This window comes from Alligator mississippiensis, chromosome 1, assembly GCF_030867095.1.
Source record: "Alligator mississippiensis isolate rAllMis1 chromosome 1, rAllMis1, whole genome shotgun sequence".
In the NCBI taxonomy this organism is placed as follows: domain Eukaryota; kingdom Metazoa; phylum Chordata; order Crocodylia; family Alligatoridae; genus Alligator; species Alligator mississippiensis.
In genome coordinates, this window is record NC_081824.1 from 130,474,816 (window position 1) to 131,539,161 (window position 1,064,346).

Genomic DNA, 1,064,346 nt, shown 5'->3' on the forward strand with positions numbered 1-1,064,346 from the left:
GCCGAGTGTCTCTGTTATTGACAGCCTTTGGTTTCAGTTGTGCTCACTGCCACAAGGGTGTTCAGGGCCTACTTTGGTTCATTCAAAATGCAGCATGCAAACAAGTTGCAGAATCAGATCCTTTGATTTTTTTTTTTTTTAAATACTGTGACATCACAAAAACTAGAGACGTCCTTGTTTTTGTTAATGCATATTATGCTTCTTAGTAAAGTTAAATTCAGATGCTATCTCTTGCTTTGAACATTGTGACGTAAGTGATGAAAATTGCTCTGAAAGAAGTTCATAACTTTCTTTTTGAACATAGACTGCTGATTAGTTGTGTTATGCATGAGGATTATGCAGATTGGAACGTGTCCTTTTCTTGGTACTAGAACTACCATTGCTTATGTTTGGAACAGGCATACCAAAGAAAAATAACTGAAAGAAGTTAGTTGCATTTCAAGCAAAGGGTAAGACAGCTCTCTGAGCATCATTAGTAAACTTTAAGTTATCTAAGCAATCTTTGATTTGTCAACTAATTGCAACTTGCTAAAGCAAGTACTAAATGACTGTGCAGTAACTGCCATTACTGCAGAGTCCTGGTGGTGCAAGGCTAATTTCTGACCCTACTCCTCAATAGCTTGTCGTCATTACCTGCTGATACTACGTTGCCATATGGAGATGTAGAGTCTTGTGTAGATGTGCCCAGTGTTTCCTATCCATATGTTCAATGGTTCTCTAGTATTTCCCTAACACGCATTCATCACTACTTAAAAAAAGTATAAATTGTGCCCAGAAAAAAAAAAAAAAGTGTCATCATAAAACTGTTTCCCCATGACAACTGGCAATAAACTTGGACAGATCCCCTAGCTAACATGTCAGATACAAAATTACCTGCAAGTTTATATTTGCAAAGCCCTTTCAGATGATCTTGTGGGAAGGAGGTATATACATAAATATATATCTGTTGCTACTAAGGCAAAATAATAATATTTGTGCCATTTGATATAAGTTGCAATCAGTTGACAAAGTTAAGAGATAGTACTTGCTAAACATGCTTGTTTGCTATCAAAATATAGTACTTGCTAAAGTGAGTGCACAGTAACAACTGTGCAGTCAGATGCACATATAGATGCACCTACTTTGTCCACATCTGGGTAAAATGTAGAAGTCCTTACTAGCACATGACAGCCTTGGATACAAATTCTTCACTTCTTCCTATGAACTACCTACAATTGAAACTGCAGATAAAATGCAAGTTGACAGAATGTAGTTACTTACATTAACATCTGGTAAGTAAGAGCAGATTTACTATCAAACTATTGTCAGAGCCAGGACCTCTGTGTTACTTCTCATGAGAAAGAGAGAGAACATCCAGAAGCAAAGTGCTCCTAAACACTACTCTGATCATCAGGACCATTTCCTGCAGGAATTGTTTTTCCAAAGGGTTCATAATTAAATAGTGATCCAGCAAAGTTTCAGAGATGCTGGGGAATTGGAAAGCAGCTGCTGATTTTTATAGCAGTGCCTGTACATGGTATACTGTGTTGAATAGTCAACAGTGCCTAGTTTTATTTTGTTAATAATCGTATGAAATTATATTTCATACATAATTGGGCTGATACATGTGGTGTACCCAACAGTCCTGCGGTGACAATGTAATTAAGTCTAAGGATGACTCTCTCGTGTTTATACAATCATATAGTAAATGACAAATACCAGTTAAAACACATGCACCTGTAGACACAAAATGAGCAAAATATGATTTAAAATGTTTCCACAACACTTTCCAATTTTCATAAAATGGAAGAAACAGTAAACTGTGATATGCTTTTCAGTTGCAGTGCTTGGGTTTTCATGAAATATTTACCAGTTTCAAGATACTCATTTGTTTAGCCTGACCAATGAAACTGAGAAAAGGAAGCCACATATATGGCAAATGTTAGCAAGAGGAAATGTATCTTTTTTGTTACCAATAGACAAGATTACATTGTTTTCTCATGTACCACATGCCCCCAAATAAGATATGTACCTTGTTTTGGGAAGACAAAACAAAGAAAATATTTTTTTTCTAGCCATAGCTAAATTCTGACTGCTGGGGATTGTGTTGGTGGCTGTAAGAAGGTTAAAACTGTCATTCTGAGCTTAAAAAGGGGGAACTCTCTACTATCCCTCCCCGAGGCTGGCAGGCAGAGTGTCACAGCGGGGTCCTACAGGAGGGCTGATCTCCTTAAGGCCCCTTCCTTCGTGCCAAGTTGGCCCAAGGGCACCCTCCGATTCTCACCCGCCACGTCTTTGATGTTTAGATAAGTTTGGGAGGCTGCCTTATGTCTTCCTGGACACGATTCGTTGTAACCTCTGGCCCCGTGGATGCCCAGGCCCCTCGTGGGTCTTGTCCTGCAAATGGGTACTTTGGGGCACCCTAGCCTTATGGGCCATGCATGGCTCCAACCACCCCTTATGCCACGCCCCAAGCCTCGCAAGTGGAATAGACGTTGGTCTGTCAGGTTTACACTCGCCCCCTTCTCAACAAACACCCCCTCTCCGGGGCTCGCCACGCCCACACTGGGACTTCTCAACAACTCCCCCTCTCCGGGGCTGGGGTCTATGCACCCTGTACACCATGCCCTTACTGGCGCTGGGGTCCCCATGCTACTGTGGGCCCCCTACAAGGCCTCCTCCATCCCCTTATAGCCTCACCCAAACCACCGGTGTAACAACAAAGCAAAACACAAGCCCTAGGCTATAACATAACTTAAAGCTGCCCAGCTAAACCCATGTTGCTCAGACATCTCAGAGCTGTCATCCTTTACTCTGCTTGAGCGGTACCTGTTTACATCTTTGCTCTAGGGGCTCCTCTGTTTCTGGCTGCTGGCAGGGAACTGCTTGGCCTCAGCTCCTGGGCTTTATAAGAGCCAGGCCCTGCCCCTTACAGCCAGCTGACCACTGTCAGGTGTGGGTCATTTGCTGACTCCAGTTGCCCTGGCAACCACCAGCTGGGCTCCTTATTCACTGCTAGGGCTCTTTTTCTCGCAGTTTTTCCTCTTTAAGAGCAGGGCACCTTGGTGCTCTGTGATATGGAGAAGCTTGGCATTCATCTTGCAGCAGTGTCTCCCTGCTTGCTTCTATTCCAGTGAAGAAAAATAATCTTCCCTGCTTAAGACATGCCAGTTTTGAGGCCTTAACGTTGGAAAACAGGTGTGTGTGGTATATAAGTAAATACAGTACCTTTTTCCTGTTATAAGATACATAACCATGATGATGGTGATGATGACAGCTGGATCTGAAGAGCATGTGAGTCTGTCTGTCTGTCTTTTGTTCTCTATAAGAAGAGGCATCTTGCAACTACAAATGGATTTAGGAATAAGGGCCAGTAGGAAGAGGCATTTGTTATTAGGGGTGCACCAATAGAGATTTTTTAGGCTGATACTGATGTCTGGTTTTTAATGAGCCATATCAGCCAATACCTAACTGATTGCCAATATCAGCAACATGGAGAGCAGTGCCCAGCTGGTAAGTCTGTTGTGGGGGAAGGAGCATGGGAGGGGGCAGATTGAGGCTCCCATGGTGAGGGAGGGAGTGGGGTTAGCACTGGGGCTGGGGCAGGGACAGGCATTGCACAGGCAGGGCAGGGTACAGGATGGAGTTGTGGCTTGTCCTGAGTGGGTGGGGAATAGCAGGGGGCAGCTCCCAGTGCTGCACACACCCAGGAGGGCATGGGGGGTGTGCCCCTGGATCAACGTGCGGGGTGAGTGCAGACTACTGCTGTGGGCTGGGGCTGTAGGAAGTGCCGGGCTCTTCCTGAGGAGTTGGGGGGGGGGGGGAGTTGGGCCAGGCTGTGTGGGCAGTGGCAGCACTGGGAGGGGGGTTGCAGTGAATTTTGGGGTGACTGTAGCCCCCCATAACCCCCTCCCAGTGCTGCTGCTGCCCACTCCAAGTGCAGCCCTGACCCAGCCCCTGCACTGGGAAAAGCTCAGTGCTACCCCCTGCCCCAGCCCCAGCCCCACCCTTGCCTCATGCACAGATCCAGGAGGCACATGTTCTCCCAAGACACCTCCCAGGGTGCCTGCAGCAGTGGGAGCTGCCCCCTGCCCGCATGTCCCCCAGGCAAGCCACTCATGGCTATGCCCCATGCCCTGCCCTGTCCCAGCTGTTCGGTGCCTGCCCCACTCCCTCCCTCACTATGGGGGCCCCAGTCTGCCTCCCTATGCCTCTTCCTTCCCCCATGCCCCTTCCCCCACAACAGACTTACCAGCCAGATGCTGCTCTCCATGCTGCCATGTTGTGCTCTTGGCTGCCTGCGTGTTATGCTGCAGCGGTGCGCATGCATGCAGCATTTGTCAGCAACATTATCGGTCATATCAGCCAAAAAAACCTGATCACTAATAATGTCAATTTTCCTTTTATCGGTGCTGATATGATATGGGATTGATGTATTGGTGCACTTCTACTTGTTATGTTTGTTCCAGGGCCTTAATAAATAAATGACTCCAGCCACAATTGTAGAACGAATGCTGCCAGACTGACAGGCACAGAATAGATTGTAAGCATAAACAGAACTAGACATGCATTGGCATGAGCAGATTCAACAGAAAGTAACTTCAGATTCACATGTGCAGATTCAACACATTCACATATCTTGCAGCACTCACAGCATCCATCATGGATTCAGGGTGGACGTAGGGACCTAGAACAGTTGGAAATGTAAGAAGAAATTGGGCAGGCATGAAAGGAGTAGCTGGGAAGTTTCAAACCCCTTATTCCAGGCTGGACAATGATGAGACTCATCATAGATGAGTAAAAGGAACTCATCAATGATGAGACTCATCATAGATGAGTAAAAGGAACTCAACACCACAGATCCTAGTTTTCCATGACAAAAACCCCCCAAATTCTGTGTTAAAAAATTGTAAAAATCCATGTTTTTCTGTGGCAAGTCTCCCCACAAAGCTAACTAGCTGAGGGGCCCCAGTGGTGGCCCCACCCCTTGCTACTGATTGGTGGTAAGGGGTGGGGCTGCTTCACTGGCAGCCCTCAGCCAATCAGTGGCAGAGGGAGGAAGGGGCAACTGCCATCTTGGCTGCTTCCCTGTGTGCTAGCAACTTCTTCCCCACCTCCCCCTTTGCAAGCTGTCACAGTGGATGTGAGAACTGCTGGCTCCCATTGGGAAACTTATTTTCAGCAATTCCCCCCCCCCCTCCCCCCCAGTGATTCTAAATATTCTCTGTAAAAATGCAAATTCCACATTTTCCATGGCAAACAGATTTCTAGGATCCCTGCTCACCATTCAGAGGCCTTCTCAGATTATTTTCAGAATTATTTTCTGTGCTTCACTGATGGCTACAAATAGGTGTTACTAACTTTTGAGCACTAGAAAAATATAACCACCAACCCTCTTATATTACCACTTCAGTGTCTGTATGTGTTCTAGACCTACACAGGTAAATGAGAAGCCATTGTTGTCTGATTATATTGATTACTTTACCATTTTGTCTATAAGAATAAAGTATTTTAACTTGTATCGTTTAGACCTTTCACTTCCTCCAGTGATCATGCCAGCCTCAACCATTTGATTAGACACTTATGCAAATAGCTTCCCACATTTTTCTATTCCATCCATCACACACAGACCAATATCCTTGAATCAGTCTGCAAGGGCATTATCTCCTCCTAACTAGGAACAGAATCCAGCTTATCCCTAGAGTCAACTCAGCCACCTTGTATCTTGGCTTGGTGAGAGTCCTGGTTACCTTGGTCCCTTCTGGTTGGAAAATTGTTTCTTCAGCTCCCAGTCCACCCCTTCCCAACCTGCCTTGTTCACTAGAAAGGAGAAAGAGGATTTGAGGGCTCAGGCAGACAGAAGAGGCAGCTCTTTTAGACACCTAGGACTTCTGGCTTCAATATATAAGGAAGAATGTCGGGGGTAGCCAACAGGAGATGGATAGAGGCTAGATAGGTAGGAAGAAGAAGAACTGCTTGAGGATTCATTTTTTTTTCAGGCTTTTCTTAACCTTTATGAGTGCCTCAGCAGATGGGGAAGTGCATCTGTGTTGCCTCTTAGATCTGTCTCTGATAACCACAAAAAAAGCCCGAACCACCAAATATATAACAGGGAACAGATATTCCCACAGTCTGGGCGGCATTTATTTTTGGCGGTTGTTCTATTTTTAAGTAATCTGGTGTCAGATACTACCGATACTTATCTTTATAGTGGTTTCCTGCCATGGAAATCAAAGAGGAGTTTGTATGTGCCCAAACATTTTCCCAGCATGAAGTTGCTAGAGAAATTTTTTATTTGTTTTCAGTTCTGATACATTTATCATCATGCATTGTTGGTAACACTGGTAGTTTTCCCTATTACTAAGGTCTCGCAACATTTTTTTGTTTAACTCTGTTTTTAATGACCTATACCTTTACCAAAGTTTACAAACCAGGTATCTGACTCAACATGGGTGACTGGTGCTGCCTTAGTAAGGCATGTGCACCCCCAGTGACCAGTCAGTGACTGGGGGAAGGTCCCTCGTGGCCAATCTCGCTGACTGGGGGGGGGTAACCCTATGGCTGATTGCAAGGCAGCCGATCACTGCAGCCAGTTGGGGTGCATTGGCACTCTCAGGGGGTGCACGTGCACCCTCTACATGTTGCCACAAAGTTTATTGTTTTTTTTTCTTGCCTATTTATTTTTAATTGCTGCCAAAATGGTTTTCCCATTTATGAGAACAGGAGTAGGGAAAGCTATATTGAGCACAAGAATATATAAGAACAAAACTGCCATTTAATGAGCTGCACCATAGGTTTATTTTGCCCAGTATCCTGCATCAAGCAGTGGCAAAGTAGATGCTGAAAGGGACAGGGAACAGGGTATGATGGGTTTTTTCTTTTGTTCTTCTCCCACATGCAGCCTCCATCATTTAAGGTCCAGAAAGTTCTGATTCAGAAGCTGTACTCTTAGCTCCCATGTTCCATAGCTACTGATACACATTTCCTCCACTACTTTGTCCAATCCCTCTTTGGAGCTGACTAAACTGTCACTTCCATAATGTCTTGTGACAATGAGTTCCACTCTTTAATTATATGGTGTATTAAACAGAATTTCCTTTTGTTATTTTTAAATTTACTACCTACTAGTTTCATTTAATGACCCCCAGTTTTGATATTGTGACAGACTGAGTAAATAATACATCCCCGTTTACTTTTTCATCACCATCTAGAATTTTTGTAAACTCTTATTATGTCCCCCCTCAAGCATCTCTTTTCTATACTGAATAGGCCTGGCCTTATTGTTTTGTCCATTATTAAGAAATACTGGTTATCTTTTCTTGAAAATCTTAAGGTTTACCTACAGCTGTCACTTACTGAGCACATTGTGCTCAGACCATTGCATCAAAGGACCTACATGTGACAGGACTGTGTGCATGTCATCCTGTAAGTGCCTTTCTACAAAATGTTAGCATAACTAATATCTATCACATCCTGTTCATCCTCTTATCTGAGTCTTTTTGTTGCATCTACATGGGGATCAAATTAATGAATTGAAGTACTGTCCTTAGCTCTGGCAAGTTCTAACATTTCAGGGTTTAAATCTGCAAGATAATAATGTCCTTTGGTTTGTGTGTACATGAAGGGTTTTTTGTACACTGTACTATTAGATAGCTCTACTTGTTATAAGAATGATTGTAATGTCTAATTTTAGATGTGACTACAATCCAAAAAAACTATTAAAATCAAAAGGAGATGCAAGTGCCCATCACCTCTGAAAAACAACAAACTAAAATTTCATGCGTGCAAGAGAAAAGGTTTAATCACTCACAGGCGAGCTGAGTTAAACAGAGGTGATTATAACACTCAGACGCTGCATGGCTCTACTAATTTTCCAAGCCACAGTGCCTCATGGAGGGTGTAGACTAGTAATATTTGAAACATTTCAGAAACATTTCTGAAACACTTCTGGCTGTAGTCATGCTGCTGGCATGATCAGGCAGCTGTGGTAGCAGTGGTTTTTTTTTCCTGCCCTTTCCTCTCACCTCCAGTTGGCACCTGGGTGGCTGACTTTGTCACCCCACTCTAGTTATGCCACTGCTGCTGCCACAGACTGTGGCACCTGCCCCTACCTACTGTTCCCTGCCACCTCTTTGTCCTCCATCTGCTAACCTATCTACCCCCTTGCTCAATACATCCTCTTCTGGTGGGAGCAGGGAAGGGGGAGCAGAGCTTCAGGCCACTGCAGCCTCCTGTAGTAGTACCCTCAGCTACCTTCTGTATAAATCCACAGCAATTTTAATCTCTCTGGCATGGGCAGGACACAACAGGGGCTTGTATGCATGTCCCATGGATGCATGTCCCATGGATGAACTTATGCCCTTTTTATAAAGTTTCCAAGTCCATTATGTGTGAAAACATTTCAAAAGTTACTTCTGTCCATACCCTGAGGCAGCTATTCTACCTCTGGTTCCAATGAGACCTTTGATTCTGAAGTGCCCTTTAGAGTGTTTTAGATTTAGGTTCCCAAAAGTTGTTTTTTTTACCCTGGGTTGGCCCCCATATATTGTCTGAGGCACCAAGATAGGTTTGAAATTCCTGTCCCAATAAAATCAAGTAGTCTGAATAAATGGTTATAAGACTTTACAGAACCTCACAATACTAGTGACATAACTCAGGCTGATTTGGCCTGGTTGACTCTTACGTACTATAAGGATTATTTGGGGTTCTGGATTCCGAGCCTAGCCAGTTGCAACACACTATGCCAGAGTACAGCCAATTGTGGCTGACTCAGCACCCTGAGCTGAATGTGGATGACTTAAATGAGAGATTTAGGTGCATCTCTTTCCTTTTCATAAAAACTGAGGTCATCTACAAATAGAGCCAAGAACTGTTAAAATCAGTGTTCAATGGAAAAGGCAAAAATAAAGTTTTCTATGGCAATTGGAAATTGCTAACTGGATGTTCCTGAGGCACACCATCAGAAAGAGCGCTGTTAGCATCAGAGATTGCATTTTATTAGAGAACGCTAATTTGCTTGCCTGTCTTTTCAGCAGTCTATCAGGAAAATCTAGGATGGTCTACTTGTCTGTCTTTGTTATAAAACAGCAAGAATTGAAGAGGAGCATGCTGTGTATTAGGGCTGTGCGAAACACCATTGTTTCGTTTTGACGTCCATTTCGCCGTTTCAAGGGGACAGTGTTTCATTCTGTTGTTTCATTTCATTTTGAAGCACTGTCCCATTTTGTTTAGTCAAACTGTTTCGTTGTTTCGACTCGTTTCAATGTTTTGCCCGTAGGCTATAATGGGGAATGTCGAAAATGCCTAAAACGTTGTCATTTCGTTTCCATTGTTTCGTTTCGATGTCCATTTTGCCGTTTTGAAGGGACGGTGTTTCGTTTTGTCATTTTGTTTCATTTTGAAGCACTGTCCCACTTCAGTTAGTTGAAACTATTTCACTGTTTTGACTCATTTCTATGTTTCGCCCATAGTCTATAATGGTGAATTATGAAAATGCCTAAACATTGTAATTTCTTACTTGATTCAGATTCAAGTTCCAGGGATGGTGGCTCCTTCTGAGGGTATGAAGCCTGCCAAGTTTCAAGGAGATAGGTACAGAGGTTTCTCAGAAACTGCACCTTGAAGTCTTGAAAGCAAAACTTGCTGGCAGTGGCAACCTCCTGTCATCAAGCATGCAGATCCGAGGGCTTGCACCCTTGGGAGGGCTGCGGTGCTGTGCTGGACTCCTCCTGGGGGTGCAGGCCTCTGGATCTGTGCTGGATGACAGGAGGCTGCCGCCGCTGCCTGGAACTGGCACTGGGAGCAGCCTGCACCCAGCGCTGGGGAAGACAGATGCTGCCACTGGCCCCAGGTAGCAGTGGCAGCCTCCTGTCAGCTGGGTGCAGATCTCGGGGCTCACACCCCCGGGGAGGAGTCTGGCATAGCTCCACAGCCCTCCTGGAGGTGTGGGCCCCCAAATCTGCACCGGATGACAGGAGGCTGCTTCTGCCACCTGGAACTGGTGCTGGGCACAGCCCATGCCCAGCATGGCTCCATGGAGCTCAGCCCGGTGGCAGGAGCTGGAGCGCAGCACTAGGACTGTGCTCCACCTCCCACCACTGGGTTGAACTCCAAGCAGTTCACAGCCCCATAGAACTCAGCTTGGTGGTGGGGGGCAGAGTGCAGTGCCAGCTCTGCCCTCTTCCTGCCACTGGGCTGAGCTCCATGGGGCTGGCAGAGTCGATCGGAGTGCAGCCTGGCAGTGGGAGGCAGACAGAGGCAGCGCTGTGCTCTGATCATCTCTGCCAGCTCCACAGAGGGCAGCCCAGTGGTGGGAGGCATGGAGAGCCAGGGCTGTGCTACCCGCCGGGCTGAGCTATGTGGGGCTGCAGAGCTGCACGAAGTGCAGCCCTGGCTCTTCCCTGCCTCCCACCACCAGGCTTCTTCAAAACTTGAAACGTTTAGAAACTGTTGAAATGTTTCAAGTACTCTCATTTTGTTTCTAAGCTGTTTCGATGCTTTTTGTTTTGTTTTGATTTCACTGTTTTGAGCTCAAAACACATTGAAACAGCTTTGAAACAAGAAACTTGGTGAAATTTTGCACAGCCCTACTGTGTGTATAACATGATAGAATTTACACCAACTGAATAACCCCAGTGTAATAACTGAAGAGAGAACAAAAGGGATCTTATTTTCTCTCTGCTAAAGTCAGCTTTTGGGAAGTATAAGCTACTGGTCTAGGTTTCTTATAAGTTCTTAGGACAGAACTGGCCCACATCATTAGCCCTGACTTCAAGCAAAAGTAGTTTATTAAGATCTGGATTAATCAGAACTGGGGAAGCCTGCTTGAGTTTGATTACTGTCTCATTGCATTCCTCTGTCCAGTCCCACTCAACTCCTTTTTTTTTTAAGGAGCTGGTGCAGAGGCTCACAAAGGTATCATTATTAAGAATAAAATCTTAGTGAAACTCTATTAAGCCTACAACAGATTTGAGACTGTGAACATAAGTTGGAAGAGGTAAATTCTGAACACTAGTTACCTTCTCTTGATCTGGAGATCCTCCATCTTTGGAAATCAGTAATCTCAGGAAGTTAACTTTTTTGGACTGCCATTGCTTTATTTATTTATTTTTGGCTCAATCTTTAACCCGACTTTATGCAACAGCTGCAAAGTCTCATCCAATAACTTTAGATGATCCTCCGGGGTCCCCCGTCCCATTTCCACCTCCCCCCCTTCAGCACTAGTCAACAGCTGTGAAACAGAATCAGGGATGAAAGGGGATGATGAAGAATAACAGACCAAGGCGGAGGGAAGATTGGATGTAGTGTTTGGCAACTTGACCTACCTCAGCAAGTGCTTTACTATGTTGCCAGGACTTGAAAAAATTTAGTTATCTGAGAAATTCTAGGAGAAGATGGAACTGGGGCTTTGAGGACAGGCATGAGCACTAGGTAGGTTGCAGAAAATGCAATAGAAGCTGTGTCCACGCTTTCCTAGCTTGCTTCCTAGCCTCCCCTCCCTTGAAAGAAATTGTTGGTTAGGAGCTTGGCAGGGAACCCAATGCTGATCTGACTGGAGGTCCATGAGAACTCGTAGCCTGTGGTGACTTGAGGACATGGCCCTATATTATTTAACTCAGGTATGCATTTCACTGACAGCAAAATAGCAGAGACATTTATTTCTTGGGTAGAGTATAATTTTAGTTTTGTTTCAGGACTCCAAGATGACAGTCTTTTAATCTTGAAACATAATCACATTTTGAGCTGTGCTGAAAAGTCTGTTACACTTACCCACAGCAAATTGGTCATTTTGATGAAATAAAATGATCCATTTCTGACTCTAGTGCATCTTAAAGTACAGTTATATTCAGAAAGCTATCAAATCCTTTGGTCCCCTTAGTGCTTTGTTTCTCAACTTGTTCATAATAGTGACCCTGTATTTGAGGAAACTTCTTCTGATGCCCCTTGCCTGTGCCAGCCCCTTCCACCCCCCTGCCACCTGCCCCACCAGGGCATGCTCCCTACTCCCTGGTCCCCCTGCTGTCTGCCTCCTCCCCTTGCCCCCCTGCATTGAAGTGTTTGACCCCTGCCACCTATCTCCTCCCTGTGCCTACCTCCCCTGCCACTTACCTTTCTACTGCTCTGCTCTGCTCTGCTCCACTCCATCTTTGAGGCAGTCAGTGGTGATTGCCTTGACCCCATCCAGGCAGCAGCAGGCGCAGAAACAGCAGTTTAGTTATGGCTAGGGCAGAAGGAAAGCAGCAGTGGGGAGAATAGACTGCAGGTGGCAGGGTGGGGAGCAGGTGGAGAGCTCTGTCTCTTATGCTCCCTCATGCTGCACAGGCTGGTTTCCACTGTGCCCACCTTATGGTTTCCCTTTGGCTCCCCCGTCATACAAGCTACTCTGGCCTAGACAGGCAGTGGCTCAGCCAGAGCTAAGCTACCAACTGCCCTGGGCTGGTGCTCAAATCAAAGATAAGGATTTTTTTCCCCATGTTACTAGGGGAAAAAAACCTCATCGTGGATTTGAGTGTGGTAATACTTCCACTACTGTCAATTGGCATTGGATGTGTCCGCTCTGATATGGAATTCACTAAAAAGGACCTTTAAAAGGGAGTTTGGCCTGGGTAATGACAGTAGGATTAAACCTCTGGGTTGTTTTGTAAAACAAATCTATTATTCTGTATAGGTAAGTGTTTATTCACTCTTTAAAATGTAATAGTTATTTTTTAATATGAAATGATTCTCAGTATGTGATTTGTGCTCTTTTTGTCAAAGTGAATAACGTAGGATTTTTCATTTATCAAAACAATACTGATTATACAGTCCTATTCCTTTTAAGAAAATCTGACATTTGAATGAAATGCTCACTTTCCTACTCTTGAAATGCGTGGAAATCAAACTAGATGCATGCAAACTTGTTTTTCAACCAGCTACGCTGCTTTTGAATCCTTTTCATTCATGCCATTTCATTTAGCATTAGCCAATTCTTGTTTTTATATAAAAGATTAGGAGCTACTGTATGGAAATTGTTTGCAGGGGGAATATTGCTAGAGCAGTAATAAACAAACAGAAAAGGAGGAGCTTCTTTACTGAAAGGATCATTAGTTCGTGGAAAAATCTGTCACAAAGACTAGTGGTGCTGGTGGTTAAGATTAAACAGACACTAGGGCATCTGTACATGCCTGTTGAGAAGTTGATTGTCCTCTCAGAACTCTGGTGAACCTAAGGGTCTTTCTATCCAGAAATGCCTATTTCCATCATCTTGTAGAGACTCTTCCAAGGTTGGTACTATTTTTAAATGTATAAATAGCTATCAAATAACTATTTATTGCCAATTTTGCCATTCTGCTTCTAGCTTTAATTTTACAGTAGAAATTAAAAGGTTCTTAGGTGCTGAAGGTAGGTGATATTTAAGCAATGGTTGCAACTTGATAGAATTTTACTACAGAGCATTCTTTGAGAGAAGTTGATTTCTCTTTTGTTGTTGTTGGAAAGGTTGTATGAGAGATGTAAAACTGTACAATGAACAAGGTTAACTGGCAAATTCAAAATCAGTGCTTATTGGTTGATAGTCCAGAAAGGAGATAAAGTTTTGGCTATTCTGGGGTTTGTTTTTCAAACCATTTTTCATGATCTTTCTTTCTAAGAAATCCAGCCTTTACAAAAAACTGAGGTGCAATACAACTGAACATTACGCCATTTCTTTAGTATATTGCATTATATTTGTATTTACATTTTAAGCTTATTACCAAATACTAATCTGAAATTGAAATGTGAGTGTATTGTAGTGTATTGTACTGACTCTGTAATAGTATCCCATAGAATGAAATGTTATTGTGATTCAGCGAAATATACTATTTAATGGTATTGCTACAGAAAAATAAAATAGGTAAATCAATGCAAATTAAAATTAGAAAAGCAAAATAAGCAAAATGCTTACATTGCAGTTGTCAGCTGTATATTAGCATATTTCTCATGTCTAGTAATGTATCCAAGCAAATGTGCAATCTGTATAGGATTAGTACATACTATATAAGGGAATTGTCAAGACCCCAGTGCAATCGGTTTAGCGGTACAGTAATATCTGTGAGAGGTCTAGTAATACCTCTGCAATTCAGTGAGAATAAACCTACTTAGGAAGTAGGAAATGGTTGTCACATGGGTTTTAAAATAAGGACAGGAAAATAGTGAATATACTGAACTAGCAAAGATCAATGGCAGCAACTGGAGGGCAAAGTGCTTCAGTTATTTTTGCTTTCACAAGATAAATCTTGTAAGGATATTACGTTTTATCTTTTGCAAATGTTAATCTATATTAATTGTTTTAAAAGGCTACCATTCCAATGGAATCAGATGGGTAGAGTGTGATGTAACTTCCAGATTAGATATTATTTATAATATATGTATTTAAATTATGAGTCTTTTAACGCATTGCCTTTTGTTTGATATTTTCTGCCACATGATCCCCTTTTTTCTGAGAGAAGAGATGAATACAACTGGCTAAACATGTCCTCAATCAGGCATAATTCCAGAGGAGTTAATTGCATTTGGTTCCCAGTGTGTTCAGTGGAAGTTCTCGCTGTGTTGTGGAGAATAAGAACTGCAGGATCTAGCCCACTAAAAACAGCCAGTAAAAATTAAAGAACACACTGGCTTAGATTATGTATCAGTGTAGAGTCTGGTGTAAAACTATCCCTATATCTGGAAATTCTGGAAGAGGTAGCAAAGTATTCTACTTACTATTTGGAATTAATATCTTCTTGGAGAAGGTTAGATTTTCATCCATCATTGTAAATAGTACATAAAACTGAGTTCCATTTCCAGTTCTAATTTAAATGTTTCAATACACTTATCAATGAAAATTGAATAAATAGAGATAGACTTTAACATCATATTGTTTAGCTCAACACCCAAATTGAAAGTCATTCCACCATGTAAACACCCAAATGGAAAGGAATTCCACCATAAAATACATGGTTATTGTATAGTGATATGAACTGAACTAATAGTAACTAATAAACACTATTTTTGTCTGGGTAGCAAAGTACACACTTTTATCTTTAACAGAGTGACCGACCAGCTTTCTGTCAGAGAGCCAATCTGATAAAGGTCAACTAATAAGCATCCAATGAATCAGTACACAGGGCATCTGCATGACCTGGACAGTCATAACTTTTTTAAATAGAGGTATTAATACTTAAATAGTGCATTTTAATACACAAATAAAAAATATGTGCCATTTCATTACAATAAGATCAATCACTATTTTTCTGGTTAACATAGCTCTAAGGCAATCGTCTGTATATAATCACAGCAATACATTTGATTTTAAATAAGTGCTACATTTAAGCTGTGGAGAGCTTTTTCATATTCTTGCACTTTTCATTTCACCAGCCTAGCCAATAGCCATTACCACCCTTCTATTAAAACTGGAGGGAAAGAACAACTAAAGCATTAAGAAAGGATTAAGGAGGATGTATTTGTTTTTTCAAACTGTCTTTGTTCATCAATACAGAGGTTTAAGCTTTATACAGCAATTTAATCTTTATTCCTGTGTTTAATTATTGCCATCAAGCTGGTTTCAATGTATACAGAAAAGTGATACAGTCAGAAAATGTATTTAAGGGATTTTTTTTTATGATAGAGGGGTTGGTCCAATATCTAACTTGCACTTCCATGCAAAGGACTTTGTTTTGCTTTACAGTGTAATGCACTTTCCAGAGCAGCAATGAAGGTAGTTTTAACAGAGTCCTACATATTATTACTGTGAAATATTATTTAGGACTAATACTGTGATACCTATATAAGTCAGAAAACTTTGAACACACTCCTAGTGTCTCAGGAGAAGCTGATAGCATCTCACTTCAAAACATTTCAATGTGCTAGGTGACAGCTACATTTTAAAATCATGCTGTTAGGACCATCATGTTTTTCTTGCCTTCCTCGTTTAATCCCAACCCAGGTTTAGTACCTAAAAAGCAGATGTTGGATTTCTCCCAAATAAAGCCTTTTATTCTGTGATACTACAGATGTACAAGCCCATTGCCCCACTTTAAGTATCTGTGAAGTATCTAGGATACTACCTCTGCCTCCCCCTGACAATCTAGGCTAATTTGAGCTAATTGTCATTCAATATGGTTGTGTAAATGACTGTCCTGTGCCCACGATAATCAGATCTAGGATAAACCTGGTGTCTGTTTCAAATATTCTCACAAATCGTTCCTGCTAAAGGTTAATTGTGTGTATCAGATAGAAGATGGATCTGAAGCCAACAAGGACTTGCAGGATTTATTTTTACTCCTTATTTCAAGACAGTGGTCACTGCACTCTCTGTCATTGGCAATCCCTTGACTCAAGGATGATTTCTACCACGGCTAATTGATCTTGAGATAACTTGAGTTCAATCCCTGAGCCACAAATCCATCTGCAGAAATTTCAGCTCTTTCTGCATGGAAGAGTGGGCTGCAGGCTGGGATTCCTCTCCTTTTCTGTCTTCCACTCTCTCTTCTCTGCTTCAAGGGCAAAACGCTTTACATCAAAATGGGCTTCTGCTTCTTTGAGGTTGTGGTGCCACTGGAGTCAGTTGGCAGCCAGCTCCTCCCAACTCGATGTCAGCATATGTTTTCTTGAGGTTTGCCTTCAGTGTGTCCTTGTAGTGTTCCTTCTGGCCACTGTGAGATCTCAGGCTGTTTGGGAGTCGAGAGTCAGGTATTTGTATATGATGTCTAGTCCAGCAAAGTTGGTACTTGGGGATCACTGACTTGGTGCTGGCAACATTGGCTTCAGCAAAAGATGTTGGCATTTGTGAGGTGATCTTCCTATTTCATGTGGAGGATTTTCCAGCGGCATCAATGGTGATACTTCTGTAGGCTCTTGAGATGATGACAGTAGGTCACTTGTGTTTCACATCTTTAGAGGAGGGTGGGGTTGATGACTGCATTCTAGACCTGGATCTTGGTGTTTTCCTGGAGATCTGGAATAAAGACATGCTGATGCAATTTCCCAAAGGAGGCATTTATGCAGCGGATCCTGTGCTGATCTCTTCACCAATGTTCACTCTCTGAGACAGATGGCTACTGAGATAGGGGGGTCTTTACTTCAATGGTATTTGCAGGTGGGAGGTCACATTCATGGCCTGATGTAGGCCGTTACAGCACTTCAGTCTTCTCAATTTTGAGAGAGGCCCAAAGTTCAGTAGACTTTTCTGAAAAGATCCAGCATGTTCTGAAGGTTTTCCTCAGTGTGTGCAAGGATGGTGCAGTCCTTGGCATATTGAAGTTCAAGGATGGGTATTTTGAGCACTTTAGTCTTTGAGTGAAAATGACTCAGATTGAAGAGTCCTTCATCTGTTTGGTATTCAGTGTCAGTTCCTGAAGGAAGGCAGTCCTTAATAAGAACCAGGATGATTGTCAAAAAATGGAGAGCAGAGCTGAAGCAATGATTCATCCCTACTTGACCCCAGTTTGGGTGACAAATGGATCTGTCTCCAATCACATGGTCACAGTCATCTGGTTATGGAGAAGCTCCAAAACCTTGATGTACTGTTCAGGACATCCAAGTATGGCAAGTACTTTCCATAAGGCTTTGCAGCTGATGGAGTCAAAGGCCTCAGTGAGGTCAATGAAGGCCATATAAAGATCCTGATGTTGTTCCTAACACTTTTATTGAACCTGGAAGGAAACAAAGATCATGTCAATTGCAGAAAAATAGGACCATGGGCTATAGAGAGTTTCATTGCCTGGAAAAAAGTTGTGCATGTCATGTTTGTCAGCATAGAGCTATATCTCCTTGGCTTTATCTTGCCACCACAGATTTTTGATTTCCTTGATCCTCCTTTGAGCTTTGGCTTTAAGGAGCTGATATGTCTTCTTCTGCTGAGATAAGGTGTCATCTTGCTAAACAAAATGAGACCTCTTCTTCCAATCATAGTTTCATAGTTTCATCGTGTAGCTAGTAGCTAATGTCAGGAGGGACCTGAACAGATCATCTAGCCTGACCCCCTGCCACAGGCAGGAATGAATGCTGGGTTCACAAGACCCCAGACAGGTGATTGTCCAACCTCCTCTTGAATTTGCCCAACATAGGGGCAAGGACCACTTCCCTGGGAAGTTGGTTCCAGATTTTGGCCATCCTAACTGTAAAATATTGCCTTCTGATCTCTAACCTAAACCTATTCTCCATCAGCTTATTACCATTGTTCCTCATCACCCCAGGTGGTGCTGGGGAGAAAAGGGCTCTGCCTATTTGCTGTTGATCTCCCCTGATGAGTTTGTAGGCAGCCACTAGGTCTCCCCTCAGCCTCCTTTTGCTGAGGCTGAACAGGTTCAGGTACTTCAATCTCTCCTCATAGGGCCTGTCCTGCTGCCCTCTCAGCAAGTGGGTGGCCCTCCTCTGAACCCTCTCCAGGCTGGCCACATCCCTTTTGAAGTGCAGCACCCAGTACTGGATGCAGTACTCCAACTGCGGCCTGACCAAAGTTACATAGAGGGGGAGTATCGCATCTCTGGACCGGCTTGAGATGCACCTTTGGATGCATGACAAGGTATGGCTGGCCTTTCTGGCTGCGGTCTGGCATTGGCAGCTCATGTTCATCTTGGAGTCAATGACTCCAAGATCCCTTTCTGCCTCTGTGCTTTCAAGAGGGGAACTCCCCAGCCAGTATGTATGCTGTGGATTTCTTCTCCCAAGGTGCAGCACCCTGCATTTGTCTACGTTGAACCCCATCCTATTCTCATCTGCCCACTTTTGTAATCTGTCTAAATCTAGTTGCAGCCTCTCTCTCCCTTCAAGTGTGTCCACCTTGCCCCACATCTTAGTGTCATCAGCAGACTTGGACAGCGTGCTTCCCACCCCCTCGTCCAAGTCACTGAAGAAGATGTTAAACAGTGAGGGCCTGAGGACCGAGCCCCGCGGGACCCCACTGCTCACATCTCACCAGGTTGAGTACGACCCATCCACCACTACTCTCTGGGTGTGCCCCATCCGCCAATTTTTTACCCATCCAACTGTGTAGGCATCAATGCCACAATCACTTAATTTATTGATGAGGATGGGGTGAGAGACAGTGTCAAAGGCCTTCTTAAAGTCTAGAAAGACTACATCTACGGCGACGCCATAATCCAAGGATTTAGTTACTTGGCCATAAAAGGCAATCAGGTTGGTCAGGCAGGACCTGCCTTTGATGAACCCATGCTGATTGCCCCTGAGCATGATCTCCCCAAGAAGGGCTTGGATATCAGTGTCATTTTCATTGAACCAGTCTTGGTGTCAACAGGTGGTATAGACAATGGATTCAGCACAAGTTATATGGATAACAGTTTTAAACACCTTCCAGAGTTCCTCTATGTTGCCTTCATTTGTAGACAGGGCAGAGAGTTTTTCATGGAAATACTGTTGGAGATCCTTACAAACCTTCAGGTCTTGAAGACATTTGGTGTTGAGAGTCCTTTGCATTGCTTTTAATTGTTTTCAGTGTTTTGGAGCAAGCTGGATGTTCATAATGGATCTGACAAAATGGTGATCTGTCCAGCACTCATCAGTTTCTCACATGATGTGGCTCTTATGATATGGACATCCATTTGATCATGGGCTCTAACAATATCGTAGGTAAGGAGATGCCAGTGCTTAGAGCAAGGGTGCCTCCAGGTGGTCTTGTATTTGCCACTCCATCTAAACATGGTTTTGCGATGACAAGACATGTATTTGCTTAGGAGAAGAATGCCGTTGGAATTCTCTTTCCCTACTCCTTCCTTTCCAATAGTGCCACTCTGGAGTTCCGGGTCATGTCTGACTGGTGATGAAATCACAAAGAGAATGATCTTTTTCTCTTTGAAAGTATTATTCAGTCCATTGTCAAGCCTGGAGTAGAACTGTTCTTTGGTATCATTGTCAACATCAAGTTATGTGGCATACACACTGATGATGGTGGCATATTGGTTGTTGCTGAGCTTAAGACAGAGAGTTTATGAGTCATTTGTTAATGTCCACAAGGAGTTCCATAAATTGACTGATGAGCTGATTCTTGATAGCAAAGCCGATGCTGTGAATGTGTCTGTCCTGGGCCAGTTTCCCTTCAGCGTTACCCTCAGCCAGTTGTCTTGTCTCACTCAGAGCTGCAATGTTGATGTTCTATCTCACTAGTTCCCTGGAGATGATGGCAGTTCTTCTTTCTAGTCATTCATTATCCTGGTTAACCACCAGAGTGGGAACGTTCCATGTTGTGAAAATCATTCTCGTGTTATGATGTTTTTGATCAGAGAGTGATCCCACTGGACACGGTTATCCAGCTAGGAGCAGATAAAACAACCTAGGTGTGTGGAAACAGCAACCAGACAAGCTTGACAAGGTGGAAATCTGGGCCCAGTGGCTAGGGAGAACCATAGATAATGGGAGCCCACTGTTTTGTTTCAGCCTTCTTTCATGTTTTCAGCCACTGAGCTCCTGACATAATCTGCCTGCTCCATTGTTGAGGACTAGGGATTGGACTGTGGTTTGTCTGGAACTTCCCCTCAGTAATATTGCAGGCAACAGCTCTAAACATCTTTGGGGCATACAAGCCTCTCCACCACTACAGGGTCTTGAGAGGACTGCCTCTTTAACTTTCCATATCAGGGCATCCCTCTCCCCCTTATCAATCATCCATTAGTAGATACTTAAAGCCTTAGATCCCTAGAAGGCACCAGCATCTAGGATTCAGCCATCTGTAGTGGCAGCAGTAATAGTGAGAACAGTGCTGCCAGCTTCTCTCCCCTGATTCAGCCCCCTGCCCGGAGGCTGGTGGAGGCATGGTGACTATCCACAGGCGGTGGGGGCATGGTGGTGGTGAGCGGTGTCAGTGGTGAGGCGGGTGGGGGTGGCAAGCAGCAACTGCCTCCAGGTGCCACCAGCAGCCTCAGTGGTACTTCTTTCAGGGGGTGCACTGCCAATCTCAGGGGGTGCATGTACACCCGCGTGCACCCGCTATACATTGCCAGTGCCTTGGACACTACAGGAACTGGTGAGACACTGCATAAACCTCCTGATATCACAATAATTTATGCAGATCATAAAGCCAATAGCATTGATTTCCTTTTGTTGGGAATGTCTACTCTTTTCTGGATAGCATCGTCATTCAGTACTCAGGCTAGAACCAAGAAGGAATAATGGAACATTCAAGAAAGAAAATGGCTGAAGCACCAAAGAAGAGCTCTTAGCAGTGCTTTGTCTGTACTTATTTTTGTGAGGGCTAAAAGTGGGGATGGAGAGGTAAGGACAGATTTTTGGAGATATGTAGAAACACATGATATGATTGTATGTCAGTTCAGATTTAGAGAATAAAATCAAAAGTGGGCCACAATGTGTAGGGTGTACAGAGTACTGTACAGGGAAGCAGGTCAGAATTGTTCACCTTGCTATGATCTTATTTTTCTGAGAATCATATGTGGGCCATCTAATTTGTCATCTTTTCACACAGGAATGTGAAAACAGAAGACAGGTCACATAAGTAATCTCTGAAGTCTGATTTTTTTGTTTCAAGAGGTAGCCAAGATCAGGTGCTTTGGGGGAAGAAATGTATCAGATCAGCAACCGAAGAAATGACAGCTTCCTATATCTCCTGGGACTTTTATGCCTGCTCCCCTAGTTTTAAGGAGTATTTTAAAATGGGTCTGGAGCGCTAATAAATGTACAATGGTGATAATTTGAACAGGAAATGAGCAGGAGCACAGACTGAAATGGAAAAAACAACCAAAAGATGAGAAATGGTAAAGAATAGGAAAGGGCTCTCCAGATCAAAGTGCCTGTCTTTACAAAGCTAGACTCTGCTTTTTTTGCTTTCTTTTATCTCTACTAGGTATAATCTGGTTATACATTTTGAATGTGTCCTTCACCCATGGCACTATGGGAAGATGCTCAGCATGAGTAAATCAAAGTCATTCTATTGACTTCCTTTGGGCTATGCTGATCTATATAATCCCACTTTAAATGGGATTATTCTCATTGTGTGTCTCATTCCTGCCCATCCCCAGCAATAAATAAGGATGACTTTGCATTAAATGGGTTACCTAACTCTCAGAACAGGAGTTTTTCTTTGATTTTGCTTCCTCATCTTCCTCTGAAGAGACTTCATTGTATGGACATCAGCCAATTTTAAATGAGAGCAGAGAAATGTTATTTTTCTGATATGAAGCCTTCTCTTTCCAAAATCAAAATCCATTGACAATAATGAATGTGTGGAGGGGGAAAATTGCAAGGACTTGATAAGCACATTTGTAATAATCGTGGAAAAGGGCTTCAAACTAAAAATTGTTAGCAAAAAGGTTTAACAGGACATAAGACCAAGAGGAATGTCTCCATGGGTTTTTAAAAACCTAATGTTAAAGAGCTTTAGTTCTAGTTTTAAACCTGACCCTAAAATATTTAGCTTGAAATTACATTCTATACTATGTCATGTAAATCAGAAAATGAACACTGATTTAAAAGCGGCCATTAACAAATGTTGCTGATAGGGTTATGATTTTTTTTGCCTCCCGGGAAAGTACAATGCAACATGCTAGTAGCAAACAAAGTAGGTACCCCAAAAATAGATTTTTTACATTTATAACCTAGCCTATATCTGATAATCTAAATTGTGGCTTGCAACATGGGTGTCTAAATTTGGTGTCAGCAAATACAAATTTTAATTGAAGAGTGTCCCTTTAAATTGTTTAGTTATATTTTTAGCTCATTTTTTACCTCATAGTCCTCCTTTGTCTCAGCGTCAGAAGGAAACTTAAATTGCTGTATGAAACACGAGGAAGAAATGGAAAGGTCATGTGACAGAGGGGAAGGGCTTAAGAGTCAGTGGGGAACTAATCCTTTCCAGGGCCACTTCTTACAAATACACAACTTCTTAGCGGTAGGGGGGCAGAGAGCGACAATAAAATACCTGTTTCTCCTGGGGTGCAATAACCCTTTTGGCCCTGCTTTGCCAGCATTCGGCGTACGTTTCGTTTCCAACGTACGCACAGCACTGTGTAATATGTTGTCCTACTAAATATATATTTTTAAGAAATACAGTTTAAACATCAAAATTTATAGCAAAGAGAATAAAAAATCATCTGGACTGCATTAGGACTTTCTTGGCAAATCATTAATGCTGACAACGTGTCTTCATCAAACATCTCCAATTGCAGCAATGGTAAGTAAGTTAAAATTGCAGTGTGGAGACAGGTCCACAGGGGCCTTGAGTGTGTTCGAGAGATTTTTCCAGCCATAGGCGAATGGTGGTGCTAGTACTTTATTTTTCAGTCACTGTTTCCCTGTTTCATGGTCATGTCAGCCTCCTGGTTACTGCCAATAAACGGATCTCATCATAGCTGAAAACACATGCAAAGAAGCCACTCAATGGACAAGAAATTTGAATATCCCATCCTCTTGCTTTTGCCTTAAAATGAGAAGACTTCAGGTAATATGATCCTGTCATAGTAGGTAATCTTATTTGTTTCTTGGTTGTTTGTCTCAATGCATATGTATTGTAACTTTAGTGCACACCTGCATTTATATAAACAATAGTCAAGTGTACGTTGTTGAATGCTGGTAAATACACCCACTGTGCATTTTGTAAAGCAGTTTCTGAGAGTGAAGAAGGGATTCTGTCTAAACCTGCTGCGGTGGGAATTGACATCTGGAGCAGTAATCAGCTCACTCGTAGGGTGCCCTTTTCAGAGAGCAGTGATGATAGCCTGTCTGCTACATTCCCAGGAAAATAGATTGTACACAGTTCCCTGTGAAGTGCCATATTATAGAAATACTTGTTGCCATCACAGTGATCTTTTAGCTGAGTTGCTTATGCATAGGCTCGTAGGACAATGTTTGAGCTAAAATGTCCCAGATTAATTTTGCAGTAATCATTCTGGAGAGTTAAAGTTTGTGCATTGAACACATTGATGTGGGTTCAGATAAAACATCTGTCAGCCACAAGTCTGGGGCTTAGAATGAAGTTGATGCCTTCAGGAAATGTTTGTTGATAGACTTTGAGCATTTATTGCAGAAGCAAAGCATGCCGTACCCTTGCCCATTCACACTTAAAAGCTTCAGCTTGAAAGGCTGCTTATTAGTCGCTCTCTAAGGCTTGTGCTTTATCATCACTCTGAAATGGCAGCTCTGCCTCTTAGTCCCTGGGCTACCAAATGGTCAAATGTGGAAGCCATTGGGCCTGGGGGTACTGATGGGAAGGACTTTGCTTCATGGATGACCTTATTGCAAATGTGGTATTTTTCTATTAGAGGTGGAGCTGGTAGCACTGCCTAGAATGGAGGTTGCCCCGTACCTCCTATAATATATCTGTTTTCAATTGCTTGTAACCTTGGTGGACTGTAACTGTTTGGGCTGAAAGTCTCCATGGTTGGATATCTGCCTTTAGATGAAAATATCAGTGGAAATGGGTTAGCCATTTTTTAGAACAATGCTGGGGGGGGAAAAATGATTTTACTTATCTGAAACCCGCCCTGGGGACCTTTTCTTTAAGAAGTTCTTGCCTCCATGCCTTGGAACAGGGTGGAGACATTTGGTGAAGGAATGCACAGTATACCAGGATGCAGCTTTCACTATTGCGAAAATCTGCCCAAATTTGGCAAGATTAAAAACCTCTCAAAATAGCAGTTTGTGCATGCTCAGACTCTTGCCTCTCTTTCCCCAGGGTTCACTGAGTGTACACCTGAGCAAGGTCTCTATCCTTCACCCCTTCATCTGGAGTTGCAGTTCCAAGCTGCTCTGTGCCATGTAGTAGCAGGGCACTGGAACTGGGGGCAGGGACTTTGACTCACTGACAGCACAGGAGGTTTCTCTGCTGATGCCTAAGCAGTGCAAAAGAGGAAGCTACCTTAACTGAATGCAAAGGGAGGAAGAGCCAGACCTGGGTGAAAGGTGGGGGGAATAGTTTGTTCAGGAACCCAAGAGTTATAGATACTGAGACTGGAGACTAGTGGGGGGTAGGGAATGGAAATAGACAGACTGATGGGAATAAGATAGGAACTTCTTGGCTGAATAAGGAAAATGACATTCAGAATCAGGATATGCTGGGTAAATGAATACTGGGCAAGGAGAGCCTGGACATGGTTGTGGTGTATGCTGGGGAAAAGGAAGTAGACTGGAAGCAGCAGAATGGGAACTGGGCTGCAATGATCTAGAGGGGAGACTAGGATGGGTTAGGCAAGGTAACTAGGACTCAGACAAGAAGCCTGCTTAATACAGACTGGGTGCATCTACAGAAGCAATTAATGCAATGAAATAAACTCCAGTGCAGTTTGTGCCACAGCCAGCTGCTGTTCCTGGCCACAGTATTGACATGTGTGTCTAGGACTGCAGCAGTTAGAGCCAGGGAAGAGCAGTCTTGGGCTGGCCAAGAGCTCTGGGGGTCAGTCCCGGGCTCCAGGTGCCGGTGTCAGTGGGCTAGCTGGCAGGCAGTCCCCTCACTTTAGCACCCTCATTCTCCAGCCAGCCCCTGTCACAGTTCACATATGAGTACTCTGTTGTAATATAGTACTGTCCCAGACTGTACTATCTTACAGCAGAGTTAATTAATCTATTGTACCCTAATACCAGTGCACGTGTAGACTCTGATGCTTTACTGTGGAGCTAATTAGTCTACTCCTCAGTAAAGCATATTTGTAGATGCAGTAACTAGAACTAGCTAGCTAAGCAGAATTGGATATGGACAAGGAGTTATGAATGGGGAAGATGCAGGATCAGAATGGACTTGGGAGAAGGGTTCAAGTTTGAAATGGGGAGAAGGGAAGAAGAGTCTACAGGCCCTGATGAACACTTCCCTCCTGAGCTGGAATGGAACCCCAGAGTCCTGCATCTCCTTATTCTTTTACTGTTAGAAAAAATATCTGTGATGATGTCCTCTGGCAAAACGTCTCATCCTCCTCTCTATAGATTCATGTGTAAAATAATGACCTACTCCTCCTATTAATTCCTTTGGTAGCTCAAGTCTCAGGCATTTGTGTAGTGGATCTATAGGTCTCAGTCATACTGATGAACCATATGGCTGTCAGGACGATGACAAATGATGGAATTCCTATTTTTTCAGATTGCTTTCTTAACCCCAAGGAAATTACACATGTGCTTACACACACAGATTCCTTAAAGAAATGCATTATGAAGGTTGCAAAGTCAAGCATTCAGAAGTTAAGAGATGCCAATTAAGTTATCTATGCAACCTTATTTTGGATCCTTTGTTTATGCATTCCAGTTCTTCATTACTTGATCATAAACTTTTTTTTTTTCAAAGGACCCCTGTCTCTTGTGCATAGGATGGGCCTCATCCAAGAATGAGTCTGGATTGTCTAATGAAGAGGTTATTATCTACAGAACCCCTGCCTCAGTTGTTGCAGAAGTCAGAAAGTGTGAAGTGAATAAAGTTGGGGACTGCAGGAAAGGAAAGGATAGTTATGTGGCTAAGGTAGTTGAACACTGCCTCAGGGAGCCAGATTTTCCCCCTGCCTCTATTGTTGGGCATATCTACACTATGAGACGAGGTGTCCTAGCTGGGATGGCTCTAAGAATGCCTCTGCCTCCTGTTCCTGCAGATATGCTTCCAATCCAGAAGTAAGATAGTGATGCTGCTCCAGAGTCACTCCTAGGGGTTGCTTATAAGCATGTTAGAGACCACAGAAGAGTACACATGAATGTCCTCAGCAGTGTATTATTGTGTGGAGCACATGTATGCAGGTGGGTGAAAAAGGTGTACCTACAGAATTCCTTTTTGATGCTGGGCAGATAACTTAACTTAAAGAAAACTTTTAGTTGTGTACTTCATTTCCTTGGTGCCTATCCTTAGACCCTGGGATTCATTTTCCAGAAATGCTAAGTACACTCACAACTGTAAGTGATATCAATAAATGCTGTGCTTTGCACATATGTGTTGTATAACAGGACATGTGTTGTATAACAGTAAGTACTCTGAAAAATTAGGAAGTGGGCATCCCATTTTGGGCACCCCAAATTAGTGGAGGTTTTTGCTTTTAATCACTTTCTTCCTCAGTTTATGATCTGCAAAATGAAGCTAATACTTCCAAGACTGTTGTGAAGCCCACATATCTCTCAAGTATGCTGTGAAAAAAATGACATGAATTGACATGAATTGAATTACACATTTTAGTCTAACTAAACCCCAGTGTAATTGCCTTTGGGATAAATAGAAGAAATAATCTGGACCACAAACATATCATTGCCCAAACTAATGGTGTATGGGAAGCCACTCTAAAATTTGAACTATATGGGTGTAAGGTTGTTGCTGCATGTTGTTTAGTTGAGTTGTATGTAAGAAAAAGGCAGAAGGAACACCAGAGAAACACAGAGAGAGAGAAAATAAGGACTAGACGCAGCCTGAGCAAGCACTAGGTTTGGTGTCCTAAGAACATCTCCAAAAATTAAAAAAGCAATCCATCTCACCCCATCCAGTCCTGCTCTCCTGTTTCTGACCAAGGAAAACATCCCACCCAATTGAACCCATCTTCACTTACTAACTCAGATTCAATAGAGTGGAGGTTAGGAAGCAAAAGAATTGGAAAGAAAGCCAGTAATAATCCCTGTCCCTCCCATACTCCATCCCATCCCTACCCAAGTCTTTGCTGCCTCACATCCCTTTGCCAAGGGGAGTCTGCCCTCCCTTATGGTTCCTCACAACCTGTACTGGCCCATCTCAAAGGGTACCTGTGGGTACCCAAACCCACTCATTCTCCCTTTCCCTCCCCCGCAGAGAAACAGGCTGTTCAATTTAAATAAATGCTCCTTTTCCTTATCTCTCTCCCCACCAAATGGCACCTGCCCCAAGACACCCTGCAATACATTTTAAAACCCGCAGAATGGGTAGGCCTGTCTTATTCCAGCTGGGCTGGCCATGTGATCTGCTGCTTACCCTCTGAGCCCTCCCCTGCTTCAGGTTCAGCTACCAGAGTGTTGAGCCTTCCTCCTCTCGCTATACCCCTGCAAACTCCATTTTTATTTTTTCTATAAAAGAAACAACTTCTCAGGGCCCAAACTTGGGCAACAAACAGCTGTTTGTTAGGTGCCCACCCGCCCTATCACACCAGAGCCTTTCCAGTTCAAGGCCCTGATGTTGTAAGGAGGCTGGAAGCCTAACAAATAGCTATTTGTCTCCTGTCCACACTGGAGTCCCCTGATCATATTACCTCCTTGGAGCAGTCTGATGTTAGTTCAACCCTGATTAGATTATATGATCTGGAGATACTAACTTTACTACACTATGATAGCACTTAGCATGCTATCGTATACTTCCTTGCTTCACTGCTTGGACACTATAGTGTTGTAAGTGGAGTCAGCATGTCCAAAATGTAACATGTAGCAAAGCCTGAAGAGGCAACATTCAGGGAGGAAAGAAAATAATGGAGAATACTGGATGTAGAAGCTGTGGAATTAAATTATTACAGTGAATGTGTATGAAATGTCATCTCATGAAAGAGAACATCCAAGAATCAGGGACACAGCTAGAGATGGCGTACTGCAGTTGGAAGGCGTGATGGAAGGGAAGATCCTGCACGGACAGCTCATGATTTGCAGAACCTGTTGAACAAGACAGTCGGACTTAGATGGCAGAATATTGGATAAGGAGCTTGACCTATGGAGGACTATGTCCAAGAGGAGCAGTAGTATGGAAAGCATGGAAAAAGAGAACGATTGGAACAATTGTTAACTAAGCAATACAGTTAGTGAAAGGATTATACTTAATCCTGGCAGAAAGTTAAGTGAGGGTGGAGAGAAACCATGGGATATAGTCTCCCACAACATTCTTGCAGTCAAGGAAGTATGGGTCAGATGAATGGCTTATAAAATGGATAGGAAATTGGCTGGATCATCTGGCTTCAAGGGTAGTTGTCAATGGCTCAATGTCTAGTTGGCAGCTGGTATCAAGTGGAGTGCCCCAGGGGTTGGTTTTGTTCAATATCTTCATCAGTGAGCTGGAAGATGGGATTCAGTGCACCCTCAGCAAGTTTGCAGATGACACCAAGCTGGGGGAAGTAGTAGATACATTGCAAATTAGGGTTAGGATTAGGATTTGGAGAGACCTGGACAGATTGGAAGACTGAATCGAAAGAAATCTCATGAGGTTCAATAAAGAGAACGGCAACGTCTGGATGGAACAATCCTGTGCAGTGGTACAGGCCGGGGACCAACTGGGCAAACAGCAGCTCTGCAGAAAAGGACCTGGGGGTTACAGTGGCTGAATATGAGCCAGCAGTGTGCCCTTGTTCCCAAGAAATGCTATTGGCATACTGGAATGCATTGGTAGAAGTGCTGCCAGCAGATCAAGGGAAGTGATTATTTCACTCTATTCAGTACTGGTGAGGCTACATGTGAAGTACTATGTTCAGTTCAGAAAGGATGTGGACAAATTGGAGAGAGTCCAGCGGAAGGCAATGAAAATGGTTCGGGGGCTGGGGCATATGACTTCTGAGGAGAGGTTGAGGGAAGTGGGTTTATTTAGTTTGGAGAAGAGAAGACTGAGAGGGGATTTGATAGCAGCCTTTAACTACCTGAAGGGTGGTTCAAAAGATGATGGAGCCAGACTGTTCTCAGTGATGGCAGATGACGGAACAAGGAGCAACGGTCTCAAGTTGCAGCAAGGCGAGTTTAGGTTAGACATTAGGAAGAACTTTCTCACTAGAAGGGTAGTAAAACACTGGAACAGTTTACCCAGAGAGGTGGTGGAATCTCCATTCTACGAGATTTTTAAGACCCAGCTAGACAAAGTCTTGGTTGGGATGATCTTGTTGGGTATCGTCCTGCTTTGAGCAGGGGGTTGGACTAGATGTCTTCTCCAGCATGCCAGGAATCCAGCGTGTTGGAGCAGACTCAATTAATCAAGTCTGTGGAGCACATGAGCTGATATGCCCAGTGCTGTTGCATACATTTGTATAAAAGGCAAAATGTGCATCAGCACACAGAAAATGGCAGCAGTGCGCTTTTGAACTAAAACACCTATGATATGTTTTAGTTCAAAAGCGCACTGCTGTCATTTTCTCAGAGCTGATGCGCATTTCTCCATTGATGTAAATGGATGTGCTGTAGTGCTGGGCGCTTTTAAAAGTTACCATCAGGAAGTCAGCGGGGTCATAGGATCCCAGCAAGATACACATCCAAATGTCTCTTGAAGGCATTCAAAGTAGGTGCTTGAACCACCTCTGGCGGCAGTCTAGTCCAGAACTTGGAGGCTTGGACAGTAAAGAAGTTCTTCCTTATGTCCAGCCTGAAATGGTCACGGAGGAGTTTGTGACCGTTCATCATTGTCATCCCTTGGGGTGCTCTGGTGAACAGATGTTCCCCCAGATCCTGGTGAGCACCCCTGATAAACTTAAAGGCAGCCACCAGGTCCTCCCTGAGCCTGCACTTCTCCAGGCTGAAGAGTCCCATGGCTCTCAGCCTCTCATCATAAGGCCTGTTTTCCTGCCCTCTGATCATGCATGTGGCTCTCCTCTGGACTCTCTCAAGCTTCTCCACATCCTTTTTGAATTGTGGATCCCAAAACTGGATGCAGTACTCCAGCTGTGGTCTCACCAAGGCCGAGTACAATGGGAGAATTACATCTGGGGATTTGCTTGAGAAGCATCTATGGATGCAAGCCAGCGTTTTGCTTGCTTTACTAGCCGCAGCATCACATTGAAGGCTCACATTCATCTTGTGGTCAATCATGACTCTCAAGTCCCTTTCGTCTGTAGTGGTAGCCAGTGTAGCACTGCTGAACCTATAAGCATGCTGCGGGTTTTTCCTCCCAAGGTGGAGAACCTTGCATTTTTTGGTGTTAAACACCATCAGGTTCTCGTCCTCCATTTCCTGAGCCTGTCAAGGTCAGCCTGGATCACCCTCCTGTCCTCAGGTGTGGACGTTTTATTCCAAAATTTGGTGTCATCAGCAAACGTGGCCAGTCTGCTTCTGATACCAATGTCCACATCATTAATGAAGATGTTGAATAGTATAGGCCCAAGGACAGAGCCTTGAGGGACCCCACTGGTCACAGCGCATCATGACTATTGGCTTCCAGCAACCACCACTTTCTGGGTCCAACCGCGGAGCCAATTCCCTAGCCAGCGGATCCTGGTGGACCCGAGGCCGCAGTTGGCCAGTTTTGCTAAGAGGTGATCATGCTCCTAGCCATGCCCCTGCTCACCAACGCTGTAGTGGCCAGTCAGAGTTGTGCAGGCAAGAAATGACATTATCCTTTAACATGCAACTGCTCACAGAACATTCTAACTTTAACACTGCTTAACTTTACACTGATTTAGTATGGTCCAAGTGTAATGTGTAACTTTACCTCTTAAGTGGACTGGATTGAAAAGCTCAGGAACTTCATTGTGGAGGTTTGTTTAGAGTTTCTTCAAGTCAAAGGTGGAAAAGCTGTCTCTATTGTGTCCCCCAAACAGAGAAAATCTTGAAGGCAAGGGTTGCAGACCTAGTTGGATGAATTAAAAAAAAGGGGAGGGGGGAATTGATCAGCCTGCAAAACTGTGTTGTGGAGATTATAGTCAATGGACAAAGTGAGAAATGCCAGTAGTCAAGCTAAACTAAACCTTGCAGAGAAAATTAAGACAGAATAATAAAAAGTTCTTTAGCCATATAAATAAAAGGTAAACAAGGAGCTGGGGATGCTGTACAGTAAGGATGGGGTTGAGATTAAACGTATGATACACATGACTGGGATTTCTTTTCCAAGATTGGAGTGCTGATAGCCTTGTGCACCCTCATTAATACAAACTGTTTGTGGTCAGCAGGCTGGTTAGAATGAAGTGGGAGGGCTTGCTCACTCTGTGGATTCTGGTAAGAAATAATTCACTGTAATATCCTAGGGCTCTGCTTCATTCTTGCGCACTGGTGAGATACCACTAACACTGCAGTAACCACGATAAAAGGGTGAATATGCTGTTGAAATGCAATAGTTTGGGGCAGTTCTAATTCAACAAAACTGCTCTCAGGGTAAGTAACATTGCTGCATTACTGACTCTGAATGCTACCTTGCAGCTAAATGTTTTTCTACAGATTTCTTTTGCTGATGGTCTGTGTTTAAGTTGCATCTCACCTAGTCACCAGTCTGGAAAGTCAGGGCTCCTTAGCTGTGCCAAATAACAAAGCAGGCAAATGTAAACTTAACTATAATATTCCTATTCAGGGTTCACAGAATTTTCCTTTCTCCCTGGCATCTCTCTCGCACTTCATCTCCAAATGCAAATGTACTTATGTTAGTTGCTCCTGGCTCGTTTTTCAACCTGAACCTTCTGGATGGATGTAAGTAGATCTATGTAGTTTTTCAGTGAGCCTGGAAACCAAACTGCAGGGTTTTTTTTCCCTTTTGAGTAAGCAGCCAAGCCTCCTACTGACACAGATGCACATTTGCTTCATATCCCCGTACTGAATGAGAGGTATCCCCAATGTGAAAATGTAAATTTCCTGTCCACAAACAGGAATATTTCTTTAGTATACTTCATACGAAGTTTGATGTTTTTACCGTGGCAGGATTATGAATCAATGCAGCTGGAAAATAATTACAGATGTAAATTCCAGGCAGACATTTAAGCAGTTTGCATTAGCAAGTGACTTCTAGAAATGTTTCGTTTAGGTTTGATTTGGAACTGGTGCTTGATCAGCATAATGAGCCCCTCACTAGAGGGAGGTGCTAACATGCAGCATATATCTACCTAGTGGCTTACAGATTAGGCACAAAGAGGAAGAAAACACTCAAACATACCAATCTATATTCAGCTGTCTGGTATACTTGAGTATGTACATGCCAGTCTCTATGCAGACAGCATAGGGAGGTGGTCCACACCTTTCAATTCACGGCTGTCATGGACCAGGCCCTTCCATAAAGAGGCTGACGTCGCCATATTCTTCTGCTGGGAAATTTAATGCAAATCCTGAGGTGAGAACACAGAAAGAATAAATACATAATTTTATATCTTGGAAGGAGGAAGTGGAAATATTTATTATTTTGGAAGCATTCTCTGAAGTTGATGCAGCCGTCAGACCGTGTTTATTATAATGGTATGGGGGGGAGGAGCCAAAAGCAATTCAAACGTGTTTTAATTGGAACAAATGTGGGATTATGCAGCCATTTTCCTGAGAGAAAATTCTGTCTGTCATGTAGTAAGAGCCATTTAATACAGTTAGCCAGAACAGGGATTCAAAGCAGGAGCTTCGGAGAGAAGTTAGTATTCCCCTTTGTACTTAGTGACAGACTGACTCAGCATATAAATGAAGGCAAGGTAAGGGTCTTGGTTCCAAAATGATACCTTTTATTAGACCAAGTGGGAAATCACAAGAAATTGTCCTTTTCTGCAAGCTTTCGGGATCCAAGTCCCTTTGTCAGTACCCCTGAAATCTAGTGGTAGGAGCACATGACTATGCTTTGTGACGTCTTTGTTCTCTTCCTAATTCTGCCACCTCTTTCCTGGATTCGTTGAACTAGTTACTGAAGGCCAGATTTTTAAGGCTGTATTTAAAACACCTTTCACTGAAGTCATGTGTTCAGCTTCATGGAAAGCCAGTGGGAGTATCTTAGTACCTTTTAAAAATGTAGATTTTAATGCCTCGATGCCTCAGTTTCTCTGTATAGTAAAAAGAGTCTAAAACCTACCTCACAAATACGTTATGAATGAATGCACTATAGAACTGTGAAGGATGACCAGAAATAACTAAATGATCCTTTCACAGAGTAGACCATGGTGAGCAGTACCCTGGAAGCCTTACAAACATGTATCAAGTGCCAAAATGATCTTATAGTATACAAACCCAAGACAGTTCCCTACTCATGCTACAGTTTCACCAGAGGTTTTGGACAAGATTGATAATTTTTTTTTTTTTTTTGCTTGAGAAGGAAACTATAACTTACCTCCAATGTAATCTCTGTTAACTCTTTTATCAGACTGTATCTCAACTACACTTTATTTTTAGTTGCAGAATTGTCAGGTAATGGGTGACTGTCATTAAATGAGATATAATGGAAACTACAGCCAGAGTGATTTAATTAAAGCCATATCTATGATCTTGAAAAGAATTAATAAGAAATATAAAAAGGACATGAGTTTCAAAGAAAGCAAAATCAAAAATCTCCTTGTCTAGTTCACTCTGGGCACATCTGCATGAGTGCAGCTGGAGTGCAGTAGGGACTCAGCTGGGTCCTGCACTTACCAGGGTGATGACCGCTGGAATGCCTCGTAGTCTATGGACCCGCCCTGGGCTGTCCCGACAAAAAACGGTGAAGCTGTGGGCCAACAGTGCACCCCCTGTGAACCTGCTCCCTGGTGGGGCAACATGCTCCCCATGGGCCCACCCCCCAGGCAGAGCTGACAGCCAGGAGCCAGACTCCACGCGGGCCCAGAGCCCAGCCCGGGAAGAGACCAAGCAGCCAGCTGTAACCAACGATGAGCTCCACCAGGGCTCTCAGCACCTGGCAGTAATTGCAGCACACGGGATATGCAGGGGTCTGGGTTGGCCCAGGCCAATCTGGAACTTCTTTTATAGGGTAGCATCAGCCCCAGAGATGGGGAGGCACTAGCCCATGCTGTTTCCCTCCACCCTCCAGACATCTGACCTGAGACAAGCTCAACCTTGGCTTCCTCAGCAGGATCCTGACTGCCCTGCAGACACTGAAGGTTAGGTACCTACAGGGGTCTCACGGGATTTCATAATACCGGTGGCCTCAAACTACCTGAAGGGTTTGGCTGGTCAAAATCTAGGTGCACAACAGGGGGTGAATCCTGAAGAGCCTCAATCACCTGAAGAGAAGGTGGCTGCCAGCTGCAAGGCTAAGGCAAAACCTGAAGCAGCCACAGATGCAGCTATTTATATTATATCAGTTTATTTGTTTCTACATGGCCTGGACATGGCCCGGAAACTAAAGCTGTGCTAATGCACAGTAGAATTAGTATACTGCTCATTAGTGTCACTAAAAGACCATATGCTGGTGCTACTGCACAGTAGTGCCAGTTATTACAGGTACTAAACATAATGTGCAGTAACAACAGCACATGAATGTATATGAAGACATGCCCTCTGTGTACTTTTCTCTCAGTGAACGGGTAGCATTTGAAAATCAGATGCAGCTGGCTCAGTGCATCATACAGATATATTCTAGTCCATTCTCCAGCTTAGTTGGCTAAGATGAACAAAAGGATAGCAAAGGAAGTAGGACCCTTATTAAATGAAAACTTTAAAAAAAGAAAATTGAAAAAGTGTTTAATTTGCAGAATCTCCCCAAAATGACCAAATTGAATCTTTTATAATTTGAGAAGCAATTACACATACATTGTTGTAGTCTTCCATTAATCTTTATTGTGTCTGCAACCCAACCTTTCTATATGGTCTGTTCCCAATATTAAATGAAAATATGGTTATTTTTCTACACTGGAAGAATGCAATAACATTAAAATACATTTTTTCATTTTATGAATATGGACAAGAAATTCAAACCAATCATTAACAAATCTTCTTGGCAAGGTATGCATGGATGGTGTTCCAAATCCTCAAATTCTTAGTAAGAACAATGGCATCCAAAGTGACCAAGGAGACAGCTGTGATTTAGAGTCTAGACTATGGAAAGCAGACATCAGTTTGAAGCCTATTTTTCCCTAGTTGAGTTTGCTGATAGGTAGGGAAGAATTACATAGAGACACTTTCACAAAAAGAAAATAAAATGTAAAAGGACAAGATCATCTGCATCAGTGAAAATACATAGGGAAGAGTTCAAAACATTTTGAAGAACAAATTCCTGTGCTGCATTGGTCATTAAGAAATACCAGACCAGGCCATTTATATGGCATAACATGGATTAGCTGGATAGAATTTGGGGAAGAAAGGAACTTCCTTGAATTCAAGGCAGGATTCAAGGACTACAGTTTCTTAGGAATCAGTCATATAAGAGTAAGAGTCATTTCTTCTCTGGTGGAGGCAGGAACTTTCAAGCTTAGAATCTCAGATTTATGCAGATAATAAAAATCCAAAGGACTAATATAGATTGTTTTAATAATCTACAGATGGAATATGATTAAAACTGTTAAATCTATATTAAAACTGTTTTTTTTTTTAAATCCAGCATCTGGCTGAGTAGTAAAATAGCACTGTCGTTTAAAATAAAAGGTTAGGGTCGGAAAGTCCTGGAAGATGATTCAGTCTATCTACAGGCACATACAAGACTGTTCCTTCAAACAGGATATTTGATGTGTTCTCACTCCAATTTTAAAAGTAGCCTTTTACTGCTTTGGGTCTCATTGCACATTAATTTTGGATGGTTCCTGGAGCTCTTAAGCCCTGGATTGTTCACACATTAACAACTGAAACTAATTTTAAGCACACTTTAGGCAGTTTAAGGTTGAACCACTCCAGGAAAAGTTAATCTCTGATATGTGTTACCCAGCTTGTCTTCCATCAATGTGTGGCCACTCCCCACAGATGAACCACCCAAGTTGCAGAATCTCAGGATGCAGTGTCCTCTTCCTCACCCTCCTGTCCTCTGTTGACAAACTTTTCACCCTATGAACTCTACTGCTCAGGGGGTGGTTCTAGCACCAAGCCAACTCTCCCTTCTGCCCCTGGGGGTGTGACTTTTCCTGTCTCAAGTGCAGGAAGTATCGTACCCTGTGTCTAGTGGGTTATGGAATAGAGAAAATCCCACACAATTTACTGATTTGTTTTGATGCACTGGCTGGGGGAGTAGTTAGCTGATTGCATGATTTCACAATGATTACACACTTAATTCATACAACACAATTTTACTTTAAAACTCTTTGCTACACATATAACACTGCTTAGCTTTAAGAAACACCACAAACATTAAGAACAGCATAATTACATATATCAGAAACAATGCTCCGAATGCACTTCCTTCCCAAACAATGCTATAAGAATTAGTATTACAAAAACAACTACAATTACAACTAAAAGTTAAATTTGAATCAATACTATTATTTTCATAATATACTTACAATCCTAGAATTCCGAGAAGCCAAGTACCAAAATATGGTTTTATTCCTCAGTAGTACAATTTAATGGGTTGGCCTCAGTAGTACGGTTCAATGGGTTCACCTCAGCAATACAATTCAATAGGCTGGCCTCAGCAGTGATAGGACTAAGTTCCCTTCCTTCAGTCCCTTTTGGGCGCTCTGCAGCTTCAGCGTGAACTAAGAGATTCGTGTTCACGGAAAGGGTGGATCAGGTGATCAGTTTGATCCGGGCTACACTTGCGATTCTTCCTTCGTTGTTCTGCAAGTGAAGTTACCTCCAAATTGGGACAGTAAGTTACAGTTTTTATTGAGCGAGCTGCCGTTAATGGGCTCCTCCTACTCAAACCTGTTACTACTCCCAAATTTGGGCTCGGATCTTACTCAACAGATTCTTTTGCCTTTGTTGAGCATTTTAAATTACCTTTGGGAAACTTTCATATCACTGCAAATGCCCTTTTCTTACCAATCTGGTCAAAAGGCCTTAGGGTTTGATCTCTCGGAACTCAGGATATTTGCTCTCTTTGTAAAAGACTTCTAAAGATAAAATTTAAATTAAGACTTTAAACAAAGTTAGGACCTTTTGCACGTAGTCCAAAAACAATGACTTAGATAAGGAGATAAATCTTATCTTCTTCCTGAAACTGGCTAATGGGCAACCTTTACAAACATTCAAACTATTTAATTCAATATGACATACCCATTTATAGAAGGCTTGCCACTTTCCTGCTTTGTGATCTGGTACCTTTCTTAGTTATGAATCACCATACAAAGTAATAAAAAGTCTTTGGTCTTGCTCCTAAAAGCATTCGGTTTAGAGGACAAGCAATGCACAAGTGGCGAGGAAAAGGGAGAAAATATGCAATGAATGCTTTCTTACATCAGCTCTCTCCCAGTTTGGCTGTTATTAATTTGCCTGTTTTTTGTAGCTGTAGCAATAGATAGAGGTCTACAGGAGATACTGGAATGATCAAAGAGTGGCTTTATGGATCAAGTCAAGAAGTAGGTTTCAAAAGTAAGGGGAAAAAAGTACTAAATGGATGTGGGAGGAATGGACAAATGGTAGAATAAATGATGAAGAAAGGGGGTCGAAAGCAGAAGGAATGTGACAAGTAACAGAGCAGATGGGTAAAGACAGGCTTGTGAACAGCCCAGAAGGTAAGTATGAGGTGCTTGTGCTATATCTTTCATGAGACCAGTATCCATAGCTTCTCATACTTAAAGGTACCAGCCAAATTAATGACCATGGCTATAATCAGCTAGTGACAAGATTAGCTCCAAGCATAGTTTCATAGTTGGTAGGGTCAGAAGGGACCTGGGCAGATCATCAAGTCCAACCCTTTGCCATGGGCAGGACAGAATGCTGGAGTCAAATGACCCCAGCTAGGTATTATCTAGCCTCCTTTTAAAGACTCCCAGGGCAGGAGCCAGCACCACTTCCCTTGGAAGTTGGTTCCAGCTCATAGCTGCCCTGACTGTGAAGCAGCGCCTCCTGGTATCTAGCTTGAATCTACTCTCAATCAACTTATGGCTGTTATTCCTTGTTACTCCCAGTAGTGCTTGGGGGAACAGGGATTCTCCCATTGCCTGCTGGTCCCCCTTGGTCAGTTTATAGATGGCCACTAGATCCCCTCTCAGCCTTCTCTTGTGGAGGCTGAACAGGTTCAGGTCCCGTAGCCTCCGCTTGTAGGGCCTGCCTTGCTGTCCCCTGATCATGCGAGTGGCCCTCCTCTGGACCCTCTCATCACTGAAGTGCGATGCCCAGAACTGGAGGCAGTACTCCAACTGTGGCCTGACCAGTGTCGCATAGAGGGGGAGGATCACCTCCTTGGACCTGCTTGTGATGCATCTGTGGATACATGACAAGGTGCGGTTAGCCTTCTTGACTGCATCCTCACATTGGCGGCCCATGTTCAGTTTGGAATCAATAATGACTCCAAGATCCTTTTCTGCCTCTGTGCTGATGAGAAGGGAGTTCCCCAGCCTGTAGGTACGCTGCTGGTTCTTCCCCCCCAGGTGCAGCACCATGCACTTGTCAGTATTGAAATCCATCCTGTTCTCATCCCCCCACCCCGTAACCTGTCCAGATCTAGTTTCAGCCTGTCCCTTTCCTCCAGCGTGCCCACTTGTCCCCACATCTTAGCGTCATCTGCAAATTTGAACAGAGTGCTTTTCACTCCCTTGTCCAAGTCGCTGATGAAGAAGTTGAACAGTGCAGGCCTGAGGACTGAGCCCTGGGGAACCCCACTGCCCACATCCCTCCAGGTCGAGAAAGATCCGTCCACCACCACTCTCTGGGTGTGGCCCTCCAGCTAATTTGTGACCCATCTGACTGTAGGCATCAACGCCACAGTCACCTAATTTTTTAATGAGAATGGGGTGAAAGATGGTGTCGAAGTTGTAGCCACACAAGTGCTGACTCTAATTGTACCTGTCTAGCAAGTTGACCAGTCCTGCTTTCCTCCCAGCTGTTTCTGTGATGGACATCCCAATAGGTATTGGCCCATCTGGTGCTTTAAGTTCACATTCCTCTGCAGATGCACAATGGGAGACTGTCCAGATTCTTTCTGGAGGCAGAGAAACAAACCCTGTTTGAATGTTTGGTAAGTGTGGGTACGCAACATGGTCATAAAGGGTCTCTCATCCAAAGGGCAGTGTGGTGCCTTTGCACAATTTGAGGCAGCTTTCTATGAGAACACAAGTCCTATTTGAGGCATGCCTGCTAGCAGGACTGATGAGCAGTTAGGTTGCAAACAGAAGTGCAGCTCCCCAGTACTCTGGCAAGGAAATTTGGCACCTGGGGCAAAGCCTGCAGTGGCAGCCCACCCTTGTCCCGTGCATAGATCTGGGAGGCACATGACCCCTCATGCTTGCCCAAGAGTGCACGCAATGATGGGAGCTGCCCTCCCCCCATCTTTGTGCCCCCCCAAATGAGCTGCTTATGGCTCTGTCCTGCACGCCACCCTGGCTGGGCAGCGCCTGCTGGCACCACTTGACTTTATCGCCCAGGGTGGTTGCTCTACTTGCCCCTCCCTTACTATGGCATTGCAGCTCCCTGCTGTAATTGAGAACATTTTGCAGGAAGCATTCTGAGTTACAACGATCTCCTGGAACAAAAAGTTCAATTTTGGTTCCAGTGGGGAGGGGAATCTAGCTGCTGGCTTCAAGCCTGCAGCTGGTTTCCCCTAGCAATCACTCCTCCTTTCTCCCAGTCTGTTCCTGTTTCAGAACAGAAGGGGGAAAGGGAGCAGAAAGAGCTTGTTTTAAAAGCGCTTTCTCCAGCTGGCTCTGGAGGCTGGGGCAGATGAACTGAGACCCCTCCACCTCGGTGGGGAGGGGGGAGGGGGTGAAGCAGGGTTCTAATTCATCCACCCCACCCTCCAGCAAGGGCTGAAAAATGCCCAGATGAACTCCCTCTATTCCCTTTCCCCCTTTCCATTCTGAAAATAGCATGAAGCTGGGAGGCAGTGCAGACAGAAGTTACAAAGAATATTCTGTTTTGAAACATCTTCATTTGATCCCTCATGCAATGAGGGGTCAGATTTTCACCGGATCAGTCATTTTTGAAGCTGACTGAAACCGTGCACTTGTTTGCTTATGGCTGTAAACTGCTTTCTGTGTTCATATTGGGTGAAAATTGTTACTTCTGTCTGCATTCTTAATGTGCTAATTTTCCATAATTGTATTGCGAGAAAAATGAAGCTTATGATTGAGTCCTGTCCACTATGTGTAATAAGCAAGTTGTACAAGAACAGCCTTAAACTGATTTAAAAAATTGTATGTGTGGTGTAGGCAGGGTTTTAATATAATCTGTGATTCATAATTATAATGCTTTATATTCCCTTTTCCAGATCATTTAATGGACAGTTTAGGTCTTAATACTTCTACATGCAATAGATCACTTATACATCTCATACTCCATGACATGTTGAAGATTACTACTACTTTGTTTATGATCTTTTAGCTACTTTTTATTGTGCTTGGCACTGTTGCTCTTCAAGATTGTTTTAATTAATTTTCAGTTGCGAGTTTTTGTGAGACATATCAAATGTTTTACTGAATTCCATATATATCACTTGTAATGCATTCACCTCTTCCATAATTTTGTAATTGCATTTTTGGAAAGAATCAAGTATGTCTGGCAAGTTTTTGTATTTATATAATCCAGAACTGTCTGTTTCTTATGAATATCCTCTGTCTAGATGTTTAGTGAGTATATTTTTAAAATTTTTTTTCCATTACTTTTTAACAATAGAGATAAATTTATGGGATGAGAATTACCAAAATCATTTTATCTTGTCTTTCTCCTCCTTTTTATCTTTCTTTTCAGAGATTAATACTACATTTGTTTTTGCCCTTCTTTGGTACTTCCCTAGATACTCATAACTTTTACAAGTAATTGGCAGTGGTTCAGTGAGCTTAACAGGTAATCCCCATAACATACTATGATATACTTTCTCTGGACCAGCAGATGTGTAGATCTCCAGATTTTCCATTTATCTCCTAACCTTGATTTTTATCCAAACATACTTTACACTCAGGTCTCCTTTGTAATTATTCAAACTTTACTATATTTGAAAACATATTTCTATATACATTTGAAAATAGATTTTAAAGGGGAATTAAGTAGCTTAGTATATGTTCTCGTTCTCTTGTATTAAACAAGTTACTTTATCCTAATGGTAGTACTATTTTTTTTCTCTCTCAATATTTTTCTAAGAACCCTTTCTTGTTACAACTGTTTTTCATTTCCCATACTAATCCTTTGATTAGTGTTAATTTGCTTGTTTTTCCTCTCTTGCTTTTCTGACAAACTTTAGACACTTCTATAATGGCACTATAGAAGTGTCTGGATTCCAGTCACTTGGATTGGTGTGTAGTCTATAGTCATAGTTTAGGATTGGTATGTGGCTAAAGAGAACACTTCAGTCATAACTAGCTTTGTAGAGCATGCAGCTGAAACATGGAGAATGACACAGAGAGAAATTGACATGTTTAATTTAGAGACATTACTAAAATGTAAGTTCATAAACAGGAACAGAGAATGAATCCTCTGTGGTCAAAATGTTCTGGATGGAATCATAAAGCAACAGCACTTTTTTACTTTAAATCTATTAACTGTCTGTGTTGCAATTATCCTGCCAGAAGGTAGAGTGTCTCTTTTCCTTTCACCTCCTGTGAACAGCAAGGATCATTCCTCTGCTCATCTCCTCCCTTTTTCTTTCATCTTGGGAATGGAGTGAAAATCTAAAGATTTTCCCCAGGATGTCCTGGAAGGAGGGGAAAAGGGGAGGGGCAAAGGTAAACCTAGGAAGCAGAGCTGCGGAGGCAAAATTGATCGCGGGGCCTTGAAGGTGGACAGTGGAGATGTAAGAGCTTTAGGGACCGATCTGATGGGTAGAATTGATGGGAAGCTGGCGGGCAGATTTTGGGGGACACAGGATTGATTTGTAGGTCAGTGGAGTAGAAGTACCATATTTTCTTGCACACCATACACCTCCAGATAAGACATGCACCTTTTTTTTGGGAAGGCAAAATGAAGAGAAAAGATTTTTCCAGGGTTATGGCTGCATAGAGCAGGGACAGAGTATAATCTTTATCTTATGTACTTCCCTTTCCTCCTTAACCAAAAGCAGAAACCCTAGCTGCTGCTGAAGACTTGCCTTAATGAGTGGATCTATGATTTTGAAAAGAGCTAAAAACAGTTTGCAAAGCTGTGAAATAGGAGGAGAGAAATGAGGAGTAGCTAGCAGATGGCATAATTGCCAGAAGAAATGTTAGCTTGATTAGTGGCACATTAAGACCATTAAAATGGAGAGGTGATTATTAATACCTATGAAGAAAAATGAGCCATTAAGTCAACTGACTCCCTCAGCTGCCTGAATAGAAATGCCACTGCTGCTGCTGTGTGGAGCAAGAATCAAAGTGGTGTGCTTTTATTTCAGGGAGAAAATCAGGTTCTCTGCTTAAGACATTCACCCCAATTTTAGGGGGCTGATTTAGGGGGAAAAGGTGTATGTGGTATGTGAATAAATACAGCAATTGCTGGGTGATAGATAGTCCAATAATGAATAAGAGCTCCTGCAGCAGGGGACAAAATCATGTTTCTTAATCAGTCTGGAAGAATGGGCAGCACTAATTGTGACCTAGGCAGAGAGAGGTAAAAAAAATCACAAATATAATCTTTATTAAAATTTCTCATCACTTGGGCCAATTCCATGAGTTTTGTGCATCTGACTAATGATTTTTTAATTTGGTCATTGCAAACACTATTTCCTTTGCTAGACTAAAGATCACTTGAATAGCCATTATTCTATCCTCGTGAAGATGCACCATAATCAAAGCAGCTCTTATTCTCTTCTTATTGGTTAAGAAAAATAGATTTGACCTTTTAAATCTCACACTGTACATTATTTTTCAAGCTCTTAAATATTCTTTTCAATCTTTTCTTCTTTCTGTCCAATTTTTTAACATCTTTTTTAAGACATAGTGACCAGAACTCTTTGTAGTACACCAGTATTAGCCTTACCAACGTTAGGCAGAAGGCAGGGTACAGTGGCACGTTAGAGGCTAACACATTCAGAGAGAGGCATAAACTTTCATAGGCTACCCTACTTTATCACATGCTAAGAATGGACTTGCAGAGAACATGGGAACTAAATAGAAAGGAAAAAATAATTTTTAATACAAGTGATAGGGAAGGAGGGGGGAGCAGTGTTGAGAGAGATGAAGGTGGGTGGAGGAAATCAAAAGGGATCTTACCAGTGATGTTTACAGAGGTCAAACCACCTCCTTATTTATACTCACTACCCTGCAAAAAGAATGATAACCCTTTTTGCTGTAGTCAAGAAGAAAGAACTGATTCAGGAGATGCATGCTGTTTCATATAGCTAACTTAAAGGAGCACTACACATGTGAATCCTACAGATGGAGGAAGAAGACATGCAGGAATAGAAACTAAAATTCCAGTTTATGCATATACATGTGAGTGACTTATGCAGCTAAATCAGCAAGTAGGATGTCACCCTAATTGGGCCTATACCACTGCTATGATTTTTGTCATCCTTTGTCCTAGATAACACACAAAACGTTTTCCCCCACTTAATCTCCTTATTCCTCTTGTCCATTGATTTTTTTCTCTGATGCCTTTAGCTTCTCTTAATGATTTTCTAGGCTTTCCCCTTCATATACTTAAAACTCCTCTCTAGCAGACATGCACAAAGTAATTGTTGGCTGGAGGGAAGAGAAAAGCACAAACCATCTGTGTGTCTCTACCCCATAAACAGTTCTTTTCTGATTTCTCCTTATAGACGTCTAGTTGTCAGCTCAAGTTTTATATGGATAAACACTCCTGAAAAAAGAGAAGGACCCTGTCCTATATTGGTTCAGATTACAGGCTGGGGATATCACGCTTATGACTTAAGAAACAAAATCATGTGATACCACTTTTGGTTTTTAACAAACATTTTATTTCCCTCCTCAAACAGTCAGAAAAGAGATGCAAGTTCTTCTTCCAGTTTAAGAGGAGGGGGAACCAATTAAAGACTTCATCATGATCCTATATACCTTAGCCCAGCACTGCAATTTTTCTGAAGGATTTCATGATGAAATGACATGCAATCAGTGTGTTTTCTGTGTCAGAGAAATTACAGCTCAAACATAGCTTGCTGCTTGAGAAAACCATTGCAGTGGCTAGACAGGTCAGGAATGGTACAGAGCAACAAGAGATGTTAAGTGCTCCTGCTAACACATTAGACAACATCAACCTATATGTACCTGATGAGATCCATGGAAGAAACAGCAACCATCAGTGTAAGTCTACAGCCAACTTCCCAAACAGCCCAATAGCAACTCCATCATTGAGGGCAGCTTGAATCGGCCACAATTACATGCAGACATGCTTTTAGGCATCTTCATGATGAATGCCCTGCTAAGGATACCATGTTTAATATATAGTAGAGTTAGAGTAGCATAACTTCAGGTTGGCAAGTGGCATCAGCTCAGGCACCAGCTTAGTAGGGATGCCAGAATTGTGCCCCTACCCCTGTGGAGTCCAGGCAGGAGCAGCAGCAGCAGCCGCCAGGTGCATGGATACCATGCTGTTGCTATAGGAGCAACTGTCATGCTGGGTCCTGGGTTGTCAGGTCTGGGGCCACTCAGGGATTGAGGTGCTGAGTGGGGTCAGGAAGAACAATTAATTCCAGGGACAAGCCGGGTTAGGAAGCCAGAAGGTTTGAGCCAAGAACAGAGTCTAGGACAGTGGTTCTCAACCTTTTTGGGCTTGAGATGTCCCTCGTTGGACCTAAGGCACCTCTCCATAACTTCTGTGAATTGAGTGGCACCCAATTCCAAAATCTAATTCATATATTACAGTGCTTACCCCCTTGCAGAGGGTCTGGGCAGTGGTGGTGGGGGATCATTCAGGCAGGGACATGTCTGAACCTAGGTTTATCTACTTAGCTTATCTGCTTATTCCTTTACACTTCACTTATCTCCTTACACCTTGCAGCACCCTTCAAAGCATCTGGAGGCACCCCAGGATGCCCCAGTACCCTGACTGAAAAAAATCACTGGTCTAGGAACAAGCTGAGTTAGGAAGCCAGGGGATCAAGCAAAGAGCAGAGTCAGAGGACAAGCCAGGTTGAGAAGCTAGGAGATCAAGCAGGGAGTGGAGTCAAGAGTACAAGCCAGAGGGAAGAACAAGACAGCCTGAAATAAGTCTAAGCCCTGTTACCCAGTCCCTTCCTGTTCTGGGTCAGGGGTTTATATGGGGGAACTGGAGGGTCAGCTGACCCTAGCTGGCCACTCCATTGCCAGTGTGTGGGTGGACAGCTAGGCCTTGTTGGAGGCTTCAGAACAGCCTTGACCAGTCTGGGTGGCATAGAGGTGGAAAGGGATCTTGGAGTCCTAGTGGACTCCAAGTTGAACATGAGCCGGCAGTGTGACGAAGCCATCAGAAAAGCCAATGGCACTTTATCGTGCATCAGCAGATGCATGACAAATAGGTCCAGGGAGGTGATACTTCCCCTCTATCGGGCATTGGTCAGACCGCAGTTGGAGTAGTGCGTGCAATTCTGGGCGCCACACTTCAAGAAGGATGCGGATAACCTGGAGAGGGTACAGTGAAGGGCAACTTGTATGGTCAAGGGCCTGCCGACCAAGCCCTACGAGGAGAGACTAGAGAAACTGGACCTTTTCAGCCTCCGCAAGAGAAGGTTGAGAGGCGACCTTGTAGCTGCCTATAAGTTCATCACGGGGGCACAGAAGGGAATTGGTGAGGATTAATTCACCAAGGCGCCCCGGGGGTTACAAGAAACAATGGCCACAAGCTAGTAGAGAGCAGATTTAGACTGGACATTAGGAAGAACTTCTTCACAGTTCGAGTGGCCAAGGTCTGGAACGGGCTCCCAAGGGAGGTGGTGCTCTCCCCTACCCTGGGGGTCTTCAAGAGGAGGTTAGACGAGTATCTAGCTGGGGTCATCTAGACCCAGCACTCTTTCCTGCTTATGCAGGGGGTCGGACTTGATGATCTATTGAGGTCCCTTCCGACCCTAACATCTATGAATCTATGAATCTATGAGTGGTTAGCTGTAGGGTGGTATGTCAGGATAAGTGATCAGGTTGAGGCCCCAGGTTCAAGGCTGTGGCTTAGCAGCAACAGGTGGGACAGGCTGACCATACTACAGCTGGAAACTGTTTCTGAAGCCCTGGCATAGGTAAGACTCCCATGCCCCATTCCCTCTCTATTCTCAGAAGTCCTGACCTTCTGGCACTCAGTGGTGCATTCTCCTGATATTAGTCCTCTGTTGGAATATTGTTGTAGCCATGATGGTCTAGGACATATGTGAGAAGCAAGGGGTTTTTTTATGTAATTTTCTGCTAGACCAGCCGTATAGTTGGAAGAAATATTAAACAAACTTTGGGGCACAACACTATCTTCCTTGCATGTCCAACTGATGCCATTAAAAGGGCTGTTCAGCATGTCTTCTTGCATGTTCTGACTCGAATCAAGCTTTGTCCCATTGGACAGATATTATTCATACCTGAGAGGAAGTCCATGTTGACCACCAGAAAGCTGCATGAGCAGCTGAAGCACAAGGTAACATCTGCATAGAAGACATATATACAAAAACCTTGACTGACCTCTGCTAAACCTTAAGGCAAGCAAAAACCTAATACATAGATTGAATAAGGTCAGATATCAAACTGTGAAAGTAAAACCCACTCCAATCATTGCTGAGGCTGTTCAACAGACTGAGAAAACAAGCTCTGCACTCTAATTTAAGAAAGGTGCTTCGTTCTTAGCTCTCAAATTAACCCCCTGAGTTTCACTTTCCCTGCTGAAGGCTTTCAAGAAACCACTCCAAGATGTGGTTCACAAATGTTCTTTATGAACCTTTGCTTTTCATATAGCAGTGGGTTCAGCAGGGCTACAGTGAAGATAGTGAAGGTCAATTTTAATTTTTTAAGGCACATATAAGGCTGGTTGTCATATTACACTATGCCACTTGCAAACAGTTTTAGTTCAGCTAAAACACACGAGTAGGGGCCTCCGCAATCCATTTCCAGAACATCCACTGCAACTCCTATGGCACATCCTGTTATGAACAGCACAAGAAAAGTTTTGACAGACATCACAGAGTGTAAGACCTTCCTTAACTCTAAGCAAGCCAGTCAGTCTGGATAACTGATATGTCCACTCCTGGACGCATCAAGGAGACAACTCCCCTACCCTGCCCCAAATCAATATGTGTAGGGCCACATATTAAATGTGGAGTCTATATTAAAGCTAAGTTTTAAAAAGCCAGAGTGCTAACATGTTACTGTGTGCATATCCATGCTAAACAGAGGAACCATGTTAGATATTGAGGGAATTACGATACCTGATTTATAAGCATGATTCCTAGAAATCGCTTGTAGATGGATTACAACAATTAAAAGCAAGAGTTGTGAGTTCCTTGAAATAAAATACAGTATCTTACTCATAAATGCTTTAGTTGATTAAAAGCATAAAAGCTGGAAATTACTTATTAATTCATTATCCTATCAATGGGCAGTCAAATTGGAAAAGTTTCTCATGATTTGTCCAGTCTAACTTTCAAAATTTCACGTAGTAAAGAATTCCAAATTAAAATAAGAAGGCCCAACACAATCTAGTATACTTTTTTTAGTGTGATGATTTTTTGTGTGATATCTGTGTACTTGATTTTTTGATAGGCTGTAATTGGATTCTATTGCCTCTGTAGTTGGTTTTGTTGTTTATTTTATTTTCACTGTGTTATTTTAATTTTCTTTTTTTTCCTATTCACTCTTGATTTGGAATTTATCAGATTTCAGGGTTAGCTGATTAAGACAGATGGAAGTTCTTCTATTATAACTTCAGAGAAAGGCAGAAGTTTTGTGATGTCTGTCTATGACACCCCACAAAAATGCATTGGTTAATATCTAAGATGAATATATCTGGCTGTGCTTCATTGATTTAGTTTGTCACCCATTATTCTGTTGGTCCTGATATTTGGATTAGGCTGTGTCCAACCCTGCTCACATTTTGAATTAACCTGTTAACAATACAATGTGAACAGCTTTTTTTTCTTATTCATGTTAGGATTATTAATTATTTTATTTCAGACAACATAAATTCAAATTAAGAACTGAGTTTTTTCTTTGCTCCCAAAGAAAACATTACCAAAGCCCAAAGAGTTGAAGGGTTCTTTCCTGGCCTATGTTATGAAAATGTGTTAATTGCCTCTTTGAAGCAGCTGTCTCCCTGTACTCAAAGAGCACCTAATCCCACAAATATAGATATCAGTTTATCTGTCCTCATAAATCTGTCATCATGTCCCTGCTGATTTTTGGAAGAGTCCTAAATACAGTTTGAAACTTTCTACTCTCTCTTTTTTTTTTTAAAATTTGAAAGAAGCTCATAAATTTAGATCTCTATTGCCCAAAGCTTGGACACAAACAAGCTATGCTAATGTTTTGGAAAAAGAGCAATAGTGAAAAAAAATCAGTGCCTTTTAATATTGCTCTTTGCATTATGCATTCTGAGACCTCAGGCCAAATGCACACATTTTTAAAAATTCAATTGAAAAAGTATTTAAAAAATAAGGATGGGTGCTGTTAAAGAGAAATTTTTGATAAATAATTTATGCGAATTTGGGGGGGCACAGCAAGAGACAGAATGCTACAAACAGTTGGTTTTTTTAAGGTATTTCATTACTGTTGTCCTTGTTTTTACCTTTACTTGTGTTTTCAAGATTTTGTTTACTGAAACAATGGCATGTTAGGCTGAGGCATAAAGGGGGTTCTCTTGGAAAGCTAAATCCTTTGGGCTCACAGTTGTCTTGGAGATGGCTGTTTCCTGTTCTGTTCTACATCAGTTATTATTCAGCCTTCAGCACTATCTATAACTTCTAAATTCTTCTAATGGTCTGTAAGCAAGAAGACCTGGTATCTGTTGTATTTGTAGTTCATTCTTTTTCTGAACTTTTTCCTTTGGGGGACCGTTAGATGGGCAGCACTGAGTTTTGTTTTGGTAGGCTTTGTCTTTAGGTTTAATTTTGTTTAAGTGTAGACTCTGGTCAGAGTGAAACTCTGCATCTTAGGTTATAGTGAGGTTTACATTGGTTCTTAATTCCTTTTGGAATTTGTTCCACAGTTTTGGGCTGGCTCCTTGAAAGGTTTGACCTGCTGCATGAATGAGCTTAGCCATATGGTATGTACCAGAGTTGTCAGTTATGGATCTCATCATGGAATTTCAGATGTGCTCAGCTCAGGCCACTGGGAATCTTGAAGAAAAGGACCAAGGCCCAGATTTGACTCAGTATTTCATAAGAAGTAGGGTAGAGAACCGAGGACAAGTTTATTGTGCTTAGGGTAGCCTGTGCTGCGGAGTAGACACACGCTGGTGGTCTAGGCTAACTAAGAAGGGCTGGTGGTTTCATGTTCCTCCCAGTCCTACAGCTGCTTATCCCAGCTTCTTGACCCCCTCATCCCCTCTCGGGAATAAAGAGTCTCTAATGTTGTCTGGATAAAGCACCTCTCCTCCACAGGAGAGCAGCAGGGCCCCTGCTCCCTTCCTGGGAAGGGGAGCAAGGAATAGAGCCCAGCAGAGAGGAATTGACAAAGTAAAAAAGAAAAAGGTGTAGGGCTTCACATCATAGGTGTGTGAGTGAATGAGCAGCAGAATTAAACAGTATAGAGTGAGGGTGCCTGCATGCACCAAAATTAACCTGCCCTTTTTGAATAAGACAGGGGGCTGGACCTGGTGATCTTCCAAGGTTCCTTCCAGCCTTACAATCTACTCATCTATGAATGAATTGGTGTTGGGTGGCAGAACTCATGAATCAATTGGTCTGTGTTTGGAGGGGAACAATAATCTGAGGGATTGAATGGAGGGGAAGGTTTAGGGTCGAGGAGGAGGGAGACAGGAAACCCTTTTTTTCCCCGATTCCTCCTGCCCCTCAGTCCTCTCCTCCCTTCCATAAAATCTCCCCTTCCACCCCTTAAATCATTTTACTGTGCCCTATGCAGGCTTCCCCTCCCCTTTCTTTTCCTCACTGCCACTGTTTCATCTAGGAGGACAGGAAGATGGAAGAAGAGAACACCCATCATCATCACCTTGGAGAGAGGAAACAGGCTGTCTTTAGCTAGGAACCAATTTCTCTAGGCTACTTCTAGCTACGTGCCTAGAATCAAGTGTTAGAGGACCTGGCAGGTACCCTCCATACTTTGGGCTTTTTGCTTATACCAAGAGAAAGCAGCTGGAATCCACTCCATAATTAGTACGGGTGTTAATGATAAGTATTATGCAAATACATATAATTTTATACAAATTCATGTTACAAGAAAGCCTTTTTGTAAAATACTGGCAGATAACCTATTTACTGGTATTCTGATTTTGAAAAAATCTTTTCAGACATTTTCGATTATCATTTTGTTTTAAATAACTCCTATTCCCAAACCCTAAATTTGCAATGAAGGGTTTTGTTTGTTCATTTGAATTAAGAGCTTAGTGTCTGAATTGTCTTCTAACTACATCATGCTGCTTCACAAATACTATGTGAAAAAATGCTTTTCTATTTGTCTCAGAATGCCAAATTTCTTTCTTTCATGATGTCTATGGAGAGAACAGTAATTAAAAAAATCTACTTTTGTTACTTGCTGATCTCCTGTGATTTGGCAAAACAAGTTAAATTATAGAACTGAATCAATATAATGCTTTTCTTCCTACTAATTCTTTCTTTTTTCAAAAGAAATTTAATGAAAGACCATCTAGTGAATGGTTACAAATTAACAAAAATATTGATCCTGATGAGACAAAAGTAAGATACTGCTGATATTAATTTTGATTCTCATGTAATTAATTCTGATATAACTTTGTCAGCATCCAGAAGATTTTCTTCCCTATATACATTTTCTGGAGTTTCTGCTTCGCTACCAAATTGCTTCTAGATATCTGTAATCATTTATATTTTGTCTGTAACTCTATAAAATAATAACATCCCATGATCGTCATCTGCTTAAAATAAATCATGTTGGTTTATGTAACATTAGATTGGAATAGTGTACATGCTATCATATGAAATGCCAAACTCTTGGGACCAACCTTGTCACCACTCCATACATAGAATTCTCAGCTGTATAAAACCTTTCTGGAAAAAATTCAGATTGGGCAATCCTGAAAAATATGGTTTAGGTAATCTTGCAGATTAGGCAATTTCAGCAAATTATTCTTGCTAAAGAAAAAATACGTAAAAACCTTTTTGGCTTGACATTTTCAAAATGAAATCTTGTTTATATTTTGGTACAAAATAACTTTTCTTTATATTTCTTTCAACTTTATTTAAAATTGAAAAACAAGCCCTGGAACAAGTCAAATCTGACATTAACCTTTTCAGTTTTGAGCTAAACCATACATTTTGTTCAACCAAAAATGAATTTTGTTTCAAGCCCTCCTCCCCTGCCTTTTCCTAGAATTGCCAGAAAATTGAAAAATCATCTATTCGCAGTTTCTCTGCAGATTCAGAAAAAATGTAAATTTGTTTTATTTTATTTAAGTGTATGCTTTTGTCAGATGACAGCGTTGTGTTCTGCATGTGGAGTTGGGGTATTGGGAGGTTGTTGTTGTTGTTAGTTTCTTTGGGAATTTCTTCCACCATTGATCTGGTCCTATGAAAGGGTTTGGCCTTCTGTAGAAATGAGCTTACTGGGTAGGATTGCTGAGTTAGTGGCCTCAAGACTGGGTCTGATGAACTTTTAAAAAAGTTGTAGCAATTGAAGAGGGCAATTGAAAATGGAAAGTGAATGGTGGCACTACTCATGATTCAGGTAATAGTTGGAAAATTACTGGGATTTGCATTAATAATGGAGCACAAGCTTTAATTTTGAGTTCCCTGGCTTGGGTGCATGGGTTAATGCCACTGTTATTTCACAGGGAACTGCAGTGGCTGCTCAAGTTAAGGTTTGTGACAATATCCACAATAATCTCTTCTTGTGCAGTCACTCACCACTTTTCCAAATTTTCATTTTCTATGCTCATGTTTCATGCTTGATCTTTATCTGTAGATGAATTTCTCTCCCTTTTTTATGGAAGGTTTGATGGGAAAGGGGTTCAGTTATTTTTTTGATCACAAGAGTAGAAAAACACATTATTTATTCTATGATAACAAAATATGCCCGTAACTTTGAACAGTTCCATAAAGGAAATGACTGAGTGTAGATACAGAGAATTTGGTGTTTGCATTTTCTTATGAAAACTGGCTTTGATTGGGCTGTGTTATCAGCCTTATTGGGCATGTCTACATGTGTCAATTTTAAGGTGCATTAGCCATTTTAAGGCACATTAAGGGTGTGGGTCTATATATGCGAGTCCTTAATGTGCCTTAAAAATGGCAATTTTAGGTTATTTGTCCCTAAATTTGATACATGCAAACAGAAACAACCCAAGCAGGGTGCAGGACCTGGGGCAAATCAGCCTGTGCAGGGCTTCACCCCCAGATGCAAGGAAGCTGGCAGTGGATTCAGGTGTGTATGTGTGGTGCCGAGCAGCCAGATGTGCCGGATTCAGCAGAAGATCTGGTGGTGGTGGCGGCGGGGGGGGATGCCGAGAGGCCAGCTGGCTATGAAGCCAGCACCAGTGTGGAGTCACTGGTCGCTCCACCCAGCTCTGTGGGGCCTGGGGCAGTCACCCCAATTCACCCCCCACAAGGGTGGCCCTACCTGCAAGACCAGGTATCAAATGTTGACTGATTTGGGACTAACTTAATCCCAAATTGGTCTGCACACCATGTGCACAAGTTGGTCTGCATACCACATGCCTTAGCATGTGCTCATGTAGACACACGCCTACATTGCCTTAATGCACATTAGGCAAATGCGCATTAAGTTTAGGCACATGTAAAAACATGTGTAGACATGCTCAATGGGTATGACCATAAACTGTATCTGCCTGGTGTGGCTACTTGTGGTGGGGTAGCTCCTATAAAATAACACCATTTTGCCAAGTCCAGAGTAAGGTGAGCATAGGGTGCCTCAAATCCATTGCCCCCACTGTCTTGTGGGTACTCCTTGGTTGGAGAAAGGCTACGGGACATGACCCTGACAGAAATGTGCCCTTGCTGAAGCATTAGGCAGTCAGCAGCACTTCTTATCCGTTGCTCTCTGGCAGAAGCTACAGCTGTCGAGGAACTGAATGTCTGGACTCAGTGGCTGTGTCCAGACATGTGTGGATGTTTGGTTCCCCGGGGACAACTAGCGGTGGTGCACCTGTGCATGTGTGTGCTGTTGTGCAGCAAGTTACTTCAGGTGGGGTATTGACTGGCCCCAGCAGCCTTATTTGAGGCTTTGGGGGGCCTCCTGCAGCTGCAGCAGCAGTGATCTGGCTGCATAGAGCCTGGCTGGCAGCGAGGCGTGACTCCGGCTGGCCAGCTGCATGCTGCCATTTTGTGCTCAGCTTTGCTTTTTTTCTCCATGGGTTTTTTTGACCCCTATGTATCCCCTTGCAGCATGGAGAACAACAAAACATGCGGTATGTGGTGCCGCAGATGTGTAGAACTACATGGCTATGCTCATCTGGACGTGGCCAGTCTGGCTTTTGTATTTTGTCTTAATGGTCCAGAGAGGGGATGGTAGGTCTTGGGCAGTCTCTACTCTTCCATACTCCTGCCTATGGTTCAAGGTCTTGATGTGATGGTTGCAGGACTCTGTACAAGCGAATTCAACAGGCACCTAACTAGACCTCTTACATGTATACCGTGATCTAGAGGATCAACAATTGCCTATGCATACATTGCATTTTACAAGTATATACATCATTCTCATTTTTACAGAATGCTTTCCTGATTCTCTAACTTAAATTTTCAGAAAACCTAGTAATTTAGCATTTCTTACTTTTTGGGTGCTCAAGTTGATAGCTTTTGAAAGCTTGATTTTTCCAAAAAAGGACACGCTTATACCACTTTCTGAAACTTTTAGTATGACTCAAGGTGCGCACTCAAAGATAGAAGCACTAAAAAAATCACTAAGTAATTTTTGAAAAGTTAGACCTATAAGATTTTACCAGGATTGGTTAAGTCATTGGACTATATCAAATGGAAATGTGTTTTTTGGAATGTCCATTTTTGGTTATAACAAATTCCTATAGCTGTATGGTTAATTGTGCTCATATAGAAAACAATTAAAAATTCACTTCAGTGGGAGAAAGGCCAGGGCATGTATTAGTTGCTGTTAAGTCCCAGCCATTACAAATAGATAATTTTAGGGCTAGACACTTTGGGAACACAAGCTGTACCTACACAATTTTCTGTTTTTACAATGTATGTGAGTTTCACCAAGCTAAGATGCATCTGTTTTTTTGTTTGTTGTTGGTTTTTTTTGGCTGCTACTAGAAAACCATAGCAAAATATTTATTTCTTAGTAGAGAGAAAAACCTGTGTTACATTTTTCAGATACCACTAAATCAATATATGGTAAGTTGGATCCAAAGGTTGGGCATCTGGGAATTTCACATACAGGTACCTTGAAAATCCTAGGTTTTCTGCTATTTCTTGTACGGTTTTATAAGGACTAGTTTGGTTGTCTATTAAGAGTTTGGCTGAGATGTTGTGGTGGAGTTATTGTTTGAGTTGTCTTGAGTTCTCTCAGCTGTGTGCCAAGTTGGTTCTGAGAGTGTGAACATGGATTAAAATATTTCTATTCCCAAACTGTTCTTAATGATACTGTGAAATTCTCTACATTCCAGCTTGATACAGTAACATCTCCTTTATCATTTGGTGGTTGCATTGTAAGTAAACCTTTCCCTTGCTTTAAAGTTTATTTTTTTCTCTCTTAACATTTTTAAAACTAAATATTTCCCCCCTAAAAAATATGACATATGAGAATGATTTAATAAATAGATGGTAGTAACATGGGTAGGATATAAATTTTAAGTATATGTTGGCATACCTAGGTGGGAGGAGTAGATCTTATTACTCCGCTGGAGCAGACTGGATTTTTTGTGGGAGGGATGGGATATGTTTTCTTTTTAACTATGCATAAATACTTGGCATTTCCAATCACTGAGATTTAAATCCATTAGGTGACCTTTTCAGTTGAGAAAACTGAACTTTTCATCTGAGGGTAGCATTTTCCAAGAGACTAGTTCAGGAGGATATCATATGTATGTTAATGTTAAGATTTTAGTGAATCTGGAGACAGATGTGTGGGTCAACTTAAATAAATTAGGTGGCCATCTGCACACAGGCTAATCTTGAGTTTCACAGGCCGTGTTCCCATGAGCAAGGGCATGTGTTTGCTGTGGGGGAAAAAAGCAGCGGTACAAATTCATGCTGTTGCTTTTTACCTTGGCACATGCCCTTGCACATGGGGTTAGTGTGGGGAAAAATGCTTTGGGTGGGAGAGGGCAGGCTGGGGCCAAAGGGTCTGTGGCACCGCAAACTGCATGTGTGTGCTTGTTTGGACATGGCCACAGAGGCCAATTTTAACAACAGGAGTATTAGTGAATGTTTAAATGGCTATGGATTACAGCTACATTTAGGAGAAGTGAAAGAGGGCAATCTGTTCTTAGTTTTAAGTTGTATATTGTTTAGAATTACTTTTTCCTTTAGTGTTTGGGGAAAAAAATATCCAGAACCGAAGTTGCAAACCAAAATTGTAAACGTCTTATACATACAACATAAAACCCAGAACACTTTGAACATATTTTCTAAATGAGACTTAAGATAAAGTGCTTCAGTTTTATTCCATTTTAAGCAGTCTGTAGTGGTCTTCTCTTAGTGCAACCAGGCACAGTGCTATAAGTATATCTGGATTTATTTAAATAGATAATAAAGGATCAAAAGAGTATTGATCTATTTGCATATATTTTTGCAAGAAATTGATTATCCTTGTTAAGGTGCTTTATTGGTTTTGAGAACTCAATGATATTGAAGTGATTTAGTTTTTATGTATCAGTGGTGGGAAAAAATATTTATAATGTACAATAATAATGTACAATAATATACAATGCTCACAGGTACGAGAGGGATCAGCATATTGCATTTAAAAAACAACCTGAGAGACATTCTATTAAACAGTCAGAGTTTCTGACCCTGGGATGTGAGGAAGTCCTGGAAGGGTTTGACAAAATTACCCAGCATTTACTGATCCAAGAACTACATTGGTTAGTCAAAATGCAAAAGACTGCATATCTCTTTTCCATAAAGCATGTTCCTGCAATTAAAAGGATTAAAACATTTGCACTGATTGCAGAGTACTGTTAATCACTTTTTATGAAACAACTTAAAAAGAAAATGTTTCTTGCAATTAGGGTAAATCAAATAGCAGAAAAGCATATTTGGCAAATATATTCTTTGACACCCACTGGTATTTTTTAATAATATATACACAAATTAATACTTGAAACATTAAAGAACTGTTTAAATATAACAAACAAACATTTGTAAAATAAATAATTTGCTGAATGTTTACCCACCATAATATGTGTAGAGCAACAAGGAATGAAGAATGCTAATAAACATAAAGGATATTGGTATGCAGAATACCATACACTTGCTTCTGATTTTCTGAAACATAGGAAATACCATAGTTTACCATTCTACCTGTTTCCAGGCTTCACTCCCCATATCAAGACCCTCTCCTGTCTTCCTTATATTCTTTCAGCTGGCATTAAGTTCTATTGTTTATTGCTTTTCTTTGTGCTCCTTTTCACGGGTCTCTTTCTCAAGGCCCTTTGTGTGTCTCTTAGCTTTATTCTTGTTTCTGCGACGCCTTTTCACTTACTTCGTATTTATTTCTGTCTCTACCTTGCTGTTCCTCTACCTGTGCTTTATACACTCAATGGGATATATTTCTTCCAACCCTGATTCTTGCTGCTGTAATTACATTTCTGTGTCACTAACTTTGGGGAGGCATGCTCTGGCATTCCTGGGCATGCTACTATGAGCTTTCTTGCCTACATAATTTTTGATGGATGGCACTCCTGAAAACTTGAAGGTGTGGAAATACAGCCTATATCTCCCTCAAGATGTGTCCATGAAATGAAAAAGAGTGCAATTTGGAAGAGGCAGTGCCAGTCTTCTGAAGGAGATTCCACTTCTGTCTTTTTAAATCATTCCTAGAAACCGGTGATGAGTGACTGCTTCATTCCAAGGACTCTCAGCTGTGGATTTAGTCCTGGCAAGGTTTACTCCTATCATGTTCTGTTCTGAAGTGGAGGAGAGTGTGAGATGATACCTGTAGTAATGTCAATATATTAATGATATGCAGCTCCTTGTCATCTGACCCAGACATTACTATCCTCATTGTCACCTAGCAGGGTAGAAAGTGAGACAGAAACCAGCAGGTAGCAATGGATTATTAAAACATTCTTTTGGCCTAGAACAGTGCTTCCCAAACTTTTCCTCAGCATGACCCCATTTCCTTAGCATGGCCCCACAGTTTGGGAACAGCTGGCCTAGAGACCTACCTATTTGACATACAAAGCTATAAATAATAAGAGGCCATTACTAGACTGTGATTCATTTAAATGAGATGAGCTGGTGGTGTTGAATAGCATATACAGACAGTGTATGTTTTTGCAGGAAGAATGAGGTAGATGACTGACATCAGTCTTTGTGGTTTTGCGCATTCTTTGAAAACTAACAGAAAAATGAGACTGGTTCTCTCCATTAACTGGAAAATAGAAATGATGGATTCATGAGGAAAAAATAATTTGACTCTTTTTTTAATAAAATAGAGCCTGTCTTATACTGTCCTGGGTGAATTTGCATTACTTGTGCAAAGAATAAGGGCCACGCTAAAATAAAATTCCCGTTTGTGTTCTTTCATTTTGCTATTGCAATATTGTTTTATTTGATCTATTTCTTGCATCGTCATATATTATGTTTCTTTTTATTTTGGTTAAATTGGTAGCATGTATATCCCTAGTGTATATTTTTACTGATCACTATACATTATATAGTATTGTTATACATAATTTCATTGTCAGTCTCACTGTATCATTTTAGTGAAAGCTGTAAATATGCTATTACTTCTTTGCAGTGCATACTGAAAAAGAAGGAAATGATGCTGATCAACAGGTTGAAGGCCTGGTAAAATAAAATCGTTCTTTCAGTTGAGCATGTTTTGCCTACTATCATCAAATACTCTTTTAAGTATTCATCCTTACTCTTATTATCCTATGTTATCTGAGGCAACACTTACCTGAGGATTACAAATACCTGAGGATACCTGAGTAGTATCATTTCATATCAGGCTAACAAGAGAGGGTGCTGCTTTTCCCCCCCTGTGAAGTAAGGTATTGAATTTGCCTCAATAATCCATCTTTTAATAACTTTTTATTTGTACCATCATGGTAAACACTACCATGTTGGCACTATTTTCTGAAAGCACTTCAGGGAATTTGGCTAATGCAGACTGTAGTTGCCCACTTTATAAATTAGGTGAGCAATAAAGAACACACCACCCCTGAACTCTACTCTCTGCATTGATTCCCTGTTGACTGCCTTGTGAAGTTAAACATACCGGTGCCTGTAGACAGAGCCCTAGTCATGTAGGCTGTACAACATTCTTTCCACAAGGTGGAAACTGTGTTCCATGGATGGAGGTTATGGGTGCTGGTGGCAGGACCTTTTCAAGAGAGGAGACTGCAGTTTTGTAATTCATTCGCTTCACAAGTATGGGTAACCATAATCTCATCACATCTGAAAGACTTCAGGACATACTTTTTGTCTAGGCATTGCTAACAGATTAGTAGTACATACAGTGGGCTTCAGTCTTTGTTGTTATATCTGTGGATCTTAATCGAATATGCTATCTTCTCGTTTGGAAAGCAAAGGTCTAATTCTGCTCCTATTGAAGTCAATGGAAAGCTTTTGTTAATTTTAGTGGCATGTGAAGGCATTTTGTTTGGCACGCGTGCTGTGGGGAGGACAGCAGGGGAGCCATGAGGGGCCCAATCCTAGTTGTGGCTGTGCAGCCCCAACCCTTTTCCCACAGTCCCCCTCAAGGCGTGCATGCACCCACCACTGGCAATGAGCTGGGCTGGGGCTTCATGGACACTGGTGCAGCTGCTTACAGCTTCCCTATTGCCTGCTGCAAGCAGCCCAGGCTCCTGGTGGCCATGCACACCTTGGGGCAGGCAGTGGGGAAGGGACAGGGGCTTTGCTTCCACAACAAGGATTGGGCCCCTCTGGCTCTCCTGTTGTCTGCCCCTGGCACACCAACATGTTCCAAGTCAAGGTTGCGGGCGTTTTTGGCACCCTGCTCAAAAACATTGATGACCCCCGTTTTAAGTGCTCAAATTTAAGATATGGAAGCATGTCTAGATACTATAGTGATGCTGGACAGAATAATATAGACAACAAATCCTTCCATATATGAATCACAAATGAAAAATATGAAATGGACTTTCCAAGAAAAAAATAAACCAAAGATATTTTGGGTTTAGCAACTACAAAAAGGTTCTCTTTAAACTTGAAAGGCAGTTGACATTGCCTCAGACTCATTCTCCTATCCTGGTATTTATGGTGAATATCTAGTCTTTTTCTTTCAATTGCTAATGAACAGAGGGCTGGAAGGAGTGGGCCAATGTCTGCCTTTAGGCGTGGGCCAGTTTCTGGAATGCGTAGTTATATTGTGTAGTCTTGCTGTAATTAAGGGGATTTCCACTGGAGCAAAATATTACTTAATCTATACTTATCAGAATCTGTAATTTCATAAATAATTTACACAATTTTAATGGGGAAAAATGTGCTCTCTTGCTTAGGACAGACATATAATTTAGGATGGACATAAACTTTGGGATGTGTATACAGATTATCTGAATTTCTTGTATGATTGTACAGTTAGAACACATTTTCTTAGTATTACTTGTAGTGAGGGATGTTAATTTAGTTTATAAATATGTTTTTCTTTCCCCCTTCTTAATTCCAGTCTTCTTCAGCAATGGGAAACTCTGATTACAAATAGGATTCCTGCAGATGTTTTCTTCAAAAGTCTTTTTAAATACTTGCTTTGAAAAGGTGCAAGTTTCAGTATTTTTCTTTGTTGCTGTGAGGATTGTACTAATAAAGAATTTCCCAGTGGAACAATAAATTTGCTGCTGCCCTTGTCCTACCACCATATCACAGAAGACCTCTCTTTCTGCCTGATCACTCCCCACTATGGTTTTTTTGTTTGCAGTATAACTCATTACATCTTCCTTTCCATAACTATAAAGACAGATGTATAAAACCAAGGAAACACTTGGCACTTTCTAAAGCTGAAGATAGAACAAAATAACTTGACAAGAAAGTTGAGTATATGGTGAAAAAAAAATTAATTGATGTAAAAGTTACTTAGGGCATTCACAGTAATCCATACTGCAGCAGCATTGTTTTGCTAGAATTTTTTTAAGTTACTGGGGGAGCTGCTTTCCTGTCTAGTGTTATTAAACAATGACCTGTGTTTAGTCAGAATATCTCATTTGCATTTCGTTACTAGAACATCAGCACCATTTGAATCCTTTGAACTTGATCTCTATTTAGAACCTGAAGAGTTATGGCACATGTTTTAATAATTTGTAGTTCTGCGAATATATTTTCTTCATTTGAAAGAATGTGGAAGCAGGATTGCTCCAGAACACATTATATAGCTCCAACAGTTATCTCAAAAAGATATGTATGTTTGTGTATTCACTCCCTTTCACAGACAGTTATATAAACCTTAGCTTCTTGAAGATGAGAACAGCTATGGTAGAGGATGCTTTTGATTTTGAAATGAACCAGAAAATGTATTTTTCTAAGGCTTCTGGTAATTTATTGAGATTTATTAGCTCAACCATTAGTTTAAATTAGAAGTGATGGAAGCTGAGATTTATAATAGAAAACTTACTGCCGTGGTTTGAAATAGTGCCTAATACTGGATTATAACGCTCTCAGTTATTGCCTACTGGAAGCCACTTTTTCAATCCAATAGATGATACTTATTTCTAATAAACTGAACATTCACTCTAAGATATCCATTCATTACATAACCTTTAAAAATGTAGTTAATCTGAACTGTGTTGCTGCTTCACTTTCTCTTTACTGAGGCTTTTCTATTTTAGTTCAGTGGGTCATGTGACCCGCTCAGCCAATAAGGGAACTTCAGAAGTAATGGCAACAGTCTTCTTGGATAAATGTAAGTGAAAATAGTTCTTAGGGTTTTCTTTTTTCCACTTTCTGTTCCTCGCGCTCACTTTTAAATGTTGTTTTTACTCAAAACATTGCTGGGAATGCCTCATGGTGCCCATGGGGATACTTTAAACATTTTTTTTTTAACTTTTTTTCTAACGTTACTTTTTTTTACTATGTTCCTGTTTTCCTGTGTCCTGCAATGTGGTTGAAAAGCCTAAAAAAGCAACAGAAAACAGAGAAAATGTGTTCCAAATGTTGCTTTGTATATGTTACAAGTTTCCAATGATTGTTTCCAATACAATATTATTTTCTTTTAAATGTTCTGTAGCATGAGTTGCAGCCATGCTAACATTTCAGTCCAAGTCATGTGAAGCTCAGCCAGAATTGAACAGTTAGGAGAACAATAGTAAATAAAATTATTTTAAATCACATGACCTTATTTCAACCAATTGGATTATATTTAACAATTAAGGGTTTAATAAACTCAGTTCAAGGAAGTGGCATATATGAAGAAATGAAGAAGCTTTGGAGTGGAATTCAGATAATTTTTATCAGTGGCAAACAGTAGATGGCCCTCCTTTCTGAGTGGAAACACTGTATTTTGATCTCTGCAAATCCTAAAAAATTATTTACAGAATAAGACATTTAAATAATATGTTAAGTCAGATTTTTTTCCTCTTTTTTTTTTTTTTACAGCTATGGGTCCATTCTCAATTCAAGGTGAGAGTCTTATTCTAAGCATCTCCTTTTCCATTACTAGGATATTTGTGACCAGAGTCCTAAGTCAATAAGCAAAGATTATCTTGTAATTGTTCTTGAAACTTCTGTATAGGAGACCTTTTTATTTGCAATATTATGTTTGTTTTTTCCTGGGATGCTGTTTGCTTTCCAGGAGAATATATATGGAAATTCTCCTTGAATACTTCATTTTTCTTCAGCGCACAAATACCACTTTTGGTGTTTGCAGGTCACCTTTATATACCTATTTTTGGGCCATAGATTCTGGGTTTGTATGATGCAAGAGTTTTGGTGTTTTGTATGGAAAATGAGCTTTGTAGTAAAAGCCTGATCCAAAGGCCTATGAAGTCCATTGAATTGTTTCTTTTGATGTTAGTGGCCTTCAGACTAGGCTCCATGTTTCAGCCCTTTTATGCGTCAGAATCATCATCATAGTTTGTGACTTTGCTTTTATGTGTATATCTAACCTCATCATGAGGTGCAGTTCATGTCCTTACAGCTAAACAATATCATAGAAGAAAGGGCTATGGGCAGAAGTATCTCTACGGAGTCTCTCTGCATCGATAAATCAATAGGCCTCTGTAGATACACATTCTGTTTAGTTATACATTCAAAACAATTTTTAAGTGCTTAATTTTGGAATTTATTCCCTTTTTTTTACTGGTTGGTGATATAAATTCACATCATGTAAAAGAAATGGGAGACCAGAATTTTCATAAGGAAAATAATTCATGAGGAATGTTGCATTTTTATTCCGACTCTTTCCTTCATTGTAAGTATGAAACAGAGGCTTGTGCTTAGATATGTGTTGTATGAAATGTTCAGATTTAGATATTCCCCCCTGTGGTGTAGGAAACCCAACCATGTGCTGGCATATGTGATTCAGAAACCGAAACCGATTGGAAACAGAAGGCCATTTTCATTTCTCAAGCTGGGTGAAATTCAGGAAGCAAGTGGACATACTAATAATTTTGTTATGATATCAGGAGCAGTGGTATTTGCTGATAAATACTTTGCATCAAAACTGCATGGGCAGGGGAAGGGAATGCATTCATTTTTTCCAGTTGAATAAATGTGATTGTTCATAAAATTGTAAAGAGTATCAATTTTATTTGACAAAACAAAACATTTTCTTCAAGGTTATGAACCATTTCTGCATGATATCAAGTACTCTTAACTCCCACTGGCTTCAATACAAATTAAGAATTATAAGTTCTGTTCACCTCCACACAAGACTGAGCCCTAAGCTGGTAATATAGCCAGAATTTTGACACATCCTATCAACAGCTGCAAAATGCCTGTTATTATTTTTCACAGTGACACACGAACATCTTTCCCAACTTTAAGAAAGATATAGATTTCCTATAAAACATTAATATGCAGCATGTAAAAAACAAAGTGTAATTAAACTAATGGACCTCCATTGTCACCCTTATCAAGCTTTTGGCTTACTCTTCTTTCTTCTAACTCCCTTACTGCTTAACTTTTCTTCCTTTACTTACACTTTTATTTTAAAAAGTCCCGAAAGATTAGACCACGCTATTAAATGAGTTGGAGTCAGATGACATGTGCATGAATCTTAAACTATATTCCTTTCTCTCTCTGTGCATGAATCTTAAACTATATTCCTTTCTCTCTCTCCCTCGCTCTCTCTCTTTTTTTGCTCTCATCTGGCTTTATGCTGATCAAGTGTCACTCATCTGGAGCAACAGTCAAGTATGAGTCACTAGTTAAATTCTCTTGTTCAAGACAGGTGAAGTGTCACTTATAAGCAGTGTAACAAGCAGCGAGTGAGATTTCCCTTTCACCTCTTCCTGTTGGCTTCTAGAGGTAGCTTTTGCCTAGGCTGCAGAATGTTTTATCCATCCTCTTCCTGGTGCTGTCTAATTCCCTTGCCTCTCTCTGGATGCATCTACATGTGCACTTTACTGTGGAGTAGACTGATTAGCTGCGCAATAAAGAGTCACTGTCTACATGTGCGGTGGTATTAGGTCACAATAAACTAATTATCTCGACCATTAGATAGTACTGTCATTGACAGTACTATCTTATGGCAGAATAATTAACTGTGATTAAATACAGCCATAACCTCCCAGCCAGCTTCTCCATTGCCTGACGTCACCACCCGGAGCCTGGGGCTGACCCCTGTGCCCCCTTCCAGCCCAGGCCTGCTCTGCCTCTGCTCAAATTGCTGCTGTCCCAGACACACATGTAAACACTGTGCCCAAGAGCAGTTTACTCTAGCTGAAACTGCTCCAGACTTTATTGCTTCACATTAATTGCATGTGTAGATACACCCTCTGTCACTCAGTTTAGTCTATAGAAGCAGACAGCAGGGAGGAATGGATGACCGGTATTGCAGCTTCCTGGTACTGTAGTAATACATTTCACCTTTTGGAGACAAGTACAGAGTGATGGAGACAGGACCAGAGAGAATATGAAGAAATTTAGGGAAAGAAAGGTTTGAAGTTGAGGTGGGACCATTTCAAGGAGAGTGTGAGTAGAAAGAATTGGGGCAAGAGGGCCAACATTCGCTCCTTATGTGCTGCCTTCTTATTATACTTTACTGTAATTGCTTCCTGGTGTAAAGAACACATACAAGCTGAATAAAAGGAACAGGACCTAGCAAGGGAAGCCAGGGAAACAGGTGGGGAAAGTGAGGAAACACTTGTTCCTATGGCTGTAGAAAAGAGAAACCTGACACAACTCCCCTACAATCTGGCTGTATACAAGAAACTTGAAAGGGCCTCAGAAATAGTAGGGGGAAATGTAAGACAATTTAGCAATTCTGCAAATTGCAAAAAAAAAAAAAAAAAAGAGTAAATAGTTGAAACGAAGCTCAAAAAATCTTTACTTATAAAAATGAAGCACTAAAATATTAAACTATAGAAAGCTTATTTAACTCACTTCACAAACACATTTAGCAGATATTTAAAAAGAAACATCAACTGCAAACAAAACGAGGATACTGCATTGCAGTAACACAAAGTCTATTTAGAAAAGTAAGCTAGGTTTTTAATTGTTTCCCTTTCTTAATAATGAAGGACCTGATTTAGCACAGCTCTTAAGCATGTATCTAACTCACAGGGATTTCAATGGGACTTAAGTATTTAAGCAAAAAGACAATGTCAACACAAGAACAAATGAGTATTAACTTGCTATGAATAAATTTAGGCTAGAAATTAAAAAATAAAGGTTTCTAAGCATTAAAGAAGTAAATTTTGGCTAGAAAACATTTACTAAACTGAGAAGATAAATTTACACTTAGTTTGCTACTGGAGTGGTTATGCCATCTGCATGTTCTCTTATATGCAGTATGGCCTATTATAGTGGGTTCTGTGGAATAAACAATTTGATCCCTGTAATTTGGGTGACCTCTCCTGGTTTTTTTTTTTCCTGCTTTCTTTATTTCATAATTGTTAGAGTAAATCAGTGTTTAAAAGACTAGGCATTTAATTTTGGGGCTCAATTTCAATCATTTCTTGCTTTCTCAAGTAAAAAGGATATTAACTTGCTGGAATGTGATTTGATTTTATCATTACAAAGCAGGAACGTTGTTTGTTTGTTATTAATGTACAAGTCACACTAGAGTTACCGTATGGAAACATCGCATAGAAAACAGTATCCATTTCTGTAAGGAATATTATAAAGCATTCTATAAAATGCAATACAATGGGGGGTCCCAAACTGATACGTGTACCCCTGGGGTTACACAAGACATCCTGGGGGGTACCTGGGAAATGTTGTGTAATGGTGGATTAAATTTTCATTATAATAATAATTAGCAGTTAAGGGGTTAAAATATAAAACGTATGCTGGTAGGGGTACGTGGGCAGCTGGTGAATCTGGAAGGCAGTACGCAATAAGAAAAAGTTTGGGAACCTCTGTAATACAGAATTACAGAATGGTCCAATTCCTCCCCCTCACCCGACTTTTGCCACCTCTGGCCAACAACCCATACAGAGAATATATACATCTCTGCAATTGTGCAGCTTTTTAGAATAATTTATCTAGTATCCTATTATATTATTATGGAAATTATTGTAGACATTCATTTTTGTTCTTTCTGTTAAATTCCATGGAACTTTACATAAGTGATAAGGCTTTGGTGGTCGAGCAGTGTGTTCTACATTGAACTTCCTCTAGTTCTAGTTGATTTATATATTTCTTTCTTTCTGATTTATGTTCTTAACTGACCAAAACTGGTCTTGACTGATCAAACTGACCACATGTTATTGTTGGTTTGTCAAGACAGTTTACGCACCATCTATTGTCTGTTTCTGTCTTTACTCTTACGTGCAATAAATCCATTCGGAGGGTAACAAAGGGCAGAGTCAGGACAGGGGTTAGTCTTGCAAAGCCTACATTGGTTGAATTTTAATTTTGCAAATCCAAAACAATAGGATATCTGTTTTGCATCTGATCTGACCTTGAAAGGGGATGCACGAGAGACTTACAATTTTACCTCATTTATATTTCAAACAGAGGTGAGAAAACTGGACTTTGTTTGGCAAATGAGGCAATTAGCATTTTAGTTTGCAAGCTAAAATGAGAAACATCTTGTAGCTAGGTCACATTTTATCTGAACTCCAAGTTTTAGATAGTGAAATATAGATAAGTGGTTTGGGACTCATCTTTAGGCACAGTGCTCTTTCTGAGATAATGATTTGTTATAATGTTATAAATCAGCAGTTCTCTAATACCCTCCAAGAATACTGCAAATCTCAGACAGCTCTGCTGCCTGCCGTCTGTTTATCCATGACCATTGCCAAGCCATGTTCTGTCCTCCCAAGAAAACAGTCTATTTCTATTTGTGTTAACTACTTCTGGCTTTGTCGAGAGGGCCCTTTCTGTATAAGAGCTGATGCCCTAGCTTTTCACCCCACTTCTGAATGAGAAATAAAACAGAGGTTTTGACTTCTCGTAGTCATTAACACCCTTATTCTTATGATAAGTGCCATAGGGTCTTTGATGTCAATCTTTTGGCCAAATAGCAATCTGAATTGTTATATTGTGCTGGCCCAAATTTTTCATTTGGATATATTTCAACTGGATTAACTACTTGTCCTAAAGTGTTGTGTGGAGTTACTATGCCCTAGTGAACAGCTGCTGTGATTTGTGCCAGACGTGGTTGCATTTCAGTGGTGTTTGTGCACACTGTGATTCTGCTATATATAATTTTTCAATCATTGAGGAATTAATGTCACTGTAAATATACTTTCATGATTTTGTTAGCACCTAATTTTCTTGGGCAGTCTTCCTGTCAACAATGCATCCTCTATTACATCATGTCCATTTTCATACAGAGTATCTTCAACAGCAACAGATGCATTGTCTGCTCAAAATGCAGGAAGGATCGGCACATATGCATCTGAAAATGATTATTTTCATGCACTCTGATGTGATGCTTCAAGACTATTTTGGTTTCTTGTTTAAATGCATGTTTTCTCTTGTGTTTTCCTCTTCTCAAACACAGTAGCATGAAGGATGTGGAGATGCTTTTAAAATGCAACAGAGAAAGAGTGGTAAGGGAGAAGTCAGCAAGGATGCAGGTAAAGCAATAATAGTTTAAATACCATGAATCAAACACTGAAATAAATGGTTTTCTGATGAAAAGGTAGACAAAGCACAGGTATTAGGGGCTGTTTCAGGCTGCCTAAGGGATAAATCCTGTGTAACCTTTAGGAAGATATCAAGCAGATTTAACCTTCGAAATGACTGACAACCAGACAAAACAATGATCAATCAATTAGGTTCAAAGCAGCATTTTTAAGCCTAGGAAATGTATATACTATGTCATTGACAAATGCCTGTTTTCTGCTGTTCAGCAACTCTTAAATACAAGCTGTTGCTGTTGTACAGTAGCCAGTGATTCAGAAACTAAATCAAAGGAAAAAACCAAGCATCTTTGGTAAAAGCTGAACCCTTGATCTCACTTAGAAAAATACCTTAAATCCAGCCTCAGCTACAGAGATTGAAAGTCTTACAGGCCTCCTGGGTCATCAAGCCCTGTCCCATTGGGTCACTGAGTCCAATCCTGGCTGTCACAGGCAACCTTGTCATGTAATCCATTCATAAATGTTTCAAACTCCATTTTAAACTTGATTAGGTTGTTTTGCCACTCATTTTATTGGAAGGCTGTGGCTGTTGTAGAACTTCAGTCCTCTGAGAATTAGACACTTTTCATTCCCAGCCTAAATTGATTTAGTTAATTTATATCCATTTGTTCTTGTACTAACATTGTCCTTTAGCTTAAATGGCTCATCTTCTCTGGTCTTTATCCTTGTGAGGTATTTAGAGACAGCAATCAAATCCCCTCTTAGCTTTCATTTGGCTAGACTAAACAAGCCAGGGTCTCTTAGTGTCGGCTTATATGAAAGTCTCTCCATTTCGTCAGTCAACCTAGTAGCCACTTTCTGCTGCTGTTCCAGCACAAATTAATATTTCTTGTACATGAGTGACCTGAATCATATACTTTTTCCAGATCACATCTCATCAATGCCCTGCACAATGATACTTTGTAGGATCACATTAGGTTTTTTTACAGCTATATAATGTTTGTGGCTTACCATGGTATGGTAGATTACCATGACTACTACATAATGGACATTGGTGATGCGTGTGAAGTCTCTTGGTGGATACTAGTCTTGTTTCATATTCACATCACAAAATATCATCATCCTTTTTTTTTACTTTGGGGCAACATCAGAAAGAAGCGAAAAACAATGAATAGCCCTTGGAACTGAATGACAACCTCATCCTCATTCAGATCAGCACAGTTCAGGTCTGAGGGATTGGGGAAATGGGAAGCTGGAAATTTTACTATCCATATACCATAGTTTCTCACATGCAACATGTACCTTTCCTCAAAAATACATCCCCTCAGAATTGGGATGTATGTTTTAAGTGGGAAGCTATTTGCTTCATTGGAAAAGAAGCTCTCCTGGAGACAGTGTGCATGCCATGCAGCTGCCATCATGGCTGCCACTTGTCTCTGGCTCATAAAACTGAAGGGGTGGAGGCTTGTATTAGCTATTGGCTGAGGACTGTAGCTCATACCTGGAACAGCAAGTTCGCTATTAGTAGTATCTTAGTGAGGCTTGTGATGTGGACCAACACCTTATTTACAGGAAAGTATATAAAGAACTACTTAAAATAAAGACCTGACAATTTTGCTACTGCCCTTTGCCAAGGTCTGAGGACTAACTGTGTGACAAAAAGTAAGTTGTCCTGGGACATAAAGTGCCCAGAAAGTGTAACATTGCAGGAAATAGTCAGCCAGACCAAGAAGTTCCTGGGGCCACATATTTGAAACACTGTGTTTCCAAGAGAACAGAGTCTATGTTACAGTTGGCTGTGACTGGAAAAAGAAAATTTTTCTACATTCTGCCTTCCAAAAGCAAGGGGTGTGTTGTATGTAAGAAAATATAGCAATAGCTGCTCATTAGATAAATAGAGGACTATCATGTCCTGGTTTATCATTCAGAAACTTTCATGAGCACATACACAGACTTTTTTTGGAGAAAAAAAAGAGATAAAGAGAAAAAGGATGTAATTATTGAGTGGTCCACATGGAGATAGCATTACCAATCTGAAGGGGAGGGGAGCTCAGGATGAGTGGTTGCTCCTCAAGGGAGTGATCCTGGAAGCACAAGCAATGTCTATCCCGTCTTGGAGGAAAGGCAGCAAAAGGGCACAGCAGCCCCCTTGGCTTTGCAGGGAACTAGTGGACTTCCTGCCTCTAAAAAAGAAAGACCTACAAAGGATGGAAGACTGGATCCACCTCAAAGGAGGAGTATTTTGCAGTGGTCTGGACCTGCAGGTAGCGAACCAGTAAAGCCAAGGCTGTGAACGAACTCCAACTGGCTACATGCATCAAGGATAATAAAAAGCCCTTTTTTAGGTATGTGGGGAACTAGAGGGAAAGCAAGGGTAACATTGGATCCCTGCAAAACCAGGTGGGACAACTGACAACCAACGCCCAGGAAAAAGCCAACCTGCTTAATGGGTATTTTGCGTCCGTTTTTCACCAGCCCCAGGGGACGGCCCTGCTCAATACAGTACAGGACGGTCAGGGTGAGGGAGAATTGTTACCCTACATCAATGTAGACCATGTGAAGTAACACCCTGAGAGGCTGGACACCTTCAAGTCAGCTGGCCCAGACAGTTTACACCCCAGGGTACTTAAGGAGCTGGCAAGCATCATAGCTCAGCCACTGGCACAGATCTTCGAGAACTCATGGCGCTTAGGTGAAGTGCCTGAAGATTGGAAGAAGGCCTCCTATGACCAGATGACTTATCACCTTGATAAGGGAGAGGAGATTGATGTCATATATCTTGATTTTAAAAAAGCTTTCAAGCTGGTATCCCATGATCATCTCATAGAAGAACTGGCCAACTGCGGCCTTGGCTACATCGCAGTCTGCTGGCTGGGGAATTGGCTCCGTGGTCAGATCCAGAGAGTGGTAGTTGATAGAAGTCAATCATTGTGGTGTGCCGTGACCAGTGGGGTCCTCTAAGGCTCCGTTCTTGGGCCTATGCTCTTTAACGTCTTTATTAATGATGTGGACATTGGTATCAGAAGCAGATTGGCCAAGTAATAGAAGTGGAATGACCAGAAGCAGACTGGCCAAGAGCCCTTTGTAGATTGTTCCCATGGTTAAATATACTCATTATTAAATCTTTCAGCTACTGGATCTGGCTTTACTTTTGTCAAAAAGATTGCAAAACTATTATCATTTTTTGTTATTTTCCAAATCAGTAGAGTCATCTTGAATCTTCTGTTTGATAAGATTGAATCTGTCAGTATTAAAAATGTTTTCTAATCTTTGAAACATTCTTTGTCTCTCCTCTGAACCTTCTCCAATTTTTCAGAATCCTTCTTGAATTGTGGACACCAGAAGTGGTTTAGTATCCTAGTAGCAGTTGCAGAAATACCCAATGATTACATTCACTTAACAAATGTAATCAGGGGTTATTGTTACTTGCAGTTAAGCAACCATTAATTTTAAGTTCTGTAGTCAATTCTTTAATTACAAAAGTCACTTGTAATGTGGAGTTTTATGTGCTTGAGGCAGCACTTTTTAAATTAAAGAACCATGGTGTTTAATTTATAGAAATTCCAAGGATGCTTTAATATTGGAAAAATGAGATGTTCAGCATATGACACTCAGACTGTAGTGTCCCATGATAAAACTAGATTTTCTTTCCTATGCATTACAGACAACTAGTGAAGAAACTGGTCATCTTGTTCTCTAATGTGATTTGGTTTCTGTAGCAGGCACAGACTAGCATCACATTATGTGCTTTATCTGTTAAACATCTTTGGCTCTTAAATTTGGAGGAAAGGAGTCAACATGCAAGTGAAGTGCTCAGCCCAGAGCCATGTAGAGAAAGCCTGCTACCTCTCTGCTCTGACATATTTTATTAACTTATAACTTCTAAATTCACACTGTTCTTGATTGCAGTAGTATTGCGTTGAACTTATTTTTGTTATTTACTTTCACCAATAATGGTCATTTAATGTTTCTGCTTCCAAAGTTTCCTTCTTACTCCACCTATGAAACATATATGTTCATAATGGTTTTGCTTAACTATATTTGTTTTTGTAGGGCAGGGAGGGAATGAGACCATATGTTGATGCTGGTGTTTGCTTATGTAAAATGTAGTCATGTCCCTTACTGCAAAACATATTTTAAGCAATACTGAGCTTTATGTTAAAAAAGAAAGGACATCTGTGATAGATGGTCCTAAACCAGGCTTCTCAGAGTGGTGGATTGTAGCAAGCTAATGGAAAAAATTAATATAGAATTAATAAATAAAAAATAATAATAATATACTTGAAGGTAAGTGCATATTTAAGAGCTTTGTTAGTTTAGGGCCCAAGTTCCCTGTTATTCCATGTTTTTTTCCTTTTTGTTTTTTCATTTTGACTCTTCCTTTTATACTTCTTTCCTCACCCTATTTACTCAGTTCACATCTGTCTCATTCTTTCTCTTCCTGGCTTCTGTTTTGCAAACCTCCCCGTCTAGTCTCTCCATCTCCCTTTTTCTCCCCACAATTTCTGGCTCTGAAGTGCAAATTATACAAGCAGACTTTATGCTATTCTTGGCATTGTGTTTATCTACAGTGTCTGATAGTGTTATAAAGTAGTCTGTTGTATTGAAAAAGTGACTATGCTTTGTAGTGATAACTACATCAAAAAGTATAAAAAATACAAAGTCACTAACAGATATAACATGTATCCTTTACCTAAAGAATAACTCCTGGGCTCATGATAACAGCAGCAAGAAAGCTATACAGGTGCAATGATTACAGTAGTCTAACCTCCAATTTTTCCCCAGCTAGTAACAAGAGACATCTGTTCTATTCCATATTGTAAAACTGTTGGTGCTGTTATTCTGAAAAAGCAGATTGCGGGACACTGGAAATATATTAGCTCTATTGTAAAATATAAGCGAATAGCTGTTCTGCATTGTCAGGGATATGGACTGTTGCAAAATCATTGAAACTCATGAACTTGAAGCCATGAACCTTACTCCCTTCTTTGTACATCAGAGCATTGACGTTACCTCCTACTTTGTGACATCTGCTTGCTCTGTGCCTGTTTCTTTTTTTTTTTTGAGAGAGATAATATCTAAAAACTTAAATAACTAACTTGCAGTCCAAGGCTTTTTTTTTTTTTTTTTGAGGGACTTGAAGAAATAATGTTCTCTTCATCCTGGAATGGCTGTTATATTTCAATGGCAAAATGAAACTCACCACTATAAATTGCTGGCTAACTTCACAGGACATTAATCTGTTCTGGGAAGCATCAGTAAAATAAAATTGTTATATAAGAGATTGTACAATTGGTTTCAGCCACTCTATTCACTTGTGCTTGGCAAACAGAAGATGGTTGATTTTTTTATAATCCATTTACAATAGGAATTTGAATCAAAATCTTCATAATCTCAGTTGAAAGGAAAATACACCTTTTTCTGACTATTTCATTTTTTTAATCTGCATGAATTTATCATGTTGTGTGGTGCATGACGCATGGCATATATAAGGCCATATCCATCCCAGTGAAATATTTCATGTCTCTGGATGGTAGCCTGCTGTTTCTGTAGAATGTAATGTAGTCTTTACGCTTGGGAAGAAAGCCTTCTGCATGTGACCTGAAGAATCATTGGCTGCCTAGATTTGTCTATACTGGCTCTGAGTCTGCTGAAATGGTGTTTACACCAGTGCAAATTGTAGTGCAAAGAAAGATGTCACAGCAGAAACCATTCTTTGCACTGTGGTATGTATATACCGCTCACCATGGTGCAGTGTAGAGATAGGGAGCACCATGCTACTGCAGCTAGACTCTTGCCAGTAACTGAGATTGCTTGTTTAGCTAGGCCTTGCCTACATTGGAACATACAGTGTGTTATTCAATGATAAATACTACAGACTGAAGTACTGCCACTAAGACTACCTTTCAGTGATTAAGACAAAGAGGCTCTTATTATTTTTCTCCCTCAGCTTGAGGCCTTCCCAGTGGCTGAATGGTTTCCACTTTGTTTCTTTTCCTCATCCCATTACACTCCTTTGTCATAGTCCTAATTTCTTGCTCTCTTTCTCCTCCTCTCCACAAACCAGTCTCTCAAATGCCTTCTTACATTTGCTCTGTAGTAGCCCAGCTAGTGACACTGCTTATGCATTGCTAACCAGAAATCCAGAGCAGCCTAAGGGCTAAAAGGGGAGCATATAAAAAGTGGAAACAGGGAGAGATTACCAAAGAGGAGTATACCTCCTCTGCTCGTGATTGTAGGGAGGCAGTTAGACAGGCCAAAGCTACCATGGAGCTGAGGATGGCATCCCAAGTAAAGGATAACAAGAAATTGTTTTTCAGCTATATAGGGAGTAAAAGGAAGGCCCAGGGAGGAATAGGACCCGTACTAAATGGGTAGAAGCAATTGGTGACGGACGGGGGGGACAAGGCTGAACTCCTCAATGAGTTCTTTGCCTCAGTGTTCCTAAGCGAGAGGCACGACAAGTCTCTCACTGGGATTGTAGAGAGGCAGCAGCAGGGCACCAGACTACCAAGTGTAGACCCTGAAATGGTGCAGAGTTACTTGGAGGAACTGGATGCGTTTAAGTCAGCAGGCCCAGATGAGCTCCATCCGAGGGTACTGAAGGCACTGGCTGACGTCATTGCAGAGCCACTGGCGGGAATATTTGAACACTCATGGCGCACGGGCCAGGTCCCAGAGGACTGGAAAAGGGCCAATGTGGTCCCCATTTTCAAGAAGGGGAGGAAGGAGGACCCGGGCAACTATAGGCCAGTCAGTCTCACCTCCATCCTAGGCAAAGTCTTTGAAAAAATTATCAAGGCTCACATTTGCGAGAGCCCAGCAGGAAAAATTATGCTGAGGGGAAACCAGCACAGGTTCATGGCAGGTAGATCATGCCTGACTAATCTAGTCTCTTTTTATGACCAGGTCACAAAACGCCTGGACGCAGGAGTAGGGGTTGACATCATATACTTAGACTTCAGGAAGGCCTTCGATACGGTATCCCACACCATACTGGTGAACAAGTTAAGAGGCCGTGACTTGGATGACTGCACGGTCCGGTGGGTGGCGAATTGGCTAGAGGGTCGCACCCAGAGAGTCTTAGTGGATGGGTCGGTATTGACCTGGAAGGGTGTGGGCAGTGGGGTCCCGCAGGGCTCGGTCCTAGGACCGATACTCTTCAATGTCTTCATCAGTGACTTGGACGAGGGAGTGAAGTGTACTCTGTCCAAGTTTGCGGCTGACACAAAAATGTGGGCAGAAGTAGACATGCCGGAGGGCAGGGAACAACTACAAGCAGACCTGGACAGGTTGGACATATGGGCAGAAAGCAACAGAATGCAATTCAACAAGGAGAAATGCAAAGTGCTGCACCTAGGGAGGAAAAATGTCCAGCATACCTACTGCCTAGGGAATGACCTGCTTGGTGGAACGGAAGCGGAAAGGGATCTTGGAGTCCTAGTGGACTCCAAGATGAACATGAGTCGTCAGTGTGACGAAGCCATCAGAAAAACCAATGGCACTTTATCGTGCATCAGCAGATGCATGACGAACAGAACCAAGGAGGTGATACTTCCCCTCTATTGGGTGCTGGTCAGACCGCAGTTGGAGTACTGCGTGCAGTTTTGGGCGCCACACGTCAAGAGAGATGTGAATAACCTGGAGAGGGTCCAGAGAAGGGCCACTCGTATGGTTAAGGGCTTGCAGGCCAAGCCCTATGAGGAGAGACTGGGGCACCTGGACCTCTTCAGCCTCTGCAAGAGAAGGTTGAGAGGCGACCTTGTGGCTGCTTATAAGTTCATCACGGGGGCATAGAAAGGAATTGGTGAGGTTTTATTCACCAAGGCGCCCCCGGGGGTTACAAGAAATAATGGCCACAAGCTAGCAGAGAGCAGATTTAGACTAGACATTAGGAAGAACTTCTTCACAGTTCGAGTGGCCAAGGTCTGGAATGGGCTCCCAAGGGACGTGGTGCTCTCCCCTACCCTGGGGGTCTTCAAGAGGAGGTTAGATAGGCATCTAGCTGGGGTCATCTAGACCCAGCACTCTTTCCTGCCTATGCAGGGGGTCAGACTCGATGATCTATTGAGGTCCCTTCCGACCCTAGCATCTATGAATCTATGAACCAAAAATGCAATTTTTTCCCTCCAAATCCTTCCAGTTTCTCTTTTTCCATGTTCTTCCCCCATTCCTCTGTGGAATATGCTAGCTCTGTATATTCATAATGTCCCATTTATATCAGGGCTTGAGCATGGTTGCTATACTCTTCCTAAGGTGCACAGGTATCAGCTTTGCTATCTCTGCAGCAGAAGCAGCGCATTATTGGAGATGGCAGATATACAAGTATGGAAAAGGGGAGTATGACTGAGGTACTGGGTAAACTTCACAACTCTCCAGCAAATATTAAAGATACATTTTTCCAGTGCTAAGTGGATCAAGAAACTTCAAGAGCCATAGATTTGATGGTTCAGCCTCTTAAAGGTGAAAAAAATGCTCACTTTGTTTTCATGTTTTCAGATTCATTTTCAGATTATCCAAGGAAGCTGAAGCCAACATTTGGCTAGAATGAATGGACTTAAATTTCTGTGCCTTATTTCCATTATAAGGGATTGAATAGCGGGTTTCAACCTTTTAAGACTCAAGACACCCCTTGGTGAATGCTAGGTCTTAAGTTTCACTCATTTTTTGACCACAGAAAAATAATAGAGCAATTCTTCTGTTGCTAAAAACTCAGAAAGACCACAAACAGGTCAGAATGCTTTGAACCCTCTGAATTTCTATTTGAAATCTCTGGGTGCCTATACATGTGCATCGAAGCTGTAATTACAGTGCATGATTAATTGAGTCCACTGGAGTATGGCAATTACCGTGCTCCAGCGGACTCCAGTGTCACATGTATCAGCGTCCCCACATTGAAAAATGGTGGCAGGGGTGCTTTAACTGCAGCTCATTATGAGTTGTAGTTAAAGCACCCCTGCTACCATTTTTCAGCGAGGGGGCGCTGATGCACACGATGCTCCAGGCGCTTTTATTTATTACTCTTGGAGCTGCTTTAATTAAAGGCCCCTCCTCCCCTGCCTCCTTGAGCATGTGTATAAACCCAGAGGGCCTTTATCTTGTGAATCATGTCTGTACACCTAACAGTGCTAAAATTGTGTAGCACCCTCAAAAGGATCTCAAGGCACCCCAGGGCTCTGTGGCTCTTTGGTTGAGAATCACTGTGATAGAACTATGAGGTCTGGAGCTGCGTCCATAGGGTGTAGTGTGCATGCTCATTTTGGGAGGTAGTTATAGTTGTGAACAACCCTTTTCTACTATGAATTGGAACAAAATACCAGGAAGTATGGTAAGGCTGCAAAACTGGGCTTTGAAATGAATTGACTGGGGTCTAATTCAGTTGTCACAGATACGAGTATCTGTTACTTTGATCCTCTAGTGAAGTCTTCTCTGCTCTTAGAATTCTAGAAAATAGGCCTGGAGGGAAACTCAGGTGGTCATCTGCTCCAACCCCCCTGCTTAAGGCAGGAGCATCCTTGGGTAAACCATCTCATCCAAGCTCTTAAAAACTTCAAGGATGATGATTCCATAATTTCTTTAGGTAATCTGTCCAATATTTAACCACCCTTATAGTTAGAAAGGGGTTCCTAATGCTCAAAATAAATACCTCGTATAATTTAGGACTATTATTGCTTGTCTGATCCCCTACATCTACAGCGAATAGTCTACCTATAACCACCCTCTTGTTGGTTATCACATCTCAGAGGATCATAGAAAAGTAGGGATGGAAGGGACCTCATGATTTAATGCAGCCCTTCAGTTTTCTCTTCTCCAGGCTGTATAGTTTAAGGTCTTCCAGCCTTTTCTATTAAGTCATGTTTCCTAGACCTCTAATTATTATTGTTGCCCTTTTCTGGACTTTTCCCAATTTCTTCATGTCTTGAAGTGCAGTGCCCAACCTGGACACAGTACTCCAGGTGAGGCCTCACCAGTGTTGAACAAAGTGGAAGAAACAAGAGCGGAAGTGTTGACTTGCAGGTGATAGTCCTGTTAGTACAAGCTACTATGCTATTGGCTTTTTTTTGAGCAAGAGCACACCGTTGACTTGCATTCAGCTTGTCATCCACTATAAGCCCCCAGGTCTTTTCCTGCAATACTACAACTAAGCCATTTATTCTCCAGTCTGTATTTGTGCATGATTGCCACTTCCCAATGCTGTGATAATGGTGGTGTGATGAGGCTCAATCCCTGAATATTGTTAATGCTTTTAGAAATCTTCATATGGAAGTTGCTACAGGAATGTTATTATCCAAGTGTTCTTGGGCATTGGTTTGTGTGTTACTCAAGGATTTGTTACTCTTATTTTTACATGACCATAGCTTGGTTTTATCTTTAACAAGCTTCTTGCTTTTTAAAAGCTTTCGGATAGACTCAATTTGAAGAACAGGTTGTTTGTGTTACATTGCTCTTTCTCAGACTCCTGCACTCAGTACATACTTTATGAAGAATTCTCTTTTTAGCCTCTCTTCATTTCTCATTTCTTTCTTTCCTCCTGCTGTCTAGCTAGCTCTCTGGATCCACTTAACAGCATCCTCTACTAGTGGTAAGATGGCAGTGTTTTCTGCAGTCTTGTGTAACCTCACTTGAAAAAGCCCTTAGTCTTTAATTTTCCATCTATTTCCCTTTTCCTAAGCATCATTGTGGTGCATCATGGAGGTCTATACATCCATCCTCTGCCCTTTTGTATAATTATTATTGCAACCATACTAATGTCAGAAAAGAGAACAGAAATGCAATCTTCTCTAAGTGATCAGATCTATGAAGTAGTCTCTGGATTTGATTAATCAAGCCCTTACCTACAGACTGTGTACCATTCAATATAATTGATTGAGAACTACAAAGAAGGCACTCTATATCTACAGGTACTAAGTCTATGATAAGAGTCACTCTGGAGACTCATCATGCTCTCATTTTCCCTGTTTGCTCATTCTTTTCTTCTCCTGCAATTTCTTAATTTGTGAGGCCAGGGAGTGCTTTTACTATTGACATTGTCACCTTTGTGGAGTTACTAGTCATTGAATAAGATTCACAAATACTTGTTCTGTTGTTCTTTATCTTCAAGGTCTTCCAGGATTGTTGAGGCAGTCTCAAAAGGTAACTATTCTGAGTGTGTGGGTGCATGTGCATGCTGTTCCTCTCTAGCAGACAAATGCAAAAAGAGAGATAAAAATGGTAGAATTCACCTATCATTCAGGTAATACAAAGCCTGATTGATTACAGAGAATACCCTTCATATAGTTGAACCGCATTTTATTCTCAGATTCAGTTAGGTGCATCTTACAGTTCTCACTGAGAGAACTGGTAAATGGATATAGAGCTGGAGCCTGTGATGTGCTAAGGTCTTAGAAGATGAGTTTACTGCTTGTTGAGCTGGGCAGACATTTAATACAAAAGGAAGTGGGGTCAGATTTGATATATTTGTTCATTGTTGTATGAATTCATAAATATTTTCATTGTTTTTCATTGCCAGGAATGTTGAAGAATTAATTCTGTCCTCCCACTTTTATCATTTTTAAAGGAGGCTTTATCTCACTTAAGTACAGTTCAAAGTTATATTATTTTACTAACCTAGTGATAAAGTCATTTGAACTGGCAAAAAGCTTGTTACACCCTCCCTTGGCACTAGAGGAGCATGTGTGGGCCTAATCAGCTTCTTGTAAACAAAACATGTTGTATACAGGACTGCTCATATACCCCGAATGCAAAGAACACACCAGCAAATTCACAGAAGGCACCACAAATATGTTGTTGTTTGCATGTAACATTGCCTCTAAGGAATCAATCGTTAATTTAGACAAATGGGTTGTGGGAGGTAAGCCCTTGGTGTTTCTATACCACTGAAATGCTTCCCAGATGAGTTGTTATTTCAGATTCTTCAGCAAAAATTAAATCATTGACTCCAGATTTTAAGCTCGTGTTATGAATTGTTCACAGTGCCTGTTTTAACTCCCTGCATAATGATTTTAATAGTCTTTTTGCAATTTAATAATAATTTTCTAGCTGTAGAAAAAAGTCAGTAAACATAATTTCTTAATCTACCATAGTTGTAATGTAGAATAAAATACAGATGGGCCACCTAAAGACAACATTACACATATGCACATGATAACATACCCGCTCTGTCTAAATGTACACACATTCATGTGAGCAGGTACACACATGCATTTTTCCAGTATATACATTTTCAGAAGGATTTGACAAACTCTAGACATCTCCCACATTCATTTGAAGCACGTTCTCAGAAGCAAAGATTTGAAGGGCAGAATCCATGGATATATATAGAGAGTTAAAATATATACATACATACATATAAGCACATGCAAACTAATTTTAGATGCTGTTAAAAAGATACTTAATTTCCTAAGCCTAAGAGTTATTCATATTTGTCTAACAGCGAACAAGCTGCAACATAGAAACCCAAATGTTTGTAAAAAGTATCAGAACGAGGCTTTTGCAGGAAATTAACTACAGCCTAATCTTGTGATCAGATCTACGTAGGCTTCCCAGAGTCATACTGAAGACCTAGGGGTGCCACATGTATGCAAGTCTTTCCCTAATTCAGCCTGATTGCAAGACTAAAACAGGTACTGGCATAGCATGAGAATCATAACTTTGACTCTCCCATCTGTTTCTGTCAATCATATATTATTTAAAAAAACCTGGATTCACTTAATTGTTTAAAAAATATAAGGAAAAAGTTAACAACACAAAATAGAAACATCTCCTTGCAGTTATCTGATAGTGTGTATCTGCATGTGAACATGGACCCTGGCGAACATATAACCAGCTACTTCATGGGGCCGTTAGAAATGGCTGTGGAGCCCACTACTGCAGCCTTGGGTCTGAAGAAGTATGCTTGGCTGCTGATCCATCTGCTACAATGATGGAGGATTCCTCATTTCATTCATATAAAAATGAGCAGAAACCAGTTCTTTGTAGAATTAGGTGCCAGGGTCTGAACAGGGTGTGTGCCAAATTCTGGTCTCTGACTGAAGTCAGGCGCATTCAGTGCATTATCAGGTGCATTCATTAGCAGAATTTTAATTTCTATGCTTAGCCTGCAAATTCTTTTATAAAGATGTTTTTCTAAGACAATCAATTCTATGTAACATAACATCTTTTTTTATATTCACACAATTTTCTATTAAGAGCCAGCTTTTAGCATCGACTAGATTTGCTAAAAGCAAATAGCATCAATTATCAGTAATTGTATGTGCCTGCACATAGTCTACCTGTAGTGCTTTTCTGAGGAATTAAGCCCCATCATCTTTGTAAGTTTTGTTTAGAAGATAATGTTTCCTCTTGTTTTACAAGTAGAAGGTGGTTGAATAGCGTCTGCTGAAGGGAAAAGTTCTTGGTGTTTTACCCTGACTAGTGAAGAGGACGTTTTGTAGAGGTTTTTAAAACAGGTAGAAAGGTCTTGTGTTGTGGCTATAATCTTTAAACTCTGTTCTTTGACCTCTTTTCTCTCAATATTTATTTCTGGTAGTATTGTTTGTTTGAGACTAAGAAATGCTTTCTTGTAGCACTTTATACGCATACTTATAGGGAAACATCACAGTAATTCCTATTGCCATAAAAATAGATCTATTGATACTTCTTCCAGCATGTTTACTGGGAAGCAATATTTTTTTAAATCTATATTAAAATAAACTTATGACCATGATACATATATGAACTCAGATGCATATGAAATCAAATTGTAATAAAAGTATGCCTATACATTTTCAAGATATTTATGCAGTACACACACTGCCTGCAAAAACATAGAGGTTTGAATATATTGTATTTTTTTCTCAAAGAATTCTTTTATTTTAAAATTATAATAATACAGCTAGCTGGGCTACAGTGTATTTTATATCCCATGTTTTGCCCTTTGTCTTCTGATGGCAATTGCAGAGGCTAAATGCTGAATACCAGAAAGTATTTTTTTTAACTTACTTGGCAGCTTAAAGGTGATGAAAATGTTATTTTTTTTTTGTTCATCTTATCATCTGTTTATCTTTGCCCACCAGATGAACACCAAATGCATGTAAAATTATGTTAAAGAACCACTGTTAAGGTTGTAAAATAAGGAAATGCAGCCTTAATACAGTCCTCTCTTGAGTACGTGCAGTTTTCAGTGACATACTCATTCAAATCTCTGCTTTATTTTATATACAGGATATGAGGTGCTCAGATAATGAGCAGCTCTTCAATAGTCTGTCCTTGTTGTTTAGTGTGTGGTCATAGGGTTTGTTTACTGTTCACTATTCAAACTCTAAAATGAAGATGAGGACCAGGATCCTATCTGCTCTAAGTCACCTAAGTGGCTCTTATACATCCTTAAGCATCTAAGCCATCCTGTCCCACAGCCAAAATTCCAGTGAGGTGCCTGGGCTCCTCATACAGCTGCCTGTTAGCCTGAAGAGATCCCTGAACAGCAATACTTTGCCTACTGTGCATACTTGGAAGAAATCCAATACAGCCATCTAGTCATTTAACTCCACTTATGCTTTGTTGTGATCCAGTTCTGTTTTGGAAGACTCATTAATTCCAGATCCTTATTTGAGAACTAAGGTGTATGGTGATGGTAATGTCATCACACTCTTTTGCCCCACAGCCTAGTGGTTAAACTACATGTCTAGGAAGTGAAGGACCAGAGTTTTAGGCCCCCCTAACCCTGTGGCTGTCTGGACCTCTGTCTCCCACTTCCCAGGAGAGCGTCCTAATCACAAATTCTATGTGACTTGCTCAATACAGGGACTGTGTGGTAGAGGCCTAGGAGAGCATCCAGTTTCCCATGCACCCGTCCTTTCTCTTCCTGCAAACCCTTGCCTCATTCATTCATTGCATACCTTCTGTTTCCTATAGACAATGAAGTAGAGGTCCTACAGACAACAGTCTCCTTTAATTACACTACTATGTCATCCCAACTCATCCCAAAAGTAGGTCTTTCCCATGCTGAATGAGGCAGGGTCTTGTGGAAAACATAGTATGTGAATAAGTAAGTAAAAACTATATAATGTATAACAGAGACACATTAAGCCTGGCTGGGAGCCTTATATCTCTCCTTTTTCTACACTGCTTTGTGCATGCCCTCTTACAGCATCTGATGGAAGGGGCGTTACTCCAGAAAAGCTTGTGCACTCTCTCTCTCTCTCTCTCTCTCTCTATGTATAGAATCTGCTTTGTTCAGTATTTTAGATGCAAATCTACTCAGCCTTATGTCTTAAATTTCCTAACTTTTGCGTGCTTGACCTTGCAGCAGCACACCATTCCAAACTTACCATGCCAAACAGCGCTTCCTCAGAAACACCATGGTACTTTGTATGAACTGCCTCACTGGCTGGAAGCAGTGTAGCTGTGCCACCAGGGTTAGGCTCATTGGAGCTGTCACTCAGAGGGCCAGCGGCCAGCTGGCTTGCCCTGGTGTAGCCCAGTGTGTTTGTGGACACTGCTTTTGGGTTTTGGGGCCTAAAGTTTCTCACTGTATAGTTTTTCTTGTGTCATTTTCTAGGTTTTAAATAAAAAAGTAAGTAAAAATCATACTGCATTATGCTGACAACCATGTGGTTCAGTAGCAGGGTGCATATTTACAGATCTTCTGCCCAGATCTCTGTCATTTAATCTTACAGAATAAGTCATAGCAGTAGAAGACTAGAAGACATGAGGAACACTTGCCAGTGGTTTTCGTAGATATTTGCTGACAGAAGAAGAATGGTGAGATTGGGTTCTGTTACAGACTCTGGGACTCAGAGCATGCTCCTCTCTAATTTCCTTGCCCAACCACTCCCACCAGTCTTAGCATCTAGTCCCAGTTTCCACATAGGCACGTGTCCTCCTGAGATTGGCTGCCACCAGCTTCTGTGGGCTGTTGCCGCTTGCCACCCCCCTTCTGTCAATGCAGATGCCACCAGCTGTGAGTGGTCCCTGCTCACCACACCCCCATGCCACCGACACTACTGCTGGCTTGAGCAGGCAGTCCCCGCTGCCACCCACAAATGGTACCCCCCCAGTCTTGGGAGGTACCAGTCGTTCATGAGTTTCCATATCCCAGTTTCTCTCCCTCCTGCTTCAGTTCCAGGTTTGCCAGACTCGTGGTCGCCAGCCACTCCTTTTTTATCCTTTGATCTGATACTTGTCAATTCTATGTGTGAATAGACAGCTTCCTTTTCACACTGCCTGGATTCAGCAGGGACTGTACTGAGATCACAGGACAGACAGGCTACTTCTCTTCCTAGCTGTGACACTCTGAGTGACAGCATCAGTGAGCCTAATTCCACACTTACAGAGAACAATGTCTGTCTAGTGTCCCAGAGCAGCCATTATAGGGAAAGTCAAGCTTTGCTCCTGTAATCCTGGGATGGGCACTCTGCAGAGATAGCACATATGGGAAGATCTAAGGTTTTGAAAAGGGAGGTGTAGATGCTGTGGTGCCTCATCACACAATACATATTTTTCTAGAAGCTAGAAGCTTTACTAATAAGTTAGGGGGCCCAGGGATATATTATTCAGTTTAAACTTTTAAATATTTTTGCTTCAGTCTTATTGGAAGGTGCATTCATTTGCTCTATACTATGTATAAAAACACAACAAACTAGGCAAAAAATAAATGATAAGATATTGTTTCTGTAATCCTGTAGTCATTAGAATTAAATTCACACGTCTTTTCAGATTCATAAAAGAAAGTCTAGCCTTCTTGAGGATCTTGAAAGTGCATCCAATAGAATCATAGAGAAGTAGGGTGGAAGGGACTCCCATAGTGCAACCCCTTGCTTAGGCAGGATCATCCTTATCCAAACCATCCTATACCAATCCATTGTCTAATACAGTAGTATTCAACCTTTTGGCCCTGTAGACCAGTTGAGTAGCATGGGACTGGTCCATGGGCCATATCTTGTGAAGGGTCAGTGCATGAGTCAGCCTTGTACTGCCTCAGCCAGGCCCTGCACCACTGATTTAGTGCCCCTAAACATCCTGTCCATCAGCAAGACTCCCTACAGATCCAGAAATTTGGCAATTTGGGAGCAGCAATTAATGCTTAATGCTGTCAACATTCCTCATTCACCAATTTTCTGGACCCATGGGGAGCACTGTAGGGCCAGATGATTTACCTCTGTGGGCTGGGTGTGGCCCACAGAGGCCAAGGCCTGAGCATCCCTGGTCTAACCTATTACTAAAACTTCACAGTCAACCCTGATACAACAACAAGACGTAACACTCTAACCTGCCACAGTAAAGCTGGGGTGTGTGGGGATGGGAACAACAGCTTAGTTTGGTTTGGTCCGTGAACTTAAAATGGGTGCTGCATTATCAAAGAACCCAGTGTCTGTGGACTGGATTTCTAATAATCAAAAGACAAAGAATATTTTCATAGAATCATAGAAAATTTGGGTTGGAAGGGACCTCAGGAGGTCATCTAGTCCAACCCCCTGCTCAAAGTAGGACCATCCCCAACTATAGCTTCCCAGCCAAGGCTTTGTCTAGCTGGGTCTGAAAAACCTCCTGGTCTGGTGATCTATAGCAGACACCAATCATGACGTCACCCTTGTTGCTCTTAACCCAGAGACTTTCGACAGGCCTGTCTTTAGATTCATATTGGAGCACTGAGCAATCATACAGCTCTTTTACATAAAGCACAACTCCTCCTCCTCTTCTCCCCTGCCTGTCCTATCTGAACAGTTTATACCCATGCATGACGGTGCTCCAGTCGTGCTAGCTGTCCCACCAAGTCTCTGTTATTCCAGTCATGTCGTAGTTCTCTGCCTGTGGAAGGAGTTCCAATTCTTCCTGCTTGTTTCTCAGGCTCCATGCATTTGTGTATAGACAAGTGATTTTATCATCTGAGTTAATGTTTACCTGAGTTAATGTTTCCATACCTGAATTAATGTTTCTGCTAGAGTTAAAAACAGTTTGCAGGGCTGTGAAATAGGAGCTGCATTACTAGGGACAGCTAACAGAGAGCAGAACTGCAGAAGAAAGAGTAGCTTGATTAGTGGAAAATCTCCCTTAAAAAGGAGAGAGGGTTGTTAACACCCACGCAATGTAGAGTTTAGAAGAAATGGGATAGATTATAATGAGCCATTAAGTCAGCTGAGTCCCTCCCTGCCTGAATAGAAAGGCTGCTGTCACTGTAAGGTAGTTAGTTTGAAACTTTAGGTGGACCAGGAAACAAAAAGGGTGAGAGTGCTACTGTCCCCATGCACCTCCTACCCCCATATCTGCCCATGACGTCACATGCATTGTTTAGTCCAGTGTGGGAGCTAGGAGAGGCTGGATCATGTTATAATGTGACCAAATAGGATTGGATTATCCCAAGATGGCAAATGGCTTATTTCTGACTCATAGGCCAGTTCTTGCTGGAAAGAAAGGTAGAGCCATTCGTAAAAAAGGTCACTGGGATTTTTTAACATGTGCAAAATAATGTAATCCTGTTCTTAGGAAAACTTTGGCAGAGTCCTGGCTTATACATTTTTACCCAGATGGTTATGGTTTTGCAAATTCCTAAAGCATCCAAAAACAGGATCTTAAAATGGAAAGTGTTGGGCACAGAGCCAACCTTTGGAAAAATGGTGCCCTGGGCAAACCTGTATTTTGGCACCCTACTCCCAAATCACTGGCGCTGCTGCCCTGCCTCAGAGGGGATTCATCTGATGGGCTGGGAAACTGGGTAGGGTGTCTGCAGGGACCACTGGCTGCGGCCCTGTAGAGCTGAAGCAGAGGGAGCAGAAGCCTGTGAGGAGCAGCCGGCGAGTGCTGGCATGGGGGGCTCCAGTGCCCCGCAGCCACTAAGGTGCTCCTCCAGGGCCTAACACACGAGCAGCTGTGTGCAGGCAAGGCTCTACTGGAGCCCTCCCCTGCTCTCCTCCATGGGTTGCTGGCCCCAGCCCCGGGGATCCCTGCATGCACTGCCCCACCTGCTTGGGAGCAGGTACAGCTGCTGGTGCCCCCCTACAAACAGAATCCCAATCAGTCTGCTCCACCCTGCTGAGACCCCCTCCCCCTGGCATCACGTGTGTGTGTGTGTGTGTGTGTGTGTGTGTGTGGTGCCCCCCCTGACCATGGCACCCTGGACAGTTGCCCACATCACCTACTCTAAGACTGTCTCTGGTTAGGCATCCTAAATAATCGGCAGAGGTGCCATATCTCCTATAATGGAGTTTAATGTAATACACCTCCAAGCAAATTATAATGCTTTTGGAAGAGCAGGGCACATAAAATGAATTAACTGGTGCAAGTTATAATGCATGGAAGGGTGGAAATATTCCATTTGTGCAATTATGGTGGAATGAAGAGTATCCATTAAATTAATTATCAGGTTTATTAATGGGACCCAGGAGTACTGCAGCCACACATAGTTGTGAACATAGAACTTTACTGTGCTCAGAATAGCACTTAAGCATTTTTATCATAAGATGTTGTGCCACAGTCTACAGAATAAATTCTGGCTAGTCCTGCATTGGAAAGCATGCTGGAGGGAAAAGAGCATGTGGAACTGCTTTCCCACTATTTTGAGGCTGCTTGGGACCCTGGTAGAAAGCACTCCAAGTGCCCTGAGCAGTGCTCTGTCTCTCAGGAGTGAGGCCTACTGGGCCAGATATGTGGTGAATGTCTTGCCTGTCCTGATGGCCTCTAGCTGCAGGAATTGCAGGAAGGTCACTCTTTTATTTCTAAAGTAAGGATTGATATTTAGTGTTCTTCCCCTTTCTACTTTCACCTGCCCTACAGTGAAGAATGCCATAAAAATCCCCTGCCTGGTTTCTGGAGCTCTGATCCTTTCTCCAGGGCTCCTCCTGGGAGGAAAGTCAGAACTTAGTCCTATAGCATTACAATTACTGTTTACCTATGTGAGACCCAGCACATTAAATTCTGTGCTTTCAGAACTGTTGTACTTCAGTTATACTTTCAGAATTGTAGTTAAAATAGGTTAAAATTTGAGGAGTTCAGGAATTCTTGTAGTGGTATGTTGTCCCTGGAGTTGACATTCTGTGATAAAGTGGCATTGTATCACTGCGTGATGGGGCATAGCAAAAGAATTGGGAAAGGAAGTAAAGGAATTGGAAAGGAAGCTATTCTCCAGGTAAATCCATAATCATCAAAATAAGTGTGTGTGTGTGTGTGTGTGTGTGTGTGTGTGTGTGCGCGCGCGCAGGGGTTTAGGTTGTAGCCGTGTTGGTCTAAGGACATAGGCAGACAAGGTTCCTTGGGTGAATTTGATATCTTTTATTAGACCAACCCAAATGGTTGGAGAATAGTTATTAAGCAAGCTTTCGGGTTCAAAACCCCCCCTTGGGCTTTCAACCACACACTGTACCAAATAGGGAAAGGAATCAAACAGTACCATTCTATTTCCCTGCACCCTGCTTGGTGACTGGGAGCTAAAGATAAGCTTTGCCTATGCCCGATTGATGAGAAGAGGGGCAGACTATTCTTTTTTTCCATCTCTGTCCCCCACTCTTATTTTTTCATAAATGAAAGCCAAGTACTGAGAACATGACACATGAGCAGTGTCTGTCTTCCTACACTTAGGATCTCAGTGTCATGTTTGGGAGCCATTTGTCCAAATATTCTAAATACATAATATGACTGACATTCCAGAGGGGTAGTTTTTCCTAGATGTCTTTGGTTTGAACTGAGTTAAATTTTTTTCCTATTTCCATGAGTAAATCCACAGTTCTGAACTTCACTCCAAGGTGAAAATCATGCCCTAAGGGTACTTGGGGACTCACAATGCTGGGGAATCTGCAGAAGTTTTAGGAATAAGGTGAACTCCCAGGAGTAAGTTCAGACTTGCAAGGCACATCTACATGAGATGCTTTACTTGAGATTAGAGCAAATTACTATGCAGCGAGTGTCACCATCTACAAGTGCAGAGGCTTATTGCGCAGTATTTTGCTTTAATCACGAGTAAATTTGCTACCTGTAAATACAAGTAGCAAATTTACTTGGGAGTAATTACTGCAGTACGGCATGTGTAGACAGTCAACTGGAGCAAATGTGCTCCCAGTCAACTGGGCAGCTGGGCGCGAGAGATTGCTCTCTGCCTCTGGGAGCTACCTGTTGCTGGGGTGGTCTCTGCCACTGGAGCCTGGGCGAGGATAACATCTCCCTGCCCCAGCAGCAGGGAGCTTCCAGCCCTCACTCCACAATCAGCAGCTCCCAACCCCCACCAGGAGACAGCTGCCTCCTGGCCCTCTGCTCCTTGCCAACCCCTGGCTGCTGCAGGAGGCTGGTGCAGGGCAAGCGCGGGCAGGAACAGACTTCCGCCATGAGTAGCAAATCTGTTCCTGCCTCCCTGCATGTGTAAACATCTCCCCAGGGTAGGTTTACTCTAGAGTAAATTGCTCTAGAATAAACTCACCCCAGAGCATTTGAACATGGCCCACAGAGCCATAGAGACTGGGGGAAGCTGCCTTATTTACTGCTAGAAGCTCCTCTTGCTGCCAGGTAAGAGTAATCTTGGCCCCTGGCTTGTTTAAAGCAACTTGCCAACCCATTTTATTTATTTTCATTTTTAAAAATGAAGTTAATTCTGACTTCTCAGGGAGCAGGCACCCCTGCCTTTTCCACCCCAACTCCCTCAGATTATTAGATTCATAGTTTTCAGGAGTGGCACATATGGGAAGGAGCTTACCTAGGTATGGAAATAGAGGTCAGTCAGAGATACTTTGGTAGTAGGGAGGACCCAACTCACCAAGGACTCAAGGGGCACATCTACATGTGCAGTTAGGTGCCACTAGATTTACTGCGCATTAAGCTAATGCGTAATAAGTGAATTTGGGAGGTGTCTACATGAGCAGTGACCTGGCGCTAAATTTAGTTATATGCCCCTGTGGCCACTGAGGGGAGCTCCAGCCTCCAGCCCCAGCTGCCAGCACTTGACAGCCATCTTTAAAACACAGCTCCACACTTTGTTTCTGGGCAGCCAGTACCTGTGCTCTGATGAGCAGTGTGGCACATGCAGAGGCAGCACATGGCTCTCTGCATTCCTGAGCTATGGCTGCCCAGCTCCTGGCCCTGCCAGTGAGGAACAGGGTCTCCTGATCCTGCTGGCCATTTCATCATCCGGCTGGCCTGCTGCAGTCACCACTGTCTGGTCCATAGCCATCTTGCTCCACCCAGCTCCCTCACATGCAGCAACCACCTGGCCAACCACTGTGTGCCCTCCCAGGGCCCCCACCACCGCACACCTGTTGCTGCCAGCAGTGTTAATGGGCTCCAGTAGGTGACCACTGGGGTTGCCGTCACCCTCCTGGGCCTCCAGCCCCATCACCTTTGTGCCCGTTGCACCAGCCAAGACTGGTGGCAGTGCCAGGTACAACACGACTGGGGTGATAAGTAGTGGGTCGATGCCTTTAGGATGACCCAGGCCACCTTTGCCAAACTTCTCCACTAGCTCTGGTCCCACCTGGAGCACCAGGACACTGGCATGTGCCTGGCTTTCCCTGCTGACAGCCATTTGGGCCTGGTGCTGCTTAAGCTGGCCTGTGGTATGTGGGACACTAGTTTGGCATAGGCAAGGCCACCGCTGCGGAAGCCATCATGGAGATGTGCAGCACCCTCCAGGATGTACTGATAGACACCATCCTCCATGTCTGTGACCCCCGGGTGGTGATTGTAGGGTTCCATGCACTGAGGCTCCCGCAGTGTATCAGGGCCCTGGATGGCACCCAGATACCAGTGACCTGCCCACCCTGTGCAGATTGCCCCTATTGCAGCTGCAGGGGCTTCTACTTCATGATCTTGCAGGTGGTTGTAGATTACTAGGGGACCTTTACCCATGTGAGTGCTGGCTGGGTGGGCAACATGCATGATGCCCATGTGTTCAGAAGCTCTGGACTGGGCTTGCTGGTGGAAAATGGGTGCTTCATGTCAGGAGTGGAGGACCTGCAGCTGGGCACTGTCTAGAGATGTAAAATGTCTGGAAATTTTGAAGCCATGGAAAAAAATGTTTTTTTTCCCAGGGTTTTTTTTGAAAAAAATGGAAATTTTTGGAAAAATAGAAATATACTTATTTTCTTAGCACTCTTTACAGATCTAAATTCACTTTGCTACTTTAAGAACATAAAATGTATTATGTATAATTTGGTTTGCTCATAAAATTATCATGTTTGGTATGTTTATTAAAAGCATAGTTTATTCAGACAATAAGTACAAATTTACTAATTGAATTTACTTTAAAATGTTTTTAATTTTTGTTACAAATGGAGCTACAAGCTGATGAACTCTAAGGAACCTAGTATCTCTTATTTTTTGCCATTTTATGAAAAGTAGGCAAAAATTAAAATGAAAATAGAAGAAACCATCAACATTGTAGTAAAACAAAGAAAGGTATTATGTATTCTGGACTTAGTCTCCTCCACAGTGTCAAGCAGATACAGAAAGCACTCATTTTTAGAAAAAGAGCTGAGAAAAAAAGAACCCCCCCCCAAACTCCAAGACTCATTGAATACAAATTTTGCTACATGAAACTTTGTCTAATCAGTCTCATTTTTTGAGCTATCACTATCAGCAGTTTCTGCTTCTTCTGCTTCTTCTGATCCTTCATTTTATCATCTTCACAGACTTCTGAAAACTGAAGTTTTGCCCGGATTGAGACAAGCTTCTTTACTTTTTCATACGTTAGTCTATTTCTTGATTTGGTGTATTTCCAAACATAGACCAGTTTCTTTCACATGCTGCAGAAGATGGAGGAATTTGAAACAGGTGAGAAGCAAGAGAAGCCAGAGGCTGTGTCGTGCAAAGGCCTTGCTACCATGCTGCAGGGGGGATATGCTTGGCAGAGTCCCAGACTGCATTCCTGGACCAAATACCTGAAGATGTTCTGTATTCTGCAACATTTGAAAGTACCTTTCCAACATCAAATCCTAAGTGTGTTGCTTGTTTTGCAATCTTCAGGGAGTTCTGCAGCTGAACCCAGAAGACATCCTCGTCAAGTAAAGTGTTCCTTACACTTCTGGGTATTTTAAAATGCTCAATTATTACTGTCTCTTGAAGAGCTTCTTTGTTTTTTAGTAAACTTTCAAATGAGATCATCACTCCACCCCATCTAGTTTTACTACGGAGTTTGAGTGCCACTATTTTATTCTTTGCATCATTTTCTTCATGTTTCTTCTTAAAGACTGCAGCTACAATATGAGTAGCTTTTACATGTTTTATAACTTCTTTTGCTCTTCTATAGATCTTTTGCAGAGTGTCCAACTTCATGATGTCATTAAGATGCAAATTTAGCCCATGGGATGCACATCCTATTACAGTAATATGTGGATATTTATCCATTATGATTTCCCATGCTGCTTGCATTTTACTTGCATTATCAGTTAGCAAAGCAAATATTTCACCACTCCCAATCTTCTGTAGGACTTCACATATTTTACTACTGTTATACTCTGCAGTATGCCTGTTCTCTCCTGTTTCAATGTTTCTGTAAAAATACTGGTTGAGGTGGTATCATCACAAAGTTTATGATTCCTTCTCCCTGCACATTTGTTCATCCATCTGTAAGTACTGCAAGACACAGTGCTTCATTGCTTTTTCCTTACACAGATTGCATTATATGTTCATATTCTGACTCTAAAAGAGGATTGCTCAAAGAATGTCAGCTGGGCAAATGGTATGATGGTCTTAGTAATTTAAAAGCTTCCTGCCAGTAAGCACTTTCAGTTATTGACAATGGCATCCCATAAGAATATATTGTTCTTGCAAGAGCTTGGTCAATTTTTTCCTGATCTTCAGGTGTCATCTTGTCTACAAATGAAGCTATTGAGAGTCTTTTGTATACAGTTGGTTGCAATATTTGGTTACTTGAGGATGTTGATTGGGCAACCCTTTGTGATGCTGATGTTATAGAAGCAGCAGCAGCAGCAGTAGGATGACTTGTGGATCGAGAACATTGGAAAGAGCTACTTGCACTTTCATCATCATGATCTACCTCCTCCTCACTTACCCATGAAAGATTTTTTTAATGTCTGAAGGACACTTCTTACATACAAGGATGTTTGGTCACCCCAGTAGCATTTGGAAATGAGTATTTCATTTGACATTATTTGCAAATCACATTTTTTTTCTCATAATAACTTGCAGTGTGGAAATGCTTCCATATGCTAGAAGTTGGTCGCACCATTTTGCTGTAGGAGAAAAAAGAAAAATGTAATTTAGTGACTAGCTTGCATATATAAACACTAAGCTATAGTATGTACAAATTTAGTAATGGATGGAGGAGAGGCCTACTTAGAGTTAAACTGTGAACAACTTCCCTGCCCTGCAGGCCTCACCTCACTGCTAAGGTTGGGTGATATGTCATAAAACATCAGATTAGTAGGAATTCAATTATGAATTACATAGGTTATGAAAATATATTAATGCAGCTAAAATGTAGTTTAATATACTGAATTCAGAGAAATTTAAACTCTTTCCTTTTAATAAAGAAATATAATTTTTTTCAGCTCTTTTGTGCTGCTTGGGCCAGGAGAAGGCATGCTCCTTCCAACTCCAAAACCTTTAGACTTGCTCTGTCTCCTCTCCTGTGGCTTTTGAGCAAGCAGGGCAATAAGCTCCTTGTTTCTAATCTCTGCAGGAATGAATGGATGCTGCTGCCAGCGTCCGCTCCCAGTCCTTTGAGGTCTAGTCAGTAGGACAGGAGCAGATCCTGTTCTATTGACCAGCAGGGGGACCAGCAGGCAATGGGAGAGCCCCTGTTCCTGGGAGCACTACTGGGAGTAACAAGGAATAACGGCCACAAGTTGACTGAGAGTAGATTCAGGCTATATATCAGGAGGCACTACTTCACAGTCAGGGCGGCTAGGATCTGGAACCAACTTACAAGGGAAGTGGTGCTCACTTCTACCCTGGGGATCTTCAAAAGGAGGCTAGATAATCACCTAGCCGGGGTCGTTTGACCCCCAGCATTCTTTTCTGCCCATGGCAGGGGGTCGGACTTGATGATTTGCTCAGGTCCCTTCTGACCCTACCAACTATGAAACTATGAAGATCCACCAACCTCTAGATCAAGGATGGGGAACATCCAGGCTGCCGGTTGGCCAGGACTACATTTTCCAGCCACCCCTACCCGCATGATTTGTGCCATCTCCATGGAGACCTCAGTTGTGCTGGCAGCGTGTGTGGCACAGCTGCACAGGGGGCTGCTCTGGAGCTGCCAAGAACGTGGGATGGGCAGCTTGCTTTGGAGCTGCGATCTATAGCCTGCATGCTCTGGGCAGGGGCGCACATGCAGGGGATTGTGGCTCTGTCCTGTCTGCAGACAGGCTGTCACTGCTGCAAGGAGCTGGGGCAGAGCCGCAATCTCTTGCCTGCGTGCCCCTGCCCGGAGCATACGGGTTACAGAGCACAGCTCTGCCCTGGCTCCAGAGCAAGCTGCCTTTATCCCACGTTCCCAGCAGCTCCGGATCAGCTCCCTGTGTTGCTCTGCTGTGCAGGCTGCCAGCAGGGCTGAGGCTAGGGTCTCCATAGAGACCAGCACAAGCCATGCAGGCAAGGGCAGCTGGGAAATGGAGTCCCTGGCCGACTGGATCTGGCCCGCAGGCTGGACATTCTCCATCCCTGTTATAGATTGAATGCCAACAATAGAGGAAGTCTGCAAGCAAAGAAGGCACTGAATTCTTCTTCCTTCTCTTGTGACAATGGCAGTGCCCCCTGGGGGCAGAAATGCAGCTTGCCTTTACATTTGAGAGTTGTACTGTATTGCTTGTCCTTGGTGTACAGGAATTGTAATGATCTGATACTGTAGATAGTCTTACATAAAAGTCTTCCTCTCCCATAGTTATTAGAAAACATTTTTGGGGAGTAAAGTGTAGCAATATATGAATACCTTGTCTTAAACCTTTTATTCATCAGGATGCTTTTTTAATTTTTCCAAAAAATTTCAATTTTTTTAGGGAAAAAATAAAGTCCTTGAAAAAAAAATGGGGAAAAAAAGGTTTTTTCCCTCAAATGTTTCTAGTTTTTTTTCCAGGCCTTCATATCTCTAGCACTGTCATCATCCCATCTCTGCTCATCAGGACCCAGCCTATCTGCTCCTGCCATGGCTGATGAGGCCCTACACTGGCTACCTGCACCCCCAATAGGACCATTTAAATCCGTGTATGGGCCAGACCCATGCACTGGTTGAATGCACCTTTGGCTGCCTCAAAGGCTGCTGGTGCTCCCTCATTGCCTGCCTTGAAGTGGCTGACAGTAACCTTCCCTGGGTCATTTTCACAGCTTGTGTGCTGCACAATATTTGTGAGGCCTGGGGAGAGGAGGCCTGGGGAGAGGAGCATGAGCTGTGGTGGCAGTGGCTGGTCTCCCCCCATGAGGCCCCCAGCTGAGGCACACATCCGCCAGTGGAGACCAGGGTACCACATGTGGGAGGCTCTGGTGGACCACCTCCATGGAGCACTCCCCCCTCTAGCCCACCTACCTTGCTACCCACAGACCCATTACCCCCTACCCACCCCCAGCACCATTCTCATGCCAGGCACATGTTGCAACAAGAAAGCTTTATTCCCCTCACAATACCCACCCCCGTACCTCCCCGATCCCCTCTCAACACACAGAGCCCCCTTGCCCCTCCCTCCCCAACACACTGAGCCCCCATCCTCCTAAATCAACAGAGCCCCCTCCCTCCCCAACAAACAAAACCCCTCCACCACTCTCCCCATCTGCCAACAATAAAAAACCCTCTTCCTGTTTCAAAACTATGTACAAGAGTCTGAGTGTCTTCGTGTCCCAGAGTGGGAGGCTGTGGGGTAGGGACACCTAGGGGGCAGCACCATGGCCTCAGGCCATTCCCCCATGGGTCCAGAGGCTGTGGTGACTGTTGTGGGTGTCAGGCATGTGTGACAGCGGCCGGTGCTCCTCTAGGGTGGATGGCTCCCCCTCTGGCTGCCTGAGTCCAGGGCCAGCAGGGCCAGTGTCCCCCTGTGGCGCTGCTCCTGGCACTTCTGGTTCCACACCTGTGTGGAGCTGGGGTGAGTGGCAGGCCTGGGCTTAGGTGGGTGGCAGTGGATCTGTGGCAGCGGATCCGAGGTGGGGGCCCAGGTGGCTGGCAGTGGATCTGCAGCATGCCCCAGCTGGGCCAGCAGCGTCTGTGGGTGGGAGACTCTGGAGGCCCTCTTCCGAGGCCCAGGCAGGGACTTGCTGTAGGGTGGCGCATGGGTACTAGGGGCCTGCAGGGCTAGGGTCAGGTGACAGCCAGTGGGCAGCATGCATGGGACTGTCAGGCCCAGGATGATGTCCAGGGTCCAGTGGTCATTGTCAGTGGCTTTCACTACCTGGGCCTGGAGGTTATGTTGCTGCCTGAGGAGCTCAAGGCACTCCTGAGCCTGCTCCTTGGCCATTGTCACCAGCCACTGGAGAAGGAGGGTCCTGTCTTGTGTCACCACTGGCACAGCTGGTGCATGCAGAGGGCTCCAGCACTGAGCGGTGGCACCCCTGAGCCAGCATCCCTCCTGGGGCTGGTGGTCTCTCTCCTGCATTCAGATGCTGGCCTTGGAGAGGCAAGAGACAGAAGCCATTTGTGAACATTTCAAAGATAAGATGCCCCGCACCAGGGGCTGTGCTCTGCCCAGTTTCAGATCAAGGGTCGGCTGTGCATGGGTGCCCAGGGACCATGGTAAGTCCAGGCGGCCAGTGGCTGAGGCCACCATCCCTGCGTACTGTCCTGGGGCTGGTGGCCTGCTAGGTGCAAGCAGTCTGCCTCCCCTGCCTGCTTCCTAGGGTGGGACAGGCCAGGCTGCTGTTGTTTCAGACCCCGCTTTCCCCCTCTGCAGGCCAACTGCTCTGCTGCACTTCTGCCTAGGCCACGGCACCTGGGCTCGGGGACCGTGTCTCCCAGACAACTGGGATGAGCAGCTGGCCATGGCCCCACACTCCCTACTGGGGGCCTCTCTGGGGAGGCACCCCAGATCCAGCCCCCTGGTGTGCCACCTCTGCATCCTGAGCATGCCTTTGCTGTTTGTGCCCTGGGCAGTGCGTGATGAGCTGTTTGTGCAGATAGAGGGATGCCCAAGCCACTATGCCCCCCTGTTGCTGATTCTCCTGGTACCCTGGGCACACCTGCACTTCTGGTTTGGGATCCTGAGCTATGATGGTATGGGGGGAAAACCTGGGCTGCCATGCAACCTCTGCCACTGCCTGGAGGGCTACCTGTGGCAGTGCTACGCATCCCTGGCCCCTGGTATTGAGAATATCGTCACTGGTACCGATGCCTTCCTCGGGATATGAGAGGCCTGTGCCTGCCTAGGTGGTGAGGTGGGTCAGGGGCCATGGCCAGCGGCCGAGAATAGGACTGGGAGGGGCTTCCCCCTAGTGTGGGACTTACCATGTGTCTGGGGCTGGTGAGGCTGGTGGCTCAGTGCAGGCCTCCCCATTGGCAATGGCATCCAGCTACACCTGGTGTTCACAGCCCACGGTGCTGGCACCTGGCCAGGCCCTCCCCCCAAGGGAAGAGCTGGCCTTGTGGTGGGGTCTGGGGCTACGCAGCAGCTGAGGCAGCTGCTGGCCAGGGCTCCCCAAATTTCTAGGTCCTGGGAGCTGGATGGGGCCTGGTGCTGAGAGCCCCAGGGTCCCTCCTCTGGGGACATATCACTGGAAGTGTTAGGGCGAGCTGGGGGCTTGGGCAGGAAGCCCCTGCTGATAAAAACCACAGGGTTGTAGCCTGGGTCCTGGGGCACTAAAATCCTGGTCAGCTGCCACATAAAGGGCATGGTCTTATGGGCACAACTGTACTGATGACTGTGATCAGTCACAGACACCCACTATGCCCACAAGGCCTTGACCTTTATGCAGCACTGCCATGTTGACTGGGAGTGCATGTGCTTCCACATCCCACTGGACAGGGCCTCATAAATATGGACATCCAAGTGCCTGCACTGCTTTAACTGCCTCTGGACCTCTGTGTTGCCCCAGAGTGCCATGAGGTCACCAATATCTTCCACGCTTCAGCTGGGGTCCCAGGTAGATGGCATGGGCATTCACATCTGGGTGGGTCTGGGCCTTGACGAGAAGGAGGATGACAAGCTGTATCCTGTGCCAGCTTTCTGGGCCTCTGTGCAGCTGTCCCTGTGTTGCTGGCCCTAAGCATCTGCCCACAGTGCCCAGTGCAGGAGTATGGCAATGGACTGGGAGCCACATGGTAGAGGCTATGCCCCACAGCAACTGCAGGCACAGGGCAGGCTGCTGGGGGTGAGCAGCAGGGAGCTGGTGCTGGCCCTGCTGCCAGAAGCAGCATGCAAGCAGCCTTAGGGAGCTGACTGGGCTGGACAGGGGGTGTGTCAGCTTGCAGCCCTTACTAAGACCCACTTGACTCAATGGGGGTGCCCTGGCAGCTGTGTGACCCAGCAGTGGCCAAGCAGCAGCTCAGTGTTGCAGGTAGACAGGCATAGGCAGCCTGTGCCTGCCAGGGGGGCCCACAAGGCCTGTAGTTCCCTCAGGCTCCTGTGAAGTGTGCCCCAGGGCACAAAATGGTTGCAGGCTTTTATAGCCTGTACCTAGGGGCTGCCACAGACGCAGTCCAGCCCTGGGCCAAGAGAGGCTCCCAGGCAGGAGCCATGGGGCTGGGCTCAGGCTGGTTGCCTAGTGACTTAACTTAGTGCTGGGTCATGTCTATATGTGTGTTACTGCACATTAACTAACCATGCCTGAATTTGATATGTGCAAATGCAGGCATCAAATTTAGTCGTGATCAGCCATTTTTACTGTGCAGTACAGGTGCACATGTGTAGATGCTTGCCTGTACTGTATAGTGCACTAGGCTAATATGTCTCATGTAGACATGTCTTGTGTAGACGTACCCAAGGAGTGGCAGTAAGAAGGGAAAATTCCCTAGGGGCTTCATGCTGACAAAGAGTCAGAGACCCAGTCCTTCTTTTCCTTTTTTGTGTCCTTGTGACAAGGTATTTAGCAGAATTCACAGATTCATTAGAATTTGACAGGAACTTACCATTGCGCTTTTGCTACAGCTTAGAACTTATGACCTCTGGGCTGTCAACTGTGTGCTCATGGCACCCCAGCCCCCAGGCACACAGTAGGAAATGAAGAAAGTATGGCAGGGTCCATAATGGACATTTTAGAAGATGGTCAGATATTATTGTGATGAATGTGGCATGAATAACTAGCTAGGTAAACCAAATAAATGGGATGTGTGAAAGCTGCTTTTTAAAACTGAATTTGTGCTCGAGAGCTCATATAACTATTGTGTTATCGTGCCATTTTTCTTAACTTCATACTTGCCCTTCTTTAGTTTTAATTACAGTGTTCAGTAGTGCTTGCAAAATGTTCTGTCTTTTTGGATGTAAGAAAGTCATTGTGACCATGGGTCACTTGAGGCTGCCTATGACCTGTAGTTGTGGAAATTAGTTGGTATACTAGGTGGAAGGTTAGTTAGGCCTAATTTGAATATTTGATGTGGAATTTTTTTCCCCCTTCTTTATGACTCGGCTGCTTCCTGTTTATTTGAATTAACTGTATAGTTCTTTTGCTAAATTCCTTGCTCCCAGCAGTAATCACCTAGGAGTAGCCAGCACCTTTTTAGATTACACTTCTTGAAAAATACTTCTCACTAGAAAAGAGTGTAGAATCTCTCTAATGGTAGGTAGGCACTGAAGGTCTTGATGTTGTAGCTGGACCGCTAGGGCATGCATGTCATCAGATTTTGAACATAAGAATCCTAAAAGAAGATGAAACTAGAAGCAAGGTTCTTCCTGTGCTCTGACTACAGTCCATTCTTATGATAGGTGATGCGATAGATGGCTTCAAAAGTGTATCTGAGTAAGGTCAGTTTATAGGAGAGAGGATTTTGTGAGTGATGCCCATGGAGCCAGGGAGCTCTGAATTTTCTGTCAAATAAGTTAGTTGGCAAGCTTCCTGAATTCTTAATTGTTGTCTGCATGTTGGTTTTCTTTGTGCCACCCTGTACTTATAAATAGATCTCTGTGGAGAATGTGGGAAATTTATGTAATATTTTCTATGAAAAGTATGTATGACTGAGTTTACCCACAAGACATCACTGTATTATGACCAACTAAGACTAAAGGAGTTAATTTAACCTCTCAAACAGGGGCATTTGAGAGGGGTGTTTGTTGTGTAAATCTGTCTAGTTGCTACAAATGAACTATCAGGATCTATCAACAAATTAATGTGATTACCTATCAGAGAAAATGACTGGACATTATCTTTTAATGTGAAAAATGTGTAATTAGAACCAAGGTGTCAGGATACTGGGAAAAGGACTCTGCTGCCCAGCATAGGGGTAAGTACAAGAGAGATGTTTTTGCCTAGAGAGGCTGAGGGGTTGCTAGCATGAACTAAAGTACAAGGTTTACTTTTCTATTTTAGCATAAGGACTTAAATTACCGTATTATTTTATAATACCAATGTTGCCTTGTGCGGTCAGGCCAACTCTCAGGATCTCAATATTGCACTGTTAGACAGGAGGGTGTGACACAATTGCACATATACAAACACACAAATCAATTAGGTGCATACACACACACACATTACCAGCTCTGGCACATACACATCCAAACCAGCCTAGGCACATGCATACCTATCACCAATTCAAGCACATGCACTATACACCCCAAAAGTTAGACACAGATCACTAATTTGTATATCATGCACACAATGACATATATATACACACACACTCACCAGTTCACACATATACAACCCACCTACACATACACACAGGTAAGTTCCTAACTTGGATGGTACAGTGTGTATGTGTATGCTTGGGGTACCTGGGATACTTGGGGGAAGGTTCAGGTGAGAGAGAGAGAGTTAAAGTGTAGGGAGTGAAAGTTGCTAGAACCGGTGGACTACAGAGAAGCTGGCTGAGGAACTGAGGCTTGGGGTTACTTAAGGTAGACTGGGGCTGGAAACTGAGGCAGACAGCTGAGATATTGGGCGGGGGGCAGATAAGTGGTGGCAAAGAGGAGACAGCCAGGAAAGAAACCGAGGCAGAAACCTGGTTGCTCATGGGAAAAGGAAAAGGCAGTGGGGATAAGACAGTGGCAAAGAAACAGGGGGTTTGGAGGCAGAGAGGAGCTCAGGACAGGTGTTGGAGGTGGCAGTGAGCCAGAAGCAGGAGAAGGAGAAATGAGACAGAAGTTAGAGGGGCGAGGAGCAGAGATTGGAGCAGGGCCAAACCATAGTAAAGCAAAACCCAACTTAGGGGTCCAAATAACAGTTTTATTATACAGACAACACACTCCACAGCCCCACAAAGTTATTGGTTCACACACACACACACACACACACACACACACACACACACACACACACACACACACACACACACACACACACACACACAGAGTGGCAGCAGGAGAAAGAGACTTAGTGGAAGGGTTGGAGTCCAGGTGGGGAAGAGAAGCAGAGTCCAAGTCCTTGGTTGAAGAGGGGGTGGGGGATGATAGCTACCTATCCAGGCTGGAAAGGGGTCCTTGTCCAGTAGGTGTTGTCCAGAGGGGGGTCTCCGGCAGGGCTTCTGGGTGGATAGGTGGTGTGGCATGGTGCTGGTCCAGATGGAGAGGTCGTCCCACTTGTTCTGTCTTCACTGCCCCTTTTTATAGGGGCAGACCTTGTGTGACCCTAGTGACAGGAGGCATGCCCAGGCAAGGGTCAGCCCCTGGTGTACTGAGCATGTGTGCTCCATGCAGGGATGTGCAGTTTCGGGTGTCTGTAATGGTGGGGTACAATGGTAGAGTTGCTGGTTCTGCAGGGTCTTTTGTCTTTCAAATGCTGGGTTCTTGTCTCTGTTCCTGGGTGATGTCTATGGTTCCTGGAAGAATCAATGCGAGGTGATGGCTCAGTTGTTGCAGGCCATTCAGTAGAGGCCTGCTACCATTGTATTTCAATCATTCCCAATCACTCTCATTCATCCGGGAACCAATTTACATGGGAGGGGTACATGAATCATACAGTTGCAACACAGGAGATGCCCAGGCAGAGGACACAAGATGGAGGCTTGATATACAAAATGGAAACTTGACATGACTTACACTAACTTACATATATAGGCCTAAAACAAAAATCATACAATATAAAAGCAGTACAAACAAAATAATTATCACTTATAAAACAGTGGGTATCAATATCAAAATAGCAGGGAACTTATTTGCAAAGAGGAGAGAGAAAAATAAAACTTACTACCTAAAATAAAATGTTAAAGCTTATCCTACATCTTAGCTTACTTATACTTATCTATAGGAAATAGAGAGGGAGAGAAAAAGTCAGAAATGGTTGGAAAGGGGAGAGAATGCATTTTAAAATAAATAAAAAAGAGAAAAACTGAGGGTTTTGCTACATTAAATTGGTTTTGAAAAGGCTGTCCTGCGTTGCTAGAAGCAGCTTCTAGTTAAGTGCATCCCTAAGGTGTAAAATCACTAGGAAGGTTTCAGGTTCTTTTAGACTTGATGAAAAGAGCTACAGTGAGAAATAGAGACGCTGAAGTGAAGACCCAATCTTAGAGCAGTGGTGCTATGAGGTCTCCCCCGTATATTTGAGAGGCTATAAAAGTGAGAGGCATGTCACCCTAAGGATCTGTGACATCCACCCTTCACTTAAGAGCTGTGGATGACCATCCTATAGTTATGCAAACCACAAGGTCAACATTGCCAGAGACAGCTATTATTACTACTGCACTTTGGCGGTCAGACATTTATTTCCATTAAAGAGGTAATTCCAAATGGTGTTTGCTGGAAACAGAATCTTCCAAATGGGGTTATAAATGTAGTAAGTTGAGCATTGTCGTTGGGCAGAAATATTTTTGGAAGTGTTGAGAGTGGAGAAAACACAGGCTTCAGTTAATTTAAGGGCAATATTAATCTAATGTAGAATGTATAAATCTTTCTTGTTTCACTGCCTCATTCAACAGCTTAAGGTCTGCACAAATTCTTAATCTCCAGTTCATTTTTGCCTCTTTGGCTGTTGGCATAAACCCAAACTCATTGGCTCACTACCTTCCTCTATGAAACCCATATTTTTCATTTTTGTTAATGTTTGCTTTTACTTTTGAAAGCATTGGTATTGGTACAGGACACCTTGTGTAGTGTTGCAAGTAGATCTTTCACTTCAGATTCCATTAGCTAAAATTTAAGACTAACGTTTGCAGAGATTTAGGTTTATTTTTTCCACTATGTACAGGAAGCTCCATTTCTACAGACCACAAGTTGAGTTAGAAATTGTAGCAAATTAATAAAAAGCTACAAATTAATAGCCAAAATATTACTACCCTTCAGCAGTATATTAATGGACTTTAACAGGCTCTAGTTATATTTGTAGTGCCAGGTGTTGAAATGATTTCTGGGATGTTATAACAGTGTCTGTACTTATACTGAACCTTAACTTTTATTGATCTAACAGTTATACTGCTATCTGCCATAATGCTAGTGAACACTTTACATGTAATAAGCCCTAAATACAACATTCCTGATTGCTATCTGGTGCCTTTACCTCCTTCACCATTTTAGTGCAATGGACAATTTGAAGCTTTCCATTTGCATTTTCTGTCAGCTTGCTTACACTTGAAACATTTCCAAAATTTTCTAAATTAATTACTCTAAGCTAGTTGTTTAGATGTAAGACCCCCCCACATGGACACTCTTTTTTAGGAATAAGAAGGTTTTTCTCTGAGTTAGGTTAATACATTGGGAAATTATACAGAAATAACTATTAGACAAGCCCTCAGTCCTTTCTTTCAACCTATGCAATAGTCCCATTGATTGTGTTTGACTTTGCAGTGCATAGTACATCGGTTCCACTGGAGTTCCTTGCTTTGTGTTGGTTTTCTAGAGTATATTTTATCTCTTGTGTAGTCTGAATTGGTTTATAATCAAGTTCAGCTGGCCCCCTTTTTGTTTTGAGTCTGAATTTTGCTTTCTACAGTGTGAAAAAGTATCTTATTTTAACTAAAAAGCAAAACCACCATTGATTTTAGTCAGATTACAATTAGTTTCTTAATGAATTTAGGGCGATTACTGTTTCATTACATTTTTCTATGTTGGCTTAGTTTCTTTGGTGTAATGTTGGTTATAGTGTTTGTCATAAATCTGATACAAATTTTGGATAGCAGAAGGACTTTTCTTATGTCTGTCCAAAGCCATCAAACTTTGACAGGTTTTGCAACCTTTTGATTAGTATAATGTTCCTTGCTTTCTTGGTGCCTACCATCTGAAGAGCTGTAAGCACTTTGTAAAGATTAATGACTTTAGCCATAACAGGTGAATGAGGCGTTTTTTTATCTGTTTCCCAAAGGGGAAAATCGATCAAAGAATATATTTAGTCTAGAATTTATGGTCAGGTTGCAGTTCAAGTTACTCAACTACCAAATAAATTACATAACACCATTGTAGATCCTAATCTAAGCGCTCCACAAAGGTTTCTTCCATGGTTCTATACCCACTGTCGTAACTGAGGGGGGTGACCGGGGCAGCAGCCCAGGCACTGCCTTTGTGGGAGAGTATGCAAAAAACCCCATGATCGCAATTGTGACCAATCATGCCACTGTGATCAGTACCATGGCATCCTGTATTGCCCTGGGCATTGCACGGCTGCCCCAGGTGTGGAGCTGCCTGGCTACACCTCTGTTTGTACCCAAAGAATTTAAAGGACTTGCCCAAGGCGACAAAGCAATTGTGTATGCATAGTCAGGAATAAAGTCCATTACTTCAGTCTTCCTGCTGTGTATATTAACAATCAGGCCAAACTTCCTTCCTTGCAAATGCCTCCTAAATTTTCTCCTGCTTTGTTTCTCAGGAGCTGTTAATCACTTTTATTTTGTCCTGGTATCCACATTATTTTACTCTTTCTTCATTTGTAGAGGTGCTCTGGGATGCTCATAGAATTTCCCAAAGGACAGAATTAAGTCAAGTTCCCTTTTTCAGTTTGGCAGAAATGTGAAACTAAAAAACATTACTTCAGTTGAGCTCTGAGGAGTAAAGGTAGTCAAAAAGTGGGGGAAATAGGTTTGGGAACATGATTACTAAATCAAACTAAGAGTCTAGCCTGAATACTTTTTTTCAATTTGCTTTTTTGTGAACACTCAAAAAGCTTTTTATTCAGATAGATGTATGCATGGGGGTGGGTAGGGGATAGGAGGGAGAGGAGGAGCTTTTGTTCATGTAATTTTTATTATTTTTGCTGGAAATTCACACTGAAACATCCATTTAGGAGTAAAGAATGCAGGATATTCCACATCTTGGGAAACAGTGGCTGCATCTACACATGCCATTAAGGCGATGTCAACTGAAGGCAATGTCCTGAATGCAGCATCTGCATGTACACCTGGGACCGCAGAAGTTTGATCCAGGGTGGAGCAGCCCTGAGCTAGCAACAAGCTTGGAGGGGTCAGCGTTGGGAGGCAGAGGGGCTGGCTGGGGCACGAGAGTGCTGAAACTGTGGACTATGTGGCTGACTGAGCCTGCTGCCAGCCTGGGGCTGCTCCACCCTGGCTCAAACTGCTATGGTCCCAGTCACCGTCCACACGTGCATTTCTGAGGAGTAAATGACTCTGCCATGAGACAGTACTGTCCCTGTACTATCTTATTATGTACTATCTTATGGCAGAGCTAATTAATATACTGCACCCTAATACGGGCACGTGTAGATGGTGACACTTCACTGTGGAGCTAACTGGTCAGCTCCTCAGTAAAGCACATATGTAGTTGCACCTAGTTATCCTGTAAGATACTTAGGTCATATCAGTGCAGCTTCCCTCCCGACCTGAGTTCACCCTCAAGGAAATAACTTGCTTGCTCATTCCCAGGAGGATGCACCAGTATAAATGGCTTTGAGAGCTGCCCCGAATGACTAGGAGTGAACCTAAGTGCCTCCTCCTCCCCTAGGACAGAGAGCCCGAGCATGGCTAGCTCAGGCTGATCCAGACCTATTCATTATGCCTCATTGCTAGTCTCTGGTACCAATGTCCCAAGTGGGTACAAGAAGGTAGTCCTTATGCTCTGTGTTCTTTGTGGCAGAGCGGGGGTCAGGAAGGATTCAGTAGAAGTATGGGCATAGAGGGTGCCTACAGCCATTTGCTGCAGCTGGTCTACATTCATGTGGCTTAAGCTACAGAACCGTGGGCTGGGAGCAGTGCTTGCAGTCATTTGCTGCTCCTGGGAGCCATGCAGAGAACCAGTGTAACTTGGGATGAGAGGGGTTGAGGGGCTAAAAATAGCTCAGTAGGGGGAGGGGGGAGGAGGAGGGAGAGTAGTTCACCCCCTGGGCTGGGGTGAGCATTTGGGCTTTCCCAGCCCTAGGGCTACACAGCAAACACATACAAGAATTTGTGAAGTCAGGGTAACCCTTTCATAGATTGGGTTAACCTGATCTCAATCTAAGTTAGTGCACCTACTTAGGTGCACTAACTTAGATCAGGTGCACTATTTTTGGGCAATTTAAGTCATCTGCATGCCTATATAATTGGACATTTTGGTTGACCTAATCTTGGTTAAATTAATCTAAATTTAGTACCTGTATGTACCCAGAGTCATTATAAAAAAACGAGGTGGCCAGGTATTCCTGGTGCAAAAATGCCATAATAAACAAGGCTAACATAATCTATAGATGTATACAAGTGGAAATAGCAAGTATGGGTGGAGAAGTGATTTCCTAACTATATGACACTAATGTGATCTCCAGCAAAAAAACAGTGTATAGGGTGTTTTTTTGTCCACGCTTTTAAAAGGATGTTGTAAAACTGAAGAGAATCAGAAGAAAGGGAACAGGGATTTGTTGAAATCTTAAACTGAGAAATGTAAGGAGCTTAATCTTTTTAGCTCATCAACATGACTTGATCAGTTTATATGATCCTATGCAGAGATGTAAGTGCCCCCCCTAGGAGTTCTGCTGAATTATTTTCTTCTCTGTGTAACCATTCTCATTCTAATCTGGTACTTCACATTTCAAGATTCATTTTTGTGGTTAATGAGCAAACTCTCATTAAGATAGAAGAGGCAGGAGAGAAAAAACAAAGCTGGGCACCACAGCCAGATTTAAATCAGCACCTTGGCTAATTTCAGGTCTAGTAAATTATAATAAACTAGACAAGGATATACACTGTCAATTCACTATATTCTAGTGTTAAGATATCTATGCTAAGGGAATTTTTTAACACCAAGTCAGCAGCACTAATGCTAGGAACTGTGGAAACACTAAGGGAGATGAGCCAATTATGCCTGCTCTAACCACCATTACATACCAGTGTGTGGTGTTAAAAATTGTGACAGTGACTAGCTACCTAGCCACACTTTGGTTTCCAACACTGTTAAAAAGAACAGAGCTGAAGTGGTGTGTGCGCTGTAGCTATGGAAGATTTTTAGAATATTTCCTTAGTGAAGACAAAGATGAAGTCTCCTTAATGCAATAGGAAATGGTGGCTGGAATACAAGGAAAAAATATTCTGTAAGAACTTTACTAGATGCTAGCAGCTATGAAGCCAGTATTTCTTTTTATTTATCTGCCCAGAGTGATGAGTTGGCTTTATTTTTATGTATATTCTTAAGAGAACTTGCAGTGCTGTGAGAGCATCACTTTTTTGTTTTATGATTTCTGTTGCCAAGAAGCCATGGGGGAAATTCCACTGTTATAAATATATATCTTGTTTTTTTTATGGAGAAAAGTTCTTTTTATTTATTAAGCTATTTATAAAGCACTTTAAAATTTGTTTTACTTGCCCTTCATTACAATATATGTGCAGTTGTTATATTACCTGATTATTTAGCAATAGAAGAAAAAAAAATCCAGTGTTATTAACCACTGTATTTCTTGTGTTTGTCAGTTACAAGTGGAAATGGAAAATTAATTTAAAAAAGATTTTTAAATATGGGGAAAAAACCAAACCAAAACAACACAAGATGAAAACAACAGCAGCAGTAATGCACTTCTAATAAGGAATCTCTGCTCTTGTGGTTGGGTGGTCATAAATAAAACAAAGCAATTTTTAGAGTTGTTCTTTTTCACACCTGGTTTTGCTCTGTTAATATACTAAAAGCAATTATTTATGACTAAAATACTTAATCAAACAGTCCTTATGCCCAGAAAACCATTAATTTTGGTTGAATACCAAAATTACTCAGAATATCATTAATTATGAATAAGAATTAATTGCATTTGAAAGCTTGCCTAAGTCTATCCCAACCATGAAGTTGCTTGTGTCTCATTAATTTTGATAGAAATGTGGTTCTACAAGGACAATAATGGGTTAAAATTACTTCTAATCTATAGAAGATTCCTCAAGGTGTACGCACATCTCTCCTTGGGCATTGCAATCATGAAGGTCTAACCAGGTCTCACTAATTCCTTCACTGCTCAGTGCAACACCTACATAGCACAGTGAATACAGCCAGAGTGCTGACATTTGGAGCTGGAAGCTGGTGTCTTCTCACAGTCTGTCATGTCTAGTTATTACAGCGAGGGAGTTAGCCATCTTAGTCTGAAGTCAGGCAGAAGGCAGCGTAGATTTGCACTTTACAGACTAACCAAGTCAATGATATTTAATTAAGTCAGTTTTGACTCACAGAAGCTTATGCCAAAAGCTCTGATTTAGTTAATCTATAAAGGGCAAATCCACTCTGCCTTCTATTTATTACAGCATTAACTTTACTTAATCATTTTCAATCACTATTGACAATTCTGTGGGGGCAGAGTTAAGGTTGCATTTAGGTGGTGATGTGACCTATAACTTTGTATTTCCTGTTTTTTAGAGGCTTAAATTTGCTTCCTTTCCTCTCTTTTTCTTGTGTAATTGATATTGTTAGTGACTGAAATCCAAAAAAGCCCAGCACAGTGATTCAAAAGAAGCCCCAGAACTCTTTGTGGTGTTAAAAGTGGTGTGGCTGTCATTTACTAGTGAATGGGTGTGGCTAGCCTAATTTAATGCACATTATGGATATATGTCTACATGTGTATGGCCTTAATGCACATTAAAATGGTGAAATTAGGCTAATCATACCTAAATTTGATAGCTGCAGGTGCAGGTATCAAATTTAGTTGCTATTATTTAAAGAGCATTACCACACATGTAGACGCAACCCGGCACAAACTTTAGTGCCAGGTCTGCCCAGCCACTAGGCAGGGCTGCACGGACTTGGCACTAACTTTAAGGCCAAGTCCCTGTATGTGTAAACATCTGCCAAAAAATCACTTAATGTGCATTAGCTTAATGCTCATTACATTTAGTTGCGCTTAAATGCACATGTAGACATGCCCAACAATATGTAATGATGAAGCTTTGTGTAGTAGTTGGATCAAGGAGCAAGTAGCCATGATTCCCTGCAGCAATTGTTACTACTCTGTTATTGCTACAGCAGATCAGTAAGACCTTGGCAAGCCAAGCTATAGCTTTTCTTTACCTGTATAATAGAACAGAAATACTTGGTTAAATCACAGTCTCATGAGGCTTTGTAAAAAATTTGTGAAAATGTTTAAGAACAAGAATGAAAGCTGTTTCAGAGATTATTGTTATTTATTAAATGGAAATTGATTGAGGTATTTCAGACCTGCCAGATGTCTGTGGGACTGAAAATGGGAAGGTTAGATACAAAGGAGGTGCCTGATTCTAGGTGATAGCGCAAGACAGCATCTACTGATAGCACCTTGTGGATGACTATTTTTATCTGCATTTATGCACTGTACTTCAGTAAGGGTATTCTGACCACCAGTAGCCTAATTACTTACTGTTAGTTCACACAGATATTATAGCACTCATTTGCTATCTTTGTGTAACATAAGCAAATCCTGCAAATGTTAAAGGCTGCTTTGCTATGGATAATATATCAGCTTCATTTAGAATTTCCTTGCTTCTAAGGGTTTATGACCCATATTCATATTAAAAGTAGCACAGTAGTTTGTATATATTTGCTCTGTTAAAAATCTATGAGAGCTGAAAATTTGGCAGGGAAATAGTCCTGAGGGAGGAGACGTCCATTTGAATGTACTGATGAAAAATAGCTTTTGGTTTGGATGAGTTAGGAGGGTTTGAAAAATTAGTTTGCAGAAGTTCAGTTTTTTCTTTAATTACATTTTTAATGTCTTGAGCAAAAGAGTTGCATTGCATTTGTATACACAGCATGTTAAGGATTCTGGTAAAGAATTAAGGAAACCCTATATCCTTTTGTTTGTATTTTAAACTAGCACTTACTGAAATAGGTAGGAACAAAAAAGATCCTGTGAAGCCTTTGCCTGCTTCCTATAAAATTTTACACAGTAAATGGAATAAAATCTTGACAACTTTAAGGCTAGGGACAGACATTCAAAAAGCCTGAATTGATTCAGTCTTTGCAGGTTAGTCTAACCTGGCTAGGCTAAACTGGCTTGTAACCGTACAGACATCCGCTCTGGATGGAAAAAATGCAAGCACATGCATGCAGTGGCTCAGGCAAGAAGCCAGGGGGGTGCTAGAGCAGCCCCTCCTTCCCTTCCATGATGCTGAGCTCGGGGTGTGTGGCCAGACCCCAGCAGGATGCTCTGATTAGGCGACTGCCCCTCCTCCCAACCAGGCCAACAGGGAATTGATAACACAGTGTTTATCACCCCTAACTCAGTGTTTATCACCCCATTAAGAAAACAACAGAGGGACATTGCCAGCTACCTGTTGATTCTGCCTTTGTCCCATCTACCATAGCATGGACCATGGTCTTCTAGCTAATGCTGTGTGTCTGTGTAAGGCAGAGGGAACAGGGGAGGGTGGGAACTGAAGTTGGAGCCCTGCATGCTGGGACAGGACCTGCCTGGCTGAAGCTACTTGCCCACCCGCCCAGAGAGGCGCGCTGTGGTGCAGCATGGCCCCATGCAGCATGGCCCAGCAAGGGCAAGATCAGGAGTGGCTTCTAGCAGGGCTGCTCACGGTGTGGCTGCATCTGGGTGCTCTTTTGCTCCCCCTGCTTTCAGCAGTGGCTCCTGCCCCTGTCATGCCACATTGCTCCTGATGGGCAAGTGGGCAGCTTTAGCTGGGTGGCTTCTGCACCAGTGCACCAGGCTCCAACTTTAGGTCCTGGCTGCCAGCTCTATGTGTTGGGGCAGGAGCTGCCCAGCTGAAGCTGTTTGCCCAGAGTGGCATAGCATGGCAGGGGCAAGATCAAGGGCAGGAGCCACTGCTGGAGGCAGGGGAAGCAGAGCAGCACCTGACTGAAGCTGCACTGGGAACAGTCCCCTGAAGCTTCATGAACTGGCAGGAGCCTGGTGCAGGCTGCTCTGACGTGACTGGGTGGGGCTTGGCCCCATGCAAAGCACCGTGGGTGCACCCACAGGTCAGGTCCAATCTGGAGCTGGCCTGAGGGCCATATTTTGCCCACCCCGATCTAATCCTTTTGGCAAGCACCACTTCATTCTGCTTTTATGCTCTCCTGTTGCTTTTACAAGATTTGCTTTATCATGTGCTTAGTCTGTGCCTCTTCCCTTTTCTATTTAAAGTACAGGGATTTTTCTTTAGTGTCACATCTTAGAGAGTTATCTTGAGCCATTTTTTGTTGCTTACTTCTTTTTCAGAAAGTTTGTAGCTGGCTTTAACATAATTATGGGGTCCCCTATCGCTGTTGTCCATTGGTGGATTTAAATAGTTTTTTATATCAGACATTATTCTCGAGGAGCCTGATTCTGAAACCCCAAGTAAGGTTGTCAGTCCTTACTTGCACAGCTAGTTCTAGTGAACTATTGTGAGTAACGGTTTCAGGACTGAGATTTATATTTCTTCATTTTCCCAAATTTGAACTTCTGCTCTACTTTTGCACACATGTTGTGGTCACATTCTTTGCTAGCCTGGATTCAAATAGCCTGTGGTCAATGGTTCCAAGCTTCCCCGTTATTCTCACACCATAAATCATTTTCTCTCTGAAGGTAAGAAGTAGATAAGATAGGTTTTCCTTTGGTTTGATTCGGGTGATAAATCTTTCACATAGTGGCAGTTAGCTGATAAGTCTCCAAAGGCTATACAGTTGAATCACAGTTATAATTTAGTGCAAAATGTTGACAGAAATCTGGAAATGAAAAGTTAACACTTAGTCTGTCTTTCTTGTTCTGAAAAGAAAAGGACATGGCATATGTTAAGAAGAGAAGTGTGAACTGACCTTTAGTTTGAATTGTACTCTGTTTTGCTATTTTGAAGTAAAAAAATGTTAAAATAACATAGTTATGTTTTATTTAACATACGTGTATGTTTATGTGTAAATAACATATTACAGGGTATTTTAGTTAAAGGGTACATGGTTTTTATTGAAGCTGTAATTGGTTTCTTAGATTAATAATAAAACTGAGTATTCCAGAAAATACTTAGTGCTAAATTACTTTCTGGTGGCAAGATAATCAGATCCATTAATACTTTTAAAAACTGATTTTTACTAGTGATGAAAGAGTGAGATGCATATAAGCATCTATTTGTCATTTATACCATACTTTTTCTTTTTATCAGAAGTCCTTATACAGCTTGCAGGGGAAGAAAGATATGTTAGTTTTCCAAATAGACATACAATCTTGTATAACAGTGTTAGTTTCTAAATCAGTATACTGCACCATCCTCTGAGGGTATAAATGTTGGAGGTTATTCTTGGAACATACACATAGGCCTTAAGCAGGTAAGCACAAAGATACAATATTTCATATCGTGGGCACTGTATTCTGTTGAACTGTCCATGCTTATTGCTGATTATGACTTAATAGGACTTCTGTTAACTGCGCAAGTTTGAGATATGGTAGATTGCTTCCGCAGTGGAAAATGTATTCTTTGTTAATAGGTATGGAGGAATTTTTTTTTACAGAGAACAAGGACCAATTCCTTGATCTTATTACATGGCTAGGACAGATAAAATTTAGGAGTCTTACCTAAGAGTTTTTAGAAGACAATGGGCGAGCTGGTTCCAACTAACGTGCTGCCTCTTTTGGGCACGTGCTGGGCTCAGCGCAGGAGCATGCAGAATTTAAAGTAAAATGTGTTTTGTTTTTTTAACCTCTGCAAGCAGCCGTAAAGACCATGATGCTGTATGTCTCTTAATTTATGTTAGAAGCAGCTGATTTGCTGTCACTCATTTCCATCAAGAACTCCAGTTGACTTTCTAGATGTGTGGGAACCAGTTACCAAAGGGGTTCAAATTTCACCAGTTGCTATGATGAACCGCAGTGGGGGCCAATCTTTTTGGCAGGCATAACACAAATTACCCCTGTACCCTCACAAAATGCCAGTCCAATCCCCTTCCCATGCCCCGTCTGCTGCTCTGTTTTATGCTCTCTGCCCCACCTGCTGCTGTGCTGCCTGTCCTGTTCTCTGCTCCTCCACCACTCCCCCTAATCTGCCCCGTGCAACACACAGGAGCTGTCTGTGCCACTTGTGACATGTGTGTCCCATTTGTGACGTGTGCCCCAAGACAGAGGTAGGTTGGCCCTCCTGATGTACAGGATATATTCATAATAAGTTGAACTATTGAACTGAGGAAACTATTAATAAACAATTAGGTGGCTATCTGATTCAATATACATCTACTAATTAGAAAACCAAACAGCACCTTTAGTCCACCTTTAGTCCACTTTTTAGTAAAAATCATGCCGTCTTCAGTATTTAGACACCCACTACTACCTTTCTTCTCACCTAAAATCACTAGAATCTAGATGAGAAAGGAATGCCCTGTGAGATTTCTGCATCCATAGGCAGACCAGAACAGCTCCAGGCAGGAGCCATCTCTGCAGCCCAGTGGGTGGGACCCAGTGTGGGAGGGAGTGCCACACTGCCATGGCTGCCAAGGTGAGGCACCCCCTGCCCACCTGGCAGCAGCAGAGGCACAACTTCGCATTGCCATTGCTACCATGCCTCACCTTGGCAGCCATAAAGGTGAGGTGCTTCCTCCAGCCCTGGGTCCTGCCTGCTGGAGAATGGAGGTGACTTTTGCCCAGAGCTGGCAGCCCTGGCTGTAACCCTGTGTCCTGCTGTAGGCACAGATAACTTGTGGGGTGGGGGCATGTGCCCCCGCCTCCGCATCATCTTGGTCCCCCTATCTCTCTCTGCCACATTGCCTGTGCTTCCCTATCCTCTTAGTGCATTGCCTGTGCCCCCCCACTGCCCCAATGTGTTGCCTGTGCCCCTTCTCCCAAGCCTCATAGATGTATCTGCAGGGAGCTGATGGAGCTGCTCACTGCCATTGCTTGGCTGCCGTGTGCATGCATGCATGCACATACCTGCCTCCAATCACCCTCCCTGTTCCCTGCAGCCCCAAGCAGCTCCTTGCAGGCTGGAACTCTGCCAGCCTGAAAGGGGAAACCCATGAGTTTCTGCATTTTTCTCCTTTAAAGGAGAAAATCCATGTCTTTCTCTGTTAAATGAGAAAATCTGTGTTTTTCTGTATTTTTCTGCAATGAATGGAAACTCCAGATCGCTGGTAATAGTTCAGAGTCCCAGTCATCATTCCTTAGCATAGCACCTTACATCCAACACTCTCAACATAACTGAATCAAACTTTTACAACATAAAATAATATAGAAATACTAGCCAATTGCCCATCAAGAATGATGGGAGGGATGGGGACAGGTAGGGATGGAGTGCCACCATCTAACACTGCTGCTGCGGTTCAGGAAAGGGGTGGGGAGTGGGGATGCTTGCAAGTGGTGGCCACCACCACCACCCACCGCGCTTGTGCGGCCACCACTGCACATCTGGCCATGTGCAATCTCTGCCCCTGCTCTGCATCTGGCCCCGTGCACCCTCCCACCCTCTGCTGTTTGGCATGCAGCCAGCACCCCTTGTGTGTGGCCCTGCAGCACTCACACACCCCCCCTCCTCTGCCCCACTCTGTGACCATTTCTCTTGTTCTGCTTGAGCCATGCCCTGATCATTCTTGACGGGCATTTCTTCTCCAGCCTCCACATGGCAGCTCCCTTCCCTTCTTCACTCGCCTCCACTTTTGCCTCCTTACCTGCCTGAAGCAGCAGGGCTTCCCCTGCACCTGTGACTAGCAGAATGCAGCTATCTGAGATGTATTACATGTTGATGGTCAGTGGTGCTCAGTCTTTTCACCCTACAGCCTGGGTGAGTGGCACAGGGCCTGTCCACAAGCTGGATTGGGCCTCACGTGCTAGAGTCGGGCCCTGTGCTGCCTCCGCCTAGCCCTTTATGCCTGCATCGGCCTGCACCACTCCTTCTGTGCCCTCTGTACTATGATTGGGCCTGGATTGGGCCTGTGCTGTTCTCACTTGGCCCTACATGCCCTGGTTGGGTCCTGTGCCATGTCAACCTGGCCTTACACACCTAGATCATCCCTGTGTTGCCTGGTACACCTGATCTAGCATGTAAGGATTTGCTGTCTGGGTCATGGGGATCCCTACAGGCCCAGAAATTTGGCAGGAGAGGAGCAGCAATTAATGCTGCTACCACTTCCCAGCTGCCAAATTTTTAGGCTGAGGGAGAGCCCTGTGGCCCAGATTACATGGCTCCCCAGGTTGGATTTGGCTCATGGGCTGGGGATTGAGCACCCCTGTTGTGTGCTACTACCTCATTGTAATGAAGGCTAAGTGCATATTTTAGCCATTTAGCTTAGAGCAATGAGGCCACATATGCCACGCAGGGTAGAGTGGATTCAGCTGACCAAGGGCACAAATTGACATAACTGTGTTAAGAATTAATTATGTTATGAAAATTTCTACTGTGAAAGTAGAAATTCTGCATGTCAAAGATGATTAGAGCAAGAGGCTTGGATCTTATAATGCAGGTATATATTTAACTTGTCACTGACCTTAGGATTTGAAATATACTGAAGATCAAGAATTAACCAATATTATAAATCACCCAGAATAAAACACAAAGCCATTTTTGTTGTATTGGTTTAGTCCCAGGTGCTTCTGCCTTGAGTAGTGGGCTGGATTAGGTGATCTCTGAGGTCCCTTCCAGCCCTACATTTCTGTGATCCTATTTCAAGCTTTAGACATTTTGGGATTTCTGCATTTTGCTTGAATTTGCCATAAATAAACCATTATATTAAAAATAAAAACATATTCATTAGCCAAGTATCAGTGTGAGCAAAAGCTAACCACAGCATCTCATTAGCCTTCCAAAACTAATAAAACTTATTTACGGGACAAGCTCAAGGAATCCACCTGTTGAAGTAACTCCTAAGATACATGCTCTAAAATAGCTCATCACAAAAATATATATTCTGAAATGATAAACACAAATCTCTTGGTAAAGTCAACAGTCTCAAACATGAAGAGGAAAAAAAAATGACACACTGAAATATTAAGTAAAACGACGTGACCAAATTTTAATCTAAAATATGAATATCTTTTAGTGGCCCTTACTAAAAGGAATGTTTTAACTAACAGCAAATAATTACTGTAGAATCCAGTCCTGCATAAGTATGGTATTTTTGCACTAGTTGCAAATACTTTGTAACTATATACTCTGCATTAGGACCATATGAAATACAAAGAGATCTTTTAATTGCTTGTTTTCCAAGACATGAGCTACAGTGTATGGAGATTATACAATGTGGTTGTGCATCTGTTGCATAACAAGATTGAAACTGGAGAGAGGTATGGCACAATATTTATTTTGCTGTTTGTAATTCCAGAATATTTTGCAATGATGGCTAGTGAAAATATAGAAGTAGTCAATAATTTTTAAAACAGCTTTTAAAACTATTCTGAATTTACAGCTAGCCACAGAAACAAAGGACAATCACACTTGTCTTCGCTTCGCTAACTGTTGGGCACAGACTTATATTGGTGATACTTATATGAGTAGAGAGTACAATAACGTTCCAAAACATGACTGATAAAGAATCAGTTTGTATCTTGTGCGTTGTTTCAATCACATTATTAGTTTTTGCACAAATGCATTGCAAGAACTTATATATACATGTATTTCCTTACTGAAGCACGGTAATAGTCCATCTACTCAAATATTTTGTCTTCAAAAGTGACTTAAATCAGATGCTCCAAGGGAATGCAGCCACGGAGGGGGAAAAAAAAAGCTTGTGTGTGTATAATAATCTGATCATGGGTAGAACAGTTTTTCCTGACTTCCATGGCAGGTGCATTACATTTTCAATCATGGTGATTAATAGCACATATGTTTTCTCTTCTAGCTATTGCAAATGCATTCCTTATTTTAAAGCAGGAGTCAGTTTCACTGAAGAAGTTGTCACAGCATCTCACCAGAAGTTACAAATATAAATCTACTGCTCTGTGTTGTTGGTAGCTACAAACATGGGTTTCAAATATCTAGATGTTCTTCTTAAAACTACCTTACACCAGCAGCTCAACCCCCCACTCAAAAGCCTGGGAAAAACAAAGTTATCTTTTCTGAGTGCCCAATACAGGTGATACTTCCCCTCTTACAATCAGTGAGTCTGTGTATAAAATAAAACAAAAAAACCCCCTTTATTATTAACAGGAGAAGGGACATAATATTCATTTGAGTAAATACAGCCACAATTAATGAATCTATTCTTATACAAATAATAAGTAAAGCACCCACCCCCACCGTGATTACAATATCCCTACCTGCAGTATGAAGATCTGATATACAGATGGCCCTTTGATAGCTCCCTTTCCTGCCCTTTCCCTTTCCATCTCAGACCTTCTTAGCTTTAACAAAGTTTCAGAATGCATTTTGGCAGGTCCATCCCTAGACTAGGGAAGTGCTTCCACAAAGAGACATCTTGCCATTGCTATTAGTCGGATGCTGCCTTTCCACTAATCCAGACATAATTATTGCAACTCTACTAGTTCAGGGTAGAGCCACAGTGGCAGCTCCAGTGGTCCACAACCTGTCCCATTTATAGTGATTGAAAGTCTATTATTAAATTGCAGAGGAGTTGCAATAACATTTTAGGACACTAGAGAGGAATATGCCACGAAGCAAAGCAGACTTTTGTTCCCCCATGTTCTAGTTCCAGTACCCAGTGGTACACAATTAAGGTTATAGTTATGGTGAATATTCAGGTACAGCTCTGTCACTTTTTGGTTGAACAGTATGAATAACAACACTTTATTTCATTTGTAGGAAAAAAACCTAAATGAATGTTAACCAAACCAAAATGGCCTTACTCTCATTGTTGGTGTCATCTGTGTCAACAACCTCTGCACATTCCCTCTCTTTCTTCAATTCATTGGTCTTAGTGCTACAAGTTTCCCATGGTTAAGAGGGTATGAATGCACAGTGTATAAACTGTGCATTCATACCCTCATTAACACAGAAAATTTGTTCAAACAGTTCTGATGAATTCATTGGAGGGCCTGGATTACAAAACAGCCACTGCATTATTGACCTATCTACTTCAGGAAGAGCTCCATCTTGCTGCAGAAAACAATGCAGAAAAACAAATAAAGAAAAGGGAATGCTGAAATAATAAATAACTCTGACCTTTCTTTTTTGGCATCAAATTATGTCCTTTGATCTTCTCTGCCTCAAACAAGTTAACATCTGCCAAGAAAGAGCAACTGTTACCAACTCACTGAGGTCCTATTTGTTCCACTTGAGAGGTGACAATGCATTTTTGTCTTTCTAGAAAAGTATAGAAGCAACTTGGAAAACTTTAAGTGAACTGCCAACAGTGCTAGGGGTATTCCATGCTTGTGACTTTAATCAGCTTGTGACCATCGAACCTTACTGATAGTGATGACTGATGTTGCTTGGACAATACTTGATGCTTGGGAATTTTTGTGTGTATCTTCCATATTGTGATGGCCAAGAACTGAAGTTTTGCCATACCTGTAATATAAGTAGTGATGTGGTAGTTACGCTCTTCTAAGTTTGTAACCACAGCTTCCTTGGACAATTGCAACTTACCAGTGCTAAACATAAGCTTCATATATTTCCTGTTTCTAAGTGGTTTGACACCTTCATTCATGGATTTTTTTTTCCTCTGGAAAAGGGTAGTCTTTACATTTATGAAATAGGAATATAAAACTTTGAAAGGGAATTCTGGCCATTCCCCAAAAATGATTTACCCAAGAAATCCCCCAAACCACCACTTCAAACTCATATACAACTATAAGATTCAAATATCTGAAACACTAGAAACACCCTAGAACAGTGGGGTCCCAGCTTTTTGGCAGATGTGCAACAAATTAAGCCTTGTGTCCTCCTTGAGTGCCACTCTGATCCCCTTCTCTAGCCTAGTCTGCTGTGCTGCTTTCTGCTCCCTGCCCTGTGATCTCTGCCCTATCTGCTGCTCTTCTTTCTGCTCCCTGCCCTACCTGCTCTGTGCTGCCTGCTCCTCCCTTATCTGCTGCATGCCACACACACAGACTGCCTGTGCCACTTGTAGAACATGTGCTGCAGATTGGCCGTCCCTACCTTATAACATGCCATAATTAAAAGTAGGGGGGACAAAGGCACTACCAGTGGTCTGCCACTGCAGTAACAGGGAAATAATTGGTTGATTTATACTCAGGAGATCCTAGGAAGTAGGTCATGCTCTGTGCTACAGAGAAAGGCCAAAACGCCCATGGTCCTTGGCAGTCTGACCTAGGAGAGAAATTCCTTCCTGATCCCAAATAAATATGACCCCATGAAGAAAGTGGTAGATTCTGCAGTGTTATCAGGCTCGTCAGTAGTTTGTTGAAGTAGTGGTCAACTGTTTTCTTTCAAGGCATTGCTTTGATTCATTGGCATTATAACCCTAGATATTTAAATCTGTACTTTTGAAACAAGTACCTATTGTTTTATGTGTGTACACTACTTAGCACAATGGGGTCTAATTCATGATTGGGGCCTCTAGGTGCTACTGCAGTACAAATAATAATTATAACTGAAAGATTTTTGGCATCATCATTTTGGTCCAGGCTCCAGTGGACATGACTATAGATTTATTAAGTCAATTTTAAGACTGGAAAGTTTCCCTGAAGTAAGATGGAGCCCTCATACCTGAGGCATAGAGTGCTGGAAAGCAGTAAAATATTTTTGCAAGTTAGCAGAGTGAAATATTATTTCCACAGTTACTAATTTTGACTTTTGCAATGGTAGAGGATGTGTGTGTGAGGTCAGAGGTTCAGGCCTTGATCCAGTAAAGTACTTAAGCACATACTTCACTTTAAGCTCATGATTAGCACTTATAGAAGTGCCCTATGCACAATAGTAAGGGGGATGATGCACAGCTTGGTCTGGTTTTCTTTGCAGGTTATGATTGAACATTTTTAGTCAACACCATCACTGATAAGATAATTTCTTAGGTGTGCTTGTTGCAGTATCCACTAGGAAAGCCCATAATCCTTTACTGTTTTGGAGCTGTTTAATAGCTTCTTGGATAGCATTTAAAGTAACACCACCCTAAATTTTCTGGTACATTTACTGTGAATTTGAGGAATTGTTGTATTCTCTGGGAACTTGTTGATGCCCAAAACTGTTGATGTCTTATGGGGGTTTCACTTGTATATAGAACTTGAGGACAATTTTAATAATTGGTTATTGGTATTTTTTTAAACAATGCACTGGGATGGGTTATACAGATCTGAAGCTGGCCACCAAATCCTTAATGTGCGGTGGTGCACTCAGTCAGCCCTGCTCTGTGACACTTTGTTATTTTGACCAGGGATACTGGTTTGCTGCTTACCTAGGCTTTGCTTAGGTTCTGGTTTACTGGTTTACCCAGGCTTTGCTTAGGGTCTGAACAGGACTCCTGCAGCCAGCAGCCTCCTGGCTGGGAATGAATGCTTTTAATAAGCTATAGTTGGATGTTGCTTTCTTGGCAATATGAATCTGGATCACGTGCTAATATGAATGACAAAGAGCCAGCAGCATGAGCATCAGATGGCCACCCAGGAATGACAGCTGCTCCATATGTAAGGCACACAGCAAAAGGAGCAGTGACAAAAACTCATTCATCAAGTAGAAGCCTTGCTGCAGCTATTGGAGCCTGTTAGTATTTCCCTTCCAGGACCCATGATACAGCAGCTCTACCAGTGAGGTTCTTGAAGATGGGCTTGCAGGATGACCTGGAGGGTTTTTCTGTGATGTTTGAGTGGGTGGTGGCCACTGCTTCAGCAGGGTTCTGGGCTGTGTGTGGCATCCTGTAAGTCCCCTACCTTATGGGAGCATGACAGGTTATATATGAGGACTTGATGTGGTCGCTATACAAGGCTATGTTTGTGTGAAAGTGGTTGTACTGGACTGCACTGGACCCTGAAGAAGGAATACCAACTAGGATTCTGGGACAAGAGGTACCCTTTGAAATTCTACCCATGTGTGATGGCCCAAAAACTAGAGGTGGAGGTGGTTATAGGCAGAAACTTAAACCAAGATTTAGGTCATTGAGCTCATATGTCCAAGTGTTTCTGGGTAAGGACTAGGCACTGAGGCATTGGGCACAGGCCTAAGTCAAAGCAGTAAGGTTTATGGAGAATTAGGTGGTTGGAAGGTGACCATGGAGACAGAGCAAGAAAATGCAGTTCAGATGAAAGCATTAGCCTGGGGCAAAGGATGACTTCGCTGAGAGAACCAAGGGCTTGATAGTCTGACCTTGGGCTCTAAAATGCTAATCAGAAGACTCCTTACAATTTCTGGAGACTTTGGAAAGTTGTGACAGGGCAACCAAGATGTGTGAGGCCCAAAAAAGAATGAGAATCTGTAGGTTTCTGGCAGTCCCCCAAGAGGGAGAGCCGAGTTGGGGAAGCAAAGTAACCTCATGATGAAGAACCATCCATGTGTTTTGGGCCAAGGTTGGATCTTGCCTGCCAAATACTGTATTAGGAGCTTACTTTTGATAAGGGGGTCTGGGTCACTTGTATGACAAATACCCATTCATGGACAACCATGGACAGCAGTCAATAGGGACACAAGCCAGCTCCAGTCAAAATGACCCTCCTCATTCACATAACTGGAATTGAGGTAAAAGTCCTACTCAGTGGAGGGGCAGATGCAGCCTATTTTAGGAACACCTGGTGCAGACTACAAGGGCCCCTGAAATGTATTTATGGTCATGCTCTAGCCCTATTGTAGTACTTGTATGTGATTAACTTCAGAGCACTTCATTGTGGGACTGGCCTATCCAGTTATTTGGGGCCAGTATTAAAAGTATTTTAGGGCCTTGTTACATGGTAATTTTAGGCAGCTCCTGGAACTCTTAACCTCTGTATTATCCACACATTAACACCTTAAAGTGGTTTCAAGCACTTGCTTTGCAGCTGAATTATACCACTCAAGAGTGGGATTATCTTTGATCCACACTACCCAGCTCCTGTTCCATTAAACTGTGGACACACCCCACAGATGTGCCTCCCAGTAGCCCAGGATGTCTCATACCCCCATCCATAGAGCAGGGATAGAATCCTGCCCTGGCTTACCAGCTCTCTAGTGACAACTCACAGCTATAGCTCCTAGTTCTGTCCCTGCTCCCCGGGCCTCTAGTGACAGCCACAGCTGTGCAGGTGGGGGACAATCAGAGAAAGAGTCTAGCCTTTAGGCCTGTGTGAATAGGGAAGTATTCAATTTGGATTCAACCAATTCAGAGGACAGTGATTCAATTCTGGGATTTGGATCACTGTCCTGAATTGATTTGGCCAAACCGGTACCAGAAGATTAGGCACCAGTTCGGAGAGATTCAGGGATTCAGACATAGACTATAATGGGGAATCACTGAAATACCTTTCCTGCTCTGCAGACAGAGCTTATGTGCTGTTTCTACATCCCTCCCCCAGAGCACTGTGATTGGAAAGGGACTCAGGGAAAGATCACAGTCACTGGCCAGCTACAGATGTAAGTCTTTCCCCCCCTGCTTCCCCTCCCTCTTCTCAGTTTCTGTTCCCCTGCAAGACTGCCATCTGAATCTCCGAATCACTGAATCTTTCTCCAAATCTTTTCCAAATCCATTCAGAGGGTTTTTTTGGCCTCCTGATTTGATTTGGAGATTTGGCCTCTGAGTTGGGCCGAATCTTTGAATTGAATCAGCAACCAAAGCTTCATGCACCCCTACTAGCCTTAGGTTGTGACTGTTCCAGACTCCAAGCTAGCACTAACATTGCAGCTCATAGCGTAAGGTGTGACAAGGCCCTTACAAAGATGCTGGAAAGATTTGAGGGCATCTGGGAGTCCAGTGGGGCAGGTCATATAAACCCATGGATCTGGTAGGGGTAAACAAGGATCCAGGAAAAAGCTCCCTAAAACTCATCTAATGGCACACTTCCCTGCAAGAAATCCTAACAGTGTTCCAACCTTGTTAGAGACAAAGAGGGGGAAATGGGCCTTGGCCCTGCTGTTGGTAGTACATAGGGAAGTAAGAAGCCATTATTAATCCATTCATAGCATCAGTTTGGGCCCCAGGCACAAGGACTTTACCAGTGGGAGAAAGCTGGAGGAGATCTGATCACAGGTCTCAGTTCCAAGACCCAGTTGGTAGGAAGTTCAGCATTTAGCTTGTGCCCTTCCTTCTGTGGGCCATCTTGGCCATGAGAAAACCCTGGCCACTCTTTTTGGCTGCTTCAAGTCTGAGATTTATAAAAAGGTTGAGGGCTTTTGTGCCTCCCTGCTTTGTCAACATATTGTTCCTAAAAAGGTGGGCAAAGCCCCTTGAGTTTCTCTTCCTGTGGTGGACATCCTTTTGAAAGGCTAGCTAATGACCTGGTTGGGCCCCTATAGAAAAGTACAGTGAGATATCAGGAACTACTAATGGTATTTCATTGTTTCACAAGATACTCAGAGATAATATCATTAGGTACTCCACCAATGTATAGGCTATCAGCAGGGAACTGGTAAGGTTCTTTGCCAGGGCCAGAGTGCCTTGGGAAGCCTAAACTACTCTGTGACCAACTTTATGCTACGATTTAATGAAAGAGATACAGGTTTCCCTCACTTTATGCTGTACATGGGTTCCTGTTAAATGGTGCATAACTTGAATTTGTGTAAAGGGAACCCACTTTACAATGTAACTAATAGCGATACATTCCAAGACCTCAATTGTACTGACCCCCAGACCCATTTCTACCACTTTTACAAGAGAATATTGGTACTTACCAACAGCAGACAGTACACACAAGCACATAATAGGGAGAAACACGTGTCACAGACAATGAGTGAGGAGCACAGATCCACACAGGAAACCATATTTTGGTGCATGCCACTCTCACAATGCACTGCACAAAGCAGCTGCCTGTGGGCTTCCACCACACTGATCGCATAAGAGTGATTTTACCTTGCATATAATGAATTTTTGGTATAAAAAGGGTCATTGCATAAGAGTGAATTTGCACATACAGAACTTGCATAAAGCAAGGGAAACCTGTACATAGCAGGCTGAAAATGATGACCTGTCAGACTTCATTGGCAAACAGATGGTCTGGTGGAGTGCATCAACCAGACCTTGAAAAAGATGCTGAAAAATTTATTGCTTTGGACCCCAGCCACTATGACCAATTCCTCACTCCCCTCTTATTTGTTGTGTAGGAGGTATCCAGCCATATACTGCATATTCCCTCTTTGAACTCCTGCATTGGATACAGCTGTGGGTTATCTTGAACCTATTGTGAGAACAGTCATAAGACAAAGACGTGTAATGTAACTTCAAGCTCCTTGAAAGTCTGGAGTCAGGAAGGAATTTTCCCTCTACATGAGACTGGCAAGGACTGTGGTATATTTTATTTCCTCTGTAGTATGTGGCATGATCCCCCTAAGATCAGTTGAGCACCTATTGGCCAATTGCTTCTCTGTCATTGCAGTGGCAGGATTTTGGCAGTGTCCTTGTCTCTTTCTTTACAGAGAGTATGTTGTATGGTGTTCTTGTTTTTTCTGGTTGTGTGTCTTGTGTGTGTTGGAGGGTAGTGTTGAAGTGGTGATTTGGGGGGGTTCCACAGGTAAGTTCGATTGCCTATGAATTCAAGGGACTAGACTTGATGGCTCAGGAGCCCCTTCCAATTCTTTGTTCCTGGGACTGGAGGAATTTCCTTAATGCTCAACAGTATCAGGGATGGTCCACCAACAAGGGTTCTGACACATGCATAATTAAATCTGGAGACAGAGAAGTCTTGCTACTTCCTGGTACAAAGTCCAACCACTTGATGATGTGTCAGAAGCTAACAAAATACTGTAAAAACATGGGTGAGGCCAATTAATTTGAAATAACCAAATAAAAGGAAAATGCTGCATGTCTACTGTATAATCCTCCTGAAATTCAGGAAGGCTTTGGAGAGTTTGTTCATGGCACCTTATCTGAAGGACTAGAATTAGGACTTAAATGCTCCAAGGATCCAAAAAAAAAAAAAAGATGGAAATTCCTGTGACTTGCAAAATATTGTTGTAGGTTTGTGCTAAGATTCATCATGGTAGCAACCCCCCTGATGGATATGATTAAAGACTGCAGCCCTAGGGTCTGTAACTTTGGAACGTGTGAAAAGGCCTTCTAGAAAGACTGTTTGAGCAAAGAACTGCCTTGTGTAGCTCAGATGTCTTTGAAATTTATCTTGAAGCAAGATGCTTCAGAAATAGCAGGCAGGCAGTATTGTCATGGAAAACACACAAGTAGAAACACCTGCATCTAGATATTAGCCAGAACATTTTTACCTAGGGGATGGCATACTCTGTCATTATAAAAGAAGGCTTGGATGTGAAATTGGCTGTGAATGCCAGGACCTAACCAGAGACTACTAGATGTCAGGGCCTCCATAAAGGTACATAAATATGCAATGAGACTATTGTGTTTTCATTGTTACCCAAGGCTATTTTGTTCTATTTTAGACCTAGGATATTGGGTTTGCTATTCTACTCTGGCCTTGCTCATGGTCTGAATGGGACTACTGCATTCCCTTTTTTGGTTTGTCCACTACTGGAGCCCAGAAAGTGATTTGTCATGTACACTGAAGCAGTGGAGTTATACCACATTTGAGAAATGCTGGATGCAAGGATTAGGGTTTCCACATGAAGCTCAGGCCACTGTGGAAGACTTATTGCTATAGGGAGCAAAGTAATTCAGCACAAAGGCAAGTAATGCGTTTCATACTTTGAAGGACTCTTGGGCAACATCCTGTTCTTTAGGCAGTTACATGCTGGTGCCCAAAAGGAAGCATTATAAGGCAACAGCCAGATGTACCTCAAAGACTGATTCTGCAAACTTCTTTTCTCTACTACAGATACTCTAACTTACCAAGACAGAACGTCTTAGAGGTGAAAGAAGCGAAAGAAACCCACCATGACATCCCAGTCATCTCATCCTACTTTGGGGCATAAATAGTTGTTTTAATATTTCTGGCAAGAGATTTGAACCAGTTCTTGTGATTCCAGCCCCCTTTGGGAGGAACTGCTTGGCTGGCTTAATACACACATTAGCTTGTATTATTACAGACCTTATGGTCTTGGACAAATTTTCAACTGGTTACACCATCTAGTTCGCCTCCGTGCTTATTTCTGACAACTTTCCCCATTCCTTTTTATGAGGTCCTATTTAAACAAAAGTCTTTTTCTTCTCTCTTTGGATGTGATAGAAGAGGTTCTACATCAGCACTGGGGAAGAGGTCTCTTTTCCTACTCCCAAATAGAAAAGGCTGGTGATGATGCAACTCAGACTCCAGGAAACTCAGCTCATTCCTCGTGAACTGCTAAGAGCGTGTCACGGCGGGGTCCTCGCGGAGGGCCGTGATCTCCTTGAGGCCCTCTCACCACGCTACTTTGGCCCGAGGGCACCCTCCATTCTCGCCCTCCATGTCTTGATGGAATATGTAATAGGGAGGCTGCCTTGTGTTTCCTCGGGCACGTAAGCTCCTGGGCCCCTCATGGGTCTCCCCGTACGATGGGCGCTACCCAAGCACCCCAGCCTTATGGGCTATGCGTGGCTCCTACCTCCCCTGATACCACGCCCCAAGCCTCGCAGATGTAATAGATGTTGTCCGGTCTGTACGCCCGCTTCCCGGGCCCCCTCTTTACTGTGGCCCACTCTGGGCTCCCTCTCTCGTGCCCATACTCTTGCTGGGACTCTCGTCTAGCCCACTCTGGGCCTCCCCTGCTGGTGTGGTTCCACTCAGGGACTCTCTAGCAGGGCTCCAGTCCTATGGGCCAACCGCACGGGCACCCTCTCTGACCCTGGCTCACCGCGCTGCTACTCCCTGTCTTCTCGGGGCAACCGCAGCGCCCTGCCTCGGTCTGAGGGGTGTTACCGCACTAGCCTGCGGCCGGGCTCGCTATGCCCATCTCGGGCTTCTCAATCCTATACTATGGCGCTCCCCCTCTTTGGGGCTCGCCATGCCCACACGGGGCTTCTCCATCATGTACTATGGCGCTCCCCCTCTTTGGGGCTCTCCGTGCCCCCACGGGGCTTCTCCATCATGTACTATGGCGCTCCCCCTCTTTGGGGCTCACCATGCCCACACGGGGCTTCTCCATCATGTATTATGGCGCTCCCCCTCTTTGGGGCTCGCCGTGCCCCCCCACGGGGCTTCTCAATCAGATCGCCCCTCTTCCTGGGGCCGGGGTCTATGTTCCCCCACACGCAATCTGGGGTCTAGGTCCCCGTCTGCAACCTACCGGTTGCGCCTGCGACCCACTGGCCGCGCTCCTCGCTGCCAGTTGCTCACGCACTGGCGTGCGAGCTGCGCCTTCCCTGGCGCTATGAAAATAACGCGCCCTCTTGGCGCTAGGGCACCCCACACTCTCTGGGGTCCCTGTGATTGAGGCCTCCTCCAACCCCTACAGCCTCACCCAAGCCTCCGGGTGTAATGAACAGAGCCAAACATAAACTAGAGCCTCCTGGCTATAACACAAACATAAAGCCCCCTGGCTAAACCCTAGTGCCCATCCTCTCAGGGCTATCATGAGCTGTACTTGCAAGTCATGCTCCTTTCCATATCCTCACTCCCAGAGCTCCTGCCTCCCAGGCTGCTGGCAGAGAACTGCTAGCCTGGCTTCGGCCCTGGGCTTTATAAGGGCCAGGCCCTGCCTCCTACAGGCAGCTGGTTCCCCTTGGTTGCTCTGGCAACCCGCAGCTGTGCTCATTACCTGAGCAAGCCTCAGCTGGGCTTGTTATGTCAGGTCAGGGGGCACTCACTCGCTCCCTGGCAGTTTCTCCTTTCTAGGAGCAGGGGCACCGAGGTGCCCCGCGACAGAGCGTTTCAAAGAGGAGTTTATCAGAATTTTTAGCATGGCCTAAACAAGGGGTATCAAATTCATCCAGCCCTGTGGACCAGAGGAGGGGTGCAGGGCCAGTCGGTGGGCTGGATAAGTTCTACAAACTGTTCCTGTGTGCCCTGGTCCAAACTTTTAGCCATGCAGGCTCAAATATTACATATCAGCCTACCTTTCTTTGAAATGTTTTGGAACATTTGAGCCAAAAGGAACCATTTTGAGAACCAAAGATAGGAAGAAAGGCATTGTTTAGCTTAGGGAGAGCCCTGTCATCCAGCTCACAGTGTGGGTCTTGGAATAGCCCACCTATTGCATGCAGCATGTGCTGATCCAGTCCCTGCATGCTGCATGTGGTGGTGCACAGGGCCAGTCTGAGGCATGCACTGGCTCCAAGGCTCAGGATGGGTTTGTGAGCCCAATCTGCACCAGCCCCAGAGTCAGTATGTTGGGCTGGTCTGGTACGGGCACCACATGAAACACACGTCCTGGACTGGCACCCCATGCAGCACACCCAAGACTGGGCCTGTGGACCACACACAGCATGCACCAGACCAGTTCCATCTGGACCTTCAGGCAGCACCGTGGGCCAGATGCTAGGTCTCCACAGGCCAGATGTGGTGTGTGTATCTTTGACATCCCCAGGCTAAACAGGGCGTTTCTCCCTAACCTCATGCCCAGAAATGGCTTCTTTTGGCTCAAATTTTCCAAAACATTTCAGAGTGAGTAGATGCTAACGTTTAAAATTCGAGCTTGTGTGGCTAAAAGTTTGGTAATGCTACAAGTAACTGAAAAATAGTTTTTAAAATAGAAAGCATAAGCAACTTTAATGAGAGCTAATACTAACTGTATTGCCCGCAGTTTTCTTTTGATCAGGTTTTGAATGAAATAGTCATTTCAGGAACAGAATATATGATCAATTCCACCTTCCCTTAACATTTTGATCATATTAAAAGCAGCATGTTCTGCTAATCAGTGAAAAAAGTATGTAGTACGTCCTCATTTAGTATAAAGAGCAAGCAGGAAGAATCACCAAAAACTGTAATGTTTAAAAATTATAAAATTAACCAACTTAACTTTGTCATACACATTTGTTTAATTTAAAAATTATTTTAAGCAGCTGCTTCCAACATCTATATTTTTCATTTGGGAATTTAGATAAACTTTTTGCATCATAAATTAGCCATTCCCCCATTATTGTATAAGCTAACTTAACATTTAAATGTAAAACTGGGCATCCTAAGTCTCAGCCTCTTGGTCCTAATCATGTTCACAGCAGGTTACCAGGAAACAGCAGAACAGATGTTTCCCAGGTCAACATGTGGACATTCAAACATTATAAGCCTTAAGTAATATGTTGAAGAGCTAATCTTTTGCCAATGGTGTAAGAAGTTCCTAAGGGACTGGTCTGGTGGTCTGAAGGTTTTATGTTCTTTTGCAGTGAAGATTTATAAAGTAGTTGGATAGATAGATGGTGCTGTTCCCTAAGTGTCTATCTCTAGGCGTTTCCTCCCTGGGCAAATAAAGCAGCATTATTTTTCTGCAGTACTACGGAGGATTCTTGGAAAAACAGAGTGTTCTTTCTTCTATTATGTGCACTCAATTCTTTTTTTTAAATGCAGCAGCTAAAAACATTTCTGTTTTTATAGTGTGGGGTCAAACCAATGAAGTGTATGGTCTCATGCTCAGCAAATTTTGGGGCAAACTTACAGTCTACTCTTCATTCTAAGCTTGCTATTTTTGTTGTGATTCCTAATAAAATGGAAAGCCAGGAAAAAAAAAAGGAGAGAAATAGATTGGGACACTTCAGTATCTTTAGGGTTCTTTGCAGTTCTAATAATTTGTATGTAACAGCTGCTTTACCTTAATCACTCCCTCCCCTAAATTGCTGTAGCTTCTTTTCCAGCATCAAGAATCTGTTTCAGGGTCATGCTAGATTTTTTTGCTTGTTTTTGTTTGGTTTTTAAGTGTGACTTTCTTATCTAGCACTCCCTAATTTTCAACTGGGACTTTTAGTTTAGTCAGAAACTTCTAGAGGTGAGAATACAGAGAAGATTGGAAACCCTCAAATTTCCTTTTCATTCTTATGGTAAGGATCTGTGTCATTTCTTTCATAATTCTGTCCACCAATTTGTCTTTTTCTGTTTCAGTAGCCCATGTACCATCCTGCTGGTGTCATTTCATTTTTGATCAGTGCAAAAAGGCTACTTCTTCCTTTGTGTTTTTTCCCCTCATCTATGTCTCAAGGTTGGTGTTTTAATAGAAGTATACCCATGTTTTTGTCACTGTAACATCCTAAATTTGGTTTAGTATTATGTTTTAGCTGATCAGTTTATTGTCAGTGGAAAAATAGAACCAAAACTCAGCTTGAATGCAGCTGCTAATTTGATGTTTATCATATTACGATAATTAGAGGATAAGTTTTCATCAAACAAGTTAGAAGAACTGTGATAACCTCAAACAAACTAGCATATGTTATTAGTGACCTAAAATGGCTTGGACTGCTATCAGTATGGGAAAAAAATGCCAATACAATTCTCAAGTTAAGAGAGATCCATGAACCTCAAATAATATTTATTTAACCATAAAGTTGTGTTTAGTTAGTCCATTCTGTATTTTATTCTATCCAGCATAGTTCAGAGTGAATCCTTCATTATGGAAACACTGACCTGGACCACGTAGCTCTGAAGTGTCTTGAACAGCAAACTTCTAGGTTGAAATATTAAAGCAGTACAGAGGAGTTAGTCACGCATTTTCAATTAGAATTAATAAGATACGTATCTAAATGCAGACTGCTTTCAGGATCTTCGTATTAGGCTTTGGGCTCACCATGAAAGTCAGCACATGTATAGCTAGTTTCTGCTTTGATTTTCTTGTTGAAATGAAGTGTATACATTGCAGTTACAGGGTGTGTCTACATGAGATTTTTACTGTGCAGTACACTAATTAGCTGCACAGGAAACGTCTCACGTCTACACATGCACCCCTGTTAGGCTGCAGTAAAGTCACTTACTCTGCAGCAGGATCGCATTTGTAAATACAAGTCCCTTGTAAATACAAGTACTATCCTGATGCAGAGTAAATTAGTTTACTGCAGCCTAAGAGAGGCATATGTGTAAACGCGAGGCATAAATACAAGTACTTCCCTGCTGCGGAGTAAAAAACTCTACAGCAGCACATATGTAAACACTGCCCCAGCTGCGTGGGGCATGAAGGTGCTTCAGTGCAGGGGCTGCCTGCTACCTAGCCCTACAGTGAAGCATCCTCATTCCACAGCCAGCCCCTCCGCAGCATATTGAGCCAGGTTGGAGTAGCCCCGGACTGGCAAGCTGACTCCCTAGGCCCCGAGCCAGCTGGGGCTGCTCTGACTTAGCTCAACGTGCTGTGATTCCAGGCGTATGTGAAGACATGCACCCAGGAACAATAATCTCTGGAGCGATAAGCTCCGGAGTTTATTCATATGCATTAATATGCAAGTGTAGACATGCTCACAGAAGCTTGACTCTCCTTTTGCAGTACCCCTATGTTTCTCTTTCCCCTACTTGTTCTTGTATTAGCTTCTTTATCCACTTTTGCATGATAACTACTTTTATTTGCATATTCCTACACTTTGCAAATTAGAAAAAACTGATCTAAATGCTTAATTTAGAAATGAATGTCTAATGTCACTATGTCACTAATGAAGCTTTTCAAAATAAATTCTCTTTACATTTTATGAGAGAGAGAGAGATGGCCTTGTCCTGTATGTGAGTTCTAGGTAAATATATTGCAAGATAGCCTTTTTCAAATGTGAGAAAAAGGAGACCAAGATATTTGGTAGCTTGGCTACAATTGAATGTGCATTAGTAGTGTAAGCACTGGGTCTGAAATCACTAGAGTTTATATTACTTGATATTTTAAGCACTTTTGATTTATATGAGTTAAGTAAAGGCATTGTAGCAAGCAGATGTGGGCTAAATTAACCATTTAGTTAATTATATATATCTTTAATGTGCAGACTGTAAGTGGCAATTTGTGTTTTAAAAACTACCCACATAAATGTTAGCAAATCACATAATTATTTTCAGGATGTTTGTAAGATGGGCTACTGTGCCCATTTTTTATTAAAAACTGTGGGATCTGAAGCAAAAGTGCCAAGTACGAGTATTAGGTATATTTCCCAGATGGGAAATCTAAGAATCAATAAATCAGAGTGACCAGGCTGGATTTGTACATAGCAGAATAAGCTCTGGCCTCTAAGCACAAAGACCTTGTTTCAAATACTGGGTCTTTAATTTTTGTGTGTGCAAGATTGTGCACAAAACCTTTTAAACGTGTTACACCTATCTGTAAAATATGACCTACAACTTTACAAATTGCTTTGAGATTTACAGAAAATAGTAAACGTATAAAATATTACAAGTTATTAGAAACTTTTCACCAGTCTTATGTTCTGGAGCCTATACTACCAGCTGCAAAGTAAACGACTTTTTTTCAAAAAATAATCTCCTGAAACAAACTGCAACAAAGAAAATCTGGGGGCAACTTCTTTTCAGGTTTGGCGGTGTCCTGAAACAGAAGTTGCTTAGTCCAACCCCCTAGATCCTCACTGAAGAGAGCCACTCCCACTTCCCTTACATTCAGGTGCGGTAACAAGCTCACTTCTAGAGTAGCTGTCAGGGCTTGCTAAGCCCCTTTGCAACAGAACAGGTACCTTCTAGGTAGGCTGGGTGTTGTAGGAAACACTGACAACTGGTTACAGCTTAAATTTCTTTGCAGATACTCTGCATCAGTTGCATAACTGTTACTGGGTAGGTAAAGTTAAATTTAACTTCCATGTTTTCATCCTTCTTTTGTACCCTGCCCTGCATGCCATCACTGCAGCTCCATACACTCGCCTATACAGAGCTGATACGGAGACTTTGAACCAAAGTGTAATAAAGGGGAAAAGACGGGGTTCTGTACTATTGTTTTCACTTGTTGTACCACACAAAACTTCCAATGCCGTTTAGCAAATAGTTGTAAATGATGGAATTTATCTTTAGTTTTCTAACCCCCTGCCCCCCATGGCCAATTGAATGAAAATGCCATTTGTTTTTGTTTTTAAACATTCAAATTTCACAGCATTGTGTTCAAAAGTCAAGTTACTTTTGTTTTTGCAACTATAGGGCAATGTAACATTTATTATATGTTGATATCATATCTTTCAAATAAAACAATATAAAATCATACAGTGTTTTAAATCAAACCTTACATGTACAAGTGTAGCATATTTTAGAAATGGGTACTACCCTCCTCATAGTAAAATTAGACATAATTCTCAAATTATGCAGTATAAGAGCAGATCATGTTAGATAATGTTGTGGTTTAAATATATCTGATATATGCCAAATGACTTTGCATGCAGTAACTAACCTTAAACTTGTAAACTGCCATGCATTATGGTCTGTGTAGCACAGCTACTGGCTCTTGTATTCAGGAAGCTGCTGAGAGCTATGCTTGCTTCATGAGCCCTCGCAAAAACTGACATGCACACTGCACATGCACATGCATGCACGCACACACACACACACACATACACACACACACACTCTTTCTTACACACATTTGCACATTTTGACATATTTTCAGAATATTTCTTAGAAGACTTTCTGTACTGCTGGGTATGATTGTCTGATCTTTTTTTAAAAAACTAGGTATGTGTTTAGTTCAGCCTTATTTAAACATTGTTATCTATTTGATCAAAGTCTACAGTCTGAAATTTGAGTTGGGAGTAGAAAGTGGGGGGAATCTATCAAGTACATATACATTGAAGTGTATGCTGCTGTGTGTATAGTATGTATGCAGAGTTCGAGCATGTTTCAGTGAAATCTTACAAGTACAGGTTATTTTTTTCTTGTTTAGCAAAAGCTCTGATATGTTATATTAATAGTTATTTTCTTTAGGTTAAACCATTTATAGTAAAGTTGATTTGAAACTAAATCATGTTAAAACTTGCAAAGATATTTCTATACTTCTTTAAACCCTATTTAATTTGATTAACATGATTTTCAAATGGTTGTCTGATGCATGTAGTTATTTTGGTATGATTTATATTTATATTAATACTCAAGCCATGTTAACTAGAGCCCTGTATTTGTGTGTTAGGTATTTAAACCAATCCATTGTACCAACTGAACCACAGACCATAATAGCATTGCTAGAGAACTTGCAACAATTTTCAGAGGTTTTCATTAGATTGGTGCGGGACCAACAGTTTCTGTTAAGTTAAAATACAATGAAAATAGATTGCCAGAAGACACGTGCCTGCCACACTTTTTCACTATAATTCTGTTTTTCTTGCTTAGTCTTAAACGTAGCTTTAAGTGGGACATTTTTATTTTATTGAAAAATTGGACCTTTTGTATTTTTTTGGATTTTCTAAATTGGTGTCTCAGTTGAAGTGTCCTAAGTGTTTATCACTAGGAAATCAGGAAGAAAATACTCCTATTCAATTTGTTAATATTCAATTCATGTTTCACATAATTAACTCTATTTTTGACCAGCTATCTGGGATTCAATATGGCAAGGTTTAATTGATGCTTTATTTCATATTTAAGCTTATGTTGCTCTGATTTTACATACTGAACAAGAAGCAGGCAGAGATGTACAGGGGAATCTTAAAGGATTTTCTTTTCTTTTTCCTCTTGCATTCAGCTGCCAGTTAAATAACAAGAATAATCATAATTCTTTTCTCCTACATAGATATAGTAGATCCATTAATTTATTTTAAATGGAGTTTTACTGACTGACTAGCTGCATACACACACACATGTACACACACATTGCACTCAGCCATATCTCAGTTACAGCATAGTCCTAGCCAGGGTCATTACAATGTACACATTACATATTTCTAGCAAACATGAAAATGAATCAAACGGGAGAAGAGATAAGCAGAGATAGATTGGAGCCTGGTGGGAAAATAAAAAGCAGTAATCTGACTGACCACGGGACTAGTCTTCCTAATTTGATATAAATACTGTTTTGCCTTAAGCACTGTAGAGCATCAGGGCCCTGTGAAGTGAAAAATTAAACAACTAATAAGAGTGAAGTAAAGTGTAGTAGAACAATTATTTGGTATCACTCCAAAACTAATTGCTTCTGAAGTGATGTTTAAACCAATGTCAGCACAAGGCAAGAGTTCCTGGCCTATGGCCAGCACCTTTGTAATGCATATTAGCTCAGATGAGAAGTACTTAAAAGTTGCAGAGAAAGGAGAGAGAGAGAGAGGGGGAGAGGGAGAGAGCTTTCTCAGTGCTAACGCTGTATTTGAATGTATGCTCCTCCTTGCTGAGATTACATGAATACCTGTGCAGTGCTGCCTTAACATGATATTTGCGGAGCCTCAGACTAGAATCTGTTCTTTTTTCAGGTGGGCTACCAGCTGCTGATCTGTCTGCTGACAATAAAAACAGATATGCCACTTGCTCGCTGCCATTAACAATGACCATGACCCTTCACACCAAAACCTCTGGAGTTACTCTGCTGCACCAGATTCAAGGCACTGAACTGGAGACTTTGAGCAGACCTCAGCTGAAGATTCCCCTAGATCGATCGCTCAGTGAGATGTATGTGGAGAGCAACAAGACAGGCATTTTTAACTACCCAGAAGGCACCACTTATGATTTTGCCACTGCTGCTCCAGTGTACAGCTCTACTAGCCTCAGTTATGCCCCTACTTCTGAATCATATGGATCCAGCAGTTTGGGAGGGTTTCATTCACTGAACAATGTCCCTCCAAGCCCAGTGGTATTCTTACAAACTGCGCCCCAGCTCTCTCCGTTCATTCATCACCATAGCCAACAAGTACCGTACTACCTTGAAAATGATCAAAGCGGCTTTGGAATGAGGGAAGCTGCCCCTTCAACTTTTTACAGGTAAATCTTGCTCTTGCCTTATTTTAATGTGCTACGGAGTGCAAATTAGAATTGAGACACACATATATTGAATTGGCTCTTTTTATAAAAGACTGCATAATTTGATTAGTGGAGAGATAGGCAAATTATTAGACTATAAGCGATAGCATGATATAAAACAAAATGGCTGGTGTTTGGCAATAGCGTGATCGGTGGTGTAAATGTTAAAAACTGTATGCATGGGAAAAAAATGAACAGATGTATGCCTGGGGAAAGCAAGCCTAAACTCAGAATCTGTAAATGAACGAAAACGTAACAAACAAACCGTGAATGAAAGTAAGAGTCTGAAATATATTAGAAAGGAATTTATCACTTTTGGTCAAGTTTGAATCCCACGTAAGTTTAGTTGTTTGTGTTTAGCACTGTTTGGAAAGTGAGAGCGTATTTTTGCGGTTCTCTCCTCAGCGTCTTGTTTCAGTCTCCCCCCTCCCCCCCAATAGTAGAATACATTTAGAGCAGTTAGGCTAAAAATATCCCATTTCAGAGCAAGGGGGAATATATTGCATTCCCATTAATATTTTTGCACTTACTAAGACATATAACTATTTTTTTGGATGAGGTGGTGGAATGTGGCTCACACTGTAGCTGCAGAGAATTCATAAATGTAATATCTCATATAGAATGTCATTAAGAGATGCCAGGTCTCCTGTGTCCCTTTTAACGTGGAAACAACAACAAAATATCCCGTGAAACATAATGGAAATGTTTTGCCTTATTGTAAAAATTCCAGGAATGCAACTCACTCATCTCAATTTTAATGTTTGTATGGTACTATGGGTAACATAGTTTTGTGGCAGAATATTGTGTTAGATTATGGTGAGTTGATGTTAAAAGCTGTTTTTTTCCTTTTCTGATATATGTCTGAGTCAGTTTATCTGGGAAGTGAAGGTCAGATCGCTAGCAACAGAGTGCAGACTTAAGGAAAACCGCTGCTCCAGTTTAGAAACTCAGAGTTTACCACTGTTTATCATGTTGAATAGTACTTTATGTCAGTGGGACTGTTCATAGCTTAAAGTCATATTCAGCCCAAGTAAGGATGGCAGGATCTGGCCCCCAAACAGGCGAAAAATAGCAGTTAGTGAAAAGGATGTGTTTATCAGGTGGAACAGAAAACAGCACAAAGTTTGGCAGAATGAGAAGTACCAATAATGACAGGACAATCATACAGAGTAAGCTGGCTCACTTGATAAGCTGGATTCATTCAAATAAAATATATTTTAATATACCCAACAGCAAAGTTATATTTATAGAAGTAAGGAATGCAAGCCATACTTGCATAATGTGGGGATGTATCTTGTAAACCTGTAACTCTGGAATAGGATTGAATGGTCATTTTGGACAAGCAGTTTAACATGAGCTTGCATTATTATACTGCTGGGCCAAAAAAGGGCTAATGAGATCTGTGGGCACCTAAAGAGTAATACTGCTACTGGAATGCTGTGTCCAGTTCCAGTGTCTATAATTTGATAAGGCTTTTCGCAGTTTGGAAAGGGTGCAGAAAACAGCCACAAAACTGATTGGAGAGCTGAAGAAGATGCCACATTGTGAGAAATTGGAGCTAATTAGAGCAATTAGGTTATTGAGAAGAAGGTTGAGGAGCTGTTCACAAAGAATCAGTCCCCCCAGAGGGAGAGAATATTGGGTAACAAAGGGTTCTCTAATATAGAGCAGACATGTGTGATAAGAACCTGTGGTGGAAGCAGAAACTAGATATAAATAGGAAATAATGCACTCTTGTCATATTGAGCCTGATTAACCATTGGGTTAACCATGGACAACCACTGGATTATTCATAAACTGCCAAAGAATTGGTGAGTTTTCTGTTTCTGGATGCTTCAGAGCAGCATTGGATGCCTTTCTGGAGGATCTACTTTAGTCAAACACAAGTTACTGTGCTGAGTAGATTAATTAGGTGATGTTTAATCACCTGTGATATACAGGTTGTCAGACCAAATGATCTAATGGTTCTTTCCAGCCTTAAATTCTATAAATGCACCTTTTCACATGGTCAGAGCAGAGTGTAATGATGAAGTTTCTACTATAGTAAAAGTTTGATTGACTGAAGTGTGATTGTCTATACTGATGACCTTACACTGACAGCCGTCTGAATGACTTGAATTAAATTGGAAAAAGCACTGCTGTTTCTGTATCTGTAGGGTTGGTCTTAACAAGGCATAGCTCTGAAAATGTTATAGCTCTTTACATCTTCCTTGTTTTAGCATAAGTCTCAATCATAAATAGCCCATTAAACAAAATAATTGTAATAGGTATGCAATTTAAGGAGGCATATAAAGATAAAATCAGGGGTTGAAGAACTAGCACTTCCAAAAAGAAAGAAGTGGACAAATTTCACCCATTTTTGCCTTGATTTACTTATTGGACTAGCAGTCCCATTGACTTTAGTGGGAATAGTTGTGTAAAGTGAGCAGCAGAACAGTATGACCTGGCATGTATAAACTTAACCTGGGAATTAGAAGAAAATGTGAAACTACCAGAGTAGTGAGGATTTACAAAAGCTTTCCAATAGTCATAGTAAAGGCAAAAAACTTAATTACTTTTAAGATGGAGCTTAATCAATTAATAAGAAGTGTCATATGGTGTAGCTGCCTGTTCTAGAAAAAGACTGTACTCAACGATCCAGGAGGTCCCTTCCAGTTTGGCGTTCTTATGCAGCTGTTTTAATGTTGCACTTTTTGTATAGCATGTATAGCATCATAATATTTGTATTGGAGCATCACAATAACATTTGAGATACAAACACTATGCTTTCTGATCCGAAAGAACTGGAACAATAACTAGTTATGTGCAAAAACTGAATATGTATGGTCTTTTGCACTGTCCCATTTTATTGAAAAACCTAAATTGAAAGTATGTGATATTTTGCATGTGGGTGCATGTGCACTTGTGTGTATGAAGAGACCCAAGTATGAACTCAGAAGCTCTTGAACTTGATTTTTAAATGAATTTTCATTGCAGTTTTCAGCATGTTATCATTGTAAAGTATTTCCTTCGAATCTCAGTACATGTTAATTATAAACTTATATACATTGCAGCACAAAAGTGTGAAAAAAAGAAAAACAATTCCAAGTACAATTGGATTCCCTCTCCTTCTGGTATTCAGAAATCTGCACAAAGAATATAAGCAAATGGAAATACGGAGAGAGCCCAGCTAACCCCAAACTGTGTTTTCTTTAGTTTGACTCTATCAATTCCTAAGTCCTCATTGCTTTGTGTGTACAATTAAAATATCTTTTCTTTATCTTACAAAGTTAGTATATTCAAATCGTAGGGAAGGAGCAACACTGATATTCTTCTAATTTGCTTGGCATTTTTAGTGTGTTTTACTATCTCTGACTATTTTTCAGTGCTTTATCTCCATTGTCATTACTCAACACTTAATGAAATTATTGTAATTACATTTTGTGTAAATGGGGTTTTTGCTATGAACTAAGTCAGTGACTTCACTTGATCTCAGGTATTATATTTAATTTTTCTGTTGAATTTCCCTGTACTTTTCAACAGGTTTCTCTCATTCAAGAAACACCAAAGGAGCCATCTAGTGGCTAATTTATCATGTCTAAATCTCTATAAACAACAACAGATTAACCCTTTCTGTTCTAAAGTAAAACTGAAAAGTTATTTCATATAGTTTGCACTTCTGAAGGATAAAAAGTAAAAACTTGTCTATGCTCATGTAGTCTGCATTTGAAGCTATATCCAAATTCAGCTGAAATTCATACAAAAATGTACTGGACCAAGCATCAAGCTGATAATGGAGTCTATACCACAGCGCACAATCAAAATTAAATGTATAACATTATATGAAATATTATGTAATTCTTCCACTCTGTCAGTGGTGATAGTTAAATGCAAATCCTGAATGTTTCTATTGTTTCAAACATTGAGCATAGGTTAATATAAATAACGTACATTTAAAATTTTGCAGCTACTTAATAAAGTCACAGCCTGTTAAAGCTGAATTATTATAAGAATCTCTCTTAGCTGTTTCTATGATCACAGATTAATTCTTAGTGCTCTCCTAAAACAGAACTTGAAAAGAAATAACATATACTGTTGAATTTTTCTTCCTCACTTCCCCTCATTTTTGCTGAGGATAATAAAAATCTCCAGGAATAAGGAGGGAGCCCACTTAGTCCAAACTGCATTTTCTTTAGCTTGATTTCTTCAGCAGCTTATGATTGTGGCTTTTGATATATGGAGCAAACAGTTGTAAGCAAAAATTCAAGGCTGATTCTTTCCTTTTGAGACAGTGTGAAGTGTGCTGTAGAATCCAGAAACACTTTTCTGTAGAAAGCAGAAAGTAGTCTTTTGTTACCAGGGTTGGATTTAGGCACTGGTGATATAGAAACCCTGGCATACATCTTTGAATACTGTATTTTTTTTCTGTTCTGATCTCCCTCTCAGTTTTACAGAACTGGCTGTTTTTGTTATACAGAGTAAAATGGTCTAATACAGTGGTTCTCAACCTTTTTTGTACGAGGACCCATTTGTATATATCATTGGCTAGTCTCAACCCAGTGCTCATTCCTGATCCCTGGAGCTCTGCCAGCCTGCAAGGGAAGAGCCACAGTTTCCTATGTTTTTCTCTTTTAAAGAAGAATCCATTTTTCAAGTTTGTTCACAACCCTTTCATATATTCATGTGACCCACTTTTGGGTCACGATCCACAGGTTGAGAAATGCTGGTATAGTAGCTCCCTGCCTCTCTGGAGGGCTGTGAAACCAAATTCATTACAGACTATAAAGTGCTCAGATTAGCTGAAGGTGATGGGGCCTTAGAAGCATCTAATATGTACTAGGTCAAGTATATAGCAGTGTGGATCCCACGGAGGGTATGTACACACCCTTAGGGCATGGGACCAGATTCTTTTGAATAGCAATATACCATCTCCCTCACTGCAAGGCAATAGAGGGCAGAGCTGTTGTGACCCTCTCTCCCTTCCACTGTACTGCACATAGCAGCAAGCTGGAACCCAGCAAGCCTCTGACCTGATATTCTCTGTAAACTCAATTTCTAAACTCATGAAGACATTCTTCACCTCTTTTATCTTGTTATTCTTCTTGGGGGTTATTAAAAAAATCTTTATGGGATTCCTCTCTGTATGTCACCTCTCCATACAACAGGAAGATGTTCTGGAGTTCATAGTGGACTTCAAACTCTTAAGGGTTTTTGTCTTACCTAACCAGTGATAGACACCTCCCCCCACCCCCATCTCAGGCTCTTTATTAGGAGGAAAGGCTACAACTCTGGTAAGTCTTTGATATGTAAAATCTTTTTAGATGAAGCACATTTGGGTAAGACTTATCTAGCTTGATTAAATGACATATGTCTTCTATATCCAGAGAAAAGAGCCACCCACAAAATATCCAAATGTTCCTCAACTGTGAGTGTTTCACATGGACACCACGCTTAATCCACTGAGAGGAAGGCAGGGAAAAGAAAATCCTGTTGAAATCTGCACCAGTCTTTGATGCTGATCACTAAGGCATCAGGGCCATTGACACAGCAAACTCCAGTGACCATATTTGCCTGGCCCTGATAGATGTAGCATCAGCTTATTGCACCAGTGCCCTTTGCATCCACAACATGAACATCAGAGCTAATGCTGGCACCTTAGTAGGTATTGTCAAGGCTAAGAGGAAGGGTCTGTCAGAAATTCAACAAGTACAATGGCAAGGTGGTACACCTGGGAAATCAAAAAGAGCAAATGTACAAATACAGAATGGGGGATAATTGGCTGGGCAGTGGCACTGCCAAGAAGCATCTGGTGGTTATAGTGGAACACATGCTCAAGCAGGAGTCAGCACTGTGATGTAATTACAGTAAAAAAGCAAATGCAATTTTGGATTGCATTATCTGTGCAGAAGTATTATATGCAAGATATGGGAGGCGATCATATCACTCTTAAATATTGTTTCACGTCTGAGCTTTGCATTTTAAGACAGAGGGAGAGAAACTGGAGAGGATTCTGAAAAGCAAGAAAGATAGTAATGGGTGGCAATAAAAGCTGTATGAGCAAAGGTTGAGAGAACTAGGTATGTTTAGTTTGGAGAAAAGCAGATGAAGGGGGACATGAGAGTGGTTTTCCAATATTTGAAAGGATGTTGTACAGAAAAGAGAACAACTGTTGTCCTTTGCCACAGGCAGCAGAACATGAGTCAATGACTTAACACTACAGCAAAGCAGATTTAGATTCTCAGGAAAAAAACCCAAATCTTCCTAACAGTTGGAACTGCAGGATATTGGAGCAAGTGGCCTAGGGAAGTTATGGAATCTCTTTTGTGTTGGGTTTTCAGGAGAAGACGGGATAAATATTTGTCAGAGATGGTTCAGGAATAGTGAATGTTGCATCTGTGCAGAGGGCTGGACCACAGGTTTTCTTCTTGTAAAAATGCAGTTTGCAGAAAAAGATAAGGCAATTAAGAAAGAGCTAGAAGGTGTCAGCAGAGTCAGAGAGCAGCCATTTGTAAGCTACGATTGGTAGTGATTCAGTAGACAGTTTTAGTGAAACCTACTTTTTCTCTGGTTTCCCTAGGACTAATCAAGTTCTTCCTGCCTGCTCTTTGCTTCTGTGTTGCACCAGCTGTGACTATGTTGGTTCTGAAGACACAGAACTGTTTACTACGGGAATTATCAAAACTGATTTATTTGTACCAGCTATCACAGGATATGGAATATGATATAGGATTACAGACATCCTGTAATTGTACTGTACAAGTGTGGCAAATGACATGAGAAGGTGGTTGAGAGAGAAGACTTGGTCTCAGCATAGGAACAAGTCCCAACACATGAAAGAAGCACTGATGGGGTGGGAAACAATGGCAAAAGCAGCAGGGGTGAATGAATGCCCATGATCTCATAGTAGGGAATCTGGGAAAGAAGTAGATGACATTTTGCTCCATTAAATTTGGAATACCTGGGATCTAGAGTGCCCTCTGTTTATGTATATGGATTCAAGACTGAAAAAGTACAAGGTATACACTTTTTGAAATTTGCTGTAAACAATACTTTTAATTAGAGGAACAGCTAGCACTAAGCTCTTCACACCCCATTAAGGCTCCTCACCTTGTTTCTCAGAATGCCTTATGTCCCTAAGAGCTGCCATGAAAGTGACATAGTTCAGGACTGCTTTAGCAGCCCTTAACTTACTAGGAGCTGTCAAATTTCACCAGTTATGTAGGTAAAAGGAATGCAGTTACATTACACAGTATAGTAGACATTTGGGGTGAAGAGTTCCTATGCATTATGCCATTAACCAACATACAGATAACTGACATTTGTTATAAGGTAAGCTATAGGTACAAAATCAGGACAGGCATTGTGTTGTGTAGTTAAGTGAAATCTGGTATGCATAAATACACTGAATTATTTGCTTTTCATCTACTATGGACTTAAAATCAAATTTCTCTGTCAAGATTCATTCTTTTATAAATCCATGCCAAGTGTTAGCGATACATTTTTTTTTGTTTTAAAGTTTTATGGAGTCTTAATATTTGTAGACAGAGCTGTAGCAAAAATCTCTCTTTTAGTCCACTTTGGAAGATCAATAAATTATCTCAACTCCAATTTTCTGGGAAAAAAGGTGTAGCATTATACTTTGCCATATATACCTGATACTTACAGAGTTATTAAGGCATGTACTTTCCTTGAAAAAATGTCAGGTAGTAGCTTTGGCTGTTGTCTGGTAACTGTGGTTGTCTGGTGTCCAAAAGAAATAAATTCAAATGAGCAATCTGGATTTATGTCATTAGCTGCACTTTGATCCTAACAGTGAGATTCCAAAGGTCCAAGCTATATGCCACAATCTTTTGTACAGCAATGTTCCTGGGAATCACTGTAACAATTGCAAAGAGTATCTGGCTGTATCTGAAGTAGGTCCAAAGTCAGGCCTCACTGGGAGAGCTAAGTTTCCTTTAAAGAGTAAATAGTACTTAAGCCAAATTGATAACTATAAGCAAGGAAAAATGTGTATTCCAGCAATATATAAGTTCCTATAGCTTTATTTTCATAGTGTATAGGATTTTTACATTTCAGAATGTAAGAAGTTTCATACTAGGTCAGACTTACGGTCCATCTAGCCCTGTATCCTGTCTCCAACAGTGGCAGTAGCAGATGCTTTATTAGGAGAGCATATGAACAGAAAGTGAGATACATAGGTATACCTTTCTTTCATCATGATATGAGACATTTTATCCTAATTTTTCCTACCTCTCTTTTGTGATTTTGAGTATATCAGTAATAGGGTTACACAGGTAAATCCCACAGCTGCTAATTCAGTCAAATCTTCAAAATCTAACAGGATTCAGATTTCCTGCATTGAAAGAAGGGAGCGAGAGAAAATCTCAAATAAAAAAAAAATACAGTATAAGATGATGCAATTAAATTCTTCATGATAGGAGTGTGAAAACCAGTTCATTTGGTTCTCAGTAATGCAAGAGCATAGATGAGGCATAGCACCTGAGGGAAAGCAAATGTTGGTAGTGCTTGGTGCCTGCTAATGAGTCAATTTTATTACTGCTGTTTCTTGCTGATCGGGATCATGCATGCAGCATACAAATGAAAGAAACACACTAAAGGACTCTACAGAGACATTTTTTCAAAAGTATCTTACAGGAAAATTCTGTTTTTTAAGGGACAGAGGTGGTAGAACTGTCTACATTTAAACTGCCCAGGACTTCCATTTTAAGACCCTGCTTTCATTTGCTTATTGCTTTGCCAAACTTGCTCAGACTGAAATTTTCCATGCCAGATATCTGCTTCAGGTTGACTTAAAAAAACAACAACTTTCAGAACAAAGGATTCAGGTTTTTCTTCTGACAATGAGATGAGAGAAGAATATCTAATTCAGTCCATGTCAGCTCTCTCCTCCCCTCTCCTTCTCACCTAGCCTCCCTGCAAAGAATCACCAACAAAACAAAACAACCCTTATATCTGTTTCATTGAGAAGCTCTAGCACCTCCATACTACTGAGGAAGGACTTAAAATTTAGTAGTGGTTGTATTGGTATCTTTTTTGCTATTCTCATAAAACCTGCCCAAATTTGGCCCAGTTAAAAACTTTTGAAGAATCCAAAATTGCTTATTCTCATGAGACATTTATAAGAGTTTGGCATCTAAATGATCTAAGTAGGTTGTTGCCCACAAAAAAGCTGGTTAGTTTCTGAGGTGCCACCTTGTTTTACCTTCTGCCTTAATTTCTATGTTTTTTTTCTCAGGATATAATACCTCATTTACCTGTTAAAAATAAACACCTCATTCCCAGTGTACATCTTATTTCTTTCTTCTGACCTTCATTCTTTGTGTTAGTCATCTCAATTTCCTCCATGCTTCAGCTCAGTTTTGCATTCAAATGAGGCACTGAGTCATCAAGAGTCAGAGATGTCTGATGATAACAGTAGTAAATAAGCAAAACCAAATTGGCATTAAGGGAATCCAAACTATTTCCCTTGTATACTAAAAATAAAGCATAACACACAGAGGCAACTGCAAAATCACTGCTCTATGTGTACATGCTGCTTTTACAAAAACTTAAACTAATCTGGCTGAGACTGCCTGTTTAAAAAGAACTATAGAAACAAGCTACCTTGGCAAGCTACCTGCTGTGAACTTAGCCTTCTGTTTTAACGGCTGACGAATCATCAGCACTAGATATTAATACCTTCAGGTTGTTTTGGTGTGTGATCCTGCCAACCATTCCTTGCCACACTATATGTTTTCCTTCAGCTACTGTCTGATTCATGTTGTCAGCAAATCACTCTGGAGATGGAAAACTCCCAGAGCTACTTTGGCAAACAGATGGGGCCAGGTTATGAGCTACATCTCAGAAAGTGCTATTGCTCCAGCAGGAAAGCCAGGGACAGGAGTGGATTGAAAGTGGCTCCTGAATTTTGGACTTGGCCAAGGGCCTTATTGCCCCCTAAAATAAGTGAAAGCCACTATTGGACTATTCTGTTTTATGGCTGCTGCCCAGAACCAAGTGTAGGATGCTCTACAGCCCCAAACAGTGAGAATGCACCTCACTCCTAGGTGCTGCTAAGTAGGAACTGGTGACTATAGAGCCGTTCCTGCACTGGGTATATACAAAGGATCTCCTGCACAAAAGGTGTTGCTTGTGGGCAACTGTGTCTGTCAGCTATTTGCCTCGTTTATGATGATGAAATGGCATATGAATGGCATTTTGAAAAGCGAAATCCAGGTGACACTGAGCTGTTCCATAAATCCCAGATGAAAATTCAAGGGCTTAGGTTAAGTTCTAAATGTCTGAATGTTTGGGACATTCAAGCTTCAGGTTTGTGGAGCCTGGGTTGTGGAGCCCCTAATTAAGATTAATGCTAGTACATATATTGCCTCAAATAATGTGAGATCGAGAGGGAGAAAAAAAAAGTACAAGGATGCATTGAAGAACAGGCCAACCATCCATGTACTTGAAACACTTATTAAGCATGGACCAAAAATTATTGTTTAAATGATTACTATTTTTAAATGATTATAATAATTTATAAAAAATTATTATTTAAATGGGTACTATAGCTACCCCAGTGCATTTTAAGAATAAGAAATACTCAAGGATATTCATACAGAATACTATGAATCATGACAGGAGGATCAGTGGAAAATTGTTTATAGCAGATGTTTTTGTGACTGAGAAGCAGAGTACATGGTGTACTGTTCAGTGGCAATCCAACACTTCAACATGTGTAGTGAGGATCTGTGAGCAAGCTGTAAGATAAACCCAGCAGGAACAGCAAGTGGATCAAGGGTTACCTATTTGTTCGTTTTTCATGCTGGGTCAGATTCACAGTAGAAACTGAGGCCGTGATTAGACAATACACTTACTTAGCTTGGCAGTGATGCTTGCAAACACACCATGTTTCTCTGTGTGGGCTGCCTTCTGAAGCAGAAGCCATGTAGTACCATTACAGGCTGGCTAACTAGCACTAATGAAAGACAGTGCTAATTAGCTTGCCTCTGGACAAATGGCCTGTCTGCTGTGCTGTGCACTAATGGCTACACTGCTTCTGGTTTAGGAGGCAGCCCACATGGAGCAGCATGGCATGCCTGACAGGGCTGTCACCTTGCATGGTATGCTTGAGGTCTAAATATGGCCTAAGGCAATGGTGGCCAACCTTTTTGCCTGGGCTGGATTGTCAGTGCTTGGTCCGTTTGTGGGCTGGATCCAGCTGGTGCTTCTGATCTGGTGCCCAGGTGGGCATAATGGGCACTATCTGGCTATGCAGAGGCAGGGGTGGGAGGAAGGAGGCAGGCTGGATCCAATGTAGCCCTGTAGGGGAAAGGAGTTTGATTCAACCCCATGGAGAGGAAAGGGGTTGAGTCAAACTCCTTAGCTTGGCAGTGATGGGGTGGGAAGGGGGGTGGAAGTGTCATGGCAAGGCCCCCCCCCCCCCGTGGGGGAAGGGGGCATGGCCCAGGCTCAATAGAAGGGAAGGGGGGTGGGCAGCCCTGTCGGGGAAGGGGGGGGGAGACCAACCTAGCCCTGCAGATAGGGAAGGGAGTGTGGCCCAATCCTGATCCAGAATTGGGGGGCATGGCCTAGCTGGGGGAGGAGTGCTTAGTTTGGCTCTGACCAGCTGCACAGGGATTGAGGTTTGGGGATTTGGCAGGAGGCAAGGTGGCCATATGAATGGCCACTGCTCTCCCAGTGCCAAATTTCTGGACCTATGGTGAGCCCTGCAGGCCAAATGCAATGGCTCTGTTGGCCACATTTGTCCTGTGGGCCGGAGGTTGAGCACCCTGTCCTAAAGTGTCTAACTGCCTTTTTAAGCACTGATATTTGAGATTTAGGCATCATGGCCCTTCTGACAGCTCCCCCACCTAAACCTGGTAGGCATTTAAAGCCTCTAAGTGCCCAAGCTTCTACTGCTGGACCTGGTCACAACTAAGTCCTGACAGCACTGAGCAGTAAAGCTACTAGCTTATACCAGCTGGGATTCATAAGAGAGACCATCTCTTGCCTATCTCACTGGTGGGACCCAATTTGATAGGTGTCTCTGAGCACCTATAAGCCTATCAAAGGTTGGCAACAACATCAGGAAGAGGTGGCACATGTGCCCTACCTGTCACCTAAGGGCCTAGTTGAATAAAGTGCTTAGGTGTGCAACTCTAGGGGAGGGTGCGAGGCTGCGAAGACCAAGTAGAGACAGGTACTTTCAGGCAGCTTGGAGTTAGATGCCTAAGTCCCTGAGAGGGTTGAAGATTATACCTTTCTCCTCTGACCATTTCCTACTATTTTCGGCTAATTTAGGAAGCCCCAGGCTCAGCAAGCTGGCTTCTGTGAATCTCTTTCCTAAGCTTCCAACTCTCCCTGAGCATTGATATGAAGTCTAAACCCCCAATTTAGGATGTGAATTTAGCTAGGTGGCAGGATGCCTAGCAGTCAGCCATATTGCAGTATTCAGTGTTGTGATGATCAAATGCTTTGGCAGTCAAGCCCATTGGCTGTTCTCTATTGTTTCTGCTGTTGTATCTGTTCCCACATTTCCTTGTTTTTAATTTTAAAAGTCATAATAAGACAAGAAAAACAAACAATTAAGCATGTTGGCTTTATGAAATATATGCACATTATCAGTTGCATAACTGTGGATAGGTGACTTTGGCATATGTCCTGGACACTGACTTAGACGGGGAAAGAACCCCACTAGCAGACTGGCTGTCACTGCTGCTCTTGCCACTGCTCCCTCCCATAGAAACTTCTTGTTACAAAAAGTTCCTAAAGGTTTTTCAGTAGTGAATTTGCAGAGTCCACAGCGTTACAGGAACGGCCCATGTGCTTGGAGAAAAACACTATCTGCTGAGCGTTAGGAATTTACCTTGCTTTTTCCTCACTGCTTGACTTGTCATCCCAGCATGAATAGCTGGCACAGAAGGAGCAAGCTAACAGTATAACCATACAGCAATAATCAATTTAGACATTACAGCAGCTACAGAGGGACTGCGATTGCTTATTGCAGGCAGACAGATCAAGAATCAGACTTAACATACACCAGACTATACTTATTTGATCAGCAGAAGGTATGCATATTAAACTGAATTAGTATCCCATTATAAAGAAGTAATTTCTGTTAAGTAAGATTAGTTTTAAATCTCTTCTGCAGTGTTATTCCTTTTAAAGTGGATTGTCTTGTTAAATGTATCCAGATGAGTTAGAGTATGCTCTATTGATAACAGAAGACCAAATTATTGTAATTCATAAATGCAACAAGGGTTGCTTTATCAGTTTCTTATGCATGCAGAAAGTCATTTTAAGTCTTAGGATAATATTTTAGGCTGTGAGTAGACGAAAGGAGGAGGGATGAGTGTGTGTGACACTTTAAGGTGGGCTAAATGCTTTTGCACTGCTTTAATGGTGTTGGTGTTTGCACGCCTTGGAAGTGTATTGCACATTAATTGCAGCTGCTGTAGGAAATTCAGCAGCGTAACACACCTTAAATGACTTGGGGCGCAGCAAACTCAAACTCCTCCAAGGAATTTTAGTTTGCTGCCCTTACCACCATGGAGCAAAGCATGGGACTCTGTGCAGCTCTGCAGCTCTCCAGGAAGCCCTGCAGGCAGCCTGGCAGCAGCCTGGGAAAGCAGTTCTGCCTGAGAAAAGCAGCGAGCCTGATTTTTTTTCCTCCCCCTGGAGCCTGCCTGTCTGCCTGAGCTACGTGGGACCCTGGTGCTTCCCTTTGCGGCTGTGGTGCCCCCTGGGACCCCCTGATTCAGGTGCCTGCAGGTGGGTGCCGCAGGGGGGGCCCTCCACTGTTGTGGAAGGAAGCACCAGTTCCCCCCCCCTGCAGCCCAGGGACTGCTCCGCCCATCGGCAGCTCACCCTCCCCTCCCCACTGGAGAGGTAGGTAAGTCAGTGGGGTGTGTTCATGGCACAGGGGTTTAATTGGCCCTTAATTGAAACAATGTTTTTTAAAACCCATCGCTTCAGTTTAGGGCCCCCATTTCGTCTACACATGCCCTTAACTCCTACTTGACTGAATTTATTGCTGAAAATCTTCCTACAAGTTTTATATGTGTGTGTGTGTGTGTTTATCATAGAATCATAGAAAATTAGGGTTGGAAGAGACTTCAGGAGGTCATCTAGTTCAAACTCCCTGCTCAAAGCAGGACCATCCCCAACTATATCATTCCAGACAAGGCTTTGTTTAGCTAGGTCTTAGAAACCTCCAAGGCTGGAGATTCCACAACCTCTCTGGGTAACTTGCTTTACTACCTTCCTAGTGAAAAAGTTTTTTTCTGATATCCAACTTAAACTCCCTTTGTTGCAACTTAAGACCATTGCTCCTTGTTCTGCCATCTGCCACCACCGAGAACAGTCTAGCTCCATCCTCTTTGCAACCCCTTTCAGGTAGTTGAGGGCTGCTATTAAATCTTCCTCAAGTCTTCTTTTTTCCAGAATAAATAGTGGCCTATACATGAGTGCGGAGGCTGCTTCACTGCACTGGAATTCCAGGGCGTTGGAGCAGACTCAGTTAATGGAGCATGACAATTAGTGTGCTCCAGCAGCCTCCTGCATCTCGTGTATCAGTATCAGCATCCCTATGCTAAAAAATGGTGTTGGGGGTGCTTGAACTAAAGCTTGTTGACCGTGCCCCACATCCCTGGAGCACATGTAAAAGTACCCAATAAGCCCAGTTCCCTCAGGCTTTCCTAAGAAGTCATGTGCCCCAGCCCTCTAACCATTTTCATTGTCCTCCACTGGACTCTCTCCAATTTGCCCACATCTTTTCTGTAGTGGGGGCCCCAAATGCTCCAATGTGGCCTCACCAGTGTCAAATAGAGGAAAATACTCACTTCCCACAGTCTGCTGGCAACGCTCCTACCAATGCAACCCAGTATGCTGTTGGCATTCTTGGCAACAAGGGCACCCTGCTGGCTCATATTCAGCTTACTGTCCACTGTAACTGCGAGGTCCTTTTCTGCAGAGCTGCTGCCCAGCCAGTCATTCGCCATCCTGTACCAGTACATGGGATTTTTCCATCCTAAGTGCAGGACTTTGGCTTGTCTTTCCAGGTTGTTGATGAAGACATTGAACAGGACAGGTCCCAGCACTGACCCCTGAGGCACTCACTTGATACCAGCTGCCAACTAGACACCAAGCCATTGATTACTACCCTTTGAACCTGACAATCCAGCTAGTTTTCTGTCCACCTTATAGTCCCTTCATTCAACCTGTACTTCTTTAATTCACTTGAAAGAATGTTGTGCGAGACTGTATCAAAAGTCCTGTTAAAGTCAAGGTATATCTCGTCCACTGCTCTCCCCGCATCCCCAGAGTCAGTCATCTCATCATAGAAGGCAATCAGGTTGGTCAGTCATAACTTGCCCTTGGTGAATCCATGCTGACTGTTCTGATTTACCTTCTTTTCCTCCAAGTACTTAGAAATAGATTGCTTGAGAACCTGCTCCATGATCTTTCCAGGGACTGAGGTGAGGGTAACCAGTCTGTAGCTCCCTGGATCCTCCTTCTTCCCTTTCTTAAAGATGGACACTATATTTGCCCTTTTCTAATTGTCTGGAACCACTCCTGATCACCATGAGTTTTCAAAGACGATGGCCAGTGGCTCTGATATGTGCGTGTGTATTAGTTTACATACATAATATTTAAGTACACACAAAAATATATGTATTTTAGATTAAAGTGTTCACTATTTCAAACTTGGCTGCTGAAGGTCAGGTGTTGGACTTCAGAGCAAAGGCTCTATCTGTCTTTCTCTTTGGAAGTGACTACTTATTTCACAATGGACCTCAGAAACCTTCTGATCAAGAACTTTGTTGAAAATGATACTTCTCAGTGATTTTTTTTGGCTTCAAAACAGCATATTTTGATGAAAAAAATGATTAATAAAAACATTCTGATTAGATCTAGTGCTGGGCATCAGTGAAATCAGCTTTGTGAGTGGTCAGCAGCTGTCGAAAATCAGGCCAGATATATAGGGGCGCTTGTATGCATGTGGTTTAGTCCCCTAAATTGAAACAGTGGGTTTTTATATGTGACAATTAAAAACCTACCATTTCAATTTAGGGGCTTCCATCTGTTATGGTAAGGAGCTCGATCCTTTTTTTTTTTTAAATAAAGCAGTCTGCCTATGCAAGCTGCCAGTGGGTCATGCAGCCCCTGAGCTGCAGGGGGCCCTGGTCCTTCCCTGTGTGGTGGCGGCAACCCCAGGGTTGTCTGGACGAAGTGTTAGGAAGCTGGGGGCTGCCCCAGCTCAGAGGCAGCACCTCACCAGATCCAAATCTTCCTTGAGCCTGCCCAGGGAGCAGTGCCCAGTGGGTTTCCAGTGGGCAGGCTTGGGGAAGAGTTGGATTAGGTGGGGTGCTGCCTTTGAGCTGAGAAGCCCCCAGCTCACTAGCACCCCACCTGGGCAGCCCCAGGAGGGCACCACTGCCATGGTGGGAAGGACTGGGGCCCCCCACAGCTCAGGGGCTGTGCAGCCCACCAGCAGATCACATGGGCAGACTCTGCTGGGGGAAAAAAAAAGTGATGAGAGTACTGGCTCCCTTTTTTTTTTTTCTTCAGAGCCTGCCTACCTCTCCCATGGCTGGGAGGCAAGCTGACAGTGGGACCTGGGCTGTGGGGGCTGCGGTCCTTCCCTCTATAGCAGCAGTGCCCCTCCGGGCTGCCCCAGTGGACAGCTAGTGGATGGGTGCTGTCCCAGCTCGAAGGCAACACCCAACTCGATCCAACTTTTCCCTGAGCCTGAGCTGGGGCAGCATCTGGCCTGCTAGCAGCCTGCTGGGGTGGCCCCAGGGGACGCTACTGCTGCAGAGGGCAGGACTGGGGATGCCCACAGCTCAGGGGCCTCTCGGCCCACTGGTAGCTTGTCCCTCAGTTGAGGGAGGTGTGAGTAGGCTCCGCAAAAAAAAAAAGGATCGGGCCCCTCACCGCTTCTGCCTTCAGCCTGCCTCTCCCATGGCATGAGGGGCAGGGGCGAACTGTCAAAATACTGTCACATTACAAATAGCTACGTCACAAACTAAACTACCTGCAGATGTGGTTTAGTTTGCAATGTAACAAACTCCTTTAAAAAAACTCAAGACGTAATTAAACCGCAAAAATGGGCAATTTTCGTCATGTGTACAAGTGCCTTGGGTGATTTGATATGAATGTAGGAACCTTATTTTAGATGCCTACATCAGAACACTTTGACCAATGTTTATAATACTTTTTTATCTATACAAATAGATGGATTTTAAAGTATAAATAGTCATCTAGCAAATTATCAGGTAACTAGTGTAAGATGAAAACTATTTCTGCATGATGAAAAGCATGCATATTTAGAAAAAAGTGAAAAATAGGACTGAGAAGGAAGTCTTTGAGTCTAGTGCCTTGGCAGCATGTGCATCACATAAGCAGGAGATAATGTGATTGTAAAATGGTTAGGTGAATTAATGATTAGGAGAATTAAATGGCTACCCCTTTAATTCTAGTGAAATTTGCCTGCCTATCAGATTTATTTTTCCTTTAGTACTTCATAAAGCAACTAAGGAAGGACTATTTAAATGCTGTGAACAGTGGGAAATTAGTAAAGTGCTATGACATGACACAGAAAGGGTTTAAGTGCCATTCTATATTAGCATAAAGGGACTGTCATAAATGGAGTATTTATAAAAAATAAAATAAAATGTGCAAACACTTTTTATAAACAACAAAATCAACACTAGCTTAAAGGGCCAGAGTAAGGAGATTTCATGCAGAATATACACAAACTTAGTGTTATAGACCTTGCTGCTTGAAGTACCCCAAATTATGTTAGTAGGCAATTTTATATGAGAGTGGGTGCTATGTACATTTTTTGTGTTCTTTAAGTAGTACTAAAGATTTATATGGATATTTATATAAAATGTGTGCAAAATTTGAAGGAGTACCTTAGGTGCTGATTGACTTTTGAGTGAAAGCATAACTATTATTTGTAAAAGTGTTGGAGTGTTGCTATAGCCATGATGGTCCAGAAAATATGAGAGATGCAAAGTTTTTTTGGTAATAACTTTTATTGGACCAACTGTATAGTTGGGAGAGATGTTAAACAAGCTCCCAAGCCAAAGAGACCTTCCTTAGGACTAAGAAAGAGGCCTATCAGGCACCTCTTATTAGCATCATGACTTCATAGCTGGGATGGAGCACACCTAACTCACACAAGCCAGAACTTTGCCCAGGAGGCTGCTCAGGACTTGATGGCTGGAATGTGTCAGACAATTCAGGTGGGCAGGGCATGGGCAGTCCTGTTCACAACATTGAGGCATAATATCCAATAGGTGGAATAGGATCTGGTTTGCAGTTGTCTTAATTTGAGCCACAACATTTTTTTTCAAAGAACTGGCCCATTAGTTAGTGTGAGGGTGATGCTATAACCATGATGGTCCAGAAATTAAGCAAGAAGCAAGGATTTCTAAAGGTGGTATCTTTTATTGGACCAGCTGCATAGTTGGAATAGTTACCCATGCTTTTCAATGCAAGACATACTTCAGCAGGTCTGACCATTAGTATAATTCTTTCCTATTATATCGATTTACACACACACACATGCATGCACTTAAATCCTTAACATCTTTATATTTTACATTGCTCCTTTTTTATCTCTTTCCAATTTTTATTTTTGAAAAATATATTAAGACTTGTGTGTTCAGCACCTTGAAAGAGCAGATCCTGCATTTGAATGTTTAGCCTATAAAGTACAGCCAGACCTTTGCAATCCATGTAATAATGCCAAAGCTTACTGCTGAATAAAGGTCCTTTATGCCTGAAAACTTGTGCAACATCTCTCCCAACTATATAGTTGGTCCAGTAAAAGATATTACAAATGAAAAAAAAAAGTCTTGCTCCATTTTCAACTGTCAGGTGTTCATCAAGCTGTTAGTGGAATTCAAATAAAAGGTTGGACATTTGAAGCAGAATTTACCTTTTTGTTGTAGCCGTGTTGGTCTGAGATAAAAAGAGATGCACAAAGCTCTTGGTTCAGAGGCAATATCTTATTATTATTATTATTAACTGCAGAGAAGCTGTCTTCTTTGCTGCTTGAAACTTTGGGATGCACTTCTTCCTATTAAGAGGCAACCCCTCTTTTAGGAGCTGAATGGGAAGCTTCCTAAGTCAGAGGTGCAGAATAGAATACCAGGGAGGGTCAGGGACCAAAAGCCAGGGCCTCAGAGTTGAAAAAAGCAAAGGGTTCCCCCCAACTCAACTTGAAAGGTCACACCTGGGTTGGCTTAAAGAGGTACTCAGATACAAGACAAGGCTTCATAAGTTTTAGGCAGTCAGTCTCAGGGGGATCTGTGACAAGCACTGTTGTTCCAGTCTTAAGTCTCTGTTGAGCAGATAGTGAACAGAACATTATGAGTGGGGAATGAAGGGTTACTGAATTGTGCAGTATTTTTGAGACCTGGAACAGCACAAAAACAAGCTTATTTTCATTAGTGACCTAAACTGCTATTTTAAACCAAGATTCTAGAAGTGAAATACCAACAACTGATAACAAATTCACAGAGGTTGGGTGCATCTACACATTGCCTTATGGTGAGGTAGCAGCACATTGTGTCACCATACGGTGTGATACAGTGATGTAGTGATCATGTGGGTCTACACATGATCAGCAGCTATGTTGCCATAGAAATGCCACCCCCACCCCCATTATAGTGTAATGCTACTGCAACATAGCAGTGAAATCTGTGTGCCGTGTGCACACTGTAGTACAGGCCATTACTGTGCTGTACTTTGGTACTTCCAAAAGGGACTCCAACCCATGTTGCCAGCCTCTGAACAGAATGCCTTAGTCCACAGGCCATGGGTTAAACTGTGTGGGAATGGCCCTGTGCCCAGACCCTTTCTACTGAGGCTGGTTCTTTGGGTAGACATGTGTGCAAAATTCATGGCACAAGAGCTCAAAAAGAAGCAAAAGGGGGCCTGAGTATGTAGGCCAATGAGGAGAACACTTTTCTGTAAATGGATAGTCATGTTTTCTGGGTCCTCTTGCCAGGGTTATTTCTATTTTTCAACCAAAGATTATCTAATGTAGAGTTCATGAAAAGTCAGAGAACCAGGGACTGAACCCAGGTTTTCCCCCATCCAGGGGGTGTTATAAACACTAGGTTACAGAGCCGTTTTTCTTCTCGCTGGCTCCCTGGACCTAATTTTTTTTGCAGCCACTGAGTGGGGTAGGTTAATATCACTTTAGGACTTAGATTGGGTTTGGGAAACTTTCAGTAACAGTATACCAGATTAACACAACTCAATCCTGAGGCGAGTCAGGTTAGAGCCCCCAGCCTGAAGTGCTTTGCCAAGGTTCTGGTTTCCCCTGAAATGGGAACTGAAGGGGTTGGGCTATGCATATCTCACTCGCAATCCTGTGTGTCTTGCAAATGCCATATGGATCCTGGGGTGGGGAGGTGTGACAGCTCTGCTGGGCTAACAAGGCCTGAGTGGCTCTGACCCATTTGGTCTAGGCCTGTAAGACTGCTCCCAGGCAGCCCCATCTCTGAGCTGGGCAGGGACGGAGAAACATGCTAGGCCTGACTGAGGGCTATAGGTGAGGGAACTAGTTCTAGATGAGCAGGAGCGGGAACAGGGTGGCACCTAATTTCCAGGATTTTTGGCATAATGGGTGGGCCAGATTGGACTCCCTGGATATAGGTTAGCAGCTCCTGATTTAGGTGCCTACATTCCTCCTAGTTCTTATTGAGGCACTTAGAAGCTTAATTAGGATGCAAACCTTAGTGTTTACAGTGGGCAGCCATGGAACCTCCTTAAAAGTGTTTACTGGGAGGAGTGAAAGACCCATATGTAGGTGTCATCATTGCCTTACTTTCTGTAAAGGAATGTACCTTCCTTAACTGTCTCCATTCCTTAGTTGGCACTGCAGAGTGAACAGACTAGTCTTGTTGACTCCTCAGGACTAGACCTTAGTCTAGTCTGTTTCTATATATTTCTTGTTGGCCTGTTCAATGTACTATTGTAGTTAACTTAGATGGGAACTTGGATTGTCCATCTGTATTTGTACAGTATCTGGCAAAATGAGGCACTGATGCACATGATTAGGGCTCCTGGCACTAAGTTAATATAACTAATTACTTGTTATAGATAAGTAAGTCATCTTTCTCCTGTCTTGAAATCCTCCAAGTTCTTTACAGGACCTCAGTAGGCTTGGGTATATCTACATGTGCCCCTGACAGTGCAGGTGGCACACTCTAGCAAGTACTAAATGACTGCTCGGTACCTGCCAGTACTGTGCAGTTCTCGTGGTGCATAGGTTGTTTTTGTGAAGTAGCTCATTGCTCCTGTGCAGTAGTGGCAATGTCATGATTAGTGCCTGCTGATGTTACGTTGCTGTAGTGATGAGCTACATCACCGTAGCTCATTGCAATGGTGACATAGAGTCTCATGTAGACACACTCAGTGTGTAGTTGGCTATACCTCTCCTCCCTGGAGTGGAAAAGAGAGGTACACATTTAAGATGACCTTCCACTGATTAGATTTGATACATGGGAAATTATAACAGTAAAACTCACCCAGGTGGTGTGGTGCAGGTGTGGTCTTCCCCACCCCCCTATCCAGCCCACAGCTGTCCCTGTGGTGCTACGCATGGGGCTAAGCCCTGCCCAGTCCTGCCAGGTGACCCACACCGGGGTGGTGCCCAACCTGCTCCTCATCCATTGACAGTCCTCGCCCTGGCCAGAATGCATAGCTTCCCAGTGGGGTTGCCTTCCACCCAATGGCTGGATACAATTAGTTGTCAGGCTAGATCTGGCAGGGTAAGCCATATTTTGGCCACCTCTGTTCTAAAGCGTCTGCTTCATTACTTGCATATGCTGGATTTTGGACACTGTTTGTGATAGAATCTCCATCCATCATTTTATTCCTCCTTCTTTCCTTGTGGATACATCTCACAAAACAGGCCCGCTGAATAAAGTGAGAATGAAACCTAATTCAGAGGGCTTTTCTAACATTAATTTTGGCAACTTTTAAATTTTTTTCAAGTGACATTTAGCAATAAAGTATTTTTGTTTCAAAATATCAATTTTGATTCAAATATTGCTCTTGAAATTACATTTTTGATTCCAGGGTTTTGTAAAAATGCAAATTTGAAACAAAACTTGTAGTTCTGAATAGACTTTTCAAAGCAAAACATTTTGCTTCAAATCAATATTTCATTTAGGTTGAAAATGTTACATCTTTCATCCTGATATTCTCCAAGTTGAAATATTTCTGAATATTTTCTGCATGTGCAAATTTTTGATATTTTGATTTTTCATCTGAAATTGGGATGAAAATTAATTGTTGAAAAATCAGGTTTTCCTGTGGGATGGACACTCCATTTTCTAACCAGTCCCACTTAACTGTTACCTGAGTACATCTGTCATGAAACTATAATTGGTATATCCATTAAAATTATTTAAAAAGGGATCCTGTCATATGCAAGTATACTAACTTGGTTTGCCACAATTGCTGTAAATGTGATAGCTACTCTGTTATTTAATTTTTTAATGGGATAAATGTAAAACACGCATCCCTTTGGTAGTAATCAAGCTCCTTAATTGCTGAGGCTCTAACATGATATATATTTTTGCAAAGGCGTTCTCAGTTTAGTGAAGACAGTTCACATTAAACAGATGTTAAGGATAGCTGTATAGGTGTTATTTTGTACACGTTGTATACGTGTCTTAACATTTGCCCTACAGTTTCTATGCTCAAAGTAAATGGGAATATTCATTTACTTACTTACTCCAACTTTCCAAAGGCCATTTTGCTACCATATCCCAATTTATACACATTGAACACCACAGTTTAATTGAAATAATTTGAAAGCTATGTAAAACTTAAACTAGTTTGGCTGGTTAGTTAACTTGTGTTGTTTCATTTGTGTGCTTAAATGAGGTAGAAAGAGGGATTGTCTATTAATGAAAGGAACATGCGAGCCCATAAAAAATCCATAAAGAGCTGGTGAAGACAGATTTATGACTGACTGATGTCAACTGTGATCTTTCTGGAATTTCTATTTTAAATGTTATGTAGGAATGCTAAACAACATTTTCCTGAAACACCCTGTTGTATCTTACTCAATTAGTAGAACCCACTTAGCTCTTGTTTTGCATATTTAACAGGGGAATTGTGTTAGGTGGAGTCAACTGACTCTTAAAATCTTGTTTTCCACCTGAACATTAGAAAGGTAGGAGTGAATTTCTAGAAAAGATAGGAACTGAAGGGTACAGTTATGTTGAAGAAAGAACTCCAAGAACAGCTAAATCTCAAAAGAAAATTTGATCTGTTCTTTGCTATCACATTATTTTGTTTTGTTTGTAAAGTCAACCCCAGAAAAGGATGAGTTTGGATTTTTACATAATTACCACATTCTTATATGAACTATGAAGTTGTCCAAGTCTGGGCTGAAGGCCTAACATAATTTTGGTGATGAAAAGGTGACCAGATTTTTATGAAATATGATCAGGCTGGAAAAACTTATATAGCAAGGTCAGGCAGCTGGAATTGCCGAGTATATAATTTTATTTTTTTTTATCCTTCCAGCTTTTCTTTCTCTTGCACTGTTTATATAGAGGCAACTGTTGGTAGGTTCCCCAACATTAACTTACTTATGGGCAAGTTGTTTCTCTTATGCTTCTCTCGCAACAGCCATACACCTGCTGAGTATTGCTACCAGGAAAAAAGTAATGTCTGCATTGGACCCAGGCATTCTTTGACTCTCTCTGTGAGCCACTTCCTCCTCAAATTTGGCATATTTCTGTGTGAAGAAGTATTGAGTGATCCAGATTATATTTTGAATGCCTGATTTTGGGAGTTGGCATAGTTTAATGAAAAGAGGCTGGCAGAAAAAGAGATGGTGTTCAGGCACATCTATGCCTGGCAGCAGCAACAAATAGGCAGAAAAGCCCAGGACAGGTTGGCTTGTCATTAGCTTAGATCCTGTGAAGCTGGAACAAAATGTGAATTTCACTTAAATAGTCTGGAACACGGAAGCTCTCTCTCAAAAACAGGGCATCTGGTGATACTAGTTTAAACATAGATTAATAAAAATCAATTTAATACAGAAATTAATAATATTTTAATCCTGGGGAAAAAGAATTCCATTCTTTTCATTAAACAGATTACTTTTGGCTATACAAAAATATCATTTGAAATTTATTACAAGCACAGAACAGTCTCATTTTGGTTGTAATGCCTGCCAAATAGAATCTTTAACATTGCATAATGATAAAATTCAATAAAGTCAAGTGCAAAGTACCATTCTGAGAAAAGAGAAAATAATCAAATGTACAAATACAAAATGGTGAATAACTGGATAGGGGAGTAAATAGGATACAGGTGCAGAAATACTGCAGAAGAGGATCTGAGGGTTGTCATAGACCACAAACTAAATAGGAATAAACAATGTGATTCTTTTGCAGGAAAAATCAGTTCTCATTCTAGTAGATAGTAACAGGATTACCATTATGCAGGACAAAGGAACTATTTTTTCTGTTCTGCTTGACCCTGCTAAAGTCTCAATGGGTGGAGTTGACTAATTAGTTCTGCTGTAAAATGTTACCATCATCCGTACACGCACCAGGGACAGTACTATCTTAAGGTGGAGTAATTAATTGTGATCAAATGTTCATGAGGCCAGACCCCTGGCTCCTGCCAGCCCCTCTGCCACTACCCAGAGCCTGGGGCTGATCCCCTGTGCAACCTGCCAGCATGGGGCTGCTTTGCCTTGGCTGTAATTGCTGTGGTCCTAGGTGCATGTATAAATGATATGCTCAGGAGCAGTTAAATCTGGTGCAAACTGCTTCAGAGTTTATTGTGCCACCTTAATAGCACATGTAGATGAAACCACTGGCCATGTCCAGAGGAGTATGGTTATGCAGTATATTGTGTTGCAGACCCATCTGCAGTGCCACATACCACACATTCAGTTGTGCTCCATGCTGCAAGGGATATCCAGGGGTCAAAAAAACCTGTGGAGAATAAAAGTGGAGTGGCTGGCATATGGGCAGCATGCACTGCTCAAAAGTGGGGCCAGGCTACCTAGAGCCATGCTGTGGTTGCTGGCCAGGCTCTGCATGGGAGAATTGCCACTGTTGCATCCCTGGGAGGCCCACAGGACCCCAGGTTGGCCCCAGCCTCCCCTACTGCCCCTTGGGTAACTTGCCATGTGCCAGAGGGTATGTGGCATGGGCATTCCCCAGGGACAACTAGCAGTGGAGCAAGGTGCGCTGCTTCTAGTTGTCCCCGGGGAACCAAATGTCCACACCACATGTGGATGTGGCCACTGTGTCCAATTTTGGACACTACATTTAGAAAAAACAAAAAATGAGGAGAGGTTTTGAAAACATGATCAACATGGAAAGGTTTAAGGAACTGGGTTTATTAATGTTGAAAAGAGAAGACTGGGGGAGACTTGAGGGCAGTTTTTCAGTACATAAAAGTTTGGTATAATAAGGATGATCAGTTGTTTTCCAGGTCTACTGAAAACAGGGAAAAAGGGAATCAGCAAGAAGAAAGATGATTTTGGTTGGATATTAGGAAAAACAGTCTTAACAATAAAAATGGGGTAATAGTGGAACAGGATATGATAGAGGTTTTAGAATCTTCTATGGTGGTTTTTAAGAATAAGCTAGATAAAAATCTGTCAGGAATTATCTTGGTGTGTTTGATCTTGTCTTGTTGTGAGGGTTGGTCTAGATGATCTTTTGAGTTCCCTTCCAGCCTTACATTTCTGCAAGTCTGTGGTAATATTGTAAATGGGTTTGGCAGACCTCCATTTCTAAAGGGCACATTTTGTCATTTTCTCTCAGACTGACATTGTTACATCTGTTTGCAGAGCATGGAACTGTTTAAAGGGAACATAAGTAAGCTGTTTGGCTAAGTATAGACAGTCAAAAAGCTTGAGGCTGAATTGATTCAATCTTTGCAGGTTAGTCTAAGCTGTATAGATTGAACTGATAAACAAGTGAACAAACATTCACTTCTGATTCTGGAAATGCAGCCACATGCCTGCATGTTTACACCAGATGCTGGGGGGCACTAGAGCATGCCTCCCTTGGCTGGAACAGCTTGGGACAAGGCTAGCCTGCCTACCCTGTGAGGTGTAAAGCATCCTGGGAAGCTGAAAGACTATGAGTTAACTTGAATCTGGAGGGGGTCTGGGACAGAAGTTCAGTAAACTGATTTAACCTAAATCAGTTGAGTCTGATACTACAGCCAATTCAAGCTTATCTTAAACCAGTTTGTCATTTTGAAAGTGGTTTATGTGCACTGAATTTCTGTATTGTTACAGAATTGAACTAGTTTCTGATTACTTTTACTGGTTTATGTGTACTTTCTGTCCCTAGCCTTCATGTCTAATGTGTTCTTTGTGTTCTGCTTTGGAGGTGTATATGCATATACAAGTACAGTAGCTGCAAACAGTCTATGCAATACCTTATGTCGCCCAGGTAACTTGGGTATATACTCCCCTTCTCCAATTGAAGGGGATTGTTAGCTGGCAGGTGTGCTGTGGGGGAACTGCAGACCTCTCAGTTTCCCTCCGCCCCTATAGAACCAGGCCAGGACAGTCAGGGGACTTAACATATATATATATATATATATATATATATATATATATATATGCATAAAATATATGCATTTATTTTCATTAACTTATCACAAGGAAATGAAACATGAATATAAACGTACGTACTATATGTATATAAGATATCTAAACAAGTAACATAAACAATACCCTTTGGGTAAATGCCATAAAACCTTGTACCAGTGCTCCAGATACAGGTAAGTCCCAATGCCCTTGGGCTTTTCCCAAGCCCTACAAGGAAGCTGGTAACTTTAGGGGGGCCCTCCCAGTGGGACCTCTACTTTCAGGAGCCCTAAACTAACCAGGCGGGACTCCCCCTACCACTCTTTTCCCTGCAACTCAGAGCTCCCAGGCCTGGAGGGTGGCCCTTGTCCTCTGCACCAAGCTGCTCTCTCACCTGCAGTGGGCTTTGTGGGCCTCACTGTCCCCTGGAACAGGGCTCCTCTATGCAGGGCTTCTGGAGCCTCTGGCTCGGCCCTGTCTGTGGCCTCAGTAGCCCAAGCACCGTCTGGCTCCCTGGCTCCCTGGACTCAACCTTTTGCAATGGGTCAGAGGCCTGGGCTGCCTTGTGCAGCACCAGGCTCGGTCCTCTCCCGGACCCTCCATGCAGCACCTCCTGCACCAAGCTCCCAGCCTCATTCCAGGGGTTGAGGACCTGAGCCACCCAAGTGCTCCAAAGGTCCTACTCCATGCACTGGCCTGTGCACCATGTCTCTGGCCACACGCCAGAGACTGCAGACCCGAGCTGCCTCACACAGCTCCCAGGGTCTGGATGCCTTGCGCCATGCTGCTGGAGCCATCCACCATTCCCTGCTGATGGAAGTCTTCAGGGGTGCTTCTGGGCTACTGCTTCACCCTGCTGAGCAGCTCTCCTCAGCTCTTTTAAGCCCCTCTCTTCTCTCTTCTCTGTCCCGGATGTGTCCCTCATGCTGGGCATGCAGCTCTTTTTATACTCTCCAGGGCTCTGCCCCTGAAGTCTTCCAGACCTGAGTGTTGCCATCTTCAATCAGGTCCGGGGGGGAGGGAACTCCTCTTCCCCTCCCCTCAGGAAAGGGGCATGACTTAACTCCTCTTGCTGCCTCCTGATTGGTGGATGGGCTCCACCAATCAAAACAGCAAGATTTCAAGCCTGGGATTCAACCCAAGCTCCAAAAGGCAAGCCTGCTACACTTATTTTCTTGCATAAATATGCCCCTCAAATAAGAAATATGCCTTGTTTCTGCAAGGCAGAATTTAGGGAAAAAAAAAAACTTTTTTCCAGAGTTATGGCTAACTATGTGACATAGAGTAAATTCTCTAGGAAATGTGACACCTCTGAAGGCAGTCTGGGCAAGGTGGCAGAAATTCTCTGTCTGTTGTGGTAGGACAGCAACAAGGCTAGGCCCTGGAGAGTTTACACAGGACTTCTGCTTGCTGGGGCTGGAGAAGAGAGAGCCCTATTGGGAGCCAGAAGAGCACAGTGTCTGCAGTTTTTAATTCTTCCCTGCTTCTATTCAAATGAAGAAAATACAGCATCCTCACTTAAGACACGCACACAATTTGAGGGGCGGGGGAAGAGGGAGGGGGCTAGTTTTGAGGAAAAAAATGTATGTGGTATATGAGTAAATATGGTACTGGGGAAAAGCGGGGCTCCCTTTTTTAAATTAAATATTTGTGAAAATGAAGGTTCACAGAAAATTCTGTTTTTTTCTGGAAAAATTCAAATTTTCTTAGAAAATAAATTTCTTGGGTAGATATTTTTAGTAAAAAATTGGACTTTAATTTAAAAAAGTGTGGTTTCTGATGGCTAAGAGTTGGGTTTTAACAAAAGGTTAGAGTTGTCCACTGAAATGTTGGCAAAACATAGGAATTTTATTATTTTATCATTTCATTTTCAGCACAATTTTCATATACAATGGAAATATATTCATATTGCCAGGGCAAATTTAACTCAAAGATTTGAGTTAAGGGCTTGACTTTGCATCCTAAATCTTTTCTGAAGTGCATTATTGGGCATAATACATTATAGATTGTGTGCATGGCACACCAGCGAAAAATTATGTTTCAGTACTTTTTTCAGTGAAATCTTTTAACTTTTCCTTTTGAAACTATGTTTTAGTTTTGAAATGAACCTATATTATGGGAAAAACCAAACCCTTCATTTTTCATACTGAAAGGAGGGAAAGATCTGTGTCTGTGGGCATTGGTTGACAAGTATTTGCTTGAGCTACATGGTGAATTAGTCTCAACCTAATGAATGCTGGGTCCATCCATAGCTGCCACATCATTTGCAGACTGTTTGGAGTATAATTGAAGTTGATGATGTTGGTACAGCACTTAGAATATTTGCAGCTTTTCTGTAAGATAAATACCAAGCCACGAGGTGCCTTATAATCACCTAAGCCAAATATTTATTATCATCATTTTTATAGCAGGACAGACTGCAGCCAGAGAGATTACTTTTCTTGCCCAAGGTCAGACAGCAATCTGCTGACAGAAAGATGAATAGAACCAGAGAGTTCTGGCTGCAAGGTCCTGCTATAATTATGAGATGGCACTTTCACTGCTCTTAAATATCAATTTACTGTCTGATACATAGGTTGTTACAATTAGTTTAATTATAATTCTAAAAAATGTAGGGTATCTCTTCAAAGTTTACTTGTTTCATTTAGATAGAATGTAACCTTTTCAGACTAGCTAGATCTATCATCTCAAATTACTGTTTTGTGTCTTTTAATTTACTTGCCAGTTTCTATTTTGTACATTCTCTTTTCGCCCTTGCAATAGCTTTCTATAAATGTGTCTTGTGTAGTTTATAAGAAGTTTTAAAATTTAACTTAATTTATAATAAAAAGTTTAATTTTTGCCCAAATCACCTGTTATAAACATTTTTTGCATCAGATGGAAATTCACATTCTAGAATTGTACCAATTTCATTTTGGATAGTAGGATGGCACTTCTGTAAACCATAAATATAGCTATACAATGTATTTCTACTAGGCCTCAATCATGCTTCAAATAAGATTGGCGTTGTGGATTGATATACTTGAGAATTTCAGCCCCAAATTACAAAAGCTTAACAGTTGCAGGTTAACATTGTTGCAGAGATGGAAATGTAGCAGTCTTCTGCCACACAAATTGATGTTCTCTGCTCCCTCTAACACATGTGCCCTTGCCCTCAGCAAACCATGACACTTCTTATCATAGATGCCTATGAGTTTATGAACAGAAGAAGTCCTTACTTCAGTTAAGTACAGTTTAAATACTCTGGGCTTATGCCTGAATTCACTCTTCTTGCTGGACTGCAGTATAGTAGGCATATAATAACAGTTGAAATAATACCACAAAGTAGGTCTCAACTTTCCCCCTCAAACTTGGCTTATCTTACTTTTTATAATAAGAAACCTATTTCTCTGAATCCAGCAAAACACTCCCCTTTTCCTTAAGCACATTCTTTAGGACTTTGTACCTGCTACTGTGAATCAGTCAACATTTCTAAAGAGTTTTAACTTTCACTAAAAAATTAACAGAAAGCTCTTTTAAGCTGCTAGACCTGGAAAGTATGCAGTTGGGTCAGGTAGAAGGCACTAGTGAGTTTTCTGTATGTACTATGATACGATTTGAGGGAAAATTTCTCTTTTAAATCTTGAGTATCCAATTTACTGTTTCATATCCATGGAAGTAATAAATATCCATCAAATATCCTGCATTCTGTGATTTGGTTTTGCTTTCTTGTGGTCCATTTAGGTTGTCTGTCTGTTTAACATATTTTTACTTACCAGATGTATAAAGAAGATAAGGGGAAAAAGTTGTGCTACAATCTTTTGGGCTAGGGAAAAATATTAAAAAAGCGTGAGCCTAAATAGATTCAATCTTTGCAACTTAGTCTAACCTGGCTAGGCTAAATCAGTTTGTAACTGTCCAGACATCCCAGAAATTCAGGTACATGCCTGCAATGGCTCAGGCTAGAAGCCGGGGGTGGAGGGGGGCGCTAGAGCAGCCCTCCCTTCCCATCTACATTGCTGAGATGAGGGGTGGGGGGGTATTGCCAGGCCCCGGCAGGAAGCTCTTATTAGGCAGGGATCATTCCCCCCACTTCTGATCAGCCCAGCAGGGAATTGATAACACAGTGTTTATCACCCCTAACTCAGTGTTTATCCCTGCATTAAGAAAACAACAGAGGGACATTACCAGCTACCTGTTGATTCTGCCTTTGTCCTGTCTGCCACAGGACAGATCGTAGTCAGCATGTGGTCTGCTTGCTAATGCTGAGAGGTGTCTGTGTAAGGCAGAGGGGATGGGGGAATCCCTGCTTAGCAGGGAGTGAGGAGGGGTGGGGGGAAACAGGGGGAAGTCAGGCATACGCTGGCAGTCTGCTGAACTCCAGCTAGGGACCAGCAGGGAGGGGCCAGCTCTGCTATGGAGCAGAGAGCCCCACCCATCCCAGAGAGCATGCTGGGATCCTGGGGGAGTCTGGTTTAACTTAAACCAGCAAGGGGTCTGGGACAGAAATTGCATAAACCAGTTTGAGCCAAATCTGTTAAGTCTGATACTACATTCAACCAGGTTTATCTCAAACTGGGTTCAGCCATTTTCAAACTGATTTATGTGCACTGAACATCTGTTCTGTTACAGGGTTAAACCAGTTTTTGATCACTTAAACTGGTTTATGTGTAATGTCTGTCCCTAACCCTGGAGGTTAGATCTATTGGGCAAGATTACTGCAGTGTCCTCTTCTTAAGAGTATGCCTTGAAACCTCTCAGGGAACTGGATCTTGTCCATAATGTGGTTTCTTGCTGGGAACTCATGATATCAGTGTTTCATGCTGTGCACTAGTTGGGAATTGATTTTTGGTTGATATTCAAAACCTTTGTTTTGACTTAAAAAACCCTAAATGGTTTGTATACTCTTTACACAAAGACTGCCTCTCACCTCCTGTGATGCTGTGGCAGATAATGATAATCAGGGCCCATTCTACCCACACCCTGGTGGAAGTGCAAAGAGCTGTTGGCAGGGTGTTTCTAGTGAGTGATATGTGATACCGCAACTTGCTTCACATTGGCTTAGCCTGGAGATGATGACCCCATGAGACAAATTATTTTTTCTAAACTTTTCCTAAAGGGGATGTTTAAGTGGTGTCAGTTGTGGGCAGAGAAACCAGGGAGGCTGTCCTCGAGTTATATTTGTTTTCTGGGGTTTATTTTTAAGATTGATTATACTCTATTTTAAAAATGTATCCAGTAAAATGCAGACTACATTTAAAGTAAAAATAACCACAGTGGAAGTCTAAGTCAATAAATAAATAGCAATGTCTATTGGGTAACATCCATTGTCAGTAGCAGCTTCCTTCTTTTTCTGGATTTCTTTTTCCCCAAAGTGTTCTGTAGTAGACTATGTCTTGAACCTTGTCCTGTTTAAATCCGACATTTGTCTTCCTGTCTTAGCCTCATGTTAGTGCCTCAGCTGTGCTTTGGTAAATCTTGTGGAGACAGTTATGTTGAATAGTTCCAGGATACACATCTGGATATACATCTATGGAATGTTTCTGTATATTTTCAATGGGGTTTTTGTTCCAATCTATTTGAGAGAGATTATTCTAAGTTTTCCAACTTGGTCTGAAAATGGAGGACCAAATTATATTTCTTTTCAAAAGTCTTACAAATCCTAGTATAATACATGAGGTATCCATCTTCCTGGAATAAAAAAGGGCCGTTTTTCCACCATTAATGATAGAGAACTTATCGCTGTACCCACAGTTCTCTAGCAGTCCCTTCGGTTGCAGCTTTTTCCATATCTCTGTAAACTGATGGCTTCATGAATCAGTGCCAGACAGTGTCTGAATTCCATAAGCACTGACTCAAATGCAGTAGGAATAATATCAGGGCTTGATGATATTATGGGTCAGAGTTGGGAGGGAGTTTTGGAGAAACTGGAGGGGAGTTTGCTGAGGGGAAGTGGTGCTTACCGCCACATTCCTTCTGGTGCAGGTGCAACGTATTAATAATTCATCACTATTGTGGCACAAGTACAATTTTAGATCCCACCTCAACTTTTTGAAAGGGTGTAAAATGTCCTTTTGGATCTTTTTTTTTTTTCCTGGGATAGCCAACCTGGGCTGAAGCAGAACATTTTGTGTCTATCTATTGTGGAAGGAGTCAAGGTCCTCTTACTCTTGGGACAAAAGTTGTTACAATTACAGATTTTGCAGCTGTTGTAGTGTCTGGATGAGGATGTTCTTTGGAGACACCTTTTGCTTTTTCAGTGGGTAGGGTATTTTTTTACTGGGATTTTTTCCTTGGATCTTGGCTGCTTGAATTTTGAGCTGTTACATGTTTATTTTTTCCTGCAAGGAGTTTTATGGTTGAAGCTGTTGTGTGGGTGACTATTTGTAGGGCTGTTTCTTCAACCCTTTTTTTTATAATCCTGCCACAAGGGGTCTTCTGTTTCTAGGAGTCTAGTAGCCATTCCCATAATCGTAGCAAGTGTAACAAAATCGGTCCATATTATTGTTACTCTCTACACGTTACAGGTATTGCACAATTAGATGGTTAATTGCTCAATTAACTGAAGCCAGCTACATGTGCAAAGTACATATCACTTCATAAAAAGGTGATGATAAAACCAGCTATGAACTTAGACTTTGAATATGTGTACTAACTTTATAGCTGGTTGGTTTCCAGCTTTAATTTGCAGGTGTAGCAGGGTCTCCCCTGTGGCTGGAAGTCCTGTCAGCTGATTAGGCTTGCCTAACCCTGGGGCTGGGACAGTGCAGCAGCTGCATCTTCCATCTGCAGGGGGTGCATGGGGCAACTCCGCAGCTGGGTGCCCCTCAGTTGAGGGGACTCCCAGCTGTGGGAGCTTGTTTCTTGCTGGTGCAGGGGGAGTCCTGCACTGGCAGTAAGGCATGATAGAATCTAATGTATGATCCCACAGTCACTTCTGCCATGCATGGGTGGCATGGCAGGAGGTATGATTGTGTGCATCATGCATTATATCCTTTTGTGCCTTTACCTGCACATGTAGAGGGGCCTGGGTTGCTAACATGATGTGGTTTTCAGGAGATATTATTGTTGCTAAAGTTGTTTTCACTCTGCATTGGATTTCTAAGTTTTTTTTACCAAAGGTGAATTTGGTCTTTCTAGGGCAGCCTGAAGAATTTCCTTCTTCAAGTGTGCTATAACTAGTGTTGCCAACTCTCATGTTTTCTGGCATTGTTCTTAAAGTCTACGCTTTGGGACTGTGAAAAACTTGGCTCTTTCTTTTTTTTATATATATATATAAAAAAAAGTAAGTATATATAAAAGAAAGAGCTAAGTTTTTCACAGTCCCAAAGCGTAAACTTTAAAAACAGTGCCAAAAATCATGAGAGTTGGCAATTCTATATAACAGACCACAGGAATGATTTTTTCCTTGCTTACTGCTCTGATTCTGGATTGTGGTGCTAATGGGCCAGGTAGTTGGCATGAGTTGCATGTGGGTTTTTTCCCAGGTTTTGTTTGTTTGTTTTTTTTACTGAATTTACTTTTGGTGGCTTAAGCCATAATTTATTCTCTAGGCATGTCCTTAAAGTAGGCCACTCCCCTATGTTTGCTGCTTCTCTTAACTTGGTATGGAGAATACAAGCTTTTGGTAGAGGATCTATGCAGCATGCTAGATTTATATAATATGTCTCCAATGATGAAGAAAATGGTGGTATCCATTGAAAAGTACTTCATGGAGCTATTGCTATATGTGTGTGTGCATCTTTTTACTCTAGAAGTGACTGCGTTGTGGCTCTTTTGGGATTCAGAGGAGCTGGTTTTTTATAGTGCTTTTAGTGGCTCTTCTAGCGCCATCTGTTTTCCTTCAGGCGTGTTTCAGCCATTATCTCTTGGTTCTCCCCCAAAACACTCTCTTCCCCCATCTTGTGTCTGTTGGTTTTTAAAAATACAACCATCAAAACAATGTAAATTAGCTGCTCTGGGATTATTAAAGTTCCCTGTTTTTAGTTTTAAGTGGTTTTCATCTTAGTTGGGAGTACAGATAGTTTACTTTTCTATGAGACTTGGATAGATTTATTAGGTGATAGGCCATTGGATATGTGCTTTGTATTATGGCAGATGGGTAATGGTTTTTGAATTTGTAACTTTTTCATGCGTCTAATAAGTTTTTATAATGATTTTATTAAAATTGTATATGGTCAGTCTCTCTCTCAGCCTAAATTTCAAAAAGCTTTCATTTCATCTAGTAAGGAATAAAAACAATTTCTAGCATCTTAAATTTTATTTGCAAGTAGAATATTGTTTTCTGGACAATTCTAATCACAGTTTGAGATAAACGTATGGTCCTGTTAACCTAATATAATGTATCATAGAATCATAGGTAAGTAGGGCTGGAAGGGACCTCCAGAGGTCAATCTAGTCCATCCCCCTGCCTGAAGTGGGATCATCCCTTTCCAAACCATCCTATATAAACCCTTGGCTTAATCTACTAGCAAAACTACACAGTCAATCCTGAAACAACCACAAGACATAACACTGATCTGCTGCAGGTGAAGCAGAGGACCACGGCTGCCAGCATCCTGGTTCTTTAATGATGGTTAAAAAACACTTGAAGGCAAAACCCCCCAATGTCCACATTGGTCTGACTCTAGGGTAAAATTCCTTCCTGACCCCAAATATGCTGATCAGTCTGACCATGAGTGGAGGGGCAACCCCCAGGAACCTCTGAGTTTAAGTCCCAGCAGGAGCACTGACATCCCCCAGTCAAAATCCCCAGCCTTGGCTTCGCCAACACAGTGTTCCTGAGGAAAATTTCTATAGGTTGCGTTGTTAGATTATGATTAATGTTTGTGGTTTTTTGTTTGTTGGTTAGTTGTTGTGGGGTTTACATTTCAATTCATATTTCTCAAATGTCTCGTTATGCTTGTTGGGGTAGGTGAAAAGGGCACCAGCATGGAGTTTGTTCTTCAGCAACAGCAGTCTGAACCCATGCCACAGCAGCAGGAGTGTGGTGAGCCTGTGCAATACCTTTTCCCCTCCAGCAGTGCTCTGACCAGCTAAATAATTAGCTGCACCTCTGCTACACCCACTTTAACCTATGGAGCAATTCATTTTTTGAGTTCTATTTAGACTACTGGGCAGGGGAGACAAGAAAGGAAAATCTGGTTGCAACAGAGCAAGATAGGTCATTAATGTTCTTTATGGTGTGTCCCTATTAATGAACCTCTTTATTGCTAGGAGCCATTCCCTAACTGGTCTTGTCAATATAAGTCCTATCCTCTCCTGCAGAGCAATAACCAGTAAGGGGTTAGGAGTCTCAGCCTGAAGTTAGGAGGGTGGCTCTTTCTCTCCTCCACCTGGTGATGGCATTGATGGACTTGGCAGTTCCACATGTTAGAAAGAAAGGGATGATCTGGCTTTTAGACTTCAGTGGAAAGGAGGAAAGGGTGGGTTTGATCATTGCCTAGCTTCTTTTGCTTATTGCAACTGTAGACAACATCGAAGTGGAAGAGTTGAAATGGTACAGTAAAAGAGGGATGATTAAAATGCAAAATTTAAGATAAAACCACTTCAAAGAGAAGATTCATAGAAATGAAGATGGATAATACAGTTATATAGGTTTGGCATGGTGTGAAAACTGTAGGATGACAAGGAGCAAGAAGGTGCAACACTACGTAAGCAACATATGTTCTTTGTGGATAGATGCATGCTGGATTTATTCACATACATGTACACTTTCCTCAAGAACCAGCCATCTAAACTTGGAGTGTAAGTCTTAAGTGCGGAAATTGATTTTTACACTGGAATGGAGGCAGAGAGCTGTGTTTGTCACTGGTCATTCAGGCCTGAGCTGCATGGGGTAGAGGCAAAGTCCCATCATCAGCATCACACCCCCTCCCCCAGCTGCAGGTCCAACAGCTATAGGTTTAACCCTCTCACCGCTGCTGCAGGAGCTGTTGGCCAAGCAGCAGGGAGAGGGAGAATGATGCTGATGACAGGATTCTGCCTCTGCTCCACCTGGCTGGATGGTTTAGCTCTGGGTGAGGTGGTGCTATGGTAGGTAAGAATTTTGGAAAAATCTTTTTTTCTTCATTCAGTCTTTCCAGAATAAGGTTCATATCGTATTCGGAGGTAGGTGGTATGCTAATAAATATGGCATTTTCTAAATGTTAAGAACAGCATTCAACAGTATGCAAGCAGCCTGTTGTTTTTCCTACTTTGGATATTATTCTTATGCTTATGATGTCAGGAGGTTTGTCTTTTCCCTACTTTCTAAAGAGGCAGAGATCTACCGAGTCAGAATGTCAACAGGCTTACCTACTTCCGCGAGCCATTAGCAAACGGTACACAAATATTCAAAGAAGAGTCACAAATTTACTGAAATACAGGTCTGGATACAAAGTTTTCACTGGACCTCAGAAATGTGGTTTTCCTAAATGATGATACTAATGCAGTTTTAAGGTGCTTGGAATGGAATAGTAGGGCAATGCCTTATATTTCTGTGTTAACTGGTACCCATGCTAAGCAGCTAAATGTCAATGAGTTTAATTTGGGAAGAGAAGCCAGAAAGAAGTTCTGGCAGGTAAGTATGGCAGCTTTGGAAATGGTGTATGAAATCTCCAAGCAGTTTTGGCAGGTATGCAAATTTAGAAGCAGAGAGGGGCTGCAGCAGGAGATGCGAGGGAATCTTGGCTAGATAAAAAAAATGATGACAGCAGTTGAGAATGGGGGTCAACAGAAAACTATTGGGCCATATTGGCCAGACACTTCCGTTCATCAAAATGCAAAGAATTCTGCATCACTAGAGACATGGAGATGATGATGTCACACTAAAGAAGAAAACTGGAAGAAAAAGGTCCAGTTTCTTAGATGCAAATGAAATGCAGTTGACTTGGACAAGACAATATGACTCTAGTGAGATAACTGCTATCTGCTGAAAAATTAAAACAAATGTACCACAGTTAGGGATCTACCTAACTTGCAGTGAGAGAAAACAACTGGTAATCATATACTAACCCTGTGGTAACTGCTTATGTGTAAGAATAAATATTTAACATAACTCAGAAAGCTTGGAATAAGGGAAAGAACAAGCATCACCAGCCATTCTCATCAATAGGAACATCTTGCCATAAGGAAATACTTCAGATACCTCATATAGTTTCCATGGGGTTTTGCTCATTTGAATTTGAGAATGCCACCTATACCATATTCTATAAGATGTTTTCTTTCTTAAAACTTCAACTTCGCTGTTTAACAACACTCAGTGATTTTTTTTCTTCTGAGTAGCTGTTTATAACTCCTGAAAATGGCAAGGTAGTGAGAATGGGGTGTAATTCAAAAGAAGGCAGTACTGCTGGCCTCAGAAGGAGCACTGGCCTTACTTTGTAATTTAATGATTCTTAGAAGAGATAAGTCTTTTTTTGTTTAACTGGCATTATTGTTTTAAATGGCTCAAAGATACACATATTGAATATCCCAGCCATTATAGCTCTTTGCCTAGGATTTTCAGACTGCTAATGCTTGCAGGAATTATGCTGTACAAATGCATAACCTTAGATTATGGACAACGCTAGGCAATGTTGGGGGAGGAGGTGCAGAGTGAGTGCCTACCTGCTTGTGCAGGGGCTGCAGCAGTGGCAGTATGGGCTACTGCCACTTTAGCTCAAGCTTCCCCAAAATGAGCTGCACTGGTGTACAGGCTGCCTGGGACCTGCCATTTTAACACCTCTTCTGAACCAGTGCCTGGGCTTGGTGTCCTGGTTGCCACCTGTCCTGCTTTCTTCTGCCCCACTTCCCCTGCACCAAAAATGCTGCATCATTGATTACTGCTGCTGTGGTGCTACTGAGCAGTACAATGAACTACCTATTGATGTTTTGAATTCATTGTAATTTCTTGAGAACATTCAGGTTATGTTATAAAATGACTAGCTGATTTTTCAAGGTACAATTTACTGATAAAATGATCTTTGGTAGTGAGATCCCAGAAACACTCTTTCCTGTGTTTGTTTTTTACACACACACACACACACACACACACACACACACACACACACACACACACACACACACACACACACACTTCATACTTATATATGCTTATACATATTTAGTAGAAAATGCAAGAAGGTGATAAAATATTATCTTAGAAATAGGATTTACTGTGTTAAGTAGAGCTGCTTGTGGTCTCTTTGATTGGTTTTCAGGAGGGGATAAGACTTTTAATGTCAATTAATTTGCCAAATATTAATTTTACAGGCCAGGTGCAGATAGCAGGCGTCAGAGTGGCAGGGAGAGGATGTCCAGCACCAGTGAAAAAACAAGCCTGTCCATGGAATCCACAAAGGAGACCCGGTACTGTGCTGTGTGCAATGACTATGCTTCAGGCTACCATTATGGAGTTTGGTCTTGCGAGGGCTGTAAGGCTTTCTTCAAAAGAAGCATTCAAGGTAATAACTTGTTGCAGTAAATCAATGAATTCCTTTTTCTCAGGGAAGCCGAGTGAATATGAAGGTCCCAGGAAAATAGAACCCAGTGTTTTTTTCAAAATGACATGCCATGTGTTCACTTGTTCATGTTTAGGTGTCAGTTGTGTGAATAGCATATATATGCTAATAGCAATTCAATTAGTATATGATGTTCCTGGGTTCAATATCTGTCACTCACTCTGAGCTTGGACAAGTTTCTTGACTTCCTGGTATTTTGTTCCACTCAGCTCCAAAGATTGGTAAGAAACTGTATGTCCTATTTGAAAATCATACCCAATATTGGTTTTACGTCTGGACAGGACAATAAGACAACTTGTTTCTTTTCCAAATACGTGTAAATTAAGCATGAAACTTTAGTGATGCCTATGTGCGTTTAGAGATCTCTCTTATATGCAGGTACAAAGGCTGTTATGGCTTGTTTCGGGCAAGTTTTGAGCTAAACATCGAAAGAAACTATTCCTACCCCCTGTCATAAGATAAGAACGTGTCTTTTGTTGCTTAGTTACCATCAAGGTTAAACGACTGAGTATATAACAGCATTTTGCTAAGGTTTCTCCATTTTTTTTAAAGGAAAAGTACAGGTATGAGAGAGAAGTTTTTTACCTTTCAGTGAAAGGCTGGCTGCAGAAGAGATTTAGGTGGAAGGATTTGAATATTAGTGGTTAATTAATAATTACTTGTAGTCCTAGCTTCCTTTTTAAGTGATCTTTAGGAAAGATAGCTGTTAAAATCGTGTCTTAGTTATAAGGGGAATTGGATAGAGGTAGAGTGGAATACAGTCCTCTTGGTAAATCTAGATTGATTCATTTAATCTATGAGGGGTAGAAGAGAGAGATCCTAGCTAAGTATTTACCATTTGAGCCCTTAGTTACAAATGACATGGAAAATAACTTTTTTCTATATACGTGGAGGCTATAGAAAGAGAGGATCTTAAAAGAAGTGCCATGGGGCTCTATTCCTGCAATCAGTATACTTTCCATTACAGAGCATGGAGAGGGATCCTTGAAACAATTCTTTTGTCCTTTATCATTGCCACTACTCCTCCAACAAATTGGCTTCCACTGCATCCCTTCAAGGATCTAAGATCTGTGTGAAGAGCTTTTATAGGTGGCAATGAAAACTGAGATGGAATAGTATCCTTTATGAGAGGTGGGTAAAATAGAAAAGAGCCTCCTTGATTGCCTTATATTAGTGGAGCGAGTCCTTGAACTCAAGTGGCAGAGAATTCATTTGGGAAGCTTGCAGACTTGAATTTTCAGACACTACTTCATTGTTGAAAAATTACAGGAGAACAGTTCAGAAAAGAGCTACAAGAATGATTTGTGGTCTTGAAAATTTGCCTTATAGTCAGATACTTAAGAATCAGTCTATTTGGTTTATCCAAGAGAAGGTTAAGAGCTGCCTTGAATATACTTATGTAAAGCCAGAGGTGACAGGTTGGATGCATATAAATTTTGCTTATCATTATTGCTAGCGGTACTATTTGAGCCAGGCTGTCTACATACAGAAGATTTGGCAGAAGCAAAGCATATTCATGTATAAATTGCGGCTCTGAGATTTCTCCCATTTTGTTCCAGTGCAAGAACCCACATAAATTAGCACAGCTAAAAAAAAAAAAACAGAAAACCCCACATTATTTATTAATGAACTCAACTTATCCAATAACTAATTTAGCATTTAAGATGCATCCAATTCCCTAAGGCAGGAGGCAGAAACTAATGGCCTTCAGGCCAGATCCAGCCTGCGAAGTCATTTGATCTGACCTGTGAAGGGCTGATTTGGTGATCTGGCACGGGGGGATTGTTGACACAGGGCTGCAGCTGCTGCGTTGTGCCATACGTGCCCTCCTTAGTGCTCTTTTTCACTGCAGAGCTTGTTGCTCCATGGGGTCTGTGCCTCTCTGTGTGCAGAGGAGTCGAGTATCTGCAGCAAGGGTGAATAGGTAGCAGAGGCTTCCAGCTTGCAGTCACAGATGCATGGCAAGCTTCAGCCTGCACCAGCAAAAGGCTGCTGACTGCTGTCCTAAGGTATATGTAAAGGTACAGGTCTTCCATCTTCCATCATTGGTGCTCCTTTAACTCAAGTCAGTATCCAGCAAAGAGAGTCTTGTGTTCTTTTCCTCACTTCTTTTCAGTCTGAAAATAGCTCTTTATGTTTCATAGTTGATATAAATCTTCTGGGTTTTTTCTTCTCTGCGTGACATTTGCTTAATGATTCCCCCTTCTTTTCCCTCAAAACTCAGTATAAAACAATTCTCACTATTTTCCATCCATCTCTGGTTTTATATTTTGAATGCATTCTAAATCTGTTTGCCATCTGACAAAGTACGTTGTTGCTTATGAAACCTCATGCCTTTCTGAACCATTTAGTCTCTAACGGTGCCTATACATGAACATGGAGGCTGCTCCAATGTGCTGGACTTAATTAGTCGAGTCTGCTGAAGTGTGGCAATTGCCACACTCTAGCAGCCTCCTGGGTCTCATGTATCAGCGTTCTCATCCTTAAAAATGGTGGTTGGGGTGCTTAATGAAAGTTCATTGAATGATTTCGTAGATTTCATAGACATTATGGCTGGAAGGGACCTCGGAAGATCTTTGAGTCCAGCCCCCTGCCCCAGGGGCAGGAAGTCAGCTGGGGTCACAGGATACAAGCAAGATAAATGTCCAATTGACTCTTAAAGGAGTCCAGAGCAGGTTCTTGCACCACCTCTGGCAGCAGTCTGTTCCAGGCCTTGGGGGCTTGGACAGTAAAGAAGTTCTTCCTTATGTCCAGCCTGAAACTGAGTTGGAGGTGTTTGTGACCATTTTACCCTGTCATCCCATGAGGTGCTCTGGTGAACAGGCGGTCCCCCAGATCTGATGTACACCCCTTATATACTTATAGGCAGTCACCAGGTCCCCCCTGAGCCTGTGCTCCTCCAGGCTGAAGAGTCCCATAGCTCTCAGCCTCTCATCATAAGGCCGTTTTCCTGCCCTCTGATCATGCGTGTGGCTCTCCTCTGGACTCTCTCAAGCTTCTCCACATCCTTTTTAAATTGTGGAGCCCAGAATTGGTTGCAGTACACCAGCTGTGGCCTCACCAAGGCTGAGTACAGTGGGAGGATGACATCCTGGGATTTGCTAGAGAAGCATCTATGGATGCAAGCCAGAATTTTGCTTACTTTGCTGGCTGCAACATCACATTCGTGGCTCATATTCATATTGTGGTCAATCATAACCGCTAAGTCCCTTTTGGCCGTGGTGCTAGCAAGTGTAGCACCACCGAGCCTATAAGTATGCTGCAGGTTTTTCTTCCCAAGGTGGAGTACCATGCATTTTTCAGTGCTGAAGGCCATCAGGTTTTTGTCTCCCCATTTTCTGAGCCTGTCAAGGTTGGCCTGGATCACCAATCATCCTGTCCTCAGGTGTGGACACTTTACCCCAAAGTTTGGTGTCATCAGCAAACTTGGCAAGTCTGCTTCTGATATCGATGTCCACATAATTAATGAAGATGTTGAAAAGAAAAGGCCAAGGACGGAGCCTTGAGGGACCCTACAGGTCATGGCACACCACAATGTTTGACTTCCGTCAATTACCACTCTCTGGGTCCGACCTTGGAGCCAATTCCCCAGCCAGTGGACTGTGACGTAGTCGAGGCTGCAGTTGGCCAGTTTTTCTATGAGATGATCATGGGATACCATATTGAAAGCTTTATTAAAGTCAATGACGTCTTCCTTATCCAGGTGATATGTCACCTGGTCGTAGAAGGAGATAAGATTAGTTAGGCAAGACCTATCTGCAACAAACCCATGCTGGCTATCCCTCAGGAAGTTGCCTTCAGTCAGTTTGTCAAGAATGGTCTCTTTGATGATTTTTTCCAAGATTTTCCCCAGGATAGAGGTCAGGCTGATGGGCCTGTAGTTCCCTGGATCTACTTTCCTCCCTTTCTTGAAGATAGGCACCACATTGGCCTTCTTCCAATCTTTGGGCACTTTGCCTGAGCGCCACAAGTTCTTGAAGATCTATGCCATGGGCAGAGCTATGATGGTTGCCAGCTCTTTAAGTATCCTGGGGTACAAGTTGTCTGGGCCAGCTGACTTGAAGGTGTCCAGCCTCTTGAAGTGTTCCTTCTCATGGTTAACATTGATGAAGGGTAATAGTTCTCCCTCGCCCTGGCTGCCCTGTACCATATTGAGCAGGGTCGTCCCTTGGGACTGGTGAAAAACCAATACAAAATACCCGTTAAGCAGGTAGGTTTTTTCCTGGGCATTGGTTGTCAGTTGATCCATATGGTTTAGCAGGGGTCCAGTGTTACCCTTGCTTTTCCTCTGGCTCCCCACATATCTAAAAAAGGACTTTTTTATTGTCCTTGATACGTGTAGCCAGTTGGAGTTCAGTTGCAGCCTTGGCTTTCCTGATTTGCTTCCTACAGGTCCAGACCAGAGCAGAGTACTCCTCCTTTGGGGTGGATCCAGTCTTCCATCTTTTATAGGTCTTTCTTTTTAGATACAGGAGGTCCACTAGTTCCCAGCTGCTGTGCCCTTTTTCTGCCTTTCCTCCAAGATGGGATAGACATTGCTTGAGCTTCCAGGATCACTCCCTCGATGAGCAACCACTCTTCCTGAACTCCCCTCCCCTTCGGGTCATGGTCCCTTAGGGCCTCTCCAACAAGCCTCCAGAGCTTGTCAAAGTCAGCTTTCCTGAAGTCGAGGACTTCTGCTTTGCTGACTGACTTGCCAGCTTTATGGAGGATGGTGAAGATGATCAACTCATGGTCTCTGTCTCCCAGCTTCCCTTTGATCATTAGGTCACTGATTAAATCTTCCCCCCTTGCCAGTACCAGGTTGAGCAGTGCTTTGCCTCTTGTTGATCCATAGACTTCTTGAGTCAGATAGAACTCATCCATGCACATGCGGAAGCTTTGTGACCGTTCAGATTTAGCCGAGTGATCTTCCCACGAGATGTCAGGGTAATTGAAATCTCCCATGACAACCATGCACCAGGAGTATGCAGCCTCAGCTAGTTCCCTGGCAAATTCCTGGTCAAGCTCTTGATCCTGGCTAGGAGGTTTGTAGTAGACTCCCACCATTGTGTCCCCGGTGCCTTGTTCACCATAGATTTTGACCCAGAGAGTCTCCAATCATTCCCCCTGGGTGCCAATGTCAGCTTGCAGGGATGCATAGCTTTTCTTGACACAGAGAGCTATCCCCCCGTTCTTTTTTCCACATGATCTCTCCTGTACAAAGTATACTTATGTATACCTATTGCCCAGTCATAGGTAGAGTCCCATCAGGTCTCCATTATCCCTATGAGATCATAATTGTTTTTGTTTAGCAAGATTGCTCTGAGCTGTGTCTTTTGTGCCCACATGGATAAGAAGCATAGGGTAGTGATCGGAGGGCCGGATAATCTTTGGGATCCTCTCTGCTATGTCCTGGATGCGGGCCCCTGGGAAGTAGCAGACCTCCCAGGCTAAGGGGTCAGGGTGGCAGATTGCCCCCTCAGTTCCCCTCAGGAGGGAGTCTCCCACGATGACCGCTCTGCGTTTTATTTTAGGGAGAGTAGGGATGGGTGATCCTCCCTTGCCTGCAGAAGCTGGCATTGCTGCAGGCTCTACTGGGGCTACAAGAGGTTTGTACCTGTACTAGGGTTGCAAGAGGGGACCTTGGTGCAGTGGGCCTTGGGGCCCTTGACCACCTTGGTCCAACCCCCTGGTGGGACAGTGTGGGAGATCCTTGAGTCCTCCCTTGTCCTGGAAGGTGACCTTGGTCTAGCCTTGGCCTCCAGGGGGTGATGAGACTGGCAGTAGGAGTCTGTCTCCTGCTTGCCATCCCTGATAGCACACAGTCTCTAGACTGCAGCCTGGAGCTCCTCTATCTGGTGCCCCAGAGACTCCAAATTGAAGCAAACCTCGCAAGGGGAGGTGGCCGTGCTCCTAGTCCCATGAGCCTGGAAACATGCCAGGCAGCCCCTGCAGCCAAGAGCCAGAGGCTTTGTCTATGTGGAGCCCAGAACCATGGGTTCTGTCTGGGTGGATGCTTCTGAGGTGCCAGAGGGGGAGGCCACAGACTCTGAGGGGAGCTTTGGGGTGCAGCATGTGCCCATTCACATCGTAACCCAGCTACTGATGGGACTGCCTACCCTAGGGCTCACAGGCAGGGCTTTGGACCCTCCTGCTGACCCTCCTGTGCAAACTCCCATGCTAACTTGTGCACCAGGCAGACAAGTATGCCTGTTTGCACATCCTGTTCACGAGGCTCCGGTCGCATGGCTCCCTGGGGGGCTGGGTGAAGTAGAAGCCGGGGTGGTGCAAGAACCCTTCTCCTTGGCTCCTCTCAGCTGCCTCCCTGCAGCTGAACTACACTAGTCTCCTCACACCATGGGCCCTGCTTACTTCCGGCTGTGCTGGGGGTCAGAGGGGGTACTCTGTGGCTGTTGGGAGTCACTGGGGGGGCTTTGGGGTGCAGGGGTGTGACGGGCTTGCATCCATGTGTCTTGAGCCTCTCCCTGAGCCTGACTGAATGAGCTTTAGTTTAAATGCCCCTTCTGCCATTTTTAAGCACGCGGGCACTGATAAAGGAGATGCGGCAGTGTTTTAATTATAGTGCACTCAGAGCCACTCTAAGTAAAGCTCCGCCCCCCACCCTTGGAGCATGTGTAAAAGTGCCTTAAGGTGCCACCCTGACCTCCCTTCTGCCTGATGCTGGATATACTAATCCTGCTCTAAAAAAAGTGTAACTCTGGACAAAACCCATCTGGATCTGGAGATTTACCATTTTTAAGAGATACTATTATATTTAGTATCAATTCTAGTTTAATATTCTCCTCTAAAACCCCTTTGTCTACAAGTTATAACCTAGCCAAATTTGCTTCAATTAGATATTCCTGTATTTGCTTAGGATTCATAGATTATATAGATTTAATAGATTTCTAGGGCTGGAAGGGATCTTGCAGATCATCAAATCTGACCCCCTGATGTAGGCAGGAAAGAGTGCTGGGGTTAAGTAACCCCAGCTAGGTGCTTGTCTTATCTCTTCTTGAACACCTCCAAGGTAGGGGAAAGTACCACCTCCCTTGGAAGCCCATTCCATATTTTGGCAACCCTCACCGTAAAGAATTTCTTCCTAATGTCCAATCTAAATCTACTCTCCTTCAGTTTGTGGACGTTATTTCTAGTAACCCTGAGGGGCGTCCTGGTAAACAGAGTATCCCCTATTCCCTGCTGACCCTCCCTCCCAGCCCCCTCCGATGAGTCTGTAGATAGCCACAAAATCACCTCTCAGCCTTCTCTTGTGGAGGCTGAAGAGATTCAGGTCCCTCAGTCTGTCTTCATAGGATCTTACCTGTAGGCCCTCAACCATATGAGTAGCCCTCCTCTGAACCCTCTCAAGGTTATTCACATCCCTCTTGAAGTGCAGTGCCCAAAACTAGATGCAGTACTCCAGCTGCGGTCTTACCAATGCTGCATAGAGGGGAAGTATGACCTCCCTAGACCTCCTTGTGATGCATCTGCTAATTCAAGAAAGAGTGCAGTTAGCTTTACTTATTACCTTGTCACATTGGCGACTCATATTCATTTTGTACTAGATGTACTAGATCTAAAGAATAAAGAGGCTTATAATAACTCTTGATCCGACTGCTAAATAATGTGGAGCTCTCCAGACAGATGGTATAATTTTATTGTCATTTAATGTTTTTACATTATTTGCTAATAGTCTATCACTTTTCTTTCTATCCTTTCAGTTAGTCTGTAATGTATCTCAATTGTTTTGTGTTTCTGTTAAATTTTATATACTCTCTATGTCTGATTAATCTGATATAATTTTAAAAAATCTCTCTTCCTCACTCTTTACCTATTAGATTGCTTTTAATTATAGCCTTGAAAGCATCCCATAAACAAGGCAGTCTACCTTCTAAGCAGCAGAGGTGTCACACCCCACAGGCTGCACCAGCGGGGACCTCACCACTGCAACCTACGAGTGCTTCCCCTGGCTGCATCACATTATGTAGGCGAGTGTCTCCTGCTGCACCATGTTGCACAGGTACTCCAGGTCTCTGGCTTCCCTTGCACTGCACACCACACTGCCCCACACCATGGGGTAGGGAGAGGAAATGGAAGCTGGAAGAGGGGATCCTGGAGAGATGAAGAAACTGGTGACTGGGTGGGAAGGGCTGCAGATCTGCAGGGCTACAGATTAACCCTTGCAAGGCCACATACCACCAGCAGGCCACAAGCTGGACAACACTCGCATAAAATACTCTTTTCAGCTTGGTTTATATTGTTCTTAGTGGAGTGTAGATGATTTCCTTTCTAATAGTTCAAATGCTCTCCTGATCAGACAGAAATGAGATATGGAAACACCAAGTTTTCATTTTTGGTATATTCTCCCAATCTCTAATAAGTAACAGCACTAGTAATAACTGCACTGGTCTAATAAGAAACTCCATGGCCTGACCAGACAGATCCACCTTGTTTTATTGTTCTAGCATTACTAAGCAATGATTTGGAGATCAAGTTCATATCTATTAATGTATGTATTTTGTGTGGTGTTTCATAAAAAGAGAAGTCTCTTTCTTTTGGATTTAAGCATTGCCAGGAATCCCAAAGTTCATGAGTATCTACTAATAATCTTAGTATTGTGCCTGATTTTCTATTCTTTCTTATACTTCCATCAGATTTTTGGGTCTATGCCACGGTTGTGGCCTCCTCCCAATGTAACATCTCCATCTTTACATTTTTCTAAAGTTTGACCAACTTTTCTGAAGATAGACATCTAGTCCTGATTAGCTGCATATATGCTTCCTAAAGTTAACATTCTATTTTTTATAGTACCTTTAATATGTATATATCTGTCTTCATTATCCATATATTTTTCCTTTAGCTGAAAAGGTATATGTTTTGCTATGATAATTGCAGCTCCTCTTCTCTTCAATTTAATTGGTAATAGATACAGCAGGTGGAACTACCTGGCTTATATGCAGCTCCACTGTTCTGCCATAAGGTAGTCTTCTTGGATGAAGCACACGTCTGGTGTTCCATCTTCGGTGGCTTGTAGCAGTTTCCTCCTTTTAACATTGTTTTTAAGGGCCCTTGCATGTTATCGTGTAGTGAGTATATACGTGAGTTTATTAGACATCACAAGAGTAGGAGGCTGCTACCTATTGATTTAGCTTCTGTGAATTTATAGTTTTTACCTGATTAATTATTAATATCTCTTTGGATCTGTTTTAAAATTCTATCTGTAAAACTAATTTCTTTCTTTTATGATGGATTATTTTGGTTCTGAAGAATTTTGTTTTTACCCCATCCTCCCCATCTTACCTATCCTAAAGTCTTCCCCCTATGCACAAGAACAACAAACACCTTTAACACTGCTCACAAAAATATTTAAAATGTTTTGTTTTCCCCCAGCCTCTTCCTCTCTCCCTACTTTATTCCAAAATAGTCCCTGCTAACTCACCCTTTTCACTTTCGCCCATCCCTAAAATGTGAAGATTCACTATTGTCCCCAGCAGAGTCAGTGGCATAACTGACTCTCTGCTGTGGTGAACTTCTCCTTAGATGTCCCTAGATTGACATTTCTGGTGCAGTCATGGCATCATTTACGGACTTAAGGGACCAGCTTTGGGAGAGGGAGGAAGCCACATATCAGGTCATCTTCTCTAGTGGGGCATGTACCAAATGAAATTGCATTTGTCTCCTTGTAGCAGGGACCTGGCTGAGCCCCATACTTACCAGGGTGAAAATTGCTGGCATGCCCTGCAGGCAGTGGGCTCACAGCTGGTCTGGCAGGAGAGCAGTGAGCCCGCAGGACAAGGTACCCTGCTGCTTCCCTGTTCCCAGGGTGAGACAAATAGCTGGTGGGGGGCAAGCTCTCAGCTAGCCTCTTTCCCAGGCCACAGCAAGAGCCAGAGCTTGGGCTCCATGCAGGCATAGAGGCCAGCCATCAAAGCAGGTAGACGGCTGGAGCAGCCAATTCCACCTAGGGCCCAGGAGCCACAGGTGCAAGAGCAGATTAGCCCCTCTGGGGCTCTCAACACCTGGTGGTGAGCAGAGGGCATGTGGGAGCAGGCAGAGATCCAGATTGGCCCAGGTCAACCTGTAGCTTCTGATATAAAAAAACACCTGCCCCAGATGAAGGGGGAACACCGGCACGGGCAGTGGCTTATGCCACGTTTCCCCACTAGAAGCAAGGATCTGGATTGAGGGCCAGCAAGTCATTGGCCCTCCACTTGGAATCCTGATCACTACCCAGACACTGGAAGTCAGGTATATTTAGGAGCCCCCAGGGGTTTGTGGTACCTGTGACCCTGAATTATCCAAGGGGCTTGGCCTGGGACAAGCCAGTCTACTCCGACTCAGCTTATAGAAAGGGGTACACCTCAAAGGGTCCTGATCACTCAGGCAGAACAACCAAGGTATGCAGCTGGGCCAGCAAGAGGCCTAAAGCAGGCACAAACAGTATTATTTGAATTGTAGTGGTATATGCATTGCTCTGCAACGCGGACCTGTCTGCCTAAGAAGTGGAACTGGATGCCTAATGAGACCAGGTGCCCACGCCAATCACCAATAACACCTGAGTGGAAATAGGTGGGGTGTAGGGGAGGTGGAGCCCCACAGAACACTGGCAGACACTGTGGTCCACATTGTTTCAATGAACCCCAGGTTATCAAGTACCACCTCCTAATATTTTTTCCAGTAACACCGAGTCATGCAGAGTGAGATACAGAAAGAGGAGAATTAGCCACCTGTTGAGAGGGTGGAACCTGGGCCTTGCCCCAGTGTGACCACTCGACTTGGGTCCCTCTACACTCCTCTTCCCCTTCTTAGACACAGACATAGACATTTGGGCTGGAAGGGACCCTGGAGGATCAGCGAGTCCAGCCCCCTGCCCCAGGGGCAGGAAGTCAGCAGGGATCATAGGATCCCAGCAAGATAAGCATCCAAATGTGTCTTGAAGGCGTTCAAAGTGGGTGCTTGAACTGCCTCCAGTGACAGTCTATTCCAAACCTTGGGGGCTCAGACAGTGAAGAAGTTCTTTCTTATGTCCAGCCTGAATTGGTCGTGGCAGAGTTTGTGACCATTCGATCTTGTCATCCCTTGGGTCGCTCTGGTGAACAAATGTTCCCCCAGATCCTGATGAGCACCCCTGATAAACGTATAAGTGGCCACCAGATCATCCCTGCTTCCTCTTTTTTTTAGGTTTTTAGGCTTTTCCTTTTACAATTCAAATCTTGCATGTTTCTCTTCCCAGATTATTTCAGGTAATGTTCTAAGTGCAACCAAACTACGCAGGATTTACTTATATTTAGAGAGTTCATTCATACTATTCACTTTCACTCAGGTCTTCTTTCAAATCCAAGTTTTAAAACTATCTGTTTGATTTCCTTTCTCGATTCTTTAGAGACTTCTTTCCTTTTTAGTTAACAATTTATTACTCTATATTTCTGTTTTGTGTCTCAACATCTGTCTGAAACTGCTTGTGCTTCAGAGTTATCTTTTAGAAGGTTTAATTTGATGAGGACTCTGTCTTCTCCATTCTTCTTTACAGTGTATTGTTGTTCTTTTGTGTACAGATAAACTGAAAAGGGTCAAATAAACCTTTAATTTATTTTTACTCATCTGAAACAAGCTGTAATCTCTTTCAGCTCATGTCTTTTCTTTAGAGTGGAGTATGATAGACCTTGGAAAGTCAGTACTTTGTATCTACCAAACTTAACTGGAGAGAGCTCTGCAGATCTTCTCATAATCTGTTATTTTTGTTTGAAGTACTGGTAATATGTTCTTAGAATTATTCTTCTAGGCCTATTTGTGTTGGGGAAGCATAGAGAGATCTGTGAGCTCTGTCTGTGGATATTAAAGTGCTTGTTTCCAGTCTAAAAAGGTATGGAGTGCTCCTTTTAAGAAGTTTAAAATCACTTTTTCTACTGCTTCATAAAATCCCTTTCATAGTTTTGTGTGTCTCCTATTTTCTCTGAAAGTTTTTTTTCTTTTTTTTCTATCAGATTAACTTTGTTTTGGAGTTCTATGTTGTTTTGGAGGATTTTATCCATGTTTTTCTCAATGTCTGTGTATCTGCTCCCAGTTTCTGCTTTCTTGGCTTTCATTTTACCAAGCTTTACTTCTGTGAAGAATTTGAGAGACCTGAATTCTGATATAGACTCACCAAAGTTGTCTGTGGTAACAAGGGCTGCTTTGGCCCTCTGTGTTTCTGCTTTTTCCGTCGTGCCTGCTTTATTTCCAGCTTCAGCAGCTATCTGATTTCCAAGGCTCTGCTTGATGTTTTGCAGGATGTTTTTGTGAGTTCTTTGGGAGAAATAGGTTCTCATATCAGTCTCCTTATGTGTGGAAGCCATCTAATATTAAGGGAAAATGTGTCTAGATCCATAAATGGGGTTAGGGAGAGGCAACACCATTGGATTATGCCAGGTTCTCCCTGTTACTTTGGCTTTAGTCACTGACTTCCCCAGTGACATCCATCTTCCCTCAAATTAGAACAATAAATAAATAAATAAATAAAACTATTTATGAAAAGTAGTTTGTTTGTCAAATGCACAATATGGGAAATATTATCACACATTCTTCCAGCAGGATTTCTCAAGGGTCCTATAACCGCTCTATTGTCCTGCCTGTAACATATACATACTTTGGATGCATCTTAAACTACCTGAAGGACCTTGTGGATTGCCACCACTGTAGTTATCCTGCACTGACTCCTTTTGCCTCGAATATTTTCTTTTTAAAGATGTTTCATGACTCCACTGTTTTTGTCTTCTTTACATCAATAACAGAGTGAACAAAATAAACATTTAATCTGGACTTGCTGCTGTTTGGTATAAAGAATTTTTTAGTTCAAAAATAGAGGCCAAATGGTTTAGTAATGGTCTAGCCAAAATGTTAATGGTTTTGGAAGAGAAAAATAATTATTTGACCATTTCTTTTGAAAAATCATGTATCTTAACACCAGTAAGTAGCAATCATTGTGATACCATATGTAGTACATTAGTGTGTAGATGGGGTAGATGACTGCACATGCTTTAACCTGATTAAATGGCCAAAAACATTTTACTGATGCTTAGGGCTAGTATGAACTTTGTTCAATTTGGATTTTGGGATAGTTTCAAATGAATGTGTAGACAGGCCCTCAAAGCTGCAGTCAGTGCCTAAAAATCTTAATCTCTTTCAGAATGCCAGGATTTAGCAATTTTAGGAGCTGATAACTGTCAAATGAAACAGAAATTAATGCACTAGATTATATGTACTATGAATGTCTGTGTTAAGCAATGGCAATATAATAATTAATCTTTGTCTTCTTCTAAAGCAGTTTTATGGTGGTGTGTGCTGGAACAGGGGCAGGCTTATGTTGACATAATCAATGTAAATTATATCCAACATGAAAATGTAGGACTTTTAACATTTTTTGATAGTTCTCCTAGGCATAAATGAAGCATTCAGAATGTCTTGAAAGAGATGTCAGTGGTGTTTGAAGGTTTAGATCATTTCTAGTTCTCTCTTCTTATCTCTTCATTTCAAATATACCTTTCCAAATTATTTTCATCATAATAAATACTTCTTTCTTACACAAGTAGTATTCTTACTGTTAGTATACATATTCATATAGGCTAAGGTTATTTGCATGATGGATATGAGGCAGACTCTGTATTTTAGTGCTCTCCATAGATTAATTTTCCTAAGTGGGGCATTTGGCTGTTTCAAGGTAAGTTCATTTAAATCAGTAATTTAAATCACCTCATTTTAAATGATCAATTTTAATCAACTTTTCCACTTATGCTTCAATTAATTTCTAAATAAAGGTATATCCTTGTTCATTGGTTTTCGTACATTGAAAACATGTAGGTTTACAACTAAATAGAGCCAACTGCGGTCTGACCAATGCCGCATAGAGGGGGAGTATCACCTCCTTGGAGCTATTTGTCATGCATCTGCTGATGCATAATAAAGTGTAGTTATCTTTGCTGATGATTTCATCACATTGACAACTCGTGTTCGTCTTGGAGTCCACTACGACTCCGAGATCCCTTTCTGCTTCTGTGCTGCTGAGAGAGTCACTTCCCAGCTAGTAGATGTGCTGGGTATTTTTGTGCCCAAGGTGTTGTTTTGGTGGGCTGACTTATTTGATATTTTTTTGTGTTTCTATATTGGTTTTTTTTTGTCTTTTATTGTAAGCTGCCTGGAGTCTTTCTGGAAAGGGTGGCATATAAATGTAATGCATAAGAATAAATGAAAGTACTGGTTTTCCTGCCTTTTTGATTTCTCACCTAAATTAAATTTTTTTTCCTATGCCTATAGAACAAGCAGTTGCCATCAAAAGGTGGTTGAGCACTTCTGCAAGCTGCTTCTAGGTGCTTAGCTTGTGACTTCTACCAGTTTAGTAGCATAACTTCCTTTAAAATGTTAAAACCTCAACAGGAAACATGCAGTTTGGTTGGTTAACCTTGAGCCCTGAAATGCATTATTGTTGGCATGATTGATGGGTGGCAGTTAGATGCCAGTGTCCTAACAGCAGCATAATCTTAGCAGTTAGGCATCCTTGCTGGTAGTAAGTGCTTGTTTTTTCAAGTCTCAGCAACATAGCAGCAGTCTTTCTGCATTTTGTCCAAAACCATGGAAATCTGTTTCTATATATTTAGCATCTTTTCTAGATTTCTCTTTAGTCCTACACTAACTTCTTCGGCTGTGAGTTGTCATAAGTTTCTTCACAAATTGTCATCAGAATGGAAATTTCTTTAATAGATGGGTCAGAACAGTCTATCATGATATTCTATCATGCATCTTAGGGGAGAAATAGTTTGGCTCTTCCTGCTCTCCCCAATAAAGCTGAAGCAAGGTGCTTATTATGGAAGTATTTTCTCGTTTCATCAGCATGTTCCCTTGTTTCCAAAGTATTTATGTCTTTGACTAAAAGATGCATCAAATGTCATAAATTTCAAGATCCTTTTATTATGTTTCTTCTTTCTATCTAACTTCTTTCTCTTCTATGTCACCTTTGCAGGGTTGTCTGTGAAAAAGTTACAATTCAGTTCTTGTTCAGTTCATTACAGGTTTTATTTCAGCTTTTCTGAAGATTCCGCTGTATGGACATGTCCTGAAGTTAATTCTTTTTGTAAGATGGACAACTCTATTTTCTGTTGTAACACAAGCTTATATTACTGGATCACTGTGTACTTTGTTCCACCCCTGAAAGCTCATTTAATGAATCTCTTGTCAATGTTTTTGAACATTGTTCAATTTCCATCTCATATACCATGTCTACCAAGTTTCCAGCAATGTCTGGTCAGCCATGTGACATGTAGACTGCTTGTAATGAACCACACCAATAAAACATTTGATTTAAATGAGACAAAGGGGAGAATTTGTTGCATAAGTGGGCCAAGCAAATTTTTCTTTTGCAAGCATCTGCTGGTCCTGAACTCATCCCTGGTTTTATTAAATGATCAAAGTAATTGAATTGTATTGAATGAAACAAGTAATGTACTTCTGACATGTTTAGTTCCAGCACTGGAGTGATAGACATTACAGATGATAGAAAACCATAACTGTAACCTCTGATGTCTAAGCCTGACATCATTTTAAAAAGAAGTCAGTCTCTTTCACCATGTATTACTTCCTGTACTATTTTAAAAAATAACATTAAATGAAAGATTCCTCTTCCTGCAGTTGTTTGTAGTTGTTCCACTGTTTAATAGTAGGTTTTATTCTAAACCTTGTTTTACATGAAAATTAATTAATAAATGAGAAGGATTATCTAAATCTATTTAATCTCTTATCTCAAGTAATATACCAAACCACTTAAAATGTTTAAATATTGAAATTCATAAATGCCTAATAAAACCTTATTTTTAAACTGGCAGTCTTTGCCTAGGATGTGATTATATCTAAAAATGAAAAATTACTTACAGAAGTCCAGCTGTAGCTGTAAAAAAGTAATTGATAAATATTCCCACAACAAACTAACATATCAGTTATATTTGTAGCATGCACATTTTAAAATTAATCAATTAGTAATCCATCCAAAAAACAGTTTAGATTATCATGGTAAATTTATCAAAATGCACTAACATAAAGCATTCCATAAGGGGGGAAAATAGGGCTGGTAGCCAGCTGATCCAGATTAAGTTGTTGTCAACATGGCCACCTCCAAAGTCACTGCCTTCTGAGAAGCTTTTTGCAGTGTTGTTTAATTTTGGCAATGAAGCCTTATGTCTTTTTGTTGCACTGTTCACCTTTGGCACCTGTTTCTTTTTCACCTACCAAAACAAAAAATACCTTGACCTAATTTAGTGTCTCTTTATAACCTGAAGATATGGTAGGTATTTTGCTCCAGTTCCCAGGTGTTGAAATCCACTCTGTAAGAATGCTGTCCTTTCTTGTCAATGTCCTACTTCGACAGTGGTTGCACAATGGGCTGTCTTCTTTTCTCATTACTTAACTTTTCCATCGCAGTCTAGAAAAATGAAGGAATTAACAATAATCCTAGACATCTTGAGTAACCCATCTACCTGCTGCCAGGGAGGAGCAGGGGTTCAGATAAATTTCTGCACCTAGCATTATTTTTGGCTCACTCTAGGCACCTCTTTTCTTAGCATCTAGGTCAGGGGTTGTCAACTGGGGGCACACGGAAAGGTGCTAGGGCGGTATGCTAACAAAGTAAAGTTAGTGACAAGAGTGCCACCACCCACCACCCTGTGCCACTGCCTCCCAGGAGCAGGGCTGTGGGAAGGGGTGAGGGCAGCATTTCCTCTCTGTGGGCCACACAGGCACTGCCTGGCCGGGCAGACACAGGGGTGGGGGGGAGCTTGCATGCGGCAGCCGCTGCTGCCACCCACCACCTCGTGCCACCATGTGCAAGCCCATCCACTCTGCATCTGGCGACCACTACCTGCCCCGCCACTACTCTAAGTCTGGCCACTGCCTTCCCTCCCCCCCCAGCTCCATGTCTGGCCGCCACCACCAGAAGGGGTACTGTGGCAGGGCACTGTTTGTGCCTGCCAATTTAAGGGCCTGAAGCCAGCAGCCAGCAGGTGCCTTATTAGGTCAGCCATTTTGGATTCAGGGCTGCCCATATAAAGAGGGCATTTTGCTGCTGAAAGACCAGGCAACAATGCCTGGCTGCAGGGCTGCTGGTATCATCTGGAGGTAAGGGAGGAGCTGTAGGGGATGGTCAGCAGGTTCTTGGTCCTGGGCATGACCTAAAACTGCATCCTGCTGGGAGTGGGTAGCCTGGTGGGACTCTCAGTGGTGCGGGAGCCCCCAGGAAATGCCAGGCCAGTTACCATCCTGGTGAAAGGTGGGTTGGGGTGCCTTAACCCCCAGCTCCCACAACTGGGTGGGTTACCCCATAGAAGGGTCAGGAAGGCAGACCCAAGAGAGAGTGGGCTATGGACTCATAAGTCTGACTTGACATCCCCTGACTGGTCCAAGCTAGGGCCAGGACCAGAAGGGTCAAAGGGCCAGGGGCCCACCGCGAGGAATGCCCAAGAGCTGAGGGCCTGGTGTTCTGACTGACCTGGAGGTGGGCCAGGGCCCGTAGAGCCGAAGGTCCCGGGGGGACCACACCTGTTAGAGGGAAGCAGATCAGGGAGCTATGCAGCTGGGAATGAAGGCGGAATAGGCTGCCTGAACAGAGGGATCTAAGTGGGGTCCAACTAGTAGGATTTTGGGGCCCAGTGTGGGGCTGGTGATAGGGATAACATCTGGATGCCATCTGAGAGGCTTCAGCTGCGGTGTAGGGGAGGAATGGAGTCGCAGATAGCTCCCACTGGCATCGGGGCAAGAAATGGGCAGCCTCCCATTTAATCAACATTAATTAATTAATTAACAACAAGGCGTGGTGGGCGAGAAGGTGGGTGGTTAGCCCAGAAACAGGTGGACGAGCCCCAGGGAAATCAGCCCTGAGAAATCCCCGTTACAGGTACATGCCTTAAAAAAGGTTGAAAACCCCTGATCTAGGTGATCTACTTCTATCTTTGCAGGCAGCTTATTATCTCCCTTGTGCATAAGGATCCTAGGCCCCTCATCCTCTGGGTTTGGACTGTCCTTCTGGGGCAAGTTACTTTTTCTTTTATGCTGTCCTAGCGTTCTCCTTGGAAATGTTTTAGTGAATGAGGAAGACAACACTATTCTTCAAAATGAGAGTGCATGTGTAATCATTTAGCCAATGGACAGGTCTGAAAAATCTAATACAGTCTTGTAATTTCATAGTTTCATAGTAGCTAGGGTCAGGAGGGACCTGAACAGATCATCTAGCCTGACCCCCTGCCACAGGCAGGAATGAATGCTGGGTTCACAAGACCCCAGAGAGGTGATCATCCAACTCTTGAATTTGCCCAAGGTAGGGGCGAGGACCACTTCCCTGGGAAGTTGGTTCCAGATTTTGGCCACCCTCAGTGTAAAATATTTTCTTCTGATCTCCAACCTAAATCTATTCTCCATCAGCTTATGACCATTGTTCCTCGTCACCCCAGGTGGTGCTGGGGAGAAAAGAGCTCTGTCTATTTGCTGTTGATCCCCCTTGATGAGCTTGTAGGCAGCCACCAGGTCCCCCCTCAGCCTCCTCTTGCTGAGGCTGAACAGGTTCAGGTCCCTCAGTCTCTCCTCGTAGGGCCTGTCCTGCTGCCCTCTCACCAAGCGGGTGGCCCTCCTCTGAACCCTCTCCAGGCTGGCCACATCCCTTTTGAAGTGCGGCACCCAGTACTGGATGCAGTACTCCAACTGCGGCCTGACCAAAGTCGCATAGAGGGGGAGTATCACTTCTCTGAACCGGCTTGAGATGCACCTTTGGATGCATGACAAGGTATGGCTGGCCTTTCTGGCTGCGGTCTGGCATTGGCAGCTCCTGTTCATCTTGGAGTCAATAATGACTCTGAGATCCCTTCCCGCCTCTGTGCTTTCAAGAGGGGAACTCCCTACCTGTATGTATGCTGTGGATTCCTTCTCCCAAGGTGCATCACCCTGCATTTGTCTATGTTGAACCCCATCCTATTCTCATCTGCCCACTTTTGTAGTCTGTCTAAATCTAGTTGCAGCCTCTCTCTCCCTTCAAGTGTGTCCACCTCGCCCCACATCTTAGTGTCATCAGCAAACTTGGACAGCATGCTTTCCACCCCCTCATCTAAGTCGCTGATGAAGATGTTAAACAGTGCAGGCCCGAGGACTGAGCCCTGGGGTATCCCACTGCTCACATCTCACCAGGTTGAGTACAACCCATCCACCACTACTCTCTGGGTGCGCCCCATCAGACAATTTTTTACCCATCCAACTGCGCAGGCATCAATTTAAATAATACTTATTCCTATGGCCTTTACTGTCTATATAAAATGTGTGTTTGTGAATGTGTTTATATATGATACTTGGGAATATTAGTGCACATGCATCAAATAAGTATCTTTTTATATTTATGGAGCCATAACTTCCCTTGGAACTGTGTGTAAAACAGTCATATTGATATGAATAGCTGCTATGTTCATGTGTATCAAAAGGAAGGTATAGGCCTCTTAAATCAATATTTCTATTATAAGCCAATTTCTTTAAAAAGAGTAGAACTGGGCTATTTTTACTTTGTTAGCTCATACATATCCGTACCTGGATTCAGAGAATATTAATCTTCTTCCTAGCAGATTGTTGTGGCAAAATATGAGTGTTCAGACATTCTACATTTCACATTAGTGTTATATATAAAAGTAAACTATAGATGCCTTAAGTGGACAAAAGCATACTTTGGACAAGTGGCAGGTTGTTATCCTTGGTAGTTTAAGGTGTGTTCACTTATTTGCTGATTTACTGCATTCAGGTGTTTTGTAGGGGGTCTCCTCAGCAGGGAAGTCAAACAACACTGTGAGCTGCTTGTATTCCTCTAGGCTAGGGGCAGACATTACACATAAAGCAGTTTAAGTGATCAGAAACCGATTTAAACCTGTAACAGAACAGATGTTCAAGGCACATAAACCAGTTTGAAAATGGCTGAAACCGGTTTGAGATAAACCTGGTTGAATGTAGTAGCAGACTTAACTGATTTGGCTCAAACCAGTTTATGTCTGCCCCAGACCTCTTGCTTGTTTAAGGTAAACCAGACTCCCCCAGCATCCCAGCATGCTGTCTGGGCTGGACAGGGCTCTCTGCTCCACAGAAGAGCTGGCCCCTTCCCTCTGTTTCCAGGCTGGAGCTCTGACAGAGACTGCAAGTGCAGCAAGGCTTTCCCCTGCCCTACCCCCCTCACTGCTTGCTGGACAAGCAGGGATCCCTCCCTCCTGTCTCCCACAGCACAGATCCCAGCCCCAAAGACCATAGGCATGTGGTATGCTAGCTAATGCTGAGAGGTGTCTCTGTGTGTGAGTGTCTCCAATAGCACTGGGACAGGCAGACAGAACAGTGACCGCTTAGGGATTTTTGGAGCTAATCTCTGGTAAACTGTTTAATATGAGTTTGAACTAATGAGAGAGACCATGTTTTTTTCTGATGAGGTGTTAAACACTGTTATCATCCTCCTGCTGGCTTGCTCACCTGTCAGTTTGCTGCAGAAAATATAAAGAAACAGGGAGGGAGATTGAAAAGCTCTGTATCATCAACAGATGCATGCACACCTCCCCTTGCCTCAGAGTGGTAGCCCAGGACTGGGGTGTGATAACACTCCTGCCCCTTGAGCAGCCAGCAGGGAAAAGCCAGGTAGACCTCCCTAATCAGAACATTCTGCTGGGGCCTGGCCACGCTCTGTTCAGCTCAGCTCCCTGCAGAAGGGAAGGGAGGGCTGCTCTAGCACCCCCAGGCTTCTAGCCTGAGCCACTGTAGGCATGTGCCTGCATTTTCTCAGTCCAGAGAGAATGTCTGTCCACTTACAAACCAGATTGGCCTAGCCAGGTTAGGCTAACCTGCAAAGATTGAATCAATTCAGGCTCAGGCTCAGGCTTTTTGAATATCTGTCTCTAGCCCTTGTGTGGATTTAGAATATTTGGCAAATTTAGATGGATAACTTAATTTTTTTCCCCTGTCAATTAGCTGAAAGCTCAAAATGTATCTGAACAGGATGGTTTTTTATTTTTCTGCATTATACTATATTTGTATTAGTGGAAATAGCGTATGTGTCAAGCTTCTCCTGAGCTTTCAGCCTTTTTAGGCTTTTCTTTTTGCCAGTTTGTGCCTCAGTGACAAGCTCTATTTCAATACTTTTTGGTTGGAGCAATTTTGTTTGCAGTGAACCTAATTAATATTCCCTAGTGTTTCACTAGAAAGCAAGATAATAAAATGACAGGCTAGTCCATGGCTAGCATGGTGAGGCAAGTGTGTTTTACCTTTCCAGAAAACATGGATGCTGTAGACCAGCGGTTTTCCACCAGGGTGCTGCAGCACTATAGTGTGCCTAGTGCCTTGATATCCTTTCAAGGGTGCTGTGAGGTGCCACAAAATGTTTGCACTGTTAAGAGTGCAAACATGTTTCACAAGATAATCCCTTTCAATAGGGATCCATAGTGCTAAATATACTCTGAGCTGTTGTGATCTTTTTGAGTTCTTGCCACAGAAACACCATTCTAGTTTTTTCATGCAGAAAAACAAGAGTGAAAACTAATAGCTGGCATATTCCTAGGGGTTCCTTGAGTCAAAAGAAGCTGAAAACCACTGCTTTATACATTTTGGACAGGGATGCGCTAATTCAACTGACCTTGAATGTAGAGGTATGGGAGGAATGGTTTCTGTACCAGGCACAGTCTGCCAGAATAATTACAAATGTTTGCGATGAGGAGATAATAAAACTAAGATAAGCTAGTAAAATCATTTTGAGTTCCTCAAAAATGAAAAAGAAAATCCCACCCTGTTGTCTTGCTTGCCATGCCTTGATGTTATAATTGGACTGGGAGGCTGCCCCTAGAAGTCAGGGGAGTTGGCTTCAGGCCCTAAATTCTTGTCCAGGCTGAAGCAAGGGCCTTGGCCCAATACTCTGGCTGGGGCCTGGAACAGTGGTGGCAGTGGACCTCAGGCAAAGGGTTTGCCTGAGCTCCACTGTCCCAGGACCTTGAGCTCTTGGGCCCCACCTCCAGCCTTTCCCTTCCTGGACACTAGGTCCTCTGGCCCTTGTCTTGCCCTTTGTAGGCTTTGGGTTTGTTCACTCAGTTTTTTCTGTCACATGCTAGAGTCCTTCAGCTAGTAGCAGTGCTCCTGCCAGGCACTGCTTGCAACTTCCAAGCTTCTCAGGTCTCATGACTGGGCCATGGCCCCCTCAGCCTTAGCCCACACATGCTACTTGGCCCCCTTTGAAGGGTTTAGGAATTGAGGTGCCTATGACACCATTCTCACTGGACTCCTTTTCTCCTACAGCCATGGTCTGGTCCTCCGGTTCAACATCAAGACAACAAAAACTATGAGCATCCACTACCAAATAAAAGGTTCCCCCAACCCAACATCACATCATGGCAGTAAGCTACAACACAAGGCCAAAAGACTTAGCTCTGCTGCCTGGTGGTGCAGGGGCTTCCTTACAATTCCCTGTTTCCTCCTTGGCCAGCCAGGCCCCTCTCTCCCAGGAAGTCCTTCCCCCACAGAATGAAGAGCTAGACTGCCCCTTTTGCCTCAGGCCCTGGGCTTATATGCCTCTAAGCCCCACCCCTTCTGGTCATGTGGTTCCCCAGTCACACACAAGGGGCAGTCTTTGCCTAGTGGCCAGACTGTGCTCCTCTGCTACAGCCCCACACAGCAGGCTTGGCCTGCTGCATTCTCTGCTTAAAGTGACAGAAGTCTCTGGCACCTGTCACGCACTGTAATTAGTTGGTTAGGTCTCTCAGCATTTTGCATGGTTTAAATTATTTTATTTTGTTTATGTAATTCTTTAAGTCCCTGAGGAAGGAATGTTGGTAGGAACAGAGCCAGCCTTAGGGAAGATGGTGCCTTGAGTGAACTTGCATTTTGGAACCCCCTCCCCTGGTAACCTGCCCCCAAATTAGCGATGCTGCTGCAGGCAGGCAGGCAGGCAGGCAGGCAGGCAGGGGTGTGTGGCACAGTCCAGTAGGGAGGCGGAGCAGCGTGGTCTATGAGGCAGGCAGATGGGCAGGCACCACTGCTGTCATCTGCACTGCCTGGCTTGGTTCCTCCTGTGAAGTGGCTAAAGCCAGGGGCTGGGCTGGGGGTGAGCACTGCTGTAAGCATGGGCTGATCACACACACACACACGTGTGTGTGTGTGTGTGTGTGTGTGTGTGTGTGTGTGCGCATCGTGCTTCCGTGACCATGCCACTCTGGGTGGTTACCCATGTCTCCCACTCCTAAGTCTGGCTCTAGATAGGAATTTCTGCCTTAAAGAATTCAACTCCTCCAATTTCTAAATTTGGGAAAGCAGCACCAAAGTGTATGCTCATTATTATGGGCACAGACAGAAGTGACAATTTTCACCCAATCTGGCCACAGAAAGCAGTCTATAGCTGTGACCAAACACAAGTACACGGCTGCAGACAGCTTAAAAAATGGCCAATTATGTGAAAACCTGAACCCACATTGCATGAGGGGTCAGATGAAAATGTTTCACAACAGAGGTCTTCTGTAACTTCTGTCTGCCTTCTATAACTCACCTCCATTTCTGTTGTCTTCCTTTTACATTGGAGTGTATATGCATAGATGGGAAGAGAGGGAAAATAGTTTGATTTCCACACATTCATAGGGTTGGTGTCAGCTGTTTTTATTTCCTTTCCTTTTTTTAATTCATCCTGTACCTTGCTAACATGCTACAGAGTTTCAGAATTTGTCAACACATTGCAGGCTTTTCAGAAGTTGCAGACCTGATTTTTTTTCTACCTTACTTTTGGAACAAATTCCTTTGTTGTAGCAAAACAAGCACTCACAGTATGCTTTTTGTATCTTGCTATTTATAGCTTTGTAGATATTAAGAGTTAAAGGGGCCTTTAGATGTGTTTTATAATACAAACCCTATAATTCCATTAGTTACATTAGACCTGAATTGAGCCCAGTGCCATATATTTCAGAAGGCATCCAGTCATTTTCTAGACTTAAGGTCTACCAAATCTCTCAGTTCTCTTGACCATTTGTTCCTGTGCTCAATTAGAAGCTCTGAGACCAGAAGGTGCATTTTTCTCCTGTCCTCTAATTATTTTTGGGGTTCTTCTTTGCACCTTTTTCCAGGTTTTCAAATCCTTTCTAAACTGTAATGCCAGAACAAGGCTTAGTCTTCTAGCAGTAATCTCACTGGTGTCGTACACAGAAGCAAAAATAATGTTTCCACTCCTAAACACTATTTTTTTTTTTTATAATCCCCCTGCCTATTGCTCATTCAGGAAGGATATAGGAGGTGGTATAAAAGGAAATTGAATTTACCTTTTCTAAGCTTATTGAACACGCTAAGGGCTTCAATTCCTCAGTGTGGGTTGAAGGAACTCATACTTTAACAGAGATTAGTGATCTTAATTTCAGAATTACCAAAGTGACAGTAATTCTCTTATCTCTTTTTGTCCATCTCTCCTCCTTCTCTCCCTACCACTTTCCATTTCTTCATCTTTTTTTCTATACCTACAGACCCTCACAGATTCTGTGAAATTTTACAAATATCCAGTTGTTATAAATGAGGCTGTGAAGTAAGGTGATGTTAGGTAGGAAAGAAACAGTTTTAGAGTAGATACATATTTCTCAAGAACCAACAAAGTTGAGGAAGCTTTCGAAGTAATGTAAAAAGCAATTATTTAATCTTTTCCACCATGCAGATATACGGTAAAAAATTATTTTATCTGTGCAGCTGAGCACGGATTGTATTTGCCGGCCATGCATTTGGAGTAGAAGGGAGGAGAAGTTTTGGCAGTGGACTGGGGCTTTATCAGGTGTTTTAGCTTTACTGATAATGCTGCACCCTGTTGAAATAAGAGTTTGAACTGCAAACTTTCAGGGTTGGCAGTAATGTTATTTTTATTTTATTTTCTGTGTTGTGGGGGACCAAACACTTAAGAATTCTCTTATCTCTTTTTCCATAAACAAAAGGTGCTTATAACTCAGTGTTTCAGGTATTATTGCAGTGTAGTAATATCATGATTTTAAGCTGCCACAAGTTGTTATTACTTTCCATTAACATAGTATATCTTTTTTTCATCTATGTGATAATTTTTGAACAGTGTTGATCCTCCAGCCCAGAGGGTGGAAACTCCATAGAAACTCTTATTTTCTTTTTGCAATAAGTCTGTTATATCTTTTCTACAGATGTCATCCGACCCCTATTACTCTGATATGCAGGGAGTAATGTTCCTACATAGTTCACATGTATAATAGAGCACAAATCAAGATCAAGCCCTCACTTTTCTTGCTCTGGGACCTATGAAAAATATCATTTGTATCCTCTGTTGGGACAGCTGTTGAAAAGTTTCCCTGACTAGAAAGAAGAAGGGTATTGGGGATGAGAAGGCCTGAGAGTATCCTTGCAAGTTGTACAAAATGAAATCACTTGTTACAGTTCCTCAAACATAAAGAATATGTGTTCCACAAGAGGATAGGTTCCTCAGATATATCCAAAATGGAAAACTTGGAGTGTTGAACACTAGCCTCTAATCTAGTTAGAACCTGATAAGAAATTTTTAACAAAAAAGAAAATAAAAGGTGACAGAATGTTTGAAAACTTTTTTCGAGTTGCTAACCTACTCTCATGTTGGATGGAAATGAAACAAAATTGGAAGCCAATGTTTTAGAATTTTAAGCACATTTGCTTCCTTTCTCTGACCTGCTATCAAGTATTCTAATCAATTATTCTGCTCTTATAAGGGTGAAGTTATACATTACACTTAGGCCATACTAAATCTTTGGAATATTAAGTGGTGTTAAAGTTAGAGCATGCAATGAGCAGTTGCATATTAAGGGTTAATACTGTTTCTTGCCTGCACATCTCTGATTTGCCACTAGAGGGCTGGTGAGCAGGGGCATAGCTAGGAACCAGGATACCTGAGCTCTATCCCTGCTCTGTGGTGGGGAGGGGGGGAAAAGGGGAGGACCTGGGAGTGGTGTATCCTTGGATGCTGGAGGATTGCTTGTTTTATCTCTGTGGTTCAGAGTGAAGTTACCCTAACCCAAGCATGGCCCAGAGTTAACCCTCACCTGAAGTGGCATAAGTTTAAGAGGTCAGAGGACACTTAGCACAAATTAATGAGCTTAAACATGCAGATGCTCATGTTTTAGGTGCCCTTAATATGGTCAACGTGTAATATGTAACTTCACTCTTATGTATGTGCACTTTAATATACAACACTTTTACCAACTTGGTTTCTTTTCAGTGTCTGAGACATTTTTGCAACTTGGCCAGTCTGAATGTGCTAAAAGCAAACTCTGAAGGAGGTCAAACAGGTCAGAGAAAGTGAAGACAGACATTTAACTTCTCCTAGTTCCTTTTTGTTCCAAGCTTAACCTAGGACCATTGTATTTAGGATTGGTCATGATGGGCATTTATACATGCTCTGGGAGGGGTGGGGGGAAGGGACACTTTAATTAGAATGGCTCCAAGAGCCATTCTAATTATAATGCCTGAAGGGTCGCATGTATCAGCATCCCCGTGCTGCAAAATGGCAATGGGGTTGCAGGGATGCTGATACTTGATACACGTGATGCTGGCATCTGCTGGAGTGTGGTAATTACTATGTTCCAGGAGACTCAATCAAATCTGCTCTGACGTGCTATAATTATAGTGCATCAGAGCAGCCTCGCTGCATGTGTGTAGGCACCTGATGACTAGATTATAGAAATCTTGCCTTGCATTCAAAAGCTTGTCTGACTTTATCCCAACCATGCAGTTGGTCCAATAAAAGACATCACTCTCAAAAATCCCTCCTGGAAAGCTTCTAATAACTTCTCTTAATATCTTTATGATTTCTGTCTATGTAGGATTCCAGTTCTCTGTTAGATAAAACCAGATATTCTCTGCTATTGAAACATTTGTGGTTGTGATAGGTACAGTAGTGTCTCTCCTTTACTATCTGTGTTAATTCTATCACTACTGAGATGTAACTATTTTATAAACACTATGCATTTTCTTCAGTGTAAGAAAGTTATTTTGTAGTGAGATTAAGAAATTTTCCCTGTCTGAGGGCACTGATTTAGCTTGATAGAGCTTTGTGAGAGATCCCTGGCATGCATTTTAAAGATATTGGTGGGACCTTAACAGATCAAAGGCCTATAAGTAGTTAAAAAAAATCTTGATTCCTTTAAAGAAGGGTAAGTTGTCAGGTGCTGCCCAAGGAGTGCCAGTTACCACTGACAGGGAGACAAACCGACACAGAAACATAAAGGAACTGAGGAAATCTAGAGGAACTGGCATTTCCTAGACCGGGGAAATTCTAAAGAAAAACTAAATATGCATGTAGTCTAGTATTATTTCAAGATATGTTTTCAATTAAACAGAATTTTATTCTAAATATAGGAACAAATACTTAGCTTTGAGAAAGAGTTGTCACTTAATTAGCTCTTTCATTGCTTTACTGGGAGCAAATCTGTATGGTCTGAGCCAAAGTCAGACTTGCATAGGTAACTGTAGTTATTGCAAAGAGAACTTAGGTCTGGGAGCTTGAATCCACCCTCAGAGAAAGGTGATAGGAGATTGTGACCTAAATAGGATTCACTTGAAAAGACCAGGAGTGTCAGAGGTGCAGTTTGCCTCATAACTGTGACAGTGTCATTGGTATAAAATCTGCCAAGTCTGTGTTTGAAACTATCAGCTGTTTTTGTAAATTTTGGGTGTCTATAAAGTTCCTTGTGTAACATACCTGCTTTGATCTTGATTCCTCTAACATATCTGTTTTGATCTTGATTCTCTATGTTCAGGGCAAAGTTTAGTATTGTTATGATAACTGATGTCATTACAGTGATATAGATGTCATTGCAAAGCAAGGCCATTAGTCCTCCAGGCCACTCAACCTTCAGCCTGTTGGTGGCTAGCACAGAATTTTTGAACCTCTGCAGTATGTTTTAGGACTGTCAGTTACCACTTAAGCATAACTGAGAAAGTATTAAGTTCAACATGTATGTGGCAACAATATAGGCTACTTGCACCTATGGCATTTTTTCATATTTTTCAATTTTTATCCACTCTCTGAGTAGGGTGACAACCTTTTCCAAATTGGAAGGCAGGACACATCTGGGTACCTTATTCATACGTTATACCTCTGAAAAATTGTTAAAAGGTTACTATTTATCAGTTTCAAATTATTGCCTTTCATTTGGTGTTGATCTCTATTTTGTGAACAAAGATTTCTGAAGGAAGCAGTGCTAATGAACTACTAGAAGGCCTGAAATTATTATTTTTCTTCTGTTTCAGTGTCAACAGTAGTCTTGAAAGACCTCACTTGAGATCATTATCCTCATTAGTTCACTGTCCTGCACTTTATTTAATGATGCAGTGCATCTTGAAAAACCAAGCAAACTGTTTTTCTGCACTTTTTAAAATAAGCACAAATAATTTTTGTCCTGCCACTTACCTGATTACATTGTGTCCCATCTATTTTAATAGAATTCTCACTTTGGTTCATTTAGTCAATTGATTTTTATTACTTCTCTTCATAGTAGATTTGGTAGATAGAAAAATCCATAAATGTGTTTCCTAAACAATCAGCATGTTCATAGCTGCTTTAGTTAGCGTAAGAATCCAGCAGCTAGTGAATCCAGCAATGGTCATGTACAAACATTCAGTTTTTCCTGGAAGAGTGAATGTCTGTACACATTCCCTTCTGAGGGAAGCCGCAGCACAATTCTTCAACATCCTAGGGTGCTTTATTCCTGGGCCCCCTCCCCACCCACAGGGGCAGTGTGTCACTTGGGCTGGAATCTACTGCTCTAGCCAAGCAGGAAACAGAACATACCCTCTTCGTGATTTGCACATTGTGCTTCAGACGCAGGGCGCTTACACTGTTGGCTACAAATGTCCAACTTGGGATCCTTAAAATTCTGGTTTATTAGGCGGATTGAAACTGTAATGAAGTCAGATCATAAACCTTGGGGCTGGTCCCCACACACACACACACACACATGTGCACACACACAGTAGCGAGTTACAAGAGTTGGGTATACCTATCCCACAGGTACTGGAGTCTGCCATCGATGGCCAGTCGAGGCTTCTTCCAGCGTGGTGTTATCCTCCAGAAGGGGGTCACTGGCTGGTCCTTCTGGCTGGACAGGTTGGGTGCTGGTCAAGTTGGAGATCAAGAGGGCACCACCGAGGGTCACTTTTCACTGCTTTTTATCTGTCCTTGGCAGACTTTGGTGACTCCCCAGTTTTCAGGTTTGCCCAATCCAGGGGTCGTTGCCCCTCGTGGGATTTCCTCCTCGGTGGCTACTGGATGGCATCCGTCAGCCCCAGGGGTCGTCCGCATGTACGTGCGGGTTTGGGAGTCCATTGATGAATTTTGAATAGGGCTCTGGGAGCGGTTGATCTGGAGATATTCAGCCCCAAAAGTTGTCCCTGGCGTTGATTAACTCAGACCAGGGCTTCTAGCCCTTGAACAGTGTAGTTTAGAGAATTCCCGGTTGCTACATTGGTTCCTATTAATTTCTTCCGTTGGTTGATCTGCGGTTTCCCTAGGTGTTAATTGCTGCCTGCTACTGTGTTACGCATTCAATCACTGATTCACTCGCTCTTTCAGGGGCCCGCTTGATACAGGGAAGCAGTGGTTTGATTCCTGCCCTTGTTAACATTGTTACAGTGTATAACTTACTTCTAAAACTAAAAGGGTGTAGGTTCTAAAACTAAAACACATTTAGTTAAAAGGTGAAGAGTATAAAAGATAAGCTACAAGAGTAATGCCATGGCACACAAATAGATAAAAAATACCAAAATACAAGGGGAGATACAAAATACACACATACAAACTTTAAAACACAATCCCTTATCTTATAGTGAAAGAAAGAGGAAGGAAGAAAAGGTAGAAGAGGAGAAACATATCCAAAGAGGGGAAAGTAAATGCAAGCAAGAGGAAAAGGGGGCTTTCTGCTACAACACAAGTTACATTTTTTTGAGTGATAAGGCAGTCCTGAAAGCTTTCTACAGCTGTGAGATAACAAACATTCATGGCTGCAAAGCACTTTTAAAACGGCTGATCATGTTAGATCAGCAGTTAGCTGACAGTGGTCTAGAGCACAGCACCTTGGGGAACTTTTGTTCAGGTTCCCTGTGAAGGTTAAGTGCAGGCAATTCTTCCTGCATCCCATGCATCTTTGTAGGGCTGGGCTGGTACTAGCTCAGCCCAGCCCCACACCCAGGGCTGTCACAGAGAGAAGAGAGTCTCTTTCTTGTTCAGTGCAGTGGGGGTGGGGGAGGGTACCTCTGCTGGGATCTTAGGGGGAGCCAGCCTGTGCCCATGAGGCAAGGGGGCTCCATTCTTTCCTGCCCCCCACCTCCCACCTCCAGCCACAGGAAAGCCCAGCTGGCATCTGTGTGCTGCTGCTGTCAAGAGGCTTGGGCAGGGGGTTGGGAGAGCTGAGTACCCCCACCTTGGGTTCCTGGGGGAGGCCCATGAGGCAGGGGTGCAGGGGAGGCTCCCTTGCTACATTGCCTGCCCAGGCCTCTTGACAGCAGCAGAACACAGCTGCCACCTTGGCTTTGCTGTAACTGTAGCTGGGGCTGGGGAGTGGGGTGGTTTGGAAGCCTCCTGGGAGGCTGCTGTAGCACACCCTGCTTGCAGGCCAGGGCCAGTGCAGGCAGGTTCGAGCTCCCCTGACCCAACGGGTGAATGTCTGGTGGGTTCAGTGATACTCTAGAAACTTACTGCACTTTGTATAAAGTGTCATGAGTTAGACAGCCTCCCAGACAGGCTGTCTAAATATCTCTAGGCACCTGCAATCTGACTCTGAGCAATCTAGATCTGCCATTCAGGGCTTCCCTGTGCCAGCTGTCTCTAGGCAGACTGAAGGGAGTCTTCAGAGCATACCGAAATGTGTACACAGGGGATCCCTAGCTGCGTAATGTCAGCACTGCAAACTCTGTGCTATTCATGTGTTTAACATTTGAACGCATGTTCAGAGGTCTCTGGGTAAGTTTATCTACCAGGAAAATAAACCTGGGAGAATTCTTCTACATCATTTAAATATATGGACGCAGCCATTATCAAGTTGGTAAAAGACAGTGAAATAACCAGAATAACCAGAAGCCCTTGCCTCCCCTCCAGAACCTTCTGAATTATAGTAAGCCAAGACTTCTCATTATCTCACATCATCATGCCTCATTACTTTCATTATCCAATTCCATTCACTAACTATATACTGCTTCCATCTATTAGTGTGTCTTTCTTTCTTTGCCCCACCTACACTTTTACCATTGTTTTCTAGTAGATGTAATAAGATGCCTGATATCTTCATTTATTCTTTCTTTCATTTTCATTTCATTTTAAAGCATTTTAGAATATGTTTGTTAACTTTATTAATTGCAGGTGCTATGTCCAATGTACGCAGTTATAAGAATGAAACTATTGAGCTCAATCTGCTTTGGTGTTAATAGGTGCTTGGAAGTCAATGAAAACTGTAAAATGGGTAAAGGTTAATGATTCACTCTGAAAAGCATTGCTCAGATATAATAAGCTCAGATGTAATGATATGAATCCAAACAAAGAAGTCAGTTGTTAAAAAAAAACACTTATCATCACATACTGATTTTTTTATCTGATAGGCAGAGTAGTCTATTTGCACCATTCACATAAGAAGAGTTTTGATTGTATTTCTTTTTAAATAAGATGAACAGCAAGTAAAGGATATATGTAGGGGTCTACCCAACTTAAGGAGGTGGCCAGCTGATTACAGAGGCAGATTGTAGGGCCAGCCACCATCTTTGAGAGTTTAACATGGCCAGGCCCCCCCCCCCCACCTCTGATTGACTGAGGGGCCCACTGGCTCTGCCCCACATGACTGATTGGTAAAGAGGACTGTCTATTGTATAGCCCTGCTCCTTGCTGCTGATTGGTGGAAATGGGTGGGCCTGCATGACAGGCAGCCCTCTCAGCCAATTAGTGGCAAGGGGTGGGAGCAGCAGCCATCTTGCCTTCGCACCTTTGTGCCAGAAGCCCCCTCCCCTCTTCTCCTGGGCAGGCTACATGGCCGGGAGGACTGCTGGCTCAGTTTATCAGGTGCTGTGGAAGGATATGCATAAAGCAGTATATAAGAGAGAGAGAAATTTGAATACATAAACAGAAGGGAGAGGCAGAGAAGAAGAGATGGGGGCTGAGGGCAGTACTGAGAGAGGCAGATATGCAGGCAATAAACCCATAGGAACAAAGGAAATATTTAAACCAACTGAGGCCTGTAAAATCAAACAGGCTGAGCTGCCATGGTAATTAACCAAAGCAGTTTTATCCGTGAAAGTAGTAAATCATTCCTCACTTTTTTTTTTAACAAAGACCACCTGGGCATAGCTACACTAGTGATTTACTGTGACACCATGCTGCTACACTTGTCCTACTTCTTGACCTGGAAGTAGTGTTGCTGCTATAGTAGGTATTACATGGTGTCATTCTAAGATCTCTGTTATAATTTCGTAGTTGTTAGGGCTGGAAGGAACCTTACAGATCATTGGGTCCGGCCCCTCTGCACGTGGGCAGGAAAGACTGCTGGTCTTGGCACTTGGCTTGTAAAGAAGTTTTTCCCTGTTTGGCCTGAACCTATCTTCAATCAGTTTATGCCCATTATTTCTTGTCCTCCCCTGGGGGAGCCTTGGTGAATAGATGCTCCCCCGAGCCCTGATGTATGCCCCTGATATATTTGTCGGCTGCAACCAAGTGTCCCCCTGAGTCTTCTCTTCTCAAGGCTTGTGCGGTATCTGACCAGAAAATCTTAGTGCTCTCCTCTGAATTTAAAATCTACACATCTGCTATATTTTTGATTAACTAGATAAAGCTGAGATCTGGTGCATAGGTTTAAATTAAAAGATTTAAGTGTAATTTGGGTAAGTTTTATTTTACATAGAAGGTAGATGGACTTTTTTGTTAGAGCAATGATGTTAAACAGTATTAAAATATTTAAACAAAAATATCTAGTGGCTGCATTATTATGCAAACATTCACTGCTGGAAGCTCCCTCTGATTAGAAAGAAGGTAATATCTACTCTGTCTGATGTTTACATTGAAGCTTTTGTGCTTTGGTCCCCATCAATGAAATAGGTGTATTTGTACTCCGTCCTTCTCACACACTTCCCCAACTGGAAACTGTGAGGATCAATACCTTAAAAACTCTGTGCTTAGATATTACAGCAACAGAGACAATATATGTGCATAAGATATAGATATGTCATTTGATTAGGCAGTTGTAATTGCTGTACCAGATGTTATTACAATGATAAATACTCCTGAAGTTAAGTTAGATAGACAACCATTTTTACTGGGGAGTAGCTGATTGGAATTTTTGGGATCATTGCTCCCCCCTGTTTTTTCACCTTCAGGTTGGATATGACAGGAGGGAAGGAGGAAGTTACATCTTGGTCTTCTTCCCTTAAACTGGCAGAGAGAGTTTAAGAGGTTGGTGAAGTCATAGATGTCATTCAAAAATTATAGAAATACTAGACCATGGCTTGCTTTGGGTCCTACTTGACGGTGTAACTGTAATTTACTTTCTGAGACATAAAGAGCATAATTGAAAATGCTTATTGTCTCTGGGGTGATCACAGATAGTGGGAGTAATACATTTTGTTTTTTCTTTAATGCAGCTGTTGGTTTGATCATGTGCCAAGCATTTAAAACAATTGTGATTTATCAGATGGGGAGACTGAGAGAAAATGTCATTGCTTCCTTCCAGACTTTTCAGAGATTGGGATCTGCCAAATGGATTGGCGTCTCTCTTTTTAATTTGTCATTTGGAAAAAAGTATGCTCCTTATTTTATGATCTTGCCTATAATTAAAAGATGCACATTGGGTGGGTGGGAGAACTATTTTAATGCACAAACAACATGTTAGCTTCCCTCCCCACTTTCCTCACCCATTCGCTTTCAAAATCTTTTTGCAATAAGTGAAACGCCAATTAACTTTTTGCTTTAAGGCTGGTTGCAAAACTCTGAACTCATTTGCTAGAACAGAATAGAAAATGGAATCAGACATATCTTTCTACGTTTTGCATGTCATTCTTTATGGACTTTAATGATTAATGATTGTGAAATTGCGCCGATAACAGCAAATGTCCTCACCAGTTCTTGTGCAATGTGTATTCCCCAACTCGCTTGCTTCCATCTAATTGGGGTGGCAGAAGGAAAAATGAAAAATACAGGGAATATCATCAGTTAGTTCAAATCAAATCATACTTGGAGACATTGTTTATACATAGAGATAAAGAGGGTTCTGCTGGAACTGAAATTTATATACAAAATCTAAAATGTGGGGGTGTGCTTGATGTGTAATTTTCCTCATTTATGCTGTATGTTACCAAGTATTCAAGAAATTAGATTCTGGTCTGATTAATTTAACTGACTATTATGTGTCCTTACAAATATTGGAGCTAATAGAAATGATTCAGCAAACCCATAAAAGTACTCAAAATTAGCTATAAGTAAACTCTGACCTGCATTTGTATGCTACCTTGGTTGAGGTTCACCCAAATCAGTGTTTCCCAAGCTTTTGATATCCAGGCCTCCCTTTTTGTCTGGATTAAAACTGGCAGCATGCTTCACTCTTACACTTGAAAAGGGAAGTGGGGAAAAATTGCAGTAGTGGTACAAATGCATTCTGCAGCTATCCAGTCCTGGCACAGCTCTAGCACACTAAGATGGAAAAGTGGGTTAAAACCTCCTCCCTGGCCCAGGACCCCAGCTGGGGGTTTACCAGGGGGGGAAACAGGCTGTTGCCTCCCAGCTCGTGCCTCACCCCCCACTTTAGTGGAGATCAGGGGGCATGGCCACACCCTGGCCTAGGGACAGAGCACTGAGCTGGGGGACAGGGTTTAAACTCCCTCTCTGGCCCCAGACCCCAGCTTGCACCCTGCCCCATGACTCCGTCCCCTCTGCTCCAGTGGTGAGTGGAAAATAGCCTGGCAGGAGCTGCTGCACCTCTGCCAAGCAGACCCCATCTGGGGTCTCATGCTGGTGGGAAAGGGGGTTTTTAAACCCTCCTCCCACCCCTCCACCTGGGCCTGCCAGCTCATACCCTTGCCCCCTCTGCTCTAGTGAGCAAGAGTCTGACAGGGGTGCTCTCCCCCACCGCCCCCAAGGCAGATCCGGTTGTGGTAGGGTTACCATATTTCCAGGTCCAAAAAAAAAGACACTTGTCACCAGGAGGTGGGGCTGGGAGGGCGGGGGAGGAATATGATGGTGGGGGGGCAGTGATATGCTGGCGCCCTGCCTCTGCCCATTCCAGTTGCCCCGATTGACAAGCCACATCCCACCCCCAGCCCTGCCAGTGCCCCTCAATCCCAAAGAGCAGTACCCTGCCCCCCACCCCTTGCTGGTGCCCCTCACTCCAGACCTGCAGTCCCCTGCCCTGCTCCCCAGCCCTGCCAGTGCCCCTGCCTCCCTACCTTCAGCCCCTGCCAGTGTCCCTCACTCCAGACCCACATCCCCCTGCCCCGCACAGCCCTGCTGCCCAGGCCAAGCAGCTCCCGCATTGTGCCTGCTCTCTCTTACACTCTCTCTCTCTTGCCATAGCCTGCATGGGGAGCATGTGACCCCTGACAACCAATCAGCTTGCCTGCTGCTCCCAGCCCAGAAAAGCCAGACCCAGAAAGCAGAAAACCTGGACATTTCCTCTTATTTTAAAAACCTGCCCAGATGCAGCACAGGGGTCCAAAAAAGAGGACATATCTGGGAAAACCCAGATGTATGGTAACCCTAGACTGCGGTCCCTAGCTGGGTTTCCTAACCCCACCCCCTTGTCAGCCAGCTCTCACTGCTGTGGCTGGGGAGCAGAGGGGCAGGGCCAGCCCTGCTTGTCTGGAGCAGACAGCCCAGCCCATCTCAGCCCAGGGCTGGAAAGCATCCTGGGATGCTGGGGGACTGTGATTTAATTTAATCCAGGAAGGGGTCTGGGACAGAAGTTTCATAAACTGGTTTGACCTCAATCAGTTAAGTTTGATACTACATTCAACCAGGTTTATCTTAAATCAGTTTCAGCCATTTTGAAACTGGTTTATGAGATTCTCTATACAAAGGAAAAAAAAAGAAAATGCCCCTTGCCTTAAATGTCTAACTTGAACTTCCAAATAAATTTGAAAAGGCATCCAGCCTGGAGATTTGAATGATATGGTTTATATCATAAATCTAATGCTGTATAATTTAAATTGCTTTATTCAAAAGATTGGTGGGCACATCCTCAGCTGATATAAATTGTCATCAATGACTTCCGTTTAAGGTCCTATAAAATGCAGTGAATGTCAAACTTATTTCATAACTTGCTTCTCTGAAATTATTGAAGATGATGAATTTATTTTTTGAAATTTTAAAAATATTTTTCATCATTTTAAGTGAAAGCCAAGTTTTGTTTTTGGAGTGAAAATTACACAGCAAAGACATCTAAAAAGTTTATTTTATAGATTTTGATTCATTCATCAATAACTCTATGTTCCTCTGAAAGAAAGACTGCAGCTGGACTTAGTTGCTCAATAGATAAAAAGAAATCAATGCACTTATGCTGCATTCATAGCTTTTCACTCTATATTAAAAGCCTGCTCCTACACACAATAAGCAGCTTTTCATTTAAATTTTGAGAGAGAGTGATTCAGTATTTCATTCTGATCTCTGCAGGGAGTGGATTTCACAAAAAAGTATAGTAGTTACTATGAAGATACGATTCCAAAGTCCAGTAGCTTTCAGTTGAGACTGTGGACATGTCTGATGATAACCCAGGTTACATGTTTGAAAGCCTGGGGACATAAGGTGACTAGCAGGCAGGGAGACAGACATAGCCACTGTTGTTATTTAAGAAAATAGTGAGATATTGAGATCAATATGTTGTTTTATTGGGAGACTCTAATGGGATTTTGGAGACAAGTAGGAACTACTATTTTCCAACCTGCACCCAAGATATTTGCGCACTCTGGATTAGTGTTCAAACCCTACCATCTTCCTCTATTTCCAACTTAAGGAAACAAGTATGAACTTTACTTTCAATCTTCTGCAATGGTCCTTTCTTAGCTGTTGCTTTGCAAAACCTTAGTCCTCCACCAACCCTCCTTTTGCCTTAGAGAAAATCCACAATTTATCCTCCTGAGCTGGGCTAATAAGACATGGCTTATTTGGCTGCCAAGGTAAGACTATAACATAACCCTTCTTACATGTAATATCCTAGAACTTACTATCCTGACACACCTGGATTAAGACGTTTAAGTTTTTGTGTGATATAAAAAATAAATGCACATTTCAACTGAATTCATAGCATTAGTAGTTAATTGTCATTGGTTTCACTTTAAATGAATAATCAAAGAATCAGTTCAATTAGATCTGTGCAATAGTTTCATGTAATCCTCCTGGCTATATATGATGTATATAACAGTTACAACATGATTCTTTGGTTCTGTATATTGGCTGTGATCTAATTAGGCACAGTGTCTGATATCTCAAATCCTTCAGTTGATTACATTTTTGTGTATGCGTTTTCATGTTAATTAAACAACATATTTTGGGGTTAATGTTAACAAGTTTTGGTATGTTGATTCTTACTTAGCTTGACTAAAATAAAATGGAATTTCACCATCCATTTCCAGTGGGATCAGGGCCTTTGTCTATCACGTAGGCCTTTTGCAGGAAATGTCCGATGCAAATCTTTTAGGAGTACAATGGGCCTGGATCTAAGCCTTTGCCACAGGCCTCATGATGAATAGTGAATGGTTCACAACTCAAGTGTTTTAATACCTTTAAATGTCATGCTGCAATAAGAAATGTTCTAGAGCACAGGAGAATATTTTTGAGCTTTAAGAATAAACTTGATCTTAACCATAATCTTGTTTTTGTTGTTATGTTTCTTCAAGCCCCTTTCCTCTTCCACATGTTTCTTACTGTCATAGGTGGCAGAAGGACAGGTCTAATGGGGCTTAGCCCCCCCAAACTGGGCCGGCTTGGCGGCTCCAGCTCCAGCGCCACTGCCAGGCCCCTCTGCCACAGCACCATACCCAGTGCCCCCTGCTATGCGCTCCTCTACCACTGCATGTACAGCACCAGCATGCACTGGCCCCACAATGGCCCTGCAGGAGGGAGGGTCAGGGTCAGGTGGGCATGCCCTGTACTGTCCAGCCTCCCCAAATAATATTTTTTCCTGCTGCTTATGCTTACTGTTACATGTGATATCTCCTCTAAAACTAGATTATGAGTGCTTTGGGGAAGGACTAGATCTTTCATATTGTTCTTTAGGTCCTGATATAATATTAATGCTGCTAAGAATAAATAAGCCAGATTAAAAAAAAAAAATGTATGTAAAGATACAATATCCATTGCCAGTATATTCCTTACATTAGGGTCTATGGTTCAACCAAGAGCAGAGTCATATTTATTTATTTAGATTTATATCCTACCCTACCCAGAAAGGCTCTGAATGGCTTATAAGAAACAGCCTGGAAAATAAGAAACAACAACAATAGACTCGCCAGAACTTTAAAACTTCACTTTACCCTACCCGATTTTGCTTCCCTTTCTGTCATCCAGGAGGGCAAACCTTTCTGCCCACTCCAATCATACTTCCAGATCCCAATCCGCAATGTAAAGAAACAATACAGACAACTAGAGTGAACAGCATGATGGAAGCAACCGTAGTGGTGGGTCTTTAGCATTTTTATGCATAATATTTCTTAAAAATCAGCCACAATAGGCCCCAGTTCAACAAAACACTTTAATGTATACAGGTTTCCCTTGATTTATGCTGTACATGCGTTCTCGGAGAACGGCGCATATATCAAATTTGCATAAAGTGAACCCACTTTACAATGTAACAAATAGGGATAGGTTCCTACGGCAGGGAGGGAGGGAGGGAGTGAGGCTGGGATTAGGGAAGGGGCAGAGGGAGGGGTGCTGCTCCTGGGGCTGCACAAGGCAGCAAAGCAGAGGGAACAGAACGGCATTCACCCCAGCCCCAGCTGCAGCAGCCCCGGGAGTGACTGATGCCAGCTGTCTATAGTCACTGGGCTGCACCATGCTCCACCTGTTTCCACTCACCTCTGCTCCTGGGCTGGGCCATGCCCTGGTGCAGGCAGCTGGTGTCAGCTCTTCCAGGGCCGCTGCAGCTGGGGCTAGGGCGAGAGCTACACCCTGCACCGCCCGGGCCTCTGCTTGTCTGCACTCACCATAACCCGTGCTGGAGTGGCCACAGAAGCAGCGAACACCAGCTGCCTGCACCATGGCATGGTGTAGCCCAGGAGCTGGGCTAAGCCCAGGCATGGAGCGACAGGCAGAGCACGGCGTAGCTCAGTGGCTTCAGGCAGCTTGCGACGGGCACTCCTGGGGCCGCTGCAGCTCGGACTGGGGTGAGTGGGGCCATGGCCCTTTTCCCTCTTCCCAAAAACTTACCTTTTTGGGTGGGGGGGCATCTATGCTGATCACATAAGAGTGAATTTACCTCGCATATAATGAATTATGGGTCTAAATATGCTCATTGCATAAAAGTGAGTTCTCATATAAAGAACCCTCATAAATTGAGGGAAACCTGTGTTTAACTTTGATCTCAGTGGGCATTCTTTAAGGACCTGGAGCCTGTTGGTTCTTCCAATGTGGGATCACATATTGATTTCCAGAGAAATGAGAACCTGGTCTTTAAAAGTCAAGCTAGAAGGAAAAAGACACTAAGTGTATTTGGTTCTTCCTACTTCCCCATTTCAGAACCATCAAATTTAGTTTATGAATCAAGGCTGAGGAATGAGGCTATGTTTTACAAGGATTTATCCTTGTGTAAGGTGCATGTAAGGTATGTAACAGAAGGAGGAACCAGCGGGCAGTCTGCAGAGCTGTGATGACTGTTAATTTGGACTACTCCCAGAAGACCCCAGGGGCTCAGGTCAAGAATAAAAATGAAGAGGAAGCTTGAGGCTGGAATAAGGGAAGGAGAGAGCAGTGTGTACATGGAACCTGGTCAACCCTACACAGAGGAGTAAACAGTGGAGCTGGAGATCTCACTGGCTCTGTCAGCCAGGACTGTGAACTGAAGGGTTGGCTTTAGATTTGGGGACCAAACCAAATTTGCTGTTTGAGTGCTCTAGGGACTGAAGGCTTGTTTGGGGACACCTCTGGAGGAGTATGTGTGTGTGTGTGTGGGGGGGGGCGGGAATTAAGATGCTGAATATATCTTACCACAGTGTTGATATTTATTTACCTTTTAACTGTTCCCTTCCTTTGGTCTGTTGGCTTGTGACCCTGACCCCTATGATTTTCTGTATAAAAGTGGGAACTCCCCCTTGCTTCTTGTGCCAGTTAGTGGGCTGCAGGGTGGGCACACTTGTTTTACTTGATCATATACTTGGCAAAATAATTAAACGTGGCATTTTCCTCCTTAAATAGATATATCCTTATGCAGCTGAAACTGTTCTTTTCCTAACTTACCTTATATATCTATACCTATATCGATATTGATATAGATCTAAATCTATCTATAGATATAGATCTATATAGATCTAAAAATATAGATATATGTAGATATATATCTCTCTATATAAAAGATAAGTTAGGTAAAGAACAGTTTCAGCTGTATAAGGCTCTATCTATCTATAACATATTGTGTAAGACGAAAAAGAAGTGAATATTAAAATGGGTGGTCTTAGATTAAGGTAATCTCTCTGAACTATTTCTTTAATTTGGTCCTGCATGGAAGTCTGTGGATTCAGGTTGTTCTAATCATACCACTCAATTAACGAGAGCGTACAAGTAAGAATAATATTAATAATAATTAATACGTCTGTCTTTTCAGACAGTGTGTGGTCTACTGTCATCATGTTAGCAAGTTTACACTGTTTTGCTTATTTTGATTGGATCTCAATAACATAGTATAGGACAGCAGATGTTCTTGCTGTAATTTGATAGTCATTTCTACTCTGTATTTTCTAATTTGTATGGTAATCAAGGATAGAGGATTTGACAAGACCAAGGCCTCTGTCAGGCTCCCACCCCACTCTACCTCAGGGATCCCTGACCTGAAAAAAGAACAAACAGTTCTACAGTAAAGCTGCTTCATTTTGTGCTGTACCTTGTCCTCTTTAGTAGTGAGACTGAAGAGCACTGGGCAAAATCATTTGGACTGTTTTCCATCTTTGCCAAACTTTCTCTCTGATTGGAAAAATTGTTTTTAAACAGGCAGTAGAAACATATTCCTTGTGCATCAGTCTAATACAATTTATCAGGAATAGAAATCTATTGAAAGTAATAGTTTCTACTGTGACAGGCTGAAATACCCAGTAATTGTCAGCACCAAAAATCAAGAAGTGTCAGCTGTAATGATTGAGAAGAATGCAGCTCACAGTGACAGGGAATGGGTACCATTAGAAGATAGTCTTAAACATACTTACACATTTTTAAATGACAATTTTTAAAGTGAAACTTACCAGGGACCTAACCTGAGTTAGAGCCTGTATAGACATACAACGCAGATAGTCAATTGTTTCTTGTCAATGTTTTAAAATAATTTTAAATGTTCAACATTTTAAAATTATATGGTTTTGGTTTTTTCACAGCCCCAAAGTGTGGCAGATCCTTGAATGATATTGTAATCCTTGAGATAAGAATTTTTTAGGGGTGATATCTTTTATTGCACCAATTGTGTAGTTGGGAGAGGTCTTTATATAAGCTCTTGCACTTTATGCTCAAAAACTTGTCTTAGACCTGTTCCAGTTATATAGTTGATCTAATAAAATATATCACTCCCCTGAAACATCTTTGCCTTTCACATATTTCCTCTATCATCATGGCTACAACATCACTTCAACATTACCACACTTGTAATCCTTTTTATTCTGAGGGTCATTACAGTACTTTGCAATTAGTTAATCCTCACAGCAGCACAATGAATGAGTTAGGTAATATTTTATTTATTTTTCCAGATTGGATAAACTAAGCATGAAGAGGATAAGTTATGCAAGTTTACATACATTAGTGGCTGATAATAGAATGCAGGAGTCTTGCCATCTCTCTTCTGTGGACAATAAAACTGTAGTATCATTCTTTTTTTATTACATAATTGTGATCATTGTGTTTTTAGGCCACTTTAGTATAACTTATTGAAAGCAAAACTTAGCATGGAAGCATAGGTTCAGTCTTATCTACATATCCACTGTCAACGTTTTTGTATGAAAGCATAAGCATATCCCTAGTGTGCCTTTTTTGGGCAGAGATATTCAATTCCTTGTGATTAGAGCTGTCAGTGAGACATTTAAAATAAATCATTATAGAAACTTACATCTCCGTTCATCTTTTTTGATTTATAATTGTTTTTTCTTTTTCCTCTGGATTTACAGGGCACAATGACTACATGTGTCCTGCTACTAATCAGTGTACCATCGACAAGAACAGGAGAAAGAGCTGCCAAGCTTGCCGACTACGAAAGTGCTATGAAGTGGGAATGATGAAAGGTGGTATGTACACAGTGATTTAATACAAGATTTTAGCAAAGATGGCTGGTTAACTTAATGCCCTCTAAGTTCACTGGACAATTGATACAGTTCCTGGTGAAAATAGCAATTAATTCTATTGGACTAAAGTAGTGAATATAAACAACCCCATAGTGAGAGCTTTGGTCTCATTGAAATCAATGGGAATTTAGCCACTGACTTCATTGGGGGTCACACCTCATAACAATTAATTTATTTTCTGGATTTGTCTGGTTCTAGGTTATCATTAATGAAATTTAGCCCAGATTTCAAGTCATTTGTAGTATTCCATTCAGTATTTTGTATGGAATAAATTTATAGTCTTCACTCAGTTTCTACTGGGTAGGTGGCTCCTTTCTAAAGCAAGCTTTCTAGTTGGTTCCTGGAAGACAGTTTTTGAGGCTAATGAATGATGAATTACCTTGTCAGATATGCAGCATATTGTTAGGGCCATGTGGAGAGCCCAGCTGCTTACTGTACTTGCTCTGTGGATTAAAATGAGTCTCCACCTTCAGAGCTGCCATTATAGCTCTGTATCAGTGGGCAGTGCATCTGAATTAATTCCTGTAATACTGTGGGAATGATTTTAACCTCACATATACAGTGCTAAATTGCAAAGAATTGTTTAGAAGTCATTGGTCATATATTAGTGCAACAGTGACATTGGAAGAGAATTAGCCCCCAAAAACTAAGACAGAATCCTGCACATCCCCAACACAGCTGTACTAGCAATGTAAATTATTTAGAAGGAAAATAAGGAGTAGGGGAGGTTGAAGCCACCACTGGGCTGGCCCCAGAAGCCTTACCTGGGATCCTGGGGACCTCCCATGGCTGCAGCAGTGGCAATCCTACCGTGCAAAGCCTGGCCAGCAGCTGCAACATAGTTCTGGCTGGCCAGGCTCTGGTTTTGAGTGGCGCATGCTGCTCCAATGCGTGCTGCTCAGCTTTTTTTTTCTGCAGGTTTTTTTTACCCTTGAATATCCAGGGGTCAAGCTCCCCCCTTCCCTCCCTCCCAAAGCACAGAGAACAACTGAATGTGTGGTATGTGTTGCTGCAAACATGTCTTAATGAAAATATATTTCAAAGTAACTTTTATTAATTGAAAACATCTATTTTAATGCAATCTGGTAGAAATTTTTAAGCCTCCCTTAACATTGGTTTAAAAATCTCAGTATTTATGACCAATTTTATTGGAAAGTTATCCCAATTCTTGACAACAGAGAACCCAAGTTGAGGGTTCACCTTAATATAGGCAAGTCTTAGGAGATGTTTGGGGAAAAAAATGTTTAAGGAGATGGTGAAGAATCTGAAGTCTTCCAGTGAAATTTCCTGCTCTCCACTTACAGTGGTAATCTGAAACCTGTGGGTTCGTGTTGGATTCATCACTACTGGATGTAAGCTAGTTCTTGAAGTGAGAAATGGCTTCTTCTATGCCAGGGTCGGGCAATTATATCAGGCGGAGGGCCGCTTAGCGAGTTTTGGCAAGCTGTTGAGGGCCGTATGGGTAGCCCCGCACCTTGACAGGTGCCCTGTCCCCTGGTCACCATCTTGGGACCAGAAGTCCCACCCCTGACCTCTGACCCTTGCCACCAGAAGTCCCTCCCCTTGCCTGTGGAAATACTCCTTCATGGAAGAGGGTTTACTATCTTAGAACCAGAAAAAAGACAAATTATGTACTAAAAATCAAATACCCATAATATTATATTTAAAGTCAATTAAAAATATATATATATTTGTCCTGATATGTGTGTGTTTCTGCTTTATATGTAGAAGTGATAGCATAATAGCTCAAATGCAGTCTTACTCTTGCATAGTGTGTGGGGTGTGCAGGGGTGTTGGGGGGTATGGGTGCGTGGGTGGATGTGGGGTTTGTGGGGAGCTGTGGATATGTGTGTGTGTGTATGGTATTTCTGGGATGTGTGGAGGAGGGTGTGGCTGTGGGGTTTGTAGGAAGGGTTTGAGGGTATGTGAGGTGTGCATGGGAGTGCCCTGTGCACTCCCCACTGAGCTGGTCAGCACCCGGCCCTGCTCAGCAATAGCCTAGATCCCAAGGGCAAGCTTCTGGGTCCCTGGTGTGCAGGGGGGCCCAGGCCACCCCCTCGATGTGGTGTTGTGCCCTGGGGCTGGCCATGGGGGGAGCCAGCTCGGTCCTTTCTGCCCGAAGCCTCATGGCTGCGTTTACCCTCTGGTGGCCCTGCTGCTGCCAGGAGACCAGGGGCCACTGGGGAAGGGTCTGTCAGGCCTGAAGGGCAGTGCAGGGGGCTCCTGGAACTGCTGGGGGTGAATGAGCCAGCAGGAACATGGCCTAGGGCACAGGGAGTCAGTGTGGAACTTGCATCACATGCCTGAGGATTGGGGCAGCAACAGCCTGTCTGTGCCCCCCACCCGTGGCCAGGGGGGTGCCACTGCCCAAGGGGGTAGGCCCAGCACCCCCACCCCACAGGGGCCCGGTGGTCTGGCGGTAGCTTGCCTCCCAGCCCTGGAATGGGTGGGGAGGCTGCACCAGGAGTTGGAGTGGAGCCACAGTCACTTTTCTGCTTCAGAAGCTCCTGCAGCTTTCAGGAGGCCCGGATCCTGGGGAAGCTCCTGGCTGGCTCCAGAGGCAGTGCAGGGGGCCACCTGAGGCTGCTGGGGGTGGCATGACCCAGAAGAGATATGGCCTGGGATGCAGAAAGCTGGGGGAGGTGGAGCAGAAGTTGCATCCCGTGCCTGAGGCTTGGGATGGCAATGGTCTGGCTGCCCCCCCCCATGGGTGGCCCTGGCAAAATGCCGCCACTCTGGGGGGAAGGGCCACCCCCCCACCCCAAAGGGGCCCTTTGGCAGCTCACCTCCTGGCCTCAGGAGCTGGAGCAGAGCTGCAGACATAGCCACAGCTGTTTTTTTTCTCCAGAAGCTCCTGCAGCCTCCCTGGGCTTCCCACACCCTGGGCTGGGACCCTGCCGGGTCATGCCACCCTCAGCAGCCTCAGGAGCAGGCAACCTGTGCTGTCCCCAGTGTCAGCCAGGATCTTCCCCAGGATCCCTGGGCTCCTCGCAGCTGCAGGAGCTTATGGAGCAATAAAGTGGCCGTGGCTCTGCTCCTGCTCCTGGTGCAGCCACCCCGCCTGTCCTGGGGTTGGGGAGCGAGCTGCCACCAGGCCCCTGCAGAGCAGGGGACCTGGGCCATTACCCCTGGGGTGCCAGCACCCACTAAAGCCTCTCATGGTGGGAGAAGCCAGGTCATTGCTGCCCCAAGCCTCAGGCACATGATTCAAATTCTGCGCCACCTCCCCGCACTTCCCACGCCCCAGGCCAGGTCCCCACTGACTTGTGCCACCCCCAGTGGTTCCAGGCACCCCCTGCACTGCCTCCAGGGCTGGACAGGGGGTTGGGAGCCAGTGACAGCCAGGCAGTGCCCCAGCAGGGCACAGAGCAGGGTGTCAGGAGTCCGGGGTGCAGCTGGCTGGACTCTGTGGAGCTGGGCTGGCATGCTGAAGCAGGGAGAGAGGGGAGCCATCCCACTCTGGGCCCCACTGGTGCTGGCCCCAGAACACTAGCACTGGCTCTCGCACGCTCCCTTGCTCTCAGCCCTGTGCCCTAGCCCTGTGGTCAGGCGGGGACCAGCATACACAGCCCCGATCCCGCTCTTACCTGAGTTTTCCACTCTGGCACAGCCGGGAACAGCCCCATGGTCCTAGGCCAGAAGCCCCTGCTAGGTAGGTCCTAGGCAGGGGCTTCTGGCTGGGGTGGGAGTGGGACCAGGCAGGCCCTGCTCTTCCAGGGGCCTGCCGTGGCTTCCCTTGGGTCCTGCTGCCCCTGTCTCAAGTAATTTTTGATGGGAGCCAGAGGCAAATAAATAGTAATTAAAAAAAAAAAATTTAGGGGCTCTGTGGGCCAGACAGAATGGCCTAGTGGTCTGGATCCAGCCCGTGGGCCATATTTTGCCCACCCCTGTTCTATGCTGTACCAGAAGGAGCTAATTTTCTTCTTAAATGAGGATCTGGGTTCAGTGAACCTTGTGTGTGTTACCTACAGAATGGATCATGGTACCCAACTGTAACTGGATCCAAAGTTAAGGGCATTACAGCTTGTTTTGTGTAAAATACAGCTGTCCACCTCTTTAATAGGAAGAATAACTGAGAACTTATTGTATTCTTAGTACTGGGCTCCACTGACTTCCATTTTCTTTTTGGTGTTGGTTCAAGGTTTTAGCCTGTAATGTATTTAGGCCTGATATAACAGGAACAGCTGAAGACTCATGCTACTCTGGTACATTTCAAGTAATTAATCAGTGCACTCCCTTCATCGCACATAACTAATTAGGGAAATCTAGAGGTAAGGCTTTCCTGGTCAAAGGCCTGTCGGGAATGACCAATTGAAAGGGATGAGACTGAGCCAAAATCTTTTTTCAGGACACATGGGAAAAAGTAATGTTTTTTGCAGAAAACTTCTTATGATGTGAGTCCTAACCCTTGACTAGGACTTCTGGGTGCTATCTGAATATAAATTACATGATGATAACAAAAGACAGGAAAAATGAAAGACAGAGGGGGAGAAAGAGAGTGAGTGAGCAAGCAACATGCAGAGAAACCCAGAATACTTAAATGGCAAAGCCCATTATAGACAGCTTTTCAAACCTTAGGTACGTACAGTGCAATCATGAATGATTGCCTCAGCTGAGGTAAATCTCCTCTGTGTAGGGTTGATTGGACAGTGACTCTACTGTCTTTAGTAGAGCCACTGTACTGATTCTTTGGAGAGGAACTGAATTTTTTTAGCTTTGATCCATGAGTATCAAATTAGGATCCCCTACATTTTCATTCACAGCAGAAACTCCAATTATAATGATGGGAAACTTAGTTTCCATAGAAAATAATAATTTAGTGAGTATTCTGTATAAGCATGTTGGTAGTTTCAGTATCACACAATAAAATGTCTCCCTCTTTAGACATGCCGATTATGTTTTATCTGTCTCTTCCTCTTCCTTATGCTTTTTCTCTCCTTATTTTTTCCCTTCTTTTCCTTTTTACTGCCTTTCATAGATTTCATAGATTTCATAGACGTTAGGGCTGGAAGGCACCTCAGAAGATCATCGAGTCCAGCCCCCAACCCGAAGGGCAGGAAGTCAGCTGGGGTCATAGGATCCCAGCAAGATAAGCATCCAATTTACTCTTGAAGGTGTTCAATGTAGGCGCTTGAACCACCTCCGATAGCAGGCTATTCCAGACCTTGGGGGCTCGGACAGTAAAGAAATTCTTCCTTATGTCCAGCCTGAAACAGTCTTGCAGTAGTTTATAACCATTCGACCTTGTCATCCCTTGGGGCGCTCTGGTGAACAAATGTTCCCGCAGATACTGGTGGTCATCCCTGATAAACTTACAGGTGGCCATCAGATCACCCCTGAGCCTGCGCTTTTCCAGGCTAAAGAGCCCCATAGCTCTCAGCCTGTCATCGTAAGGTCTATTTTCCTGACCTCTGATCATGCACGTGGCTCTTCTCTGGACTCTCTCAAGCTTCTCCACATCCTTTTTGAACTGTGAAGCCCAAAACTGGATGTAGTACTCCAGCTGCAGCCTCACCAAGGCCGAGTACAGGGGGAGAATGACGTCCCAGGATTTGCTTGAGAAGCATCTATGGATGCAAGCCAGCGTTTTGGTCACTTTACTAGCCGCAGCATCGCATTGCAGACTCATGTTCATCTTGTGGTCAATGATGACCCCCGTCTCTTTCTTCCGTAGTGCTAGCCAGCATAGTATTGCCAATCCTATAGGGATGCTGCAGGTTTTTCCTCCCAAGGTGGAGAACCTTGCATTTTTCAGTGTTAAACACCATCAGGTTCTCGTCTGCCCATTTCCTGAGCCTGTCCAGGTCAGCCTGGATCGCCCTCCTGTCTTCTGGTGTGGATGCTTTACCCCAGTTTGGAGTCATCAATGAACTTGGCCAGTCTGCTTCTGACTCCAATGTCCACATCATTAATGAAGAAGTTGAACAATATGGGTCCAAGGACAGAGCCTTGGGGGACCCCACTGGTCACAGGGCACCATGACAATTGACTTCCATCAATTACCACCCTCTGAGTCTGACCACGGAGCCAATTTCTCAGCCAGTGGATTGTGGTGGACCCAAGGCCACAATTGGCCAGTTTCGCCAAGAGATGATCGTGGGATACTAGATCAAAGGCTTTTTTGCAGACAAGATATATGACATCAATCTCTTCTCCCTTATCCAGGTGATAGGTCACCTGGTTGTAGAAGGAAATGAGATTGGTCAAGCAAGACCTACCCACAACAAACCCATGCTGTCTATCCCTCAGGATGTTGGCATCGGCCAGTCCATTAAAGATGGCCTCTTTAATAAACATTTCTAAGATCTTCCCCAGGATAGAAGTCGGGCTGATGGGCCTATAGTTTGCCAGATCCACTTTCCTCCCTTTCTTGAAGATAGGCACCACATTGGCCTTCTTCCAGTCTTCAGGCACTACACCAGAGCACCAAGAGTTTTCAAAGATTCGTGCCAGAGTCTGGGCTATGATGCTCGCCAGCTCCTTGAGTACCCTGGGGTATAGATTGTCAGGGCCAGCTGACTTGAAGGTATCCAGCCTCTCAGGGTGTTCCTTCACGAAGTCAGCATTGATGGAGGGCAGGGGACCTCCCTCACCTGGACCTCCCTGTCCCGTAGTGGGCATGGGTGTCCCATGGGACTGATGAAAGACCAACGCAAAGTACCTATTTAATAGGTTGGCTTTTTCCTGGGAGTCAGTTGTCAGTTGTCCCATCTGGTTCAGCAGGGGTCCAATGTTGCCTCTGCTTTTCCTCCGGCTCCCCACATATCTGAAAAAGGACTTTTTATTGTCCTTGATGCTTGAAGCTAGTTGGAGTTCAGTTGCAGCCTTGGCTTTCCTGGTTTGCTCCCTGCAGGACTGGACAAGTGCAGAATATTCCTCCTTGGAGGTGAATCCCATCATCCATCCTTTGTAGGCCTTTCTTTTTAGCTTCAGGAGGTCTGCTAGGTCCCTGGAGAGCCAGGGGGGCTGCTGTGCCCTCTTGCTGCCTTTCCTCTGAGATGGAATAGACTTAGTTTGTGCATTGAGGATAGCTACTTTGAGGAGCAACTACACTTCTTGAACTCCCCTCCCTCTGGGGTCGTGGTCCCTTAGGGCCTCACTGATGAGCCTCCTGAGCTTGTCAAAGTCAGCTTTCCTGAAGTCAAGGACTTCAGTGTTGCTGAATGACTTGCCAGCTTTACGGTGGATGGTGAAGGTGATCAGCTCATGGTCGCTGTCACCCAGCTTCCCATCCATCACTAGGTCGCCAATTAGGTCATCCCCAGTAGCCAGTACCAGGTCGAGCAGCACTTTACCTCTTGTTGGCCTGTAGACTTCTTGAGTCAGGGAGAGGTCATCCACACACAATAGGAAGCTTTGCGACCAGTCAGATTTTGCTGAGTGATCTTCCCACGAGATGTCTGGGTAATTGAAGTCACCTGTGACAACCATGGTCCTGGAGCATGAGGCCTCAGCCAGTTCCCAGGCGAACTTCTGGTCAAGCTCTTGACTTTGGGTGGGAGGTCTGTAGTAGACTCCCACCGTTGTGTCCCCTGTGCCGTGTTCCCCACAGATTTTCCTGCAGCAGTTTCTTAGATTACATTGTTCTGAGCTTCTCTGTTACTCCATCCCTATTCCATATCTTAAAATGATCAGCAGTACAAAGATGTTGACAGGTTTTTTTTGATACTTTATTGAGATTAGTTTAAAGCTGCAGATTTCATAACTCTGAAGCTGGTCTGTTCCTTGGCTGACTGCAGAGTGAGGAAGATAATGCTGCATTTATTTACCTTTGGCTCATCCCCACTGTGGGGGCAGGAACATTTTATTTAATATAAAAACTGAGATTCAGCATAATCTGAATATATTCTGCAGGTACTATAAATACATCAGATGAGGAGGGCCTGGTTTAAATCATGACCCCAGCATGCTAATCTCATGGCCCAATTGTGGCAGGGGCTGCCATTTTTATGCCCAGATTGTGACACCCCCTCCCACACCTGACTGGCTCAGGGGGCAGGTTTAGGGCCAGGTTTAATTGCAGTAGCAGAGACCTTGTTCCCAAGGCCTGTGATCATTGCTGAAAAGCCTATGTCTCCATCCCCATGGGGCAGGAGAGGGGCTGTTTGCTCTTCCAGGTGGGAAACCTGGGGCACTGGGGGTTTGGGGCTCCTAGGGTCTGCCTTGGCAGATGGCCCTGGCACCAGGTAGGGGAAGGGCTGTTTGCTTCTCCATGTGTGTGTTCTCTCCCCTTGCCCCCAACCCCTGGAGCCCCAGTTTTCCTGCCCAGAGGAGCAAACAGCTCCTCCCCTACCCATCCCTAAGCTCTCTTCTCCACCCAACCCTTATGTGACCTCTCCCCCACAACCCCCCTTGGGCTGCTAGGCTTTTGCCTTCCCCAGCCTACAGCAGCCATCTTGTTGCAATAAAATGCCACGATAAGGCTGTTCGGTGGAGGATATTGTTGAAAATCACATTTTTCCTGAAAATTACTTAATTTTGTGATTTTCATGAAAAATGCAAAATCATAATTTAAACCAGGCCCTGCAGATGAAATTGATCTGATCACAGGCCATATATTTGACAGCTTAACCTATCAATTTTGTTTCCACAGTTGTTAAAATCTAAGAGACAGTTAATTATAACAAGATCTGAAAGGAGTTGATTTTTCTTCTACGTACTGTAGTCAACGTACTGTAGTCAACGTACTGTAGTCAACTGGCTGCTTACTAACCCTCCTAGTAATCTCATGCATATCAAACAAAGAGTGGGAAGGGTAGAACTATTTTTCCTTCAGTGGAGAAGGTGTTAGGCACCCAGGCTTCCTGTACAGTGAACACAACACATTTGTTTTGGAAGAACAATGAGCAATTTGATAGAACAAGGAGCAATGGTCTCAAGTTGTAGCAAGAGAGGTTTAGGTTAGATATTAGGAAGAATTATCTCACTAGAAGGGTAGTAAAACACTGGGACAGGTTACCCAGGGAGGTGGTGGAAGCTCCATCCTTGGGGGTTTTCAAAACCCAGATAACAAATCCTTGGCTGGGATGATCTAGTTGGGGATGGTCCTGCTTTGAGCAGGGGGATGGACTAGTTGACCTCCTGAGGTCAATTCCAGCCATAACTTTCCATGATTCTATGAATGTGGAGACCTGACTGATCCAAGGGCAACCTGAATATCTCAGCTGCTCAGCAGGATGCCTACAGGTAGTAGATAGGGATGTGTGGATTAATTCAGGGGTATGCCTGAATTTCTGCAACTCTTCGGAGCATAGGCATCCAACTCAGAACTGCAAGGGAAGCAATTTCATTGGTTTAAGATCCTGGCAGCAGGGACTGGAGGCCAGTGCCTTGTTCCTCACTGGACCACAGAGTTGCACTTCCTCTTCCTTGTTCCCTGGTCTCTTTTTTACATTTACATTAGGCAGTCAAACCCATAATATCAGTGAAGTTCAGTAATGAATAGCAGGTGCTACCAAAGGAGCCTGCAAAACAATAGGGATAAAATCACAGCACATTGGTTCCAGTTACCTGAAGAAAAACAAACCATTTTCTATTTCCATAATTAAGGAGGTTTGAGAAATATGCAGGAGACAGATACTATCATAAATTCACAGAAGAATTAAAACAGGATAATGCTAGTTTCAGAAAAACAATTAAGATTTGATGAACAGAATTAAGACACGTGCAGAACCAACTCTTTAACACAGACTAAAGAATATTATTTCAAGAGATTTTTAAAAGATCAGTAAAAACAGACCCACATATTCCAGACCTATGGAAGAGAATCATGTTTTAGAAAATAAAATGTAGGGATCATCTTGTTAGTCACACCAATAATGCTGCGTGTATTAAAGTTGATGTTCAATACATTGAAATTCTAAATATAAACAGAAATGGCCAGGAATGCCCTTAAAGAAGTAAAGGCCTGTGAAAGTGCTAGAGCGAGAGGGTATCAATATTATTTTAGCTGAAATATTAAATATCTTTGTAGAATACCTATGCCCATAAATCCAGTAAAATCACAGACAGTTACTGAAACAAATAAGGTATGCTGTCAGAGTTTGCACAAAACCAGCATAGGCTGGATTCTGGGAAAGGAGTAGCCAAGCATTCATTTCCCTTCACTGGGACTTGTGCAGCCAGTGCATGGTGCATCACAAGTGGCAGGAGCACAGAGATGATATATTGACAGAAAATGATAAAGTGATGATCCTTTGTGACTCCACTGGTGAGAACCTGAAAAACAGGAAGCCTCAGGATCATGCTGATGGAAGTAATTGATACAGACATTGTTTATTTATGAGATCAACATCTGGCAGAGATGAAAAAAGAAAACACCTTCAAAAACTGACCCCTTAAAACAGAAGTGCAAAGAAAATGGAAAAAAGAGTCAAATATATAACCTTTTCAAGGGTGCTCTGGGTCTCCTGCCCAAAGCTGTGGAGGACCACCTCAGTTTCATGGGCATTTTCAACAGTGTGTCTGGTGTCTCCAAAAGCTGTTGCTTTGAAGAAATCCCCAATATTGTGTGAACTTGATCTGTTGGTATCTGTGTGACTTAGTTACAGATCAAAGACTGCCTTGTGATGGCAAAGAAATAAAGTCAATCAAAGCCATGCCAAAAATTGCCATAGGACTATTCATTAGACTCTCAAAGAGGTGTTATTTTGGGTAGACAGTTACTTTCTTCAGGGCTCCCTTCTCTGATTTCATTCACCTTCAGATCCCAAGTCTTGAACCTTAAACTATAGGTGGTAACATTCAGTCTATGAGAACGGTGTAATTTTATTTTAACTGGCAATACCAGTTTATAGCTTAGATCTATTTGTGGCCAGATACTTGTTTGGAGCCATAAACTACCTTGGGACAGCCTGACATATGTGTTGGTAGCCAGGAGCTTCACAATCAGGCCTAAAGAATTGCCTTGTGTAAAGATGATGAAGTCATTTAATACATTAGCCTAAGCACCTTCTAATGCCAGTATAATGAAGAACCCAAGGCAGTAATCTCTGGCAGCTTCAGAGCAGCCTAGTGATTTGTTAGACTCACACTTACCATATCCTCATCCTACCCTGAGAGCTATATTAGAGAATAACTTTAATCCCGATCCTGTTTTGGAGTGGTATATCTTCCAGCATGTCACACCTTGCTTCTGTTCAGTTATTGCTGAAGCTGGTACCCAATCGGTAGTAGATAGACCAGTACTGGTCTTTCAGTGTCATGTAGCTAGGCTGGAACACTTAGACAAGACACAAAAAATTGAAAACCAGAGGACAGAAAAAACCATCTTTATCTTGTCTTCCTGCTTGTGAGGGACCTCCAAAACTTTTGATTTTTGTATTTTATGGAGGAGCGCATAGGCTTCGTTTATGAATACTGTATGTCCTGCTGTTAAACTACCAAACAAGAACAAGCCAGAGAATTATTAAAAGCATTCTCAGAAGCAGAGATAAGCAAATGTTTAATGCAAGAACTGGAAACATTCCAGACATTATAGTCTGCCATGCAATTATCCTTTCAAGCGACATTTTATTAAGAGAGAAATTGGTGAATGAGGAAAAAGCAGCTTGGCAATATGAAACGATTTGTGTTGTGTTGGACAAGAATTTCTATAGTATTTACTTGACATGCTGTGCTGTCCTCATACAAATTAGTGTAGGCAGTAGGCACTGATATAGACATGAAAAATTGTACATTTAAAATCAGTAATTGATTGAAAGCATGTAGCCAAAATATTTTAAAACAATGTTTTCTCAATGTTTATAATAGTCTCTAGGCAGACAGCTCAAGCTTTTGTTTGACATTTCTAGTCAACAATCTACACACATGCAGAATGGTTTATAGTTGTACGATTATCTCAAAGTTTTTTTTTTCCCTGACCAAACCAAAAGGAGCAGTTCTATTGAAATGTGACTCTCATCTGCATCTGTATATCTATGTTTATAGCTACAAGACTTTTTTCTCCTTATGTTGTATAATTTTTTTCATATTTTACTCATGTATGCTTGAATTATTTGAGCGGAGCTTAGTTGTTTATTTACATACATTTAAATCTTATTTATTTTTAACTATGGCATGCTTTTTTTTGCTAAGAAGTATGATAATGAAAAATCCTGTTCTTAAAGGTAACAGAGAGGTTTTTATCTGTTGTTTTCCTTTAATTAGGATAAGCACAGAATTTAGCCTCACTGCAGGGTTTAGCCTCACCTTCCTCATACAAACAAAGACCTTAAAGAAGATCTTCAGCTTCGCTGGTTGTCATCAACTTGCACTGTCCTAAGAAGTTTGGGGTTTCTTCAGAAAATGAAGCCAGTCTTTCTGTTGAGTTTCAGAACTCCTTAGGTTCCAAGGACTTTTGACCCCTTCTTGCTTTATATACAGCATTCAATTCTGGTACTGCCAGTCATGGGATATTAGATTAATAATACTCTAGTGGATAATTTAGTTTAGGAAGTTTTGAGGTTTCCAAAATGAATTGGCTTCAATCTTTCTCTGTCTCTTAATACTGGTGCAATTGGATTTTCAGGACTGATTTTTTTTCTTTGAGGTGTAGCTTAACCAAATCTCTGACAACTCCTGGTTATATAAAGTGTTTGTCACTCATTGAAGTGTTTGTGGCTTTAATACTGGGATTGCATGGAAATGCTGCTGTTTTTGCTTGATGCCAAGCAGATGCGATATGGGACATCACCTGCAGCTTGGTGGTGCATACATATATATATATATATATATATATATATATATATATATATATATATATATATATAAATATTTTCCTTAAATGACTGATGACTGTGTGTAATACAAATACATCATATGTAAAATAGATAATGAAGAGGTATGATTCTTGTGTGATTCTCTGAGTAAGGGCATTTTAGGCAGTGGAACAATTTCCTATCATGATCCCCTTGGGTTTAGTCTGAGAGAAGGGCCTAAATTAATTCTTGGCATCCCCAGGTCCATTCCAAGTTGATTGAGTTATCTCTTAGTCATCAGTCATCATAGGGACAGCCAGAATAACGTGCATGGATGTACGCTCCTTGGCCACAGGCAAGAGAAAATTTTCCCTCAATTAAACCTCTTCAGGTTCTCTCTTGAGGTATTTCTACACCACAAAAATAATCTGATTGCAGTACACCTAGGCATAACCTTGCTCATTTTAGTTAAGCTAACAAAGGTAACAGCAATGTAGATGGGGCAGCACAGGCTTCAAGTGTTAGTAGCCTGAGTGACTGTAATGAATTTCCCTGACGGGCTTATATACCTTATATGTCTGTAATATTCCATCCTCCTTCCTGTTGTTACCCATGCAAGCTAATACTGACTACCTGGCTATGCTATGCCCTGGTACTTTCAGTTTCAACCTATGGCTTGGAACCCAATTAGGAAATATCTGGGATTCTGGCAGTTCGTAGGGGAAGTTAGAGATTGTTCTTTGCTAATTTCTAGATAATTTTTCTCAAAAATTAAAAAATTGAAGATTGGAGTGTTTATTAGTTTGCAAGACTATTGGCTAGGGACAGATATTACACAGAAGCTGGTTTAAGTGATCAGAAACTGGTTTAAACCTGTAACAAAACAGACATTCAGTGCACATAAACCAGTTTGAAAATGGCTGAAACCGGTTTGAGATAAACCTGGTTGAATGTAGTATCAGACTTAACTGATTTGGGTCAAACCGGTTTAAGCAATGTCTGTTCCACACCCCTTCCTGGTTTAACTTAAACCAGAATCCCCCAGCATCGTAGATGCTTTTCACCCCTGGATGGGGCTGTCTGCTCCAGAGAACAGGCTGGTCCCACCCCTCTGCCTAGCTTCCCTTTCCTTCACTGCCCCCCACCCTGCACTCCCTGCTCAAGCAGGGATTCCCCTTTCCCCTATCCCACAGCACAGACCATAGCCAACATGTGGTATGCTAGCTAATGCTGCGAGATGTCTGTGTAAGGCAAACAGGACAAAAGCAGACAGGACAGTGTCAGCTGAGGTCTTTTTAGAGCTAATCAACAGGTCAGCTGGTAACGTCCCTCTGTTCCTGCCTTGGAAAAAGTTGTTTAAAAAGAACTTGAACTAATGAAACAAGCTTTTGTTTTCTTGATGGGCTGATAAATGCTGTGTTACTCCCTGTGTAATTCCCTGCTCTGTAAGTAAATGCTGTGTAACTCCATGCTGGCTCTGTCACTGGTCAGGAGCGGGGTGGGGGCAGAGGGGGTTTCCTAATCAGAGTGTCCTGCCAGGGCCTGGCCATGCCCCACCTCAGCTCAGCACTGTAGAAAGAAAGGGAGGGCTGCTCTAGTGTCTCCTGGCTTCTACCTGAGCCACTGCAGGCATATGCCTGCATTTCTTCAGTCCAGAGGGGACGTCTGTATGGTTACAAACTGGTTCAGCCTAGCCAGGTTAGACTAACCTGCAAAAATTGAATCAATTCAGGATCAAGCTTTTTGAAAGTCTGTCCCTAGCCTTATTGGCTGTCAATGCTGGTTTCTCGTGCCAATAAAACCTTTATGTTCTGTGAGACACTGCTCTTTGCTTTATGGTGGTACTGTCTGAACTGGAAGTAATTTAATAGATTTAATAGATTTCAAAGACATTATGGGCTGGAAGGGACCTTGCAAGATCATCAAGTCCAGCCCCCCTGCCATAGGCAGGAAATCTGCTGGGGTCAAATGATCCCAGCAAGATAAGCATCCAAACTTTTTTGAATGAGTCCAGAGTAGGTGCTTGCACCACCTCTGGGGGTAGTCTATTCCAGAACCTGGACACTCAGAGTATAAAGAAGTTTTTCCTTATGTCCAGTCTAAATTGGCTCTCCAGAAGTTTGTGGCTGTTAGACCTTGTTATCCCTTGGGGAGCCCTGGTAAACAACTGTTCTCCTTGATCCTGGTTCAAACCCCTTATATACTTATAGAGTGACACCAAGTCCCCTCTGAGCCTTCTCTTCTCCAGGCTGAAGAGTCCCATGTTACTCAGCCTCTCCTTGTAAGGCTTGCTCTCTTGGCCTTTGATCATGTGGGTGACTCTCCTTTGGATTTTCTCAAGCTTATCCACATCCCTCTTGAAGTGGGGGTTCCAAAACTGGACACAGTACTGCAGCTGCAGCCTCACTAAGGCTGAGTAAGTGGAAGGATGACGTCCCTGGTTTTGCTTGAAATGCATCGGTAGATGCATGCCAGAGTTTGGTTTGCTTTGGCAGCTACAGCATCACATTGGTGGCTCATGTTCATCTTGTGGTCAATCAAGACCCCCATGTCTCTTTCAGTTGTGGTGCTAGTGAGCGTAGCAGTGCCGAGCCTGTATGTATGGTGCTGGTTTTTCCTTCTAAGGTGGGGCACCCTGAACTTCTCTACTTTGAATGCCATCAGGTATTGGTTCATCCACCTTGCAAGCCTGTCCAGGTCTGCCTGTATCCCCATCCTGTCCTCCAGTGTGACTGCCTTCCCTCATTGTTTAGTGCCAGCTGCGAATTTCACCAGTCCACATCTAACATCTGGATCCAGATCATTAGTGAAGATGTTGAAGAGTCCTGGCTCGAGTACTGAGACTTGAGGGACACTACTGGTCATCCTGTGCCATGTTAATTTTCTCCCGTCAACTATTATTCTTTGAGTCTAACCCCGAAGCCAGTTCTCCAGCCATTGGACCATGAGATGGTTGAGGCCACAGTTCCTCAGTTTAACCATGAGTACATCATGGGAGATCAAGTCAAAGGCTTTCTTGAGCCTTTATCTAAGAATGTCCTTGCCTAAGTGTGGTGCTGCCTACCTTCTAGTAAGATGGGCCATATGCTTTTGATGCATGTGCAGTGCTTCCCAAAGACGGCTGTACTACTTTTTTCAAGAGGTAGCATGTGTAGAGTGGGAATGGCATGCCTTGGTGCTGTCTGGTTCTGTATTTGGGTGGTATAGGATGCTTAGTGGCAATATATATATATCTTTTTCCCAGGCAAAATCATGTCTTAAGTTACTATGGGACTCTGGGGCAACTTTTCAAGCTGTGACTATCTTTGTCAAACTGGGACATTTGGTAACTCTTTGTCCCCTAACTACTTGACTGCTTCTCAGCTAGGATTGATATGCAAAGTAGGCTGGTCTCAAGCCCGTCTGAGTGAAGCAAGTCATCCTTCTATAGTCAAGTTTTTCTAGGAAGCATACACACATGGAATACTTCTGAAATCTTCAGTTTGCCTAGCAGTTTATTGTGAACTTTCTTTAATTTAAAAATTACAAATTACACACACACACACACATCACAATGTCACAAAATCTAGTGACATCTGTGTCTATAGACGTGTACATATACACACACATATGCATACATACATACAAGTCTATAGACACAGATGTCATTAGATTTTGTTTTTGGTAGCCTAAGACATCTAACTCGACTTCCCTTCATTCCACTGGAATTGGAAGTATAAAGGCGTTTGATGTCTCTAGGAATTCATAGAATTGTGGTTACTTCAGGGCTGTGTTTCTTCTTAAGACATTTATTCCTACTCTCTGGAAAGTGAAGCCCATTGTACCGTAGGGACTTGTGAAAATAAGACACCCTCTAAATGTGCCTAAATTTGAGTCAGGGCTATCCATTCTGGATTTTTTTTCCTAAGAAGAAGGAATCTTTGAAATCTATAATTGGGCTTAGCTCTGGGGCAGTGGGAAAGAAATCAATAGAGAGAAAAGGGTAATTTTTGTGAATTTAATTTACAGCTAATAACATTTTGTGGAAAACAGGTTTTTTACTTTTACTGTTTAGAACCTCTTTGTCTTAGTGCCAAAGGACATTTCTGCAGAGGCTGAAGGTTGAACTCTACTAAAAAGAGAGGATTCAGAGCCAAATGAAAATAAATGCCAGGGAAAAATGGGGAGGAGGGAAAAGAGAGAGAGAGAGAAGAAAGCATTCCATGAATCATGTAGCCAAAGATATTGACTTAGTGGTAGTTTTTTTGAAATTCACATGCATTTCAAAGACTATATTTCCCTTTCATGTTCTTTTGTCCTGGGTCATACTTCTTAGCTGTCTTACATTTACCTTGTTGATAAATAAGGGAAACTTTGGGGCTAGGGACAGACATTCAAAAAGCCTGAGCCTGAATTGATTCAATCTTTGCAGGTTAGTCTAACGTGCCTAGGCTGAACTGGTTTGTTACTGGATAGACATTCTCTCTGGATTGAGGAAATTCAGGCATGTGCCTGCAGTGGCTCAGGCTAGAAGCTGGGAAGCTCTGAAGCAGCCTTCCTTTCCCTTGCACAGCACTGAGCTGAGGTGGGGTATGGCCATGCTCCAGCAGGAGGCTTTGATTAGGGAGGTCTGCCTGTACCATCCCAGGCTTTTCCCCACTGGTTGCTCAAGGGGAAGGAGTGTTGCTAGACACCAGCCCCTTGCTAGCACTCTGAGGCAAGGGGGTGTGTGTAGTGCATGCATCTGTTGATACGGAGCTTTTCAATCTCCCTCCCTGCTTCTTTATACTGTCTGAAGCAAACTGACAGGCAAGCAAGCCAGCAGGGAGCTGATAACAGTGTTTATCACTTCATCAGCAAAACAATATCCTTTCTCCATTAGTTCAAACTCTTCTTAAACAGTTTACAGGCTGACCTGTTGATTAAGTCCAACATGTCCTAAGGGGTCACTGTTCAAGTGAAATTGAAGACACAGACAGATTCCTCTTGTTATTAGATACTATACCACATGCCTAGGGTCTATGGGGCTGGGATCAATGCTGTGGGAGATGGGAGGGAGGAGAGGGGAGGGGAGAGGAGGGGAGGGGAGGGGAGGGGAAGGGACCCCTGCTTAAGCAGTGAGCAGTGAGGTGGGGAGGTAGGACAGGGGAAAGCCAAGCAGACCCTGCTGTGCCTTCAGCCTCTGCGGGAGCTCCAGCCAGGGAGCAGAGGGGAGGGGCCAGCCCTGCTGTGGAGCAGAGAGCCTGGCCCAGAGAGCATGCCAGGATGCTGGGGGAGTCTGATTTATTTTAAACCAGCAAGGGTTCTGGGACAGACATTGCAAAAACTGGTTTGACCCAAATCAGTTAAGTCTGCTACTACATTCAACCAGGTTTATCTCAAACCGGTTTCAGCCACTTTCAAACTGGTTTATGTGCACTGAACATCTGTTCTGTTACAGGTTTAAATCAGTTTCTGATCACTTAAACTGGTTTATGTGTAATGGCTGTCCCTAGCCTAGAAGCCCATTACTAAGGTTTTAGTGACAACTGCGTACTTTGTTCCATTAAATGCTGCATTTTTCCCTTTTGGTAATTGGGTTAAATTGTAATTCCAGTGTGAGAATCTCTTTTTTGGAACTATGCATATGTTCTCTGTGTGTATGTGCGGGTGAATACTGCAGTGGATCATTCCCTCCACAGAGAGTTGATAAGTGATTGCCAGAAATGTACTCTGCTTCAACGCTAGCCAAAATACAGTCTACATCAAGACTAAAAGATGAACTATTTCTCAACAATTAGGAATTGAAAGCATGACATTTCTTGGGATTCTATATGACCACTTAATCCACCAAATGAGACACTGGCATATGATCTAAATGCCAAATCATATCAATCTTCATTTTGCTGGCATACAGTACCTGGATTTAGCTGTATTTTTTTAAGCCATTGTGCAGAGTGTGGTATTCAGCAATGAATCAGATAGGGGAAACCAGAGCAAAAAATTGGCAGCATTCATTCTGTATGTGTGCGTGTGTGTGAAATATGAAAGATGGGAGAAAATCATAACTATAAGTGGATAAGTGAGCAAAAAAATTTCTCTTGAAAAAGCTATGTATTTCATAAATGATTTGGTGTAAAGTAATCAACAGGCAGCAGAAGGATAGGGATACATTTATAACTTCTCATCTTCATCCATTATCCTGCTAATGAATCACATTCTCTAACTGGTGGAAAATGTTAAGTACTAGTAAGAGGTAGTTTTTCCATTACATATGCTACCTGTATATTCTACATTCAGTAACTAGAAATGGAGTCACTCAGCCTCATTTAAAGTTGAAAAATGTATATGAATTGCACCCCTTTCTTCCTCACTCCCAACGTAGCTTACCTAGATTAAAAATAACATCTTAGATTATTTAAAAATGGATTGTAATATCTACATACACTTGGGTTGTGCCTGGTAAAGTGTGTGCTTTTGGTTGTTGTGTATTGTGTTGTTTTGTGTGTGTGTGTACATGAACATCGCATGCCTCCCGAGGCTGGGGGACACAGTGACTGCCCACAGGCAGTGGCAGCAGTGTCATTAGTGGGGGTGTGGCAGCGACGAGCAGGGAGCTTCTGAGGGCAGCTGTGTCAGTGTTGGCAGTGAGGGAGGGTGGCGAGCACCAACTGGCGATTGGCAACCACCCGCAGATGCTGCAGGCGGTGTCAGTGGGGGTGGGGGGGAGGTGGCAAGTGGCAAACACCTGCAGGTGCCTCCAGCAGCGTTGGCTAATCTTAGGGGGTTCACATGCACCTGCGTGCACCCCCACATGTTGCCAGTGTGTGTGTGTATTTTTATGTGGGCAAGCTGGCCCCTGTTGTTCTGGCCATGTGCTCTGTACATGGTAGGCTGGGGCTTGTATCTGGGCAAAATATGTAAAATCCTCTGGTCTCACTGGCCAGAGGAAGCAGAAGATTCTCCAGGCAGATTGAGCAAGAGGGAGGCTGGAGCGTGGCACTCCTTAATTGGACAAAGTTACGTGATGTCATAACAGGTATATAAGAACAACTCTACTAAAGTTTTTCTCTTTCTCCTGGGGCTGCTAAGAGCTGCACAGCTGAGTTGAGAGCCAGAAAAACTGCTCTCCATGTGGGGGGCGGTCTCCCCCAACTTCATTGGAGAGGCAAGCAAAAGCTGTGTGAACAGAAAGCCTCAGGTACAGGGAGAGAAAGTCTGCCTCAGAGTTTGAGACCCTTATTTCCTTGCTCTTTCCTCACTTTTTTTGAGTGGAATATTACCATGTGGGTATTAATCCCTGGAGCAAACTGTTCAGAAATGGGGTCCTGGCAGTTTTGCTGGCAGTTTTGGTCACAGGCCTTGAGTGGGATACCATGGGGGTATTAATCCCTGACTGATCAGGAATGGGTTCCTGGCAGCTACTAGCCACATGGGCCTGGTCCCCTGTTTTTTTAATTGTAGGGCACATCTACAATTGTGATGAGGTGGCTGAGTGATTAAGGTAATGGACTGCTAATCCATTGTGCTCTGCATGCATGGGCTCAAATCCCATCCTTGTTGGTGCCACTTTTGCTACTCATATGGTTGAGGGCCTGCAGGTAAGACCCTATGAAGACAGACTGAGGGACCTGAATCTCTTCAGCCTCTGCAAGAGAAGGCTGAGAGGCAATCTTGTGGCTGCCTACAAACTAACCTGGGGGGGGGGGGGGGCAGCAGGGAATAGGGGACACTCTGTTTTCCAGGGTGCCCCTCGGGGTTACCAGAAATAATGGCCACAAACTGCAGGAGAACAGAGTTAGAATGGACATGAGGAAGAAATTCTTTATGGTAAGGGTTGCCAAAATATGGAATGGGCTTCCAAGGGAGGTGGTGCTTTCCTCTACCGTAGAGATGTTCAAGAGGAGATTAGAGAGGCATCTGGCTGGGGTTACCTAACCCTAGCACTCTTTCCTGCCTGGAGTAGGGGGTCGGACCCTATGATCTACCAAGTCCTTTCCGACTCTAGAAATCTATGAAATCTACATGAGATGCCTTAATGTGCATTAGCCCAATTTAATGCACATTATGGGTGCATGACTACATGTGTGCACCCTTAGCACATTAAAAATGGCAAAAATAGGCTAAGCGTGCCTAAATTTCATACCTGCATTTGCAGGTATGAAATTTAGGCACAATTAGTTAAATTGCATTAATGTACATGTAGATGTGACCCGGCACTAACTTTAGTGTCAGATGTGCCTAGCCACTAGGGGCACATGGCAAGGCTGCAGAGACTTGGTACTAACTTTAGTGCCAAGTGCACTAATGTTAATACCAAGTCTGCATGTGTAGACACCTGCCAAAAATCGCTTAATGCACATTTGCTTAATGTGTAGAAGGGTTACACTATTATTTTAAAAATCAACTGTAAATCATTTAAACATTAGTATTACTACTACCGCTACTTCTACTACTACTACTTCTACTATTACTATTAATAATGCAACAGTTACTACTATAATAGTAATAATCCTAATCATAATAAAATTACTTACTGGGATTCACAAAATTGAATATTAGTCCTAGCTGTCCCATTCACCCATGATGTGATCTTAGGAATGTTTTCCTGCCTCTTTTTTCCTCCTAAATAATAGGGATAATGCTTATCTACTTTGTAGGTGTTTTGTGATGACTTATTGCATGAATGTTTGTAAAGTTCTCTGAACTTGTAAAATGCAATATAGGAACAACAGAGTATTATAACAAATACTTTTATTTTTCTCCCAGTCCTCCATTTCAGTTGTTTTGGCCAAGGTAAATAGATTAGTTTCATTTTTGTTTAAAATCAGGTTTTTATTTCACTTCATGATTTGGCTCCTGGGACCAGCACAATTATGCTTCATTTGGGACACAAATGCAGTAGGGAAATGTTTAATTAACCCCCCCCCCTTAAAACCTAAATTTTGGCCTTAGTCAAGCTTTTTTTTTACTACAGTTAGTTGTATTAGAGCTTGATGGATATTAAGAAAACAGTTGACTCAGTCGGTTTATTTTAAATGAAGTAAAATTATTTGAAAAATTTGTTCAACCAATGTTGTTCAACTAACTTTATTATTTATTCAGCGCTATAAAATGCTCATAGTTCTTTGCAGACTTGCAGACCAATGAAATCACTTGTCCAAGAGACTACTGCTTAGAAAGTGACAGTAAATAAAGCTGTATGGGGCAGTTGCCTTACAAGAGTGAAAATCAAGTGTTATGATTAATATTAACAATAACTTGTTAATTCCTGTTTGGATATGTTCTAAACTAAGTAACTCTCTCTCTCTCTTTCTCTGTACAAACATACACACGCATATCCAAACAGCTATCGACAAGTTATTGCTAATATTATTAAGCATAACTCTTGATTTTCACTCATGTAAGGCAACACACACGCATATACACATAAGAATTTCTGACTGGAGGCCAGATTTTAGACTAGGGTGATCAGGACCTTACATCAGTGTCTTTCTGCCATTATGTCTTTTTATTTCCTAAAGGCAGCTATATTATTCTTTTAAATTGCTAGACTTTGGGTCAACTCTGAAGAGTCTCATAAAGAAAAAGCCCCTCTCCTCACTTTTCTAATGTGCTGTTACAAGAGACGTTGTAATAGCTGTCTTAATAAGGAGGTACTTACAGAAATGCCAGGAAAGCTGAACAACCTTTCAAACCATTTATAGTTCTTACCTAATGATAGGTGCAACAGCACTTCAGAATGAAGAGAGCAAGTTAGTCTAATGAGCGCCTGATATGGAGTTGAAAGCACTTGTCTCAAATTTACGCCTTTAATCTGTGTTCAGAGTGTTAGACAAATAGTTTAAAGAATCAGCATGTACTGAGTACTTCCAAATTTTTATTCTAACTTTTTTTCAAAAGGAGAGTGACATAAGGCTAACAGAGATAAAAAGTAGTCAAACAACTGTGCACCTGTTTTGTAAGCAGTCCCATCCATAAATTGCAGGCACAATAACTGCATTTGTCACCAATAGGATTATTTTTGCCAGAAACCTCCAAGGATTGACATGGCCCCTCATCTGATATGGTATCAAGTAAGCTTTATTAGTAACCCCTAGAAAATATTACAGGTTTCCTCTTCATAATACAACCTGACAAGTGGCTCCTTAGACATTTCAGGGGTGACCTTTGGTGGGACCAGGCCTTGGGTCCCCCACTGGGTATGTGTGATGTTTGTTTCTGGCTTCCTCACTGTTCGAGCAGGGACACAGCAGCTCCGTCCATCCTCCCAGAATTACTGTATGCTAATACAATTTTTTTTTCTTCATTACTTCTGTAACTTTCTCATCTCTAAATGTCTAATCCCCTGCCACTGTGCCAAGCATTTCTTATATGGTACACCAATCCGATCCTACTTCTGCTTATCTTTCCTTATAGGGAAAGTGCTATACATTGCTCACCTATGGTACTCCAATTACAGCACTTACTTCTCCCGTTGCCTTATAAGGCATTCTATTCAATGTTATTGCTTAGTTCCGGGAAGGCCTGGGCCGCAGCTAGAAGCCTTAGCATAACTCAGTTTGCCTGCTACATGCTTAGAGATGTGACGTATTTGAATTAGAAGACTGCCCCTCTGACACATTATAGGTCACTCTTTTGGGCTTGTTGATTAATATTTATAGTTGTGGTAAATACATGCCCAGCAATAGAAGAAGACCTTGCTAGTTCTGCCTGAGTGCCATAGGATCTCCATTTTCCCTTTGTACTTTCCTACACTTTCCGTACTCTCCAAAATGCAAATATTGAGATAGTCCTTTGCTATGTCAAAGCTAGAATGTAATTTCAGCACAGCTATGAGTAAATGAACGTAACCTTTACCAAGCCAAAAATAGCCCCTGAAATAGTATGACTATAGGAAAGGCTCATGAAGGCCATCACTCTGTGCTTCAGTAAGGAGCAGTAGTTGGCTGGGGGCCTTTATTAGCAGAAAATTACAACTCCCTCTTTGCCAACTCAGCTTCATTTGCTAGAATTGGTCTGGAGAGGAACTAAGTAGACAGGCAGCATTCACCCACCACATGTACCTGAAGCAAAGGTTTAGATTAATATATTTATTCTGAGTACAAATGGAAAAAGAAAACATCTGCATCTGCCAAACCTTCTAAATCTCTTTGGGAGGCCCATCCTGCTGAAACATAACAGTACATTTGCTCTTAGAGCAAAGTCATAAATAGTTTCAGCAGCTCTTCACTTTTGTAAACCTAGTAATAAAAATAATAAATCCAACCCAGCCCACTTCTATTATCTAGGCCAGAAAGCAGCTGCAACAGCCATATGTTTTTAGAGACTAATTTTATTTCCAGTGAAGTTCGTTACAAAACTGTTGTCTCTAATGAGAGAAAGATTAGTGGGTCCTGTCTACAAAGCAAACCAAGTATGCTAACCTGGTATAGCCATATGAAACAGCTAGCTGCTGCCATGCCTACTAATTATTAATCAGGCTATGTTTAGAACATACTATGCTTATTTCCAGCAATCTACAATTGGCTTGAAGGCAGTGCTGTTCTTGAGTAATTTTTCACCATTGTGCACTAGGATGCTGCTCCATTATGGCAACAATGGCACAGAAAGTTCAGGGTAAACAGGGCTTGAGGGTTCTTCAATGGCAAGATATGCATGAAATTTTGCAGATGGCAGTTTGGCAAATTCTTCTTCCCAATTCTTCCTGCTGTGGGACATCTTAGAAAGTTTTGATTGATGTATTGCTGACCCTGATCTGGACACACGTCAAACCCAAACCTTTCTGTTTCCTCACACTCAATTTGCTGTAGTAGTTTCATTGTTGGCTTCACTAGATTAACTATAATGGCCTGAAATTTTGTAACAAGTTTAGCACAAACACAGTGTTAACTGGTTGCAGGTGCTTTTAATAGTCATAGTATTCACACATTCTCATGGAACAAAGGAACAAATACCACAATAGTGTCAAGCCATTAAGTTGAAAAGGAGCTGTATCTATTCTCAGTTTTCAGAACATTGTCCACAACTGGTTTTAGGACCAGTGATACTAGGGAGCCTAGTAGAATGACATCTATCAATAAATGTAGATGATGGGATACCTAAGACACATATTTTGTTTATCAACAAGATTATTTGAATATGATAGTTCAAGTGTTCAGTTGTCTTCTGCATAGAAAAAAAAATCAGCAAAGTACATCTGATTTTTAAAAGGTATATCTGATTTTTAATTCAACCTCAAACTTTTTTCCCCCCTCCAGTTTGCAGTCAAGTGGGCTTGGCCATATCTGAAACTTTTCCTTGCCCTTTTCATCTTTCCATGACTCTCATACTACTTGAGTTCTTTCCTAGTAAGTGGGAAACAAGAATCCACTAACTGAGCCCCTCATATCTGTTTTACTGCAGAGAATTAATGGAAATAATCAGAAATTGCTATGCAGTTCTACTAATGATCACACACATGCATGCAGATTACTCTTAATGAAAGTCTTTATTCTTTTGTTTTACACCATTACACAAATCAAAATAATTAAAATGATAATTTAACCAGTACCTCTGACATGTTTGATAGTTGCGTATTTATTCAGTGTGTTTTTTTTCCTAATAATGTCAGAATCACTAGAAGATCTTGAGTTAACCAAGAATATTTAGAAAGCATCTTTTCATTTGACATGGCCTTTTCTTTATCAGGCAAATTCTTCAGAGGAGTCAGAGGTTTCCCAGTGCAATGCTGGCAGATTTCATTCTCTGTGATGCCATCAAAGGGAAGAGGAGAGGTGGATGCCTTTTTATTCCCACCCAGATTCTTAAAATTGCATTTGTTTCAAAATGATGTGGACACATTGATAATGAAATCACTCTTATCTGTTCTTGAGAACAATTGTTGCATAATACCTTGGCTAATCTGTTAATTTCAAAAGTACAGTTCCAGGTCCTATGTCTATCAAGAGTAGCTGATGTTTATTTCATCAAACTTAAGTCTACCTTGCCCTTACTGTGTGCAGTCTGTATGAGGTCTTAGACAGAGCAGCAACTTCTTATTCCTTTAGGCTAAGAACAGAGTCAAAAACACTGAAGCTGAATTGATTTACCAGTTAGTTTAAGCTGTGTACATTGAACTGATAAAGAAGTGAACAGACATTCACTTTTGATTCCAAAAATGCAGCTGCATGCCTTCAATGGCCCAGACCAGAAGCCGGGGGTGGGGGGCACTAGAGCACACCTCCATGGCTGGCTGGTGCATGCAGCTTGGGCCAAGACAAGCCTGCCCACCCTGCAAGGAAGTGAGGGGGGGGGGCAGGTTGCAGGGGAGGTGCAAAGCATCCTGGGGTGCTAGGGGACTGAGAGTTAATTTGAATCTGGAAAGGATCTGGGACAGAAGTTCAATAAACCAATTTAACCTAAATCAGTTAAGTCTGATATTACATCTAACCAGACTTATCTTCAACTGGTTTCAGCCATTTTAAAGGTGGTTTATGTGCACTGAACTTCTGTTGTCTTACAGATTTGAATCAGTTTCCGATCACTTATCCCAGTTTATGTGTATTTGCTACCTTAAAGACTTCTGCAAAATGGCTGTTATTTTTTTAGATTTCTTTTCCATTCTTTTTACCAGTATTTTCAGTAGGACAGTCTTTTTGTAAACTTCTGTCTCTAGAATATAAGTATTTATTGTAGGAGTGCACTAATAGAGATTTTTTGGGCCAATACCAATGGGCAATTTTTAATGAGCCATATTGGTTGATACCAATCTGATTCTGATATGCAGCCCTGCAGCATGGAGAGCAGTGTCCAGCTGGTAAGTCTGTTGTGGAGGAAGGGGTGGGGGGAAGGAAGAGGTTTGGGGAGAGAATGGGTGTGGGGTGGCATATCGAGGCTCCTCGCACTGAGGGAGAGACAGGGGCAGGCGCTGCTCAGCCAGGGCAGCACAGGGCACCAGACAGAACCGCAGCTCATCTGGGGGATGCGGGGGTGGCATAGCTCCCATCTCTGCACACACCCCAGGGGGGCACCGGGGGGGGTGTCCCCCAGATCTCGCACGGAGTGGGGCAGGTTACTGCTGTGGGCTGAGGCCATGGCTGTGTTGGGCTCTTCCTGGTGGGGAGGAATGGGGTGCTCAGCCAGGCTGTACTGGGGCCACGGTGCATGGTGGCAGGACTGGGACCAGGGGCTATGGCAAATTTTGGGATGGCTGCAGCCCTACAACCTCCCCTCCCAATGCCGCCACCACCCATCCTGAGCACCACCTGGCCCAGCCCCTCCTCTGGGAAGAGCCAGGTGCAGCTCCGGCTCAAGCCCACAGTGGCAGCCCTCCCCGACCCTGCACACAGATCCGGGGGCACATGCCCTCCCGGGGTGCATGCAGCGGTGGGAGCTGCCACTTTCATGCCCCCTGGATGAGCCATGGCTCTGTCCTGCACCCTACCCCACCCTGGCTGTGCAGTGCTGGCCCCTGCCCCAGCCTCAGCCCCACTCCCACTTCCTCCCTCACCGCAGGGGCCTCATTCTGCACCCCATACCCCTTCCCTCTCCCCTCCCTCCTTCCCCCACAACAGATTTACCAGCTGGACCTGGCTGCTTGCCAAGATGCCAGGCTGCACTTCTGACCACTGCGTACATACAAATGGCATTTATTGGCCGCATCAGACAAAAAAAAGCTGATTGCCGATACTCTCAGTTTTCCTTATATCAGTACTGATCCGATATGGGACCAATGTATTGGTGCACTGCTAGTTTATTGCACAGTTTTCTGTAGGATTTGATGTTCATGCTTCCTTGTTTCTTATCATAGTCTCATTTCCACTTGTTTCTACTTGGTTTTGTGTAGCTCAGAAGCCTTTTTCCTCTTCCTGACTCTTTTTGGCCCAAATCCTAACCCATGTCTTATCCTTTCCCATGACTGGCATTAAAATTACATGTCCTGCTGTAGAGTATGATCCAAATCCACCCAGAAAGACACATAGCTCTCCTATCCTCTCAACAGACAGCCCACTGTTCTGCAAGAGGCCAATCCTTCAGAGCCCAGTGTGCCTCTAGAGGTTTCCAGAGGCCAATCAAGTTCTCTACCACTCCTGTTGAAGCTGAACCTCTAGGCTGCCACAGGAAAAACAGAATCATGGGGCCAAAAGGAAGGCATGTAAAGGGAAATGTAGCTGTGTCCCACATGAGCAGAGCTAGTAGGGAGGGAGACCTGGGTTCTGGCCCTTGTTCCCAGGCTCTTCTGGCATGTGAGAACGTGGGTGGACTATGCATAGGAGCAAGGACACCCTGCAAGGACACCCTGGAGATGTGGTGAAAACATCCCTTTGCATGATCTTCCTAGCAGCCCTTCTCCACCCTACTTTAGTCTGCATTCAGTCCACTCACATTGTTAAAAATAGGATAACAATGCAAAAATGGTGAAGTGTGTATACGAGAAAGTCAAAGTAGGGAAAAAACTTGTGGTTCAGCAGACCTGAAGATCCACTGCTATACACTGAGTTTCTAGATAGTAGTTTTTTTTCCCCCATCTAAAGATTTTACAAGTGAGGAAAAGTTCTGTCTGTAGTAGCACTGATGTGCAAAACCAAAACACCAGTCTGGTCCTTTAAAATGATTAGAAGCTGCTGTTTGCAATCCTGTTACCTAGCGATAGGACTCTATTTCCCCTGAACTAGCAAATACCTTGCCCTTTATGGTCTCGAAACAAGCATCGTGTTTCTGAGATCTATTGGATTTCCAGCAGTGCAAATTTTTGGACTTTCACCCTTTATATCTATAAATCATACAACTTCAACCTAATGGGTATCAACTGTAGGATGCCAAACTACATAATGCTATAATGCTCATGAGTGGCAGAAGGGTCATTCAACATGATTTTCATCTACTTGACATGATTTTTAGAGTGCTAGAAGACAAAGAAATATGAAAGAAGGCAAGGCTCTTCCAATCTATTGTTTTGGGCTTTTTTGACCAATGAATCATTCTTCAGTATGTTAAAGGTGATATGAAATGGCTCAGTCCTGGGAATCTCTGGCTATTTCTTCCCAAACTCACAGCTTCCAAGACCCAATGAAATAAAATGTCTGAGAAGGAGAGAGAGAGAGATATTTCCTTTGTGGCAGCCCTGAAATACAGTGGCAGTCATGTCATGGGTCATAAACAATTAAACGATTTTACTAAACAGCAGTCTTTAATTTTATATTAACAAAACCTTTATTTCTTAGTCATAGAATCTGCAATTTTTATACGTGTAAGAGCCAGAGAGTGAGATCTGCAAGTACAAAATGAATATATGAGTATATGCGGTTCTCCAGCTTACCATTTAAGCATCAGGAATTGGGGGTCAGAATTTTAGTTTGAAATATATGTAAAAGATTCATACCAGCATAGTCAAATCAGTAGATCACAATGATAGGCATCTGATGATCTGTTCTTTTCAGCTCTGCCACTCATTCTTTGTGTCTTAGATCTTGCATCACTTAAACCTCTCTATGGGTGTGTACACAAGAAGCTTTACTACATGTTAGACTAATCAAATGCACAGTAATGCATCACTGTCTACATGTGTGCAGCAATTACTACACAGTAGATTAGTCCAATGCACCCTTTTCTAGTACCTTTGGATACAAGTACTAGAAATTGGCACATTAAATTAATGTGCTGAAGTGTACATGTAGATGCTGGCTGAGAGGAAATTGCTCCTGGTCACCCTAGGCAGCAGGGAGCCACTGATGGGGTGGGGTGGGGTGAGGTGGGGTGGGGTGGAGAGCAGAGCAAGCTGTCTCCACTGCCAGGCAGCCACCCCCAACCATGTGGAGACTGGGACATGTCTTGATCTGGTCTGGATCTGGATGTGTCCCGGTCTACATGTGGCTCGGAGGCAGCTGACCCCAGAGCTGGGACAACTCTTCCAGCCCTGGAAAGATTGGGGTGGGCCCCCCATACTCCTTGCCAGCTGTGGGCTAGCAGCTGGGGGAGCAGGGCAAGATCAGCCCTGTTTTGAACTGCTGGGGGAGCAAACTTACTTCCGACGAGCACATGTTCAGATGAGTGCTCAGGAGCGCTTTAATGAGCTTGAATTTTCTGTACAGAAAATACAGGTGCATTAATTTAATGTGTGGACGCAGCCTGTATTTCAGTTTTCCTATTTCTGTTTGGGAGGTTTGATACATTCATATTTGTAAGCTCTGTGAGATTTTCAACTGAAAAGTATTTTGTCAATAAAAAAAATTACAATGTTTTTGATGTGAGGTTTTCTTCATAACTTCATCACATACATTTGAATGTGCCTGCTAAAATATAGGATGATAGTTTTTAAGACACCCTAGAAATCAGGTTGACAAGGTTCTTTGGGTAGATGTGATATCTTTTATTTGACCAACTACGTATTTCGTTGGTCTAATAAAAGATATTACATCTACCCAAAGAACCTTGTCTGCCTATGTCCCTAGGCTAACGCAGCTACAACCAACAACCCTAGAAATCAAGTTTTGATTTTTTGACCCAGAAATGCTCGTTCACTTGTTTGTACATCTTCTCTCTCTCTCTCTCTCAAAAGAAGGCATAATACATGTTTCTGTAGGAGACTAGTGTTCATTTCCTGTTGCTAAGCAGCTGCCTAATGCAGGACAAATATACTGAAATGCCATATTTTTAGCATTTCATAAACCAACCTGTTAAAAAAATCTTTCAATACAATTTATGCTTTGCAAATTCCAAATGGTGTTTTGTGAAGCAAACAGATGTGGATACCCTGACTGCATCAAGATGAATTCATTTTGCTGGAAAAAAATGAATAAGAATGTAATCAAAATTAAACAACTAGGTGGAACATTTTGAGAATCAGAAATACAATAGAGCACCATTAATTATCCTTTTTTCTATTGAGAGTAAATAAGAGAATTTTGATGCAGAACTATGGGTACAGGAAGGACCTTAAATGATCTATTGTCTAGGCTGCATTTAATATCAAGTATTTCAAAGACATGACAGTATTAGGTTCAGGGAGAGGGAAGGAGGATAGACTCATATTTGGTGAGTATTGGTTCAGTCTACCTACAGAGAAACACTGTCATTTTGCTATCCTTTCTAGAACAGAAGTGGTAGGTGAGAAGGAAGAAGAGAGAATGCAGATTTCAGTAAAGAGAAGTATAGCTACAAGTCCCCACCAGCAGTTGAAAAACTTTTCTATTCCCTATTCCCCATCAATTCTGTTTCCTTAGCCTTACTCTGCTATACCTATAGAACCTGGGTGTAACAACTCTGCAGGTTGCAACATGAGTTGTGGTGAGGATGATTTAGAGGCTGCTACCAGGAAACTCCACAGGCTTGGGGAGTTTCGTAACAGCTTTGAGCACAAAATGCATCTCATGGCTGCAAGCACCAGCACTAAATAAAGTACACTTAAAATAAAGACCTAAGTTACAGCAATCCAAATGGAGTTCTTTTATTATTGCACAGAGCTTTGGGTATCTCAGCGAAGGCTTCTCCCACACCTGAAAGGGGAAACTACAGCAGGGTCCCTTCTCCTCATACCCACAATGAATGTTGTAAAAAAAGAAAAGGGCAGAAGAGCAGAAAAGCCATCCCATTGTTCACAAGAGGAGAATGAGGAAAGATGAAGCAGAGCCATTCTCAACTATTGGTTTATTTCTGCTCCCTTCCTCCTCCTCTGTTCCTGTGAGAACAGGTATTTGATAGGAAGGAGGGGAGTTTGACTTGCTTCCTGCAGTGACCTTCATTGGCTGTTCTTCCCTAGAAGTTGGGTGAGCAGAATTGACAGCCAATCAGAGGGCACATCCAGACAAGCACAGGTGTTTGTTTCCCTGGGGACAAGTAGCAGTGGCACACCTTGTACTTGTCCCCAGGGAATGTCCATGCCCCACACCCTCTGGCATGCAGCAGGTTACCCTGGGTGGGGCAGTTGAGGCTGGGGCCAGCAACTGTGCTGGCTCCAGCAGCCTTACTGGTGGTCCTAGGGGCTCTGGGGAGCTGAAGTCATGGCAGGAAGCCTAGGTGTCAGCCAGAGCATGGCTTTGGCCAACCAAGGTCTGGTTTTGTGCAGCATGTGTTGTCGCCATGTGCACTGCCCCACTTTTTTTTGGTGTGGGTTTTTTGATCTTTGGGAGATCCCAAGATCAGCCCCCCCACAACCCTCCTGTGGTGCAAAGTAGTAGCACGGGGAATGCCTGCACATGCAGTGTGTGGCACTGCAGGTGGGTCTACTGAGGGGGACAAAACTAGACGAAAAAGAGGGGGACAAAACTAGAGGAGAGGAGGACAAAACTAGACCAAGCTTAAATTAGAGTAGATAGATGCACACAACACATTCCAATAAGAAAAAACTGAGTTCTTTATGTATAAAAAGTGAAATGAATGCTAATATTTACTTTTAGAATTTATAAGGCAGTTTCTAAGATAAAGTGCTATAGTCTCCTGTGTGGGGAAGTTCTTTTGGAACCTGCAATGTTAAGGCCAAAGCCTGTTTTCTGATATAATTTTCAGTCAAAAGTTTGTTACCTTTAATTGAATTCCAAGCAATGAATAGACTAATTCATGTTTGTAGCCAGATTGAGTGAGATCTACAACAAAAAGTTCTCATTGAAAATGAATGCTAATTGGGGTAAGTCCATGCTAAGGTGTGGTGTCCCTGGACACAGTTCAGGACACAGTCCCTGTTTGGCTGTTTTTGGACACACCCTGCCAGCTTGTGTCCATAGACATAGTCCAAATCCATATATGTCAGTAAGGCCATTCCCAGGTCATCCCAATGGCCACTTTTAAACATACCAGAGATCAAGGTTTTGAGTGTGGCTGCTGAGGGACATTCTGGATCAGTCTCACTTTGTGCATTTCTAGGTTTGGAGGGGTCTGCAGGCATGAGTGGGAGGATGGTGTATACTTAAGAATAACCAAGCTGGGACATTACCCACTGAGATAAGGCTGGATGGTGGTAATAAGCTTTCAGAAGCAATATAATAAGCAATGTCTATATAGACTGGGTACCTTCTTTGGCTCTTTTATCTATTAGATGGTTGACTCAGCTTTAGATAAAAGCACCAAAAAGCCCTGCTGAATTGGCCAATCTATACACATGCTGCAGAGTCGGGTTCAAGTAATGCATTACTTCTTCTGGTAAAGCCTGTTTTTTTTTAACATCTGCAAGCAGCTTTTAAGTCTGTGGAATGTTATGCCATCATAAATTTAGAACAATTTCAGAGCAGTCACAGGTTAAGGTTTAATGCTGTCTCGGACCTACACAGCTGTGATTTGCCAGTAGAAGGTCGAAGAACAGGGATATGGACAGGAGTTAGGACTCTATCCCTCTTCTGGGGTGGGAGAAGAGCAGGAAAGGTGGCATGTAGCTCAGAGATGAAGAAACCACCATGTGGAAGGGGAAAAGTCTTGGGGAAAAAACTTTGAAGTAAATGGATGGTGGGGGAGGGGGCAGCACAGGGGAGAAGTAAGGACAAATGAGTGAAAAACAGGATGAAAAAAAACACAAAACAACCCAGACCTGGGAGAATTGGGCTAGCACTCATACCAGTGCAGAGATGAGATCCATTGAGCTCACTTCATGCCACCCTGGGGCACAACTGAGACTCAGTGGGTTTGCTGCATGTTAGAGTAAGCAGTAAACTGGTGAGCTGCACTTGGGTGCTCAGAGTGGTCAGGGTATCCTGGGGTCACACTCCCTGAGGGGCGGGAGGGAGTGTTGGCTTGGGACTAGCACCACTCCCTTGGTCAGTAGGGTTCAAGAGGGTTGAAAATTTGCCCATGGAGCAAAGGAGTGGGAAGGGCTTGGAATGGTGCTTCTTGGGATGCTGGAGGAATGAAAATAGTGTTTTATCTCACTAGAGCAGACTTAACAGTACCTTGGAATGACTTGGGTAAAACAGATCAAAGATAACCCTCACCTGAAGTGGCAAAACTGTAAAATATTTAGAGACTACTTAACATGGGTTAGCACCTTTTAACAAGTACATGCTTGTGTTTTAGGGGTCTTTATAATGGTTTAAAGGTAACCTTTAACATCACCCTCAGTTAGAAAATGTCAGTGCAACCTTAATTCAGCCTCCTTGTATATGTACTGTATTATGCTTAATTACATAATGCCATATTATTGTTTTTTGCATCATGCATCTTCAAAAACTTTGCAAGTTTTTGCTATTACTACAGTTACTAAATATGTACTACCCCATTAGAAGTATTGGATTTTGTAGGTTGTTTCTTGCTATTTATTTTAATCAAGTGAAGCATGAAAATACATTTGTAACAGACAGGAGATATATTTTAAAGACTGAATTAGATGTGTTGGTTGAATTGATTGCCATTAGTTAGTATGAGAGAAAAATGAATTTGCTTTAGTAAAAAGTCTGAATAATGTTTGCTTACATTATTAACTGATGTTAATTCCAAACTCCCTCATCCAAGGTTTGATTGAACTGATGGAGTCATTTAAGAAGTCATAATTTTATTTGACAAAAGAGTTTATTCCAGGTTGCATACGCTGGATTAAAATGAACATCTTTTCATTTCAACTGTATTTTTGCTTCATTTATTTCCTCATCACAAATGTTTATGAGAATAGGTTTCTGCATCTTCGTGATGTTGAAAACTGTTATCACATCTCCCCTTAATTTTCTTTGCTCCAAGCTAAACATACTCAGATCTTTTAGCTTTTCCTCATAAAGTTTATATCACATGTCCATTATCATCTGCATCTCTTTCCTCTGGACCTTCTTCAGTTTCTCTACATGCCTTTTTAAACACCCTGCTCCAATCTGGACTCAGTTTACTGCCAGTGGTCTAAGACATTCTGAGTAGAGTGTTCATATCACCTTTCATATTTTTCATACAATGCTTCTGCTAATGCATTTTAGAATTGCATCTGCATTTTTTGCTACTGCTAGGCTAGTTATCTCCTATTCTGTATCTGTGCAATTATATTTTCTTCACTATATGCTGTACTTTACATTTGTCTCTGTGGAGTTCCCTTTTTTTAACTGAATTTTCCAATATACTAAGATCCCTTTGAATTTTAATCCTACTCTCCTAAGTGTTTGCAAACCCTCCTAGTTTTCTTTTGTCTGCACATGTGATCTGTCTATTTTTCATCCCTGCATCCAAGTGATTAATAAAAATGTTATAAGCGCTGGACATAGAACAGAACCCTGTGGAATCCCACTTGCAAACTCCTTCAATTCTGACATTGATCCATTTATAGTTACTTTGCTTGCGGTCATTCAACCAATTATGTATGCACTTAACAGTAATTTTGTCTAGCCGAAGTTTCTTCAGCTTGCTTATGAGAATAGCACGTGGGACTCTGTGTTGCTTAAATCCAGTTATATTATGTCCACCTCACTTCCCTTATTCATCAAATCAGTTACCGTCTCAATGAAGGATATCAGTTTGGTGATTTTTTTTCTTGACAAGTCCATGATTTTTTCTTGACAAGTCCAATCTGGCTTCTAGTGATTACCTCCTCCTTATCATTACCCATATGTTCACAAATTGACATTTGTGAATGTCTGACATTTGTTGAACTCCTTTTTGAGAACACTTTAATTTCTGAGGGAACTATGCTTTCTTGTAAGATTATTCTGTGCAGTTAATGCTCTGTGAATATTTTAGGACTATAAAATAAATAAAATTCTAATGTGTAAAGTATCCTAGAATTAGTACTTTCCCAGAGTGAAACATCTGTACAGTACTTCAAAAAATATCAGTTCTTCTTTTAAGCCTATAATGCACAATTCTGTGGTCAGTTCTGTGTAAAACAAATACTCCTTCTGCCACATTTTCTAAATATTTTTGAAAATATGATGTAATGTAGAAATAAAATTAATATTTTATGACTCTTTCCTAGTGGGAGGAAAAGTGATATTCAGAACGATTAGAATTTGGACATCAAAATAGGATTAGATAATCAGACAAGTTTCATTGATTGTTTCTAAATAAATATGACGTTATTAGACAAAGTTTTAAAAAACAGGTGGTTAAACTGGATTTGTAAATCCATAGATATAATTTGTATGAATCCTAGCTACATATGCCCAGGTGTTCTGATGTTGAGCAGCTCTTACTGACTTGTATGGTAGCTATTAATATATGATAACTTTGAAAAATAGCTACTTATTTAGCTGACTAGAGATCGATTTAATTTTTAGGGAGCAGAATCACAAAATGTTAACTTTGCTACATGCTAAATTTGTTACACATTTTTCAAAGGTAACTTTATCCTGGTTTTGAGTGATTACCTACATAGGAGGGAAGTGTGGCATGTGTCTGATCCATTTATACCATATACTAAATTAATTTACTAATTGGCAAATGTGTCACTTGAATTTAATAATACTGACTTTTGTTTCCTTAAAATACAAATGGAAATCTTGCAAGAGAAAGATTTTTCATGAGATGCTCACTATTTCCTTTTTTGGTAAAATAGCCCTTCTTACAGTATTTTGGCAGTTCTGGTACCATTACAGGCTGGAATCTGGCATTAGAATGAAAGCATCCATATATATTTCAAACTTAAAGTTTTTGTTTCAAATATGACTTTAGAAATGGTTCACTCAAATGGTAGCTTTATAGAAATGTCTTTCGTAGGAATTAGACCCTGTGCATTGCTCATTTTTCTTTTTCTTTTCTCCTTTCTTTTTTAAAGCCAAGATAAAATTTGATAAGCTGAAGGAAATTTGGAAGCACTCACATATTTCAGAGAGACACTCACTCCCTTTTAGTCCAAGAAAATGAATAATAGAATCACCATGTTGTTTCTCCATCTAGGGAATAAGAGAAGAATTAGTAGTAGAAAATTCTATAAATCTCAAGATGAGCACTGATGCTTATACAGATTTAAAGGGCCTTTCTGTCTGTAGTCATAATAGTTTCAGCAGCTGATATGATACAGGAGGAATAAACAGACTCTCTTAAAAATTTCTAGATAGAGTCTATAGAACCCAGAACAGAACCCAGGTTGTTAACATATAAGACTGCAGATGCACCAGTACAAGGCATGGGAGGTGATAGTGCGTGCCTCTCTACTTTCCACTGGTTAGGCCTCATCTGGAATGCCGTTTGCAGTACTGGGCTCCACACTAAAGGACATAAAGACGTTAAAGAGGGTCCAGGGGCAGGCAACAAAAATAATAAAGGGCTTGGAAAGTAAGGCTGGAAGAGCTAGGCATGCTCATCTTGTGGAAAAGGTGCTTAAGAGGGGACATGATATCAGTCTTCAAATACTTGAAGGGCTGCCAGGAAGGAGAGGAAAGCACCTGTTCTTTCTTGCTGCAAAGAGGAGGGTGTGGTCCAATGGCTTGAAGTTGCAGCAAAGTAAGTTTAGATTGCATATCCAGAAAAACTTCTTCAGTGTTAAAATATTCAGAAAAACTTCATTGTTAGAATAGTGAAGCAGTGGAATGGATTGCCTAGGGAAGTTGTGGGTTCTCCATCACTGGAGGTGTTCAAGAATAGGTTGGACAGTCACTGGTCGGGGATGATCTAGGCATAGCTATGCCTATGTTCTACTATGAGTATTTCACATGCTTCTGGGTTTTCCTGGTTGCCCCTGCTCCAATTTCTCCAATGAGTCAGTTTAGATTTTGTTGATTTCTAATGTTTAGGACCTAAGAATCACAACAGTAGAATAAAATCAACAGGTTTTCTTGTGAAGATATTAATCTATATTTCTCCTTTAAAAATTTTGGATTAGAAACCCTCCTATCCCTTTGTTGTTAGAGTTATCATTTCTTTATCTGTTAAAGAAGAGAGGTAAAAACTCAGTCAAAAACTCTGGATTAGAATAAAGAGCTATGATGTGACTTTCAATTTGACATACTGCACGCACACACACACGCATGCACACAATTTAAACAAAACAGAAAACAAAAAGAACAATGAAATGCCATCATAGGCAATGCATGGGGGGCCGTGGGGAGGGGGGCATGTGTCCCTGCTGAGATTGGCCCTCACTGGTTGGGGAGTGGGGGTGCCAAGAGAAGTGCCAGCCGGTGCCCCCCCTGAGATTGGCACCAGCCAGGGAGTAGAGGGCACCGAGAGAAGCACTGGCTGGTGCCCCCCCAGAGATTGGCACCGGCTGAGGAGTGGGGGTGCTAAGAGAAGCAAAACCAGAAGTGCTAGCAGCAAAATGACTGGGGGACCACCCCACCTAGTCGGTGATCGGCTGCTGGTGCCCCCCCCCCCCCCCGACTCAGGAGGCACCAGGCGCCCATGAATGCCATTAAAAATAAGATCTATACTGGTAACATGCACAATGAAAGTGTTTCATTTCCTTCTTCCTTTTTACCCCAGCAAAACTCTTTGCATGCAGATGCTGTTTACACTTTTCACTGAAGGCTGACCCTTTGTTTTCTTCAAATTAATGGAAAGTGAATTCCAGACTTGTAGGAATCAGCAGAAAATCAAGGAGCTGTTAGGAAGAAAACACCCTAGTTTGCATTATGTTGTCGCTGTTGTTGGCAATCCCTCAATTTGAGGATGATCTCTATTACAGCTTGTTGATGGGTTTTGAGGTGATTTAAGAATCCAATCCCTGAGCCACAGACCCATCCACTGAAGTTGCAGGTCTTTCCGCAGGGGTGGATAGGCTTTAGGCCAGGATTTGGCCTTTTCCTTCCTCCACCCTCTCTTCAAGGATGAGGTGATTTACCTCCAAATGGGCAGCCACTTAGTTGAGATTGCAGCCTCATTGGAGTTGGATGACTGTAAAAAACATGGAAAACAGAGTTGGAGCGATGACATATCCTTGCTTGACCCCAGCTTGGAAGACAAATGGATCTGTCTCCAATCTGCTACATAGAATGGTCACAGTCATCTGATTGCAGAGAAGCCTTAGGACCTTGATATACTTTTCAGGACACCCAAATCTGCTCAACACTTTCCACGAGGCTTCATGATTGATGGAATCAAAGGATTTGGTGATGTCACCAGGTCCTGGTGTTGTTCCTGACACTTTTAGATGGTTCGGGAGGATGCTGGCAAGGATTTTCCTTGCTGTGAAAAAGATGGCAATACCTGATAGTTCCCCCACACTGTCTTATCTCCTTTCTTGAAGATAGTCATTATGTTGGCATTCCTTAGGTTCCCAGGGATCTCTTCATTGTTCCAAATGCATAGAATAAATTTGTGGAGTCCCAGCACCAGTTCTTTACCACAAGGCTTGTAGATTTCAGCAGGTATGCCATGGGGTTCAGTAGCCTTGTTATTCTTGGTTTCCTTGATGACATGCCAGAAATCTTCTAGGATAGGAGGGTTGGTGAGGCATCCCTTTTCAGGGCATTGGGAGGTGGCTATAGGATCCAAACCATCCTATATAATCATAATCCCTGGTGGTATCCACCACAGGGGACTCATGGTTCAGGAGTGCCTCCAAGCTAGATGGAAAGAGCACTTTGATAGATTCATTGTCTTTGAGGAGCATCAGTCTAGCCTGTGGTTGCTGGAAAGTAGGACCATGGGAAACTGGGCTGTAGATGACCTTCATTGCTCAGAAAAATTATGCACGTTATGTTTCTCAGCATAGAGCTTGATCTCTTTGGCTTTACCTTGCCACCATTGATTTTTGATTTCCCAGATCCTCTTTTGAGTTTTGGCTTTTGGGAGTTGCTGCATCTTTTGCTGCTGCTGAAATGAGGTGTCTTCTTGTCAAGCAGAATAGGCCCTTTTCTTCCAGTCATTTAGGGCTTAGATGTCAGTATTACATGTGTTGAACCAGTCTTGGTGTCAATGTGTAGTATAGCCTAGGGTTTCAGCACAGACATGTGGATGATGGCTTCAAACACCTTCCAGACTTCCTCAATGTTGCCTTCATTTGTGGACAGGGCAGAGAGCTTTCTGTGGAGACACTTCATAGCTTCATAGTAGTTTGGGGTCAGAAGGGACCTAATTAGATCATCTAGTCTGACCCCCGCCACTGGCTGGAGCACATGCTGGGATCACACAACCCCAGACAGGTGTTCATCCAACCTCTTTTTTAATTTACCCAAGGTAGGAGCGAGGACCACTTCCCTAGGAAGTTGGCTCCAGATCCTGGCCACCCTAACAGTGAAATATTGCCTCCTAATCTCTAACCTGAACCTATTCTCCAGCAGCTTCTGGCCATTGTTCCTCATCACCCCAGGTGCTGCTGGGGGGAATAGGACTGTCACGGCGGGGTCCTCACGGAGGGCCGTGATCTCCTTGAGGCCCTCTCACCGCGCTACTCCGGCCTGAGGGCACCCTCCATTCTCGCCCGCCACGTCTTGATGGAATATATGTAATAGGGAGGCTGCCTTGTGTTACCTCGGGCCTGTCAGCTCCTGGACCCCTCGTGGGTCTCCCCGTACAATGGGCGCTACCCAAGCTCCCTAGCCTTATGGGCTATGCGTGGCTCCTACCTCCCCTGATACCACGCCCCAAGCCTCGCAGATGTAAAGGACGTTGTCCGGTCTGTCTCTCTACTGTGGCCCACCCTGGGCTCCCTCTCTCATGCCCAGCCTCTTGCTGGGACTCTGATCTAGCCCACTCTGGGCCTCCCCTGCCGGTGTGGTTCCGCTTCGGGACTCTGTAGCGGGCCTCCGGTCCTATGGGCCAACCGCACGGGCACCCTCCCTGACTCTGGCTCACCGCGCTGCTACTCCCTGTCTTCTCAGGGGCAACCGCAGCGCCCTGCCTTGGTCTGAGGGGGATTGCCGCACTAGCCTGCGGCTGGGCTCGCTATGCCCGTGCGCCCACACTAGGCTACTCAATAATACACAAGGGTGTTCCCCCTCTCCGGGGCTCGCCGTGCCCACACAGGGCTACTCAGTAATACCGCCCCTTTCCTGGGGCCGGGGGGCTATGTTCCCCCGCACGCAATCCGGGGTCTCGGTCCCCGTCCACAACCTACGGGTTACGCCCGCGACCCACTGGCCGCGCTCCTCGCCGCCAGCTGCTCACGCACTGGCGTGCGAGTAATTGAGGCCTCCTCCAACCCCTACAGCCTCGCCCAAGCCTCCGGGTGTAATAATACAAACACAAAGCAAAAACACAAGCCCCTAGGCTGTAACATAACCACAAGCCACATGGCCATAACTCATTATCATAGCTCAAGCCTCCAGGGCTATCATGAGCAGTACTTGTGACTTAGGCTCCTTCCCATATCTCGGCCGAGGGAGCTCCTGCCTCTCTGGCTGCTGGCAGAGAACTGCCAGCCTGGCTTTGGCCCTGGGCTTTATAAGGGCCAGGCCCTGCCCCCTACCGGCAGCTGGCTCCCCGTAGTTGCTCCGGCAACCCACAGCTGTGCTCACTTGATTCTGCCAGGGCTCTCTCCCTGGCAGTTTCTCCTCTCTTAGGAGCAGGCACTAAGGTGCCCTGCGACACCTCCCCCCCCCCCCAAGATCCTGACTCACCGAGGCAGATCTTCCCTTCTCCTCAGGTATTGCCGGATTCGGGGTTTCTTCTCGGCCTGTCTTCTGGCACCTGCGGGTAATTCCTACAAACGGCGGAGGTTTTAAGGCGCCTCCTCCTCGCCTTTTACCCAGGGGCGCATCACGTGGGATTTCTTGGGAGCCACCCTGCCAAAGGTAGCCCCGCCCACATTTGCCAACCCTGGTAGGGTGCACTTCAGGCTCACCTTCTTTTGTTTCCTTTCTACAGCCCCCTCATTTTACCAAGCTGGCTTCTTCTCTCTTCCTCAGAGAGTTACTTCCTATTGTTTGGGATGGATTTTCCTCTCCATCCTCCTATGTCCCGAACTTTCTCTTCTTTGGGGCCCTCGTAATGGGTCCCCTCTTCCTACGGCTTCTTCCCAGTCCATAAGCGTTCCCCAGAGCTCCCACTGTTTTCTCAAAGCCTTCTGGGCATACTCTTCTCCCCAAAACTCTACCTCCCTCGGTTGGTAGGTCTTCCATTAGGCCCTTTATATATCGTCACATAGGCCACCCCTCCAATCCTCATATCTATGAGTCTCCTTAAAGTCCACCACTGGACTCGCCCTGGGAGGTGGCTAACGTACACGCATGGCCTCTTCTTCCTCTCTTGATCTCCGCCCAACCGAATTACCTTCGGTGAAGATGGCCCTGCTGCCTCCTTAACTCGGTCTGCCAGCCGCACACGATCTGGTCTCTGTCGTTGCGCCGGGCTAGATATTCCTTCTTTGCAGTGGGGCTTGAGACGTGCATCTCCTCCCCCCTTAAGTTCCTTGGGGTTCTGGCCCCTTCTTTCCAATTTGGGCCCTTGCACCTTCCCTTTATTCTGGGCTTCTGCCACTCTCAGCCCTCTGGGAGCCCTATTGGCTCTATCACCCATCAGAGCCTTTGCCATTTCTGGACTCTGGTCCTTTTGTCTTAACTGTCTGCCTTCCTGAGTATGTCTAGGGTAGCTTAGATCGCCGTTTTTGCGGTCCCCCCTGTCTGGCTCACTGCCTTGAACAGGTATTGTATCCCCCTTATCTACCTTCATTCGTTGCCCCTCTTTTGGTACTACCAGTACCCCAGCATTGTGCTCACTGGCCAGTTCCTCTACCTTTTCCCTCAAGCCATTTAATTCTTTTGTATACTGGCTTGCCCAGCGACTCCATTCCTGTTTGAGGTATTTGATCACAATGGGGATACTTCCTTCCCCCATTCTTGCCACATCGGTCTCAGGGGATTCCTCTGTCATCGTACCCTTTTCTGATTTCTCGGGTTCCCTCTCCTCCTTGGAGCTTCCTCTCCCAGTATTCTTATGGAGCTCCTGATCTTCTTGGACCTTCACCTGTACGGTCTGTGCCCTGTTTACCCATTTCTCAGTCTCTAGCAAGATTTTTCTCAGGGCTTCCAGCTCCTGCAGCTGCTCCTGTTGCTCAGTGCTAATCCTAGATGTATACTCCTCCAACTGCAAGCTTACTGCAGTCAAGCTCTCTCTGTGTGCTTGAGCAACCTGTGTCAGTTGCTGCTCGAAGTCTGCTTGTACTATCCTTTCCTTGACTGTGCTCTCTTCTACATGGGTCCTCAGGGACTGCACCTCTTTCTCTAGGTGGTCCTTTTCTCTTTCCACCTCTTGCCTTTGAGCCCGCAACTCTACACACTCCCTTGTTTTAGCTTTTACCTCTGTCTCCAGGGACTGCTTCTGTTCTTCTAATGCCTCATGGTTGGCCATATATTCTCTTACTTTCCCTATTTCCTTTGTTATCGCTTTCCCCGCTTCTTCTGCCTGGGCAAAGCTCTCTGCCAGCTTCTCTCTAAGCTCCACAACCAAGCGTTCCACCTGTTCAGACCTCTCCCGTCAGATTCCTACGTTCTTACGCATGGTCTCTATTTGCTCCGCTTGGTCACGGATTTCTTCCTGGAGGGCTGCTATGAGGTTCTTGGATACCTCTAGCCGTTGCCTCACTTCCTTTTTTTCCCCTGTCTGGCTTATATCAGGCTCTGGGGACTTCCTCCTCCATTTAGCCAACTCCTCCTGCATTTCTCGCAACTGCTCCTCTCGCTGTCTGCTCTTTTTGGCCTCCTCTGCCACGAGCCGTTCCAATGCTTGAGCCTTTTCTGCTCCTGATGCCATCAGGCGCCTTATCTCTTTGGAACCGCCTTCTTTCTTCCCGGGTTGCACCCGCAACTCTAAAGCGGCCACCTTTGCTTTGGCTTGTTCCTTCTGTGCTCTCACTATCTCTAAGTCCAGCTCTAGACGGGCAGCCTTTTCCTCTGCCTTGTCCACGCGCAACTGCCAGGTGAAGGCTTCTTGCCACCTGTCTTCTAGAGCTACTATTCCTGCCATGGTTAACCCCTTTTTTTTTTTTTTTTTCCCCTCCCTTGCTCCAGACCTGACTCAACGTCCTCACTATTATAACTCTCGACAAGCAGTCTCTCTTTCGATCTGGGCTTTCCTTCTCAAGCCCCTTGATCTCACTGCCCTGTCAATCTGTAAAATAGCCCTAAGGTTCGTTTCCCTTGTCAGGGACACGGGTTCTTTCCCCGTGCACGGCCGTTCCCGGCCAATGCACTAGAATGTCACGGCGGGGTCCTCACGGAGGGCCGTGATCTCCTTGAGGCCCTCTCACCGCGCTACTCCGGCCCGAGGGCACCCTCCATTCTCGCCCGCCACGTCTTGATGGAATATATGTAATAGGGAGGCTGCCTTGTGTTACCTCGGGCCTGTCAGCTCCTGGACCCCTCGTGGGTCTCCCCGTACAATGGGCGCTACCCAAGCGCCCTAGCCTTACGGGCTATGCGTGGCTCCTACCTCCCCTGATACCACGCCCCAAGCCTCGCAGATGTAAAGGACGTTGTCCGGTCTGTCTCTCTACTGTGGCCCACCCTGGGCTCCCTCTCTCATGCCCAGCCTCTTGCTGGGACTCTGATCTAGCCCACTCCGGGCCTCCCCTGCCGGTGTGGTTCCGCTTCGGGACTCTCTAGCGGGCCTCCGGTCCTATGGGCCAACCGTACGGACATCCTCCCTGACTCTGGCTCACCGCGCTGCTACTCCCTGTCTTCTCAGGGGCAACCGCAGTGCCCTGCCTTGGTCTGAGGGGGATTGCCGCACTAGCCTGCGGCCGGGCTCGCTATGCCCGTGCGCCCACACTAGGCTACTCAATAATACACAAGGGCGTTCCCCCTCTCTGGGGGCTCGCCGCGCCCACACTGGGCTACTCAATAACGTACAAGGGCGTTCCCCCTCTCTGGGGGCTCGCCGCGCCCACACTGGGCTACTCAATAATACACAATGGCTTTCCCCCTCTCCAGGGCTCGCTGTGCCCACACAGGGCTACTCAGTAATACTGCCCCTTTCCTGGGGCTGGGGGGCTATGTTCCCCCGCACACAATCCGGGGTCTCGGTCCCCGCCCACAACCTACGGGTTGCGCCCGCGACCCACTGGCCGCACTCCTTGCTGCCAGCTGCTCGCGCAGTGGCATGCGAGCTGCGCCTTCCCTGGCGCTATACAGGGGCTATGTTCCCCCACACGCAATCCAGGGTCTAGGTCCCCGTCCACAACCTACGGGTTGCGCCCGCAACCCACTGGCCGCGCTCCTCGCCGCCAGCTGCTCACGCACTGGCGTGTGAGTATTTGAGGCCTCCTCCAACCCCTACAGCCTCGCCCAAGCCTCCGGGTGTAATAATACAAACACAAAGCAAAAACACAAGCCCCTAGGCTGTAACATAACCACAAGCCACATGGCCATAACTCATTATCATAGCTCAAGCCTCCAGGGCTATCATGAGCAGTACTTGCGACTTAGGCTCCTTCCCATATCTCGGCCGAGGGAGCTCCTACCTCTCTGGCTGCTGGCAGAGAACTGCCAGCCTGGCTTTGGCCCTGGGCTTTATAAGGGCCAGGCCCTGCCCCCTACCGGCAGCTGGCTCCCCTTAGTTGCTCCGGCGAACCCTAGATAACAGGAGAGCTCCATCTTGCTGCAGCCTTTTTCCTGACATCTTCTTCACCTGGAGTTTGGACCCTGATTTGTCTGGAACCTTCCCTCTGGCCTGCACGCCGTGGGTGACTCTGGCACAAGTGTATGGCTTTGGGTAACATAGCTCTGAGGATCATTGAGACACATAAGCTTCTCCACCACTACAAGATCTTGGTCCATGGAGAGGAGTTTATATCAAAGATTATGATGAAATACACGGAGAGATACTATATCAGGTAAATAGGTTCCAACCTATATAAGTCTCTAGTGTGAAAAATCAGCATTAAGACTGTGAATTCCCCTATTGGCAAAACAGGAAGGATCAGAAGCCAATGTTTGCAGTAGTCACATTACCTGAATTCCAGGTCAGTTTGGATGTGATTTCCAGATTCAGCTTCACCACTAGTACTGATATTTTTAAGAGCATGATTCTTTTAGCAATACTCCTGCTGATTAATACCTGCCACCATATGTAGCATATATTAAAAGGATTATTTATTCATTACATTTCCAGGTCTGATCTTCCGGAATTAGGGTGGAAAAACTTGGCTTCACCATTTTTTCACCAGATCCTGTACTTAACATCCATTTGATATAAGGTAGCCCTAAGCTTTTTTACAGCTATAGGAAGAGGCATAACTGGCACAATGCATGAACTAGGTGCAGTGACCAACAGGTTCACTGCTCTGGCAGTGTTGGGGGAATGCCACCTTTTTAGTCATCAAAACATGTTAAGATGCCAAAAACCCCACCATTTTTGACAGCAAAAAGAGGAGGAAATGCCTCACCAGCAGCAGCAAAACTCTATTTTTTGAGTGCAATGGCAATGCACTCTAAGGTGTGCATTGCCATTGCTGCTCTGCCTTCCCTTCCGCTACAGCTGCAGTCACTGCAGGAAAGGTGCAGGATGTGTGTGGAAGGATGGGGAATAGGAGGATAAAGAGACATCTTAGCTCAATTCCAGCATTCCCCGTAGCTCTTAGGCCTTGCTCATGCCTTGCTCACCCACCCATTGTTATACTACTGGCTACAGGAAAAGAGCTAGCAGCCTTGAGAAAATTGTGTTAGTCACCCCTAACACCTTTGTCAAATCATTTCTGTGAAATACCGATGTGGGAAGAAGGAATAACTGGAGAATGTCTTCAGAGTGTCTTTCGCACACAACAAAGCACTATGTCCCTACAAACACTGAGTGATGATTGGTAATAGAGACTGGGAGGCTTATTTTAGCACTCACGACAGGTTAAAAACAATGAGTATTTTCCTTCTATCTTCAGGGCAAGTTTTCCTGTCTGTCTGTTGATTTGAATAATACTCATTACTGTAAGTTCATCTCTTTGAGCAGATAAACGTTAAAAGGTTCTACAGAGGTACACATTTATATTTTGATGAATTAGATGATTTTTAAAGGGAAGCTGCTGTATTGGATTAACAACTATATAATCCAGGATGTGGTGAAGTTATGAAGTGTTTGAGTATGTGTGAGCCATGTAGCTTTCTTTCACATGGTTGAGCCTGCTGATTTCATAAGGCAATTTTAATTCTGTAACATCACAGTGGCAAAAAACCATACGGCAAAATAACTATTAAAGAAGACATTTCTTATTGAATTTTCAGCAGTAATCTCCTAATGAGAATTGCTGTACAAAGAAGTTTTATCAAAATAGGTCTACATTTTTGGTCTCAAGAAACTTTTTGTGGTAAGAAAAATAGCAATACATTTATGAATTATGTAGGAATAGCAAACCTTTTAAAGCACTTGGCTTATAGAACGTTACTTTACGTAATGGGAAGACATAAAATGGTCAAGTAGCAAGTCTGGTGAGAAATTTATGGAATGTAGGCAGACAAGGTTCTTTGGGTAAATGCGATATCTTTTATTAGACCAACTAAATTGTTGGAAAAATTGTCTACCCACGTTCTTAGACCAACACGGCTACAACCAACAAACCTAAAGCATGGAAATGATTGAATCTAGTGTTTCTGGAAAATTAAATTGAATACTATTTAGGGAACCTACAAAATATTAACAAGTTTAGAAGAAAAAGTCTGCCATCTTCATGTATACAAATCTAGTAAAATGTTATCCTCTTCATGAAGATGTTTATTCATACAGCAATCTTTGACCTGGAGGCCATGACCAAGCTTCAAGATGATCTTGACAACCCTTCTAGCTAGAGGAAGTAACAGTGTAAAAAAGTCTCTGAAAATCATTTATAGACATAAAGAACGCACTGTATTTGGAAGGAGTCATTTTGGCTTTTTTATTACATTTTAAACCATATAAAAAACATGAAGATTTGGCAGTTTCAAGACAGCTTTGAGCTAGAGTGCTTTTCAGTAGGTGGAGAAGGTGTTTAATGGTACAACTTACTCCAGGCAGTCAACAGATCCCAAATAACCATGCCTTTTCCTCTAGACTCCAATCTAGCCTCCACCTTCTCTTATTATTGATGTAGCCCAACCTGGCTGCCAGGTAACTTTTTCACAAAGAGAAATTTTACTCTCTGGCAAGGCTTCTGTTCTTGCAACTACTGGTGCTGCTATGGTAATATTCCAAGGATTAATACCTCTTGTGCTAGATGTTATATAAAAAAGTAATGGAAGTGACAATCTCTGCCCCCCAAAAATGTTAGTCTTGCATCTTCACTTGACACTAGGGTTGATATATTATCTGTCTTCTCTTCCTTTCTCTTCTCTGTCTCTCTCTGTTTATGAAGCATTCATTACTAACAAAGAACAAATACTGCTCAGTGATTAGTTTAGGTAACATAATGTTTAGTTAAAATGATCAGTGGATCAAAGCATTGCTGTTGTGAGCAGTTAAGGGGGTTGCTTTTGTGACCTATTGGCACCAAGCTGATGAGAAAGTTATCCCTGATGGAAACTAGGAAAAAGTTTGTCATGGATGCCACAATTAGATAAGTACCTAATTAGGTAGGTACCAAAAACCAGGTACTTACACAGCAAAAACTCTTGCATATCTTTGGAGTTTTGCATAGAGAAAGTTATTGATTTTGGAGGGGGAGAGGGAGGAAGGAGAGGGAGTATTATGTTTGATAAACCTGTCTGATCTGAATGTTAATAAGTAATGGAGTATTCTTAATATTATACATTTACAAATACACATAACTCCTGTCCTCTCCTCATATAATGGTCTAAATTCTGTATGTATGAAAGATTTTTAACAAAATAAACCAGAACAAATGCCACATGGATCTATCAGTAACAGCTGTTAATAGGTTGAAACTATACGTTAGCTATACAGATTTAAGGAAATGAACATCATTGTACTCTTTGTGTCTCTAGGGATCCGAAAAGACCGGAGAGGTGGGCGTATGTTGAAACAAAAACGCCAAAGAGAGGAGCAGGATGCCAGAAATGGAGAAACTGCTACTGCTGAGATGAGAACCCCCACCCTCTGGACAAGTCCACTTGTGATTAAGCATACTAAGAAGAATAGTCCAGCCCTATCCCTGACAGCAGAGCAAATGGTCAGTGCCTTGCTGGAAGCTGAGCCTCCCATAGTCTATTCCGAGTATGACCCAAACAGACCTTTCAATGAAGCCTCTATGATGACCTTGTTGACAAACCTTGCAGACCGAGAACTTGTGCACATGATTAACTGGGCAAAGAGAGTGCCAGGTAAGAAAAACAAAACATTTGAATACTGAAATGAAAAAATTACAGCATGATGAATCTCCCTTTTGCTACTTCTACATGCATGAATGTACATATATACACATCCTTTCCTAATATCTATAAATCATTCAATATATATGTGAAAAAATTACAAGCTTCATGTATTCCTGCTTCATAGGAAGCTTTAGAGGAACACAAGCCAAGCCTAAGAAAACCTTTTTATGGGGGGGAGGGCAGGGAAATACTGCACATTATAATGAATGTGTGGCAGGGGTGCTGGGTTGCCTCAGGCCTGACTGACTGCAGAACTATAGGCTCTCTATAGTTAAAATAGAACAAAACTTGGTGCAGACCTAGGAGTCATTGTGGGCAGTGCATTAAAAACATCAGCTCAGTTAGAAATTATTAACAAGAGATTTGTAAACAAAATGGAAAGTATCATTAAGTCCGTTTATAGAGCCACAGTGCATCCACACTCTGAATACTGTGCCCAGTTTTGCTCGTCACACCTCAAAAAGGATATTAAAGAACTAGAGAAGGTACAGAGAAGAGCAACAAAGATGTTTAGTGGTATGGAGGGGCTTCCACATGAGGAGAGACTAAAGAGGTTAGGCCTTTTCAATTTAGAAAAAAATGTTTGAGGGAGGGTCATGAAAAGGGTTTAGAAAGTGCTAAATGGTGAAGAGAAAATAAATAGAGATTTATTATTTACTGTCTCTCACAGCACAAGAACCAGGGATCATAACATAAACTAGGTAATAAGTTTAAAACCAACAAAAGGCAGTTCTTTTTCACATAGTGGGCATGTCTACATGAAATGCTTACTGTGCATTAGCCTAATAACACTGCACAGTAGTGTGGTGGTTAAAAACTGCTAATAACCTACTGTGCAATGTTATTAGGCTAATGCACAGTGAGCATCACAAATTAACCACGTGCCGGTGCTACTGTGCAGTAACTGTTGTTACTGTGCATTTACTTAGTACTTTATTAAGCAAGTATTAAACTAAATGTGCAGTATCTAAAGCATGGTAATGAATGTGTAGATGCACCCAGTGTGTAATTAGTGTGGAACTTATTGCCAAGAGAAGCTGTGGAAGCTGTCAGTTTAACCACATTCAGAAAGGGATTGGAACAATTCTTGAAGGAAAGGTAAATCAGTAGTTATTGAACATGAAAGTTAGGGGTACAGTCTCAAAGTCAGACCTTAAATGCTAGAGGCGGCAAGTGGGAAAAACCTTGGTTGTACCCAGTTCACTCTCTGTTTCAGCATCTGCTCTCTGCCACTGTGTGAGACAGAATACCAGACAAGATGAACCTATGGTCTGACCCAGTAAATGGCAGTCCTTAAATTTATATTTTTCTTAATGGGAAGTTGTTACTACATGAAAGATGTTCAGTGGTTTTTAAAAATTGTAAAATTTGCTCACTGTCTCTGGTCTATTTGTGAATGAACAGCTGTCAACATCGCAAAATGCCACCATAACTGGCACTGAATGGCATGGCTGCTAGCAGTCTAAATAGTGAAAGAAAGAATGAATGGACATTAAACATGACTATCCTTTCATAGAATCATAGCAAGATAGAAAGTTAGGGTTGGAAGGGACCTCAGGAGATCATCTACTCCAAACCCCTTCTCAAAGCAAGACCAGCTCCAGCCCCAGCTAGATCATTCCAGCCAAAGCTTTGTCTAACCGGGTTTTGAAAGCCTCCAAGGATGAAGTTTCCACCACCTCTCTGGGCAACCTGTTCCAGTGTTTTACTACCCTCCTAATGAGAAAATTCTTCCTAATATCTAACCTAAACTTCCCTTGCTGCAACTTGAAACCATTGCTCCCTGTTCTGTCATCTGCCACTACTGGGAATAGTCTAGCTCCATCCTCTTTTGAACCCTGCTTCAGGTAGTTGAAGGCTGCTATTAAGTCCCCTCTCAGTCTCATCTTCTCTAGACTAAATAAACCCAGTTCCCTCAGTCTTTTCTCATAAGTCATGTGCCCCAGCCCCCTCACCATTTTTGTTGCCTCCACTGGACTCTTTCCAATTTGTCCACATCCTTTCTGTAGTGGGGGGACCAAAACTGAACACAGTACTCCAGATGTGGCCTCACCAGTGCTGAATAGATGGGAATAATCACTTGCCTTGACCTACTGGCAACACACCTACTAATGCAGCTCAGTATACTGTTAGCTGTCTTGGCAACAAGAGCACACTGCTGGCTCATCTTGAGCTTATTGTCCACTCAGGTCCTGTTCTGCGGAGCTGCTGCCCAGCAAGTCAGCGCCCAGCCTGTACTCGTGCATGGGATTGTTCCATCTTAAGTTTGACCTCTGGGCTAGAACACTGACTCCATACTATACCTGTTTTGTGGCTAAATGGATGATATCAGTCCAGTACCTTAATAAGCATTATTTATACTAAGCATTTATTACATACTATACTATGCATAATGTTTTAACTTTATAATTATATTATAGCACTTTATTAGAATTACTGGTGGACATACATACTCATCTTTGTATAACCCAGACAATTTTTAATCTCTAGCATTTTATATTGTAGCCCTTTATTTTAGGAAAAATATGTAGATTCTATGAAGAGTAAGTCCACTACTGTAGAAGGAGTTAGGTCAAGTGCTGTAGGTCATGACTCTTTTTTGTTGTCCTTCACTTAAACTTGGCAAAACTTTCACTGGTAAATCAATAACCCATAAAATCTGAGTCTTTTCCAGGCTTCATAGGTTCCCTTTTTACCACCTTTCACATGTCAGTTTATGGGCTCTAGTTAAGATCAATGAGAAGCTGCGGGAGGTGTGTCATTTCTCATCATAACTTAGAGGAAATTACATGGGAATTTTATTTTTAACAGTTTCAGTTTTAGGGCCTGATCCAAAATCTGTCAAAGTCAATTGGAGTTTTTACACAAATTTCCGTATACTTTGAATTGGGCCTCTACGAAAGATATTTGAAAAATACCTTAGTGTTTAAAGCTACTGGCCACCAAAAAGGCTAACATTAAAAAACCACAGCACTCCTTTTAGTCATCCCTGGTATAACTCTCTGTAAGCCAATAGAATAGGTCTTTTAAATTCATTATATGAACTATTTTATGAAATACTAAATGAAGAATTCCATTTCCAATGTTTTAGCTTGTTTAGTTAAAGAATAACAGTTCAGAAGAAACCATGTTTAAGAAATCAAAACTATTTTTATGAAAATTAAGTCAAATGAGAACTCTATATAAAACATCTTACTACTAGGATGGAGTTGCTATCAATAAATAGATCAGCTTGCTTTATTAAATATGTGTCATTTTGAAGAATGTTTTCTGAAGCTCGGAAATGAAAAGAATAGATTATCTGCTCAGCATAGTTTGATATTATTTTATAGATATTAATGCAACTGTTAAGGGCTAATTATTGGAGCAAGTCCCAGGTGAATCCCTCAAAAAACAAACTAGATAGTTATTTCATTTCTTGCTTCCTTTGACCTGATCTTTAATTGTTTTAGGCAAATTAGAACAATTTTAACAGGGAACAGTGAGAGTGTCTTCCCTCCCATGATCCAGAATGGCCTGTAACCTGGTGATTAGCATGTTTCTGACAGGTGGGAAAGAAACCCTAGTGGCAGAGGATAAAATCGATTGCTTGTATCTCACATTCTGGATGAATATGTCAGTGGATGTATCTGACTTATTGGGTAAAAAAGATGTGACACTACCACCAGTTATGTTGTGAAATACAGGAGCACTGGGTGATATGTCTTCTATGGGCCTTGTAGCACAAGACACTCAGGACATGTTTTATTTAGATTGTAATTAGCATTACTGTGCTGGATGAAAAGCTAGAACATGTTCTGAGCAATCACACATGAATGCTTACTATGATTTTTAACAAGCTCACCAGCTTGCTGGTTGCCTGTCCCAGCCCTGATACCACACCAGAATCCTTGAATCAGCCCTGGTGTGTGTTAGGGCTGGGATTGACAATCAGGTGCAATGTAGGGGGATGCGACTGACAATCAGCTTATTGTTGGTCCTAACCCCCACACTGCACTGAATTGTGAATGGACACCAGTGTGATGCCAGGGCTGGGATCAACAATCAACTGAGTGTTGGTCCCAGGTCCAGCATAATACCAGAACTGTGAATCTGTATTATCTTCTTGGAGTAGTTTGACAGTAGCCTAGGGGTGTGTGTAGATGAAACATGGGCCCTAAGGTGAAGCGGTGGGTTTTTAAAAACACGGCTTCAATTTAGGACTGATTAAACCCCTGTGTTGTGCAGACACCCTGATGATTTACCTGCCTCTCTTGCAGCAGCGAGATGCCGGCGGGTGGAGCGGTCCCTGGGCTGCTTCTTCTCTCTGCAGCAGCAGCGGGCCCCCCCCATGTGGCACCCACCCGCAGGCGCCCGGTTCAGGCTGTCCCGGGGGGCACCACAGCCATGAAGGGAAGCACCAGGCCCCTACACAACTCAGGCAGGCAGGCAGGCTCTAAGGGGGAAAAAAAAAAAAAAAGCAGGCTCACCACTTTTCTTGGGTGGAGCCTGCCTTCCCAGCCTGTTGCCAGGCTGCCTGCAGGGCTTTCTGCAGGGCTGTGGAGCTGCACGGAGCCCAGTGCTTCACGCCATGGCTGTAGGCACAGCAAACTAAATCTCCTCAAAGGAGTTTAAGTTTGCTGCACCCCAAGTCATTTAAGGCGCATTACACCACCGAATTTCCTACAGCGGCTGAAATTAATGTCTAATACACTGCCAAGGTGTGCAAACACTGACACTATTAAAGTAGTGCAGAAGCATTTAGCCTGCTTTAAAGTGTCGTGCACCCCACCCCATCATTTCATATACACATGGCCTAATGTGTTACTTAATATGATCTGGAGATACTTCTCCTGTGAGCAATTATAACTTTGCTACAATATGATTGAACTTAGCACCTATTGTACTGCTTGAATGTGCAGACAGTCCTGTTTTAAGTGTAGTTAACATGTCCCAAGTTTAATATGTGACATGACCCTATGGGAACTGGTCTGTTACTGCTTCAAGTCCTTTAGGGCATTTATACATGTGCTCTGGGATGTGGCTCTGGGTTGGGGGGGGCACTTTAATTAGAGTGACTCTGAGAGCTGCTCTAATTAAAGCTCCCAGAGAATCATGTGCAATCAGTGTTATGCGAAAGGTTGTTGAATGAGCTTTAGTTAAAGTGCCCCCACCATTTTTCAGTGTGGGGACTCTGATACACATGACAGTGGAGTCTGCTGGAGTGTGGTACTTATCATGCTCTAGCAGACTCGATTAATTGAGTCTGCTCCAATGCGCTGTAATTACAGCATGTTGAAGCAGCCCCAATGTGCATGTCTAGGTGCTTTTAGGTATAATAGGTGGAAGAAAACATCATCCGGGGATCCCAGTAGGGCTTGGGTATCAGGTAGGCGCCTTAGTGCTTAGTGGTGACTAGGAGAAAGTAGTTGTATGTATGATCAGAAGCAGATGCTTGGGGTATCAGTGTAGAAAACTAAGGCACCCATACAGTTTAGGAGCTTACAGGACTGGGACAATGGATAAATGAGGAATCTACAAGTCTCCAACCCACCCCCAGCTGGGAAAAATCCAAAAGACCCAGCTTCCTAAATCATTTCCAACAAGCCCCCTCCCTCCCTCCAGCATCTCATGAGTTACCAGAAGTCTCCTGAAGTGTCTCTCATTGGAGGGCCATTTCTCTCAGTTGCCTCTCTATTGTGGAGTTGATTTCCCTCATCACAGGTGGACAATGCCCTGGATGTGTGCTGAATACCTCAGCTGATTATCTTCCAGGTAAATTATGAAATTACAAAAGCACATTCATATCAAATATCATAATACACACAGATATAAACATTACAAACCTGAACATAGCTTCACCCTAACTACAAAGAGAGACTAAACATTATAGGAGTAAATCTAATTTGGGAGAATGTCTATGCTGGCCAATGGTGAACCCCAAAGGCAACTAGGTTTTGGGGTGAATCTGTGACAGTAACATCCAACTTGCACTTTCAGTTGTGCTAAGTTCGGGCACTGACAGAAATGACGTTTTGTTGTGCATTCACCCCCCTGAAAGTGCTCTACAGCCATGCTCTGACACAAGTGCACAGCTGCAGGGCTCTTTAAAAGTGCCTGATCATGCAACAAATTAACTCATTTATCCACTGTAATCTCCTAAACTGAGCATATGCTTAGGAGAATAAGGTTTGCCAAGCCTTCGCTTGAGCAAGGGCTGACAGACGTTAATGAAGTTAATGAAGGTGCCCACGAGGGTTTAGATGAAGGTACTCCAAAGCAGGGCACCTTCATTAACTTCTGTCAGTCTCTGCACCGCCCCCCACAAGCGAAGGCTGGGCAAACCTTGTTCTGCATAACAGAATCATGACTTGCATGACTTGCATATTCTCATATTAGAATAACCCCCCCAAACCAAACGCTAAATGCATCTTATGACATGTTTTTTATGACGTACTAGCATTTTGCCTTACTGAACTGGCTTCTTATTAAAATTAAAATCTTATGCCATAATATGTAGCCTGCAAGAAGTTAATCTGCAGCTCCTGGGGTCTCTTTGGCCACTGCTCCCCTTATCCCTCTGGTTGCTGCTGCAGCTCTGGTCTCCAGGCTCCCCCTCCCTTTTCTGACTTTCACTTCCCACCCCTGCTCCCCAGTAGGTGGAGGGAGTGGGGCAGGGCAGGGAAGGATGGTGTCATTCCATGCAGCTGCAGTGTCAGGGGGAGCCCCTGGCATGGTGCAGCAAGGGTGCTTGCAACCAAGAAGATTGGGGGGCCATATGCCCACCCACCTGTGTTGTGCAGGTGTTGGGGAGGACACCCACCCTCTCAGTGCCAAGGGAGCTTACAGCCAGGGAGATGAGTGGAGGCTATGGCCCCCAGGTGTTTTCTTAATTGTGTACAGCTCCCAGCCACTAAGAAGTTGGACAGCCCTGTCATAATCTATGGGTATGTGCTGTTTTTCTTCTGGTTGTCAATGAGTAAAATATAACAAAGTACTGAAACTGTACAGATACTTATTAAAATCATAGACTGATAGAGAAGCAGGGTGAGAAGGGACCTCTAAAGGTGTAGTCCAACCCCCTGCCTGAGGCAGGATCATCCTTATCCAAACCATCCCAGACAAACCAGAACGTAAACTCTGCATAAGACTACCATATATCTGTGTTTTTGATTATTGTTCCTGAGGTGTAGCACCTTGCATTTGTCTGCATTGAACTTCAACCGGGTAGCTCTGGCCCAGCTTTCCAATCTGGCCAGATCCTTCTGCATTGTGCTTGCATTCTCCAGTGTGTTTGAAGTCCATTTCAGTTTTGTGTCATCTGCAGACTTGCTCAGGAACCTTTCTGTGCCAGCATCCAAATCATTAATAAATACATTGAACTTCACTTGTACCCAGGACAGATTCCTGTGGCACAAATTCCAGTTAAAACGTCCTGCCATTCTGACTTGGACCTGTTTATATTACCATTTGCTTGTGGCTTTTGAGCCAGTTTTCCATGTAGTAGTTTTGTCCTGCGCCATGTCTCCAATTTGTTTATGAGAAGGTCATATGGGAACTTGTCCAGAGCCTTGCTGAAGTCCAGATACACTGTATCCACAGCATTCCCTTCATCCACCCAAGTAGTTACTTTGTCAAAGAAAGAGATAAACTTTGTGTGGCATGATTTGTTTTATATAAATCCACGCTGGCTGCTTGTGATCAGCTCTTCCTCCTCCAGATGCTTGCAAATGGGTTTCCTTAGGATATGCTCCTGTAACTTCCAGTAACTACTGAGGTGAGGCTAACCAGTCTGTGGTTCCTTGGGTCCTCCTTTTTGCCTTTTTTAAAGAGGGGCATTACACTGGCCCTTTTTAAATTCTCTGGTACCTGGCCCATCTCCCATGACTTCATGAGGATTATTGCTAAGGGCGCTGAGATCTCCTTTGCCATTTCCTTCAAGACCCTGAGATGAAGTTCATCTAGCCCTACTGACTGGCTGAACTCATTCAGACCCATCAAAAGCTCTCTATCTCTTTGTTGTCTCATCCTTCAGTTTGCCCTGTTCCTTATCCAGGTAATCCTTGTTAGGTGTCTAGCTGCAGCTTAACTTTTTTGTGAAGCAAAATAGCTGTTGAGTAGCTCCACCTTCTTTGCATCTTTGGGTAGGAGTTCCCCCAGGCTTGTTTGCAGAGGACCCACAGCTTCCTTGGTCCTTCTTTTCTGGTCTTTTCATACCTTCTTCCTGTTGTCCTTAACTTCCTTTGCCAGGTGCAGCTCATTCTTTATTTTTGCCTTCCTGATTTTGTCCCTTCAGGTTCTTGCTATTTCCTGGTACACTTCCTTGGTGACCTGCCCATGCTTCCATTACCTATATGATTTCCTTTTGCATGTGAGGCATTTTAGAAGCTCCTTATGCAGCTACATATGTCTTTTGCCATTCTTCTCATGTTTCCATCATACTGGGACAGTTTCTTGTTGGGTTTCCAATACTGTGCTCTTTAGAAGCTCCCAGCCCTCCTGGGTGCCTTTATCCTTCAATCTGTCTTCCCATGGCGCCATGACTATTAACTCCTTAACTTAGATGAAAGCCACCTTTTTGAAATCTAGCATCCTAATTTTGCTGACTTCATGCTTTCCCTGTCTCAAGATCTGGAATTCTATCATAGAGTGATTGCTTCCTCCCAAGTTACCCATCACCCTCCACCAGTTCTTCCCTGTTGGAAGACTCCACACAGTTTTTTTCTTTGCTTACTTTCCTTTCCTTCCACTTATTAGAATCAAAAGTGCCTGACTCAATGTGATTCTAAAAACCAGTGGACACTGTAATTGTGCTATAGCTTCTTCATAATTTAATCTGACATTTTCTGAGATTTGTGAGTAGAAAACTAAAAAAAACCCTAATGTAACAATTGGTCAAAATATTCCTTGTGTTCATGTTCAATGTTTGAGGTTTCAACTTACTTGGATTTTACACTGGCAATTAGTCCATTAACATGAGTGATGTCACTGAATAATTACATTGTATGTGGCAGACTCCTATCTACAGTCCTTAAAGAGCGATCTCCAGTATTCAAGGATAACATGATTATTAGTTGAGGTCATGAAAAATAATTCTCCCATGATATAATAGGCCAAATACAGAACAGTTTTGTTTCCATTTTCCTTTGAAACATCACATATTGGTACTGTTGCAAATAACGTATTAGAATAGATGGATCAAAGACTAGGTGGATGTGAACCAGCATGGTAAATCCTATATTTCTAGTGTACTCAGGTTTACTCCTATGGCTTTTATTTCTCCTTTACTTGCTGGACTGCATCAAGGTTTTTGAATATGCTTCAGCCTTTGAGCTGACAGGTTAGTTTTTTAGGCACTAAAACCTGGTGGTTCTAGACCCAAAAGGTTTCTTTTGCTGCTGCCTGAGTCCATTACCCTACATTAGCACTAGTGAAACATTAATGGGCATTAATGTAAAGTGTTTTTTCTTGATTTATTGTGCCTACTCTGTATGTACCATTCTATTCATGTCTGGAGTAGCAGGTGCAGAGAAGGAAGTTGAGTGTGACAATTGATGAACCTGTTTGTGGGGGGCTGGTTACTAGATGTTAAGGTTAAATAGCATATAATGGTGTGAGGATGGAGAGAGGATGTAGCTTTAAGGCCTTTTTGTTTAAAAGGTGAAGTTTTTGGCACTGCTGGTGCAAGCTTGGATAATTATTTACTCCAAGTACAGTAGCTGTACAATTTAATGGCCCTAAAATGGTACATTGGGCATACAGGCTTTGAAGTTGTGAGATGATTCACAGTGCTGTACTTATTTTATGGTTTTGTGAACCGAGAAGATAAACATTTTGGTACTGAATTTTTATTTGAAAGCTGCAGAAGTAGCTGTTTTCTTAATATATTGTTTTCTTAGTTGACCTTCTAAACTGCTCTGTTTGTTGAATTAGGAACAGTGTGTGAAGAAGCTAACAATAGCCACCATTTTACACCATGTTTTACTAAACCAAATCTTTACAGAGAAAAAAAAATGTTGTCGAAAGTGGATATATCAATATCAAAGAAATGGTGTGTTTTTACTTTATGGGCATGATGATTTGCAGTCCTGTGCAGCATAGTGATCTTCTTGTCCACAGATAATTTATAACCTGAGGACTGGTAAACCAGAAAAATAAAAATGTATTTTATGACAGTGACCTTTCATTCAAATAAAGACAAATCCAGACCTGAGCTAAAAAACCTGCTGGACCAGCATGGTTAAAGTACACCAGTTTCTGTAGTCAACAGTGTACAAGAGAGAGATGTGACTAGCATGACATCCAGCTACCTTTGACTCTTCAGCCCAAATGTTCTGTTTATAGTTGGCCATATGGTGGTAGCCTTTGGGATGAGGCCAGAGCTGTAGCAAGATCTCTCTACCACAAAACACCTTCAGCAGTGACTTTAGTCATTATTAAATCTTATAAAAATATTTTAAAATATTTCCTTTTTCAGTTGGCTAGTGGGTCTCTTTTGGAGAGTGTGGCAATGTTACCAAGCCAAACTCTATTTGTAATCAGTTTTGGGTCTCCTTTGCAGCTGGAGTTTACTGCAATCTGGAGCTAAATCAGAAATGATTACTAAGAACATGACTCTGACTTCATTCCAGTTTTGGATCAACATAAATGTAATAACTTCTCTGAAGGCTCTGTTGATTTTACACAGGTGTAAGTGAGATCAAAATCAGTTCCTATAGGAGGATACAGTAACCACCTAAAAGCATGGAGTAAATTAATTAACTCTGCCATAGAATAGTACTGGCTGACACAAGTACTATCCCGTGATGGACTTATATACTCCATTGTGATGCACGTGTAGACACTGATCAGGGTTGTCTGGGGCATGAGGATGCTACAGTGTGGGGCAGCCTGTTAGCTAGCCATGCAGTAGAGTACCCTTGTGCCCCAGGCAGCCCCTCCTGCACACTGGACTGGGTAGAATAGCCACGGGCTGGCAGGCTGGCCCCTGGGGCCCCTGCTAGCAAGGTCTGCTGTGGCCCGGCTCAACATGCTGTGCTCCTGGGCACACGTGTAAATACTGTGCCCAGGAGCAATAAACTCTGGTGCGTACTACACTGGGGTGTATTATGATGAATTAATTTCACATGGGGACACACCCTCTATGTTCTATTAGCATGTGGGATGGTCTTTCAAGGAAAATGGTGAAATTCCTATCACTTAAATTTATATCTACACAGGGCAAAATACTGTTGAATATGATGTCAGAACCAGAATTCTCTGGCAAGAAGAATGCCAAGAGAAATAAAAGAAGTATTTCATTAGTGCTTTAAATGTATATACTGCTTTCCAGTTATACAGTAAGGTATGTTGCTTACCACAGAGAGCTTGAACTATTAGATGGACAGGAGAGACTAACAGAAGACAAAGCATAGGACAATAGTTTACAGAAGAAACAGTGAGAGGTTACTATTAAGGAGAAGAATGGAAGAAAAACCATGCAGGAATTTGATTTTATAGGCTAGGGACAGACATTACACATACCAGTTTAAGTGATCGGAAACTGGTTTAAACCTGTAACAGAACAGATGTTCAGCGCACATAAATAGGTTTGAAAATGGCTGAAACCAGAGTGAGATAAACGTGGCTGAATATAGTGTCAGGCTGAAGTGATTTGGCTCAAACTGGTTTATGCAATGTCTGTCCCAGACCCCTTACTGGTTTAAGATAAACCAGACTCCCCCAGAATCCCAACATGCTCTCTGTGGGTTGGGCTCCCTGCTCCATAGGAGGGCTGGCCCCTCCCCTCTGCTCCCTGGCTGCAGCTGTGGCAGAGACTTGTAGTCACAGCAATGTCTGCCTGGTTTCCTCCTGTTTTCTCCCTGCTCTCCCCCTCCCCTCTCCACTCCCTGCTAAGCAGTGATCTCCCATCCCTTCTGCCTTACACAGACACCTCATCATTAGCTAGCAGACCTCAGTACATCATTGGGTCTGACCCCTCTGCCCTGGCAGGAAAGAGCGCTGGGGTTAGATGACCCCAGCCAGATGCATGTCTAGCCACCTCTTAAAGACCCCCAAGGTAGGGGAAAGCACCACCTCCCTTGGAAGCCCATTCCATATTTTGGCAACCCTTACCATAAAGCAGTTCTTCCTGATGTCTAAGCTAAATCTGCTCTCCATCAGTTTGTGGCCATTGTTTCTCGTTATTCCAAGGGGTGCCCTGGTAAACATCATTTTCTATTCCTTGCTGCCCTCAGTCCCTCAATCTCTCCTCATAGGGATTTTTCTGCAGGCCCCTAACAATATGAGTGGCCCTCCTCTGAACCCTCTTGAGGTTTTTCACATCCCTCTTGAAGTGTGGCACCCAAAACTGGCTGCAGTACTCTAACTGAGGCCTGACCAATGCCATATAGAAGGGAATTATCACTTCCCTGGACCTGTTTGAACTAATGAGAGTTTGTTTTCTGATGGGGTGATAAATTCTAATAACAGAGCTGATAAGTGCTTTACTATCAAGGGGGAGAGGGACTCATTAATACTGCTGGGGCCTGGCCATGACCCCCTCAGCTCAGCCCTGTGCAAGGGAAGGAGGGCTGCTCTAGTACCCCCTGGCTTCTAGCCTGAGCCTCTGCAGGCATGTGTCTGCATTTCTGGGATGTCTGTGATGTTACAAAGTGATTTATCCTAGCCAGGTTAGACCAACCTGCAAAGATTGAATCAATTCAGGCTCAGGCTTTTTGAATGTCTGTCCCTCGCCAAAAAGAGATTGAAAGAAGAAAGAAGGAGCTCAGGAAACAGTAAGTTGGTGTCTTGAATGTAGGAGGCACTGTAGAAAATAAGCCAAAATGGTTAAAAGGAAATGGATAAAGGATTGAGAGGAATTTAGGAAATGGATAAAGAATTGAGAGGAATATAGAGTTCAGTTGTGGAAATGAGATTAGAAATATATAAATGGATTGGGAGGTGAGGATAGATATTACAACTTGATTTGGTAAGAAACAGGAAGCCAGTAAAGAGGAGAGAAAGATAACTTTTTTCAGTGGTCTTTCAGATTAGTGTGGAACTGAGAGGAGAAAAATATAGCCTTTGTGGATGGCACCCAAAGGGTGCCTGTAAACATGCTCTGATATGTTCTAATTAGAATGCTCCAGCATGCCTCAGCATCACATGTATTAAGCTCCTCATGTTTAAAAATAGGCACTGGGGTGCTTTATCTAGAACTGGTTGACTGAGCTTTAGTTAAAATGCCCCTGTGGCCATTTTGAAATGTGGGGGGCTCAATACATGTGACACTGAGTCATTTTAATTAGAGCAGCTCTCTGGGAACCTACCCCCCATCCCAGAGCATGACTATACGCACCCAGAGTGTGGGTAACAGTTTTAGCAGTAGAGATGTAGGGAAAGGTGTCTTAATACATCTCTTACATCTTCAGAGTTTACAGTTCTATGTTAAGATCATTATGAGATTAAAACATTAGCCTAATACAACACCATACTTTTTAAATATTCTCCTTCCAGAATGTTTCACATGCTGTTACTTTTAGACTGAAATTCAGAGATTACATTATTGACTTTTAAAACTAGCTAATATTAACTGTTAAGTTTGTCATTCAGACTGCTGTGTGAGCTATCCTGCAGGTCATATCAAGGCCTGTGAATGACCACAGATGAACTGCCTTGAAGCTTTCCCCCTTGTTTGAATTGGGTGAGGACTTTGGCATAGAGGTAATGCTGTGTGTGTGGAATGAGTGAGCAAAGGGGATGATGGAGAGCTGCTGTTGTGGGCTGAGTCCAGTGAAATGTAAAAAAAAAAAAATGAGAGAGTGGCCAATGCAGTGAATGAGAGCACAGTAAAGAGAACATTTGAGAAGAGAGAGAGCTCATGTTCCAGTGAAGTATCTGTGTCCATCCCACTCAAAAGAATTAATATTTGATGACTGTAACTGGGAGAAAAGAAGCAAAATATCCATTCTCCCCAGTCAGTTTACAGTCCAGAAATGTACTTGCTAAACAGCTGGAGGAAGTTGTCCTACCATGTACAGAATTAAATAAATCTATAGTGGGTGGCTCAAAACTGAACACAGTACTCCAGATGTGGCTTCACTGGTGCTGAATAGCAGGGAATAATCACTTCTCTTGACCTGCTGGCAACACACCTACTGATGCAGCCCAGCATGCCGTTAACTTTCTTGGCAAGAAGGGCACACGGCTAACTCATATTCAGCTTACTGTCCACTGTAACCCCTAGGAACTTTTCTGCAGAGCGGCTGCCCAGCAAGTCAGCCCCCAGCCTGTACTGATGTATGGGATTGTTCTGTCTTAAATACAGGACTTTGCACTTGTCCTTGTTGAACCTCATGAACTTTCTTTTGGCCCAATTTGTCTAGGTTTCTCTGAATCCTAGCCCTACCCTCCAGCATATCTACTACTTTCCCCAGGTTAGTGTCATCTGAAAAATTGCTGAGGGTTCACTCTAGGCCATCTTCCAGGTCGTTGATGAAGACATTGAACAGAACTGGCCCCAGGACTGACCCCTGGGATACTCCAATTGATACCAGCTGCCAACTAGACATCAAGCCATTGATTACTACTCTCTAAGCCTGATGCTACAGCCAGTTTTCTTACAGTCCATTCATCCAGCTCATACTTCCTTAGCTTGCCTGCAAGAATGCTGTGGGAGACCATATCAAAAGCCTTGCTAAAATCAAGGTACACCACATCCACTGGTCTCCTCACATCCACAGACCCAGTCATCTCATCATAGAAGGCAGTCAGGTTGGTCCGCCATGACTTGCCCTTGGTGAATCCATGTTGATTGTTCCTAATCACCTTCTTCTCCTCCAAGTGCTTAGAAATGGATTCCTTGAGGATCTGCTCCATGATTTTTCCAGGTAGGGACTGAGGTGACACTAACTGGTCTGTAGTTCTCTGGATCCTCCTTTTTCCCATTTCTTAAATATGGGCACTATGTTTGCCCTTTTCCAATCATCTGGAACCTCTCCTGACCACCATGATTTTTGAAAGACGATGGCCAGTGGCTCTGCAATCACATAAGCCAACTTCCTCAGCACCCTTGGGTGCATCCCATCCTTCCTCATGGACTTGTGCACATCCAGCTTCTCTAAATAGTCCCTAACCTGTTCTTTTGCCACTGTTGGCTGCCCACCTCCTCCCCAAATTGTGCTGCCTGGTGCGGTAGTCTTGGAGCTGACCTTGCCTGTGGAGACAGAGGCAAAGAAGGCATTGAGCACTTCAGCCTTTTCTGCATCCTGTCACAAGGTTGCCTCCCCCATTCAATAAGGGACCCACACTTTCCCTGATCCTCCTCTTGCTACCAGCATACTTGTAGAAGCCCTTCTTGTTATCCTTCACATCCCTTGCTAGCTACAAGTCCAGTTGTGCTTTAGCCTTGCTAACTTAGTCCCTGCATGCCCGAGCAATGCTCTTATATACTTCCCTAGTTGTTTGTCCAAGTTTCCACTTCTTATAAGCTTCCTTTTTGTGATTTCGTTTACTGAAGAGTTCCCTACTAAGCCAAGCTTGTCTTCTGCCATACTTACTACTCTTCCTGTGCATCAGGATGTTTGTTCCTTTACTCTCAATAAGGCTTCTTTAAAGTATAGCCAACCCTCCTGGACTCCTCTCCCCTTCAGACTAGCTTTCCAGGAAACCCTGCCCATGAGTTCTCTGAGCGAGTCGAAGTTTGCTTTTCTGTAGTTCAGGGTCCTTACTCTGCTGCTCTCCATCCTTCCTTTCTTCAGGATCCTGAACTCTATCTTCTTGTGGTCACTGTTGCCCAAGTTGCCATCCCCTACTACATTCCCCACCAATTCATCCCTATTTGTGAGCAGTAGGTCAAGAAGAGCATGGACTCAAGTTGGCTGCTCCAGCACTTGCACCAGGAAGTTGTCCTCAATACTTTACAAAAACTTCTTGGATTGCCTGAGTACTGTTGTATTGCCCTCCCAGCAGATGTCAGGGTGATTGAAGTCCCCCCAAGAGAACCAGTGCCTGTGGAATAGAAATTTCTGCTAGCTGTTTGAAGAAACCCTCATCCACCACATCCTCCTGGTCTGGTGGTCTATAGCAGAACCTTCACCACAACATCACCCTTGTTGCTCTGCCCTCTGCCCCTAACCCAGAGACTCTCAACAGGCCTATCTCCAGTTACATACTGCAGCTCTGAGCAACCGTATGGTTCTTTTACATAAAGTACAACTTCTCCTCCTTTTCTCCCCTGTCTGTCTTTCCTGAACAGTTTGTACACATCCTTTGACAGTGTACAAACCTACAGTCATGTACCTTCCTACAGTCATGTGAGCTATCCCACCAAGTCTCTTTTATTCTAAGCAGTACAAAACACTGTTATTCTAAACAATTCAAAACATTTCTCTCTGGAAGAACTGTGGGTTACCTGCTTGTGGTTCTGAAATTCCAGGGAATTGACTGGGATGAAGAGAGAACTATGACTTCCTCACAAAGAAGAGAAATTTGATGTAGACTGTACCTAAAGGTCATTCTCTGGGGTTCCTCCTAATATAAGTATTATAGTTTGACACTTCAAAAATCTAATAGAAAACGAATAAAAGATCATTAAAATGTTCCTATTTAAAACATTCTCTCACTTTAAAAATCATGGGAGTAAGGGAGAGAATGAGTAAAGAGAAGAATGATGTCAAAGAACTATAGCAGGGAATAAGTTGGTCCATATAAATGCCTGGGTTTTGACCTGGGGTAATGTGGAAGATGGAAATGTGGTGGCCTGTGTCTATGCTTAAGAAATTTTTATGGCTAACATTTTTATAACTAAAGTGAAAGCTCTACTTAATACGTGATGTGTGATTTTTCTCTACAAAAGAGTGAGAAGCTATCCTTCCTCATTGGTCCAGAAGTATAGGAATTCATGGAAAGTAGTATGTTGACATCTCATTTGGAAACAGAAGAAATTTTCAAAGGCACTGAGAGAAATTGAAAAAGAACTTGAATTAAGGATGGGATCCAGCATTGTGGTCTTCTTGCATATAGAAGAGCGTTAAGGAGCTGTTGTAGACAAGCACGCAGAGTAGACACCAGTTAATTCATTCCTAATTGTAATTATTATGCTGTGAATATTAGTCAACCTAGCTGCTTTGGGTCACTTCTCTCAAAGAAATTAGAGCTTCTGTTTAGACAGAAATGAATTAGTAATATGCATTTAAAATTCCTCTTTTTGATAATAAAGTAGAGGTATTTTATGAATTGCTATTTTGAAAGCATCCTTCCTGTTCTGAAGATACAGCCCAGTATGGTGAAATCCCCTTCCTCCACCTCATAAAGCCAATGTCCTGATGATAATCAAATAGTCAAGTTCTCTGAATACTAATATCTGGTCTTTCCATTATTGTTTTCTCTAATGGTGGAGGATCAGAAACTAGACACGTAAACCAAGGTATAGTCAGAGCCCTCTGAGCATGGAAATGATCAGGGCTGCATAGGATGTGACATTTAAGAGAAGAATATAACTTAGAGAAAAGATACATGTCAAGAAGAAACCCTTGTGCCTGATCCATTGAGATCAAATCAGTAGAAATGTGCTTACTTGCATTAATGGTGAATTTATGTCTTTAATGTCTGAAAATGCACTCTGTAGTGTGGAAAACAGAAAAGGAAGCTAGCTTGCCAAAAGGCAAATTCTCTGTTCTGTTATATAGGGTGTACAGAAGTGCCAGAAGGCCTTTGTGATTGAACTGTAACTTTTCAGCTTTATACAAAGTGCCAAATGTTACAGAGTGATTGCACATAACAGCCTTTCGGTATTTGGTGAGTATGTGGGGGTGTGTGGTTCAAAGCCTCCCTGCACTGCCTGAGGCCAGGAGGTATGTACCAAGTGCCTTTCCAGCATGCTCTGCAAGCTCTGGGGACTGCTGGAGACTGTCGACAGCAGTGGAAGGGGATAGCCATAGCCAAGTAGCTTGCCTGCCTGGGGCTGCTGTGGCCAGCTCCGCTCTTGGGCTGTTAGTGAAAGTCTCTCATCCCAGCCCCACCTCCTCTCTCCAGCCACCTGAGAGCCCCAGCCTTGCTGGAGGAAGGGATGAGATGTTGTGATGACAGGAGTTTCTCCCCCCACTTGCTTCCCCAGCTGTGGAGGAGCAAGCAGAAGAAGAGACTCCTCCCCGCATAGCATGCCTGGCCAGGCTGATCACTTTCCTGGTCCCAGAGGATTAAGCAGGAGGGACTGACCTCCTTAGTCAGCGAGCCTGACTAAGCTGATCACTGGTCCTGGGGGAGCAAGTGGGGGAGAGACTCCTCCCCCCTATAGCGTGCTCCACTAGACTGCCAGCTCCCCTGGTCCTCAGGGTACTGTGGGCAGAGACACAATCACTCCTTCCCTCCTCCTGGCACAAAGGCACATGGGATGCAGGCAGAATCACCTGAAAGTAACCCGTGCTGTAAACCTGTTGTTGGGGGTGCGTATTATAAGGCTGGGGCTCCCACCTGCTGGACACCTTACTTAAGTATGCTGTTGGAGCAAACCAGATAGTACCACCACTACCAACCTAAGATGTTCCTCTCTTGCATGCCACATCTTGATATACATTTTTGCTTATTGAGAGTTGGATATAGGCTGGGTGACAGTTTTGCCAAGTCTCCCAGGTGGGCTTTCTTCATGGGACTCCTCCTCCCCTTACACCCCATCCAGTCAGATGATACATATCTGGGTCTGAATCTTGCATCAATCAGCAGTGCTGCTGGCAGTTAATTTAAGTTAATCAACTTAAATTAAATCCATCCCAGATTCATGGGTCACTCAATGTAGTTAAGTTCATCAGGTGTCCATAAAATTATCAAACAAATCAATTCATTCCCATTTGTTGGGGCTGGGTCAAATTACATTGCTCCCTTGCAGGGCTAACAACACTTCCTTAAAGCAGTTCCACTCCAGCTTGATCCTCAGGGCTGGGATCCATAGGGCTCTTGTAAAGAGGGAGCTTCCTTTTTGCCTTCACCTTCCTGGTACAGTGAGAAAAAAAAAAAAGAGTGAAGCCCTGAAGAGAAACACAAAAGAAAAAATAAGAATTCAAAAAGGCAAGATGGGGCTCTTCCCTTGACCACCCCCAGACCACTCACAGTGGCAGCTGTCTCTCTCCCTCTCACTGTCAGCTTCTTGCCTCCATCTGTGCCTTGTCCTACAGTGCTTTCATCTGATAGCTCATCAAATGAGGGTTAAATCTTTGCATGATTGGCCATTTTAAAAGCACTCTGCAGCCATAAACATTTGTTACATTATGGCTATTGAGCAATTTCAGGGGCCTCATTGTGCAAAAAATGTAACCTCTGTACATGCCCATAGTATGAGTCTATTGAAGGACCATGAGAAAAACTGAAGGGAAAAAAACCCAAACATGACATGGGAATAAATAATTAAGCCTGTTTCTAAAAAGACCTACATACAGGTAATTGAAAGAGATGGGTTTTGCATCACAGAATTCAGAACTAAGTTTGTAAGCAGATTTCTAATACCCTATCCAAAAAGATTTTTTTTTCTGGATTTGGATTCAGCTTAACAACAGAGGACCAGATTTCATGTATGCACCTATACTTTAACTTTGCAATCCCCTTTCATTAATTCCTGAATCATGTCTTTGCTCATCATGTTGACATATCTCACATTGGTTGTCAAGCTTCTTACAGCAAATTACCGCAAAGAACTTGTATTTCTTCTGAGCAATCTTTTCTTTTCATCCATGTGGAGAGGCACCTATTACAATTTTTGGTTGTATATGAGGTAATAAATAAATAGTATTCTGCATTTAGTTAAGTGCCAAGGTTGTGACCAAGACTGGGAATTTTTCTCTTTGATGTTTGGTAATGTAAGAGTGATATTTCCCTTCTTTTTATCATTAAATGTAACTAGACCTTTAGGAATAAAAACCTTGAGATAGATGAGTGGCTTGAAAAATGAGAGACCTTTCTTGTGTCTGTCTGGCTTTTACTGTTTTAATGGCCTATGTACAAACTTGTTTCTCATTTTTGTTAGCCTAGTTAAAAGCAATATTTACCAACTTTAGCACTCCTCCCAAAATTGTGAGAAGAGGAGGAAATAAAGTATACCTCTACAACAAGCAGTTTTTAAAATAATTAAATCTTTCAAGAGGCCATTTTTTAGAATTGATTTAAATAGGTAATGTTATATGCATGTCTGATCAGCAATTTCTGCAGTATGAACATAGCTGGAGTTGCACATTTTATTCTGTATTTGTAAATATCATATGACATGCACAGCACTTACGTTTGATCATGTCTAGAAAAATGAAAGTACAACTAATACACACTTGTTATTATATATAAATGACAAATTAGTAAGAGTAGGAATAGCTGTAGAATTCATATATGTTAACAAAATACATTAATTGTTTTGGATCAAAAGCGGGATCTTTACAAAAGTAAAACTGCCCCAAAAATACTGTTTACAGGGAGTAAAATTTCCTTTAATCTTAAGAAGAAAATATTTTGAACAATATATGACAAACAGATTGTTCTCGGTGTAACAGCTATAATTTACTTTTAGCAATTTTAAAAATCACATCACTGTGAAGATTATCTGACATAGCTTTTTATACATAGACATCCCTGAAACATGTATGTGTCAATTCGCATATCGGAACTTGCATCTAGCTTTAATTTGTAAGGCCATTTTACTGCAAACACTGCATATGTGTAGTTTCCAGTGGGTTCAGTGGGACTACCTACGTTGACAGTTGCTAATGTGCAACAGCGTTTATAGGTTTTGGGCCCAAACTGGTAACCTGAAGCCAACTGGACTCCAAAATTTCCATGGTGGGATGTATTTGAAATCTGATCCCAGACCTGCTTCTGAATGTTGAGGCTTTAATCCCACTTCCCCTAAAGAATATATTGTTTAGCAACGAGTAGTAGCCTGTCCATGTTATTCTATGAATTATTGGCTTGACTTTTGTTTTCCTTTGTCAGATAGAACAGGAGCAACTTCACATTCAGTTTATTAAAAATGGATAACATTCTTTTGGTTGTAACTAGCTACAGATTTGATCTATTTACTTAAGGGCATACCTATAGCATGTTCTACCATGCTAGGGAACACCACCATAAAATTATGCCCTGCCTACTTTCTCCTCTTCCCTGTATGCTGAAAAATGTCATGTAGCTGCATTTTGGCATGTGTTCTGGGAATACACAGTGCTGTTGTCATGCTTGGGCAATCTTATTTAAATAGTGCTGGATGCGTTCAGTGTCACTCTAAAAGTTACTATGTTATTATGGTGTTTTGGCACATGGTGCACACAGAGCGGGAGCCAATGAACTGGGCATGTATTCATGGTGGTGTTCCCTAGCACAGTTTGATATGTTATAGACATGCCCTAAGAGTTCATTGTTCATCCACTAATATATATTTTGGAAAGGCTTTTGTATTGGCGACAGTAAGCAGAGAGACAACAATCAAGCATCAGCATTAGTAGTATTTAATTAAAAAGTGTTAAAAGAAGTCCCAAAGTTCTTTTTTCTGGGAAGGTTGTGGGGGGGGGGGGGAATCTATTTATTAGAAGATTAAACTATGATGGAATAACACCTCTCTTTCAGAAGAGAGGTAATTAAAAGACAGGGTAGAGATACACCTTATAGACTAACTAAATAGAGATGTATAATTCTATGATTTAGTTAGTCTATAATATGCATCACTACTCTGACTTCTCTTTTAGAAATGGTCATTGGCTGTAATGAACCACAGAGCTTTCCAAGGAACAGTTTTTTTTAAACATTTTAGAAGAAGTCCAAACAATAGTATTGTAGACACCTCTTGTAGTTGTATGTATTGCAGAACCACCTCTGCTTACCCATTTTTCTTTTTCCTCATTACACATAAATTTACTTCCATGCTTTACTTGGTGCTAATATCTTTTATCATTTGCTTATGTTGTGGGTACATAGTTTTATACCTGTTAATATGCCCAGCTATAATTCCAGCCCCAAATTTTATTCCACTAGCAATTAAATTAATTTTCTCTTTAAATGAGTTATTCATTAGAAAATTCAGATGTATTAATACAGAGACTTTTAAGATCTATATAAGTCATTGAAGATATGTAAAAGATACTTTGAATCCTACACAGGTTCTTGTGGTGCCCTTGTCATTACAGTATCTGAGTACCTTCTTATGGTGCTATAAGAGATGTGGGCAACTTCCTTCATTATTTCCCCAGAGAGAGAGAATTTTGTGAAATTAAGTGTTTTGATTTGGCTATGTATTTTTGATTTTGGTTTTGTTAATATGCACATGCTCTTATGGATTACATTAGGGAGCTTTAAAAGTGTACTCTACACTTTGAATGAAAAGCAATGAAGTCTGTGAAGCCATGGTAGATGTTATACTTATGGTATCATTAAACTGCAACATGCCACATGCTCAAGCAATCTATGGTGCAATAAAATGTTCCACATTAAAGATGTTCCACAGAGATATGCCACATTAAAGATATTCCATTAAATGTGGAACATCTTTGTTGCTAGTTTGTATTGTACTTTAAATTTGTATGTTTAGCATGTAATGTGCAGGATCCTAAGATCCATAGCAGTGCTCCCATCTCAAATTCCTTGCATACTCAGACCTTTAAAGGTGTTCTGTGCAGCCTGTCATGGGGGAACCAGTTCCACCATGCTGAGCTGTATAAATATGCCTTTAAACATCTGGATGCTAGTAAGATGATGGGGAGCCACAGGAAGTATGGCACTGGGGGATTGGTCTCTGATCCTCTGCTTCCTGAGGTGCCCTTTGAAGGTCTGGGCTGCAGGGAGCCTGGCATTAGAGACCAGTCCCTGATGCTAAGTTCTTTATGGGCCAGCAGTAATATGATTGGAATCTGAGGAATTTTATCCTGGATACTAAAAAGCACATGTCAGGATATATGATTTTTCTAATTGGAATAAAATTCCTCAGATCTCACTTGTGAGATTAATGTCTGTCAGCAGCCTAACTATTATTAGTTCCTCTAGGGTTTTGTGCCACCATCTGGAAATGGCCCCAAGAAACTTTGTTTCTTGCACATAAAGGTTAAGTAGAGACAATCAAAAAGCCAAAGGTGGAATCAATTCAGTCTTCGCAGGTTTCTCTAAACTGCATAGATTAAACTGATAATGAAGTGAACTGATGTTCACTTTTCAGTTGGGAAAGGTGACCAGTTGCCTGGATTAGCCCAGGCCAAAAGGCAGGGGGAGCACTAGAGCCCACTTCCCATCCTGCTGGCCATTGTGAGCCCAGCTGAGAAGGGAAGCAGTCTCCTGTCTCCACAGCTGGGGGGCTCCCCCCACCTGGACAGCTTGCTGGCTGCTGGGATGGGGGACTGCTTCCCCCTTCCCACTTGCAGGGTGGGCCAAGCATTGACTGGAATGTGCAGCAGGAGAGAGAGAGAGAGAGAGAAAGTGTGTGTGTTTGTGTGTGTGTGTGTGTTGGAGGGAGGGGAAACCTGGCTAGGGATCAGAGGCTTTGCTGCCTCAACTCTGTGACAGCCCAGGGGTGGGACCTGCCTGACTCCACTAAAGAAGATAGCACAGCTCAGGCTGGCCCACCTGCCCTGCAAGGGGGGGTTGGGGGAGGTGCAGGGCATCCTGGGATGCAGGAGGACTTGGACCTAACTTGAATTGGGAGGGGAACTAGTACAGAAGTTGGATAGACTGGTTTAACCTAAAGCTGTTAAGTCCGATACTGTATCCATCCAGTACTATCTTAAATCATGTGCCCTGAACTTCTGGTCTGTTACAGATTTAAATCAGTTTCTGATCACTCATGCTGGTTTATGGGTGGTTTCTGTCCCTAACCAAAATATTGATCCTTGTTATAGAAAGTTTCACTGTGCCTGGGAAGCACAGTTGTCAAAGGACCAGGGTCCTTTTGTTAAACCTAGAACCAGAAGACAAGAACTGAGACCTTGAACTGTCAAAGATTGAATTTTGCATATAGTGTAACAGAACAATAGAGTCTGTTCAAAATATTATACATTTGGTTTCTTGACGTCATCCAAAGGCTTGCCCATATATCCCATCTCTAATCTTAAACTTATTCTTCTCCATGCTTTCTAGCTCTGGGATCATAAAATTAGATTTTTTTTACTATACTAGATGAAAGTATTTGTTCACCAAGTCCAGTTTCCTGCTTCTACCACTGAACAGTGCCTAATACTTCAGAAGAAAAGTCATTTTTGAAGAGGCTGCTATTGTAGTATACTATCCTAGTGAAAATGGTACTGATCACTGTAAATAGAAGTTGCATAGCAATCATCATCAAGAGTGCACAGGGATTTTTACTAGATCACTGACCAGTACTATAAAGGTGTCTAGACATGCTGCTGGCCACATCATACCATTGTGTGCCTTTGGCCGTAAGATACATTAGGCTCAGCTGGACTTTCCTTGGACAGCATGATTTGATATGGTACTTGCTTATTATAGTTTATAATTATTCTAGTCACTTGTTTCAAATGTCTTCATTTGCAAAAATATCCTTTGATAGATGAAAATTTTTATCTTGCAGCAATACTATCTGTATTGTTCAGTCTTCCCCAAAGCCTCACACAAGATACCTTGTAATTCAATAGAGTTCTTCCATCAATATTTTAAATGAATTATAATTCATTAGTATTTTGCTTTTTATGCCCTCGTTCTTTGTATATCACATATCAGTTTTGTTGATTTAGGGGCCTGTTTAGCTGCAACAAGAATCTTAGCAACAAGTTCCACTCGTTCTTTTCTTTTTTGTCTTTCTATTTCCGCTGGTTTATACACACTCTAACCGTGAGGTTTTTATAATTTCACCTGTACAGAAAGCAAGATCCCATTCAGTCTCTTTATGTCACTCACCTAAGTGCATGTTATATGCTTTTGTTCTATTTTTTATTTATATTTGTTCAAAAATATTTCATTGGATATATTCTAATATCATTCTGTGTAACTTCTACTCTGGAAAAAAACCCTGTATTTCTCCTGCAGCTCATTCATTCATTCTTGCTAAAGACAAGGTCAAATTCACTGCTCTCCCCAATCCACAGAGCCTGTCACTTTTTGTCACAGAATGAAATCAATTTGGTCAGTCATGACTTGCTGTTTGTGAATGCATGCTGGCTGTTCCTGATCACCTTGTTCTTTTCCAAGTTCTTAGAAATAGATTCCTTGATGAACTGTTTCATAACATTTTCTGATATTGAGGTTAGACTTACTTGTCTCTAATTCCGCAAATCCTCCTTGCCATCTTCTTAAAGATGAAGACTTTAATTGTCCTTTTCCAGACATCTGGGACCTCAGGCAACATGTATGAGGTTTCCGTGATAGGCAGCGCTCTGAAATGACCATAGTCAGTTCCTTCACTACTCTACAGAGAGCACCTTTCTATCCTGCTGATTTGAAAATATTCTCCAAGTACTCCATAATCTGTTCTTCAAGTACTGTGCTGTGTATCTCCTTCCCAGCTCTTTGGACCTTATTTGTGAAGACAAGTTGTCACAGGGTGGGATCCCCAGGGGTGGCTATGATGCCCCTGGCAGCTCCGCGACTGTGCCAAATCTGCACTGAGGGTGTCCTCTTGTCTCTCCTGCCACGTCTTGCTGGTAAAATAAATCATGAGACTGCTCAGGGGCCTTCGCATGGCCCTGGTCCACTGAACCTCACTAGAACTCAGTGGTCCTTGAGCGTTTCACTGGACCTCTCTTCAATACTGTGCCACATGGGGCACCTCAAGCCTTATGGGCTAACTGCGTGGCTCCAAACCACCCCTTTACAATGCCTCATGCCTTCCAGATGCTACACAGATGTTATTCCCTCTTCGGGGGCCTCGGCCTACTTGGCCTCCACCCCTTTAATCTGGCCAGGCCTTCTAGCCAAGGCCCACTGTATTGGACCTGGCTCCAAGACACTAGCTCCTGTCACCTGTTCCTGTCACCGGACTCTCTGGCCCCTGTCTCTGTTGTGACCTTCTGGCACCGGGCTCCCTGGCCCTGTCTGCTGCACCCCTTTGCCTGTGTGGGTTTTCTAACTGTTCAAGCCTTGCGCCCACTTCTGGCAGGGCCCAAGAGAATTGCGTGCCCCCTCTGGGCACTAGTGAGGCCTCCATACCTACCCTTACAGACTCATCCCCAAACCCCCAGTACAAACAATAACACAAACATAAACCCCTGGGCTATAATGTAACACTAACAATAAAGGCAGCACTCTGCCCCTTTGACAGGCAAACTTCTACCCTTAGGATAGCATGGCCCCTAGCCCTGGGTACCTTGTGGGCTCCTGGAGTCTTATGACACTCAGATGTAGCAAAACAGGCAGCAAAATGTCTCAGGGTAGCTCTCTTGTGCAGGAGCTCTTTCACCTGGCAGTTGCCAGAGAAAGTGAACTCTGCCAGTCTCAGCCCTGAGCTTATATATACCCAGGGCCCTTCCTCCTTCTGGTCAGTTGATTGCCTGCAGATACCTGTGAATTATCTCATTAGCCTGTTACTCAGGCACCCTGCAGCTGTGGAGCTTTGCCTAGCCTACAGGACCCCTTTGCTAGGCTGCTTCTAGCCTTACAGGAGCTGGCACACCTTAGTGCTCTGTGACACAAGTAAAGAAGGCATTAAATATTTTACCTTTCTTATCTGTATCTAGATTGTTTTCTGCATTCGCTAAGGGACCTACACTTTCCTTGGTGTTCCCCCTTACTTTCTGATTTTTCTCCTGGCATCCCTGTGCAATACTCTTATGTCCTAGTGATATGAACAAGATTTCAACTTTTTGTAAGATTTTTTTTTTTAGTTTCATGTCATTGTAGAGATTGCTTTTCAGCTAGCTTGGTCTTCTGCTGCACTTCCCATGGCCTTTAGAGCAGAGGACCACAACTACTTATTGTATTCCAGGTTTTGCCAATCTCATATCATTGACCGTTTGAAAATTACTTATTTAGCTTGCCATCTGATGCATTTGAGCATGTTCTTTAGAAGCACGGTGACTGTTTATTTCCAGCTTTCCTGGAAGATTTTTATTTGCAAGTAATATTGCAAAACAATTCTTAAGTGGTAGTTTTATTTGTTTATTTATTTATTGAAATGGGCATCACAATTGAAGGTAGACATATTAGCTTGTCAGTAGATACACATTGTTCAGTAGTACAGTTCCACAGATGTCTTAAATTGGTTGGAGTACCTGTTTTTTTGGTATTTTGGTATGTTTGTATTTATCTGGTATTTTGCTATTTGATGAGCTGATCCTCCAACTCCATCAAACACCCTGTTTATTGATTCCAAACTCTCTAAACTTTTGATTGTCTGAGCATACTGATTATCTATGTATGTTAATGTCCTCTAGATAGTTCTTATGCCTAGAACTCCATGTGAGCAATATCAAAGTTTTTATTTTCTGTCTCTGGATCTGGCACGCTACACAATTTCTCCAAGACAGGGGATTGAAGAAATTCAACACTGTTTTTAGTATTGGTAAAATCATTTATTTATGTTTCATATATATATCTATATATATCTATATATAAATATATATACACACTATTCATGGACAGATGCCTTAGATAAGGTTTTTGCTGTGTACTGAAATTCTGTTTTCTTGCTGAATCAAAGCTTTTCTTCCTGCTTACAAGCTACCAGGTTCTTTCTCAATAACTAGATTAAAAAAAAAAAAGTAAATTAAATTTCATTATAAGTCATGGAAAACTAAACTGTTTATTTTCAAATGTATTCCATAGTATTATAAAGTATTTTTTTCCTCCTTATTATAATATACACTGACTATATATTTTCTCTTTTCTAATTTCTGTCATTTTATTTGAATAATTAGAAAAAATAGGTCGTGATTTGTTATATTTTCATAAACTATGACATCCAGATCAGGTCTTCTACTATAATAAAGGATGATGAGATAGTTGGATAGGCCTAATTCAGTTCAGATGAGCTCAGATGCTGATTTAAAGCTTTTCTAAACTTCTTCAAAAGAAGTTTGAATTATTGTTTATTTAAAATTCTATGCTTTCCTTCCCCCTCCCCCCCCCCCCAGGAAAAAAAAAACTTTCCGCTCAACCTAACTCTCTGTTTGTTTTGGGTCAACTGAGTTATTTAATTCAACACAAAATAAAATATGTCATTGAAATTCGGAAATGAAGGCCTAGAGAAATTTACCTGGAGACCCCTGAACAGGCATTTGCATACTGAGCCCCTGAAGAGCAGAGATCTTGCATTACTGATGCTGCACAGCCAGGGGCCTCCTGTGCACACTTCTCAGTATATTCTGCAGACTCCCTCAGTCTGCCTGGCAGCAGATAGCAACAGTGCACAGAGCAGCCCTGGTCAGGTTTGGTCTTTGTCTCCCTGCAGCAAAATGTGGAATTGTGAAATAGCATGTTCTGCTCCCTGCTTGGCTGAAGTGGCAGAGTCTGGCCTGAGGGACAAACTATCTTGGGGGGAGGGGGAGGAGGAGGTGGGAACAAAGCACCCTGGAATGCTAGAGGACCGTGTTGTGGATTCTCGCAGAAGGGTACGTTGTACAGACATTCGCTTTCATAGGAGAAACTCTACCAAAAGTGATTTAACCCTGGCTGTTCCCAGGTTGTTTTTCTCTTTGAGAAGCCATTTTTGCTCTGGGAAAAAAATCCTGAAATCTTTCTCCTGTAGGTGAACATTTTTCACATAGTTTCTCCTGGGAGAGTAATGGCTCTCGCAGGAGAAACTGAATGTCTATATGTGGGCTATGGCCAATGGCCAGGGTGGGTGATTTGGTAGCACAGCAGGCAAGTTTCAGCAGAACCCTTGAAACTTTCTTCTGGAGTTTTCCTTAATTTGATACATTCCCTGAAACAATTAAAATATATTTATGTGACATTTTCTAATGGAAAAAAGTTCTGTCATAAAATTTCCAATAGCAGTATACATGTCAGCAGAACTTACTGTTAAGTATGCATGGTAGATTAATTCATATAACTATGTTTTGTATAAACACAAAGGATCATTTTGTCCACTACAAGTGTCTTTAAAATGTTGCCTGTGTGAGACTTTCCTGGTGCACAGTGTTTTAGTTGGTGTCATTATTCAATAAGAGCCCATTCTTCAAGAGGAGCCAACTCAAGGAACTTAAGCTTGTGAAGTGAATGATATGGTTTTTAGTAAATGTTTCTCATTAGCTTAGCAAATTTCACTGAACCAGAAAAGGAATATAAATGGTCAGCTGCATTCCCATTTCTAGATCACCCTCTAACTCTCAGAGGGTGCCACTCCCACACAGCAACTTAAAAGCTCTTGTTATTACAGTGGCTAAAGGAAATTGCTGCAATTAATTTAGTTGTCTCTTCCCCTTTGATGAGTCCTTACTATTCTTTGGATGATTTTTCAGTGTTTGGATTCTATTCAAAACCAGTTGTTTTTGGTGAAGGTAGGAAATGAGAGAAAGATAATTTCTACAAAGGTTATAGGGAATCTATTTCCTAATCTGTGCTCTCTAAAGACAAGAAGAATATATCTAGTTGATATTAAGGCTACCATATTTTAAAGCCCCAGGTGCACTTATCATCTAGCTTCTAGTAGCACATACAAGCCAATATAATTAATATAAGAAAAAGTAGATATTTGTATCTGAATTGTTGTTGTGTAGTTACAAAGCAATGCAGTAAGCAGAAGGAGGAATTTTTTCCAAATTGAGCCATAAGTAGAAATAAAATGGCTGCAGGTGTCTTACTCAAACTAATTTTATTTTCTAATGACTAAAAAGACTGACCAGACCATGAACTCTGAGGTTATACTTCATGTCTTGGGTACAGCACGTTATGTTCTGAGCAGTTTCTATTTGTAGTCTTGAAGTAGTTTTAATCTTCGAGTTCATTTTATGCTTGACAGTTATTTTTTTCTAACTTGGATTGTAAAAGAATCCACTTTTTTGTTGATCCCATATATTGCTGAAATGATTCTGATGGTTTCAGTGATAAGAACAGAAGACAGAATGAAACAGAAGTCTTCTTAAAGATTTTTGTTCATTTGATTTTAGGAATAGAAAGAAAGGCTACACCTGCTGTCCTCTCCATCCTTTTGAGAGGCTGAAAGTGATTGTGATCTCACAGGTGTGAAATACAAAACAGAAACTTTTTCTGTTTATAAAAGGAGATAGATCTAGAAGGTGTGGTAGTGATTTTAATCATGAAAAAATATGCAAAGGTTAAACAAAGAAGATAATGTGGAATAAGGTGTGAAAGATAGTGCTTTTAAACACATGAATGCACACATACAAGGAACAGGTCTAAGTGTCATTATAAGTAACCCCTATATATCAGTGACTTACAAGACTGACCCTGATTTTCAAAAGTGTCTTAGGTATTCCTGAAAATAAGATTTGGATTCCTAAATCACATGAAAAACAATGTTTCAAAATAATTTGGAATAATTCAATTTCAAAATAATGTACAAATGATGTACATACTTACTAGGGCTGTGCAAAGCTTTGGTCTCTGATTTGATTTGGTGGAGATTCGGCCTGATTCAGTGGCTGAATCTCTGAATCCAAATCAAATTAGGAGACCCTTTAATCTCTACAAATCAAATCAGAACCCTCCAAATTGATTCAGAAAGATTTGATGATTTGGACATAGACACAGTTTTAAATGTTTTTTCTACATACCTCAAGGTACTAGGTGGCTTGTGAATGCTGAGATGGTGGGGCAGATGGAGCAGTTCACAGGAATGTGGAGGGCTTCCCAGAGCGCTTGGCGGCAGACCCAGAAGTGGACTAGAAGCATTTCCAGTCCACTTCTGGGTCCACTAGAGAGCACTCTGGGGGCTCCCCCCACCCCCCCAGCTCAGCGACTCATGACTCCTGGGTCTGGGGGGGCACCTGGGGTCCTATAAATTTGTGCCAAGTCCATCATTGAAAATGGATCAATGAGCCAGGGCAGCGTGGGGGGCCCCCCTGCATGCTTGGTGGCGGACCTGAAAGTGGACTGGAAGTACTTTGCCCCCCCTACACTCCTGTGGGATGCTCCATCCGCTCCACCATCACAGCATTCACGAGTCATACCTGGTACCTCGAGGTACATAGAAAAAACATTTAAAGCTGTGTCTATGGCTGAATTGCTGATTCTCTGAATCAGCATCGAATCTTCAGATTCAGATTTGGCCGAATCAAATCACGGATAGTGATCTGAATCAACTCATCAAATCACTGTCCCCAATTTGGGGCAAATCTGAATTGAATATGGCCCATTTTGCATACCCTTAATACTTACATATGCAGCTGTGTAAAAGAATTCAATCTATTGATGGATGCAGGTAACACTTGATTTAATTAGATTTTAATAATAAAAATGTATGTGCATAATTGTGCTCTTGTCCTCTTTCCTTCCTATGTATATCTGTTTTCTTAAATTGTAAATTCCTCCATACAGGTAATGTCTTTGTTTGTGTTTTTATGGAGTGATGAGAACAACAGAACCATAGTTCTGATTCTGGCCTGTGATTGCTAGTGTAGTATGAATAACCAATAAAATAACACTATGATCATGTATTTGTGGATTTTCCCCTGAAAGCTAAACACAGTTCTTTAAAGCTTAATAATAATTACCTCCTCATCAAGAGATCTCAGTGATCTTTACAAAGGAAATTTTATTATTCCCATTTTACAGGGAAACTGAGGCATGGAGGGCACATCTACACATAGTGTTCCATTGCCATAGCAATGCGCTATGGCAATAAAGTGTCCACGGGCAAAACCCATGATGCTGCAGCTATGTCACCATAGCAATGTGCTTCCCCATTATAGTGCTTCACTGTGGCAACATAATGCCTAAAAATCACCATGCATGGCACTCATGGCACGATACTGGCTGTTACTGAGCTGTCTTTTGGTACTTCCAACAGGAAGTACTAAATGATGGTGCAGTAGCAACGGTGTCATAGCAGCATATGTAGATGTGCCTGGAGAGGAGAAATTACTTGCTTAAGGTCACCCAGTGGGACAGCGGCAGTTCTAAGAACAGAATTCAAATCCTCTGAATCCCAGTTGGTTGCTTTATGTATTAGTCTGCACTTTAAGCATTAGTCTGTCCTACCTAAGCCCTTTCTGCTACACAATCATCAGAATGTGTAACTCGGCCACACACTATGTATACAACTGTATCAAACCTTTTCAGAAATTGTCCTCTTGTTAGTTCAGAACTAGTGCAGCTCCATGACTGTTGGCAACACCATACATTGTGTTCTTCTCTGAGTAGTTCTACACAACACAGTAGGGAAATGCTTATTTCTGCCTCAAAAGGGTAGCAGCTATATCAGCTAGGGCTGTGCGAAATTTCAATGGCCGTTTCATTTTGACACTCTTTTGACTCATTTCAGGGTCAAAACAACAAAATCAAAATGAAACAAAGGCCATTGAAATAGTCTTGAAACAAAACAAGTCTATTTGAAACATTTCAAAAGTTGAAACATTTCAACCATAGCACTGGGGATGGAAAGTCAGTCCAGCTGAGCTGACTTCCCATCCCTGGTGCAAAATCTGTCAGGGGGCGGGGAGGCATCCCAGCATGGCTGCTTTGGCATCCCCCATGCTAGATCGCGCGGGGGGTGGGGAAGCAGCCCAGCTCAGCTGCCTCACCATCCCCCTCACTAGATCATGTGGAAAGCAGCCCAGCTGGGCTGCCTTTCCATCCCCTGTGCTAGATTGTGCAGCGGGTGGGAAAGCAGTCCAGCTGGGCTGCTTCTCCATCCCTGGTGTGATCTAGCATGGGGAATGGTGAGGCAGCCCAGCTGGGCTGCCTTCCCACCCGCGGAGCAATCTGGGAAGTCAGCTCAGCTGGGCTGAGTTTCCTTCCCCAGCCCCATGGTCCAGTGAAATATTTGAAACAGTGTCAAAACATCTTCACTGTTTCAATGAAGCAAAACAGTGAGGCTGTTTTGACTCAAAATTATGTTAGATGCAAAACACTGTTCCGTCCAGACCTCGAAACTGAAGTTGGAATGGAAGAGTGCCATTTTGCACAGCCCTAATGCCAGCCCACCAGTGCAAGAATTATTGAAATTCAGTGTCAGTGAACCCTATGAGAAGAAGAAAGGTAGGGGCTCCGTGAAAGATGACTATGATCCATCATAAGTATGTGAATACCCACCCTTACAATTCAGAGGGGTCCACACCTCCATTCAAATTTTTTTAAGGGTCTGCAAGTGAAAAAAGGTTGAAAACCACTGTCCTACATCATATCATACAGCAACCAGTATACGTTTTGCCATTGATTCCAGTGGGGGCACAATCAGGCTTCTTAGGCCCTGCATGCAGGGAAGGTTTTATCCAGTTGACTTGTAAATCTAAAGGCACATCTGTATTTCCTTCATGCCAAGCTAGCGACTGCTGCCAAGAAAAAAGCCCCACTCACTTTTCCATGCTCTGCCTGAGCCCATCAAGTAGGCTGAATAGATGCCTCAGAGGTGTTGCTAGCCAGTACTGTAACTACAGCAAGGGAAGCTGGGCACCAGCCTAAGGGACCCAGTAGTCTTTGCCAGAGCAGGAACAGCACTGCATCCAATATGTATCTATGGGGTGAGCAGAATGGGGAGTGAACAGGGCACCAGGATCAGTTCTCTGGGAGCCTGATTATGGGGATGCTGGCTCTGGAGCAGTCCACCTCCCTGGTCTACAGTAGTTGGCATAAACCTTTGCCCTAGGCACTCAGTGAGCTTGCTACACCTCTGTTCCAAACACATGCCCCAGTGCTGCCCTCATGATCTTTGTCTCAGGGACTGTTTTCATGTTTCCTCTGTTCCACCTATTCCTCCTAGTTGTTGGGCTCAGATGAAGGCTAAGGAGGAACAAGTGGGTCAGACTTGTTTCTAAAGTGGTGGTCCCAGGTTTCGCAGGAAGGCAGTATTGACCTGACCTGTATTTACTAAGAAAATCTTTACAACCATTATGTGGGGAAAAAACCAAAAAAACAACCAAACATACAAAAAAAGCAGAAAAGGGCTTTGCCCTTCTCAAAATGTAGCGGGAGTCTTGGATACCTATTTGGGGTACAGTAGAAATAGATTATACTAAAAGCAAATGTTGTAGATAAGAACTGTGATTTGCTATTTGAAAGTGTTAGCTAATGATGAATTTCACTGGCCTTTGTGATATCAAGATAATTATTTCCAGGAGATAAAATATAGCTGTTGTCCCTCTAACTTCATGCACACAATAAATGAATTGGTACTAGCAAACTAGATGACACCCTTTACTAATGGATAATCCTATAAAATTAACCATTTTACATAAACATGGCAAAAGACCATCTATCTCTGTGGTGGGAGAGGTAAAGTTGGGTAGTGCAAGAGTGATGTTTCTCAGTTATTTTGCTTGCTCCTTTTCCTTCTTGTTTTCATTTCATCCATGCTTTTCTGCTCACAATTGAAATCAATCATTCCCAGATCTCCTTTGATGCACTTTTTCCTGCTGTTTGGGAAGAGTTTGCCTGTTTTTCATTTTGTTCTTTTAATCTGTTCACAAGGATTAGGGTTTGCATTTGATTACTTCAAATTCTACATCCCAAAGATTCTGTGGTCTAGGGATTGAAGTATTGTACTAGGAGCCAGACATGCCTAAATCCTAATTCCATCTCTGCCATTGACTCATTGTACAGTTATGGACAAGGCACTTAACCTCTCCATGCCCTATCTGTAAAATGCAGTTAATAATACTTAATGTCTCCACATCTCTTTGAAAATGTAAAGTGCTATGTGATTACTAAGTATTTTTATTGTTTCCCTGGTGGAAAGCCTTAATGCATTTGTATTAACGATTCACGTTAATGCACTTTTTGGAATATTCTTTTGTTAATAAAATGAACATGTTGCAAAATAAAAGTACATTTCACTGAAATCAGATGTGGTGAAACATGCTGACAAAAGTCAGGAAATTCAAGTTACAGCTGACAATAAATCTCACAGTGAGCTGCCGCTTTGACTTTGATTTAAAATTCTGTGGGAAGGCATTATAAAGTGGGGAGGACAGGCGTAATGTGCTTGTGATAGCCTGCACAGTTGAGGAAATGCACAGCAGTGTTTTGTCCTAGTTGGAATTTCCTAAACAACTAAAGGCTTCATGCCCAGGCATCCTGTATTGCTGTAGCCAAGTTGAACAGAATCAAAGGTACATATAACTGAGATCAGGGCATTATGCACCAGGATAAGACAGAACCTCCTAGCCAATTGGACCTAAGATTCAGGTACCAATTGGACCAATTGGACTCAGGTGCTTCTGTGTAGGAGCTTGAGTGTTGGTGAGGTAGCTGAGGATGTGTACATATGTACTAAGTTGATGTAAAATAAAGCAACTTAACTAAGTTGACTTAACTTAAGCCACATCAGAGTGTATACACATACAGCTCCTTGACATGGTGGCAACTATCTTGAGCTAAGTTGACTTAACTAATGCAACTGCACACATTGGAGGTGTATTACTTTGCACCACATTTAAGTCGACTCTGTTCCCTACATGTGTGTACTCTCTGACAGCTGAGTCAACTTAACTGTCGGAAAACTAGTACTTATGTACGCGCCCCAAGAGCCTGAGCCACTAATTGTGGTTGTGCACCTTTACCAAAGGTTGCATTGTAGCTGCAAATTTCTGTTGGATGCAATTCTCCAGGAAGGACTCCAACTGTATTAGTGCTGTGGACCACTGCCACTACTCTGAGGTATTTTGTGCAAACAGTATCACAACCTGAAAGAGGTCTCTTGCAGGAAGAGAATGGCTGTCTGCTTTCTATTCACTGACAGATAGAAATCATCTATCAGCATCACTGAAAAGGTTTCATTTATGTGTCCCAGCCTTGAAACCAGATTTAGCCAGATCTAGAAAATTAGCTTCAATTAGAATAGCATGACCTTTGGCTAACTTCTCTGTGAGCTTGCTCAGTGATGCACTCTTTGAGACTGGATGATAATTAGAAACAAAAGCATCAAGAGTAGGTTTATTCACTTCTGGTCAGGCTTCTACATGTTTGAAGGAGGAAAGGAAGATTTCTTCCTTGAAGGAAGCATTTTGATGAAGAATGTCATCAGGTGCTCAGGACTCTCATTTATATACCAGGAAGGATTTGGATTGGACAAACATAAAAATGCTGGGCTTATCATGAAGATGGGGGGGAAAGAATTAAAAAAGTAATAATGTTCACTGCTGCTCCTGCATCTCATCTGACAGATGCTTTCTGGAACAGTCACATTGCAGCTTTCAGGCCAAAACAATAGTTTTTCATCAGTTTATTATAAACCTTTAGAAGTGAGGTTTTATAATAAGTGCAGTTTTCCCAGCCCCACAGCCTATATGACCAGAATTATATTTATGACTGTAAATATTAGATGCAATTGTTCCCAAAGAGGTTTTCAGGCCATTACTGTCTATAAAGGAAAATACAAAATATGCCTTTAAAAAATAATTAATGGCAGATACTGATCTCTCTGATCATATCTCTTTTCTGCCTTGGCACAAACTGATTGATCTTAGAAGAGAGAGTTTACAAGGAATGATTGTGTATTCTGCTTATAATGTTTATTCTTATTTTACAAGGACAGTGCCTGTAAAGAGAATTTGGAAGAAGCAAAATGAAGTGTTTGCAGTTTCTTTACTGCAGGCCAGGCCATTTACTGTATATTTGTTTTTAAGGACTTCTCCCTCAAGAGTTTGGCAAATACTCACAATACACTTCTGTTCTTCAGGTAAAGAAACAAAAGAAGTTTTGTCACCTGAAACTAGAAGATGAATTGCATTCATTAGAACAGATACTTTTAGCAAAATATTTTGGCTTTGTCTCCTGCTAGATTTTAGAACACGTTTCGATATTCAGTCTTCAAAACATGGCTTCATTTAAAATCATGATTGTACAGATACTTAGGCTGGTACATGCACCACCCTGAAGGAGCTCAAGAAGAGAAAATTTAACTAATAGTGATTCTTTTGGTCCTGCAGATCTCTCTCAGAAAGGCAGAATTAGAGGCACTGCAAGAGGGGTACTGGACATGGCTTCCAAATATTGTGTTGAACTTAAATCCATGGAAAATATTTCAGGGACTCTGTTCTAGTGTCCAAAGACAGTCCTGTCTTTATGTTCTCAAAATCTCCTCGCTTTTGCTGGCACAGACAGTTTACTTGATTTGCTGGAGTTGGTTTCCCCTTTTGCTGTCTATGTTATATGATCCTTTCAAAGTGATTATAATTAGTTTTTAGTAGTAATCAACATTTTTTTTCTTTTACTAGCTGTTTTTGAGAGAGCTTGCTACGAGAGTGCTTCTTGTTTACTTCATCCAGCCGGGCATTTGTTTGCCTTCATAATCTCTCATGATTTCCTTTTGTTTGTGCTTGGCCTGATGGTTGTTACTCCTTACAGAAAACGTTACTGCATAACCATCTTTTCTTTCCTCATCAGTCCCTTCTTTTTGACTCATTTCAGTAGAGCTTTTCTCCCAGCATGAACTGGCTACTTCAGTAACTGATTCTGAATGGCTGATTTAAAGCAGAAAGCAGCCACTCTTTAAGCATTGTGCCTGCCGCGTCTCAAAATTAGTGGTATTGACAACAGCAGCAGTATTTGTCGATAAATTAATATCTAAGATATGTGATAAGAGAGGTGCCATCTTTTCACAAGGGCCAGATGAGCGTTGACATAGACCAATACTTGATGAAACAGAGTATACAGCAATCAAAATTCCAGTTCTATAATTCAGTGGAGCTGGAAACCTCTTACTGACTACTTGATCTTAGTCTAGGAATCCAGAGAACAAGTGGGGCTATATGGAACTTCATGGCTAGTGAGAAGAGGAAAGTTTGAAGGGATTTAGGCATTTGGCTTTATTCAAATACATGCTGTAAGCAACCCAGAAAGGCAGAGGCCACAAAAGTAGAAAAACTGTTAAAAACAAAAGCTTAAGAAAGAAGATTTGTGTTCTTACTTTGTTCATATCTGTTTGACCACTTTTCTTTTCTGGGATGGTGAAGGTGGGGCGCAAAAATAGATCTGTTAGTCAGTGACTAGGGAGACATGCTACAGAAGTGGATCTTGGGTCTCAGTATAAATGCTGACTTATAGCAGTGGATAAGCTGGATGGAAAAATAAGTTTATCTTTTAACAAAAGCCCATGAGACAACAAACATAATATTGTGAAAACAAAGTTTGTTTTTCAAGGTCTACGGGACACATTGCACATGAGCTTTTTGAACGCCTTCTCATTTTTCTTCTTCCAAGCAAATTGAGTCACAGGGACATTTGTTTAGTGACATGTATTAATTGACTTATCTCTTTATCTCAGATACTGCTTGTAGGAATGGCCCCTTAATATTTTGTTCTGGAGACTCATGATCTGTTTTGCAAGAACTGATTATGGAATGATAGTAGTTAAGTATAATGATCCTTGAGAAGGTGGGGAAGACAAAAAGGGGGCTGGGTTTGTACTTGTAGGAAGCAAGCTTTGAAGGATGTTAGGGCTAGATCCACAGCAGGGATATAACTTCTCCTGCAGGTAAGATCTTCACAATTCTATATAGGTGGTGTCTAAATCTGTAGGCATCTTGGGCTAAATCCTACTTCACCACTAAAATATCACCAACTTAGACTGTGATTTTTTGTCCAGACTGCAAAATAGTCTAGTGATTACAGAACCAATCTCAGGAAAAGCAATAGGCTTTCAGCCTGTGGGGACTCAATTCCTTGTTTCCCACTTCCCAAGCAAATGCCCTTACCACAAGGCTATAGGTACCCTTCACCACTGCTGCTGAAACAGGCCCAGTGCCAAGCCAAAATTGCAAAGTTCATAGAGCCAGAAAGGGAACAAGTCAGAAGAAATGTGAATCTGTAGCCCAGTGAAGAGGGCACTCCTCTATAAGGTATTTTTAGATGTTGCATACCAAAGTGGAGACACCTATGAAAGCAAAACTATATCTTTAAAAAAAATCCAATCTTGATTTAATAGTTTCTAATGATGAAAAATTCAACACAACCTTTGGTGATCTGTTTTAATGTTCCATTGTTAAAGTTAGTACTTTATTTGTAGTCTGAACTAGTCTTGGTTTGACATCCAGCCACAGGCTCTTTTTTATGGCATTGTCTGCTAGATGGGAGAGCCCTTCTACTGTCAAACTGCTGTTCCCCATATAGATACTTATTGTTCTTGTCTATACTCAGCTGTCTAACATCAGCAGAAGTGCTGATGACAGACAGCAGCTGCCACTACTGAGATTCTAGAGATGCCATTTGCTTCGGGTGGCTCCTCATGGCTCCACTCAACAGCTGTGCTCCCAGAGCAGAGTGCACATGACGAATTTGCCAACTGATGAATAGACTGTGCAGTCAGCCAAAGAGCGGGTAGGTTTATATGCGCCTTCAGCTGGCTGGCAGGTGGCAGCAGAAGCCTTCCTCCAGTCTGCTGAAATGGAGCAGTTCTGAAGGCTTTGAGTTTGCATTACTGCTGCTGAAGAATTTTCTTTTGTAGATGGCAGACCCTCGTCAAATCACTCTTGGATTTTCTCTTTATTAACTAAATAGTTAAATAGGTTAAGTGCCTTGAATTTTCCACTAAAAGGCAGGTTTTCTAAGCGTTTAGCCATTGTTGTTGCTCTTTTGTGAACCACCTTCAATTTATTTACTTTATCCAAGAATCCTTCTTGAATCTTGGATGCCAAAATTGGACATGGCAGTTCATATAGAAGCAATGACACCTGTGTCAAGTGTATAGACTATATAACTTACCCCACTCCTAGTGGATACCCAGATTTTACATCCAATAATTCCATTTACCCTTAATTTGGAGCATTGCACTGGGAGCCCAAAGTCTGCAAGTAATCCTCTATCACTCGCAAATGCTTTTCGGTCAGTGCTTCTCAGGATAGGATCTCCCACCCTGGATGTATTACCTAGATTGTTTGTTACAAGATATATGCATTTACATACGTTGCTTTACCTGTGTGCAGATGAAGGACTGATGGAGTGATTCAGAAAGCTTTGCATCAGTAACCTGTCTTTTCCCAACTAATATTTACCACGTCTCTACAATTCTTGTATCAGCTGCAAACTTAATCAGTAATTACCCTATTTACTCACATGCCATATGCCCCAAATAAGACACACGCTTGCTTTGGGGCAAAATGAAAATAAAAGATTTTTTCCCAGAAACTTCCCTGTCACAGCAGTGGGCTCACTGTGCCTGAATCCTGGCCTCATGAAGCAGGGGCTGTGCCCATTTATCAGTATCACTCACTCTCCCCCCCTGCAGTTCCCCAGTTTAGCATTCTCACAGCTGCTGCTGAATTGCAACGAGAAACTGAGCACAGTAAAGCCCAGTCCCCAGCAGCCTTTCCAGCATCCCTAGTCTTCCATTCCTCACTTAAGATACATACCGCAATTTTGGATGGCTCTTTTTTTTAAAACAGCACAGTAGGTATGCAAGTGCATACTATTTGGCTTTCTTCTGGTCTGCTACTAAAAATGTCACATGGTGCTAGGTCTCCACACAAGTGTAGCTGCTTGAGGACAATCCTTTACATGCAGTCACATTTTAAGAATTAATCAATTGAAAATGTTCTACCTGGACTTGATATGCTTGTAGTTTCATAATCAAAATGTGGTACAAAATGAAATCCCTTACAGAAGTCTATTTTATCAACACTTACTTTTGCCAGCTACGTTTATAAGATCATGTAAAAGATATGAAGTTAGTTGGACATCATTTCCTCATTAAATGCATGTCGACTGCCATTAATTATATTCGATTTTAATAATTTATTAATCAAGTCCTGTGTCATTCATTCCATTATTTTGCCCATGTTTGAGGTTAAGCTGATGAACCTACAATTGTCTGTGTCACTCTGTTTATACATTTAAATACCAGCATAACATTGTCTTTCTTCCAGTCTTACTAGGGACTGTGTTCCAAGATTTATTGAAAATCTGTGTTACAGCTGTAAAAAAATCTGTTACACGGTAATTTTGGGCAGCTCCTGGAGCTCATAAACCCTGGATAGTCCACATATTAACACCTTAAAGTGGTTTTGAACAATTTGCTATGCAGCTCAAAGTTATGCCACTCCAGGATAGGATTATCTCTGATCTGCACTACCCAGCTCCTGTTCCATTATGGTGTGGCCACTCCCCACATATGTGCCCTACAAGCTGAAGTCCTCCAGTGTCCCAGGATCTCTCCCACCCTTGCCTGTACAAGGGGTAGAAGACAGTCCTGGCTCATCAGCTCTCTAGTGACAACTCACAGCTACAGCTTCTGGTCTTGTCCCTGCTCACCTGGCCTGTAGTGGCAAGTCACAGCTGTGCAGGTGGGGGCCAGTCAAAGAAGGTTGCTAGACTAAGGGTGTGACTGTGCCAAACTCCAAGCTTTTAGTAACATTGGTCAATATTTGTGCGGCTCACAGTGTAAGGTGTGACAAGGTCTATGAACCTCCTCATCCAGCTCTTTTAAAATTCTTCAGAGTGGGTTATCTAGACCTAGTGATCCAGTTTTAATAGTTGAAAAGTTGTTAACATTCTCCTGAAAAAGGTAATGCAGCATGTGATCTATCGCTTTTTAAGCAAGAGTGTCTTTGCTTTGTGCAAGTTGCTGTAGGGTATGATCAAACTCCCTTTTCAACCTCCAGGCCCTCTTGAATTTATAATTTTCAAAGTTCTAGTTAAACTTGAATGTTTATGTGCCAAGGAAGAGAAGGTACAGGGAGCCATAAGCAACTCATGGAATAGCAAGGCTTACTATGGACTGGAGAAAGAAACAGATTAAAAAGCAAAGGCCATGAGAACATGAGCAATGGAGCAGAAAGAGGGGAAAATAAAGTCTAATGACAAGAAAATAATACAACATAAGACATCTGTTAATTTTGACACTCTAGCTTTGGGTCAGTGCTTTTTGTTCCCTAACACATGCCCCTCCCCATCCCTTTAGTTTGAGTCATTCTGTTGTTTTAATTAAATAAAATGTAAAATTTCAGGAAGAAAAAGGCCTTTATAGACTTGTATTGTGTCAATCCAGTGAAAGTTCACAGAACTTTAATTCCAAGAGATCTGTGCATTTCTAGTAACATTATGCTCTTAAACAGTGACACTGGGTTCTGTAATAGTGATGGTTGCATTTCAGTTGGTTATTCCTATAAATTTTGTTAATTTTTATTAAATGTTTTGAGATGCTTTGGGGTGAAAATGGCTGAATTAATTTAAGAAGTAGTTGTTATTTAACTTATTACTGTAGTGAATTTCAAAAGGGAAATGCTGGATTTGTTTGTTTTTGCTTTTGGCTAAATCCAAACTTGAAATATGGCTTTGACTTTACAGGAGTGCCAAAAAATTGGCATTCTAACTGTTGTAGGACTAACACAGTTTTACAGTGAAATGAATTAGGACAATTGCAGCAAACTCAAGTTGTCTGCAGCAATTTTTTTTCCTTGAAAATATTCCAGGGTAGAACAATGTGAAACAATGACAATATAATTGGCTTTTAATGGGCTGATTTCAAATTTGAAATATTAGTAATCAAGGGTCGAAATGGAAAAGAAAAGAAAATATTGGTTCTCTTCCAAGCATTAGCTGAAACCAATGTAACACTAAGATGAGATAATAAAAGGAGTCTCCATTCATGGTAGATAACTTCCATAATATGACCTCCCAGAGGTATAACAAGCTCTTTTGGGGCCAGGGAAGAGCAGGGTGCTAAGGCACAGTCTTACTCCCTGGACTCTGGCAGTGGTTGCTGCTGTGGGGTTGGCTCAGGCTACTGCAGTTGAGGCATGGGCTTCCTGCGCACCATCTGCTGCAGCTCCATGTGTGGGATTTCTGGGGTCCACCAGACTGGCAGCCTCTCAAAATCATTGCCCTGAGCTGGTGCCCTATTTACTTTCCCTCTGCCCCAGAACCTACTGTGGCCATTCTTCTTACTTTATTATTAAATTACTTTCCTGTTACCTTATTGTTTACAGTAGTTTATCTTAGACATATCTGAGGGCTTAGAATTTTGACCACAAAAATACAACCTCCGAAAAAGTACAGAGTGTTTTTGAGGAACAAAGGGGATTTTTCAAAAGGTGTTAGATAAATCATCCTTTCTGCTTATCCTTCCCTTGATAGTACCAGCTACTCCAAAAACACATTTTGTAGCACAACATAAGTCTTGACATTCAGGGATAAATGCAGTGCTAGTTTCTAATACATCTCAATGTAGTAAAAAGAGGAAGAAACCAATTTTTCACTACTGAATACATAGACTATGTTACTTGGAGTCAACTCATTTTCTTCTGAGAACATTATATAAAAGCAAAATCAAGGGCAATTGCCTTATTGATAAGGCTGTTTACTATGTAACTTGTGTCCGTTGGTATTGGTATGAATCATTTATAGAATCTTTAAAAATATTTCACAATAATGAAGATTTACTGTAGGGTTCAGCTAGTCAGATCAGACCTACATTCAGTTGGACACAGCTAACTAAATTAAAAGTCATGGTTATTGGAAGGGAACTTCTCTGCAGCTTGTGAATTATAAATTTTTCTCTATAAAATGCATGTAACTATATATATAGCAGTTTGGTAAGTTGTCTTGTCATATAGACATAGTTACATAAACACAGATCTTCGAGGATATAATTTGTCCTTTATGTTTAACCCAGTAGATTATTCTGCAACCTCTTTTTTATTTACTCTTTTGCGCTGAATATTATGCTTATACAAAATATTTAGGTTTACATTGAGAAAATGAAATCCTTTATCCACAGGAATGTTAGTGATACTTTCTCTTCTCCTACTGTTATTGTTCTTATATGTTATGTTTCAAATGTTAGTGTAATCAATAACCTGCTTTCCGGTATAGGTACTGTTGTGGCAAACACTTTGCAAACACATAGTGAGACATGTTTTCAGAAGAGACTGCATGCTGTTTTAATTCAAATAAAGCTAACTGTTGCATCTGTGAGTGGCAGTTATGCTACAGTAAGTACTTTCTTGCTACTTTGTAATAGTTTGTCAAGCAGAACCACTGACTCAACACTTGCAGAGGTGGATAGTTGCTCCAGAGCTATGCAACATCTGTTCTGCCAGGAAATGCTCAAGGCTCTGATGATTGAAGTCATTATTATATACCATAGAGATGGTTTTGCTCTTTTGTTAAAATCTCAGAATGGTCCTAGTAATCCCATCACACACATAATTTAAAATAATTCAGACATTAGAAAGAGGAATGATCTTTTTCTATTATTTGTATATTTTCTCTTAACTATTGAAAAGGCTCCTAATATTCCCAGATAGTTTGTTAGTGAAACAAGTTATTTTTCCTGCAAAGCATGGCCTTCCTCTAACCTGATTTTATTTTATTTTTTTCAGGTTTTGTGGATTTAACACTCCATGATCAGGTCCATCTACTGGAATGTGCCTGGTTAGAGATACTCATGATTGGCTTAGTCTGGCGTTCAGTGGAACATCCAGGAAAGCTCTTATTTGCACCTAATCTATTACTAGACAGGTTAGTTTGATTATTAGTAGTATGATTTAAATCAGGGCTGTCCAACTTTTGAGCAGCTGTGGGTTGCCCCTGCCCCCATTGCCACCACCCCTGTGGTTTGCAGTGCCTTGTCCCTTGAGGGCAAGAATAAAAAATGGAAGCTGGAGCAGGGTGGCAGGGGGAGGGGGAGAGCCTGGAGACCCCAGTGGCCTGAAGGGAAGGAGGAGACAACAGCGGCAGCAGCAGCAGGTGGGAAGGGTGCGGGCCGGGGGGGAGTGGTGCCCAGGGGGGAAGTTCAGAGAGCAGAAGAAGTAGAAGTGGGCTGGAGCCTGCAGGCTATAAGTTACCACTCAAGTGCTTTATGCAACCTGTAGGCTGCCAGTTGGACAGACCAGATTTATATGAATGTATGTCTCCTATCACTACTGTCATTTTAGTTTTCAGCCATCATATCACATGCCATAAATGCAGCAAGACTACCTTAGTTAATATGATAAGGTGGACTTTGTTTTTGCCTACCATACAGAGTTTGGCTGCCATGTCTCTTTTGGCAAATGGAATGAAAAAATCATCCTGTAGTTGATGTAACTAGCCTGGCAAAACCCTTGGGTGTGAATGCATGTATGCCAATGAAAGAAGGCTTCTAATGACTTGGTTTATGTAATTAAGGGAAATGGAATTAGCAGAGGGGCCCCATCTGCCAGCATGGAATATGTCTCCACTAGGGTCTCTCTGCCAGCATGGCTATGGTGCACTGCTAGAGCAGGAGAGACTTTATAATGTAGACAAGCCCTTCTGAAGAAGAATAGAGGTGGCGCAGGAAGTGGGGCTGCTGATTCAATAGGTAGCACTCTTTCCTGGGAGATACTGTGCTGCTACAAGGTGCTCTGCTGCTGGCTATGCTTTTGTTCAAGGGGAGATGGAAAGCTGAGGTTCTTCCTTTTTATAGTAGGAAAAAACCTCATTGAAGTTTTTGCAAAAGTAGGGGCATTAACTCAAGTCCTAACCAGATTCTATTTTAGTTAAGTATTTCTACCTACCTAAAATCCTCCCATATGTTTTCAGTTTGGAGTAGTTGATTCAAGCAGCCAGTCAGATCTGTGGGTCACTTGTGGCAGAATATTTCTTGGATAAAGTCTTATTTATTTACACAGAATTTACAATGTCCCATTTTCCTGAACACAGAAGATAGCAAGCAACCATCAGTTTCTTTGGTTGTGGCACAAAACTGTTTTCAGCTGGCACCCCCGTGGAAGGAGGGGGAGAAGTGGTGGGTTGGGAACTGTCTCTAGGTGTTTCTTAGAGCTGTGCCACCAACTGAGTTTTTTTCCAGGCAATCTCACATTCTTGCAAGTCTTTCTCTCTCTCTCTCTCTGGATCCTTCTGCTTGTTTCTTTATTTTCTAGACTGCAGATAGGCCAAACAATTATACTGCTATAAAGGGAGGGGAGGAGTTATTATTCATAAGGTTCCATCAGCTAATCCCTGGTAATTTTTTTTCTACCTGCTCCTACCCAACAGAAGGTAGGGCAGGGTGGTGCCTTAGGATGGCTGTACACAAGCATAGAACCTGCTCCAATGTGCTGTAATTACAGTGCATCAGAACAGACTCGATTAATCAGGTCTGCTTAGGGGACCTCAGTAGGGTTGGGAGGGACCTCAAGAGGTCACCCAGTCCAGCCGCCTACTCAAATCCTTGACTAAACCGTCTTAGTCAAGTGCTTATCTAACCCGCTCTGAAAAACATCCAAGGATGGAGATGGACCCAAGACAGACCCCTCAAAAAGCCCAAGCCTGAATTGATTCAATCCTTGTAGTTTGTCTAACCTGCATAGATTGAACTGATTTGCAAGTGATTAGACATTCACTTTTGATTCTGGAACTGCAGTCACATGCCTGCAGTGGCTCAGACTAGAAGCTGGGGATGCTAGAACAAGCCCTCCCTTCTGTTCAGCAGCAGCCACAAGGCTGAAGGGAAGCTGAGCTTGGGTGTGTGTGTGGGGGTGGGGGGGTGGCCAGACTCTGGCAGGCCACTGAGTATGATTGGGGAGGGGTTTAAACCTCTACCCTGCCTGCAGGGACCACATCCAGGGTGCACCTGGAGGGGAAAGGTGGAAGCAGCCCTTGCCAGGCTTGCCCCCAAGAGGGGGGCACAGCCAGACACTAGCCATGGCAGCGCCTCAGGCGAAGCAGGGGCAGGGAGGGCGATTAAACTCCCCTGTCTCTCCTCTCTCCCATGGGCACAGGGATCCCAGCCAGAGTCTACTCGGCTTTCTGCCCTGCTGGTCACTTCCGCAGTAGTGGGCATGGCCATAGTTGGCCAGCGTGACCTCACCATCCACCTGCTTTTCCCAGCACTAGGGCTGGGCCACAGGGGCAGAGCACTTGCTAGCCAAATACAGCTCAGGCTGGGGCTGCAGGAGCTGTAAGCCTAGATTGCTCCTGGTTCCCATGCCCAGGCTGGGTTGGAACTGCAGCCAGCTGGGAAGGGCCCTGCCTCCACAACGCAGCCTGCCTGGCCTGGTCTGGCCCCTGTGTGCCTGCTCTCAGCAGTGCCCACAGCCCTTCTCAACTGGCTGTGGCTCTGTGACAGGCCGGCCCAGTGTGCATGGGCAGCAGGTGGCCGAGCAGCAGCATGGTGGTGATGCCGCTGTGGGCAGATACCTTGGTAGCTGAACTGACCATGTAAGTTAAGTCCATTGTGCCTGTGGCTACTTGGACCAACTTGGAGGTTCCTGGCAGCTGCCCACCATGGGGGCTTGTGTGCCCAGAGGCACTGCTGCTGTGCCTCCTGCATGGTGCTTGCTCAGCTACAGACAGATAAGCAAGCACTGTGGTGGGGGTGTGGTGACAGCTGTTGGCACATGAGCCCTTATGGCAGGTGGCTGCCAGGCTTTGGGCCTGCCAGTGCCTCCAAGCCAGCCTAGGCAGCTGTGGGCATAATGGACTCATCCTGCATGGCCAACCTGGCTGTCAGGGCACCCATCCACAGCTGCGGCAGTGTCACCTCTGTGCCACTGCCTGGCCGCCCTGCTCATGCGTGCCAGGCTGAGCTGTCATGGAACTGCAGCTGGCTGGGGAGAGCTTCCAAAAGGAAGTACTAAAGCATGGCACTATAGCAATGCTGCTGTACAGCAAAGTATAGACACACACTAAGTGTCTAAGCAGGCTAATATCTTGTTGAGAACTCTTAGCTCCTTCTCTCCTTCTACCCTAACCATGTACTGCCACTGTGTCTGAGCAATCCCCTTGTAACAGCTGCCCAGTGCTCACCTCAGAGGTATGCAAAGTTGCATGGCCCTGAGCCAGGTGGGACAGGGAGGGAAACAATGTTGCTAGAAAGGAGCTGCAGATGGGGCAGGGGGCCAGCGGGAATCAGGTTGGGGGGGGGTTGGGAGGGAAAGCATGGTGTTGGGTATAGTTTGGGTTGTCAGGGTGTGGGATGAGTAGGAGACCCTTAGGGTGGGGGCATGACAGTGTAAAACCATTGCTGCAGACCTCACAATCTCTTACTTATGGCCCCAATATGATTAAGGCTGGAAAACATTACAATTTTGTTTAATAAGAGTGTTGCCCTCAACAGTAGGCTCTGAAATGCCACATGGAATGATAAGCTTTATTTTCAAATGTAGTTAACTTTACTTTTGGGAAGGAGAAAGAGCATATTAGGATTTTAGAGTATTTTTTATTTATTCTTTCTTGACAGAGAATTGTTACATTTTTTGAATCCATCATTTCCAGGGTTGCAAACCCAATTTTTTTTTTTACTGACAATCCACAGATTTTTTTTTAATGACACCCTAACTTTTTTACTATGGTTGGTGTTAAACCCCTAAATGTGAGCCCAGCCCTCCTAACTGCCATGATGTCTGGAAGAAGGGTTACATTTACATGATGTAAAACATATCTCAGTAAAAACGTGTCAGTAAAACAGTTTGGTTGTCAGTAAAAAGTTTGCAGCTTGTCAGTAAAAAAAAAAATCTTGGGGTGGCAACGCTGTTGAATTCTCCCAGGATAACCAGGCCATGCAACTTGGGAACTTTGCTTAGTTGTTTCAAAAAGCCTTATCCATGTCTTCATCCTGGTTTGGTGCTCTGTAGCAGACACCCACCATGATAACATAGTTCCTGTTCTCTCCTCTGCCCTTCCCTGATTGTACTAGGAATTCTAATTCATGCTTATTCCCTTTGCCTCTTGCATTCCTGGATAAATATTTTAGATAAATAATGAATTGCCCTCATTTTTTTCTGAAATCATTGTTAAGACTTCATGTATTGCTTCCTCTTACCTGGTTTTTATTCAGATCCCCTGGCTCTGCTTTTGGATTTTTTTATCCATCCCCAGTAAACCCAGTTTAAAGTCCTTCTGAATACAAGCTTGCATGCAAAAATACTCTTTCCCTCTTTGTCTATCTGTCCCCATCTCTTCTCATTAGTTTTTCTTCCTGGAAGATCACCCAGTAGGCAAAGAAGCCAAATTCTTGCTGGTGATACCATCTGCACAGCCATGTGTTGATCTCCATGATGTATCTGCTCATGCCTGGTCCTTTATCCTTGACAGGAAAGGTTGATGAGAACACAATTGAGCCCCTGTTCACTTTACCAATGCACATAGAAACCTTTGGTTACTTTTGATTTGATTTTTTAAACTGTGTTTTGCTTTTAGTGTTAAAATGCTGTGTAGTACTTTTGTGTCCAGGTAAATAGTTGCCAGTTCCACCTCAGAGATGGCTAATTTTCAACTCTTAAAAAATACTATCCAAGGCTGTAATATCCAAGATTGTGTCCATAATTTTCTAGTCTGGTGGCAGGAATTTCTGGTGGTACTTAGCACCCAGCATTACCAAGTATTATGGCAGCTGCCTGGAGGCATGACCTAGCACTGATAGAAAACTTAAGTTATTTTGCAGAGTTAGAGGTAAGTGCTGTCAAAGTGGAGGATTTGCCACTTTGGAATGGCTTTGATTTTCATAGATATAGTGATTCATAGAAAAGTAGGGCTGGAAGGGACCTCCAGAGGTCTATCAACCCCCTACTTGAGGCAGAATAATTGCTATCCCAAACCATCCCATACAAATCTCCATCTAACCTATTACTAAATTACACAATCAACCCGTGTTGCAGCAACAAAGCATAGCCCCCTGAGCCCAGTCAGAGCAGCCGTGGGCTGGCAGGCTGACCCATGGTTCCCCCTGCCAGCCAGGGCAGATTCTTTGACCTGGCTCAACGTGCTGCAGTCCCGGGTGCGCATTCAGATGGCGTGGCTGGAAGCAATAAACTCTAGTGCAAGCGCCGAAGTTTATTGCTCCACCCTAATTGCATGTGTAGACAAGCTCAGTGGCAGTCAGTCTGCCTGCAGGGGTTGTTAAAATGCATCTGAGAGATCCATGTATTGACATTTTTTCTGGCAGGAATGGAGCTGTGCTGGCAAAACTTTTAGTGCAGGTTAGGGTCAAGATCCTGCTCCAGCTCTTTCAAGGTCATCTGGTTGTACAGAACAGCCCAACAGCTAATTTAATCAGTGATTTAAGAACTTGCCAAAGACGAGGGAATTTTTAGGTAGCATAGAGCTGCTTCAGTGTCTCCTGCATCATCGTTCTGCTGATTCCTGGTACAGGAGGCATGTGGATGCTTCACAGAGTCTCTAGAAGTATGCAAACTCTGTTGCTGGAATATTGACTCCTACAGCTGTACAAACCCTGTCTGCTAGAATGTCTTCTGGAGGACTGTGGGCAGTTGACATAATTAAAGCATCTTGCAGGATATTCAAATTTGTGCCGGGAGTCTCAGCTGTAAAATGCATTAATGCCTTCAGTTTTTCTCCTTACTTTTGTCATCTTCACTGGACTGAAGCACTTGGACCAAGAATTGCCAGGAAAGAAAAGACCAGTGGCTTGGCAAATCCAGTATCCTGCATTTTCAAGTGTCTCATAGTTGACACTTTAAAAAGAGACCTATTTGTCCAATACCATTCTGTGAAAGCAGGAAATGTCTTCTCAAGTTCGGCCAGTAATCATTTCATCTGTTGAAGCGTGAGGATTGACAGCTTTTAAAATTTTTGTTTTGTAAGTGTAGTGAAGGCAATCGTTTCTTTTATGTGAATGAAAGCAGTCATGGAAACCTTGAGTATCAAAGGAATTTTTGGAAAAAATTATAATGAGCAGAAATTGGTCAGCTGGAAGAGAAAGTTTTTAAACCTAGAATAATCATTATTGTTAGCATTATAAAAGTCTCAAAAAATACATTAAAAAAATCTTGCTAATCAGGCTGTCTCAATAATTTTCTGTCAATACACTCCCCAGGTTTATTATATGCTGCATAATGAATTATTTGCTGAAGCCAATTGTTTTATTCCTTTGGAGCAGGATAGCCCTGCAAATTGAAAGAAATGGTACCTTTCTTTTGATCCAAATATTTGGTGCAAAATCAAAGGATTAGTACTGTTCAGATTGCAAAAAGAAAGTTTTGTTCTTTACATTTTTAGCAGCAGCCAAGTATAACTGCTAATGTATAATAGTAGAACTAATAGGAAAGAGGACAGGAAAGATATATTTATTGCCTGGGGAAAAGCCCTATTCTACCTAAGTCTTCATTGGAGCACATGATCTATGAGCTTTGGAACTAGGAAATGGATGAAATATTTTCTTTGCACAAACCAGGAATTTATCTGTTTGCTTAAACCTAGATCTACACCAGTGCTTATTCTGGACAAAAAATCAAAAGAACAGAATTAAATTTTAAATGTGTCTTTTTTTCAGTCTTTGCACAGTTTGAATAAAATTTACTACTTTAGGAAAGTAAATATAGTATATTATTGGAAAATAGAACATAAATTGCAGTCCACCTTCCAAGGACCCATCTGTGCCATGTTTCATATTTCAGGTTCTAAGAAAATTGCTGAGAAAAATTGCAAAATAGAGAGCAAAGCCAAAGTACTTTTTATCCTCCCTTCAGGAAAGGGGAGGATCTGAGAGGAAACATTAAAAAAGGCTGTGTCTGCCTTGACAGGTAAAAATCCCGAGGCTGTTTCTTTGGATGGCATGGTCATTTCCCACAGCTCTCACTCCCAGAAGCTAGGTCACTGGCCAGTGTAAAGGAAATACTTTTATGCAATAGGAACAACACTTTATTTTTGGTGATGGAATGCCAATATACTTTCAGCTTTAAGAGCAAAACAGGCTCTTTGTACTATTGCTTTTCGACTCCAGACAAATATCTCTTTCTAAAAAGGTAGTATTGCCATTCTTGAACTGTTAATTAAAAGGAAATAAATAAGTTTAAGGAATAAGTAAAATTTTGCTGGTGTAGTTTGTTCTGTTTCGTGCAGGTATTTGCTCAAGTTGCAAAAAAATAAAAAATATGCCATATGTTGTTTGACTTCCAGAGGGCGCTCAACCTTCGATTAGGTCTGCTAACCTTATGTAGGGTGGTGACTTGATTTCAAGAATGGTAAAAGGCCAGGAGCACAGGGAAACACACATACGTTTTAAATTTCAGGGTGGGAGTGAGAGCCGTACTATAAATGAACGCTTCTTTTCAGTATCCCTTACACTGCTACTTGAAAGAGATATTCAAAGTGGTTGAAGTCAAGGGATTTGGATCAAACACTTCAGAAGTTTTACAACAAGGGCTGCTATTAATGGTAATTAATGGAAGATTCAGACTTGTAAGTATTAAAATAATATGGAAGATTAGCACAAGAACTACAATTTTCTGTTGTATGCTGGTTTTCCTTCTTCTCGAGTCATGTGTCCTTTAGAAGTTTCTCTGGGCCCACTACAATTTTTTGTGGGTTCAACAGGACTCTGTCCTTGGTCCTCTTTTCTTCTGTGTCTTTTTCTGGGATACCACTCTGCTGACACAAATTCAGCTACCATCTCTATGATGATGACTCACAGGTCTAATCTTTACTCCAGACCTGTATCCTTCTGTGCAAAGAGGAGACATCTCCCAACATCTCTGTCATGTCCTTATATATGTCTGGTCATGCATCAAGCTAGATATGGTTAAAACAGAGCTCGTAATCTCTTCCCATTCCATAGATTCATAGATTCATAGATGCTAGGGTCAGAAGGGAACTCAATAGATCATCGAGTCTGACCCCCTGCATAGGCAGGAAAGAGTGCTGGGTTTAGATGACCCCAGCTAGATGCCTATCTAACCTCCTCTTGGAGACCCCCAGGGTAGGGGAGAGCACCACCTCCCTTGGGAGCCCGTTCCAGACCTTGGCCACTCTAACTGTGAAGAGGTTCTTCCTAATGTCTAATCTAAATCTGCTCTCTGCTAGCTTGTGGCCATTATTTCTTGTAACCCCCGGGGGCGCCTTGGTGAATAAAACCTCACCAATTCCCTTCTGTGCCCCCGTGATGAACTTATAGGCAGCCACAAGATCGCCTCTCAACCTTCTCTTGCGGAGGCTGAAGAGGTCCAGGTGCCCAAGTCTCTCCTCACAGGGCTTGGCCTGCAAGCCCTTAACCATATGAGTGGCCCTTCTCTGGACCCTCTCCAGGTTATCCACATCTCTCTTGAAGTGTGGCGCCCAAAACTGCACGCAGTACTCCAACTGCGGTCTGACCAGTGCCTGATAGAGGGGAAGTATCACCTCCTTGGATCTGTTCACCATGCATCTGCTGATGCACGATAAAGTGCCATTAGCTTTTCTAATGGCTTCGTCACACTGACGACTCATGTTCAACTTGGAGTCCACTAGGACTCCAAGATCCCTTTCCGATTCCATGCCTCCAAGCAGGTCATTTCCTAGGCAGGAGATATGCTGGATATTTTTCCTCCCTAGGTGCAGCACTTTGCATTTCTCCTTGTTGAATTGCATTCTGTTGTATTCCGCCCATTTGTCCAACCTGTCCAGGTCTGCTTGTAGTTGTCCTCTGCCCTTCCCTCGCCTTCCTGTCTACCTTCTTTTTGGGTCACTAGGGACAAAATCCAGTAGCATAACTAAGCGGAGGTACAGAGTTGACTGGGGCTACAGCCAGGGGCATCAACTTAGAGGAGGCATAAAAATAGCAGTCATTGCTGTTGCACTCTTGTCTGCTGCTATCAGTCAGCTGTGGTCACTGCACCCTGTGTGCCACTGCTACCAAATTTGCAGGATTGCCCAGTTACGCCTCTGACAAATCACTGTCCTGCCTGTCATTCAGCCCTGTAATCTGATGTCATCTTTGGTACTGACTAGTCTCTCTAGGTCTTCACAGATTCTTTCTACATAACTTGCCTAGTACAGGGCCTTCCCTGTGCAACCACATAGCTAAGACTCGTGTCCCGGCTCTAATTATCTCATGTCTTGATTACTGCATCTTTGTCTCTGGCCTTGATAAACAAAATCTTGCCCTGCTCATATGTATTCAGAATGCTGCCACACAGCTTCTTTTCCAGCCTACCACTTTGACTGTGTCAGGTTTTTCTTTTCCTTCCTTTGTTGCATTTTCTCCTTCTGCTATATTAAGACCCTTCACATCCAATCCCTTCCCTACCAGTCATCCATCATTCAGTCCTTTTTTGTACTTTTTTTCCCATGCTGCCACACCAACAACCCTGAACATATCTGCAAAGTCCTTATTATATAACAAAGTCTTTCTTTTTCCTTCAAATACCACTCAACAATTTTTCATGTTTCCTTAAAAAAATACATTTTTTTTTTGGTCTTAGTATATAACTATGCCCCCTAAGAGGTGCAGGAACAGCAACAACAATAAATTATTATTTAAAATGACAGGTGGACCGGCTATTTGGGAGAGATGTTAAACAAGCTTTGGGCATTAACATCTTCCCTAAATATACGTTTGCTACAATTGAAGATATTGCCTAAAAATTTTTGCTTCTTGTGTATTCCTTGGATAGCTATAACAATACTATCACATTATGGTGCATACATGGTTCTTTCTGAATGGTATTCACTGAGAAACAAGTATCTTTTGAACAGGCAAATCCAAAAGATTTTGAAGAGGGAAGTTACTGAGTCCTCCACAGGATATGGCAGATGTTCTTAGCCAAGAAATTGGATATTAAAATCATGGATTGATTGTGGTTTTGAGGGGAAATGTTATATTTGAAACTGAGTGGGAAAATGCAAGAAAATATTTTGGTAGACCTTTGTTTTTTGGGGTTTTTTTTTAAAGGTCCCATTAATTTGAAAATCCTTAGAGGTTAAGAATGTCAAAAATGAGACCACTAGTGATGGGTTAAGGGGCAGAGTGCAGCTGACAAGGCCAGAGATAAAATGTATATAATTACTACTTATGCTTCTGCAGTTTATCTCCTGTCAACCACTGATTGGATTAACCTTTCTGGTAACAGTGGAGATGACCTTTTTTTAAAATGATGAGTGAATTTGCTGAAATGCCAAACCTATTTACAAATTTAAAAGGTGTACCAATACATTGGTCCCATATCGGATCAGCATCACTATGAAGAAAATTGAGAGTGTCTGCAATCAGCTTTTTTTGTCTGGTGTGGCTGATAATGTGGCTGATAAATGCTGTGTGCATGCACGCAGCCACAGCGCACCCCCACAGAGTGGAGAGCAGCCAGGTCTGGCTGGTAAGTCTGTTGTGGGGGAAGTGATGGAGGAAGGGAAGGGGCATGGGGGGGCAGATCAAGGCCCCCGCTGTGAGGGAGGGAGTGGGAGTGGGGCAGGGGTAGGTGCTGCCCAGCTGGGTAGGGCAGGGCACAGGATGGAGCCAGGGCTTGTCCAGAGGGTGAGGGGAGGTGGCTCCCAGTGCTGCATGCACCCTGGGAGGTCACGGCAGGGAATTTGCCCCCAGATCTGTGCATGGGGGAGGGCAGGCTGTTACTGTGGGTTGGGGCTGGGGGCAGCGCTGAGCTATTCCCAGTGGAGGTGGGGGCTGAGCCAGGCTGCAATTGGGGTGGGCAACGATGGTGTTGGAGTGGAGTTTGGGGAGGGCTAGAACCACCATAGAATTCACTGTAGTCCCCACTCCCAGTGCCACCACTGCCTGCCCCAAGCACAGCCTGGTCCAGCCCTGCTTGCCAGAAAGAGCCCAGTTCCTTACCCCAGCCTGCAGTGGCAGCCTGCCCTTCCCTGCATGCAGATGCAGGGGCACAGGTCCCCTAATGCCTCCCTGGGGTGCATGCAACGGCCTGCCCTTCGCCTGCACCCCGGATGAGCTGTGGCTCCATCCTGTGCCCTTCCCTGCCCAGCTGGGCAGCACCTGCCCCAGCCCCAGCCCCAGCACTCACTCCCTGCCTCACCACGGGGGCCATGATCTACCCCCCACACCCCTTCCCCCACAACAGACTTACTAGCCGGTTGCCACTGTCCACACTGCAGGGCTGAATATTGGCTACTGGATCAGAATTGGCTGACATGGCTCATTAAAAATCAGCCATTGGTATCAACTCAAAAAATCTCTATTGGTTCCCCCCAACAAATTTCGATCTATTCAGCAAATACTTTTAGCCAAGAATGGGATGTAGACATTTTAAAAAAATGAAAATATTTCATTTTGACATTTAAAATAAAAAAATGCATATGGAAATGCTGAAACATTTTGTTTCAACTGTTTAAATGGAACTTTAGGTGTTCAGTTTTAATAGTGATATTTTTTTGTAAAAAATTAAGCTGCACGTAAAATAGAAGTTTTAAAAAAGGGTTCAATAATGAAAGAAATAAAACCAAATATATTTCTTTTGGGACAACATTTTGGTTTTTAGTTTGTTCATTCTGTTGTCAAATTTCAAAAAAGTTGCGTTCCCACTTGAAAGGAACCGTTTCTTCGTCCAGTTCTTTATTTTTATTTTTTTGGTTTGTTTTGTTCAGTGAACTGAATAATCTATTTTCTGTTCAGCTGTATTTACCAGTACTATACTAAATTTACCTGAATTTAGGGATTTTACCTGAATTCACTCACATTATTTGCTGTCAGTGTCAGCAATGTAAAAGGAAACAAACAGTGTGCTTTGACCATTGATTTGCTCCCTACCACTTATGGCAACTTTGGATTCAACATTGATGCTTTGTGGAAGTACTGAAATTTGACAATATGTTTCTAGATGACAAGAAACAATACAGGTTTCCCTCGCTTTATGCTGTACATGTTTTCCTGGCAAACGGCGCATAACTTGAATTTACATAAAGGGAACCCACTTTACAATGTAACAAATAGGGATATGTTCCAAGACCTTGACTGTAGTGATCCACAGACCCATTTATACCACTTATACAAGACAATTTTGGTACTGTCCAACAGCACACAAGCACAATGTGCTATCATAATGGGGATGACACTACAGAAACACATGGTGCAGGCAATGAGCAAGGAGCACCGATCCACACAGGAGACTATATTTTGGTGCTCGTCACTCTCACAATGCACCGCACAAAGCAGTAGACTGCGGGTTTCTACCACATAGATTGCATAAAAGTGAATTTATTTCACATATAACAGATTTTTGGTATAAAAAGGGTGATCGCATAAGAGCGAATTTGCACATACAGAACCCACATAAAGCGAGGGAAACCTGTATTTAATCAAGTGTTTTCCACAGAGAAAATCCTCCAAACATGTTATATTAACAATTTACAGCATAGAGTTCAAGAGTCAGATCTTGTCCAACTAATCAACACTAAAATGGCTCACAGGAATAAGGCAAGCTGTAATGGACTCCATGTGTGATTCCATTTAGAATTGGGTCTCGTGGGGCTGGCAGCCACATAGGTGTCTAGTAACTAGATGCTCCTAGCCATAGTTGGTCAGAAAATGGTTGGTCAAAACAGTTTTTCAGTGGAAAGTGTTGTTTTGACAAAATGACTGGGCTTTTTTTTTTTTGGTGAAATTGTACCAGTTTTCATTTCCCATAAACATTTATTTTCTAAATAAAAATATCTAATTTCCATAACAACATGGCAGACAAAATATTTTGTAAAGTGTAAAACTTTGATATTTTATCTAGAAGGTAAGCTAAGCACTCAGGGCTAAATTCTGCTTTGCTGCTAACATTTCTCCAGTTTAGTCTCTCCTTTCTTAGCCAGAGAGTAAGAAATGGAGCTGATGATTTCCACCTTTAAAGCCTCTGTCCCAAATGCTGACTTTCCTCCTTCAAATGTCTCCCTGTTGGGAGGACTGCCAGGGAAAAAGTATGAAACAAGGTACAGTCAGGCATTAGTATTATCTGAGCAAGTTTAAGAGTGTGACAGACTTTAACTCCATTACTTCACATCATATAAATGGTCTAGAAACTTCAAAAAATGTACTTGAGTGCACTGGGTATTCCTACCTATTCCACCTGTCTGTTTTTGTCTTGCTGGAAACCAGTTGGTCTCTTCATCCCATTACCTTCTTAAGCTTCTTCCTGTCTCTTCCTTAGGATCTAAAGGTTTCTTTTTAAAAATCTTTTATGTTAAGTAATAATTAAGGTCCATGGGTGGGGTTCTTTCCTAACCTGCAACTGGAATGGGAGAATCCAATGAATTCATGAATAGCATAAATATTTGCTGCATTCATCATCTAAAGAAAGCTGAATATTTAGTTGTATAGATTTGGTTAGAGAGTACTGTACCACACTTGGATATTTTTTCTCCCTAAGTTTCTTTAAATATGATGCTTTCAGGCAATTCTAAAGTGATAGATTGTTATTGAAGCACAACAGATTTGCATCAGAATGAGTCCACAGGCTGTTGAGTTAGGTTTTCTCAACTTGTAAAATGTTCCAAATGCTTTCGACACTTGCATTTTAATAGTTATTTTCCTTGAGTAAGAAACACCAGAACTTTGGTTGAGAACCAATGGTTTCATCAATTTGCCATCAACTTATCAGAAAAATGGGAGCAGAGTGGGTACAGATATTTGATTCAAGTCACTTCATTACTGACCTGCTGCTTGCATTTATTACCAAGGAAACAGACCTATAAACAGTGGCTAAATCTAGTGCTACACTTCAAAAACATTTTTTAAAAGTCTGTATTTTTTATTTTCACTCTAAATAGCCACATATTTTCACTCTAAATAGTGACATAGCCCACTTAGAAAACCAAAAAATTCCAGAAACCACTTTGAACAGGTCACTTACTTAACAGAGCTGAGTGCATCGTTCTGTAGAGAGCTAACTGAACCTTTGACATGACTTTTGTGTCTTTTACTTCATTGGTATATCTTGAGGCTTTTTATTACATTTCAGTTGTAAGCTATGGGGAAGTAGACAAACCTTTATTTCAATGATCAGACTGGAAGCTTTTTTAAAATACTGCAATTTTCTTTCACTTAACCTCAGAGTCCCTACTGGCCATGCTGAGTACTTTCTAAAGGTGTTTTGCTTCGCAGCGCAAATGACTTAAAAAAAAAGGTTGTGAGAAATTCAGTCTAGAGTTTTGGATAAGTTAGGTATTTATATCATGATGACGATACTATCTGGCATCAGGAAGGGGATTCATCCAGGGAAATTATTACTCCAGGTGTAAATTGATCCCATGTGAAATATGCCATGCGACTGTGACACACGGGGCACATCCAGACAAGCGCGGTCATGTGTTATGTGCATGTCACATGCTGCACAGTCCGGAGTTCTCCATGCTGTAAGGGCATACTGCCTGAGTGTGCGCTGCTCTGGTTTTTTTTCTCCCCCATGTGTTTTTTGACCCCTGGATATCCGGACATCTTGTGGGAGGATCGCTCAGCAAAATCTGAGTGGTCGCAGAGCTTCCTCTCGTGCGTGGATGACCTCTACCAGACTCAAGAAGTCTATGGGCCAACGAGAGGCAAAGCGCTGCTCAACCTGGTACTGGCTACTGGGGATGACCTAGTCGGCGACCTAGTGATCGATGGGAAGCTGGGTGACAGCGACCATGAGCTGATCACCTTCACCATCCGCCGAAAAGCTGGCAAGTCAGTCAGCAACACGCAAGTCCTTGACTTCAGGAAAGCCGACTTTGACAAGCTCAGGAGGCTTGTCAGTGAGGCCCTAAGGGACCGTGACCACAGGGAGAGGGGAGTTCAAGAAGAGTGGTTGCTCCTCAAGGGAGCGATCCTCAATGCACAAACTAAGTCTATTCCATCTCGGAGGAAAGGCAGCAAGAGGGCACAGCAGCCCCCCTGGCTCTCCAGGGACCTAGCAGACCTCCTGAGGCTAAAAAGAAAGGCCTACAAAGGATGGAGGATGGGAGTCACCTCCAAGGAGGATTATTCTGCACTGTTCCGGTCCTGTAGGGAGCAGACCAGGAAAGCCAAGGCTGCAACTGAACTCCAACTAGCTTTGAGCATCAAGGACAATAAAACGTCGTTTTTCAGATACGTGGGGAGCCGGAGGAAAAGCAGGGGCAACGTTGGACCCCTGCTGAACCAGATGGGGTAACTGACATGTGACGCCCAGGAAAAACCCAACCTATTAAATAGGTACTTTCCGTCAGTCTTTCATCAGCCCCATGGGACGCCCATTCCCGCTACAGGGCCGGGAAGTCCAGGTGAGGGTGATCCCCTGCCCTCCATTAATGCTGACTTTCTGAAGGAACATCTTGAGAAGCTGGATACCTTCAAGTCAGCCGGCCCTGACGATCTTCACCCCAGGGTACTCAAGGAGCTGGCGAGCATCACAGCCCAGCCTCTAGCACAGATCTTTGAAAACTCTTGGCGCTGTGGTGTAGTGCCCGAAGACTGGAAGAAGGCCAATGTGGTGCCTATCTTCAAGAAAGGGAGGAAAGTGGATCCGGCTAACTATAGGCCCATCAGCCTGACTTCTATCCCGGGGAAGATCTTAGAAAAGTTTATTAAGGAGGCCATCCTTAATGGACTGGCTGACACCAACATCTTAAGGGATAGCCAGCACGGGTTTGTTGCGAGTAGGTCTTGCTTGACCAATCTCATTTCCTTCTACAACCAGGTGACCTATCACCTGGACAAGGGAGAAGAGATTGATGTCATATACCTTGACTTCAAAAAAGTCTTCGATCTGGTGTCCCATGATCGCCTCTTGGAGAAACTGGCCAATTGTCGCCTTGGGTCCTCCACGATCCACTGGCTGGAAAATTGGCTCCGGGGTCGGACCCAGAGGGTAGTAATTGATGGAAGTCACTCATCGTGGTGTCCGGTGACCAGTAGGGTCCCCCAAGGTTCTGTCCTTGGACCCATACTGTTCAACATCTTCATTAATGATGTGGACACTGGAGTCAGAAGCGGACTGGCCAAGTTCGCTGATGACATCAAACTTTGGGGCAAAGCATCCACACCAGAAGACAGGCGGGTGATCCAGGCTGACCTGGACAGGCTCAGCAAGTGGGCGGACGAGAATCTGATGGTGTTCAACGCCGATAAATGCAAGGTTCTCCACCTTGGGAAAAAAAACCCGCAGCATCCTTATAGGCTCGGCAGTGCTATGTTGGCTAGCACTATGGAAGAAAGAGACTTGGGGATCATCATTGACCACAAGATGAACATGAGCCTGCAATGCGATACGGCGGCTCGTAAAGAGACCAAAACGCTGGCTTGCATCCATAGATGCTTCTCAAGCAAATCCCGGGACGTCATTCTCCCCCTGTACTCGGCCTTAGTGAGGCCGCAGCTGGAGTACTGCGTCCAGTTTTGGGCTCCACAATTCAAAAAGGATGTGGAGAAGCTTGAGAGAGTCCAGAGAAGAGCCACGCGCATGATCAGGGGTCAGGGAAGCAGACCCTATGATGACAGGCTGAGAGCCCTGGGGCTCTTTAGCCTGAAAAAGCGCAGGCTCAGGGGTGATCTGATGGCCACCTACAAGTTTATCAGGGGTGACCACCAGTATCTGGGGGAACGTTTGTTCACCAGAGCTCCCCAAGGGATGACGAGGTCAAATGGTCACAAACTACTTCAAGATCATTTCAGGCTGGACATAAGGAAGAATTTCTTTACTGTCTGAGCCCCCAACGTCTGGAACAGCCTGCCACCGGAGGTGGTTCAAGCACCTTCATTGAACACCTTCAAGATGAAACTGGATGCTTATCTTGCTGGGATCCTATGACCCCAGCTGACTTCCTGCCCTTTGGGCAGGGGGCTGGACTCGATGATCTTCCGAGGTCCCTTCCAGCCCTAATGTCTATGAAATCTATGAAATAACCATGGAAAAAAACCCTGAAGCAGCGCATGCTCGGGCAGCATGAGCTGTTAAAAAGCGGAGCTGGGCTGCTTGGAGCTGTGCTACAATTGCCAGCCAGGCTCTGCCTGGCAGGTTCACTATGGCTGCAGCTCCAGGAGGTCTCCAGGACCCCAGGTAAGGCTTCTGGGGCCACCACAGTGCTGGCCCCAGCCTCCTCTATGTCACCCAGGGCAACTTGCTGTGTGCCAACACATGTGACACAGACATTCCCTGGGGCAAGAAATGGCAGTGCAAGGTGCACCACTACTACTTGTCCCTGGGGAATCAAATATCCACGCATGTCTGGACATGCTCACAGAATGGATCTGCATGTGCCATTAATGTTTAGCAATAAACTGTGGAGCTTATTGCTTATTGCTCCACAATTTTTTGATCCTCGGAAACTCCCAGGTGTGAGGTTTACACGTGTGCCCAGACCACAGCACATTGAGCTGGGTCGCAGCAGCCCCAGCTGGCAGGAGGTCCAGGGGGGTCAGCCTGCCAACCCGGGGCTCATGTGCTGCGGAGGGGCTGGCTGGGACATGACAGGCAGGCAGCCCCTGTACTGAAGCACCCTCAAGTCCCTGCCAGCCGGGTCAGTGTCTACATGCGTGCTACTGTGCACAAAAAAGCTCTGCAGCAGGGTAGGGCTTGATTTACAAGTCCTACCCTCAGGCAGAGTTTATTAGTTTTGTGCACTGTAATAGGGGCGCATGTTTAAACACTAAGGCTGTTTGCAGACCTTAAAAAAGGTCAGTGGATGCCCAGAAGAGGCAGCGCATTAGTTGGACCCGGCTTACCCAACACCTGTACGGATGAGGCACTATAGTGGGGCTTTTTGGCACTTTTATGTAATGGGTGATTGAATCAGCTTTAGATAAAAGTCCCCCAAAGCCCCATTGAAGCACCCGATCTATACAAATGCTGTGGAGCTGGGTCAAAGTAACACACTGCTTCTTCTGGCAAAGTGCTTTTAAAAAAAAAAAACTGCAAGCAGCCTGAGAAGTTTACTTTGCAGTTAATTAGTCAGCTGCACAGTAAATGCCTTGTATAGATGCGCCCACAGTGATAGTTTTTAGTGGATGTGATAAATGGGCCAGTGGTGCCACACAGCCTATGGTTTAAGAATCAGGTAGAACAATCAGTGATGAAAATCAGTACTTTGAGTGTTGGGAGCCAGACAAACAGGAGTAGAGAAATATTGGACCTTTTAGTAAGAAGGAAGTTGCAAGGAGGTGCATGGAGACAATGAAATGAAAGGGCAGTAGAGGAAGGGAACTTGGAATGGGATACGTTATGGTGGAAAGGTAGAAAAGAAATGGGGAAGATATTTCAGAGCTACCCTAAAGACAATGTGATTGAAGTTATGAGAGTTAATCTGCTGATTCATGGCAGATAAATTGGTAATATCAGATAAGATGTTGAACAGAGCATCAAAGTATGCACCCCAAGTGGGTTGCAGGAGGGAAGAGAAAAACAGTGCAGGAAAACTAAAATGGTGTAGCAAGAGCAATTCCAGACAGAGAAATCATAATAATAGTTGCAGGCCTGAATGAGTTGCAGGCATGAATGGCTACATAGGAAAAAGAACAGAATGGAGTGAGGCAGTTTGTGGAGGAATGGAGTATGGAGTTAGGAATGAGCATGGAGAAGGAATATTGGCTGCCAGTTTGCACCTCTTTGTTACTAACATTGCATTTCAGAAGAAAAAAGGGCATTTTTTCAAATACAGAAGTGGTCAGAGCAAAAGCTAAATTAATCTAGGTCCAGCGAAATGTTCATAGAAAAAACTCCTAAAGAGTAAGATCTTAACAAAGGAAGTGGTGATGGCCCAAACTTGGCTTCTGGTTGTGAAGATTACAGTATGAAAAACTGAAAATAGGATGCCAGATGAAAGAATTAAACTGGGGAACCTGCAAGGAGAAGGCAATGAAAATTATTGAAAAGGTATAAGAGAACAGACAGAACAATTTATACAAATTGAAGGGTTAGAGCATGAATGAGACACTATGGAAAGAATCATAGTTATGGCAGCAAAAGAAGTGTGTGGAAAGACTAGTAAAGGGAAGACAAAATGAAAAGAACCAATAGAAGGCTTACTGATTTGCAAAAAAATCCTTTTTCTTGTCATTTGCATTCACTTATTCATGACATCTTAATTATCAAAGAGAATTATACCATGATTCAGGAATAGCTACACCTTTGACTCATCTCTGGCCTTTCTGAGCACATGCTTTCAAGGGACGGGTGCTGAGCCTTCACCTGCTTATGGCTAGAATCCAACACTTCTTCCATTTATAGTTTGCTATAGCAGTTTTGGCACCAATGCACGAACCCTCAGCAGGCTGGGCTGGGTTTCAGCTAAATGAGGGTCCTCCCTTCATGAGTTGTAGCTAAAACAGCGTTTTCAGAATAAAGTATTGTTTAATCTCAAGAGCAGGAACAGAGCAAAAAGAGAGAGATTGTAACACAGCAGTCATACCATATGCATCTCTCTTACCTAGAGGTTTGGATAAGCCTACCTTCATATCTCAGTATCTGAGAACAGAGACTCAGTTCTCCCTTTCTCCCTCCTATTTTTCAGGGGGCTTTCCTTTTACCTATCCTCAATTCCTTTGTTTTAGTTTTCTGTTCCAGCCCTCTTCAACCATCCTCCAAGATTACTAGCCAGCCACAGGCAGGATATCCTGATGTGGAATTAAATGTGAATGATTTACTTTATCTACTCTAGGCTCTTTGAAATGATTGTCTCCTTTACTTAATATAAGTCAGCAGTTCCTGCCTGAACTACTTACCTACCAAACCATTTGATAACACCCAGATAGAAGATATAATATTCATAAACTATTAGAGGCAGGTCCAGTGCCCATCACAAAAAAATATAAAACATTATGGCTCGGTTCAATTGATCTGTTATCTATTCCCAGTTCCCTACTTATTGCTTATGTTACTAGGTATCTTGTTTTTTTGAACATTTCCCATTTGGGCTTTAAGTGAATCATTGTGCTTTAATGTTGATTGACGGAAGCTGTAATTTTCATAAATTTCTGATTATGGCATCTAGCTACTACTGTGATAAATAATATATGAAGACATACTTTGAGGCACTGGGCATCAGAATTAAAAATAGAAAGGTGTTCAACTAAAAGTACAAATGGGCTGTTAAGTTCAAATCCCAAACAGGATTTGGTGGGAATTTATACACTGGCTCAGACCCAGTTCTGGGCCCCAGTTCTTGATCAGGACTGCTCACATCACGTAACACAATGTAATAGACAGGAGAGCAAGATGGAACAAAGGGTGAAAGTGGTAGAAAATAATGGTTTAGGAACAAACAAGCCACTATGAATAAAACAGAACTTCCAAGTTGTCCAAAGCCTTTTCTGAAATTCAAGCTGAATCAAAACAGAAGAGTTTTCAAAATATGAAAAACTCAGAGTGCTATTTTTTCCTGTGTATCTGTATTTAGTGCCAGATTTGAACACAAGCTATAGCCAGAGCACACAAATCTAAAACAGTGCATTAGCAGAGGAAACAACATTCAAAGCTAGTGATTTAAAGACTGTTCTTATACTTTACTAAGGTATTGGCACTATATTTGGATACTTGGTTAAAAGCAAGTAATAAATAACTGGTTTTAATCAACCCTTCTGGCACTAAACTCTTTTAAGAGATTTTCTAGCCACTCACTCAGAATCCTTTTTCTCTTTAGCATGACAACAAATGATCAGGTGACATTAGGGTCTTATACCTTTGTAGTAGATTTTCCTGATGCTGAGGAATTAAGTTATGAAGTTAATGCACATATTTCTATACACTTATTTTCATTAACTTTCCATTACTAGTTAACTACTTTAAGCTTTCACATAAAGGGAAGCCTCAAAGATTCTGTTTCTTCTACATAAACAGGCCTTTGCTGTCTGATCTGCTTTTGACAAAATGAGTAGGGATGACCACTGGATGGATGACAACAATTTGAAAAGTCAAGTGGTTTTTCTCAACTAGGAAGCAAATTCCCCATAGCTTCTTCTCCTAAGTTCTAAATGCATGCTTCCTATTAATGGATTAGACTATGAGTAAGTATTACAATAGTTTGATAATTTGTTTTAAAAATCTTTCTGATTGTAAGGCAACAGATACCCTGGTGGAGTCTGTATAGAACTTCGTTGTTTTCTTTTCTATTGACTCACTTTTTCCCTGAAGCTTTAGAAGGGTTTTCTACCAGTAAATGGGTTGATCCCCCTGACTACCAGAGAAGTATTATATTGGTGGCCTGATTTTCAAAGGTGAGAAGTGCATAGCTCATAGCAACTTCACTTGGAAACTAAGGCATAGAACTCATAAGGTAGCATTTTCAAATCTACATTGAGATACTTGAATAAAGCTAGGGGCAGACATTACACATAAACTGGTTTAAGTGATCAGAAACTGGTTTACACCTGTAAGAGAACAGATGTTCAGTGCACATAAACCAGTTTGAAAATGGCTAAAACTGGTTTGAGATAAACCTGGTTGAATGTAGTATCAGACTTAACTGATTTGGGTCAGACTGGTTTATGCAATGTCTGTCCCAGACCCCTTGCTGGTTTAAGTTAGACCAGACTCCCCCAGCATCCCAGAATGCTCTCTGGGCTGGGTGGGGCTCTCTGCTCCACAGCAGGGCTGGCCCCTCGCCTCTGCTCCCTGGCTGCAGCTCTGGCAGAGACTGCAGGTACAGCAGGGTCTGCCTGGCTTCCCCCTGCCCTCCCCCTTTCCCTCCTCACTGCTCACTAAAGCATGATATGCCCCCTCCCCTCTCCCACAGCACGCACTCCAGCCCCATGGACATGTGGTGTGCTAGCTAATGCCAAGAGGTGTCTGTGTGTGTGTCTCTCCAATTAGAAACCGGTTCAGCCTAGCCAGGTTAAACTAACCTGTAAAGCCTGAATCAGTTCAGGCTCAGGTTATTTGAATGTCTGTCCCTGGCCAGGATGTTCTAATTTTAGAGAACTGTAGAATCAACAAGTACTGTTGATGTCAATAGGATCTGCAGGTACTCTCGGTTTCTGAAATCTGATAATTTTTTTAGGTACTTTACCTCAGCTGGCATCAGATAAATGAGTTTGAAAATTAGGTCATATCATTACAAAAGTCTGCAAATATTTTAGATTTCTCCTGTTATACATACAGAAAAAGCATCCTTGATCAGAATATTGAAGTTGACTGGAATATTGATCTACTTGATATTAATATATTTTCACTGAGAAAACCATAAAGGTGACTAATTGACTAAAGAGCATTACTTCATAAGAAAAGATGGAGCTGCCTCTGTTGAATCATGACACTTTATAATGTTGCTTGTTGGCATATATCATAGAAAAATCCCTTTGGCAGGAAGAATACACTGAAAACAGCAACATGCAAATTTGGCAGTCAGTCCAGGGTCTGTAATATTTTGAGATGCTGGATGCTGGCTGATAGCAGCTTGATGGCTTTTAGGATACATCTAAATGTCATACCAAACCTTCCTTGGGGTCTGAGAAGGAAACATGTAACGTGTGCCAATGGCCATCATGGCATCCTTTTTCTTACTGCTAGCTATAGTCAATCTCTGGCTCAGTTTTTCTTAAGAAGTTGCAAGGTGCTGAAACAAAGACTCCTTTGAACCGTTAGTCAGTTCCAGAAATGGGGGGTTAATCCTCCTTCAGTTATAAGCAGAAAAAGCCTCTTTGCCAAAAACAAAGGAGCTGAACAGATCAAGATGTCTGTTACTTGAAATTTTATAAAGAAACATTTACAGAGGTTTTTTTTTTCTCTGTGGATATACATGTTAACAAGCAGCAGACATTTTGGGGGAGCTGGGATTTTGTATATTTTCACTTTGAATTCCTATTAGTTTTTCTATCTGCAAACAACACTGTGGAACAGAACTTCACTTCTCTTTATTATATTGATGTCCAAACAGAAAAGAAGTGCACCTGGGCTTGACCGATTCAATTTTTCAACATTATTCTCTCTGTGCAGAGTTTCCGTAGTCTTGCTGTGATTTTTCCCAGATGACAACTCCCTTTGCATTAGCTATTGCAGCTGATCTGACAATGACTGAAAACTCCTCTTTTGAATTCCAATTCATCCCTGCCTTAAAAAGTCTGTATCCATTTACCCTAGGGGTAAATCTCTCTCTGCATGTTCCTTTTTTAAATTGTTTCACTATTCATTAAAGCAGGGCTTGAGCTGTATTCTCTCAAATCTGAGTGGGGTGCCCTAACCAATCTGACAGCCTTTTTGAGCATTTGGCAGCCTTTCTGAGCCATAGGCTGAAATAACCTGGCTCTGGTCCAACACCAGCTGAGAGGCTTTGGTGATGGGTCTTCACCAGTATATCGGTGATGGTGTGGGGAAGAGTTGAGGGGGGAGCTTTGTCCACACTGGGACTGGATGTCTTGGAGCTGTACCTATAGTGCAACTAGAGGGGCAAGGGAAAGCAGTGGTGCAGGCATGAGCTTAGGTCTCAGCTATCTAGCAGGTGCAAAATACCCTACCACCAACATACCAACTTCAGCTCCAGCTCTGCAGACTGGATGCAGTGGCTCTGTGGGCTAGATCGAGCCCATGGGCAGATGTTGCTGATTCCTGCAGTAGACTGTGGAGTCTTAATTTTTGTGCTATTGTCTGGCTTTACTTCCCTCTCTCCTTGGTCATCTTCTGTAGGCTCTGAGAATGCCTGTTCTATTGATCCCACAGGTTAGAAGGGCATAAATTCCTATTCTGTGACCCCAAGACTTAGTCATGAGCTAAGGTGCTGAGCAGGTAGACATCATCAGGTTTTAGACTGTTTTGTATATGCTCAATGGAAAATCTTAAGCATCTTCAGGGTTGAGCAGCACCTAAGGGGTTTTGTGAATGGCAGCAGTTCCTTATTTTTGAACTCAAGCAGGTAAGTCCTTAGGGCTTGTCCATACTGTCAGAAGCAAGCCCTGACTGGGATGCTACTGGGCATGCCTTACCTGCTCACTTCGTCCTCCGAAGCTGGAAATATGCTACTGTGGCTATTCTTGGATGGCTCCTAGTGACCACGCTCAGGCATGCTGGAGACCAAGGTCTTGAGATTCACATTACAGAGCACCTTCCTGTGTGGGTTTTCAGGTTTGGAGCATTGCTACAGGACCCTCCAGAGAAGATCTTGTCCAGGGCTCATCCTCATTGTGGTATAAACAAGCTCTTTTATGCTCTTACATTTCAGTCCCTTTGGTTTGTTTAGTATCCATAATTGAAATAAATACTGTTTACTTGATATTTCAGAGCCACTTTGCAGTTTCTTATGCAAGTGGTCTTTAAAATTCCATCCTCTTCAGAAAAGGGGCTATGTAAAAATGGCATTTCAAGCAGAAAATCTGCTTACCCTGTCTGGCCACAGTCACAGATTTTTGATGAGTCAAAATAAGTTTTACTACTAACGATCAGCAGAAAGACTAATTAGCTAAGATATGGTGATATAAATATGGTAGGATTTCCAACTTGTTCCTCATCCACAGAGAATTGTTTATAATAGTTCTAATTCATTATCTGCATCTTGAGTTTACATGATTAAAATTTAGAGGGATACCCCTCACCATTTTATTGATAAATTGAGCATATTTATTTATTGTCATTGAATTGGAAGAGTAGGTTAAAAGACATTGCTGAGCCATTGGTCGTACGTTTTACAGTACCATTGAGATATGTCTTGAGATGCATTACTTTTTAATGTTGTGACATGAATACCCATTAAATAATAAGGAACTTCTGAATCATTATACTGAGAAATGGGATTACCATTAAAGGTTACAAGGCAAATAAGAACAAAACAAAAAGAAATTCTATGGAACAAAAAGACAAGAAATTCAGAAGAGGTAATAAAAATAGTTAGCAAAGGAAAAGAAGAGAAAACAAATTACTGTAATCAGTGACAAACTTGAACAGAAAAAAGGAAATATTATTTTTTGAACCTCTTTTTTTCTTAAAACACAGATTTGGTCTCAACAGTCTAACAGTGATTCTCTCTCACTTTTACAATAATGTCTACTGGTGTACAATCTATTTAATAAAACACATCTTTTGGGGAGAAAAGTTCTCTGTATTTTGGTTGCATGATGATAGTTGTGTCATGGGAGTACAAAGTGAGCATAACAAGTGCTAAAAATGAGAATGCTGTTGGTACTTAAGAAATCAAATTATGGTGGGAGGATCTGGAGCTGAAAAACAACCTATTGTATTGATTACAGCTGTGAATGACTTGCTCTGTGCTTTTGTTCTTACAGAAATCAAGGGAAGTGTGTAGAAGGAATGGTGGAGATCTTTGACATGCTGCTGGCTACTGCTGCTCGATTCCGTATGATGAATCTCCAGGGGGAGGAATTTGTGTGCCTTAAGTCCATCATTCTGCTCAATTCTGGTAAGTAAAATGCCAAGGTATAACACATTGGTGCAGTCAAACTGCTATTGCTGTTTCATAGTGAACAAAGACCAGCAATTTAGAAGGGATTCATGGCGGAAAGTTTTTAGACAAAGACAAGGAGTACATACAGATGTTTAGGCAGCCTGTTGGGTAGGCGCTCTAACTCATGGCACTTTACACAAAAGCACCATAGTTAGAGCACCATTGAACCCAATGGGCTCAATCTTGGGGGGGGGGGGGGACAGGACTCAGAGGCTGCCTCCCAAGAGGCTGCCAGACTGCCCCTCTCCCCAGACACCCCCCACCAGTTGGCAACTGTGAGCAGTGGCTGGAGGGGTGGGGAGGCAGGGAATGGAGCTTCCCTACAGTGCAGCACCTCCCTCCAAATACACCTAGACAAGCCACATGAGTCTGGCCCAGCTTCCCGCAGTACCCTAGCCAGGATAGCTGAGGAGTGGGGCCTACGTGGTGGCGGGGGGGGGGGGGAGGGCTCCTTTTCACCACTCCCCAAACCTGAGCCTCTTGACAGCAGCAGCATACAACTGTCATGTTAGCCTTGCTACAGCTAGGGTTGAACAGAGCCCCCCTACCACATGAGCCTGGCCTGGCTCCCCTCAACACTCCAGCAGGAGTAGTTGCAGGGGGGCATGGCAGGGCCCCCTTGCTGCACAGGGAGGAGGCAGAGCTTTTTCTGTCTTCTCTCTGTGCAACCTGGGGACATGGCTGGGTCTATCCTAACCTACAAACACCAGCCTAACCCCACAAAGACCCCTGAGATGCAGGCAGAATGTCCTAAATTAACCCTCAATATGAAGCTGTATACAGGTTCACTAAGGCACTCTGCTCTAGACCACCTTCACCACCTTCATCTATGAAACTATCTAATGCTACATCAGATGCGAGTTAACTTTTTGCACAGCCCACCATTTTTAAAGCACTCTGCAGCCCTGAATGTTTGTTATATTATGGCTGCAGAATGCTTTTGGTGGTCTCATCGCCAAAGTGAAAAGTGTAACTTCTGCACACACTCAAGAACTGTAAATGTGTTGAGTAGGACAATAGGAATTCAGTATATTAGCTGAATAAGGAGTTGATAACTCAATGTAACATGATTTGGGCAGTATTTTGGATGGCATGGGGTCATGCAGGGGCAAGTTAATGTAAAAGTAGTGTGAAAGAGATAGCTATAGCTGAGGTAACCTTCACAACATCACAAAGTGATGTACGTTTGGTTATAGAACCGGGATGTACCTGTTACTCTTTAGATGGCAAAGAAAAGGAATTGTTAGGAGTGAAATGCCTAAACTTGTCAAAATGAATGAACAGGCTTTGTGACTGCAAGCATCACAATACATGTTTGCATTGATATAATGTATATTGGTTTAGTACAGTGATTTAAATTAGACCAGGATATGTTAGCAAACATAAATCCTATCTGCCCATAATTCTCAGCATAACTGTATGCAGTTGGTCCTATTACTCTGCCTTGACATTAGGTGGCAGTACACCAGATAAGAGCCTATTTGCCTTGACTGCTCCAGGCTAGGCTTCAGATGCATGACATGTACGCAGAAGATGTTTTACCCAGTTTTATACTGCAGTAATTCTACATCAGATTTGAGTGAGTTATACTGGTTTAGGGCTATACGATGTATATATATTCCTCTTATACAGCAGTATAAATGTGCAATGTCCAGGACTTGATGCAATGAAATAAATGATGAGCAGTAAGTTAGGAAAAGAAAGATTTTGTGTCTCTGACCAGAATGTTTAGTGTTTTTAAAAATAAAGAAACTAAAATAGGATCTTATATTTAAATGCAAGTGAAAGAACACAACCACAGGTATAAAGATCAGGATCTTCAAACTGGTTAGGGCAAATCGCTGCTGTATTAGCCTGCTGAGTCTAAACTTTTGGGTATGAACAAATGAACAACTTAGAGTTAAAGGGAGGAAGAACTTATTGTGCATCAGCTGACACTGTAGTTCTCTGTGGGCATGTCCACGCATTCATTAATGTGCCGTAGTTACTATGCATTAAATTTGGTACTTGTATAATCAAGTACTAAATTAATGTGCAGTAACCAGCATTACTGTGCAGCAGTGCCTGTGCACACATTTTTAGTGATGCTGCTGTTCAGTAGCCTAATAATACTGTGCAGTAGCATATTAGCACTTTGTGCTGTGATGTGCTATTATTAATAGTAGCAATATTATTAGACTACTGCGCAGTTAGAGTCTTGTGTTGATGTACCCTGCAAGTCTGTTCTTACTTAGAATTAAATTGCTGCAGATTACCCTTCATTTACCATGAGGTAAAACTGAGCATCTGGGCACATACCAAGAAGAAGCTGATGTGCAATAAGTCTTTACATGTGTTTAGTTGCCTGCTTAGTTGTGATCTGCTTAGTTGCGATCTGCTTAGTTACCTGCTTAGTTGTGATCTGAAGTCAATAGGCCACCTTCTCATATGTGTTCTCAGAGGGTCCCTAAGAAATCAGACCCCATCATACATGTCTAGAGAGACAAGTTGATGCTCTTTTATTCAATAGATCCATGGTAAGATCAGAGTGTGGGAGTCCCAAATGTAATTCCCTCCTCTGCTTCCTCCTACCCTTCACCTCCCAGAGACCGCACTGGTCACTAAATTCTCCTTTGCGAATCCAGCGTAGAATGAACATTTCTATTAAGTGAGGTGTTACAGAGAAAAGTGATTACATAAAAAATGACACCAGTTTGCTAAGAATGTAGACCGAATCTGAAATACCTTATGTATATTCCTACATAACTTAGCTTAGTGTTGTTTTTTTTGTTTGTTTGCTTGCTTGTTTTGGCCCCTGCCAAAAAACCACCACAAAGTAGTATCTCAGGTAACACAGATATTCAGCACACTTGGAACAGAGTATCACTGCCACTGATTCAAATACCACAGTTAGGTATGGTTAAATGTTAATTTTTCATGTCAAATGTTTTATTTTTACTACACTGATAATTATAACCAACTAAAGTCTTTTTCTACTAGGATGAAAAAAAATAATGCTCATCTTCTGAAAATCATAGTGATCACAATAGCTAATTAAATTGAAATTTGATTGTTTTGCATATATAATTTATATACTTAATTTACAAAAAGATCTGATTTAGGTTTAGGAAACAATTATCATGTAAGGCAGGGTTCTGTTTCCATTTGTTTCTCATCTATCCCACTTAAAAGAGTTCTTGGCCACTATTAGACTTCAGCAAGTTCAGTGATCTGAGAGTGATGCTATTTACTTTAGTGATGCCAGGACATAGATAATGTAGCTGACAGACCATGCCAAGTGAATTTTGATAAGCACCTATCCTATATCTATTAAAGAGCATTGCTGTAATGGGGAACTATAAGAAACCAAGCAGGCTAATACAACTGGATATGAATAAGCCACAGGTGATTCATTTCTATCTTCTGAGTGGAGGAGCAAAATATCTCAATAAATTTCATATCTCACTTGCCTTATTTTTATGTGATGTTGTGATATAAATACTCTGTTGAAATAACTGTGGGATGGCATGGTTGTATTGTTGCCCTGTGGGGTCAGGCCAATTCTCAGGATCTCAATATTGTGCTTTTAGACAGGAGGGTGTGACACAAGTGCACATATACAAACACACAAATCAATTAGGTACACACACACACACACACACTCTACCAACTCAGGCACATACACATCCAAACCAGCCTAGGCACATGCATACCTATCACCAATTCAAGCACATACACACTACACACCAAAAATTAGACAGCAATCAGCTGTCAATACCCACACATTCTGTACACATACACAGATCACTAATTCATATATCACATACACGACGACATATATGTGTATATTCACCAGTTCACACATATACCACCCACCTACTCATACACACAAGTGAGTTTCTAACTTGGATGGTACAGTATGTATGTGTTTGTTTGGGGTACTTGGGATACCTGAGGGAAGGTTAAGGTGAGAAAGAAAGTGTAAGGAGTGAAAATTGCTGGAACCAGGATTAGAACCAGTAGACTAGAGAGAAGCTGGGCTGAGGAACTGAGGCTTGGGGTTACTGAAGTTCAAGTGGCCCCAGGGTTACTCTAGGTCACTGGTGCAAGGGAAAAAGCCCGGTGGCAAGGAGGAGACAGCCAGAAAAGAAACTGAGGCAGAAACCTCGGAGCTTGGGGCTGGAAATTGAGGCAGACAGCTGGGAGTTTGGGGGGCACATAAATGGTGGCAAGGAGGAAACAGTCAGAAAACAGACAAAAACTGAACTCAAGGTTTCAAAATAATAGGTTTATTAAACAGACAACACACTACACAGCCCCATGAAGTTATTGGTTCACACACACACACTCACACACACAAAAGCACTCACAATGGCAGCAGGAGAAAGAGACTCAGTGGAAGGGTTGGGGCCCAGGTAGGGAAGAGAAGTAGAGTCCAAGCCCTTGGTTGAAGAAGGGGTGGGGGGTGATAGCTACCTAACCAGGCTGGAAAGGGGTCTTTGTCCAGCAGGTGTTGTCCAGAGGGGGGTTGCCAGCAGGGCCTCTGGGTGGATAGGTGGTGTGGCAGGGTGCTGGTCCAGATGGAGAGGGCGTCCCAAGGAGTCAGTCTTCACTACCCCTTTTGTGGGGCAGACTACCTCTGATCTCCTACAGGGAGGGCCTGTCCAGGCAAGGTCAGTCCTGTTCCAAAGGGCTCCAGGTGTTCTTACTGAGCATGTGCAGCCTTGGCACAATGGTGTGTTGCCTCATCTTTTGTTTCTTGAATGCTGAGGGTGGTTCCAAGGGCTGGGTCGTTGGTCCAGGTATTGGTGTTGATGGTTTGGTCATTCAGAGGGAGCTATTTTTAGACCTACTGCCATTGTCTCTCAAGCACCCTCATTCATCCCCATTCATTCAGGAACCAAGTTACATAGGAGGAGTAGGTGTGAGTCATAGGTTATACAACTGGGCATGGGGACAAGATGGGGACTTGACAAACAAAATGAAACTTTCACATGACTTAAGCTAACTTAGATATGCAGGCCTAAGTCATATAGTATCAATAAAACAGTAATATAGAACAGTAAAAATCAATATAAAAATAATAATTATACAATATAAAGAAGGAGAAAAAACAAAACAAGTACAACTTGCTACCAAAATAAAATGCTGAAGCTCTTAGCTCACTTATACTTATCTATAGGGAACATGGAGGGAGAGAACAAGTCAGAAATGGTTGAGGAAGGAGAAGGAATGCATTTTAAAATAACCCCCCCCAGAAAAACTGGGGTTTTCACTACAGTATTACTCTCTCAGTGCTGATGAGTATAGCTATGTGGACTTCAGAGGGAAAAAATTATTCGCAGGGCTAGAAGCCTGCACTTCAGCTGCTTTGGCAACCTGCATATACCTCTCTTTTCTTGTCAGATTGGCGTGTGAAATGTGTCTAAACCTGAACCTGGTCCAGGAGGGAATACACCTCCTATCAGCGTTATCTGTGTGTAGTTGGAGATAGGAAATGATTTTTTAAACAATTATAGCTGTTGAAGCTGCTCAGAAGCTTAGAGCATTAGTATCTCCTGCTAGAGATAGGGGGCTGGTAGGCATCATATAGTAAAGTTGTCAAAGATTCATAATAGAATAATGTTGTCCCATGGTTCTACAGTTTGGCAAACTTTATTGTGGTTCTTTTCCACTTTCAGGGCCTTAATCTCAGACGACCACATGTGTGGTAGGTACATACATGCCCACATGCACAAGCATTTATATAATGACTTGTATATATGTGTGTGTGTAGATAAACATGGGTATGTGTGTATATGTCTGTGCATATCCATTATATAAACATATGCTCTCTCCTGCTATACTGGGAGCAGGACTAAATGTTAAGAGATGCACTAGCACTTTCAAATATAAAGTATCTCAGACCTTTTTAAAAAGAACTTTATCACTTCCATGGTCTGCAGCAGGCTTTGATTTATCAAGGGATAGCTGGAATCAGAGTAGACCCGTGCATATTTTGTTGAGTTATGAGTTGCTGAAATTTGCCATTTCCCATCTGTGTTTTGCTAACTACTGCTGCTTTTTATCTGGTTGCCAAAAACTGTATATGAGTTGTTCTGTTTCAGCGTGCCATATTTAGAGGCTGTTGGGCAGCAAAGAGATAAAAGAGATACTCTTCTTCCTTTGAACTAGAGAAAAGTGCATTGGATTCAGAACTGTGCGTGCTAATTTTGTGGTCTTCACAAACCTTTTTTTGAGCAAAGTCTTATACACCACTGAGAGGCTACACAAGATGGAAATATGATTCAGATTCCTAATGCAGCAGACTCAGCTCTCTGCTACTTGGCCAAACTTTCTTTCATAGCAACATAACAAACGTGAATATTTTCAGTAAATTGGACATACTTATAAAACCTACTGTTTCAGTGTGTTAAACAAGCTTCTCAGGCAGTTGCTCCATAGACCATTAATGGTAGTGGTCTGGAATATTTTTTTTAAGTACAAATGGTGAGGTGAGGTGGCTTCCCCTGGAAATGGCATACAGAAAGAGGGGAGGAGGAAACTGTGTTAGAAGAAGGCATCTTGCAAAGCCAAGTATAATATGGTCCCCTTGTCTTCATGAATTAAGGTACAGACCGTTAGTACATAATTATATACTATTTTTCCACACAACCTCACATAGGGTACAGTGCGAATGATGCAATTGCTTGTAGGCCTCCTACCTTGTTTGTTGCAAGAAAGTAGAACATGTGTTGTTCAGTAATCAATTATCAAGCATAAACAGATGGCACAATTTCAGATACTTGTATTAAATATTTTTACTAATTTACAAATGTCCAGTGAGTCTCCAGGGTGCCCCAAACAGTTATGCAAAGCTGCAAGTCTGAACTGCAACACGAACATCATTGTCAGGCAATGGCCATCATAGAGGACATTCTGGTTTTCTGCTTCTCTGTCCTCTATTGATATGAAACCCAATGCCTTTATGTCCTCTATTTTTCTCTTGAAGAGAATGCTTTTGAAGAGAAAAATAGAGGACATAAAAGCATTGGGTTTCGTATCAATAGAGGACAGAGAAGCAGAAAACCAGAATGAAGAGAAAAACAGAGGACATAAAGTTGTTGGGTTTCATATCAGAAGAGGACAGAGGACAACCGGACTGTCGTCTAGGATGGCCACCCCAGGCAGAGGTAAATCTGTTAGTTCTGATGGAACTGTTTGAGAACTCATCTGTCTCAAGTTGCTGTGATTTTTGTCTCTCTGAGCCCCTCTTTGATAACACATCTGATTCAACATACCTTAAATCCTTTCCTTCTGGAATCTGGAAAAGATGTTGCTTATTCCTTTGCAGTTTCTGTCCATCTGAGGTGGCACATCTCTCATGACATCCCTTGACTCCACTTTTCTTTAAAGCCATTGTTTCTCTTCATGGCAGCACTGTCCATCTGAGGTGGCGGCTTCTAGCACTTCAGTCATATCTGATACTTTTTTTCTTTTACTTTATCTGTCTCCATATGACCAGTAGCTATACATTTCCTGTCAGACACCAGTTTCCAGTTCTGTCTAGCAATTGTGTTTTTCAATTTTCTTTTCAACCAATGTCAGTGGGTGACAACTCATGCTTTATTGGTGACACTCTGTAATCTAACAGAGCTAAATATGGATCAGAGTCTGATTTCACAACCGTTTTAGATGGAGTTTTTTTTATTTTGACTAGATTTCTGTCAATCCATTGGGGCTGGATATAGGCTAGCAATGGCATGTTTAAGCCTTTACATCACTACAAACTGCTTAAATTCACACCTACAAAACTGTGGCTTCTTGTCAGATATCACTATGTCAGCTGTACCTTATACATAGTGAATCTAGCTTGATGTACTTGAGCAGTTTTTTTAGCTATGGAATCTTCTAGTAAGGCTGTCTCAGGGAAATAAGAATAATAGTTTTAGGAAAAATACATCATTTTGCAAATTACAAGTATTTGCCTACCTTGGTTTAAAGACTATTCCTCCTGTGCCATGAATATAGATTTGTATTAAAATAGGGCACACTGGGATAAACAGTGAAGTCATCTAGTCCAACCCCTGTGAGTTTCCCTAATTGACTTGGTCCATATTTTTTGTGTATGTGACATGCTTAAACACTGACTTTGGGTGACTCTTCATTTGAAGACAGTGTACTATGTCTCTATCCCTTCTTTTAGAGTGTTGAATCCTTAAATGATCTCCATTTAGCTGAGTTGTTTAGTTAGTCTAGTTATTTTTAACATATTTTTATATATACTTCAGGAATTGCCATCCCGGTACATTTAACCAAGTATCTGTCTACTATTGAGAGCTTTTAAAAACTGTTAATAGGGGATTGAAATAAACACTGTGGGCTATTCTGTACTAAAATCTTCCTTTTCTTCTTCAGGGTCTCATTCTCAGCAGTAAATCTGGCAATAAAAGTCCACATTTTGTTTGAGACCAAACAGATGGTGCTGGTGTTATTAATTAGATTCTGTAATTCTTGGGGAGGGAGGAACATTTGCCAGGCCCCTTTTGGCACAGCAATAACTATTTTATGATTAGATTCAGCTTACACTGACCTCCCATAACTAAAGAGGTGAAACTTCTTAGGCCCATAGACTACAGCCAAAGCCTGCTTTCTTATTCGAGTGCGTTGTTTTTGTTAGCACCCGTGTTAAATAAGCCATTGTCTCTAGTTTCAACCAGAATCTTTTATAGACAGTGCCAGTATCCTCCTTGAAGATGTCTCTGGGCAACTTAGTGGTGTACTTCCTATCATAATACCTCAGAACTGCAACCTCCTTAATTAACTCCTTCAGTTTCTTAATTTAAGTCCATTTGATTTCTTTGCACAGTACTATCCGTTGTGGGTTGGGTCATCTCAATTAGGCACAAATATTCTTACATAATTCACCATTCAACAGAACTTTTGTAGCCCTTCCTTGGATGCTGAGACCCATCTCTTTGGTTCCTGACACCCCTGGTTATCCATGACCCCCTCAAGAGCAACCTTCTGGCTTATCTCCTGGAAATGGGCTTTACCTTTTCCAGGGGATGGGGTACACTCAAAGTTCCAGATGCAGTGAAGCAGGCAGCTCTTCTTAAAACAAAACAACCTTTATTAGTCTACAGCAATATGCCTGGCAAACTCCTTCTGCCCCCAGACACAAGCAGTCTCTGTTAGAAAAAAACAGTGCCAGCTCTTTTCTCTTTCAGGACTTTCAAGTGCACTGTCATTCTCTCATGTCCCTCCTGTCACCAGAAACAGCAAGGAATCTCTTCAGGTGTTAGTGGAGGCCACTTGCAAATTAGCTCCCTGTTGCTTGATGGCACATTACCCATTAACAGCAATCAGGACTTGCGGTAGAGGCAGTATCTTTTATTCGACCAACTAGATTTTTGCAAAAAAATTCTTTAACTGCAAGCTTTTGGCCACAGACACCCTTCTTCAGGCATTGGGGAACAGATTGTAAAAGTTCTCCTGGGTAGAAATGAAATTTCGTAGGAGAGTTGAAGGTGTGGTAAAATCTCTTGTTTGGAACAGTTCATTTTATATACAGATTAGGCTCTGAGAAAAGTTGGAATAGTCTGTTTACTTTGAAGTTGTTTGGTGGTAAGCAGGATGTAGTCATATTTCCTCCTGGTTATGGTGTTCAGAACACCATAACCAGGAGGAAATACGACTACAACCTGCTTACCATTTTACCACATAAAACTTGCCCAGCAAAGTTGATATCAGATGATCATCGCCTCAATACTTGTGAAAGGACAGTAATATTAGTGCATCTATCTTCCCACTGTATTTGAAGGATCTTACACAGGCAGCGTTGATGGTACTTCTCCAATGACTTGAGATATCTTCTGTATCTCATCCACAACTCAGCTCCATACAGTACGGTGGGGATCACAACTGCTTGTTACACCATGAGCTTGGTTTAGCCAAGCTAATGGTTTAATGCCGCAATCGTTGAACACTCATTTCTTCATGCATTTGATGTTGGATTTCTGCAAGAGGTGGCTTCCCAGGTACAGGGAATACTCAACATTCTCCAGAGTCTCACCATGAATACGAATTACTGGAGCTGGGGACTGCTCATGAAGAACTTGTTGATGGAGGACCTTTGTTTTTTGAATGTTAAGTGTCAGTCCCATATGTCTGAAGATGTTGAGAATTGCCTGAAGGTCAGTTTCCAAGTGAGCACACTATAGCATCATCAGCACATTGGATTGAGGTCAGGGTGGTTTTGGCTTTGGCTTGGAGTCAGCTGAGATAAAACAGCTTATCATCCATTTGGTAGTTTAGCTCCACTCGAACTGGAAGCTTGTTGATGGTCAGATGTAGCATAGCAGTAAGGAATATTGAAAAGGATGTTGAAGCGATGATGCAGCCTTGTTTAACTCCCATCTTAACCTCAAAGGGATCTGTGATAGATCTATTACTGAGAACAACTGCTCACGTATTGTCATGGAACAGGCAAAGAATGGTGACAAATTTCAGTGGGCATCCATACTCATAGCATTTCTCAGCTGACAGAATTGAAGGCTTTTGTGAGATCAAAGGCAGTCGTGTAGAGAGGTTTATGTTCTCAGCATTTTTCCTGTAGCTGACAAGCTGTGAAGATCATGTCAGTTGTGCTTCTTGATGCCCTAAACCCACACTAAGATTCTAGGAGGAACTTTTCAGCAAGTGGAAGGAGATGGTTCAGGAGGGTTCTTGCAGTGATCTGTCCTGTGGTGGTCAGCAAGACAATCCCTCTATAATTTCCACAGCTGGATTTGTCTACTTTCTTAAAGATTACCACAATCCCAGAAAATCCCATCGTCTGGGATTTCCTCATCATTCCAAATCCTTAAAATGAGGGAATGGAGTTGAGAATGTGAAATCCTCTCCCCCATTTCAGCAGTGATTCCATCAGCTTCAGCTGCCTTGTCATTCTTCATCTGCATGCTGGCTTTCTGTACCTTGTGAAGGGTTGGAGGGACTCCAAGATCATTTCTGACTAAGTGTTGTGGGATGGAGGTGAGAAAAATCTCATCAACAATATCAATAGAGTCTCAGTTGAGAAGTTCTCTTCAAAATGCTTCTTTCAGTGGGCATTGATGGCTCCCCTTTCCTAGATTAGGTCTTCTCCATTCTCCATTCTTAGGTCTCAAGGCGGTTGGTCCCTGAATACTTGGACTGTATATGACTTTGGTAACATTGAAAAAAATATGCATATTATGATGTCAGTGAGATGTTGAATCGCCTTCGCTTTGTCCTACCACCATCTGTTCTCCATATTGTGGGTCCTTCTTTGGACTTCTGCCTTGGCTTGTTGGATATTCAGTTTCTTTTGCTTGGAGTTGATGTCATTCTGCCAGGCATAAAAGGCCTTACGCTTGTGGTTGATCAACTCTTGGATCTCTTGGTCATTCTCATCAAACCAGTCTTGATGTTTCCTTGTAGAGAAACCAAGTTTCTCTTTGCAGGTCTGATGACAGTGAACTTGAAGACACCCCAAGCGCTGCTGACATTCTCCCATTGTTGTTGTTTGGAATTTGCCAGTTTTTTGCTGAGGCTTGATTGGGTCCTTGAGTCCTTCAGTGTTGATCTTCTGTCAGCATTGCTTCTGCTGTAGCTGTCATTTGGGAGCTAGTTCGAGTGACATAATCAAGTAGATGAGTCAGTGATTGATCCAGAAATCCTCAGCTCCTAGCATAGCTCGGGTGATAAGAACATCTTTGAGATCTTGAGCACAAAGAATGATGTAGTGAATCAGGTGCCAGTGCTTAGATTGTGCATGTTTCTGTGATGTCTTCTATTTTTATGGCAGAACAGGGTGTTGGTGATGGTGGGTGTTTATACATGTGCTCCAGATGTGGGGGGGGAGGGAGTGTTTTAATGAGAGGAGAGCCACTCTAATTAAAGCACCCAGAGTGTCATGTATATCAGAGTCCCTGTGCTGAAAAAGTGGTGGTGGGGGTGCTTCAACTACCGCTCATTCAATAGGGATGCTGATACATATGATGATGGAGTCTGTGGGAGCATGGGAATTACCACACTCTAGCAGACTTGCTTAATTGAGTCTGCTCCAACGCACTGTAATTACAGCACATCAGAGCAGTGTTACTGCATGCGTATAGGCACCTGGCGAGTCCATGTTCCATGCATTTAGTCAAAAGGAGGATGGGGTTGGAATTGACCTTTCCTGCTCCTTTCTCACCAATGGTTCTGTTCCAGAAGTTCAAGTTTCTTCCGACTCTGGCACTGAAATCACTGAGAAGAATAAGTCTGTCTCTCTCTGGAACATCAGAAAGGACTTGGTCAAGGTTGGCATAGAATTCCTCCTTGGTTCACTGGTGGTGTCAAAAGTCAGGGCATATGCACTAATGACAGTGGTATATTGGCTCCCTGCCAATATAAGACAGAGAGTCATGAGGCCCTCATTAATCCCTATAGGGAACTCATTCAGTTGGTTTGTGAGTTTTTTCTTGATGTCAGAATAACTCCATGAAGCTGGAGTTCTCCTACCTATTTATCCTCCCTGAAGAAGGTATAGCCACCTCCATATTCTTTGAGCTTCCCATCTCCTACTCCCTGGGTCTCAGTGCAGTGATGTCAATGTTGTGACACCTAAGTTCTTAACCCATGACTGTGGTGGGGTGCTCTGGGAGTTCACTAATAGGAATGTCCATGAGGGTCCTGGTGTTAAATTGATAGTGCCTTCATTGATTTTGACTGCAGTAAAGGTGATCCCACTGGACACAGTTATCCAGTTTGGAAGGTAGACAGGCTATGTTTAGGGCCCCTTTTCTAGCCTTTTCTAGCTGCCACCACCTTTGGATTTAGACCTTTGCTTTTTAACTTCAGTTTCACTATTGATAACATGAAATATTTTAGCCATTTATCTCAGAAGGGTGTTGTGAGTCTTAATTAGGTAATGTGTATCAAGTGCTGGGGACACATAAAATGCTATAAAAGTACTAAGTACTCCAAAAAGCAGGCCCTCAGGGCATTTTGAAAGTGCCTGGCACTGTGTCACATGCATTTGTATAAATGGCGAAATGCACGTCAGCTCTGAAAAAATGTCGGCTGCACACTTTTGAACTAAAACACATTAAAGGTGTTTTAGTTCAAAAGTGCACTACTGCCATTTTTCCAGTGCTGATGAGCATTTGACCATTTATACAAATGCAAGCGATGCAGTGCCAGGCAGATCAGCTCGCGTGTGCTGGATCTCCGGTGCATTGCAGCATGAAAAGGTATGTGTATAAACGCCCTCAGTGTCTAAAGCTGGCTGCTCAATCATTGAATTCACTCAAAATAAATGGAAATAGCACATTTTTGGCCTTACTTGTTCTGTGCCTCAGGCCTCAGTTCATACAAATTGCCTCTTTGATAGAAATGTTGTGAAGATAAATTTCTTCATGTTTGGCAGGTACTTCAAAATTACTGTGAAAAGCATAATAGTAAAGGAAATTACTAAATCAGCACTCAGTGCAGATGGTGTGCCATAAATAATGCTTGGGCCTGAAGGAGAATAAAAAGAAATATTGGACAGCTGTCTCATTCCCTCTCATTCCCTAAGAATTACCAGGATCCCTTGGAAAAATATTGTTTTCTGATCATGCAATTAAAAGACCATATCTTGACTTAAGGCATATAGCGGGGGACAAATTAAGATTTCTTAAACAACTGTAATTTTGGTATTTCCTAATTTTTGAATACTTGATTTTGCAAACTGCATAACATTTTCTTATCTTATTGTTACATCTGACATGTACATACATATACAGACATGGTATATTTAAAAGAAAATACAAATATTTTACAGCAAAAGCAGCACAAAAGTGCACACAGAAATCTTTAAAGAACTTGGAATCTGTCCTATAACTTATATGTACATGGAATTCACACAATTGTGCTCAAGAGAACTTTAGTAAAAGTGTCTGCAACAACTTTTGGCTTAGCCATATCAAATGTTACACATTTAAAAATCAGTTTCAAATCTTAGTTCCTTTCGGACTTTCTTCTTTCTTCAATATGTATGCCACAAAATAGGTTTGAGATCTTTTGCCATCTACATATCTCATTCCACACTTCTATCATCAGCTGCCAAGTGTCTCTCTTTACACTCTTCTTCATTGCTGCTGCTTTTCCCAAGACCTTAATCAGTCAGTGAAACTGAGTTATTTTTACAGTCACTTTCACTTTCCCGCAGGGTAGGGGGACCACTGTGTTTTTGCAACCAACTACATTACGTTGACACCATTTGTGGATTTTTTTCGAGATACCAAGGCGACAGCTTGTCTCTTAAAGCAAGGACAGGGCTGCTGTTTCAATAGCAAAACAGGATCTGTCCCTCCAAAGTAGCAGAAAATGAAATAAACCTTTCAATTACAAAACAAGTCTCTATTTTTATAAAACAGATTTAGTTCAGCAGTAGATTACTTCAAGGGCTGTTCCTTAACATCAGGGTCAAGGAGAACAAAGATCAGAAATACAATGGGGGCGGCATGATGCCAGACCTTTGCTGCTGATATGATGAGCACTACAAGGCAAAGTGGAGGCTCTCCTTTTTCTGGGCATCAAGGTGTACGTAATTTTGGTCATAATAGAGAATGTAGTTAACTGTTTTGCTCATTGAGTTAATTTGCCAAGGCAGTTAATCTTTTTGCCTACACAAACGGAAAGAATGAGTTAGTTCCACACATGCTTAAGGGACAGAATTATACAGCCTGAAACTACTTTATGGATAATTCCATGGGGACATCATCATCATTTGTTTGTCTCTTCCACTGATACTGTGATTCTTACTTGTCCTCTTTCATTAATCCATTCTCAGAAATCACCTTGCTTTGTTATAGATGAAACCACCATCCAGGAGGTAGTAATCATTGTGCTGTAAGGCCGAACTTAAAAATGTACAAATGCTTAAATACTATTCCACTTTACTATTTCTGTTGTGTGATAATACTCTTTGTACTAGAATAGGTAAAGTGGATTTCCCCTCTATGATTAATCCCATTTGCCAGCAGTATACATGGTAAGGTACCCCACTCAAAAATCCAGTCCAAGTACAGTTTTTCCTTCTTGGCACAGATAAGTAAACTTTACCTTGTTTGTAGCAGTTGTGCTTTTCCTTGGGCATGCCTACATATGCATTTACACTGGCTTAAATTTACTGTGCAGTAAGTTACTAGGCAGTCAGTGGGAATAGGCTGGCATCTACGCGTGCAGGCATTTAAGTGCTTTAATGCTGTGTGTGGACTGACTTGGGACTAAAGTTAGATTAAAGTTAGTCTAACTTTATTAAACTAAACTAGAACTAGACTAAAGTTAGTTCCAAGTCAGTCTATTACTGTGCAATAATTAATTGGTTATAAATTTGATACCTGCATGATGCAGGTATCAAATTTATGCTCAAGTCGGTGTAAGTCACCGTATTTACTGCACAGTACAGGTGTGCATGTGTAAATGTGCACCTGTACTATGCAGGAATTTCAGTTACTCTGTAATAAATGTGCATGTGTAGATGCACCCCTTATGTTTTTTCTACTATGCTATTCAAGATACTGTATAGAAGTTCTTGATAGAACATATCAAGTACTGTATAGGAGTACTGTATAGAACAGTAATACATAGCTTTGAGGCTACCTGCTTAATACTAGATTTTATTTCTACTTAGGAGCTTGGAGAGAGTGCCAAGGCTGTCAGGTGTCAGCTCCTTGAGTCAGCTTTCCTGAGGCACCTGCCCTTTTTCTCTGTGTTTCTGGAAATGCCTGCTTAGTGAGACACAACTTAGGCCAGGGCAATAAAAAGCAGCCATTTTTCTTTTGAGAATTACTACAGAGTGACACATACTTTAAGCCTGCTGAAGTTTCTCTGAGCATTTGCTTTCAGTTTTTCTAAAGCTTTTTAATGTCTTCTGTGTTAGAGCCATATAAGAACCTGGTTGCTGTTGACTGATGACTTCTTCCTTTTGTAGATTTTAGAGCTATTAAATTGGGAAGGCTTGATGGCATGTGGTATGCTCCAGATAAGGTATGCTCCAGCTAAAGTGAGTGGCTCTGGAGCATTGCACTATATTATGAGAACAAACACTCTCTAGTGGATCAAGTCCTGTCAATCAAAACTAAGAAATATGCCCACCTATAAACTTCTAAGCCATAAACCCAGGTACTGTCAGTTTGGGATGCACAGGGAGGGGTAAAAGTCATTTGTTTGGGAAAAGTCCAAGGCTGCTGCCTTCAATAGAGTTAATCAATCAGGAAAAGACATAGCAATAGTCTAGTTCAGGTGTGGCCAACCTGGGGCACAAGTGGCAGCCTCTGTGTGTGGCATGGGATAGATCAGGGAGGAGACAGGCAACACCGTGTCAAATAGGGGAAGGAGCAGAAAGCAGATCAGCATATTGGGAAGGGAAGAGGATCAGAGTGGTACTTGGGGAGTGTGTGGAGCTAATTTGTGGCACACCTGCCAAAAAGGTTGCCCCTGCTCAGTGCTCTAGTGCAGGCAACCCAACAAAAGGAAGTGCTGAGGCTGGGCCCCTTTCAAGGGCACACTTTGCGTTAGTGTTCTCCTTGTTAAGTAGGATAGAGTTGTGATGTCAATTAAATATAATTATGATAATTACGTATGTGATTATTTCTGACAGTGTCTGCAAGTGGTTTGGGTATCTCCAAGAACAGAGAGAAACTATAACCACTGCCTCACAGTGTTAGCAAAAGAATTATTAGTTGTGATGGAAAAAGAAGGGGGCAAGACAGTTGAAGTGGAGAGAGAGGAGGAGCATCAATCAGATTATACGCTTACTCAGTAACGGCCAATATAGAACATGGTGGTATTGTCATAGTTAGAGTAAATTAATCTTCTACATAGATTTATATCTGGAGTGGCTGAGATCTACAGATTGGGCCTCTCTGCTTGTTTCTCTTGTTGGTGTCCTCACTGCTGCATTGCTTAATGTTCACTGCTACTGGGCTAATTTAAATCCAAACTGGAAACAATAGTAAACTGATAGTGCTGGTTTGTAGTGGGGATTGTTTGTGAAGGCTCACATCCTGGCATTTATGAGCAGTGTGAAGCACACATCCCCAATGGAGTCCCATCCTCTGAATTTCAGTGGCAAGCCGCCCCACCTGCTGCCAATTGCTGGCCCCTCTACAAGCCCCACAGGCCAGGTCACAGAGCTCTGTGTGCTGGATCTGGCCCATGGGCCCTACATTTGACACCTCTCCCTGAAAAGGAAGAAGTGGGCTAGAAGCTCAAGCTCATTTTGTCATTTCAAGGTATATCAACACAGTGCAAAACAGCAAGCGATTTTAGGAGGCACAACTTATTTTCATGTATACAACAGCCAATCAACACGGCTAAATTACTGCCAGTGTCAGTACTAGCACCTATGAAGCATGGGTTGCATGTCTCACCGTGGTGCTGCCTTTTTCTATATAGCTAGATGATATCTTTTACAGGTTTACTTTATGGGTGTCTGCAATTTCACAGGCAGCATCACTTCCTCATGGCTTACTCTTTTATTCTGGATGCAGTGTGAAGGACTCCTACATTCTAGCCAGAATCACTTGTTTTCAACCTTTTTAGATTCAAAGCAGTCCTCCATAACTTTTTTGAACTTGGTTGCCCCCTGAGAACCACTCTTGTGCTGCCTCAGCCTACCTCAGTGATTCTCCACCGGGGTTTTGCTGCTGCTACCACAGCCAGGTGGAACTGCCCCATGTCTCTTGGGCACAGTCAGATAAGCCCAAAGCAGGCAGGAGCACATGTTCTTGCTGCAGTCCTTCCCAGTCCGGTGCCTGAAATGCTCTTCTTGGCAACAGCATTGCATGGGACAGTTCTACCTGCTTTGTGAATCTGGTTCCAGGATGAGCATGAAAGGTACAATTAGAAAGGGTGGTGGTAGGATCATGTGCTCCTGAGTGCTGTAACACCCCTGAAAGGATCTTGTGGTACCACAGTTGAGCACCATGCATCCGGTCACCATATTGTTTGAAGGTAAAAATTACAAAACCAACTTAGGCACTTAGGGCTGGCTCCAGAAAATGCCAACAGAACTTAGTTTGCATGGCATTGCTGAACCTAACTTTGAGGTATGTTGCCAAGCTCCAGGCTGGCTGTTTACAACACTTGAAAAAATAGTATTAGAGCTGCAAAAGTCAGCTTGCTGAGCCATGTGCCATGCCTTGCCCTGCTCTTGGCATAGGCACCAGGGATCATCATTCTAGATCAGTGCACAAAGCTGGTGCCCTGCTCATCCCACCCTACTGGTGGCCCATGAAGATTTAATATTCCTTGCAAACAGGAACAGCTTTATTTGAGAAAGCCTCACCCCAGACAACCCTACAGCTTGGGATGAGGGGTTTCAAATGGCAGATGGAAGATGCAAGTTTGGATCCCCTTTGTGTCTAACGTGAGCTGAACTTTGCTCTTGCACATCCTGGATCAGTGCTCTAATCATTGACATATTAAAGTAGAGGCAGGCATGGCCACTAACTCCCAACTTCTCTGCTCAAATGCTGTGAATTGCTTGATGATCAGGCAGGTACTATCTGAGACTATCTGGATCAAACCCTGTAGGCATGGGCAGATCCAGGATTTACTAAATGGGGCTGCAGCACACTGCCCCTCAGAGCAAGGGGACCATGGGGGTGAGACATGGCTGGAGCTGTCAGCTTGGTATGGGACCGCAGGACGCCAGGCAGGGAGCAGATGTAAAACGGGTTGACCCACCCCCCTCTGACACTGCTGCCATTGTTTCCAGCTGATCTGGAGGTGGGGGGGCGCAGGGAGCAGAGCTGCTTCTGCCGCACTCCAGCAAGGGGCAATAGGGAGCAGCTGTGTTAGGAGCTGGGCTCAGCCAGGTATAGTGATGGTGGCAAAGAGTTTCCTCCTTTCAGCCCCTGCTCCCTGCCCCCTCCCTCCCTCTCTCCTAGGCAGGGGACCATGCACAGAAAAAACAAAGCAAAACAGCATTGTAACTCATTCTTTATATCCATGTTTGCAGTCTCAGGGGTCATGCTGGATCCCCAGCTGCCATCATGCAATCAATGGCAGTATCCTGGAGTCTTTCTTAGGAGCATTTCTTGGTAGCAACCTAACGCTGATGCTTCATGATTTGCACTTGTTCGTTGCTTTCCACTTGGAATTTGAAGTATTGGGTTTAACCTCTAAAGTCCTAAATGGATTTAGACCTCCACAGTTAGAAGACCAACTTTCTTCCTGTAAGATACTTCTACAACTTCAGGTTATGGAAGTGCTCAAATTGGTGGTAGGCCATTCTCCCAGAAGGGTCTTCAGTTTTCCTCTTTGGTCAAAAATACCTTCAAAAATACTTCAGAGCTATGTGTCTGCATGTGTCAGCTACTGAGGTATTTTTTGGAGGACAGTAAGATCTGTAGGGACTTGCACTTGGTAATCTGCAGGGTATTTGTCCGTGGTGGAAATTCCCAGCAGGTGTAACTCGCATCTTTTTATTATTTACCTAACTAAAGATGGTATCATTTTTCCCTGTTTGGTTCAAAATCCACCCTGAGCTCAAAAATGGGCCCTAGCATTGCAGTCACTGTCCTGTTACCAGAAGACAGCCATTTCACAGAGGGGTCTGGGTTCTTGACATCCCTCAGAGCACTATATTTGATTTGCAGTTTGATGTATTCTTCTGCTGTTGTTCTTTTTTTCCTTATTCTCCAGGTGTATATACCTTTCTTTCCAGCACCTTGAAATCTCTGGAAGAAAAGGACTACATTCATCGTGTTCTGGACAAAATTACAGATACTCTGATTCACTTAATGGCCAAGTCAGGTCTTTCTCTGCAGCAGCAACACAGGCGACTGGCTCAGCTTCTCCTCATTCTTTCACACATCAGGCACATGAGGTAAGAGTGCTAATACACATTTTGCTTTCCTGCACTGTACTAGTCAGCAGTAGCTAGTGTGCAAGCAAGGTTTACACTTATGTTGAACATTATGTTACTCTATGAATGGGCTCTCCTCCATGGAGCTCTCCTCAGTGGGAGTACTTGTAGAGCAGGGTGTGCTTATCATGGTCTGGCCTGTGATATGGATTGGTGCCTAAACCTTCTGTGCATAAAGGCAGGTAATAGCAATTTGTAAGAGGTGCAAAGTGGTGTTGTGTGAGCAGGCTTTATCAAGATAAGGGTTAAAAATATTCACTGGTCTCTCTTATAGTACTCTCCATCAGTAGAGTGCAGAGTACTTTTGCTAAGATGGTCAGTGACATCATTCCCATTTTGTAGAGGAGGAAACTGAGGCACAGTGTTATAAAATGGCATGCAGACTAGTAGCACACCAAAGACTTAGAGACCAGGGATGGAATCCTATTTCCTTTTGCATGTCTAAATGGGAGTGTTTGAGTCATGCTCAAGTGCACTCCTTGTGCAGGTGTAGAGTATATGTGAACAGGCTTATAAGACCAAAGTGTAGAGTGGGGCCCCAAAATGGCCAGAGAGAGTACTAGAAAACTGTCACTTAGATGTGCAAAGGGAAGTTGAATTTTGCCCCAAGTCTCCTGAGTTCCAGTCCTGTACTCTACCTCAACTGTACACACAGAAGTTTTAATAATAAACAAGGTGAAATCTGTGAAGAATTCCAGTTGCTTTTTGTCTAAGCAACAAATATTTAAATCATTATCAGTTAAATTACTCGGTGCTTATGAAGTTGCACTCATCTACCTACATGCTGTAGTGTTACAAAGCTGACAATTCTAAGAAGATACTATTTATCATTAAAGTTGCTCAGGACATTGTTTGGTGAACGGGGTTGAGTTTCTTTAATTCCAAAAGAATGGCACTTAAGATAGTGGTATGTGCCATGTTATGACAGTTAGGATTGAAAAAAACTTTGATTTTCCTCCAAAACAGCTTTAGACCTTCAGAGAAAAGTTAGTGTGTGTGTGTATTGATTCCTCTCTTTTTCAGTTTTTCTGAAGAATTTGTAAATTTGCATGCATTATTTTGTTATTACTCTTTCCCTGAAAATCAGTGATTAGGTAGTCAGGGCTCTGGATATGAGCTTCCAATTAATAAGCCAACAAAGTTTACTGCTGTTATTTCCTAAGAAAATGAGGGGAGAAACTGTGATAATGGAGTTATCATTACATAGTAAGATGGTGAATTTTTAATGGCAACCACCAAACATTGTGCAGTATAATTTCATTATGTGTCTTCTCTCCATTAAATCACAGCAATAAAGGGATGGAGCACCTGTACAACATGAAGTGCAAAAATGTAGTACCTCTTTATGATCTGTTGCTGGAGATGCTAGATGCTCATCGACTGCATGCCCCAGCAGCTAGAAATGCTGCCCAAGTAGAAGAGGAGACTCGGCTGACAACTGCATCAGCTTCATCGCATTCCTTGCAGTCATTTTACATAAACAACAGGGAAGATGAGAATTTGCAAAACACAATATGAGAGTCCATATGTCAAAAAACCTGCCATGTTCTGAGGATCCCAACAGCATACTACCTACTTCATGCATCACTTTAGCTAAATTGCCATGTGTAAACACTCCAGTAGGCATTAATCACCAGTGATTTCCAATCCAAGTGTTCATTGATCACAAGCTAAAATTCATTGTTATGGATAGCCATCATGGATTGCAAAGATAACTTAACTCTGAAATTTGGAATTGCCCCTATTAACCCTGTGCAGACACTGAGATTAGGATTTCTGTAGCCTTTGCTGATATCAACCCAACATTTCAGGCTTTCTTGACCCTTTGCTTGGAAGCCATTTGGGCAAAAGCACCAGCTGGGTTTGACTAGCAGAGGTGTTTACATTGAAAGGTCTATTGGCTCCACAGTGAGCTTACAGGGAAACCTCAACGCTAGAGACTGCCTTGTTAAACAGCTCAGGTCTTGGTAGACTCCAGCCTCTCCTATTCTTAAAGTAACAAAGAGAATTTTTCTGGATGTAGAATTATTTTTTGGATTTATTTTATTGGCTGACAAGCAGATGTTTCCCCCTTCTGCATGACATTGACTGTCCAGCCAGGTATATTTATCCTCCCCTATGGCCATACTGCACTGAGTGCACTTGATCTTCTCTGATCTCATAAGCTAAATAATTCTGAGCCTCAGTAGTACTTAGTTGAAAAACCACCTGGGAAACACAGATACTGTAGTCAACTGCCCTTGTGTCAGACTAGATTAACATAATGGTCACTTCAAGCCTAAAATTCTGCATCTGAAAAAGCATGGTTAGACTCCTCTGTACATAGTGTTTTGATGACAGTTAGCTAAGTGAAAATAAAATGATGTACCAGCATGCTAGTGTACCAGAACTGTCCTCCCTCCCATCACTCCCACCAATAAGCCCGCTGTGCCATGGAAAAGCTATGCTAAAACAGAGTCCAGGTCTGTGGGTTACATACAAGCTGAGAAGTGTACCCTTCCCTTCTCCTCAAGCCTTACTGGGGTATTCTTAGATGACAATTACAGCTAAACTTTAGCTCACTTGTGCCATGTGAAAGGTGCGCAGAAACTGAATCATATTTAGGGCGCTATGGTAACATACATATTTCATGAGGGAAAATAGTCCCTTTCCTTGTCTACAACTGCCTTTTAGTATAAATAAGGGATAGTCTGAATCGAATCAGTTTCTCCCAAAAAATGCACATTATTCTTACTGACACTACTAGGAATTGCAACTACTTGTGAAGGGTGACTAATATAAAGGAAGGTATACCTTCAGGCTACTGACACTGAGTGCCATTAAAATTCAGATTTCCATCCCTTTTGTAGTTCTATTTATTGCAGTCTATTTCATTCTTAAGGACAAGGGACGCAAATACTGCAACACAGAAGAGTGGCCACAATGGTCCACACTGGAACATGAGCAGAAGTCCGGGGACAGCGAGAAACAACTCAGAGAAGCATGGAGATCTCAAGGCATGGTACATCTTTGTGCTGCAAGCCAAAGTCTTAATTCTATCCTCAGACAAGTGCAATGTTGACTTTGATGGGAATTGCACAGATATATCTGAGCACAAAGTTTAGTTGCATATCCACAAGTTACCTCTACCTACATGAATTTTATTTCTAAAAATTACTAAGAAGTTGTCTGAGTGAAAGCTGTGCTCTAAATTTGTGAATAATTTAATCTAATCTTAACATAACAATCCTGTTGCTACAGAATTAGCTTAATTTCCAGTGGCCTTAGCTTTTTTTTTAAATTCTGAACATGGTCATTTGTCTTTCAGTATGTGCAGTGAAAGCAGTGGCTACACGCTGAAACCTGTTGCTCAAAGGCTAACAAGGGGGCTCCTAAGTGCCTTGTCATAAAATGCATTCATTTTTGTTTCTATTTTGTAACTATTTTTTCTGTGTTGGAAAAGTCTTGTGCGTACTGTTTCATTTCAATAAGCAGCGGTCAAGATCTGAATAGGACACAGGAAGTCTTGTAGCCATAAGAAACGTTCATGTTGTAACTGCTCATTAAATATATGTTTATTAGCCATGCCCATGTTCTATTTGAACATGAATCAAGGCTATTAGCTCACCTAAGCTGCACAGTGATTAAATGCCTCCTTTTTCTGCTTCTCCCAACAAAAAAGCATGCTGGGCCAAATGTACCCATCAAGGAATTAAATACACTTGGGTCTCTCTTTATGTGAGGGTTGTGTTCCAAAAAAACCATCTTGCATAAAGCGAATTCACATAAAGCAAATCTATTATTACATGTAATTAATAGGGATAGATACCAGCCTGACTCTACTGCCCCCCCGCCAAACCATGACAAATTCAAACAGTCATCACATAATATGATAACATAATAAAATAAAAATTCACCTGACATGGTAAAAATAATTAAAAAAAAAATTCCACTCTGCTCCCAGCCCCACGCTGCTGCCCGCTGCCCGGTGTTTGGGTGGAGGCAAGGTGTTAAGACAGAGCTGTACTGGGCAGCGACATGGGGCTGGGAGTGGATCTGCAGTGAAATTTGGAGTGGTTGCAGCCTCCTCCCAACACCACCAGAGCCCAGTCCCCAGCAAGTAAAGCCCTGGGTAGCTCCGGCTCCATCCCACAGCAGCAGCCCACACCACACCACACAGATCTGGGGGCACACGTCCCCCATGCCCCTGCCCTCCTGGGGTGCAAGCAGCAGCAGGAGCTACACCCACCCTACAAGCCATGACTCTGTCCTGCATGCAACCCTGCCCCGGTTGGGCAGCACCTGCCCCAGCTGGGAAGCACCTGCCCCTTCCCAGTGGGGGGTGTTGATGTACCCCCCCCCATGGCCCTTCCCTCCCTGCTCCCCTTCCAACTTACCAGCTGGAGCCAGCTCTCCACATTGCCGCCTCTGCTCCATGCTGCTCTGTGGCTGCAGACAGCACGGGCATTTATCGTCCAAATTATTGGCCCTATCAAGCCAATATTTGATATAGACAATTTTCTTTATATCAGTACTGATCTGATGTATTAGTGCACCTCTACTTTATTCACATCAGTGCGTAGCCCCATTGCATGCCTCTTCACATAAGATTGACTTTTTCTCACAGAAAACAAATTTCCTTTATAAATAAGGTCATCACATATAAGCAAATTCACACAAAACAAATTTGCATAAAGAGAGACCCGAGTGTAGAGCATTATATCCCATGGTCAGCAACTGAATGTCCCTGTGACATATGTGTGAAGTTTGGAGTGGAAACAAATTAGGAAGTACATCAAAACATGGCCCCGAATATTAAAAATAAGTTAAAAAGTAGGTATACAACAGTATTAGGGATCCTTTTTTTTTTTTAACCTTGACCCTTACAATGAGGTAACTTATTTAGTTCTAAATGTATCTTGTAACCAAAAAGTTGTTGGAATCCAAAGGAAAAAAAATGTTGAATATACCAAATACCACATACATTAGCTTGGGGCAGTTTTCAGTGCTCTGTATCGTTAATTTGTTCATAAAATTTTTCTTTAAAAAAGCACCTTAAATAATGTAATAAAAATATAATTATACCTATATATATATATATATATATATATACACACACACACACACACACACACACATATGCATTCATATATATATATATATATATATATATATATATATATATATGCATAGTTCACATATCAGACAATTGAATGTGCCTGTTCTGTTAACCCAGTTAATGGAGTCTATGATACACAAAACAAAAGTATTTTCTTTTATTGAGAGTTTTGAGGTACTTTATCATGTATGCAATCATTTGTGCCTGAGGCTTACTAATTGTTAATTTACATGAAAAAATTTCGTATATACTTCATATGTGCAGTACACAAACCAGCACTACCTGAAATGCCTAATGCTGGATATAAAGAAAAATATCATGTATTAAAGAACTTGGTTGAGAAGAAGAATATTCAGGGCAGCTAATTATGCTTTTACCAAAACATTAATACTGATTCTTTGGATTGTAGCTAATGAGACAATAATTATTTTGTAATGTTTATACTTGGATTTATAAAAAATAAAAAACAACAAAAACCAAATACCCTAGACACATAGGCAATGTACAACCAGTATAAGACAAATAATAACAGATCAGATAAAATTGCTTGGCATATCAGAACAGTTCTAGTCTAACACTGTTTATTATAAAGTTTGGGGAAGAGGTGAAGGTGATAATGTGAACAGTTTCATCTGCTAATGTCTGGGTTTCCTGCTCCTCTGTAGTTGACTGAGCCATGGCTCCATTTGGCAGCCTGTGTCCGGTAAAACTCCCATGGAAGACAGACTAGGCAGTATAGGAAGACAGTGCTAGACTAAAATAACTTCATGAGCAGCTTCCTTTATTTTTTTTTGTGATGCTTTTACTGTTCTGTGCCAATAACATTTCCTGTTTTTTTTTAATATCGTCAAGAGTTTGGTAGATTAAAAAACAGTCACTAAGCAAGCAAGCAAGCAAGCACTGGATGTCATTTCCATTGATAATGCATGGATTGCCAACAAGTTGGTGCTTTAATATGAAAGGGGTATGTCTCATACTGGAGTCACTATCCATTTCAGTTTCTAGTGACTGGATTCCAGAGGAACTGTGCCAAAATGCTAAAACTGAAAGGAAACACATCTGAATGAAAAAGGTTTCCCTTTTACACTAAAAATCCTGCTCCACTGAAGTCAATTTGAGCCTTCCCACAGACTTCAATGACACCAGAAGAAGGCCGTGTTCATGTACATATAGTACCTTGTTTGTAAAATTAAGATGCAACCCAACTTAAAACCAACATGATTTAGTGGTAAGATGTCAGCTGAATTAGTTTGAAGTTCGTGTACTGCTTGAGATCATTGTAAATGCTATCAACAAATGTATTAGTTTTACAAACAAAATAGCCTCATATTTGAAGAAGTGTCATGTTAAGACTGGATCTTAATGCATTGTATTTTTAACTACCACCCAAAAATACACCCCATTTCAAATGGACTTGAATGATTTCATTTGTAAGGTACCAAAATTCACATCTCTAGCATGAATAATGTGTGCTTTCTATTTACATTCTTTCTTTTAATTCAAATGTAGATATTCTTATGTCCAAATAGTTGTATTTTCAGTGATTGTTGCCTTCAGGAGGGCACTTTAATTTTTGCACTGTCTGTAAAAGATAAAAAAAAAAAAAATTCTAATCTTTTTTTTTGCGTTTAAAAAAATGTGCCTGATCTTTAAGAAATGTATATGCTGCCATGTTGCAAACCCATGTTCAGTTAGTGTGCTCTGTACTCCTGTGTGCCTCAAATTAGTAGTCTGTTTCTTTAGAAAGTGCCAATTGAAAAATGAAGAGATAGATTGCTAGTCACAAAGACTTGCATTAACAAGCCACTTTTATACCACCTTATTGTACATACCATAAAAACAATTAAGCTTTTTTGTGCACTACTTACTCTTTCACTGTAGAGCCCTTTCTTTAGTATGAGGCTCAAGTGCCATAATGTATTAGTTGGATTATACTGCTCTTTCACTGATGCATATATTGTTATTGGTGTCTTTGTTTTGTTGAGGTTTTGCTTTGTTATATGAGAAACACATGTAAACCTCTTTTGCACCTTTACAAGAATGTTACAAACAAAATCTGGTGATACCTGACTTGTGCGAGATTTTTCCCAAACTATTTGATGTCAAATAAAAAAATAAAGCAGAGTAAGGTATGTTTGTTGTATGTTGGATGGCTTCAACAAAGGCGGTAGTAAAGCAGCGTAAATTATATGGTTGATTGGAGCCCTCAACTGGGTAATGAATAAATGTTATGTTTTAAGTTTCCTTATATCATGTGTCTAGTAAAGGTTGGGGCCTGCAACTGAATCTTTGAATGGGGTTCCCCAAGGGTAAACTGAGCTGCAGTTTAAAAAAATGCTTTTCTGCTCGTTGCCTCTTGGGTAAGGCCATAGAGTATAGTGGCCAAAGCACAAAATTCAGAACAGAGGCATCAAAGATAATCTTGGTTGGGGAGTCACAAAACACAAATAGAATAAATGTTTATCTGCATTGCAAGGAGATAAAAGTTCTATTGAATTCCTTTACTGCACTTTTTATTTATACTTGTCCTGGATATAAGTCAGGGCTTCTGCAAAGGCATGGATGTTCAGCCCATGTATTGCAGTCTTATGATCCAGTTTGGGATACTACCTTTGTTGCATTGCTGCAGAGAGAGGACAAAGCTCTCTCAGTGTGGTCATGGGGATTTATGTGGACTTTTACAAATGCTGTAAATATGCAAATTAACTGCTGCTGGAACAGTTGTTGACTAGCCCTGCTAGGTTTGAATGACTAGCCCTGGGCAGCCACAGCTTTGGTCAGCTGTTTTGGTCCCCTCCTTCATATGTATAGGCTAGACAAAGAGCCTGTGGTTTGAAATCTGTTAGCTTACCATTTAAAATCTCATTTAACATTGAGTGCAAAGACAGCATTTAACCAGGGGTTGACTACAACCCGCATCATATTTTTAAAGATCATTGGGCATGTCTACACATTCATTAATGTGCTTTAAGTAATGCACATTAAATCTAATACCTCCACTGTGAGGACTAGAAAAATGCACATTAGCCTATTTTAATGTGCATTACCTAAGATCATGCTTTCTGTGATGCTTTAATGCACATTAAAATAGGCTAATGCACATTAAAATGCATGCGTAGATGCATCCACTGTTCCTGTTTCCACTTGGTGCTAAATAGTGATTTAACAGACGTTCTTTTTCTGTCTAAACAAGCTCAGATTCTGCTAAATCAGGATGAGGATGCTAGATATTGAAACAAAATATTCTCCTTCTTAGTGTTTCAGGCATATCTATATTGTAGTCTTCAGTGTAGCACAGAGATGCATGAAACAATATTAAATGACATAGGTAGAGTATTGGAATCAGTTTAACTATAGCATTACAAAACTCTGTGTGAGCTCCTTTATCTGGCAAAAACGTCAGATAGAGGAAATCAGTCTGCGTGGAGCTCCTTGCTGCCCAAGTCAGCTTATGTGACACTAGTCCTACAATGTCAACATAACCAGGGACTTCTTTACTAGGAAAAGCATAGGTGTTCTTACCATGTGAGTTAAATACACTCTAATGTGGACAAGGAATGTTGTTGTTCTTATGTGTAGACAGGTTGGAAAAAAATAGTTTACCTTCAATTGTGAACATAGCCAAAAATTACAAACTGCCTTGTCTTCATTAGAATTTTTACTTAGTGTTGGTTACCAGTTGTTAACTAACAGAAGGTTAAAAAACCCCCCTCCTTTTCACCTAGTGAAGAAAAGGTCTCAGAGCTGAGCTGTGGAAAAGCAGGGAGTGGTAGGGAGGCATAAAATCATATAGGAGTTATGCCTACCCTTTTGAAGCAATCCAGTATAGCGTCAAAATTATTGTTGATTTCTGAGACATTTAGGCCAGGTATATAGACTAGTTTCTGATCGCTTATACCGGTAAAGTGAGATTTGTCCCCCCACACCAAAGGGAAAAAGTGTGTTCTGTTCACTACTAATCACTGCTTACAGAAAACTATGTAACAGATAGATTCTGCCTCAAGCTTTTTGAATGTCTATACCTAGCCTTGGAGCTCAGCAAAAATATCATATCATATTCTCTGCTTTGATTGTTCCCAGCTTTGTGGTGTGTGACATGCTGCTTCAGGAAAATACTAGTGGTTAACAGGGGCTTTATAGCTGTATGTACTACAGGAGGCTGTATTCTTCCCCTTTCTGACCTCCCTCCAAACCTCCCTCTCCCCACTGCAAAATGCTTAATTTTGGTTCCTAAGCAATGTTTCAATGCATGTAGACCTTCATAATACCTGACATCACCACTGTCCTAAGAGTGTCTTTGGCAAACCAACACTGATCAAGTAATGAGATGCATTTTTACTTTTCTCAGTGAAAGTCTGCTGTAGCTTTCCAAACATGATTGCTTAAAACACATACTTTTATTGCAACACCAACACAAATGAGAAAAATCATCTGGTATTGAGCCCCACACTATGACTGGAAGTGGTGGATACCACTCTTTCCAGCCCCATTTTACTCAAGTCAGGGGTTAAACAACTAATGCCCAGGGTGTGCTAAAACCAAAGTCAATCCCCTCCTCAGACTCTGTGGCCATCTGAGCCTGCATTTCCTATGTGCAGGTGGATGATGTAACAGCCAAACTAGAGAGGGGAAGTTGTTATCAGTAAGTATTCATTCTCCTCAAAGGAGACATACATACATAAACACAGAGGAGTATAAGAGCATTGCTCGGGCATGCAGGGATGAAGTAGGAAGGTCAAAGCACAATTGGAGTTGCAGCTAGCAAGGAATGTGAAGGGTAACAAGAAGGGTTTCTACAAGTATGTCAGTAGCAAGAGGATCAGGAACTATGTAGATCCCTTACTGAATGAGGGAGGCAACCTTGTGACAGAGGATGCAGAAAAGGCTGAAGTGCTCAATGCCTTCTTCGCCTCAGTCTTCACAGGTAAGGTCAGGTCACAGACTACTGCACCTGGCACCACAGTTTGGGGAGGAGATGAGCAGCCATCAATGGTGAAAGAACAGGTTAGGGATTATTTAGAAAAGCTGGATGGGTACAAGTCCATGGGGCCGAATGGGATGCACCCGAGGGTGCCGAGGGAGTTGGCTGATGAGACTGCAGAGCCACTGGCCATCATCTTGGAAACCTCATGGTGATTAGGAGAGGTCCTGGATGATTGGAAAAGGACAACCACAGTGCCCATATTTAAGAAAGGGAAAAAGGAGAATCCAGGGAACTACAGACCAGTCAGCCTCATCTCAGTCCCTGGAAAAATCATGGAGCAGATCCTCAAGGAATCCATTTCTAAGCACTTGGAGAAGAAGGTGATTAGGAACAGTCAGCATGGATTTAACAGGGGCACATCATACCTGACCAACCTGGTTGCCTTTTAGGACAAGGTGACTGGCTCTGTGGATGTGGGGAGACCAGTGGATGTAGTATACCTTGATTTTAGCAAGGTTTTTGATACAGTCTCTCACAACATTCTCACAGGCAAGCTAAGGAAATATGGGCTGGATGAATGGATAGTAGGGTGGATGAATGTCTAGTTGGCAGCCGGTATCAAGTGGAGTGTCCCAGGGGTCAATCCTGGGGCCAATTTTGTTCAATATCTTCATCAATAACCTGGAAGATGGCATAGAGTGCACCCTAAGCAAGTCTGCAGATGACACCAAGCTGTGGGGAGTAGTAGATATGCTGGGAGGTAGGGCTAGGATTCAGTGACCTAGACAAATTGGAGGATTGGGGCAAAAGAAATCTCATGAGTTTCAACAAGGACAAGTGCAAAGTCCTGCACTTAGGATGGAACAATCCCATGCACCAGTACAGACTGGGGGCTGACTGGCTGGGCAGCAGCTCTGCAGAAAAGGACCTGGGGGTTACAGTCGATAATAAGAGGAATATGAGCCAGCAGTGTGCCCTTGTTGCCAAGAAGGCTAACAGCATACTGGGTGTCTCAGATGGCCGGAGCCAATTTGAGGTGATTTAGAAATTACTCGGTCGTTGGGCGGGCTGGTGAATGGAGAGGCAGACAACGCATATTGGTTGCAAAAAGCTTTACTTAGGCCTCTAGTAGTCATGACGCAGGTGGTCCGGTCACTTAAACAACTACACGAGTTGCTCCAGCTGGCAAGGCTCAGGCCAGCGAATCCATACATGAGTCAGGCCGGCAGGGAAAAGGGTACGTCGAAGGATTGCGCTCGGCGACGGGGAGAAGAATCGATAGGTGATCAGGCTATCGATCAGCTCAGCTGCAAGTCAGGAATCTTCAAAGGCACTCTGCAGCGTGCTCAAAGTTCTCCGACTTGGGCGGAAGTCGCACAGAATTTTATACGGCTAACAAGCCAATTGCTAGCCGCTACGTAGGAATAATTTAGAACTGGCCAATAGTGGGACACAAATTTGCATGCGAATGGCGGGAACTCTCTTGCACCGGGGTTCTCTGTTGCAGCAGAAAACTTTTGCTGTGCACAGAGACTCTCATGTGGCGGGAAAATTCCATTGTGCCAAGGCACTAAAATCATTGGGTTGTGACACTGGGCTGAGGAGTGTTGCCAGCAGGTCAAGGTAAGTTATTATCCCCCTCTAATCAGCACTGGTCACCATACCTCCCTAAGATACTGCCTTATTCTTGCCATTAGCTATTAACTAGCTTTGGTACTCCTCTCCTCAACATGCTGGCCTTTGCATTAGGACCAAAGCATTATCTAGGGAGCCTAGGTACTATGAGGTAGGAAGACATCTAAAAGAAAGGTGCTGAAATTCTCAACATTGTGATTCCTAAGTCCTTTTGTGGATCTAGGCTCTAGTCCTTAGTCTACATTAAAGCCAGGGATTTTAATACACAGAATTTTGTGTATTATTGCCAATCCTGTGATACTATCAGACCCCCCAATCGTCGGTCTGTAGCACGAGCTCAGGCTGAGTTTGTTGACATCTACCAGCTTTCATATTAAGTTCTGAAACAAAGACTAACTCACACAAAAAAACCTTATCCATCTTATTGGCCATGCTTGCAATTAAATACTTGTGACAAAAATCTGTAGAGCAAACAGCAGGACAGTAGAAATCAGTGAGAGAAAGGGGAGCTGTTGCTGCTTAGCTAACAATCAGGCCACAAAACTTTCACATATTCAGAAGCAGCCACAAGGGACTTCTTCAGATGAAAGGGCCTCAGAGTAAGCATTGGCTGTGTTCAAGGGACTTTGCAGAGCTGCACAGTAAGTTCTCAGCCACTGCCTCATGTTGGAAGTGACAGACCAGGTGTCTCAGTGCAACATATTATACATCAGATCATAGGAAAGTAGGGTTGGAAGCGACTTCATGAGGTCATTTAGTCCAGCCCCCTGCTCAAGGCAAGATCATCCCTGACTAAACCATCCCAGTGAACTATCTGTTCCAACGTCGTCTCACTCTCATAGTCAGAAAAAACCTCTTAAACTCCACCCTAAATTTTCCCTGCTGCAGCTTGAGGCCATTACTCCTAGTCCGACCCCCTACACCACAGAGAATAGCCCATCTTCATCCTCTTTATTATCACCTTGCAGGTAATTGAAGACTGTTAGTAATCCTCCCTCAGCCTTCTCTTCTGTAGGCTAAATAACCCCAGTTCTTTCAGCCTTCTTCATTAATTTTGCTTCTGAGGCCCCCTAATCGTTTTCTGTTCCTTTGTGCCAGACTCTTTCTAAACTGTCCACACCTTTCATCAAGTGTGGCTCCCAAAACTGGACACAGCACTGGTGAGTCCTCACCTACAGTACCGAGTAGAGAGGAAGAATTACTTCCCTTGATTTGCAAGAGATGCTCCAGTGTGCATTTTCTGCAACAAGAGCACACTGTTGGCTCATATTCAGCTTATAGTCCACCATAACCCACAGGTCCTCTTCAGTACTGCAACTATGCCAGTCATTTGCCAGTCTGTATTTGTACATGAGGTCATTCCATCCCAAATGGGATGGAATTTTGCACTTATCCGTGTTGAGTCGTATCTGCTTGATTGGGCACCATTTCTCCAGTCTCTCCAGGTCATTCTGGATCTTACTCCTGAACTCTGGAGTGTCTTCAAGTCCACACAACTTGGTGTAATCTGCAAATTTGCTAAGTATTCACTCAATCCCATCATCTAAATACTTAATGATGTTGAACAAAAACAGATCCCCAGGGAACCCCATGTACCTCAACTACATAGTGAGCCACTGAGGAGTGCTTGCTGGGCGTGTCTACACGAGACGCTTAACATGAACTAGCATGCTTTACTGTGAAATAAGCATGTGGGTCCACATGTACAGAAGTTTATTTCATAGTAAATCTCCGTAATCCCAAGTAAATTTGCTACCTGCAAATATAAGTAGCAAATTTACTTGGCATTAGTAATGGCACCATAGCAAGCTCCATGACCTAATCAGGTGACTGAGGCAGAGGGCTTATAAAGAAGGTACCTGGTAACGTGGGGCCTCTGCAAGACACGCTAGGAAATCTGGTTGTCACACCAGATGACACGGCTAATCTATTTAATGATTTCTTTGCCTCCATTTTCCTAGACAGGGACCAGATCAGCCCGTCTACCGGGACCCTCTCAGGCCCCAGGGGAGGCGCATCCAGGCCTAGGGTCAGTGAGGATCTAGTCAGGGAACTTCTGGAGGGACTGGACGTATTTAAATCAGCTGGTCCTGACGATCTCCACCCCAGAGTGCTGAAGGAATTAGCAGAGGTCATTGCGGGACCCCTGGCACGGCTTTTCCGAGCACTCATGGTGCTCTGGCATGCTGCCAGAGGACTGGAAAAGGGCCAAGGTGGTTCCCATTTTCAAAAAAGGGAGGAAGGAGGACCCAGGAAACTATAGGCCAGTTAGTCTTACCTCGATCCTGGGTAAGTTTTTTGAGAGAATTATCCTGGTGCATGTCCATGAGGGGCCAGCAGGGGAGGTTATGCTTAGGGGCAATCAACACAGGTTCATTAGAGGCAGGTCCTGTCAGATCAACCTGGTGGCCTTCTATGACCAGGTCACAAAATCCTTAGACATAGGGGTAGGAGCAGACACAATCTTTCTGGACTTCAGGAAGGCCTTCAACACTGTCTCTCACCCCATTCTCATTAAAAAACTAGGGGACTGTGGCGTCGACACCTACACAGTCAAATGGGTCACTAACTGGCTGGAGGGCTGCACCCAGAGAGTGATGGTGGATGGGTCATTTTTGACCTGGAGGGATGTGGGCAGTGGGGTCCCCCAGGGCTCAGTACTCGGACCCGCGCTGTTCAACATCTTTATCAGTGACTTGGATGAGGGGGTAAAAAGCACCCTGTTCAAATTTGCAGACGACACTAAGATGTGGGGAGAAGTGGGCATGCTAGAAGGGAGGAATAGGCTGCAATTGGACCTAGACAGGTTACAGGGGTGGGCAGATGAGAACAGGATGGGTTTCAACACTGACAAGTGCAAGGTGCTGCACCTGGGGAGGAAGAACCAGCAGCATACCTACAGGCTGGGGAACTCCCTTCTTGTCAGTGCAGAGGCAGAAAAGGATCTTGGAGTCATTATTGATGCCAAAATGAACATGGGCCGACAGTGTGGGGACGCGGTCAGGAAGGCCAACCACACCTTGTCATGTATCCACAGACGCATCTCGAACAGGTCCAAGGAGGTGATCCTCCCCCTTTATGCGGCACTGGTCAGACCGCAGTTGGAGTACTGCGTCCAGTTCTGGGCGCCGCACTTCAGGAGGGATGTGGACAGCATTGAGAGGGTCCAGAGGAGGGCCACCCACATGATCAGGGGGCAGAGCAGGCCCTACGAGGAGAGGCTAAGGGACCTGAACCTGTTCAGCCTCCACAAGAGAAGGCTGAGTGGGGATCTAGTGATCTGTTACAAACTAGTCAGAGGGGACCAACAGGCATTGGGGGAGTCCCTGTTCCCCCGAGCACTACCAGGAGTGACAAGAAATAACGGTCACAAGGTGGCAGAGGGTAGATTCAGACTAGACATCAGGAGGCGCTACTTCACTATCAGGGTGGCTAGGATCTGGAACCAACTTCCAAGCGAAGTGGTGCTGGCTCCTACCCTGGGGGTTTTTAAGAGGAGGTTAGACGAACACCTTGCTGGGGTCATTTGACCCCAGTACTTTTTCCTGCCATGGCAGGGGGTTGGACTTGATGATCTGCTCAGATGATCTGCTCCCTTCCGACCCTACCAACTACGAAACTATGAAAGAGCTACAGGGGTGGGGCAGGTCCCAGCCCCCTGCCGTGATCAGCCAGTGAGGCATATAGCAGCCATGATCTTGCCAGGGGGACATTGTCCCTATCTCAGGAGCAGGTATCTTGGGCTGGTGCTCCCTGCCAGCCTCTAGAGTAGCACCCAGGGGGAGCCTGGAGCTCCCCTCAGTGGCCACAGGGGTGCAATGCAGGGCTGCAGGGAACTGGGAGCAATTCTTCTCCCTAATCTCTACATGTGTAGACACTTACCCCAAAACGCTTACTGGGTGTGTGTACACGTAGGCATTTAATGCACATTAGCCCAATTTAAGGTGCATTAACACATCTGCACATACACACCCTTAATGCACCTTAAGAATAGCGATTTTTGGTTATTGGAGCCTAAATTCAATACCTACATAAAGCATGTATCAAAGTTATGTGCGAATAGCTAAGTCGCATTAGCAAATATGTAGATGTACCAATGTGCATTAACACAGTGTGTCCATTGATTTGGGACTAACTTTAGTCCCAAATTGGCCGGCACACCCACCTTAATGTGCCTTAGTGTATGTGCGTGTAGACACGTAGCCAAATCACCCTAATGCTCATTAGGTTAATGTGCATTAAGTTTAGGCACGGGTAAAACTGTGTATAGACATGCCCAGTGTCCAGCATCTTACTGCACAGTAAATCTAGGCTGGAGTAAATGCATGTGTAGACACACCCACCGAGTACAACGATCCAACCAGTTATGTGTCCACATTACAGTACTTTCATCTAGATTGTATTTCCTTAGCTTGTTAATGAGAATGCCATGGGAGATGGTGCCAAAAGCCTTGCTAAGGTCAAGGTATACCATGTCCATTGCTCTCCCTTCATTCACAGAGTGTCACAGAACAAACTCATATTGGTCAGGCATGACTTCTTGTTGGTAAATCCATGATGACTCTTCCTGATGATGAGACTTGCAAGATCAAGCACTCCATATCCATAGGTGGTTTCCCTGGCTTGATTCTGATAAGAGAACTGTCAAGGAGATCAGTGACTTGGTAAGGTCAATGAGATGAACACTGGCAAAAACACTGTAATGGACTCCTGTAGTGAATCTGGCCACTGCCACTGGTTCCTCTGATACCTGAATGAAGTGGGGAAACTGCTTTCCTATAGACTTGCCCTCATACTAGTGCCAGCTGGCTCAGTGACAGAACTAGGGAAAGGTAACATGATCAATTTTTCACTTGTTGCTGTTATTATCAAGTTGGAGATTGACTGTGTTGAATCCTAGGAGTAGACATGAACGCTGGATCTTTCATCTGATAATTTAGTCTTGGTTAGCTGGCACCCAAACTACAGTACACATTCTTGGGGGCTGTGGAGTCTTAGAAGGAACCGGGTATCTTGTTCTAAAAGGAGCTGTTTTTTAGGAAATTGTATTTTGAATCCTCTGCTACCCCTTTACCTTGTTAGGTGGTGTTTTCTTGTCCAATTTAGAGGAACATGGGTCTAGGGCAGGTCCTGAACTCCTGGAACTGTTACCAGCTACATTAATCTGCTCATGAAGTTAATCTGCAGACCTGCCTTCACATCCTTGTGGTTTGAGAGAAAGGACTTGCAGATGGAGCATTTTTCTGGGAGGCAAGATCGACTTAGGTAGCAAAGTTATTTAATGTATTCATTGTTTGCTAGTGTGGCTCCATTGCATGGGAGTAGCACTTAAAGCCAGGTGACTTTAAAGGAAAACTTCCTTCTCGTGTTTTTAAAAAAACTAACAGGTTGCCAACAGGGAAGTTAAAGCTTACTCTGCTTAACTAACTGGCTAATGAATTAATACAGTTTTAAAGAGTTTAGAAAACAGTTTGTTACAGTTTCAAGATGACAGCAAGCAACTCCATCTTGGGTTGAGAGGTGGTAGATGCGCTTCACACTGTTTTCAAACTCTTTACATTCTAATGGAAGAAATCCAATTGGTCAGGCATGACCTGCTTTTGGTGAATCCATCCTGGCTGTTCCCAATCACTTTAGGTGCAAACAGAAGTGATAGCTTTCACCTAGCCTGGCCCCTAAAAGTGCTCTACAGCTATAACCAAACACAAGTGCATGGCTGCAGAGCACTTTAAAAGGGCCCAATCCCATGACAATCTGAACCCTCACTGCATGAGAGTTTAGGTGAAGCTGCTCTGAAACAGAGTACCCTTGGTAACTTCTGTCTGCACACTGGGAGCAGGGCTAAGCTGACGCAGCTCAGCCCTGCTCCTGGCGCTGTCTTCAGAAAGAGAGGTGGGGAAAGAAGAGGAGGGAGTTCAGTCTGGGGTTTATCAGCTGGTTGTGGATTGGAGCCCCCTGAGGTGGGGCGAGTGGGGCGGGGGGCTCCAATCCACCCATCCCACTCTCCAGTGCTGGCTGGCCAATCCCCAGAACAACCTCCCTCTGCTCCTTTTCCTCCCTCCAATTGTGAAAACAGTGCTGGGGCTGGGAGGGAGATGGAGCATTGCTAGGGGAGAGCGGCTGCAGTGCTATAAATTACAATGAGAGGTGCTCTTCTGTCTGCACCTTTTTTTCTCCTTTGATTGCTCTCTAGGTGCTCTTAAAGATAGCCTCTATATTTGCCCTTTTTCAGTCAACCAGGACCTCACCCAGTGTCCACAAGTTCTCAGATAGGATAGCCAATGGATCTGAAATCACCCAAGCCAGTTCCTTCAGTACCCTACAGTGCATCCCTGTCAACTTGAAAGTATCTAGCTAATCTGTTCTTCTAGACTGCTTGTTTCCTTCCTCATCTTTGCTGCCTTTGCTACACTGCGTCTGGTAAAGGGTAATTATTAACAGATCAATGTCAGAATGGCAGAAGGTTTTGATTGGAGTCCCACAGGGGTCTGTTCTGGGCCCAGTGCTGTTCGATATGTTTATTACTAATTTGGATGCTGACATAAAATGGTTGTTTTGAGCAAGTTTGCAACTAGCACAAAACAGGGAAGGATTGCAAACATGTTGGAGGACTGAGAAGGATCCAATTCAGAAGGATCTTGACAAACTGGAAAGCTCAGTGTGGACAAATACAAGATGCTACACCTTGGGAAGAATTATCAAAAACAAAAATACAAAATGTGTGTTACATGGCTGGATAGCAGCACTTTTTAGAAGGATCTGGGAGTCTTGGTGGATCACACACTCAATATGAGTCTGCAGTGTGATGCAGCCATATAAAAGATGAATGAGGTTTTAGGATGCATCAATTTAAGCATTAGATGCAAGATGTGAGCAGTGATAGTTCCCTATTTGACACTGGTTAAGCCTCATCTGGAGTACTGTACACAGTTCTGGGCTCCACATTTTAAAAAGGATGTGAAGAAATTAGAGTGGGTCCAGAGGCAGGTAACAAAGATGACAAAGGGCTTGGAAAGCAAGTCGCACAAGGCTGAAGTAGCTAGGCACGTTCAGCATGTGGGAAAGGCATTTAAGAGGGGACATGATAACAATCTTCAAAAACTTGAAGGGCTGCCATAAAGAAGAGGGAAAACACCCTTGCTCCTGTTGCAGAGAGGAGGATACAGACCAATGGCTTGATGTTGCAGCAAAGTAAATTTAGATTGGATAGAAGGAAAAAAAATTATTGACTGTTAGAACAGCGAGGCAGTGGAATAGACTGCATAGGTAAGTTGTGGACTCTTCATCACTGGAGGTGTTCAAGAAGAGTCTGGCTGTGGATAATTTAGGCAAAGCAATGCCTATGTTCTACTATATGCTTTTCCTGTGCTTCTGAGCTTTGCTGGCTGCCTCTGTCCCCCGTACCCCCACCTTTCTCCTATATGTGTCAAGGTGCTTTAAACCTCCCTCAGAGGCATTGGGTGCTGGAGATTTTGATTGGGATGTATCAGTGCTTTTGCTGGGAATCAAAGCTGGAGGTTCCTGTCTATAGGGACTTGCTCCTTCACTCAAAGTCAGACCAATCACCACAGATTGTATAGGATTGTTTGGATAGGGATGATCCTGATCTTCCTCTTACTTTTGGCATACTTACGAAGTCCTTTTTCATTGCCTTCTATGTAGAATCCTTTTTTATTGCCAGCTGCAGCTCAAATCATGCCTTGGCCTTCCTAATTTTCTCCCTTCATGGCCATGCAATACTTTTATACTCTTTCCTAGTACTATGACCAAGTTTCCCTTTTTAAAGGATTCCTTTTTTGAATTTCAGCTAATTGAAGATATCCTTGTCTAGCCAGGCTGATCTCCTGTTGCACTTCCCATTCTTGTGTTGCATTGAGATAGTTTGCTCTTATGCCCTTAAGAGGGCCCCCTTAGAGTACAGCCAGCTCTCTTGGACTCCTTTTTCCCTTCTGACTTGCCTACCAGTTTCCTGAGTTTGTTAATGTCTGTTTCTCTGAAGCCCACTGTCCTTATTCTGTCTCTTTCCTTCCTCCTCTTTGGATCTGGAACGCTCTCATTTCATGATCAGTCACTCAAGTTACCTTTTACCTTCATACTCTCATTCAGTTGCTCACTGTTTGCAAGCAGTAAGTCAAGAAAGCTCCCCCTCTTTATTGACTGTATCAAAGTTACCCACCGCATACTCCAGGAATTTTCTGGACTGCTTGTTCACTGCTGTATTTCCCTCCCAGCAGCTGTCCTGATAAAAAGTTGCCTATGAGAATAAGGTCCTGCAATTTGGAAGCATCCATCAGTTGTTTAAAGGCCTTGTTCATTTCCTCCTCTTGGTTTGGAAACCTGTAGCAGACACCCCCCCATGATGTCCTTCCTGCCACTCTCCCCTCTGACCTTTATCCCAAAGGACCAGAGGGAGGGAGATGGTAGTGATCAAGGCGTGGGCCAATAATTTGGGTTTATGGCAAGGCAGAAGTTTATTATGCTAGCTTCCAAAGCACAATTCCATTCATATGCACCTTGTGCTAAAAGGGTGGGAACATAGGTACCACCCCCAAAATTAATTCCAATAGACAAAGAATGACAGATAATAGAATAAGTGTACTTACAGGAAATAAGTGATTGAAGTCAGGTTAGTTTCAAGCATTGCAATTGTTTTAAACAGTTCATCTCCACTTCACCAATTGGCCCCTCTTTAGTTAATCAGAATTGACTCTTTTCTCCTTCCTTTTCTTTATATTCCTAATTTCCTCCATCATTCACTTCCCTGGAAACTAGAAGAGAGCCACGGAAATCTTGGGGTCAGATGCCAGCAGACAGTTTAATAGGCTCCTACATGCTCACTATGCTCTGTTTTTTTTTCCCCCCAGTGCTTTTAAAAGCACTATGGACCAAGCACTACTGTGGAGTAAAAAGACCCTGTCGTATTCCAAACACATTACACCTGAGTGTAGCACATTCCTGACAAGCTCTGTGATAGGCTAGTTATTTACTAATTACTTTCTGTACAAGTAATAGTACTCTTCTACAATTTTAAATGATTGACAGATAGAACTCACCTGTGACTTTTTGAGTAAAACTCTCTTTGGTTAGCTCTATAAAGATACATCTCACATGTACCCATTGTTACTCATAGGTTATATGCTACCTTTCCATCAGCCTTGCTGGATTCCATAACTTCCCCAGGGCTTGACTGGGCAGGAGGGGGAGGTTAAGGTGATGTCTTTCCCTTTCTCTTTCCCTGACTTGCTGTCTTGTGATACATAGCCTTAGCTTTCCTTAGAACAAAAACAAAACAGAAAATAGCTACTCTTCATTCTTGAAAACATGATTAGACCATGTCTAATGCAGTGACATCTGCTTGAGTTTGCAGAGCACATGTAATAGTCCTGGGATGCGTAAACTGTCCTGTATTTAGCTTAGCTGCGTAGAGATGATAATTTGTAAGTCAATGGGTTCAACCACATAACCACTTACACCAAAAGCATGTAAGAAAGGAAAGACAGGATTACATGAAAAGCTACACAATAGATTCTGAGAAGATAATTGGTTATTTTTATCCAGCCCCTGTCAAGGAATCAGGTACCTAGGATTGTAGCATGACATCTGTATCTCAATGAGGAAAGCAAACTCCTGCAGAGGATATATTCATAATATTCCTACTTTGGTATCAAACAGAGGCAACAAATACAGAGTTATGAAAGGCAAAGTCTATTTCATGCATGATCATATTTTAGCACGTGCAGAGTTATCTGAGAATGAAGTTTCATTTCTCCTCTTCAAATTAGGTAAGTCATTGGGCAGGCCATGGAAGAATGCCACTGTTTTGGCCTCCTGTTTGACTCCTGGAACCATCTGACTGGCTTCAATAGGTTATTTCTAATCAGAGCCAGAAATCATGGGCCCATAAGGACAACCCCAAGTAGCGGCAGTGCAAGTAGTTTTGTTTTCTCCAGGCTCAAGAAAAAAAAATAGAGCTTCCTTCTTTCTGGTACACAATCCAGCCTATTCTCTCTTTAAATAAAAAACATTTGCTTATAATTAATAGGAACATACACAGTATGTGTAATGGTTCTTTTTTAAGAACACAAAACTTATTAAACAAGAGATAACTTTAGGGCAATACTCTGTAATTTCTCAAACTTGAAAAGAATGTTGTTTTGGTTACGTTATGACTCAAACTGTGCAAAGTGCCTGCTGCTACTCAAAGAACAAGTTTGCTGTAATGTTTCTAGAAAATTTATGAGCTTTCATCCTGTTCTTCTTTTCTGCTATTTATGTTTGTGTGTTGGGTATGGTCCATCAGAAATGCTTCAACTGTTGGTCAAGCATAAATATCTACCCCTGGTATCAGTCTGTATCAAGCTGCTATGAAGAAGATTTTGATATTTTCAACCCACAAAAATAGTCTTCTTTAATACCAACTGATACAAAATTTCAAATCAGCAGAATATGGAAGGCAGCAAATATAAGAAAGTCTACAGAAAACAAATTAGAAAAATCTGGAATTAACCCATAGGAGGAAGGGAAGTTTATATTGTCACAGTCATTGCTCAAAAGTAATATTTTCTCATGCAATGCTGCTCTCTCACAATTTTTCCAAAATCTTCCCATTTTCACATATTTCCAAAATAATTAATTATAACAGATTATTTTATTTAACTTTTTCATTTAGAATTGCAGCATATATATGGTTTTGTAATTATTTTTACCATACATTTCTCAGTCTAAACATAGAGGTTTCTGTAATTGTCATTAAAAAGCACATAGACAAAATATTTTATGGAATCTATAATAAATGCAAAGAAATCAATACAAACAAAACTTGGCTTAGCAAACTGTACATACATAAATATGTTCCTTTTTTAATTTGACATTCATTATTTTTTTCTCATAAAACCTTCCATGATCTTATTTATTACATCCAATTTTTTAAACCTTAAAAAAGTGCTTTTCAGATTTACAGCTTGTGCATCCAAAGCAAAGCTTAGAACAGCATGCCTGAAACAATAAACAAGGGGAAATAGTACATTGCTATATGAGCTCTTTAAAATTTTATGTTACAAAATCTCTAAAATGTCCCTAGCACTGGTTGGTCTGTATACTGTAAGGTCCAGATATTGTGTATTGAACAAAGATTGGCTAATAGCTCATTTAGAGAAGCACACAGGAAACGTTCTCCTACAGTATAAACTCCTTGGCTATGCATAGTACAGGACATTGACCCAGAGATAAATGTGGCTAAAAGTTCCAGAATGTTGGAGAGAGAAAATTCCCTTGCTTATGTCATAGTTTCCTTCATGCCAGGGGTACAAATCTTGAAATGATGCTACTCATGTAATGCATTACACATTCTGGTACTGATACAGGATACAAAAAACTTAGTACCAGTAGAAAGATATGGGTACATTGGCTACAGTAGGTAAAGCTGCCACATTGAGTGTATTAACACCTGAAATGGGCCCACTTCCTGATGTGTGTATTTCACCAACTGTACCAGCTTTTCCATTGCTTCATAAGGGAGGAGGGCCATTAGTATATCTTAGCATGGGATGGAAGGACCGGGCAAAATTATTGGAGAGAGTACAGCTGTAGTCCTCCTCAGTCATTGGTACAAGGCAGGCTAGACCAATCAAGAGCAGCAAAAGAAGCTGAAGTGGCAGAGCAGCTCTGAGGACTCTGAGAAAGAAGGACTGATGCTGATGAGTTGATAGTGCCTCAGAATGGGAGGAATCTGAGCCACCTCTTGTGGACCTGAGAAAAGAAATCCATATGAGAACAAACTAAGGCACTAGTCAGCATAGATGCTACTTTCTGCTTCAATAACCCTTCCTGGGATATTCATTTAAAAATAGTAAAAATTTAAAATAATTAACAAAACGCCATGCATCTTGCACTGAATATGCCATTTCCATGACTCTACTGAAGGATCTTTTTAAAACAATGGGATTGGAGAAAGAACTCACTTGAAAAATCATTCAAAGTGTGGTCCATGTTAATCTACCCAGTTTTCTTGTGTTAAAGATTTTCCACTTTAACAAATAAATTGAACATAATCTAGATAAGGACAACATCTCTTTTGTCGTATCAGCACTTGTTCCTGTTCCACAGACACATGCAGTTGAGAAGGGAAACCCCACTGCTTTATGTGCTGACTGCATTTGTTTTCAGGAAGTTACCAGAGTATCATTACAAATCACATAACAAGTACAGTGCTCTGCCAGCACTGGATTAGAGGCACTCTCAAGTCTCCACAGAGTACACTATAGCCTCATTTTGCACTGAATCAGCACTTATAATTGACTTCCTGAACTGAACGGCCCCTTTACGCTTTCTTTAAATTCTTCCTCCCCTGTCCCCCATCTTATTTCCTTTGCAAACTCTTTTCTGCAGTAGGGCAATTAAAATATCTTAACAATCCAGTCACAGACGATGATCAGTGTCTTAGGGTGGACAAAGACCTCTTATTGTCTCATGTTGGGCAATTAAATCTATAGCAACTTTTTATTCAGTGGAAGCTAGGAGGACTCAGTCCTTTGGAAAATAAAAACCAGGCCTCTGAGTTAGCCACTAAGTTTAGATACTCATATTCACAACTTTAATCCACGTTTTTAGATTTCAAGAAGCTTTTCCTTCTAGTACTGGAAAGAGAGCTGATATTTTCCCTCGACTAAAACTGACAGTGCTCTAGTACCTGGGTGGCCTACTAATGTTTTTGAGAAATTACATGGGTTGATAAGAGGGAACTTGAAGATTAAAAAACATACCAAATCCAACATATACAAAGTACTTGAGGTACACTAATTATCTGGCATAGGACAGTACTGTGTTTTAGCCAATGCTAAAATACAGAAGGATGAGTGGTTTTAAAGTCATCTGCTTAGATGCAGTTTTCCCTCAAGTCTCTGTCTAATATGGGAAACTCACAGCAACTTAATTACAGAGCAGGAAGAACCCAGTGGCTTGTTAGAGGCCACGGAAGTAGAAAGATGCATGGAAGAAGAACAATTTCCAGAATGACCTCTGTCATGTAGACAAAACTTTTGTTTTTGTGGCCAAGGAATAATGCTATCTTCTGTGCTTTTGATTCAGCAAAGAAACTTGTTCTCTAGTGTCACAGACCATGTCCCTTTTGGAGGAAGCTCTGCTTTGGGGCTCCCCAAGAAGAAGTCATGTTCAATCTCCTTTTCCTGAAGGGTCCCCTGAAGCCAGCCCTTGTGTAGCTTCACAAGGGGCAATCGTTTGGTTTTGAGTCCTGGCTTCTTTTCTGTCCCTAGCTTCCCCTGGTGATCCACAGGGACCCCCAACCTCAGAGAGCTCCTTTTGGGGCAGATCCGCGGAGGGGGCTAATTACACGTTAGAGTGTGAATGTCCCAAATAGCAGAGCAGACACATCTGTTTCAAACAAGCAGTCTTTATTGTGTTGCTCTAGTTCTCTCTGTCCTTTGTCAGACTCCACTCTGTCCTCCTGGAGACTATACTTTTTCTCTCCAGCTTTCTGTCCTTCCTGGGGTTACCCTTTCATCTCCCCAGCTCTCCCAGAGCCTTGCTGTTTCTCTGGCATAGACAGCCATATTTACCACAAAATTGTTACAAAATGATAGTATTAACCTGAGGACAACACTCACCCACTAAAATTAAACAACTAGGGACAAGTCTCTGCAGCCTGCTGCCAGGTCCAGACTGCCATCTTCCCCTGAGGTGAAAAGGGTATCTACATGTCCTACTTACAAAGCTATTTACAAGAACTACATAGATGTTCACATGCTCACACTGAGTCCTCCAAAGTGATCCCCACAAGAACTTAGCCCTCTTAACCTTTTTTGTTACATTTAGTTATTAATTTCCAACTGGAGGAGATAATTTATTGTTATCAGCTCACTTGTGTTCATGTATCTTCCCATCGTAAAGACCTCAAGCAAGCCCGATAGCCTTTGGTAACCTTTACAAAACCTTTAGTTGACTAATGGAAAGTTGAATGTTCGGTACACTAAATGATTAACTTCCTGGATTGTTTAGGTCAAGAAGTGATGATCAAACCAAAAGTTTGCATGTTATTGGAGCCAAACTAGAAAGCTGCTTATTCTTGCGCTATGTAAGTTCAGGTATAAAGAACACACTGAAAGGACATGGCACATTTAACAGCATCAGAGCATTCCATATTAAAGTTCAATTAGATCAGGCTCTCTACTGTCTAAGAATGCCAACACTGAAAGTTAATGGGCTGAGGTAGGAACAAAGGGAACAGGGAGTGCTTAATTACCTCCCAAGCATTTCATTGCATTTCATTTCAGTCCCCCTCCTTACGTGGCTCTTTTCACACAGATACTCTTATTCCAATCAACGAATGTCACATTTTGCAGAGAGGTGTCTACTCTTCCTTTGGGATTAATGAGAGCAGTATGAAAGTAGAGGATCTTTTAACTAATTATCCATTGGCTGGAAGTCATCTGAAAGTTATCCTGAGGCTATCAAATAACTCTCTAGAGGAAGGTCCAGGAACTACAACCAAAGGAATGGGCACATCTTTGTCTAACCATTCTCTTCCCTTATCAGGGTTGTGGGCTACAAAAGCAATACTGGTTTTGTTTTTTATGTATTGAAAAACAAAACCAAACCCACAATAAAACAAATAAAAGGTGGTGGAACACGTATTGGCTTCCTTGGAAAGGGGTATAATTGATTTCCTCAAAAATTAATGCAGTATATAGAAAAGTGTACTGAAACATAGCAGCAGAAAAGGATTGTAAATGTTACTGGTTCATACGGCATGGAAACTATCCAACGAGTGAATAATGAAATATTCACCTCCATAGGAGACCACATTCAAAAGGTCTGCTTTAAAATGTTCAAGTGCTATATTGCTTTGGTTGCTGTTTCGACAGGTAGTCATCTACTAATGGCCACATTAAGAGTGATGGAAAAAATGAATACTCTGTTCTATGAGGTGGTGAATAATTTTTACTGCTGCTATTGAAATAAATGATAAACTTCCTATCAGTTTTTATGGGTAGAAGATCAGTCCCAAACACTGTGCACTATAGTTACTTTGAGGGAAAGGCAGTTCTCTCTCTCGTATCCATAAATTATTAGCTTTGTCTATTCAGGTTACGCTACCATTTGGCACATTGACAGCTGTTCTGCTAGCACCTGTTATTCCCTCGCACAGTCCCTAGTGACTAGATAATGCGGAAGGCACAGCTGCAAATTTGACCAACTGCACGTTTCCTGATGTCAGGCTCAAGTAAAGCATGCAAGGAACCCGAAAAAATTAACCTTAGAATGGATGCAGCAGTAGGACTCCTCATCTTGGGAACTAGCAAGATCTGCGGGGTTGGAACTTAGCTTGCTTCTCCTCAATAGCTTCACTGATACGTGAAAGAAAAGTTAAGCTACCAGGCAGCTTGGTAGGTGAACAGGGGAACTCTCATTTCAGCCTGGATGTAGTTTCAGCTTACAAATAACTCAATTCTTAGACAAGAAAAATGCATTAGATCTAATCTTTGTGGACTGGTAGAACATTTGATGTGATGCTATGTAGGAAATAAACAGCTAAGTTGAAGGTAATGGGGGTGAAGACAAGACAAGCTATGAAAAGAATTTAGCTTGAAAATTAAAAGAATGTCTCTAATTATCAGAGGAGTGAGGTCCTGAAACAGCCTTCTAACGGGGATAACAGGGAGATAAATCCTAAACACTTTTCAGATGGAGTTTCATTAGCTTAAAAAAGGGGTTATGATACTGTTGCCTGGGACAGCAGCAGACTGCTCTTGATGACTCAAGATCCATTCTAGTCTTACGGCCTACGTTGCCAATACGTCAATGAATTGATAATATTCAGATATTACATAGACCTTATTGGTTTATATCTACTCCCTGTCAGATTAAGCTGGTTTACATTGTAAAGAAGATTAATATATCCATTTTACAGGTGGTTAAACAAGAAGTTTAAGTGACAGCCCCAAAGTCAGAAGGCAGCAGAACTTTGACTAGAGCCTTGGGGAATCTGAATCCAGGCTCTTAGTATCATCATTATTTCACATTGCATTTCATTATGTGGTTGAACGCAGTAAGAATGTTGTGATTTGGTTGGCTTAAGGAATTGAGAAATGTATAAATTTGCTATTGGATTTGAGGAGCAGAGGAGCAGGGGGAGCAGCAACTGGAGATGGGATCAGTGGCGCCAAGACTTGAATAGAACTGCTCAAGAGAGAAAATGTAAACATACTGGAGCAGGTTAAACCATTATTTTAATCTTTTTAACATTTTAATCACTTAAAAAAATCTGCAGGCATGGGTCCAGGTGTACTTTTTCCTGACATGTTAACTATTGAAAGGGGGAAGGGTGATTTGGAGATTTGCTTTTCCCAATTTAAAACTCTGCACTTCTTTACTAGATTTCATACCCAAACAGGCTGGTTTGGGAGGATCAGTTCCTATGCAGATGTAGTACGTGATGAATCAACAGGATACTACATATATAAGCTATGATAACAGAAAAGCACAATATCATCAGGCTTGCTAAAAACACCGTTCCTCTAATTTTTTAAGTAAGTAACTTTCCTCTGTAAAATCCTACATTTCTAATTTGTCTTTGGTTCTCCTTATACTATAATCTAGCAGGGTTTGCTGATCCAGTGCAAGATCAAACGCAAAAGACTCTGATCAGAGGCATGTCAAAATATCAAGGAACACAGTGACAGCTTGTACTGCTTTATCAGTTAAAGCCATATTATACATCAACCACAACCTGTCTGGCTTTGCGCATTTGATTAAGTTTCCTATTCAGTAGTAACTCATTTGTATTCCACGGTTGTCTGAATGACAAATTGAACATTGTGTTGTCCTACTATGAGATGTGTTAATAAACAGTGCTGGAAAGAGTTGATCTGAAAGATGCCACGCCAATGCCCCTAACTAGACTAGTCCCAAAGCTGCGAAGCACTGATAGATGCGCATCAGGCCACCCCCACCTCAGGCCTACAAAACAGTAATCTGTTTAAAGAGGATGGGGTTATACATGTAGAAGAGAGTGGAGGAGCAGACACAGAATATTCCTTTAATGCCATGTTGCTAATGCAAGCGTGCTTGACCTGCCTGAGTCAGCCTTCATTTTTCAGGCAGGTTAGTAAAAGACACATGCTTAGATGTTAATGGTCATAGAATACGATTCCACCGACAGTTGCCAAGCTTTACAGCAACATGAGTTAGAAAGTTTCCTCTCAGTTCTCCATTCATGAGAGGAACAGAGAAACAGGGTCTATGTATGTCACTTACTGTGCAGGATGTTTTACTGTGCTTCAAAAGAATGAGTTGATTTCTGATGGAAATACTCTGCCTATCATGTCACTTAACGTTCATGCAGCTTCACAGTTGCAGTATTTCACTAGCTAAAGTTATGCAGCTAATTCTATTCAGAAATAATTTGGAAAATTGACTGGTTATGACCATAATCAATTTGCGCTCCCCAACCTAGCTCCCTCATATTTCGGACTGTTGCTCTGATAAGTGAAATTGTGGTCTTGTCTTACAGAAAACAGGCCATTAAATACAAAGTGCACTCAAGGTTTCTTTCAATGCCTGATTATTGCTCAATCACCATGCAAGTCTATTTTTGCTGTCCTCAAAACTTAAAAATGTCTCACTTGAACAGGAACCATTATCTCAAGCAATTGACAAAACAGAAGTTAGGCTTGATTACAATTCCACACATATTTTCTCATGTTCTCTACAATTTTATATTCTGTCACAACTCACTAAATGCTGGAATGGGTATGGATATCTATTGTATAGTGTAGGTATATAATTTTTCCTTTTGGGCTTCTTTAAATGTATTTATGCTATGGGGAAGTGAACAGATCAGTGAAAGAGCAAAAGGACACACACATCACACTGACAAGAACAGAATGCACAAGCACTGTTAGCCGCAGAAATGAGAGATTGCTGGAGACAAGGTGGAAAGCAAAAAGCTGCAGCTGCAAGTCTGCTCTCTAGCGGTCAGACAGAGATGGGGCAGCATTGCTCACAGTGTGATACATGGATGCAAGCACTCGTCAAGTGTCACGTCAGTGTTAGGTTGTTATGCCTGCAAAAAAGTTCTCCAATAGCAGGGAGAGAAGATGCTCCCAATTTTGTAAAGATAAAAATCCTCAAATTCTGATTTTTTCATTTCGAGTCATAGGAGCATAAAACCCACAAACTGAACAAAACTTAAAAAAAAAGGATGTTAGTGTGTTTTATTCAGTTTTGCAGGTTTTCTGAATTCTAAGTATTGTATTGGCCTAATACCTGTCTTAATTTAATATCTAGAAATAAAGAGGATGATAAAAAGTCTTTGCCATGAACCTACTGGCACTTTTGTTAATCAGATCATAACATAATAGTATCACGAGTGTACACACTTACCCATCTGACAAAAATTTAAAATGTATTTTTGACCTGTAAGTTATGTTACTAGGAAGCAAAAGCTATCTATTTAAGATTTACATAGCATATTTATTAACAAGTATTTTTTGTTGGAATAACTGAATTGAAACGTATGGAAACATCCTCACAAAGGACACTTAACACCTGAAGTACGTTTAGTTCTTGTCCACCTGGCAGATAAAAACGTGGACACACATGCCTCATGGACAATTTCCATCATCCTCTTGGAGTTCTAGAACAGAGTGCGGAAACCCGGAGAATAAGGTACCTGCTATGTGGACTGCTGACAGAGGGTCCAGGCTGTGAGAGACTACATTTGCCCCGTGGCTGTTTGCAATGAACAGGGGGTAAAGAAAGAAGAATGTTCAGTCCAGGCAAATAAAGACAAGCTACTGATGAAATCAAATTAAAAAGTGCAGCAAAGGAAACATAAAATCAAATGAAGTGACTAATACCCATGAACCAAGGAAACTGGCTTTTCTTTTGTTCCTAGCTGAATATGAAAATGGTTGAAACATATGAAATGAATCTGAAAGAATGCTTTAGTCATTCCAGTGAGGCACACTAGATCACTACAAGAACCAATGTTAAAAAAATTTGCTCAAGTAATTTGTTGCATGAAATATAAAATTAATTCACCTTACTCAAAATGATACACATTAGAGTATTTATATTCCATTGCATCACAATTAGTGTTCAGTAGAACGCTAATAAAATTATATTCCATGTGCCACCAATAAAACGCTGGCCTTTTTTCACCCACAATTTTGATGGACAAACAACTGATGATTTAGTGTACTCAGTTTTATTTGCTGACAAAACGAATGCAACTTAGATGCTTAAATATCCCTGGATATTAGGAAATTATTATGATTAATTTCTCACTAAGAATGTACTCGGTGCTACAGTTCTAAATGGTATCACTTTTCCACTTTTGTAATGTCTCCAAAATCATGGGTGCAAAAAGGGAAAGTTTGAAAAAAAAATCAGACCCCAAGGAATCATACATATTACACTATACATAATGGACAAAAATGACAGAAAGCATAAGTTATGTACATAAACCAACCAAACAATATTGTGTTAGACAAATGCAGATTAAAATATCAAGGCAAGACCCACTACCAACTTGCTAGCCAACGTTTTCTATTTTAAGTCATTTTGTCATTTTCTATGATATTCAGGCATCTTCCTGAAGCTTTTATGATGTCATGGCTATCTTTAGTAATTTAAAAAAGCACTTAATTGAAAAATAAAAGTAATGATTCCAGAATTGAAATGCTCAGTTTTTATGCTGTTCTTTTCCCCTGTGAAAAGCCAGTATTCCTTTACATTCTCAAACTAGGATCTAAAGGAAACTAGTGAATGTAGTAAAATCAATTTCAGAAGACCATAACACTTTATCAGGACAGAACTCAGATGTTTTATAAAAAGTGCAAATGAAAACTGATAGTTCTAAGAATAAGGAAAAATTGAATAATTAAAATAAATCAACTAACAGAATTGTAAAGAAAGACAAAACAATCTTTTTTCACACAGGGCTCAAAGTGTGGTGGAGCAAAATATAGTGGATGATATTTATCTTGTATTTTGTTCTAGTGAGAAGAACATGCAGCTTTAGAGCTGATGTCATCTCCCCTGATCAGATCCAACTCTGCAGTGTTTCCAACAATTTTTTCATGCCCTATCAGCTTTGGATGCAGCCCTAGGAACTTCCTCATCCACAGTCTCAATCAGATTCTGACTCCATGATCAGTTTTAATCAAACACCAAAAAAAGTTTCACTGGTATTCTTGAAAAATAGCTTGGCAGAGAAGACCTGGTAGACAGCACAAGGAATCAGCTGTACTAGGGCTGAAAGAGGAGCAGACATTGAGATCACTAGAGCAGAATACAAGAGAGAATCTGCTATGCCATAACACACCAACCAATTTGAGCCCTTGGTTATGTAGAGTAATTTCTAATTCTCATTTCATGCAGGAAGGGAAATGTAGCAGGGTTGGGAAAGCAGCTTTGTTTGAGAGGAACAGATCTAGGTTTGTGGCTTTCTTTCCTATCAGGGAGATGGTGTGAACCTTTCATCTACCTACAGCTGCAGTAAAACATCTGGTGCTCCCACCCAAGAGGTGACAGAAGTGTCTAGCATAAAATTACCATTCTCTGTCTGCTGGGGGTGCTTCTTCCAGACACAGGACTAACAGATCCTGATGTGTCCAGTTCATCAGCAGAGGACCATGAGGACAAATCCTAAGATTCGGAATGGAGATTAGAAGAGAATCAGTGTTTTGCTAAGGAAACTGGAAAAGTGGATGAAATCCTGGTTTTAGAAGATTTCTTTCCATCTTCAACCTTTAAAAAATGACCAAGGGAGGTTTAAATGTATGTCAATCTGGAGGGTGAAATCACTGGAAGACGTTCCCACTAGGCTCTGAAGAGGGGGAAAAAAACCCCAAACGGTCCTCAATTGTTAATCGTCCTAGGCAAAGTCAGCAACAAAAAGTAAGATGCTTGTTAGTGATTTTAAAATGGTAAGAGATGGTGTGTAAATGCAAAGATGCTCACCATGGATATCCAGATACAATTCATTTGGACAGGGATATGCCAGAGAGTTTAAAAAAAAAAAACAGATCATGTTCTTTATACATTATGTTAATTGAGATTTTGGGGAACAAAAGGAGAGGGACTTAAGCAACGGGAATGGGTAAAATCATCTCTTTATTACTGCTCTAGTCAATGAAGGCATGCTTAATGCTCCCCCTCCCCCAGTGCCTTCATCTACAAGTAACTTGTGCAAACATGAAGTATGTTTCCACAGCTAAGAGAAAAACCTAGGAGATTTATTATCGTACAAAGGAATTTTAAAAACATCTTCATGACTGTCACAATGGGAAGGTAGATGCTTATTGCCCTACAAAAAAAAAAATTGGGCATACTGCAGTGTTCGTAGCTACTCCACATACTCTGCGGCAACAGCAGCAGCCAACGTGCTTCATTCATCTTACTGTTCCCGAGATAGGAAAGTTACCTGACAATATACATGGAGAATCCATAACAACTGTACCACATAGATGAGCATAACATTCCCAAGCAACAAAAGAAAGGCCACTAGCACAATTTACAGATTGAAAAAAGAAAGTAAGATTAATTAGGAAAGTAGCTCTGGATGAGTGACAAGTAGTAAAAATAGTTACCAGTTGACTGCTTGAAACATCTAGGATTTTCTCTAGGTCCTTGATGTGACGAGTGACCTCCTTCAGGAGAAGCTTGAGCCTGTTTCCAATGACATGCACCTTTTCTTTGGCTTCCAGGCAGTCCTTGCCTTCAGCATGGACCAGTAGTTGACAGGACATGTCTTGCAGTGATGCAACTTTCAACTGAGACTCTAGCAGCTCACGTCTAATTTGCTATTACAACAGCAAAGTATCAGAGTTTTCTACTTAAATATTGTGCAATATGTGAAGCAGAATGCTAGAACTTATAAAAAGTGAAAAAAAACAAGAGCATGCAGGCATCACTTAATTAAACTTCCAAAATCACTGCAGTAGAAGTACTAAAACAAAGTAGCCATAGCCCTAAAATCCTTGCAAGTTGTAACAAAAGAAAGTACTCTTCTAATGAAGTGATAAATGCACATAATTTTTCTTTCCTGTAATTAAACTGTAAGATGTATAATCTCTCATCATTCCTGTCTATTTCAATAAGTTCTCATTAAGAAGAGATTTTCCAAAACCTCTCTCTCCCCCTCTCTCTGGCACATGCACACACCTAACCCCCACCCCAACCCACCATCAGGATAATTAGACAGTAGCTTTGATGGTTTTCATATTGAAACCATTTTGTTTACCCATGAACTGCATTACTGCCAGGACCAAATACTCTGCCGATAGTGATGCCAACCCCAGACTTTCTGATAGTCCAGCACACATAACAGACTAATTACTAACCTCCAGAAATACCATCTTTCTGCTTGGCAACTTTTGTTAAACCTTTAAACATAGTAGGTGTTTACAACCCTACCATTAGTAGTCTGTGATGATCTTGCAGTATGTCTGAATCCTGGTTTGGATTAATTGGCAAGATCTCATTCTTTCTTCTGTCAATGTTCTCCAACCAAAGCAACAAACCATGGCTCATTTCATGGAAATCCTACAGTAGAAAGGTGAGTCTTTAGAGATGTCACAAAAATCCAGCATCATTCAGGTGTCATTATTCTCACTGCAGAATCAGGTGTACATAACCGTTGCATAATAGCAGCTTATATACAAGTATCCTATGATATTGATACTATTGTCTCATCTATTTATACCCTAATATTAGCTGGTGAGGATGCAAGATGGAGCAGGTGCAGGAAGAAGATAAATTTAAGTGAACCTTAGCAGCTCCAAAGCTCAGCATAATGTCAACAAGAGAATGATCTCACACATGACAGTACAGACCTGGCACTGCATTAGGGCATCCTGCAGCGAACAGCGCCATTCTTCTATCATACTGCATACACGGTCCCAACGCATGTTCATCTGGGACAAGCGCGCCTGCAGCTTCTTGCTCTCTTCGGTGTCAGCCTGAATGAATTCTGAGCTGCACAGGTTGATGGAAAGGATGATAGCTTTGCGGTTGTCAACTGCTTTCTGCAGTTCCTGGATGTTAGGAAAATAAAAGGAAAACAGGACCCAAAATTCAAGACACAGGAAGTATGACAGAGACATCAAGAACCACCACCTGTAACCATCAACATTAAAAAGTAATGGGTTTGCTGTCAGTTATCACACAAGGGTAACTTAAGATACCATTTCCCTCTTTACTTGGAGCAGCAGACATCTGTGGTCATTGTGTGGTAACTTTGCAAATGCTCACTCTTTAGCATACTTTAAGTTTTATTGTAAACTAAATTAGAACAAAGTGAATTAAAATTTTAATGACTGAAATGCCTTTAGTCATGATGCAATTTTAAACATCAGAAAATCTGGCTCATACTTCAGATGTCAGAAAGGCAGGAAGGGCCTGGCAAAAACCACATAGCCTATTTATACAAAGTCTAGGAAGCTAAACAAAATATGGGGCAGTCACTGAGAAGCTCCCAAAAAGGCTTTTGCCTCTGTCTGTGGTTTGTTGAAAACTGTGGGGTGTTTTTTTCACAAGTATCAACATCAGTCTGTTACCCATACTAATCCTATGTTAAAAGATGTACTTCTATTGAAGGAAAAAGCAGCATGCAAAGAGAATGTAAATATGTTATCCTTCTGATTTGTGGAAACATGAACCGTATAAAAGCACTTTGATTTGGTTACGCTGGAACTAGCAAAATAAGCCCTAACTGTAAAGCAGGGTCTGTATGATATGAGGGTCTTCCTTGAGTGAAATAGGATAAGAAAAGAATGATTTTGGAAGATCCTCTTCTCTTATTTTATAGCTTTTTCCTCATGAAGTCCTATGTCACAGTAACCTTCATATAACTGAGTACAGCTCTATTAGATTCTACCTAAAGTCCATTAATGCTTCTCCTAAAGCAATTAGATTCGGCACTGTATGAAGCATTCTCTCCCTGCAAAATATACACTCCAGGAGTGGAACTTGTTCCTTTTATATTTGGCTTCCACATCATTTGAGGCAAGGGCATGAGAGACTGGACCTTGTAATTTGACCTGGTTTTATAGTATAAAGCATCAAAAGTCACAGCCCCCTGGAGAACAAAATGCCAACAGCAAGAGCAAGATAATAACTGCCAGGAAAAAGTAAATATTTGTTTCTTTTAAAAGTAGCTGTGTTTTACCATATGGTGTACTAGAACAGATCTTAATTTAATATGATTTCTAAAGTCACTTTCTCATTTCACTCATTAGCTAAATTGTGCTTTGCAGGACTGGTGGGGATAAGGACTCCATCCGTGAAATGTGGCTGAATTGATAAGGTGTACTGCAACTTATTTACACAGCAATTGACTGAAAACAGAGATAAAACCTACTTTTAATTTTTTAATTCGGAGCTCAATGGTTTGTAGGTCTGTGCTGAGATTCAGACAACGGAGCTTCTCTAGGTCCTCTTCTGTCTCTCCCAACCAAGCCCAAATGTTGTTCAGGTCAGAGTTAAACTGCTGCCATTGCTGCAAATTTTGCTTCATTCTTAGTTCTTTGCTTAGAGCTTGAGCCTGGATCAATTCCCATCGATCAATCACACCTGCAGAAACAGAGAAATGTAACTGAGCTACAGTAAAATGATTTAAAGCAATATGTATAGCTACATCAACATTTACAGAAAATGGGTAGCCTGAACGAAACATTAACATATCCCAGTTTAATTTAAAAAATACTGAGAATCAAGTTTCATATGACAAAAGCAAAGAATCTGGAGAGTGGGCCAGGTGATCTAAGATTTTTTTAATCTCTAAATTCTATGACTTTATGCTAGTAAATATTTGGGAACCCTATATACTATGTGTTAACCTAAAAAGAAAATGATCCAGCTACATTTGCATGCATAATTACCATGAATAAATAAGGACTGTTGTATTTTCAGATGGTTATTCTGATATCTAACCTTTGCATGTAATATTATAGATCATAATATCAGCAGCCACTGAATATATAAGAATGGGTATGAGATGTATATCTGGGTAATTATACCTTTTCATGTATAAATAGATATTATATAAAGGTTTAATTATACATGCAAACATGGACAATCATCCTTTCATACACATGGAGATAGAAGCTTGTACACAAGCTTCATAAATATGAACTACCATAAACTACCATTTCACTGGATGATGCCAGGTATACATTCAAACCGAACACGGCACAGGCTGCCTACTCATGTGCTCGTTTGCGTTTTGATTGTAATGCATTGGAACAGACTTGATTAATCGAGTCTGTTCCGTGTTCTAATTAGAATGTTCCAGCTTTGTCCCACTGTCATGTCTATTAAGACTCCATGCATTTTAAAATGGTTATGGGAATGCTTTACCTAAACCTCACTGAATGAGTTTTAGCTAAAGCACCCAGTGGTCATTTTAAAATAGGTAGGGGCTTAATACATGTGACAATGAGCCATTTTAATTAAGGAGGATGTCTGGGAACCACTTTACTTAAAACACCCCCCCTCCCCACTACCCTGAGCACATGTATAGGTGGCCATTAACTGTTACTCCTTTGCTTTCCATGGAAGGACTGTACACTACTTACCAGCTGTTTGCGTTTCTGTGCTGTTCAGATCAATAAATCCAGAGAGCTTCTCCTCTTCTTCTTTCAGCTTGTAACCAAGCCTTTTTACTGAGTCAATGCTCCCACTGCACTCACCTAGAAGCTTCGTCTGTCAAAAAATACATATTAAGCTATGCCATGCAGAAATAACTCATGAGTTAAATGGCTGATTACAAAGCAATTTCTATAAAACTTCTGAAGATAGGTCCCAACCGAAAAGAATGGGAGGAATCCTATAGTTTGAATGATCTGCAAATTATGTACATATAAAGTGGAAATGTTATGATGCATTTAAGCATGGATCTTTTCCATTCAAACTGGAATGGGAACATTTGAATAAAATGTGAATATTGTAATTTAACTACTCACAAGAAGTGTTGTTTTATTAATAATTCATATGCAAACTAAGTTACATGATACATATTTGTAACTCATCAGCAAAACAAAATACTACAGCTTAGTCTATAAAAATCTGTTCTTAAACTTTATGTTTTTGTTTTTTTTTTTTAAAGAATCATTTTTACAGGAATAAATGAATAGGTGAGAAAATACGATGACACTGCACAAATCTAACTGGACAGTCAATTCTAGGGCAGTGGTTGGCAACCTGCTAAGGCTGCAGGCCAGATTAACCTAGCTTGGCTCTGTGGTGGGTGAAAGGGTGCTAGGATCCGCCATTGCCTCCGTTTTTCCCCACGTCAGCATGGGAAAACGTGACTGCTGCCAAAGCCCACTGCCTCCAGCCACCAGGCCTGTGGACTGGATCAAAATGCTCTATAGGCCAGATTTGGTCTGCAGCCTGTAGGTTGCTAGCCCCTTTTGGAGGGTCATATTTGGGTATTTAAAATCACAAACAACTTAACTTTATATAGCATTGGCAATGTGCGTATATGAGGAAGTGCAGCTAATAGGCAGTTATAGCTAAATTACAGCTATTTGTTCTATGGCAAAAGTAATGTTTTCAATACCTGTTCTCTCAATAGGTGAGATACTTATGATACTCACGTAGCCTTTATAACTTAAATCTAGCTCTGGCCCTGTGGGTGTTTTGCTGCGGATGATGTTTTCTGTTTGCTGTATTTGGAAACGGCTGGTATCTAAGGCCTTGTCCAGCTGACGGAGATGTGTTTCCAAGGCACCTGGCTCTCCTACAGCAAAATACATGAAAGTAATGACTATAACTTTGAAACTGTTCAAAATCTTTGCTTTGGTTCAAGGAAACATATAAGGGATGCACTAACCAAGTTAAACAGCATGGAAAAGGTGACTACAGTGGCATTTGTTGAGAAATGACAAAGCAAAATGGTAACTAATTACATGCTAGTGTGTTAGCAGCTTTCCAGAGGACAGATGACTATATTGATGACTACACTCCCCATGAGGATATTAATCAAAGCTTTCATATTTGCATATAGGTTGGAAACCTGTTCTAAAGAGTCTTTCCCCAAAATAATTCTTGATCCCTCTGAAAGACTGAAGTCTTGGCAGGATTTTATGATGTCCTCATACTTTAGTTTTGTGACATTATGCTTTTTCAGATCTAGAAGACTGCCATGGACTGAGTGGAATACTAGTTTGCATCAAGAATCCTATTTCTATTCTACTACAAAGGAAAAAAGCAGTATGTGCCTGCCAAGTGATGCTGCTAGAATTAGACACCGTGTCATTACTCAATGTTTTTGAAACAAGACAAACTTCCCAGAGATCAATTCACCTTTGCAGTGTGTCTGATTTCCTTTAGTTTAGTTACACAGACAAACATCCAAACACTTGTGTGCCTTTCCCCCACTTCTGTCTAGCAGGAAACATATGCTGTCCTATCATGTCTCTCAGTGGAGGTAACTGATTAATATCTCTGGGCATCTGAAAACTTTGGAAGCAGTACAGGAAGGGCAGCCATACATCTTTGCCTGAACTTCCTGACGTGCCCTATAAAGTTTCTTTTCGTAGTGTTGTCTAAAATTAAAAAAAATTTTTTTTGTACACTTATTTGCAAAAAAGGAAACAGTGAAACACAGCTGTTTTATCACCAACCATGACCTAGGGATTTGCCCTCATTCTCAGACTTTCATGGGAGCACAAGTACTTTCAAGTCTGTAGTGAAGACTGAGTCCAGAGAGCTCATGAGTGAAGGTATCTGGACATGCACATAACCTCTCCAAGATTCTGTCAGTAGGATGTAAAAAGTGAGAGATGTCCCCATGATAAATCCTCCACTGTAAGAAGGGCAAACACGTGACCTAATAAAATCTTCACCCTTGCATTATTAAAAAGCTGCTTGGCAAGGAATCACTGTTTATCCTTCTACTAGTGAGGAACAACTGTTAACACACAACTTATAACAAAGTAAAAAGTTGGTTGGTATAGTTATGCAAGATATAAAGATGTAGACAATGAACTGAGCTTTTTAAATTCAGTTCTCATCCCTTTCCACCTCTGCATCCATCGCCACAGAAACAGAGGAAAAGCAAGGCTCAGGATCCTGTTGAAAGAATTTCTTACTTTAAATCCTTCTTTTATAATAGCCTCCAAACTCTAAGCAAGTCCTACCAATTTGAGCAGAGTACTTCTAATCAGATAGGTTTGGTTAGCCAGAAACTGAACTAAAACACTTTCCACTCCTGTTTCACCCACGCACCCAACAATACCTTTAAGTGTGGTAAGTAAAGCAAGGAATTCTGCATTAACAAGCTTGTGGTAGCATGTGAGAAAATATCTACCTTATGAGTTGTGAGAGGTACAGAAAATGTGCTAAGAGAAGAGGATATTGTTAAAGGTGTGGAATACGATATTTGGCCTAGCTGTACTCAGGCCTTTTTTATGCCTACCAGAAATATTTCTGAGTGCATTTTCAGTAAGTTTTACATACGCCTCAGGGCTTTCAGGGATCTCTACATCTGCAAAAATAAAAGCATAATCTGAATGGATAGCTCAGCATATGTGCTTCAGTCTCCCTCTAATAGGAAACCCATTTTCCTGGAAAGTGAAGATCATCAGTTCTAGTTTAAGTGACATGCTCCTTTATGGCAAACAGAATATAAAACTGAATCACAGCATGCCTAGTGAAAAGACCATTAGAATCCCAAAAGAAAAAAAAAAAATCAAACCCATTTTTAAATGCTGACAGAAAACTGAAAAGCACAAGGCAGTAACACTTAGGCATCAGGAAAAAAAAGCCTTCATTTAGACCTTCCTAATAACAAATAGAACATATTTACAGGCTTCACTTACATTGACATTTTGACTCATTATTAGTATTTATTATGCAGTCATGCACAGTCAGGCTTGTTATTCTCATAAAAGGTCAAATTCTGAAGTCCTAATTCAGGCAAAGCTCCCAATGATGTCAATGTGAGAGCCTTGCCTGAATAAGGGTTGAGTAAAAATCCACTTAAGGATTTTATGATCTGGCCCAGGGTGTGGATATGTTTCCTTGGAATTTTCTCTTCCCTTTGTCTCATGCTACTTGCTTTCATCCAATCCCATTTCTTTAAGTCAAAGGATTGTTTTAGCTATTAATGCTGCAGATGACAGTTTTATCTGGCAGACAGTGGAGGCACTGAGACAGCCAGTTCCCTCTTGGTCACGCATCGACTACTCCCCTGTAAAATTTTAAGCTGCAGTCATCCAGAAGTGCAGAAGTGTCAGAGGCCAGAGGCATCACTCTAGGACATGTGTTCAAGGTCTTCAGGGGCTTTTAAAAATTATTTTCCATATGCTTAACAGCTATCTGGTTGAGTTATCCTACATGTAATGTTTGTTTCCCTTTCCTGAGACAGAGAAGAGAAAGGCAGATAGAGAGAGCGCACACACATGAAAGAGAGGGTGGCAAGCTGAGCAATCATACCTGTTATACTAGCTGCTCCTCCAAGATAGAAATCTTTGTCTTCTTGTCCTTCTTCTTCCTCAGAGTGTAGTGCCCTTGAAACAGCTGTCTCCAAGTCCCTACTGAGGTCGTAATCATGATCCCATTCCAAGGGGATGGAGTCTACACTAGCAGGAGTATCCCGCCCTGACCTCTCACTTCTCACAGGCTGGGCAAGCGACAGTGAAAGGTTGGAAGAGGGGTGAGGGGAAAGAACACTGTCTGCAGATTTGTCATGCCAGTGTATGTCAGAGAGATCTGCTGATTCATCCAAATCCACTTCTCTGTCAGAGAGGTCATGTTCATCGTCTGTTAGCTAGAAGGAAGCACCAGCACAAAGTCTATTAATTCAACTTGGAGAAACAATGTCCTTTTTTCCTAGGTCAATGAGATAAAAATGTCACTGGGTAACATTCAAGCTGACAGGATGCCAATTTTTTTTAATGCATATAAAATAAAAGGATAAAATGAGTAAGAGGGCTAAGATTAAACTCAACTGAACTCCTTATTGCTCATCTGTATAGTCTCATGTCTGGTAACTGTCTTCAAACTTATTCCAGATATTATCTTTACAAAGGAAGCAAAACTAGTGCAGTATTTTGGAAACAAATTATAAAATGTATCAAGGAGATTTATCTTGATTATTGCTGTCATTTGTTCTTTTGAGAAACCACCTCTTTTGCTTTCCTTCAGAAGGGCTTTCAAGACAGGTTTTGAAAACCTCCTTGACTTCCTGGCTGCATGTTCACTTTTGGGGGACTTGAATTTTCATCTGCTATACAGGAGGTAAATGTTTGCCTCCTTACCTCCCCAAGGAATTCAATAACTTTGCTCAACCATGGAATTGACTATAGAGGGTAGAAAGAATTTATATCCCTAGTACTGCACTGTCACTTTTTATTTCTGAAATATTCAGGAAACACTTGTTAATAATGCACAGATGTGCATGATGGCTTACAAAAGCAAGACAGGCTCGGTCTAAAGAGCTTGCACGCTAAACAAGATGTAACCTATCATGAAACAAAAACCATCAGAGAGATGAAGTTATCACAGTTACAACAAATGAAGATGATGGGATATTTTTGCAAGATTTTATAAGTTCTTTTTACTGTCTATAGACAGACAGACAGATAGACATCACCATTGCACCTATAAATTAACAACAAATCCTAAGTAAGTTAAAAAAAGGTTACACACAGGCAGGCGGATCAGTTTCTTGTGGTAGCGTTCCACCCGACCAAAGACTTCTTGACAATAACGCCGCAGCTCATCTAGTTCCTCTTCAATGACAGCTGCGTCCATGGGCTCACATTTCTCTATCAGCTGCTCACCCTGGCCAATTATCTGCTCGATTTTATGGTTGTTCAGTGAGATCTCCTGCTGGAAAGCCTGTGCAGTATGAAAGTCCATGATTTCTTGTTATTATAACTGACATATTGCTTTTAAGTGATTGAGAAAGCTAAGTCTTGGAAAGCTTTACAACTAGGATGGTTTGCAGACCAAACACAACCAGGGATGACTACACATCTTTCATGCCCCATTTACACATTACACTTAAGACATGCTTAACTAGTTTATCGCATCTTAAATTGTGATCCAGTTACACGTTCAATCAATTAATGAATTAATGGCATGATAAAACAAGGAATAAGCCCATTGTTATTCCACAAAAAATGTGTAATAACTTTATGGTTCTTTCTTATCACACTATTAATTAAATGTATGGCCAGATGCTTCCCTGTGGCTGAGAGCACCATCAGCTGACAAGGCTCCCAGCAACAGGGGTGTGCCATTCATTGCCTGAGCTGCCAGCTTCATCAGCTGTAGGGCTTACAGTTGTGGGAGCCAGCTGCTTGCCAGTGCACAGGGAGCCTGGAATCGCAATCCTGGGCTTCCCCAGCATTAGCAATAAGGTGTAATTGGATCTGATGCTGGATCCCACAATCACAACTCCTGCCGTGGCATGCGTGGCATGGCAGGAGGTGTGACTGTGTGGATCCGGCATCAGATCTTATCATGCCTTGACCTGAACGTCTAGGGCTTTTATAGACATGCTCCAGGAAGTGGGGGTGGGGGGTGGCATTTTAATTAGTACGGCTCCAAGAGCCACACTAATGAATGTGTCTGGAGTGTCATGTGCATCAGTGTTCCTGCAGTGAAAAATTGTGGTGGGGGCACTTTAACTAAAGCATGAATGTTTTTCAGTGCAGGGACACTGATACACGTGACTGGAGTCTGCTGGAAAGCAGTATTTACCACGCTCCAAAAGACTCGATTAATTGAGTCTACTCCAACATACTGTAATTAGAGTACTGGAGCAACCACCTTGCACATATATAGGAGCCCTTAGAGAGGCCTTCAGAGAAAGCAAAAACTGGTGGTGACAATTAGGACTCCACAATTAAACTGTCAAATGATCTACCAAAAATAGGAGTCAATGGATTATCTAGTTTTGGATCATGCCAGATTTGGAAAGAACTGTTTTTCAAACAAGCCACATTTATAAGTATACAAAAGTATATATCAATAAAATGGTTAGGAATGGATGCAGTTTCTAAAACTAACACACTAACATATTGTTTTCTATAGTGCTATATACACTGCAGATGTCTCATTGCTCTCAGCAAGCAATTCACATGCTGGTAGTATAAAATCTATTTACAAACAGGGTAGCCATTATGCCCTTGACAATAACTCAGAGGTTTAGGCATTAGAAATTATTTCACTGAGCCATGAAACATCATATACAATCTGAGCATATATATTAACTAATCACTTCCCCGTCATTGTTGTGACAGGGCATTGGCAGGGCCCCCATCTCCCCTGTTTTTACCTGTGGCACAGTATATGCTGATCTTGGTGTTCTGGATATCATTCCTTGTAGCTGTGGGTGAGAGTCTGAAGTAACAATCTGAGGGATTCTTTGGATTAATGACTGTCCTTGAACTCAAGGGGCTAGACCTGATGGCCCAGAAGGCCCCTTCCAATCCTATGTTTCTAGAAACCTCAGGACTTGCAAGTGATCATCTACACTTTTTGAAAATCTGTATTTAACTAAGGTGGCCAGACAGGCACATGGCATTTCCTCTCTATCTCACTGCAAGGAAAGCACCTTTGGAAGGCTCACAGCATCCTGTGATCCTGTCTGAAATGCCAGTGCTGGGGATTGTCTTACAAGTACAAGGCTTTAATTGCATGGAAAAATACTTTTCAGGGGCCATTTCTTACACTCTCCTCTTCTGCTTATTTAGTTTTGATAACAGACCATTTTCTCTCTCCTACCTTGAGCTGCTTTATCTTTGCTTGGACATCACACTCTGAGAAGTGTTCAATATTGGTAAGCTGCAGGTCCATCTCCGTTAGCCAGACTAGAATATTGTCACGGGCTGTCTCAAACTCCTCACGCTGACCAATAAAATGCTGAACAAACAGAAAAGGGGAGGGGAAACTTAGGATGCCAAATTATCTAGCTTTCATATATACTATCCTTACAGTCTAACTGAAAACGAATCTGTTCTCTTCTCCAGAGTCTTTCAAGTTCCCATCTCATGCTTTTGGCTGCGACTAGTAAAGCTACAAAGTTCAGATGCAAGTAAACATTCTCACTCTTCTCTTCCAAGAAAGAGCAAACTATCTAGGTTCATCTCCTGCAAGCTCTCACTTCACCACATTAGAAAGAGAACCCATGAAAATTCTGCCTGCAGAAAAACAAGATGTAAAAACCCAGACAAAGAGAAAACTGCATGAGTTCATGATCTTAGAAGCTTACAATATACTCCGTGAATACAGGGCAGTGCTGAAAAAACACCCTGAAATGGAGACATACCTTTAGTCTACGCAAGATGGAGGCGACTCGCTTTTGTAAGTTGTCCCATCGCTGGTTCCCTTCATAGACCATCTGCTTGAGGCTGCAAGCGGAGTCAGTGCGATTCTCTCGGGCCAGACGGCGGTACTGTTTGTTAATCAGCTCCAACTGAGTCAGACTTTCATGTACCTGTCTCTGGAAGGCCTAACACAACACCAAAACATACCATCAGACACTCAGCCCCTGAAACTATTAAATGCAAATAGTGCCTTAGTTTGTTCTTGGTCTTAGGACTGCCATTGAGGGAGGTCAATTGTCAAGGTTAAGCCCCCAACATTCCTGGATACTCAGTCAAAACTAGAGAGTTTACTCTCAAAAGGGCAATTTGGTGGTGTGCGGGCTGGGCCGCCCATTTGCACAACCCCGGTAACTCCAACATTGGTGAAAATGTTTGGTGGAACAGATCCTGACTGAAGGATTGGGGCTTTTAGACTAGAAAGAGCTACGAGAAACACTGTGTTACAAATCCACAAGTTGGAATGCATTCGAATCCTCCTGTCAGAATGACAGACAAGTGCAATTTTATCCCATGAATGAGGTTATGTCCTTTCTAACAATTCTTAAGCCTGGTTCTCTGAGAGCAGGGAGTGTGTGAACTGTGGGAGTGTGTGAATTGTGAACTAATTCAAGTGCCTTAAACAGTTAGAGTGTTTCAAGTTATATTGACTTGAACTAAACTTCAAGTTTGCCATGGGGAAATAAAAACAAAACAAAACAAAAAAGCACATCATTTTTCTGTAGACAAGAAAGCCAAAATTCCTTTGGTTTCACAGAATTTCTCTAACCTCAATGAATGTCTACAGTAATAACACTGGATAGATGCCAAAGGATGAATCTGTCAATAGTGTGAATAATAACTATACATTCACTGGAATGGCATTCAAGGCATTTTTTACCTTCCGTATACAGGTGTGCACATATTTATTTGCACAAGTACTCATAGAAAGAACATTCTGTCAGTATTTATAAAATCCTATATTTGAGAAAATGCTTGTGCCACATGTTCAAATCCTCCTTTCAGTCAGAAAAAACTTCAGTCAACCAACGCAAGAGCAGAAACACTAATGCGACTTAGGCTGTCAAATAAACTATGTGAATAAAAAAACCAAACAAACTCTCAAAATCAGTCAGAGAAAGCAGGCTGTGATTCATCCAAAGGTAGAAATATGTTAAAAATGTGTTGGATTATGGATTAATAGTTTCTTAAAAGCAAGGTTTCATTGGTTGGTATTTTGTGAGTAGAAAAAAATGACTCCGGGATAGATCTAATAGTTTTGTAGATGCTTCCACTTAAGGCATTGTAATGCTTATAAATTAGGCACTTTGCCCCTAGTAGGGAGATCAGACAAGGTTAAGCCACCAATGTGCCCAGCTAGTCAATCAATGAAAAAAGTTTTCCGTATCAAAAAGGACCATCCAGATTGCCTAGGCACTTAGAGGTAGCCAATAGGAAGTGCCAGAGTCTGAACTGTAGCTCTGAAGCTTAAACACCTGACTCAGTGCAAAACATTAGGCACTTTCAATGGATCCAAGTGCATCTACAAGGAAGATGCTTAACTTATAGGACCACTGAATTCAGTGGACCAGTGACTACTGCTACTGTTATTTCTATTCTTTTAACCAATGGCTGTTTAACTGTAAAATACATAAATAGGTCTAGAAATAGGGACTAGAACCCAAGTTTCCCCCTTCTATGGGGTGTCCTCATCAGAGCTACAACCAGTCTTCCTGTTGCTTTTCATTCTGGCCCCATGAATCATGGAATTGTGGTTGTCTAGTGTCTCAGCTTCTACAGGAGGACAACCCCACCAGTTTAGGGCACTACCTAGTGGTTAGGGTTCTCTCACAGAATGTGGCAGAATAAAGGATCGAGTTTCCTCACATGGATGAAGGCCTGCATCCTTTCCTGCATGAATGATTTGATTGCTAGACTAATCGCACTAAAGGTGGGCCCATCACCAATGGTCCAGAGTGACTATAGAATTCTGTACTGAACTTGATGCTGTTGGTGTCAACCAAGTAAGTGTCTTGTGAATGCTTCACAGATCAGGGTTTTTGATGGAGTTGAGATACTTCCCAGAACAACTGGACCACTTTTGGAGCATGCTCAAAAGCTGTGTAAATGTCCAAGAACCTTTTCCATCCAAAATGGAGATGCTCAAACGGCTTTGGGACTGCTGGAGAAGAGTCAATATTGATCATTTTTGTAAGTTCAGCAGAAATCAGACAGTGAGGTCCTGTTTCAGTGCTCATGCAAATGATTTGGATCTGGCTGAAAGTGTGTTACCTACTTAACTCATCTCTCTTAAGGACATGTTTAGACAATTAATTGCCTTTTTACTCCCAAGTGCCTAGTTTTACAAATCTGCATTTTGCACAGCTGTAGGTAGCAAAGAAACCCTGGCAATAAGGCATACTAGAGGAAGAGACATGAGAACACTGGAAAACAAATACTCTTTATATGCTACAGTCCTTGATACAAACGCCTGAAGGAGTGCTCAGTTATTTCAACCTGAAAAAAAGCATTTGTGTCCAAGAAAGCCCTAGACAAAGGTAAAGGAGCTGGGTTGAAACAACAGCAGTATTAAATGGGCCTTGTCACTACTGTGACCCCCCCAAGTTTAGACGCCAATGAAATTAAAAAATAAGCAGTTTGGCTACTGGAATAAAATGCAAGTGGCAAGGTCAGTCAAAAGAGCAAAACATAGAAGACAAGCAGATTCTTTTATAGGAGAGGTTTAAATCTAACTGCACGTCTTCTATCATCTCTGAGGATTTAAGAACATTATTCTACAACTGTGTAATTTTACAGTTGCTCTTTCACCTGTTATCAAGTCGTGTCCAGCAAAAGAACAGGTGTGGGTGTTCTTCAGTTCAGCCTTACAATAATTCATTTGTTCCTTTTTCTCTCTGTAATCACGCAGCAGCGAAATATTGGACTGCAGCGTGACTTTGTGCAATAGAGTCCACAATAATCTTGTGTAATACACTGCAGGACTGAAAATATTCTAACCTATTTTGTTACTGCTCTCATAGACTTTATAGCTAATCGATGGTGTGAACAGGAGGATAAAATTAGATCAAAATTAGTTTTGATACAATCAAGAGAAATTCACTTTCACATTTATGATCCAGGAGGACCCCATTACATGTGAGTAGTAGGAACACTATTTTGGGATTTATATCTCTACCTTATGATAGCTGTAGAAGCTGTTTGCAACTGTGACAATTCAAAAAAAGAACTAGACAAGAAACTGAACTGTTTTCTGGAGAACTGTTGCTATATTCTCCTCTTGCATTCTTTTTGCCTGTAGTTCGTACTATTTATATAATCAGAAGTTCACTGATCTGCCTGAGAGTACAGCATGTACGGGGCAGAAGGGGAAAGGTGGTGCAAAAAAGGTGAGAAAGGGTACATGAAGCCAGACTTCAGGTACAGACAGGTCAGCTGTGAAGATTAGAGATAGATGAGATATGCATGGTACTCTCTCATATACAGTAACTCATTACATGTGTTATTTAAGCCCTGGTTACCGAATGAAGGGATGATGGAACGAATGGGAAGACGGTCTGAAACAGAATATACATTTTTCCAAAGAGTATCTCTCTTAACGTTAATATTATATAGTAGCCTTTTGCTTCACTACTATAAAAAGGTCTGTGCGTGTTTCAGTAATGAACCCTGATCATAGTTCCCATAGGTTTGTACATAAGTAATAAAATCTGAGCCCGGCTAAAGCCATTCCAGAAAGCTTTTTCCTTCAGCTTTAAATTACGCCACTTCCCCCGAGCAAAGCAAGCCATGAATAAAAATGTTCGCATTTAAAAAAAAATATTTATACTTTAAGAGGATTTGATTAGTTAATAGCATTTGCCTTCTTGGACTGCTGAAATAATGGCTCAGATTTATTATTTTCATAATTAATTTCTTTTTTCTTATCTAGAATATTTCCCTTATAATCAAGTAGGAGACCATCAACTGTGACGAATCACCTGAATAGTCTGCAAAAGTTCCATTTACTTCACATCATGCTTATCTCACTGTAGTTATGTTACCATTGATGGGCAGTGATTAACTAAAGGCACCAACAAAGGCCTCAATCTTGTGAGTGCTTTAGCACATACTTTGGTTTATGTCATTGACACATATGAGCAGACTTCTGATTATATCAATACTGCAAACTAAAGATGAAAAGAATGTTAGAAGAGAATATAGCAACAATTATTCAGAAATCAGGGACTACTTGTATATAAAATTATTTGTAAATTACAAGTGCTCAAAAGATTAGGCTCAAAAGAGGAAACGTGGTAAATCTACAAATATCTGACTTTAAATAAAGAGGAGTTATTTGGGATGGTAGTCTACAGGCCATTATAGGGTGTGGACACAAAGAACATTTGAAATGTTTTAAGCAACTCTGAAACATCTTTGAAATGTTTCAAAAGCTGAGCATACAGGTGGGATAAAAACGGTCACAAAAAAAATGTACCTGGAGGATTTGGGTAGGAAGGGAGTGGAGCCAAAAGCCCCTGGGAGATGGACCAATGATAGTGTGCTCCACTCCCTTTCCCTATGGGGAAAGTAGAGTTTGCAGCCCCTCATCATGCCCCCTGGCTGGAGAGATTCTGAAGGACTTCAACTGAGAGGCAGACAGGGGCTATATGTCTTTCCATGGGTGAAATGCTTCATTTTTTAAAGTAATTCCAATATTATAGCCTGAAATGTCTCAAACGTTACATCTGTTCACTCACATAAGAAGAGGTAATGGGATGAACTTAAGGAACGGGAAAAAGATACAAAGTGAATATCAGAAAAGGTTTCTTGGCAATGAGATTTCTTAAGCTAGATAACTATTTTCTTCCAAGGGAAATAACTGAAAGCCTGATGATTAGGGATATTTAAAAAATGATGGTGGACAAAACACTGGACAGTGAGCTGCAGGAAACAAGTGTGCACTGGCAGGTAATAGAAGCCCAGTAGGCATTTTTTAAAATTTCTTGCTAATATACTTTTTTAATTATTATTAAAATGGTTAGTGGGAACAGCTGCAAAATCATCAACTCTGCTGTATTAATACAGCATCTCTGTTGAGCAACTTATGTTCTGAAAGGAGAAGAACCAGCTGGCTGCTGTAATGGGATCTACAGATATTAAATTTCAAGCATCATAAGTTACCTCAAATTTCTTTAGCTCTTCCTTAGCAACTGTATACAACACACCAGAGGAGCTGGGGAAGGCAGCTGTCCTCTCAGAAATTTTTAGCCAGTCTTCAAATCGAGAATAGTCATCTAAGAACTTTTGCCACAACCGCCATGTCTCTTCAATTCTGCAAAGAAAAATGGAAAAATTAGGGCATGTTTAGATTGGAGGTCATTTGCCTTGCATTACTCTACTGGATCATCAGCTAGAAAAGGGAATCAGCATTGCATCAAACAATAATTGGATCTTAACCAAAACTTGACAGGAGAGTTTATAAATGGATCACATAAATAGCTGACTGAATCCAGCTTGCACTGGAATAAGGCAGAAGGGTGTGTGTGTGTGTGTGTGTGTGTGTGTGTGTGTGTGTGCGTGCGCATAAAAGAACACAATTGGTGTGTCCCCACGAGCCATTTGAGGTGCCACAAACTGCACACGCTGCACATGCAGGCATTTGTTGTGCTGCTAATTTGCAGCGTGGCAGGTTTTTCTGACACTGGGAGATCCTGGTGTCAGAAAAGTCCATGCCAAAAAAGAGCAGGACAGTGTATTTGGTGGCAGCATGTGCTACCCATAATTGGAGCCTAGCCAGCCAGAGCCTTGCTTTGGCTGTTGGCCAGGCTCCGTGAACCTGAATCACCACTGTTGGAGCTCCAGGAGGCTCCCAGAACCCCAGGTAATTCACCCAGAACCCCAGGTGCTGACCCCAGCCACCTCTACCCCACCCAGGGCAACTTACTGTGTGCCAGTGTGCATGTGGGGGCATTTCCTGGGGACAACCAGCAGAGGCACAACATGTGCCATTGCTATCTGTCCCTGAGGAATGCATGTTCCTGTTTGTGGGAAAGCACCCAATGGGTACATTTACATGTTCAATTAGTGTGTCATGATAAACTCTGGTGCATTTCGCACCAGAGTTAACTACTCCTGGGCACAGTGTCTACATCTGCACCTGGGACCACAGCAGTTTGAACTGGAGCAGAGCAGCCCTGGTCTGGCAGTAGGCTGAGGGGGTCTGCCCTGGGGTATGGATTGTGGCTTCAGGCAGCAGAGGGACTGGCCAAGTTTAGTAGAACATATTTGTGCCGCTGCTATTTGTCCCCAAGCAACCCACTGCATGCATACCCCTGCACACAGCAAAAGGGACCTGGGTGGGGTAGGGCCCAGCAGCCTTACCTGGGATCCTGGGAGCCTCCTGGGGCAGCAGCAGTGCCAATCTGGCCATTTGGAGCCTGGCTGGCACCCAGAGTGTAATTCTAGCCAGCCAGACTCCAGTCTCTGGCAGCAGCACATGCTGTTGCCACATGTGCCACTTCTTTTTTTCTGGGGGCAGCTTTTTTTTGACTCAAGGATTTCCTGGTGTCAAAAAACCCTGCCATGCTGCAGATTAGCAGCATGGTGCATGGGTGCACATGCCCCATGTGCGGTGCCACAAATTTACAAGAGAAAGTTATCTAAGAAGATGAAATATATTGCTGCTCTTTAAAAAGAAACGTTAGAAAAATCATTAAGTATATCCACCCTATATTACCCTGAAGTGCACACAACATTCCGTTTTGACAATATTTTGTTTTTATTATATACAAGTGAAAAATAAAATGGGAGTTCAAATGGCATCCACTTCAATTAGAAGACAATTCTGTTATACTTAGATGTGTAACAGAGCCATTAAGTTGAAATGGCAGACCTCTGGAATTATACACAACCTCACTGATTCAATGTGCTTCTGTACACATACAAAGTTGTATTTGTGTAGAACCCAATATAAGATCAAAGTAGGGAGGTTATCTGTTTTTAAATTCCCCAGGAATTGCAGAAAAAGAGAGCTGGGAGGGACCTCACCTCTGTTCTCTTGAAGGTTCAACATACTTAAGAACAGATGTATCAAACTCATCTGGACCTGTGGGCTGGATGGTTGTTGTAGAGCTGGTCCACAGGCCAGATAAGCATGGAGCTACCTTCTAAATGCCTGATCCAGAGTATGTGACACCTGGTTGGGTTTGTCTGGGATGCTGGTCCTAGTGAGTACCATGAAAAAATGCCTCTCCTTTCAGCTCTTGTACCCTCCAAGTCTTCCCTTTCCTAGATAAACCCAGTTGTTTCAACACTCATTTATATATCAAGTTTTATTAAAACTTTTTTATTCTTGTTCTTTTCTGGACTTCCAATTTCTTTCTAAACTTCTTCAAACATGCTTCCAAAAACTGTACATTATACTCCACGTAAAGCCCCACTAGGGCCAGTAGACCTCTTCTGCTCTGCGCACAACATTCACATTAATACATTCCAGAGTAACATTTCCTTTCTGCATCTGCTCCAATATCGTTGACTTGTATTCAATTTGCAGTCCACTATAAACACTAAACTTTTTTTTTCCCGTTATTGCTCCCTAGCCATACATCCCCCATTTTGCTGTTGTATGCATCTAACTGGGTGGAGGAGAAACCACATAGTTTCTTTCCAAACTGGAATAGTTAGTGCTATCTCCTACTTTCCACGTGGTTTTCACTTACTTAAGTCGCCTTTCCATTGACATTGCACAGATGTTTCTCCACCTTCTGTCCAGGTTCCGTGTGGCCTGCTGGATGGAGTCGCACTCTGTTTCTGTGGCACAAGCATCACAGTCATGGAGGAGCACCTCACACAGGTTGAGAACGGATGCAACTCCAGTGCTGTGTTTTTCTATGTCCCTTTGAAGTTCCTGCAGGCCAATAAATCAAATCTTAAACAGATAAGACAAAACTATATGCTTCTTGAAAATAGGGAGCCCTTTTTACCTAAAAAATAAATAAGTAAATCAGAGTTTTTAAGAAGCAGGGATAAATGAGTACTAAACTACCCAGTCTGCTTAAATACTACTGTGACGTTACATACAATGAAACAGGTTAGCAGCAGTAGGAGATAGCACAGACCTCCAACTCGGTATTTCTTGAGGACAAGTTGCTGTAAATTGTCAAAGCTCAGTGAAGCCAGTAGAGCTATTAGAATTAACATCTGTTGAAGATCTGTTGCCAGAATGCTGAAGTAATAGTGATACACGTTAATGAGGCAAAACTCCTATCACTGTCATTGTGTGGACAGGACTGTATATTTTCTGAATTCCTTCTAAGAGTGAAAAAGCTGCAATCAGAATAACAAGAATAAAAAGGTTTATTCTGTTAGATCGGCTTGTAGGTATTCACAATTCATGATTCTAAAAAACTTTGAAACTTATATGACATGCTGCTCCAGGTTTAGCCCTCTGTCCTGGCTGAAATTTAAAAAGCTTGTATGTCTGGGCATGGACAGAAGTGACACTTTTTGCCTAATCTAGCCACAGAAAGCAGTCTACAGATGTGACCAAACACAAGTGCAGAGGGGTCAGATTAAGATGTTTCAAAACAAAGCATCTTCTGAAGCACCTGTTTGTGCTGTCTTCCAGCCTGTCACTGTTTTCAGAATGGGAGGGGGAAACAGAGCAGAGGTAGTTCGGGTTGGGATTTTTTTAGCCCCCGCTGGAGGATGGGGCAGGTATATTTGAGCCCCCCACCCTGAGGTAAGAGGGTTCCAATTCACCCACTACCTCCTCCAGTGCTGGCTGGGGAACCCCTAAAACAAGCTCCCTCTGCTCGCTCTCCCCCCTCCCATTCTGAAACAGGGACAGGTTGCGAGACAGGAGGGGCTATTGCTAGAGGAAACCAGCTGCAGGCTTGTAGCCTGCAGCTAGATTTCTCTCTCCCCTGAAACCAACAGTGAACTTCTGTTTGGTCCAGGGTATTGTTGCAACTCAGAACGCTTCCTGCAAAGCATCCTCAGTTACAGCGGGAAGCTGCATGTCTGTCTGCACCCTAAGTTTATTTTCCTTTTTGACCTTCATAAACACAAGCCACATATCTGTAGCTCACTGGTCTCACATTTTCAGATGAGTGGATGTCGTGCTGAAGGTTCAAGAAACATGACAACTTGACATATGCATAACAACTAGGGCTGTGCAAAGCTTCGGTCCCTGATTCGATTCAGGGGAAATTCAGCCCGATTTGGTGGCCGAATCTCTGAATCCGAGTCGAATTAGAGGACCCTTTAATCTCTCCAAATCGAATCAGAGAGATTCAGAAAGATTTGGCGATTCAGACATCAAGACAGCTTTAAATATTTATTCTTCATATCTCTATGTAGCAGGACCTCATGAATGCTGTGATGCTGGGGTGCATGGAGTGTCTCATAGAAGCACAGGGGGCACTCCCTGGTGGACCCAGAAGTGGACTGGAAGTATTTCTGGGTGTGTACTCTGGGTTTGCTGCCAAGCACGCGGGGAGTTCCACTGTGCTCCTGTGGGACACTCCATCCACCCCAGCATCACAGTCATCATGAGCCATGCCTGCTACCTCAAGGTATATAGAAAAAACTTTTAAAGTTGTGTCTGTCTGAATCGCTGATTCTCCAAATCAGCAACAAATCTTCAGATTTGGATTTGGCCGAATTGAATCCGGGACAGTGAGCCAAATCAATTAATTGAATCACTGTCCCCGATTCAGGACAAATACAAATCGACTATGGCCTGTTTCACACGCCCCTAATAACAACTAGTTAGCTGCCCAAACTCTATGCTACATTCCAAAGCCAGCACTTCAATTTCCACATTAAGCTCGCTCTATTATGGTCTTTTATAATACATTTTATCATGCTTCCTCAAAGCAATTGTTTTGTACCAGCAGAATGAAAGAAATAATTGCAGTCTGCACTCAGAAAGACATCTGGCAAGATAAGCCTAAGTTATTTGACCTGGTCCCATAACTCTTCACTAGTCTTCTATAAAAATCTGGAAATTTTGTGGCAGATTTGTTTGTAAAATGGACAATTAAATAAGAAAACAAGTGACACAATGGGCACATCTACATGAGGCTTACTGCGCAGTTGACCAATTAACTCTGCAGCAAACGTCTTGGCGTCTACACTTGGACTTCTATTAGGGTGCATGAAACTAATAAACTTCACAGCAGGGTAGGACTTGCATTCCTCCTGCTGAGGATTTTTTTGTGCACAGTAGCATATGTGGAAACACTGCACTGGTTGTCTGTGGCACAGGGTGCCTCAGTGCAGCTGGCACACAGCCACCTTGCGACACAGACAGCCTCCCCATAGCCCAGGAGCAAAAAACTGAAAAGCAAATTGCTCTACAGTTTATTTGTGCACATCAGGTGCATGTATAGATGTGCCCAACCAGTACCAAACAGCATCTAAACAGTTCACTTTAGTATTACATTTGCCCAGGGAATATGTGATTATGATGAAATGCACATTTAGTAGATGCTTTTCCTATAAGTCTCAAGAGTCAACCATTAAAAATAATGGAAGTTGAGACTTTGGGGCATCAATCTTACCATGATAGATTTTTATGATAAATTCCAAAGTCTTGAAATTGTAGAGTACAGAGGGTCCTACTGCTATTTAATCAAGTGAATATATATGATTTCTCCCTCTCAACTTGCACAACTTTATTATTCTCTTACATATGGTACAGCATAACCAGAGTAATCTTTTTGAGACGTTGGCACGCTGTGCAGCTTAGACTAATTTCCAGTTAATTTTTCCACTTTTTGAGAGGAAACTCAAAAATAAGTCAACTCAAAAATGGAAGATTTTTATTCTGACAGTCAATCCACAGGTGAACACTGAAGTATTTTATAAATCCCACTCTTCTCTGGCAAGTGATTTTGTTGTATACTTTCATTTACTTCCAGTGTTTTACACAAAAGTAATATGCAAAACCTTTCAATAGCTATACCTAGAATTACAGAATTTTGCAGCTCTTATTGCCATCATTATTTCATGGCTGGAGCGCTACCAAGTATGTGAAGGGTTCAGGACAACTGAAGGCATTGATCATGCACAGTCTTTTTTATTGCTCATTTCACTGATGCAAATGCTTCATATTGAAATTACACTTCCCAATAACCATCAGTGTAGGACTGAATGTGAATATTAGACTGATTGTGTGACAGTGATCTGCCATTTTTTCCTGACTACTGACTACTTTGAGATTGTACCTTGGGTTACAAAACAGCTTGATAAACACAGCCATCAACACTACCAGAAAGTTGTGGTATTTTCTGTAGTAGAGACGGGTAAGAATAAATGCCGTTGTACAGTGCACTTATGGGATTTAATTTGGAATATTACATGCATTTCTCATCACCCATGTTCATGAAAGGCATATTCAAAAGGGGAACAGGTGCAGAGAGAGCTATTGGGAAGATGAGAGGAATGAGAAGTGTGCCTAATAAGAAGAGATCAAGAGAGACAGTGGCTTGTTTATTCTAGCAAAATGAAGACTGAAGGAAGACACAACCACTTTCCACATATATGTTTCTGAGAGAGAAGAGCTATTTAATGATGCTGGCACATCAAAAAAATGACAAACTTGCCATACATAAAATTTAGACAAGAATTTAGAAGGTTTCTAACAATGGAAAGAGTGAGGTTTTGGAACACCTCAACTACTTTGAAACAAGCATTTTAAAGGGATTATATGATACAGTTGACCACAGCAGGTTCTTTTCATCCTTACATTCCTGCAAAAAGAGATGCATCTATGTCTTTCACTTGGTACCTTTATACTGGGTATTCTTCAATAGAGGCATACTCAGAATTATGGTTTCACAGGCAGTCCTATTTTCCCCCATTTTTCATTCATCCTACTGTATGCATTGGTACTATACAAGAATAGGCTTCAACAGGTAGATGCGATTACTATTCCAGTGCCTTTTCTTCCATATTCAAATGCAGTCACTGCAGGTAGGTACTGTACCTTATGCTATCTAAATTTGCCAAATTGTAGACTAATATTTTTCATATTTCACCTTTTTTGTGTATGCGGGGTTCAAACAAGGTAAACTCCTATGTCCATTTCACAATGACTTACTCAGGTGATGTCTGCATTGATGTTGATGTCTGCATTGATTGCCCCATCTCCCTGCGGTCTATCTATACACCTCAAATCTTATCAGTCTTTGCCAGCTTGTTTGAACTGTGCCACATGTGTCATCTCCTGTTCTTTTATCATCTTATAATGGGCCTCTTTTTTACAGTTAAAGTCATAATAGATGAAAGAATGAATGGCTTTTGAGATATAAGTAGATTTACTGGGTTGGCAGGCTGCAGTAGAGTTTCATTCACTTTCCCTATGTTCTATCATTTTACTCACCCCAGTAACATGGCAGAGAATAGTGCACATGGCTCAAAAAGATCAAAATAACCAAGGATGGGGATCACAATGCAGGGAATTGACTCCTGTTTCTGTTTTGCAATTTTACATTTTTAATTAAATTTGAAATTTGTGGTTGACTAGTAATTTATGGCAGTGCTAAAATTGCATGACTGTAAACACAGTTGAAATGACTGATGCTGTCACTGGCCACATCCACACGAGTTGCAGACTCGCAGTTCTTACCGCACAGTCATTCATACTTGCTTATGCATAAGCAAGTATGAAATGACTGCGCAGTAACTGGTGTTACTGCGTAGTACCATGGCCACGTTTTTTTCCTGATGCTACTGTCCAGTATTGTTGCCACATGGTTAATGCCTGGCAATGCTACTACGTGATAGCAATGAGCTACAGCACAGTAGCTTGTTGCTACTGCACCACAGCATCTCATGTAGATGGTCCCACTGACTCCTAGTAATAGTTGTAATTATATACACAAGTATAAGCACTGATGTATTAGCACACTGACCTTGCAAACATACTAAACTTACAGGACAAAGCACTATTTCCAGTGTTGACTCTTTCATGAGAACACTTGATTCAAAAGAAACACGCCACATTCTATCATTGTACAGAAACTTCCAGGAGAAATAAAAGGATTAAATTGATACCTGGACTAAAAAAAAATGCTCACATAAACACATTGCCAGAAAATCTCAAAGATGAGCTTTAATAATCATACACTATGCACTAATTTGTATAATCAAATCACTGCATGGAATTAGCTAGTCTTTGTAGCTGCCCTGTATATATTGCAAAACAGTTGGAGAACTAAGATTAAAACTGAGGCAGTCGATTTATTAGTCTATACTGCCATAACTGAATTATCCCTAACATATAATAGAATGCTTCTCTTCACAAAAACTTAAAAACTACTTCAATTAGTGTTCAGGAAAGGTGCATTTTTTTTTTCCAGTCAGGGCCAATCTGCCTAGAAACCACCAACCAGAATACAAGTGATATGTTAAGAGTGACAATATCTCTGACCTATGTATCCAGGCAGAACTGCCACAATGTAATGAAAATATGTAGTGGTAATTCACTTATTTACTTTGCAGAACTGATCCTATTTTCTCCTAGCTTGTATGGGGGAAAGGGAAGTGAAAAGCATACACACATTTTCCTCAAGGTTATAGTTTGATACAATCTTAAACAAAAATAATGTTTCCCGTTTCTGATACTGCAGCACTTTCTACTTTATTCTAGAACTGTATGCAGACTTTGTTCACTGTGGCTAGGAACAGAAGAAGTTACACACAAACCAGTTTAAGTGATCAGAAACTGGTTTAAACATAACAGAAGTTCAGTGCACATAAACCAGTTTCAAAATGGCTGAAACTTGTTTAAGATAAACTGGGTTGAATGTAGTATCAGACTTAACTAATTTAGGTCCAACCAGTTTATGAAACTGTTGTATCAGACCCATTCCTGGTTCAAGTAAAATTATAGTCTCCCAGCATCCCAGAATTTTGCAGCCCTGGCTGGGCTGGGCTGGGCTGTGCTGTGCTGTCTGCTCCAGAGAGCAGGGCTGACCCTGCCCCTCTGCTCCCTAGCTGGAGCAGTGAGGGCTGGCTCACTGCCCCTCCCAGACAAAATCTTGCTGAGGTCTGGGGCCTGGGAGGGGGGTTAAACTTCCCTTCCCTGAGTACAGAGCTGCCCTGCCCTGCTTGCTTAGTGCTGGCTGTGACTGTGGACTACAAATCCCAGAGGCACCTGGAAGCAGGAAGGAGTGATGAACAACCTTGCAGAGTCCTGTTACTGTGATTCTGGACTTCTAATATTTATGATATTCCCCCTCTATGTGACTTTGGTCAGGCCGCAGTTGGAGTACTGCATCAGTACTGGGCGCCACACTTCAAAAGGGATGTGGCCATCCTGGAGAGAGTTCAGAGGAGGACCACACACTTGGTGAGAGGGCAGCAGGATAGGCCCTATGAGGAGAGACTGAGGGACCTGAACCTGTTCAGCCTCAGCAAGAGGAGGCTGAGGGGGGACCTGGTGGCTGCCTACAAACTCATCAGGGAAGATCAACAGCAAATAGGTAGAGCCCTTTTCTCCCCAGCACCACCTGGGGTGACAAGGAACAATGGTAATAAGCTGATGGAGAATAGGTTTAGGTTAGAGATCAGAAGGCAATATTTTACAGTTAGGGTGGCCAAAATCTGGAACCAACTTCCCAGGGAAGTGGTCCTCGTCCCTAACTTGGGCAAATTCAAGAGGAGGTTGGATGATCACCTGTCTGGGGTCTTGTGAACCCAGCATTCATTCCTGCCTGTGGCAGGGGGTCAGGCTAGATGATCTGTTCAGGTCCCTCCTGACTATGATACTATGATAATCCCAGAGACCTCAGGGGTAGCAGGAAGAGGGAGCGAACACATAGCCCATGCTGGTTACATGCCAGAGAGCTGTGCTTTAGCATTCCCCTGTCTTCTGGCTTGAACCACTGCAGGCATGTGGAAACATGTCCTGAATCAAAAGTGAATGTCTGTTCATTTGGTTATTGGTTCAATCTTTGCAGCTTAGACTAACCTGCAAAGACTGAATCAATTAAGCCTTGGGCTTTTTGACTGTCTTTACTTAGCCTAAAGTCAAACACTGGGTTTTATGGAACTCATGCAAACCTGCATGCAAAGAGACTCAGGCATCTGTGAACTGCCAAGCAAAGTTAGAAAGCATTTCCACAGATGGAATATTTTAAGCATTTAACAAATCTTGCGAAGTATCAGTAGGCTTCATTTTAACCTCTGGGAACTGGACAGTATTCCACAATCCACAAAAAACCCAAGCAAAACACTAATGGTAAAACAACCAGCACAACAGTAAACAATTCTGGACATAACATGGTGCCTTACCTCTGTCTGGCAGGATCAAGTAGCTCCTTGTAGATTCGATGTCAAAGGCAGCAGAAGGCTCTACCAGAGTGATGCAAAAAGCACCAACTGCCTTGATATCAAAGGACATCTTCTCTGCATCAGTGCCATCTCTCAACACTGAGCTGGATATCGGCAGCCCAAGGTACGTTACTTGGGTTTCCCCACTGTGCAACTGCCAGTGTGGTGTCTATGTCAGGATTTTTATTTTTACTCTTCTACCTCATTTTGTATTTTACCTGCTGCTCATTTAGTTTCCTTTGTATCTCCTCAGAGTCACAGGTTTCGTAGACGATGGGTTTGGACAGCTCTGACTCAATGTGGGCAAGCCAGGATCTCAGGCTGCTCATGTTCTTATCCAACTGCTGCACAGCAACCAGGGTCTCCTTCAGCTTCTTCACCCTGCCAGAAAGGAGAAAAAAAGAGCAATTGCACATCATTTAAACAGACTTTAAAAGGCATTACCTTGTGTGAAAAGTGCAGTGGAGAAGAATTTCATCTAAATTTTACAAACAGAACTACTAATCTTATTCCTTCTCTTAGTGCTCACATAAACATACAGGGTGCCATCAACATGTGGGTTCTAGTTAAGAGAAATGTTGGATTTATAGAAGCCAAGCAGACAGCTTTTAAATGTGTCTGTATTTTCATCAGGAGAATCAAAGCTTGGTAGGGAAAGAAAAAAGCATTAATATGGTCAGTGTAAAATGTGGTCAGTTATGCCTTCTATTTGACTAATGCAGCAGCCACCTGGACAGATACCAGCAAGTAGGTACTGCATTAAAAAAAAAGGGAAACTCACCTGCATTTGTGAAAGACTAGATTGACTGAATAGATCATTTTTTCCATTTATATTCTCTAAAGCCTCTAAAGATCCCTGGGTATGGTGGGCTTTGTTCTTAACTAGGCAGAGTTTGGTGCATCAAATAACCCTGATACTTTCTCCAGTCCTAAGGGCTACTCTAATTTGTACTGGCTTTAATGGAGTTACTCTAGATTTATGCTGGTGTGTAGTTGAGAGCAGAATGTGACCTCATGACAATTTCTTAGTTGAAACAGAAAATGCTACTTTTGATGAGCTACAACAATCATCAAGGGTACCACCACAGCTTTCTTTTCCAGACAGAAGCAGAGGACATCTAGCTACAAGTATTTATATTTAGATTTTTTAAGGGATTAGATTAGTTATTAGTTTAGTTTCAGTTGTGAAAAAGTACATTGAAGCGTGTTTTCCCCAGAAATTCACAAACTGTATTAGCCAGATAAAATGTTCCGAAATTCTTTTAGTCCTTTGTTAAGTATAAAGTGGTGACGAGTAGGGGGAAAGAGTACCAATTCGGATTTCAATTAACATTCCCATTAACTGATTCCTTTACCATTTTACATAAATCCTAATGTTTCAACGAAAGGATGTTGTACCTTTAAGAGGCAGTAACGTACTAACTTTATTATGTTGGAAAATACAGCATTGTTGGATTTGTCACGGTGACAAGTTAAAAGAAGCACAAGACAACTGGGCTGCAAACTGATTTTATTGGAGCTTTCATTTTTTTGCCATGAAACTAAAAGCAAAAATGTATCAAGTAAGTCTTAACTTGGGGCAGCATAAAATGTTTTTGGCCATTTAGCATCTTCTGTGCGTGTCCTGGCAAACACCCAACTCACCAGAGAAAATGCTTGTTAACTCCAGCTGAGGATACAACTCTACTCTGTCTTCCCCTGCCCTTCTATTCCTTACAGTTTATCAGCAGCTTTACAAACCTGAAACCAGTTAAAAGTGTCTCATTTGAAATGTGAGATTTATTCCACTTAATTTCATATGCCGTGGCAACTATGTTTGTCCCGCTAAAATTGATGGCACTATTCTCACAGACATCAGTGAGAGCAGAAATTGGCTCTTTATGGTTAGTTTTTCAAAATTAGATGCAGCTGGCCTTCTGTGGGCACGCAAAGAGCAGAAGGGGAACAATGAGTCATTTAGGCTTGTGCATGTACAGCAGGGAGTGGTACAGCCATTATTATTTAATGCTAGTATTGCTGTAGTACTTGGGACTGGGACTCAGCTGTGCTAGGCACAGAACAGATAAAGGACAAAAAGGCAGTCCCTGCTCCAAAGACCTGACAACACATGTTTAAGGCAAGAGATAGCCAGAATGGGAACATGAGGGAGCAATAAAAATATAGCCCTTTTCCTCTGCACAAATTGTTAGCCAAAAATATGAAAAAGGGGTGAGTGAGTCCCTGGCCTGAAGAGCGGGGGTGACTTGAGCACGATTCATTTAATTTAGAGTATATAACTATTTGTGGCTGTGGCTCTATGCTCTTCTGGAAGCACTGTGCCTGCTTAATACAGAATCAATCCAAGTGGAAAGCAGGGGATTCCAGGACAGTGTATTGGAGCTCCAATTGGAGTGTATTGGGACTTCCAAGGCAGACAAGGTTCCTTGGGTGAATTTGATATCTTTTATTAGACCAACCCAAATAGTTGGAGAATAGTTATTAAACAAGCTTTCAAGTTCAAAAACCCTTTGTCAGGCTAAGGAAGTTTCAGCAGTTGGTGTGTGTTCTTCCTGGATGGGGACTTCCAATACACTCACCACTTCCAATACTCATCACTGGCACAATTGGAGTGTATTGGGACTTCCATTAAGTCACCCAACCCCCACCCCCAAAACCCCCCAACAAAAACAAAACCAAAAAACAAATCAGATCATAACAATCAAGACTGAATCCTACCTTTGTAGCTTAGGTGTGCCTCTACCTCTCTAGTGCCTCTCTACCTGGTCAATCAGGCCAGGGGTCCAAAAGCATCCAGATATGATGCTAACCACATCACACCCTTGCATGCACTGGCTACAGAAACACATGTGCCTTAACCATACTTGCCTAATGGGCCACCAGGCCCATTTGATAACGGTCCTTTGATAAAGGCATCATCTATCTCTTTTATGTTTGTAATTAATTTAGCACAAAAGTGCTGATCTGTGATTAAGGCTCCCAGGTGCTAGTTCAGTACCAAGAATGCAGGGGCTTTTAAATGCTTCTTCAAATATGTAAGAACCTTGGCAACACAACATGTACCTTTAATTATATTGATTATGGGCTTGCAAAGACAAGACATGAACTCGTGCCAGCCCCCCAGGCTTGCCCAAGTATTTTTCTTCCCTAGTTTGGGCATGAAGCAGTTTTTATCTTTTGTATGACCATTAAAATGTAACTGCATGTGAATGACTACATATTATATGCACATGCACAAGCTTATTTTCTGAGGTGGGAGGGTGGAGCACACAGGGCTTTGTTACACGTTGCTCTTTGAACTGCTTAAATGTTGCTCAGTGTTCGTGCTAGATTGAGTTCGGAGCAGTTGCACCATGGCTAGGGACAGAAGTTATACATAAATTGGTTTAAGTGATCAGAAACTGGTTTAAACCTGTAACAGAACAGAAGCTCAGTGCACATAATCCAGTTTCAAAATGGCTGAAACTGGTTTAAGATAAACCTGGTTGAATGTAGTATCAGACGTAACTAATTTAGATCAAACCAGTTTATGGAACTTCTGTTCCTGACCCCTTCCTGGTTCAAGTTAACTCAGTCCCCCAGCATCCCAGCATGCTCTGCAGCCCTGCACTGTCTGCTCTAGAGAGAAGGGTTGGCCCTGCCCCTCTGCTCCCTAGCTGAAGCAGTGCTCTGGCTGGCTGAGAAGAAGGTGGGGGTGGGAAACCTGGCTCCAGACTGCAGTCTGGTCTGCCTGCTGAGGTGGAGAAGCTCCTGCCAGGCAGTTCCCTGACTCACCACTGGAACGGAGGAAAGGGGGTGGCCAGGCCCTGAGGGCCAGTCCAGCAGAATGAGGCAGAGGAGAGGAGGAGGCTTTAAGCCCCCTCCCACTGCCCAGGACCCTGCTGGGGTCTGCCTGGCAAGGGCACAGCAACCCCTGCCAGGCAGGGAGGAGGGGGGTGGCAAACCCAGATGTGCCATCGGCACCTCTCTTGGCACCCTCACAATCACAGGGGGCCATCAGTCATCACCCCCCACTCCCTGGCCGGCAAGGGCCAATCTCAGAGGGGGCACATCCCCCCTATTCCTTCCCTATGTGTCACCTATGCTCCCAGCTTTACTCCAGCCTTCCAGCCAAAGCAAAGGGAAGGGAAGGCTTGCTTTAGTGCCCTCTCCCCACCCCACTTCTAGCCTGAGCCACTGCAGGCATGTGGCTGCACTTCCAGAACATCTGTTCACTTGATTCTCAGTTCAATTTACACATTTTAGATTAACCTGTAAAGATTGCAGCAATTCAACCTCAGGCTTTTTGACTGTCTGTACTTAGCTTAGAGGGTTGGCAAGCAGAGGCTGGACTAGGAGCTACAGCTGTGAGTTGCCACTACAGGGCTGGTGAGCCAGGACAGGTTTCTGTCCTTGATCTAGGTGTGGGTGTGAGAGTGATGGGTTGTGGGGAGAGGATATGGTAATGAAAAGGGAGGTGGAAAGGAAATGGTGATGGGGAAGGGTGGTGAAATGAAGGAAGTCAGCTACTGAAGGATAGAATAAAAAGAAGTAAAAAAAAAAGATAATTAAAAAAATAAAGAGGAAGTAAAATTAAAGAAGGTCTTATGTTTTAATAACCTGGAATTTGGGATTAGAGTGTGGGGAGCTCTGGTTGTATTTTCCAGGGTGGTTGGGAGGCAGAAGCAGTCCGGGGAGCTGCTGCCCCTGCCCCAGGAAGGAAACCCCAGCTCATGGGGAGCCAATCTAGCCCCCTACCTTGCGTCTCCCCTCTTTCGCCCACTCTGCCTGGACCCAACTCCTGGACCTGTTGGTGTCCTGTGACCTGGCTAGCTGGTATGTGCTCTACAGGCCACATGCATGAGGTTGTACCCCTGGGGGTGGGAAGGAGAATTGGCTTGGTGCCAGAACCAGCCCCTGGGCAGTAGAGTTCAGGGGGTAAAAAGTTTGTCCAGACAGAACAGGAGGGTGGTGAAGGAGACACTGCATCCAGGGATGCTTGAATTCTGCAATTTGGGTCACTCATCTCGGGGGAGTGGCCACATATTACTGGAACATGAGCTGGGTGACATGGATCAGAGATTCCTACAGTGACATAACTTTAAGCTGTTTAAAGTGTGCTTAAAACCAGTTTCACGTGCTAATGTGTAGAAAATCCAAGGATTAAGAGCTCCAGGAGCCACTTAAAATTAGTGGGTAACAAGGCCCTAAATCTCTATATTGTACAGCAACTCCAAATCCTAGCCCATGATCTCTTGTGAAAGATGGGGTCTGAAAGATTGTGGGATTAATGTAGTTCTAGAAGGAACAAATCAGGCTGCATCAAGCTTGGACAGGCATCCTACCCACAGCAGAATGTAAAGGAAACCCCAAAGGGAACACAGTATTGCATTAAATAGAGAAAATAAAAATAAAGTAGATTTTTTTCTGGGAAAATCCCATGTGGCACTTTCTGTGTAGCACTAACTGCATAAGAAGCTTGGGATCAGTTCTTCTGCTCGCTAACAAGGATTTCAGATTCAAAATAGAGGCTTGGGACTGTCACATGGCTGGTTTAAGCATGCGTGGCTGTATAAATTTAGCAAGTGTGATATGCGAGTACAGTAAGTCCCTGCAGCTCACTGTACTTCTCTCATAGACCATTTTATATCTTAGGCATTTGACCTTGCTCAGAAAGCAAAAGAATAAGCAATCCAATTGTTTGGCTCCATAGTTTACAGAGAAAACATATCTGAAGATTTAAATTAGTCTGTTGAACTTGCAGTGATGATTTAACACTAGAGAAAGATACAGAGATTCATTAAGAGCCTACTACAAATCAAGAAAAAGAAATGGAGGACATTTTGGAGCTGAGAAAAATATGACAATCTTTTCAGCTTCAAAACACAGGCCTAGATATCTTAAGTTCTGCTTAAGTCTAAGCATATACTGCAAAATAAAACAGAAGAGTGAATCATAAAGAACTCACAGCTACAATATTAGTCATATAGATAGCTACTTACTAGTATTAACTTAAAAACAGAAAAAGCCAGAAAGATTATGACAGCTAAACATGTCCATAACCAGTTTGTTGTTTATACCTGTTACACAAACACATAATTTCTACAGTAATATCCTAATGCAAACAAGTCAGAATCACAAAACTATTGAATTCCACTTCAAAAGGGAGAAAATTAAGACGGAAAAGAAAACGTTTTATTCTATGAGTTTGGAAAGACCCATGTTCTCAAATTGGAAAGCACACCACTAATGCACTCTTTTATTCTTGCTAGAATGTCTCTGTTTGGGAAATAGTCTTCTCCTGATAATACCTGACTATACTGCAAAATTATTTTATCACTTGAAATAAGTTAAACTGTTTAGGGGAAAAAAATGGAATACTCAAAGATCAGTAACAGGAGTACTTTTTAGATCATACCTGCAGCTGAACTGAAAAATAACCTTACGATTCACGTTACACAATAGCTTATCCTAAAAATACTGTGGAAATGTACAAGCCTGTATAAACGTCCAGAAGATTAAGTTAACAAATAAAAATCTTTAAATGCAGCTATGCACATTGCAGATGAGCTACAAACTGTTCACGAGACTACACACATTTTACTAGCGTGTACAGGAAAGACTAGCTTAGCACTTGTAGTCTGAAATATATTTATACAGCCTCTTCAAGTCCCTGCCTTTTGGTTGTAGCCATGCCCCTTTGATGACATGTACAGTGAGTAGTCAAATACAACCTCTAGTTTCTCACATGTGTCTATGTGATCTTAAAAGCAGTAGTAAAATCAGGTCTATGGTTTCATTCAACATCTCTAAGCCATCTACAAGAAACAAGGCGGCTTCCAGGTAAGAACAATCAAAGTGGGGCTCCAAAAGATTTAAGCAGGGAACAAACATTATTGTCTAACACAACTACCTATAGACTGAGCAAAAACAGTAAATTCATGTTTCAATCACTAGTTTCTCAGCAAGCTGTATAAAATGCCAAAGAAATGCATTGAAAGAAAGTAAATTGCTGCCTGCCTCGTGACATCGCAATTGCAGTCTGGGAGGTCTGAATCCACATTGCAGTCCTCTGCCATCTTCACAGCACATAAGTCCTCTGCCACCACCATGAAACTTTCCAGTATTAAAAACAAAAACATGCAGTCCAAGGTTTTGTAAAGACCGTGCTGGGGGGGAAGCTTCCTTTTGCTAGTGAGTACCAGACCAAAAAAAAAAAAAAAAAAAAGCCCAAGCTCCAAACAAATGTTAGCAGACCTTGTCTGATAACATGAGACTGAATGGTGACAAGTGGTCATGTTTCTAAATAAAACCTACATTCATCAACATGTGCCAGGCTTGATCTCCTGGAATGCAGGCCAGGAGCGTGAGGAGGAAGGGGGGAGGGATAGGAGCGGGGTGGGATTAAAAAGCCTTCGGTACAAACTTTGAGCAGTTGACGACTTGGGAAAGTCCTTAATAAAGCATACAGCCATACACTGTATACAACTTTTGTTGCAGCGGGCCTTTAAAAAAAAAATCGGAATTGAATTGGCAATTTAAAGGGAGAAAATATCTTTAACTCTGAAAGGCAAGAAATGGGAAATCACTGACACAGAGAGGTACAGTAGTTGTCTTTCTGAAGAGTTTCTACCTCCTCTTGAGGGAAGAGGTTGATGGAAAAAGTGAAAAAGAAAAATATGCTGCTTAAATCCTTGCAAATGACAAATAATTATAAACACACAGAGATTCATTTTTACTTCCCCTACCCCCAACAAACAAGTTTGCTGCAAAGACCAGAAAAGTCTACTTTCAGACTATACAGATTTTTTTAATACAAAGGTTTTAATTTAAAACAGAAAAAAATATTATTTAGACTCAACCTATTGTGTTCTCAAGCATATTCTGAACAAAAAAGGCTTCATGACTGCATTCCTAAAGCATTTTCCTATAATTTCCTATTGGTTGATGGCTGCAAAAAATGAACCAATAAAAATACACTCCTGTGACAGATGAACTTGTCTTAATACTGAAATGCAAGCATAAGTGGTGTATATACAGAGCTGTTCATGAATATTGTCAGGGATCCATAATGCAGAATTTTCACTGTAATATCAGCAGTGCCAAATATAAAACTGTACTTTGCAGATAAATTGCAACCAAGTCATGCATTTCAAACCTTAGCTAGAAATATGAAAACAATAACATATCCCAATACACTATATTTTATTCCAAAGAGTTTCCAAAGCAATTTATCAGTCTGGTTTTGGAGATGCAAGTATCTGTCCACTAAGAAATGGGCCTAATTAATCTTCATGAAATGAACTTGTGATCTAATAAGCAACAGTATTAAACACTACGCAGTTGGGCTATCACTGAATTGGCAAAGGCTACATATCCCATCAGCAGTCCTTTCAGCCATTTGGTACCCAAACCTTATACATGTGTTACCCAAATTTGTAGGGATCCTGTCACTCCCAATTAAATGTAGTCAGCTCTGGAGTGAATAGAAGCAACTGTTTTAACATTATTTTATGCACATAATTACACAAATTCCTTTATGGCCAGGACTAACCATTTTAAAATGGAATAGGAACTTTAACAAATGGGTAATACATTATTTCTATAAGTTCCCTGAAAAGGCAACTGTGAGATCATTTGAAGATCAACCATCCCTTCCAATACCAAGTACAGCAAAATAAATTTCTAGATCTCTATGGGCTATCTGAATATGCCATCATTTTTCATTAGAAACCTCTTAAAGACTTGACTATGGCATAAAGGGAGCAACACAATTTTGTTTAAATATTAGAAGACCATAAGTGATTTGTTTACCTATGGGTGATATATCACAACGTCCTAAATTTGACAGGTTCTTGGCTCGAGATAAATGTCACTTCCTGACTAGTGTTCCGTGAGTGACTATACATTTACTTTCATCCTAAATGGGCTGAACCCATGTAACTACTTTGTCAAAGTGAAAGCTGCTGAATAACTCTATATAGATACAGAAATCTTAGAAGGAATGGTATAAGACAAAGAATGCCACTGGGATGAATAAAGAAATGTAAAATGAGATGCTGTAAATAAGATAGTGAGATATCACACAGACAGACATGCCCTGAAAGTCAAAGGCTCTCAAGCAACATGTTGAACGCACATTACTATGCAGAATTCAGCACATATACATAGATATGGCAAAACAATTGTATGTGGACTGGAGAAGAGTACAGCTCAGAAACGGCACTAACAAAAGTGAAACAGTTTTCACATATTAAATGTGCAACATTATTTACTTCTTCAACCCAGGGGTGTCAAAAGTACAACCTGCGAGTCGAAACCAGACCATGGAGCCACATGATCCAGCTCGTAGGTCAGTAGACCAACCCAGTGTGCTGGCTCTGGCACTGCACGCTGCATGCAGTGTGTAGACTGGACCTGGCGCTGCATGTCCTGCACACAATACAGGGGTCAGTTTGGGGCACAGACTGCATGAAGCACCCCACCAGACCAGCCCTGCATGCTGGCTCTGGGGCTTATCCAGATTGGACCATGACAGAAGGACTGGTCCAGTGGGCACTCTATGCAGCATGTGCCCCATTCGAGTCCTCTGTGCTGTGTGTGGTACATGTGACCAGTCTCACCCCACAAGCCACATGCAGGATTCGCCAGCCCTGGGGCTTACTGCATATGTGGCGTACAGGGCTGGTAGAGGGCATGCGCTGCCTGTGGCATGCAAGTGGAACCTGTCACTGCATGTGGCACTCCAGATCACCCCCCTGTGTTGCATGTAGCACTGGGTCCAGCCTGCACACTGGGGGAAGCACAAGCCCCATACTGACTGTTCATGTCACATGCACAGTGAGCCTCAGGGCCAGGGCATACTGTGTGTAGTGTGTGGGCTGAACCTGGTGCTGCAAGTGCTGCACAGGGTCAATCTAGCTGGGGCCCACAAGGCCTCTTTGAGTTTGACATCCATGCTCTAAACAAAATAAATTACTGAAAAGACATTTTAAAGTGAAATAAAGGACTGTCTAGGCCTAATGGACATATGTCTATTTGCACTACTACATTACTCTCCCCCTTCAGTACTTGAAACAAACATGGGCAAACAAGCAATACTATGTTCTATGAGCTATCCTTAACAACCAAAATGAGTCACCTAGCACCCTTTGTGCTGCCCTTACAACACATATCAAGAAACGACTTGCATCCAGCTGTAGGATCCAAACAAAACAAAAAAATTACTACCCCAGTGCAGAAGTTAGTAAGCCTCTGACTATAACTAGACTATAGTAACTCTAGGAAACACTGTGTTTGAACCACCTGCCTTAAACGTCTAATGTACATACAGTAGAACAGGAAGAATAAATTTAATCAAATATGCTGATGGTTGAGAGCTGCAAATGCTCACAGTTAAGATGAAGTTCTGAATCCTTCTTTGGGTGGAGAACACTCTCACCTGGTGAGATTTTCAATTTATAACTGTATCTTATGTAAGGTTTTAAAAAAAAGAGCTGTTTTTACCTGGCTGCAATCAAGTCTAGAAGATGTTGCCATCTATCATTGATCTTGCCAAGTTTGTACTCAATCTCCGACGCTTTCGTCTCATGACTGGCTTTAGCAAGACGCTCTCCCATTTGTTGGAGCTGGATTTTATTCTCCTGGGCAACAGCTATTTCCTCTTGATAATCCTGGATGGCAGTGAACAATCATAGAGGTCAGGAAGCTTATTTCAGAACACATTCAGGTCAGCAACGCTGGACCTATAATACATACAAGCACTGACCAAGGCTACATTATACATGGAAAATTTTTATAGCTGATTTATTTTATGTATCCAAAAATTGGCTGAACGTATGACATGTGATTTATTGCAAGATTAACAGGTTAAGCATGCTATAAATGTAACATCTGCTGGGGGGAGGGGGCAAGCTTTGTTTAGAAATAGTATGATGTATGGAGAAATCCTCACAAACCCTACCAGCTAAACATGAATAATCTAATCAAATAAGTATTTTCCAAATACATCTATAGCAGTTAAGAAGATCACCAGGGACAGTGACTCAACACTTAGTCAACCATTCACTTCCCTTGGCTTGTAAGCATCTGACCTATTTTGTCATACTTTGATAAGTCCATCCATTTCAAAATGTTAGCAAGAAAAGTTACCAAAGTAGAGAAGAAGCCAGAAAAAAATCTCACTGGAACTTACAAACTGTCATACTAACTCAGACCAGCCATTCAACTAATCTAATATACTCTCAGCGACACAGGCAGAATACCCAGGCACAACAGAAGAAAAGGCGTTGATGTCTAAGCACATCTAAGCATAAATAACAAAAAAGCACTGTACCTTCTTGAGCTTCTCGATCATCTCTTCAATGAGGATATCTCCGTTCTGAGAAACTTTACTTTCCATTTGTGTCAGCCACTCACAGAGCTCCTTGTTCTTCTCGCTGAAGACTGCCCACTCATTCAGTCTCTCATTCACCTGTTGCCGCCTTAAGGAGACCTTATAATGTTTAGAGGGAGAAAATAAAAACTCTACACAGCTAGTAGGCGACAAAAGTCCATTTAGCATCAGAAATAAATTCTTGAGCCTCTGCAAAAGGTTTGAGCTGCCTGGTTGCCATTAAAATTGTGCTTGAGAAAACCCTGCATTAGGAGCTTAAAGATCAGTTTTAATCTCAGGATTCCGGTCAACCAGATCTCGCTACGTGTGGGGAGGAGTCTGTGGGTGATGATACTCAGGGGCCCATAAATATATTTTGCTTCACAGGAAGATAAATACCGTAGGTCTTTAACTGAGGCTGCCAAAGCAAAGCAAAAACTGAGTGAGGGCCTTCCTTGGGAGTTGGCCCATTCCTTGTTTTTAGAGTCATTATTTTCATTTATTAAGATTCACATGCAACACTAGCTTTGTTTGCTTCTTTGAGAGAACAAATGCCAAAAAGACAGGTGAATTAGCATACATGTGTGAGACTTAAAATCACATGTTCCAGAAAGCAAACCAAAGGGATTTTTAAGAAGAAACAGACATAACGCAGGCCAAAATGTTAAAGGGTATTTACACACGGTATATTTTCAATGTATAATCCCCTGGCTTGTCTGCAAATATACAGATTTTTCTGGGTGCATCCACTTTTGCAGAACTGTTCTTATGCAACCAGAGATTCTCCAGGGTTAAAAGAGCGCTATCTCTGAAAGTAACAGGAAACAAGTGCAGAGTCAAAGAGAATGCGGCAACAGCACCTAGAGGAAGTGGAAACAAAAAGCCTGATCTACGTTTATCATGTTTCCGTAATGATATTACCCTCTCAGCCTGTGAAATACAACAATGCTGGTCAGAAAGGAAGATCCCCTGAAAACACATTAAACAGAGAGGGTACACAGTAAAGTAATCTGTCTGGTTAGAATTTCTGACAGTTGCATGACTATAGTGTAATGGCATCTTACTTGCTTCTTCCTCTTTAGTAATTTGAGTTACTTCTGAGATTACACCTGCATCTTCCACACATAGCATGAGCACTGCACCTGCCCTTTGCTGTATAACCTACTTCTGTTTTCTGACTAAAGCTTTAGATTTTTTTAAGTGAGACCCAAGCAGCAGCACACTTCCTTTTGGTGGTTCTAAACTTGACAGTATCTTACCGGAAACATACAACTGCTGAACAAGAAAAAACAATCCCACATCTTTACAGCCTCATTTCACTTGGTTACTTCTGAAACATTTAATATATAAATGACCTAATGGGGCAGGATATTTTTAACTGCCCCTTTCCTTTCTTCTAAAGGATCTCTCTCTAGTGATTGCAGATAGTGCAGAACATACCCAAACCAGTTTTTAGGATAGTTGCTAATGGTGGGGCAGCAGAAAGTTCAGCCTGGGCTAACTTTCTGAGTGTTTGCTGTACTTCACAGTCTGGTTTTGCAATCTGCACTGAGCAATTGACTGCCATGCTATAAAACTGGTATACAAGTTAGGTTGTTTAGAGCAGTTATAGCTACATAGGGATCCTTTACGAATCTAAAACAGGAGTCTGGGAAAATGAGTGAGAGCACCAAGTTATATTCCAGCTCATCAATGGTATGTTCAGCCTCTCCTTTATTTCATGAGAGTTTATATCTCACACAACAAACTGTTTACTTGCAAATTCTCTCAACAGGTTTTTGAACAAGACAGCTATTCACTGTTTTCTAGATACTGGACTATTGAAACACAATAACAGTAATCCTCCTTCTGGACAAAAAACAACCCCAAACCTGGATTTCTAAGCATAAGGAGGAAGTGTAAAATGCAGCAATCATACTGTAAATTTATAACCGAGTGGTAGCAAGGATTACCTTCAGCTCAGAGGAAGACAAATGGGCAAGCAGCGTTTATTAAAAAAAACAAGGAACATCAGAAAGTATCAACAGAGTATGAGGTACAGTAGGGTTCTTTTCTCCATACCACGAAGAACGTTTTTGTATTCAGTCCCACAAAGCTAATATTACTCTTTTATTGTTTTATTGTGTCTGTTGGTCAACAGCATCACAGACTTTAACATAGATTCCCCAAGTTTGCTTATACTCTACTTCACTGACCATTCTCAGAAAGTCTGAAAATACTGGTGGTTACCAGAACAAACACTTAAAATATATACTGGAGAAATGTTCTGCCATCATAAATACAAAGAAATATAACCTATTTCTTTTCTTTGTTTTGTTACCCTTGGCATAACCACTACTCAAGAGCCGGCAGAATTTCACCAGGAGAATCTGTTTGCAGAAATGTAAGGATGAGTTTTTTTAGGAACTGCAGACAGATTATGTACAAATCCTTTAACTATTAGGTCAGTCTTAGTTCCCTTTCAGAAATGAGATCGTTCTTAATTACTATTCCATTTTACAGGCAGATTTTTGGTTATCCCATTCTACATTCGCTGTTGAGTGTTTCCCCTTAAATTTATACTTGCTGCTAAATCTTCTCATTTTAGGCCAGGTGCAGACATTACACTTTTACCAGTATAAATGATTGAAAATAGTCTACACCTGTAACAGAGTAGAAGTTTGGCGCAGAGGCTGGTTTAAAAATGGTGGAACCCCATCTAAGTTTTGCCCCCCTCCCTCCAAAGAGCAAATGTGTGTTCTGTTTGCTATCCATCTAAACTATGCTGCTTACAAAAAACTGCGTAACTTAGACTGATTCCTCCTTGGGCTAGTTGAATGTCTGTACCTAACCTTAATGTTTTTGTAATTGAAGTGGACATTTTTGTATCTTCTGGTTTAAAAACTGGCAAACTGGTATGGCTAAATAATATTTTTCTATCTCACCCTTAAAAATCATGTGTTGAACATCTCAGTAAAACTTCCATTCGAGGTGCCAAATTTGACTTGTAATTCCTCAGTGAAGGACTCACAAGATTGTATCCTAACAAATTAGTAGACTTCAGTTTTAAGTGAATCCCAGGATCTGGTTAGTACCCGTCTGTTCCAACAGTTCCTTTTCATATTTAGATGTCCCTGCATCACCTTTATCTGCAAAACTGATTTGAAGCTATTTACCTGGTGGCACAGCTCCTCCCACTGTCTATGCAGTAGCTCAATGCGTTCATTCAGGATTGAGATATCATCAGCACTGATATAGACAGACAGGGTCTCTTTCAGCAGAGTGAGATGTGCAAGGTCATCTGTCCACCCTTCCACAGCATTTTCCAGCTCCTTGTAAAAGAAATTAAAAACTTGCATGAAGAACCAGGATGCTAAGCAGAAGTTCAGCAAGAATGACATCATAAAACTTGCAAGTGCTTATGAAGCTTGAACAGGAGCATTAAGATCTAGTTGTATATAGCAAATCAAGTCTGTGACCAAAGCCACAAATTAGAGGCAGAATGTCAATGATATTTAAAGGTAACACTACTTGAAACCAGTATTATACTATGAAGGCTTAGAAGGAAGATCATGTTGGTAGAAAAAAAAGGTACAGGAAAATGTGTTAGCTGTGAAAAAAGGAGCCATGGGTTTGAAATTAACTCCCACAGTCAAACTTCAGGGCAAGGGACAGATATTACACATAAACCAGTTTAAGTGATCAGAAACTGGTTTAAACCTGTGACAGAACAGATGTTCAATGCACATAAATGAGTTTGAAAATGGATGAAACCAGTTTGAGATAAACCTAGTTGAATGTAGCATCAGACTTAACTGATTTGGCTCAAACCAGTTTATGCCATGTCTATCCCAGACCCCTTCCTGGTTTAAGTTAAACCAGACTCCTCCAGAATCCCAGCATGCTCTCTGGGTGGGCAGGGCTCTCTGCTCCACAGCAGGGCTGGCCCCTCCCCTCTGTTCCCTGGCTGGAGCTCAGGCAGAGACTGCAGGCACAGCAGGCTCTGCCTGGCTTCCCCCTGCTCTACCCCCTGCCTCGCTGGACAAGCAATGGTCCCCACCTCCTTCCCTCCTATCTCCCAAAGCATGGACCCTAGCCCCACAGACCCTAGGCATGTGGTATACTAGCTAATGCTGAGAGGTGTCTCTGTGTGAGTGTCTCCAATTTCACTGGGGCAGGCACACAGTACAGTAACCGCTTAGGGCGTTTTGGAGCTAATCAACAGGTTAGCTGGTAAGCTGTTTAAGACCAGTTTGAACTAATGGAGAGAGGCTATTGTTTTGCTGATGAGGTGATAAACACTGTTATCAGCCCCCTGCTGGATTGCTTGCCTGTCAGTTTTCTGCAGACAGTATAAAGAGGCAGGGAGGGAGATTGAAAAGTTCTGTATCATCAACAGATGCAGGCACTGCACAGCCCCCCTTGCCTTAGAGTGCTAGCAGGGGGCTAGGGTCTGGCAAAACTCCCGCAACTTGATCAACCAGCGGGGAAAAGTCTGGGATGGTGCAGGCAGACCTTCCTAATCAGAGGTCCTGCCAGGGCCTGAATATACCCCACCCTCAGCTCAGCCCTGTGGAAAGGAAGGGAAGGCTGCTCTAGCACTCCCTGGCTTCTAGCTTAAGCCACTGCAGGCATGTGCCTGAACTTCCTCAGTCCAGAGAGAATATCTGTCTGGTTACAAACCAGTTCAACCTAGCCAGGTTAGACTAACCTATAAAGACTGAATCAATTCAAGCTTAGGCTTTTTGAATGTCTATCCCTAGCTCAAAGGTGTTTAGATTTAGGTTTTTGGTTTGGGACCATTTCTAGTGATCAGCTTTGGAATTTATATCATGTTCATCCTCTACAATACCCTTTGGTATATCTAGTTTGTTTCTAAACTACAACTAGGCTGCTGGTAAACAATGGGGGGCAGGAAATTCCCTACTCCCCAGCTGCATCCCCTGAGCACATGGAAAAGGCTGCTGTGGAGCCAGGAGTTCTCTACTACATGGGTATCACTTCCACAGCCCCAACTGCACACCTGCTTTTTGAAGGTCTGGTGTACCACAAGCCAACATCAGAGTGCCTTTCCCTGACATCAGGCTCAAAGTGCCCTGGACCTTTAAAAAATGGGTGTGCAGCTGAGATCCCTGGCTGAATGCCCACCAACTTTTTTGAGTTCCTTGGGTGCCATAAGCCCAGCATCAGGCTCCTGGTACTCCAGGGTGTAGCTGGAGACTGGGGAGCTTTCCCCATTCTGAGCTGCACATGGCCCTTTAAAAAGTCACCTGGCCTGAGCACCTGGGGATGGAGGCATTTCTCCCATCTCCAGATGGACTCGCACATTTAAAGAACCTCCTGGCACATATAGCTGAGGATAAGGGATCTTCTTTCATCCCCACCTCTTTAAACCAGTGCATGCAGGTAGTGATGGGAGAAGCTTCCCCATTCCCAGCAGTGTGCCCAGCGTCCTATGGGGATAGGACAGGGGGCAACTGAGTTTGGGACCCACAGCTGCCCCAAACTAATCCCACCAATTAGGCAGGGGAGGCTTTGTTCTGGAGCCAAGAGCTGCTTCATGTCCTGAAGCTCTTCAGGACCTGGCATCTGAAAGGGCCTTAAAGATCAAGGGCTGCAGGACACAGCTCTTTAAGATGCCAAGTCCCAGCAAGACCACATCACAATGAAGACAACAAGGTGACGTCAGCAGTAAGACAAGAGCAATTAGGTTCCAGACCTGGGGCTGCCCTGGTTCTGATGCTGACAGCCAGTTGATTGTCAGCATTGGGAAGATGTGGCATGACACATTCAGTTTACAGCACCAAATTAACCAGCCACAAAGATGGTACGCATTTTTTGAGTATTTCCCCCCCACACACACTTTATAGTACCATAAATTTGATGAACACATGGCATATTTCTATTAATGGTATGATGCCACAAATATGTGTGCCAGGGGCTTAATGCAGCACAGATATGTGTACTTCAAAGCGTTCCAGTACAGATAACTTAAATGCCACTTTTTTAACACCTGTGAGCTTAATGAAACTGCTGCTGAAAAAAGTAAAGATTCGAAAATATTAAAAAATGCCAATACTTTTATGATACTTTATGGACTGAGTTCTGATCTCACTTATACTGATTTGACATGAGTACAGCTCGATTTATGACAATGTGAGATCAGAACCCAGCCCTATCTTTCAAGTGCTGTGTAAACATAACCTAATAAACCAGTGAGAATTAACTATGGGGCATTGGTCTGTAAGATCACTAATACCAGGAATAAGAACAGAAGATGCTACAATACAAAACATGCGGATCTGATGCTTTACCCTGCAGCGAATCTGCTCTGTATGCAGCTCATCATGGTGCTCTGGCAATGGCTGTGAAAGCTTTTTCTTGAAGGATCTTAGTTTCTCCAGGGAGTCTGCTATGCCCTTTTCACATTTTTCCCAGTCCTGAAAGCAGAACAATAATTACTATTTGACCGTAATTCAGGTTTAAATTATGCTCAGGCACATTGATTACATAACTACCAAGCAGTGGCGATATCTGCATAATAATAGCCTGTTCCCATAAATGCAATGTTATACAATATTCAAGGCTCAGGCCTTGTGGTTTGTACCATTACATTATATTGTTTCTTATACACTGCTCCATTAGAAGCAGCATGCAAATCTAAAGCATTTTCCTTACCACAGGGTAAACAGAACAATAAATTCCAGCACAGCTTGAGATGGAGGCAGCAGCTCCTGGGTGCAGCATATACATGCACACCTGGGACCGCAGCTGTTAGAGGTGGGATGGAGCAGCTCTGGGCTGGCAGCAGGCTTGTGGGGGGGCAGCCCTGGACTCCAGTGTTCGAGGGGCTGTTTGGGGCCTGAGGGTAATATAGTATAGGGGCTAGCCGGCAGACAGCCCCCACACTGTAGCATCCTTGCAGCCAGCCTTAACCACTGTCTACACATGCATTGAGGTGGCATAAATTACTCTGCCATAAGATAGTACTTGTCCTGGAGTCAATTAAATTACTGCACCCTAATACGAGCGCACATGTAGATGGTGATGCTTTACTGTGGAGATAATCAACTTTACAGTAAAGTGCATGTGTAGAGTACTACAGGCCTACAAATTCTGTCCTTTCTGTGTTCCTTTCCTTTCCATAAAGGGACATCTCTTTTGAAACATCTTCATTATACATTCTTGCAATAGCAGTCCCATTCTGACTATTATGATCCCAGTTAGATACCTGATCCAAATACTGCAAGACTGGATCCAAAGGCTCTAAAAAGTAGAATGGAGGAGCTCATGTACTTCTCCAAAATTCTAAATACAGAGTGTGCCATCCAGTATACACATATACCAATAACATTCATGAAGTAAGATTGCTATAGGTCTGCTTGCTACCTGCCTGCTTTGATCTTATTCAAAAGCAACTTAGAAAATATGCACACTCAACAGCTGTGTGTACAGAGCAAGATGCCAGGCTAGACTTTTGCTTCAGAAGCTCCTCCTTACAGTGGTAGACAAACAGGGAAGTAAACAGTTTAGACAATGGATGGGAATTCTCCAGATCATTCCTCCTTTTATGTGGCAAGGTTCCATTTCTGAACAAATGTTTTCAGTGAGAACTTCAACATACAGATTTTTGTACCATTGTGTTGCATTTTGAGAAAGGAGGAACTTTCAGCTGTAGGTTGTAAAATTCCATCTAAGTAAATGTTTTTGATTATCCAAGAAATGCTGAAGGAAGCAGGAAGGTAGCAAATGGAAATGCACTACTCCACGGAAAAGCACGCATTGACTTAATATTGAAGTGTTAAGGTGATTTCAGATCATCACATCTTGACAAACCAGAGAACAAACTCTGGAAAAATAAGTGCTGTGTGAGCATGAATCATAAAATGCATTAGACCTCAACCTTCAACAGGAAAATGCATAAAGAAAAGTGGGTAGGGTAGAGTGGGGAAAGGGGTCATTCAAGTGTGTATTAATGGCTTATGTGTAAACTGCACATTATTTACCCAAAGTTCTCAGAAATGGCATAACTCGGGGCTATCCAACTTCTAGGCAGTTGGGGGCCGCATGCAACGTGGGCTACAGACCCAGGGGTTTCACGTTGTATGGGCAACCCCTTACTCCACCACCATGTGGACAGCTCAGCTCTTCCCCACCCCCTGCCATACCCACAGCCTAGCTCCCCACTACTGTGCACAGCCTCCCACCCCAGGTGTATGCACTGCACAGGCAACCTGACCTATAGTGCAGGCAGCACACCTGCAGTACACAGCATGGACAGCTTGGCTCTGTCCTTTGTGGTGCATGCAGTGCATGCAGCCTGGCATCAAAGCATGGAAAGCCTTGGCCTCCTCCATGGCTCTATTTTCCAAACTCCCTCCACTCCCAGAAGTGGGAGAGGCCTGAGAAGGGAGGGGGAGACCCTTAAGACCTTGGCTGCCATTGCCACATGAGCAATAGGGCCTAGCAGTGGCTAGGCAGGAACCCACCAGCCACATATTATTTTCTTGCAGGCCACATACAGCCCATGGCTGCCAGTTGGACAGCCCTGACAAAACTAAATCATGCTTAGTAAAAATCTCTGTGTTAATTGCATAAAGATTAAAATTTCTGAAACTGTCAGCAAGGCACTCAACTTCATTATTTTAGCCTTGTAACTCTAGTAAAACTTCCATTGCCATCTCTGTTGCCTTGATTAGCTCTTTGCTAGTGATGAGCAAACCTCATTATGCAAATAAGAGTCTAGAGGCTCAATGCTTAACTGCACCATTTGAGATCTTGCCTTTCTGATATGGATTGTATTGTTCTTCCTAACCTTAAAACATTCTTCCTAAGAAAGGAAGTAAGGAAGACCCCTATACACCTTCCTTCCTGTCTAAAAGGAATTTCTAAAGAGCCATCCCATGCCCCGTATGTCCCTGTGGGATGTGTTTTGGTAAGAGTAGGGTTGGACTATTGCTGTAGCCCTATGATAGTCCATGAACCATGCAAAAAGCAAGGACTTTTTTTGGTGTTACCTTTCATTGCACCCAGCTCTCCCAACTATACAGTCAATCCAAAACAAGATCTCTTTCAAAAAACCCTGTGTTTAAGAAGAGATTGTTTCCCACATTTTCACGTATTGGGAAATTATTTGGGCATCTTTTGGTTGCCACACTATATAACCGTGAATTAAGTCAGTGTTCATGTACGGCAACTAATTGACAGCCAAAAGACATTCCAATCCATTTTCTTCAGTTTAAAATTATGCCATTAACTTCCTTGATTCTTTCCCCCCTCAGTTTGTTTTCTTTTGTTCCAGCCACTTATTTCAGTGATTCTTTTTTCCTCTACTTCTTACTTTCAAGCTGTACTAATGCTTCATGCTCTTCTTTTTCCCACTCAAGGTTCTTTTCTATGTTTTATCTATCTTTTCAGGCATAAAAAAATACTTTCTCCACAAACCCTTGTCTGCCTCCCGCTCTCCTTCATCTGTCAAACATGTCTCTGCACAGTGGGGTCACCCATATGGCAAAGGGCAAAATGTTTTCTTCTCCAAGGAACTACCACCAATGCTCCAAAAGTTGGCCAGAGGATCATTACAGAGCAACTTGGGATGCTGCCTCCTTTTTAGATTATAATTAGCATTTCTGCTGTCCAGAAACATATGAATTGCCCTGAAGCACCCATGTAATATTCACTCTAGATTCTCTCCCCTTCTTCACTTTTGGGCGTGAGGTTCTACGTCTTTCTTTGCTAGGAGACATTTCAACGTGTGGTAGATGCTACTACAAGAAAACCAAAAAAATATGCAAGACTGTGAGCCTTGATGAGCCATCAAGGATTTGGTGACTATAAGCAACATTAGACAAAGTTAAAAGCAGGGGAAAGGGTAGAAGATGCCTGAAAGAAGAAGAGTGATTTTTTTGGATCTTTTCTAAACCTGTGGGCTTATGGCTATGGCTGTTATCTACTATAGCTGTTATTTTTTTTTTTTAGCTATTTTGCTGCTTCTTTCTTATTACAAGACTGGAGAAATTGTGAACCAAATTATTTGAAATGTTCTGCTGAACTTACACCTAGAAAGAATTTAGCTTTTCATGCATTAAGTGAGAATGAGACAAAATTTTCAACTTCCTGCATGGGAATATAGCTACATGAGCCCCATTCTAATTCATGGAAACTGTGGGTGCATCTACATGTGAATTCAGGTACTTTTCCTAACGTGTATTAAATGTAGTACCTCCAATGTGAGGCACTACACAAATGTACATTAGGCTGCCTTAATGAGCAGTAGAGCCTAGTACCTCACCATCGTGTAGTATTTACTGTGTATGGTTCTGTGCCTACTCATTCATCACATGCCCTTACTTTCAGGAGGAAGATGAGCTGTTTCTTCTGTTCCTCAAGACGGGCGCTGGCTAATGTCCAGCGCTCCTGAATTTCTGAGAGTTCTGTCTGCAGAGTAACTTCCGCTCCACTGTCAGCACAGAGCAGCAGCTGCTTTCCAGCTTCCACAGTTAGAATGTAGCTTCCTTGTTGTCGCAGAAGGACTTTTTCTTTAAGCTGTAAAGATCAATCGCTTTTCATTAGCATCTTCTTTTTAGTCCCAGTAAGTGATTGTGTATAAGTGACCCTATATCAAGAACTGATAAAATGCTACATGAGACAACTTAGGCTATGTACTATGGGCTACTACCCCAAATGCTTGAAGCTACCCTTATTACAAGTCCTTCAGTATTTACTAGTCAGAGAGTTCTTCCTTGGTGAGAACAAATAAAACTGACTTTTCTACCCATGTTGCTCTACCCTCTTCTTCTCTACCCATGTTGCTCATGACCTCTTCAGGACAAAGCCTTTTCTTTACTGCCTCCTTCTGTGACCTACACAAATGCCTCAGCACCTTATTTCTCATCTTTGATGTGTGCATACTCTAAGGAGGTAAACAGATTTCTCTGACTTGGCATGAAGGAAGACAACATGAGAGTTCAAGGTCTTTCTAACATTATTTTGCTTGGAGCATTTGCTTAAGAATAAGCATTTATTAGTTAAATAGCAACCATATAGGACTACAAATGCCAGTGAGAGATAGTGAACACATTTAAAAAATAACTGGAAGGAACAGGCCCAATCAGGTGTCCTGTGCATATTTTGTCATACACTTACTCAAAGTATTTTTTTAAAGACTACAACTCCAGGTTTCTCTCTCTTTGAGAAGTGTCACAAAGGATATGTTCTCTTGTGAAAAAACAGCCACGTACAGTATTTTTACAGGTGGATTCCACTGACTTTTGACTCCTGTTATTCTGAATCACACACACTTTAAAAACGAACAAAACCTCTTTCAATTAAAACAATTAAATATAAGAAAAGGAAGGGTTTCCACCCCTTTCACCACCCAAAACAACCTGAGCCTACCTGTACTTCATCCAGCAACATTCTGGCTTGCTGCAGTGGGATAGGAACACTGCCCAGCCCACTCATGGGCTGATAGGACACTTCCACAAGCCATTTTCGCAGTTTCTCTGACATCTCCCTATAACGTTGCCATTGACGGATCTGACTGTCAATGATGCCCCTTCTCTGTTGTGCCCTGCGAATCACTCCCTGCCACTGGTTACTGAGCAGAGTCAATTTCACATTAAATTCATCCCTATTTACAGAAAAACAGAAATACAAAGTGAGAATTGTATTTTTAACCTATTTCTTCAGTGGATGAAAAGCTGAAAAAATAAATTTCTTGAGAGCTGATAATGAAGCCCATGGATAAAAGAATGAATGACTATAGCATGTGGCAGTTAACCTTCAGCTAGGGTGTATAATCTCACATTTCAGACCAAAACCCAAGAACCGAAAAAATCAAATTCTCTTATCAATGAAAAAAGTTTTAATTCAAATTAAAATATTTTGTCAAAATTATCAGTGCACACAGTGCAAGCTCACAGTATGCTCTCAGACAAACCTAGCTATGGAAGATGCCTAATACTGACTTTGAAATAAGAGGGAGAACTAATGAAAGTTCAGAGAAAATTGTGATGTGTAGTACAGTTTATATTAGGGTTATTTTATCTATAGGAAACTTCACAGCAATCCTTATACAGTACTATGAAGGTGTGTACTTTGGTTTTTTTCCCACTAGTTTGATCATCAATATTTAAAATTAACTCTCTGGACCAGATGCTGGTTCCTCCCCCATCCATTTGTGCTGTAAAACCCAGTAGGGAGGGTTTCCTGGAAGAGAGTTATCCCCATGGGTGTTTATACACATGCTTCGGGATGCAGGAGGGAATGGGGTGAAATGAGCTTTAGTTAAAGTACCCCGGTTAAAGTGTCACATGTATCAGCATGGGGATGCTGATACATGTGACACTGGAGTCTACTGGAGTGCAGTAATTACTAGGCCTGTGCGAAGCAGCAAGTATTGCGTTTGGATTCGGATTCGGCCAATTCAGAGAGACAGTGATTTGATTTGGCGATTTGAATCACAGTCCCGATTCGATTCAGCCGAATCAGATCCAAAGATTCGGCTCCAATGCGGAGATTCGGCCATAGACTAAACAGGCAGCAGTCCTCAACCATGCTGGACACAGCTGCCTCCAGGTGGTAATTCTCTTGTGGTGGGTGGAGAAGGGAGGGAAGGGGCATGGGGTGCAGATCAACACCCCCACAGTGAGGGAGGGATTGGGGCTGGGACAAGCTGCCCAGCCGGGGCAGGGGGGTGTGGGACTTGGTGACGGGTATTCCCGCCACTGTGCACCACTGCGCGCCACCGATTCAGGAGAGCATGGGAGTGGGTGTGTGTCCCTGGATCTGTGGGGCGGGCTGGGCCAGGCTGCACTCTGGATGGACGGTGGAAGGCCTGGGAGTGGTGGCACTGCCCTGCTGCTGCTTGTCTAACCAGGGCGGTGGGGTGTAAGATGTGGCCCAAGTAGCACTGGAAGCCCTGCAGCCCCTTGGGCTGGGGCGGGGAGGGGGCGCACGATGCAGGTGCGGCTTGCTCCAGGCAGAAGGTGCTGGGAGGGGGGGCTATGCCTTTCCGCTGCTCACCCAGCCGGGATGGGGAGGTGCAGCACGATGCTGCTACGCTGCCTCAGACAAGCAGTGTGCAGTGATGGAAGCTGCTCTAGCCACCCCATGCCTCCCAGACAAGCCGTGGCTTTTCCCCAGTTGGGCAAGCAGGTGCAGGGCATAGCAGCGGGTGCGTGCACCTGGATTGGGGAGAGGCAGGCAGCATGGGGAATTTTAGGGTGGTTGCAGCCCACTCATAGCCCCTTCTCCACTGCACTCTAGGGGCCCAGCTCAGCCTGCCCCACACAGATCCAGGGGCACACGCCCACTCCCATGCCCTCCTGGACCGGTGGCACATGATGGCATGCAATGGCTGAAGCCCCTCTCCCCGAGTCCTGTGCCCCACTGCCCTGGCTGAGCAGCTTCTTCCAGCCTCTGCCCCAATCCTTCTATCACTGTGAAGACGTTGATCTGCCCACACCAAACCCCTTCCCTTCCCCCTCCGCCCACCACAACAGATTTACCAGCTGGAGGCAGATGTGTCCAGTGTCCTCGAGGACTGCTGCCTGTTTAGGTTATGGCCAAATCTTCAAATTGGCACTGAATCTCTCCAAATTGATTTGGAGGCTTCTGGTTCAATTTTGACCTTTTAATGGGTCTCCCAATTCGATTCAGAGAGTTGGCCGCTGAATCGGGCTGAATCTCCTCTGAATTGAATTGGCTACTGAAATTTCACACAGCCCTAGTATTTACTATGCTCAGTTAATTGAGTCTGCTCTGACACACTGTGCTTATAGTGTGTCAGAGCAGCCTTGATACACGCGTATAGGCACCTCAAGTGATCAAAGCAGATATAGCTGGCTGCTGCCTCCTGCAGTAAGTGGCCCATTCTGGAGGTAGGTCAAGGTTGAAGGAGAAGGGCCTTACTATATTCCTGTTTTAACACAAATGTGGTATTATTAAGACAAGGCCAATCTGTAACTAAACCACTAAGCTAATCCATTTCCATTTCCATTTCCACTTTACCTCTGCCTGCCTAGCTTATTATGACAATCTCTAAGGAGTGGGCACCATATTCCTTCTATTCTGTTTACGTTCAAAATAAATTAACACATATAAAGAAGAAAAACAAACAAAACCCAACCTCCCTCCCCGCCACCCCAAAGGAAAAAACAAGTGCAGGGATGTCTACCTGTCATCTACTTGTCCTTGTTCTATGAGGCGTTGTCCATCAGCAATGATTGAATGTAAAATCTGCTGGCGACTGAACATCTCTGCCTGGAACAGCTATTTGAAACAGAGAAAAAACAGTAAAAGCAAGATCCTGCATTTCAAGGCCTTTATCTCTACCTACCTACACTGATAACGTGAATTTTCAGTTCTCATTTAATCTCCTTACTGTTGAATCCTGCAGCAAACAAATTCAATGAGAGTGTTGATATCAACTTCAATGGGAGGAAGAGTAAACATGCCAATTTTTTTTATTGTTCTTGTGACTCTGTGTGTGTAAAACATAAACTCATTTTCGGGATCTATAACTCCACATTTCAGACCAAAGCATAAGAACCAAAAGTTTCAGCAGAAACTACATTTAGACTCCTTTGGTATGAGCATGTAATTGACAGCATGTTTTAAATACAAGCTAGATGCAGGTAGTATCTTTATGTTAAATCCATCATGTCACTTACGTGACACTAGTTATGATGGATTTATACCAGTTGAGGACTGCAACAGCTGCATGATTACTTAATATACTTTTCGAAAGCACTCAAAGACAAGAGACAAGGGATCACATTTTGAAAGTGCCTAAGTGACGCAGGGAGCTAAATCCTATTTCCAAAAATGAATTAAGTGCTTCTAATTAGGGCTTCTGATGCTAATTCAAAAGTTCTTAAGTCACTTTTTTGCCTAGAGAAGAATAATACCACCTGATTTCCTTGGGTTTCACAAAGTCTATGTAGGTATCTGAGGCAGAGAGGGGTTTCTCACTTAATCATCTGATTAGTGCAAAAACAGCCCTGTAAGCCAGCAAATTTCAAAAAAATCATGAAGAAATTGATGCAAGTACAGAATTCCTACCAGTTCAGTCTTAGCCTAACAGGGTAGGAGTAGAACAGAGTGGCTGGGATGGTCCATGGGAATAGTGGGATTTAAGAGATTGTCGTGAATAAATGTTGTGCGACTTACAAATTAAAAAAAAAAAAGTTAAAACCAAGAAACAGTCCTGTAAAAGAAAAGTTACTTATCTTCTCAGTAATCACACGACTTTGTGATGTGCTGTGCCTGTGTGCTTGTGGGTATGCTATCACCCTATGAATTTGAGACTAGAGATTTTGCCAGAACTGTCCATGTGAATTGAACATGTGGCTTAGCTATCCTTGTGCATTAAACAGAGGATATATAGAATGGGGTAATAACAATGATCATTCCACTTCCTCTGCTGCCACAGGTTCCAACATTTTGTAGCAGATGAATTTGAAGCAGAAAGGAAAAGCAGAGGGAAAGTGTTGGAATGATCATAGTGACACAACATTTCAATTACTGAACTGGTAACTAACTTTTCCCTTTCCTCTTCGAACATTTGTACCCATGTGAATTCCACCATGGGAGATTACTAAACAGTATGAATCAGATGGTTAGTGCCTGGAGGCTTAAAGAGGAACTGGCAATAGGACTGTCTTACCAAAAGAGGTGTTCGATATAGATGCTTGAATTAATGTATAGCTTCTGGAAAAGAGAATGACTGGAAACCCAGTCACTGCTCTGCACATATTTTTAAGGCAGCTAGGGCTGTAATAGAATTACCTATGGTACGAGTCAGATTATAAGAAAGGCCAAGACAAAGTTGGATATAGTTTGAGATCCAGTTTGACAGCATGCATGGGGATTGCATCATCTCCTATTCACTTGGCAGAATAACCTAGGGAACAGCCTGAAGGATTTAATATTGGGTAAATAAAAAGGGTAAAGGCCTTATTAATATCTAAGGAATGGAGAATATATGCAATAGAGCTTTGGGACAAACATCATTAATGAAATAATATGAAATGTGTTAATGTGTTATTTCGAAACTGCTTTGGTGAAAAATTTTGGGCTCATTTAACTGGGCCTTGTTGTGATGAAAAAGAATATAGAAATGGTCAGATATAAGATAAAACTCCTGACTCCCCTACCATCTTAGCAGACATTAAAGCCCTAAGACAGGTGACTTTCACAGAAAGATGAAGTAGCAAGCATGTTTAACAGGTAAAATGGAGGTTTCATTACAGATGCAAATACTGAACTGAGATCTCAAAATGGAGATTTTAATACTTGGGGGGAAATTCCTTTATAAACTCTCTGAGAAATTTTGAGGCAGCTGGATATGCAAGGATGTGGAGTTGTCAAAGGCATTTGTAGCTGATAACTAAAGAGACTAACAGAACTGAAGGAGTGGTTCTCAGAGTTCAGTGACAAGATGCAGTTATAATATACCCAGTAATGTTGACTGAAGGGGAGAAAAGTGGAATACATTTGGAAATGTATGCATGTCTTGTAAACTCCTTTCTGTGGCTGGATAAGAAGAGTAGAAGTAGCAGTGAACAAAATACATTTCCAAATTAGACATCCAAACACCTTATTATGCGAAGGGATGATAAGGCTTCCCTCTATCCCAAGATGGGAGATTTGTCCTGAGAGGATAATGTATGGGAGGGCTGGTGGACACCTGAAAAAGCTTCAAAACAAAACTGCATTCACTGCATAGGAACTGATTATTGTGAGAGTTGTCTGACCCCTTTTCAGAACTCTTGGCATTAACGGTGAGTAAAAAAGGACATTTTCAGCTGATTACACAACAGAATCATAAAGGCATCTCCTAATAAGCCTTGATTTAGATTGGACATGGAACAAAAATCATGATAACATTTCTTGTTAATGCTGGATGCAAACAGCCAATGGAAAAGTGATTCCATTGTTGGAATACCAAATGTACTACTACAGTATGCAGCCCCCATTCCTGACCTCTGCAGCAATGTCAGCATGAGCCTTCTGGACTCCCAGTAAGTACTGCTGGGTGATCCGATGCAGTATATTTCAACTGCAGCAGTTTATCTCCTTGGCATATAACTGGGAGGATCAGGCTTCCTCTTGATTGTTTATTAAATCATAAACAAATTGCACAGATCATACTATGAGATTCAGAACTAGTCTGAGATTAAAAGGAAGGAAATGTTAGAAATGTTCTGTGTCTGTACCTTAGTAAAGTGGAGTAGCAGCTACCATGGAGTCCAGGTGCCCTGAATTACCTGTGCCACCTATCCAATTAAAGATGAACCTAGTGCTATTATTTTCATTGAGACTAGAATAAAGGAGAGCATTCCAATGCACACTAGCTGTGTTCTTTCACGATTCCTTTAAGGGCTCGTACATCTCTTAAAATAGTCAGCTGGCTTAGACTGTGCTTGCCTGGAATGAAAACCCATTTGAGACATGACTGCAGAAAATGAAAATGAAGCTACTTGTGAGCTCACACCTGTATGCATGATACCATGTGACAGAAAACAAAAGCAAGATTATACTGGAGATACGAGGACCTGATTTCAATTAAAGATTCTTGTTGAGATGATATTCACTGCTCAAAGAAACTGTCTTTTATGAGCAAGGTATTCAGGTATGGGAAAATTTCAACACTTTAGTATTGCCCATGTGGCAATCCTCCTGCCTGAGAGGTTTCCCAAAACATCCAGGATAGGGGGATCACCCCTGTAACAGTCCACTGGCCCCAGGGGTTTCCCGCACTCCTAGGGAGGGGAGGGGAGGGGTCACCTGTGCAGTGATCCTCTGGCCCTGGAGGTCTCCCCACACCCCTGGGGCAGGGGGACCACCCCTGTGCTTGAACGTCAGTACTTGATCTCCTACTAATAATAGAGATCAAGATGACTTGGGGTTAAAGTCAGTTGGTACCATATATTATGGTGACAAAAAAGAGGAGAGTGAAATAGAAGCTCTCTCTCAGGTTGGTTAAGACGACAAGGTGCATGAAGATAGGACGTATGAAGGGACTGAATAGGTGCTGCTGATGAAATCTTTTTGCTGCATAGAGTATGTGGGAACCTACAGTGGCATGCACATGGTCAAAAAAGCAACATATGAGATCTGGAAACTTGGAAGTAAAGGTTACACACACACTTGAATAATAGATCTACTTGTTTATATACTCTTCTGCTTCGGTTATTAAGATACAATATTTTCAGCGGGGAGGTGCATAGTGGCAGAACAGTTATGATGTCTTCTTATGGCTCCAGAAGTGTTTGTTTGCACCACCCTTTACACACATGCCAAAGACTGGTCCCATTTAACCAGCTGTAAATAACCTGGTCATTCTGACTTGCTTATCAAAAAAGAGAGATATGATGCTAGACATACTCCTTTGCATGCTGTTGGGAAACTGATGGGTCTTACCCATGCTAGCCCATTGGGCTACTAGGCTCAAATGGATTTTTGACCTTTTTGATTTTCAGTAGTTACAGAGATCACCAATTTCAGGATAAAGTAAAATATTGCTCAGCAGAGTCCATTTGTTGTAACTTGCCTCATGTGCCCTCTGCTGCTCCAAAAGACTCTGGTAGTTTCCTGAAATCTCTGCAGCCAGCTTCTGCTCAGTCTGAATCAGGAAATCCATCCAAGTCTCACATTTCTCTAAGAAGGTCTGGTGATGCAGCAAGAAAGACTGTAGCTTACTGAAAAGATGAAAGATTGATTCAGTAAGGTCTCCAGCTCTCACACACCCAAACAAAAAGCTGAAGTGGTTTCTTGAAGAGCTATTTCAACAGATCTAATTAAAACTCATGTGCTGCTTTATCCTTGAAAATTTTTTTTTTTTACCAAAGTGCACACAAAACACATGTGTACATCTGCTTTCCTATCTATTTAATCTACATGTAAAGCAGTAGTGCCAATTTCCCCACTGTAAATGTTATCTTGTATTCAAAAGCACCAACACTTTCCTTTTAGTGCCATTCCCTCTACAAAGCAGCCTCTGTGCTCAATGTAGAGTGACAAGCTCATGGTTTCTTTATAAACAGAGGGTCCTAGTTATCTCAAAGGAAAGTAGCTTTTATTAATAAAATATCTGTAACGTAAGTTTCACATGCCATGCATTAAACTACCAATTCCAGCTAAAGATGACTAACCCAGAGTAATATATGGCCCTCTAGCTGCTCCCACCTGAATCGCTCTGTGGTTTGTGAGGAGATAACAGACCAGCGCCTGTTCAAATTCTGCATCCTTTTGATTTCTCTATCATTCAGAGGTAGTCTGTAACCCAGCTCATTCAGACGGTCTAAATCTGGTGCCATGCTGCTGAACTTTAACATCTGGCTCTGCAACAAGTGACAAAGAAAGCATTAACTGTGAAAAAAATTTAGTAATAATGATGCTGTAATCTGGAAAATTATGCAATAGCTCCAAGCCAAAAAAATACTGGAACAGCCTGGATTGCCACCTTTTGGTAAATGCTCTGTGTTACCAGGCAGACTAGGTCCTGGTCTCAAAGGCTCCAATCCAGCAAACCACTTAATCACATGCTTAAATAAGCATGAGGAATTGTTCATGTTTTAAGTTAAGTTAAATATTTACTTAAATATTTTGCCAGACTTGGGATTTACACATCTGAGTTGCCAAAGAAGGAGGGCACTTCAAAGGGCATCTCCACATTGAAAAAAAGCATGTTTTTATCTCAGGTTGGTTAACATGAAATGCTGGGTTAGTGAACCCAAATGGAAAGGTCTTTTAAAATTCATTTTTGCAGTTTAATCATGCCCAAAAGTTATGCTCTTATCATGCAAGAGGTATCATTTTATATTGATCAGTGCATCCATGATGGAGAACAGTTTTGTAAGCTAATTTTGGTGAAAGGAAAATGAAGGGGACAAAGTGAGAAAAAAACAGGTTGTGGTGGTGAGAGACCCTGAGGAAGAAATAAATAATCAAACCATTAAAACTACAATATATTACAGGTTATACTGTATAATTAATAGTATATATGAACAGTCATTTTAATTAAGGTATCTGAAATGAGTATATGATTACGTTAGTAAAATAATACATGGAATGAGACAACATATGTTTAAAAAAGTGCAATACTTAATGAGGTAGAACCAGGCCTAAAGTAGGAATCTGAACCCACCAAAAATAACTTGGGGAAGTTTGGATCTACCCCAAAATGTATGCTTCAAGTACATTTTCCATAGGGGTTCTATTACACAGAATCCTAGTATAGTATGCACATTCAGCATCAATCTTTGAGATCTCAGAATTGGTTTTGGATTAAGATGTGCAATACATCACTGATTTGGGAATCACTAATGTATTTTATATATCTATTGAAACATTCTCCTGAGGAATTTTAAAATAAAGGATATTAAAAAAAATCCTGGGAGACCAATATTTTCTTGCCATATGGTGCTCATATATGGAAGGCCCTAAAACATATACCACACAATATCCAATACTAGATTAATGGGTTGGGAACTTCAAATGTTTGGTGATTCAGTCTGGGTAATTATCCAAACTTTTGGATACCTGAAGTCAATCTTATCTGAATCTCTTCTTTGAAAAATTTATATGGAAAAAATCATGGGCTGCCCAGTACTTACGGCTTCCAGGCTCCTGTTACTATAAGAGGAAACTAGCAGATTGAGCTAAATCAAGGAGGGCTGGCAGCTAGGAAGCTGGCTAACCGCTAATAAGCTGCCTGTCCACAAATAGACTGCTAGTTACACAGAGGTCAATCCCAGGAGGGAAACTCACCCAGGGAGTGGAGACAGGGTAGCGAACTGTGCCAAGGCAGACAGGGAAGCAGCTCAGAAACAAAGGGCTGCAAACAGCGAAGCTAAGCCCTACCAGGCAGAGTGGACAGGTCATCAGGCACAAGAAGGGGAACATACCTGTGAGTGCCTGCAGTCACATAACGGGGGATGGGGCAGCACTGAGGAGGCACATAAAGCCAGTGGCTGAGCTCAATCAGGCAGTCTGGCCCAGCAAGATGCAGGGGAAGGAGCTCCTGGTACGGACAGCTACAGGGGAGTACCCAGATGACTCCTGTGCTTCCATGGTGGAGCAAGTAAGGCGCTCAAGGGTTGCCAGGGCAGAGGGAAAACTTGTTATACAGCCCATAGGCTTGCAGTCTTTCAGTTATAGCTGGGATGCTTGTTTTCCATTTCGGATTTTAGACTGGTGGCTTGGTTTGGGACTACTGGGCAGGAGGAGGTGGTAGCAGTGTCTAAGTGGCATGCAATTGCTTTGCTGCCAGGGATTGGGCAAGATGCAGACAGGTAGTAACCAGGAAGAAAGGAGAGAGAGAGAGAGAGAGAAGTCTAGCCTGAGCAGAGACAAGGCCAGGGGCCCAGAGTGCAGAAGGCTTAGGCCACAGTAAGGAGGACACAGACAATCAGGCTTAAGCCAAGAGGGGCTAAAGCCTGGAGAGGGGCTGAAGCCTAGGGCAGACAGAAAGCAGACCAGGGCCAGTGGCCCAGAGAGAAGAAAGCCTTGCTGGGACCAGGGCTCAGCAGCTAAGGTTATTAACTGATTGACAGATAGGGCTATCAGGCCCAGTGGATGATTTATGGTAACATCTGTAAGGCATGGGCATTAGGGCGGTGCGAAGCTTTGGTCTCTGATTCGATTTGGAGGAGATTTGGACTAATTTGGTGGGCGAATCTCCGAATCAAATCTGGAGACCCTTTAATCTCTCCAAATTGAATTGGAACCTCCGAAGAGAGAGATTTGGTGATTCGGACATAGACACCGCTTTAAATGTTTTTTCTACATACCTCTAGGTAGCAGGGGCTTGTGAATGCTGCGATGGTGGGGTGCATGGAGCGTTCCACAGAAGCATGAGGGCTTCCCAGTGCACTCAGCAGCAGACCCGGAAGTGGACCAGAAGCATTTCTGGTCCACTTCTGGGTCCACCAGGGAGCGTGCTGGCCCTCCTCCCCCCCGTGTCTCTGGCTTGGTGACTGGTGTCTCCTGGGTCTGAAGGGGCACCTGGGATCCCCTTGTGGCCAGTCACTGAGCCGGGGGAGTGCAGGGGGCCCCCCAGCATGCTCCCTGGCAGGCCCAGAAGTGGATCAGAAGTCCACTGCAGCCTTCTAGGCCAGGAGCTTCAAGGTTCACCACCAAGCACATGGAGGGCCCCCCTCGCACTCCTATGGGATGCTCCATCCACCCCACCATCACAGTGGTCACAAGCCATGCTGGTACCTCAAGATATGTAGAAAAAACTTTTAAAGCTGTATGTATGGCCGAATCGCTGATTCTCCAAATCAGCATCGAATCTTCAGATTTGGATACGGCCAAATTGAATCAGGGACAGTGATCTGAATCAACAATTCAGGCCAAATCCGAATACTAATCGAATAGGGCCTGCTTCACACGCACCTAATGGGCATGGTTACAGGGGAGGTCGGAAAACACAAAATTAGCCCTTAAAGCAATTACCTTGCTACAGTATAGCTTGTTGGTGTAGAAGGGCTTGCTTGGGGATCTCTGGGCAGCCTCCCTTTTCCAAGTTAAATATTTACAGCAAGGTGTGGTAGGCGGGAAGAAGGGGTTGGGACCCAGAAAGTCAGGGTGAAGCAGGAGCGGCATGACCAGCAGGTGGTGTCATGGCCACCCCTGGGGCCAGGCACCTGTTACACCTGGTATTTCAGCTTTTGTGTTTCCCGTGCTGGGTTCCAACCAAGAATTGCATACGTGTAGTAAAATGTAGAGAACAAAGCAAGTAAAGAAAATCGCTGACCTTTTCTAAACTGTTTGGCTCAAATACTATTTTAGTACAGTTTTATTCCAGCCAGTTTACCTATCCATATCATCTTTGCATAGAGGTACAATGAAGAAATTTAAGGCTGGATTGTCAGAATTAATTTTAGTTTTTCTGTCTTGTGCATATGAGCTTTTCACATGTTTAATGTTAAGCGAACACACATTTGCATCTTATGCATATATCATATTGACTTGAATCCAAGATGAGTTTTTCCTCCCATTCAACATGGGGGGAAAACTTGCCCTTGGATTCAAGTACAAGGTGAAGAGGAGGGGGTCAGGTGGCTGCTGTGGTTCCAACTCTGGCCCTGAGCCCAAGTTGGGGCCAAAGTCAGAGCTGCAGCAATCGCCTGCCCCTCTCCCCTGACAGCCTGCCTCTCTGCTGCTTAAGGTCAGGCATAGCTCCAACTCTGGCTCCATTCTCTCCAAACCATGGAGCGCATGCAAGCTGCAGCCCCTGCATGGCTACACAGCAGCAGGAGGCAGGTGCCAGAGCTTGCATGTGCTCTGGGCCTGGAAGGGAATGGAACCGGAGTGTGCCTGACAGTAAGTAGCATGGGGAGGGGGGGAAGGGACAGAGGCTGCTGCAGGGGGCAGGTAGGGAGCAGAGGCTGTGAAAAGCAGGCAGGGGGCAAAGGCTGCAGAGTGGATAGGGGCAGAGGCTGGGGAAGCAGGCAGGAGCAGAGGCTACAGAAAGGAGCAGAGACTGCAGGGGGCAGGGGACAGGCAACAGGAGCACTACCAGGGGGCAGCAGGGGCACAGGCTGCAGGGAGTACAAATGGTGGGGTCGGCCTGCTACCCTGCACCTGCTTTCCCCACTGTGGTGCTGGGGAGGATGAATTTAAGATGACCCTCCAATACTTAGATTCCATACATGAAAAATTATTACAAATTTAAAAATTTTCCCTATATAAAATCTAATTTTTGGGAAGTTGTTTTAAATTCAAAGTCATCTTGGATTTGGTTAAATACAACTATATCATGTTATAAATTAATCAACCTAGCACGATAATGTAATGCAATGCTGTCAATATTAGTCACTCACTTTGAGATCGTCCATCCTGTTCTGAATTGTGGAGAGGTCTGATGAATGAGTAGGGTCCTGTCCTTTCAACACTTCTTCAGCTTCTGTTATCCAGGCCTCCAGAGCTTCCAGACTCTTGGCAAATGTCTCGTAGTCCAGAATGCCAGTCTTCAGTACAAAAGAACCCAGTGTTTAAAAGCCTACATCTGATTGTATAACTATCATGTAGCTAGTCATCACTCAGTCACTAATTCCCATTCTGATGTTCACAAACTCCTGCAATAGTGCTTCTCATTGGTAGCAACATGACAGTTGTTTGTTTTTGTTTTGTTCTTTTACAGTGGAGCTAGTATTTGGTGATGCTGATGGTAGTGCTGGTGCTTTCATGGTAAAGTCTGAATTATTTTTGAAAGTCCAGTTTAAATTTTTTTTTTTGCTACATAGGAAAAAAACTGGCCACGGGAAACAATTATACCATTTGCTCTTAAAGTACTCATTCAAAAAAGCACCCAGGCACATGCTTAAGTACTTTGATGAAAATGGTCAAAGGTATATATTTAATTCTCAGGGATTTTATAAATCAGTCAGCTGAATTAGAAGTTCAAGAAAGTTACAAATAGTTATTAAAAAAATAGGGGTGGTTTCCAGGGTTTTCAAGAGCCTCTGGATTATAAACAGCATTGTTTAATATTTTAAACCTCATGCAACGGTTGATTTTAATAAAATCACATGCATAGGCTCATTTAAAAAGAACGGAATATATTACTAATAATTTACTCGTGTAAGGACCAAATAAGAGAGCTGCAATTAAAATTATTTCAAGACATCAGTGACACTGAATATGCTGCTTAAGATGTGCTTGTAACAAAAATAAATATTGGTTGCAGTTACATTTCATATGGTTACAAAATCTTCTATGATTTTAGTTTTTATTTTTGCTTGATCTTTAAAAAAAAATATGAGCGCCTTCTAGGCGTGTTCAATTCCTTCAGTTATGCCACTAAGTCATCTGAACAGATGACTGTTTTAGGTTTTCTGTGTTATGGCTATGAACCCTTACTTTTAGTCAACAGTGGCCCTGGATATTCTCCATGTCATTGAAAATTGAGTGATGAACACAGACTCTTTATCGATTCCTTTACAGATTTGAAAAGTGGGATTGCAGCCTAACTCTTTTTTTTTTTCCAAAGCAATGGTAAAAGCTCTTATGGACTTAAATGTGAGGAGTTGTTAATAACTGGGAGGAAGGATCATTTTTGGATGTTTTCTTGGTACCTAATAGCTACAATTACTATGGATCTTCTAGATTCCCATGGCAACATTCAGCACTTTTCACGGATGTCTTTTCCTTTTCCATTACCTGATTACCTCCCCAGTTTCCTTCAAGGAGTTTGAGCACATTTACTTCTCCCTCCTTTGACTGCATACTACACATAGTACATTACTGCCTACAAATTGCTCTTGTGTATACAGCACAGATTTCTTTTGGCGCACTTTGTGCATGTTTGCCTAGTGCATATTTTTGCAGATAGAATGGGACTGTCAGAACTAAGGAATATGAACAAATTATCTGTACCTGAAGTATAGCCTGTTGCTTGCCAAGAGCCTGTTCTAAGGCTGACAAGTTTTGACTCAGAGAAAGGTGATCAGACTGGATGGCTGCTGCTGCAGAAATCTCCACTTGTTTTTTAAGCTGGTCTCCCAAGTCATGGAGAACTGAGAGAGAATCTTGAGCTGTCCTCAGGCCTTTGAGCAGGTCCTACAGTAAGACATAAGCAAACACAAACTTGAAAATCACTTTAAAAAGTTAACAGCTGAGGCTGAGAAGAAAGGGGGCCTAAACACTTGACATGGAATTCACGGGAATAAAAAGAATGATTAAACTTAAACATAGTTAGTACTATACTCTACTGCAGAAACCTTTTGCAACTCTTACCTGGCTTAAATTAGTGTGGAAAATAATTTAAAGGAAAGAATGTGATGAAATACATATGTTCAAAAGCCTGGGAATGAGCTGACAGATGATTAGTTATCTTTGAGCAAGTTTTGAGAACTGAAGATAAGTTGATGTAGCATCTTTTCTAGCAGTAGAGATGTTTATTAATCTGTTCAAATCTGAGCGAATCCCCCATTCTTGCTGAACCAATCCATTAGTAAAATATACCAAAGAGATTTTACTCTCTTATTTTTCATGAAAAAATTCTACAAGGCAAAAGGATTTAATATCAGTGCAGGAAAAGAGAATGCTGCTTCTCTGGTTGGAAGTTTCTTATGGCAGCAAATGACTGTGACGCTCATGAGTGCAATTTTTGTTTCCCGTAAATTGTTCATTAATGTTGAACTGACTGAAAAAAGAAAGAGCTTAATTATGAACAGTCATACAATGGACTAAGAGAACTAAACATGGAAAAAAAAGTTTAAGTTGAGGAGAAAATGTAAGGCTTTGCCTTGACATGTGAATAATTTGGTGAAGGGGCAGAATCTTAAGGCTGCAACAAAATATATGGTTCCCTTTCACATGGAGGAAAAGGTTGGATGGAGCAGAGACTTTGGACTCATCTCTTCTTTTCTGCCTGAAAAAAACCTGACAGCTTTGAGTAGATGGGCAAGCTCAAAGCCTGGTGATGCCCATAGAAGTCTATGGGACTACTTGTATGAGTAAGGGTCATGTGGATAAGCAGAGACTGCATGATTGGACCTAAAGATAATTAATCTGTTTTCACTGTGGTGTTAAGCCACAAATAGAAAAAAAATAACAAAGAGAAGGATGAGGAACAAAGTGAGAGGATGCATGTAAAAATCTAAGGAGCTCAATACGACTGACTCAGTACCCTGGGATCAGGAAAGGCAGAATAGATCATTTTGGCATGATGTCTAATAGTGCTTTGGTTAGCAGATCTAAGGCCCACACTTGGATACCTGAGGGATTCTTCAGTGAACAAAAAATACTATACTTACATACAAGTGCTGAAAACAAATATTGAAGAAGCCTGAGTAGATTGGTCAATATCAGAAACTACAAAGCAATTTTAGACCATAGAATAAAAAGAAAATACTGATCTGCTCAACATACATTGCAATCCTGAATCCAAACAGTGACTTCATCATCAGCTATATCCTTGTTAGTGGCTTTCTTCAGCAGGTCATTGGTCTGGTTCTCATACTGATGGACTTTTGAAGAGCACTCGCTGTAATGGTCTTTGTATTTCTGCCATAGTTGAAGCAGAGCCTTACTGGAGTGCAGTTGCTCTGCAAGTTCTTCCAGAAGGTTGTTCCACCTGGTTGAAAAATCAAATGGATAGTCAAATCATGCGAGTTAACAGAACTACAGGGAAGTAACCGTTGCATGCTCTTTGCAGGCTTATGAGAGGAATAAGACCAGTCTATTACTTTGATAAATAATGGTGTGCAAGAGGTCACTAACTTAAATCAAGTTATACAAACTGATATGGTTTTAAACTGTCATCATCATCTTCGTTTTTTTTTTAAAGTAAAGGGTGGCACAACTTTCCTGAAACAAATGAAACAGAAGACAAAACCTGAGGAACATATATTCCAGGCCTGTTCAAATTTCCATTTTGCTTCAGAAGGATAGTTCATCTTGTCCAAAAAGTGGCCAATGTGAGATACAACAGAAGAAGAATCAAGAAATCCAACAGTAGGCAGGTGTGGGATAATTTGACTCTCAGGAGAGTCTCTTCCTAACGACTAACAGTACACAGTAAAGTGCTGAAGCACCCAAGTACAGTATTTATGTCCCCTATTTAATCCCCCTTTTAAGACTGGATAGCCAGAGATATACTATGATTATCTATATAAAAAAAAAGGTTCAGAAAGGGACTGGATATGTTAAAGTCCTAGAAGCAGTGAGTTATACAGTCTAAATCTCACAGACTGGAAAAAAAACATTTCCTAGCTTCTTTTTCAACTCTGCCTTCTTTCAACTCACTGGGCACATCTATACAAGATGCTAACAGTGCTGCAGCCTAATAATACTGCATAGTAGCACATCACAGCACAAACAGTACTAATACGCTAATGCACAGTAGTGTCACTTAAAAGGTGTTAGCTGGAGCTACTGTGAAGTAATTCCACTTACTGTACATTTATTTAATACTTCATTATATAAGTACTAAATTAAATGTGCAGTAACTATTAATGAATGTGTAGATGCCCCCACCATCATCTTATTGTGGTACTAAGGCAATAAAAACAGAAATTCCCTGCCCTATGACTTTCATTACTGTTTCAAATCCCTGTTCTAAGGAAAACAATTTTCATTAAATTTTTTATCACTCCTGTTTGGAACCTAGAAATTTTGCAGTACTCTCTTTGAGACAGGATAATCCATACCACCCACAATATTCTAGATATATTCAAGAATGAAGTGCTGATCTATACAGGGGCATAGGTTGTAGCCATGTTGGTCTAAGGACATAGGCAGACAAGGTTCTTTGGGTAAATCTGGTATCTTTTATTAGACCAACTTAAAGAGTTGGAAAACTATTATTAAGCAAGCTTTCATGTTCAAAAACCCTTTGTCAGGCTAAGGTGATATCTTTTATTAGACCAACTTAAATAGTTGGAAAACAATTATTAAACAAGTTTTTGGATTCAAAAGCTGTTCGTCACAAAGGGTTTTTGAACCCAAAAGCTTGCTTAATAATTGTTTTCCAATTTTTTAAATTCGTCTAATAAAAGATATCAGATTCACCCAAAGAACCTTGTCTGCACTGATCTATACAAGTTTATTTGAAGCAATGCCCACGTGCCTTTCCTAGGGTATGAATTAATGTCGATTTTTTGTGTGTTCATGAGCTCAGTTTTTAGTACCTCCCTGTGGGGCATAATTTATGTTACTGAGCAACACAATAGCAAATTAAATACAAAATAATGTAGGCCTTTATGAATTCCATAAAGTCTGATCTAGACTTTAGCAATCAAAATGTTTTTAATGTATTTAAAAATAAATTAGAAGCACATTTAAAGATTTTATTTTAAATAAATAAAGAAGTGTAAGATGAGCCAAAACCTATTTAAAATTATGTTTGGTGAACCACTAGCTTTTAACTTAGAATTTTAGGGCCCTGTAGATATGAAGCAAGGTTGCTCTGAGGTGCTGTAAATGCAATGCATCAGAGCAGACTCAATTAACTGGAAATTACTGCACTCCAGCAGCCTCCACTGTCATGTGTACCAGTGTCTCCGTGCTGAAAATTGGTGGCAAGGCGCTTTACACTACAGTTTGTTTGATGACTTAAGTGCTTCACCGCCATTTTTGAGTGTGGGGACAGTGATATACATGATGTTTGGGTGCTTTTAATTAGTGCGGCTCACTACTTAAATTTTCTCTCCCCCACCCGCCTCCTAAAGCATCCTTACTTTTCAACCCAGAAGCAGTTTTCATACCTCATGTTGACATCTTTCAGAGTATCAGTAAGTACTTCTGTTACTGGTGGATGACATTCTTTTAATAACTGGTTGGTCACTGAGCCAAATTTCTGTAAGCTGTTCTCTTGCTTTTCCAACTCATCCTGCAAGCTCTGTATAAAAAAAAAAAACAGGCAAAAGAAAATGAAAGCACTGTAACCTACACTGTAAGAACTTTGCATTAGAAAATGTTTTAAACAAGAAGACATTCTTGAGTAGCATCGTCAATCAAAAGATTGCAGTACGTGCTAGCATACCAGAAAGAGAAAGCTGACTGAAGGCCAAGTACTGGACTAATAAAACTTTCTATAGTTAAAGTGAAAGAAAGAAGGTGGGGAGTGGGGGGAAGTGAGAGAGAGAGAGAAGGAAGAATAATCTATGGAACCTAACAGCATGAGCAGTACAAAACAAAGTAGAATTTTTTTTAGCAACACAAGAAAATGCATGCCTGTTAAAACAGTTACCCTTTAGGCATTCTTTACTATTTTATTTAGACTGACCAGATGTGTAAACTGCTCAGAGGATCTCAAACTTTTTAACAGTGGAGTTAACATCTTAACAAAGGCAGAGCATACCCGACAGCATCCCTGCTTACTCTTGGATATACACAGCTATGGTAATTGCTTACTTAAGGCTGGATTATAAGCAAGGGGCACTACACCCTGGGAAGGAAACTGGGAGATTTCACATAATCTCCCTCCTGCTCTATGGAGGGAGTAAACTATATTCTCTACAATTTGTGGGGGAGGAAAGGAGGCTAGGCCCTGGCACTGCACAGTCATTCCACATTTATAGATTCATTTTTTCTAGTAGTAATATACTTCTAGAAATTAGAACTGCTTTGAAATTTAAGAGAATAATATTTTGATTAAAAAATATTTCACTCAAATGCTGCTTTTTTTTTTTTGTATCTAGGACCAACTGTATTAGAAACTTATACAAAGTTGTTTGTTAAGATCATAAGGTTTTAATTTAGCAGCATATATGAGTCTCCATATTTTAAGGGTCAATACTGGTAGTCAGCTACATTGACAAGTCAGCACAGAGGACAGAATTTATCTCCAAATATTTCCTTAAGCATAGCAAGAGGCTTCATTTTCACCTGAAGGTTGTCAACCTGGACTTTCACTGCTTCCATAGAACCTGTGAGGAGATGAAAGCGGGACAAAGAGTATCTGACTTCCATCAGGTAGCTATTCAGTTCTTCATAGGCCACTTTGTATATGCTCCACTGATCAAGAACAGACTGCAACAATATCTTCAGTTGGCTAACCTGGTGGCAGGGGGGAAAAAAAACCCAAATGGTAAACATGAAATGTGTGAGAGCTATTTACTATTTGTTTAAATTATTTCTTTTATTTGCTTGTGAATTAAAAAAAAGGTAAACATACTCCAGCTTTGGTGCTTTTTGTTCTTTGGTCAAACAAATTTCATGTGGAGCCTTTCCACATAGCAGTTTCAGCCAAGATTTTCAGTGTGATTAATATTTTGGGTGTCTCAGTTTTGGTTGCAGAACTTGGCATATCTTATGGAGCCTGATTTTCAGATAGTGGATGTTTGGCATTTAGGGCTCAGTTCACAAAGGTTTTGGGGTCTGTTGAACATAATGGGGCTCTTAGTCTGTAAACCACATGGGGTTGTCCCTAATAATGATGCGCACATGGAATGCAATCTATAAATAAACTAGAAAAATATTTTTTCACAAGATAAAGCTGATTTGGGATTGAGCCAGTATACAGTACAGTGGGGAACCTGAACTGGAATTTTTTCTGAAGTTTTTGCTTTGTTCTCTAGAAGCTTGGCTTTTATGCTTTTAATTAATTTTAGTTTTTATGACTGAGGAGTAAATGTCATAACTGTGAACAGAGTGTTACCTGTGTAGAGGCAGCTGAGTGAATCTGTAGAGAGCTTGAAACATCTGAGAGGTGTGAACTGCCCCATTAATCTTAGTGAGGTATTAACTCAGATGCCTACTATTTTATTCCTCATAGAATCAGAGAAGAAGGGATTTTCGGAAGGTATATTATCCAGCCACTTTCTCAAAATGAGATCATCAAAAAATTGTCTAACCTGCACTTAAAAACTTCCAATGACAGATTGTACAACCTCTACCATTTTTGTTTCTGTGTTTAACTACTCCCAAAATTCAAAAATTCTTCCTAATATGCATTCTATATCACCATTGTTGCAATTTAAGGCCATTACTTGCTGTCTTGTCCCTACTGGGCATAGAGAATTAAGAGGATGTTGATCAATATAAAACATACTTTTATTGTTTGATAACTATTAACAAGTCCCCCTTAAGTGTTTTCTTCTCAAAACTAATTATTCCTGCTTCTACCAATCTACCCTCACAGGTCATGTTTTTTAGACCTCTAATTTTTTCTCTCTCTTGTGTACTCTTTTCAATTTGTGCTTGCCTTCCTTGAAGTACAGTGCCTAAAACTGGACAAACTACTCCAAGCTGAGGCCTTACTAGTGCTAATTAGAGTGTAAGAATTATCCCTGTATGTTGCATACAGCATTCCGGTTAATGTATTCCAGTATGTTCTTAGGGTTTTTTTTGCAATAATATTACATTGGTAACTTGTATTCAGTTTATAGTCTACCACAAACTCCAGATCCTTTTCTGCAATACATACACAATATATATGCATAGTGCCAATATGTTCCCCATCACAAAGTAGCCAAGGCCAAAGAGCAGAACCAATGGCCCATGCTCCATATACAGGGATTGAAGCTAAGAGTGGAGATCAGAGAGCAGCATAGTTTTTACTCTGAACATCTGCACAATCCACCTAAAGTGGTGCCTCATTTTGGCAGGCCGCATGGATCAGGATTGCTTTGTGAGGTGAGCATATAAAAGCACCAATGTCAGGGGCTTAAGGCTAATTCCCAGCTAGGGTCTAGCACTAACTTCAATTAAATAGTGTACCGCTTGGTGTGCTAGCCTTTGTAGTTGTGTGTGGAGGAGCTCTGAGATTGATTCCTGGGAATGGCTCCCAAGTCATTCATTATCAGCATCCCTTGATCCAAGGATGATGGGTCTTGAGATGACTTAAGAGTCCAATCCTTGAGCCACAGATCCGTCCACAGAAGTTGCAGGTATTTCTGCAGGGAGAGTAGGCCTTAGGCTTAGATTTCTCTCCTTTTCCTTTCTCTGCTTGCTGTTCTTCAAGGGCAAGGGATCTTACCTTGAAGTGGGCTGCCATTTGCTTGAGGTGCAGTGCCACTGAAATCAGGTGAGCCCTTCCACTTCTTGATGTTGGCATCTCCTTTCTTAAGGTATGTCTTCAAAGTATCCTTGTAGTACTGAAACAAAATCCTGAAGGAGGTGCTAGTTCACTGGATCCTGTGCTGGATCTCCTCAATGTTCACTTTCCAAGAGAGGTGGTTACTGAGGTAAAGGAAGTCCTCAGCCATCTCTGTGGTCTTTCCCTTGGTGGTAATTTGAGGACCAGGGTCTGAGGGTCACATTCATGGCCTAGATTAGGTTGAAAGAGCACTTTAGCTTAGTCATTGCTGAGAGAGAGGCCAAAGTTCAGTAAGCTTTTTTGAAGAGGTGCAGCCCAGTTTGGAGGTTTTCCTTAGAGTGTACAAGGCTGGTACAGTCCTCAACGACGTATTGAAGGTCAGGGAGGATTGTTTTAAATACTTCAGTCTCTAAGCAAAAACATCCCAAGTTGAACAGCCCTCAGTACATTTGGTATTCAATGTTGACTCCAAAAGAGAGGCAGTCCTTAATAAAAACTAAGGATGATGGTCAAAAAACTAGAGGACAGATTTGGGCTGGTGATCTATCCTTGCCTCACACCAGTTCAGATGACAAATGAATCTATCTATGATACACTACAAAGAACAATGACAGTCATCTGGTCATGGAGAAGCCTGAGGACCTTTTAGGGCATCCAAATCAGGCCACTACTTTCCACATGGCTTTGCAATTGGTGGAGTCAAAGGCCTCAGTGAGGTCAATAAAGGCCAAATACAGGTCCTGATGTTGTTCCTAACACTTGGACCCAGTAGGCAACAAAGATCATGTCAACTGCCTTGTGGGATAGTTTGAAACCACACTGAGATTCCAGCAGGACTTCCCCAGCAAGAGACAGAAGATATTCATTGGAGGATGTGGGCAAGGATTTTCCCTGCCATGGACAGAAGGGCAATAACTTGATAGTTCTGACACACAGACTCATCTCCTTTCTTGAAGATAGTCACAGTGTTGGTATTGCTCAGGGCCCCAAGGATCTCCTTGTTGTTCTAAATTCAAAGAATAAATTCATGGTGTCTTAATACCAGTTCCTTGCTGCCAGCCTTGAAAATTTCACCTGGTCCACTAGCCTTGCTGTTCTTGGTTTTCTCGATGGCATGCCAGAGTTCTTTTACTGTAGGAGAGTTGGCAAGGGATTTCCTTTCAGGGTGTTGAGGGACAGCCTCAGTAGTGGTATCCATCACCATCAACTCATGGTTGAGGTGTGCCTCAGAGTGCTATTTCCATTTAGCTTGGATAGATTCATTGTCTTTGAGGAGCACTGAACCATCATGTGATTGCACAAAAGTAAGACCATGGGACCATAGATGGTTTTCATTGCCTGGAAGAAACTTCTCTTCTCGGGTATTTAAGAAACTTCTACCCAGCCAAATGTATGTTGGTTGAAGGACTAAGGATAGGGAATATGCACGGTTCCTTTGATCCTGATGATTAGAGGTCTCCTGACCCTTGCTTTTGGTCCTGGCCTCCAGACAACCTGCACCCCAGGCTGCATATAAGACTTGTCTAGTTCCTGCCTTAACAATCCCTGTTCAGGAATGGGGTCCTAGTCAGAAAGGCAGGCTGCTTACTCCCCAGTCTCCTGATGGCCATCCCTGCTTCCCATTCTCCCTCACTGTTCATATACTGGCTGTAGCTCTATTTATAGGCTTGGTGGCTGTATTATACATATTGACTTTATAAATAGGGAATTGTAAATGGCAGTATGCTGAAACTTATCCTTTGTGAACCAAGAAGTGCTTTGAAGATAACAACACCAAAAGAACTTAATACCTCTGTGAAATAAGAAATATTACATTTATTTTACATAGATGTAATCCCATGAAAGATGGGACTGATACTGATCAGGCTTCTCATATGTTTATTCCCACAAAGAACATATTTCCTTGCATTGTGGCAAGTGGATTGTGCATGAAAAGAGTTAGAAAGCATATATTACTCCTCAGTGAGCTAAACCACACTCTCTTACCATATGATCCAAATTGGCCCAGGAATGGTTAAGTTCTTGCAAAGTACTCATGACAGTAGCACAGACTTCTTCTTTCTTCTTCTGGATTAAGGCCAGCCCACTCTGTTCAACTTTTTCTACCTCTTTTTCCTTTCCTTTAATCAACTCTTCTAACTCCTGAAAGAAAAGTATATTTTAATTTTGTAAAGATGGATAATACTTCCAGATCAGATGAAGCTCCATAATTCCCACAGCTTCTACAACATTAAGAATGGGAAGAGGACATTTGAATGTTTGTGATTCCCTTAAGTAAAGTATAATCAGCAATTTTTATTGAATATTTTCTGTGTACTTGAAACCCCCCCCCTGAATTTTAACAGAGTCCATGCTCCTATTAATATTACTATTTGTTTTCACAGAAGTGCCCCAAATTATTTAAAGCTAAACGTTAAATATAAAACTCCTGTTTCCCAAAAATCAGTGTTTCCTTGTTTTTACTGTATTTTAAAGACATTTAATGTATTTTTCAATTGGTCACTGGGAACACTAAGTTATTATTAAAAAGGGATTGTAGAGGCTCTACTGCATAATCTTCTCTGGTTGTAGAAAGCTAGAGCACTTCAGTTTCTAACTGTGATAAACTGGAGGATCAAAATGTACAAGGACCAAGAAGGCGACAGCTCTCTCTACATGCCCCTGAGCATTTCTGAGAAGCAAGGCCTAACAGAATGATGGAGCAATAGTAACCTTCACACCTACCATGTTTGGAAGCAGTGCCCTGAGGAAGTCACTGGGGAAGGCCTGGAATTTTGTCCTCTGTATTCCTTAATGAATCTTAGGTTCTAAGGCTGTACTCCCTACTCCTTCTATAGTGCCCAAGCCAGAGACTAATCAGGCAGAAACTGTACAAGCTTAAACCTTGCACCTTCTGTTCCTTTATTTCCCCAAGTAGATTTTTCCTTTAGGGGGATGTCCAAAGCTTTAAAAAATGTGATATTGTTGTAAATTTTCATCAGACAAAACAATATTCTTTATTTATTAGATGGTAAAGTGAATATTCAGGACCAAAGTCTGCTCTCTCTTGATAACAACAGGGTTTCCTGATCAGAATTTAATCCTCAATTTGCTTGCCTATAACATAAGCAAGCAAAAGCACATTCTAAGTTTTGAGTGAGAAGACCTCAATTGAGAGGCGACCTTGTGGCTGCCTTTAAGTTCATCACGGGGGCACAGAAGGGAGTTGGTGAGTATTTATTCACCAAGGCACCCCCGGGGGTTACAAGAAACAATGGCCACAAGCTAGCAGAGAGCAGATTTAGATCGGACATTAGGAAGAACTTCTTCACAGTTCGAGTGGCCAGGGTCTGGAACGGGCTCCCAAGGGAGGTGGTGCTCTCCCCTACCCTGGGGGTCTTCAAGAGGAGGTTAGATGAGTATCTAGCTGGGGTCATCTAGACCCAGCACTCTTTCCTGCTTATGCAGGGGGTCGGACTCGATGATCTATTGAGGTCCCTTCCGACCCTAACTTCTATGAATCTATAAGACGTTCAGTCCATTGTTTATTTTGAATCATTTTACGTATGTTGCTCTGTTTCTTTTGCTTTTAACTTGTGTAATCCTTTCCATTTCTCCTGTACCTTTTTATTTTAAATTTTACACTATCTGTTTTAGCAATTAAAGGTACAAAGCAGTTTGGTCATGGCCATCAATGCATTTGACATGTTTTTTATTTATTAAATTCAGCAGGCCTACGTATTAACCCCGAAATTTCAGTCAATATTATGTGAACAGGGAGATACAAAACACAAAAGAAGCATCTTAGTCCTCCACCCATACTCCTGAGAGTAACTTTCATGATTTCCATCAAAGGGAATTTAAGGCCAACTCAAATTTGTGGTTTAGTATCAAGGGGGCTGTAAGTCATTCAAATCTTTTATTTCAGATCATAAACCTGAAATAAAACTCGCATCATTTAACATCTTTGACGTGAAAGCAATTTACTGTCAACTTTTTTAGCAATGCAAATTAAACTTTTTTTTAACCAACTGATTTTAATATTACAAAATATGAGCCAGTCCACATGTGGCTGTTCCAAAAAGAAGGACTGCTTGTAATTACAACTGGCAAAGCATCAGCACCAGGAATTCACAGGGAGCCAGAAATATTTGCTAAGAACACAGAGCTGTTTATTCTGTTCATCTGATAATTCCATTAAAGAGCCATTCCTGCTTCTGATCCATGATGAAAAAAGGTTGCCCTTAACTATTTAAGTCATCCTAGATCACTATTAGCACTAGTTAATACCTAAACTGCAGCTTTTGTGTTCATTTAACTACATACCTGATGACGTCTGGCAGCCTGATAAAGTTATTTCTTAACCAATTTATTTTCCTAATGATCAAAGCCTTGCTATTCAGGCAGTAACTTCCCAGTATATTTGCTGACATCTCTGACCCAGAGAAGCTACAAATGCAATAAAATAGATCTAGTTTTGGACCCGAGCCATGTTCCAAAGATTGCCAGTTATGTTAAGCTGAGCTAAATTACACATGCTGGTTCCATTGTACAGGTTATTTACTTTATTGTGTTGAAATAATAAAATGATTTGAACTGAAACCACAAGTTTAATTCAGTTTCAATTTTTGTTGAGAGAAAATCATAAAAATCATCAGGCATGGCTGGGCATATCAATCATCTGCATTCAGAGAAACAGAGGAGGATTTACTACAAGTATGCTGGAAAGATTTTTTAATAAACAAATATAGCAAATACTGCAAAATAAAAATACTAGGTTTTTAGCACTTATAAACATGAAGATCATCTGGAGACCTAAATAATATAAGGTCATCATTTTTCCATCCATGAAATAGTTGGGAGACGGAACAGAAGAGGAAAAAACCCCCCATGGCAATATGTGTAAATGACTCTTTACAAGTCCAGAACATTGAGTATCAGAGAAAGTGACTACATTTTTAGGGGCCTTGGGCTCACAGAGTTGGGAATTTTGCACCATTTCACACGTACTTGCTGCATTTACCTGGCTGAACCAAATTAGTCTGAAAAGATCGGGCCCCTGCCAGCACACTCATGCTCTGCTTGTAAGTCAATATCCAGTCTAACTGTTGATTCCTCACACAAGCTCTATGGGCCTGTACTTCATTTTCACTACTCCAAAAAGGGCAGACCCATTGCTTGAAGTTTTACATTCTTAATATCAGGCTATCTTTATTGAGCTGCAGGGAACTGATCATAGCGCCCTGATTCAAGATGACTTGAACAAGTCAGGGCCATACGAGCACCTGAGTTTTAGGTCACTGGAGGGTTAGCTATAGCCAAGTTTTATTCTGCCCTACCTCCTTCCCCTCCCATATCACTCATATCCTCCTTTCCCTTGTGCCAAGGACAAGATGGGCTGAATTTAGGGGAACCCATCTCCATCAGCTTTCTATCATCAAAGAGTTTCTTAGCACAGGGGGAGTTTTGTACCAGCTGCCTCTTGTTGGTATTAGACTACTTTTGTTACTTACGTGTAGGGACCTACCTAATTCATGGGGGCTGCTCCCTGATTTTGCAGGGAGAACGCGAGCCCGGGCAACCATTAGATGGGTAGAGTGCAATGGGTCCCCCTGATCAGCCAATGGGCTCCAGTGGCCCTACCCGTTACTGCTGACTGGCTGTGTGGGCTGCCTGTCATCTGACCCCACCCCTCACCACTGATTGGCTGCAAGGGCTGTCTGACATGCAGCCCTTCCCTTCACCATGACTTGGTGTAAAGGGGTGGGGCCACATGATAGGGAGCTCTTGTAGCCAATCAGCAGTGAGGAGCAGGAGCAGCAGCCATCTTGCCTGCAGCCCTTCAAGTGGGTAGACCACCCCCTTCCCTGCCCTGTTGAGCTGCCACAGTGCACTGAGAACTGCTGGCTCTCTCTGAGGAGCCACCGATTTCTTTTCCATAATTTCCCCTCCCCTCCCCACCCCACAGATTCTGTGAGCATTGCCTGGATTTCATGGACAATACCAGATTTTGCAGAATCCATGAAATTGTGGATTTAGTAGGTCCCTACTTATGTGGCACATTTTGGCTTCAGTTGTAATTTAGCTTGTGGAATGTTTGAATTTGTTCTTTTTGCATTGGGAAGCAACACAAAAAGGCCAAATGTACTTTAGCATATTTTCTTTAGCATGTTGAAGAAAGGGAGAGTGTTGGAAATATTGGAAAGTGATGGCATAGGTGGCAGCAAACTTCTTTAATAGTCAAATACAATATTCATAAGACTGAAATCCAGGAATGTAACCTACTAGAAACAAGAATGTAGCCATTTCACTCCCAGGAATTCTGCATGCCATGATGTGTTCCTACTCATATTTACATAAGCTTACACATCGAGACACACTCGGCACAATATTATTATTTCTCTTCTTTACATGCTGCACTTTGGCACTGAAATCTTAATCCTAGTCAATTCAAATAAAGTTTGCTATTGACTTCAAAAGAGACCTGAATTTTACACCTGGTGTACTAGACCCTAACTTTCTCTGGAGGGGTGAGAATGCAAGGTTTTCAGGGGAAGGCTACCTGGCAGTCTTTCAAGGTATTCTGTACTGAAGCTTGGTCTCCAATTTTCTGTTGCTTCTTTAGCTTCCTCTCTTGGGTTTCAAACCAAGTTTTCAGCCCCTGAACATTATTTTCATATTCCATCCAGGATTCCAACAGACCTTCCAACAGCTGGATCTGAAAAAAAATATATGCACATGTCTTAAGCAAGTTAACTTTTATTGCTGAGCTAATTTGTTAAAAATCAGCGCAGATGAATGCTTGTAGCAAAACCCCCAGGTTTTCCACTTTTTTTTTTTTTTATACTTAAAAATACATTCCCTCCCCTTCCCCAACCCTTCTGACTCTTTCTCTGCCCCCTCTATCCCTTATAAGTAGTTATAAGTAGTCATAGATAAGCTAAGTTCTTGTATGCCATTATTGTGGCAAGCCTTTTTTTATATTGTAAATAGTGTTCTGTTATTTTTGTATTGATTTTACTATTTTATAATGTATTTCTATTATGTTTGTTTTGATTTTTACTGTTTTATATCAATATTGTATGATTTAGGCCTGTTCCTGTAAGTTAACCAAAGCAATGTCAACCGTCTATCTTGTAACGTTACGTCTCCATTTTGCGTCCCCTGCCCAGGCATACCCTATTGTAACCGTGTTGCAACTATGACTCATACCTACCCCTCCTATGTAAATTGGTTCCTGGGTGAATGAGAATGAATAAGGGTGCTTGAAACATAATGGTAGCAGGCCTAAAAATAGCTCCTGCTCAATGACTGGACCATCAACTCAATGACCGGACCACTGCCTTGCATTGACTCTTCCTGAAACCACAGAGCTACTCCCAGGACCCAATATTTGAAAGATAAAGACCCTCAGGAAACCAGCAACATAGAAACAAAGAACAGAATAGAAACCAGAAACTCCATTATTGTATCCCACCAGACAATGAGGACACCTGGAACTGCACGACCTCATCCAAACAGGATTGGCCCTTGCTTGGGCATATCCTGCCTATTGGAGTCACAGGTAGCCCACCCCTATAAAAGGGGTGGAAGAGTGTGACCTCCTTGAGGAGCCAGACCAGCACTATGTCACACCACCTGTCCAACCAGAGGCCCTGCTGGCGACCTGTCTCTGGACAACACCTCACTGGAGAAGACTTCAACTGGCCATCTAGGATCAACTCACAGCCTGGATAGGTAGCTATCACCCATCTTCTTCCCCCAAGCAAGGGACCTGAGCTCTGTCTCTGCACACCTTGACCTCAATCCCTCCATTAAGCCTTTCCTCTCCTGCTACCATTGTGTGTGTGTGTGGGAGAGTTTGTGGGAGAGTGTGCGTGTGTGTGTGAACCAATAACTTTGTGGGCTGTCTAGTATGTTGCCTGTTTAATAAAACTGTTATTTTGGAACACCAGATTGGGTTTTGTCTTACTGATCTCCTGGCCCTGCTCCAGTTTCTGCTCTCTGCCCCTCTGACCTTCTTCCCATCTCTCTCTCTCTCTCTCCCCCTGGCTCTCTGATCTTTTAAACCCTGCTGTCTCCCAGCTTCCGCTGCTTCTGCCCTCTGCCTCCCCGTTCTCTGCAACCCTGACCTGCCTCCCGGCTTCAGCCCCAGTTCTGCCCTCTACCACCCAGCTCCAACCCTCACTGTCTCCCAGCTTCTCTCTCTGCCCCCTGCAGCCTTCAGCTTCTCCGTCTTCCAGCTCCTTACTTCCCAGCATCCTCCTCCTCCAACTTTTACCTCCCAGCTCTCGGTTCTTTCCTCCACCGCCCCTCACCTCACCTCTCTGCTGTTCCTCCTGGCTTCTTTGACTGGCTTGGTTCTCTCTGCTGCCCTGGCTTGATCCCCCAACTCTGCTCCTTCACTTCCTCTGTCTCCCAGATTTTCCTTCACCCCCAATTAACCCCAGGGCACCAAGTGACCCCATATAACCTCAGGCACCAAGTAACCCCAGCTACCCCCTAGCGTTAAAACACAGCCACCACCAAAGTGCATGTTTGTGTGTATGTGCATGTGTGTGTGGACCCATAGTGCCATGTGTGTAGCTTGTGTGTGTGTGTGTGTGTGTGTGTGTGTGTGTAATTTTGAGTCACGCCCTCCTGCCTAACAGGAGATCCCGAGCATTGATGTGACGCATGTCAAGTCAACATGCTGATAATTGCTTTCTCAGAATTCAATGTTTTCATCCATTCAGACTTAAAATACAATATGCAATAAAACTCAGTCTATTCATTCTTTGTTCATTCAGGCTAAGAGGCAAAGAAACAACTCAGTTTCTTTCAGGAACCATGCTACTGATCTGACTCATTGGTGCCCAAACATTGTGGCAACCTAAAATAAGCTAAGGGAGCTAACAGCTTCAGAAATAAACACTAACATGGAACAGAAGTCTCTTTGCATGAAGACTAACAAAATGAAACAGGTGTGGAATTGGGATCCAATATTATTTTAAGCTAATTTGTGCATCTACAATTAGGGGAATCCATAAGTTCTTATCATTTTGTGTTTTTTCTTTTATTTTAAAATAAACTAATTGATTCTTTAGGATAGGGACTGTTTTTCTATCTTATGTTTGTAGAATGCTCAGAAAAGTGGGTCCTGATCTTTAATAGGGCCACTAGATGCTATTCCAAAACATAAAGAACAAAAATATGGTTAACAAAATTTATAAGCAAGGAAAAAACTGGTTGAGGACAAATTTAAGTGACGCTTTAAACTTCCACACTGCAGAAATAGAAAGCATTAATTACACTTAACCTTTCTTTCAGAATGAACCTCATAATTATAGAGATCACAGAAGTGTTTGAAATAATGAGAAAACGTGCTAAAAATAAACTGTAGGTATTACTAGAAAGATAGTTACATGCCTCCAAGGAGACATGAAGGAATACTGCTGACAAGAGTTTTACCAGAGGAGGAGTTTGCACTACTCAGGACAAGCTACAATACTTCTTGCATATTTGTTCATGAATGGGTTGAAGTTGTATTGAGCCACAAGATCTTCCTTACCTTTTCTGTTATCAAGCCTTGCAGGATCTGCCAGCGTCTGTTCATAGCTCCAAGCTGTTCTGCAAAATCTGTCTTGTCACTGCGTTTACTCTCCACGTCCTGGCTGCTAATCTGCAGCACTGACTGGTTCACAAAGTCTACTGTCAACTGCTTGCAATTTAAATCAATCTTAAAACCCTTACAAAAAAAGAGAGGGAAGAAGACTATTGTCATTTTTCACTCACCTGTGCAGAGATATATAGATATACAGTGTAGTTTACTACAACTATATTCAAATGTAGTAGAAATATTATTCAGATTTTAGCAATTAAAAAAAAAATTGCTTCACTATTTCCTATCTACAAGGGACACTGCATTAAACAAAAATGTTATGGATAAATGGCAGACAAGGTTCCTTGGGTGAATCTGATATCTTTTATTAGACCAACCCAAATAGTTGGAGAATAGTTATTAAGCAAGCTTTTGGGTTCAAAAACCCTTCGTCAGGCTAAGGAAGTTTCAGCAGTTGGTGTGTGCTCTTCCTGGATGGATAAATGTACATTTTTAACTTTGAGAGCAAAAAAAACCCCAAAACAAAACAGTGAATTGGTTATCACTTGTCTTGGTAATCATAGTTCTGAAGTCTCATCAGGTTTTACTTGATCTTAGACACCACTTATTTATTTTCTTCCTATCTAATGGTTTTCTACTGTAGCAGAAAAGTAGAACAGCAAACTAGTATTGCTGTTCTTTGATACAACATTAACAAACTGGTAAAATATTCTGTCAAGTCTCTATTGATTCTTTATAAGTGTGTATCAAAGAGAGTTACATACATACCCCTCAGTCTTTTGAGTTATATACACTAACTTCTGGGGTGAATATTTTCCCTCTTGTTACTATTGTTTTTCTATAGAAAAAATATCTGACACTGAACCAGAATCCCAAGATGCATATTTATTTATAAAAGGATCAATTTGGAACTCTGTTAAGAAACTCAACATAACTGATTTTAAATTTAAAAAAAATCCCCCATATTGCATCTCCTCTTTGTCTTAAAATACATTTTAATTTTGTACTGTAAAACAACAGCTTTTCAAGAATGCACTATGGCTGTCTTTATAGATGCTCCACGCTGGGGGGCAGGTGCTTTAGTTAGAGCAGCTCCCAAGAGACTCTTGAGAGCTGCTCTAATTAAAGCACCTGCAATGTCTCATGTATTCAGCATCCCACACTTCAAAATAGTGGTGGAGGCACTTTACCTAAAGCCTGTTCGATGAACTTTAGTTAAAGTGCCCCTGCTGCCATTTTTAAGGACGGGGACACTGAATACATATGACACTAAGGCTGCTGGAGCATGCTAATTAGCATGTTCCAGCAATCTCGATTAATCAAGTCTGCTACAACGCGTCCTAATTAGCATGTGTCGGAGCAGGAGTCAGACATGTGTATAGATACCCTATATCTCTAAAGAGGGCACCATTTTATGAAAAGAATTCATAAATCAGCATGGAACACCTGAAATTCCAATTTGCCATTCTGAATGAAAGCCAGCCATCATATCATTTAAACACTTGTGCATCACCTTATTTTTATCTGAAAAATAAATTAACATTTAATAGGTATGGAAAATCATCTAATAGTCGACTGAATTAAAATAGGTTTATGGTGTGTAAGTTATTACTGAGTCTAGAAATATTCCACTTTATACGAAATTATTCCTGATTGAACTAGTAATAGTTTAATTACTAATAGAATTCTGATACCCAATTTATTTGTCAAATATCCCAATTTAAATACCTTATATTTTTGTAGATAATCCTTAATGGTTCTCTGTCCTACAACATTTTTTATATTATCCTCATCCTGCTGAATGATGTTTTCCATCACAGAAATCCAACTCATGACTTCAATGATAGCATGACGAGAAGGAAGTTTGTCCATCTGGAGCTGTAAAGGTAGAAAACTTAGTATCAGTGATGCTTTGTCAAGGGAATGCATATAAACAACTTGCTTTTCTATAATATTTGTGCTGTAGCCTTCTCTGCCTTCATTATTCTGCAATATTAAATCATTCTTTCCTGGAGGTCTATAAAAGTATGAAGGTTTTTTGGATGCATAGTACATAAATTATATATATAGTGTACAAGTATGATGCAAGTACAATATATGGGGTTTTTAAATAGTTATTTGATTATGGTTTACTGCAACTTTGTCTCTGACTTCCATTTTCCACTGTCATATTAAGTAGTAACTGGATAAACCTATCAAGATTCCACTGCTAAATTCTAAGAGGCTGCCAAATCTGAGCTTTAATTCCACTACATTCTGGATCAGGCTTGCTAAGAGTCCAATATTTTACACTGTGTCCTCTCTCTTACTTGTTGATGGCCGATGATTCAGTCTGTGTCAATGATTTTCTACACCTTTGCTCTCTTTGCTTGGTAGGTGATTTCTGAATGGATTTTGGAGACAAATCTGTTTCCTTTTGGTAAACAACTGAGCAGTTTTTCTTAAAGACTTAGTCAATTTCAGCTTTTGGTTTATCAAATTTAACTTAAACTTGGTTCTTCATTTATTAAAATAAACCAAGTAAAAAATCCATTTTCCCTATAAGAGTTTGTAGATATCAGGCTACTGATTTTTATTTCTTTAGGAAAAAGGAAAACGTATATAACCTACTCCAGTAGACATTTTAGCCCCTTCAACATGTTACATGTATACCATGATTAGCATGTTAATTGCTGTATAAATGGCAAGGGTGCTACATGTGCACTAGGGCTGTGTGAAGCTTCGGTTGCTGACTTGATTCAGAGGAGATGTGGCCCGATTTGGTGTCCGAATCTCCAAATCTGAATCGAATCGAGAGACCAATTAAAAGGTCCGAATGGATTTGAAGCTTCCAAATCGATTTGGAAAAGATTCAGAGATTTGGGCAGTCCCCGCTCGCCGCCACAGGGAGCTGGACCCGGATCCGTGCTGGTATGTCGTTGGGCTGGGGAAGGGGGGGTGATGGGGGAGGGGGAAGGGAGCCATGGGAGGACCAGGCCCCATTCTCTGTCTACTCCCCCAGCCCCCCTGAGCACTCCCTGAACCCTGCCCATGCTCCCAGCCCCGTCAATGGCTGCCTTGCCTGGCCCCAGAGTCCTGGCACTTAAAAAAAAAAAAAAAAAAAGCCCACACTCAACAGCTGCTGCAGTGGCTGTTGGGACCTCTGGGTGTTTGTGGCAGAGCCCCCCACACAGCACGGGGCAGTGGGGGGCAGCGGAGATTGTCCCCCCCTTGAAGGAGCTGGTAAATGAGGGGGTTTTTTTGTTTTTTTTTTTAAAGTGCCAGGATGCTGGGGCCGGGCAGGACATCCATTGATGGGGCTGGGAGAACAGGCAGGGGACGAGGCCTGTTCAATTTGGTTATTCGGCCAATTTGGCAGCAGCTGAATCTTCGAATCAGATTCAGCCAAATTGATTCGGGACAGTGATTTGAATCACTAAATTGAATCACTGTCTCCTAAATCAGCTGAATCCGAATCTGAAGTGAATACCAGCCGCTTCGCCTAATGTGCATCTGATTTAAGGCACTATAAAATGACAAACAAGCCATAAACATGTTCCACATGTAATGCACAACATTTTGATGCCTGGTTTGTGTGGCATCTTAAATTTAGCTTGTGGCCAGGGCTGCACAGGGGTCCAGAACTGATTTGGACCAAGATCACTAAAAGGATAGAAATGACACACCATTTTCCCAAAATAATACAAAAAACCTGCAATACATATATTTTTAAAATTGTAAGACACTTCAGGCTTTTCAGTTCAGTTTGTTGACTATTCTAGCTCCATTTATTTAAGGAGTTACTTGCCTTTTTATTTTTAAGAGATTGTTAATTATATTAGCTTATATGGTGAGGATTTTTGTGGGTGACACTAACTGCATAGCTGGGACAGATTTAGACAATCTTTCAAATGCAACCATGCAGTTATTCCAATAAAAGCTGATACCCACAAAATCCTTGCCTCTTGCATATTTTCTGAACCATCATGGCTATGACACTACTCCAACACTACCAGTTACATGGTGGCTTGTGATGGGAAGTATAATACCACAAGATCAGTACATGCATTTTCACTTTATTCTGTCATGATTTGAAATGTAATCCCATTGTGCCACCCAACAGCATATTGAGTTATCCAACCCTAAAGTTTTCAGTTCAGTGATTAACTTCTCTGACCAACAAAGCTATAGTAGCAATAAACTTCTCTTGTACCTGATGCAACTTTTCTTGTACTACTGGAATCTGTGTGAGCAGTTCTGTCCACTGACTATCAATCTGAGAAAGCCCTGCACGTAGAGCTGCTGTATCCACTTTCTTCAGCCGAAGGAGCTGGTTCCCAGTGCTTAACACAGAAGATTTCTGGGATGATTTGGCATCAACCTCTTTCGAAAAATCCTGTAAAGAATTTCAAGGAGGTAAGTAATCTGAACCAACTAAAACTGTAAATATATTCATCTACTTAAAGGGAAACAAAGGGAAACTCAGAGTCTTATAATGACTTACCAGAAAAGCATTCAGGTGGTCTCGGACCATTTCCAGTTCTTGAGGAACTGTCACTGACTGTTGGGTCCAGAATGCCAGCCGATCCATTGCTGACTGCAACCAGTGAATCAGCTCAACAGATTCACTCTGGTACCTGTAAGCATTTTAAGGACAAAAAACATGGTCATGGACAAAAAACATGGTCATGGCCATCTCTTAGCTCTAACATGGCTGCATTTCTCCAGAAATAAGGTGAAGAGACTATAAGCCTAATTTTACATAGAATACTCTCTTCTCTTAAAATCCAGGAAAATGCCATACTCTCTTGAAAGTTGTTAGGACAGATTTGAGTCCAAGGGGGAATTTTATTTACCCATTATGCCCTAAAATTAGAGCCATTAAAACACAATTCTTAAAAAAAAAAAAACTTACACAGAAATCTTCGTATCTTGCTTCACTCCCAAAAAAGTGGCAGAGGAACTTAATTTGTTTAGCTCCAGCAAGGAGAGATCTGCTACCCAGGACAGATGTCTAGTGGATTTGTGTCGATTAGCAATATTATTAGCTTTTCTCATTTGGCAAGTTACATTTGACAAGCTCTCCCTGACCTCAGAGCAGATGGTACCAAATGTCCTAGTTTAGGAGCTCAACCATTTACAGGATGAGGCCCTACAGTCCCATATACCAAACATTTAATTAACTGTCATTAGATATAGAGACTGAATGCTTGAATGCACTGAGATCTTTTGTACTCAGATCTAGCAACATAGTTAAATGCTCATTTGGAATGCAAGATGTGCTTGTGGGACAACAAATATCCTCAATTTGTATCATACAGGTATTAAATAAACATTCTCAGGTATACAAGTTCTTAGACAAAGAAGAGAATAAGGTGGCCTGTGTATTGTGGTAGAGGTACATATATTTTGTTTGAGAAAAATCAAGCTTTTTATGTCAATCATGGGATTTAATTTTTTTATTGTATAAATGAACTCCAAGAGACCTTAGAAACATAATTCCTCTTGCTTTTTTTTTTGAGACAGAAATCTTATTCTCTTTGTTTCATTAGCACTAACCTTGTCCAGTGTTTCAATATAGTCTCCAATCTGTGCAGTTCCTTGGTCACTTTGCTGGTGTTATTTAACCAGTGCTCTCCTAATTGGTTCAGCTGACCTTCTAGATCTGAACAGCTGATTGAAAAAAGGAGTCTTTTCCCATCATCTAACACCTGATAAAGTTTGGGCTGATATTCAGTCAGGCTAGACTTCAGATGCTGTAATGATAAGAGGACAAGAAAGGTTAGAATACTAGAAACCTATAGAACTAATCTTTCTTCAATACTCAGTTTTTCTTTTGTTGTACTGCATAGCATATAAAAAAAATATCACATTGCCCCTCTTCCCCCAGACATTCCTTTCTTTAAATTGAATTTTGTTATTCCTCAGTCCAGGTCTTTTGTTGAAAATGACATCCTTTATGATGCTTACGTGCTGGCAATTCTAGAGGACCTGCTGGAGTAGACAATACTACAGAAAGGCAGAAGGGTTGTACACAGAGATCAATGTTACACGGTTTCAAATGCTCTGACGTCTTTGGGAGTGAAAGGTGACTGGTGTATTGTACAACAGATCACCAATGTCATCTGTAATAACTCTCTAGGGCTGCTGGGTCACATAACCTTCTTCTCTCCTCTTAACAGCCTGCCTTTTGGCTGTACGTAAGAGCAAAACAGAGAAGCAAACAACATGTCCAAGTCCCAGAAGCCAATTATTCTCTTGCAAAAGACGGTGAGGAAGAAGGCGACAGCTCTTCAGTGGATATACCCTGACCATGGTGGTCCCAGGTTCTCCATTCACTTATAGGGATGATGTTCAGTACATAGCAAGACAGAATGGTAGGTGGGAAGAAAATGGTGCATATGGGGGGTACAAACAGAGGTATGAAAGAGATTAATATACCTAGGATTACCCTGCTGATACCATACAGATTAAGTGCAAGTTTGCATGAATTCATGAAATAAACATGCATGTATTTTTGTCTTAAATTCACACAGTAACTATACATGACGTGGAGTGAGTGCCATCAATAAATAAGGAAATTTCCATTGCTGTTCCTATTTTCTCTTCCATACTGAAAATCCTAAGGAAGCCTATAAAAGTATTTACTCCTGAATAATTCTGAGACAGGCATAGGGTCTTTATAGCAAACTTAATATCTTAACAGATTAAAAAAAAAAAAAATCAGAGAATGCAGTCGATAAAAGAGAGAGAAAAGATTTTATTAGAATTATGCCTGTAAGAGCCCTTGGGGAATTTGAATTTGGTAAACCTAAATTATAAGGAAAAAAAGGGAAACTGAACATGACAGAAAAAAACAATGCCAGGACTAACATGACCAATATGAGTCTGGCATGATGAAAAAAGAGAAAAAAAAAAAATCAGTAGTTCTCTGCTTTTAAACAGATCTGCAGGGAAGCAAGTTTCAGTGAATAGAGAAACATTGTAAACACAGCAGTCTTGGACTGGGAGGGAATGGAAAAAAACTGGAGACTGAACAGTTTATTGACAGAGATGGTGCGGATTTTTTTGGCTGATGTTTTCCTATTGATGTGTTGAAAATGAAACTGGTATGTAGGAAAGGAAAGTTTATGGAACTGGTATGTAGGAAAGTTTATACAAATTTCTTGACTCAAAAATAGAAAGCTTACAAAAGGTTTTGAAAAATTTAAAGCAGGACTATTTTGGTAAGTTTTGGTTTTTGGGCTCAAAACAAATGTTCACTGAAATTTAAAATGGAAGTAAAAACTTTAAAAGAATAAAATGGTCAAAAATAAAAACCAAAAAAGAATACTGAGATGAAACACTGAATGTGATCTAAGTACATTTTATTTCTGGTTTGTCAGTGTTTGAAAATTTTCATGATTTTAGTTTATTTCAGGATGCGAATTATATTATTGCTATTATATTAACTACTGTTGTTACTTTTAATGCCTTGAACCTTTCCTAAATGGAAAAAAAGTTCCAACCCAGTTGTCTTCATTAACTACAACTGGACTATTATAAGAATCCAGTGAATATGCATGGAGGTAGAGTGAGCAATCCTGAGATGCGGGCAAGGAGGCAAGATTATCAGACACTGACTGTATGCAACTACAGAGAAGGATCATCTGGGTCACAGGCAAAGTATTGCAAAGCTAGGGCACTGCAATAGGTCAGGGGAAGAGAACGTGGGCAAGAAAGACTCTTAACTTGAATGGAAGGAGAAAAGAAATTATTTGAGGATGGAGGTCTTTTTTGCCTGACTGGTAGAACATTTCAATGGAACCCCACACATGCATCTGTTTGCAGTTTAATTATTCACACTGAGGGGATGGTTTTACAGACAGACATCTTTCCTAACATTCGTTTCAGAGGCAATCTACACACATGGCAGTGTTCTACAAGTTAAGAGGTCAAACACTAAAACAACATACCTAGATAGCATGGAGAAAGATACTTTGAGCAAATAACTTGGAGGGAAAGATGAGAAGACGAAAATCTACTGTTGTGGAATAACATCAAGGCAATTTTAAAATTTTCAGATTACAAAGAAGTATTTAGCATCTGAACAGAAAGTCTGAAAATAATTAATGAATAATTTCCACTACATTTAAGCCATGAACACATTCAAAAACTCTGATTTAGGACATGCATTTCACCTTCATTAGGTAAGTCTGCCAATTAGAAGATAATCAGATAAAATTGTATTAGGAAGATGTAAATCAAGACAGATATAATAAGCCAGGATAAGACCTTTAAAATGAGACAAACAGGATTTAAAGGAAATCTCAGACATGAATGACTAGTTCTTACTATTGTTGTGATAATTCATTATAAATATAGAAGACGTGTAAATGTTGACAGTGGGAGGGCACAAGTCCACACTTCTGCCACCACCCCTGCTGCTGCCGAGTGCTGGATCTGACTGGGCTGCAGCCCCATACTCTGTGCCCTGCTATTAGCGCAGAAATCATGCCGCTGCCACCCCTGCTGCTGCAGTCCTGCACCCTATTGCTGGCACAGAAATCTGGAAGGGGCACATGCCCCCTGTACCCACCCCCCATGAGCTGCCTATGATTATAAATCTCTCAAGATGCAGTAATTCACCCCTGAAAACCCCATCCTGCCACAAACCTGATAAAGTGTGATCCGGTCTATGAGCCTTTCCTCTGTCTCTTCCACCAAACCAACAGTAGGGATGTTACTTTCAACAGCTTCTAGCTGTTTAGCAAGGTCCTGATAGTCCTCATCCAGGTGTGTCCAGGTCTGCAAGTGTAATGTACATGTTTCTGATGAATACTCGCTTTACATGTCTCTGCTTTAATACTTGCTTCCAGGATTTTACTCCCAACTAAATTTAAAAAATATGGACTTACATTCTTTATGCACATTGTTCCAGTAATACTGACAGTAAAAAGATGACAAGGCAAATATATACACATAATATAAATGTTATTTCTGTCATAGGCAGTTGGGAGTCAATTTTTAGTCATGTCACCCAAAACACAGGACTTGGCTTATGTTTGGAAGACAAGATGAGCATTCTAAGAGACAAAGTTCACCTGACCCTTGGAAATGCTATACGGTTAACAAGCTGGCTTGAAAACCTGAAACTCTCATTGCCCCACAGTATGCAGTCACCAGAAGTTTCACACAGCTCTTCATTCTCACATATTGGAATATGGCAAGAGAATGATATCTACAATGCTACACTGTTTCTGGGAGTACAGGACACTGATCTTGTTTCCATATTCTCTAACAGCTGATCACGTCAGCACTACAGAGGAAGGACACTCACCTCCAGTATGTATTCCAGCTCCACACCACGCTTATGAGCCTGCTTTAGCACAGATGAGGCTTGTACCATCAGTTCGGTGTGTGACTGAGTTTCCCTCTGAAGGGCAAAACTGCTTATCTTTCTAAAGAGGGTTTCTGTGAGGATCATGTGAGATTCTAGTCCCTGGAAATACTCCTGAAAGGATTCCATAAAACAAATCAAAATGAAATGAATTAGTTTTCTCAATTGGTCATAAAAAATTATCAAACTCAAAAATGTTCTTTTACAATGTAATATGACTGCACAAATATCTGGCACAGTTAGCACAAAAAATCCCCTCCCTGATATTAAAGATTCTCTCTCTCTTTCTCCAATGCATAAATTCTGCTCTAACTCTATGCATCATAACTGGTATGAATGGAGTATATGCCAGAGACAAATGTAATACTTGCATAGCCCTTATCTTTGGCAGGAAAAGCAAGCACATTTTCTTGTGTTTTGTAAAAATTCCAAATCAAAACCTCCATATTTTAAAAAAGTTCAGCATTATGTAGTATTTAAATGAATCCACATTTATTTTTGACAGTTTGCAGAGTATTGCTGATAACAATATTAACTAATTCAATAGGCAGTTTTCAGGACTGTATGATAAGCTGAGTAAAATAAAGGTCTCCAATGGTACATTCCACAAAGACTTGCAGTGGCTCCTTGTCCTTTGTAGCCAGCACAAAGGCATCCCACTCATTGTACACAGTTGGAATAAATTAAGACAAGGAAGAAAGGTATCATCATACATGGAATTCATCTATAACAACACAGTTTGGAAAAAAAAAAATCCAGGCTGGAAAGAATGACACACACACACTATTTTATTGCAATAAGTTTGAATTGATCCTAAACTAGTTTTAAAATCACTACTGGAAACCCTTAAGGAAAGTCCATAAGTTTGCTGAGTGCTCAAATAGGTTTGTATCTAACATTGAAACACATGGCTTGTATGCATATTTTACCTTGTGCTTGTGAAGTAGCATTTGAACTTCCTCCTTGGAAGCAACTATCATTTTCTGGTCACCTGCCATCTTTTCCTGGCCAGTTTCTATCAGGTCAGTCAGGTCCTGCAAAGCTTGTTTGTATTGGCCCTTGAGGGCTAGATTCTGATTCAGTCCACTGCGTCTGGATCCAATGATTACCATTAGCTCATCGTAAGTGTCCTTGGGGAACAGAAGTAGCAACGGTGATATTAATTTCATGCATACTTTCAACTTGTAAGCTGTCATGCTGCAAACATTCTCAGCTTGTTTCAACAGTATGCTACTCCATTAATTCTTTGCAGTGGAAACCTAGAGAGGGACCAAATGGATACTGCAGAGGCACCAAGTTCCCTTACAAGAAACAGTAATTTGGTGTTTAAAGATGGAAAATTAGGGGTATTTATACATGTGCTGTGGGACGTGGCGCTGGGAGCTTTAATTAGCAAGCCACACTAATTAAAAGTGCCCGCATATCATGTGCAGTGTCACTACGCATCTCTGTGCTGAAAAAATGATGCTGGGGCACTTTGAATTAAAGCTCATTCAATGTGTTTTATTTCAAAGCACATCACCACCATTTTTTCAGCACAGAAATGCGTGGTGATGCTGATACATGTGATGTGGAAGGATGCCAGAGTGTCAGTTTCCATGTTCCATCAGACTTGATTAATTGAGTCTGCTCTGATGCACTGGATTTCCAGCATATTGGAGCAGGCTCTGTGCGTGTGTACAGGAGCCCTAGGTGACAACTGCAGCATTTGGCTAGGGACAGATATTATACATAAAACAGTTTAAGTGAGTAGAAACTGGTTCAAACCTGTAACAGAACAGACGTTCAGTGCACATAAACTGATTTGAAAATGTCTGAAACCAGTTTGAGATAAACCTGGTTGAATGTAATATCAGACTTAACTGATTTGGCTCAAACCAGTTTACGCAATGTCTGTTCCAGGCCACTTGCTGGTTTAAGATAAACTAGAGTCCCCCAGCATCCTGGCACACTCTCTGGGCTGGGTGGGACTCTGCTCCACAGCAGGGCTGGCTCCTCCCCTCTGCTCCCTGGCTGCAGCTCTGGCAGAGACCTGCAGGCACAGTAGCATCTGCCTGGTTTCCTCCTGCTTTCCCCCTCCCCTTCCCACTCCCTGCTAAGCAGGGATCCCCCATCCCCTCTGCCTTACTCAGACACCTCAACATTAGCTAGAAGACCACATACTGGCTATGGTCTGTGCTCTGGCACACAGCAGTGTTGGTTTAGGGGTTTTTGGAGCCTATCAAAGCTCAGCTGGTCATGTCTCTCTGTTTCTTCTTTGTTTAAGAAGAGTTTGAACTAATGAGAGAGGATGTTTGTTTTCTGATGGGGTGATAAATGCTAATAATAGAGATGATAAACGCTCTTTTATCAAGGAGCAGGGGGGGGGGAGGGGTTCACCCCTCCCTAATCCTGCCAGGGCCTGGCCACATCCCCCCTCAGCTCAGTACTGTACAGGGGTATGGAGGGCTGCTCTAGCGCCCCCCCCCCCCCCCCGGCTTCTAGCCTGAGAGCCACTGCAGGCATGTGCCTGAATATCTGGGATGACTGTGCAGTTACAAAGTGATTCAGTGAAGGCAGGTAAGACCAACCTGCAAAGATTGAATCAATTCAGGCTCAGGCTTTTTGAATGCATGTCCCTAGCCTTTATGTTTAAGAAAACAAGCCTCCTTATTAACTTCCCTGAAAAGCAGAGCAGCTGGAAGGAGATAATATTGTGCAACACTCTTCTGCTCTGACAAGTCTCCTTCAGGGCAGCAGCAATGTCAGGTCCCTAGAATTTCCTTTTCATTAGTCTTCTCCCTCACCAAATAGAACTAGTACAAGAGCAATATACTACTACTGCTCCCAGTCCCTTGGAAATGTAGTTGATATGGCCTGAACTATGGCTAGTTTCTTCTTTCTTGGGCCCACAAAATACAGAGCAAAGGCCTTGTTACATAGTAATTATGGGTGGAGCTCTTATCCCCTGGATTGTTCACACCTTAACACCTGAAAGTGGCTTCAAGCACTCATTATGTGGCTCAAAATTAACACTGCTCCAGGGCAGGATTATCTTTTGATCAACACAACTCAGCTTCTGTTCCATTAACCTGTGGCCACTCCTTTACAGATGTGCCACTCAAATTGAGGGTGCAACTGCTTCAAACTCCAAGCTAGCACTAAGATGATCAACACTTGTGTGGCTTACAGTATAAGATATAACAAGGCCCTTACAGACCTCAAGGCCTGAGCAGAATACAAGGAACCTAAAGCTGCCTTTGCTGCTTCTGACCTAAGCACAGGAACTAGAAATGAAGCTCATGCAACTTAAGTTTTGGTGCACAAGATAGGCAAATACCCATACCAAACCACAGAAAACAACCAAATTATTTATTTCAGTGGTGGGTGTAAGGCGAGGTACGGAGAGAAAAGGAAGTGGATAGAGCTTCCAGTATATATATTTCACCACATATTCTCTTATTATCAAATAATGGAAAAAGTTAATTTGAAGATCTGGTCAGTTTCCCTGATACTCTCCATTACTTTATGGACCTCAGGTCAAATGCCCTATTTTTCTTCACCTGAGCAGGGTTCTGTGTGTACCCTGCTTTCTCATCACATTGGTTTTAAAGCAGGTTACAGAACATCACTCTAACACACAGGTGGGTAAAATATGGCCCATGGGCCAGATCCAGCCTGCCAACTTATTGCATGCAGGCTGTGGTTGCCCCTGTGGCACTCTGCATGGGGCCAAGCCCTGCCTGCTCCCACCCAGGGCAGCCCATACTGTGCTCCCACCAGCACCTGCCCCACACCTGGTGATGGCCCTGGTCAGTGCGTATAGCGGGGTTCCTGGTGAGGCTGCCTTCCACACACTTGGCTGCTCGCACATGATTGCTCATTACACTCCTGCTCAGGACAGCCAGGGCTGTTGGTGCGTGTGGAGAGGTTGAGGACACAGGCTGGCCTGAGCAGGAGTGGGTGGTGCTCAGCCTCATGCAGCGCTCCATGGGGGCAGCCATGGTCTGTATGGAAGGTGGCAGACCACACCTATAATGTACTGGCCAGGTAAGCTCTGCTGCATGCACCTCTTGCCCCAGTCCCTCCCTCCACTCACCCCTAATTGGTTCCTGGGACCTAGTATGTGGTCAGCACCACCCCCCCCACCCCACATGCATCCCCAAGCCCCAAACCCATCCCACCCCCTTCACACACCCCAAACACACCCATCTCCCCACACTCCCCCCCACAAAATATATAAGAGTAAGACTTTATTTTGAGCTGTTATAGAATCACCTCTATGTAAATTACTCAAAAAACAAAAATCAAAACAAAAATTATTTTTTGAAATAAAATTAAAATATGTTACAGTAGATGTTTGATTTTCAGTATGATTTGTTTTTATCTATAATTTGTTAAAATATCTCCTGAAAAAATTGATGTGTGCAACCCTCAACAGCTCAGCAAAACTCATTAAGTGCCCATCACTGAAATAATTTCCCAACCCTGCTGTAACTATATCTTGCCATACAAGATGAGTATAAGTAATTGTTTATTTTATTTTATGAAAAAAATTATCTGTTGATCTAATAAATCTCCAGGTCCCCTTTGAATTTCACCTGCTGCTGTTGCTTGAGATTTTCTGTGCTCTCATTGTAACTAATATTTAGTTATATACATTCCTCCTGAATTGTTCCCAAGGACTCTTACAAAACTATTCATACTTGACTTTTAGACCTTCTCCTCTGTGTAGCCAGCACACAGAGGCCTACAATTGTTTAGCATGTGCTGCCTAAGAACACATAATTCAAAGAACTATGAACAGAGCCCTGCAGGTTGCAGGGGCTTCCCACGAGGTTTAAATTGATACAAGTGTATGCACAAAAGGGAGGAAATAGGTATTTGTTTTTGAAATTATTAAAAATAGATGGAACTTATCAAAGTTCTGGAGAGGAGTGAGGATATAAAACAGCAGATGTTTATACACATGCTACATTTTGTTCACATGAATAGCCAGTGGAAATGCCCAGGAGACTAAAGTTAAACATATAGGATACTTAGAGATCTTAAAAAAAAACAAAACCCAAACCATTCTTCCTGGAAGAAGCAGAGCTTTAGTTTCACCCAGCTCCACAGTCTGTATAGGTCTGGTGCTTCAATGGGCTTTATTGAACTTTTACCTAAAACTGATTCAATCAGCTATTAGATAAAAGCACCAAAAAAGCCCCACTAGAGTGCCTGATCTATACAGATGTTGGGTGAGCTGGTCCAAATAATGCTCTGCCTCTTCTGGGCATGTGCTGAGCTTGGCACAGGAGCGCACCAAGTTTAAAGTGCCAGGGGTGGAGGGGGGCTAATGTCCATAAACAGCCATAAATGCTCATAGAATCAAGCCTAGAAATGCTACCTAACTACCTGATTTAGTGTCAAATAGAAGTATAAGTATGCAATATGAAATCTTATTTACTCATCAAAGTGCTTTGCAATATATATTTTTTTAACTGCCCTGTTTACAATCAAGATAAAAGCAGTTTGCAAATATCCTGAAAATCATAAGGCAGTTATCATGCAACTTGTTTTGGAAGAGAAATCATACCTGGAGCTTAGATAGCTCTAGCATGGAAGGCTGGTCAATCTGCAGTTTTTCCCCACGCTTCTTTAGTTCACCGATTCCAGCATCTAACTCCTTTAGACTATCTTCTGCTTGTAGGATGGCCTGCATAAGGGAACCAAGTTGTTTCACAAGGAGATCACATAACTAGACAGTCTTGTAGTTGCTCTGTACAATTACCATTTACTTAGACTCTTTTTGGTTTCAAATACTGATCTATCCCCAGAATTTTATTTAATAGTGAATTTTGTGTTCACAATAGTTGTGTGAAACCCCTGGACACGGAATTACCTGAAGAGATACAGGAAAGAGAGAACAGACAGTAGTTCAAGATTTTTTTTAAATTGTAGATCTGCTGTAAATACATTTTTATATTACTGGAAATAAAGCCACATTAAATGTTATATTTCCATTGTTTAAAGCAAATCTGATCATCAGGTTTTCTACTGCCAATTAATGATGCAAGTACCCAAGAAGCATTAAGTGTTTTAGCACTTTCTTAAAATTAACCTTGTAACTTATGGGACAGAAGTTCCATAAATTGGTTTGACCCAAATCAGTTAAATCTGGTAGTACAAGCAACCAGGTTTATCTTAAACCATTTTGGGCCATTTTGAAACTGGTTTATGTGCATGGAACTTATGTTCTGTTACAGGTTTAAACCAGTTTCTGACCTTTTAAACCAGTTTATGTGAAACTTCTGTCCCTAGTCATGGAGGCAGCCTATAGCATAGCTAGGAGCCTTATGTAACTCTCCTAAGATGAGGACTAGTATCTCAACCATTTTAAAGGTTCCTATTGCAAATCCTTTATGCAACTTTTTATATCCAAGTAAACCCACTGACTTCCAGTAACACAAAGTACTTGTAGCTCTAAAAACAAATCCTGCAGCTGGTACAGAATGACTGTTGCCTTTCGATGGGGGTGGGTTGCCAGGAGTACATTCTGCTAGTGCTCCAGAATCTGCAGTGGCATCCAATAACTTTGTGTGTGCAGTTCAGGTTGCCAGCTTTGACCAAATAGCCTGGGGCCCTACATAAATATGGGATGGACTTTTGTCTTATGTTCCATCGTGATCTGTAAACTCAGCCAACAGCAAGGTCTTAAAAATACCATCTACACACCAAATTCATTTGGTGAAATCACATGGGAGGTCATTCTTGGTAGTAGCTCCTCAACTCTGGAACTCCCTCCTTCCTGTAGTCCATAAAACCTCAAACCCAGCTATTGTACAGAAGTGTTGTAAGAATTTTTTATCTGAGCAGGCTCAAAAAAAATAATAATTGAAAGCTGCAATCTCTATACATGCTCATTTGGGTAGATGGAAACTGTATGTTGAGAAATAATACTAGACAGTGGCTTATAGATTTGAAAGTTGATATCTAATGCCATACAAAAGAAGAAGATCTGAACGGGCCTTCAGCAGATAGGATTAAGTTTTAGAGTGTAGGCTGGGGAGCATGTTCTATTGCATATGATTTTAATTTACTATTTTTATCTGTCTTTATAATGTATCTGTTTTTATTGGAAGCTGTCCTGAGCCTCTTTTAGGAAGGGTACATCTAATAAATAATAAAATAAACTCTAATGTTTCTATGACTGGGGTCCACCACTATACTTTCCCAATGTAGGCTTTGAACATGAATCTGCCTCTTTCTTCCATAACCTCTACACCTTCTTCTTATCACACAAAATCTAGAAAACAGATCTGACTGCAAGCTGCATTTGACAAAGTCTTTAGTTTCAAAACTAACAGCAGGAAAACACACACACACAATACAATCCACATTGGCCAACATTTTCTAAGTTGACATAAATTATTCAGCATATGTATCAATTGGAGGGAAAACAAAATGTTTATACCCTGACCTCCTCCTCATCTCTAACCAGTAAAATAATGTCACTTATTTGTTTACCAACCCCAGCAAGACAAATGGTACTGAAAAGATTTAAGTAAGGGACTTGTCTTTCTATTTGTCTATACGGATACTACCATACTTTTGGGTGTTGCTTGTGTATGTAACCAGGGTAGCTGGGGTGATGGAGAGAGAGAGAGAGAGAGAGAGACAGACTATATGTCCTCCTCCTATGAGGGGTTTTTTTTAATTTGTGGAAGTGGAAAGCACATTCTTGGAAATGCACATATTTCATTTTCACATACAACATACAGAATACAACCAACCTCCCACACAGACATGGATTGCCCTCTAGAGACAACTTCAACCTTAAGTAGAAAATTCCTCTGTATTCATTATATTCACTCCAATCTCATTGTTCAGTAATATATGTTTGGTAATACCTGCATTTGTTCCGTCTCAGGTCTCTCAACTGCCTCCGCTAGTTTCTGCAGGACTATATACTTGTTATCAGCCAACGATGTAAACAGGAGCTTCAGATCATTCTATAAGAAACAAAGGTTGTGAAGTTTCAAGAGATAAAGAGATAAATTAGTCAGTCATAATACAGAGTAAATAAATAATAGAACTTCCCCAAACAAGTGGAAAATATATCTTGACACAACAATGGAATAATTTTTCAAAGAGCAACATGTTTTTGCTATATATTAAAAATTGGCATTATGAAGATAAATGCATGCATCTACTGTATACTGGATTAGATATATAAAGCAGGGGTCAGCAATATTTTGAACAGTCCCAAAACTACTTGCAACCTTGACTTGTAAGATATTGGTGTGCCATAGGAGAACAGTGGGGGAGCTGCAAGGGATCTGAAACTCATTGTGGCAGCGCAGCCCTGGCTTCTTCCATACATACCAAGCAAAATGCTTTTGCGTGCCATGCTCTGGCACGTGTGCCAGGGGTTGCCTGCCCTGATATAAAGTATTTTCCATCAGGTGAAACTGACTGTTACCAAATCATACTGTTCTCACGTACACGCTGATCTGCCCCCTGACTTTTTTTTAATAGTTAAATTTGTGTTCACAAGAGTTGATTGAACACCCTACTCTGGAAACTGAATTATCTGAAGAAATACAGAAGAGAAAGCTAGGACAGATTAAAGAGTTTTTTTTTAAATTTTAGGGTAACATTTATATTGTGTACTTCAACCCTTCTGACAGAACACATGCTATACTGTTTGTGTAACAGATTTAAATTTTGTTGGTTCTTTCTTTAAATACTTGAATGCAGCAGTCAAAAGCTTTTATTCACTGGAATGCTAATGAAATGTGAAATGCACTAGGGGGATGGGAATTGACTGCAGCATACAGAAGTACTACATATTCATCTTCTTCCAATGACACAAGGTTTAATTTTGACTAAGATTTTCAAGTGTGATTAAAAAGGGTGCCTTTAATGGGGGCTGATTTTCAGAGCATAGGAGGCCCAGCTCTCTCAGTTACCCTCCTTACAAGACATCATGAACTGGACACCAAAAATTTGAGGTACTAAACATTCCCAGTCATATCTGAAAACTGTATCCTTCAAATTTCCACTTGATATGAAAAAAACCCCTCTCTCTATACTATTTCCTAACAGTTCTTTTTAAACTTATGATAGGAATATGGGAATGGAAGAGGCCTCAACCATCAAATCCTTCTCCCTGCATTAGCGAGGAATTATTTACCCAGGGAATTTCCAAAGTCACCACTTCAAGCGTTCACATGCAACTATGAGGCAAATACCCTAAACACCGATATCATCCAATACTATGTCATAGTTAAAAGCAGGAGAGGTGAGGCACTGCTAGTGTTCTAACCCTGTGACAACATGGAAGTTGTTGGTTAATATAGGCTAAGAAGATCCTAGGTAAAGGATCATGCCTCAGAGTATAGAGGATGGCAACCCACCCCACCCTGGCTTGCCACACCAACAGACTTTTTGTCCATCAGCACAATGATTGAACAGCAAAACCATCTAGCCAGGAAACCCTGGATTATCCAAATACTTGCAGGAGCATCAGTATAGTTCAATAATAAGCTCCCAAATATTGTTGAGGACAGTATGTGATGTGGGGAGGGGTTAGAGAATTCCGTGAGCATATGCACCCTACCTGAAAGGTCAGTATTTGCTGGAGTCTTTCTTTCATCTGAAGGCACCTCTGGTTTACTACAGAGTCTAGCAAAGTCAGTCGCCCAAGCAAACAGTCCAATGTGTCTTCTATAACATCTCTGTTATCATGATTCTCAGGAAATGTTTGAGAAAATAAATTCTTGTTCTTATCCATTTCTTCTGACATCTCTCTGATATCTTTGGCAAGAGACTGGAGTTTGCAGAAATTAACAGAAAATGTTTTGGGATTAGACAGTTAAAAAAAATGCAATATAGCATATCTGTCTACAACCATTGCCTGTTTTGCAATGGAGCGTTTTGGTTATATACAAATAATGCCTTCACCCATGAATTAAAGTTAAGCAATGCAACTGTAAAAGGATAGTGGCAGACCCCAGGGTTATAGAGTTGTCTCACCATAAGGCAGTACAAAACTCAATTATATTAGTAAGTTAAAAAAATGTTTACTTCCTGGTTATAGAGGTAGGTTTCTGTCTCTTCTGGTAGCAGGGCTGTAGCAGCAAAGAGGCGTTCTTCCACACCATCTAGCCAAGCAGAAGTGGCTGAGACACCATCATACAACTTTTGTTCCAAGTTCAGGCTCTTCTCTGCCTCTCCAGCCTGAGTGAATGGAGTGAAAGGGAAAAAGTCACACAGTTTCACATTGGTCCCCCACAAAAGAGCCAATTATATCTCACTGATGTCCAATGGGACTCTAATGTTTATGGAGAGACTGCTCATTGCCAGGAGAGAATTATGGAAATGTTTACTCTAAACAGCAGCTCTACATTACATTGCATGTAAAAAGCAATCTATGGGTTAGGTGTAAAAGCAAGACCACTGTACCTGAAATGAAACATCTTCAAAGGCCTCATTCAAATCAATTAGTATTGTTGCAACTGGTGATTTATTTTGCTCCTGTCCTTCTCCTTTATACAAAGGTAGTCCAGACATAAGTCTGTTTGGTCTGTTATACAGCTGCAAAGTGAAGAAAGAAGCAACAGTTAAAGGACTTCTGATACGTGAAAGATCTAATACAATGAAATACAGATAGCACTAAGTACTGACAATTCCCCACTTGCAATATTGTGCAAGTGTACACATATTAGGTATACACTTGCACACCTAATATGCGCCCAAATTCCCTGCATAAAAACTGATAATACAGGTGGAATGCAGTGTATACAAATTGAACACAAGAGTCAGAATTACCAACAAAATAGATGTTCTCAGTAACAATGTAGTAATATAAGTAAACATTAAACATTTTTGCATTCTCTGTGGGGCAGGAGTTGTCACAGAATGGCTGATATGCTGTTATTTTAATTTACTCAGAGGTAGTTTGCCCCAACCTCCACTCCAGCTTACCTAGCAGTGCTTGTTTAGGTAGCCATACACCTAAATAATCTGAACTCATATGTAATGGCCACCCAAATAAAAGAGGAACAGACAGTGTCCACATAAGCTTGTTTATATTCATTTTAAAATACCATTTTAGAATTTAGCACTCAAGGTCTAGTTTTATATCCATTAAAGTCAAAGGCAGTTTTAAAGTCGGCAAATATCCATTCCCTGCTCAAAAAGCCACCTCTTGACACCAACTTCCCAGCCAGCTACTGCCCTGTTTCCAACATGTCCATTTTAGAAAAGGTCATTGAACAGGTAGTCACTCAACAGTTCCAGGAACATCTGGAGGCTAGTGAATTCCTGACCCCTAGCAGTCTGTTTTTTATCCTGCATATAGCGTGGATACTGTATCTGCGGCCTTGGTCAACGATCTTTACCTAGAGTTCAACAAGGAAGATTTTACTCAATTAGTACCCTTTTACTCAATTTTACTCAATTAGATCAATTAGATCTTGCATTGTCCTTTGATAATTGACTACTGAGCAGCTGATAATGTGCTTACATGACTTGGTGGGTATTCATGGGACCGATCTTAACTAGTTGAACTCTTTCCTAGTGGGGAGGTCCTAGAGAGTGGTGATAAGCAAGTGCTCATCATCTTCTCAGGACCTTTGCTGTGGGGTCTACCAAGGTCCTATACTGTCCCATCTTTTGCTCAATGCATATCAGAGGCCACTGGGTGAGATCATGCAGAGATTTGCAGTGGCATGCCATCAGTATGCTGATGACACCCAACTCGCTCTCTCCCTTTCATCTGACCCAGGCTCTGCGTCTTCAGTCCTTACCTAGTGATAGGCTACAGCTGGGGATAGGATGTAGGTAACCCAAATGAAGCTGAATCCAGATAAGACAGATGTGAAGGTGGTTGGCAGCCCTTCTGACTGATCTTTGTGCCCTTACCTACTTGCTTTTTATACAAAGAGTGTGCAGAGAAATTATGAATAGTTACCGGTTGTTCTTGCTCCTGTTCCAAAGCACTCTGCAGCAGTTTCTGTTTGGTGCTGAATTTCTGATGCAGACTTTCCCATTTCTTTTTCATCTGGTCTTCAGCTGAAGGTTTCTCACCTTCCAAGCCTAACTCCTGAGATAATACATCAGATTTCTCACTGTGAAGTAAAATGTAAAGGATTTTTCAGATAATTCACCTTTAAAACACTTTTTTGTTTAACTCATCTGCGTGTACTTTCAGACAATAAAATGATGGGTATATTTATATGAAAGAAAAGGATTTAAATCTGACCAAAGAGAGTTCAGTCTTATGATCTGTATTTTTCTATTAGTACTTGCATCTCCAAAAGCAGACAGATCCAAAGTGTATAGCATTCCCCAAAGGTTGTCCATCATCTCAGCAAGCATAAACCCAGGAGTCTCTTTTCCCCCTTAGGTGCTAGTCCAAGTAATTCATGGTATGCTAAAACTTGCACGGGGTCTTCCAGATAGTTTGTGGCTGTCTTCATTTTCTATACAGGAAAAATTCTTCCCTGTTCAGAGCTGAGGTCTTTGTAGAGTTCCTTTCCCTACCACTAATGGTCCACATTGAACATTTTGCACCATGTCTCAGAATATAGAGAATACAAGAGACATGCAAGTTTTCAAAGATCAAAGTAACAGACACTTCAGTTTTGATCAAATTTCATGTCACAGTGTTTCAAATTCTTATTATTTTTATTATTATACTACAATTGAGCTCTAGTCATGGACCAGGATGCCACTGTGTTACGAATTCTAAACGTCAAAACACATTTAGAATTTAAAAGAAGATAGTATTCAAGATATGGAAGAAACACGTAAAAGCAGAGAAATCAATGTGTGAAGGCTGGAGAAAGCCTGTTGCAAAATCATACCTAGGGCAAAGGCCATCTGGAACAGCATGCTGGGTTAGGATTTCTTCTCCACGGCTTGCTACTGACCGAAGCAGGCTCTTCTGTTCTTCTAGCTCTTGTTCTAGCTCCTTGGAGAGAACAGAAAGCAGACATCTTATGAAATCCTTTAAATGTTACCTGATTGTGAAGAACAGATACTATGAATGTTTTTTACCTGTTATTCATCAGAATGCTTTTTCAAAGCAGATGCTGAGAGAGAGATGTATTGGATGTCCAAAGCCTTCAGAGTGAACTTCAAAGTTCCAAATTTTATAATGGCAACTAAACTCAAAATCTCTGTTTACAAGTGCTGTTCACTACTAAAATAGACTCATAACAGGTTGTGGTGTCCTAGACAGGTGTGTGGGAAGACAGTATGGGAATACTTGAAAATATTAATAAATTAATCCTTACAATAATTCTATGAAGAGGGGGTAAATATTGCCTTATCTTGCAAGAGGTAACTGAAGCAAAGAGATTAAGGCAACTTGCCCAAAGTCATTCAGGAAGCATATGTCAGAATAAGAAACTGAACTCATAACTCCCATGCCTCAGTTGATGCCTTAAACAAAGGGCTACCATATTTCTTTTGGTGTGACTTGATTGGTTGATCAGGCATAAGATCAAGGTATGTTATGACACAGCACTAAGTAATGGGTGGTACAAAACTACATACTCCTGTGGAAGTACTGGGGGAAAAATATTTATCAAAGAACACAGTTCCTTCCAGCATTGTTTGTTATGCAGGGTAATGCAGCGTGTTAGAAACAAAACCAAACCAAAGAACACTTGGGTCCCTGTGCAAAAACTGTTTTAACTTGTGCTAAAGTGACTTGTTTAATTGGAGCATTAGATACTAAAGATTGCTAGAGAAAATCTTATGAAACAGTGGAGCACAGTTTCCTCCTCCTGATTGGCAAATAGAAAAGGTAAAATCATGTCTTCTGTGAGCTTTGGAGAGAAAACAGATTCTGTGCTTATGAGAGTTCCGGGACTAATTTTAACTGGCTGTCACCCAGGATGCACCAATCTCTGGTGGCCTCCCTAGTCTTCATACTGTTCTGCAAAGGATTATGAACCATGAGTCTAATTTCTCCCATAGAATGTTGTACACTTGCACATCTAATATGTGCCTAAATTCCCTGCATAAAAACTGATAATACAGGTGGAATGCAGTGTATACAAATTGAACACAAGAGTCAGAATTACCAACAAAATAGATGTTCTCAGTAACAATGTAGTAATATAAGTAAACATTGAACATTTTTGCATTCTCTATGGGGCAGGAGTTGTCACAGAATGGCTGATATGCTGTTATTCTAATTTACTCAGAGGTAGTTTGCCCCAATCTCCACTCCATCTTACCTAGCAGTGCTTGTTTAGGTAGCCATACACCTAAATAATCTGAACTCTTATGTAATGGCCACCCAAATAAAAGAGGAACAGACAGTGTCCACATAAGTTTGTTTATATTCATTTTAAAATACCATTTTAGAATTTAGCACTCAAGGTCTAGTTTTATATCCATTAAAGCCAATGGCAGTTTTAAAGTCGGCAATTATCCATTCCCTGCTCAAAAAGCCACCTCTTGACACCAACTTCCCAGCCAGCTACTGCCCTGTTTCCAACATGTCCATTTTAGAAAAGGTCATTGAACAGGTAGTCACGCAACAGTTCCAGGAACATCTGGAGGCTAGTGAATTCCTGACCCCTAGCAGTCTGTTTTTTATCCTGCATATAGCGTGGATACTGTATATGTGGCCTTGGTCAAAGATCTTTACCTAGAGTTCAACAAGGAAGACTGTACACTTTTACTCAATTAGTACCCTTTTACTCAATTTTACTCAATTAGATCAATTAGATCTTGCATTGTCCTTTGATACAGTTGACTACTGAGCTGCTGATAATGTGCTTAAATAACTTGGTGGGTATTCATGGGACCGATCTTAACTAGTTGAACTCTTTCCTAGTGGGGAGGTCCTAGAGAGTGGTGATAAGCAAGTGCTCATCATCTTCTCAGGACCTTGAGGCTGGAGGGGGAGCAGGACCCCCGGGGCCAGCGGCCCAGGGGGCCCGGCAAGCAGGGCCGGGGACGGCGGCAGGGCTGCGGCTGGGCGGTGGTCGGTCTTGCGGCGTGGCAACTGACTGGCTGGCTCTCCGGCAGGAAACAATGTGCAATTACTTGCAGAAGAAGTTACAAATCATCAGTCATATTTTCCACTCTGTTCTGATTCTTATACAATGCCTATCATGTCATATTCACAACCACTTGAATGTAGGTCATAAGTTTAAACAATAGTAAATACAGAACAAGTTTATATATTAGTGATTTCCTAGTGCTGATTTAGCAGCAAAAGACCTAGCATCTTGCAAAGTGACAGTCAGAAATGGCTCAGCTGTGAACTAAAAGAAATGTACAACTCAGACCATGGGAGATACAAGAGAATACAAACTTTTTGCTGCTGCAGGCTGCTCTGTTGCTGTTGTGAACGGGTTGTTCGTGCTTGTGCCAGCCATTCTTGGACACTGGGACTCTGCAAGGATACCAAGTCCACTTCACACTCCTCTTTTTCTTGTATAGCTCCCTGCTTTGAATAAAGAGGAAACTCCCAATCATTTTCCATAATGGGGACTGGCTATGGTACAAAAAGGTTAGCAAAACTGGCTTAGTCAGCTTTGGAGGCAATATAGAGCTTTTCACTCCTTCTGTTATACTAGCACTTCCATTTTAGATCATCTGCGATTTAAAGTTATCACAGTTTTTTGGCCTCTATGACCAGGTACAGACATTATACTTTTACTGGTGTAAGTGACTGGGAACCAGACTATACTTGTAACAGAACAGAAGTTCGGCACACAGACTGGTTTAAAAATGGCAGAATCCAGTCTAAGATTTTTTCCCCCCACCAAAGGGTAATGTGTATTGTGTTTGCTACTGATCTAAACTACGCTGCTTACAAAAACTGAGTAATTTAGATAGATTCCGCCTCAGGCTTTCTGAATGTCTGTACCTAGACTATGAGGTAGGTCTCAGTCTTGGGTACTAGCAGGCACACATCAACAAAACAAACACAAGTACCACTACAACTGGCACCTTGTTAGCAGAATAAGAGAGGCTGAGGATTGGCCCACTCCTGAAGAATGATTTACACTTTCACAGAAGGTCCTTTCAGTTCAGAGTAAAGGTATATCGACAGGACAGAAATGGAAAGGACAACAGCATCTCTGTCCATTCAGTAACTAACAGAACACTGCTAAACAGATCATCTCTTTCTTTAGGATTGCTCATCCAATTCCTTCCCTTTTACATTTCTTACAAGAAAAGACTCTAGACTCTTCCAAAATCTAACTGATTCTTTGCCTAAAATTACTATTAGCTTTAAATACTCCATTTTGTAATGGAGGGAAGGAGTTCATTCCTTCCATCAGGTTGATTAGAAATGAGAGAATGCTGCTTGTCAACTTAGCCAAGAGTAAGCTTAGCAATCAGTAAGTATATCTGAATCTGTCTGTAGTAGACAGAAAGATGAGAAAAACAAAAGAAGAGGATACTAATTATTAGAAAGATACATGTTAAAGATATAAGGAGATGGGTAGAGAAACCAACAGATAGACAAACAGCTGTTTTAGGGAAATTATTTCTTTCATGTGTTCATTTATTAGTTATCAATTATGTGTGTGTAGATATTCCTTTTTCTGATATAAATTATATGTGTTAACATTTTGCTTTTTCTGATATAAACTATACGCATTAACGTTTTGTGTGCATGTGCGTACAAGTATACACACACATATTCACATATGCATACAAACACATACAGAATTTAAATATATATAGTTTGCATCAGAAAAAGGAATCCATGCACACGCACACAAACAAATGTATGCATACATTTGTTTGTGTGCGTGTGTTTGCATGTGTGTATGTGTATATAACGTATGTATGTGTATACTGAACTTGTGGCTGTTTATATCTTTACAAAAATAAATGATTAAATAGCATAATCTTAGTACTGTACAAGCAAAACAAAAAGAGAGCCAGAGCCTTTAACTGGTCTGGGGATTTTATAAAAATAATATTCCAGTCACTTTACCTAATCCTTGATCCCTAAAATCAGAATTAAATCAACATCGAGTCTAAATTCAAAAGTGTTTATCAGTAACAGTAGTATTCAAATGTAGGAATTTCATTTTCTTCTCCAGCACTGATGGGTGTGGGCTTCTATAATTTATCTGGATTCATGTGGATATGTTAAAGGCTATTTGAAAGTATTAAGACATTTACATATATGGATACAGCCATCACCAGACATAGGAGAGAAGGTGAGATTGGGCTGGTTAGTTTCTCTGATTCTAAAGCTTCAAAAAAGTAAATGCAGTGCTCTTCCACTTTTTTTGTTTTTGTTTTGTGCACCTCATGTTTGTAGCTGTGACCCCTTGAATATAAGCTTCATTCATGATTCAGCTCTCTTTTTAATCAATGGTTGTCTAGAGACAGCACAATATGTTCTCATGAGAAAGAACCGATTTTAAATCCAATTTGATTTTCTGTTGCCTGTCAGGGGCGTGTGTTTGCAGCAGCACAATTTGTTCCACTAATTTGTGCTGCTGTGCATGCCCCTGTCTGTGTGCTTTGCAGTGGGACACATTGTCCCACTGATTCATGTGCTGCACAGAAGGCTGGCTGGGGCACAGGGTGCCTCAGTGTGGGGCTAGCTGGTAGGCATCCCCCACACTGAGGCACCCTGCACCCCAACTCCCTGGCTGGCTGGGGCAGAGTGTGCCTTGAGAACAGGGAACAGGTAGCCCTGGGCTGGCTGCTCCCCTGTCTCAAGGCACACTGTGCTCCAGCCAGATGCTCTGCAATATTTCTCAATGCAGGGGCTTCTCAATGGAGCCCCACCTTGCTGAGGCATGTAGATACAGGGGACCAGCCAGGCCAGGGCTGCCTCCTCCCATTGTGAGTTGCACTGCACCCAAGCCAGTCAAGGAGTGGCTGGCTGTGCCGCAAAGTGCCTCAGCACAGGGGCTCTGCAGTGTGCAGAGATGGGGGAGCAGGAAGCCCTTGGCCGGCTGCTCCCCTGACTTTGCATACCTCAGCATGGGGGCTCTGCTGCGGAGCACCTGCTCTGAGGCAAATTGTACCTGCACCTGAAGCTCCACTCAGTCATGCCTGGCACTGCTTTTTCTTCATGGTATTTTTTTTGCTACCAGGAAATCACAGTAGCAAATTATGCTCTGGTGCTGCAAATTAGCAGCGCTGCACGCAGTTTAACGTGCAACGTATGTGGTTTGTGGCTCTGCAAAGAGGTTTGCGGCACCACAAACCATACATGCCTGCACATCTAGATCTGACCCTGGAGGTTCAAGAAGACAAGGAATAACATTTGAGGCTAATACTGATTGCATGAGTGATAGAACAATACAGAGATGAGTCTAAGGTTATAATTTTGGCTGAAGAGACTGGTGTGTCTCTTGGACAGAAATGTTTTTCAGAGAATGGTTGGTTTGTGTTAGATGATCCAAACTGTAAAAAGGCAAGAACTAAGTGGACTTTTCAAAACTTGGAATGAATCCTCGTTCCATTGTGGATCTTAAATCCTATGTTCTTCTTGAGAACTGGCTGGTTATAGAGGAACTTAGCTATAAAGGAACGATAAAGGTTTTAGAAAACTAAAACCTTTCTATTGGTTTTTCTTTGCAGGCTGTGGAAGTAGGAAGGAATTGGAGACAACCTGCAGATTCAACAGGAATAATTCAAAAATAAACCAGGCACCAGAGAGAGAGGGAGGGAGGGAGGAGAGAGAGAGAGGTGATAATGTTATAATGTTATTAGCTAAAATACACTTGTTCTTACAGAAACATGCGATGTATACCTGTGCCTGCTTTAAATATTCCTGAATCACAAAATGTAAATTCTTATGAATAATTAACATTTCAATTTGAATGTTATCTTAATACACTTCTTAAAGTATTTGTTTCCTGGCACAATGCCTGGAGAAACCAAGTTTCAAAACAATCTTTCTTAAAAGACAACCCATTTCAACACAGATTGACCTTCTCTTTATTGGGGGGAGGCAGTGAATTCTCTGAAAATAGCTTTAGTAATATAGTCATAAAACAGCTCTCAAATATGCTCCAACTTGCATCAGTTTTATGTACATTACAAAGCTCTGCTCCTTGAGGGACAGTGGTTGGTATCTTTTTTAATTCACACGCACATTTTTATTATCCCAAAATATCACTGAACAAATGGAAGACAAACAAATGAACTTCAGAAGACTATACAGGGAATATATTATAAAGCTGAGCTAGGAGATTACATTTTGATTTGTTTTCAAATAACCAATAAATGGATAATGTCAACTTATGTTTTACAAATTGGTGAGTTTTAAAAGCGTCCATTTTCTGAGAGGTCACCTTTTGAATTGTATGTCCTGAAAGAAAAAAAAGCCCTGTAAAACATTTGGGTTAGGGACAGACTTAAACATAAACCAGTTTAAGTGATCGGAAACTGGTTTAAACCTGTAACAGAACAGGCTTTCAGTACACATAAACCAATCTGAAAATGGCTGAAACCTGTTTGAGATAAACCTGGTTGAATGTAGTATCAGACGTAACTGACTTGGATCAAACCAGTTTATGTAATGTCTGTACCAGACCCCTTCATGTTTTAAGTTAAATCAGATTCCTCCACCATCCCAGCATGCTCTCTGGACTGGGCAGGCCCCTCCCCTCTGCTCCCTGGCTGCAGCTCCAGCAAAGACTTGCAAGCACAGCAGGGTTTACCTGGCTTCCCTGTGCCCCCTTTTCTCCCCCCTCGCCACTAGTGAGCTGGGATCCCTCTCTCCCACAGCACGGACTGTAGCCAGCATGTGGTATGCTAACTAATGCTGAGAGGTGTCTGTGTAAGGCAGACAGGACAGTGTCCACTTAGGACTTTTTGGAGCTAATCAACAAGTCAGCTGGTAATGTCCCTGGATTCCTTCCTTTGAAAAAAGCTGTTTAAGAAGATCTTGAACTAATGAGTGAGGCTTTGTTTTCTGATGAGGTGCTAAATGCTGATAACAGAGCTGATTAATGCTCTGTTATCAAGGAGGGGGGAACCCCTCCCTAATTAGAGCATCCTATCAGGGCCTGGCCATGTCTCCCCACAGCTCAGCACTATAGAAGTGCAGGAGAGCTGTTCTAGCATCCCTCAGCTTCTAGCCTGAGCCACTGAAGGCATGTGCCTGCATTTCCTCAGTCCAGAGGGGATGTCTGTATACTTACAAACTGGTTCATCCTAGCCAGTTTAGATTAACCTGCAGACTGAATCAATTCAGGCTCAAGCTTTTTGAATATCTGTCTCTAGCCCCGAGAAGTTTTTCCTGTTCCTCTTTCAATTAATAAGTGTTTATATAGCTAAACAAGAAATCTGACTGTATATAAAATTCTGCTATACACATATGGTCAAAGGACTTGAAAACACTTCTTTCTAACTTCATTTTAACTAGTATATGTATTACTTCTGACTATAATAGATATAAGATATTGAAAAACATTAAGTTGATGTGTGCTTTTAAGATTTTATTTAATTTGATTTGGCAGATGAAGTAATTTTTTGTAATATTTTTTAGACAATAACTGAATTGCTAATGTAGCTATAAGAAAGAAACACTGCAAGCAAGAGAAATGTAAAAGAATCTACCAGTCACTGAATTTGAAGGAAATATGCACAAATTTCACCCTTATAGGGGTACACTTTGGGCCAAATCCTGTTTCACTCCTTTTTACCTGACTGTACTTACATAACCATTTCACTGCAATTTTTGGTATTTAAACACACTTTGGATTCCACTGCCACCTGTGGTGGAAAAGAATTGCTGGGGTATGTGCCTACTTGCTGGAAGTAACGCAGTAACACAACTTTTGATCTTTTGGCTCAATATCTCAGTGGTCAGGACACTCAGGGCTCTGGAGACTCATGTTCTATGAACCCCATGCACCTAGAAGGGGATTGAACCTACATCTCCTGATTTCTAGGAAAATGTTCTAACCATGAGAACACATATGTATTTCTTGAAGCTGTCTCATTGGGTAGCCAGGATGGGAAAACAGATGAGGCCAGGAGTGCAAACTGCAAGGTTGCTATAAGGTAAAGATCAAGGGCTGGTATGAAATCTATGAGATAAATGTTGCCTAGGAAGGGAGGAGGCTCTGGGTTCTAGCTTGATTCCCAATGGCTTGTCTGGAAGTTGCATATAATGTTAATTGAAGAAAATTGATGGATGGCAGTGGATGGAACCCAGACCCTGCTTCCTTTAAGGGCAGCATCCATCTCACTGAGGCTATAGATTGAAAACCTCTTGGTGCCACATATGTTCTTTTCCTGGCTGCCAGGGGTCAGTTTCAGGAGAGAGCTGGAGTGTGCTTTGGGTAATGCTGAGCCTATGGCTGGTGCTTAGATACTTGGAAAGTGGGAATACAGGCAATTCTTTTTTGCACACAGCTACAAGGCCACAGTAAAGACTTCTCAACATTCTTAAAAGTGAAGTACACAGCTGTACAAGTGGAAATAGAATCCAGACTTTGCATAAGTGCCAAAAATTGCACTTATAGGTCTACGTAAGTGATGATTAAGTGCATAAAGGTAAAACAGAATTAAGCCTTTAGGGTCAAACTTGTGAATTTGATACATAGATGTATGCCTTGGCTTGTTTTTTAAAGAGCTCCCTGAAAGTTATACTATAGTAACATAGTAACTCCACTTGATTTATGGATAATTTAAAGTTAAATTAAACCTTAACTGAAGTATTCAAATTTGAGAAGCTTTCAAGGGATAAAATATGTTTAGCTTAGTTTAATTAAAAATATAACTGCTTCAGGGGAATTATGGATCTTTAGCCCTTCTGAAAACTAGGTAACTTCTTCAGATACTTATTTCTAGCTTAACTTAGACATAATTTTCTGGAATACTCTGAGCATCGTTTTTACCTTGTCCTTTATACATGCCCATTTCTGCCTCATGGACCAGATCTTCTCATCAAGAAGCAATGCCTGATAGTTTTTTTGAGTATTTAGCCATATCTGTGTCAATCTGCTACCTGTTTTAGAGGAATTCAGACAGGCTGAAGTCTGGGAGTCACTGGGTGCATCTGCACATGCATATTAAGGCAGAGCAATACATTCTGACACAGATCACACTGGAGTTTATTGCTCCTGAAAGCCACATTTACGTATGCGCCCAGGAATGCAGCACATTGAGCAAGGTCAGAGCAGCTCCAGCTGGCAAGGAGTCTGAGGGTTCAGCCTGCCAGCCCAGAGCTGCACCAACCTAGCTCAATGTGCTGCGGAGGGGCTGGCTGGGGCATGAGAGTGCTCCAGTGCAGGGCATCCTTGTGCCCTAGCCAGCCAGGTCAGAGTCTACACATGCATTGCTGTATATGAAAAAATTCCACAGCAAGACAGTACTTGTATTTATATGTACTAACCTGCTGCAGAGTTTATGTTTCTTTTGGCCTAATAGGGTCACATGTGTAGATGCCAAGGCATTTACTGCAGAGCTAATTAGTCTACTCCACAGTAAATATCTCAAGTAGATGTGCCCACTAAGTACTGCTCCTGTTTATAGAGAAGGAGATGGTCAGGAGAGACTGAGAGAGGGAGCTCTCAGAATGTAACAGAACTAGGAATGGGAAGTAGGAAGGAGCAGGGTGGCAGAAAATTACTTGAACATTTCTGGCTTCTTAGTTCTCTGCTTCCTTTCAATTCCCTGCCGCTCTCTTCTAGTCTTCTGTTAACTTTTTCACTGGACAGCTTCTTTTTTCCAGCTTCACTCAGTAACAGCTTTATTCTTCTCATTCTGACTTATTGGCTCCCCTGGGCCAAGAGAATTCCTAGCTGAAAAAAAAGCTAGGAAGTTGGTGAAGTTGGGTTCACAGAGAGCTGGAGGAACTGGCTAAAAGAATGAGGATGGACAACCTGATAAGCTGCTATGGGTGCAGAATGGTAGAAACTCATTTGTAGTGTAGACCAACACTGCCATTTAGGACTTGCCCTGCTCAACCCATAGCTCTCTATGAGTCTCCTTTCTAATTTCTCTCTTTAATCTTCCTGCTAACAATCTCCTCCCTTTGGGCAAGGGCTGGACCCAACGATCTTGCAAGGGCCCTTCCAGTCCTAATGTCTATGAAATCTATTAAATCTAGGTACTGCCAGTTGTAGGAGCAGCAGCAATAGGTTCTGAGGCCCTACATCCCCATTAAGAAGCAGCAGTAGGTGGCAATCTGTCATAGGTGCTGCTAGACATTCTTCTGAGCTGTTAGCGATGACCTTTACTTAAATAGGATGTGCAAGCAAAAAGTAGAGCCATATGAACAAAAAAGAGAGAGGGAAAATAGCACATGCATGTGCACACACACATACACACATATATAGTCACAAAAAATAAGAGTTAAAGAAGGTAGTCCTACAGAATAGCATGTTATAGTCCTTGTTCAGTTTGGCTGCTATATTTTGTAACAGTTGAATACAAAAATGATTTAGGACTGTCTTGATCTTATAGCTTGCTTATGATCATCAGTTCACTTTTTCTGCAAAACAGGTTGTGGTCATCAAAGCGATTTAATTCTGCAGCACATCACAAAGAGGTGCAGGAACAGGGCCAGATTAGAGTGGTTATACCCTGGCTTACACTGGAGGCAGTACAGAGGGTGAGTGCTAAAATGCCTCTGGAACTGCTTCCTAGATCTCCTTGAGAGACAAGCATAGCAAGACTTGCTGCATTATTGCATAGGTATGAACTCCTTGTATTGCCGTTGAGCAACACTGGCTTGTGCAACTTGGGAAAGGGCCTCACCACTTTCTGTATCCCTGTCACACAGGGATAGTATCCCTGTCACACAATAATTTAAAGCAATCTGCTGTCTAAAAATCATATGCCTATAGCTCCTCTTTCCATTTCCATCTGATAAGGACAACAGTGACCTTGGAACATAACATTTTCTCTGGATTAATGACTAGCTGGGGATGGTGTCTCTCAAATCAGCGTCTATGATTATTAATCCATCAGGATAATTTAAACCAGGAAATTATCAAATGAGAGCCACGAATTTACAAAAATAGAAGATACAATATAACATCTATATTTTTGTAAGAGAAATCCAGATTTGGAAATTACTACAAGAAGGGGTCACAAACTGAATTGTCTTTCACGGATTGATAATCAGTTCAAACTGTTTTAAAAATGTAGATGTTACGCTGATTCCTTTATCTTACCTTCATGAAACTGAACCCTAAAAGCTGTATAAGCCGCTTATGCTGATATCAAAACTTTCATGAACTTGTTCTTTAAAAAACCATGCAAATATTGCATGTATGTAATATCCTGGAATAAGCACTCAAAGTGTGACAATAATTTTTAATTATAGTAATATTATCTTCATATTAAATAAGCTTAAAATAAAACTAATTCAGAGCACCATATTTAAAAATCAATCATGCAAAAAAAATCAGGCTGTGATACTACTGCATTTTGCCAGTAATATAGACGAGTGAAGTAGTGTATGTAAACATACTGAGAGTAATGTTTATTTCATTTGAATAATCATAAGGTTTCCTGTGCAATAATAATGATAAAGAGGGATTTGGGATGACCTTTAAAAATTACAGAACACAAACCAGACCTATGCCAAAATTCTCAGTAAATCTAATGCCTACTCTTAGCAGTGTTAGGTTGGGTACCTATTTTTGGAAAAATGTACTGTTTGGTTGGTATTTTATTTTGCAGCAGAACTATAAATAGTTCCTTGCACACTAAGTAATTTTCAAGCTAACCTCTCAGGCTTTAATCTGTATTACAATCTAGACATCTTTTGAAGCTTATCATGTGTTTAATTTGCAGAACACAGCCTAGAAAAAAGTAAAAGGAAAAAAAAAGTCACAGGTAGAGCAAGCAAGCTCAAACCAAAAGCCAATCATCTACGTTACATGTTCAGCTTTTTTGTATGTTTTCAGTTCTCCCCATGCTAGGTTGGCCTAAAGAATAAATAAGATAACTGTTAAAAGAAAAAAAAAACCTGTCTAATTGTCTTAGACACAGTAACAGGGATAGAAAAAACATCTTAGGACAACATATAGATTAACTCTATCAATCATTGGCCTAATTTCCTATAAACAAAGAATTTCTTATTTGGATGCATGCTACTGGTAACAGTTTACAGTATTTTAAAATGTGCGTGGAGGTTTCCTGTCCCAGAGATGTGAAACAGACCAAAACCTAAAGAGGGGAAGGAATAGGACTCGGCCAAGCTAATCATACAGTATATTACTGCCACTGATTAAAGATACTGAAATCAAAGCAGCTTAACATGCTGTATCATGCAGATATTTATTTGCCTGTGACTTTCTAGAGTCAATCTGTATATTTTAATATTATTTTATTTTCTATTCTAATGTGTGCATATTAAAGTATAAGGGTAAAATATTCCCCCCCATCTCCTTCTCCCAACCGCCTGGAACAGTTTAAAAAGTAGAGGAAAAGAGCACTTCAGCTATAACAAAAAAGAAAAACTTGCTCGGTCTGAAGTCTATTACAAAGAGCTGCTTACCTGAATGTTGATTTGTTTGTCATGCAGCACTCTCTGCAGCTCCAGAAGGCTTCCCTTCAAAGTTCTCAACTTCACTGCCAGCTGCTCTGCCTCATCTTTGGTATGAGCCTTTCCTTCCATGAGCAGGTTTTCATTGTGCACAGAGAGCTCCGACAAGGCCACCACCTTCTGCTCTATCTCAACAAGCATATTCTGCAGCAGCAAAAACAATGATGCAAATTCATACATTTTCCAAAAACTACCACTTCTTGGCAAGGAGACCAGTGGCCTACCACATCATCTTCCAAACTAAGAATAAGTTAGATTTTCATTGTTTTGCTCTCCAGTTCCCTCTGAAATCCTTAGGAATAAGCTTGCAAACTTTGGCATTTCTCCACTTGTTATTTTTGTTTGTAAACTTAGGGAAAAAAAGTTCACTGAAAAGTTGAATTATTTGACAGGAGCTGCTGCAAAAGTGTCCCCCTTTTTTGCATTTCAATAGCAATTGTGGCTGAAATGCTTATCAGCTATTCTATTTCTGTAATGCTTGATTATGATATCCAGGGATAATGACAATAAATAGACTGCACACAGCTCCAACTATTTCTTTCCTCTTCTTTCCTGTATATTCAGTTAGGTCCCTCTGTCTTTCCCTGGCATAGCTCTGGTTGCATTGATAAGCTTGTCTTCTCACTATTTGCTCTTTCTGATTGGTGCCTGAATGGTCCTAAGATCCTCTACATAATCCTCTTTAGTCCAGAGAGCGACTTAAAGAGATAAATCTCTGGCATGTTTATTTTCAAAAGCTATTTTCCTGATATGCAGTTAACCATTTATATGTTACACACATAACATACATGATGTAACACATTTTAATATTGCCAAATTAAAAGAACACATTAGATTTTTGCTCAGAGGTTTAACCCAAAAATAAATGTGTATTTTTATTTCCATAGCAACTGTCAAATGTGAACAGAGAGGCTTTGGACTCTGAAAGAATGTGGGCTGTATAAGACAGGCAAAAGTTTGAAAAGTGAATACATCTGTCAACTTAATTCCCAAAACTAAGGGTCATGGGCTGAGCTTTTAAGATAATTTAGAATACCATTATTTTAACAGCAGTACTATTCTTTTTTCACTATATATCTACCATTGCCTTTTAAAAAAATTATTTTAGAATGTATATAAAATGCTAATGTTAGCATGGCCTTATTTTAAATTTTAAAAATTTTCTATACAGCTAGTAAGCAACCTCCCAAGAATGTACAGTGAAAACTTAAGACTGGACAGACTGGAGAGCTCTCAAAGACTACACACAGATCTAGTTTCCATTACATCAGTTATATATGAGTGTAATTTCACTGAATTCAGTGAAGTCATATCTGATTTACCCCAGTAAAGAGAGCTGAAGCATACCCTCAGCACTCAGAGCATAAAAGATAGAGTTGCCTTTACTGAAATTTACAGCCTTCCTTTTCCCTCAAAATGAACATGTAAACAGTCTAAGGAGTCTAAGGATGTTGTTCTGATTGCCAGTCTGGGTCTTGCTAATAATCAAAACCATTCCTTGCTGGGTTTTGGGTTGTAACTGTGTTTGTTTAAGGCAGAGGTTCTCAAACCGTGGTCCGCCGCAAGCTCCATTCAGGCGGTCCATAGAAAGGTTGTGGAACAAATTGAGAATATCTGTACTTGTAAGGTAAGACTACTGATATTCAATTATGAATTGTGTGCTTTGATTTGTAGAACAAAAAAAAGTTTATTAAGTGGGCTGTTGAGACCCTGAGCAATTTTCAAGTGGTCTGCGAAAAAAAGGTTTGAGAACCACTGGTCTAAGGACATAGGCAGGCAAGGTTTTTTGGGTAGATGTGATCTCTTTTATTATACTAACTGAGTAGCTGGAAAAAAGTTCTTTGCAAACTTTCTTCAGGCATAGGAAGTCTCTGCACTCTGAATTTGTTAATTTTATGGTTTCCTGTGACAGGTGGCCCAACTATTTTGACTGAAACAAAATCTTTTTTTCCTGTACTATTTTAGTTTTCTTAATGTTACCATTAAAATGGTGATAAGAAAAGAGAAATATTAGGCACTATTGGTTAAACTGTGTTTTGGGAATTTGGGGGAGAAGGGCATAAGAGGGAGTGTTTCTTGGTTTCTTCAAATTCACACAGCAGGTGGGTGGGAGGGTGTTCCATAGATAGAAAAGAAAGAGCTGGAAAGTGCACTTCAGTCATTTGTCTAAAATGTATTTTGCAAAACAAGTATACTGTAACTCACATGTAGCATCCATGAGGGGGTTAGACTAGGTAACTCTGAGTTCCCTCCTTACCCTAGAATTCTGTGGAACACCATATGATGCAAGGATTACCAGAATACAGAAAAGGTGGAATCCTATTTTTTTTTAGTGAGTGCATCTAAATGGCAGCTTTCTAGCCATGTAAGCAGCATTTTTGACATTTATTCATACACAGACATTCCATTTGCCTTTTGCTGTTAACGCATAAGTCTGCATGTGCAGACTGAGCATGAACAGTGGTTATGCACTGGTATGGTAGATACATGGCTAGGTAAACGTGCCCATTCTGGATGCCTACCTATACCAAGTCATAAAAATATAGATGGGTAGAAACGCGTGCCAAGCAGGTGTCCAGAGGAGGACTCTCTCATGTTATAGTCCCAATAGCTGATTTGGGCACTTGTGTAGAAAGCCAGAGACTCAGGTTTTAGGTCTCCTTCACTCAGAATGGGTGAATATGTGTCTGACTTCCCAGCACTGTCTTGTAATCACCAAGCCAGGGGTCATGCATTATCCAAGTTCCCTTTGGGACTCCTTTTGAGTAGGCAGCCAGAGAGGGAGATATGTGGGGCTAGGAAAACAAAAAACAAGCTGAGGAGTGTGTGACTCTACAAGGGGGATTCTGACCTGGAAGAGAGTAGGCCTTAGTTTCTAACATGGACTATTGCTCCCAGTAGGCCAGAAACCCTAGCATTGTTCTCCGTCCATTTTATCCAATGACTATTAAATGCAAGGGGCACTGGCTCAGTTCCCCTGGATAAGGAGGTCCTAGAACCCAAGGGCATCTTTACACATGCTCCCGGGTGGGGAGGAGGCACTTTAATTAGAGCGGCTCCCAAGAGCCACTGTAATTAAAGAGCCCACACTGTCTTGTGTATTCAGTGTCCTGCACTTCAAAATGTCAGTGGGGCATTTTAACTAAAGCTCATTTGATGCAATTTTGAAGTGCAAGGATACTGAATACATGTGACACTGAGATTGCTAATCAAGTCTGCTCCAATCCATTCTAATTACAGCATATTGGAGCAGGCATCAGGCACGTATATAGTTGCCCCAAGTCTCCAGCTTCCTGGGTAAGTGCCAGTAAGCCCATTCATTTATTAAGGATAAAACACGAGGGCCTCTCCCTCTCTCCCCCGTCTTTTTTCTAGGACTTATGACTAGGGTACACACATGCACCCACATTTGAATCTAGTCAGTGCATAGGCTTACTGTGCATACTCAGTTTACGCACACATGCTTATGTATCCACATCAAAGTCAGGCCACAAACGGGGAAACAGCTAAAAAACTGCCATTTAGACACAAATGGAAGCAGAATTGCACTCTAAGCATATGAACTATCTAAACAAAGTCTAAAAACATCTGAAGTCCAATTTTATAAATTTTGTTAATGTGAAACTGGTTTCAACTGAGAAGGCTAGGAAATGACTTTACTGTACCATACCATATGGTGCCCTTACCATAGGTGGCTATTGTACATTTTAAGAAATTAAATTGAATCAAGATTTGACGTTCAAGAAATATTCTTATACACATAAAAATCTTTGAATACATCTGCAAACCTAGTTTTTGTTCCTTGCTCATATCTGACTCACTCTGCATTTATCTTAGGCTATGTTCCCTTTTTAAAGTTGGAAAACTCTAAAGAGCACTGTTGGGACATAATGGGTGCATCTACACATTAAATTAAGCTGAGACAAGAAAATCCAGAGCAATTTGAGCTGAAGTAGACTTCTCCCAGATACAGCGTCTATGTGTGTGCCCAGGATAGTACCAATTTGAGCTGGAGTGGAGCAGACCCCTGGCTCACTGGGCTATGCAGGTGCAACTTATGCCCCTGGTCAGAACCTACACATGTTTCAGTGCAGTTAATTATTCCACTTTAAGACAGTACTGTCCCTGAGAGTACTATCTTATGGTGGAGTTAATTAGTTTACTGTGCCCTAATACCAGCGTACACATAGATGGCGATGCTATACCGTGGAGCTAATTAGCCTACTCCACAATAAAGTGCATATGTAGATGCACTCAAGATTTGGTGGTACTGTTGGCAAAGGCCTGGCACAGTCATCAGATGTGTGGGCTCTTTAATTGATTCTGAAACCATGTGACAGATGTTAAGTGCATGACCTGAGGTAGCAGGGGAGCAGAAGGAGGCAGGTAGCTACATTTGTATTTGAATGTAAAACCTGTAAGGGGTAACAAACTGGAATACCTAAGAAGAGGCAATAGACAGAGACACTGAATGAGTGAGTCATGAGAGACACAGGATATGTGAGGGACCCAAAAGGGGAAAGGGGGTGCAGATCCCTATAAAACCTAGCCAGGCAAAGATAAGTCCTGTGGGAAATCCTCCTCACTACCTAAGATGACCTACGGAGCCCCCGAGAGAGACTTTCTGAATACCTGGCTGCAAGATTGAGTAATATCTATGCAAGGATTTCTGTTGTTTTTTTGTCTTATTATGTTGCATTTTAAGTTAGGCTAAATTGTGTGTATTGTTACTGGGTCTTACTGGGTATGTTTTAGCTTAGGCAGAGTTTTTCTGTTGTTCTTTGTTACATACTTGAACTTGCAAATTGCTGTGCTCAATAAACTATATCTTCAGAGAATGGACTGTTCTTGTTCAAGCATTCACGAATTCTGTGCCACTACCTAAATTCTGATATTAAGTCTGGTAACAGTACTCTCTAAAAAGATCTATATACCATGTGACAGCAAGGTAAGGGACAGAAGTTACACATAAATCAGTATAAGTGATCGGAAACCGGTTCAAATCTGTAACATAACAGAAGTTCAGTGCACATAAACCACTTTCAAAATGGTCGAAATTGGTTTAAGATAAACCTGGATAGATGCAGCATCAGATTTAACTGATTTAGGTTAAATCAATTTACTGAACTTCTGTCCCAGATCCTCCCCAGATTCAGTTTAACTCAGTTCCCCAGCATCCCAGGATGCTTTGTACCTCCCCGGCAAATCCTCCCTTGCAGGATGGGTGGGTGGGCTAGCTCTGGCCCAAGCTGTCTGCTCCAGCACAGCAGGTAGGTGTGCCCTAGCACCCCCATTTCCAGAAGCAAAAGTGAACGTCTGTTCATTTGCTTATCAGTTCAATCTACATATCTTAGACTAAAAACTGTGAAGATTGAATTGATTCAGCCTCAGGCTTTTTGACTGTCTGTACTTAGCCCACCTGTGTCTGGGAGGCACCTGTGTGGCCCTGCTGCCCTCACCTTACCCCCCACACTGTGACCCTGCTCCTGGGAGGCGGCAGCATGGGGTGGTGGGTGACAGCGCTCCATCCCTGCCTGCTTGCACATACCCCCTTTGGCCTTCCCAAATACCCCTGTTACCTCTCAGCTCTGTGTTCTTAGGGAATCCTGGCACAGGATGCAGCCTGTCTGACTCGCAAAGAATTCCCACTCCCCCACCTGAACAAGAACTGATTACAAAAGACAATGAAGATGCAGTGGGAGACGCACCTAAAGCCCTTCAGATAAGGGAACAACTCCCCTGGTCTCATTTGCATCTGAGATGGAACCAGATGACAACTCATTTAAATGGGAGATGGGACAGGAATGCGCTTTCATTAGCATTCAGGATGGAGAACAGAGGCAAGGACTGCACTGAATTCTGGGATCAGAAAAGCAGGGGAGCACTGCACGATGGGGAATCTCTGCTCCAAATGCTAATCAACCCATATTTACACACACCCAGCCCAGTATTTATCAGACCAGTTCTAGTCTGGATTTACAAAGGACTCTCCCCGGCCCCCCGACACCTCATCTAACCAGAACTAAGCAGAAGTAAAGTTTAATAGGCATCTCGGGCTGTACATTCCCTAGTCCCACTATGGGAGGCCTATTTAAACTTGATTGACTAAAACTTGGTTGCCGGGTTAGGGAATGCTGAGGCAAGAGACCGAGTCAGAGTGGGTATGGGCAACATTTGAACAATGGTTAAGGGTTCATCACAGCATGTAGCCTGTTGGAGCCCTGACCACAAATGCTGTCATACTTTTCCCCGGATGACTGGTGGAAGTCCTCCCCACAAAGTTTATGAACACTCCAAGTAATCAATCCCTTTTAGCAAGATCTGGAAAAGTCATGCTAAGCTGAGGCTTATTCACAACAGGTAAAAATACAAAACACTGACACTGCAAGTTATCTATTGTTTCTGAAGAAACAATGAGGTATCCCATCCAGTATATCTGCTATCCATAAGAATTTCAAGCTGGCTCCTAAGTGTCTGGTTACTCCTTAAAAACTTATGTTTTTCCTAGTTGTTAATTAGTTCCTTGAGATGTTCCAAACCAGATAAGCTCTTGTCAATAGAAAAGACAATTATTTACACTATTAAAAGAATGCTTTGAAGAAGTTGAACTGAGGGTATAAAAGCAGCAAAGTTGTGCTTCAAGAGGAGAAATCTCTCTGACGCCATCCACTCTTGTTCCCGAGAAGCTGGAAGAAACAGATCGTCTCCCTTCAAGGATTGTGCTAAGAAATTTACCTGTCAGCATTGGAACCCAAGTGCCTTGGACTGGTGAGACCCCAGCTCTCGCTCTCTCTCTCTTTTCTCTCTAGGCATAGATTTCTGATCCTGAACTATATTAGTTAAGCTTGAGCTAAGTTTCCCCAAATAGTTAGTGAAACCAAGGTAGTATTGTAATTGTTTTTGTTTGTTTTCCTTTGCATGTCTATTATTAGTAGTACCATTATACATTTCATATACTCAGCAATAAATAGCTTTTATAGTCAAACTGGTAGTAACTGGGTATATTTTTCCTTCTCTACTTCTCCTTCCCCACTTGCTCTGCAGCTAAAGATCCCTGTGAAGCTCAGAAATAGCGTGGGGTCTGCTCATCAAGAGGCTATCACTACTAGGACAGTTAGGGCAAAAGATTGGGACGTGCTGAGTTTGAGACACATAAGGGGATCAACTTGTACAGGGTGATTGACCCAGTTTGGCTCAGGTGTGCCCGAATTAACTGAATGCTGGCCCATGATGGTGTCAGCTGGACACTCAACTGGATTCAGAGGTATTCTGTTCACCTGTGTGCTTGTGTCCGACTGCATTTTATTGTTGCCTTAATGAACTGATTCTTGGCATATGAGGGTGTCAGCCTGTCCATGCTGATCAACCCAGCCAGGTCAGGTGTGTCACATTAATCTGTGTGTTTGTGTGTATGACTGATTTGGTGACTGGAGGAACCCAGCCCCATTGAAACTGAGTCCTGCAAGATAGCTCCATTGCGGGTGAGGACTTGAAGAAGGAAGAGATACAGCTCCATATAGAAATACAAGTAACAAAAGCAGCACATTGACAGAATTACAAAGACCCTAAAAAACATATCCCTAATAAATGAGCACACCCCAAAGTGATGGGCAAATCTGGTAACACCCTGGGGGTACCCTGGTTGACAGCCCCGGGCATAACGGAATACTCAGTATTAAAGACCATGACAGATTTTACCTGGCAATCAACCAGCTGAGCCTCCATGTCCATGGGTTCCTCAGAAATAACCAAAGCAGTGTCCAAAGTGGCTCTGGTATTGAGTAGCCAGTGATCAAGCTCATCAGCTTCACAGCGATATCTCTGAAGGGCTTGTTCTTGTCGCTGCTCCTCCAGCTGTTCATTGAGTTTTTCCTAGGGATACAATACCTGCCTTTATTTGAGGTCCTTTTTTAAAGACATTACATAACACAGAAGGTAGGCACCTTCAAACGTCAATGAAGTAGGAAAAAGCAAGACCTGAGGAGTGTTTCCTGATGGAAAGAGAAGCAAGATGAGAGTGCCATTAAGAAGGTTCAATGTTAATTTACCAATGAGTGTTGATGAATGGCCAGTTAAGGAGCTTCTTTAAAGTGAAGCTCTACTCTGAAAATGGGAGCACTTAATTACATAGCAGTTCTGCTTCTTATTGATATTCTTCTTTTAGTTAAGACAAGAGTTTTCTGTTTCCAGGAAGAGCAAAATTATGTTGTCCTGCATTTTCAACTTCCTTGAATACCTGATGGCCACATCCACATGAGCAGGGATGGGCCTTTGCAGCAGCACAAATAGTAGTGGCATAAAGTTGCCCATTCCCATGTGTTTTGCAGTGAGACACACTGTCCCACTGCTCCAGGTGCTTCAGAGGGAGGAGGGGGCTGGTTGGGGCACAGGGTGGGGCCATCCCCTGTGCCCCAGCCAGCTGGGGACCAGCATGTGGAGATGGGGGAGCAGGAAAGCTACATGCCGAGAAGCCCCCATGCTGAGATGCCCTATGCCCCAGCCAGCTGCTCCCTGGCTGGCTGGGTCGCACTGTGCCTTGGGATGGGGAAGCAGGCAGCAGCTGGATGGGGCACAAGGTATCTCCACATGCTGCTCCCAGGCTGGCTGGGGTACGGGGTTCCTCAGTGCAGGAGTTGCCTAGCCCCTGCTGAGGCACCCTGTGCCCCAGCTACCCACCCCCTCTCCCTCCTGAAGCACATGAAGCAGACGGGCAGGGGAAAAGCGCATGGGCAGGGACATGCACGGTGGCACAAAGGAGCAGCACAAATTTGTGCCACTACTATTTGTGTTGCTGTAAAGGGATGTAGGTGAGTGGAGCCCAGTGGGTGAGTGAAGCAGTGGAACCACCATACTGAGGCAAGAGGAGATAAGGAAGCAGCCAGCCAGGGCTGCCTGTTCCCCCATCTGGAGCCACCATGCACCCCAGCCAGCCAGGAAGTGCCTCAGCTCAGGGCTTTAACAGTGTATGGAGATGGCATTTGTCCCAGCACCCACCACTTTGGTGTGGTCTGTGCTGCTTTTTTCTCAGGTTTTTGATTTTGCTATCGGGAAATCCCAGTAGCAAGTTTTGCCCTGACACTGCAAATTAGCAGTGTGGAGCGCTTATTAAGGTGTAAGTCATGCTGTTTGCAGTGCTGCAAAGAAGTTAGCAGCACCAAACACATGTGCCTGCATATCCAGATCCAGCCAATGAAGACATTTGGACTGGACATATGTAACTGGTGGTTCAGCTTTTGTCTCACTAATTTCTACTTCTGGTTGTGATACTTTAAATTAAATTTCAGGGCTGCCAACCGTGATCTGGTAGTCACTGAGGAACAATAAATATGCCATCTTATAACCCCCTTTTTAAAATGAGAAATCTATGGGGAGAATAAGGATACTATGTTTTAGTGAAATGAGAGGTTTCTAAATACAAGAGAAGAAAATCTGACTGCTACTGAAGAAATTTATGAAGGTTACTAAAAGTAGGAGCACAATGAATAAAATTGATGCTTGGTTAGCAAGGAATGGGAAAAAAACTGCCTGAGGTTAGAAAGATCTCAGTGTTGGACTCCAGTACACTGGTAACCCATTAAGGAAGAATTAAAAAGAAAGTGCAATTAGACATATGTTGAATTGAAAATTTGGTAGGAATAACCTAAACCATAAGGAAAGGAGAAAACAATGATCAGGATAAAAGCTAGGTGATAACAAGACATGGGGGAAGTATTAAAAAAATATAAATGTGATACAAATCCCAGAGAAGAACATAGGTCGTTCCTGTACATCTTATTAATCACATTTACACTGAAGCGCGTATTAAGATATCAGCAGAATGGAATGTCCCAGGAACTGATGTATTTGAGGGAAGTAAAAGTTCCCAGTACCGTTAAACATACCAAAATGGTGCTCAGGAAAATCAGAGCAAAGAAAAATACAGCCGGTAAAATGTTTCTTCTACCTCTAGCAGTTGTCGTTTTCCTGAAGCTTTCATTCTAATGGTGGCCATTCTTTCTGCAAGGACGGTCAGTGTGGACTGTAGTGCCAGCTGATCAGAAGCTTCTGTGTCCAGTGATTCTGATACCAGCTCTTCTGCTAACGATGTTTGAAGCTCACTGATTTCATCTTGTAGCATCAGGATCTCATCCATCAAAGCCTATTAAACGTAGAAGCAGAGAGATAAATAGTTTCATTTCTTATTGAGCAAAAATTTTTAGAGACATACATTCATACAAAAAGTGAAGATGAAAGCATTCCATATGAGCATAAAACAGTTAAAACATGTTATCTTTTACTTTTCAAAGACCTAAGGGTTAGAAGAACTGAAGAACTGGAACTCTTACTTCTGCCTTTTTTTCCTTAAGATATAATAATTTAATCTGTTAACATCATAAAGTTGGATTTCAATTTGTTTGGATTTTAAGTATAAAATACTTAGTAATCTGTAGGACATATTGCAAACAGGTCTGAACGCTGAGCAAACTTTTTAAGGTTGTCCTAAGAGATGTCTATAGCAGACAGAAGACTGCAGTAGAAGTGTCTGTGTATTTCTGCAATGCATCCGTGAGAAAGATCCAAATAGTAAACTGAACAAGCTTAAAAATAAACAGGATTGAGATCATAAACATATGCAATAAACATTTGGAGGGTTCTGTTTTTAGAACCTAGGGCTACTTGCAGATGTTAAAAAAAAAAGCGGAGCTTTACTTTAAACTCGGCGCGTTCCCATACCAAGCCCTGCACATGCCCAGAAGAGGCAGCACATTACTTCAACCCAGCTTGCCTGATGTCTGTAAAAACTGGGCACTTTAGTGGGGCTTTTTTGGCACTTTTATCTAATAGCTGATTGAATCAGCTTTAGCTAAAAGCACCAAAAATCCCTGCTGAAGTGCCCGATTCGTACAGATGCTGAAGAGTTCAGTTGAAGTAACACGCTGCTTCTTTTGGTAAAGTGCAGGGTTTGGCTTTTTTTTGTTTGTTTTTAAATGTCTGCAGAACCAAAGCATTTTTGGTCCATTGCCCAAACAGATGTTTCAAGGTCTGTTCCCAAAGACTTCATCTCCAGTTTCAAAGAGCCAATTCTGTCCTCCATGACTGCACAAAGCTCCCAGTAAAAGGAAGCCCTTTGGATTACTTGAAACTAAATCAGGGAGAGGTTTGATGATTAGGACTAAGATTTGTACTGCATCCATTATTTGATCAGAGTTACTGATGTACCCAGACTACTAATATGCTGTTGCAGCTAAGCAAGCAGGCTGCCATATCCTGGATTAGTATTTTGTTGAGTCTAGTTTTAAATGTCTGGAGTAACAGAGAAGTCAGTGTACAATTTAAACATTGCTTGCTGATGTGACATCCTGGAATGGTTTGCCACTGCAATTTACTATGTCAGGGAGCTCTGCTCTATGATGTCATTTTTGCTAGATCATGGTCAAAAAATGACAGCAGCCCAGAAGTGTGTGTAGGGCAATATTTTTACAACCAGACTTTTTGTTTTGCACCCACAATTTGCAGGTACAATTGTTTGTTATAACAAATATGTAATTTCAGTGGCTGCATCTACACATTCGTTTTACTGCTAAGTAAACTAATTAGCTGTGGAGTAAAGCGTCTCCATCTACATGTATGATGGTATTAGGCCACAGTAAATTAATTAACACTGTCATAAGATAGTACTGTCAAGGACAGTACTGTGATTAAATGCATGTGTAGATGCTGAGCACAGACATAAATTGCTCCCAGTCAGCCTCGGCAGCAGGAGGCCAGAAACCTGTCTGCCGTCTAGCCACATGGCTCCATACTTTCAGCACCCTCATGCCCCAGCCAGCTTCTTTGCCACCTGACACTGTCACTTGGAGACTGGGACAGAGCAGGGCAGGAGCAACCCTGGTGCATACTGCTCCACCCCAGCTCAAATTGCTGCTGTCCTGGGCACACGTGTAGATGCTGTGCCAAAAAGTAGTTTACTCCAGCTCAAACTGCTCCAGAGTTTATTGCTTTGAATTAATTGCACATGTAGATGTACCCAGTATCTACCAAACTGAAGAACAAACACAACCTGCACCTACAATTACTTTACAAGTCCTAAAAGGGAAGGTAGATTAAATTGAGTCAGGAATTCAGACACAGCCTTTTTTGCCTTGGGACAAGCAGTTTTAAATGGGTAATATGAATCCATTTTGGAAATATATCAAAAAATAATTACATTTCCTATAACAAATAATACATCAGAATTGCCATATGGATATATACACATGGATAGGACTTGTGGTCAATGCATCTTCATTCCACCTACATGCCAGTACCTTAGGCACCGTTTTCAGTCTGAACCTTTGGACTCTACACATTTTGGCATGTGAATATTTCCTGATGGCAGACACCTCTGAAAAGCACCCAGATTTCAGTGACAAAGAATTTTTTCAGATTTCAGTTTGAAGTGTTTAACAATTAAGTGTGAACCCTTACAAAATGAGGCAAAAAATGAAAATAACAGCATAAACTTCTGCGTAACAACACATTATATGTTATACATTGTACATTATAAGGGAAAAGCTCTCCTACATCGCAGATTTGAGTTCTAATATTCTGCTTTCTCCACATGCTGTTATGGCTGGTGTCCATCTGAGAAATGTGCAAGGAGAGTACCAGCATGAAATTTTGCCTTGATTATTACAAAATCTTATTATTTCAGAGCATCATTTCCCAAGATAACCCTCAAGTGTGTTTACGATAAGCCAAAGACATCAGATTGAAATGTATTAAAATGCACCAACATTAGTTATGTTTTTCTCTTAAATGGCAGATTTAAATATACTGAACATGGTTAAATTCTGTGCTGATGCTGTGTCATTCCACTGACTTCAGAACAGGTTTTGTGTAGTATTCATTGGCACAAGATTTTACATATGATTCTGCTGAAAGCATTAGTAAGGTAAAGTAGTTAAATCACCCTCTGTAAATCCTGTCCACATCCATTACAGTGGGAAGTGCAGAAAGAGGGGAGATTAAATGCAGAATTTATGGGGAGATTATTCCTAACAAAGAATTTACATTTTAGGCGACATTTCAAAGATTCTAAATATATTTTAGAAGCATTCAGTGAGTCCCAGTGCAACCATTTAATTACCCTGGGAACGAAAACTTCATCTAACATTTAAAATTTTTTTTTGTTTTTACCTGATGTTCAGCCATCTGGCTCTCTGGGCTTTTGCCAGGTTCCAGACTCTCATTCAGTTTCACCTCAATGGTCTCCATTTTTGTAGATATGGATTGCAGAGAGTCTTGGTATCTCTGCTGGCGTTCAAGAGCTTCATAGAGAGTGCGTTGCTTTTCACTGATCTAAAGAAGAATGAAAGCTGTAAGCAGGACAGTCTTCAGAAAAAAGATTTTTTTATTCCTTTCTCTCTCCTCCTACATTCATAGTTTTAATGCAACTAAAAGCCAACAACTTGGCCTGCATTAACATTTAAAAAAATGTAAATTATAGAGCAAAAGCAGCCATGCAAAGGAAGTTCACGAGCTTGAATCGACATCAGCAAAATTCTAGGTTTTGTACCAAAATACCCCTTAATTTAATAAAAATGGAAAAAAACCCAAGCACATTCTCCTTCTACATTTTAAAATATGTGCCTGTTCATAAAATGCCACAGACATGGCTTCATCTTCCCCATAATTGCTACTGCGTCTGTAGCAAGGATTAGAATGAATACCATGTATATGAAACTTTGGAGAACAGCATATAGTATTGGCGATTTCATTACATTACTTAATAATTGGTCTGCACTTGTGCGTATGAATGTGTTAGTGTTGATCCAGCACTTCTCAGAAACTGGATCCTTGAGACTCTTCTGCCTTCTGCCACAGTACATGTGATTTGTGTGTAGGATTATTTCAGTTCATAGTTGAGGAAAGCAATTTTGTGTATTCTAGCCAAACAATGTCATTTTGGATGGCACAGACCTGTCTTTATTCAATCTTCTGTAGTTCCTTGGGTAACCCATGGGTCTATGAAAGAAGAATTTGGACACTATCATGATAATCAGACCTCCTGTACATGTGCAGGTAAAGTGCATTTGGATCTAATGCACAATTTATACAATTGTGCTCCTGCCATGCCACGTCATGACAGGTGTCACAATTGTGGGCATTACACATTAAATCTCACTGTACCTTATTGTTGGAGCCTAATCCTCGGTTACCCTGCACCAGCGAGAAGCATGTTCCCACAGCTTCAGGTGACAGGGCTCCCAGCAGCAAGGGAGACCCTGCTACACATGCAAATTAAAGCTTGATTAGCAAACAACTATAAAGTTAGTACACGTTTTCAAAGTCTAACTTTATAGCTGGTTGAAGCTTTTTATCGTGTGATAGCTACTTAAGTGTAGCTAGTCTCCAGGTAATTGTGCAATTAACCAGTTTTGGAGGGTTTTTTTCTTATATATGGCCTTGTTTCACAGAATTTCAAAGCACAGGCAAAACTCTTGATCACATATACAAAATTCAAGTGAAGGAAGTGCCAGATTATCATTCAGAAATAAAGCAAGTTTGAATTCTAGAATGTTGCTGTGCAAATCCCATTACAAACAAGAGGAGTTCTCTATAAAAATTCACAAAGCCACTAAAGGCTGCCTTCCTCTACTTAATCTTTACTTAAAACTTACCTATGCAATGATGCCTACAAAGTTCTTGACAAAAGATCTGGACATACTATACTATACTCTACTCATAATTTTTCTTTCACTGTGTGCTGCTATGTTTCATCTTCTAGTTAAGTCTAAGCTTTTTGAGCTGTTTTTATATTACGTGTGTGTGTACTGCTTAGGACAATGGGCCAAACTGCAGTCGAGTTATGTGTACTGCAATGCAAGTATATGATAAACCTCAAAGGGAGTGATGTAGAGAATACGGCACCCCAAGTTTTCCCAGAATGCACTCAGTCACTGGATGCCTTCCCTCAAGACTTTACTGTTCAGCGATCTACTCCACACTCATAGATTATCTGTGGTAACTCTTAAGAACAAGTTATACATCCTCTGCTACTCCGTCTACTGTATTCACTCTGGTTATAGCCTGGCTTCATTTTCTACAGCCAGACTAATGTGATACCAGTGGAACTGGCAGCTTTTGCTGTTCTGTGAATATCAAAGTGCCACAGGATATGTGTATAGAGCAGGGGCAGGCAATTATTTCGGGTGGAGGGCCGCTTACTGAGTTTTGGCAAGCCATCGAGGGCCACATGACAGGCAGCCACGGGCAGATAAATATTAATTTTCTAAATCTTTTAGGAGCTCTGCAGGCCAGATAGAACGGGCTGGTGGGCCACATCTGGCTCGCAGGCCACATTTTGCCCACCCCTGGTATAGAGCTTGCTCCTTACACATTCTGCATAAGGCAGATAAGGTCTGTTACCCCCTACATAAAAGGACTTACCACATTCTTCAGTGTTTCCCAAGAGCGCTGCAAATCATCTAGTTTGGCACTGGCAGCTGACTCTAAGCCTGGCTCATAGAACTCCTGGGAGGATGATGTGCTGGGCTGAATCTTGGCAGCTTCTGTCTGCAACTGTTCAGCAGATAAGGCCTGGTAATAAGCAATGTCCTACAAGCATGAAGCACAATATTGCACTTTCAAAACAAAAGATACATCATTTTCTATATCCCCTTAAGTACTCCTCTACAGCATGTATCCATCGACACCCAAGAACATAATTTTTCACATTTTTTTTAAGGTAGAGAAGCAAGCAAACATTTAAATATAGCGCAGACAAGTTTAAATAAAAATGTTAGATATGACTTGTAGTTCTACCATGATGAAGGAAGGAAGGATTTGGAAGAGAAAATTATGAGTTTCTATAACTCTGTGCTTGATCTCAATATAATCAGAAGGGTACACTGAGTTAGAAAAGAGGGGAAAAGAGCAAAAGTCTAAAGTCTAGAGGAGGGAGTCAAAGCTAAGAAATGGATGAGATATCTCTAAAATAAGATGTTGGCATGATAAAGTCGGTGGCAAAGATGCTGCCCAGAAAGATACCAACAAAGAGGAGGATGGAGAACCTCCAAGGGAGACACCAAATGAATGGTCAGGGAAGCGAGGATGAGAATTAAGACGCAGTTTCACAATGAAGCAAGGGAGAGAGAGGTTTGAGCAGGCTGGCATCGACAACTGTGCCACAGACAAAGGAGGATGAGGACCAAAACTACTTAATAATCTCTAGTTTTTCATCAGAATTGATAGGTATTAGGTGAAAAAATCCCTTTTACTTTCCTAAGAGATAAAGCTACAAGTCACCGGTAATATAAAGCATGAAGAGATACTTAGCATTTATACTGGGTCAGTGAAGTGGATATGAGGGTAAGGGCTTATTGAACGAGATACACTTCATTAAAGCTAAAGACCCTAAGCACAGTCCTGCTCCCACTAGAGTATTTCCACTGAGTTTAGTGACAACAGATTGGAACTACCATCTGGCTTTAATTGTATAGGCTCCAAAATGTAGGCTTTGTATTTAAAAAAAAAGGCTGTACATTATTTAGTAGTACCAGATATATTCATATGATTAGAAAGAAAAAAAGTGTGGGGGGGGGGGAGGGGGGAAATCCTCCTGCAGTGGTCATGATAAAGGCATTCAAATACTGTGCTAGTATAGCCTTCTCCAAACTTTTGGAAGCTAATGTCTCTGTTTAGGAAATGAAATCAATTGCACCTCCAAAATAGCCACATTGCCTATTGCTAAAGGTCAACCTATCTTAGCTATAATATTCTATTTGCCTCCACCACCTAGCAAGTCCTTCACATTGACTACGGGGTGGGGCAGGCACTTTAGCAAACACTGTGCAATTGAATTCAGATAGTGAAGATGGCTAGAAACAACAGTAAACCTGATAGGTCATGGGTTAAGCTGAGAAAGGTAAACAATAAGTGGAAACAGAGGAAATGGATGTGATACTTTTAAAGCACTATTCAGCTTTGATACTCTGGAACATCATTTATAATCCAAATAGAGTGTTTTCCCGCAACAGAAGGGAGCAAAACATATTCTCTATTTAGGTAAAATGCTCATTGATCTCATAGGATTATTGGACTGAGCCTGGAATAAGGGCTAGACTAGTAAATACAGCCCACAACTCTTAAATGTAGTGACTTCCATTAAGCAGGTGTAATTCTGTACTGTTTCCTAACTAAAAACAAGGTTCAAGCCTGTAATATCAAGGCATTATTTTAAAAGATTAGGCCTCAGTTCTATAGAAAGCCATGCACTGATAAACTTCTAACCCAGAATAAAGCCTGACTGATTTTGTATTCCATTCACTGTAGATCTCTGTTGGCGTAAGGTCTTACTTTTCATAACACTGTTTTAAGAAATGAACCTGACAAGTATTTAAATAAAGTAGGAAGCCATATTTCAATTTTTGAGGAATTTAACTGAATTTTATGAAGTGCCCTGCTTATAGAGGGGAATAGGTGGTTTGAAGGCCATGTCGTTTATTTAGAATTGTGTGAGAATTATCGGTAATAATTTGGTTTAATTAAATTATAAAAGTTTTAAACGTGCAATTTATATTAATACTCTTAAAAATAGAATCAAACAGTCCGAATTTAGAAATAAGGACCCACGTTATGCTTAGTATCTCAGGAAACCATCATTCACAGTTGCCAAAGAAGGTTTCTTTTTTTCTGTACACATAGCATAAGTGAATTAGATTAATTCTGTTTTAGATGGATATATTTTAAATTTTATGGGACAATGAAAAGGAGTTTATGATACTTCGCTTTATAATTTATGAATGTGGAATACCAGTGTATTAGCTAAGCATTACCAGCTTACAAATTACAATGCTCCATCTGAAACTTGGCATACAATGTTTTCACATGGGGACAATTTATTCTTGGTTTAGCCCTTTCTTGAATTACTGGTGAATAAATAAATAAAAGAATTACAAATGGATGTTTGTGGTTGGTTTTATTATATTTCATTATATTATATTTTGATATATTTTATTACATATCAAAATTGATTTTATTATATTTTTAACTTGAACAATTTCAGACTGTTACTTCATGATATGGACATGTGGCTGTAGGAACTTTGAGAACAAACAGCCCAATTATTTTATTCAGTAAATAACACATTTTTTACAACTTCATAACATGATGTTGGTAAGCTTCTGTGGTAGCTCCAATGACACAACAAAATTTAGTGTGTATTAGTGTTTAAATATTCCATGCGTGGAAGTGTTCCTAGGCACTCAATGGCTTGCTCTAAGAATTTTTTGTTTTATTGTTTGTCTATGGAGGAGTTGATACTTCAGTCTTCGCTGGCATTGATTAAGAGTGAAAGGATTGTAAATATTTTGGAGCAGGTATTCCTGCAAATGTTTTCATTATTCAAATATATTAACCAATTTTTACTCTCCCACCCCCAAAGTTCTTGTATGAATAGAGTGTGAATATCTGCTACTAGAACATTATATTAGAATATTCTAAATTAATTTGGTGCTATGCAATTGTTTTTGGCCCAGTAAAACATATGATATTGTGGTTCCCTGACAGATCAACAAGTTCTTTTGGCACATATACTTGTATACATATATGAATTTAAAATGTTATCACAATTAGATGTGTATATGCCTCTGAAGCATTCATGGCAGTAAAACTCAATAATTCAAATGTTTATAAAAATTATCATAACATAAGGGATAAGCACAGCTGAAGCAGTCACTTAAAAAAGCCCTGAGGTTCTGACTTTGCTGCCCTTAGTTGCCACAACTAGTCCTTGTACCTTGTCTTCTATAAGATTTGTCTCCTATACATGGGAGTATAAGAGCACTTCACAATCTTTTAATATCTCTTTTCCAATGACACTTCTCTGAAGTGCTGTTATCCCCACTTCACAGGTGGAGAACAGAGAAACTAAAGGCAAAAGGCAATATAAAAGCTTACAGATACCTAAAAATTAGATGCTGCAGTTAGCCTTAAGGTGCCTTACTCCCAGAATCAAATCTAGAACTCTGTGTTGGAGAAGTCCCAACCAGAAAAAGCAGCCACTTGGTTTCCATGAGACTCCCTAGGAAAGGTGGACTTTCTATTTTTAATTTCTGCAGGCAAAGGATAGCACTGAGCCTAGGTCTCCCACTCTTTGGTTAAGTGCTATCATAGATATAGTGCTATCACTCTTCAGACAAGTGAAAGAATGTGCGTGTCAAACATAAAGACCACAAAACTTGTTAGGAAACTCGAAGTTGGGGGGTATGGCAAAGAGAAATCGCTTGCCAGAGAATCCAGGGTTCTTGGGCTGTAGTGAACATGGTGACAGGAGGGTGAGGGCTGATATAGCCCTGGTTGACTTCTGGCCACTTTGCCTGTCACCAGTGTCATGACTAAGTCCTCAGCAGCTGGCTTCTCCACACCATGTGTGTCCGGCACATGTGTGTGTGTGTGTGTGTGTGTGTGTGTGTGTGCGCTGTATATAAATCACAAATTATATCCAGCAACCGTGGGAGTAGGGAAAGGGGCCGAACCTACATTTCTCTGACTATTCAGCATGGTGGGTTAAGAATTATCTAGTTGCTTCTCATAACTTCATAAAACTGAATCCAGTCAAACAGACCAGATTGTGGTTGGGCCTTCTGAAGAGTGGGAAAAATAAATAAGTAAATCAAGAAATAAAACTTTTTAAGAGGATTTTATAGGGCTTACCAGAGATGAAGTCAAGGGAACATTATAAAAAACATAAGCATACTCTACAGAGCTTTCTAAAATTTTGGTGAAGCATTCTATAGAAGCCTACTCTGAGGGCTACACATGAAATTAGTGCAATGTAATAAACTCTGGCACAGTTTGGGCCAGGGTTTATTGTTCCCGGGTAAAGCATTTACACATATGTCCAGGACTACAGCACGGTGAGCTTGGGCAGCACAACCCCGGCTAGCAGGGGGCCCAGTGGGTTACTTGCCAGCCCAGAGTTGCTCCACCCCACCTCAATGTGCGGTGGAAGGGCTGGCTGGGGCTTGAGGGCGCTACAGGGCAGGTCTACCTGGAAGGCTGCCCTGTACTGTAGCACCTTTGTGCCCCAGTCAGCCCCAGTTACCATCTATACATGCATTGTGGCAGAGTAAATAACTCTGCCGTAGGACAGTACTTATATCAGACACTACCTAACATACAGCAGAGTTCATTAGTCTACTCAGACCTAATAGCGCCACATATGTAGATGGAGTCACTTTACTCTGGAGCTAATTAGGTAGCTCCACAGTAAGCGTCTTGTGTAGATGCACCCTGAAAGAGGCATATTTCTGTACCAAATTCCATTGGATGGTTTAGGAACCCTATTAAATTCTATGGGGCTTTTTCTAGAAAGAGGAAGGATAGAAATAAACTGCCTCTGTTCCATTTTTCTCTTTTTTGGTAATGGCTACAACTGTGTATAATTCTGTTGCAGTACTCAGGACACAAGCTATCTGTAAAAAGCTAAGTGATGATGTTGAGGAGTACACCTTGTCCCCTCCTGAGGGAGGGAATCTGCTCCCTCTTTGTCAGTGCTCAGTTCAGAAAGGCAATTTGCCCACCTAGAAATAGATTATTATTGAGCATCATCTCGATATTGTCCCAGTGAGGGTCAGTAATTACAATAAAATCTCATTATAATGAACCCTGATCACACTAAACCCTATCTTTAACAATCGCAACAGCAGGAAATAATTTTTTCATAATGATATTGCAGCAAATTCATTAACTGTATTATGAACAACCTTTTAATGAACTTCTGTCCTGGTCCCAATGGGGTTCATTATAATAAGGCTGTACTGTAACTATTATCTAGAGCCTTTGGTTATTGGCTCCAAAGAAGTCTCACGTGCAACCTCCAACCCAGACTTTCCCCCCTATTTAAAAGTATTCCATCATCAAAACAGGGTATTTGCTAGAACCTAATTTTAGCAAAATGAAAAATAATCTCCAAGCTGATTGTATTGTTCAGAAAGAAAACTGCAGACCTACTTGGCAAGAGTCTTCACCGGTTTTGAGGCTAAACTACTGCATTTCTTTTCTCTCTCAGAGTTCCTGCTCACATAATTTCTTCTATGCAGCAGATAACATACTCCCCAAAAAGTACTTCTCTTAATATATTACCCTCATTTAAAAATCGGTGTTAGTTTCATTCGAAATTTTGCATTGATTATAAGTCATTTTACTTACATTTGAGGCCCTCAAATCACTACACTTCACCACTTTTAACCCACCTTCTGTTCCTGACTGTTCCTAAAGATTCATCCTGGTCAGAGCTGGCAGGTTATTTAGCTTGTAGAGGCTATATCTCATGTAAATGGGAACATAAGCATTTTGTAAGTAAACTACTTGATTGTGGAACTGTCTTCCTCTTGCTATTTGGCACACCCCATTAATTTCAAGAGTTATACCAGGCTGAAGAAACCTGTATTTGCTGATGTTTGTAAATGTTTTCAAATCACTAATAATTTTACCGTCCTCAGGGGACAAGAGCTCAGTGACACTTTTGGGAAAAATGTATATGTTTTCCTGTTAAAATTTTGCTTGTGAAGCTCAGAGGTGCTAAAATTTTGCATGTTTGACATCAATTCTTGAGGCAAGAGAAACTCCTCATGCGATTTTTTTTTCTTGTTCTTTGAGCTGTTTGACTTGAAAGGTTGTTTTTCATTCTTAGAGAATGTTAATGACTTGACAGGTCAGTGCATTGTGTTCATTAGGCAGGAAGCTATCTGCAGACCTTTCAACCTTTTCACTGCTTGTTTCTTTAACCTGACCTCAAAAGTGTGGCTCTGAAATATGTAGCTGTTTTTTTCTTGCCAGCCAGCTTTATAAGGATCTTTCCTATTGTTTGCTATAGTAAGCCTTAGAAGTCTCCTATGATTCTATAATCCCTCCCTCTTACTTTAACTTTGTTTTTATAAGGTTTCTCAGTTAGTTACCTTATTTTAATACTGTTCTTTGTCTTAGCCAGTGCAGCATATTCATGTGATCTCCCAGCCTTGGGAGTGTGTGGAGCATAGTGTGGGGAGATGCAGGGGTGTGTGGGGTGTTTCATGCATCTCCAAGCCTGGGAGATAGCGGCAGCTAAGATCAGGATCCAGCCAGGTCTTGGCACCAAGAGGCATGTTGCTAGGATCCAGCAACTGCAGGGTTTTGCTGGTGCCCAGAGTCTGAAGCTGCTGGGGCTCAGTTGCACGACTCCTAGCCCTGGTTGGGCATAGTGCAGCCCTACCACTGGGAGCCCTGTCAGCCTATAGTGAAGACCCTACTACACAAGCAAATTAAAGCTCAATAGCAATCAGCTATAAAGTTAGTACACATTTTCAAGGTCTAGCTTTACAGCTGGCTGACCCTTTTTATAGCATGACAGGTACTTTGCAACATATAGCTGGTCTCAAGGTAATTGCACAATTGACCAGTTAATTGTGTGATGTCTGTAACATGTAGAAAGAGAGGACCATGGAGATATAACTTAACATACTGGTATAAACTGTTCTCGTGTAAGTGGTTAATATATGCCTGTATAACAGTATAAGCCGAGTGGCAACTTTAAACCTGGCAGTTTTTAGTTAAAATGTATAGCAGTTTATCTGACCTATATCACTCATTAGGGATGAAAGGCAATTATCAGATGATGGAGTTGAGACTATGCATATAGTAAAAAGGCAATATATAAAAGCAGTTATGTACTTGATCTTTAGCATATTGTACTGGGCGATAATTCATGCTTTAAAGCAGTGGTTCTCAACCAGGGCCCTGTGAGAACCTGTCTGGGATACTGTATGCTGACACCACCCCAAGAGGTTTGGTTTTCAAGAGGCACATTGGAAGTGAACTGGGAAGGGCTGCAGGAAACAGATGCACCTGCCTACATTATATTATGCAGACAGGTGTGCTGCTTCTGTTGTGGCTCTTCCTGGTTCAGCTTCAATGCGTCTTCTGAAAACCAAGGCACATAGGGCAGTGTCTTCCTATGGCAGCAGCAGCAGTAGTGGCAGTCATGAGTTAAATCCACTGTCACCAGGTGGAACTGTGCTCTGTGCCTCTGTTTGCAGGAGGCACTGGAAGAGCTGCTGCAGAAGCAGGCAATGTAATGTAATGCAAGCAGGCTCACTTTGCTGCTGCATCTGCTTCTCAGTTTGGCTCTGATCTGCCTCCTGAAGACTGAGGCACCCAGCACATTTTACCTCCGAGATGGTGGCAGTGATGGCACCGTGGCATCCTTTGCCCTACCCCTCCCCTGCTTTGGGCCTCATGTGTCTTTTTGCTTACCTCCTGGCTCTGGCATCCCCTTAAGTGCTCCTCACGTGCTGTGTGCAGCCCAGCACCTCATTCCTACTGGCTGGGTACCTCCAGATTCTCTGTTAGGGCTCCAACACTGGTGTTCAATGGGGAACTAAGGGTTAAGCTTGCCCCAGAGGTTCCTGATCCCTACCAGTGATGTGGAGCCATGTGTGGGGAATCCACTGTTACACTGGGAGCAAATATAGGCTGGGCCCGGCAGAGATAGGAGAGCAATCTCTGTCAGCAGCCTGAAGGGGTGAATATAATTACATAATCCATTAATAATTAATAACAAATTAATTAATAATAGAAGCATACTGTTTAGATTTTAGTATTCATATTTTGGCTAAGATCAAATTTACTAGATGACCCAGGACAACCGGATATTGCCCCTCCCACCAGGGGATGAGGAACCTCCCTGGATGGTGAGGGTCCCACCTGGAACACCCATCCCAGATGAGGTACCCCCGCAGATGAGAGAGGACAACCTCCAGACCTCGAGAGGCCTCCTAATCAAGGGGGAACCCCCTGGGACAAGTCTACACAAGTGATTCTCAACCAGAGTGCCATGGCACCCTGGGGTTCCTTGAGATCCTTTTAAGGGTGCTGCAGACTACCACATAATGTTAGCACTGCTAGATGTGTAAACATGAGTCACAAGATAAACCCAGAGATTTCAAATAGAAATCTGTAGTGTTAAAAACATTCTGACCTGTTGTGGTTCTTCTGAGATTTTGCAGTGGAGAAATTGCTCTATTAATTTACTGTAGTCAAAAAAAGAGTGAAAACTAAGAGCTGGCATTTTCTGAGGAGTGCCTTCAGTCTAAGTAGGGGTACTTTGAGTCTGAAAAGGTTGAGAACCGCTGCCTTAAACAATGAACACTTAAAGTACACCTTGTCATTGTTACAAAAACCAGAAGTCTCAATGCTACCTTAACTGCACAGGTAATTTCAGTAGTCTTATTGGTTTTGTATGGTTGTAACTGAAAACAGAATCTGACCTAAGGTGAGGAATGAACATTCCTAACTGAAGCCATACATGACAGTTCATACTGGGATCACTAAACAATGGAAGGCCTCTAACCATGGACACAACTAAGACAGACACATATATATACAGATTTAATGTGATATTTAATGGGATACAAAACTATTTCTCTCAGGATGCAGGATGCCATCATCTGTACCATTACGAAAACAAAGCCATGCTGTAAACACAGCACAGCTACTGGTGACATGGAAAGACTGTGTAATGGTCACTCAAAATTTGTTCAAAAGTAAGCGACTTTTTGGGTTGATTTTTGCAAACAAAAGTGAATCCTAAATTAACTTTTTTAAAAATTTGTCTGCCTAGTTTGTGTTTCTTATGTGTTAGGAAAGCAGAACTTAGTTTTGCTGAATGCTTATTTTCAACGCTAGGTGAACTACAAGTCAGTAGAATATCATAGGATGAAACCCTAAGTTGTGTGTATACTATTTCATGTAAATCAGCCTAAAGTTTCTAAAATAGGGGGAAAAAACCCAATAATAAAAAAAGAGTACACAGGATGGGATCATGCATCCTTCTGAGGTAACAAATGAATGAACGACAAGAGGGGGGTACCTGGTTAACAGAAGCATCTGTATTAGCCACAGGTGAAGGAGAACGACAGGCAGGTGGAGAAGAAATCTCACTGTTGGTTCCCTCCTCCCCAGACTCCTCAGTGACAGGTGAGAGTAGTGTGTGACAGCGACCAGCAGTCATCTGTCACAGGAAAGGCAGCCCCAAAGGACAGGAAGAAGATCAGTCAATTATCTCCACATCAGTTTGGATAAGATGTAGACCAAAAGAAAATTTTAATTTGTGCTTAAGGTTGGAGTTGTCAACTTAAAAACCCCTGCTTCCTCCAGGCCCTGTAAAGCTTAATACTACTAGTTCAGAAAACTGATATACTAGCACTTGATATTTTCATGTGAAGATGTAGGTTCTTTCCTGTATTCTAGGGAATTTAAAATATTTTTAGAGTCAGCACATTAATAAATTAGAGGTAGGACGCATGTCAGCTGGTACGATACACAATGAATTTGAAGCAACTGCTTCTAGCTACAGCTACAGCACTCAATATTTTGTATTTTGGGTCTGGTTAAATAAGGAAATGAAAGCTGCAGAATAGAATTAGATCCAGTTATTTAAAAAAAGATAAAAAATAAAAACACCTTGCAATCATACCATTTTCATTTTAGCTTTTTCTAAGATCTCAAGATACTGACAAATCCTGAAGTCCCCACTATGTTGTTAGTCAGACAAAGCTCCCACTGCTTTCACTCAGACTTCAGTGGGAGTTTAGTTAGCATGAAGACTGAGCTAAATAAGATCTCTAGTGCATTCCATACTCTATATATTGAGCCAGCTTTTATTTCCATGTATACCTGCTAGGACATAGTAATAATAATATTGATTACTGTAGTATATTCAATCAAAACTCTTTCACAAAGGGATTTCTGGATTATAAAAGCTTGTATAACACAAGGTGTTATAGAATATTTTTGCTTGTTTTTTCCCAATTTTGCCATTCAGTTCAATAGCTGAATATTCAAGTTGTTATATTTAGAAAAAAAACAATAACACTCAGCATACATGCTCAAATGTCTCCTTTTCATTTTATCAGACTGATTTTTGTCATTCTTGTAAATAATTTTATCCCATATCTGTTCATTAGGAGAGCTGATGCTCAAATGCAATAATTCATAGTTGCAGCTAATGCTACTAAGCACTACCCTGATATACCAGTGAAACGAAGCATACAATGTGAGCTGTGGCAACTGGCTGCTGTGCAGGGTTGCAGTGATGCAAAAGAGAGCAGTACTTGATAAACTGTAATGACATCAGTTCAGTTCTTACCATAACCACAGAGGGGTGAGCTGAATGGGCTGGGAGGAGTTCTGAGTCCAGCTCCTCCATTCCTTCTGAAAGCCCTTCCACTTCTGTTACGGTCAACAGCATAGTGGCATGCTTGGCTTTCATTGTCAGCATCTTGCACTTGGAATTCAGCGATGCTATCTGCTCCTGATATCCTTTGATCTTGTGTGCCAGGTCCTGAGAACACATTTTTTTTAATGTGGGTCAGATACAGCAAATAAAGGCCATAGGACTAGTAGCAATTCTGCTTCCTTTGGGTAGGCAAACTACCCTTTCTGAGGTCAGCCAATAAAAACACAGCTCTGTGTCTCAGAAACCCGACATCAGCAACAGCACTAGCTGAAAGGCAGGATGTTGATTGTAGAAGAGAACAAGTCAGGCTGCATCTCACTGCACAGCTAAACCACAAAGCAAAGAGCTATGCGGTGAAACCGGAAAAGTGCTGAAAGCCTCTCTGTGTGATACTGAGAAAAGGGCAGAATACGTCATTTTCACATACAATTTCTAACCTGAAACAAATTCCTTGTGCTCCATCTTAAAGCTGAGAAAAGGCAAATTCTTCTTTTTTTTTTTTTTTTTGGTTAAGAAAACAAGATGAAAATCCCCAGATGGTGCATGCCATGGAAATGAAGTCATGTGATGAGTGGAACTGTAAAAAATGCAACACTCAGCTCTCAAAAGAGTGAATACAATAAGCAGTGTACACAGTAGCACACAATGCTTGAATAAGGTAAAATATATGCTGGATCAGTCCTGCTCATAACCCAGGATTGTGAATAGGGAGCTGGATATGTTATACTTCTCACCTGTAAAATCACAGATTTCTTTTTCTATTATTTTTGGTTTTGATTAGGTATTCAAAGCCAAAATCTGAACCAGACACAGTAATGCTTCTAACTTAAGATGAATCAGGAAATTTGGTTCAAAACAGAATTAACCAAAAGCCACTGCTTTCCTATGATTGTGGCTCTACTCAGTGGATTTATTCAATCAATGTTTGATAACTGATTTCTATGGCTGGTTACCAACAACACTATAAAATACCAAGGCAAGAAGAAAGACCCAAAACTAAATGTGCCTAGGGAATAAATTACTTTCTTAATCTTAGGGCTGCTCCTGAGAGACCAAAGGATGCACCTGGTGTGGGGAAGTTTTCACGAGCTGCAACATGCACAGTACTTTTTTTATATATAAATACAGAAGTTCATTGCTCAGAAATGTGAGCTGCAGCAACTAGTTCCAGTGTAGGGTTACAGTGATGCAAAAAAGAGCAGTCCTTGATAAATACTAATAACACCAGTTCAGTCCAACAATTTTCAGAATACTAAATTCACATAAAAAGATCACTGGGGATGTTCACACTTGTGCTAGTGGTGTTATCCCTGGAGACTCAATAACATAGCAGAACAATGATTTACAGCAGTGGTTTTCAACCTGTGCCTGGACTATGCTCAAGGGGTCAATGAAAAATGACTATGATCAATGAAAAGTATGTGAATTCCCACACTTACAATTCAAAGGGGTCCACACCTCCATTTGAAATTTTTTAGGTTTCCGCAAATGAAAAAAAGTTGAAAACCACTGTTTTACAGAGTTAAAATTCTATTTTCAGAAGTATGCCTGATGTATCTGCAATCTCTCTTTCATACAAGTATTTTTATTTTGATGTCCTTAAATTTTTCAATTGCTGACTCAAACAGAAGAGACAGGAGACATGGCAATGTTTTTGTAAAGTGGGAGTACCATTGTCTTTAATATTTCAGAACCACGAAGTCCAATGAAAAATCTGTCTCCTTCACTTTTTGCAATGTCCAAAATAACCTTCTTTTCAACATTACTCTGCGCATACCAGCAACACTTAAATATTAATAAGAAAAATATTAAATAATAGCTACAAGTCCTAATAGACTAACAGTACCTAACATTCTGAAAAAGTGAAGTAGGTAAGGTTACTGCAACCCAAGCCCAGGTATAATTACATAAAGGTTCATTAAATGAGTTACTCAACATCTAAATGGAAGGATTTTCATATCGGAGTAAGGGCTATATAATGACACATACTTATAGGTTAGGTAGGGTGAGCAGCTCTCTGACCTGGACTGGCTTTTTGTTGGTATTTGGCTCACCATACACCAGACCCTGTCAGATGCCAGCAACAAAAGTCAGTCTCCTATTTCATCTAGGAAGCTGAGCAAAGCCTCTGACATTAAGCAATTGGCTTTGGAATAAACACTTCATTAGATCAAACAAATCATGCTCTACTGGCCCTTAAATAGTTACTTGCTCCATTGCTGGGACAGTATGGCTGTGTCCAGACAAGCAAAGATGTTTGGTTCCCCAGGGACAAGTAGCAGCAGCACATCTTGCACTGCAGCTACTTGTTCCTGGGGAACGTCTGTGCCACGTGTGCTTTGGCATGCAGCAGGTTACTCCAGAGGTGGTAGGGGAGGCTGGGGCCAGCACTGTGCTGGCCTCAGCAGCCTGACCTGGGGTCCTGGGGGCCTTTGGGGCTGCAGCAGCAGTGATCGTGCTGGGTGGAGCCTGGCTGACAGCTACACAACAGCTCTGGGCGGCCCAGTTCCCCTTTTCAGCTGCACACACTGCCCATGTGTGTGCTGCTCCAGTTTTTATTACGTGGGAATAAAAAACCAGAGCAGAGCGCACATGGACAGCATGCCCTTGCAGCACAGAGAACACCTGACTGTTCAGTATGTGGCACTGCAGACGTGTTTGCAGCACCACATACCGCACAGTTGCGCTCGTCTAGACATGCCCTGTGTGTGGCAACTTAAGGTTCAGCTTAGGTACCATTTCAGGGATTCAGCAGAAACTCCATTACAATTCCATACACTCAATGTTAGATTCTAATGCCATCACCATTTACAGGATCCAGAAACACTTGCATAGCATGTTGGATATAAAACATCCAAGTATAAGGTCCATCCCAAAGCCAGACAGCTCAAACTAGTGCAGTTGGGGCATGCCAATGTCTGCATTCAACAGTGAACCAGGACTGATGCGCCCACCATCATGACTAGCCTCCTTTGGTTCCCTGACCTGAATGCCTACATACCCACTCCTAGCTGGACCGATAGGGAACAGCCTTTAGCACGAGCCTGGGCTGAGCCAGTAACTTGTGCCCTGGATTCACAGGAACATACCTTAATCTCTCCATCACCACACTCTCTGCATGTGTCCTCTCAATTGAGAAAATTACAAGTAAAACAGGACTAAATATCCAATTGGTTAAAGGAAGCTTAGGAGGGAAAAGGAAAAAAAAACAAGAGGAAGCTTGTCCAACAGTTTTAAGGGGGCCTGATTTTTTTTAGTGGACATGCCAGAAAGTACACCTAAGTTCTTTTTTGTAGGTGTTACTCAACAAAAGAATGCTTGGTCTGGGTGGCATTTGGTTCCTGTTTTATGTTGCTATGGTAGATAGGTAGGATAGCTGCATACATCCTAGAGTCATTAGATGTATCCTTATATTTCATGTCACAAAAGTGCAATGCAATGTGATAACACCCTGACAGAATATGAATGAGGTATATTGCAATCCTACATCATAACTGGAGACACACGAAATATCCTGCAAGTTGCAGTATATCCACCAAAAGCATGATGATTTCAGAAACAAAAGGATGGGTGGCCATGTTATCATGTGCAAGTCTGGAAAATCAAAGTGCTAGAAACATTTTTGGATGGAATGATGCTGTGTGACTTACGTTTATTTATTTTAGATTTATATACCACCCTATCCAAAGATAGCTCAGTATGACTTACAATAAAAACAAAAAGGTATGAAATAAAAAAAAAATGCCCCAAACAATACCTCGAGACCATAAAAACTATAAGCACCTATATATAGTTAAAACCTCTGGCTGTTCTGCATTAAGCTTATATGTAGGGTTACTGCAAAATTTCTGAACTATAGGACAGCACTGCCTTTCTATTTTCCTCCATTTGATATTCCAAATACAGCTCCTATAAGTGTAGGAACAGATGTTGCATTTGTACCTGGACAAGTTGTGCCTGTGTTTCCCAAAACAGAAATATCCTGGGATTGGCCTGCACATACATGGAACTTGTAATCAGGGCTTAGGGAGACGCTGCATGTACTGCTGCTTTTCTGCCATTGATTCAATGATTGAATCACAATACAGACATTCAGATGCACTTTGCAAAGTCCTGGGATAAACTATTAATAATTCTTATCCTGTGAACCTTTTTAGGATTTACCTCAGGACAAGGAGGTTTGAACAACTGCACTGTGTTCTGCAGTATAGTGGTTTATTCCAGGAAAAATGTGAAGTCTGTTTGTATCCTATGTCCCCCTTAAACCTTGACCCAAATGAATGAATGAATGAAGCCCAATAAACTTCACACAAATGTCCAATACGCCTTGTTTCCACTTTGCATCTGCACTCTGCCATGAACTCAAGCAAGTAAATGTATAAGGCCATAAAAATGGGTATCAAATCCAAGTCCATTTAGAACTGCTCCCTTGAGATCTTTCAAACATATTCCATAAGAAAGATTTATTTTATTTTATTCTATTTAACATAATGTGAAGTTTGTATTTCCTACCATCATGGCTGCAAACTCAGAGTAACTGGGCCTTTGACAGAAAAATAAGCTGTGGCTTGAGTAGGTGGCGCTCACATCCTGAAATGTGGGGGAACTTGAAGGTCTGTGACATAGTCCTTTTGCAGTTGCTAATTTTAATATAAAAACTGGAATAGAAACTACTGCCTCTATTTGCCTTAGTGCTGTCTCCCTGTAGAGACTTCTCCTGGCTACTGTACTGATAGAAGCATGTGTCCAGTGAACCCTGCACCTCTCCTACTGCTTTCCTGTGCACTGATGTTTTTATATCTGTCCTCTAATTCAGTAATGACCCACCAACCCAGCCGATCAGTTTACACACAATATCCCATCTCTGTATAGGGTTTCTGTGCAGACTTCCTCAGCATTGTTGAAGTCCTTCTTCTACAATGGAATGCAGAGATTTTAATCAAATGTCTTGTTCTGTATTTATGTCCTAAACAGATTCTGTGGCAAATGTGACAGATAATAAATTACATGGCATGGGAGAGAGGGAGGTGCTATTTCAAGAGCGGTAAATTAAACCTGTCTTTTGAAATTAAAGATATGTTGCCATCTAGTGTCAAGAATGATTCAAGGGTGAGCCATTGGCAAAACAGCCATCTAAATGCATGAGATAGAACAACATAAAGGGAACAGAGTTGGGATTTGGGAATCCAAGAGTCAGCCTAGTGGCACGGGACCCTCCACACAAACTGTCCTACCTCATGTGATCTTTCAAGATCCATGGAGGGGAAAGCCCAGCAGCTCATTCCAGTAAGAGCAAAGTTTTGCCCCATGACACAATGATTTGATTAGAACATTACAAAAATCTTCCTGCTACGTTTTTAGCGCTAGGTCAATAAACTTGGCAAGGAGAAACCTTTGAAATACTTGGAGTACCATGTGTGGAATAACATTTGGAACTATATTACAAATGGGAAGCTGCTGAGAAAGACATCTTCCCTGCTAAGCTAGCTTTTGAGGACCCCTAAAACATTGCTTCGTGACTGTAATGGGGCCCCTACCTTATCACTGAAGGAGAGTGGGAGCCAGGTATCAGCTGGACAAATTGACAGTGGCAGCCCCTTGCATAAAATGGCCACCTGCCCTTGGTGCAGCCAGCACAGTGAAGCCAATGGCTGACATGCCTAGGATGGAAGTAGTAGGTCAGGTGACCCAGAGAGAGACATATGAGCCCAGGACCTGAGACAAGATGGGGCAGGCTGGTCCTACAGGTTGCAAGAAGCAGAGCTCCGTGGAGGAGAGGGGCCTGACTGGACAAGGTGGAAGGACTCCAGACTGCAGAAAGTCCCTGTACCATCAGGCACCTGAAGTTAGGTATTTTGAATCTTAAAGTCATAGAATCATAGAAAATTAGGGTTCAAAGGGACCTCAGGAGGTAATGTAGTCCAACCCCCTACTCAAAGCAGGATCACCCCTAACTAGATCATTCCAGCCAGGGGCTTTGTCAAGCCAAACCTTCAAGGATGGAGATTCCACCGCTCTCTAGGTAACCTGTTCCAGCGCTTCACCACCCTCCTAGTGAGAATTTTTCCCCTAATATCCAACCTAAACTTTCCTTGCTGCAGGTTGAGACAATTGCTCCTTGCTATGTCATCTGCCACCACTGAGACCTCCACACCTTGTATTGTAGCTTGTTGCCACAGTGTAGTGTTAACCCAGGGTGGGGAACTGTTTGTTTGGAAGCAGATGCTTATACTTTTTCATTTGTATTTAAACACTGGAGGACTGAGTTGTGGCTGTTGTGGGCAGAGGAGGCCACCAAGAAGGGTGCTAGAGCACTCCTCTGGTCCTAGATCCTTTGAAGGGGGGAAGCACTGCTGTTAGCAGAAGGACTGTGGTGTCAGACAGCAAAGACTGGGGGGGCTGAAGGGCCCAGAGCTTGCAAAAGTAAAACTGGGGGTGGAGGGGCCCCATAACCTATGGTCCTGAGACTGTGGACCTCAGGTGGAGGGGTGCAGCCAGTGGGCCAAGGCGTGGGGGCCTCAGTCCAGACAAGGGCCTAAGGACAAAGCAAAAGGGCTTATCCCAATATAACATCAAAACATGGCAGGTGAGACAACAGGGTGGGGACCCAGGAAGGCCAGAGCAGGTGAGCAAGGTGGGACCCAGACAGCTGCCAGGGGGTAACTTTGCTAACCCAGCTACGGACCTGCTCCAATGACCCAAAAATAACCTAAGCTAATCAAGAGATGCACAACATTTCAGCTGCACTTTTTACCTCATGGCATGAAATCTGGGCTTGAAGTTCCTGGATGTTACTAGTTGCAACAGGTTTGTCTTCAATCTCACGATGAGCACTCTCTATCATTTGCTGCAAATGTTTCATTTCTTGTTCGTATTGCTCATACTGTACCACTGCTTCCTAGATAGAGAGGAGAGAGGGATAAGTATGCAGTGAAAATAAAATACTTGCTTGTTCATTCCATTACACTGCCACTCCCCTAAGCTTGAACAGACATCTATTGGAAGGACAAGCTATGAACAGAAAGCACAAGATTCTATCTGCACACTTTAAGACTGATTTTACTCCAAAACAGGGCTATAAAAATGACAATAAAAGTTCCACGGTTTTTTGTTTTTTTTTAATACTCCCATATCAAATTGGCTTATTTTAAAAATCAAGAAGTTCTTTAACTATGTTCTTCCTCTGCACCCCATTAATTTAGGGCTTGAAAATAAACTTGTTTTCTTGCCTGGGATTACGATTTAACAGGCAAGTCTGCCTGTGACACACAGGATGGCAGAGCTTGTTTTCAAAGCTCTGTTGGCTTTGAAGTACTAACCATTGTGAAAGCTTGATTTTCACTGTTGTACGCAGATACAAGCTAAGCAAGAAAGGCCTGTATCTGTACGTTACAGTTTTCTCAGTTAACAGGAGAGAAGTTGTTAAATACAGAAAGATGAGTTTCATTTCCACCTCTTCCACAGACTTGTATGATGCAGGGGAGATGGGTGTTAATTTAACTGCTGTATGCCTCAGTTATCCCATCCATTTTATGGGATAAACTCCAGGACTTAACTCCAGGACTTCTGTGAGATTGAGTTAATGTTTGTAGTGCCCAATACAGCCTTCAAATGCAAGGTACCATATAAATAAAAATTGTTTTTAGCGTGAATACTGCAACGCTTTAATGGTTATATTTAAATAATAAATATTTTCTGGTGAAATATTTTTGTAAAAATAAGGGAATGAACAGCTTAAGTAGTTTCCTCTGGTAATAACGACTCCAGTTTTGTCGGTGGCAACAGTTCTTTGATTCAAGGATGGTCTCTACTACGGCTCATTCATGGGTTTTGAGGTAACTTAAAAGTCCAAATCCTTGAGCCCCTGACCCATTGGCAAAAGTTGCAAGTCTTTTGCAGGGGGAGTAGGCTGTAGGCCAGGGTTTCTCTCCTTTTCCTTTCTCTGTTCTCTCCTCTTTGCTTTGAGGGCAAGCCACTTTACCTCAAAATGGCCTACCACTTGGTTGAGGAAGCCACTTTACCTCAAAATGGGCTGCCACTTGGTTGAGGTTGTGTTGCCATTGGCATCAATCTGCAGCCACCTCCTTCCAGCTCTTGATGTCAGCATCCATTTTCTTTAGGTATGCCTTTAATGTGTCCTTGTAGTATTTCTTCTGACTGCAAGATTTCAAGCTGTTGCTAATCTGGGAGTAGAGCACTTGTTTTGGGAGTCAAGAGTCAGGAATCCACACACAATGTCCAGTTCAGCAAAGTTGGTGCTTGAGGATCACTGACTCAATGCTGGTAACATTGGCTTCAGCACGGATGCTGGCATTTCTGTACTGATCTTCGCATTTGACATGGAGGATTTTCTGGAGACATCATTGATGATACATCAGGTTGAATAAGATAATCATAATATTCTTGGGAAAATAAGGCAGAAAGCCTCAGAGGTCACCTTTTCTACTCTACTGTCAATGACAAATTGCTGTGTAAAGTACAATCAAGAGTTTTATCTAGTCTGTTCTCACTTTACTCCAAATATGGCATTTCTATCTTTGCACGCAATAGATTTTTCAAAGGTAACTACTGATTTAGCTGCACAATTCTTGTTATTTGCAATGGGAACTGTGCAGATACATCCAATAGTTGGCTTTGAAAATCTCACCGATCATATATAAGCAGCAATGACAAAGTGTAACAAGAGGATGGATCCTGGTGCTAAAAGAGTTGAAGCAAAACAAGAGAGTTCTTTTGGACAATTCATTTGGGAATATTATAAATGGCAAGGAACTGAATAACTTGAAAATGTTTATGCATGAGGTCTTAATATGAGCTACGAATAGAGAAAATCTCAAAACATGTTGGAAAGATGATAAAGCAGATTTTCAACAGCAATTGCTGGAGCCTTTGGGTTGCAATGAGCAGCCTCAGGCACCATATCCACCATAGCTTCAATCTTGCTGACATCCATGGTTTTATCTCGAGTCTAACAATATTTGTCTTTTTATTCTAAGTCTCAACACCTGGAGTGAAGAATTTTTAGGACAGTCTCACATTTCATTTTCAATAAACAAAGAATGAAAAAAATCTAGTTTCCTTTTCTGTAAAGAAAGTCTTGGAAATGTGACCTAAATGCATGCTAGGTGCCTTAAAAAACAGAGAGCAAATACAAGGAGCCTTGAATTAAAAACACTTCACCTTTTTTATGCCAATATCATGATTTTTCTAACATGCAGTATTTGCATGCTTAGAGTTGATAACACTGTAGATGCCTCAGTAATAAGACTAGGAAAAAGACAGCTATAGCCCCCTCAGTCTTCTCATCTCACAAGAACGACACTTTTAACTGCACTTGAAACAAAATTTTTATTTTTCAGTAAATGGTCTGGTTGAAGCCAGATTAAGTCATGGAAATGAATGAAAGATGAAGGAGAAGGGCAAACAACTATACCTGAGACTTTTTTGGAAATGAAAATGAAATAAAAATTGTATATTGAAGATTTTTTAAACTTTTTTTGAGAACTGAAGCAGAGTATCCTGAAAGTAAATTGATAATGTACTTAAAAAGCCCATAAACATTGAAATGTGTAAAATATAATAGGTTAACATCTTAATGTGTTCAGGCAAAAAGTAGCTCCAGAGAAGGAAAGCATGAATCAATCTGCAAGAGTGGACACTACTTCTACTAGTATGACACTTTTTCAAACCCAACCTTATTTTACACTTGCCTGCATTATATTGCACTGCTGGATGGCTGTGTGCTGCAAACGGCTTGCTTCCTCCTGAAGCCTAAGGGCAGTGTGACATATTGGCAGACTGGTTACCACTTCTTCAGGCATCCTTAAGGCACTCTGACAGACCTGTACTGCATGCACTTTTGGCTTCAGTGTCTCCATTTCAGACAGTAAATGCTAGGAATAAAATTGGTGCCACACTATGTCAGCTTCTTGAGAACTCCAATAGCATTTCACAAAGTAAGGTATAAACAACCCCGAGATCAATTAATAGAATAATCAAAGGATGGATTGCTCTGTTGTTAAATAAAGTTTAATCAGAACATGCCCAATGTAGAGTTGCTTTTGTATTATAGGTAAATATTATTTTTTATTCTTAATCAAACAAAGGGCACTTTAGCTTTTGAATTTAAATAAAAATGATCACGTAACAAGTCTTTTAAACAAAACAATGCCTGTTTATATGACTTCAGTTTGAAATATTTTTTAAAGAAAAACATAGCAGCACATTTTAAAAAGGAACATTGCTCATAAGCAGTGTTTATTTGTGCTCATAATCCTCCTTTGAAAATATAAAATTGTCACTGAGAACATTATTTACAATTCAATAAGCAATCAAATGGAACATAATGCAGCCCCATAAAGATCCTTCCCTTGAATTAGCACCCTCTGGTCTCCTTTGTTTATTTAGCCTCTCTTCAATCTCTTTTCTTTCCATAAGACATGTGCCTCACTGCCATTCGTATTCATGAGAAGAGCATATGTGCAGTGATAGGAGCAGACTGGGCCTACTTTCTTTTTATGGCTACTGAGTTCACTGAACTCTGAATACAAAAAGAAATGCCTGGGTGAAGACAGGGGTATTCACAAATTCAGACTAAATTTTAAAAACAGGAAGCTGAATCCTCAGGAAAATCCATGTGATAGTGAGAGAAGCAGACTGGCTCTTTTTTTCTCTAGTTGTGCCTACAAGGTTACTGCACTGGAAATAAGGTAGTGGATCTTAGGGTTGGAAGGCTGGTCTGAGGGTTCAGCTACTCCAACTTCTACCACAGATGCAGCATGTGTTGTTCCTAGACCATTCCAGACAGATGCCTTTCTAGCTTCTTGAAAACCTCCAAAGAAGTAGATTTCATGAATTCCCTTGACCACTTATTTTATTGTCCTACTGCTCTTACAGTTAGGAAGTTCTTCCTGATGTTTAATATAAATCTGCTTTGCTGCTGCTTAATTTCACTGCCTTGTACCTTGCTCTCTGTAGCAAGGAAGAACAGTTCTCACGCTCCTTTATGACAGTTTTTTATATGAAAGCTACTATAATATCCTTCCTTAATCTCCTTGGTTCTAGATTAAACATACCCAGCTCTCAAACTTTCTTTATACAGCTTGCATTCCAAACTCCTCCTCATCTTTGTTGCTTGCTTTTAGATCCCTCTCTAGTTTCTCTACAAGCTTTTGAAAATGTGGGGCCTAAAAGTGGACACAATACTCCAGCTGAGACCTAACCAGTGTTCCGTAAAGATGTAGTCCCGTGCCTTGCATACAATACTTTTGTAAATGCTGTTCAAACTGCATTTTTTTTTTGACTGCATACTATTGCTGGCTCATTTGCAGTCTCTGATCCACTGAGATCATCAGATACACCTTAGTAGCACTATTGCCTAACCAGTTATCCCCCATTTCATATTTGCACATTTGTTTTTCTTCCATAGGTCTAATGCCTTACATTTCTTTTCACAATTTCACTTTGTTGACTGTAGTCCAGTTCTTTAATGTTTCAAGATCACTTCACTCAAAATTGTAATCCTAGCCTCTAAAGTGCCAGGGGCATGACCAAAAGAAAAGCAAAATTCTACAACTCTTGGTTCAGAGATACCTTTTATTAGACCAACTAAGAAATCACAAAAGTTATCTTTTTCTGCAAGCTTTCAGGCACACATGCCCTTCCTCAGGCTCAGGGAAATATTAAAGATGGTAAAAAGTCCCAATAGGTAGAAAATAAACTTCATTTTTGCACAGAGGAAGCTGAAGGTAGAAGTCTGTTCCCAGGATGTCAGAGCTTGAGCCGAACGGGTCACAACCAAGGGGGTCAGAAAGGGTCCTACCTAAAGTCCTGAGTCAGGGGATGAGGAAGCAGGCACATCAAGAAGCCAAAGGCTGTAACAGACAGAAATGGGTGGCCACTGAGGTAGAGGTATGAGACTGGGGAATCTGGAGCAGGAAGCAGGGAACCACACCAGAGTCCAGAACAGGCAGCTGTAGCTACAAGGGACCAAATTCAGGTGATTGCTGACAAGTCACAAACCAGAAGGCAGTTGTCAGAAGACTGGAGTGTAGTCAGGAGCAGAGGAAGGGGCAGGTTTGCTAACAGATAAATGTGAAAAGCAAAGAGGTCCAGGCTGGAGTCTAGAACAAATACTCTGTAGGCAGGAACCAGAAACCAATGGACAGAAACTAAGAAAAAACATGAAGTCACAAAGCTAACAAACAGGACCAGGGAACACAAAACTAGAAAAAAGGAGTCAAAAGCCCAGGCCTAGACAGAGACACATTTGTCCTATTGTACAACATACTAGGTACTGAAAGACCTGCTGCTTCCAAGCGTGCAGCCACACCATGCAGGCAACAGGGGACAGCTGGACCTACTTAGGTCACTCAGGTAAACAGGGACTTCTGGGGGCAATTTAGCTTGCCTGCTACCCTGACTCCTGACACAAAGTGTTTTGCATCCCCTCCTGCTTTGCATCTGTAAACCTGATCAAGAAGCTCTTTATTCTTGCATCTGAGTCATTAATAAAAAAGTTTAACAGCTTCCTGTGGTACCCCATTTGCAATCTCCTGCTGTTCTGACATCGACCCATTAATATATACTCCTTGCTTGTGGTTATGCAAATGATTATGTATCCACCGATTTGTAGATCTAACCAGCCCACAGTGCTCTAGTTTACACCTAGGGATGCTATGTGGGAATGGGTCAAAAGAGTAAATACTTTATAACTGTGTTTCTTCCTTTTATGAAGGAGGATAGATAACCTAAAGGTAACTGAGGTACATGCATTTCTTCACCAAATGCCACGTCTGGGCATACACCAGCTCTTGGTCTGAAAGGCCCTGGTACTCTGTATAGGAAAGCTTAATTTTGGAACTGGCATTCAGGGATACTCTGTTTGCTAAGTCAGTCTTCCCCCCAAAAAACATTTCTATTTCTGGTGAGGGGATGTATAATGGGAAGCACACACATTCAGCCTCTGTCTATAAATGCAGGATTTTCTCATATACCGCTCTCTTCCCCTTCTCACCAGGCAACCTGATGGAACCAGGATTTGTCCCATCAAGAATAATCTGAAAACAGCTTCATACTTCATCACTTTTCTTCTATTCTTCAGGTGGTTGAATTTATGGTTCACATATATTTTAAACTGGTGTGCAGAGATTTGGCTCCAAGCACATTAGTTACCAGAAGTTATACAGTTCAATTCACATGCAAAGGTCTGAAATGTATCCTTATCTACATTTGTTGTGGATTTTAATCTTTTTTCAAGATCACAAGAAAAACTCTATTCTATCAGTGTAACCAGCTGATATCTGGTTTGTGTTGATAGAAATAGAGTAGTTCTATATTAGTCTGGATTAATACATTTTAATCGGGCACTTGGAAGGCTTGATTCTGGTTATTCTGCCCATCCAAAGGAAACAGCAAACAGATCTCCATAACAGACCAACTGCAATATAGAAAGCTGCAGTCATCTATGGAGGTAATATAACCTTGGATGTGGACTAGTGGCTTGAAGTTGCAGCAAAATACATTTAGACTGGATATCAGGAAAATCTTTTTGATTGTTAGACCAGGGAGGCAATGGAATCGACTGCCTACAGAAGTTGTGGAATCTCCTTCCTAAGAAGCATGGGCTGTTGGTTGCAATCAAAACTGGGGATTGTTACTGGGGCATGCCAAAGCTCTGATAGGACTAAAACCCAGAGGGGTTCCTGGCTAGAGGGTATTGCCCCTCCACTCAGGGTCAGACTAATCACAATATATGGGGTCAGGAAGGAATTTTACCCCATGGTCAGATTGGTGTGGACTGTGGGTGTTTTTGCCTTTCTCTGTAGCAGGGATTGTGACCCTCTTCCTTGGATCTTAAGTGTATTTTAACAAGCCTTGCAGCAGCAGGACATTCACGACCATTGTCACTCTGCTTTACCTGTGGCAGGTTAGGGTATTATGATTTATGATGTTTGACACGGTTGCCTATGTAGTTTTAATAACAGGCTAGACAAAGGTTTGTTTGGGATGTTTTGGATAGGCATGATCCTGCCTCAGGAATAAGGTTGGTCTAGATGACCTCTGGCAGTCCCATCCAGTGCTACTTTTCCATGATTCTATGAGAAGAATAAGCCATCCATAATAATAAGCATAACATAATAATATAGTAAGCAGGATATAGGCTGGAGGAAAATTTGGGGAACCCAAGCAAATTCAAAAAGACTTGTTGCTAGTCTGCATGCTATCTTCTTCCCCCTTTTCATTCTCTCCAGCCAATATATGTAAGAATCCATGTTGTTCTGTCATGGTAGCCAGAAAGACTTTGGCATAACTGTTTGTTTCTGTTGTTTGAGACGTAAGCAATAAAAGGTCAGGCTGTAGACCAGTATCTTTTTCAGTAGCCGACCTGCAAGTTTACCTGTAATCCAGGCAACACTACATGTCTTAACCCATTTACCTGTCTGTGTGAAAGCTGCTCTTTCAAACTCAAACGCCCAATCTCTGGAGAAGTTAGGGTTGCTTGGGCTTGTTCCAGTGCAGCCTGTAGAGCTTTCACTTCAGCTTCAAGTCTCTTCATATCCTGCAATATATGAAATTCAGATAAGAAAAAAAAAATTATATATAAAGTCTTAGGTCTTAAAATAGTACCCTTTATTGTATTGTAGAACTAATTCACATGTAACGACATATTTAATGAAAACACCAAGTTTGTAACTAAAATTTAAATATTTGTTATTGGTTTAAATATATAATAGTATTAAATCCTAGTATATTAAGTTGGAAAGTGAGAGAGGGCACCAAAATAGAGATGGCACTGACAGTATCCTCTCCAGCTAAAATTTAATCTGGACTCAATTGATGGTCCTCACTTGTGCTATACCCGAGTACAACTATCAGTTTACTGCTAGAGGAATACTATGATGACATGTATTATCGCTTTATGGGTTACAAGTGGTTTACAAACTGCAATGTTTTTGTTACCTACTGTGATTGGCAACTGCAGAACTTCCGCCACATTACTCTATACCTTCACTGAACTAAGGGTCTGTGCTGGGTGAAGGGTCATGATTCAGTTTTAGTTTGAAGCTTCTCTACATTTTCTAGTTACCTGCTACCATTTCTAATCTATATTTCTAATACTCTGGTAGCAGCCACCAGCAGAAGAAATGCTATATTACAGATTTTTTCTGCATTGTTTTTCTGAATTAAAAAAGAAATCTCTGAGCCAATTTCTGGACTTACAAGCAATGATTCACTGTACTTTTGTACATACCTTTTGTGCAAATCCCTCCCATGGGCATACATGAATTAGGGATAACACAAGCGAACTTTAACACTCACTCACATTTAGGGTTTGCACCTGAAAGCACAGACTATGCTTGCATATGCCTGAAAGGGCCTGCATCTGGATACATCTATCTGACAGTGTTGGCCTTGGTACCACGACTGGGATGTGATCCAACTCTCATTCAAATATTTTGAAAAATTCCTCCAGACCTCTCTAGGAAATGGACAGGACTCTTTAGGAGGAAGTTACTGAAAATGGTAGGTATCATTTCAGGGTCATGTCCCAAGATGCCCACTTCATAAATCACAGATGACCTGTGTTCTGAATGCTCCTCAAAATATGATGACAGAAGCCCTGAACTGACACATTTGGTTCCTCAAGCTGCTGGTTAACTAGGAAGGCACTTCATATACCTTGGCTGCATCCTGGAGATTTGGCAGGCGTGCTTTGATAACCTGCTGTAACTCTTCTGTCTGCCGTCCCAGCTCCAACACTTGCTGAGACATTCCTTCAGTACAGTATACACTTGCAAGGTATTCAATCTTTTCACTCATGGCCTCAAGATCATCGTGGATCTCTCCAGATTCTTCAAGCATGGCCTGAATGGAAGAACCATATTAACAGAATAAAACGATATATTTTTTCCCTTCTTCAGTAAAAAATTCAGACCTATGCCAGACTTTAAGAATATCTTTAAGTCCATCCTAATTCTGCAAAGCACTTGAATGCAGACTTACATTTCTGTACCGGACAAAGTTCCTTTGACTTCAAATTGATTTATGCAAGTTCCTACCACCAAACATCTACTTAGGTTTTTCACTTAGCCAACAAAAAATAAGCTGAAGTTACAGATCTGCACATTACGTTGCACAACATATCACTTTGATAGGCATATAATACGTGTCTGATTGGCTGGATATCTGCTACGTGTACTGGACATCCACATACTTGTAGGCAGGGGAGACAGAGTGGTGGTTGGCAGAGTCCTGCCTAAAACATAAACAGACTTCTCAGGAAAGGCCCAAGCTAAACTCTTAACAACACTGCCTGCCCTGCCTTTTTCAGGTTGATTTCTTCTGACAAAGAAGGGCTTCATGGCTATAAGAAAGTGAAGTTTAAACCATTCTGCCCCATTGTCAGTGAATCTGGTCCAAGGCTTATACAAAAGCACATGTTGTTGGGTAAATTCACTTTCCCCAATTGGAACAGACTGGGAAGGACTGATTCCCAACATAATGTGTCATTCCTTTGTTCCTACAAATATCCACTCTATACAGCCACACACAGAGCTCACACTTGCATGGTTAAAGAGACATCAAAATGTTCTAGTAAGAAAAGACATGGAATATTTTGGGAGCAATTAAGCAGCTGTGTTGGTAGAAGAATGAGCTCAAGGTACAGATGAAAGAAGCTTATATCAGCAGGGTTTAGATAAATGGAGGTGTTATGATAATAAGCTACAGGTAAAATAAAATGACACCAAAATCACGCGCACACAGCATACAGCGTAATGCGTTGTCAGAAAAGTCATTGCATTGTGAGTATCTACTGTATTTAATCAGTCTGTAAAAAATTTTATGAGAAAGATGCTAAAAAGACCAACATCTATTTTATTTTTAGAGAATTATTTTAGCAAATGCATAACCAACGACGTAGAAATAATTTTTCAATGAATAACTAGATTTTCAATTTGGAATAATTTGGGTGTGCTGGCATTTTGGTTGGTTTGGTTTTTTTTGCCAGCAGGAATCAGTATGATCCCTTTTCACAGGGGTGCTGTCTGCAGTGAGAGCCAGTAAGTATACAGGTCACATTATCTACTTAAATCATTATACACTGGAGATTGAGTAAAACAACGTTTTTATGCAACAACATCTGAATAAAAGTAAAGACTAGGCTGGAATAATATAAGAACCTGGAGTTTTCAGTAATATACATATTGCTCTTCCAATACATATAACCCCTGAAAAAAAAATCACATTAATAGCTATTGCTTAGTCCAAGAAGCTCAGTATTTTTTTAATTGAATGGTCTTTTGACATATGTAGCTCATTTGATTACCTGATATGCCTTAAACTGGTCACGAAGCTGAGAGGCAGAATTCCATGTGACGCTACCATGGACTAATATCTTGGCTTTCTCGATCCATTTCAGTATGAACTCCAGCATCTCATTATATTCCTCTAGGTGTGAAGCAGCCTGAAAATAAAAGGAAGAACTATTATAAAATATGAGATTAATCCTGTAGAGAGGAAGTCTCTCTCTCTCCATATATATATTAACTGCAAGTGACTTCATTTACTTCTCCCCTTTTAATTTTTTGAGGGAGGGTCACTTAAAAAATCTTTTCAATTATTTTTCTAATTTAGTAACTATAGCCTATATTTGTGAGGGAAAATTAGGAAAGTCAGGTATGGTTTTAAAAAAATTCTTAATAAAGAAACTAGGACACAGTAGGAGTGTGTGTAGGTGGATGTACATGTGCAGGAAAGTGCACTTCCTACATGTATTTCACTCTGTCACATACAAATGCCTACTCCCTTCCTGCTCAAGATTCAGACGTAATCAGCCATTCTTCCCTTTGTGTCTTCTCTTATGCTGTCCCTTATGTGTTTCTTTGACTCCTACTGTGCAACACTTTCTACCTCTATTTAAAGACTTTTTCTCCATCTGGCTTACTGACATCAATTTGCAAAAAAAAAAAGGGAAGCCTTACCTTTTTTATGTGATGCAAAGCCAAAAACTGCACAGCTACAAGCATATTATGTGCATTATGTTGGAAATGTCACTGAAAGTTCCTGTTTTTACACTCAGAGGGTTGTTTGCTAATTAATGTACTTGTTGTCATGACAACAAAAGCAAAAAATGCCACACTATAGGCCAATATAGTTCTGCTCTAAATTCTATAAATTCTTGTTTTCACATTTTCCTGGTGCTTCACAGAGGAAAGGATTGAAATGATTTGACACTGTACCTGGTTCAGTTTGGATGCTCGGTACTCCGCCTGCCTAACGGTCTGTTGGTGCAACCCAGATAGTTTCCCTATCCTATTAGCTAGTTGTTTAGCTAACTGAGTGTTCTGCTCTGTGAAGTCTTGTACTGCGGCATCCAGTTCCACCAGCTTTATATTACAGCTGTCCAATTCTTCACCAAGGATCTGGAATAAGAGAGCAAAATCAGTGATGGGGGTTATTCATATTTCTGTTTTACGTGTTTAAATCCTGTTTGTTATACCTTTTTTATCTCTGGTTCCATTTATATTTTGGCTGCACAGCATTAAAGTTTGTTGAAGAAGGCACAGCAGGATATGGGTTCAGCTATTTAATCACTGCCACTGTTTTTTCCCTGAACAAAACAGCTAATATTTTCCCTCACCCACTAGAAGACTGAATCACTACAGAGTTACATCAACCACTGCTGGCCATGGTGCTGTGTTTGTCCTTTGACTGAGTGGTCAAGATACTATTGCCATGACAAAGTTTTATGTTTGTTTTTTATTTTTCCAAAATGTATCCTAAGGCTACATCATTCATGTATCTAGCCCATTTTGCTTTCTATTATAGTCCCATAATTTTGTGCTGGGTGTTATAGATTACTTGAACTTGTTATTAGAGCAATTTGGACAGCCCTTCAATAGAAACATACGGATAATCTGTATGCTTTGGAGTTCTGTACAAAACTATGAGGGAGAGAAGAAATTTTACCTATTCCATTTTTAGTAAACTAAAAAAAAACAACTCAGAATTTAAGGTGGAAAGTGGCTGTGTGAGGGATTAATCTTCCCTATTTTCAATGAAATATTTCAAGCTACTCAGACATATGGCAAAGATGCATCAGAGAGCAAGCGAAGTCAACAATGGCCTGTAATAAACGAGTGGAAATCATAAAGGTAATATATCTGATTCATCTGTAAATAGATACATTCATTTACCTATTTAAACACCTACATAACTATACTTCATGCATACATACATCCAACCCTGCCAGAGAATTGAAAGCTGAAGAATATCTATTAATTAAGCTTTACATTTAAAAGAAAACCATTTAAAACAAGAACCATTTATTGTTGTTCAGGCGTGTTCAAAACATATTTGTATTCCTTACAGATTAAATTAAAAGTTTCACTTTAAAACAGATTACTGATATTTGAAATCAACTTAGTTTTACAATTGCACCTGGGAATTTTTTTTTTTTTTTATAACTATGTAGAAATATTACTAACTCTCCAATGACAAGAATTTTTCATCCAGTCTGGAGATGGACAAAAACACATTTAATTAGCTTTACACCCACTTAACTGAGGTAATTATGATGTACTGGTTTCAGCGTAATACATTTCAGTGGTTCTGTGCAACAGATAAAAGGTGTCAAGAGGCACATTTACAACAACTTGAAGAGAAAATGGTGTTTTCTGACATACCAAGAAGTTTTCTTCTGGGAAAAGTACATCTCTTCACTTCACATTAATAACTAAAACAACCTGATCTTTAAAAACCATATATATAACACTGTGTAATAAGTTTCATTTCACTGAAACTCTTTTCTATATACACAAGTACTTGGGAGAGCAATACAGGCTTTCTGGAATATAAAATAATCAACAGCCAATTTATACCATACCTACTCTCAGCAAGGCACCCCTTATTTTATGAATATTCCCACACATATCAATGGAACTATTTACTATAAAAGGTAATGTTCATTAATGATGATCTATGGGGATGGATAAGCTATTTAAGAACAGACTAAAGTAAAATGCTGTGTGGGTACATAATGAAACTCCTTAGGTGCATTAAGAATGATTCCTCTTTTTTGACAAGAGAGAGAGAAAACATAGACAAGAGAGACAAAACAACATGGGTTGCCTGCTCTCCCAGCTCCCCACCTTTCATGCCTAGTTGTTCTCATGAGAAGCACACTTGGGCAATCCCTGCACATGCTACCATCTAGAGACTATAGTTCCAGCAGCCCACATGGCCCAGAAAAAGGGAGTCTTTACTCCTTAATCTGTCTACCTGCTTAGGACAAACATGTCATTTATCTCTTTGTAAATGGATTTTTTGTCCAATGGGGACGTGCAAATTTGAAACATTATATTCCATAATCAGATAAATTAAGCTTTTCCCCTTACCTTTTGCTCACTTTTAGCTTGTGCTATATTATTTGTCTTTTCTTTCAGTTTGGAGAGAATTGCATTTAAGTCGTTTGCTATCTCATGGATTTTTTGACCAAACTCTTGGTTTAATGTTTTGCTCTGCTGGGCTTCTTTCTCTTTGGCTTGAATCTGCCAAGAACAACAGCAGTAAGAAGCAAACCAACTAGTCATACATTTTTTCCTTCATAGGAGGAATATGTTGTAAGCTAAGGAGGTAACAGCTATAAAGGTTTAGCACAAACAAACCTGTAATATCATATGTCATTCAATTACTATGTTTATAAACGAGTGGAGAAATCCCATAAGTGTATATGCCTTCTTCCACTGGGTTTTACCTGATCCTGTATAGTTACAAGGGCCAATCCCACTTCTGCCAACTGCAGAGAGAGTTCAGAAGGTAAAATAGTGTAAAGTCCCAGGTACTTGTTCTGCTGTTGTTCAGCTATTTTTTCCACAGCCTGGCGGTGAGAAGTGACTTCATTATGGAGAGCCTAGATGAATAAAAGAGATACAATTCAGAAACAGTGGGTGCATCTACATGTGCAATTAATACAAAGCAATAAACTCCAGAGCAGTTTGAACTGGAGTAAACTACTCCCGGATGTAGTGTCTACACGTGCACCTGGAACAACAGCAATTTGAATTGGGGTGGACCAGGCCTGGCAGGGGCCATAGGAAGTCAGCCCCAGCTTCTGGGTGGTGGCGTTGGGTGCTGGAGGGCCTGGCTGGGACACGAGGGTGCTGTGTAGAGCTGTGTGGCTAGGTGGCTGGCAGGAGTCCAGCTCCCAACTATCTGCACTGACTGGGCCAATTTATACCGGAGGTCAGTGTCTACATGTGCATTTAACCACAGTGAATTACTCCACCATAAAATAGTACTGTCCTATCTTATGGCAGAGTTAATTAGTTTACTGTGGCTTAATACCACCACACATGTAGACATTGACACTTTACTGCACAGCTAATTAGTCTACTTTGCAGTAAAGCACATGTGTAGATGCACTCAGCAAGTATGAAAATGGAGAGTCAGCTGAGCAAAAAAAAGGGAGGGGGGGAACAAAACTTTTGTTTCATGACTTTGATATGCCTAATCCACATATGTCCGCATGGCATATGCGGACTAGACTCAAATTGTCCTTTGAGATTGAGTCCTGGGTCTATTCAAACCTGAAAATCAAGCACAATGCAGAGGTTCTGGATGCAAACAAATAAATTGGTGTTCAGTGTATGATTTCTTTATATGCCATTACATACTAGAAGTTCACTTTCCTTCCCATGTGCTTTGGTACCAAAAGAAAGAAGATAAAATGTCCACATTCCAAATGGAACAGCTGTGCTGAAGTACTACTTGGACAGCCATAGGAGTAAAGAGAAAGCTAAAGAAGCTTGTTTATTTAGCCTAGCAACATGAAGGTTGATGAGACTGTTCTCCATAGAAATCTCAGAAAGAAAAATATCAGAAAAGGAGAAGAGCTCTTTAAAGTTGCACACAATGCTGGCATAGGAATAAACGTGGCAATAAATTAACTAAGAATGAATTTAGGCTGGAAGTGAGGTGGTTTCTACCTGCCAGAGGAATCATGTTCTAGAACAGGCCTGTCCAGTTTCTAAGAAGTCATGGGCCACTCGGCCCATGGGATGCGCAAGTGTGGGCTGCACCAGGATGAGCCATGGGCCTTTAGGCTGCATGTCATAGGAACACCCCTTTCCTCCCCACACCGCTATGCAATGCACCTGCATGGGCCTTCCTCCTCACTGCATCATACAGACATTGTGTATGTAGCCACAGTCCTCCTCACATCCACTCTGCATTGCCTCAGGCACCTGCACAGCCCTGGACTCACCATCAGCTCCCTGTGCCACAGACACTGCAGTGCTTCCTCATCTAGGGTGGAGGCAGGAAGCAACAGCTGGAGGAGGGAAAGGGAACCCAGGGACTCTAGCTGCTGTTGCAGCCAAAGCAATGAGGGGAGCAGAGGCCAGGTGAGAGCCTGGGGGCCACAACTTAACCCCCCCCCCCCCCCCCCCCAGACTGCCAGATGGACAATCCTGTTCTAGAATAGCCTTTCAGTAGGAATACTGGGGGTAAAATCCTAAGGAAGTACAAAATGGACAGTTCATGAAAGGGATTATATGATAGCTGTCTGCAATAGAAGGGAAGTGGACTCAATGACCAAAGAGGTCCCTTCCAATTCTATGCTCCTCTGTGAGCTTATCAATTGAAATTGCTAAGTTTATACATTTTCATTTAAGACATCTTTTCTCCAACATGATGGAGATAGAAAAGACATTGTACCCATCTAGACTCTAGGGCAGGGGTTGGCAACCCCTACCATGTTTTCCAGAGAGTGGCACATGGAGATATTTTGCTTGGCACCCCAGCCTTTTTCATGAAAGGTTGTTTCAGATTCAAGGTTTTACTGGAGTAAAAATTCCATGGTGGGCAGCTGGGGCCTGCCAAGAGCCTGGGATACTTGTGGCAGGCAGCCAGGAGGCTGCAAGTGGCTGCACTGGGTCCGTAGAATCCCAGCCCAGCTTGTTGCTGGTGGTGGGTAGAAGAAGCCTGTGAGGGGCAATCCCAGAGTACCTAGGAGGGTGCACCAAGCATGCCCAGAATGGTGACTTCATAGAGCTTAAGAGAGGGCAGAGACAGGGACATCCTTGAAGGGGGGGCAGGCAATCAGGACAACCACCCTGGGCTCCACACTTTGGGGGGCCTTGTGGAGATGGGCGGAGCAGCCGTGGTGACTCCACACTACCACTGGCTTCACATCCGGCCACTTGGCACCCCCCCCCCCCCCCACCCCCAAGGCTTCCTTGCATCCAGGGTTGGGGCTCCACACAGGCTGATTTGTCCCAGGCCCCACACCCTGCTCTGGTCATCTCTGGGCAGAGATAAGGCCTTGGAAAAGATAGGCATCGGTCCTGGAACCAAAACAGACAGAGTCCAGAAAGGCTCAGCAGCTCAGGGGAAGGCAGAGATAAGGCCTTGGAAAGCAAACAAGAAGCTGGGAACCCCAAAGCCCAGCCCAGCCAGTGGACTAGAGCTAGAGAGATCAGCAATAGCAAAAAGGGTGGCGGGTGAGAAGGCCGAAGCCCAATACTGGAACAATGGCAAGCTTGCTCTCAGACCCTCAGGCAGTCTTCCTCCTTCCCCAACATTAACATCAAAGGTGTGGTGGGTGAGTAAAGGAGGGGAGGGCCCCTACAGTTAGAGCCAGGGCAGGAATGGTGTGGCCAGAATTGTGTGGTCACAGGTATTTATTGTAAACAAACAAACAAACAACATTTATTATTATTAACTGTAATATTATGCAGTGCATCTAGCCAAGTATTCCCTCCTCCCCGTTTTGTTTGCCTTGCACTCCAACATCTTACAAATAGATGTTGCATTTTTTGGCACTATGCTCAAAAATGTTGCCAACCCCCAATCTATAGTAAAGAGTGGAAGAAGAAAGCCACTAACTCTATATGTAGGCAGGGAAAATGTATGACCCAAGTGTGCCCTTGTTGCCAAAAAGGCTAACAGCATGCAGGGCTGCATTGGTAGGAGTGCTGCCATTGATAGGAGGCCACACCTGGAATACTATGCTCAGTTTTGGGCCCCCCACTACAGAAAGGATGTGGAAAAATTGGAGAGAATTCAGCAAAGGGCCACAAAAATGGCTTGGGGCCTGGGGCACGTGACTTCTGAGGAGAGGCTGAGGGAACTGGGTTTATTTAGTTGAGAGGGGATTTAATAGCAGCCTTCAAGTACCTGAAGGGGGTTCAAAGAAGGATGGAACTGGACTGTTCTCAGTGGTGACAGATGGCAGAACAAGGAGCAATGGTCTCAAGTTGCAGCAAGGGAAGTTTAGGTTAGATATTAGGAAGAATTTTCTCACTAGGAGAGTAGTAGCAGGGCGTTGGACTAGATGACCTCCTGAGATCCCTTCCAACCCTAATTTTCTATGATTCTATGGTCACAGCCCTTCTGTCACATTATGCATACTGGCAATTAATCAATGCAATTTATTGGCAATATGGGTTTGTCTTTAAATTTTTCCCACTGTCACTGCAACGATTTTGCTCATATTGTAAAATTCAAATCCACTGTAACACTCTAATTTAATCTTTATTATCAGAACACATCAAAGTTGAAACTATCCATAAAAGAAGAGTGATATACCTGCAGCTCCTGAAGTTGAGCATCTACTTCCATTGTGGGGTTTAGCAAATATTCCTTTGTTTCCTGAATCCAAGACTTCACAATATTAATCTCTATCTCCACCTCCTCACGCTCCTTGAGTTCCTGTCTCACCAACTTCCCATTTTTCTTCACTTTCTGTTGCATGCTTCAAAAGGCAAAGAAACAACTTGTGAAGAATTTATAAAAATGTAATCTTATTTTGTCAAAAGCTATCAAGAAATGCAAAGAATAACAAGCATGATGTTACAAAGTTTCAGCTAAGAATAACAGAAAAAAGTGTTATTACAAAGGATGCTAAACAAACAACAGGCAGAGATGTTTAACTCTACAACTTACCCATGTTCCTTAGGCCCATATTCCATTCCACCTGCTATATGTCTAAACCTACATGGCTGCTCTCTCAAAAATGTGTGTTTTTCATCAGAGAGTTATCCTATTTTACCTAGGAAAGGTGCATCGCTCTCCCATTCCTTCAATGAGCAGCACTTCCAGAATATGTAAGCACTGAACATAAAGTCTATGAGCAACCAATAGAAACGTTAGGCATAGGTACATGCATGCGTGTATGTGAACTTTTTCCTTGTATGTCTCAGTCAAGGCTGTGCCTTACATGCCTCCATCATCTTAGGATCTGAATCTTCTGGAGGGGAAGCACAAAGATAGAGTAGGAGAAGGATATACCCGCTGTTTGCCCAATTGCCTAGTGATTAAGGCTTTTTCCCAGGAAATGGGAGGTCTAGGCAGTACACCCAGCTGAGCCTAATGTGTTCTGAATTGATATCTCCTCTTAATAGGAAAGTACCTAACCACTATGGCTTTGGGATAGGCATGGTTGAAGGAAGCCTCCACTGTGCCTTTTGAAGTTGGGCCCACATGGGGGTGGGACGGGGGGTGGGGAATGTATGAATCAGGGGATCAGAAGGAGAACATGCAAGATGTCCTGATTTTTTAGCCCAGTGAGAGAGAGGGGCTTCAATGGAGGCAGTCCTGAGTTCCACTTCCAGTTCTTGTAATGGCCAACTTTAGTGGGGCCAGGGGCTGCATGTAGCATTGGCATGTGTTCCCCAGGCCAAACACCTTGCAAGCCACAGGCAGGTGGGGGAGGAGGGGGCAGGGAGGGCACAGGATTCCTACCCGATAGCCACACAGGCTGTGCTGCTGATGTCATGAGATCCCCCAGGATCTCTTGCCCTGGCTGTGTGGGCACCTCCCTGCTGCATGACTGCACAAGTGATGCATAGCCCACCCTATCACATGGGCAACCCTGGTAGCACAGTGCTCCCTCCCAGGTTTTCCTGCAGCATTTTGACAATAGTGGAGGCAGCAGTAGAGGTCTACATACAGCCCATGCTCCACCAGTTGGAAAGCCCTGACATAAAAAATATTAGAAGCAGAAGCTGGGATCCAAGTTCCCCTCCCCACCTCCCTCCTAGTAGAATACTTATAGAGTCATGCTCCCTCTTGGAAATCAGCTCTGGCTATGGACAGATATACCTTTTAGCTTCTTTAGAAGGGCAAGGGGAGCTCCTGTTCAAGAGTGTATATCAGCTCTTGCATCTACATATAGTGATACAAATGAGCTGAACCACCCTAACTCTGACCCTGAGGCCCCTGCCACACATTACATATATTATGCAATTAATTGGTTCATTGTGCAATAAATTTAGACCTTACTTTATACAAAGTAAGACCAGCCACATGTGCAAAGTCATTATCATACCATAAAAATCTCCATCCAACTATGAAAACAGTCAACCGGCTACAAAGTTAGTTCTTGAAAATGTGTAACAACTTTATAGCTGGTTTGTATCCAGCTTTAGCATGAATATGTGGCAGGGCCCTGAAGGAAGTAGAGTTAAAGATCCAATGGTTTTGCTACAGCTGTATTGCTCCAGAATCATGTACAGCTGTATCATAATTGCTTAGATTGATGTCCTTTGATATCAATACAATTATGTCTGTGTGTACCCTCAGAATACAGACAGACTATTCAAAGGAATGTTTATATGTATCCTTTTCTACAAGAAGTCTTATTTCACTGCAAACATCTGTGTGCATGATTAAATTTACATATGTAAGCAGTCCCAGTGAAATCAAGATTTTGCAATTCAAGGTTCACAATCTGTATATAGAAATATGAAGACTTGGCTAAGGCACTTAAGGTATGGCTATGCTGGGGCAATGGTGTACCCAGCCTGGATGGTCCCATGCACACCCTGCCCATCCCCTCCCTCCTGCACATTGCAAGCCTGGTAATGGCCTGGTGAAAATACTTTGGGGTCCTCCTTAGTGGCTGCTTTTATGCCAGAGACTGACCATGGGGGTGACTTGAGGGTACAGGGATATCCTAAGTTCAGGAGCTGGAAACATTTCTGGACAGAGGGAGAGTGGACAGCAGGGGAGCTGTGGGGGAGCTGTGAAGGGCCTGATCCTTGTTGTGGCTGTGCAGCCCCAGCCTATTCCCCACCGTCTACCCTAAGGCATGCATGCCAAGCAAAACGCTTTCACGTGACATGCTCTGGCACCCATGCTGGGGTTGCCCACCTCTGTCCTAGACCCTTCACTAGCATATTTCACTGGCACTATTTATCATTCCATTAAATGTTATATTAGGGCCAGAACTGGACCTATGTCACTAGGACTGACTCTTACCATGAGGCTATCTTTACTCCCCTGCTTTAGAAAAGCAATAGGACAAGACTCTTAGATGTAGTCAGTCTTCTAAAGCTGGAAAGAGACAGATACCAAGTAGGATTTTGAAACGCAATATCTTCTTGCTAGGTTCTGCCTTCAGTGATATTAAAATAGTGGTAGCTGGGCACCTATCTGGCTCAGGTGTTGTTGAAAATACCACTAAGCATCTCTTGCCATTTTAAGCAATGAAGTACCTTAAAAAAATCTAACTCAAAGTGAATGCCTAGTCTGAGAATGGTGACATGAAAATAGAATCTGTGTAAATGATGAGTAAATTAAATATTTGAAATTCTTTAACACTACTTCCAGTTGTTATTAGCAACAGAGTATAGGAAAGGGGTTTTTTTTAACTATCAGTTTCAACCATAATATCTTTTGAACACACATTTAACAATGAAATTGAATGACAAAAATATGAAAATATATTAATGTGTTATAACTTTGATTATATTATTATAGGTATGTTTGAACAGTAAATTAATATAAAATAAAATGACTTCCGTTTACTTAAATATTCTGTTCCCCTTACTTGTGGCATCGGTCCTGCATTGCTTTGATTTCTTGCATGACTGGTAGCTCCTCCTGAGAACTTGGCTCCATTTCCACATCCTGGAACATGTTTAGTGCATGCTGTTTGAGGAGTCCCAAAGAAGACAGCTTCTGTTCCACCTCCTGAGTGAAACTGCTGTGGTAATCCAGAAGATCCAGAAGCTCTGTCTTTGATGCTTTTTCAACTGAGCTTTCTGGTAAGTGATCTTGTAGTTGATCTATTGCTAGAGTAGCATTTTGAATCTGAAGAAACAGATAAAAGACACATTTGGCACAGTTGATAACAACAGACCTAAAACCTAGCGCTGGAGTGGAATCAGTAAGAATTTGATAGTACATGGCTGACTCAACAGGTAGGGTTCTAAAGCTTCATTTTCACTCTGATAGATGGCAGTGGCCAGGACATAGATAAGATTATGCCTTGCACTCCCCAATTGTTGAATGACCTCCTTTTATTTCTAATTTTATTTACTGTTTGCACTGCCACAAAACACAGCAACTCTAATGATGAAAAAGGAATCCACTGTGCTAAGGGTCACCTGTGGAGCAAAAACACTGCCCCTCCTCCAAAAATTTTAGGATGAGGGATAACAAAGAGACATGGACAATCAGAAGTACAAGGAAACCATAAGATGATACTGGTCAGCATGATATTACACAGTGCTCCCAGCACACTGACTCAGAAATTATTTCCAGTTTTCTTTAGACAGAAAGATTATGCAGTGGGAGGTTGAGCTGTCTGGGGTGACAAAGGAAAGAAGATCCGAAATAATTACTAAAATTAGCAAATGCAAAAGGGCATTGTGTTTATTACATAAAACTTTAATTTCTTTTTCCCTAGAAGAATAAGGAAGGAAATAGGGTCTAGAGAAACAGTACAGCCTTGCAGTCAGGAGTTCTAATGCTGGCTTTGTCAATAACTTGCTGTATCAGCTTTCCTGCTTGTAAAATGTAACTATGATTTACTGATTATGTTACTGGACTTACTGCTTAAATACCTAATGCCTGTACAGTGCTCTGAATCTGTAAAGGGATATATAAATGTTAAGTCTCATATGTGATGAAAACATAATACACTGTATCTACCCTGCTTCATGAAAAATACATTGTAGTAAAAGGGACTTATCAAAGGGCCTTGTTACACATTGCACTTTGAGCTGCTCAAATGTTGAACAGTGTTAAGTGTTAGTTCTGTTTTGGAGCAGTCACACCTGAAGGCTAAAAACCTTCTCTGACCTATATAGCTATGACTTGCCACTAGAGGGCTGAAGAGCAGGGACCTGACTAGGAGCTACAGCTGTGAGTTGCCACCACAGGGCTGGTGGGCCAGGACAGGCTTCTATCCCTGCTCTAGGTGGTAGGGATTGAGAGAGGGGCTGTGGGAGAGGGGTCTGGGAACATGAAACTGGGAGATGGAGAGTTTAATGGGTTGGGGGTAGGCAATGAGATGGGAGATGAAAAGGAAATGGAGATGGGAGGAGAGGGGGATGAAAAGAAGGAAGTCAGCCACCGAAGGATACAATAAAAAGAAGCAAAAAAAAAAGAAATATAAAAAGAAATAAGTAGAAAGCAAATTAAATGTTTCGTGTTTTAATAAACTAGGATTTGGGATTGGAGTGTGGGGGGTGGTAGCTGTATTTACCATCATGGCTGGGAGGTGGGAGCAGTGAAGGAAGGCACTTTTGGGGAAACTACTGCCCCTGGAAGGAAGCCCCAGCTCATGTGGGCCTGATCTGGCTCTTCCCTTGGCCCCCTCCCTGCCCCCCTAGACCCTGCTCATGGACCCATCTGTACCCCATAACCTGGCTAGCTGGCATGTGCTTTGCAGGCTGTTTGCAGAGGGTTGCACCCCTGGGGTGAGAAAGTCACACCTCCAGGGCAGGAGTGGGAGTTGGCTTGGTGCTAAAACTGCCCCCTGAGCAGTAGAAACCAGGAGGTAGAAAGTTTGTCCACACAGGACAGGAGAGCTTTTTGAGGGGTGGGGGGCACTGGATCCTGGGATGCTTGAGTTCTGTAACTCAGGCAGCTCATCTGTGGGGAGTGGCCACACATTGATGGAACGCAAGCTGGGTGACATGGATCAGAGGTAAACGTGCCCTGGAGTGGTGTAACTTTAAGTTGCCTAAAATGTGCTTAACACTAGTTTCAGGTGTTAATGTGTGGATAATCCAGGAGTTAGAAGCTCCAGGAGCTGCCTAAAATTAATGTGTAACAACGCCCAAAGTCTCATACCTTATCAATAAAGCCTTTCCACTCCTGCACTGCATCTTCCAATATCTTCTCCTGGTCCTGGGCCACACTCCGGAGCCGTGTCCACCGTTGCCAGACAGTTGTCATTGACCTGCTTATGGTTGCTTTGCTAGCATCATTACTGATTTTTTCTAGCTGAGAGGCCTTTTCCTCCAGTGCTGTGATCATCTCATGGAACGAATTTACTACAGACACCAGTGACTGAAAAAGAAAATCAAATGGCAGGATTTTCCTTGTTACAGCACTGTCTGATGATAATGGTGAAGCAGTCATGTCATCAGTATGCTGTGAAATGTATAGTGCAGCCATTGCTTGTAATTAATCTTTAGCCTTGGTTAAATTATTTTTGTATTAGCTTTTGACCATTAGTATTTTACATGCATGACAATTTTAAAGTATACCTATTGTAGATTTTTGCACATGTAAAATTTTTGTATTTGGCAACTTCAAACAATAATCTGGTTTAATGATTACTTTCTATAATTAATTTATAATTTAAGATAATCACTTTTGTTCATTTTAAAGGACATTTATTTTACACAAGTACCCTCTACATATGATTTAGATGTTGGAAGTATTGCATAAGAGTTCCTAACAAGAATGCCCAGTATTTGTGAGTCCTTGACTGGGAAGTGAAATGTGAATAGAAGCTATATATATGTATAAGATAGTATAAGCACTATTGCCCAAAATCTTTGCTCTGTACAAACTGTACTCAAGACATAATGGATAGGGCTGTACGAAATTTCACTGGCCATTTCATTTTGACATTGTTTCAACTAATTTTGAGGTCAAAACAACAAATCAAAACAAAACAAAGGGCTGCGAAACAGCCTCGAAACAAAACGAGGCTAGTCGAAATATTTCGAAAGTTGAAACGTTTTGACCATAGCGCTGGGGATGGAAAGTCAGTCTAGCTGGGCTGACTTCCCCCATCCCCGGTGCTAGATTGGGCTGGGGATGGGTAGTCAACCCAGCTGGGCTGACTTCCCATCCCCGGCACAAGATCAGGCCGGGGACTGGTAGTCAGCCCAGCTGGACTGACTTCCTATCCCCGGGGCTAGGATCAGGCTCAGGAAAGAAAGTCAGCCCAGCTGGACTGAGTTCCTTTCCCCAGAATGATGGTCGGGCGAAATGTTGAAACAGTGTCAAAACAGCCTCACTGTTTCGACTTGATATGAAATTCCATACAAAACACTGTTCCATCCAGACCTCGAAACTGAAGTTGGAACGGAACAGTGCCGTTTTGCACAGCCCTAATAATGGACACTTATAACCTGGAAAGAGCTGTTTGCAGCTTCCTGACAAAACCTGTATGAGCAAGAGTTCTAACTCAATTTTCTATCCAAATCCAAAACTTACTTGGGCAGTGAGGCATATGGCAAAGGAGGCCATCTCTATCAGCTCTCTCCTTGTAGAGAATCCCCATAAATGGAAGGGATTCTTTTTTGCCAATTTCTCATTGGTTTCAAGCTAATCTTGGCTTTGTATGCAATCCTAACTGCAGCAGTATGAATAACCTGGCCTAGGCCTAGCTATAGTGCTCCACAGTAAGTACATTTCTAATATACCAAATCTCTCAGCTCTCTCACTCTCAAGAACCCCTGGCAGAAAATTAGTGAGGGATGCCATTGACTCAATTATCATTTTTATAAGAATTGGAATTTTTTAGGTGGATCTGTAAGAGTTACTTCAGTAAGGTATGTTTATTTTAATCACTTCTTGTCAGTATCCACTGTTTAAGCTACTGTATGTATATAGAGGACACGATTCTTGTATTTTATTTAGGATGCAAATAAAAAAAACCCTTCATAACTTATTTCTAATGCAAAAACAAATGAGATGTACATCTCTGGTGTCCTGAATCCTATGGCAAATGGTTGAATTTATTTTCACAGAAAGAAATTGGACATCCTGCTGATTTTGGAAACCTTACCTTATGGGCCAGCAATTTCTTTTCTGCTTCATGACCAGAAGCAGACTTAGCTAAAGAGAATTCTGATAATTTCTTCTCAGCCTCATTCATCAATTCAATAACCTTCTGCCTTGCCATCTGGTACTCCTGCCACAGAGAAGCACACCTTGGAGAATGAAACACGAGCAAGAAAGATTCAGTATAATAAAAAAAATCATTGAAACAAGCACTGGTACATACAGTTCTGAGGTTTACTACTACTACTATTTTGCATTTATCTATTAGCTTTTTTTTATAAGAAACTCAATATGTATTAAAAACAAAAATCTCAATTCTCACAAAAACCTTCTGAAATAGTATATTGATAAAATATCACTTAACTCATTCTAAAAAGATGAAGCTTAGAGATCTTAAGCAACTCATTTCACATCAGCCAGCCAATCAGTTATGGAGAAGACAGGATCTGGGAATTCTGAATCCCAAGCCACAGATCCCAACCCACTAGACTGGAAACAAATGTAGTGTGTCCCTTATCATCCCCAAAGATACCTCTGCAGTAGATCTTGCTGGGTTTCAGATTCCTGTTTTGTTCCCTTGCCTTTTTCCCCCAGAGCAGCTATATTCTGTACCAGTTGTTCTCTTGCTGTAACTTGGATAAATAGTTCCATCTCAGACACCAGGCAATGTAGCTCTTCCAGGTGACTCTGGAATTGACTTTCTGTGCTGAAAAATTCTATGTGGTTTCTTAGATTCTCCTCGCAACTTTCCACATCCAGACCATTCTTTGTCAAATGTAGCGATTCCTGAGCATCCTCAAGCCAATCATTGGCTGTTTGCATAACTTGGTAGTACCTTTGACACAGGCTATACAATTTAGTCAATGTAGCCTGAAACAACAGTGAAAAATAACATTTACAATAACAGAGGTAACAATTCTTAACAACAAAAATAATGAGAATACCCCACCAAGATGTCAAGGCTTCACTAATGTCATACCCTAATCTATCTTTTGCTCCTCAGAAGTAGCACCAGCTATGCCCATCCTTCCTTCCTGTCTTGTGCCTGGCCCCTAAATGTGGAGAGGCCACCTAGAGTGAGAGCATGGATGTATCTGTGTGTGCTGTGTATGCTGATGGAAGTCTTTACTCCTCCAAAGTCCTTGTTTTACCACCTAGCATGGACCATGACCTATGCCTAAAATGATGAAAAATAATTAGGAAGCAAAGTCAATCTATTCATGATGACAACACAAAGAAAACCAACACAAGCTAATTTTTCCAAGATAGAAGAAAATAATAGATTGGGGACACACTAACCTGCCTCTTTTGTATGGCTTCTTGAACTTCATTATCCAGTTCTGACAGCTCAGCAAGGGTGTTTTCCAAGTCTGCAGGTATCAGTTCTTTTGCTTTCATGTACTTCTCCTTTTCTTTACTGCTCAGGGCATTCATTATTCTCAGACTTGACTGCACTTCTTCTTGATGGATCTGAACCTTTCGAATCTCTTCCTGGATGTTTTGTAGTTTCAGGTCCAAACTTAATGTTCCGTTAAGCTCTTCCTTAACCCATCTCAGCCACTCAAGTGAGCGGCAGATCTCTGTTTGAAAGTCTATGCTTTGTACCAGCCTGTTTTCACATTCCATCACTGTGTCACCAATGGTAGCATGCAATGACTTTAGCTTTTCCTGCCAAGACTGTACTTCATGATTGGCTGTCCCATAGGCAGATGGGTCAAGCCGAGGAGAAAGCACATCTAGATGTTCAGTGATTCGCTTCAAAAGAATCCCTGTGTCTTGCAAGCTACCAGCCAGAGAATGGTAAATTTTCAGCTTTTCTTCTATTGGGAGTGTTTCCTCATTCACTTTCATCTGCTCTTTCTTCACTGCCTCTAGCTGTCTCTTCAACTGTGTGCACATTTCCTCATATTCCTGATAGGCCTCTATAGCATCTTCCAAAAGGCTAACTTTCTGTTCTATTTGCCTTTTCACCTTGTGATATAGCGTGATGAGTTTCAACATTTCATCGGGTTGCCATGGTTGTCCAGTGCTTCGGAAAGCCTCCTTTTTCTGGTTCAGTTCATCAACTGCTGCACCAAGGTTTCCCACCTCACCTAAGAGAGCTCTGTAATCCTGTTGGAGTGATGCAACTTCTTTGGCTGAGAGAACAGTTGGAGCTTTGTTCATGCTTAAATACTGATCTTCCAGTTCAGTTAAAGTCTTGGTTGTCAATTCAATCAAAGAAGCATATTCTTTGCGGGAAGAAATTGCCTCCTGAACTCTGTAGAACTTATCTTTGGCCAGAGCAATGATGATATTAAATTGCTGAGGCAGGGCATTCAGCTTTTCATCTAGATAAGAATGATCCACTTCATTAAGGGATGGTAGGATTTCCTGACCATCTCTCTGCAGCATAAGTAAAAGAGTTTCATATTCAGGAGACTGCTCAAGAATCTGTTGATACTTAATCAACTGGGCATATAGTTCAGAATTATTATTCATTAAATTGATTTCTGGAAATGTGACAATATCAGTTTGTTTTAGCCAATGATTAGCTTTATCCAAATCTTCTTTGAAATACTTCCTGGAAACCATATTTTTCTCCAGTTCTACCAGTCTCTGGCTACACTTGTGTAAAACAGTGTCATACACATTTTGTAGTTCCTGCAATTTACCTAGCACTTCACTTTTTTCCTGTTCTTCTGCTTCTTTCATTAAATCCCGTCCTTGAGCCCACAGCCCAGTGATTTCATTCTGACAGGTCTTCAGGCTAGCTTGGGCATTCTTACAAGTCCTAATCTGTTTGCTCACATCTTCTGGCAACAGACAAATATGGTCATGGAACATTATCTTTTTCTCATGTTGCTGAATCTGATTTGTAGCCTGAAAAACTGCCATGAGAAACTGGCTCTTTTCAGATAGCACTTTATTCAGGTGCTTTTTCCTCTGACCAAGTAGATCACTGAGACACTCAACATGATTCTGTGTATCTGCAAGTGCCTTCTGGAGCAGCTGTCTTTCATTGAGGCCTAGATTAATCATCACCCGGTCAGCCTCTGTTATGAGTGTTTTCAGAACAAGCTGTTTGGCTTCTAGTTTACTACAAATGGTGAGATGATCCACGAGTAAGCTCTGAGCCAGGTCAGGTGGGGGGCTCTGTTTAAGAGCCTCAGAGATGCTTGGTTGTTGCTCTTCTGCCCACTCCATCAGTTCCTGAAATCTGGACTGTATCAAACTTAGCTCCTCTAAGGTTGTGACAGAAACCTGGATTTTCCTTTTGACCAGGTCCTCCAGCTGAGTCCAGCGTTGTTCAAAATATCCAGACTGCTCTTTCACTAATTCTCTGTCATCTAGATTCAGATGTTCCATCATCTTTTGCTTTTGGTCTTTCAAGTCTTCAAGGGCAAATCTCCTCTCCTGCAGAGCCAAAGCCAACTGTTCCAGGGCCTCAAGGTGCACATTTGTACTCTCAGCATCTGATCTGTTTGACAAAATGAATAGTACAAGAGTGAAATCTTTATTTATATTTAAGGTGGGATATTCAAAAAAGCCCAAGGGCAGTAGGAGCCCATATCATATTAGGATTCAATGGGATTAGGGTGTCAAAATCTTGTACGCTCCTTTTAAACTACTTGTCTCAATCACTAGAAAAAGATAGTATTTTTACTATCTTTTCTTCTGCCATAGCTTGTTGTAAATTCATATTAGCAGTATAACTACTGGCAGCCCACACTTTAACTCATTGTATATGAAAAGAACAAACATTATGCTAGACACATATTATTACAATATTGAGGTCAAGGGATTTTAGCCAATTGACATTAACAGTAGAAGAAGTAACCATTACTGTTTTAAAAATACAGTCTTAAGTTGTGCTCAAGATGTTGTCTCAATGATGCGGTGGGAGCAACTAAAATTTCAAGTGTCTGACAATTTACACTAACCATTCTATAAAAATATGAGATAATCGCTTAGCTATGAATGAGAAACGTTAGAACATACTGTTTGGAACTGTATTTTTGATTCTCTAACATAGATATCCCTCATTAGAGAATAATGCTTGCATAATTTAATTTAAATTAAATTAAATTTAATTTTTTGAATACGTCACAAAATGTAAATTTCCAAGTGTCAAAGTGATTAAAATGTATGCATTTTGCAGCCAGTGTTAAGTGGTACGTAAGGACAAGAAGGTAACACAACACAGAGCTATAACCAGAGGTTATTAGCTTACTCTTCTTGAAAGCAACTCCTGAAGATCTGACTAAAAAATTAATACACATTCTGTATTCCATCTTCTTTTCATCTCAAAACAATGCATTCTACCGTAACCAAAGAAGGAGGTATTCTGTTTTTTTAAATCAAGCACATTATTAAAAGGGATATTTAAAGGGCATGATATCTAGAAATATGGTAAGAGGGCCATGTGTGTCAAATATATCAAGTCAGAACAAGACAGACTCTCTCTACCTGGCCAGGTTGTCCCATTCCTTTGTAAACTTATCCAAGAAGACTTCTACTACATTCATGCGATCATGGTAATCTCTTGTCCTCTGAAGATCCTTCTCCCTCTCTGTGAGCAAGCTGGTTGTGTGAAGGCAGAGGTCCAACCACTGATTGCTTAAATGTCCTATTTCCTTGTGCTCAGGTGACTCCTGTCCTTGTGTTAGTTTGTTCACCTTCTCAGTCACAGAGGTAAGATCTGACTGTTTAGACTGCAGCTTCTGGCTGAACTCCTGTTAGAAGAACAAATGAAAAACAAAATAGAGATATGCCATCTAATAATGAGCTGAGATTTGAATGATAATGCTAAACACACTCTACTTAGAGCTGGATAGAGGCTCAGCCCTGTGTATCAGGTGTGTGAGGGAGAGGCAGCTAGCCATGTTAGTCTGAAGTCAACCAGAAGGAAGGCAGGGCATAGTGACACCTTAGAAATTAACCCATTTAGAAATGCATACACTTACATAGGTGTAGGTTGTAGCCGTACTGGCCTAAGGACATAGGCAGACAAGATTCTTTGGGTAAATCCAATATCTTTTATTAGACCAACTCAAATAGTTGAAAAAATTCTTCTTTGCAAGCTTTTGGGTACACTGCAGATGGTCTGTGCTCTTCCTGGATGGAGCAGTAAAGCAGCTAGAGGCCAGTAATAGACCATATCTGTCTATCTATTATAATAGATAAATCACAGTACTGGCCACTGGCTGCTTTACTACCTCATCCAAGAAGGTCACAGACCATCTGTAGACACTTCCTCTGCTGGACAAAGGGTAACTACCTGAAAGCTTGCAAAGAATTTTTCCAACTATTTGAGTTGGTCTAATAAAAGATATCGGATTTACCCAAAGAATATTGTCTACACTTTCACATGCCTATCAAAGATTAGGGAAGGGATGTAACCTAAAGGACAAGAAAGGGGTATTAGCAAAATACTTCATTTACACAATCAAGATGGGAGAGGAATAAGGACTAAAGTCACAATCCATTCCCTGGCCCTCTCCTGGAGTTGCACAGCTGCTCAACATACTCTCCACAGGAAAGAAAAGCATAGCCCTACAAGTGGTCAATTTTGCCAGTACTGTATATTGCACACTCTTCTCTTTTGTCTATCTTTTTCCAGAGATAGTTGCATAAAACAGGATCTCAGCTCCATAGAATTTCACTGCCTCTCGCTTAAATGGATGCTTAAACTTTGATAGTTCTTCTACTTGCAATAGGACATTATGGTTGATTATCAAATCAAAGACTATGGACTCCCCATTTCATATAAATTTCCTTGATGAATATAAAACTAAACTAAAATAATATCAACGAAAAAAATATAGAAAATGAACAACACATAGTTAAAAACAACCTGTTGTTTTTCCTACGTTATTTAACATTGCCTGATGCTCTGCAATGAACAGCATTTTCCAAATTCCAAAAAAGGACTATCTACAGTCCAGGCTAGGTCCTGCATTCTTCCAGCACCACTCACTTTAATCAAAACCATTTAGTTTGCAGTAACTTGCATGCTAAATGCTGGACTGAGTCTTACCTGCCCTGTATCCACTATCCTAAAACACAATGGTTCTCTGCAAAATTAAAGGTACACAGGGGAATGACAGACAATAAGTTACTCATTCTAAGTGGGCAGTATCTGCTCCTATGCATGGTAAACTACTGAAGCTAACTGGAGGAGTGAGAAAGAAAAATCCATGTTCCTGTCTTCTTCCTGCCTCCTTCATCAGTTGTTAGTACAATGGGCCTACTATGATCTCGGTGCAAGGATGTGACTATATACTCAGCCCCTCCCTATTTGGGAGGAAGCACTCTTTTAACTTTCCACAATGCTTAGTGTAGTAATAAAGTACAGTACACAGTCTAGTCCAAATAATGCAAAAATCGGCCTTCCATGATTTATTAATGACTGAAAGAAAGAGCATATTTCTTTTAGTAAAGTTAGTGGTATTTTGACTACAGCATAAATTGTCTGCATTTTCTAAATGACTACTTTGAAGCCAATATCTAAAATACCCTCCTCTGCAAGCAGGAACAAATCAAGTTTCTATTTGAAAGAGTATCTGTTCCCTACTGATCAGGACCTGCAAGATAAAGTATTATTTCTTTTAGAAATAGTGGTATATTGGTATGTGGACAAATAAAGAGTGGAGGTTTACGGTCTGTCAGCTTCTCTATAGTAAATGTGTGCACACGTTTCTCCATAGTAAATAAAAGGTAGCCTGTGGCAGCTTACCGTTCCCTTTAAGTAAAAGCATGCACACTGGCAGTTACTGCAGAATAACTGACACACTGCAAATCCCTGCCATCATTTATCTCTCACATGCTTGTTCATGTGTCTGTGACAATAGTTTTTATTATGTATTCTGAGGAGAAGAGCAATTCTATTATAATAGATAAATCACAGATTTTAACATCAGATTAAGTGTTTACAGGAGTCGCAAAAATCTGCATCTCCAGGCTAGATCTGGACCTAGAGGGGATGGTCGGGTGACTGATGAGAGTTAATGCAGCTGTTGCTCACTCACTCCCCTGCTGACATTTGCCCACTGGGGCTCTGTAATTGGAATTCAGTGGCAGGCCCCACTCTCACTTGCCTCGTTCCCAATGTGGGCTGGGTGAAGTGGCTCTGTGGGCCAGATCCAGCCTGTAGCCATATGTTTAATGACCCTGAACAGGTAATTAACCCCTTGAAAATGAAGGCAACCTATTTCAGTAAAGCTGAGACTGTTTTCTGTAAAATATAGAAGTAATAATAATTTTTCTTTCTGAAGCAGACACTTCACTTCTTTCCAATGTAAAAAAACACTGCCTTCCACTGCTCTTGCTTTTACCAAAATAATACATACATAATGTGTGTGTGTGTGTGTGTGTGTGTGTGTGAGAGAGAGAGAGAAAATACACACACACACACACACACACAGAACTGTTGTACATATTCCTCGTTTTCCAATCCAATGGCTCCTTACCTTAACTTGTAAAACCATGTTCTGGGCAATGTTCAACTCCAGTTCTGCCCGTCTCCTCTTCATATTCTGCAGTTGTTGGTCTGCGTCCTGGAAGTAGATCCAAAGCTCAGCCTTCATTTGTTTTACCTCTTCCCAACCTTGGGCCAGGTATTGGGAATGCATCATCTGTTGCTCAATCTAAAAGAAAAGAACAGAAAGAAAAAGGGATGAAAATGTTTTAATGCAACTATTTGCCTGCTATATGGACTGGATGCTAGCACTGTGTGGAAGGCAGATACCTGCGGTATCTTGGGGGACTATGTGAAGCTTGCAGAATACATGTGTCCAAAAAGAGAGTTAGCCTCCTGAAGTTATAAGATAAGATTGCATCAGAGAAAAACAACAGCAGAATAACAACTTTTATTATAATTCAATATTGAAAAGGTGGTATAAAAACCCTAAATGACTGTGAAATAATCAAGTGTTCAAAAATTCCCTTTAAAGCTTAAATTCCCTTTGCTGTTCCTAGGATACCCTCTCACTGAGGTTCTTCACTCTACCAGAAAGTCAGTTAATACTGATAAGCGCAGCAAGCTTGTAATTACGTTACAGTGCCTTTATTCTTTCGCTTTCACTTCAAGAATTATGCTGGATTGTGACTTATACAGTCTCTTAATGACTAAGTGAAAACATTCAACATTTATTTCCATCTAATATGCCTAAGAAAGTTCTTTTTCTCATGTGTCTTATTGAATAATGCCTTTTGTTAGGAAAAATTCAACAAGGAGAACGCTTACCGGAGCTGAATCCATCAATCAATGTTAAATCCTTATTAACAGCGCTTTGCTTGCTTCAAATACAGCAGTAGGTTGTCTTTAAGATTTAGAGGCTCAAAATGTCTTGGTGCTCTCCTCTTGATTTTGTTGTTGTTATTGGTTTTGCTAGTTACTTAATAGTGATTCTTATTTCTGGGTCTTTGACTTACCTTTCAAGTTACAGATTATGGATTACTTGGATTTGCATCATTTGCTTTTCTGGTATGGAATTTGGTTATTGTATGCTTTTGGCTTTTATACTCAACAGAGTTAGTTACCATGTTATTAGAATGCTTGTGCATAAAGTGCATAGTGAAATGAAATACTTGTATGGAGGGAACTGCAGGAAAGAGTTTTTCTTGGTCATAACTTTCATTCAAATCCTTTAATTTGAAATTTAGAATTAACATTTAAAAGCTTAAAATGTAAGTACATGGTTGTAAATGCACATAAAGAAGTTATCAATTTTGTCAAAAAGTTAAAATTAATAAAAATTGATCCCTCAGGAGATTTTATGCCATGTTGATTTTAGTGAATATCAAAAAATAAGCTTATTATTGCTGAATTTTTAATAAAGGGTGTACTGAAGACTAAAACTTTACAACAATGCATTAGCAGATAGTCTAAATCATATTTTCTGCTACTGGAAACAATAATACCTTGGGTCACATTCTTCTTCTTCAGACAGGCATAATATACACTATATTTTGCTGCCTTGATGTACTATACTTGAATAGCCCCCACCCACTCTGGCAACCTTCCTGTAACATGCTGCTATATGAAGAATACCATAGTATTAGGGAAACTGTCATACTGCCACTGCAACAATTTAATAAAAAGAAAAGTTGAGATGTACATAAAGAAGATGTTTCTTTAAGCCATTGTCTAATATGACCCTTGTATAAGAGGGCAGATCAAGGCAATTAAAACTTTAAGAAGGATTAGAAGCTGACTGGTGTGCTTTGTCTCATACCGTTTGTTTTGTTCGCTGAATGTCTGTTGCCACATTCTTCACTGTGGTGTCTGATAAATCACACATGGAGCACAAAAGATCCAGGTAGGTGCTTGCTTGTTCCTGCAGAGCTCGGAAGTGTTTAACCTGAAGGGAAACACCTCTGATAGATCTTTTCAGCTTAAAAACATTCAGTTTTGACAATTCTCAGATGGAAAAAAAATATAAAACAACAGCACTTTATCAAAGAAGGCTGTTTTGCCACAGCTATAAATCATTAGAGCAACTTGAAAACAAAATGAAATAAAATAATATAAAAATTAAGTAATAAAATATATTTCCCACTATGATGAAGAATGGCAATTGTATTTTGTTTATTTTTTAGAGCAAAGATTAATGTTCATGTTGTACTGTACTTGGTTTATTCCACGATAGGGAACTAGAAATTTTTATGTGTATACATGCAGAGAATTTCAGCTAAGTCATTCTCTCATGGGGGAAAGAAAACAGAATTAACTCTCCTGTTGTACTGACTGGGTAAAGTGACTGTCTAGACCAGGGGTGGCCAACCATAAGCATCCTGGGCAACCTCTGTGTGTGGCACAAGGCAGCTTAGGAGGGGAGCAGGGAATGCACCAACAGCTAGAAATCAAGGACTAGAAAGCGAGCAGCAGAATGGGCAGGGAGCACAGGGAAGGGAGAATACATCTGAACAGCACAACAGAGAGCAAGGAGTAAAAAGCAGAACAGCTGGGCAGGGGAAGGGGATCAGAATGACATAATGGAAGATGCAAGGCTTAAATTGTGGCATACCTGCCAAAGAGGTTGGCCCTCACTGCTCTAGACCAATCTACTCTCTTACAGCTGAACTGATCCTGGCATGTTCAATGTCTTCTCTGGAAAGGGCTGATTCCTTCATGACAGACCACTGCCAACTCCCTCCAGCATCCCTGGCAGCAAAGCCTTGACAGTGTTATGCTCTCAGGAGCTTCAGCCACTGCTCCTAGGATCCACTCTCACAGAGGTTCACCACTCTACCACAAAGTCAATTAATATTGATAAGCACAACATTAACTTATCTGCTAAAGTTCTTGAGACCGCAAAGCCACCATATTACAAATACAGCTGCCACTTCCTATAACTGGCTGCCTTCTACAGTATAGGGAAACACAACCCAAAGGAGCAGCAGATGAGGAAGAAGGCAATGCTATAGTGGTGGTACTTTCCTCTTTCATGACCTTGGCAGCCACAATCTGCAGCACTGCAGACCCCTCCAGTAAAGTATATAGGGGTTGAAAATGCCCCTAAATTGCAAAATGTGTATCTTTGAGTCAGTTTTAATTTTAACACAGGGTAAAAAACCAATACAAAATAAATTAGCTAGGTATTAAAAATGACCAGCAAGAAAAGAAAGAATGATTTCAAGTTACATAATGATTGACTTACACAAAGAATGATTTCAAATAATTCATAAGGAACCAGGAAGCATGCCTTATTACATGGTTCCTTTTCCTAAGGGGGAGAAAAGGGAGGGGAGGGAAATGTAGAAAAAACTCAGATGAGATCAAATAACACAAGAGAGACGGATTTTGGACAATTCCTGAAGATAAATTTGTATGACATAGAGATTATATATCCATTCACCCAGTATCAGATATAAAATAACCCCAATCTAGCTGATAACATGCTTGGCATTATGAGATATAAACACTGTGGAAGACCAAAGATAATTCTGGTCAGGCTGATACAGCCAAAAGAAGAAATAGATGACTGTAGAGGCCTCCACCACCACCACTCCAGCATTTATCTATTCACTACTGCAACCTGGGCACCTTGCTCAACAGCTGGCATTACTTACATTAGTTACAGGTTCTGGATAGCTTCCCTGTGGGTGGAGAAGTCCCCAGTTCTGAATTTAGCCTTTGAATGTATGGACAACTAAATAAAGAATAAATCCCTAGAAGCATTTTGGAACTGATCTTTCATCCCAACATCCTGTGACGAGGAGAAGGGTTCCTTGCCCTCTCTTTCTGTTAGAAATGGGATGTGATACATTTTCTCTTGAATACCATAATGTGGTTGCAGGGTGCTCATTTTCAGTTCCCATATCCCCTTGTTTCTTCTCCCCCAGAGAGCTCTATGGGTGGCAAAGGCAACCAAATAATCTATTGAGAGCTGCTCATTTGTAGCGATACAACCCCCCCCAACACTGTGGAGTTGCACAGACAATCCAGGCCTGTTCAAGGTTGCCTTGAAGGTGAGCTCTAGCCATGGGTGATAGGAGGCTGCTCCTCTCCAGGCCTGCCCAGGATCAATCGCTGATGGAGAAGGGGGTAGCCTATCAATGATCACTAATGATCAGCTGGCAGCTGCTGAAAGGAGCTGCTCTCCTTGCCCCCACCACCCCTGGTAGTGCTGCTACCACTGTGGGAACACCAGTTCTTGTTGGTGCTTTGACAGCAGTGCTGGCTATTTTTGAAGCACTGTTGTGATGACAGAGTGCTGGCAGCTCCCCAGCAGTCACTCTCCATCCCCCCTTTCCCTTGGAGCATTGGGGTGGGGGGAAGAAGGGGGCAAGGGAAAATGTAAGACTGGGATGCTAACCTCTGTAGTGCTACTTGTAATTAAACAAGCCTGTGGCACTACAACACACAGTGCTATAAAGAAGTTCCTTTTTCAAACAAGTACTTTTCAGTAGCACTTGGTCCATGTTTATAGCACTGGAGTAGACTTCTTGTAGTGCTAAAAACATAATAGCTGCCCATACCCTCAGGTTGAAGCCTTTCTAATACTGTTGATGACAAACTGACCTTATGCCTATGATGCCCCTTATATATCTTCCATCTTTATTTCAGGAAGGATGGCAGGGAGCCAGGCAGGCAACAATTTCCACACATTTTGTATACAGATCCAGCCCTAGCATGATGTTCTTACATTGTGACTCTGTTGCTTCTAATGGATCCTTCTCTTGAGAAAAGCAGCTGATGAGAATGTGAATTTTTGATGTGTGAAGGGCCACAGAGTTATTTAATTTTTTTCTTCTGCAAAAATAAATACTTACTTGATTTCATGCCAAAAAGGAGTAGTTAACCAGTTTGCTTAAGTGTGCTTCTTTTACCTGCTTAACTGCATCTGCCAGGCTGAAAGGTGGCCAAGTGCTTGGTTTTAACTCTGGCTGAACTGTAGACAGCCAAGCTTGGCATTGCTGTAGAGTATCCTGATGATTCACATGCTTCTGCAGTTCATGTTCCAAACTCTGGTACACCTAAAATCCAAAGTTTTATAAGCTCACTAATATTTATGACATTCATATATAAAAAGAAAACCTAAAACCTAAAACCTAAAGATTGTATAAGATACAGGGCTCTGCATTCATAGTAACTAAGGACTTTGTTGCATATTACATGTACAGAGTAACTAAGAGCGTTTTGAGCTGTGCAAATGTTGATCAGTATTAGTGCTAGATCAAGTTTGGAGTAGCCACACCTTAAAGCTAAAAACCTTCTCTGACTGTCCCCCACCTGCACAACTGTGACTTGCCACTAGAGGGCTGGTGAGCAGATGCCTGACTAGGAGCTATAGCTTTGAGTCACCACTACAGGGCTGGTGATCCAGAACAGGTTTCTATCCCTGCTCTAGGTGGGAAGGTTTGAGAGTTGGGTTGATGGGGTGGGACCAGGAACATGAAGAGGAGAGGTCAGTGATGACCCGTAGGGAGTGCACCCCCTGACAGCGCTGGTGCACTCCTTACAGGCCATGCTCTCTGTTTAGACAACGGGCAGGGGGGCAGGGGGGAGCACCGGTGCACCCCTGCAAGTGCCAGATGAAGTGCCCCAGCCACTTCCAGGAGTACTGCAGCTGCTTCCTGGTTGGCGTGGCTGCTTTCTGGTCAGTGCAGTCAGCTGCAGGGGAACCATCCCCTCCTCCCACCATGGTCACTGACTGGTCACTGGGGGGACATGTGCCCCCCCCTAAGGTGGCACCAGTCGCCCATGGGAGAGGTGAAAAGTTAACAGTATGGGTGTGGGTAATAACATGGGAGGTGGAAAGGAAATGGGATGGGGGAAGGGTGGTAAAATGAAATCAACCAGCCACTGAAGGATAAAATAAAAAGTAGTAAAAAAATAAAAGAATTTAAAAGCAAATAAAGTAAATTCAAGAAAGTCTCATGTTTTAATAAACTAGGACTTAGGATGTGGGTCTGGGGGGTGTTGGTTGTGCTTCCCAGGTTGGCTGGGAGGTGGGAGCAATGAGGAAGGCACTTTTGGTGGAGGTACTGCCCTTTACAAAGGAAGGAAGCCCCAGCTCATGGGGACCCAATCTGGCTCTGTACCTTGCTCCCCTCCCAGCCTTACACCTCGCTCCTGGACCCATCCATGCCTTGCAACCTGGCTATCTGGCATGTGCTCTGCAGGCTGTTTCCACAGGGTCGCATCCCTAGGAGTGGGAAAGTCACACCCCTGGTGGTGGGAGGGGGTGCTGGCTTGGTGCCAGAACCACCCCTTGGGCAGCAGGATTTAGGGGATGGAAAGCTTGTCCACACAAAACAGGAGGGTGGGGGAGAGGATATTGCATCGTGGATGCTGAAGGACTGCAGCTTGGGTGGCTCATCTGTGGAGAGTAGCCACAAATTAATGGAACACGAGCTGGGTAACATGGATCAGAGATAAACCTGCTTTGAAGTGCTGTAAATTTGGTGCCTAAAGTGTGCATAAAACTAGTTTCAGGTGTTAATGTGTGGACAATCCGGGGGTTAAGAGTAGCCTAAAATTAATGTGTAACAAGGCCCTAAAACTATCAAGAAAACCCCAACTCAGCTGTATGTTTTAACGTTAGAAAAATATTAGTTAATTCACCTTTTACTTGGGATTAAGCCTAGATACCACTGACATTCAGTGAGACTGTTTCATAAATGTCAATGTCTTTTTTTTTAATACATATTCATACTGCCCTGTTTATGTACTTCAGCTGCTACATTATATTATAAAGCTATTTTTTTATTTGTTTCTTTATTTGTACCATGTACTGCTTGACTAAACAACACAATTTTGAATATCATCTAAGGAATTAAATGTTAAAAATAATGAGTGCAATGACTGTTACTTATTTGGGACACTCTAACCCTTTTATTTCTCATATGAATGTATTCATCTAGTGGTCATTTGTTAAATGATGTTTAAGTGTGCGTTGAAAATTTAAGCTCTGGGCTTATACCAAATTTACTTGAATCTAAGACAACCTTGAAATTAAAATGACCCCACAATAACTATATTCTACATGTGGAAAAATGTATAAATTTATTATAATGGATGATGGATGATTAATTATTTGGATGATGGTGTCGCTGTGGACGTAGTCTTTCTAGATTTTAAGGCCTTCGACACTGTCTCTCACTCCATCCTCATCAATAAATTAAGTGACTGTGGCATTGATGCCTGCACAGTTGGATGGGTAAAAAATTGGCTGATGGGGCGCACCCAGAGAGTAGTGGTAGACAGGTTGTACTCAACCTGGTGAGATGTGAGCACTGGGGTACCCCAGGACTCAGTCCTTGGGCCCGCACTGTTTAACTTCTTCATCAGCAACTTGGACAAGGGGGTGGAAAGCACGCTGTCCAAATTTGCTGATGACACTAAGATGTGGGGCGAGGTGGACACACTTGAAGGGAGAGAGAGGCTGCAACTAGATTTAGACAGACTACAAAAGTGGGCAGATGAGAATAGGATGGGGTTCAACATAGACAAATGCAGGGTGCTGCACCTTGGGAGAAGGAATCCACAGCATACATACTGGCTGGGGAGTTCCCTTCTTGAAAGCACAGAGATGGAAAGGGATCTTGGAGTCATTGTTGACTCCAAGATGAACATGAGCAGCTAATGCCAGACTGCAGCCAGCAAGGCCAGCCATACCTTGTCATGCATCCAAAGGTGCATCTCAAGCCGGTCCAGAGAGGTGATATTCCCCCTCTATGTGACATTGGTCAGGCTGCAATTGGAGTACTGCATCCAGTACTGGGTGCTGCACTTTAAAAAGGATGTGGCCAGCCTGGAGAGTTCAGAGGAGGGCCACCCGCTTAGTGAGAGGGCAGCAGGACAGGCCCTACGAGGAGAGACTGAGGGACCTGAACCTGTTCAGCCTCAGCAAGAGGAGGCTGAGGGGAGACTTGGTGGCTGCCTACAAGCTTATCAGGGGAGATCAACAGCAAATAGGCAGAGCCCTTTTCTCCCCAGCATCACCTGGGGTGACAAGGAACAATGGTAATAAGCTGATGGAGAATAGGTTTAGGTTAGAGATCAGAAGGCAATATTTTACAGTTAGGGTGGCCAAAATCTGGAACCAACTTCCCAGGGAAGTGGTCCTCACCCCTACCTTGGGCTAATTCAAGAGGAGGTTGGGTGATCAATTGTCTGGGGTCTTGTGAACCCAGCATTCATTCCTGCCTGTGGCAGGGGGTCAGGCTAGATGATCTGTTCATGTCCCTCCTGACCCTAGCTACTATGAAACTATGTACAGAATCTAATTATTGGAGGACTGACTTAAATTTGCTCCCCCTGCTACTGTAGGTGGTGGGAAGACAGGTGATAATGGGGGTTGTGTTGGTGTAGGTAGTGGTGGGGCAATGGGGGAGGAAGTAAAGGGGTAGGCAATGGGGGCGCTGGGGGAGGCAGTGGAGGGAGCACTGGGGAACAGGCAGTAGGGAGGCAGGTGATTAGGAGGCAGGTAGAGTGGGTCAGTGGAGGAGGCATGCAGTTTGTCTTTTGCTGCCTGCCCCCCCACACTAACCCCTCCTTGTGCTCACCCCCCACAGCCTCAGGCTCCCAACACCCTTTTCCCCATTCTGACCCCATCCATCCTCTCTGAACTGTTTCTGCCTCCCATAGCTTCAAGTCCTCACACCCTCTTCCCTCCTATTTCCCCCCCCCCTGTCTCTACTCCCTGCCTGCCTCTTCCCTACATCCCTGCTGCAGCCTGGGGCACTGAGCATGGCTCCAGCCCAGCCCCATAGCAGTGGCACTACTGCTACAGGACCAGACTGGGGCTGTGTTCCAGGCTACAGTAAGGACAGAGCATGCTGGCATCGAAGCAAAGGTAAGGGCAGTGTAATAGGGAGGGAGTGGGCAGAGAAGAGATACAGGGGAGAGACTGGGTGTGGCAAGGGCTTGAGCCCGCAGGGGAGGAGCAGCTGGGGGAGAGGGAGAAGCAAAACTGGGAGGACACCAGGCAGCAGCTGCAGCTCCAACCCAGGGTTGGGGCTGGAGCTGGAGCCACAGCAACTTCTTGCCTCCTGCTGGCTCATACTGGATTCTACAACATGTGCTTTTCCCCCACCCCGTGTTAAATGGGGAGAAAACATTATCTTTCAATCAAGTAAATACTGTAATAGACATCCACTGTTGTAGTTCAGTGGTAGAATCCTTGCCTGCCATGTGGGAGACCTGAGTTTGATTCCTGGATGCATGTATATAGCTACAGTCATTGAGGCACTAGATGTCTAGGTTTGGTCTGGCCTTTGGATACTGTCTAAAGTGGGGATAGAAGGTCTGGGCAGTCTCCACTCTTCTATACCTCTGCCTAGGCATATGCGTTGAAGGTCCTAATGATGTCTCATGCATACACCCAGATCCAGAAGGACTAATGACTGCCTACTACTATAGTAATAGAGAACTTCGCAGGTTTGATAAGGGTTTACAGACATGGTTTAATGTGTGCACATGTAGGTGAACTATGAACTCCCTTCTGTAGGTGGTCAGACCTTCTGCAACATAAGGAGCAGGCTGAGTTATAGCCCCACTCCCTTCCTCCTCTCAGATTGAGTCTTGCGGGAGCAACAGCTGAAACAGCAGCCTGCCCACTAGGGTGCTAAATATCTCACCAGTCATGGTACAAGTAGAGAGGACACAGACACTATCTAGCCCAAATAGTTTGGGAAGAAAAAAAATGTAGGATATGAAATGAATATTCTCTTGGTTTTTGTATTTATATTTGTTATTTTTTCATTGTAAGTCTTTACAGACTCCCCCCCCCGGCCCTTCCACCACTCCCTTGTTTTAGATACAACAGTCTGATCTCTTAATTGGATCAGCAGAATGACCCAGATAAGACCCTTCTTCAGATGTATATTTTAGTTACACCAGGGGAGACAGAATGTCCTAGCATGCAACTAATGTCAACAAGGGACGTTAGGGCAAAAATCACCCAACAAAAAGGACCCACATAAGGCTATATTCACAATGGCTACCTGGGCAAATTTAATTCTAATAATGCAAAGACCTGACTTGAACCTCACTATCAAAAATAACTAATAACAGGTTTCACTCTAGACATTCACTAAATGAATATCTCCATTGACTTCAGTAGCACTATTCATAATGTTGAAAATGAAGCAAACAGGTAAGTCTTTGAAAAATCTGTATATATGTGACATAATTTAATCCTAAACTTCCTCAAAACAAATAAACCTCAAAAGATCTTCAAAATTATTTGTTTTCAAATCTTTTGTTATTGACTAGTGAACCATGCTTGTGGATATTTTCTTGCCAAACATTTATTTCCTTCTTTAATAATAAATATAGGAAATGTGCCTTTGTACACTTGGATTAAAAATCCTCAATATCTACCTAGGACGTTTCTCTTAAATTTAATGCTTATTTTAAATTCCTGTAAAAAAAGGTTTTTTTATGGTAAACTGAAGTTACATTGGGCTAAGTTAGAGCAGTTAAGCCTTATCAAAAAGCCTTAGAATGGAAAATGATAGCACAATTACATTACTAACATACAGTCTCCATTTAAACGGTGGAGTCAGTGTTTATGCAGTTTCGTAAAACATCACATCATTACAGAAATTATTACATAAATGATTCACACCCAATATAAAACACTATTATGCAATATATAACTATCATGTTACATGTAATTATAAATCAATAAAAATATTAGCCAAATAAGACTTACTCTTTGAGCAGTGCTGCAGATGGCTGAATAGCTGTCTCTTGTCCCTTGCAGGTGAGTCTGTATATTTTGCTTAAATTTTGCTTGAAAGTGGTCTGCGCACTGACTGATCAAATAATCTCCTTTATCCTTAAGGCTGTTTAAACGATCTTCAAAGCCTGCAATTTCTTCCATCATTGCCTAAGAAAATTTAGAAAAAGTAACAAGATCTGAAGAAACAGCCTTATAACAGCTGTTTATGGAGAGCTTTTGAAAGCAGATTATTATAGATGTAATGCTTTCCTTAAAATGTATTTGTCAATGGATTCTGAGAAAAGTTTTGAAAAAAAAAGAGAAAAGAATAATAAAAATCAGGTCCCAGCTATTGGTCTACACTATCTATCAAAGAGTCATTCTCAAAAAGAATCAGGTTTGTCAATCAATACACCAAGTCTGCCACAGTAAATTCATATGCAATAGTATTTTCTAGCACTTTAAAAAACATCTTAAGGGAACAACATTTTGTATTCACTTTTAAATTAAGTAGTATTTACCTGTCTCACCCCCTCCCTCCTTCCTGATGCTCATCATTTCTTATCTAATACCCAGTGGCAGATTTTGGTATTTAATCACCTTTTGTCCCATTAAAGACAAAGAATGAATTTAGCCCCAAACTCAGTAAGAATTTAGCAATCTAGTTGAATGTGCCCAAAATGCCATCCAATGCATCTATTTATACACTATTATGCTAATCAAAATGAGAAAAAATACTCAAGTGAGCAGAAGTAACCCAGAGCACACATCCCTCTTAAGCTCCCAGAACCCCCAGGAACTAGGCCACTTCTACACAAGCCAAAATGGAGGGACACATCATTAAGCAGACAAAAATGACAAATAACTCGTATCAGCAGCACTGATTCATAGATTCATAGATTGTAGCGTTGGAAGGGACCACAATGGATCATCATGTCCGACCCCCTGCCCCTGGCAGGAAAGAGGACAGAAGTCAGATGACCCCAGCTAGGTGACTATCTAGCCTCCTCTTGAAGACCTCCAAGCTAGGTGATAGCACCACCTCTCTTGGAAGCCCATTCCAGATCCTGGCCACCCTTACTGTGAAAAATTTCTTCCTAATATCTAACCTAAATCCACTCTCAACTAGTTTACACCCATTATTCCTAGTCACTCCCTGGGGCGCCTAAGTAAACAGCACTTCCCCTATTCCCTGTTGACCTCCCCTAATAAATTTATAGGCGGCCACAAGATCTCCCCTCAGCCGTCTCTTGTGAAGGCTAAAGAGATTCAGCTCTCTCAACCTCCCCCCGTAGGGTCCATCATGAAGGCCATTAATCATGCGAGTGGCCCTCCTCTGGACCCTCTCGAGATTCCCCGCGTCCCTCTTGAAGTGCTGCGCCCAAAACTGGACACAGTACTCCAACTGTGGCCTGACCAGTGCCGCATAGAGGGGGAGCATCACCTCCTTTGTTCTATTAGTCATGTACCTGCTAATGCACGACAAGGTGCGATTGGCTTTGTTGATGGCCTCGTTACACTGCCGGCTTATGTTCATCTTGGAGTCAATTATGACTCCAAGATCGTTCTCTGCCTCCGAGCTGCTGAGAAGGACACTCCCTAACTTAAAGGAGTTAAACTCAAAACTATCTGTGGTAGTGCCCAGTTCTTTGCCCAATAGCTTAGTGGTTCTAGAATTTGCCTAGGACAGGGGTGAGTCGAAAAGGGGATTCACACCAATATCTCCCATGTCCCAGGTAAGTGCCTTACAACTAGGCTACAAAAGGGGCTGTGTAAGAGCACTCTCCCCATTCCTGTCGAAGCGGGAGCACTTGGCAACCAAGAGTGCAACCAAATTAATTACCGTTAACTCAAACACTGTATTTTTTTCATCATTCATTTTTAGTTATTAGAGTAATTATTCATAATAGATGACAATGAAATTACTGTTCCAAAACTGAGGTATGGGACTGTTGGCAAAACAGTTATTTTTAGTGTCCAAAGGCTATGTGTTCAAGTACTAGACCTACCTTGTGACTGGCTAGTTGTTGAGTTATTATTTCCAGGCTGATGCTGTCCATAAGATCAGGGGTGACCAGCCGACTGGACATCTGTAACAGCCACTTTTCCACTTCTTGCAACTCACTGTTGTAATCTTCATGCTCTCTCATTTTTCCTTCTAAACTTTCCACATGTGCCTGTGGGCCCATGCAAGTCAAAATAAAATTTCAGAGATTGCTCAGGGTAAAAGAAAAGATGTCAAAAGCTTCTTTGAAACTGAAAAAGCTAGTAAGAGACTCATCATGCAAACTCATTTACACAAGTAACACTAACATGACTAATTCAACGTGAATGTGTCATGCATATGAGTAAGACTTTTCAGGGTTAAGCCCTACATTTTCAGCCAGGGTGAAATAACATACATAAAAGGTTAATGATGAAGGGAATTAAAGGCTTTATTAGTTTTTAAACGGGGCACTGCCAACTGTATTCAGTTCATTTAAAAGTAATGGATTAAACTCTTGGGCTAAGTACAGACAGTCAAAAAGCCTGAGGCTGAATCAGTTCAAACTAGACAGCTTCCTTTAAACTGCACATGTTGAACTGATAATCAACTGAACTGCCATTCAGTTTTGAACTGGGAAAGGCAGGGGAAGGCCTACACTGACCCAGGCCAGTGTGTGTGGGGGGGTGTACTTGAGCACATCTCCCAGCCTTCTTGCCATTGCCAGCCCAGCCAAGTGTCCAGCCAAACCCCTGCTGCCCCCCGCCCCCCACAGGGGGTTCAGGAGCCTTCTGTCTGGGTGCCAGCCCACCTTGGGGAAGCCTCCTCCCCAGGAGGTTCCCCTGACCTGGGTTCCCCAGTCCAGGGGAGCCCACCCATCCTTCACAGTTGCAGATTGCTTCATCTGCTGCCACAAGAGCTGGGGAGGAGTACTCCTGGCTGGGTGCCTGCCCCTGCAGCCCAGCATCTGGACACCAGGGAGCCCCCAGCTTGGTCCCCCCACCCCAGCCCAGGGTCCCGCAGCCTCGGGCAGCCCCAGGATCTGAGGGGAATTCCTCCCAACCTCACCCATTTGCATTAGCTGTTGGAGTCTCAGGGCTGCCCAGGGAGTGGAAGGACATTACTCTTCTCCACTGCATTAGTTTTGCCTCAGACTCACAGCAACAAGGGCAAACCCAGCTGTGGAGGAGCAGGAGAATTTCCCTCCAGTCCCTCAAGCTGCCTAAGACTTGTGGGGGCTAAGACAAGGCTCTAAGGCAAGGCTCAGGAGAAGAAGAATTCCCTCAGCCCCCTGGGGCTGCCCCCAGGATGGGGTAGGGGGAATCCCCCCAAGGCAGGAGCTGCCCAGTGCCCCCATGCTGGGCTGCATGGGCAGGCACCCATGCGGAAGGCCTCTTCCTTCCCTTCTATGGCAGCCACTGAAGCAATCAGCAGCTGGGAAGAGGGAGAGGGGAGGGCAGAGGACTGCCAGGATCTGAAAAGCCAACACCACAGGGGCTTTCCCTCCTCGCATGTGCTGTGTAGACCTTGCTGTGTAGACTCTGGGGGGCTGTTCCCCAGCCCCCTGCCATTGTCTCCTTCCACTGACAGACACAGGCAGGAAGCAGGCTTAGGAGCAGAGGGGCAAGGCAGTCCCTGCTCCACTGGATCAGGCAGCATAGCCCAGGGCTGCAAAGTATCCAGGGATGCTGGGGGACTGTGAGTTAACTTGAACCAGGAAGGGGTCTGGGACAGAAGTTCTACAAATTGGTTTGACCTAAATCAGTTAAGTCTGATACTACATCCAACCAGGTTTATCTTAAACCAGTTTTGGTCATTTTGAAAGCAGTTTATGTGCACTGAACTTCTGTTCTGTTACAGGTTTAAACCAGTTCCCAATCACTTAAGCCAGTTTATGTGTAACTTCTGTCCCTAGACTTTTCGGTACTACACCCAACATAGTCACTCTGCCAAATTGTCTTCTATTTCTATGTGTTTTTCTCTCCCTTGCTGATTTGGCTGGGTGGAAAATAAGGAAAAATTGGAAACCAAATGACCAGACAGGTGAAACTGACATTGACTCTGCACAAAATACGGTCACCTGAACACAGTAAATAAACTGAAAAAAGGATGACAAAGGGCAGAATCCTATGTACCATTTTTTCAGCTGCATAACCTGCCATTTTTGGCACTTACATGCAGCTTGTGCTCTCACTCCATGTGCAGCATGGACATATAAGTGTGCCCCTGGCTACTGGACAGTAGGCTGCAATTTCATTGGACAGGTATGCAATTCCATTTCCATTTACCTGAAAGCAAGGCCTGGCAAAAACCAAGTAGTTAGGGCACTTGTGCAGGAAGGAGAAGAACCAGGTCCTTCAGCCCCCTCCTTTTTATACATTCACACTACGCTCAGGGTTGGTTCACTACGTGCCAAAAATGCCATAGATTCTGACCAAAATATGTATTTTGTCCCTCTGTCATTTATAGCAATGTTATATACAGTACTGTATTTATAGTAGATAAATGAAATTATAGGCTTGGGTGTTATTTTTAAGATATATTTCACTTTTTTTAATTGCTTGTACATATGCTTGAGGGACACTTACTGTTTGACAATTTGGACAATTGAATACAGCAAAAATCAACATTTTTCTGTGGATTTGGAGAAATATTATTTTCTGCCTCTAAATTACACACACACACGAGACATTTGCAAATTTGGTTCTTTTCTCAGTCTCCACTGGAGGATGGAACAGCAATTAAAGGGATATAGTCAGGTCAAGCATATGCACAGTGTTCCAACATTGTTTTACTATAGCTTATCCCTGCTGGAGGTATCATTTATTAAGAGTTTTAGGAGTTATAATACTTCCAAATATAGACAGACAGACAGAGAGATGTAGGAGTATTATATTTTCACATTACTGACAAATATTAAATAATGAACTAATGGCTACTTAACTATTAACACCACTAACATAACTTTCTTCAGCATTCAGAATTTTCTTTAGTGAACTCTGATCCAACTACTGATCCAGGTTAACCAGGCATGGCCTGGGATAGCTGACAGGGACATACTACAAGATGATATGGCTTGAAGGCTTTTGAGAGATCATTTATTTTGGAAATGTTTATACACCTTAAAGAGTCCTTCTGTTGGTCTGCATTATAGAAGGAAAGAAAATAGGAGAAGAATGACTATGAGAGGAAAAAGCTTAAGCCCTTCAACTAGAGAAACAATTATCTCATATTCTATGTTAGTGTACTGGAAGGACTCTAGAATGTCCTTCCTAATTTTTTTTTTTACCTTTGCTGTGCTGCAGAGCTCCTGATAACTGGTCTGAAGCTTCTGAATGTTGTCCCTCAATGTAACATCATTCACTAATTCAAGAAGTGCTTCTCCTTTTTCAGTCACTGATTTTATGGAAGGCTCATGAGATAGAACTGTATGTTGTACCGACTAAAAATGGAAATAGCAATAAATGCATGTGGAATGACAACAGTATATACATTAAGGTCACTTCTCAGGCATACCAGTTCTCCTCTAGATCTCTTCCTTCCCACAAAAGGGGGCTGAACCACTACTGTGGCACCAACTTTCCTCTCACCCAGACTCTAGGACACTATTCTCTTTTCCATGGAGCTCCTCAGTAATCCTCAGTAATCCTGGGGACAGCTGCTATTGGAGGGAGTCACTGCTAGCATGGCTGATTCCCTGGAGCTTATGAGAGAGATCCCAGTGTAAAAAAACAACAACCTGTCACTAAAAAAAGCAGTATGGTGCGCATGACAGCAGTGTGCGCTGCCAGAGACAGAATGCCACAGGAAACACACACTCAGGCATGCGTGCACTCATTTGGATGTGCCCAGTTGGTGCATCTACATCTACATGTGCACTTTACTGAGGAATAGACTAATTAGCTGTGCATTAAAGCGTCACCGTCTACATGTGCACCTACATTAGGGCACAGTAAATTAATTAATTCCACTATATGACAGCACTGTCGGGGACAGTACTATTTTATGGCTGAGTAGCTTACTCCACTTATATGCACATACAGATGCTAACCACAGGTGTAAATTGTACCCAGTCAGCCCAGCCAGCCAGAGGCCTGCTCTGCCCCAGTTCAAACTGCTGCTGTACGCCTGGGAGCAGTTTACTCTAGTTCAAACTGCTCCAGAGTTTCATTAATTACATGTGTAGATGTACCCAATGTGTTCTACTTTCCCCTTATTTCTACTTTTAAACATAAGGAAAGATATATAGCAGCATATGTAAAAACTGCAAGTTACTGGTTTCCTAAATGAGTCTGGTGAGGCATGAAACTGCTACCCAAAATTAAAGTATTCAAGTTGTGCTGTTTTTTGCAAAACGTGCAAGCCTGGAGCGTACTGAAAAAAATTACACTACGGTGAGCTATTTTTACTGCTACTGTTTTATTGTATTCATAGTTGTTTTTAACTTTCGGAGAAAAATTACTTTGCTGCTGGGGTAGCAGCATGGTTACAATATCCTCAAGAGGCCTGAGCTCACACCCTGTTTTGGGGTTGTGCTCCACTCAACCCAGGACTAAATAAGTACCTTGACATTCAGGCAAGGCATGATGCGAGTTAAACATTCCCTGAAATCCCACTGGTACACCTTAACCACCCCGAGTCACTCAACATGAACAGGTCTATAGCTTCTATTTTATTAGACTGTTATGATGATAAATGTTAAAAAATAATACTAATACTTAACATTTTGAAGCTCAGTGAGTCACCTATGTGTAAATTACACACAAAGGAGAGAGTTGTTAGTTGAAAAAGCAACTCACTGGAGGTTTGCTTTGCTGTATTTCACTGTCAGTTTCTTTCCCTGCTGCAAGCTAACTTCCCATCATCACAGAATTTAAAATGATACCTAATTATGATTGATCATTGTGTAATTTATATTATTATTTAACATGACCCATGAACATGGGCCTTCACTTTCAGATTAATCTTTTGATTATTTAAAGTCATACATGTCATTTAGAAAATATAAATATAACCAAAAAAAAAAATAGTAGTAGTAAAGGAAGTGTTCCAGAAACTGTAGAAATTCTATTCTCACTTTCAACAACTTTATATCCAGATTAACTTCTATCAATATAAATGGATTTTAAAAATACATAGTTACATGCATAGACATGAGAAGAGAAATTGGCCCCATGAGGGTAATTTTCAGATATGGAAGCTTTACTGGCACAAAAATTCCACGTCTGGATGCCACTGAGTCTCAAGACTAGGCACAAAGCATTTCTACACTTAAATATTGACTTCAGCGCCTACATAATGGCTTTACAGGAATCTATTAATGTCCCCACAGTAGAAAGTGGTTATCAACGATGTATTATGAGAATTCTATCTCAAAGTTTAATTGACATGGTGGAATGACAGCAATCCGTTTTACCTTATACTTGGACAACTGGGCTTTTTTCTCATATAATTCACTTTTGGGTTCCACTGGAATGTGCAATATAGACTGGTACTCTGTCAGCCACTGAGTCTGTGCTTTGTACTTGTCTGAGAATTCCTTTGTCAACTGAAGACACTTCTCTAAGACTGTATGCTCCTTTCTGATACAGCTGGCCAGCTCTTCAAGCTCTTCTACATAATCATCAATTTCTTTTTTTAGCTGGGCAGCTTCATTTTCCTCCATGAACTGAAGAGCCCGCTCTCCCTTTTCACGAGCAGATTTCAGCAAACTGTGTCCCATGTCCATGTCAGTTAAGAGAAGCTGTACAAGGAAGGTTAATAAAGTAGATCAAGTATGAATCCCTTCATTTGTTTATTCTTTAGTTTTGAAGCCAAAGAGTTCCTGCCAGCATTATCTTTTGTAAACTACTGATGCCAAAGATAGGAGTGAGCTACTGAACCTGAGCAGCCTCCTTGCTGACCAAGGTCATGCCTACAGTATTGAAATGAGATGTCCTTGCAGGCAAGTATGGACAAGTTTCCACTTAATCTATAGGTATTGCTCCTGAAGACAAATATAGAAATTCAGGTACAGATTGTTACCTAAGCATATGGATTTCACTCTCCATAACTAACAATCCAGGAACTTCAAAAATACTAAGATCACTGTAAAGCACAGATAACTAAACAACTTAAATTCATTCCACCAATGTATTGCAGAACAGTGAATTATGATATAACATACAGTGGGATTAACATACATTGTGTTGCTTTGATCAATATTTCAAGGGCTGGTTTAAGGAGCACAGATACCAGAGAATATAATTCTTCCTCTTTTGCTGCTAATTAAGTAGGATAGTACAGAAGACATAGTAGAATGCACCTCACAAAGAAATGAAAGCTTTTGCTATTTAAAAGTTACAGTGTTTTAAAACTACAAAACAGAAAAAAATCTGAAACTTGTAATAAAATGTCAGGTGTTTAACGAGGAATTATCGTTACAAGTCTGTGCACAAATAAAAAAAACACAAGCTGCACAACAAAAAGTGGAAAGCAAAACAGTTGAAAGCTGTTATTTGGCATAGTAGGTGTAAATGCTGCAAGACAATTGAAGAATTCATTCAAAGTGCAAGGTGACTTCTACCACTGGCTCAGTTCTATGGCAATAGGTAATCTTGCTTCCTCTAAAATATTTCCTCATGATCATTTGAGTGTTTTATTATTATTATTTTAAATTACCATTTACTAGAAGAATAGGATTTTACATCATCCAGAAATTCCATGATTAACAAGTTATCAAGTTGTTAATCCAATACTACCACACTCTGCATATAATGAGAACAGAATTTTTTTTATACTCAGTGTTCTCATCACTGCTAATTATGGTGGTAAACTACTCCGGAATGTTAAACCCAGATTTTTTGTTATTAATTTAAACATAAGAACTAATAAAATTAATCACAATAATATTACGAGAACAAATGTGCTGTACCTCTAGCTTCTGCATTTTTTTCTCCATAGCTGTTTTATCTATTACATCGGTCTTGGTGATCACATTTTTTAAGTTCTTGTTAGTAGCTCCATACCAGTCTGTGTAAGTACTGAAACCCAATTCAGATTCCTCCATACTCCGAATCTCTTCTTCCAGGAACTTTATTTGTTCCTTCAAACAAATTGTGGAAAAAATAGGAATGTTTATAAAAACTAGATGTTTTGCATTGGGATGATGACTTCTAGTTACTACTGAAGTTAGCTGAAAGGCTGGTATCAGAAACAATACTCTGAATTATCTAGCCCACTGAAATCTGGGAAGGTTGTATATATCTGAGGACATTGCATGATGGAGGATTCTACAGTTGTGAATAACTTCTGCAAATAATCACCAGTAATAAAAAGATCATGCTATATCAGTTTTCTAATTGATTTAGCAAATTATGAATGAACTAGCAAATTGCCTGTCAAGAATGATGGGGGGAGGGCTCCATCCCCGCCATCATGGTGGCGCTCTGCCATCGCCTCCAAGTTTCATAGTTCCAAGACTCCCTCCCACCATTGCATCTGCCCTGCAAGACACCCCACCCACTCCTCATCTGGCCGCCTGTATGTATGTCTGCCTGTGCAGAGCATTCGGATTGGTCGTTTCAGTAAGCACTGTCATTGGCTGCCAAGACAACCAATCAGAGTGCTCCAAGAGCATTACAGACACAGACAAACAGACAGTCTTTTATATATATAGAATTTCCACCATTTACCAGTACATGAAGTATAAGAGCTTGGTATCGAGATGTAAGCTGGGTAGCCTGACTCCCCATTCTACTAGTGGTATGACTTTCCTCCAGGATTTGCTGAACCAATATCCCAACTTCCTCCACATCCTCCTTGTAGAGAACAATTTCTTCATGCCATTTCTGATACATAGAAGGAGATGACCTTGGTCAGTTTAAGTGACTACAATTAAGTGTTTAAATAATATGAGCAATTTAGCTTTAGCTAAGTTGAGGCATAACTAGGTGACAAACAGCAAATAAATGGTTGTAGCTCTGACATGGACAACATGAGGGATGAATAATAAAAAATGGAAGGAATGAAGCAGAATCCTACAAAGCTGAGCCAAATGAACATGTTACATGTTTCTCTTCATACAATCGGCTTAATTTTAGTAATTAATTTCAAATAGTAGTTAAAAAAAACTACTGCACATCAAGGGGACACTTGTCTGTTGGCATGCTCGAAATATGACTATAAAAGTGAAGATTTCTACCCTTCAAATCAATTCCCTGAATTCATTTAGACACAGGTCCTCCTTTTGCTGACTACGAGAATTTTCTACTCATATTTATTTTTGTTGGCATGGCAGAGTTATTCATGGGAGAGTGAGCTGGGTTCTGCTCTGGTTCCCACATCAACCGAAGTGATAAATACATTTCCACTCTAGGACTGACCTCTGCCCTCAGTCAAGACTGTGCATTCTACAGGCAAATGGAATTTCATATTCTTCTGTGAGACAGCACCACTGGCAAAAACATCTCTTCACATGTAAACTCAGCTAGACTTTGATCTAGACTTACTGGGAGACAATGGCAATGCTGCATTGATAGCCATTTTCCGAGACTAGAACTATGAGTGTATAATCCACCTCTCTCAAATAGATGTATATTGTTTACCTTCATTTGCTGTAGCTGCATCTCCTTTGTTGCTCTGTCAGATTGCCGACCAATCCTGATATTAACTTTTTCCTCAAGGCTCTTCAGCCAGTCATCTACCTTCTGAAACTTATTCTCCATTAACCGCAGTCTGCTCAGAGTGGTGTTCAGTTGGGTTCTGGCCTCAGAGAGTCTGTGCTGGTAAACTTGCCAATCCTGTCGTACAGATTCTAGGACCCGGTCTTCTACCTGGGGCATTCCCCATGGTATCACCTCCTCTCTGGCATGAAGTGCTGCATTTAATAATGCCTGCCCCTCCGCACAATGCACTTGTAATTCCTGCAAGTGTACAATCACAAAAGGTAATTTCTCTTATTTTACATTAACCAGGGTCACCATGTTTTGCACAGTGGGTATGAATCCTGCCACCATTCAAGTCAACTGGAAAACCCACAGTACTTTTGAGGGAGCCAGGACTTCACACAGTATATTTAAGGTTGAATATACTTTATAACACCCAGAAGAATGTTCTTTAATTCAGGCAAGCAGGGGATTTTTTTTTTTAATGCTAGCACTAATGTTGACAATGGGTCAATGATTAAAATCAGGGAGAGCCTTAGGGACAAAATGTGTGCTGTATCCCTCCTATAAGCTTCTGAGCATATGAAATTTTCAAGACATAGCATGGCAGCTAGAATGGGAGCCTGGAATACGTGCATCCATTTGGAACATCCATGAACTCAAGACTTTCCAGCTGGCAGCCAGAGCAGTATTAGAGTGCCAATGGGCTGATTTTTTAAAGCTTAATCTATTTCATTAGATTCCTGGACCAGCTACTGAATGCTTAGTCAAATGCTGATTTTCACTCTGCTTAAGCAGTGACAGTGTAAAGAGCACCACATTTCAGATACAGTTAATTAGAAAGGCATACAGAAGTAGGGAACCAGCTGATGTGGAGGAGGTGTATGGCTCAGGTTGCTTATTAACACATATATCAATATTTTCCTATATATATTAATATATTGTTACAAGTCAATAAACAGATTTATACATTAAAAATTGTTTCTTCAAGTGTATTAAATCTTGTAAGGTGGCAGGATCTTCATACATCTATTTGACTATCAACATGTAACCAGGAAATGGCCTGAACAAAGTACAGGATGTGATGTTCTCTTGTTTTATAATTAGGATTTTTGTAGCAGGGAACATGGTCCTATATCTAGAGTCTCTTGAATGTATATTAACAACCATTAACAGAAGCAAGATATTGGCTGCTGTGGTCCCCCTGCTTTACCTATGGCAGGTTAGGGCGTCATAGATTCATAGATGTTAGGGTCGGAAGGGACCACAGTAGGTCATCAAGTCCAACTCCCTGCCCCAGGCAGGGAAGAGTGCTGGGGTCAAATGACCCCAGCTAGGTGCTTGTCTAGTCCAGTCTTCTCTTGGAGACCTCCAAGGTAGGGGAGAGCACCACCTCCCTTGGAAGCCCATTCCAGATTCTGTCAACCCTTACTGTGAAGAAGTTCTTTCTAAAGTCCAACCTAAATCTGCTGTCTGTCAATTTGAGGCCATTGTTCCTAGTTACTCCAGGAGATGCCCTAGTAAATAGAGCATCTCCTATTCCCCGCTGCTCTCTCCTGATGAATTGACAGGCAGCCACAAGATCACCTCTCAGCCTTCTCTTGCAAAGGCTGAAGAGATCTATTTCCCTCAGTCTTTCTTGTACTCATTCTCTCCTTATAGGGCCTTGTCTGCAGGCCTTTGACCATACGAGTGGCCCTCCTCTGGACCCTCTCAAGATTCTCTGCATCCCTCTTGAAGTGCAGTGCCCGAAACTGGATGCAGTACTCCAACTGGGGCCTGACCAGTGCCACATAGAGGGGAAGCATCACCTCCCTGGGCCTGTTTTTCATGCATGTGCTAATGCATGATAAAGTGTGGTTAGCCTTGTTGATCACTTCGTCACATTGACAACTCATGTTCAACTTGGAGTCAACTATGACTCCAAGATCCCTTTCCACTGCTGTGCTGCTAAGAAGGTCATCCCCCAGCCTGTATGTGTGTTGGTGGGGTTTTTTTGCCCAGGTGAACCACTTTGCACTTGTCTTTGTTGAACTGCATCTTATTTCATTCTCCCCATTTTTCCAACCTGTCCAGATCCACCTGGATCCATTCCCTACCCTCCGGTGCATTAACTTTGCCCCATAATTTGGTATAATTTGCGAACTTGGACAGGGAGCTCTTCACGCTCTTGTCCAAGTCACTGATGAAGAGATTGAATCGCACTGGTCCAAGGACTGAGCCTTGTGGGACTCCACTGCCCACATCTTTCCAGGTCAGTATCGACCTGTCCACCACCATTCTCTGGGTGTGACCCCTAAGCTAATTTGCCACATCGCAAATCTACATCACAGTCTGTCAGTGTATTTACAAAAACAGAATGAGATACCGTATCAAAAGCCTTCTTAAAGTCTAGGTAGGTGACATCTACCTCGATTCCTGTGTCTAAGCATTTTGTGACCTGGTCATAAAAAGAAACAAGGTTAGTCAGGCAGGATCTACCTGAAGTGAATCCATGCTGATTTCCTTTCAGCATTATTTCCTCTGCTGGGCTCCCACAAATGTGATCCTTAATGACTTTTTCCAGAGTTTTCCCAAAGATGGAGATGAGACTAACTGGCCTATAGTTTTCCGGTTCCTCCCTCCTCCCCTTCTTGAAAATAGGAACTACATTGGTCCCTTTCCGGTCCTCTGGGACCTGACTGGAGCACCACGAGTCCTCGAACAGCCATGCCAGCAGCTCTGCTATGACACTGGCCGATTCCTTCAGCACCCTTGGATGAAGTTCATCTGGGCCTGCTAATTTGAACACATCCAGCCCCTCGAAGTGCCCCTTCACTATGTCTGCACTAACAGTTGGTGGGCTGGTGTCCCTCCTGTGTCTATCTATGATCCAATTGGGAGATGTGTCTTTGTCTGTGTCTAGGAATACAGATGCAAAGAACTCACTGAAGAGCTCAGCTTTGTCCCCCTCTCTGTCACCAATTGCCCTAGTTTTTTCTATAGGGGTCCTATGCTACCCTGCACCCTACTTTTGCTCCCTATATACCTGAAGAAGGACATTTTGTTGTTTTTAATTTTTGTTGTCAGCCTAAGTTCTAATTCTGCTTTGGCCTTCCTAACTGATTCCCTTAAAGTGCGAGCCAGGGAGCTTTACTCCTTCTTGGTAGCTACCCCCTGTTTGCACAGCCTGTATACCCCTTTCTTTGCCCTTAGGCTTTCCTGGACTTCCCTGTTCAGCCAAGAGGGTTTCTTGGCCCCTTTGCCCCCTTTTATGTGCGAGAGGATTGTCTCCTTCTGTGCCTGTAGGACCACTCCCTTGAGGAACAACCACCCTTCCTGGACCCCCCCATGTCATGCCTTGTGTTGTGTCAGAGTGACTGTAGTTACACAAAGAGATTAGATTGTGGATTTGTACACAATGGTTTGGATAGGGATGATCCTGCTTCAGGCAGGGGGTTGGACTAGGTGACCTACAGAGATCCCTTCCAACCCTACTGCTCTATGATTTTATGACATAGGACGCACCATTAGGTTGCTAAATCTAATCCCAGAACAAAATGAAAATGTTATTTCTAATAAAGAAACAATGAGGGAGAATCACCTGTTCAAATATTCTCAAGAGAAAAATCCTCATCAGAAGTTTTTCAATACTCTTCTGCCACACAAGGATTTTTGAAGTTGTAATGTTTCAGCAAGATATGCGTGTTTGACCACCCTGATCACTTAAGTTACATTTATTCCTTTAAGAAAACCTAGACTAAAACAGTATATATATATTTGGGGTTAGAATACTCAGCTTGTATTCTAAATTGCCACCCTGACATCATATATAGCTTGTATTTTATTAATAATGTACAGGTATTTTGTGTTACCATTAGCTCAAGAACAGACATAATATGTTCAAAGTCAGTTGAAATCATAACAGAAAGATTCCATGAAGGCCAAGTGATGAAAAAGTTAAAACTCCAGCTGGCACTTGTGAGAATCAGGAAGAAACAGGAACCATGTTTTGCATCCTCAGTATCCAAATCAATATCCAGCATTAACAGAAAAGCAGATCTATCTCAGTGTATTCAGTCCTGTAGCATATATTAAGTCCTGATTCTACTTCCTTAAAATGAAACCCAAGACTTCCTTTTCTTATTAGCCATCTGAAGACAATTAAATATGAATATTACCACAGCTCAGGTGAAAACTGCTGCCAAAGTAGAATTGTAAAGGTATTTAGATACTAACAGGGTATGTCTGCATGTGCTATTAAAACCACTGAATAAACTCTGGTGCAGTTTGCATGGGAGTATATTGTTCCTGCATTCCATGTTTGCACCATGTTTGCTATGAAGTGGGCTGGCTGGGGCATAAGGGTGCTTCAGTGTAGGGCTAGCTGGCTGGCAACCCTCACACTGAAGCACCCTCATGCCCCAGGCAGCCTTGTCAGCATCTACACATGCATTGCAGCAGAGTAATTAACTTTGTTGTAGGATAGTACTTGTGGCTGGCAGTACTATCCTACAGTGAAGTTAATTAATTCATTCCATCCTAATACCACTGCATGTATATGGTGATGTTTACCAGCAGAGCTTAATTAGTCAGCTCTGCAGTATACATCTCATGTAGATGCGTCCACAGAGAGGTGTATGCGGGATTTTCACTGGTAATTTCCACCCATTTTAATGGAAATTAGGTACTTAGGTACATTTGAAAATTCCACTAAACACTTTTCTACATATTTAGATAACCAAATACTTTTAAAACATTGGCCATTTTTTTTTTAAAACAAAATATACTGGAGTCAGGTTAAGCAGCTGCTCTGTTCATATGGTATAGCACTACAAATAAAAGAAAAATAGCACTACAGATAAAATCCTGGCCTGTTGAAGTCAATGGTAAACTCTTTTTGACTTAAATGTAAACAGCATTTCAACCCTCAAGTTCAAAATAGACAGGATGCTTTGACATTTTCCTAGAGTTCCATGAATCTGCTTTTTATGAAATGGCTATAATTATATTATATAGCAATATTGTCAAAAAACTGTCGCCTTTCCATTGATTTCAATGGAAACAGGATTTCACCCCTGATTTTTAAGACTAGTCTCCCATTTAGTGCTAATACTATTTATGGCAAAAAAAATCAACTTTCAATCCCCAAATCAAGCAACTAAATATCTGCAAATCATTATTTGGGCCTGCAAAAAGGAAGCTCTGTTGAAATATCAAGTCCTATAAATTTTTTGCATTTTCTCAGTGTGTTTACAAACAGGAAAAGTGATTATATTACTGTGCATTTATATTATGTGAATATCTATTATCATCTAATGGAATTTTTTGAGTTTGCATCTCTCTCGTTCTCTACCTGTAGATCCCGGAGTGTTGCTTCATGTGTCTGAGCATCACCTTCAAGATGAGATAAACATTCAAGCTTTTCCTGTTCCTTTTCTAGCCAAACTTCGAAGGCCTTCAGATCTTTTTGGTACTGATGATGTAAATGAAGCAATCCCTTGGCTTTGGTTACTGCTTCCTGTTTATTAAAAATATTTGATTAGTGTTACATTAAGTTAAGAAATTTTAATTCCTAAAAAGGAACCCAAACTGCAGAAGTGTAGAGATGAAGATTAACTTTCTTGAAGATGAACAGAGTCTGGGTTCATGAGTTTGATTTGGTCAAGAACAAATAAAATAAATTATATCCATGAAAACAGAGATTCATATATGAACTTTCGGTAAGTTTGGGGGTTTTGGATCTGGACTTTAGGTCTGGATTTATTTTTATTTAAAACTTAGATGTATAACAACAGTAGGTCTTGATTTTATTTCATTTACTTTTTTAGAATAGTAGACCTCCATTAACTTCATTAGAATGATTTCTCAGTGACAACTTGGAATTCAACTTATTCTTTCCAGGAATTGGCTGTCAATTGCAAAACAATACTCATTCCACCTTATAATCAGAGTATAAAAGGTGTAGCAGGGCAGCTTTGGGCTTAAAGCAGCTGTGCAATGCATGAGGCAGCACCAGCTCTTGCTGTGCCACATGAGATGGTGTGATCAAAATTTCCAAAGCTATACGTAAGAATCAAAAGTAATTCTTTAGAAAAAATTATGATTTCAGCCTTCATCTGTCTGTGCTACTGATTCCTTAGGGTGTGCCAAGACATCCTGTTACAGATCCTCCTAGGGGTAAATACTCTCCTCCACCATCTGGCACCCTGCACCTGCCTTAGCTACTTCAGCGGTACCTGTAGCTACTCCTCTTGGGATTGTTGCTGTTGCTATATTCCCTACCCCAAGGCAGCCTCTGTGCCAACCTCCTCCCCCACGCTCCCAGCAGCACATTCTGCTGTGACTGGGTGGGTGGATAAATGCCCCAGCCTGGCTTGTCCCCTTCACTTCTGCCCTACTCCTGGGGCCAAAAGAAGAAGATACAGGGGTGGTTGCTGGTATGTGAGACCATGCAGGAGCAGCCTTAGCAGCAGGGGCTATCCTTGCCCCCTGAGAGCTAGGGATCAGAAGGGGGCAGACCGTGGAAAGAGCAGGACACAGCAAAGTGAGCTTTGCCTCCACCACCCTTAAGAGGTACCAGGTAGGTCGGTGATTCTCAACATTTTTTGCCTTAAGGTCCCCTCTATATCTTTTCTGAATTTAGATCTAGTCTTTTCTGAATTTAGATCCCATTTTTTTATGATTTAGATTACACCTCAGTAATTTTCAACTAGGATGCTTTGCAATTCAGAAGAGTGTGCTGCCAATTTTAATCCAGAAAAAAGGATGCTCAGAGTACCAACATTTTGGGAAACACTGGTCTGTATTATAAAATTCCCCCAAATCCCTTCTGGGCTAATGTTTGGATTTCACTTGCTAGTAACCTCTATCTTTACTGATAATCATTTGTAAAACAGGGATTTCTATGAGTTAATAAGTGTTTAGTGTTTACATCAGCTGCATGGCATATATTCATGTACAAACAAAAATTCTGTATTTTCAGTGATGTTCCTTTTAGACACGATGGATGAGATTCTAGTCAAACTGAAGTAAATTGTAGTTTTATTGCTGAATTTTATGGAACCAAGATTTCACCCATTGCTTTTTCCTTATTTAGAATCTCAGTTTCTTTTCTACAAAGTTCCAAATCTCCATTAGTACTAAAAGGATATGGTGACAAATTAATAACATGATGTTATTCAATAATAATTATAATAGAAATAATATAAAGACCCTTTCTGCTTTTACCCCTTGCTCAAAGAAAAACATTATAATGTTGTCAAGACAAATTGTACCATTGTCTTGTGTTTGAGGAACTTGTATCGTTCCTGAAGGTCTTGGAGTTCAAGTTGAGTTACATAATGTTCAGTCATGCTTGAGCCTTTTGCTTCAATAGTCTCTAGTAGGCTGTTGTGACTCAACACTTCTTCATTGAGTAGCTGCAAAATACAAAGAGCAGATGAATAATTTACCAATGAACAGCATTAAAATAAGACTACAGCCATGCAGTCATTCTTTTCTTTTTCCTAGTTTACATGTGACGTGATTAGAGGTGTGTGATTAGGGGTGCACTGTGCACAATTCTCCCATTAGTCAGGGGAGAGTAGAAGGAAAAGGAAAATAAATACCTATGGTAGATGTCACCCACCTCTCTTCATGCACTACTGAAAGGTAGAGCAGAAGTCATTGACTTCTTTTTAGTTGAGCTATTTATTGAGGGTCATATTCTGTAGCTTGATGCACCCTGGCGTGTTCCAAATAATTTCCAAATCACATTTTGTGCAGGTCCACTTCATTATTCTCTCCGAGATCATAAACCCTTAGCCCCACATTGCTAGAGCTGCAGACAGTGAATTTCAAAAACCTATGTTCAGAACCCAAGATGTATGATCAAATCTTAATGAGCATGACTCACCTTTGCTCTGCCCACTGGGGAGTCATTTAGACCATGCAAAAGCATCATACATTTTACAAACTTAAAACAGTGGTGATTTACAATGAGTTTCAGTTTTCATTTCCTTTTCACTGGAGTTAACTACAATACAGGGCAACAATGAGTTAGGGCCATTAGGAACATTTGAATCCTAATGTTTGGTTAAGTAATAGTGTGATCTGACTAAGATATTTTATAGTTTAGACAATTTACAGGAGTTTATGGTCTAGAGTGATGCCCCAGGTGTTTAACTCAAATGGTCATTAGCTGTCTTGAAATATCACTATTTCTGTTATTTACCTTTTAAGAGTAACATATGAGAAGATAAAGCTGAAGAAGATTTATCAACAAAAACTTTTTATTTTAAGTCACTTAGTTAGAATTTAGAAGCACAATGCATGTAGTTAACGAATTTAGAGTTCAGTCCATTTGAAGACTCCCTTTTTCAATCCATTCAAAAATAGATTAAAGTTTTTAAGCAAATCAATCAAAGCTACATTGGCAAAACCACTTGAAAGTCACAATTGTAAAATAAATTGTTTTAATACAAAATTAGCCACTTCTATTCCCATACACAGAAAAATTATAATAATATTAGATACTATGGATTAACTACAATAGAATTTCACCTTCACATTGATAGGTGTGGTTTGTTTTTGGGTTTTTTTCATATACTATTCACGGTACTGATCTTTTGCTAGAAATTACTCAAGTGCCTCAGTAATAAATAAGAAATCAAAACTTCATTCTGAATAACTGACTGTCTGATTGGTTTCTATTGGTCACAAAGCAGAAATATTGAAGTATCAAATATATATTTCTTTTCATTTTAGATATTTTTACCATGCTCATCACCATAACAAGTAAGTCTGTTATCACAGAGCACATTTATAGGAGATATTTACTGTGCAGTTGACTAATTAACTGTGCAGTAAATGTCTCAGCATTTGCACATGCTCCTCTATTAGGGCGCACAAAACTAATAATGTCCACAGCATGGTATAACTTGTAAATACAAGTCCTAATCAGCTGCAGAGTTTTTACGTGTGTAGCAGTGCATGTGTAGATGCTGGGCTGGCTGGCTGGGGCACAAGTGTGCTTCAGTGAGGAGGCTGCCTGCCAGCTAGCTCTGCACTGGAGCAACCTCATGACCCAGCCAGCCTTCTGTAGCACACTGGGTGCCTATACATGAGCAGCAAGGCAATTCTGATGTGCTGTAATTACAGCACGTCGGAGCAGATTCAATTAATCCAGTCTGCTGGGGCATAGTAATTACCACGCTCCAGCAGCCTCCAGCATCTTATGTATCAGTGTCCCCATGCTTAGCAATGGGGGCACTTTATCTAAAGGTCATTCAACAAGCTTTAGATAAAATATCGCTGCCGCCATTTTTAAGTGCAGAGATGCTGATACACGAGATGCTCCAGGCACTTTAATCAGAGCTGCTCTTGGAGCTGCTCTAATTAAAGAGCCTCCCCATCCCCACGAGCATGTGTATAAACACCCATTTTGCTGGGTTGGAGCAGGCTGACCTCTCCAGACCCCTGCCCACTGCTGCAACAAGCTCTGCAATTTATTGCTGTGTGTTAATGGCTCATGTAGATGCACCCACATAGGAATAATAGTTTTATTCTGTCACCAAAAAGGTTTCTTCCTTAAAATGTAGTAACAATGCACAAACCTTTGCTTTACCAAGAGCAGCTGACTTTTCCCTCAGTTCTGCACACTGTCTCTCAGAAGCATTCAAGCTTGCTTCTACTTTATCCATCCAGCAGGAAAATTGACGAATATCATCCTGGTAGCTTGTCCACTTAGACAGAGCTCCTTCCAGCTGACTACAATTCAAAAATACATATCAGCTGAGATAACTGGCATTGCTTCTTACTCTAGAAATTAGATAAAGTGATATACAGTCATCCTAGCTAGATATTTTTTTAGGAGAAAGTTTGTAGAGAGAGATATCACGTGCTAAATTGCCTTGGAGGGAGCTGACAAACTACTACATATCTTGATTGACTGCTTAAGGATGTGGTTAGTAAGGGTACCTTCCCAGAACTGGATAGAGGATGGCAAGGGTATAATGTAGGATACAGGATTTGTGGTGGATACAGGTGGTTTGGATTCTAGGAATACTGTGTAAACACATATATACCAACTCATATAAATATGTGGGTCAAGTGTGGTATAAAGGAATCAAATCCTGAAGTACTGACTAAAAGTACCTCTCCTCCTCATGCGTGAGAAAACAGTTGCTATGTATTGATAAACCATCTTGGTTGTTTGAAATTTAAATGTTTGTAATTAGCAATACAGCAGCAGGCTGTGTTTTTCTTTATTTTCTTTTTCTTTCACTATTGCCAACATGATAGAGATTACCAAAATTATAATATTTTGAATAACACTTAACCCCTCAAGCTTAATCCTTTGAGATCATGTCTACCTCATACAAGGTTTCTAAGGCCATAAACTCCTACAACAAAGGACTGGACCCTTCATTTTGTCAATGTTCCTGTTAGTTGGCTTTCAGCACCTGAGTTTCATTTCACAGAGAAGTTAAAATAGCTGAATGCAATTTAAAAATTAAATTTACCATCAAATAATGAAGAAAGAGACTGTTTCTAAGGGTAACACAGTCTCACTGTACATATACTCCTAGTTAAATTCTTCACTAAGTTTCCATTATTATTACTATTTATTTGTATTATTATAGTACCTGGGTCACTTAGTCTCAGACAAGGTCTTTACTGTGCTATGTCCCTTTAGTCTCAGTTTGACTCTTGTAATTCAAAGACTTTGGAAGGTAACTTTGTAATATTTTCAACACTGTTATTTTCAGTAGCCAATCTCCACACAAGTCTCCTTTTACCTTTTACAGTGAATGCAAGCAGACAAGAGGGAATCCCATGTGTCCTTAAGTGTCTGTAGCTGCTGTTCGATGAGAGGCACTCCTTCTGGAGACGAGTTCTGCAGAACAGATTCTCCTCTCGTTAGCACCATTTTCATCTGGATTTCTTTCTCCTGTCTGACTGATAATAGGCCCTGGAAAACAAACAAATGTTGTCCTGGTCTTATTGTTAATGGGGCATTGGTGCTCCTTTCTGCCACAAGGGGAAGAAATGGATAATAAGCTTCACTGGCAAAAGAGCTGCTCTACATTGAAGGAAATAGAGAAGCTGTCATTTGGGAAAGTGGGGCTGAGAGCTAAGCCTCTTTAGGGAAGCAGGCCTTTTAAAGGACAGATTCAGGCCATACTAAAACCTCCTAAAGAGGGCCACTAGTTTTATGGATGCTGAGTCAAGAGGGCTGTGCTACGCTGGTTTTTAGTGCAGGACACAAAGGAGGAGGAGCTGGGACTCTGACTATAGTACTATAATGTTCCATCAGAAAACAAGTGATATTGGGTGATGAAAAAGGTTTATTTCAGTAACATAAAAGCGATTTAAGACCTAGTAACAGTACCAGTGTATTTCAACATAAAAACATGGGGACCCTATGATTGCCAGTTCTTATAATACCACTGTAATTCTTGCAACATCTCGAGCATCTTATTTGCTTTTCATATGCCTAAGTGGAATATATGTAGCCATGTAGCTGAGTCATGTACAGGCTGAGAATACCCTCCAGGAAAATAGAATCACCGCTGCATATTCTTCCTGGGAATAAAAGGGAGGGGATTGGTCCTCCTACTTTTGATCCCAATATCTATCTATCTCACCTCCATCCTAGGCAAAGTCTTTGAAAAAATTATCAAGGCTCACATTTGCGAGAGCCCGGCAGGAAAAATTATGCTGAGGGGAAACCAGCACGGGTTCATAGCAGGTAGATCGTGCCTGACTAATCTAGTCTCTTTTTATGACCAGGTTACAAAACACCTGGATGCAGGAGTAGGGGTTGACATTGTTTTCTTAGACTTCAGGAAGGCCTTCGATACGGTATCGCACCCCATACTGGTGAACAAGTTAAGAGGTTGTGACTTGGATGACTACACAGTCCGGTGGGTGGTGAATTGGCTAGAGGGTCATACCCAGAGAGTCGTAGTGGATGGGTCGGTATCGACCTGGAAGAGTGTGGGCAGTGGGGTCCTGCAGGGCTCGGTCCTTGGACCGATACTCTTCAATGTCTTCATCAGCGACTTGGACGAGGGAGTGAAGTGTACTCTGTCCAAGTTTGAGGATGACACAAAACTGGGGAGAAGTGGACACACCGGAGGGCAGGAAACAACTACAAGCAGACCTGGACAGGTTGGACATATGGGCGGAAAACAACAGAATGCAATTCAACAAGGAGAAATGCAAAGTGCTGCAACTAGGGAGGAAAAATGTCCAGCATACCTACTGCCTAGGAAATGACCTGCTTGGAGGCACGGAAGCGGAAAGGGATCTTGGAGTCCTAGTGCACTCCAAGATGAACATGAGTCGTCAGTGTGACGAAGCCATCAGAAAAGCTAACGGTACTTTATCGTGTATCAGCAGATGCATGACGAACAGAACCAAGGAGGTGATAATCCCCCTCTATCGGGCGCTGGTCAGACCGCAGTTGGAATACTGCATGCAGTTTTGGGCGCCGCACTTCAAGAGGGATGTGGATAACCTGGAGAGGGTCCAGAGAAGGGCCACATGTATGGTTAAGGGCTTGCAGGCCAAGCCCTACGAGGAGAGACTGGGGCACCTGGACCTCTTCAGCCTCCGCAAGAGAAGGTTGAGAGGCGACCTTGTGGCTGCCTATAAGTTCATCGTGGGGGCACAGAAGGGAATTGGTGAGGCTTTACTCACCAAGGCGCCTCTGGGGGTTACAAGAAATAATGGCCATAAGCTAGCAGAGAGCAGATTTAGACTGGACATTAGGAAGAACTTCTTCACAGTTCAAGTGGCCAAGGTCTGGAACGGGCTCCCAAGGGAGGTGGTGCTCTCCCCTACCCTGGGGGTCTTCAAGAGGAGGTTAGATAGGCATCTAGCTGGGGTCATCTAAACCCAGCACTCTTTCCTGCCTATGCAGGGGGTCGGACTCGATGATCTATTGAGGTCCCTTCTGACCCTAACATCTATGAATCTAGGGTTTGGGTACTTGTTCAGAAGGGGAGACCTGGGTTCTAGGCCTCCTGGGGTGTTTGAACTTCTCTCTCTTGTTTCCCCAAAAAGTACTGTTACCATCGGCCCATAGGCCAAGCAAAAGCCACTCTCTTGAAGACTGGGATCTAACCTGGGATCTGACTCCTCACTGTGGGAAATCTCTACCAGGGCTGTTCATAAATACAAGATGCAGTGGGCGAATTTCAAAAGAAGGGTTAGTGCAGGACATGTTGAATCACAGACTCTGCAGAAGTGCCCCAAACTTCACTTAACACAGCTATGTATAGACCACTTAGGCACAGGAAAGATAAGTAGGATCTGGCCCTTGATATTTTTCCAAACCCCAGGTTCTGTAGTTGTCCGATTTTAATGAAAAATAAAATTAGCACAAAATACAATAGAGCTTATGGTATGCGGAAGAGCCTGAGAACTCAAACTGGCTCAAAAAAGTCAACTAAAAAGAACATAAAATAGACTGCTGTTTAAAATAACATGACTTTTAAGGCATCTTACAATTTTTGAGGGCCAACTCAAGTGAATGATGTGTCCATTATGAGGATACCAAAAATACCATAGAGAAGACTGGAGCGTTGTTGTAGTCATGATGGTCCAGGAAATGTGTTGGGGCAAGAGTATTTTGGTTTTGTTTTTTTTTAATTGGATGAAATGTATAGTTGAGAAAACTGTTGGACAAGCTTTTGGGCATTGAGTGCCCTTCCTTAGGTTGGAAGAAAGGCCTAAGGAAGGGCCCCTGATGCACATAATCTTGTCCAACAGCTCTGCCAATGATACAGTTGGTTCAATAAAAGATATATTAAAAAAAAATCTTTGCCAATGAGAAAACTATAATTTAACCTCCCTTCTCCTCTCTCTTTTTTTGGATAATGCATCATCACATCCCCAATGCAACGATACCAGCTGCAGTTTGCTCACATGCAATACTCCCCCAACGGTGGTGTGGTAATGCACCATCCTGAAAGTGATATTCTGCCAGAGGCACAACTTCTGACTGGGAAATCTATTACCTAGTAAAAGCTATATTAAGAAAATGTTTTTATGGTCACATAGCTTGGTGACTCAAAAACCTTACAATAGTTGAAAAACTTTGGCTGCTTGCAGATGTTAAAAAAATGTGGTGCTTTACTTTTTAACTAAGCAGCACCTTAGTTGGACCCAGCTCACACAACATCTGTATAGACCAGGCACTTTAGTGGGGCCAAATGGTTTTTGGCTTTTATCTAACAGCTGATTGACTCAGTTGTAGCTAAAAGTGTGAAAAAACTCTGCTGAAGTGCCTGGTCTATACGGATGCTGTGAAGACAGGTCAAAATAATGTGCTGCTTCTTCCAGTAAAGCGTGGGGTTTGGGGGGGGGGTGTTAATGTCTGCAAGCAGCCATTATGATTATGCAGCTAAAGAGAATATCATTTTTTCCCTGATTATATTAGCTACGTAAGTATCAACTTAATTTTTTTTTATCTTCAGTATTTACACATTTTTCTTAAGAGTTTTACTGATTAAAAATGTTAAAGATCACCTTTATGACAAAAAACAGCTTTTTTATGAAGGAAAAATTCAGGGGTTGAATTATGTAAACTTAATTATAGGGGGTTACTCTAATTTATAGCAACCAAGGGAGCATGCCAGGTATGCCTTCTTGTTACAAACAAAAACTGATAGGGCCTTTCAGTCTTACCTCCAGCTTTAACATTCTGCTGTCAAGAACACTTTTGTCTGCTGTGGGGTGACAATAAGACTCCAGCATGTGAATTGCATCAGCCATCCAGTCCTGGAGTTCTTTTACATCATGAGAGAACTGCTGGTGCTCTGCAACAATCCTATCCATCCTGGAAACCTTCTCCTGCAATTCATATGGAAATTAGCATTGCCAGCTTCTCCAGTGGTCATTTTACCTCATTTACAGACTTTGACATTTAAATGTAGGTTCCTAAAATATGACCACAATTTTTTTCATGCATATTACATGTTCAAATGAATATACATGCTGTCCTCTGTTTTGTATTTACAAACATAATTTGTACAAAGATTATGAACATTTACATTTAAGAAGCACAGTGCATGTAGTTATCAAATTTAGAGATCAGTCCATTTGAAGACTCCCTTTTTCAATCCATTCAAAAATAGATCAAAGTTTTTAAACAAGTCAATCAAAGCTACATTAGCAAAACCACTTGAAAGTCACAACTGTAAAATAAATTGTCTTACTACAAAGTAGCCACTTCTATTCCCATACAAAGAAAGATTATAATATTAGATACTATGGATTAACTACAATTGAATTAACAAACTAGTGAATACTATAAATGAAAATCATGTATTTTATGAAACAAATTATTATCCAATAACTCACTTTCAATATCATTACTTATAACCACAGGATGATGACTGTCAGCATCATCCTTCTGATGGAGGAATGAAAGGGGGCAATGAATGCATCCCTTATTTTTAGCATTGTCCTTAACACAATCTATTTTAACTATGTACTGTAGTGTTGTAGAACAGAGAGATTTAGAGTGGTGGACACTAAATAGCCTATAAATTGAAGTAAAAAGGTACGGGATGATGAGTTAAGAATATAGCAATTCTAATATGCTGACCTAGTTCTACAGATACACAGTGGGTGCATCTATATATGCATTAATGGGCTGTTGTTACTGTGCGTTAAGTACAGTTCCTCTACTCTAATAAGAAGTACTAGCTAAATGCACTGTAACTGGCGCTAGAACACAGTAGCACCAGTTCATGGTCTTTTTGTGATGCTTACTGAGCAGCAGACTAATTCTACTGCACATTAGCACGGCTTTTGCTGTGACAGGCTAATGCACAGTGAAATTAGTCTACTGTGTATTAAGTGTCTCGTGTAGACATGCCCAATGTTTAAGATGAGAAAAGACCATTTTGTCATTTAGACTGACTTCCTTGTTATGTAACAGCTGAGGCAATTATTACACTCAGCTATCGCTGGACTGAGCCAAATAACCTGCTTTTTATTGTGGCATAATGTTTATATTCTAAAATGCATCAGTTTCATTTTCTTTTCTTTTCTGGCTTTCACAGCCACATACATATCTGTAGTTCAAATACTAATAATGATTGTTATCCCACAACATGTACCAGACTACTAGGCAATTTGTTTTTATGCCTGAATACAAAGACTGTGCTTGCTGGTTATTTTGGCTGGATTTTCTCCTAGCAATTAAGGTCAAGTGTACACATTGATTTATTCAGCTGCCTTTATAAAATACCATTAATTATGAGGTGTTGTTGACCTTTCTACAGGTGCTAATATGGGTACACAGTGTAATTCTTAAATTGTTCTATTCAGTTTTACTTGGAAAGCTTCGAAGGTCATTTTTGGTAGTGGTTTATCTGCCAGGGCTCAGTTATGGGGTAAAACAATTTTCCAAGCTTTTTTCCAAAACATTCAGCTGAAAGTGTTCAATGTGGGGGCTATTACACAGGTTGGAATAATTTAAAGGAAAAACTAAAAGAGCTGCTGGAGATTATCTTGGATCTACCCACTGGAGGAATAGGCAATGTTGGAGTTGGAATTCCAGCTACTATTGAATAGCCTGGTAGTAGCAGCAGAACAACCCTTTCTTCCTCCTTTCCTTTCAGATACAAACTGGGCACGTCTACATGTGATGCTACAGCAACATAGCATTGGCAGTCACAAACTGCGATGCCACAGCTACGTTGCTGTAGCAACACACTCCCTCATTATAGTGTGTTGCTATGGTGACATAGTAGCTAAAAGTAGTATGCAGCATGCATGGTGCAGTACAGACCATTAGCCATCATTTAAGATTTCCAAAGGAAGTCCTAAATTACAGCACAGTAACAATGACACGATAGAGGCACATGTAGATGTGTCCACTGTCACAGTCTTTCATATCTTTATCACTTCAAGACTGAATTTCTTCAATACCCTTGAATTTGAAGATTGCTTGGGAAATCTCCAGTAAACCACTTGCGCATCCTTTTGTATATTTGGGAGTCTCAAAACTCTTTCAACTAGGAAGAGCTGTCCTGCGCAAGTTTCCCTTTGACATGTGTTTTTAATCATGAAAAACATTCCATGACCCTAAATTCAATAGTTTTGTTATGTTACAAGAATTACAAGTCTTTTGTAATACTCTATGGCTGCTTACAGTGTTTAACCCCCCCCCCCCACACACACTTTACCAGAAGAAGCAGTGTGTTAGTTCAACCTGGCTCTGCAGCATCTGTACACATTGGGAGATTTAGCAGGGCATTTTGGTACTTTTATCTAAAGTGATTTTATTTAAAAGCCCCTCAAAAGTCCCACTAAGGTGTCTGATCTATAAAGACGTCAGGTGAGCCTGGTCCAACTAATGCGATGGGCATGTGCTGGGCTTAGCATGGGAGTGCACTGAGTTTAAAGTGCCATTTTGTTTCGTTTAATTTTTTTTAAACATCTGTAAGCAGCCTATTTCTGTATAAACAGATGACAATTTAGCAAACCAGTAAATATGAAACCAGAAAGGACATGCTTTATCATATGAGCTATTACACAATAACAATATTCTACTCTCCTTATACTGTTGATGTGGTGCCTACTAGCTTCATTCAAGAATTAGGCTTCTTCATGGTGGGTACTATAAGGAATAACCATCTTAGCCTGAAAAGCTTACAGTCTAAATAAGCAAGGAAGACAAAGGATACGAGGAAAAATAGAGGCACAAAAGCTAGGGACAGACATTACACATAAACCAGTTTAAGAGAGGAGAAACTGGTTCAGTGCACATAAACCAGTTTGAAAATGGCTGAAACTGGTTAAAGATGAACCCGGTTGGATGTTGTTTCAGACTTAACTGATTTGGGTCAAACTGGTATATGCAATGTCTGTCCCAAACCCCTTCCTGGTTTAAGTTAAACCAGACTCCCCCAGCATCCTGGCATGCTCTCTGGGCTGGGCGGGGCTCTCTGCTCTAGACAGCAGAGCTGGCTCCACCCCTCTGCTCCCTGGCCAGTACTCTGGCAGAGACTGCAGGCACAGTAGGGTTTGCCTGGCTTCCCCTTGCCCTACCCCCCACCCTGTTGCTCAAGCAGGAATCCCCCCTCCCTCCCATCTCCCACAGCACAGACCCTAGGCTTGTGGTATGCTAGCTAATGCTGAGAGGTGTGCGTGCATCTCCAATTTCACTGGGACAGGCAGACAGAACAGTGAGCACTTAGGGCTTTTTGGAGCTTTCAACAGGTCAGCTGGTAATGTCCCTCCTTGTAAAAAGCTGTTTAAGAAGAGCTTGAACTAATGGAGAGAACCAACTGTTTTACTGATGGGGTGATAAACACTGTTATCAGCTGCATGCTGGCTTGCCTGCCTGTCAGTTTGCTGCAGAAAGTATAAAGAAGCAGGGAGGGAGATTGAAAAGCTCTGTATTATCAACAGATGTGCACACTGCACACCTCCCCAACCCTTGCCTCAGAGTGCCAGCCCAGGCCTGGGGTCTAGCAACATTCACACCCCTTGAGCAGCCAGTGAGATAGGCTGGGATGATGCAGGCAGACCTCCCTAATCAGAGTGTCCTGCCAAGGCCTAGCCATGCCCCCCTTCAGCTCAGCACTATGGAGGGGAAGGGTGGGCTGCTCTAGTGCACCCCAGCTTCTAGCCTGAGCCACTGCAGACATGTGCCTGAATTTCCTCAGTCCACAGAGAATGTCTATCCGGTTACAAACCAGTTCAACCTAGCCAGGTTAGATTAAGAGGTTAGATTAAGCTGCAAAGGTTGAATCAATTCAGGCTCAGGCTTTTTGACTGTCTGTCCCTAGCCAAAGAGGTGAAATCCAGTGTCACAAACCTGGCCAGTAGGATTGATAGGAAATAGAAATGTGCCTCATACACACAGCTGCAATTCTACTTTCTCACCATGTAAGCATGTAGAAGGCAGGGGAAATTTGCACCTTATAGACTTACCAAAGTATGTGTGGGGATTGGTGGGGGAGGGTATGTGCATGTAGCACAAACTTTTGTAAGCCCAAGTTCACTTCACAGGAGCCTACACACTGACCATGACTGTGTTCCAGTCCTAAAAACTGGTTGTGAACCTGTGTTTAAGTCCTAAAAACTAAGTTTACCAGATACTCATGACCAGTGGATGTTGGAGGAGGAAGAAGAAGATAATCCTGTGCTTTACCCCTAATAGCTGAGTGGTTAGACACTTGACTAACAATAAAGGGACCCAAGTTGTCCTCACTTCTTCTCAGACACAGGGAATTTAAAGCTGTTCTAGCCACCATGCTACAGCTCAGACATTATTCAGTTCCCCTCTCCAGTGCTCCTTTTAATGCTGTCCTACAGGGTTGTGTGGCTTAGTAAGATGGATACTACCCTGGAAAGGAGCAGGCCCTGGCTTCTAGCCTGTGACACTGCTCCCAACAGGGCAGAAACTGCCCTACTACACTCTGTTTATTTTTTCCAATAATAAAATACAATAACTACAATAAGCAGTGACTCAGCTTCAAAAGGAGAGCTGGAAAGAGGTCTAGAAGATGCCTAGCCTGTGGTGTGTTTTTTAAAACACACTACTGGGAAGTCAGAAAGACACTAACTGATTATATAGAAAGGGGAAAGGAAAGCTTCAGCTTCCCAGGTGAGTGCCCTAGCTACTTAGCTACTGGGGCTAAAACTTAAGGTAGACTCTTCCTTCTGCTCTTCTGGGTGTCTAGCCTACTGCTTATCTTCAGTCTATATGCACATGCTTATGCATCAACACTGCAGGGAAAATGCAGTAGCAAACTGTGTCTAAACGGCAAAAATGCCATTTATACAGCTACAAATCTGCAATTTCAATTCCCAAAGGTAAACAGATTTTTGTCCCAGTTCCCCGGTGTGCCCTATCAGGAATGCTTCTGAGCATCCCCTGTTCACATATTTCTGTTACCATGTGCCAAACCCAGAAATGCAAGAGTAAAGCTACTCTGTGGCCATTCCCATCCATATTGGAGGCTTGAGAGTGACTGTGGAGGGCAGGTCCCTCCAGAATACCTTCACTTGGGCATTTCTGGGATTTGCATATGTGAGTGGGAGAGACATGCTTGACAACATGCTGTCACGTTATGCAGACATAACCCTGAGTCCCAGTCCAGTGCCCCAGGCATCAGCCCATGTCACCTCTGGCCAGTGATTCAAAAGCAGCCTGCCAGCTAACAAATCCTTTAAAAATGCTGAAAAACAAACTACAAAGTTCTAGACCAAGACACGGTTAAGACAGGGAACAAATCCTCATCTTAATATTAATGAAACAACAACATTTCAACATGATGGTTCTGCATTAGAAAATCTGTTTGGGGAAAATAATTCTTCTACATGATCCTAGATACACTTATTAAGTCAAACAAAAACACATACTTTCTTGAAATTCTCGTTTATTAATACAAAATTCCTACCTGCATTCCATCTAAAACAAAACTACCTGCAGACTACTGTCTTTTCATGGGATAAAGTTACTGCATACCATATACTTCTGCTCTCATTTTCTTATCTCAGATAGATATGTTAGAAAAAGCAAAAGCTCAGTGCTCTATCAGGAAAATCCATGCACACCTTTTCCCCTCTTCAGCACAAGCCTTAAAGATAAGATAGATCGGATGTACCATGCAACAGAACAGCAATTCAGCCTCAGTATTTCACAATTCAACCACTTTTTTCCACATAGGTCACATTCATATTAATGGCTTAAAAAGCACAGACAGTAGGTGCATTACCTTTGTTAGATTGCATAGAGCAAGGTACTGAGAAGACAGCTGAGACACTCTGCGCATAAAGCTTTTGCTGGCAGCTTGCTCTTCACACAGCTGCTGAGCTTTTTCTTTTAGCCTGTTGAGCTGAGGCTCATGGCAGCTTATTTCCTCAAGGACAGACTGTAAAGCATAAGCATGTTGTTATTAAGTGTGGGGGCAAAGAAGCACAAAATGGAGAAGCAAGCAGGCAAAAGCATTTCCAAGGGTGGATGGAAATCAACACACTGACCTTCAGTAAGCATCCTGAAAAAAGGAATGGTTAGCCCATTAAGTACACAATACAATTACAGAAAGGAAATGATGCATGCCATCAAGAAGTGCTGAGACAAATCTTCCTGAAGAGGATTGTCAACAAGTAAGCCTCCAAACTAGATGCAATCTTACTTAGAAAGCAGAAATGTATTAGGCATTTCTGACCCCCGGAAACAGGGGTTTATAGATGCTCATCACCTGCAATTTTTGTTGCTCTCGCCTCTTCGCAGGGAGATCATGGAGTCGACCACTACTATCCTGCACTGTCTTCTCAGTTGTGCTCAGCCAGTCCTGGAGAGGCTCAGCACTTGCTTCAAAATCCTTCATCTGGATCTTTAAGTTCTGCAAAGCAAAATGAATATGCAAATGTAAAGCCTGCATGAAACCTATGTTTGATGTAACTATTTCACACAACCTATTCCCAAACACACAGGGATGATATGACAAAATGCCCAGGCATTATCAGGACTCCACTGATTGAGGAGCTCACTTCAGGTCAGCTTCTTTCTCAACCTTGCCCAGATGCTCAGCTAAAGGTACGAGAGTAACTCTTTAGGAAACTGTCTGAAGAACAATTTAGAAATGAAGGTCTTCACACTGAGGGGTCAAACAACTGGCTTCACTCCCATTCTGAGGATTATTTTTGTTTGCTTGGAAAACCTTCTGTGTTTTAGAAAATAAAACCTTCTGTGTTTTAGAAAACCTTTTCTGACTACATATTTATTTCTTCCAAGTCATTCCACTGGTTCATGGAAGAATATCAGAAACAATCAATGTTGAACAGAAGCTCTGTCCAGCAGAATTCCAGCCCTTCTGTTTTTCCCTGGATTTTTCAAACTAATTTTATTTTCTTTTTATGCACATCATTATAATTTCAATGAAATTTCAGGATTAGAGATATAGGATGTGGGACAGAAAATGGGTGTCTAAGCAAGATAAGTTCCTTATGACATCTTCTCATTCTGGGAAAAAGGTAGGCAAAGCCATTGCCTTCAGTGCTGACTTATACCAGCTGAAAATCTAGCTGAAAGTACTTCTGCGTTATCCATCAATGCAACTTAAAACTGCCCTAAAAGTCAGTCTACTCCAACTTGAAGTTATAGGCCTGTGTAACAGGGAACCCAAACCCTGTTACTCGGGCACAATGGAAGAAGAAGAGGGGACTGTAACAGGGAGTCAGGGGACCACTATCCCTTTAACAGGATGCAGCAGGCTAAGGTAAAGGACTGCATAATTAAGATGGTAAAACCCCTATGCAGGCCTGGGAAAGGCACATGGCAGAAAGGGGGCATAGCTTTCAGGTATATAAACCCAGGGCCTGAACCAGAATGGGCAGTCAGACCCTGCACGCTTCAGGGAGAAGAGCTCCCCACAGGAGCTGGGAGAGCTTCTCCCAGGGAGGCTAACTGCAGAAAGCAGTGGCACTGTAGGCTCAGGGGCACCAAAGCTACCCACAAGGGTGAGAGCAGAATTATAGTTTGTGATAAGATGTTGACAGACAGCAGGGAGAACTTTGTGGAAGTAGTTTGCTTGTATTTCAGTTGTCATGATGTATATTTATTTACATTTGTTGAATAACCAGAGGACTGAGAGTAACTGTAGAGGTGGAGGAAGCCACGAATGGGGTAACTGGCAGGCATCCTCCACTGTGAATGTGAGGCCCAAAGAGCCAGGGCCTGACTCAGTGGACTTGGGCTGAGGTCAAACAGACTGAAGCCTGGATGAGGGTTGGGGTCAGAGGGACTCAGCGTTAGTCCAGGCAAAAAGAGAAAGAGGCACTTTGGGGGTTAGGGTCTGAATTCCAAGTCAAGCAGAGCAGTGTGAGCCCATAGAGTAGAAAAAGGAGGGTAGAAAAAGTACTAAGAGTTTGCCAGCTTCTAAAGGCAGCCTCCTTTCTCCATTATCAACATCAAGGTGTGGCAGGAAAGATCTCAGAGGATGACCCTGAGAGGCAGGAGCAAAGGCTGGTCAGGACAAAGGCAGCTATCAGGGGGTGCCGCAGCAGCCCTTCGGTACATCCTGTCATAATGGTGCATTGGCCAGGAATGCATTTCTTAGCAGGCTTCCTCACTGAGATGGGAGTAAGAGGTGTTCCTAGTGCACCAAAGGGTACAAAATGGAGGTGGACAAAGTGCTGCAGCTCTTGGCCCAAAAGCAAGAGGCAAATCAACGGGTGCAGAATTGAATGGCCCAAATAGTACAGCAGTAGCAATAACAAGCAGAGGAACAAAGGACTTTGTTGGCATGACAACAAGTGTTCTTTGAGAGGCTCTCCCTCTCTGCACAGGACCTACAAGCTGCAGAAGGGAGGGAGGAAGCCAATTTTAAGGATTCCCTGAAGAAGATGAAGGACAATGATCTGGCAGCCTTCATCGACATTTTTGAGATGGCAGGGGAAACAGCTAGGTGGGCCAAGATCACTTAGGCCATCCACTCAGGAACATTATTGATTGAAGAGCCCCAAGTGGTGTACTCAGCCCTCCCAAGATAGGAGGCCAGACAGTACGACAAAGTGAAAGAATGTAAACAAATCAGGTTCTATACATGTTAAATTTGACCACTTGAAAACATAATAACTATAACTAAAAGATTTGTGTGGGTGGGCATATCTACATGAGACATTTACTGCGCCATACACTGACCTAATCTACACATGTGCCCCTATTGGGCTGAAGTAAATTAATTTACTCTGCAGCAGAATTGTACTTGTAAGAACCATGAAATGCTGCAGTACTTGTAAATACAAGTACTACCCTGCTACAGAGTTTTTTAGTCCACAGCAGCGCACATGTAGACCTTGCCCTGACTGGCTAGGGCATGAGGGTGTTTCAGTGTGGGGGCTGCCTGCTGGCTAGGCCCATGCTAAAACTGCCTCATGCCCCAGCCAGCCCCTCCTTAGCACATTATACCAAGGAGAAGCAGCCCCAGTGGCTGCGACCTGACTCAATGTGCTACAGTCTCAGGTGCACCGGCCAATGGTGTGCCCTGAGCAATAAATTTCAGAGCAATAAGCTCTGGAATTTATTGCCTTGCATTAATATGCACCTGTAGACACATCTGGTAAGTCGTATTTAAATCTTATCTTAAAATCTTAGATCTTATCTTAAGATCTGGAGTGGGAGATGCATGACAAGCCAGTCTTACTCATGTTTACTAGCACTTTGACATTTGTGCTTTCCTATAAACGTCAACGGAACTATAAGGATATCAGGGTCTTGTCTTAAATGAAGTTCTGTGAAAAAACAAACAGTATCTTGTCATGCACCTTAACTATTTTATATTTGATGATGCAAAAGCTGGTGAACCTGGGAGAGATTCTACCATCTTTAGTCCCACTGGGTGCGCCTACACATGCACTTTAATGCACAGTAGCCTATTTTGCTGTGTATTAAAGTGTAAAAAATGGTGTGATAAAGCTAATGTGCAGTAAAATAGGCTACTGCTCATTAAGCTTCACTTAAAAAACGTGCCTATTCATTACTGATCATTAAGGCAGCCTAATGCTTATTGCTTTAGTACCTGACACTGGAGGTACTAAATTTAATGTGCATTAGAAAAAGCACCTTAATGTGCATGTAGACATACCCACTGAGTAGTTCCTTTCTATGCAAGATGCCCCATTTAAGTTAATGAGATGACACAGGTAAGGAATTACCTAGTATGAATAATGGCAGAAGAATAAGACCTGCTGAATGTAGCTATTTACAAACTGTGTTAAACTAGGGGTATTTTGTAGTTAGTTTGTAGTTCTCTACCCTGTAAGAAGAAATGTAAAGAACAAGATCTATCAAGACATATTAATTAGAAAGAACAGGCAAAAATAACATTTCTTATCAATCTGCTTGTTTTTTGACTAGTTCTATACCTCTAAAGCAGATTCCTTCTGGTGTAGGGTGGTGATAAAATTTTTCCAGTCTTCTTTAGCAGTAACAACTTTTTCCTGGATAACTTTAGCCTTTTCTTTGTGCAGAATAGTGCTCAAAAGCTCTCCTTTGGATACCAGCATATTTAGCTTATATTGGCCATTTTCACTTTCAGATAAGGATTCCTAGGGGAAAAAAATAATTATTGACAGTGGAAGTTATTTTTGCACATTATCACATTAATTGGCCTTTACATTCCATTTTTTAATTAGTAAAAATTAGGTGCTTTAGAAATAAAACAAAATAGACAGGAGGCGTCAAACTTAAACAAAGTGGATACTAACAGGTTAGGAGTGTGTGCGAGCACATAAAATGACATGCCCGTTATTTGGAGTGGGATGCCTCTCTGAAAACAAAGTACTACAAGAAGTAATATTAGTAATTCAGTAGGTGCTCACTGCTTTGAGGGAGTAGTAAACTTATATCCAGGCAGGATGTTCTGGGTTATTCTGCCACTGAAGGAACATCTCTTGCATAAAATATAAAAGTATAGTGGCCACTTAGTGGTCAGTTAGTATAGTGATCCATATCCCCACCCCACCTGTCATGTGGGAGATTGGGATTCAGTTCCCCAACAGGGATACTTCCACCTCCTTTTCCACCTTCCCAGCCCCAAGCTACTCCCTGCCCCACTCCCCCCCACCTGCTACCCTCTCCTCACAGAGACATGTGACAGCTCCTTTTGGCAAAAAATAATAATACAATAATAACTATTTAAGTAACAATTTTAATTATTTCAGTAAGTACACTTCAATTGACCAGCTGTAGTCTTCAGTATCTACCTAATTCAGCGGCTTTCAACTGGAGTGCTGCAGTACCCTGGGGAGCTATGAGACTCTTGCAGGGGTGCTGTAGCATAGGCACCACTGCTGCCATGTAGAACTGCCCTGTGCACCTTGACAAATCTAAAGCAGGCAGGAGTGCCTGGTCCTGCTGCAGCCCTTCCTGGTCTAATCCCCCATGCTCTTTGCAGAAACAGAGGTTCATGGAGCAAGTGGAACTTGTCCCATGTGCCTCCGTTTCTGGAAGGAGTACTGGAGGGAAGGGAGATGAACTGTGAAATGCTGCTGCGAGAGTGGGCTCTCCTGTTTCATGTAGACTTACTTAGCTGTCCACAAGGCAGCACCCCAGATAAAAGCCACTGATTTAAACTGAGGCAACGCAATGGCGATTCACAACCAGGACTGAGATTTCAAGTTCCATCTCAGAGGTGCCTGTATCATTACAGCTAGAAGCTGTAAGGGAAGACAGGTAGGGAACAGCTCATTATGGATAGGCCCTGCAGAGGTATTCTTGCCCTTAGTATCTACCCTGTGCCACTGTGAGTCACAGAGTACTGGGCTAGACTGACCTATGGCACGACCCAGTATGGCACCTCTAATGTTCTTAAACATTAGAAAAAAATTGCAGATTACATTGACTTAATTTCTGGTTCCATGCCCTAATCCGAAAACCCATCGCCTTCTGATTTTTATGGATTAACAGTAATATTATTTTATATAAAATATGGATTTCTACTTTGTGCAAAAGACCAAAACAAACAGGAAAAAGTTGCCATAATAGGGAAAACCGTGAAACAGACAATATACAAAATGCTGTCAGTTACACAGAGCAAACAAACTGGACAAACAGAAAACTGTATTTGTTTAGTGCCTTTTAGGCACTAAACAATCTTCTTCACTTTTACTGCAATAATAGCAAACTAAAAACAGTAGGTAAACAAAATTCAGTATTAAGTAGGTTTTAATATGACTGCCTCCATGTTAAATTAATACCCAAATGCAGTACAATTACCTGTATTTTTTGTAGATTTGTTGATGCTTCATGGATATTCTGAGGCACATCAAAACATTTGGCTGTAGTGATTTTTGCACTGACCAGCCACTGCTGGAAGTCTCTGAAAGCTGTTCGGAATCTCTGCTGCAAGAACTGCTCTTTATTCTGACAGCCCTTTGAAGCTTGTAGAGAGATGCTGAGGGTCATATTACGGAGCCAAATTAAAGCAGGAAAAAAGAGGGGATTCAGCGAGATATGTTGAAACAGACATTTCTACAGAAACTAAACCAGGACTCAAGTCCTTTGAGACTAAATGTAACTACAGAACTTTAAGGTTGTACTGTGCTCATATTTTACATCACTGAGGGCCAAACTTTTTGGCAGGCATGTCACTTACTAGTCCTGCACTCCCTCCCCCACCCCATGCCACTCCAAACTTCTTTCCCTGCCCAACCTGGTGCTCTGCTTTCTGCTCCCAGTCCTGTAATCTCAACCTGATCTGCTGCTCTGCTTTCTGCTTCCTCCCCTGTGCTCCCTGCTTATTTTGCTGCTTTGCTTTCTGCTTCATGCCCAATAAGCTTTTGTGCTGCATGCCACATGCAGAGGCTCCCTAAGCCAGCCGTGGCACCCATGCTGTGGGTTAGCCACCCCTTTTACATGACCTTTAGTGAAAGAGAGGCCCCTCTCCTACAGAGGAAACAGGAAGTTTTGGATCCTGTTTGGATCACATGCCTCTCCCTCCAAAAACAAATAGCCAGGGAACTGACAGGGAGATAAAGAGAGTAAGGAGCACCCTGGTTCCACCATTTCAATAGATCAGCCAGCAGCATTGGACTGAAATGAGAAGGGAAAGTAAGATACACACTTGAAAGTGCTGTTTTAACTTCCTTTTATCTAAGAGTAAGGGAAAATGCAGAAGAGGAATTGTGATTCAGTCTGCCTTCCCAAAGATCCTGGTAGAGTAGGATAGCTACACAGCACCTTCTACTCTCAGCTACGTCTTGCGATTCACTGTAGTTTAAAAAAAACAACAACAACAACAAAAGGGCAATTTCATGTACTGGATTGGCATCAAGTTCAAGGTAGTAAGTAATCAACCCATTCTTCATGTGCAGATTTCTAATTTAGAATTTCATAAAGTTTCTGTTCTATAAACACAAAGGCCAGGGTTTGATTCTACCTACCAGTCCTGCTCGAATCCTGAAAATCCAATTATACATCTACTTTTATAATACTCTATCATCTTGCCCATAAGACTGAGTCACATAAAAAGCAGGGAGGATGATGACACACCCATCTTTTGCATTAACTGTTTTTCAGGGAATTCAGCAGGATGGAAAAAGAATTGCACTTAGGTACCCAAGTCCATTTATATACCTAATAGATGGAATCAATCTGGCCTGAAGACATTCTTTCTTAGCTATATACAGAATGGAAGCTTACCTGTTATATTCCTTAATTAACCCAGAAACTTTTACAGAGTAGGCACTCAAATCTTTGGAAAATCTGCAAAGGTCATTTAATTGAGTCTTGATCTCATCTGTCATATGTTCTGCCTTTGTCAGAGCATCAAGTGTTTCCTGTTGGTGGTGGAAAGAAAAGTGTGAAGAGAACTTAAATTGTTGTTAACAAATTTAAATTAAGCACATCTGACAGCATTTGTGCTGTACTGAAGTAAGACTGCGTGGTTACTCCAAAAGGAGGGAATGACAATGAGGGAATAAAACCAATGCCATTTAATTTATGTATATAAGTGTAAACAGCATGCTTGAAGAGTGTAGGGCAAAAAATTCAAAGGTCAGCCCAAGCCTAGCAGCTTAGCAAAGTACCATAGATAAGGCATGCTAATTTCTGTAGCCAACAGCACATGGGAGAGGGTGTAATTGGCTTCAGGTCTGGCTACCTTAATTCCTCAAATCAAAAATTACAAGCTGCAATGATAGAGATTTGTGCCTCTGGTGCTAAAGTGAGGCACTTTAACTGTTTTACCACACCCCAACAATGAATACATATTACTTAGTAATAATTATTGATTTGTATCCTGAAATGCTATTTATACATCAGTCTTCTAAAACAGTTTCAACCTGGGTCAAATGCAGTCACAGAATAAAGTTAGATAAATTGGTCTAACTTTTTTAGATCAGCTACATAATTGGTTTAATAAAAGTATCAACCTAATAAACCCTTGCCTCTCGCATAATGTCTAGACCATCACAGTTATAACTTCACTTTTAAACTACTGTCACAGAATAAGTGATTACAACACAGAGAGCTTGAATGGATTGCCAGGAGGTGGTGTGAGAAGACTTACAGGATGTAGTTTGACCGCATGCTGAAGTGTCAAACTAATTTAAACAGGAAGGTCAGATTGAACTAAAGGGATATTTAAGGTGCACCCATCAGTGAAGAGGGTCCTTGAATGACACCCCTCTGCATTCATATTCATAGGACACTCAAAGCTAGCTGGAAGAATATAAATCTATTCTCTCTGTAACTAAAGAGAAAAGCCTACTTAGATTGTAGTGAAGTGTTATGTTAGATGGGATATCATGGGCATGAAGACTGTTTGACATTTTTTTAATGCTTTGTTCAGATTGCTAAATAAACATGCTTCTGTTTTAGAAAGAATATGCTGTCACTATATCATCAGTAATCAGTTACTGAAAGACAGAAATTCCAGTGTCAGACCTTTAATGTGCTGAATGGTGAGCATACAATGACTTCTACAGCTTTATCAGAATCGAAGTGTGGAAGAACTGTATACTTCCCAACATGAGTAAGGGCAAGAAGCCTGTCATCTGTGGGGAGTGCACTTAGAGAAACCAGAAAGGGGAGAGAGGTCTGGCTAACCCCACAATCATGACAGTGTAGGGATTTTTATACAGTTGTAAGCGTCTTTCTTTTAGTTTAACTTACTACACTAAGATATCTATAGGATATTACCTGGCTTTGACAACAGCATGTTCTAAAGATCAGGAATTTCCATTCTGGGATACCATCAGTTCTTTTGAAAAGGGGACATTTATTACAAATTCATTGCACTTGAAATAAATGTTTGTAACATGGATCTTCATTTTCAAATAGCCTAATACCACCCACACAATAGTTGTGATGGTATACTACACAGGCTGGCAGAAAGTTGGTATTCCTTTCAAAGTGCAGTTATTATTTACATATACCATGTAAATGCATTTATCTGCAGACTTGTCTGCAGATACAGCCCTGGCAGAGTGAGCAGAGAGATGGATTTGATACTGGGCCATACATTATCAGTAGAATTATTTGCTAAATTCCAAGCTCAGGATCTTTTTACTGTTGTTATGTTGCATAAACCAACAAGAATCCAGCTTGATTTGGGGATACCAAAATAAGCTAACAAGCCCTTTTCATAAGGAAAACATTTCATATTTGTAAACTAAGTGCTCTTGATGACAGAATGGAAGACAATAGAAACAATGCTGCCGCACACTTTGAAAAGAACAAGGTTTGTTTGGTAACATTGTTTATTGGACCAACTGTATTGTTGGGAGAGACGTTACTACTTTTCCTTGGGTCTCTTTTATTGTCACTATAGAACTGTCCTTTTATGTCCAAAACTGGACAGATATTCAGTAAATATTTTTATAACACTTGTATTTTAATAGTTTTCTGCTGTTAGCTATAAATTAGATTACAGAGTAGGGGCATAAATAGTAAAATTTAGTTTTCTCTGAATTCCACAGGTTACTAAAAGATAACATCACTAAATAGCAGGGGGACAGAAGTGGATACTTCTACAGAAATAGACACATAAGTGGATTTAGGCACTTGAGCCCACTTTTGCACTCAATAGGTAAAACAGAATTCAGTCCCAAGCGAATTAGAGTAACATTACATTCAGCTTCAGGTTCTGTACATTCAAATAGTAACAACAAAAGCAAATGTTAAAAACTTCTTACAATTAACTTAGTTTTTGTTTTAAGTATGAAATCGTTGGCACCTATTGTATATGTGTAGGTAACACTACAATATTAAAACAGGAAAAAAAACATAGCCAATAGCAATGCTGCTTATTTATACCAAAAAACAGCTGTGCTGGCATTGTGGCCTCATTAGTCCTGTTGTTCTGTACTGACATTCTGCATGCTGATACTGTAAATCAGATGTGTCAGATAGGAAATCCTGTGAAAGAGGAACCCATAGAAATAGCCTGGAAGGGAAGCTGGAGAAGGAGATTTACAATCTCAGTTTGAAAGAAGAACACCCATGGGAGTTTTACAATGTTGTAGCAAATCAATCCGGGAGTTGGCTCAGTCTCTAGCAACTGCCTCAGAGGAATGGTAGTAGAAATAGCATTGCTTCTCTTGAAACTTTTAGGGGTACCCATTCTAATATTATAAAAGCCTACGTCTGTCTGTCTGTCCGTAATGCTTTATTCGCACTCTGGCTGATGGAAACAGCCAATCAGAGTGCTCCAAGTGTGGGGGAGTGCCACCATGATTCTGAAGCTGTGCCGAGGACCGGACAGAAGGTGGGGAAGCCAAGGGCAGCAACGCTGGCCTCGGCTCCCCCACCCCACTCCCTGAAAGAGGCAGAACAGCAGCAGCATGGGGCATTAGGTGACGGCACTCCATCCCAACCCCCCAGCCCCCCAACCGTTCTTGGCAGGCAATTGGCTAGTGCTTTCATAGTTGTGAAGTCACCGGGATCTTTGGTTGTCTGACGTGCAAATTCTGCCAAGGAGTCAAGCGAAAAGGAGAGAGTATTTTAAGTGCACCTCTCTACCTCTAGGCACTATTGAGTCGTTACGGGGATGATTAACAAATGACAGTAGCCTAAGGGTTTCTAAACCCATTTTCCAAACCCATATGCTAACACGTTCTAAAGTCTAATGGTAAACTATTCTGAGAAAAGGGCAGAATGAACTGGCAAAAGTATGGATGAAATGAACAAAGAAAGCAAACAATGGTTTACAGAAACATGCCACATGCAACTTTCACTCCCTGCGATCAGATTCAGTTATGGCCTCAAATACTGAGAGAACTGGAAGGAAAGCTCAAAGCTGGTATGTGTTGTGTCCTGCTTCTGCTTAGAGGCTCTGTTCTGAGCCTTCGGAAAGCTGAGATGCCTGCAACGAATCTTGCAGAATGAAGGCCAAAGAGAAACATTTTCATATAAACACTGCACTGTGACTGGTTTTATGAAAAAAAAAAAAAAAGTTTACAAAGACTGTACTAGAGTTTTCAGCTTTGAGTTTTACGGATGTATTTTTAGAAATGCATTTCAAAGCTGCCTCATTTTCCCGTGCCTGAGGATTCCAGTCACGTGGTCATAACAACTTTTCTTTTATTGGCATATTTACAACAACAACAATGCTGAAGAAACAGAAAGTGCCCTTACTTTTTCTTTGTGCCAGCATTCGACTATTTCTTGATCCATGTGCTTGCTGTCCAGAGGGGTCAAGTTTTGAGACCAGGCTGTGAGAAGTGCACTGAACTGTTGCAGGGCCTTTTCCAGCTGAGCAACTTGGGCTGTGAACTCCTGCTCCGACAGGGCCATTTGGCTAACGAGATCCTCTAGGCCGTTCTGGGTTTGGAATACACTTTCTTCCCACTGCTTCCAGTCAGACTGCAGGGCCTGCATCTCTGCGTCTATGAGTTCACACCCACTGGCAGTTGTGTTCTGTTTCACGGCAGAAGCCAGTGTCTCAACCCTGTTTAGGCGGCTCGCACCAATCTGTCTGGAATCTATCAGCTCCTGCAATGGAATATTACCATGGTAACCAAAAGTGCTCTGATTCACTACAACTGGAAGTCTGAACACTTACAAATGGAGGGCAGCACTGAACTGGGAAGTTCGAGTCAGTGTTTCATAGTGAACAGAGTAACAGTTTCAACAAAAAAAACACCATTTGCACAATACCCATGCCACAGAAAAATGGGAGAGAAAGGTAACAATAAAATTAAATCTACAAAGCAGGAGCAATGCTTTAAATAGATCAAAGTGTGACTGAAACTAGGATACACTTTTAGAAGCTGGTGGGGGGGAATCATCTTTTTTTTTTTGGACAACACAAAAACGTTTGCTTATATTAAGATGAAAAGAACAACCCCCCCACAAACATGGTATGGTAGTTAAGGAGATGCAACAAGAAATGTGCAGAAAGGGTACTCTGTATGGGGAACGGCCACTTCTGGATTCGAAACTGGCTTAAAGACAGAAAGCAAAGAGTGAATATAAATGGTCAGTTTTCAGGATGGAAGGAAGCGAGTGGTGGGATCTGTGTTAGGAACAGTGCTGTTTAATATATTCATAAATGAGCTGGAAAAGGGGATGAGTAGCAAGGTGGTCAGATTTGTGGATGCCACAAAATATTTCAAAGTGGTAAAGACCAAGGTAGACTGGAATTACAGAAGGATGTAGCAAAAATTAAGCAAATAGGCAACTAAATGGCAGATGCAATTCAATTTAGATAAGTATAAAATGATACACACGTCAACTTCATAGGTGGTTTCCACTTCTGAGAACATGCTGCTTTTAGCATCATTTTAATTATAGAAAATGTATTTTAATGAGTGTCCCTTTATGTGAAATAACTCAAACTCTACATGCACTATGATGGGCTCTACATTAGCTATTACCACACAGAAAAGAGATCTGGGAGATGTGGTGGACAGATCAATAAAAACATCAGCTCAGGGCTCAGCAGCCATCAAAAAATCAAACAAAATATTAGGGATTATTGAGAATAGAATTGTAAACAAAACTGAAAGTTTCATTATGCCCCTTTATAAATCCACGGTGTGTCCACACCTTGAATACTGTGCCCAGTTTTGGTCCCTGTACCTCAGAAAGACATACAACAAGAGAATGTAGACAGAAGGACATCAGGGATGATTAGTGGTATGAAGGGGCTTTCATAAGGAGAGACTAGAGGCTAAGCCTATTCAGTTGAGAAATTCTATAACTTAGATTCTATACCTAGAAAATTATAAATAAATTTATAAATTTTCCATACACAGAAGCTAATTACTGGGGGTCACCTTAAATTCCAGGTTGTCTTATATTCAAGTAAATATGGTAAACACCTAGATAGCAACAAACCTCTGACAGCTGCAAATACTGGGCACATCTACACATGTATATTAATGTGGAACAATACACTATGAGTCTTATTGCCCCTGAATTGATTGCTCCTGGCCACATTTACTTGTGCACCCAGGACTGCAGCATGTTGAGCTGGATCAGAGCAGCTCCAGCTGTCAGGATGCCTGTGGAACCAGTCTGTCAGCTCAGGGCTACTCTGACCTGGCTCAGTGTACTGCAGAGGGGCTGGCTGGGGCATGAGAGTGGCAGGCAGCCCCCACAGTGAAGCACACTCATGTCCCAGCCAGCCCCATCAGCATCTACACGTGCATTGCTGCACACTAAAAAACTCTGCCACAGGATAGTATTTGTAAATTTACAAATACTGTCCTGTGGCAGTTTATTACTTTACTGAGGCCTAATAGGGCCACACTTGTAGATGACTGATGAGACATTTACTTCAGTGTAGCAGGGCACTTAGGTGCCTGCTATTGGGAGCAGGAAAGACTCCTCAGGTGCTGGTTGCTGAGGCAACTAGTGGGATAATGACCCACACCTGCCTAGCCAGCTGAAGGAAGGGGCAGGGTCTGGCTCCTATATAAAGCACAGGCAGGAGGCTAGGAGGGAGCTTCCTCCTAGCTGCCAGAGAGAAAGGAGTTCTCTGCAAGGAAAGAGAAGCGAAGCCTGAAAGCCAGAGCAGTGTCGGTCACTGCAGCGGGATAGAGAAGCCCCTGGTAGGCTTGAGTGTAGTTATAGCTGGAGGCTTATGTTTGTGTTGTAGCCCAGGGGCTTGTGTTTATGTTGCTATTGGTTACACCGGTGGTTTGGGTGAGGCTATTAGGGGATGGAGGAGGCCTCATAGGGGACTCACAATAGTGTGGGGACCCTAGCACCAGTGAGGGTGCTGCATATGGGGTACGTAGACCCCAGAGAAGGGGGCATTGTTGAGAAGCCCCAGTGCGGGCATGGTGAGCCCTGGAGAAGGGGGCAGCATTGTGGTGAGCCCTGAAAAGGGGGCTAATGCTTGAGAAGGCCCTGGAGAGAAGGGTGGCACTAATTGAGAAGGCCCTGGAGAGAAGGGTACGGAAAGACAGACGGGACTGTGGAGAGCCCGAGCGCTAGAGAGGGCGCAAGCTGAGACCTAACAACGTCTATTACATCTGCGAGGCTTGGGGCGTGGTACTGGGGTGGTAGGAGCCACGTATAGCCCATAAGGCTTGGGTGCATGGTACACCCGTGACAGGAGAACCATAGCCAAGAGGACAGAAGGTAGCCTCCCTATAAAGATATATAAAATCAAGACGTGGCGGACAAGAATAGGAGGGTGCAAGACAACAGCTTGGCACGGTAAAGGAGGCGGCAGGGGAGAGCACAGCGACTCTGACATCCCTCCTGTTACAGCAGACATAATTTGGCAGCTGCGCAGTAAACACTTTATGTAGACTTGCCCACAAAGAAGTGTGAAAAGCAGGTGCTGGGTACTCCTGCATTCTCCCCTGTGCTGGAACAATTGTAGTGATTGTTTTCAATTTGTACCTCCAAAGCAGACATTGCCCTGATGGGTTAGGATGGGGCAAAGAGAAAAATAAAAACAATTATCTTCCTACCTCTCCACTGAGCTCTAAAGAGCTGAGTAGGACAGTTGTGAGATTGAGTTAAAGGAGTATATCTTGTCTCACTAAAGCAAATTATACTCGGATCCCATAGGAGTAACAAGCTCCATACCATTCCAGGTGTAGGTCAATTTGACCCTAAGGCCTAGTTTGCACTACATATTTTATCCATTAGAATTCATTTTGCCTTGAAAACTTTGAAAGCCTTCACAATCTAACTTCTGGGCAGAACGCTCCAATCTGCAAAAGACTTGCACTCTCTCTCTACTGATTGTAGCAAGATTTCTGCTGATGGCTAGTGGCTGGTAGAAGGCATGTGAAGATGTTCCTATACCTTTTATCATTCAGCCAGATTTCACCCCTACCAGCATAGTTATTGTGAGAGGCACATGAAATCACACAGCTGTGTATAAGCTTTGGTGACTGGGCTGGTAGCCACTGTCTGCCAGCAGAACTTCTGGAGGGAAAGTCTTGTGAGAATAACTACAACTTAAGGGTAGACTTCTACTTCCCTTGGGGCAACTCAGTGGTATTTTTCTAGCAATGTAAATGGCCTTTTGGGCACTTAACTGCAGTTACAGTTTCAGGATCCCCTGCACTAAACATCCACACATACATTGAGCATGTGGAATTGGCTACACACTGGCTCAGCAGCTACCCAGTTATGTATGTCTGTTATGGATGTATACCTGTGTCTAAGTCCTAAAAACACAGCTGGCCAGAAATCCATGAAGAACAGATGATGAACTCTGGAGGGGTACGTGTCCCCTCACCATGTTTTAGGCCCAGCAGCCAAGTGATTAGAGTACTCACCCAGGAAGCAAGACACTAGAGTTCTAGGCCCCTCTTATTTACAGAATCGCAGAGAAATAGGGCCAAATGGGACCTCCAGAGGTCATCCAGTTGACTGCTGCCTCCACCCCCCAGTCTGAGGCAGGATTATCCCTATTCAACCTATCCTATGCAAATTCATTGTCTAAACTTTAGCAAAACTGTGCAGTCAACACTGACAAAACTACAAGACATAACAACTTAATCTGCCATAGGTAAAGAAGGGGGACCAAGGTGGCCAATATCCTGCTGCTGCTGCAAAGGTTGTTAAAATATGCTCACTAGATCCAGAGAACATGCTGCCACAAAGGCAGGCAAAAACCCACGCAGTGGGCATGTCTATATGTGCAATTAAAACTCTGGAGCTTACTGCTCCAGAGCTTTTTGTTCCCAGGCACCATGTCTTTACGGGCACCTGGGACTGCAGCATGTTGAGCCAAGTTGGAGCAGCTCTGGCTGGCAGGTGGCCTGAGGGTCAGCCTGCCAGCCCAGGGCTACTCCCCTTGGCTCAAAGTGCTGTGGAGGGGCTGATTGGAGCATGAGGGTGCTTCAGTATGGGGCTAGCTGGAAGACAGCCCCCACACTGAAGCACCCTTGTGCCCTCTATATGTGTGCTGCTGCAGAGTAAAAGAATGGAGTATTTACAAGTACTGTCCTGCTGCAAAGTTAGTTCATTTACTACAGCCTAACAGGGGTGCACATGTAGATGTGTGATGTTTACTCTGCAACTAATTAGTCTACTATGAAGTAAATGTCTTGTGTAGACATGCCTAACCTGTACCAATTTGACCATAGGGTAAAATTCCTTCTTGCCTCCAAATATGGTGATCAGTAAGAGCCTTAGGACTTAATTTAAAGCTGTCCCTCTGGGCAGCCAAAAGAGAGATTTATACATGGCCAGGAGGACATAAACCAATTATAACAGAGGTCAGCAACCTATGGTCCATGGACCCACCCAGTACACCAAAAATCTATTGTCATAAAGGTGGCAGTTGTTATATGTTCCACCGTTATACACCATCTAATGGCATCTAACAACTGCCACTTCCACCCTGGCTTCATACTGAGCTGTATTAATTTGGCCTGCTTTTAGTGAAAAGTTGCCAGAGCCTGAGGTAACGTCTCCTCCACTCGACAATGGGACTGCCTTTTGGTTTTTATCCTGTGTCCCCATTCCACTATGCTCCATAAATGTTATTCAATTACTATTAAATACAAGGGGCAGTGGCACTCCTTAAAATACCTGTTGGAGAAGGGCCTGAATAAACCTTGACCTATGGCACAGTGGCTAGAGCACTGCCTTGGGAAGTTAGAGAAATAAAGGTTCAAATTTCCTCTGGGTGAAGGAAGCCTAGAAATCTGGTCTCTTCCTTTCTGGTCCAGTGCCCCAGTCAGTTGGCTAGGAAAGCTAAAACATGGGAAACCTTGCCCCTTTCCCTTCTTTTATGATTTACAGGCATATCTGTACATGGTCAGATACATTCCCAACTGGTGCATAATGTATGCATGCCTACTTATGAGTCTTGAGTGGAGGGGAAGTTGAATCACTACCTGTGTTTAAGTGCCCCAAATGCCATATATGCAGCTAGAAAACTTCCAGTTAAGCCCAGTAAAGTAAAGATTCCATCCCAATTGTCAATTTTATTGCATGTAACACGTGAGAAATGAGTGCATCTCAGAAAGTGCACACCCAGAATGGTGCAAAAGCAACAGACTTTTCACACATACAACAGGGAAGAGCATCTTTTAGTTCCACAGTACTTTTGCTTATAGCCTGTTTCAGTATACATATATGGAATTATCAATAAAAAACCACTGTAGATGATACTTCTTACATTAATTTTGGCCAGTTTTTTCTTCATGGCTGATGTGTCTCCAGATGTATCTGACCAGCGGTGCAACTCTTCTTTTGCAGAATGGAGCCAGTCTGTGAATTCATGCACAGCATCAAGATAAAGCAAATGGTCCTTCACGATGTCTTCTACCTTCTTCATTTTCTCCTATCAGACATGGGAAAACCTACCCATTAGTGTGCTGAAATCATCTGCATCTTTCCTGCCCTTCAGCATGCAGCACTTTGTTGCACACTGGAGGGCAGGACTAACTTCAGAGTATTTTTTATAATTGTTGCTTCACAAGCTGTGTCTAGTTAAGAATTACATTCTGCCTGTTCTTTCCCTTCCCCTTTGTGCCCCCACATAAGAGATATCTATGGTCTAGTTAAAAAGAGAGTTTGCCTCACTAAAACGTTTGGTGAATTTGAGAGTGGACCACACTTTCTTTCCCAGTCTGAAGAGACAGAGGCACTATCCTTTTGCAATTCTTTTATTCTTTCCCCCACACACCCACAAATTATGGATGAGTTAGCCATGACTCTAGGAGGCAAAACAATGTCTTTTCTATATTTTAAAAAATGTGAGTTAATTTTGATGCACAATCTGCCTCTAAATATGTAAAAGTAGTCATGTGGAATTCTCACATCCAAAACTAAATTCAAGACTTATTGTCTTCAGTGTGGAAGATCTGAAAGAATGCAGTCTGAAAGTAAAGAGTCTATGAATAAACATTACACATTGATCAAATGGATGTTACTATATTTAACAGCAAAGTTATCTTATTAAAATAGTAACTGACAACCATAACAGTTGATCCCCCAATACACAATATTATCACGAAAAACCCTGACTCTCAGAATTGAAAAACAAAAATAGAGAGGATACCGTCTGACTATCATGATCAGATATTAGATGATATCCTTTTTGCTCCTTTTCCTAGAGAAATATATGAATATATTCTAGATTTGACATGGTTTCTATGGAATAATTTGCTAGAGCCCCCTATTAATTTGTAAGCCTAACATTCAGTTTTCTGTATTTTCTAGGGTTTATTTATGCATTATGATTTATCAGTCAACAGCAGAGTTCTCTTTACATAATTCTCTTTTCTCGATGACCCAAGCTACATTTCATAGAGACTTGAGATTCAATTATTGCAGGATCTGAAGTTTTAGTTTTCTATCCCAATTCCCTAAAAAGACAATCCCTTCATTTCTCTTCCTGTTATAGCTTGTGTTATTGATGCAAACTCTCCCAATAGCTCTGAGGGTGTAGGCCATACCTTAGCCTTTTTTCTCCCCATCAAGGCTAGTGTTGATCAAGGAGCTGGCTGGTAAAAAGGCTTAAAGAACACGAATGGTATTTTTTTTTCCTGCCAAATACCAAAAACAGATTGGCTGTACAACACGCTCAGTGTCTTGAAAGAGCCCTATAAAGAGGCTTTCCTCTTTAGCCTATTTATCAAAATATTTGTCATTGAATTAAACTAGACTTTATTTTAGATTCAGTCTTAATAGCTGGAGAAAAACACGAAGAAAGACTCAACACCAGTATTCCTTTTCATGTTAATAGAGGTATAAAAACAGAATGCTTGAGCTGCCCTCTGGGATGTTTCAGCTCAAATCTGCAAGCAGACTGGTATTTAGAATGTCATCTTTAGTTACTTCCTGCATTGATCATATGTAAATATGCTGGTTACCTGAAACATAATTAAAGCAACGGCAAAAGCTCATTCATTGAAGCAAGCCCATAAACAAGCTTTTTGAGGTATTTACCTTGGCCACTGTTGTGATGTCACTAAATTGTGTTTTCAGTTCCTCTTGAGCTGCTTCTCCAAAAAAATCATCCTCAGTTTTCTCATACAGTTCTGTGGCTTTTTCAGTAAGTTGAGTTAGGTCACCCAAGTGATCCTCTATCTCAGAAACAATAGCCTGAAAATGATCCAATTGGGAAAACTTCTCTTTCAGACCAATCTGCAGTTCTAAAGGCTGTTCTACTTTGTGATCCACTGACTCCAACCATTGGTCCAGTTGATTTTTCCTTTCTAGATGGTCACTCCATTGGCTAATCACAGACTCCAAACAGCTTACGATAAAGAGACACATATAGTACATGTAAAACAATTTGCTGGTCTAAAAAACCCAATAAGATGTACTATTAGGTTCAGTGGGATTCCTAATGTGTGTGCACCCACCAGTGTGCAGGTTCTATAGCCAACTGGAGAATATTATTTAGTCTCTTTGGCTAAAGCATCATAAAAAGCAGTGCTTTACAATAAGAAATTCTATTAAAATAAATTCTGAAAATTATCACAAATTTTCAGAATTTTGCACAGCACTTGATCAGTGATGTATAAAAGAAAAATCATTCTTCATTTCACAGGTAAATTGATATGGCCTATTGTAGCTCTTTCCCCTCCCCCACATTATAAATACATGAAATAAGTTATAACTGCAGTTTGTCTCAAATGTTAATGATTCTCTAGCAAAGCATAACAGGCCATTCTACACGTAGAGGGAAAATACAATCTACTGACAAATTGGTGCAAAATGAGCGCTGAAACTGAATTACTAAAAAAATCCAAGAGATACTGTGACTATGAACTATGAACTTTTTAAAGAAACCATATACTGTATTAATTTCCAGAAAATAGCATAATGCACTAGGGTGAACTCTTCCATCAATACATTCTCCACCTCGAAAATTTTCCATAGCCTTGTGTCCAGGAGTGCCCCTTATAAAGTCAATGGGATTTTTGTCTCTGGCTTGAATGGGGCGAGGATTTCATTACTCTTTCATATTACTCAAGGCCATGTCCTAATTGATGGCATTAATGAAGGAGAATGTTGTTACTACTCTTTTATATGGAGAGCAAAGATCTAAAGCCCTTAATTTGGTAGTGTCTGTAAAGCCACGGAAAGGTTAAACCTGTCTTTCCTTGGTGACCTTTGATACCTCTTGCAATACTACTACCACTCATCTCCACAGGGCTAGAGCCTCAAAGCCCTCTCCCCTATTATAGGCCCTCTCTTTATTGAGTGCCAGGGGGCTGGGGTATGGGGGCTCATGCATGCCATACAGCAGCTGCCCATGCCACTTGTTAACAACCCATGATCTACTGCAGGAATGGACACAGTCCAGCCTGCGGGCCAGATCAAACTCAAGCCACATTTCATTTCCCATCAGCCCCTGCAGTGGCAGCTCCTTCTGGTGGCTGCCACCAGCCCCAGCCCCATTGCCCAGGCACCCTGGCCCATCTGCCCCACACCCACTGCTGGGAGCAGGACCCACACAAACAGGGCATGTGATTGGGTGGCTGAGATGGGGCAACAGCCACAAGCAAGACAGGCAGGCTGGGCTGGGAAGACCCCAGGATCTTGGGGGAGAGGGAGAAGGCAGGGTCAGAGCAGAGTTGTGATCTACTACCCAAACGCCCCTGCAGTGAGCATGGGCTCCACGGGCAGGGGTATACAGAGGGCGGACTGAAGCTCTGCCCTGGCTCTAGCCCAGGAGTGGTGGGGAGGTGACAGCAGGGGTCTCCATGGAGACCCCGCTGTCACTACCCACCACTCCCAGGGTCTCTATGGAAACTGGCCGGAAGTAAGGCGGGTAGGGGCTACTGGGAAATGCAGTCTGGCAACCGACCAGATCTGCCATTGTGCCCACCCCTGATATACTGCCTGATTATACAGTTATAGGGTTGGAAGAGAATTCAGAGATTATATTTTTATGATTTTTGACTTGCACTGAAATCTGAACTCAAAACATTGCTTTTTCTAAGTATTTCCAGATTTTTTTAATTCCATTTCATTATGAGTCAGACTCTGGCACTATTATATGCTTTGAACAGCACCTATGTCCTCAAGCAGTTGTAATGAAACAAAGGAATTACATGCAGTGCAAAGTATTAATTGCTGCATTCATTACATGCAGTGCAAGGTATTCACGGCAGAGAATCTGGCCCTACATTTGAACAGAAGCACAGTGAATTTACCTCTGCAAGCTGACTGAGTTGCTGATGATATCATTCCATACATCCTTCAGTTTTTGTAACTGGGTCTGTATCACTTTCTGCCCTTCCTCATTACTGCTTCTAAGAGCTTGTTCACCTTTGCCAATGGCCATGTTCAATTTCACTTCACCTTCACCTTTCATTAAAAGGATCTCCTGTGAGATAAAGAAGAATAAATGCATCAAATCCAACCAGCCAGCAGATGTAAATGGAACTCCAAATGTGACTCTCTCAGCAGCATTCAACATTTCCATTTAGCTTATATATTCCTGGTAGACCATGCCCCTCTGCATCCCTTGTTAACCTGGGCCACCATTTCTTAAAAATGCCTATTGATTTCTATGAGTAAATATTGTAGCAACAAATTATATAGCTGAATAAGTGTAGTATTACATGGAGCATCCTAAGTCATACATACTACCCCTTTCTCAACAACTAATGAATGGGTCAAGCACCCAAGATGTACAACTGTTAAAGGGAAAAAATTACTTCTCAGTGTCCATGAATTTAACTCTCAAGCAATTTTAATTCCTGAAGTGATAGCTCTGGCACTGAAGTGGTTTACCTGAATTTGATTCAGTCGTGTCTCTAACATGGCTTTGCTGCCAAAGGTGCTTTCTGCAGAAACCAGTCTCTCTTGGACACTTTTCACCCAGGACCACATGCTCTGCAGTGCTTCTTCCAAGGCTTGATGCTCCTGGAGTGCAACCTGAGAGGTTCGCAACTTTTCCTTGACAGTTTTGACTAGGTTTTGATAGCTGGTAAATTGTTGAGAAGCTAGACGTACTTCCTGCCCAGCACCTTGTCCACCTTCACTTAAAGCCTGTGCTCTCTGGGAAAGTTTATCAAAAGATTCTCTAAAAGAAAGAGTTGGGATTGAAAATTAATGTTAGAAAATACCTGATTTATTGTTGTCACAGGGAAGAGGGGAAGTAATTAAAACTACCAACATCATCAAGTATAGCTTCAGTCAACTTTGGTTACAGCACGTTACATGAGCAAAGCAAACTGAAACATGATCTCAGCAGTCTATATTGATTTTAAGTAACAGAAGCATCTTAGCTCCATTCTTTTAACAACAGCTGGTTGACCTGTAGTAATCAAAATGAGACATTCAGCACATTCCAACTGAAACCTAGTTGTATTCTACTTTTACATTGCATGACATCCAGCAATTGCTAGGTTTGCTGATTCTCTCATTAGCTAGGGACAGAAGTTACACATAACCTGGTTTAAATCACCAGAACCTGATTTAAACCTGTAACAGAACAAAAGTTCAGTGCATATAAGCCAGTTTCAAAATGGCTGAAACCGGTTAAAGATGAACCCAGTTGGATGTTGTTTCAGACTTAACTGATTTGGGTCAAACTGGTTTATGCAATGTCTGTCCCAGACCCCTTCCTGATTTAAGTTAAACCAGACTCCCCCAGCATCCTGGCATGCTCTCTGGGCTGGGCAGGGCTCTCTGCTCCAGGCAGCAGAGCTGGCTCTGCCCCTCTGCTCCCTGGCCAGTACTCTGGCAGAGACTGCAGGCACAGTAGGGTTTGCCTGGCTTCCCCCTGCCCTACCTTACCCCTGCTGCTCAAGCAGGAATCTCCCCCTCCCTCCCATCTCCTACAGCACGGACCCTAGTCATGTGGTATGCTAGCTAATGCTGAGAGGTCTGTATGCGTCCCCAATTTCACTGGGACGGGCAGACAGAACAGTGAGCGCTTAGAGCTTTCTGGAGCTTATCAACAGGTCAGCTGGTCCCATTTGTCCCAGACCCCTTCCTAGTTCAAGTTAAATCAGGTTCCCAGCATCCCAGCATGCTTTGCAGCCCTGGGCTGAGCTGTGCTGTCTGCTCCAGAGAGCAGGGTTGGCTCTGCCCCTATGCTCCCTAGCTGGCTCACTGGCCACCCCCACCCAACCCAGGCTGAGGTCTGGGGCCAGAAAGGGGGATTAAACACCTCTTCCCCTGCTCAAATTTATTGCTGGCTATGACTGTGGACTACAAATCCCAGAGGCACCTGGAAGCAGGAAGAGGAAGTGATGAGCAACCATGCAGAGTCCTTCTGCTGTGAGTCTGGACTGCAAATCCCAGAGACCTCAGGGGCATCAGGAAGAGGAAGTGAACACACAGCCCATGCTGGCTATTTGCCAGAGTCATGCTCAAGCCTACCTATGGCTTCTGTCCTGAGCCACTGCAGACATGTGGCTGTATTTTCTGAATCAAAGGTAAGTGTTTGTCCAGTTGTTTTTCACTTTAATCTCTGCAGTTTAAACTAACCTGCAAAGGCTGAATTGATTCAGCCTCAGGCTTTTTGACTGTCTGTACTTACTCAGTGTGCAATTTCTTTTATATGCTTACCATCCTATCCTTAATACATTTAGCTTTGCAATATCCATGTAAGGTAGGGAAGTATCATCATCCCCATCCTCTTTTTAGAGATGGGGAACCAAGGTTCAGAGAACTGAAGCAATTTGTCCAAAGTCACACAGTACATAGGCATCAGAATAGCTTAGTTTTCCAAGTTCTTGGCTAGTGCCCTAACCACCAGACCACCCTTTTATTCTTGCACGCTGCAGAAGTCATGAGAGACAAAACCTTGCTTAAAGCAGTACCAGGGAGATAGTTAGGGTAAGTGCCATTTTTTTTAATACTGTGAGGTTTAGCAATCCAATTGAATAATATTTTTCTTTGGTTCTGTTTTTTTCTGAAACAGTTATATAAAGTATTTGCACAACTATGGATATGGCAATTACCTCATCCTCTATTACCTAGCTTCTCGTTCCAAGGGAGTTTCATAGTTGATAGATACCATGAAGTCAGTACGTGACAGGTTTTCATGTGCATGAAAGTGCCAGCAATCCTAACAAAACTAGATATCATGATATAACAGGTAAAGACAAGAAAGCAAACTTTCAATGAAGAATGCCATTCCTCCACTTAAAAATATTGCTAGAGCTGAGGTTAACTGTGCTGTAGTACTCTGAAGCCCACCTTTAACTACAAAATAAGATGTTTCTGAGTCAAAATTAAAATCCAAATTGCCTTAAAGTTTGGAGCTATTTTGGTGGAGGTTCTTGTAAATAGTTCCTTTCGCACAGTACAGCCCCCCTCTTCCCCTCCCAGCCCACCTCTCTCATATGCATACGTAGTCTACCCAGATGTTTTAATTTCACTGTAGTTGTAGGAAGGAGTAACAAACTCTAGTAAAATGACAGTGGCAAGTGTTATTGTACCTTGCAACCAGCAGTTCTTCCAGAAACATTTCCACTTTCTGCACCTCATTTTTCTTCTCAGGAATGTGCTGTTTGTCCTCTCCTAAAGCTTCTGTGTTTATTCTTTCTTCCATTTCATGGATCCACAGGCTCAATTTCTTGTGCTGATCCTCAAAACTACAAAGCAAAGTATACTATTAATAGTAATTCGTCAGTACGTAAAGTCAATAATGGCTTCATCCAATATAACTGAAATGACTACCGATCTAAAATATTCTGCAATGCTCTAAAAAAAAGTTGGGCAAGAACATGGGAACTGTGGGGGAAAAAAGCTTCCAAAATTTAAAGGAACAGTACTTATATTTATTACTATATTCAGTAATAATAAGAAAATTAAGAGAAAGTTGTTTTCTCCCAAATTCTGTTTCAATTAACATTTGTTTAAATCCATATTTAGTTAAAAAAAAACTGCTTCACCTGTTTTGTTAAGTCATACTTCTAATAGAAGTTAATTAAAGTTTTTGAATACTCAGCACTTCTGAAAAAAAAACGCCATGGATTTAGGAATCTAACTTTAACTCCTATTTTTTTTAAACTCTTAGGATACCTATATACATGCTCAGGGAGGGGAAGAGAAGAAGCAGATATTTTAATTAGAGTGGTTCCTGAACAACGGCTCTAATTAAAATGACTCACTGTCATGTGTATTAAGTCTCCGTGCATTTACAAATGGCTGTGGGATGTTTTATCCAAAGCTCATTCAATGAGGTTTAAAGCACACCCGTGGCCATTTTGAAATGTGGAGGTGCTTAATACACGTGATGGTGAGGCAATGCTGGAGCTTAATCGAGTCTGCTCCAATGTGTTCTAATTAGGACATGAACAAGCACATCTATAGGTACCCTTACCATCAGTTCCCATTAGTATACCCAATATTGCTGTTTATCCAACCACCCACTAATGTTACAATAAATTGTTTCATCTTTCCTTCCCATTAAATTTTATTTTAAAATCCAATCACATTTAAAAAAAAATATCCAAAAGGAACTATCTAGTATATAGTACAATATAAGAATACTTGCATTTCATTTAGTAGTAAAAATATTATGGGCTAAAGAATACTTTGAGTGTTCCTTCCCAGAATTATCAGGTGATCTTTCAAACTTATTTCCTTTTATTATCCTGTATGGATAAGCAAGTAGATCATCTGATGGTCTGGACCCAGGGAGAGCCCTCCAAGAAATCTTGATCTGCACTTGCAGTTGGGAAAGCTGTAGGTAGTGTTAGATGGAAGGCACACCATCATAACACCCCAGAAGCAATCTTGGAAAGGTTGATGTAAGCTCCTCCTCGCCTTGGAATTACACTTGCATTCATGACAGACCTAGCTGTTGGTTCAAGATTCTGTGATACACACACACAGGCTCCAGACTCCTGTGATATGATGAGATCATCGTCATTCTTGTTTCAAAAGCATTTTTCCTGTCCAAAACCCCCTTCTGAAGAGTGTTTCTATGGGAGCAGGCCTATAGTTATTACTCCACTAATTAGAAACAATCTCAAATGATCATGTTCATCTTCATATGGGCAGAGAGAAATAGGATGCAATTTAATAAAGATAAATGTAAGGTACTCCACCTGGGAAGGAAGAACCCCCAGCATAACTATAGGTTGGGGAGTGTCCTTCTCAGCAGCTTGGAAGCAGAGGGATCTTGGAGTCATAACTGACTCCAAGATGAACATGAGCCAGCAGTGTAACGAGGCCATCAACAAGGCCAATCACACCATGTCGTGCATTAGCAGGTACATGACTAGTAGAACAAAGGAGGTGATGCTCCCTCTCTATGCGGCACTGGTCAGGCTGCAGTTGGAGTACTGTGTCCAGTTTTCGGCGCCGCACTTCAAGAGGGACGCGGGAAATCTTGAGAGGGTTCAGAGGAGGGCCACTTGCATGATTATTGGCCTTCGTGATAGACCCTACGGGGGGAGGTTGAGAGAGCTGAATCTCTTCAGCCTTCACAAGAGACGGCTGAGGGGAGATCTTGTGGCCGTCTATAAATTTATTAGGGGAGGTCAACGGGGAATAGGGGAAGCGCTGTTTACTAAGGCGCCCCAGGGAGTGACTAGGAATAACAGGTGTAAACTAGTTGAGAGTGGATTTAGGTTAGATATTAGGAAGAAATTTTTCACAGTAAGGGTGGCCAGGATCTGGGATGGGCTTCCAAGAGAGGTGGTGCTATCACCTAGCTTGGAGGTCTTCAAGAGGAGGCTAGATAGTCACCTGGCTGGGGTCATCTGACCCCTGTCCTCTTTCCTGCCAAGGGCAGGGGGCTAGACACGATGATCCATTGTGGTCCCTTCTGACTCTACAATCTATAAATCTATAGTTTGGATCATCTTGTAGCATGAACTGAACTAATGCAGCTGATGTTAACATAGAGTGTAATAATAGTGAAATATAACCATGTTAATCTTGTCCTGTAAGCAACCTGAAAACTCCATTTTGTATCCTTCTGTTTGACATAAGTGAATGAACTCTGCATAGCCTTTATGTACAAGTGTGTGTAAAAGGGTGAATGGTGAGAGGCATAGAGACGGGAGAAAAAGATTTAACCATATGTAAGTTACCAGTCAGTAAACTAATTAATGAATGGCTGAAGAATCCCTTTTAGGCATAGGGCACAAAGAAGATAATGGGGAGAAGGAATGCACCCATTCTGGCACACGCGCAGCAAAAACACTCCAAGGCTAAGATAAGTTGAAAACAAAAGAAGAACAACCACAACAACTGAAGCTGGGTATGGAAAAACCCCAAAGCACTGAAACAAAGGATGCCAATCCCTATAAAAGAACACTCTGAAAATGCCAAGTTGAGTGAGTCTCTTTCTCTACTGCTGTTTCATTGGAGCACAGATGCATCTATTCACCCCACTCCAGCTGTTATCTTCAAATATGCTATCTTCAAATCATCATAATCTACTCAATAAGCCCAGGTTGGCCATCCTGGGCTGATAATGAGCAACTATTGCTGGTAACTATATCTGGTGTATGTGTGGATGAAATGGTTGTTTAGTGTACGTGTATGCCTGTGTATAATGATGTATATAATGATTTGTGTGTGTGTATATGAATGGTGTGCCCGAACCTCTATGCCTAACTCGTGATCAATAAACATGGCACCTTGCCTTATCCCCCTTTATAAAGTCTGGCTCATAATTTGAGCAATTAGCAATTTGTGTAACAACCTTCTCTATTTCAAATGATTACCTTCATAGTTTGGCATTCAGTTGCAATGTCCTAATTCCAAGCCACTTTATAATAAAATTCTGCACTGAAACTAGTCCTGTTGAAATAACCCACCTTCCCAGTTCTGAAGCACAGTTTTCTAAAGCCTGTTTATCTTTCAGGCACAGCTTCAGAAAGTCCTGGAAGTCCTTGTTGGACTGTGCTATCTGCTCCTGGATACGGCTCGCTACTGGTTTGGGTAAGTAATCACACAAATTTTCTCCTTCCTTGGAGGCAGCATCCAGCTTATTCTGTCCATCACTAACAGAGTTCAGCACTTTCTGTGTGAAGAAACAATACAAGCAAAAGTTTAAATAGGCAGGATTTACAAGCTAAGCAGAAACAGTGATGTTAAGAATAGCCACTTCTCCAGCGAGGCCAGAACTAATGCTCAGCTATGGAATTGACTAGACCATTTAATGAAATTTCATTATAGAGTACGTGCATAATTCCTATCCATTTCTAATGAATTCATATCACTCTTTCATCAGGAAGAGTGGGTGTTGGCAAACCGTAGTCCAGTTGTTGCATTTTTCATGCTTTTCCCATAAGCATGGATCTCCAGAATTCAAGCTGGAAGTGCATGGAATGGCAGCTTCTTTAATCTTGGAGTTTTCCCCATGCTCCTGCTGCCACTTGTGCGGGCCGGGCCCCGATCCCGCCGCCAAGTGCGAGTCGGGGGGGGGGCGCGATCCGCGGCCCGTCTTTTGCGCACGCGGACTGTGGCCAGCAGCCCAGGCACGCGGGGTCGGAGAAAACCGGTGGCGAGCTAGAATTAGTCACAAACGCGTAGTGGTTGATTGAAAAGATTGTTTACTTACACCCAAAGATGGTAGTGGTGTAGGCTGGACAGGTTTCCAGGCGCAGCTCCGCTTAAGTCCTCGCTAGAGGACTATGACAAATTCGGTTGCTCCCACGGAGTTATTTAGGCTCCGCGGGTTCGGTTTGGTTCCCTGGTCCCCTGGAGTTGTTTAGGCTCCGTGGGTTCGAAAATTGGGTTTACAGGAAAGGGATACGTCTTGGATTGTGATCGGCGACGGGGAGAGGCTAGAAGTGAAAGCTCCGCGGGTTCAGTTATTAAGCTTGAGAGAGGCGCGTTGGGTCCGCAAGGGTCCGCAGCGCTTGGAGATCTTCACACAGTACGAAGTCTCCTCCTCCTGGCGAGTTCTATCTCTCTTTCCAGTTTTCTCTCTCTCCCCCTCTCTCCCTCTCCGACTTGAGCGGAAACTACCCAAGCCTTTTATATGGCTAGCAAGCCAACAGCTAGCCGCCACGTGTGCCTACATTTGGAACTGGCCAATTATGTGGCGCAAATCCAAATACAAATGGCGGGAACTCCTTTGCAACGTGCATCACTAGTATGCAAAAGAAATGCACCCTGCAAAGAAGCTGTAATTTGGCAGGAAATCCCCCGTTGCACCAGAGTTCTCTCCCGCAGCAGAGAACTCTATCGTGCAAAGAAAGCTACAGTCGGCGGGAAAATAATTTAGCAGTGCCGAAGCACACACAAACAAAAAACCACAACTTTGGGTTGTGACACCAGTGACTGGCAGAGTGGCCTGGTGGCTCACTGCTCGCAGCCTGCAATTGATGGCTGGGAGGCAAAAATCACTGAGGTAAAAACCAATCAGTGGCAGGGTGCACATGGGGGAAACTCTGAAATTAAAGAAGCCACCGCACTCTTCCAGAATGAATTCTGGGGATCCTTAGACATCAGAGGACAGATCCAAAGGGCTCCTCACATATCATTTGGTGCACACCTTGAGAATTGAATAAAGAATAGAATAGGAAAGACTAGTATGAGGATGGAAAAATAAAGTAAGGATAAATAGGAAAAGGTTTTGTACAGAATGGACACATCTACAGCTGCATATTAATGCGACACGATAAACGCTTGTGCATATCACACCACAGTTAAATGCCCTGGGTGCCATGCTTAAACGTGAGCCTGGAACTGCAGCATGTTGAGCCAAGTCAGAGCAGTCCTAGCTGACAAGTGGCCTGGGTTGGGGGTCAGTCTGCTAGCCTGGGGCGGCTCCGACCAGGCTCAATGTTTTGCAGAGAGGCTAGCTGGGGTACGAGGTTGCGCCACGGCAGGGCTAGATGGCAGGCACACCCACTGAAGCACCCTTGTGTCCCAGCAAGCCCCATCAGCATCTACACGTATATCACTGCAGAGTAAAAAGCTCCACAGCAAGATAATACTTGTATTTACAAGTTATAACCTGCTGAGGAGTTTATTAGTTTACTGTAGCCTAATAGGGCTGCATGTATAGACGCTGAGACATTTACTGCAGAGCTAATTAGTGTACTCTGCAGTAAACATCTTGTGTAGATGTGCCCAGTGGGAGGAAGATGGAGAAGTAAATGATAGAGAAACCACAGAGATGAAAGAAGAGTTTTAATGGAACAAAAATCCCTGAAGTTGAAATATGATTGGTTGCCTCTTTGGACTTGGGGCAATTAAATAGAAATATAACAAAGCTCTCTTTTACAGCAACCCACCACGACCATTTGTATGTTTTCTAGATTTGTAAGATTTTTATATGAACAATTTGTCAGACTGAAGGCAAATGGCTTGCATATAAGTAACTTAAGGGAGCTAATTAAAGGAGCTTTTGTTTCGATAACTATACCTGCAAATCATGTAGCTTCATTTCTAAGGCTTTGCTGTCTCCAGACCTATCAGATGAGTCTTTTACTGCCACCTTCATACCCGAAAACCAGTCCTGAAATTCTTGCATAGTATCTTTTAAAAGAAACAGAGGATTGAAACTATTTCCAAGAAAAGTCATTATACCTTTATATAATCCAAGACACCGGTTATATAGATATCTTACATGCTTTATTCATCTTTCATTAGTGATCTAGGGCCTGTTCGGACTAAAGGAGAGGCTCTCTTTGACTGCATTGGGCTTTGCATAAGGCACTGTAACACCATGACAGAATAATTATGGCTTCTGAGTGCTATACAGTGATGTGTTATAACAAGAAAAAATGTAATGGGACTTAATGCAATTAAGAGAAAAGAAACTCAGATTTGAAGCTTTCATCAGAAGGAAGACGAAACTGGTAGTCCTGTCATGAACAGTGACTATTAATTTTTTTTTCCTTCTTGTTTAACATTTTTGTTTGCAGCTTGGTGAAATAAACCTTTCGTAACAGTGCTTCAAATGAAAGACTTTATATAAAAATAAATCAGCACTGTAAATTATGTCATTGGAAACTTTTAATTGACATTCTCTGGCAGTCTCTTCATGGGTCTGATTCATGGCTGTGGTTTAATGGCTTATATTAGCAAGAATGAAGACTTACCAAGGAAATGTTTTTCCAAAAAGTCCTGCATGTTAGCCTGTGTTCTGGAGCATAGTTGGCTTACAGCTTCATACTTCTTTATCAGTGAAGTGACAGTGCCACCCAGAGTCTCCAATTCTACTGAGTGGTATTTACGGCATAAGCTGTTGAGGTTCTCTCGGGTTGAATCAATGCTGCTTTGCTGTAGTTGAAGCTCTTTCTGAGTGTCCTAAAACATAAAATTATATTATAAAAGCAACATATCTAAAGTAACAAACGATATCTCTCTTCCCTCAAACAATCCTGCACTTTCATTCGGTGAAGCTTGTGAGATTGCTCTGGAGCAAGGATTTTGTGATATCCTGGAGTTAGTCAAGAAATAGGGAAGTAGAGCATATGCTTTCCTGAAACTTTTCAACTCAGATGGATCCTTGAGATGGTGCAATCAACAAAGAAAAATGGATTTTTCAGCAAATAACACTGTGGGGGGGGGGTTTATGCAAGTAAATTACTTTACAAAGCATGGCTGAAATGCCTATTTTCAGCACAAAATAAGAGTACATTCAAGGTACACTGGAATACTGACATGTGTTGGGAGTCTGAAGCAGGACAGTGATCTATACCTTGGCTTTGTCCCTTGGCCTAGGGACAGACATTACACAGAAACTGATTTGAGTGATCAGAAACTGGTTTAAACCTGTAACAGAACAGATATTCAGTACACATAAACCAGTCTGAAAATGGCTGAATTAAGTTTGAGATAAACCTGGTTGAATGTAATATCACACTTAACTGATTTGGTCAAACAATGTCTGTCCCAGACCCCTTCCTGGTTTAAGTTAAATCAGAGGCCTCCAGCATCCCACATGCTTTGCAGCTCTGGGTGGGGCTCTGCTCTCTGCTCCAGGCCAGCAGGGCTGGCCCCTCCCACCTACTCCCTGGCTGCAGCTCTGGCAGAGACTGCAGGTACAGTAGTGTCTGCCTGGCTTTCTCCTGCTCACTCCCCTCCCCCATCACCACTCCCTGCTCAAGCAGGGATTCCCCCCTCCCCTCTGCCTTACACAGACATCTAGCAGCATTAGCTAGCATACCACATGCTGGCTATGGTCCGTGCTGTGGGAGACAGGACAAAGGCAGACAGGACAGTGTCAGCTTAGGGCTTTTTGGAACTAATCAACAGGTAGGTGGTAATGTCCTTCTGTTCCTTCCTTGGAAAAAGCTGTTTAAAAAAAGCTTAAACTAATGAGAGAGGTTTTGTTTTGCTGATGGGCTGATAACACTGTGGCTTTATCAGCCCCCTGATGGTTTGCAGCTCTGTTAGATTTGCGGACAGGGAGAGGAAGATTGAAAAGCTCAGTATCACCAACAAATGCATGCACTGCACTCTGCCCCTCCCAACATTTGCCTCAGAACACTAGCCAGGGTCTGGCAACATTTCTGTCCCTTGAGCAGGGAAAAGCCAAAGACAGTGTAGGCTAGGATGGGAACTTAAACCCCTCCTTAATCAAAGCATCTTGCTGGGGCCTGGCCACGTCTTCACTTCTCAGCACTATGGAAGGGAAGGGAGGGCTGCTCTAGCATCCCCCAGCTTCTAGCCTGAGCCACTGTAGGCATGTGCCTGCATTTCTTTAGTCCAAATCGGATGTCTGTGCAATTACAAACCAGTTTAGCTTAGCCAGGTTAAACTAACCTGCAAATATTGAATGAATTCAGGCTCAGGATTTTTGAATGTCTGTCTCTAGCCTTGGGGAGCAGCATTCAAGACTAGATTTATAGTGAAACAAAAACAGTTTTGATTGTTTCATCGGAAATGCTTTTTATTTTCAACACAAAAACCTTCATATAGCTGTTAAAAACTTGATACAGTTGGTAGTCAGGAAAAGTTTAGTACAGAAGAGTTGCTGCACAGGAGGATTCAGAAGTATCAAGGCAGAAGATACTATTATTGTTGAGTTCAACTCAAAGCTACTAGATTTTTGATTTAACAATCTATAAAATTACCATGACTGGAAAGAGGAAAAAAGGGTCAGTAAACGTCCAATGGCCAGAAAGTTTGATGAGACAGTACTGGTTCCTCTCAGATGGAAAACTGTTGCTATTCATTTAGTTTCTTTAAAAGGCTGGCAGCACAATTAGGAAGTGTGTTATGAGAAATGCTACTCCCTGGTACAACTTCTTTGAAACTATGACATTGTATTCTTCATTGGTTTCCTGAAGTTGAACAATAGGCACTTTCTATGCTTAATTAAAACTAACGTGAATTAAAATAAATGTACTGCCACTATTTTGACTGATCAGGAGAAACTATGCTAAAATGAAACACAGAAGAGACTAAATGTAAACCTGCCTTAACACTTACCTTTACTTTCTTTAGAGACTCAGGACCCTGCTTATATGCACAGTTTAACAAGGACTCTTCTACTTCTGTGACCCAGTCTGTCATCTGATCAATAAACTTTTGTAATTGCATCTTCTGATCACTGAAATTTTTCAGGGTCTCTTTTGCTGTCTCAGACATTTCTTTCACATGCTCCAGTTTTTGCCTTAAATCTGTTTCTATAAACTAAAACCAAAATGTCATCCATTAGAACATTACGGGGAACCACTTGGCATAATGATATTACAACTGGTGGGAAACTCCTATGGGATAAGCTAAAAATGTAAAATGGGGAAGTAGTATACGCAACTCTTCATGCTCCTTTTATATGAGAAATAATAAATACTTAAAATAATCAAAAGAAAGAGGTAGATACTCAGTGAAAACCTGGCCCCCAGTGAAGCAACATCAATGGAGTCAGGATTTCACCCTAAACGAAAGGTTATCCAATTCTGGGAAAACCATACAGTTTGTCTATTCTCTCTACATATTTAGCATAAATGCGGAATGCATATTAAACACAAAACTGACTCCATGGGTGCATCTATATGAAATGTTGACTGTGGAGCTGACTAATTAGCTCCACAGTAAACATCTCAGCATCTACATGTTTGCTCCTATTAGGGCACAGAAAACTAATAAACTCCACAGCAGGGTAGTACTTGAAAATACAAGTACTACCCTGCTGTGGAGTTTAATCATGCACAGCTGTACACATGTAGACACTAACATGGCTGGCTAGGGCACGAGGGTGCTTCAGTGCTGGGGTTGTCTGCTGTCTAGCCCTGCACTGAAGCACCTCATGCCTCAGCCAGCCCCTCCACAGCATATTGAGCCTGGTCAGAGAAGCCCTGGGCTGGTAGGCTGACCCCCAATGCCCCCTGCCAATTAGGGTTTCTCCAACTGGGCACCATGTGCTGTTCGTGAATAAACTCCAGAGCTGACTACTCCTGAGTTACGTGCTTTCAGGAAAGCATTCAAATGGTGCATACAGGAGCAAAAAACTCGGGAGCAATCAGCTCTAGAGTTTATTCATGTGCACTAATTGCACATGTAGATGTGCCCCATGAGAAATAAACCAGTTTGGTGCACCATCTTACCATAACAGGGCAGGGATTAAACTGTTTTTGTGTAAGTCTGATTAAAATTGAATGTAGAAAATGAGATACGGTACCATAACTTTAACTGGTAAAATACAGAACTGTATAAGAAAAGCTAATATAGATTAGCTATGTAAATTTCATTTCTGTTAAATAAATTCAATGAATCCAATAGAATAACTGAATAATTTAGTTGAGGATTTTTTTTTTGCTTTTCTGTTCTCAGAATATCCATTGAACAAGCTAACCCTTAAAACAAATATTTTTCAAAACTAAATGTTTTGAAATCACTCAAGTAATTTATTTTAGGCTAGTTTAATAATTTTATGGATTGGGCACAAATACTTTACTAGTGAAGTAATAGTCACTATTTAAATCATGACTGTGTAATAGTCACTGTTTGAAATTTGACCTGTATTGGTCAGTAGTGATTGGTCACAAAAGTTACATGGTATGGTTTTTATCTTAGGACTGGATGAGTGCAATACATAAAGATGAAAGTCAGTAGTACTTCTCTCATTTTAGGAAGAGTGAAGGGATCATCATTTACATGATTTTAAACTATACACTTTCTAGGCCATGCCTGAGGTATCATTTCTTAAAATATTAGACTGCCATTAAGCCTCATTAGCTTGAGTTTAGATTTGGGCTCAAGGCAGAACAAGGATTCATAATTTGATTAAATTTACAGGGTCCTAGAGGTCAAAATCTCAAAAGGACTGTGCATGCCTTCAGATTTGCCAACCAGGAAGGTGGCAATCTTACAAATTCAGTCTTATCTGAATCATGTGGTATGTGGCACCACAAGCATGTCTGCAGTACCACATACCTCACAGTCAGGTGTTCTCTGTGCTACAAGGGTGCACTGCCTGTTCATGTGCTGCTCCACTTTTTTTTTTTCTTTCCATGGTTTGCTTTTTCCTGCGGGGATAAAAAACACTGAGCAGTGCATGCTCGTGTAGTGCACACCGCTGAGAAGTGGAGCTGGGCGACCAAGAGCCACACTGCAGCTGCCAGCCAGGCTCCTCCCTGCAGGATCACTGCTGCTGCAGGTCCGGGAGGCCCCCAGGTAAGGCTGCTGGGGCCAGCCCAGTGCTGGCCCCAGCCTTCCCTACCATCCCCAGGGTAACTTGCCATGTGCCAAAGTGCACATGGCATGGGCATTCCCCAGGGACAAGTAGTTTTGCTGCAAGGTGAGCCACTGCTACTTGTCCCTGGGAAATATAACGTCCATGCTCGTCTGGATGCAGCCTTTGTCTCTGCATCTGAACTGGGACCAAACCACTCAGGTTCAGTTTAGATCTATCCATTTAAATTCAGTAGTTGTGGTGCAGGTAAACCTGAGCTCTCTCTTAGTCAGCTGCCTTGCTAGCATGGCAGTCTAATTAACCCTGTTGTGAAAGGTACTTACAAGAATTAAACATATATTACTAATGTAACATATGCCACACTGAGGGAAAACTGAAGCACAGGAGAGGTACAGATACCAGAAGGATTTTCTTCCTGTTCACTTGGATGCAAATGATGTGAGCAACAGTCATATTTTACCTGAAGATCTGCAGGAGGCTCATGACTACTGGTCAATCCACTGAGTTCTGAGATTTTAGAAGTAAGCTGCTCCAACTTCTGTCCTTTGTCCTTAACTTCAGACTGTAAAATAGTATATGTTAGTCTTTATACTGATCATTACACAAAGCTTAAGGAGCTTCGGGTAGGTCCTTGGTAAATTGGAATAAAGAAAGAAAATGTAGAAATTGTTTAGGCAGTCAAACTCTATTATTCTATCAGATTCTTTGTCTCCTAAAACATATTCCACTCCTTTCCTTTTTTTATATTGAATTCAGAAAATTTCCTTTCCTTGAAAAACTCACAGACACAAAGCTAATTATAGAGTCCTAAATGTTTAATAGCTTTATTCTGTGAAAAGTGGATGAGTAAATATGGAACCTTCATTCTGTATAAGACTGGAAAAAATTACTGTGGTTGGTAGGTTCCATTTAAAGGAATGCAGAGCATAATAACAACGTGAACTTTTCTGCTTTTTATTACTGAGAACTGAGATGCTGGAAAAAATTAAACATAGGACTAAATTCTATGCTGAGGAGAAAATTGAAATAGGACTGCTGCCTTTTATTCATTGATACTTCAGGATCTCTAGTTGAATACAGACATATCAACAAGCAGGCAAGGTTCTTTGGGTAGATGTGATATCTTTTATTAGACCAACTAAATAGTTGGGGAAAGGTTCTTTGCAAGCTTTCTGGCACTAACACCCTTCTTCAGGCACTGGGAAACTGCTGCTGTTCTGTGTTCTCTAAGGTGGAAAAGAAGCTAAAGTAAACAAGAAGATGTAAAAATGCAATGAGTGGAATGGGTAGAGATGGTGGGGGGAGGGAACATGAACACTGCATGCCCCCAGTGGCTGGGGGGGGCACGGTGATGCGGCAGTAGCACTGTCGGTGGCAGGAATGTGGCAGTGGTAAGTGGAGAGCTCCCACAGGCAGCCACGGCGCTGTTGGCGGTGGGAGGGAGGGGGTGGTGAGCGCCGACCAGCGGTCAGCGACCACCCGCAGATGCCACCGGCAGCATCAGCAGCAGCCGGCAGCAATCACGGACCACCGACAAACCATCTACCCAGAGAACCTTGCCTACTTATGGTGTATTGTGCATCAAGGAGGTACAAAGCCACCTATAGCTCCTTGGACAACTGCTGTCTCTCTCAAAAAGACAAGAAAGATGCAGCATCTGCTCCTTTCGAAGCTCAACCAGCTCTGAGGGGGTGGAACAGGGCTGACCTCTGCAAAAGCCAATACTGTACGAGGAATAATCCTAGCTCTGCAAAGTCCTTCCATGTCATGAGTGCAAAGATACCTGTAATACTGAATAGCTGTGCTGTCCTAGAGCTTTGCATGCACTTGTGGGTTGGGCATGATCTACCCTAAACAGAACTAAAATGTTTAATACCTGTTTATTTAACTGTTCCATTAGGATACAGTCTCAATGGAAAGCTTTGATAGGTGAACATCAACAAAAATGTTCACTACGAACAATTTCATGATATATCCCTATATAACAAGCTTTTTATATATCTAATTGAAGATCACTATATTCTTTATTAATTCTAAAGGAAATGGAAGAGGCCTGTCCTTCAATGGATCTGCCATATATTTACAATATGGCACTATTCTCATATTATAAATGCCAATAGCATTGGACTGTTGCATTTTCACAGCTCTTCTCTGGAATATATTGTCTAGTGAACTCATCTCCTACCCAACCATCCACTTTTGTTCCTACACAAAGTAAAAAAGTTATGCACTAAGGAATCTTCTGTAAACTATAAGGCAGTGATATTACCACAGTAAGAAAGAACTACTGAATTTCAATGCTGGATATGCCACCTGCTGTACAACTAAGGCATGTCACTATTAAAATAAAGAAATGTAACCCAGGTGCACAGAGATTAACATGAAGTCAGACCTGCAAGAAGCAAAATGTTGCAAGGAATTGACTGCCAAATAGTTATAGGGTACTCCTAAAACAATTTATGAATGCATGCAGAAAGAGGATGCGCTAATTTTACTGCTGTAATAAAATCAGTGCAACTATTGTGGGACAAATGGAGCTTAAGATCACAATGTGTTAAGCCTGTGGGAGAAAGACCGCTTCAGAAAAGGGTGGAGTATATATGAGATTATTAAGAGTCTCCCACATGGGTTGATATTATTGGATGATTGTGTGACTGGATGCAAGCTAAAAGATTATCAACTGATATATCTCAATACAGTTTCACTTACTTCAGTAGAGATCTACTTATTATTTACACAAAATGCATGCCTGGGAAAGAGAATTTCAGACATTTGTATCACTGATTTACTTGTAAGCACCTGGAATTCTTTCAGAAAATCCTCCATTCTCTGGCTGCTGCTCAAGTTGCTGATGCCTTCATTAAACTGAGACACAGATTTATTGTACCACCCATCAATTTCATCTGCAGTTGTGATGATATCATCCCATAGTGACCCACTTACACCCAATCTCTCTGTATTCTCTTCAATCCTCTCTGACACCTGTTGAAGACGGAAGACATTGCAACTTTTAATAAATGAATTACACATTTCTTGATGATGAAACCAATTGCAAGGAAAGGATATCAAAAACTGCTAGCAAATATAAGCAAAATAATTGTGAAATGGTAATATTCCCTTGAATTAATTGTTAGGGTTGATCAGGATTCTTAGTTTACAAACAAGGACACACTCAGAATAGCAGAACTTACATCATATACATGTTAGATTTATGTACTATAAAACTGACAAAAGTAGTATATACTAATGTCTAAGCATTTGTACGCATTTGACGTGGAAAGAGTGGCAACTGGATTTAAGTAAAAAACAAACAAAACCAAAAAAGCAAAACAAAATAAAACTTCCTTGTCTTTTAAAGTGTCATAATGCTAGTGATCCCTCCAGTCATGAATATATATTTTATGTGCACTGTTAATTAAACTAGTAAATATAAAAAGTATACTAAAAATAAAATGTATTATACAAGGTAGGGATTTTAAAACGCACTTTTGTAAGTATGATGTCTTAAACTATTATTTTTCAAAATGGGCAACAGTCAAATGTCACCTTGCATAATGTACACAGATCCTCAGGGGGTGGAAATGTGTATGGCCTAACTGATATTAATGGAGAGAGACTTATTTATGCCAGGTGAGGATCCAAGTCAAATCATGTATTTATTTAAGATAACTACTTTATAGTAAAATGCAATCCTGTATTTAGTTCTTCATAAAATACCTTCTTTAATAGCTGGCAAAGGTACCTGAAATACACACACACATATACACACAATCAGTGTGCACACACATACGCTCTGTGCACATAATATATATATGTGACCGTTGACAGAATGTTAATACTCCACTGAGATTTAATACAAAGTCACCTTCACTAGAGAAACGTATCTTCAGTTCATAAGAGAATGCTACATACTGCAACCTTTAATCAGGATATAAACTAAGTCTGGCATCTAAATAAAGCATAAGTTATTGTCCTTACATCCAGCCATTTGTCCACAGTGCTGTTCATATCTGCTTTCAGTAGCATAGGATCACAATTATGAATTCTTTTCAGCTCTGCCAGCAAGTGCTTTCCTTTATTAGTGAAGGCATCCAGGTCTTTCTGTCTGTCATTCAGTTCATTCTTGGCAGTTTCATGCTGTGAACATAAATGTTTGCTTCCTTACTGCAACTTTAAAGGAATAAACAAAAATCTAGCTTTTCAGACATTAAGCTTGAGAGACCCGAACTCAAATCTGCTTTCACATATGGAAGACATTTAATGGTCTCACTCAGTCCTGTAGTCAACAGTTAAAGGTCATGACTGAGCTTGAGATTACATGTTACAATTAGACCATGTTAAGAGTACTTAAAACATGAATGATTGCACATTAAGGCTTGTTAATAAGTGCTAAGTGCCCTCTAGGCATCCTAAAGTTATGCCACTTTGAGCAAGGATTATCTTCGAGGTGTGCTACCAAGCTCAAGTTAACTTCTGGTTGTTCAACTGAGATAAAACCATCAACTTGTGGTCCTCCAGCATACCATGAGGCACTGTTCCTAGGCAGATTAGCCACCTTCCAGGACTCCAGAAGCCTGGGCTGAGAGCTGAAGACATCCAGGCAGCAGGAGAATGGCAGGGGGTGAGTGCTGAGCGAGGGGAAAGGGGTGAAGTGGGGGCAGAGGGGTGGAACAGGAGTGGAGGGGGGAAGAGGGAGGAAGGAGCAGATGGTTGGGAAGTGCTAGGCTTCAGCCCTCTCTGGTTCCCAAACTGCACCCTTTCTCGCCCATCAGCCCCTGGGTCATCCCCCTCTACCTCCTGATTGGCCCTTCCATTCCCAAATCACTGCCCTGTCACCCTGATCACTCCTTCTGTCTCCCCAATTACCTCCTGCCCCCTCTGCTCCTCCACACCCACATCACCCCCTGCCACCTTGATCAGCCTGAGAGTGCCAGTGGCAATGGAGGGGGTCCCCCAGGTTCACTGCAGCCTGTGCCACCCCCACACACCCAGATTTAGCCTTCATGGCTGTCTGGCAGCTCTCCACCCTTCCTCCTGGTCCCCCCTTCCCCTGGGGCCTTACAAGGGCTGGATCTGGGTGTGCAGGGGCAATGCAAGTTGCAGAGAGTCCAAGAGCAGGCAGGGAGAGGAAACCCCCACAACTGCAACCACCACAGGACAGCAATCTGGGGTGGAGGGGTAGATGCACAGTGGAGGTAGAGATCAGCAGGGAGCAGAGGGATGATTAGGAGGCAATCTGGCAGGAGGAGGGAGGGCAATAAGGGGAGATAGGATGACAATCCAGGCTGGGGGGAACGGGGGCAGCAGGGTGGCAATCCGGCAGTGGAGGGTGTGCTCAGGGGGTAATTTGGGGGGACAGAGGAGGCAATTGGGATGTCTATCAAGACAGCAGGGGGGAATTGGGGTGGAGGGGCTGATGGGGATGAAAGAGTGATTAGGGAAGGTGAGGTGATCTGGGAGCTAATCTGGTGAACAGTTATGGGAGGCCCTTCCTCTCTCCCCCACCTATACTGCAGCTAGAGAGCTTGAGAGTGTGGAGGATATGGAGCAGACTTGTCAGCTCTTAGCCATGCCCTTGCTTGACAGCCTTCTAGCAGCAGGTCTGAGCTGTGCACATTAGAGAGGGTATTTACTCTTAACATGTGACTGCTCACAGTATGTAGTAACTTTAATACAGTCTAATATTCCTTAGAGTTAGCACATGCTAGCTGTAATGTGTAATCTCACCCTGAGAACAACAGGCCTGGGTTCTTCTCCCACTCTACAACAAACCTCCTGTTTACCTTGATTACGTTATTTCAAATTTTCTATCCCTCAATTTCCACATCTATACAATGGAGTAATAATTTCACTTAGCATTCGAGAGGATTAATTATATAAAGTTTGTAAAGACTTTCAGCCCCTGAGACAGAAGTGCAAACAGATGGTGTTGGCAGTGTGTCTTAGGGTATGTTGGCAGAGATATAATAAGGGATCTCGAGAAGTGTTTGCTTTGCTCAAAACCTAGTGTGCACACTGATGACCCTTGTTGGTTTAAGAGTGATTTTTGACCAGTAGGATTTGGAATGTTACAAATGCAATTCACTGAAGCAGATGTAATATAGCCAAAAAAGGCCTGGTCACTTTTCAGTGGCCAGTGTTGAAGCAGAATAATCAGTTTGGATAAGGTGAAAGTGGTCAGCAACAAGAACTAGATCATGTTTTAGAAACAGGTGCTGATTTGCTGATGGTGCAAAATCAATTCCTTGTGCTACATTCAAAAATCATTTTTTTCTTTTCACTTGTTTTAACCTGAACACAAATTTTCCAAATAGTCATTACAGCAAAAACTTTAGAAACATGTTAAATGCAATTTCCTTCCCCTGAAGAGTTAGTACCTTTGAGTAGAATACCCTTTCTTAGCTGTTATGCAAAGCTTCTAATTATATGACAATTACCTTTCAATATGCTTAAAGGCATTAAAATGCATTTGAAAAATATCAGAAAACTAGATGCATGCCAATGGAAACAATTTCCTGCAATAAGTGAGGCAAAGTATATTCTGTTCCTGTCAGTGATTTCAGTGATGAAGGATTTGGGAACAAATATTATAACAGAATTTAAGCAAGGATCAGATAAACTTCTCTTGAAACACACAGATAATTGATTAATCAAATTAATTGAAATGAATGAACAAGCTGGTCACTTTTAAATTAAAATATTTGTAATTACCTTTGATAAAGCCCGTCTGATATCTTCCTTATTCTTCAAAATAGATTTGGTCACAGTCACATTGTCAGCATTTTCTATGACTTTAGTTACAGCTGATTTTAAGCTCTGATATTCCCTCATCAGTTTAACAAGGGTAGAACACTGTTCCTGTCTGCAGTGGGAAAAAAAGTCTGTGTTTGAAAAAGTGCTGTTTACTCTGACATTCTGGAAGTGTGATAAAGCAATTCACCATGGGAAATTTCTCATGAAGATACCAAAGGAAGAAACAAGGCTTGTGTGATATCACTTCTGGTCTTGTGACCTCTAAGCACATCATAAAATAGGGTGCCCTAGTATCATTTTACTAAAGGGGTATTTGAGCAAATTCACTTGTCCTAAAATATACAGCAGATAAATGTCAGAACTGGTAACAGAATCTGGGTTCCTTAATTCATAGATCAATCAGTAAGATTTTGAACTATGCTACCTGAAGAGCACAGTGCTATTTTATAGTAGAAACATCAACATTGAGAGCTGAAGAAGTTGAATACCTGTCTGGATCATTCATCGCTCCATTCTTTAGGCAATACATTATTTAAAATGTAAGTTGTTCTTTGGAGGCACCTACCATATTTGCTTAAATACAAGATGAGTTTTTCCCCTAGTTGGCATAGGTGTAAAGACCCTTTCTTATAATTGAATACAACAAAATTTTACTTCCTACATCACCTATCATTAAACTGCTGCCAAAAGCAGTATGTGCTCAGCAACAGAAACCAACTAGAGTAAAAGGTCTGTTATCTGGCATCCCCTGTGAATGGGGGATGCCGGATAACAAAATATGCCGGTTAATTGAGCAACCCCAGCTGCTGCTTCTTCCGCCGCGTCTCAGGCGTCCCTCTGCCCCTCCCGCCACATCACCGCCCCTCCCGTGGGCCGTGAGACAGGGAGGCGGGCCCTGCGGGACAGGGAGGCGGGCCCTGCACAGCCCCGAGCATCCTGTTATGCCCCTGGGCCGTGGGGGCTTAGCAGTGCAGGCTGTTTTGCCCTGGGCCGTGGGGGCTTGGCAGTGCAGGCTGTTTTGCCCTGGGCCGTGGGGCTCACAGAAACCAGAAGTGCCATGGTAGGCACTTCTGGTTTCACTTTATCTTACAAGCTGGCATGCCGGTTAGTAGAGCATGCTGGCTTGTAAGATGCCGGTTAGCAGAACTTTTACTGTCTGAAGTTTATTTAATGCAACAGCACTGAGCATGACTATAAAACACAGCCCACATTGGGCAAATAGGCTGATAGGAACGCACCAGAAAAATAGGTTAGCGTAGCCCATTTGATTATGATAGTGTCGATTAAGTGCAGACCCCCACACCATAAATTCTGTTTCAAGTCATGGTGAGCCATGACCTGGTATGCAGTTCACCCAGAACCCCTGCCACCCTCAGCCCCCCTCCCAGCCTGGCACATATGATTAACGTGGCTCTTCCCTACATAAGGTGAAGCTAAACCAGGTTGCTCTGCGCCTCATCTGCATATAATTTTTTTGAGCATCCCAGGACTTGTAACAAGAACACCCAGTTCCAGTCATGAGTGGGGGCCAATTAGCACATGGCTCCTTCATGGGGGGGGGGGGGTACTTGGACTACACACACAGACTGAGCAGTAGGCCTGTGCAAATAGGGAACTATTCGATTCAGATTCATCTGATTCGGAAGCCAGAGATTCGATTTGGAGATCTGAATTGTTTTTCTGATTCGATTAGGCTGAATCGCTTCAGAAGATTTGGAGCCGATTCGGAGATTCGGCCATAGAGTATAATGGGGAATCAATGAAATATCTATAACTTTGTTGTGTTTTGGCTGATTCAGTTGAAATGTGCAGGTATGGTAGCCTCTACTAGGAGCATGATGCATGTCAAGTTTCAAGGTGCTAGGTGCAGGGGTTTCTGGTAAACTGCACCCCAGATTTCTGAAAGAAAAACTCATGTCACGTGTGTGTGTTAGGCCACAGTGGGGTGAAAACTACAGGAATGGTAGCTCTTGCTGTGGCTACACAGCCTGCCAAGTTTCAAGGATATGGGTGTAGGGGTTTGGGGGAAACTGTACCTCAAGCTGCAGACAAGCAAAACTCGTGACATGGGTGACACTGTGTGTGTTAAGGCGCAGCAGGGTGAAAATTGCAGGCCTGCTAGCCCCTTCTGAGGCCACAAAGTTTGATAGCTGTCAAGGGAATAGGTGCAGAGAGTTCTGGTGCCCTGCAACTCTAGCTGCTGACAGCAAAACTCATGACATGGGGGTTTGTGCAACTGACTGTCTCTGTCTTCAGGCAGAAGCAGTTCCTGGCTCTGTATTGATTCTTTCCTCTCTTTAGCCTGTGGTTTTGTAGGTGTTAATCCTTGCTCATTAACTTGTTATCTAGTAGCTAGCTACTGTGTATTGAGCTGGTCCCTGAGTGAATCATGACTGATTGATAACACGGTAGCTTAGCAGCCAGGCCTGCAGTAGTCATCTTCCCCCCCCCCCCCAGTGCCCCAAGACTTGGCACATATCATGTTCTCAGCAGAGGCTACCATCCCTGCAAGTGTCATCTGAATCAGCCAAAAGGCAACAAAGTTATAGATATTTCATTGATTCCCCATTATACCCTATGGCCGAATCTCTGAATCTTTTCCGAATTGATTTGGAAGCTCTGAATCGATTCAGAAACCCTAAAGCTTCCAGCAATTCAATTTGTAGATTTGGCCTCTGAATCATCCAAATCATCTCTGAATCCGAATCATGATCCAAAGCTTTGCACAGCCCTACTGAGCAGTGCTGAGCAGTGGGATCACTCTGGCTTAAAATGCTATGATTCTGGTGGGGCCCAGCCCAATGAACTTTGTGATAAATCACGAGCCTTTGGACTAAAATCCTGAATAGTTTGTACTCTATATAAGTAGGTGCCAAAGTGCTGCTCAAAAGTGTGCGTTGGAGTACCTGTGCTAAAACTTGCAGCAGTTTCATAAAGAAGGTATCATGCATCAATTCTGAATAAACTAAGTGCATGGGTACTATATGCAAATTACTACACCCATGTTTAATTTCAAGATTATTGTTTTCAGTGTTTCTCCTCATGTCTATGTGCTCAGCAGGAACAGGGTCTGACAGTAAGGAGAGGGGAAAGGGGCTGCCAGAGAAAAAAAGTTGGAGGGGAGCAGAAAGCAAAGGACCACATGACCCCCCAAATCTATTTTTCCTGCTATAGCAGTGGGAGGAGGACAAATTCAAGACAGACCTCCAGTAATTAGATTCTATACCTAGAAAATTATAATATATTTACAAATTTTCCATATACAGAATCTAATTATTGAGTGGGTCATCTTATAATCAAGGTTATCTTCTATTTGAGTAAATATGGTAGACTCCACAAAAGTCCCCAGAGACATCTCCTCAGATAGATAGAGGGTGTTGTGGGGGGAGGCGGGGAAGGGGGCAGGGAATAACACTACCTATTTCACATGAATTTCAAACATTATCACAGATAATGGTGATCGTGCCCGTTTTTTGTACAATATCCTAGTGGCTAGAACAACTCTCTCAGGATGTGGGAGACCTAAGTATTAGGCTTTTCTCAGCCTAAAAGGACTTGACCGCCCCCCCCCCCCCCTTTACTGGTTATAATAGTGCCCTAATCATTAAACTATAGAATAGGTGTGTGCACTTTCTACCCCTCTGCTGAAGTTAGACCACTGGGCAGCAGAGTATGAAAGTCCTGAGACTAGATGGAGAACAAGCAAGGAAGAGCTTGGGTCTGCAGCCTACTGTTTAGCACATACCCTGGAAAAAGTGGGAGGTATGTTTCCAGTCTGCAAACAGGATGATTTTTTCTGTTTTTCAACGGAAGGATGGGTATTGTAACTGCATCAGCTTGGCTGGGAGCAAGAAATGAGCAGCCTGCCTAGACCTAGGGTTATAAGTGAAAGGTATAGACACCTCTACCTGTCTTTCCAAACATAGGGCAAGTTCATAAAAGCACAGAAGAGCCCATAATAAAGAGATTTGTCTGGTTAGTAACTTGAAGCCTGATACGTTGCTTTATTAAATTAGTTTGTAAAGTACGTTCCAAACACAATATAGGATGCGATTCCTATTACTGATATTATTTTTTTTATTAGAGCTTCTAAAGTAACCAAAACAAAACCACTTAAATATATGAACTCTCTTTCTCTACCAAAACAAATGTAACTCTCCAGCATCATTTAAATATATCCAACATCTACTTACTTTTCATGGATTACTTTCTTCGTATCCTCCCACGTAACTTCCAAGCAGTTTATCTCATTATCAATGTCAGAAGCAAGTGTTATATCTTTCTGGGCTACTTGTTTTGCTTTATCCATCAGCCACTGCAGTTCATGTTGGTGAGAACTGAGCTCATCCTCTAATTGGTTAAAGACCCTTAATCTGCAAGTTAAAAGAATTGTTATACATTGACTTCAGAGGCCCACTATTAATAATGAAATACGAAAACAAGCAAAAGTGACAGTATATTAAATATGTCTCTAGTCCCTGTTTTAGCCTTAGCTATAATAGTACAACTGGCACAACTCTACTGGAGAAAAGGACACTGGATTTATGCTGTGGTCACTAAAATAAGAATCTGGTCTTCTGTGTTTGTATGTGTATATATATCCATATATGCTTCCTTACCTCATGTGACAGTCTTAGAAATATTTTTCTTAGATTTTAGAACTTTTTTACATAATTTTCCTGTACATTATTATAGTTAATGATAACTCTGATACTCTCTCCAGCATGTGAAGGTACAATATGCAGTCCTGTACCAGAGGCAACTATACCCCAGGGATGAAATGGAGCACCCTCTGAGTTTTCTGGACTGATTCTGTTTTTGTCCTGGCTACTCACTTTTGGAATTATGCTGGATGAGTCCAAGGACTTTTTCTACTTTGCACCACTGTGCCACTTTTCTTTGCAGTCAGAGATCCCAGGAATAAACCCAACCCAAGATATGAAATGATTACAGAGAACCCAAAGTTGGCCAAAACATGCAACAATCCTGTGGGAAAAAAAAGTAAAAAACAAACAAACAAAACACACTAGAGCTCAAATACTTACTAAGATTTTTAGTTTTACCTTTGTTGAAGGGCCTGAAGTGTTGGCTCCTTCAAGCCTTCCTTATCAGCCTGTTCTTCAACATCTTCGATGCTCTTTAATAACTGTTCTTTACGTTCCATGAAAGATCTCTGCAAGGCTCCAAAAGCTTCTGCTTCACTCTGTTTGGTACCCAGCAGGTTTTGAACTGACTCCAGTTCTAAGCACAGATGATCAACCATAGCTCTGCAGGAGGTCCTCTGCTCAGAACTTCCATGTCTGAGATGATACTGGGCTTTAGTAAGGCTTCCATCCAAACTGATTGCAGAAGATTCTAATTTGTTAATATCTTGAATGACATCACTCAGTTCTTTCTCCAGAAGTTCAGATTTAGTCTTATCCATGTTTCCTGTTGTCTCTACTGTCTGCCTCAAGCGATGGAGGATACTTGAGGCAGCAGCATGTAGCTCTTGGAACGCTGCAAGCTGGTTCAGAGCTTCTTGTCTTTGGCTGGTTATCTGGCCAGCCTCCTGAAAGAGCTGGAAACAGTCTTCAGCCTTCCCTTGTAATATCTGGTGATCCTCTGGGTGACTAAAAGAACATAGCTTTTTTATGTGTTCCTTCAATGTTTGTAGTTCCTGTTTCTTTTTTTCCACTTTCATTAAGTGGTCCTGTCAAAAAAAGAAAAAGGAAACAAACTGATTATCTTTACAAAACCTCAGGGAAAAGTTTAACAGAAAAAAAAAGGGAGAAAAAGTTGAGCTTATGAACACAATTATTGCTGAAGTTTCCAATAGTAACAAGACAGCATTGCACTGCACTGCATTACTCCCATCAGGAAAATCTACTGTATAATGCAAAATTTTACCAAGCTGATTATTAGGCTTCTGACAAGCTACTGGCCTTCCCACAGTTTTTGCTGACTGCCCTCTGGAAAGTTCTGTACAGGTTCAGTGTTTTTAAATATTTAAACTGGATAGTTTACCTTATTATGGGATGCAGCTAGCTGTTGATCAGCAGTGTTTATCTCCGAAGTGGCTTGCAATTCAGCAAGGAACTGCTTAATCCAGTCTGAAAAACTAAGCAGCAGCTCATCAAACTGCTTGTGTTCAGCAACAAGAGACTGAAGGAAGCTGATCCTACAGGATGTTGGATACAAGACTGAACAGTTAATTTTTTCTGTGGAAGTGAGTCACACTGATGAATCAAAACCACAACTGACTAGACAGTATGAAATGCATTCCAGGTGAAACCAACAAAGGAAAAAAAAAGCAAGGACCAAAGCTGTGTTAAAACTGAGTTCTGAAAATAACTTACCACACAGTGAAATCAACTATCTCTTTTCTTTGGCAGGTGTCTTCTCTCTCTCTTTTTCTATAGTACTTGTGTACTAAATGCTATAAATGAGCTAAACAAATCAGGCTATAAGTTTCAGCCTCCACACACAAAGTCCCAGGGAAGTGAATGGGAGTTAAGGATGTAAGAAGTCTGTGACCTTATACCTAAATTTTCAGACCTTTTAAAAGTCACTTGGAATGCATGTATACGCACAGTTCAGTCTCCCAAGCTGCTCAGCAGTTTATCAAGGAGTTGAATGCTCAATTCTCACTGAATTCAGTGTGAATTGAAGGTGCTCACAGGAATATTCAGTAGCTTTCAGAATTAGGTCCTTAGATCCTATTTGTTTCATAGGATTCAGAATTTAGGTGCCGAAGTTCCAAACATTAGTCCTGATCACAAGGCACACAATGCATTGAGCACCTCCAGTCTTGATTGCAGAGTTTCCTAGGCTTCTACACTTGTTTCTTAGCTTGCTCCAAAGCAACCCAGTTAGATCATGCACCAGATCCCCATCTACATTCAGTTGCAATTAAATTTGGTTTTGAGGAGGTGCCTATATCTCTGGAGAGACCTGATCTGTTAGTCATGCTCCAAGCTCAACTAACTTATATCAGGAATACTGAGTTCAGCTCAAAATACACTGGAAGAGGGAGGGAGGCTTAGTGGCCTACTGGTTAAATTGCTCATCTAGGAGGTAGGAAATTTATGTTCTGAACTCTTCCCAGTCTGAAGGGGTTTAATATGTCTCAGGAGAGAATTCTAAATACAAGATGATAGTATAGGCTGGGTAGAAGTACATTAAACCCTTTCTATTCAAGGACTTAGCCACTATGCAGCCATGAATCCAATCATCATGTGGCCAGAGGGAGAGCAAGCAAGCAAAAGAAAGCATGACTCCATAGACCAAAGTTAAGTTCATTCATCTGGAGAGGTTTGGTCCTGGTTTCCAGTCCCTGCTCTGTTCCTTTGTTTTATATTAGACAGCTACCCTGTAAGGCTCTGCGAAAGTCCGCCAGCAGTTTCGTTTCAACACTGTTTTGACTTGTTTCGAGCTTGAAACAGCACAATCAAAATGAAACAGAGAGCTTTGAAACAGCCTTGAACTGAAACAAGGCAAGTCAAAACGTTTAGAAATTTTCAAAACATTTCAAGTTTTGGAGCTCAAGCTGGGCTTGCCTGCAGGGAAACAGAAACTAAAGTAAGGAGAGGGAGGGGGAAGAGGGAGGAGAGGAGTGCTCTCGTTATTGACTGTATAGCTGGCTAGTGACTGTCATCCTTCCCTGAGGTCTCTTCAAATCCCAGTGCTCTGGGGGAGGGATGGAAAAAACTGCATAAAAGGCAGCAGTGTTTGAACTGCCCTGCTTTCTGCCTCGGTGTCAGTTACTGAACTGTGCGTTCCAGTTTTGCCTGTCAGCAGCTAGGGGTGCAGGGTCCCAGAACCCAGACTCCCCCTGCACCCATCTCCTCGACAGCTGGCAGGCTTCGTGGCTGCAGCAGGGCCTAGCAGGCCTGCAGTTTTCACCCACCTGTTCCCTAAGACAGACACAGTCCCACAAGCAGCCATGTCTGAATTTTGCCTGTCAGCAGCCAGAGGTGCAGGGCCCCAGAACCCCTGCACCTATCTCCTTGAAAGCTAGCAGGCTTCATGACTTCAGCAGGGGCCACCATCCCTGCAGCTTTCACCCTGCTGCACCTTAACACACGCAGTGTCACCCATGTCATGAGTTCTGCTGGTCAGAAGCTTGAGGTGCAGTTTCTCCCAAACCCCTGTACCTATCTCCTTGAAACTTGGCAGGCTTCATGCCTCAGGATGCGGCTACCATTCCTGCAAGTTTCATCTAAATCAGGCCAGAAATGACAAAGCTATAGGCTGTTTTGAGCTTCCCTATTATAGCCTATGGGTGAAATGTCAAAGCAGCATCGAAATAGCAAAACAGTTTCAATGAAACGAAACAGAGCAGCGGTTTCGAATCGAAATGAAATTCAAAATGAAACACTTTTCTGTTGAAATGTCGAAATGCAAGTTGAAACAGAACGGTGCCATTTCGCACGGCCCTACTACCCTGTACTGCATTCCCCCACATTCATTTGGGGCACGTGTGAGTAGAGGGGTTGCCAAATGCTTAGGGGAGTGAGTGAACCCCACCTGTGGTGCCTGGAAAGCTACAGGCTCTGGCCTCTTCCCCAAGAGCTCTGCTTTTTTGCTTTTGCTGCAAAAGTATTTTGCACAGGGTTGTACAGGAAAGTAAAATTGATGAAAGAGCTTTCATGGCAGAGGTTGAAAAGCTGCAGAGTTCTTGGGGCAATCCTGAAGCATGCAGCCTCCTTCCCTTTGTCCTCCCCCCCACAAACCTAGGTGTTGAACACACAGTGCATGGTTACCCATCATCTGCTCAAAATGATCCTAGGACCCTGATCCAGGGTCCCTAAAAGGGAAGTAAAACTGATGCAGAGGCTTTCTACTTCCCCACCCTTTTAAATTGTGGTCTCTATCTTGGCTGCATTGCACAACAGATCCTTGTCCTGTATGTGTTTGGGAATTTGGGGTAGGAGAGTGGGGACTGATAAAGTTTGGGATGCCTGAAGGACTGACCAGATACTAGGCACAAAATGCATACACAATATTGAGCCCATTCAGGAAGGACTGGCTCAAAACAGTACTTAATCAAAGCTCTTGATGTTTAAACTGGTCTTAAATAGTGTGCTCATCTAGGCTTTGGGGTTTTAACATGTATTTTGGATAGTCTAAGAGTTATGTCGGTCCACACGCTCTTAAACCTTCTGGGACTATTCAAATGTATACCTGGATAATCAGGTGTTATTTTGAACTGGTTCTCCATGAATTCTTTTGGTCTTATGTAAGGACACCAAGCTTTTAGTGACTGGTGTCTGACCAGTCCTCCAGACATCCCAAATTCCTGCCCCTCCCTCCCCCACCCAGCAACTGGTTACTCTTGTACACAGCCAGAACTCCACTGAACCAACTTATATCAGCTGACACTCAACCATATCTGTGCCATTCCAGGCTAATTTTAGGGGCAGGGTACCGAGATGGCGGGGGGGCTCCCTGGACCCCTTCTTCTGGGTTGCTGGCATGCTGGATATTCTGGGGGACAAAGATCTACACTGATTTTAAAAAAATCGTTTGCCCCCAAGCCGTGGCTCAATTCCATTCCATTTGAAGGAACTGGCCAGGCTTTGGGGTGTCCCAGGTAAGTCTTGTTCCACTGCTTGGGGAATCCTGGGAAAACCCAGGAGCACTTGCCACTAGGAGGTGTGCTGGGCTGAATACTCACTACCACCCTGATGGTGGTTCCGCAGAACTGCAATGCCTAAAAGATACAAATGGAGACCATTCTTCTTAGAATCCTTAGCAATGTATGTGCAAACACCTCTAAACCAGGACAATCGTGAATCAGTTCCCAATCAGTGACACGCTTGAAACAGTTCAAGTGTTATGTCTGTCACCACCCATATCACTTCATGTCCAAGATCAGTGCATGCAGAGCAGGTGTGGGTGGGTGGGGGAGTTCCTTTTCAGCAATGCTCTCAAGATTCCTGTGGAAGAAGGTATAGGCATATCCCTCAGGTGCCTGAGCTCTAAGGAGAGTTGGGAGCTCAGACTACATTCAGTTTCTAGACTTTCTGGATTATCCTTTGAACATACCCATCTCTTCCTGTTATGTATAGAGCACTTAGGTATCCAACCTTGTCTATCTGGAAGTGTCTAAAATCTCCCTTGTCTATACAGGGATACTAGGAGACTAAACATAGTCAGTTTTAATTGCTTCTCCTGAAAAGTATTTACATTTTAGATACTGCCCAATAAAAATCTATAATATCCCCCATGTAGCAGTAGCTTCACTTCTCTTGTAGAGTTCCCTAAAATTACACCACAGAGTTCTACTATGAGCATTATTACTACTCCTTTATTGCCAAAAGGCCTAGAAGCCTGTCACAGTGCAGGACTCCACTGTGCTCCTTTCACCATGCAAAGAGGAAAAAGATATTCTCTTCCTAGGAGAATTTACAGTCTGAGATAAGAGACAACAGATGGATATAGAAAGGCAGTAAGTTAATATTACTGAGCATGACAGGATATGTTATCAGTGTACCAGCCCTTCTCCAAATTTATTGCAGGCAACATGGCAAAGGAGACTCTCCAGGTAGAAGAAAATATTAAAGCACAACACTAAAAACCTGAGAGTAAATACTGTAAAAGGTAAGAGACAATACCTATTACTTATAAAGTAGTTTCTAAAAAGTAGTGTTAAAGAAAAGAAGAAATAGAGTTAATGTAGCTGACCAAAATTTGACTTGCTTGGGCAAGTTTGTTTTTTTGTTTGTTTTTTGTTTGTGGTTTTTGTTTTTTTTTTGTTTTTGTTTTTTTTTTTAAGGTCTTTTCTTTTTTTATCATGAATGAAACATCACTAATTTATTTCATTTCCATGATGAAATTTATGTGAAAAGAATAAATACCTTGGCTGTCAAATTTTCATGACAAATTTGCAAAAAACTGTATAAGGCTGCTTTTTAAAAATCTTAATGCCCTCTCAAACATCAGGAAATTCCAAACATTCAAGGTGATTCACAAAGAGTTTTTGAAAAAATTGTCCTTGATACTTGAGGTCTAATATTAAAGACCCACATCTGTTTGGAGGAGACCAACCATATCAGAAGAAATACTCCTTGGCTCAAAGCTTCTATCATCCCAGTTCTTGCAGCAGCCTGGATCATAAAGGATCCACCAGCAGCTACTGCCCCTGGGACCTTCACCCCCTCCCAGAAAGGATGGTTCTAGAGTGCAAACTAGGAAAGCTCAGTCGTTTAAAATGCTGGCTAGGAGCATTAACTTCCCAGGGAAAGTTTCATGGTATTTCTGCCTCCACTGCCTGTACTACCCTCTTCTTTGCCACAGTTCTCAAGGACAAAGATATCACCAAAGTAGCCTGCTGGATCCACTGGATTATCACAATCTCTAATTCTGCAATACAGAGTATAATATGGCTCATATAACCTAACACTTCCAGCATTATACTGCAACTTCATGATTAAAAAGGCGTATTCTTCATCTGTACATTGATCATTATTTTTAATCATGCTAGATGGATTAGAAACATCTTGGAGCACACACCTCTTGTTAACAGTTTGTGGTAAAGCTTTCCACCTCCTGTCCAGCTCTTCAAAGTCACCTTCCATTATTTTCACACTTTCTGTGGAAGCTGTTGTAAACAGTGCCTCATTTAATTGTAATAGGCTGGTATATAGTGAGGTATGAGATGCAATATCAGTTTGCAAATCCTGGGGAGGAACAGAGTGCACAGTATTAGGGTGAACACACAACTAAACAGCTCTGAAGAAAGTCAGTTGGTCAGAGTTAACACATCATTTAATCAGCCAAGGTGACAGAGATGTTCAGGATAATTAGAAAAGGCAGACTCTCAGCAAGTGAGAGTCATCTTGGACAGCCAAATTTCACAACTCCTCATGATGAAGAGCGAGTATTCAAACCAGAAGCCAATGGAGCTACTTGTGAAGGTATTCACAGACTGCAGGAAAAGTTGCGAAATCTAGTTTAGGACAGGTTCTTGCTGCAAGCATTAAGTCCCATTTCACCTTGATGAAGACCACAGAAGACCACTGAATCCCACTGCTACTGGTGTTCCAGAGGGGCTCACTGTACACCAGCTGCAGTAGCTACCCCTGGTGCCCCATTCACTCTCCCTCCATGCCCAAGGAATGAGAAAGGGTGTCTCAGAGACAGATATTGTTGCCTCAGAGTTGTAGGGGCCTGTGGGAATGTGGGACTCCCCGACTAGCCACAGTGCTGGACTCCCCACCTGCCCATGGGCATGACGCCCACCCGTCTCACCTGCCACACTGTGTTGTTAATTAATTAAGTTGTTAATTAAGGTGGGAGGCTGCCTATTCTTGCCCTGATGCCAGGCCCCAATCTGTGACTCCATTCCTCCACTACACTACAGCCCAAGCCTCGCAGATGGCATCCAGATGACAATGCTCCCAGCCTACAGCTGGAGCTAGCTTAGGTCTAGTTGTCAGGCCTCAGTCACACAGATTCATACCACCCTCCTCTCACTAGGGCCTCTCTCATTCTACCCCCCTCACAGGGTCTCTTTCATACTTCAACAACTTGTACTGCCTTGCTCCCTCTTGGACTGGGCCCCTTAGGTCATAGGCTTTAACTAGCTCATACCTTGGGTGGCAGACGTACTGTCTTTTGGGCCTCTCCCACAAACCTCACCGGGGTAGTGGCCAGCCAATTACCTGACCGGGTCTAAGCTTGCCCTGGCCCCTTCCCATGGCAACTGTGTAAACTCAGGCAATACTAGGCTCCCAGCCCTCTAGTTTCCCCCCTCCCTGGGGCTCCACACCTCTGGCCCCTCCCTGGGGCCACAGGGCTTCCCTTCCCAGTGGGGCTCAGGTGGCCACAGTCAAGCCTGGCCCCAAATACCTCCAATGATAAATGACCCACCTGAAGGTGAGGGCTGGGGTTAAGGTGCCCCTACCTGCCTTTCACCGGGGTGGTAACTGGCCTGGCATTTACTGGGGGCTCCCACACCACTGAAAGCCCCAACAGGCCACCCACTCCCAGCAGGGTGCAGTTTTAGGCCATATCCAGGACCAGGAGCCTCCTAGCTATCCCCTGCTACTCCTGCCCTTACCTCCAGGATGCTGCACACAGCCAGGCAGTGCTTCTGCCTGGGCTGCTAGTAGTGAACTGCTCTCTTTATACAGGTGGCCAGAGGTCTAAAATGGCCGCCACAATCAAGCACCTGTGGGCAGTTTGGCTCCGCTCTTAACGTGGCAAGTACCAACAGTGCCCTGCCACAGGGCCCAGGGCTGTGGCCCCTGGTCCCAAAAGCTTTTCAGTACTTTGTATTTAATAGTGTCTGAACAAAATACCAAGACAGCAGCAAGACAGTGTCTTCCTCAGTGGGGCAGTAGCCATTGCCAGAGCCATGACCAGGGCCCATACTGCTTCCTCTTGAAGGCAGCATCCATTTTGCTAAACCACCCACCTTCTAACTTGCTTTGGCACTCGTGGCTCCATATATCTTCTTCTCTTGGCAGCCCAGAGCACTCACTTCAAAAAGAAGGAAAAGACTGAAGGCCCAGGGCAATACTCAGTCCATTGCCTGGGTTGGTAGAATGCTTTCAGTGTGGACACACAAATGCTTGGAGACTTTTGGAAAAGGGACCACTTCAACAAGGAAAAAACTGGTACGTCTAAATGTTATACACGAAGGAGCTGAGAACAGTTCAAATGAAGTAAACCCACTCAAGTTTTAACCCTGGATGAAGACGTGTTAAAGTTGGGGTAGATTTGCTGAATTGGAATGGTTGTCACCTCATTCACACATAACAGTTAGAACATACAAGGTAACACATAGTGATGTTGCCTTTTTGAAGGGGTCTCCTTTCTAAAGGGCTCTAAGTATCTGTAGCTGCTTAAAGATGTGGCTCACGTTAGACAAAAGGGCCCGAAAGGTCTGATCTATACAGATGCTGCAAAGCTGGGTCCAACTAACATGCTGCCTCTTCCAGTAAAGTGCTGTTTTGCTTTGTTTGTATTTTTTCCACATGTGTCAGTGGCCTGTGTGTCTACACCCTTTGATTTGACATAGGAGGGAAATGTAGGTTTAATATTCCTCAGTGTGACTTAACACTTAGGTCTCCTGCTTCCTGCTCCCTGGGTATCTGCCCTAGCTACCAGGCTGAAACATGGAAGGGGCCACAGTCTCCTCTGTTTTATTTCTGGTAGGTGTCTGTAAACCCAGGCAGTTGTGTCTGTAACCCATTCTGCTACAGGTGAAACAGAATCCAAACCATGCATAAGTGCCCCAAACTGCACTACCACAAGTACGTATGTGCCACTTATGTGTAAGGAGGATTTCAGTCTACAGCTGTGTAAAAAAATTCAAGCTCTGGCCTGAGTAAATACACCCCTCACCCCCATTCTTCTCTAAGGTACAAATTATCAATTAATTTACAAAGGGTGAGAAAGGGTGCTGCATTTGCCCAAATACTGAGCTCAAATTCATTACAGCATACGGCACATGTGAAAATAAAGCAGAGGTGAAAATGCCTTAAAGCTGTGAGAGCCAAGGATTTTTGTTTGTGATACTTTTTTTATTGGATCAAGTCTATAATTGGGAGGAATACAGATGGGCTTTCAGACACCTAGTGGAGCTGTGAGAAAAATTTACATTTAAAAAATCCAGTGGGAGAGCTGCTAAGTCACCATTTCCATTCTGAATTTCCATTTTTCTCCTCAAAATAGTCTCTCATGGTGGGAAGAAAACTCACACATCTTCCTTGAAGTCTGAGTGATCATGTATCATAAACCTCAGTTCTTTTTGGTCCTGTGATGTTTTTTTCCTCAATGGGTAGAGGAATTGTGAAACAACAATGTGACTTGAACCCTTTCTCTAATTTGGTCTCCACTTTGATAAAACATATAATATATGAATGAAACTAAAAATGAGCATCAGTCAGTTTGTCATAAAACAAATGAGCAGACTCATACCAACAAAACTAGAAATAGAAAAAACAAATCCTTAAGACCACGCTGGCTTTTAGGGTCATTTTTAATCTTTAAATTTACCTGCACTGCCTGTAGTTCACCTTCCAGTTTCACTCTGTCAGCAGAAACGGACTGTCCTGGAAGCTTGGCTGCAGCTTCATATCGCTCTAACCAGGTCAGAAAGACAGAACGCTCCTTCTCCTGCCTAATGAAATCATAGCATACAACACAGTGTAAAACAGGGTGGTCCAACAGCTGGCCTGCAAACTGAATTTAGCCCACAATGGGTTAACTTGCAGCTCATAGGCTTTCTTCTACCTATCACTTCCCCCATTGCTTCTGCTGCTGTTGTGGCAGCTGGGGTCTCTGGGGCAGGGCAGCATAATGAGGATAGAGGCACAGGGGCTCACACTGTCCATGTGGCACTGGCAGAGCTTGGGCTGTAGAGACCACATGCTGGGAGCCCTAGGGAGCACATGTGGTGTGCGGTTGGGGGTTGCAGACAGTATGGCACATGGCCCTCGGCCACTCAAAAGTTGGAAAGCCCTGGTGTCCTTCCTTTTCTTGTCCTTGTGACAAGGTATTTAGTAGAATTCACAAATTCAATGGAATCTGACAGGGCTGCGCTATGAGTACTTTTGTTATGGCCATGAAATTATGACTCCATGTTGCCAATCGTGCGCTTGGGCACATGGCACCCCAGTCTCCATTCCTGGTGTAAAACATTATCAGCTCCAGCCCCTTTCCCCATGTTTTCTTGAACTGGCTGTAGAAATATGTCTGTTTCACAAACTAAGACAGAGACATTTACTTACTTCTGCCACTGTGCTAGCAGAATCTCCAGTATGGCTTGCTTCTCTTTAGAGCTACTAAGCATATTTTCATATTTCTGCTGCAATGTCACAACTTCTTGATTAGCCTTATCTTTCCTGGGGATCTTACGGGCACAAGCTGAGAGAGAAGTCAGAGTGCTATTCATTTTCCTCACTGCCTGACAGAGATCCTGTGGAGATGCAACAGCAATACAGAAGGCATATAGAATAAACAGCAATGTGAAAAGAATAAATACACGCCAAATTATATTCAAGGACAAGGGCTCAAAGGACTAGAATGACACAGAATTGGTAAGGTTTCACTACACATGATGGGTGGACCCCAGGCACAGATGCCCCTTGCTCCCTGAATGGCATAAAGTATTGCTCAGTAGAAATTTAGAGTTTATCCATGCGTTTCTGTGGGAGGAAGGCTAGGGAATGGCAGGGCCAGGCATTTATGGTCACAAAAGTGAAAAAGCCCATAGTACCAGAATGCACAGGGTCCACAGGCAGCTTTCCCTGCCCCTGGCCCTCAGCGCAGCTCCCCCCACCGGGAAAAGGCTCATGCTCTGGGACACCATCACAGGGGCTGCTGTCCCCATCAGGGTTGCTCCCTGCTCACTGCTCCAATAGTAGGGGCGGGGGTGCAGCCAGAGGCTAGCCAGCAGGGCCCCTTAGGTGAGGGGGCAGGGAGAGGGGTTATTCCCCCTCTCCCTCTGGTGTCTAGTGGAGGGGGCAGAAGGGGGCTTATCCCGCTGCTCCTCCATGCAGGAAGAGATAGGTCGCAGCAGTCAGGCCAGGCAGACCCTGGTTGTGATCCCTCGGAGACAGAGGCTGAAATAATCCCCTTCCCTGCTCCCTCTGCCTCAGGGGGCCATGACAGCTGGGTTCTGGCCATGCCCCTGTCGCTATGGCAGCAAGGGGGGAGCACCTGGCAGACCCCAGCCTGGGTCTGTGCTGGTGGGATAGGAGGAGGGAATTAAACCCCCTCCCTGGCCAGTTCACTACAGGCTACTGCCAGGGCTGCCCACGCTCCTGCCACTACAGCAGTGAGCAGAGAAATGTGTGACAGGTCTATGCTGGTGGGACAGGGGAGGGAGGAGGGGAATAAATCTCTTCCCTGCTCCCTTCCAGGGCCAACATCTGGCCAGGTCCCCACCCCTGCCTGTCACTGCTCAGCCCAGCCCAGAGAGCATGCTGGGATGCTGGGGGACTCTAGTTTAACTTAAACCAGGAAGGGGTCTAGGAGAGAAGTTGCATAAACTGGTTTGAGCTCAATCAGTTAAGTCTGGTAAAACATTCAACCAGGTTTATTTCAAACTGGTTTCAGCCACTTTGAAACTGGTTTATGTGCACAGATTGAACTTCTGTTCTGTTACAGATTTAAACTAGTTTCTGATCACTCAAACCAGTTTATGTGTAACTTCTGTCCCTAGCCCTAGAGCCCTGCCCAGGGTTAGGCCCTAGGTGCAGAAAGGTGGCTGCCAAAATGTGGAAGCCTGAACCCTCCAAGGGGCAAGTGGTGAGCCTGTGAGGGGTAAGACCAGAACCCTGGAGGGGCGAATCCTGAGCTTGAGAGGGGCAAGACCAGAGCAGGGGCAAGTTGGTACCAGGACCTGAAGCCAGGACAGAAGGGACATGAACCAGAGCCCAGAGCCCAGATATGACACTGGGGGCCAAGAAGGCAGGGGGCCAGTAAGCACACAGAGGCCTGGGGAGGGCCTGCTGGGACTCTTAAAAACATGGAGGCCTGAAAGGGCGATATTTTGCACTGGGGCACTGAGGGCCTGCTAGGACTCTTAAGAACATGGAGGTGTAAAAGGGATGGATCTTAGATTAGGGCCAAGGGCCCATCCAGACAATTAACCAGTAATACCTATGAGGCATGGGCGTGGCTGTAGAAGATGTCAGAGGCCACAAAATTGACCACTAGGGTCCATGGTATGCTGATGCACTGTATCAACAACAGATTAGAAGTTGCTCTGCGGTCCTGTGCAGTCTCCTTTTTCCCAAGTTAAACAATTACAGCAAGGCATGGCAGGTAAGAAAGCAGATGAGAGAAGAGGGAACCAAAGCAAAGCAGGAGCTACACAGCTGCTGGGGGGCATCACATCATACCTGGAGACCTAGTCCTGCTACAGACTGCAACTCCCAGAAACCCCAGGGGGTTGGGAACATAGGAAGAGAAGTGACAAAGCGGATGACAGAGCTATGGGTGAGCACAGCGGGGACTGATGGCACTTCTGCCACTTAGCTGGCAGCAGTTCTATAGTAGTTCTGTTTGTCGCAGCAGGCAGTTAAACTGCACTATAATGATAGTGTACTGTCATTAATAAATTGTCTGCTCCCCACACCCCTAATTTCACTCAATTCTTAAAATTTAAATTGATAAAAAAATAAAAATAAATGCTTAAAAATAAATAAACATCAATATTATCCATTGAAATTATATATATAAAAATCAAATTCTGTCAAGCCTAACAATGACCCATCTAGGGGTTCAAAATTTTCAAGGGAAAACAAACCAAAAATAGTCAAACTAATAGAAAAGGGGAAATTGAAAAAAGCCCAAAAATAGTAAACTGAAGAATGGTATAGTTCCACTAAATAAATAAGTGGCAATAACAACAGCAAGGTATGAAAAGGGATGAATGTACAATAACCAGCTTACAACGAAACACGAGTTTACCAGGAAGGAATTGATTGTGATTGTAGTTAAATAAAGAAAAACAGTTTATTCTCAGCAGGTTTATTTATCATGTCTGAGTATTCATTGCTAACAGTTAAGCACCAAGGACAGCAGTAGTGCTTAACAATAATAGTAATAAATACATTTCCTTCATGGAGCATTCTTTTCCCTGTCATTAAGCAGACCTTTGCTCTGTTAACATCTACTATTTTTTGTAGTTTAAGTGGCCAGATCATCCTTGTGTATGACTTTTGCAGGTAGCTGCTACTGATACCACTGCGACTTACATGCATATATACGTGCATACTCACACACATACGTGCATATGCATATATATGTGCATGCACACACAAATCTATATGTGTATTCATATGCATACATATCATCTCCATCTGCAACATTTGCAAAGATCTAGACCGCCCAGTTGAAAACAAGACCATAGTTACTGATTACAGTGGCATGTACATGTTATTTATCTATATCTACTGTATTTACTCAAATTCAAAATGAGTTCTTTTTTTCCTTATTCAACATGGGAGGAAAAGTAATCTTGTGTTAGATTCAAATATGGCCCGGGGAGGGAGCTGCTGTGGACTTCAGCTACAACATGGGGGAGACTGAGCAGTGCAGGGGAAGGGGTGAGTGCAGGGGAGACCATGCAGTGCGAGCTGGTAAGGAGCATAGGGAAGACAGTGCAATACAGGGGAGACTGTACAGTTTGGGGGAGGGGAATGGGGGGGAGACCACATGGGGAAGTGCAGGGCAGATTGCACAGCAGCAGGGTTGCTGCTGTGGCTCTGGCTCAGTTCCCGGTTTGGGCCTGGGGCTAGGGCTGCCACTACTACCTGGCTGGAGCTGTAATTGCTGTGTGTTCTGTGCCAGAGGCCAAAGACTGAGCCAGAGCCACTGCATAGAGTAAGTGGTGGCAGAGGTGTGGGGGGACGGCAGACGGATGGGGAGGGCAAGTGGCAGGGGAAGCAGGCACTAGCAGGAGGCGAGTTGCAGGGAGACAGGCACCAGGAGACAGATGTCTGGAGGCAGGTGCTGGGGTGGGGAGCAAGTGGCATGAGCAGAGGCTGCCTATCCCTCTGCTTCTAACTTCCCACTGCTTGCCCCTCTATTGTTGCTCTCCACATTATAGCGATGCAGGGAACAAATTTAAGATGACTTTCCAATAATTAGATTCTAAACATGGAAAATTATAACAAATTTATGATTTTCTGTGTATAGAAAGTAATTATTGGGAGGTTGTCTTAAAGCTGAAGTCATCTTGGATTTGGGTAAATACAGTATACCTATATCTAGAGAAACCAAAAACCTGGACCTGAAAATAGTGAATTCTAGGCATTTCTGAATTCTACATGTATGATCCAGATTCTACAAATTGTATCCATGTGGCTAATATATCAAATGGAAACCCAACATCTGAATGCCACAAAATTCTAGGTGCTAAAGACTGATTTCAGATCTGAATTTGCCAACTCAAAGGTGTTTCTAGTGTGTAAAGAATTGCAGAAGGGAAAAATTTTGAAAGGAATTCTATTTCTTTTTCTAATGACAGGATTCTATAAGCCCAGACTATTTTTTCTTGAAAATTCTTCTTAAGAACAATGGAAAATGTATGCATTTCTTACCTTTACTCTATTAAAATGGTTTTAAATGCACAGGAAAAAAATCCTTTGTCTCTTCTCCCTACCCCCCAAGCTTACCTACACAGTGAGGGAAAGAGTCTGGAAAAGGTGAGGAGATTTAGTAGCACAAACCCCGCTGCTGCGGGAGTGGGCAGAAGCATCTAGGAGATACTCTGGTTTAGTGTACTTTGCTAGGAGCCTCTGATGGAACCCTGGCTCAGTTATGAAGGCTATGACTTCTGGTTGAATCTGGGATGATGACAAGGGATGGTTAGTGATATTGCTTTCCTTTTAAACTAAATCCTCACCCAGGGTATATCTGCCATTGTGGGGGAAGCCATAGAGGAAAGCCAGCCCCCCTATCTGTAATTAATTTCTCTAAGAAGAGCTTTATGGTATTTTGCAGTTCCTTTCATTTTCTAAATAGCCATTCAAGCAGCAAATACTGAGCAAATGCTCACCATGTGATCTTGAAGAGCTTTGTACGTCTCTGCTGATGAAGAACATGAAGTAACAGGCTCAGCCACTTTGGCTTCAAATTCAGACATAGTTTGCTGCACCTATATAATAAATACAAAACAGAAGCTTAAAAAAACTATAAAACAATCATGTGAAAAGGTTTTTGTTAAAGAGTACAGAGGGCTCACTGGAGTTTTAGAACCTTATACTGCAAGGTGCTGAATGCCTGCTCAAGTGCATGAGAATCAAGGTCAGGAGATGCTCTAGGGCCTTGCAAGGTTGCCTCTCCATGCAAATACTGTTTATAGTTACCCCTTTAGAAATATGTCAATAAATCTAATAAAATCTGATATTGAAGATGGGTAAGACTGACAAACAATCTAAACCTATTTTACAGTGAGAAATTCCAAGACAGCTGTATTCTGTTACTTTAAATAGACTAACACATCATGTGCTTCAATATAAGATCACTTTATTACCTTTTAAATCAGCTTAAATATTAATTTTATGAGTCTACTATACAACAAAGTATGATACCATGTGTAATCTTTGTGCTCTATTTGAAAGCTAAGGATCAGTTCTCTAAATTGCCTGTGAGTAGTCCTTTGAGATTTTGTAATGTCTACCTGCTTGAGACTTTCTTCATACTTCTGCTGCTGTGATGTATTCTCTGTGATTATCCCTTCCAGACGCTGTGCATGATCCCTTAGCTCTTCCCAGTACCTTTTGATCTGTGTTAGCTTGGTCTTAATATGTGCAGATTCTCCAGAGGTAACATACTGAGAAAAGGACTCAGCTTCCTCTTCTAGACTTGGGATCCCGTTTATTTTACCATCTATTTCTTTACTAATAACCTAAAATGTAAAATAATAGCAAATAAGCAACCACAATAGACTTTCAATTGATTATGAGCAACCTTTCTTTTTTCCTTGCTTTTCTGAACTTCTCATCACAATCATTTTCTTATAAATTAATGAATAAGACAATTCATGTATCATCCTAAAATTCCACTTATAAAATATCCTTAATATGTCATTTTCTTCTTAATATGCCTTTCCTTCTTGGCATTAACATTAGAAGGCAGATTTTTTAAAAATCTGTGAAAGCTGCTAGAGTATGCTAAATGAAATGCACATTTGCATAAGTAGACAAGATGATTAATATTTAGAATCTTCTATCCTCTGGAAATGGTAGAATAATGTTTATTAGGATTCAAAATAAATATAACTTAGTCACCAAAAAAATGTAGCAAATGTACAATGGAAAACAATACTGCACTGTATGAGACATGGACCGTGATAACCTACTATGAATATTTTCCAGCATATGCAAATGAGTGTATTTTATAAACTGGAATATAATAGGTATTTCCCATCCCTATTATATAACTGTATGATGTAAGTATAAATGAGATTAGATGCTAAACCAGGGTGACTCTGGCTTTTAGGCACAGGGTTAAATGGACTGCTAGACTTGAATGCAAAGAGGAATTTTCCTTTTGGGTATACTGATGGGACCATTGATACTTATGGTTCAGTTTCCCAATGGGTCAGAAGGGGAGGTGTAAGGATAATCTAGCATTAGCTTTGCACTTATCAAGTGCATTAGAAAAAAAGCATTAGTTGGTCACAGTTTACCCTGTTCTCTATGTTACCATGCTTATTTTCATTGGAAATTAGAAGTAAATATGAAACGTCATTAATGATGGAAATTTGTAGCAGGTAGGCAGTTTTTACTCAGTAAATGCATGGGTACATGGAGAATTTTCACTAAGGTTCACTTAACTTGTTCATGGAGCTCTGCTCACAAGCAATGAAATGTACTCAGCTTTCAGAAATGGGTGGGAACGGGAGAGATAAACACTTCTGTTAGTATTTGTGAGCGTACTATCATCCTCATATAAGCTCATGTAAAGGTACACTTAGATATGGCAGCACTGCAAAATGATCGTGAAAATGTACCATCCCAGACACAAAGCTTATGAAACCACAGCTCTGACTGTGATAATAACAAAAATATGAATTATATCATACTTGCCATTTGAAAAGGAAATGCTCATGAGGGGTGGGATTTTGCAACGTTAGTGTCTAGAATAAGAAAGAGCATGTAGATAGAGTGTAGTGTAGAATATCATTTGCATAGGGTCTCTGTATGCAGTATGCTCTGAAATATTTCTGATTATACAATATCTTTTTGCAGGAAAATAAGCAAGAAAGGTACTGGATTGAGAGCACTGGAGCTGAAATCCTTTAGCAGCAGAAAAGGTACAAATTACGCACTGCAGTTTTACTCCCACTCTGTTTTTCTCCTTTCCCCAAGTGCCTAAGAGGAGGTGGAAAATTGAACCCCATAATCATTCTCCTGTGCCTGCCAACGATGGATAGTAGTTTTTGCCAAGACCAGTGGTAGTTTCTGTGAAAATGTGTCCATTAGGAAGTAGAAAGAAATCAATTTGGGTGAAATCCTACCTCAGCTAGAGCTCATGGGAGTTTTACCATTGCTTTTAGCAAGGCATGAGTTCACCCCTAGTCCTTTCCACAAAGTTCACAGGGTAAAGCCATGCAATAGTTACTATGTTCAACCCGTATCAAGTTTGGCTGGTTTTGATTTGGTGATTGTATATTACCTGTTACTTCTCCTTTGCGCCACTCAATTCATGATATTTTTAAATCATTATTCTATGCAGTAGGAGTGTGACACAAAGCAACAAAGAGAGTAACTGTGCAACAAAATTCAGCACACTTTCATTAAAAGGAGATATAGCTATGCTCATTAAGAAAGCAAAGGATGTGGCACCTAGTTATAAGCTAATATCAAAGAGAAAATGAGTATTTTTGCTCTTCATTGTGCCTCATCCTGTTTTTATTAGAATTACAAACTTCTATATCACAAAGATTCTGATTGTATCATTTTCTCTACTTCATAATTCAGTAAAAAACTTACTATAATTTTGCAATACTTTTCAACTTGCTAACTGACATTTAGCTGAAGAGCTATTTTTGATTTCTCAAAAACTTATTTTTGTGATGGAACAGAATCACTACTAGTTAGTTCACATGAGGCAAACAAACAGATACTTAAGCCTTCCATTATTTCTGTCTGAATGGACCTCTGTGTCTTTGCAGAACCACTCTGGTTGGGTTGTGTTGGAGAACCATATCAAGGATACAGTCTGTAAATCATTGTGTAATCTGACATGCAATTCGGAAGTACTTACTTTCTTCAGATGACTTGCCCTACTTTGGGATCCTATGTAGGAATTGCTAGGGCTGACTTAATGTGTGTGTGTGAAAAATAATAGATGTGTTATTATGCAAGTTTCTTTTTTAACACTGCTTTAATGACGATGCAAGAATTCAAGCAGTTTTGTTTTTCACTGCTGCAACAAAGAGATAGTGTATTTTATTTATTTAGCAAATGTGAATTTGGTTGCAATTTCATGAATTAAAATTCTGTCAAGGAATTGTTCCATTTATCTGTAATTAATTGTATTTTGAGACACTTTCAAATCACTTTATAGTAAATAGCAGTCTGACTGTAGGTAACCGTAGAATTTTGCACTGATACAGTGCATAGTTTAAGAATTACTATAAAAATGTACAATTTAGGGAAATCTTGCACTTGTGAACACATGTATTTTCAGAAAACACATTTTAGCGGGATGATGTGAAATAACCTCTTGAACTGACAAAGTATTTTTGTCTACAGGCACTTTCTGAGGTGATATGGATTTCTGAGGCCAGTGAGTGAACTAAGAGAAAAAAAATATACCTACTTTATTGTACAGAGAATTTACAGAAGGGCTAATATAGCAATAAAGGTCTATGGGTGCACAAGCTACTGAGCACACTAGTTCCTTTATTATTTCAGCATAAAAGAAAAAGATACATAAAATTCGGGTATAACTTTAGTTATCAGAACTAAATCCAGATTCTGTACCTACTGGCTAACGTCCATTTTACAAAACAAAGTTCTCTGCACTCTTATAAATACATATTGCATGGCTATTATGTACGCCAGTGAACTTCACTCAAAAACAAGGATGAAAAGAGTATGAACTCATTGTTTTAATATTACATACACCAAAGGGTTTGTATGTGTAAATTAAACATTAACAATGAAACCAGCTCATTAGGTTTTTCCTCTAGGTCTTGTAAAACCTTTCAGCATGGCAACTTTTCATAGAAAGTGTGACATCTTTACAACTCTGTATTTCTGAAACATGGATCCCATGTTCCTCTCCTTTACAGCCTCTATCAAACAAACAAATCAAGGAAAAAAAGAGGGAGAGAGAAACTGGTTTTAATGCTAAATGTATTGTGAACCAATCACCTTGATTTGGCCGATTTGCATGTCCAAAGGAGATGATGATGTTTCCAAGGTATCCAGTTCTTTTTCTTTTTCAGTTATCCATATAGACAGAGCTTCAAAATTATTGCCAAAATGATCCCACTTGTTTTTCACCATTTCCATGGTTTTAATACTAAAATTAACCAAATTAAGTAGAGAAAATAAACAGTTTAATATTGTAAAATGGTGCTTGTTTTCTTACATGTTCTGTTTTTTGAAAAAAAACCCCCACTATTTAACCAATGTATAGGCAGGACAATTTTAGGGAATCAGTTATGCACTTGGAACCAAATTCAGTTCTGATTTATACTATATACAGTGCCATTAACCTTACAGGGGCTACACAAGATGTGAGACTGTTTAAAATATGGCTCATCATCAAGGAACTCATGAAAGTAGTGAATAAAAAAAGAAGCAGTTTAAGGACCATATGCAATGATCTGTGGTAAAGGTACACTCTGAAAGCGTTCTAGATTGCTAAAAATAAGGAGTATGCATCCATTTTAGGGCACAATGACTAAGACAAATTTCCTTTAGCACTACATATGATCCATGAGGAACAGCTGATTTGTAATGCTTCCTTGTTATGTCATAAGCAAGAGCCATCTGCCAACCTTGCAAGTAGTCACTTCTTTCACAAGTCATGATTTAATATCAAGATAATGAAAAAACAACTGCTTAAAATTGAAATGGATTTTTTTTGTAAATGTACATGTTACATTTGTTAAAACTGATGCAGGTTGTGATTGATGCTTTTGCCAGTCCTTGGCAGAACACACACACACAAAATCCTTCCTTCTGTCATATACTCCATGTTTAGGTTGATTAGATTTAACTTTGTATCCTTAGTTTCTTATATTTTCAAAGATCAGAACAGGGCTCTGGTAAGGCAAGAAGTCAGTCACAACATGGTCTCTTTATACAGCTGAGCAAACCGTGGATTTTCTGGCTTGTTGGCAATATTAACATTTCAAAAATATATTTGTTATAGTTTGGAATTAAAAAAAATACGTTGATACATGAACATTTATAAAAATAATTACAGGTTGAAACATTTTATTTGCTTTTGGGCTTTTTAATTCTTTTAGTAAAATTAAAAGGGAATTTTGAAAAGCAATTTCAATGAAATTGATAGGCTTTTTTCTGACTTTCTACTTTAAAAAAAAAAAGGAAAACTTAGTCAACACATGATCATGAAAGATTTTGGTGTCATTAACTCTGTATCTTTATGCAAAAAAAAAAAAAAAAAATCACTGAGCTCTAATCCTATGCTGCCACAAGGACAGTGGGCAAAAACCAGAGTTCAGAGACTAGAATACAGAAGAAATCATTTGCAATTCACTCATTTGGGATTCAATTTCCTTATGAAACCTGGGATTTTGCATCATTTCAAGGATACATCTCTACCCATTCTGTACAGATACAGCTGCATCTTCATAGAAGGAAGATGTGCCAGGTTTGTGGTAATCTGACCATAGTTTCCCTTTTATCTTTAAGGTTTCCCCCATATAAATTGCATTGGGACATGTTCATTATACAACTACTAGGCCATAGTTTTTGTCATTGCTATTGTTATGCTGTACTGTGCATAAGCTCTCTTAAAACTGTTTATGCAGGACACATGTTTTTTAGGGTGAACCTTCAAATACTTTTAAGTGTTTTAATGGAGATCTATCAAATTACTCCTGTTTATCAGAGTACAGTACACATTTTAAATAATTTTGCTTCTAAATCTAGACTGAATATGGCCAAGTTGGATTTTTCCAGGACTTTTTAAAATGATACTACTTTATTAATGTATCCACATTATAGCTATATTGGTCTAGAGACAAAAGGAATCAGAACTCGTGGTAGAGGTGATATCTTTTATTAGACCAAAATTGCAACAACAAAAAAAAAGAATTTTTTTTGCAAAAATCTAGTTGGTTTAATAAAAGATATCACCTCTACCACAAGGGCTGACTACTTTACTAAAGAATTCAATGTGTTGATATCACTAGCAACATGGAACTACTAGGATCTAATGAATCAAAAGAATGTGACAGCCTACTCAATAATGGAAAATGTTGATATAAAGTAAATGTTTAAGTACAAAAATTATGAAATATTTGATAGTAAATGACTGTAATACTTCACACGTAAAGAATTAAATTACCAGTAACCAAACACTTCCCATAATAGTTGCAGGTTCAAGATTCACACTGGGGAGAAAAAAATAGCTGAACTACAGTCAGGATCCTCCCAAAATTGCAGGGTAGCTGGATAATAATTAGCAATGAAGCAGCCAAGGGGGCTGGCATTCCAACTCCCCTGGGTTACCAACCTCTGAGATGGAAAGAAATACTGCTTTATTTCTTAACATAAGGGGACACTAGGGTAATTCTGGAAAAATAATATAGAACTGGGGACTGACTTGGAAGTTACACTCCATAACCAGCGGGTCAGATTATTTCCTGTAGTAAATTGGCATAATTCCACTGAAATCAATAGAGTAACATAGATTTATACTAGCTGAAGATCCAAATCAGTTTACAGCAGGATCTGGATCATTCTCATACTATTGCTTCTCCAGCCACTTAACTTGCAGCAGGTTACTGAATAAAAACCAACAGCTCAGCTTTTTGCTGTCACTGTTACTTGTCCAATCAGTTGGAGTTTATTAGCTTGTTGATGACTAGATACATTGTACTTTCTGAAAATAATACCACAACAAAAAGAGACCTTAGTGGTCCTTCACAGCTTTTCACTGAAGCTCTGCATACCCCCAGGTACTTCACAAACTTCCATCCTCCCAAGGGGGTTAGGAACCTATCCAAGTTCTCTTTGAAATTCTGAAGAAACTGTTGACAGATAGATCTGGTATAGTTTGCCACTGAATGCCAGCTTCATCTTGTCTAAGGCATACTCATCTGAGGTTGATGATTTTTGGCACTAACAGCATGAACCAGATTAAACTATAATAGGGATTCACCAAAATGTTTACTTCTGCAATTAAAATAGTCATAAGTGTGTGAATTAATTTTTAAATAAAATGTCAAATCTATTTACAGGATTTTGTCAAAATTCCCACGGACTTTAATCTTTCTATTGTAAACCAAGATTTGGCAAAACATGCCTTTTATTATTTTCAGCTGCAGAAACAGCATATGACAGGAAAAATAAAATCTGAGCATTCACTAAAACAAAAAGGCACTTCTTGACATTCCTCTGGACAAAACATAAAAATACAAAAAATCTGAATCAGATATTATAGTTGTGCTGTTTTTATACTTGCATGGCATTTCCTCCATGAACCCTCCCAGAAGGCACGAGTACCTTAGGATTATGATCAATTGTTCCCTCTTCACAGGTTTGTATCTATGGCTTTAACAATAATTACAATTGGTCAATTTTGATTGAAACTGTTTTATATGCTGTGTATTACTAGTTTGTAGGTGCTATTACTCCCAGTAACACTTGGCATTATGTTCTGGTTACTCTCCCAGGGCAAACTGAAATATACAGAGACTGTTCAGAACTTGACTGAAACGCTGACAAGGTAATGTAGGGATCAAATGCATTGATATGGCAGGGAAGATGTACTAGGACTTGTTAAGAACATACTCTTCTTCAAGGGTAACTTCCACTTTTTTCACTTGCTCCTGGATTGCCTTTGCCTGCTCCTGAAGGGACTGCTTTTTCTTTGATCCAAGCTGTATCTCAGAGGAGTTCTTCACAAGATTTTCAGCTTGTTCTGCCATGGCTAAAGTCTGTTTAGAAAGTTCCTGTAAAGAAGCATCATATTTATTTAAAAAAATCCTTGATCCTAAAATTACTGCTTTTCACATTTATGATAAGAAAGAGTGTTCCCATTATTATTCCACTCTATCTGCTGTATGTATAGAAATGAAAAACAAAATTCAAGAATGTTTACTTGTGTATTTCAAATAAGAAATGCTCATTTTAGCAACCTATTCTGATTCAAGTAAAGGCCAAATAAGTATTATCATATGTAAAAAATACTTCAATGCACCAAGTATAAAATTCAACATACTGAATGATTTTGAAGCAGTTTTCTTAGTAAAATCCCAGAGAATGGCATGTTTAGGTGAAATCTCTGCTTTTAACTGAATTTAGGTTCTTAACCCTTACATATAGGATGGGTATGGAGCTTCATGTTGCCTGGAGTTCCACTTTCTCTTTACTCTTTGCTGACATATAAGACAAAGGTGTATTGAGCAGTCAGGCATAATTTAGTATTAGGACTACATCCAAATGAACCTCCAAAGCATTTCTACTTAGGCGATGCAAAACTTAACAATTCAGGCATCTGGCCACAAAGAGGGAAATACTAATTGACAGAGTTAGGTGCTCAGGTTTCCTACGGAACTAGGCTGATCCATATCACTGAGACACTCAGCAGGGAGGTATTTTCAGACATTTGGCTATCCATTTTGTGGTTAAGTAAGGCTAATTAGGATTCTTCTTTGTGCCAAAACTTCATCTTAATGCTGTTTAGACTCCTTCCAGGTTGATTAGGCTCTGGCCTGCAGTCAGCACATGAGGGTATATTAGCATAAAAAGAAAAATACCAGTAATACACACTTAGCTAGAAGAAACAAGCTCTGTAGAGCAATTCTACCTTTCTGTGTGTATCCAAATAACCACTTTCTAGCAGCATAAATGGCATTTATGACATTTACACATGGGTTGTGATTCTATTACTTCTGCACTGTGGACATGTAAAGTGTGCGGGTAGGTTGAGCATGTGCAGTAGGCTACCCACTGGCTGGGCAGCTACATAGGTATACATCCATTCTTGATGTGTAAGTGCATGAAAGTCACAAAAATGTAGCCAGCCAGAAATCTGTCAGGACTGAGGGACTGGCCCCTGTTTTAGTACCTAAGAAGCATTTAAATGTGTATCTTTCCAAATTCCAAGCATAGAACTCTAACAACTATCCATGTGTTAGGCAGTATGCAATCCCTTGTCTGGCCCTCCCTTTGTAGCTGGTCCCTGGGCACCCAAGAGAGGGAGATATCTGAAGCCAAGAGGAAGAGAGAAAACTAGAGTATACAGCTGAGTGACACAGAAGCTGTTCTAAAAGGGAGTAGGCCTTGAGAAAGGAAACTGAGGAAGGTAAATGCCACAATTTCAATACCATATACAACTTTATGTATACCTTTGTATGTTCCAGTTCTGATGAAAGGCTTTCTAAACTGCTGAAGTTTAAGATGCGTTCAAGGGCAGAACTTGCTTGATTAAGATATTTGATCACTGTCTCTTTGTCTTTTTCAAACTGCTCCCATTTGTTTACTGTGACCTACACAAAAAGAACAACAACAACAACAACAACAACAACAACAGAACTTAAATATCATTACTGAAGAAAATGAAGGACTAGAGACCTAAGTGCAAATGCAGCAATGTCTTATGGGTCTACAGATCCTATTTATGCTACAGATACAACCATTTGGGAGACCCACTTAAAGTAGGATTATTTCTGACATGTTTTCTTCTGTGGCATAGAAAGCACAGTTCTCTTTGGTGTGGATAGGGCTTAAAGTCACGTCTCTGCAGGAAAAAGATAAAGATCTGGACTGCTCTAAGGCTTTTTTCCTCCAGGACCTTTTGGCTTTTTTATCTTCTTTCGGAGGAACGGTACTCATTCTTATGAGACCTCCTCTTTGTTGGGATCTAGCTGCTAAAGTCTCAAGGCTGCAAGCAAAGATTGGAGCACGATACCTACAGAATTAGAAAATCTTTCAATTAAAATAAAAGAGCAAGCAAAATGGAAATAATGATATTTAACTGCACATAGCAATCTACTTGTCCTTTTTATCTAATGTAAATTCTAGTTACCACATAGTACTTAATTACTCTCCAGCCTAAATTTAGAATCCAAACTATTATTGTCAGTGTAATGAAGCAATGTTTCCTTGATGTTTCAAAGATCTCTGTTGAGAATTTATATAGAGTGGCTTATTTTAGAAATATCCTAATTAGATTCTACCAATAAGCAATATAATGAAGATATCTACTACTCTGCAAAAACCTAAATCAAGGCTGTCCTGCAAGGAGTTAAGTTGCTCCCCTTCCTTCCTCTAGCTTTTGCTGCCTGAGCAAATTCATCATGACAAGGTATCCTGGTTTTCTATGATAAAAAAAATCCCCAATTTTTGGATTAAAAAAGTAACCCCAAATCCACATTGTTCCATGATTAAAATGAAACACCATTAACATATAGATACATGTATAGTGTTGTTAAATTTTTAATCACGGAAAAATATAGATTTGGGGTTATATTTTTCTATCCTAAAATTGGGGATTTTTTTTAATCAGAGAAAACCAGGATCCCTGATCATTACCAGGGGAGTTGAGATTGGACCTAGGGTGCAGCAGTGAGGGTGGGATGTGTGGTGCAACGTGGGGGCAGGGGTCCATGGAGCATGCAGCCCAGGGGGCCCATGGCTCATCCTGTTGCAGCCCTGGTCATGCAGGCCATAGGGCATTCAGTCCCCAGTAAAGGCCATTGTTGTCCTCTGTGAAGAAATGTGCCACAAATCCTTCTAAAAATTAATTCATAGATGTTTTATCTACCAAAACAGAATTATTATTATGGCTTATTATGAGATTGTAAATAATTCCAAAAATAAAATGATATGCTGTAATCAAGTAGGGTTTTCCATATCTGAATCCCTGATACCTCCCGTTTATCAAAAAGCACAAAGTCCTCAGCAGCATCCTGAAGCACAAATTGAAATCCTATCCATGAAGTTCCCAGATGCAAAGTTTTATATGTGAGAAAATGTTTACAGAGTTTTATTGAAATGTTGAAACGCTCAACTATTATTAGGGTGATACAAGATAAAATTCAGGAAAAGTGCTAGAGTTGCTACTGCGCTATTAGGAAGTGAGGAACTCATAATTTGATAAACCTTTAACTTAATGGGGAAAAAAGCAAGAAAAAAAGTAGAACAAAATAATTCACTTTTACATGGTTACATACATACAGAGTGCTCACCTGTAACTCTTCTTCTCGTTTCTCCATGGTTTGCTGCATGTTTTCCAATGTGCCTGCCAACTTTTGTAAATCTTCCTGCACTGTGTTAGGCAATCCACCTTCAAGCTGCAACTGCTTAGCATGGGAAATCTGTTCTCGCACATCTTGCCTCTTTGCACGGAGCCTCTTTGTCCTTTGCTAGAAGCATTTATTGAAGTGAATTGATACATATTTATTTATTTTTTAGCTCAGTGTTGAGACTGACACACTACAGCTTTCTGTATGTATACCTCGATACAGAAGGAACAACAAACAGAAGCTAAACCCTGGCTTCCCTGCATGGATGCTTTGTAACATGCCAAGGACACAGAGAGCCTTTGCCCCTGCTAGTGCACCCATACAGGTCAAAAAGCACTGAGAAATGCAAGTATGTGCAGGGAGATTGACCAGCACTTGACTGCTCTCCCCAGCTCCAGAGGCCATATCATGAGTCCAGTGTGGTTATGGCTCCAGCCCTCCTCTTTCTTGGCATCACACAATATGCAAAGAAACATTTTGGGTAGGGCAAGCACACCGACAAAGCAAGACTAGCAAGAGGCATAAGTGTATGTGTATTCTCCCTAAGAAACTTAAGTGTTATGGGTCTGTTCTATGTTTCTTAAAAGACAGCACAGAACTCACAGTCCAAGAAAAGAAGGGGAAAAAGGAAAGTCCATGCCTATCAGGTCATGCCTGGAGGCTGATCAAAGGGGGTTTGAGATTCCATCATAATTTAGGAAGTCCTAGAGGTCTTGCTGCCTAGAGATCTCAGAATTATAAAAATATTTTTATGTTTCTTTCCTACCCATAACATGCCCATCACAAATCCTGTTGCTGGCCCTAGCAAGTTGGTTTGGTGGCTTTATAAAGGAGACCTCAGAAAGCAGCCTACGGCTGTCTGCTTCCATTACAGAATTTAGAAGATTCCCTTTAAAACAAACTAGCCTCTTTACCCATCAAACTGGGGCCAGAGCAGGATGCGAATCTCACAACAGACTTATACTGGCTTCTGCAAGGATAAGGCACAAATCTACTCTGTCTCCTACATCCTTCTGCAAAAATAAGCAAGAAGAAGCAAGAGAAGTGTTAATGACACTCCTCTTAATGCCTCTGCCAGAATGACAAAAACTTGCAACACCTTAACATTCAGGATGCATAGGAATTATAATCTAGATGTGCTTCTTACATATATAAAGTGTTTTAAAAAAAAACCAAAAAGCCACAGCACAATATATCTGGATAGAGGATAAAGCACGTTTAACCATGCAGAAATACAGATCAAGACAAATACCTTTTACATGTTGAACTAACACTGACAATAATAGGGGTCTTATTTAGGGAATTCCAAAGTTACAGTAACACAATAGAACCTTATTTTTCCAGTCCTTGCTAAAAATGATACCCTTTATTAATTTTATTAACACTGATTATTCTCATTGTTATCATCATTGACATGTAATTATTGCAGAATTGGGTAATCTCCACAAAATCACTTATAATTTTATATCAGTCCAAATTTTAAGAGAAATATCTAATATTATTATATACACTGGGGTAACTGAAGCAGAATCTGTCCTTCAATGTTAACTATCTCTACAAATCCAAAATCAACTTAATTGAACCAATGCATTACAAGCTGATCACATTTTGTCACAGAAGATAAGAGACTTAAGTAAGTTATTCCTGAAGACCATTCCTTCTATTCATCTAACAGTGATCAGATCTAAAATTTAAGACAAGATACTTAGAGTAAAACTCTGTTTTCCTTTGTGCATCTAAATGACAGTGTTATAGACAAGTACCTGGCCAGTTTTGGCCTTGGTTTATGTTGTAGATGCATAAGCACATGTGTGTAGACTGAGCATGTACTGTATGGCTAATGCACTAGCTAGATATATACATGGCTGCATGCACACTGAATGCAAATCTAGGAAAAATGAAGAGGACGAAAGTGGTTCTTCCATGTTATAGCTCTAAGAGCTGAGTGGTTAAGACACTTTGCTAAGAAGTAGGAGGCAAGAATTCAACCTCCCCCCCCCCCCGACATAAAGGTAGGAACTACATCTTTCTGAGTTCCCAGCAGTGTGCCTACTGCCACATAACAGGTTATATGCTATCCTGTCCCCACACCCAGTGTTGCTTTTGAAGCTGAGCCACTGTCCCTTGCATTTAATAGCCATTAACTCAAATAGATGGAAAATAGTACAGTGGGTAAATTTCTGCCTGAGTCAGAGCAAGGGTTCATGCTGGACCCCAGAGCCCCTCCCATAGAGAGTGCTAACTCATCTCACTGAGGGTCCTGGTACACATTCATTTTATGGCATGATTGTTGGGATTGGGGATTAGATGCCAATTACACCGTTAATGCTTGCCAGTACAGGGGGAGCCAGGGATCATGTCATCTGTACCTTCCCCCCAAAACTAGCTGGTTAAAAATTGGGGTGCACATTATATGCAAAGAAAAGGGCTCCCCACTGGTCCAGAAATTTGGTGTGGGGGGAGGGCAGAGCAGTGGCACCATCAGTTGCTGCAGCTCTGGGACCCACAGCAATTAATGCTACTACCTGTTCCGCAGCACCTCCCCCACTGTCCAGTGCATGGTCTCCAACCCCGGAGACCCCCAGACCTCAGGTATCTACCTACACTCCAAAGTAAGATCTTTTTTCCTTCTTGGAGACTTCTAAAAAGGTGCATGTTATATTTGGGGGGCATGAAAAATATGAAAAACCCCACAGTGAGTGCACATACACGGGCTATTAGCATGATGCAATAAACTCCAGCATGGCTCGCACTGGAGTTAATGGCTCTCAGGTGCAGCATCTACACGTGCACCTGGGACCACAGCAGTTTGAGCCATGGCAAAGCAGCCCCAGGCTGGCAGCAGGTTTGTGGGGTCAACCCCAGGCTCTGGGTCATGGCGTTGGGTGGTGGAGGGGCTGGCTGGGGCACAAGAATGCTCAAAGAGCAAAGCCATGTGGCTAGGCAGCAGGCAGGGGTCTGGTCCCCTGCTGCTTGGGTTGACCAGGCACAATTTACACCCAGGTCGGTGTTTACACATGTTTTTAGGCTCAGTTATTCTCGAGTACCATCCCTGACATTACTATCTTATGTCAGTGAAAATTAGTTCGCTGTGGTCTGATAGTGTTGCACGTGTACACTGTGGTGCTTTACACGACAGCAAAATAATTTTCTGTGCAGTGAAGTGCGTGTGTCAATGAACTCAGTATGTAGTCACAAATGGACCTGAGCAGTGCATAGCCTACTGTGCATGTTCTATCCACATGCAGACAATCATGCATCCTCGCTGCAGGGGAAACAGAATTGCTACCTGTGGATAAGTGACAAAAAAATCCACAAAGGGAACAGAATTCCACTACTGAGTATCCCTAGCCAAAAAATTCAAAATTTGGCACCTAAAATACAATAACCTTTTCAAGAATGCTGGATTATTCAGATCACACATAAAATTAATAGAACGGTAAAAATATGCCTATTCATGGGCAATTATGTTTGGAAATTTTGCTCTAATTGTTTTCAAGATATAAGAGATAAGAAATCAATACCACTTCACAAGGCTAAGGCTATGCATATTACCTGATATAGTCAAATAAAATATATTACATTATGCTGAAGGACATGCCACACCCAAATTCAAAACAACCAGTAGCACAAACTGCATAACGAGTACTTGGATCTGACTTGCCCTACCTGATGATGCAGAAGCAGTTGTTGAGCTTGTAATAAGCTTTCTGTATCTAAGATTTTTTCAGCCTCTGCTTGAGCTTCCTTTGAGTTGGTAATTAAATCTTCAAGGGCACTTGTAACATCTTCTTTATATTGGACACAATCCCCAACAGTACTCAATATCTTTTCAATCTATAGTTATGGACAATATTAAAATACATAGGAATTATTTCATTATGTGAATTAATGTTTGGAGTATTTTTTTTAACCTTTGGTATGCCATTTATTTTAAAGGAAACCAGTCAAGTTTGGTAGCCCTAAATTGTGTATCTACTCCTATTTCCTATCTAATTGTGACATCTTTATAATACCTAACTGGCATAAAACACCAGTTCCATTGACCTTTGTGCAGTGCATCAGGCTGCATCAGTTGAAGATCTTGCTCTATTAATCATACTTTGTAATAGTCTTGCATTCATTTACAATCTTCCAATAATAAACCAGGAGAGAGCAATAGTGACACAAATATGAAATAAAACTAATGAGAAAAGTGATATTGGTGTCAAGCTGTTTCTTCTTAGGTAAATGTGAAATCCTTCAGGCATATCAGAATAAGCAACATGTTCATTTGAAACGTGGGCACAACAGAAAAGAAAACTATTTTTATGTTCTGAAAATGCTTAGTGACTCTTTCTCATGTTTATTTTGATTTTTCATGAATCTTTGTTTTTTTTGCTTCTGGATGAGACAAGAAAGAAACATACCTTAATACCATGTTCATGGTATGTTTTTAAACTATTTCCAGCACACCAGAAAACCATACATGATAAACCTGCTCTGTGCTCTGGAGCCACAAGTCTCTCCTCATTACAAGTGAATAAAAAAGGTCATGATCTGGGCTTCTCATGTTGTCTAAAAGATAAGATCCTGTGGCTTTCTCCTTTCACATGGTTTGCGCCAATAGAACTAGAGCCCCATGATGACCTATAGGACATACTACTGGAGAGAGAGATCTGTAGGCCAGACATCTCAGACTACAGATGTTAGTACAAACAGGTGATTTGCCTTCCCACTGTTGTGTCACCAGCCCCCCAATTTCCTAACTCCAGGCATTCAGTCCATATTTATTTGTTCACTCTAGGGAATTTATCATCTACTCTAAGAACACAAGTTACTCTCGGCCTCATCCCCACTGGTATATGGACTCAGAAGCAATTTCACAGCTCAGCTTCCTTCATGGCCCTTTGAGGTCAACTTCATGCAGATATCATCGGATCTACAGATACTGAAGGAGCCACGAGCTCTGACTGAAGTAATGACTTATTAGGCTCTTTTTACAGGACAGTAATTCCCAATGACTTCAGTGGAGTCATTATTTGCTTGCTGAACAGTGAGCAAAGGGCCAAATTACTTAACATCTGCCCAAGTCATGTTAGGAGTCCTTGCTTTGGAGAGCAAGAGTGCACATCAACCTAGGAGTTGTAACAACTTCATTGTGAAACCTCCAAATCTGAGGCATCTTCATCACTGTTCTGCAAATGTAAAAGGTTTAAGTGCATTTGATTATAGCAAATGTGACATGTTGGGTGCTTACACAAATTACATTTTCCATGTGACCAGGCCCCTGAAAGCACTTTATAGCCATACCATGATACATGTGCCCAGCTGCAGAGCACTTTAAAAGTGGCTGATCATGCAAAAAAATTAACTCTACTCAAATAAGGTGTTAGATGAAGGTGCTTTGCTTTAATGTGCCTTAGGGAAATTATGTTCCCTAGAGTTAATTTCCCTCTCCCCAACCCTAGGGCTATCAGTGGGGGCAGGGGGAGATGGAGAAAGAAAGCAGCACGGAGCTGCCAACTGGGATTTGCTGCCTGGCTGGAGCTGGAGGAGGGGAGGGATGCCTTGTGGACCTACCCCAGCTACCCAAGATGAGGTACCGGGGTACTCTGTTCCACCCCCACCCTCCAGCTCAGGCCAGGCAAGGGGAACACATTAGCAGCTCGTTGCTGCTCACTTCCCCCTCTCTGCTTTGCTCAGCCTGAGCTGGAGGTGGGTCATGGAATGGAGCCCCCTCACCTCACAGACCTGGCCCAGCTCCCCCCAGTATCCCAGCTGTGGTGGGGCTGTGAGGCAGGGAGCTCTGTTACAACCCCTGTCCCCACAGCTCCTGTCAGGCTGCTAACTCTATCTGGCAGCTTGGTGCTGCTCCCTCCCTATGCTTCCTCCTTCTCCTCCCTCCACTTACAGCCCCAGAACTGGGGGGGAGGGGAGGGCAGGGCTGGGAAGAGGGGAGATTCAGCAGCCTCCTCAGAGTCTGCTGAGTTAGAGTAGAGGGGTCTGAACATCCTTCTATGCCCTTTGGCCAAAAAGACATGAAAAACTGGAGACATTTTGGTTTGAAATGTAATTTGATTTGAAAAACACATGATGCTTTCCAAGCTTGCTATGTTAACAGGGAAAGATCCAGGAGCCTACTGATCAGCTTTGTCAATATGTTTATTTGCTAGTCATAAGCCAGTGCTGCATATGGAGTCAATGTTAGTTCTGGGCTGCTGCATCCTCCTAGTTTAATTTAAAAAGCCAGCAGGTCACTTAATCTTGTAAAGCCATGGCTGATGGCCCAGGATATGATGCTGTCATTGTAACAGTACCATGTTTTTTCATACTATACCTCAGCCAGCAAAGCTAAGAGCTCCTTAAAATGACTGGAAAGTTTAGATAGCTCATCCTCTTGCTTCCTGACTTCTGTCACAGGTGAAATCTCAGCCAGAATAGCAAATCTATATTTTAGCCAGGTCTGATTTTCTCCTTGTTTGCTGATATCTTGCCTGATTCCCTACATAAGAATCACAAAGATGCATATTAGAATCAATTAAATATATTAATGAATAACATTCATCCATCAAATCCAACAAATGTATGCACATCAGAGTCTGAAGACCTGAAGTATAGTTTTTCTCCTTTTTCCGTGGGATCTATCATGTTCCACTCCAATTTCAGGCAGGTTCTGCATTCCTTCCACAAGCAATACATAATTGGACCCTAATAATTACAATCTTGAGTCATGTCCTGCCCCAACCATTTTTAAGCTTTTTTGATAATCATAATCTTTGTTGGCTGTGGTACTGATGGTAGGCCTGATTGTAGGAACACCTTATTTAGTCTGAGAAGTCTGAAGCTCTTTCCCTGCAATAGTATAGCCTGTAAAATGAGGTAATCTATAAGGTGTCACCCTGCACTGCCTGCTGCATTATCTATATAGTAAATGCTGCAAATACATTTTCAAAATACTGACCCATACAAAAGTTTCATAAAATATCCTGTGAATACATATGAATGATATAATCACATTATACATTAAAGATTATCAAGATTAGCTGTATTATCAGTATTTTAATAATTTTTAACTTTTAACAAATACTGGATAAAAGGTAGATAAAGCTTTACAAAATGTAATATAAATTCTTTATTATAATTTTAATTGCCTCACATTTATATTCTGGGTTTCCCTAGAGCAGCATTATCTGTTGAATATAATTTCCAATTATATAAGCATCTACGTACTTTTTTTTGTAAAATCTAGAATAGCTATTTTTTCCCATTTCATCCACTTGTTCCCAGTTTGTTTATGTTTCAGTGCCAGCATTTATAAGAAGCTGCCAGCTGTGAGACTACAGGAATAGAACAGAATCTCTATAGCAAAACTGTGGCAATATCGTATGTTAATCTACTGGTTTGTGCACCTTGCCAAGGTCACTCATTTACTCCATGGGTAGGCCTTGCAATCTATTAACCACTATGGGTGTAACCCCCTGAGTGGGAACATATGTTCCCCAGGGACAAACAGCAGCGGCATATATTTCTGCCACTGCTAGTTTACCCAGGGAATGCCCCTGCATGCACACTCTGGTGCACAGCAAGTTGCCCCAGGTGGAATAGGGGAGGCAGGGGCCAGCTCCTGGGCTGGCTCCAGCTGCCTTACTTGGGGTCCTGGAGGCCTCCCAGAGCTCCAGAGGTGGTGATCCAGGCCTGTGGAGCCTGGCCAGCAGCCAAAGCATGGCTTTGGCTGGCCAGGCTCTAGTTTCAGGCAACGTGTGTGCACCACCATGCTTTTTTCTGGTGCAGGTTGTTTGACACCAGGATCTCCTATGTCAAAAAAACCCTGCCATGCTGCAAATTAGCAGTGTGGTGAATGCCTGCCTGTCGTGTGTGGTTTGCAATGCTGCAGACAGGTCTGCAGCATAGCAAACTGCATGTACATGCTTGTCTGGATGTGCCCTATGGGTGCATACACACATACTAAATCATCTTAAAGTAAGGTGACTTAATTAAGTTGAATTAAGTTAAGCCATGTTGGAGCATCCACGCATACAGCTCCTTTACATGGTGGCAGCCATCTTGTGAACTAGGTCAATTTAACTAAGGCAACTGAAGATAAAATACACCTCAGAAGTGTATGATCTTGCACTGCATTGAAATCAGCTCTGTTCCACATATGTGTGTATGTTCTGACAGTTTATCTGACTTTAAAAAGTCAAGTTGGCTTAACTGTCGGAAAGTTAATACATGTGTACACACCCTATCACACTAAACTCTCTAAACTGTACTTTGCTGCATTTTGGTTTCACTTTGATTGTGAAAGGCAAAAAAGAAAAGCACTGAATTACTGACTTCAATGGCTTCAGGACAAGTCTATTTTACTACCCCCCACTTTAGTTTCCAGTGGATCTGTTCATTGATTTAAAAAGTGGATAGTGAAAGGCCTCCAAGTTTCCCTAATCATATAGGGCCCCGGTTGCAGGGACAATGAATTTGAGCGTTCTTGCACTCAAAAAGAGCCTAAGCTTGAAATGGTAACAGTCCCCTGAAGAGAAATTACAACATAGTCTAAAACACTATTCCCTCCTTGATACATGGATGCTCTACTCTGGCTCTAATGTGTTCCCCTATTCATTTTAGGTGTTCTGACAATATGAGGAAACAGACATGACCACCTCTAGTTTATAAGGACTACACTGCTCTGCCACAGTTCACTGCATACATAGCTTTCTTTAAATTTACATTAAGTTGTTTTAACTGACCCATTCATAAAAATGCCAGAAGTCATAAGATTCTAGTCTCAGCTCTCCACCACCACTGATGCACCTATACTACATGACAGCATGACTCAAGCCAGAGCCCTAGTTGGAACAATCTCTAATTTCAATGTAAGCTAAGAACTAACCTCCACTGCTGTTTTAAATTGTTTATATTTGGCAGTATCATCGATACCATGTTTAATCTTCTTTAGCTCTTTCTCCATTGAGGAAATCCAAGTGGTTAATTCAGAAAATCTGAAATCAAAGATCACATAACACAAGGCAAGAAAAAAAATTAGGGGCAAACTCTCAAATATAACTTTTTCACTTTATGTAAACATCAATTAAAAGGGGAATAGACAAATAATGTTGGAATGACTACAAAATTCAGTCCTGTTTGATTTTGCAAAATGAAGTATTTACCATGCCTTGCCTTGTACCTGTCTATGACTGGAAGCTTTAAAGAAGCGCACATATATTAAGTATTTCAGCTGAGGCTCTGACATATGACATACCCAGTTAGCAAATAAATTAGTACCTAGTCTTGTAGTCCTTCCATTTGTCAGGGTCCTCTGTTATTTTCATATAGGTACTATCAATCTGAGATTTAAGTTCCTTGAGGGTTTTTTGGCTGCTTCCCAGTGTAGCCCTAAGAGTATCCGATTCCGGGAGTTTCAGGCACAATTCTTCAATCAGGTGTAGTCTCTTCTCACACAACTGGTAGGGTCCCTTATCACTGAAGAAACACTAAAGTCATGGAAATAAAAAGCCAGTCATACAAAGTAACAAAGCCACAAATCACATGAATTCTTAAACAAAAGTTGAGGCCTATCAGAATGTAGTGATTAAATCAGAAGCATTTCTCCTTTAAAACTTCAGTCCTTGGACCATTTAAAAGTTGTTCAGGGAATTCATAGAACTTCCAATCAAAGGCCCAAGTTACCATCATACTACTTCACTTTTGTGCTAGTTTAACTTAATTAAAACCATGGGATTTACATGAGGGTGACTCATATATGAGGGTGATAGTCTGGTGGTTTCTCAAACCCCCTGGGTTTTTTGTTTCAGTATTATTTGAATGCATTTACACAAGCATCCACTTGGTGGCAAAAGATACATACCCTGTGCTCTTTAATAATCTTTTCACTGCCTTCACTGGCTAACTGCTTATCCTGTCGAGCAAGTTCAATTCTACACTCTTCCACTGTGGCTTGAAGCTTCCTCTTCTCCACTTCAATCTTCAGATGGATCAAGTGATATGGAGCTTCTGCCTGGAGATCCTATACTCCATGAAGGGAAAAACACGGGGGAAAAAGCAGGATTCATATATTAACTTTGAGGATATTAAGTTAGAGTTTTACAAAAACTATTAAAGTGCAGGATTAATTGTGTGCATGCAATAACACCCAGAGAACAATTTTTGTGTGTCAAATAAAAGCCACAATTTCACACACAAAGTAGAGGTAGGTGCTCAAATGATCAAGTTTCCCATTGACTTACGTGGAAGGAAAAACTATGCTAGGGCTGAGTGCTTTGAAAATCCCATTCTAGATGTTTAGCTGTCCTACAGCAAAAATGAAATCAAATTAAAGAGTTCTGCTCTTCTACAAACATTGAACTCAATATTTAGTGGTAGGTATATCCTAAGAGACCCATTTGAAAAATCTGGCCTGTAAAATATGAAATCAGTATTCTACAGTTCATTAGCAGATTTTGCTTAATCATAATCACTTTGGTCTTGGCAGTTTTCCCTATTAAATGGGAAGATTAAAAATATAAAAACTTGTTTTCTTAGGGTTACAGGTAGGCCCGCTTCAGTGTAATGTGTGAAAATTGTTAATAGTCACATAATATAAAACTGTATCACAATGTAGGAGGACAAACTAAGGTTGTATAGATTACCTGAATCCTGGCACTTGCTAACTTCTAACTGCTTAATTTTGCTACTCTAATAATATTCTTTCAAATGAATACAATTACTCTTTGTCCAGGCTATATGCTTTCCTTTGCCTATTCAAGAACCAAAAGGAGAAGAACAAGATCCCTCCAATTTTGAACTACAAGAGGCAGCTTAGGAAGAATGTTTCTTTTGATTTATGAAACTTGCAGCTTTGAAAAAACCTGTCATTTAAATGCTAACCTTCCACTGTTTATGGAGTTTCCTAACAGCTTCCTGAAGACTCTGTTGTTCTTGTTCAGGAAGGATGTCAGTAAGTTCATCACAAGCTTTCAGGAAGGCATTTAGCACTCTCTGGTCCAACTGGCTGAAGAATTCCTGAGGTTGACAAATAAAGTTAGAAGGTTAAGTTGCTTAAGGTTGCTAATATGGAAACCTGCTAGGATGAAGATCAGGTACGCATACAGTATCCTATATCAAAATGCACAAGCTCTCTTCAAGCTTGGTAGGGGGCTGCTGCTGAATTAGGCAGAATTTAAGTTAAGGAAAGGAAACATGCATAACTTAACAGAGACCTGCACACTTTCCAGACTAATTTCTAGGCCAGTGAATCAAGTTATCCTGTACATTTCAGCCAACAGAAATGGTAGCTTAAAGACATAAGATTCTGCGTTGAAACAGTGTTTTTGAATAACAGTAAAGTAATAATGATACAAACAAATACAGCTGTTTAAAATTATAACAAGGGTTGCATGAAAATATTGAGGGTGGGGGAAACACTTCTGTGAAGCAGACAAGGTCAATAATGAATGTTTTGGTGGAAAAATTCTCCCAATTACAACTCTCATTGGCAAAATCTACCCCTAATCTAACACTGTATTTACTTGATTAGAAGATGAAGTTTTCCCACCATTTGACATGGGGGCGGGGGAAAGACTTCCACCTTAAAATCAAACATGAGGCAGCGGAAGGAAGGGAGCAGATGAGAGGGTGGAGGAAGGCAGCTGTTGCGGTTCTGGCCCCAACCCAGGATTTGAGTTGGAGCTGGAGCTAGAGCCACAGCTGCCACTTGTCCCCCTCCCCACCTGCTACATGCCCTGCCACTCCTTTCCCACAGCTCCTAGTCTCCCTCTTGGCCCCCACTATACCACTTATCCCTCTCTCTCCTCTGCTGCACTCCTCCTTACCTTTGCTCCATACTGGCAGGCTCCGTCCCTGCTGCAGCCTGGGCATGGAGCATAGCTCCAGCATGGCCTCACAGCAGTGGTGTAGACCTGGCACTGCTGTTCCAGCCTGGCCCTGCAGCAGGAGTGCCGACTTCCTGCCACTGTTGCTACAGGATTGGCCTTGAGCTATGCTCCGTGTCCAGGCTGCAGCAGGGAAGGAGCCTGCTAGTGTAAAGCAAAGGTAAGGTGGGGGTTGAAAAGTAGTCAAGGGAGGAGAGATGAGGAAGGGGGCCAGGGACCTAAGGCTGCAGAAGAAGTATGGAAAGGAGGGGGAACAAGGGAAGGGGGAACTGGGGCAACCTGAGGCTGCAAGGTGTGTGTGGGGGGAAGAGAAGGCAGGAAAATGGAGGAGATAAGTGGGAGGGGGTAGGCCTGCCTCTCACTGCCTGCTTTTTACCACCTGCCCCCCACCACTGCCTGTCCCATTAGTGCCCCACAGCTGACCTACCACATGCTCACCCCCCATTGCCTCCCCCATTACTGCCCCTCATTACCTCTTCCTCCACCACCTGCAACAGTGGGGGAGGGGGGCACATTTAAGATCATCCTCTGATAATTAGATTTCATATATGGAAAATTATAAAAATTTATAAAATTTCTGTGTGCAGAATCTAATTATTGTGGGGGGGTCATATACATTCAGGTTCATCTTGCACTGGAGTAAATATGGTAATTGACTGCCAGGAGTCTTTTCTTTGCGTTGTCCCTGTTTAGATTTTATGATTAATAAGAGACCATATTTTTTACTTCATGGTAAAATAAACTGTATCGTTTCAACAGATGGCTTGATATTACTTATAAACAACATTAAGCAGACTTTGTAGTTACATGGTTGAAGGTTACATTTTGACAGAATAAGACTGCAGAAGCTCTACTCACAGTATGCTTCCTGAGAAGTTCTTCAGGATTTCCTTTTTCTTTTAGGCAACTATTAGCAATCTGTAGCACTTTTTCTAATTCTGCCCTTGACTCCTCAAATTTCTTCATCAAACGGCTATTTGCTTCCATATTTTTTCTCCAATCACCAGATTTCTTGACCATATTCTGGGTTACAAGTGAAGGAAATGAGCTAGTATTTTAATACCAATGTTAATTATCTTGTGATTGATCTTTACTGAAGAACCTGGCAGAAATTCCTCAAAAACTTCTTCCAGTTGAAGTTGCCCTTTGGTGCCTGTCAGGCTTATATCTGCTCCTTCCCTTATTCTGGGTATGTATAAATATCCATGATAAATTCATTACAGTAAAAAGAAAATGGGGGAGAGGTATAGGGTAGCTATCATTATAATGCATATGTGGTATTTCCAAGTGAAATATCAACTGAATTAATCCTTTTAATGAAAAATGCCTAGAATACAAAAAAAAGGGTTCCTAAGTTATAAGTGAGTTATTATGAATTTTCCTAAAGAGCACAGGATACCTTGGTTCCTCCTCACTTCCCTACCCTGACAATCAAAGTTATGCTGGTTTGGCCACTGAGTGCTACTGTAATCAGTGGCTGGTAAAACAAGCTTCTTCCCAGATGGCCAGAAGTGCATATGCACAAGGCCCTGGATGAGAGGCCCCTTTGTGCTGTGAAAAATGGCCACTCTCCTGCTTCAATTCAAATTCTGACACTCATTTCCTTTATGGCTTTGATCAAGTCACTTAATTTTTCTCCTTCTTAATATGTAAAATGAGGATAACAGTATCTATAGCATAGAAAAAGTGAAGAACAAGTTATGAATGCATTAACTAAATGTCTCTGGAATTCAAATATGTAAGTGCTAAAATTTACAAGGATGGACAAAAAACCCTCCAGCACCAACCCTCCTCCTGGAAGTCTAGGATTCTTGGACCTGAAGGGAAAATTACCTTTGAAGATCTTTTTTCTATAGCCTAACAAGCTCTACTTATTCTGTAGCAAGATACCAGAGACACTAACAACTCCCCAGCCCCTAGTTCCTATGTTCAGTCTATACAAAAATATGTATTTGTCAGAGACAATTAAGCACAGGGTATGTCGATATTGGTTTGCTAAACCTTCAAAAAATGTTCATGCTGGCCTTGTGCACAATGTGTAATAATCTAAAATCTGGTTCCATTCGCAAAGGAATGGAATACTCAGACTCACACATAAGCTAAGGTTGGCTTTGTCCCATGATGAAAGAATATTTCCAATATAAGAAGAAATAAAATTTACTATCCACTCTCATGAGAATAATGTCCAGCACAATATGCAGAAATTGGACTTAACTCTATAAACACAAATTGTTTTTACATGATAAGGAATGAAAAGATGTACATAGATCTTCACCAAAAATTCAACTGCTCAAAGATGAGATGCAAAATTTGAAACATGCAATTTTGATCAATGATAGTCCTTAGACAATTTTTGGCTACTGTTCTGTAGCATAAAATTCAAATCTTTACAATGAATATTATATTACAATGTCATTAAAACTAGCATATGAAGAATTTCACTCTACACAGCACTGTAATTTTCTGCTATATTTTTTACCATATTTCCTAAAGATGGATAGTCCTAAGAGCTACGGATCTAAAATACAATTCAAAGAGAATAAGTGAGGCATATACTGGCACTAACATGGAGAACTATGTAAACATAGGTCTGCATTACTTTCAGTGTTAGCATCTTATTTTGATCCATGTTTACTTTCCATGGAAATACAGAAGTGAGCAATATTAACTTTGCAAATACCTCAATGCTCTATGCTTTGTGCTAAAGAGCAAGAGCAGATGGTATCAAGGAGATGAAGTGCATGAGTAAGAACGTCTAGGCCATAAGACAGAACAGCCCCTCTCTCTGGATGTCCTAAGCTTCTCTTCAGATGATTCAGAAATCCGTGGAATTTCTGGGGACATCACATGGAACTTGAAAGCTGCTTAACTCTAGGGACAGGCAGATATCACAAGCTCCTTAACCACAGGAAACCATAAACAAACCTGTTGAGGCTGAACTCATGGATCTTCTCCCCTGGCCCAAGTAAGAATCTAGTCTTTATATCTGCTGCAACTTTGCCTACCAAAAATGGAAATCATCCCACTGTACCATATCACAATACATTAAATGGAATTAAGGGTAATATTTTTACGAAAATATTTTACGAAAATGAGCATTTGTGGACCCATGCATATTAGGTATTCCAATACAGACAAGCTCTGTGTTTGATTTAAAGAGCAAGAAGGTTTCTGGAAGCCAAAGAATGCAATGATGCAAGTTCATATAAAGATACCAAGAAGTAAGAAAATTACCTGGAAAGTGAACTGTATTTCTGTAACCATCTTCTGAAGTACTGACCGATCAAAATGGTGCAATACTTTACTTGATGTCACAAACTTCAGAACACTTTGACTGTTCCTTTCAATCAGGGACAAAGCTTTCTTACAGTTTTCTTGATATGCTACCAGATCCTGAAACAAAAAAACAACAACAAAAATCTCTCTGCCAGAAAAGTAGGGGGAAATGTATTTTGACGATAAAACACAAACGTGGCCTAGGCACCACTGAGAATAACTTAAACGGGACATTAGGGAGGATAATACAAATAAATACATAATTTTTCCATAGAGCTCAAACAGAACTCCATTCATGAAGGGGGCAAAGGGTTCACAGAATATGGGACCATATAGGTAGTTGTACAAATGGCGGGGGAGGGGTTATCTGTTCACAGTCTACACAGCAGAACCCAGTGGCCTCTATAATCTGGCAGACTGCCATGGATTTTGGGTCTGCACCTGGCAAATCCATTTAGCAGAAATAAGCCATTTATTTAAATTAAGATGGTTTAGTTTGTGGTACTACTCAGGGCCAGATAGAAAGCACTGAAGAGGCCTCATCACTGCAGATTTGAGACCTGATTATATACAGACAAGGCAGGATTTGTTTTGGCAGGCTACACATTTCAGCCCCAAACTGGATTGATTGGCCAACATAGTTCAGATCAATTTTTCCCTCAAAAACAGAATTCAGCATGAAATGCTAATGAAAGATGGATGTATAAAAGAAAAAGGAGATACATTTTGATCAACTATTACTAATTTATATGCACAGGGAAATCAGTGATGCATACAACATAGTCCTAGAAACATAACATTCTCAAATATCCTTCAAGATGAATTCTATTGGCTCTCAGTCCTTGAAATGACATCCTCTTCTTGCAAAACAGAAGGAATTTTTAAGGCTCCATGTCAATATATATTATCTACTCAGAAGATGTCAAAGTTCTTGTTGTACATACGAGGAATGCCCAGAAATTTCCAGGTAAATCAGTGGGAATTATTGAGATCTCCCAATGAAGTCCCATTGATCTGATCTTGTGGGCAATAAAGTAGAAGCCAGATTCAATTCCCAGTGGCAATTAAAAGAAAATTCAAATGCCACTGAAGTCAATGTGAAATCAAGACTATTATACAGTGATATCTCCTTTCAACTTGTATGGGTTTGTGGGTGGTAGAAGCTGCACATTGGAGTATTTAACTTTTGCTAAATGAAGAAGAAACACTCCTCTCCAGTTATCACCGCCTCCCTTCCCCCAAACTGGAGTCCCAACAATGTGTGTTATATAACTACTTACAGAGGTTCTCTTACAATTTCCAGGCTTGGCTGAGGGGAAGGAAGGGGAGCATTGTTGCTTTTGTTGTCCTTACCTGGAGTTTTTGTTTAAAGACAGCCACAGGTGGCACTTCAGGATCTGGGACTGAAATTATTTCATTGACTTTCTCAAGAGACTCATAAAAATAGGTAATATGCTTCTCTAGTTCTTCTAGTGGAGAGAGCAGCTGCTGAGATTCATAGAGCATGGCAGGGCAATATTCCTTAACCTTTGGACAATATTATAAAGACGGAATTTCATTACCACAAACATGATGTTAAAATTCACAAACTGTTAAATGATCTTGCATTGAGTGTTCCTCTATATAACCACCCACTCTTTTAAAGTAAACCCCTTAAATTAGGAGCTGGTGGGTGTTTTGCCCCATTTTGATTTGATATATAGTTAACATATTGCATTGCAGAAAATGTATTTCAGTACCCTGCCTAGCTGCTCTTTGATTCCTTTCATAGTTGCAAACATTTCATTGACTTCTTCTTGGGGAATTTCTTTTGTAACAAGCTGTGCTGTCTTTGTAATCATCTTGTACTGTGCTTCCATGACAGGCATCTTCTGTTTAATACCCTGCAACAAATATTTCAACAGGTATAATTATGTGTTCATGTGACACATCAGCTTGTTCTCGGGATGGTTATAGGAGATAGATCCAACTCTCAATTCCTTTCCATTGCCTTAATGAACATAAATCAGGTCTAGAACATACTTGATAAAAGTGAATCAGAAGGACTGACATTTTCAATATCCTCAACTAATATTAGGCATTCGGCCTACCTTATGTATGACAGCGAGCTCAGAAAAGCTCACTGTCTTGGGAATGTGTCCCATACATGTCCCTCATAGAATGAAATAATCTGGTTTACCTATAGTAATATTACACAAAAAACTCAAATTGTACCATCTGGTATGACCAATGTTAACAATATCTAAAAACAATCTTCATAGCCTCCCTTAAAATTAAACATGTAACTAATTCTGTCCTGTGGGAAAAAGGCAGAAAGGGAAAAACTCACTTCCAGATCTTGGACAAACATCTTGACATTTAGAAAGGAGACTTCTATAGGCACAGAAAATTTTCCATTGGCTCCATCAAGAAAAGCTGACAAAGTGGCGACTCCATCCAGATATTCTCTCCTCATTTTGTCCAATTCATCTGCCCGAGCATACTACAAGAATGAAAAATAAAAACAAAGAACATATGAAAAAATGTGACAGTACTGTTGCCTATGGCTCTTGGGAACACTTTTTTGTTTGTTTTCATTTTATTCAGCATCATTTTAGTAAACTTTTAAGCTAAGCATCCAGGCAGAATTTTTTAAGAAAACCCTTTAAAATAGATAAATAAAAAACATGGTCCTTTCAGGAATAGGAAAACTTGTTTAAAATTATACAAATTCGAAATTACCCTGTTCACAACTCTATCCATAAAACAGTACTTAAACATTTTTTAAGAAGTTGATTATTTGAGACCCTCTTTTCCACATGGTTTTTAAAACAAACTCTCAGCTAGCGTCTCATAACTTACCAATTCCTGAAGGTCCCTTTACTCTGAAGATTCAGCTTTCACCCTTTGCTCACTGTAGACCCTGACAAGGATGCACCTATTTACTCTAAAATTGAAAGAGTTTCTCTCAAAACTCAAACTGAGTCTGGCTAACTTTGTGGGCAAAAGACAAATAATCTCCTGGCATTCTCAGTCTCTGTATTTTAGCATCTGGTTTAATAATAAAGAAAATCTGGCACAGGGCCTCTGGCGTCCTTCACATTCCTTGCATTAGAAACACCGTAAGACTGGAATGCCACAAACAGCAAAAAATAAAGATTCACTAGCATCTGAAATCCAGTAGACAGGCAAAATAGGTGAAGGCTAACAAAGTTAAAGAGGGATGGGATGTCAGAGAACTCATTGTGAAATGGAGTAAAAGGAAGACTTAGGAACTGCTAGAAGGAAGATAAAGGATAGGGGGAAAAAAGTAGCAGAGTTGTTGGAAGGTCACAGAAATGCCTGAGTAGCAGGAGAAGGAAAAACACTTCAGAATGTACAAAATCAAACCTCCTTGAGCATCTTGACAATGTATCCAGTACTTTGCTGAAAGTTACTTCCACACTGGAGTTAATGTTCACCCAAGTTAACATTTCCATACTTGAGTTAATGTGTTTTAGCTACAATTAAAAACAGACTACAGGGCTGTGAAATAGTAATTACATTACCAGGAAGAACTAAGAGACAGTGGACTATCAGAAGAAAGGGAATATTAAGGGGAATTGAGTAAGGGAATATTACTACCATTAAAAAGGAGAGGGGGTTGCTAACACCTGTGAAATGAAGCCTTTAGAAGGAATCAGTTAGATTATAAAACTATGAAGTTAAATGAGTCCCTCACTGCTGCCTGAATAAAAATACTGCTGCCACTGCCAGGCAGTTTGTTTAAAACTTTGGGTGGAGACAGAACCAAAGGGAGGTGGCACTACGCACCCCCTGGACTCACCCCTTGATGTTAGCATGCCTTTAGAGTTTTTTTTAAACTTGCATGCTCCTGCTGCTGACTGCTTTTATCTTTACAATAAGTGGGTACAACTCCCATTAACTCCCGTACCACAGCTACGGCTCTACAGATTCAATATAAACAGCGGTTACTTTTTTTTTTTAACGTCAAAATTAACATCTAATTAAAAAAAAACCCAGTTCCTCTACAGTGGAAAAATGTACATTAAACATACATCATAGGTTAAGCTGAAGCTAATAGAAACAAACTGCAAGTCATATTTGGAATTAAACAAAACCACTGTTATTCACAAGGGCGTGGGAGCAGAGTAGTTAAGGTATTTCTCAGTGGCTCCCGAGCTGTAAGTGCAAGCTATACTCACAAGTTGTGCCAAAGAACATCTTCAGCCAACCCAGCTGTAAATTGGCAGTTGGTCATTCCAGCTGAGATGTTAAAGATGCTTGTGTGTTGCTGGCTACAGAAAGTGGTAGATGGCCCAACCCTCCAGTAGAGCAGGGCCAAAAATCATTGGCCAGATGTAAATAGGTGACTGACCATTCAGGCTGGGAAGGTAATGGATGGTAATCACCTCACTCCCTTGTGCGTTGTTGGCTACAGAAAGAGGTAAATGGCTCACTACGTTCATACAGACTGTTGGGGTTTTTTGTTTGTTTGCTTTTATTTCTGTCTCTATGTCTGTATCTACCCATCTCAAAAAAGACAGAAATACAGTGACCTTTTCTGGTGGCATTTATAGAATGAATTGCATTAGATATGGCCTAACGCTTCCTGGAAAGTTGTCCAAGCAGCCTTCATTTCATTGGGCCCTGCAACGTAGCAATGCTGTAATGATAGTTTTAAAATAGCAATCATTAAAATGCATACCTGCTTAACCTGCATGAACAGCTCTCTCCATCTTCCATTTAGCAGTAGTAACTGCTGTTTAAGATCTCTGGAAATAGTTTCATCACAGGTTTCAATAAGAAAGTTACCAGCATCATTCATGGCTGTGTGCTGCTGGATCCAATGAGGTAAATGTCGGAAGAAGTCCTAAATAACAAAATACAACAAGCACCATAATATTTTGCATAAGTTTCATAAAATAAATCCGAGTCACCAACTACAGGCAAAGATAGCCTTTCCCTTTTAGGCATTAAAGGATGCAAAGTGTATGTCTTACATTGCAAATTTATATCTTAATGAACTAGCAAGATAGCCTGCTATTTTAATGGAAGGAGAGATAGTCTGCCTGTTGTCTATAAATCAGTATCTATACTTTACCTGGTAGCCACACTTAAATCACACTACTCTCATTCAAATCTCTGAATACTCTCATTCAAATCTCTTCTATGGGCTAGATAACAGTCTGAACTACATGCCTGCATCTAGTAGGAACTGTCCTGTCCTACCTTCCAAATCCTGTACAGGTTACCTGGATATAAGGTCCACGGGTAGTGCAGTAAACAGGTTCTTGTTGCCTATTTACTTTCCCTTAAAAGCAGGTGAGTGAAAAAGAACCCAAGGGGAAAGAAGGTGGTGCAGGGAGTGAATGGATAGAGCCTCTCTAGTATGCTGGTCTGCCCAACGGAATATGTTTTTGTGTGTATGAAGGGAAGGCAGGGTTAATTCTCAGTTAGTATAGAATCCTTAACAAATGACTCACTATCCTCCTCTACCCTTTCTCTCCAGCCTAAAAAGAGGGGAAAACCAGAGAAGAAATTGGGCACCAGACATCTGATTCTAAAGTACAATGACTTCAAGGGTTGCTCCTGTAATGTTGCCATTTATACAACATCCTGCTGGCTGAACTATACAAGAATAATCTAGGCTCATTTTATATTAGTAATCTCAAGGTTTCAAAAAGTTACGTTTGTTAAAAACAAAACAGTTGTTTCAGATTTAATAATTTATCGACATTCATAACACTTCCAGTATGGCTACATAGAAAATAATAACAAGACATACATTAAGTGTTCATTGTTTAAAGCAGTGGTTCTCAACTTTTTTAGACTCAGGGCACTGCTCATAAAATGCCAGCTCTTAGTTTTTACTTGTTTTTTGATTACAGACAAATAATAAAGCAATTCTTCTTTTGCAAAGAACTCAGAGACTTCAACAGGTCAGAAAGTTTTCAAAACTATGGATTCCTATCTGAAACATCTGAGTTCATAGCGTGAAGCATGTTTGCATACCTAATAGTGTTAATATTACATAGCACCCTGCATCACCTTTTAAAAACACTCAAGGCACTCAAAGATGACTAGGGACTATTTTATTTATCATTCCTCTCAATCCAGCAGAGATGTTTTTAAAAAAAATGACTGGAGCCCTAGCCTCTTGATGTAATCTACCCACATTTTGCTTTTCTGAACAGTGTCCTTTCCTTTCTATTTCAGACCCTTGCTTTCTACAGTCCATTCATAGCATCTGATGACCCAGTCTCTCTCTAAGATGCCACCCTACCCTGCCTTCTGTCTGGATTTCCTCACAACACCTTCCAGGTGCCTTACATAAACCTGCAGAGGGAGGGGCCCAGGCACACTCCTGAGGTTGTGCTGAAACAGATCAGAGACAGACTGTTGCAACTGAGTGCATTTACATGTGCACTTTACTGCACAGTAGACTAATTATATCTGCAATAATGTATTACAGTCTATAGATGCGCCAGTATTAGGGTGCAGTAAATTAATTAACGGTGCCATGAGACAGTACTGTTGGGGATAACACTATCTTACGGAAGTGTAATTAACTGTGCTGAAACATCCATTGAAGATGCTGACTGCAGGAGTACATTTCACCTGGTCAGCCCAGCCAGCTGGGGGCCTGTTCTGCCCCGGCTCAAATTGCTGCTGTCTCAGGAACACATGTAGATACTGCACCCAGGAGCAGCTGACTCTGGCTCGAACTGTCCCAGAGTTTATTGTGTCACATTAATTGCACATGTAGATACACCCACTGAGACTATATAACATTTCCAATGAATGGTGGTAACCACTTGCAGATCCTTTAGAACACACAAGATTAGTGGGTGATTTTCAGTGGGCAACAAATCTGTTCTGCCTGACAGAATAATGCAGTGGAATTGTCATCAGAAACTCCTCAGAAAGGATTTCTCAGTAAGGATTTCCCTTTTGTGCATTTGAAATTATTGAGCCATATTCTTCATGGCTACTTACTTTCTAGTGGTTGCTGGTGTTCCAGGAAGACTGGATTACTCTATGGTAAGACAAGCTGTTGTATTTCGACTATTTTTAGAGAATCCACGTGAATCTACCCTAGTCGTCTTTGGGCAAGCATCCAAATGATGCACTAAAAGGTTCAAGACAGAATCTCTACAACTAGATATTATCAACAGAAAGCCAGGAAGATAATTTCATTTTAGCTTTCCAAGCAAAATAAGGGTACATATACAAGACTTGAAATCAGCCAGAGATAGAGGAAAGAGGACAAAGCATGATGGTGCGGTATGAAGCTTTTACGGCCAATGTTTGGAATGCACCATAGTTATTGTGAGCAGTGAAGATATGAGAATTATCCTGGACTCCTCAGTTAAGTGCTAGTAAAATTCTTATTTCACACTTCAGTATTTTTTTACATACGTTATAGAACCAATATTTTCGGAAATGCTTTATTTCATATTATTGATTGCATTTTATCATTTTAGTCCACCTGCAAGCAATGCTGCTTTATCACCAAGAACTGAACTGTACAAACCTCAGCGGGAAAGTTAAAGCTAATAAATTAGACAAGCCTATAAAAATATCAAAGACAATTTTCCCTACTTAATTTTGATAGTATCTTAAGACCTAGTAGTTAATTTCCAAAATGTCCAGCACCAGAAGTGAATTCTGTTACCTATCAGTACACTGGTAACAGAGTCTTCATCAGTGTAATCTAAGGAAAGTCAACTGTTGGGGAAAATGCATTATATTTAATGTGTCAGAACATTTTATTTTTTGGAAATGGTGCATATTTGAAATTGCCCACAGACCTGGGACATTAAAAGTACTCAAACAACCTCCCTGTAGATGAATTATTGAAAGGGTCAGAGTGTAGGTAAAAGTCAGAAGGGAGTGAATTTATCATCTTAATATCAGCAGCAATTATGTAGTATTATATACACACGTTCACATTTTTATTTTAAAAATCTGCTTTAAAATGAAGCTTTAAAATCCCAGACAAATACAGACTAATTTTGTCTAAAATTTTCATACACAAAGAATATACTGGTATTTTATCTCACAGATGATGCACAAACCCCACATACATATTGCTGAAAGCCAGGTGCTAAACTGTATGTATCATGTTTTCTACCATCTCCGCTGCCCACTAATCAAACATATCAGGGCTATTTACATTGGGCTGAATTCTATTTCCTTTTACATGCCTAAATCACAGTTTTCCAGCTACACAACTAGTATTTTTGACACTTAGGTATAGCTTGTGATTACCCCTGCATTGTGGATATGTAAGCGTGTGTGTAGTATAAGCATGCATAGTACACGATGAACTGGCAAGGTAGGTATTCAACCACATATGAGTGCCCATTCTGGACACATAAGTGGAAGTCATGAAAATAAATTTGGCTAAAAACCTATGACTGAAGTGTGTTAGGCACCACAAGAGAAGGAGGGCTAAACTGTGAGTGTAAACTAACAGCTGTGCAGTTGGGGCACTTACCCAGGAAGTAATAATCATCTTTTCCACTGCTGTGCATATATGTATGTCCATATCTGTGCCTCAAAACAATTATGATAAATATACATATATTCACACAGAAAGTGGGATAGGAATCTGAAGTTCTCTGATGCTGCAGTTGGGAGAATCATTACATATAGATATGTCAACTTACCTAACAGCTAGAATTACTTTCCAATTCTTAGCATAGAGCCTCCTATTTCGTCAATAATTTTTTGTTAAAACACATGCATAATTCATTTCCTATAATTTCTAAGCTTTAACTCCTCAGCAAACCTTGATAAAAAGCACATCCCAAAGCTGGATAAAATAACTATTTATGCCTTACCTTTTTGGCTAATTCAGGCTGATTCAGCATTTTTTCAGCATCCTCCAGCCAGGCTTGTAGACTGGCCACAGTGCTGCTGTATCTGTCCCAGTTAGCAATCACTTCTTCTAACATGCTCCTTACACTTCTCACCTCTACTGACAGGTTCCTCCACTGTGCTGTTGTTTCATTCATGAATTTCATTACATTTTCTACTTCTTCCACTGAAATACATATAGCAATGGTGAATATTTAAAACTTTTGAGCTGAGGGCTACCAGGTTTAGGACTATTTAAATGAGATGCATTTATTAACAAAAATTCTAAAATAGTTTAGTATTATTTTTAAAAATAAAACAGGAAATCATACTTTCTTCTCTTTTCCTTTTTAGGTGGTTAGATATACAGATTCATACTGAAGGCATAATTTCATGTTAATGCAACATTAAGACCAAGGAATTAAGCATATATTCTATGAATTAAGATATGCAAAAAAATGCCAAGTTTCCTGTATATTGTTGATTCATGCTCTTGTTGTTGATTATGTATACTGTTGACAAGTTGTTTTTTTTTTAAGGAAATATTAAAATTCTACCCAAGTACAATACACTATACCAGTGCTTCTCAACCAGGATGTTGTGGCATCCTGGAATCCTTTCACGGGTGCCACAAGCTTCCAAGCATTGTTAGGGCCCCTCTACATGTGCATGACAGGAGGCATGATTGTGGGATCACACATTAGATTCTATCATCCCTTATTGCTGGTGCAGGAGGACCTCAATCCTGGGCAAGTTCCTGTGGCTGAGAGCCCCGTCAGCTGCTGTGATCTCCCAGCCATTGGAGTGTACCACCCTGCCCCTTCCCTCCCCAGGGCTGGGGGACCACAACTGCTGCTATCTCCCAGCCATGGGGGGCTCCATGTCCCTCTGGGACTGGAAGACTGCAGCAGTGCCCTGTGGCTGCTGGGACCCAGAGTCCCACAGCTATGGACTCTGAGTCCTGGTAGCCATGGGGCACTGCCAGGATCCAGGGTCTTCAGTTGCTGGACACTGCCAGGGCTGAGGGGCCCTCAGCTGCAGGGCTCCCAGCCCTGGCTATGCACAGTGCACCCCTGTGGTTGGAAATTCAGTAAGCTGACAGAATCCCAGCTGAAGGGAACACGTGCAAATTAAAACTAGATAGTAACCAGATATAAAGTTAGTACATATTTTTGAGGTCTAACTTTAGAGCTGGTTGAACCTTTTAATGCATGATAGCAACTTTGCACGTATAGCTGGTCTCGGTTAATTGAGCAACGCCTATAATGTACAGAGGGGGCCTTAGGTGTACAAACATGATTTACAAGATAAATCCATAGATTTCAAATAGGAAATCTTAGCATTTAAAATATTCTGGCCTGTTGTGGTTTTTCTTAGTTCTTTGCAATAGAAACTTGCTAAATTATTTTTCTGTATTCAAAAAATGAGTGAAAACTAAGAGCTGGCATTTTCCAAGGGGTGCCTCAAATCTAATGAGGAATGTTTCATATTTAGTGAGGGGTGCCTTGAGTCTAAAAAGATTAAGAACTACTGCACTACCTCATAATACACAGCGACTCAACAATGTATTTCCATTTACAAAACATTCAGTGAAATTCTACTCCCATTTGCACCTGAATAAATCTAAATTGATGCCACTGAATTTTTGCCATTAAAAAACAGCATGTCCATGGCATGCTTAATTTCTCAGATATATGAGAACTCATTGGGAACTCAATAAAGGACAAATATAATCCCTCCTTCACTGGAAGGCTGAAGCTACAATACAGCAAAAAACAGCAAAAATCATTATTAATAATCATTGTTGTTCTGATTACTATTAAATAGCTGTTCTACTTATTTTTGGAGGGAGTTCCGGTTTTTCAAATAGGGAGGGGGAGACTAGCAAAGTATAGGTGGTCTAAGCTTTCTATGCTTTTTCAGTTCTCAGACATTAATCACATTCTCACATCACCTTGAAGTTACTTTGCTCTTTCTAAATTACAAGCTTTCCCATGTACACAAAAAAGAACACTTTACCAATTAATACTCATGTTCTCATTGTATCTTTCTAGTATTTGTGAAGTCATTACAAACACAGATAAATCCATTGAGTTTTAGTCTGACTGGATCCCAGATGACTAACTGAGCTGCAGTGCACCTGAGCTGCAGTGCACTGAACAAAAGGATTGCTGGATCCTAAATATAGGAAATCATTTAAAGGGCTGTCAGAGTCAACAGAGATTAAAGGGTTACCTGAACTGCAATATATACAAGTATTTACCTGAGCCATTAGCTTTGGCGTACATTTCAGCTGCCTTTTTCAAGATCTTGTATGTAACTTCATACTGCTCAAAGAATCTACTGTTTTCAATAACAGACTGAAAAGGAAAAAATGGTTAGAGGTAAAAAAATCAAATGCTACACAGTAATAATGAAGATATTTTCCTTGAATTACTATTACATGAGGACAGGGCTTTGCAAATTGCTATATTGTTCCTCTTGTATGAAGCAACATCCTGAATTCCTCTTGGCATTAATAATTAATTATGAAGAGTCTCCTTCAGAGAGTTTCTTGTCTTTCCAATACTTATTTTTAACATACTCTGAGATCAGGGTGCTAATTGCTCCTTCTTGCTGGATTTGTAGGGATTGACAGGCCAGGTACGGACATTACATTTGTATGGGACTTAGTGATCAGAAACTAGTTGAAACCCATAACAGAACAGAAGTTTGGCACATACAGAATGGTAAAACCTGGTTTAAGATAGATCTGGATCAATGTGCACTCAAACTTAATTGATTTAGGTTAGACTGATGCATCGAACTTTAGTGCCAGAGCTGAGTCAGCAGAGACCCTGTCTTTGACCCCTGTTGAGTCAGCAGAGACCTTTTCTGCAGCCCTGTCTGCTGCCTCTGGCCACCTGTCAGACACCAGCAGGCAGCGCAGGGAGAAAGGAGGTATCTGTTTTCCTTTATGAATCCTGTCATGAAGCATCTCATGACATACACAAATACCTGACACTAAGCCCAACCTGGCTGTCAGGCATGGGTGAGCATTCTCCACTCCTCCTGCCACATCATCTATTAGCCACAGGCATCTGTCAGTTGCAGGCAGGCAATGCAGGGCAGGGGAGTGCCCACCCATGCCCAGCAGCCCAGTTGGGCTCTGTGGTGCTGCACCCCCTCACAGGCTGGGGGAGGTCTCTTTAGCTCAGTGGCAGGCCTGTGTATACATTGTAGGATGCTTCATGACGGGGTTCGTGCAGGGATACAGATGGTTCCCTTTCCCTCTGCTAACTTCCTGCATCCGATCAATGCCTGTGGCTGACCAATAACACAGCAGGAGGAGGGGAGAATGCTTACCCATGCCAGGCACCCTCTCACCGAAGGGCAAACATGTGTTGCTCGCTACCAGTCTAAACTATCAGATTCACCCAAAGAACCTTGCCTGTCAGTCTAAACTATGCCACTTACAAAAAACTGCATAACTTAGATCAATTCTTGGGCTTTTTTAAATGTCTGTACTTAGGTTTAGAATTCAGCAGGGGCCAAAGAGCTGACTCAAGAGTTATTATTTATTATTCACTAAATAACTCTTCTGCTGAGATCTAAGTGGAAACACATCAATACGAAGCCTCTGTGTGATAGTGGGTTTCACTCTAAGAGAAAAAACATATTCCTTTATCTCTTTTTCACCTCTTCTGAAACAGGTGGAAAGTTGCATTAAAGAAGTGCTGCATCAAAGGAGGCTGCTTTTTCCAAGTGCTGCATAAGGTTTTACCTTTGGGATTATTTCAAAGACTCTTGTGTCCTGCTTTGAACTTTTACTTCTAAACAGAGCTGATTCAATAATTTATAAGAAGTGCTAGAGTCAACATTTTTTGCTTCTTTTAATGAATAATCTGCTTGTTTTTTTAATATATTTTTCAAGAAAAATTGTCATACATCTTTAATAATTTTGGTTTTATATGAGGGGTTTCTGCACAAGCAATACATTTAAAATATCCAAAATTTGAGTTGTGTGTGTTAGCTATTATTGGCCATACAGGTCACGTGTTACATTTCAGTTCTGTGATGGGATGATTAGTTCTTAAAATCTAGTATCTGATGTGAATATTCTCTGAGGGTATGTCTACACTGCAAAAATGAAGTGTGGCAATCATAATCATATGAGAACTTTAGCTCTTTACAATAACTTTTATCCCCCTTTCAAATATGTGGAAATAGAATGCAAAAATAGGCATTGTTAAAGCAAATGCTGTTGAAATGTTGAAAGAATTGTTCTGCAAATATTTTGTAATATTTATCTAAGTCTGTTTCTGCCTGTTGGTAGTTCCGATGCTTTAAATTGAACACTATTATGTAGAAATATTATATTGCCACTCTACATTTGGGAAACTTAAATCTTTATGTATTTGTCCTCAGTTAATACTGAAAACTAAAAATAAACAAATTAAAATTATTATAAATTAAATAAAAATTATTCTGCTCAAAATGTTGCATGTACCTGTCTCAATAACAATATTCTGTCAATATTTTAAATAAATCAAGTAAATACTTTTTGACATTAAATTAGCTCTGCAATGTAGAAGCCATTTTGTCATCAGAAGCACTTTTTAACATTAGATGCATACTGAAGTCTCAGCACAATTTTGCAAAGCACTAAAGTTCATGTAATTTAAGCATGTAATTCTGTAAAGTAAATGGGAAAATAAACATTTGAAAAGATAAGCATCTATTTGTTAAAAAAAGAATACCTAATTACCTAATTTGATCTTCAGTGGTAATTTAATTTGTTGGGCATGGACAGACACACTTACATGGTTTTAAGAGGGCAGAGACTTACAGCTTGTGGAGGTATGTCAGCTAAATCAGGTGTGACTGTTTCAGTTGCCTGCTCTTAAATGACATTAAATGAAGTTAAACTGTAAAACTTACCCAGAAAGAATAAAAGGGAGTAAATAAAAGAAGTAGGGTTTAGCTTTCATTTTACATAAAATAGAGGGAACACATGGAACAATTACCTGGGATCAGATGAACTGTGATAAATCTCCACCCTTTTAGAGCAGTATAACTTTTTCATCTATCTATGTCCTACGTATGACTCTTAAGCCTTTCAATAGTCCAGTCTTTGGTAGCAGAATATTATTGCTATCATAGTTATTACTGTCCTATAAATAATACCCCCTCAATCTATCTAATGCTCTCGTTTAAACTGATTCTATAACTGTATTATTTTTAGTGTGAGATATACATTCTCCTGTACTCTTCCTCCCTACATTAAAGCATTCGAAGGTAGGGAATATAAAGCATAGGCAGAGCCCAATATCAGCTTTGCACTCTTTCCCTTGCAGCCTCCTCCTCACATGAATTTCTCAAAGTTGTCATGGCTCAAGGCCTGGAATGGGAAGTACAACTGAACAAATGAAGAAGCAACATTTGTCAGTAAATACCTAATGGTTTTAGAGATGGTACACAGAAAGTATCTAAAAGGGCATAATTTGAACCAGTGTGAGAGTGATGTTGTAGCCATCATGGTCCAGGAAATATGAGAGAGGCAAGGATTTTGTGGGTGAAATCTTTTATTGGACCAATTACATGGTTGGGATAGTCTTAGACATGCTTTTCAATACAGTACATGAAAAAATGGTTTTCCAGAGCAGAAAAGGAACAAAAGACATACACAAAAGCTGCACAGCATGGGAAAATATTCTGGCTTAAAAAGACATAATTACTTGCACATTAACATACTTAATATGTATGTAGATACTTTCCCACTTTGTTTTCAGCCTGACAGCTCTCATTCCTTATAGCTATCATTACAATAGGAAAGAGGTGGCTGCCTGTGCTCTCAGAACTTTTTCTTCAGCTTCGCAGATGGACCGTGCGCTATATTGCATGCTGCATCTCTTTGCTTTTAACAGTGGAAACTTTGCAGGCAAATTGATTTGGAATTCTATCTGTGAACTGCAGATATGTGGGCTTTCGAATCCCAAATCACTTCCCAGTAAGTTAGGGTTGGGGACAGTTAGCACTTTTAAGAGCTAAAGGCACAAATAGCATTATTTTCACTCTGATATCCTCATTTTGCATTTCAGACAGGGAATCATCATATAACTGATCCCAAAGTTGCACTACTATGTAGAGGGGGACAATATCCATACTTAGTAATGCTCCCTGTTTCTCTGTGCAGAGTCTTAATTTGAATGAAGACTTACATCCAGGTAGTGGTTGTTGATGGAGCAGATAATGATAAGAAAGCTCCATACCAGCTATCAGGTACAGGGTTTCACCAGCATTTCTTTGTCAGTAAGGGAATTCCTCATCAAAGGAGAATTCAGTCAGCATCTTACTTACAAAAGGTGGGTAATTTCTTACCTAGCTATCACATTTTGTGGCTGAGTTTTTATTATACACATTCAGAATCAGGACAATTGACAAGTCATAACTGATGAAAATATTAGGAAGTGATCAGTGTGGAAAGATTTACCATGTCTTCAGCCCAGATTATATGGAAGGAGGTCAATCCTCCCCTTGTGTATACTCTTTATGCAAAGTCCCTTTTTAAAAGTGCAGTCAGAGAAAACTGGTGATTAGCAAATTTGGGTTTTTTCTCTGTAGGCCCTTACACTCCTTATTTTCAGTCATTTTGAATGTGTATACTTCAAACAATCAAGAAGAAAACAAATACTTACAATATAATTTTGTAGAAGTAGCTCAACTGACTCTCTCCTCCCATATTTGATAATCCATGATTTTAACTTTGATTCTGCAAGAACTAGGAGTGACAGCAGCCGGTACTTCAGTTCCAGGAATTCCATTTTCAACAGATGGAGCTCAGATGAAGAGGTAACAAAATTAAACCTAGGAATGAATCATACTGTAGTAAAACAGTGCAACATTCCATACGTAGGAGAAACTGAGAGATTTTTTTTTTTTAGAGGCTCAAGCTATTGTGTTATCTGTGCTATATCTTTCTAACATCTGATCTAATGCAAAACCTGCAGGCATATTTAATTCTGTCTGGTCAACACTCTGAAGGCTGCTCATTTATAGCAAACATATTTTAAATCTGCTTATTCAGAGAAGTAAATAATCAATTTAGGTATATAACTAAATTATTTTCATGACCAAGTCATCCCTCTGCCACTTCTTTCATAAGCATCATAAGTGTTGTTATATAATATTCCTTCTTCTGCCAAAGTAATAACATACTTGGTAAGAAAATATATTCCTTTTTCAAGTCCCACAGTGTTTTAAGTTGACCCCTAGCACTTATTAATTGACCCCTAGCACTTATTAATTGCTATCAGGCTTCTCAGTATACTATATACTGAATATTATATATATATTATAATGTATATATTATATATTATATAGGAGATATGTGTATACAAATACTTTTCCTTTTCTCAACTTGTACATGCAAAGATATAAAGCAAACAAGTTCCTTGTCATACACAGAGGATGTTTAATGTAACACTGAAAATTTTCTTACCTTTCTGCCATATCCTCTAGCTGCTCAGGTGGAACAGGCACTCCATTAACAGACCTAGCCCGGTGGATCTCTTGGAAGGTCTTTTTGTGACCATCTACATTTTTCAATAGATCCTGATTTGATTGAAAAAAAGAAGAGAGAGAGAAAGAGACAGAGAGAGAAAGGGAGAGAGAGACAGAGAAGGCTCACAGTAGGGTAGTAACTAATAAGCACAATTTTAAGGCTGCACTGATGAGTCAATGTAGTTAAGTATTTGATCATGCTGTCACATTTGCATGCAAGGTTATGCCTATAATAAAAGCATTTACAGCAGCTTGAGAATTTACATAAGGAAACTACCTTGTAACATACTCTGCTAAAGCTGTATCTAATAATTATGGCACATTTCAAAACAGATGACACACATGCACTGCCTCAGCTAAACGTTGCAAAGGTTTAAAGAGAAATGAATTCTCCTATTATTTCTGCAGCCTTTAGAATAAGTTTACAATTATTCAGATTACAAGCATAAATAATATTGCTAAATTTACTGTTTACAGCTGTAGTAGATACTAACCTTCTTAATGTATTGCTTCATATATTAAGGAACGAATCTAATGCTTCTACATAAAACCAGAAGATCTAGAGCTCCTTATGTAAGTGCATATTCAATATACAGTGAACTCCTGACTCTCAGTATCACAGGGTTCAGTGCTTGCATTCTGTATGTTATACAAACCAACACCTAACCTGTATGCTTGTGATAAGATGTGAACCAGCGTAAGCCTTATAATAAGAGCACATTTAGACTGTATCTAAGCAACACTGCTTCAAAGGCTTTACTGGAGATTACTTATTAAAATGAATGACTGGCAACAGTCTCCAAAGAGGTATCCATAACGATAGCATGTCAAGGCTTCAGAAGGCTGCCAGAATGTGAGACAGAGGATAGTTTTGGTAGTCTTTTGGAGAAATTGATGAGTAGGATATTGACAAAGAAAATCATGTGGGGTTGCTTCCTCCCCACCCCCATCCCCAGCCAAGGAAGTGGAGTAAGCAAAATGCAGACTAATAAACTGATCTGCAAAGTCTACCTCTTCCCAGAGAGTCCTACACAATACATTCTGATGTTTATACAATGTACTTGCTTAAGTCAATAAATTGCCTTCCCCATTCCCAATTAGCTTCTAGCAACCCCTCTCTTTTCAATAACCTCTATCTTTTCAACCTCGCCTTTTTTGGAAGAAAGCCAGCTGGGAAGGGAGGTGCATCAAGCTTTGTCAGGCAATAGGGAAATTAAATAGCTTCCAGAATCAAGGAACTCTCACCCAAGACAACCTGTTTCTAGCCCCTTTCTTGTTTAAAGGAGGGAAGTTAGTTTCATCTGACTTCATTTGCCCCTGTACAACATGAGGAGGAAAGTGATCCCTAAAATATAGAAATTGATGCCAAAACATTTAAGACCAAATTCTACTAGGCTCTGTCCACCTAAATGGTACTTAATTACAATTGGTAAATCTTCTATCCCTGCAGTGCAGACATATAAGCATACAGTCATATACCACACATGGTCAACACACCTGCACACAAATCCCCCCTAGCAGTGGAAGAGAAAGGGCCTCCTATATTTTAGCCCAGTGGCTAGGACACTCATCCAGTTAGTAGGAGAGAAGGAAGGATTTGATCCTGCATCTCATCTGACTTCTCAACATAGTACTCTAACCACTACACCACATAGCAGGCATTACCCAGTACTCACTCACTCCAGCACTGAATCTGAGCTACTATACCCTGAATTTAATACTCATGAAACGAAATGAAGGGAGATTGGTTGGAAAGTTTGTGCTCCACTAGGAACAAGGACCCAGATTAGAATCCAGGGCCTGTTTCCTTCTAGGGCAGCATCCATCTCACTGGGCCAGATAGCTTCTTGATCTCTTCCTTCTAGTCCTATATACTTCCCTGTCTCAGTCCCAGGAAGCCATCTTCAAATGTAGCCCCTAATGTAAAGATTAGAGCATTAATCTGGGAAGTCAAAGACATAGGTTTAAATACCTTGTGGATGAGGGGCCTAGAACCTGGCTACCTTACTTCCTGGATAAATGCCCTAACCATTTAGTTACAGGAGCTAAAATCCAGGAGGATAGTCCTCAAAATCCCACTACTCATAGGTTTTTGTCTGACTACAATTTTGTGACGTGCATATAATTTTGGTTTGTGTACATAGTTGCATACATGCTTAGCAATTATGTATTCCACTACACATGTTCAGTATTAACATGTATATGTACAGTATGTGCCCATTCTCCCTGGGTAATAGAGGGTAACAGAACTGCAAACTGCCTAAGTGCCAAAACCACTATTTATGCAGCTGGAAACCTGCCATTAAGGCACATAATGGGTAATATATTTCCATCTTTAGAGCTCTGGGCTGGGCTGTGCTATGCTGTGCTGTCTGTTCCAGAAAGCAGGGCTGGCCCCAACCCTCTGCTCCCTAGTTGGAGCTGTGAAAGCTGGCTGACAAAGTGAATGGGCTGGGGAGGCAAGCCCAGCTGAGGATGTGGCCCAGTCTGGGAGAGCAGGGTTGGAGAACTGTCCCCCTCCCCCCGCCCTGACAAACCCCAACTGGGGTCTGGGACCAGGGAGGGAGTTAAACACCCCTTCCCCCACTCAAACTTGCTGTTAGCTGCAACTGTGGACTACAAATCCAAAAGGCACCTAGAAGCAAGAAGAGGAAGTGATGAGCAATCCAGCAGAGTCCTGCTACTGTAATTCTGGACTGCAAATCCAGAGACCTTGGGGGCAGCAGGAAGAGGAAGCGAACACACAGCCAGAGAACTATGCTCTAGCACCCTCCAGGTTCTGGATTGAGCTGCATTTCCTGAATCAAAGGTAGCTGTCTGTTCACTTCTGTTTCAATTTAATCTGTGCATCTTAGATTAACCTGCAAAGACTGAATCGATTCAGCCTCGGGCTTTTTGACTGTCTGTACTTAGCCTTACACTCCAAAACCAGCAATTTACAGTTCGTCCACAAATCAACTGCAAATCCATGAAAACTAGCCTGGATGCAATGTATTGCTGATACAGAGCCAATTATGGTCCCATGCTGCAAATCCTTATACTCGCATTTAACTTTATGCCTTGGTTTCAATATAAGTCTCTGCAGGATGCAGTGTAAGCAACCTAATGTATTCTGTATTAACTAGAACTTCAGCATGGCCTTATGGTATAGCACTATCTAAAATACCCTGGGATAATCCACATGGATAATGTGTTAAGGTCAACTAAAAAGAAAAAAAAGGTTTGCTGGAAAGAGATAGTTATAAACAAACTGAAACACTGCTGTTTATTAGACAACAAGAAGCAAATAAGAATTTTGCATACTTGATTAATACAACAAAAGTAAACTCCCACAATCCAGGAAGTTGATACAATTTCTGCTAATTCTTCTCATGCTTTCTCTATGCCATTTGCATTATATCCAGGGTGTGAAAAATCAACCTGACACCTAGTAACTTAAGAACTAAGCTCATAACGGAAATTCCCAGTTCTGCCACAGCCCCCGGGATTTTACAGTGACCTGCAAGGCAAATAAAACTGAACTTCTTGGGGGGGTGGCATTGTTTGTTTTGTTTCTTCATGATATGCATATTAGGGCTGTAGGTTTTATATTTTCAGAACAAAAGAAGAGGGTTCTGCTTCTTACTTTCAGAGGGTCCTGGTTTTTGTCTACATTATAAAATAGGATCTTGAATATTTTGGAAAACTAGTGAAATTATAGCATAAGAGAACAAACCTTAATGGATGTAAACCTGACAGTCCTTGAAAATGTTTCAAAGAGCATTTAAGGAGAAAGAATAAATATCTTAAAGATTCAACACTAAAGAAGTTGAGAACTCAAAATAAAGCAAAAGCTGTGTTATCCGGCACTTTACCAACTGGAAAGCTCCACTAACTGGCATCTGTCAATACAAATCTTCCTTCCGAGAGATGCAGCAAAAGTGAAACCGGAAGTCCCACTTGTGGTTTTGCCACCACGAGCCAAGTTCTTCTTCTTCATTTCTTCCTTGTGGACCACGACCCAGGACACAGCAGCCTCCGTGGGGCCTCGCTCCCTGTCCCCCAGCACACTGACACCAGGGAGTGTAAGCCCTGGTGCACCGCATGCGGTCTATTTGATTAACCAGCATATTTAATTAACTGGCATTCCCCATTCCCAGGGGATGCCAGATAACATAGCTTTTATTGTACATATCTTTAAGACAAGCCCCCGTGAGTCTTCCAGAACTTATGCTGGATGCCCCAATGCAGTCAAATCCAGCACTGACAATCCAGATATTTCCAAAGCTCCTTTTTTGTTATTTTTGATATTTCCAACATCTTTTTTCCTATGAAACTTGTCAGGCCTTAATATACTGCACTGGGCATAATCAATAGCAAAGGATATTATTGGAACTTTTAGAGTGCTAGAGCAGGGGTGGGCAAAATACAGTTCATGGGCTGAATTCGGCCCGCCAGGCCTTTCTATCCTACCTGTGGGGCCCCTAAAATTTTTTTAAAATGTTTATCTGCTCCTGGCTGCCTGTCAAAGATGACAGGAGCCAGGGGCAGTAGGACCCAGGGGGAGCCATCAGCAGGATGCAGCAGCCCAGCTCTGCCTCATCCCCAACCATTTCCTTGCCTTCCTGACCCCACACCATGTGACTCCTGGATGCATCGCCAGACTGCAGAAGCACGGGCCCACACTGGTACCCAAGGGGCATGTGTATATAGGGAAGGACTGTGTGTGTAGGAAAGGACTCTGTTTGTGTGTGTTCATAGGGTGAGTCCCACACCCACACCCCTCCATACACATGAACCCACACCCCCCCCTCACACTGCCACACATGGAGACCCCCACACCCATCCCAACCACCCTCCCCCCCACAAACCGCATACCCACCCACACACCATGTATCCACCCCCCCAAACACACCCACACCCTCCCCGATACCCCACATACCCACACACTCGTAGCCACCCAAAAACCTATACCCACCCCACCACAATATACAAGAGTAAGACTTCATTTTAAACTATTATATATAATCACCTCTACATACACTACACAAAAACATGTAAACCAGGACAAAAATACTTTTTGAAATCAAATTAATGAATGTTTTAGATGTTCATTTTTTAGAATATAATTTGGTATTTTTTTAGTTCCGAGATGGAAAAACCCCTTGCTGAAAGGGGTACTTCTGGGGGCAAGAGGAGGGACTTTTGGTGGCAAAGCTCGGGGGTTAGAGGGCAGGACTTCCAGTCACAAGATGGCAGCCAGGGGGTGGGGCACCTGTCAAGGGGCACGGCTACCCATGCGGCGCTTGATAACTTGCCAAATTCGGTAAGCAGCCCTCTGCCAGAAATAATTTCCTGCCCCTGCACTAGAGTCTCTCCAAATCCTCAACTGTCCATTCATTTGCAAAATATTACCCACCCCCACCATTGCCCTCTCAGAAAAAAAGAAACAGATATCTTACAAAATAAAGTTGATAACTTCTGGGATCAGTAAATTGGTAATAACACTTCACAGTCAAAGGTATCATCTAGCTGATCTAAAAGAATCAGCACAGACACCTGACCAATATCCCTCACTAGGAAGACACCATTAGGCCACACAGCTTGCCTATCCTACCCTGACAAAATCAGATTGCCTTGAGTCAAAGAAATCTTAGGGTTTCCAATGTTGCCCAAGCTTCCTCAAAACACCTCACTTCCAAACATATATTATTTCATTATTATTTGTGCATCATGATTGATCCACAAACATGAGAAAAGTTAGCACATTAAAACCATAATTTATTCAGATGGATGATTCAAATATATCTACCTTGTGATGTTCAAGCTTCCGATGTATTGCATTTGCTGTTTCCTCATGAGCCTGTTGAATGATTACTTCTTCCCTAAGTGCAGAATCCGCTCTATATAGCCAGGCACCTATAGTACCCAAAGGTGCAGGGAGAGATTTATCAAGGAGTATATGCCAATCAAGTAGCTGAAAAAGAAAATTAAGAAAACTGAATCTCCATTAATTATACAAGCAAATATCCTGAAAAATTAGACTCTTCATAATTGGTTGCTGATTAATCACAAAATCAAAAAAGAAATTAAAAGAACTATAACTGATGAGTAAGAGAGAAGCCTAGATAGTTAATGTAATTACTTCTACTTTTGAATTACCATAGTTTTTTTTCATAAACCTTGGACAGCTTTGTTCATCAGAAGTTTGTAAAGTAACCTAAATGGGTCCTAGTAAAACAGGTGTACTACCAATCATAGTCAGGTATTCTATAGTTATACCACAACAGTTGTGATGATAGCTTCCCAGTTCCCAACCTGAGAAATGCATGTTTCTTGAACTTTCTCTCCCTCAAAAAATGATATTCTCCTCCAAATTATAACTGTCAAAGTTACAGAAGTAGCCTTATGCACATTTGAATCATGGACAAGCTCATGGACTATAAGTGAGATTACACATCAGTTAGGAAGTGCTAGTTTGAAGGAATGTTAGTCCATGTTAAGATTAACTAGTGCTAGTGATCAGTCTCACGTTTGTGGTTAATGCCCTCTAATGTGCATTGCTCACATCTTCCTGCCTGCAGGTGGCTTGAAGGGGTGTGGCTAGAGGCTGCAAGTCTGCTCCTCATGCCTGCTCTGCTTGCCAGGTCTTTAGCCATAGTATAGGAAGGGAGAGGGCCCCTCTATGCCACTTGGATTACTTCTCCAAATCATCCTGATGCCCCTGCCCTTCAGCCCTTGGATCCCTCCTCAACCCTACAATCACCTCTCCACCCCCAGATGGCCTTCCCTGCCCCCTGATTGGCCCATGTCACTGTCCTGCCACCCCAATCACTCTGAGAGCAGTAATGGCAGCTGCAGCAGCGGGGATTCCTCCCCTGCCCACCCACTTGCTCCTGGTCTTCCTGCAACCTATGCCACTGCTATGCACCCAGATCCAGCCCCCACTGGTCCCTGCAGCTGCCTGGCATCTTCTTGCCCCACACCCACCCCACCTCCTCAGCTCCCTTTCAGTTGCAGAGCTTGGAAGGGGCTGTATCTGGATGCACAGGGGCAGCACAGTCTGCAAGGATCCCAGGAGCAGGCAGGGAGGGAGAATATCCTGACTGGCATTTCTGTAACTCTCAGACTGATCAAAGCATCACGGCAGTGATCCAAGGGTGCAGGACACAATGGGGAGGCCAAGGAAACAACTGTGGTGTTAGGAGAGAGATCTGGAGGTGGATGGGATGATTTGGGGGATGGCAGCACTTGGAGGGGCAGCAGCCCAACAGCTCCCCACCTACCCATTCCCCCTTTCCTGCTACCTCTCCTCCTCCTTCCCCATCCAATTCTGCCCGCACCCTTACCCCCAGCTCCCCTACCTCCTTGACCCCTTTTCTCTTGCTCCCCACTCACCCTATTCCCACCCACCTGTTGCCTATTCCCACCTATACCCAGCTGTCAGTCCAGGGCTGTAGAATCTTGGGTGATAGCCAGTCCACCTGGAAGCAGTGCATCCTGGGATATTACAGGACTACAAATTGGTGGTTTTACCTCAGGGGAACACCCAGAAGTTAAATTTAACTCAAGCTAGGTAGAATAGCTCAAAGATAATCCTTGCCAGAAGTGACATAACTTTAAGATGCCTAAAGGGAATTTAGTAGTAGTTAATAAGCCTTAATGTGAGACCACTCAAGTTTTAAGTGTTCTAAACATGATCCTAAGTGCTCTTAACAAACTGTAATGTGCAATCTCACTCTAATACTTCACCCACTATCAGAGCTATTAACACTTATTTTATCGTAGTGAATGGCAAGAATCCTTTCAGTCTACTGGTATACAGCACTTGTTTCTTACACTTATTTATACAAAAGCCAGTTTCAATTATCAATACAGATTCTAAAATATATTCTTTTTATTTTTCCCTCTTACTTTGAGTCCAGTACAATTGGATTTATAGTGGTAAAATATACTAAATTTAGTCTACTGTCATAATCCTAATTCATGACATTAAAAATAATGTAAAAAATCTGGTTAATAAATATATGATCCATGGTTGTGGTAATAATTTTACTGGATCTCATTTGGAATAACCAGGAACTCATGTTACCACTTTCAAGGAGCTTTGCCATGCCAAAGAAAAACGATTAAATCTATACATATATGTCAACATATAGGGTTTGGTAAGGTTGATGAAAACTGTTCTGGCAAATTAGTAGGAGATACAGTATATTTTTCTGTGCTGGTCAAAAAATAATGCTTATATGCCAATCCTCCTTGAGGACAGCTGTGAGCTATCTACCCCAACTACACAGTTGGTCCAATAAAAGATACTGCCCTATGAAATCTTTGCCTCTTGCATAATTTCTGAACCATCACAACTACAACATCACACACACAATATCTACACTATCACTACCACTGCGTTTTCAACAGACTTAATATTGGTATTAGCAACGTGTTTTCTGGGGAATCAATGAGAGCCACTTCCATGTAGTGATTCCTGGTAATGTTTTTGACAGCCAAGAGCTCCCAAATTGACAAAAATGCCAAAATGCACAAAGATAAAGATACAAATGCCATTTTTGTTGTACAAAAGAAGAACATGTTTTCTAAAGTTCAAAATAGTATGAGGGGCAAGGATTTCTTAGGGTAATATCTTTTACTGGACCAACTGTGTAGCTGGTATAAATAGCTCACACCTCCCCTCAAGGAGGATTGGCATACAAACAATATTTTTTGACCAGCACAGAAAAACATACTACATCTCCTACTAATTTGCCAGAAGAGTTTTCATATAGGTTTGTATGTGGTACTCTTCACAAGTCCTGCTGTAGTTGGACTACTGGCTAAGAAGGGATGAAAAAAGGTATGGGGCCAGGAGGAGGGAGGCTGACTTTGTGGCCCAGTCCAGAGAGCACCTCCCTAGCAGAGGAAGGATTTCTATCTTCTGGTTAAGATAGAAACAGTTCTGAACGCAGATGCCTAACTGCAGATGCCTAAATAGGTTCTCAACAGAAAAGTTAGGCATATATATCTTCTAAAGCACCTAAATGTTCAGGAAAGGGTTTTGTGGATCATTCACTGGGACTTAGGGGTGCCTATACATATTCACGGAAGACATTTTCAAAGGTGCAGTAACTTTTGCACTTTACTTAAAGCACTTTAAGTATCACAACTTAAAACTTAACAGACATTCGGCTTGATGCAAGTTTCATGCCTTGCTGTAGTTCTGTAGAGTAGGAGGCAGGGGCACCAGACACTGCACAATGCTAACAATTAGTAATTGCCACTTTGAAAAGCCCCAGTTAAATACACATGCAATAATGGCAAACTAAGTAGGCTACAACACACTAAAGCAGTTCGCGTTACATTTAAAACACAAACAACAAGGTTTAATTAAGGCTACTTCTGCCATTTTAAAAACTTTCTAAAATTGCCCATGTGTAAGAAGTGATGGCTTTAGAATGCTTCAAATGGTGGAAATCATCACGTGTATAGGTGTCCAACTTCCACCTAAAATCCAAGTCTTATGGGAGTGTCTGTGTCTTTATTATGCCCGATACAGAATATTTATTAAGTGTTTTAACTTACCCTAGCAGAAACTCTATCCCAAGCTTGTTTCACAATAGCTTGATCAAGCGACAATTTACCATCTTTCCGTAAAGACTGAATTCCAAGTTCAACCTGTTTTCTCTTTACTTCATACTGAACTCTGAAGTGCTTAAATGACTGCAAGAAGAGCAAATAAATACAATAAATACAATAAAATGGCATGACAAAAGGGGGAGAGTATTTAATAATTTTGAACAGACAGAATATTCAGTCCTTCCCAAATGGGAACAGGTCTAGGGCCACAAATTAAGAACCCCTGCACAACGTTCTTATTAAAAGCTTTAAGAGGATGACCTACTCAAGAACCCTCCATATAGATGCATGGTTCTTCTGTTGTCCTCTTTCTATCAGATACCTAAGCATCAGGTCAAACTAGCAGTACACTCAATTAGATTAATAAGGTTATATTGGAAATTAGAGCTTACTTCAGGGACAGAAGAAAGCAGTGGTTGTTACAGATAGGAGCTGCAAAGAACTCCAAAGGAATAAGTAAGCTTGGGGAGAAAATGTGGCTTGAAATGTATGCCATTTTACTTCTGTCATTACTGAAATGACTAATAATGCCAAACCCCAGGAAAAGAAAAGGGTTTAGGTGAGCACTTTATACATTATGCCTATAAGAATTCCACCTGCTTATAACTATCTACTGAAATCTTTAAACCAGCACTAGCAGCTAGGGCCTGATCTTTAGTTTTGTCACATGCTTGATATCCCCTGTGAAATGAATGAATAATTCAGCTACAGAGAAGAATTCTAGGAGTAAGTATTATGGGTTAAAAAATATAGAACTGGGGTTCTGCTGAAAGATCTGCCAAAATTAAAAGGCAGACTAAAAGCTCTATTTTAACAAAAGAGATCTGCGTTGCTTTACACTGCTTTAGATCTGAAACACTGCAAATGTAGATTTGTTCCATGTAGCTAAATAGAATAAATCAAGATTATGATTCCAAATTCAGATGGAATAACTGAGCAGACTTTGACCCAAACATGTGATTGTAATGATAGAAGAGAACTCAAAGGAGAGAATTCAAGTGTAGTTAAAGCGAACTGCCTGTTTTTAGTATTTCCCTCAAAGTTATTAAATCATCTTCTTCCGCAAAAAACAAAACAATCCCCCTCCCCCCCAAAAAAGAAAAAAAACCTAGGTCAGGGTTCTTCAGGTGCAAAAATCTCCACCAAAATCCCCCTAACATCATCTTTTCAAGGGATTAGAATTTGTCTGTGTGGAAAAGGCAGGGAAATCAGACCCATGAGTGAATGATTATATGCTTCTAGAGGCCTTGTATTCTCCACATTATCTTTGGCTTTCCTCTGCTGAAGTCACAATATCCTATCCTGTATCAAGATATGAGAAGAGAAAGCTTTTTTTTTTCCTGTGGAAAATATAATACAGCCCCAGATGGTATTATATATTCTGACTAAACTCCATAGGCTTGAGGTGGGGGTAAAATGCAATTTCCAGCCCTGCTAAAGACTTGCTAACACTTCTCAGCTTGCCCCTTACCCTCCAAACGTCCCCCATCATATAACCACAACATGAAGGCTTATGAAGCATTTGTGTATGTTGCCCACTTCTTCGAGGCGACTAAGCCCTTCTCAATGCTGCAGTAAGAAGATGTACGTTAGGTAAAAATCTTCTGGATACAGTTCTACAGGGCAAAATGTGGGTCTACATTTTCATGTTTTTCAGATGTGTTCCATCTGTGAAAGGCAGATACTAATGCATGTACACACTAGCACTGCAATACTTATGAGTAAAAGACTTACAGATGCAGGGTGTGCATTATATTTAATTGTGACAAAAAAAAATTCTGACATAGTTTTCCATAAGTTACCTGGTACTTCTCCTGTAAGCTTGCTTCTGTCATCTGGGCCCTCGTCAGGTCTCTTTCAAACTGCTCTACCCAAACTTTCAGGTCTCTCAGCATCAGTCTGTCTTCCTTCTGTGCAGACAGAAAAGCCAAAAGAATGTTGCAACTAGTTATTGCAGAGTGCCAAATACAGGTGAGACAATGCTCTTACCTAGCAGGGAAATGTTCTTTATTACAAAACAATGTCAATATTGGCATCTATCTCAAAATTTCTGCATGTACCCTAACTGAATGACATTGCACAGGTGGGAGAGCAGAATTTAGATATCTAGATATGAGCTTCATCTAACTGGGGTGAACATTTAAGGTATTGCAAAGTCAGATAGAGCATACAATCACATATAACTTCCATCTAAAGCCATCCTCAGATGAAACCATTTTAATAAATCCCCAAAGCTAACTGTAGTTTGCCACATTTAATATAAATGGCATCATTTGTTCAGGGTGAATCACCAATAAAAAGTCAGTTTAATTTATAGCAATGTATATTCCCAATTTTATCATCTTGCATAGTATCTTTGAAAAATCAGCGCATACTAATAGAATGTTGTAAGTTGGTATGTCTGTTGGCTTGATGTATTAAGTGCACCACCTAGCAGCAAGTTGGTAAAAGAGACAAATGTTTTTATATCCTTAAATCTTAGTTGGGGAACCCCCCCCCCCCCCAAGTAAAATCACAGTATCTTGATCATGGTTTCTTCTGCTTATATAACCACTGATATCACACTAACCTTCAAGAACATATTACTTGAATTCATTAGAGGAATTATGGAACATTGCAATCTACTATCATCAAGTTCTTTCTATTGCTGTGTTCTAAACAAAGCGGTCAAACAGTTAGTAATAGAAGAATAGTGATAGGAATCGTGGGCACCGACTTTCATTTTTGCTGGGGTGGGATGCTAAGATGATGGACATATGGATGGTTTTGCACATTTCAGGTGACAGCCCTCTTCCCAAGGGGGGCCAAGGGTCCTCAGGGCCCTACGTACTTGACCTCCTCTCCCCTTAGTTGTTCCAATTCACACTACAGTGCATGTGCCCTCTTGTTTGCAAATTTTAAATATTAGGGCAGTTACAAACTATGCAAATGGTTCTTCTACTTAATGCTAAGATCTTCTATGACATGCTCACAGACCCATGAATTCCTATCTGGGGTGCCAACAGGAAATGCTTGTTGGATTCTTCTTTTTTCATGTTCTTGTGACAGGTATTTAGAAGAACTTGTAGATTTTGTTAGAATATGACAGGCCACACCATGAGCACTTCTGCCGTGGCCTGCTTGTTGGATGTCATAACCTAGGATCCCAAATAGGAAGGAGCAGGTGCCTGTGTCCAGGGGGAGGATAAGTAGATGGGGTGGACTGGCTATAGAAAGCTCTACAGCCTCTGACTTCTGTTGAAGGAAATAAGGTGTATAATACTCAGCCTTCTTTAGCTCTCTGTTACTGGCCCTTGTCGGGTGCTGGCTCTCTACTCTCACCTCCTTAAAATTCACTTTGACACTTCTCACCATACATTCATCCTAAACAGGAAAGTGGAATAGATACAGTAAGGACTGGTGATTCATTTGCTTTCAGATCCCCTACTTGGACTGCAGGTCAGAGTCCCTTCTGATTTCCACTGAGGAAATGCCCCATGGCCAGTCTGCCCCAGTACTAAAATGCCATCTAGAACAGTGCCATCCATGATGCATAATGCCAAGACCTGACACATGAAACAGTCTATGTGATGCATTTGGTACTAAAAAGTCAATGGGTAACACATGTCAACAGCTTTAGGAAAAGGCAGCAGTGAATCCAGGAATAGGGCAGGCAAGGTAACACCCTCCCACCCCCACCAGACTTTGGCATGCCTTACATATGCAGTAAACCCTGAACTCACAACCTAGTCAGCATGGGCTCCTGCTAGAGCTCTGCATGAGCAATGAGCTTTGAGCTCACCAGTTGATTGTGGACACAGTCTGGCCAGATCCTTTGCTTTTGTGCAAGCTCCAGATCTGGTGCTGTTCACCCTTCCCCTCCCTTCCTCTCCCAACTGAATCCAGCAGAAGGTAAAAAAAGAATAATAAAAGTAGGGGTGGAAAGAAGAGAACATGCAGGAAATCCCAGGAGCAGGTCTCTGTAAGCAGGGAAACCCTGACTTTCCATACTAACAGAACCATACCCTGGAGATCTTGAGAGAACATCTCTAAATGGGGAAACCCTAGCCTTCTCTGCTTAGGGACATGTACCCTGAATATGTCAGGGGTGTATCTGAGGTGCAAGCAGGGAAAGCCAGGCAGGCATCTGCAGGACTTGTGGGGCTCGATCCTGCACAGAAAATCCTGGGGTGCACAGAATTGGGCCCCACTAGCCCCTGGAGCACCTGCCTGGCATGGCTAGAGGGTGCAAGCAGCTCCAGGCTGTCTACACTCTCCCACCACAAAGCAAATAGATGTCTGCCACAATAAAGTGGCACAAATTAATACCACCTTTGTGATGGCCACACATTTTTTACATTTGTGGCATGACAAGGGGTATGAATGTCTGTTTGCTTGGTGTTTGTGCCACCACAACAATTTCTGTGCTGGCACAAAGGTAACAAAAGGTGATGCCGTTTCCTCCCTAAGATTCCAATGTTCCAAGCAGCTGAATGCATCCAACTAAATCTATGCTAAACTAAAATCCCCAGATGAGTGAGTGGAGAGCCACACACCAGGGCATCTGTCTTTGAAGGTGTCCAAGTGCTGTGTGCCCCTCCAGGACAAAGTAGGATTTGCTTCTGGGAATCCTCAATTTGCATACCTGTGGCCACTGAAAGTATAAGAGAATTACATATCTACACAGGAAAATTATAGGATATCTTTCTAATTCTCAGAAGCAGGGCATCTACAAGGCTTTTATCTTTTACTGGACCAACTGTATAGTTAGGAGAGCTGCTGGGAAAGCTTTAGAGTATCAGGTGCCCTTCCTCAGGTGCCCTTCTACTGAGGTATAGACCTGAGGAAAGGCATCTGATTCATATTCATAGATTCATATTCATAGATGTTAGGGTCGGAAGGGACCTCAATAGATCATCAAGTCCGACCCCCTGCATAAGCAGGAAAGAGTGCTGGGTCTAGATGACCCCAGCTAGATACTCGTCTAACCTCCTCTTGAAGACCCCCAGGGTAGGGGAGAGCACCACCTCCCTTGGGAGCCCGTTCCAGACCTTGGCCACTCGAACTGTGAAGAAGTTCTTCCTAATGTCCAGTCTAAATCTGCTCTCTGCTAGCTTGTGGCCATTGTTTCTTGTAACCCCCGGGGGCGCCTTTGTGAATAAATCCTCACCAATTCCCTTCTGTGCCCCCGTGATGAACTTATAGGCAGCCACAAGGTCGCCTCTCAACCTTCTCTTGCGGAGGCTGAAAAGGTCCAGTTTCTCTAGTCTCTCCTCGTAGGGCTTGGTCTGCAGGCCCTTGACCATACGAGTTGCCCTTCTCTGGACCCTCTCCAGGTTATCCGCATCCTTCTTGAAGTGTGGCGCCCAGAATTGCATGCAGTACTCCAACTGCAGTCTGACCAACGCCCTATAGAGGGGAAGTATCACCTCCCTGGACCTATTTGTCATGCATCTGCTGATGCACGATAAAGTGCCATTGGCTTTTCTGATGGCTTCGTCACACTGCCGGCTCATGTTCATCTTGGAGTCCACTAGGACTCCAAGATCCCTTTCCACCTCTGTGCCACCCAGCAGGTCATTCCCTAGGCTGTAGGTGTGCTGGACACTTTTCCTCCCTAGATGCAGCACTTTGCATTTCTCCTTGTTGAACTGCATCCTGTTGTTTTCTGCCCACTTGTGCAACCTATCCAGGTCTGCCTGCAGCTGTTCCCTGCCCTCTGGCATGTCCACTTCTCCCCATAGCTTTGTGTCATCTGCAAACTTGGACAGAGTACATTTCACTCCCTCGTCCAAGTCGCTGATGAAGACATTAAAGAGTATCGGTCCAAGGACCGAACCCTGCGGGACCCCACTGCCCACACCCTTCCAGGTCGAGACTGACCCATCTACCACGACTCTTTGGGTGCGACCCTCTAGCCAATTCGCCACCCACCGGACTGTGCAGTCATCCACATCACAGCCTCTTAACTTGTTCACCAGTATGGGGTGGGATACCGTATCGAAGGCCTTCCTGAAGTCTAAGTATACGACATCCACCCCTCCTCCTGTGTCTAGGCGTTTCGTAACCTGGTCATAGAAAGAGACTAGGTTGGTCAGGCACGATCTGCCCACCACAAACCCATGCTGGTTTCCCCTCAGCATAATTTGCCCTGCCGGGCTCTCACAAATGTGAGCCTTGATAATTTTTTCAAAGACTTTACCAAGGATGGAGGTGAGACTGACCGGCCTATAGTTGCCCGGGTCCTCCTTCCTCCCCTTTTTGAAAATGGGGACCACGTTAGCCCTTTTCCAGTCCTCCGGGACTTGACCCGTGCGCCACGAGCATTCGAATATTCCCGCCAGTGGCTCTGCAATGATGTCGGCCAGTGCCTTCAGCACCCTCGGATGGAGCCCATCCGGGCCTGCCAACTTAAAGGCATCCAGTCCTTCCAAGTGACTCTGCACCACCTCAGGATCTACGTATGGAAGTCCGGCGCCTTGCTGCTGCCTCTCTACAACCCCAGTGAGAGACTTGTCGTGCCCCTCACTTAGGAACACTGAGGCAAAGAACTCATTGAGGAGTTCAGCCTTGTCCCCCCTATCTGTCACCAATTGTTTCTGCCCATTTAGCAGCGGTCCTATTCCTCCCTGGGCCTTCCTTTTACTCCCAATATATCTAAAAATCAATTTCTTGTTGTCCTTTACTTGGGTTGCCATCCTCAGCTCCATGGTAGCTTTGGCCCGCCTAACTGCCTCCCTACAAGCACGAGCAGAGGAGGTATATTCATCTTTAGTTATCTCACCCTGTTTCCACTTTTTATGTGCTCCCCTTTTGGCCCTTAGGCTGCCCTGGATTTCTCTGGTCAGCCATGGAAGCCTCCTGGCCCCTTTCCCTCTTTTGCCTCGCTCGGGGATCGTCTTGCTTTGTGCCTGAAGGATCGTTTCCTTTAGGCACAGCCACCCTTCTTGGGCTCCCATCCCATGAAAACTCCTACTCTGCAGTGCTTCCTTGACTAATCGCCTGAGTGCATTGAGATCAGCTTTCCTAAAGTCTAGCACTTTCACCCTACTAGTTACCTTACCCACTCGCCGTCTTATGTTGAATTCTATTATAAGGTGATCACTGTCTCCCAAATGGCTACCGATCTGGAGGTCCCCTATCATGACATCTCCCGTTGCCAATACCAGATCCAGTATGGCATTCCCCCTAGTGGGACCATGCACCTCCTGTGTCAGGTGGAGGTCCTGTACACAAGTTAGAAACCTGCGTGAGCGATGGGACCTTGCTGTCTGCGTCTCCCAGCAGATGTCCGGGTAGTTTAGGTCCCCCATGACTACCGCCTCTCTAGCTTTTATGGTCTCCAAGACTTGCCTCAGGAGCCCCGCATCTATTTCTTCCCCTTGGTGTGGGGGTCTGTAGCAGACCCCTACCACCAAATCCCTTTCTCCTTGCCCCCCATGTAGCCTAACCCACAATCCTTCTACTTCCTCAACCTTGGATTCTGTCTTGATGCTCTAAAGCTTCTCCAACAGCTCTCCTAACTATACAGTTGCATATGCAGATGCTCCCAGCAGCTGTATGTTTTATGTCTAGTGAGGATAATAAGATTTAGCTCCATATGATCTTGTGTATAACAGAAATTATATGCTCATAGGTGAATAACATGAGAAAATTACTAGCGCCATTGCAACAAGTGGGAGTGCTGCCATGAGGCCTGAAATTAACTGCTGAAAGGTAGCTGTTTACATTGGATAGATACATGCAGACTACATGGGAAATATGGACCTCTATTAAGTGAAAGGGAGCTTGACCAGTGATTTCAGTGAAGCCAAAGTTTAACCTTTTAAATTAATACAGCATTTATAACATAGTATTTGGCAAATTAGTCATGTTTACCACACAGTTCCATTACAGAGAGATCAATTTCAGATAGGCTGCAAAATTAGTCCTGAAGTCAATTAAATGGAATTTACTTACACAAAGGTTAAATTTTGCTCAGAATATTTTTGCTCATAAATAATAATTTCCTAGTATCTGCAATGATTAGTTATGATCTTATTTAACTATTCTTTTCTTGCAACCTGCCCCTCCATAACTTCTTTTCCAGTTTTTTAGCTCTTCATACACCCACTGGGATATGTTTCACATTAACTTTATGTGAAGGATCATTAACTCTCAGTCTCTAAGTCTCACTTGTAAGATGAGAAGATACCACACGTTGATCCCTGGCTTAAATGTAAGCATTTCAAAATCTCACTTCTGACAATCACAGTTCCAAGTAAAACTTGCATGATGGTAGGTGCAAATGTAAAGTACCTTCGGCAGCAAAGGGACCAGCAGTTATCCCTCATGTTGGATAAATTACCATACTTAACAATAACAAAGCCTTAATCAGTGCTTAGTACTCAGCACACTCGTTCAGAACCATCAAAAGAATACACTTACAAACAAGTAAATTATCTTCTGAAGATAAGGCATCTCGAGCAGCATGTGGAACAGTGTGCAAACTACCACACTGAGTTGGCTTGTGGAATTATATCTAGAATTGTGCCTCTTTTAATAAATAAATAAAAAATCTCTTTGATCTCTGCTAATATCTGTTCTATCTATAGCCCTCTACAGCTTATTCCCTGAATGCTACTCCCAAATGACATTTTAAAGTAATAGCATATTTTGTTATCTTTCCATGAATATTCATTGGTATACAGAGACAAGCAACTGAGTAACAGTGCAGTGATTAACAGCAATATACAAGCTAAGGTGTATAATTAGACAAGGGAAAAGTGGATATGAGTTCCCATATAACAAGAAAAAGTGAGATAACTTAAATCAGTCCAAAAAGTTTATGACCCAGCCTCAAAGTCAAAACAACTTATAACATTTTTAAATTGATATAATTGAGGTTAAATTAAAGATTATAAAGAAAAAGGAGCACCTTGATATGGAAACAGCTAAAACTACTCACTGGTGTTTCATGAGGAAATTAAGTACATAATAAAAAAAGTCTTTACTTAACTGGATTATCCTGTTCTTTCTGATATGTAAACATCAGAAAGCATATCAGTTGCTGAACTATTCAAATCCTCAGTTGTAAAGAACTGAGCAAGAAGTTTTAAGCTTCAAACCTACATTTAAATTAAGGAAAAAAACCTCAGTGGTCTGGCTTCCATAAATGCTGAACTACAGCAGATACAGTTGTCCAATCTCTAAATTATAATAATAATAATAATTTGTATAATATAATTACTTCTGGCCTATGTAATTATTACATACCTGAATTTTCAACCTTCAAGCATGGCTACTGACAAAGGTAGGTACCATGAACATCATGGGACATGTAATCCTAAAAAGAGAGTTCTTTGCTGCTATATCCCTAAGGTCTGGTTACTCCAGTCTTCTGCAGATAATCTGCACTGTACCACTCAACAAAGCCCAGTGGCCACGTTTTTACTGTATATAGTCAGAGGAGATTTCTTATATAATGAAATTACCTACTGACTTAAAGCTGGACATCAATGAAGTGAAGAACCTGCAATATGATATTTAATAAAAAATGATCTTAGGCTTTTCCTGGGTTACTATAAAGTTGACTATGTATATGAAGTAGTCAGATACCAGCCAACAAACCAAACAATCTGTTTTCTATACAGCACCAATCTAAACATGGTTGGAAATACTTCTGGTCCACTTCTGGGTTTGCTGCCGACCATGTGCAGGCCCTCCCTCTCCCCCCCCAATCTGTGGGACACTCCATCTGCCCCAGCATCACAGCATTCATGAGCTGTGCTGGTACCTCAAGGTATGCAGAAAAAACATTTAAAGCTGTGTCTATGGCTGAATCACTGATTCTCTGAATCAGCATTGAATCTTCAGATTCGGATTCGGCTGAATCGAATCATGGACAGTGATCCAAATCAACAAATCGAATCACTGTCCCTGATTTGGGCCAAATCCGAAACAAACGGGGCCCGCTTCATACACCCCTAATGGGAATGTGCTTTGTTTTTAGCCTTGTGTTCCTGGAATTTAAAACATTCACTAGTAAATCAGAGTTTCCAGAGTTTAATTTCTAAATCCCATGCTAATATTTTGAAATACCAAATTATAAAAAATACCTTTAATAATGTTTCTGCCATATTTATTTGAAATTCCTTAGAGAGTAAAACTAAAAGACCCTGAAAGATCAAAATGGACAACCAGAGTCATGATGCACACATTGCAACATTTATTTTTTACTAAGCAGGGAAGCAACACCTGTATATCTATCTTTGCTGGAGGTGTAACAGAGAATCAAACTCAGAAGAAATGATTCTGAAAACTAAGGCAGACATTTGGTTACTGTCAAATGATTACTAAAATTGTCATTCTCCCTGGCAAATCATGAGGGGGCTCTGTGGGCTAACTCTATTTTTTCCTCTGGACTTCATGCGTTGCATTCTCTTTTAATCTAGTCATGGAGGATCAGATACTGCTCCCTTCAAGAAATGTCTTTCAAAAAGCAGTCAAAGGAACCATGGATAGGAAGTGCTAGATACATCCTACCCTTTTACCCCTTGCTAGGGGTTGAGCCTCAGCAGTATTTCAAGCCTTTTACAACTCAGGGAGGAAAGGATCAGGATTAGGAATTTTACCATCACAACCATTCAGATGCCAGGCCAATCCAACAACGCATGTAGAAAACAGCAACAGCAAATGATATCTTTAACTGAATGTTGTTTTTAGGGTCAACAAAAAACTAAATTGTGCAACAGACAGGTGACCCTGTCTATATCATAACTATCCCACTAGTCCAAAAAGCCACATATTTGGGCATAAGCAATGTATCAAACCTGTTCCTGCTTTGCAATCTTGATTAAAAGATGTAATGGAACAGTGGTGGGGGGAGGATTCATTGCTTCAGGTAACGTATTACTGCACTCTTACATGAAGTCTGAAAGGTATTTAAGACACCATAGGATCACTGAGTTTGCCACTGCTCAACAGAGCTCCTTCTACTCCTGACTTCCATTGTTCTCCACAGAGCAAGTATTCCTTTTACTAATCTATTTTGTGCATCTACAACAGTGTACCAGGGTTCACCTACAATACTAACTTTTTTACACTCAGGTAATCCTGTCTGATGAATCAGATGCTTTGTTTTGTTTTTTTTTAGTTCTGGCTTATCTCCAGTCTGATGCTCTTAAAAAAAGAATTATAAGTGATTCTGTTTTCAAAGCATGTAAAACTATGCCAGTTATGCACATAGATAACTCTATTTCATATATAAATGTAAAAGAAACCTACATCATTCTCCTGTACATCAGTCACTGTGTGATGAAGATCTGGATACAGTTTTAGGAACTGTGCTACATAGGTCATGATGGACTTTTCATCCGGCTTGTCAACATCCACATCTGGAAAAGAGTAGACGACATCGTAAGTTATTTCATAACTAAACAGCAGAAATATTACCTACCCTGCTGAGGGAAAAAATACAAACAAAACTTTACTATGAAATGTAGCTAATGCAAACAGTCCAAAAAGTGATACAATAGAGTTTAGGTAAGGTACCTTCTGGATCAAGGAGTCTTGGGATTCCCAGTTCTGTTTCTGCAATTGTGAAGGCCTCTTCTAGGTTTTCCCTATTGGATCTCCCTTTAACTTTTTCCATGTCCACTAGTTCTGGACGAATTGCATGAATAACTGAGTGAAAAGCAACACCACTTTTCCAACTTTGTCCAAAATCTTTTACTTCGATTCCTGCCTGCCTTAAAATTAAAAAAAAAAGAGACAATGATTCATGGCAATATGAAGACACAAGGTTTAACATTAGCCCCATGCCAAATTTATTTGTTGTACCTGACCCATGACAAATTTATTTGTCTTACCTGAGCTCATTGGCTCTACTAAGCCCAGAGTACTACGAGAAATGAACTGCAATTATGGTTCTTGTATGTGGAAAATGATGAAGTATGTTGTTATGTTAAGTATTACTTGTTCTTTTCACCATAGTTGAACCCTTTCAATCTCCCTTAATTAAAAATGTAACTGTTTAGTTATATGCATTTGCATATTTAGTTATATACCTACATTTGTCAGGAAAATGACTGCAGTATTCATTTACCTTTTACATAATAGATCATAGCACTTTTTGGACTAAGCAGCAATTAAGAAAGTAGCCCACGTTAAAGTTCTTGTTCCAAACATAAGTTCCTACATCATTTCATACAATCCACTACCCTTATAGTGTCACTGTGAAAGTTCCACAAATGATTCAAAAGGAATCTAAATGCAATTAGCAATTTAACAATGAGAAAGTAACCACTGATATGCAATGGTTGACTTTTCCATGGTAATTTTGAAAATCTTAGTATTATTGTGCATTTATGTAAGTTAAGATAAGAGTTTATTTAACTTGAACAAAAAAAAACAAACAACCCAGGTAATTCCTCTTTACCTTTGACGGGAAGGACTTTCCTTTTTATTTTCTTTATTTTTTTTTTATTGTTGGAAGCAGCAGACAGAATACTTGTACCAAATGAAAAGAATGCAGAATAAAACTTCAAATATGATTTAGTTTACTAAGAATGCAATACTAATGCACTTTGTGTAATATACACTATTTTGAGTTTCACTGAATTGAAGCATAATATTTATGACTTTCAACTAATTTTATTCAAGGACAGTAAGTGTTAACTGCTGGAGACATAATATCATTCCTCTAAAAGCTTTGTCACCAACTAGTACCTTTCCAGTATGGAACAAGCATTGTTATATCAAGGGTTTTGGCAGCAAGAGCAAACACAGTGTCATTCAGACAAAATACAGTTCTCTCTTCAGTTTTTCACTCTATCCGAGATAGTCCTGCTTACTATTAGAAAGATCATAAAATGAGGTTCTGTAAGAGTAATTTAAATTATTTTTTCATTATGTTTATTGTGTTAGTCCCTAGTAGCACCAGTCACATTTGAGGACATCATTGTGCTAGGCATTGTACAAAAAGAGAAAAAAGGAGTCCTTGCCTCAAAGATCTCACAGTTTGAGTGGAGATCTTAAAATCCAGAAAAAATATAAATTAATGCAAGGGATACTTACTTTGCTGCTGTGTACTGCACCCATTTTAGCAAAGCCTTCTTAGCACTTCCTTTGACTTTGGTTACCACCTTCCGCTTAGTTGGTGGGCTTGCAGTTTCGGAACTGACAACACTATCCACAGAAGAGGCACTGCTAGACAGTGACTGCAGCTGTGGAAGGTTGCTTGTGAGCTCTTCAATCTGTATGTAGAAAGGCATCAGTTACTCATATTAATCCTAATCACTTTGCTTTAGAAATAATGCCTTGTCTAGCTAAAAGAGGATATGAGCTATGACTAAAAGAAATGGGCTAGATAAAAAAAAGGGACCATCATAAATCCTGCCTCTAAATGATGTCCTTCAGACAGAAACATATGCAAATGTGTAGTTTACATAACACCATCCATGCAAATTAGAAATACTGGTTCAAAGAAAAGGTAATTTTATTGACTTTATGAAGACACTTCTGTTGATGTCATCAGTAAAATTGATCCAGAGTGAGCATTTGAAACTTGCCTTTGCAGACATGCTTCATTTATCCAACAATAGCCAAGAATGGACATGATGGGGGAGCTATGATCAGCAAGAGAAGATAACAAGAAATAATCCCTCTTCCCACACACTCCTCAAAACAGTCAAAATGACTTATTTGATCTCATTATAAAACTCATGCATTAGTTTAGTAATAATCAAATGACTGGAAGTTTCTACTTCAGAGAGGTCTACCAATGAAATCGTACATATCTTCCAGATGAGCACTGAGAAACATTAACAAAGCATGATGGGGACACACTTATCTGCACTATCAGACTCATTAGTCCCCCAATTTTCAGAACATTACATTCCCCACTAATTAGGTTTTAACATGAAATGGTTATTTTAAAGGATTTTATAAAAATTAGGGTATTGGTTGTAGCTGTGTTGGTCTAAGGACATAGACAAGGTTCTTTGGGTAAATCTGATATATTTTAGTAGACTAACTAAAATAGTTGGAAAAATTCTTCTTTGAATACTTTTGGGTACAAACGCCCTTCTTCAGGATGTGGAAGCTGAGCTGACGCTTCCTCAGACTGAAGAGGGGTGTTTGTCTGCAAAAGCTTGCAAATAATTTTTCCAACTATTTTAGTTTGTCTAATAAAAGATATCAGATTTACTCACAAAAATAGGCACATTTTTGCCTGCTTCAGGAAACAAAGGTTTAGGGATTTAAGGTTTCTCAGCACACCACACAATCAAGCCCCCTTTGTGTGAGCATCAAGGTTTGGGAGCAGATATTATTGCCACTTCACTAAAGCCACTATGCAATTCTCCAGAATCTCAGATTTCATTTAAATAAAAAGTAAGTGTCTGTGTGTGGTGGATCAAGTATAACTAATGCAATGACAAGTCTGCAAAAAGCTTGGGGTAACAACTCTCACAGGTATTATTTCCCCCAATCATCTCATTGTGATGTTGACTCAGAAGCTAGTGATGATAACTGACATGTTAACATGGTTGAAATGTCTTCACATAGGACACAAAAGGAAAAAAATCACAAACCTGCACAATTTACTGAGAGTGATTTTGGTGTCACAAGAAATACTGGGGATTCAAAGACATTTAAGCAAAAGGAGCAAGTTCAAAAAGCCTAGCAAGCCCAGGGGCATTAAACAAAGGGTTCTGGAGAACTAAGCAGTACAGATGTTTATGGTTTTCTAATGTTTCATTTTGTCAATTCATGAGGACAGAGCCTATTTTGGGGGCATAATTTCAGTAGATTTTCCCTCTATTCCCACACTAATCAGAGTCAAATTTTGTCTGCAGCTCACAAAGTTGTCAACAGGTGTCACAAGTATGTTGGATTTCAGCTTCAAAATAGTAAATTATGCTTACATATAGACTGTTGAATGTTGTTATACAGTACATTTACAAACAGGTTCTCTAATAGAGCTGTGTAAAATTTCGCCAGCTGTTTTGTTTCAACACTGTTTCGACTCATTTTGGGCTTGACACAGTTAAATTGAAACGAAATGAAAGATTTCGAAACAGCCTCAAAACTAAATGAGGGCAGTCGAAATGTTTTGAAAATTTTGAAATGTTTTGAGTTTTGAAGCTGGGCTTGCTTGCAGCTAAAGAGAAACTAAGGAGAGGGAGGGGTAAAGGACTGCTCTGATATTGACAAGTGCAGCTGGCCAGTGACTGTCATCCTTCCCTGAGGTCCTTTCTAATCCCAGTGCTCTGGGGGAGGGACAGAAAAACAGCATAAAAAGCACTGTTTGAACTGAGCTTTCTCTGTGCCTTCACACTTACAAGTGACACGTTTTGTTCTGAACAGTTTGCAGTGTAGTTTCCCAGGACCCCCTGCACCTATCTCCTTGAAACGTGGCAGGATTCATGGCCTCAGAAGGGGCTACCATCCCATTAAGTTTCATCCAAATCAAAGAAGAAATGACAAAGTTATAGGCAGTTACGTGCTTCCCCATTATAGCCCAGGGCGAAACATCCAAATAGTGTCAAAACAGAACAGTGCTTTAAAAATTAAACAAAACTCGAAAAGAAACCCTGTCCTGTTGAACTGGCAGTAGAAATGAAATGGTGCTGTTTCGCACAGCAATATTCTCTAAGGCTTATTGATGGTCCCTCTTAACAAGTAACTAAAAACATTTCCCTTGTTTTGCTTTTCTTGGATAAAGTACTGAGAGAGTATGTTCAAATATTTACTTGGCATAATTTTATATGATTACCCTCAGTTAATATACATTATGGATCAGCTTCTCAGCTGATGTATACTGGTTTGGCCTTGCTGATATTAAAGAAGCTATACTAGTTTATATCAGGTAAGGATCTGGACTATTACTTCTCGAGATAATGCTCAAATACATAACATATGGTACCTGAAAATATAAAATGATGGTCCACATCAAGCCCAGCACAATAGAAGGCCTACCATCAGCAATATCAGTTGAGTTGATGTTGACAAGCTTAATCTAGTCAGAAAAGAAAATAGATGCAGTCAGCATATGTAGGAGAAGATAATAATTAATAGAATGAGTTTGGCGTTTTGTAATATGTTTCTGAAACTAAGTACTGAGTTTCTTCATACAAAGATGTAGTGCAATGATCAGAATTTCCATTAGGACACAGATGCAGTTATCTCTTAAAGTAGGGATTGGCAACCTTTTGCAAACACAGGCCACAACTTGCAACACAGCCAGTAATGAGGGCACAATTCTCCTCTAGCCACTCCATGTAACACTAAGCAGAGGCAACAGAGAGGAAAAGCAGCCCTCCACATGGGGTGTAGCACCTGGTTGGAGCAGCTACAGATGATCAGCACGTCATTAGCAAAATGTGGACTGAATCAAATGACTGGAGAACAGTATGCACTTAGTAAAACACACACTGGATGACATCCTTGTAGGCTGGATCTGGCCTGTGCACCATAGGTTGCTGACCCCTGCCTTAAAGAAAAGCAAGCTGGTGATTAGAAATATAACAAATGACCATATTTCTCAGTTCAATATTGGATATGATTTATCACAGAATAACATATAACCTAATCTCTCCCCTTATTATATATAACTTAACCTAAAATAGGAAACACACTTCAGTATTTAACTTATACATTTTTGTATTTATGCAAATCTGTTATAGGGTTAAAAAGTCTGTGTACCAACCGGGGATCCTCTGTACATGGACTAGCATGAAAAGCAAAGGAGAAAAGGCAATATATACAATAAATTTCATTAAGTTCCACAAAAAAAAATAATTCTTGACTGTAGAGAAAGCACCAACGTAAACAAAACTAATCAGCAATGAAAAAAAAGTGGTGCAAAACAACCGCAGCAAAAATTGTTTACTCGCTTCTTTATTACCTCAAGTTGTTAATTTAGTGAATAATAAGCTGTTCCTGCTGTCATTTAGATGAAGATGATTAGAGAAAGAGAGTAGGAAATAAATGCGGGGCAAGGAAAGAATAAACAGAAGTGGAAAAGAGGGGAAAAATAATAAGTCACAGTTGTCAGTTGCACATTAGGGATCCTTTCATTGTAAAGGACTTTACCAACATTAATTGAGATTTACAACATCCCTAGAGAGGAAAGCATCATTATGTATCTTTTAAACCTAAGTAAATAGAAGCTCAGTGAACACTAAATGACTAGTCTAAGGTCACACAGTAAATCAGTTACAGACACAGGAGCAGAATCCAGGAGACCTAACTTGCAGATTTAAGCTAACTTCCAGTCTATGCTAACTTCCAGGCTCAATTTCATGCTAGAAGAAGTGAGTATAAGGAGAAATTGAATATTCAGTATCCCATGAAATCAAAGAACGTACAATAGCAAAACATATATTAGGGAAACAGAGTAACAGTGAAGTAAAAGAACATTTGTATTAAAAGGGAAGAAAATATGGTAAGCTTGATTCTCCTCTTTAAAATGACAATTTATCGGAATTATTTCAATGAAGGCAAGATTATATTAGTGTAAAACTGACCTCTATGGCAGGCAAGAGAATAAGACCTTGACATTTTAACTTTTCCTCTTTTCATATTATATTTCAGATGTCTATTAACAATTCTTTAAGAGATACAGGTGTTGAGAGACATAGGTGAGAGATAAGTGTTTCAATAACTGTGTAGCTTAAAATAATGTACTAATTCCCTGTCCTGTGGAGAAATCAAAGCGAAAGCTTCTTTTTGTAAAAAAAAAAAAAAAAAAAGACAATTTTCCATTCAGTACACAAGTACATGAATGAAATAATCTAATTAAAATGTTCTGCATCCCTGGTCTGCCAGCCCCTTCTTTTCTGTAAAAACCAGTAGAGCCACAATTTATTATAAATCACATAATATACTGTGATGCCCCCAGCCAAGGACTGCCAAGAGGTTCTTGTTACATAGGCATGTCAGTGAGAAGATGGGAATGGCTGGGGAGCATGTCCAAGTTGGTTGGTTGGTTAGCATTTAGACAAGGAAGGAAACTAATTCCTTGTAATCTGTGTGGTTTCCAGCAAGCAGAGAAGAGTGCCGTTCTCTGATTTAGCAACAGAAGGCCCACTAGAAACTGCCATAACGTTCAAAGCAAAAAGATGAAATTTCTGCGAAGGATCATAAAGATAACACCTTCTCTTAAATTCTCACACAGAACATAGAGAAATTCCCCACATAATATATTTTCCCCTATCCACTCCTCAAAAGAAACCTAGTATAATTCTCAGAAAACTGAGGTTTCATATTTTCTCTGCTTGTTAACTAGGAAAAATTCCTGCAAAGAGTTTGGCTAAAGAAAATCTATTGTGAGCTTTGTCCCTTAGCTACCTGAGGCCCCGACAAAGTCTTCTCTTCCTCTGTAAGGCAGAAATTTCATAATAGATACTGCAGCTATAACGATTCACAAAGTGTTCAGAACAGCATATGATTAGGCCTCTGATCATATGAACAAATGTTATCATATACTCCAGGGATGTCCAGTTTCAGCACAGCCAGACAATGCAGGCAGCACCGGTGTGTGGCCCTCATGCTACAAGCTGAGCAGGCCATATGCTGCAGAATCCCTCCCCACCACATGGGCTGCATTGGAACTGCTCCCAGGCCCTTCTCTACCACGTGTCAGGGGGAGAAGGAGTTGCAGGGCCATATGGGCTGCCTGTGAGACAGCCATGATATACTCTAATTTTCTTTTGCTTCTATTAAGATACATTGAAGAACTAGAAAGAAACCCTTCCAGGTACAAGGCAAAACCCAGCTTGATCCAAAAAAAGATTAGACTATAGGCAGTTAGCTTTCAGGTTTTTGCAAAATGCAGTGCATCACTCAATTCTATTTCCATGTGTATGAAAATAGCAAAGCAATATTGTAGGTCACAGTGTGCTTTATCTGAAACCTTGGTTATATAAAATATCAGCTTTAAAGCTATCAGCTGTAAAGACAGCCCTTTATATATAAAATCCCTGGAGGAAAAAATGAGAGAGAAGGTACTTCTGGCAACACAAGCTTCATTGCCCCCAGTACCTGAGAAACCAAAAGCAGCATTCAAAACTCGTCTCTAAGGCTGTGTCCAGATATGCAGGGACATGCAGTTTGTGGTGCCACAAATTGCACATGGGAAACATTAAAACATGCCCAGCACTGCAAATTTGCAGTGTAGAGCCAAAAATTGCTACCAGGATGTCCCAGTAGAAGGGGGGGGAAAGAAAGAAAGAAAGAAAGAAAGACTTTGACTTTTAAGAGACCTTTATTCCCCGGAGGGTGATGACTCGGAGCCAGTCAAAAGCATGTACAAGGACGCCCGAAGCTCTGGGCCTCATGGACAAGGCCTGGGCTCATGGCCTGCAAGGCCTGCCCGTACACTCTAGTCAAAAAAAAACCAACCAACACAAAGAAACATAAGGACTATTTACAGTATTTACAGTTCTGCCAGCAGGGACACCCATGGAGGCCTCCGGGGTCGACCCGCACGAGCAAAAGTCCAGGGCCTCGGCCCGCTTGACGTGTCTCTGCGGCTTGAGCAGCCGGTGGCATCACAGAACGAGGATCAGGCGTCCCGCCTCGACCCGGCACAGCACCCCCTCGAGGGCCCAGCGCTCCTCAAAGGCGGGCACCGTCCGCCGGAGGACAGCGTGCTCAAACTCGAGCGAGAGGCGGGCCCGCACCAGCAGGCGGAAGAGCTGCAGGGCGTCGACCATCCCGGTGCCGCTGAGCTGGTTTCGCCGGCTCTTCAGGGTGGCCATCTTGGCCTGGCCCAGCAGGAAGTTGGCCAGGCTGACCGTGGCCCGCTCGGCCGCCCGGTATGGAAAGGAGTGGACGTAAGCGTCTTCGGAGAGGTCTCGGCCCAGTACCCGAAGCAGTGCGCCCAGGGCGGCAAAGAGAGGCTGCAGCCGGGGGCAGTCGAGGAAGGCGTGGAAAATGTCCTCGTCCAGCACCCCCGGGCAGAAGGGGCAGGCCGCCGAGGCCGCTGGGTCCAAGTGACGCACAAAGGTGCCGGTGGCCAGGATGCCGTGCACGAGCCGCCACTGCAGGTCGCCGGTCTTCTTGGCGATGGGCGCCTTATACAGCGTGCGCCACGCCGGGGTCCCGGGCCGCGCCAGGCGCCGCCGCCACGCGGTGTCAGGGCGGCCGGCCAGCACCTGGGCGTGCCGGGTGCGCACCACCCACATGTAGAGGCCCTTGCGGGGCAGGGTGCCAAAAGGGCAGCCCGTATTGCTGCTGGGGGGCACCGGGAGCCTGAGCAGCGTGTTGGGCCGCTCGGCCAGCTCGCCGGGTACCGCTGGGATGACGGGTAGCGGTGGGAAGGCGTCTTCTGCGGCGTCTGCGGCGGGGAGGGGCCGGCGAGTCTGGAGATGGGCTTCCAGGGCGGTCGCTGCCTCCGTCGGGAGGGCGGCCCTAACGGCCCGCAGAAGCCGCCCCGCGGTGCGGACGGAGCGCATCGCCAGCCGGGCAGCCAGGGCCTCGGGTGACAGCCAGTCCGACCGAGCGGGGTCCAGGAGGTGCTCCAGGCGGGTGGAGCGCGCCTCGACGAGAGCTGCCGTGAGGCTGGCGGAGGCCAGGCTCGGCACGACACGGTGCAGGGCCGGGTTGTGGACCAAGGGCTCTCGAAGGAGCTGCGGGAAACGCAGGTGCCTTGCCTGGGGACAGAGATGGAAGGCCGCCCGCCAGGCCCGCACCACGCTGCGGTAGAACGGGGGAAGGACCGCCCCGTTCAGGAAGGTGAGGTCCAGTTGAAACAGCTCCCGGTCAAAGCCGAGGCCCCCCACTCGCCGCAGGAATCGGCACGCCAGCTGTCGCCACGGGAGGTGGCCCTCGGTGTACAGGAGCCGCTGGAGGGCCTGCAGCCGATAGGCGGCCACCCTGCTGGCCAGATCGATCAGGCCCTGGCCCCCCTCGCCGGTGGGCAGGTAGAGGGCAGCTCGTGGGAGCCAGTGGCGTCCGTCCCACAGGAAATCGACCAGGAGCCGCTGCAGTCGCTCCAGTAGCTCCGGCGGAGGGTCCAGCACCGCGCAGCAGTGCCACAGGGTGGCCGCCGCCAGGTTATTGATGACGAGGACGCGCCCCCGGTAGGAAAGGCTGGGCAGGCGCCAGCGCCACCGCTGCAGGCGGGCCTCCACTCCCTCCTCGAGCCCGTCCCAGTTGCGCGCCATGAAGGTCGTCGGCCCCAGGAACACGCCCAAGACCTTGAGGCCCTCGCGGCGCCAGGCGAGGCCCCCCGGCAAGTCCGGCGGAGGCCTGCCAGTCCATGCGCCAAGCAGCAGAGTGTCACTCTTGCCCCAGTTGATGCGGGCGGAGGAGGCGCGCTCGTAGGCCCGCTGGCAATCTGCCAGAGCCCGCACGTCTTCCCGGGTGGCGAGGAAGACGGTGACGTCGTCCGCATAGGCCGACAGCCGGAGACGAGGGCCAGCGGACGGGCCCGTGGCCAATGGCAGGGCCACCCCACTCAGGCGGCGGCGCAGCGCGTGTAACAGCGGCTCGATGGCCAGGGCGTAGAGCATACCCGACAGCGGACAGCCCTGGCGAATGCCCCTGCGCGCGGGGAACGGAGCGCAAAGCACCCCGTTCACCTTGAGCAGGCTGGAAATGTCCCGGTACAAGACCCGGAGGGCCCCGGTGAAGAGGGGCCCAAAGCCAAAGGCCTCCAGCGTGCGGAAGAGGTAGGCGTGGCCCACGCGGTCAAAGGCCTTCTCCTGGTCGAGAGAGAGGAGGCCGACGTCGAGGCCAAAGAGCTCGCTAGCCGTGAGCAGGTCCCGCAGCAGGAACAGGTTGTCTTGTATGGTCCTGCCCGGCACGCAGTAGCTCTGCTCGGGCCCGGTGAGAGAGGCCATGACCGCGCGGAGGCGGGTGGCCAGCGCTTTGGCCAGAATCTTGTAGTCCGCGCACAGCAGGGAGACCGGCCGCCAGTTCTTCATGTAGCCCAGGTCTCCCTTCTTGGGCAGCAGGGTCAGCACCGCTCGGCGGCAGCTGATCGGCAAGACCTTGTCGGCGAGGCTCTCCTGGAAAACGCGCAGGAGGCTGGGGCCGAGGAGAGGCCAGAAGGTCTTGTAGAACTCGGCAGGCAGCCCGTCGAGGCCCGGGGCTTTGCCGGAGGCAAGGCCGGCCGTGGCGGCCGCCAGCTCTTCCAGGGACAAGTCCCGCTCCAGCTCGCCGGCCTCCAGGGCATCGAGACGCGGTAGGCCCTCGTGGAGTTCCCGCGTGGCCTCGGGGCACGACGGCTCGGCCGCGAACAGGTCGCGATAGAAGGCGACGGCACGTTCGCGGACTTCGCCCGGCTCTGTAATGACCCGGCCCTCAGGAGTCTTGACATGGTCCAAGACTTTGCTCGCTGCCCGCCGCCGCTCCAGGTCGAAAAAGAAGCGGGTCGGGGCGTCGGTTTCCACCAGCTCCTGGCAGCGGGCGCGGATCCTCGCGCCGCGGGCCGCGCTCTCCGCCAAGTCGCGCAGGCATTTCCTGCGGAGCCGGAGGCTCTCGCTCAGTGCCGCGTCGCTGCCGGCGGCCAGCAGAGCAGCCTCGAGCTCCGCCACGTCCTCCTCCAACTCCCGGATACGGCGGCGCGTCTCGTTCGCGGCCAGCTGGGTGTACTGCTGGCAGAAGGCTCGGGTCTGGACCTTGCCCACGTCCCACCACAGCTTCCAGGAGGAGTGGCTCGGTCTCGCAGCCTCCCACCTCCGCCAAAAGTGGGCAAAGCAGTCCCGGAAATAAGAGTCCTGGAGCAGACTAATGTTCAAACACCAATACGGTGCCCGTGCACAGGCTCTCCCCGGCAGGCTCAGTTCGCTGAAGGCCAGGCCATGATCTGATAGACCCGAGGGAGCGATGCGGCTGCTGCGCAGGAGTGGCAGGTGGTGCCTGGTGATATAAAGGCGGTCGAGGCGAGCCATGGTGAGACCGCCGGCACTCGTCTTGGCCCAGGTGTACTGGCGCGCATCGGGATGCAGGGCTCGCCAGACGTCCACGAGGTCTGCCCCCTCCAGGGCAGCTTGCAGCTTGCGAGCGGAGGGCAGGTGGGGCTCAGGCCCTGTGCGGTCGAGGCGCGGGGCAGTGGTGCAATTGAAATCGCCCCCGAGGAGGAGCAGGTCATCATCCTCGCTAGCGTCGCGCAGGAGGGCAGCCAAGCTCTCAAAGAAAGCGACCCTCTCCTGGCCATCGGAGGGCGCGTAGATGTTGACGAGCAGCAGACGGTGTTGCGCGAGGGTGACGCGGACGGTCAGCAGGCGGCCGGGGACGACCTCCCGCGGCACCGCCGCGTCAAGCTGCAGCTGCGGCGATAAGAGTATCGCGACCCCCGCGCGGAGGTTGGTGCCGTGGCTCAGGAACACCTGTCCTCGCCAGGCAGCCCGCCAGGCCGCCTGGTTGAACCTGTCAGAGTGGGTCTCTTGTAGGAAGGCGACGGCCAGCCTCTTCTGCCGCAGGAGCTCCAGGACGGCCTCGCGCTTCACCGCGTCTCGACAGCCGTTGACGTTGAAGGTGCCAATGGTTGTGGCTGCCATGGGGGTGGGTGTGGGAGAGGAGGAGCAAAGCAGAGTGCGGGTGGAAGAGCGAGCACCCAAGAGCAGAGCAAGGCAATACAGACAGGTCAGGGAAGGCCTACCGTGCCCTACTCTAGTCGAGGGACCCGCCCAGGCCCCACTCCACTCTCACCCTCTGGGCAAGCTTGTCCAGACGGTAGGCCATCTGACGTGTGCCCCGATCTTGCTTCATGAGCTTGACTGCCGCCCTGGCAGCCTTGACAAACACTTTGGGGTCCGCACACCACTGGGTGATGTGCCCCGCTACATTTTTCTGCCCCTTGGTTAGCTTCAGCAAGGACAGGAGTCCCCCATAGTCAGGAGAGACCCAGGGGGGCTCCGCCAGCTTGGGGTGCATGTTGCCCACGGAAGAGCGGCGAGGCCGCACCCCCGGCGGGAGCTCGCCCGCAACTGCAGCGTCGACCCCCTCGATGTCCAGGCACATCAGCCGCCTCTCGTCGTCCGAGTCGAGGACCGGCTCCGCGAGGACATTCCCTGTCTTCTTGGGGGGGGAGGGGCCATCCCGCTCACGACGTCTCTTGCGAGACTCCGAGAGCTGGATCTCCATCTCGCTAACGTCCCCATCTGCTCCGGTAGGCTGGGGCGTGACCAAAGGGGCAGCGGACTCTCCCGCCACCCCCGGGGCCAGGCCACCGGAAGAGAGACATTCGCCACTATCCCTGCTGCCGCCTGACTCCGGAGGCTGGGGGACAGGCGAGGGGAGGGGGACCCCTGAAGGCCCCTCCCCCCCACCCGCTAAGTCTGCCTCGTCGGTGGCTACATCCGACGGGGCGGGTGGTGTGGCAGCCGGAACGGGGTCCGGCCCTGTAGTGGGGGGGTCCTCGGCACTGGCCGAGGAGGGGGCTGTCAGGGATGGGGTGTCCTGAGAGGCCCCCCTCATCTCCCTCTCTTTTTCGGGTGGTAGGGAGGATGCCCGAGCCCCATCATGCGATAAGGCTCCAGCACCGCAGTCCCCGGCCACCCCAGCCACTTCGGCCGGGGCAGGCAGGGGGCAAGGGGAGGCGTCCGCCTCTCCACCCGGTGGGGCTGCCGCACCGAGGGCAGGGGGCGCCACAGACGGGGGAGGGGGCGGCGGGGCCACGGTAGTAGCACCAGCCCCTCGGCTGGACGATGGCTTCCCGCTGGAGACCCCGGTCCCCTGAGATGGAACGGGGGGGGAAGGAGGTCGGGAGGAAGAGCTCCCAGCCTCCCTGGGCCTGCCGCGTGCCCCAGAGGTCGACGCGCCGTCTCTCGGCGCTGCCGCAGGCGGCGATGGTCCGGCCGCCTTGCCCCGAGGGCACTGCGCGGCCAGGTGGGAGGAGCCCCCGCACTTGAAGCACGTGGTCTCTCCCACAGACAGATAGATAATAAACCGCCGCCCCTCGAGCGTGAGGCTCAGGGAGCGAGGCAGCGACTGGGGGCCCTCCTTGAGGAGCATGAAGACCTGCCTCCGAAAGGACAGGACGTGCTTGCCCTGAGGGTTCTTGTTTCCCATCGGCAGGCGGCGAAAAGGACTCGCAGGAACCCCATAGGCCTCGAGTCCCCTGGCCAGCTCCCGATTGGAAACGTGCGGTGGGACGTTGGAAATCACCACCCTCACTGCCTGAGTCTCTAGGGGTGTGACAGGGTAGTGGATGCCCGCAATGTCCAGGCCCTCCGCACACACCCTGTCAACCAAGGCGGGCTTGCTCAAATAGATCATCGGGACCGTGTTCACGCGCCCCGCGTAGCGGATGGTACGCCATCCCAGGAGGGCGGCCAGAGCCTCCACGCAAGCCTCGAGCCCCACATGGAGAGGGGCATGAACCCTCAGGCCATGAGACAGTGGGAGGTCCTGAGAGACATCCTCATGCCAGCTGCCAGGCGTAGGAGCCGCCATTCCTCGCCAGGACAGGGTTAAACTGCGAAGCGCAGCAAAAAAAAAGCCTCAGGCTGAGGCTGGGGGACTGGGAGGGGGCTGAAAACGCCCCAAAATCGGCCTGAGGGGGGGCAGAGCAACCCCGCAGGGGCTCAGGGCAAGCCCCAAGGCAGGGGCAGATGGCAGGGACCAAGGGAAGGGGCCCTGGAGGAGGGAGGCAGCAGAAATCAAAGGGAGAACTCAGGCGGGGGTGGGGGAGGGGCAGAGACAAACGAGGCTGCCAGAGCCCAGGGGAAAAAGGCTCAGAAAGTGGGGGGAAGGGGCAGGGGGGGGTCCCCAGGGACAGGGTGGGGAGAGGCAAGGGGTTTTTTGAGGGGGGGACAGGAAAAGGGGGGCAGGGAGTGCGAGGCAATGAGCTGAAAGCACCTGAGCTGGAGGAGCTTAGAAGGGCTTCAGCTGTCGGCGGCCATCTTGAAAGAAAGAAAGAAAGAAAGAAAGAAAGAAAAAAGCAGCACAATGCATGTGCAACCATGTGCTAGCGCACACAGGCTGGGACATGCAGAGCAATGCTCTGGCTGCCAGCCAGGCCTCTGTGTTGCCCAACCTGTGCCCCCGCTGCTCCAGGCCACCAGACAAAACTGCTAGGGCCAGCCTCCAGCATTCCCTGGCTAAAAAGCCAGGAGAAGCTTGGCAAGGCCAGTTTGACTATTGTGGGACAGTTTGTCCAGCAACAAAGTGCATGTGCAGTGGCATGTGTGTGTCAATTTGTGCTGCTGCAAGCACATGCCCTTGTGACTACATCCACATGAGCGAAGGTGTGCTTGTTGTAGCATCTCATGAACAAAAAAATGTTCCCCGCCCTGCAAATATGCAACATGGACTTTAAGTTTGATACCAGGAAATCCCAGTATCAAAAGAAAACCTGCCAAAAAAACCCAGCATGGGGCATACTCCTGGACCATGCCCCAAAGCAAATGGAGGCTGGGTCCTCCAAAGAGATCCTCTAGCACCCTGCCAGAGCATCTCTATGCCTGCTGCATGCTCCTGCTGGAGGAAATAGAAGTGGGGCAAGGCTGGCAACAGCGGTTTGGACTCAGGCTCTGTCCTCAGTAAGCAGGGATGTAGGGGTTGGGGGACTGCATGGGGGGGGGAGGTGTCTGTGTGGGAGCAGTGGGTCCCCTGCCTGCCCCCCACTACAGTTCACAGCACTACCCCTCCCACTGCAGCAGCAGCAGCGGGTCCTCGCATTGTTCATGGCCTGCTGCAAGCAGAGCCTCCCGACAGCACATAGCACTGCCTGAGACCCAGGGCTACATGCTGGCACGTCTTCAAACAGGACCACATGCCATTGGACCGGGACGGCTCCTGCCTCCACACATGGCCTGGCCTTATGGTGTGCAGCTCCTCCCTGCAGTGCCAGGAGCTCCAGGAAGTAGCAGGAGTCAGCCCAGTCCTGTTTGAAAGTGCATGCCAGCAGACTGGGGCAGCTTCATGCGCCATATGTAGCCCCAGGTCTCTGGTAGCACTGTGTCCTGCTAGGGGGCTCTGCCTGCAATAGGCCATGAGCAACGTGAGGGCCTGCTGCTGGCTTGGGGGGGGGGGGGGCAGCGTACTATGGTGGGGCAGGCAGGAGACCCAATCCTTCCACACAGTTCCCCCATCCCCACACAGCCCTCCCAAACCCACAGTCCCCACTCTTTTATCTGGGCAGCTATTGTCTGGAAGATGTGTTCGTTGTCGTGGCCCACTTTCAACTGCTGAAGTGTATCCTCCAGCAAATGGCCAGGAGGTGCTGCCTGAAGGCCAAATGTGCAGCCATGGCCCATTGGCAGCTGTCCCACAAGTCCCACAAGTGCAGGAGCTGCTTCTATGGTGCCCATACCACAGCCCAGGCAGCTGTGCGGTCCCCGTTTGGGTCTGTTAGGCATGCAGCCATGGGACCACAGGTTCAAGGGTGCGGATGCTGTTGGAGGTGGCAACGGGTCACAGCCAGGCAGCAGCCCCCACTGCCAGACTGTTGCAATGGGTAGAGGGTACAGGGGCCACTCTAGGTTAGGGCTGCTTCAGCAGCCCAGCTGGTACAAGGGGCTAGTATTCCCAGATACCAAGGCAAGAGACAGACATTACACATAAACTGGTTTAGGTGATCAGAAACCGGTTTAAACCTGTAACAGAACAGACGTTCAGTGGACATAAACCAGCTTGAAAATGGCTGAAACTGGTTTGAGATAAACCTGTTTGAATGCAGTATCAGACAACTGATGTGGCTCAAACCAGGGTCGCTCTTGTGCTTCAGGCCACTGGGCCTGTGGTCGGGGCCAGGGGCTGAGTAAGCATCCTCCTGCCTGAAGGGGGCTTGCCTCAAGCATACACTGAGCGATGGGGGCTGGACCTCCCTCCACCCAGCAGCTGGAGCAGCAAGCGGTGAGTGAATGATGGTGACGGGCAGCAGTGCAACACCCCACCGGGATGGGGCTTGCTCCCCCACATTATGACAGGTACTGCTGCCCCCAGCAAGGGCCCTGCCCCCTCCTGCTGCAGCGGCAGGGCAGGGGCACAGCCAGGCAGGGCCCCTGGGAGGGGAAAGGGAGCACGACAGCGAGGGTGGGCAGATCGGGCTCGGTAGAGGGAAGACTCTCCTCCCTGCCCCCCTCTGCCTCAGGAGCCATGGTGCCTGGTGTTGCAGCAGTGTGGGAGGAGCACCTGGCAGACCTGGCTCAGGTCCCTGCCCGTGGTGTAGAAAACCCCCCACTTTTTCTTTTTTTATTTTATTCATTCATTTAATTTAATTTATTCATTCCCTCCCCTTCCCCAACCATTTCTGACTTTTTCTCTCCCTCTCTATTCCCTATAGATAAGTATAAGAAAGCTAAGATGTAGGATAAGCTTTAACATTTTATTTTAGGTAGTACGTTTTATTTTTCTCTCCCTTCTTTGCAAATAAGTGCCCTGCTATTTTGATATAGATATCCACTGTTTTATAAGTGATGATTATTATGTTTGTATTGATTTTTTTTTTTACTGATTTTATATTGTGTGACTACTGTTTTAGGCCTATATATGTAAGTTAGCATAAGCCATGTCAAGTTTCCATCTTGTAATGTCAAGCCTCTGTCTTATACCCATGCCCAGTTGTGTAACCCATAACTCACACCTACACCTCCTATGTAACTTGGTTCCTGAATGAATGGGGATGAATGAGGGTGCTTGAGAGAAAATGGCAGTAGGTCTAAAAATAGCTCTCTCTGAATGACCAAACCATCAACACCAATACCTGGACCAACGACCCAGCCCTTGGAACCACCCTCAGCATTCAAGAAACAAAAGATGAGGCAACCCACCATTGTGCCAAGGCTGCACATGCTCAGTAAGAGCACCTGGAGCCCTCTGGACCGACCTTGCCTGGACAGGCCCTCCCCGTAGGAGATCAGAGGTAGTCTGCCCCATAAAAAAGGGTAGTGAAGACTGACTCCTTGGGATGCCCTCTCCATTTGGACCAACGCCATGCCACACCACCTATCCACCCAGAGGCCCTGATGGCAACCCCGCTCTGGACAACGCCTGTTAGACAAAGACCCCTTTCCAGCCTGGATAGGTAGCTATCAACTCCCATCCTCTCTTCGACCAAGGACTTGGACTCTGCTTCTCTTCCCTACCTGGACTCCAACCCTTCCACAGAGTCTCTTTCTCCTGCTGCCATTGTGTGTGTGTGTGTGTGTGTGTGTGTGTGTGTGTGAGACAGAGAGAACCAATAACTTTGTGGGGCTATGTAACATGTTGTCTGTTTAATAAACCTGTTATTTGGACCCCTGAGTTGGGTTTTGCTTTACTATGGTTCAGCCCTGCTCCAATCTCTGCTCCTCACCCCTCTAACTTCTGTCTCATTTCTCCTTCTCCTGCTTCTGGCTCACTGCCACCTCTAACACCTGTCCAGAGCTCCTCTCTACCTCCAAACCCCGTTTCTTTGCCACTGTCTTATCCCCACTGCCTTTGCCCCTGAGCAACCAGGTTTCTGCCTCAGTTTCTTTCCTGGCTGTCTCTTCCTTGCCACCAGCCTTTTTTTTTTTTTTCCCCCTACTGTGCACCAGTGACCTTGAGTAACCCCGGGGCCACTTGATCTTAAGTAAACCCAAGCCTCAGTTTCTCAGCCAGCTTCTCTCTAGTCCACCAGTTCTAATCCCAGTTCTGGCAACTTTCGCTTCCTACACTTTAACTCTCTCTGTCTCTCACACCTTAACCTTCCCCCAAGTATCCCACATACCCCAAGCACACACATACACACAGTACCATCCAAGTTAGGAACTTACCTGTGTGTATGTGTAGGTGGGTTGTATGTGTGTGAACTGGTGAGTGTGTGTGTGTGGTATGTATATAAATATATATATATGTGTGTGTGTGTGTGTTCGCGTGTATATGTATATATATACACACATATACACACACACACACACACATATATATATAATTGTGTGCATGATATATGAATTAGTGATCTGTGTATGTGTACTGAGTGTGCAGGTGTTAACACTTGATTTTTGTCTAATTTTTAGTGTGCATGTGCTTGAATTGGTGATAGGTATGCTTGAGCCTAGGCTGTTTTGGATGTGTATGTGCCTGAGCACGTGTGCGTGCACCTAATTGATTGGTGTGTTTGTATATGTGCAATTGTGTCATAACCTCCTGTCTAACAGCGCAATATTGAGATCCTAAGAGTTGGCCTGACCCCACAGGGCAACACTGGGATAGAGAGGGGGAATGAAACCCCTCCCTGGCCAGTTCAGCCCAGACTGGCCGCGGCTTCCCAGCACAGCTTCCCTGCAGCTGAGGGCCTGCTCTAGTGCCCTCCAGCTCCTGGCCTGAGCAACTGCAGGCATGTGCCTGCATTGCCTCTCAGTCAAGAGCAAATGTTTGTCCTGTTACAAAGTGGTTCAGCCTAGGCAGGTTAGACTAACCTGCAAAGGTTGAATCAATTCAGGCTCCATCTTTTTGAATGTCTGTCCCTAGCCCAACTGGCCAGGCCTCAGAAGCTCCTAAGGGCAAGTATCCTTGAGCTGCTTGCCATAGCAGTGTTTTTTAAACTGCTGGGGTCAGCACAGGTGCTGGCCCCAGCCTCTAGCTCCCCCTGGCTGAAGACCCGGAAGGAGATGGACAATGTCAGTTTTCCCCAGGTGGCACGATTTGCCCCCCACAGAAATGCGTGTTCAAGCACATGTGCTAAGGCACATAACTCCAGCACAAAATTTGTGCCACGGCTATAAGTGCCTGCGTGTGTGGACACGTCCTCCATGTCTTGACACAGCTTAAGATCCTTTATCTATCCCTCTGTAATAAGATCACAGGAATTTTTGTTGAAGGCTGCTGGATATAGTGAAAACAATTACATGAGATTGCTTTAGGTTGCTGCTAAAGATTTTGTAAGCCTCTTAGAGGTAAGGGAATAGTGGGGTCTGACTTCCTGAATCCTGGTGTGTCTGTTCCCCTCATTTTAGTCTTCTTCTTTTTTAGATGCCAAAATCCATCTAAGACAGACAGCCTCACTGTACACTGGAGCATTCAGGCTCAAACCCTAATTTGCCTCTCAGGCAATCATACTCTACTCTGCTCAAGTCCTTGGAAAACTTTTAATGGATCATCCTTTGTAACCCTCCTTAGCCTTAAGACTAAGTCACAAAAATGCAACAAGGAGAAGGTGAACTCACCCACTTCTTGAATTAACACATCTATTGTTTCCGTTATTTTTTTTCAAGGACTTAAACCAGGTGGAATAGGATTGTTGGCAATGCATAGGGGGTGCACATGGGTGTACGTGCACCCCCTGAGATTGGTGGTGCACCCCTGACAGAAGCGCCACCAATGCTGCCAGTGGCACCTGTGGGCAGTCGCCACTTGCTGCCACCCCCCACCTTTGCTACCGACACCACCAGCAGTGTCTGCAGGCGGTCCCCAATTGCCACTGGCCGCTGCTGCCAGTGGTGTCTGCGGATGATCGCTGGTCAGTGCTCACCACCTACGCCCCACCACTGACACCACCGCGGCTGCCTACAGAAGCTCCCTGCTCACTGCCGCCACACCCCCACCACTGCTGCTGCTGCCTGCGGGCAATCACCGTGCCCCCCCCACCCTCTGGAAGTACATGTCATTCATGAATAGAATCGCGATTAGGTTCTGAGGTACCACTTAGATCAGTGGTTCTCAACCTTTTTTATAACAGGACCCATTTGTAAACATCAATTGCTAGTCCTGATCCAGTAAATGGTTTAAGCAGCAAACAGCTCCTTGGCCCTGCCTGTGTCCCTCACTCCCAATCCACAGTCCCCCACCCCTGCAGCCTTGCTGATGCCCCTCACTCCTGACCTGGTGCCCCTAAACCCTAGCCTCCCTGTGTATGGGGTAGGTGTGTGGAGTGGTGGGGGCACATGCTCCCTCAGACTTGTGCACCCACCGCAGGCACAGGACTGCAGCCTGGCTGGACTTGCATGGGCAGAAGCCGCCTCCACAGCCCAGCAGGTGGGACCTGGCATGGGAAGACAGAGTGGGGTGACGAGACTTGTTGCTGCTACCACCAGGACTCCTATGGCCGGCCACTGTGCTGCCAGCAGTGCAAGGAGTAATAGACTAGGGTGAGAGGGCTGCACTGCCCTCACCTCCTCCTGTTATCCATGGCTCATGCGCCAGGCCGCAGCTGTACCCGGTTGCCACAATCTGGCTGTTGCCTCTCTCCTCAGGCCTCCTGTGCTGCCTCACCCCATCTCCCATCTGGGGTAAAACCTGCCAACCTGTAAGGGGAAACCCATGGTTTCCCATGTTTTTCTTCTTTAAAGGAGATAATCTGTGTTTTTCCATGGCAAACAGAAAACCCAGATCCCTGTTTATTAGTATGCACAGAATTAACATGTGATGAAATACAAGCAGCATCTATTTTTTCAAAAATGTACGCAAAATATGATCTATTCTTAAAGGTTGTTCATGACCCTGTGATATATTCTTGTGACCCACTTTTGGGTCACAACCCAAGAGTTAAGAAATAATGACTTAGGGATGAAAATAGGGTCTGGGCTTCAGTTCGTAGGCTTTGTCACTGCTGCAGCTCAATTCGCATTAACAGGCTTCACTATGAGAGGCTAAAGCAGAATTTTGTTTTGGGAATACTTTTGCTCTTTTCTGAATCATATGTTTTCTAACATGACTGAGTCAAAAAATAACTTGAGTTGATTTATTTATACATGAATCTGCTAAGGCTATCTCTTGTTTGACTGAAAAGTAATTAAATAAGAGAGGCCACAGGGCAAGAGAAAGAATGCCAAAAATTACAAAAGCAATTTATAGCTGCTGGTTCATAGTATGGTGTAAGAGACATGAGATACATCAGATCCAGTCTGGTATTACAGAAATTAAAATAAAATGCAAATGTGACAAGCACCAAAATACATGAAAGCAAATACAATAGAGTAGAGATGGAAGAAGATTACCCAGTCATAAACATGAAAAAGGACTGCTTTGGTTTGTACTCACACCATGAATGTTCTGAGTTTTAGTTACTGTTTTGATATATTTCTGATACTCAAAATGCAAAAGTGCTTAATTTCTCCAGAATCAATCAGGACCTTGGCCTTAATCTCGCTCAAGGATTAGAGGATCAGAATGCTAACAGTTCCTGCATCTATTCTTCATGGAAATATATATTATCAAATAGAATTTAATGAAATGTGGGCATTTTTCATTCTATTTAAAAACAAGTGGCTTCCTCCAAATATTTGCTCCAAATGTTGATGACATTTTATTTGAATTGAAAATATGACCTTTGAGCAAAAAGGGAAGAGCAGAAAATAAATAAGGAGTGCATTGACAGTTGCTCAAAATGCAAAGATGAAATGCTTCACCATAAGCATTTATAAGCTCAAACCTTGAAGCTTGATTTTATTGACTCATACCTTTATTGCAGATTTCTCATAATATGTAGACACTTGAGGCTATGTAGCTCAGACTTTTCAAGATTACAACAATTAAGTGAAAAAAGAGCATGCTTCAAGAAAGAAATAAAAAATGGGAAAAATATTGTTTTTAAAAGCATTCATTAAACTTACCCGCCTGCCTTCCAAAAATTTAAGGGCTGTGCCAATGTTAGCCACCCAATGAATTCTCTTTAGCTGACGTCCCTGCTCACAAGGCTTAAAGAGAAAAAATAATGCAAATTACCATCATATATATGCCATCATGTTTAGAAACAAATTAAGTAATCAGTATAAATGCACTGGTACATATGGAACAAACTGATTCTCAAGTACAAATATTTCCGTTTGTACTTGCATTAGGATTGTTGTGCATGCAAAGCATACAGATCTAAATGGATGCAACTTTTACAACTTCCTTTAAATGTAGGCACTATATATTAAAATCCAAAGCTATCACCAACCATATACAGCCACAGATCACAAGCTCATTAAAATATCATCTTTTCCATCCATTATTATACTTTGAGATATTGATATTAAGAGTTCACTGAAGTTTTATATGCCCCTACGTGAAATGTAAGCAAAATTGAGCAAACTGAAAATCAAAGAAGTTAGTTGAAGGGAAATTTCATATCTGAAAAATTGTCCTTTGAATCCATGAGTATTGGCCAAAAGATTACCCTATTTTGGACACCTCAGTGAAATTGGGTGCACCCAAAAGGTGGTTCATATTTTAGTATTACTGACCCATTTACTATTTTAATTTTCATACCTATTCAGAAAACCACAAACAACTTTAACAAAGGCCTGCTAAGAATGCTGAAATCCCACTTCTAATATATATGGGATATAACATTCTTAGAACTACATCCTATTTCATTGCTATGTTCCTAAATGTTAACTGCCTAGCTGGATAAGTGGTAAGTGGTATTAGAGTGATGTTGTAGCCAGAATTATGAGAGACACAAAGATTTTTGGGGGATGATACCTTTTATAAGGCAAACTCATCTCACACCTGATGAAGAATGTATTCCATTCAAAAGCTTGTTGAACTTGATTCCAACCAGGCAACTGGTCCAACAGAAGATATCCCCCCCCCCGCCCCCCCTGCTTACCCCACCCTCAGAAATTCTTGCCTTACTTATAATTCTGGGTATATCATGACTACAACATCACTCTAATACCACTTATCCAGCTAGGCAGTTTGTGCCCAGGGAATGAGAAACAGGTTTAAGGGGGTTTATTTCCCACTGGCCACCATAGTGCTTAAGCAACAGCCCATGAACTAGACATTTCCCAGAGTACCTTTCAACCCTCCTCTTGCACTGTGGCCAAGTGGGAAGCCAAGAGGGGCCAGAAGAAGACCAAGTTAGGAGCTTGGCTCAATGAGATGGGTACTGGCCTGGAAGGGAGATGGCCCTGGGTTCTGGCTCTGCCCCTCTCCTGGTACAGCAGAAGGTATACCACTGTTACTTATCCCATGAATATTAAATGCAAGTCACATAAAAGCCATCAGAGGCAAAAAGCCAGACACAGCACCCTCTTCATTCTAGTGCAGTACCTGTCTCACTGTACTGCACTCCCTGGGGGCACCTACATGTATCATTATAGGGCAGTAATAAACTGCGGAGCTTATTGCTCTGCAGTTTGGTTTTGCCTCTGCATGTGCGCCCAGAGTGTAGCTCATTTAGCTGTGTTGCAGCAGCCATGGCTGGCTGGGGGGTCAACCTGCCAATAACAGGGGCATACATGTAGACACTGAGGACACTGAGGACACTTGAGGACACCTATAAATGAGCAGCAAGGCTGTTCCAATGAGCTATAATTACAGAACGTCAGAGCAGACTTGATTAATCAAGTCTGCTTGAGCATGGTAATTGCTGCACTCCAGCAGACTCCAGTGTCTCATATATCAGCGTCCCCACACTGAAAAATGGCGAAGGGGGTGCTTTAACTAAAGAGATTATTTATAGGATACTGCACAATATCAGCACTATTAGGTTTACAAACAAGATTCACAAGATAAACTCAGAATAATTGTGTCTTCTTGAGTTCTTTGCAACAAAAAACCTGCTCTGTTATTTTTCTGTAGTCAAAAAAGAGAAAACTAAGAGCTGGCATTTTCTGATGGATGCCTTGAGTCTAAAAAGGCTGAGAACCATGGGCTTAGATCCACATAGATGAAATAGGATTTGCCTTTTCCTGGACTCAACCATAATGTGCTGTTGTAAAGCAGCAACTATATCCCAATCCAGTAGTGCTGCATTTCCTTATAAGGTAATCCTTAGAAATACTCCAATATAGATTTTCCATAACCCTGAGTTGATTTTAGTTGAAAAGCCTTTTTCAATCAATAAATTATTTATTGTTATCATTTTGCTTACCTTTACAACAAATGTTACTCTCTTCCCTCTAAAAGCCCTAGACATTATTTTGACTTTACCTCTCTTCTTTGAGTAATTACCATATTTACTGGAATAGACCCTGCTTAGAAAATGACTGCCCCAAAATTAAATTTTATATATGGAAAATTTATAAATTTCTTAGAATTTTCCAGGTATAGAATCTAATCATTGGAGATTTTCCTTGAGTTTGTTCCCCTCCCACTGCTACAGTAGAGAAAATAAAATTGAGGGGTCAGGTTGCCCCTTGGCTCTCTGCTTCCCCACAACTTTTTCCCTGGCAACCCTTTCCTCTGCTCCTTACTGAATACATGGAAGTAAGGAGCAAATTTAAAAACAATAACCTTGAAATTAAACATAGCCGTAGCATTTTACATATAGTATCTATGCACTTAGTTCATCCAAAGTTGATATGTGTTACCTTTTTTGAAATTGCAGCCAGATTTAGCACAGGTACTTCATGAACACAGTTTTGAACAGCACTTTGGCACCTACTTTTATGTAGTGCAAACTATGCATGATATTAGGCCAAAGCCAAAGGCTTATAATTTACCACATAGCTAATTGAACTGGGCCCCACCAGAGTAAAGAGCATTTAAAGCCATAGTGACCCCATAACTCAGCACTGCTCAGTCTGTGTGCGTACTCCAGATATCCGCCACAAAGGATCCATATGCTAATTAGCCCCCACTCATGACTGGAACCGGGTGTTCTTGTCAAAAGTCCTGGGATTCTCCAAAAATTTATAAGTAGATGGGGCACAGAGCAAATTGGTCCAGCTTCACCTCATAGAGGGCAGGGCCACACTAATCAGATGTGCCTGAGAGAGGGGGTGACAAAGGGATTCTGGGTGAATGCTTGGGGCACTGGTTTGTGACACTTGCTAGGCATTCAAGGTTGATGAAGAAACATGAATCATTGGAAATGGAAAAGAAAGGCATAGATCAGCTGTGGGAGTGGAGAGGAAGTAAAAATGTATGCAATGGTGTGGCTCGCTAGGATTTGAAAGAGTCACCAATGAGGGGGATTGTGCTTAATGGGCACTACCATGTCTTATTCAGATGGGTTACACTAATGTATTCTTGTGGTAGGTTTCCATCAGCATGTTTCCCCAGTATGGGCCATGTGTTTTATAGTCATATTCAGCACTGGCTGTATTCAATTGACTTCACAGTTAGTTTCTATTGCTGAGTTTCAACACTGCTTTTGGCAGCAATTTAATGACAGAAAATGTATTTAGTGAGGTTTCCTTGTATGTATTATAGGACATGGGGCTTTTTCCCCCATGCCAACTGGAAGTAAAAACCTCATCTTGTATTTGAGTAAATAAGGTGAATTAGTTTGGCTCTGATCTAATTAATTTCAATGTCAACAGAGACAATGATAAAGTTATTTTCTTGTATCACTAATATTTTACCACAAGAGGGAGACTTTCCTTGCAAGAAGAACAGAGAACATAGAATCTGAGAAAATCTAATGTATTTCAGCCTGGGAGAAACAGCTTTTAAAATTTAGCTAGCAAAAGTCTCCATTAAAATGCTTAAAGTCATACCGCCAAGTAGTTTTGGTCCACAGTTTGAATTACTTTAAACCTCTTATAATCGAGTTCAGAATGCCATTTAGAACCAAATCACCTCCTTATATTTTATAAAAGTAGACTACAGGAAAAAAACATAAAAGAGAAAGGCAACTGTGCCATTTAGGTACTGTTCTGCACTAGGGACAGAGCAAAGCTCCTGAGCCCTTCAGTGATCTTAAGAGGAATTATAGCTCTGTTCTCTTCTAGTTAAACCATAACATGCAAGTCTACCCTACATTTTATTTGTAGACAGTGCCAGAAACCAGGTCAAATCCTACTACTTGAAGATGATGCAGTCTGATCCTTAAACTAGTTTGAAGGGTTTAAAGTTTCAACTTCATTCCTCTTTAATGCATACTATCAAGGTGGCTACAACATTAAAGTCTGATTCTCATTTACACTCAAGCCACTGTACAAAGATTTATGAGTGAAGAAGAGCCACCAAGTGGCTGTGAATTAGGGCCCTTTACTCTGGCAGAGTGCAATGGGATCCTGGAGTAACTGAGGCCTCCTCTACATGTTACAGGTATTGCACAATTAACAAGTTAATTAAGCTAAATGTGCAAAGTAGCTATCACACAATAAAAACCTCCAGCCAGCTATAAAGTTAGACCTCAAAATGTGCAGTAACTTTATAGCTGTTTGCTATTGAGCTTTAATTTGGTGTAGTAGGACCTCTCCTATGGCTGGGAGCCCTGTCAGGTGACAGGGCTCCCAGCTGCAGGACTGCACCATGTCCAGTGTGAAACCCTCAAACCCTAGGGATTGCTACAGCTGCTATCTGCTGGGTTCAGGGGTTTCATACACCCCTGAGCCCTAGGGAATCACAGAAGCTGCAATCCCCAGGGTCCAGGTGTTTGCATGAAACCCCCAAACTCAGGAGATCACAGCTGTAACAATCCCTGGTGCTCTGGAGCGTGGGGCTTCCCATGCTCATGGGGCAGGGGGATTGCCCCTGCAGTGATCCTCTGGCCGTGAGGGTTTCTCTGCACCCCTGAGGGGGGGATCCCCATAGTAGAGATTCTCCAGCCCTGGGGGTGAATGGGGCACCCCCATGGCTGGGAGCCCCTCAACTGTCATGTAGAGGGGACCAGAGAAATAAACCCAATGCAATTTTAACTATGTACCACTGTCTGAGAGATAACAACTAAACAAGAATGATTTCTGTTGGAAGAACAGAAAGGATTTTGTTTTCTTGTTCTCCCTTAATTACTTCTACTAAAATTAATTACAACCATGAAGTTGCATTTATATCCTGATAATGTTAGTGCACAGACCTAAAAGAAAACACCGGCTCCAGTGAAATATACATAGGAAAAAATCAGACGTATAAACAATCACCCTTTGTTGAATATTAAGATAAAACTAGCAGCAGAGGATGCTTACTGAATGCATATTCTCAGAATATTAAAACTAAAGCAAAGAATGCCATTCCGTGATATAATATTTACCATAGTTTAAACAGGTTGACCACACAGGAAGAAGCTACCTTTCACTGTAACATATGTGCACCTGCTGTTCCTTGTGTTATTACAATGCAAAAATAATATTAAAAAATAATTTACTCTAATAATGTACTGAGAGAAGTTTGGAAAACAAATTTATCTCAATTAAAAGGGAAACAAATCCTTACCAGTTTCTGCCCGGAAAGAACTTCCAAAAGAGCAAGCAGCATTACCCCATCTTTGATGTCTTCAAACAGATCATTGACCATAATGGGGGGGTTGCGCTAAAAAGTAAAAAGAAATTATATATAAAACCAGAAAATGCTACTTTTTGTGTTTATTTCTTAATATCCAAGAACAGCAGGAGTGATAGAGATTTTAAATAATATTAAATGGGCCAGAGAATTTAAATAAGGATTTATTATTTACTGTGTCTCTATCTCTCAAAAGTACAACTAGGGGACACAGAAAGAAAGCATTGAGTATTAGGTTTAAAACTAGAAAAAGGAAGTTCTTTTCAACACAGTGGGTGCATCTACATGTACAATTCATTCAAAGCACTAAACTCTGAAGCAGTTTGAGCTGGAGTAAATGACTCCTGGACTTGGCATCTACACATGCACCCAGGACAACAGCAATTTGAGCTGGGGTGGAGCAGACCCAGACTGGCAGGAGGTACCGGGGGTTAACCCTGGGCTCTGGATGGCAGTGTCAGGCAGTGGAGGGGCTAGCTGGGGCAAAAGGGTGCTGAAAATGTGGAGCTGTGCAGCGCAGGCAGGTACCTGGCCCCCTGTTGGCTGGGAACAATTTATGCCTATGTCTACATGTACATTTAACTGCAGTTGATTACCCCAGCGTAAGATAGTACTATCTTACAGTGGCATTAATTAGTTTATTGCAGCCAAATGGTGTCATACGTGATGCTTTACTCCGCAGCTATTTAGCAGTTAAGGACACATGTAGATGTGGCCAGTGAGTAATTAACTCATAGAACTCATTGCCAAAAGAAATTATGGAGGCTTATAGTCTGCCCCAGTCCACCTCTCGGAGAAAAGATCCATCAGTAAGTACTGAATATAATAGATAATGTTGTAACTTCTGACTTATAACTTCCTAAATGTCTGAATGCTAGAAGCTGCAATGAGAGGAGAAGGCAGTGGAGAATTATGTGCAAACCCTGCTCACCCTCCCTCTCAGTATCTGCTCTCTGCCACTGTATAAAGATGCTGGGCTTGACTGATCCATGATCTGACCCAGTAAATGGCATTTCTTAATGTTCTCATATTTTTGACACATCGTTTAATGGGCCAGTAATCATTTAGTACTTCTGGTAATACTAGTTGCTTTGTAGTATCAATAACATGATGAAAGAACTAAAGAAAATCTACTACCCTGAAATGAAGATGTGGAATGTTGAACATAAGTCAGAGTCTGAGCTTGTGTAAACTGGCCTACTTCTGCTAAGTCAAAGGAGCCACATAGATCCAGCTCATCAGTATCAGGTAGAAAGTAACAAAAAGGGCAGAGTGTGATTGGTAGCTGGACTCTGCAACAGTGAAGCTTCTGATGTGTAGCCATTAAATTATTCTTGGATTATGTCAAAGACTAGAGAGAGATCACAGCTGCTTGCATGGTAAGGATTATAGCTGGGGTCATGTCTCTTTAAACGCACTAAATTTTGACCCCAAAACTTTTCCCATTTTTATCTTGTACTTTTAGAATGAAAATATGCTTTATCATAGTTGCTAATCTTCCTAATGACCACAATTTTTTTCTCCAAAAAAATGTGAATCCCTTTTATGTAGTGTGCAAATACTCTGAGGGAAAAAATTATATACATAGACACTTTGAGGTTCTTAATCTTAACACATATATCAACCTGAACACTTTAAACTTCAAAAGTCAGAGTTCCAGCATTGTATTGTGGGTCATTGCTTAAAATGTCTTGTTACACATTAACTTTAAGCAGCTCCTGGAGCTCTTAAACCCTGAATTATCCACACATTAACACCTGAAACTAGCTTTAAGCACACTTTAGGCAAGTTAAAGTTATACCACTCCAGGGCAAGTTTCTCTCTAATGTGTTACCCAGCTCATATCCCATTAATGTGTGGCCACCCCACACAGATGAGCCACTCAAACTACAGTCCCTCTAGCATTACAGGATGCAATGTCCCCACACCTTCCTGTTTTGCATGGACAAACTTTCTGCCCCCTGAACTCTATTGCCCAGGGGGCAGTTCTAGCACCAAGTCAACTTTGCCTCACACCCCTGGGGGTATGACCTTCCCACCCCCAGGGGTGCAACCCTGTACAAACAGCCTGCAGAGCACATACCAGCTAGCCAGGTTTGCAAGGCATGAATGGGTCTGGAAGTGGAGTCTGGGGGGGGGGCAAGGTACAAGGCCAGATCAGGTCCCCATGAGCTGGAGCTTCCTTCCCAGAGCAGAGATAGTAGTTTCCCTCACTGCTGCAGCCACCCAGGGAAGCATGACCAGCACCTCCAGCACCCCAATCCCAATCCCAATTTATTAAAACATGAGACCTGCTTTAATTTACTTCCTCTTATTTATTTTAAATTCTTATTTTTTAACCTCTTTTTATATTATCCTTCAGTGGCTGATTTCCTTCATTTCACTACCCATCTCCATATCATTACCCACCCCCAACACATTAACTGTCTACTTCCCAGCTTCATTTTCCTGCCCCTCCAACCCCATCTCTCACACACCCACAAAGCCCATCCTGACTCACTAGGCCTCTAGTTGCAATTCACAGCTATAACCCCTTGTCCAGCCCCTACTCACTAGTCCTCTAGTGGCAAGTCACAGCTGTGCAGGTGGGGACAATAAGAGAAGGTTTTTAGCCTTAAAGTGTGACTGCTCCAAACCCAAGCTAGCTCTAACACTGATCAACACATAAGCAGCTCAAAGTGCCATGTGTAACAAGGCCCTTATGGTCACCATACGTACAGCAGCATTCATCACATTTCATCAACTGAAATTCACTCTTTTTGGTTGTGAAATCCATTTCCTATTAATAACTGTATACTGAGGAGGAACTTGCTAATTTATAAATTAAAAATCTATTAAACATGGGCTAAAACATTATTTTTCAACATATTTCACTTGGTATTCAATATAGTGTAGGAATTTCAACAGGAATATTTCTTAGGATCATAGGAACATAGGGCTGCAAGGGACCTCAACCCCTGATCAAGACAGGATAAGCCCTGACTAAACTATCAAAATAGGAAGCTGAGTCCCTGTTATGAAGAATGAAGGGAAAAGGCCAGAAAAACCAGTCCAGCAAAGGGAAGGGCAGTAGAGCCCTGAATGCCAAGAAGGCCAGACTGTCCTTGCCTGAGAGAGGTATATATAGAGAGAGAGAGAGAGAGAGAGAGAGAGAAAGAGAGAGAGAAAGAGAGAGTGAACCTGTATAGATGCTGTAAGTTTCCCCAGAAGGGGAGGGAGGAGTCTTTTTTTGCAGTGTTTCTGGTTTTTTCCTGGTTTGTTAAATGGAAGGCTCATGGGGGCAAGCCCCACAATTAAGCTGCGTCCATCACCATGAGGCAGGGAAGAGCTTTAAGCTGAAGATTCTTTCCCACCCGCTTTTCTTCTGGATGGATATTAAGTAGATTGGAAGCAGCTGTCAGGGGATATGTGGAGGCCACACACACACACACTCTCTCTCTCTCTCTCTCTCTCTCTCTTGTTTAATTTTAATCATGGAAAAACATGGCTTTGGGTGGTTTTAATCAGAGAATTTGTAGAGGTTTTTAAAAAGATAATTTGCAGCTTGTAAACAGAGAAAACCATGATCCTTGGTGATCAGCTCCTTTCCAGGTGGGCCCAATTTAAGTTTATCAGGGGTTAGAGCTATCCAGAACCCTTTCCTGTCCCACCCAGGCTTTAGCAGGTTTATATGATATATTTACCTTGGCTTCTGCCTGTTTGGCTGGGGGATTTTGTAATCTATGGGCCCCATCTAGTAGGATCACTTCATAAGGGCCCTGCCATGGGCCAGTAGCTTACTCTCTTGATCAAGCTTTAAAACCAATACCCAAGCACCCACCTCAACTTTTCTCTCTTGGGGTCTCTTGTTGTAGGAAGCCTTCTGCCACTTGCAGGGTTCCCTGAGGTGCATTTTAGCCCTTTTCCCCACCGTTTCGAGTCTTTACCACAGCTGAATCATATACTGCACTGGGTTCCTAGCCCTCACTGCCTGTTCCTGCCACCCCTCCAGGATCTTTCCTGGTTGTCACCTGTATAGGAGCTCAAACAGAGGACATCCTACCAAGGCTTGCAGGACTTCTTAAACAACAAAGAGAAGAGAGGCAGCACCTGGTCCCACTTCTGAGGCTTATCAACTATACATTTTTTCAAAATACAAGGATCCTGTTGAATTGCTTCACTAAGCCATCTGTTTGTGGATGTATAGCAAGTTAGGCCCTGGGGTAGCCAAGTCACTCCCTAGTGGCTGCCTGGATCCTGCCTTACTCATCCCCTCTGACCTCTCACAGTCCCACCCTATTATCTTACCTGGCACACCTGGATGTTATAACTGAGATACACACACACACACGCATGCACGCACGCACGCACATACATACACACTCACATTTTATATATCTATCTAGTATCTATATCTATCTATCGGTGCACTTCTATTATATATATGTGTGTGTGTACGTGTATCTATCTATCTATCTATAGATAGATATATAAACACACACACACATATATATATACTAGAGGTACACCGATACATCAGTCCGATATTATGGAGAGCTGCCTCCAGCTGCTAAGTCAGAAAGGGCGTAGGGGGCCAGTCAATGCCCACACAGTGAGGAAAGGGAAGGGGCAGGCGCTGCCCAGCTGAGGTGGGGGGGGTGCTGCAGGACAGAGGCGTGGCTTATGGGGTGGGGGTGGCTCCTGCCACTGCTTGCACCCCAGAAGGGCAGGGGAGCTTTGGCAGTGCTGGGAGGAGGCTGCTGCCACCCCAAATCTTGCTGCAGCTCCACTCCCAGCTCTGTGCTGCTGCCCGCTGCAGTCAAGGCTTTTCCCAGTGCTTGGGTGGAGGCAGGTTGTTCAGCCAGGGCTGTGCTGGATGGCAGCACAGGGCTGGAGCAGAGCTGCAGTGACATTTGGGGTGACTGCAGCCTCCTCACATACCCGCCAGAGCCCACTCCAAGCCCATCCTCCAGCAAGACAAGCCCCATGCAGCCTTGGCTCCAGCTCTCCCCCACAGCTGCAGCCTGCCCTGCACTGTGCAGATCCGGGGGCACACGCCCCTGCTCCCATCCTCCCAGGGTGCAAGCCGTGGGAGCCGCCCCCACCCCACAAGTGGCGCCTCCATCCCGCACCCTCCCCCCTGCCCTGCCTGGGTAGCGCCAGCCCCTCCCCCCTCCCTCACCATGGGGGGCGTTGATCTCCTGCCCCGCCCATGCCCATGCCCCTTCTCTCCCCCCTCCCCTTCCACCACACCAGACTTACCACCTGATAGCAGCTGTATTGGATATCAAATTGGTATTGGCCAATATCGGCTATTGGTATCGGCCCTCAAAATCTCTATCGGTACACCCCTAATACACACACACACACACACACACACACACACACACACACACTTGTGTGTGTATATATATATATATATATATATATATATATATTAATGGCTGTCTTTTCCTTCATCAAATTTCCTGGGAAAAAAATCTGCATTTGAATTCTGTTTCCCTGGTCAGTACTTGATTGTAAATTGATACAGCTCTAAACTTAGGTACCACTACATGACTTTGACACATACAGGCCCCAAAGTGTGGCAGATGTGGTCTTCTCCTGGTGCTCTTTGGCCAGAGGGATCTGCTAATACCACTTGCTGAGATCCAGTATGGATATAAACTGGGCTTGTCCAATCTTCTCTTGCATCTCACCCGCAGAAATGAGGGATAGGATTGAACGTGGCCAGCTTGTTGCCTTATCTGAAGTCTATGTACAAGTGCATGTTTCCATTGGGTTTTGGGACGACCACTATGGGGCTCCTCCACTGGTTGCGAGATTCCATTATTATCCCCCTTTCCAGAAGGCTGCTAATTTTGGTTTGGATGTGGTCATGTAGCCATTGCAGAATCCACCTCCAGGCCTCCTGGGCCACCCTCCCTAGAGGGCTTTCAGTCTGACTACTGACAAGGCCAGATTGTCTCTACCTGAGAAAGAATGAGTGAGACTGTATGGATGCTGTAAGTAGCCCCAGAAGGAGAGGAATTGTGTGTGGGTTGGTTGGTTAGTTGTTTTTGCAGCTTTTCCTTTTTGTTCCTGGTTTGTTAAATGATGGGCTCAGGGGTGCAAGCCCCACAATTGAACTGTATCCGTCACCTCAAAGTGGAGAAGAGCTTTAAGCTGAGGATTCTGTCGTCCTTTTTTTTGTTTGATGGACACCCAGTGGACTGGAAGCCACTGTAAGGGGTGAGGTGGAGGCCATAGGAGAAGGTCTTCCAGCACCCTGTCTAACATTCTTCCCAGGAAGAAGTGGGGGAGCTGCAGGCAATAGCCCAAAGTGGCTTCAAAGTCTGGAGGGGGGAAACCCTGGAGTAGCCCAGAGCCTGAGACCCTGATTTCAGAGGCAGAGACTGAGGAATCAGACTGTAAGACAGAAGAGAAAGCTGGCGAGGCAACAGTCTAACTGGGAAACCTGACTGTGATGAGCAGAGGGACCTCCTTTTCCCTGGGTCCTGCCACACCATCCCAGTCAAAGTTTGTCAAACCTGCTCTTGAAAGTTTCCAGGGATAGAGCGCCACAGCTTCTCTAGGTAGCCTCATCCAGTGTTTGACCACTGCCATATTGAGAGAGTTCCTCCTAATCTCCAATTTAAATTTCCCTTACTGAAGCTTAAGCCCATTGCTCCTTGCCCATCTCCATCCTCTTCATAATTGGCCTTCAGGTACTTGAAGACTCTTATGAAATTCCCCCTCATTTTTCTCTTTCCAAACTAAATAACCCTAGTTCTTTCAGCCTTTTCTCATAAATCATGCTTCTCAGGCCCTTAATCATTATTGTCACTCTCCCTAGGACTCTTTCCAATTTTTCCACAACCTCTTTGAAGTGTGGGGCTCAAAACTGGATGCAGTATTCCAGGAATGGCCTCACCAGTGCCAAATAAGATGGAAAAATCACTTCCCTTTATTTATTTTTCCCCCCTCATACTACTCGTGTTGCAATCACTGTATTGCTTCACGATTACAGAAGAAAAGATGTTTAGAGTTTTATAGCTGTTAAAATGACAGCACCATCTTTATATAATTCAATAATTGTTATATACATTTTCTCTATTTCCTTCCCTCTTTCTCCTCCAGCCTTGTAGTTCTTTAATGCTGTTATTCATGATGTTGGTTTCTACTTATGACAAGTTATTATAATGCTTACTTTTACATTTTCAGACAAAAATGATAACAGTGAAAATATAACTAAACAAATACATATTTAAGCAGTCTAAATGATACGATTTCATCATTAAACTCCTCTTTTTCAAAAGTTTATCACTTGGTGAAATTGTGAATATCAGTTGGTTAAACAATAACAATTTCAAGCATCAAAAGTTAAAGAATATAGCAAAGTTAAAAAAAGGGGAAGGGGGTTGGCAATTCTTCTAGGTTTCCTTCACATACATTTTACACTGGCTTCCATGCATACTTTCATTACACTTAGGCTTGACAGGATTTGATTTTTATCAATAAACACTGATTTCACTTCACACTCACAGACTGACAGAAAAATCTTTCCATCAATAATAATAAAAATTTATAGAAAGGGGATTGTTACAGTGAACCCTGTTACTACACAGTGTAGAAAGGGACAGAGGGTGGAGGAGTTAAAAAGGAGAACAATGGGCAGCCTAATGACTCATCAATTAAGAAATTAGCTGCTCATTCACAGGTGCTAGAAGTGGGCTGAAGGGGGATAATAGGCTACTTAAACAAACTCCTACCCAAAGAGAGGTAGGGGGGAACATGGGAATTGGGAAGGATATTTAAGGCTCCAGCCCAGTGGTAGAAGGCAGGGCTGGGTCATGTAAGTGCTGAGGACAGAGGATGGTTACCACCTTTCCCCATATTGCCAGAGTTTCTGAAGTGCTAGTGGTCATTGCTAGCCCAGCTCTTTTCTAAGATGAATGAATATAAAAGAGCTGGGCTGGCTATGATTTATGGATATTTACTTTTTATATTTTGACGTGATTTTTATAAAGTTTTTAATAGTATACTGTCATTGCTAAACTGTTTCCTTCCAACACCCCTAATTTTGTGCAATCCTGACAATTTAAGTAAATAAAAATCAAAATAAATGCTTAAAAATAAATACCAATTTTAGGTGTTGAAATTAAGAAAAAAAAATCTGTTAAGCCTATTTATACTATAAAGGAGTGTGGTGAAGTTAATTGTGGTTTTGCCTGCTTAAGTATTGATTAAGCACTGAAGGGTCTGGTATGCAGTACTTACATGCCTCATATAAAGATGTTTCTATATATCATGTGTTATGTAACTGCAAGATGCTTGAAGTACATGTTGGAATTGAATTGATGTACACAGTAATCTCATAAAAGATACCCACCCTAGCAGCTGACTGTAGTTATCATAGGCACAGTGACTGCTAAATGGTATCTTGTAGCAAAGGAACTGCTGGGCAATATTAACCTTTTTAATGGCAATCATTGTAAATGCTCAAATTCTCCTTTTTCATAAGGTTTCTATTCAAGTCAGTCTTATTGTAATTCATCTCCTTAGTTCAATAAAATTCACTATAGTCCTACCAGTGTGTATATATTTCCTGAGAGGGGAATTTTATATTTATATATTTATGTATTGTATAGATAGCTTCATGTATGCTAGCTTAAATTAAATCCCATTTCCTCATGGAAAAAGTTTCCATTTAAGCCAACATGTGGTGAATTTATTGTGAGAACTGAATAACCACATACTCCTTGGGTACACACATGATGTCAAACTGGTTAGTATCAGTAAGCTAACATGTACACTGCTTCCTTAGTCTTTAGTTGTATTCAAAGGAAAAAGTCCATTCACTTTTGTTAAAAATCTGAAAAAAGTTGAAAACATTATTTCTTCTAAAGGTGGACCTCATTTTAATACCTCTTCTGTTCAGCTACCAGTACTTCCTGATCAACAATTACCTTTCTATAACTGCAGTACATATGGCAATTACACTTGTAGTAAAAATAATCTTTAGGAGTGGCTATAACATAAGTAGCAAGGTACACTCAATACAAGTACATTAGTGGCAATGTAGGAGGCATATGAATTAACTCGGAGGCTTCTTAAAGGTTAGCAAAGTGAATATTTCCAATGCTAAATAGTTATTCAAATAGTGTAATTTAGATCATGAATGACTCAATGCAGAAATGCTTTACACAAATCGATTGCCCTTTAACCTGTTTGTTTGTTCTAATATTCAGAAAATAAAAAGCAATACAATTTAAAGTGCTTGACATGAATCTGTGCGCATAGTATTTACATTCAGAAAACAGATACTCAGAAACTATCTGTTTTCATTATCCCTCTGAACTATTAAACCAAATAACAGAAAACTTTCTGAAAAATACTAAGATCACAAGGCTAATAAGTCATTTTCTAATCATCTTGGACATATATACACATACCTTCATCTGCTCCAAAACAGTGGAAATCCAGCACATCAGAGCAGATTCAATTAATTGAGTCTGCAGAGCACACGAGCTGACATGCCCAGCGCTGCATCATGTATATTTGTATAAATGATGAAATGCACATCAGCATGTGGAAAACAGCAGCAGTGTGCTTTTGAACTAAAATACCTTCAATGTGTTTTAGTTCAAAAGTGCACTGCTGCCATTTTCTTTCAGTGATGATGTACATTATGCTGTTTAGACAAATGCATGCGATGCAGGACCAGGCACATTGCGGCACATGCATGTGTACAAATGCCACTTAATTCTAGCCCAGTGCTGTTTTTGCATCTCATCCACTTCCCAGTATCTATCTAGTTAGATTTTTTTAAAACTGTCATCTTTGAGCAGGACCCTTTTCTTCATGCCTCTGTGTAAGCTGCCTAACTGGCTGTTTATGATACACAAATAAAAAACAAAGAGCATTGCACAATACACCTTGGTTCAAAAGATGCAAGACTTCCCTTCCTAAAATAAGTTATGGCAGAATTTTCAAACAACGCTGTGGCAGGGTGCTGGTAGTGCCTGGCACTTTAAAGGTTGAGTCAAGCAGCCGGCAGGTGCTTGATTGTGGCAGCCATTTTAAAACACTGGCTGCCTATATAAAAAGAGCAGTTTGCTGCTGGCAGTGCAGACAGAAATGTTATCTGGTTGAAAGGTTGTGTGATACATCTTGGAGGTAAGGGCAGGAGCTTATGGGGATGGTTTGGAAGCTCCTGGTCTTGGGCATGACCTAAAACTGCACCCTGTTGGGGAAGGGTGGGGCTCCTGGTGGTGTGGGAGTCCCCAGGAAATGCCAGGCCAGTTACCTCCCTGGTGAAAGGTGAGGAGGGGCACCTTAACCCCAGCCCCCATCTTTGGGTGGGCTTTGGAGGCAGTAGTGGGGCCAGGCATAGCTGTGGCCACCTGAGTCCATGAGGGGGGTGTAAGACCTCAGGGAGAGCGAGCAGTGGGCCAGGCACAGCAAGCAGAGTGCCACCTAAGCCCAGCAGGGATGGGAGATCCAGGAGACCCTAGAGGGGGTAGTATAGAGAGCCTTGGGAGGACCTGCACAGTGTAGGGCTGAAGTATGAGTAGGCCTGAAGGACAGCCCAAAGGGTGTGCTGCGTAGGGCTGAATGGGAGTAAGCTTGAAGGACAGTGCAAAGGCCAGTCCCATGAGAAGCTGTGCCTGGTGAGAGGCTCGGGGCAGAATTAGCCCAGGGTTTGGCATAAGGCCAGACCACATAGAGTAGGGGAACTCAAGGGAACCCAAGGTCCTGCATGGCAGGGCCAGTATGGCAGTGGCAAAGCCTGATGGCCCAAGAGGAGCCGCTCAAGGAGAAGCAGGGCAGTTGAGTGTGGCCTGGTGACAGGCAATATGCCAGAGGCCCCGGTGAGATAGGAGTGGAGTGGAAGAGCCCTCCTGTGAGAGGGGAAGTGGTGTGAATGTGTGTGCATGTGGAGCCCAAAAATGGACTTGGTTTGCTCTGGTCTCAGACCAGGAGTAATATTAACCTGGATGCCATCTGTGAGGCATGGGCTGCGGTATAGGGGAGGTTTGGAGCCACCCCCTAGCATCATGGCATGTAATGGGCAGTCTCCCATATTTATCATCTGTTTGTAGGAACAGCAAAGGCATGGCAAGCGAGACAGGGCGGATTGCCCCATAGCAACAGGTGGGGAGGCTGACATGAGACCCGGCCTCAGGAGAGTGCCCCGTCACAAACACTTTAATGTGTCACAGGGCACTAAGGTGCCTGCTCCTCTAAGAGCAGTGATTGCCTGGGGAGAGTGCCCAAAGAGTCAGAAAAGCCCAGGTACAGGTTACCATGACAACTGACTAATGAGGAAATTAGCTGCACCTGTACCTGGTCAGCTGGCAGGAAGATGCAGGGCCTTGGGCCCATATAAACCCCAGGGCTGGGACCAGGTAGGTCAGTTCCCTGCCAGCAGCTGAAGGGGAAGGAGCCTCCAGGACGAACAGCCCAGAGATGTGGCAGCCATCAGATGCATTGCCCTTAGAGCATCAGAGAGGAAGTTTTACACTTTTAAAGGGGCAGAGCATACCCTGAACTTTTGTGTTACGTTACAGCCCAGGGGCTCATGTATGTTTACCATTGTTTGTTTGCTGTTTGATAACATTGGTGGTTTGGGTGAGGCTATTGGGGAAGGAGGAGGCCTCATTGGGGGCCCATTATAGTGTGGGGACCCCAGCGCCAGTGTGGACGCAGTGACAAAGGGGTGACCAGGCCCCAATGCCAGAGGGCACAGTGACAAGGGGGTGACCAGGTCCTGGCACCAGAGGACATAGTGACAAGGGGGAGACTAGAGCCCGGCGCCAGTGAGGCAGAGAGACGGCTGCGGAGAGCCCAGGGAGGACAAGGGGGCCAAATTATAGCAAGGCCTAGGTGAGACAATGTCAGTACCATCTGTGAGGCTTGAGGCATGGTAAAAGGGTGGTATGGAGCCACGCATCTAGCCCAGAAGGCTGAGTGTGTCTCAGGAGACATCCACTGTGAAGCGGGATACCAAGGGGTCTACGAACCCCATGGTCCAGTAGGATCCATCAAAACTGTGTCCAAACATAAAAGATCAAGGACAGCTTCCCTATATTAAGAGTACAACCAAGATGTGGCGGGAGAGATAAAGGGTGCCTGTTGGGCGAGTTTGGCATGGTTAAGGAGCCCTAGGGGCAACATGGCCATCCCTAAGGACCCCAACCTGTTACATAATAAAATAATGTGTCAGAGGCAGCCCTCTACACAAATAGATAAGTGTTCACTTGGTTGTTTTTGCACTCCTGTAGAATTTGTGCAAGTAAGTAGGCATGTGTAAAATTTCACAGATTATTTTGAATATCTGGCCCTTCCTCACAGACACCAATTCAGCAGATAGATTCTAAAGTCCTTGCTTACCTACCAATTGCACTGATTGCTTTCAGTGCCTATTTCTGTGTGGAAGGGCAGCCAGTCTGCCCTCAACTTTAACATAGTAGGGGTCTTGTACACATGATGGGGGTTTAATCCCCAAGGTTTTATTTTATGCCCCCTAAATTTTACTGAAAACCCACCATTTCAATTTTCCAGCACGTTATGGTGAGAGACCCTATCCTTCTTTCCTTTTTTTTTCCTCTTGGAACTGGAGCCTGCCTGCAGCTGGGGGGAGAGCTGCCAGTGGGCTGAGCAGCCCCTGAGCTGTGAGGGGATCCCAATCCTTCCCTTTGTGGTGGCAGCACCTCCTGGGAGCACCCAGGCAGGCTGCTAGCACGTGAGTGCTGCCCTAGCTTGGAGATAGTTGGATTGGGCCAGGTGCTGTCCCCCAAGCATGCCTGCTGGAAACCTGCCAGGTGCCACTCCCTGGGTGGGTTTGGGGAACAGTTGGTTCAGGCTAGATGCTGCATCTGAGCTGGGAAAGCATCCAGCTCACTAGCAGCCCACCCGGGCAACCCCAGGAGGTACTGCTGCCACAGAGAAAAGAACCAGGGCCCTCCGCAGCTCAGGGGCTGGTCAGCTCACTGGCAGCTCGTACCCTGTTTTCCAATCCTTTTTTGTGGAGCCTGCCTGCTTCTCCCACAGTTAGGGGGTGAGCTGCTCGTGGAGTAAGCAGCCCCTGGGTCACCAGTCCTTCCCTCTTCAGCAGCAACACCCCCCAGGACTGCCTGGGTGGGCTGATAGTGGGTGGGTACTGGCCCAGCTCAGAGGCAGCATCTGGATGGATCCAAGTCTTCCGTGAACCTGATGGGGCTTCCAGCACCCTGTGCACAGTCCCCACCACTTTCCTGCTGCCAGGGACCACCTGGGAACAGGCTGGTTTGCCCCTGGGGCAGCGAAGGGAGGAGGCAGGAGGGCAGCTAGGTGTGCTGGCAGCCAAAAAAGGTGGTGGGAGTGGTGCACAGGGTGCTAGAAGCCTGGTAAGCCTGTACTTCCCCATGCCTGCCTACTGCCCCATGCACTATCCCCACTCCCTTTTCTGGCCTCCAGCACACCCAGACCTTTCATGGGTGGTCCCAGTGGGCAGGAAGGCAGAGGTGATGGTGCACATGGTGCTGGAAGCCCCAGCAAGCTCACGGAAGAATTGGATCCAGCCACGTGCTACCTCCTAGCTGACCCAGCAGCTGCCCACTAGGAGCCTGCCCAAACAGCCCCGAGGGGCACTCCTGCCTTGGAGGGAAGGACCGGGGCCCCTTAAACCTCAGGGGCTGTTTGGCCTACTGGCAGCTCACCACCCAGCTGTGGGAGAGGCGGGCAAGCTCCAAAAAAACCCCAAACAAAAATAAAACAATTGGGCCCCTCACCACTTTTGCTTTCGGCAGGTGCCTGTGGCAGCCAGGCACCTCCTGAAGGCAGAAGCAGTGAGGGCCCAATCCCTTTTTTTCTGTGGAGCCTGCCTACCTCTCCTGTGGCTGGAAGACAAGCTGACAGCTGTATCATTGCACTTTGCAACACTGCACATTAAAATACATCCAGATGTAGTTTAGTTTGCCATGATGCAAAACCGCCAAAACTAGTACACTTGTAATGTGTGATGCCATTAAGCCACACATTTCATTTTCATCACATGACGACCATCACGTGTCCAAACACCCATAGTTTTCTTCCAACAGTTTAACTATTGCTACTGGTCCAGTATTACAGGAATCCTCCTGAGTTTTGTTCTTCACTTTGTGACTGGCTTAACATGCAACTCTTATAGCGCTAACAGTTATAATCTAGACACTCCCTCATTTAAGAGTTGTGCTTGGAAGATAGTTATGGAGTAATTGTTAACTTAAACAAAAGCTTGCCTGCTGCTCCACAATAGAACATGTTTAATTCTCATTCATGCCCAACTGCCTTCATCAACCCAATGATCGCTACAACTATGCACAAATTGCTCAACTTCCCCAAGCTTTAGTTATCCCATTTCACAAGGTTAAGTATATTAATACTTGAACATTTTTTAGGTCTATGGATAAAAATTACGCATTTCAGCCAACGAAGGACAAAGTAAATAATAACAACAACAATGTTGTTGGCAACACAAGGCAATATTAGGCTCTTCAAAATGCAGCAAGTACTCCACTATTATCAAACTACAATCAAGATCTACACTATTTTTAAGTGTATATCTATTCCTTCTCTTTTCCAAATCAATATAGGGTATTTTGTATTAAAACCAGAATAAAAAGATGTTCATATAGATATAACACAACAATGCTAAGTAAAATTTTATAAACAGATCCAGGAAAATGTTCAGGTTTACTTTTATTTTGCTATATCAGTCTTCAACTGTTTTTGTTTTATGGTGTCTATAATATGCTGCACACTTTGTATAAAACTAAATGAAATACAGTAGTTTCTTTGTGTGGATATTGGTTTTAGAAAGTAATCCACTCTACCTAATGCTTGGTTAGCTAAACATTGTAGGTATTTCCAAGGTTGGAGGCAGTATCATTATCAGCTCAGTTTAAGCCCGGGTCTGGTTTATTCATACTTCTAAAACTCTGAAATGACTGTTTTCTACCACCTTCTGCCAATGATAACACTAGCACTAAAAGATGCAAGTCTTTATTGTTTACATTGACAATGAACATCACCGTTCCCTCTTCCTTGATCATTTAAATGAGCCCTTATCTAAAACTTCAGGATAGATACTAAAATGGAAAATACTTGAGTACCCATGTAATGGGTTAGGGGTTAGCTTTGCAGTCTTTATTTTTTGGGTATGCTCATGTCACAGGGAACAGCTCAATCACAAAGTAAACGGATACATAAACAATAACTCACACCATGGTCTTTTTCCCAGACCCTGAGAACATACCCTGACTCAATTGGTGCTAGCCTGGTAGCTCCCTCCCTCTCTCTGTCCTCTCCAGCTCCCTTCCACTGGGAGCCTTTAACTTCTTCTGTGCCACTTAATTATTCCCCACAGCTGCCCCAGTCCCTCAGGCAAGCCTGCAATTGGTGCCTTACTATCTGTAGCTGTGCTGGAGCTTCTGAGACATAGGCCTATTATAAATCACTATTTTGAACTGCTACAATAGCTCACAGTTTTTTGGAGGGGTTTGCTACTGATACCCATTTCACATTCAGAACTTAGATATATTCATCCAAAGCAGGAGCTGACAGCATACTCAAAATTAGGGGTGCACTGATAGAGACTTTTGGGGCTGACACCAATAGCCTATGGAAAAAATGCTTTGCTGAGTTAACAATAAAAAGGATTCAGTTATGGTATGAATGCAGGGACGTGACGAGCTGCTCATTTGAGGCGTATGGTGGGAAGGGCAATTTACAGGCTGGTGCATCAAGCTACAGGCCTAAAACCAGAAGGATTTAACACTAATTCTTTTAATGACTATTTTTGTCAGTTCCATCCACTTCATAGCATTATTCACCAAGAACTCTGTGAAAAGTTGATGCCAAGTCATCTGGAGTCAGTTTGATGCATCCCTAGGATAGGATATTGCTTTAGAGCTCGCCTGCTATGACTTTGCCACTACAGATTCCCCATGCCCTGGAATGTGTTTGGGCCAGGAGGGGCCCTTACAGGCCAGATTCAGCCAAGGGCACGGGGAGAGTTTGATACCTGTGATGTAACATTTTAAATGAATGTTAATTGAATGTAAATGAATGTTGCACACACCAACTACTCCTCCATTGCACTGTAGACATCTCTGAGGTGAATAAGTGTGGTAAATACAAGAACACTGGGAGATTGCACAAGGCCAGTGTAAGCAGAGTGTACACGACTCTCATCCACTTGGCTACGTTGCGTTCAGAATGTCAAATAATGGCCTGTATGACCCTTTGTGGTTATTTTGGTTCCCTCTAACTGCTAAAGCATACATAGTTCAAGTAATCAGTAGTCAGGCTTATACTAAGATATGCTAGAGTTCTACTGAAACAGAACTTTATAACATATAAGGTATGGACACACACACAAGATACTACAAAGGAAGCTAGAATATAACCTTGAGTACCATCTACTCTGTGGTAACTACCTGTGTGTATGTTGTTACCCCATAGCATATAGGAGAGGACTTCTCTCTCAGTAAGCCACCTTTCATTTACCACTGGGTAACAGGATGGGCACAGAAATGAAATGGCTGATATCCTATAAGTTTATCTCCTATATTGTGGTAACTTGTTTATGGCCCATACCATAAGCAGTACTGTAGTAAGAAAAAATGAGTCCTTATTGTTTTTCTAACCCCAGAACCTTGATACACAGCACACTAGTGATATTTTATAGACCAGAAGTTGGCAATATATGGCCTATGGGCTGGATGTGGCTTGCAGAGCCCCAGGGTTTTGGTTATGCCCACATCCACACCCACACCAAGGCTAAGCAGCAGGGAGGTGCACAGAAACTGAGAAAATACCAGCTGTGCCTTTTCTGTTGCTGCTTCTCTTCCACAGCCATGCCATGGGTGTATTTTCCAGCTGTGGGGATTTGTATTGAGGTCAGGCAGATGGAAGCTGGCTCCATGCTACTGCCACCTCTCCCTCCCTACCCATCACCCTCCTCAGCTACAGTGTAGGAGCGACAGCAGCAAGGCTGTAGCTTCTGGGTGCCCGCTCCTGATGCAGCTCCCCACCAACTGGAAGCTGTGCTCACATGCCATCTGAGGAGAACAGGACTGGGAGAAGCAGCAGCAATACAAGTGTAGCTCTCAGCAGAGGCAAAGGCCCCCACCACTAATGCTACAGAACAGCACTAATGCTGGGTTGTTTTGGCTTGTGACTTCAAAAGTTGCTAGCTGGTATCATAGACAGTTGTACAATTAAGGGTTTCCTCTATCTGGGCCAATCCTCAAGGACAATAAGAGCCTGCTTTACTGAACCATTTCTTTGCATAGCTTGAGTAGAAATATATATATCAACTTTGAGCTGTGGAATAATCCTATTCATATGATTATATGGAGATTCATATATTGAGATACACTCCTTGCTTTTGCGTGATACTTGAGCACTAGGGAGCTGGACCTGCAGCTTCCTTCAGAGGATAGGAAACCTTAGTGGATCGGTATAAACACTAGTTGAGTTCCACAACCCACTTGGTAATGTGAGCTAGTGGCTATTTCAGGTTGTATGAGCTCAGCTATGTTGCCAGCACAATTCACAGATTCGGCTGACACTTGTTACTTCAGTGACAAAATGCAGATCCTGACATATGCTTGTATCCAATACACCAGACTGCAGGCTTTCTTTTGTCATCATTACAACCTAGTCCTTACATTCTGGATGCGTTTCTTCCTGTACCTTTATATTTTGTCACTTTACCCAGAGCTTCTCTTTATATAGGCACATTCTCATAAACCATCTCTAATACTGCCCAAACTGGCTCTTGAATACTGCAGGAGGAGGAAACTTGACCACAGTAAACCTCTCTATGACTGGGGCCATTAAGTCAACCATCTCCTGCTCAGGAAATTCTTCCTACGCAATCTATTCCTGAGCTCCAATATCTTCTTCCTATCCAACTTCTCACAGCTCAGAAACCACCCCCTCATTTTAAAGGGGACATTCTCCCTCCCCTTTTCCAGTATCTTCAAAGGAGGCTCAGAAAATCTCTCCTCTACCTCTCTTAACACTTCCCTAGTGCACTACATTCACAAGTCCCAAAAGAGAAACTCCTACAGATGCTCAAAATCCTTCTCCATCCTATCTGAAGTCACAGAAACTCTCTCAACCCTCTTACTCAGAAAATCCTACTTAATTGCCTACCTTAGGACTCCCTTACACATAACTGGAATAATGGAACAAAGGTGGCAACTTAAAATTCTTAAGATCAGAAATCAGCAGCTCTACCAGACTGACTGAGTCAGAAATGACCCATTTGGGGTCAGAGGCTGTTGGATGTTAGGACCCACCAACTACCATTGCTTTTCCTCACTACAGCAACCAGGAACGCTACCATCATTGCTGCATCACTCCACCACAGCACAGGAGATGCCCCTACCACTGAATGCTGTTAAAATCCCACATCCACAGGCCAGAATCAACGGTTCTGCAGGCTGGGTCTGGTGGGCTAGTAGGTTGCCAGTGCTCTATGGCTCGGCACATGCAACCTATCACTTATGAAGACTGTTGATGGAGCTGGAACGCTTTGAGGCCCACTAGGCAGCTTAATTTAGTGTAGCCACTGGAGTCTTTGGGGGAAGAGGAAGCCTCAGCCCCACAACCAGCTGCAAGGGACTGCAGTATGGCAGCTGCTCTATATACTAGTAGCCTGGCTGAGATCTGGGACATTATTAGTGTATTTTAGTTTCTGTGACCCCCCTAAGGACTAGTGCCCCACTGCATTTATAATGTGTTATATACTAAAGGCTGTGATCTCTCTTCAAACAAAACTCTCAAGGATTGGGTGTTCTGCCTTAGTAAAAATGAAGGACATAATTCCCTAGCTTTTCTGAAAAGCTCAGGGAGAAATAGAAGTTAAAAGACAAATAATGAGGAGACAAAGCAGGCTAACTTCAAAGCAGAGACAATGAACCAAAAACAGCGTCTTTGCCTGCCTCCAAGCCTATGGACCCATCTCTGAACCTATGCTGCACGTTAGAAACTCAGCAGCTTTTCAGAGGTGGAATTAGTCATGAGTCCAAGAAGCTGAGCTCTCCTTGGGGTGCCATGGATTTCCACATAATCTTGGGACTCCATGCAGCTTAGGCACCCTCTCTAGCTCCTTTCACAAAGTTCACAACACTCTTGCAGATATCCCAGCTTCAGTGTCACACATATTTAAACACATTTTTTTTCTCCTTCCATATCCTTTTCCACTGGAAGATGAGAGAGATCCCTGATTAAAGACTGCAGGTTTTTCATAATTTCTCAAGACTCTCATGCACAAGTTATGCATATGTATTTAGCTTAATTCTGAACTTGTTAGAACTAATTGTACCCACAAGCCTTCAAAGCTCACATCTGTGAACTGACACACACACATCCTTCTTAATATGTCTTTCTCAATGCAGAGACTATACTCTTCTCCCAGTCTTCATAGAGCAAAACCACAATAGGCTAAATACTAGGGTCCTTACACCATTTGCATTCAGTTTGTTTTCAAAAAGTGGGAGAAAAAGCATTTAAGAGACTCATGATTTGATCAGTATTCATTACAAAATATATATTTTTATGTTGCCTGAACAGAATTTGTTACTGGGCATGTTTCCTATGATGTCTCATAGACAGGAGATGAACATGTCATATGCCATGCACTTATACATTGCTGCTTGAGTGGGTGTCTTAAGAAAAGATGGGCAGAAGGTTGAAGAACAAAATAAAGTATTTTTGGGAGTCCTCCTACTTTGCCCAGATTCGCATAAAAGACCTCATTTCCACTGACAAACCAATTTTTCCCAGTCTAACAGTAAACTCATTTTTAAACATTTTCCTTTATTAACTTAGAAAGAAAGCAGCAAATACAAAAAATTAGATAAAAATAAATTATCTTCAGCATGAATCGAAAAGCTTTTGAAGACCTTCACACCATTATAGGTTTAATGCTCGTTGAAAACGAGATATAATACCCCTTAAAACTTAGGGCATGGAAAACCCTAAAAATGAACATTAAGATCTAAGTTCTGCTGTAGATATATGCACACAGGACACCCAGTAAAGTCAATCAACCCTTTAAGATAGACACTGTCTCTTGTTTGTTTAAACAGTATCCAACATAATGGACTCTGGTCCCTAACTGGGTCCTCTAGGCATTACTATAAATCCCAAAGCAACAACAAAACTAGCAGTAAAAATGCGCGTTATGAGCAGAGTTCCAAGAGCCACTCTAATTAAAGCACTGCAGCATCTTGTGTATCAGCGTCCCCACATAAAGATGGCAGCAAAGGCACTTGAACTAAAGCTCATTCAACGAGCTTTAATTCAAGTGCCCGACTGCCATTTTGAAGCACAGGGATACTGATACATGAGAGGCGGGAGGCTGCTAGAATGTGGTAATATCACACTCCAGCAGACTCGATTACTTCAGTCCACTCAGATGTGCTGTAATTACAGCATGATGGAGCAGCCTTCGCGCTCATGTACAGGCACCCAGAGTTCTTAACTCTTTCATGTTTGTTCAGCAGCTTTTAACTGAAAGTGGAAATCACCAGACACAGGTGCTAGGGAGCTACATTACTAGGTATGTACTCAAATCGCAGAACCCAAAGCCAAATTTCATGGCCTTGCCATGGCCCAGGGCTCCAATTTTGCAGATAGATTGTGGCCATTCCCCACACAACTCCGATTGGCTGGGGTGGTTGGCAGACACATGTACTGCCAGTACCCCACTTCCCCCTGGCCCAGCCTGCCCCACCCCCTGCACAGGGGGAAAAATAAGTCCCCCCCCACCCTGGGTGCTAGGATTGACCACTGCTGTTCTACTGCCCCCCACCCAGGCCACACTGCACCCGGCTCTGCTTCTCCCAGTCCAGCCCTGCTCCCCCCACCCCTCCCCAACCTTGCACAAGCATAGGGATGGGCCACTACCACCCTGCTGCCCCCCCTGCCAGGCTATACCCTCCCCCTCCCCAGCTCTGCTCCCCTTGCCATGGCACGGCCATGCTCCCCCCCCCCATCCTGGCTCTGCTCTCTCCCGACTCAGGCCCGCTCTACCTCACCATGGTCCTACTACATTACCCCACTGCCTCTTCCTGGTTCTGCTCTCCCTGGACCGCATCCTCTGTAATACGACTTGCAGGATGGGCCCAGCCAGGGTGGTAGCTGTTGCTGAGGGGAAAAGAAGCAGGGCTGGGCCTGTCCCTGTCTGCCTGGGGTGCAGGGCTGAGAGGTTGCATAGGGGTAGCCCTCTCCCCCAGTCAGCAGCCAGGGGTGGGTGCAGCAGCCATCTTGGCTGTTGCCCAGGGAGGGGAAAAAAAGAAAACCCTTTTACATAGAGCCCCACTTTTTGTTAAGTTTTTTTATCATGGGCAATGCTCAATTTTGCAGCTTCCACAAAACAGTAATTTAGGTAGATCTTTGCTTTTCTTGATAAGTATTTTAACCACTCAGCTGTTGCGGCTAATGAGGAATTAGGTGACATTATCAGCCCAGTTTTAAAGCCTGTACTACAAAAGGCAGTTTGTTGTAGGTCTTAGCAGAGGGCACTTGTACACGTGACAGGGGTTTAGTTCTCAGGGTTTTATTCTATACCCCCTAAATTGAAATGGTAGGTTTTTAACTGAAACCCACTGTTACCATCTCAATTTAAGGGCTTTCCTCACTGTTATAGTGAAGGGCCTGACCCTTTATTTTTCCTCCAGCAGAGCCTACCTGTGGCTGGCGGGGGAGCTGCCGGCAGGCCGAGCTGTGCCTGAACTGCAGGGAGCCCCAGTCCTTCCCTCCAAGGTGGCAACACCCTCCCTGGGGCTGCCCTGGTGGGCTCCTAGTGGGCTGGGTGCTGCCCCAGTTCAGAGGCAGCACACGGCCAGATCCAACTCTTCCCCAAGCCCACAAGGACTTCCAGCACTGCATGCAGTGTCCCCACTGCCTTCCCGCCACCTGGGACCACCTGGGAATGGGCTGGCTTGCCCCTGGGACAGTATGGGAAAGTGGCAGGAGGGTGGCTGGGTGTGCTGGTGGCCAGAAAAAGTGACACGGATGGTGCACGGGGCACTGGAAGCCCAAGCGGGCTTAGGGAAGCTCAGGCTTGGTGGGCTTCCATTGCCCCGTGCACCATCCCTGCTGCCTTCTCCAACTGCCAGTACCTTCCTGCCACCTCCCTGCACTGCCCCAGGGGCAAGCCAGCCCATTCCTGGGTGGTTCCAGGAAGCATGAAGGTGGCACAGACAATGCATGGAGTGCTGGAAGCCCCAGTGGGCTCAGGGAAGAGTTGGATCTGGTTGGGTGCTGTCTCCAAGTTGGGACAGTACCCAACCCGTTAGCAGCCTACCCTGGCAGCCCCAGTGGGTGCTGCTAGCACAGAGGCAAGGACCAGGGTACCCTGCAGCTCAGGGGTTCCTTAGCCTGCCAACAGCTCGCCCCCTGCCTGTGGGAAAGCCAGGCAGACTCTGTGGAAAAAAAATAAAGGATTGGGGCCCTTGCTACTTCTGCCATCAGCAAGCACATGTGGCTGGCAGGCACCTGTTGAAGGGAGAAGCAGCAAGGAGCCCAATCTTTTTTTTTGGCAGAGCCTGCCTACCTCTACCACAGCCAAGGAGTGAGCTGTCAGATTAAGGGCTGCAATGTTAGAAGTAACAACATTAAAAACTAAGCTACAAGGAGATGTTGCAAACTCATTTGAAACCTCCAAACCTCATGCACATGTAATGTGTGATGCTATTAAGCCACATAAAGGAAATTTTTGTCACGTGTACATGGTGATGGTTGTCACATGTACAAGAGCCCAGAGATGACAAAATAAACTTATATAAAGACTGAGCTATTCTTTTATCCTAACACGAGGGGTTCCTCCCCTCCTGACATAAACAGGATATTTTACTTTAGGATAGGAAATCCAGCATTTTTACTTTAGACCCAAAAATAGATTATAGGGTCCGTTATTTGCTGAATGTAAAAAATGTAAACATTTCTCAGAAAAGCTCACTGTTGTATAGCCATTGACCCATACTTCACAAAAGGAGAATTCTAATTTTAATACAACTCTCTACTGTAAATATTTCTGTTCTAGAGTTGATCTGTGACCTTTTTTTACAAAAAAATGTTTATAATCAAATTATTATATATACTTGTATATCTGCAGTAATATGCGATTTCCCTATGAAAGGAAATTAAACTATTTTGCTCTTCGGCTTTGTATCTTTTCACAACAAATGACATATTAAAATCATTCTGACTTAACAAGGGTATTCAATATTTATTTTAAGGAGAAGTAGTTGTTATAGGTCCATTATGAGAAAAATTCCCTGTCTAGAGATCTCAAAATAATTTGTACTCTTGCTGAAACCTAATTAGACTGTACTGTGATTTACACTGTTAGTGATATAAATAGACAAGATAAATATTGATCAGGCTTTGAATAAACACTTCTAAAAACTATACTATGTCACAACAAACAGCCCAGGTTTCGTAGAAGAGGAAGAGTAATAGGGAATGAAGCTGACCTATTGAACAAATCTGTATCATTATAAAACATTTCTTAGTCTATAAATATAATGCATCTTACAATATTTACAATCCAAAATCATCATATCTGGCATCTAAAACAATGCCCTTTAAATGTTTAGCCCCTAAGTTTCAGAAAACAGCTACTAAAATAAAGGGCAACTCATAACAAATGATAAGAGCCTAAAAAAGTAAAGAATGAAACACAGAGAAGGTGAAATACTGGTCCCACTGAAGTCAACAGCAAAACTCCTCTCTGCAGGAAAGACCTAAACTACCCGGACATCTGCTGGGAGACGCAGACAGCAAGGTCCCATCGCTCACGCAGGTTTCTAACCTGTGTACAGGACCTCCACCTGACACAGGAGGTGCATGGTCCCACTAGGGGGAATGCCATACTGGATCTGCTATTGGCAACAGGGGATGACATGATAGGGGACCTCCAGATCGGTAGCCATTTGGGAGACAGTGATCACCTAATAATAGAATTCAACATAAGATGTCGAGTGGGTAAGGTAACTAGTAGGGTGAAAGTGCTAGACTTTAGGAAAGCTGATCTCAATGCACTCAGGCGATTAGTCAAGGACGCACTGCAGAGTAGGAGTTTTGAAGGGATGGGAGCCCAAGAAGGGTGGCTGTGCCTTAAGGAAACGATCCTTTGGGCACAAAGCAAGACGATCCCTGAGCGAGGCAAAAAAGGGAAAGGAGCCAGGAGGCTTCCATGGCTGACCAGAGAAATCCAGGGCAGCCTAAGGGCCAAAAGGGGAGCACATAAAAAGTGGAAACAGGGTGAGATCACTAAAGATGAATATACCTCCTCTGCTCGTGCTTTAGGGAAGCAGTTAGGCGGGCCAAAGCTACCATGGAGCTGAGGATGGCAACCCAAGTAAAAGACAAAAAGAAATTGTTTTTTAGATATATTGGGAGTAAAAGGAAGGCCCAGGGAGGAATAGGACCTCTGCTAAATGGGCAGAAACAATTGGTGACAGACAGGGGGGACAAGGCTGAACTCCTCAACGAGTTCTTTGCCTCAGTGTTCCTAAGTGAGGGGCACAACAAGTCTCTCACTGGGGTTGTAGAGAGGCAGCAGCAAGACGCCAGACTTCCATACGTAGATCCTGAGGTGGTGCAGAGTCACTTGGAAGGACTGGATGCCTTTAAGTCGGCAGGCCCGGATGGGCTCCATCCGAGGGTGCTGAAGGCACTGGCCGACATCATTGCAGAGCCACTGGCGGGAATATTCAAACGCTCGTGGCGCACGGGCCAAGTCCCAGAGGATTGGAAAAGGGCTAACGTGGTCCCCATTTTCAAGAAGGGGAGGAAGGAGGACCCGGGCAACTATAGGCTAGTCAGTCTCACCTCCATCCTTGGTAAAGTCTTTGAAAAAATTATCAAGGCTCACATTTGTGAGAGCCCGGCAGGGCAAATTATGCTGAGGGGAAACCAGCACGGGTTTGTGGCAGGCAGATCGTGCCTGACCAATCTAGTCTCCTTCTATGACCAGGTTACGAAACGCCTGGACACAGGAGGAGGGGTGGATGTCGTATACTTAGACTTCAGGAAGCCCTTCGATACGGTATCCCACCCCATACTGGTGAACAAGTTAAGAGGCTGTGACGTGGATGACTACACAGTCCGGTGGGTGGCGAATTGGCTAGAGGGTCGCACCCAAAGAGTTGTGGTGGATGGGTCGGTCTCGACCTGGAAGGGTGTGGGCAGTGGGGTCCCGCAGGGCTCGGTCCTTGGACCGATACTCTTTAATGTCTTCATCAGTGACTTGGACGAGGGAATCAAATGTACTCTGTCCAAGTTTGCAGATGACACAAAGCTATGGGGAGAAGTGGACACGCCAGAGGGCAGGGAACAGCTGCAGGCAGACCTGGATAGTTTGGACAAGTGGGCAGAAAACAACAGGATGCAGTTCAACAAGGAGAAATGCAAAGTGCTGCACCTAGGGAGGAAAAATGTCCAGCACACCTACAGCCTAGGGAATGACCTGCTGGGTGGCACAGAGGTGGAAAGGGATCTTGGAGTCCTAGTGGACTCCAAGATGAACATGAGCCGGCAGTGTGACGAAGCCATCAAAAAAGCCAATGGCACTTTATCGTGCATCAGCAGATGCATGACGAATAGGTCCAGGGAGGTGATATTTCCCCTCTATAGGGCGCTGGTCAGACCGCAGTTGGAGTACTGCGTGCAATTCTGGGCACCACACTTCAAGAAGGATGCGGATAACCTGGAGAGGGTCCAGAGAAGGGCAACTCGTATGGTCAAGGGCCTGCAGACCAAGCCCTATGAGGAGAGACTAGAGAAACTGGACCTTTTCAGTCTCCGCAAGAGAAGGTTGAGAGGCGACCTTGTGGCTGCCTATAAGTTCATCACGGGGGCACAGAAGGGAATTGGTGAGTATTTATTCACCAAGGCGCCCCCAGGGGTCACAAGAAACAATGGCCACAAGCTAGCAGAGAGCAGATTTAGATTGGGCATTAGGAAGAACTTCTTCACAGTTCGAGTGGCCAAGGTCTGGAACGGGCTCCCAAAGGAGGTGGTGCTCTCCCCTACCCTGGGGGTCTTCAAGAGGAGGTTAGATGAGTATCTAACTGGGATCATCTAGACCCAGCACTCTTTCCTGGTTATGCAGGGGGTCGGACTCGATGATCTATTGAGGTCCCTTCCGACCCTAACATCTATGAATCTATGACCTCTTGGAGACTCAGCATGCTATTTTCTTTCACAAAACTGTAACATCACTTCTTTCAAGGAACTCTTTTTCACTGAAGCATTTAGCTAATAATGCACTTTTTAAATATACTATACATTTTAAAACTGTTAAAAGGTTGTGAAGTGAAACCTTTGAAAATTAGGAAATACCAGTTTATAGTTTAAAATATATAATTGCCCTTGCACCCTCAGTTCTAGATGCACCCACTGTGATCCTAAATCTACCACAAGCAACTCTTTCTGAATACTCTAGCCTCTTCATCTGGCAACTACATTCATGTATAAAATGGATATAAATGTCAACTGTGTAAATGTGCACAGGTCATGCAAAAAACATACACTTATTTTTATAAATGTATTTCTCAACCAAACCAGAATAGAGTTTCAGGGATCAAAGCCCTTCTGGGAGAGAAAAAGAAAGCATTATAAGAACCTTTGTAATAAAAAGTGTTAGGCAACATAAATATAGGAGTTTGCATCTTTTCCCCTACATATGTATGTACCAGGAATGCATTTTATGCTATTAAGGACCCCGGTAAAGGTGCAATGGGATCTGATGCACAATCCACACAATCGCGCCATGTGCATGGCAGGAGTCACACATTAGATCCCATCATGCCTTCTTGCTGCTGCAGGGGGAGCCTGGTCTCAGAGCTGGGGGATTGTTACAGCTGTGATCCAGCTTTGGGGGTGCATGAAACCCCTGGAGCTGGGAAAATGTGGCAGCCATAACTTAACCCCTAACTCCAGGGGTTTCACATGCCCCTGAGGCTGGGGGATCACAGATGCCATGATCCTCCAGCCCCGGGATCAGGCTACCCCTGAAGTGGCAATAAGGGACAATGGCATCTAAATTGCTGGGTCTTGGAATGGTGCACCTCTGCAGCTGGAAGCGCTTTCAGCTGACAGGGCTCCCAGCCACATGGGTGATCCTGCTACATGTGCAGGTTAAAGCTCGATAGCAACCAGCTATAAAGTTAGTACATGTTTTGGAGGTCTAACTTAATAGCTCATTGGAACTTTTAATGGCATTATAGCTACTTTGCACATGTAGCTGTTCTCTGAATAACAGGTTTGCCACTGGCCAAATGTTAATACCTAAAGTCTCAATAGTTTGGCCCAATCTGGATTTTGTCCAACATGTTTTCCTAAAGCAGGGCCTAAACTGATATTTCCCTGCAATTTATGAGGGTTGGGGAAATGAAACTCATTGTTATTCCAAAGCTTGAGCACAAAGAACTGAGAAGTCTTAAAGATAGGTATGCTCTCACAGATGAATTCTGCAAAAGCAAGGCAGTTGATTTCATATAAGGGTATTTATTATTTTAGCTCTTTAATGCAAGAAGATTTTTGATCTATTACTATGCTTCAATAGGCCATAGCAGACTGATGAATGTATTCATAGTGTTGCTGTGTGTAAATATGGACATTTGAGAGTGTATTAATCGGTGCATTCAACAAAGGGTAAAATATTTCTTTATATTTTTTACGGCAGCTAGTCATCATTACTTCAGAAATATGCATTCCAAAGATCACTGCCTGTGTTTAAATACTGTAATTTACCAGTCTAATATATAATCACAGGCAGAGGTGTGTAGAGTGAAAACTTGGATACTGACCACATAAAACTTCACTGTTAATGTTATGAAGTAAATATGCTCACATAAGAAATGCAGCATTTATAATATTGCATGAAAATCACTGCCCTTTATTTCCTAATAAAAGTACATAAAGATTTTGGTTTATAATAATACAAAGTAAAAACAGTTCTGTAACAAAACTTTCCCAAGCAGCTTCACAGAGCATTTGAGGAGTGCTATGCAAGGGTATAGCCTTGCTGATCCAGGAAGCCTCTATTAGGTGAGCACATTATTTACCAGCTGGCTCAAATTTTATTCCATTATATTTTTAATAGTATGCTAATACCTGATGCCTGGAACAAAGCTTTATTGGTTCAAGGCAGTGACACATCACTTCTTACTGACTACAGCAGCAGATACTCTGCTCCCTGTTTTTTTCTCAGGCAGAGGATTTTGGCTAGTAGACTTGAGAAGTTTTAAACCCACTCACTGTGCCACAGCTGCCAAACCACTATCATAATGAAACAGATTAGACCATATTTGCATGCAGATCATATCCACTCTGCTAATCAGAACTGTAAATGCTGCCTTACACTCTTCAGGTCCAAAATATCTGCCAGGGAGCAAGATTTGACTTAAAAATAAATTTTAAAAGATATTTATTACCTTGGCCAAATGAGTGTTGATCCATTTAGTGAAAGTCCTCTTTTGCACTGCTTCTTGCTCATCTGGAAAAGAAGCAGAACCAGAGTGATTAGACATTGCCATCTACCACCAGGGAGGTACATTCAGCTCTGGAAATACCACTATTTTTCTTCAGTAAAGCAATTAATTTTGCTTACAATTCCCTTGTAAAAACTTGACACTTTACTATTATTTATTAGATTTATGTGCTGTCCTATCCAAAGAAGGCTCAGGGAAGCTTATAATGAAATCCACAAGGTATGAAACAAAAGCAGACTCCCCAGACAGTGCATTTATCAAGCAGACAGTTTTTCATTAGAGTATCAGTAGGTGTCTGCTACCTGCATCTGAAAACCAGGAGGGGAAAATATGGAATAAACTAGAAGCATCTAACGCAGTCCTATGGTCTGCCATAACCGTGGCTCAAGAACAATGTTTAATGTTTCTTTGTGTTTTGAGAGAGGGTATAAGTATTCTGCCTACAGTTTTCAATCCGAGTGCCTAAGTTTAGACTCCTAAAATGTGGCCCCATTTCCGAAGGTAGAGTCCACACACCTTCACTTGCATTCAAAGAGAGTTCTAGATGCTCCACCAAGCTGAAAAATCAGGGCAGGTTAGTTATTTAGGTAACTATCTGTAGATCTGGTAACTTACAGCTTGATGATTTTTATTTTCAGATAAAATTAATCACTTGAGATGGGACACTGCCTGTATCTGTCCAGCTGAAAAGCTCTCTGGGCAGCAACTAGCAGTTATATGGCACATAGCTAGGTTTGCCAATTCCTATGCCACTTCTTATACCACTCCCTCTCATACCTCTGTCACAAAGGACATACTGGAGTTACAATGATCTCTGCTAATTCTCAACTGGTCCCCTGGGGGCTGCAGCCAGTAACGTGGGCAAGACTAACTTCTGAACTAAAAGTTGTAATGTATGTTTCACTAGAGCTGGAGTTGCAAAGATCCATGATTTGGTCCCCAAAAACTTGCGCCTTCTATTACAGTGAGTAGATTTTTTTGCATGAAAAAAATGTACATCCTTGGGATCAAATCCAAAATATTGCTTTTTAAAAGTAAACATCCCTTTAATTGAGGTGATGATGTGTTTATTACCATAAGGTAGTCTTGAATGATGCCTTTGTTTGCACTACAGAAAAATCTCATGTTAGCTGAACTTTTTTTTCCAGGTCTGCACTTTTGCTCAATGGATTATCTGCAAACCTAGAACCATTTGGTTTCTCCTCCTGTCATGCTGAACAAGTGATCTGAACTTTTATGTATCTATAGGAAAGGCGGTGCTTTGAGATTTCAGGGTTAAAAGTCCCAACTATTAATACTGTATTAATAAAATGGCACACTGCTTCCTCCACACACCCCCACTGAAAAAGGTCATCCCACAATTGCTCTACATGAATGCCGAAAAATACAGCCAGACTATTCTGTAATCTACACTTGAGAAGTCACTCAGATACCGTCTAGTATGTACACACAGAATTTATCATGTAAAAAGTTTTAAATCAGCAGTCAGTAATGTTTTGGAGCCATGGACTGGAAATCCTGGGTTCAGCTGATGGAGGGATGGTGTTCAGGCCTGTCACTGCTTCTTCCCACCCCCCAAGCTGTGGCCCCAGTGCAGATGTGGGAAAAGTCCCCTACTGCCAACATAGCACAAAAACCCCGCAAGCTCCCTGTGCCAGACCCAGTGGTTCCACAGGCCCAGGGTTGCCAACCCCTTTTTTAAAGGGGCCTGATGGTATCTCTAGCTAATAAGCTTTAATTAACTTGCTCAAAATTCGTTGAAGCAGAATGCATACAGGATTATTTAAAATGGTTGGCACATACACAAGGAAAGAAAAAAAGAAAAAAATTAAACTGAGAAACCGAATGCATACCAATGAGAAGTGTTTGCCAGGAGTAATACTGATAGTAATGAACATTTTAAATTAAACTATGTGTAAACTCATGTGCACGTGGAACTATGAACTGGATTTAAGAAGTAATTTTAAACTTACAAGTTACATTTTCATTCTTAAATTTTGTTAATTCTTTATGTGATTAGTTGGCTTGTCCCATACTGAAGTTTTAAAGTTCATTTCATTTTTAGAGTCTATCATTTCCACTGGTAATTTCCATTTGAAGTATACTTAAGCTGGTAAAATCTTCCAAAACTTATTCCTTTTTAAAATGCAATAACTGTCTCTGCCCTGACCCAATGCCTTGGTTATGAAATTACCAATATTATTCTAAGATGTGCAGATACAGAAATAAACACGAATTTTGAAGTCCTACAGTACCTTTAACATAAAACAATTCAATTTTCCACTGATCATAGCAAACTGAAAAGCAATCCTTGATGAAAACATAAAAAGAGTTATTTGTGCAAAACAGCAATATTCTTATGTTTCATGCATGATGGGGAAAAAGGCCAATTCTGCCCCAATAAGCATTTCTGCATTTGAGTAGCCCTATTAATTTCAGTGGAATTACTTGCAAACTAAAGTGCATAGGTACTGGGACTTCAATAGAGAGAGAGAGCAAAACATCTCTGATTGTCACTTCATTCAGAGCAGTACTGATTTGAAGTAACGCCACTGAATTTAACATGGTTGTACTAAGTTAAATTCACAGCCAAGACCAACTTTCAGATCAAAGAAATAAATTAAGACGACAAAATAATGTATTCAGGCCTGATTTTCTCCCTCCTCTCCCTTGCTACTCTCAGGCAAAACTCTGGCTAATGTTATTGACTGGCCATCTGTCAACAAACTGCTCTGAACTGCCACCTTGTAGTTCATCTACAGTACTTATAATCAGTTTCAAACAGTTTAGAAGATAAGAGAAATATTCTTTACTATGACTAATCCCAAGGCAAAATCTACTGGATCATATATCACATCTATAGTGTCTAGCTATTTTTAGCATAGTTTACTTCTCGGTACTTTTTTTTTTTTTTGGCTTAAAATGGATAAACTTAATGAAGCCATTTAGAATAGTCCAAAAAACAAAGTATAATATTAAAGTGATTGATTTTTACAAATCCCCTGGGAATTTGACATGTACTCCCTTTCATTTTAATTGGAAAGTGGTTCTTTCCATTTGTTAAGCTGATCTGAATTTTCATACTTCATCACAAGACTCTACCCTGCCTACACATGCAGTGCTCGCCCCACTCACAAGAGATGTCAGTGCTTCCAACTGCAGCACTTACTCCTCAAGTACTGAAAGAATCCAGGCACCAAATTTAATGATGTAGCATTTTTGCCACCAGCATCTTTGTAACAAGCCATTGCTATTGCTGCTGCTGCTTTTCTTGCTGTCTTATAAAGCGAGCCTCTTATTCAGGCTTTAGCCAAAAGGTAATTTCTCAAGGAAGATTAGATGGTTTCCTTTACTGGAAATAGATGCTTCTTGCATAAATCCTTTCACCTTTTGCTAGCTGAAGTGGGCTCCCGTGAATGCAGGTTTTAATAACATCTTCAGATCTTTTTTCATAATCGCCAGACAAAGCCAGCTATGTTCCAAGTAACAGCCCTGCGGGTCTCACTGCCATCATTCTTTCTTACTGTTTTCCTAAGGAACAATTTTATTTCCAAAATACTAGCCAATCAGCTAATGAAAATCTCTGATGTCAAGAACCTGAATAATTTATCCAGGGATTGGGATGACCTAAGTATAATACTGGGATCCTAAAGCAGTAGGCTGTGTGGCTGCAAAAAGCAATTCAATCTTCTCACCCAACCTGTTATAGTAATATGTTGTACAGTAAACATAAAAAGCAAAATGCAACATTCTGGCTACTGCCTGTCATACAAATATAATGTGGCTTTTGAAAATCAGTCACATGGGTTTGTCATATCACACTGTATGTTTACACATAGCTGTCTGTCAGTTTTGCATCTGAAACACTGACCTGAAAGAAATAACAAGCAGTGAATCTGAAGAGACGTGTAGGCCAGTTAGCTTTTAATAATGTATTAGTGGTATTGTATAGTGAATATGAAACATAACTAATAATGCACAGATTTTTATAGTGCATTTGAGGAAGCATTCTATACACAGAAAAATGTGAAAATATGCAATCATTTCCTACTTCATAAATCAAACGCCTGGAGTATTTGAGTTTCAATTGGACTTTATTTTGCTCCAGTGAATTGAGCATAGTGTTAAAACAGTAAAGTCTAGAATACATATAAAAGTGATTAATGTGTTGTTTACTCTGGGAATAAAATGGCAAATAATTTTAAAAAGAGAAGAAAGTATACACTTTCCGTATACAAGTAAATGTAAAGTATACATAAAGTAACTTACAAATAGGGTTTTTTAACATTTACTCTATTAAATTAGGTCAAAATTTACCCATATTTCTGCTTGTGTCAACATCATCAGTTTCTATGGAATGACACTCCTATAACCAGAGAACGAATCTGGATCTGTTTGGGTTTTCTGGTTGGTGTTTTGTTTTGGGGGTTTTTTGTGGGGGAAGGTAGGAAGAGTTGTTTGTTTGCTTGCTTACAGACAACTTTTATTCAAGAAAAAAATGAATATGGTTTAGGGTAGTGTACGAGTGATGTTGTAGCCATGATGGTCCAGAAATTATGCAAGAGGCAGGGATTTCTTAGGGTGATAGTTTTAATTACACCAACTATGTTGCTAGGATAAAGTTAGAGAAGCTTTCAAATGCAAGACCTTTTGAAGCTTTTTTGTTCATTAGGGCTGTGGGAAATTTTGCCGGTTGTTTCATTTCAATGCTGTTTTGACTTGTTTCGAGCTCAAAAAAGCAAAATTGAAATGAAACAAGGGCAGTCAAAACATTTTTAAAGTTTTGAAACATTTCAAGTTTTGAAGCTGAAGCTGGGCTTGCCTGCAGGGAAACAGAAAGTAAGGAGAGGGAGGGGAACAGGGGGCAAGGACTGCTCTGATACTGACTGTGTAGCTGACCAGTGAATGTGATCCTCCCCTGAGGTCCCTTCCAATCCCAGTGCTCTGGGAGAGGGATGGAAAAACAGCATAAAAAACAGCATTGTTTGAACTGGGCTGCTTTCTGTTGTTACTGAGCTGTCCTCCAGAAACTCAGCAGCATTAGACAACAAAGGCTACCATTCATTTACTACTTGCTAGCCTAGCAAGTGTAATTCAGCAATACCTTCTGCTTTCTTTCTGTGCCCTTTTATTATTATATTGATTGATTCCTTTCAATTTATTCCTCCCCCAAAATCCTCTTTTTGTTTAGTCTATTTTGATTCTTTTCAAATCTGCTCTCTCTCACAGTATGCATTCCATTCATTGTGCAGGAAAGCACAGCATAATTATATTGCATATTATAATAAAGAATTTATATAGGAAAACACATACATACATTTATATATTTTTATTTTATTACATAAATACATACATACAAACATACATACATTACACAAATACACATACATACAATTATCTTAATATCTACATATATATTACACAAATCAGTACATTACAGAAGAAAAGGCAGGTTTTCAAGCACACCAAGGCAAAGACAAGACAATATGAAACACACCATGAAGCGTGCTGGAAAGGCAGCTGGCAAGCCTTCAGGGAGGGGCGGAAGAGGTGGTAGAGTGAGAGATGTAAGTTCTTCCCTGCCCCCGCCCCCCCCAAACTGAGAGAGAGCCTCTTTGCAACAACAAGCAGGCATGAAGCTTCCGCTAGTTGTATAGGCAGCAAGGAGAGGGGAACAGTGCCAGTGCCACTGCCTGGACAGTCTCCTCCATCCCCATTTCACTTCCCATGCTGACCCTTCCAATGCCAGAGGAAGAGATGGATCTGGATCTGAGTGTCCTAGCAAAGGAAATTCTGGGGAAGGAGGGGGAATCATCTAAGTTTGTGCTCCATACCCAAGTTTCCTCGACAGCCAGATCTCCTTCCCCAGAAGGCACTTCAGAGGAGGCTGAGGTAGAGGGTGTGGAGGCAAGCGGCTCAGCTGAGTCTGCTCCTCCTGTTGCTGTGCCTCTGCCTGCTGAGGACGGGGAAATTGCAGCATCCACACATGAACCCGCACCCTAGCGAGTGGATAATGTGGTCTGGGATCATTTTGAGCTGGCAGATGATCCTACGTATGCTGTCTGCTTGCACTGCCAAGCCAAAACCAGCTGGGGCAAGGCAACAAAATACATGAGCACCATAGGGATCCTGATGCATCTCTGCAGGCACCACCCCCTTGCTCCTCCTCAGCCTGGCACCAGTGGGAGCATGCCCAAAGAGAAGTCCTGCTCTCACTCCAAAGCCCCTGTCCCCCCAAAGCAGAGGCAGGCCACCCTGGAACAGTGGGGGAAAGGGGGACAGAAAGGTGGGCATGTTGCAAGGGCAAGTGAGATCACCCAGAGCATTAGGGAGATGCTTGTTGTGGATGGCCAGCCCTTCTCATTAGTTGAGCAGCCAGGGTTCAGGTGGCTCATGGCACTCGTAGTCCCATCATACCAAGTGCCCGCACGCACCACCTTCAGCAGAACAGTAGTGCCCTCCCTCTATGAGGCATGCAGGGAGTACATGAGGGAGGAGCTGTACAAGGCAGGTCTGCAGGTGGCCTTACATTTCACCTCGGACATCTGGAGTAGGCAGGGTGAAGATCATGCCTACCTCTCCCTCACAGGGCATTGGTGCGACCAGTCTGGCCATCAGTGGGCTCTCCTTCAAGCCTAGGTGATGGAGGAGTCCCACACATCGACCAAGATCATGGGGGCCATGAACCACTTGGTCTGGGGGTGGCTTACTGGGCAGGGCGAGCTCACCAGCGGGTTCTTGGTCACCAACAATGGGGCCAATATGGTCAAGGTAGTCCATGATGCCAACTTTGTTGGTATCCACTGTGTGGCACGCAAGTTCCACCTCATGTCAGGGATACATTGGAGGGGAACAGGGCTCCTGGTGATGGCGCCAGCATCACCAGCAAGCTCATTTCCAAATGCAGGAAGGTGGCAGACTACTTCCACCGGAGCATCAAGGGGGGCAACATGCTCTGGGACAAACAGGCAGAGCTGAACACCCCTCAGCACAAAATCATGCAGGATGTGAAGACTCGGTGGAACTCCACATACTACATGCTTGAAAGGCTGGTGGAGCAACAGAAGACCATCTATGAGATAGCTCTGTTAAGGGGGCCAGTGATCCCAATCTCCCTGAGACAGGCTGAGTGAGATACCATCTGTGGTGGGCCAGTAGGGGGTGCTCCTACGCTGAGCCACTCGCCTCACTGCGCCCGATCACCTTCCAGGCTCTGAAGGCCTCCCTGGGGACACCTCACGTCTGGCCAGCCCCCTTCCACCTGCAAGCCTGGGGATAATGCTGCCACCACCCAGGGTCTGGACTGATCTTGGCCCTGTGCCCCCTGGGAAACACAGGACTAGTAGTCCTTGAGGGGTACCCAACCCACTGCAAGAACTTGGGTTGCTTCCCTCAGTCTAAAACCCAAATAGTGGTCTCCCTTAGTCAGCCAAACCAAGAGGACCCCAAGGCATAATCCAGACCCTCTCCCAATAAGTTTCCCACGCTAGGTACAGAGGAGGACTTTATTGGTTACAAGGTGTAGGTCTGGATTAGGGTACAGGCTAGAGCAATATCAGAGAAATACCTTAGAGCAAACAATGGCATGGTAGCCTTTGATCACACATCTGAGTTATTGCAAGCTATATATCTAGTTAGGTCTCAAATAGTTTACTCACAAGTATCATCCAGAGGCAGATGGAGATTCCCTCTGTAGGCAAGCACTTCATTGAACATGACTTTCAAGAGAGAGAGCAAGTTTCAGATGGTCCAGCTTCTCTGAGAGTTTTCATTATGGTTGCTGCCTTGCCTCCTGGGCAGTCTTTAACTTATATAGACCTTATGACCTCATTTACCTGATTCAATGAAGGCCAGTAGCTGTGACGTGGAAGAGGGGGATCCACTGTCCTATGCTAGAATGCCATCCACTAGCCAGTCTCCTCCTCCACCACAGGCGCTGCCAATGTGGGCCAAGGGCATGGCTTCCATGGTGGGGTCCTGAAGCACCAGACCCCACCATCTTGTAGTGCTCAGGCCTTGATGGCTGCCTATCTTGCCGAGGACGTAGAGCTGTTGCTGCGCAACCCCTTCGCCTACTGGGAAAGCCACAGCCAGATGTGGCCGGATCTGATCACCATTGCCCAGGAACACCTGTTCTGTCCACCAACCACTGTTCCAAGTGAGAGGGTGTTCAGCGTTGCTGGGCATGTAGTGACACCCCACTGCACCTCCTTGGATCCTGGTTTGGTGGAACAGCTGGTGTTCCTGAAGGTGAACCTCACACTGCTGGGGTTGATGAAGTGCAGTTCATAGGTTAGTCTGTGAAAAGTGGTTTGTAAATTCCCTTTGACGATCAGGCCTGAGAGATTGGAGACAGGTGGTGTTCTGTTATTGTCTTTGATAGATTTCTGGTGTGCATTTATTCTGGTACGCACCTGTTGCTTGGTATCTCCATGTATTTTCCATCAGGGCACTTGGTGATATTGGAGATACTGTTGGCAGGTTTTGTGTGTCTTGTCATGGCATGGCCTGAATCCATTTGGTGTGTTTTGGGCTGTAGGAAGTTGGCTTCTGGTCATGAGGTTAGTGGGGTTCAGTGCTTGTTTGAATTTACAAACCACTTTTCACAGACAAAGCTATGAACTGCACTTCATCAGCCTCCTAGGTAGTAGGTACAGAAACTCATGGACTCAATATAGACAGTGGAATTCTGACAGACTACAACCTGCCAGACATCTGACTCCCCAGGCACCTCTCCATTTTTACCTGTGCTGTTATATCCCCCTTTCCCTCCCCCCCCAACCCCACCCCAGCCTGTCCCTCACCCCCTGACACCTCCATTTCCATTTTCACTGACTGGCTTTCTTGCCTGCATTGCATGCCAGACTCTGGCTTCATTACTATTCCTTCCATCCAGAAACAGCGCACATACCAACTGCAGATGCTTCCTCAGCCTGATGAAGGGTTTTTCAACCTGAAATCTTGCTAAAATATATTTCTGTAACTATTCAGTTGGTCTGATAAAAGATACTAGATTAGATTGACCCAAAGAACCTTGTCTGCCAGTGCCATGTCTTTAGATCAACACCCCTAGCACCTGTCCCCAGCCAACTAACTGAAAAGATGTAGAGCCCTGGGCACATCTAAGCCCCAGGGCTGGAGCTGGCAGGGAGAGTTCTCTGGCAGCTGCCAGACAAGAAGCTTCTGCAGGAAAGGAAAAAAAGGCTCTAGTCTGTGACAGTTTGGCTCCCTGAGATGCTGCTGGTGCTACTGTGCTGCTAACTAAGTTATTGCCTGTTGTTATTTAAAGTGGTGGACCAAGCTGAAGCTGTACAGGAAAAGGAGGCCTCATTTGGGCACACTACTGTGTCATGTCCAGGCTCCAGCGCCAGTGAGGGCACACCTTACACACACAAAGTCACACATCACGAGTTTTGCCTGTAACCAGCTTGCGGTGCAGTTTCCCAGAAATCCCTGCACCTATCTCCTTGAAAGCTGACAGGCTTCATGGCCTCAGCAGGGGATAGCATGCCTGCAGTTTTCACCCCGCTGCACCTTAACACACACACACGTGACACAAGTTTTGCTTTCAAGATTTTTAGGTGCAATTTCCCCAAAAAAACTGCGCCTATCTCCTTGAAACATGGCAGGCTTCATGCCCTCAGAAAGGGCTACCATCCCTGCTGTTTTCATCCAATTCTCCCAAAAAATGACAAAGTTATAGGCAGTTTTGTGCTTCCCCATTATAGCCTATGGCGAAACAGCTTTGACAAAATGAAACTGAACAGTGCTTCAGAACTAAATGAAACTCGAAACGAAACACTATCCCGTCAAAATGAAAATCAAAACAAAACAGTGCTGGTTTGCACAGCGTTACTGTTCATCCTGTAATGCGACCCTGGACTTGTGCAGAAAGAACAGCATTGATCGGCAGTTGAAGTCTGCATCCCACAAAAGTGGAAGGCTGCTGCTGCTGCCCAGGGTGAAAGTAAGCCCACAAAGCAAGTGACTAAGTCCTCCATGTTCAAAAGGACGATGGAGAACAGCAAGGCAAGGAGAGAGGTAGCATTTGCACTCATCAAAACCTTTACAGCAGCCAACATTCCCCTGGAGAAAGTTGAGAACCAGGCTATAAGAACCTACCTAGCACAGAATGTCCCCAGGCGGTGGGGGAAGCATCCCTTCTGTAAGCAACCTGGAAGGAATGATCTGCCAGCCTTAATGGCTTCCCATGTTGAGGCTACAAAAATTTGCCTTTGAACCAATTTTGTGCTTGCAGTTTGGGTGGAGTGAGTGTGTGTGTGGAGGGTGGGGCTGGCAGACTGTATGTGTTTGGCAGGGCAGGGTGGGGGCAGCTGTTGGTATGCACTGCTGAAAAGCCCATGCCACCCCTTGCACCCCCAACACCTCATTGGAGGAGGCAGGAGTAGCAGTAGCAGCTGTCTGCCCCGTGTTGTTTCTGACAGGCAGGGATGGAATTCCCTTTTCTAGAATGCCGCTCTGCTCTGCCAGGCTTCCAGCAAATCGACAGCAAGTTCAGTGCTGAGCTCAGCGTCAGCTAATCAGCAGTAATGACAATAAGCTCAACCTGTCAGAAAAAATGTTAGGCAAATGACCGCTACTACTGTTCCTGCCTCTTCTAGTGAGGCTGGGAAGCTGGGGGCGGTGGGGTGTGGGCTTTTCAGCAGCAATCAGAGGCCTTGGGATCAAGGTCTCTGTTGGTGCAATTAAACCTGCTCCCTCAGCCAATTAGGAGGCATGGTGGGGCGGGACGCCATAATCTGAGCACAAAAATGGTGGCCCCCACCATGATCAGGCCATGATATTAGCAAGCTGAGCCCACAATTTAAACTAGACCCTATCTATAGGCCCTGACATCAGTCAAAGTCACATCCAAAATCACTCAGTCATCACAATCAGCTTTACTTCCTAAGGAAATTCGGAGATAACTGAGTATAACATTCCAATCTCTATATATCCACCCTTCTCTAATTTCCAGGAAAGTAAATAGGGTCTGCAGTGAGCGGTGAAGATTGATCTATTTGGGCTAATTTAAGCTGGGGAAGAAAAAAAAAATCCAGAATTTGAACTACTCATGGAGACAACCAGCAAGCAGGTCCCTTTAATGTATAATATGAAAGCTTATTGTGCCTGCCAGCTTCCCAAATATATTGTTCTATAGGGCTACCAAAGCACATATATGTCACAGTTTCCAAAGGAAACTATAACAATGTTGAGATCTGTTCATGGTGGATATTGCTGCTATAGGAGAAAGTGTGTGAAATTATGTTCAAATAGTGTCTGTACTTTAGCAATTCCCTGATTCATAGTGATTTTTTTACATTTACAAATGAACAGCCAATATCCCCTCAATTCAATGTATTCTTGCATGGGGAATAGAAATATTGAATAGTATTACCTGCTTCCCGTCCGCTGTGAAACTTAAAACCCACAACTCAGAACATCTTTGGGAGCCAGTGTCGTCCATACAGGGGACATCTACATGAGATACTTTACTGCACAGCAGACTAATTTGCTGTGCAGTAAAGTGTCACTGTCTACATGTGTGCACCAATTAGGGCTCAGTAGATTAATTTACTGTGGTACTGGATAGTCCCATCAGATACAAGTGGTATCTGGGGCTGCTTGCACATGCCACAGGGATTTAATTCAGTTTAGTTCTCCATAAGTTGAAATGGTGGGTTTTTAAAAACACCGCTTCAATTTAGGGAGAATTCAACCGAATTACCTCCCTGTGGTGTGTACACAAGGCTGGGGGCCCGATCCTTACCTGCCTCTTCAGCAGTAGGGTGGAGGGGGAGGTGGTAGGCAAGCTGCTAGTGGACCAAGCAGTCCCTGAGCTGCACGTGGGCCCCGCAGGCAACACCCACCTGCTGGCACCCAGCCCAGGCAGCCCCAGGGGCCACTGCAGCTGTGGAGGGAAACATCAGGCCCCCACATAGCTCCAGCAGGCAAGCAGGCTCCAGAGAGGAAAAAAAAAGATCAGGCTCACAACTTTTAAATTTTTTCTTCAGTGGAGCCTGCCTGCACAGGCTGCTGCTAGGTCCCACAGCCCCTGAATTGCATGGGGCCCACTAGGCCCTAAGCATGTTGGCTTCTAGCACCCCGTGCACTGTAGCACTCTGTCATGTAGCAAACTAAAACACCTCAGAGGTGTTTTATCTTACTATGTACCAAAGTCATTTAAAGCGGAATACACTGCCAAGTATGCAAAAAACGCCATTAAAGCAGAATACATCACTAAACATGCAAACAGCAAGGCCATTAAAGCAGTGCAAAAGGGCATTTAAGCTGCTTTAAAGGCCAATTTTGTGACGTGAACAAAGGCCCTTGCAGTGCAGTAAATTACAGGATTTAAACGAACATGTAGACGGTGACATCAGGATTAGTTTACTCTTGCTTAAAGTGAGCTTGAGTATATTCAGTCTCATTAATTACACATGTAGATGTAGATGTTGGCTACAAATGTCCAACTCAGGATCCTTAAAATTTTGGTGTATTAGGCGGATTGAAACATTGTAATGAAGTTAAATCATAAACCTTGGGGCTGATCCCCACACACACACACACACACACACACACACACACACATGCACACACACAGTAGCGAGCTACAAGAGTCAGGAATACCTATCCCACAGGTGCTGGAGTCTGCTGTCTAGGCTTCTTTCAGTGTGGTGTTATCTTCCAGAAGGGGGTCACTGGCAGGTCCTTCTGGCTGGACAGGTTGGGTGCTGGTCAAGTTGGAGATCAAGAGGGCGCTGCTGAGGGTCACTTTTCACTGCTTTTTTATCTGTCCTTGGCAGACTTTGGTGACTCCCCAGTTTTCAGGTTTGCCCAATCCAGGGGTCATTGACCCTCGTGGGACTTCCCCCTCGGTGACTACTGGATGGCATCTGTCAGCCCCAGGGGTCGTCCGCATGTACATGCAGGTTTGGGAGTCCGTTGATGAATTTTGAATAGGGCTCTGGGAGCGGTCAATCTGGAGATATTCATCCCAAAAGTTGGTCCCCAGCGTTGATTAACTCAGACCAGGGCTTCTAGCCCTTGAACAGTGACGTTTAGAGATTTCCCGGTTGCTACATTGTCTTCTATTGATTTTTTCCGTTGGTTGATCTGCGGTTTTCCTAGGTGTTAATTGCTACCTGCTACTGTGTTACGCATTCAATCACTGATTCACTCACTCTTTCAGGGGCCCGCCTAATACAGGGAAGGGGCAGTTTGATTCCTGCCCTTATTAACATTGTTACAATGTATAACTTACTTCTGAAACTAAACACATTTAGTAGAAAGGTGAGGAGTATAAAATATAAGCTACAAAAGTAATGCCATGGCACACAAATAGATAAAAATACCAAAATACAAGGGGAGATACAAAATGCACACATACAAATTTTAAAACACAATTCCTTATCTTAAAGTGAAAGAAAGAAGAAGGAAGAAAAGGTAGAAGAAGAGAAACATATCCAAAGAGGGGAGAGCAAATGATGGCAAGAGGAAAAGGGGGCTTTCTGCTACATAGATATGCCCACTGAATATCTCTTCTGATCAAAAGGGACAGACAGGATGCCCACAACCTTCATGTGATGTTGCCCTTTATGACCATCTGTAAATGCCAATCCCTGCAGAATGTGCACATAGATGTTTCTGCAAAATTAGGGTAAAGGGGAACATACTCCCTCTCGTCCATGCCATGCCTGTTTGGGGCTGTGTCATTTTCTTTCCTTCCAATTACAGAAGCAGTGGAGTGCATTTAGGTCTAAACACAGAGCATGGCTGCATTTCATGTCTCTTGTACTTCTACTGCTTACTTTAGCCCCATTATTGTACTCATCACCTTTGCTAACTTTTGTCTTAATCTCCTCAGGAATTTAAGTACAGGAGTTTTCCTCCTTTCTGTTTCTGTCAAGCTATTGTTATCCTGGACTTTATTTTCTTCTTATTTTTATGATCACTTCTTTTTTGTTTCAGTTGTTTAGGTACTACTAATAATTTTCCTTTAAAATAATATTGCTTTGAACAAGCAATAGTAGTCTTTGCTTCCTAGTATCCAAACCAGACTGGGGGACCACTAAAAGACAACAATCCATATTTCAGTGCATCTCCGCTCTGAAATGTGTATATTGCACAAAAGAATTGTTTTGTCTGGTTGGATTATATTACCCTTTCTTCTATTATCCTCACTGAAGTGAACATACTTGAAAATGAAAACAATCTTTTATTGGAAAATTATTGCTACCAGTTTCAAGTTCTTTATGTGCACTAATCTGCCTTTCAAGGAACCAATCTTTATCTGGCTATTAGCTAAAATCAGTATAATCACCAACTAAGTTGAAGTTAGTATAATACTTGTGAAATGTGCCAGTTTGGCAGCCCTAGGGGCCTAAGAGACCTTTTTACTAGCTCAGGTACAGCACAAGCAACAGCAGTGCAAGCTTCTGCAATTATAACTCTCAATCCTGACCAAGATGGAGTACCTACTCAGGTGAGAGGGTATTTCAATCACAGAGCATCCTATCTCCAATATGTAGAGAGCTTTGTTATGTGCCATCTGGCTACTAGGAAGTAGATGATCACCAATTCACTTCACTTATTATATTAACCATTATCTTCTTTTAACAACTTGGTCACATCCCTATCAAAACCAAGAAGTAAGAAGTCCTATGTCTTGTCAATACACTGAGCTAGTGATGCCAGTTCTCAGGGTAGTGATTTTAATATATCATCTCTGGAGAATAAAAGAGGGAGCTGTAGTTGTAGAACTCTACCATAACAACTCCATAATGCATTCTGGACACAATATTATAAAGTGTAAATCATGACAGTGTGGTGATTTGGGAAATCTAATTCTATAATTTAAGTCTTCTGCTTAACATTATAGGGCTGCTCCTTTGCAACTGTAAGACTGGTCTGCCACTTTTTCTGCTGGTTTTTATCTTGGACCAAAATTCCAAAGTCTAGTGAAACAAAGCTAACTATGCAGATTCATAAAACCTTTGAAGATCATGTGTTCTCTTAGAAGAACTCTTGGACAACAAGTTAAAGCAGAATGCCCCCCAACACTGAATGATTTGGGCAGGTAACATAGTAGATCAGTCGTGGGGAACTTTGATCAGCTGATGAAGTGGGCTAAAGATTATTCAAGAGAGAGAGCTCTCATTGTCCAAATTGGAAGATAGAACAGAAGGAAGCTAGCTGCAAGAGAAACAGAAATATCACCATTATTTGGAGAAGTTATTTGCAGAAAGTCATTTGCAGAAACCCTAGACACCAAGGTTCCATAGTTTCAGAGAGTTTAAAGCCACTGGCCATTCAATCTAGTCAAACCTGCAAACTAATGAGTGTTAAATTTAATCAAATATCTGTATACTGGGCCCAGTGATTTCAGTTAGCCTAAAGCATTTTATCCCTCAGCAGTTGTATGTCAGGACTGTATAGCACAGTCAAAAGAGAGACCAAAGAACCACCAATGCCCAAAGCTGTTATAATGGCAGGAATTGATTAGGTGAAATATGTCCAAGTGATCCTAGGAGGCCCCATGGTTTTTAGGTCCCTGCCTATAGGACAGCTGTTGGAGTCCAGAAGCATGAAGTTTTATCATTGATGGTGTCTTAATCCAGAGTTACAAGTGTTATAAACCTGGTTAAAACAATGTAGGCAATCCTGTACTCCTTATGGCCCATAACCAGAGGGGCAAACAAAAAACTTATTCTTTCACAGAATATAAACTCAGAAAGAACTGATGCCACTATCTAGCCTGAAGCTGGATTAAATCATACCTTTTAAAAAGATCTAATTTTAAAGACTCTAAAAGACTGTAAATCCATCACCTTTCCCAGTAAACTGTTGCAATGTTTAGTTGCCTTTATTGCTAGGAAACTGAATCTTATTTTGAGGTTGACTTGTCTAACATCAACTTTCAGTCTTTGGATCTTCTCAAGTCTTTGTCACCAAAGCTGAAAGTACTTCACTATCAGTTATTTTTTCTATAAGTGTCTACACAAGAGTGAACATATCACCTCTGAACTTTCTCTTTGATAAGCAGAATTAAACTGAGCTCCTTAAGCCTATATCAAAAGGCATGTGTTTTAGCACTCATAATTTTTGTGGCCCCCCTTTGAAGTTTCTCCAGCATTTTCTGAAGTTTTGGTTAAGTGGACATCAACACTGAACATGATATTATAGCAGCAGTTTTGCTGAAGTGATATTACTTTCCTGTTTCTATCTGATATATGCTTGTTTACATACCCAAGAATTGCAATAGCCCCTTTTGCCAAGGCACTGCACTAAGAATTGGTATAGAAGTGATTACCTGCGACAATACCTAAATCTTTTCTGAGTTGTTGCTATCCAAGGCAAAGGCTATGTCTATATTGAAGTCACATTTGCAGCACAGGACAGAGCTAACTAAGCAAGTTAGTTTCAAACTAGTTAGCTTCAGTAATGGCAGCAGTCTAACCATGGAACAATGGAGTTCGAAGCAGAATAATTTGCCCTGTGACTGCAGCACTCCCATTCCCATAGGTATATTTGTATTCCTGGTTTCTGGGTCTATTATCCTGCATTTAGATGCATGTGCAGGCCACACTCAGGAAGCCAAAAAAAGGCCAAAGAAAGAGACTGTGCTAAAGCCTACCAAACAAAAGGAAAATTTAAAAGTCTGTGGGTCTAGCATATTGGACTTAAACACAGCAGTCTGTTTGTCCAGCTTAGAGGAACTTACCAGGTTTATGACAGACAGCAATGCCCATAGATCAGTACAGGCAACCCCCACTTAGCACTCTTAATTGGTTCCTGAAAAACTAAGCATTAAGTGAAACGAGCGTTAAGTGAAATCAAAAGTATTTGATGATCCAAGATGGTGACAGCAAGTGTTTTTAATGACCCAAGATGGCGACCGTGAGCATTATAACAAAACTCACTGAGTGCTAAGTGGAAGCTGGTATCAATTTAATATGAGCATTATAGTGAAATAGCGCTGAGTGAAACAGCATTAAGTGGGGGTTACCTGTATATTTTTTAGGAAATATTTAAAATGGGAGATGCTGTGGTATGAAAACAATCCACATAAAGTTACAGAAAACCTAATGAGCTCTCATAAAAAATACCACTCTAGCTTGTGAGAAGTTACAATAAAATCTAAAGTGCGCTGTTGTTGGTAAAGGAAGAAACAGGATCAAGATCTGGGAAGTTTAAGAGAAAACTCCTCAGGTAGTCTGTGTTAGATATCTCCAACCACAAAAATTGTATTCCTTATGTGTAAAAATTTCACAAAAAAATATGAAAATTCTATGCATACTACAATAGCACCCATAATTACCGTAGGTGAAAGAAATTAATATTGTTTTTGTTTTGTGTTTCAGTTTATTTTATACAGTGGCCAGAATTTTGAAATTCAATGAAAATCAATTAATCAAGTGAATTATTTCTAATATTTTGAAAGGACTGAGGACAGTGATACTTAACCAGGGTGTTGTGGTACCCAGTGGTGCCTTGAAATCCTTTCAAGTGTGTTGATATTAAGGGTTGTGCAAAATTTCAATGGGTCTTTCATTTCCAATCTGTTTCAAAGCATTTGAGCTCAAAACAGAGAAATTAAAATGAAACAAAAGGCTTCAAAACAGCTTAGAAACTAAATGAGGGCACTCAAAACATTTTTAAAGTTTCAAAATGTTTCGAGTGTCAAAGCAGCCTGGTGGTGGGAGGCAGGGGAATGCCAGGTCTACCTCCCAAGTGGCTCCAACTGGTGCACAGAGCTCAACCTACCTTCCCAGTGCTGCCACTGAGCACCAGGAAGAGCCCAGTGCCACCCCGGCTGCAGCCCTAGGAGCAGTGGACGCCACCTGCCTGCAGTCACTGGGCTGCATCGTGCCCTGAACCCCCTGGCGTGGTGCAGCCCAGCGGCTGCAGCCTCTTGTCATCTGCAAATCTGGGGGCCTGCACCACCAGGAGGAGTCCGACACAGCCCCACAGTCCTCTCAGGGGTGCAGGGCCCGTATGTGTGAATGGGATGACAGGAGGCTGCCGCTGCCACCTGGAGCCAGCACCACAAAGACTGCTGCTGCCACTAGCCCCAGGCAGCAGCAGCAGCCTCCTGTCATCCCGCATGCAGGTCTGGGGGCCCGTGCCCCCAGGAGGGCCCATGCCCCCAGGAGGGCTGTGCCAGACTGGGACCAGCTGGGACGAGCACTGGCTCTAGCACCCCCCAGCTTCTGACCTGAGCCACTGCAGGCATGTGGCTGCATTTCCTGAATCAAAGGTAAATGTCTGTTCACTTCTGTTTAAATTTAATCTGTGCATCTTAAACTAATCTGCAAAGACTGAATCAATTCAACCTTGGGCTTTTTGACTGTCTGTACCTAGCCTTAAGGTGCAGAAAGGTCGTTTTAACATGCATTAGCAGTGGACACATATAGAAAATCAACTTGATATTTACAGTTTGGGTGTGTGGCATAACTGTAAGGCCAGTGTAGGGGGGGGTCCCAGAGTACCAATGCAGCACTGTACCAATGTAGCAGGGGTGTGACTAGTGAATGGGAAACTGCAGTACTGCCAACTCCAAGAGTGAGAATCAGAGGATAGTCCAAAATAAATCTATGTGACTTATTTCCAATGTGAAATGCACGCATCCATTTCTGCTGAACTTTTCCCTTTAGCCTAAGTATGCATGATGACAACACTTAGTAACAGGATATCCTGAAACAATCAGGACAGATTTCTGTTTCCCAGGCATTAGAACAACAATAGAATAGGTCCCGCTGAATTGGAACCATTCACGTCAGACTGCCCGGCCAGCAAACTGCTATCCCAAAACATACTTCAGAGTTTTCATTTATTTTGGGTAGTACTTCAACCTTAGGTGATCCAGCCCACAGTTAACAACAATTTTGTTTCAGAAGTGGATGGAAATCTGTGTGCTTCCTGTAAAAGCATGTTTTGAAAAGAAGCAGGAAATGATTTGCCATGTGAAAGGTGTTCCAGGCATAATTGGAAGAAGGAAGGAAGAAGCTCTTTCTGTATAACACTCCCCTCATTCAGGTTGTTCCAGACCTTCTTTTTACACTGAAAATAAGGGTGTGTGCTGCAAAATTTGAATAACCCAAATCGAAAGTAGCAGTATCTAACCTGCCATGATAAGGCTTATCCTCCCTTAGTGAGAATTATATTCATCAGGACAAAAACCTAGTCACTCAAGAGCAAGAATTTTACATCATCACAGCCAACAGATATTTCCGTGTCCAAAATACACTCTACTGCAGAATAAGGCTTCCAAGGTAACAGCATCTGACACAGGATATGACATCATTATATCATGGATTAATAGACAAACACAGTTAAGGAATGTGGCTAAAAGAATATTTTGAGGCTGGGATTGGTTTTGGGATAAACATTTAAGCATTAAGGATTCAGTGAAGTCAATGGAAGCTTGCCACTGACTTCAACAGAGTCAGTATTTTGCTGTAAAACCTGAGAAACATGTCTGTTCCTTAGTATTCATCTATGCAGAAAATGCACATTATTCCCTTGAGAATAAATCTAACCTGAAGAAAATGCTGCCAAAGCTCATTTGGAAAGGCAGAAAGCTCAGGTGAATTAAACTGTGCCCCTACGCACAACTGAATGTGCACCCATCAGGAGCATATTTGCTCCCACCAAGAACCGTTCAGTCTAGGGCTGGTCCTGCCTGCTTTGCCCCCACTGAAGCAGCCAGAGGGAGCTCCAGGCTCCCTCTGCTGCCAGCCCTGGGCTGGCAGGGGGAAGGGCTGCTGGTCCCAATCTCCATGTGGCTGGGAGTCAGCTGTCTCGCAGCTGGGACATCTCTCCCAGCCATGCTGAGCCGGAACAGCTCTCTCCATTCCTGTGGCACCCTGCTACCTAGGCTGACCGGGAACAACTTGCTCCCAGTCAGCATCTACACATGCACTTTGGGACATTAGTTTAATGCACTGATTTCTAGTACCTGAATCTACAGGTACTAGAAAATGGCACATTATACTAATCTAGTGAGCAATAATTTCTGCACATGTGTAGATGTGATGCTTTACTGTGTATTAGATTAGTTTAATGAGCAGTAAGGTGTCTTGTATAGATGCACCCAATGGGATGGTTTAGTGAGCAATGGTCCTGCCTTGAGCAGAGGGGATAAGACTAGATAACATCCTGAGCCCTACTTTTCTGTGATTCTGTATCAATTTACATGCATGTTATATTTGCACAAGGACTGCAAAATCCTCCAGACATACCCAGATGTGAGAAATTTTACTCACATAAGTGATCCTACTGAAGTCAAAGGACTATAAACTGAGCTTCTATTATTTCCAGTTAACAGTAATGACAACTGCCATATTTAAATTTTGCAAGACTTCATCTCTCACACATTACACAAATACTTGGTTGTTTTAAACATACTTAAATATACAGCATTGTTTTATGGTGGGGCTGGGGTAGGGGGTGAGGTTTCTTAACACATAAAATATTACATATTTTATATTTTATGGTCATTTAATAGCATTGGTTTCAACATATTTCATCAGTAATTCTGGCTCCTGTATTTTGGGAACTGCCCTAATTAAATCAGAATCAAAACCAAACACAGGCCTTTACCAAGGAAACCCCTAAGCAGTAGAGCAGAATTATACTCCAAGCATTGCTATAGCAACACCTCTGTATAGGCATGTCCATCATTGTTCTTGTTCTCTCCCCCTTTCAACACCCCCTCCCCACCAACCAGCTTCATTACTTCTTAGACTAGTACACAAATTCCATCGTTTTAATACAGCTTTAGGGGCTGAGCAGGGAAACATTATTCTGATCAATATTTTATTTAAACTGTATTACATAAGGGCAAATGTTAATTCAGACCAAAAAAAGAAAAAAATGCTAGCTACACAGTATAGTAAAGTTTGTCAGTAAAACTCAATGAAAATGCTTCCCAGGCAAAGACTAGCGTTAATGAAGACAGAGAAAGAAAAAACTGCATGTGTCTCAGCATATTACATAGTATCTTAAAATTATTTCTAGGCAATGCAAGCACCAGAAGGAATTTCTGTTTTTGAGTAAGTTCCTCAAAAAAGTTATGAAAAATATTACCTGCTAAGTAACAACATTCCTTGGAGGAAAAAAAGGAATATTTAATATTCTTAGCAAACACTATACAAACAACAGTTGTACCTGAGAGTTATCTTAGGATGCTATTTCATTTGATTATTGATTTTTCTATTCAAACCACCAAAACATTAAATTACAGGATAATAAAAACAGGCACTTTTAAATATTATTTTGTAGAAATACACGTAGACTAGTTTTGTTCTAGAAGAAAAAAAAATGATAATCTAAAAAGAAAAGCAAGATTTGTTTACTGGATCAACTATATTGTTGGGAGAGATGTCAGACAAGCTTTGGTTACAAAATGCCCTCTCTCAGGTCTGGGAAAGAACAGATACAGCCTAAGCTAAATGCCAGGGGGCGCGTCTACATGAGACATTTACTGCGGAGCTGCCTAATTAGCTCTGCAGAAAACCAGTCTCAGCATCTACACCTGTGGCCCTATTAGGCCTAAGAAACTAATAAACTCTGCCACAGGTTAGTACCTGTAAATACAAGTGCTATACTGCTGTGGAGTTTTTTAGTCACAGCAATGAACGTGTATATTCTGACAGGGCTTGCTTGGACACAAGGGTACTTCAGTGTGGGGGCTGCCTGCCAACTAGCTCTGTACTAGAGCACCCTCATGTCCCAGCCAGCCCCTCGGCAGCATGTTGAGCTGGGTGGGAGCAGACCTGGGCTGGTAGGCTGACCCCCAGGGCCACCTGCCAGCCAGGGCTGCTCCAACCTGGCTTAACATGCAGCAGATCTCGGCACACATCCCAGCGCCTGGGAGCAATAAACTCCAGTGTAATATGCACCGGAGTTCACTGCCTCAAAGTAATTGCACATGTAGATGTGTCCAGGTAGAAGTATTTTTGTTTAACTCCATTCTGTATATAAAAGTGGTCACTTAAGATGGGAAGTGGGCAGTAAAATTAAAGTTATCATAAAAGAACAGATGAAATAGATCAACCTAAGTATGAAAAAGAATAAGACCATTTAAGAAGGAAGAATACTGGTATTACCTGTGAAGTACAGAGCGGTTATCAGAGGAATTTGGCAGGTTGTAATGAGCCATAAAAGTACTGTCTCCGTTAAGTCCTTGTTTTTTAGTTTCCAGTAAAGCTATGAAATATTGTTCCCAGGCCCACCTTCTGAAGACACTGTATAGGTTTTCCTTAAGAGAGATTTTCTGCAATCAAATCTCACTGATATCTATATTAAAATGAGCCAATGTACAATAACATGAAAAGTAGTATTTAGAAGAGATTATTCTTATCAAAATATGAAGAAGAACTCACTGAAATTATAATGTCACACTGTCACTTTAGCTGGATTATGCTTTCCAGTAAAAAAATGCCATATGTTGAAAGCTTATTTAATTTATGATTTACACAACTAACCAATCCCTGTTTTTTATTTACTTTCTGCATGCTCTGGATGACTTCCAAAGCTTTTCTCCTGAGAACAAATTACAGTAGTTACACTACAATACAGGCATGCTTCTCTGTGAAATGTACCTATAGGAAGAAGTACCATGGGTTTTTTTCCTTGATGCAGAAGGAGTTGTGAGTAGTTCCAAAACATTAAAAAAACAAGGGTCAAAATATTAAGCATTTACTTATATATACTGTCCTTTTGTTGACAACTGGACAACTGCTTTGAGTAATCACTATTAATGTGAGGAAGAGATTCACAATCTTGCCCAAATTAATCGTAAGAGTCTCAGGCCCAGATCCTGCAAACACTCTGCTTTCTACTTTACACATGGAAATTGTTCCAGCAACTTCAGTAGACTTGCACATGTGTAAAGTTATCAAACCTGAGGGACCACTCAGGCTAACATTGGTTAATACATGCCAGTTCCTATAGCCAATGGCACACAAAACAATGTTTTGGCCAAAACTGTATCTGGACACCTTTGGTTCCTCAATTTAAATGCTCAGGTACCCACTTACAACTGGGACAACTGGGACCAGTTTTCATTGCAAATTTAAAGCAAGGCTCAAGTTCATGCCTTTGAATCTGTAGCAAGACACCTCAATGACTTTATTATAGCACCGCATGATAAAGTTATTCTCATGCTTACTTGTTTATAGGATCAGTATTTTAGATACAAACTGATGTTGCTTTCATTGCAGCATCAGCTGTGTTGGGATGTGTCCCAGCACAGCTGATCTGATTGACCCGCAGACACAGATGTCACCTAGGCTGTTCTCAGAGTCGGGCCTCTGCCACTCCCAGGGCTTCATGGGTTCAATCCTGTGAGACAATGTCCCCAGGTGATGTGGCCTCACCCATGGGGGGTTTCCCTTGCTTAAAGATGTGTGCCCTGGGTCTGGGCTCCGCAACACGAAACACATGAATCCTTGAGGGGAGTCCTGGGGCGTGCAATAAACAAACAGATATCCTTGCCTATAAGGCATAAAAAATCATGACTAGATTTGGTCAGACAAATATTTTGGGCCAATTTGAGCATTACAAAGAACAAGGATATCTGTTTGCTCACAACTTGCTTCACCATAAAAAATGTTATTCCAGCGCAAGGGAGATATCTGTTTCTTACACTATAACCTCCTTAGACTATAACCTCTTCAGAATACCAACTGTGGCATAGTGAACATATATACACAAGAAATAAATTGCTCCTTTAAAAATACTGCATTATTACCATCATTATACTGCAATGAAAATGTCAGTTAATTAACAAAAAGAAAACCCTCAAAACCTGACAACTGAAGAGATGAATGCTGCCATTGTTCCCTCCCACACCCTCTTGCTTGCTGCCAAATTTGGGGTCTTTGGTTACCACTGGCAACTCAAGCTATTAGCAAGGAAAAAGACAAGGGAGGGGAAGGCAAGTGGCAGCAGTATTGGCCCCTGGGTTCTGGAGCCATGCCAATGCAGCAGTTGTAACAGCTTCACTGAGAAGCTCCTGCCCCACTCCCAAGAGTGGATCATCTGGTTTGTGAGGCCAAATAAGTTGGGCAGTCATACTTTAACATATGCACATTGAGTTCAGGCCTTTAATTAATTTTCCCTAATTTTCTTGAGCATTTTCATCTAGACAAGCTCTTAATCATTTAAACAATATACCACTAGAATAATATTTATCTGCTAAATACCGTATTTACTCAATTCTAAGATGAGGTTTTTTCCCCCCATTTAACATGGGGGAAAAAAAACAACGCTTTCTCTTGGAATCAAGGTCAAGGTAGTAGCGGAGGCACACAGCTGCTGCAGCTCCAGCCCTGACCCGACTTTGACCCCAACCCCAGGTTGGGGCTGGAATCACAGCTGCTGCCTGAACCCCCCACTGCCTGTGCACTCCCCTACTTCTCCTGTAGGCAGCCTCAAGCCTCTGCCCCCACACCTCCCTACTGCTTGTGCCCCACTGCTCTCACCACCAAGACCCTGTTCTCAAATTGACCTCCTGTCTTCCTAAGCCAGCTTGTCCCTGAAATCTGCTCACTCCTCCTAACTGTGGTCAGCATCTCAATCCTCAAGTGGCCCCAGACCTGGCTGTCTGCAACCCTATATGACAACAGTACATAGACATAGGGTCTAACTCAGGGACAATTATTTCGGCTGGAGGGCTGCCTAACAAGTTTTGGTGAGCTGTCAAGGGCTGCAAGGGCGGTCCTGCCCCTTGACAATCACCCCGCCCTCTGGTCACCATCTTGGGACTGGAAGTTTCGCTCCTAACTTCTGACCTTTGCCACCAGAAGTCCCTCCTCTTGCCCCTGGAAATACTTCTTTTGAGAAGGGAATCTGCCATCTTTGAACCATAAAAAAAAATAAAAAATTATACACTAAAAATCAAACATCCATCATAAGATATTTTAATTTTATTTTTAAAATATATTTTTGTCCTGATTTGTGTGTGTTTGCACTGTGTATAGAAATGATTCCATAATAGTTCAAAATTAAGTCTTACTCTTTATATTGTGGTGGGTGTAGAGGGATGTGTGGGGTATGGGTGGGTGAGTATGGGATTTGTGGGGGAGTGCGGTTGTGTTTGTATGTGGGATGTGGGGGAGGGTATGCGGGTATGTGCATATGGGTGAGCGGCTATAGGGAGTTTGTGGGGATGTGTGGGTGTGTGGGTGGGTATAGGGTTTGTGGGGGGCTGTGGGGTGTGTGGAGGGGGAAGGTGGCTGGTGGGCTGTGTGGGGGTGTGTGGTGTGGTATGTGCATGTAGTAGTTAGTGGGGCTCCCCCCAGAGGCATATGGGTGTCAATTTGGGGGGGTTTGCGGGAGTGTGTGGTTGTGGGATTTGCAGAGGAGAATTTGTAGGTATGGTGGAGTGTGCATGGGAGTCCTTGCATGTGTCCTCCTGAGCTGGCCAGCACCTGCCCCCGCCCCACAACACCCCAGAGCCTGCATACCCTGAAGTGCCTCCCCACCACTGCCACACTGTACAGCTTCAATGCACCCCATGCCACCCTGCCATGGGGCATTCTACCACCTGCTAGGCATGCAGGAGGGCTGGGGAAGCTCCTTCCAGCTGCTGCCACTTCAGGCCCTGTGCCTGCTCCAGGCTCGCCCATCCAGGCTAGCAGCAGCAGCGGCATTTCCAGGCAGAAACTGTTGCTCATTGTGGGGGGAAAGCAACCCCTCCCCTCTGCTGCCACTGGGCAGTTGTTGCTGCAGCTGCCTGGAGCCCATGCCACACCAGGCTATCATTCATCTCTGTCACCACCATCACTGGGCTGCCCTGCACCTGCTCTGCACTTTCACCACTGCTGCACTGGGCAGCCTAGAGCCAGCAGTGATAGAGATGCAGGGCAGCTTGGCACAGAATGGGTTCTAGGCCGCTGCACACAAAACTGCCTGGCAGAGGTGAGGGGGAGGGGCCACTTTTACCCCCTATGCCGAGCAACTGTTTCTGCTCAGTGCCACCACTGCTGCTGCTGCTCAGCCCAGATGGGCAAGCCTGGAGAAGGTGCGAGGCATGATTTTCTGCTATGAGCTGGGAGTTCATCAGTTGTAAATGACAGGAGGAGAAAGACTTTACTGGTCAATTCCAGGATAACTGAATCACCAATGTGACAGACCTGAAGGGGGGAGGGGAGAGAAGAAAAGAAAAAGAATGCACTCAGATTGGGAATTCTGGGGGGGCGGGGCAGGGGATGTATGCATGTCATTGTACAAGGTACTAGTAAAATCTCACTTGAAATAAAGAGTCTGGTCACCACTCACAAGAAAAGAGTCATTTAAACTAGAACAGGTTCAGAAACGAACTATTAAAATGAGTGGGGAATGGAGAATTTATTGTGGGACTAAAACTTGGTTTTATTTATCTAGGCAAAAATTCCTCTCTAAAAAAAACATAAAACAGCAGGAAAGGGAAAATATTTATGTAAGCTAATCATGTTGGCACAAGAACAAACAGTTATAAGTTGGACAGGAAAAAAATGTAAGTTGGAAATTTGAAGGTTTCTAACCACTAAAGGATGGAAGTTCTAGAACAGCCTTTCAATAGGAATAGTAGGGGCAAGAAACCTACATAGTTTTAAGATTAAACTGATGAGTTTGTAAAACAGAATCTTGTAGCATGGCTTCCTGCCATAACATGGAACTGTAGTCAGTGACCAAGAAAGTGTCTTCTAATCCTATGTTCCTAATAGCAGTTTATTCTCCATTTCCTCCCTGTGCACCTAATATAAAATTACAAACCCTCAAAATAAGATAAGATGACATCATAAGATAATTATATTATTATAAATACTTTGGAAAAGTAGAGAGTGAAGGGCTGCTTAATATTACCAATGAAGCAGAAGGGAACACACCTGCTAGAACTAGTAGAATTTAGTAGGATTGCAGGAGTTAATATGTAGAATTAAGTTAGTGCATTTATATCAATAAGCAAAAGCTAGAGACCTCTGAGAATATGTTGCAGTTCACCCTCCTCTCCACTTTCCACTCCCCCCTCCATCAAAAAACAAGAAAACCCTTAAAAATCACAGCTAATTCTGAACCACACATTGGAAAACACAGAAATGCAGAGTTAAGGTACAATGAACAATTTACAATCCATTGTCATAAAAATAATTTAGTATTAATGTTGTAATATGAAGCCCGATAACCTCGCAGCTGAAAATTATATTTGTTATACATTTAGCCATATTTCCACTTACTGCTTCTGAGGTTTTCAGGCATTTAGTAATTCACTGGAAACGCTGAGCTGGGTATATTATTAAACTCTATAACCAGAGAGGTTTTCTAAATACATTTAGCCAAATTCTGAGAGTGTAAAATAATATAGAACTACACCAATTCACACTAGCATAAAATGTAGTCTTCTTGTTTTTTCTCCTGTATTACCAATATTAATAACATTGGCCATATTGTACAAACTATTATGCAGACAGCTACTGAACACACAGAGAGAAAGTCCATTATATTTCGATACATTTTATTTGGTGGTGCATTAAACACAGTAGTTCTGGATCTATATTTTACATCACTTGAATAAACAATGAAAAAAGATAAACTACTACCCCAGGATCTGAAATACTTACTCAACCAATTACCAATAGCATGTGGAAGTTATCCAGGTCCAGTGTTGAAGTCTTAGGTATTTATTTCTTCAGAAGAAAACTTCCTTTCTAAAAAAGGAAGGCTCTAATCTGGGGGTGGGCAAAATATGGCCCGTGAGCTGGATCCTGCCCACCAGGCCATTCTATCTGGCCCACAGGGCCCCTAAAAAATTTAGAAAATTAATATTTATCTGCCCCCAGCTGCCTGTCAAAGATGACAGGATCCAGGGGGAGTAGGAGCCAGGGGAAGCCACAGCAGGCTCCTGCAATAGCAAGGCCCGCTTAGGAGTGAGCAGGTGCATGGAAGCCAGCGGCAGCTGAACGGAGCATGGGGCCCACACCAGTATCCCAGGGCCAGCACCAATGGGGCTCACACCGGGGCAGCAGGAGCGCCAGGTCCCAGCCAGCAGGGGCACTATGGTGCTGGGCCAGCTCTCCTCTCTGCTAGTGCAGCCCAGCCCAGCTCCATAGACCAGGGATTCCCAACCACTGGGTTGCGGCCCAGTGGGTTGGCTGCTGGGCCATGGCTTCCAACACTGGCAGTCATCTGTGGGCAGAGGGGCAGCCCTGGAAAGAAGGCAGCTGGCTCTGTGCACCCCTTCCAGCTCCCACCATTATGGCTGCACCCAGCAAGGTGCTGCCCTCACACCATGTACCAGGGCCTGCACTGGGCTTGGCAGGATCCCCCAGCCCTTCTTGTGGCTGGGAACAGGGGGATGTGGCCAGGGAAATGCCTGGGCCGGAAGACAGGGACGCGGCTCTGATGCTTGCTCCTAGGAAAGGCAGCAGAGCCCCTTCTTCCCGGGCAGCCCCCTCTGAGTCCCCTGGGCCACTGCCTGTGCAGCCCCCTCCCCTGCAAGGTTCCCCAGTGTCCCAACCTGGTCTGATCCTCACAACCCTGCCCCCCCCCGGTAAGAATTAAATTGAAACATGTAAATTAAATTTAAAGATGTGAATTAGATAGTTTGCAGATCCCCATTATAAAATGGTTGGGAGCCCCTGCCATAGACCCCTTCCAGCCCACGCCCCATGTTCCTACCACTCCATTCTGGGCCCTGCTGGTGCTGGCCCCAGGACACTGGCATAAGCCCCACACTCCCACACACCACTTGCTTCCACTGTCCCCTGCCCCCGCCCCTGCTTTCCCTACTTTCTTGCCCACCCACTGGCTGCTCTGCACCATATGGCTCCCATACCCACATCCATACCCACAATACCATAACCACACACACACACATCCCCACAAACCCTCATACCTACCTACTCACAGCTTCCCACAAACCCCACACCCACCCATACCCCCGAACAGTCCTGCACACCCCACACAGTATATTAGTAAGACTTAATTTTGAGCTATTATGCAATCACTTCTACATATACAGCACAAACACACACAAATCATGAAAAAAATATATTTTTCAATTAAATTAAAATATATTATTATGGGTGTTTGATTTCTAGTATACAATTTGGAAATATATAATTTTTTCCCTAAGATGGCAAACCCTCTTCCCCAGAGGCAAAGGTCAGAGGTTAGGGGCAGGACTTCTGGTCCCAAGATAGAGACCAGGGGTGGTGTACCTGTCAAGGGGTGGGGCTACCCATGCAGCCGAGAGCTTGCCAAAACTCGGTAAGTGGCCCTCCACCCAAAATAATTGCCCACCCCTGCTCTAATCATTTTCATGGTGGCTATTCAGAGCACTGTTGCATCCATGAAACTGACAAAATGGGAATCATACTCACTGGTACAGCCATCATCTTCATCCTCCATCACCCTGCTAAAATTAATCTTCCTGTTAGCATATGCCTGGAAAACTGTTCTAATGTTCTACTACCACAATAATTATTGTTCCCTGGGAACATTAGTTTCAAATATATGTTCAAATATACCTAAGATAAAATCCTTTTTTTCCCCACCATAAATTCAAAGAAAAGCAAACAGATCATTAATACAGAAAACCTTACACAGTCAATCCTCACTCTTGAGAATGGTCCCACTGAAATCTCTGTGATCGCTCATGAGTAAGAGTTGCAAGTTTAGACACCAACAAATAAATATCAGTATGAGTACACTGGAACATTTAACAATGAAATTGATTCTCTTATTCTTTCTGGATGTTTTTCTATATAGTACTTATGAAGTCTGATCAGTTCTATTATCCCAATAGGAACTGCAAACATCAGAACAAATTAAAACAACTTCAAATTAAATGAAAAATGAGTGAAGATTGGTAAAGAGGATAAAGCAAACTTAGTAGCTTTTTGGCACAAAATCATGGATCCAACTGACTTCTACAATGAAACCTAGCAGTAGGGGTAGAGGAGGGAACAGAAAACTGCCAGATGGATATGAGGCAGAAATATAAATTGCAAGGTGTTTTCAGAGGATTTCAAAACCAAAACAGAATTAAATTAAGCACACAGTCTGAACTTGAAGTCAATGCAATTGAATCAGAGTTATCTTGGCAATCATTAAGATAAGGAGCTTAGTGAATAACTGTTCATCAGGGCACCCCCAGGGAAGACCAGGGCCAATGGATACAAACTCCTGGAAGCCCGCTTCAAGCTTAATACCAGGAAACCTCCTTCACAGTCAGGGTGTCCAGACTGTGGAATAAACTCCCTCCAGAGGTGGTGTAGTCACCTACCCTGGAGGTTTTCAAGAGGAGACTAGACAGTCACATCGCTGGGGTCACCCAACCCCAGTTGTCTTTCCTGCCTAAAGCGGTGGGGCTGGACCGGATGATCTGCAAGGTCTCTTCCAGCCCCAAAACAATCTATGAATCACTATCAGAGCGTATTTCTTTAGAGAAAGCTTTAAAAAAGTATGGGAATTCCGTTAATTGGATTATCTACTCACTACTACTTAGCAAAAGCTTCAGGGGATGTACTCTGCGAGTCATCTACAGCACTGACAAAGTTTGGAAGGTCTGCACCTCATCTTTTAATTTAGCATGTGGATATCTGATTGACAATATTTAATTTCCTACACAGTCAGTGTGTCAGGCACAGTACCTTTCCCTGGATAAGTCATGTGGCAGAGAACAGAGCTGGGCTATGGTGTCAGTTGCAGAGTTTCGGCAAGGAACTGTCTAATGCTCATAGTCTAAATGTGAGAAACTGACAAGGTGGTGAGCTACAGGACACACTCATGTTTGCAATAATCTAAATCAATAAACTTGATGTTTGTGAAAGATTTTGTCACTGTAGAAGGAGCCCAAGGAAAGGTGGGTGGCTACAGAGTTGTTTAACAGTGTAACAATTGTTTTGCACTCTTATGATTTCTAGATAATAAATGTTGCCCCATAAATTATAAAAAAACCCTGAGACTTATTGCTTTTTTATAATCCTTTATCAAGTCTCTGGGAATATAGTACTTTTTGCCTACAAATCTATCCAGTATATATGATGTCAAAACTCTTAATTTTAGGTTATTCTCATCTTCATTGTCTTTTTCCTGTGTTGTTTGCTTGTTTTTTCTACTTCATATCTTACTGCCTTGTAACAAACCTGTTTATTAATGGAACTGGTGCTATCTACAGATGCTGGGTGGCATTCTGTTTCCCCTTTTGCGTCTACATCATAGCTTTCTAGATGCATAAGTAGTCTTTCTGGAACTTACACACAGGTAGTGATTCTATTACCAATGCCTAACCTGTGCCCTGGTGATTAGAGCACTCTGCTGGGAAATCAGGGAGTTGCAGGTAGGTCCAAACCCTGGGCAAGTGGGGCCCAGATCATAAATTTCTTGTTTTCTGAGAGAGTGCCCTAAGTGCACTGCTATTGGAGTTAAAATGTGGGAGGGTCCAAAAACTCCATTTTTCTGGGACTTGGTTCAGATACACCTATGTGCATACGCAGCCAGTGTGTGGCCCTACTGCATAAGCTCAATTTACACATTTTCACATCCACAACATAAAGGCAAGGTCAAAAATGGCCATGCAGACAGCTAGAAACCTGCTATTTAGATACACAGAGGGAATTAGAATTCCACCCTTTACTATCAGTGGTCTAAAAGTTTGCACAGCTTTAAACCATTGGCTCTGAAAGGTACTATGTTCGAAGTCTGCCTTGGAATAAATTCTGATATTTATTTACTTATTAATTTTTATTGTATTTTTTATGTAACACTCACATACACACTTGGGTTGTATATTGTGCTTTTTTGTTATGGGTTTTTTTATGTGGTCAAGATGGTCCCTGTTTTGGCCATGTGCTCAGCACATGGCAAGCTGGAGCCTGTTTCTGGGGAAAATGCGTAAAACCCTCTGGCCTTATTGGCTAGGGAAAGCAGAGGATTCTTCAAGCTGATTGGTTGGCCGAGGAACTGGAGTGTGGCACTCCATGACAGGACAAGGGCAGGGTGATGTTATGCAAAGGAATACAAGGTGAGCTAGGCTGCTAGGAACTGCTCAAGAGTGAAGTCTCCTCCAAGGGAGAAGGAGTTTGCAGATAGTGGAAAGGGAAGCTCAGGCCATATAATCCAGCCCAGAAGTTTTGGGGTGCGTGCATGCTGTCTGGAGCTGCAGTCACTCCACCCCTTTGCCCCGCCTTCCCCCCACCACATACATGCAGCCTGTCTGTGGGAGCAAAGATTGGCATGCTACCATTCCTCCAAGAGCAACAAGGGGTCCCCTGTACTGGAGAAGGACCCAAGCTCTCTAGCAGCATCCCCTGGTGCAGTATAATCTATAGACTATGTCTTGTAGTTAGTAGTGTTTTACATTGCATTTGGTGTTTTAATCTGTACTCTGTAATCTGTCTTTTGTGTTTACACTGCTTGCAGGAGGGTTTTTTTGTTTGTTTGTTTGTTTGTTTTTTTGTTTATGCTGGACACTTTAATTCATTTAGTATTTCCCAGGTGGTCTGAGTGGGGGCTTGAGCCAAGGTAAATTATATTCAGTACCCCAAAATTGAACCCAGCCTTTGTTGTTGCTGACTGGTGCCTGCCAGAAGGGTTACATTTATTTATTTAGAAGTTTCAGCCAAAACAGTTCAGCTGTTTCTGATAAAGTATGGTGTTTTGCCAATGTCAAAAAACACAAACAATTGAAACAAAAAAGCAATAATAAGACCTGTTAACTTCAAATGCTATAAGCAAGTATCCAAATGTAGGCTTATTAATTCGTAGAGTGCTAAAATGGACATTAGGCAGAAACATGAACTGTATAAGATGTCTTGATTAGATTTTAGAGCTAAAGCAATGTCCTAGTTCTCGTAACCAAAAAAAAAAAAAAAAAAAAATCAGTAGTAGCTAGTGAAACAGTATTATTAACAGTCTAAAATAATTAGAAGTGAAAACTCTCCATTAAGTTAACAGTATTAACTCTCCAGCTCTGCTATTATTCAGAGAAATCAAACTTTGCCCGGTATGTTGGATGTGGCACAACATACATTCCACATTTTGTATAAATCCCATTAAAATTATAAGGAGCTCTCAACCTGGCTAATTTGCACTCCATTAACATGCTGGCATTGCCGTATTTGGGGAAACCAACACTTAACAGAATAATTATTGTCCTATGCCTGTGAAGTTCAAATCAACATGATGGTTTGTTTGTTTTTCCATCCAAAAAATTTGGGGCATATTGCATCACGTTATATTTACTGTTGTAGAAGATCCCTGTAAACCCTGTAAAAGATCCCTGTAAACCTCTTTGCTATTAATCATATTTATTAGTGGCAAAGTTAAGTCACTGTTTATTGATGGATGACCCAAAACAGAAGTCATAATATGAATTCCAGCTATGCAGGAGTGAGAGAGATGTAAGAAAGAGTTATGTCTCCTGTTCCCTGTAAACAGCCCACTTCCAGATCAAAGAAAGGGAAGCAAGTTTCACACTACCAATGCATCCCCCCTCCTGCTATTCACATGAGCAAAATAGTATGGTATGACTGTGAGTGGAGCCATGATTCATACTTTCCCAACCAATGCACAAATAAACTGACACAGTGGGAAATAACTGTATCTATTAAAGACCCATAAGACACTACTTCCTTGCTAGATAAAATCTTCGGAAGAAAAGGAGAATGTCCTAGACTGGAAAAGCTTTGACATAGGCCTCCATATAAATGTATGGTCTGGAGATTAGTCTAGCTGTAAATGTGTTTAGTACAATATGAGGGTTTTTTAATATTTCTATTTACTTGGCATTACTGTGGAGTGACTAATTTATAAGGAAGCAGCAATACTGTAATGATGCTTCAAGCAAGAATTTAGGCGACTGCCCTCTGAGCTGCCAAATAGATTTCTAGGGAAATCAGCCTCTAGATGGATGGCCTTTTCATACCTTCTGCTTTCTCCACAGACCCCAGTAGGGAAGAATGGTGTACTAACAAATTCTGGCATGTACAAAGTAATCCTGTCTTCTTTGGGCACAGGAGAGTCAGCCCTAGAGAGGTTAAGCAACTTCTCAGGAGGCTCTGAAGTCAAGTAGATTTGGGATGAGAGGTGAAGTCAGGATATCTGTGACTAATCTGGTTTTGACAACCATTTGGAATCCATTCTAACTGAAGAGAATCATAGAAAATTAGAGTTGGAAGGGACCTCTGAAGGTGATCTAGTTCAACCCCCTGTTCAAAGCAGGACCATTCCTACCTATATTATCCCAGCCAAGACTTTATCTATCTAGGCCTTAAAAACCTCCAAGGATTCTACAACCTCTCTGGGTAACCTATTCCAGTGTTTCACTACCCTCCAGGTGTGTCTACACATCACCATATGGCGACATTGTTACTGCGCCGCGCTTTAATACTTCCTTTTAGAAATACTTTAGTACTTCCTTCTGGCAGTAACCACACATACAGCATCATACAGGCAGCACACACTTGAATTTTCCTGCTACATTGCCGCAGCAGTGCGCAATAAGTGGGGAGCGGGCCACTACTGTGACATAGCTAGTGATCACGTGTAGACCCATGTGATTGCTATGTCACTGTATCACACCATACAGTGACATAGTGTGTTGCTACGTTGCCTTAGGGCGATGTGTAGACACGTCCTCCTCATGAGAGTGTTTTTCCTAAAATCTGACGTAAACTTCCCTTGCTGCAACTTGAGACCATTGCTCCTTGTTCCCATCTCCCATCACTGAAAATAGTCTATTTTCCAAAGAGAAAATGAGTCTTTCAGTTCACATCAATTAGAATTGAACTGTGTCCCTGCTATGTGACATTTTGCTGTAGTCTCTTCTGTGTTTCATTTAAGCATAGTTTCTCCTTTCTCACAGTTTAGCATTCTGTAATTCAGAGATATGTTTCTATGCAGAAGAAATTCAACAACAAAAAAACCCAAGAGCAAAATATATTTGCTCACAGGACATCTCATCAGTCATGGCATCTGGGTACCTAAGAAATAAACATGCCTTAAAAAAAAACAGAGATGAGAATGAAGATATACAGGGCAGGTGCAGAACTAAAAAGCAAATAAATAAGTAAATAAAAGTCTGATTACCCAACAAGCAATAAATAAAAACAGCATCCTTCCAAGAGTATGAAAAGAAAAGGACAACAAGAACATCTTGATTCTCTTAGGAAGAATGCCATGAATGAACTCTGCATTGCATTTAACACAGTACTTGCCAAAGTCTGAAGTCCTTATTCTGTAACCAGGAAAAAATAAACAAATAAAACTCCTAACAGTTTACAGTTTTAGATCAAGTTGTGCCTTACGTTTTCTCATTCTAAATCATTATCCCTGTGAAAGTGGAGCTATAGAGTTGTGGGTAGTACTCCCTTTACAACATAGTACTCCCTTTCCAACACTCCTTCTGACCCCACATTCAAGAGTTTCTCCACCATGTGCAGATACACAGAAAAGATACTGTGTTCCCTCTGAAACATGTTGGTGTCATTGTGTGGATTACAAATGCTTATCGAAAGAATAAATACATGTTTAGTGTTCTCTCTTACTGAACTACAATTTTTGTAGCAATCAGCATATTCTTCCTGGTTACTTAAGTATAAAGCTGGTGTATGGGAGAGAAGAATCAAGCTACATGTATGCGTACGTGTGTGTGTGTGTGTGTGTGTGTGTGCGCGTGTATTAACAGACACACACACACACGGGTGCTGATTTTCTAACAGCCATTTTTTCCTTAAGAAATTACTTATAGCACTTACATTTTACTCAGCCTATAAGTAAATTGTGAGTATAGGCAGTGACACAGACATCAGATACCTGAATTTCTTGGTGAACACAATCCTGGAGCATGAAACATTTCACATGTGTTGGTATAGTTGCCATCTTGAACATAATTAACTTAGCTGACATTTTTGTTTCAGGTTACAAAAGGTTAAGGAAGGGTGTGTACGTGTGTGTATGGGGGGGGGCGGGGGGAGCTTTCACATAATTCTTTTTAAATGTGGGCTGAAATCCTGGCCTTTCTGAAACAAATGTCTTTAACCATTAGTCACCAGATTACAAGACTGGCAACATTGGAGATTCACTGGGAAAAGTCCTGCACCTGATGATGACCTGATGATGACCACATGTGGTTCCAAATGAGGGTGCAAGCCCCTGACAGTCAGACACAGTCCCAGTCCTTAAACTTACATATTACAAAAATGGTCAAGGGTAATATCATGGGAAGCAATAGGGTACTAAAGGGGAAGAGTGCTCCAATCCTTTTACAGCACAAGCAGGTTTGCTTGAAACTTTCAGTTGGAACAAGTCATGGGCAGTTTCAAAACTGACATGGAGCAGGCAGAGCACCAGTTATTATAAATGGAGGCAATGACTGCTATATGGAAGATGCTGTGATATTAATTTCTACTAAAAACCTTGTTTCTGGTTTCCTAAAATCATATTATTCAGTTGAAATTTTCTGTTTCAAGCTTTTGTAACTTTCAGCTAAAGCTGTTCAGCTCCTATCAAACACAATGTAAAGGGAAAATACTTTCTTTTTTTCCCATATTTAAAAAAAATCTTTTATGTCTCCTGGACAAAATCTAAGAACCCTTTGCTTTGAAGAAAGGATCTAGGGAAATACAAGCCAGTCAGTGTAGCCCAGGGGAGACCAAAGTCTGGCCTGCAGACTGAATTGGGCCCACAGTGGACTTCATTTCCCAGCAGCCTCTGCCCATGTTGCTGCTGCCAGTTTCCATGGAGACCCCAGCAAGGAGGGGCCATGACAGCGTGGGGTCAGGGTTTCCGTGGAGACCGGCCCCAGCAGTGCTGGCAGGGCATGTGGCTGAGCAGGGTGCTGATCTGGGACCAAGATCTTGTGGCAATGACGGCGTGGTCTGGAGTCTGGACAGGGCTGTGATCCGCTGCCCACGTGCCACTACCTGGGGTGTGTGGGGAGAGGATCGCAGCTCTGCCTCAGCTCCGAACCATGCTATCACCAGTGCAAGATCCCAGCCCTGGCCCCAGAACAGCTCCCCATCCAGCCGCACACCTGTGGCTGGTCTCCATAAATACCTTGGCCCCGTGGTGTCACAGCCCCACTGCTGCTGGGGTCTCCATGCAAACTGGCTACAGCAACACAGGCAGGGTTTGCTGGGAAATAGAGTCCAGCTGCCAGCCGGATCTGCCATTTTGCCCACCCCTGGTCTAGCCTCGCTCCTCAGAGAGACTATAGAGCATCTCAACAAGGAATCCATTTCTAAGCTCCTAGAGGAGAACTAGAGGTAGTTGATAAGGAACATTCAACTTGGATTTGTCAAAAGCAAGTCATGTTTGGCCAACTTGATTTTCTTTCTTCTATGAAAAGGTCATGCTGGGCTTTATGGATGGGGAGGGGGAAGGGAGCAGTGAATATCATATAGCTTGACTTTAACAAGCTGTTTGAAACTGCCTCTCATGATATTCATTAGCTAGTTACAAAAAAAAAACAAACCAGAAACAAAAGAATTCAAACAAAAAAACTCGTTTAAATGGAACTATCATAAGGTGGATACATAACTAGTTGGCGAAATTAACTCAAATTAAGGCTTTGGGACCAGTGTTACGCCTCAGCTCTGTATTCTTGGGCAACCCTGGCACAGGATGCAGTCTGTCTGACTCACAAAGGATTCACCCCCCCCCTCCCTCCCCTCCTCTACCTAAACGAAACTGATTAAGATGCAGTGAGAGACGCACCTAAAACTCTCCAGATAAGGGTGATAAGACTGAACAACTGCCCTCGGTCTCATCTGCATCTGAGATGGAACCAGATGACCATTCATTTACATGAGAGATGGAAAACAGAAAGCCTGAAGCAGAGACTGCAGTGAATTCTGGGACCAGAGAAGCAGGAGAGCGCTGCATGATGGGGAATCTGTGCTTCCAATGTTAATTAACCCATGTTCACACACACCCAGCTCAGCATTTATCAGACCAGTTCTAATCTGGATTTGCTAAGGACTTTTCTTCCCCCAGACACACACACACAGCTCTAAGTTTAATAGGCATCTCGGGCCGTACATTCCCCGGTCCCACTATGGGAGGCCTATTTAAACTTGATTGACTAAAACTCTGTTGCCGGGTTAGGGAATGCTGAGGCAAGAGACCGAGTCTGAGGGGGTACGGGCAACATTTGAACAATGGTTAAGGGTTCATCACAGCATCCAACCTGCTGGAGCCCTAAACCCAGGTGTTGTCGTATCTTTCCCGAGACGACTGGTGGGAGTCCTCTCCACAAAAGGTTATGAGCACCCCAATAATTGCTTTAAGTCTGTTAAAAGACTATAGTAAAATCTGGAAAAGTCATGCTAAGCTGAGGCTTGTGCACAACAAGTAAAAATCCAAAATCCTGATACTGCAAGCTATCTATTGTTCCTGAAGAAACCATGAGATATCCCATCAGGATATCTGCCATCCATAGGAATCTCAAGCTGGCTCCCAAGTATTTGGGTTACTCCCTAATCTTAAGTGTTTCCTGATTATCAATCAGTTTCCTGAGATGGTCCAAACCAGATAACCCCTTGTCAATAGAAAAGACAATGATTTACACTACTGAGGGTGCTTCAAAGCAACTGAACTGAGGGTATAAAAATCTGTAAGTGTGTGTGCTTAAAAGAGAGAGAAAGAAAGAAAAAGAAGAAGCAGGAGGAAAGAGGGAGAAAGAAAGAAGAAGAAGAAAACTCCTGTGCTGACACCATCCCCTGTCGTTCTTGGGACGCTGGAAGAACAGATCGTCTCTCTCTTCAAGGATTGTGCTATGGACTGTGCCTGTCAGCTTTGCAGCCTGGGTACCGTGGACTCGGTGAGATTCCCAGCGTTCTCTCTTCTTTCTAGGCATAAACTTCTGAACCTGAACTGTATCAGTTAAGCTTGAGCTAAGTTTCCCCAAATACTTAGTGAAACCAGGGTAGTATTGTCATTGTTTGTGTTTGTTTTTCTTTTGCATGGCTATTACTACTAGTACTATTATATATTTCATATGCTTAGCAATAAATAACTTTTATAGGCAAACTGGTAGTAACTGGGTATATTTTTCCTTCTCTGCTTCTTTTTCCTCCTGTGCTCTGCAGCAACGCTTCTTTTACCTATGCTAAAGATCCCTGTGAAGCCCAAATTATTGTGGGGTCTGCTCATCAAGAGGCCAAAGATTGGAACATGCTGAGTTTGAAACACATAAGGGGATCAGCTTGTACAGGCTGATTGACCCAGTTTGACTCAGACGTGCCTTTATGAACTGAATGAGGGTGTCAGCTGGACACCCAGCCGGATTCAGAGGGATTCTGTTTACCTGTGTGCTTGTGTCTGACTGCATTTTATTGTTGCTCTTATGAACTGATTCTTGGCATATGAGGGTGTCAGCCTGTCCATGCTGATCAGCCCGGCCAGGTCAGGCGTGTCACGTTAACTTGTGTGTGTTTGTGTGTATGACTGATTTGGTGACTGGAGGAACCCAGTCCCATTGAGATTGAGTCCTGCAAGATAGCTCCACTGGGGGTGAGGGCTTGCAGAAGGGAGAAATACAGCTCTGTATAGTAACACAAGCAGCACATTGACAGAATCACCAAGTCCCTAGAAACTATCCCTAATAAATGAGCACACCCCAAAGTAATGAGCAAATTTGGTAACACCAGCTAGTCCTAATTAAATAACCAGGACAACAAAGCCTCCTTGAGATTGCAGGATTCAGCCTTTAAAACAAAGCCCTGGACAGCAGTAGGGTGTCTGTGTAAAGACTTTGTTGCTTGCTCCTTACCCCTCTACAGTTCCTTTATTCCCAGCTTGCCTTGAACTCCAGCACAGACTCCTGGCTTTCCTTAAATGCCAGCTTAGGCTCTCAGCTTGCCTGGAACTCTAGTCTTCACTCCTGGCTTGCCACAACCCTGACATGGACTTCTGGGTCCCTGTGTACCCAGTTTATAGACTTCACTTGATTGTTCAGGTATCCTTCCCCAACCACCCATGCTCTACTCCCTAACAGTTGGAACATCATGCTCAAAGAAGAGTTATCTCTGGTTTGATGTCTATTTGGGAATAAGTTTCAAGTGAGTTTCCCCTGAGGTCTGTTCTGGTTCTGGTACTGTTTAATCTCCATTAATGATTAGGAAGAAGGGATTGAGTGCAAACTTAGCAAAATTTTCTGTGACCCCAAGCTGGTTGGAGTTGCAAATATGCTTGAGGGTAGGATTAGGATTCAGAATGACTTAGATAAACTGAAAAAATGGTCCACATTAAATGACCAAAATGCAATAAGGACAAATGCAAAGTCCTGCATTAAAGATGGAACAATCTAATGCAAAAATACAGACTGGAAAACTGGCTAAGCTATGTAGGCCATGAGGCAAGCCACGAAGAGTTAAAAGCCTGGAAATCCTAAATTCTGCACAAGGCAGTAGTGTGCATCAGAACATTTGGGATCTGTTTAAGAACATCCTGAGATGGATGGAATTAGTATGAACTTTAATAGCATATAAAATAACAGGATGGTATGACCAAACCTTAAGCAATACATGCATAGGGGATGCTGTACTTGAATATATTCATTAATAAGTAAATTATAAAAGGTGTATGGCACCAAACATGATTGAGGATGAGGAAAGCTTGGAGAAGTGGAAACTTGGACAAACAATTAGGAAGGAGCTTAAGGGTATTTCTTAGGCATGCATGGATGCAATCAGGAAGGCCAACGCGCAGTTGGAGTTGCTGCTAGCAAGGGATGTGAACGATAACAAGAAGTGTTTCTACAAATATGTCAGCAAAAAACCAGAAGATCAGAGAAAGTGTGGGTCCCTTACTGATTGGGGGAGGCAAACTAGTAACTGAAAAGGCTGAAGTACTCAATGCTTTTTTCACCTCAGACTTCACAGGCAAGGTCAGCTCCAAGACTACTGCACCTGGCAGCATAGTTTGGGGAGTAGCAGTTGCAACAGTGGCAAAAGAACAGCTTAGGACTACTGAGAAAAGTTGGATGTGTACAAGTCCATGGGGCCAGGTGTAATGCACCCAAGGGTGTGGAGGGAGTTGGCCGATGTGATTGCAGAGCCAGTGGCCATTATCCTTGAAAACTCATGGCAATTGGGAGAAGTCTTGGAGGATTGGAAAAGGGAAAATATAGTGCCCAGCATCAAGAAAGAAAAGAAGGAGAATCTGGGGAACTACAGCCTGGTCCACCTCAACTCAGTCCCTGGAACAATCATGGAACAGATCATCTAGCAATCCATTTCTAAGCACTTGAAGGAGAAGGTGATAAGGAATAGACAGCATGGATTCATCCAGGACAAGTCATGCCTAACCAACCTGATTGTCTTCCATGATGAGATGACTAACTCTGTGGATGCAGGGAGAGCAATGGACATACTATACCAGGGGTTTTCAACCTTTTTTAATAAGTCTACCCCTGGCGGCCCCCTTTTTAGTAAGTGTACCCCAGGGGGAAAGTCGGGAGCACCCAGATGCAAGAGGGGAAGGGAGGGGGGCAGCAAGTGGCTAGACACGGAGCAGAAGTGCGGTGGGCTGCAGAGTGGTGGCAGCGCAATGTCTGTATGTCTCTGCTCTTGCCCCACCCCAGCCCTGCTCCTGTGAGGCAGCAGGTTGGGGTGGCAGCACTCTGACCCCACCTGCCCCCGTCTACCCCCTGGGACCTTTCTAAGTACCCCAGGGGTACGTGTACCCCCAGCTGACAAGCCCTTTACATTAGTAAGGCTTCTTATACGGTGTCCCACAACATTATTGAAAAAAGCTAAGGAAGTACAGGTTGGATGAATTGATTGCAAGGTGGATCGAAAATGGCTAAATCATCAGGCTCAAAGGGTAGTAATCTAATCAATGACTCAATGTGTAGCTGGCAGCCTCAAGGGTGTCCAGGGGTTGGTTCTGTGGCTGGTTTTGTTCAATGTCTTCATCAACGACCTGGAACATGGGATGGAGTGCACCCTCAGCAAGTTTGCAAATGGTACCAAGATGGGAAGGAGTAGTAGATACACTGGAGGGTAGGGCTAGGATTCAAAGAAACCACAATAAATTGGAGGATTGGACCAAAAGAAGTCTCATGAGGTTCAACAAGGACAAGTGCAAAGTCCTGCACTGAAGCCAGAACAATCCCATGTACCAGTACAAGCTGGTACTGACTGGCTAAGTAGCAGCTCTGCAAAAAGGGACTGGGGGGTTACAGTAGACAATAACTGAATATGGACCACCAGTGTCCCCTTATTGCAAAGAAAGCTAATATTATACTGGTCTGCATATCATTGCCAGATCAAGGGAAGTGAATATTCCCCTATATTCAGCACTTGTGAGGCCACATCTGGAGTACTGTGTTCAGTTTTGGGTCCCCCACTACAGAAATGATGTAGACAAGTTGGAGAGAGTCCAGTGGAGGGCAATGAAAATGGTTAGAGGGCTGGACATGTGACTTCTGCAGAAAGGCTGCGGGAACTGTTCTTATTTAGTCTAGAGAAGACAGATGGGATTTAATAGCAGCCTTCAACTACTCAGGAGGCTTGTCAGTGAGCCCCTAAAGGGCGTCAGCCCAAACAGGAGGGGAGTTCAGGACAAGTAGTTGCTCCTCAAAGGAGCGATCCTGGATGCACAAGCAAAGTATATTCCATCTTGGAGGAAAGGCAACAAAAGGGCACAGCAGCCCCTGTGGCTCTCCAGGGAATTAGTGGACCTCCTGTGTCTAAAAAGACAGACCGACAAAGGATGAAAGACTGGATCCACCTCCAAGGAGGAATATTCTGCACTGGTCCAGACCTGCAGGGAGTAAACCAGGAAAGCCAAGGCTGTGACGGAACTCCAACTAGCTACAAGTATCAAGGACAACAAAAAGTCCTTTTTTAGATATGTGGGGAGCCAGAGGGACATTGGACCCCTGCTAAACCAGATTGGACAACTGACAGCTGACTCCCAGGAAAAAGCCAACTTGCTAAATGGGTACTTTGCGTCGGTCTTTCACCAGTCCCATGGGATGCCCCTGCCCATTATGGGACAGAGAGGACCGGACAAGGGAGATTCCTTACCCTCCATCAACGCTGACTTTGTGAAGGAACACCTTGAGAGGCTGGATACCTTTAAGTCAGCTGGCCCTGACAGTTTACACCCCAGGGTACTCAAGGAGCTGGCTAGCATCATAGCTCAGCCCCTGGCATGGATCTTCGAGAACTCCTGGTGCTCAGGTGAAGTGCCCGAAGATTGGAAGAAGGCCAATGTGGTGCCTATCTTCAAGAAAGGGAGGAAAGTGGATCCGGCAAACTACAAGCCCATCAGCCTGACCTCTATCATAGCAGTTTCATAGCAGCTTCGGGTCAGAAGGGACCTGAACAGATCATCTAAGCTGACCCCCACCACTGGCAGGAGCACACACTGGGATCACACGACCCCAGACAGGTGTTCATCCAACTTCTTTTTGAATTTACCCAAGGTAGGAGTGAGGACCACTTCCCTAGGAAGTTGGTTCCAGATCCTAGCCACCCGAACAGTGAAATAGTGCCTCCTAATCTCTAACCTGAATCCCTCCAGCAGCTTCTGACCATTGTTCCTCGTCACCCCAGGTGTTGCTAGGGGGAATAGGGCCCTTCCTATTTGCTGCTGATCTCCCCTAACGAGTTTGTAGGCAGCCACCAAATCTCCCCTCAGCCTCTACTTGCTGAGGCTGAACAGGTTCAGGTCCCTCAGCCTCTCCTCATAGCGCCTGCCCTGTTGCCCTCCAGCCAAGTGGGTGACCCTCCTCTGAACCCTCTCAAGGCAGGCCACATCCTTCTTAAAGTGCGGTGCCCGGAACTGGACACAGTACCCCAATTATGGCCTATCCTGGGGAAGGTCTTAGAAAAGATTATTAAAAAGGCAATTCTTAACAGACTGGCCAATGGCAACATCCTGAGGGATAGCCAGCATGAGTTTGTTGCAGCTAGGTCTTCCTTGACCAATCTTATTTCCTTTTATGACCAGGTGACCTATCACCTTGACAAGGGAGAATAGATTGATGTCATATATCTTGACTTTAAAAAAGCCTTTGTTTTGGTAGCCCCTGATCACCTCTTAGTAAAACTGGCTAACTGTGGCCTTGACCTCACCACGATCTGCTGGCTGGGGAATTGGCTCCATGCCCAGAGAGTAGTAGCTGATGGAAGTCAATCGTTGTGGTACGCTGTGACCAGTGGGGTCCCTCAAGGCTCTGTCCTTGGGCCTACACTATTCAACATCTTCATTAATGATGTGGACATTGGTATCAGAAGTGGACTGCCCAAGTTTGTGGACAACGCCAAACTCTGGGGTAAAGCGTCCACACCTGAGGACAGGAGGGTGACCCAGGGGACAGGCTCAGGAAATGGGCAGACGAGAACCTGATGGTGTTTAACACCAAAAAATGCAAGGTTCTCCACCTTGGGAAGAAAAACCCGCAGCATGCTTATAGGCTCAGCAGTGCTACGCTGGCTAGCACTACGGATGAATGGGACTTGGGGGTCTTGATTGACCACAAGATGAACATGAGCCTTCAATGTGATGCTGCAGCTAGTAAAGCAAGCAAAACGCTGGCTTGCATCCATAGATGCTTCTCAAGCAAATCCCAGGACATCATTCTCCCACTGTACCGAGCCTTGGTGAGGCCACAGCTGGAGTACTGCGTCCAGTTTTGGGCTCCACAATTCAAAAAGGATGTGGAGAAGCTTGAGAGACTGCAGAGCAGAGCTACACACATGATCAAGGGTCAGGAAAACAGACCTTATGATGAGAGACTGAGAGCCATGGGACTCTTCAGCCTGGAAAAGCACAGGCTCAGGGGCGATTTAGTGGCCACCTATAAGTTTATCGGGGTGCTCACCAGGATCTGGGGGAATGCCTGTTAACCAGCGCGCCCCAAGGGATGACAAGATCGAATGGTCACAAACTCCTCCATGACTGTTTCAGACTGGTCCTAAGGAAGAACTTCTTTACTGTCTGAGCCCCTAAGGTTTGGAATAGACTGCCACCGGAGGTGGTTCAAGCACCTACTTTGAATGCCTTCAAGAGACAATTGGATGTTTATCTTGCTGGGATCCTATGATCCCTGCTGACTTCCTGCCCGTGGGTCAGGGGGCTGGAATCGATGATCTTCCGAGGTCCCTTCCAGCCCTAATGTCTATGAAATCTATGAAAGCTGCATGAAGGGTGGTTCCAAAAAGGATGGAGCTAGACTGTTCTCAGTGGTGGCTGATGACAGAACAAGAAGCAAAGGTCTCAAGTTGCATCAAGGGAAGTTTATGCTAGATATTAGTAAAAAACCCTCTTTCATTAGGAAGGTAGTAAAGCACAGGAACAGGCTACCCAGAGAAGTTTGGAATTTCCATTCTTGGAGGTTTTTAAGACCTGGGTAGGCTCAGGTGATTTAGTTCAGGATGGTCCTGCTTTGAGCAGGGGGTTAGATTAAATGACCTCCTGACCTTCCAACCCTAATTTTCTATGCTTCTATGATTCTATGAAAGCATGTAGAAAAATACAGCCAAAACTGGATACAACAGACATAAAGGCAAAGTATAAAGATCTTTAATTAGCAAGTAGTAATATACAATGATGTGTGCTTGACATTAGAAGTGCTTATAATTATAATAGAACAGAAATACACTTGGATTTGTGTTTAACCCTGCATTATCCCCGCTATCTGTCAGTCTGATCACCTGGCTAAGGCTAAATTTCTACCGACAGAATAGCTGCCATGCGGTTATGCTGCACTAGGACCAAGTGGGTTCCTGGAGGCAATCACAAGCTGCAGTACTTCAGAAAGACCCAGTGATTATAATAAACCACAAGATGAATAAGAGTCAACAGTGTGCATTTGTTACAAAAAAATAAATAAAAACATACTTGTTGTATTAATAAGAATGATGGCTAGAAAATTACATTTAGAGGGTTGCTTTTAGGATGTGACTTATAGGTAGAGTAGATAAGCACTGGAACAATGGTCCAGGGCAATGGCAAGGGTTAAGTGGTTTCTAAAAGCCTGTTTGTGACGGTTTCCTTCAAGACCCACTGTGTTTGGAGCCGGCAAACACACAGGCTGGGGACTGAAGACATGTACCACAGGGTAAACTGGGTACACAGGGAGCCAGGAGTTCCTGAAAATCCCCAGATATGAACAGACCCATAACATGAGATAAGGTGGCATTAGGTCACAGTGCCCAACTGCAAAGCCCTTGGAATTTCCGATTTTGGTGGATGGAACAAATTAAGATACCGGTAATGAGCAAATTAATATGTGTTCATGTGATGAGTTTGTTGGAACAAAGGAATATGTCCACAGGACAGAACATGAACAGTATGGCGACCACAGGGAGACCAATGCCTGGAGATGAAGAGTCAAAAGAGAAAAAGAACACAAAAGGAAGGATTTCAGAGCAGCAAAGGCTCCCTGATGGAACCTGAGGCCACAATGACCAGCCCCTCTCACCCACCCCATTGCCCCCCACAAGTGGGATAGGTACATCTGGCCAGTACATGAGCTTCACCCTGTGGTTCTTTGTTGAATGTCAGCAGTCAGCAGCCTGGCGGTCAAAGGCCTCAGCCTACCTCTCCCAGTGGGCCTCGGCCGTCGACTTCCAGGCTGCTGACATTCAAGAAAGAACCACAGGGTGAGGCTCACATACTGGCCAGACATACCTTTCCTCTATGAACCCTAGGACTCATAGATATAGAACTGGGGAGAGGGGGTATTTTGTTTGTCTTGCCTGAATTATTCTTATCTGCTATCACTGTGTATCAGTAAAATTTGCCTACTATCGAATAGAGAAGTCATGGTTGGTCTGAAGGTTTGGGTTTGCCCAGAACAAGGTAACTGGGTCATAAATCCAGTGCCAACAAGGAGTATCAGCTGCAAGTCAGGAAATGTGATTCTTTTACTTTACTCGGGATTAGTGAGGCCTTAACTGGAGTACTGTGCTCCACTTTGGGCACCACATTTCAGGAAGTAAAATAAAATTGGATTAGTTTAGCAGAGAGTGGCAATGATGATTACAGGTCTAAGAAATATGGGTTACATGAAAAAATTGGAAGAACTGGGAATATTTAATTTGGAGAAGAGATTAAAGTAAAATTTCATAACAGTCTTCAAATACCTGAAAGGTGGTTACAAAAAGATGGTGATGGACTATTCTCAGTAGTGACAGGACACAGGAAAAGGAGTAGCAGTTTTAAATTGTAACAAAGGGAATTTAGATTGGATATCAGGACAAATTTTATAACTCTGAGGGTGGTTAGTCATTGGAATAGATTACTTCAAGAGAACATGGAATCTCCATCCTTAAACATTTTAGAAGCAGATTAGACAAAGACTTGGATGAAATGATTTAGTCAGATGATCCTTCCCTGACCAGAGGGTTGAATTAGATGACCTCCTGAGGTCCATTCCAGACCTTCATTCTATTACTTGAAATTTTGCATAGTATAATTCAAGAATAAGAAATGTGCCCTCTTATGCTTCAGTGAAAATTTAGCAATGTTAGAAGCCGCTGAGAAATCTGAGTTTGTACACATTCAGTAGAGCTTTGTGAAGAGTTTAGCAGGGTGGTTCTCATTTGGAATCCACAAGAGCCTTTCAGGGGTGCTGCAGCACAGGCACTGCCACTAATGTTGCATCTGGGTGAAACAACCTTGTGTACCTCATGTGGAGCTAGACCATGAAGTTCTGCAGCAGGAATGCACACTCCTGCCTCCATTAAGTCCTTCCCAGTCCAACTCTGCATGCTATTCCTGGAAACAGAAACAGGTCTCACATGAGACAGGAAACAGAACTGTCTCACATGCCTCTGGCATGAGCTTCTGCTGAAGCCCTTTTCACCCTGGCTTGGCACACAGGACAGGTCCACCTGGCCACAGAGGTGGCAGCATCACCCTGACTGAGACCCACTGAGGTACCACAACAGTGGCTCTCAACTTGGGTACCACCAAATTCAAAACAGCTATGGAGGGCTGCTCTGAATTTGAAAAGGTTGAGAATCACTGGTTTAGCAGCAACATTTTCTAAAGATTCTGCTGGCTCTGAGCATGGCCCTTTCCCTTGAAATGTTCATCTGTTGACAAAATCATATCTATACCAAACCCACAGGATAAATAAACTTGTCCTATCTTCTACCTGCAGGAGAAGAATAGGACTTCCCCTGCAATTGCCAGGGGACTTGGTTGAATCAGGCCCTGGAATTCACAGCTCCTCTTGCTGAGATTCAGGCAATTGCAGAAAAGGAGAAGGATGAAGAGTGTGGAGAAATGGAGGTCTGCAGGGAAAGAGTTGAAAACATGAACCATTCAGCAAGGAGTCTGGGCAGTAAGAGATGGGTGCCAGACCAGATAGGAGTGAAAAGAAGGAGCCAGGAGTAAAGATAGAAGATGAGAGAGATATTAAAAAGGAAGGGGCAGATGGGCAGGAGCAAGGAAATGGGGCAAAAGGAAAGAATGCTGGGCATGTACAGGCATTAGGAAGAACGGGCTTAAGGAACAGTAAGAGAGAAAAAGAGAAAATGAGACAGGAAGAAAACAAAGGCAGAAAGTTCTATAACCACTAGACTACACCAGGGTGCAAACAGAAGTGCAGCTCCCAGCTGTATCTCAGAACAAGTTTTGCAAAGCGTTCTGAGTTACACCTTTACCCCAGACCAAATAGAAGTTCATTGTTCCAGGAGAGAAGGAAATCTTGCTGTGGGCTGGGAGCCTGCAGCCAGGTTCCCATGGCAATGGCCAGGCTCTCTGACAGTGCTCACTGTTTTCAGAATGGGAGCAGGGCAAGGCAGCAGAGGGAGCTCATTCTTGGGGCCCCCCAGCTGGTGCTGAAGGGTGGGGTGGGTGAATGAATTGCAGCCCTCCCATCTCAGAGACTCTCTGTTATATCAAGTGGTGTGGACTGTGCAGTGAACCTAACGATCCCCACCCCTGCTGATGAGGCATATGGCAAGTGAATGTGATTCCATATTTTAAAATGTTTGCTTAGATTTTTTTCTCTCAATATTAAATTTTTAAATCTTAAGAAATTAAATACCCTAAAAATAGTAAGATTGTAAAACAAAGCATTCAAAATTAGAAGATGCCAGAATTAAGACTTTCCAAGCAGCAATAATTTGTCCGTGTCGTCATATACATTAATACCATTTACCATATAACACTATTTCCGCAGGAATTTAGAACTTTAATTCTGGCATTTTTTAACTTTAGGGCACTTACCTTTGCAAGCTTAATACTGTCTAGTAACATAGTTTTTCTGATTATAATAAAATATTGTTTGGATAACTACCTTACTTGTGGGAGCTGATAGCATTCCTTATACAAAGAGTTTAATGAAACTGTGGCAAGAGACTATAGAAAAGAATAAAAGATTTAACATATGGAATCACATTGTTGTAAAAAATGGCAAAGTCTAATTATTTATGCCTCATGAAGTGATAAAGGAGCTGTTTGCACACTGGCAGTGTAAAAGGATGCAATGAGACCAAAAGGCAAAATGACAAAACAGGTTTACTCCACTTCCTGTGTTAGAAATACTATCTGCATAACCACAATCCGCAACTGAGTTGTAACTATGGTGTTGCCACATAGCAGCAGAAAGCAATTAATTGATGGTAAATGATAAATTCCACTACGGTGCCATTTTGGCTGGAATTTCAAAAGCCTTCATCTAAGATTTCTTTAATGCTTTTAAAAACAAGTGAGGTAAATTGCTGTGGTAACTAGTATAAAATAAAATGATGTGCTAATCTGAGAAACAAGATTGATACGATGCATTGTAATATTCTGATTGGCAGAACTGCACAAATAAGTTATAATTTTGAGCCAAACATTTATACCTTTAGACATTTAGTTCCCTGACTTCCGGGGAATTTCTCTGCCAGAAGGACTGATAAAACTGCAACAGAACCTTGCTCTTTTTTGTCAGCAGTATTATTTTACTGCTGCATACCACTAGATAGTTTTAAGTCTAAAATTTGTACAGCAGCCACTTTCTTAAACTTGATTATGATTCTCTTGATGATAGCCATTACTGTGTTCAAAAACATCAGGGCACGTCCTGTAATTCTTTCTTTTTGCATTATTATTCCTCATCTGAGAAAGCACTATTTCTGAATTGTTTAAAGGGTGGAAAAATAAACAAACACTGTCTAGGAAACAAACAGGTCCAAACATGTCTTTCTGAAAGCACTGCCACAGCACACAGAGATCAGATGTTTCATTCAGCTGCCGTGTGGTTGTAACCTTCTCAGCTTTGTAACAAATCAATTTACCGTCCTCTCAGCTCAATGTACATTTATACCCTTGGCATAGTGTTTCACTACTGATATATTTTCCTTTAAGGAAACTGGAAGGAAAGTTGAGAATGTTTACATGCTATAACCTAGTGCATTAATTTCTCCCTTGAAAACTGAAGTGCATATAATAGCTGATACTTCTGTGTAACTACAATTTTTTTCTTCCTGAAAGAAATCAGCCAATTCAAAGGGCCTGAATCAAAGTCCAAAGATTTCTATTAACCTTAACTGGTATAAGACAGGGCTTTAAACTAGGGTGAAATTAAACTACACAACAAGGCAAGTATTTAAATTCAACATCAATGAACTGGGCTAGTGCACGTATGTGTAAACCCTTTAAACAGTAGAGCAGTGGTTCTCAACCTTTTTAGATGCAAAGCACCCCTTCGAAAATGCCATTTCTTAGCTTTCACTTGTTTGGTTCCCTCATTTCACAGAAAAATAAACAGAGAAATTAGTCTGTTGTAAAGAACTCAGAAAGACCACTACAGGTCAGAATGTTTTTGACATTATGGATTCCTATCCGAAACCTCATATCTAATAAAAGGCATCAGATTTACCCAAAGAACCTTGTCTACCTAAAACTTCTGGGTTTATCTTGTGAATCATGTGTAGGTGTGTTTGCACACCTAACAGTGCAAGTTCTGTATGGCACCCTTAAAAGGACCTTTAACACCCTGGTTGAGAACCACTGCAGTTCAGTATTAATGAGTTACCCTGAAAGTCAGTTATCAACCATGTAGGTCAGGGGTCGGCAACCCCTGGCACGTGTACCAAGCATGGCACATGAGGCCATTTTGCTCGGCACACCACAACCAGCCCTAGCTCTGGGTAGCTGCTGCCAACCATGGAGCCCGGGCTGCTCCCGGCAGGTGACTGGGAAGCTGCAAGCCCTGCTGGAAGCAGCCTGGGCTCCATGGTTGGCAGCAGCTACCCAGAGCCAGGGCTAGGTGCAGCAGGCAGGCTGCAAACAGCTGCGCCAGGCTCCAGCATCAGCTCTGTAATGGCATGTGTACGCGCATGTCGGAGCGGGAAGTGGGGGGGCCTGAGGCACCACAACCCTGGTCTCTCTCCTGCTGCCGGCACAGAGGTGATGGCAGGGCTCCAGAGCCCAGTGCAGGCGCAGCTGTTTGTAGCCAGCCTGGGCTCTGAGCAGCTTCAGCAAGCGGTGGGCAGGCTGCAACCATCTGTGCCAGGCTCCACAGCTCCGGCATCAGCTCCATGCTGGCGGTGACTGTGAACACACCTCCGAGTGGACAGTAAGGATAGGGCCTGGCCCCAAGGCAGCATGGAGCTGATGCCGGAGCTGTGGAGTCTGGCACAGCTGTTTGCAGCCTGCCCACTGCTTGCTGCAGCTGCGCAGAGCCGAGGCTGGCTACAAACAGCTGCTCCGGGCTCCAGAGCTCTGCCATCACCTCTGTGCCGGCAGCGGGGGAAAGATGAGGGTTGTGCTGCCTCAGGCCCCGCCCACTGCCTGCTCTAAGCCAGAGTCCAGCACAGCTGTTTGCAGCCAAGAGCCCAGGCTGGCTACAAGCAGATGCTCCAGGCTCCAGAGCCCAGTCACCAGCTTTGTACCGGCAGCGGGGGAGAGGCCAGGTTGTGCTGCCTCAGGCCCCACCCCACTGTCTGCTCTGAGGCATGCATGCAGCTGTTTGCAACCTCCTGGCTGCAGCCAGCCCCAGCTCTGGGTAGCTGCTGCCAACTATGAAGCCCAGGCTGCTTGCAGCAGAGCTTGCAGCTGAGCCTGCCTGATTCTTACCCGCTCCAAGCCCAGCACTGGCCCAGCCCCCCTACTGGGATGAGGCTGGCACTGCCCCTTACCAGGAGCACCGCACCTTTGCAGGCTTAGCTGTGTGGAGTGGGTGGGTGGTTGGGCTGATGGGCAGGCTCTGGGCCAGGGCCTTGGCTGGCCATGCTGCAGCCCCCATAGAAGCACAGCTATCCCCCTGGGCTAGCTCCCCAGGGAAGCACAGGGGCTCCTGCAGGCCCAGGGCATTGTTGGGTCGGACTTTGTCCAGTGGCCCAGCAGCCCAGCTCTGTGCACCCATGCATCTGGTTCTGCAACTTGAGACCATTGTTCCTCCTTCTGTCATCTGCCACCACCATCTGAGAACAGTCTAGTTTCATCCTTTTTGGAATCACCCTTCAGGCAGTTGAAGGCTGCTATTAAATCCCCACTCAGGCATCTCTTCTCCAAACTAAATAAGCCCAGTTCCCTCAGAAGTCATCTGCTAACCATTTTCACTGCACTCCGCTGAAATCTCTCCAATTTATTCACATCCTTTCTGTAGTGGGGGGCCCAAAACTAGACACAGTACTCCAGATGTGGCCTCACCAGAGCTGAATAGAGGGGAATAATCACTTCCCTTGATCTGCTGGCAACACTTCTATCAATTCAGCCCAGTATGCCATTAGACTTCTTGGCAACAAAGACATACTGTTGGCTCATATTCAGCCTATTGTCCACTGCAACACCTAGGTCCTTTTCTGCAGAGCTGCTGCTTAGCAAGTCAGCCCCCAGTTGGTACTGATGCATGGGATTGTTCTGTCCTAAGTACAGGGCTTTTCACTTGTTCTCATTGAGCCTCATGAGATTTCTTTTGGTCCAATCTTTCAATTTGTGTAGGTCTCACTGAATCCTAGCCCCACCCTGCAGCATATCTACTACTCCTGCCAGCTTGGTGTCATCATCAGACTTGCTGAGGGTGCACTCTATTCCATCTTTCAGGTCACTGATAAAGATATTGAACAAAATTGGCCCCACAACTGACTCCTGGGGCGCTCCACTTGATACTGGATGCCAACTAAAAATCAAGCCATTGACTACTACACTGAGCCTGACGCTCCAGCCAGTTATCTATCCACCTTACAGTCCATTCATCCAACCTGTACTTCTTGAGTCTGCCTGAGAGAATATTGTGGGAGACCATATCAAAAGCCTTGCTAAAGTCAAGCTATACCACATCCATTGGTCATCCCACATCCACAGAGCCAGTCATCTCATCATAGAAGGCAATTAGTTTGGTCAGGCATGACTTGCTCTTGGTGAATCCATGCTGACTGTTCCTAATCACCTTCTCTTCTAAATGCTTAGAAATGGATTGCTTGAGGACCTGCTCCATGACTTTTCCAGCAACTGAAACGAGGCTGACTAGTCTGTAGTTCCCTAGGTCCAGTGGGCTTTTCTTAAATATGAGAACTATATTTGCCCTTTTCCAATCATCCAGGACATCTTCTGATTGCTATGACATTTCAAAGATGATGGCCAGCAGCTCTGCAATCATAGCAAAGCTGGCAGGCTCACAAGGCTCTAGGGGCATCACAGCTGTCTCTAGGGACCCCACCCCATGACAATAAGGCTTGCCGCTTTTTTTTTTCCCCCTTTGGTGGAATCTGCCTTCTGAGGCTGCTACCAGGCTGCCTGCACAGGCTGCCTGCAGAGCCCCTGAGCCACATGGAGCCCGGTGCTTTTCTCCGCAGCAGTAGGGCAGCAAACTAAAACTCCTCAGAGGTGTTTTAGTTTGCTGCACCCCAAAGTCATTTAAGGTGCATTATGCCACGGAATATGCTACAGCAGCTGAAATTAATGTGCGATACGCCACCGATGCATGCAAACACCAATGCCATTAAAGCAGTGCAAAAGCATTTAACCCACTTAAAAATGTCGTGCACACATGCCCTTCATTTCATCTACATATGCCCCAAGGTGTTAAACCCTGAGAGCTCTAGTAATCTGAGATACAGCTGGACTCACAGGTTTAACATTATTGTACCAATTAATGATATTAGTGGACTATTGGCTAGTATGAGGTAGTTGGTTTATAAGACAATGATTAAGCAGATGACAAACCTTCATATTTCTTGTTATTCAAACTTAATTTTTACTGGAAAAACAAGCTAACTTTTCAGTTTTCTTTTTCCTATAAAATGTATCTGATTTTCCTCTCTCTTCCCCAGCTGTCCTGTGATTAAAACATTTTGTTTTGATTTATTAAAAAGAATCAATGTAAAAATCTAATGCCAGCTGGTAATATTTATAAAAATATAATTGCAAGACAATCCATGAAAACTTTCTGTGACTCAATAACCATAGTTGCAACCTCAGTATTACCAACTACAAATGTTCAAAAATCACAAGCCAGGACTCCCAAAATCATGGGATTGGCTTTAAATCATGACATTTGTAGATAGAGTAATGCAGGGTCTTTTCTTTTACCTTCTGCTACTATAGTCTCTGGAGATCACTTTTTCAAAAATGTTCCTGCTGCTAAAAGTGTGGATTTTTTTTCCTATATAATAAAAGCTGACATACTTATGTACTTTCATGCACCCAGAAGCTGGGAATTTAAGAAAAAAAAACCAAACAAAACCCTATCAGCTATTGTAAGAGTCTGCAACACTGCACCCAGGAGCTAAAAAAATTAATAATAATAAATATGCCTTATGGCATATCTTGAAAATAACAATAATAAAAAAATCCAGACATTGTGGAGACAAACAAGCAAACACACTTCAGAGATAAGGAACCCTAATTGAAAATTTCCCTTTATTCCTTGTTCTAATGGCTTGGGCTCTCCTAGAGGCAATAATTCTCACTGCGAGTCATACTGCTGTGCATATGTTTTGAACCTGTAAAAAAACCCACACCGCTAAACCCCCACACAAAAAACCCAGAAAAAAATCCACATAGTTATTTACTATAGCTCTCAACAGAAGGCATCTTTCATACATTCATAACTCAGGATTCCTTCTTGCTTTAAAGAAGAACCATATAATTTGACTTCTCCGTTTCATCTGCACCCTGCCAGAAACTTCCTGTAGAAACTTCCTGTGCATTTTAAGTTCAACAGTTATAATGTAAGGAATGGCAATCCCAGTGATCCTGAAGAACACTGGGACTGTGAAAAAAGTAAGCTTGTCTTGATCCAGAAGACAGGTTATTTTTTTCTTTCTAAGGTTATATATATATAAATTATGCTGTTGAATACCTGAAAGACAGATTTATCTTCATCTTGCACATGAAAAGTTAACATGTGCAAATAAACTAAGATTCATACTTTGTGGTAAGTATGATTCATGCAAAAGAATATGTATCCTAAGAATGAAACTATAGATCCTCAGGACAACTTTTATTCTACTCCAATTGAAACCAGTGTTAAATCAATGTTGTGCTACTGTTCCCATTAACTTTGGTTATTTTAAGTGATGAAGTGAAGTGCCAAGATTAAGCACGACTAAACCACGCAGGAAGTTCTGCAGAGGTAAACTGAATCATTCACAGCCCACAACATGCTTGTGCATGTACTCTCTTTTCATAAAGCATCAAGGAAGCATCTGATTGTGGACTGTTAACCCAGTAATATAGTCTCTGCTGAACTGTAGAGAATGGGAATGCAAATGCTGAACCACAGTCTTTCCAGTGGAAAGTTCCCCAGGTACAAGAGGAAACATTTAACACGCTTCAAAAACTGCCTTTCATCTCTACAGTGCAGGTTTCCTTACAGACATACTATGAGCAAATTGCATGATCCATACTCTAGTTTATGCCAATTTCTATTTAGGTCTTAGTCAAGCAAACTCCTTTCACTTAAACAAAATAAGAGTTAAGACTTCAGCATTTAGTCCTAAATGAATAAAGAAAGAAGAAACTTAAATCTGCTGGATACAGCAGGTAAACCTAGCAGATTTATCTTTTTTAACAAGTGGGAAAAATAAATGAACTAAAATATGGACATTTTCTAAGCACTATAGTTCATTGTAAAAGTAGGTCTTTTTACCAGTTGGAAGACACAAAATAAAAGAATGTATTGGGTTCATAATGAAAGATACCTTTACTTAAAAACAAAACAAAACAAAAAAGCAACCTATTCTTAGCTTAATGTAATTTTGTAGATAAAAATGAACAAGAGTACTTTTGGCTTAAGAAGCAGCAGACAGAAAAAAAAAGTCTTCCTCTAGTTATCAGACATTTTGAAATATTCATATTAGAAAATCTGTGTAATAAAGTATTTAAGGCTCACAGGAAAAAAATCAACTTTGTTTTGCAATCATCAGGGATGAGCAGGGATGGTAAGGCGAAGGGGGAGTTTGCGGTTTTTTTCCCCTGAAAAACTTCTTTGTAACTCTGGTCACATACAAACATTCAGTTTCTCCTGGGAGATTCGCAGCCCTTCCAAGAGAAACCACAAGTGTACAGATGCTCAGGATGTTTCTCCCAGGGTAAAAATGGCTGCTCGAGGAGAAAAATAACCTGGGTACAGTCAAGTTAAATCACTCCCAGGAGAGTTTCTTCCAAGTGAGCAAATGTCTGTAATATATTCTTTTCTGAGAGAACACACAAAACAATCCTTCAGCATCCCAGAGTGCTTTGCTCCTGCGCCATGTCCTCCCAGGGAGACTGTGTGTTACTTTTTAGATTCTGCTGGTACAGCTGAGAGGAGAGCTGAACATGCCTCCTTCACAATCCCACATTGTGCTGCAGGGATGTACAGGCTGACTCTCAGCAGTCTGGGTCAGCAAATCAGGGCCACCTTGTGCCTTGCCTGCAATTCTGTCTCTGGGCAGACTGAGGAAGCCTGCAGAACATGCTGACATGTGGGCACAGCCCTCACACCCCACCCAGCTGCACAGCATCAGCACTAAAAGATCTGTGTTCTTCAAGGACTATATTTGAATATCTGTTCAAGCATCTCTGGGTAAATTAATACCAGGAAAAGAAACCTCGGAGAAACCTTCCAGATGATTTGAACGTGTATACACAGCGTCTGGTACCATTGAGCATTTTTAGAGAACAGAGAAAACCTACTTCATGCTAATAATTTGTAAAAGTTAATAAGAAAAATAATTATTTTAATTTATACACTGATGACCCAAAAGTATGCTTCAGTGCCAGGACTACATTCTACTTCACCCTTACCTGCCAAAGTGACATTTAAATAGTCAAGTAACCATATTTTTTTGCACTTATGCAGAGTTTTGATTCCAAGTACCTATTCTTGCCCAGCTCTTCCCTTCAGAGAAAGCTCAGGAGGTTGTACTCTGGCTGCATAAGGGCACAAAACTTCTGCTGAAGAAAAAAACACAACTGGACTTTGATATTGGTGGGGAGAGGACGAGGAGGAGTAGAGTAGCCCTCCCACTGTTTAGCCTATAAATGAGAAGACACTGTATTTTCCCCACAGGGTAGGAAACCGGTGTTCTAGGTACCCCTCATGCAGAAGGTATTTAAAGCTGCATCTTCTACTTCCCAGAAAAGTGGTCTAGGCCATGGTATAAGCATTATCCAGAGCTCTCTCCAACATTACTCATGAAGGTGGCCCACTAGGAAGCCATGAGGGAAAGAGATGTGGAGCTAGGAATAGTCAAGCGTGCTAGATGAAAAGAAGATCAGTGAGTAAGATGGTTGCTGTTCTGGAAAGGAGGCAGCGGGGCAAAAACAGTCCCAATGCTGTTCATCCATCTTATTCGGTAAGATACAGTGGGCCAGCTTCAAGATTCAAGTACATTGGGTTATGCTTAGTCCATAGCTTTGTGGTTAGACCTTTTTGCCAGGAAGCAAGAGATACAGGTGGAACTCTTTTCCAAGTGACAAGCACAAAAGAGGGAAAATACAACTTAGCTTTCCCATTCCTTGTACAAGTGCCCTAACCTCCAAGCTACTGAACTAAGAGTTTGGAAGGCTACCTTCCACCTCTTCCATTTTACTTCTGTCATGTACACACGTACATGAACAATCCTACTCCTTCACAGATTGAAATATAATTCAAACTCTGTTTAAGTGCAGAAACTGAAGGATCACTTAGGTACATGAAGGTGAAATAGCATCCAATTCCCAGTGTCTATACCAAAGAGCTGAACTGATCTTTAGGAAATGATTTATTCTACTTGAGTCAGAATTAATGCTCATGGACACAAAGTTACCAGTCAGTTCCTCAGCTAACTCATACTGGTATAGCTCTAGCAAAATTATTGGAACTGTGTCAATTTATTCCTGCACCCTCGACCCTGAAAGACGTGTGTGTGTCTGTTTACAGGATTGGGTCTTATAAGAAATACTTTTGTGATGGGGTGAGAAAAGAAAGGAATAAAGGGTAAGAAAGAGCAGAAAAAAGCATGATTTCCACTTCCATTTATAGTTTTAAATAAAATAAATATGACAATATAGGAACAGCTGCCCTAATCATCTCACTCACCATAGGTATTATCTTTGAAGCAGGTCTTATCAAGAGATTATACTAACAATTAAAATGATGTACGTGTTCTTGGTAGAACATTCTTCTACTGCTGTTTTTGCTTTTTGATCTTTCCCCCCGCATTTCTAAAAATGCAAATTCATACCTTCTGGGTAGTTGCAAGGTTTAATGAGGAGTAGGTGTCAGGTACACAACCAGGGCATGGGCAGTCAGGACTTACTCCTAGAGGATCACAATCCCAGATATCAGGAGTGGACAAGTTGCAAACCAAAATCAAGAGTCAGGGGATCATGCAAAAGTAGGGCTGGGAGGGACCTCTGGAAGCCATTTAGTCCAATCCCCTACCTAAAGCAGGATCAGGTCTGTCCAAACTATCCCAAGCAAATCTTCATCTAACTCATTACTAAAATTCAGTCAACCCTGTCAAATAGCCACAAGGCATGGCATCCTAACTTGCCACAAGGTAAAGTTGGGAGACAACAGCAACCATTGTCCTGCTGCTGCAAGGACTGCTAAAATATGTTCAGGAAATCCAAGCAGGAGGGCCATGTCCACTGCTACAGAGGAAGGTAAACCCCCCCACACTCCATACCAAAACAACCACCAGGTAAACTCTGTTCCTGACCCCAAAAGTGGCAGTCAGTCTATCCCTGAAAAGAGGGACAAGACCCTCTACCAAGGAACTTCTGGCTTTACTCCTAGCGGTGCTGGATTAGGAACAAGCAGGTCAGGAAGTCCAAAGTTTCTAAGGGACTGAGACAGAGGTGATCATCCAGGTAGAGCTATAAACCAGGATGATCAAGAAGAAGCAGGGATCCAGAGCAGACTCAATAGACAGGGTCTTTACAGCAACTGTTCTTTACACCTAGATTAAAGCCACAAGTGAGGAGTCAACTGTTAGAAGACTGGGGTTGAGATTGAAGTAAAGGGGCGCAGAGCCAGCAAGTCAGTCTATAACAAGGCATCTTCAGGTATAAATCGAGAAGTCAACAAAGCAGGAAGCTAGGACCCAGAGAAGTAAGAACAGGCTGACAGTGGACAAACTAGGAAAGAGAAGTAAGACTCAAAATGCTAAAGAAATGAACACCTTTTATTTTTTTAAGAAAAGAAAGGAACACCTACCCTATTCAATAGCTAGTAGACACTGACGCTGCTGCTGCTAGGTTGGAAGTCATGCCTATATAGGCAACTGGAGCTACCTGGGGGTAGTTAGGTCACTGGCAGTCATAGTCAGCTGTTTGCTGCCCTAACTCCTGGCAGTAAAGCTGGTCAAAAATATAAAAAATATTAAAGTTCTAAACAGCTGAGTATGGAAATTTAAACTACTGAATTTTAAAAATTTCAAAATTCACTATTCCACTAATTACAAAATGGACCCTACTTTTTTATATTTTAAAACTCCTTCATCTTCTTAACCTGTGCAGTCTTTCAGCTTGATTCAGTGTTTTCTTGTTCTTGTAGTACAACTGAAAAACAAAGAAGTGCCTGTGCTACCTTTCTTACGTCATTTGTCCATAACTTCATTATTTCTACTCTTTTTCATCTCCTCTCAGGGACAAACAATTCCCATCTTTTTAGTCTGTCTTCGTATGGAATTTTTTCCATAAACTATTTCCCATCAATCCCCTTTGAATCCACTGATTAATGCTGCAGCCTGTTTGGGAGTTACTGATCAGAACTGAACAGTTTTCTAGGGAAGTGTGTTCCACGAATTTATATTATGGTATTGTAAGTATGAGAAAAATACTTAACAGTCAGTCTCATTACTGACAATTTTTAACCTACTATTTCCTTTCTTGATCAGCACTGCAAACTGAGAAGAGGTTTTCACAGAAATGCCTCCCACTGCTGATAATGATCTCTTGTGTGTTTAGTTTTAGCACAGCTGGACTCCACCCAGAGCTTTTCTGCATTCCTTTATAACTGAAAGTAAATGAGTAAACAATTAGATACATGCTTTATGTAAAATCCATTTAGTTGAACTTTGAAAATCAAATTAGAAAATACATCTTTGTGAGGGCCTTCTTACACAGTAATTTTGGGCAGCTCCTGGAGTTCTTAACACCCAGACTGTCCACACACTAACACCTGAAGCTAGTTTTAAGCACTCCATAGGCAGCTCAAAATTGATCCACTGCAGGACAGGATTAGCTCTCATCTGTGTTACCCTGCTCATGTTATACTAAGGTGTAGTCACTGTATACTAAACCTTAATGTAAACACCTCACCTGTTCCCCCTCCCCTGCTGGCCTGAATCAAGACCACTCCCCTACCCTAGCACTCTAGATCCCCACTTCCTGCTCTACCACCCCATCTTAATTATAGCTGCCAGTGGTGTCTGTCCCACGGGAGCAGGCAGGGAAGGGTTAACCTATCTTCCCAGCTGTGGCTGCTGCTGTCTGGGCAGGCTCAGCCCAAAGAAGAACAGCAATCTGCCAGCAGTAGTGGGGGTTGTGCAGGCAGGTTAACCCTTCCCTGCCTGTTTTCCTGGGACAGACAGCATGGGCAGCCACAAGTAAGTGGAGGGAATGTAGTGGGATATCTGAAGTGGGAGAAGGGGGTAGCGCTGGGGTTAGGGGGGAAACTGAGGGAGCCCTGGGAGAGCAGGGGGGAAACCTGGAATGGGGGGGAGGGGGTTTGCTGGCCTGAAATGTGACTGCTGCAAACTAGAGCTAGCACTAATGCTGATCAACATTTGTGCAGCACACTGCATCAGAGTCCAAAATTGATTCCTTGTGAATCAATTTAAAAATGCACAAAGACAGTTTTCTTGGGGTAGATTCAAATCTCATCCCAGCAAAAGTACTGCTAGGATGTTTTATAGCCTCTTCATCTTTTATAATTAAAGAAAACCACAACGTTCCACTGAAGTCAACTGGACCTAAACTTTGTACTTCTGCACTTATATATAGGTGCAGAAATATAGATTAGCTTTAGGCACCCAGGTTTGGATATGTTTTCTTTAAGAAATTAATAAACTACATTTTATTAATGCCTATACTTATTTAACAGATATTCTGAAGCTGGGCTAACCACTCCATTGATTTCCCTTCAGCAAGTAAGAGGTTAAGCCAGAATAAAAGCAGGTGATGACATGGTGATGCTGATAAGTATCAGAGGATCTCTCTCTCTTTCATGCTAGCACACAAATATTAGGAAAAGACAGTTATTTTAGCAATCTTTTCAGCTTTCAGCATACCCTGTAGAAATGCTAGCAGTGACAAAATTAATTGTGCCACCTTGCAGCTCCTTTTAAAAAGGGGATTTTCTGCACCATCTAGGAAAACAGATTTACTTGTTATTGTTTCTGCCATATCAGCAGTTTTCCATGTCTTCCCCAGCAATTGCTCCAATGGCCCTGTGAGAAGGTCTCCTCCACAGAGAAGTTTCAAGTACAATGTTGGTACTATTATGTAGTGGAGGTGTAAAGTTTGCTTATGGTGCTCATGTCAATGCACCTGGAGGCAACGTAATATGAAAGCAACCTCCCACATTTCCTCCAAATAGCTGAATACACTCACTTAGGAGGCTAGAAGACTTGGATTCTACACTATCTCCCCCACAGGGGGGGTCTAAATCTGGGTCTCACACGTTCTAGCACAACACCCCAAACACTACACCACAGGTCAGCTATTTTCTAGCCCCTTCTCCAGTACTGCTGATCTCATGGGCAGCCACAAGTGAGAGACATGTGAAGCCAGAAGGACAGGCATATGATAGGGGTGCTGACACTGCAAGTGCAAGGGCACTTGGAGCATGGGACCTGAGCAATGAGTGTCCTGCAAGCCTGCTGAGTACTCTGCTGCTATGCCCAACTGATGAAGTGCTCATGGTATCCAATACCATCCAATAGTTGAGAGACATTTACATTGAGCACATCACAGGCCATTGTCAATACAAAGACAGGCAGCAGAGACCACTGGCCAGAAGTGAGGCCAAGGGGATAGAGTGAACTCCCCCCCCCCACTCCCCCCCTCCCCCACATACACACACCATAGACTCACAAAGACTTTTTAAGGTTCTTGAACTTTCCCTACCCTGATAGTTTTACACCGCATGCTAAAATCAATTGTCTGAGAATGCCTTATAACGTGACAACTCTGTACTGACATGGTTAGCACGCACAGGGTCTTCTCTCCCTTTTTTCTATAGTGTCATACTGAAACTTCTTACTCACTTTACCCAGGGCTAATATAGGCTGCATGACTAACTGTATGTTTTAAATTGCATCAGCAATTTAAAACATTGCATACCAATGATGTACCCATGTAGTGACGATGCACAGGATCCTATGTTCTCTTCCAACTCCAAAGCCATATAAATAACCATAATTTTTAACATTTTCTAATAGTTTTAAATCTATTAAAAAAGAAAAGTAAAAATTGGCTCCAGGAAGCCTACCTTAGAAGTAAACTGTAACACTTTCTACACTTCGTCATATCATGTTTTAGAATGTGGCTTTAAAAGAAAACGATCTAGTTTCACATTTTTTATTATGTTCTTGACATACTATTCAGGAAATCTTTCTAACAGCTCCACCTCTACAAAGCAAAACCCCAAGCTCCTTTTCTCTCTACGAAAAGCTTTTTTATCTTCCAATTTCCAACAAGGATCTGGAAGACTAAGTTTGTGGCCCAGGAAGGTGGGTACTGCCCCCTCAGAAGAGGAGCCTTGGATTTTGGCCCATGTTCCCAATACTCGTTTTGTATTTACCCAATGACTATTTAATGCCAAATGCATCACTGACGCTGATGTTCAAGTATAATGTCACTGTAAGTAATAGGCAAGGATTTATTAGGGGGATGCCTTTTATTGGACCAACTGTATAGTTGGGACACAGTTAAACAAACTTTTGACATGCTTTGTGGGCTCAAACTCCTTAGACCTAACAAAGAATATCTTGCATTCAAAAGTTTGTCTAATTCTATCCCAACTATACGGTTGGTCCAGTAAAAGATAGCACCCTAAGAAATCCTTGCCTCTTGAATAATTCCTGGACCATCACAGTTACATCATCACTCTAGTATTACTATAGTAAGTAATGACATTATTCTGGATCAGACAATAGTAACAGAGGGCAAGATCAGGTTCAATGGAATTGCATGAATGTAAGGGGGAGTAGATTCTCACCTGCAGTGCACAGGGTGATCTGAAAATAAATGTATAAGCAAAAAATAAGTATGGACACTCCACCTTTGTGTGCAAGATATATGAATGAAGAGAGGTGTTACAGGAGAAGTGTGATTTCAGGAGAGATTTGACAGTGGGTTGAATAGATGGCTGTCCCAGAAAACACAGTGGGGTGGAGAATGCTGAATATTGCTTTATTTTTTTAAAGAAAAGTCAGATCTCGAGTTTTGCTATTAACAATCCGTGACGTTTTATTTTTCCCTCTCAAATGCAAGTACACACTCCATCCTCTTGAGCATTGTGAGTTATGCCTCCCAACAAACTTTTTGTGCACAAAAAATCCCACTAGCATGCTTTCTAAGTAGTACCATTATATACATATACTCCATCCCCACTGGTAAGCAGTTTAAAGCAGGTGAAGTATCATGTGAGGAAGCCTGGTTTCTGCTCTCAGGCAAGTTTATTTAGGTCTTCCAATGACTAGTTAATGCAAAATGCATGAACAACATTGGAAGCAAAGGCTTGCTCCCTCCCTGCCAGGACAGTGTCTACCTCTTTGGGCCACATTCAGGCTCCTTCTTGCTTGTTCTCCCCTTGGCCCCATAAATCTTCCTTTCATGACTGCCTAAGAGCCATAATTCAGTACACCTGAACTCTTCGTCTCATTTAGCATGGTGCCTGGTGATTATGCCTGTTTTGAGATATAGGACATCAAAGTTAAAATAATTCCTTCAAATGGAACTTGGTCTCCCATGTTTGCGCATGTGTCTTAGCCACAGACTCTTGGACAAAAATGATGGGAACCACCCCATTGTGTGCATGTAAGTTGGTGCAGGTACCATAACTTTCCTACCTTCACCCAGGATCTCTCACATTTGTAAAAACTAAAAATCAGCAACATTCAAAGGAAGACACCCCATAAAAAAAAGAAGACAAAAATTTAACACAGGAATTTTCTTCTCCTGATTTTTATGATTCAAATTCTTCAGAAAATCTGGATGGAGTACAGTACAGATGTAAAAGAATTGTTATGACCTAGAACTACTCTTGTAAAAGCAGAACAGTTAAGCCTTTTAGACTATTAATGAATGTGCTTGCAAAAAAGTTTTTATAGGGTGCTAATGTTCACTCCCAAGTTTAAAAAAGGTATTCCAGAGTACAGTTTAAGAGGAACATACAAAAACACAAATATAAACCTGATTTATATGTTGGTGCAGTATTTTTCAATGATGGCCAAAAGATCAACAGAAATTTATACATTCAAGTATACATGTATACTCTACATGTGTGTAGCAGGGCACTAGGGTGTGTCTGCTCCTTTAAGGGAGCTAGCAGCCTGTGAAGCTGCTTGCAAGTGATGCGGGGGGCTAAGGAGAGACTCACCTGACCAAAAGAGGACCTATATAAGCCCTGAGCTTATATAGCTGGACCTATATAAGCCCTGAGCCTGAGCCACTCAGGCAGGCTCCCTGGCTGCTACAGAGTGAGGAGGCTTGGGCAGCACAGCTCCTGAATAGACTAGAACTTATATAAATAAATCTGCAGACCTGGAAACAGAGGCAAGTCTCTGGGGCAGAGAAGGACTAAGTTTTACAGGCAAGTGGCCTTTGTTTTATTTTATTTGAGTCCACAGAGAGTCTTGGTGCCCAGGGAAGAGCCAAGCTGGACCAGATGTTCCCTGAGCCTGGTGAAGGGCTGAGTCAGACCGGGGTCTAGGAGCCTGGAGCAGGGGTGGTATGTAGAACCAGGGGTCTGAAAATCCAGGAAGAGACTGTGTAAGGGACCGGAGGGGTCTGTGGCCTTAATGGGGTGGAGTTCATAAATAGGCAACATCACAGAGAGAACACCTGCAAGGCTTGGAGTGTGGTGTGGGGGAGGTATGGAGCCATGCAAGGAGCCCTTAAGGTGACAGCTACCTGACAGAAGTACAGATAGGCTCAGAGGGCCTGTTAGCTTGGGGTGAAAGATTGATTGAGGGGACCCTCGAGAGACCCAATGGGGAACAACACAGTCTCGGGCTCATTCAGAGCCCACAGGTAACCTCCCTTTTATAACCTTCATTAAGAGCTGAAGGTTAGATTCAAGGGAAGGGCTGCAGCTAAGCCTGAGCCAGCCAGGGGCTACACAGCCACCAGGGGGTGGCACAGCCTCCCTGTGGCCATGGACTTGCTACAATGTGCAGGTAAAGGTACAATGGGTTCTCATGTGAGATCCACATAATCACACCTCCTGCCATACCACACATGTATGGCAGGAGGTATGTTTGTGAGATTGCACATTAGATCCCGTTGTGCCTTGTTGACAGTGTAGGAGACACCAATCCCAGGCTCACCCTGATATAGCAAGAAGCAAGCTCCCATGGGTGGAAGCCCCTTCAGCTGAAGGGAATATTAATATTTCTCTTCCTGAAATGAATACTTTAAGGATTGAGAGGTACTCAGATACTATAACTATATAAATGACACATTCCAGAAGCAAGGAGCAGGACACAGTTTCAGAATCAAAACATCTCAGTTCTCTGCATTAATATTTAATTTTCTAAATTACAGCTGCTTCTGATGAGTAACGGTTCATTGTTCAGCTCCACCTTTATTTTTTAACACAAAAATGTATTTGCTACAAATGATGATGCTATTTTTTTCAGTGAAGAGCGATTAGTTCTAAGTCAAAGACAAAAAAGGGTAGTCATTTTTTAAAATTTTACTTCAAATGTATGTTTAATAACCTGATGGACCTCTTCTTGCTGGCTTTGCCAGTTGTATATTGGATCCATTAAGCGCCTTCACCTTTACCTCAGTCTATATTATAGACCATAATCTCATCAGCGTGCAAGAGATTACTTCACTAGGGTTTTTTGTTTTGTCTTGTTTTGTTGTGGTAAATAACAGAGCCTCAAAGGCCCAGTCTACCACTTTACAATGTTTAATGTTTTCTTTTTTACACTGAAGATCTATTTCTATCTCTGACACCAGTTTCAGAAGACCTACTTTATGGAATACAAAGATCCAAAGCACTGAGTTATTACACATTTTTTGTGTAATAACTTTGTGGCTTATTCTTTATTTTATCACACCATTCATTGCATTAATGTGTGCCTGGGTAACAACTTAAGATGTAAATAACTGGTCTTAAGTGTAACATGTGCCAGGAACCCAAGACCTCATGAATCAATCCCCTTTTCTCCAACCTGCTCAGCAGAACTAAACTGTTTTCACAGTTTCCTGCCCTTCCCTCCCCGTCCCCAAAATGGTTGTTAAGGGGTAGCCATTTGTGCCTCCAGATCACTCCCCTTCGGGACCTCCAGGTTTACAAGTGGTTATTTCCATTTGCAAGAGGTAGACTGCTTAGTCAAAAGAGATTAAAAGAGGAACTTGCTCCCTTTGATAGGTTCTGCCTCTTCCCCTTTTCATTTCCCCATCGTCCCTCTTGTGTACTATATCTCCTGGGCACCTTATGCAATAGTATTTGCCCAAACTGAATTTACTATTTTGACTGTAAGATAAGTGAATGAGATGAAATCCATTGCTCAGTTTGTAAGGTATAAAGTCAGCGTGTTCACAAAGAATCCACTCTTTCTTGTACAAACACACTTTTCTCACTCACTCAAATAGGATAATCCCATAGGACTATCATTATTCAGTACAATAAAACTAATTGCTACTGTGTTGGCACTGCCAAGAAAGTATTATTACAATTGTCTTGGACCACCAACATGATCATCCTGAATACTAATTCTCCTCCCCTACCACAGTTATTCAGGAGGGAGACACAAAAAAAACAGACTGCTGCATGAACAAAGCTTCATATAACAGTTATAATGAGCCTATGGCATTCTAATACAAAAAGAACTAAAATAAATTTTGCCTCAGGGGAGCCCCAGACAGAAATTTTCTCAGGAAGAATCTCACCTGGGATCACTCTGCACATGCTGGAAGAGTGCACTCCATATAAACCATCCAGATGGCACAACTTGCTCTTGCTAGCTTGCCATTTCTAGTTCCCGGGGGTCTACCTCCTTCCTGCCCTCTTCAGGCAATCACAGCTCACCAGAGTGAGGAAGGGACAAAGCAGCTGCAATGTTTTGGGTATACCACTTTGTAATGCACTCTGGATTTATATTTCTCTTCTAAAGATGTTATGATGTTGCACGTCACAGTTTACCCATAAAGCTAGTTCCTGGGGAAAGAGTGGGTTAAGACACAGTGAAGCAAGAGATCTGCCTATGTGTGGGACAGGACAAGATGGACCTCTAGAGACTTGAACAGCTTTGCTGACACATCAAAAGTGAAACGGCTGACATTCAGGAGGCTAGAGGGAAGCTGCATAAGATTAATTAAAGAAAGTAGGGCTGGAAGGGAGTCCAAATATCATCTAATTCATACTCTTGCTCAAGGCAAGATTGTCTCTATCCAAACCATCCCATATAAATCTTTGTCACAACCATTCCAAAAACTACACAATCAACCCTGTCATACAACTACAAGGCATATTGCCCAAATACACCAAAAATAACTGGCCACAGGTAGAGCAAGGAGATGAAGGCTGTCAATGTCCTGATGCTGCCAGGGTTGTTAAAATACACTCAGGGGCCGTGTCCCCGCATGCAGGGCCGTGCACTTGCAGCTCCACAAAAAGTAGCTGCATAAATTTGTGCCACTCTTTTTTGCCACTGTGCACACCTCTGTAGGTGCACTGCCATGTGGGGCAATATGCCCTGCTCCTTGCTTCTCCAAGCTCCTGGCAGGCTGAAAGAATCAGGTGGATCTAGAGGACGGGAGATACTCTGGCCAGCAACCAGAGCATTTCCCTGGAGGGCCCAGCCTTCAGTTGCTCCAGCATATGCTCTTGTAGCATTCTCCAGCACACACTCCTTTTTTACCACTTTTTTTGCCACACCACTTTTTTGCTGCAGTTTTTTTATACCAGGAGTTCTTTGTATTAAATGTTGGTGCCGCACTGCAAATTTGCATCTTGGCGCATGGTTGCACATGTGCCACATGTGGTTTACAGTGCTTCAAAAAGGTTTAAAGTGCCTCAAATCACTCATGTGCACTCATCTGGATGTGCCCAAGAGATTTATGGAAGAGGACCACACTCCTGTTAGAAAGGCAAAAAAACCTACAATCTGACCTTCCTGAACTCAGATCTGGTGGTTGGTTTGACCCTGAGCAAAGAAGCAAGGCTTCTAAGTAGGAACCTTTCTGCTTCTGTCTCAGCAAGAACACTAGAACAAAGCCAATGCCCAGTACTTCTAAGAAAGGCATAACAATGGGCAAAACAAGAAGTGTGTCTGGCTGGAGAGAGGAACCTGGAGAAGGAAACCAGAGGACCTTTGTTGGCTCAAGAGCTGAGCAGGCTGGAAAGGGAACTGCAGAGCCATCTTTGGGGTTGGGGTAATCTCGGCTGTGCGGGCTGGACTGTGGTCAGAGGAACTGCTTAATAGGGTTGTGCGAAGCTTCAGTTGCTGATTCGATTTGGCGGAGGTTTGGCCAAATTCAGCGGCCGAATCTCCAAATTCAAATCGAATCAGGAGGCCCTTTAATCTCTGCGAATTGAGTCAGAACCCTCCAAATTGATTTGGAGAGAATCGGAAAGATTCGATGATTCGGACATCAACACAGCTTTAAATGTTTTTTCTATGTACCTCAAGGTACCAGGTGGCTCCTGAATGCTGAGATGCAGGGGCAGATGGAGTGCCCCACGGGAGCATGGGGGCGGTCCCCAGCACTCATGGCAGCAGACCCGGAAGTGGATGAGAAACACTTCCGGTCCACTTCCAGGTCTGCCGGGGAGTGAGCAGGGACACCTCCACTCCCCCCCGCGGCCCTGGTAACTGGTGCCTCCTGGATCTGGGGGGGGGGCCCCAGGGTCCCCTCGTGGTCGATCGCTGAGCTGGGGGATGGGGGGGGGGGGTACTTCCGGTCCACTTCCAGGTTTGCCGCCAAGCACATGGGGGCCCCCCATCCACCCCCTTTGGGATGCTCCATCTTCCCTACCATCACAGCATTCATGAGCCACACCTGGTACCTCGAGGTGTGTAGAAAAAGCATTAAATGCTGTGTCTATGGCTGAATCGCTAATTCTCTGAATCACCACTGAATCTTCAGATTTGGATTCGGCCGAATCAAATCAGGACAGTGATCTGAATCAACAAATCAAATCACTGTCCCTGATTCAGGCCAAATCCAAATCTGAACTGAATACGGCCTGTTTCGCACACCCCTACTGCTTAACTCTCTAGAAGGGGCAGAGAAAATTTGGCAGGGTGGCCTTTGTCCAGTAAATGCCATTATTGAAGTGGTGCTGTCTGCTTACTGCTTGGAACTTTGGTTGCATTCGTTCTCCCTAACAAGAGGTAAAGTCCATCTCCCAGGAGTTGAATTCAATGCTAGCTCCCTGACCTTGGGTACCAGGGAGCATCAGGGACTGAAAGGCTAGGGTCTCAGAGTGGGAAAGGATGTGGGTTGACTTTGGGAACTACATTCAGAATCAAGATAAGGCTGCAGCAGTCTGAAGCAAGTAGCTGCCTGGTTTTGCTTTGGTTTTATACTGAATGACATGGTCTAGGCCTTAAGCATATTAGTAAAGTTTCTAGTTTCTTTTTAATTGGAGAAAAATATATAATGTGTTATATATAGGTTTGGCAAGATTCGATTTTTATTGATAAACAGTGATAAATGTTGATTTCACCACATGCTCACAGACCAATAGAAAAAATATTTCCATCAGTAATAATAAAAAATGTATAGAAAGGGCACTATAACAGGGAACGCTTAACCCTGTAACAGGATAGTGGAGAAAGGGAAACAGAGGGACAAATGTCAGAGGGGTTAAAGAGGAAAACAATGGTTGGCCTAATGACTTGTCAATTAGGCAATTAGCTGCTCATTCACAGGTATGGGGAACCAGCCTGAAGGGAGATAACAAACTGCTTAAACAAACCCCTTCCTAAAGTCCAGAGAGAGAAGGGAGAACTGTCACCTCTCCCCAAGTTCCCAGAGCTCTGAGAGTGTTGCTGCCCTCCTCTTCTGGTCCCTGCCCATCCAGCTGTATCCTGATGAATGGACAGAATGAACAGAATGATTTATTGATTTATGGATATTTACTTTTTATATTTTGATACGTGATTTTATAAAGCTTTTAACAGTATACCATCATTACTAAATTGTCTGCGCAACCCTGAAAATTTAAATTGATAAAAATCTAAATAAATGCTTAAAAATAAACATCAATTTTAGCTGTCAAAATTATTTAAAAAATAATAATCAAATTCTGCTAAGCCTAGTTATATGTGATGATGCAGCATACCATTTGCAGCCTGCTTTTCAAAATTCTAGATCTCCCAATTAAAGGCACCTAAACTATATTGTCACTTTTGACAAAGTGGCTGTAAATGTTCTAAAACTGTGTACTGTATAGTATAAATATACTATTAACAGTTTCTTTTAGAAAGGAAATTTCCATCATATTTCATTTTTGTCCTCATTTTCTCTTGACTTAGTGAAGTACAATGAAAAGTAGAACAGAGAAAGATTTTAATTTACTTTTATTTTGAGCTTTTAATCTAGGTTATTGGGTATACACAAAGGACAATGAGTTTTTCTAATAGGAGAAAGAAGGGTTAAACTGAATAAGGTTCCACAGTATCTACGTTTCTAAGGCTTTCAGCCACAATTCTTCTTGCCTGTGCAGAAGAGCATGGTGAGGAGGATTCTGTTTCACCCTTCCCCATTTCCTTGCTCCTCAAATACCTCAAATGGAGCCTTGTATGAGGTAAAGCCAGAGAGCACAATGCTACCCATTGTCCAATCTGCTTATACTGGCAGATATCTATGTACAAGATAATGACAGAGTAATGCCTACAGCTATTACTGAAGCAGACATAATGCCTCTCAGAGCTCCTTATAATCACAATTAATAAGATGCAGCACCACCCCTGGAAAAGGTGCAAAGAATATTCCTCTGTGGCCAGCACTGTTTAGAAGGACTTTGACCACTACCAGCTTGTTCTCTATAGAGTTAGCCACTGCAGCAAAATAAAACTCCTGCTAGGTCTGCTGTAATTCCTACTGATGTAAAACTTTTTTCATTTAATTCAGTGGGCAATAGTGCATTTCAATATCCCCTGCCCTAAGGGGACAAGTAAGACCACATGCTGAAAGCTCACTTGCAAAGATTTCTTGGGAACCTCATTCCCTTACTCTACCCCTGCTGTGGCCACAAAATATAGGCTCTGGTTCAAACAGGAATTAACTATGGGAAGCCAAATAGACTATGGGCACCTCTACACATGCTATTAAAGTGACACAATGAACTCCAGCGCGTATTGCGCTGGGTTTATTGCTCCTGGGCACCGCGTGTACATGTGCACCCAGGAGTGCAGCATGTTAAGCCAGGTCGGAGGAGCCACAGTGGCAGGAGGCCTAGGGGGTCAGCCTGCCAGGCCAGGGCTGCTCTGACCTGGTTCAACATACTGAGGAAGGGCTGGCTGAAGCACAAGGGTGCTCCAATGTAGGGCTAGCTAGCAGGCAGCTTCTGCACTGAAGCACCCTCATGCCCCAGCCAGCCCCATCAGCATCTACACGTGCGCTGCTGCAGAGTAAAGAACTCCGCTGAAGGACAGTACTTGTAAATATGGAGGATTGTACTTCTAAGTACTTGTAAATACAGAGCTACTTAATTTACTCCATCCTAATAGCACTGCACATGTAGACGGTGACGTTTAACTGTGGAGTTAATCAAGCAGCTCTGCAGTAAATGTCTCATGTAGACATGCCTTGTGTGACCTAGAAATTCAAACTAAATTATCATTATGGATTTTTCTAGCCTTACAATCTATGAATTTGTATAGGACAGATCACAGCATTATCCTAAACATCTTGTGTTAGCATCTTCATCATTCATGCAAACCACAATCTCTCATAAGATTTACAAAATTGCCCCTCTTTATACTTGCAGTTCCTGTCTAAGCAATGTACACATCAGGCTAACAAGTCTTTGGAATACAAGATCCCACAGTATGTGCCCTTTACACTGCATGAGTAATCTAGATGAATAATCTATATTTTGGGAATAATCAAAAATACAAATACAAAATGGGTAACACCTGACTGAATGGTACTATTATGAGAAGGATCTAGAGCAGTGGTTCTCAAACTTTTTTTTCCGTGGACCACATGAAAATTGCTGAGGGTCTCGATGGCCACTTAATAAACTTTTTTTTGTTTTACAAATCAAAGCACACAACTCATATTTTAATATCAGTAGCGACGCTTTCCAAGGCTCACAGACCAGTGGTGGCCTGTGGACAACAGCTTGAGAACCTCTGATCTAGAGGACTCGGTAGATAACAGACTCAATATGAGTCTGCAATGTGATGCAGCTGCACAAAAGGCAAATGCAGTTTATGAGCTTGCAGTATGATGCAGCCACACAAAAGGCCAATGTGATTCTGGGTTGCATAAATAAAAGTATTAGGTACAAGACACAAAGGTCATGTCTATGCATGCAATTAATGTGCCTAAATTTTCTTTGCAGAAAATTCAGGCTCATTAAACCGGTCTGGGGCCCACTTCTACACATGCACCCCCATCAGAAGCAAACCGTGCCGGACAGGAACAGCCTACACCAGGACTGTTCCTGTCCTGCTCTGCCCCCTTGCAGCAGCCAGAGGGAGCTCCAGGCTCCCTTGGGTGCCAGCCCTGGAGCCAGCAAAGAGCACAGGGGCTCGTCCCAAACCCCATATGGCCAAGAGAATTGTCCCGGCTCGGTGGAGGTGCTGCTGCCAGCCACATGGGGATCCCAATGGCTCTCCCAGCCATATGAGGATTGAGTCCTGACCAACCTCCATGTGGCTGGGATACAGCACTCCCAGCTGCCGGGACAGCTCTACCAGCTATGTGGGGATCAGGTCACGACCCAATCTCTACGTGGCTGGAACACAGCAGTCCCAGCTGCTGAGACAGCTCTACCAGACATGTAGCTATTGGGTCCTGACCTGATCTCCATGTGGCTAAAACACAGCAGTACCAGCTGGTGGGACAGATCTCCTAGCTATGTGGGCAGGGAGACAGCTGCCCACGCAGTCAGCACAGCACCCCCACCCCCACCCTCACATCAGGGCTTATCTAGGCAGCAGAGTACCCCTGCTGCCTGGTGTGCGGCCCGGGCCCCGAGCCCGCCCTCGTCGCCATGCGCGGTGGTGATTCCGATCCCATTCTGGCCGCCATGGGCAAGCCAGGGGCGAACCGGGGTTGTACCGGACCCGTCTCCGGTGCACGCAGGCTGTGGCCGGCAGCCCAGACACGCGGGGTGGGAGAGAGCCGCGAAGCGGTTTTGCACACGTGAGTTAGAATTAGTCACGGAGGCGTAATGGTTGATTTAAAAGATTGTTTACTTACACCCAAAGATGGTATCGGTGTAGGCTGGACAAGTTTTCAGGCACAGCTCCCGCTTGAACCCTCGTTGGAGGATTCTGACAAAACGATTGCTCCCACGGAGTTTGCTAGGCTCCGCGGGTCCGGTTAAGTTGGGTTCGAAAATCTCCCTGGAGTTATTCAAGCTCCGTGGGTCCGATAAGTTTTCCCCGGAGGTTGCTAGGCTCCGCGGGGTCCGAAATTACAGGAAAGGGATACGTCCAGGGATTGCGCTCGGTGACGGAGAGGCGAGAAGCGAAAGCTCCGTAGGCTCGGTTCTATTGCCTCTCTTGCCTGCTTAGGGGAGGTGCATTGGGTCCGCAAGGGTCCACAGTGCTTGGAGATCTTCACACAGAATCTCTCTCTCTTCCTCCCTCCTCCGGCTTGGGCGGAAACTACCCAAGCCTTTTGTACGGCTAGCAAGCCAATCGCTAGCCGCCACGTGTGCCTAAATTAGGAATCGTTCAATAACATGGCATGGATCCTAATACAAATGGCGGGAACTTCTTTGCAACGTGTATCACTACAGTGCAAGAAAGAGATGCACGCTGCAAAGAAGCTGCAATCCGGCGGGAAATTCCCCGTTGCACCAGAGTTCTCTAGCAACAGAGAACTCCACCGTGCAAAGAAAGCGACAAATTTGGCAGGAAATAATTTAGCTGTGCCGAAGCGCACACACAAACAAAAAATCACAACTTTGGGTTGTGACACCTGGGCTGATCAGAAACCAGCTGCTCCTGGTCAGCATCTACACATGTGCTACTGTGGAGTAGCTAATGCGCTGTTGCTCTAGTACCTACCTGTGGGCATTTTTACACATGCTCCTGATGCAGCACCAGATGCTTTTAATTAGTGAGCCATACTAATTAAAAGCACCCATGCGTCCCATTTATCAGCAGCACACTGCACATCTGTGCTGAGAAAATGGTAGTGGTGCACTCTGAACTAAAGCACATAGAACGTGTCTTAGTTCAAAATGCACCACCACCATTTTCTCAGTGTGGAGGTGCACTGCACCACTGATACACATGATGTGCAAGGCTGCCAGAGAGTGTCAATTTATGTCCTCCGTCAGATTTGATTAATCCAGTCTGATCCGACACACTGGATTTCCAGCATGTCGGAGTAGGCTCCCCGCATATTTGTAAGTACGCAGTATTTCTTGGTACTAGCCAATGGTGTATACACCTAATTTACTGTACAGTAAGTCCCCTGTATGTTTAGTTGGTGGTACTTTACTGTGCATTATATTAGTCTAATGCACAGTAAAGCATCTTGTGCAGACGTGCCCAGGAGGTGACAGTCCCTCTCTACTCAGCACTGTGTGAGTACTGTGTGCAGTTCTGGGCTCCACATTTTAAAAAGGATGTGAAGAAGTTAGAGAGGGTCCAGAAGCAGGCAACAAAAATGATCAAGGGCTTAGAAGGCAAGTCAAATGAGGAGAGGCTGAAGAAGTTAGACATGTTCAGCTTGAAGAGACATGATAAGAGGGGACATGACAATAGTCTTCAAATACTTGAAGAGCTGCCATAAAGAAGAGGGAAAGCACCTTTTCTGTCTTGCTGCAGAGAAGAGGACGTGGACCAAGGGCTTGAAGTTGCAGTAAAGTAAATTTAGATTGGATATCTGAAAACACTTATTCACTGTGAGAATAGTGAGGCAGTGAAATAGACTGCCTAGAGAATTTGTGGACTGTCCATGAATGAAAGTCTTCAAGAAGAGGTTGGACAGCCACTGGTCAGAGATGATCTAGGCATAGCTATGCCTGTTTTCTACCATGGGTATTTCCCATGATTCTGGGCTTTGTTGGTTGCTTCCGCCCCCACCACTCCCTTTTTTCTACTATATGTGTCAAGGTGTTTTTAAGCATCCCCAGAGGCATTGGGTGTTGGCTACAGCTTAGGCTGGAAACTTCAACTGGGGTGTGCCAACTCTCCTGCTAGGAGAGGTTTCTGGCTAGAGGGTCCTGGATAGAGGGTCTTGCCCCTCTACTCAAGGTTAGACCAATTGTCATATTTGAGGTCACAAAGGAATTTTACCCCGTGGTCAGATTGGTATGGACTGTGGGGGCTTTTGCCTTCCTCTGTAGCAGAGGTGTAGCCCTCTGCCTGGGACCTCTTAGCAACATTTTATAGAAGCAGGACAACATTGACAACATTTTATTGGACGCTGGCTGCTGCGATTCTCCTGCTTTACCTGTATCAGGTTAGGGTGTTAGGTCAGGGTTGAGGGTAGTCTTATGTAGAGTTTAGATTATGGTTGCATGGGATGTTTTGGATAGGGATGACTCTCTCCCAGGTGAAGGGCTGAATGAGATGACCTCTGGAGGTCCCTTCTAGCCCTTCTTTTTTTGAACTATGATTCTATGCATCAGTAGAAGTATTAGGTGCAAGACAAAGGGGGTGATAATGCCTCTCTGCTCAGCATTGGTTAGTCCTTGTCTAGGGTACTGTGTACAGCAGGGGTAGGCAATGTTTTTTGGCCGGAGTGCTGAAAAACACCATAATGCCTACCTCTGAAGGTGCCGGAGTGCAGGCATGGCAGAAAACCAAAATGAGGGCAAGGGGTACATGGCAGAATGCCCGCGCTTGTGCCCCTTGCCCCCCACCCAAAGCCCCTGACTCCCAGCCCTGCTGCCCCTTGTCCCCCAGCCCTACTGCCCCTTGCTCCCCACCCAAAGCTCCTGCCCCCCAGCCTGGGCTCTGTGGCTGACAGTGGCTAACCTGGCTCTGGATAGCTGCTGGAGCCCAGGCTGTTTCGACCAGGGCTTGCAGCATCCCAGCTGCCTGCTGGGCGCAGCCCGGGATCCCGGCTGGCAGCAGCTCCCCAGAGCCGGGGTGGCTGCAGCTGGGAGGCTCCAAACAGCTGTGCCAGGCTCCAGCAACAGATCCGCACCGGCGTGTGCAGGCACACCTTGAAGCGGGCAGTGGTGGCAGGACCTGAGGCAGCACAGCCCCGGTCTCTCCCCCACTCCCGGCACAGAGGTGATGAGCCCAGCACATTTCTTTGTAGCCACCCAGGCTCTGGGCAGCTTCTTCCATGAACAAAAAATGAAGCAAAGCAACTTGCTAAAGGTCACACATGACATGAGTAGCAAGGCAAGGGCTTGAACTGGGTCTCTGAGGGAATATACATACTTTTTTTCCCGCAACATGCTGGAGATCTGCCACTTCAAAGCAGACCCAATTAATCGAGTCTGCTCTGCACGTGAGCTGAGGTGAACTGCGCTGCACTGCGTGCAGTTGTATAAGTAGTGAAATGCATGTCAGCACGCAGAAAAGGGCACCAGCACACCTTTGGACTAAAGCACCTCTAAGGTGTTTTAGTTCAAAAGTGCACCACCGCCATTTTCTCAGTGCTGACGTGCATTTCGCTGCTTATACAACTGCAAGCATTGCAGCACAGGACACTTTTCAAAGCACCCAGCGCTGTGGCGCTTACATATGTAAAAATGTCCTGAAGTTCCAGGTTAGTACCCTAATCCCTGGTAAATCCTCTCTCCATGGTACTGATGCACTTAGTGCATCTCCTGTACTTAGGTCTTAGTAGTTATAATATAACTCAAGTTATGTAGCTTCCTAGAAAAAGTACTGAAAAAATTAGTTTTTGAATACTGAAGTTCATATTGGATTTCATTTTTGAAAGAAACACTGAATGCCAACAAATGGTTTTTCTTTATTTCACCTTCATTCATGCTTTCTGATGCACAGACAGTCTCAAATGACATTATAAATAGAGGTGGGTAATAAAAATTATATTTTTGGCCTAGGAAGCTTCTGCCCTACTACTTCAAGCATATTGTTATTCAGTATATCTCATTTAGTTTCATTCTGAAGATTTCCAATATTGGCTACAATTTCTTTCAAAGCCTTAGAAAGATAAATCCACCTAAGCAGCTTATGTCCCATATTGCTGGAAATCAGCCAGAAATTCTGCATAGTCACTGAGAAAAAGGTTTCTGGAAAGCAGCTGAACAGCATGCTACAGCAGTGGTTTGAGAAAATGAAAGAGATCACATACACTCAGCAGATGGCTTTCAATGACAAGCAACTAAGTTGTATTTTCTCAGGCTGAGGTTTCTGGTTAAATGTTTACATAGCTGAAGATAAACATAGCTTATGATTCCTAAAATACACCTTAAATGCTAAATGTACATTTTTTATCACAAACTTCTACCACCTCTTACACCCGTCTTTTTTTCTTTAGTAGCTTTCACTTTCCAGCAAAAAGGTAATAATTTGGAAACCCAATGTCAGAATTTTATCTCAACCTAGCTGTTTTTTAGTTTAGTGAAACCGAAAGCTTTGCAAGTCTACAGGAATCCCCGAAAAAGTTTCTCACTTAAAAGGCTGCAGGAAAAAAAAGCTATGAAGGCAGCAATTTAATGGCATGAAGTTAGCCTTATGATTAGACTAAGACTTCAAAAAATAAAGAAACTGAATCAATGTCCCAAGATAAAAGCTTCCTTATCACTTTATAGAAAGTATCTTTTAGAAAGCAAAAAGAAAAGAATTGAGAAACTAAGAACATTTTCATCAGTGAATTAAAAGATTGCAACTGCTGTATAATTTAAAACTCTTAGGACTGCATAATTGAATGTTATATGTCTATGAAAACTAACCAGATAGACCCATAATGTACTTCTGAAACAGATGAATCTTGGAACAGTACAAATATGATAATATTAGAATGTAAATTTTAGACTGTTCTTTCAGAGTTAAAGCACAATAAATGAGAGAACTAGCCCTGAAATCTGATCTGATTTATCTCAGCAGTGTACAGTAGGCCTGTTCAAACTGGCCAGTATCTGCTTTGGATTCGGATTCGCCCAATTCGGATGACAATGATTCGATTCGGTGATTCGAATCACTGTCCCAAATCAATTCAGCCGAATCTGATTCAAAGATTTGGCTGCTGCTGAATCTCCAAATCAGCCAGGCCCACCCGCCCCAGTTTCCGGCTCTTTGGGGAAAAAAAGCCCCGGATCACCGGGTGCTGCCGGTTGGGGGGGGGGGGGGGGGGGGAATCCGTGCTGCCTCCCACTGACCCACGCTGCATGGGGGGGCTCTGCACAAGCCTAGTGACCCTGCCCTCCCTCCCCCAACCCCACCCCCATGGATGCCCCACTCTGGCCAGCTCTGGCCCTTTAAGAAAAAAAAAAACCTGAGAAAAGCCCCATATTCACCATTCCTGACAGCAGGGGTGGGGGCAATCCCCACTGCCCCGCACAACATGGGGGGCTCTGCACAAGCCCTGAAGCTCCAAAGTCACACCAGGAGTGGTGAGTCCCGGGGCTTTGCTCTGTTTTTTTTTCTTAAAGGAACTGGCCCAGGCGGGACACCTGTGGAGGGGCTGGGGAGTGAAAGGGGAGAACAGGGGATTTGTGCATAGCCCCCCATGCAGCATGGGGCAGTGGGGGACAGCAGGGATCATCCCCCGCCCAGCAGCACCCGCTGAGCACCGGGGCTTTTTTTTTAAATGCCAAGAGCTAGGGCGAGCAGGGGCAGCCATGGTGGGGGCTGGAAGGCATGAAAGTGACACAATATCATTGCTTTTCAGATGTCATGTCACTTGCATGTCTTCCTGCCTGTCAGATGTTTAGCAACTGGTCTGGTTTTCTTTAATATTTTTCTAAGTAGCCTTATCACCTTTCTGTCCTCCTCCCTAAACATAGCCCTGACACTTTTAAATACATCAGGAATGGAAGCTACTTAACATTAAAATGGGAACCATGAATAACATACTTTGCCATTACATGTAGGAGGCAGAACAAAAAGAGTAATTAGTATGGAACATGAAATGTATAAGGAAGTTCCTCTTAAAAAAAGAAAGGCTATTAATGGGTTTCTCTAAACTTAAAATAGTAAATTCTGGCAAGCATGGATAATGACCCTAATTAAGTCAACAAAAGTTTGTTCTTTATGAAGTTTTAGAAACTCACTAATTCTTAGTGAATTTTGCTATTGCCTTTACCTCCTCTGTATTTGAGTAGTCCACTCCTATATCACATTGCTTCAAGCAAGATCAGAATGAGGCTTTTTCTGTTTCATTTCTGTGAAATGGGATAATTGATGCCAGCTTCCTCCCAGGGCACTGTATTTATTAGTTCATATTTGCATAATATTTTAAAAAATAAATGCTATGTAATTTCTATCATTGGTAGTCAACCAAAAGTGAGTAAAATATCTTGAAGGTATTTAATCAACATAAGGTTTTAGGATCATTCATATTTAGGAAAATAAAAAGAAAAGGGTTTCATATTATCTTATAAATGAGCTGTGGGACTATAAAAAACCCAGGTTTATACAGGGAACAAACATGGGGACATGTTTATTCCTAAAATACTAACCACAGGAACCCTGTTTACTCAGTGATTTTAAGTCTTTAAAAAGTTAGGAGGATGAAGGAACAAGTCTTCAGTTAGTAGCTTAGGAGCTAGCTGTAAACATTAAAATTAACCTCTCGGATTTATTTTATTTATTCAAGTCACCTTGACAGTTTGTCACACCCATAGCTTTCTTAGCAACAACACAATTGAAAAGCCAGGTTTCAGCTTCAGGAAACACAGAACTGGTATTATGTATATGTGCTATATATGAGATTCGGAAACTGCCCAAACAAAAAGACATTCTGAATATTATACTGCCTAATTTAAAGTAAGAAGATTAGACAATTGTATTCTTCTCATTTTCACAACGTGTTGATTAGGAGAAGCAGCATATTTTCCACTGCTAGAGCAACCAGTAAAGAGGAACAAGGTAAATTACTGCCTTCTCAGTAAGCAATGAGCACCATTTTTTTGTAATAACTGAAAAGTCTTATTATTTATTTATTTATGAGGTTTATATGCCGCCCTTCCCCCCAAAAAAGTTCAGGGCAGTTTACAATAAGAGAAAGAGAACAATTTAAAAGGACATCTAGCATAAATAACAAACATTTTAAAAAACGAAGCAGAGATCCAGTAAACGTCTCAGTCTAGTTTTGGTTGCTAAATGAGCATCTAAAGGTCTTGCAGTGCTTCCAGAAGACTAATCTACTGAGCAGTAAAGCGTCCCTGTCTACACATATGCACATTTATTCTGCAGTAAATTAGTCTACTGCAGACTAATTTACTGCAGAAGAAATACAGGTAGTAAAGTAACTGTGCAGCAGATACTGAGCAGTAACCCCTACACTACGGGGCCAGAAGGGACAGGGAAACTCCCCCAGTCCTGGCACTACTCAGCTGCCTCCAGGAGCTGGGAGCCAAGCAATACTCGGATGGAGTAGCTCTGTGCCCCCACTGTCCTGGCACTACTCAGCTCCCCATAGAAGCTGGGAGCTGAGCAGTGCCAGGACTCAGGAACTTCCTATTTCCCCATGCAGCCCAGGGGTGGCCAGGAACAGTCCCAGTCTGTGGCATGTCCCAGTCATCTCCGGACTGTGTGCAGAGTACTCCACGCAGCCCAGGACTGGCCAGTAACTGTCCCACTTCTGAGGCAGGTCCTGGCCAGCCCTGGGCTGCATGGAACATTTTCCATACACCCCCAGAGCTAGCTGGGACCTGCCCCAGAAGTGCAAAATTTAAAAGCTGCAAAATCCCTGATAGAAACTGCCCTAGGCTGTGTGGGTAAGCTCCACTGGGCACATGGTTTGTCCCCATGCGCATGGGGTGGGAGAGCTCTGCAGCAGAAGCTGTCTCCCAGCCCTGCGTGCATCAGGACCCTTCCCAATGTGCACAGGGTGAAGAGAAAGCTGATGCTGAAGTCCACAGAGCTCTCCTGGCCCTCTGCACATGGGGACTGGTCCTGTGCTCCCTGCCATCCCCCAGGTTATCATCCACAGGAAGACTGGGGCTCCTCATGGCTGCTGAAGCAGGGCAGAACAGAGCGGGAGCAGAGCTGTACTGGGCGGCTCTTATTGGGGGTGTCTACACATGCAGGCACACACGCTTGCAGCAACTCAAATAGAAGCGGCACAAATTTGAGCCAGGGATTTTTGCCTCAGTGCATGTGCCCGGACATGCACTTTGGTGTGGGGCAAACTGCCGCTTGGGGCAAAATAACCCTGCCCAGCTCCTCCCAGATCTGCAGCTAGGGGGAGCTAGAGCTTGGGGTCAGCACCTGTGCTCGCACCAGCAGTATAAAAAGCTGCCCTGGCAGGTAGCTCAGGGGCTACTGGCTCTCAGGAGCTTCTGGGGCCCAGCCAATTGTCCCACTACCACTTGTGCCACATGGACTACTGAAGCAGCCATGAGAGTTCCATGTACCCTCTACCCACTGCAGCAGTCTGGAAGTGGGGGCTGCTGTCTGGCTGTGACCTGCTGCTACCCACAACAGCATGTGGCACCAAGACTGTGTGCCTGCTAGGCCTGGATGGGGACTGCATGACCAGTAGAGGCATCTGCACCTCTGGGCCAGCTGCCATTGGGCAGTGGCTGCACAGTTGGACTTTGTGCGGCACTCCTGCCATGTGTGCCACTGCCCAGCCATCTGGGCAGCTATCGCCCAGAAGATGTTCGCAGCATGGTGGCCTGCTTTGAACTGTCAAAGCATGTTCAGCTACCCCCAGCTACCCCCAGCTGGGTTCTGGGTCCCAGCTCTGAGCAGGCTCCTCTGCCTGGGTCCTGCCACTTTCCTCACTAGCAGGAATTCTGGTATTCCCTATTTAAAAGCTGCAAAATCCCTGATAGAAAAATTCCAAAGCCACCCTTTAAAATACCCCAATATCCATGTTCTTCCACAATTAAAACAAAAGACCATTCTGTGTGTGTGTGTGTGTGTGTGTGTGTGTGTGTGTGTGTGTACACACAGAGAGAGAAAGAGATCAAATCAGTTGGACAATGTTTTATTGATATATTTACAAATTTAAGGCAATTTGGAAGCCTACCAGTGCCTCTATCATCATAATAAGATAAATGTTAAATATCTATACAGTTTGGCCTTTACTTTTGACTTTTTTGTCATAGAAACATCAGAGCTGCCCCTACCCCCTTTGTTCACCAGGATGTGCAGCACTGAGCAGCACTGATGTCAGTGCCCTGCCCCTACCCTTGGCCCTCACTTTCAACCCACAGCCTGCCCCCCCACCCCAGTCTCCTCACTCCTGACCCACAGGGCCAGGTATGTGATTGAGATGTTTGTGGGGGTGGCCTGGAGGTGTGGGTTTGTGGGTGGATTGTGGGGGGCTGTGGGTGTGGGGAGGTGTATGGGGAGCTGCTCAGGATGCCTGGGTCACCTGCCCCCCACAGGATGTAACCCCCCCTACACAGCTCATTGACTGCCCGCCCCCACATAGGGCCACAGCTCCCCCATGCAGGGGCTACAGCACCCCAACAAGGGCCCACAGCCCCCCAACAGGGGGGCTACCATCCCACCTGCAGGGCCCACATGTGCCCCACCTGGCCCCAGCCCCACCCCACCTTCCTGCTGAGCCCCCCCCCTGCACTCACCGGCAGCAGCTCACCCAAGTGGCCCCAAGCTGCCCAACAGGACACAGCGCCACACAGCACCGTGCTGAGCCGGGTCTCACCTGCACAATATGACAGCAGCAGTGCAAGTGTTAGGTGGCCAGGGCTGAGCCCTGATGGCTACCGCTGCCCCATGGGGGGACTGTGCCATGAGGCCGCGAGCAGCCCCAACAGCCGCTGCTGCTGCCGGTGAGTGCAGGCCATGTCGGGGGGCAGGGGCCTGGTGGGGGCTGATGGGGCTGGAACTGCATGGGTGGTGGGCAAGGGACCCACCCTTCCTGAGCTGCACAGTCCCCCCCTACTTACCTGGCACGGAGCCCAGGTCCAGTTTCCTGACTCCTGCACTGCTGCTTGCCCTGCATAGGCAGGCAGCGTGCATCAGCACCAGGGCAAGGGCCAGCCACAGAGATGGTTTGGCTGACTACCAAGGTATCTCTGTGGAGGACCTGGGCCTCCGGTTGCCTCAGGGCACATTCTGGGACTGTGCCCTACACCACTTTGTTCCCCTGGGGTATTTTTTGATACCTGGATCTACAGGTATCAAATTCTGACCCCACGCTGCAAATATGCAACATGGGGAACGTTTTTTGTTCCCAGCATACCTCTTTCAGCAGCTCAAACTGGTTCGGGATGCTGCAAGAGACACGGGCACACTCATCTGGATGCACCCATTGAGAGCAAAAATGCTCCCAAGAGGGAGCACGTGTAGACATGTTCCCAGGTAGACTTACTGCACCATATTTTTACTGCACAGTAAGCCTACTTGAATTAATAGCATGAGTAGATGCGCCCTAAGGAGCAGCTGCCAAAAATGACAGTTCTTTATATTCAACACAAGTTTAATTTGTAGAGAAACAGAGTAGGTTTAATTTGTAGAGAAAGCTATACTATGCTCAAACCTCCTATCAAGATTATCATTTTTGGCAGGACGTTTATGTATTCTAGAAATATAAGTAAAATTGCTACATAGCATCAATTTTAAATATAATTGATGCATACTAAGAAAAGGTTATATCCAAGATTATCTCAGTAACTCAAAACCAATGCCTACTTGTAAGTGAACCACTGGAATTCAAGAGCATTAGCAATTTTGATACCACTAATATGGCTTGTATGTATATGTAGCCATATCAAGTGAAATCTAAATGGGTTTAATATCCACTTTCTAAGCACCTAGAGGAGAACAAAATGAACAGGAACAGCCAGCATGGATTCACCCAAAGCAAGTCATGCCTGACCAACCTGCCTTCCTTCTATGATAAGGTGATAGGCTCTATGGATGGTGTGGAGATGAATGGATGTGATATACCTTGACTTTAGCAAGGCTTTTGATACTCTCTCTCTCTCATAACATTCTCATTAACAAGCTAAGGAAATATAGATGACAAAAACACTGTAAAGTGGATACATACTTCATTGAATCATTACACTGAACAAGTAGTCATCAATGGCTCAACGTTTAGTCGGGAGGAATCAAGTGAGGTTCCCCAGGGGTCTGTCCTGGGTCCAATATTGTACAATATCTTTATTAATAATGATGATGATGGGATCAAGTGTATGCTTATCAAATTTGCCGATGACGCCAAATTTGGCGGAGTCACAGATACTCTGGAGAGCAGAGCCAGGATTCAGAATGACCTGAAATAACTGAAGAAATGGTCAGCAATCAAGCAGCTGAGATTCAGTAAAGGCAATTGCAAAGTCCTGCACTTGGGACAGAATCACTGCATGCAGAAATACAGACTGGGAAATGAATGGCTAAACTGCACTACTGCAGAGAAGAACCTGGAGAGTTACTGAGGACCATAAGCTAAATATGAGCCAATGGTGCATCTTGTTGCAAAAAAAAAAAAAAAAAGCCAACATCTTACTGGATTGTATTAACAGGGGTATCACTTCCAAATCAAGGGAAGTGGTTCCTCTGCTCTATTCAACATGAATGAGGCCTCACCTGGACTACTGTGTCCAGTTTTGGGCCCCGCACTTCAAGAAAGATGTGGACAGTTTAGAAAGAGTCCAATGCAGAGCAACAAAAATTATTAGAGGCTTGGGAGGCAAGACTTATGAGAAAAGGCTGAAAGAACCAGGGCTATTTAGCTTGGAGAAGAGAAGACTGAGGGGGGATGTTATAACAGCCTTCAAATACCTGAAGGATGATTATAGCGAGGATGGAGATGGGCTTTTCTATGTCGCTGTGAGGACTAGGAGCAAAGGCCTTGAGCTGCATCAGGGTAAATTTAGTTGGAGATTAAGAGTAACTTTCTGACTATAAGGGTGGGCAAGCATTGCAACAAGCTACCTAGAAAAACTGTGGAATCTACATCCTTGAAACTTTGCAAGAACAAATTAGACAGACACATGGTTCAGAAGGTTTAGTCAGGCGTGATCCTGTACCAATCAGCTGGCTAGCACTCCCAGCAACAGGAGCACACCAGTCTTGAAGAACTCTGGTGTGTTCCTGGGGCTGGGAGTCCAAATCAGCTGACTGACCCCCTCAGCCACAGGACTGCACTGGAGTGAAGGGTTCCAATGCATTCTGGGGGCTGGGAGCACCGCTCAGCTGACTAGGTCTTTGACCAAGGGGTGTACCAGGGGCCTGGCTTGCTACTTGTTGGTGCAGAGGGAGCCTGGGATCTTGATCCAGAGCTCCTCCTATACCAGCATTCGGGCACAATTGAGATCGATCCCTGATCCCACATCTCCTGCCATGTACGTGGCATGGCAGAAGGCACGATTGTTGGGATGGCAAATCAAATCCCATCCTTTAACTGAAAGTCTGTCAGTGGCCTTGGTAACCTTGGCTTTTTTCCATAGTTTGATACTGAATAAATACAGCATTTAGGTTCCCTCTCAATCTTTGATCTGTAGAATCCTATGTGGGATTGATTTCTGCCTACCTAAAATATCACTTCTTCCATAGCACAAGCTCCTATGGCAGCTACATTCCACTGTAAAAATGATCTTGTCAACCAACACTGAAAGGCTTGTGACATCAGGAAATAACTTCATGAGAGCTTAGCCAAGACTACACAACACTTTACCATCAAAGATAAGAATGACAATGGATCTCTGTCACTGCATTTTGCAAGTTTATACAGACTCATTTCTTCATCCTACCTTTCCATCAATAGGTATGTCCCCTGCTCTCTCACACACACTCACCCTTGTTCTAACTAACCACCTGTTTTTGACATCTGGGACGAGAAGCATGTATTGTATCTTCTAAAAATATTTATCTGGTAATTAACCTATGGTAATGGGTATGAATATGAGAAACTAGATAGAAGGGAAAAATAACTTTAAAGATAAAATTTGCTCCTCAATTTTTTTCAGTCCAGAGACCTGAAACTCAGGTCACCATGTTTTTTTGTACAATTCAGAGAGAATCTGCATCACTTATAGAGGCAGTGGTCCAGTCAAGCAAAAGATTAACATGAACTAGTTCAGGGTATATCTTTTGCCTCTTCAAGTACCTTGCACAGGAGTAAAGTTCCTAAGTCCCACAGTCCAGAAGTCTCTATGGAACATAAGCATTCACATACTACTGTATGGTATATGGTATGAGAATTTACATAGAAGAATTACTGAAATATTATTGTACAAGAGGCACAAATCAACAGAACTTTTTTATCTTAGATATCTGCTTTTGAAGACACACCAAAAGTTGCAATGGAAACCATGTTGGTTTTAGTCTGTATTGTAGAAATCTGTGCTGACAGTAATAAAAGCAGGGAAAAGATTTCTTTTCCTGATCAAATAAATCCAATGTTTTTCTTGAAAAAGGGCTAAACAAATATACATGGATATATAGTTATATCAAGGTTCTGAGAAGAAATAAAACCATCAACACAAGTATTTAAAACCATTTTAAAGGAAGTTATTCTCAGACTATTCAATTACTTACAAATAAGGAATGGGCAACAGATTTTGTCCATCTAAGCAAATCTGTGCTTTTCATTATAAAAATAAAAGTGGAAACATTTATATTTTTGGTGGTTAGTTTTGGGTTTGCAGCACTGTGTTTCATCCCAACATCCTCATTAAGCAGCATGGAAAATAAGTTTCATGCTTTCTTTGGAAACAACTAACTAGGTTCTGCCCTGTAACTTACAAGAGTTCAGCGTAATACCTTACTATTGTCTCCAGTTTTCCAAAGAAAAAGCTTAGTGGCTTATGTTCTTGATTAAATAACATAATGTACATCAGCAAGCTACTCTTTGTAACCATTCACTAACTATACGTGCGGGCCGGGGGCGATCCAGGCCCGTCTTTGCGCATGCGGGCTGTAGCCAGCAGCCCGGGCACGCGGACTCGGAGAGGACCGGGGGCGAGCTAGAATTAGTCACAGACGCGTAGTGGTTGATTTAAAAATTGTTTACTTACACCAAAGATGGTCGTGGTGTAGGCTGGACAGTTTACAGGTACAGCTCCGCTTAAATCCTCGTTAGAGGACTACGACAAATTCGTTCTTTCCCCCGGAGTTGTTGAAGCTCCATGGTTTTGGTAGTTTCTCGTACAGGAAGGGATACGTCTAGGAATCTATCGGCGACGGGGAGAGGCTAGAGGCTGTTCAGGCCTCTATTGCCTTCTATGAAATGCGTTGGGTCCGTAAGGATCCGCAGCGCTTAGAGATCTTCACGTGAGGCGAAGGTTTTCTTTCTCTCTCTCACTCCTGGTGTTCGTGGAGTCCTCCAACTTGGGTGGAAACCACTCAAGCTCTTTATATGGCTAGCAAGCCAATCGCTAGCCGCCACGTGTGCATATGTTAGAACTGGCCAATAATGTGGCACGAATTCTCATACAAATGGCGGGAACTCCTTGCACCATGCATTTCTTAGATGCAAAAGAAATGCACCATGCAAAGAAAGCTTCAAATTGGCGGGAAATTCTCCGTTGCACCGGGGATCTCTTCTGCAGCAGAAAACTCCACCATGCAAAGAAGCTGCAATTTAGCGGGAAAAATAATTTAGCAGTACCGAAGCACACACAAACAAAAAATCACAACTTTGGGTTGTGACACTATACTTCAAGACCACTCAGTGAATGTCTCCTTAAGGAAAAAAAATGCTAAGAAAATAGATACTATTATAACCAGGCCTGCTATGGTTGAGTCAGCATTTCCATTAAAAAATCCATTGCTGAGGGTTTTTTAACCAAGTCAGTGAAAATAACCTCAAGCTGAAACTTGGCACAAAGTGCAATTAGCTTCTGGTTTAAAAATTGAATAAAACCATCTCAGGTAATTTTAAATTAGAAAATGGCAAAATCAAACAGGTTTTCCTCTTGTTTCAAACGCTTGAATCCCCTAAAATAATGTTTTGTTCTTTAAAAATAGAATATCGACACAGTATCAACTTAAAACATCATAATTTAAACTCATTATTAAGATCAGAAAAATACTTATTATATAGCCACAGAAATTCCTGCTTTCATATGAATTTTGGTATGTTGTATAATAATATTTTAACACCTCATTCAGGATTCTTATGATGCACCAAGTTAGTCATCCATTAGGATCCACAACAGAATACAACATAGCTTTGCAAATTTATGTGGTTTTGTGCTGCTGAGTAGATTTATTTAAAACAGACCAAAAAACCCCACTATTATTCTGCATCAACACTGTCCACAATATAGGCATGAAAATTCCTGTATAGTAGGATTTGTCTTCAAGGTATCAGTTAGCTTGAGCTGCATGCAAAGGACTCCATGCCAAGTAGCTCTAGTTCAGTTCTAACTGAATGAAAGAAGCCATGCTGAAAAGCAACATAGGAGATATACAGAGTAATTTTATTGGCAGCACGGAGTCACTGGATTATTAGAATGATTGAATTAGTATCTGATGAGTTGTCATAACTTAAGCTTCTGCATCCTGCTTCCATTACTAGCAGCACGTAAGTTACAACTCCAGGCCCCAGTCCCCTGGTGTGGGGTAGGGGGTTGGTGTGTGGGGCAGTGGGGGATCCCAAGCAGCACCTTGCAGGCTTGAACTCTGCCAGCCTGCAAGGGAAAAGCCACTGTTTCCCATGTTTTTCTCCTTTAAAGGATAATTCATTTTTAAAGTTTGTTTGTGACCCTTTTGCATATTCTTGTGACCCAATTTTGAGTCATGACCCACAGGTTGAGAAATGCTGAGCTAGAGGTTGTGAACAGGAGCTGGTTATAGGTGAAACTTGATCTAACAATACAGCAAAGACAAGTTCACAGTCTCAGTTCTGATCTGATCTTAGATGCGGGGGAGTGGGGACAGAAGGTGGATGTCTGTTCCATTTTAGTTTGGGTCAAAGTGAGAAGAAAATATAAATTTATGAAGTTAAGAGTTAGAAAAATAAGCAAAAAAAAATCCTATAGAAACCCTATCACAATACCCAAAAATAAATGCTATAGACAAGTACCTATAGGGCACATCTACACATGCATTTAAGTGCAACTAAATTTACTGCACATTAAGCTTGTGTACAGTAAGAGGTTTTGGCAGGCGTCAACACATTCAATGACTTGGCACCAAGTCTGTCCCTGATCCTAGTCAGGATCCTTTGCATTCATGGAAAAGCTGGTAAAATTTCCCTAGAAATTGTCCCAGCTGAAAAGAGACCAGTAATTCACATAAACCAATGTGAAATTCTTTTTCTGCAGCATCTGCCATATGTATACAGAAGGTCATTGACACTTTCAAGACCCATGCCATGAGTTACAGTGACAGTCCTTAACTTGAGATTCCCCTGGTTTGGCTAGTTTGTGTCTTAATCATAATAGTATTATAAATGGCTTACATAGATTCTGCACAGTCGGTTAAACCAATGTGCACAAAGGAAGGACTAATCCTCTTAAAATAACTAAACAGCATGTAACAAATAATGAAATATATTTCTACAAAATCTGGTGAAATAATAATAAAGAAATTACATGAATTTAAACCGTTGCATACCAATTAATATTTATGTTCTGTACATTAACATTTAAAACAATATCTCATGCTAAAACAATGGCATGAGCTAATGACTAGATTCTGCAGAGATGGGAGTATTATAAAGAGATAAGACGGACAGACACGGCTTTATCGGGGAGCAGTTTGTGCTGTAGGGTTTTGCTCTTAGGCAGATTTTGTGGCTTAGCGGATATAACTAGAAAATTAATTTGTTTGGACAAATAAGAATCCAAAAAAAGAAAAAAAGAAAGAAAGAAAATCACACCCAACTCCCTGACCCCCACCCTGTCCCTAGCTCCCTACCACTCAAAACACTGTTACATTTTTCCTGAACATTTTTAACTAATGTAAATGAAAGGCTGTTACAGAGAACTAGTTGCACCTTTGCTGCCTCTTCTACTCTCTGTGACTGTACTTCCTTCAGGTACCTGGCTTCATGTCTTTACTTGTCCTGGTGTGGATTCCCACAATTCTTCTGCTGTTAAACTGGGTCCCTGAGCTACAGGCATCCCCCATGTACCAACAATGATTACTCAGCACACCCAACTGGAAATGGTCTCTGCAAGTGTTTCCTTTTGGATCCTGTGACAAATGGTAAAGGTAAACAGACAGCTTTCTTAAAAGAAACTATTGTTTAATCTTGCCAGTAGGAACATAAAGCATACAAGAATTTTTTTTAAAGTAATACAACTTATGTCTACCTTACCTAAACTGGGTGAAGTCTTTTTGATTTGCTTAGTCATAGGCTTGGAAAACAACTGTACAGCTTTGGAACCAAGGAAGCAGCATCCTCACAGTTTAAAAGCTTGGCATTGACCCTTGCTGTATTTACCCAGAGATTATTTACCTTGTGATACAGTGATGATTTTTTTCTAGCTCTCTAACAGCTCTGCTACTGAATAAATTAGTATGTGCACAGAGTGTGCTTTCCCATAAACCAATATAGTTTTACAGTATTTGTCTTATTAGCCAGAGCACAGTGTTCATAATTATGGGTCAGCTACAAGTCCTTCACATAGATTCTAAAAAAAATACTAGATCTGTACTGTATAATTAACCAGTGTGAAAAATACTTTGCTACTAAGAGCCACATAAAACAAATACCTACACCAAAGCCAAATATCCATGATTTAAAGAAATAGCACAGTTGCACTGTTTGTTAGGTTTTTAATCAAAACAGAATTCATATTAAAATATAAAACTTATCAAGAGTGGTATATATTCACTTTTCTAGCTTACTGTAAATAATTAAACTCCTATCAGTGGATTTGCAAGACTGAGAAGCAGCAGAGCCACTAGTGTTGTTTATAGACTCCAGCAGAAGTACTGAAGCAAGTTATACACAATTCATTATTGGAAAGTTTTTCTTGAAACTGAAGTGACTAGATTTTTCAAGGCCTAGTTTATATCAAAGAATCTGAAATGAACTGCTTGGATAGACAGGTCCTTAATGAACAAAAGCTTGTCTGAGTCTAAAATTAGAATTCTGTGATGTGACTCACACAGAAGCCTGCAACAAAAACTAGGGTAAATCATTTGTTTTTACAAGTGTAATTTACAAAAAGTATTTTCTAACTAGAAATAGTTTAGGACAAAAATTGTTAGTAATGGTTAGGTGCTATTTTTGCATGCAAGTTTTAATCTTTCAACTGCATACTTTGAACTCAAAGACTAAATAATGGTAATGGGAAGAGCACACACCAATTGCAGAAACGTCCTTAGCCTGACAAAGTGTTTTTGAACCCGAAAGCTTGTTAATAATTGTTTTCCAACTATTTAAGTTGGTCTAATAAAAGGTATCAGATTCACCCAGAACCTTGTCTGCCTATGTCCTTAGACCAACACGGCTACAACCTACACCCCTGTAAATAATGGTAACAACATTTCTAATTTCCACAAGAGTGGTAGACATTCCCCAGTAAAATGTTTTTCCCTTTACACTATAGTATAGCTAACAGAAGGCACATCTACATGAGACATTTACTGTGGAGCTGCCTAATTAGGTCTGCATTAAACATCTCTGTGTTAGGACACACAAAACTAATAAACTCAGGAGCAGACTAGTACTTGTAAATGTTTTTGTGTGCAGCGGTACACATGTAGACACTGCCTGGCTGGCTAGGGCATGAGTGTGCTTCAGTGTAAGGGCTTCATGCTGCCTAGCCCCACACTGAAGCAACCCCGTGCCCCAGCCAGCCCCTCCCCAGCACACTGAGACCAGCTGAAGCAACCCTGGGCTGCTACCAGCTAGGACTGCTCCAACTGGGCTCAATGTGCTGTGCACAAATAAACTCTGCAATAATATACTCTGGTGCTTTTGCTACCAGGTATCCTATTTGAATGTGCAACCGAGGGCAAAAAACTACAGAGCAATATGCTCCAGAGTTTATTTGTACACATTAATTGCATGTGTAGACATGCCCTGAGACTTTCTTTCATGTTCTGTTTTCATACCTTATTAATTAGTAACTGAGGACAAGAGCCATGTCGTTTTGCAATTTCCAGTTCCTCTATTAAGAAAAGAAAAACCCTAGAGCTGAAAGTCCAAAAAAAAAGAATAGTATTTAGGGTGCACAATATCTGTTGTAAACTCACCAAAAGCAAATTAAACATGACATGAAATGTAAATGGTTCATTGCAGGAAGGTGCTTGTATAAAATAGCTTTATAAAGGTACAGTTTAATTTTATGATGTGTAAAATGAATTGTATACAAGTCAACTTACAAATGTAAATGAAATTGATGTCACAGAGCTGATGAGTACACAACATCAAAACCTGCCTAAAAATGAAGAGCATATCAACTTGATTTGCAAGACTGAGATTTGGTTTTTCAAATGTATAATCCCCCAATTCTACATCAAAGACTCAACCTTATTGCTAAACTCCTTTAGTTTTCAGCATCCCTGGAATATATAGTTGGGGTTTTCAAAAATAAATATAATTATGCAATTTTCATTCTCATCTACCTTCAGACCTGATGCTTAATTGCTTACACTTAACAGTCCTCAAATAACACCACCTTAAAATTCATCAACAAAAAATTACCAGTGTATGGCAATATTTAGCATCTCCGAATATCAAATATGCTTTAGTTTTAGAAGTGTACCAGTTCTTGTCAATAATACTGTACAAGGTATATCCTCCTCTTTTAAATATTTTTTTAAGTAAGCCATCACTCCCCTTTTTACTCCTTTATTTTCTTAAGAAAAAATATTTCTATTTTCAGTGTAAAACATCCCATAAGAATGAACCAAAACAAGGACAGCACTGGTAAAATTTTGATAATTTGTAATCTAGTATAAGCTAATAATACTTATAATAATAACAAATCCACTACACTAGTGCTTTGTAGTCTGCTGTCGCCAAAGCTAGTCTTCCAACCAGAAAAAGGAAAACAAGTTAACCAATTGCCCCTAGTCTAACAGCTCTGCTATCATTATAACTGAGGGTAGGAGAGAACTAAGAAAACTGAATAGGAACATATTGTTCTGTGTTCTCTGTAATTCATCCTGGTAGAAAAAGCTAAAGAACAGGATACAAGTGAAAAAAAATCAGCAGAAAGAGGAAATATTTTTAAACTTGCTCTGAGGAATTTATACATAATGGAAATTTTTTTAAATAAAAAAAATCAATTTAAGCAAAACATCAGAAAAATGCTGCCCCTTTAACTGAACTATGCTAAAATGAACATTTCATACCATATACTAGACTGACACTGAACTCCTGGTGAGGAGTGTATACACTGCAAACCAGCAAACCCAGGATAGGATATATTTTTTTATTGAACTATTTTTGTTGCTCCATATCATAAACCATTTCAATACAACATGACCCTTTAGTAATTTCTAGGACTCATTAAAGATAGTTTTGATTATCTTTTCCAAAACTTTCTTCTACTCTATCTCTGCATAGATTTAATTGGATCTATGATTTCAGTGGGTCAATACCAGATTGCCATTTCTCAAGCTAGTTATTTAGCTATGGAATGTGCATATGGAAATCGATTTCACAATGAGCCTTGGCAGTTCCCCTTTCCCTAGTTTAATATTTAACCTGGTTCTGTTTGGCTACAGCTCAAGCCTAATAAGTGAAAACAATTGACTTATTTTCCTTTCTGTTTGTCTTGTTCATGACTTTCTACACAGTTCCAAAGCTGTAGTCTCTTTTTCTCTACAATGAATGTACCTGGCTTCCTTAACCATCTGTAGCAGGCTTGCCTTTTGGAGCTTAGGTTGAGTCCCAGGCTTGAAATCTTGCTGTTTTGATTGGTGGTGCCCATCCACCAATCAGGAGGCAGCAAGAGGAGTTAAGTCACACCCCTTTCCTGAGGGGAGGGGAAGAGGAATTCTCTCCCCACCCGTGACCTGATTGAAGACCACAACACTCAGGTCCAGAAGACTTCAGGGGCTGAGCCCTGGAGTGTATAAAAGGAGCTGCGTGCCCAGCATGAGGGACACGTCCGGGACAGAGAAGAGAGAAGAGCGGGGCTTAGAAGAGCGGAGGAGAGCTGCTCAGCAGGGTGAAGCAGTAGCCCAGAAGTGGCCCTGAAGACTTCCATTAGCAGGGAGCGGTGGATGGCTCCAGCAGCTAGGCTCTTGGTATGCAGCACGGCGCACAGCGTCCAGACCCTGGGAGCTGTGTGAGGCAGGTCTGCAACTTCTGGCGTGTGGCCAGAGACACCGCACACAGGCTGGTGTACCAAGTAGGACCTTTGGAGCACTTGGCCGGCTCAGGTCCTCAACCCCTGGAATGAGGCTGGGAGCTCGGTGCAGGAGACACTGCACAGAGGTTCCGGGATTGGACCAAGCCTGGTGCTGCACGAGGCAGCCCAGGCCTCCAACCCATAGCAAAAGGTTGAGTCCAGGGAGCCAGATGGTGCTTGGGCTACTGAAGCAGCAGACAGGGCCGAGCCAGAGGCCCCAGAAGCCCTGCATAGAGGAGCCTTGTTCCAGAGGACAGCGACGCCCACAAAGCCCACTGCAGGCGAGAGAGCAGCTTGGTGCAGAGGTCAAGGGCCACCCTCCAAGCCTGGGAGCTGTGAGTTACAGGGAAAAGAGGATTCCCACAGGGGAGGGGGAGTCCCCCCTGGTTAGTTAAGGGCTCCTGAAAGTGGAGGTCCTACTGGGAGGACCCCCCTAAACTTAACAGCTTCCTTGTAGGGCTTGGGAAAAGCCCAAAGGCATTGGGGTTTTCCCTTGGGATTATGTTTATTTTGGGGTTTATCTGTTTCAGATCAGATACTTACCTGTGACTTACCTGTATCTGGAGCACTGGTATAAGGTTTTACGGCATTTACCCAGAGGGTATTTTTTATGTTATTTGTTTACATATCTTATATATATATATAGTACACATGTTTATATTCATGTTTCTTTTCCTTGTGATAAGTTAATGTAAATAAATGCATATATAGTTAAGTCCCCTGACTGTCCTGACCTGGCTCTATAGGGACGGAGGGAAACTGAGCGGTCTGCAGTTCGCCCACAGCACACCTGCCAGCTAACAATCCTCTTCAGTTGGAGAAGGGGAGTATATACCCGAGTCACCCAGGCTACACATCCAAAATGTTTTCCAAAATTATCATAAACATTTATTACCCGTAACTCTTCCACATTGAAACAAGTATATTGATTTCCTGTTACGTAACATATTGAGTGTAACATTATTCAGACAAAAGTCACCATTTGAACTTCCTTCTTCTTTCTTCCCTTTATCCAAAACTAAATTTTTTTTGCTATTCAAGAACCTTTAGGCAAGTGCTATCATTCATAAGTCCTTTTAGCCCAAATCTAGTACATAATAATATGGATGGAACAATGCAGCTTATTCACTTCAGAAAGAGAACCAAGTTAACTGAGCAGTTGGAGTATTTCAGAAGAAAACTCATGAATCAAACCAGAAAATTTCAAGGATTCAGAAAATTCCCACAAAGGAAAGTCACCAGAGACAAAACTTAGAAGTAGCATCTATTTGGCACCAGGAGGAGAGGCAGCCCTGGCAAGAAAGCAAAAAGGGGCTAAACGTGATCAGGGACTGAAAAATCAATTGTACAAGATGCTGAGCATTTTGGCCATGATCTAGCACGTTTAAACCCATGCACAATGTTAAGGATTGACTTCAAAAGATGGAGTAACAGTTCATTAGTAACAATGAATGGATGCCAATACAATATTAGGCAAGCTTGGCAGTTTCAAAGTTGTAATTAATGTTTTTCAGGTGATTATCCCTAGGAAGTGTGTGAGAGTACATATATGTTTTACTGATTTGTAAACAGGAGCGGTAAATACACTCACATAATAATCCAAACCAAAAATCAAGTTATGAATTCACCTAATTGGCTGTGCAGGTCAAATCAAAACCAAAGCACAGCATATCATGCACAGTACTTTGGGTGTGCTAAAATTAGTGTGTCAACAGTTTTCAGTGCCTGCTTGGGGGTTTCTTAAATTTAAACAATCAATGTAAAGGAAGCACATGCTATTGTGTATTGTCTTTACATTTTTACAAGTATTCCAATAAAAATATTTTCTTTCCACATAAAGCTTTGAATTTGTTTGAATATAACATGTAAACTACATTAAATGTGCTGTATTTCATTTTTTTCCTAATCAAATATTTCACTTCAAATATGTGCGGCTATTGGGACATAAAACCAACATGGGGGTACTATTTTAGTTTTGTTTACTAAATATAAATCAAGTAGACATGCCAAATTAGATCATGTTCTATTTAGGGCACTGGAAAATTTTCCGGAAAATTTTCCAATTTAAAATTTTCCGGAAAACCCATATCTCTGTCAGTGACAAAAAAGTTATCTAATACCTGGTCTAGGACACCTGTGCTACTGCTGTGAGAAAAAAAGAACAAGAGAAAAACAGAAAGAGACAGAGAGAGAGAAGGAGAGAGTAAGAGAGAAAAGGGAAACATATACAGAAGAACTAACAGTACTTTAATAATTTTATGAAAGGAATGTCATCATCACTTACAGTTGATCACATATGGCAGAACTGTCCAACTTTTAAGCAGCTCAGGGTCTAATACCTCATGGGCCGCATCAGTGAGGGCTGCATACCCATGGGTTGCACAAGGGTGAGCCACATGCCTCACCCCAACCTACTTCAACCCATGCCCATGTGGCTCTAGGCTCATCCTCTGCTCCTAGTACCAGACATCACACTGCCGTGACACCAAGGTTCATAGGTTCATATTAAACTAGAGAAAGGGGAGCTGCCAAGGCTCATTGTGAAATCGATTTCCATATGCACAGACAATGCTAAATAACTAGCTTGAGAAATGGCAATCTGGTATTGACCCACTGAAATCATAGATCCAATTAAATCTATGCAGAGATGTAGGGTCAGAAGGGACCTGAGCAGATCATTAAGTCCAACCCCCTGCCTGGGCAGAAATGAATACTGGGCTCATATGACCCCTGGTAAATTTAAGCTCATATGACCCCACCTAGGTAAGTATCAAAAGGCCTCCTTTTAAAGACCCCTAAGGTAGGAGCCAGCACCACTTCCCTTGGAAGCTGGTTCCAGATCCTGGCTGCCCTGACTGTGAAGTAGTGCCTCCTGATATCTAGCCTGAACCTACTTTCAAACAACTTATGGCCGTTATTCCTTGTTATTCCGGGAGGTGCTCAGGGGAACAGGGTCTCTCCCATTCCCCTCTGGTCCCCTCTGGTAAGTTTACAGACAGACACTAGATCCCCTCTCAGCCTTCTCTTCTGAAGGCTGAACAGGTTCGGGTACTGTAGCCTCTCCTTGCAGGGTCTGCCCAGCTGTCCCTGGATCATGTGAGTGGCCCTCCTCTGGACTCTCTCGATGCTGGCCACATCCCGCCTGAAGTGCGGCACCCAGAACCGGATGCAGTACTCCAACTGCGGCCTGACCAGAATTGCATAGAGGGGGAGGATCACCTCCTTGGACCTGCTCATGATACATCTGTGAATACATGACAAGGTGCGGTTAGCCTTCCTGACCGTGTCCTTATATTGGCGGCCCATATTTATCTTGGAATCAATAATGACTCCAAGATCTCTTTCTGCCTCTGTGCTTTTGAGAAGGGAGTTCCCCAGCCTATAGGTATGCTGCTGGTTCTTCCTGCCCAAGTGCAGTACCCTGCAGTTGTCAGTATTGAATCCCATCCTATTCTCATTCGCCCACCCCTGTAACCTGTCCAGGTCCAGTTGTATCCTGTCCCTCCCTTCTAGAGTGCCCACCTCGCCCCAAATCTTGGTGTCATCAGCGAATTTGAACTGGGTGCTAGTCGCTAATAAAGAAATTGAACAATACAGGCCTGAAATTGAACTGTACGGGCCCCACCTGTTGTAGGGGCAATTAGCAAAAGCCAGAGGAGGGAGGGAGAGCCTAGAGACTCCACTTCCTGTTGTAGGGAGCCATAGAGAGTGTCTGGGCAAGAGTCCTAGGGCTGCAACTTAATCTCTTGCAGGCCACATGCAGCCTGCAGCCCACCAGTTGGATAGCCCTAATGGTGTTAGGTAATTTAAAGTAATATTCTGCCTGGGCTATGAGGAGATTTGGTCCTTAACTTTGAGGGGTGTTGGGAGAGTCCCAGTAGTTAATGCTCTCTCCGTTCAAACTTGGGTTTCGTGATCTATTTCCTTCCCACTGCTGCATTCCTTGCTGAATGACAGTGCTGTTTTCCTTCCAAACCCAGGTGGTGTTTCTCCAGCACCACTAAATCTGTTAAGACAGAGACTGCAGCAAAAGACTCCCACAAGCTATGCTCCATTCAGGGACCTACAGGCAATCGGCAAAACCTAGAATGCTGGTGTGGCCACTGGGGCAGGGCCATGATACAAGTTTCCTTAGTGTGCACCAATTCAGTGCAACCCCTAGGAAGAGTTCCATGGAGTTTTCACTGTAAATCAAAGCTGTTCTTTTCCCAAGTATAAACTGCAGGGAGGCCAGTAGTGGAATCTCCTGCTCTCTAAATAAACAATCTGCCTGCTCCTTTTGATAAATCAAACTGAACATTGCATGGTATACTGAAATCCCAGAGCACTATCAAAGTAATAATATACTGTATTATGGAGAGGTAAAATACAAAACATCTTCACTCAAATGTTATTACCAAATCAGGCTTAGTAGCCAAAGTTATCAGCTCTACTTAAAGTATTTAAAATTGATTTCTTCTTGTTTTTATGTTAATATTTAGGAATGTAAGGCATTTGTGTAGCTATAGAAAGCTGTTATTGTATATTGTCTAACTTTATCCACTGGAGAATTAGAATTGAGGTTAAAATATAGGTAACAATTTCAAAATAGCAATTAGGTTTGCATTTTTAATCAAACCAGCAAGAAGCACTATATGTGACAGCACTGTAACAGCATCTGCTGCAATGTACCAGGCATACATATAGAGATTAATTCAATTTTCCTGTCTTACTGGCTGGAGCACCCCAAAGACAAAAATCTATTAACATAATATTACCCAAGCAATTTCTTTCTTCCTAGCTGACAGAGAGAAGCTACTAAAATTAACAAATTAGAGGAAGGAGGTTGGGGAGAGGGGACAAAACAACAGACTGCAATAACAGTATAACGCATTGACTTTGATATCACTTTACATGCCAGTAAAACCAACTCAGCATATGCAAATGACAAGGTCAGAAAGAACTGGGGCACTGTCATTTATGTAACAGGACTGTGTGGCTGCTTCCTGACAATTTTCACAAGCATGACTGCACAGCTTTAATTCTACTAGTGTACCACTACAGGAAAGAATTAAATTATATCCATGTCAGGCTTAGAAATAGAAAGACATGAGGAACTAGAATCTACCAGAGTTGTCTTTGGTACTTTTTATTTTTATTTTTACCAGCAGTTACTAGTGCTGTGAAAGGCATGAATCTTTGACTAGCTATAATTCTTCTGCGTAGGAACACAAGTACTCTTGTATTTCTGGTGAAACTTGTATCTTTTAAAGGCCTAATCTGCAGTACTTAAATCAATTAGCACTTACTCCGGCAAGTAATTCCAAGGACAGTCACAGAGACCTTAATATCATGAATGTTATTCAATAGAATACAGTGGCTGATAGAGAAAGGGCTGGATGGAGTCAGAATGTATTAGATTATAAATAGAGATCTACCTAAATCGCGGTGGAAGTGCACTGCTCAGCAGTTCCTTTAATCTTGCTCTTTTTGCCACATACCTCACCACACCACTGATAGGCGGAGGGGCCTCGGCAGCCCACCTGCTTGCTACTGACTGGCCAGGAGGCCAAAACTGTGGTTTTAAATATGCCGCTGTTTTTGCCTCCCAGCTGATCAGCACCAAGCAGCAGAGCCACCAGGGTCCCTAGGCCAATCAGCAGCAAGACGCAAAAACCACAACATATTTAAAACCATGGTTTTTGCCTCCCAGCCAATCAGCAGCAAGTGGCAGGGCTGCTGGAGCCTCTCTGTCAATCAGCAGCAGGAGCAGGGGCACATGGTGAAAAAAGCAAGATTAAAGGAGCTGCTGCACAGCACACTTCCACTGTGATTTCAGTAGGTCACTAATTATAAATACGTAAATACTGCTACAAATAATAAACTGTGGTTACCGAATCTCTCTCCTAGCTCCAGGTCAGTCATATGAGATCACTGTAGAAAAGTAGGTCCAATAATGACTGTTAGAAGTTAATTGTTGCAATTTGACCTAGGAAGGATTCAACAGAGTTACATCTCCCTCTCAAGTAAATTGGTGAAGATATTAACCCTGAAAAATCAATGCAGTGAGTACAAAAGTTCCCCCATCCTTTGACATGTTGTAGCCTGCTTCCTTAGGATGTGTGCTGATCAAAGGGATATTGATTCAGACCCTCATTTCACATTTGCCCCCAGATCTGGTCTGAAGAAACAGTTCCTATGAAGGCCTGAATCCAGGGGTTGACATTGTGTTGCCTACATACGTGCCTGCTAGAATATAAAAGAGATTCCTTACATGTCCCAAGCTCAGCACTCCATGTACCTTCTGAGTGCTTACCTCCAGCTCGTGATATTAGTCATTTAACTTGCCTAAAGACTTTACAAATTTAACACTTCCCTGCATGTGGCAGAATCACTGCATGTGGCAAAATCATAATCACCAAGCAACAATGCCTGATAATTTAAAAGTAAGATTTTTTTTTATCCTCTTCAAAGATAAATGATCACCTTGGAGGTGACATTTCATGGGTCTATTTACATAAAATATCTCCATGAGATATTAAAAAAATTAGGACTTAAAGATCCCTACCAGTAAGAAGACCTCACTGTGGTTTGTTTTGGTTATTTCCCCTTCTCCCAAATACTTATGGGCAGACTGCCAGGTAAACATGAGTAAAACCCAGTAGAGAGAGGCCAAGAGGATTTCCACGTGCCTTCTGCCCTCTTCCTCCCAATGTACCATGAGGTTCCCAATGGCTTTCCCACTGTCAGTACACCCCACCACTGCCCCAGAAAAGCACGAGAGTTAAATACAGAAGAAGGTGGTGATGTAGGGTACAACAGGTAAAGTGGTGGCTCTAAAAGTATCCCTCTGAACAAAGAGATACTTGTCATGCTGAGCACTTAGCTTCTTCTACTGATAGTTGCAGGTGTTCAGCCCCTGACAGAGCAGGCCCTGGGATTCAGTGACACTGGACAAGGATCACAGCTCCAAAATCTTTTACATTCACAAACCTGATCTCATATGGCTGTATCTAAATTGAGTAAGATGACTGAGTGACATGAGGACTAAAGGAGGTCTGCACTGCAGATTGTCTGCTCATCCATAATGCAGGACCACAAGCTAAAAAAGGCTTATACTCAAATGACTATAAATCTTGGCAAATGTGGAATGTTTATTTAACTACTGCTTCTGCAGCAGAAGCCAGATCCTAACAATACCAGTCTGAATTGCTCTGATTTGAGAAGCAAGGAAGGTACAAGACATTTCTTAAGAGCTATGGCTATGACTACAAATTAACAAGCAACACCAAGTCCATTTTCAGCTAAATACTTTGTTCATCTCCTAAACAGTTTTCATACATAATGTTAATTTGTTACTGTTGCAGGGCACTAGGGTGTCCTGCTCCTTTACAGAGCTGAAACTGCTAGGGGAAGAGCCCTACGAGTGAGTTGGAAGCCCCAGCTGCTGGCTACCAGGGCACGTAGAACGAGCTAGTGGCCTACACCTCTCAGTGGTCAGCTGACCGGAAGGGGCAGGGCCTGGCTCATATATAAATCCCAGGGCTGTGGCCAGGAAGGCCGTTTCCTGCCGGCAGCCAAGGGGGAAGGAGCTCTCCCAGAGCAAGCAAAGGGGGAGAGGCTTGACTGCACGAGCAACTCCTGATACTGTTGTGGGACGGAGTATTCCCCGGTAGGGTTTGAATGACATTATAGCAGGGCAGCTTGAATTTATGTTACAGCCCAGGGGCTTGTGTTTTGTTTATTGTTGTATAACACCGGTCGTTTGGGTGAGGCTATTAGGGGAAGGAGGAGGCCTCACTGTGGAGGCCCACATCAGAGTGGGGACTCCGGCGCCAGAGAGGGCGTGGCATTCAGGGTGCACAGACCCCGGGACCAGGGAGGTGCAGAGCAAGACCGGGCGGTGGAGAGCCCAGGGAGGACAAGGGACCCAAACTGCAACAAGGCCCAGACCAAACAACATTGGTACCATCTGTGAGGCTTGGGGTGTGGTAAAGGGGTGGTTAGAGCCACGCATAGCCCATAAGGCTAGGGTGCCCCAAAACACCCGTTGTGACATCTATCTTGGAGCAGGGCCCACGAGGGGTCCAGAAACCCACAGGGTCCAGAGAGTCAATCAAGACCATGTCCAAGAGGACTGAAAGGCAGCCTTCCTATCAATCATTCAATCAAAGATGTGGTGGGTGAGAATAGGGGGTGCCCATTGAGCCAACTTGGCACGGTAAGAGAGAACTTGGCCTTGGAGAGATCACGACCATCCTGCAGGACCCCATCCCGTGACAGTTACTTCTGTTTGAAGTTTTACATGAGGCTAGACAGTAAAATCTTGTAGCAATTTTGAACATGCTTATTAGCTTTTTAGAGAGTAAAACATATGAAAAATCATTATAAAAAATAAAACCATACAATGGCTAGTGGGTTAGGAAATTATTTATCAATGGCTAAAAGACTGGAAACAATGACTTGGCTTTTACACACAGGTTTAGACTGCATCCCTTGCACTCTTTGGGATGGACAGTCTTAAAGCCATTCTACCTGCCTACTCTCACTTGCATTGCCCCAAGCCAAAGCCACTCAAGATGTCTGTTTTCAGCAAGTTTGGCTGCTTCTAGTCATTTAAAAAAAACAACCACCCATATTTTACTTAAAACTCAACATGCCCTAACACCAAGTCCAGCACATGCCTACAAAAGGCATCATGAAATAGCTGAAGGTGACAAAGCAAGTTAGCAGTGGAATCAAGAGCAAAATCTAGGTCTCTAAGGGGGCAATTCAGTGACCCATCCAATAGACCATGCTGCATACTGCTTGCTTTTAACAACATTAATAATGTAACTCCAGAGGAACTGCATAATCCAAGATCTGAAAACACATCATAAATGAATACTTTCCCATATCTATGTAGAGAATGCTGTTTTAAAAGAAGAAAAGATTTTAAAATAGTTTCCTGGCCTTTAACAATACTGTATGTGAAAACAGGAACCTCACCATATGAGCAAAGGATAGCCATGGCCATCCAGATTCAGTCACTTACCTTGAAGCCTCTGCATGACATTGGCAATATCTCTTGGAGATCTTGACATTAGCCTTGAGGTGGCCATGGTCTCTTTGATGCAAGTATTCTTTCACTGACAGAATCTCCAACAAAGCTGCAGACCACAAGATGAAGAATTTGAACTACTTCCTTTTAAAAAGCATCACTTGGCTCTAGCACAGCATGGCTAGGAGTGAGTCACAGCTTTTACCCAGTGAAAGCAAGCATATAAAAGTGTGCTACAGCACTGTCCTTCTCTCAAAATGCCTGAGCAGCCTGAAAAAAAACCCAAACAAAAACAAGGAGTTAGAGGAAACTTGCTTCAGTTCCTGTACAACTAAGAACTAATCTTATTAGCTATTCTATCACATAATGGGTGGCATACATAACAAATATGCTATCATTCAAACCAGAGACACAATTAACACTGCTCAGCCATCATCACTTGAGCAATAAGTGTAGAAACAAATTATTAAAATCAACTGAAAAAATGCCAAGCATCAGTGCTTTCTGTGACAGTGAATACAATTTCAGAAAGTGACACAGCTACAGAACAAGCAACTGTAAAATAAGATGGCAATGAAAGGAAGAAAAATAAGTCTCCCTGAAAAATTTTAGATTCTCAGTAAATTTCATCTGCTAAAAACAACAAGTAATAAACCTATAATCAGGAAAAAATGTTAATCCCTAATTCCACTAGACTACCTCCCATAGTTTGAAATGTTATCACTTTGCATACTATAACTTTTATATAAAATTGCATCCAGTATAACAATTGAAACAAAGTTGCTTTTTAGTCAGTTGGCATACAAGTTAAATATAAATAACATTAAAGACTCTTACTGCTGATACTCTAATTTAATATTACTGTAACTCAACTGAAATGTACTGCAGTATAAATATACACTGACATTAGACCAAATCAGGCCCCCAAAAGAATGCTGTGAAACAATGTCTTGCCTTCTGAAAAGCAAGAAGATTTGTACTTCCAGGACAGCTGATTGGTCACTGGAAAATAAATGGGGACCCAGGAAATGTTTCCTATCTTGGTTCATATATGCAGGACTGAGTGAAGTCTGCAAACTTGTCCATGACCCTGGATAAATAGTCAGGCAGCTGGCCCATGCTGAGAAATGCGATGCCATAGTCATACCACTCTTGACCAAACTACCTAGATTAAATCTAGCTTGTTTTTCCTCACATGAGCTACAACCACACTTTTTGACTGCCTTGTAAACATTCTCATTGTCCCTTCAGCATGGTCAAAGCAGTGCTAAGTAGACAGAAGAGGGATTCAGGACCATGTCCATTATTCCTGTTTACACATCTGTGTTCAAAATCTCATATTAAACACAGTGGGTGAATCTACACGTGCAATTAATCTGAAGCAATAAACTCCAGAGCAGTTTGAGCTGGAATATACTACTCCTGGGTGCAGTGTCTACACATGTGTTTAATCACAATAAATTACCCCAGCCTAAGATAGTACTGTCCCAGACAGTGTAGACGCAGCCCATGTATAGATGCAGCATGTGTAGATGCATCCCATGTGACTCTGCAAACCTAATTCTCTTCTCATTCTTCTAGCTTCACATCAGGCTGCCTTCACTACCTTGGTGGAGTCATTTCTCACTGTACCTCTTCACATGAGAAAGCAATCAAGTTCTGGAACCCTGTATAAACCAGAAATATAGATATGAACTAGAAATATATGTAACAGTATGGAGTGGGTGAGTAAAAAAGGATTTACGCTGGAAATGCACTACTAACATTTGAACAATAATGTGGACAAAGTGCAGACCTTTTTAATAAGTAGTTGGATTAGATCCTATGCAGAGTTAGCTGGCATGGTATTAATAACACTTCACTAGCTGGCTTATAGCTGAGTTCCAGGATTCATAGATTTCATAGACATTAGGCCTGGAAGAGACCTCAGAAGATCTTTGAGTCCAGCCCCCGCCCCAGGGGCAGGAAGTCAGCAGGGGTCATAGGATCCCAGCAAGATAAACATCCAAATTTCTCTTAAAGGCGTTCCAAGTAGGTGCTTGAACCACCTGCGGCAGCAGTTTATTCTAGACCTTGGGGGCTCAGACAGTAAAGAAGTTCTTCCTTATATCCAGCCTGAAATGGTCATGGAGGAGTTTGTGACCATTCGACATTGTCATCCCTTGGGGAGCTCTGGTGAACATGTTTCCCCAGATCCTGGTGAACCCTTATAAACTTATGGGCAGCCATCAGATCACCCCTGAGCCTGCGTTTCTCCAGGCTGAAGAGTCCCATAGCTCTCAGCCTCTCATTATAAAATCTGTTTTCCTGACCTCTGATAATGCGTGTGGCTCTGCTCTGGACTCTCTCAAGCTTCTCCACATCCTTTTTGAATTGTGGAGCCCAAAATTGGACGTAGTACTTCAACTGCGGCCTCACCAAGCCCAAGTACAATGGGAGAACGACGTCCTGGGATTTGCCTGAGAAGTTATCTATGGATGCAAGCCAGCATTTTGCTCACTTTACTAGCTGCAGCATCACATTGATGGCTCACATTCATCTTGTGGTCAATCATGACACCCAAGTCCCTTTTGTCCATAGTGCTAGCCAGTGTAGCACTGCTGAGCCTATAAGCATGCTGCAGGCTTTTCTTCCCAAAGTGGAGAACCTTGCATTTTTTGGTGTTAAACACCATCAGGTTCTCATCTGCCTATTTCCTGAGCCTGTCTAGGTCAGCCTGGGTCGCACTCCTATCCTCAGGTGTGGACGCTTTACCCCAAAGTTTGGTGTCATTGGCAAACTTGGCCAGTCCACTTCTGATTCCAATGTCCACATCATTAATGAAGATGTTGAATAGTATAGGCCCAAGGACAGAGCCCTGAAGGACCCCACTGGTCACAGCGCACCACGATGACTGGCTTCCATCAACCACCACCCTCTGGGCCTAACCGCGGATAGTTCTACCTGTACCACATGTATTTATTTCTCATTCAATAGGCATTAACAATCTTCCTCAGTTGGTCTAATTTTCATTGACTTCAGTTCAATTACATTCATTTACATGAGCTGAGGAGCTAACCCCTTATGTTTTGAGTGGGTTAATTCACTTAACTTTCTTACTTAACTTTCTCACCTTACTTTCCCCTTGTTCCCAGGGTCCTTCCTCTGACTGGTAGGACCTGCTGGGCAGGCCTTGCCTGGACACCAGTTACCGCCTTTGGGAATTGGAAGGGACTTGTCCTGACCATCACCAAACTAAGAGTGGTGCTTTCTAGTCTGCCATACAGTCAAGCACCCTACTGCCACCCTGGCTCTCTTCTTTGTCCTGCTTTCCTCCTTTGTCCTGCCTAGTACTCTCCAACTCTGCGTTCATGCTATCCCTGTGAGGCCAGTGATGACAACATTGGTGCATCTTCATTCACCTCTAGGACCCAGCACTTTGGTCACTGGTAAGACACAGTGGGCAGGCCTTGTCTGGGCACCAGATACCACCTTTGGCAACTGGAAGGGATCTGTCCCAACTGTTACTGGCCTAGAAGTGGTCCTGTCTAGTCTGCCATATTGTCAAGCACCCTACTGCTCCCTTTGGGCAGCAGAATTCATCCCAGCACTTACCCAACCGCTCTGCGCTTTTGTTCCACTATCCTGTAATTTCCAAACCAATATCTGTCTCTCCACTGTGCTGCTTTTCTCTCAAGTGGGGTAAATCTCATAATTATTACTATCCATGAATCTCAGCCAAATTAAAGGTGGAAGGAGTAGTGCATGCCAGTAGTCATTTGACCCCGGACTCGCTAGTGGTCACTATAGTCAATGTGTTGCACAGGGCACGCTGAGCTCCTAACTCAATAGCTCTAAAGAACCCAAAAGAGGTACCCTACAGGGTTCAGTAAATAGCTAAAATTCCTCATCATCAAATTAATTTTTTCTGGTATACAAGAAATGAGGATAGGTGGTAAAAAGAAAGAAGCAACTATTCCATTGCTTTTAAATGAGATAAATCACTATTACAGAGTCTGCACCTACCATTTATCTGAACATTACAGCACTTGTTATAATGCCATTTCCACTGGGCCCATGTTTTGACCTACTGTGATTTTAAAATAAGAATAAAAGATGGACTATCAATTTCTGTCCTCAGGTAAAAGCACAAACCCCAGAGAAGTCAATGAAAGTTGGGCACTGAGAATAAACAGTATTAAAATGTCAAAGGTCCACATCAGCCTACTGGTCCATCAGGCTTGTGTGGTTAAGGCACATAAGTTTCTGTAGCCAACAGTACACAAAAGAGGTATGGGACCAGCATCATGTCTGGCCAGCAATGCAGTGACACAATCAAGTGCCTGGGTCACTTCCAGCAATCACCTCCTGCAGAAGCCATGTTTTTGCTCCCTCTTCTCTCCCACCCCCACAAGTCAGAGCCCTGTAACCCCGCCCTATTTATGCCACTGTGCCACCCTTGACTCCCCTCCCTGAAAGACCAGGTACACATTTACAGCAGGTTGACTAGAAATATCTCTTGCCACAAAGCCTTTAAGTCAGGCCTCCAAAGCCACAACACAGTGCTTTAATCACCTTCCACAATGCCCTACTTAAACAAGTATAATTTCCCTTTATTGGAACTGACTGCTGGAGGGCCTGGTGCTATCTGACCCTTTTATTTTGGAAACATGCCAGTAGAAATCAGTTTGGGTCCAAGTCACTCTGAGAACACTGTAAAAGAGGTTTACACCGGGTGTTAATGGCCTATGAAATCTGAGTGTCATATTTGGACATAAATAGAGAATTGTTTTATATTACTTGAGAAATAAATACTAACAGAAATTATGTCATTATGAGAGTTATTAATGTCCCAAATATAGATTAGGGTATACAAATTAATAATAGTAGTGTTCCAATATTCTTGGGTGCTATAGCTCACAGATTTCTTCAAACATTCATGGAACCACCTATTTTAGATTTACATTTGGTAAGCAGTGAAGATCTTAAATAAGAGTTGGCAACAGAAAACTATTTGCACTGAGTAATCAATTGAGTTGATTCAATGTAAAGTAAGAAGATAAAACAAAAAATATATCTGTAATGGGGAGGGAGTATTATCATTTCATAAAGTAAGACTCTAATAAAAATCAAGAAACAGTCAACGAAGTCTACTGAACTGATTGGCTCAGTGACCTGAATGTGGAGGAAGGTTCGAATCTCTAAGACAAAAAGGAAAAAGCTGTATCTCAAGCAAGGGGAAAAACTTGTAGACAAGGATTCCAGACCTAACTGGATGAATAATTACCTAGAAAAATTAGAAGTGCCCAGACAACCCAGGGAGTAAGCAGACAATCTACGAATAGAAAAAGGGTTTGATCAGCAAAGAAAGCTTCATTTTAGAGATCAGAAAATATAGGGATAAAAGAGAACTGTCAAAGTCAAGGTGAGTTCAGCTTTGCAAAGGCAATTTAAATAAACAGCCAAGGGATCTTTAGAAATAAATAAAAAAGAGACCAAGGTAAAAAGCAATTAGGTTGCTATGCAATGAGAATGTGGTTGAGAATAAAGATAACCTTGGTATGGCCCAAAATTAAATGAACATTGTACCTTTGTTCTCAATGAGGATGATTATGTTGAATATAGAGAAAAAGAGAGTAGGGCTAATAGGGATCAGAGCATGGAAAAAGAAATTACCACAGTCAGTGTGGAAGCAAAGTTTTATGTCAAGAGGACTGGCTGATCTCCACCCCAGATGAAAGAAATGGCAAAAGAAACTACAACTGTAAGAGCTAGATATTTAATAAAGTTATCAAAACAGTAGCATCTACTACCAAAAGTCTGAAGAAGAGTAAATACAGCATCTATTTTTACAAAAAGGAAAAAGGGATCCTAACAGGTACAAATCCATTAGCATTCAGTATAAAAAAAGCACACAAACAAAAAAACCAACAAAATCAGTCTTCTACTTGTTATATATAAAGTCAGAATTGATCCTAGCACTCTTATTTATCATAAAAGGTGTCTGCTTAAGCTGACTGAAAAAATGGAAAAGCAAATAGTTGTCCCTAGTTTTGGTTAAACATTAGGGCTGTTTAAAGCTTTGGGTGCTGATTTGACTCGGAGGAGATTCGGCCCAATGCGGTAACTGAATCTCTGAATCCGAATTGAATCAGGGACTAATTAAAAGGTCCAAATTGATTCGAAGCTCTCTGAATCTTCAGAAAAGATTTGGAGAGCTTTGATGATTCAGCAGGAAGCTGCAGCCGGACTCAGAGCTGGTAAGTAGCAGCAGGAGAGTGGGGGGGCTACAGGAGGGGGCAGGGGACCATGCGGGACCCCTGCCAGGCCCCATCCCCTGCCTGTTCCCCCAGCCCCCCCACCCCTACCCAATCCCCGAGCCCCCCACCCCCCATGGCTGCCCCACCCACCCCAGCTCCCAGTGATTTTAAAAAAAGCCCTGACTCATCAGGTGTTACCAGGTGGGGGGGGGGTCGATCCCCACTGCCCCCCACTGCCCTATGCTGCATGGGGGTCTCTGCCATGAATTCCGCCACCCCCCGCACTCCTCCAGCCCCCCTACAGCTGCCCTGCCCACTGCATTAAGAAAAAAACAACCGAGAAAAACCCCAGGCCTCACCAGCTCCTGCAGCGGCCTCGGGGCTTCAAGAAGCGCATGCAGAGCCCCCCATGTGGCACAGTGCAGCAGAAACTGCCCCTCGCCAGGCAGGAAAGGTGAGTCCTGGGTTTTTGTGGGGTTTTTTCTTAAAGGGCAAGAGCTGAGATGGATGGGGAAGCCATGGAGGGGCTGGGACAGTGGGGGAGGGTCACAGGCCTCATACAGAGTCCCCATGCAGCATAGGGCAGTGTGGGGCAGCTTGGATCAGCCCCCCCCCCCCCCAAAAAGTTGGGACTTTTTTTTTTTTTCCAAAGTGTGGGGAGCTGGGGCAGGCAGAGCAGCCATTACCAGGCTGGGAGAGTGGGCGGGGGATGGGCCTGGTCTGGGTAATTCGGAGATTGGAATCTCAGCCGAATCTCTGAATCAGATTTGGCCGAATCAATTCAGGACAATGATTCAAATCACTGAATTGAATCACTGTCCCCTGAATCAGCCAAATTTGAATCCAAAGTGAATACTAGCTGCTTCGCACAGGCCTATTAAACATGTTTTCTTTTTTAAAACCAGCCCTTGCTCATTTTTTTGTGTAAGATAATGCATTAATTCACATAAATATTTAAAAGAAGAGTATCATAGGCCCCTACCCCTTCAAATTGCCAATAATTAGTCCTCCAATAAAATGCTACTAATGCCTTCTAATACCTGTATTACACATATCACATCACATCACCAGCACTTCTAAAAATGTGAGGGATATATTATATAAGTTATAATTATCCTTCTCAAAGGATTTAAACATAATTCATTAATATTAGTAAAGTGTTTCCATGGCCTTTTATGAAAGGTACTATAGAAGTACAAAGCATTTAGTTTATTATATTTTGTATTTATTTATATAATTAATTGTTATTGGCTTGAAAAATGCAAGCTAAAAACCATAAAATGTTCTCAAACAATATTATATGTAGTATATTTGCACTGTAAATTATAATACTTATTAATTATAAATCAATTTGATAGTATATTATAAACCCAAATTATCAAAGCCTGCACCTGCAACTATAACGATATTTATCCCAGTTACCCACAGCTTTATATTTAAATCATGAAGAAAATTTAAATTGAAAATAACATGTTATCTCAAGCTGGGATACCCTTAGATTTTTAGCCATCTAAATAAACGAGAGTCCCTATCAGCATATATCTTAATTGCAAATCTATACTAGTTTGCTTATGCACCACAGAATGCAATGAGTCTGTGTATTCTGTGTTTTCCCAAAACATGCTGACAGCCAGCCATGTGCTGCATAAGATCATGGAAAAATATCACTCTGGCTCTGAAATGTGTTTGGATAGCATAGTCCCCAAATCCCAGTCCTGTCATTCTGTACTTCCTTTTTTTATATCACATGAATTGCTTTTGGAAGTAGAAGATGAAAGAAAGGTAGATTATGACCTTTGAAAAAGAACATACCACCAAGATACTTAAACAGGAACACTACTTTTTGAGATACTGTAAATGCTTCTACAATCCCAACATGAATACTGAACTTTATTTACCCTGTAAATTGGTTAAATTGTCAGCTTCTTCTAAATGCCATCTCTCAGGCTTTACTTGTTTGTGGTTTTTTTCAGTTTTGATTCATGCACATATTGATACAAAATTCTTAGGGTTTGTAATCAAAACATGATTTGGTAGGTTCATAATAGAGGAAGGCTTGACATTTTACACTTTAACTTGTAGCGCATTCAGTTTGCAAGTATTCTTGGCCTTATTATGAAGACTACAAAGAAGATGTCTAAATCCCCAATTCTTCAAGTGCCTAAGGGCATGCTTGAATTTAAGCATATGAACATTCTCACTAACTTCACTAGAACTATCTACTTATTTCTGGTATATATACACTTAGCCATTTGCATAGCTAAAAGCCAAAAATGTGTTTGGTTTTATATTTTCTGAGCTGTGAAAAATAAAACAATACTCATACAACTTTAACTGTTACAGTAATTATTCTATCTGGACAGAAAAATATTAAAATTCTTGATCTGTCCTGCAACAAGTCTCCCAGGAGAAAAGAGTAATTATAGTGCCTGTCCTTAAGATTGGGGAAAAGGAGGACACAGAGAATTACAGAACAGCCAGTCTAACTTTAAGACCTGGAGAGATGCTGGTACATATCAAATAATTGAACCAAAAACACTTAAGAATAACCAGTCAGCAGCAGTCTACATGGATTTGCCAAGAACAAGTCATGCCTTATCAACCTGATTTCCTTCTGTGACAAAGTGCTGGGTGTTGTGGAATGAGTGTGACATACCACATCTTCAGTTAGGTTTTCTACACTGCTTCCCAGCACATTTATTATGAGTAAGCTAAGGAAACGCAGTCTAGATCAGTGGTCTCCAACCTTTTTAAGTAGGAGATCACCTTTGGCATTTAAAAGCAACCAAAGGTCTACCATGCGCCGCCACCACACCCCTCTCCCCCCTCCCCAACCTGCCCAGCATGGAAAGTCTGTGGGGAGGGAAGGGGGGTGCAACTCGAGGCAGAGGGAGAAAAAATAATTTGGGGGCTTGCCTCCACAGCAGGTAAGTCCCACCCAGCCGGGGCCCCACTCAACTTAACCCTGCTCCTGCCTCTGCAGCACTGTCCCTCACTGCGGGGGCCTCGACATAGCCCCCACCTCTTCCCTCCCCCATGGATTGACCTACTGGGCTGGGGCGAGTGCATGTATGTACAGAGGCACTCAGCCCACCACCCCAGCCTCGGATTGACTCAAAGAGGCTCCAAGATCTACTGAAGAGGCCTCAAGATCTACCAGTAGATTGAGATCCACTGGTTGGTGGCCACTGGTCTAGATGAAACTACTAAAAGGTAGGCAAGTAACTGGATTAATCAGACTCAAAGTGTGGTTAGCAATGGCTCAATCTAGCTCGAAGAAAGTGTCAAAAGAGGCTCCTTAGGAGTGTGCCTTGGGCTCAGAACTGTTCAATATTTTCATTAATGAATTGAAGGATGGAATCAAATCCATACTTAGTAACTTATCTAGTGATATCGAGCTGGGTTGGGCAACAGACACTTTGGAGGACAAGGATTAGGATGACCTTCAAAATGACCTTGATAAATTGACAAAATGATCTGGAATACATTGGATGAAAATTAACAAGTGTTAAGTATCATACTTAAAACAGAGTGATGTGACAAACACAAAATGAGGAACAGCTGGCTAAACTGCAATACAACAGAAAAGAACCAGAGAATTAGAGGTGACTGCATGCTAAATGTGAGTCAAGTGTAATAATGTTGCAAAAAATATATTCATAGATGCTGTATGCAAGTCATTAGCAAGCGATTCTTCTACTCGATCCAGCACTAGCGAGGCCTTACCTGTCTGGATTTGGGCTCTACACTTTAGAGTTTAAAATGTGAACAAACTGGAAAGAGTTCAGAGGAGAACAAAAATAAATAAACAAACAGTCATTGAAAAAACATGACCTATAAAGAAAGGTTGAAGGAATTTTGGATTATATAGTCTAGAAAAAATAAGAGTTTTATAAAGAGGATGGTATTTGATTGCTTTCTACATTCACAAAAAACAACAGTTTTAAAAATGCAACTAGAGAGGTTTTGGATATAGGTTAGGCAGAAGTTTCTAAATATGAAGGTGGTTAAGCACTGGAACGGATTATTTAAGGAAGTTGTGGCATCTCTGCCACTGAAAGATTTTAATGGCAGGTTAGACAAATATTGGATAGCTTTGAGAAGAGTCTGCCTTGAGCGGCGGTTGGACTAGATATGGGCTACTGGACTAGATCGAGACCTGCAATGGCAAGGTGGCAGCTTGTCAGTGTGGCTGATGAAACTGCTGAGTTGGCATAGCTCCAGAACCCAAGGGTAAATGCTGCCACTGCTTACCCCGCTCCTTTTTCCCCTGGCATTGTTTTAAATCACCAGTAGTGACCAAAGATCCCAAATTCAGTGGCAAGCCCAGGGTAAGAGAGGAAGGGGGAAGGAAGGGAGGACATCACTGGCATTCTCACCCCCTGAGTCCCAGAGCTGTGGCAACAGTGGCTTGTGCAGGCTGCAACAAGAGCCCTAGGCCGTCACTTGGAGAGCCCTGGACTCGATCAGGAGTTGGCAATATTTTTGTAGCAGGGAGCTGTTTTAACAGGACTTAGCTCTGATTGCAGGCCACTTTTAACCTGGTCTGTGCTACCACAGTGGCTGGGACTGGGGCCAAGGCCAAGGCTGGAGACGGAGCTAGAAGCAGATCCAGGCCACAATTACCACTTCTGCTCCATCCAACCCCCACCACAGTGCTACTGCTTTTGCTGTTTCGCCCCACCGCCTGGCAGAAACCCCGAATACCAAAATACTGCAGAAACCCTCCGGCTCTGTGGGCCAAATCCTGCCTACAGACCACAAGTTGCCAACTCCTGGACTTGACAAACTCTTGAGGTCCCATCTAGCTTTTTTTTTTTCCTTCCTATATAAATTTGAGTATATGTGTGTTTGTTTTTGGGTAGCTTTAATAACCTAGATGTAGGTTCTAGGATTTCTATGGTTACTTTAGGCCAAAAGGAAGAAAAGGGTTAAGTTTGTAAGAGCAAAATTAGGAAGAAGCTAGAATAGAAAAAAATGGAGAGTCACAAAAAAGGAAGGATCAATAGGGAAGAGATAAGTAGAGGAAAATGGAGGAAACTGAATGACTGAAAGAGAGATTGAGAGGATCATGGTGTTCATACGTATCATGGTATCAGAAGGAGCAGGGCAAAACCAATAACCAGTTAATGATGTGTTGGAGTTCTAGGGTATCTTCCAGAATCATGTAGTGGTTTGGCTGTTCTGTAGGCTGTGAGGTTAGGAGTGAAATAAAGAACAAGTTCAACAGGCTCAGAAAGTATCCTGCTATTGATGTTGTGACTGCCCAGGGGAACCAGGCCGGTCAAAACTGCTCTGAAGGGTAGATCAGGGAGCAATGAAAAATAGAAATAACAACTGCATGTAGTTTCTTGACAAAAGGGTAATTAACTGAGATTACTAACTGTGAGGGGGAAAGGCAGCTAAAACGGGGTTCCTTCCTATAATAAGTAACTGAGGGCTGCATCATTATAGCATGCATCTGAACTATAAATGTGTATATTTTCATTCCTCCTCTACAGAAATTATGTAGAATTCATAGAATCATAGAAAATGAGAGTTGGAAGGGACCTCAGGAGGTCATCTAGTTCAACCTCCTGCTTGAAGCAGGACCATCCCCAACTAGATTGTCCCAGCCAAAGCTTTGTCTAGCCAGGTTTTAAAAACCTCCAAGGATGGAGAGTCCAGGACCTCTCTGGGTAACCTGTTCCAGTGTTTTACTACCCTACTAGTGAGAAAATTCTTCCTCATATCTAACCTAACCTTCCCTTGCTGCAACTTGAGACTGTTGCTCCTTGTTCTGACATCTGTCACCACTGAGAACAGTCTAGCTCCATCCTCTTTGGAACCTCCCTTCAGGTAGTTGGAGCCTGCTATTAGGTCCTCTCTCAGTCTCCTCTTCTCTAGACTAAATAAACCCAGTTCCCTCAGTCTTTCCTCTTAAGTCATGTCCTCCAGCCCCCTCACCATTTTTTGTGGCCCTCTGCTGGACTCTCTCCAATTTGTCCACATCCTTTCTGTAGTGGGGAACCCAAAACTGAACCCAGTACTCCAGATGTGGCCTCATCCACCAGTGCTGAATAGAGGGGAAGAATCACTTCCCTTGATCTGCTGGCAACACACTTACCAATGCAGCCCACTCACTATGCTGTTAGCCTTCTTGGCAAAAAGGGCACACTACTAACTCATATTCAGTTTATTGTCCAATGTAACCTCCAGGTCTTTTTCTGCAGAGCTGCTGCTTAGCCAGTCAGCCCCCAGCCTGTACTGGTGCATGGGGTTGTTCCATCCTAAGTGCAGGACTTTGCACCTGTCCTTGTTGAACCTCATGAGATTACCATGATCATTTTTAGTTCAGCAGTTGGGGCGAGGACCCTCTTTATTGTGTATTTGTACTGGACCTATCACCATGAAATCCTGGACTATCACTGCATCTTCTAGTTGCTACTGTAATAATTTAAATAATTGTGAATCATTGGCAATACAAACTCTGCTCCTTGCCCCACAAATTCCAGCATGTCTCAAAGGAAAAATAAAGGGGCATTCTAGATATTGCTCTCTTTGACACTAGTGGTTAGCTAGTGTAAGTAGCAACATTGCCCATGAAATTTATAGTGCTCTACCAATTTATACTACCAAGGGAGCTGGTCCTAGAGGATGAAGAATCCTTTAATAATTCTCATATTTAAAAAAAACTAAAATAAACAATCCACTCAGAGTTATATTCATTAAAATGAGACTCTTGTGTAGAGACTATTGAAATTCTTCACAGTCTGCATCACTGCTGCCACTTACTCCATTTTAACACAAATCACACATGACTTAGGTCACTTCAGTGATTAATGTCCACCGACAGGTATTTCATAATCAACAGTACCTAATGCAATTGCTGCCGATTACTTGATGTCAGAAGAAGACATTTTTAAATTCAATTTACAATTAAAAAGAAACTGAGAAAACTTCACATTCAGCAGCATCTGTAACAACTCCTACTGGATCACTGCATCTTACAGACATAGCCTTTTTAGTTTTGGCTAGCTGCTGCTTTTCAGCTGAAATATATTACTAAATGCCTCCTGTGCTTCGTTAAGTAATGTTTCAAATACGCCACAAGATAATGGCTGGTTGCTTTAAGAAAAAAAATGAATAGCTCCAAGGATTACAATATGGTACCTCATCAAACATTTGGGCATGTAAGTTATCACTTCGGGTCTGGTACAAGAGTCATTCTACAAAAGCATTTGTCGGATTTATAATTAAGTCAACACGGCACCTAGACCTGCCATCCAGCCAAGTCACGCTAGTGGAGCTCAGCAGTAGCTGGCCACCTAGACCTGCGGTTTTACATGTTAGAAAAGGAGACTTCGTTTTGTGAAACCGATGCCCTAAGGATGGCAAGAAATTGATCATCATCATGACTGCAACAGAAAAACATGTCCCTGAGTTGCTGTCAAACTGTCTCAGCATTCATTCCTGGGGTGCTGGCTGGCACGAGAAACAACCTAGAGCCACTTCCTCCCTCAGCATCCCACAGCACCCGGCTGGGGGCCCTTTCCTCGGAGGGACAAGCACCCCAGGAGCCCCATGCACTGCAACGGGTGCAGACAGGGGTCCTTAGGCCAGCATCAAACCTTTGATCACACCGACCACTCTAATAAACCTGGAGCTGAGCACTCTGAGCCAGCTACCGGGTAACAGACCGGGATGCGGGCAGTCCAGGCAAGCGCGGCTGGTCCACCTAACGCTTCGGCCGTGAAGCCCTTCTGCCACCTCTGCCGGCTGAGCCCCAAAACCTTTTCCCGCGGAGCCCAAACTCCCCCTCAGCCAGCCGCTGCCCAGAGCCCCCGTGCTTGCCCTTGAGGCATCCTCCTGGGGACCCCCAGCCAGCCTGGATGCCCCCGCGAGCACCGCTCGGCAGGGCCTCACGCCCAAGGGCAAGCCCCTGATTTCAGTCTCTGCGGGAGGGGATCAGGCCCCCTTTTATTTTATTGGAGGGGGGGCACGGGGTCTCCGAGGGGCCTGCAAAGGCCACTGCCCGCCCCGGCAGGGAGGTGTCCGCGCCCCGCGCAGCCCGCCCGCCCGCCCGCCCGCCGGCCCCTACCTCCGCTCCGGCTGCCTGGTTACCGCCACCAACAATGTCCTGCCGCCCGGCCCGGCCTCCCTCCCCTGCGCCGGCGGCGGCTGCAGGCAGGTGCAGGCGGCTCGGGGGCTGGGCGCGGAGCGGAGCGGGCTTCCCCGGCCGCCCACGCAGCCGGAGCTGCCACGCGCGCCCGGCCCCTTGCGGTGTTTCCCCGGCAGCGGCTGCGCTGTCATCCGCCCCGGCCCCGCTCCGCCCGCCCGCCCCGCGCAGGGGGGGTCCGGAGCGGGGAGGAGGAGGAGCTGCTCCCGCCGGCACACGCCCGCGCACACACCGTCCTGCCACCACCCGCGCCCCATCCCTACCCCATCGCACACGCGTCTGCCTTTCCCCCCACACGCCATCCCCATCACACACACACACCCATCCCTCTCCCCATCACACACACATGTCCCTTCCCCCCCACACGCCATCCCCATCACACACTTTCCTTCAAGCAAATACACACACATACATACACATCCATATCCCCATTGCACACACATGCTCCTTCCCACACACACACGCACCCCATCGCTATCCCCATCACACACAGACGTGTTCCTTCTCCCCAACACACCCCTTCCCCATCACACACCTTCCTTCAAGTACATACATACACATACACAGCCATATCCCTGTCACACACGTTCCTTCCCACACACACACGTGCACACACACACACCCATCCCTATCCCCATCACACGCACATGTTCCTTCCTGGACGCACACACACACACACACACACGTCCCTATCCCCATCACACACACATAATCCTTCCCACACTCATGTTCCTTCAAGCACATACACACACACACATACACCCCCCTACATCCCTATCCCCATCACACAAAAATGTTCCTTCCCATGCACACACACATACACACACACACACACATGTCCCTATCCCCATCACACACATAGTCCTTCCCGCACTCACATGTTCCTTCAATCAGACACACACACACATACACCCCCAGCATCCCTAACCCCAACGCACAAAGATGTTCCTTCCTTCCCACACATACGCATGCAATCACTCACACACACCCCATCCCTATCCCCATCACACACATGTTCCTTCACACACACACACACACACATAACCCATTGCTATCCCCATCACACACACATGTTCCTTCCCACACACACACCTCATCCCCATCACACACATCCCTATCCCCATCACACATGTTCTTTCAAGCACACACACACACACACACACACACACACACCATCCATATCTTCATCTCACACACACACACACACACACAGAAGGGAAGGGGATGAGCAGCTTATCTGAACACAGACCCCCCTTTTCCCAGCACAGGCTGGCCCCAAACCTCACAGGCAATCCCCCAGCTCCTTACCTCTGATTTGGTTCTGCTGTAAGGTTCAAATCTGCCCTGCCTTCTGCCTGACTTCAGGCTACCCCTACCTCTGCCAGGTCCACCAAGCCATACCCTGGATGGGCCAAGCCGTCTGATTCACCAGTTAAACTGTCAAGCGTCTGGCTGGGTATAATTGCCCTGTCATTTCTGTGCTGCCCTGTACTTGCAGCTGTGCAGCTGCACCTGCAATATGAAAAGCAGGCTTCAGGCCCTGCTAAAAATAAGAGCAAGCATTGCACAGTAATGCTCCAGAGCACTTCTTCACACAATACTTGGCTGCATTTTATAGAGACCTTGTGGTGGATTTCTAAGTGTTTTACAAATATTGATGAGTTCAGCATCCCCATTTGAAGGGCAGAGAGATGTGACTTACATAATATGACCACAAGGTTCCTCCATTAGTATTACTGCACTGTTATGTGCTATTATTGCAAAATGTTGTTCTAGCTGTTTGCAAGGGATTGCAGAGGTCCTTTTCATTTGTTTGTTTGTCTGGATTGTTTTTCTCTTTTAGTGGGTTTTTTTTCTCTCCCCCTTTTTATGCTGTTCTGCTTAAATGCTTCTTCATGCGAAAGGCAGGGGGATATTTTTCTTATTAGGTGCATTTGGTCACCTCTGTTCTGTTTTACTGAAGGAAAAGGAGGAGTATGCGGCTGAAATATCTCCCTCTTCACCTTTCTCAAAAGCTCTAGCATAGAGTTTCTCAGAGGGGCACTTAAAGATCCTTTCCAATGTGCTATGAGGTGCCACACAATGTTGGCACCGTTAGGTGTCCAAACATGATTCACATGGTAAACTCCCAGTTTTCAAATAGGAATCCAATTGTGTTAAAAACAGTCTTACCTGTGGTCTTTCTGAGTACTTTGCAACTGAAGAATTGCTCTGTTAGTTTTCTGTAGTCAAAATAAAAGAGTGAAAACTTAAGAGCTGGGATTTTCCAAGGGTTGTCTTGTGTCTAAAAGGTTGAGAACCACTGCTGTTCCCTGGAGCAACACCACATGATTGCACTGTGGGACTGTGGGTTATTTGGCTGGCTAGAGAAAGTTAAAAAATAAATAAAATCATCAGTCACATGTACAAATATGATCTGCTGGGGAGGAATCAACATGGTTTTTGTAAAGAGGAAAAAATAATCTGAATTATGTTTACACAATGCTATTTTCTGAATTAGAGGTTACGACCCAGGAAAAGACCTTGGAGTCATTTTAGATAGTTCCCTAAAATCATCAGCATAATGTACAGCAGTGACCAAGAAAGCAAATAAAATGTTGAACATCATTAAGAAGGAAACTGAAAAAAAATGTAGAAAACATCATCATGCCATATGCCATCCATGGTGTGCCTATGTCTTGAATATTGTGTGCAGTTCTGGTCTCCACATCTCCAAAAGCATGTATTAGAATAAGAAAGGGTGGAGGAGAGTGAAACCAAAATGATCAGGAGTCTGGAGAAATTGTTATGCTAGGATAGACTAAAAAAGACTAAGACTCTACAATTTGAAAAGGGAAAGGCAGGGGGGCAGGTTGCCTATAAGATCATGAAATGTGTAGAAAGTAGGACAAAAATGGAGCAGTTATGCAGCAAGACCCAGAATACTAGGACTAGAGATTACCCATTGAAATTAATTGGAGACAGGTTTAAAACTAACAAGAGAAAATGGTTTTTAAGCGGTGTGCACTTATCTTGTGGAACTCACTGCCACAGGAGGTTGTAGAGGCAGATTGTGTAGCCAGGTTCAAAAAGGCATTAGACAAATTCATGGACAATGGCTTTATTGATAGCTATTAAACCAAACAGTTGAAGATGTTACACCTGGCATCTCTGAACCAGTAATGGAGGATGCCAGGGAGGGAAATGAACAGGCCATAGATCATTCTAGATATGCCCAGTTACACACACTTTCACTCTAGGTCATCTACTGCTGCCACTGTCAGAGATGGGATACTAGGCTGGATGGACTTCTGGTCCAACCCAATATGGCACTTCTTATATTCTTAAAATTAGATTTGGAGAGCAGATGTGCTCCAGCTGCCATTCCAGCATTCACTCCTAATCTTCAGCATGTGCCCTAGTCACAGGGCATACAGCCATGTACCTAGCCATAAAGCTGGAGGCAAGACATTGTATGGTGGAGAGAGACCTCTGAGTGGATGCTCTGTGACCTGCAGCAATCCCTTGTACAACATTAGTGTCTATGTCTGGGTAGCCACAGTATGGGTCACTTCCACCAGGCCACCAAAATCTCTGTTCACTATGGTGAACACTCCCACAGACATTTTTCCTTAAAAGTTCTTCTTCAAGTATCTGTGTACAAAGGGATCCTTTAACATCTGCTTTGTTTTTCTTTCTGTCTTTTTTTCTTTTTTATTCAATTGCTGGTAGCAATCTTGCTGCTGTACCTTACACCATGCTGGTTGCAGCAGAGAAGATGGATGGTAAGAGGAAGTGGGTGATGACATAGTAACTGAGTTTCCCCTTAAGACACAACATTTTGTGGTAAAGAATCTCCTTATTTGCTCTGCCTCCTTCAGAAAAATGTTGAGGTTTTTTCATCTTCCTGATTCAAGAATGTGAGAATTAAGAGACAGAGGGAATAGTACTCTTTAACAGTGTTAGACATTAAACTACCATAACCTATTATTTGCGTAGAAGTATGTAAATATGTAAAAAGTATATTAGTATACCTTTTAATCTTTTATCACTATATTGTGATAGGTATATTAGTATACCTTTTAGTATATTAGAAAAGGTATACTAGTATACCTTTTATCCTTTTATCACTATTTTATTTGCTGCATCTGTACAGATATGGAGACCTATTCTATCTCTTACTTATGCTAACTCTCACAGTGTAAACTCTGAAAAACTTCACTGACTTCAAAATTTAATATGGTGCAACAGAGACCATGATCTGGCTCATCTTTGTGAGTCTTCTCATTTTGTATGTCACAGAAAAATATAATGTGGTTGTGAGCGCTCTTTCTTTCTGAGTGCTCTCAGGCAAAACATCACCATCACACGTCCTCAAAGGTAAAGACCACCCCAACAAAGGAACATGTTCAATGATTAAACCAAGTGGCAGTTAAGAGTTTCATGTTGCAATGCATTGATATACACTTTTACTTCAGCCAGAGGAGTGACAGAAATCTCACAGAAACTCATGGTGTTTGGAAAAGTACACTACTTTTACAGCTTGTTTTCTCACTGCCAAATGACATTTAATAAATAGCATTTAATGTGATTTGGTAGCCCTTCTTAAAAAGTATTTCTTGAACCTTCTTTTCTCATACTGTTCTACTTTTCAGATTTGGGAGAAATAACCAAGCTTATTTGTATCTTTTCTGTTCAAGAAGACTTGATTTGAACACCTCAGTGAAACGGTGCTGCAGTTCTCTACTTGTTCTTGTTTGTCCATTTTTGTGTCAAAAAACTGACAATCTGTTTGTCAACAGAGTGTTTGCAGAGAGTTTGTCCCAAAGGAAGTGAGATTGTTTCTGCTGAAATACAGTAGGACTGAAAAGGAGATTCACCAACACAGTCAGCTTTGCTGGGGTTATGGGCAAGGGGAGTCTATGAATATAGAAGATCTTCAGATAGTTTTACTGTCTAATGACTCTGTAAAAGAAAATACTGAACAGAGTTGAAGGCCCAGGCGTCTTTCTCACTTCTGCATATTGATTATGGTTGGATAATCTTGTTTCTCTTTAAAATGATAATTAATTTTCAAAATTAAAGGAAAAATTGTTGCTTTGTCACAAAAACATAGACAGTATCACTTTCTGTTAGGTCCATTGCACCCATTTTATGGTCAGGACCTCTGAGGAATGTCTTCCATCCCTAATTCAGAAAACCATGTACATATGTGCTTATCCTTATTCACATGCTAACTCTAAATGCATTCTTGAATCTCATTGACTCCAATGGGGATTTAATAATATGCTTAAAGTTAAGCCCATACTTAACTGCTCTTACTGATGAGGGGATCTCCTGAATCAGGGTGTTTGTTAGGATCAGAATAAAACATTTCTCTTAGGCAATAAAAGATACCTGTACATTTACTTGGCCAGTGGAATCTAGCGCTTACAACAGTTATAAGAGATTAGTGTTGAAAGAACTAAGCTACTAGCCTACTAGTCTAGCCTACTATAACTGCATAAGTTATACTGGTATTCAAGGACCATGCATTAGTTCGACCCAGCTCTCCCAACATCTGTATAGATGGGGTGCTTTAATGGGGCTTTTTTGGCACTTTTATCTAATAGCTGATTGAATCAGCTTTAGATAAAAAAACACCAAAAAGTCCCACTAAAACACGCAATCTATAGAGATGCTGCAGAGCCAGGTTGAAGTAACACGTTGCTTCTTTCCATAAAGTGCCCCCCCCCCCCCACACACACACGTCAGGGCTTACAAAGCCAGACTTAACATTTAAGCTATCCTTAAATTAATTCAGCAGCTGTATTGCTACCTCCCTTACTATATGGAGCATCTTCATAGAATCATAGGCTTGGAAGGAAGCTAGAGGGCGATCTACTTCAGGGCTGCACAATTTCAGTGCATCCAGAAGCTACACATGACATAGATGCACTATATCTGGCCTGAACACAGCTCAATCAACTTTCTAGAGGGTTGCCTCCCTGGGATCCCCACAACTACTCAGGCTGCACCAGCAGCTCAGGGCCCCAGCACCATGTGGTCTGTGCTGGCACAGCATGCCCCCCACTCTGCACTGGGCAGCCTGCGCAGGGGGGTCACAGATCCCCCCAGGCCCTTTCCCACTGAATGCCAGAGTCTACTCATGGACTGCATGCAGCTTACAGGCCTCCAGTTGGACAGCCCTGATATCGTGCAAATGTGCACAAAAGACGGATTAGCTATTCCTAAACCATGCCATATTAATATCTGTCCAGCCTCTTCCTGAAACCCCCCAACAAAAGGGATTCCAGCAACTTTCTTAGACAGCTGGTTCCACTGTCCTCCTGTTCTTACATCTAGGAAGAGATTTTTGAGATGTGATCTACATCTGCTTTGCTACAAATTGAATTTATCACCATGGGTCCTACCTTCCGTAGCAGCAGAGAGTAATGTTACTCCATCTTTTTTGCAAAGGCTTCCAAATATTTGGAAACTGCTATTATGTCCCCCTCTAATTTCCTTTCTTCATAGTCTCTCAACCTTTCTTTATACAGCTTGCTTTCCAATCTTTTTATCATCTTTATCACTTGCCTCTAGACTTTTTTCCAATTTCTCTGTATTTGTCTTATAAAGCACTGGACACAAACACAGAGCTATAGGTGAGGCCTAACTAGGACCAGATAGAATGGTACAATCTTCTCCCAAGACTTGCAATGTTTCTGCTTATGCAATATTTTTTGTGACAACTTCACATTGTTGTCTCAGATATATTTGTGACTCAATCCTTCTTAGTAAGGCTCTTGCCAAACCAGGTATTCCCTATTCTGTATTTGTGCATTTGATCTCTCTTCTCTATTTGTAGCCTTTTACATTTGTTTTTGTAGAATTTCATTTTGTTGTCAATATATCAAGATCTCTTTGAATTTTGAATTCTGCCTCAAAAAATTAGCTACCACTAGCAATTTAATATCTTGTGCAATCTTGATCACTTTACTCTCTATCCATGCATAAAGGTCATACCCTCATCTCCAGATATTTTAAAACATTACTGCTTTATAAATTTGCTCTCTCAGTTTCCAAGTTATTAAGGTCAAATTGACTGGCCTATATGTTCCCCTTTTCCCCCAGTTTCTAAAGGTAGTCTTCTGGGACTTCTACTTTCCTCTTTACATTCTCAAATATTACTGCCAGGAACTCTGAGATATGTTCAGCTACTTCCTTCAGCAGCTCTTGCTGTTTGGTAAAAAATTATTATTTTAACAGGATATCTGTGTTAATTGGTACATAAACTGAATATTAGAATGGGACTAGGGGTTCCTTGAGATCTCATTTTATGGCAAATTCTGTTAGAAATTCATTTCAGAGATCATAAACAATGATGTCTGGCATCATTTAAAAAAGGGCCTGCCCCATGCTATGAACAATTGAGAGGGACAGGATTTAAAAGTACTAACCTAGCTTCCAAATCAAATTTACATGAATGCATGGTCATTCCATTGTATCATTAGAAGTGCATCTTTAAAACAACCCTAATAAATGTTAAGGGCTTAATGGTAGACAAACAAAAGGGATTTACGTCCATCTAACTGACATTTTTAATAAAGGTATGGATATTACAAATAGGGATATAAGAACAGGAAAACAGCCAGACAAAATGTGCATGCTACAGTGATGAATACATTAGAAAAATTGTACCTACATAGACAAGACAGACTACATGTAACCACAATGTCTTAGCCGAGCTGGCCTTAGGGAAATGGCACCCTGGGCAAAATTGTATTTTGGTATCCTTCCCATCACCCTCCCCCCCTGCCCCCAGCATCCCCCTCCCTTCTCTTGGTGTCTCCCCCACCCTTCCCCAAGTCAGTAGCGCTGCAGCAGGAAGAGGCAAGCAGGCAGGAGTGCTGGTGGGAACTTAATATACAAAGTATTTTTTATATTGTATAATAGGCCCGGGATGGCACAGTATTATAATGATTTTCAAAGGATAAATAGTGAGTATCTTTGGCACCAAAGGAGAGGCTTAAAAGCAGTAATCAGCATCTGACATGTGTATGTTTAATCATGGAGAGACCTTCCTACAAAAAGACAAATTTATATTTTAAAGAAAAAGCTGTATCATGAGTAACAGTCAGGCTGCAGTCTCAACCTTTGTGTCTCAACCTGGTCCAATTGTTCATTTAACCTGCTAGTCTACAGCAAGTTGCCCAGAATGATCCACGATGGCCTGCGTAGGTACCAGCAGGGCCTAGCCCTCTGCCCACTCCCTGTCACCAGGGTGGCTGGGTCCTTCCCTCATATAAACCCTTGCACAGGAACAGTGTCTGGGAAACATGATTCAACCTGATCTCAGACTGCCTTGCTATTCTTTCTGGCTTGTGCTCCGACTCCACTCTCTGCTTGATCTCCTGGCTTCTTGACCCATCCTGTTCTTTCACTTTGCTCTCTACTTGATCTCTTGACCTGCCTTGCTCTCTGATTCCACTTTCTACCTGATTTCCTAACCTCCTGACTCAGCTTGTTCCTAGACCACACTGTCAAATTGACCTCCTGGCTTACTAACTTAGCTCATCCCTGGATACTACTTGCTACCTGGATCCCTGACTAGACTGTGTCCACAACCCAGAATGACAGTAACATCTAAAAATATTTTCATGCTGAGTGGAAATCAGGAAAGAGACAGTATATTGGAGCAATGAATCTGCATGTCTGAAAGGATGCACATACTACTCCAGTCTTAATAAGATCAGGACAGTCTTACATTCTGCTAAACATGCACCTTTGGGGGGCAGGAGTAATAAGCATAGTGTGAGCCCCTCTATAACTGAAAAGGTGATGTACATGAATAGCCTGTTAGGCAATGGTACTTTAAGCATAGTTGTATTTTCAGTTTTTCCTGGGTTTAAAGAAATGCTGGAGTCCCCCAGCTGTTGAGCTGGGTGAAGATTGCATTCTTGGGTCTAAAATGCAGGATAAGAACTGCTACTTGCTAGGATATCTTCTTTTGTTTGTTTTTTTCTCTTCTGAGTTTGTGATTGGACAAGGGTGTGATCCTACTAGCTGGCAAAATCCCCTGTGCTAAGGGCTGGAAAGGCCTGAGTAAGACAAGTAGGGCTATGGCACCACAGGACAAGGAGTTGGCCTCTTGCATATCTTATCTGGTTCTCAGTGATGAAGTAGCATATACCAGGGAAGGTTTTGGTGCAGAGAAGAACCCCAAAAGTGTGGAAGCACCCTTTGAATGTTTCAAAGGTGCACCCAAACTGCATTCAGGGCCAGGGTATGTCACAACCGTTATACAGATCTCTTCACAAGATTATATTGGTTATCCCTGATTATTCCATGAGATCTAAAAGATAGAGTCAGACTTAGAGGTAGGCAACATAGGCAGCAGGGTCAGGGGGTGTCACATAGGCATGCATATGTGTGCGTGCATAGGTGTGCTCTCACAGACATACAAGCACACACATGTGAGCAGGCTGTGCTCACAGCAGTGTTCTTTTGCCACCCCACCCAGCCCCCACCCAATCCCTGCCCTAGACAGGAGGAGCAGTGCCCAGCCCAACTCACCCCCTGCCTCTAGCTGTGGCTCAGGAGGAACTTGGCCCAGCAGTGCAGGTGGCAACAGCAGTGCCTGCCTGCTTGGCACACAATGCCTATAAACATAAGGATGATAAGGCTAAATATGGCTTGATGTTATCTTTCCATAGAGACTGCACATGTCAGATTAGTAAAATAAAGTAAAAAAATCATGCGGGACTCCCCATGAACCCCCAGTTCATGACAGGTTGATATTACATTACTAATATGGGAGTATTTATGCTAATAGATGCCTTAAGAATTAAGGTGATGTTTCTAGAAGCCTACTCTGAGTTGTAGACATGCACCATTAGCTAACCTGTTCCCTCTCCTCTGACAAATTCAGCTCCTGGGTATTAACAAAATATTACAAACCTCGAGATGATCCAATACAATAAATTCTGTTGATGGTTTGGTAGGTAGCATTTTTGGGGCTAAAGTATCAATATTTCTACATAGGGGAAGTTACACCACTGTTTCTTGTGCCAGTTTTCAGTTGAAATATGAGTAACAATCCTCATTCTTCACAAGAGTGGAGGTGTTAGGCCTGATGTTCTTGCCAAGTTTCAGTCTGAGTAATTAAATTCTCTTCATTCCATCCCCTCTGCAGTTTCAGTTGTAGATTCATTACTTTCTTCTTGTCCTAAATTGTAGTATAGTATTATATACTGTTAAACATTTGCTATGTCCTACCTAAAAGGAGTCTATATTTCACTTGTAGTTTGTAAAGTACTTTTTTTGAGTTAAGAGTTCTAGATAATTTGTGTTGTATCTGTGGAGCAATAGAATGGCAACCTGTATGTAAGTAGTATCTTTGGCACTGGGATGATTGCTTAAATGACTAAATCTGGACCCTTAGATAACCAGGAAAGAAGAGAATGCCACCTTTAATCTCCATCTGCGGGACATAGAAAAAGTGTACTTATTGTGGGTTTCATCAGATTACTTGTAATCTGTAATTCCTCAGATTACGTGTATCTGTCATCAATGCCAACACTATGTGTTGAATGAATGATATTTTATCTATATTACTTTTTTAATGTGGCAAAATCTGGGCTAACAAACTTTGACAATAAGCTGGATAGAATCAGAAAAATGCTAACCAATAACAAATATATCACTTCTAAAATTAACTATCTCAAATTTCATAAACTATACCAAGAACAAGTAACTTTCTTTAAACTGACAATAATGGGATGAAATAATAGAATAGGAATTTGATGCTATATAGAAAAAAATGTCACCACTGGCAATTAGCTTATTTTATTGTCCTGCAAGGCACGGTGTAGGAGCTATAGCACTAGAGATATTCCTAAATAGAACTGGAAAAAAAATGCATGCATGTGTGCGTGTGCGCGCGCGTGCACACACACACACACACACACACACACACACTACCCAGGAGAATGAACAGATGGAGCTCAATCTAACACATGGCAGGGGAGGACCGTAAAAGTTCATGTTAGAATTTTTCAGAAACTAAAGTTGGAGATTTTAATGCTTATTTTTGTGTTATTTCATCAACTTGTGCTTTAATAGCTTTACTAAATACAGAAAACATTTCTGAAAACTCAAAGTCATGAACAGAGTTGTTTGAAAAATGGAGAAATTGTTTACACAAACGTGCATCTCTTATTTTATTTTGTTAAAGAAAATAAATAAAACATCTATGAACTCTATTGACTTTAGTATTTTAAAATTAAAATGGATAACAGGGTTATTTCATGTTCATAGGTATGTAAAAGTGCTAGCTCAGCAGTTAAAAATAGCATTGGTTGTACAATGCTGAAAGTCAAAAAAATTAATGCAGATGATATATAGCCAGAAGTAATTGCATTTATTTAACATAGGGTGTATTTGCACGTGACACTATGTCACTGTAGCTAATGAGCTATCTCTACGTAGCATCCATGGGTGCCTACACATGACCAGCAGCTACTTCACCAGCAGCTACTTCACTGTAGTGGTGTGCTCCCCCATTATAGCGTGCCGCCATGAAGAAGTAGTTAGCACAAATAACCGTGAGCTGCATGAATGGCGCAGTACGGGTGATTACTGCACTGTGCTTTAGTACATCCAAAAGGAAGTACTAAAGCACAGTGCAGTAACAACGTTGCTGCAGGGCAACACATAGACACACCCACAGAGAAGTAGTTTCATTAGTCTGAAGTCAGGTACAAGGCAGGGCAGATATGCACCTCATAGACTAATTGAATCAGAGGTGTATAGCAAAAACTTTTGTGAACTTGAGCTCACTTCATCAGATTCTCTGATAGTGAAAGCTTACGCTATACGTTTATGATTTATTTAGTCTATAAGTTGCAAACCCACCCTGCCTTCTGTCTTTTTTAACTTAGTCATCAAGCAGTGCACAAAAAAGTAGTCAGATAGTGCCATCTGCTGGACCATAGATAAAAGTGCCAAACTGAACTAGAGTTTAGTAAAACATTGTTAAGTAATTCCGTTCTACCAGCACTGGCTTAATCTTGAGGTCTTGTTACACATTAAGTTTAGGCAGCTTCTGGAGCTCTAAATCCCTGGAACTGCTGCATGTTAACACCTTTTAAATAGCTTAAAGCACTCATTATTTGGCTAAAAATTGCACCACTCCAGTGCAGGATTATCTCCAATCCGCCTAATTTTATTCCTGTTCTATTACTGTGTGGCCACATTCCACAGCTATTCACCAAGTTGAAGTCCTCCAGTACCCACAGTACAGTGTCCCCTCCAGAGTCAGGACGAGCGTGGATGCCAGGGCTCAGTGCCGCTGGGGTCAGTGCCTTGCCTCCCAGGGACATCAGGCGGATCAAGCACCACAGGCTCAGAGCACCCAGCAGCTGCAGTGCCTCCCACAACTGCCCAGGCCAGCTATCCTCCCATCCCCCGCCCCTCCCCCCCTGGCAGGGGGGCAAACGTCACCTGAGCTCTGGAGAAAAAGGGATCAGGCCCCTCAAAGCTCAGGTGGTGCCCGGCTGGCCGGCAGCCTGGCTGGTGAGGTGTGGGGTGGCGGGCGCCACCTGAGCTCCAGAGAAAAAAAGGATCAGGCCCCTTTGGAGCACAGAACAAGCAAGCTCCAGGACTACAGCCCTGGAGCTCTCTGGTTTTGCTGAAATGGACACATCAACTCCTCACTGAGACAGTGGAGGGCCCACTTTTTGCCCAGTAGGAGCAGCAAACAGGTCCTGCTCCTAGTAATGCCTCTGTTCACCAAGTCTCCAGTGGCAAGTCACAGCTGTACACATGAAGGGCATCCAAAGCAGCTTTTTTGCCTTACTGCATGACTGGTTCACTAAGCTGAACAACACTAGGCCAATTAACATTTGTTTGGCTTACAGCACAAGACCTAACAAGGCCCTTGCATTTCATTTCAGAAATGAAACTCAAGCCATGCTCATTAAAAGGTTATCATTTGGCAAAACTGGCTGAGTTTTGGTTTGAGTGAGATGGGCCATTTTAAGAAAACATAGTGGATTAGTTAGGCTTCATGAATATTGGAATAACTGGGTGTATCTACTTGAGTATCTTTACTGTGAAGTAGATTAATCTACTATGCAGTAAAGCAGCACTATGCAACCATGAGTAGCAGCTAATATGTATTAAAATAGACTAATGCGCAGTTTTCTGCTACCTCTAAATTGAGGTAGTAGATTTACTGTGCATTAGCTAATGCTCAGTAGCGCATGGGTATTTAGCTGACCAGGAGCAAATTGCTCCCACTCAGCCAAGGCAGCTGCAGGTGGGAGAACTGTCCCTTCTGATGACTCTGAAACTCATGTTAAGCTGGGGCCTGCTCACAAAAGTTAAAATGCTAACTGTATAGTGCAAAAGGATGCAAGTTCATGGCTAGGCCATCTGAGAAGAAATAATGAGGTATCACTTCCATCTTATCTTACAATTCATGATGATATAGCAGGCTCCTAGTTGTCTGGTATGTAACCATGTGAAATGTATATCCTTGATTAATTAGTATGGCAAATATTTCTGTTGCAATTAACTCATGTTACATACAGGAAGAGTCATTCTCCATACGTGATAATTGTCTGCCCCTGATTTACTCCTGTTTTGTCTAGTGGTTCCCTTGATTTTCCAAGGACACTCCCCCAAACCTTGTGTTTTTCCTGATTGTTAATCAGTTTCTTGATATGTTCCAAACTTGGTAGAAATGGATAACCTCTTGTCACTGAGGAAGGTAATTCATTCAAATTGGAACTTTCTGATTACCAACAATGAGCAGTTTGATTAACAGGATTTTCCTGTCAAATACTGCTTGGGACTCTCTCTTGATTTACACAACTACAAGAATGCTTTGAAGATGTTGAACTAAGGCTATAAGAAAGAAGTGGAACAGCTAACAGCACATGCTTCAGGAATGAAATATCTCTCTGACAAGAACTGCTGCTATGTCCCAGCTGTCTTGAGAAGCTGGAAGAAACAGATCATCTCTCTTGTTGCCTGTTTGGGGGCAAATCATCACCTTATAGCTAATTACTGGACTTTCCTTTGGTTTGGGCTCATTTAACTTTGACTCCCCCCACTCTCTGACCTTGGTGCTCCCTGCCAGCTCAGGGCTAGCACCCAGGGGAGTCTAGAGCTCCCCCTAGCAGCTGTATAGGAGAAAAGCAGGGCAGGAGTAACCCTTCCTTGAACTGCTCCTGCCAGAAACAAATTTGCTCTTGACAAGCGGACATGTAGACACACTCCCAGGGAAAGCTTACTGCACAGTATTTTCCTGTGCAGTAAGCTTTTACCACATTAATTGTGTATGTAGACATGCCTACTTTGGAGGAATCAGACAAAGAAGTACCACAACAGCGCTCCTTTCACCAGAATCTCAAACTCCTTCCAACAAAGCCTTCCTTAAATAAGAAATAAGACCCCCCCCCCCCTCCAGCATTTCCTTTGGCTTCCTCACCTCTCTTGTTATAGCAAAGATCGTAATAGGTTCCTTTGGATGCTGCTGCAGACTTCAGACATTATGCTGAGCTGCCATTATCCCATTAACTCCTGCTTTCCCTTCCAGATATCTCTTTGTATAAAATCTTCTTAGACCCTGTATATCAGTAATGGTCAACCTCTGGTTCACAGGTCAGTTCCAGCCAGTGGAGCTGTGTCATCTGGAATTTGGTAGTAGGCGGGCGGTGGCAGCATTAATTGCTGCTCCTGTGCTGCCAATAATACAGACCCATGGGGAGCACAGTGGCCCAGATGACATGGCATGCTAGATCACTGGTCCACAGTTTGTGGGGTCATTCCATAGGCATATCCAGCATGTGGGATCAGACCAGATCCAGCATGCAGAATCAGGCTGGTGTGTGTGCATCACTCACCTGGGCTGCAGGGCTGCATGTCTGAACACCATTGTTTTATATGCACAAGTTCCTCCAGTGTTTCTTTCCCTTCCATTAGGGCACCTTTGTCTCCTCTTTTTTCCTAACACACTCATCCTGCAAAATCCTGGGGTTTTCCAAGTCCAGGTGTTTCCAACTCCCATTATTATTAATATTTTTTTCCTCTAATAATATTTCTAGTTTTTAAAACTGTTACTACTGGAATCAAGTAAAGCCACAAGAATCTCAGATTTAATTTTTAAAATTTTTTTTTATTTTTCATGATTGCAGAGAAGTGTTCCAAAATGTGGAGCAAGTATGTCTGAAAGACTCAAAAATCCCAAGGGAAAACAGAAAGAACTCCAAATCTATTATTTGAAAACAAAATATATCAAGATATTCTTGGGAACTGACTTGCAATTTTTGAATGCATTGGGTTAAACAACACTCTGCCTTAGTCTCTCTCTTCCTCCCTCACCCCGCCTCACAGCATTCATCCCTGCAAAATGCTTCTTGTCCCAGTCACTGTCCAGTCTCCTAAAACCTTCCATTTCCTTTTCCCTTTCCTACACTTCCCTTCATATCTGCTCTGCTACACCTCTGTTGTCCCCATTATGCCAAGAGTCTCCTTTTTGCTTGTCTTGCAAACAATTAGTCCAGAATTGTGAGTAAGACAAAGAGGGCTTGGCCTGAATTTTGGAGTCTTCATCTAAGAATTGCCTTGAGCTCTTGGTTTTATTCAAGCCCCACTTCTGAAGTAAAACACAGAGGTGCAAATGCTTCTAAACTCAACTTCTTCCTTTATTGTGCCCTTCTTTTGTCTATTGCTAAAGATAAAAATAAATACTTTATGGTAAATTGCTGAACAAACAATATGTCAAATTGAATATTATTTCAAATACGGGAGGTGGTATTGCTTATCTTTTTCAGCAAATAATCCTCACTCAGGCCATAATATTAGCCAATTTGCTGAGTAACCAGTTTGGAATGTTTTGGAAGGCTGTATAATGTCCAAACTGGTATTACATGTACTCAGTGGGCATCTCTACACAGGCCCCTAACTCTGCAGTTGGTACTGCACAGTCCTGGCAGCACATGGGTCATTTTTGACCCAACTGTGTAGTAGCAGCCCTACTGCAACCCTACTGTGCAGTAGCAGCAGTGCCACATTTAGTGCTAGCTGATGCTATGTCACCAAAGTGACGAGCTATGCTGTGGCAACGTAGTATCTTGTGTAGACACTCCCAGTATGAACGGTCATGAAAATGAGGACCAGAGACTTTGTTATTTTCTTTTGCATAGTATCTTTGCAAATGTTTACAAGGATTGGAAGATCTGGCCTTTAAAATATACCTGGCTGTCAGATCATATTCTTCTGTAGTCTTCAATTTTCCTGAAGATCACCAGAGGTAATTGTGTGCGCCGGGTCTGACCCCGGGTCGCTTACGTTGCTCTGCACGCGGGCTGTGGCCAGCAGCCCGGGCAGGCCGGGTCGGAGAGGGCAGGCGCCGAGCTAGAATTAGGCACAGACACGTAACGGTTGATTTTAAGATTATTTTACTTACACCGAGATGGTCGTGGTGTAGGCTGAGAACTTGCTTGAGTTGCGGTTACAACAAAAAACATGAACACACGTGGAGGTTGCAAGGCTCCACGCAGACAGAACACGAACAATCACGTGGAGGTTGCTAGGCTCCATGCAGACAAACTCCGGATGTCCAGGACAAGCGCGCATTAAACTCGTCGTTACGTCTTATAGTAGGCGAAGACGGGAAGAGGTGGGCGGTGGATCAGGCCGCCAAACTCCTCTGAGCGACACACAGGGTTTCTATTACCCTGCCGCACACACCCAGAGTCCCCACGAGATGGATGCGGAGTCCTCTTCGGCTTGGGCGGAAACTGCTCAAGCCTCTTATACGGCTAGCAGGCCAATCGCTAGCCGCCATGTGTGAATAATTTAGCACTAGCCAATTGCGGGGCACAAATTTGCATACGGCGAGCGGGAAACCTTTGCACCGTGCATTTCTGTGCCGCAAAGGAAATGCACCCTGCAAAGATCGCTGCAAAGTGGCGGGAACACTTCCCTGCAAGCGGGTTCTCTGCGTAGCAGAACTCCTCCGTGCAATGAAGCTGTATACCCGCGGGGATAATTCTTAGTGCCGAAGCACACACAAAAAAAATCAGACCTTTGGGTCATGACAGTAATGTAGAAGGCAGGGTAGCGATGCACCCTAAAAGCTAACTAAATCAGAGAAGCATAAGCTTTCATAAGCAGGAGCTCACTAGCATCCTGGGGGCCGACTGGCTGGGCAGCAGCTTTTCAAGAAAGGACCCGTGGTTTACAGTGGACAATTAACTGATTATGAGCCACCAGTGTGCCCTTGTTGGAAAGAAGGCTAATGGTATATGGGGCTGCATTGGTAAGTATGTTGCCAGCAAGTCAAGGGAAGTGATTATTCCCCTCTATTCAGCACTGGTGAGGCCACATATGGAGGACCGTGTTCAGTTTTGGGCCCCCTACTACAGAAAGGTTGTAGACAGGAAACAAAAATGGTTCAGGGGCTGGGGCACATGACTTATGAGGATAAACTGAAGGACCTCGGCTTATTTAATCTAAAGAAGAGAAAATTCAGAGAGGATTTAATAGCAGTCTTCAACTACCTGAGGGAAGTTCAAAAGAGGATGGAGCTAAATTGTTCTGAATGGTGGCAGATGATGGCAGATGAAGGAGCAATGGTCTCAAGTTGCAGCAAGGGAAGTTTAGGTTAGATATGAGGAAGAATTTTCTCACTAGGAGGGTAGTAAAACACTGGAACACGTTATCCAGAGAGATTGTGGAATCTCCATCCTTAGAGGTTTTCGAGACCTGGATCGACAAAGCTTTGGCTGGGATGATCTAGTTGGGGATGATCCTGCATTGAGGAGGGGGTTGGACTAGATGACCTTCTGAGGTCCCTTCCAACCCTCATTTTCTTTCTATGCTTCTATGATTCTATGATCTGATGAAGCGAGCTCTTTCTCATAAAAGTTTATGCATCTCTGATTTAGTTAGTCTGTAAGATGCATATCTACCTTACCATCTGCCTGCCTTCATACTAACACTGCTAACTACCTCTCTCTGCTCAGTGATAATGATAATGTACACTGTCACAAACACTGTCATGTTTTGAAGTTCGCAGCATCCCAAAATTGTTTTCTTGTGTTTTATTGTACTGACATAGCATGTGTTGTCTTGTTGGAAAGCCCATGTTATGCTGTATCCATTTATGCTATTGTTATTACTCTATGGATTATGTTGTGTTGGGCTATGCATCTCTATGGTTTTGGGTATGGTTTAGCCAGGGATCTCAAGGACTAGGTCGAATGGATTATTACCATTGTCTTTTAAGGCCAGGAAAACTGTTACTCACAATAGCAGGTAGAAGGGGCCACTGGTAGGATGGGCATTCTGTGCCAGTGTCTGCCTGTGATAGGGCCTAAGATAGCAAAGGCATCTGTGAGTAATGGTCCATTAAGATAGCAGGACTCCAAGTACCCCAGGTACACCAGAACTTTCTGAAGGCTTCTGGTGATTCATGAGCACTAGAATAATGCTAACTGGGTGGCTACCGTGCACGCTTTTTGGAGCCTAGCTAGTCTACACTGATCATTTTTGAATCTCAGGCTTTGAGGGTTCACTGGCCCCAGTTACCAGGACTGGTACAGTTATCAGGAAAGCTGATTGCTAAGAGCTCTGGCAGTGACTCTCATGAAAGCTAGGGGTAGCCTGATGAGAGTGTAGGAACCTATATTTGTTTTACTTGTCTATGCCCAACCCTGTGATCTGTTTTGGTTGCATAATTCTTCCATCGTATGTAATAAATCCTTTTGCTGTTTGTCTCTTTCCTGATTGCTGGTGGAAAAAGTGATTTCTGGGTGAGTGCTATTTCAGGCTAACTGTCTCTACAGAGAGGCAGACCTATAATTTTTTCCATAACCCAAAAGAGAGGGCCACATGAGACTGTCAGAGATGCTTCATTGCAGCTGCAGAGTTCACTGTAAAGGCAGAGGAACTGAGGTGCTGGGATAGGGAGCTAGCTCAGGGAAATCTTGGTCTGTTTCATGGGATGAATGGAGAGAAACTTGGGGCTCTGGGTGTCCCCCCATGGATGGGTTTGTGACATATGCACTGGACAGAAAGCAATTAAGTTTATAATTTACATCCCAGAATGATTTAATTTATACATAGGTATTCTGCAATTATCCTGTGGTCAAAACCCCATGAAAACACAAGGTGCATTAAAGTGAACATTTAATGATTGCTGAAAGGCATTTCCTTCGATTGTTTGTCTTAGTTTCACACTTACTATTTCCCCTTTGATTTCCTTTTGTTCTAAATTTCAAAAATGGCTTTATCTTTCCAGTAAACAATATCTTCATAAAGTTAGTAAGTCGATTTCTTATCTCCACCTGTGTAAAAAGCACCCAATGATCAAGCCCTTTCCTTTCCTTTTTTCATGTCTTTGTGACAAGGTATTTAGGAAAATTTGCAGATTCTTTGGAATCTGACAGACTGTACTGTGAGCACGTCTGCTATGGCCTCAAACTTGCAACCTCTGAACTGTCCACCGTGTGCCTTTGTGCTTGCACCAGCCCAGCCCATTCCTTTTAATTAAACTGCTGTTGGAAAAGGAAATAATGTTATTTAACTCAGATCTCTTCAGAGTAGCATATTTCATGGATGAAACAGCAGCTATGAAACACTGTATGAAAACCACAAAGTTTTGTAACAAAGTAATCACTATGAAAATAAAATGAGGCTAGCTCCCTGAATAGCAGCTAAATTCTTTTAGACTGTCAAACTTGCCAGTCAGAGTTTTTAGACTGTCAAATTTGTCACTAAAAATGGGGAATATGTGGTGCAGAATGTCAGTGTGACTATCATTTTCTTTTCTTGGTAAGAAAAAGTTGAACTTGGATTGCATGCTAGCACAAACTGCAGTGAGAAGGGACATTACTAATAGTTTACAAATTGCAGCATTAAACACAAAAAAGAAACTCATTTCTCTCTCATCTTTGGTGATGCCTAGGGAGAAATTAAAGTGCCCTTCTAAGGTACATTTGGAATGGAAGAAAAGCATAGTGCAGATAGCTGCAGTGACAACATTCCCTTTCAGTTACACAGTTTTGAATGACCAAAGCCACATGGGGAATATAGTACTGATGTATAGTTCTGGAACACACTGGAATGTAATGTAATATGATTACATGAGCTTCTTTTGGACACCACAGACAGAAGGTGCTATATAAAATAAATTTCATATTTACAGTGATGCAGTGGTCAAATAACCACACCAAAAGCATGAATATTCTATCTTTAACATTCTAATGGCGGTTTGGAGGGACCATGAAGGGGGTCTTGGAGGTCCAACAGTGCCTGCAAGGGGGGCACAGCAATCCCATAGTGTCTGAGAGGGGCAATCCTATAACAGCTGCAAGGGGAGCACCTAGCACCCTCAGAGAGGTGATCTCATGGAGCCCATAAGGCATGATCCCAGAGAGCCTAGGGAGGCTCAGCAGCCCAAGAGAAGGCATTAGTCAAAAGCCTTTGAACAGATAGGCCTAGAGCCTGAGGCTCAGACAGAGAGAGAGTCCAGGAAGGTTCAGCAGCCTGAGAGATGGCTGAGATAAGGACTTGGAAGACAGACAAGAAGCTGGGAAACCATAAGCTCAGTCCGTGAACTAGAGCTAGAGGTCTCCGGAAGAGCAAAAAGGGCCAGGGCTAAGAAGGCTGAAGCCCGACATGGGAACAATGGAGTGCTTGCTCAGGCAGCCTTCCTCCTTTCCAAATTTTAAATCAATGGTGTGGCAGGAAAGTAAAGGAGATGAAGGCCTCTAGAGTTAGAGCCAGGGCAGGAATTGCCTGGCCACCAGGGGGCACCACAGCCACTCATGGGACCCAAACCTGTCACAAGTAGTTAGAGAGGGTGCAAAGACAGGTAACAAAAATGATAAAGGGCTAGCAAGGCAAGTCATGAGAAGAGAATGAAGGAACTAAACATGTTCAGCTTGTGGAAAAGGTGCTTAAGAGGGGATGTGATAGTAGTCTTCAAATACCTGAAGGGCTGCTGTAAAGAACAGGGAAAATACCTTTTCTTTCTTGCTGCAAAGAATAAGACTTAGGTCAATGGCCTGAAGACACTGCAAAGCAAGCTTAGATTGGCTACCAGGAAAAACATCTTGACTGGTGGAACCGTGAGGCACTGGAATAGACTGCCTAGGGAAGTTGTGGATTCTCTATCACTGGAGAGGTCCAAGAAAAGTTTTGACAGCCACTGGTCAGGGATGATCTAAGGCATAACTGCCTATGCTCTACTATGGATATTTCCCATACTTCTGGCTTTGCTAATTGCCTCATGGGGCAGGTAGGGAATTCCACCCCTCCTTCCACCACATCTTTTTTGCTATGTGTGCCAGATGTGTACGTGTGTATTTTTATAAGCCTCAGAGGCATTGGATGTTAACTGCAGCTAAGGCTGGGGATTTTGACCAGGGCGTGCCAATGCTTCTGCTGGGACTTGAAGCTGAAGATTCCCGGCTAAAAGCTCTTGCCCATCTGCTCAGACCAATCACCACATTTTGGGGGCAGGAAGGAATTTTACCCCATAGTCAAACTGGTAAGGACTGTAGGCAGTCCTTTCTTCTGTAGTGGGGGAATGGTGTGTGGATGGCCCTCTTCTTTGGTTCTCTTGAGCATATCTTAACAATCATTGCAGCAGCAGGACACTGTCTGCCATTGTTCTCCTGCTTTACCTATGTTAGGGTGTTATGTCTTGAGGTTTTATGTCATGGTTGACTGTGTAGTCTTCCTAATAGGTTACACAATGGATGTGTATAGGAATGCTTGAGATGGGGATGATCCTGGCTCAGGCAGGGGTTTGGCCTAGATGACCTGTGGAGGTCCCTTTCAGCCCTGCTTCTCTATGATTCTATGAGATAACAGGAATTCATGTCTAACTACTGAGCGCCAACCTATGATAAATATAGTTCTGAGAAATTGTTTCATAGTAAAACTTTAGTACTGGAAATAGAATTGTGAGAAGCAGGAGCAGTAACACTTGCAGAGTCTAGCTTGTACAATCCCCCCTTTGCAACTTTAGAACAGATTTCAGGTATGCACCTAAATAAAATACTTATCACCTCAAATTAACAGAAATCAGTATTTTTCCATGGTTCAAGTTAGTGTAGTCTACTGAAAGTTTCTGTGTGTGTTTAATTAATTTAAGTATGCTTTGAATTAAGCACCTACATTATACATGTAATGACACAAGAGAAGGGAAGTGCTTCTGCAAAAGAAACTATAAACCTAAAGGGATGCGTTTAACTTGGCACACCATACATTCAGCTTGTTCTCCTAGCATTAGTTGAAATGAATACCTTTTGAGTGGTATCATGTATTCTATACTTCATTGGAATAAGAGCTAGAGACAGCAACCTCTGCCTGTGAAGCTACAACACAGTAGGGCTGTGTGAAACAGCACCATTTTGTTTCACCTTCTGTTTCACTGTTTCAAAGGGACAGTGTTTCATTTAATCATTTTGTTTCATTTCAAAGCACTGTTCCATTTTGTTTCATTGAAACTTCAGCTGATTCGACGTGTTTTGACGTTTCACCCATAAGCTATAATGGAGAATTGTGAAAATGCCTATAACGTTGTCATTTCTTGGCTGATTTGGATGAAAACTGTGGGGATAGTAGCCCCTTCTGAGGGCATGAAGCCTGCCAAGTTTCAAGGGATAGGTCCGGGGTTTCTGGGAAAACTGACCTTAAGGTGATGACAAGCAAAACTTGTGTCACTTACTGGCAGTGACAACCTCCTGTGATCCCACACGCAGATCTGGGGGCTCGCACCCTCGGGAGGGCTGTGGGACTGTGCCGGATGCTTCCTGTGGGTGTGGACCCCTGGATCTGTGCACAGGATGACAGGAGGCTGTTGTGGCTCTCCCCTGCCTTCCGCCACTGGGCTGCTTTGAAACTCAAATAATTTCAAAACTTTCAAAATGTTTTGAGTGCCCTCATTTAATTTTGAAGCTGTTTTGAAGCCTTTTGTTTTGTTTCAATTTTGCTGTTTCAAGCTCAAAACGTGTCAAAACAGCTTCGACACAAAATGTTGGTTGAAATTTCGCACAGCCCTACAACACAGCTGGAAGGATATATTTTTATATCCACACAAATGTGCAGGTTCAAGTGTAAACGTTATCACTCAGCTTATGGTTAAAGGATAAAGTTACAGAAAAAACTTTATGGTTATAGACAAAATCTGCAGGCTACCAAATCATTTGTTGTTGCATCTTGGGACAAATATTCTGCTGTTACATATTTCATACAATGAAAAAGTAAACTGGATACCTATAAGTCATGCCAGTAAACTGGAATTTGGAAATGAAAGTTTTCCAACATGAGGAAATGTAAGTGTACCCAAAAACTTACTTGTAAATGTCCTTTGAAAATTTCAAGTCTCCTTCAGAGTGAGCAAAATGAAAATGTTTTTCTTTCTTTTTTTAAAAGCAGCAGATATGAAAGATAACAGTAAAAAAACCCAGTCAGATGCAAAACGTATGTCCCTGCTATGGAATTATATCAGTTGGTATAAAAATGTTATAGAAGTGTTATTTCCTAGTAAACAATACTGAACTTTTTCTTGGCAGTCACTTCTAGCCTCGGAATCCAGAAACCCTTTCCTTCCTGGATCCTGGTAAGAACAGGGTTGTCTGCATTGCCCTCAAGAGGCTCATAACATTTGGAGTTCTGCATTAAGACAATGATTATAATCAAATCTCATTCTTCTGGGTTTCAGCCATTCACCCACAGAGGTCAGGAAAGATTTTTACCCTCAGTGCAGAACTAACTGTATTCTGTTTCCTCTCTCTCTCTCTCTCTCTTCCTCCCTTATGCTAAAGATTCATAGACTGGCCATAACCAGGAGATGGACTATTAAACAGGGTAAGCCAGTGTTCTCTTAGGGAGTTTATACACAGGCTCCAGGAGCGGGGGTGCTTTAATTAGAGCAGCTCTGAGAGGCTGCTGTAATTAAAGCTGCTCTAATTAAAGTGCCTGGAGCATCACATGTATCAGCATTCCTGGCTTGAAAAATGGTGGTGGGGATGCTTTAGCTAAAGTTCGTCAAATGAGCTTTAGTTAAAGTGTCCCTGCTGCCATTTTGCAGCGTGGGGCGATGATACATGTGATGCTGGAGTCTGCTGGAGTGCGGTAATTACCACGGTCCAGCATACTCAGTTAATTGCGTCTGCTCTGACGTTCTGTAATTACAGTGCTTCAGAGCAGCCTTGCTGCACATGTATAGGCACCCTTCATGCCAGGCTGGTGTATCTTACTCACATCTCCAGGGTCAGATTTGGACTAGGGGGTGATATGGAACTAAATTACTAGATTTGGACTTGGGGGGGCTCATATGAAAGTTTCCTTCATATTGGAATTTTTTTTTTTTTTAATTTTTCTGCCTTCTGCAGAATAAGAAGTGGTTCACCTATTGGGATTATAGAAACATCAGATTGAAGGGGACTTCCTGGGTCACTGAGTCCATCCTCTCCATCCCACTTCTCTTTTTGCAGAGAACTATATTGTATTTTCCTTTTCACAAATTTATCAAATGTCATGTTAAAACAATTTTAAATTTTGTCCCAATCCCTCCTAATCTTCTGGATATATCTCACCTAATTCTTTTCCTGTCTTGGGTATGGTGGCACCTTGATCTCTCTTAGTATCTGTCCATTGCTCACAGTACAGTTTCTTGACTACTGAAATGTTTCAGCCTAGTCTTTGGACTACTATACCTGGGCACAGGACTTTCACATTAGGGGATATTTAGAATTTCAGAATCTTGTGCTGAATGTTGGACTAAAAATCCTTGTAAATACTGGCCATATTCACAATGTATATGTTGCATAGGATGTCCCATCAATAGTGTAAAGGTACAATAATACTCAATAATAATATGTTTCTTATGCTATTCTTAACTAGGAAAGATTTTTTTTCTAGCAAGTGTGAAGAAAACCAATTGAATATCTTTCTCTGTGGAAAATCAAGTCTTCTTTTGGCACGTGGATGTCACATTTAACAGCAATACCACTTTTTGAAAGCCATTGACCAGGGACTGGAGTTCGGAAGTGGAAGACTCAGACCAGTCTTTCATATGCTCGTCACAGCATTTAGAAGATGTGCTAAGCAGACAATTACATCTTCTTGATGAAGATTAAGTTGTACAGTGGTTAAACTGAAGAAATATGCATCAAGACTATGGCCTTGTACATGCACAGGTGAATCATTAGCGGCCATATTTTTCAGTGGAAGTTTCTATGTAATTTGTCACATTATGAATATCCTTTTAGATAGATAGCCTACTATGAGATGGGAATATTTTTCATCACTAGCTAGAGAAAAATAATTCCTTGGAGTTGTTCTTCATGTATCCGGAGAACTGTAAACTAACCAAGGGCAAATTAGGGATTGCTGAAATATAAAACAATGAAAGGAAATCCCAGGCTAATCAAAATCTCCAAATGGAAAGAATTATGCATACAATCTAATCTGTTTCACCTCTCTTGAGTGAATCTGGATATTCCTGAGCTGTATAGAAAGAACTTTAAAATCTGTCAGAGGAATTCATTATAAGTGTATACAGTACACTAAATCTTGAAGTGTGAAAAATGTACCCAACTTTTCAAATTCAGTTAAGGATAAGTTGCTTTTTAATAACATTCTCGTTAAGAATACATGGGGTGCAGCTACACATGCATTTACTCCAACCCAAATTTATTTTTGTGTAAACTAAGACAGAGTTAGGGTTTTCGGCAGGCATCTATACATGAGAGGATTAGGGAGCACATTTACACTCAGTTCCCTGCAGCCCTGAAATGGACCCCTGCACCCACTGGAGGGTGCTAGCCCAGGGGCTGGCAGGGAGCACCGGGCCAGGAGACAATGTCCCTTTGCCCCAGCAGCAGGGAGCTCCTGGTCCTTGCTCCCTGACCAGGGGCAGGGTACTTGGAAAGAGCTACAGGAGAGAGGCAGGTTCCAGCCCCGTCTCCCAATTCACCAGTAGAGCAACTAGCTCACTGCTAGCTGCCCCACAAGCAGATCAGGGTAGGGGGTGGGGCCTACCCCACCCCTGCAGCTTTTTCCAAGCCCCATACCTTGATCACTCAATTAAGGCATGGGGCTGGGACATGCCCATGACCAGGAGAGTTCCTGGTGAGCCTTGGGCTGTGCTGGGACGTCTCCATTTGCAGCCTGGAGCTGGCTGGGGACTGCCCAAAACAGGACAGTCCCCAGGCACCTCCAGGCTACATGTGCTTCCTTGCAGAGCCTGGGGCTGGCTGGGAACTGTCCCAGTCAGGGGCAGGTCCTAGCCAGCTGCAGGCTGGGTGCAGAACTGTCCCCATTGAGGGAACTCCCAGTCTCTGCTCCACGATCACAAATGTGATCAGGATAGGGGGCTGCGGAACTTTTTCCCAGCCCCAGCTCTGTGATTGCAGAGTGGGGGCTGGGAACAAGCTCCTAGTCCCCACTCCACAATTGCAATCAGGGAGTCACAATTGTGATGCTGGAAGCTCCCTGCTGCTAGATTAGGGGGACATGGTCCCCTCCCGGGCATGCAGGGCAGGAGCTGGGGAGCTTGATCCCTGCCCAGCTCCATGAGCATAAGGATAAGGATCTCTCAGCCCCCTCTCCACAATTGAAATCTGGGCTTGGAGCTCCCTGCTGCCAGGGCAGGGGGACATATTCCATACCTGGGCTCTTGTGGTGGAGCCCACCCAAGCAGCAGGCAGCTCTTGGGGGCAGGAAGTGGGAGCTATCTCCTGCCCCTGGTGAACAGCTGACTGGGAGCAGATTTTGCTCCCAGTCAGGTATCTACACAAACGCTACAGTGCCATTATTAATCCCAAGTAAATTTGCTACTTGCATTTGCAGGTGGCAAATTTACTTGGGATTAGTGAGGTTTGCTGTGAAGTAAGCATGTGCATGTGTAGATTCACATACTTACTTTGCAATAAACTATGCTAATGCAAAATTAAGCATCTCGTGTAGACACACCCATGCATGAATGACTCATGCCCCTGGCGGCTGCGGGGGCATGGCGGCAGCAGGAGCAGTGAGAGCATGGCGGTGGCAAGCGGGGGTGGGGGGGTGGCAAGCACTGGAAGCATCGGCAGTGGCTAGCAGGGATTGCAGACCACCTGCAGACGCTGCCAACAGTCAGCAGTGCCTTTTTGTAGGGGGTGCACTGCCACGTTCAGGGCACCCCTGTGCGCTTCTGTGCCCATGGAGACATAGAGTTAACTTCTGCTTCTACTTGCATCACTAAATCCAGGGTAACTGCATTAACTTTACTGCCAACCTCACGAAATGAAAGGACAAAATTTAGTTCTTGTTTTAAAGGGGCATAAAGTTTGACTTGTTCGAAGGGAGGTGAACCCACTTACACCAACAATGAATTTGACAGTTTGTCTTTTACTTTCTCTCTTTTTCATATTTGTTAGCAAACACAATGGGCTAGTTTGACCACTTAAACCTAACACCATTTTACCACACCAGTAGTCCCAATGATTTCAATGTTACTAATTGCAGAGAAAGGTGTTTTTTCATAGATTTCATAGATTTCATAGACATTAGGGCTGGAAGAGACCTCGGAAGATCATAGAGTCCAGCCCCCCGCCCAAAGGGCAGGAAGTCAGCTGGGGTCATAAGATCCCAGCAAGATAAGCATCCAGTTTGCTCTTGAAGGTGTTCAATGAAGGCGCTTGAACAACCTCTGGTGGCAGGCTGTTCCAGACCTTGGGGGCTCGGACAGTAAAGAAATTCTTCCTTATGTCCAGCCTGAAACGATCTTGTAGTAGTTTGTGACCATTCGACCTCATCATCCCTTGGGGCGCTTTGGTGAACAAACGTTCCCCCAGATACTGGTGGTCACCCCTGATAAACTTGTAGGTGGCCATCAGATCACCCCTGAGCCTGCGCTTTTCCAGGCTAAAGAGCCCCAGGGCTCTCAGCCTGTCATCATAGGGTCTGCTTCCCTGACCTCTGATCATGCGCGTGGCTCTTCTCTGGACTCTCTCAAGCTTCTCCACATCCTTTTTGAATTGTGGAGCCCAAAACTGGACGCAGGACTCCAGCTGCGGCCTCACTAAGGCCGAGTACAGGGGGAGAATGACGTCCCGGGATTTGCTTGAAAAGCATCTATGGATGCAAGCCAGCGTTTTGGTCGCTTTACTAGCTGCAGCATCGCATTGCAGGCTCATGTTCATCTTGTGGTCAATGATGACCCCCAAGTCTCTTTCTTCCATAGTGCTAGCAACATAGCACTGCCGAGCCTATAAGGATGCTGCAGGTTTTTTTTCCCAAGGTGGAGAACCTTGCATTTATCGGCGTTGAACACCATCAGATTCTCATCCGCCCACTTGCTGAGCCTGTCCAGGTCAGCCTGGATCACCCGCCTGTCTTCTGGTGTGGATGCTTTGCCCCAAAGTTTGGTGTCATCGGCGAACTTGGCCAGTCTGCTTCTGACTCCAGTGTCCACATCATTAATGAAGATGTTGAACAGTATGGGTCCAAGGACAGAGCCCTGTGGGACCCCACTGGTCACAGGACACCATGATGAGTGACTTCCATCAATTACTACCCTCTGGGTCCGACCCCGGAGCCAATTTTCCAGCCAGTGGATCATGGAGGACCCAAGGCGACAATTGGCCAGTTTCTCCAAGAGATGATCATGGGACACCAGATTGAAGGCTTTTTTGAAGTCAAGATATATGACATCAATCTCATGTCCCTTGTCCAGGTGATAGGTCACCTGGTCGTAGAAGGAAATGAGATTGGTCAAGCAAGACCTACCCGCAACAAACCCGTGCTGGCTATCCCTTAAGATGTTGGTGTCGGCCAGTCCATTAAGGATGGCCTCCTTAATAAACTTTTCTAAGATCTTCCCCGGGATAAAAGTCAGGCTGATGGGCCTATAGTTAGCCGGATCCACTTTCCCCCCTTTCTTGAAGATAGGCACCACATTGGCCTTCTTCCAGTCTTTGGGCACTACACCAGAGCGCCAAGAGTTTTCAAAGATCCGCGCTAGAGGCTGGGCTATGATGCTCGCCAGCTCCTTGAGTACCCTGGGGTGAAGATTGTTAGGGCCGGCTGACTTGAAGGTGTCCAGCTTCTCAAGACGTTCCTTCACGAAGTCAGCATTAATGGAGGGCAGGGGATCACCCTCACCTGGACTTCCCGGCCCAGTAGTGGGCATGGGTGTCCCATGGGGCTGATGAAAGACCGACGCAAAGTACCTATTTAATAAGTTGGCTTTTTCCTGGGCGTCAGTTGCCCCATCTGGTTCAGCTGGGGTCCAACGTTGCCCCTGCTTTTCCTCCGGCTCCCCACATATCTGAAAAAGGACTTTTTATTGTCCTTGATGCTCAAAGCTAGCTGGAGTTCAGTTGCAGCCTTGGCTTTCCTGGTCTGCTCCCTACAGGACCGGACCAGTGAAGAATAATCCTCCTTGGAGGTGACTCCCATCCTCCATCCTTTGTAGGCCTTTCTTTTTAGCCTCAGGAGGTCTGCTAGGTCCCTGGAGAGCCAGGGGGGCTGCTGTGCCCTCTTGCTGCCTTTCCTCCGAGATGGAATAGACTTAGTTTGTGCATTGAGGATCGCTCCCTTGAGGAGCAACCACTCTTCTTGAACTCCCCTCTCCCTGTGGTCACAGTCCCTTAGGGCCTCACTGACAAGCCTCCTGAGCTTGTCAAAGTCGGCTTTCCTGAAGTCAAGGACTTGCGTGTTGCTGACTGACTTGCCAGCTTTTCGGCGGATGGTGAAGGTGATCAGCTCGTGGTCGCTGTCACCCAGCTTCCCATCGATCACTAGGTCGCCAACTAGGTCATCCCCAGTAGCCAGCACCAGGTCGAGCAGCGCTTTGCCTCTCGTTGGCCCATAGACTTCTTGAGTCAGGTAGAGGTCATCCACGCACGAGAGGAAGCTCTGCGACCGCTCAGATTTTGCTGAGCGATCCTCCCATGAGATGTCTGGGTAATTGAAGTCACCCATGACATCCATGGTCCTGGAGCATGCTGCCTCAGCCAGTTCCTGGGCAAACTCCTGGTCTAGCTCAGGACTTTGGGTGGGAGGTCTGTAATAGACTCCCACCATTGTGTCCCCTGTGCCGTGTTCCCCACGGATTTTAACCCAGAGGGTCTCCAGCCGTCCACCCTGGTTGCCAATATCGGCTTGCAGGGATGTGTAGCTTTCCTTAACATAGAAAGCTACACCCCCGCCCTTTTTCTCTACACGATCCCTCCTGTACAGGGTATAGCCATCTATCCCCATGGTCCAGTCATGGGTGGAGTCCCACCAGGTCTCCGTTATCCCTATGACATCGTAATTGTTTGCACTGAGCAGGAGGATGAGCTCCTCCTGCTTATTCCCCAAGCTCCTGGCATTAGTGTACAGGCAGGCAAGCGCCCCCTGGGGGGCTCCTTCCTTGCCCACAGATTTTACCAGGGCTGGGGCTGGGGTGGGCTCACTTGAGTGCCGTGATCCGCTGGCTTTGCAAGGATTGCTCAGCGGGCCAGCAGCGGTGGTAGTCCCCCCGTCCCCCAGCGGGCTTAGTTTAAAGCCCGGTGGAGCAGGTCAGCCAGTCTGGCTGAGAAGAGCCTCCTCCCTAGGGGAGAGAGGTGGAGACCATCTCTTCCCAGCAGCTCGCTGCCTCTTTTGCCAAAGAGCGGGCTGTGGTCATGAAAGCCAAAGCCTTCCTGACGACACCAGTGCCGCAGTCTTTGGTTGACCACATAGATCCTCCTGTCCCTTCTCAGCCCATAGCCTGAGACTGGGAGGATCGACGAGAACACCACCTGTGCCCCCAGACCCTTAAGTCCCGCTCCCAAATCCTTGTAGCGCCTTATGACCTGGGTGGGAGTGCTCCGAGCCGTGTCATTGGTGCCCACATGAATAAGGAGCATGGGATAGCAGTCTGTGGGTTTGAGGAGCTTGGGGATCCTCTCTGCAATGTCCCGGATGCGGGCCCCTGGGAAGCAGCAGACTTGCCGGGCTAAGGGGTCGGGGTGGCAGATTGGCCCCTCCATCCCCCTCAGGAGGGAGTCTCCCACAACAAACACCTTACTTTTTGTCTTGGGGAGAGCAGGGGCGGGAGCTGCAGTTAGGCCCATGTTGCCTGTGGGGGCCGGCAACTCAGCAGGCTCTGCTGGGGCAGCAAGATGTGCATACCTGTTGCTCAGTTCTGGCGGGGGAGGGGCCTTGGTGCGGCGGGCCTTAGGGCCCTTGACCACCTTGGTCCATGCCCCTGGCTGGACACAGCAGGAGGTCCCAGAGTCCTCCTCTGGCCTGGAGGGAGACTGTGATCTACCCTCTGCCTCCCGGGGGAGAAGGGCCTGGCAGTAGGAGTCTATCTCCTGCTCGCAGTCCCTGATGGCACGCAGTCTGTGGACTGTGGCCTGGAGCTCCTCCAGCTGGCGCGCCAGAGACCCCAAAAGGGAGCAGACCCTGCAAGGGGAGGTCACCATGCTCCCAGGCCCCAGAGCCTGAAAAAGGGACAGGCAGCCCCCACAGCCGAGAGCCAGGGGCTCCGTCTGCGTGGAGCCCGGAACCAGGGGCTCCATCTGGGTGGCCGTCTCTGAGGTGCCAGAGGGGGGGGCCACGGAGCCCGAGGGGACCCTCGGGGTGCGGCGCATGCCCATCCGTGTCATGCCTCATGTTTCTCAGTGGGAAACATGGTGTGAGATTGGGATCAGTATTAAGATGCCCAACAACCGTAAGATAAATCTAAAGCATGTAACAATCATTTTTTAACATATTTAATCTTTGTCATATTTTGAATAGTGTATGGCTTTTATAGAGGCATGATTGGAATTGCCATTTTAGTTACACTAGTAGTCTGTCTTTGACAATAACCAGTAGCAGATTCTTCAAAGGAAGGTAAGAGAGAACTTCCATCCTAGTGTTCCCAGAGGGAGTCTTTTTATTTTGACTTACTGTAGGTTCTTGTCAAGAAACATGTGTGTTTACATTTCCTAGACATTTTCTACTAACAAAAATATAGATGTTTTCAGTATGCTTATATATGCCCATGAAAACAACACAATAAAATGTTATATTTAATGAAGGACTATTTAATAGGAGTCAGCTTCTTCATTCCTGGTTTGCCTACTATTCCCATTGACAAGAATGGTTGTTTTTAAATGCTTCAGCATGAAGCCATTACTAGAGAGAATCACTGTGGGGATGAAGAATGGACATTCATCTCTCTAACTGTGATGCAGTCCCATATTTCAGAAAAGAAGGAGATTTGGTATTGTTTTAGTTAAATCACTCAGCCAAGGAAATGACGAGAAGGAAATAGTTCCTCTGTCTCAGGAACCATGTGGTGCTCCAAGATAAGATGAACAGTTGCTAATTTGAGTGTCCAAGCAGGAAATGATACTTCAATTTCCCTTTAGGCAAGCAAAACAATGTGACCAGCTGTGTAAAAGCATTTCTTCTGCTGCTACACCTCAGATGTTCTGAAACCAAGTGCTCCATTGTGGACATACTAGTATTGCAAATATTGTTTTGGATGTTATGGATAAACAGGGTACTGGTTCTGACATCGAATGGCCACCAAAATTTTGGGGTAAGGATTTTAAGATTTTTTAGCATATTAGAAATGGGAATGGGAATTCTGAAATATGACATCAATTACTTTAAAAAGTGACATCTAATCTCACTTGGGACACTTTCTAAAATTTCAGTAGAAACATAGTAGTACAGATTACTTCAATATTTATTGTGTTGCAAAACAGAAGTATATTTCAAATGGATATTACTGGAGGATTAAGATAATTTCTTAATGAATTCACCTGAGGACTAATCCAAAATTCCTTACTGAAGTCAGTGAGAGTTTTGTCCACTGATAGTCATACAGCTTTAGATAAAGTGCCTAATCTCAATGATTTCATAGAACAATTCAATTAAGGTAAGTAGGATTTAGTTAATTTTCAGATGAAAATGATGTAGCAAAACAGAGGGATTTCAATCTTTGGAGTAATTTTCCTTTTGAAACTATGAATATAATATGGAGGTGTCACAAGATCAACTCTTTTCCACTTATGCTTCAGACTGTGACGTTATTTATCCACTGACTCAGATTTCACAGTATTAAAATGTCCAAAGGGTTCATTACCAAAATAAATTGGGTATGAGGCAGGGGGATATGGAATTGTATATTCTCTATGTAATTCTAAAACTAATTTGGAGGGATGAGATCCAGTATATGAATCCCAAAATAATCCCAGTAGTAGCTGTGGAGCTCTCTTTATTCCAAATTGTTCTATTATTTGACTTGTTTTCCGTTAGGTGTGTGTCATATACACTGTATTTACCTATTGTATGTGTGTCAGTCCAAGAGACTTTTACAGGAATCCTTGAAATATATAAAGTTACATACTGGTTACATACTGGTATATACTGGTAAAGCATGAGTCTGTTGTGGGAGAACATTTAAGGGAATTCCTTCATTTCTTCTCGTGTGAGCAGGAAAAAGACTATGCCACACAAATTCTGATTCTTTCAGTAACACACACTTCCCTGCTTGATTATGATGAATAAGACACTTCACCTCTGTGTCTCAGTTTCTTCTTCTGTACAATGGGAACAATACTAATTGGTTTTGTAAAACATTTTGAGATTGGCAGGGGAAAAGGGCTATATTGGAGCTAAATATTATTATATTTTTATAAAATACATTCTCTGTGCTTAAAGCAATGTTAGCTGGTCTTGGAAACATAGGTGAATACTAGTTTTGAAACATAAACTCCATGTATTTCTAACCTAGCTAGTTCCAAACAAAAGTGAAATAGTGGTTTCATAGAGTTAGGTCTGTGAGAAACCTGGAGTAAAAGGTAAAATGTTGAGGGGCAGGGCTAAATAGTCACAGGGATAGATATGCCTACTCAGGGGAAAGTTCATGAGAAGGACAAAGTTATTTGAGACTCTGAAAATTAATTAGCCATTTTCTAACTCAACAGTGCAGTGTTTCTCTTTATGGGGTCCTTCATCTGCATTCAGGGTTGGGCATCTATTTCCTTTTTATGCCTGTTGCTGACAGCAATAACTGTATTAACATTACTTCTATGCTCACTCTTAGGCATCTTTCTGGGCTTGCCAAACCTATGCTTTTCCCATATTCTGACTGTGTATAGCAGAACCTGCACAAGCTGCCATAATATGGGGAGAGTCAGCATTAATTATCACTCGTATTTTCCTATGGGTTGACAAGGAATAATATACATACCCATGACCGCTTCTACTTGGCAGAGCTGTCACAGCTTCCCTATTGTGAACCAACCAGTCTTCCCATGCACGGTCTTCCTTTGTTGCAAGGGCCTGCAAAGGCCTCTTTGTCTCTCTTCTCTTCTCTCTGACAATTTTTGGCACATTGCAGTAGGGTTTCCACTTTCTTCCCAAATATACTATATGGGAAGTGAAAAAAAGGAAAGGAAATAGTATGATCCAATATTTTTTTTGAATCCTTGAAAGGCACTGCTTCTTATTTTCAACATACTTAAAGCTAAATATCATCAATTAAAAATAATGAACAATGAGAAACATATAATATATCTGCCTTTTCATATCATATCATGTAATGTATCTGTTCTCTAAAGTCTGATTTTATGAATATGCTCTTTTACATTTTGTTTCTCCCTTTCTCTTTCTTTTTAGGGCCTGTTGCTTGGGACACTGAGCAAGTGTTTTATCTGAGATCATATTACTATAGCATATTAAAAGTTACATCATATTCTGAGCAGTCGTACAGTAATGCTTATTATAATCTTAGCCCACCCTGGACAGGGCTGGAGCCAGCTGTGCCCCCAAGCCCCTAGACACTGACCCCAGCACTGCAGCTAACATGTCTGTGAGGATATGCAGTCACAACACCCAGAACCCATGATCTCCCCACCATGTGCCTACCACTGCCTCCTAGCACTGCACCTGCCCCTGGCATAGTGGGGCAAGCCAGGCCTGACATGGTGGCAGGAGGAGGGAGGCATGGGAAACTAAGCCTTGTAGAGGGTGCTGCTTCTGGTGCTGGATCCACACCTGTCACTGGATCTGCAGCCTTGAACTGGCCCTGTTGCAGTACTGGGCCTGGGACTAAAGATCAGCTGATTGTCCCAGATTTTGCACCACACAAGAATCTTGAACTAGCTCCTGTGCACAACTGAGTCTGGGGTTGGCAATCAGCTGATTGTTAGTCCCAGCCTGCACACCGCACCAAGTCTTAAACTCATCTTGTCTCTGTGGAGTAGTTCGATGACAGCTAAACAGGTGTTAGTCAATATGATCTGGAAATACTTCTCCCATGAAAAAAATGTACTTTTGAATCATAGAATCATAGAAAATTAAGATTGGAATGGACCTCAGGAGGCCAACTAGTCCAACACCCTACTTAAAACAGAACCACTCCCAACTATATCATCTCAGCCAAGGCTTTGTCCAGCTGGGTCTTAAAAACCTCCAAGAATGGAAATCCAATGACCTCTTTGTGTAGCCTGTTCCAGTGCTTTACTACCCTTCTACTGAAATGTATTTCCTAAACTATCCTAAACTTCTCTTGCTGCAACTTGAGCCCATTGCTCCTCGTTCTGTCATCTGCCACCACTGAGAACAGTCTAGCTCCATCCTCGTTGGAACCCCCCTTCAGGGAGTTGAAGCCTGCTATTAAATCCCCTCTTAGTCCTCTCTTCTCCAGACTAAATAAGCCTAGTTTCCTCAGCCTCTCCTCAGAAGTCATGTGCCCCAGCCCCCAAACCATTTTAGTTGCCCGCCACTGGACTCTCTCCAACTTCTCCACATCCTTTCTGCAGTGGGGAGCCCAAAACTGGACACAGGACTTGCCTTTTCTATGTTATGATAGTATCTTGCTTGTGTTTTACTGCTTGAGCATGTGGATGCTTGCATGTTAAATAAAGTTAATATGTCCTGAGTGCAATGAATGACATGGCCCTTAAACATATGTGTTTATATTTCCTAGGTATTTTATACTAATGTAAAGACAGGGTTCCATCACTTTATGCAGGTTCTGAATGTGCAAATTCGCTCTTATGTGATGACCCCTCTTATACCAAAAATTCGTTATATGGGAAGTAATTCAGTCTTATGCAACCAGTGTGGTGGAAGCCTGCAGTCAGCTGCTTTGTATGGTGCATTTGAGAAGCACCATACAAAAATATGCACCAAATGCTCCAAAATATAGTCTCCTGTGTGGATCAGTACTCCTTGCTTGTTGTCTGCAACACATTTCTGTAGTTGCCCTCCCCATTACAGTAACATCCATCACCACCCTGTGCTTGTGTGTACTGTCTGCTGTTGGTGAGTACCAAAATTGTCTTGTAAAAGTGGGAAAAATGGGTTTGGGGGTCAGTACAGTCAATGTCTTGGAACTTATCCCTATTAGTTATATTGTAAAATGGGTTCTCTTTATGCAAATTCGAGTTATCTACCGCTTTCCAGGAACACATGTACAGCATAAAGCAAGGGAAACCTGTACCTTAAACAGCCAGATAGTGTTATGAGCACTAGCAAATTATGTAAGCCCTTATGTCCACATGTTTAATTTCTTTTGTGATGTATCCTATTGCCTTCAGGATGGTGTGACGTTCAACTTAACACTTATTAAGTACAGTTAAAATGACAGCAGACTCATGTTCAAGAAGTTTAGCACATATTAAGTGCCATCTTGGCATTGCAAAGTTGTTCCTTTTCAGGCAAGGGCTATATCCTAAAACATACTAATAGCTAAGTCACAACAATCCAAGGGTTTGCAACTTCTGCAATTGAACCTGTGACACCACTCTCAATCAGGTTGCCAATATGCAAACTTAGACGTGTGTGTTTGCTGACCAGGTACTTGCTTTGTGAGGAAAGTATTAAATACTGTAAAAATTGTTGGAAGAATTATTCATCATCATTATTACTCTGTTATGATTTTATAAATTATTTATTATTGTCTAATGGCTGGTACTGTGTTCTAGAAAAACTACAGGCATCTTGTTTTCTGAAACTCTTGACATTTCCCCTGATAGCTTAATACAATAGCTCTTTCAAAATAACCTTAAGAATTTTAAAACAATGAACAAAGTAAGGCCTCCACTCTGAAACAGTGCTTGTTTATATTTGATTAGATATAATTCTTTTCACATATGGTCCATGCCATACAATTATATTAATAGTTATTATAAGCAAAGTCATGCAACTTAGAAACACAACTTTGTTTAAGTCATGTTATATAGATTGCATTAGTGATCTCAGTCCACTTTCTGTTGAACAGTTGTGCACGTCATGAAAAAAGACTTTTTGACAAATCCCACAGATTAGTATGATTAAAGGCCAAAGACTGAATAAATCTAACCACTCTTTATCATCACATTGGTAGGGGAATGTGAAAGGAGATTTTGCTACTGCTAATTGTTCATATTCTGGAGGCCTTATCCTCCATTGTCTGCATATGAAATCTTTTTTAAAACATCTTTAAACAATGTGAATAGGCTGGGGAAAAAGGAACAGGCAGCAAAAGCAAATAAAATAAATTGTAAACAAAACATCTAAAGGAATAAATTGTAGGCTTAAAATCATGAATATTTATTTTAAATATTTTAACCTTCTCTCTTGTTTTATACCTTTAGGAGATTTATGATAGAGGTTATGGTCATGTCACCAAGCATCCCTTGTTCAGTAGATGATGTGTTGTCTTCCTGTTACCTAGAGTTAGCAAAGTTATTCTCATGTCTGGCAGTTCTATTCCTTACTTTCCAAATACCCACATTCTATTAAAGATGTATCAAGAGTGCTTCTCAAATGCATACGTTGTCTCAGAGAACTTGGCTGGACTGATACTCTATGAAGGAAGGCTCTCTCTATAAACATCTGTCCCTTTTTCCATGTATTTATGAAATGTTGCTATCTCTAGTAACTTTGATCTTGCCTTGGAAAGCCACAAGGTAATGTTCTGGCAAAGGGTGGGAATATTAGCTATGGAGTCCAATACCTGGTGCAGTACAGTAGCACTGGAGTCACATGGACCTGTGGGCGGAGAATCTGAAATGATGATTTCATTGGTGAAATGAAATGATGATTTCATTGGTGACTTCAATTGGAGTTTTATCTGAACAAGGACAGAGTATAATGTAAGTAAGAGTCTCAAGGCAGCCAGACAGCTAACACTACCTTCACTTTTTATTTATTTATTTTTTACTATTTTAATATATTCTTTATTGAGTTAATTTTGATTTGTAGGTGAGAAGTGAAACAGACTGAAAGAGATGCTCATGTTTTCGCCGTGGGTGTGAAAACGACATTTCTGCAATTATTAGAAGACTTGCATTCAGTTACAATCTGATTAAACACAACAAAGGACCTTGAGAAAAATTCCATTCATTCAGTGTAGATGGTAATATATTTTCAGATTAGGAAATTTAATTTAAATAGTACTTTTGATCAATACCACTGGAGAACAGGGGAGAATAAATGTAAGCAGTTATTAATCATGACCAGCTTGGATCCCTAGAATCTTTGTGCAGTAAAAAATTAAATCAAGCATTGCTTTCTTTTAAAAAATATAACATGGCAATTTATTAACCTTTAAAAGTATTTTTCCCTAGGGTCAGAATCCAGGGAGTCATTTGCACAGTACATGAGGGATAATGCTAAGTGTAAGTTTGCTTCTCAAATCTTAGGTTTGGTATTTACTATAAACATTACTGATTCTAGAGCTACAAGCATACCTTGAGCTTGTCTTCTACATCAAATGCACAGTTATAGACTGAAATCAGAGGTCCAAATTTTGTCCTTTGTTACACCCTAAAGAATTAAAATCCTACTCCTCCAAGTATGTATGTAAGCAGATGTAAAGGCCTAAGTGTGATCCTGTTCCAACTTGTTTGAGTTGCTGTACATCCATGAATGAATCTGTTCTTGTTTGTACTGTCTGTTACCTTAGCTTTAAAAATAAGTCACAAAGAAGCAGTGAAGAAGAAGAGAGCCCACCAGTCTGTAGCATTACCAGTTTTTCAGGGACTTTATCAGAGTGGAAAAGCATTGCTTACTTTTAGGGTCTGAAATACTGTTTCTGGACAGCAAGCTTGACATGAAAGGCTATAGAATTATGGAATGTATCGATGCCTTTCCAGTGTGTACCTGCCACCGTGGTATCATGGCAACAGGTCCTGGGTCATCTTCCTTCATGATTCTCTTGGAAGGTCACAGTGATAGTGAGTAGCACTGTGTCCCCAACTGCTTCCCTCTCTTTCCGAGTGTCTCCCCACTACTTCTCATGTATCTTTCACATCTCTTTTCTCTTGGGCTTCATTTTCTGGACACACTTTCACTCACTTCTCTATTTTCTTTCTTCCATGTTCTTGCTTGATGAGTTGTCCTCCTCCATCACAGCTTCAGCAGTACAAAAGAATCTTCCAAAAACATATTGGTGGGTTGAACATTCACGGTGCACGTGTGAGAGCATAGGTTGAAATAGCAATGATAGCTTTAACCCCAGCATTTCTCCCTCTAGATCTGGAGTTGTTTTGCACTGGGCAAGACCCCTGATATAAGTCACAGGAGTCTGAGGGTACCACTGTTCTGCCAGGTCAGAATTGCTGGGAAGTAAATGAGCTCCAGATATCATTCCTGTGCTAGCAGCTACAAGGAAGAGAGGATGTGGCATAACCCCCCCCCCTGCAAACACTTCACACCACCAAAGATTTTGTTTGACAAGAAATTTTCAGGGGGCTGGTGAAGTGGACTACAGGGAAGCTTTGTATTACTGGAATGGAACAAAGCAGCTGAAGCACACCACAGACTTAGCACCTCAAACTCCAGGTGCAGTGTCACCCTTAGTGGCCTTATTTCCCAAAACAGCATTACTATTTTTGTTTTTAAAGAATTTAATGCCAGAATGCCTGTTCTGATGGAATTTTAATTAGTGGAGATGAGCCAAGACTCCTGATGCAGGATCACCTTTCTCCAGGCAGGATGGCTTAATAACTTAATGGCATTTGCTTGCATAATCATTTTCTTCTTGGCACTTTCTGCAACACTTACTGTGATTTGGAAAATCCCCAAATTAAAAAATGCTACAACATACAATGCTACTCATGATGCAGGAGTCAAGATGGATCCCATTCCCATACTATCTCTGGGCTAGCTTGTGACTGATCAAGTGTACAGAAGAGATGTGAGGAAGGGAACCAGGAACATTTATTTCCTTTGTGATCCCTGCATGAAGGAGTGAGACTACTTCAGTCCTTACAAACTCTGAAAGAGACCCAGGAGAAAGGGGATATGGCCTTGTAGCAGAGTAATTTAGCTGTCATACTAATTCTAAGGAACAATTCCCTCCCTTCCACCCCTTCACCCTCAAGACAGAAGGACTCTTCAGTGCTGACATCAAGAGGCAGAGGCTAAAAGCCTTGTATACAAATGAGAGTACAAAATTCCCATATGTAGTATTTCTGATGATTGGTTAAGCTTCTATTAATATAGAGCAGGGGTGTCAAACATATGCCTACAGGCTGGATCTGATCTGTGGAGCTGTATGGTCTGGCTTGTGGGTCTCTGGACTGAGCCCATATGCATGGCATATGGACTGGACTCAGTACTGTGCAGCCTATACACAGCATGGGGTTAGTCCAGGGCATGGACTACATGTGGTGCTCCACCAGATCAGTCCTGGTCACTGGTTCTGAGGCCAGTCTATTTTGGGCTGCACCAGAGCCAGTATGCAAGGCCAGTCCAGCAGGGTGCCACATGTAGTGCCTGTCCCATCCTTGTCCTCTGCTCTGTGTGCAGCACATGTGGCCTACTCAGTCTGCATGTTGTACTGGCTGGCCCTGGGGCTTGTTGTGCACACAGCATGCAGGACTGGCACAGGACCTGTGCTGCCCACTGTACATGAGCTAGACCTAGCACTGCATGCAGCACCGGGGATCTGGGGCATGGGCTGCACATAGCACCTAGCTAGACCAGCCCCCTGTGCTGTCTGCATCAAAGTTTGGTCCCTGTCCTGTAGACCCTCATCTGACCCTGTGAGCCAGATGAGTTTTACACTTGTGATATACAATATACTGTAGGTGCAATGTGAGTGAAATGATGTAGTTGTGATAATTTTTCTTTGTTAATTATATTTATTTAAATTGCTTTTGCATTTAAGAACCAACCTCACTGTGGGCACATTTAGATGTTCATTAATGTAGAGTGGTTTCTGCACATTTATGTTAGTATTTGTATAATCAAGTACTAAATAAATATACAGTAACAGGAGTTATCGCTACTGTGCAGTATTATTAGGCTACAGCGCAGTATGTCTTGTGTAGATGTGCCCAGTTTGCATTTAAATCATATAGCGTGTAAACTCTAGATGAAATAAATCCAGTAAGGAACAGAAATAAATATCAGGCAGAATTTATCATCTTAATAAAAAGAAATCATAAATAAGAAGGTCAAGAAAGGTCCTATTAAAAAGCAGTAGTAAAGAAGGATTGTCTAACAGACTGATAATGAGAATGGGAATCATACTATCTACAGGTTCTCCTCCCAGCAATGTGTGTCAACATCTACAACATGCTACCAGTCATAGCGTGTAAAATGTGCAATCTGCACAAGGACCAGAGCACCCCCCTCAAATGACAGACTATGAACTTTGGGGAATGTGGATAATGAATATAGCAAATAAAAGGTGCTTGTAAGTTTGCCTCATCCACCTAATGTGCACTTGGTGAAGATAATGGCAAGATGAGATCCTTGTCCTCTAACAGTGAACCTGAGCAACATTAAGTCATTTTTTTCCTACTGGCAGAATGAGTACAGATTCCAGTGTTAAGGATCCCATTTTTATAGTAAAATTATAGAAAAATAGGACTGGAAGAGGTCATCTCAAGAAGTCATCGATAAAGGTTGTGGAATCTCAGGGCACATCTACATGTGAAAATAGCATGACACAATAAACTCTGGTGCAGTTCATGCCGGAGTTTATTGCTCCCGGGTACAGTGTTTACACATGCTCCCAGGACTGCAGCACATTGAGCTGGGGTGGCACAGCCCCAGCTGACAGAGGGGCCAGGTGTTCAGCCTGCCAGCCAGGGGCTGCTCCCCCACAGCTCAACATGCTGTGGAGGGACTGGCTGGGGCATGAGGGTGCTACAGTACGAGACTAACTGGCAGACAGTCCTGCACTGTAGCACCCTCATGCCCCAGCCAGCCCTATCATCCTCCATCGACATGTGTACTGTGGCAGAGTAAATAACTCTGGGGCAGCTGATCACCTACCCCTGAAGTGCTGACAAGAAACCAGAAGTGCTGCCAGCAAAACTGGAAGTGCTGCCAGTGCTTCTCGGGGTGGGGGGGAGGGGGAGTTGTACTGGCCGGCACTCCCCACTCCCCTGCTGGTGAGGGCCAATTTCAGGGAAAGCAGATGCGCCACCCCCATACCCCCCTACACATCACCTATGGATAGAACAGTACTTATATCGGGCAGCTAACCTATGGCAAAGTTAATTAGTTTATTCAGTTCTAATAGTCCTGCACATATAGAGGAAGGCACTTTACTGCAGAGCTAATTAATTACCTTAAAAGTAAGCATCTTGTGTAGATGCTCCATCCATCACTAGAACTTTTTAAAGCAGGTTAGACCAACACTTGGATGAAATGATCTATACAGGGATGATCCTGTCTTGATCCAAGGTTTGGAATAGATGACTTTCAGTCCAGGCTCCCTGCTGTTGGCAGAGGCATTTCTTTCTGAAAGATACATTGCCCCTTTGAACTCTTCACTACTGATCTTATTTGAATTAGTAAGCACAGAGCTGAACTTGCATCAAGGTTTAGAGCATCCTATTTCCCTTTTCAATAAAAAACTCAGACTGAACAATTCTTTACATACTCAATGGAGGATTAAAAGAGTTATCCTCTATTAAAGTAAACTTAATGCTGGGTAGCTGCACTAGGTAGAAACTTCCACTTATAGTGTTAGTTTCATGAATAGTCCTAGATGACATTTGATTGCATTGGATCCACTGATGTCTGGGCCAAGTCACAGGTCTGTAAATCAAAGGGGATGAATGCTTGAAACACTAGGTTTGGATCTAAGTGCCTGTTTCACTAGAAACTTCCTGTGTGACCTTGAAAAATTTAATTAATTTCCCTGTGCCTCTGGCCCCTATCTGCAAAATGGGGATAATATATTTTCTTAGCTTGCAAAGATGTTGTGAGTGTACATGCATTAAATATTGTTAAAATACTATGATAATTTCTAATGCATTACAAAGAATACATAATCAGAAAAAGAATCAATGATATATTTTTTCTTATGCATCTTATACACAAAAATATGAAGCTGCATTAAATATATATATATATATATATATATTAGGACCAGAAATAAAACCTAAATATCACATCAATATATGTATTTAAATAATGCTGTTAAAGCAACACCAAAGAAGCAGGAGGAGATAACTCAATTTTCCCCTCCACTTTATCAAGCTAAATACAATGGACTTCTAAACCTTCCATCCAGTTCTTCAATGAAATGTTACATGGTGCCATGAGTTTCACAGTGATATAATTTTTCCTATTTACTTAACAAAAGATTTAATTAGTAAGAGTAATTGTTTTTCATACTACTAAAGGATAGTTCCAATGTATTTGCATGTTGAGGTTGGGGTTACTAAGATTATAAACTCCATTTGGACAGTCATCTCTTTGGGATAGGAACCACCTTTTATGTTGGCTGTGTTAAAAGCACCAGCATTAGGCTCTCCTTCTGCTTCTGTAATATGAATAACTGTAATGGTAAAATTAATGAAAACTAACTTTATTTAATGGAGATGTGTGTATTCCTACACTCAGTGGTCTTGGTATAACATTTACTAGATGGCTTCTGAAATAAATTGTTTATTTGGATCTAATGCCAGTCTCTTGCTTTCTTTATTAGAAGTGATATGATTAAATGCTGACCCATAATGGAAAAAAAAGTAAGAAACCTACATCCTGATCCTTGGATATAGCTGAGGAGTGCACAATGGGGCCCTTGATTTAAAAATTGTCAATATTATTGATTTAAAAATGCCAATATTATCAAAGAGTATAGCTGCAATTTTAATTTCTAAGACTTTTAGAAACTGCAGTAAGAATATGGATGTAAATGAAAGGAAATTTGGGAAATGGAAAGACTACACTAAGTTGTTATCATTGATGATTGCTGCATGTTAATGAAAAAGTTAGTGCTAACTCTCATTGCTTTATAAGGCTTGAGGTATTCTTCAAACATATTGGAAATATTCATGTACCGAAAAAGGAAAAAGACAGGATTTACTTTCTGATGTAATTCTAAAGGAAGTAATTGCTCATTATCTTAACTACATTTCCAGAATATTAGATGTCTGTGTTCAGCAAATAGAGAATGAGTGATTCTTAAGCAATCTGTCAATCAGATTTCTTATGTATTTGGCAGTGTTAACACAGGATGTTTTAGAGGCGGTGGCTTTTGTTGTCTTTCTGTGTTTCTATGGAGTACCTGAAGCAGCTTGGCACCAAATCCTGTATTGTGTTTGTTAATTTTGCAAGGTCATGTACGTTGGTGACCACCCAACAACTGCAGGAAACTGGAACTTCCTCTGAATTTGCTCGTAAACATGAGTAGAACCATACATCAAATTTAAACAGGCTGTCTGAAACCAGGCACATTTCCCTGGGAGGAGCAGTTGTGTTTCAGCTATGTTATTGTGTTTTCTCTTTTGGCTAACTCCCTTTTTGGAAGTATTATTGTATATCAAATGCTAGACTGGTATGATTTATATAACTTCAGCCAAAGTAGTCACACACCCTTTTTTGATGGGTCTATTTCTGATCTCACAGCACTGGTTTTAAAATACACTAATTTCACTATCAGCTGACATGTGTAGGACATAGATAATGGACAGACAAAATGCCAAATGGATTGCTGGGTATAATTCACATAACAGAATGTAGATAAGTTAGCAATTAATTCAGGTATGCAGAGAAGCAATCGAATAAAATAAATGCAACGCTCACAGGAGTTAGTCCTTGCCAAGGGAAAATGGGTACATTCTCCTAGTTTTACTTTGCCCTTTTTTGGCAACGTGGAGGTAAACATAACACTGCTGTGGGAGGATGACAGCAACCCCTCATGTAATGGTGAGATGTAAATGACTTTAGGTTTGTGTGCCCTGAGTCCAGAATAGGGGGATTTTTGGACACCTGGGCATCTGGGTTTGGTTGGTGGCAAAAAAATACACTACTTTTTTGCAATCCTGAGTTTTAGCCTATTCTATTTCTAGCTGTTTAAGGCTTCAGTGAATCCTCATGGGTGCATGTATTTACCTGAGTTGCTACTATGCAAGCTCAGTTGGTGTTGCTATATAATCATTCATTCTCATCCAGGTGCAGGAATAGAAGGTCCACCAGTGTGTCAGTGGCCTTTTTGGGACTTCCAGGACCACAAAATATTGTAGACAATGAAATCTGGGTATATTGGCATCCAGAAAAGAATAGACTATGTGTGTGAAGCATCCTGCAAAAGTGGCCATGTCATATTTGATCTGAGTTTGTTGCCTTCTAATTACTGCTGTTTCCTCAGTCTTTTCTCTTTCTTTCTCAAATGCTTTACCATTGTCAACAGGGAAAACATTCATTTTAAGTAGTAGTGTAGGAGGGAACGATGTAGAAAAAGTTTCTTTTTAAATTGCTTTGATAATATAAAGGGTGTGTATGATTCTTTGGTGGTTAACCATTACTGAATTGATTGGGTGAGTGCTATTGCTTGTTCTTCCATCACGTAGCTCTCCAAAGAGTCATAGCTTCTTAGTTGCCACAGTAGTATTTGGGAAAGGGTTCTGAGCCAAGGATTCTTATATATTAGGCAGTCAAACTTTTTTTTTTTGTCCAAACACCCTGCAAGTGTGTGTGTGGCTATGCCAACAGTAGCACAAGAGGAGGACCTGTGTTCTCTCTTCTCACAATAGAATAAGTTACATGAAGGTGAATTCTAGGTTCCGAGAGTTTTCACATGAAAGTCTGGAAAGACTATAGCAACATTCAGAATCAGATCAGAATGGTTCAGCACATTATGAGTCCAAAACTACTCTTTAGCTCCCCTTGCTCCATAGCTTTTATTTGAAAGCAATTTGAAAAATAATACTTTGTATTTGTAAAAAGCTTTCTATCAAAATGCCTCAAACCACTCAAAAATGCACTTAACAAAGAGCCCAAATACTAAGGAATTTGACCTGAGCATCTCCTGGTAAATATTACTGCCCTTGTTTTATAGAACCTTATGCCCTATACCTGAGAAAATGGAGAAAAAGAAGCTTAGATAACATTTTTTAAAGAGTTAACACTGACTCAGTATTCTACAGCTGCATTTTCCCTACATTGAGAAGAACTTGAAATTCCTACAAATGCCTAATTCAAATTATTCATTATAGAGAAAATGATAGCCTTTATATAGTAATGGTTGCAACAAATATTCTAACGGATTCCTAATAACTTTTTAGAAACAAACAAAAATCTTTACATCTTCAAAATACAAAAGCTAACTTTCAGGTGGAGACTTTCTTTTGAAAATCTCAACAAATAATGTTCCAGCTATGGAGATTGAAAAATGATTTTTTTTAAGTATGCTTTTAGAAGTGGTTAATCATTCTTTTTGTTCCCATGTGCTGAAAACAGAAAAGTTATAACTCAAGATCAATTTATTAAATAATGTCCCTATAATCACTTGTATAGATACATGGAACAGATTGTGTGTGTGTGTGCATATATGTATATATACAAAGAAGGCATTATTGATGAATAATTCCTGAATCATTTTCAGTGTCAGCAAAGCAAATGAAAACAATAATGTCTAGCAGATAAAATTTGGCATCTACTTCCAGAGAAAGAAAGATGGAGCACACTTGTGTTTTGCTCTGTTCTCAGTGGCAGGAAGCTATTTTGTGGTATTTCTGACCCAGAGATGTGGGCAAACTAGATGACCTTTGCTTCATTTATATGGGAGAGTCTTTAATCCATGCTATAATAAATATAACATGGAATAGGGTGTGTAGGGTGCTTTTATGCTATAGACTGAAAGTAACTACAATATGAAAGCAGAATTAAAGTTGCTTCCTTGAATCCTACTGAGCACTACACATTTTCATAATTATTCAAAAGTTAACAAAGGACTCTGAGCATATTTGAATATTTAATTGGTGTTTCCCTTTTTTTTTTGAATACTTTAAAAACTTTTATGCTATATAAGGCACTAATGATAATTCTCTGAAGTTACAACAGCATCTTTTATTTGATGGTCTCATAGAAGTTTAAACCTATTAATGATTTAAGCATCACAACACAGAGTGGAGCAATTTTTTCTTAGTTTCATTAATTAGAGAGGAAAATTCTGAAACAAGGAGGTAAAGTGTTTTGCTCAAGGTCACATGTAAAGGCTGAAAGAATGGAAAACAGAATCTAGATCTCCAAGATTATTTAATCACAGAAAGTGGGTTTCTGCCTAGACTACTGTAAATGTAAATTTACAGTCACAGTCTAAAAAAATACATATCACATAGAAGAAGGTTGATTTTAGACTATTTTACTTACTGGACTAGGTAGAACTAGTATAGCGGAGAAATTTAACACCCTTGGATGGAACTCAAATGTTTTGGAAATACAGTGTATGGATTGGGCTACATTAAGATAGGGCTCCCTTCCTGTTACCATTGCGATGTCAGTAGTCACTGAAATCTACTGGCTGCTAAAACAGAGACAATTTTCAAGTAAAAACAAGAGGGGGATACACAGCCTGAAGAATAAGGGGAAAAGGAACAATCTGAGCTAGGAGTGGAAAACATAAGTAAATTCATTAAGGGACTATGCAGGATATTTTTTAACTGACAATGCAGAAGTTGCAGTCTTCAGTTGAATTTTTTCTTGGCAGCACTTCAAAAGTCATAGATTTCTAAGTTGAGAGGGACCATTTTTGAGACACTTTTTGAATACTTTTAGGTCAAAACAGGATTTACTTTAGCATTAGACAACGCAAGTTGTAGAACTGTGGTAATATTAAGGATGTTTTACATTTTTAATTTATTCTACAAGGCTTTTCATAGCCTGAAAATCTGGACTTTTGATCTATCATTGTATATTTTCTTTATTATAAGGCACCACTGGCTACCTTGTGTGAACCCCATTAAAATATCCTTCTTCATTTTTAGACTCTCTGTGTTAATCACACTATTAAATAAAATCAGAAGGGATGCAGTATTGCACTAAACCAACCATATCCACTATTTTTTTTTACTGATTCATTTAAGTCCTTGCAGCATATGTATAACTCAGTCCAACTGATTTTATAGAATTGATACCAGTGCTTTGCTGGAGGGTTACAAGCTGTGAGAGAAAGCAGAATCAAAACCATATATCTACATCTCAGTAGCTGTTAGGAAGGTATGCAAGAGCTCAGCAGTAACAAAGCTTTTACCCTGCCTTCCAAAAAACATTCTTTGAGGAGTCAGTTTTGTTTGTGCTTAGTTTGTTTATGATTGTGCTAACATTGGGAAATGTGATGCATTTACCGTAGATTTTTTTTCCTTTTGGTCATTACCATTACTTTGTCTTTATCATCCATTTTAATGCTGAACAGAGGTGAGTGGTGCAAACACTCTAGACTTCTTGGTTCAGAGATGATGCCTTTTATTAGACCAACTAAGAAATTGCAAAAAACTTTTTCTCTAAGCTTTCGGGCTCACATGTCCTTCATCAGGCTCAGGAAAAATTAAAAATGGTAAAAGGTCCTCATAGGTAGTCTTGGAGGTATTTGAGAGGAGACTGGAGAAACACCTGGCTGGGGTCATCTGAACCCAGCACTCTTTCCTGCCCAGGGCACGAGGTCAGACTTGATGATCTAATAGGTCCCTTCCAACCCTAACATCTATGAAATCTATGAAATAAACTTCATTTTTGCACAGAGGAAGCTGAAGATGGTAGTCTGTTCCTCTGGGTCCATGAGAGAGAGATAAGTGAACATTATTACTTCTGACCAGGTTTTATGATTTTCAGAGCACATATCCTACTATACTTTTCAGTGCATTATTACAGAAAAAGGCTGGTAGACACAAAACAAATGTACAGCTCAGATCCTGAGACTCAGTCTGAGTTCAGTGCAAACATTCACAGGTTCAAAAAGCTTTTGTAAACAGCACTTCCTGAAGTTTCTTTGCACTGGTGCCTTGTGGCCCTGTTCAAAAGAATTGCAAAGTTTGAGTGGGACACTAGGCCCTACGGGTATATGCCGAGGGGATCTGAAACGCTCTCTTTTTTCAGATAATTAGCAAAGAGAGCACTGGTTACATTGTTTCCATTTATTTGAATTGTTGCTGTGAGATTTTCTTGTGCTATCATGACTGAGCTGTTTTACTGACTGCCCGGTTTTCAGTACAAATTTCCAGCAGAGGGCAGTCTTGTTACTAGCTGGGTGGCTCATATGCTGAAGTAATTCTCTGTTCTGTTTAACAGAACTGCCTTCCTGATCTCAAGCACGCTGTTACCACCTTAATGGCCCCAGATCAGGATTCTGTAGTTACGCAATAAAATACACTGTTTCCAGGAGCTTTGAGGAGTCCTTTAGGTGGAAGAGCTGTGGGTATCTGTCCACTTAGCTCATGACCATCCTTGTCTGCTCCATGACACCCTGTTTGTTTTCTGAATGTGACAATTATCAGTGCTACAATCACTTTTGTTCTTCTAACCATAACCACCCAATGACCTTTCTTAACATTTGCCATAACTAAGATTGCAGCTGGTTCATTTTGCAAACCCCCTGATTCACCCACCCTACTGAATCATGGACTGACTACAAATCATTAATAAGAGGTTGTTTTGACTTAACAATTAGTGATAAAGATCAGGGAAGATAAGACAATAATTTTAACACTTGTCAGCTGTAGGGATATTGTTTCTACAAACTATACACAACAACAGTGTGTATGGCATGTAAGTTGGCTTGGCTTATAGAGACAAGCTTCCCATTTGAACTAAACTTTCTTGGTATGAAAGATCCAACCCAAGCAGATTTTTACTCATTAATTCTGCAATACTAGGAAGATATATTTAGTTTGTTGAACACTTGGTAGCTCCTTGTTTTCCTGAGGCTGGTTCTGTGGACTATGTTATGAATTTGGGGTGACAGACAGATATGAACCACACTTGGAGTATATACTAAGGACAAAGGGACTTAGATGTTACAATTCTGAGCATTCCCAGATGTAAAAGTAAGTTGCCTGGCTCTGGGAGTGAAATCCCATATTATGTATTCAACTTCCCACTACTTTAAAAGAGATGCCTTCATAGATGCCTAGTTAGGTGCTTTGCTATGGGAGTCACAGTGCCTAGCAAGCGGAGTGTGGATCTGCCTACCAACAAACAATGCTCAGACTTGGACATCTGTGCAACTGTGATTTTCAGTCCGAAACCCACACATAGACTTAGGTACCTTTGATATACTTTTAGGTGTACAAGTTCATGCTTTTCTTTTAAAAGTTAACTCTTGCACTCACTTAGGAAGTGAAAGACCTGGGTTCAAGGCTCTTCTCAACATAAAGGCTAGGGACAGACATTCAAAATTGATTGAATTGATTCAATCTTTGCAGGTTAGTCTAACCTAAATAGGCTATTTTTGTAGTCTATTTAAATTTCTGGTTTAGGTACAGATGGAATTCATGTTTGGCCCACTACTCAGTGTTCTATGATAAATTTCAATCACCTGCTCACATATGGATATCCATATTGCAGTTTATTTCACCTAGCATTCATACTTGTATTTTTGGAAAAGACGTGTAGTGAGGAGGACTGTTTGACTGGCCTGTCATCTAGATTTCTGAATACTTGTGAAAGTATCTGATCAAACACTTTTCACATCCTTAAAACACTGTGCAATTTGTGGATTGGAGAATGGGGGAAATGACTGCAAAATCATGTGTTTTGGTCAGATTTATCTCCTTAGCATGTGCTGACCCATTGCTACAGCATGAAGTAAAAATGTGTGCAGGAACAAGACCAAAAAGGAAGCGAAAGGGGAAGGGACAAAGATAATTCTTCTCCATTATGCAATACACTCTTCCTGATACATTCCCCTTTTCAGGACAAATGAATGAAGCAGCTTGCATGTGACATGCTCTATAGCTCCTGCAGCTCATGTATCTCCTGCAGCTCACATAAAATAGGGTTTGCCTGCCTGGCACATAGTGCTTAGTTTTGTGTTTACTTGCTATGCAGCTGCTGTCAGATTTTAGGAGAGTGGGGAAAATCACTTAGTTGCTTCAGAGAATGGAAGGCTTGTATTAATATAGAAAACTCTCTGTGGCAGGCTACGTGCTTGCATTCATAGCAAGGGCACTCCTGTCTGATTCTTGAGTTAAATATTTTCAGACAAAAATCTCAGCTAACATTAAGCTAAGTTTGCTGAAGTATTTCTTCTTTTAATTGGACAACAATAAGAAATACTGATGTTTAGCATAGGTAGACAGTAGTATGTCCGTCGGAAGTAAATAGGCTTTAATGAGGCCCTTCAGGCAGAGTCTATTTTATGGAACTGCCTAACACTCAAGGGTATGTCATGTACCAGGTGCTGTGAAAGGACTCTGCATTTCTAACCCTATCTTGGATGGTTATTAATGTTACGGGGTGCATCTACTTGAGACAGTTACTGTGGAGCTGCCTAATTAGACCTGTAATAAAGTATCCGCATCTACATGTGGGGCCCCATTAGGCTTCAGTTAACTAAATCCTGGTAAATTAGTACTTGTAAATACAAATACTGTCCTGTGGCAGAGTTCTTTACTGCCCAGAAACCCAAATGTAGATGCTGATGGGGCTGGCTGGGGCACAAGAGTGCTTCAGTGTGTGGGCTACCTGCCCACACACAGTGAAGCACCCTTGTGCCCCAACCAGCCCTTCCACAGCATATTCAGCTGGGTTGGAGCAGCCCCAGACTGGCATGCTGCCCCCCTTGTCCCCTCCCAGCCAGCTGGGGCTGCTCTGACCCAGCTCAATGCGCTGTGGTCCAAGGTAAACACAGCACCCGAGAAAAATAAACTCCAGCAGGCTGCACACTGGAGTTTATTGTTTCATATTAATTTTACATGTAGATGCACCCACTGTATACAAATGTGCAGCTAATTGTTTAGCCATCTGACCACAAATTGGCTATCTGATGCTTCCCTCACATTCTCCTGCTCTGCAATCAGTACTTATCCCTCCATCCCTCTAACAGCTATGCAGGTTACCATTCTTGCTGCTACACCTTTTTGAAATGCATTGCCCTTTCTCTCCTGCAGTTGGCCATTCAGCTAACTACTGTATGCATGTCTGCATGTGTGCATTTGTCTGTAGTGGGAGCCATATGCCCACCTACACTTTGTTCTTTGGTAGATCAGTGTTTCTTTCTAGGATCAGTCATTACAATTGCCTAAGCACAGGAAAAGGAATTCTGCTTTGGCCTTTACGTGAGCTGACTTAATGGTTCTCAGAGATTTCTTAGAGAGAATTTTGCCCTTAAGCAACAAAAAGTTTGGAAATGGTTTGCACACTCCATCCACTCCCTTGGTTTGATACAGTTACTAGATAATATGCTGACAGAGATCCCATGCTCGCTAGTAGAATAGAAGCATATACAGAAAAAATGAGACCCTCACAGAAGTAAGCTCTACACCTGAGACTGTTTACAGGACTGGACCTTACTTTAGTAAGCAACATAATTAAAAAAAACAGTTGTTCCAGAGATAGGGAAGGGGACTTCAGTCCTCTCACTCTTTTATTGTCAAGATTTGATATGCCTGCTCTGGGATCCTCTATTTAGTCTCCTGAAATATAAGGTACATAAAAGAGAAGACAGAAGGATTATGTTGCTCCCTAACACTCCAAGAGGTGCAGTGGCTTTATCCCTTGTGCAACAAGGAGCTCAAAGAGGAATTCTCCATGACACAGGGCTCCTCCTGATTGTGGCTACGCCCTCTCTAGTACAGGCCAATGCCTGTAACACACAGTTGAGCCCTCTGAACAGATAGATCCTTGGCTTCTATTTGTGCTTGGGATATTCCAGAGAAAGCTGTCATAGGCCATTCAGTGTCATGGTAGGACAGGACCAAGATACGATAAATGCTGGCAAACCTGACTGGGGACACAATATGCCAGTGCAAATTAGCATTTGTGTCTGCTCTTGCTGCCCTGAGAGGCTAGTCCTACCCTAGTACTGCCCAAGATTGGAAGGTCAAAATGTTGTAGAAAATTACCTTTGCCCCAAAACACCAGATGTGGCCATTTCTGCTCTGTTACACTTGGGTATCTGAGCCCACTGATGTAAAATTTTCTCTAATGTTCCTTAGGCTTGGGTGATTGAATACTCTATTGAAAAAATCGATGGAGACAGATTTAAAATTCAATACATGTGGTTAGAATGTACTAGCTTTGGGTGAGATTCATTCAGCACAAGAACAAGGCACTTCATTTGCCCTGGTTAAAGCCTTAAGACGGTGAATTTCATGTTTTTAGAGTGAACCCACATTTCCCACTGAAGTAGGTAAAACCTTTGCATGAAAAAGGATTGGAGGGATTTGAACCGGTGTGTTCATTTTTCATTACTGAAATAGAAGGAGAATGAGTAAATAAACCAAGAGTAAATATGATGCTTTATGGACACTGAAGTATTCTGGGTGACCTCAGGAGTGGTATCCCGTGTAGAAATTTGGTTCTCGATTTATTAATTTGAGTATAGAGGAAAAAGGGGCAAACAAATTATACAATGGCAGGTAATTGTTTCAGCTGTATCTGCTGCACGGGGAAGCAGCTAAAGAAAGTGCTCAAGTGGTGCATTCAATATTATGTCAATTTCCTTTCATGTTTTTAACAGTGTGAAATGCTTAGTTAAACGTGCAAGTAGTGGAGATATAGGGATAAAAGGGATTCTTGGCTAAATCCTCCCTGTACATGTCGACAGTCTGGTTGGACTTCACTTATATACAGGGCAGATGAAATCCTTAGCAAACAGTTCTGCCTTCCCCTCCACTGAGCGATAGGGAAGGAGTTCAGATACTACAGTGATGAGTTTCCTTATAGATTTCTAAAGAGCCATAAAGTACAATCACGTAATCAGTATTCTGATTTAAGTGACCAAAATTCAATGCATGTAGGCTAGATTGTACCTAGCCCTTCCATGGTTGTGCAGGGGAGTGTGAAGGAGTAAAGGTTACCCAGATTTCAGTTTAATATGGTGCCTGTATAGCCTACGCATCCAGTCCAGGAGCAGTGGTGATAAATTAAACTTATTGATTTGCATGCACTCTAACTCACAAATTAGGCAATATAGGTAGCACTAGGGTAAACCTGAGTACTCACTGAGATAGAAAGGATGGGTCCTGAGATGTATGTTTTAGGACAAGGGCTGGCAACATTTGGCCAAAAATATTTGCCAAAAACACCCCAACATTTACCCATGCCTCAACGTGGCATACCGGGGGCAGATGGCAGAGCAGCTGTAAGGGGCCTGATCCTTGTTGCTGGCAGTGGATGCATGTGTGCCTATGGATGGGTGGCAGGGGAGGAACCAGGGTTACACTGCACCAGCCCCTTCCCTGGCATTCACTCCGAGGCATGCGTGACAGGGCTGGTGCCAGGGCTCTGGACCACAGTGCAGCTGTTTGAAGTTTCCTAACTGTTTGTAGCAGATCTTGCAGCCTCCCGGCTGCCTGCTGTGCACAGCCTGGGCTCCATGGCTGGCAGCAATTGCACAGAGCCTGGCCTGGCTGTGGTGTGCTAAGCAAAATGGCCTTGCATACCAGGCTCTGGCATGTAGGCTGGGGGTTGTTGACTCCTGTTCTAGGGCATTGTTAACTGTTAAATCTTGATCTTAAGGCATCTAATGCCAGATTTGCAGGCTTGGGTAACTGCAGAGCAGGAGCAAGTAGATACAGCTTTTTTCTTAGTGGCACTCTTGGGCTCATTCTGAGGCCATATAGACAAATCCTGCTGCCTGGAGAAGTGTATAGAGTGCTTAGGGCAGGCAGAACCTGATCTCTGCCCTTTGTATGTACTGATTAGCAGAGCTATTTGGAAGGATGGCAGGAAGCCGAGTGTGCTAAACTCTGTAAGGTGATATCACAAATTGCTCCTCCCAGTGCATACAAGAAGTCTTGTCAGGCACAGTGCCCCAATGACATTATTCTGAAAAGGGTATGATTAATAGGAGCTCATTTGGAAGTTGCCTTTAACTATTGATAGCAGCTGTATGCCTACAATCGAAACTGCAGAACAGGCAAGTAGTATTCAAGGGGGAAAACTCCAAGAAATGCATAGTTAGGATTCAGGTTACATAAATATCCAAAATTCTAGTCACTTATTTAGAACCTATCCAATTTATCTTGGTTCAAGAAGCTTTGAAACTGCATTGAGTATTTAATGCAAATAGCTTCACATATGAGATTTATGGTATTGTTTGTCCTAAACAGCATCTGGAAATGTCCAAGGCATATGAAGAGAATGCAAATCTGTACTGATCACCTAATGTTCTAGAATGTCAATAAGGGGTTTGATTGCATTTTGCTTTACAAATAGTTGAAAGATTGGTTGAAGTGGCTTGCTCTCTCATAATGTTGAGTGGGAAGTGTGTGTGTGTGTGCGTGTGTGTGTGTGTGTGTGTGTGTGTGTCGGGGAGAGGGGGAATGAAAAAGAATCAATCCTCATTCTTCACCACAGCCTTTCATGTGGAGAAGAAAATTATCTTGCTTGGGGTCCTTTTTTCTTTTCAGATCCACTAAATGCATTTTATTAGAGTAAAGGCAGGTGTTACAGAGTTAGAAATTTACTCCTTTCCTAATGAAAACTTGACTTCCAAACTGGGGAAGGGAAGGTATTGAGGGTTTTGTCATTCCCAATGGCCCTCTGTGACAAGAATTGTCTAGTGATTTTACAGCACAGTTTTTAATGTTTGATCTAACTCTGATTGTAATAAATATTGATAACATCCCACCAGATGATGTGTACTTTCAGCTCCCATTATTTCACCCACACTGGTACTAGACACAAGTTACTCACATTTGAGTGATACCAGTGAAAATCAGTATAAGTAAGATCAGTGTAAGGCCTGTTTCTGTTATAGTATAATTGTGTATTTCACATGTTTTATAATGAACGAAACTGTTAACACTTTATTGTTCAGGAGGGACTTGCAGTAAGTTGCACGAATGTAACAGCAAATTAATATTATAGAGGGCATCGTCTGTAGGATAATAAAAATAACTTTGTTATTTATTTTCTGTGTTTAGACAAGATAATAATATCCTTCTCAGTTTCCATGGCAATTGGACTCGTGATTGGAGGGATAATCTGGGCGTTGTTTACTTGCTTGTCCCGTCGCAGAGCCAGTGCCCACATTTCACAGTGGAGCCCCTCAACTTCTACCCGCCGTTCCAGACCTCCTTCTCATGGTCCGGCTGCCAACAGGCCTGGATTCTACCGCAACAGCAGCTGTGAACGTCGCAGCAACCTCAGCCTGGCCAGTCTCACCTTCCAAAGGCAAGCCTCCCAGGAGCAAGCCAACTCCTTCCCAAGAAAATCAAGCTTTCGAGCCTCCACTTTCCATCCCTTTTTGCAATGTCCTCCGCTCCCTGTGGAAACTAACAGTCAGCTGATTACTCTGACTCCCACTAGCACCACCACTACAGTTGCAGGAAGCACCACCAACAGCTTAAGTCAACCTGAATTCCACTGGTCTAGCAACAGTCTCCGCATCTGCCATTCAACACAAACCCCTCCTCCTGCCTATGAGACCATCATAAAAGCTTTCCCAGACTCTTGAATTGGACTTTTGTTCTAAATACTTAGATATGGGTATGCATACATATCTTAGAAAGAACCTCCACCACCCAAGACAGATTTTCTGTGTGCTCAGAGGACATTGGTGAACCCTTCCTGTTGCTGTAGTATGCTGCAAAAAGGACATACATTGCTGAGATGCAGGTGACACTGATTCATTAAACAAGATGCAGTATTCTGTTGCCTCAACAAACCTTCTTCTCCAAGTTACTGCTCTGCAGTGTAGATGTGTATTTATATTATCCTTTGAATTAGTAACAGCTGTAGGGCTTCTAATGTAGAGGGAAAATCTTCTATACTTTAAGAAACTGGTGACTAATAGAAGAAATGAGCCAGGTTAAGAGTACTTTGTTGCTACCCATTCATTAATTTCCTTCCAAGTTCACTCTTTGTCTTTGTGTTTGGGTTGTTTTGGGAGTCCTGTTTTTAAACATTTTGTCTGTGAGTTTTAGATTCTCAGGCCCGGTACAGCGTGATCAGATATGAATTGTGGCCAAAAAAGGTAAAGCATTTAAAAAATTGTGAAAAAGAGGTATCTCTAACCAAGTAAAAAATTAATGACAAATTAATGAATGAATAATAAACACTATATAGACACTATATTCTGTAATCAGCAGAATGAGTAGTTACATTTTATTACCGTATAAGGCAACGAAGAGCAGAACCCTTGACATTTCTCTCTCAGACTTGGTCAGCAAGATAAACAGCATGAATGGCAACTATTTTTAATTAAGCTTCCTGATTTGCTATGGGAATACTCATTTCCGCTCTTTAAATTGTATTTCTCATGCTGCGCAAATGTTTCATCCTTCCTGGAATACTACTCAGTGAAACACTGTATTTTGCTAAAGGGAAATGGCTTAGACAACAAGGGTAAAATTCTGATTCTATTAATGTCAATATTAAAACTCTCAAGACTCAGATTTCAACATTTCTGTGTTTACTTATACAACTGCTTTAGTATGTAAAGATATGAATAGGGTATTTAGAATAGATTAATGCAGGCTTTGACTTTCAGGAAGGTAGAGCAATTACAACAGGTTTCCCATGGGCATAGAAGTGGCAGATTCCACTGACATGGGAGAACTTCAGGTTTTGGAGTAAGGGAGAAAGCACAAACTCATTCAATTTGTTCTAGGTCCTAATAACTGCAATGAGGGCTGTATTAGTCCCATAATGAACAGTTTTATGTTTGAATGCTGGGAAGGGAGTTTCAACATAAAGGGTGCCAACTGGAAGAACAACTCTGCTCATTCCTGGAATATTAATAATTTTAGCTCCTGTGGAGAATTGGGAAAAGAGTTATTAGTTACAGTGGGCTTGAGTTATTAGTTACAGGTCCTTAATGAGAACCAGCAACTGCAGCTGTAGTCAATGGGAACAACAGGCACTCAGCAATTCTCAGGAGCAGGCAAGCTGCTTATCATCCAAGATTCCTACGCTATCAGTGGGTGTTGAGAGCACATCACCTTGCAGTGCTTAACATCTTTCATGAGCGGGCCCTGAGTCACCAGTATTGATCTTTGCACTTTAGTTTCCAAGCCTACTGTTTTCTCTTTGCAAATATCACTACTAGTTCTAAACAACCTTCCCAACTTTTTTAAAGGAAAAATATTTTGCATTCAGTATACTGTCTGCCTTTTTTAATGTGCACCTTTTTTCCTTTATAAAATTAAATTTGATTGCGAGAAATACATATCATTCATAAAGTTTGTATCCAGTGTTTTGCTGCAGAAAGTATGGATTCTAATAAACTAAGGGCCACTAATGGTTCTGACTTCAGTCAGAAGAAGGCTTCTGCTATTGTATTAGACATTTCATTGTTTAAAATGTTTCTGGGTAGGCTTCACTGCACCCCAAATACATCTGCACAGTGTCTAACGTCCCTCTGAAAGGTAATACCACCTGTTGTAATGTCTATGATACAATAAAGTCTATTTCTGTTCTGCTGGTAATTCATTTCAGCGGACTATTCATATGAGAAGTGAGAGGAGGATATGGTCCACAGTATGTAACCAAGTTATTTCAAAGTGATTGCTGCTTGCCATTGAAATAATTACAAAAAAAAGTAAATATTTACTTATGGTAGACAAATACAAAATTTGCAGTATAACCATATATTATTTCTTGTATTAAACTATAGTTAGAAAGTAATATAGGAGGAAAGGCTATAATGTTCTGTATTTTTTCCTTTAGAAATCCATACTGGCCACAAAAACTGTTTTATTTCCCCTGGATCACAGAAACTAGAACATGAATTCTTTGGTGCATAACAAATATGGATGTCAACTGCTTAACTAACAGCATGAGCAAAAACTGAGATTAATATTTTGTAAGCATTGTGGAAACTTTGGAATGTGAAATAAAGGTAGAAACTATAATCTGTATCTTATGTTTTTTCTTGATTTTACTTTGAACAAACTGACTCTCACAGTGTGTACTTTATGAAAATTATATTCTGTAGCAAGCAGATGTACAGCACCAGAAAAGTTATATAAAGTACAGGATTTATTATACAGTAAGATGACCCAATGGTTGGAAACCAAGACTAAAAAAACAGCAAGGGCATGTTTATATTGTATCTGCAGTTTTCCTGGGTGAAGCATGGACCTCTTATCCAGTCCTGCTCTGTGCCATACCTGGAACTGAGGCAGTGAGCTGTCTTGGCAGATAGCCCTGCTGCTGTTCTCAAGGTCTCTCTCTAGAGCAGTAGTTCTCAACCATTTCTAGATTCAAGGCACTCCTCATTAGAGGACTCAGAAAATGCTAGGTTTAACTTTTTCTGAAACCTGCAGAAAAGTTTTTTGACTACAGAAAGGCAGTTCTCTTGGTGCAAAGAACTCAGAAAGACCACAGCAGATCAGAACATTTTTGACACTATGGCTTCCTGTTTGGAATCTCTGGGCGCATCCAGATGAGCGTGGATATTTGGTTCCCTGGAGACAAGTAGCAGCAGCACACCTTGCCTTACATGAGGTGCTGGCTGGGAGCCTCCAGGGGTTGCAGCAGCAGTGACTCTGCTGTGCAGAGCCTGACCAGCAGCCGGAGTATGACTCCGGGTGGCCTGGCTCTGCTTTTGAGCAGCACATGCTTCCTGTGCATGCACTGTGCTGTTGTTTTTTTTTTTTGCTAAATTTTTTGACCCCTGAATTCAGGGAAAAAACACGATGCAGTGCATGTACAGGCAGCATGCCTTTGCAGCAGTGTGGAGAACATCTAAATGCGTGGTATGTAGCACCGCAGATATGTTTGCTGCATCACATACCACATGGGCATGCTCGGGCCTTTGGGTTTATCTTGTGAGTCATATGAATCACGTGTAGGTGTTTGCACACCTAACAGTTACTCACACCCTGAAGCACCCTTAAAAGAATCTCATAGGACCCCAGTGTGACGTGGTACCCTATTGAGAATCACAGCTTAGTGTGCTTGATAATGGTGGTTGGAGGAGTTGTGAGAGTGGCTTTACTGCATCTTTTCCAGGCATGGCACATACAAGGCAAAGGAAGATGGTTTTAAACAAAACTTTCCTTTCCTTTAACATGCAGAATTATTAGGTAAGCTGGTTCGGGTTTTAAACAGATTGCTTTTTCCTCACTGGAAAAATCTAATTTGCCAAACCAAAAATTTTGTGGAGACATATTGGTCAGGGCACTCATGGGGTGTGAGGGATCTAGATTATAGTTTTGTTATGTCGGGGGGAGCAAAGTGATTCCTCTGACCACCCCCAAGCCTTGCCCCCTCAGAAAGGGAATGAGAAGGGCTCTCATTAATTTTTTCCTTTAAAAGTATGGAAAGGTTGTTTATTCTTTGGCAGAACAAAAACTTCTATGTTTTATGGAAAACAGAATTCTTTTTTTCAGCCAACCCTATTTATTAAAATGCTTTCCCCTTCTGTCGTGCTGTTGGAAGGTGCTCCCCTTCCCTCCCCCTAAAAGTTTTTCTTTTTCTGCAGCAGCATTATGAACAGAAATATTTCAGGTGCACACAACGAATTAAGTTCTTCTTAAGAAGTTTAGCTGGGGGATGATCATTACTAATATAATTTTAGAGCTGGGGAAAGTAAAGCACAGAGAGATTAAAGGACTTGCAGAGTCACACAGGAAGTTATCGGCAGAGTCATGACTGGAACCCAGATCTTCTCACACCCAGACTTGCACAATAATTAATAAACTTGTTTCATATGATAAAACACGTTTTTTGTATTATCCACATTTTAGATCATGTGCAGAAGCTGCTAACCATGCTTTGGTTTCATACAGAAAGCAGATTAACTACGTCTCAAGATATTTAATATTCCTTGACCTTTCATTTCTGAAGAATTTCTGATCACTTATTCAGACAGCTACTGATGATAATACTACATTTCTGACCATACTGTCTTTGCCAAATTAAATTTTTAAAGTTCACTTGCAATTTACCATGAAGTTTTTGAGTCATCTTGACATGTATTGTTAAGTGTAAACTGAAAACTACATTTACTGGAAAGGTCCGCTCAGCAATGAAATGACACATGCCAGATCCCTGGCCTATAGGCACTTTATAAAATTAGAAGATGTTGATGATGCAGTGCAGCTTCTGAAGGAAAAAGAAAAGAAAAAAAAACACTAATAGGAAATGTACCTCTAACATACTCAAAGCAGATTAGAAAATAGTGTTGACTTACTTTACAGAGAGGAAGATTGTAAGAGTATAAATCAGGTATGACACGTAAATTTAGGTACCCAAATTTGGGCATCTAAATCTGTATTTGGCCTAAAATTACTAAAATTAACCTGATTTCCAAGGTGTCTGAGCATTGGTATTTTTCTACAGCAGAAAACAATGTACCTTATAAAACCCTCCACCACAAAAAAAGGAAACAAAACTAAACCCCAGTTGCTACTTTGTTTCACGTGGGTGTAATAATTACAACTTTAATTTATGCAGCACTTTTCATCCAGCAGTGGATGGCATGAAGTCCTTTACAAGCTGTGCACATTGCTGAAGGAAGAGGAGGAACCTACCAGCAGCTTCTCTGGAGCCACCTAGAATAACAGAATGGAGTCTTCTTCAGCCCAAGCACACTCTGTGTCTGCATCTATTCTCTCGCTTTACTACTACAATAGTACCCGAGGCTACACTCATGGTCTGGGGCACCATAGTTCTACACACTGAAAGTACCTATAGTGAAAAGACCCCCAAACCTACAGACCAGGTCAGCAGCTTGATTGAAAAGTCACACTGTTCTATGGGCGATTAACTAGTTTAACTAAAACATAAAATTAATAATTAGTGACAAATTGCTTACAGTAGAACAATGGTTTCCTGAGTGTACTGATCCTTGGAACTTGCAAATAAATTTTCATTTCCCTTTACATGTCTGACAACATTGCTACATGATGGTAGGAGGCACATGGCAACCATTGATCCTTGAGGTACCACTTTACGTCTGTTTTACGTTTGCATGCTTCCTGTGCAGACATTATGAAATGGCTGCAGGCCCTTATTTTTGTCTATTCAGCAGCCAGGTCAGAGTGATTTATAGAATCATAGAATCATAGAAAATTAGGACCTCAGGAGTCCAAGCACCTGCTCAAAGCAGGACCATCCATAACTAGATTATCTCAGCCAAGTCTTTGTCTAGCTGGGCGTTAAGAACCTCCAAAGATGGAGATTCCACAACCTAGCTGGGTAACCTGCTCCAGTGTTTTATTACCCTCCTAGTGAGAAAGCTTTTCCTAATATCCAGCCTAAACTTCCCGTGCTGCAACTTGAGACCGTTGCTTTTTGTTCTGTCATCTGCCACCGCTGAGAAAAGTATAGTTCCATCCTCTTTGGAACCTCCCTTCAAGTAGTTGAAGGCTGCTATTAAATCCCCTCTCAATCTTCTCTTCTCCAAAATAAATAAACCCTGTTCCCTCTGCCTCTACTTGTAAGCCATGTGCCTTAGACCCCAAACCATTTTCATTGCCTTCTTCCAGACTCTCTCCAATTTGTCCACATCCTTTCTGTAGTGGGGGGCCCAAAACTGAACACAGTACTCCAGATGTGGCCTCACCAGCACTGAATAGAGAGGAATAATCACTTCCTTCTATCTGCTGGCAGCACACCTACCAATGTCTCTGGGGCTGTCTTCTGCCTTCTGCTCCTTCCCCTCCTTGTCTCCAGCCTCAAGAGAGCAGGGGACAGCAGGGGAATGCCTCCAGGACTGTTGCCAGAATCCTGCTCCTTCTCCTGTCTCCAGCCCCTTGCTCCTTCCCCTGCTGTCCCACATCCCCCCATCTCACACCCACCATGTGATAAGGAAACCCAAAGCAAACATTAAAACATGTAGATATTTAGTATTTATTTTATTATGATGCTAGAGACATATTTCAAATTTCTTTAACATTGTAAATATTGTTATATTGTAAATATAACAATAAAACATTGCCCATCTGATCAATCCCCCTTTTTCTCTCTCTTTTGTTCTAATTGTGCAAGAATGTGGATTTTGAGGTATTTTAAAAAGTTAATTTGGGATGCTGCTTCAGCAGTCTAGCTGATACAAGGGTCTCGTGTCCCCAGATACCAATTGCCTGGGCCCCAGAAGCTCCTGAGGTCAAGTAACCATGAGGTGCTGGCCAGGGCACATTTTTGTACTGCTGGGGCCAGGACAGGGCAACTTTTTATACTGCTGGGGGCAGCATGGTGCTGGCCCTAGGTTCTAGCTCCCCCTGGCTGAAGATCCAGGAGGAGCCAGGCAGGGTTACTTTGCCCTAACTGGCACAATTTGCTCCACAATAAATGCATGTCTGAGCACGTGCACTGAGGCAAAAAGCCCCTACTCAAGTTTGCACTGCTTCTATTTGAACTGCTGCAAGTGCATGTGCTTGCATGTGTGGATGTGCCCCATGGGATTTCTTTTGGTCTAATCCTCCAATTTCTAGAGGTCACTCTATATCCTAGCCTTATACTCCATCATATCTATTACTCTCCCCATACTGGTTTCATCTACAAACTTTTTGAGGGTGCACTCTGTGCCATCTTCCAGGTCATTGGTGCAGGTATTGAACAAAACCAGCCCCAGGACCAAACCCTGGGGCACTCCGCTTGATACCAGCTGCCAATTAGACATCAAAACATTGATTCCTATCCTTTGAGCCCAGTGATCCAGGAAGTCTTCTATTCACCTTATAGTCCATTCATCAACCCCTTCCTTCCTTAGCTTGCCTGTGAGAATGTTGTGGGAGACTCTGCCAAAGCCTTGCTAAAATCAAGGTATGCCACATCCACTGGCCTCCCCACATCCACAGAAACAGTCACCTTGTCATAGGAGGCAATCAGGTTGGTCAGGTATGACCTGCCCTTCGCGAATCCATGTTAACTGTTCATAATCACCTTCTTCTCCTTAGAAATGAATTCCTTGAGGATCTGCTCCATGATTTTTCTAGGGATGGATGTAAGGCTGACTGGTTTGTAGTTCCCTGGATCCTTCTTTTTCCCTTTCTTAAATATGGGCACTATTTTTATCCCTTTTCCAATCATCTGGGACCTCTCCTAATCACCATGAGTTTTCAAAGATGATGATCAGTGGCTCTGCAATCACATCAGCCAACTTCCTCAGCAACCTCAGGTGCATCCCATCTGGCCCCATGGACTTGTATACATTCAGCTTTTCTGAATAGTCTCTAAGCTGTTCTTTCACCACAACTGGCTGCTCACCTCCTCCCCAAACTATGCTGCCAGATGCAGTGTTACTATAGTCATTAAGGAGTAGAACTACTGTTTTTGAGCAGTCAGCTAATTTAAGCAAGGCTTGAATAACTTTATGAAAGGGTTATATGGCACTGGCTGCTTGTGATAGCAGGCAACTAGACTTGATGATCCAGGGCATGGTCTATGTTCCTGTAATTAGGAGATATCATGGCTCAGGGTTAAAAGCCTTTCATAAGAAGATTATTAGGTCAAATCAAGATCCACATCCATGGTTTTCTATAGACATTATTCCACATCTTTATTAAACTATGTGAAGAGTGGGTAGGATAGTTGACATATTCCTAGAAGACATGTATGCAAATCACAGTTGAAAGTTGATATCCTTTTGGGCAAGCATCAGTGAAGTGGTCAGTGGTTAGGTGTGCAAGAGGAAAGGACTAATTCTTCACATCCTGATACAGCTTATCTAGAACTGAGCTGTGGTGCGCTGGAAAGCATAGTGAGGAAGCTTTCTCTGCCCATGCTGCATCTGTTCCGGTGGTAAACAGGTTACTTCCACCCTCGGTGCTCAAACTCACTGGAAACTGGACACTTTCACCCAATGTATTACCCTCTACTATTTTCAATTGGGGAAAAAGAAAAGGATGTCAGGTGTCTTTTAATGGAGGCCATTATTAGAGTGATTTTAAAAACTGATATTTTTACAACACCATGTAGGTCAATAGGAACTTCTGTCCCTCTCTCTGTTAAAAGAGAAAATAAGATACATAGGGTTTCATTCAATGCTTTTGTTACTTTACCAGGCAATAGAAAAAGTGACATTCTTTATCCAAAGAATCATCTTGGGAAATTTATAGGGTTGCATGTGATAAAACGGGCAGTATTAGTTTGCTGGTGTCAAAATATTGCTTTTTTTCTGTAATCCCTTGGCATGTCATAAAATCATACAGACAGACATTTAGAAAAAGTGGCCAAATCTAAGTCAAACTATAGACTACAAATTCATCATTCAGATATTTTTGAATGTCCTGCAGAGCAAAAGAAAAATCCCTGCCCACTCAACAAATATATGTTGAATATTTACATTCATATAGGGTAAAAGGTCCAAAAGCACTTACAGCTACTGGCACACGTTCATTTAATGGTGCAATGGTATCTGATCCCTGATTCCAACAATTGTACCTCCTGCAATTTTCCTGCAACAAATGCACAATTTGGGATTAAGGATCAGATCCCAATTGTACCATCCCTATATATACCACTTAAAACTCTGGTGTCCACATCTTCAAGCAGGATAACACATGCTAAGTGAGCTCTTATCATATGATATAATAGCCAAGTTATTCCTTTTCCAGTGAGGAATATCTTCAAATCATATTAAGTAACACATGGTGAGTTTACTCCATGGTTAGAGTACTCCACGGAGATAATATGATCATTTGCAGTCCTGGGGCTGAGACTGAAAATCAGCTGATTTATCATCCTATAGTTTGTTGACCTATTCCTAGCAGACACCTATACCAATCACAGTTGACAGCTGATATCCTTTTGGGCAAGCATCAGTGAAGGATTGCACTGGAGCTGGTTGGAGACTCTGTTATGGTTCCAGGGTGGGGACAGAGAATCACCCACCCCCCCGGGGCTGAGCTCCCCATGCCTTCCTCTGCCTGCTGCCAGTAAACATTACCATGGAGCTGCTCAGAACATGTTCTAACTTTTGGCAATGCTTCCTACAGTCTAAATAAAACATGTGATAGATGTCCCATGTGACATGACCCTTAGGCACTTTGGAAAATATTATTTATCAGCTCAAGAGAAACAAATTATTATTTATATTGCAAATTTAAACAGTTAAAAGCTAGGAAATGTCAAAACTTAAAGAGATGTGCTTATGAAATAATAACATGTATATGTAATAAAAATAATAAATGTATGTCCTTAGTTATATTATCACATCCTATATTTGTGTAGGACTATAAGAGCTCTATGCAGAAATATCAGTGTGCCTACCTGCAGCGAATCAAATGAACATGGCCATTGACTGGGCTGATCTCCTGACTGCCAAAGATTACCTGGAGTTAAAAATGTCTTAGGCTCAAAAGTCTTCACTGGACAGGATTAGAAAAATTACTCACTTGCAAACCTATTGATTATTTGTATTGTTTTACCATTGGCCCATGAGAAATTATGGACATCCTGGGCTCGATTTACAGATTCATTTATTCCATCCTGCTTTTTATTACAACTACCCTGGGTCAAACCCCAAAGACCACGCAGGCTTTTGAATTCCCAGGGGAGCTACATACTAGCTTGAGTGATTTTGAGAATTGTTAAGTATAGAATGGCTGACTAGATGATAACAAATTATAGAGAAACAGAAGAAGGCGAATACTTATCACTTGGCATCAGCAGATCCTGATTTCTCAGTGTATTTTAATAAACAACTTCCTGTCCTTGCTGTGGCAGCACATTGACAGTGCCCTATTCCCTTGCTTTACCTGTGGCAAGGTTATGGGTGCTTTTAATATTCTGGGATTTATGTCTGGTCATTATGTACATGGGTTGTCCTGAAGTTTTAAGAATAAGTAGGGGATGATCTTGCCTTAAGCAGATGATTGGACTAGATGACGACCAGAGGTTCCTTCCAGCCCTTCTTTTCTATGATTGTATGATTCTTTTCCCCATCCTGGTTCTGTAACATAGCTCTGGTGTTGAACAGAAAGGGAGAAATAGAGTTCTCTGGCTGCCACCTATCAGACAGCCAGCAAAACAATACCACTCACTAAGTGTAGGAATGTCAGATACCCCCCATTTTATCCCAAAATCTTTTATAATGATACACCAGAGTACAGTTACACATTGCATCCATGCTTTTGTTATCTCATGTATAAGAGTAGTTGCTAGGTCTAGTGATTGCTGCCCCCTGAAAATGGTAATCAGTTATCAGGGTTGCACCTTAGAAACTAACTGGCTCAGAGAGGCATGAGCTTTTCTAGACAACAAACTACTTCCTCAGATGCTATATTTCTTCAAGGTGCCTGATACAAATGTCTAGCATTACAGGGATTCTCCTTCTTAGTTTTATGGTCAACAAAATGTCCGAACATGGCAAACCTTTTCATAGTGCCACCCTGTAATTTCACAGAAATAGATTGGAGTCTAACTGACACATTTTCAGTAACTGCCTCATTATTTTAACACCATTTTCCACCAACCTATTGGTTTGGAAGGGTGGGGTGCATGGGTGGGTATTTCTGGAACATGGAATTTCCATTTCAGTTGTTTAGTTTCAGCCCAGAATCTCTTGTTTTTACAGAGCTGCTCAGAGCTTCTCATCATGCTCATTATTGTTTTTCCCTAAATCTTCATCTATGTAAACCTTTAGGTGAAGACCTGATATTTATTTCAGGAAGGCCAGGAAGGGGAAGACCAAAATGAGACAATAACAATAACATGCTGTTTTTCCTGAAACTATTACAAATTGTATTTTTTCCTAGTTTGTTATTTGACTTTACAAATGCCTCACCTATTACTTAGTGAGGAGAAGCTCACCAGCTAAGCCCTAAAATTTGTCTAATCACTTTTCTCCTACCCTGTGCTTTTCTTTTAGTGTTAACAACACTCATTGTCATATTTGGCTTGTGCACACTCGTCCAATTTAAAATTAAGAAATGTCCCATTTACTGTCTATTCATCTCAAGTGCAATAGTGTTCATTGCCTCTACGCATTCATCTGAATTAGTTATGTTAATCATCATTATGTTTGCACATGGTATGCACACCAGAGGTATTTGCAATTTCTTGTATTGTTTACCACATGCTGGGTACAGCCCTGGTTTGTACTGGTTGCCTGCTGCAGTTAGATGCAGCTCCTTGTAGTGTTTTTGCTTGACCTGACTTTCAGCCTGTTCCATTTGTCCATTCAGGTTATTTTCTTCAATTTCTTTCTATTTATAGCACTATGTGGTATTAGAAAATCACTCTTGACCCAAGGTGCTTGAAAGAGATCCTCTTTCACATCCTCTTGGCACATTTTCAACTGCCTCTACTGAAGTGCACATGTGCTTATCATAGAATGATACAATCATAGACAAGTAGGGATGAGACCTCCAGAGATCATCTAAGTCCAACCCCCTGCTCAAGGCAGAATCATTCCTCTCCTAACCATCCTATACAATTCCTTGCCTAACTCATTCCAAAAACTACACAAGCAACCTTGTTGCTCAACTAAAAGGCATATTGCCCCAAGACACCAAAAGCACCCTAAACTGCCAAAGGTAAAACAGGGGAAGAGGGTCCTGCCTACTGCCATGGAGGAAGGCAAAACTTCCAGAGTCCATATCAACCTGACCATCAGGTCAAATTCCTTCCTGATCCCTAATGTGGTGACTGGTCCAACCCTGAGCAGAGGGACAAGACCCTTTATCAAGGAACCTCCATGTTTTAGTCCCAACAGTTTCTGTGGTTCCGCTCTGTCAGACTTTCTAGGTGGCATTATATTACCTTTTGTGTGCCTAATTGACAATTTTATAGCTGTGTAAGTGGATTTTTAGTCTAAGGGATGTTAGTTAGTGTTTAAAGTAGCATGTGCTAGTGATTAGTCACATGTTAAGTATTAATACCCTCTTTAACACACACTGTCCAGACCTGCAGCTAGAGGACTGGTGACCCTACTCACCATGTCTAGGGGCTATAAGTGAGTGTCCTACTCACTGGCTTCCTAGCTACAGTGTAGGCTGAATAAGGTGGGAGGGAATGGGTGGGGGAAGGGGCCCACCTGCACCACTTGGATTGCCCTTACCCCCATGATTACCTCCTCCAGCCCCAGATTGTCACCCTAAGACCCTCATCACTCCAAAAGTGGTGGACATGGCAGCAAAAGAGTGGGGGCAGATTTCCTGGATCCAGCCCTTGCTGGGCCCCACAGCTGCCAAGCAGCTTCTTGCCATGCCTCCCCCCTTGCCCTCTCCCCCTGTCCCATTCAGTTATGGGGCCTGGTGTGGAGGCTAGATCCAGGTGTGTAGTCTACAGGGTGGTATAGTCTACAGGGAACCTGGGAGCAGGCAGGGAGGGGAAACCCTCCCACCAGTGTGTCTGCTGTTTTTGGGCTGTTCAGAGTGGCAGAACAGTGATCTGGGGATAGGATGATGGGGCAGAGAAGATAATTGGGGGGACAATTTGAAGGAATGTGGAGGTGATTGAGGGGAGGAATGGGTGACAGGAGTGGTTGGGCAACAATTTGGATGATGGGGGGATTGGAGTGTCAGGGGGGTAATTTGAGGGTGGAAAGGATACTTTGGGGATATGGGGAAATTTGGTGGGACAAAGGGAGTAGCAGCCCATTAGCTCCTGGCCAACTCACTCCTCCTGTCCTCTTCCCCCTCCACTCCAGCCCCTCCTTCCCCCTTCTCCATGGCAGCTTTCCTTTGCCCTCCCCAACTTCCTCTACTTCACCCCTTTCCCCTCCCTTCCCACCCACCTACTGCCTGGCTGTGCCCAGCTGCCAGTCCAGGGCTGTAGAGCACTAGATAGTAGCTAGTTCACGTAGTTCACCTGACATACTGGAGGACCACAAGTTGGTGATCTGATATCAGGTGGGCACCCAGAAGCTAACAGGACTGGAACTAGGCAGCACAGCTCAAACATGTTCTTTGTCCAAATTGGCATAACTTTAAGATGCCTCAAGGGCACTTAGCACTTGTTAACGAGCCTTAATGTACAATCATTCAAATGTTAAGCGCTCTTAACATGGCCTAATTGTAACATATAATCTCATCCTATGATAGCTTGGGGGGCTTGGAGGGATGGGGCTGGCCAGGGCAGGGGTCAGGGGCCTCAGGAGGGCTGGCAAGGGGAGGGGCTGGCCCTGATAGGGGTCAGGGGCCATGGGGGGGGCAGGCTGGCAGGGGGAGGGGCCAGCCCCAATAGTGGTCAGGGGCATCAGGGGGGATGGCGAGGGGAGGGGCTGGCCCCAACAGGGGTCAGGGGCCTCGGGGGGGGGGGGCTGGCAGGGGAAGGGGCCAGCCCCAGCAGTGGTCGGGGGCATCAGGGGGGTTGGCAGGGGGAGGAGCCGGCCCCAGCAGGGGTCAGGGGCCTCGGGGGGGCTGATGGGGATCGGGGGCTGGGGAAGTGGGCGGGGCCATCGGGGGTCCCCCCATAGTCCCCTCCCCTCTCCTCCAGCCCCCCTGACCCCTTACTCCCCGGCACCGGAGCCCTGGTGCTGAAACATGAGCCCTGGCCAGCCGTGTGTTTTAGCACCAGGGCGAGGGCCTACCATAGAGACGCTCTGGCAGCCAGAGCTCCGGTTGCCAAACTTGCAGTGCGGGGAACATTTTTTTGTTCCCACACATACCTGTTGCCCCGCATCAAATGGGTTTGAGGTGGGGCAAGAGGCTCGTGTGGACACGCCCTACATGTGCAGATTTATTAAGCTGGAGTAAATGAATTGATTTCATAGAAGGATAGTACTTGTAAATACTTGTAAATACAAGTACCATCCTGCTGTGGAGTTTTTAAATCTGCAGCAGCACATATGTAGACACTGGCATAGCTGGCTGAGGCGCAAGGGTGCTTCAGTATTGGGGTGCCTGCTGACCAGCATCTTGGAATACCCTCTTGCCCCAGCCAGCCCCTCCGCAGCATGTTGAGTTGGGTTGGAGCAGCCCTGGGCTGGCAGCCTAACCCCTCAGGCTGCCTGCCAGTTGGGTCTGCTTCACCCTGGCTCAACATGCGACAGTCCTGAGTGCATGTTCAAATGGCATACCCATGAGCAATAAACTCTGGTGCACTAAATGCTGGAGTTTATTGCTCTGCATTAATTGCACATGTAGATGTTCCCTGGAAGTTCCAAAGAGACCCCTTATGTGGGTGAAAGTGCTAATTAAGAACAAATCAAGTGACAAAATCCCACCCTTTTGTCTGGGAAGCTACATGTCATGATGGTATGACAATGAAAAAATGAAATATATAAACATTTTATTTCTTTCCTTAAAGGGTTAAATAATATTTTATGTTATTCTTTCTCTTAAATATTTTTTCTCCTTCTACCTTGCATTCTCTCTTTTGTATTTCAATTTATTTATTTATTTTTTTTTTTTTTGGTGTTCACGCATTTGTGTCAAGTCTTAGAGCAGAGTGACAAAGATGTAAGCCATTAGGGCATTATATACCTAAGCCTAATCTAAAATAACCCTATGTTCAATTCACAAGGGCCACATAGTGTTTGATAAATTTACTGATGAAGTGCCAATATTACACAGGTCATAGTCCTTGATGTCATCAAGTACATTTAAATGTATTTACTAGGATCACAAGAAGTATAAATAGGTTGCTCTTCTTCCTGCAGAACTCCTGGATGACATTGAACTGCCAGTTGATTTAAATTGTTACTTCCAATGTAGTGCATTACAAAAGATCTGAAAACAGACTACAAATACTTTTTTGCTTGTCAGCGTACTCCAGAGACTAAATCATCAATGATGGAGGAATTTTCAAGGTTAGATGTTCAGATATTGTTAATTTACATCTGGATGGCAACATCCATTCTCATTTCAGGTTCTGATGTAGAACAGAAACCAGCACCAAAGAAAAAAAGCAGCATGCTTCTTTAAATGTTACTGCTTTGGGGATGGACTCTCAATTGGTGGGATTTAACTATGCAGTTGATGTAGCTGGTGTTGAAAACTGTACAAGGCGGCCCAGGCCATGCAAAACATATAGACAAATGCTTACTTTAACAGTATGAACAGTCCTGTTGACAACTGCCAGGGTTTAGATTACCTCAGTTATTGACTTCATTGGAAGTACTCATGTATATCTGTCTAATTTCTTAAACCGGTGGGGGCCATTTTTTTTAGTAGGCATACCACAATTAGACCCATATCCTCCCTGAGTGCCATTCTGATCCCCTACCCCTGCCTGATCTGCTGCTCTACTTCCAGTCCTATCTGTGCTGCTGGTCCCTTCCCTCATCTGCATGCCACACACCAAGGTTTCCCATAACATTTGCAGCATGTGTGCTGCAGGTTGGCCATCTCTGCCTTGAACCAACCTCTGCCTTCTTGTTTAGATGTGCACCCTATTGTCTTTAAGGGACTTAAAACATATCATTATATCCCTTAAAACTCTTGCGTGAATATGTAAGAATTTTTCTATACCCCAACCACAGCAAGTCCTGCCACTTAAGAGCTTAGGCACTCTACACCCACTCACAACCTGAGGCACACTCTAAACCCAGAAGTTTAGTGTGGTGAGATTACTCTTGGCTTATCCTTTTGCACCTGTTCTTATGACTTGAACTCTGGTATGCCTGAAAGTGACTGGTGGGAATGAGCTTGGAGTAACCTGGCTAGGGCTTTTGGATTTGGAGCACACTAATGGGCATGAGCACATGGAGTATATTCTGGTCCCTTGGTCCCGCTACTTCTGCAATGTAGACAAACACTAAGAAGACTCATGATTGGACCCTCAGTGAATAATCAGTGTCCTGCCTGACCATTTTTTTACTCTAGTATTTGAAATAAGATTAAGAAACCTCATTAGAGGTGATGTCGTCCCTTTAGATGTTTCCTTGTACCTGGTTTCTTCTGAATGTCACATGATCTCAAGCCATAAGAGGAAGTCCAGTGAAGTGAGCACTGGCAGGAGAAAAGGGTTTGTGGAGCTTCCCTAAGCTTCTCTCTGCTAAAGGTCTACCATGATTGGAAGGAGTGGAATGAGGTTACTCCTGGACATCAGTTTTACAGAAAAGGTTCCAGGGAGTCCTGAATTAACTGAGGGAAGCTGAATGAAGGAAAGAGAAGTTGAATGATTCTAGCTCTGGCACAAAGATGGCTCTGTCATACCTGATCAATTCCCGTGCACATATGAGTACTGAAGTAATCATATTTGGGCCAATGACTCAAAACAGCATCATGAATCCCCAGAAGCAACTAGGAGTGCAAGAAATCAGGGAAACTCTCCTGAAGAAGGGAAGGTCCCCAAGTGGTTTATTAAATGGGAACCCATTTTTGAGCAATGGTGAGAACCTGGCCTTTAAACTCATCTCTGTTTTGTTGGACTATAAAACCAGAAAAGTCCATCAACGTAACCAGCAAGCACAATGTAAATGTTCTGTTCTTCAGCATGAACTCATATGCAGTGGTCTCTGTGATTATAACTTATGGGAGGAATAAAAATACTGAGTTTATTACAGTTTATTTTTATTTCATTTCCTGTAAATCCAAGTTTTTTGCTCCACATACCCTTATCTGATGCCTATGTCAGCTTTTGTCTGGTTACTGACACACCTTTTGTCTGGCAGAGTTTTTCTCTGATGCTAAGTGCTTAGTGGTTGTCTCCTAAGGTAAAGTAGCAGTAACTGTCTTCTTTACATAATTCCAGTTTGCTGGAAGGAGTAGACTGTGTCATGAGCTTTGCCCTTTTCAGGTCCTGCTTCTAGTAAAATGGAGCAGTTAGGAACCTCCCTCTCCAGCTTTGTTCTTTGGAGGGGATTAAGGGGAGGGCACTTGAGGTCTGCTACTGAGTTCTCTGTGCCCATGAATCCCTTTGCATTTGCTTGCATTTCTTTTGCTTTTCTATCATCCAGGGACCCAGTGCCTCCAACATATAAACTATAGCTATATTTAGCTATATCATGGGAGAAAAGGATGTCATGGACACAACTTCTAACGTACCAGTGTAACTGAATCACTGATCAAAGTCCTGAAGGAACATAATTCAGATGTTGATCAGTTCTGTTCAGATCACAGTTTTGATACAATTAGCATATGGACTTTTTCAAGGTTTGAAGATGTCCAAGATTTAGGGCTTTGGCTCACTAAACCATAATTAATACATTTTCAAAATTAGTAGCTCATGTAAGTAGAAACACTTCATTGATTGTGTATTCTTTGAATACTGATGATTTTATTAGTTATATTAAGGACTCTATGGGCATGTCTTCTCATGCATTTGATCTGGCCTAAATTTATTCTGGTGTAAACTACTCTGCAGTAAGTACTTTCAGGCAGGTGTGTACACATGTAGGGATTAGGGAGCAGATTTGCTGCTCTTTGGACCAAGTTTCCTGCAGCCCTGCAATGGTCCCCTGACACCACTGGGGAGAGCTCAAGGCTCCCCCTGGGTGCTAGTCCAGGGGCTGGCAGGGAGCACCAGGCTACCTTCTGGTGGGGTGGTGACAATGTCCCCCTGCCCCAGCAGCAGGGAGCTCCTGGCCTTGGCTCCCCAGTCAGGGGCAGGGGACTTGAAAAGATCAGAACAGGTTGGGGAGCTTGTTCTCCACCCAGCTCCATGAGTGGGGGGTGATGGGTGGGGAACAGGATCCTCTGCTTCTGCCAGCAGGGAGCTTCCAGTGCCAGCTCCATGACCATGGGGCAGGTACTGGGAGATAAGGCTCTCCCAGCCCCCCACTCCCTGATCCTGATAGTGATGTGGGGGGCTGGGAGCCCCCTGCTGCCAGGGCAGGAGGACATAGTCCCCATCTGTGATCCTGTGTCGGAGCCTGACCCGGCAGCAGGCAGCTACAGGAGGCAGGGAGCTATCTCCCACCCCATGGTGGATGGCTGACTGGGAGCAGATTTTGCTCCCAGTCAGGTATCTACATGAGCACTACTGCGCCATTACTAATATTGAGTAAATTTGGTACTTGCATTTTCAGGTAGCAAATTTACTCAGGATTAGGGAGGTTTACTGTATAATAAGCATATGTGTGTGTAGACACACATGCTTACTTTACAGTAAACTATGCTGTCCCAGCCGCCTGCGGAGGGTTCGGGATTGAGAGTATGGTCAGGGTAGAAAGGTAAGAGAGATTTATTGACCTAACAAAAACACAACTATGCGTAGTAACAAAACAAACAATGACAGACAAAAGCAATTAGTGTCGGCAACTTATCGTCAGTCCCCTCTGATGCCTGATACACAGCAAGCTTCTCTTTCCACAAAGTTCAGCGAAGTCAGGCATCCCTGAATGACACTGTCCAAAGGGGTACCGGGAAGGACCCTGGAATGCAGTCCTTGGGCTCCTCGGGGTCCATGGGCCCACTGATCCAGGCAACAGCTAACTAATTCTTTTACAGAGCTGTCTCTTCCTTCTGAATGGTTTCCAAATATTCCAGGTCATTTATAGCTTCTGAATGATACTGATAATGAACGACCACTCAGATTCCTTTTACTTCAACTGTCCTTAGACTGACCAATTAGCAGTACAAGCCTTGCATTTCTTTGATAAGGTAATTTTAACTATGCCACAGTGCCTTACTACTTCAAGGCTTTGCTAAATTTACTAGGCCTTACTTTATACAAGGCCTCACTACATCTTAAACTTTAATTAGGCTTTTAGCAACAACATATAGCTTAATATCTAAACAAATACAGAAAAACACTTGATATAATCTTCATAGAGACTTCAGCAAGCACCTTTATCACACAGACATAATTTCAGCTGTCACACTAAGCTAATGTGAAATTAAGCATCTCATATAAATGCACCTTGTCATTCTTTTGTACCTTTGATTTAAAAAAACCCCAGAAAGTATAAAGATACATATGCAATCATTGTCATTATTCCTGGTGTGTCTCTTACTTTCTCTTTTTTTTTATATTTGTAACTAAATCTACCCTTTCTTTTCTCTTTTTGTTGTCTCGAAAATCTTTTAGAATCCAATTAGGACTGGATTTATTTATGTGAAGTGAATAAAGTGGAATATATTGATTGCAGTACCATGTTCAAACATTCCTAATGCTTTACCTGGGACAAAAAAGGATAATGAGCCAAGAAGCCAGTTACAAAAGATGTAGGTGTTTATTGTTTCTTTCAATGACTTGCAGATTAAAACTAAATGGTACCATTTCTTAGAACTTTTGTCCATGCACATTGTACAAACATACTAATATAATATTAATAGTAAAAGAATAAGTTCAAATTAGATGTATTAATGGGATAAAGGAATAGTTTGATATATTCTACTTTCTTTAAGAAGGGTAAATACATATATGAATTTTCTCAACCAAATTAACATATATTAGAATTAGACTACCTCATAGACAATTTCACCAACACATTACCTTCAGCAGTCTTTACATGAAAACAACAGTTGTAGTCACTTGAAACTGAAATATCTTTTAATTAATTTCCACTATCGCTTTTAAACTGTTGCTTAGTGCTGCTTAGTGAGCACAACACAGCTGGTGCTTCTGTAATGTTGATTATATATATATATATATATATATATATATATGTTTCCCCATGTGTTTCATGGGATTCCCTCATAGATAATGAAATGCATAGAGTGAATTGCTCCCAGGGTCCTAACTGGGAGTATTTCCTCATGAAGTTAATGCTCTCAGCATTAACTCAGTCAGTGCAAAGCTGAACGTGAGGATTGATCCATCTTCCTTGCTTATGTCTCTGTGTGATGTAGGTGTCACCAGCTTTTCCTGTCATGCTTACAATTCCTACAATTAAAATCCTCCTCCTCTGGACCAAGAAGTTTCATGTAAAGGCTCAGAAGTTTCAGATTCTCAGTTTTCATCTTTTCTCTTACATGCTTTATTTTATATAACTTCTCTCATTCAGCTTCTTTACTGCTCCCTGCCCCCCCCAGTTTATTTTTTTGAGCCACCTTCACATGATCTACATTCATTCAGACTTCATTTCAAAATTATTCTGATTATTCTTGAAACTAGAATTCAAATGTGGTCAGTTTAGATAGCCATCCTATGATGGAGTTGGACACAATCCCTCATACCCATCCAGTGTGAACCTTTATACACTTATAAGAGGATATACCTGCTCTTACTAGGTTCTAGACACTGCCATAATAAGGGCACTTACTAGGAATACAGAAATATATTGACTGCATGTAAAGGAGGCTTATGTGCCAGGAAAATTATACATGTAAATCAGGTAGTTTTCTTGCACAAAATTCACACTCCCACATTCAAGGTTTTGTGTTGCGAGACATCAATGAGCAAATGAACCAAATTCTCTGGTACACCTTTCTTTCATTCAGCACAGAAAAGGAGCAGGAGGGTAAACCTGGTCTGAAAATACTTGTATGCATAGCAGCTGCTACCATTTCCCTCTCCTTCCTGAGCTGTGAATAGTGAAAAGGACTCTGAATGGTACTGTGATATTTATTTTATAATGAGTAGGGAATAAAGGAGATTCTTCAGGTTTTGCCCTTTTACTGAGTTAGGGAGCTGAAAAAGAGCCACAGCATAGAGAAATGTAGGGATGGTAGTTTGAAGCTATTTCTGAACATTTGCTGCTAAACTTATGCATGTTGGTAGATCTTAAAAAGTCTTAAAGTGAACCTAAGTCTCATAGGTTCTTCATACAAGAAGTGGAATATTTCATAGAGAGGTATAACTTCACTTGCTTAGAAAGCCTTAACATTTTCATAAGATGACAAAGCCTGTGCTTTGCATCAGAGGAAAACAAATAATTGATACTAAACAATTTAGCATGTTGAAGTCATATATTTTTGAGGTAAATTGAAATGATTTTAGATGGAAGAATGGTGGAGCAGCTGAACGAGGAGGAAATACATACTTATTCTGATGGCAATATTGCTTTAAAGAGCACCAAAGATATATTTTTCTCTTTTGCTGTAGGTTGACATTTACAGCCCTCAAATAGTGGGCAAATCAGGCATTAATTGGTGTTGCCCATCAGACCAGGAAAAAAAGTTCCATCTTTATGATGAGAGCAGTACTACTGCTCTACTACTGGCTGTTGAGGTTTTAGAAATCATTCTAAGTAGTTAGACTGAAGTATTAAGTAGTGAAAGTTGTTGGGTAGTTCAAGAAGTTGCTGGCTAGGAGAAAAAGGATTATCCAATAGTAGAAAATGGGGTTTGGAAGTGTTAGCAAGTAGGTCAGAATAAGCCTTTGGATGAGACCTGTGGGGATGGAAATACAAGTTTTATTTGTTTGTTTTGATAGGAATGACAGACAGTAGGGCTGTGCAAAGCTTCAGTCCCTGATTTGATTTGGCAGAGATTTGGCCCAATTTGGTGGCCAAATCTCTGAATCTGGATTGAATCAGAGGACCCTTTAATCTCTCCTAATCAAATTGGAACCCTCCAAATCGATTTGGAGAGATTTGGAAAGATTCGGCGATCCGGACATAGACACAGCTTTAAATGTTTTTTCTACATACCTCTAAGTAGGAGGTGGCTTGTGAATGCTGCAGTGCTGGGGCGCATGGAGCATCCCACAGAAGCAGGGGAGGCTCCCCAGCACACTTGGCAGCAGACCCGGAAGTGAACCGGAAGCACATCTGGCCCACTTCTGGATCTGCTGGGTAGTGCGTAGGTGACCCTCCCACCGCCCAGCTCAGCGACTGGTGCCTACTGGATCTGGGGGGGCACCCGGGGTTCCCCTGCAGCCAATATCTGAGCCCAGGAGGGGGTGTGGGGAGGCCCCCCAGTGCGCTCCTGGTGGACCTGGAAGTGGACCATAAGTACTTCTGGTTCACTTCCGGGTTTGCCACTGAGCATGTGGTGCCCCTGTGCTCCTGTGGGACACTCCATCCACCCCAGTATTGCAGCATTCATGAGCTGTGCTGGTACCTAGAGGTATGTAGAAAAAACATTTAAAGCTGTGTCTATGTCCAAATCACCGATTCTCCAAATCAGCTTTGAATCTTTTCAGATTCAACCAAATTGAATCAGGAACAATGATCCAATTCAATGAATTGAATCATTGTCCCAGATTCGGGCCAAATCCGAATCTAAATCGAATAGGGCCTGCTTTGCACACCCCTAATGGACAGTTGACTACACACTTGTTTCCACATGCCCTTTGCCCTACATGCTAAGTACCAAAGGGTTTAGGCATACACAAACAATTCCTATACTGTGATTAATGGTATAGGTCAGGGGGTCAAACTCATCCATTGGACCGTGGCCTCCCATTAGTAAGAGAGAACAGCACATTAGGTACATACCCAATGTACTAACTTTTTGACAGTTAAAAGCCAGCTTAACTTTTATAGATTGACTTAACTGTCAGAGCGTACACACATATGTGGAACAGTGTTGACTTACATACAGCCCAAGATAATATACCTTTGAGGTGTATTATCTTGAGTTGTAATAGTTAAGTCAACTTAGCTTATGAGATGGCTGCCACTATGTCAAGGAGCTGTATGTGTGTATGCTCTGACATGGCTTTACTTAAGCCAAGTTAGCTAAATTGCCTTATTTTAAGTCAATTTAGTATGTGTGAACACACTCATTGAGGGCACTATACACCAGGACTACTTCCTGAAATAGGGCTTATGACCAGGAAAAGTGTTTTTTCTCTTAGGTAATATGGAAGCCCTGAAATCTTTCTCTTTCTTTTTTGTTCTTTTTATCAAGACTAGGATATGGCACTGTTTTTCTTACTAAACGTATTCCCCGCCTTTTTATTTTCTTGTCCATCCATCATCCCCATAAAAAAACAGGCTGGAGATTAGGAAGAACCTTCTGACAGTGAGGGTGGTCAAACATTGGAACAGACTACCTAGAGAAATTGTATAATTTCCATCCTTGGAAGTTTTGAGGAGAAGATAAGCCAGACACTTGGCTGGGATGGTTTATTCAGGGATGATTCTGCCCTGCGTCGGAAAAAAAAATGGAAGGTGACTTCTACAAAATGTAAGATTTTTAGGTTGGTAGTTTCACCACATTTTATACATATGAAATAGCTGTATCAGGCAAAAAGTTTCTTATTTAAAAAAATTAAATGTAACCAATAAACTAGGAAATTCCTAACCTCCTACCCCCCAAAATAGCCAGCCATTCTAATTCAAAGTATAGATTTAGTTGCACACAGAGAGATGGTGAGGTCATTTCCAGACAAGCCAAATTTCAAACCTTGCTCAGGCTTGTCTGGGGAAAAAGACCTAAATGATAGGATTTCTAACATTGCTCAATATTCTGCTCAAATTTATGAGAAACTTTTTTTCTGTATTTAGACTAAGTATTTCTCTTCCCTGTAGAGCCAAGTGATCTTTGAGCTGGATCCTTTACAAAAGAGAGGAAGGACATTCACTTTTGATGCTGATTTCGCTGGCAAGTAATTTTACATTAAGGCAGCACACAGTGAGGAGCTTTAGCATCTAGGTGGCGCTCTCTCCACACAGCTTGAGTTGGAGCTTTTCTGAAACTAACAAAGTTGCATGCTTTTGCTACCTAATAATTGTAAAACTTTATTTTTCTTTTCACGGAGAATATGCTAGACAAAGACCAGGAAGCTGTGTAACATAACCTTTATACTCCCATGTCTTTGTACAAAATTGCTAGGCAACACTGGATGGATCTTCCTTGAAAATTCACAATCCAGCACATCAACTTCCTTTCTTTTAGTTAATCAGTTACTGCTTTTAAAATTTTACCCTCTATTTTACTTTCAATGATAATTTACAGCACCATCTTTTCTTAAGTCTTTTTTAGCTTACCAACTCCAGCTGATAGCACACCACTTGCTGAAACTGGGGAGTGGTGGTTAAGAGGAGGAAAAAACGTATGAAGACTTAGGTGGAAAAGTGTTATGTATGCTCATCTTACCATTCCAGAGCAGAACTGCTTGTCTGACCTCCAGTTATGTAGCAACAAGGGGAAAATTTCCTGGAATTAGGCCACTGCAGGAACTCTGGTTTAAGTCACAGCTGTCATCTGAGAAACAAATTTCCAGGCATTTTTTAATTTAATTCACTTAATTTTTATGCAATTGAATTAGAAGATGTGATTAAGGATCACATAATACACCGTTGGGCCTGTACAACCTTAGTAATACATGAAATGGAGAAGCATGACAAACTTATTATAAGAGGAAATGGTGAAATCTCTTGCACTGATTTGGTACAGTGCATACTTGTTTTAGATGTAGACAGAGGTGGGGAGGACTAGGCCCAAGAAAGCTGAAGCAGAATTGGATAACAATCTTCTACTGCAAATGTCTTGATGTGGCTCTTTTGAGAAATTCGTTACTTAAATCTTAAATGAGAGAAGCAAAGCAAGTACATGTGAAAACTTCCCCAGTTGTGAAAATCTTAAACTAGTATTGCATACAAACTGCCCTTGCTCATTGCAATCTGCCATACTGTTTTTTTGTTTCCCCCCCTGCAAGTCAACTGCTCCAGCAAAAGTTGGGAACTCTGATCAAACTAAAGGTTTAGCTACTTTTCATGGCAGCAGCTCCATTCTTAGTACTGTGGATTCAACGGAGGGGCAAAGATGACCTTTTCCATTGCTGAGCACTTTCCCTTTCAGTTAAATGGAGCAGAGAGGCTTTATTTTAGGAATCCACCTGTCCTCAATTCAGGGTGCTTAGGATCTTACCTTTCTCTGCATTTAGTGTTTACAGCAGCCCTCTCTTACACCTTGTAACCCCCTGATGACTTTGCCTGAGTAAGCAAATCAATTTTAAACAAGAAAGCTAATGGCAAACATTTCACTGTCCCAGAAATTTGATCACTTGGCAGACTGAAAATTTAAAAACAACAAAACCAAACCAAACCATGTCCCTTTTAATCCATATAAAGTGCTTGAAAACCTTCCATTGAGGTTTACATGGGAAGCCTGCCCAGCTGTAGGACGTTTCCTAGCTCTGTGAAGCATGGTGATTCACAGCTGTAGCCTAGAGCATAGATAGATAGATAGATAGATAGATAGATAGATAGATAGATAGATAGATAGATAGATAGATAGATAGATAGATCTTCAATACATTTATCTATGAAAAATATTCTCCTTCCTTCCTTTCTGGGTGAGAGTAGGATCTTGGGAAAAAAAGGCTTGGCAGGTCCTAATTCTTTCGAGTTAAACAGTGAGAAGTGACCAGATGTGTGTGTGTGTGTGTGTGCACTGCTTTCACTTTTTTACTGTAAATCCCGTTGTGCATTTTATGGAGCAGGAACCAAAGTGTATATATATATGTGTGTGTGTGTGTGTGTGTGTGTGTGTCCATATATATTACACATAGACATAACGGGATTTAGCATAAAAAAGTGGAAGCATCTCCTGAAGGCTCTGCACTGCTTTCAAATACCAATGCAAGCTCTATGCAAGTTCTATGCAAGCTCAGTGGGACCTTTAGTTTACATCAAAACTTTTACAGCAGTGACTTGGACCCCCCTGTGACACAGAGCTGGACGGAAGCATCTCTGATTAACCAGAAATTCGGGGGGGGGGGGGGGGGGGAATGTCAGCAATCGCTGTCTCCCTTCCTCCCACCTCGTCCCCCTGCCCTGTTAACAGCTCCCCGTTCCTGCTGCGCACCTCTGCTTTGCAACCCTCCTGAATTCAACGAAGGCAGGACGTGCAAAGCCATCATCTGTTTTAAGAAACGGAAGTCCCCTGTCAAGCCAGTCTTACTCACTGCAAAAACCACTCATTAATATAAATCCGTGAAAACAGGGGACGCTGCTGTCCATGAATTAAATATAAACGTCTCCCCACTCTCCGAGTGTCCTGGACAAAGCGATCACGGATTTCCATTCATCCCCTTGGGAATAGTGACGTCTCTCAAGTAACGTGATCGCTGTTTCTGAAGCAGAAACGTGCTCCTATGTATAAACCCTATAAAATGAGGCGGTTGGATGGGCTGGCCAGAGCGTGCTGAAGGGGAGGGCAGGCATCAGCCTCAGAAGAAGGGCTGGAGGCCTCCAGAGCAGCGGGAGCCCCGGCCACGCACCCAGGCTGTCCACAGTCCGCTCCGCCGCCGCCAGGGATTCAGCACCTTGGAGAGTTCCCCGCTTCCCAGAGGCAGAGCACGGGCTCCCTGCGCTGTGAGTAAACTCGCTTTCTCCCTTCCTCCTTTAAAACCTTTGAAACTCTTCTTCCAGCGGAGGGGAAGCCCCACTTGCTAAGAGAAATGCAAACCATCTAGGCTCTAAAAACTTTCTGAACACCTAGTAAGTGGGGATGCTACCAGTGCCTAGGCATTCCTTCCTTCTCTGACCATCTTGCTCGCAGTCCTTCTCCCTTTCCCGGGTGCTTTCTCTAGTTAGCTGACTTTCTGTTGCCGGGTGAGGAATGAATAATATGTGTGAAAGAAAGAACTAAGTATAATATTTTGTTGATAGTTATGATCAGGCAGAGCATTTTGCAAACTGTCAGTTTCAGATTTTAATGAACCTTGGGCTTGCTTTCGTGTCTGTCCATACTCTTACAGGCAGGTGCACGTTAGTGGTTTCTCTCTTACCTGCAAAGGTCACAGCTTGGTTTCTTTGGTCCCTTTTAAAGTCAGTTGTTTCCTACTCTACTTCCCTGATATCTAAATCAAGTCGATTTCTCTTTCTCACTCAATCAGCTATTTTCTATTCTGGAATGAAAGAGGGGTAAAGGGGGAAGTGGTGGGATATTGAACTCTAAAAAAATGTCCACTTGAGGACAATTTCCAAGCTAAAAAAAATGCATGCCCTTTTTAAATTAACATTTAATGCTTCTTTTCATGACATTCTCCACTTCCTACTTGTTTCCTTTTGATGTTATCTTGCTTGAAATGAAGGAAACTTCTCTTCTGTGGTGGTATTTAGAAACTGTAGCCTAAGAACCTTTGACTCTATGTCAAAATATTTGATTGTCATCATACTTTTTGGTTATTACACTACAAGTCAAGTAATCCAGTACTATGTTTTCCTAACAGAGCACAAAACTAGAGGAGCCATGTTAGTAATTAACAAGGTCACTTCATCATTCTGTGGAATCAAACAAATTTATGTTGGCACCATGTTCTTCACTAATGCTACTGGTTTTCAATAAAACATCTCTTCTTTATCTTCTGTCTTTATCTAAGAACAGGAATTATAAGGCAGAAATAAAGCAGTTTTGTTAGTCTGAGTTTCAGGCCAGAGAAATAAGAGAGATTTCATCAAAATTTAAGGGTTAGTATTTTGGCACAATAAAGCTGAGTTAAAAAGTATACACCATAGTAGAAATTTACTCATGAAATCCCTCACAGAACCAGAAAAGTATCTCATAAATGGTCCTCTTTATTTCTTATAGGAAACCAGTGGTGATAGGAGGTTTTTACTGTCTTCTATTCACTAACACAGGTCTAAAAAGATGGAACATAGAAGTAGCTCTCAGCTTCTTGTGTCCATTACACTCTTCAGCGTTCTCTGTTCACGGGCACTGACATTACCTCCTTTGGGGACATTCTCAGCTATGAGGTAAGTTCTATTCTAGCTTAGGCAACCTCTAGTTAATGCATCTTGCTTCTTTACCATATCAATTTGCAAATGAGTAACGGGAACAAACTTACTAGTTACAATCATTAGCATATCTGTTTTACTGTATTTGTTGTTTAAACTCAGTCTAAGACTTGACAGTACCTATGACTTGAATCAACATGACATTAAGTGACTAATAATGATTGAATACACTAACAGTGGTAGAAATAGCATCAATAAAGATAAACCTTTTTAGCATTAGAACAAATTATATGGACAACAACTTTTTTTTGAAATTAGTGTAAAAGTTAAAGGGAGTTTAAGGAAGGCAACACCCTTCTTCATATGCTGCTCAAGAACACCAGTAAATAATGTGGTCCTTTTTTCAACCAGTACTCACATCATTGGTGGATGTTGATTAACTAATTTCCAAATTATTTTAAGGTCATAGCAAAAATTTCCCCTCCAACAACTCTTTGGAAATGATTACTGCAAACAAAAAAATGGTAGGATATTTAAAAAGTCACCGATTAAAGTATGCTCTTGTAGAGACTACTGGCCCAACAAAAATATTAAGTTTCAGCTCTTCTAGATAGCATCCCTACCAAAACAGCTGGACTGGCTCCTGTACTTCTTTTCAGATATGTAGCAAAATTAAAGGTATTCAAAGTGCAACAAATTAGGATACTCAGTAGGCAGAGGAAATCTCCACCTATGTATATTTCCCCTCCATTTCCCATTTAAAAAAAACCCAACTTATTACATTCATTGAATTGTTTAAATGTTTATTATTTTTCAGATTAGATTAAATCAATTGCAATAATTTGAATTTCCTTATTTACCTGAGAAATATGTAGGGATTGATACAAAGAAATATAGCACAGGAACAGAGCTCACACATTAATTTTTAAATTTCTTAATTGAATGTGCTTATTTCACATCTAAATACTTCTGCTTGTTTTATGAAATATATGTATATGAATGCCGGCTGAATGCAGTTAAATCATACATGAATTACTCATGTGAGTAGTTCAGTAGGTATAATTAATACATAATGAATAAGCCAATACAATAGTATGAATCTTTCCTCAGCCTGCGCATGAATTTTTACATCATGATACATGGTAGTTTTTCATAGAAACAGGAAACTATCACTTTCTATAGAATATAGTAGTAATATTCTACCACTGCAATGCAATTACGCTCTCCTCAATAATATGTGAGATCTTGTATGCCTCTGTTGTGGGAGGAATGTTGTCAGCATTAAGGAAAAAAATGTTTGTGGGAGAAAATTTGGAATATGAATATGATTTGAACAGAGTAGTTATTAAGGCACATTATGAAACAAAATTCATTATGATCAGTGGGATGTTGTGAAAATTTATTAGAAAATCCACCAAAAAAGAACAAAAATAATATTTGGATATATGATTACCTCCCATATTTAAGTTGCACTCCTCCAGGGTAAAATTTCATTTTCTCCACAGAGAATGTGCACAGAAGTCTCGATACCACTACAATTGTATTTAAATATATATATATTTAAATTTTAATGGAACCTAAGTTGAGCATAGGTCTTATAGTGTCCTATTGTGCAGGGAGGAATTTCATTCATAATTTATATCATTCGTATACTACTGCACATTGCAATTGCTGTCATTAAAAGATTTACAGTCATTCCTTGACTTATCATTGATTGTCTGGTGTTATTAAATTTTGTTTAACGACAACATAAAAAAATATCATATTATATATAGTCAAGGATCATATAAGTTAAGATGCAGAGAACTGTTATGGCAGGCTCTGTGTCATCATACAGTGCAGGATAGTTCCCTTAAAAGTATTTCTACCATTTTGTCCAGCCTACTTTAAAATCCATGGGAGATGTGTATATGTTTTGACACACACAAGCCTGCATGCAAATTGCATTGACACCGATAGTACTAAATATCCTCAATTTACAATTACTCGCTATATTTTCTTCTCCAATAGACTGGGAAACAGAATGCCATTTGATGGAGCAAATGAACCTGATCAACCCCAAGGTTCATTAAAAGCTGAAACTGACATTTTGCAAAATACTCTGCCTGAACATGACAAATATTATTTGGATGCATCCAGAGCTATGGATAGGTGAGAATTTTTACTGACCTAAATGAAAATGATGATGCATTGCTTGAATGACACCAACATTGGGAACTCTTCTTCTCAAACTTATCTCTACAAACTTTCCAAGTGATTCAGATATGTGAAAGAAAGAATGAAGTCTAAAAATAATGCATAATATCAGCAGTAGGGGCATCTGCAGATGTTTTATTGATTATATGGCCATTCCGCCAGGAATACTGTGACTGTCCATAGATGGGCTAAAATAAAACATCTAATGACCAACTTGAAGGATTTCAATACAATAAGTTTTTCATATAATATATAAAAAATAATAAAACTTTAAAAAATAATATGCTTATAAAATTAAAATACTGCCCTCTCCTATGCAGTTACATCTAACATGAAGAGCACTGTTTTGACTGTGGACTTCTTTTTTCAACCATTTCAGAAATACCCGACATGCTGATGGACTTTTCACCAGTGGCTACAGCAAACTCTTGGGTCAACTTTCTGCAAGAAAATATCTGGAATCACTTATTGGAAAGCGAGTTAGGTTAGTAAGACATGTTAGGTAGAAGCATTTATGTTTATGTGGATTTTTAACATCTGATTAGCAATACCTGGACGTTCTGTATTTCAGTTGTATGGACTGGAAATTAGGGATGATGCTATTTACTTAAACAATTTTTTTTTTTAGGAAAATAAAATTATGGAGTTTCCATGAGTTTTGAAACAGTAAACAATAATTGAAATGAGAATGGTTATTTAGATAAACAACATGAAGAAACTTGCATATTTTATTTTAAAATATTCACCTTTTCAAATCGAATTCATGCAGTAATTTCTATTTCCTTTTATGTTTAAAAAGCAACAACCTCCTGGATGAACAGATGCCTGTAAAACGCCACTCTGATGCTGTGTTTACTGACAACTACAGTCGTTTTAGAAAGCAAATGGCTGTGAAAAAATATTTAAACTCAGTTTTAACTGGAAAAAGAAGGTAATAAGAGAAAAAGATAGTTTAAACAACAGACAAATAAAAGACAATTAACATTAATGGTTTTAACTCCCCTTAAAATACAGACAGGTGCTAGTGATGTTTTCTTACAGGGCTTTATTTAGAAGACACTTCACTGTCAAATTACTGTAAAATAAAGATGATGCACAAAATTTGGTATTCTTAAAATAGAGAAAAATGTTACTGATGTATCTGAAAGTTTTTATTTAGAACGAGCATCCTAGTAAAGAAAATACTAAAAGACTAGATCATATGCATAGGAATTGCTCTCAAGCAGTAAGTTTATAAATCACAATACACAACATTTGAAATGTACATCAGTATTTGTAATTCTAAGTATATCTGATATCTTTGGAAGTCTGTGACATGCTAATTTATTTGAAATCAAAATGGAATGAAACAAAATTACTGTTATTAGTGTTGGTTAGTTTTTTTCTGTGTGTGAAAATCCATGTTTCTGATCTGCAACAGCCAAGAAGAGCTAAACCCCGCCAACCTTCATGATGAAGCAGAACTGCTTGAACCCTTTTCAGAAAACTATGATGATGTTTCTGTAGATGAGTTGCTGAACCGCCTCCCATTGGTAGGTCCAAATTTATTTTTACCCTTGACATTCAGGAATAGCCCCCTTACCCTTGAAATACGATTAATCTTACATGAAACATGGCCTCTCTGGAAAATGCACTCATTTGGCATGAGCCACATTCCATGAGACATTTCATATGTCTATAGGGAATGTCTCACAGCATAAGAACCACTTTAATAACATTAATTAAATGATTCCATGATTAGTTTTCCTGAGTTCCTAATTAAATGAACAGTTTGACATTGTTTGTAGTGTACCAGATTCACTTTGGTTTCAAATCTACATTGAAACATAAAACTCAAATTGACTCATTTTTTAATTAGGAGGAATATTCTGTCCTATGAGAATAAGTTCACTGGTATTTCTTTTAATTAAAAGAACAGAATTCCATCAACGTTTTTTTCCTTGCCTTTTTCTCATTCATCAAAATCTGATCTACCCCTAGAACAAAGAGATCTGAGGCATACGTACACGTACATTACACACACACACACACACACGCACACACACACACACACACACACATGTACCAGCTGATTCATATCTCAGACTGTTTTCTTGCAAGTAGGACAAGATAGTTTCAAAGAGGACATACTTATGGAGGATAGGTCCATGGATAGCTGGTATATAAAACAGGCATGTACCCTTTTATATCCCATCTGTAAACCAAAGATAGTGGATACCAAATAGGGCAAGGATTGTACTAGACACACCCTATACATGTACCCTTCCTCTAAAGCATCCACTACTTGCCACTGTCAGAGGCAGAATGCTGGACTAGATGGCCATTTGTCTGACCCAGTATGACACTTATGTTCTTAGGTTAAGACCCTTTTAATCTTGTTTTCACATTAGCATATAAGTTTCTATTTCCTATTTAACTGTGCTGCTAATGTTTCAAAATTTGTGGAGACAATACACCTCATTCATAGCTGTGTCTCTTTGCTCTTATGGTATTGCCAGCAACAGGAATTTCAATCTGTTCCTGGAAATTTCTGTTTGTTCCTTTCTTCTTTTATAAAGGGACTGTAAGTGTGCAAGAGACTTCCCTAAAAAAGGAATAATTTACCCAGTGTGGTCAGTTATTCTATTAGTAAAAAGCAAAACTTTACTGCAAAGAGAGAGAATCTGAACTCTCATTCCAAGGATACAGTTGCTTCCAATACCGTCTCTCTTGCGTAGTAGAACCATATGCAATAGCAGTCTTCTGGAGTGACTGATCGTACAAACACTCACTGTTAGTCATAGTGCTTATTGCTTTCCATAAATAATTGTGTTGCTATCAATGCCATTACTTCCATTACTGAGCCCTGTACCCCACTAGTCAGTGTTAGAGTGTTTTGGCTTTTGGTCTGATATATACTATTGTTCTATATTTTAGGATGCTGCAACTGCTTGTAAAATGGATTATTTTAAAACAATCTATGCTTGTTTTTCAGAACCTCTGAAGGACATCTGGTAAAAGCTATGACAAGAACAAACTTTTTTTTTGATTTCCACATAATATTTCAAAGAAAAAACTTCAGTATTCAAACCAAAACCAATATATCGTGAAGTGAAAATTGTGATACTTTTGTTTCTTATATAATAAAATTTGATGTTTACACTGTAAATATTAATTTAGAATCCTCTACCTAAAGCTGTACATATGTATGCTATCTAACTCATGGAAAATATGTGATTTCATATGCTGTAAATCCTTTACGTCAATAAATTCATTTGAAAAAGTGGAGTGCACACTATTGGACAAACTACTGGCTAACTGGCTTATATTAACTATACCATCATTTCAGATAAAACTGTGTGATGTGATGGATACATTTCCTGACAACTTCATAAATAAGTACAAAAGCTCATGGATTTAGTATATTCAAGCTGTCTCAGCAAAGATTGCAGGGAGGAGTTCAAGTACAAAAATGTATGCTTTTTTAACACTTCATCAACATAAATAAAAAAGGCATTACACATGATTTGATATTTCATAGAACCTTATTTTTTTCCTTCTACATTCTGAATATTTTCATAATATACAAATTCAGTTAAAGCCAGAAATGTATCTTTATTTTTAATGGTAATATAGATGAGCATTTTTTAATTCAGGATTGCCAAAGCACACAAAAGGAGAAGGGAAAATGCTACCCCTTTATTTGTCTGATGTGCTAAACTCATAAACCATAAGAGAATTCTACATTTGATTGTGTATACCTTTGCTGATGAAAGTATTCCTAATATATATATATAAAGTAGATCTGAAGACACTTTGCTATTTTTTCAAAATGAATGTAACTTATGAAATATGAAGACAATAAAACATTTTATTATCACTGCAAATATTAGTGGTTTGATTCAAGACTGAAATTGCCTGAACAATAGAAACCCCTTTTAGCAGAGGAAAATCAGCACATGCTTTCTTTAAAAGACACAATGCTCCCATTTCCTGATTATGTTAATCCCATTTTATATCTATCTATCTATCTATCTATCTATCTATCTATCTATCATGCAATGATATAAGATGGGATTAACACAATAACATTTGAGATATAACACACATATCTATTGATGTACCTATCTATGTATCTATCTTAGATATCTACACACACATACACACACACCATCTAAGCTTTATCTAACACAGAGGTTCCCAAACTTTTTCTTATTGTATACTGCCTTCCAGATTTATCACCTGCCTACATACTCCTCCCAGCATACATTTTATATTTTAACCCATTAAATGCCAATTATTATAATGAAAATTATATCTGCCATTGCACAATGTCTCCCTTGTACCCCATAGAGTTACCTTGTGTATCCCCAGGGGTACATGTACCACAGTTTGGGAATCCCTGATCTAGGAGAATGATATGCTCAAGAAGCACTTTTTCAAGGTGTTGTTAAGACATTTGGTACAGTAAAGAGAAGCTTTACTTTATGTCCTGTGTAAATTATGTACAGAACTAGGTATAACAACAAGAAAATTCAGCCAAAATTAGAAATATTTAATTTTTGTAAAGGGGAAAATAGCATGTCAGGCCTATGTAGCAAGAGTTCCGTTTAGAATTTTACTTATTTATATACTTATATTTATGGATTGCGAGTTTGATCCTGCCCCCACAGTAGACAATGACAAAGCCTCATTGACTTGAGTTGGGTATGGGATTTAGCTTTAAATTTGGGTTCAGTTTTATTTTCACATTTAAAAGTTAGCTTTAATGCATCCTAAAAAATGCCACTGCTTGAAACTAAAATGTCTTAAAAAGTTGCAGAAACTGAAATATCTAAAAGTCGCTAAACTGTGCTAAAACCTAAGTCTTAGGGGTTTTCCTTTTTCCATTAATATACCCAAATTCCATTTTCCTTTATATACCCAAATGGCAGCTTTCTAGCTGTGAAAGTAGCATTTTTACACAGTTTGTGTTTCAATTACCCCTACAGTGTGAGTACATATATGTGTGCACAGACCTTAGTATATGCAGTAGTCTATATTCTGGGCAGGCACATGTGGCTAAGTGAATGCATGCATTCTGGACCCAAAAGTGTTTGTAGGTGATGAAAAATGCAGCTGGCCAGAAATCTTACTAACAGGTATTAGATGCTGGATGAAAAGAGGGAGGGCCAGCCCATCTTTTAACCTTAATGGCTAGGCAGCTAGAATGCTCATCCAGGAAATAGAAGACTTGAGTTCTAGAGATGGTTTGAACCCACATCTCTCTGACTTTCTAGCACATTACTCTAACCACCATGTCACACATGAAATTTTACTCTGCCTTCTGTCCAGCACTTCTTTTTAAGCTGAGCTACTAGCCAATTAAAAGAGGAGATATATAGGGCCAAGAGTGAGAAAACAAAATTGAGGTTATATGGCTTAGTGAGATAGTTTCTCGCCTGGATTGAGGGGCCTTGGGTTTCCAACCTGGACCCTTGCTCCCCGCTGCACTGTTCTTCACCTATTTTATCCCAGAACTATTTAATGCAAGGGGCAGTGACTCAGCTTCACAAAGAGTTCTGCAGAATGGGCTGGCTAATACCTCATATACTGCATGGTGGTTAAAACATTATGCTAGATGGATTTTGAGAGGCATGTTCACTGAGTAAGTGCCCTAAACCACTCAGTTCTTGGAGGTAGAACATGGGATACTGTTTCTTGCTATTCTTTGACTTACACTCAGGTGTGTATGCATGTAGCTATGTAGTGCAGGACAAGTGCTGTGATTGCTTCATCTGTCCACACTATAGGAAGAAATCTATTACCCTTGGCACATCTACACTAGATGTTTACTGCAGAGCTACTTAGCTCCACAGTAAACATCTCAGGGTCTACACATGAGTCCCTCATAGGGCGCAGGAAACTAATAAACCCCACAGCAGGGTAGTACTTATAAATGCAAGTACTAGCCTGCTATGGAGTTTTTTCATACATAGCCGTGCATGGGTAGATGCTGACTTGGTTGGCTGGGGCATGAAGGTGCCTCAGTGCAGGGGCTGCCTGCCAGCTAGCTCTAAGCTGAAGCATCTTTGTGCCCTAGTTGGAGCAGTCCCGGCTTGCAGGCTGACTGGGGCTGCTCTAATTGGGTTCCACATACTGCTCATGAATAAACTCTGGAGCTGATTGCTCTGGAGTTAATTGCTCCCAGGCAACAGCATACATTCAAATGGTGTGCCCAGGAGCAGAAAACTCTGGAGCAATAAGCTCTGGAGTTTATTCATGTGTACTAATTGCACATGTAGATGTGCCCTTTGTTTCATAAATGGCAGTTTTCTAGCTTGACACTTATGTATAAGCCTATGACCCTTGTAATCTGGACACATAAGCATGTGTTTAGTTGCACCACTTTCAACGGGTGGGAGAAAGTATAGAAATTCAGCTGACTCTGTTGCAACAATCCAATCTGTTTGCTCTAGCCCACAGTAAGTGGAAGCAAAAAGTGCAATAATTACCATCTGTTTCTTTAAGAGATAAGTTACTGTGGAATAGCTTCACTTTCAGTGGGACAGGTTCAGACAGACAATTTCAAGCAGAAAGTCTCCCTCTCATTACAAAAAGTATAACTGTATTGTCTGTCCACAGCCTTTTGAGAACAAAGGTGCATGTAATACATTACTGTAACAGGGCTGTCTGTCTCTTTAAGGAGAACCAGTTAGCTCTGTTAAGAAAGCCCAGCTGTGCAGCACTGGAGTAATGAGGAAGTGGGCCACTGGGAGCTTAAGGTCTCCTGGAAGAGAAAGCAAGGAGGAGGAAGAAAGCTGTTAAGGAAGGGTGCAGCTCCAAGGAGGGGCTGGACTCCTATACTGAGGCCAAAGCAGAAAGGGGCTCCCCTCCTAGTGTCCAGGAGAGGATAGATGGATTTTGTTTCATTTTGTTCATTTGTAGACAGAATTTTGCTTCGCAGCACTGGCTGATGGGCTCCTCAGGGAGTGAATTGTCCTATAAAAGCCGGCAATCTAAGCGACCTTCTTACAATAACCTTCTAACTTACACACAAAAATTTTGTCAACACATTTATGTGCTCAAATGGAAATTAGCTTGAACAAATCAGCTGTTCGTATGTCCAGTTATCTTTCTGTCTAGTACCTGCACATTCCCTTTGGTAGAAACCAGTGGATTCATGTGTAAATGGTATATACAGAAGTTCAGGGATGCCTTTAAAATTAATCACAAAATAAACGTTGTATTCCAATGGGAATTCCCACTGGACCTGATAATGAGAATCTAAGGTTGGGGGGGGGAAGGATTTTGGACACTTCTAATATAACATGACATATCTGAAGTTTTCTTTACTGTACCTGAAAGTTCTTCACATTTCTGTGATTAAAAAAAACTTTAAAAAATGTAAAACCGGAAAAATACCCTTTTAGAAATAAGCATTAATATACATATGATGATTTTTCCTTTAAATTGCATTAAATTAGTTCATTCATTTTACAGCAATTGAAATAGGGGGAAAAAACCAACCAGGACAGAAGTTTCCAGAGCTTTTAATTCTTATTCAAAATATCATTAATTTGTTTTAAATTAAAATTTTAAAGAACCAACAGATCAAATTATCTTTGCATATCTGCAAAGGGGATCTGTAAGCAGATCTCTGACATCTGGAATAATTTATGTGACTGAAGGTCTGACTTCCACTTTAATGTCAAATGTTTAATCTCCCTGATAACTTGTTTTTCTTCATAAAGCAGAGATCCACAATGACACATGCCATCCACAACATAATACAGAGTGGCACTGGTTTCATAAAAAATGGACATGTATTTTAAAACATTATTCATCTTCTAGTAAAGTAATGTAATTGTAATAATTGTCTTTAAACAGAATAATTTAAAGGTCTCCTCAGATGTTTGGACAATAGTGTTAGCATTTTTACATGAACTTTTATGTATCATATAAATCTAGAAAAATCTAGTAATCAGGGGAAAGATCCTGACCTTTAGTGCAAATATACTTGGAATCATGGAAGTGCAGAGAACAAAGCTTTTCGATCCCATAAAGAGTTAATGAACTGACAGGGATGAATATATCACCCCATTACATATATGCAGACTATTCATCTATGAAAGGGTCAATATCCTTCACTTCAGCCCTATATGTGAATGAACTTTGTAGGCCTGAAATGACAAAAATATAACCATGTTTGTGACACTTGATTGTATGTTACGTCTCAAAACATTCAGTGCAAGTCAAAAACCCTGAAGCTTCTCCTTCAAAGAGTTATAGAAACAGGATAGTATATCATTAGATCATGATGTTGTACAGCATGGCCTGAAGGAGAACTGAAAGGGAAAGGATAAATTGGAGATGAACAATGGCATCATTGGTAAAGATGAAGAGGGAAGAATGCGGTGTGATCAGAACCATAAATATGGAAGGGCAAAGTAGGGAAGGGCCAGTACAAGGTTGAGTAATATGTGGAAGAGGCGTCTCCTTAAGCACTTTCTCAGATTCTTGGGAAGATCCTGTACAAAATAGCCCCTAATTACAGAGGACAGGGATCCTTTACTTTTATGAGGAATGATTAAATTTGGCAAAAAATGGCTTTTAAATCCTATCCAAACATTACATGGCTGGCTTTTGAAATGGAGCTCTTAAGAAATATTTATGCCTACACTCATTCTTACTTTGATAACTGACCAAGATGCTGCAGAGTCTGGCTGAAACGATACAGAATGTGCCTTGAATACTGCTGGGAAATCATTATTTAATTGTTATGGACTCTCTGCTGCAGATATCAGTGCTGTTGAGTATACTACACAGGCTTTTGTCTTATATTAGTAACTTAAAGGGATAAAGACCTCCTTGAGATCTTCAGGAAAGACTGGTGGGATTGGTAATGGTGTCTGCAGAACACAAATTTTCAACAAAACTTGTGTGACAGCTGGTTAGATATCTTTGCAATAAAATAAAATTTAAAAAGACCCTGAAAAGGTCTCTCTGAAGCTTACAACTGCTTTGAATATCTGGAAGTTCTTGCTACAGCTGAATAGTGGAGATAATGTTTTTGTTTAAAATATACACATAGTAGGTCAGATCCTCAGCATATGGATTGTCATCACTACTGCATTACAAATGACCAGATTTTCAAGGTGACAAACTTCCTGGGAGAAACTATTAAATTTGTGAGGCTCAGGGACATATTAGTAGGAGGATTTTGGTTTCTTGGGCAGAGAATAGGAAAGGAAAGACAAAAAAGGCTGCCATTATTTTCTCTAATACTCTGACACTTTTGACAACTTTTCCTTTTCCTTTTTTTCTCCTCTTTTTTCTCCTTACTGCAAATGCCCCCCTCTACCCCCAACCCATTCCCAGTGCTCCCTAGTACTCTCACCTTTGGGCTTCTCTACAGAGATTAATCCCTGTGTGCCCTGCCCCAGCACTTCAAATCCTAATAGTAAGAACAGTGGATCAACGGAAAAAGCAGCCATTCAACTGGAGAAGTTATGGAATCTCTTTGGAGGTTTCCAAAAAGAGGATGGATACACATTTGTCTGGAATTGATTAGGGATAGCAATTTTTGCGTCTGAGCAGTGAATGGGCTAGATGACTGTTGAGGTCTCATCCAACACTATGACTTTAAATTACTGCAAAGTAAGGTAGGACTGCGGTGCATAGCTCTCTATGAGCACATCTACATGAGACATTTACTTCAGAGCAGCCTAATTAGTTCCACAGTAAAGTCTGCATCTACATGTGTGGCCCTATTAGGCTTCAGTAAACACATAAATTCTACTGTAGGATAGTACTTGCAAATACAAGTACTAGCCTACTGCATAAGTTTTTTATGGTGCAGCAATGCACATGTAGATGCTGACAGGCCTGGCTGGTGCACAAGGGTATTTCAATGCAGGGGCTGCCTGCTGGCTAGCCTGGCACTGGAGCACTTTCAGGTCCAGCCAGCTCCTCTGCAGCATGTTGAGCTGGGTCAGAGAAGCTGTGGGCTGGCAGGCTGATCCCTCTGGGGCTCCTGCCAGCTGGGGCTGCTCTGACTTAGCTCAACATGCTGTGGTCCCAAGTGCACATTCAAATGGCATGCCTGGGAGCAATAAACTCTGGCATGGAATATGCTGGAGTTTATTACTTCAAATTAATTGCATGTGTAGACATGCCTGTAAGTGCAAAGAGGCTAAATCCACCTTAGAGGTGGTTAAGAAGATCAGCACTACAGTTTGTTGGCTTTGCTTAAGCCAGATTATCAACATAGTAAGTGATTTATTTTTGAATGTTCCAAAGCAAAACTGAGCAGAGATGAAATTATCTCTTTGAAAATGGAGTAAGCTACCTAACATGGTTTACTAATGGTGGCATTCTGTTCTTACATGGTTAAGTGCCCAGTTTTGGATGTCTGTGGGGCATTTTTGATACTTACATATCCAGGGACATTCTATTTCTGCAAGTGTAGAAAACTGTGACAACACATCCAGAACCCACAAGTATTGGCTTTCTTAGGAACAGAAAAGGGCCATGTGCATCTCTTCTTTTATTCCTCATAGCTCTGTAGCTAAGGCTCACCTGGATGGCCAGAGGTCTTTGATACCTTCATCCAAAGCTGGGTTGAATCAGGACCTTTGTCACTTTCCAGCACAGCACCCCTACAGCCTCTCCACAGGTAACTTCTCCAGGGCCCCTTGTGACACTGAGCCCCTAATATAGTCCTTCAAAAAATGATGCAGGGCAGTGCAGGGGGAACCTTCTACCTCACTGGGAGGAAGGGTCTTTTCCCTTGCAGGTCAACAGACATGCTGTTAGGATAGCTTGTTATATTAAATGCTTTGAACTTGCACCTGCTTATAGTATTGTTTATATTTAGCCTTATTTAATCATTGCTTAAGTTTTGTCCTTATTAACTTTTTTTTTTAATATCCAATCTGCCACCCCGACCCCTTAGGCAGGGAAGTCTGCTGCTTCCCAGGGGCCTGCATCCGGGACATTCTGGAGAAGATCCCAAAGCTCCTCAAACCCACAGACCACTATCCCATGCTCCTTATTCATGTGGGCACCAATGACATGGCTCGGAGAGCTCCCAGCCGGGTCATGAGGCGCTACAGGGATTTGGGAGCGGGGCTAAAGGGTCTGGGGGCACAGGTGGTGTTCTCGTCAATCCTCCCAGTCTCAGGCTATGGGCTGAGGAGGGAGAGGAGGATCCGCGTGGTCAACCAAAGACTGTGGCGCTGGTGTCATTGGGAAGGCTTTGGCTTCCATGACCACAGCCCACTCTTTGGCGAGAGAGGCAGAGAGCTGCTGGGAAGAGATGGCCTCCACCTCTCTCCCCTAGGGAGGAGGCTCTTCTCAGCCAGACTGGCTGACCTGCTCCACCGGGCTTTAAATTAAGCTGGCTGGGGGACGGGGGGACTACCACCACTGCTGGCCTGCTGAGCAATCCTTGCAAAGCCAGCAGTTCAAGGCACTTAAGGGAGCCCACCCCTGCCCCAGCCCTGATAAAATCTGTGGGCAAGGAAGGAGCCCCCCAGGGGACACTTGCCTGCCTGTACACAAATGCCAGGAGCTCGGGGAATAAGCAGGAGGAGCTCATCCTCCTGCTCAATGCAAATAATTATGATGTCATAGGGATAACGGAGACCTGGTGGGACTCCGCCCATGACTGGACCACGGGTATAGATGGCTATACCCTGTACAGGAGGGATCGTGTAGAGAAAAGGGGCGGGGGTGTAGCTCTCTATGTTAAGGAAAGCTACGCGTCCCTGCAAGCCGATATTGGCAACCAGGGTGGATGACTGGAGACCCTCTGGGTTAAAATCCGTGGGGAACACGGCACAGGGGACACAATGGTGGGAGTCTATTACAGACCTCCCACCCAAAGTCCTGAGCTTGACCAGGATTTTGCCCAGGAACAGGCTGAGGCGGCATGCTCCAGTACCATGGTTGTCATGGGTGACTTCAATTACCCAGACATCTCGTGGGAGGATCGCTCAGCAAAATCTGAGCAGTCGCAAAGCTTCCTCTCGTGCGTGGATGACCTCTACCTGACTCAAGAAGTCTATGGGCCAATGAGAGGCAAAGCGCTGCTCGACCTGGTACTGGCGCTGCTCGACCTGGTACTGGGGATGACCTAGTCGGTGACCTAGTGATCGATGGGAAGCTGGGTGACAGCGACCACGAGCTGATCACCTTCACCATCTGCCGAAAAGCTGGCAAGTCAGTCAGCAACACGGAAGTCCTTGACTTCAGGAAAGCCGACTTTGACAAGCTCAGGAGGCTCGTCAGTGAGGACCTAAGGGACCATGAGCACAGAGAGAGGGGAGTTCAAGAAGAGTGGTTGCTCCTCAAGGGAGAGATCCTCAATGCACAAGCTAAGGCTATTCCATCTCGGAGGAAAGGCAGCAAGAGGGCACAGCAGCCCCCCTGGCTCTCCAGGGACCTAGCAGACTTCCTGAGGCTAAAAAGAAAGGCCTACAAAGGATGGAGGATGGGAGTCACCTCCAAGGAGGATTATTCTGCACTGGTCCAGTCCTGCAGGGAGCAGACCAGGAAAGCTAAGGCTGCAACTGAACTCCAACTAGCTTCGAGCATCAAGGACAATAAAAAGTCCTTTTTCAGATATGTGGGGAGCCGGAGGAAAAGCAGGGGCAACATTGGACCCCTGCTGAATCAGATGGGGCAACTGACAACTGACGCCCAGGAAAAAGCCAACCTATTAAATAGGTACTTTGCGTTGGTCTTTCATGCATCCCTCATGGGACGCCCATGCCCACTACGGGACAGGGAAGTCCGGGTGAGGGTGATCCCCTGCCCTCCATTAATGCTGACTTTCTGAAGGAACATCTTGAGAAGCTGGATACCTTCAAGTCACCCGGCCCTGACAATCTTCACCCCAGGGTACTCAAAGACCTGGCGAGCATCATAGCCCAGCCTCTAGCACAGATCTTTGAAAACTCTTGGTGCTCTGGTATAGTGCCCGAAGACTGGAAGAAGGCCAATGTGGTGCCTATCTTCAAGAAAGGGAGGAAAGTGGATCCGGCTAACTATAGGCCCATTAGCCTGACTTCTATCCCAGGGAAGATCTTAGAAAAGTTTATTAAAGAGGCCATCCTTAATGGACTGGCCGACGCCAACATCTTAAGGGATAGCCAGCATGGGTTTGTTGCATAGACTTGGGGGTCATCATTGACCACAAGATGAACATGAGCCTGCAGCACGATACTGAGGCTAGTAAAGCGACCAAAACGCTGGCTTGCATCCATAGATGCTTCTCAAGCAAATCCCAGGATGTCATTCTCCCCTTGTATTCGGCCTTGGTGAGGCTGCAGCTGGAGTACTGCATCCAGTTTTGGGCTACACAGTTCAAAAAGGATGTGGAGAAGCTTGAGAGAGTCCAGAGAAGAGCCACGCGCATGATCAGAGGTCAGGGAAGCAGACCCTACAATGACAGGCTGAGAGCCCTGGGGCTCTTTAGCCTGGAAAAGCGCAGGCTCAGGGGTGATCTGATGGCCACCTATAAGTTTATCAGGGGTGACCACGTATCTGGGGGAACGTTTGTTCACCAGAGCGCCCCAAGGGATGACGACTAGGTCAAATGGTCATAAACTACTACAAGACTGTTTCAGGCTGGACATAAGAAAGAATTTCTTTACTGTCCGAGCCCCCAAGGTCTGGAACAGCCTGCCGCCGGAGGTGGTTCAAGTGCCGACATTGAACACCTTCAAGACCAACTGGATGCTTATCTTGCAGGGATCCTATGAGCCCAGCTGACTTCCTGCCCTTTTGGCAGGGGGCTGGACTCGATGATCTTCCGAGGTCTCTTCCAGCCCTAATGTCTATGAAATCTATGAAAACTATGAAATTTATTAGCAAGCTTTGAGGTGTTTTTGTGCAGCTCATAGGTGTTTATTATAGTATGTCTTTTCTTCTTTATCACTGTGAGAAGTTCTCTTAACATGACAGCAATGGTCTTGTTACCAACTCCAATTAACTGAACTTGGCACTAACCAGCTGAATCAGAGGGATGAAATGATTGGATATGCTAATGAAAGGTGATAAAAAAAGCCAATGGATAATGCCCAAAGGAAGACATCACAAAAAGGTCAAATTAAGAGGTTTCCTGGTGATGGGTAAGCTAGACAAAGGAATATGCTGATGGCATAAAAGATGGACAGTATGCTGACTGCAGAGAGACCAATCCAAAAGCAAAGAGTAATCAAATAAGTGAAGTTGAAGAAAAGTATGATGTCTTGGACAGGGTAAGGGACACTGAGGTAGCCCGTAGAAAGATCCGAGTCTGCGAAGGTTGGCTGGGCGAAACGCAGGAGGATGAGGAATCGGCAGATGAGGCGAGCGAGCTAGACCTCAACAACTTCACCAGCTGTCTACAGTTTCGGAAGGCTCAGACAGAGGACCCAGAGATCCGGGAGTTGCAGGAGCATGCCCGGGGCCCCCAAGACGTCCCAGCACCGCCGCAAGGAGGGCCTCCCTACTTCGAGGTAAGGAACTACCTCCTTTACCGCGTGCAAGGGGAGCGGTGGGGGGAGGCCTTACACTCCCAATTAGTGGTACCCACCCGATTCCGCCAAACCATCTGGCGATTAGCACACGTAAGCCCCACGGGTGGGCATCTCGGACGGGACAAGACCCTTGCGAGGATAAGCCGGTGGTTCTTTTGGCCCGGGATGGGGGAGGAAGTGGCCCGCCAGTGTGCAGCTTGCCCCGAGTGCCAGAAGATGAGAACCGAGCGTCCGGCACGGGCACCCCTCCAGCCTATGCCCGTCATAGACACCCCATTCTCGCGGATAGCCCTAGATTCATAGATTCATAGATGTTAGGGTCGGAAGGGACCTCAATAGATCATCAAGTCCGACCCCCTGCATAAGCAGGAAAGAGTGCTGGGTCTAGATGACCCCAGCTAGATACTCGTCTAACCTCCTCTTGAAGACCCCCAGGGTAGGGGAGAGCACCACCTCCCTTGGGAGCCCGTTCCAGACCTTGGCCACTCGAACTGTGAAGAAGTTCTTCCTTATGTCCAGTCTAAATCTGCTCTCTACTAGCTTGTGGCCATTGTTTCTTGTAACCCCCAAGGGCACCTTGTTGAATAAATCCTCACCAATTACCTTCTGTGCCCCCGTGATGAACTTATAGGCAGCTACAAGGTCGCCTCTCAACCTTCTCTTGCGGAGGCTGAAAAGGTCCAGGTTCTCTAGTCTCTCCTCGTAGGGCTTGGTCTGCAGGCCCTTGACCATACGAGTTGCCCTTCGCTGTACCCTCTCCAGGTTATCCGCATCCTTCTTGAAGTGTGGTGCCCAGAATTGCACGCAGTACTCCAACTGCGGTCTGACCAACGCCCTATAGAGGGGAAGTATCACCTCCCTGGACCTATTTGTCATGCATCTGCTGATGCACGATAAAGTGCCATTGGCTTTTCTGATGGCTTCGTCACACTGCCGGCTCATGTTCATCTTGGAGTCCACTAGGACTCCAAGATCCCTTTCCACCTCTGTGCCACCCAGCAGGTCATTCCCTAGGCTGTAGGTGTGCTGGACATTTTTCCTCCCTAGGTGCAGCACTCTGCATTTCTCCTTGTTGAACTGCATCCTGTTGTTTTCTGCCCACTTGTCCAACCTATCCAGGTCTGCCTGCAGCTGTTCCCTGCCCTCCGGCGTGTCCACTTCTCCCCATAGCTTTGTGTCATCTGCAAACTTGGACAGAGTACATTTCACTCCCACGTCCAAGTCGCTGATGAAGACATGAAAGAGTATCGGTCCAAGGACCGAACCCTGCGGGACCCCACTGCCCACACCCTTCCAGGTCGAGACCGACCCATCTACCACGACTCTTTGGGTGCGACCCTCTAGCCAATTCGCCACCCACCGGACTGTGCAGTCATCCACATCACAGCCTCTTAACTTGTTCACCAGTATGGGGTGGGATACCGTATCGAAGGCCTTCCTGAAGTCTAAGTATATGACATCCACCAAGGGGGGCCCCTTGATCCGGATTGGAGAGGAGGTGGGCCCCATACAAAGGCAAGAGGCCTGAAATTTGGCAGAGGAATTCCGAGACATATTCCGTGAGGAACCCGGGTGGGTTCAGGATGCCGTTCATGCTATAAAGACCCCCCCCCCGAGCAATAGTGAGGGAGAGGTGGCGGCCCATCCCACACCACCTCTTGGAAGCCGTTCGTAAAGAGGTAGACTCAATGCTGAGGTTAGGGGTCATTCGGCCATCGAGAAGCCCCTGGAGGAGTCCATTAGTGCCAGTGCATAAGCCTGACGGGTCATTGAGACTCTGCGTAGACTATAGACGATTGAATACCTTGGCTACATTCGACGCATTCCCGATGCCCCATGTGGAAGAGCTAGTCGAGAGAATAGGGGATGCCCAGTATATCTCAACCCTCGACCTCGCAAAGGGGTATTGGCAGATACCAGTGGCCAAAGAAGATCAGCCGAAGACGGCATTTGGCACCCCATGGGGGCTGTACGAGTTTGTCAGGATGCCCTTTGGGTTACATGGTGCGGCCACGACGTTTCAGCGCCTGATGGATCGGATACTGGCCCCACATGCCGAGTATGCCGCGGCCTATATAGACGATATCGTCATATATACCCAGACATGGGTACAGCACAAAAGAGCCCTTCGAGCCATCCTGACGGAATTGAGACGGGCGGGGCTAACAGCCAACCCTTGAAAATGTGCCCTGGCCCAGAAGGAAACTAAATACCTGGGGTTTCTGGTTGGCAGAGGCATGATCAGACCGTTAGCCGATAAAGTGGAGGTTATCCGCAATTTTACGCCCCTGCAAAACTGTCGCCAGCTTCGATCATTTCTGGGGCTCACCAATTATTATAGGCGGTTTGTACCCCACTTCTCAGTATTGTCCGCGCCTTTATCAGAGGCACTCAGAGGGCGGAAAACAGGGGTAGTCAGGTGGACGGAAGAAATGACGCGGAGTTTCAGAAAGCTGAAACAAGCCCTCTGCGAGGAAGTGGTAATACATACTCCTGACTTCAAAAAACCCTTCGTTTTACAGACGGATGCCTTGGAGACCACATTGGGGGCTGTCTTAACCCAGGAGGACAGGGGCAGTGAAAGGCCCGTGGTGTACGCCAGTCGCAAGCTGCTGCCGGCGGAGAGAAGGTACTCCACCATAGAACGGGAATGCTTAGCCATACGGTGGGCAGTAGACTACTTCAGGTATTACCTGATGGGCAGAGAATTCAAATTGGTAACGGATCATGCTCCGCTAAGGTGGCTGAGCACGGCCAGGACCGATAACGCCCAAATAACACAGTGGGCCCTGGCACTCCAACCTTATAAGTTTTGCATAGTACACCGACCGGGGAAGGATAATGCAGTGGCGGACTTCCTATCTAGGTGTGACGGAGAAGACCAGACCAGGAGCCGAGATGACCAGCCAAATGGACAGACCAGCCTGACAGGTACGACCCGAGCTGGGTCTGAAGAAGCGCCCCAAGGCATCTTGAGGGGGGGGTTGTGTCCCAGGGATGCCGGGGTTAGAAGGGTACCCCGGGGCCGAACCAGGGGGGAAGTAACCATTTACTTACCCCACGCAGAGGCCGGGACAGGCAGGGACACGTGCACGACGAGACCGCCAGCGCGGTTTGTAAGCCGCGCTTATATACAGCTGGGGCCGGGCGACGCCGGCAGGAGATGCCGCCCGGCAGAGATAAAAGGCGGCCCCGGAAGCGGGGCCGGGAGGGAAGTGGGGAAAGCCCACAGGGAACCCCGAGAGCGGGACCCGCGCCCGCAGGGCCCGTGTACCCAGCCCAATGGGGGAAGTCGTGGTAACGGCAGCGACGTCGGCAACGGCAGCTGCAGTAGCGAGAGCCGCGCCGTTAAAGGGGCCGGTGAAGAAAGCTGCAGCTACAGCAGCGAGAGCTGAGTTCTTAAAGGAGCCGACGGAGAAGGTGGAGACGACGTCGGCAGCAAGACTAGAGAAGGAACCAGCTAAGGATCCAGTAAAGGAGCGGGCAGCGTAGCTGGTGAGGAAACCGGCAGCAGACTCAGCGAGAGACCTGACAGACGGGCCAGCAGAGGAACCGGCAGTGGGATTGGTGAGGGAGTGAACGCCGGATACGAGGCTCCCAGAGAGCTGGAGCCACGGTCCTGGAGAGTAGACTCCCGGGGGAGTCGGTGGCCTTAAGCCACCCGACGGACTCTGAGCCGGGGCAGCCTGTCGATCGGGGCTTAGGCACCCAGGTCAGATTCCGGGCTAGGCATGATAGAAGGTCTCAACTTTCTGTTTTGTTATTCGCTTTCCTTTAGGCTCTCTCATTTTGTGTTTTGGTGGCCTTGGGTCAGTATAGGCTAGGGGCAGCAGGGAATCAGGGGGTGTGAAACCCTCAAGGCGGATTCCAGCCTGGGAAGCTTGGTTCTCTGGAGTGGGGACCACCGGGAGGCACAGGACCGGAAACACGCCGGGGCTGCCTGAGGAAGGCCACTAGAAGACCAGCAGCAGCAGGTGGTGATTGGCCGGGGTGTAGGGGAGGTCGGAGCCCCGTGAGTGCCTGCCAAAGGCGCAACGACCCCGGGAGGCAGCATTAACGGAGACCCCCACCACTGAGATTACATTCAAAGTCGTGGCAGGCGAGGTTAGGGGGCCTCCTGTCACCACTCGAGGCACCTCCCGGGGCCCTCTCGTGAGCTCGTGGCCAATGAGAACGGCCACCCAGGCTAGAGCAGCCCGGGAGCGCCTGGTCGAGCAGAGGCGGGCACAGTATAAAAGCGGGGCAGCAAGAAAATTCCTCATTATCTTCATAAATCCAGCCTTCAACACCTGTCTCGACCATCTCAGCCCATTATGTACCCTTTGCTTCCAGGAACCGAGTGGCTGTCTTTTTTGTTGAGCAAAGTAACATATGGGATTGGGTAAGATTATTGTATTTAATGTTTTTCTCTCTCTCAATATAGAAACTGCTAAGATAATACTTGTACTAATAAAGTTAGACTTTGATTTTAGGACACAGAGTTGTCTGCATTTGTATTTCACGTTCCATTTAAGGGTTAATTTTGCTTTAACAGTTCCTTAGCACTATCTGGGAGACAGTGGCTGCCAATGAGCCAAACACCCTCTGGCTTGCTCTCTTCTTCTTGGCCAACAGTTTCCCATCTTGTGGCTGCCCAAGGGGTCAGTTTCAAAAGGAGTGCCAGAGAAGTGCCTGTATAACGGCTGACATGCAGTGTGGCAGTTAGAGCACTGGAATAAGAAAAACCCCCACCTAGCTTCAATCTGTGGATGAATGAGGCCTAGAACTCAGGACTTTCAGCTCCTAGGTAAATACCATAACTACTCAGTTACTGGGGGGAAAAGATAAGAGGTATCTCTTTGCCATTTTGGTGCTGCTTGCCTGTAGCTACCCATGTGTGGTGGGCTACATGCCCAGGAACAGCATACCCCTGCCAACTCCAGAGCACGTGGAAAGATGCCTGTTGTGTCTGCCACTTTTTGAAACACTAGTATTTCTCCTGCTTTCTCTGTCAAAGGCTTGCTCTTTCTATTTTAACAACTCAGTCCTCTGGGCCCTCCCATGCTCCTTTTAATTGTTCCCCACACACAATACCATACTTTGGTATTTTCCTGTGGTGCAGCAGAAGTGAGTAGAAGCATAGATGATGCAGTTTTCTTTAATCTTCTCACTCAGAATAGTCTCAAGTGTAGCGATTGTGCTTGCGTTTGCAGTGGGCGATTTCTCTTCTCTTTGTTGCATTTTGCAAGGTATGGCAACAACCCCACCCGCACAGGTCTTTCTGTTGTGCTCTGATTCATACTCTTTGGTAACCAGGCTGTTCATGAAATGTGTAGGTGCTCACTCAGATTTGGCTCTTAATTGCACTAGTTGTTTGAGTATGTGTTCATGTACTATTCTGATATGTTGTTTTTTTTAAACGTACAGTGTTTTCTGTAAGTGTGATAAGGCCAGGCTCTGAAACCAGAGATATTCTGGATGCATCTACATGTGATATTTACTGAGCAGTGGACTACTTAGCTGTGCAGTAAATATTTTGGCATCTGCACGTGCACCCCTAGTAGGCTGGAAGTAATTCATTTACTTTGCAGCAGGATAGTAACTATAGTACTAAAGTAGTACTAAAGTAGTACTAAAGTAACTACTGATGGTACTAAGGTAACTAACTTACTTTGCAGCAGGATTTTGGCATCTACATGTGCACCTCTATTAGGCTGGAACTAACTAATTTACTCTGCAGCAAGATAGTACTTGTAAATACAAGTAATTATTCTTAAAGATAAGTAAATACTGGTAAATACAAGTACTATCCTGCTGAACAGTAAAAAACTCCACAGCAGTGCATGTCCAGAGGCTGTCCTGGTTGGCTGGGGCACGAGGGTACTTAAGTGTAGGTCTGCCTGCCAGCTAGCCCCACAGTGCAGTTCCTTCATGCCCCAGCTAGTCCCTCTACAGCACACTGAGCCAAGGGAAGCAGCTCTGGGTTAGCAGGCTGACCCCCAGGCCCCTGCCAGCTGTGGCTGCTCCACCTGGGCTCCACATGCTGTACCTGAATAAACTGCGAAACTTATTGCTCCACAGTTAATTGCTCCCAGGTGCATGTTCAAATGATGCACCCGGAGCAATTAACTATGGAGCAACAAGCTCATCAGTTTATTCAGGCACTGTAATTGCACATATAGACATGCCCTCTTAGTTCCAGGGACACATATATAACCTGCTTTTTTTTTAAAGAGACTGCCATTTTCTTATCATTAATGCAGGACAGAATTTAAGCATAATGAATTCGAATAATCTACATTTAGTGATGGAGAAGGTAGGACAGAAGTCATTGTTTATTGCAGCAGGGAGCAGTGAGGCTTGGTGTCAGAGTACTTTGTAGACCTGGCAAAATATGTTTATGCCAACTCTGAGTACAGAAACTTATATTCCAGAGAAAATTGGCACAAATGGAATTCAGGAGGTGGAGAATTCAGTACATATGCTCCCCTATCCTGTTTCCAAATTGCTTCCCAACTCCCATTACAGGGCTCAAGCTCTCATTTCGTTTGTGCCTTGTGCAGCACACTGACCTTTCGCTCGGATAAGTCCAGCAGCATTGGGGCTTCCCTGGCTCAGATGGCCATAATATTTTCAGCTTTGCTCAGTTCTGCTTTGGAAATTTCACAGATACATTTCTTGCCATTTGACAAGCTGGCTTGCAGTTAAAGCTGACAAACCAGAGCACTGATTTCCTAACATACATTAAAAATAGAAAATAATAATTAGATGTCTTCCATTCTGAGATGGAGATCTCATAATCTATTCAGAAATAGAAGAATGTTATTTTATTGTCATGTACAGATTAAGTTGCCATACATAATAACTGCACAGAGTTTAAATGTTGCATAATATTAGAGAATGAGTGTGATGTGATATAACTAAACCAAAAGCTTTTATAATCCAAATATGAGCTGGAGAAAAATGTGCTATGTTAGCATAGTATTTTGAAGTGAACATTAGACTGGAGTAAAATATAGGTTAAATTGCAGTGACAGGAGAAAAGTGTAAAAAACAATCCTCTTCTCCAATCACAAATCTCAAAGCACAAGTCTTTAATGTCAATATGTAAGTCAGAAGGATGTAGGGGAAAATTTCCAAGGCACACAAATGATTTAGAAGCCTAAGTCCCCTATCTAAAATGATCTATGGATTTAGGAGAGCCACATGCCATGTTTTATGTTCAATGAGGCACTCCTGTGTGTCTATATCACTTTCAAATATAGGATCTTGGTGTTTTGAAAAGCTTTATCCCAATGGTTCTCAACCTTTTTAGATACAAGGCACCCCTCAGTAGACTTAAGACACCCCTTGGAAAACGCCAACTCTTAATTTTCACTTGTTTTTGACTATGGAAGAATAATAGAGCAATTGTTCTGTTGCAAAGAACTCAGACAGATCATAACAGGTTAGAATATTTTTAACACTATGGATTCCTATGTGAAAACTCTGGATTTATGTTGTGAATCATGTTTGTATACCTAATATTGCATGGCATCCTATAGCTTGCTGTGGCACCTTGGTTGAGAATCACTGCTTTACCCTGAATATTTTGTAATTGTCAAACTGTAAGCTTGAGAATAATTCACTTTTATCCACATTGCAACTGTAACAAAATGGAAGAAAAACAGACTGCTAACTATTAAAATCACACTTCTGCAGTGGGTTTTATTTAACCAGGACAGCCTTTTAGTTCTGGAAACATATAGAGATCAGTAATTTTGACAAGTAGCTTATTATGTAGCTGGGAAACAGCATGGCAGAGACTACAGAATACGCTGTAAGACTGTATATCAAATTATATGGTATTGTTGACCATGTGCCAAGTGGGAGAAAATGTAAAGGTTTTGCATATCAGCCTCCTGTTGAGGAGAAATCAAACATGTGGAGTTTGGATATACTCTAAGTATAACGTATTTATTTTATGCTATATTTATCTGTTTTCAATAGGAAGTAATCACAAATAGTGCCCAGATAATGCTTCTTTCTGTGTCCACAGATAAAAATTTATGTTCATTTGCAACTCTGCCTCAAGAGTTGCTTCTTGTTAGAGTAAAGCAGAGAACAAGCTCTCTTGCTAGTTGTAATAGCTTTTCCAAAAGAAACAAAGTAGTAGTAGCAATACCTAACAACAGTACAGGAGTTTTTCAAAAACTGAACTCTAAAAATTTGGGGTCCCTCTACACGTTATTGGTATCACACAGTTAACTGGTTAATTCAACAGTTTCCTTAAATCAAGCTATATGTGCAAAGCTATCATGCTGTCAAAAGCTCAAACCAGCTATACAGCTATACATTGAAAATGTGTACAAACTTTATAGCTTGTTGCTATTGAGCTTTAATTTGCAAGTGTAGCAGGGTCTCTTCTGTAGCTGGAAGCCCTGTCAGCTGATGGGGATCTCAGCTGCAGGGGTGCACCATGCCCAGCTGGGGCTGGGAATCCCACAACTGATGGACCCAGCAGCTGCTGACTCTGGGTCTTGGCATCACAGGAACCTAGAGTCTTACAGCTGCAGGTGCTGGCTGTCAGGACCCAGCTGCCATGGGGGATGGAGAATAATGGCAGCCATGATCTCTCAGGCTCAGGGGTGCAAGAAACCCCTGGGGCTGGAAGATCATGGCTACTGCAGTTTCCCCAGCCCCAGGGGTGCATGGGGCATCCCTGGCACTGGAAGTCCCTCAACTGAGAGGGCTCCCAGCTGCAGGAGCTTGCTTCTTCCTAATGTAGGGGGAGCCCAGGATCAACACAATGTTGCCACAGTGTGAAGAAAAAACACTCAATCATGTTGTATGTCAGACTTAATTCATGGGTGCCCAACTTGAGATGCTTTGAAGGAGTTGTTTCTCAGAGTCTACTCAAAGGCATTTTCTGACTTCTTTAATGTTTTTCTAATTGAGTTTCCGGAAGCTGGAAACCGTCTGATTAAAAAAACGAAGCAAAATATTTTGATGAAGGGATGCATTCTCCCCTACCCCCCTTGACCACACGAGGGTACATATGAAAACTTGATCCTCCTGGTATGGCTAATGTTCACTGTATTAGGGGGCTGACTTGGCTCCACAAAGCTTAACCTTCTACTTTATTCTAGCCCATTATTGTCTATTTTAGAATCCCATTCCCCTTGCCTTGAGTCCTGGGGGGCAGACAACTTGATATCTAGTACTGCTCTTTAGGCCCTAGACAGATGTTACACTTAAAATGTGATTTATTGGTTAATCATATCTTAATAGTGACCTGAGCATGCAGTCATTCAATTAATGATGTGATAAAATGAGGAATAAGCCATGAAGCTATTACACAAAATATGCATAAGAACTTTGTGGCTGGTTCGTATTATGCCTTTAAATGCATATGTGGCCAATGCCCAGCCTCTGGAGCCTCTCACGGCTCCTTTGTGCTCCAGAGGGTGAGCGTGCACCTCATCTGATCACAGCTCCTAGCACTATGTACATCCTTAGCTGGGAGCTCTGAGCAGCTGATCAGGGCTCCCAGGCAGGGGAATTCAAGGGTTCAAGCTTGCTACTTGCCAGTTCAGGGTGATCCCAGGATAGGGCTCACGCTGCACCAGAAATACCGCATGATACAATCTTATGCAGAACCCCACAATCATGCCTCCTGCCATGCACATGTTGGGAAAGCACAGTTGTTGGGACCCTGCATCAGATCCCACCATGCCTTTACTTAAGTGGCTGTCAGGACATCAGTCATCTACAAAAAAAAAAAAAAAAAAATGAGTACAACAGTGCAATGTCATCAGCAGCAATTTCCTGTGACCTTCACATCCGCAGTTTTCCCAACTTTGCTAGCCTGAGGAAGGGGAAGCAGAAGATTCAAAAAAGGTGCATGCTGCTCACAGTAAGTTGAAGGTCATTCAGTGGCCTGACACTAGCCTAGAAACTTCAAAAAGAAGAGCAGAGCACTAAAGCACTACTAAAGCACTTGCTTGTGGATTTCTGTCATGTGTATTAAAATATTATGCCAAGGTGCAGTGCCAATGACAACTAAGGGTTGGGGGCCTCCTTTTATCCACATCTAAAAGGATTACTAGAAGGATTACCTACCAGATCATTAGTCCGCTGCTGTGCAGGAATAAAGAAATCCAACTGGGAGAAGTGCTTGGGTCAGTGCTCTTTGATTTATGATTCATTCTCTATTCAATGAGGGTGAGAATACAAGAGCTTCATGCGCCCTTCTCCCATAGAAAAAGCCCCAGTTCTGAAAGATCCAATTTAATTGGCTATAGCAGACTGTATCACCTGGACCCTGCTTGAATATATTTTCCTGAAGAAGTGGCTAATTCAAAATTTCATTTCCCTGGCTTCAATTCAGTTGAATAGCTTTTGCACGTTTTCAGTGTTCTTAAGGGTACCACTGCACATGAAATAATTAGGTTACCTTTTGAGGATAGAACATACAGAACATCACTTAATAAGGCCAGAACACCATTTCAATGAGAGCCTTTCTTTTCCATTCTTTTAAAACTTGGTTTGCAGGTTCTTATTAATAAATAAGAACATAGCCAATGGGTAGCTTGCTGTCTGTAAAGAGGGTGTCTAATCCAGATTGATGTTCTGTTTTCTATTTCTAATTATATTACCGCTTAACAGAAACTTTGCATTGGAGAGGTACTATGTTGTGTGCTGCTTGAATGCAAAAGCAGCAAGTGCAGTAAGTACTGTGTTTTTGGATTACTACTGAAAACTGAATACATATTTGGATGAATTCTTTGCTGCCCCCCAATATTCATTGGTATCTGCGGCAGCTGTGAAAGGCTAGAAACAAGTTGACTGTAGTCTTTTGATCTTGTGGTCAGTTCTACATTGACCATGGCATAATTCAGACCATGCTTGTCCAACTTCTGAGTAGCTGTGGCTGCACACCCTCCCCCGCTCCCCCCCCCCGACACCGCTTGAGATTCATGCACCTCGGGCCCCATGTTGAGCAGGGCTGCATGCTACACTGCATAGCCTTCCCACCATGCTGCACAAGTTCTGCACCATGCTACAAAGACCCTGAGCACCTGGGCTAGGGACAGACATTCAAAAAGCTGAAGCCTGAATTGATTCAATCTTTGCAGGTTAGTCTAACCTGCCTAGATTGAACTAATTTGCAAATAAATAGACATGAAGGAAATGCAGGCACATGCTTGCAGTGGCTCAGGCTAGGCGCCAGGGGGGGTTAGAGCGTGCCCTTGGCTTCAGGGAAGCTGTGGGGGAGGCCATCCCTGGCAGTAGCCGGCATGAACTTGCTGGAGAAGGGGTTTAATTCCCCTCTCCTTGTCCCACTGGCATGGACCCGATCTGGGGTCTGCTTGGTGCTCCTGCCTCACTGCTGCAGTGGTGGGGCCATGGCCAGAGGCCAGTCAGCATGGCCCCCCTGAGGCAGAGGAGGCAGGGAGGGGGTTTATTCCCCCCTCTGCCCCTGAGGGACTGCAGTCAGGGTCTGCCCACCCTGACCGCTGCCACAGTAGCTCCCTGTGTGAGGCGAGTGGCGGAATAAGCACCTTCCCTGCCCCCTCTGCCAGATGCCGGAGGGAGAGGGGAAATAATCCCCTTTCCTGTCCCCTTGCCTAAGGGAGCCATCTGGCGACACCACTGCCCCTGGTGTAGTAAGCAGAGAAATGCCTGGCAGGGGTTGCTGCACCCCTGCCTGACAGACCCTGGCTGGGGTTCATGATGGTAGGAAAGGGGAGGGAAGGAGAATAAACTTCTTCCCTGCTCCCTTCACCTTAGGGGGGCTGGTATCCAGCCACTGCTCCACTGGAGCAGACAGCACAGCCCCACCCAGGTTTGCACAGCATGCTGGGATGTTGGGGGGTCTCTGGTTTAACTTAAACCAGGAAGGGGTCTGGTACAGAAGTTCTATAAACTGAACTGAGCTCAATCAGTTAAGTCTGATACTACATTCAAGCAGGTTTATCTCAAACTGGTTTCGGCCATTTTGAAATTGGTTTATGTGCACTGAACTTCTGTTCTGTTCATGGGCGACTGGTGCCACCTTAGTCCTGGGGGCACATGCCCCCCCTGCAATCAGTCCCGCTGACCATGGGGAGTCCCTCCATGGCTGATCCTGCTGACCAGGGGGGTCCTCCCAAGGCTGATCTCACTGCCCGGGGGTGGGGCGGATCACCCCACGGCCAATCCCGCAATGGCTGATCGCTGCAGCTAATTGCTGCAGCCACTTCTGGGAGCAGCTGCAGCTATTGGCCAGTGCTTGCAGTGGGGGCACCGGTGCCCCTGCCTGCCCCCCTGCCCATTGCCTAAGTGGTGAGTGCAGTCAGTCAGGGGGTGTACTGGAACTCTCAGTGGGTGCACGTGCACCCCCTTGCACCCCCTACGCATTGCCACTGGTTCTGTTACAGATTTGAATCAGTTTCTGATCACTTAAAACTTTTTCATGTGTAACTTTTGTCCCTAGTCCTGATGCTTCAGGCTTCCTATGCCCTACCCCACCTCCTGGGGCATGGGCAAGAAGCAGAAGCTAGGGGAACGGGGGGAACCTCGAGACCCTGGCAATAGCAGAAGGAGAGCAATGTGGGGAGAGGCATCCCAACTGGGAGTCAGGATCCATAAGTTAACCCCTATGTGTTGCATGTGACCTGTGGGCTGCTAGTTGCACAGACCTGATTTAGACCATTTTCAAGGCAGTTCTAATCTGTGCAGGCATTTTCTAGCTCACATAAACCCTAAATCAATTGCTAGAAGTTATTACCTGCTTTGCATCCATCTTTTCCAAATTCAACACCAGCATAAATCCTTGCAACATGGGTGCAACTCTGCACTGGCTGAAGATTCCTTTACACTGTGGGAATCTTCAACAAGGACACCAATTGGTTTTTAGGCTTCTTTGCACTGCTTGTCAGGTGCAAAGGAATCAGAGTCAGGGAGAGATTAATCCATCATATCAAGCTGTAAAGTCAGCTGTTCTGACATTTCCAGCTCAGTTTTTGCAAATAGCTTCTGAACTTTTGAATGCTTACTTGAACCAGACCCAAACTCTGGACCTTTTGAAGTCTAATCCTGCTTCCATCACAATAAAAAATACACACTTAAGAGTATTCCATATGTCTGTGGATTGTTTTTGGAGCTATTTCTTCAACTATTGCTTTTTCATATTTGATATCTATGGCTTAACACAGACAATACTTTCTTGCAAATTATCATGCAACAGGTTAATATGGACAGATGCATCTCATACTGCTTTTGCGTTCTGCAACTTTGATGCAAACTTGTTCTGTAAAGAAAATGTTAATATTTTGCAGAGAAACAAAACAAATTTTAGACAGAGAAAAACTGGCAAATACCCTTCAAGCAGTCTCTCCAGTTTACATTCACTAGAGCTGACTGTTTTAGAGTGAACTATTTAAACACATATACAGAACAGCCATTTATACTTCCCAAAGCTGGTGCCACCAAACTACTGGCAATTTAATACTTTTAATCTTGTTTTCCTTTGCTGATGTTGACTGCAAGTGAATAAGACTCCACCAGACTTGGAATTTAACGAGTGCCTCTAATAACTTAGTTAGGATGTAATTTCATTTAATTAATAAGATCTCCCTCTCCAGTCTAGACAATATTAGAAGAAATGTGTTGCAATCAAAGTATTCTCCAGATACATCATTACCTTTCTGTTGTGATAACAAGCTAGCAATACCACAACTCCACAGAAATTCTGTAGCCTGTACAGAAATGAAGAATAAGTTCATATTTTGGCAGAGGGAAAATCTTTACTCAGTTGCATTAGTTTTGATTTGTTAATTATGAATTGCTTTCACTTCACGTTTAAAATTCCTTTTCCTTAGGCAAATGCTGAGGGAAGGCAAAGCATACTTCTTATCCCCCCAACAATTTTCTGAGGCTATGCTGCTTGAGAATTATGGAGTGAAGAGGGTGGAGGCAAACTCCACATTTCCCTTGGGGCAGAAACAAACTGAATTTTTAAACAGAGGATGCTTTTGGCCTTAGCCAGTAAGTGACATCACTTTTCTGACTACCCTTAATTACTGTGTCCATTTCCGTCTTTCAATTAAAAGATAAGTATCTAGCCTCTGCCTCTCGTCTATAAAGCTGCTTTTCTCTTACCTATTAGGCCAAATTCAGTCAGGGTGTTAATAGGATCAACTGGGATTGCATTTTCTTTATATAAAATCTTTAATATCATTTGTCTGGTTTGCCTATGAGATATGACATGAAGATGAACAAGTGGCAGTTCCAGAGTCTTTAGTTAGAGAATAATACTGAAATGTCTTGGGAGTACTAAATAGGATTATTGGTGACATAAAGGATGGACAGAAGTGGACCCTGCAAAGGTTTTATACTCTGTGGCCCAGCATTTTGGCAAAACAATATTACCATTATGAATTTCATATCTTGCATATCTGTGGTGATGATAAGTGTGACAATTGTCATTTCTAATTGTATTGACGCTTCATTCTACCACCTGTAAATCTTTTAGTTACGGAGTTTTTTCTATGATTCAGCCAAAGTTTTACAAGGGCATGTGGAATTGATAAGTGTATGACTCAGACTAGGAACCAGAGTTGTTACATTTAGAATTGCTCATGTAGGCCTGATATATTAAGTGCAAGGGAAATAAAACAGAGGACCAGCTGTCCACTACTTCTTCAAGACTAAGGCTGTCAAGTGTGAGTAAGAAAGATTTGTTATTAGTGAAACAAAGCTTTACATGAATAGAAGAGAAATTTCCACACATAATTTTAAACAGATTATTCACTTTGAAGAAGAACAATTGCTGAAAAGGGATATGATTTCCCTCTATAAATACATCTGGGCTAAATGTCAGGGAAGGAAGGAAGGGGTTGAAGCTAAAGGACTAACTGGCACAAGTATACAAATGGGTATAAATGTGCTGTGAATAAATTCAGACTGGATATTGAAGAAAGTTTTCCAGAGGCATAAGAGCTACGGTCTATGCCCTGGGTGGCAGTGGTGGCTTTCTTCTGAGTGGGCACCCAGAGCTGGTGCCCTGGTCACCTATCAATGGGTCCCTTCTACATATACATCCTATATTCCTATGGAACTGACTCAAGACTGTATGGGTGCAGACAGACAACACTTACACTGGTATACATGTGTTTTAAACCATAACTGTCCAGATGTACAAGTCAATTGAGAATGGTTTAAACCTCCTGAACCCTGTCCAAAGCATTCCTAGAAAATCAAGTATTATTTTGAAACAGTTCTCCATGAACTATGGCAACTAGCTGTTGGCTGCTCTGGTATTCAGCCAGACCTCTACTGCCCCAACCTTTATTACCTGCACTTGATCACTGGGTCCCTCACCAGGGTCCCATGAATCCAGGCTTATTTGATGCAGGAGGTGGCCAGGTGATGGAGGCTTCCTAAATCCCAGCTTCTGTGTGAGTAAGAGCTCAGGGCTCCCATAGCATGCCCAAAGACTCTACTACCAACAGTGGAAGGAAATCGACCAGCTGTTTAAAATCAGCAGAGAGCTGCCCCTAGAGCCCACAGCACTCACGAACACACAGGACCAGAGATCCAGGTAGCCACCTCCCTCCCCACTACCCTACATACACACCAAGGCACTCCCAGGCAGGGTGCCACCACACAGCCAATGCTCCTGTTGGGACTTAATGCTGGAGGTTCCTGGCTAGATGGTCATACCCCCTCTGTTCAAGGTCAGTAAAGTGAATGAATGGGTCTTTACTGAAATCAAAATTAGTGAGAAAGGGGAACAGAAAATTGCATTTGGGCCGGGTACTCTCTATCATCCTCTGGTAAAGGTTTGATGACACTGCAATGCCTAAAACATGCCGGTTCAACTCAGAACCATCGGCAATGTATGTGCAGGCACTTCTGACCCAGAACAATACTTCTGGGCTTTTCTGGTTGCTGCATGGGTCTGGGAGGAATTTCCCCTTCCCCCAAAGCCTTCCTCAGAGGCATTGAGTGTTGGCTGTAGCCAAGGCTGGGGGTTTTGACTGGAGTGTGTAGATGCTCCTGCTGGGACTTAAAGCCAGAGGTTTCTGGATAGGAGATCATACCCATCTACTCAAGGTCAGACTAACTGCCATATTTGGAGTCAGGAAAGAATTTGACCGTATGATCAAATTAGTATGGACTGTGGGGCCACATCCAGATGGGCAGACGCATGTAGTTTGTGGTGCCTTAAACCTCTTTGTGGCACTACAAACCATGCACCTGGAATGTTAAAATGTGTCATGCGCTGCAAATTTACAGGGTGGGGGCAAAGTGTGTTACTGGAAAATCTTGGTAGCAAGAACAACAAAAATAGCGCAAAAAAATGGTGCGGCGCAGGCAAGAGGAAGACACAGAGGCTTGGTCCTCCTTGGAGACAAACTGGCTGCTCACCAGAGTGTCTCCACTCCTTTACTTGTACCCAAGCTCCTCCAACATGCTGGGAGATGGGAGAATCAGGGAAAGGGCAGTTTCCCCAAAGTGGGGCAACTTGCCCCACACCAAAGTGCACGTCAAGGGATGTGCATGGCAGCAAACAGTAGTGGTAGAAATCTGTGCCACCAATATTTTTGCCATTGCAAGCGCACCCCCTGCATGTGAGTATGTGCCCTAGAGATTTTTACTTTCTTCTGTAGCAGAGGCTGTAGCCCTCTACCTGAGATCTGTTGCGCATATATTAACTTTTACAGCAGTGGGATGTTGGCCGCTGTGGATACCTTGCTTTACTTGTGGCACGTTAGGTGTTATATCATGTGTTGCATCACTGGTGACAGCATTGTTTTGGTAAGAGATTAGAAAATGGAGTTGTATAGAATGGTTTGGCTGGTGATGACTCTGGCTCCAGAAAGGGATTGGAGTAGATGACCTATGGAGGTCCCTTCCAGTCTTACTTCTCTATAATTCTATGTATGGTGAAACAGATTCCAATCAATGACATTCTTGGAATAGGTCAAATGCTATGTCTGACTGCATCTTATGATATAAATGCAAATTAGCAAATGAGGAACCCTTCAGTAGCAATCAGGCTTTTAGCTTTGTTGTTGATTTTTTTGTGTGTAAATGGGCCCCTGGTTAGATCATCTTTCTAATTGATATCACCATCATGTTAATTATTCACTTTTAAAATTATTAAATCCAGAAGACATACTAATCAATACCTGCATTAATAAAATGCCTGCAGGGGGAGTGGAATCTTTGGTGTATGAGAAATATGTGGAAACAAAATTAGAAAAGAACTTCCAAGAGATTGTAATGCTCCTTGGGTTTGAGGAGGGGGAGCTTAGGGGCCTGCATAACACTTTGTTGCAGAAAAATAATCCTGTTGACTTCAATGGAATACTCATTGAAGATAGTTAGTACTTTGGACTCAGCAAAATTTGTAGAATCTAGTTGCTACTCTTAGACTTTATTCTGGCCAAAGGGGACAATCTCGTGAGCAACCTGATGATCGAAGGGAAACTGGGTGACAGTGACCATGACACGATCACGTGCTCCATCCATTGTAAGTCAGGGAAACTGGCCAGCAAGGTAGAAAGCCTTGATTTTAGGAAAGCTGACTTCCACAAGCTTAGGGGATTGGTTGGTGAGGCCCTGTGGGACCATGGTCTGATGAAGAAGTAGGTATAAGAAGGGTGGTCGTTCTTCAAAGAAGAGATCCTAAAAGCTCAAAGGAAGTCCATTCCCTTTTGTAAGAAAGGCAGCAAAAGGGCTCGGAGCCCCCTTGGCTCAACAGGGAAGTCATGGACCTCCTGAATTAAAAGGAGAAGCCTACAAAGGATGGAAGTTAGGAAAAAATACCAAAGAGGAGTACTTGGCAACAGCCCACGGCTGTAGGGAGCAGATCAGGATAGCAAGAGCACAAACAAAATACAGATTGGCACCCAGAATCAAGGACAACAAAAAGTCCTTTAGATATGTACCGAGGCATCTCGAGCAAGGCTAAGGGTGTCATCCTCCCTCTATTATCAGCCTTGGTGAGACCACAGCTGGAGATCTGCATCCAGTTTTGGGCGTTGCACTTCAGGAAGGATGTGGAGAAGCTTGAGAGACTCCAAAGGAGGGCCGCATCCATGATTAGCGGCCTGGAGACCAGGTCATATGGGGAGAGACTGAAAGACTTGGGACTGTTCAGCTTGGAGAAGAGAGGCCTCAGAGGGGACTTGGTGGCAGCCTATAAGTATATCAAGGGCATGCATCAGGGCCTGGCAGAGCATCTATTCATCAAGGCCCCCCAGAGGAGGACAAGAAATAATAGGCACAAGCTGACTGAGATTCGCTTCAGACTAGACATAAGGAAAAACTTCTTTACAAGTTGAGTACTGAGGGTTTGGGAAAGGCTCCCCCAAGAGGTGGTACAGTCATCTACCTTGGCTATCTTCAAAAAGTGTTTTGACACCCATCTTGCCAGGTTCATCTGATCCCAGCAGTCTTTCCAGGGGATAGTCTTTACAAGCTTCAGCATCAGACCTTTCATCCAGACCATGTTGTAGGCTGATGACACGTCTACAGGCAGCCTCAGTGTACATTGCAAGGTTCAAAACTTGGTTGCAGAAACTTCACTCAGCCCAGAATCCTGATTGTTAATCAGGATGTAGGTTGTGCAAAGGAATGATATTGGCCTATAGCTTCTAGGGTCATTGATCGGCTTACCCAGTTTGAGTACTGCATGACCATCTCCTCCTGCCATGCTTTTGGTTTGCATCCAGATTCCATGGTTTTGGTGTAGTTTTGCCAATCATTGGAGTCCCTTAGGGCTTAAATGATAGAGAAATTCTGGGAGGATACTATCTCCACTGGCTGCCTTCTGTTTCTTCATTACAGTTAACCCCTCCTTTACTTCATGTATGCTAATGGTGGTAGGGGTTTGTATAGAGATTGATGTCATTATCTAGTGTAACTAACAATTACCCTCTTGTTTGGTTTTCGTTGAGAGGTCTTTTTGTATTGTCTACCAATTTAGAAGCTATGGAGTTGGGATGGAGTTTTGGGGTCTGATATTCCACTGGATTAGCAGCTGCAAGGCATCCTAATAGAGCCCAGGCACATTGAATAGAGTGTGTGAAGTTCAGACCTTCAACACACTTAGTCCACCTTTGGCATCTGGCTGAATCTAAAGACTCTAGCAGGGCCTTCACAACTTGTGGGTTACAGAGCAACTCTTGGGTCTTTTTCGTCCAGCAGGGAGTATATTCCTCCCAGAAGCCCCGGAGATACTCTTCTTGGCAGCAGCAATCAGGTGATAACATTCTGGTGTTGCACAGATTCAGGTCAACGCTGTGCTGGTATGTTCTTTGGGTAAGAATGAGATAGATTCTTTAAACCAGTGCTTCTTAACTGGTGGGTCATGACCCAAAAGTGGGTCACAAGAATATTTGAAAGGGTTGTGATCAAGTTTAAAAAACAATGCAAAAGCATGGGTTTCCCTTTGTAGCAGCACTCAAAGGGACTTCTGGGGGCCCCTTCTGGCAAGACTGGGGGAGGGAATGGGAATGGGGGTCAGGAGCGAGGGGCCCCAGCATGGCCCTGGGGCACAGGGGACTGTAGGGTGGGCACTGGCAGGGCCAGGGGGGTGTGGGTTGGGACAAGCCATCGATTTTAGCAAATGGGTCCTGGTATGAAAAAAAGTTGAGAACCACTGCTTTAAACCACTATTTATGGTCTTGTTTATTCTTTGATGAAATAAGAAAAAAATGGATCTCTCCATTAGGTGAAAATGTGAAACTGTGCTAATAAGAAAAAAAACCCCACATTTTCTAATAACTCACAGTCTGTCCTATACTCCCTGGGTATACTTGCATTACTTGTACAAAGAATAAGAGACAAACTAAAATAAAATTCCCCTGTTTTTATTCCTTTACTGTGGCACACTGTTTTGTTTTATCCATTTTTGCACAATCATTTTGTTTCTTTTAATATTGTTTAAATTGATAAAATGTATAACTGTATTGTATGATTTTACTGATGAACATACATTATATGCTTTTATTATATTATACATAATTCTATTGACAATTTCACCTTATTGTTTTAGCAAAAGCTGTACATACACAACTACCAAAAAACAGGAAGCAATGGCTTTTAAATGAGTTTTATATGATGTACTGTTAAAGCAGAGAAATCACCAAGAACTAGATGCATAAAACATCAATGGATACTGTATGGTTCCTTCTGCTAAATGCAGTATGTAGTGGTCCTCCCTACAAGAAGGGAAGGTAGAAACCCTGCTTAGTTATAATGCTATTCCTTTATCAGAGATTTGCCATGGTGGATTCTACTATTTTATAAAATCATTGGATTAAATATATTCAGTGACAAATCCTTTTTTTTTATCTAGACAATTTTACAGTGACATTTTTCCTTGAAAGTGAAGCTTGTAGTTTAGAAAAGAGCTCAGTTTAGAGAATATAAATTGAATAGACTTTGAAACAAGTTCCTATCAAAGTGGTCCTGCTACCTATATATGAAATTGAGTGTGTTAGGGAGGAAGTTTAAGAGATAGCCCCAGTGAGGGGAAGTATTTAGTTTTAGAAAACCTGTCAGCCGGAGCTGGGAGGTTATCTTGGCACAAGAGGTGAGGGAAGTCTTCTCTTTTAAAGGGGCAAAGGGCTGCTTCCCCTTTTGTTGATGTTGTTGGGCCCAGAGGTGAGAGTTTATGTTATAGCCTGGGAGGCTAATTGTTTGGTTGCAGATTAGAACCAGTGGTTTTGGTTGGGACTGTGAGGGGCAGTATTTGGAAGTCCCATTAATGCCCTAGGGGCACACAATCACCTTGAGCCCTGCCAGGGACAGGCTCAAAGCCTGATCAAGTGCTGAGCCCAGAGCAGGGCAGAACATGGGGCCACAGAACCCAGAGAAAGGCCAAGGGGCTCAGCACCTGAGAGGGGCAAAGAGACAGGGGCCAGGGGCCCAGGTCCCAAGGTGGGTGAAGACAAACAGGGGCCAGGAGCCAAGGGCCTGAAAGGGCTAGAATAGAGCTGGCACCTCAAAGCCTGGTTCAATACAGTGGGTCCAGGTTAGAAGGCCCAGTTAAAGGAAAGGGGAGGAGGCTGAGGATGCCAAAACCCCAAGAGGAAAGACTAACAGAAAAATGACACTCGTGAAGCTTGGAACGTGGTGTAGGGGAGAAACAGAGCCATGCAATTAACCGTATGGCTATAGGAGCTCTGCAGAGGCATGGTCAGGCTGAGATGACCCACTGAGCCTGAGGGCATAGTTGAAATCAGTGGGGTGCAGGGGAACACTGGTGGAGATTTAATTGGACTGGGGCTCACACTAAGGCCCATGGACAGCCTCCCTTTTAATCTCATAATTACATCAAGGTGTGGCAGGTGAGACAGAAAGGAAAGCATTTTAGAGGCAGAGAAGGGCATGGTTAAAAAGCCAGCAGGGAGTGTCACAGCCACCCCTGGTACCCCAATGTGCTGCGCTCAACCACCTAAATGTAAAATTATAGTTGCTGTTCTGTACCTACATCAGCCACATGAAAGAAGAAGATCTTGAAATTTGTAGCACTTGTCTGCAACTGGATTTTCTAGAAACACATAAGAAACAGGACTTCACAGAAAAGATTATGTAAAGCTAGTTTTGTCTTTCATTGTAGCCTGATTTGTGGACCATAAAACAAGCAGATTGTAGCATCTTCCAGGTTTCTTTCCTTGCAAATGCACAAACCATTTTAGAATATGTTTTTTGTTACTTGTTTATGAACAGTCTTGATTTTTTTTAATATTTTGCGGTTTTCTGTTCCTGGCTACTATTGGCTTGTGATTTTTCAATCACTATAACAGTGACATAAAAGCCCTGCAGCACCTCTTGCCTCAAAAAAATTTATGATGTTAATTTGAAGCTTATTTATCAGAAACCTGAGGTCACTGAAATTTGCGTTTCATCATCAAACAAAACCAAACTTTTTTCTCTTTCTGTTTTACTTCAAGCATTTGGGTTAAGGAAGGAGGAAGATTATAATTCCAGTAGTAATCAAGAAAATACACCTTTTCCAAAAGTTGGTCCTGTCCTTGCAACAGCTACCTTTCAGGAAAACAATTAAATCTATGTTAGGAGAGGAAGAAAGAGTTCCATAGAATACACGGCCATTCTTTGTACACTCAATATTCTGATTCAAGTCATGGTTACATATGCATGCGCAAGAAATACAAAGTTTCATAATATAGAACTATGTGGCTTTCACCTGCAAAAACCTTCTTAAAAGCAAAATAAAAGTATGATAGTAGAAGTTAGAATTGTGACAGGGATTGGACAGGTTTTAGAAAGACTCCATTGACTGAAATGAATCTGAGTCAAAGACTGCTGAAGACTATTATGAGTGCCTTGAGTCAGGATTTAGGTACATAAATGTAGTAGATACTGAGTGGATGCATACATACGAGACGCTACTGAAAACTCTACAACTAGTATGGGGTTGCTACTGCACAGTAGCATGTGAAAAAAACCATGCAATCTGAAAAAGACCGTGCAGTGACGGTACTGTGTGGTCTGAAAAAAAAAAAATACAGTGATGGCATAAGCAAGTACTAAATTACTGCACAGTAACAACAACTCAGTCTGCCACTTGTATAGACACATCCAGTTCTAAGGGGAGCCATTGGTTTCTATAACTTGCTGCTAAAATGAGTGAACTCAATAGGAGCTGAAGACACTCTGCAGATCTGGGACCTTAAGGAAATATCAAAAAAAGTAATGCAATATTTCATCATTATATATTATGATCTTTATAGGACTGACTTAAACAGATGAATGAATGAATTAAATGCAGAGTTATGGAGCTCATTCAAAGCAAAAAGGGATCCTTCAAAAAAAGGAAGGTGCGTCCACCTGAGGAAAGCAGGAAAGCCCACAGAAAATGGCAGGTCAAGTATAAAAGTGAAACAAAGCAGGCCAAAAAATAATTTGAGTGTCTAAGAAAAGGTGCTAAAGTTACTAATAAAAACTTTTTAAAATACATCATAAGCTGACTAGAAGATTGGTAGGATGTATAGATGACCAAGGTGTAAAAGGTGCCATTGCAGAGAAGCTAAATGAATTCTTTGCACCAGCGTTTACTGGGAGATACTGGGGAAATTCTTATGCCAGATCAATCCTTTCTAGTAGATGGGCCTGAAGAGCTGGACTACATTGCAGTGATAAAAGTTTTAGAACAAAAAGGCTAGGACTTTTCAGTGTGGAAAGGAGAATATATGATTCCAAACTGAGAGGGATATGATACAGATCTATAAAATCAAGGTTGTAGACCAAGTGAACAGGGAACTGTTCTTCACTAAATCCAAGAATACTAGAACTAGGGGGCACCCACTGAAATTATCAAGTGACAGGTTTAAAACTAATTAGAAAAAGGACTTTTTATGCAACACATAGTTAATTTGTGGAATTAATTGCACAAGGGGTGGTAGAAGCACATAGCATAGCCAGGTTCAAAATGATAAATTCCTAGATGATAAATGTATTAATGACTGTTCAACAGAATGTCTGGAGATGTTCCTTCTGGCATTTCTAAATCTATAATGGTGGATGCCAGGGAAAGTACTGAATAGGGGACAGGTCACTCTAAATATATCCAGTTCAGTGCTCTTCCTGTATTGCTTCTACTTCTCCTACTGTTGGAGACCAATGGCTAGCTGGACCATTGGTCTGACCTAGTATGGCACTTCTTATTTTCGTATAATCTAAAGCCACATTTCTGTGGTCATTTTGACTACGTAGCAATTTCTACTGAAAAGTCCCTTTATTATATTTTACAAATGAAGAAAAATTAAAAATGTTAAAAGAACAAAAATACCTGGACCCAGGATTTAGACCTCTAAACCTGCAGACAGTGCCACACAGACCAGTCCCCAGAGCCCACATGAACCCCCACTGACTTCAGTAAAGCCAAAATCAAATTAACTGGTTGGAAACAAACATCAATATTGTATAGTAAATTGTTACAAACAGCAGGCTGAATAGGAGATAGTTCTTCTGTGTCCATACAAAAGGTATAACTGAAATTAATGGGTTTATATCTAGTATGTATTTAATCCATTAGTTCAACTGTTGCTATTCAGTTCCCTCCAGGCAGCAAAGTTACCTTACCTTGTCAGGTAAGCAGGGAAGTTTCTTCTGTTATGGTTTCAAATTCTTCAGATAGGAATTTCCTCTCTCTCTCAGGCAGACCTTAAATACATTTTGTATTTTTCCCACTTCTTCCCAAGAAAATTTCCTAATATCATATCTTCATTTGAAGGCTATTCATGCATTATAAGCTATAGATAACTGGCATTTATACATTTAATTATCACCTAATTGTTATCAACTATTCTTATACCAGTTACATGCTACTTCATTCGCTTTTTGGACTTGTATTCTAACTTATAGTAGAACCCTATTTCATTCGCAACACATATATACATAACAGGGCAATAACAGTAATTTCTATGGTAATTGAACTTCTATACTAGTTATAGGGCTTCAGAGAGCTATAATATAGTTAATAGATAGCAGATGATTTATCAGACGAATCATTAATCTGAAACTATTTCTAATGCCAAGGGGTAAGTACAGACACTAAGTACTAAAAGCCCTTGGCGGAAGTGCTCTAACTTATCGTGTTTTGATTTATCATGCTTTACTCAAAGCACAATAAGGTAGAGCAAGAGCCAACCAAGCAGATGTTCACTGTTAGGGGTGTGTATGTGTGTGTGTATGGGGGGTGGGGAGTCACAGTTTGCCTGCACTAGCTGGTGGGGTGCTCTTGTACACCTTCCAGGAGGCTGCCACAGCAGCCCCTTTCCCCAGCCCTGCCCTCCACCAGCTGGCAACTGTCAGGAGTGGCAGGGGTGGAAGAGTGCCCCTGCCACAAGGGCCCCCCCACGACTTGCTGCCTGGGGTATGGGGGGATGGGCTGGGTCTGGGGCGGGGGCCTCCCTCCTCTCCTCCAGCCTCTTGTCAGCTGCAATCAGCAGTTGCAACATACCCTGGCCGTGGATGCTGCTGTGGGGAGAAAACCCATAGCCCTTCCCCCACATTAGCACTGGCCAGGCAGCCATGGCCAGGGCTGCTGCAGTGGGAGAGAGACCCCAGATCCCTTCCCCTGCAGCCACCCCCCCCCCCCCGCCCAAGGTAACTGTAAGGAAAGAAACCCCACTTCTCCTCCCCCTGCCAGGCTGCATGGGGGGGCTGGAATCCAAAGCTGTCACTGACCTAAGTCAGTGGATGGACCCAGAATGGATGGACCCAGCCCAGCACTCAGGGAGAACAAAGGAGCTTTGCCCATAGGTGCCAACTTTGGTTTTTGCTGGTGGGTGCTGGTGGGTTTCGGGGTGTGGATCTCTTCTCTGCCTGGCCCCTGGCCTTATACTACCCAGCCCTTAGGATCCCAACTGTCCACTTCACTTAGCTTTCTCTTTCCTGGGTTGGCCTGGTCTTTGCTGGGTCTTGTCCTGGCTCCTCCAAGGCTCCTTCATTTGGCACTCTTGGTCCCACGTATCCACACCTGTCACACAGCTCCCTGCTGCTGTGCTCTCCTCTCTCTGGGGGAAGCCAAATACTGGTCTGTCTTCTGGCTTGCTCTTACATTTCCCAGCCAACCCCAGGCCAATGAGAGAAGGCTTCTTCTGGCATGTGATCCTGAGCCTCCGGAGGAATACCTTTCTCTGGGATTGCCTCCAGACTCTTTTCTTGGGGCATCAGTGCACGCGTGATCCTTCCCAGGTGTGCTGAGGTAAAACCAAAATGGCCGTGGCTTGTAGGTGCTGAGTACCCACTAATTTTTTTTGATGGGTTCTTGAGCCCCAGAGAACCCATGGAATTGGCACCTATAGCTCTGCCCAAGGCCAGAGCATCCCTGCGCAAAGCTGGGATGGCAGGGATCATGCTATAAGTTTAATAGATTTAATAGACATTAGGGCTGGAAGGGACCTTGGAGGTCATTGAGTCCAGCCCCCTGCCCAAGGGCTGTAAGTCAGCTGGGGCCATAGGATCCCAACAAGATAAGCATCCAAATTTCTTTTGAAGGCATTCAAAGTAGGTGCTTGAACCACCTCTGGCGGCAATCTATTCCAGAACTTGTGGGTTAGGACAGTAAAGAAATTCTTATGTCCAGCCTGAAACAGTCTTGCTGGAGTTTATAACTGTTTGACCTTGTCATCCCTTGGGGCACTCTGGTGACCAATCGTTCCTCCAGATCCTGGTGAACACCCCTAATAAGCTTATAGGTGGCCATCAGATCACCCCTGAGCCTGCGCTTTTCCAAGCTAAAGAGCCTCATAGCTCTCAGCCTGTCATCGTAAGTTCTGTTTTCCTGACCTCTGGTCATGTGTGTAGCTCTTCTCTGGACTCTCTCAAGCTTCTCCACATCCTTTTTGAATTGTGGAGCCCAAAACTGGATACAGTACTCCAGCTGCGGCTTCACCAAGGCTGAGTACAATGGGAGAATGACTTCCCGGGATTTACTTGAGAAGCATCTATGGATGCAAGCCAGTGTTTTGTTCACTTTACTAGCTGCTGCATCACATTGTCAGCTCATGTTCATCTTGTGGTCAATGATGACCCCCAAGTCCTTTTCATCTGTATTGCTAGCCAGTGTAGCACTGCTGAGCCTATAAGGATGCTGCAGGTTTTTCCTGCCAAGGTGGAGAACCTTGCATTTTCCAGTGTTAAACACCATTAGGCTCTCATCCGCCTATTTCCTTAGCCCATCAAGGTCAGCCTGGATTGCCGTCCTGTCCTCAGGTGTGGATGCTTTACCCCAGACTTTGGTGTCATCTGCAAACTTGGCCAGTCCGCTTCTGACTCAAAAGTCCACATCATTAATGAAGAGGTTGAACAATACAGGTACAAGGACAGAGCCTTGGGGGACCCCACTGGTCACAGGGTACCATGACGCTTGACTTCCATCAACCACCACCCTCTGGGTCTGACCACGGAGCCAATTCCCCAGCCAGCAGATCATGGTGGACACGAGGCCGCAGTTGGCCAGTTTTGCCAAGCGGTGGTCATGGGATACCAGATAGAAGGCTTTTTTGAAGTCGATATATGACATCAATCTCCTCTCCCTTGTCCAGGTGATAGGTCACCTGGTTGTAGAAGGAAATGAGATTAGTCAAGCAAGACCTACCTGCAACAAACCCATGCTGGGTATCCCTCAGGATACTGCCGTCAGGCAGTCTCTTAAGAGTGGCCGCTTTGATAATCTTTTCTAAGACCTTCCCCAGGATAGAGGTCAGGCTGATGGGCCTGTAGTTTGCCGGATCCACCTTCCTCCTTTTCTTGAAGATAGGCACCACATTGGCCCTCTTCCAATCTTCGGGCACTTCACCTGAGCACCAGGAGTTCTTGAAGATCCATGCCAGGGGCTGGGCTATGATGCTAGCCAGCTCCTTGAATACCCTGGGGTATAGATTGTCAGGGCTGGATGACTTGAAGGTATCCAGCCTCTCAAGGTGTTCCTTCATGAGATCAGGATTGATGAAGGGCAGGCAATCTCCCTCACCTGGGCCTCCCTGTCCCGTAATGGGCATGGGTGTTCTGTGAGACTGATGAAAGACCGACGCAAAGTACCTATTTAATAGGTTGGTCTTTTCCTGAGTGTCAGTTGTCAGTTGTCCCATCTGGTTTAGCAGGGGTTCAATGTTGCCCTTACTTTTCCTCCAGCTCCCCACACATCTGAAAAAGGACTATTGTCCTTGATATTTGTAGCTAGCTGGAGTTCCATCACAGCCTTGGCTTTCCTGGTTTGCTCTCTGCAGGTCCAGACCAGAGCAGACTATTCCTCCTTGGTGGTGGTTCCAGTCCTCCATCCTTTGTAGGTCCTCCTTTTAAGATGCAGGAGGTCCACTAGTTCCCTGGAGAGCCAAGGGGGCTGCTGTGCCCTTTTGCTGTCTTTCCTCTGAGATGGAATAGCCTGAACTTGTGCATTGAGGATTGCTCCCTTGAAGAGCAACCACTCTTCCCGAACTCTTCTCCCCTTAGGGTCGTGGTCCCTTAGGGCCTCACCAACAAGCCTCCTGAGCTTGTCGAAGTCAGATTTCCTAAAGTCAAGGACTTCTGTATTGCTGACTGACTTGCCAGATTTATGGCGGATGGTGAAGGTGATCAGCTTGTGGTCACTGTCGCCCAGCTTCCCATCGATCATTAGGTCTCTGATTAGGTTGTCCCTGGTTGCCAGTACCAGGTCAAGCAGCGCTTTACCTCTCATTGGCCCATAGACTTCTTGAGTCAGATAGAGGTCATCCACGCATGAGAGGAAGCTTTGCAACCTCTCAAATTTAGCCGAACGCTCTTCCCACGAGATGTCTGGGTAGTTGAAATCTCCCATGACAACCATGGACCGGGAGCATGGGGCCTCAGCCAATTCCCTGGTGAACTCCTGGTCAAATTTTTGACTTTGAGTGGGAGATCTGTAGTAGACTCCAAGCTTTGTGTCCCCTGTGCTGTATTCCCTATGGATTTTAACCCAGAGGGTCTCCAACCATCCACCCTGGGTGCCAATGTCGGCTTGCAGGCATGCATAGCTCTCCTTGACATAGAGAGCTACACCTCCACCCCTTTTGTCTACTCGATCTCTTCTGTACAGGGTATAGCCCTCTATACCTGTGGCCCAGTAATGGGTGGAATCCCACTAGGTCTCTGTTATCCCTATGACATCATAATTTTTGTGTTAAGCAGGAGGACAAGTTCCTCCTGCTTATTCCCCAAGCTCCTGGCATTTGTGTACAGGGAGGAAAGTGTCCCCTTGGGGGCCCTTGTCTTGCCCACAGATTGATCCAGGGCTGGGGCGGGGGTGGGCTCCCTTAAGTGCCTAGGCCCACTGGCATTGCAAGGGTTGCTCAGCAGGCCATCAGTGGCAGTAGTCCCCACATCCCCCAGCCTGCTTAGTTTAAAGCCTGGTGGAGCAGGTCAGCCAGTCTGGCTGAGAAGAGCCTCCTCCCCAGTGGAGAAAGGTGAAGGCCATCCCTTCCCAGCAGCTCACTGCCTCTCTCACCGAAGAGTGGACTGTGGTTATAGAAGCCAAAGCCTTCCCAATGACACCAGTGCCACAGTCTTTGGTTCACTATCTGGATCCTCCTCTCCCTCCTCAGCTTGTAGTCTGAGACTGGGAGGATTGAAGAAAACACCACCTGAGCCCCAAGACCCTTTACCTCCGCTCCCAAATCCCTGTAGCACCTCATGACTCGGCTGGGAGGACTCCAAGCCATGTCATTGGTGCCCACTTGGATAAGGAGCATGGGATAGTGGTCAGTGGGTTGGAAGAGTTTAGGGATCTTCTCCGCAATGTCTTGGATGCGGGCTCCTGGGAAGCAGCAGACTTCCCGGGCTAAGGGGTCAGGGTGGCAGATTGCCCCCTCAGTACCCCTCAGGATGGAGTCTCCCACAACAAACACTTTGCATTTTGTCCTCCAGCTGGTGCGCCAGAGACCCCATTAGGGAGCAGACCCCACAAGACCATGCTCTTGGGCCACAAAGCCTGAAAAAGTGACAGGCAGCCCCCGCAGCCAAGAGCCAGAGGGTCTGTCTGCATGGAGCCCAGAACCATGGGCTCCATCTGGGTAGAGGCCTCTGAGGCACCAGAGGTGGGGGCTGCAGGCCCTGAGGGAACCCTCGGGATGCAGCACGTGCCCATCCGTGGCATGCTGCTGGTGGGCTGGCTACGGCTGGGACTGGCTTCCCTAGGGCGGGGGTGCACAGGCAGGGCCACGGGCCCTCCTGCTTACCCTCCTGTGCAAACTCTGCACTAACTCATGCGCCAGGCAGACAAGCATGCCTGCTTGCGTGGCCTGTTCGCGAGGCTCCGGTCACGTGGCTTCCTGGGGGGGCTGCGTGAAGTAGGAGTCGGGGCGGGGTGAGACCCTCCCTGGTTCCTAATCAGCTGCATCCCTGCAGCTGAGCTGGGCTAGTGCCCTCCCACCATGGCCCTGCTTACCTCTGGCTGCTGTTGGGAGTTGGCAGGGGACTCTGTGGCAGTTTGGGGTCGCTGGGGGGCTTTGGGGCGTGGGGGCGCAACGGGCTTTCACCTGTGCATCTCGTGCCACTCCCTAACCCTCTCTGAGGCTTTTTTCCTTTGGCGGGCCCTTTTAAACTATGTGCATGCGCTAACCCTCATTGGGATCTGGCACAGACGTTTGATAAAGCACTCTAAAAGAAAGCACTTTAGTTTAGTACGCATCCATCCAGGGTTAACTTAGAGTGGCATCCACCATTTTTAAAATGCTTTATGTGCCATGAACATCTGTTCTGTTATGGCTGTAAAACACATTAAGTGTAATGTCTGCACCCACCCTAGTGTCTTAGAATTTTGGCATGTTAATAGAATGAGAAGGCAAGCTAAGCTTTACTTAAGCACAGCCTCCCAATTCACTGCTGTTCACAGTAAGTCTCAGCCAAAGTGAAAAAATATTGGTGTTGTGTAACTAAAATAACAGAATTGAAATCCTAAGGAAGAATGAAGAACATGAATGTTGGAGATGATTCAAATGCATAATTCACAGTTTATTAGCTACATTGGTTTCCATATTCCTGAAGGAAAAGGAAAATTAATAGGGAAATTAAAAGAAGTAATATAATTAACAGACATTGAAGACTCTCTGAAAGGTAGGTATGATTGAAGCAAACTCTAGAGAAAGCTATTGAGAACATAATGAATCGACAATTTCATCCAGTGTGTAAAAGTTGAAGTTCTTAGTATTGCACTTCCAGCCTGAGGAAATACACTCTGCTCAAGTCCCTGAAAATCTATATTCCGTACATAATTTGGTAACACGCTGTTGATTTGCCCTGCAAATTGATTCACAGAACAATACCAAGGAGGAGGACAACCCATCGGCCTTTCACATGCACAGTTTTTCAGGGACTCGAGCAAGGTGAAGTAGAATCATATGTTGGTGTCCACTTATATGCCTAATAAGTAGAATAGAATGTGGTCCATTATGTATCCCTTGGTATTAGTTCCCCATCCCAGGGTTTTATCAAGGGAAATTCCTAGACATCTGATATAACTATGACGATCTGATACTCTTACTTGTAGTGAACCAACTGATTACAAAGTATGGCAAATTGAGGCTACCCAATTTAGATTGAAAACTGAGAATTGAAGGTAGGGCAATGACACCAGCAATGATGCAGATGAAAGTGTCTGTCTTTTGAACCTCGTGAGAGAAGCAGGTTTGTTTGGTAATATTTTTTGTTGTACAAAATGTAGAGTTGGGAGAGATGTTAGATTAGCTTTTGGACACAAAAGCTTCCTCAGGCTTCCTCATACTGGGGAGAGCAGCAGGTGCACAGAACCTGGGGATGTCTATATGACATGTTTACTGTGGAGTAGATTAATTAGCTCTGCAGTAAATTTATTGCATTTACACATGCAGGGCTATTAGGGTGGAGTAAATGAATAAACTTCTCAGGAGGGTAGTACTTGTAAATACACGTACTATTATGTGGGGTAGTTCTTTACTTCACAGTATCACATGTGTAGATGATGACAGGGCTGGCTGAGGCATGAGGGTGCTTCAGTGCATGGGCTGTCTGCTGGCTAGCCCTGCACTAGAGTACCCCTGTGCTCTACCCAGCCTCTCTGTAGCACCTTAAGCCAGATCAGAGCAGCCCCAAGCTGGCAGGCTGACCCCCTAGGTCTACTGCCATCCAAGGCTCCTCCAACCCAACTCAATGTGCTGCAGACCTGGGCCCACATGCAAACGACATGCCCTGGAGGAATAAACTCTGGCACAATAAGCACCAGAGTTTATTGCTCTGCATTAATTGCATGTGTAGATGTACCCGCTATGTTCTGCTAGAGCTAGATATTTAACTTAGGCTTTATTTTCTTCTGCTTTGGACTTTGTGCCCCTAAGCCCATTCAAAATCTTTCTTAAGTTTGTAGTTGGTCCAGTAGAAGTTATCACCAAAGAAACCTTGCTGTCATGTGTTCCCTGCATCATCAAAGTTACAACAATATTATGACCATACCTGAATGTGAGTCCTTATTTCTTTTTGCTTAGGTACAGACACATTAGTATGGAGCATACTGGGAGTCCAGCATCAGTCTGATTGACCAATCAAGGCAGGATAAATATTCTTGACTCCTTTTTTATTTCCAGGATTGACTTATTGACTTAACCATTTTCAGACTTGCCTGTTGGAATAGGAGGACAGTCACTGGTACATCAAGTGATTTACAGGAGGCTGAGGATGTTAGGAAGACAGACATCACTGACACCTTGGATAATCATATAAAGAGACAAAGATTTATACTTAGGGAACAGAGGAAATAATGAAGGCTTAGTTTGTATATACAGCATTTTTATTCCATGACAGTTCTATAACAACAACATAGAACCTGTGATAGTGAGGTCTTCTTACTGAAATTTCCAATTAAAAGGTTTTCAGCAAGGTTCTCTGGCACTTCCACTTCTCTAGAAAATTGAGGAAAATACAGCAGTACATCGTAGACTGAGCTTCAAATCCTTTTAATCTGTTCTGTATTCTTTATACTTTACATTACCCCCTGAGAAAGTGGCAAATTGAAGCCCTTGATAGTGTAGGTCCCTACTTCTCCTCAATGTCACCTGCTTATGCTGTATAAACACATACAAATATGTATTCATTAGCTGCATGAAGGAACGTACATCCCCTTATTACTAGGCTGTGGGATGCAGCATGGAAGCACTGGAAACAGTGAAAAAAATTCTTGTTGCTTTTAGCAAAATGTAATCCAGTGGATTGATGGAGTGTAACTATATTCTGGGTAAAAATCTTAATCATTCCACAGTGCTGAGATTCTTGCAAGCAAAATTTAGTAGGAATTTGTGGAATATTTTTTATTCCTTTTCACTAATAACTCATCCATTTGCTATTTGTGCTCATTAGCACTCTTCCAGTTAATGCAAATTTACTTGTACTGTATGTCAACCTTATTTTGAACTTGAAGATGAAATGCTCTACATTGACATGCCAGCCCTACTACTTGCATGTTCTTGCAGTCTGAGGAAGAAAAGGAGAGCCAAACAAAACAAAACAAAGTGAAACACAAGGCATCTGAACTCAGTGGGGGAAATGAAAATATATAATTTGGTCATGGATAGCAATTATAAATCTCCATGGAAACAGAGTTGTTAAAACACATAGACTCTTTGTGGCCAGATAGTATAACCTCTCACTTTTTGTGGATGCATCCATAAACTTCATGAAATAATGAAACATTTTAGCATAAGAAATGAACATTGACACGTGAAATATTTTATGAGATGCATGGGGCATACTTGGCCTCTCTCCTCAGTAAAAACTCCAATTAAGCAGGACTAAACCCATGACACAGCAAAACAGGCATATCCCATAAATGTGTGATTAAACTAGTCAGGCATGAAGAAGGGAACTTGATGCCCAAAAGTTGTCAATATCTCTCCCAGCTACACAATGGGTTCATATACACAAGCTATTACTGCGCATGAATAAACTGCAAAGCTTATTGCTCTGGAGTTTATTGCCTGTGGGTGCCATATCTGTACATGTGCCTAGTAGCGCAAGTTGAGCCAAGTGAGACCAAACCCAGTTGGCAAGGGGGTCAGCCTGCCAGCCTGGGACTACTGCCCCCCCCACCCCACAGGCTCAACGTGCTGTGAAGAGGCTGGCTGGGGCATGAGGATGCTTCAGCTTTGGTCTAGCCAACAGGCAGCTCCCACACTGAAGAACCCTCATGCCCCACTCACCCATGGCAGCATCTACATGTGCACTGCTACAGTTTTTTACTCAACAGCAAGATAGTACACTATGCTGTTGTGAAGTTAATTAATGTATTCAGCCTAATAGGGGTTCACATGTAGATGCACAACATTTACTTCACAGTTAATTAGCCAAATGCGCAGTAAACATCCCATGTAGATGTACCCACTTGGTCCAATAAAAGATATCACAAAAAAGCCTTGCCTCAAACATTTTCTGTACCATCATAGCTACAATAGCACTTTGACCCTCATTAAACTGGACTTTTGTGGAAAGCCTACGTATAAACTTGTTCTTTCTAGGCAACACTAGCTCATTATGTACTGTATAGTAATAACTTCACTGTTCCTAGAAAGAGTATGACAGTTCTTGCAATTTGGATATTTTTTTAGCTCAGCAGCTGTTACAAATGCCAGGTGGTTGATGCACAATATTAATTGGTAAGTACTAACAAGGAATAACCCCCCCCCCCCAATTGAACTTGAGTGATCTGACTAATAAAACAGCATTTACTTCCAGAAGTGAGGGGGATTAAATAAGCAATTCCAATAATGAAGGGGTCCAATGATTTACAGGGAAATCATGACTTTTAGTGCTTACAGGCTATCAAAGACAATTGAGTTTTCAACCAAATGTGATTAGCTATTTTGTAACTGTTACCTTGCCCCAAGCTGCTTTGGTCTCACTCATTCTGTCATTCTTTTTACTGCCCATATGACACTCTAGAATTACATTCAATCACCGATCTTTTTAATGTATGTTACCATCAAGCCTGATTGACTATTGTATTAATTTAGCTTGGTGTTACTGTAACTCCTTGGAATTCAAAGAAGAAGAAGATGGTTACAAAAATGGAAACTTGTAGTAAAGCAGTCATGAGAGTCTGGATTGCAATATGTAAGACTTTCATATTCTTAATTAATGCTATGGTCTATCTCTGACTGGGAGCATTGGGCTACACCCTACTCAGTGCCAAATGGCATAACTTTAGTAATTGTAATGGTGATTTATACCAGCTATTTATCTCTCCTCTCCTTTGTAAACTTCAAAATAGATTCTTCTTATTTTTACCTTAAAAATTTACAAAGACAGAGACATTTGTGGAAAATTTCAGTTGTCCTTCCTGTAAGGTTTACAGTATACAGGTTCTTTCAGATCAAAACCCCATTGTAATGAAGACTGTCTGATTTTTTAAGAAAAACACAATCTATGAGGTGAGATGCTCCTTTCATGTATGCTATTGGAAAAGGAGCATACTGGGCTCCTTTTGGAATAATGTATAAGATGTAAAATAGTATGTGTTGGTTTTGTGCATACAAATAGTTGAGGATAGAGATATTGCAATTTAAACCACTTCAGGATCTGTCCCATAGTTTGGAAATGTGAATTAATTGCAAAAAATGTATTTAAAATATGATTATGTTATTCAGAACTCATTGCTTGTTTTTATGTATTTAGCTGCATGTAGTTATTTAAAATATTAGAATAAATATCATCCTCCTGCTCATTGCAAATAATTATGATGTCATAGGGATAATGGAGACCTGGTGGGACTCCACCCATGACTGGACCACGGGTATAGATGGCTATACCCTGTACAGGAGGGATCGTGTAGATAAAAGGGGCGGGGGTGTAGCTCTCTATGTTAAGGAAAGCTACACATCCCTGCAAGCCGATATTGGCGAACAGGGTGGATGACTGGAGACCCTCTGGGTTAAAATCTGTGGGGAACACGGCACAGGGGACACAATGGTGGGAGTCTATTACAGACCTCCCATCCAAAGTCCTGAGCTTGACCAGGATTTTACCCAGGAACTGGCTGAGGCGGCATGCTCCAGGACCACGGTTGTCATGGGTGACTTCAATTACCTGGACATCTCGAGGGATGATCGCTCAGCAAAATCTGAGCAGTCGCAAAGCTTCCTCTCGTACGTGGATGACCTCTACCTGACTCAAGAAGTCTATGGGCCAACGAGAGGCAAAGCGCTGCTCGACCTGGTACTGGCTACTGGGGATGACCTAGTCGGTGACCTAGTGATCGATGGGAAGCTGGGTGACAGCGACCACCAGCTGATCACCTTCACCATCTGCCGAAAAGCTGGCAAATCAGTCAGCAACACGGAAGTCCTTGACTTCAGGAAAGCCAACTTTGACAAGCTCAGGAGGCTTGTCAGTGAGGCCCTAAGGGACCGTGACCCCAGGGAGAGGGGAGTTCAAGAAGAGTGGTTGCTCTTCAAGGGAGCAATCCTCAATGCACAAGCTAAGTCTATTCCATCTCGGAGGAAAGGCAGCAAGAGGGCACAGCAGCCCCCCTGGCTCTCCAGGGACCTAGCAGACCTCCTGAGGTTAAAAAGAAAGGCCTACAAAGGATGGAGGATGGGAGTCACCTCCAAGGAGGATTATTCTGCACTGGTCCAGTCCTGCAGGGAGCGAACCAGGAAAGCCAAAGCTGCAACTGAACTCCAACCAGCTTCGAGCATCAAGGACAATAAAAAGTCCTTTTTCAGATATGTGGGGAGCCGGAGGAAAAGCAGGGGCAACATTGGACCCCTGCTGAACCAGATGGGGCAACTGACAACTGACGCCCAGGAAAAAGCCAACCTATTAAATGGGTACTTTGCATCGGTCTTTTATCAGTCCCATTGGATGCCCATGTCCGCTACGGGACAGGGAAGTCCGGGTGAGGGTGATCCCCTGCCCTCCATCAATGCTGACCTCGTAAAGGAACATCTTGAGAAGCTGGATACCTTCAAGTCAGCCGGCCCTGGCAATCTTCACCCCAGGGTACTCAAGGAGCTGGCGAGCATCATAGCCCAGCCTCTAGCACGGATCTTTGAAAACTCTTGGCACTCTGGTGTAGTGCCTGAAGACTGGAAGAAGGCCAATGTGGTGCCTATCTTCAAGAAAGGGAGGAAAGTGGATCCGGCTAACTATAGGTCCATCAGCCTGACTTCCCCTGACCGGGGAAGATCTTAGAAAAGTTTATTAAAGAGGCCATCCTTAATGGACTGGCCGACGCCAACATCTTAAGGGATAGCCAGCATGGGTTTGTTGCGGGTAGGTCTTGCTTGACCAATCTCATTTCCTTCTACGACCAGGTAACCTATCACCTGGACAAGGGAGAAGAGATTGATGTCATATATCTTGAGTTCAAAAAAGCCTTTGATCTGGTTTCCCATGATCACCTCTTGGTGAAACTGGCCAATTGTCGCCTTGGATCCACCACGATCCACTGGCTGGAAAATTGGCTCCGTGGTCAGACCCAGAGGGTAGTAATTGATGGAAGTCACTCATCATGGTGTCCTGTGACCAGTGGGGTCCCCCAAGGCTCTGTCCTTGGACCCATACTGTTCAACATCTTCATTAATGATATGGACATTGGAGTCAGAAGCAGACTGGCCAAGTTCGCCGATGACACCAAACTTTGGGACAAAGCATCCACACCAGAAGATAGGCGGGTGATCCAGGCTGACCTGGACAGGCTCAGCAAGTGGGCAGATGAGAATGTGATGGTGTTCAACGCCGATAAATGCAAGGTTCTTCACCTTGGGAAGAAAAACCCACAGCATCCTTATAGGCTCGGCAGTGCTACGCTGGCTAGCACTATGGAAGAAAGAGACTTGGGGGTCATCATTGACCACAAGATGAACATGAGCCGGCAGTGTGATGCTGCGGCTAGTAAAGCGACCAAAACACTGGCTTGCATCCATAGATGCTTCTCAAGCAAGTCCCGGGACGTCATTCTCCCCTTGTACTCGGCCTTGGTGAGGCCACAGCTGGAGTACTGCGTTCAGTTTTGGGCTCCACAATTCAAAAAGGATGTGGAGAAGCTTGAGAGAGTCCAGAGAAGAGCCACGCGCATGATCAGAGGTCAGGGAAGCAGACCCTACAATGACAGGCTGAGAGCCCTGGGGCTCTTTAGCCTGGAAAAGCGCAGGCTCAGGGGTGATCTGATGGCCACCTATAAGTTTATCAGGGGTGACCACCAGTATCTGGGGGAACGTTTGTTCACCAGAGCACCCCAAGGGATGACAACTAGGTCGAATGGTCATAAACTACTACAAGACCGTTTCAGGCTGGACATAAGGAAGAATTTCTTTACTGTCCGAGCCCCCAAGGTCTGAAACAGCCTGCCACCAGAGGTGGTTCAGGCGCCTACATTGAACACCTTCAAGAGCAAACCGGATGCTTATCTTGCTGGGATCCTATGACCCCAGCTGACTTCCTGCCCTTTGGGCAGGGGGCTGGACTCGATGATCTTCCGAGGTCCCTTCCAGCCCTAATGTCTATGAAATCTATGAAAATTACATTAAATAATGAAAATACTAAGAGTTGCAGCATTGTCAGTAGGTAGGCATTTGATATTTATTGGAAAAGGAGTTTTTGCAGGTCACTAAGGTGTGCCTGCTCCCTTAAGGGCAGTAACTGCCTAGAGAGAGGGCCCTAGGAGCCAGGCAGAACCCTTACAGGTGCAGGTTGCCATGGCAGCAGGCTAATGAGGGAATTAGTCTGCACTTGCACCTGGTCAGCTGACCAGAAAGAGTCACAAGTTGGGAGTCAGGGCCCTGGGCAAATATAAGCCCCATGGCTGAGGCTAGGAGGGGATAGTTCTCTGGCAGCTGCAAATAGTGATGGAGACAATCAGTCCCGCAAGCAGCCATGTCACGAGTTTTGCCTGTCAGCAGCTAGGGGTGCAGAGCCTCAGAACCCCCCTGCACCAATCTCAACAGCTGGCAGGCATCGTGGCCACAGCAGGGGCCACCATCCCTGCAGCTGTCACCCTGCTGTGCCTTAATACACACAGTGTCACCCATGGCACAAGTTTTGCTTGTCCACAGCTTGAGGTGCAGTTCCCCCCAAACCCCTGCATCGATCTTCTTGAAACTTGGCAGGCTTTGTGGCCATGGTAAGTGCTACCAGCCCTGCAGTTTTGACCCCCCTGTGTTGCAACACATAGACATGACAGGAGTTTTGCATTCAAGAATTTGGGGTACAGTTCCCCCCAAACCCCTACACCGATCTTCTTGAAGCTTGTCAGGCTTCATTCTCTCTGCAGTCTACCATCCCTGAACATTTCCTCCAAATTGACAGAAAACAACAAAGTTTTAAATATTTTATTGTTTCCCCATTATATCATATGGCAGATTTCTGAGGCGGCTCCGAAGCTCTTTGGAAGCTCTGAACCACTTTGGGAAGCCTAACAAGGCCAGCACTTTGATCCAGACATGCTGCTTCATACCCTGAAGCATCCAAAGCTTCTCTGGATCTGAAGCTCTGTCTGAAGCCTCACACAGCCCTAAATTAAGTACAGTTTAAAATTTGATTCTGCTCATGCACTTCTAGGGCACATTAGACAGATGTTACTGGACAACAAAAAGACATAGCTAAACTGTAAGGAAACAACAGCAATTTCTTTTGCACGAAGCTACACAGTGTATTGATGAGCAATAAAAATACCTTTTTTAATCTTGACATTGTACGTATGAATTTGAACTGGGAATTCATTTTCATCTTCATTTCCATGAGCTGCTTGTACAAATGAGCTAAAACAAAAGTTTATTTGTATGTTAATAGAACTCCTTCCAGCTAGGTGTTGGAGTTCATTAGCAGTATGAGAAGAAAGCTTATTAAACTTCATGTGACAGGGTTTATGGATTAAGATTGTCAGAAAACCAAGAAAGAAAGTTGTCACCTCTGAGACTGAGGGCTTTTTTGTGCAAGGGTTAGTAGACTCTTAATTTAACGTATATATATATATATATATATATATATATATATTATATATATTTATGTAAACTGGGAAATGAATTATTGAGAAGAATTTATTGTAATCATAAACTGATGTTTGATATCAAAGAGGGGCAAAATTGCAATTTAATTTCTTCAAAAGAGAAAGAATCTTAATGAAACAGTATTTTGAATGGCAATTAGTGACAATTAGGCCTGTGGAGTCAGCAGTGATCTGATCCTGCTTTGGATCTGGCCGGTTCAGGTGGCAGCAATCCAATCCAGAGCTCTGGACTGGGTTTCTGCTTCCATTTGGCCAAAGTGGCTCCAAAGCTTCGGAGCCATCTTGGAAATCTGGCCATAGGGTATAATGGAGAATCAATTAAATATCTATAACTTTGTGTTTTTTTGTCTGATTTGGATGAAAATTTCAAGAATGGTGGCCCCTGCTGAGAGCACAATGTCTGCCAAATTTCAGGAAGATCGTTGCAGGAGTTTGGGGGGAACTATACCCCAAATTCTTGAAAGCAAAACTCATGACATGTGTATGTGTGACACCACAGGGGGGTCAAAACTGCAGGGGTGGTAGTGCTTGCTGAGGCCACAAAGTCTACCAAGTTTCAAGAAGATCGGTGCAGGGATTTGGGAGGAACTGACTCTCAAGCTGCGGACAAGCAAAACTCGTGCCATGGGTGACACTGTGTGTGTTAAGGCGCATCAGGGTGAAAGCTGCAGGGATGGTGGCCCCTGCTGAGGCCATGATGCCTGCCAGCTGTCGAGGAGATCGGTGCAGGGGGGTTCTGGGGCCCTGCACCCCTAGCTGCTGGCAGACAAAACTCGTGACATGGGTGCTTGTGGGACTGACTGTCTCTATCTTGGGGCAGTTGATTGTCTGTATTGATTATTTCCGCTCCTTAGTTTCTTTTTTTGTAGGTGTTAATTGATGGTAATTAACTGGCTACATTAGCTAGTTCCTGTGTATTGAGCTGGTCCCTGAGTGAATCATGATTAATTGGTAACTGGTAACACGGTAGCTTAGCAGCCAGACCTGCAGTAGTGTCTCCCAGGCCCGGAGACGGAGACAGTCAGTTGCACAAGCAGCCATGGCATGAGTTTTGCCTGTCAGCAGCTAGAGGTGCAGGGCCTCAGAACCCAGAAGCCCTGCACCTATCTTCTCAACAGCTGGCAGGCTTTGTGGCTGCAGCAGGGGCTAGCAGGCCTGCAGCCTTCACCCTGCTGCACCTCAACACACACAGTGTCACCCATGTCACGAGTTTTGCTTGTCCACAGCTTGAGGTGCAGTTGCCCCCCAAGCCCCTGCACTGATCTTCTTGAAACTTGGCAAGCTTTGTGGCATCACCAGGAGCCACCACCCCTGCAGTTTTGACCCCCCTGTGGTGTAACACGTAGATGTGACATGAGTTTTTCTTTCAAGAATTTGGGGTGCAATTCCCCCTGAGCCCCTTGGACCGATCTTCCTGAAACATTGCAGGCTTCATGCACTCAGCAGAGACTACAATCCCTGAAACTTTTATCCAGATCAGACAACAAACAACAAAGTTATAGATATTTCATTGTTTCCCCATGATACCCTATGGCCGGATCTCTGAAGTGGCTCCGAAGCTTTTCCAAGGCGCTTCAGAAGCTCCGAACTGCTTCAGAAAGCCTAACAAAGCCATTGCTTCGATCCAGAAATGCTTCTTTGGGTGCTGAAGCTTCTCCAGATCTGAAGCTCTGTCTGAAGCCTTGCACAGTCCTAGTGACAATGTTACAACAAAGCCTAGGTGAATTGTGTGTGAACCACTTCCTAGGCTAACTTCATTTTACAACAAGAGATGCTCAATCAAAAGGCAGTAACAACAGGAAAAGTCCTCATTTATGGAAACTGTGAGGTACGAACACTGGAAAGACTGATTTCTAGCACACAATTTATGTAGTTTGCATCAACACTGAACTGAGCAGTAATAGACTATGAATCTTACTGTAATATTTGTGTGAACTTATGTTCATGTTGTAATAATATTGCCTGACTAACTTGTACATGGGGGAAAAAGAGTTAATAAGGTCTCTCCTGTTAACAGACCTGCCTGCTGTGCTGGATGAGACAAGATGGACCTCCAGTAACAACAAAGGGATTAAATTGCTTTGTTGACTCTTTAGGTGCACTTAGTACTCATTCCTTGGGAGAGGCACTTTGGGGACCTGAAGGGAAGCAGACTGAGATAAGCGGGACCATGAACATCCAAGAAAGGAGGTGTCGGTAGTGAGCTGAGAGACTTGGAAGAGAGCCGCATTAGGGCTAATGGTTGTGTAGATTGGAGAGAGGGAATAACTAAGCTAACTTTTAGTGCTTAAGGCTGTGTGGGCTGGACTGGGAGAGAGGAACCGCTTAACCTTTTGGAGTGGCAGAGACCTTTGGCTGGGCTCCCCTTGCCCCAATAAATGCCTTTACTGAAAGAGCTGTTGGTTTTGCTGTTGGAACTTCAGGGTGTGCTTCTTTGGGTCTTAGAGACAGGGTCTTAGAGTGGGAAGGAGTCATAGAATCATAGAATCATAGAAGTAGGGTCGGAAGGGACCTTGTAGATCTTCAGGTCCAACCCCCTGCCTGGGCAGGAAGAAAACTGGGCTCAAATGACCCCAGTCAGGTAGGCATCAAGCCGCTTCTTAAAGACCCCCAGGGTAGGAGCCAGCACCACTTCCCTTGGAAGGGTCCAGGCTCCTTTTCTATTCAAGATGCTATACCTGGGTTGCCTTCAGAGGGCGTGTCCAGATAAGCATTCATGTGCAGGAGTGTGCATTTCCTATGGTACAAATAGCAGCAATACATTTGTGCTGCTGCTTTGTGCCCCATGGCACGCCCCTGCATAAGCAGTCTGGAGTAACAGAAAGCCCTTTTTCCTCTTGCCTGCATTTGCTCTCCCCTCTTTGGATATGTTTTTCCTCTTCTACCTTGTCTTCCTTCCTCTTTCTTTCACTTTAAAATAAGGAATTGTGTTTTAAAATTTGTGTGTGTGCATTTTGTATCTCCCCTTGTATTTTGGTATTTTTAACTATTTGTGCGCCATGGCATTACTTTTGTAGCGTATATTTTATACTCCTCACCTTTCACTTAAATGTGTTTAGTTTCAGAAGTAAGTTATACATTGTAACAATGTTAACAAGGGCAGGAATCAAACTGCCGCTTCCCTGTATCAAGCGGGCCCCTGAAAGAGCAAGTGAATCAGTGATTGAATGCGTAACACAGTAGCAGGCAGCAATTAACACCTAGGAAAACTGCAGATCAACCAACGGAAGAAATCAATAGAAGACAATGTAGCAACCAGGAATTCTCTAAACATCACTGTTCAAGGGCTAGAAGCCCTGGTCTGAGTTAATCAACACCGGGGACCAACTTTTGGGCTGAATATCTCCAGATCGACCGCTCCCAGACCCCTATTCAAAATTCATCAACGGACTCCCAAACCTGCACGTACGTGCGGACGACCCCTGGGGCTGACAGGTGCCATCCAGTAGCCACTGAGGGGGAAGTCCCATGAGGGTCAATGACCCCTGGATTGGGCAAACCTGAAAACTGGGGAGTCACCAAAGTCTGCCAAGGACAGATAAAAAGAAGTGAAAAGTGGCCCTCGGAGGCACCCTCTTGATCTCCAACTTGACCAGCACCCAACCTGTCCAGCCAGAAGGACCAGCCGGCAACCCCCTTCTGGAGGATAACACCACGCTGGAAGAAGCCTCGACTGGCCATTGACGGCAGACTCCAGCGCCTGTGGGATAGGTATACCTGACTCTTGTAGCTCGCTACTGTGTGTGTGCATGTGTGTGTGTGTGGGGTGGGGTGGGGGGGGACACTAGACCCAAGGTTTATGATTTGACTTCATTAGAGTGTCTCAGTCTGCCTAATAAACCAGAAATTTAAGGATCCCAAGTTGGACATTTGTAGCCAACACTGGCAAGTGCCAAATTATCTCCAATGGGGTAGGGGAGGCTGGAGCTAGCACCTGTGCTGGCTCCAGTAGACTTACTTGGGGTTCTGGGGACCTCCTGGGGCAAGAGCAGTGGCAATCTGGGTGCTTGGAGCCTGGCTGGCAGCCAAAGCATAGCTTTGCCCAGACAGGATCCATTTCTGGTGGCGCACGCTGTTGCTGCGTGTGCCTCCCTGCTTTTTCTTGCAGTGGTATTTTTTTATGCTGGGATATCCTGGTGTCAAATTTTGGCACTGCGATGCAATTTAACAGCAAAGTGAATGGGTGCACTTGTGCTGTGTGCAGTTTGCGGCACCTCAAACAGCTTTGAGGTACTGCAGACTGTACATGCGTGCTTGTTTGGATGTGCCCAGAGGGACCCAACAAGGCTGGAGATCCCAAGCAAGTGGCCCCATGGAGTAATCCATGATATGAGTACTTTGCAATATCAGTGAATACATTCTCACTGTACCTTGGTCCCCGTTTTTAAAGTGGAGAACTAAGGTACAGTGACCAAGTCAAGGCACATGGGCAGTCATTAGCAAAACCAGGAATTGAATCCAACTATCCAAAGTCTCAAGCCACTTCCTTGACCATAGTCCATCCATCCCTTCTGTTTTCATTGACTTTCATACTTACTTCAGTTCACAATTCTAGATTCTTTATGAAAAAATGATCTGATAATACAAAAAACCTTAAATGTGTCAAGATTAATCACAAAACGCTCTTTCCCTTGTACTATCATCAAGAGTTAATTGCATTTTAAATATGAGGCACAGATAGTCCAACCAGATTTAATTTTCAGTTGAGAAGTTAACATTTATTTTGAATGGCATCTACTAAGAGATTGACATTTTTAATTAAACACAAATAGTGAAATTATCAATAGATGCATAAATCCTGATATAAGATTATGCTGTTGCCAAAGAGAAAGGGAAATAAATGACATCTTTGATTTTGCTAAATATTGAAGGGGAAGGGGGAAACCCTTGAGGCTGGATACAGTAAATAAACATTTTATTTAAAAGAGGAACAATATTTTATGACAGAAGACAGAATAAAGCTTTCTGACTGTAATGAGAATATAACTTTGGAATAAACTGTCCAGGAAAGTTGTAGAAACTCCTTCACTGTAGTTTTTCAAGAAGCTACTGCACAGGGTAGGCATCTATCTGTGATAATGTAAAAATAGCACATCCTGATTTTACATTGGGATAATTCTAGGTTGCCAACCCTTCCATTCTCTTCCAACCTTATGATTCTATGAGAAGTATAAAAATGCAAATGACCTTTAGATATTAGACAAAATCTAATGTAAGACTTTGAAATATAATCAGCGTGGTTCTTTACACCAAACTAAGTTGAAACTGAATCCAGCAAGCACTCATTGGGCACGTCCACACATGCAAGCACATGTGCTTGCAGCAGATCAAATAGAAGCGGTGCATATTTGAGCTAGGGCTTTTTGCCTCAGTGCACATGCCCAGACATGTACTTTGGTGTGGGGCAAATTGTGCCACTTGGGGCAAAATAACTGCCTGGCTTCTCCTGGAACTGCGGCCAAGAGGAGCTAAAGCCTGGGGCCAGCACCTGTGCTGTTCCCAGCAGTATAACAAGCTGCCCTGTCCTCGCCCCATCAGTACAAAAAGATGCCCTGGCAAGTAACTCAGGGCTACTCACTGCCAGGAGAATCTAGCCCCAGTCAATTGATACGTGGGGACACTACCTCTTGTGTCAGCTGGACTGTTGAAGCTCCCTGAACCCTTTACCCACTGGAGCAGTCTGGCAGCAGGGGCTGCTGTCTGGCTGTGACCTGCTGCACACCTGCCAGACCCAGATGGGGACTGCAGAGCCAGTAAAGGCATCTGCCCCTCTGGGCTAGCTGCCAATAGACTGTGGCTGTAAAGTTGGCATCTGTGCGGCACTACTGCCATGCGTGCCCCCTGCCTGGCCATCTGGGTAGCTATCGCCCGGAAGATGTTCTGGGTGTGGTGGCCTGCTTTGAACTGTCAAAGCATGTCCTTCTGGCCCCAACTGGCCAGGAAGTCAGCCACATCCAGCTGGGTCCAAGGTGTCAGCTCTGAGCAGGCAGGGTCCTGCCACTGGCCTCCCTAGCAGGAATTCTGGTGTTCCCTATTGGAAATCTGAAAAATCCCTGATAAAAAAATACCCAAGTCACTCTGTAAAATACCCCAAAATCCATGTTCCTCCACATTTAAAACAAAAGTCCACTATATATATAGAGAGAGAGAGAGTGAGACAGCGAGACAGCGATCAGTTGGGCAATGTTTTATTGATATGTCTACAGTGTTAAAGCAATTTGGAAGCCTACCAGTGTCTCTATCATTATAATAAAGTGAATTCTAAATTTCTTTTTTTTTTTTTACTTAAAAATACATTCCCTTCTTTCTCCAACCATTTCTGACTTTCTCTTTGTCCTCTCTATTTCTTATAAATAGTTGTGATAAGTCATAGTTAAGAACATAGGATAAACTCTCTATTACTGTAACAAGCCCCTTTTATATTGTCCACGTATCATTGTAAATAGGGCCCTGTTGTTTTGGTATTGATTTTTTCTGTTTTATATTGATATTGCATGATTTAGACCTGTTTCTGTAAGTTAGCCAAAGTAATGTCAAGTCTCCATCTTGTTTTGTCAAGTCTCCATTTTGTGTCCCCTGCCTGGGCATACCCTATTGTAACTGTGTTGTAATTGTGACTCATACCTACCCCTCCCATGTAATTTTTTCCTAGATGAATGAGAGTGCTTGAGACATAATGGTAGCAGGCCTAAAAATAGCTCCTGCTGAATGACTGGACCATCAGCATAATGACCCTACCACCACCTAGCATTGCCTCTCTCTGAAACCATAGACCTACTCCCAGAACCAGAGACAAAACCCAACAGTTGAAAGATGAAGACCCTCCAAGAAACCAGCAGCATGGAAACAAAGGACAGAACAGAAACCAGCAACTCCACCATTGTACTACACCAGACAATGAGGACTCCTGGAACTGCACGTCCTCATCTGGGCAGGACTGGCCCTTGCCTAGGCATGTCCTCCTCGTTGGAGCCACAGGTAGCCCACCCCTATCAAAGGGATGGTAAAGTATGACCTCCTTAGGACACCCTCTCCATCTGGACCAGCACTATACCTATCCACCCAGAGGCACCACTGGTGACACCCTCCCCCCCTACTTTGCGCAACACCTCACTGGAGAAGACCCCACCTGGCCATCGACAATCAACTTACAGCCTGGATAGGTAGCTAACACCTGCATCTTCCCTCCAAACAAGGGATTTGAGCTCTGTTTCTATACCCCTTGACTTCAATCTCTCTACTAAGCTATTTCTCCCCTGCTACCATTGTGTGAGTGCATGAGTGTAAGTGTGTGTGTAGGAACCAATAATTTGTAATTCGAATATTGTGTTACCCATTTTCTGTCTAATAAAACTGTTATTTGGAACTCCAAGTTGGGTTTTGCCTTACTGCAGTCTCGGCTCTGCTCCCCGCCCCTCTGATCTTTGTCCTATCTCTCTCTCTCTCTCTCTCTCTTTCTGACCTCCATCCCCGCTCTCTCTCTCCCTCTCTCTCTTTTTGATCTCCATCCCAGCTCTCTCTCTCTCACTGCTGCCTCCACCACTCCTATTTCTCTGCTGCATCTAATCCCCATCCAGCTCTGCTCTGCTCCTGGAATCTCTCTCTCTCTCTCTCTCTCTCTTCTAGTCACCAAGCACCCCAAGTACCCCCAAATAACCCCCAGCACCAACATGCAGCTGCCCAACTGTGTATTTGTGCATGGATATGTCTGCAGAGCAATAATTTTCATATGAATATTTTGTGTGTACATAATTTTGTGTCATGCCCTCCTGCCTAGCAGCGTGATATTGAGATCATGAGCGTTGATCTGGCATGTGTCAAGTCAACAAATCTATATGTTTTCCTGCCCCCACAATGGGCCATAGCCCCCCAGCAGGAGCCAAATGGCTCCCTCAGGGGCTATAGCCCCCCCAACAGGGCCTACATGCCCCACCCCCACTTGCTTCCCCACCCAGCCTCAACCCCCCACTCTCCCAGCCCCCCAATGGTGGCCCCACCTGGCCCTATCCCCTGCTTGCACCCCCAGTCCCCTGATGGCTGCCCCATGCAGCCCCAGCCTCTGGCACTTACCAGCACTGGAGCACGTGTCCAGCTCCCTGTGGCTGGCACACTGCCTGCCCTGCATAAGTGGGAAGCGTGCTTCAACACCAGGGTGAGGGCCAGCCATTGAGATGCTCTAGCTGTTACCACAGCATCTCTGTGGTGGACCCAACCTCCAGTTGCCTCAGGGCATGGTCCCGGATTCACTTTTTTTTTTCTGCATTTTTTTTTTTACCCCTGGATATCCAGGGGTCTAATTTATGGGAAACATTTTCTTATTCCTGCACATGCCTTTGCAGCATCTCAAAAGGCGTTGAGATGCTGCAAGATGCACGTGTGCCCTTGTTTGGATGCGCCCACTTAAATTAAGTTAATTTAAGTCACAGATCCAGAAAGTCTTAGGCACCTACAGAGGGAATTGACAGAATTTTGATGTCTAAGTGCAACATTCCAGTTCTCAGAACCATTACTTAGTTGCTGCCTAGCTTTGGAAGTATAATGGCCTTGGTTTTTGACATTAAAATGACTCAGATGCTGGAAGGTCTTTTTCTGGGCATGCATCTCAATCTTGGCAATCTTGGTAGCTTAGCAGCCCAGCTGAAGTCCATACACTAGAAGTGGCATTATGTTTCCCTCTAGTCATCTAAGTGGCAGGTTTTTTAGTAATTTACATGACATTTTTGGCACTTATAGTCAGTTAGCCATTCCTGGACACATGGCCTTGCACATAGATCAATACACACTGCCTTACAGATAGATCAATACATCTGCACATACCTTGGCACAAATCCTGGAGGCAAATAGTCCCATCTTTAGCTCTTTTGAAACTGAGACACTTCTTGCATTTAGTATGATCAGTGGAAAAAAATATTGCTGGGTAACAGTACAAGATGGAAGCCTCTGCCTCACTGGGAGCCCCCATATTTCCAAGCAATACACAATCTGGCTTACTCCTGGCTTGCATGCCTCCTCCTGGTCTCACATATCTCTTAATTTTTTGGCACTGGGACACCTATACACCTGATGCTCCAGGCACTTTAATTAGAGCGTCTCTTGGAGCTGCGCTAACTAAAGTACACCCCTACCCCCACCTCCAAGAGCACATCTATAAATGCCCAATTGTTGTTTTGTGGGTTCAACTCTAAGGCACCAGTTCTTTCCATACATTAATTAGGGAGCCTAGACATTCAACATAGGGCTGTGGATGCCTCCTCTCCAAAGATCAGCTACACAGAAAGTTTTCATAATTCCCTTTCTGGACATGGATCTTGGTGCTCATGTAAAGTATCCTTTTCTTCAGTAGAAGAAACAGAGTGTATACAGAAACTTTCCTGCACTGTCCTAACACAATCCAACCACCCAATTTAAAGGAATCATTGTTTAAGGGTGACAAGGTAAAGTGTATTTTTAGGTTTACTTATGATTCTACCATTTCTGCTAAAAGTGTCATAAGGGATCAAAACTCGTGACAATATGATGTTGATTTATTTGATATATACATCAATTCATTAAGAACAGGACTGGCACAATCAAATCCTTTCATATAAGCTACTGAATAGCCATCAGATGACAGTGATTTTAATCATTATGGATGAGGGCTGGACTCAGACTGGGAATCCCAGGGAACTCCTGCAGTTTATTAAATATTGAATCTGGACCCCATTAGCACTTGATATGAATGTTTTAATTGACATGAGATTTTGTGACAATCAGGAAACTCACTTTTCATTTATTTTCTCTGTG

The 1,064,346-nt window shown here is 42.5% G+C and overlaps 4 protein-coding genes across 10 annotated transcripts; 3 read left to right on the forward strand and 1 right to left on the reverse strand.

The window, feature by feature from the left end:
* The first annotated feature begins 67,811 nt into the window (after nt 1–67,811).
* Nucleotides 67,812–363,126, forward strand: ESR1 (estrogen receptor 1). Of its 5 annotated transcripts, none has more exons than XM_014605489.3 (9): nt 67,812–67,875; nt 135,309–135,813; nt 174,659–174,849; nt 217,225–217,338; nt 265,691–266,026; nt 310,378–310,516; nt 335,844–335,977; nt 355,682–355,865; nt 357,194–363,126. In XM_014605489.3, exons 1-9 carry the CDS (start codon nt 67,830–67,832, stop codon nt 357,420–357,422), a joined length of 1,878 nt encoding a protein of 625 aa, XP_014460975.2. In that variant the 5' UTR covers nt 67,812–67,829; the 3' UTR covers nt 357,423–363,126.
* Nucleotides 363,127–378,190: 15,064 nt separating this feature from the next.
* On the reverse strand, nt 378,191–913,766 carry SYNE1 (spectrin repeat containing nuclear envelope protein 1). Of its 3 annotated transcripts, XM_059714126.1 has the most exons (145): nt 913,680–913,766; nt 899,355–899,630; nt 795,199–795,260; nt 766,685–766,780; nt 761,203–761,286; nt 743,658–743,750; nt 740,807–740,985; nt 739,283–739,479; nt 739,016–739,125; nt 729,574–729,681; nt 727,718–727,855; nt 723,954–724,118; nt 718,101–718,213; nt 717,298–717,466; nt 712,884–712,980; nt 710,605–710,807; nt 706,464–706,628; nt 704,106–704,258; nt 703,516–703,659; nt 703,130–703,303; nt 701,735–701,893; nt 699,359–699,523; nt 697,497–697,631; nt 696,478–696,636; nt 695,895–696,103; nt 695,503–695,611; nt 692,950–693,114; nt 690,300–690,467; nt 686,574–686,750; nt 684,732–684,872; nt 683,173–683,333; nt 679,552–679,702; nt 675,846–676,073; nt 675,222–675,320; nt 670,441–670,628; nt 669,707–669,830; nt 666,215–666,381; nt 660,725–660,878; nt 659,782–660,410; nt 658,912–659,091; nt 654,677–654,827; nt 651,944–652,102; nt 650,765–650,947; nt 648,426–648,527; nt 645,760–645,963; nt 643,422–643,629; nt 642,743–642,855; nt 640,182–640,387; nt 636,843–636,998; nt 634,183–634,474; nt 633,600–633,772; nt 631,381–631,690; nt 629,606–629,770; nt 623,641–623,997; nt 619,705–619,841; nt 618,280–618,457; nt 616,428–616,610; nt 612,761–612,904; nt 612,275–612,430; nt 606,222–606,386; nt 602,324–602,496; nt 601,139–601,292; nt 598,820–598,963; nt 596,899–597,063; nt 591,504–591,821; nt 590,592–590,747; nt 589,832–590,002; nt 588,335–588,661; nt 586,208–586,360; nt 582,944–583,111; nt 580,926–581,102; nt 575,092–575,238; nt 571,995–572,120; nt 570,228–570,404; nt 567,226–567,491; nt 564,076–566,236; nt 563,309–563,646; nt 562,781–562,925; nt 560,827–561,045; nt 558,575–558,837; nt 555,331–555,496; nt 551,498–551,653; nt 551,139–551,291; nt 548,982–549,164; nt 548,069–548,206; nt 546,421–546,606; nt 545,177–545,299; nt 540,450–540,632; nt 537,494–537,637; nt 530,650–530,844; nt 529,372–529,512; nt 519,912–520,079; nt 517,659–517,820; nt 514,444–514,638; nt 512,199–512,372; nt 504,453–504,644; nt 494,316–494,450; nt 491,845–491,951; nt 490,950–491,106; nt 489,440–489,571; nt 489,062–489,214; nt 488,595–488,804; nt 486,883–486,984; nt 484,569–484,688; nt 479,941–480,141; nt 478,952–479,125; nt 478,288–478,419; nt 475,192–475,388; nt 474,137–474,269; nt 473,846–474,028; nt 471,382–471,531; nt 469,603–469,779; nt 466,615–466,770; nt 462,060–462,215; nt 457,922–458,092; nt 456,799–456,932; nt 454,463–454,667; nt 452,966–453,148; nt 451,411–451,557; nt 446,768–446,922; nt 446,133–446,280; nt 441,753–441,847; nt 438,971–439,205; nt 437,924–438,118; nt 433,888–434,013; nt 430,750–430,905; nt 427,556–427,714; nt 426,727–426,893; nt 416,463–416,625; nt 408,621–408,808; nt 406,084–406,234; nt 400,869–401,051; nt 400,325–400,462; nt 398,240–398,431; nt 397,025–397,358; nt 396,006–396,074; nt 394,183–394,325; nt 393,160–393,286; nt 391,944–392,155; nt 390,418–390,618; nt 389,999–390,127; nt 389,173–389,385; nt 388,136–388,228; nt 386,250–386,308; nt 378,191–379,309 (listed from the first exon to the last, which is right to left on the reverse strand). In XM_059714126.1, exons 2-145 carry the CDS (start codon nt 899,419–899,421, stop codon nt 379,069–379,071), a joined length of 26,421 nt encoding a protein of 8,806 aa, XP_059570109.1. In that variant the 5' UTR covers nt 899,422–899,630; nt 913,680–913,766; the 3' UTR covers nt 378,191–379,068. The 3 variants fall into 3 exon arrangements, with proteins under 3 accessions (XP_059570109.1, XP_059570117.1, XP_059570113.1); XM_059714134.1 differs by lacking the exons at nt 706,464–706,628; nt 710,605–710,807; nt 712,884–712,980; ... (12 more) ...; nt 899,355–899,630; nt 913,680–913,766 and adding an exon at nt 705,961–706,049; XM_059714130.1 differs by lacking the exons at nt 706,464–706,628; nt 710,605–710,807; nt 712,884–712,980; ... (12 more) ...; nt 899,355–899,630; nt 913,680–913,766 and adding an exon at nt 704,618–704,956.
* A 32,363-nt stretch (nt 913,767–946,129) lies between these two features.
* On the forward strand, nt 946,130–972,964 carry MYCT1 (MYC target 1). The gene is made up of 2 exons (XM_006265238.4): nt 946,130–946,293; nt 970,028–972,964. Exons 1-2 carry the CDS (start codon nt 946,242–946,244, stop codon nt 970,558–970,560), a joined length of 585 nt encoding a protein of 194 aa, XP_006265300.1. The 5' UTR covers nt 946,130–946,241; the 3' UTR covers nt 970,561–972,964.
* A 23,908-nt stretch (nt 972,965–996,872) lies between these two features.
* On the forward strand, nt 996,873–1,003,869 carry VIP (vasoactive intestinal peptide). Its single transcript, XM_006265239.2, has 7 exons — nt 996,873–997,038; nt 998,308–998,424; nt 1,000,417–1,000,557; nt 1,000,982–1,001,086; nt 1,001,402–1,001,533; nt 1,002,023–1,002,134; nt 1,003,577–1,003,869. The coding sequence occupies exons 2-7, from the start codon at nt 998,318–998,320 to the stop codon at nt 1,003,583–1,003,585; spliced, it is 606 nt and encodes a 201-aa protein (XP_006265301.1). The 5' UTR covers nt 996,873–997,038; nt 998,308–998,317; the 3' UTR covers nt 1,003,586–1,003,869.
* Nucleotides 1,003,870–1,064,346: the final 60,477 nt, after the last annotated feature.

What these genes read in the sequence shown, in the direction of transcription:
- ESR1 (XM_019488300.2), top strand. Translation starts at nt 67,830, where the DNA reads ATGCAACAGAGAAAGAGTGGTAAGGGAGAAGTCAGCAAGGATGCAG. An exon ending in CCTAATCTATTACTAGACAG is followed by an intron (nt 310,517 to 335,843) that starts GTTAGTTTGATT and finishes TTGTTCTTACAG; the next exon opens with AAATCAAGGGAAGTGTGTAG. An exon ending in TCACACATCAGGCACATGAG is followed by an intron (nt 355,866 to 357,193) that starts GTAAGAGTGCTA and finishes ATTAAATCACAG; the next exon opens with CAATAAAGGGATGGAGCACC.
- SYNE1 (XM_059714126.1), bottom strand. Translation starts at nt 899,421, where the DNA reads ATGGCCACCTCAAGGCTAATGTCAAGATCTCCAAGAGATATTGCCAAT. An exon ending in AGTCTCTAAAGAAAGTAAAG is followed by an intron (nt 643,630 to 645,759) that starts GTAAGTGTTAAG and finishes TTTATGTTTTAG; the next exon opens with GACACTCAGAAAGAGCTTCA. An exon ending in CAAACCACAGAGCGATTCAG is followed by an intron (nt 446,281 to 446,767) that starts GTGGGAGCAGCT and finishes TCATCTTTTCAG; the next exon opens with TAAGCTACAGTCTTTCTTGC.
- MYCT1 (XM_006265238.4), top strand. Translation starts at nt 946,242, where the DNA reads ATGGATAAACAGGGTACTGGTTCTGACATCGAATGGCCACCAAAATTT. An exon ending in ATGGCCACCAAAATTTTGGG is followed by an intron (nt 946,294 to 970,027) that starts GTAAGGATTTTA and finishes TTCTGTGTTTAG; the next exon opens with ACAAGATAATAATATCCTTC.
- VIP (XM_006265239.2), top strand. Translation starts at nt 998,318, where the DNA reads ATGGAACATAGAAGTAGCTCTCAGCTTCTTGTGTCCATTACACTCTTC. An exon ending in GCATCCAGAGCTATGGATAG is followed by an intron (nt 1,000,558 to 1,000,981) that starts GTGAGAATTTTT and finishes CAACCATTTCAG; the next exon opens with AAATACCCGACATGCTGATG. An exon ending in GTTTTAACTGGAAAAAGAAG is followed by an intron (nt 1,001,534 to 1,002,022) that starts GTAATAAGAGAA and finishes GATCTGCAACAG; the next exon opens with CCAAGAAGAGCTAAACCCCG.